This window comes from Bos javanicus, chromosome 8 (assembly GCF_032452875.1).
Source record: "Bos javanicus breed banteng chromosome 8, ARS-OSU_banteng_1.0, whole genome shotgun sequence".
Classification (NCBI taxonomy): Eukaryota; Metazoa; Chordata; class Mammalia; order Artiodactyla; family Bovidae; genus Bos; species Bos javanicus.
In genome coordinates this window covers 63,500,549-64,578,833 of record NC_083875.1, presented here as the reverse complement: position 1 = coordinate 64,578,833, position 1,078,285 = coordinate 63,500,549, and the positions used below count along the sequence as shown (strand labels likewise).

Sequence of the window (1,078,285 nt, the reverse complement as noted above, 5' to 3'; positions counted from 1 at the left end):
ATTTCCCAGAGGTCCTGAACCTCCCTCTGGTGTCTCTTAGCATTCCCTTGAGTGCCAAATGGCATGTTAAAGACATAATCGCACCCCTATCCAGATGGCAGGAACTTAGATTTGATCTTATTAAACAAGAGTAGGTTGTTCTGTTCCGAGCTCTTCGGCAAGAGACTTGACATATGGCCTGGTCCCTGTCATTCAGTAGCTGTGTGACCCTTCTCTGGACCTGTTTCCATATTTGGAGAAAGAGTTAAAGCTGCTTTCTAAAATTTTGATCCCCTATATCTGTGCCCAGTAAGGAGGAACATTGCTTCCTGAAGCCTCATGGTGGTTGAGATTCTTAGGGTTATGAGACAGAAACCAAATTCAAAGGCATTAAGCACAAAAAGAAAAAAATTGGCTGTCATAGCTGAAAAGGATAAGGGCAGATGATGTCATTAGATCTCAAGCTCTCTTTCTCCATCTCTCATCTCTGCCTTTTCTCTGCCTAGTCCTCATTCTCTCTTTCAGACATACTCTTGCATGCGTTGGGGTAGAGGGGTGGCTGCTTGACACCTGACAGTCATTCTGAAACAAAATCTCAGGGATAGACTCTGGCTGAGTCTGACCACCTGGCGTCAGGTGCCCATCGTTTGAGTCATTTGGGTCAGGGTTTCTCATTAGAGAAGCTGTTGAATAGGCCAATTCTTTGCTCTGAAGCACTGTTCAGGGCATTTCTAGTATTCAGGGTCCCTGGTCACTAAATACCAAAGTGATTCCCAGACAACAACAATCAACTGTACCCCTCCACTTCCAAGGCCAGGGCTATGGGGTGCAGTACTACCCTAGGTGGAGAACCACTGCCTTGTGCCAATTGCTGAAGCCAGGGACTCGGGGTATGGTGATGGGTGCCCTTGCCACCTGCCCTTTCCTGTAGTAGAGATCAGGATGGATGGGCCACTGGGCTTGGCAACCCTGCCAGACCCATCACAAAGCACCAGTGGGTGGGAAGGAGTCATTTTCCAAAGGAATTATCACCAGGTTCCTATTACCAGAAGGATGCTATGCAGACAAAGACCCATTGTTGTTGATTGCAGACGACTGCCCTCATCTTTCAGGGGAAACATGAATGCTACCAAAGGGAAGAATTATCAGCCCCCTTTTGCCAAGCCAGGCCTCCACCACTCCACATCCTAAAATCTCAGGACTCCAGCTCAAAACCAATCCCCCTTCACCTGTCATTGGGGCCTTCCTGGTCCCTTGAGTTTTTGACTCCTCCATATGCTCCCTGGAGTTTGGCCCCAAGAAGTCAAGGCTCCTTACATCCCCGGTCAGCACCAACAGTCAGCTGGACCAAACATGCTGGACCGAGGGAAAGCCAGGAGGGAGGTTCCGTGGACTAATCACACCCGAGCAAGCGCCGTTTCCCTTGGGTGAGCCTATCAGAACCAGGCCATGTGATGTTCCCAGGGCCCTGCCCACCTTCAGACTTCTAAGAAAGAGGGAAGGAGGAGCCCCAGTGTCTTCATGGATCCACAGCTGGGCTGAGGGCTGAGGGATGTGGCTGCAGGAGCCAGACTCTGGGAAGCATCTCACATGAATCAAAAGCAAAGGCTAGGACACATTTTTACGAGAGATTTCAGAGAACACTGCTCAGGTCGGGGCAGACCATGCCAGCATTGCTAGCTCTCCCTCCCGCTACCCCGGGGCTCCACCCTAGAGGACAGTTCTTGACTCCTCTTTCAGACTCCAGAATATAACTCAAACTTCTTCCTCATTTCCAGTTAGATAGTTGAGACAGTATGGTACTTTCCAAGGAAATTTAACTGTGAAGCTAAATGAAATGAAAGAAGAAAATGCCATATATCCACCAAATTTATAGAAATCTATGTGTCTCAGCTTCTAGAAGGTTCTGCTCCACACTCTATTTGAGTTCTTTTTATGCATGACTCCATAGTATTTCTGAGGTGGATTTCTTCCTTCCAACCAAAGCCAGTGTGGGGTCAGGCCTCCTGGGTGGTTCTCATGGGACAGGTTGAGTGGAGGAAGGGCAGTTAGCGCTGGAGGGGTGATACTTCAGCATAGATCTTTCCACTCAACTCTGCTTTGCTTTATCAAACACAGGCAGGTCACCTCCTTTGAGTCTAGCTCTTTTTCCCTTCTAGGAGCCCATAGTATAGTGAGGACTATACACAGTTAATACCTATCACAGTGTCATAACTCCACTAGAGCTGACAACCTCCTAGTCCCCTCATCATAATGTTTCATCAAAAGAAACAATGGTCTGATTTCCCCTCAAACACAAAAAAAACCATTTAAGTTTTTGTTGAAAAATGTTAAACGGTGCCAGAAAGATTATAGTGAAAGCTGTACATATGCCACCTTCCTTCTGAGAGGCCCTCTATCCATTCTAACCTATGTCCAGTTAGTCTCCTTCCACATCTCCTGCTACCCAGATCTCTATCCCAAAAGCCTTGCGAATCTGGCAGGTGAATGTGGACCAGGTCTTGGCAGGCTGCCAGAGGGTGCAGGAGGGAGAGTCTGCTCCTTTTGTGTCACCAGGATGCTACAGCACAAGTGTGGTGGTGGACACTTGTCTGTAAGTGTAAGAGGAATCTTACCACTGCTCTCTCTGTCCATCCCTAAGCATTATTGCCCCCTCCCCCCACCCCACCCGCTGCCGGGGTCTATCCCACATCTTTTCACTTTGACTCAATTTACAGCTCTTCCTAGACAATCTCAAATGCTCTCCCGCCTGCCACCCACCCCTGGCATGGATGTGCAGCTGACTCCCAAAGCCCTGTTTCCCCAGGAAATCAGCACCCTAAGTGCCCAGGTTCTTCTAGTATGTAAACTACTCCTTAGGGTAGCCTAGAGCTTGAGATGGACCTGTGGTCACCAACAAAGCTCTCTTTAGGGCAGCAAAACCATGACTTTTATAAGTAGGTTATTGATGATGTAACTTGGAAATTACCCTGTGTCTTATTTGTTTGCTCTTGGTCTCTCTTCTCTACCCAGCAAATTTTGGCCTGGGATGGGGGTGGGGTGGACAGTGAATAGCCCCTTTGTGTTTCAGACCAGATTGGGCATCTCCAAAGTATTTATTTTTGAAATTTCCAGGCCCATCAAAGGGTTTGGTTGGATTCCCTAAGGGACAGAACCTTGGATTAACTGGGACATGTGTCCCCCCATCCTGTGGCCAAGGAGTGGTATGTTCTAATTGGTCAAGGCCTAGGATTACTGCTCATCCCTGACCCAATCATAGTGGCAACTGCCTGGGATTACGGTAATTGTTAAGGTCAGTCATGGACACTCAAATGCCTAGAGCCCATCCAAACCACAAGGTAATCCCACTGTGAACTTTCACAAGATAGTATTTACCACTGGCTCCTGGGAACACACACTCATATTTTGTAATTCTAGCTTCTTGACCAGGTAATGTTCAATTCTGTTTCAATTTTTAAAAATCCCAGTCTGAGCCAGTAGATTGACTTCACTACTCACTAACGGTTTGTGGCCCACAGTTTGAAAAATGCCACTCTTCAGGCCTGCACAAACTGCTGGCATTGTTTAAATAGCTGTTAAATGCATCATAAATTCTCCAGGAATTTAAGGGGGAAATGTGTAGGGAAGTGGAAGTTGGGTTAATAGAGTGTACAAGGTCATTAAGTGGATACGGGTGGTACTTGCCACTTGTGAAAAGGCCTTGAGAGAAGACACTTTTGAGCTCTAAGGTGGGACTCCAGCTTCAAGGAGTGAGACAGTCCACCAGGGCTATTCCCCTGATTAGGTTGGACTTGGGCTACAAGGGACTCATCTGGAGTGCCAATATGCTCATGCCATACAGCTGGGTGCCCTGAGATGTTTTGTTCTGTGATTTTTCTTACCCAGAACCCACTCCAACTAGACTAGACTTTGTCAATCCTTTGGAGAGCACAGGGAGCACACAGATGCTTTTTGGTTATGTGAGGGCCAGGCTAGTCTGAGCACCTACTGTGTGCCGGACAGTGTCTGTGTATGTAGAGGATGTGCGGGAGGAGTGAGAACAAACAGGCCATGTGCGCATGTATACAAAGTGAAATGACATATGCAAGTAAATAGTGATAAAGACAACATTTGGAATAGCAGCTGAGATGGAGAGAGAAAGCTACAGGGGAGAGACAGAGACGGTCTTTCTACAGGTACAGCAATATTTTATTTCCTAATCTAAGAGGTGGATTCGTGGCTGGTTGTTTTGTTATTAATATTTATTAAACATTGATGATGCAATGTGGACACATTGTCTGTATACACATACACACACCTATTGGTATGCATGACAAAAAAATATAGTAAGCCATGAACTCTACTTAATGACTTCACAGATTTGAGTGGAAGACAGCCATAATAACAATGAATATATATCACAATGAAATCATAAGAAATATAAAGAAGCAATCCATTTTGGCTAAACATATGAACTTGGGTAAGTTACTTTATTTATTGAAGCTTCAGGCTTTTCAGATACATTTTACAGATAGACAAATAGATACCAGATAGATAAACAGATAACGAGATAAATGACAGATATATATATACACATACATACACACACATATATATTAGGTTTATTGTGAGAGTCAATTGATATGTGATGCATGAAAAAAATCTCTGACAAACTGTGAAACTGTAAAAAATGTGAGATAATATTTTCACTTTGGGCATATTTGCAACTGTCTATTTCTCCTTCTGTGAAGGCACTACCCCACAGTTTTGTACCCGAGTGGTAGTCTGAAGGAAGCAGGCTGTAAGCAACTGTAAATTATTCTCAATCTAACATATTTTGTGTCTAGCACAATGAAGAAGCAAATAAAGATGACATCGGCTACCACTGAATAGCTTGCAATTATCCGAACAAGGACTTGGAGTTTAAGAGCTCCATGGAGGCCAGGGATTAGAGGGCTTTTAGGGGGCAGGGGGCAGAGCTGAGAGGAGAGTGCTGCACTTCACCTTCCCTGGGGGCTTTTTCGGTCCAGCCGGCAGATTCCCGCCACCATGACCACACGGCCCCGACAGGTGCTGCGTCTCCCCAGGTCTCTGGCCTGAACGTGGACATAAATCCCTCCCCCAGCTCTCCTGGGCCTCAGGGACACTGGCTTCCGATACTGCCAGAGTAGGCTCTCTTTCAGGAGTGCTGGTCCTCTATCGCATGTCACACCTAACACCAGACAAACGGCCAGCCCAGCTCTGCAGGCTCCTACTCCAGGTGCTGACTTCTGGCTCCTTGCCATCTCCTTTCCACCTTAAGGTCCCAGAGGCCTGTTCTCTAGAATGAGGTTAGAATTTGTTATTAAAGCATAGGAGTTCAGGTTCAAGGACCCCATAGACAAACTGATACCTGAAATGAGGCTCTGAAGGTTCTCTCTCTTGGGATAGAATATATCTCAGAGCTCGGGGAAGATTGAGACCCCAGGTTAGAATCAGGTCGTTTATGAGCCCAAGTCCCAGCTGGACAGGTGGCACATTCAATGGGGTCATTTGACGAGAGTTTAAAAAAGGGTTATTTTTCAAAGGGTATGGAGAAACCACGAGGGAGAATACAGAACCCTAGGGGCTCACAGAGGCACTGGTAACAGAAGGTGCTGTCACCAGTCCAGGCTGAATAGGGGAGGGGAGCAGAGCTGTTGGTGCCTAGAGAGAGAGTCATGTGCAGGGAGCTGCTTGACAGGAGCTGAGCTTTTCAACAGAGGGAGGCAGCCAGACCTGGAGAAACCACAGACATGGAACCCAGCAAATAAGTACCCTGACCTCACTCTCCTCCCTTCCTCCCATCACCACTTGGCCAAACCTAACTGGGCACCACAGGGCAAGAGAACCCTACTGCTGTGTTCCTGTGGATCAGCTTGCAGGGCACAGAGCCAGGTGGTTCTGATGGAATAACTGGCTCACACAGCCTCATTGTGAAACTGGGAGGCAGCTCAATGGGGGCCAGTCTTGAGCAACAGGGCCCAACAGTCATGGTGGGGGAACCCAGAGGGTACCAGAGGACAAAAGCACAATCAAGGAGGTGATTCAGAAAGACTACCTTCGGACCACAGGAACTCAGAGACAGAAAGGCCATTGGGAGGTGAGGGCACATCCTTGGTGGCTGAATCCAAGTGTCCTGTGATTAAACCACGACGAAGTCACATCTTTGCAGAGATATTTTTGGCATGCAAGAATCAAATTCATTTAGCAATTTCACTCGACGCGGCAGGCTGAAATTTCCTGTCAACTGCTTTCAAGGACATTTAGAAGCAAATTTGTAGCAGACACTCCCTTATAAGCATCTTTGAGTGACATAATGGAAAGATCTTTGTGCAACGATTCAGAAGACCTCAGGGTTAGGTTTCACTCTGTCTCTAACACACTGGGTCCTTTAAATCCCCCTCTTCCCCTCTCTGGGCCTCAGTTTCCTTCTCTAGAATGTGAGAGGGTTGGCTATGATTTCTAAGATCCCTTCTGATTTTGGCATGCTAAGATTTTCATAGAAACTATATGATCAGAACAAGTTTTGACACACTGGTTTTGGCAGTAATTTTTTGGGGGGATAGGAAACCAAAAGCTGAGGCAACAAGAACAAAAATAAACAAGTGGGACAACATCATACTAAACAGCTTCTGCACAGCAGAGGAAACAGTCAACAAAATGCAAAAGTAACCTATGCGACAGGAGAAAATATTTGCAAACTATATATCTGGTAAGGGGTGAATACCCACAGTATAAGGAACTCACACAACTCAATAGCAAAACAAAAACAGTCTGATGGGCAAAGAATTTTAATAGAAATTTTCCAAAGAAGATATACAAACAGCCAACAGGTACATGAAAAGGTGCTCAACATCACTAATCATCAGAGAAATGCAAATCAAAACCACAGTAAGACCTCACACCTGTTAGAATGGCTGTCATCAGAAAGACAAAAGATAATTAGTATTGGAGAGGATGTAAAGAAAATGGAACTTTTGTATGCCATTGGTGGGAATGTAAATTGGTCTTTATGGAAAATGGTATGGAGATTCTTCAAAAAATTTAAAATAGAATTACCATATGATTTAGCAGTCTCTCTTATCGATATATATCCAAAGGAAATGAAATCAGTACCTTGAAGAAATGTCTACATTTCTGTGTTCATTGCAGCATTATTCACAATAGCCAAGATATGGAAACACCTGTGTCTTTCGATGAATGAATGGATATAGAAATTATATATATATATATATATATATATATATATATATATATAATCCAGTCTTTAAAAAGTAGAGGATCTGCCATGTACAACATAGATGGACTTCGCTGACATTATGCTAGGTGAAAAAAGCCAGAGACAGCAAGACAAACGCAGTATGATGTCACTCATATGTGGAGTCTAAAAATGTCGAATTCATAGAAGCAGAAAGTAGAATGTGGTTACCAGGGGTAGGAAGGTGAGAGAATGTTGGTCAAGGGGTACAAAGTTACAATTAATAGGATGAATGCATTCTAGAAATCTAATGTACCTCAGGATGACTACAGTTTATGATATTGTTTTGTATACTGGAAGCTTACTAAGAGAATAGGTCTCAGGTACTCACACCACACACACACACACACAAATGGTAACCATGTGGAGAGATGGATACGTTAATTAGCTCGACCAGTAATCATTTTACTAGGTATATGTACATCAAAACAAGTACTTTTTTTTTCCTGTTAGGCTATACCATGCGGAATGTAGAATCTTAATAGTTCCCAAATAAGGGGTTGAATCTGGGCCTCGACAGTGAAAGCACTGGTCTTCACCAGTGGACCACCAGGGAACTCCCAAAATGTGTACATTTTAAATACATAGAATTTTAATGATTTTTTTTTAATGTATATGAAAAGGAGACTCAGTCATGGGACATATCAGCACAGCCAACTTTGTGGTTACTGTGATTCCATTTTGTAAGTTACAAAATTGTTTCTTTGAAATGTCTTTAAAATTGCTCCATTCCTCTGATGCAGCAATTCCTCCATTTCTCTGATGTAGCAAAGAGGCAAGAGAGAATACTTGCTTTCCACTGGATTCATGCCCAAGAAAGCAAACCCAAGTGTACTGCAGCTAAAAGAACCCAGTCTACCACACTTCCTATTTATTTGGCTTTGGAGAACTGGACCAAGCAGAACTGAGGACGACGTGCTACACCGCACTGAGTCACCAGCTGCAATGGCGGCCACCTCCCAGAGCCTCCTGCGGGCCGGGCTGCAGAGCAGGCCTCCTCTCAACTTCCCCTTCAGAATCTTTCTTCACGGAGTAAGACCCCTGCGCTCACTTCCTCATTACAATTCCTACCCACAAAGTTCATTTCTCTGGTCTCACTTAGAAAACAAAACCAGCGTCTGAATTTGTACTCTTTCTTTGGTTCCTGGCATTAAACGTGACTTCCCATAAAAGGGATTTGTTGTTTTTCCCCATCTACCAACTCCTTTCTTAAGGGACAGCACACTCACCTTCTTCCTTTACAGATCTGTTCCTCCCCTGCTACAGCCAGGTGGTAGATTTAGTGAGGCTGCCCGTCACTGATTCTTGACCCCTGGCCACAGAGGGGTAATCATTTTACTATGTATATGTACATCAAAACAAGTACCTTTTTTTAACGAGAGGTCGAGGTCCAAAGATGTTAGGATGTTCGGATGTCAGAGGGGGTTGGCTATGTGCTACTCAAAAGTATGCTTCTGTCGAAGCTGGGCTGTTTGAAAACAGAAGGGAGCAGCGGGCAGATAAAAGAGAGGCCCTTCCCCTTGCAGCAAGATTCTCAGGGTGCAGAGAGTTTGATGATCTTCCTCCTTAAAGTATTTCAACAGCAGGAATCTGTGGCCATGAAGAGGGATACCCTGGGGGATCTGGGTAAGAGGGAGAATCTCATCCCAAAGCCACATGGCCTAGAACAGAGCCCAGGGTCTGTGGGGACCTTTGTCATCACTCGGAGCTCCAAGGAAGCTCAGGCCAAGGGGCCGAGTCCCAGAAAGTGGACCCTCTTCTAGGCCTGTGGTGAATAGCAGAGGCTATTCCACTCTGGGGTCCAGGTTGCCATTGCTCAGTGAAATGCTCCCAAGTCCCCCAAGAAGAAGGACCTATGGGAGGACGGAAGGAATCTGTTCCTCTGACAGGGAAATGAGTTTTTGCTGTCCCTGTACTGTCCCTTGGCAAATAACAAATAATTGGAATTGTTCCCCCTTCCCTCTTTTAAATAGAATTTTGCAAAATATATGGAATGGTTCACCGTACCATTTAATTACACGTGGCAAGAGCATGAGTGTGGCCATTTGGCTTCCCAACTAGAACCTGATCAATCTATTGCCTTTTCAATTATTCAGCACATATTGACTGAGCACTTACTAGTGACAGATATTCTTCTGGACCCTGAGGATATTATAATGAAGAAAACAAACAACCAAAACCAAATCGCATGCCCGTATCTTCCTTACCCAGCCAGGCTCAAATCCCAGGAATCATTCTCTCATAACTGAGACCTTTCAGCAAAGCTCCACCTAAATCCATCCCAAATCTGCCCACTTCTCACCCTCTCCAGTGCTTCAGCCCTAACCCAGGACATCATTACCAATCAGCTAAATTACGGCAACAGCCCATTAACTGGTCCATTTGCTTCCAGAGTCCATTCAGCATATAAGTCACAGGGGTCTTTCCAAACAAAAATCAGTTCATATACTTTTTTAAACCTAATAGATTTCTTCACAGCAAAAATCTAGAAAGTTGTATCTTTCTCCTCAATAAAATGAGCACTAGCTGTAGGAGGTATGTGTTTGTGAGGACTCTGTTTATATATTTAAAGAGTCAATGCCGGTTTTGTATTTTCTGATCATAAAAAATGTCTTGATGATATTACTGCCTCAAAAAATAAAAGTAAAAATAGGTTCATGTCCCTCTCTCTCTTGAAGGCCTCCAGGAGCTTCTCAGAGCAACCAGACATAAAATCCATACCGTATGCCTTCATCTACAAAAGCCAAGGTGACCTGCAGCTGCCTCCCCTGGCCTCCTTGGCTTGCCGTGTCTTCTCTACCGTTTACTGCCCCTCCAGCGCCTTCCAGCTTCTTCCTGCCCCTTAGACACACTAAGTGAGCTTGCATCTCAAGACCTTTACGAAATCTGCTGTTCGTTCCTGAGACAGTCTACCCTTAGGTCTCTGCAAGCTTGCCTCCCTCGCATCGTTCAAAGGTAACAGGATACTCACTGGAACTTTTCCCATCGTCCAGTAATTCCAGCCAAAGCCCAGAGATGAGGACCAGAGCATGGCTCTATCTTGAGACAGCAGCCCACCATCACACCAGGTTCCCTTCCTGGGACACACAGGAAGGTGTCCAACAGTCCCTCCCCACCATCCCTCCTTTCTAATCTTCGCTGAGATGACAGGGAAGGAGAGAAGGAGGGGAGTTAGAGCCAGCACCCTCTGCCTTGTGGGGAATGCAGTGTTTGTAGTGAGAGCCAAAGATTGGGGTAGCTTCAAAGATTCTGCCATGGGGAGTGGTGCCCCCAAGAGGAGGGGAAATTGATGTGCTGCTCCAAAGTTGGTTATCATTTTCTAATTTGCCCTCGGGCTTAGCTGAGTCAGGGTGGAAGAAGATTGATTTTGCTTCAAGGAGGGAATTGGGGCAGAAGTGGAGCTACGTATATGTTCTGTTGTTGTCCTGGTGAGATTCCTAGTTGGGCTAAGAGGACATCACAGAAGGCAGTTGGTCCTATCTCCCATAGGAAGGTCCTCCAGAGGATTCACCAGCGTTCGACTGCCTGCTGCAGAGGGTGTCAGTGGCCCCTGTAAGCCAGGCAAGCAGGAACATCCAGCCTCGAAAGGACCACAGCCCTGGCCAGGTGAGTAAAGAAACTTTTGTCCTATTTCCTCTCCTTCCTTCCATGGCAAACACACCTGAAGGGCTGAACCTTGATGAAGGAAGAGAAGAAGATACCTTAGATCCTAATCACATTCCTCCCCATCTTCATCCCTAGAAGGCAGGAACTTAGCTCAAGAAAGCTCAGCGTGAGGGCAGGGGGAAAGGGAGAAGAGATTGTAATAGTTTGCAACTGAAATAGTAAACTTTTAATAACCAGGAAGTTGTGGACTCTTCCTGTGTCTGTCCGGGCTTGTTTGCCCTCAAGGTGTATTTCTCTCTCCCAATTCTGCCCCGTTTTGGGGGTGGGGACCTGATCCTGGCTGGCCATGCTGCCCAAGCTGTTGGCTCAGATGACTACCTTTGATAGGTGAGGGATTGGAAAGCAGGAGGAAGGAACGAATCAAGGCATTTTTCTTATACCTTATCTGTGTCTACTGCAGTTTCCGGCTGTGGGCTCTTCTTCCTTTATGACTCCAGGCCCAATGCGGTCCAGCTTTCGCTGTTTGGTATTCATCTCTAAGCTCTGGTAACACATCCTCCTTCCTTTGCCCCACTTTTGGTGATATCTGGATAGTCTTACTGTGTCCTGTTCAGTTTCTTGGCTTCCCCAGAACTTGTGTAACTAGTTGTCTGCATCAGATTCCCTCTGTTTCAAATATTAAGAATGCTTTTGGTCTTTTGGACGGACCTTACCTCATATACTTCCCCAGAGATTCATGAGGGTCTGTAGTCTACTAGTTCCATGCTTTCACCTTAATCAAGATATCTCAATACACCAGTTGCTAACATCTCATCTTAAATGCCATCTCTTCGGAAGGGTATCTCAGCATCCTCCCCACCTCCAATCACACCTCATTAATTGGCCTACTTTTAGCAATAATCAGTACCTGATTTCATCTTGTCTGTTTATTTGTTTGCATACTTATGATCTATTTCCTCTCACACTGAAATATAAGATCTTTGAGGGCAATTACTCTTCCTCTATACCCCCAGTTTGGGTTTCCCAGGTGGCACAGTGGCAAAGAAGCCGCCTGTCAATACAGAAGACATGGGTTCAATCCCTGGGTCGGGAAGATCCCCTGGAGAAGAAAATGGAAACCCACTCCAGTATTCTGGCCTGGGAAATCCCAAGGATAGAGGAGCCTGGCAGGCTACAGCCAGGGGTTGCAAAAGAGTCAGACACAACTAAACAACAGCAACAGCAATATCCCAATTTGCTCAATAAATACTTAGTAATTGAGTGACTAGCCTAAGGACCTGGTGGAATGGACTGTACATCATCCAGAGACCCTCAACTTGCAACAGCGGGTGTGACAGCTGAATGTCACTTTGGTTGTCAAATCTTAAGGAGGAAGCTGAGTACATTTTTATGAGTTAACTGTATTGTAGATTTGGGAGAAAGAGAGAAACCCAAGAGGCCAAATGTAATAAGCACCTTTTATTTTCTCATTTGCCAATTCACTTTTCCTTTCTTCTGTAGCATCCCCCTTTCTTTGAGGAATCACTCCTATCCTGCCCATAAAACTAAGAATGCAGGATATGGGGAGGTGAGATTTGTTATAATGTTTTATATTTCATTTGTGGTTAGAATATTCAGCTTTTCTATGTATTTTTGCATTCGTTTTGATCATTATGTTTTCATAGCACATGATTGATTATATTTATATTTTATAGAACAGTGTGGATACTGGGGCCCTGGTTTGAAACTGACTCTAAGGAGAAGGGGAGCTGACCTGCTGAAGGGATTGTAGTAGACACTTCTGTGTTTGTACCTTTAGCAGCCCCTCCAGACCAGGTTCGATTTCAGCCTTAGCTGTAGTGGGTAGTTCCCATTCACCTTCTGCTGCTGGTGTTCTGCCTTTAGACTCACATCACTTGTCTGCTCCATACTGTGCCAGGGCCTTCTCTCAACATGAGGGAACTTTCTGGGCTAGCTTACAAGCGCAGCTTAGAAGCGAAAAGCAGTTAGTACCCTATGGGCAATGCTTGACCAATACAGAATGGCAGCCAACGGACAAAGGATCCAGCCTCCTGTCCAGCAGATGGATAATTTGAAGAGCTACTCTGTGCACTTCTCAGAGGTCCTGGTGGAACTGAACTCCCTTTGCTGACAGTAGTGACCGTGATGATATGCATCCTTAGATGGGCTTTTCCCCCTTCTCTGTCTCACTCTCCGCATTGTCTCTTTTCTGCTCCCCGAGATCACCTGCATTGAGTGACACCAGCACAGTTCTCAGCATCATGAGGTCCCCACTCACTGCGGATGGAGCACTGACACCAGGGAAGTGAGTTTGGCACCAGGGACATCCCTGCGTTCTTCTCTCCCGTCAAGGACCCACAGGTAAAAATGAGTAGACCTGATTGCAGGGGAAAATATAAGCACGCGTGGATTATTGGAAGGTAGAGTGATTGATGGGTATTTGGGGAAGAAAAGGACTGGACTTTGTGTTAGTTTCCCACTGAGGACATCAGACTTGTAATTTGGGTTTTAAAAGAAACTTGAACTTATTCTGTCATCTCAAACTGGTAAGTCTGGAACATATTTTATAACTACAATATCAACAACTGTTTAGTCCACTTTCTCCAAACTTGCTCATTTTCCTACTTTCTTAACAATATACTACTTGTACTGTAAATTACTTAATATTTTTCTTTAAGCCAACATACTTGAAAATTTTTTTTGACTGTGGTTCATGGCATACAGGATCCTAGTGATCCTATATGATCCTAACCGGGGATCATACCTGCACCCCCTGCATTGGAAACAAGAAGTCTCAACCACTGGACCACCAGGAAAGTCCTAAATCAACAAACTTTTAAAAACTGAACTACCCACTAAACACTTCATATTAAATTAAAAATAAATGTGAAATTTTTGATTTGGTGCTCCCTGTATATTTCGATCACATGTGAAAATAAGTATATAACTATTAAAGGAAAAATCAATCTAGGTGTGGTATACATATTACAACTTGGGAAACACTGATTAGATAAAGCTATAAATTACTTTGTTTCTCTTTAGGTTTCTAGTGTATTACAGTGCCCTCTACTTAGTGAGATCTTAATTCTCTGTTCATTTTTATGGGATTATAATTGTTCTACTAAGTTTGTTTCTCAGGACATTACCTGGGTGTTATATTTTCAAGTCTTGACATTTCTGGAAGTATCTCTCTTTTGTTCTCAGTTTGGCTGCAAAATTTTAATGCCATAATTCTTAATCAACAGGATTATTTATACATTGTTCCATTGTTTTCTGTCTGAGCCACCAGTAATATTACAAACGAGCACTCCAGTGCCAGTCTGAATCTCTTCCTGGATGAAAGTTTATAGGATTTTTATACTAACCTTGGAATTCTGAAATTTTACCAGATATGCCCTTGGGTGAGTTTTTTGCAACAGTTTTGCCCAGGACTAGTGAATCTCTTCAATCCATAAATAAAACTCTTCCAGCTCAGGAAATCTTTCATTATTTTGTTAACTAATATTTCACTTCTATCCATTTTTCTCTCTTATTCTATGACTCCTACTATATGAGCATTGGGACATTTTAGCTATCACTCTATTTTTCTCTCATGAATTTATCTTCTTGTCTGTGTTCTGAGAGGACTGTATTAATTCTTACAAGCTTACTGATAATTCACTAAATCAGTTTTCAATGGTATATATATTGCAGTCCTGTCTTATTTTGGGCTCATACAATCATGTACTTTATTTTCAAGGACTGTTTCTTGTTCTTCTAGTATCCTATCTTATGCTTCTTTTATCCTCTGACTTTCAAAAAGCAAATTTCAATTTTTCAAACATTTGCTCCAGTTTTCTGTAATAATTCTTTTTAATATAAGCCATTGGCTCTGAATGATCTGCTGGTTCCCTTATTCGAGACTGCTTAATCTTCTCAGATGACTGGAGACTTGTCAAATCAAATATATGTTGCTATTTATAAGTATGAAAGCTTGTATTGAAAAGGATGGATAGCTCTTCTCAGTGTTGGCAGCAACCGCCCAGGTCACCATGAGCTTCCTTCCACAGGTCCCAGAGTATCTTTGCCTCCAGCCCCAGCTGGCACAGTGCTGTGCAAACCAGCATCCCCGGACAGACTCACAGGCAGGCCTTGCTTTTGCTGTGGTTGTAAGATATCCAGTCATACCAGGTTCACTTCTTCCAGGAAGTTCTCAAGGCTTCTGCCTGGTTGATGTTGTTCTTCCTTTGCAACAATGGTATTTCAGAACTTTCTACCTCCTCTTATTTTTATTATTTTTATCACTTCAATGAGATCTGGGGAAGTTATTGTAAGCTCAAATTATTATTGTGAAATAGAAGCTGCATGGCTTCCCGTTAAATAAGCCTGATGAAACAGGCTCTGTGGTGCTGGCCCACAGACCGCTGATTGCCAGCATTTGTATCTTTGCCTGACAGCTTTCTCTGGCAGTCAGAGCCCACCGTGACTGAGCTCAGCAGGTCAGATGTACCGGAAGGTGACGCACTCCGCCTTTCAGTGACTGCTGTGGGTTGGTGTATAAATACCACAGCTCCTTGTCCCTTAGGTGGGAAACTCTGAGGTGCCTGTCCTACACTGAATCCTAGAGTTCCTAAAAGGAGAGGATTATCTGGTCACTCCCAGCAAAGACTAGATGCCCCCTTCAAAGCCTGCCTTCCTTTCCCTGTCTCACACCCACATTCCCCTATCCGGTGTCCTGGGATCACCTCCCACATAAACTACTGGCAAATGAATCCTCATCTAAGAAGGATGCCAATTCCAAACACTGACAGTGTGGCAGGTTTTTGAGAAAGATGTCTCTCCTGGTGTAGAGAATGAGCTGGAAGGGAGAAGCTGTGTGCCAGGAGATCAACATGATGAGAGATGCAGTCCTACAGAAGTAAAAGTAAGCTCTTTATCTCAAAGGAGGGCCAACATGTGCAGCAAAGCAAGACTCCCCAAAGATATCTTTTTAAAAATACTTTGACATTTAGAAGAAATAGCCATCATGGAATGAGCCATACTTTGCTGAACTTCCTCGCACCTACTTTACATTGTAATATTATTTTTGCTGTTATTACTAAGTAAGCACTCAGAAAATATCCTGATTAGTGAATAGGCAAATGACTCTTAGGCTACTGGTTGGCTGATGGCACCATTCCCTGAGAGAAGGACCAGAGGAGAAGGAGCAAGTCTGGAGGAAGGGGAGGGGCATCTCCTCTATGAACATATCAGGTAACAGGGCATTCTGGGTCCTGCTTGGAACTAAGGGTGCTGGGCAGGCTTAGGCAGGGGAATAATCAGATTATCTCACAGTCATTATGGCACATGCTCCTGTCAATCTGAAGGAATCCAGCCCCAGTGCCAGAGCGGAACTGTGGAGCCCCTACTGGGACAGATGATAACAATTTAGTTGTAGACTCAGGGGAGAATGAGCAGAGGGGCAGGGGAGCCAGGACACCCAGGGCTGGGGACAGTGAATATTCATCAACAGGTAACAGCTGCACTAGTGTATACAGGTTGAGTCAGAGCCCTGGGCTTGAAGGCAGAGAAACCAGATTGGAAGACGCCACCCTGCAAGTCTAGAGAAAGGGCCCCCAGCTCATCTTGAGAGACATCCGGGGCAGGTCATAAGGACAGTCAGCACTTACTGGATTCTTATTCAGGGTCACAATCCCATTCCTAGGGCTTCTAACAACTTAACTCAATGGAGAGTTGTTTCATTTACTACCTCTATGTTACAGATGAAGAAACTGAGCTGCAGGGAAGTGTTGAGTGTAGGGTAGGATTTTCAGTAACTTGCCTATGATTACATGGCTGGTAGGTGGCAGAGCCCAAATTCAAACCCAGACAAAGGCCTGTCTACATTCAACTGCCCTGTAAGTTAGAGTACAGATGGAAGGTAAAGGGGGAAATCAGCCAATGGAGATCAAAGAGCTCTGAGGAGGTTCAGTGGTGTCTTGGTGACTCAGAAGCTCAAGGAATAACCAGAGAAGTACTCCTCCATCAATGGGTTAGGCAAGAATTGTACACATACACTTGGCAAGGTCTTTGAGGATTTGGAGGAAGAGAAGATACACATGGGATTTGAAACAATCTGTGGCAGAATGGGCTTGGTGGATTTGAAAAGTGGGGGCACCATTTATCTAGACAGTGAGTTAGTGGCTCAGTTAGGTCTGACTATTTGCAACCCCATGGACTGTAGCCCACCAGGCTCCTCTGTCCATGGGACTCTCCAGGGAAGAATACTGGAGTGGGTTGCCATGCCCTTTTCCAAGGGATCTTCCTGACCCAGGGATCAAATCCAGGTCTCCCACATTGCAACCAGATTCTTTACTGTTTGAACTACTGGGGAAGCCAAATTTATCTCAGCATCTCCAAATTTAAACATGGTTCTGGGTAAAAAAGCATTACTGAAAAATATCTCTGGATGGATAAATGAACAAACAAAAGTCCTGTTTGACCTTTCTCAAACATAAAACTGATCCCAAATCTCAGCTTCTTGTCTTCCAAAGGTGCTCCATCAGTAGCAGGATGAAGTCCACACACCGCACCCTAGAATTCAAGGCCAGTGTGCCATTGACCACCACATCCCCCGCCCTCAGCCCTTCCCTGTTGTTGGGTGTTGGGATCTGTCTCTTTCCCTCTTTGGTCTTCTTAACCTCCTGAGCCCTGTCTTCTGGTCACTGCAAACCCCCTTCACATTTTGGGTGGAGGAATAGTTTTTTCTGCACAACTCATCTTGGGTGGAGCTGCCAATTGCAATCATAGGCACACAACATGAGCGGGACTAAACAGAATTCTTTCTGGGAACTAATATAATTCCAGACAGGAGAGAGAGTCTTCTCTTTCCTCTGAGGCCACTCCCTGGGGTGCTGGGATAACGTAAGCCTTGAGCTGGGAGCAATCCCTGCCACATGAAGGAATCTTGTTCTCACCATAAGAAGGAAGCCACACACAGAGAAAAGGAAAAGCACAGCAGACATATACACACAGAAGAAAAAATAGACGAAGTGACTACGTTGCTTGAGTCTCTTGGATTCCCCGTCCTTCCTGGTCCCAAAAGCCAATACATTCCTTTTTGTTGGTTGTTCATTTTTTGGCTTATGCATTTCCTTCACTGATCAATATTCAGCTGTACTGGACTGCTGACACTCCCTGGGGGCCATGCCATCTCCTACTTGCCCTTCCTACAGGTTCAAGCAACACCGTCTGAGCCATCTAAGTTCAAGGGTGCAGGAAATCTGAACGACTCTTGTGATCCGTTCTCCTCATTCTCTCGGTTCTTCCGCAGGTACCGCCATGTGGCCACGTTCAGATTGGCCAAGAGCTCGCCCTGCACGTCCCCCGCTGCACTCTGTCACCCATGCCTCCCATTCCTTGCCAGTCTCTTGGCTGCTATGTGCCTTCCAGAGTCTGCCTCCCCATGGGACCTGGTGTGGGTGGATATGGGACAGCTGTTTCTGTCCTTCTGTTTCTGAACAGGGGACTGTGGATGCTGTCAGCTTCAGACCTTGAGAGTCCACAATATGGGCTCAGAGCAAGTACCCCAAGACCTCTCACACTGAAATCCAACAACTGAGGAGTATCTTCCATGCTGTATTATGCCAGAGAATGCTAGCCTGCTCCCCAGACTTGAAGGACACTCAGGGGTAAAGTGAAGGCTGGAGACCTTTCAGTCTTTACTAGTGTGACAAGATCCAGGTGTTAAAAACGCCAGGTGTTCAGAGGAGGAAGCATGATAAAAGGTTGGCAGGTTCAGAGGAGCAGGGGATGTCACAGAGGAAGAGAATCTGCACTGGTTGTTGGCTAGAGGGCCGGGTTAGACCGACAGCAGCTAAGGCTTTCCCAAGATGAGACAGGGCATGGACAGCAGCCCCACACAGGGGTCTGTATGGCTCACATAAGTAATCATGAGGGCCTCAGGCTGGTGGCCTTTGGCAAGTGACAGGAGACCTGATGTTCAGTGAAGGGCCTTGAATGCTAGACCCAGGCTTTTGACTGTCATTCTGAGCCTAGCCAGGGCTGGGGTTCATTCAAGGCCTCTGCTGGGAGGACAGTTGGTCATACCCTCCTTCAGTACACAAAGAGGACTGAGGAGCCAAGGCATGAATGTTAACCTCCTTCTTGGGGTCAGCACACCCCGAGCCCACCCTGTTCCTTCTGTGGCCCAGGGCCTCGGTGGGCTCTGGCTAAAATGGATGGGATAGCACCTTCACTTCATGACCTCAGCCCCTCCCACTCCCCTCCTCCCTCAGTTCCTGTGCACGCCAGGCACCCCACCACCTGCCCCAGTCACTGTCCTCAACAGTCCACCTCTGGGTCTTTCCAACCTATATGTGTCTTCAGCCCATGACTCAGATTCTCACCACTCTTCCATGTAGGAAGCCCCTAAGTGGGGGTCCTGGGCTGTCTGCTTTTTTTTTTTTTTGGTTCTCCACTTCCTTCCTACCTCAAGGACCATTAGGGTGGATTCACTTTGCTGAGTTTCTGGACCAGCCTGGCTGAATGGGAGGAAATATCCTGGCATGCTACTTGCCTGGCGATTCTGTTTCTCCTGCAGCATCAAGCCAAGAGCCAGAGAGTCACAGCCTAGGAGCTGAGAGGGAACAAAAAGGCAGCCTTGTGTAGTTGCTCCTTGAAACGATCCTGGGCACTGGAGTGAGATGGACCCTGGGCGTGAAACCAGCCCCACCACTCAGCAGCCTTGTGACCTGGAACAAGTGACTTCCTGAGCCTCAACTTTTTAATTTTGTTTTCATTTGTAAAGCAGAGATATAAATACTTACCTTGCAGGTTATTGGGAAAGATAAATGAGACTTATGTAAGTCTGATATTTAGGAACTGAGAGCTGATATTACTTATTTGATCTCAACTTCCTTGAGAGAAAAAGGCAGATCTGCCTGAATCATGTGTTGAGATACAGTTGATCCTATTTGTCACACTGGGACTCTTCTGCATGCCCCATGCTGCCTTCGCTGAGTGGAAGACAACACACAGGAGAAGAAGAGGATGATGGGAAAATCTTCCTGTTTTCTGATCATCTCCTGAGGGGACACACAAGTGGCATGACTTGTGTGTCACATCACTTCCTTGCAGGGTTAGCAATCCTGCCTGGGGGCCGCTTCCACATCAGTGATGAGGAATAAAGGAACCGAGGGGAAAAAGTCAAACAGAAGAAAGCGCCTGGAAAAGATGTTTTTATGTTCACTTATCACATGGAAAAAAAAGAACCAAAGTATACAGCATGAAGATATATGTGTCTCAGAAAATTTATCCTCATGAACCTGTTTGTTCAAATGGAGTTATAATTCAAGAATTGCCAAATGGAAGTCATAAAATCAGGGTAGGGGTGGGGAAAAGGGCCACCAAGGGAAAGGAAGTAATTATGTGGTATTTCTTCTTTAGTTTCAGATCATTGGGAACTTAAACTTTTCCAGCAAGTCATTCACATAAACAGATGCCATACTGAAATATGATTGTGTAAAATTATAAAACTCCTAAAGTATGATGGCAATAATATTTTAGGAAGAAAACATTAAAGTCTGGTAATATCAGAAAATACAAATAGGATCATTTGGAGCAGTTCTGTCTATATAAACAGCAGTTGCAAACAATGGATGTATATTAAAGAACAAAGTGTTTGGTCTGCACATAACTTAGAAAGGGGTAACATTTCTAAACACTGACTTTGTAAGAAATCATGAAGGACATCTTATACTCAACAATGGTTAAAAGGAGGAAATCACTTTCTGAAGGATGCAGTGGGCAGAATGCCAAGGCCTTTGTTTTTAACCTGCTCTTTTTTTTAACTTGCTCTTAACCGTCTTGGGATGCGTTTACACTGCATGGGGTTTCCTGCAGAATCTAGCACCAATAGATGGATCAGATTTTGTCTTTGATCTGAGTCCTTTATGTCTTCAGTTTTGAGTATATTGAGGTATGTTTTCTTTGGTTGCTGTTGTGACGCATGTGTAATAAAAAACTAATATTTACAACGCTTAAACATTTTAGATTTCAGTGTCAACTCTTCACATAAAAAAATTGGAAAACTCTTAAGAAGCATGGGAAGGTTGTTACTTCCTCGCATCTGTCATGAAACTGTTTTCGATACACAGCACAATTAGCCTGTTAGCACAGCTGTATGCTTTCTGGTCCAGAATCTTCCCCGTGTTCAGCGGGGAGGCCAAGCCCATGACTGCCATGTCGGCGGTTCTCCACGCTTCACAGTACTGATCCACAAGACGGACTCCGTGGGTGCTGGAGCCATGCCAAATGACCTTCTGGGGCCTACAAAGGAAGTTTGTTGTGTTACTTTTTGAAATGACCCTTCTTTGTGGCATATCTTGGTGAGGAAATCAGCCTAAGTCTAGTGAGTTAAGTCAAACTCCTGAACTCTCCAGGGTCTGACCGCACATCACTTCTCTGCCTTTATCACTGTTTCAAACTTTTTGAACACACTACATTCTGACCATATCCAGTTTCTACATGCTCCGAAATTATACTCTCTACTTCTGTGAATTGGAAACTTTGATGAGTCCCCTTAGGCTGGAATGGCCTCACTTCCATTTTCAGCAATTCCTTGTCATCTTTCAAAGTCCATTAAATGGACTTACAGGAAGCCTTCCTTCTTCTCACTGCTAAGGAATGTTGACTATTTCCTCTGTGCTCCTACCATCTTATCTGTTTCTTCATTTTCCAATGACAATATCATGTCTAGAATGGTAGCTAGTCCGTGTCAGTCTTCCCACAGACTATAAGCTTTGCAAAGGGAGGAGTTGTGTAGGTTTATTACTGCACCTTCCAGGCCTGACATCAGGCCTGGCATACAGTAGACAATGAGGAAAGATTTACTGAGTTGTTGTATTCTTAAAAGCATACATAATTTTCAAAGAATTAGAACACAACTCACAGGAGAGGGTTAAAGAATCACCAACAACAGCATTACTTATCACTAATTAAGTGCCTACTGTATCCTAGATATTCTCACACTTACCTTTTTATTCTCACAGCATTATTATGGTATGGATATGATTATTCTGCCCATTTGACAAGTGAGGTAACTGAAGCTCAAATAGTGGAAGTGCCTTACCCAAGGTCCCATATAAAGTTACTGGACCCAGGTCTCCTAACTTCAAGGCCAGGCTCTCTCCAAGGCCTCTGGCTGCCTCACTGGGGTTTTATCCTGGCAACATCTCAGAGGAGTAGCTGATAAGGGCATCCCATTGTTAGACTGTTTCCTAAAGCTGTCTATCATATGATATACTTCAAAGGCTTCAACCTCTACTTACCAGGAAGGATCTGTCATTACATCTCGGCCATCAAAGGAATATATTGGAACGTGTGTATTGAACTGACCTCCGTGGCCAGAAAAAATTGAGTCCCAATTATTAAAAAGTACTTGGCCCTGTGGAGACAAAAATGCTACATTAGAATCATTATACAAACAGCTTACAAGTATTTATCCATTCTTCAAAGCTCGGAAGCCCCCAACTCTACTCCTATATCCTGGACAGGGTGAGAACTTGGGAAATACTTTGGTTTGATTTTATAATCTATCCTTGGAACCCTTTCAGCTTTATGATCTTATTTCTTGAGGTAATTTCTTTTACTATATGTGCATAATGTCTCTTCCCCATCAAAAGTGTGTTTTAGGTCTTTATTTTATTATTGCTATTTTAAACATTGTATAATTACATGAAGGTGAAAGTGTTAGTCGCTCAGTTGTGTCCGACTCTTTGTGACCCCACAGTCAGTTCATGGAATTCTCCAGGCAAGAATACTGAAGCGGATTGCCATTCCCTTCTCCAGGGATCTTCCTGACTAGGGGATCAGACCTAGGTCTCCTGCACTGCAGGCAGATACTTTACCATCTGAACTACCAAGGAAGCCTTTATAATTATATACTGAGCTTCAAATTTGTGCTAATATACAAATGGGTGAGGCTTCCTTGGTGTCTTAGATGGTAAAGAATCTGCCTGCAATGTGGGAGACCTGGGTTCAGTCTCTGGGTTGGGCATGGCAACCCACTCCAGTATTCTTGTCTGCAGAATCCCCATGGACAGAGGAGCCTGATGGGCTACAGTCCATGGGGTCACAAAGAGTTGGACATGACTAAGCGACTAAGCACAGCACAAGTGGGTGATGTGGAGATGAATCTCTTACTCCTTTTCCTTCAGTTATTTATATTCTAAGAAAACAAACAATCTGAGTGGGTGAAATGGTAGAACAGACCCTTGGAAGAGGGAAAAGAAAGTGCTGCGTGTGGGGTCAGGACGAACTTGCCAGGCTCAAGCTTCCAGGTTGGAATACTGGGATCACAGGGACCAAAGGGTCTCAAAGAACCTTTAAGATCTGGTTAGGAATCAAGACCCAGGATATGTGTGAGCAGCAATGAGCTGCTCTTCTGTAGCCTTAAAGGAGTAGGCTATTTCCATTGTGTAATTGAAGGATGCAGTGAGGCCCTGCCTTGCCAGTGAATAAGGGCACAGAAATACCTGAGGGTAGCAAACCAGGGTGCAGGACAGAGTGGTTCTGGTGCCACTCAGGCAGTTCTCTACAGAAGGCACCCTTGGGTGGAAACAAGAGCCCTGGACATGGGGATCAAAGAAACCAATTCCAGTTTATAGTTACTCTGAGTGAACTGTTTCTCCTTGTAAGCCTCGGTTTCCTAACAAACAGAAAAGAATAACTCCCATTTTTATTGGAAGTATCTATTAGAACAGATATGAAGTGCTTTATAAACAAACTGAAAAGCTGTACGAATGAAAGAGGTCATTACTATCCCTCCTTTTGCTCCAAGGATCACAAACCATCTAAGCAGGAAGGGCTATTGCAAATATAAGGGAACTGACGCCCAAAGAGGGAAGGTAACCCACCCAAAGTCACACAACTAATCAGGGCCTCGAAATAGCACACTTCTGAAGGTGTTAGGAGTGGCAACTGCCTTTAGTGCCTGTGGAGAACAGTACATCCAGGAGGCAACGGGAACCATATTTAGTTTTACCTTGAGGTTCACTATTGGAAGGCTATATCTCTCTGCTTTCCTTACAACTGTGGAGAGATCTTGCAAATGGGAGGATAAGAATGCTCGGTAGGTGGACAACAGTCCTGCAGCCCTGGCCTGCTGGAAGCACTGGAAATCAGCTCGAATGTCCCCAGAAAACGGCGTGTTCAGAGCAACCAAGTGTAGCTGTAAAAAGTGAGAGAAAAGACAGTGCAGTTGGAGAATTGATAGCAAACTCTAACTCCCATAACCATCACACATTCCTAATAAGATCCCCGACTTGCTGCATTGGAAGGCACGCTGAGGTCACCTTATTCCACCTCTACCTGACACTGGATTCCCAGCCCAGGTGTGACCATCTCCAGTGAAGGACAGCCCAGGTCTCCCAAAGCAGTCTGGCTCAGCAGTCTGAACGACTCTAACTAGTAGACATTTCTTATAAAATGTACGAGAAAAACAAACTAAAGCACTTCAGAGATCTGAATTCAGCCTGCAGGCAGGCCATCTGTTGGAGACTTCTGGGTCTGCCCTTCATTGAGTTTCTAGGAGGTTTTTAAGCTGGCTTTGGTCCTAGATCTCAGAGGTGCATCAAATTATCTGCCTCCTGCCCTTTCTTCCACCTCCTGAGTAGGTCTGGGGCTGATCCTGGGGGACCAGAGGAAAAAGGCCTTGAAAGGAGAAGGTCGTGACATTTATTATGAAGACTATTGGGATAGACTCTTAGAAACCAGGGATCATACAATAATTCTAGCCTCACATTCCTGACACCTTGGTCAGTAGCCCAAATAAAAGCCATTCCATAATCTTCCTCCACACTTTCTCTCCCCAAACCCAGCCTTCTTTCCCAGCCCTTTCTGCTGTAGCCTCTGAATTACATTTCATAATCAAGGAGCAGTCATCCCCATCCTCAACCGCATGTCAGAAGTAACTTTTATCTCATTAGCACAGAGCTGGGGAAGCACAGAGCTGGTGCAGGACCTGGGCCCAAGTCTCCAGGAAAGAAAAATATCTTAAGCCCATCTTCCTCTTCTTATATGTCTGAACATCGTGGCACGTGAAGGAAGAGGCCTTATGGTCTCATCACCCTCCAGCCACTGTGCCTCTGGGGACTACGCCCAAGGGCAGTCACAAGAGGCCTCAATAGAACGAGCTTTCCTGGGGGACACCCAGGAAAGGGGCAGTGGTGAGAGGGGGCTTCCCTGACACACCTCTGACCCCATCACGACCACTTCTTCCTCTCTAAGGAGATGCAGAAAAAGGCCTGGAACCATGGCTGCCTCTGAATGGTGGGTTTGGGGGCTTTTGTGTTCTCATGTTTCTATATCTTTAACTGCTGGAACATTTCTATAATGAATAGCTATCATTTTTGTGAAGACAATGACATTTCAACAATCAAATGATAAAACAGTTATTTTGTGGATAGTTATAGTTTTGTAAAATTATGATTATTTTCTTCTCCATTCTTTCTATTCATTGTCTAGACTTTCTAAAATGGATTACGTATTACTTCAGAATTTATAATACACTATTTGAAACCTTTTTGTAGCTACTGCCCTCACGCCTCCCCGCATAGCTAAGCTTTCTGAAGGTTTATCTATACTTGCTTCTCTGCTTCCTCACCCCCCACCTACTCTGCCACCACCTAGAATCTTGTTGGCGTCCCTCCATGCTATGGAAATGCTTTTCCCTGGTCTCTCAATTTGAACAACACCTTTTAGCTCCTTCCATGGGCGCCCTGGCAGCATTCGGCACTGTTAGCTTCTACCTTGCTTGGCACTCTTTCCTCTCTGGCAATAGCTTCTCGGTTTCCTTTTCATCTTTCTCCAGTCAGTGCATTTTATTTTTGCTCCTCACAATCCAGTCTCTCCTCACCACATAGATTCTCTTTTAGGAATCCCTCCATCCCCAACACAACAGCCATGGCTTTACTGAAGACTCCCAAGTCTGCATTTCCAGACTAGACCCACTGCAGGGTTGCAGACTTTCCGATGCTGCTTCCTTCTGGGGGTCTCCACTCAGGTATCCTACAGGTAGTGCAGACTCACCATGCCCCACAGGATCTCCTGCTGGGCAGAGGGCAGCACTACAGGAAACATGTTCCCAGTGCCCGCCAAGTTCATGCCTTGTGCTCTGAAGAGTGTCCCCACAATACTTGCTAAAGAGTCGCCTTAGGCCATTCAATTTCATTCTCTTGGCTGCTCTCGATTTGGCTGGGAGGGAGTCTGAGCCATGTGGACTGCCTCTCCCAAGACTCTGAATTGAGCCAGGTGGTACTGGGCTCTGCAGCTGTAAGATCACATAGCGTTGGGGCCAGGATCAGTGCCATGGCAACCCTAAGCTGTGTGCAAGTTTTGCAGATGTAACCTATGTCTGTGTCCTGGGGTGGGGTAGAGAGGAGGCAGGAGGAAAGACCTTTGCAGAGGCTGGTCTGTAGAGATGGTGGAACAGACTCAACAGGGACAAGAGTCCACAGGCCTTGTTGTGTTTCCTGCAACTGAGGTTCCGGCAATTATCTAAACAAACTGCATGCCAAGCACGGGCCCTGGCACATGGTAGACACACTTTCAGCATTTGTAGAGTAAACGCATGAATCGTACTTACTGCGGGTCTGCCGTAATTGACATTTGAAATAGACGTCAGTGAAAGTTGAGGCTGATGAGGCTGTTTGGTAAAAAAAGAAAACAAACAGTCCTGAACATACATTCACTCTGTTCTTTACCGTACATTAAGGCACAAGTGCACTGTTTCTTAAAAAGCTGTCTTAAACAGTTTGTCATGGTCTTTGGACCACACTTAACTGAAGAAATTTCATGCATGAACGAAAAATGATCCTCAGAAAGGGAGCAATATTCTCAAGACTTTTAGAAAGAGCACTGAACCAAAAAGCAGAATTCCCATGTTTTACAAACAACTCATTCACTTCATAGAGCAAGGCACCCCTTCAGAGCTTCAGTTTCCTCACGTGCAAAGTGGGAATGATAGTACCTACCTGAAAGGGTAGCTGTAAGGTTAAAACAGTGGACAATGCAAGTTGTTAATGTTCTAATCAGGTAAGGAAGTCTCAGCATCAAATATTAAAGGGTTCTTCTAGATTGCTTATGCCAACCATGTTTTCACAGATCAATAAACTGATGCCAAGAGAAGGGGAGTCCCTTGCCCAAGAGGATTCAGCTGTGACACGGGAATGGCAGGTCTCCAGCCTCTGGGTCCAGCTCCACCCCCCTCCCCGACCCGCCCCCCTGCCCTGCCGTCCAGTGTGAGAACGTTCTTTTGGCACTTGGTAATTTCTGGGCTTCTGCCAGATAGTGAGCCCTGCAGGGCTGGCTGTCCAGAGTCAGAGAGCTTGATACTGGATGCCAAGGGGATTCAGTCAGTGCTAATGAATGAAAGAGCTAGAAGTAAGGTGGGGAGAGGACTCACATTGCTGGAAAGTGCAGGGGGAGGAGGGCTGTCATCCGGAATGGGAATCAGTTCTCCCAGCTTTAAGGAAAAGAGGATGTTGAAAATGAAACATCAACTGGAAACTGTTTTTGCATTTTCAAATCAGAAAAATGGCATTTACAGGAGCAGACTGTGATTTTTAGAGGGTACTAGGAGGCAGTCTTTTAAAAGGAGTTTAAGAATTACCTGTAATTTTTTCCAACCATCTCTGACCCGAATGAAAAACTCGGTGCTGTCCTTCAAGTAGATGAATGTCCCTTCTATGACCAAATGTGCTTTCTGTAACATGTCATCCATGTTGCTAAATGTTGTAACCTGTTAGGTAATTTTAAATACCAAACACCGCAGTTACCATTAGAGCGATGGCGCGATTTGAAAGCCCAGCCTCTTTGTAAAGTCAAATATGAGCCATCCCCTCACAGTCAATGAAAAGGTTATTGTGCCACAGAGAGATATATAACTTCATCAATAACCAAAGGACTTTCCTTTTGATCAAACAAAAACATTCATTACCTTGAAACATAAATCTCATTTACAATAAAAAAATTAAACAACGATACTGGATGCTTGGGGCTAGTGCACTGGGACGACCCAGAGGGATGGTATGGGGAAGGAGGAGGGAGGAGGGTTCAGGATGGGGAACACATGTATACCTGTGGCGGATTCATTTTGATATTTGGCAAAACTAATATAATTATGTAAAGTTTAAAAATAAAATTAAATTTAAAAAAAATTAAACAAAAAAGATAATATCCTGTGAGTTTGAAGACATTTAAAAACTGTCAATAGACTTGGCTCTGTTGGGCACTGGTACTGGGAAAATCATGGGTGGGTTTTGCCGCTTCCATTCGCGTGAGTTGCACCATGGCACAGACATTGTTACATGTGTTACGTTAGCTCATGCTGCTCCTTACAGGGTTTCAAAAGTGTTTTCATTTGGATTCAGAAATATAAACAAGAGAGTGACTCTACCTAGGTCCTGAACCTTTTTTTTGCCTGGCTGAGTAGTTCCAATAATAAATACATAGAAGAAAATAGGGGTCTATAATTTCTCTGTCTAGACAATTGCCAAAGGTTAGAAAATCATGTTGGCCTCTCTAGGCACAGACATAAAAGCAGGAAAACTCTATCAAGAAATATCAAGTCTCAGAGAAATATCAGAAAAGGAAACTCTTATTTTTCTCTTCAACTGAGAAAGATTATAAACACTTAATTTTTGCCTAGCTTTGAAGATAATGACTTTGTGCATTAAAATGACCCAGACATCCCCCAAAGGCACCAAATATTAAAATTTCACCAACTGCTGGACAGTTTTTCATCTGGCAGCCCAAATTTCCAGCTAAAATCTATCAAAGACCAATGTACATTGCTAGGACTCCTGACATCCTAATGAGGCATTTGTTCCTCTTTCTGTGCATCACAATAGTTTCCATGTGCCATACAGAGTCAGGCGATCAGGGTAACGAAGGTACAAGAGACCTTCTTCGGTAAAACGGAGAATGCGGCATTACCCAGGGGAAACGTGACCAGCGCAGGGGCTCCTGTAATGTTGTTTACACTCTTGTGCTTGTGGTTTTTGATGTAATACAATTGGCTCTTGTGGAACCTAAATCATAAATGATTTTGTCGTCTGTATCTTTTTACTAAGTCATCCAAAGAGTATAATAAATATCCTGTTTGTGGAATTATACCAATTCTGTTGTCATGGAGGCCCAACTCCAACAGAGGTGTGCCAGCCCCTAAACACTGTAGCCACAGTTCTAAACAAACTCATCCAAAGCAGAAGGATGAAGACTCCCTGATGATAATACTGACCAGGTTCCTGGATCCGGGAAGCCCTGGTTGTCCTGGAGGGCCAGGTGGGCCCGGAAGGGCCACAGCTAAGATAAAACAGGAAAGAGAAGTTACAGAAAAGCACACTGTGCAAAATGCCTCTGATGTTAGCCGATTACTGAGAGTGCTCACCACCTTACTCACAACGTTCGCAGCTGCAAACGCTGCACCTTGTAAGCGAATCTTAGGAGCTCTGTGCCCAGCTTATGACTCAGCCGCATTTGGCTGGCTTAGGGGAGGGCTGAGACTCTTAACTGTAGCCCTGAGTGAAGTCATGCCTAAGACTTTCCAGTTTTGTAAGTGAATACGTTTCTTTTGTTTCTGCTGTTTGTATAAGTCAGTCTGAGTTGAGTTTTCTGTCACTTGCATCCCCAAATGTCCTGATTCATACAACTTACTTGTCCCAAGAAACAAACAGGTAATTACTGAACAGAGGAAGAAGACTCAGAAAAAAGAGAAGGTGCCAAGCTACAGGAGGGCAGGGTAGGGCAGTGCCAGGGCCCTTGCCTTCCAGCCAGAAGACTGAAGACCCTGGTTTGTTGATTCTCAGCTGTGTGAGCTTAGGGAAGTAACAAGCTCTCTGAATCTCAGCTTCATCAGTAAAATATAAACAGATATTTCTTCACTAGCCTATGTTGAGAACTGAGAAAAATACAAACTAGGAATGTGCTTTGCAAACTGTATAGTATCCAACCAGAGATTCTTAGCTTTTGAAAAGTCAAAGTGCCCTTAAAAACCAGATCAAGGCGCTCTCCCCCAGGATAGAGATACACACACACACACACACACACACACACACACACACACACACTTTTCTACTTAGAATGTTAGTGGGATGATAGCTCTCTGAGGCACATCCTTGAAATTCCTAGGAGTTTATGGTTCCCAAATGAATAGCCCTTACTTTAGGCAAACACAAATATCATTACAGCTATTTTGTTGTTCTCCTTCTATCTTTCTAACCTCCTGTCTCCCCTCAAAATCTGCAAAACTCTTGGCAGGGTTAAGGATATTTGTAAAAGTCCCAGTAAAACTTGGGGCTTCCCAGGTGGCGCTAGTGGTAAAGAACCCGCTTGCCAATGCAGGAGAAGTAAGAGATGCAGGTTCAGTTCATCCCTGGGTCGGGAAGATCCCTTGGAGGAGGGCATGGCAATCCACTCCAGTATTCTTGCCTGGAGAATCCCCATGGACAGGGGAGTCTGGGGGTTACAGTCCATGGGGCTGCAAAGTCAGACACAACTGAAGCGACTTAATACAGCACAGGAAAACTACTGCGTGAGATTTTTCAGGTTGTGCACGGAAGCCTGCAGTTCTGACACAGGACCTGAACGTTCACACACAGGTGGTGAATGTCTCCAGTGGAAAGAGGGCCTGAGGACTTGGGTTTGGACCCCAGCCATGCCTCTTCCTAGCATTTGTGACCTTGAGTTAGTCTCCTAACCTCTCTGAGCTTTGGTGCCTTCATCCATAAGATGAGTTTTATAATCCTATCCATTTCATCTTCCTCCTGGGGTTGCTGTGAAGATGAAATGGGATAATGGATATGGGAGTGTTTTGTAAACTATGAACTGTCATGTATTGTGTGAAAGGTAATTCTTTCCAATGCAGCAAGGAGTCCCGGGGCCCTAGTTTAGGGCTACTGTGGACAACAGAGTCTCTGCTTCCTGTATTCACCCTGCAATGTCCCTTCGCCTTTTGCAATTCCCTTCTATCCCTCAAGGTTTTGTGGGCACCTATGGGACCAGCATCCCTACCTGCTCCTGAGAGCTTCCCCTTCACCTCTATGACCATTCAGGTCCAGAAGCAGCTGCCACGTTCTCACGTGAGCCCACCTCCTGGCCACGGGTGACTGCTCCAAGGTTGGGCATCTGGCCCAGGACAGGTCAGTCAGAATCTGTCCCCAGAACATCCCTATGCCAAGACTTTTCAAATGAAAACTGAGAAAGAAGGCCAAGATTTGTAGATGACAGTGGAAGCTGTAGGTTGTTGGTATTTCCCACTCGCAGAGGATGTGGTCTGTGGTGAAGAAGCACGAAGCTGCACTCAGAGAGAAGCCTAGCAACAGACGGAGAATCCTCACAGGGACTGAATCCCTGGTTCTGGCTGTATCTGAAGTCTCACTGCATGCCTGCCCCCCCCAAACTGTTCACCCCTCCTTCACATGCAGTAAGCTTCCCTGTTACTTGAACTAGTTTGAGTTCCATTTCTGTCGCTTGCCCCAGTCACTTCCTGTGTAAAGTTCTCCCAGATGCCCCAGACATTGTAGGCCTCTTCCCAGGTGTGCTTCCGCCACACCTGGCTCATGTCGACCCAAACAACAAAAAATGAGGTATTTATGCTATTACTGCCACTACTGTTATTTTCCACCATGGCCACAGTGGAAAGAATGTAGGCTTCAGAGTTACTCTGACCTGGGTCCTGATCTGGGTCCTAATGTGGTGCCACTTATTGGCTATGTGACCTCAGAAAGGTTCCTAAACATCTCTGGGCCTCACTTTCCTCATCTATAAAATGGGGATGCTAATACTTTCCTTGAAAGGCTTTGTAGGAACCCACAAAATATTGTAGGAGAGTGACTAGCAGATGGCCTGGCACTTGGTAAGTATTCAATAAATGGAGATTTTCTTCTATTTCACACATTTTTCATTTGAGGAAGTGAAGTACCAAGGGGTAAAAAAATTTTTTACATAGAGGGTTAGAATCAATGCTGGTCCTCAAGTCCCTTAAGGTCCAGGCATTGACAAAGCAGCCAAGAAGTTCACACACACACACGAAAAGATGTCCAACATTATCAGTCTTTAGGGAAATGCAACCAAAACCACGATGAGATATTATTTCACAAGAATGAATGATGGCTAGAATAAAAAAGATATAATAACAAATGATGATGACAACAAAAGGAAATTATAACCTTTGTACACTGCTAGTGGGAATGCAAAATGTTATAGTCACTTTCGAAAACAGTCTGGCAGTTCCTCCAAGGTTAAATATAGAGTAATCACATATATTGGGGGTTCCCTAGTGGCTCAGACGGTAAAGCGTCTGCCCACAATGTGGGACGCCCGGGTTCGATCCCTGAGTCAGGAAGGAAGATCCCCTGGAGAAGGAAATGGCAACCGACTCCAGTACTCTTGCCTAGAAAATTCCATGGATGGAAGAGCCTGGTGGGCTACAGTCCATAGGGTCGCGAAGAGTCGGACACGACTGAACGACTTCACCTTCACCTTCCATCACATATATGACCCAGCAGTTTTACTCCTAGGTATAAACTCAAGAGAACTGAAGACATATGTTCACACAAAAACCTGTATATAAATGTTCACTGCAGCACTACACAAAATAGCCAAAACAGTGGAAACAACTCAAATGTCCATCACCTGATGAATGAATAAACGAAATGATACATGCAACACACGGGGGAACTCTGGAAACATTGCGGTAAGTGAAAGAAGCCGAGGGCCACACCCTGTGTGATTCCACTGCCATGAACTGTCTAGAATAGGCAAATCCATAGAGACAGAAAGTAGATTAGAGGTTTCCAAGATCAGGGAAAGATCAAGGTTTGGAAAGAGGAGTGACTACTAATTGGTACAGGACTTCCATCCGAGGTGATGAAAATGTCCTGGAGTTAGGGAGAGGCAAAGGCTGCACAACCTTGTGAATACATAAAAAACCATTCAGCTGTCCACTTCAGTGAGCGAATTCTTTGGCATGCAAATGACATCTCAGTTTAAAACAAAAGAAAAGAAAGAAGGCTCAATCCAAGGCTCAACACAGCCTCTGTCAGACAGTGTGGCTCCGACGTGCCACCCAGAAGTGGTGACTCACGGTACTGACCTGCTCCTAGGATAGCTGGAGGTCCTGGTGGTCCTGGGGGTCCTGGTGGCCCAGGGGAACCAGGTCTCCCAAAGCCAGGTGGCCCAGGCAGGCCAGGAGCACCTGGGGGTCCCTGGGGCCCGACAACGGCCTCCCCTTTCTGGCCCTGTCAGGTGCATGGTAACAGAAGAGAGAAAGCACCATCAGTCACTAGAAGTCTGGTCTTTTTGTCAGGACATTGGTAAGAAGTCAGTAAACTCCACTATTGTTATCTTTGTCCTCAATCCTGAGCACAAGCTAGGTGGTGGAAGACTTAAAGAGCAGTGGCCTAGCTGTCATGTTGAATGACAGGAGAGAAGCCCAGGAAGCCCTGGACTTACAAGGTCCACTGGAGTTCATCTAGTTCAGCCTTGGCATCTCACAGATGGAGAAACAGAGGCCCAGAGAAAGGTAGGGCTTGGCCAAGGTTTCAGAGCAAATTGGCAGCAGAGCTTGGAGGAGAATCCTGGCCTCCCGGCTTGCTTTGTCTTGCTCATGGCGAGTTCCAGACCCCTGAGGGTCAATGATCTCGTCATAATCTCACTGGAGACGTAAACTGAATTTCTTTCTTGTGACCTGGAGAAGCTTCTCATCCTAAGAAGACCAAGCTGACTCAGGGGCTTCTTGTCTGATGAAATTCCAGAAGAATCAAATAGCCACTCTAAAAATATCTTCCTCACCTTTGCTTCTGCGTCTATTATCTGATGTGTCTACCATTAACAACTCTTTGCATTGAGTGAAGTTTCCACCACTGGTGTGCATAAGGCAATGCAGTGGGTGACATGGAAGCTACCTGCACGCACATGGCCTTGGCCAGCTCCCTTTCCTCCGTGGCCTCAGGGGCTCCCTACCAGTTAGCAAGTATCGGGGAAAGAGGCTGACACCCAAGGCCTGCCTCTAGCCTGTGACTGGCCCTTGCTTCCCAGCTGCCTAGTCACACTGGGAAGCTTCAGGAACTCCAGGATTCACTGAGGAAAGGGACTCGGAGGGGTCACTACTCACCACCAGACCTGGACTTCCTGGCAGGCCCGGTGGCCCTGACACAGAGAAGCCAGAGAAGCCACTGTTAGAGTCTCCTTTTTCTCCTTTGATTCCCCTGTCTCCATTCTCCCCCTGGAAGATCATTCAGAGAACATTCAGAAAGAGTCAGATGAGCCAGTCTCTGACATAAGCCTGAGAACTTGGAAACACAGGCCAAAGTCTCAGAAAAGCTCACCTTCAAGCTGTTCAGAAAGTGCCTCAGGTAAGCTGGATCCACAGGAGGGCCTGAAAAAGAAATGCTTTCTAAAATTTGCAATCAGTCTCAGAAATTCAAATACCAAAGCATCTAGGAACATGATAAGTGCCTAGCCAAAATGACCTCATATTGGTTTAGCTGGTAGAGGGGACACAGCTTGGAAATGAGCCCCAGTCCAGAATCTGTGATCCTGTGAGATCCTAGGCTCTTCCCTGGTCCTCTCTGGGGCTCGATCTGCATATGAAGCTGGAATGATGGCAACTTCTGGTTTCTCCTGACAATGTTCCATCTTGAACACGCATCACCCATGACTGGGTCTTTCTGGAATTTCATGGAGCTTGCAGGCTGGGTGGTAATGTAATTAGCCTCACTTACTGGCTCTGTTGGCTTTCTCGAGAACAAAAATAAAGGGCAATATACAGAACAAGAGTTGAGATACCTGGTGGTCCCTGGGGTCCCTGGTCGCCTTTTTCTCCTTTTGAGCCGGGAAGGCCCCAGGATCCTTTTTCTCCTTTAACACCTGCCACCAAATACACACGTGTTTTTAAAAAAATAAGATAGTGGAAAAACACCTTCATCCTACATAAGACATTTTTGAGAAGGTTTTGAAGTGGAGCCTCTTAAGTCCAATCAACAAACAAAAGCTTATTGAGGGTATAAAATCTTTTGCTGTAGGATGGAGAGGCAGAGGTAGATGCAGTAGACACAATTCCTGAACTTGGGAAGCTCTCAGGGAGACAGACACAGTCAGGGTAGCACCAGGCAGGATGGAATAAGTACCATCATCAAGGTACCAGCAGTGCATCATGGGAGTACAGCAGAGGCTACAGTGAGCTCCCTTGGATGGCCTCATGCACGTGGACTGAGACTCAACACCAAGTCAAGCACTCAGTCTCATATCACCTAAGCCTGGGCAGCACAGCGGTGTAAGGGGAAGGGAAGAATGCCCCAGGAGTGCCGCAGAGGACAGTTAGGGTGGTCAGTATTCCATTCACAGTTGGAAGGATGCCAACAGTGCCGTATCCTACTTCCCAGAGGACTTGTGAGAAGCACTGTTTCTGCAGAATCAGCCTTAGAGCCCTCCCTTCTCCCCCAGCTCTTTATCTTGAAGATGGGCTCAGAGGGAGCCTCCTGGGAGTAGAGTTTGGAAAAGGAGGCAGTGCCCTTTCCCCACCTGGATAAGTGGGTGGACACTAGAGCTCTGAACTCCTGGTTCCTGAGAGAGACTAACCAATGTGTAGCCACACACAGGGGATCTGACAAAAACAAATCCAGCTCCACCTGCTCCTCCCCAAGGTCACCTTGGCACCAGAGGAAGGGATTACCTTGAATTGGATCTGAACAAGAAGTCTGAGAACATCCTGGATTTTGTAACCAAAAGTGACCAAAAACCCGTGACACTAGATACCATCAGGGAGACCACCACCTGGCAGGCCAGGGGTGACAGAGCTGAGCCAGAGATCAGTATTAGGGGGAAAAAATGGGCCTTTCCCTGTTTAAACTGCAAGTGTCCAGACTTCTCAATCAAAACAGGCACACACGGTGTGACATTGTGTGGGGACAGAGGACCAGAGTCACTGCTCACCTGCAGCTCCCGTCTCCTAGCCTATTTCCTGTCTGATGAGTGGTAGATAAGCTCCCACCAGCCGCAAACATGCTGAAGTTTACCAATCCCTCAGAGCCAGTGTGTCTCACAACACACTGTGTGTGTATACACCTCAGAGGGAGCTTATGAAACGAAGCTTCTGACCCAGCAGGTCTGTGATGAGGCCCAAGGGTCTACATTCCTAACAAGCTCCAGGACTGCTGATGCTGCTGGTCCAAGAACGCTCTCAGGCAAAGGCCTTCTGAGCTGCAGGACCTCCCTGCCTTAGCTCTTGGTATACTGCACTGTAATGACTTTTTAAATGGTTTCGCCCAGCAGAGTCTAAGGGCCTGGGTGGCAAGAAGAGCATGGGGTCCATCTGTCTCAGCCCAGTGAATGGGACGGCACCAGGCGAGGAGAAGCTATCAGTGGACGCATTACGAACAAACTAACACACGGATGGAAAAATGGAGTGCTGGCTCCTAGCTAGGAGGCCCAGACAAGATGCATAAAATAGGCAGCTGGGTGACACAAGCAAACAGAGGTGCCCTTGGCTCAGCCTTGGTTCAGCTCCCCTCCCACAATGCAGTCAGACTTTTCAGAGCACCTAGTTTACGCCCAGAATTGGGCAAACAGAAACCACCTCTGCAGAGACAGGAGGGTCAGGAAACATCCCAGAGAAACATAAGGTGAAGACGGGAGTGTGTACCATGAAAAGTGATGAGTTCTGAATTCCCAGAATACGTGGTACCAACCTAGAGAGAGAGAGAAAGCCAAGGTCATACACTGTAAACCCTGTTCTGGTTTTTGTATGCGCAGGGAGCTAGTCCCCTGTCCCAGGGGCAAGGGGCAAGGTCATGGAGTTAGGCCTGCCCTGGATATTGGAGCCCCCAAAAGCCCTGAGCTCCACAGGGCCCCTCAATGCAAAGCATCTCAGGTCTTCAATTAGCAGGTGTAGGGGTCGGGGGTGCATCATGTAGCTGAGCCAGGGTGAAATCTATGGGCTGAACAACTCTGCAAAGGGAAAGATAAGTCATAGCAATGTTGGTCTGGCCAACCATGAGCATTCCTGGCCTCCTTTCTGATCAGTTAGGACTGACTCATATGAGAGGTCAAGCGATGGTAAGTGATGTACTCAAGTCATGAACCTGGGTCAGCCGGTAGCTTTGCTACCATGTGTAATCAAAGATGAGCACCCAGAACAGGAGTTGATGGTGGTTATAATTAATAAAGAGGAGTTATCATTAGATTAGGGTGCTATTCTGGACTTCCCATTAAGTGCCATGGGTCTGGGGTCCAAGCTGTTCAAGATAATATTCCTTCACAGTTCATCCCCAGTTTCCTGCATTTTTTTCCCTCTTTTTTAATAACAGAGCTATCTGCCACCCTCCTTTTATAAGTCCAGCTTTTTCCCAGTTAATATGTGAATCAAAATGATCCCTCTGATCCCAGATCCTCCCATACTTTTGGGTGGAGGGTCACAAGCTGCTCAGGTGTCACCAACAGAAGATGTGGGAAAGGGACAGTAATCTTCCAGGAAAAACATTTCTAAGTTAAAGACAAAGGCAGCAGTGCCAAGCAGGTATCTTATAGCTGTGCTGATAAAGTTCCTCCACTCCAGGGGTGAGCTGTTAATTGTTATGATATTAGAAAGGGGATGAAATGAGAAGAAGCCCATGAAACGCTGGATGTGAGAGGAAGCATTTCTTATTCAACTGTCCACTTTGAGAGCTGGTCAAAAAACATCCACACTCAAGCCTGCATGGTGTCTAGCCAGGCAACATGAAATCAAAATCAAATGTCTTAGCTCATCTCTGGCTTTTTTAAAGTAACATCATGACCCTCAATGGCCATGGTCACTGCAAAGGATCCTAGCATAGGTCACAGTAATTGCAGTAGCATTATACAATACTCGTGAGTTTTCCAAGTTCTGTCCCATGGTCAGTCCATTTGAAGCCTGTTTGTTGGGAGGGGCTTTGGGCACCAACTCAGAGAGAGATCTGGCCTCGCTAGGCTATGATTCCTTGTCTATGGTGGGAGGCAGCCATCTATCAGGTCACCCTACGTAGGTAGGTCCCTATACAGGTGGGTCCCATTCTCTGTTTTCAAGACCAGAGTTTCCAGGTCCTGGGTTGCAGAATTGATTGTTTCAAAGTTTAGACATGGACAGATGTCTGGGCAAACACTCAGTCAAACTGTGTCATTTTAAAGCCCTTGACCCAAGTCTCATCACCACCCCTACAGACATCAATTAAGAACCCGCTTCAAAGAACCTCTCTAAATTGTAATTTGCAGGCTCCCAAGAACAGAGCTCATGCCTGTCTAGTTCACCGCTGCAGTTCTAGGGCCTCACATGTACTTGGCATTCGTAAATCTTTGATAAATACTTGCTGAGTGAATGATTATGTTCAGTGACTAATGCCTGTGCATGGGGAGAGGCCAACCCCCCTGGGTTTCCCCACAAAAACTAGACCCTCCTCACATGGGTGAGGCCTCAGGGACAGTGCACTGACCAGTGGGGTGAACAGGCATGTGCCTGACCCCTTGGGGTACCAAGGGGTGCCAGGGGACCTGAGCGATGGCCCAGCTGTGTCCTTCCTGTGACCTTAGACAAGTTGGTGAGCTTGTCTGAGTCACAGATTGTTTTGTCATTACAAAGGGGGAGAGGAAGTCCCTCCTCTCAGCGTTGTGTTCTGTGCGGAAATGTGACAGTTAAGAAAGGATAGTTACAGATTTTAGCCTGTAGCTCCCAATGTGAAGATCACTAGTCAGAATTGCCTCTTTATTCTCCTCTGTGTTTTAAAGTATCTATTTCTCCCTTTTTTATACTGCTCCAAGCACGAAGCTAACATGTCCACATGAAGATAACAAAAGACACTGCTTTTTGATTGCAAAGAAACATTGTCCACACGTGTGCCCTTAGAAGCCCTAATACGATTCAGAGCCACCTACTCACTTGACATCAGAGAGAACACTGACAGAGTGGCCCAAAACAAAACCTAAAAACTTATCGTCTCTGAGTTGCTTTCTATGCCAAAGCCTGCTCTTTAAGGCCATTACTGTTTTCTACTTACTGGCGTTTTGCAGTGTGGCCGGACTGGAACTGGGAAGACAGCCTGTTGGAAATGAGAATGAGAGAAGGGATTGAGGACACCTGACTCCAGCTCAGGCCAGTAGGGGACCATTTCCCGCTTTCCCAGGAAGTCTCTCTCCCTTCCCACCCCAACTTACTCCTTTGATGTTAATCACAGCTCCCGGTGGTCCTGGGGGGCCTGGAGGGCCAGGTAGGCCAGGTGGACCCTGAAGGGGGGCAAGAAAGGCCATTCCTGAGTTCGGCTTGTTGTAAGCACAGAGGCAGCTGCAGGGTACTTCTGCAGGGTTTGGAGACGAGGAAAGGAGGGTCTTCTAAAGTCGACTAACTCCTCCCACGTGTGGGCCACCCTCTTCCAGAAGCATGTCTACCTCTGTGTCCTCACTGGATCTTCACAACAGCAGAGCAAGTATCACTGCTGGTTTACAATTGGAGGTAACAAGGGCCAGAAAGGGGAACTGACCTGCTAAAGGCCACGCAGCAATTCACAGAAGAATGGAGACTGGAAGCCAGATTCTGACCCCCAGAGCAGTGCTCAGCGGATACAGAGCCCACCACCTCTACCCACGTATCCCTCATATGGAGGGAGTGGTGGGGTGGGACCTTGCTGGGATACGGTGCCTGAAAGAGCCCCTCATAAATGTAACGATAAACACCAACTCCTGTTAGATGGCAGAGTCCATGGCAGAGCCAGGTCAGCCTGGCAGTGACACCATGCGATGTTTTCTCTGCTGATCCTGAAGCCCAAGCTGCACCTGAAGCAGACGTGGGGGAGGGCGAGGCTCTGACCGCAGGTGAGAGGCGCCCGGCCCATGTGGAGGCTCCACGTGATCACTAGACTGGCTGCTGTACCTGCAGCCCCAAGGGCTTGGTGAGTGAGTCAATGCCCAGTGATTCAACACCACCTCATTTCTGCAATTCTGGGCATGCAGAATTGGAGACCAATTGGAGACCTCCTGGAGACCAGGAGGTACAGACAGAATCAACAACATACTTCAAGCTGCACTCGCATGTAGCAAATGGGGGGCCTCCCATGGTGACTAACTAACTAACTAAAGGTGACTAACTAACTAAAGGCCCTGGTTTCCTTTTGTGTAAAACAAGGACTCCGCAGGGTGTCTCTCAGGAGAGCTACTATCAAGACTGAGATCTTGTCCTCAAAAGCACCAATAAACACTGGCTTCCTTCTCGCAGATGCGGGACACTGCGGATGTTCCAGGGTCTGCCATCTGGTGAGGCTCTGCATATGCAGCTGATTGAGCTTCTATGTTCTCTCAAGAATGCTCACCAGCCCCACCCCATCTACACCAGTGACCTGTGAAACCCCCAGGAATGTGTAATCCAAGAAAAACATGATATAACCCGAGTCAGAAGACCTGGGATTTGAAACCAGACTTCTTGAGGATTCCCAGATCGTGTTCTCCCACCCTTCTCTGGGTCTGGATGCGGAAGCTTATGCTCCACTAAGGTGGATTTGGTGCAGGACCTCCTGAGAATGAGCCTGAGGACAGGGCTGGGCTGCGGATCTTTGGAAGTGGCAGCAGAGGAAGAAGAACACTCCTGAGCACTCTGTCTGCTCACTTGGACCTGGCACCCGACCAATCCTCCTCCTGACATTGGCCCTGGGGCCACGTCCCTGGGTGTGGGGCTGGGCCTCTGGTGTGGCACTCACCGGGATCATGACCCCTCGATCTCCTTTGGCACCTTTGAGGCCATTCAGTCCTGGGCGACCCTGAAACCCATAAGAGAGGCCTTAGTAAACCCACAGGCTAGCCTGGCCCACATGTCCTTCTTCCACGGGCAGTCTGAGGAACTCAGATACCTACAGGTCGTCCAGGGAGGCCAAATTCTCCTTTGTGTCCTGGTGGTCCTTTGGGTCCCTGGAGGCAAAGTAAACGCCAGATTAGAAAGAGAAAAATAGTGTATGATGTCACTTATATGTGGAATCTAAAAAAGCTAAAATAGTAAAAAACAGTGTGTAAAGGTGGTTTCGGGGCAGGAGGGCGGGGGAGTAGGAGAGGTCTGGCTTAAGGTTCAAACTTGCAACTAGTACAGCGAGGTCCTGGAGAGCTAACAACGCACAGTACAGGGAATACCACGCTGTATTATAATCCTCAGACTTGCTAAGAGTCTACATCTTTATTCCAGCCGCAAAGAGAAATGATAATTATGTGATGTGAGAGAGCACCTATCTCTACAATGGCGATCATATTACAATATATAAATGTATCAAATCACCATGCACACCTTAAATGTACACAGTGCTGTATGTCACATATGTTTCAATTAAAAAAGAAACAAAGGAACAGAAACTAAAAGGCCAGGGAGATGGGAGGTGTCCAGCCTACCTCTGTGGGCAGTGGTGACAATGAGCCACTGCTAGGAGGATGGGGGACAAGAACCTACGAGGCATCCACCCGCCTGGCTCCTTGGCTGCTGGTCTCTCTGAGTTCAGCTGGACCCACTTGCTCCATCCCTCCTACAGGCTCTGCCCCATCACATACACAGGACCCAACCCTCTCAGCCAGTCAGGAATAAAAAGGAAACAAGAGGTCAGGAGCCCCAGGCCTCAACTCCCAAGGAGTTGTGTGCTGGGCCAGCTCAGAACGTGGACCTCTGCCTTCAGTCTTAAGTTCCAGGGCTCTTCATATCCCCTGCTGGAATAATGCAGCCCAGACCCACTCCTCACGTCAGCCCAGTCCAATAATCTGCTCCAGGATTTGGTTCCTGTCTTGCTCCCACATGTCCCTAAGGACCAGAGTCTTGGCCTGGCATCCCAGTTCTCCAGATGAGCGCCGCCCATGGACCCCATTCCAGTGCTGGCTTTCTGTGTCCCCTTGCTCCCAGAGACACTGCTCCACCCTCCTGCAGGAGCCTTCATGCCTTCCAGTGCCTGGGATGCCTACAATGCATGATCTCCTCCTAGAACAAGCTCTATGTCCAGTGGACACCTCTTTTTTTTGAAGCTGGGTCTGTCCTGTCTTCCAGGGGAATGACTGGTTTAACCCTGGGACCTATCAAGCCACTTCTTTCTGCTCTAATAACATGTTCATCCATGCCCTAAAAAAATGGCAAACAGACTGTGTTGAGACAGGCTATGTATGCAAAGTACTCAGATGTGTACAACTCCTTGTGACCCTATGGACTGTAGCCCACCATGTTCCTCTGTCCATGGGATTCTCTAGGCAAGAATACTGGAGTGGGTTGCCATGCCCACTCCAGAGGATCTTCCTGACCCAAGGATGGAATGCAAGTCTCCTATGTCTCCTGCATTGGCAGGTGGGTTCTTTATCACTAGCACCATTTGGGAAGCCCTGCTGCTGCTGCTGCTGCTGCTGCTAAGTCGCTTCAGTCGTGTCCAACTCTGTGCGACCCCATAGACGGCAGCCTACCAGGCTCCCCGTCCCTGGGATTCTCCAGGCAAGAACACTGGAGTGGGTTGCCATTTCCTTCTCCAGGGCATGAAAGTGAAAAGTGAAAGTGAAGTCGCTCAGTCGTGTCCAACTCTTAGCGACCCCATGGACTGCAGCCCACCAGGCTCCTCCATCCATGGGATTTTCCAGGCAAGAGTACTGGAGGGGGGTGCCATCACCTTCTCCGTTGGGAAGCCTTAGTAAGTGGTTAACCAGTGGTTAACACAAAACTCTCCCAGTCTGCCCTAGCCTGCAGCTAGGACCAAGGATGCCTCTCCAGGGCATCCATTCTGCCTGACTTAAGGGACCAAACTTCCAGATAATCAAGCTGGATTTAGAAAAGGCAGAGGAACCAGAGATCAAATTGCCAACATCCACTGGATCATCGAAAAAGCAAGAGAGTTCCAGAAAAACATCTTCTGCTTTATTGACTACACCAAAGCCTGTGACTGTGTGGATCACAACAAACTGTGGAAAATTCTTCAAGAGATGGGAATACCAGACTACCTTACCTGCCTCCTGAGAAATCTATATGCAAGTCAAGAAGCAACAGTTAGAACTGGACATGGAAGAACAGACTGGTTCCAAATCAGGAAAGGAGTACGTCAAGGCTGTATATTGTCACCCTGCTTATTTAACTTATATGCAGAATGCATCATGTGAAATGCCAGGCTGGATGAAGCACAAGCTGGAATCAAGATTGCTGGGAGAAATATCAATAACCTCAGATATGCAGATGACACCACCCTTATGGCAGAAAACAAAGAACTAAAAAGCCTCTTGATGAAAGTGAAAGAGGAGAGTGAAAAAGTTGGCTTAAAACTCAGCATTCAGAAAACTAAGATCATGGCATCTAGTCCCATCACTTCATGGCAAATAGATGGGGAAACAATGGAAAAAGTGACAGACTTTATTTTCTTGGGTCCAAAATCACTGCAGTTGGTGACTACAGCCTTGAAATTAAAAGACACTTGCTCCTTGGAAGAAAAGCTATGACCAACCTAGACAGCATATTAAAAAGCAGAGACATTACTTTGCCAACAAAAGTCTGTCTAGTCAAAACTATGGTTTTTCCAGTAGTCATGTATGGATGTGATTTGGACTATAAAGAAAGCTGAGTGCCGAAGAATTGATGCGTTTGAACTGTGGTGTTGGAGAAGACTCTTGAGAGTCCCTTGGACTGAAAGGAGATCCAACCAGTCCATCCTAAAGGAAATCAGTCCTGAATATTCATTGGAAGGACTGATGCTGAAACTCCAATACTTTGGCCACCTCATGCGAAGAACTGACTCATTTGAAAATACCCTGATGCTGGGAAAGATTGAGGGCAGGAGGAGAAGGGGATGACAGAGGATGAGATGGTTAGATGGCATCACTGACTTGATGGACATGAGTTTGAGCAAGCTTTGGGAGTTGGTGATGGACAGGGAAGCCTGGTGTGTTGCAGTCCATGGGGTTGCAAAGAGTCGGACAGGACTGAGCAACTGAACTGAAGGGACCAAAGGCCTTAGAAAGTCCTTTGAAGGCTGCACCTTGGAGTTTACGCACCATTCATCAAGGCCATGTGCCTGTTAGAGTACTGTGAGGTCCTTTCTCCCCAGTCCAGAGATCCAGCTTCAAACAAACCCCACATTCAAATCCCAGTGTGCAATTCCCCAGCCCCAAATGTTTCAGAAGAATGAAGGCGTTCACAGGAGGCAGTGAGGTGTGCTGGGAAAAACTAGGACACAGACTCTGACAACTTCGGTTCAAATTCCCGCTTGTTATTAACAAGCTGTGTGGCAGTGGGCAAGTTACTTAACTGCTTTGACCTCAGTTTCCTGGTCTATAAAATGGGCATTCTGACATTCACCGCTCAGGGTGGTGAAAATTAAATGAGATGATCTGTGTTGAAGCATCACTGTCCAACCCATGGTGGATGTTGCATGAGTTTTCTTTGTTCTTTGAGGAGAAATATATGACAGGGAAGTTTAGGGTTCATCTGGAGAGAACTGGTAGTTTAAAACTGCTCAGAAGCCTGAATGAGTTATAGGTTCCTGGAGCAATAAAGCAAGAAAGGCCCAATCATGTCATTCAGTACTCAGTCAACATCCTCAATTGCAGTTGGGAAAACAGAAGCCCAGAGAGAGAAGAGGACTTGTCTGAGCTCATACAGCAAATGAGCAGCAGATCTAAGACCAGAAGCCAAAAGGCCCAGGTTGCCTGGGCAATGGTAGTCTATAGCTGGCAAGACCCATGGTACAACTGTGGGGCTCACCACCATCTGCTTCCCCACTTCCTTCTGGACACACAGCTCCCCCACCACCCACCCCACTGCCTCCTGCATCAGTGGAGGCCAGAGGTGGAACTCATCATCTTTCATGGTCTGTCCCCTCCCCAAGCTTGGCCTGCCAGCTGGAAGATGCCAGTGTGAATCTGAATCCACCAGACAGTGAAGTCACAGGACACAAGCATCATGGGCTTCCGAGTCACTGCTTGGAGGGGAGATACCCAACTGGCAACCACCACAGTGGATTTTGTAAAACTCAGAACTAAGCCACGACTATGCTAAACCACTGAGATTTTATTTAATTACAATCAGCCTACCCTTGATACATTGATACACACACACATTGCCATATCATTATTTTCATAACTCAATCTAGTTGAGCCAAAGTACGATAAATGCTTCAAACCCCAGTTTAGGGGTAACATGCTCTGGCTTACCATTGGTCCCGGGGCTCCGTGCTCTCCAGGTTCACCCTAAAACAGGAAGACAAAGACCTGTCACTCAGATGAACACAGTCAGCAGCAGAAACAAAGATGAGATTTGAAGCAGACATGTGGTTTTAGGGTCTGGTAGAATAATTACCTTTTGGCCCCTCAGCCTTTCCAGAGGAATATCCCCCGTCAGGATGGCACCTGGCTCTCCCTTCTCACCCTGTAATTCAGAGAACCTTTTGATGAAGTTGGGCCCCACCTCGCCACCTTATCCACAAGCTCACCACCATTTCTTTGGCCTTCAAATTGCCTCTCCAACCCCCCTGCCCTGACATGACCTCTTGCTGAAATATTGCACAGCCTCCTTAAGTGGTTAAATATCGTCTACTCTGTTGCCTCCATGTACTTCAGTTACTGTCTGAAAGCACAGGTTGGGGTCCTGCAAGCCCCTCCAAGGCTCCTGCTGCTGCCTGCTCAGCATCCCCACCTTAATCCTCCAGGAACCTCAATCCTCAAGGTCCACCCCACCTCTGGCTGTATGCTCCCCGCTAAGGACCTCTGGCTCCTAACTTTAATATATCTGGTGGCTTGTGCTCCTAACAGCTCAACTTGAGATCTGTTCTCGCCTAAAATCCTTATTCTTGTTAAAATATCTAAAATTGGGAAAGCCATGAGAGCATGATCAGTGGAGGCCTCTGTCAACACAGGGGTCCTGAGTCTCTATGTGGAATTTTGCCTCCAAGCTCCAGGCTCCTGTACAAACACTCACCTGATCAGGCAAAGTTATCTCAGTTGCTGGGACACAGGGGGGATGGGGAGACTGGTGGCAGGGACACAGAATCCTGCCCCCAATTCTGCACTCTGTAGGGCTACCTACCACCCAGGAGGCTTTCAAGAAGATATATGTTCAGAGAAAGGCCAGGGAAAGGAGCCATTCAAGGCTCTGGCTCCGAACTTCAATGCTGGCCCCTGAAAAGCTGGGCTGGACCACACGAAAGTCTTCCTTCAACAGGGCTGGAAGCAGCCAGGGCAGTGGCGCCAAAGCAATCCGAGCAGCCTCTCCTCTCTGTCCCCCAGGCCCACACTTGATATTTGGATCTTACCACTCAACTGGTGAGGAAAAGCGGTCCTGAGCACGCCAGCAGCAAGAAGAAGCAAGCACAAAAGCATTAGAGGTAAAGCCAGAGAAAGTGCGTTTGCCGCTGGGGTCAGAGCAGAGCTGTCTGGGTGTTCTTCCCAGTTTTCAAGGTGGCAGGGGATAGGGCAGGGATGGCAAGTAGGTCCTTCTTGATCCGCCTGAACTTGCCACATGGAAAACAGAGTGTTTAAGGCAAGAGCTAATCAGATTTGACCAGGTCTCCTCGCAAGCCAGAGCTGCCCTGGCCCCACACCCTCTCTGCAGGCCCGAGGCAGCAAAAGGCACCCCAAGACAAGGTCTCATGTAGTGTTAAACTCAGACCCAGCACACTGAACCCTCCGCCCCCTGGACTGTGGTCCAACAGACACTAGAGACTCTCTCCACTTCCTTGGGGCTAGTGTGAAATGGTTTGGGAAGGAAGGAAAGAGAGTAGCTAATGGTCCTTTCTCTTAGAGATGCACCCACCTTCCCTGACACCCCAAGGCAGGCTCAGGGTTTCTCCTGCTGGCTTTGTACAGACTCCCGTTACAGCAATAACCAGTCTCTCTGTGGCTCTCTGCATGTCTGTTTCTCACATCTTATCTCACTGTTCCTAGCGCCTAGCATAGGAACCTGGCTGGTATATCAAAGGGAATGGATGTAAGCAGGATGAGTATATAAATGGATGGATGGACAGACGAATCCAATGCAGAGTCACAGCAGTCTGTGTATGAAAATGTTACTCTCCCCTTACCTATAAAAACCAACTGGGAAACCAATTCTAAGGCAAATGTGGAAAGGTACAAAGATCATTTCAACGTCCTAGAAATCTCAGGAAGTGCTCTGCATGCTAAATATTTATCCCAAAACTTCTGGACCAAGACTGCTAACCAACTGCAGAATGCCCCAGCTTATAATAATCATAATAATATAATAGCATAATAAGAATTTCTAAATGTTAGCATTCATTGCATTCATTACTCATACATCCTTTCATCCAGCAAATATTTTGAGTGCCATTCATGTATCAGGCACAGTGCTAAGTACTGGAGCCACAGAAAGGAAAGTGGATGTGCCTGCCCTCAGGGAGTGCATATCATAATGTGAGAGCCCGGCGGAGGCATAGACCGAGCACAGAACTCATGGGAAGAGCATTCAGGGGAGTCTTGGCTGAGTTCTCTTTCCAACTATGATGACCATCTATTTCTCCATGCACCGCACCTGCACCCTGGAGGAATCTTGAGATCACGAAAGTTAACAGCTGGGGAGTGACTGCTACAAGACACAGTGTTTCTTCCAACATGATGAAACTGTTCTATAATTAGGTAGTGGTGGTGGCTGCACGACCTTGCAACTATACTAAAAATCACCGAATTTCACAATTGAAAGGGGTGCATTTTATGGTACCTGAGTTATATCTCAAACTTTAAAAAAGTTAACAGCTACTTTCAACCCACTTGAAATATGTAGCAAATTCTCCCACCCACACACCTGGCTCTTCTTACCTGTTCTCCTTTTAGTCCTGGAAATCCAGGTACGCCAGTGTCACCTTTTGGACCTCTTGGGCCCTAGAAGGAGTTATTGGAGAGTATTTGGTTGTTTGTTAAAATTAAAATGCTTTAACTAAACAAAGTTTCTTTCTTTTTCCCCCAAAAGTAAAAGAACACAGAGTGTCAGTGGAAGTCACAGTTACGATGTTTTCCTAATTTTAAGTGGTCTGGAAATTGTGGTCTGGGGGAGGAAGACAGCATCGAGTGTTAGGAGCCCTAGAGGCCCCATTTCTCTTTGAACTATGGTTTCCTCCAATGGGCATCACTGAAACGGCCTTGCCTGCTGCCTCTGCTCACCCATGGGTCCTTGGGGCTGTCCTGCAGCCCACTTGCCCCATCATCCATCCTCCATGATTCCCACCCCTTCTCTGGCTCCCCACTACCTAAGGAATGGGATCCAGACACCCTAGTCTGACATCCAAAGTGATCCCAGCTGGTCTTGGCACTTCATCCTCCACTCCCGTCGCTCCACCAGGGGCAAGCCTGTCCCCTTAGCCTCTCTGCACCCACCCCCAACCCCCACCAATGCCTCCACTATTCCCTCTGCAGAACCAAATTCTGCACATCTGGTGAGAGGTGACCTCGTCTCAACTCCAACAGACACTTAAGATCTGCGACAATGACTCACACAGCCAGACGTCTGTCCCCAAAAAGAGTTTCAACACTTTTTATGTAATTTAGCTTTTTACAAGTCCCTTTCTTCTGGGTTAATGCAGTGGTCCTCAAATAGTTGTTATTTTTTAGCAGTGAAATTCTTTTCATTCCTTTTTTCAAGTAAAGTCTTAAACAAAAGCCCAATATATAAAATACATCAGATGGAGTCTTGTCAGTGCCCTGGATCCTGCTTACTTGGCCCCCTCCTTACTCTTCAAGTGGTCCCAAAGGCTCCTCTGAGAAGCCCAAGGCTCCCTCGGGAACACAGAACCAGTCATTCAGAGGCAATGTGTCTGGGACACGCTCTGGTTTTGGAGAAGCCAAGCTGGGCCTGGAGCTCAGAGGTCTCGCCTCCTCTTCCTAACTAAGAGGTCTTCCCTGTGGCTGTCACTCTCTCCTGTTTTTTAATGTCAAGTTCTCCTGTATTTTCAGTGTCAGCATAGCATATGCTCCTTTAAAAAAATAGAAAACCTCAGAAATATAAAAAAGTAGAATAAGAAACCACTTATAATTCTACCATCAATGACAAATCCCCATTACATTTTTTGATAAATTTCCCTCACCTATCCTGGAAGCAGCACACACATCACCAGCGGCATTTAGGCCTTTTCATGACTGCACTATACAGAGCAATGGTGCAGATTTCACTCTGGAGCCTTGGGCTTCAAAGCAGATGCAAGCATTTAGACTCAACTGATCACTTCCTACACAGAGATGCACTTTCACCTTCCACGGTGGAAGCCCCATAGCATGGTGCACACAGACTGCTAATTACTGGACTTGCAGGCTCTGATTCCCCCCTTTCGGTCCCCCATCACCACCATCCTCTCTCTCTAGGAATTTTATCTACTTTGACTCTCAGTTCAGTTCAGTTCAGTCGCTCAGTTGTTTCTGACTCTTTGCGACGCCATGAACTGCAGCATGCCTCCCTGTCCATCACCAGCTCCAGGAGTTTATCCAACCTCATGTCCATTGAGTCAGTGATGCCATCCAACCATCTCATCCTCTGTCATTCCCTTCTCCTCCTATACTCAATCTTTCCCAGCATCAGGGTCTTTTCAAATGAGTCAGGTCTTCACATCAGGTGGCCAAAATATTGGAGTTTCAGCTTCAACATCAGTCCTTCCAATGAACATCCAGGGCTGATCTCCTTTAGGATGGACTGGTTGGATCTCCTTGCAGTCCAAGGGACTCTCAAGAGTCTTCTCCAACACCACAGTTCAAAAGCATCAATTCTTCCATGCTCAGCTTTCTTTATAGTCCAACTCTCACATCCATACATGACTACTGGAAAAACCATAGCCTTGACTAGACAGACCTTTGTTGACAAGGTAATGTCTCTGCTTTTTAATATGCTGTCTATATTGTTCATTATTTTCCTTCCAAGGAGTGACTGTCTTTTAATTTCTTGGCTGCAATCACTATCTGCAGTGATTTTGTAACCCAGAAAAATAAAGTCAGCCACTGTTTCCGCTGTTTCCCCATCTATTTGCCACTCTGACGCTAACTACCTGAAATGACTGATTGATCTACTCGCATTTATAGGAAGCTAACCATGGGCTCCAACTCTGACTCTGGCTGGCCTAGGCTAGAAAGAGATGAACAAGACCCCACCCTCTGCAAGCTGATCATGGTACAGTTGAGGAAAAAAGAATAGGGGCGTAAGTAACTGTTATTCAAGGCAGAAAAGAGGTGAAAATAAAGCCCTTTTAGACTCAAAGGTGGGAACAATCACTCTAGGTGGGGGCAAGTAGGAAAGACTACATGAGCAAGAACTACTAGAGCTCAGCTGGGCAGATGGAGAGGAACAGCGTTCCAGGTGGGAGGAACAGAATGTACATAGCCACAGGGCACAAACGAAGATGGCTACCATGGTACTCACTGGGAATCCTGGCAGCCCAGGCATGCCCTCGGGGCCCTGTGACACAGAAAGACAAAGAGGCAGCTCAGGAGCAGCACTTCCAGGCCAGCAGGAACCTGCACCCCAGGGGCTCACTTCCTCTGCTGCTGCTAAGTCGCTTCAGTCGTGTCCGACTCCGTGCGACTCCATAGACGGCAGCCCACCAGGCTCCCCGTCCCCGGGACTCTCCAGGCAAGAACACACTTCCTCTAGCACCTCCCAAAGGCCCAAGCATGTCCCCACCCAGTGGGACTCAAGACCCATTCCATAGGGGGAGGAACCATGCAGTCACACAGCTAGTTGGCACGGAGCCAGGAAATGCCCAGAAGCCTGGAGCCTCTGCACCCCCAGTCAGGACTTGGGGCTCCGTAAGTCCCAGCCTCCCCCACCCCCAACCACTCCTCCTCCTTCTCGACCTCAGAAACCCCTGGGGGCAATGAATGCAGTGCTTGACCTTCACAAATATTCTCAGAAGTTCCCCAACTCTGAGGGGTGGGCCCCAAGGGTGTGCTGGGGTATTTGGGGTTAGATGTGGGGGCAGTTGGTGAGACTCAGTTCTCTTCCCTCAGCGAGAGGGATTATTTTAAATGGCCAGTGGCTTTAAAGGCTCTAGGAAACAAAATTTGTGGTTCACTCCACATGGTGCCAGGACACTTTTTCCTCCAAGCCCAGCTACCCACATACCTATTAAAGGCGTAAGAGTTTGGCAGAATATACATACAGAGATATAACTGAACGACAACAACTTTCCCAATGCACAGTCATCCCCGGGTATCCGAGGGGTACGGGTTTCAGGATCCTCTGTGGATACCAAAATCCTCAGATGCTCAAGCCCCTTACATAAAATGGTCAGCATATAACCAATATACATACCCCATATACTTTAAATCATCTCTAGATTACTTATAATACCTAATACAATGTAAAAGCTATGTAAACAGTTGCCAGCAGGCAGCAAATTCAAGTTTTGCTTTTTAAAACTTTCTGGATTTTTTTTCAGTCTTTTTTTTAATCCAAGGTTGGTTGAATATGTAGATGCAGAAGCAACAGGTACAAAGGACTATATACTAATATATATATATATATATATATATAGTGTACAGACGAAAAGTGATGAAAGTGAAAGTCGCTCAGTCATGTTTGACTCTTTGCGACCCCATGGACTGTACAGTCCATGGAATTCTCCAGGCCAGAATAGTGGAGTGGGTAGCTATTCCCTTCTCCAGGGGATCTTCCCAAACCAGAGATTGATATAATGGAGTGGAAAAGCGTAAGGGTGTAATGGGGAGGGAACTATCTGAATAGGAAAACCTTGATCCTCCCTTAGAGATACCCTTGAAGGCCTGGATTTGCCAAAGAGAAAGCCAGGGATTGAGACAGAAAGAAGATTCTTGGGGTGGGAAAAAGAGAAGGGGTGCGGGCAGACAAGGCCCAAGGACTCAGAAAAGAGATGCCAATTCTTAGATCTTAGGCTGTGTTTTGCTTTAGAATTAAGCCACCTAATGCTCTAAACTTCCAATAATTAGAAGAAAACTTTGGGAAATGACTTTTGCTTCTTTGCTTTAGGGTTTGCTTATTGGGGTGTTTTGGGTAGTTCTAGCAGAAATCAAGGAAAGGGAGCCCCATTAAATGTAGGGAAGAGACAGTGAAACGACCCACGAACAGAGGCACCCGGCAGGAGACACTGGCTCTAAAGGAATCTCTCAGATATTTGGTTTCAGGATATATATTGCAAGAGCCTTGGGGAGAGAGCTGAGTTTTCCCCAGGATGTGGATGGCAGGGGTTCAGGCCAACCCCACTGGGGACTGGGAACCCAAAGCTTTCAAGGCCAGAGCTCTTTCCTCTCTCCCCAGCTGTCACCAGCAGATGCAGAAGATGCAGTGGAAATCCACCACCCGGGCTGCAGGAGGAAGCTTCCTTCCTCTGAGGTCCTACTATGTCACAAACTGACTCTGTGGACTTGAAGAAATGAGGTAGCTTCTTTGTGTGTTCCTGATCTCTAAACGGGGCCAGGAAGACTGAAGCCAGTCACATTCCCTCCTCATGTGCCAGTTTCCCCATTAGCAGTAGGCTCCTCCCCTTCTGGGAAATGAGACCACGTAAATAAAAGCAGGCCCAAAGCATTGCTCAGACGTCAATTAACTTGTTAGTTATGATTCTCTGATTTCCATTACACATATTTCTGATGCAAGGGACTGGAAGCTTCCACCGCATTGGACAAAACTCCCAGCACAATCAAATTAATGTTGCAGCAACTTCTCAGAGACACAAAGCTCTCTTTCCATTCTACTTTGAAACACTTAAGCTCTGTGCTTCAGGAGCCCAAAGATTCCAACCCACCCAACTTAGTTTCAACTGGGGCATCTGGGTAGGACCCTCATTCCAGGGCAGCTGTGGATACACACCGGAGGCCCGACGAGCTCAGGAATGTCCGAGAAATTCATGAATCCTTGGGTGATGTTGGTCAAAGACTGAAAAGAGAAAAATCAGACAAAGAGACAGAGGGTGGCACATATTCCACCTTTTCCTGGCAGTGAGGCTTTAACTGAAGTCACCCTGCATGGCAGATGCAGGCGGAGACTGACAACACCCGCCCACTGCCAATACACACACTCCACCCACTTCTTAAGGTGGCACTGAGCCATATTATCACTTTTCTCTTTTGATTAATCTTAAAACTGCACGGTATATGAATGTCTTCTTTCTTGCATAATTTTAAATATTAAAATTTTATAAATTTTTAGAATTTAAAATATATACATGGTGAAGGAGATAATGAAGGACAGGGAAGCCTGGCAGGCTGCAGTCCATGGGGTCTAAAAGAGTTGGACATGAATGAGTGACTGAAACAATTAATATTATATGTATGTTATTAATATATAATTATAAATTAATAATAATATTAATACCTACAGAAAACAGTGTTTTTGGGGTGTATATGTGTGTTTTATGTGTATCTGTCCAAGTGGTTATTTTATATAAATGGTACCAGGCTATGTGTATTATTCTTCAACTTGCTTTTTTTACTCAATCATATGACATGGAGGTCTTTCCATGTGGAAATTTTCAGTATGAACATATTAGCACGTTGCCAAAGAGCTGTCTAAAGGGACTGTACAATTTATACTTCCAACAAAGAGATTTTTCTATTTCACCACATCCTTATCTACATTTGATATTTTTGAATTATACTTAAAAATCTATGTCATTGTTTTTTTCAGTTATTTGGGACTTTTTGTCTTTCTGTCATCTACTAGTATGATGTTATTTCTCTCATAAGCACCATGATTTTTCACAAATGTGATGTTCTAATGTCCAGTGGGCTGCGATCGGGTCCCAGCCCACATCCCAGTCTTCTCTACAAATTTCCATCACTCTCCACATACCCCCAAGCCCATCAGCTCCCTGGGCCTTGGATACACCCATGTTTTTCTATTCTGTGCTTCGGTTCTGAGAGTTCTGACTCCTGAGTTCTGGAAGTCCTGTCCTCCACACCTACCTGGTAAATCCTGCTTAGCTTTCAAGTCCCTCTTTAAAGATACTTCTTCCAGAAAATCTGTCTTGATTTCTCATATTCTAAACCATCTTTCCTCCCTGGTTCCCCCACTTATGTTCCTTGCCTGTTGGTTACAGCTCTGTTATACTTATTTTCCTGACTGCAAATGCTGCCAACCAGAAGAGAGGGTTGGGGACACACTATGTGAGACAACAGAGGTATCACAGTAGGCACAGACAGATGGCCCACGCTGGCAGGTAGAAACTCCACCACCAGATGCCAGCTACACACCCCCTGCATAACTAGCAGCCCCGAAGGCACCAAAGCTGTGGATAACCCTCCCTCCCCTTTAGCAAAGTCACAAAACACATAGCCATGCTCTGACCTGGTGATACTTACACTAGACAGGACCTCGATGCGCCCTGGTGGCCCCCTGGGCCCAGGGGGTCCCACAATGCTGGCTCCATCCATCCCTCTGTCACCCTGGATATAGCAGTGAAAGTGGGAAAAAATTCACTGTATATGGGTAATGCTCCTAGAACCGGGATGAAAACTTCTCTCACCCCTACTACAGATCTATGACCTCACCTTAGGTCCCCGGTCTCCTTTTTCTCCTTTGGGACCCTGGCAAAACAAACAAATATTCTTTGAATTTTTTTCTATTCACTTTGCCCACTTTCCATCTACCCTTCCGTCTTGCCATCTCTCCCTAAGCTCTCATAAGGATTTTATCCCTGATAATGGTAGCAAAAGATGAAGGGCAAATTCCCCTTACAGAGTCAGAAGGAAGGAACATCTCAGACAGCAAGAGGAACAGAGGTCTTCTCCCAGCACTGGCTGAGTGTCCTTTGACCCTGCGCCTCAGAGCCCTCTGCATCTGGGGGATGGGGGAGGTCTTCCTATTCAATCATGGAGGGGGCAGTGATGCTCTCCTCTGTGGGGCTCAGCTCCTCCTGTACCAGTGTGCTCAGCTCTGGGTACCACTTGACAAACATAATGAGATCCTGGGGACTGGTCTTGAGAGAAATATCATAGTAGAAGATGGACCACACCTCCCTGGGGGAAGAGGTAGCGGGCAGGGGTACCTGTTAGGAGCATGGGATTCTGAAATGGGGCAAAGTGTGAGTCTTGAAAGGGCAGCAGAAAGGAGGCAATGAAGTAGAGATGCTTGATGGTTAGGGACTGGGGAGAGAGAGAGAAAGGTAATTTTCAAGTTTTCCCATATTATATCTTGTGCAAAACCTCTATGCTGTTCCTCAAAGAAACAAGCTATAAAGAGCACCTGGTCTCCCCACCGCACAGCTGGAAGCTGGAGGCTCAGAGAGTGTGAATTATTGAAAGTAACAGAGCAGGACGGCACCCCACAGCTTCCCTGCTCCAGCATGACAGCATGACAATCCTCAAAGTGAAGGTTTCAAAAGTCAACCTACACTTGAAGCCGTTGGCCCAGAGATGGGCTCGTGTAAGTGCCTGATGCTTCCTGAGCCCTCGGTATCCTAGGGAAGGAAGAAGAAGAATTTCAGATCTGACTCCCAGACACCTCCTTGTGCCAGGTATGGTGCTGGAAGCTGGGGCTCAGCAGGGAACCAGCAGTACCATGGCATCCAGTTAGCTGGCCTTTCCAGTCATCTGTAATGCACATTGCTCTTTAACCACAGGGATGAAGGAAAATACCTCAAATCCAAGTCCTGTTGTGCATCCAGGGCCTGGGGGCCCAGGGGGTCCAGGAGGCCCTGGGGGTCCCATGACCCCAGGAGCACCAACTTGTCCAGTTTTCCCTGGGGGTCCTGGTAAGCCTCTGTTGCCAGGATCACCCTGTGAGGAAGAGGACAGGCTGACTATCTAGTCTTGGGTTCATTCATGGAAGGAACAACATTCACACCTGAGTCAGAAAAATTGTTCTTTGAATTTCATTAGATGGATGGATTCTCTGATTGGTGCTGCTTAATGGTACAGAAACAGCCGTCTTGCCAACTGACATTTTACTTGGAGATAAGCTGACGGCGCTCACTGAATGCGTTTGGGTGGAGGGAGTGACAGAGGAGAGAACCTGGCAGGCTATTCACTCTCCTCCAGCTCCAGATGTTCCGCCTTCCCCAAGCAGTTCCATCCAGATGTTTTTCTCTGATCCATGACATTTACATGTTTCGTACTTCAGCCCAACAGTTCAATTACACTAAACCCAGAGAGACAGGAAGAAGGAAGAGAAAAGTTTTCTTTTTCATCTTTTACCTTTTCACCAACTGAGCCATTAGGTCCTCTAGCTCCCTGAAAAAAAAATGATGGCTGATTATATATAATATAATAATATATCTTCCATTAGGTACGTTTAGAAGAAAATGCAGGATTACAGACACATAAGTAACAGGATGTTAAAATGGGACTCTTCCTGTGCAGTTTTGACTGGTGTCTCAAACCCGAGCCCAATACAGTAATTGTGAGTTTGCCAGGCAGGTCATGCTGAAAGCTTGTGAAACCCATTTTTCAACCATTAGTTCATTACCTACCTCAAGATTGAAAAGCAGAAGTTGAAGATGAACCAGGGAAAGATTGTAAAGGAAGGATTTCCCTGGAAAGCTGTCAGTGTACTGAGTGGACCCTCTCCCCACCTTCCCAAGATGGAAGTAAAGGGGTGCCTCTCCTCCTTGAAGCCAAGAAAAGGGGCTTCAAGAATTTGATATGTATTCCCTAGGCTTTTGGAGATATGTATATAATGGCTGACTCTCTTCTGGAAAAATCTAAAGAGCAAAAGCTGGCTGGAATAGCCCCAGAATTGAGTGGGAGGGTCTCTAAAACAGCTTATGTGTCCACCACCAATGGGGGCCATGGAAGAGGTTTTCTAGGGGGTTAGATGTGGATCCCGAGGTAAAGAGCCAGCTGTGAGTTCAAAGCAGAGGGGAGGACCAATGCGAGCTGATGGTCAGGCGTGGTCAGCCACAGGATACACTGCCCTGCATCAGAGGACTGCAGCTGGGGGCTCCCAGCCGGAGAACCTCCAAGGAGACCACCCCAAGCACGCTCAAGAGAAGCCAGAAACCGCATGGCCACACAGAAGGCTCTCGACACCATAACAAAGCCACAGTCTAAGGCTGCGCCTTCTCCCAAACCCCTCTTCCCCTTTCTATATCAAATCCACAGAAGTGACAGAGTGGATAGTTAAACCGTCATGCTCAAAACTAAGATGGTGAGTGACACTTGAACCTGAAACAGTGAAGAATGCCAACGAGAAAACACGGGAAGCTGAAGCCAGAGGCTTCAGCCATGGAGACAAACCACAGGGAGAAAAATATCAGGTAAGGGAGGAGTGGAAGCCAAGAGCAGACTATGGCTCTGCTAGATAGAAGTTGACATTCCGGAGCTAGATAGCCATGGAGCCCTGCCCCTCTCCCCTCACCTTCCATTTTCACTACAAAAACAATAAGAGCTGTTTATTGAAACAATGGGATATGGCAGAGCCCCAGGTGGCTAGCAGACTCTGGGAGGTCCAAGGGTACCCCAAACACCTAAGATCAGCTGTTGAGGCACATCCTAGTCCTCCTGTCCTAAAACCTGCAGAAGTAGCTACCACCCAACTCGCCAGTACTTTGTATAAACAGAGGCAGAAAACAGATTAAAGAGGGATTCCAATTTCTAAAGCATAAACACACAAGCAAGAAACCCTACACATCTGAGCAAAAGCACACTCTGAAAGAGAACAGCATCAATCATGGAATGTCTCCTGAGGAAACAGAGCTAAGAACACAAACTAATCAGGACTCTAAGTAAATACTATATATTCTCAGGGAGAAAAGGGAGGATATTATTACAGCCAAGAAACAAGGACAAACTATTATGAAATAAGAACAGTGGTTAGAGAAAAAAAATCAATTAGAGATCTTAGACAAAGATATGTACCTGCTGAGAGGAAATACTCTATAGAAAGGTTGAATAACAGAACAGACATACTTAAAGAGAGAACCCCAGAGTGAACCCGGCTACTCTGTGGGGTGGCGGGAGGAGAGGAGTGCTTGCAGAAGGAAGTAGAGGTAACTGGGGTCCTGTGGCTTCCCTGCCTGCCAACCTGACCTGGGAAAAACTAAGTGTGATCTTACATCCAGAGCAGAAACAGAAAGAATTGGGTTCCAGTTTTGCTGCCCAACCTGCAGGCTACAGTTTCTGTGTCTGTTTTTCTTGGGTGTGACCAGCCACCATCGTCTGCAATGCAGACGATGCAATTTGTCTGCAATGCAATTGCATCGATGCAATTTGTCCTTGAAGGAAGTACCATCCTTATGTATTTTTCCAGTAATAAGTCAAATCTCAGTCAGAGATATTGTGAAATAGAAGTTAACTTAGCCCAGTCTCTTGATTTTTGGACTCTATCCTCTGAAAACATTATTATTGTTGACTCCATTCAAGAAAAGGATGCTCATAAGATGAAAAACTGTACTTTTTCAATTGTCTTTCTGACTTTTCAAATCAAGAGTACATCTTGTAGCAGTTTCAAAGGACGTTCCAGAAGATATGTTAGCCTTTGATTTATCTGTCTCAGAAACAGATGATTTTATCTAGCTTGTAGGTATGAAGAGATAGTATCTGGGCCTATTTCACTGGCTCACAGATTTGGTGACCACCATTTTGGAATATGAGTAGATCAGTTCAGGGATGGAAGAGCTTATGTTACTGTAACGTATATGAACAGGCAGAGTCAAAGTGGTAGCTCCAATTTAAAGGATCAGCAAAGACCCCACAGCTAAACTGGTGAAGGCAGACCTATACTTCACTCCTCAGTGAGAGAGCTGTGTGGTGAGGCTATGCACTGTCCTGGAATTCCAACCAGCAGAGTTGCGAGTCTGAATATGATGATGGTATGGAGAGACCAGTTCTACAGCAGAAACACTGTGAAAGAACCAGGTATGGGAGTGCTGCCTGTTGCAAAATGATGGTCTAGAATTTATTAGAAATTCTGGGGACTTCCCTGGTGGTCCAGTGGCTAAGACTCTATGCTCCCAATGCAGGCAGCCTGAGTCCAATCCCTGGTCAGGGAACTAGATCCCATGTGCTGCAACTAAGGGTTTGAATGCCACAATTAAAAGATCCTGCATGCCATAACTAACGGAAGATCCCACATGCCTGGCGCAGCCAAATAAATATTTTTTAAAATTCTGGCTCATTATGGTAGCTGGGTTTGCTAGGGACAATGTTAGACTTCATCACACAACATCAAAGACCTTTTCAGTTGTGGTTTCTTACTGCCTTATCAAGTCTGCTGGTTTTGCATATAGTATTACACTGATAACTTCAATTTGTTACAGTTAAAATTGACTATGCTCTATATGGTTTCATGGAGGCCTACAATTCAGATTTTTTACCAAATACATTTGATGATTAAAGAAGATATAAAATAGGAAATCTAGCCAATATCATAGCATTTAATTGAAACAAGCTGTTGTAAGCTCTAAACCCATTACTAGATCCTACTTAAGAGCAGCTCACCACTCAGGTTCTTGGGAAGGGGTACACTGTTCCTTACTACACAAGATTTAGAGAATTGATCGAAGCCAATTTGGAACTGGTTGGAGAAAGGGAAGGTGATGGTCATTTACTTGCATTCCTCACACATCTCATGCAAAAGCTGGTTTTACAGGGCCCAGCAATGACATTTCAGGAGCTCAGTGAGGTTACTCACAGCCAGTTATTGGGAGCTTAACAGTCCTCAGCAATTCTGGGCACTGAAGAAAATTTGAAACATAAACTCTCTTCTGCCTGGGCATCCCAGTGCCTTTTGAGACTGAAGAATAACATGTATCAGTCAGATTATGAAATAAGCAAAAGAATGACAACCATCAGTCCTAGGTCTGTGCTGAAGACGGCAGAATCAACAGTGCAAAAGCAGAAAGAAATTTTTCAGAGAGCCATTTCCAGCATGTTCTTCAGCAGCCTTTCCAGAACCATTCTATAGATGAGAAAGCAAGCCATCCCCTGCCCATTCCTTCATGGGCTAAAGATCTCAGAGTGGCTGCTCATCTTAATTTGGGGAAAATAAACTATGGAATATTTCTATGATCAAACTCAACACAGAATCATCTATTTGATGAATTCTTAATGACATCCACATTTTGATGACAATCTCACATTTGAAAATGATTATCTATAACAATATTATTTCCAGCCAAGTAAACCAAATCTTATTCTTCAGGGTTTTCAACTCTCTGGACTGGCTGATACTTGAGGGTGAAGAGAAGAGAGGCTGATGTCCTGGTAGCAACGAGGAACGACCTCCCTGCAAGTGTCCACCTAGCCGTGGAAGGCACTGCCTGGGCAGGAAACGAGTCCTCTGGCACTGGAGGCATGTAAACTGAGCAGGGATCGGAGGAGACTCGAGGATCACCTGTATCATTGGGTTTTATGTGGTACATCCCTGAGATTATTCACTTTCTTTAGCATGTTTTTGTTGTTCTTTCACCTTCAGACTATTCTGCTTGGTTTACTTTGCAGGGGTGCAGGTAAGTGTCATATTCAAGGTTTCCCTTCAGCTCTCCTGAAGCAAATTTCCAAGTCTTTCTAGAATCTGCTTTTCCTTGACCAGAAACCATCATAGACACACAGGGCAACAAATTAGATCTCATAGCAAATTCCAGGAAGAAAAAAGTGATTTATCTGCCACAATTATTCTGGGCAAGCCTGCCACTTTTGTGCATGACCGAGTGTCTGAGCAGCTGCAGAGTGCGCCTGCACGGGTGTTTGCGGGCGGATGTGGGCGTGGGCTTGGGCATTTTTCAGTCTGAGACCAGAGCAGCGAAGGGTGTGGACGGGGTAGAAGTGTGAGGGGAAGGGGTGTGGGGCAGGGGCAGGGGAGCTGGTAAGAAGAGGAGGGAAGGCGAGAGTAAGTCTTGTAATGTTTCCTGCGAATTTTAATTTCTTATGAAAGAGCTGGTCTATGTAAAACGAGTTCTGTAAAACTCAACAATTGTTTCTTCTTTTTCTGAGAAATGAGCTTTCCATGAAAACTGAGCTACTGTTTCAATTAAACACACTTGAGAGCTGACTGAAAATGGAAATTCAGTTCAGTGACGATGGGAGTGTCTAGGGAGTCAGCATCTCCCATAGCTTTGTCCAGGTAGGGTACACAGAGGGTCTCCACTCCCCTAGCCATGCGGATGAACCCTCCCTCCTCTGAACCCCAGTGAAGCTCAAGACTACATCTCTAGAAGGAAGCTCACCTTATCTTTATTGTCTGCCTGGCAGAACACAGCTTATCTCATCAACCAGGCCAGGAACACAATGGGCAGGAACCCCACCCCCACAGCACCAAGTGGACTTAACAGACAGAAGATTGCATGGGTTTATAGAGAAGGAGGAGAATGAAGGCGTGTGAGACTCAGAAATGGAGGATTCATCAAACTGCTCACAGAAGCCTGTGCTAGATTCTAAGGATACACAGACAATGCTTCTGCTCTGGTTGTCAGAGAAGGGTGGGGGGCAGAATGGTAAGCTAACAGCTATAGTGTCCCTGGCTGGAGGGGTCCCAGCAGAATCAACATTGAGCTAAAGGCAAGTGGAGGAAGGAGTGTGCTTTCTACTCATGAACAGTCCAGGAGAACTTCCCAGAGAATAGATCTGAACTGGGCCTAGGAGGATGAGAAAAGGGAAAGGACAGGAAGCCCAGCACAGAGGCCAGGAGGTTGTGCAAGCCTGGGGGCTTTCAGTAGCGCTGGCTGGCCCGGAGGCGGGTGTGTGAGGGAGCAGTGGTGGGGAACTAAGAGGTAGGTCAGGAAGGGACTTGAAGATCTGCACATAGTGAAGGTTCCATCCTGCGGGCATGAGGGAGCCAAGGGTGCTTTCTCAGTGGAAAGACAGTGAGTGATGAGAGCTTGCTCTGGCAAGATGGACTGGCAGGTGGGTGGAGGCTGGACTGTGAGTGGGGAGAAGGGGCATCAGTGAGGGGCCTGATGCCACCCTGTAGGCAAGGAAGAATGAATGTCAGGTCAGGGCAGAGAGAGGGGTGAGAGATGTGGACTTAAGACTGGCCACTCCTGGCCACGGACTCATGGTGGCAGGAAAGGAGAGGAGGGAGGAGTTAGAGAAGACTCTGTTTTTGAGTCCAGGTGACTGGGCAGATGGCGGTGCCATTCTTGGAAGCTGGGAACATGCAGGAGTAGACAGGAAAAGATGCTGAGTGCAGGTTTGGGTATAGAGAGCCCTGGGCAGAGACACCCAGCAGGGAGGACCAGGATGGGGTCAGAGGCAAGGTCGGGCTTAGAGGACAGAGGCAGGATGGCCTGGTGGTTCCCTATGCAACACCCCTCCCCTTTTCCCCGTACCTTCTCTCCTTTCATTCCCGGAAGACCAGACGCTCCATCAAGTCCAGGTTTTCCCTCAGGGCCCTGAGGAACATCAAGGACAATCAGCCTACAATATCTTTGATAAGTATCAAATACGAACCCTCTTTGGAAAAGGAGGCCAGAGCTGAGAAGACCCAGCGGGTGAGGCGGGTGGGTCTAAAGCCTTGCGTCAGTCTGTAGCGGAACAACTGTCCTGGCCACAGCTCGGCCACTGCTGGCTGTGCACCTGTAGACGAGTGTCCTTCACTCTCTGGGTTGTGCTTTCTCTTCTGCAGGGCAGTCGGGGGCAGGGCTGGACTAGACGGTCTCTGGGGCCTCCCACCCCAGGCCGAGCACTGACGGACTACGTTTCCAAGGTTTTACACAGATTAAGATGAAGCAGTGAAACAACATGTAGGATGATATTTTCCTTGGCTGTTGCTTCTTATCTGGAGTCTTAGTAATAGCAATGTCTTGGCTGAGGAGGATTTTGTTTACAAGTGCCAGCTAGCTGCTCACACCTAGTCATAAGCCTTAGCACTGGGGTCTGCAGTCTGTACCCGCTCCCTGGCTAAAGGAAGCCCCATGGGTACCGAGAGGGGGCAGTGACTTCGGTAGCTTACCGGGGGACCAGGTTCACCAGTAGGTCCATCCTCTCCAGGAGATCCAGGGGGTCCCATGAAAACATCAGTTCCTGGTTTTCCTGGGATCCCAGGTAAGCCAGGTGGGCCCGGGGGACCTGGAGGACCCTAAAAAAAGACACCGTGTTAAAAAACAGGGCAGGAGGGGACAAATGAATATGTTCCACTCACTCCATTGTTGACAACGACCCTACGGGTACAGACTGGTGTTGCTCCTTAGAAGATGGGGAAACTGAGGCTCAGTGAGATGATGTGACTTGCTTAAGAGCTCACGCATACAGCTAATTAGGAGAAGAGCTGAGATTTGGACCCAAGTCTTTTTAAGCCCATTATATAATGTTTTCTGCCCAGATGTATGTATACGATACAGATGCAATTTGTTGGAATTCTTAGAGGTGCTCTACTTTAGTTTTCTGATTACCTGAGAGGTTAGTCTAAAACTGCCTATTGTTATAAAGTGAAAAGGTTAGTCACTCAGTTGTATCCAATTCTTTGTGGCCCCATGGACTATATAGCCTGCCAGGCTCCTCTATTCGTGGGATTTCCCAGGCAAGAATAATGGAGTGAGTTGCCATTCCCTTCTCCAGGGGATCTTTCTGACCCAGGAATCGAACCCAGGTCTCCTGCATTGCAGGCAGATTCTTTACTGTCTGAGTTAAGGCTTATTTGTTAAGCCTTATTAAAATACCCCTGCAATGTACTAGTCTTTTTAGCTTGGGGCTGGGTTTGCTGATGTCACCAGCTTGGACGTTCTAAGTGGGTCCTGTCCCACTCATCCAGTGAGTCCTGAACCCTTCCAGCCCTGTCATGATGAGTGGGCAGAAAGGCAGCTGAGCAGAGCCCTCTGGATGGGGATTCTTGACAGGGGCTCAGAGGAAGGGATGGAATGAGGTTGCGGCTCTGAGGACAGATGCATGAGATCCAGGTGAGAGGAGAGGTGCTCCCAGGGGGAAATCTAGAGGGAGCTCTGGTGGCCCAGCCTTGGGCAAGAGGCTGGGGGATCAAGAGTTGCCGAGGAGGCAGAAAGAGTGGTCTGCAGAGGTAGAAAGGGGGCTGCCTCAGGGTAGGGAGGGTTTTGAGAAGGGTCTGGAAGTCAAAGTGTGAAATGCTGTGTAGAGAAGAGGCCAGCAGGTCTCTGTGATGGGTAAGGGGGTGGAGGGTAGAGCCGGTGGTAGAAGTGAAGGTCATGGGCATACCTGCTGTGGAAGAGGTGCTGGAGAAGGCTGCCAGGGGAAGGAGGCAAGTGTAAAGTGGGGCTCCTGACTATAAACTAAGGTCAGACTCACTTAAAACTGACCAAAGATGGAAATGCCGGGCATACATAAATGTAGATGGGAAGTATAGTGAGTCCCAGGAGCCCACCGTCAGCCTCAGCAGTCATCTACAGAGGCCAGGCTGGTTTCATCTGTTATCAATCCCTGTGTCCCCCCTCCTGGATCCTCATGAAGGCTGCCCTCCCCTCACTACCTGACACCAGGCCTTTTAACCCTTCACACTCACTCTTAACAGCTCCTCACTGTGCACCAGGTCACCAGAGCCAGAGCTGACATCCAAGCCCCAGCCCAGGCCGGAGCCCTCAGCCTCCACTTCCACCTGCAGAGAGAAAAAGTTCCCATGCTGGGTTTCACCATCATTCTCCAAGGACAGGCATGTCACTGAAAGCTTTCCAGTATTCTGTGCCCCTGTAACTGCTGCTGGTGACTTCCCTTCTGGCTCTTTTGCCCGGTCCCCTCTACAGCTGCCCTCCTTCTTTCCCTCCCAGCTGTGCAGCCAACATACAGCCAGTGCTCAAACACAGGACACTTTCACAGCCTCTCATCCTCTCTTTTCCTGCATTTCCAATCCCTACTCATCCTTCAGGGTCCAGTTCCATGGTCTCCTCCTCCAGGAAGCCCTGCCCAACCCCGTTTTCAGACAGAATTCATCTCTCCTGCTCTGTGTTCCCACCAGCCTCTGTGGAAGTCTGGATTTGGCCGTAGGGCCACCTGGCTTTGAAGCTCAGTTGTGTGTATCTGTCAGCCCCACTAGGCTAAGACTCCAGAATTGGCCCAGTCCTGAGACACCTCTGGGTGCCCAGGGTCCATCATGAGATCTGGGACCAGGAAGGCACTCAATGTCTACTTGTTGAATGTCATCAAATTCCTCCAAAGAACAAAAGGAAACTTCCAAAACACCTTTCTGGTACTTAATTCCTGAGGATGGGAACCAGGCAAAGCCTCCTTCAATCATCAAGGAGGATCTGGGTTAGGGGTTGGAGCTGAGTCTGGGCAGGTTGTGTGTGTGTGGGTGGGAGAAGGGAAGCGATGACATGGAGGTGGAGAGACAGTTAGGAGGCTGCTGTCCCCATCTGAGGGATGAGGAGGTGTTGCACAACTAGACTGAGGGGCTTGGGGACTGACTGGATCAGGGAGGTGGGGGGAGGCACTTGAGGACATTTCCTGGCTTCTCTCTTGGTGATCAGGAAGATGGGGTACCATTCCCAGAACAGGGGAGCCCTGCAGGGAGAGCAGGCCTAAGAGCATGGTGACAAGTTCAGCTTGGGATTTGAGGGACCCAGGGGCCTTTCAGGGCACAGGATATAAAGGAGCTTTATAAATATAAAACTGCTAGGCTCCAGGAGAGAGTCCTGGTACAGGAGTGAGCACTGAGCTCTGACTGCAGGGCACTTGAGGGGACGAATCCTCTGTGGCTGTTTTGTGCATCCCTGGCCCCCCGCACTTTGTGCCCGTGACAAGCATGGGTAGGAATCTCACCGTGGGTTCAGTAGGCACAGCAGGTCCAGGGGGGCCAGGAAACCCCTCCTCAGCTTCACCCTAAAGAGAACAAGATGTCAGTGGAGCACTGGGCACCCCTTCCTCCTGTCCCCTTCTCTCTCCAGAAATTACATTCCTCTTCAGAGGAGGCTTATGCAGGAGTTTTATATACCTAATCTGTTAAGCATGTACCACATGCCAGGTAAAATTTCCAGGTATTAGCTCATTTGATTCTCATCCCAGGGAGAAGGTCTACATCCCCATTATACACATAAACAGACAGAGAGAGGGGTGTGGCAGGGCCAGATGTGGGTATCCCTCTCACCCATTACCTTGGGTTAAGTCTAAGATTCAAAATCATCCAAAAGATACTTCAGAGTGGGTGGTCCTGTTACTGTCTTTGTGGTGTTTTTACATCATTTCCTGAGGAATCAGGGTACCTATTTCAGCTTGTCACAGATTCTATACACAGGCACTTAGGGTGATGTATCTTTACAGGTTATATGCCAGGATGAAATGCTGCACGCTTGTCTTTCCCTTTCTCCTTTCTCTCCCTCTCTCTTCTTTTTTCTTGTTGCTTAGACACTAAGTCCTATCCGACTGTTTTGTGACCCCATGGACTGTAGCCCACCAGGCTCTTCCGTCCATGGGATTTCCCAGGCAAGAATACTGGAGTGAGTTGCCATTTTCTTTTCTAGGGGATCTTCCTGAGCCAGGGATTGATGCCATGTCTCCTGTGTTGGCAGGCAGATTCTTTACCACTGAGCCAGCCACCTCTCTTCTTAGAAATTTTAAAAAGTCTCATTGGAGAAGTCAGAAGCATCCTTGGTGGAAACACCACCATATATTAGGAAACTATCAACCACCACAGTTCTGCTACTTTAAGGCCATACTTGCTGACATTTAGAAAGGGTATTTCCTTCCCGGGCTTTTGCATGTATCTATTTTTAAAATGTTAAGACCACACAGTATACTAAATTTCATAACCAACTTTTTTCGCTTAGCATTATACAGTATTTTCCTCTGTCATTAAATACTCCTAGTAAGTTTAATTTTAATAGCTGCATAATGTCCCATTATTTGAACATCCTTTAATTCAGTTAACTCCCCTATTGTTGGCTAAACTGTATCCAGTTTTCTTTTTCCATTAGGGACAATACTAAGATTAACATCCATGTACAGAAAGCTTTTTTTAATATAAGATTACCTCTTTTAGGATTGATTCCTAGAACAGAAGTGTCTGGGTCAACAAAATGCAATTTATGGTGTTTATATGTGTTGACACAGAACTTCTCAGAAGTAGTCAGTCACTGACACGGCCATCAGCATAGCTGGTCTCACCAGGCCCTCACCAAACACCAGCTTCTCAAAGCACAAAATATAAAGGATCTAAGGACAACTGAACCAGGCTGCCCAACAAATCAATGGCAAAAAGAACAAAGTAGGTGGCAGAAAATCAGACTAAAAGAGACTTAAGAGACACCAACCAAACAATGTAGACCCTGTTTGGATTCAGATCCAACCTAACCATAAAAAGGCATATTTAAATAGCCAGGGTATTAGATGATGTGAAGGAACCATTGTCAGCTTTGTTAGATGGATAATGACATCCGTTATCACCCACTGATGGATGATACTGTGGCAAAGGGAAAAAAGGTCCCAGATCAACCTTTTAATACACATTAATGTGTTTTTGAGTTAAATGATATGATGCTTGGGATTTGCTTTAAAACACTCCAGCCTTCCCTCCACTCCAAAAAGATAGCTGTAGGAGGTGGATAAAAGCAAGACATATTATGTTGCTGACTGATGTATATGAGGGGGTTTATTATACTATTCTAAGTCCTTTTGGGAATTTTTAGAGTTGCCATAATAAAAAAGTTTTAGAAAAAGGAGAACTGGCTCTACGTGAAGGCACATGGCCAGCCAGCACCGCTGCACCCGATGTGGCATCTCTGTGGGGAGAGGCAGTCTTGGGGTTTTGTGTGCTCCTTGGGGTGAGGACCAGAGGAGCAGAGGCACTTCATTTAGGGAGTCACAGCACAGGAGCTGGGGGCCACAGGCATCCAGCCAGCCTGGCAGGTTCCGTGTTCATTGCCCGGTCGAGTCTCCTGGGAGCACGAACCCTGGCACCAGGAGCTCCTCAACTGGCTGGGCAGTGGACTCAGACACCTGCAGCAACCTAAGCATCCAGGTGTCTCCAAGATGCAGAAAAGTTTAAAAACCAGAGCTCTTGCTCACCTTCTCCTTTTACAGAAAGCAACACCAAGACTCACCACAAGTCAGAACCTCAGCCTCCCGGCTCCCAACCTGGGGCCGCTTCACTACACCACACTCTCAGGGATGCTCCAGGGTATGAGCTTTGCAGGCCAGTATGCCTGGGTTCAAATCCTGGCCCTGGTCTTAGGGGCGCGCCACAACAGGCAGCTTCCTTTACCTAAATGTCACTCCCCTTGCCTGGGAAACAGAGATGACTCTCCTTGCACCAGAGAGTGGCGTTGTGCATAGATCAACTTGGAACCCAGAGTGCTTAATAAATGTCCATGCAAAAGGCTTATTTCTTGCCCCTTCACTGTGATTTCCTTGGGGATAGGAACAAGGTCATATTCATCTCAGTTTCCAAGTGTATAGACTGAAGACCCTGAGTTGCTGTGCATTGAGTCATGACAAGTGAATGAACAAAAAATAAAGAGACAGAGCAGTGCTTGGCAAGCACCAGGTGCTGGTGCAGTGGGCATTTGGGACTTTCAGCTGGCTCTCGGATGTACCATCCCATAGTCCCTCCAGTCCCGGGTCAGCACTGTGGCGGAGGGACCACGTGCCTGGAGGCTGACTCAAGGCTCTGAAAGCATGTGTGACCAAGTGCTACTCGGGGAACTGGCAAGCCCAAGCTGGTCACCAATGGAACACTTTCCTTTAAAAATATTGACACTTAAAGGGCAATTTAATTCCCCAGTTCACACAAGCCCATGCCGAGGACTGGCTCTGGGTTTCCCACTTCTAAAAGACAAAGTCACAGCCCTTAAGTAGTGACAACCTCACACCTGTGCACAGAACTTTCCAAACAGTCTCTGACCTGCATTTCTGACTTGACATCACAGCTACCCTCTTTTACAGATGAGGAAACTGAAGCCCCCAAAAAAGGATTTGCCTGAGGTCATATAGTTGCAACCCAGAATTATAGAAACTTGTGTTACACGGCACCTGAAGGTAATTGGACCCTCTCCCCACCCCAACACACACACACCTTTGATGCTTCTATTTCCTTTATAGTCTCTGCCACATCTTATAAGCTTTCTCACCTCCAGAATGGGAATCTCATGACATTTGAGATGGGCCTTTGTAGCTTTCGGCAGGTCTGCCTGTTGGACTCACTTCAGTTAAAGATGTGGGCAACTTGGGACACAGAGCCAGGTGCCCTAGGTTCTTACCTCGTGCTTTATCTCTACAGACTGCAGCTTCCTCATGTGTTCTCTCAAAAGCCCCAATTCTGCATGTTGCAAACCAAGATGAAAACCCACGCCCTTCCCATGACTCTGGCCTTTCTTTCCCTCCTCTGTAAGACTGGCCAAGTCAAATCTTCACACCTCTGTGTGAAGTGAAATCTTCACTTACCGGAGGGGCCCCGCTTTCAGGGGCTACTGAGGGTAAGGGGAGTGGGGGCCCCTCAGGGGGAGTGCTGCCCAATGCGTCTGCCCCAGCCGCAGTAAGGGGCTCCTCTGTCGTGGCTGCTGCTAAGTCTTCATCGCCAGGACCCTGAGAAGCCAAAGCAACATAAGGACTCGTGTCGCCTCACCCACAACGCCACACGCACACTGCTGCTGGGGAGTTTTGTCGACTGTCCTTTGAGTGGTGCTAGCCCAGTTTCAAAGCACTTGCCTACCTACAACTGTCATTACTCCCGACATACTCACCAAAGCACAGGTTCACGATCCTCTTCTGAAACGTGCATCTCCTCTAAGCCCTCCTCCCTAGCAGTGCTCACTGCCTCCCCTGATCCCAGCAACGCTGTCTAACTTTGGACCACGCTCTGAGAAAGTTCTCCTAAGACAAAGCTGGGCGTAGTAGGGTCAGGACCAAGCCTGCTCCCCTGACCCCCTCTGCCATGCTCCTCAGTTACATCCTGCCTCCCTCTGTTGGTGCCGACCTAAATCCGTGCCCTAACGAAGTCGCCTGTGCATATGGCTCTGGGAAGGCCAGCAACTGCTCCTGTCTCATGACCCTGACCTCCCTCCCCATTGTGAGCTGGAGAGGATGCTAGGAGACACCTACAGAAGTGACCCCTTGCTCGGAGGCCACTGTCGGTGTGATGAAAGCCAGGTCGTTGGTGGGGACCCCGCTGGCCTCTTCTTCCTCAAAAGTGCTGAGTGGCACATCTGTTGCAGCTGCTGCTGTTGTAGAGCCTTCTTCACTGATTGGACTCTGAAAGGAAATTGGCGCAAGGGATCATCCACCTCATCCATACCCCGGGTCGCTGGGTGTGTGACTGCAGGGAGGAAACTACTGAGGTCATCAGACAAAAGCATGGCCATAGCTCATCTAGCACCAGCCTCAGCCCACAGACCCCCAGAACTCCAGGCTTAGAATGCACCCCTCAGGTCATCCCCTCCCTGCCCCAGAGTCCCCTCCAAGACGTTTCTGCTGGATGCACATCTTGAGTAATGGGAACTCCCCACCTGCACAGGAAGCCCTTCTATCTCCAGACAGCTCTGCTAGCTTAGTTTCTTTTGAGTAAAGACTGGAACCTGATCCCTAGTTTTCTCACCCTGTGACAAGGGATTTGCCTTTAAGAGGAAGGAAAGGTAAGGGCGGAGGGAAGCAAGGCGAAGAAGAGGAAGAAAAAGAAAGGGCAGGTGGTAGTGATGATTAGTTAATTAAAATAATCCATGTAACCAGCAAGTGGCTTGGGGCGCTCCATCACCTGGTAGGGGCATGTCCTCTCCCCTGTAAAGTTTCCTTGTCTGGACATTAGTACCAGAGGTGAAAGGCTGAGAATGAATGTGTGGAAGGATCTCAAAGACCAGTGTTGGTATGTGACAGCCTGACGACCCCCTCCTTTCACGCACCCAGCAAACATCTACTGAGGCCCCAGCATCTGTAGGGATGCAGACAGATCTATGAGCAAGATGTGTGTGCTCCCCAGCCTCACAGAGCCCACAGCCCAGCTGAGCCAGAAATGAGCAATTTACCCAGACTATTCCTAATTACAATTGTGATGAGACCTTCCAAGGAGACATTCAGGGGTGCTGTGAATGTGTCTGACAGGCAGACTTCACAGCCTGGGAGGCGCCTTCCTAATAAAGTGATGTTTGAGCTGAACTCTAAGGATAAGCAGGAATTAAAGGAGGGAAGGAGGAGGAGGAAAAGGTCCAGGCAGATAAGAGAGGGGGGTGGGAGGGTTCTAAGGCAAGGAGGAGTGAGGCATGATCCAGAAATTGAAAAAAGACCAGTGAGGCTGGAGCACTGAGAGCAGGGACAGTGGCCCAAGATGTGGCCCCAAGGCTGGTGAGGCTGAACCCTGCAAGCCGTGGCGGCCAGGTGGGGGAGCAGGGCCTGCAAGGGGAACAGTGGGAAGCCTCCCACAGACAGCTGCCCCCACCAGGAGGAGCTGGGAGAGAGGGTGGAGGTGGCCAAGGGAGGCCTTAGCCATCGTCTGGGCTGGGGATGCGGTGGCTCGATCCAGGGGGCTGGCACTGGAGAAAGGTAGAAAGAGGCACAAGTGTGATATGTTGAGGCAGAAAAATCAACAAGACTTGACACATGACAGAATGTGGGAAGTATAGAAGAGGGAAGAGAATTCTGGATTTGGCAGCTGGTGGATGAGGACTCCATCATCTGAGACAGGAACTCAAGAGAATAAGGAGTCTAGGTTTGAATCTGTCGAGTCTGAAGGACGTGCAGGACAGCCATTATGACGGTGTTACAGGACAGACTTGCAGTGTCCTTGGATCCTTGCATCCTGCCTTCAGGAGATGGGAGTGTCTCTCCATGATGCCTGAAAGGAGGGTTGAGAAGGCCTGGCCAGGCCACTGGACCATGCCAGGGCTTGCTTGAACCTGGACCCTCCACTGTGCTCTGACCACCTGTGCTTGTGCCCAGAAATGGGCGTGGCTGTGGCCACCATCACCTCCTCTGTTCACACCCAGCACTCTTCCACTCCTGCTCCCAAGCCCTGCATCAGCCCTGAGCTGTCCCCATGCCTCCAGGGGCCACAGCACTCTCCACAGCACACTCATGGGCACCGGCAGACCCCACCTCTGAGGGAGTATTTGTCAGGTGCCCCCTCCCCATTCAGGTTCTTCTGGATTTGCTAGACAGAATGGAGACTGGCCCTCTCAGAAGGCTGGGATCTGCTCCCAGCTGTGACCCACAGCCTTCCAGCACTTTACACTCTTTACCAGAGTGACCATTTCTCCAGGGTCCTGTGTGGGCATAGGAAGGGTCAGTCCCCCGGTGGGCACGCTGCTGGCCTCTGCTTCCCTGGCAATGCTCACGGGCTCCTCGGCCTCCCCTGCTGCTGTCGCTGCTGAACCTTCTTCATTTTCTGGACCCTGAATAGGAAGACATCACCAGGGCCACCATCACTGACCTGCTGCACTATGGCTGGAAGGAACTGAACTGCCCTCCCTGAGGGCAGCAACCATCATTGTGACAGATCCGATGGATGTTTTCCAGGCCTTTACTCATTGGGATTCTTGGCAGGAGGTGGCGTCATTGACTACTCCTACAGCAAGGCAACATTCCTGTTCCAGACCTAGACATAGCCCCCAAACCCACCTGCCTACCTCCCGGCTTGTTTACTTCCTTCTTTCCCTACTTAGGAGTGAAGGGATCCAAGATCCTGCTGTGACTAGGTCACTTCCTCCGAAATGCCCTTCAGTGACTCCCCACTTCTGCTGAGCGTTCAGGTTCTTTTTCACAGCACCCCTCTGTGAGACCACGGGTGCTGTGAAAAAGAACTCTGAGGAACTCTGAGAGAGTTTCCTTAGAAACTCTCCAGCTGAGTTTCCCTTCCCCACTGCTCATGCCTGGCCCTGCAGGCATGCTGCACTTGGGTAGGTCTTTTGTGTTCATCTTGATGCCTCCAGCTTCTGCTCCCACTGGCCTACCTCCTAGAACACCTGTCTCACTCCCATCACGAGGCTACTTCTAAGCATCCCCCGGTCTCCCCTTCAGCATCCTTTACCCAGAAAGGCCTACTGGACCCCAAACTCTGGATTCTGGGCCCCCTATCTGTGCCTCTCCTATCTTACCTCTTCCCTCTCTGTCCCCCCAGGGGCTGGATCTGTCCTTCTCACCTGGTGCCCAGCATAGCGCAGTACTCTACAAACACCTGTTGAGTCAGTCAACAGAGGCCTGGGCCTCCAAATCTGAGTCTACTTGGACTTGGCCCCACAAGGCCATCGATCACTCTGTACTTTGCAAGCAGGTGAGGAAGACCAGTGACTGCTCCCATCCAAGACACCGCCAAACTCCAGAAACAAGTGAAGTAGAGCATGCACTCTGAGCTGCTTACCAGAGTGACCCCCTCCCCGGGGTCCTCAATGGGCATGGAGAGGGTCAGTCCCCCGGTGGGCACGCTGCTGGCCTCTGCTTCCCAAGCAGTGCTGATGGGCATCTTGGCCTCCCCGGCTGCTGCTGTTGCTGCCAAATCTTCTGTGTACGGACTCTGGGAACAAAGACATCACTAGGGACCAGATCACTTGCCCATAGCCCTGATCAAGATGGCTGTGGCTGGCAATTTGCATCTCTGTATCTTCTTTCCTCAAAGTACTTTCTTATCTATGAAGTTGCCCCAGCTCCACAAAAGCCCCCAGAATCCCTGTGGCAGGAGAGACTGCAAGGCCCCTGTGTCTTCCACCTAATTCCAAGCATCTGTTTGCCACACCAGTGACTGGGAGATCGCTGCCTCCTGAGACACCTGCTCGGGTACTAGATACTTCAGTCCAGCCCGGTCTGCCTCCCTGTGACCTCTCCTGCGTGCCCGTCCAGGAGCATAGGAACAGGGTGAGTGTCTTCCCCCACGACACTGCTTCAGAGATATGTAGGCAGAAACCCTGTCCTCCTCAGCCTTCTCAAGACTGGACACCACTCTCTTTCCCTGTGACTCAGTTTCCTTAGAAAATTCACAGGCAGATTCTCTGAAGGTTACACAGCAGGTGCAGGATATGATGAGAGAGAGCAACTTTTGCAGCTCGTGTCACCAAACCAACTGTGCTTTATCTCGGTTTCACAAAGGTTTGTTTTTTTTTTTTTAAAAATATTTGGGTGGGGTTTTGCTCTGTTTCATTGCAGAAAATAGTTCTTTTGATACTAAAAACACTAACCTGATCAGAGTTAGATTTCTTTGCTGAAAGACTTAGAGCCTATAACCAGAATACAGAGAGGAGCATTTCCCAAACCCACTGGGCTACAGAACTCTTTTCCCATATAACATTAAATCCTTATAGAATTATTGTCCCCCCAAAAAAGAGAAAAGATGATGTCATAGGATTTTAACATATTATTGACCAGGGGATTTTTGCAGAAACTAAAGCCTTTGGTTGGCAATTTGTTATATAAGTGAATATTGAAACACTCCAGTCAATAATGTTTGGGCAGCAAAAGACGCATTAATACATCTTTGGTTAATAAGTTGTTAAAATGAGATTTTATTCTGACTCAGTGTCAGCTAAAGTTCCAAAGGGCAAGTATAATTCAAGAGGCTCCAGATAACCTCTGTTAACCTCTAAAAAAAAAGAGCCAGACCACGTATGTGGGACATGCACAGAGACAATGAAAGGAAACAGAATCAGTTCTATCCTATCCTATTGATATTTGCCCTCCACCTGCCTCCGGGCTATGTAAGAAAAGGGAAAGAATTCATTTAGGGGCTAAGCAATTAGAGAACAAGAATTCCTTTCGGCAGTTTCCTAGTGGCCTAGTGGATGGGAATCAGCCTACCAACGGAGGACACAGGTTTGATCCCTGGTCCAAGAAGATTCCACGTGCTGCTGGGCAGCTAAGCCTGTGCACCACAACTACTGAGCCTGTGCTCTGGAGCCTGGGAATTCAATTACTGAAGTCCACTTGCCTTCGAGACTGTGCTCTGCAAAAAGGGAAACCACCACAATGCCAAGCCCATGCACTGCAATGAAGAAACCCTGGCTCATCATAACTAGTGAAAGCAACGAAAACCCAGCACAGCCAAAAATAAATAAATAAACTAAAAAAATTATTTAAAAAAGATTCCTCTAGAGACAATTTTCTGTGTGCTGTGGCTTCCCCCCACCCTCCACCATTTGTTAAGCAGAATACATAGTCCTCGGACTTTGGGAGACAAAGGGACTGGTGTTTGATTCCTCTAGGGAAATACCAAAGGCAAAAGCAGGCAGCCATCTAGACTCAGAGTGAAGAGAGAGAGAGACAGAGAGATAACTGTCCTGCTGTTGCTTTCCTGGTGATAGAATGGTAACAACCGCTCCAAAAAGAGCCATTAAAGCCATCCTGAGATGAACTCAACCCACAGGGCCCCCTAGAGGTTCAGGGTGACCAGAGGGTGGAAGCCCAGGAAGAAGTTAAAAGGTCAAAAATGGACTTGGGTCCTAGATCCCTTACAGGGACCTCTGGGGAATCACAAAAGCCCCCATGAGAGAATATTCTAGCAATAAGACATCTTCCCCACAAAAGGCCCAGATCACAGTCTGACCAGACACATAAAACTGTGCCGTTTTCTCCAGATGGGCCAGGCTCTGCAGATGTCGAAAACAGCTGCTGGAGGGTGGGTAATGATGAGAGAGAGGAGAAAGAAGTAAGAAAATAGACAGGAAGTTCCTGTGCTTCCTTCCCTGCCTGGCTCCTGGTTGTATCTGTATTTTTATTGATTTTTTTATATTATGCTGGACTGGATTTTGGAAATACCTGTGAAAATAGGTTGTTTACCAGACAGTGACTGGGAAAGGAGTGTCTTGAATTTTCGTCCCAGGATAGGGGAAGGAATGAGCTGACACACCGTTCTTAGCAAAGGTCAGAGGTAAGAAGGTTCTGAGTTGGAGAAGGAAATGGCAACATACTCCAGTATTCTTGCCTGGATAATTCCAAGAACAGAGGAACCTGGCAGGCTACAGTCCATGGTGTCTCAGAGACGGACACGACTGAGCGACTAACACAGAGGAGAGAAACATAATATGTTTTAATTTGGCACCCTCCCATGCCCAGCATTTTAAACAACTGGCTTTGCATGTGTAAAAGCCAATTTCCAAACAATACAGTGGACACACTGCAAAAAATCTGATTCTGTCCTGAAGGGGCTCAAAGGGCGGAAAAGGCTGTGCATCTTCACAACAGGAGGGAGTCAGGTTCTGTGTTGAGAGCCCAGTATTCACCTCTGGGGAGGTCTGAGGACCGGCCTGAGCTGTGTCTCCTCCCCTGTCCTGGCACATCCTTGGGGAGCATCTTGGGCCCTGGGACTCCCACCTCCTCTGTACCAGAAAGAGGGAGGCAGTCTCCATGGTGTTCAACTAAAACTCTTGCAGCCTTCTGCAGTGCCCAAGACAAGTCACCATCAGGTCTGAAATAAGCAAGCAAATGTACTACCGACTTACATGAAATTTACCATTCACTCACCTCTTCAGTGACATGAAGGAAGACCCCATCCCCTGAGCCAGTGTCTGCAGTCGGGGAACCGTCCACAGTCTGAACTGCCTCCAGTGTATCATTCAGGATCTCACCAGACCCTACAGGAAGCAGGCATTTTTCAATGAGTAACTGCACTTTGCAAGTGAAAAAGAATGAGGTTTCTTTTCATCTATGACTTGAAAAGATGTTCGTAATACAGGATTAAGAGGGAAAAAGTGCTGCAGAAAGACAGACGCTGAAAGGCAGTATTGCAAGGTGGTTTCAATTACAGGCTCCAGCATCAACTGTAGGGTGAGAACCCAGCGCTGCTGTTCACTAGGCATGTGACCTGTGGCAAGTCATTTAACTTGTGGCTCAGGCTGCTTGCCTATAAAGAAGGGATCGTAATTCCTATCTCATAGAGTCATTTTGAAGATTATGTGTTACAAAGATTAATTAAGCTAACATAAGAAAAGCATTGAGGACGGTGCCTGACATACAGTTAGCGATGGATAAATGTTCATTGTTAGTGTGGTTCTATATTTGTAAAAGGAAAAAAATATACGTATGAGAATACACGCTTCATTATCATTAGATATATCATCATCAATATGTAATTAATATATTATTATACATAACATATAAAATATACAGATACATACATATATATGTGTGTGCAGATAAACCACACATACTAAGCTAAACCACAGTACTTAATATTGGTTTCCTCCAGAGGACAGGAGAGGAAACTACCATTTTTTTGGTTCGTACAACTCTGCATTGATTGAACTGTTACCGCAAGCACATATTTCTTTTGCAATTTAAAAAGCAAATGGAGTCCTAAAGCAAAGAAAAAGACATTAAACTACACAAATGCTTGCCTGTTATGGGCTATGTCCCAGGCTAACTCGTGCCATGCACTCCTCCCTGGAATCCTCTGGCTGGCCCATCGGTGCTCCCTACAAGGACCTCCCACCACCTCACAGTCGGTGGGCAGAACCAAGGTAGGAGTCCCATGTTTTCAGTCTCCCCATTGTCACCCCACGGCATGTGTTCTGCTCTGATCTGCATATTAGTACCTTGTGATTATTAGTCCCATTTTGCAGAGGAAGAACAAGGTCCCACACAAGAGGCTGGGAGGGGCCCTAAAGCCAGCCATTTACACACATGCTGTGCTCAGCCATATCCCGAGGTAAGGACGGTGTCGAAGGGAGATGCTGAACTATTCAAGGGAAGCTGTGCCCGTGTGCACTTTAAAAAACGGAATGTCCTGGAGTCATCAGCCCCTCACCAGTCACTCTCTCATTCTCCCTACTCTGGCCACCAGAGGGTGCTGTGCAAGCAGCCAGAGGGACCCCAGGCCTCTGCTTCCCCACCCCTTGAAGAATGAAGGTGAGGATGGCTCAAATGTCCTGTGCCGGGATGGTGTCAGCGACCCTTGGAATACAACTCTTGGGAGGCTTTCCCTAGCCAGAGTTGGGGCTCGGGGTCCAGCTCCTTCCTCTAAAGATCTCGAGCCAGCTCTGCTGTTTCCGCTTGGCCTCTGTCTGCCACAGAAGGAATCTGGCAGATGCTGGGAACAGGCGAGCTGCGCTCAGACTGGGTCCCACCTCCTACGCACTCACTTCTCAGTCTAGGAGAGGCCACGCCTCCCAACCCCGCAGTCTCTGCCCTCGCCTTGCTCCTCTCTCTGAGATTCTAATCACGCCCTGGAGAGCAGCATGCGCAGCTCACAAACCACTTCCATACCCGCAGCGGCAACATTCAACCCTCTCATCCACCCGGGAGGCAGGGGTTGTGAATGCTCCCAGTGGACTGAGGAGGAATCCAAAGCTTGGAAAAGTTGAGCAGCTTGCCCAGACAGCAAATAGGTGGCTGAGCAGGGCTTTCGTCCAAAGGGTCTACTCTCAGCCAGCAGTCTTTCCATAGCTACACCCTGACTCCTTGCTGGTATTGTGACTTTATTAAATTATTATACCATTTTTTAAATTCAGTACTGTATACCTTCTCTCACGAACAGACTTTCCAAGTTTACTTGCTAAAATAACATTCATTTACTGATGAAAGTAAAAGTGTTAGTTGCTCAGGCTTGTCTCACTCTTTGCAACCCCATGGACTGTAGCCCACCAGCTCCTCTGTCCAGGGGATTCTCCAGGCAAGAATACTGGAGTTGTTAGCCATTTCCTTCTCCAGGGGATCTTTCTGACTCAGGGATCGAACCTGGGTCTCCTGCATTGCAGGCAGATTCTTCACCATCTAAGTCATTTTTTTAGACTTATAAAATACAGAAGAAAAAAGAAAATGAAAACCACCTATAATCATGCCTACTCACAACATTTTGTTGTATATCATTCTAACACACACACACATACAAACACACACACAGCTCTATATGGCAATATATAAATAGATATAAGTAACACATATTCAAATTTAGGGTCATAGCACACACATAGTTTTGAAAGCTGCTTTTCCTTCAGAGTTCACCATGACCATGTCCCTGGGTAATTAAATCTTCTGTGTCACCAGTTCCAGGGCTGCATGTGTGAATATGGGGGGGTCTTGCACCTAAATTTCGGTGCTCTGGTGTTGGCTATAACTTACTTCAATTTGAATGGCTACCCCTCTGATAAAGAGCAGAAAATGCAGGTTGATCTCAGGCTATGGGCACATGTCCAGCTGCTGCCTGGGGGATCTGTCAGACCCTGGACTTCTGCCGGGGCTCCTCTGTATGGCTGAGCAATGGTGAGAGCCTTGGATGGGTAACCAGGAGGCCAGGCTTGCTGATAACCTCCTGGGTGTCTGCCATTCTCTGGCCATTCGTTAGTTTCCGATAAGTGCCAACAGGAGTTTAGATGGCCTGATCCTCTGAGAGTCAGTGAGTTTGTGGCCAAGGCTGGAAAGAGTAGGGATTCTGGAGTCAGGCCTGAGTGTTGGCTCAGTTCCACCACTCACTAGCTGTGTGACTGTGGACACGTTGCTCACCTTTCCAAGCATCGGTTTTTCCATCTGTAAAATCCTGGCTAATACTACCAACTAGGAGATGTGTTGTAGGGATTGGAGAGGAAGTATATAACACTTGGCACACAGTAGGTATTTAATAAACAGTCACAGTGATCACAAGCTTTTCACACTCCAGGCCCTCCTAGAGGGGTGGAGTCTGGGGGTTAAAAGTGCTTGGTATCAAGATTAAATGCCAGCTCTGCCATTTATGAGCTGTACAATCTTAGCTGGGTGACATCACTTCTCCATGACTTGACTTCTCCATCTTATCTGTAAGGTGAGGATGATTGCAGCTCCTTACTCAAGGTTGAAGGGAAAGTCAAGTGAGATGCTCCACACACACATCATCTATACATAAACACATCGCCCAGTCATCACTCAACATAACCCACTGAGTATGAAGAAGCTCCAGGGACTTGCCTTGCTCGGGGCTGCTGTGCGGGTCAGCACTCAAGTTGCTGGTTTCCTTGGTCCCTTCAGGTACAGGTTCACCAGAAAGCTCTGCATCCTCAGAGGCAGGGGATGGAGTTGGAGGTGTGTGTATGGGTTCAACTTCTGCTTCTTTAGACTGCAGGGAGGAAACATGAGACCCAAAAGGATTTACTTGGCATGAGAGCAGGAAAGACGGCAGTGAGTATCACTGGAGAAAACAGTATCTCCACAAAAGCTGAGTAAACCCAGAAAGCCTTATCTTGCCTATTGTGTACCTAGGTCATCACTGATCTTCCTCAGTCCCTGAAAAAGGTGCATGTTGGGGTAATTAAATGTTGTTCAGTTTACAGCGAGACCCTGCTACTCTTGGATGAAGCTCTTGGAGCACAGAGATCACATTCCTGTGATCCCTGCATCCCAGGCCAGCACAGAGGAGGTGCTCGGTAAAGATGTGTTAGAGGGAGGAGACAGAGGAAGGGATGGAGGAAGGAAGGATGGGAGGAAGGGGGGGAAGGAGGGTGGGAAGAAGGAAGGAAGAGAGGGAGCGGGGGGAAGAGGGCTGTGTTCAGCGAAAGCTGGATAAATCCAATCCCAGATGTATACTAATAACGCATGCCTATGAAAATAAAAGACAGGTATGGTTTCCTTTCTAGGAAACTTCAGTTTCTTTGCAGCTTTTTCAAAGTCAACCTATATCTTAACCACCTTTGCCAACTAGGAAACAACAAACAAAAAAACCAATAGTTGGAAACAACAATTCAGACATCTAGGTAGGAATCCTGATAAAGGGTAGCAAAGGTCATCCCCAGACCCAGAGTCAAACAGCAGTTCCTGTGACCCAGGGCTCATCAGGGGTCAGACAGTCTCATCATTTTCTGAGCTCAAGGGACTGGGGTGAACAGAAGGATCCTGCCAACCAGTGTTGGGTCTGTGGTAAGAACAGGAAATAACTAAGACATTAAGGTTTCAGGGTAAATTTCTTACCACAACCATCACTTACCTATCCTGACTAATAACAGAAAGCTATTTCCTTAATGTCAGAACCTAGTATATAAATGATGAGTCTCTGGTCCATCAGAAAAGCAAGATTCTTATGGGCCCCATAACTTAGGACTTAATGGTTCAGTTCTCATAATCAAACTCAGGTCAAATCCCAACTCTCCTCTTATTAGCTATGTTATGTTGAGTAAGTCATATAACTTACTGAGCCTCAGCTTCCTCCCCTATAAAATGGGGAGGAATAATATAATAATAATAAAATAATAACTACTTAAAAGGTATAAAATGCATGGAGGTGCTTGGTACAGGGCCAGGTCCAAATCATGAGCCCATAAATGGTAGCCATCATCCACATCACTAGATGTGATTTCTCTGGGTATTGATATTAAAGGTAATAATTATGTTTTTGCTCATCTGCACTTGTTTTTTCAATTATGAATATGGAATATTTCTGTACTAAAAAAAAAAGATGTAGTTTACTGTACTCTAGAGTTTCCAAGGTGAGAGCAAGGATGGAAGGCTTCAAGAAGTTGAGCCTTAAGAAGAAACCGTTTCAGAAAGCAGGAATGGAGGAAGGCATTGAGGTAAGAAGGGACAAAGCACTGACAGGGCCTGACAACCTGATCTTGGAGAGGGCTGGAGGAGTAGCAGGGGGATGAAGCCTGGGGAGGCAGCAAGAGGGACGGGACTGGCTCTTAGGTGAGAAGTCTGGGCTTGTAAAGGAGCAACAAACAGCATCCTTTGGGTAGCAGGATGGGGGGATCCGGGCAGGTGTGAACTTTAGGGAGTTCACCCTGGTGTTAATGAGAGCACGGATCTGGGGTGTTGAGGTTTAGGCCAGGAGACCAGGAGGATGCACTAAAGAAGGCTGGTGAGGCAGGACCAGGAGGGGTAGTGGGAGCGGGACACAGGCACGCTCCCACCCAAGGAGAGGCTGGGAAGAGCACCAAGAACTCCTCATTCCCAGCTGTACAGTGATCCAGCAGAGCAGTAAGCACCTCTGCCCCAGGCAGGTCCTCTCCTCTCCTCTCCCTGCCAAGGGTCCAGGGGAAGCCACTTCACATGGTTCCCTGATGGGGCCAAGAAAGCCCGTGTTTATCCTGGAGCAAAGCTGCTGGTGGCTGGAAGCCAAGTGGCTTCATAAGGGACATGGGATTGGAGATGAGGCAGGTAGGGCAGGTCAGGGTTCAGGAAACACAGGACAGTCAGGAAAGGGTGGGATAAGCTTAGTAACTCAATGTGGCAAATGCTGGGTTACAGGGAATCACTGACTCCAGCCTGTCAGCTGAAAACCTCTTTAGATAAACTCCCACCAAGGCAGCCATGAAGCCTGGGTTCAAGGCAGAGCTGATGAGCCAACTCTTGGTGGTCAGGGTCAGGGGTCCTGCCTCCAACAGGCTGCTGCTGGTTTTCAGGGGTTAGTGTAGATGGAGAACCAGTGTGGCCTGTGACAAAATGCGAATGTTGAGTCTTTAATTTTAAATTAAAATGTGGTAATTTGCTGGCCCTCATTCAACACATATTTCTTGAGGCCCTACTGTGTTCCATGGCTTACCTGATCCCTGGGATATGGAAATGAATTAATAAGAAGGGCGTCTGTCCTTGAACTGTTGGACAATCGGGGAGACACAGACCCAGGCACTACTCGCTGTGAGATTACAGGATGGAGAGCCACACATGAGGAGGGGACCGAGGCCGTGGCCGCCAATGAGGGGCTTTGGACTGGACCCTGAAGGAGTGGGAACTGGCCAGGTAGAGATGGGATGGGGGAGGGCCCGCCTGGCAAATGGAACCGCAGGAGCCAAGGCATGGACGAGGGGTGAAAGGGCCGGGTGTGCTGGGGATCTGTGAGCCTTGGGTGTCACTGGAAGAGAGGTCCTGGATGTGGAAAAGAATCCTCTGCAGAGCTTTGAGTAAGACAGACCCTCGATCTCACTCCATTCATTCACGAATCTGAACGTCTGGGCACGCGCCCAGGCAAGGGGCTTTTTTTAAGACCGACTCCTAGTTCCGCCCACCCCCCACCCCACCCCATACATACACACAGTATAGATAAACACATACATACACACACAGACATATACACACACATATACACACACATACACACACACACACACACACACACTCAGGACTCTGATGCACAGCCAGGGCTGAGAACCATACGGTATTAATTCTAACTCAGCAAAGATAGAGCTTTCCAGAAATGGAAAGGTGTGTCAGCAGACACTGACTTAGCAGGAGGAAGAATGGGGCAGCAGGGACTCCTACCCTAAATGGGGAAGGAGGTGAGGAGGGGCTGGCTTTTTAAGTCCCTGACCGCTCAGGCAGTCCATGATTCAGTCTGAGGGTCATGGTTTGTATCTTAGAGGGTGGCAGGTTGCAAAGGGTGAGGACAGGGAAGTGAGATTCATTCCAAGAGAAAAGCCAGATAGAGAAGGGAGGGGAACGTCTGAGCCAAAGAGGGAAATTCCCCCGTCCTGGGGTGGGGAGCCGGGGGAGGGAGTTTTCCAGGGGAGGGTGAAAGGGGGGGCAGTCCCCAGTTTGGGGCTGATGTGACTGACTGTGGCCTGGACCCAGGCTGGAAACCCGGCTCTGCCGCCTCCAGACTGCACATCCTCAGGCAAAGCTTTGCACTCCCGTGCCTCCCCCGGGGAACGAAAGGAAAACACCGCCCTGCGAAAGAGGTTACAGCTGTGCCTGACCCGCCTCCACCTCCATGGCGTCCCATGCTCTTAAGCCCCGCTTCAAGTCCGTCCCTCAGGACCACCTTGGGTTATTAGTCTCTCTGCCCGAGTCAGCCTCACTCCTAGCTGTGAGCTGGTACACTGGGGGGCAGCATCAGACCAGAAAGCCTAGAGGACCATGGCTCTGTGCCCTGCTGCCCTACGTCCTGGACATGCCAGTGGGGTGGCCAAGGGATGATGGGCTCATGGGACTGCAACACTGCTCAGCACAGCTACCCCGAGTCACCACCCAGGCAGGCACCTTGGACCCTTCACTTTCTCCATCACAGCTACCCCCAAATTGGCTGTGGTCCTGGGGGGGGCACCCCTGCAACACCACCCCGGCCAGCAGCACAAGGTCATGGCCAAATCCTTGATGGGGCATAATGGGACTTGTGCTTTAGCCTCAGCTCAGCCACACACCCTAGGCCCAGTCTCTTTCCTTCTTTGGACCTCACAGTTTGTTCAGTAGTACCAAGGGCAGTTTTCTGTACATCTCTGAACAGGAAGAGGTGACCGTTAAGGCCCTCTCACAGTAACAGACTCTGGTCTTATTCTGCCCCACCCACACCTCTGTCTCCGGAGGTCTGTGATTTATAGCCTCTGCCTTCTTTCCAGCTCCCTGCTTTCTTCCATCAGAGATGTGTCCATAGACTGAGCCAGACCAGTCTAGGAGATGGCTGGGGCTTCCGTGTTCAGTGACTCAGACACTACTGGCTGTTTTTATTAGAACAGGCTCCTTGGTGTCTCCACAGTCTGATTCAATGCTTTCAAAACCACTTCCTTGTCTCGGCCACAGGGCACATTCCCAGGAGGGAGGAGGCCCACACCACCGCTGCCTTTCCCATGGGACCAGAAATGAGCTCCTAGGAGGGCTCTGCATCTCACAGGAGTGAGGGCCCCAACTTCCCTCTCATAGCCAGAGCCCCGAACAAGTGCGACAACAGCCACTTCCCTTGTGCCAGGCACTGGGCCGAGACCTTTTCCTTGCACAGCCTCATCGGACCTCGCAAGGACCCCACAAGATAGCACTCTGATTATTGTTTGGTGGAAGAGGGGCTGAGGCTCAGAGAGGCTGAGTAAGTCACCTAAGCTCACACAGCTGGGAGGCGATGGAGCAGAGTTCGCCTTTGGAAAGCCCTCCCCTGGTCACAGCACAGGGTGGCACCTGGGTATCGGCGTTCCCCTACACTGAGTGAAGTGAAGTGAAGTCGCTCAGTTGTGTCCGACTCTTTGCGACCCTGTGGACTGTAGCCTACCAGGCTTCTCCATCCATGGGTTCTCCAGGCAAGAATACTAGAGTGGGTTACCATTTCCTTCTCCAGGGGATCTTCCCGACCCAGGGATCAAACCCGGGTCTCCCGCATTGGAGGCAGACGCTTTAACCTCTGAGCCACCAGGGAATCCCCCTACACTGAGGATTTTGCAAAATGCCCACTGGCCAGTATTTTCCTGACTTCCCCAGGTGAGCTGTCGAATGAAGTCACAGATGTGAGGACAGAGACTTCAGACCAAGTCTGGGTCCTCTTGGACAATGCCTAGCCCTCTAAAAGCTGACCAAGATGACATAGCACAGTACCCAGTACTCACTGGGGCTTGAGTGTAGGTGACTGCTTCCAAGATCTCAGCTACTCCATCTGTCTCCTGGAGCCCGCTGGTCTCTCCAGATGCCTGTGTGGAGACAAATCATGTGGGCAGAGGGGGAGAAAAGTTGATAACTGGGGAGTCATAGAAACAGACTCCTATGGAGAAGCAGGGTGCATGTAAAAGGAAAGATGTAGATGGAGGTGTACAGAGAAAGTGGGGTGAAGGGGAAAGCATGTGATTGAGCCATTCTTTTTGTCTCCTTCCACATTTTATTGCTCAAACAAAAAATACAATCAATGTAGTCTCTCCAACATACCTACTTACATTTTGCCCAAGTGCCCTCCTATCTTGATCAAAAGGCACTCCCTCTGTGCTGACTGTCATCAGAATTTCTCACTGGGAACCACTATATTTGAAGAACATCCTCCTCTTGTTACCTAGTCTTCACAATTAGCCCCCTGATGGCAGCCAGGACACCGTGTGCCATGATTTTGTAACCTGCTTGTGGACCCTTGGATTGTTTCTGTTTGTTCAATATTAATAGCACCATAGAGATGAAGCAATATATACACACAAGTTTTCCCTTCTCTCAGCATCATGGGAATGCCAGGCTGGAATCATGGACTCGAGGAGAGCAAATATTCTCCCAGGGCCAAGTTCTACCTCTGAGGGGCTGGCTGTCCAAGTACACTGGCAACATTTTTTACTGAATGAATGAAAGAAGTTTATGCTTAGCTTTGGGGCTGACAGATAGAGGATATGAAGGTCTACGAATACGCCATGCTCTGCTGGCCTATGACTTTCCTTCTTTGTGCGGTGTCTTCTGCTGGGAATACCTTTTCTTCTTCATCTGGCTGACTCTTGCTTGTCACTGATCAGGTATCAACTCCCTCCTGACTGGCTTCCTGTTCTTCCTCTTCCACCTTCCTGCCCCCGCCTGACTTGTAGAATTTGGGTCTGAGGACCAATTACACTCAGGTCTATCACTGCTTTTGGGTATGTCTGAGCATCTTGAGGATGCAGACGGTCCCCAGTTCATCTCTTTATCTCCCGCATCTCCCCAGGTCGGTCACCTTGCAGGTACTCAGTCAATCCTGGAGGGAGGGGGAGGAAGGAGGAAGAGGGAAAAGGAGCCATCTTTTTTTTCCTGCTCACCACCCCCTTTAATTGAGGAACTGATTCATTTGCCAAGCATAAAAGCTAAATTTAGGTTTGTTTTTATAAGAATTTACATTCAGAATGTCTTGGAGTTTTAACTTTTATTTTAGAATCCTGACACCCTTTCTTGGCAGGAAGTCTGGAAACCAGGCCATTGACTGGTACAGCCATGGAAGAACCTAACACCTTAGAAGAAACACAACTCCCCCCGCCACCAATCCTCCACCAAACACCAAAGACATGGCTGAAGTTCTCAAAAATAATAACAAAGCCAAAAAGCTCAAAATAGGACTTGATGGAGCGCTTGCCAAGATAAGGGATTTCAGAGACTCCATGACGTTTGGGGTGAAAAACTGCCTGGGTGCCAGGCCCTTCTCTGGCTGCTGGGGCTTCAGGGCCCACTGTGGGGGTGACAGGGAGAAGTGGGGGTGACGGGGAGAAGTGGGGGTGACGGGGAGAAGTGGGGCGGCAGGGAGAAGTGGGGCGGCTCACCGAGGAGTCTTCAGCTTCACACATCTCCTCGGGAGTCCTGGGGTCAGGGTGGATGATGAGCTGCTGTATGGAACCCTAGAGGAAAGCAGAGGGGTCAGAGGCCGCGTTTACAGCACAAGTGCCCCTGGGACACACGACTGTTTTTATACAGAGCAGAACCAGTGAGAGGACAGGAGTGAGAAGTGCTGCCCGAGGCCATGAAAAGAAAACCATGCCATCCCCAGGCCTGCTCTCATTAAGGGGGGCTCTCCCTGGGACAATGTAAAATGAGCCTCACTAACCAGAGAGGTCCTTGGAGAGCTCAGTATTCAAAGTGCAGAATAACAGCAGCCTCCTAACAGGTCCCCAGGTCCCTAACTTGTCAGCAATGAACCCTAAAGTACTCGCCTCCCCCACCAGAAAGTGTCTCTCCCCCATGGCTCAAAGCTTCCAGCTGGAAGGACTTGTCCCCAGAGTAGCTGTCAGCCAGGCTCCCTGCCTCCACTCTGCCTCCCCTCCCTACCCCCAATAGCCCATTCTGCATATGTGGTGGTGGTTAGTCACTCAGTTGTGTCCAAAATTTTGTGACCCCATGGACTATAGCCTGCCAGGCTCCTCTGTCCATGGAATTCTCCAGGCAAGAATACTGGAGTGGGTTGCCATTCCCTTCTCCAGGAGATCTTCCCGAGCCAGGGATTGAACCCGGGTCTCCTGCATTGTGGGCAGATTCTTTACCATCTGAGCCACCAGGGAAGTCCATCTCCAAGTGAGAGTTTCAAAACTGTTCATTGGATTCTACCTTCTTAAAATCCATATTCCACTGTATTACAGATAAACCCAAACTCCAGCTCAATGCTGTCTTGAATCAATTGGGAAGGTATCAGTAAGAATCAAAATGAAAGTGAAAGTTGCTCAGTCTTGTCTGACTCTTTGCAAACCCATGGACTATACAGCCCATGGAATTCTCCAGGCCAGAATACTGGAGTGGGTAGCCATTCTCTCCTCCAGGGGATCCTCCCAACCCAGTAAGACTAGTGGTGACTAAATGAATGACTACAATAACTTGGGATTTGCTTTAGAATGGCTCGTTCATAAAAATCCATTTGACAGTAAAATCAGTCTTCTGATATTTTTTCAAGGCACATTGTCCCAAGGGAGAGACAGCAACTACCTCACACTCTCATCTCAGCTCTTCCACCTTTGCAGAAATTATATGCAGCTGTCACCATTTTCTAAAGATAAAATCACTGAACAAACCTTGAATTACAAACCTTACCCTTTTTATAATGCCTAAAAACAGACAAAGTGCTTTCACACAGGCTAGCTCACATGATTCCACAACCCTATAGCCTAAGTTTTCTAATCCCCACTCACAGATAAGAAAACACAGAGAGGATCAGAGAATTCAGCTGCTGTTTAAAATCATCAGGCTACACTGAAAACTCAGGAATAGAATCTAAGTTCTGAGTTTCGAGCCTAGCTTTTGTCCCACTAGCATGCATGCCCAAGGACATAAGGATAAAATGATAATAAGAACAGTCGCTCGTGTTTGCTGCAGTGTCCAGCAGCCTCCTCGTCTGGAAGACTTGAACTCACAATGAATCTCTCCAGCCCTGTAGCTCCTGCATTGCCCACAAAGATTCCCGCACTGGGCTCGAAGGTCAAGGCCTGGGAGGACCTTGGAAAGGGGACGCGGCCATGCTCCTCACAGTCCACGAGAAGGGTCACTTCCTCGCCCTGGACGACCACAGCAAAGTAGTTCCACTTGTGGGTCATCACGGGCACCAGGAAGGCGGCGGCCTCACGGGACACCTGGGAGCTAGGCTCCGTGTAGTAGAGGATGACCCGCTGGCGGCCGTCCTCCACGCCCGAGAGCCGCAGGCCCAGGTAGATGACCTTCTGGAAGGCGTCCGTGATGGCAAAGAGCACACCGCCTTGGGGGCTGCTGGGCTTCACCCTCACGCTGATGGCGAAGTCCCTGAAGAAGGTGGACGGGATGAGGGTCCTGGCCGGGCGGCCGACGTTGGCACCAGGCCCAAAGCTGTAGGCTGGGAAGCCACCATAGCCAGCTACAAAGGACACAGAGGAGGGCAGCGGGACGCCGACGAGCTCCGTGAGGTCCAGGGGGCCCCGGGAAGCCGATTCTGCAGGGAGGGAGAGAAGAGCCCATGCTTCACACATACGTTCCTCTCTGCTTGGAAATAAGGAGGAAATATACTCAGGAAATGAAATGGGATCCTTCAAGAAGCCCACTGCAGCATCTTAATTTCTGTTTGTCAAACTTTTTTGACAATGACCCATAATAAGAAATACATTTACATGGCCACCCACTATGCACATTTAGACAAATATATATCTGTAACCCTGAAACAGATGTTTCATAAAACATTATTTACTTTTAATACTCACCAGGCACTACGATGTTTTCCTTTCCATTTAACAATTCTTTTTCTCTTTTATTTTATTAAAATCATGCTGGAAAACAACCTACTAAATTGATTTCATTACCCACGAACAAGTCATGATTAGTTTGGCAAACATATCAGAATATTTCTAGAATATTTCTACAATGTTCCCCCACATCAACATAGGGATTTCCCCCCATTTCTCTCTGTAAAAGTGGGCAGGTTTGTTTTGTTGTGTTTTGAGTGAAGTCTACTGTTCAAGTGCCTCAGGATATGGGGGAAAGCAGGGACAAATCGAAGCGCTCCCAGACCTTAGGACAACTGAAATTTGCATCATTGTCATGCATTGTCAACTCCCTTTGTCACTGTCGTCGTTATGACAGCATCACCCACATTCCCTGATCTCTCATTTTTAGCAGCCTGTAAGCTCTTCACATACATTAGTTCATTTACTCCTCACAACCACACTATGAGGATAGGTACTATTATCCCATTCTATTCCAGAGAGAACTTGTGTGTGTGTGTGTGTTCAGTTGCTCGGTTGTGCCCCACTGCAACCCCATGGACTGTAGCCCACCAGGCTCCCCTGTCCATGGGATTCTCCAGGCAAGAACACTGGAGTGGGTTGCCATTTCCTACTCCAGGGCATCTGCTGAACCCAGGGATTGAAACTGTATCACCTGTATTGGTAGGTGGATTCTTTACCACTAGTACCACCTGGGAAGCCCCAGAGACAACTTAGAGAAGGTAAAAAATTTGCCCAAAGTAAGCCCATCAGAAGTCTAAAGCCAGAGCATCTGACTAAACAGGATGTGCTCTTCACCACCACCCTTTGCCGGGAGAAACATAGGGCTCCATTGTGGTGGCCTGGAGAGGACTTAGGCTCATAAGCCTTGAGCCACCCAACCACTATTCCCTGGGAGAAGGCTGCAGGCTGGCTTACAGACACCTGCACCCACATGCACCTAAAGAGATGAGATAAGAATGCAGGTCCCAGGAAGAGGTGGACAGGAACCCTGCGGATGGACAGTAGATACAAACTGGATTTTGAAAAAGTAATGTTTGAAAAAAGGAATGTAAGATGGTCATTTTATTTAATCTGTTTAGATTGATTACACATGGAGATGATAATTTGGGGACACTCTGGGCTATATAAAATATATTATTAACATTTTTAAGACAAGAATAACATGAGGAATAGGCATGGGCCCAGCACCCCACTTAAGAAAGGAAACATCAACTCAGCCGAAGCTCTCAGGAACTCTCTGATCCTTTCCCCCTGCCCATGCCCCAGAGGCAGCCACTCTAGGGGTCTGGTGTTTATCATCCCCATGCATGTCTTTGTGTGTTTCCTACACGAGTATATGTCTCTAACAGAATTCAGCACTGCAGTGCCTGTCTCCTAACCTCATATAAGTGTTGGCAGGCTGCGTGTATTCTGGAACTTTTTTTTCCCACTCAACATTGTATTTTTGTGATTTATCCCTGTTGAGTGTGGCTCCAAGTCTCATGTTTTCATAGCAGTATCCTATGTATAAATAAGTCACTGCGGATTACTTCATCTTTCTGCTGATGGAAAGTGAGGTTTCCCATCACTATTACAGCCACTGCTGCTATGGACTTTCTTATTCACATCTCCTTGTGCTTACCTGTGCAAGTGAGTCCACCACTTTGGGGTGGAAATTATTCAATGATATGAACATTTGCACCTGTAACTTCACTGAGTATGGCTAAATTGCTCTCTTAAGCAACTGTGCCGTTTAAAAAACCTGATATATAACCAACAAATAACACTGTATAAGTTTAAGGTGAACAAAGTGTTGATCTGATACCCTTGTATATTGCAATATGATTACCACTCTAGCATTAGTTAATGCCCACCTCGCATGCTATAATTATCATTTCTTTTTGATGTAATTATTATCTTAATTATCATTAAGACGCAACTGTGCCATTTTACATACCCACTAGAAGCATGTTCCTGCCAACATTTAGGGGAGGTAGAGAGATGAGATTTGGGGAGAAGTCCATGGGGCTTTTCAACTATAGCGATGATGTTATTTCTTAAACTAGGTGATATTCGAAAGTATTCCTTGTAGTATTCTTTGTTAAAAACGGTCATGGTAAATATTTCACAACACTAAAGAAAATGATTATTGCATCTTCAGCAAAAGGGCAAGTCTGATCATGTTGAGGCCTTAATGAGAAGGCTTCTCCGGTCACCTGTGCTCTCAGGGTACCCAGCGGCCTGGGCACCTGGCTGGAGGGCCCTCTTGGTCTAGACCCAGCAGCACTCTGACTCCCCAGCAAGCCTGATGATGTCCTTCCAGTGCCCCAGGCCATCGCAGGTCCTCTCCCCCCACGTCAAATGCTCTTCCCTCCGCGCCTCATCCCACTGGCTATTTTTATCAGAATAACTCCTCGTTCTCCCCACCCCCGAAATCCCTTGTTTCACCTCCTGACCTACATCCTCCTCCTTCAAAACACACTAGGGTCCCCCACTTTCACCCCCTGTACACTGCAGGTCACTCTTGGGTCACCTGTCTCTCTCCCCATTGGACCACACCATTCATCTCTATGTTCCCGCCTCCAGCTCAGTGCTAAGGAATGAATGAATGAAAAAAATGAACAAATAAATGAAATTCAACCTCTTCAGTCTACAGAAAGAAGGCAAAACTGAGGTTAAAAGAGGGAAGGGGTTTAGTAATTATAAACAGACCTGATTCTCAATCCAATGCTTTTTCTGTCCAGTTTGCAATTTGCATTAAAACAGAAAGTAAAGTATAGCAAACCCAAGAAGGCAAAAATAAGAAGATTCGTAAATTGGTTAAATTTAATGACACACAAATTTTTTAAGTTCTGCATAGCAAAAATAAATTCCCACAGTGTCAAATAAAATCCCAATCTTGACAAAAATATTTGCTGCATATATCACAGACAACAAACAAATTACCTTAACACACAAAACAAATGAATAAGCAGGAGGTCAATAATCCGAAGATACTGGGAAAGATTGAAGAAGAAAGAAGGGGACGACAGAGGATGAGACCGTTGGACGGCATCACTGACTCAATGGACGTGAGTTTGAGCAAGCTCCAGGAGATGGTGAAGCCTGGTGTGCTGCAGTCCATGGAGTCGCAAAGAGTCAGACACGACTGAGAGACTAAACAACAACAAAATAATCCAAAAGAAAAAATGGGCAAAGAATAGGAAAGTCTTTCCACAGTAAAAGAAAAAAAAAGGGCTATTAAACATACGAACAGATACTTAGCCTCATTCACAACAAGAAAGATACAAGGTAAGATTATGAAGAGACAGCATTTTCCCTATCAGACTGGCAAAGATCAAAGCGTTGGCTAACATCCTGTTTAGCAAGCGTTTGAGGGAACAGGCCATTGCATGCACTGCTGGTGGAAGTGTAAAGTGATAACATCTGCGGGAGGAGCGTCCTCACTATGTGTATCAAAATTAAAAGTGCACATGTACTCTTTGACGCAGTGGTTATACTTCTATAAATTTTTGAAACAGATAAAGTTATATATGTGCATATAAAGAACTTAAAAGAATATCCATTGCAGCACTGTTTAAAATGTATCTGGACATATCTAAACCGTTCCATCTTGGAATTCTCAGGGAATGGTTAAATAAATACTAACTTTTGTTATAGTCACACAAAGCAATCCAATGCAGCCTTTATTTATTTTTTAAAAATATTTATTTATTTGGCTCCCTCGGGTCTTAGTTGATCATGGTTAGTTGTGCTGTGCCATGTGGGATCTTGGTTCCCTAATTACGGGCTAAACCCACAATCTCTGCACTGCAAGGCAGATTCTTAACCACTGGACCACCAGGGAAGTCCACTTGTGAAGCCTTTAAAAAGGTGTGATTCCTTAGGTGTTAATATGAAACAAGAAGAGCTGACTCTTTGGAAAAGACCCTGATGCTGGGAAAGATTGAGGGCAGGAGGAGAAGCGGGCGACAGAAGATGCATCATCGACTCAATGGACATGAATCTGAGCAAACTCCGGGAAGCAGGGAAGGACAGGGAAGCCTGGCAAGCTGCAGTCCACGGGGTCACAAAGAGTCGGACACAACTGAGCAACAACAACAACAGATGTATGAACTAGAAACAAACAGAAAAACAAGGTGCAGAATAGAATTGCTATCCATTCAGCTCAGTTCAGTGCAGTCGCTCAGTCGTGTCTGACTCTTTGTGACCCCATGAATCGCAGCACACCAGGCCTCCCTGTCCATCACCAACTCCCGGAGTTCACTCAGACTCACGTCCATCAAGTCAGTGATGCCATCCAGCCATCTCATCCTCTGTCGTCCCCTTCTCCTCCTGCCCCCAATCCCTCCCAGCATCAGAGTCTTTTCCAATGAGTCAACTCTTCGCATGAGGTGGCCAAAGTACTGGAGTTTCAGCTTTAGCATCAGTCCTTCCAAAGAACACCCAGGACTGATCTCCTTCAGAATGGACCGGTTGGATCTCCTTGCAGTCCAAGGGACTCTCAAGAGTCTTCTCCAACACCACAGTTCAAAAGCATCAATTCTTCGGCGCTCAGCTTTCTTCACAGTCCAACTCTCACATCCATACATGACCACTGGAAAAACCACAGCCTTGACTAGACGGACCTTTGTTGGCAAAGTAATGTCTCTGCTTTTGAATATGCTATCTAGGTTGGTCATAACTTTCCTTCCAAGGAGTAAGCATCTTTTAATTTCATGGCTGCAGTCACCATCTGCAGTGATTTTGGAGCCCCAAAAAATAAAGTCTGACACTGTTTCCACTGTTTCCCCATCTATTTCCCATGAAGTGATGGGACCAGATGCCATGCTATCCATTGGAAGTACATATATTAATACATGTTAAATACATAAAATATATATTAGAATATTTCTAGAAAGATACACAAGAAGCTGAGGCCAGAGACTCTCCAGGGAAGGAAGCTAGTGGCTGGGTGACAACAGACTTTCTTCTCAATGGATACTCTTTTGTACTTTTTGAATTTTACCTCAAGCACATGAAGTGAAAAATAGACATTTACATATTTTTAAAGATATTAACTCTTTACATCCTCTTTTAGAAAGTACAAAATCTTTTATGTTTTTCCTCACTCAAAGATAGCCCATTTCTGTATACAAAGGGGGAAAGAGTGAAAAGTAATGAAACAGAAATAAAAGCAAGCACCCCGCTGAGATTTCTTTTCTCCCCTCCACAGTTTAAAGATAAAAGCCAAATAAAAGCATGAGTACCCTGCTGATAGCTTTCTGTCTTCTCCATCTGATCCAGTGAAAGCTTTTCCTCCAGCTCGTCTCCCTCTCCTACTGAGAACAGGAGAGGAAGCCCCTTTCCAGTGGGATGCTCCAGGTCTGCAGAATGTGTGGTTCCACAGTGGGTATATGACCCGGGCCTCTCATCCAGAGGCTTGTTTCTAAGTGGTGTTCCAAGGACTCAGGAACAGGTGGGGTTCAGGGACTCCGGGACAGGGGTTGAAAGGTTTCCACCCAGAAGCCTGCTTAAACCAGCCCAGTGCTGCCATGTAAAGCAGTAAAGCCCAGGCTTCCACATGGCCATTTTGGGAATTCTTAGTTCCAGGAGGGATTCTGCTTCAAAAAAAAAAGAAAAAATCACCCATCGAGCCAACCTCCTTATTTTATAGACAGGGAAATAATGGTCAAGGAGAGAGTTTCATGACTAGGACACACATCCAGGAAGTAACAGGTGGAGCAGTGAAGCAAGAATGGGTGGAGGGGGAGATGTGATTCTGCCTTGGGGTGACTTGGAGTGGCAGGTGACCCGCAACTGGCGCCCCTCCACGACCCCTGGGCTGCCCTAGCCACGCTAGGCACAGGCCACTGGTGGACCAGCTCAAGAGTGGACGGAAGAGGCAGCCTGTAGAGAACTGCCTTGGCGCTGGACAGAGCTGGGTTCAGATCCAGCCTGTGCCAGTTACCAAGTAGGCAGCTTTTGGGCGGATAACTTACTGGTGATGTAGGAATGTCCCACCCATCTCACACATGGGGACCAAATGAGATAATGGAGGAAAAGTACAAGTGCTCAACAAATAGTAGAAACTGGTCTTCTGCTTGATCCAAAGGTTTAAGTTTAGTAAAAACCAAAGTCTGCAAAGAGATCCTTTCCTAATCCTACCTGCCCCCTGCTGCCCAGACCTCGGCTATGAGGGAGAACCAGCAGGCAGCAGGCCTTGCTTCCACTGGGTCAGCCACAGGGGGAGCCAAGCCACAACCTAAAGGAAGTCCAAGTCAGCCCCTGCTGTGCTCTCAGCAACCGCCCCCTCCCTCCACACACACTGTCCCACGGCATGCTGTGGGATGGCAGGGAGTGACCTCTGGCCTGGAGTGACCCATGCTCAGGGCTGCGCCTGGGCCTACTGGCTCACTTCCCCTTGGCCTCTGGCAGGAGGGCCACCTGCTCAGGCAGCCACCAGGGAGGGGAGAGAAGCCAAGAAGCCAAGACAAACAGGCCCAGCAGCTAGGTCCATAGGCTTGTCCTGGGATGGCTCTGTGCTGGGTGGGAAGCAGGGGGATGGAGATCACAGCTGCTGGGAGGACGTTCCACCATCCTTGAGGGGCAAGACTGGAGGGGGTGGTGCTAATAGGGGACTGATCACAGAACTCTCTAGCCTCAGGAAGCTTGGGGCCTTTTGTGGGAGGGTGCCACAATTCTCCACAGATAACTGCCTATCTCAGAGGACATCTGACCTCAGTCTTAATCTCACTTCATTAATGCATAGGGATAGCTTCATTTCTGGGCTTCCCAGGTGGCACTAGTGGTAAAGAACTCACTTGCCAATGCAGGAGATGCAGGAGATGTGGGTTCGATTCCTGGGTTGGGAAGATCCCCTAGAGGAGGGCATGGCAACCCACTCCAGTATTCTTGCCTGGAGAATCCCATGGAAAGAGGAGCCTGGTGGGCAATGGTCCATAGGGTTGCAAAGAGTCAGATACGACTGAAGCGACTTGGCACACACACTTGCAGCTTCATTTCAGTGGGGGTTCTTCAACCCACTTTTCCATTCGTGAATTTGATAACATTTGTGAAGCCCCCACATTATGCCTTGTGTGCAGCTAGGGATGTGGAACTGAAACCAGAATGCAGACTCTCAAGGAGTTCCTGATCTAGATGTCTCTGTTAGCAGTCAGCCATTTATGCTACTCAAACTCCAGAGCCTTCAATGGCTCCCCAGCACGCTCAGAATCAAATCAAAATTCCACCTTCTGATTCCTCTCGTCATTCTCCCCCTTTTCCTGTTCTTGCCTTTGCTCACTCTGTCCCTTTTATTGGTAACACCTTCCCCTATCTTTTAACAGCTGACTCTTTCTACGCTCACTCAGCTGCACCCCAAGACCCCGGAGCTTCACTCCTACACTATACACAGAGCCACAGGCATGACTCCCCCATTCAAATGCCCACATGAGAGCTTGGCAGAGAGCAGGCACTCAGAGCTGTGGCCTGAGGAAAGGGGGCAGACAGATGCAACTGGGCCTCACTCTCCTCAAGTCTTTGGTTTGGGTACCGGAGTACAACTTTGCAGCAGCCCCTCCCGGGGGCACAGGGAAGAGGAATCAGACGGCTTTAGAGGTGGACTGGGGAGAGGAAATCTGAATAGTCACCACATGGTGCAACTTTCCTCCCAGGGGTCCAAAGCTAGTTTCCATGGAAACTGGGACAGAATTCTAGTGATGAAGAAACAAACAGGGCAGGGTTCAGGTTTTCTTTCCCCAGAGATGACCGTGACCAGAGGCCAGAGGAGGTGAAGAACTGGAACCCTTCCCCCTCCTCCTCTCCAGGATAGCTAACACCTCTCTTCCCCAAGCAGACCTCAGTTTCTCCTTCTGTGTAATGGGCTGGTTCAGCCTTTCCATCTGTGGGGTCCTGAAGCAGTGCCTGGGGTTAGCCTGGGCTATGGAGCTTTGCCTCCTTAGGGAACCGAATCTGGCTTTGCAAAACTCCATCTTCATCTCACAGATGAATATCTGGGACCTGAGCCCAGTGTTCGTGCTTGTCAGCCCCAAGGGACTGAGGAGCATTCCCCTGGCTCTAGGTCAAAGCCGGTTGCAGAGAGCCAGACAGGGAGGCTGAGGACACTTCAGGAACGCGCGCGGCAGCGGCCCCTGGTGGCCATACCAAGAACTGCACCCATGAAACGCAAGAAAGGCTTCCTGGGCTGCAGCTGAGAGGGACACTGCCTGAGCCTAGGGAAACTGGGAGAATGTGGCCCCAACAATAGACTCAGAGTCAGGTCTGGAAGTGACCCAAGAGAGCGGGCCTGAGGTCAGTGGGGAACTGTGGACGAGCCAGGACTAGAACCCAGGTGCCTCCCTCCCATCCTCTGCCCCCTTCCTACCCCGGCTGTCTGGGAAGGCAAACGGTGTTCCCCTCCCTACATCCCATTTCCACTTGCAGCTGTGAAGACTACAGAACACTTCAGTCAGCTTAAACAGCAACTCACTGACTCCTGCTGCTCCCACTGGGGCAGGCACAAGGGTCCAGATGACCCCAGGTTACTGGAGCCAGCAGGCAGGCTAAGTATGTATAGGTAAAGTGCGCATGACGGCCCTGGGGGCCCCAGCAGGGCATCTCTCTCCTGGATTTCCCTGCACTCAGAGGGGAGATCCCCAATACCTCCTATGCTGCCTGCTGCGAGTGCACCAAGCCACAGACTTGATGCAGAAAATGTGCAGCTCACCATCTGGAGAAGGAGCCTCCTCCGCCACATTCCCTTCCCACAACGAAAGTCCATCCGGTTACTGCTTGCATAATGTCCACTGTCCAGGAGCTCATCCCCCACGCCAGGGCAACCCTGGCCACTGCTGGGCAAATCGAAGTCAGTAAGCTGAGGCATGTCCCCCTGTAGACTCCACCCGCCTGGCTGGGCCTAACTCTGCCCCCTGGACCACACACGAGTCAGCCTGGACCTCCACACCATGGCCTCTCGGACATTATACAGGGTGGGACCGTGGCCTGTGAGGCAGACTCTGCCACCAGCCCAATGTAGCCGTCTCCTTTCTCTCTGAGCCTCAGGTTCCTCATCTGAAATGAGAGGCTTGCATCAGATGGCTTCCAAAGGCCCTTGCCAGGTCTGAATGTCTCCAATTTTGCATCCTCATCTCCCATCTGTTTTCCAGTTTCTCTAACCACTCTTAACTGCCAGTTCCTTCAGCCCACAGCCTTCAGGCCTGGAAGGAATGACTCCAAAAGGGACCAGCACAAATCCAGCCCTCCCCTCACAGATGTCCTTGCCTTTGGGCAGCGCAACCTGGCCAGAGGCGATGAGCACTGTGCCCAGGAAAATGTCATGGCTCTGCCTGGGAGGAAACGTCACCCCACCCAGCCTGGAGTCCCCGAGGCGCCCAGCTCTACCTGACTCCCTTCCCAAGGAAAATGAGTGCAACAGAATTCCTGCTGCAGGGGCTCTATCTGCACCCAGCACAGATTCAAGAGGTTCTTAGAAAAACCTACCACCCAATGCATTTCTTAGAAAAAAGAACTGTTTCCCTGCCAGGGAAAAAAATCCTGGATCAACTTAGAAGGGAGACCTGGGCTTGCCAACAATCAAAGACCTCATTTTTCTGAATTACAGAAGAGCATTTTTCTACATGTAAACTTAGAACGCCTCTTTCTCTTTTCCGGTTTTCATATATAGTGCAAGAATTTTCCTGCTCAATGAAGTTACTGTATGAGCTTTCCTTTCTCTCGCGCGCACTCTGTCTCTTTCTTTCAGGCCTCTGACCTCAACTGAGAAAAGGATGGTTTTGAAGGGGCCTGGAGGTGGTCAGAGACCTAGCAGGGTGTGGGCTCTGCAGCCTGGCTGCCCTGCCTGGCAGCTGGAAGGAGCTGGGTCCAGCTGGCAGCCCCAGCAGGAATAAGTCTGTACCCAGCAGCATCCCCTGTGGTTTCTGAAGCATCCTCTCATCTGCTCCCTCTGCCAGAAGGGAGGCAAGATGGGGGTCATTCTCCCATTTGGCAAAGGAAGGAATCAAGCCCCAAAGAGGGGAAGTATCTCACCCAAAGCCGCAGTGCAGGAGCCAACCTATTATAGCCCACCGCCTCCTGGCTTCCCCCACGGCCTTCCATCTGTGTCCCCACAGTAGCTGAGCATCCCTCCACCTCAGCACACTCCTCTCTGCATTCTGCTGGTTAGTGCCCTTCCTTCCCTGATACGCATAGACATGGGCTCCTGGGCATGGACCATGCAGATCCATATCTCGGTCCCCAGTACCAGCACAGTCCAGCAAGGGTGACCCATAAAGGGATGAAAAGAAACAATAAGATCTGTGGCTAAGATTTACTGTGGGCGTGCTGCGTGACAGGCACTATTCAAAGAGCTTTCCATCATCTCTTCACCCTTGATTCTTTATGAAGTAGATATTATTAACCTCATTTTACAAGACAGAAAACTGAGGCTTGGAAAAGTCAGTTACTGCCCCCAAGGCCATGAAGATAATGAGCAACTGGAGTCAGGATTCAAATCTGACTATGTAGTATGATGTGGTATGAAGGTCCCAGCCCTAACCACTCATCAGAGTCACCCAAGGAGCTTCTGAAAAGACAGGGATCTGCTCTTCCTGCCCGGCCCTATCAAATCATAGTCTTCCAGAGTCTGGCCTGGGTGAGTCTAATGCCCTCGCCTGGTTGGCAGACACAGGTAAGGGTTAACCACCTGGGCTTTGGGAGCAGAACAACCTGGGTGTGAGCCCTAGGTCCACCACTAACTGGGGTGGGCAAGCCAATTGGCTTCTCTGAGCTGTAGACTAATCTGTAGAGCAGGGCAGCAATAGAAGAGACTGGAGAAAATGGACAACATTCTATTGTCCCGGAGAGAATGGACAACCTGACAAGGGCTGTGCTCAGCACAGGGCTCAGCGCATCAGGAGCACTCAGGACCCAGCGAATAGACTGACTCTGAGCCAGATACCCTTGTGGTCTCTGCAGTTCCCCTCACAGCCATCCCCCAACTGTTAGCCGTTACAGAATAAATAATAGAATTGGATAAGCAGGCCCAGAGACCAGGGAACCGACGAGTTGAGCCTGGAGAGTGTATGACTCTCATCCTGTGGCCAGGGCCTGCACCACCCACTACACACACACACACACACACACACACCGTGAGCTAGGCGGAATTGAGCCCCAGGAAGCAGGCAGGGTGTCTTGCTCTCCTGCTGCAGTGAGGGCCTTCAGACCCCTTCCTCATGGCCTTCCCTGAACCTGGGTTCAAAGCCACGCAGGGACCACACGCACCAAGCGGTCCAGCAGAGGCTGGCAGGTGTGGGCAGGCATGAGCACCGTGGGCATCTGGGAAGAGTCTTGCAGTAACTTCTTTCAGTTTATGGCCCATCCTTTTTCATTTGGGGAACAAAGCGTCTTTGAGTGTGATGGAGGCCTGGGCTCCTGAGGATGACATCAGCTGCAGTGAGTCATCACTCCGGGCAGCAGCTCTGGAGGACTGGGCCCCTAGCTCTGCAAGGAAAACTCACTGGCCTGGAGAAGGGGCTTGCCTGGGGCACACGAGGGGGACCAGAAAGGAATAGGTGGAGACCTGCTGGGTCTCCACCAATTTCAGGAACTCCTGACAATGCCTGGCTCAGTACTGCAAGGGGACACAGAACCAAGGCTGGCAGGGTGGTGAGGTCAGGACAGATGTGTGGACCAGATGGTTCCTAACTGTTCCCCAGGGGCAGGGGAGGCAAGAGTGCAGGGCAGGATGTGGAGGAGGCCACCAGCAGGAGAGGGGAGGATAAGGAGGAGGCCTGCCCCCAGCCCCTAACACATGTGGACACACATGCATCCCACACATTCGTACAGATTCACACTCAAAAACCACACACATACACACACTCTTACCTATTCACAACAATCCCATGAACATACTCACACCCCGCTACAGGTACTCATACACACTCATTCACACAGACACATACCTTCACCTGCATTCACCCCATGCTCAAGCACCCTGACGCCTTCACACACTCACACACATATCCACCTGCAAATTGTTCATGGAGACTCTCACACATGCTCACTCACCTATCCTGATCCACACTCACACCAAAGCAACTCAGATCTGATTTGCTCAATATGCTGTTGTTTAGTCGCTAAGTCATGTCCAACTCTTTGAAACCCCATGGGCTATAGACCACCAGGCCCCTCTGTCCATGAAATTTTCCAGGCAAGAATAATGGAGTGGGTTGCCATTTCCTACTCCAGGGGATCTTCCTGACCCAGGGATAAAACCCACATCTCCTGCGGCTCCTACACTGCAGGCAGATTCTTTACCACACCCCCAGGGATTGCATGGCAGGGAAGTTCTTGCTTAATTTATTGGGTTCCAATTATGGTCTCATTAGGAAAGAATTTTGCAGCTAAAAACTAACCCCTCAATACAGAGGCACCCAACAGAAACCTTTCCACATTATAGATGTTGAAGTGAGGGCACTGTAGGGGCAGGTATTCACCAGGGGACCCACAGAGAGTCTGCAGCCCACTCTTTCTTCTCCAGTTGCCTCTGTAAAGGGCTGGAGATCTTTGACTGCTCTTCCTACACAAAGGGTTTCTGTTTCTCTGATGTGGGCACATTTTCCAGATTCTCCCCCTTGTCGGTAAAACTTTCTTTTTAGAATATTAGATTTGGACCATGTCTTCGTACAGCATTGAACCCAATTAACTGATGCTCTTGGAATCAGTGCTAGGAACGGCTGAGCAAGAAGTACGCACTGCAGGTGATACGGGCACCCGGTAGAGCCTGGCACAGGTAGGACCCCAATACATGTTAATTTCATGACTGTATGAGGGACGTATAATGACGGACCTACTGAGCCTTTACTGTGTCTTGGGTGCCATGTACTTTAGCTGCAGAGCAGTGGTTCTCAACCCTGGCTGCACAGAATCACTGGGGAGATTTTTTGAAAATGCTGATGCCAGCAGCCCACCCCCCAGAGATGCTGATTCAGTTGGTCCAGGCGGGGCCTGGGCACCAGCACCCCAGCTGATGCTGATTCACAGCCCTCCTACCCAGTTCTCTACAACTCCACTCTTGCTGTTCTCAGTCAACAGATGAGGTAACAGAGGCACACAGAAGTTCCATAACTTGCCCAAGGGCACACAGTTATCAGGGCCCAGAACTAGCGATTCTAAACTCCCATCTGCCTGAGGCAAGGAGTGGTTTCCCTCTGCTGCCCAGGAATGTCACTTCAAGCCAAGGGTGGCCCACTCCAGGGAGCACACCCTGACTGTCCCAGCCCTCAGTGACCTTGGGCCCATCTGCCTCTCTATTCCCATTGTCCTGCTGCCCCGCCCCACCGCTCTGAGCATCAGCACTCAGCACCAGAGAGAGACAGTCTCTTACGAGCTTCATCTCCTGAGCAGATCTGGGGAGGGACCTGGAGAGCCACTTCTCCCATCTTGGCTGCTCCGAACTATCTTTCAAACTGGAAAAGGACCTCCAAGCAGCACAGTAATGGGGAGAAAGTCTCAGCCAGCTCTGGCTTCAAGTTCATCATTTAAAAGCTGTGCATCTTTGGACACGCACTTCATCTCTCTGAGCCTTGGAGTCTACACCCATAACACAGGACTAATGCCACCTGCTTCAGCAGAGAGTTTTGAGAAATCGACATAAGATACTAAGCAGAGGGCCTAGCAAAGCGTACGTTCTACACAGCACAGTGGGTGTTGTTACTGCGGTCATCGTCAATGACATTAGCCTTCTTTTCTCCCCGCTGAACTACTGTCTATAATTGCCAGGAAAGGTAGGTTTGTGCAGTTTTCCCTCTGGGTTTCAGTTTTCTCACATGCAATATGGGGTGATATGATCTCCTTCAGCTTAGTTGCAGTGAGGGTCAAGTGTGGGTCTGCATGTGGAAATGCTTTGTTAAGTGTACCCTGCTCGGGTATGAGGAACAACTAAAATGGACAGGGGACTCTAAACTGGTGTCTGGAGGAGGAGAGTGCTGTTTTTCTCAGATTAGTGAAATTCGAACCTGCTGAAATGCTATAATGTGGCCAGTGTAACTTCAGAAACAGAATTTCCTGACCCAGCCTGGAGATGGCTTGAATAAAATGGGGCTGACCAAGGGGAGCTGGAACTTAGAAATTAGTATAACATTCCCACTCCATCCCCTCCAAGGCAGGCTCCAACCCCAAGGCAGGCTAACTGCAGCAGCTGGAAGAAACGGTAACTAAATAATAATAATAATAGCGCATGTTCACTGTAGAGGACCTAAATGATGGCCTCAAAAATGATAGGTACCTGGAACCTGTGAATGTGGCTTTATTTGGAATAAAGGTCTTCTGAAGATACACTTAAGGACCGCAAGATGAAGAGATGATCCTGGATTACCCGAGTGGACCAAAATCCAATAACCTGTGTCCTTATAAGACAAAGGAGAGATCTGACAGAGAGAAGACAGAGGCAGAGACCGGAGTGATACAGTGATGCAGTCAAGGATTATGGACAGCCCTCATAGCTGGAAGAGGCAAAGAAATATTCTCCTCCAGAGCCTCCACAGGCAGTGCAGCCCTGCTGATATCTTGATTTTGGACTTCTTGCCTCTAGAATTTTACCAGTTTGTGGTAGTTTGTTACAGCGGACAAGGAACCTAAAGCATTCATTGACTACTTACTGTATGCCAAGCATCTGAAAGGAAATCAGTCCTGAATACTCACTGGAAGGACTGATGCTGAAGCTGAAGCTCCAATACTTTGGCCATCTGATGCAAAGGACTGACTCATTAGAAAAGACCCTGACGCTGGGAAAGATTGAAGGCAGGAGGAAGGACAAAGGATGAGATGGTTGGATGGCATTACTGACTCGATAGACATGAGTTTGAGCACGTTCTGGGAGTTGGTTAATGGACAGGGAAGCCTGGCATGCTGCAGTCCATGGGGTCGCAAAGAGTCAGACATGACTGAGCGACTGAACTGTATGCCAGTCTTATTCTGAGTGCAGTGCCTGGACTGAGTCAGTGAGGAAGGTGTTACTACCTGTATATTCTTTATGAATAGACCGAGATGCAGAGAGAGGAGGTCACACAGCTAAGTGTAACAGAGACACTAAGTGTGACAGCTAAGTAAGTGGCAGAGACAAGACGAGAACCCAGCCTGGGTCCATGTTCCATAGCCCACCTGCTTAACCACAACGATGATTCTCCAAGTGCAATTCCCAGACCAGCAGCATCAGCCTCACCTGGGAACTTACTAGAGATTCAGATGCTCTGGCTCTTCTCCAGACCTGCTGAATCAGACCTTGTGCAGCGAAGAGGGCAGCAGCACCCTGTGTTTTACCCAGCCCCGCAGGTAATGATGCACACTCAAGTTTGAGACCCACTGCCCTACACTGTGCTGCTGAGCAGAAGCTGGAGGCCTAAGACCTGCACGGAGGCCAGCAGTGGGGGAATCATGGAGCAGGAGACACGAGCAGGCAGCCAGCAGCAGAGAAGTCCACTGTAGGGGCGGAGACCCGGGCATGGGGCTAGGCAGAGCCCCAGCTGAGATGGGGCTTCCCTCGGATCACAGCACAGCCACAGTGAATGGGCTGCTTCCCAGACAGGCTGATAGGAGGCTGAGTCCCCTGAGTGACTAGATCCCACTAACTAACAGGGAGAGGCAGCCAAGTGAACCCAGCTGTGGGAAGGAGGCTGGTGGTCTGAGGATGCAGAGAGGCTTGGGAGGTCAGCCCAGGGGAACTGGGCATGTCGGCAAGGGTTCTGCAGCCAAGAGGAAGCTTGCAACTCCAAGGGGGCTGCTCCCCCAGAGAAGGCCTGTCCCAAGCAGGAGGAGCCCACGCCTTCCAGGAGGGGTAGCAACAGCTATTTCCCTTGCCTCCCCATTGTCCCCTTGCCCTGCCCGGAGCTTAAGGGGCCTGAAGACTCCAGGAACTCCTCTCCAGCCACATGTGAAGCCGGGCCTCAGAGCTGACTTTTTCTAAATGCCTACAAATGAATCACCCAATCTTGCGAAGAAACCCTCCCTTGGTAAATTTCCCAGGAAGGTCCAATTCCTCAATACTCTGTTATTATCTGTTTATTTGCCTATGTTTCCCACCAGTCTGTGAGCCCTTGGGCGAGCAGGCATCATCTGTTTCATGTTTATATCTCCCAGCTTCACCCCGACCCCTCAAGCACAGGGCTTGCCTGAGTTAGGCAAGAATTGAGCATTGATGGAGGAATGAATTAATGAATAATGCACATGTAAGTGAATAAATGAGCTTAACGGATTCTGGACCAGAGTGACCATATATCTGCCTTGCCATATCGCATTTATTTTCATCAATAGATAAAATCAATAGTCTTTGTCATCAATTACAAAGAACTCTAATGAACACCAGCTGTTGTCGCAGTCATCCCACCAGCACCATTTAGCTCAATATGCACTTAATAGTCTAGCTCTCCGCTGATCCCACTGTTGAAGTACAACGTAGTCTTAATAGCCACACAGAGGCCTGATGTTAACTTTTCTGAGTGCTGCGATTTTCCATCCTTTTGGCTGACCCTTAAGTAGGAGGGCACAGAATGACCAGTCTTCTGAAAAACGCCTGCCTTGGCTCTCACCCACCGACTGAGCTGGGAGTGCCGCTCTAAAACACACTGGCCTCCTAGACTTCAGACTGAATTCCAGCTGCCTCCACCTCCTGCCTCTCTGAAACAAGTGTCTGGGTAGGGACTGTGAACTACATATGCTTCCCCTTCTGGTTATATACCATAAGGTTCTTGAGGTTTGGCTGGAGACCTTAGGGAGGCTGCTCCTTGCCACCTGGGGGCTAGGGCATGAGCTGGGGCCACTGGGCAAGATGGGATGGGACAGGCCAGCCCTCGTGGTCCTGGAAGAAGGATAAGACTCCTGCTCCTCGCTGCCATGTCCCACTCTCCCCCCACCCCAGCCTCTTGATGTAAGGTACTGTGGTGGGAGGGGCATCATTGGGATGGGAGGAGCTTGAAAGAGTAATTCTGGAGCTTTCTAAGTCTCTAAGTGAGGCATGTCCTTAGGTATTTGAGTTCTTTTCCCATGGTAGATACCACATGGTCCATAAAATCTCCTACAGAGTTGCTAACCACATGCAATTTGGTCATAATTTACATTGTGTGCCCTGAGAGAATGCAGCCACAAGGGGAGGATGGATCTTGGAAGGGAAGGCAGGAGCAGACCTCCCTGTCTTTCCCTCTATCCTGGTCCCAGTTGAGGGTTTTGGCATTGTACACAACCAGTACCCAGTGGCCACCCTCTTCTGGACTCGGGCCTGGGCTGGACTTTGAGAGATCACGAAAACTCAGACTCTGGTCCTAAATAGCTCTCAGCCTAGAAAAGGGGGCAAGACATCAACACACAGAGCCCCGATACAGGTGTCTGAACCGGAGAACTCTGCACAGGTGAACATCGTGGAACAAGCAGAGCACAGGCAAACCCATGGGGTTAGGAAACTGAGGGGTTTGTGAGTGGTCCTGGAGAATGGGAGCAATGGGACGCTCAGGTAACCTCCACCATTAGAGCAGCAAGGAGAGAATTACGAAGCCAGATTCAGAAGTGTAAAGCCAACATCAGCTTATTCACTCTCAGGACAATTTGATAAGGTGGGGACTATTGCTCTCCCATTTTGCAGATCAAGGCTGAAGGAGATCAAGACCACAGAGCTGGAATGGGGTGGTTGCAGCCCACGTGTGGGTCATCTGAGGTCCTTCCTAGCTCTTTCTACTCTTAATCACTTTTTCACTTGGGAGATTGGAAACAGATCAGGGAGGGCCTTGAATGTCAAGCTGAGGAGACTAAAATTTATGCTGCAGGCTATGGGGTGCCTTGAAAGGTTTCTGAGGAAGGCTGCTGCTGACCATTTTAGGAGCTATCACCACTTCACCCCGAGCTGCTGCCCCCGGCAGTCAGGCCCCTTCCTTTCCCTTGCCAAGGAGAGGGTGGATTGGGTGATTTGGAATGCGGAGCGAAGGCGGTCTTTTGGCAACAGCAGGAGACATACTTTCCTGCAGCCTCTCAGCACTTGGCATGTTATGCCCTGGGCAAAATCAAGCTGCCCTGGGAATGGCCCAGGGCGTCCACAGATGAGCTTGTGTGAATTTAGCCAGAGCAGGGAGGAAGCCAGTAGAATGAGCTCATGGCATCAGCAGGCACTGTGCAATCTTGCCTATACTGACTAGGCTGATAGAGGCCTGGAGAGTTGGGGTGACCTCCAGAGCTGGGAAGGACTTCAGTCCAGTGTCCCCGAGATGAGAAAACCGAGGCCCAGACTGACAATGTGACTTGCCCAGCAATTCATGTTCCCACCATCCAGGCTACTCTCACCCATTTCCCTAAGAAGGTGAGGCATGGGGAAGTGTATGGTACACAGTAGGTGCCCAATATGGGAATGGATGCATAGTGGCAGGGGGGCGGGGAGAGGTTTGTGGTCCACACATATAACGACCTGATGCCACTGAGTAGGGGGAAACGAACAACATAAGAACTTAGTCCTACAGCTGTTATCAAGCACACTACTGCTTTATACAGGTTCTCCTGCTCCACTGGGCCGAGATGTGCTCTCTGCATGCTGCTGGAGCCCTGTGTGGCCCTGAAATGGGACTGGAGTTTAAGGGAACAGCCAGAACAGATGGTGACCCTGAAGTCATATTTTGAAACAGGCTGACTCTTGTTCAATCTAGATGAAAGTACAGCTTGATGGCCTCCAAATGTTAGCTGGAGGAAGAGCCTGTGCACTCTGGAATAACGGGCAAGGGAATGAGGCCTTCCAAGCTGGGTACCCAGGAGATGCCCCTAACTGGAGACCCAAAACTGAGGGTGACCTTGGGCAGAGGACCCCAGGAGTTTGAGCCTCACCCAGCAGATGCTGGGAAGGACATGAAATTCCATTCCAGAGAGAACTCATCACTTACTAGCTGGTGACCTTGCGCCAGTTCGTTTACTTCTCTGAGCCTTAGGTTCATTATCTGGACATAGAGATGACAATGCCAGTTCTCAGGGTGGCGGTACAGGGTAATGTCAGATGCTGAACTCACGAGCCTACATACTTATTCCTGAAAAGGTAAGTGTAGATAGAGATAGGGAAGCTTGCCTTGTTCATCTGTTTGTTCATCCATTCATTCACAAATATTCTCAAGCACCAACCACCACATGCCTGGCACTGCTACTGTGGAAGATTTACGAGTGAACAGGACAGACATGTCCCCTGCCCTCATGGCATGTATGCTCTAGCACTGAGCTCCTAGCTGGGCTTTAGAAGAACCACTTGAGGGCTTTAGAAGACTGATACCCAGCTCCACCCTAGTCAGGATCTCTGGGGATGAGGCTCAGGCCTCAGTATGTCTTAAGAGCTCCCCAGGGATGCTGTTATACGTACAGGGTGAGGTTCATGGTTTCAGGGAGAGCCCTCACCCACCAAGGCCCTGCCATCTCAGGCTCTACGCTGAGTGCCTCACACAGCCCGGGAGGCAGCACCCTGACTACCCCCTGTCCAGATGAGGGAACTAACCTTCCTTCTGAGCAATCTGCCCAAGTCACTCAGCTGACACATGGAAGAATTGGGATTTGAAATCCATCTGATGTTTCCAAGGGCTTCCCTGGTGGCTCAGGTGGTAAAGTATCTGCCCACAATGCAGGAGACCCAGGTTCAAATCCTAGGTCAGGAAGATCCCCTGCAGAAGGGAATGGCAACCCACTCCAGTATTCTTGCCTGGAGAATCCCATGGACAGAGGAGCCTGGCGGGCTACAGTCAGTGGGGTCGCCAAGAGTGGGACCCAGCTGAGTGACTAAGCACAGCACATGGTGTTTCCAAGGCTTACTTGTAACCACAGGCTGCCAGGCACAGAAGAGACCCACAGCATGTGCGAAGTCCTGTCCCCACCTTTCCTCCCCCATCCCTGAGGACGATGGGACAACGTGTCTATGATGAAACAGCAGCAAAACCTGGGACTTTGAGGGTGGCGAGATGCCAGCCACCTGGACATCAGAAGACCCAGTTCTGGATCCAGCTCCTTATATCTGAACTGTGTGACTCTCATCATGTCCCTTGTTCTCTCTGAGCCTCCACCCGCCTCTCTGTAATTTAGGAGAGCCAGATAGAGGACCCTGAAAGCCCAACATTTTCTGGGTCCTCAAGGTCCCCAGTGGGTTTTGGTGGGAGCGAGGTGTTTGAGGGACATATGGACCCTAAGAAGGAAGCCTAGGATCCCCAGCTACCCTAGGCACATGAATGGTGATCTGTGCCTTCCCCCACAAGGAGCCGCTATGGGCACGGACCACACTGGGTAGGAGGCTGCCTTCAAAAGGATTCTTAGAAACCTTGAACTTGAGTGGGACTGGCCAGTCTCCTGCATGCATATGCATGAACAGCATTTTTCACATTCCACCCAACATTCCCATGCTCATGCACCACGCACACTTATTCCTGGAAAGGTAATTCCTGACTGAGAGAGGGAAGCCTTTTATAGCCACCAACACACATACTGTTCTTCAACTAGCATTTATTGAGCACCTACTGTATGGTGGAGAAGGCAATGGCACCCCACTCCAGTACTCTTGCCTGGAAACTCCCATGGATGGAGGAGACCGGTGGGCTGCAGTCCATGGGGTCGCTATGAGTAGGAAACGACTGAGCGACTTCACTTTCACTTTTCACTTTCATGCATTGGAGAAGGAAATGGCAACCCACTCCAGTGTTTTTGCCTGGAGAATCCCAGGGACAAGAGAGCCTTGTGGGCTGCCATCTACGGGGTCACACAGAGTCGGACACGACTGAAGTGACTTAGCAGCACTGTATGGTAGCTCTGTTCTAAGACAGACAATTTTCTTCCCTCGTGGAGCTGAAAGTTCCAGTACAACAGCTATGGAGAATAGCGACTTCCATCTTATCAATAGCTAAAAACACATCCATAGCCTTTTCCACACACAAGTGCCCGAGGTAACTATCGATGGAGGAAATGTCTGTACAAGAATGGATTCTGGCAGCCACTACAATAATTTCAAGCCTCCCACCAGCTGGGGATCTCAAATCTATATGTAACATTATCTCCACTAAAGCATCCTACCAGCAGACAGAGGGGACCCTATACCTTGGGGCCTGGGTCTACCCAAAGAGCCACCCTTCCCACCCCCTGCCCCACCCCCGTTCAGAGCTTGGAAATTTAATTAAAGTCTCCTGCTCTATTGTTAAAAGCACTTAAGTTTTGCAGTCCACTCCATAATAACTGTGGACTGTTTAGTATAAAAATGTTCTAAATTACTTCCCAGTTGTCACTGGACTCCCCAAGTTACCAACCGCTGGGTAAAATGGATGCGGAAATAAACAATGTGGCTTTGCACGTCACTGTCACACAGCCAAGGACCATGAGCACACCCTGTTTGAGAAGCAGGTCTGTATAGGAACGGCCAGGACAGAAGTGGGCAATGCATCGCTCTTCCGCCACCATCTCTAAAGGACTTGGCCCCCAAGTGAAAACATCTAAAAACTTCCCACCTGAGTTATTCCCGCGACCTCCATTCCCTGGCAAGAGAATTCTGCATTGTGCTTGTGCTTACACATTCTGAACACAGACATCCAGAGAGAGAAATCAGAAGAGATAATATCTGGATGAGCCTCAGGGCGGGTCCAACCCTTCATTTCAGACAGGAAGAAGCTTTTCAGAGCCAAGACTAACTGTAGACTAACTGCAGAGGGCAATTCTTAGAATCCTTTCCCCATGACCTTCCTGACCTCTCAGCTGGGCAGTTGGGTCGGCCTAGGAGGCTCTGTGTGGCCGAGGTGGGACCAGAGACTCTGCTCTGGGCTCTCATTCACCCCTGCTTCCCTATCATTTTACTGAAAGTCTCTCACAAACATGTCTCTTGGGCAACACAAAGGTGGAGACCCTGTGCCGCTCGCTGAAGCCATTAGCTTTTGGGTAAGTAGAGGCAAGAGCCAGGCAGGAAGGAGCACTCAGAGGCCCTCACCCAGGGCTATGAGCACTGGGCAGGACCCAAGGCATGGCAGAAGCCCAGAGGCTCGCCCAGAGCCAGGGTCAGAAAAGCAGCTACCCCACGGAGGCTCTGCTTTCATGCTGGAGACTGGAGACCACCCCCCAACATACACACACTCCAGCCCCATCCCGTCCCGTCCTGTCCTGTCCCATCCCAGCCTCCCTCCCTGCCTAGGCTTGGAGAATTAACTGCTCAGGCCACACACCAGGAGGCTGCTTCCATCTTCTTCTCATTCAATCGCCTCTACCTAGAACACTCTCCTTCTCTTTTAGTCCATCAGCCCCACCCCTTTCCTGGCTAAATTGTCATAACTTGGGGAGCGTTTCCTGACACCACAGTACAGATCAGAGTGGCCACGAGTGTGCTCTCATAGTTCCCATTGTATGTGTGTGCTAGGTTGCTTCAGTCGTGTCTGACTCTTTGCAATCCCATGGACTGCAGACTGCCAGGCTCCACTGAACAAGGGATTCTCCAGGCAAGAATACTGGAGTGGGTTGGAAAGTTCCCGTGCCCTTCTCCGGAGGATCTTTCTGACCCAGGGATCGAACCTGCATCTCTTATGTCTAACCTGCATTGGCAGGTGAGTTCTTTACCACTAGAGCCACCTGGGAAGCCTCTCACAGCTCCCTACTTCTCCATACCTCTTTTTACTCTTGATAGGTATTTAGGGCTTTTTGTACAACCCTTTCAGAGATGGCAATGGCAAGCCACTCCAGTACTCTTGCCTAGAAAATCCCATGGATGGAGGAGTCTGGTAGGCTGCAGTCCATGGGGTCTCGAAGAGTCGGACATGACTGAGCGACTTCACTTTCACTTTTCACTTTCACACAATGGAGAAGGCAATGGCAACCCACTCCAGTGTTCTTGCCTGGAGAATCCCAGGGACGGCAGAGCCTTGTGGGCTGCCGTCTGTGGGGTCGCACAGAGTCAGACACGACTGAAGCGACTTAGCAGCAGCAGCAGCAGCAGTACAACCCTTTGTTTAGTATCTATGTCCCGCATTAGAGTCTAGGCTCCACAATGTGGGGAGCCATGCCTACGTTGTTCATCATTTTATACCCAGGATGTACCACACTGCCTTGCACACAGTAAGCAGCTAATAAATATTTATTAAATAAAAGAAAGATGGTAACAATAACCCTGTGTACGAGACAGCAAAAGAGACACTGATGTATAGAACAGTCTTATGGACTCTGTGGGAGAGGGAGAGGGTGGGGAGATTTGGGAGAATGGCATTGAAACATGCATAATACCATGTATGAAACGAGTCGCCAGTCCAGGTTCGATGCACGAAACTGGATGTTTGGGGCTGGTGCACTGGGACGACCCAGAGGGAGGGTGTGGGGAGGGAGGAGGGAGGAGGGTTCAGGATGGGGAACACATGTATACCTGTGGCGGATTCATTTCGATATTTGGCAAAACTAATACAATATTGTAAAGTTTAAAAATAAAATTAAAAAAAAAAGTGAGGGAACAAATGAGTGACTGAAAAACCTACCAGGCAGTGACAAGCAGGATGACCATCAAGAAATTTTGGCATTAAATCTATCCAACTCACGCAACCATACTTCCAAAGTCCATGCTTAACTATATCTCATTTTTCCCACATTGGATTATGGCTGTTTATCTCCCTCCACTGCAAGGTCAATGACTCTGAACTCCAAAGACGAATGGCATTGCCCTGGCTCTCGCTATCCTTGGAGAGATGGACTTACAAGTGATTCTGATGGAAGAAACCAGGTACAAGCTATGCTGAAAGAGGCCACAGGAAGGTTTAGGGACCGTCAGTTAGTTTAACTCATCAGTTAGCATTGAGTTTGAACCTCATCACCATGGCCATTACCCTTCACTGAGGGTTCACGGTGTTCCAGGCACTCTACTAAGAGCTTTGGGGTAGAATTTCAGATGCTGCAATGGAAAGCAGGGAAGGGTTCTCATGGGATGCGACATGATGGCATCTGCCACTCAGGTTGCAGTGAGAAGATGCACTAGAGGTCAGAAAGATGGGGGGTCTTAGGCCAGGACAGGGAGCTGCTGTGACAGTCCCTTACTGAGCATGACACAGGCCTGGACCCAGTGGGGTGAAGGAATGAAAGGATGAGATTGGATGAAACCGACCTTGCAGGGGCAGAATCAATTTCTCTGAAACAAAGTCACAACAGTCTTCCCAGGCGCTGAAAACTCAGTCATTCCATGCACTTCCAGTGACAGTGCAGAGATGACAAAGCTAATGGCAAATAAAAACTTAGGGGCACATGATTCCAACAAAGTTTCAAACAAAACTACTCTTAGAAACAGGGCCCACCAAACAGTCCTTCCCATGGGCCATGCAGTCTCTATAGTGACCCAGCCTTTCCCTCTCTTTGCAGATTAAGTGTCTGAGTCCAAGAGTGGAAGTGACTTGGCCAAGCTCCCCACAGAGGGTCCAGACCCCAGGAATCCTACTATTAGCTTAGTGCTGTGCACCTAAGAGCACTTCCTGCAGCAGAGAAAATGAAGACATTCAGCTGCAGCTTGATAGCAGCCCACACTTGCAAATGTTAAACAAGCAAAACCATTCCACTTCTTCAACTGGAAGCTCATATTCTAAAAGGGGAGGGGGAGACGCTGAAATGGCACCACCTACTCTAGACAGTTAAACCTGAAATAAAATTAGAAAATGTGTCACATGGAAAAACTCTGCAGTGAGAAATGGTTTCTTTTACCCTCCCTTTTTCGTCCTGTGAGAGAGTGAGTAATTTGACATTTTAACTCGAGAGGAAAGGAGAAAATCTGTGGTCGCCGTTTTGTACCAAATACACACAGCCATTGGGCACAGTTCTGTACCCTGACCCATGGAAAAGGATGTCAGGGAAGGGTGGGAACCAGACTGAGAGCTGCTGAGTTGAATCACCTCCCACAGCTGCCACAAAGTTTGGGCAAAGTGAACTCAGATATCCTAGAAAGTTCCAGTTAACAGTGCATTTAGGGTTCATCTAGTCCAATTCCTTTATTTCCAGGATATGGAAACTGAGGCTCATAGACAGCCGACCATTTGCCCAAAATAAAAGAGCAGGGGAACATCGAAGCAGAGCCCCTCTGTTGCCATATCTGCCTCCAGCCTACTAGGGACCCTATGTGGCTGGTGGTGATCTGAAAGAATACAGCAGGCTTCCATTGGGTTATTCATTTAACAAGCATTGACCAAGTACCTGCCAGAGCCAGGGATGGGGCTAGGTGCTGGAGGTACAGGGGAGAATAACGTTAGTCCAGACTCTCAGGATGCCTCCCAACGTTCCAGCCACCCTGGGGACTGTGCAGTTTGAGATAAGGCTATGAGGAGGGACACTCCAGGAGATGCGGCTAAAACAGCATACTGGGAGGACTTCAGAGGGTGTCAAATGCCATGATAAGGAGAGTTAAAATCATTTTCTATGGTTGCTGTAACAAGTTACTGCGAATTATGTGACTTAAATCAACATAAATGTATTAGTGGGTTAGCCAAAAAGTTTGTTTGGATTTTTCCATACTGTGTTATGGAATTGACCAATACCTTCCTGTTTTGTAGGTCAGAAGTCCAACACAGATCTTAGATCAAAATTAAGCAGATCGTGCTCCCTTCTGGAAGCTTTAAAGAAAAAAATCTGTTTTTTTTTTCTCTTTTGATTTTTCCAGGTTCTAGAGGCTACATGTATTCCTTGGCTCATGGACCCTTCCTCCACCTTCAACATCAGCAAATACAACTGATTTGCTGAAGGTCAAGTCCTTCTCACATCACCTCCCTCTTCCACTTCCAAGGACACTTGTGATGACACTGGGCCCACCTGAGTAACCCAGGGTCCTCTCCTTTTTTGAAGGTTAGATATTTATCAATATTAACTCCATATGCACTCTAATTCCCCTTTGTCTGGGACCCTAACATATTCACAGTTTCTGGGGTAATATTAAGACGTGGACATATTTGGAGGGCCAGTACTTTCCCTATCACAGCTGGTCAGCTTGGGAAGATGACAAAAGGTTCTACAGCAGGGGGTGACATAGTAAGAGCTGGTTTTACACTGCTGCTCAAAGGTTAAGATCCTGTTAAAATGCGGATTCTAATACATTGGGTCTGTGAGCGGGATCGGAGAGTCTGCAGCTCAAAAAGTCACCAGGTGATACCGATACTGCTGGTTGGTGGGTCACACCTAAGTGGAAAGAAGCCAGAAGACTCCTAAGGCTGCAATACAGAGCGGGAGGTGGAGAGAACGGAGGCCAGGAGACACACTTGCTTGCCTGAAACAAAGACAGGACAAGCTAGCACTAAGACTGTACAGCTGGAAGGGGAGAAGCAGCTGGCTGACCCAACAGTGTGTGGCGCTGTTGAAACTTCATGGATTTAGGTTGAATTTGTCACCTTTTTTTGGACTCTGTTCTACAGAATGCAATGGTTATAACTTTTTAAGACTGGAAAAGCGTCCCTTCAATTTTCTTTCATGGAATGTGCTCCATCCCTGACGTACCTGTTGTACACAGCCCCTGCTCCCACCCTGCTTTGGCCCCTCCACCACCACCACCATCGGCAGCAGCAGCACCCTCATACAGTGGATGGCTGTGGGTGGTCTTCCAGCAGAGCTGGAGGTTCACACAGACTCCGCTATGGTCCAGGGTTCCTAATGCTGCGTTTTCACTCAGATCTCCACAGTCCCAGGCTTTGAATGATTCTTTCATAAATGTGTTCAAATGCTCATTGTGTCCATTCAGTGCCATGTCAGACGCTGAGGAAACATGGATAAATAACGTAGGGTTCATGCCCTCCAGGGACTCACAGAGATGTGGGAGCAGGAAGGAAAGAGGTACTGAACTGTACCAATTACAGGCCCCATGCTTCCCTCATTATTCCTCATAGTAGGAATTATTGTCCCAATTGACAGACAAGGAAAATAAGGATAAGAGAGGGCACTCAACAGGGAGTAGAGTGCTGAGATCTGAACCCAGGGTGTGGGCTCCCAGAGCTCCTCTGGGGTCCAGTGGCAGCCCTGCCTCTCATTTGCGTTACAATCACGGGTAAGACCTTCCCTTTCTAGGACTCAGGACTGTCACCTTTGAAACGAAGTCACTGGACTGCACTGCTTGTTCTCAACTCTGGCCTCACTTTAGAATCACACCAAGAACTTTTAAAACCTGCAGAAAACCAGACCCCAGACAAATGAAGAACCCTGGACGTGGGGAGGACTGGGCATCAGGGTCTAAGGTACAGCCAGGGTTGAGAACCACCAAAGTCCTTGTGACCTGAGCTCCTGCATTCTAATTTCCTGAATAACCCTCTTCTCCTCTAGCCCTGCCACAAGGCCCATGCCAAACTGATGAACAAATGGTAGGGAGGAGGAGGAAATCCCCAGCACCATTCAGCTAAGGACAATTTGGAGCAGTAATGCTGGGCACTGTCCTTTGCCCTGTTGTCATTTTCTCCTTTCAGTGAGAAAAACAGCAGCAGTGGACAACAGTGGAGCAAGCTAGGCGGGTATTCTCTTACACGGTTGCAGGGAATATAAATACTACACCTTCCAAAAAAAAGAGGACACAATGAAAGACTTTGAAAAAATTGGGCAAGCACCAGGCCCAACAGTTTTAGGAGTTTGTGCTAAGAAATAATTACGGAAAAGATCAAATACAGAGATACAAGAATAGGGTCATCACTGGGCTTCCCTGGTGGCTCAGTGGTAAAGAATCTGCCTGCCAATACAGGAGACACAGGTTCAATCTCTGGTCCAGGAAAATCCCACATGCTGTGGAACAACTAATTCCGTCTGCCACAGCTATTGAGTTTGTGCTCTAGAGTCCAGGAACCCCAGCTACTGAAACCTGTGCGTCTAGAGCCTGTGTTCTGCAACAAGAGAAGCCACTGCAATGAGAAGTCCGAGCACCGCATCTAGAGAGTAGCCCCCGCTCTCCACAACTAGAGAGAAGCCCGCGCAGCAATGATGACCCAGTGCAGCCAAAATAAATTCATAAAAATTAATATAAAAAATAAATAAAATTTAAAAAAAGAATAGGGTTATCACAACAGTGTTTATGGAAAGAACAACTGGAGACAGCCTAAAGGATTAAAAGAGGCCTAGGTTAATTATGGGAAATCCACATAATGAAATACTCTGTCAATTACAAAGGATTTAGGGAAGAATATTCAATGTTCCAGAGGAAGTATCTAGATAATAGTTAAGGGAAAAAATGTCAAGCAACAAAATACAATGTACAGAATGATCTATTCATGTTATAACATATATATGTGCATATTTAGGCATGGAAAATAAACTTGAAAAACAGTCCACAAATGTTAGCAGAGTTTATCTCTGAGTCATGAGATAACATGTGACCTTTCAAAACTCCTTTTTTTCCAACCTAGATTTGTACAGTGACTATTATTTTTATTATCAAAATATTTTAATGTTATTGAAAAATACAAATCTCTTCTTTCAAAGCCTGCTTACCTCCCTCCGCCTCCCCATCTTCTGGTATAAATGGACACCCCCACTTCAGTGGTGCAGAGGCTTGCTTGCATCCACACTAGGACACTTGGGACAAGCTCCAGAGCATTCAAGCCAGCTGCTGCACCCCGGTCTCTACTACTAGATTATGAGTCCCTCCACGACGGACACAGGGTCCCATGTGGCTCTTTAGTCATCTCGCCACCCACACCAGTGGGCCTTAGAGAGGGCAGGCAGCCAGGAAATACAGGAGAAGACAGAAATCTATAGTAGTAGCTAGAACACAGAACAGAGCTGACAGTTTTGAGGACCTCAGCAGACATTTACTTTGGGAGGAGATTAGTTGCCAAGACCTCCCAGTGGTGAAGCGGGCTTTTAAGCTGGGTCCTATCTGAGGCGCTCAGTGACAGGAGGGGTGACTCCCGGAAAGACCTAGGCAGCGCTGCTTTCTGCAGGCCAGATTCTAGCCAAGCTCTCCAAACTGAAAAAGGGCTCCCCCAACACCTGAAACCAAGGGTCCTGCTCACTCAAGAGAGACATGAAGGCCCTCAGAACAATTTTCTGCCCTGTCCAGTTCTTTAAGTGATCCATGTAACAAGGCATGTAACAAGTGTGAGATGAAATGGACTGGATACAGTTGGGTTGGGATGGATTGCATGGGGATTAGGTTGGGCTGAGTTGAGTTGATTCTGATTGGAGGTAAGGAGTGGGTTTACTCACTAGGTGACCTAAGCCTCATGTGTTGCCTCGTTAGATCTTGCCCAGAAAGAGGTCTGGGCCTTCTCTAGGTTCTGCTCTAACCCTATACTTTTTTTTCTCCTGAAAAGGAGAGGAAGAAGGAGGTCAGTGAGCAAACTGGGCCCCTCCCAACACCTCTGACCCATCTCAGCAAACTGTGCTCTGTATCAACAGCAATAACTCAGGCCCCACAACCTGCTCTTCTGACTTTGAAGTCTTAGTTGCTTATCTGTTCTCCTTACCGCATATTAAGGTCTTAAATTGAATCTTATTGTAAGATTACCTCACTTTTTATAATCCTCACCCACCCACCACCACTACAACACTCCCAGTATCCAATCATATCATGAGAAAATTATGTGATAAATCAGTCTATGCTAAGGATTTATGACTTAGTGAAGAAGGAAGGGGTAACTTCCCTTACCAGATTTTAAGACATATTACAAAACAATAGTTATCAGGACCATGTGGAATTTTTTAAAAAATAACACATATGCATAAGAATAGTATAAAGATTACACAAAAAAATTCTATCATGAAAAGGAAAATTTTATAAGATAACCAGAAGCAATGCTATGATAGAAAAATAGTTTACATTTTAATTAGTATTTCAGGGAATCCTGGGTACCAGTTTGAAAAAGAACTAACCTCAGCATATACTCTATGCAATCTATTTAATCAATGGTCCATTTTAAATGGATCAAGCTGTGGACATTCAAGGAAAACTTGAAAATAAGTTCATATATTAAGCTAGCAGAGAAAGATAAATGCACAGATTTTGACAAAATAGAGGCTTTTCAGGTATGAGCGGGATAAGCTAGAAAATGAATTGTTTACACAAATAGATGTAATGGAAAAAAGATAAAGAGCAAAGTAACATTAGGGTAAATTCCAGCATAACTAGTTATTAAAGTCATTAAATAAAACTAAAAGCCCTATAACGTGCCCTGATTACTCAGCCATGGCCACTCCACAGTTGGCAGAGCTGTGGAAAAATGGGGAGGACTTAGACCTGGCAGAGGACATGGTAAATGGGTGCATTCTCCCTAGACCACAGGCTGGACCTGCCCATTCCTTCCCTTCTTGAGTCATTGAGCACCTACTCTGTGCCAGGCCCAGTGCTAGGTTCTGGGATTCAGAATCTGGGCAAGGCCCAGTCCCTGGCTCACAGAACTCCCTGTGTAGTGGAGGGGGGTGGGTGCGGGTGGCGAACAGATGAGTAATCAATGGTCATGGTCCAGCCTGGGAAGCCCTGTGACTGAGAGGTGGTGATATATAGTGTTCGCCCAGAGGAGAGACAGTCAACATGCCTGGTAAAATAGGAGGGCTTCCCAGAGAGGAATCCTAAAGGATGAATGAGGGGGTGCTAGGTGAACAAGGGGAAAGGCATTCTCAAAAAGGGACTGGCCCATGCAAAGACACAGAGGTGGGACACAGGGGGACTTGGAGGCAAGAAGCATTACTCCATCCTAGGTGCACGGGGAACCCAGCAGGAGCAATTAAACTAAGGAGCAACACGATTCAATTTGTATCTCAGAAAGACCCATCTAAATATATATTAAGAACTATCCAACTAGTCTGTTATTTGATGGGCAAATCTGTTTGCGGAAATCTAGTTAAAGGAAATAATCCCAGAAGAAAACAAAGGTCATTTGTCTGAAGATGTTCCCAACAGCACTGTTTATCATAACGATGAAATGGCCAAGGTCCAAGTGGCAAATTCTGGATGAATAAGGCATGATCCACACCCTCAAGGTGCTCTCATAGAAAAAAAGTGTGAAATAAATACTTTGTCAGCACAGGGTGAGACAGTGGCTGGTGCTGGAAAGATAGATTAAGGGCTGTGGTGGCTTAGTGATGAGAAAGATCAGCTGGGGAGACCTAGGGAAGGCTCCCTGTAAGAGATGCTGTTTAAGCTGGGAGGTAGAATTAGACCCTAAAGAGAAACAGGGTGAGGAAGTGCACCCTGTCTACAGGGAGATTCATTCACATCTTGTGAACAGTCAAGGAAACTACAAAATCCCAAATATACATGGGGAGCTATGAGTGGTTCAGTGTGCTGAGGGTTTTCAGCCTCAATCTGCTGTAAAACAGTTTTCAATCTGCTATAAAACATATAAGCAGGACTTTATGCCACCATAGGCATTCCCAACTTTAGAGAAAACCAAAAATTTAGCCAGTAATTAAAATACTACAATCATTCATATTCATCACAACTTCTAATGGTACGTGGACAACAGGAACTCATTACAGGCTAGAGCATAGGTAAGCCAGGAGGCCAGTGATGTAAAATCCTAGCTGTGACTCTTATCCCCTTGTCTCTCACTCAGGAAAGCACATCAGCTGGCCACCAGCAAGAGTCAGAGGATTAGCGGGAAATCCTAAACCTGCCCTGATTAGTATTCAGAGTTTCTCCCAGAAAAGACCCACAAATGGCCAAGAAACACATGAAGAGATGCTCAACATCATTAGTCATTAGGGAAATGCAAATCAAAACCACAGAAAGCTACCACTAAGATGGCTGTAACCTAAAAAGCAGAAAATAACAAGTGTTGGAAAGGATACGAAAAAATTGGAACCCTTGTACACTGCCGGTGGGAATGTGAAATGGTTCAGCTACTATGGACAATAGTTAAAGAGTTTCCTAAAATTTAAGTGTGGAATTATGATATAACCCAGCAATTTCACTGTTGGGTATACAACCAAAATAATTGAAAGCAAGTACTCAAGTCCTTGTACCCAAATGTCGCAAAACCACTAACCATAACAGCCAAAAAGCTTAAACAACACAAATGGCTCTATCAATGGAAGAATGGATAAACAAATCGCACTATATCCATACAATGAAACATTATTTGGTCATAAAATAATGAAGTACTAATACATGCTACAACATCAATGAACCTCAAAAACATGCTGAGTGAAAGAAATCAGACACGAAACGTCGATGTGGGGGACAAGGGGCCCATTGACAAGGGTCTCTTTAAACAGGGTGGGCCAGGAAACCCTTGGGAGCTGAGAAGCCTTGGGACTTTGGGCCTTGTTTCCTCATCTGAACACAGTCCCAGTACCCAGCTCCTGGAGTGATTGTGAGGACTGGGTGAATGAAGTATGAACGTATCATACACACCTATGAAGTGGTTTACAAGCATTAGCCTCAATAAACTTCATGCAAGATTTGACTTGCAGAGGATATTCCACATCTAGGAAGAGTCTCTCCAGAATCCCAGAGGGACAGTGAATATTCATCAATTACCCATCAATTGCAAATGGCCCTCTCCAGGCCCTTTTCATCTCCTGAGGGATTCCTGGCAGGCCCTTTTTACATTATGGATATTTACAGGACTTCTTCTGTGTTAGAAAAACAGCCCTGACCTGGCATTGAGGGAGCCAGCCTACAAATGCAGGAGGAGAAAGAAACTCCAGAACCTTCTCCATTTGGGGGATGGGGTTACAGCAAAGTTCACAAAAGACCACAGAATCTGAAAATGCCCTCTGCCACTGAGTTGGCAGTACCCTATGTCACATGCAAAATTGCAACGTTCTGACATGGGCCACAGTGCTGAGAAGCCAAAACTGTGCTCCAGCTGCCCTTTGATCTGTAAGAAATGCCAGTCGGATGCTCTGGCAGGAAAAGTTGTCGTGGCCTTTGAGTCTTGCTCCCAAGGAGACACAGTCTGGGCTGTCCCAGCTTTCCTCTAGCACACAGAGAGTTAAACACAGCCAGCGAGGCGGTTGTCAGTTTCTTTCAAGGGATAGAGGTTGTCTCCCCCACCACAGTATCCCTGCACACTGCTCACTTACTCCTGTTGAGACTGTGTACTAATCTCCTAATTCCAAACGCAGTCAGAGGCTACTATTTGGAGCGCGGTAGTTCTCCTGCAAAACTGCATGGAGAAAGGGCTGAGCAGGGAAAGAAAGCCTAGAGACCTGGGCCCGAGCCCTGCCTTTTGCACAGAACAGTTTCTAAAGCCTGTCTCACCCTGAGTATCCTCTGCTGTAAAAATGCCTGCAATGCTTTCCAACATAGCTACTGCAAGGATCAACTTGCAGTTTCCATCACTTATTTTGTGTTATGGTGTGGAAAGCATATTATTTCTAATATCTCTTTTAATCTTCACAGCATCCCTAGGAGGAAAGGTGGTCTAAGTATTTCCCTTTTTCAGATATGAAAAGTGAGGCACAGAATAGTAAAATTCATTGTCCAGTGGCACCTAATCCAGCCACACACCTTAGGTCAAAACTATTTTAACTTATATTCTTTTCATACAACCGCCTCTGGGTCTTGGTGGGGAAACAAAGACCCAGGAACAGAAAGTACCAGATTCCCTGGTTCCCAGTCTATAGCTCTTCCCATCATCCATAGAGTCACTGCCCACGATGGATGGGGCTCTCCAGGTAACTCAGGGCTAAGTTAGGTATCAGAGCAATTAGGTCCCGTTATTTCTTGCGCGGCAAAGCGCCAGGTGGTGGCGGTCTGCTTCCGCACCTGTGTACAGACGGGTCATCACATCTGCCCTTGCAATGAGCCAACCAGCACGCACCACCTGAGCGCGGGCGCTGGGTGAGCTAGAGCGAACTATTCCAGTGGAGACCGCTGGCACTGTTACTGGGCTTCCAAAGTCCCTCTATGCCCAAGATTGAAAGGGCTGCGCCTAGCTCAGACGCCTCGGGTTCCAGGATACTCTCCGCCCGCTTCGGCCGCCCAGAGACTCTTTTTCAACCCTCGAATCCCCTGCACCGCCTGGGGAAGCCGCAGCCGAACCACCAGTGCGCCCCGAGCGGCGAGGACTCCCTTTTATGTCCAGGAATGAGGCGCGCACCGCAGCCGCTCCCGCCGCCAAGACCAACTATTCTGGGGCGCGGAGGTTGCCGGTGCAGCGCTCGGGCCGGGCTGCTTACCTGTCGCGGAGCGGGTCTGAGTGACACCGGGCAGAAGCGCGGAGGTGGAAAGCAGCAAAAGCAGGCGCCAGCACTGTGCGTCCCTCCTGCAAGAAGTGGTCGAGGGAGAAAGGTGAGGCGGGCGGTAGGGGCCGGGGGCTGGGGCGCGGGGTAGCGAGTCATACCTGGGCGCCATCCCGCCGTTCGGCGAGCCCCCGAGGGCACCGGGCCGCCGAGCTCTGCAGACTGCAACGGACCTTGCGCGCGGGCCGCTCGTCCTTCCTGCCTGGAACAAAGACGGCGCTGGGCAGGGGCAGCGGCAGCGGCAGCGGCGGGCAGGATCCCAGCACGGCCCGCGTCCTGAGTCACCGAAACCCGACTCCGCCGCACCCAGCGCTCCCGCGCGAGCCGCGCCGCGCCCCACCTCGCGCAGAGCCGCAGCGGCGCACTCAAACCCCGGGACTCCTGGCTGCAATTACCGCCTGCCCACGCCCCTTTCCCCCTCGACGGATGCGCGCCCCCCAGCCGCAGCTTCCACCCGGGCGGCCTTGGGTAACCAAGAAAAGCCCCGCGCCCGCGCTCGTCTGGGTCAGCGGGCAGCTCCCTCCCGCCCTCTAGTCTATCAGTGTCCGGGCTGCCCGGCCGACAAAACACTCCCTTTTCACGGGCCAATGGAATCTTCTCACCAGCCAAGAGAGGCTGGAATCGCTGTGATTTCCCTAAATGACAACGAAGAACCTGGAGGCTCAGAGAGATGCAGGGAATGTCCCAAGGTCACACAGCTGGATTGGACCCTGCCCTGCACCCCTGACTCGCAACTCCCTTGAACGCCCAGGAACGGCACATTTGGTGGGGGCGGGGTGAAGGGGAATAAGTGATACATGTAAATAAATGCAATAAAGAGAATCCTAATTTTTTAAATGTAAATATATCTAATATTCCAAGCTTCTCCTCTTTGTGCTTTGCCTGCACCACCATCTCCCGCCACCAGAACATAAGCTCCGGGAGAGCAAGAATTTACATCTGTTTTGTTCTCTGTCTAAAATAGTAACTGGCCATAGGAGATGCCAATAAACAGGGGAAGGAACACAATTTTTAAGTGAGATACCACTCCAGGCACTGTGATGACTGGGGAAAGATGAACCAGTCTCAGTCCCCAAAAGCCATCAGGAGAGTTCACAGGGGAAGGAGGAGCCGAGGGTAGACTGTTCCACGTGCACTAGGCATAGCACAGGGCCTGGCACTGGCTAAACCCTCAAATGGTGGCTCTTTATTATGATTACCACCAGGCCCAGTAGTGTAAGATATCTGGGGGAGAGGAGGCGCAGCTGAGATGAGCTGAGACTTGGACAGTTCTGAAGCCAGGCAGGCGCAGGGTCCTCTCTCCCCCGTGTACGAAGTAGCCACACTGGGCTGTGGCTCTGTGGTCAGTTCCTGGTTTTCATTTCTAGATGACAAGTCACCACCTGCCAAGTGAGACAGTAATATGAGTTGGCCCTGCAGAGATGGGATGGTGGTGGACATAGTAGCTACCATGTATTGAGTGCTGACTGTGTCCCAGGCCCTGTGCTAAATGCTTTATTCACAAAGGTCAATCCATGCAACAGTCCTGGATAGGTGGTACTTCAGTGATCCTCATTTCATAGATTAGGAAGCTGAGGTCTAAAAAGTGCCCGAGCTAGTGCATGACATTGGCCAACACCCATGCTCTTCACCACTCTGTCATGCTAGCTGTCTGTAACAACAAGATTAGACCCATTTCCCCACCCTTAAGAGCAAAATCGCACTGGAGTTATGGAGCACTCAGGCATGAAGGGGTTAATACCCACACAGGCAGTAAGGGCTCCAAAGGGAGCTCAAGCCTGGAGTCAGGAGCCTGGATTCCCGGCCAGTTCTGGCCCACATTGGACAGATCCTGTCCTTATCTGACTTTTTATTTCATCATCTATAAAATGGATGTAATGATCTTGCTGTGAGTGCATGACTGTGAGTCTCAGTGAGATCACATGCATGCAGCAGTGCTCTGTCCACTCTAAAATGCTGTACAGATGTGAGGGGTCAGGTCTGGAGTTAATGCACACAGTCTTCAAAACAGACAGAAAATTCAGCATGGCCTGGAGAAGGCCAGAGAGGCTTCAATAGAGTTGTAAAGTTAACCCAGACAGGGGGTCTGCGGGTGCAAGCAGGAGGGAGCGGTAAAACAGCCAAGGCAACTCTAGAGCTAGGATGGCCCCACGTGAAACTAATACACCAGATCCAGTGCATTCTAACAGCACGATCAGGCTTCTTTCTTATTCTCTTCATATTGTCTGTGAAGATGAATTCTTTCCCACTTGCAGTCACAGTGTGCTGGACAAAGCATTTTATTATGGTTTACTAACCATAAGGAATTTGCCTTATTAGTTCTATATTTTTTATTCTTTATAAAGTACCATAATGACTGGGAATGTAATTGACTTTCTTAGAACTATAATTCTATATTGCTTCGAAAGAGCCACATAGACTATGATTATATAATAGTTCTATTGTTCTGTTTAACACTTAAAACTGAAGGCTATGAACTGGTGGCTTAGCTTGGCCCATAGATAGGTATTGTTCAGGTGCCTGGTATCAACCTCCAAATTAAATTAGTTAGCAATATATTTGATAATTTAGCTTGGATGGTAAAGCATCTGCCTACAATGCAGGAGACCTGGGTTCAATCCCTGGGTCAGGAAGATCCCCTGGAGAAGGAAATGGCAACTCACTCCAGTATTTGTGCCTGGAAAATCCCATGGACTGAACAGCCTGGTGGACTACAGTCCATGGGTCACAAAGAGTCAGACACGACTGAGCGACTTCTCTTCACTTCACTTCATATTTGATAATTAGTTGGTTTACATTAAAATCCAGATTTCTGGCTTCTTTTTAAATTTTTGGAAAACCTGGCAAACGGGATTTGTGTTCCTTGTGCCAGTGGTTGATTTGCATTGAAAGGGACCACTACCTTCAGTCAAGGCCAATTTCTACAGTTTGCCATGGTCCCTACCATCCCTGGCTTCCCTGATAGCTCAGTTGGCAAAGAATCCACCTGCAATGCAGGAGACCCCAGTTTGATTCCTGGGTCTGGAAGATCTGCTGGAGAAGGGATAGACTACCCACTCCAGTATTCTTGGGCTTCCTTGTGGCTCAGCTGGTAAAGAATCCACCTTCTATACCAGAGACCTGGGTTTGATCCCTGGGTTGGGAAGATCTCCTGGAGAAGGGAAATGCTACCCACTCCAATATTCTGGCCTGGAGAATTCCATGGACTATATAGTTCATGGGGTTGCAAAGAGTCAGACCTGACTGAGTAACTTTCAGTTTCATTACCATCCCTATTGTTCCCCAACACCAAAGCTAAGAATCATTTGCCATTTATCATCACATATGCACTCTGCCTTTTATAAGAAAGAAAAAAGTGGAATAGATTGAGTGCTCGTGTCACTGTTAAAAATAGGGGGGGAAAGATATGCAGATAGAGAAGGAGGGCATGTTTCAAGAAAGATGTGGAAGAACATATTTCTTCATGTTTAATACACCAATTAAGTATATCTACATTGAAAGAATGAAAACTAAAATGCCATGATGAAACAAACCTGGTCCCCCTCAGTTATGCATGTTACCTGATGTGTGAAAGAACAGGTGCATTTTGATTGGTGGGCTTGATCGTGGTCCAATTTATCAGTCCAAGATACATACGCATAAGGCAGCAGTTTCCTTTACTACTCTGGCAGGGAAGTCCTGTGTACACATTTTATATTTTGTTGGTTCTGTGTAAATATCTGCTAATATCCAGTTCACTAGAATCTAAACATCCCAAGAGCACATTTCTTTCCTATAAATGATGAGATAGATGCATGTTAATATTTCTAATTTTGTACTTATTTCTCCTGGGAAGTCAGACCATGTTCATCAGCAATCAGGGCTCTCATTTTAAAGCTGGGCCTGGAGGGGGGAACCGTGAACTGATTGATGATGGAGGACAGAGAGGGTGTCTGGCCTGGGAGTTGAAGGGGACCAAATGGTCCCAGCTGCTCGTGTGGGAGGGATGAGGGCAGCATGCCAAGCAAGGCAGTTCGCCTCCTGCCAGACTGTGTTTTGAGGGTTTAAGCGATTTCCTTCTATTCAATATGAAGTTGTAGAAATAGCCAAGAGGAAGCTTTGTGTCATACTGGAACTGGTCTAAATTGTTTACCATGGCTTCAGTACAATCTACAAGATCGAGACGTGTGGAGATAGGGGATCTATGTCCCAGCTCTTCCAGGACTCAATTAAATTAATGGGCTGTTGCATTTTCCTATATAGCACTCAAGTGTCCCAGTAAACTCGGTCTCCAAAAGCATCCTCCAGACTGTTTCAATCAGTTAGAAGGGGCACAAAAATCAGAAGGATTCTGGGTTGTGGTTTGGGATAAAGTGGGGCTTCCCAGGTGGCTCAGTGGCAAAGAATCCACCTGCCAATGCTAGAGCTGCACGAGACACGGGTTCGACCCCTGGGTCAGGAAGGTCCCCTGGAGGAGGAAATGACAACCCACTCCAGTATGCGTCCCTTGGAAATCCCATGGACAGAGGAGCCTGGCAGGCTACGGTCCATGGGGTCACCAAGAGTCGGACATGACTTAGCGACTGCGCACATACCCATATAAGCACATAGCACACTTCTTTCTGAACCTGTTTCCTCAGAACATGGGGATAACATCTCTCTTGTGGAGTTGTGGTGAGGAAGTTCACAAGAGACACTCAAAGCTTGCACTCTCATCTGGTTTCAAGAGCAGAAAAAGAAGAGACCTAGCTAGTGGACCAGAGAAGAATTAACTATTCAGAGAAAAGCACCGCCTTTTGGGTAATCAAGAGGAAACAATGACAGTGCAATCCCCAAAGGGCCTTCCACGGAGGATGCTTTAGTTCTGAAGAGTGCCTTGATGTGTTTGGATACACCAAAGGGGACCATGGGCTGAGAAGAGTCGATTTGTTCTTCATAAGTGAGTAAGTGAAGTCGCTCAGTCCTGTCCAACTCTTTGCTACCCCGTGGACTGTAGCCCACCAGGCTCCTCTGTCCGTGGGATTTTCCAGGCAAGAATACTGGAGTGGGTTGCCATTTCCTTCTCCAGGGGATCTTCCCAACCCAGGGATCGAACTCAGATCTTCCGCATTGCAGGCAGATGCTCTAACCTGTGAGTCACCAGGGAAGCCCTCTTCATAAGTGAGATGAATTTGAAAATCTGACAGTCTTAGTGGGAAGAGGGCAAAAGCAAAAGGGAAGAGTGTGTAAAATACCTCTTAGGTGCCACTGCCAGTGCCTACTCTCTGCCTCCATCACTCATGTGCAGTATAGACAAGGCCATCCAGCTGTCAGCGACTGCTGCCCTTCGCCTGAGTGTTTTCTCTGGCTGCTAGGGAATTAATGCTGACCTCCCCGCTGCTCTCAACCAATGGCCTGCAGGAGCTCATGGATAAAAAACTCAGCTCCCTTTCCCAGTTGGCGGGAATTTCCAGACCCCTGGAGTCCCTGCCCGTGTCATAGCCCCTGCCCTTTCTCCACACTGAGCACTTCTCCGTTCCTACTCAGGGCCGTCCTGTGGGTGCTGACCTGTGACACACTGTATAACCCACTCTGAGAAACCTGGAAGTAAGTAGAAATAACACCCCAGGAAGCAATATTTAGCCAATGGAAGCCAGAAAATATACTTCTCTCCCTATTTCTCCCAGATGCACTGTCCTGAGATGGTCATTTATGAGGCATCTGAGAGACACTCTCACAATACTAAGGGACCAATCATATAATCTCTCTCATCAGCAGTTTCTTCTTCCCTGCCTCATTTCCCTTTTCTTTACTTCTGCTCCCTAGGATTTTACTCCCTAATACCAAAGAGGCACCTAAGACTGAGTAACACTTCAGTGTGTGAGGCAGGATAAGCTAGATGGTGGAATTTATCTTTCACATTCATGATAATAATGGGGTTTCTAAACTGGTTGTCACTTCCATCTTACCAGGTCCAATCAGCATAATGTTACCCAGTAGGGGGTGAGCATTAAGATGACAAATAGCTCTGAAAAGAAGCTGTTACAAATAGCTGTGAAAAGAAGAGAAGCGAAAAGCAAAGGAGAAAAGGAAAGATATAAACATCTGAATCCAGAGTTCCAAAGAATAGCAAGGAGAGATAAGAAAGCCTTCTTCAGCTATCAATGCAAAGAAATAGAGGAAAATAACAGAATGGGAAAGACCAGAGATCTCTTCAAGAAAATCAGAGATACCAAAGGAAAATTTCATGCAAAGATGAGCTCGATAAAGGACAGAAATGGTATGGACCTAACAGAAGCAGAAGATATTAAGAAGAGATGGCAAGAATACACAGAAGAACTGTACAAAAAAGATCTTCACGACCAAGATAATCACGATGGTGTGATCACTGACCTAGAGCTAGATATCCTGGAATGTGAAGTCAAGTGGGCCTTAGAAAGCATCACTACGAACAAAGCTGGTGGAGGTGATGGAATTCCAGTTGAGCTATTCCAAATCCTGAAAGATGATGCTGTGAAAGTCCTGCACTCAATATGCCAGCAAATTTGGAAAACTCAGCAGTGGCCACAGGACTGGAAAAGGTCGGTTTTCATTCCAATCCCAAAGAAAGGCAATGCCAAAGAATGCTCAAACTACCGCACAATGGCACTCATCTCAAACACTAGTAAAGCAATGCTCAAAATTCTCCAAGCCAGACTTCAGCAATATGTGAACCGTGAACTTCCTGATGTTCAAGCTGGTTTTAGAAAAGGCAGAGGAACCAGAGATCAAATTGCCAACATCTGCTGGATCATGGAAAAAGCAAGAGAGTTCTAGAAAAACATCTATTTCTTCTTTATTGACTATGCCAAAGCCTTTGACTGTGTGGATCACAATAAACTGTGGACAATTCTGAAAGAGATGGGAATACCAGACCACCTGACCTGCCTCTTGAGAAATTTGTTTGCAGGTTAGGAAGCAACAGTTAGAACTGGACATAGAAGAACAGACTGGTTCCAAATAGGAAAAGGAGTACGTCAAGGCTGTATATTGTCACCCTGCTTATTTAACTTCTGTGCAGAGTACATCATGAGAAACACTGGACTGGAAGAAACACAAGCTGGAATCAATATTGCCGGGAGAAATATCAATAACCTCAGATATGCAGATGACACCAGCCTTATGGCAGAAAGTGAAGAGGAACTAAAAAGCCTCTTGATGAAAGTGAAAGTGGAGAGTGAAAAAGTTGGCTTAAAACTCAACATTCAGAAAACGAAGATCATGGCATCTGGTCCCATCACTTCATGGGAAATAGATGGGGAAACAGTGGAAACAGTGTCAGACTTTATTTTTCGGGGCTCCAAAATCACTGCAGATGGTGACTGCAGCCATGAAATTAAAAGACGCTTACTCCTTGGAAGGAAAGTTATGACCAACCTAGATAGCATATTCAAAAGCAGAGACATTACTTTGCCAACAAAGGTCCGTCTAGTCAAGGCTATGGTTTTTCCTGTGGTCATGTATGGATGTGAGAGTTGGACTGTGAAGAAGGCTGAGCGCCGAAGAATTGATGCTTTTGAACTGTGGTGTTGGAGAAGACTCTTGAAATTCCCTTGGACTGCAAGGAGATCCAACCAGTCCATTCTGAAGGACATCAGCCCTGGGTGTTCTTTGGAAGGAATGATGCTAAAGCTGAAACTCCAGTACTTTGGCCACCTCCTGCGAAGAGTTGACTCATTGGAAAAGACTGATGCTGGGAGGGATTGGGGGCAGGAGGAGAAGGGGATGACAGAGGATGAGATGGCTGGATGGCATCACTGACTCGATGGACGTGAGTCTCAGTGAACTCCAGGAGTTGGTGATGGACAGGGAGGCCTGGCATGCTGCGATTCATGGGGTCGCAAAGAGTCGGACATGACTCAGCGACTGATCTGATCTGATTAGGATGACAAGGTCCCTATGGACTATATTATAACAGAGAACAGGACAGTTAACATATTTCTAGGAACAAAAAGTGAATATGGACTACACTACTTACCATATGAAAGCAAACTGCTTTTGATTTCCCCTTCCATGGAGACTGTGAGTGCATTTGCCAAATCATCATGCATCCATATGTCAAATGTGTTGATATGTTCCAGTAGCTACCACATCGGGCACGGCAGCTGCAACTGAGGCTACCATCTGGCCAAGTTTATAGCAATCCATTATTATCCACCATAATCCATTTAGCTTTTGCAAGGACCACACCAGTGAATTAGTGGAAATATAATGGGACCTATTGCCCCTGTACCATTTAAGTGTTAATAGTAGCTCTAAGGGCTTCCCAGGTGGCACTAGTGGTAAAGAACCTGCCAGCCAATGCAGGAGACATAAGAGATGAGGGTTCGATCCCCGGGTCAGGAAGAGCCCCTGGAGAAGGAAATGGCAACTCACTCCGGTATTCTTGCCTGGGAAATCCCATGGACAGAGAAGCCTGGTGGGCTACAGTCCATAGGGCAGCAAAGAGTTGGACACGACTGAAGTGACTTAGGATTTATGCAGTAGCTCTAAATTCTGCAATACTTCCTGGGATGTGGTATTGGTTCTGATTTACTCTTGGAGGTGGAAAAAGGGAGATAGATTCAAGGACTTCCACTTAACCTTTTTGTAAGTCAGGTAGTTAATATAAGGGTTCTGCTGGAAGCTAAGTATTATGTGATTATGTATAGGAATGGGCACAAAATGTGTTGGTCTTTGAATCTCATAGTGCTCACCAGAGAGCATCCAACACAGAGGAGACATGCAACAGCCAGGTGGACAGAGTGACTCATCCTGCGGATGTTAGCTCACCTTGGCTATCCCGGGGCTGACATGGTGGAGCCTTAAGAAGAGTGACAGTGACAGCAGGGGCAAATGGTGAGTAAAGACCCAGCAACATGGGCCCCATCCTTCTGAAGCTGATCTACCTCCTGACTTTGTGGAAAGGCCAACCTGCTGGCTACAGAGACTGACACTGAATCCTCAATATGGTACCATTCCTCAAAGAGACCACCTGGCCACTTGGTGACAAGTTGATTTCTTCAGACCCCTTCTGAGCAATTCCTCCTCACCGGAATCAACATCCTTCTGCTAAGTAGAGTATTCTTGGTTGCAGGTTCTTCCCTTTCATCACTTTAAATATATCATGCCATTCCCTTTGGGTTTGTAGAGTTTCTGTTGAGCAATCCGCTGATAACCTTATGGGAGCCCTTGAATGTTATTTATCATTTTCCCTTGCTGCTTTTAATATTTTATTTTTGTCTTTAATTTTTGTCAGTTTGATGACTATGTGTCTCCATGTTTCCTTCCTTGGGTTTATCCTGCCTGGGACTCTCTGTGCTTCTTGGACTTGATTGACTGTTTCCTTTCCATGTTAGGGAAGCTTTCAGCTATTATCTCTTCTAATATTCTCTCAGTCCTTTCTCTCTCTTCTCCTTCTGGGACCCCTAGAATGCAAATGTTGGTGTGTTTAATGGTTGTCTCAGATGTCTCTTAGGCTGTCTTCATTTCTTTTCGTTCTTTTTTCTATACTCTATTTTGCAGCAGTGATTTCCACAGTTTTGTCACATATCCGTTCCTCTGCCTCAGTTACTCTGCCATTGCTTCCTTCTATTGTATTGTTCATCCTTCTCTGTTGGTTCTTTAGTTCTTCTAAGTCTTCAGTAAACATTTCTTGCATCTTCTCCATTCTTTTGCCAAGATCCTGGTCATCTTCACTGTCATTTTCTAAATTCTTTTTCTGGAAGGTTTCCTGTCTCCACTTCATTTATTTGTTTTTCTGCGGCTTTTATCTTGTTCCTTCATATGGGATATAATCCTCTGCCTTTTCCCTTTGATTAACTTTTATGATTGTGGTTTTCATTCTGTGGGCTACAGGATTGTAATTCTTCTTCCTTCTTCTTTCTGTCCTCTGGTCAGTCAGTCAGTCAGTCAGTTCAGTCGCACAGTTCTGTCTGACTCTTTGCGACCCCATGAATCAGAGCACGCCAGGCCTCCCTGTCCATCACCAATTCCTGGAGTCCACCCAAACTCATGTGCCATCAAGCCATCTCATCCTCTGTCATCCCCTTCTCCTCCTGCCCCCAATCCCTCCCAGCATCAGGGTCTTTTCCAATGAGTCAACTCTTTGCATGATGTGGCCAAAGTATTGGAGTTTCAGCTTCAAAATCAGTCTTCCAATGAACACCCAGGACTGGTCTCCTTTAGGATGGACTGGTTGGATCTCCTTGCAGTCCAAGGGACTCTCAAGAGTCTTCTCCAACACCACAGTTCAAAAGCATCAATTATTCAGCACTCAGCTTTCTTCAGAGTCCAACTCTCACATCCATACATGACCACTGGAAAAACTATACCTTTGACTAGATGGACCTTTGTTGGCAAAGTAATATTTCTGCTTTTGAATATGCTATCTAGGTTGGTCATAACTTTCCTTCCAAGGAGTAAGTGTCTTTCAACTTCATGGCTGCAAACACCATCTGCAGTGATTTTGATAGATGAGGCTAAAAGGCTTGTGCAAGCTTCTTGATACCTTTCTGGGTATGGGTTTGCCTTCCCTGTCCAAGTACCTTAGCCAGCACCATCATTCAAAGAGTAGCAGAATGCTTGATATATCAATGTGGTGTCTCATATAACACTGTCTCAAATGAAGGGACCCATTTTATGGCAAGAGAGGTGTGAAAATGGATGAATGACCAAGGGATCCATTGGTTTTAGCTTTACCACATCACAAGAAGCAGCTAACTTAATACAGTGGTGGACGGGCCTATTAAAGGCTCAGCTAAGGCATCAGCTTAGCGATACAGTGCAGTGTTATGGCACTCTGCTCTAGAACATGGAACTCATGGTCACTGTATGGGCCTATGTCCCCAGGAGCTAGAATACTTGGGTCTGGGAATCAAAGGATAGTACTAGGATTGAGCCCTTTACCTCTTCCAGTGATCCACTGAAACTAGACTCTTTTGAGGTAAAGGTGCTGATTTTCAGGGGAAGAATTCTTCCAAGAAATATAGTAAGGCCACTCGAAGCTGAAAGTACCACCTGACCATTTTAAGTTGTTCTTGCCAGAGAGCCAGTAGACAAAGAAAAGTGTTGCTGTATTTGTGGGGATAAGAACCCTGATTACCATGAGAAGTATTACCAGTGACTACCTTATTGGGGACAGAGAGGAACTCAGGTAATTTGGGGGGGATTTCTTGGTGGTTCCATATTCCATACTGATGGTAAGTGAGCAAATGAAATAAACAAGGTAGCTAAGAGAGCAGACCCTTAAAGGATAAAAGTCGTAGTCATTCTGCCAATTAGCATCAGTCAGCCTCAGTCCAGACCAGTGTTTCCTAACCTGTGGCCCATGAGCATCAGAATCATTTCATGGAGAAAATATTAAAAGTATAGCTTCTGAGTCTCTACTCAGCACCTACCAAATCAAAATGTCTGTAGGTAGAACCAGGGATTTGAATTTTCAGGAGCTCCTCTGGTCTGTCTTATGCACACTGAAATTTCATTTCCATTGGCCTAAAATTCACATCTGTATTTCTTATAGCACCTGGTTTCTGACCTCTATCTTGCCATTTCTTGCCTTAAGACAGTTCACTGTTCAAATATAACCCCCTACAATGATGCCTTTGCAGTTTCTAGCTCAGACAGGGCTACCACAACCTCTCTTGGATGAATTTTCCCATTTGCCACACCCTTGATAGAGCAAGAGATCCTGCATTGTTAAGGCCAAGATTTTGGAAACAAAGCAGCCCAAAATGGAAGGGACCTTGCACCTGATCCCCAAGTCCTATCAAATCCATCTCTGCTGTGCAAATTTAAAGAAATAAGGGAACCAGGGGATCCCCTGTCTGCCATTTGACTGGAGAGGGAAACCTGTTGAAGAGGATGTGTAGGCAAATCTCTCCTCTGGGGGCTACCTATTTTCCACCCAACCCCAAACACCAGATAATAACTGTCCTTTCCCCAATATCTGTAAAGAATATGGAATATCTGTCGTGAATATGGAATCATGCTATTTTTATCTGAAGGAGGATGAGAGTTGATAAATATGTCTTTGTAATAAATCAGAGAGGGCAGGACTTGAAATCTGTCCAAAGTAACAGGGTTTTATCACTGACTAAAGACTGATGAACCCAGATGGCAAGGCCACACTTTCCTTTTGAGAGTGGCCAGTAAGTGGTACAGCTTCCAAAATCTATAGCTTCTCTCTCTCCTCCTTTATGTGCCTCCCGCCCTGGCTCTCCTGGCCTGGACTGCAAATCTGCAGGAGGTCTTAAATCAGCAATAGATTGTGTCTTCCTCTTTCCTCAACCCTACAGGTTCAAGTATTTGGTCAGTTGCACCTTGTATTTGGAAACGTCCAAATAGGGAAGTTTCTTTTGTCATTGAATGAGGATGCCGCTGGCATTTGGCAGGCAGGGGCCAGGGATGCTGAGTTCTACAATGCAAAAGGCAATCTATATAACAGCAACAAAAAATAGCCCTGAAAAATTACCAACTGTGAATGCTAGCAGATTGTGACTTCCAAATTTTTTTGATCAAGACACTTGGTCTCACAGTCCCATAAATACACCCTTCTGAAACAAAAGTTTCATGGAACAGTATTTGCCCTTATTACATGTATGAACTTGGGTATTTTCTACTCTATTCTGTACTATTCCACTGAATTAAAAAGACAGAGAGAGACTGGTCAAAACCTACAAAAAAAAAAAAAAAACTTACCAAATAGATTTCATGACCTCCAAATGGGCCAAAAGTCATTTTAGGATGTGATCATGTCAAAATTGTGATCAGCAGCAGCAGTAGAATATGGAATGACTCTCACTGTAAGAATCATTTGCTTGCTGTCACCCACACTACTTGACATGGGAAATTTCAGAGCTAAAGTGAAATCCCCAGTGACTTCTGATGGGCTCAACTTGTCGTGCTCTGTCTCCTGAAGAGATGCCTAAAGAGAGACAAACAATGGTCCATCGTTGAGGCCTGTGGTTTTCACAGGACCCTGCTCTGCGCTAAGTGGCCCATATGTTTTGCATTTCCCCACAGTGGGAACAAATGGGCCCAACAGTGAAAAGGCTCTTGCATCACAGTGGACGGTGGAACTAGCCACGGTGAGAGGTGTTGGCTGTAGGGCTGAGGACCCTGAATTCAGCTGAAAGGCTCTAAGACAGTTCTTCTCACCTTCTCTGAACTACAACCTGGCACCTATGGCAGAGGTCAACCTGGTTCTCCAGCTGGATCCCAACCTGCCCTGCCACTGTGTGCAAGAAGGCTAGGCTCTAAAATAGAGGGGAAAGTACAAGAGTAGATGCCACCTGGGAAGCCCAGGGCAAGGTTAGACTCAAGGGGTGGAGTTGTCACACTAACTACTGGGACACTCAGCTACCCTTTGACATCTCCTAACCACTAAAGTCAATCATAGACTGATCCCTTCTTCCAACTGCTTCCTCTAATATTTTATTGCACTCGTAACAACCATCATATTAACATATTACTTTAAATGGTTGAAATGATACCCGAAAATGTGGCCCTCCTCTTTCTTTTCCATGGAAAATCCCTCCCTATATTGGTTTATGCTTTTTCTGCTTCCTGGGTTTTGCGACTTGGTGCTCTCACATGCAGAACCTTGAGAAGAATATCACACTCTCTCTGCGGCACCTCATTGCCACCAAGGATTCAGACAACTCTTCAAACCCTCCCCTCACCCACTCCATGCTCTGGGGATCCCAGCCCTGCCAGGGCTCACATTCTTAATAACGCATGAAATGTCATACGTTTTCCCACCAAAAAGCTGACAAAATAAAATGTTAGCTTGCACTGACCTCAGCAGTCTGTATTCTTACAATCTGAACAAGGTTATGATGACCCACATATGTAGGGGCCTTCATAGCTTCCTTACCACTGATCTCATGTTATCATCACAATAACCCTGGAGGTGACAGGGCACATCTTGGTATCCCTTTCAGAGATGAGAAAACTGAAACTCAGAAGGGTTAAGTAACGGACTCTCTCAAGGCTAGTAGGCTAGTGAAGGGCAGAGCTGGAACTTGAACTTGAGTCTTCCGGCCCCCCATGAATATTCCATTCACATTTCACTGTCTCTACCACCTCAGTAAAGCACCCAGGCTTTATTCAGAACTCCATTCACCTACCTCGTTATCCAGAAGAGACACAAAAGGACAACTGGCAGTTTTTCACCTTCACGTGGGAAGTTGCAGGAGTCTCACGGGACTTCAGTGGGAGATGGAAGTTTCCAACAGTGAGTCCAGGGAAATCCCAACATGCAGTTTTCACCACTTCAGTATTTGTGCTTCACAAATAGTATTTGCCAAGAGGGACAATTGCCAATGTGGGTAGCTTGCTGTCTGATGGGAGCAGATCCTTCAGACCAATTCCAGTAACTGCCTGTGGCCTGTGAGTGAAAAGGAAAGATCAGAGCAGCCATTGGCATCTTTGGCCAGATAAGTCTGTGTCTGAGAAGGCAGCTCACTGCAAGTAGCCAGCAACTCAGATGCAGAGCCATGAAACTAGAGATTGGGACAGATTTCCAGAAGTGCTCCTGGTCTGTGGCTGTTTTGTGAAGGAGAGCAGTAGCCTCTCCACCTGAAAAATTCCTGAAAGCCCTAGGGTGTTCAGTCCAGGGAAACAGCTGATGGTGATACTGACCACGTGAGTCATCAAGAAAAGTTTAAACTGTGCTCTGTGGGTTCTTTTTAGAAAAGCTCAGAAGTGTAAAACATCTTAGCAAAGACTCTCGTCAAAAACAAATAGAATCAAAAGTAACTTTTAAATTTAAAAGGGCAAGCTTTAATAACTTAAAAAACTATTAAAACAGCTCTTTGCCCAAATTTTTATGTACATGTGTTACAAGGGATTTTTTTGAAGCAAAGTTTCCTCTTTTATGTTTGTGAACCTCATGAAATGGAACACCTACCTTCTTCAAAAGATGCTTTGAAGCCATAAAAAATGTTCATACACTCTGACTCCATAATCCCCTTCTGGGAAGCTAGCCTAAGAAAATACCCTGAAATATGGAAAAAGCCATATACAGAAAAATACTCATCAAAGAGTTGCTTAGTGAAAAACTGGAAGCAGCCCAAATATTCAAAAAGGGGAGAGAGGATGGTAAAATAAATTGGGGTATAAGCCTTGAAGAAATATTCTATAACCATTAAATATGATGGTATGAAGTTAATGAAGGATCAAAGAAAATACTTATGATAAAGTATTAAGTTAAAAAATGGTCTGGAAAATACTTGCACACACAATTTATAAAAACAAGCAGGGAACATAAAAATGTACTTGTCATTGTGTTAATATGGTAGTCTTATGGATTTTTTTTACCTTGTTTTCAAATTTCTCTTTTAGTATTATCAGTTCAGTTCAGTCGCTCAGTCGTATCCAACTCTTTGTGACCCCATGAACCGCAGCACGCCAGGCCTCCCTGTCCATCACCAACTCCCGGAGTTCACCCAAACCCATGTCCATTGAGTCGGTGATGCCATCCAACCATCTCATCCTCTGTCGTCGCCTTCTCCTCCTGCCTTCAATCTTTCCCAGCATCAGGGTCTTTTCAAATGAGTCAGCTCTTCGCATCAGGTGGCCAAAGTATTGGAGTTTCAGCTTCAAAATCAATCCTACCAATGAACACCCAGGACTGATCTCCTTTAGGATGGACTGGTTGGATCTCCTTGCAGTCCAAGGGACTCTCAAGAGTCTTCTCCAACACCACAGTTCAAAAGCATCAATTCTTCAGCACTCAGCTTTCTTCAGAGCCCAACTCTCACATCCATACATGACCACTGGAAAAACCATAGCCTTTAAAAAAAAAAGTTCAATCCCTAAAAAAAAAAGAAGGCAATCAATGCTATTATTAATGCTTTAAGTAGGAAGAAATATCATTAGTAGAGGCTGGGGGGTAATCTGAGAAACTGCCCATCTTATTGCCTAAATACTGTGTTATAATAGTTTCATGTTTTATGAAATAAATATAAAATATATGCAAAAAGCATATATAAAAATATAGTCTTGTTTAAGAAACAAAAGAGTCCAAATTATATTACTGCAGAAACCATTCAGGGTTTAAAGGTTCTCTTATTTCTGTGTTTTCAGGTTGTTATGGATCCACTTACAAGGGGCTTCTTGTAAAGGAACATTGAAATGATACTTAGTGTCTAACTACAGTTTTTATATCATCTGCAGCACTTGATATGCCATGATCCAGTGGATATGGGTGTTGGATTTAGAAAACAAATCTCATTTTCTCCCTCTACCATCCAGGACACTTAGAATCATGGAAGAATTGGAAGGAAACTCTGGGTCATCCAGGTCATTCAGGTAGAAATCTCCTTGTTGCTGCTGCTGCTGCTAAGTCAGTTCAATCGTGTCCAACTCTGTGGAACCCCATAGATGGCAGCCCACCAGGCTCCGCCGTCCCTGGGATTCTCCAGGCAAGAACACTGGAGTGGGTTGCCATTGCCTTCTCCAGAAATCTCCTTGGCAGGAGCACATGTCCCAGTGAGTTGGGGGGCAGGCAGCTGGGGCATGCAGGGTCCCAGACACGATATATAAATGTGAATCCAGAGTCAAAGTTCTACTCGGGGGCAAAACAAGGTCAAATAACAAAAGTGAATGTGTGTGTGTGCTCAGTCACTCCAGTTATGTCGGACTCTGTGCGACACTATGGGCTTTAACCTGCCAGGCTCTTCTGTCCATGGGATTCTCCAGGCAAGAATACTGGAGTGGGTTTGCCATTCCCTCCTCCAGGGGACCTTCCCAACCCAGGGGGTCAAACTCAAGTCTCCTGCATTTCCTGGATTGCAGGTGGATTCTTTACCCACCGAGCCACCTGGGAAGCCCGCAAAGGTGAATCAGTTCACTTCAGTTCAGTCGCTCAGTCTTGTCCGACTCTTTGTGACCCCATGAATCGCAGCACGCCAGGCCTTCCTGTCCATCACCAACTCCCGGAGTTCACTCAGACTTACATCCATCGAGTCGGTGATGCCATCCAGCCATCTCATCCTCTGTTATCCCCTTTTCCTCCTGTCCCCAATCCCTCCCAGCATCAGAGTCTTTTCCAATGAGTCAACTCTTTGCGTGAGGTGGCCAAAGTACTGGAGTTTCAGCTTTAGCATCATTCCTTCCAAAGAACACCCAGGGCTGATCTCCTTTAGAATGGACTGGTGAATAAAATCCCACAAATCCAAATCACTGGGAAAATGCAAACTGGAAATTTAAACCAAAGGAACATAGTTCTTAACACAAGAAACATACAGGGGAGGGCATAAAGGCACCTGTTCTAGTCTCTATTGTTGCATAACAAACCACCCTAACATTTAGCAGCTTAAAATAAGAACTGCTTTATTGTATTTCACGATTTTGAGTCAGGAATTCAGGCAAGGCTCTTCATGGCATCTGAGGACACTCAGTGGTACACAGCTGGCAAATGAGTTTAGAGGATTCAAAAGTTCCCTCACGTGCCTGATGCCTGGGGAGGCTGGCAGGCTGGGCTGGGCTGGGTATGTTGACCACAGCTGCTACACCAGGCCAGCAGTCTCCTCTGCAAGTTGGAGCTTTAACATGGTAGCTGGCATTGCCCAGAGCAAGCATTCAGAGACCTAGACTTCTTGCAAACTAGCTGGAAATTCTAGAACATCACTTCAGTCACATACCTATGGGTCAGATAATCAGTAAGTCTAGTCCAGGTTCAAGGTGGGGTGGAATAAGATTCCACCTCAAAATGAGAGAAATAGCAAAAAGTTGTGGTCGACTCTGATGTACAACAGCTTCATTTTACGTACATGGAACTGGGGGGAAGTCACAGGGAGGAAGCAGTGTAAAGACCTGGATGGAGAGTTCGTGCATACATTGCTGGTGATGATGTGAATGGGGACAACATTTTGAGAAGACTCCTTGTTGTAGGTACAGAATACATGAAACTGTTCATCCATTTTGAGCCCTTGTCTCACTCCTGGGCTCACTATCTACCCTAAAGTAATTATACCAGAGACATAAAAGATTTACTATTATCAATCAGACATACAAAAGTACACAAAACCTAAAAGTTCAACAGTAAGAAAATGATTAAGGCTTGACACCACTCTGGAATAGTAAGTAGCTAGTAAGAATGTTAATTATGAAAATTTTACATAGAAAAATGGAAAATATTTACAGTGTGGTGTTAAACAGAAAAAAAAAATCCACCAAAGGTTATATGCATATAAACAGGGATCAAAGGAGAACAGACAGGAATAAAAATAGTTTTATTAGGGCAATGGCATTAGATCATTACGTTTCCTATTAGACTTTTTTTCCTTTAAAATATAAAGAACATAGAATCACGTTAAACAACACTGTAGGGGATACAAACAGACAAATTCAGTTAGTGCATGACACTAACTCTATAGGACATGATGATCAGTTTTCTTTACACAAATAAATTACAAGGAAAAGAAAAAATAAGTAGAAGGGGAATCTAGAGGTTTGAAGAAACTTAAGAGATTGGTCAATCCATTGCAATAATGGGGCATTATTTTGATCCTGATCCAAACAAATGAATTGTTTTGTTTTTGTTGTTCAGTTGCTATTGTGTCCAATTCTTTGCGACCTCATGAACTACAGCACTGTCCTTCACTATCTCTTGGCATTTGCTCAAATTTATGTCCATTGAGCCAATGATGCTATCTGACTATCTCATCTTATGCCGCCCCCTTCTCCTCCTGCCTTTAATCTTTCCCAACATCAGGGTCTTTTCAAGTGAGCTGTCTCTTCACATCAGGTGGCCGAAGTACTGGAGCTTTGGCTTCAACATCAGTCCTTCCAATAAGTATTTAGGGCTGATTTTCTTTATGATTGATAGGTTTGATTTCCTTACAGACCAAGGGAGTCTTAAGAGTCTTCTCCAATACCACAATTAGAAAGCATCACTTCTTCAGCACTCAGCCTTCCTTATGGTCCAACTCTCACATACATAAATACTGGAAAAATCATAGCTTTGACAGACCTTTGTCAGCAAAGTGATGTCTCTGCCTTTTAATATGTTGTCTAGGTTTGTCATAGCTTTTCTTCCAAGGAGCAAGCGTCTTTTGATTTCATGGCTGCAGTTACTATCCACAGCGATTTTGAAACCCAAGAAAATAAAATCTGTCACTGCTTCCACTTTTTCCCCTTCTATTTGCTATGAAGTGATGGGACTGGATGCCATGATCTTAGTTTTTTGAATGTTGAGTTTTAAGCCAGCTTTTTCACTCTCGTCTTTCACCTTCATCAAGAGGCTCTTTAGTTCCTCTTCACTTTCTGCCATTAGAGTGGTATAATCTGCATATCTGAGGTTGTTGATATTTCTCCTGGCAATCTTGATTCCAGCCTGTGATTCATCCAGCCCAGCATTTTACATGATGTACTCTGCATATAGGTTAAATCAGCAGAGTGGCAATATACAGACTTGTCATACTCCTTTCTCAATTTGGAACCAGTCAGTTGTTCCATGAACATTTAAGAGACTTTGGGGGAAATTTGAACTCTGGGCTTTTGTTCATCTTGAGGAATTGTTTTATCTTGTTAAAGATGATAATGTTTATTGTAGATACTTTTTACAAGTCCTTATCTTTTAAAGACAAATACAGAAATGTTTACAGATTAAAAGATATGAAATCTGAGGTTTGCTGTCCAAAATATGGAGCGGTAGGAGCAGTGGTTGGGGTGAAGATGAAAAGATGTGAGGAGCTGGTAGTTGGGGGCAGGATGTTCTATATTTCTTTGAAAGTTTCTGTAATAAAAAAAACTGTTTGTTTTCAATGTCATTTAAGTTTGCTGAATGAAGGAATAAGCCAGGCAGTGCCTTGGAGGGGTGAATCAGACATGATGTGAAAAGGATGCCATGAGGAACTTGGGGGTAAAGCATGAGCAGTGGAGATCTTAGAATTCTAGAGAGGTTCTTACAGACAGGGGACCTGGCCCTGGTCCCAGGGGAGCTGCTTCAAGCCCTATGCCCTCAAAGTCTCAGTTTCCTTAGCCATTAACCAAGGATAAAGATCTTATCTTGCAATGCACCAGTGAAGCTGTTTGACACCTTAAAGATTCTTTAAAGTATGAAAATGTTAGTCACTCAGCCGTGTTCAACTTTTTGCAACCCCATGAACTGCAGCCTGCCAGGCTCCTCTGTCCATGGAATTCTCCAGGCGAGAATACTGGAGTGGGTTGCCATTCCCTTCTCCAGAGAATCTTCCCAAACCCGGGTCTCCTGCATTGCCGGCAGATTCTTTGCTGTCTGAGCTACCTTTTCCAGTTTCCAAAGTGTGGATGTGTGTGGGGAGGGGTGGGTTCCACCTCTTATACCACCAAACAATTCTCTGGTACTAGTTGGATGTCCTAAAATTCAACTCAAGGTAGCATCAGGTCACAGGTGAAAGGTTTCATCTACAAGATTGCCCACTTCCTCCAGCCCTTTCAGAGGCCGTTGCACTTCCACGTTTTCACCTGTGCTTCTGACCGACCGGTTGTAGACAAGGTTCCAACTCTTCTTGGGTTCGAATTTGCTAGAGCTGCTCACAGAACTCATGAAACATTTTACTCACTAGATCAGTGGTTTATTATAAAAGGATATAACTCAGGAACAGCCAGATGGACAAGAGACACAGTACAAGGTCAGGGGAAGGAGTGTAGAGCTCAGAGCATACAAGCCCTCTGGGAGTGCACCATTCTCCCCACAGTTCCACGTGTTCAACAACCCTGAGGCTCTCTGAATCCCATCCTTCTGGGTTTTTACGGAGGCTTCAATCATAGGCATGATTGATGAAATCATCGGCCATTGGCAATTGATCTCAGCCTCCAGCCCTTCTCCCCTCCCCAGGGGTCTGGAGGTGGGAATGAAAGTTCCAACAGGCAAGGAGCCCCCATTCTTAGGTGTAGGTCTAAAAGTCGCCTCATTAATGTAACAAAAGTCACCTTTATCCCTCTCACCACAGGAAATTCCAAAGATTTTAGGAACTCTGTGCCAGAAATAGGGATGAAGACCAAATATATATTTAATATTATAAATATCACAACCTGTTTGGGGGAGAAAAGCTGTTGAGTGTTGTGCATACATTAGGAGCAGCATAAGGCACAAGCTCTGGCCATGCTTGGTCAGGTCACCCAGAGCCCTGGCTCCTGATCTGTGAGAGGACAGAGGACACGTGGTGACCTCAGCGGCTGCTGAGTGGCTGATTACTGGTCAGATCACAAAAAGGAAGAGGATGCCAAAAGAGAGAGTCTCAGGGAGAAGCCTGCAGGGCCCGTGTCACCTACCATCTATCTCACAGCGAGTCGTGGGGGCGTGGGGATGGGAGAGGAGTCCTGACCTAGACCTTTAGCTACAGAGGCCTAGAAGTGGAGCAGGTCATGAACTGTTTCCAAGCTGGGCACAGGGGTCCAGGTGGAAGGACAGAGAGGCGTTGCCTTACACAGGAGGGAGCAGGCAGAGGATGTCACAGGGACTCTCATCTCTCTCCTCTCTCCTGAGGAGGAAAGAGTGAAGCCTGCCTCCACATTCCCACTTTGCCACCTTGAACAAGTCACTTCACCTTCCTGACTGGCAGCTGTGTCCTCTACAAAGTGGACACAGTAATACCTGTCTTGTAGGGCTGTTAAGTGGCTGGGACAAGGCTGGCATCAGAAGATCTTCAACAAGTAAGAGTTCTCTCCCAATTCATCGCCCCTTCAGTCAGAGTGCTGGGCAGTAGCTGTCTCCATATTCTAAAGCAAGGGGACTCACTTTAAGGGAGATATTTAGGATTCACAAGCTTCATTAGAGATCTGATGTGCTTGGTCTGGGAGGTGTCCAGGAGCAAAGAGATGTTTAGAAGCTCCCCAAGTGACTCCAGTGGGCCACCGGGGCTGAGCATTCCTTGTGATTCTACTGATAAAGATCAAGCTAATGAATAAAATTAGCTTTTTTTCTTATTGCACTTTAGGGACAAGTGCAGCTGAATGAGGGTCTTGGGGTCCGAAGACTTGGGAAATTAAAGAAATTTAACCCCTTTGGACACTAGGGTCAACTCTGAAATGTTGTTTAAAGCTTGGATGTTTTGCCAAACCTGGTTTAAGTTTGCTTTTTTTGAATAACATGATGAATAGTTCTGTGTTGATTTTTTCCCCTCCCTATTATTTTGCAATGGCCCTTATTCAAAGGCCTGCAAAATTTGATGAATGATATCCCTCTGATACACATGTCTAAGAATAAATTAGAAAATATTTGAAATTCATTGAAATATATATAGGGGCAAGTGTCATTTGGTTCTACAAGGATTGAGGGTCTATAGACAGACGTCTTTCAGAATAAATGTCAAGCATTCTTTTCAGATGAATAAGTCCCTACAGAGGTCCATCATGACTGGTCAGTTAATCCCTCAGTTCAACTAATAACTGTTCACTGATTCTTTGAAAGGAGTTCTGGAATGGGGTTGGGGCTCTAACAGACGCAGGAATGACATAGAAACTCTTGATCCAGTCCTGGGAAACTGATGCTTTCTTTCCTTTCATAAGCCAGAGGGATCTGGCAGTGTTTTCTCAGACTTCTCTCTTTTACTCTTGGAATCTTCATGCCCTCTGAGATTTAATGAGTAGTTTTCAAAGTGTGGTCCCTGGACCAGCTGCATTAGCATCATCTGGGCACTTGTTAGGAATGCAAATTGCCCTGCCCACACAGCATACTGACTGAATCAGAAATTCTGGGCTGGGGCCCAGCCATCAATGTTTTCACCAACTTCCCAGGAGATTCTGATCCACTAGGGTTAAGAACTAAAAGCACAGACGGATCATGGACAAACTTGGCTTCAAAATCAGCTCTGCCACTTATCACTCAGGTAAGTCACTTCACCTCTGATCCTGTTTCCTCATCTGCAAAATAAGAATGATAATAGCACCTACCGCTGTAGGCTTCTTGAGGGTTAAGGGAAGCAATTCAAGTAGACTGTTTAGCACTGTTCTTTGTGGGGCTGGGATGACGGTGAGGTGAATGAGATGTCTGTGGTCCTATGGGTGCAGTGAAGTGAAGTGAAGTGAAGTCGCTCAGTCGTGTCCGACTCTTTGCAACCCCATGGACAGTAGCCTACCAGGCTCTGCTGTCCATGGGATTTTCCAGGCAAGAATACTGGAGTGGGCTGCCATTTCCTTCTCCAGGGATCTTCCCAACCCAGGGATCGAACCCAGGTCTCCTGCATTTCAGACAAGACGCTTTACTGTCTGAGCCACCAGGAAATTCTGCATCCAGAGATGGTTCACTCAGCCCACCCTCGTCCCAGCCTTGATTCTTGATATTCTAAAAGTGCTCTGTAAATGGCTACTACTATTTTATATTCCTGAGGGATAATCCATCTTTGGGGCCTCAACCATGTGATGTTCTGGAGTCAAAGACTTTAGACATCTTAGTGTAGAGGCAAGAGCACTGGTTTTGGAGTTTGCCGGATAGGATCTGAACTCTAGGAACACCAGCCAAGGAGAGGGGTGCAGAGCAGAGGTGGAGCAAGCCCAGCTCCCCAAAACAGGCTCCTTTCACTGGGCAGGGCTCTTTCTTCCCTGTTTTCTTCTTTCTGAGAGAAACAGAGGCCACTCTTGAGTTTGGACTCTCTTCCATCTGTGATCATGGTATATTCTGTGTCAGTAGAAACCAATGAAGCATTTGACAAAATTCTTGATTTAAAGTTTCAGCAATTTAAAAATTGAAAGGGAATAAAAGGGTACTTTCTCTTTCTGTCTAAGGACACCCACAAACTTCACTGCTAATATCTTCCTGGAAGACGCTTCTCTCTACCTTGGATCAGGAACAAGATAAGAATGTCACTCTCACTGTGACTGTATGCTATACCAGAGGCTCCAGATAGTTTATTAAGTCAAGAAAAAGAAATGAAAGGTATATACGTTGGAGAAGTAAAATTGCCTTTATGTACAAATGACATGACTGTTTACAGAGAAAAGCTGATGGAATCTACAGTAAAGCTACTAAAACTAAGTGAGTTTAGTGAGGCTGCAGGGTACCAAATCAATGTACAAAGATCAACATTATTTTTATACACTAATGGAAATAAAAATTAGAACTTAAAATGTAAAAATCGTTATTTGTAATAGCATAAAATAGGTATAAATCTGCAAAAGATGTGAAAGACCTGTACTGAAACCTATAAAACATTGCTGAGTGAAACTAAATAAGATCTAAATAAATGGAGAGATGGCCCATTACCTAATCTAAGTGCCCAAGGATTGACCCTTATGTTTCTTCTCAGAGTCTTATAGTTGTGATTCATTTTGAATTCACTTTTGTATATGGTGTGAGGCAGGAGTCCAACTTTATTCTTTTGTATGTGGATATCTGGTTATCCCAATACCATTTGGTGAAGACCGTTTTTACCCACACTAAACAGTCTTGGCACCATTGCAGAAAATCAATCAACCATATATGTGAGGGTTTCTTTGTAGATTCTCGAATTATTTTCCATTGTGTATATGTCTAGCTTTATGTGAGCACCACACAGTCTTGATTGCTGTAGATCTGTAGTAAATTTTGAAATCATGATGTTTGAGTCCAGCAACTTTATTCATCTTTTCCAAGATTGTTTTGGCTCTTCAATTTGGACAACTGATTTGACAAAGCTATGAAGGTTGTTTGGTGGAGAAAGCATAGTCCTCTCAACAAATAGAATTCTGGAATAACAGTATATCTATATGTCTTGATTTTTTAGCTCTCTTCTGTCTATGACCTCTGCTTTTGGCTCAACCCCTATTATTCTTCTAGAGATCTTTTTTCTTATTCCTTTTAAAAACCATAAATTTAATTAATATTAATTAAGTTTAAATCTTCTTGGCCTATGCTTTCTCTTCTTGCAAGCTATGCCTTATCTCTCCACTCATAGATGATTTCTGAAATCCGAGAGTGTGACCAGCTAAAAGGGCAAAGCTGAGGGAAGCTAAGGAAGCAGGCTGTGAATCTGTTCTCTGTGTCTTCCTCAGACAATGGCCTCCCCTCCCCCTGGCCAGCTCTGGGGAAGAGTCTGAGCAGCCAGAGCTACAATGATTTGGGTAGCGGCAGGGCCATCAAGCACTGAGCAACTTCTCTCACTTCACTTCTGAAGAAGTCAGAGTCTCCTCAGCGTCCTCATCTATTTTGCCCATTAGTGTAACAAATGTCTTCATGACATAAATCAAATACCTTGTGCACACAGATGTCCAGCTCACTTGTGCAAACAGGCCTCAGAGATCCTGATTTAGACACTGATGGGGCAGGAAGTACCAGGAGAGCTCTGTGTGACACAGAATTCTCACCGTGTGGCCCCCAGTCCAGCAGCATCAGGGTCACCTGGGAATGTCTTAGAAACCAAATTCTCAAAGCTACTGAATCAGAACCTTGGGAGTGGGACCCAGCAATTTCTGTTTTATCCAGACCTTCAGGTGGTGTTGAGGCATCTGATAGTTAAAACGCTCATTTGCTGGCACTAAATTACCAAGACTTAATATTCTGACCCTGCCCTTTGCTGTCTGTTACTTAAAATCTCTGGGTGTCAGTCTCTTCATCTAAACTGGAGATGATAAAGGTACCAGCCTCCTAAAGGCTCTTGTTTAAATTAATGGAATGAACCATGTAACTCTTGTTCAAATTAATGGAATGATTCATGTAAATTACTCAGGAAGCACTTCATAATCATTAGCTTGTAAATGTGAATTTCCCTTGCCTTCCCTGCTTGTGAATATTCATTGTCATGTGTAACAGTTGTATAACTAATTCTCAAAGAAATTTATGTGTGATGGTCATGCTCATTTTCATAAGAAGCAAGGTAAGTATTATAATCACCTTCATTGTCCACTGGGCCACAAGGCTCAGATGATGACAATGAGACAGGAACCTCTTCTGACTTGAGCATCTGTGTATTTGCATCACATCATGAGTTCTCAGAGTGCAGGACTGGACTCTTAGTTGACACAGGTTTAGCTGTTTTAAGTGAGGTACCTGTATTTGTACATAATACAGAAAGAAAGATATGGTTAATGGTGATGTTGTTGTGCTTAGTCACTCAGTCATGTCTGATTCTTTGCGACCCCATGGACTGTAGCCTGCAGGCTCCTCTGTCCATGGGATTCTCCAGGCAAGAATACTGGAGTGCATTGCCATTTCCTCTTCCAGAGGATCCTCCCAACCCAGGGGATTGAACCCATTCCTTCTGTGTCTCTTGCATTGTAGGCAGAGTCTTTACCCACTGAGCCAAAGTGCTTTGCAGGACACTGCTTAGCACCTTACTCATCACCGCTCCCTGAGAGTCCTCATTTTTAAAGGGGCAAGACTGTTTGGTGAGGTGCGACAGGCCGACTTAGCTCCAGCTTCTGGCTCCATTTCTTAGCTTAGTGTGTGACCTTGAACAAGGTACTTGCCTCCCAGAACTTCCTTTTCCTCCTCTGTAATACAGGGCTTCATCCCTGCCCTGCATAGCTCCCAGGGCAGCCTTGGGTCTCAAATGAAATAATAGATGTGGAAGCACTTTGCACACTCTAATGTGCATGCACAAGTATGGAATTGGAAGTCAGAGGTAGTGAAGGAAGATTTGCTGAAGACAAATACCACTGGCCCCTGACTCCAGCACTCAGCAGCCCTGTGGAGTAGCAAGACCATAGTCTGTGCAGCTGGTGGGAGGTATGTGGGGACTAGTGGAGAATTAGTCAGGATATGTGGTCTGACCCATGTTGAGGAGCAGCTGCCGGCATGGGGGGAGCTCAGAGTCTCTGCCAGGAAGAGCCACAGGCCTATGTCATCACAGGTATGAGCCATCAGCTTGGAAAAAACCCACTGCTGGCCTGCTTCCTGGCTAGCCAAGGACACTCTGGAGTCAGGCCCAAGGAGTCCACTTGAAGTAAAAAAAAAAAGTTCTTGTCCCAGTCACCAGTTCACAAGAATACCTTGGGCTAGACCTTCACTTCTCTGGGCCTTGGTTCTACAACACAAGCCAGCATAAGGAGGCTGGTTCACACTATCTCACTACCTCTGTTATTATTCGTCTTACACTGAATGCTGGCGTCTGAAAAACTTCCCTGCCAGTGCCTTTTCCTGAGTAATGACGAATGTCTTTCCCTGTTGCAATATTCAGAGACATGTAAGAGAGCTTCCAGGAGACTATGCCTAGTGGTTGAGGGTGGAGCTGGGCTCCAACCTGTCTGCGCTGGAATATTGGCTAGCTGTGTGGCCTTGGGCAGCTTGCTTAGCCCCTTGACACTCAGTTTCTCCGTCTACAAAATAGGAATCATGAACGCACCTACCTTGCTGGATTGAAGATCAGTGAGGTGATATGTGTAAGGGCTTTATCCAGTTCCTGGCAGAGGAGAGGCTCAATAAGAAGCTGTTATTGTTTTCTCCAAATGTGAGGGTACAGAGGGGCCATGCTGAATTGCCTTTGGAAACATGGAAAAACCTGACACTAATTAAGAGACTGTGAGCCCTCACATAGGGGCCATAGTCTGTTTCCTTTAGGCTTTTGAAAGAACTGGAAATAATCTGAGGAACTCAGCACCCAGAGGCTCCCAGCCTGGGAGCCCAAGTGACTGAACTGGGCTGAGACTGAACTGAGACTGCCCAAGAATCTCAACAACTTTTCCAGCTCTGATAACACCTCCTGCTGAAAAAATAGCCAAACCTTTTAAAAGAAATCCAGGTAGTCAATAGCAGCTGGGCTTGTGGCGAGTCCAAAGCAGACACCAGGAGGAGCGGCCACAGCCCAGAGTTCTGTCTCCCAGGGGCAGGGCCCTTGGACAAGGGGGCACATCAGAGGAAAGCTTGCAGCCTCCTGTTTAGTTAGTCCAGGAACTGAACCTCCACACCCTTCCAAACTCTCTGATCTGAAAATGCCAAGAGAGAAGGAAGTGGTTATTTCAAAGGCTGGGCAAGCCTACTTTGCAAAGGAACCTCAGTCCTGAGTCCCTCAAGGATTTGTTGAAAGAGAGAACATTGCCTGTTTCCTTTCCTTCATTTCCTCCTTCCATTCCTTGCAGACCTGTTCTAAATATATTTCTTAGAAGTCAGGATATAAGATGGCAAGACGCAGAGACCCAGCATCAAAGGTAGAGAGAAAACTTGGGATCTGGGTGGGGTGGGAGTCATTTAGGGGGGTCAGCCATGCGATGAGGTCTCCCATGGCAAAGGCCACAGCTGGTAGGAATAGAACACAACCCTCCTCTCTATGGGTTCAGTTCAGTTCAGTTCAGTCACTCAGTCTTTGAGATCCCATGGACTGCAGCATGACAGGCCTCCCTGTCCATCACCAACTCCCAGAGTTTACTCAAACTCGTGTTCATTGAGTTGGTGATGCCATCCAACCATCTCATCCTATGTCATCCCCTTCTCCTCCTGCCTTCAATCTTTCCCAGCATCAGGACCTTTTCCAATGAGTCAGTCCTTCATATCAGGTGGCCCAAGTATTGGAGTTTCAACTTCAGCATCAGCCCTTCCAATGACTATTCAGGACTGATCTCCTTTAGGATGGACTGGTTGGATCTCCTTGCAGTCCAAGGGACTCTCAAGAGTCTTCTCCAACACTACAGTTCAAAAGCATCATTCTTCGGCACTCAGCTTTCTTTATTGTCCAACATTCATATTCATACATGACTACTGGAAAAACCATAGCCTTGACTAGACGGACCTTTGTTGACAAAGTAATGTCTCTGCTTTTTATTATGCTGTCTGGGCTGGTCATAACTTTCCTTAAAAGCATCTTTTAATTTCATAGCTACAGTCACCATCTGCAGTGACTTTGGAGCCCAAAAAAATAAAGTCTGACACTGTTTCCACTGTTTCCCCATCTATTTGCCATGAAGTGATGGGACCGGATGCCATGATCTTCGTTTTCTGAATGTTGAGCTTTAAGCCAACTTTTTCACTCTCCTCTTTCACTTTCATCAAGAGGCTCTTTAGTTCTTCTTCACTTTCTGCCATAAGGGTGATGTCATCTGCATATCTGAAGTTATTGATATTTCTCCTGGCAATCTTGATTCCAGCTTGTGCTTCATCCAGCCCAGCGTTTCCCATGATGTACTCTCCATATAAGTTAAATAAGCAGGGTAACAATATACAGCTTTGATGTACTCCTTTACCTATTTGGAACTAAGCTGTTGGTCCATGTCCAGTTCTAACTGTTGCTTCCTGACCTGCATACAGGTTTCTCAAGAGGCAGGTCAGGTGGTCTGGTATTCCCATCTCTTTCAGAATTTTCCACAGTTTATTGTGATCCACACAGTCAAAGGCTTTGGCATAGTCAATAAAGAAGAAATAGATGTTTTTCTGGAACTCTCTTGCTTTTTCGATGATCCAGAGGATGTTGGCAATTTCATCTCTGGTTCCTCTGCCTTTTCTAAAACCAGCTTGAACATCTGGAAGTTCACAGTTCATGTATTGCTGAAGCCTGGCTTGGAGAATTTTGAGTATTACTTTACTAGCATATGAGATGAGTGCAATTGTGCGGTAGTTTGAGCATTCTTTGGCATTGCCTTTCTTTGGGATTGAAATGAAAACTGACCTTTTCCAGTCCTGTGACCACTGCTGAGTTTTCCAAATTTGCTGGTCTATTGAGCGCAGCACTTTCACAGAGCTATAGATGCCCCTCACCTGTACTCTCTGGCTCTTCACACCAACCACCTGAGATGTCTAAGCCAGGTGTTCTTAGTCCCATTATACAGAAGAAGAAACTGAGAGCCAGAAAGGTGGTGGTAACACTACACATCATGGTTAACTTATACTGAGCACTTATAATTTGCTAATAAGGTACAGCAACCCACTCCAGTATTCTTGCCTGGGAAATTCCACAGACAGAGGAGCCTGGTGGGCTACAGTTGATGGGGTCACAAAGAGTCAGACACGATTGAGTGACTAGCACTTACACTTTTCAGTGAAGTACTGAGAACTCATAGGCTCCCCACAAGGATCCTCTGAGGAAAGCACTATTATTACTATCCCCATTTTACAGATAAGAAAGTTACGGCACAGAGATATCAAATAACTGTTAGACGCCAGAGCCCACATTTAAAATTATTGGCTACACCAGCCCTGCCCAAGGAACCACATGAGTCAGTGGCAAGTTCAGTGGTCTTCCCTGCCTCCCCTCTGCTTCTACGTGGTCAGTATAAGGCTGGCTATTTTAACAATCAGATCTACATAAAAAAGGGGTCAGTGTGTGAGAGGGAGGGGGCACCCCATCACTGAAGGGCATCCCAACCAAAAGTACATGATCCCTTGGTGGGGTGTTACAGAGATGATTGGGGTTGATCTTAAGGTTCTTTCCAGACATGGACATTCACGCAGGATGGAAGCGCACGTGTGCATGCTCAGTCATGTCCGACTCTTTGCAACCCTATGGACTGTAGCTCACCAAACTCCTCTTGTCCATGAAATTTTCCAGGCAAAAATACTGGAGTGGGTTGCCATTTCCTACTCCAGAGGATGGGAGAATGAAATCCGTTGTAGGTGCTAAACAAACCTCCAAAAAGATTTCTAGGTCTCATCTTTTCCTTCCATTCTCGTGTCACTAATTCATTCTTAAGCTACAATTTATAATCTACTGAGCACCTATTATGCACCAGTTGCAGTGTCACGTAACAAGGGACAAGACAGACACAGCCCCTGCCCTCCTGGAGCTTGTACTCCAGGGACCTACACAATCCGGGTTTCCTTCCCACAACTTCCTCTCCTAAGCCAGTGTTTCCTGCTCTGGAACTTGTGTCCTACTGTTTCTCTTCTGCCAACTCCTCCTGCTGAAATCAAACCCAATTCAAATGCCACCTCTTCTAGGGCACCTTCACTGGTGCTCCCAACAGCAGTGTCATCCCTCCTGCCAGGCTCCTGTGACCAGTACAGGGTGTCTACATACCACATGGGGAGTTATGTTGATCTGTTTCGAATTTCAGATGTTATGGGGATGTGGGGGTGCTCTACAAGACCATGATCTCATGGTCAGCAGGGTGATTGTGTCCTAGTCTGGCTTTCCAGTGCCAGGCATCCTGACACACAGATGCTCATTCACTTATTCATTGAACAAGTATGCCCTGAGCACCTTTGATGTGACAGGCACTGTTCTGCCTCTGGGTTTACAACTGTGAGTAAAACAGACAAAAAGCCCTACCCTCGCTGACATTCCAGTGGGAACGAGTAAGTCGACAGATTGATAACTGAGTGAATATGCGTTGAATCCTGAAAATCCTTTTAAGACCTTATACCTAGGAAAAGGTACATTTTTATAGGACTGTTTGTATACCCACAAGGCCAAATATTTAAGTAAACTAAGTGAGCTCTTGAAGGAAGCCTATCTTCCTCTGTGCTGTGAGTGTTTAAAAAATCACCGGAAAGAGATTGTGTTGAAATGAGTTACTACAAAATGACCCTGTTTGGGAATCCAAAACCATTGAGGTATTAGTCTGAGGCTTGGATAAAGTAAAATAAACTAAGCTTTAGAGTCACAAGAAAGATTCGATTTGAGGAAACACCAGACCCAGGGGCAGTAATAACAAAAATAATCATAGCAAACACTTACACAGCACAGCCTGTGTGCCAGGCCCGGGAGAAGCCCAGATTCCCGACAGATGACTAGGCTGTGTCAGAAGGAAGGGGAAGCTACCAGAGGGGTGACCCTGACTGGAGCTGTCCCTCGAGATCGGGCCATTGTTCACTTGGGCTGTGACTATCCTGTGAACCTCAGCGAGCTTGCAGCCTGGTGCCTTTGAAATTCCTGGGGTTTCAAGGGCAGAAAAGACAGGTTTTTCCCAAATGAAAGGAAATTTGATTCCCTAAAATAGGAAAATCATGTTCAGGGGAGGAAATTCCTTGTTACTATGGAGGCATCTTTATTCCCTGAGAAGAAGACTGGAAGCACACTTATGGAGAGCCTGCTAAATACCAGGTGCTGTGAGGGGATCTGACGTGAACTCTCATTTACTCACTGCGGGGCGCTATTCTAGGGCTTCCCAGGTGACACTAGTGGTAAAGAACCTGCCCGCCAATGCAGGAGACATAAGAGACTCGGGTTCAATCCCTGGATCGGGAAGATCCCCTGGAAAAGGGCATGGCAACCCACTCCAGTATTCTTGCCTAGAGAATCCCATGGACAGAGGAGCCTGGTGGGCTACAGTCCATAGGGTAGCAAAGAGTTGGACGTGACTAAAGCAACTTAGCACGCATGCACAGGCATTATTTTAATGTGAGGTCACAGCCGGGAATGAAATATATACATACAGTCAGTCCCCAGGGCTGACATGCAGCCAGGATGTCCCTATATAACTGCCTACTTGTTAAAAATATTTACATGTTTTGTAATGCTCTGTTTTGCAGAGCAGCTGCCCTGAGCCCCCGAGTGTCTCCTTCCCTTCTCCAGCTGCCCCAGGCCCTCCTCCCATCCTTCCCCACTAACTTCCCTAAGATCCAGCCACTCCAGAGTTGACTCCAACACAGCTGCAAGCCCAGAAGACCTGGCACATGGTGGTAGCTCGGCCGGATCTGACTGGCCGGTGCCTGTTAAGTGTTCTGTTTATCACCTTAGCCTGACCCTCCCGAGCTGCCAGGCCATGAGTATTTCACTTAACCCCCGGCAGCCCAGTGAGCGGGAACATTGACCCTCTCGGTATCCTGCTTACAGCCCCTTAAATGCCGCTGTCCCCCAAACTTCCTTCTCCTGCTGCCCTCTCCTTCCTCACTGTGTCCTGTAGTGAGCTGATCCCAGCTGGTGGTTTCATACCTTTTCTACTTACTCACATCCCCTGAGTTTGCTTCTCCAGCCTGGACCATTCTCCTGAGTTGGCTATCTGGCCAGCTTCCTACTGCACGTCTCCCTGGGACGTTCCCCTTCTGCCTCAGACTCAAGGTCTCCCCAAGTAACAGGACAGCTTACTTTCCAGACCTTGCCTTCCTTTCTCATCTCCTCCTTGCCTCCTCCTGGGTTCCCACTTCTCTTATTCACGTAAGCACGTATCCGTGCCATAAACACCAAGAGAGTATCCATTACATGCCTAGCACCGAGGCTGACGCTGAGGATGAGGAAGGGAACAAGACAAACCCTCAAGGAGCCTATAGCCCATCAGGTGCCCAAGCGAGAAAGTAACCTCCACTCCTCCTTCCTTAAAGCCCCAGCAGGAACGTGAAACAAGCCCTGCAATTTGCCCCTTTCCCTCCATCTCCACTGCCAAGTCCTGAGCCCAGATCTTCATCCTTATCCTCTCTCACCGAGGCCTCTCTCCCAACATGCTCAGCCTCCTTGCCCTGTGAACCCCTCCAGTTCTTACTCCGTCACACAGTCAGATGGCCATCTTAGCACACATTTAAAGCTTCCCATCCCCAGCCTATAGTCTTCATGGCCCCTCATTGCCCTCAGGAGAAGGTGCAAGCCCCCTGGCCTGGTGTTCATAGCCCCTCCTGACCTCATTTGCTCCAGTGGGGTTGGCCTGGCCGGTGATGAGCTTTTGGGTGGTGGACCGGTTTATTCCTAACCACTTGCTGTCTCCTCTCCAGCTGGGGTACATGTGCACACAGATCCCCATGAGCACATGAAAACACACACCCATGCCCAGATTCACGTGAGACACAAATGAGCAAGGCTATTTATACCTGCACACATGCCTGCACATCTGGAGTTGCCAGATTTATCAAATAAAAACACAAGGTACCCAGTTAAATTTGAATTTCCGGTCAGCAACAAACTATTTTTAAGTATAAGTATATATCAAATACTGCATGGGACAGACAGACTACACTAAAAATAATTTGTTGTTCATATGAAATTGAAATTTAACTAGGTGTCCGTATTTTATCTCATGACCCTGCACATCAAGGAAAGCTTACACAAACAGCGCCACATACAGAACCCAGCTCATACACACATGTTACACACTGACAGTTCAATACATTTGTGAGTGTGCATGTTTCATGTCACGCCTCCAGGACGAACGGGCATCTCACTACCTAGACCGAACTGCGGCACGGCCATACAATTGGCCAGCTGCGGAGAGCGCTTCAGGGAAATGTTTATTCCGTGAACAAATGCCTAATTGACAGGAATTCCTGGACGTCCAGGTTCCAGAATGTTGTGTGCCCAGAGCGGTCCCTGCGGAATTTGAAGGCAGACAGAATTAAGCTCTAAAACTTAACCTCAACACATCTGTACTGTGTGTCCTTGTGCAACTCACTCAGCCTCTCTGAGCCCCATCATCTCATCAGTAGAATGGAAATGTTCCATTAATAATCCAACTCCTTGGGGTCATGGCGAGAATTACTAAATGACATCATATATGTGGAAGACATTTTTAGAGCTTTGGAGACAAATCAGTTATGACTTACTGTCTTCCTGTCAAGTGCATATGCAAAATCAAAAAACATTCATTGCAATTGGATTCAGAGATGAAATGGCCCCTAAGAGCTTAAATAAAGCACAGAAGAGAAGGCAATTAAACATTGGAACAATCAGGCAGTTAAAGAGGGTGGGAAGAAATTTTTGGAAGTGATCGGCATACTTATGGCATAGATTGTGGTGATGGCTCCTTGGATGTGTCAGTTCAGTTCAGTTTAGTTCAGTTGCTCAGTCGTGTCCGACTCTTTGTGACCCCATGAATCGAAGCACGCCAGGCCTCCCTGTCCATCACAAACTCCCGGAGTTCACTCAGACTCACGTCCATCGAGTCAGTGATGCCATCCAGCCATCTCATCCTCTGTCATCCCCTTCTCCTCCTGCCCCCAATACCTCCCAGCATCAGTCTTTTCCGATGAGTCAACTCTTCGCAGGAGGTGGCCAAAGTACTGGAGTTTCAGCTTTATCATCATTCCTTCCAAAGAAATTCCAGGGCTGATCTCTTTCAGAATGAACTGGTTGGATCTCCTTGCAGTTCAAGGGACTCTCAAGAGTCTTCTCCAACACCACAGTTCAAAAGCATCAATTCTTCGGCACTCAGCCTTCTTCACTGTCCAACTCTCACATCCATACATGACCACAGGAAAAACCATAGCCTTGACTAGACGGACCTTTGTTGGCAAAGTAATGTCTCTGCTTTTGAATATGCTATCTAGGTTGGTCATAACTTTCCTTCCAAGGAGTAAGCGTCTTTTAATTTCATGGATACAGTCACCATCTGCAGTGATTTTGGAGCCCCCAAAAATAAAGTCTGACACTGTTTCCACTGTTTCCCCATCTATTTGCCATGAAGTGATGGGACCGGATGCCATGATCTTCATTTTCTGAATGTTAAGCTTTAAGCCAACTTTGTCACTCTCCACTTTCACTTTCAAGAGGCTTTTTAGTTCTTCTTCACTTTCTGCCATAAGGGTGGTGTCATCTGCATATCTGAGGTTATTGATATTTCTCTTGGCAATCTTGATTCCAGCTTATGTTTTTTCCAGCCCAGCGTTTCTCATGATGTACTCTGCATGTAAGTTAAATAAGCAGGGTGACAATATAAAGCCTTGACGTACTCCTTTTCCTATTTGGAACCAGTCTGTTGTTCCATGTCCAGTTCTAACTGTTGCTTCCTGACCTGCATACACATTTCTCAAGAGGCAGGTCAGGTCGTCTGGTATTCCCATCTCTTTCAGAATTTTCCACAGTTTATTGTGATCCACACAGTCAAAGGCTTTGGCATAGTCAATAAAGCAGAAATAGATGTTTTTCTGGAACTCTCTTGCTTTTTCCATGATCCAGCGAATGTTGGCAATTTCACCTCTGGTTCCTTGGATGTGTACTTATCTCCAAACTCATCAGATTGTTTTCATTACATTGTACAGCTCTTTGTATGTCAGTCATACCTCAGTAGGGGCTTCCCTTGTAGCTCAGTTTGTAAAGAATTGCCTGCAATGTGGGAGAACTGGGCTTGATCCCTGGGTTGGGAAGATAGCCTGGTAAAGGGAATGGCCTGGAAGATTCCATGAACAGTATAGTCCAGGGGTGCAAAGAGTCAGACACGACTGAGCGACTTTCACATACCTCCATAAAATGGTTTAAAAAAACAATAAAATCAGGCACTAGTATTAATACTATAGAATCACACCCTAACAAGTCAGGTCCTAAATCCAGCACAGACAGGGAAAACTATGTATGCTTAAAACAATTTGGAAACCCTTTAGCCTTGTATGGAGAAGGCAATGGCACCCCACTCCAGTACTCTTGCTTGGAAAATCCCATGGACGGAGGAGCCTGGTGGGCGGCAGTCCATGGGGTTGCTGAGAGTCAGACACGACTGAACGACTTCACTTTCACTTTTCACGTTCATGCATTGGAGAAGGAGATGGCAACCCACTCCAGTGTTCTTGCCTGGAGAATCCCAGGGATGGGGGAGCCTGGTGGGCTGCCGTCTATGGGGTCGCACAGAGTCGGACACGACTGAAGCGACTTAGCAGCAGCAGCAGCCGCCTTGTATACACAATGTTTTGAGAAGTCAAATAATAGTTCTTGTGCACACGGGAAACTGAGGACCAAAGAAACACAATAAGGGAGGGCAAAAGAGACTGCTTTGCAAATATCTGAGCCTGTCCTGCTTTGCAAAGGACTAGCCACTCCCTAGGGGTAGATGGCCGGGGTGGAATCTGCCTGCCTGCAGGGTTTCCTCCATTCTTCTAAAAACATTGAGATTCCAAGTGGTTGACAGTACTGTTGCTGTTCATGGGTTATCTCCCACCTTGAATACATTAGGATTGGATGTGCCTGTTCTCTTGAGGTTAGGCAAGATCATGTGACTGGCTGTAGCCAATGAAATATGAAGTGATGTGTGTTACACCCCGGCAGAGGCATTACAGTTCTGCCAAGTGCTAAGCAGCACTTCTCTTCCCCCGGCTGCAGAAGTAAACAACACTCCAGATGGTGAACCCTGAGTATCTAAGAGAGGTCAGTGTTGGGCAGAGACTCCACTGACCTACAATGGATTTGCAGCTTGAGGGAGAAACAAACTTTTGCTGTCTTAAGGATTTTGTATTTGGGAAGTGTGTGTTACTGCAGCAAAATCCAGCTGACCCTGATTAATATGCTTTATAATCTGAATACATATTCATTTATTTGTTTGTTGATAAGATTTTTTTAATGTCATTACCTCTTATGGGGGAATAAAGTAAACTTGTAAATTAAATAAGACTGCTGTGACTTCAGGTAATTATACCCTTCCTGAATAATAGACTGCTTCCGAGTAGGGAAAGGAGTACATCAAGGCTGTATATTGTCACCGTGCTTATTTAACTTATATGCAGAGTACACCATGAGAAATGCTGGGCTGGAAGACGCACAAGCTGGAATCAAGATTGCCAGGAGAAATATCAATAACCTCAGATATGCAGATGACACCACCCTTATGACAGAAAGTGAAGAGGAACTAAAAAGCCTCTTGATGCAAGTGAAAGAGGAGAGTGAAAAAGTTGGCTTAAAGCTCAACATTCAGAAAACGAAGATCATGGCATCCGGTCCCATCACTTTATGGGAAATAGATGGGGAAAAAGTGGAAATAGTGTCAGACTTCATTTTTGGGGGCTCCAAAATCACTGCAGATGGTGACTGTATCCATGAAATTAAAAGATGCTTGCTCCTTGGAAGAAAAGTTATGACCAACCTAGATAGCATAATAAAAAGCAGAGACATTACTTTGCCAACAAAGGTCCATCTAGTCAAAGCTATGGTTTTTCCAGTGGTCATGTATGGATGTGAATGTTGGACTATAAAGAAAGCTGAGCAACAAAGAATTGATGCTTTTGAACTGTGGTGTTGGAGAAGACTCTTGAGAGTCCCTTGGACTGCAAGGAGATCCAACCAGTCCATCCTAAAGGAAATCAGTCCTGAATATTCATTGGAAGGACTGATGCTGAAGCTGAAACTCCAATACTTAGGCCACCTGATGTGAAGAACTGACTCACTGGAAAAGACCCTGATGCTGGGAAAGATTGAAGGCGGAAGCAGAAGGGGATGACAGAGGATGAGATGGTTGGATGGCATCACCGACTCAATGGACATGAGTTTGGGTAAACTCCAGGAGTTGGTGATGGACAGGGAGGCCTGGCATGCTGCAGTCCATTGGGGTCACAAAGAGTCGGACATGACTGAGCGACTGAACTGAATTGATAGTATAGTCACCTTCTAGGTTTCGCTGGTGTCTCAGATGGTAAAGAATCTACCTGCAATGCAGAAGACCGGGGTTCAATCCCTGGGTCAGGAAGATGCCCTGGAGAGGGGAATGGCAACCCCAATCCAGTATTCTTGCCTGGAAAATTGGACAGAGGAAACATGGTGGGCTACAGTCCATGGGGTCGCAAAGAGTCAGACACGACTGAGCGACTAACACTTTACATTTTTTAGTCTCCTTCCAAACAAACTTTGTAGTAGCTTAGCAAGTCAAAATATATATTGGTAAACAGTGTAACTAACATAACCACAGAGGAGAAATTGGAATCCACTCAGGGAAAAACCAGAGAAGACTGTACCTGGAACTTTGCTAGAAGTCAAGAAAGAAATATTAAATTATGGATCAGCAAAAGCATTTAAGAGTGGGTAATAGAAAAAAATAGTACCAAAAAGCTCTGGACCAGAGGACTGGGAGGGAAGAAACCAATATTTATAGAGTGCCTGCTGTGTAGCAGATACTGTGCTACATGCACTGAAGATATAATTTATTTATCATTCTTACTAAGGCCCAAAGAGGTCAAAGAAGTTGTCCACAAGCAGAGGAAGGATTCAAACTCACATTGGCCTCACTCTTACATCAATGCTTGTATTGGAGCCATAGAGAGGCTGAGTTTGGCAGGGCATACTGGTCACCATTCTCTCAGGGATGGTTTTAATTTAATGTGGAAACAGGCTAGCATTCAGTTTCCCAATAGCTTAGACGTGACAGTCTCTTGGTGAGGACTGCAGTGTCCAGAGGGCTTGCCCCACACAGGGCGGCCCTGTTTATGACTTCCTGCTCTGCACCCACAAGGGTCCCCGATTCTTGGGAGTGTCCTCAGAGGAGGAAGCAGCATTCCAGGTCCAGATGCAGACAGCTGTGAACTAGGGTGACTCATTTTGGGGCAAGAAAGCCGCTTCTTTGCTTGGATTCCCTATCCCCAAATCCTAATCTAGGGGAAAGCTTCCTTAAGCTCCCTGAACACAAGACTCAGTCTGGGTGGCTGGCGCATGAAACAGGTGGGAAACCAATGACATCCAGAGAGAGCAAGGTCCAGAACAAAGAGGAAATTCAGGGTGGGAGATCAGTGTTTCTCCCTGGCAAGGCTTCTGTGGCCATCTGGCTGAGGGGGCTGTTATTCAAACCTCTGGATCGTAGTCTGTTTGTTTTTGAGCAGTTTGCAGCTGATTATTTTCATCAAATTCCCTATGACCAACTGCGCTGGCTCCGATAGCAGGCAAACCTGTGCAGCCAGCACGTCCTGTCAGCTGGGTTCATGGATCCCCTCCCAGGGAAGCAGCAGCATTCATCTCTTACCAACAAGTAGCCCCTGGCCCAGGACGGAGCTTTCACCTCTGGATGCCCGGGCCAGCCTTCCAGCTCTTTCAGTGGACATCAGCGGGACAGACTGGGGTGAAGGACAGCATCTGGGAGATCAGAAAGCCCCAGGTGGTCAGACCAGCTCCAGGGGCCTTTAATGTTGTCATTCCAGCTCTGAAAAGGCAGCACCAACCTTTTCTGGTTGTCATCAGTGTGCAGAAAGGCTGGGTGGAAAGATCTCAGAGAAGACTGAATTGAACATTCAGATCCAATCTCCGTTACTCTTGCTATCAAGCAGCTGAGCTTCCTTTTCTTCCTCTGGGGATCAGGGAGAGCCCAGGATCTGTCCCTGGGCTGTTGTATGCAAATGCATACACACATATTACAGGTGCATGCATGCATGTGCATGCTGTCGCTTCAGTCGTGTCCGACTCTTTGAGACCCCCATCGACTGTAGCCCGCCAGGCTCCTCTGTCCATGGGATTCTCCAGGCAAGAATACTGGAGTCGGTTGCCATGGCCTCCTCCAGGGGATATTCCCAACCCAGGAATCAAACCCACGTCTCTTATATCTCCTGCATTGGCAGGTGGGTTCTTTACCACTGGCGCCACCTGGGAAGCCCCTGTATTACAGGCAGACCTCTTTTTATTGCACTTCACCTTGTTGTACTTCTCAGGCATCACTTTTTTTCTTTTTAACAAAGTGAAGTTTTGTGGCAACTCTTCAACACTGAGCAAGTCTGTTGGCACCATTTTCCATCATTTATTCATTTAGTGTCTTGTATCACATTTTTAGTAATTCTTACAATATTTCAAACCTTTTCATCATGATTATGTTTATTATGGTGATCAGTGATCTTTGATGTTACTACTATAACTCTCTGAAGATTCAAATAATGGTCACCAGTTTTTGTTCTTCAGTTGCTAAGTCATGTCCACCTCTTTGTGACCCTGTGGACTGCAGCATGCCAGGCCTCCCTGTCCCTCACTATCTCCTGGAGTTTGCCCAAGTTTATGTCCATTTGAATCAGTGATGTTATACAACCATCTCATCCTCTGTCTCCCTCTTCTCCTACCATTTTTAAGCAATAATGTATTTTTAATTAAAGTACATACTTTTTAAAAAAGACATAATGCTGTTGTACACTTATTAGACTATAGTGTAGCGTAAACATAAATTTTATATGCACTGGGAAACCAAAAGATTTGTGTGATGTGCTTTATTTCAGTATTCTCTTTTTTGCGGTGGTCTGGAACTGAACCTGAGATACCTACCTCCCAGGTGTGCTTGTGTATGTGAAAGCCTAAGACCACACCTGTACAAGCAGTTAGGCATGTGTCCCCAGTCGTGTCTGGCTCTGCAACCCTACAGACTACAGCCCGCCAGGGTCCTCTGTCCATGGAATTTTCCAGGCAATAATACTGGAGTGGGTTGCCATTTCCTTCTCCAGGGGATCTTCCTGACCCAGGGATCGAGCCCAAGTCTCTTGCATCTCCTGCATTGGCACATGGATTCTGTACCACTAGCGCCACCTGGGAAGCCCAGTCTTTGAGAAATACTATTAGTTTCCTCCTTCCATTTCTCTAAGCATGTCCTACGCTGGCCTCTCAGCTCTCCTGGCTGGAAGGATGAGTGAGGCCTGGTGCTCCTTGCTTTGGGAAATGGGATGCAGGGATGTTGGTGGGGGGGCTTTCCTTCCAGAAGCCATAAGAATGATCCATGTCTGCAAAGTAACTGTAGTGGCCACAGACTGATAACTTTTTACCCAGAAAGTAAAATCCAAATGATTTAGTAAGATGTAAGCTCAGTTACTCAATCTGCCTTCTGGACGTCAGCCTGTCCTTGGGGTTAAATGAGCTCTTAGCAAGCCTGACGTTTCATTATCTGCTTTCTCTGGCAATTGTTTTTCAGTAAAGAAACCCCACCTGTGCAACAAGAACACAGACTCAGGGTCCTTCAGAAATGTTCTTGCCAGGTAAGCTTAACGGCATGGTGGGTATGGATGGGGGTGTCATTTTAAGAAGAAAGGAGGGAGGGAAGTGGGGAGGGAGGGAAGGAGGGAGGGGATGCTGTCTGAGGGGAAGGGAAATGCTCACACTTGCCCAGTGCTAAAGGAAACTTGGGGAGGCAGCAGGTGTATACACACCACTGACCTGCCCCCGACCTCTCCAAGAGAGGCCCAGGGCAGGAGAACTCTGTAGGGAAAACAGAGCTGCAAGTGGCTTTCAGTTACTTTCAACTGCCCTATGTGGGAAGATAGGAAGAGAGTGATCAAAGCAGGGAGCTCTTGGAGACAGAGGTGCTCAGAGCTGGCAGGAGACCCACGGACTTTGGGGGTAGGCATGGACAACTATGGAAGAAAGGCCCACCGCTGACCTGGCAGAAAGAGACACGTCCTGAGCTGGGGCTGAACCGAGGGTGCCGAGGGAGCAGTGTTGGATCTGAGTTGGTGATGTGCTGTGTGCAGCCCGGGTCAGGTTGCTTCCACCAGGACTCATGAGAAGCTAGAGGATTAGACTGTGCCATCTCTAAGCAGTTCCCAGAACCAACTCACATCGTCTCTGATGCACTCGTCAGGTGAAGAAACCAAAGGAATGGAGGTCACTTGAGTCCACACCCCTTTTCTCTGTCCACTAGATGTTCCACATTGTCCACATTCATTTATCAAGTTCCTGACAAAAAAAGACTGCTCACCAACACTCATATAGTTTTACAGGTCTGTCCACCATATGATCCTGTAGACTCCTCCCAATAACCCTGTAAAAAAAATAACTACAGTTGGTTGGGTAACATTACGTGCTGAGAATTATCCTAATCCCTTTACATATTTCATTTTACTTAATCCCACCATCATCACATGAGACATGGGTGTTATTGTCCCTGTTTCACTAATGTCCACTTGCCCTGGCACGTGTGAGCTCCTCTAGATGCCTGATAACTAAACGGAGTCTCTGAACCTGACCCATGGATTCTCCACTTGGGCCCTTGGCCCTGGGCCAGCTTCTGCCTGTCTGTGTTAGGCTCCTGTTTCTTCCCAGCTGTGCTTGGCTCTGGTCTCCCTCTTACCAGAGGGGACCTTGAGAAATCATTCTCCTGGTGCAGCAGGAAGAGGCCACTCGGGTGGGCTGGGTGCTGAGGGAGATGCTGAGTTACTTTCCATAAGTCTGCTCCTCCCCAGAGAAGGGCTGGCCCATCCAAGTCTCCCAGGACGGTCTGAACAAGTATCTGATCTAGAAATTTGGCCCAATGGTCTTCCTTCCTCTCTGGCTCAGAGGATCCAGGGTCGTAGCTGCTGGGCCAAGCCCTCCACCTGTGTCCTAGATCCCGAGGCCTCCCTCTCCAGCTCAGCCTTCCTTCCTGCTCTGTTGGCTCATTCCCATTAGTTGCAGCTGAGGGGCAGCAGAGAGAGTCCAGACACAGAGTCAGGAGACAGGGAATCAAAGATGCTCTGTCACTTATTAAATGCACGACTCTAGAGACGTCAGTCACCTGCTGAGTCTCGGTTTCCTTTCCTGGAAAATGGGGTAGTGAAGGTGGTGGGCATGATTTCCCAGTCTGATTTCCAGCTGCTCCCCTTTTTGCCATCTCTGCTCCAGCCATGGATTATTTAACAAATCCATTCAATAAGTAGGTTGGGCACAGAGCACATTCCTGTGAGAAGCTCTACACAGGCTCTGCTATCAAAGAGTCTGCAGACTAGTGGGGCAGAAAAGTGACAGGCAGCTATAAGACAGTGCTCTGAGAACTGAGATGCCAGAAGTCAAGGGTGTTGGGGGAACATGAGGAAAGGCATCAAAGACCTCCCAAAGGATGAGACATCAAGCTGAGATCTGGTAGAAATCAGCCCTCTGAAGAAGAAAAAGAGAATATTCCAGGCAGAGGCAGTACCTTGAACCAAGGCCCAAAGACAAGAGAAGTTTAGGGGACATGAACAAACATGGTTTGGTTTGATTGGACAGTAGCCCATGAATGTGTGTGGGTATATATGTGTGTGTATGCATGCATGGGTTTCTGTGTGCACTCATGAGTGTTGGAGTAGGAGAGGATAGAGAGGTGACCCTGGAGAAGTGGGCATGGACGAGCTTTTGCAGAGCAAGACTCTGGGTGGTACACAGAGAGAGAAGCGGGGGAGGATTGGCAGGATTATAAGCAGGGAAGACACACGGTCAGGCATGACTTTGGAAAGATCCCTCTGACTGCCATGGGAAGAGGGTCTCAGATTAAAAAGAAAAAAGATTGACAATACCAAGCCTATCTGAGGTTGTGGAGCCGTTGAAACTCCCATACTCTGATACAATGGGATATAAACATATAACCTGCACCATCAATTTAAAGAACCATTAGGCAATACCTAGTAAAGTTGAAGGTCGGGGTATTCTTAACCAATTCTTTGGTTCCTACCCAAAGAGACATATGTGAGGATATTCACTGAAGCACAGTTTGTCTTAGTAAAAGAAGTAGAAATAACTTATCCAGGCATTTGTGGACAAACAACTCTGCCAACTGCAATTTGCTTATTGCTGGAATACTACCCAATAACTAAATGAATGAACTGGATCTCCATGTATCAAGGACAAAGCTGAAAATATAAAGAGCAGTGAGGAAAAATATGCAACTTGCAAAAGGATATGAATGTAATACCTTGTGGTTTGTGGATCATAAGTAGAAAAAGATATGAAAATATATGTGAGAATCTATCACAACAAATTAGGATATTATTTACTCTCTGGAGGGAAGGTTGGGCTTCCCAGTTATAAAGAACCCACCTGCCAATGCAAAAGAAGTAAAAGATGAAGGTTTGATCCCTAGGTTGGGAAGATCCCCTGGAGGAGGGCATAGCAACCCACTCCAGTATTCTTGCCTGGTGAATCCCATGGACAGAGGAACCTGGCAGGCTACAGTTCACAGGGTTGCAAAAGTTGGACACAACTAAAGCGCCTTAACATGTATGGATGGAGGGAGGGTTAAGGGATAGGGTAGGAATTTAGCTGAAATTATATTCTTATAATTCCGTAAAAGACAGAATTGAAGCAAATATAGTGAAATGTTATTATCTATTGAGTAAAAATGGTTACTATCTTGTGGCTCTTGCATTGTTCCCTCTCCTTTTTGATATGTTTGAAGTTTCTGGCGATTGAACTTTTTACTGGATTTGTGGACAATGAGGCAAGGCGGTGGCAGTTCTGCTGGGGAAGCTTTTGCTGTGTCTAGGTGAGGGGAGCTGGTGACATGGACCAGGGGAGGGTACAGTGGGGAACAGAGAAAAGTGGATATAAATAAGCAATACCCAGAAGACAGAATTCAGTGTAAATTTCTGCCTGCTGGAATTCTTCCTTCTTTCTCTATCCTAAAACACCTAATCAAAGTTCTGCCTCCAGGAGGCGTCTTCAATCATGCCAGTCTGCAGGTATCTCCCTCTACTCTGACATCTAGCCCTCCCAATGTCGGTCACTCCTGGAGTCATTTCATGCAACATTGCCTGAACCTGTGGTGTTCATATGGTATGTCTCATCTCCAGTAAAACCATGTGCTTGAGCAGGGCAGGAATCCTCTCTTATGCTCTTGACAAGTGTCCTTCTAGACATGTCTATGTGGTTAATTACTGCATCCCACACCCTCACGTAATGCCAGACATGTGGTTGTTGCTGGAGAAATTTTAGTTGAATGAATATAAGAATAGATGAGTGAATGACTAAATGAATTCCAGAAAGAATTGCTGAGGAAATGCAGGAAGTCAGTGTGGCAGTCTTGAATCCAAACTACAAGTTTGCCATTAACCACCACTAACTTTGGCAAAGTCACTTCACCTCTCTAAATCTGTTTCTCCCAGATGGAGAAAATGCCCATCTTCCAGGATTGATGTTTATGGATATTTTATATTGCTTATGTATACCTATGGGTATTACATATCATGAAGATTACATCTATGATATATCTCTAAGATGCCTACCATTTCCTCCCCAATGTCATTCATACTCCTCATGGAGCTTTCCTTGTTTCTAGTTCAAAAACTGTGGCTTTTCATACCAGCAGATGCAGCCTCTTGTGAGATGCTGCAAGAGGTGATGGAGCCAGGTGGACCTTAGACCCAAGCTGAGCCAATCACACTCTCTCCCAGGAATTTGGAACACAGAGACTTAGTGAACTGACATGCATTCATCAAACATTTGATGACTAGCCTACTCTAATCAGGGTTTCCTTAGTGGCTCAGATGGCAAAGAATCTGCCTGCAATGCAGGAGACCCTGGTTCAATCCTTGGGTCGGGAAGATCCCCTGGAGAAGGGAATGGCTACCCACTCCAGTATTCTTGCCTGGAGAATCTCACGGACAGAGGAGCCTGGCAGGCTACAGTCCACGGGGTCACAAAGAGTCGGACATGACTGACTGACACTTTCAATTTTTCTACTCTAATCATGCCCTGAGATTGTATAGTCATGTATTTTAGCCAACATGCTGCACTGAAAGATGAGAACCTGGGAGATCTGGGGGAAATAGGAGACTGTCCCTCCTCTCTCCTGTCCTGTATCACAGCCCATTTTCTTCAGCATTTACAGACAAGCCCTCTCTCTCTTACAAGACCCAGGCTGACTTGCTCCTGTCTTCCCCACAGCACTAAGCCTAGTGACTCCTGGCTCAGGTGACACTGGTTCAGATGAGTTGTGTTGATGTGGATGGAAATGGACTAGGACTGATGAGGGAAAGAGAAAATGAGCTGGTGAGTGCAGAAAAATCCAAATCATAGGAGGAATGTTTTAAGTTAACTGGAGATGTTTAACTTGTTGCAGAAAAGGGTTCAAGGACAGCAAACAGAAAAAGGGATCTCCTGCTCTCTAAAAGTTACAGAGAAGCAGGTGTGGCTTCACACCAGGAAAATCTTGCTGTTGGAACTGCTCACAGGTGTGCTGGTTGTCTTCTAAGGCTCCGTTTTGGGACATGTACAAGCAGAGACTGGGTACCGCTTAGCAGCTGTTCAGGCACTATATGAGAGGACTGGGCTAGTCACCTCTAAAGTTCTTTTCAACTGGAAGTGTCTAGGTCTATACTTTAATTTATTGATGCACCCTAGATGAAATGGCTAGGCAAAGTCCTAGCTATTAATGAGACCTCTCGGAAACATGGCCGTGTGTTCTGATATACATATCAGAAAAAGAGCAGCCATGGAATAACTGCTGTGATTTATCATTTCAGTTTTCTTTATACAGTTTTATTAATATTGGATAAAGTTTTAAGAGAAGTGTTTTTTCACCCTAAAAATGTTAATGGGTTGCCTGTCAACTTCAAAAGAAGAAAAATGGCTAACAGAAAAATTATGCAGTTACAGTGTTAACCCCGAAGTAGAAACAAGAAGTGAAGTTCCAGCAGAGTGCAGGGCACGTGCTCAACACATAAGCATGTCCCACTGTCTCTCCTTTTAGTCTTCCTGAAGTTACCAAGAGGGCAAAATCAGGATGAAGGTCAGGATACAGAATCCAGTGGGACCTTGCTGTGTGTGTGTGACCGTGTTCTATGTGTGGTACCAGCTAACTGAAGACAGAAACATTTTCAAAATTGTTATGGAAAACTAATTCCCCCTGCCCCACAGTAATACCTGCACTGGTCCACTTCCAGCTTAACACTCCCATCAGCATAACAATCCACTCCCTGCCAGGTGGCTCAGAGGTATAGAATCCGCCTGTCAATGCAGGAGATGCAGGATCATCCCCCTGGTTTGGGAAGATCCACTGGAAAAGGTGGAAATGGAAATCCACTCCAGTTATCTTGCCTGGGAAATCTCATGGACAGAGGAGCCTGTGGCTACAGCCCATGGTATCACAAAGAGCTGGATGTGACTAAGCATTCCATTGTATGGATGTGTACAATTTATTTCTCCATTCAGCAGTCAATAGACATTTTGGTCATATCTAGTTTGTGGTAATTCTGAATAAAGCCTCTATAAACATTCACAAGCAAGTCTTTGTGGGGACATACATTTTTGTTTCTCTTGGTTAAATACCTAGAAGAGATGTTGCTGGGTTATACTGTAAGTAGAGGTTTAACTTTGTAAGAAACTTCCAAACTGTTTTCCAAACTGTGCAGATTTTACATGTATTCCAGCAATGGATGAGAATTCCAGTTGTTCCACATCTTCACTATCACTTGTTATTGTCAGTTTAGTTTTTTGAATAAACTTTTTATTTTAGAACACTTTTAGATTTACAGAAAACAATTGTAAAGGTAGCTAAGAGAGCTCTTATATATCCTGCACCAGTTTCCCTTATTATTCACACTTAACATTTGCTACACTTAGTCAACCATTGTAAGCATGTTATTCTTATTCAGGTTTCCTTAGTTTTTATCTAATGTCCTTTTTCAGTCCCAGAAGTTCACTCACAATGCCACATTACATCTAGTCAGCATGTCTTCTACCAGTCCCCTCTTGGCTGCGACGGTTTCTCAGATTTCCCTTGTTCTTGATAACTTCGTCAGCATTGAGAAGTGTTAGGTATTTTACAGGGTGTCCTCAGTTGGGATTTGCCTTATGTTTTTTATCAAAATTAGATTTGGATTATAAATTCTGAGAAAGAAGACCACAGAGATAAAGTATCACTGTCATCACATCATATCAAGGGTGCATACTAATAATGTGACTTCTGACAGCTGATGATGACCTCAATCGTCTGGCTGAAGTACTGAGAAAAAAGTCTTTCAGTGTGTTCATATATTTATATACCTTTTCCATTGGTCTTTATTCCTCCTGCAGTGTACAATTTGTTGTTATCCAATCTAGTGAGTTTTAAAATTTCTGATCTTGTATTTTTTAGTTCTAGAGTTTCTATTGAGTTTTTTATTTGTTTCCATTTCTCTGGTGAGATTTCTCCAGCTGTTTATTCATTTTGTCCATCTCTTCCTTTTCTGAGCATATTGATAATAGCTATTTTTAAATTCTTATCTATTAATTCCATCTTCTCATCATCTCTGGACCTGTATTTACTAACTGTTCTTTCTTTTAGTTTGGTATACATTTCCTGGCTTCTTCATGTTTCTAGTCATTTTTGTGTTGCTGGACATTGTAGATACGATGTTAAAAGTCTAGATTGCTATCTCCTTTAAAAGAGTCTCATTTTTTTCTGGCAGGCAGTTGACATTATTTTAAAGACAGAAAGGCACAGCCTTTCTGGGGTCTCAACTAAATATCCAGAGCATTCAGTGATGTCTCTCTAAAATGGCTAGACAGAAATCCAGTATCCATCAGCACTGTGAGACTACTTAAATCTCTGTTGAGCTCATAACCCTCCAGTAACTGTTTCCTGCCATGTCTCTGTGCATGTACAGCTTAGTACTCAGCAAAACACTTAAGGCCATGAAAATTTCCCATCAGTAATTTTTAAAGCTCCCTAAGTGATTCTTATTTACAGCCAAGGTTGAGAACTATTGAGTATTAATTTCCTGATTGTGAAGGAGCTGGAAAAAAAATGCCCTAATACCAAAGAAATTGTTGAACCCCCCCAAGGTGGCCTGGCCCTGGACAAAATTATAAAAGATGTTGATAAAGAGCTCTATACTAAAATGGCTAACCTGGGAGACATAAAGGAACAGAATCCAAGATAAACCAATGAGGCAAGTTTTGAGTACCTACTGTCCTTTAAAAGTATCAGCTATTACAGCTCATTCTTGCTCTATTTAAGTAGTCCTTCTTTAAGACTTTCTTATCACCTAGACTGATAATTTTTGAGCTGGGTCTCATTAAGGATAAAAACTGTGAAAGCAGTGAAGTGAAGAAAGGGAAGAGAACATATGAAGGGAGAATAAAAAGAACACTAGGAAATTCAGTGAGTTCTTTAAGGGAGCAATGAGGAATAGAAGTTTAGTTTATAAAAGAGCAGAAATAAGATGACTTCACTCTTCCCCATCAGTTGAGATGAATCAAATTTAGGAAATTTAAAAAATAACTTATAAATAGTTCCTGTTGGTTTGTAATGAATCTCACCCTCTTTGGGCTGGAGTAGATCTTTACCAGAAGTTTAATAAAGGTCTGTCATAAGTAGGGAAATCTAAACAGTGTACAGAGAACTGGAGATGTCTAACCATGCAAATCTAATCTGAAGATTGTAAATTCACTAAAGTTACATGTGGCATTTCAGCATAAAATTGCAGAGAGTGAGCTTTACACATGGACGGAGATTATGCTCAATGTTTTGTATATGTACGGCACTGCAAAAAAGCAGTAATCACTGAGTAGACAGGGAAGCTTATGGATCAAAGACACTTGGCTATATATGATTTAGAGATCTTCCCTGAAGCCAAGAAACAAGTCTGAGGTCTAAGGTTGCCATTTACTGTACACCATGCCCTTAAGAAAATCCTTTAATTTCTTGGACAACTTCGTTCCTTTTTCTACTAAAGAAATGGGTATATTAATGCCTGCTGATCCTCCAATCTCCACAGACTCTCAGGAAAGACCAAATGACCTACTTTGTGTGGAAAAGCCTTATAAGGTTAGAGCCCACTTATGATGCAAAGTTATTATTACTAATAATAAACAAGAAGAATGTGTGACAATGCCCAGAATTTCCTGTTGAGACAACAACTTCACTAAACCATTAAGAAAAGTAGGATGTTTGTTAATTCCACAATGAGAGTTATGCACTTGTATTGTTTCAACAATCTCCAGGGAATAAAGGGTTTGATAGCAGTAAAGAATGAGCCAACTTGTCCTAAAGATTCTTGTTCTCTTTAGAATCATTTCAGCAGCGTTGGTGCCTTACCAAGACTTTCCCTGCCAATTCTGCCATGACTGAGGAGAACTGGGTATTATTGAATTAAATTTTTCCTTAAAAAATTTAAGGGAAATCTTTTCCACATGCTACTACTCATACAATTTAGGTCTGTGATTTCCCTGCCTCCTCCCAGGCAGCCCTGAGGCATAATACTGGAGCCCCAGAGAACATCAGTGATCATAGAAGTCTCTTTTACTCACCAAGGAAAGAGGGAAATTCATGCCTGACACAAAACCAGTCTCTCAGAAACCCTTCCCCCTTCTGTCAGTTCAGGACAAGAGGTTTTCATGTGGATACCAGTTGGCACTTATGAATTTGTTGAAGAACTATGTGGGCAAAGCCCTCTGGAGGATACACACTGCTCTTCTGAAATGCAACACAAGGATCCTTTCTTGTTGGGCTAATGATGCCTGATTTTGATGACCTTTGAGATGTCTTTATTTCATGTCATCACACACAGTAACTGACTGCCCTTGCTCATGTGTGTATCTGTTTGTGTGTGTGTGTGTGTTAGTCTCTCAGTAGTATCTGACTTTTTGCAAGCCCATGGACTGTAGCTCCTCTATCCATGGAATTCTCCAAGCAAGAATACCGGAGTGGGCTGCCATTCCCTTCTCCAGGGGCTCTTCCCAACCCAAGGATCAAACCTATGTCTCCTGCATTGCAGACGGATTCTTGACTACTGAGACACCTGGGAAGCCCAAGCTTCCCCATATCCTGCCACAAAGAGCCCGTGGCTTCTAGTCCCAAAAAGTGACCTAAAGCCTTGCATTGAACTTCTTCCAAATTTACACTACTCCAATAACAAACTACGGTAATAAGGGGGAAAGTCTGAAACTTGGCAAGAGCAATTTTATGGCACCACACAAATCACCTAGGAGTCTTATTAAAATGCAGATTCTGATTCAGTAAGTCTGGGATGGGACCCAAGAATTTGCATTTCTAAGAAATCTCTAGTGATGCTGATACTGCTGGTCCCTAGACCACACTTCAAGGAGTAAGAAATCAGAAGACACACATGGACAGTTCTCCCAGAATGCAAAAGAAATAGTTAAAGAGAGAAAAAATGGTGAAAGAAAAATTGGAGAACCAATAGCTGCAATGGAGTTTCTGCATATAGAAGAGAACAGAGGAGATAAAAAAATTGAAATTGCATAAATGTTTCAACTTTAGGAAAACATATTAGTCTAATTCATCATACCAGTAAGGCAAAGCAGAAATATCACAAAAATTTTTGATAGGTGACAAAAAACACTTGAGAAAATTCAATATTCCATCATCATCAATCATCATTATCTTAAGAAGCAGAATATTGTCTTAAGGTGACAAATGTATTCTATAAAATCAAAGTCATTGGGATTAATGATCTGTTCCATTCACATAAGTAACCAGAGGTGTTATTAACTCTGTTCTGCAAATTCTAATCCAGCCAACCAAATACAAAAATGAAGTTAGAGGTGATATTAATGAGGGTTATGTTCAATTTTATGTAATCATTGGCCTAAACAAAACAGAAACGTCTTTGACACTCGCCTAAGTTGGAGGGAGCAGACCTGGCTGGCGGAGAAGTGATTCTAGGACTCCAGAGACCCGAACCTTCCAGTTCTCTGCTCAGTCATCACCAAAGTGGCTCTCATATAGTAGCTCTATTATAGCTGTCACATATATCTGATGTCTCAGACCTCATGAATATTTAGTGCTTCCTTGGTCCTTCTGTCCTTACCATCAACGTAAGGCCTGTACATGCTCTACTAACTTCATCTGTAATATGTCACACTGCTGCTTGTTTCTATTGTTCTCTGAGTCAGAGTTTAAAATTTTTAATAGCATAGTAATACACATCATACAAAATAAGTATGTCATTTTAACAAATAAGGCTAAATTAGAAAAATAAACATATGATAATAACAAGGCATGTTTTTAAAATGAGTGATAATATAAACACATCCAAACAATTATTAAATTGTATTATAAAAGGGCAAAAGATTTAACAGTATGCTAGCAGCTTAAGAAAAGACAGAATAGTGCAGAAAATAAAGTTCTGAAATAATCTCAACTGTATATAAAAAGTAGTAGATGCTAATGCTATTGTTTCCAAATCAATGAGAAAAAGATGTCTGGTGGTGCAACTTGCTAACCACACAGGAACACTTAAAATTAGATGCCTACCTCACATCATTCACAAATTCCAGATAAATTAAAGTTATAAATGGAAAAATAAAGCCATAAAACTATGACAAGAAAATACATGTACATTTAAATAATCTTGGGTTGGGAAAAAAAAAATTAAACCTGCCAGCAAAGATGAAACAAAAAATTCATTAACTTGACTTAATTTTAAAGATATATATAAATCTTTTAAAAAGGCAAAAAATGGAACTGGAATAATGAAGTAAGGAGAACCTAGCTAGCCTTGTTCTTCATTAGGTCTACAAAGATGAGCTGGTGATCTCACCAAACTCACACTACAGTTTTGCCTCTGTGCTAGCTAGAAGTTGATATGCATATGTAAATTTTACTTGTTCAAAAAGTATACAGTCAACGTGCTACTGCTAAGTCACTTCAGTCGTGTCCGACTCTGTGCGACCCCATAGATGGCAGCCCACCAGGCTCCCCTGTCCCTGGGATTCTCCAGGCAACGTGGATGAACCTTAAAACATTATGCTAAAATGAAAGCAGTCAGACCTGAGAGGCCACATGTTGTACGATTCTTTTTTAATGAAAAGTCCAGAATAAGTAAATCCATAAAGACTGAAAGCAGGTTAGTGGTTGCTGGGGACTAAGGTGAGAGATGAATGGTGTGTGACTGCTAACGTATTCTTTGGGGTGATGAAATATTCTGGAATTAGTGTTGATGGTTGCATAACTTTGTGAATATACTAAAAACCATTGAACTATACACTTTGAAGGGCAAATTTTATGGTATGTGAACTATATCTCATGTGCTTAAAAAGTAAATGTTGCAATTCACTACTGAGTGGGCTCAGTTCTCTACTGACCCTGTTGTTGCCTCTATAACAGTGAGTTAGAAGAACTTTGTCACATAGCAAATTCCCACTGGCTATTTTGCGCATGGTAATGTATGTTTCCAGTTTGTCTCACCTTCCCTCCCACACTGTGTTCACAAGTCTGTTCTCTGGGTCTGCATCTCCACTGCTGCCCTGCAAATAGGTTCATTGGTACCATCTTTCTAGATTCCACGTGCTTGTGCTCATGCTAAGTCACGTTAGGCATGTCCGACTCTTTGCAACCCCATGGACTGTAACCTGCCAGGTTCCTCTGTCCATAGGCTTCTTCAGGCAAGAACACTAGAATGGGTTGCCATTCCCTTCTCCAGAGAATCTTCCCAACCCAGGGATCGAACCCACGTCTCTATGTTTTATGCATTGCCAAGTGGATTCTTTACCACTGGCGCCACCTGGGAAGCCCTCTAGATTCCATACACATGCGTTAATATACAATATTTTGTCTTTCTCTTTCTGACTTACTTTACTCTGTACAACAGGCTCTAAGTTCATCCACCTCATTAGGACTGACTCAAATGCATTCTTTTTTTAAAGCTGTATGGCAGAAACCAACACAATATTGTAAAGTAAATATTTTGAAAAAAAAATTTTTTTAAAAAGAACTCCTTTAGGGTGTCATTAATACCTGGTGCCTGAATAAGACTCCCTTAAGGGATTTTTACATTCTGATGGCCAGGGTGGACTCACCAGAGATACGCTTCCTCACTTTACGATCCAGAGAAGCTCTCCCTCATTATGATGAGTCAACCCAAACATCCACTACCAGGTTATATCTAGCCATGCATCCTCCCAGCAACTCAAGAAACTCTGCATTTAGTTTACATATTTGAGTGAGTCTGTGCTTAACTACCAGTGGGTGGATTTTGCCATTTGTGGTTTCAGAGCATTTCTGAGCTTTTGGCCATGAACTCACAAGGACTGGGATTCTCTCCAGAACTTCACATCACTTTCCAGCAACTCAGTGTCATGGGCTTTTGGTCAACTTGATCATGTAAGTTACAGATATGGCTTATCAGAGCTGGGGAAGAAACCTTGCTGCTGCTGCTGCTAAGTCGCTTCAGTCGTGTCCGACTCTGTGCGACCCCATGGACTGCAGCCTACCAGGCTCCTCTGTCAATGGGATTTTCCAGGCAAGAGCACTGGAGTGGGTTGCCATTGCCTTCTCAGGGGAAGAAACCTTAGAGAGTAATAATCTGTTTCACCACCCTAACTCTTGCCTCCTACAATCACTACTAGGTCCAGAAAGGAGAAAGAGTCATCCCTAGGTCACCCAACAAATAAGTGAGGAAACTAGAATTAAATAATTAAATTTCTGTATCCCAGTCCCCAAAGCACATGTGGTTGTATACCCAATTATTTCTGTTGCAATATCAGCATGAGCAACTCCACTTCCATTTAAATAGTCTCTCTCACAAAGTGAAAAGAGAATGGAACAGCATAAGACCAGCACCAGGACAAGGGTCTTAACCCTTTCAGGATGCTCCTGATAATGTTAGCAACTTGAAAGCCACACTCAGGAGAGCTTTCTCAGGCAGATACTGCTGCGAACATGCACTTTCTCCAAGTTTCCAATGATTATATAAACTTATCCTTGTCCATAAATTAATTAGTAGGAGGGATCCAACTATCTGCAGAGCAGATAAAATACTGTTACAGGAAGGAAGCATCCTTCTACTTCATCTCCCTGTCAGTGCAGCAGTTTCTCCTATGATGTCAGGTGCCCCTTCATTCATTCATTCATTCATTCACTCATTCAACCACAAACACTTCTTAAACATCGACAGTGCACCTGGCCCTGTGCTGTCACAGAGACATGGAAATGGGTCAAGCATATACTTGCCTTCAAGGGGCTTGCAGTCCACTGGGAGACGTTTCTATCTGATCAGGTCTGATTGAAGTGTAAAGGCTAGAGTCAGAGAGCTTGTGCAGAGCACTAGAGACAATGATGAGGTCATAATTTGGGGATCAGGAAGGCTTTACAAGGTTGATGCCATTTAAGATGCATCTTGAAAGGCTTCAAATGGCAGAGAATGGGGGGAAGATTTATTGACAAAAGGAACAAGTGAGCAAAGGCATGAAGTATGATATTATTAATATTAATATTATTATTGTTATTCTCCTTTAACAGAGGAAATGACTAAGGCAAAGAGGGGTGAAATAACTTGCCCAAGATCACACAGCTAGTAAGAGGTGTAGTTGGTCTTCAAACCTAGACCCTCTGTCAGAAGAATGTACTCTCTGCTTCATGTCTGTCTCCCCACTACCCTAGGGGCCAAATCTGTGTCTAGTCCCTGAAGTTTGTTCTCTTAAATGCTGCGCTCTCACTGTAGTGAGGATGAATGGTAGGAGACGGAGGCCGGAGCCAGGTAGTAAAGAGCCTTGACTACCAGGCTCTGAACTCAGGACTTGATGAAGGTTTAACATAAGCCAACAGGGGAATTCCCTGGCAGCCCAGTGTTTAGACTCTGTGCTTGGATGTTGTCGTTTAGTTGCTAAGTTGTGTTCGACTCTGCGACTCCACGGACAGTAGCCCACCAGGCTTCTCTCTCCATGGGATTTCCCAGACAAGTATACTGGAGGGTGCTGCAAATTCCTTCTCCAAGGGATCTTCTTGACCCAGGTACCAAAGCCACATCTCCTGCACTGGCAGGCAGATTTTTCTGAGCCACTAGGAAAGCCCTTTCATTGTGAAAGCCCAGGCTCAATCCCTGATCAAGAAACTAAGATCCCACAAGCCGTACCATGAATTTAGAATCCAGGAAAGATTTCCTGGGAAAGGGAAAATGGAAGTTAAAACTCCTTTGCTTTGTGTCAAGATGGGCGCTAGCAGATAATCTGAGAAGTGGTGAGTAGGACAAATGCCCTAAAGGGTTAATTCTTCCTCCATGTGATAGTCTCAAACATCTGGCTCTTTTCTGTGCTCTAAATTTGGAACAACTAGCTATCTACTTCCTCCTAATCAAGATAAGGTCTGGGTCGAGAATCCAGGCAATTGTGCTAGGTCATTTAATTGCCTTCCTCTTGAAAACCTTGAGCCAGCCATAGGGAAATTCTCTGGCCAAGGCAAAGAATAAAGGTCAACGACATGTCGCATCCTGATGCCTTTTACAGACCCCAGGAGCCACAGGAGAAATCAATTCCAGTCAAATGAGTTGTGAAATTCTTTTAAAAAGTAGAGCCAATATTTTAAGATTCTCTAGGTCATGGAAAAATATACACTAAGAACATGAAAACAATACCAAGTGACTCCAACAGCACATAATTTACTTCTCATTGTTGTCTAAATAAAACCAAACTAATTCAATCAGGGACTATGTTCCCTAACCCACCATAAAATGATCCTTATGAAGTATTAATGGGAAAAAATAAGATTACCAGTAACTCCTACTTTTCCCGGCTGCCCAGAATTTTGTTATTAACCACGCTTTCTTTTTCAAAGTTCTTTTTTTTTTCCTGACTATAAAAACTGTACATATTCATTGTTAAAATTTTGGAAAATAAGGAGAAAAAGAAATAAAAATCACTGTAACCCACCATTAACAACTCAGTTTTTTTTCTTACAAAAATTGAAGCTATACTGTATGAGTTTTATTTTCTTTTTTCCCTTAGCATTTATCAGTAGCTTAATCCTATATACACAATATCCTTCAAATACGTCATTTTTATAATTTATACCAGATTGGTCAGTGTGAATGTGCCATAATTAATTTAACTAGTCATCTGTCTGTGGACAATCAGGCTGTTTCCAGTCTTCTAATTCTATAAGTGAATGTGCAAAATGTCCTGATAGAAATATAGTAAGTCCCTTACTTGTGGGTGCAAGCTCAATCATGTCCGACTCTTTGCAAGCCCATGGACTATAGCCCACCAGGCTCCTCTGTCCATGGGATTTTCCAGGCAAGAATATTGGAGTGGGTTGCCATTTCCTATTCCAGGGGATCTTCCTGATCCAGGGATCAAACCCACAGCTCTGGCATCTCCTGCAAAGGCAGACGGATTCCTTACCACGAGTGCCACCTGGGAAGCCAGTCCTTACATAAGAGACTTCAAACTGCAAATTTTCTAAGTTGCAACCATGCCCAGTTGTTGTACTGGGATACTATACAGTATCTCAAGATGCTGTACGATAAGATTTAAATGTTTTCTTTATTTTTTGTGTTTGCTTTTTGTTTTGTGTTGTGTGAAAAGTATTATAAATCTACTACAGTACAGTATGAAAGTGTAAGAAAGTGAAAGTGAAGTCGCTCAGTCGTGTCCAACTCTTTGTGACCCCATGGACTGTATAGCCTACCAGGCTCCTCCCTCCATGGGATTCTCCAGGCAAGAGTACTGGAGTGGGTTGCCATTTCTTTCTCCAGGGGATCTTCCCGACCCAGGGATCGAACCCGGGTCTCCTGAATTCCAGGCAGACGTTTTAACCTCTGAGCCACGAAGGAAGCCTCACAGTATAGTATAGTACCGTATAACTGTCTGTGTTAATCGAGTACCTAGGTTAACTTTTGAACAAATTGGACTTACAAACACACTCTCAGAATGGAACTTGTTTGTATGTAGGGGACTTACTCTATCTTTGTCCTACTCTTCAAAGGTCTCTTTTTGAAGTAAAATTAATACAGCAAAGGGTATGAAAAACTTAAGATTCTTGATCAGTTCAGCTCAGTTCAGTTCAGTCGCTCCGTCGTGTCCTACTCTTTGCGACCCCATGAATCGCAGCACGCCAGGCTGTCCTAATATCAAGATTCTTGATAGATACTGCCAAATTGCCTCTGTTTGTTCAACAAATATTAATTTGGTGCCCAATGCCAAGCATGGTTCTGGGCCCTGGAAATACAACAGAGAATAAGACAAACTTTCTGCCCTAGGAAGCTATGCTCTAACATGGAACCACCTTATCTTCCCACCAGCATATATGAGAGTGCCTGGCTTCTCCTCCCCTCCAGCATGATATTCTTTTAAGAATCAACCTTGGATAACCAATAGTCAAAAAATTGTTCTGTCAACCATTGTTTTAATTTGCTATTTTCTGATTAAGTTACTTTCCCATAGATGTAACAATCATCTCCATTTGTGTGCATAAATTGTTTGGTCATGTTCCTTTTTGTATTAAGACATTTGCCTCTCCTTGTTACCAAAAGTTTTTAATATGTTCTAGATGTTACTTTGCTGCCTGCCATATTTTATGAATATTTTTCATTTGCATTCTGGGTATCTATGGTGCTTTCTAACTTCATCTAGCCAATCCTGAGACCCCCCCAGGCATCAGGGATGGAATTGTGGACAGAAACACACGTGGTCTCTGATGAAATTGGCAGCACCATGGGAGGGACAGACCTGCATTATGAGAGAATGAGGCAAGAGAGTGAAGTATACTGTGCGAGGACCTGTCTGGTAGCTGAGAGGTGGCAGGTGTCTTAGAGAGAGCTACTCAGGGATGGAGCCTAACAAAAGGAAGTATCCAGGGAATAATTGTCAGGAAAAACCTACGGAGAGTGAGGGAAGCATAACAAGAGTGAGGAGGTACTGGTGGGTAAAGTCTAACTGGCTCTTGATCCATGGCTGGCTTGGAACCATAAATTGCATAGCAGAGCTTCTCTCCTTGAGGTGAGGGTGGGCGGCCTTTTGTGGACCCACTCACCCAGTCAGATCATGGCTACAAGATGCTTGTGGAGGGCTCCTTGGTAGGTGGCTCCCCAGAAGAGGCAGCTGTGGGTGTCAGCAGTGAGGGCTGCTGGAGCTGGAGCTGGATCCTGGAGAAGTGTCATCGTGGGGCACTGTTTTGTGTCCTACCCATGGCAGAGAAGCAGAAAGGCCAGGGGGGCAGGAGAGGTGTGGGGAGGGCAGGAGACGTGGTCAGGTTGGCAGTTAGAAATCACTTTGGCTTTAGTTTGGAGAATGGACTGCAAGAGTCCAGAATGACTAGGTTTGGGGCTTGCAAAATGCTTGATTCCTCATCTTGAAGAGTCGCTGTGACCATGATTAGCATCCTGAAGAGAAATCCTGTAACACAGAGACCTGATTAACATTGTTCAAATCCACATTTCTCAAGAAATCACAGAGGAACAGATGAGTAGAAAGAACAGCCTAACCATACAAAGGGTCAACTCCCAAGTGAGAGAGAGAGGCCTAGACACAGGCAGAGAAATAGGTATACTGAAAATGTATTTAGGAACTGAAAACCACAGGACTTAATTGAAGATTGATTACGGAGCAAGAGAGAGGGAAATGTCAAGGACAACTCCTGGATTTCTAATCTGAGCATCTGGATGGTAATGCGTCATTCTTGGAGAAGGACTGGGTCTGAGATCAAGTGGAAGGCTGAGTATGAGAGGTGAGGAGAGGACCATACATTTGCAAGTAAATGTTATCCTTAGATATTTTAAGTTAATTAATGCCAGTGAAATTTGGAGCCCTGAGAAGAGCCCTGGACTAAAGACTCGGGTTCTTGGTCCAGTTCTACTAACAAGTAGAGAAGGTCAAAACAGCCCTGAAAAATAAAGATAATAAGTCCTATTCTAAATACTTCACAGTGTTGTCATTCTGATCAACTAAATGGATAGAAATTAAAAAAAAAATAGATAAACAGCAAGGACCTGCTGTATAGCACAGGCTTCCCAGGGTCTCAGTAATAAAGAAATCTACCTGCAATGCAGGAGACGCAGGAAATGCAGGTTTGATCCCTGGATTGGAAAGATCCCCTGGAGGAGGGCATGGCAACTCACTCCAGTATTCTTCCCTGGAGAATCCTATGGACAGAGGAGCCTGGCAGGCTTCAGTCCAGAGGATTGCAGAGTCGGATATGACTGAAGCAACTGAGCATGTACTCATGTAGAGCACAAGGAAATATATTCAATATCTTGTAATAACTAACAATGGAAAAGAATCTGAAAACGAATATATATATATATAACTGAATCACTTTGTTGTACACCTGAAACTAATACAACATTGTAAATCAACTGTAATTTAAAAACATGTACTAAATTAAATTGTAGACTGCAAGGCAAACACAAAGCTATTATTGTGATTATCACTAGCAGTCGTTAGGGGTTGCCTCAGCCATGATGCTGCAAGGGATTAAGTCAGAAAAGGACAGAAGGTCAATAGACCCTGAGACATAAATTTGGGGGGTGGCTACGATATAAAACCAATTACACAACTTCACTTATTATCATCCCAACAACATTGTTTTTTCAGACAGGAATTTTTTTCCTGTTGTTAATGTCTCTCCCTCTCTCTCTTACTCACCCAGTGCTTTCAACCAGGGTCACCCCAACCCCCTTCAAAATCTGCTCTCAAGAAATCATCCACTGATGGGCATTAAAGAAAAATTGCCAGTAACACCTGAAGTGTTTTATTCTCAGGGCATGTGCCCCTCTTCAGCAGAGAATCAGATCCTCTGCCAGAAGCGGGGCTTCCTAGTGGTGGAATCGGGGCACAGGCAGCGAGGGACTGAAAGTGAAAGAAGCCAGTTACAAAGGGCCAAATACTGCAGGATTCCACTTCTGTGACGAACAGTGAGTGTGGAAGTCCCAGAGACAGGAAGCAGAAGGGGTCGCTAGGGGCTGCGGGTGATGGAGGGCAAGCATTTGATGGGTACAGAATTTCAGTTTTGCAAGATGAGAAGAGTTTTGGAGATGAATGTAGTGATGTTTGTACAACAGTGTGAATACTGCTTAAAAATGGTTAGTCAGGATGGCAAATTTTATGTGTATTTCACCATAATAATAATAAAGAAGCATTGAGGAGGTTCAGGGTCACATCACTATACATTCGTCAAAACCCTTAGAATGTACAATACCATGAACCCTGAACCTACGAACCTATGAACCTATGGACTCTGGGTGATAGTGATGTGTCAGGGAAGGTTCTTCCATTACAACAAACATACAGATGACCCTTGAACAACACCAGGTTTAAGGGCGCTGATGTCTGCACAGTTGAAAATCAGAGGATAACTTATGGTCAGCTCTCCACATCCGAGATTCCTCTGTTATGGTGGTTCTACATCTGGCAATCCTATAGTACTATAGTATTTTTATTGAAAAATATCCACACGTAAGTGGACCCATGTAGTTCAAACCTATGTTGTTCAAGGGCCAACTGCTTGACTCTGGTGCGAGGTGCTGACAGGGAGGGAGGCTGTGCCTGTGTACGGGCAGGGGTCTATGGGAAATATCTCTGTACCTTGCTCTCAGCTATGCTGTGAATCTAAAAATATTTAAAAATAATTATCATAATAAAGAAGTATTGAGGAGGTTTGTGGTGCTTAGGCAATCACACCCCACAGATGGAGCCTGTTACCTGCTCCCCCAACCCGCTCACACACACATACACATACACACACACAACTTTCTGCAGTCAGCTAGGCTAGGAAAGCTGGTCCCAGTCATTTGGGCCCATTTGGAGTTCACTCTGGAACTTTTAATATTCAAAGCAATCTTTGTTCTTGCTGTGGAACCATTTCTCATCCCATTTAGCTCTTACATAAGACATACTTTGGATCTGATATATGGGGAAAAAAAATTACCCATTTTATTCATTTTGAATAAACTAAAAATAACTATCTTCCCTATTTCCTGGAGCCAATAAAGCTTGTTTGGAAAGGACAGAGGAAATAAAGACATAAAGTATGAAAAAGAACCTCAAGCTGGGCCTATAGAAGCCTGGGTTTAAAATCTGGCTGTGCTCCTCGTCTGCTGTGTGACTTTTAGCAAGTGCCCACCCCTCTCTAGGTCTCAGACACTTGTCTACCAAATAAGAGGGTTGTGTTGGAACCTCTGGCCTTTGAGATCGCTTCAACTCTGACGTCGTACTTTTCTGAGAGAAAGGAGTTGAGGCATCATATTTTGCTAGCCATCCAGTAGATGAATCATTTTTATTATTCAGAAATTTTTTTGATGTGATCCTGTATGGCAAGAAATAGCTAATAGCATCTCTTTTGCCATTCCTGCTCTAGTGTCTAGAAACAGTCATTAAGTCACAGCCCCCATTTCCTCACTTCCTGCTAACTCCCCTGCAGTCTAGTTCCCAACTCCTTAATCCTTTGAAACTGTTCTCAAGGTCACCATGACCTCCCCTGGCAGACTCAACAGACATGTCTCAGACCTTTACTTCCTCCCTGCACCTCTCAGAAACATTTCAACACAGGGGACTTTTCCTGTCTTTCTTGAGATACTCTTCTCCTGGGGCTCAGAGACTTTGCCCTCCCAGAGACCCATGTTTCAAGGGCAGGATTTGTACCCACAGAGTTGGTGCCAAGGCCTAGTTCCATAGCATTATTTGCAGCCATTTGCCTTCCCATTGTCATCATTTTACTACTAAACTCTAGATTCTCTGGGCAAGTTATTCATTCATTCACTGATTCATCAGCTGTTTATTAAGTCAGCTATTTACTGGCACTATACTAGGCAACGGGAATACAATTTACCCCTGCATAACATGGGTTTGAGCTTCATAGGTCCACTTCTATGTGAGTTTTTTTCTATAAATACCACACAACTACACAATCAATGGACAGTTGAATCTGAGGATATGGAACTCAAGAGCTGACAGTAAAGTTATACACTGATGTTCGACCCCAGAGGGAATGGGCTCCCCTAAATACCCCCGGCCTCATGTTCAAGGGTCAACTGTATAGCAAGATAGGAGTCAGGCATTAAGGAAGTAAGTACAAGATACAGGTGTAATTACAAATGTGATGAGTTCGCTGAAGAAAAGGACCAGATGCTGTGAGAGAAGAGAGCGCAGGGGGACCAGCAGGATGTGCGAAAATGTCATTTGGAAGAAGGATGGTGGCAGGAAGATCTTAAAGTAGGGGAGGAGCGATACAGGCAGAGGAAATGCCATTGTGGGGCCTGGTTGGGGGGGGGGGCAGCATTTTGAAAGGGTGATCTGGGGAACATGGCATTGTCCTGTACCAACAGCACCCTGCTTTTACTTGGATCAAGGATTTGGGAGTGGCTTTGGAGGAGCAGATGAAGACTCTTTCCATTGTCATCATTCTACCACCAAATTCTAGATTCTCTGGGCGAGTCGTTCATTCATTCACTCATTAATTAATTATTTATTGAGAGTCATCTATACTATCCTAGGTTTCCCTTGTAGCTCAGTTGGTAAAGAATCTGACTGCAGTGCAGGAGACCTGGGTTCGATCCCTGGGTAGGGAAGGTCCCCTGGGAAAGGAAATGGCAACCCACTCCAGTATCTTTGTCTGGAAAATCTCATGGACAGAGAAGCCTGGTGGGCTGCAGTCCATGGGGTCACAAAGAGTTGGCCACGACCTGAGCGACTAACACATACATACATACCAGGCAATGGGAATACAGTTGACCCCTGCGTAACATGGGTTTGAGCTTCACAGGTCCACTTCTATATGGAAGAGCTAATCCACCGCCCCCACCCACAGCCACCCCTTGGCACCGTCACTGGGGCATCTATCATAGACCATTTAGGGGCCTGAAATGGGCCAGGGCAAGTGAAAGGGCAGAGAAGTGTTTGGGGTATCAGGAGGGGCTGGATCCTACAGGACCTGGGAAGATACCCTAAGGAATCATAAGATTCTTGCTTTAGAAAAATGGTGTTTTGATCTGCAGAGACTCAGTCGTGTGGGGCAGAAGGCAGAAGGGTAACTGGTGGAGGCCAGTTCTTTCGTGCTGACCCTGCTTATACTCACCAGGCACAGAATTAGAAAGATTTACCATGAGGAAAGAATAAAATGCTTTTCCTCAGTTGCTTTATGGAAGGCAGACGCTCCCATCATTATAAAGCCCTCAGGGACCTTGGGGGTGACTGGGTCCCACCTCTCTCAATTCACAGATGAGGAAACCATGGTTGGTGAGGTGCAGGGCCTCCGAGGTAGGACCATGAGGTCAGCACAGGGGGGATTCAGACCTCGTCTGCTGGTCTCTAAAAATCACACCTTGAACATGCATTGCCCCTGGATGCCACCTGGACTAACCCATTTTCTTTTATAGGTGAGGAGACTGAGACTCAGGGAGAGAAGGCAGCTTTCCAAGGGCTAGAACCCGATCCCTAAAGGTGGATCTCTCCTCCTTACTCTTCTCCAAGCTGCTTTCTTATGGGTAGCAGAAGGGAAAGTGTCCCCTAAATAAATGCCATTAGCACTGGGCTGTGAATGAAACAATGTCCCCATGGCTGGGAGCGGCCCCAAGCCATATGAGGAAGTTGCTTTCCTGGAGCAGCTGGTGTGGGAGCTGGAGCATTTGCTGGCCGCCCTCTCTCCTAGGAACAGCAGACTCAGGAACCACGTTGGGCAGGAGCCCGTGGGAACGAGGCCTGCACTCGCCTCTCCAGGGGCTGCCTCAGCCGCTGATTATGCTCCCAGTGAAAGTCTTGTTGAGCAGAACATCTGTATTGTGCAGAGAACTGGCGCCAGGGCGGCCCGGCTGCCACAAGGGCTCTGTGGGAGTCCACCAGTCCTGGGGCTGTCACCTATGATCCCACAGAGACTGTGTCTCCATCTCCCAGGGTCCACATTCTGACCCTGGAAATCTGGAGTGAGTTAGGGGAAATTTAGACAGATGTTGCTCTTTCCAGTTTCCTGTGGAAATTAAGTGACACAGGGAGGCATATTATTCAGGGGAGGAGATGAGATATGTGAGGAGAATGGAGGAAATAATACATGAGGTGTTTGTTTGCAAAGCAGTTGTCTCTTCCTTGCTCAGGGCTTGTCAGAAGGAAGTTGATCTCTCACAAAGCAATCACAGCAAAGCAAGTCCTTCTTCCAAAGAACATTTACTCAACTCTCATGGACCAACTCAGGCCCCTGCTTCCTGCCTGCCCAAGCCAAAGTTGTGGTTGGGTTCATCCGTCATCCTGTACACACCTCCACAGTGATCTTGTGACTTGAAGATAATTAGTTATTATATCTCTCTCCCTGGCTAGCCTTTGGCAGGCACTGTGCCTTAATCATCCCTCATCCACAGTGCCAAGAAGAGGGCCTGATACAGAAAAAGAACCCAATACATTCTGGCGAACGGGATGGAGGAGAGAGAAATGAAAGAAAGAAAGAAAGAGGGAAACATAGGTTTCTTTAGGGTATTTGCAGGTCCCTAACTCTTCCCTGCATATCTGAGGTTATTGATATTTCTCCCCCGGCGATCTTGATTCCAGCTTGTGCTTCTTTCAACCCAGCGTTTCTCATGATGTACTCTGCATATAAGTTAAATAAGCAGGGTGACAATATACAGCCTTGATGTACTCCTTTTCCTATTTGGAACCAGTCTGTTGTTCCATGTCCAGTTCTAACTGTTTCTTCCTGACCTGCATACAGGTTTCTCAAGAGGCAGGTCAGGTGGTCTGGTATTCCCATCTCTTTCAGAATTGTCCACAGTTTATTGTGATCCACACAGTCAAAGGCTTTGGCATAGTCAATAAAGAAGAAATAGATGTTTTTCTGGAACTCTCTTGCTTTTTCCATGATCCAGCAGATGTTGGCAATTTGATCTCTGGTTCCTTTGCCTTTTCTAAAAGCAGCTTGAACAACTGGAAGTTCATGGTTCATGTATTGTTGAAGCCTGGATTGGAGAATTTTGAGCATTACTTTACTAGCGTGTGAGATGAGTGCAATTGTGCGGTAATTTGAGCATTCTTTGGCATTGCCTTTCTTTGGGATTGGAATGAAAACTGACCTTTTCCAGTCCTGTGGCCACTGCTGAGTTTTCCAAATTTGCTGGCATATTGAGTGCAGCACTTTCACAGCATCATCTTTCAGGATTTGAAATAGCTCAACTGGAATTCCATCACCTCCTCTAGCTTTGTTCATAGTGATGCTTTCTAAGGCCCACTTGACTTCACATTCCAGGATGTCTCGCTCGAGGTGAGTGATCATACCATTGTGATTATCTTGGTCATGAAGATCTTTTTTGTACAGTTCTTCCGTGTATTCTTGCCACCTCTTCTTAATATCTTCTGCTTCTGTTAGGTCCATACCATTTCTGACCTTTATCGAGCCCATCTTTGCATGAAATGTTCCCTTGGTATCTCTAATTTTCTTGAAGAGATCTCTAGTCTTCCATTCTGTTGTTTTCCTCTATTTCTTTGCATTGATCGCTGAAGGCTTTCTTATCTCTTTTGGCTATTCTTTGGAACTCTGCATTCAGATGCTTATATCTCTCCTTTTCTCCTTTGCTTTTCACTTCTCTTCTTTCACAGCTATTTGTACATTCAGAAAACTAAGATCATGGCATCTGGTCCCATCACTTGAGTGGGAAATAGATGGGGAAACTGTGGAAACAGTGTCAGACTTTATTTTTGGGGGCTCAAAAATCACCACAGATGGTGATTGCAGCCATGAAATTAAAAAAACACTTGCTCCTTGGAAGAAAAGCTATGACCAACCTAGACAGCATATTAAAAAGCAAAGACATTACTTTGCCAACAAAGGCCTGTCTTTTCAAGGTTATGGTTTTTCCAGTAGTCATGTATGGATGTGAGAGCTGGACTGTGAAGAAAGCTGAGCGCGAAGAATTGATACTTTTGAACTGTGGTGTTGGAGAAGACTCTTGAGCGTCCCTTGGACTGCAAGGAGATCCAACCAGTCCATTCTAAAGGAGATCAGTCCTGGGTGTTCTTTGGAAGGAATGATGCTGAAGCTGAGACTCCAGTACTTTGGCCACCTCATGCGAAGAGTTGACTCTTTTTTTTTTTTTAAACTTTACAATATTGTATTAGTTTTGCCCAACGTCGAAATGAATCCGCCACAGGTATACCCGTGCTCCCCATCCTGAACCCTCCTCCCTCCTCCCTCCCCATACCCTCCCTCTGGGCCGTCCCAGTGCACCAGCCCCAAGCATCCAGCATCGTGCATCGAATCTGGACTGGCGACTCGTCTCATACATGATATTACACATGTTTTAATGCCATTCTCCCAAATCTCCCCACCCTCTCCCTCTCCCATGAACATGGAAGCAACCTAGATGTCCATCAGCAGATGAATGGATAAGAAAGCTGTGGTACATATACACAATGGAGTATTACTCAGCCATTAAAAAGAATACATTTGAATCAGTTCTAATGAGGTGGATGAAACTGGAACCTATTATACAGAGTGAAGTAAGCCAGAAAGAAGAGTTGACTCTTTGGAAAAGACTGTGATGCTGGGAGGGATTGGAGGCAGGAGGAAAAGGGGACGACAGAGGATGAGATGGCTGGATGGCATCACCGACTCAATGGACGTGGGTTTGGGTGAACTCCGGGAGTTGGTGATGGACAGGGAGGCCTGGTGTGCTGCAATTAATGGGGTCGCAAAGAGTCAGACATGACTGAGTGACTGAACTGAACTCAACTCAACTCAACTCTTCCGTATTAATTTAAACCAACACTTCCCTCTTAAAATTAACATGCCTCAAGAAAATTCAATCATTAGGCTGGGATAAAACTGAGCTGAGCAGCACAAGTAATAGTGGCTTAAAGGAGATAGTGTTGCAGGAAAGGGGACCCCTTCCAGGGCCCGAAACTGGGCTCTTGTCTAACACTTGGAAATGAATTGTCTGAGGAGACACATCTGCTGACAAAGCAAGAGATTTTACTGGGAAAGGGCACCCGAGTGGAAAGCAGTCGGGTGAGGGAACCCAGGAGAACAGCTCTGTCACATGGCTTGCAGTTTTATGGTGATGGGATTAGTTTCTGGGTTGTCTTTAGCCAATCATTCTGACTCAGAGTCCTTCCTGGTGGTGCATGCCTTGTTCAGCCAAGATGGATGCCAGAGAGAAGGATTCTGGGAGGTGGTCGGACAGGTGGTGTCTCCTTTCGACCTTTCCTGAACTCTTCTGGTTGGTGGAGACTTATTAGTTCCCTGTTCCTTACCAGGACCTCCTGTCGTAAAACAGCTCATGCAAATAGTTACTATGGTGCCTGGCCAGGATGGGTGGTTTCAGTCAGTGTGCTTCCCCTAACAATAGGGTGGCACTAGTGGTAAAGAATCTGCCAGCCAATGCAGGAGACGAAGGAGATGCAGGTTTGATCCCTGGGTCAGGAAGAGCCCCTGGAGAAGGAAAAGGCAACCCACTCCAGTATTCTTGCCTGGAAAATCCCAAGGATAGAGGAGCCTGGTGGGCTACGGTCCATGGCATCGCGAAGAGTTGGACATAACGGAAGCAACTGAGCGGAGCACACACACAGAGCATCACAAATAATAGTGGCTTAAAGGAGATAGGGGTTCTTTCTCACTCACATAAAAGTTGTCCCAAGTATGAGGAGGCTGCTCTTTGAAGTCATCACAGACCCAGAAACCTTCCTTGTTCCTTGTCTTGTTGCTCTGTCATTCCAGCGGTGCTGTACTCATACTTGTGGCTCAAAATGTCACACCACCCTGTCCACAGCCACAGGAGGGGCAGAGGGCAGGGAAAGGCACACTCTCCCTTGAAGGCACGACCGCATTTTGACTGCACCATTCTTCTCACTTTCCTGGTGGCTCAGCTAGTAAAGAATCTTCCTGCAATGCAGGAGACCTAGGTTTGATCCTTGGGTTGGGAAGATCCCCTGGAGAAGGGAACATCTACCACTCCACTTTTCTAACCTGGAGAATCCCATGGACTGTATATTCACGGGGTCGCAAAGAGTCAGATACAACTGAGCAACTTTCACTTCACTCCTCTCACTTCCCAGGGCCACACTTAACACAAGGCAGGCTAGGATTTATGATCTTAAGCTGAGCACCTGTGTGCTAAATTTCTATTCTTATGAAAAGGAGGGGAAATGGATTTTGGAAATGTGAAATGAAGTATTTTGTGCTCTACACTCTACCAGTAAACAAGCCTTTCCAAATGCAAATTTTTGAGCTCAGGTGAAACAAAGCCAGCTATTTGGAAGCCATCAGCTACTTCCTCCCGGGTAAATTCTGAAGCGGCCCTCCGCCACTTCCGCCATCTCTCTCGGTAAGCAAGGAATTAGTGAATGAACAATAAAGAAAGCAGGATTGGCCCCAAATAGCTAGATGCATATGAAAGAAATAATTTCAGCAAGCCCAGATGCTTGCATCTTCCTGAACATAGAAGATCACTAAATCTCTTCATGTGAGAGATTTAGTTTTCTTTTAATTAACAGTAATCTTTTAATATTCAGATTACCTGCTCCTTGCTGCAAACTTGTACATAACCTGGCTCCTCCCCTGCCTCCTCAGAGTCAGTTCTCTCCTGCTCGCCTGAGATACTGTCTCCCTGACTCAAGCCCTAACATTCCCACTGAATAAAACCTAACTCTCAACTTAAATGTTGTGTGTGTTTTTTTCGGTCGACAAAAGCGACCAGAAATCTTTTCCGAAATAACAAGTAACAGAAAAAATTCTAAACATATTTCAAAGCCCCAGTATTTTCATTATATATTTGACCAGCCCACAAACCTGTGAGGAAATGGAGGCTGGGTGGGGAAGGGATGGAAATGTCTTTGGGTGAGGACACTATGGAAAGTTAGTGAACGGGACAGAAACCTGAATGTGTCGTCTAACCTGAGATTTCAGTTTAGAATCCTCCAAATCCTAGAAAAAGGGAAAGTGAGACAGGAAGGAAGAGGGCAGAGAACACCTATTAAAAAAATGACACAACCATTAGGAAGAATAGAATACCACAGAAACCAGTTAGACCCTACTAGTCCCAAGATGGCAGAAACTTCAACTCCCAGCAGACCTTGAGCCTCATTCTGTGCTCATTGTAATGCATTAGCATATGCTAAGTGACACGCCCACAGGCACCCTGACATATACCCTTCCTTTGTATATGTGTGTGCATGCTCAGTCCTCTCTGACTCTTCGCAACCCCATGGACTGCAGCCCGTTGGACTCCTGTGTCCCTGGATTTCTCCAAACAAGAATACTGGAGTGGTTTGCCAGTTCCTCCTCCAGGGGATTTTCCTAGCCCAAGTGAAGGAGGAAACAGAACAGGCTCCGTCTTGAAAGCAGGACTCCATCTTGGGCCAGACTGTGGACTTTGAGCTAGATGCCCAGTATCTATGGAAAAGACATACCAACTGGAAAACCAGGCCCCCAGAAGGAAGAGCCCCAGGGCTCTCCATCGCCTAAAAGAATACCCTAATTATCTGTCATGGGTTAACTTTGATTGTATCTTTCTTTTCCTTTGTTCAGACTAGTTTCAGGGAATTTGGGGAGGCGGGTTTGGGCACGTTCGCTTAGGTTATATAAGGTTTTCACAAAAACTTGTCGGGGTCCTTGGCTAAGAGGAAACTCTGCCTTGGGCCCGCCGGTGTGATCAACTTCACTCCACTATCTGCATTGTCCTTCTGAGTGAGTTTGTTTCCTGGAATGCGTGGCTACAACACAAGGATCGAACCTGTGTCTCCTGCATCTCTTGCACAGGCAGGCAGATTGCTGGCCATAAAAGGTCCGAAAGTTGGTGACACCCAAATTCTGGAAATCCCTGCCCTGCCCCTTCTCCAAGATAGTTAGAATATTCCTCCCACTCCCTAGCCAATGAAAGTACCCAGCCCATAAAAACTAACCACCCACCTCAGTTCCACTCTCACTTTTTGAGACAGATGGCACTCTGTCTATGGAATGTGAATCTCTCAGTGCAGCTCTCACCTTCTGAGATGCTACACCCATCAATGGAGTATATATTTCCCCGAATAAACCTGCTTTCACAATCACTTGCTCTTGAATTCTTTCTGCTGGAAGCCAAGGACCCTCACTTGGCAGCCCACCCCAGGGACTCACTCGAAACCTGGGACATGACCCTCCTCTTGTGCCCCATTTTATCCTACAACAAAAGTAAGTTATGACCAAACAGCTGTTTACAGGAGAAAATCTGAGGGATCTGAGTTGAATTCTAGCTCAGTGTATCTGCTGTTGTCTGTCTGTCCCCAGAGCTAGTGTTCAGAACAAATGGGTGTGTGGTCAGCTTTCCCCAGAATGGGCAGGCTGCACCTAGAATGCTGTGTTCTGGGACCAGCCTTTAATGGGAACACTGAGAAACAGAGGGTAACTGGGGCCAAGATGTGCAGAGAAGGGTCTGGATGTCCCATTCTGTGAGGAAAGAGCAGCAGCCGAACGTCATGGAGAAGGGCAGATTCTGGGAGATGTAATTCCTTATCTTCTCATCTCTGTCATGGGAGGAGTAAGTGACCTCATCTAGGTGACCTTGAGGAGCAAGACAAGGACCAGTGGGAAGAAGTCACTGGGAAGTATAACCAGTTCCAAGAAAAGGCAGCCACAAAGTGGAATGCAGGTGTGGAAGGTGGTGAGAGCCTGGAGGATTCTCAACAAGGCTTGAGATGCTGAAAGAAGGATTCTTCTAAGGCAGAAGTTTTTCCCTGGAGGCTCCTGCGGGTATGTGCAGTCAGCAGTGATCGTGTTCCAGGCAGCCACACACACACCCATGCATGTTCTCCTAGAGATGGGGCCCATAGCTTCCTTGAGATTCTCAAAGGTGTCTGTGATCCACGCAAGGTTCAGTGGGCTGGTCACTGGCACATCCAGGGCACCTCTGCCTACTCTAAGATCCCACGACCCCAGTGTAGATGCATAAACATCCCCAGGGATGAGGGATACGGAAGGAGAATCCATTGGCAGAAGGAAACAGGGGCTCTTAGGACTGAGGAAGGCACCGTGAGTGCCCCCAGCCAGGGTATGCTGCAAAGCCCAGCTACACAAACCTCCTACTTGGCAGAGTTGGTGCCTCCTTCCTGAGGCTGGACTAACCCAGCCCCTCACCTGCAAAGGGTCCTGGCATCCCACATTTGTCACACAACAGACCCAGCACGTGGGATATTGCCAGCAGATTTCTTTTTATGGGTCACTTCTCCTTCTTTTTTAAATATATTACTATTACCTTTTCTTTTTTTTTTTTTGGCTGCCCTGGATTATAGTTGTGGCATGTGGGATCTTTAGTTGCAGCATGCAGGCTCCTAGTTTTACATTTTTTAACATATGAAATTATCGTATTTATTTGGGCACACTCCTGGAGTTCATATTCTATTCCTGTATCCAGTCCTGCTCTTTCTGGCTATAGAACACACCTTTTAAATCAATGTAGCTCTGTAAGTCATACTAGCTGCTATTTTTTTGTTTGTTTGTTTTAAGCTGTATTGAATCGGTTTAGGAACAAGGCAGAACATTAATACCATAAATATTTTTTAAAATTAATTAATTTATTTGGCCATACTGGGTCTTAGTTGCGGTGGGGAGGATCCGTTTCCCTGATCAGGGATCGAACCTGGGCTCTCTGCATTGAGAGTGCAGAGTCTCAACTGCTGGGCCACCTGGAAAGTCCCTGTGTATCACTGTTTTTTGTCTTTCACAATGAGAGACCCTCCCAGCATTTATATGATGTCAGTGTAAAGGGACTTCTACTGTGGCATCCTGAGGAGCAGTGCAGGGATGTGGAGAGGGAGGAGAGAGCAGGGAGAACAGTCCCCTGAGTCTTGAACCCAACTCCAGCACCAATGCCCTGAATGACCTTGAGCATGTCCTCTCTCCTCTCTGGGTCTCAGTTTCCACATCTGTGATGGTGAGAAGGAGTGCCTGTGGGGACTCAGTGGGATTGCTTAAAAACATGCCTGGCCCAAGTTTACTGCAAGGAAGATCTCAACAGTGATTGTTGTAGCTCTCAGGGCTATTTGGGGATTTGGTGAGAAAACAGGCCCAGAATACTTTGCTCCAAGTCTGGCATAGAGAAGGTGCTGATGGCTCCTGCTCCCTGTCCCTCCTGTGTACACCCTGTCTTATGGGCTCAAATTATGGGCAATTTATATGTTGAAGTTCTAAGTCTCAGTACCTTGGAACGTGACTGTATTTGGAGAAAAGGTCTTCAGCAGATAATGTTAACTGAGTTCATTGGGGTGAGTCCTAATCCAATATAACTGGTGTCTTTATAAAAAGAGATGAGGGCAACATTCTGTCCTATATATATGCCACGCTTTCTTTATCCATTCAGCTGTCCATGGACACTTAACGTTGTTTCTATGTCTTGGCTGTTGTAAATAATGATGCAATGAACATGATGGTTGAATTATCTCTCCAAGATAGTGAATTAATTCCCTTTGGATAAATACCCAGAAGTAGAATTCTGGGAACATATGATAATTTTATCATTAAATTTCTGAGGAACTTCCACTTTGTTTTTCATAATAGCTATACCAATGGACATTCCCATAGTGTATAAGGATTCTTGTTTTCCACATTCTCATCAGCTTATATGTAAAATATCTCTCCATAAAATTGGGGGAAAAAGAGAGATGAGGCTGAGAAACACAGAGAGAAGATCATATGAAATAGAAGACAACCACTTACAAGACAAGGAGAGAAGCATCAGAAGAAATCAACCCTACTAACAGATTGATCTCAGACTTTCAGCCTCCAGACCTGTGAGAAAATTTCTGCTGTTTAAGCCACTCCATTTGTGATACTTTATATGGCAGCCCTAGAAACTAATATACTCTGATTTTTCCGAGGTGATTTTTTAAACAATTTCTGGAGGATAATTGCTTTACAATGTTGTGTTGGTTTCTGCCATACAGCAACATGAATCAGCCATAAATGTACATATGTCCCCTCCCTCACCACCCACCCCCAACCCACCCCTCCAGGTTGTCACAGAGCACCCTGTTATATAGCAACTTCCCACTAGCTGTCTGTTTTACATATGTTAATGTATATGTTTTGTCCTAGTCTCTCCTTCCCCCGTGGTGTCAGCAAGTCTGTTCTCTATGTCTGCCTCTCTATTCCTGCCCTGTAGATAGGCTCATCAATACCATTCTTCTATATTCCACATACAGGCATTAACATATGATATTCGTTTTTCTCTTTCTGACTTCACTCTGTAACAGGCTCTAGCTTCATCTGCCTCGCTCAGAGCTATATCTTCCAAGTTTAATTCCAACGGAAACAAAGAGCTTGTGTCCTAGCACTTGCATGAATGTTCTGAGATTCATAAGCTTAGGTCACATGCTCACCTCCGAACCAGTTACGATTATGATAATTGACTTAGACCTGATCCATGAGTTTTGCTGGAATCATACAGACTACAGAGAACTAAGAGGGGAAGGGGTGGATCCTGAAGAAACACTGGGGCTCCTGCCAGAGTAGAGGGAAGTGGAGGTCAGGGAGATAAACCACATCTTTCCAGCTCTGTGAACAGCAAGGGCAGAGGAATAGCAGGGTAGGGAAAGAAATGATGATGAGTCCACGTTGGAATGTGTTGTGTTTGCAGGGTGGATGGGACAACCAAAGAAAGCAGGCAACAGGTTGGGAGAGACCCAGGCTGGGGGGAGATCCGTGAGTTGCTGCTGTGTATGTGGTGAGAGAGAAGCTTAGGAGGCCAAGTGATGCCTTGGGCTTTGGAAGCCATCCTGGGCTCCCTGGCTCAGGAACAGCATGTGAAGTCTAGTCACCAGTGTCACTGCCAGTCAGTGTGGTCTCTAACTTCATTACCTTTACCTGGTAGTCCCTGGATTACAACTATTGAAAAAAGTCCTGCCAAAGTGGGCCTACTGGATTTCTGCTCTTCCCTACTTCCTCGTCACTGAAACCTTGAGTTTGTTTAGGATGGCAAAACACCAGCCGGAAAGACCACACTTACCAGCCTCCTGTTCGGAGAAGGGATGACAGGACACAAGACTGGATGGAGACTGTGTGCACGTGGATATTACTCCACAAACATGCACTCTCCTCTCCGCTTGTGTATGGAGGCTGAGTACTCACCTGCTGTTGATGGCGTTAGCTCCATGACTTCCTTTGAAACATTAGCAGAAGGAATAAGCAGAGATCTTAAATCTGCTTGCACGGTTTGGCCTTCTTTTTGTTCTGGTTACTCTCCATGAGAAGAGTTTGCCCTGGGTCATCTCTGCTTGTTCAGCCTAGGATCCAGAGCTAGTGCAGTAGGAGCTAACCTAGATCAAGATCAGCTGGTGCAAGTCTGGAATGCTCCCCAGCTGAGCCTGGCCAGAATCAACTTGTTACACTGAGTTTGGGAGTGGTTATTACAGAGCAGCTTTGTGGCCATAACTGACTAATATAGAAATGGGAAAAGTCTTCTGGGAAAACTCTTTAATGGGTGACAGACTTAGCAGGCCTTTTGCTCTTTACCCTTCTCCTTGAATGAAGACAAACTAGATGTTTGGTGAGAGTGGGGTCAGGGGCAGACATGTTACAACCACAGAGGGATAGACACAAGCTAAGCATGGCTGAATGGGAAGATAGAATGAGCACCATCTCTAGTAGCACCATAAGCCACCAAATCAGCCCTAAAATGTCTAACTCTGGACACCCTCTCATGTAAGAAAAAGAAAGCCTCGAAGTTGATTGTTGCTGTTGCTGAGTTGCTAAGTCATGTCTGACTCTTTGCAACCCCATGGACTGTAGAGCCTGCCAGGCTCCTCTGTCCGTGGAATTCTCCAGGCAAGAATACTGGAATGGATTGCCATCTCCGTCTCCAGGGGCTCTTTCCGGCCCAGGGATCAAACACACTTCTCCTGAATTGGTAGGCAGATGCTTTATCACTGAGTCACTTGGGAATCCCCTTGAAGTTGATTTTGCCACTGCTTTTCAGGTTTCCACTACTTGCAGCTGATTATAGTTCCTAACTGATGGTAATCATTGGCATTGAAGCCACACTTGTGTCAGAGATCTTGGGCAGAGAGAGAACATAAAGGGTCCCTTGGAATCCTGGGGAATGTGGCTCAAGGATGTTGTAGAGGAAGCCCACAGAAGTCTGGGGTGAGTGGAGAACTGAAGATGTGGTGGCACCAGAGGAGAGAGGGCCAGGAGACAGGCATGGACCAGGCCAAATGTGGCAGTGAGATGCAGGAACATGAGGAAGAAAACTCATCGGTGGATTTAGCAAGCGAGAGGTCCTGGACCTTGGCAGGGGAGATTCATGCAGGGTTGTGGAGAGAAGCCAAACCTCAGAGGGTGATAGAATCTGCAGCTCTCGGGATGGACGCTCTTCACATCCAGGCAACACCACCACCTGCCATTCCTGGCCAGGCTGCCTTCCCCTTGGTCTGTCATCCCCCTGCCTAGCCCCCTGCCTGCTCAGCCCTTCAAGATGGCCCAGCTGCCAGTGCTCTCTGAGGAAGACTGGACCACTCTATCCCCAGGATCCTCCCATCTCTCTGTGTCTACCTTGAATCATATTGCCTGGGTCCAGGTGGGAACAGGGTCTGTGCAGTCTGGCACTTGCAGGGGGTCACTTGCCTTAGTGAGTGTCATCAGGGGCAGATGACAGATGGTCTGCCCTCCATGAAATTCTCAGGTCAGAGAGACCACTCCTGTCCCTTCTACTCCCCCAGAGTGGGCTTTCAAGAGCTCAGGAAGGAAGCTGAACAATCAGCAGGGAGCGTGAGGACTTTCTTCCCTTCTCCTCTCTGGAGCATTCCAAGAGGGCAGCTGCTTCCTTTCTCTCTTTTTAGAACAAGACGACATGAGTGACCAAATTTAGAAAACAACCAAAAATTAAAATACAACCCATATTTTAAAATCCATTTTGACAGCTCCACCCCTCTGAAAGGAATGTCTCCTCCGAGGGACCAGCAGGAGGAGTAGCAGCAAGGCAGGCTGCCATGTCTGGACTGGGGGGCTGGTGGCAGGGAGGGGGTCTTCTCACCAACTGATGGGTGGGATGCTGAGACTTCCAGGGGAATGGTGGGGTCAGGTGTGGGGTGGAGGGGCCCACATTCAAGGGAGCATCTTCTGGGCTCCTTGTTTCTGCCAACAGCTGGAAAGGAAGGATGCTTCTGGAAGCCACCTTAGAGACCAACCACTGTGGATGGGCCCCTCCTTAGCACGATGCTACTTTTAGCACATTGTTCTGTGTTTTGTGGGCAACAGAGGGAAACCCAGGGAACCAAACAAACAATGTCACCCACCCTATATAATAATAATAGCAACCAGGTACTGAGTGAATGCTCTGTGCTAGGCACTGTGCTAGGAGGGTTTTCTTTTCTTTTTTTTTTATTATTGCTAGGAATTTTACATGAGTCATGTTGCGTCAGAGAAACTGTCACGAGGGAGAAAAAAAGATCTTTGTGGGCCAGAATGAAGGAGCTAAATTTATCAGAAACAAATAAAAAGGCTTGCTTTGCATGTCTGGCATTCAAGATGGGCAGTTTTAGTAAGATCATATTAATAAAGATAAAAAGACCAGATTAAGGGAGGTAATAATCTCTCTGAACTTGATTCCCCTTAGTTCAGAGGGGACCCATTCTCTCTGAGCCTCAGTTTCTTCCCCTGTAAACTGGAGCTAGAAAATACCTCTTTTGTGATGTTGTTGTGAAGATTTAACGATGTATGAAAATCAGTCACTATAGTGCCTTTTAAGTAGTTCACTCTTAATAAATGGCAAGGATCATACTGTTAAAAATCTTGGCATTGAAAATGGAGTTGTTTTCTCCTACAGGAGGGAAGAATCTGGGGTGTGTATTGTCATCACCTATCTGCCCTCCTGTTATAGGCAGAGGAAGGAGATTAATCCTGTATCTCCCCAAAGGACAGAACTGCATTTGTTTGGCAAAAGCTGATACTGAGCCAATTTCAGCCAAATCAAAGGAATTGCAATAATGAAAAAAGGCTAGAAGGAAACACTTCCAAATGGTGCAGTCTTCAGGTTGTGAGAACTTCAATGATTTTCTATTCTTGTGCCATTTCCAAATTTTCAGCTGAGCATATATATTGTGATACATAGGAAAAGGAGTACGTCAAGGCTGTATCTTGTCACCCTACTTATTTAACTTATATGCAGAGTACATCATGAGAAACACTGGGCTGGATGAAGCACAAGCTGGAATCAGGATTGCTGGGAGAAATATCAATAACCTCAGATATGCAGATGACCCCACCCTTATGGCAGAAAATGAAGAGGAACTAAAGAGCCTCTTGATGAAAGTGAAAGTGGAGAGTGAAAAAGTTGGCTTAAAGCTCAACATTCAGAAAACAAAGATCATGGCATCTGGTCCCATCACTTCATGGCAAATAGATGGGGAAACAATGGAAACAGTGGCTGACTTCATTTTTCTGGGCTCCAAAATCACTGCAGATGGTGACTGCAGCCATGAAGTTAAAAGACACTTACTCCTTGGAAGGAAAGTTATGACCAACCTAGACAGCACATTAAAAAGCAGAGACATTACTTTGCTAAAAAAGGTTCATCTAGTCAAGGCTATGGTTTTTCCATAGTCATGTATGGATGTGAGAGTTGGACTATAAAGAAAGCTGAGTGCCAAAGAATTGATACTTTGGAACTGTTGTGTTGGAGAAGACTCTTGAGCGTCCCTTGGACTGCAAGGAGATCCAACCAGTCCATCCTAAAGGAGATCAGTCCTGGGTGTTCATTGGAGGGACTGATGTTGAAGCCGAAACTCCACTGAAACTTTGGCCACCTGATGCAAAGAATTGACTCATTGGAAATGACCCTGATGCTGGGAGGGATTGGGGGCAGGAGGAGAAGGGGACGACAGAGGATGAGATAGCTGGATGGCATCACTGACTCAATGGACATGAGTTTGAGTGAACTCCGGGAGTTGGCGATGGACAGGGAGGCCTGGCGTGCTGCGGTTCATGGGGTCAGAAAGAGTTGGACACGACTGAGCGACTGAACTGAACTGAATCTGGAAAAAATAAAGCGTTTCATAAAAAAGAAGAGATATGTCAGGAGTGTCATAGGACAAGAGTAGATCAGACTGATCGAAGATTCTGCAAATGTGATTCTCATTTCTAAGTTTCAAAAAAACTGAAATCGATTCCCAATACAGACAGTGCAGCAGGAAGGGATCCCGTCCTCACCCTCAAGGAACCCAACACCTGACAGAGGAAGAGGCCCTGACAATGCACCACCGAGGCCAGCTCTAGGAGCGCAGGGACCAACTGCTTCGACAGAAGGTGTTGCCCAGGGTCTCAGCAGCCAGTGAAGTGGGGAGGGAGCTTCCTCCCTGCCAGCATTGGTTTCAGCCTGGTCTCCTCCTCTCTGGGCAACTCACCATCAGAGTGTGGCAAAATTAAGCCTTTCCTCAACTTCTGACTAAGAAAGCAACCTTGGGCCGGATTCTAAAAGGAAGGGGCGGGTGATGAGACAGATGTTGGAACTGGCAGCAGCAGATGTGGGATCTGGTTCCAGCCTTGTCTGTCCTCACTGTGTGATGCTAGGCGAGCCCCTTCCCTCTCTGGGCCACGGGGTCCCCATCTGTAGTTTCGAGAGGTTGGACAGAACGAGTTGTAAGCTGTTAGCAGCTGGAAGCCACGGCTCTTGGCCATACTTTCTTGAAGTCTCCATGGCCCAGTGGACCTCAGAAGTCTTTCAACCCCATTGTTCCACCCTTGCCCTTAATGAAGCCACATCTGGAGTGTATCTCCTCTGATCCCTGTTTTGTACAGCTCCTCACAGCTGGATCCCCATAAATCAATTTGTTCTGCAGACCAGTTCCCAGAACTGTCCAGAATCCTACCCAGAAAAAGGCAGTTTTATTTCGCTTCAGTTTCTGGTTCCAAAAGGATTGAGCTGAGCCCAGTCCATCTCGGGACAAGCTCTCGAGTCTTCTGAAGCCCGTGGCCTGCTAGGGTTTTGCAGAGCAGCCAAGGCTCATGCTTCTGTCCCCTACTTGCAGGCACAAAGGATGAACTGGCCTGGGGGCCCCTTCCTGGCCCCTCTTGAGGACCACTGCCCCCACTCCATGGCAAAAAGATTGGACTAAAGTGATCCCCAAGCCCCTACTTGCTTTGGATTCAAAGTTTTCCTGGAGATAAACTTGTTACAACAGAAGGGTTAAAAAGTGAAAATCCTTGAGGATGGAGAGGGGAGGAGGTCTGCGGACCACCAAGGGCTCCTGCTTGCTCTGCCACAAGGCCCTGAATCCAGGACTTTCATGAAGAGCAAACATTCTGCCGGTGGGAACTGAGATATGTGCTTTTTCTGACAGCTTCTCTGGTCCTAGGGATATCTCTGGGCTTGAGAACAAAAAATCTTTGGCCAGGAAATGGTCCCCGAGCCCCTATTCTTCAGAGTGCCCTAAGCCTGCCTCATCTCATTTAATCCTCATGCCCCCCTAGAGTTAGGTCCTAGCACTGCTTCTATTTACGGATGAGGAACTGTGGTTCAGAGAGGTTAAGTAACTTGTCACAAAGCTGGCAAGTGCACCAGACTGAATTTACATTCAGGTCTGTGTTTCTACATATCCTGACCTCTTTTGTGGATAAGTGTCTACTGCTGAACACACACACACACACACACACACAAATGCTGCTAAATGAAGACAAACCTAGGTCCCTATTTGTTTCCCTACTAACAAAGACTTTGGGCTCAGACTCCATTTGGGAGAATTTTTAAAAGATCATAAATATACTTAGCTTAAGTACATGTACTTAGCTTAAAAAGCCTAATTGTACTCAAGGTTTATAATAAAATCAGCAGTCCCCAGTTCTGCTCCTCCCCAACCCCACCTAGATTTGGTTCTCAAGACAGTCCCTCCTCTCAACATTTCCAGTAATTTCTTCCAGTATTTGCCTCTGAATTTCAAATAACATGTTAGCTCTGCTTTCTCATGATTTCTCAGACCATTATTACTGACTTCCTATTATGGAAAATGGAGCTTCTCTTGTACCATTTCTCTCCCCCTTGCCCTCCCACTAATTTCATTTTACTGTCCTCAGAGGATCTGAGGGAGCCTGAGCTAGACTAGACCTCTCTGAAGCGATGGGGGATGGAGTCCTTTTTTTAAAAATTTTTATTAATTGATTTATTTGGCCGTACCAGGTCTTAGCTGCAGCGCATCGGGTCTTCACTGTCATGTGGGACCTCTCATTGCAGTGCCCGGACCCTCTAACGTGGGCTTAGTTTCTCTGTACCACGTGGGATCTTAGTTCACGACCAGGGATGGAACCCACGTCCCCTGCACTGCTAGGCAGATTCTTAACCACCGGACCACCAGGGAAGTCCAGGGAATGGAGCCTTGACCTTCAGTTAAATGCAGCAGGTTTAATGCAAATGTCTATCTTTACTCCCTCTCAGAACTCCAGTATAAACCACATCCCAGAACGATGGTTTGAGGAAGGGAGGGCAGACAGCCTGGAGCAGAGATTTAGACACATAACCTCTCTCCTGGAGTCTCTGAGGGACAGGGAGAGCACACACACTGGGTGGCCTCCAAGGGGGGTCCAGAGTAAGAAGGAAGCTACAGAGAGACAGATTTCAGCTTCATAAGGAGTCATCCAAGAATACAACGGATGGCCTGTGAAGGGGGGCACATCCCCCCACTGGCAGTAGACAAGCTAGGGCTGTCTGGAGAAGAACAGGAAATCCTGCTTAGGAGGGAGTTGAATACACGACTTATAAAGTCCCTGTAAATTCTATAACCCAGTAACTTGCTTCCTTTTGTAACAGCTTGCAATCAGAATCCAGTGGTGCTCTGCAATCACTCGAGTTAAAAACCGGAGCTGCCCAATAGTCACACCCGTCTGCAATTTCTTTTTAGGACACTGAAGTAACCATCTTAACAGTCTGATGAACAATCAGTTCCACTGACTTTTGCCTTGTAAAAGAAGGTTCGAGATGATTCACAGAGCAATCATGACATGGCAGATGGGACACAACTCTCAGTCCCATGGGCTTTAAATCCTCCAAAGACAGCGAAGCGCTGGATGGGGCAACTTGTGGATCTGGCCATGTACTTTGGGCCTCCTGGCTCTGCAGCAAGAATCTCAAAGGGGAAACTTGAAGAAATGCTCGCCGCCCCCCAACCTCCACAAGTCCCGCCTTCCCATTCTTGCCTTGTTTTAAAGAGAAAGAGGGCTGAGTGTGGGCAAAATGGAGCTCCCCCTGGACAATGGCCCCTGGAGGAACCGGTCTGGGCCTGGGGCTCTGTCCCTGGTTCTGTCCCCGACTTGGCACTTACCCAGAGACACAGCTCTTCTGTGACCTCTGTACTTTCCAAGCAGGACAGACTTTCATTCATTCTGGTGCCATGACTGGCAGTGTGGTGTAACTGGACTAAGAGTGAGGGGAGGGCTGTGGCCAGGGCGTCCGAGCCGCCTGGCTTGGGCAAGTCACCTCCCCTCCCTTTCAGGAGGCACCGGGTCACAGCAGTTACAACTGAACTTTTGGAGTAAAACTGCTGCTGCTGCTGCTGCTAAGTCACTTCAGTCGTGTCCGACTCTGTGTGACCCCATAGATGGCAGCCCACCAGGCTCCCCCGTCCCTGGGATTCTTCAGGCAAGAACACTGGAGTGGGCTGCCATTTCCTTCTCCTGGCTTCAATTCTAGCACTGCCACTGATTAGCTGTGTGACCATAGACAAGTTTCCCACACTCTCTGAGCCTGTGTCCTCACTTTTAAATTGGGGGGGGCGGTGCTGGGAAGAGTGAAGGGGAGGACCAATACCTACCTCACTGGGTGTTTTCAGCATTAAATTAGCTCATTTCATTAAGTGTTTAGAAGAGCGCCCAACTCATGGTATTATTTTCAGCAGCAGCTAATGATGATGAAAAGGAGACAGCAATCCTCATTTGGTTGACTTTACAGGAATGAACAAAATAAAACTCTTGAAAACGAAACTCTGCAGTTATATATAAGTGAGAAATTTGATGTGTGGTGCATTAACTCTCACAAATATTAGGAGACTGTAAGAGGCTAACATTTCCAACTCTACTTGCTAAATAAACATTGTGGCTATGATACAAGAAACGACGCAGCAAAGTCTAACTTTTTATTGAGATAGGAAACTAACTTTCTTTTATAATTTAATTTAGCAAAGCCAATATTTGAAGATACGATTTTTAAGAGTACCAATTTAACACTTTAAGAAAAACACACCCAGCCCAAATTTAGAACACTGATTACTATATAGAATGAAAAGTACTGACAAAGAAAATGCTGTCCCTAACTTGCTATGTGATCTCATACAAAGCCCTTCCCTCATGGGCCTCGTTCCCCACTCCATCAGCTACAATGGGCACAGAATGATCTCTGGGTGCCATCCAGGTCTGCATCCCATGGACCCGAGACAGGAGGATTTTTTTAGACCAACAGACATGTCCACAGCTAAGGCATTGTATATCCTGAGCTGACACCCCCACCTAGTGTGCGTGTGAGAACAGACACCAGTGACCAGCCACCCAGGACCTTCTTATTCTCTCTTGAATAACCCGCTACTCAAAATCTGATCCACAGACCAACAGCACTGGCATCATCTGGGTGCTTGTGAGAAATGCAGAGTCTCAAGGTCCGTCCCAGACCTAGTGAATCTGAATCTACCTTTTGACAAGATGCCAAGGGATTCCCAGAAACATGAAATTTTGAAAAGCACTGCTTTAATAGGAGGAGAAAAGGGAAGCTAGTCAGGACAGGGATTTAACTTTAATATACATTCAGAATTGACCCATATAATGAAACAAATCCTTCCCAACTGACACTTAAGAAGACTATCATGCAATGAAGGTTTAGGTTCTTGGGAATTTTTATAAGTTTTCAAAAACGAACCTCCTGGAATGTTAAGTAGGCATCTGATATGGGCATCCCTGAACCAGAGTTTCAAATGCACTTGCGCAGCCTACATTGTTATTAATGGAATAATCATACTGATGAGTCTCTGCTTCCAGAAATTCAAAACTCAACCATTCTGAGCTCCCAGAGGCCATCTCAGGTCCTAACCACATGGCCCATCATGACACGACAGCTGATTTCTTCAAAGCCAGCAGGACAATCTCTCAGCAGGTGACCTCTAGAAGCTGAGGTTCTCAGTCCTACAACCTCGAGGACATGAATTGTGCCAACAAACTGTGTTTGGAAGAAGAGCCCAAGTCCCGGCTGAGACAGCAGCCTGGTCAACACTTTTGATTTCATCCAGTGAGACCCAGAGCAGAGAACTTAGCTAAGCCGTGCCCAGACTATAACCTACAGGAACTGGGAGACAATAAATTATGCTGTTTTAAGCCACTCTGCTTGTGGCAATCCATTACACAGCAATAGAAAACTAACACAGATTTTGGTACCTGGAAGTGAGATGTGCTATAACAAACACCTAAAATGTAGGAGCAGCTTTAGAATGGGGCAGTAGAAGGAAGCTGGAGGAATTCTGCAGGGCAGGATACAGAAAGCTTAAATTTCCTTGATCAGACTGTTAGTAGAAATATAAATGTTGAGGACATTGTTGCTGAAGGTTATGAAGGAAGAGAGAAACATGTTATTAGAAAGTGGGGAAAGAGCCTTATTACATAGTGGCAGAAAGTTTAGCAGATTGTCTCTGGCAGTTATGAAGAATTTTTAAGAGATGAACCTGATTAGATAGCTAAGGGAACCTAGTTCTGTTGCTAAGGAGATCTCCAAGAAGCGCTGAAGATGCTGCCTGGTTTCTTCCTGCTGCTTACAATAAAGTGCAAGAGGAGACAGAGAGAGGGGAAGTCATAACACAAAAATTAAGCAGGACTGAATTATTTAGGAAAATTTTCAGCTTCTCCAGTTGGCAAAAGATGCTAAAAGTCAGAATGGCTGCTGAAAATGTGGCACAGAGATAAGGCTGAGTGCGTGACTGTATAATCTTCCGTTAAGACCTCAGAGAGATCAAAAGGTCACAGTCACACAAAGGACCTTTTTAAGAGATTAAGAGTGTGTGCACGTCACGGATCTTCTTGACTAAACCGGGGGCATCCAGGAAGCTTAAGGTCATTTTTGCTCAGCCATCTAAATAAGAGGCCAAGAGAAAAAGGGGATTTATTTGAAACGATTTGTGGATGTGGCTTCTGTCAAGTGGAGTGAAAAGCAGTGAATCCATGCAAGACTCACCAAGTTCTTGGGGATTATCTCAGCAGAAATACTGCCAGCTTGGACCAAAAGGAACAGAGAAAAAGAAGAAGATAGAAAGAGACGGCTGGACACCCAAAATTCTACTGGCAAGAAACAGGCTCAGAAAACTACTCCACTGCAGATGTGTTACTTGTCATAAAATAGAAGAATGACAAGAAGATGGAACCACATCCCCAGAAGAAAGAGCCAAGAGCCCCCAAGGATTAGTCCCAGGTCTTGAAACTGAATCAAGAAAAGTCGAACACTTACCTGATTTCAAAACCATTATGGACCTGTGTTTCCTTTTGACTTTCATTTCCTCTTTTTTGAGCCAGGGTATCTATAAACATTATCCTATTGCTTCCCACCACTGTATGTTGGGAGTGTTGGGGTGGATAAATGGCCTCTTCAGTGTAACACGTCCACAGATGGAGAGCAATTGTGTCACAGCAGCTGCACACACTGAAATGATACCCAGGAGCCACACCAGGACCTGAACCTGATTTAGACTTTAGAGTTTTTTCTGATGAGATTTAGACGATAGAAAGATGGACTTTGAACTCATATTGTGATAAGATGAGACTCCTGGAAATCTTGGGAGGGAATGAATGTATTTTGCATGTAGAAGGGATGTGAATTATTGGGGACAACATGAATTGTTAAAACTGTACGGTAACACATTTAATGTTTTAAGTTGCTAAGTTACAAAGGCGTCAAAGCAACTATTAAAAGTATATTCAAATAATTAAAAAAAACTAAAATCAAAGAACTAAAGGAAAACATGCTAACAATAAGTCAATATTTAGGAAATCTCAGCACAGTAACAGACACTACCAAAAAGAACCAAATGGATATTCAGATTTGAAAAATAATTGAAATAAAATAACTACATAAGCTCAAGAGCAGTTTTGAGTTGGCAGAAGAAATCAATGAATTTAAAGACAGAAATTACCCAATTTGAAGAACAGACGGGCAGAAAAAATGTTTGAAGAAATAATGGCTAAAAACTTCCCAAATTTATTTTTCAAAACATTAAATTACGTTCCAAGCTCAACGAACTCTAAGTACAATAAATACAAACCACATTTAGACATATCTTAAACTGCTGAAAGACAAAGAGAAAATCTTAAAAGCAGCAAGAGAAAAATCACTCATCACATAAATGATTAATGGATGATCTCTCATCCAAAACAGTGGTGACATTATAGTGGTGTAATCCCAGATTCATAGTGCTGAAAGAAAAAAACCTGTCGGCTAGCATTCTATATCCAAGTAAACTATCTTTCAACTATTTTATTTATTTCAAACTATTTTATTCTGATTAAAATCATTCCCAAATAAACAAAAACACAGAATTTATTGCTAACATATCTATCCTAGATGAAATATCAAAGAGAGGCCTTATAGTGAAAGAAAATTATACCAGAAGGTTACTCAGATTTATAGGAAAAAATGAAGAGCATGGAGTATGGCACATTATGTGGGTAAACATAAAAGACTGTGTATTTTGTACATATATATTTTTTCTTTTTATGCCTTACTAAAACAATAGGCAAACCACTGTTACTGAGTTTATAACATATATGTCCATAATAGCACAAGGGAGGAGATAGGAGCTATACTGCTACAAATTTGCTAAGTTTTATGGGAATTAACACAATATTAAGAGTGAAGAAGACTGCAATAAATCCAGGAAGCATAATGTAATTCCTTAGGGCAACCACTAAAAATGTAACTTAAAAATATAACAGAACTTAACAGAGGACATTGCTCTCCCTATTGTGCAAATGAGGAAACGAGCGCTGGCAGGTGAAACCACCTACCCCACTGCGGCTGCCCCCAGAATCCTGACTGCACACACCAGGACCAGAGGCCAAGCCACACCTTCCAGTGGGGCAGGCGGAGACCTGCCCAGGCTGACTCCTCATCCATTAGGCAAGGCAACTATCCTAAAAATATTGAAAACTGTCTACCAGTCTGTGAAAATAGTTTTCTTGACACCCTGAATATTTTCATTAGTTCTTCCACCCTAAAAATTACCAAGTAGAAGCTGCTGGCAAGAGTAAGAGGGATGACTTTTCAAGCAAAGCTAATTACCATCAGTGCCCAGTGAACACACACAAAAATACTTGTGTAGCCTCCCAGCACTCATGATAAGTTTGACTGGCATTCACCTTCTGTCTGCCTGAACTGTCTTCCTATACCTTGGGAGGGGCTTCAGCAGAGCTCCCCTTCAGCAGAGCTCGGACTGACACTGCAGGAAGCGGGGGAGAGGGTGCAGGGCAAGACTTCTCACCTCCATTACAGGCTGAGAGGGCATCTCCCCTGTTTTATAAGTTACCCCAATGCAGGAGGGAAGCTCTGGTTCCATTGCATATTACATTTACAGGAGAACTGAGCTGTGCTGGAAGGAGTTCATACTGTATTCCTGCCTGCTATATTTAATCCTGTAAAGATAAAATAACTGAATTATTTAATACTTATTTTTTGATAAATGCCTATTGATATTTATTGTGCTTCACATTTTATAAAGTGCATTTGTGAAAGTGGAAATGTAATGAACTCGTACTGCATGCCAGGGACTAAGCTAAGTCCTACCCTGTTTTATGCTATTTAGTCCTTGCAACTACTCCACGAGCTTGCTTTCATTCTTCTCATTTCACAGACGAAGTGAAGTTCAGAGGGGTTTAAGATGCATCAGATTGCTCCAAGCCAGGTCAACTGGATTTGTTCCTGGTTAACTGTTAAACTGGATCTCTCAGAGGGAAACATGTAGAAAAGAGCCTGAGACAAAAGTTGAAAGTTGATGCGTTTTCATCAGTTGAAGACATGTGTCTTCATCTCTCACATCTGCCAGACTGCAAAACCAAAGATTAGCAATGCTCTTGCTTTAAAAAAAAAAAAAAATCACTCCTCTTGACTTCATCAGGATGACAAAATCTCAGAATATCAATAGATCTGGAACTGTTCACAAATCATAATTATGAAGAGAAACTGTAACAGTTGCTGCAGCACAAAATCCAATATGGATTTCAATGACCAATTATTATTAATGAACAAATTTGAAAACTGAATTTCACCAAGAGCATTAAATTTCTCCCTGACACTAATGTGTGATAAAAATTAAAAATGATATAAACATGTTTTAAAGTCATCCTGGTGGCTGCTAAAAGGAGCCATTCATACGGCAGTTAGGCATTGTCAGAAGCCCACTCTGTAGGGTAGAAGTTTATATTAGCCCCCTATGTCAAACTGTTCCCTTGAAATTTCAGCTTTGATTAGTCCTCTTTGGCTAACATAAACTTTAACAGCAGTTTTGACTATGGCAGCAACACATAACCAAGGAGCATTCTTAGTTAAATAAATGTAGATTATCTCCAGGACCTGAAGGAATCAATATGTTCCCAGTGTCCACACACCTATACTGAGAAAAATCTAACCCAAAGTTTAAGGTATTATCAGTTTATGCAAAGTCCATTACACGAGTCTATTCTCCAAGCAGACATCTTCATATCTGGGGATCCTTTCAAATATGAAAATAAAATATTTACCTTTTTGCTATGGGGAATAAAAAGACATGACAGTAGAAAATACATCCTGATAGAAAAATAGTTAAAGTTTTTAATTCTTTAAATACCAAGAGTTAACATTTTGTGACTACCCTTTGAAAACAGGGTATTTGGGAACAATTTTGTTTTCAAAATCAATACGAATTGTTATTCACATTTTTACTAAAGACAACATTCCTTTCACAAATCACAAAATGATTTCCTTATAAAAAGAAGAGCAGCCAAGTGTTTGGTGGGTCTGTCTCTGTGCTTAGCTAAGTGTCTGTTAAATACAGCCCAGGGCTTCCCCCATCCACTCTGACGGGCTCCGTCGTACGGTGACACTTCACACAATGTGTTCCCTGAAGAACCATTTCTGATGATCCGAGTTGGTACAGTCTCGTAAGAGTGGTATGAAACTGTCACTCAAGTCCTTCCTCTCAGCCTGAACACATTTCTTGGACGGTACATGAAATAGAGAACCATCCTACAAAAGATAATAGACATTGTGCGTTCAAGAGAATTACAAGCAATTCCTGAGAAAGTACCTTTTCCTTAAAATGTGTTAAGTGCTCAGGGTGATTTTTATCATTTCAGGAATACTTATTGAGCAGTAAGTGTCTGCAGGTATGAAGGCAGCCCACGACTGTCTATGCATACAGGAGAGGCGTGTGGAGGCTTGTGTCACGCTTGCCTGTCCTGGGAGCTCTTCAGGGGCTCGACTCTACCATCAGGGCCGATAGTGCCACCTGCTGGCTGTTCTGGGATCAGTCAGACCCTATATCTCCCCTCTTAATTCTTTGCGACCCTGTGGACTGTTGCCCACCAGGCTCCTCTGTCTAGGGGATTTCCCAGGCCAAAATACTGGAGTGCGTTGCCATCTCCTACTCCAGGGGATCTTCCCAACCCAGAGATTGAATCTGTGTCTCTTGCATCTCCTGAATTGACAGGTGGATTCTTTATTGCTGCGCCACCTGGATCAGGACCCTATCTCACCCCTACTGATGTTCTTTTCCTCCAGAGTAATCAGGTCCAAAGGTCCTTTATTAATCTCTTCCACTTCTCTTAGGTCTCTGGAGGCCTCTTTCTCCTGTATTTAAGTCGAGAATGAGGGAACTTGGCTTTAGTCCCAGCTCAGCCACAGACCAGCTGGGTGAGGAGACAGGTCACCAGAGAGGAAACAGGGCCCGCAAATGATGCCAGTGTCCAAACCCCAAAGGACAATGGCCCTCTCTAAGTCCTCTCCATCTCTTCTTTTCCCCAACTGTTGCTGAGCTCACTTTCCAAGTCTCTCCCCAGTTTCTGGAGTTAATCTTTCCCTCTATCTCTCTCTGTTGTAAGCTCAATAATATTAATCTGGAAAGCCCTTAAAAGTGTTCACAAGTTGCCTTCAGAATAATGTGAAAGTAAACAAATAAAGCATCCTTCCTGACACCCCTCTAAAGAAACTTGCTTAAATGTTCACTGAAATTTAAGATTTTTAAGATAAAATTTTAATGGCATTTCAAACCAATTTTGTGATTTCTACCTTGCATTACTCTTCTTTGAGGTCTTACAATGGCTTCCCGTTGGAAGAAAGAAGGGAAGGGCAAAACTTTTGGGGTTTACAGAAATATTTTCCCTATTATTTTTGTATCACATAGCACTACAGTGCCTGGCTTTTCCAGGAAACCTGAGAATTTCATTGCTGATCTTAACACTTTCTACAATAAAATATATTCTGACTTCTAATTATACTTAGAATTAATTCATTTATAAGTAGTACAGATGGATCTTTCCATCCCTGGGGCCAGGCTGGGAATGAAAGCTCTTCATGGAGATAAAAGTGACCTAATTCTCTCTTTTGAATTATTTTCTTCAGATTTATGTCCTCAAGTGCTTTTTAGTGAGTCACTAGATATGACTGATGGATGAGTCCCACCGTGAGCTTCTTACAAATGTGCAAGAGGCAGTGCCTCTCAGACTTGAAATGACACCCAGTTCCAAGTCAGCAGTGACTCTTCTGACGGAGAACCAACTCCATCAGAGAGGTTTTCTTGGTTATTGCACCACAAGTTAACAACGTAGAGCTTTACAGCTTCCAAGGACTCTTTCTGGCTGCACATCTATTCTTCACTAGAGGTAGATAAGGCTTCGATTATTATCCCCACTTTAGAGCTGGGAAAGATGAGCCTTAGACAACAGGAGTGGCTTAAACTTGGGTCTAATCTCATGTCCTTACACTTGATGGCCTGTTTCATTCATCTGAACCCCTGAACCCCAAGTAATCTCCAACTGCGCTGGGGACAGCGCCCCTTCCTATTCCAGTCAGCCACAGCTCAAGGTGGAAGGGGGACAGGAAAACTGACAGGGAGCGGACAGGGAGCAAAGAAGGGAATTGCTACTGGTGCTGGATGCCATGGGACCCCTCGGGTTCACTGTGAAGTGCCTGGCCTCCTGTAGGGGCCGCATCCCTGAGACTTACTAGGGACTCACTTTACCTCCACAACCCCCTCTGCAGTCCATGGGATGGGGAGCCACAGAAGGAAGGCGTGAGATGGGTCGCCTACCTCCTGAAGGATGAACTTCTGGTCCTCTGGGGTGGTGTTCTCACACAGATGCACGATGAGGACGTCTGTTCCTTCCACCACTGCCACGCAGCCTTCTGGCTGGTGGGTGTTGTAGCGTATTTCATTCTGGGATGTGTATTCGAAAAACTAGAAATGGAGTAGCCAACATGCACCAGTCAGCCTCTGATGTGCAAAGAGGGCAATCTTTAGAGAGAGGAAGGAGAACCTGGGGTTACCGGGGCATGGGTGCTGGGGTCCTCACACCAGCCTGTGTCCCCGGAGCAGCCTGTACACCTCTGGAGAGGTGTGTAGCCAATGTGAATGGAGGGGCCCTTCTCGTTTGCAAGAGCATGAGGTGGGGGATGGCCCGGGTCACCCCGCACCTGCTGTGCCTAACCCCAGGCTCGTGCAAAATGGCAGGAAAGAATATAGACTGGTTCCAGCCCTTGAGGGCTTTCTGTGCCCTTGATCAGCCACTTCCCCTCCTTTTCTTCAGTCCTTTCCTCCTCCTTCCCCCGAAATGAAATGGATGCAACCATGCCTTGGAGACCACAAAGTGCTGTACACAGCAGACAAAGGACGGCTAATGGGAGGACTTGCTCTTCAGAGCAATGGTTTTCTTACCCTAGGTGCCTAGGGAAAATGCCGATTCAGGCTCCTGGTCCCAAAGAGGAAATGAGGGTTCCCTCCATCTGAGATGGGGCCGAAGAAGCTGCACTTTCACACTTCTAACAAGACAGGCAGCTGCCCATCTGCCCCGCTCCACCCCCTTGCTTCCAGGAGATTCTGACACAGGTGACAGGTTCCCAAGGCACATGGAGTAGTGCTTCTGAAACGAATCTCCCTTGAAAACCAGTCAAGACTAGAGGTGGGTTGGGGAGGGATGGGGTGGGTCTGGGAATCTGCATTTCTAAGCTCTCAGGTGATGCTGATGGTACCACCTTTGAGGAGTGCTGTTCTAAAAGGGGTTGAAGAACCTGAAAAATTTAAGGCTGTAGGGTCTGAATTATGAAAGTTTACTGTTGACCATAATGGGGCCTAATATTCAAACGGAATCAGAGTGACTCCAGGTTAGAGGAAAATCTGAAAGCCCACCCTTCGTCTCCGGTATCTCACACTTTACTTAGGACAGCAGTCTTTGAACGTCTAGAACCAACGCTTTGTTCTCTCCTGCATCCCCCCTGGCCCCGCCCTGGCAGTGTGCCTGCTTCTCAGTCCAGGGTCCTGCTCCAGTACTCAGACCTTCCAGGTCTTGCTCCCCTGCCCAGCCTGCAGTTCAGCATTTAACCCAGACATATCCACCTGGGCCCTGACTGAGGAAACTGCCCTAAAAATTGCTTTGCAATGTGGCACTACATATCAAATCCTATAATTCCATATAAGATTTAATTCTGAATAAGTCATCTGAAATGCAGATCTGCTTTCCTTCATTTTTTCTTTCTGACCAAAGATGTTAGCAGCAGGGTTATTTATAATTACAAAAACAGGGAGGAAGGAATTGGTTACCTCAACAGTAATTAATACAGTCACACAAAGGACTAGCAAGAAGCTGTTATGGATGATGTTCTCAAAGGATGTCTAACAACACATGAAAAGTATGATTAAGTAATGGACACGACAGACTATAAAACATGCAGATATTACAACAACCATTTAAAATACATAATCCCAAGGTCATGCATTAAAAAAGATGGGAAGTAAATATATCCTAATTATAATGGTGGTCATTCTGGGTCTTGTCATTTACTACTTGCTTCTACTTTTTATATTTCCTAAATGCTCTATTACAAGTACTTATTACCTTTATAACAAGAAATCACATATTCAATGTTTTAAAAACACACAGACTTCCCCTCATCTCCCTCTTTAAAGGCCCACACCGATGATCCCTTGAGCACAGGGCCTCCCGCTGTCCACTGTCCTTCAGCCTGGGAAGGTCAAGCTGTTAAAGCAGCAGCCCCTACCTGGTTCTGACCCATCCCGTGACAGCGGTACAGAATGACCTGGTGTCCTGTGATCTCGTGCTCATTGGGAGGGTTGTAGTCAAAGCAGTAATCTCTCAGTCCTTTGTTCTGGAGCTAAGCAAAACATAAAGGTGGCATTTGGTCCAGATTATACACAACAGGTTCCACCCAGGGCTGTGAAGGCAGGTAAATGGAGCAAGAGGAGTGGCTGCCTGAATAACCAGTCTCAGAGCTAAAAGCCCCTTCCATTTCTAGTCTTAAACGTCTTTCCCATTCTATACCATAGGCAGGAATCATAACCCCCATTTTTTAAAATTAACTTTCACTGGAGTATAGTTAATTTACACTGTTGTGTTAGTTTCTGCTGCACAGCACAGTGAATCAGTCATACATATATTCAGTCTTTCTTAGTTTCTATTCCCTTATAGGTCATTGCAGAGGACCGAGAAGAGTTCCCTGTGCTATATAGTAGGTTCTTATTAGTTATCTATTTTATATATACAATTGTATGTATATGCCAATCCCAATCTCCCAATTTATCCTTTCCCCTGCTCTCCCTACTTGTAACCGTAAGTTTGTTTTCTACATCTGTGACTCTATTTCTGTTTTGTAAATAGGTTCATTTATATCATTTTTTTTAGATTCCATATCTAAGTGATATCATATGATTCATACACATTTTAGGAAGATAAATTTGAGGAGCAGAGAGATGAACTCTTCATGGCCTGAGAGCTCACACTGCTTCATGTCTCATTAGTGCAGGCTTATTGCTTTACTAGTCCAATAGCTGGGTCGTCACCTCACATACGCACCAAGTGTGTGCTCAGTCCTGTCTGACTCTTGTGACCCTAAGGACTGGGCCCACCAGTCTCCTCTGCCCATGGAATTTTACAGGCAAGAATACCGGAGTGGGTTGCCATTTCCTACTTCCCGACCCAGGGATCGAACTGCATTTCCTGGATCTCCTGCACTGGCAGGTGGTTTCTTTACCACTAAAACCACCTGGGAAGCCCTGTGTACCAAGGAGTTCCTGATATTACATTATCTTCAAAGGACACCCCAGTTAAGAGACCTGGCACTTCTCAGATCCGAAGTCCACCACTGTAGACTACAAGGACAGTATAAGAGAGAGCCGATGGTTTGCACACAGGTCATACAACACATAAGTGGAGACACCTGAGTCTTGAATCCAGGACCTCAGAATCCAAGTCCCGTGCTCTATCACTCAATATTCTCTAATCTAAGGTCATCTCTAAGGTACTTTTGGATCTAAATCCCTTTAATTATTCTAAAAGCAAAAAGCCCTGGAAGGTTCCATGCTTCCACTCCCTTCCAGGAGCCTCCAGAAAGAGACTCAGTTCAGTTCAGTCACTCAGTCGTGTCTGACACTTTGCGACCTCATGGACTGCAGCATGCCAGGCCTACCTGTCCATCACCAACTCCTGGAGTTTACTCAAACTCATGTCCATTGAGTCAGTGATGCCATCCAAACATCTCGTCCTCCGTCATCCCCTTCTCCTCCCACCTTCAATTTTTCCTAGCATCAAGTACCTTCCAAATCCCTTTCTGGAGAGTTTAAGGAACCTTCCCTGGTGGCTCAGTTGGTAAAGAATCACCTGCAATGCAGGAGACCCAGGTTCCATCCCTGAGTCAGGAAGATCCCCTGGAGAGGGAAATGGCAACCCACTCCGGTATTCTTGCCTGCAGAATCCCATGGACAGAGGGAAATGGCAACCCACTCCAGTATTCTTGCCTGCAGAATCCCATGGACAGAGGGAAATGGCAACCCACTCCAGTATTCTTGCCTGTAGAATCCCATGGACAGAGGAGCCTAGTGGGCTACAGTCCATGATGTCGCAGAGTGGACACAATTGACTAACTAACACTTTCACTTTCAAAGAACCCTTCACTGGCTTCTTCTGAATCCCACTCTGGCCCTGGCCTTTGTCCACCTTTGTCTAGCTTCGTTCTGGGAATAAGACTCAGCCATATAGAAAGAAGGAATCCATAATCCACTGGCTCATAAAACAGAGACCTCTATGTTCTTGAGGTCCCTTAACTTTGTGAAGGAACCTGGGAACAGGATAGGTGAATAATCAGGGCATCTTAGGTTTAGAAGAACTCAAATGTTATGAAGCCAAGTTGGTACTCTTGACCACCAAAGGACCTCAACCTCAGATGAGTTCCCAGATTCAAAAGAATCTGGAAAGAAAGAAAAAAAAAAAACTAAAGAAGAAAAGGGAGAAACCCCTAATGATTAAAACTTAGATTAATTAAGCTAACTCTATCAAGTTGGTGATAGACTTAAAGAATGATTTTGAATAACCTTAGAGCATAGTGTGTTTGACTATACCTTCTTAGTGAAATATATTCTATAAATAAATAGAGCTGCAAAGGAATCTTTAACTTTATTCAGGGTCACACTGTCAATGGGAGGGTGGAGCAGAGGAAAGGGAAAGCAGAAGAGGCAACATCTTCTCGGTAAACACAGAATCTCAGGGACAGAATTCATTATATCACTCTCTCTCTCTCTGCATTTCTGCATGTTTGAACATTTTTATAATGAAAACTGAAAATACCCTGCTTTGCAATTATCAAAACTTGCAGAATGGAACACCAGCTCTTCTGATGAACACCACAGAGCAGAGGAGGCCTCCCTAAGTTGGTGGAGTTCCAAGCAAAAGCCAAAGGTGCTGGACACTTGAGTTGACCTCATCCCACCAATATTTCTTCTAGGTTTTCTGAAATAACAGAAGTGACTCCTCTTCCTTACTATGGCTTTTGTGGATCCCTGAGTCGGGAATTAGTAACTGGTCCAGTTATTGAGATTTGAAGTCATGTGATAAGGACTTAGTTAAAAAAAAGACTTGGAAACACCAATTGATCCTCAGTTTCCATCTGTAAAACAGGAGGCTGTACTCACCAACTGAGAGACGCTTCCAGTGCTGACGTTCTGGACCTGAGGCCCAGACACTCAAGGGGAGAAAGAAGGACACTGGATGAGAAGGGGGAGCGCTATGAGAGAAGTCAGCTGTCCCCGCAAAGGGGCGTTTCTTTTGCAGGGTTGGTCACTCAGGAGACCAGGTCACTCCTGGAGGGCAGAAGCACATTGCCCAGCACAGGCCCACCTCGCTCACCATCCCAAAGAAGCCAGGCCTGTCCTCGGGCACGTGCAGCTCTGGATACACGGTATTCAAGAACCACTTGAAGTCCTTACACCCAAGCCTTGCACGGAGCTGTCTCCTCTCTGTCACGTCCCCAAAAGGCTCCTGAGAAAAGGACAAAACGGTGAGCCCCTGCAACCCACAGTGCTTCCTACTAAAGCCTTTCATTCACCCAGTAAGCCTTTATTGAGCACCTATTGTGTGCAGAGCCTGCACAGGACAGAGAAGATAAGAAACAGTCTCAGACATAGTGGCAGCACCCCAGCAGGAGATACTGTTGCTCAAACAACGACATCCCCAGGTGCTCTTGCTGCAGGGAGGTGTGGCCAGGTGCAGGAAGGAAGGACACAAAGCCCCTGCTGATGGGTCAGGAGCTGAATCCAGGGGCTGCACTGGCATCCCTGGCCCCCTGTGGTCACAGACCAGTGGCATGTGAGTAGCACACGTATGTCATAGTGTTCTGATAGTTTTACCACTGATACCTGGACACTCACTTCCAAACAAAGGTAAGTATTCTAGAGGCAATTATGAATGAAAACTTTCTTATGTGCCCAATCCATTCAAGTCTAAATATATTCTTCCAATAGTAAGAGCAAAATGCTACAATGATAAATACTTGTTTTATGGACAAAACCAATGATTACGAATTTTTGAATAATCAAATAAAGCGAGCATCTGTTTAGCACAGCAAATGTACCACCATGAGAGCAACGCTGAGTGCAGAGATAGGACTGTCCCTGTGTTATGCCGTTAAATGGCTAAAATTTGACAAGTTAAAATATTTAACAAAATGACAATAAGGAAAAAGTCTGAATAAAATTTCAGGTTTCTGCTTATTTTCCAGAAGTTCATTTTTCAGTGAGAGTCATTGTGACCTCATCTTCAACCAAATATCCATTTCAACACTCTGCCACTGGGCATTCAGACAAAAGGTGCATGAGTGCCCCTCTTTCTAACATATTATTCTTTGGGAACCCTCAGAAAGAGGGATTGATCTGTGGGTTTTAGACTGGGTGACAGGGAAGAGCAGATATTTCTAACCCGCAGCCTTGGGCAAGACAGAGTAAGCAGTGACCCTGTAGCCCAGAGGCAGAGAAAGGCCACAGTGGAGGTCAAGGTGAGTGTCCACAGGGCTCCGCAGAGCAGAGAGAGTGCCACTGGAGTAGACCCAGTTCTTCCCACATCTGCTACGAGCCCTTGGGCAAGTTCCTTAAATCACTCTCTCTGAACTTCAGTTTTCTCATCTATAAAATGAAAATCTCCAAGTTACTCTGAAGGACCGCTGTAAAGATTCACAAGAAGAAATTTACAAGTGGCCGGGAAAGAGGCCTTGGAGCCAACTTTCTTGTCTTGTCACGTGGACCCTTAGTTATGTGAAGATAGGTCAGTGGGAGCCCTGTCCTGGCGTGTGTGGAGGGTGGCCTGTTAGTGGCAGTGGGGCTCTCTGATAAAATGTTATTTTTAACACTAAAATCAATACTTGTGGTGTCTTCACACTTGCATGGTAATTCTCAGACATGAGGGTCCCACAGCACACACGTGTTCCCAGTTGAGGTTATAGCTCAGCCCTCGTCCTGAAAGCAAGTGTCCTGTTTACTACTTAGCACCAGGGTTCTCAGACTGTTCTGTACTGTGGTGGTGACTTCACTGTTTAAAATGGCCCCCAAGAGTGGTTAGTGCTGTCCAGTGTTCCTAGTGCAAGAAGGCGGTGATGTGCTGGAGGGAGAAAAGAGGTGTGTCGGATTAGATTTACCTGGGTGTGAGCTCAGTGCAACAAATCAACAATATACGTTAAATAGATTATTTAAACAGAAGCACACATAAAACCAAGTTATGTATTGATCAGTTGATAAGAATGTCTACCTGCAAGAGGTCTGCAGTAACCTAATCCTGTATTTCCCCTGTGATCAATGGCTAAGTAGTCAGTTCCAAATTCAGTGATTGTGGTTCGGTGACTGTATGGAGCGTAATTACGGTAAGGAGTGAGAATCAACGGTCTGTTGTTTATTATAAGTGAAGGAATACAGTTTTCCTCTTGGGTTGTGAGCACCCGATTTCCTCTCTATTTCTGGAACCAGATCTACCACAGTAGGAGGCCAGAATCAGCTGCTTTTGTTTGGATGTGGCCAGAAGGAGTGTGGGTGTACAGGGGGGACTCACCAGGCGGGCCTGGGGATTGCGATGGTAGTAGAGCTCTTTAAATTCATCCATCCACACTTCAGCTGCGCGGACACTGTTGGCCAGGGCCTTGTTGCGGGAGTAGGGAGCTTGCCTGGGGAAAACGTGGCCAACGTGCGAACACGGGTGTATCTCCAGGGTGCCCCCGCACTGCCAGATCTGTGCACAGAGCGGGGAGGAGGCGGGGTGATGGGGTTGAGCAGGGAGTGAGCTGCTGGTCCACAATGCCTACAGTAAGGAGGCTGGGCACACAGAGGTCATGGTGAACACTGCCAAGACCTCACCCTCCATGAGGCAGGTGGCCACTTCCCCAGAATATTCAGGACCAGGATGCAGTCAAAGAGCAAGAAAGCAGCCGCAAAGACAAATAAGCCATCGGAACCCAGACCCCAAAATCCATGCACGAAGGCTCATGCACTTGACGCCTAGGAGCACCCAGAGTGGACCTCACTGGGAACTCACTTACTTATTAGGTAAAGCACATGCTGATTACCTGGTCTCCTAGCCATAGAAGATAGGAAAGCAGCAAGTAAGAAGAGAGGTTTGGAAGGGGGAAAGGAAGAGCTTCTAGAGGCAGGCAGAGCAGCCTGACACCTAGGGAAGAGGCAGAAAGACTGTTAAAAGCACACCCCAAAACTCAGCACACAGCCATTTGGAGCCTTTTCACGGACATATGACCAAAGATAGCTGCTGCCACTGCTAAGTCACGTCAGTTGTGTCCGACTCTGTGCGACTTCATAGACGACAGCCCACCAGGCTCCTCTGTCCCTGGGATTCTCCAGGCAAGAACACCGGAGTGGGTTGCCATTTCCTTCTCCAATGCATGAAAGTGAGAAGTGAAAGTGAAGTCGCTCAGTCGTGTCCAACTCTTTGTGACCCCATGGACTATAGCCTACCAGGCTCCTCTGTCCAGGCAAGAGTACTGGAGTGGGTTGCCATCTAGTGCTTATAATGGGGGGCAGGCGTGAGTCCTCAGTGGAGGGCCAAAGTCTTATTTATTAATTCTTTTAAAGCAGCAGACCATATAAGATATTCCTCAATTTGAAAATTTTCCATTTAAAAGCATAAACATTGACATACGGTTTTGATACTTAAAATGCAAGATTCAGTTAACTAGGAAATCTACCAGAATGCTTAAAGCTTTCCCAAAGGGGCATCTATGTATCACACACAGCAGAATCAATGTATGGGCTTGTTACAAAATGCAGACACCCAGTCCCTACCGTAAGTCTATCAAATCTGACTTTCCAGAGACCATGCCTATGAATCTGCCTTTTTAACAAGTTTCCCTAACAAATCTTATATATGTCAAAGCTTGAAAGTCACTGTGCCCAATAAACGGAGAAGGAAATGGCAACCCACTCCAGTATTCTTGCTGGGAGAATCCCATGGACAGAGGAGCCTGGTGGGCTACAGTTCATGGGGTCGCAAAGAGTCGAACACAACTGAAGTGATTTAGCACGCATGTGCCAAATAAAGAGGCTACTTTATCAAGAAGCCAAGCAAATTAAGGCTCGCTCCAAAACATGGGCTCAGGAGGCGCCTGTGTTTAAGTGCCGAGTCTGTCACTCGCTCTTTGATCTTGGGCCAGTCACTTCCCCTTCCACCCGCCATCCCTCCCCTCAGTAAAGTAAAAGAACTAGGTGACTTCAAAGAACTTTAGCAGCCCCAAATCTATTAAATGTGTAATTTAAGAGTATTTATAGGATGTGTGTGGCATTGTATTCTTTCAGGATTATTGGATAAACTGCCAATATAGAGGAAAAGTCCACCAGGCTCTCCTACCAAAGCCATCATTCCCAGAGAGAGACAAAAAACAGGTTAAGAGCGAGTGGAAACAGAAGACTGGGGTACTTACCCGAAAGGAGAATTCGAGGTTTTCTCCACCCCAAACTTCCATTCCTATGTCATAAGACCCCAGGTATTCAAAGTATTTCTTACTCACAGCAAACAGCCCACCAGCCATCGTTGGAGATCTAGAGGCATGTGAATCATAATTTGAGGTAAGCAGCAGAAAATCATCACAGTTGGTTTCTACCACAAACCTTGAGTCCATTCACTCACATAAGCACATCCCGAGTTCACGCTCTCTGCCTAAGAGAGGCCAGCAGCTAAGATGGGCCAGCAGCTGGATGTTCCCCACAGCCCTTGCCCCATAGCTCCTGCCCTGCGGAAGTTCATGGACATCTCACTAGGCAACACAGAACTCTGTGGGTGACTAAGGTCAACCTGGGACCCTGTGGAAATACAGAAGAAGCCATGAGATAGGGAGGGAGGCAGGCAGGGCTGAGTTTCTTGGAGGAGGCATGGTCTGCAGAACAAAGGGGAGTTAGCCCAGAAGAGGAATGATTGGTTCTCCGAGAAGACAGGAGCATGACCACAGGCCTAAGGGTGAGTGAAACCCCTGAACTTCTAGGAGCACAGACAACAGAGAGAGATGGGAAGTGAGAGGCCGAGTTCTGAGAGGCTGGCAGGAGCCAGGCTGGGTGGCACTGCTCAGGAAAATTCTTAAGGAAAAGAAACAAGACACAAAAGGATAAATATTGTGTGATTCTACTTATATGAGGTACATAACATAGGGAAATCCAGAGATGGTTAGTTAAAAGGGGTTGGGCGAGGGGAGGAAAGTGAGGTACTGCTTCATGGGTACAGAGTTTCCATACAGGACTTCCCAGGTGGTGCAGTGGTAAAGAACCCACCTGCCAAGCAGGAGACCCGGTTCAACCCCTGGGTTGGGAAGATTCCCCTACAGAAGGAAATGGCAACCCACTCCAGTATTCTTTCCTGGAAAATCCCATGGACAAAGTAGCCTGGCAGGCTATAGTCTAGGGGTCACAAAGCATCAGACATGAGTTAGCGACTAAACAACAACAACACTGGATGATGGAAAAGTTCTGGAACTATATAGAGGTGATGGTTGTACAATACTGTGAATGTGTGTGACGCTAGTGAATTGTGCATTTAAAAATGGTTAAAAGGGTAAATTTTATGTTATACATACTTACCAAAATTATTAAAATATAACAATATAAATCCACATATATAGCAAAGATTTTTATCAAAAATAAACAAATACTCTGGAAAATGAAAAGAGAGGCAACGGCTAACCATCCCTCCCGAGAGCCTTCACTGACAAGTTGGCCAGATGCGGTAAGGCACTCAAAGAAGTAGCCCCCGACCTGATGACATCGATGGGGGACCGCATGCGGATCCTCTCCTTTTCGGGAACCGTATGCCACGTGAACACCAGCCGCCAGTCAAAACCGCCGATCTGGGGCTCCCCAGCATTCCCCAGGTACTCGAAGGTGTTCCAGTCAATGACATCAATCACAGGGCACACCACCGCCGACTCCTTTTCATGGATCCTGGAAACAATCAGAACACCCTGACATTCTACCATGTACGGGCAGGAGGAGGACCACCAGGAAGCCTGAGAATCGAGTCTCCTCAGCCTTCCACTAAAAGGAGGAACGCCTGTGTGGAAAGGCCTGCTTCTTTTATTCCAGGTGTCTGCAGCCAGGTCAGCCCCGGCAGGTGAACATCATGGGGGTGCTGGGTGGAGGAGGGGCAGGTACAAGGATTCTAGCCCTGGTATGTAAAGTTCCATAGCTTCAATAGTCTGATTCCATCTAAAGATATTCTGATTAAACTTGAATCCTTCTATGAAACTCACAATGTCAAAATCCAAGCTAACTTTTAAAGCAGAAAGCAGACTTTCAGATTCTCAAGACTGTAAGCGATTTCTTCCTGTAATCACAATGAAACATCTTAAAGTCAAGAAATAATTATTTTCTTATGAACAGAGATGCACCCAGACTAAAGGGTCTGCTTTGGAACTAGCAAATAAATTTTAATCCTGCCCCTTATTTGCTGTGTGACATTAGTGTTGTCATCTAACCACTCAGAGCCTGATGCCTCTGAAACAATAATACATACTTGGAGGGTTAATGTGGACTCCCCAACAGAATGTTTGTAAGAGACTGGCAGAGAACCTGGAACTACAGCTATACTTTTCTTTTAATCTTCTTTATGATTAAATGTTACATATAGTGGAAAATGTGATAATTTCTTGTTGCAGCCATCAGCCTGTGCACAGGCTTCAGTGATTCTCTCCACAATCATTCTTACAAGCCCAACCATCTTTCAGCAGGCTTCCAGACTGTGTTTCTTTGCATCTGACAGCACACCAGGAAGCATGAACTGAGACTGGACCATATGTGAACATTAGATTTCTCTGGATTATATTTTGGGGGCAGTTCTCTAGAATCTGCCTATAAACCCATAAACCATAAACTGTGACTTGCATCCAGCAGGTTGGAACCAGGGGTAGCCTAATTTCTACAAGAAAGGGAAAACTGGAGGGAGCCAGTACTGGAGTAAAGGATTCTAAATCACAGTTAGAGAATGTGCTGGCCCAGTTGCAGCGGTTACTGGGTAGAGCTTCCTGGCATCTTGGGAGCCAGGGACCAGGGATACCAAACATCCCACAGTCCAGTCCTACACAGCAAAGAATGGTTCTGCCCCAGATATCAACAGCAGCTCATAATGCCAAGAGCACAACCTCGTTAATGTGACAACCAAGAACATCTTCCACTTTCAAAAGCCCCTAAAGGGAAGGGGTTACTGTGCCTGGCTGAGACCACACCTGAGGGACAGTCTACAGTCCAGTGTCTCAACTCTGAGGCATACCCAATTCCCCAGGGAGCTTTTGAAACATCCAGAAGGCCAGGAACCACCCCAGAAATTCAGATCCAAATAGTCTGCTACAGGACCAGGACTTTTTAAAGTTCCCCAGCTATTTCTAATGGGTAACCAGGGGAGAATCCCTCTGACTCCAGGTATGGAATAAGGATGTGATTATGTGGAATGCCACCTCACTCTCTCCAAAGGGTGGACTGGAGTGGATTGGAATTCCAGATGGCATTTATGCATCAGCTGAAGGGGAAAAGCGTGCACCCCCACCTATGATTTTAGATAGGACTAGAGGTGGCCCTCTGTAGGCAAAGTGCAGGCAGGAGGGAAGGGTGAACCCATTAGGCCAGATTGCAGAGGGAGCACCCAGCTGTCGCTATGTTTTAAGTGATCTCAAGACTCTAGCACTAGCCTGAGGAACCCTGAGTCCTTGCTGCTGCTGAAGCCCATTAGAGCTGAGGGAGGAGAATGAGGCATCAAAGGTCCAGGATGGCAGAAGTGTCAGAGCAGAGCCTGGTCTCATGCAGGAAGGAAGGCGAGGGGGTCCTCAGCTCTTCCAGATAGACCTTGGCAACCAAGCACTGGGGGCCAGGGGAAAGTAGTTTCCCAAATGCACAAACTCTGATCTTCCAGCCCTCTACCCACTCCCCACAGTGGGGACCAAGCAGAGAACCTGCCCCTCCTTAGACATTCCTCTTGCACCTGGAGGAGCTCAGGGCTTGCCAGCCCAGCTCCTGATGCAGAATCAGTAGGATAAGGAGGGAAACAGGGAAGAGAAGAGAACAAAAGTCAGCCAAGCGTGAGCCATAAGAGGCTGTGGGACAGCAGGAGAAATGGCGTTGAAGACGTGGCTGTATTTATGCTTCCATGACTCCATAAAATTAGATATTAAAAATAATATTTTATGACTATGGTGGTGGTGGTGGTTTAGTCGCCAAGTCATGTCCGACTCTTGCGACCCCATGGACTATAGCCTGTCAAGTTCCTCTGTCCATGGGGTTCTCCAGGCAAGGATACTGGAGTGGGTTGCCATTTCCTTCTCCAGGGGATCTTCCCAACCCAGGAATCGAACCCAGGTCTCCTGCATTGCAGGTAGATTCTTTACCAACTGAGCTACAAGGGAAGCCCATATTTTATGACTATATTATAGGTATAAAAATGACCCAGGCTATATTCATTATTGTGATATTCACTTTCCATTCTGATTTTAAAAGAAATTATCACAATTTTTCGGGGGGGTCCCTTAAAGTTTCACAGGTGGGCCCTAGGCATTGTTGGTACTGGGTGTAATGGTTACTGGCTTGAAGGAAATACATCAAAACATATTCTCTAGGAGTACAATTCTATGTGACTATTTTTTTCTTGGTTGATCATACTAAGTTTTCTACAATAAATGTGTAAAATAAACAGTAATAAAAGCAAACACTCATCTGGGGCCTCCTGTCTACTGGCATGTTCTAAGTGCTGGCTATATATTAACTAACTTAACCGCCTCCACAGCCCCAGGACATCCCCTCCACTTGGGAGGGCATATCCCCTCCACGCCAGGGGCAGAGGCTCTGGCTGAGGAGCCGCTGAGCCCAGCACCCCTACCTCCCACGCCAGTTTGTCGGGGACCCCGCCACCCACAGACGCACCTCTGCAGCAGTGGCTCCAGCCACCCCTCATGGCACTCGCAGTGGCAGTCCAGAAAGGTCAGCACGTCGCCCTTGGCCACGGAGGCCCCTAGCAGCCGTGCTCGCACCAGGCCCTCCCTCTTGTTGGCGCGGATCAGGCGGACCTTGGGCAACCCCGCCAGCTCGGTGGCCAGGCGCTCCTTCAGGTGTTCTGCAGAGGAAGCAGGACAACGAGGGTCACCTCCACACATCCCCAGTCGCGTCCTCCCAGGGCCTCCCTGTCCCCAAAAGAAGACTAAATAGACACGAGCCTCCTTTGTTCTGCACCAGGGATATCCTCACTGTGCTGGGAATCAAGCCTGGAAGCCCCCGGAAGGCTGGGAGGCAGGGGTGGAGGATTCTAGAACCACTGAAGAAGGGCTCCTGCTCAAAACACAGGTAGGTACATCTGTACTCTTGTAAGGGGTGAATGTGGCATATGGATCTATCTCAACAAAGCTATCCTCCCCACCAAAAGTACCCTGATTTGTAAACATTTAAATAAAAGCACAAGAACCATCCATTCACAATTTTTCCAAAAAATTCTTATATGAATGTTAATTTATGTTAATATATAATACATCGTAAAATTTTAATTTACATGGAACTATGTCAACACAGATTTTATTTATAATTACATTAATCCAAATTTTCTCAGAAGCACAATTCAGTTGACACAGTAATAATAATAATGGTGGCCAACATTACAAGGCTTAGTGTGCTAATTACTACTGTCCGAGTGATTCACATAACTCATCCTATGAAGTAAGTACTACTGTGTGTGTGTGTTCAGTCACTCAGTCATATCCCACACTTTGTGACCCTAAGGACTGTAGCCTGCCAGGCTCCTCTGTCCATTGGATTTTCCAGGCAAGAATGCTGGAGTGGGTTGCCATTTCCTCCTCTAGGGGATCCTGACCCAGGGATCCAACCTGAGTCTCCTGTGTCTCCTGCACTGCAGGTGGATTCTTTACCACTGAGCCACCTGGGAAGCCCCTACTACTACAGTACTACTACTGTACCCATTTTATGGATGAGAACATTGAGGCTAGAGAGGCTAAGTGATGAGCCGAGGTCCCAGACAAGAGAGCAGAGGGGCTGTGATTTGAACCCAAGGACTCAGGCTCGAGTCCACAGCCTTAACACTGCCTCCAGAGCTTTCTCCTACAGTCTCTCATCCTTATTAAACAAATCCAAAACTTGTCAGGAGGACATGCTTACCCCATTTTGCAGAAGAGGAAATGAGTTCTTATGAGCTGAAAGGACGGGCACACAGCTAGAACTGGCCCCAGGACTCCTGACTCCACACACAGGCCCTGGAACTAAAGGCCCCAATTCACATCCCTCAGTGGGTCAGGTGGGAACCATTCAGCAAAATAAAAAGGACAGCATCTCCCCACATTGGTTAATACATGGGTTTTGTCTCAAAGTCATCCTCAGTCATCAGTGAAGGGGAAAAGTTTGTAAAATGTCCTAAGTTGCTTTGTTGTTGGTGAAATGTTTCTCTAAATATTCTTGATACTCAAACAAAAAACAAAAACAAACATTCATTGATTGATTTTTCAACCCTAAATATAATTGCGTACAAGTGGATAGCAGGAATAAGGGAGGAAACTTCCCAAGCAAAGCTAATTAGTAGCAGGGCCCAGTGACCACACAGGAAAATGCTGGTGCAGCTCTCCACTACTCATTATGGGTTTGGTCGGCATCAATCTTCTGTCTGCCAGAACTGTCTTATCCCATCCTGGAAGGTGCTGACAACTCTCATCGGCTCAGGCTGACACTGCAGGAAGGGTGTGAGGAGGGTGCAGGAAGTGTGGGAGGAGAGCGCAGGGCGGGACTTCTTCCTCCAGTACAGGCTGAGGGGAGAATCCTGGTTTATACGTCACCACCATGGGGACGGAGAACCTTGGCCCCACAGAACCTTGCATTTACAGGAGAACTGAATTGTACTGAAGGGGTTCATACCATATTCCTGCCTGTTGAGCAGTGGCTTCATCCCATAAAAAGAAATAATCTGATGTCTACTTCTGAATGAATACATTTCTGAAAGTTTCAGGCACTTTACAGTTTTTAAAATATTTCCTAAAAACAGAAGTTATCATTGAACAAGTGCCAGCAATGTGCCAGGTCCTAACAAGCTACCACCTCATTTAATCCTCACAATGACCCTGCAAGGTAAGAACTACTATTATACCATTTTATAGGACAGGGAGCCAAGGTTGAAACTGGTTAAGCTCTATGCTCAAGGCTATACAGCTATAAAGTGTTGGAGCTGGGATTCTAGGCTATGCGGTGTGACCCAGAACCAGGGTCTACATAGACATATTTAAAACAACCCTGGGAGGAAAGAAAATGGAGACACATGCCTACTATATGCTGGCTGCTACATGAGGTTCTGTGCTACACGTGATCTCATTCATTCCTCACCACAAATCTCTGATTTAAATGTGCTATGCTAAGTCACTTCAGTTGTGTCCAACTCTTTGCAACTCTGTGGACTGTAGCCCACCAGGCTCCTCTGTCAATGAGATTCTCCAGGCAAGAATACTGGAGTGGGTTGCCATGCCCTACTCCAGAGAATCTTCTGGACCTAGGAATTGAACCTAAGTCTCTTATGTCTCCTGTACTGGCAGGCGGGTTCTTTACCACTAGTGCCATCCGGGAAGCCCTGATTTAAGTGTAGATAAACTCATTTACAGATGAGAAACCAAGAATCAGAAGACAAGTGACTTGTCCAAGGTGTCGTGACAGGTTATGGTAAAGCTCACCTACAGCCGCAGACCCCGTACCTCAGTGCCTTGTAGACTACAGTAAACCTCGGCCTCCAGCCTGGCTTGCGTGCTGCCAGGGGGAACGCCAGCTGTCCCCTGACTCACTCTCCCCATAGAGATGATGTTTCCAGTCTCCCTCACAAGCAGCTGTTGCCAAGTGACCCTGTTCTACTCAATGGGATGTAAGGGTGACTTCCAAGTGGACTCCCAGTCCCCTGGAAACCCTTCCACTGACAGGAGTAAACAGGAGGTGAAGAACCAGCCTGCCATGCCATCCTTGAGAAAGGGGAACTCAGGACAGCAGGAGCCGGGCCCTAACACCATGGAGCTGCCACACTTGCCTTAGTCTATTATCCCAGATTTGCAACAGGAGAGAGAAATCAACTTTTATCTCATGTAAATCACTGTTATTTTGTGTTTCTGTGAGAGCAGCACACCTACCAGTCAGGACAGATACACAGGCTCTGAGGTCAGACAGACCAGCCTCAGGGCCTGAAGCGGCAGATAAGCAGCGGCTCTACCTTAAGGGGGTGCCCAGAGGTTGGTGACTGGGTCGGAAACAGGCTCAGCACCACACCCACAGCTCTCCCTGTGGTAAGGCCCTGACATTTCCCCTCACTTAAGCTTATCTGACTACTGCTTAACTGATACCACTAACCCCAGCCGGGCAAGGCCACAGCAGCCCCTACACATATCCTCCTTTTATCCTCACCCCCCATCCCTGCTCCCCAACCCCCAGCATCAGTCAGCCTGTCTCAACAGGGCAGCACAGAGTCTCCCCAAGACCTAGCAACCTTACAGCTCTCCCAACAGCCCTCAGGCAGCTCCCTGCAGGCTCCTATTTAAGCTAAATTCCTTCTATTGTCCTCCGAAGCCCCACCTGACCTGGCCCCATCCACCCCACAATCCCAACCCCCAGGTCACCCTCCACTGGCTGGTGGTCTGACCCTGAGAATGGCTGCTTGTTTTAGCTTCTGCACCTGCTGCTCCCAGCCCGGCCCCCCTGCCCAGACCTTCACTGGGCTGCCTCCTTATTCATACTGTTGTGGTTATTCAGTCGTGTTTGACTCTTTGCAACCCCATGAACTGCAGCACACCAGGCTTCCCTGTCCTTCACTGTCCCTGGAGTTTGCAGCTTTTGGCTTTAAAGAGGTCTCCCTGATTTCCATCAGATAGAGTAGTCCTGGTCCCCACGCTCTAGGCGTTCTCCTATTCCCATTATTCTTTCAGGGCACTTTCTACTCATGCTGTAGTATAGTATCATGTTCTATTATGGTATGCTGTATATTGTATTATGTGATGTACGTGTGATATATATATATATAGTGTTGTATTATGTGATGCATATGTTATGTTCTTCATGTGTTTACTGACCATCTCAACCCACAGCTCTGGAATGTGAGTTTTATGAGGGCAGGGATTTATCTTGTGTCCCACGGAATCCCCAGCACCCAGCAAACGCTCAAAAAAAAGCTTCCTGAATAATAAAGGGCCAGCCTCGGACTGCATGTGAATTGCTGGATCCCAGGTCACTGGTCAGGCCTGCAGGAACACCGACCATCCTTTCAATGGAATGTCTCGCCCTGGCTTCAGTTCTTCTGTCTGGACTGCCCCTTTTCTATTTCACCTCAAAGTCAGTATCTTCAAGGCCAAAGCCCTGTGGTTTTTCCAGTTTAAGGAGGGCACCACCACTTACCTGGAGACCCAGGCCGGAAGCCCGAGTGTCCTCCTCACAGCTTAGCCAGGCCTGTAGATGTTGCCTCCTGAATATCCTCCTCCCATCTGCCTGCCCTCCCCATCCCTCCAACCTGGTCACCTCCATGGCCCCCTCATCTCCCTGCAGAGCTTCCCAGTACCCCATTCTCCACACTCCAGTCCAGAGGGTTTCCCCAAAGAGCAGACGGGTCTCTTGCTTGAAATTCTGCCTTGGTCTCTCCCTCAGGACAAAGCCCCAACTCCTCAGGCTTGCGTATAAGTCCTGCACCCTCTTCCTGTTCCTGCCTGCAGCAGCCAGCTCTCTGTCCTTCCTGAACTACTTGCAGATCCTACACAGTCCACACAGCACTGCAACTCTAAGGCTTTCCATATCCTGTGGCCTCCACTTGAAACGCCCTCCCTCCTCATTTGCAGTCCACAAACTGCCCAGCCTTCAAGACTATGGTCAACCACCTGCTCCTGAGCACCCAGGTGGGTGACTGCTCCCTCTCTGCCTCCTATAGCACTGAGTGGTAGAGCACTCTGCCATCATGTCTGCATCCCCCTACCCAGCTCTGAGCTCCCTGAGGGCAGGGGCCAGGCACAGGGAGACACAGGAAGCCCATCTTCCCCGGCCTGTTCTATGCACCCATGTCACACCCGCCTCGCAGGCACAGTCACCAAAGGGCAGGCTCCTCCAAGGGCCCAAGTCAGGGGCTCACCTCGATCACTGTAGTCATCTACAAGGATAACTTCTTCTAGCAGGGTGTCTGGGGATGTCTCGAGGACACTGTAAACCGTCCGAAGGAGAGTTGACCAGGCTTCATTATAAAACGCTATGACGACAGATGTTGTGGGCAATTCATCGTAATTATATTTCTTCTCTTTGCACCTGTAAATACAACACAATTTCAGGAATTAAGACCCTACTGGTGACTTGTATACCAGGCCCAGGCTGGTGCTGGGTTTGGAGTGAATGGAACACAGGTCATGGTCTCAGGGCCTCCCTCTGGGGAATGGTAAATAACCTGCTGGGATCTTCCAGTCACCCATGATCCAGTAGGAATCCCAGCAGATTCTTTAAAAGGTTCTAAAATGATACCTAATGAGCTTGACCTGCAGGATGCTGTTTCTAAACTTTAAAGCGATTTTCAGATTTATGCAACATTCAAACTCAGCAGACTCAGAAAGGAGAGGGTACTGTCAATTCTCCCCGCCTAACACCTACCTCTCCCATCTGTCCACGCCTTTCCAACCCCATGGCTGGACCTCTGCTCAGACTGCATCCTTTATTTCTTTTTTTTAAAGGCCTTTTTGATGTGGACCATTTTTAAAGTCTTTGTTGAATATGTTCACCCTTTCTTTAAATTGAATAAATTTCATTTGGAAAACCTCACTGTCATTATTTCCACCATTTCTCTTTGGATCTGTGCACATGTGGAACTAAATGTTAGCTTTTCTTTGTTTTAAAGATTTAAAAAGTCTTTAGGTTTCAGAAAAATACATTTTTTTCATGTAGTACAAGCAATTAGTTCTTTCTGATGCTTCTAGTGGGCTATGGCAGCTTTTCTATGCAACCTGTCTACTACTCAGAGGTATGCTAAATCCAGACATAATTAAGCACTAGCTGTGTATTAAATCATTTCATGGCCTCCATAGTCTCAGAAGGTAGGTACTATTACCAGAGAAACACTTATATGTGGAATCTAAAATATGACACAAATGAACATATTTACAAAACACAAACAGACTCACAGACAGAGAAAACAAACTTATGGCTACCCCACGGGAAAGCAGGAGAGGGAGGAATAAATTCGGAGTTTGGGATTAGCAAATACAAACTACTATAAACAAAGGAGATTAACAACAAGGTCTTACTATATAGCACAGGGAACTGTATTCAATATCCTGTAATAAACCAAAATGGAAAAGAATAACTAAATCATTTTGATGTATACTAGAAATTAATGCAACACTGTAAATCAACTATATTTCAATTAAAAAAAAAAGATAAAACATCCTTTAAATGCATTCTCCTTCATGAATTTCAATATATCCTCCTGAACATCTCTAAATTTGCATCCAGGAAAAACATTTCCCTCTTTTTCTGGGCAATAAAAAGCTGTGTATTGTTCAATTAGACAAAGGCAGACATGTATCACTCAGGGTTCTACTTCTGGAAAGACAAAGAGAGTTCAGAACCAAATTTACTATGAAATCATAGTAAGCCATCTTTGCCTTAACTTTCTGGTATAATCCATATGCTTTGTGAAGGCAGGGGCAGAGTTGTGTTTTACTCTGTATTTTCTGCATGCTTTGCACTGTATCTAGTAATAATAGTAATATTTATTGAGTGTTTACTATATGATAGGCAGTGTGCTAAACATTCCACAAGCATTATTCCTTATAATCTTCTTTATAATCTTCATAAAAACCCTTCTGGATGAGGATACCATAATCTCCACCAGTACAATATATGTCTATGTATTTTATGGTTATGAGTAAATGGGTGTGGCAAACACCTCCTGATCTTTTATGTTTATATTTAGGTTATCACATAAACATCTTTAAAACAATGAAAATTTACCTCCTTTGGAGAACAGGCCAAGAAGGTCACAGTGAACACAGGTGTGTTTTATTGGCCCAGAATGCTTTCTCCTTTCTTCACCTTACTGTACTTTGATTTCCCTTTCAGGAACCATGCCTCCTGGACTCTCAAGCTGTATGTTTTTGCAGGGCTGGACATATACACACATATGGATACATACACAAATATACACATCCCTCTTTGGGAAGGTTACATGTCCCAGGTCCGGCCAATCAACATTTTCCTGATGACATAAGTTGAGTCCCTATATCCAGGGCCCAGAATAATCTGAATCCAGTTCAAATCCTAGATCTTTCTGTCATAGAAGTCAATATATTTTCTTTTATGTTTAAGTCAGTCTGAACTGACTTAGTCAGTCTAATCAAAAGAACCCTATGTAAAAGAGAAAGTTTTTTTTTTTTTTTTAAGTGAATATAGGACTTCCATGAGCTTTCCTGGTAGCTCAGATGATAAAGAATCTGCCTGCAATGCGTGAGATGTGGGTTTGAATCCTGGGTTGGGAAGATTCTCCTGGAGAAGGGAACGGCAACCCACTCCGGTATTCTTGCCTGGAGAATCCTCATGGACAGAGGAGCCTGACAGGCTACAGTCCATGGGGTTGCAAAGAGTCAGACATGACTGAGTGACTTTCACTTTCATTCTTTCACTTTCTTTAGGACTTCCACTCATGGCAGTATCAAAGATTAGGCTTTTCTGGTGGCTCAGATGGTGGCTCTGCCCAGATTTGATCACTGGGTCAAGAAAATCCCCTGGAGAAGGAAATGGCTACTCACTCCAGTTTTCCTGACTAGAGAATTCCATGAACAGAGGAGCCTGGTGGATACAGTCCATGGGGTCGAAAAACAGTCAGACACGACTGAGCGACTAACACTTTCACACGTAGTAAAGGACACTCAAAAAATTCTTGATAAAATACTTTTAAAAAACTTTTAAATGTATGGATCAGCTTACAGAAAACAAAAGAGGTCCTCAGAGTCCAGGAACAACAAGAAAATATATATACCTGGATATTAGAAGTAGCAGACACAGAGCATGAATAAGTATGCTTCTTATGATTAAATAAATAAGAGAACCTCAAACGAAGGACAAAGAAACAAAAATGACAGGAAAATTAACTCAGTATAGATAGACATCTCACAGTGATGGAGCAAGCCAGGGGACAGTGGAATACTATCTTCAAATGCCAAACTATCAACATGGAATTAAATACCCAACCTATTTTTCAAGAACAAGAACAAAAAAAGAAAACATTTTCAGATAAGTAAAACTGAATGTTTAAAACAATAACTTTGCTTACAGCAAGAAATACATGATATATTTCAGGAAGAAGAAAAGAATTCCAGAAAGATCTCCAACATACAAAGACCACCATTCAGGAAAGAATGATGAGAAGAAAAAATAAACTTGTGGATAAATGTAAACAAATATTGCATTTAAAAAAATGTTTAATGTGTTGATTTAAAAAGCAAGACAGAATTAAAATACTGGAATAAAATGACATACAAACTGGGAAAGAAAGTGATCAATGTTAAAGCATTCCAAGATCCACTGATTAATTTAGACCTTTTTGAGTTGAATATATAAATATATACTTTCTTTTTGTTGTTGTTTTTTCAATTTTTAATTTTTTAAAATTTTAATTGAAGGCTAATTACTTTACAGTATTATGGTGGTTTTGTCATACATTCACATGAATCAGCCATGGTTGTACATGTATTCCCCATCCTGACCCTCCCTCCCACCTCCCTCCCTATCCCATCTCTCAGGGTCATCCCAGTGCACCAGCCCTGAGCACCCTGCCTCATGCATCGAACCTGGACTGGTGATCTATTTCACATATATACATGTTTCAATGCTATTCTCTCAAATCATCCCACCCTCGCCTTCTCCCACAGAGTCCAACAGTCTGTTTTTTATATCTGTGTCTCTTTTACTGTTTTGCATATAGAGTCATCGTTACCATCTTTCTCAATTCCATATATATGCATTAAATATACTGTATTGGTGTTTTTCTTTCTGACTTACTTCACTCTGTATAATAGGCTCCAGTTTCATTCACCTCATTAGAACTGATTCAAATGCATTCTTTTTAATAGCTGAATAATACTCCATTGTGTATATGTACCACAGCTTTCTTATCCATTCATCTGCCGATGGACATCTAGGTTGCTTCCATGTCCTGGCTATTGTAAACAGTGCTGCGATGAACATTGGGGTATATATGTCTCTTTCAATTCTGGCTTCCTCGATGTGTATGCCCAGCAGTGGGATTGCTGAGTCATATGGCAGTTCTATTTCCAGCTTTTTAAGGAATTTCCACACTGTTCTCCATAGCTGCTGTACTAGTTTGCATTCCCACCAACAGTGTAAGAGAGTTCCTTTTTCTCTGCACTCTCTTCAGCATTTATTGTTTGTAGACTTTTTGATAGCAGCCATTCTGACTGGCATGAGATGGTACCTCATGGTGGTTTTGATTTGCATTTCTCTGATAATAAGTGATGTTGAGTATCTTTTCATGTGTTAGCCATCTGTATGTCTTCTTTGGAGAAATGTCTATTTAGTTCTTTGGCCCATTTTTTGATTGGGTCGCTTATTTTTCTGGAATGGAGCTGCAGGAGCTGCTTGTATATTTTTGAGATTAATTCTTTGCCAGTTGTTTCGTTTGCTATTATTTTCTCCCATTCTGAAGGCTGTCTTTCTACTTTGCTTATAGGTTCCTTCGTTGTACAAAAGCTTTTAAGTTTAATTAGGTCCCAGTTGTTTATTTTTGGTTTTATTTCCATTACTCTGGGAGGTGAGTCATAGAGGATCCTGCTATGATTTATGTTGGAGAGGGTTTTGCCTATGTTTTCCTCTAGGAGTTTTATAGTTTTGGGTCTTACATTTAGATCTTTAATCCATTTTGAGTTTATTTTTGTGTATGGTGTTAGAAAGTGTTCTAGTTTCATTCTTTTACAAGTGGTTGACCAGTTTTCCCAGCACCACTTGTTAAAGAGGTCGTCTTTTCCCCATTGTATATTCTTGCCTCCTTTGTCAAAGATAAGGTATCCGTAGGTACATGGACTTATCTCTGGGCTTTCCATTTTGTTTCATTGATCTATGTTTCTGTCTTTGTGCCAGTACCATACTGTCTTGGTGACTGTTGCTATGTAGTATAGCCTGAAGTCAGGCAGGTTGATTCCTCCAGTTCCATTCTTCTTTCTCAAGGTTGCTTTGGCTATTCGAGGCTTTTTGTAATTCCATACAAATTGTGAAATTATTTGTTCTAATTCTCTGAAAAATACCATTGGTAGCTTGATAGGGATTGCACTGAATTTATAGATTGCTTTGGGTAGTATACTCATTTTCACTATATTGATTCTTCCAATCCATGAACATGGTATATTTTTCCATCTATTTGTGTCATCTTTGATTTCCTTCATCAGTGTTTTATAGTTTTCTACATATAGGTCTTTTGTTTCTTTAGGTAGATTTATTCCTAAGTATTTTATTCTTTTTGTTGCAATGGTGAATGGAATTGTTTCCTTAATTTCTCTTTCTGTCTTGTCAATGTTAGTGTATAGGAATGCAAGAGATTTCTGTGTGTTAATTTTATATCCTGCAACTTTATTGTATTCATTAACTAGCTCTAGTAATTTTCTGGTGACATCTTTAGGGTTTTCTATGTAGAGAATCATGTCATATGCAAACAGTGAGAGTTTTACTTCTTCTTTTCCAATCTGGAGTCCTTTTCTTTCTTTTTCTGCTCTGATTGCTGTGGCCAAAAATGCCAAAACTATGTTGAATAGTAGTGGTGAGAGTGGGCATCCTTGTCTTGGTCCTGACTTTAGGGGAAATGCTTTCAATTTTTCACCATTGAGGATAATGTTTGCTGTAGATTTATCATATATGGCTTTTATTATGTTGAGGTATGTTCCCTCTATGCCTGCTTTCTGGAGGGTTTTTATTATAAATGGATGTTGAACTTTCAAATTTACCACTAAAGATTGGAAAGAGATAATTGTCAAATCAGTAGAGTCAGAAAAATAGAAGCAGAAGGGGAGGAAAACCTCTATCAATTCAAAAAAGCAGTATAAAAAAAGAAAAAAAAACATAGAAAAAGCATAATAAACAGAAAGCATAAATAAGATGGCATAATCAAACACTAAAGTTTCAGTAAGCACAGTAAGTATAAATGGACATAAATATTTAGTTAAAGATTGTCAGTCTGGATTTTTTTTTTTCAGTGACAACACAAAATCCAGCAACATGTTGATTAGAGACATGCCTAAAATCTAAGGTCACAGAAGAAGTGAAAGGATAGGAGAAGGCATCATGAAACTTCTAACTAAAAAGAACCTGTTCTATAGGCTTAAAGTACTGATTCAAAGAATGGAACCATACTGACAACCACAAGATGGGTCTAATAAGACCCAGTAAAACAGCCTCAGTTTACAACTTTACTGGGAAAGCAGAGAAACAAGTCTAATAAGCTCCACCCCATGTATGATATGTTTTTCCAAAGGTAATGTTGTTAAGAGAACAGACAAGCAGGCTATCTCTCGCAAAAAGAGAAATCCCAACCACCTCCCTGCAAGACACAAACATTACCTTTTGCTGAATTATCTGCTTGGAGCTATGTAGAAACTCTTTGCCATCCTAGCACCCAAGTCCTAGTCCTTAAACTCAGACACACACTTGCAACTATAGCACTAATGAGGCTAAAACCAGGGCAAAACATTCGAGAAATGCAAAAACCTGTGTGTATTATTTACACACTTTTCTAACCAGTGGTTCACAACTCGTCAGCGATGGCAGAGAACAGCTGACATTCACACGCGTGGCATCCCCATACGTGTGCGGTGGAACTGCACAGCCCCAAGGGTGTCGTCACTCCAACTTTCTAGCCTGCTAAAATAACAGGTCGGAATGCAAATGAGAATGACAGAAGATGATTATCTCAAGAACTGATCAATGAAAACTGAAACTTTCTCCAAGTATTGGTACATTATTAGCCACCATCTATTTTGTAAACTGGATGTGATTTCACCACTAGTCTCAGCTGCATTTAACTTGTTATCAATCCCCATTTTATCTAATTCTGGTATTCTCCCACACCCTCAAAAACACCCATCCTTCCTCTTCGGAGTGAGAAATTCACAGGCTCTCAGTTTTCAACCCTAGTTACACATCAGCCCCAGCCTCGGCCCAACTCAAAACTCTTCCTAATTTTTCTGGGGTCCCTTACATAACTGTTCAGTTTCCCAAGGCCACAAACCTAGCTACCTGATTCCCCACTTTGGCCTGTCACCATCTCAGAGTGAAAATTCCCTCTCTTTGCCAGGCTCAAATATGACAGTATTTGTGAAAGAGTTTTTCAAACCCTATACTTTCTAAATTACCATGCAAAGACGTTCTGTCATCCTCCTCCTCCTCCTTTTCCTCCTCGATTCAGTGCTATAACTAAAAATAAATAAATAAAAGCTGTGACCTAATCCACTGGCGTGTGAATAATGAGCCTTGCAGAAGGGCAGGGGTCTACGTCAAATCTCAAGGAATTAGAGTCGATACTTCCAAGTGTCTCTAGCAGCTATCAAGGCTTGCAGACACCAGAAGAACCAAGCCAAACAGTCCCATGGTAGCTCCTAACTCTTTGCCTATGATAACAGGTTTATCCCCTGTTGGTTAAAAATGTGTGTGGGCCTTGTATTTACTCATGTCTGAATATGTTCTCACTCACACACCCATATATATCTTTTTCAAAATCTATTTTGTATACCTAAAAGTCTAGAAGGATACACAGCAAAATGTTAACAGTGGTTCTCCTCAGGGTGGTACGTTAATGGATGATTTTTCATTTTCGCTTCCCTGTATATGAAAAATTTTCTAGAGTGAACATGTACTGTTTTGGTAATTAAAATTAATAGATAAATAACTGCCTCCATCTTGAAAGGGAGGAGGGAATAAAAGACCTCAGTTCTAGATTGACTCTGCTACAGATCTGTGTGTTACTTTGGGGGCACAGATTATCCTCTCTAATAAGACTGGATGCTCCCTCAGGGCCATTTCTGCTATGACTTTCAAGGATCCTAACCACACCTCTGCTTGTTACTAATTATAGTTCCAACCCTCCATGACCCTGACTGAACTCCTAAGCTGCTACTCCAGTTTCTAAAGCTAAAATCTCAAGACCTTATCAGGTCCTCCAAGCCTGTATGGAATAAACAAGTGAGTCTTCATGAAAGGCCCTGACACTACTGGCTACACCTCAGTTATATCAGAAGGCCTGGCTGGGCTGAGACTAACACAGATAGAGCTCACCTTTCCAGCTAGGCAAGAATAACCCAACAGGCTTTGCTGCAGGAATTAAAAGGCAAGAGGCCTTCACATTCCTTATCATGCTGGGTTTGGATTAACTTCCCAGGGTCAAAGCAACAGCAGGATCTATAAGCAAATCCTGACAGGACACAGGGCAGCTGTGTCACCATGGAGACGGGATACCATAAACCCCACAATGTTTCAAAGAGATTTCACAACCTCCAATGATAAAGGAAGTCAGAACCTGGAAAAGAAAAACTTTATGACCACTCCCTGGATGACTGTTAATAGCACCCTCCTGAGGGTACTGTTGGCAGTACAAATAAGAACCGAGTACACAGTGCGCTCCCAGGTATCCAGTGTTTCATCAACTCCTAGCTTGTGTTTCTACTCATCCCTTATTTTGTAGATTGGGAAGCTGAGGCTCAGAGAGGCCAGATAACTTGCCCAACATCACAGACCTGATGAGCAAAAGAGCCAGGGTTTTATCTCATAGGAACTGGGTCTGAACCCTGAGTCTGACCTGAAAGCTTCCCCTAGACCTTGCCTCCTCAGTGAGTACCCCTGGAGTTTCAAGGAGATAAACATGTGTTTAACCATTTGGTTGAAGGGGAGAAACTGCTACCAACCCTAACAAACAAAGCTCTACTCAAAAAGATAAACATTGAAGATGCCTAAGGTAAAAGCATAGGCTAGACACAAGTAGATCCTGAAAAGCAGTGGAGACAGTGAGGTGCTAACCATTTACACTTTCCGATGGCTGCAGAGCTGGGTCTCTCCCTGCAGACATCCATGCTCTCTCTGGCCAAGAATCCACAGGGCAGTTCCCTAAAATCCCAATCAGCACAGTGCCCAAGGGGCCAGGAGGGCCACGTCCCCCAAGCCCAGTTAGTCACTTTCCAGCTCTGGGCCCTTGAGTGAGTCATCTGACCTAAGCCTATTTCCACACCTGTAAGCAGGAAGGACAAGGAGCAGGGAAGGGTGGTGCCTGGTGCACACAGCAGCTGTCCCACTGGCTTCTCCCAGAATCTCCTCTCTGAGCCCTCTTTCCCACCAAGTCTTTCGGGAGGGGACTCCAGCAGGGACCTGAAAGACCCCTGCCAAAAGAGCAAAGGTGATAGGCCAGGCTCCACCTGCCAGCCTGTTCCCTTCCTAACTAAGCCCTGGGCACAACCCCTCCAGCCAACAGCTCCAACAGGAATGAGGCCTCTGACCACACAGGTCCCACAGCTGTGTCACCCACAGGAGCAAGCTAGGCTGAACCAGTGCCAGAAGGACCCCTTCCCACCAGCTGCTTCTCCCTGTCTTCCTTGTAAAGCTGAGGAATCCAGCTCCCAGAGAGGGGGAAGGAGGCTTGCTGCTTCTGACCTGCCCTTCTTGCTGCCCTGACCTTTCACCTCACCTGCCCAGGGCTCCCTTCACTCCTGGTTCATTTATGGGCCCTGGCGCACACAGGTAAGTGAGTGAAGCCTGTCTGAAACCCACGGGTCCTTAGTTTAGCCAGAGTAGAAGGTTTCAGGAGGAATTAGACTGGGGGTTGGGGGTCCCTTACAACCCAAGAAGGGCGCCCTAAGGGTCTCATACTAAACCTGTCTGCAGATTTGTCGGTTTCCGAGATTTTTTTTTATTTTTATTTTTTGGTCACTTTTAAAAACTTTCCTGGTAGCTCAGTCGGTAGAGAATCTGTCTGCAGTCCAGAAGACCGGGGTTCGATCCCTGGGTTGGGAAGATCCCCTGGAAAAGGAAATGGCAAACCACTCCAGTATCCTTGCCTGGTAAATCCCATAGACAGAGAAGCCTGATGGGCTGCGGTCCTTGGGGTGGCAAAGACTCGGGTACGACTGAGCGACTAACACTTTTAAAACTTTCTTCACTCCCAGCCCCCTGTGAACACTTTCACTGCCCACTTGCGAGTGACTCAACAAGACACGAGATCCCCAGGTCTTTGGAGAGCCGTGTCCCACCCCGTCACTTCACCGCCGCGGAAACTGAGACGCGGAGACTCAGCGGGCGATGCTCCTCCCGCCACCTGCGGACTCACAGAGGGTTCCAGCGCTCGGGCAGGCGGCGGTGCAGCGAGATGCGGTCGCTGAGGTAGATGTTGATCTGGTGTAGCCGCACGCTCTCCTCCTGCAGCCGCAGCTCCTCGCCCTGCAACTGCAGCCGCACTGCCTCGCCGTGGGCGCCCAGAGCGTCCTCGGGCACCGGTGGCCGTGGCAGGACCGGGTCGCGCCGCCCGGAGCGCTGGGTGCGTCGGAGTCCAGGCTCGGCCACCCCGGCCCCGCGCCGCGCCCGCAGCACCGAGGCCAGCCCGGCCAGTGCTAGCAACGCCAACAGTGCCAGCAGCGCCTCCCGGCCGCGCCGCAGCCCTCGCGGGCAGCGTCTCCGCGCCGCACGCCCCAACATGCGCCCGCCAGCTGCGGCCAGCGCCCGGCGCGCCCCAGGCGGCAGCGCAGCCCGAGACCCGGATCCCGGAACCACCGCGCCGCCCCGCCCCCTCCCCGCCCCACCTGCGCCCCGCCCCCTTCCCGCCCAGCCCTCCTGCAGAGGGGGCGAATATTTGCAGGGTCCCCTCGGAGAAGGCAATGGCACCCTACTCCAGTACTCTTGCCTGGAAAATCCCATGGACGGAGGAGCCTGGAAGGCTGCAGTTCATGGGGTCGCGAAGAGCCGGACACGACCGAGCGACTTCCCTTTCACTTTTCCCTTTCACGCATTGGAGAAGGAAATGGCAACCCACTCCAGTGTTCTTGCCTGGAGAATCCCAGGGACGGGGAGCCTGTTGGGCTGCCGTCTATGGGGTCGCACAGAGTCGGACACGACTGAAGCGACTTAGCTGCAGCAGCAGCAGCAGCACGCCGGCTAGCTGAGACGCGGACCTTCCTCGCCGAACTGTGGGCTTTAATAAAAAGGTATAGACTTAGTTCAGCTCCTGGCACGTCGTAAGTACTCCGTAAGTGTTGGGCTGAGACGCGGACCTTCCTCGCCGAACTGTGGGCTTTATTAAAAAGGTATAGACTCAGTTCAGCTCCTGGCACGTCGTAAGTACTCCGTTAAGTGTTGGGTGAATACGCTGTGCTGCTGCTGCTGCTAAGTCGCTTCAGTCGTGTCCGACTCTGTGCGACCCCATAGACGGCAGCCCACCAGGCTCTGCCGTCCCTGGGATTCTCCAGGCAAGAACACTGGAATGGGTTGCCATTTCCTTCTCCAATGCATGAAAGTTAAAAGTGAAAGTGAAGTCGCTCAGTCGTGTCCGACTCTTCGCGACCCCATGGATTGCAGCCTACCAGGCTCCTCCGTCCATGCGATATTCCAGGCAAGCGTGCTGGAGTGGTTTGCCATTGCCTTCTTCGATGCGCTGTGCAGGGCGCTACAAATTTCACTGCCATTATCTCCTCTGACCTTTGTGCTGTTGTGTGCTTAGTCGCCCATCGTGTCCTACTCTTTGCGACCCCATGGACTGTAGCCCACCAGGCTCCTCCATCCATGGGGATTCTCCAGGTAACGATACTGGAATGGGTTGCCACACCCTCCTCCAGGGGATCGTCCCAACCGAGATCGAATGTAGGTCCAATAAGAGAGGATTGGACTACTCCGTTTTACAGATGAGGAGACCCAAGCACAGTGAGGCTAATTGACTCCAGGCTATTTCATTGAGGCCTGCAGGTATACCGACCTAGGACTTATTGCTCCCATACCTTGCATAACAAACCCTCCACTGGCTCCCTGTTAGTCAATACCTACTCTGTTTCTTATTCTTCACTTTACAGATGCCTCCAAGAAAAATGGCAACCCACTCCAGTATTCTTGCCTGGAAAATCCCATGGACGGAGGAGCCTGGTGGGCTACAGTCCATGGGGTCGCAAAGAGTCGGACAGGACTGAGGGACTTCACTTTCACTTTCTTTCCAAGAAACTGATGAAAGGAATGAACTATCCCTTGAGAAAAACATGCATAGGCACCCATAACATGATTGCATACATCCCCAGGCCTTCATGTTAAGTACCCTGGGCCTTGGCTCCATGTTTTCCCTAGGGAACTTGCTGGAAATATTTAATAGGGTCTAAATTATAGTGAGGCATGAGGCTCTCTCCAAGGTGGAAAATTCAAATGTGGGCCAAATAAGCCTAAGTAATCAAAATAAACAATAGTTTTCAAAATCAAAATGAATGCCAAAAGTCCATGATGAACAAAATATCAAAATCTTAAAAGCAAAATCTGACCCTGTGCTTACACAGCTCACCTTACTCACCTCATCCTGATACCAGCCCAGATTCTATATCTTGATTATAGTGGGGATTACATGGATATATACATATCTAAAAATTCACCAAGTTCTTATTTAAAACCTGTGCACTAGACCTATGAAAGTTATATCTTGGTGTTTTAAAAGCAAAAAATAAAGAGATACATAAAAAGAACAAAAAATAAAGCAGATTCCCTAGCCTCCAGGACAAGTGCTGAAGTCCTCAGTTTGCCAGGAGAGGCCCCCAGAATGTGACTCCAAATTCTGTAAGCCTATCACTGGGGGTAGAGGAGGCATGGTTTCCAGGCCTTTGCACAGGCTGTTCTCTCTGTTGGAAAAGCTTTTTCCCACCTAACAAACTCCTACCCATCCTTCAAGGCCCTGCCAAAAGCCACCTCCTCCATGAAGCCTTCAGCAATTCCACAGCTTTTTAGGTAAACGTATTTGAAGTTCACATTATCCTTTTGTATATTAGTCAGAGTTCCACACAAGAAACAAAGCAGTAAAAGATATATTGAGATTTATTGCAAGAAACTGGCTTATGCAGTTGTGGAGACTGGTCAAGCAAGTTCAAAATCTGTAGGGCAGGCCATCAGGAAGGACAGGCTGAAACTCTGTGACAGTCCACAGGCAGAATTTATTTTCTAGGGCAATCTTAGTTCTGCTCATCAGGGCTTTAACTGATGAAATCATGCTCACCTAAACAACCTCCTTCCTTAAAGTCAACTGATCATAAATGTTAATCATATCTACAAAATGCCTTCAAGACAACATCTAGATTATTGTTTGATTGAATAACTGAGGATTAAAGCCGAGCCAAGGGGTCGGGAAGATCCCCTGGAGAAGGAAATGGCAATCCATTCCAGTACTATTGCCTGGAAAATCCCATGGACAGAGGAGCCCGGTAGGCTACAGTCCATGGGGTCACAAAGAGTCAGACACAACTGAGCGACTTCACTTTTCACTTTCAAGGTGACACGTCAAACCGGCCATGTCTATTAATTTCCGAGAACTGACATATCAAAGTACCACAAACTAGGTGGCTAAAAACAACACAGATTTATCCCCTCAGTTATGGAGGCTGCTGCTGCTAAGTCGCTTCAGTTGTGTCCGACTCTGTGCGACCCCATAGACGGCAGCCCACCAGGCTCCCCCATCCCTGGGATTCTCCAGGCAAGAACACTGGAGTGGGTTGCCATTTCCTTCTCCAATGCATGAAAGTGAAAAGTGAAAGTGAAGTCACTCAGTCATGTCCGACTCTTTGCATCCCCATGGACTGCAGCCTATCAGGCTTCTCTGCCCATGGGATTTTCCAGGCAAGAGTACGGGAGTGGGGTGCCATTGTCTTCTCCGTTCTGGAGGCTAGAGATCTGTAATCAGTCTTATTAGCAGGGCCACAGTCTCCCTGAAGACTCCAGGGGAGAATCTCTTTCACCCTTGTCAGCCATCCTTGGCATTCCTTGACTGCTTTACTCCAATCTCTGCCTCCAAACTCATATGACACTCTTATGATTTTGCCTCTTTGTCCCTTCTACTTATCTTCTAAGGGCTCTAGTCATTGGATGTGGGCCACTCTAATAAAGGCAGAATCTACAGGGCAAAGACTAATAGAGTTTTGCCAAGAAAATGCACTGGTCATAGCAAACACCTTCTTCCAACAACACAAGAGAAGATTCTACACATGGACATCACCAGATGCTCAATACGGAAATCAGATTGATTATATTCTTTGCAGCCAAAGATGGAGAAGCTCTATACAGTCAACAAAAACAAGACCAGGAGCTGACTGTGGCTCAGATCATGAACTCCTTATTGCCAAATTCAGACTTAAATTGAAGAAAGGAGGGAAACCCACTAGACCATTCAGGTATGACCTAAATCAAATCCCTTATGATTATACAGTGGAAGTGAGAAATAGATTTAAGGGCCTAGATCTGATAGATAGAGTGCCTGATGAACTATGGACTGAGGTTCATGACATTGTACAGGAGACAGGGATCAAGACCATCCCCATGGAAAAGAAATGCAATAAAGCAAAATGGCTGTCTGGGGAGGCCTTACAAATAGCTGTGAAAAGAAGAGAAGTGAAAAGCAAAGGAGAAAAGGAGAGATATAAGCATCTGAATGCAGAGTTCCAAAGAATAGCAAGAAGAGATAAGAAAGCCTTCCTCAGCAACCAATGCAAAGAAATAGAGGAAAACAACGGAATGGGGAAGACTAGAGATCTCTTCAAGAAAATTAAGAGATACCAAGGGAATATTTCATGCAAAGATGGGCTCGATAAAGGACAGAAATGGTATGGACCTAACAGAAGCAGAAGATATTAAGGAGAGGTGGCAAGAATACACAGAAGAACTGTACAAAAAGATCTTCACAACCCAGATAATCACGAAGGTGTGATCACTGACCTAGAGCCAGACATCCCGGAATGTGAAGTCAAGTGGGCCTTAGAAAGCCTCACTATGAACAAAGCTACTGGAGGTGATGGAATTCCAGTTGAGCTATTTCAAATCCTGAAAGATGATGCTGTGAAAGTGCTGCACTCAATATGCCAGCAAATTTGGAAAACTCAGCAGTGGCCACAGGACTGGAAAAGGTCAGTTTTCATTCCAATCCCAAAGAAAGGCAATGCCAAAGAATGCTCAAACTACCGCACAATGGCACTCATCTCACACGCTAGTAAAGTAATGCTCAAAATTCTCCAAGCCAGGCTTCAGCAATACATGAACCATGAACTTCCTGATGTTCAAGCTAGTTTTAAAAAAGGCAGAGGAACCAGAGATCAAATTGCCAACATCTGCTGGATCATGGAAAAAGCAAGAGAGTTCCAGAAAAACATCTATTTCTGCTTTATTGACTATGCCAAAGCCTTTGACTGTGTGGATCACAATAAACTGTGGACAATTCTGAAAGAGATGGGAATACCAGACCACCTGACCTGCCTCTTGAGAAATCTGTATGCAGGTCAGGAAGCAACAGTTAGAACTGGACATGGAACAATAGACTGGTTCCAAATAAGAAAAGGAGTACGTCAAGGCTATATATTGTCACCCTGCTTATTTAACTTATATGCAGAGTACATCATGAGAAACGCTGGACTGGAAGAAACACAAGCTGGAATCAAGATTGCCAGGAGAAACATCAATAACCTCAGATATGCAGATGACACCACCCTTATGGCAGAAAGTGAAGAGGAACTAAAAAGCCTCTTGATGAAAGTGAAAGTGGAGAATGAAAAAGTTGGCTTAAAGTTCAACATTCAGAAAATGAAGATCATGGCATCCGGTCCCATCACATGAAGGGAAATAGATGGGGAAACAATGGAAACAGTGTCAGACTTTATTTTTTTGGGCTCCAAAATCACTGCAGATGGTGACTGCAGCCATGAAATTAAAAGATGCTTACTCCTTGGAAGGAAAGTTATGACCAACCTAGATAGCATATTCAAAAGCAGAGACATTACTTTGCCAACAAAGGTCCGTCTAGTCAAGGCTATGGTTTTTCCTGTGGTCATGTATGGATGTGAGAGTTGGACTGTGAAGAAGGCTGAGCGCCGAAGAATTGATGCTTTTGAACTGTGGTATTGGAGAAGACTCTTGAGAGTCCCTTGGACTGCAAGGAGATCCAACCAGTCCATTCTGAAGGAGATCAGCCCTGGGATTTCTTTGGAAGGAATAATGCTAAAGCTGAAACTCCAGTACTTTGGCCACCTCATGCGAAGAGTTGACTCATTGGAAAAGACTCTGATGCTGGGAGGGATTGGGGGCAGGAGGAGAAGGGGACAACAGAGGATGAGATGGCTGGATGGCATCACTGACTTGATGGACATGAGTCTGAGTGAACTCCGGGAGTTGGTGATGGACAGGGAGGCCTGGCGTGCTGCGATTCATGGGGTTGCAAAGAGTCGGACACGACTAAGCAACTGAACTGAACTGAACTGAACCTTGTGGTTACACAGCTCACCTCATTCATCTCACCCTAATGCCAGCCCTGATCCTATATCTTGATTATAGTGTAATCTTAACTTGATTACATCTGTAAAGATCTTTGAGGGGGAGGGGCACAATTCAATGCTCTTGCTACATTGTGTGCATGTCTGACTTTTTAGGACCCTATGGATCTTTATGACCCTACAGACTGTAGCCCGCCAGGCTCCTCTGTCCATGTGATTCTCCAGGCAAGAATACTGGAATGGGTTGCCATGCCCTTCTCCAGGGGATCATACCCACATTTCTTATGTCTCCTGCCTTGGCAGGTGCGCTCTTTACCACTACCGCCACCTGGGAATGGATTGTATTTAATTCACAACCTGGCCTTGTAACAAAAAGAATGTAAAGGACTAAGGCTGAGACCTCCCTGGTAGCTCAGATGGTAAAGCGTCTGCCTGCAATGCAGGAGACCTGTGTTCAATCCCTGGGTCGGGAAGATCCCCTGGAGACGGCAATGGCAACCCACTCCAGTACTCTTGCCTGGAAAATCCCATGGAGCGAGGAGCCTGGTAGGCTACAGTCCATGGGGTTGCAAAGAGTCGGACACGACTGAGCGACTTCACTTTCACCTTTCATTAAGGCCGAGGTAACTTTATGATCCCAGAACTTGGTTCAGTGTCAGACACATCATAAGTGCTCGATTCACGGCTGACTTTGTGTCACACACTCACTTCTGTAGGCACCTATTTGAATTCAGTGGGAAAGTATTAATACTTGATGGAGGGCTCAGCCTGGTTAAGTGCAGAGAGAAGTTATTCCCAAAATGTAACAGACATGAATTCTTTAGGTCTTCTTGCTGGAAAGAACTTAGCAAATCTGTTTGGGAGTTTTCAAAATCTGCTCCCAGATATCCCAGGGGAAAACCACCCAGAAAAGTAGAAAGGAGGCTGATTGGGTGGTGCTCCAGTTCTTCTCCCTGAAATCAGAGCCTTGACACTTTATTTGCTTAATCTTTTCAACTTCTTTATTAGATTGCAGCATCCTCCTCCCTACTTACCAGAGAACTTGGTAACCAGGCCAGAGGAAGCATCTTGTTCAGGCCCACTGCTGATCAGTAGCAGAATAGGAAATAGAACAGGATAAAAAGGTGTGGCAGAGACTGCTAAATATCTGCCCAAATCCAATCTTCTCATTTTCCTTAACAGTAGAATCCTTTTTTAAAAAAAATTGCTTATTTTTCTGGACCCATGATCTTCCAAAATAGAGACTAGATTTCCCAGCCTTCCTTGCAGCTAGGCATGGCCAAGTGACTTAAGTGTGCCAGTGATGGGCCATAAATGGTGGTGTCAGATGGGGCTTCTGAGTCACGTCCTCAAAGGAAACTTCCTTACCTTTTCTTCTTCTGGCTGGATTGTGGTTATGAAGACGAGCTCAACCAACCTCCTTGGGTCATCCACTGAAAATGGTGAAACACCATGGCAGGAGTCCAGTTCCTTAACATTGTAGACACTGAACCAGTCCAGATGGCCCCCTTCCAGGCTTTGTTTATGTGAGAGAGAAATAAACTTCTATAGTATTGAAACCACTGTTTCTATGGGTTTTCTGTCCTAGGCAATCAAGTCTAATCCTCACTGATACAGAGGATTAGTTGCAAGAGAATTCTTCCCAAATCTGACTCTGATACTATGGTGATTTTAAAACCAGGTTGCAGAACCTCCCTTGTGCTCCAGTGGTGGAGAATCTGCCTGTCAATGCAGGAGACATGGGTTCGATCCCTAGTCTGGGAGGATTCTACATGCCACAGGGCAACTGAGCCTATGCGCCACAAACTACTGAACCTGCACACTAGAGCCCTCGCCATAGCAAAAGAAGTCCACATGCTCTAGAGCCCATGCTCTGGAACAAGAGAAGCCACCACAATAAGAAGGCCGTGCACCACAACACAAGAGTAGCCCCCGGTCACCGCACCTAGAGAATGTCCACTCACAGAAACAAGACCCAGTACAGCCAATAAATAAACAAAAATAAATAAAGCAAGGCTGCAAATTCTTTGAAACTCCCTCCCCTTGAATCAAGGCAGACTTATAAGTGCTTCAACCAATAGAATATGGTAGCAAAGAAGTTAGGTTTATACTAGAAAAGAAGTTAGCAAAGAAGTTAGGTTTAACTTCTTAGGTTAGGTATAAAAGGCCATGAAGTTTCCACCTTGGGAAACTTCATGGGCCCACTGTTCTTGGAGTCTTGAGCTGCCAGGAAAGAAATATGACTATCCTGATGCCATCATGCTAGAGAGGCCACAGGTAGACACCCAGTCAAACAGTGTCAGCTGAACCCAACCTTCAGCCACCCCTAACAGCCCAGGCATCAGACAGGTGAGTGAAGAAGCCATCTTGGAAGTGGATCCTCCTCAGTCATTTCACATCATCTCAGCTGTGTCCCCAGACATCAGACCAGAGAAGTGCTGTCTTCAAACCCCTGACCCACAGAATCCATGAACATAATATTGTCTTACACCATGAAGTTTTGGGATGGTTTGTAACACAACGATAGATAACTGGAACAAATGGGTGACTTTAATCAACATATTTCAACAGGAAATATTATTGAGCATCTGTGATGTGCCAGGTACCACGCTAGGGGATAGGCACGCTATAATGAGCACGTGTCAATGATAAACAAAGCTGGACTAGTTAAAGTGGGAAGAACAGATTTGAATCAGTAACACACTATTGCACTAGGAAAGAGGGTCCAGTATGAACTCATTCAAGTTTGATTTGTACAGAGGTAACTGGGAGTTTTAAGTAAACTCGAAGAAGTGAAAAATTACAAAGGATTGGTCAGTGTAAATGATCAGCCCAGACATGTCTGTTGGCTGGCAGTCATCAAAGTCAGATACTATGTTCCCGCTGTGGCTGGGAAACAGAGGCCCTGTCCTTTCTGATGATTGCATTTTAAAAGAATGGCTTTCAGGTCTTTGAGAAAGATACTCCTGAATTTTAGGAGATATATACACATCTTAAGGGACAAAGAAAGATTTACAACTGTAAGCCCCTTTTAGTAAATGCTGTAAGAAAAGGTGGTCAGGGGCCTCTGGTTAGGTGTTGGACAGAACAAACAGCAAATTCTTTGGATAGCCTTGAGCTTTCTTAGGCAGGCACTTAAGGGATCATAGTCTCTCTCTTTTTTTTTTTTTTGCCTGATCTGCATGGCATGCAGGATCTTAGTTTCATTCCCTCCTAGGGAATCAAACCTGCTCCCCCTGCAGTGGGAACCTGGAGTCTTAACCACTGGACTGCCAGGGAAGTCCCGGGGTCATAGTCTTTGAAACTATATTAGTGTTTAAGTCTTTTTAATGTGAGGGGAAATGGGTGGATAAAATCATTTGTGTTGAGTCTATAGCTTTTACAGCCCATGGTTGAGCCCTAGTCAAGAAGAGGGTTTGGAGGAACCTGTCTAGAGTTTGGTCATGGAGAAAATCTTTGTCATAAGACAGATACTTTTGACATCATGGTGTTGAGAGTGTGTTGAAATGGATAGATAATAAAAAAGATAACTTATTAGGATTGTGATAAGTATTTTGAAGAAAAATTACAGGGTGCTAAAAGGACTTATACTAGTAGAATCTGGTTTAAGGGTTTAGGAAGGCTTCAGGGATGGGGGAGCCTGGTGGGCTGTCGTCTATGGGGTCGCACAGAGTTGGACACGACTGAAGCGACTTAGCAGCAGCAGCAGCTGTGAAGAAGTTACCTGAATGTTAAAGTGATATCAGAGATTTGAAATCATATATTGGTTAATCTGGAACTCCTTCTCCTGGTGCCCAACTCAGGGAAATTGATAGTCTTGTATCTCCTATAGAAAGTTAGAGTGTGTAAATTGGTAAACTAGTCCAAAGGTTTTTATCAGATATTCACTATTTTCAAAGGGATCACAGCCAAAAAGTTAAGAAGCAGAAGTCTGGTCTGATTCTCTCATTTTACACATGGGGAGCCTGAGACACAGAGGGGAGATGGTGTCCAACAAGTTGATGGCTCAGGCAGAGTAGGATCTAACTTGCCATCTGCTTCGATTTACAGTCTCTAGTAACTGGGCTCCCTGGAGGGTATGGCTCTTCCATGAGTCATGTCCCCCAGGGCTCCAGAGGGGAATGGGGTTTGGAGTACACCAGGGAACGCAGCTTCGACCCAGAACTGCTGCTGGTATCAGACTAGTGGGAGATGACTCCACCCACAATAGAGTCTGCTGGTTGGAAGGCAGGTGTGATAGGAAAGGCTTGGAGCTGTGTCTTTTGGCCTCTGTCCAAACACTCAACACATTTAAGATCTGTGGTCAGATTAGAAAACAGACAAGGATTACAACTTGGATTCGTTTACCAGATTGGAATACTTCCCAATAGAGGTTCAGTTGCAGGGAAAAGAGTGATGGAATTAGGCCTTATAAGACCTAGGTTCAAGTCCCAGGTAATGCATACAAGCTATCACTTATTGAGCATCTATATATATACAATATTGAGCACCTATATAGTTTTATATATATATGTATATATATATTCCCAGGTTGCGCTAGTGGTAAAGAACCCGTCTGCCGACGTAGATAAGAGATATGGGTTTGATCCGTGGGTTGGGAAGATGCCCTGGAGGAGGGCATGGCAACCCACTCCAGTATTCTTACCTAGAGAATTCCATGGGCAGACAAGCCTGGCGGGCTACAGTCTATAGGGCTGAAAAGTGTTGGCCATGACAGAAGGGACTTAGGCAGGCATGTTTATATATATAAAGCCTAGCAATTTATCATATACATATGATATACATATATACATACATATGTACATATGTATACATATATATGCATAGACTTTATAATACACATATATATAGAAACTGCTGCTTTTTATTTATATATATGCATATTATAAAGTCTATGCATATACATGGATATATAAATTCCTACACTTTATATAAACTGCTAGACCTTATCTGTATCTGCATATATATATACATATATATATATAAATGGACTGCTAGACTTTATTTTTCACGTATAATCTCACTTTACCCCCTGACAACCTTGCAAGGTAGTCAGATGAGAAAACTCGGGTTCAGACATAGTTTATCCATGGTCACACAATGCACAAGTGGCAGAACAAGGATCTGAGTCCAGGTCAAGGACCTAGTTCAGGATTTTCTACCACACACCTCAATGGCAGGCAGCTGTGAGACCACAGGCAGCTTAGCCTCATGGCAGGAGCACCTCCTTGGAGCCCACTTGCTTGAGCTCAAACCCCAGCCCTATCACAGACTGCTGTGAGGCCTTAGGAAAGTTACTTAACCTCTTTCAACTCCAAGTGCTGACCTTTAAAATGCTGCTGATAATAATAGTACCTGAGTAAGGTTTTTGGAAAGGGTGGAAAGAGCTTTTGCAAGAGCAAATGGAAAATGCCTAGTGCTTTGCTACTCAAAGTGTGGTCCTTAGATTAGCAGCACTGGTATCACCTGGGAATTATTAGAACTAAAATAGTGTGTTAATAGAGGTAAAGTAACAAGTTACTCTGCTTACCCAGAGTATTATGTAAATATTACTAATGATGATAAGTTGGCACCCATAGAGGGCAATTTCAGTGGGGACCTTAATTCTTCTCATACCTCTTCCCAAATTGAGTAGCTTACCCTCTCCTTGGGTTTCTTGTTAGTTTGACGAGCTTATTTGTTCTTTGATTACACCATCTTATTTGCTGCTCAACCAACAGATAGATTTCTGTAGAAGGCACTTTTGATTTGTCATATTAGTTCCCGTCACAGAGGGTCATTACATTTCTTTTAGAGTCTAGTAAGATATACGGTAATGGTAATTCAAACATTAGTGGGAAAAGATAGCTGATACAATCAGTGATCAGGGCAACTTGATAAACATTTGGAAAAATAAAGTTAAATGCCAGCCTCACACCTTGCATGCAAGCTAAGTCTCTTCAGTCATGTCCGACTCTGTGTGAACCTATGGACTATATAGCCTGCCAGGCTTCTGTGCGTGGGGATTCTCCAGGCAAGAATACTGGAGTGGACTGCTCTGCCCTCCTCCAGGGGATCTTCCAGACCCAGGGATCGAACATGCGTCTCTTTTGTCTCCTGCATTGGTAGGTGGGTTCTTTAACACTAGTGCCACCTGGGAAGCTGCAACCTCACACTTTACACCAAAGCAAATTTCTAACGACCTAAGAATGTCAAAGTAAACAAAAAAATAAAATAAAATCTAATGACGAAAGTATTGGGTAAAAAAACCCAGAGATCATTACGGAAAAGTTTTATAAATTTGACTACATAAAATTTTTAAATTCTGTAAGGTCCAAAATAACATAAGCTCAAGACAAAAGACAAGTCAGAAAGACATATTTGCAGATGACATTTACTCAATATATAAATTAACAGAGAAATAAAAAGAAAAAATAGAAATAAAAATGACCAAAGGATTTGAATGGACAGCTCCCACAAAAAAGAGATCTAAAAAGGTCTATAAATATATCAAAATATCTTCAACTTCTCTACTTAAAAAGCATGCAAACTAAACTTACTCCAAAATAGTTTTTCACCTATCAGATTGGAAAAGATAAAACAGGTTATCAATTCCAATGTTGTCAAGGATGTGAATAAACAGGCACTCTTATCCAGTTGGTAGGAATGCAAACTGGTATAACCTTTTGGAAAGCAATTAGGCAAGATTTATTTGCAATGTTAGTATTTATATCCTGTTGATTCTGCAATTTCACATCTACCAATTTATTCAACAGAAATAGATTCATAAGTGCTCAAGAGATAAGCTTACAGGAAGCTTATTGCAGTATTGTATGTAAAATCAAAAAGTTGGAAACAACCCAGATATCCACTAAAAGGAGATTACAAAATAAAGTCCTGCACATCCATACAGTGTCATTAACAAGAATGACATTAATTCTGGGTGTTTAACATACAAATGAGCTTAAGCTGCATTGTCAAGTAAAAAAAAGCAAGTTGTACAGATGCCTTTAAAGAAAAAAAAAAAAAAAAAGCAAGTTGTAGAGCCGAATGAATAGTATGATCCTGTTTGGGTAAAGTATGTTGATATGAACAAAGGAAAAACTCTAAAGAAATATTCACCAAACCACTAATCATGTCATACTTATTTCTGATCAGTGAGATTCTTTGGCCCTTTCATCTTCATTCCATTTACTATTTTTTCAACAAATATTTATTGATCACCTACTACTTGACAGGCAATGTACTAGATTCAAGGGATATGATGGTAAATGCCCAAAGTCATGGAGCTAAAGAAGCCAACATTCTATATTTCTACAACACTGGAATTCTTAAAACAAATATTATCATCTTATCAGGAAAAAAAGATATTTTAAGGTAAATCAATATTCTTTAGAGATTACTTCCACACTTCTTACCTCCCTGCTAATCCACTGCACCAATCTCTGGATCCCTGTTCTCTCTTTCCAATGTTATTTCCTCCCTTTTTGTGCAACTACCCAGATCACATCAAGTCTTTCTGCCCAACTTGTGGTCAAGCTCTCCCATGAAGCTGTCAGTGACACCCCTGAACTCTGACACTTTACTCTGAATTGACAATGAAAGCTTACAGTCTGCCCTGTTCCACAATCATGTGGGATTCCCCGGGGACCACCTTAACACACATAATGTCTGGCACACAGGAGGCACTCAAAGTTGGTTGAACAGGGATTGTGTCTGTGATGGAGGTGCACTACTCAGCTGGCCCTTCAAGAGAACCTGCTTCAGGGAGAACAGCTGACTAAGAACCTCTAGCTGTGATATTCTTCCTGAGGCTACGCTTCCTTTGGTTTTTCCCAGTGACCAAGCATGGTAGGACACAGAACCCAGCCATTTCTGTTTGATGCAAGAAGATTTAGCAGACTTCCTTTGCCTGGGCACTCCCCATCAGTCTGGTTGAGTCATCCCCAAAATCGCAGGGCAATCTGAAGCTCTTTCTATCCAAGCCTCCTTCCCTCCCACTCTCTTTTCCCAGTTATACCTGCATCTTGGTCTGAAGGCGCTCCTTCTCTTTCCTGATTCCTTCCACCTTTATCCTATATAAGCATTTCTCCCAGGCAAAAACCATTATGGCATTTGATTCTCAGAGGACCCAGATCAAAATTAGGATTTGTGAAAAAGTCCTAGAAGAGAGCTCATAAATAATAAGACTGTAGATACACTTGCAGAAGAGATTTATGTACCAAGATGTGCTGGATCCATTCTTCAAAATCTCTGTGTACACAAATCACCTGGGAATGGTGTTGAAATGGATTCTGGTTCAACTGGCGTCTGGTGGACCCAAGATGCTATATTTCTAAGAAGCTGTTGGTCCAGGGACCAGTTTGAGCAGCAAGGGACTGGATTCTTTATTTGCCCCCTCAGTCTCTCCTCCCTGGGAGGGGCTGACTGTGAGGACCACGTCAGTAGGCTCTGAACCTCTGGCTAACAGTTAGGTTTGGCCAATGAGGAGCACTGGCAAGAGATCAGGGGGCAGGAGGAGGATGAGGCCAGAGGTTTTTATTCCTCTGGGGATTGCTTCTGCTGGGTTGCCATAGGCTGGCTGCGCCCCTCTATTAGAGACCACAACTCCCATCAGGTACATTTCTCCAGTTTTCTCTCTTGCAGAACTCCAGTAACTGCTCTCTTCCTTCCCCCTTTAGGCCTGGATTGGTAATGGCTCCCTACTGTCATCAGCCTCTGAGTACTGCATCATCCCTTGTGGCTCTTAGTATCTGCCCACATATCTGTAATTAGTCCGTTAGTAAACGGTCCTCATTTCCCCAGCCAAATGTACCATCTGTCACCTGCTGGGACCCTGACTGCTACAAGTGCCATTCAATGAAGACTTTTTTTTTTAATAACAGCAGAAAACTGGAAACAACCTAATTGTGCATCATTAAAAAATGATTAAATAAATTATGGTACATCTGCTTAATGGTGTTATATGCAACCATTAAAAAGGATGCAATAGATCTATATTCACCTACATGAAAAGATGCCTAAGCCACTTGTTCAATGAAAAAAAGGGTGGAGGGGATGTTCAAAATAGCATGCATAGTAGGAACCCATTGCTTTAAAAAGTTAAAAAAATGCATTTGTTAGCTTGGATTGCAAATAACCACCACCCTGCTCAAGACAAACCTAACTGAAAAGAATTGGGAGATGGGGAGCAGTTATGGCTCCATCTTTTTCTATCACTTGTCTCTGCTTTTCTGTATAGTGGCTTCACTCTCAGGCAGGCCATCTTTAAGTGGGACAGAGCAAGCCCCAGCCTACTTATGACAGCTGAGGACCTCAGCAGAGAGGGTCTTCTTCCCAGCTGCTTTGACAAGAAATCCTGGGCTGAAGGAATTGGAATGGCCTTGGACATACACTAATCATTGAACCACTCAGACTGACAGTGGGGGAAGGAAGCTCCCCCAAAAGAGAGGGTATCTCTTTCCTGAGTAGGAGAAGCAAGACAGGTATAAACAACAGAGATCCACCCTAGAGGGAATATTTGTAGTAGACCTTTGTTATCCTTCTTGGCTGCCCAGCATCATAACCCTTTCCTATCCAGGTGCCCTACCTTCTGGGGCACCCACAGTGGAGCCTACCTCCCATTATGCATGCTGAAAATACCAGAAATGCACTTTCCCAGCCCCCTTTCTGCAAGGCAAAACACATGACCTGGCCAGGCCACTCTGATGCTCCCATCTCTGGCTCGGACTCTGAAGCCAGTGACACCAAAAAGGGCCTGTGTAGAATCCACCCTGGTGTAGGATGCAGCTTGGCATGATTTGGGGCACTGTTCTTGGTTGTGGAGCCTTCGGGGCTGGTTCTCTGGCCCTTGTGGGATCTGTGAACTATGAACAAAACCTCATATTGAATCCCCTTTCTTCTTAAATTATTCAGAGAGTTAATTTCTGCTACTTGCAATCAAGAAGCTTGATTAATGCCTATAAGTAGGTGTGCATGTTAGAATACATATGAAATATCTTTGTAAAGATAAAATAAATGTGAATATTGGTTACCTGTGGGAAGTAGGACTGGGAAAGTGGAAAAGGGAAAGGAGCTTTTGCTTTCACTTTATGCCCTTTTGTACCGTTGGAATTTTCTTTTTTGTACCATGTATCTTATTTCTATAATGAAACAACTAGTTATTAAAGTATAAGAAAAGACACCTTAATAAATAGAATAATACAAGGAAGCAGTTGCTCAGGATTTTCAAGGAACCAAGTCTTCATTAGACATTGAGAAGGAAGTTGTTCTCATCTCTATTGGTGAATGAAGCCAAATCTGGAAATGAGTGACTGTGTACACTCACACCTTGCTTTGTTGTGCTTTCCTTTATTGTGCTTCCCAGATGTGGCATCTTTTATAGAGTGAAGGTTTGTGGCAACCCGGCACGGAGCAAGTCTATGAGCACCATTTTCCCACCAGTATTTGCCTACTTTGTATCACTGTCACCTTTTGGTAATTCTTGCAGTATTTCCAATTTTTTCATTATGATTTCATCTTATGGTGATCTGTGATCAGTGATTTTTGATGTTAACTATTGCAAAAAGATTACAACTCACGGAGGCCTTAGATGATGCTTAGCACTTTTCACAATAAAGTATTTTTAAATTAAGGTATTTACGTTGTGTTTTCAGACTATGGCACACTTACTACAGTATACTGTAAACATAACTTTGGTATGCGCTGGGAAACCAAAAGTCACGCGACCCGCCTTTCTGCAATGGCTTGGCACCGAACCCACATTATTTCTGATATATCACTGTACCACCTCCAAAACTGCCAAAGTGATTGGCTCTGTCCCCGTTAACTCATCTGCTCAAACATGTTCTATGATTATCCATTAGTCACAGAATAAATCCCTGGTACTGAAGCATTTTGCAATCTGAGCCCTGTGTACTTTCAAGACGTCCCCTCATTTTACTCTTCATCTATAAGACTCTCTTCCAGCCCACCGGCCCAGACCCTAAGGGCATTACCACCTTCTTTCGATCTACCAAAGCCATGACCCTTATTCCTTCCTCACACCCTCAACCAGTTTTGTTCTGTATTATAATTCTACATACATGACATAGTCCTTTTAACAAACACCTACTCAACATATAGCTTTTTGCTAGACTTTGGGGCCACATCTCACAGTCTATGGGAACCAATTACCCCAGATCAGAATGTTAACCTCTGTTACCGTGATGAATGGGAATGTAGCGTAAAGCAATTTGCTGGCCGGGCTGCTCTTATTAGAATCTTTGTCTTTCCCTCTGCCTGGATTGCACTCTTTCCACATATCAGCGTTACTTGATCACTCAATTCCTTCAGGTCTCTGCGAAAATGTCATCTTTTCAGTGATTTCTTTTCTACCCAATCTATTATAAAACGACATCCCATCCTTTAGTCCATTTACTTCGATTTTGTTACGTTCTGTTTCTTGTTTAAAAACACACCATAATTTAACATACAAGTTACTTACTTGCTTGTACCTGTCTCTTTCCACTGTCAGGCCCAGAATGGCAGGGAATTTTATTTTCCATTCCCTGAAGTTTCTCCAGCACCTAAAACAGTGCCTGGCACATAGTAGGCACTCAGTAAATACTTCTTGAGATAGAAAGAGAACTGGACTAGATGTCAGAAGACCTGGGTCCCAGTCACAGCTTTCCCGCATGACAGTTGTGTGGCCTTTAGCAAGACATAACGTCTTCAAGCCTTAGTTGTTGTACAGTTGCTAAGTTGTGTCCAACTCTTTGTGACCCCAAGGACTGTACCAGGCCAGTCCTCCCTGTCCCTCACTATCTCCAGAGTTTGCCCAAGTTCATGTCCATTGAGTCCTTGATGCCATCCAACCATCTCATCCTCTGTTGCCCTCTTCTCCTTCTGCCTCAATCTTTCCCAGCATCAGGGTCTTTTCCAATGTGTGGGCTGTTCATATCAGCCTTAGTTACGCTGTAAATTGGAGGTGATAGTCTGGGCCCTTCCCCGTGGCCGACAGCATTGCTGTTAAGGATCAAACAGTGGGTCTCAAACTTCAACGTGCTTTAGAATCACCTAGAGGGCTTAGGATACAAGTGACTGGACTCCATATTCGGTTTCCGATTCAGTAGGTCTGGGTAAGATGAGAAAGCCTGCATTTGTAAAATGTGGCAGATGGTGGTGCTTCAAGAACCACTGATGAAGAGACATGAAGGTACGTACAGGAGGTGCTTGTAACCCTAACGCCTGTCCCAGACAAGAACGGCACTGATGGCCGGGCAGGACACTGTGGGAAGAGAGAGTGGACCCAACTGTACCTTAACTCAGTCAACGACCATTTAGGAGGCGCCGGGTTAGTGCTGGGTGCTGAGGGTCAGTGGCGCGTGCCACAGGCCTATGAGGCTGTGGTCTCAGACCTTGGCCCAGTGGTCAGGAACTCGCAGCGTTGAGGAGGGCTGGAGAGGCCGCTCCGACCTCCGTACGGGGCAGGAAGTCTCTGGAGCTGCGAGGAGGACCCCAAGCGGGCGCCGAAAACTCAAAGTCGAACTCGCGAGCTCGGCGGGCGGACGCTGCCCGGAGCTTCCCGGAACCCGCGGTCCACCTCCGCCCGGTTCCCCGCCCCCGGTGCGGGCGATTGAGGCGCGCTCTCGCCCCGGGCGCGCGCCGGGCACACAGTAGGCGCGCGCCCCGGCCCTCCGCATACGGCCGGCACACAGTAGGCGCGCGGGCCGGCGGAAGTGGGCGCCGGCGTGCGGTATCCGGGGGCGGAGCTGGCGCGGCCCGCCCGGCAGACAGGCCCGGGCCGCGGGCCGCGATGGGTGAGGGCGGGTTGCCCCCGGCCTTCCAGCTGCTGCTGCGCGCCTGTGATCAGGGAGACACGGAGACTGCGCGGCGGCTGCTGGACCCGGGGGCTGCGGAACCCGCGGAGCGCGGCGTGGAGCCCGAGGCGGGCGCGGAGCCGGCGGGGCCCGAGGCGGCCGGGCCCGGGGCGGCGGCCGGAGCGCCGGTGCCCGTGGACTGCTCGGACGAGGCGGGCAACACGGCGCTGCAGTTCGCGGCGGCTGGGGGCCACGAGCCGCTGGTGCGCTTCCTGCTGCGACGCGGCGCCTCGGTCAACAGCCGCAACCACTACGGCTGGAGCGCGCTCATGCAGGCGGCCAGGTGAGGGGGTCGGGGGTGCCAGGGAGCCTGGGTGGTGTCTAATGACCCCCTGGGCGCGGGGTGGGCTCAGGCGGTCGAACCTGCCCGGCGGCCCCCAGCAGACGCTCCGGGAGGTTAAGAGTGAAGTACTGGTTCGAGAGAGTTGAAATCGTAAACTTTGAGCAGCTAGGGATACGAACTAGAAGCGGACGCGCTTTTTAATAACGTAAAATCAGAATCCTAAAAGCATCGGCCTTTCAAACACAGAATCTGGAGACAGCAAATAGAATCTTAGAGACTTAGAAGCTTAGTGATATTCACTGCAGCAAGGTTTTCCCAAAGAACCAACCTACCCACCCTGGCTTGGTGTTGGGGATGCTGCGGTACCCAGATGAAGTCCCCACGGAAGCGGTGCATTTGCCAGTGGGCGGGCCAGGCAAAGGAACAGACTGCTGGGGGGACAATCTGAGGGAGCTCTTGGAGCACCGACTCAGTTTCAGGAAGTAAGGGAAGCTTTCAGGTAAGGATGAGGTATATATTGTCGAGACCTAAGGATACCTAAGTGTTGACCTGGATAGAGGGAGTGAAAGATGGATGATAGGTGCAAAGGTTTGGAAGCTAAAGTGAAATATGCATTCGTAGGACTGCTAGAATGATGTTGTGGCTGGAAGGGCTTTGGAGTAGTGGGAGATGAGTCTTCTCTGGAGAGAAAGAGGCAGATGCTTGGTGGCAAGGCTGGGAAAAGTGACAGTTCATAAGGGCACTGGGGAGTAATGGAGTGTTCTAGGCAGAGCAAGTGACAGAATGAGATTTATGTTTGGAAAGATCACTTTTACTGCAGTTTGAGGATGGATTGGAGGAGTGAGCTAGAATCAGAAAGTCTGGTTAGGAAGGGATTGCAGCAACCCAGAAAGAAGTGATGGTGGCCTGGACCAGAGCAGAGATGGCTGTGGGAGAGCAAAGAAATGAGTTTGAGATGTATTCAGGAAATAGGATGAACCAGACTTGAAATTCTAGTATAAAGAAACTCTGGGGGGACTTCCCTGGTGGTCCAGTGACTTCGACTTCACACTCCAGTGACTGAGACTTCACAATGCAGGAGGCCCGGGTTCAATCCCTGGTCAGGGAGCCAGTTCCCACATGCCACAACTAAAGATCCTGCGTGCCGCAACTAAGACCCCATGCGGCCAAATAAATAATTTTTTTTAAAAAAGAAGAATCTCTTTTTTTTATATATACTGTGAGGTATACTGTGAGGTCTCACTCCTGTCAGCCATCTACTTAGATCCCACCCAGTTTCTTGGAGAAATTTCCCAAGGAAGGAACAAAGGTCATTTGTAATTTTGGTGAAAGTGAATGTCACTCAGTCCTGTCCAACTCTTTGCGACCCCATGGACTATATAGTCTGTGGAATTCTCCAGACCAGAATACTGGAGTGGGTAGCCGTTCTTTTCTTCAGGGTATCTTCCCAACCTAGGGATCGAATCAGGTCTCCCGCCTTGCAGGTGGATTCTTTACCAGATGAGCCACCAGGGAAGCCCACGAATACTGGAATGGGTAGCCTATCCCTTCTCCAGAGGATCCTCCTGACCCAGGAATTGAACCGGGGTCTCCTGCATTGCAGGTGGATTCTTTACCAGCTGAGCTACTAGGTAATTTTGATGGATATTGCCAAATTGCTCTCAATGCAAGTGTATTACTTTCCAATGGCTGCTGTAACAACTTATTACAAAGCTAGCAGCAACCACATCACTCTGACCCCTGCTTCGTCATCACATTTTCTGACTCCTCTACCTCCCTCTTCCACTTTTAAAGATTGCTTGTGATTCCACTGAGCTCATCTGGATACTCTCTCCATCTCAAGGTCAGCTGATTAATTTCCCCTTTCCCACAGAATTTACCAGGTTCTGGGAATTAGGATCTGGACATCTTTGGGGAACCCATTACTCTGCTGACACAGTAGTGGTACCGGTTTACCCTCCCCGAAACAGTGTCTATGAGTGCCTGTTTTTCTACAACCTGTCCAACAGAGTATATTATTAAACTTTTGGATTTTTGCATCTGATGAATGAAAAATATTTCAGTGTGGCTGTGATTTGCACTTGTTAAACTGAGTGAAGTAAAACATCTTTCCATACGTATGGGCCATTTGATTTTCTCAAAGGCATTGAAATCACAACATTCTTACCCATAATCTTCTCATTATGACCCAGTTATATTTTATTTCTGAGTTCATTTCCAAGTGTCACATGGTTGTTCTAATCTAACTTGTATTGCAGGAAAATTTTTCTTGTGCATTATTTTCAAATATGTCATTTTCAACTGCTTTGTGATATATCGCCCATGGGCAGTACTGTGCTTTGGTTACCCATACCTTAGCCCTCGGGCATTTATTTCAGTCTATAAACACACCTAGGGAGTGCATCCCAGCTGTAACACTCAGCTGCCCATTCGCATGGGTAATGCAGTATGTTATGCATCTATCAGTGTGTCAGGCACCCTTTGTCTTAGGACACCTGATTTCTTGCCCAGCACTCTCTGGGGGTGCCCATAATGTCTTTTGGGCTATGGACCTTACTTCTGGGGTTCCCTGTCTCTTTTCGTGGCCCCATCCACTCTTCCAGGCTTTAAAACTCCAGGTAAGTCCTCATTCCAGTACCTGTCTGTGCCATCCTGTCTCTCCTTCCCCTGTCTTACTTAGTTCAGGGCACACATTTATAAGTGGCTTCCTACTTCTCTCTCTTCTACCAAGTGTGCCTTCTGTAATCCCTCCTCTGTAGAGCTTCCAGATCTTTCTGAAATGACTGGTTGTGTGTGTCCCACAGTGGCTCCCTTGGATCAGGATGGCCAAGCACATGGCTGTGTGCTGACACATTCCAGTCTTGTGCTTTTCCTCCATGAAAGTAGACATGCCTCAGCAATGGTGCTCCCGGCAGCCACCACTTTCAATGAAGTGAGCATCTATTTATTGTCACAGCTCTCTGTGTTCCAGAGCTCATCATTGGATCAGGACCACCAGAGACCCTGTGCCTGGACTGCAGTTGGGTCTCTTGTGAATGTTTCAGCATCAGAGATGGTGTCATTCATGTTTGTTTTTTTTTTTCCTGTTCTTAAAACAACCTTTATTGAGTACTTATTTTGTGTCAAGCTCTGTGCTAAGTGCTGCAAATGAGTGAATTCATTCAGTCTACGCAAAATCTGAGGAAATGCTACTGCTGTCTTCCATTTTACAGATAGAGAATCGAGGCTCAGAGAAGTTAGTTCACTTGTCCAAGGCCACACAGCTATGAATGGATAGAGTCAGATTCACACCTAGGCAGGTGCTCCAGAGCCTGTGCTCCTAGCTATGAGTCCCATAACTCACTGTTTTCCTCTTGGTATTGGCCACAAGGAAGCCACTTGCCAAATTTGCTTAACACTAAAGGGACAGGTTGTGTGGTGTTTATTTTGGCTCCAATTTTACCCTTGACTTCCTTACTTTCTGCCTGCCAGCGTGGCAGAGCTGGCTTCTCCGTCCAGGGCTTTCTCAGAGTGGGAGTATATGCCAGGTCTTTCAACAGAGGTGTTAATTGCTGAAATTAATTGCTAATCGTAACAGCTGCTCAGAAAGCCCCGAGCTTCCCTATCTTCAGTAATTACCTGTTAGAAAGTTAGCATCCCCCAAATTATCTCAGCCTTCACTGAATCATTTTTTATATTTTCAGCCTAATTTTCAATGGCCTCTTGGGCTACTCCTGAATTCAGAAAGCATCTCGAGTGTCAGCATTCCTGCCTAGATTTAGGCCTTTCCTTCCTCTGTGAGTTTGTTATACCAGAAGAACTGGAGTTTCAGATCTTAGGGTCTAGGTTCAAGTTTTGACTCAATCACTTCCAAATTGAGAGATTCTGGATTATTGCTTTCCATTGTAATCTTCAGATTCCTCATCTGTGAAATACATTATTAGCAGTTTATCTCAGGGCTTACTAAGATCCAATAGATAAAAACAGGATAGTATCTTGTTATCTGCTGCTAGATTTTTATCTCATGCTTGATGACTAAATAGCGTAATCTTTTATAATTATCTAACCAGTTCTTCACGCGAAGAGTTGACTCATTGGAAAAGACTCTGATGCTGGGAGGGATTTGGGGCAGGAGGAGAAAGGGACGACAGAGGATGAGATGGCTGGATGGCATCACTGACTCGATGGATGTGAGTCTGAGTGAACTCCGGGAGTTGGTGATGGACAGGGAGGCCTGGCGTGCTGCGATTCATGGACACGACTGAGCGACTGAACTGAACCAGTTCTTCAGCTGTTTCTGTTGCCTGTTTTGACCATCCTCTTTGGTTATGCCAAGTGTTCATTCACTCATTCAGTTGACAGAATTGCCTGAGCTCTGCTGGAGTGCAGTCTAACAGGAAGACATAATTATAGAAGGAGGGCCCAGGCACATCAGTAAGGGTGAAGACTGGGGATTGTGGGTTTTCAGGTGAGGTGTACCTTAGTTGATGTAGGGGCATCATCTGGAAGCTGCTCAGAGGAGATGGGATCCGAACTGAGTCCTGCAGCAAGATAAAGGATGTGCTTAGTCAGAAAGGACAGGAGGGTCAGAAAGGCAGGATGGCAGAGGCGTGGACAGAGAATAATTGCCCAGTGCAGGTTAGCACGGCCAGAGTACAGCGTGGGAGTTGGGAAGAAATGAGGTTGACAAAGTTGGCAGTCCTTTCCGGGCAGTGGGACGTGGGGCAGTAGCCATGAGATTTAGGCTTGGAGAATATCATCGTGAAGGACAGGCAGGGAGACAGGCTGGGGTTACAGCTCTCTGCCTTTTTGTCAGATTCCGTCCACTCTTGGAGAAGGGGCGGGACAGGCCTGGCCCCCCTGCAGCTGGGGAAGCCAGTTCACCAAGCGCTCACTCCGCACTCTGCAGGTGGGGTGACCCCGGTGCCGTTAAGGTTCATGGCCCAGAAGGTATTTGTAAGTTCAGAACATTGTTCAGCCTTGGCTCTGCCTCCACAGGGAGGAGGGAGGCCCTGGGTTTAGATGAGACACAAAACCGCTTCTGGAAAGGAGGGAGCGCCACAAGGGATTCATTCAAAAGCTGCCTCACAGATGCAGGCCTCCTGCCGACATTACCGTCTTGTAAAACCTGGCGCGCCGGCGGGGGGGGGGGGGCGGGGCGGGGGGGGGGGGGGGGCCCTTCCAGCTCTGAGCCCAGAGAGTGCACTAGAAAGAGTGTATTTGCAAATACTGCAAAACAGAACTCTTCTGCCCTCTGGTGGCAGAAGGAAGAGATTTTACTGGGAAGAGTCGTCTGTTTTCCTCTTCCTGGTATCAGAGTTGGGTACTTGTCTGTCTCCCCAGCAGGGGAGGTTGCTCAAGTTTCCCTGGAGAGGGTCTGGCCCAGACTAGATTCTCAGCCGCCAGCAAGGGACATTCCAGCCAGCAGGGGGCATCAGGCCTCTGGGGAGAGGTGCCCCAGCCCGCCTCTGCTGACCACAGCTATGCCACATCTCTTGGCGTGGGCTCTGTGGGCTTTCTGTGCATGTTTGTTTGGGGCTGGGGAGGGTAGATGTGAGTCAGACTTGGGCCCTGCCCCTGGGGAGTGAGCACAGGCAGAGAGGCAGCTTACCCAGCTCTGAAGCAGAATCGCATGAGCTCTGCCACGCGGGAAGCAGCGAGGTGTGGGGCAGCAGGATTCAGACAGACTGGGGTTCTGACCCTGTGGATTTCGCTCACCAGCTGGGTGACCTTGGCACATTGTGTGATGTAAGAATGTTTAAATGATTCCCATTCTAATAGCTGACATTTATGTAGTGCTTCCTTTGGACAAGCACTGTTCTAAGTGCTTTATGTATATTATATATTTATATATATTAACTCATTTAATCCTCCACAGCTCTTTTAGTAGACACAGTCATATCCCCACTTTAGAGATGAAGAAGTGAAGGCACAAAGAAGTTAAAGTTCTTTGTCCAGGATATGCAGTGGATGGCAGAGCTGGATTCGAAACTATAGACAGGGCAGTGTCTCGCCTTTGTGGTGGTGCAGACACAGAGCCAGCAGTGTGCCTAGCACCAGAGGAAGGCCTTTCATTATAAGCAGCTATTACAGCATGAAAAATTAATGGTTCAATAATTAATAATTTAACAACCGATGTGCTTAGTCACTCAGTCATGTCCAACTCTTTGCGACCCCATGTATTACAGCCTGCCAGGCTTCTCTGTCCATGAGGATTCTCTAGGCAAGAATACTAGAGTGGGTTGCCAATGCCCTCCTCCAGGGGATCTTTCCAGTCCAGGGATAGAACCCAGGTCTCCTGCATTGCAGGAGTATTCTTTATTGACTGAGCTACCAGGGAAGCCCTAACAAGTTATAATTGACTACATGAGCTTTCTCCTCATCAGGTGTCTTGTGTCACTAATTGTCCATCTCCCTGGCAGATTTGGGCACGTGAGCGTGGCACATCTTCTTTTGGATCATGGGGCTGATGTCAATGCCCAGAACCGCCTGGGGGCCAGTGTACTCACCGTGGCCTCTCGGGGTGGACACCTGGGTGTGGTAAAGCTGCTCCTGGAAGCTGGTGCCTTCGTGGACCATCACAAACCCTCAGGCGAGGGGGACAGCGGGGACGAGCTGCTGGACATCACGGCCCTGATGGCTGCCATCCAGCATGGACATGAGGCTGTGGTGCGTCTGCTGATGGAGTGGGGCGCAGACCCCAACCATGAGGCCCGGACTGTGGGCTGGAGCCCGTTGATGCTGTCAGCACTCATCGGGAAGCTTGGCATGGCTCAGCAGCTGGTGGAGAAGGGGGCCAACCCCGACCACCTCAGTGTGCTAGAGAAGACTGCCTTCGAGGTGGCACTTGACCGCAAGCACAGGGACCTTGCAGACTACCTGGACCCGCTGACCACCGTCAGGCCCAAGACAGGTCAGGCTGTGCCACCACTAACCTACCCCTCATCCCACCATGGCTTCCCAGAGGACCAAGATTTGTGTTTAAACAGCAAAAGCCAAGGGTTGCCCAAACAAAAGGGCCTGCAGAAATCATAGTCCAGCCCAGGGGGCAGGGGAACTTAAGACATGGCATGCAGGTGCCTGGCCCACCCTCCACAGAGTGATCTGTAGCTCTCGGAAGAGCCTGGACTCCTGCACAGCAAGGCCTCTCCCTCCTAACCAGATGATTCTGGTGTAGGAGGTTCTGGGACTCTTCTAGAAAGTGGTCAGCAAACTTCTTCTGAGAAGGACCAGATAACAAATATTGTAGGCTTTGTGGGCCGTACAGTGTGTTGTAACTCCTCAGTTTTGCTAGAGTAGAAGCAGCCTACGTGATATGTCAAGGGTGGGTGGGGCTGTGTTCCAGGAAAACTCTAATTCTAAAAACAGGCGTAGGGGCAGGTTTGGCAACCTCAGCTCTTAGGGCACTGTGCCTAACCTCAGCTGCCAATGACCAGTCCCCAAAGACTAATTCACAGAAAATTCAGCCTACTTTTGAGCTGTGTTTTTTCAGCATCTATTAGTGTATCCTGTTTCTTTTTTCTTTTTGCCATCTTTCTGGCATATAAAGAGCTGTCTAAGCACTCCTTAGCAAATCTGCCACAGAACATACCATGTTTTAAAACCCCTAGTTCATCATGTGTAACAGAGCATGTAATGTAGAGTTGCACAGCCGCAGTGCCCTCTGTCAGTAATGGGTCTGATTTCTGCATCATTCCTGAGATAGCCCGGGCTGTAAGGCCAGGCTGCAGCATGTGAGCATTTAAGGCTGAAAGGTAAAAATTGAAAGAAAAGGTCTTCAGACAAATTGGCTAAAAAGACTTGAAAGTATTGCAAAGTTTGATACCATCCAGAGAATACACAAATAGTCCCATCAATGAAATTGTAAATCAACTACACTTCAACTTAAAAAAAATGCAAGTGGCCCATTTAAAAAAAAAAGAAAACCCATCAATCAAAAGATGTTGCAAATTTGAGAAATGCTTATTAGAAATACACTGTCTGGTCAGAAAACTCTGAAATAAACATGTTGTAAAACCATGTAACGACAGAGAGATGGCAAAAATGGAGAGAACACCAAAACAGAAGGGAAAAAGAAGTAAAGTCTAAGGAAACCTGCCTGAAGCCAGGAGATCTCTTACCTTTGCGTGGATGGGGACAGTGAGGGTTAGAGGAGTAGAGGCTGTTAGAAGCTGTGTGACACTTAGGAGGTAGGGGGTTCCGTGGGAAGAGCATGGGTGTGACCCCACCCAGTCTAGCCTTTGTGGGGCCTCTGGGATCTGGACACACTTGTAACTCTCTCTTAGCCTCCCTGTGTCTCTTGTGTAGAATGGACTCAATGGCAACTACCAGGAGGTCATGAGCAGAAAACAAGCTGGCCTCTGGTGTGCGAGCCCTCTGGCCAGAACATGGCAGTTCAGCATCAGGTCCCGGGCAGAGTTGCAGTTAGAAGTTAGGGCTCCAGTCTCACCCAGGGTGTTTTTCTTGACTCAAGGCCACTGCCCTCGTTTAAAGGCTTTGGGGTGTGATTGTAGCCGAGATGGAAAAGGGAACTGCCTCCTCCCGTCCCTGCTGTGCCTCCACGCCTGACGGGCAGGCTCTTACCTCCCCCTTGGGGAGCATTCATCCATGTTGCAGGTGAGGGAGGTCAGGCTCGGGGTGGGGGTCAAGCGACTTGCTCAAGGCCTCTGCCCTAGAAGTGGGTGGTCGGGGACGTGTGCCCCACCTATGGGTGCTGAGCTGTGCCTCTTGTGCAGCTGATTCCTCCTTCCTTAGATTCCTCCAGCCGGGTTTCTGGGGTCTTAGCTCCCCACGAACCTCCTTACAGACTGCCCTGGCACTCTGGGGAAGCAATGCCCTCTTCTCCTCAAAATGTGGAGGTGCAGACACAATGGTGGGCGTAGCCAAGGTCACCCTCTACCTGGCTCCACCTGGACGTGACTGTGCTGGCTGAGAGACCTTGACCAGTTGCCTCCATTCTCCAAGTTTCCATTTTGTCTTCCGTAAGTGAGGTCCCCTGCCTCCCAGGACCACTGTGAGAATCAAATGAGGCCACCCCAGCCCAGAGAGAGCACGTGAGAGATGCCAGCAGCTGCCATCACCTGTTACCTTTGCTGTCGTAACTGACAGGACCAGGTCACGGTTACGAGCAGACTTCCCTGTTGAGCAGACATGCGTTTGAGGCTCAGCTCTCACTTTGTGGCTGGGAGGCCTCAGCATGTTCATTGTCCCTCTAGGACTCCAATGTCCTCTTTCATAAAACAGGTGTAACGAATGCACTTGCCTTGTGAGGTCCCTTGAGCAGTAGGAAGATAATGCTGGTAGTACCCCAGAATACCCTGGAGCCTGGCACATAGAGAGCAGTGACTGGAAGCTACCAAAGTGGATTTGTATTCACCATTCGTTCATTCCAGTATTCTGCAAGTATTTGTTGACTGCCAATGTACCAGGTACCATTCTAGGCCCCAGTGAACAAACCAGATCCAACCTCTGCCCTTGAGGACCTTGGCTTCTGGAGGAGAGACAGGCAAGGAGTAGGAAATAAGCATGTTAAATAAGTTACATAGTAAGGTAGGTGGTAAGTACTGTGGTGAGGAAGAAAATGGGGGCGAGGTGGAGGATTTGGGAGCAGTGGAGGTACTGGGTGGTGCAGGCCACCATGTGAAGCAGGTCATTGGGTGGCCCCCGAGAGGAGCTGGGAGTTCAGCTGAGTTGCAGGAGCTGAGAAAGTGCTCCATTTTCAGGCTCTCAGAGAAGAGCCTTCAAAAGAGCCATGTTACTAATAATGACAGATTATTAAACAAATAGTATTTGACCCCAGCTCTTTTTGTGAGGTGCTAGGAAACCACCCCCGCCACCCCGCCATCAGGGCCTTGGAGGCTCCCAGCTGTCTCCCTCACATTAGCTGCAGGAAAGGGTACCCTTGAGGCTGTGATCGTCACTGTGACACCCTCCTCACCCTCACTGTGATCATTCCCTGGGCTGTGGAGGGGTCCTTGGAGTTGCTCTGATATTGATGCAATAATTGGAGCCCAGAATGAGGAAGGGACCAGCCCAGGGTCAGCTGGCATCGAGCATAGCTGCTCCAGCCTCCTGAGGTCAGGCTAGACTGTCATTGATTCGTTTGTACCAGATGGTTGCTTAGCAACCAACACTAGGCCCAGTTGACACATTCTTTTCTGTCAAAGAGTCTTGGCTGTGGCCTATAGCAAATTAGACTCTTCAACACTTAAAGGAATGAGACATATTTTTTTAATGAAGTTTCATAATCATTTCTTTATAGTATCTCAAAGGCAGAATTAGGCACTTGGTTCCATGGCCCTGTCTATACTTTGCTATAAGTGCCTTGGAGTTAACTGGTGCCCTTTCTGGGGTGAGTGCTGGTCACTAGGAAAGATAATAAAAATCGCTGTTTGTGTGGTGGTGGTGGTTTAGTCGCTAAGTTGTGTCTGACTCTTGCAGTCCCGTGGAATATAGCCTGTCAGGCTCCTCTGTCCATGGGATTCTCCAGGCAAGAACATTGGAGTGGGTTGCCATTTCCTTCTCGAAGGTATCTTCCCTACCCAGGAATCGGACCTGGGTCTCCTGCATTGCAGGCAGATGATTTACCAACTGAGCTAAGAGGGAAGCTGTATAGAGCTTAAAAATTTCTGGAGTGTTTTCCCATCTATATTATCCACCCCTGCAACCACCGCCTGCTCTCCATGTTAGCATGTTGTCTGCATTATCAGTGATAAGGAGACACATCTCTTTGGGAATACGTGGATCCAGACACCCTGGCTCCAGACTCCTTGTGCCACTCTGCACCTTCTTCCAGCTGCTGGTGGAGGCCGATCAAGACCAGGGATGTGGCGCAGAGTCACAGGTTTTCTCCTGCAGCTGCTCTGACCTCTGGTATTAGTCAAAGGAAGTCCTGTGTTGGCTCTTACCAGCGAGAAGACTAGTCGTGAGGGTGGCTACTTTCTGACAGGAGGGAGCAGGTTACCCACTAGCTCTAGCTTCAAGGAGGGTGATTGAGAACAGATAAGGAAGGGGCTGGCATTGGGTGGGTGCAGCGAGGCCTAGCATGAAGATATCAGATGGGAGCATCTGCAGGTTTGGGTCATAGGTGACCTTCAGAATCACTCAGATGGCTGCTTATTTGGGAAAGAAAGCAAATATTAGCATTGGCAACCATGACCTCCTCTGGGCTTAGCTGCCCAGTGTCTTAGGTATTAGAATGAAAACCTGCTCTGGAATTACTTCATGGTTGTACATTTACTTTTTAGAATGAAAGAATCATTGTTTCTTCTTAAAATCTTCATAGGAATACAGACTTTTCCAAGACTATACTTTTCTGTTATATCTGAGAAAGGACATTCCAAAATTTGGAATGCCTAAAAAAGACTGCTTTATGAGTTGTGGGATCCGGAAATGGTCTGCTTATTCATGTTTTCCGGGCCAGATGACCTCCCACAGTCTGTCTCTGAAGCGTTTTCAGACAGTCTGACAATAACCCTTCCAGAAGGGCTGCTGGAGTTAGTCCATTACCTAGGTCTCTGATTAGATTGCTTGTGAAAAGTAAATCATTTTTAAAGGTGGGCTGGGTCGTTACACCCTTGTGACTTTTCTGTTATTTTACACTTTTCCGTGGTTAACTTTTAAAAATCTTTGTTTACCCAGATGAGGAGAAAAGGCGACCTGATATTTTCCACGCGTTAAAAATGGGTAAGCGCTTTAGAAAATCTTTTTGGATATTTAAGAATACAGTACTGTTTCGCCCAAACTAATATTGATAGTCCTTTTCAGGCCACCCAGAGTATTTGAGGAAGACACAGGTGTTTTGCTGTTTCCTGACTCTGGTTTCACCCAGGGAGGTTCAGACCCTGGAGGCTGGTAGTTTTGGTGCTTTGCACACAACTTACAGATTGTTTTCTCAGGCCCCCTCTGCTTCTCCTGCTAGACCCTGTGGCTATGTCCTAACTTTTACTTACCTCTGAAATGCTGGCTGCCTACTCCACTCTCTTTGTAATAAAGAACTATTTAGTAGAATTGCCTCTCCTGAAACAGACCTCCACCTCCAGGAAGCCCACCCTGATCCTCACCTCTTAGGGAGACCTGGGCTCTCTTTCTGCATGTGCATTGCCCCTCATCATCACTCTTCTCTTAAGATATCAATAATGCGTCTCTCTTTCAGTAAAGCTATTTGCGTGCTTGCCTCCATCCCTTGTAGACTGAAGGATTGGAGAGTAGGGGCTACCTCTGACTCATCTTTATAGCCCCTGTGAGGTGCAGCCAGCCAGTACAGAGGCCAGCTCAGCACATTTGTTACGGGAAGCCACTGGGTAAATCATCCTGCAGTGCCAGGCCCGTGGATCACCGGGACTTCTGCTTCTTTGGCAGGAAACTTTCAGCTGGTCAAAGAGATTGCTGATGAAGACCCCAACCATGTGAACCTGGTTAACGGGGATGGGGCCACCCCACTGATGCTGGCAGCTGTCATGGGACAGCTGCCTCTGGTGCAGCTGCTGGTGGAGAGGCATGCTGACGTGGACAAGCAGGACAGTGCCCACGGCTGGACAGCCCTCATGCAGGCTACCTACCACGGGTCAGTGCCAGCCCCGTCCCCTCATCAGGGAGCCTAAGAGGGTGCCCTGGGCTGAAATTGGGTGCCTGATGGATTGCTGGTCCTGAGATGCTGCAGATAAGCACCCTGCCCATTGTGAAGATGCTGAGACACTCAAAACGGTGCAGGCTTGGTCTGTCCTGCATTCCTACCCTTTGTGTCCAGATTTCCTATTGCCTCGGCAGTGTTACCTGGTGCTTCCGCATCCCTTCTCATCCATTCACCCCTCTTCCTTCCTGGATGCCTCCTCCTCGGGGCAGGCTGACCAAGGGGCAGGGATTTGCACATAGCCTTGCACTTGATCAGTGGTGATCTGATTCCAAATTAGGGGCTCCGTCCTTGCCCCACTTCAGGTGATCAGAGCACTCTCCTGTGTCCTCTGAAAGTGATTTTCTTCCTCATTTGATCCTCAGACTTCCACATCAAAGACTCTGGCCTGCCGGAGGACTTCAATCAGGTCCCAGTGAGGGGCAGGAGGGATGGGGTCTGTGTGTGGTCCTGGGAGCCGGTGGTTTGGGGGCAGAGCCTTGTGTTTTCATTTTATTCATGGAAGGAGCACTCAGGCTTTGATTTCTGTCATGACTGCCTGCAGGGTAGGGAACAAGGGCTGGGAGACAGCTTTCCGAGCCCTCTTTCACGTGCACAGATGCTGCTGGAGTTAAAGCCACCGCTCTTGTTGCCCAGGAGCAAGGCCACATTTTCCCTTTCAGCAGGTCTCACTCAGGCTTTTTCTTTCTTCCACAGGAACAAAGAGATTGTCAAATATCTGCTAAACCAAGGAGCTGATGTTACTCTTCGTGCAAAAAATGGGTACACAGCCTTTGACCTAGTGATGCTGCTGAGCGATCCTGGTGGGTTGTTTTTGGAAAAGCGTTTTAAACCTGCTGGGTTTTCTGGCTGGGAATCCAGATCATCCCCTGTGTGTAAGCACTTGCATATTCAAGGCAGAAGCCACTGTCAAGCCCCCAGAGCTCCCCACAGAGCCTCAGGCAAGTCTTCACTTCTCCCAAGTGAAGGCCATTGGGGAGAATGGGCACAGCTGGGACTGGCTAGTCCCTGAGGCCTCTTCTGGCTCCAGCCTTCCAGGAGTCTCCAGGCAGAAAGGCCTTGGCCATCCACACAAATCCTGGAATGGTATCTGTGCCTCTCAGCTGGAAACTGAGTGACTCAGGAGGAAACAGGCCCCCGTGGACAAGGAGAATAGACAAAGCAGGGACCGCCTTGGCTTATTGTGTAGGTGGAAGCTCCAGGTCAAGGGTCTTGTCAACATTACTAACCCCCAGCTAGCACTTGCTAGGACCTTGGACCCTCTGCCACTTTGACAGGCCTTCCTCTGGAACCTGTGGCCTCCCGTTAGCTAACTCAGGGGGTAAGGGGTCTCTCTTGGGACTCCCAAGTTTTAGCCCAGAGAGGGAGAAGCTGGAAGGCTCTTCTGACCTAACAGCCTCTGAGTCCTGAGCTGGATCCTACCCTGCTGACTTGGGGAGGGGAGGATTCTGCCTCCTCGAGTGGAGGGGCTCCCGCTGCCTCTCAGTACGGGGGCAGCAGGCCAAGTGCCCTTCCTCACTGCCAGCACAACCACCCCCTCACCCTCCCCTCCTGTGGGACCCCCTTGTCACAGATACATGCTGGTTCCATCTTATCCTCGCAGAGAGGATGTGCCCAGGAGTAACTGACCCTGGCTGGAGAGGTGGGCCCTCCACGCAGGTCGCATGGTCTCTCTCCTTGCGTGTAGTCTGCCAGGGACCCTGGACTGCATCGCACCCAGGCTTTTCTCCAACAGCTTTATCTCTTCCACTGTGTCTCTTCCTTCCCTCCATTCATCCTCCCTGCCTTTCCCAATAAAACAACCTACCCCAGTGGATTTTTTTTCCTAGTGGGTTTTCAAATGAAGTTTTTGCCTGAAATTTTCAAAGAGACACATGCTGGAGAGAAAAAAAAAAAGCAACAGTCAAGAGAAAAGCATATTCGTAGTTCATAGTATTTTTTTCTCAATTCTGCTTGTTGCTTTTTTAATAGCCTAGTTGAGTTAATAATAACAACTAATGCTACTTAATTTTCTTAAGCACTTACCATATGTTAGGAATTCCCTCAGGTCCTTCAGACACCTTTATGTGGTGGGTACTGTCACCCCTTGATTGACCTGCAGTTACACAGCCTGGGAAGAACAGAGGCAGAATTCCAACTTCAGTCATCTGGCTGTAGAGCCTCTACTTTTTAAACACTTCACCCCTCTGCCCTCCTGGTAGGACAGGGCATCTGGTTTTTATTTCTGTTTAAGTGGATTAAACCCTGCTGCCATGTGCGCCCCTTCTGAAGAACCAGTGGAGAGGCGGGCACCTGGATCCTGGAGTAACACAGGCGCTGGCACTGCGGGACTGAGTTCTCAGGCTGCTGGGGGTCGTCTTGAGACCCCTGTCCCCATGGCCCAACAGACATATTTGCAGGTAAAAGGCTGCCTTTTGTGTCCATAGACACGGAACTTGTTCGACTGCTGGCATCTGTCTGCATGCAGGTGAATAAAGACAAAGGCCGGCCCAGCCACCCGCCACCTCTGCCCCACTCGAAGGTCCGACAGCCCTGGAGCGTCCCGGTGCTGCCTGATGACAAAGGCGGGCTCAAGGTTTGCCTTTTCCTGTCTTGAAGAGCATCAGAGAGCCATGCCTGGATAGGTGAAGCAGGAAGATGCTTGCCACTTCCTCATTACCCAGAGCTGCTTTAGGACAGGGTAACAAGTAGGGTTAACAGTAGGGGCAGGAAGTAAACTGGAGGTGAGCAGTAAGGAACGGTGGTGACCAGGGAAAACGGAGGTGATCGTAGCCACTTAGTGGCAGTAGTGGCTGCTTGCAAGTGTGTGGGTCCATGTTGCTACATCTTCCCTTCGTTTTCAGGAGAAACTAAAACCCCAGATTTTGATGCAGAAATGCAATTTATAAATGTAGAGAATGGTTAACACTTTTTGCATGATGTAGTGCTGAGCTGGCTAGCCTCGAACACCTCTCCTCCCTGGCCATCTGTCTGTGGCCTGTGCTTCAGTGTGGACAGTATTTGCTGACTGCACATTCTAGGGCCTGTCTGTGGTCCACAGGCCCCCATCAGCTGCTACTGGAAGCCCCAGAAACCAAGCTCCAGCTGCTTATTTCTAAACTGCAAGTTGAATGTTTCTCTTTGAATGTCTTATCCTCCCAGCCCTGCTCTGCTTGTTGAAAATCAAAATTATTTTTTCCCTTTTCCTGGCTGGGGTTCCAACACTTTCTCAGATCTGCAGACTTGGCATTCTTCTCATGTCTGTTGCTCACCCAAGGCCCTGGATCCTTCCTCTCAGTGTTGTTTGCATAGATCTCGTCATCCTTGCCTTACTGCCATCTCTGTAGACCAGGGCCTCGCAGCCTCCCTTTGGTGCCATGCCAGTAACCTCTGAGCTCTCGTGGGGTTGTGTAGATGCCCTGGGGGTGGCACCTGTCCTCTCTCTAGGTGAAGAGGCATCAGCTGCAGGAGCAGATGGCCCAGGCCTTGGAGTGGACAACCTGATAGCTCTCACATTGTTACTGGAATAGGGGGAAGGAGGTTATGTAGCTTGAGATGTTAAGGTGTTTGGTGTTGCCTCTGTGTCCATCTGTCCATCCCTCTTGGACTCTAAGACGTCCAGCAAGTCGACATGGCTGGGTCTCTGTGTCTCAGACTGTGTAATGAGAAGATTGATGTAGGGTGTTAGCAAATTGGGTTCCCTGCCACCTCCAGACTATTGGAAAGGCCCTCTGCAGGCTGGGTCAGGAAGGATTTGGAGAGAACTAAGGGTACTGTGGTTGATGGGTAATGCCTTCAGTGGGCCCAGGAGAGGGGAGGTGGGGCACGTGTGGAGGGTGGTTGCTCTCCCTGGGCTCGGTATTGTTGGGGCTTGACCTCTGCTCTGCATTCCCTTGGCAGTCCTGGTGGAACCGAATGTCTAATCGGTTCCGGAAGCTTAAACTGATGCAAACACTGCCGCGTGGGCTGTCCAGCAACCAGCCATTGCCTTTCTGTGATGAGCCAGAGCCAGCACTGGACTCCACAATGAGGGCGGCACCCCTGGACAAGACCAGCCGCTCTGGGCTCCCCGATGTGGCCCCCATGACCAAAGACAATGGTAAGAAAAAGTTGCATGTGTGGTAGGATTTCCAGAATGGTCAAAGCCTGAACCTCTTTGCCCTCTTCCTCTGCCCTTCATCCCCACTCCTGGGCTGATGGCAGAGAGATGATGATGTTGGGATGTGACACTGGCGCAGAATGGCCAGTTTGGTGAAGACTTAAGGGACAGAAGTTCATCTAAGGGACTGACTGCTAAGGGTAGAATGGGGAGGCTGGCAGCAAATCCCGGCTTCCTGTCCTGCATGCCCTGTTGAGAAACCTTTGGCCAGTCACTGTCTCTCCCTAGCCTTTGATAGGAGATTTTCCTTCTTGCCAAATGTGATTGGTCTGCACCCACCAGCAGTGTTTTGAAGTAGAATGAGTTACTAGGGTTGGAGTGGGGATAATGAACTCCCCACCACTGGATATAGTCAACAGCTTGGATGACTTTGCCAGGGCACTGAAGAAGATTCCCACACTGGAAAACTGATTAGGTCAGATCCGTTCTAACAGTCCGACTCTCCATACCCGGACTAGTTCCTTGGGTACCATTGTTTGAGACAGACTATTGAACTTGACATACCACTGTCTGACCCAGCATGACAATGGTTTATGGAAAAGCTGCAAACACACTCTAAGATAGCTTTTAAATGCTTCTTTTCTCTTCAAGTATTGAATACCAATTATTATTAAATATTTAATCACTCAAGAGAGTTGGTTTTCCAGGATGAAGGCTGACCTGGTCACCTGTCCTCATGCTGTGAATTCGTTGTGGTTGGGGGAGGGGGTCATTTCAGGAAACTTCCATTTGTTTCTCAGGTACTGGGAGCACAAGAGGAGAAAAGGAAGATGTGTTATTGACAACCATGGTGAGTGTGGGGCTTTTCAAAAAGCATTTCAGATCTCTTCCAATCGTTAGTGGATTGACTTATAAGGAGGGATGTGGTCACATTTGTCTTTCTTTGTGGTGGTTACAGATGGGGTCGATGTCAAAATGTTTAGCAATGGGTATATCTCTGGCACCAAGGAATCAGAATAGATGCCAGCCCTAAATTCTGGGTAAGGCTGTGCTGGTACTTAGCAGCCAGGGCTAAGCCCTGATCATGTTATCAGGGAGGTAGCACTGAGTACAGGGGCCGTGTCAGGGGAGGAACTGATGGTGACATTGGACTTACCATTTTATGGAGAGCCAAGGAGACAGGAATCAAAGAAGAGAGTATATTTCCAGCTTCAGAGAGGCTGCAGTGTCTTCATCTATAAATTAGAAATGTATCAGTTTTAGGTTCAGCTGTGAGTAACAAAATCCCCGAATGATTGGCATAAATTTGACAGGATATTTAAAGTAAGTGAAGTTCAAGACTGGTTCATTGATCCATAGAATTAGAGATCTGGGTTCCCTTTACCTGTTGGTCTCCCTGGCATGGCTTCTACTACCAAGGTTACCTCTTGGTCTGAGATGGCTGCCAGAGCTCCATCCGTTACTGCTTCATTCCAGCTGACAGCAAAGATGACTGGAGAAGAGGTGATCATGGGCACAGGCCAGGTGTCTGTAAAGAAGTTTCCTGGAAATTCACACATCACTTTTTGCGAACATTAAATGGGCCAGAATTTAGTCACATGGCCCATTCACACTGCATAGAAGTCTTTGTTCCAAGTTGGTCATGTGCTTATCTATCAGGCATGTCTGTGAAGGAGATATGGAGGATGGATATTAGGCAATAGCTAGCCTTCTCTTCCGTAGGAGATGCTATCCCTCATGGTTGTGGTTTTTAAGTATAATCTCCAGGAAGATCTTAACATAACGTCTGACCCAGAGTGAACTCTTATTTATCTGCTGTGTGACCTTGGATGTGTTACCTCACTTCTCTGGGCTTCATTTCTCTTCTCTGAAATGAGAGTCTCCTGGTTGGAGTTGGGCTCAAGTCCCTTTAACTCTGAGGCCCTAATCTGGAGGCTGGCCAGGAGAGGGCAGTGTTGGAGAGAAGAAGGAAGCAGAGGTGCCCCCAAAGAACTAAGCTACCCCAGGATCTTTGGGGCCCTGATGGGGTCTGTCTGCTCTGCCCTGCTGTGAGATAGGTATAAATTGGTATCTGCACACTGACCGTGGGACTTACAACATTGGATAATGTTATTAAATAGCAATAATTGCTTTCAGTATGTAGACAGAAATGATCTTATTGAATTTTTGGAAGATGCAGTAAAGTATAAAGAAAAAATTGCCCTTGGTCACACATCCAGATATAATCATGATTGACATTTTGTGGCATATATCTTTTGAGTATTTTTCCTAGTCATTTTTTTGTATCTGTGAATATGATATCATGCTATATATAATAAACAAATACTTAGCACAGCACTAAATATGTACCAGCCAAATGCTTATTAAGTATTTGTTGCAGTTTGCATATATTCACTCACCTATATCCCAAAAAACCATGCCAGGTCAGGCACTTTTATTGTTGTTCAGTCTCTAAGTCATGTCCAACTCTGACCTCATGGACTGTGGCACGCCAGACCTCCCTATCACTGTCTCCCGGAGTTTGCCCAAGTTCATGTCCATTGAGCCGGTGATGCACTGTTATCTTCCCCCATTGTGCTGAACCTGCTGTATTAACAGTTTGTCATGACCATCTTTTCTGTGTCAGAAACACTCTTTGGCCCCAACGCATCCAATGATTAAATGATGTAACATTCCATCATCTCTTTATCCAAGATTGACCTGCTGGACTTTGGGGTTCCTAGTTTTTGTTTTCACAGCTCTGATGAATTATCCTTATGCCGATGAAGTTGTTGAGGTCCAGAGGGGTCGGCCCTTATTCACGGACTCTCAGAAAAGAAGGACAGTGCCTGGATGGGAACCCAGGAGGCTCCCCACTTCCCATCTTGTTGCTCTCCTGTCCCACCTCCTTATGCCCTGTAGAGGGCGGCGGTGTGCCCACCTGCCTGGTGGCAGATGGAGGATGGCCAGGGTGCTCTGCTGAGTAGGCGTTTGCAGCCATCCTTGCGGAGATGCCCGCCTGCCTGGCTCCCGAGGCAGGTTTAGCTGTGGGATGCCCTTCCCTGCAAAGAACCATCTGGCACCAAGTTCACTGTCTTTTATTAATTAAAGTTACTGTGGACCACGTGAAAGCTTTTCCTTGATGATCCACCAGTTATCATGGTGTGGATTTTATACTGACCCCAAATCGCATTTTCAAAACTTAAAATAAAATTGCAGTTAAAAATGTCAGCAGTGGGAGGTGTGGCTAGAGCAGGAAGGAGGTGGTGGGATGGGGGATGGGGGTGTCTGCTGGGCTTGCAGAGAGCCAGCCTGGGCCTGCCAGTGCCCTCATCCCCGCCTCCTGGAACCCCGGCTCTGGCCACACCAGCCTCCTGGCTGTTCTGCACACTGGTCTTGCTCCTCTTGTCTCCAGTCCTTCCTGCATTCCATTCCCTTGGTCTGCAGGGCCCTCTTCCAGCACAGCACACCTAGCACTTCTAGACTCCCCCATGGCTCTCTGCAGCCTCTCCCCCTGTGCTAGTCTTGTTGCTGTGCACAGACCCAAGAGAACCTGGGGTTGTGGAGCAGAGCAGACGAGGGTATCACTCACTTGCTGGGAGGAGAGCTGAGAACATCACGTGGGTTTCTGGCTTGGCTGTGGTGGGGGATGGGATTCGGGGGTGCTGCCATTCTCTGAGAAGCAGGGGAGACCTGGAGTCTTCTTCCCAGAGCTAGGAGCCCTCCTGGGGCTTGCCTAACCCACAGCCTGTCTTTTTCAGCTTCGAAATGGAGCCCCCTTCACCAGACTCCCGAGCGACAAGCTGAAGGCAGTCATCCCCCCTTTCTTGCCCCCTTCCAGCTTTGAGCTGTGGAGCTCGGATCGGTCCCGGACATGTCACAATGGGAAGGCAGACCCCATGAAGACTGTGCTGCCTCAGAGAGCCGGCAGAGGCCACCCCGCGGGTGGAGGGAGCACGGACAGTGTAAGTTGTCCAGTTCACACACTTCGACGTTTCATCTACTACTCTCTGATGTCGTGATGGATTGCAGGCAGAGGGACCTCAGATCCCTTCTGATCTAGGGGGGCTGTAGCTTTTTATTTTAAGTGAGTGATACTCCTTTGTCTAATGAAACCCTACAAAGGAATTAAATATGTAAGCAGATTAGAGTGAACGAAAGTGGAAGCCCCTCTCCCTGGAATCCTGGACCTCTGAGGAACACAGGTTGAAGATCTGATCTAACCCAATGTTCCCTTTAATAGATCAACCAACAACCCAGAGAACAGAGGTAGTTGCTGAAGGTCACTGAGCCAAGTGGGGTTGAGGATGCTGGGACCCAAAATCAGGTTCTTGGCTTTAATCAGGCTCCACACCACATTATCGCACAGGTTCAGGACCAGACTCCAACACTGGAGACCGCTCTGTGTGCTCCTAGAGTTTTCTTGCAACCAGAGTGTGACTTCTGTCCTTCTGACCATGGTGGTTTCTGACCTGCTGGCCCTCAGTGTGTTGCTGTGATGCACTGAGGCGGTCCCTCTCAATGTGGGAGCTGATACCCACACGAGCAGACTGTAGACAATGGAGATTCAGGGACTTAGACCCTGACCCTGCTGCTTTGTGCTGAGTGACAGGAGCCACTCAGAGCCCCCATCTCTGTCTGACCCCCTGGTGCTTGCTGCTGCCTTCCTGGACTGTTGTCATGCCAAATCACTAGTTGGAGACCAAGGCCCTGGTGCCTGGAAGTGTTTAAAAGAGTCAGAGTGGGTTTATGTTAAGTCCACCACATGGGAGGAGGTGGGTGACCTGTGGGAAGTGGTGTCACAGGTGCTTAGCCTGAGCTAGTGGTTGGTCGAGTTGTCAGCAGGTAGGTGTGCACTCCCATCCCTTGGGGGCCTCCTCGCAGGCTGAGCAAGGATCGGCTAGAATGGGCCAGCTGAACTCCAGGGCCCTCCCCATCATGACCTGTGTGTCAGATGGAATGAACAGCACACCCTAACTGCCATATCTGCCTTATTCTTGCAGACTCTCGTCAGGCCAGTTAAATTTCCATCTCTCTCCAGAAGCCCAGCCTCTCCCGCCAATTCTGGAAACTTCAACCACTCACCTCATTCCTCTGGTGGCTCTAGTGGGGGAGGAGGCATGAGCAGGCATGGTGGGGAGCTGCATAACCGCTCAGGTGGGTACCCAGGCAGCCCACTCCAGGAACGTAGGAAGATCACTTAGGGTTGAGGGTGTGAACTGCAGACAGTCCTTGAGACCACTGCATGCGCGCTGTCTTTCTCCTTGATGTGCCTAAAGGATTTTTCAGTGAATTCACAATCCGAGTCTGTTTTATGCAGTTTCTTAGGGCAAAGGAAGTGGGGAGTGGTAAGGGAAGAGATAGTCTGTAATGGTCTATTTTGTTAGAAAATTTTGCAAGAAACTAAGAGAAATGAATAGTGTTTTTGTGGTGTTTAAAATCCTTGAAGGTTAAACCTTAGGTATCTTCTCATCCTGATTCTTCAATGAACAAATGAAGGAACTGAAGCTCAGAGTGGTTAATGGATTTGCCCAGGAGTACACAGCAAGGAGGTGACAATTAAAACTCAAAGCCATTTGCCCTATCGTTATTTTGGGCTTATGGCATACTTTCCTTCTCTTTAAGTTTACTTGTTTTCAGTCATTACATTTATTTACCATATTCTTTCAGAAAATATTACTGGCCACTTATTAGATATAAGCCAAAGTCTAGGTGATAGAACATGTAGCAATAAAAAATTAAAAGTCAGTTTTGTAGGAAGTTGTATTCTGGTGCAAACAGATAATTTTGAATAGATGTTTAAGTGGGGGTTTTCGAGGTGATGCTAGTGGTAAAGAACCCACCTGCCAATGCAGAGGATGCAAGAGACGTGGGTTCACTCCCTGATCCAGGAAGATCCCTTGAAGAAGGAAATGGCATCCTGCTCCAGTATTCTTGCCTGGCAATTTTTTTTTTTTTAATCTGAGAATAGTAAATGCTGTAAAAAAACAAAACAGAATATGGAAAAAGGTAATGTGGCTGGTTACAGGGTACTTTCTAGTCTTCTCCTAGGGCATCCAGGATTAAGTAAATCGAGCTTTGCAGGAAGGCACCATGCTTTATGCCATCATAGGAATGTAATGCATGCTTCTTGTGGGAAAGCTTGAAAACCAGCTAAAGCAAAAGGCAAAAAAAAGTATAATATCACCCACTAGGAATCATTGTTAACATTTTGATGTATATCTTGCAAGGTACATTTCGCTTCTTTCTGAAAGAAGAATAAGTTTTTGAGCACTTAGTGTGTGCCAGGCACAGTGCCCTTTAAGTGGATTATCTCCTTCAGTCTTCCAACAACCTGTGAGGTAGCCTCCCCAGAGTCCAGAAGGGGGAACTGGAGCTCAGGGGAGTTCAATTAACTCAGCCAGAGTCACACAGCGGTGAAACAGCAGAGCCAGGCCCACGCGCAGGCAGGCTGACTTCTGAGTATACTCTGCTTTGTAACCTTTTCCCTCTCTGTGCCTGTTTCCATGTTGTAACCACCTTTTTATGCCAATGCACGTGTATCTACAGATTCTTTCATTTTCTAAACTTTTTATTTTATATTGAAGTAGCACTGAAGGCAATGGCACCCCACTCCAGCACTCTTGCCTGGAAAATCCCATGGATGGAGGAGCCTGGTGGGCTGCCAGTCCGTGGGGTCGCTAAGAGTTGGACACAACTGAGTGGCTTCACTTTCACTTTTCACTTTCACGCACTGGAGAAGGAAATGGCGACTCCAGTGTTCTTGCCTGGAGGATCCCAGGGACAGGGGAGCCTGGCGGGCTGCCATCTATGGGATCGCACAGAGTCGGACATGACTGAAGCGACTTAGCAGCAGCAGCAGCAGCACTGAAGGAGGGCATGACAACCCACTCCAGTAATCTTGCTTGGAGAATCCCATGGACAGAAGAGCCTGGTGGGCTACAGTCCATAGGGTTGCAAAGAGTTGGACACAACTGAAGTGACTTAGCACATAGCCAGTTAACAATGTTGTGATATGTTCAGGTGGACAGCCTGAAAGGGACTCAGCCATACACATGCATATATCCATTCTCTCCCAAACTCCCTTCTCATCCAGGCTGCCACATAACATTGAATAGAGTTCCCTGTGGACAGCATCTTTTAAATAACCAAACAGCCTTCCACTCATGTGAGGTGTCACAATTTTAATTAACCAGTTCCCTCTTGTTGAACACTGAGGCTGTTCCAGATTTTTGCTCCTGTAGATCCCACTCTAAGTAATGGCTTCAGAGCACTGGGCTTACACACTTGCTTAGTGATTTGCTTAATGTAAGTGCCTTTGAATCAGGGTGACAGGGTCAATGGGTTTGCCTGTTTTTGAAGCTTTCCATTTTGCCTTCCAGAACGGCCCTGTTTATACATGTAAAATATTTCCAGCAGTGCCTGACACCTGGTCAGTGCCCTGTAAATCGTAGTTATCAGTGTTCCCCCTCTGATGCCCTCCCTAGCCCTGGATATTATCATTTTCCCCTTTCCCTTCATCATAATTCAAGGTTGCTGATAGGTTTGGAGAAACAGGGAGAGGGAACGTGGCAATCAGGAGTCAAGCAAGGAAGCCGAGCCCCTGAATGTTATGGAGTGAGAAGGCTATTGACACAGCTGTGGGAGTAGCTGGGGATGTGAGGTTCAGAATGCAGAGCTGGGGAGGGTGTTGGATGGTGTTGGAGGAGCCCTGGTGGGGCAATGTGTGTGGCTGTTAGAGGGCACTGGGAGGGGCTGCTGTGGTAACCCAGGGCTGGCCTGGTGTCTGGCCTGCTGAAGGCTGAGTTGGCCATGGTGTGGTGGAAAGTGAGCAGAAACTGGAGCCTCGGTGGCCTGTCCACCTGCCAGTTGTCATACGCAGTCCTCTGGTCAGCCGTGACCCAGAGCCAGAGGATGGTCTGGGCGATGTGGTTTCGGCTCAGCTGGGTCAGCCCCTGACATCCACTGCCCACGGTGCAGTGCTTTGGACCTTGGCAGTCATTCCTATTCCTCTTTCCTCAGGTGGCAGCATAGACAGTGTCCTCTCCCAGATCGCTGCCCAGAGGAAAAAAGCAGCTGGATTATCTGAGCAGAAGCCCAGCCATCGGTCAAGTCCTGTTGGGCCAGCGCCCAGCTCCAGCCCGTCTGAACTCCCGGTCTCCCCGGCAGGCGGCAGTGTTCCTGGTGGCAAGGTGCTTGTTCTGTTTCCGTCTCCTCCTCTGATGCTTGTAGGTCCTGTCCTAGCACCGTTGACACCCTGGGGAGTGCGGGCAGTGCCGCTGTCATGGGACAGACTAAACCTTCCATCCGGCTGCCCTTGGGCTTTCCAAGAAGGGTGGTTTCCAAGATCACACCCCATGCCGTTGGTGTCGTGTGCACGCGTGTTCACCTCCCCCAAGATACCTCCAGGTGGGACGGGTGCAGAGGTATGGGGTGCTGCTGGGGTGAGCACCAGGTTCACAGCCCTGTGCTGGTCATCCAGTCTCACACAACACGTTTTTGTTTGTTGATTTAGAGAAAAAGGGTTCCTAGTGGTTTCAGGAGCAACTGCCTGGGTTCTAATCTCAGCCTCACATTTTAGCATTTAGAATGGGGCTGGTACCTGGTACACCTGTGTAAGTGTCGGGGGTTACTGTTGACAGTTGTAGCAGTAATCACCCTCCTACCTTATCCTTCCACTAGCGACATCTTTGGAGTATCTGCTCTTAGCTCACTTCCAGCAGTGAGGATCCAGCAGTGAATGAAGGGGTTGGTGACTGTTCTCTTGGTGTCACTACAGACACAGCAGTGTGTCTTATGGAGAAGGGAGGGTGCTATGGGGCATGTGTCCTTGCCATTCTTGAGGGCACCACTGACATTGCAATGGAGATCTGAAGGGCAAGGTGAAAGGGTCAAGGGTGGGATGGGGTGAGACTGTCCCAGGGTGAGGTGATGGCACGTGCAGGGCTCCAGAGGTGAATGTGTGGCATAGGAAAGGAGCTATAGGAAGGATGGTGAGCAGGACAGAGCTGAGGACTCATCTGCCTCCATTAATGAGCCCCAGAGCAGTTACCGGGCTTCTTAGGTGGCCCTAGGGGTAAAGAACCCGCCTGCCAATGCAGAAGACATGAGAGACGTGGGTTCGATCCCTGGGTTGGGAAGATCCCCTGGAGGAGGGTGTGACAACCCACTCCAGTATTCTTGCCTGGAGAGTTCCATGGACCGAGGAGCCTGATGGGCTACAGTCCATCGGGTTGCAAAGAGTCAGACACGGCTGAAGCAACTTAGCATCCAAGCACAGAGCAGTTAGTGTGCAAGCACAGAGTAGTCACCACATTGTTAGCACCTGTGGGGTTTGCAATGGATGAGAGACCCCACATGCCTCAGGGAATGGGGGTCTCCCAGTATCTTCAGAATCTGCCCCCTCCACCTCCTTAGTCCCTCCACCTGGGTTGATTAATGGAGTAAGCCCCAGAGTGTGGGTCCTAGTCATGAACATGAACTGGCTCCTTTAACAGGTGGCTCCCTGGATTCTCCATAGGGGTGTCATAGCCCATTCCCTCTTCTGAGAGGACCCCAAGTCCTCTCAGAAGGCACAACCCCACTTTTCATTTTATTTTCTAGATGTCTTAACTTTCTCCCGGGGAAAAGTTAGATCATCTGAAGGCCTCAGCCTTGGACCTTTGCCCAGAAGTGCTTTCAGAGATTAATATCGTAATGGATATATGAGAAATAGTCTTTGTTTTCTGTCCAACCGTTGTTAGTTATACAGCTTTCTTTGTTATTCAAAGTCCCTTATGCAATTGGTCTTATATAATTATTTTATTTACAGTGTAGCTCCAAAAAAAAAAAAATCTCTGTATATGTTAGCATATTTTCTATTATGTTCAAAATTACTTGTGTACTAGGATTTATGAAATTAAGTTCCTTTTAGAATTCAGCGCTAGGTACAAAATGTCTATTGATATTTCAATATGTTTTATTTCATCCAATAGTAAAAATTCTGTAATTAGCATATTTCTCTTTTTGCCTTTGCTGCTAGGAAACTCAGCTACTCATTACAGTAAATCTGCTACTCTAGAATTTTCACATAGTTTTCCTCTTCTCTGTTTCTCTTCTCTGTGTAAAATTTTCTGTTTCTGTTTTGATGGTCTTATTAGATGTGTTATGTATTGTTAGCTTCCTCTCACTGGTGTTGGAAATAGGGAGGCATCTAAGTTATAAATTATATTAACCATTGCATCACCTGGACGCACCTGTCATATTTAAGGTATGTACAAGTGTGTTCTGATGAGAGGGAATTGTGTCAGAAGATGCATTCAGGCAACAGAAAACTGGAGAAACAATCCAGTTCAATGATCACCTGATATTTCTAGCATAAGAATATGCTGTAAACTTGGGGAGCTACTTAAAAACTCAGATTTCTGGGTTCCACACAGCTTAACTAAATGAGACTCTCAGGGTAGGGTCTGAGGAATCTGTTTTTCTCTTCTGAGAGTGTTGCTGCCAGCCCAGCCCAAGTTCTTAGAAATCACTGCCCTAAATCAAAGGACACAGGAGTGGGCTTTCTGTCAAAGGCTCTAGCAGCAAAATGGAGACATAAAGTGCTTTTCAAAGACTCCCTAAGGGAGAATTAGAAATTAGTATTCAAAATATGAGCCTGATGATTCTGGGTTTTGCACTTTGCTTAAACCAAGCACACTGCAGTGGTAGAATATTTCTAAGGCATGACTTCTGACGTGAAGTGTGCCTTAGCAGATACAGAGTGGAGATGGGGTGGGGCCAGAGTGTGCTTCACTTCCCAGATCTCAGAAAGCCCAAAGGCCCCCTGGGAATATCAGCTTTCTGTTCCCACCCAAAAGCACAGTGGTTGAAAACAACGCATTTCTTACATTGCACATCTGTGGCTGGGCAGCCTGGTCTGGACTTAGCTAGGCAGTGCTTCTGGACTGAGGGGATCTCTTACATGTTTGACTGTTGGGTGATCAGAACAGTGGGTCCATGCGTGTCCACAAGTTTGGACATGTTCTCATGGCAACAGTCAAAGGCATTAGTTGAAAACCAATGAAGTTTAAGCAAGTCATCACACCCACTGCAGGAGACCACACAGTTATGTAGCAAAGAGTATAGGTACAGGAAGGGCGGAGATGATGCCACGACATGATTAATCTGCCACACTGGAGATGAAAGGGATAGTTCAAATATTTCAGAGCACCCCAAATCTTATATTTACCTGCCTCCTCCCCAATAATGTTGCCTATAGGCCTGGAGTATTGTGTTTATTTGCCCTTGACTGAAATAGAATCTGTTTTGTAGGGATATCCCAGTTGTCTCCGGCTTAATCAGAAGCTTTATTATGGAATGGCTGTCTTTACAAAAAAAGCAGAAGGAAGAATCCATTAATAATATAGACAGCTTATTGACAAAGTTTTTTCGAGTCTAAGAAAGGGACTTCTGTTTGGGATGTAGTTAGCAAGAAGGAACATTAAAGGCTTAGCAGAAGGAAAGGTGTACCCATTTCTAGGCATGAAAACTATTTATCTTGGTCTCTACTGTCCTATATGAGATGTCCAATTTTTAACATAAACTATAAGACATGTAAAAAGGCAAGAAACACCAGACTCCCAACAAACAAGGCAGTCATTAGAATCTGATGTAGATGTGAAACAGGTGTTGGAATTATATAACAGGAAGTTTAAAAGAACTACAATTAATATGCTGAAGGCTCTAGTGGACAATCTGAACAGCATGCAGACTCCTATGAGTAGCAATTTTATCAGAGAAATGGAAACTATAGGAGCCAAATGGAAATGTTAGAAATAAAAAACACAGAGATGAGGAATGCCTCTGATGGTCTCCTCAGTAGAAAGATTCTTTCCTTGACACAGCCAAGGAAGGAATCAATGAACCTGAAGATAGGGCAATAGAAATTACCCAAACTGAAACATGAAGTAAAGAAGTCAAAGCAAAAACAAAAGCCGAGCACCCCAAAGTTGTAAGATAGTAACAAATGCTCTCATACAGGTAATTGGAACCCCTGAAGAGAGAGAGAGAATGGTGGGGCATAAGGAATATATATATATTTAATGGCCAAGAATTTCTCCCCCAATTAATTACAGATGCCAAACCACAGGTCCAGGAAGTTCAGAGAACACTGAATAGGATAAATACTGGAAAAGAGCACTTCGTTAGCATAATTCACCAGGTTAATAGACTGAAGAATAAAATGCAGAAAAAGCACCTGGCAAAATTCAGACTCCATTTCATGATCAGAACTTCCAGCAAACTAAGAATTGAAAAGAACTCCCTGGACCTCATATGAAATACCTGTACTTAGAATTGTACTTGATGATAATAGACTGAGTGCTTTTCACCAAAGATCTGGAACAAGGATGTTGCCTCTCTCAACTTTGTACCAAAACCTATCCTATAGCTAGTGTGATAAGGTAAGGAACAGGTTAAAGGTACACAGATTGGAAAGGAAGAAATAAAACTGTCTCTAGTTTTAGATGTTATGTTTGTCTACTCAGAAAGTGCAAAAAAGTTACACAAACCCTCCTAGGACTAAAAAGTGAGTTCAGCAGGGTCTCAGGATAAGAGGTCAGTATACAAAAGTCAATTGTATTTTTATACAGTAGCAATGAACAATTAGAATAATTAGACTTTTTAAATTTGAAACTGAAAGTATCATTTACAGTACATTAGAAATGTATTATATAAAAACGAAATTATATGAAAATGTATTATGAGAGTGAAATCTTTAGGTATAAATCTAATAAAGTATGTGCAGAATCTATAGGTTGAAAACCACAAGACATTGATAAATAAGCTTAAATGAGCAATAGAAGGCTCAATATTGTTAAGGTATCAGTTTTTTTTTTTGCAGTTGATCTATAGATTCAATATAATCCAAATTAAAATCCCAGCTAGCTCTTTTTGTAGAGATCTAGAAAGTGATTCTGAAATTTGTTTTAAGATGCAATAAGAAAGTATAAGCAAAAGAATTATGAAAAAAAATCATACTATTAATACCTAGTTTTAAGACTTACTGTAAAACAGTATGTTATTAGGGAAGGACAGACACATAGGTCATTGGAACAGAATAGAGAGGCTAAAAATAGACCTAACAAGAATAGTCAACTAAATTTTTTTTCACCATGGTGCAAAGGCAGTTCAACAAAGAACAGGTAGTCTTTTCAACAAATAGTGCTGGGACGATTGACTATGCAAGAAAATGAACCTCCACATATATCTCACAGTGAATTCAGAGATTAACTTAAAATAGATCATAGACTGAAATATAAAATGAAACACTATAAAATTCCTAGGGGAAAATCTGTGTAACTTTGAATTTGGCATGGAGTTTCAGATATAGTACCAAAAGCATGATCCATAAAAGAAAAAATGTTAAATTGGACTTCATAAAAATTCAGATCTTTTGCCCTGCAAGAGACAGCATTAAGAGAATGAAAAGACAAGCCACGCACTAGGCAAAATATTTGTAAATCATGTATCTGATAATGGTTTTGTATCCAGAATAAAGAACTCTCGAAACTCAACAGTAAGTAAACAACCAACAAATTTAAAAATGGGCAAAATATCTGAACAGTTTGTTCATCAGAGAAGACATATAGATGGCATATAAACATATGATAAAATGTTCAACATCATTATTTAGGAAATACTACTTAAAGCCACAATGAAATAGCACTCTACACCTGTTATTAGACTGCCTAAAATTAAAAAAAAAATTTAAGTTACAAGAGCTGTGAGAATGTGGAACTACTGGAATTCTCATTCATTGCTGATGGGAATGCAGAAATGATACAGCCACCTTGAAAATGTTTGACAGTTTCTTATAAAACTACACATACATTGAGCATGTGACCTCTCTCCTAGATACTTACCCCAATAGATTTTTAAAAAATTATATTTATACAAAAGTCAGTTTGTGAATGTTTACAGCAGTTTTTCATAAATACCCTAAGCTAGAAACATCCTGTAACAGGTAAACACATAAACCAACTGTGGTAATACCCATGCAGTGGAATATGTGCATGCGTGCTAAGTTGCTTCAGTCATGTCCAACTCCGTGCGACTCTATAGACTGTAGCCTACCAGGCTCCTTGGTCCATGGGATTCTCCAGGCGAGAATACTGGAGTGGGCTGCCATACCTGCCTCCATGGAATCTTCCCCACCCAGGAATTGAACCCATGTCTCTTACATCTGCTGCACTGGCAGGCAAGTTCTGTACCACTAGCACCACCCGGAAGCCCATACAATGGAATATACTCAGCAATGGAAAAGCATACACCACTGACACATGCAGTAACTTAAATGAACCTTAGAAGTGTTATGCTGAGCCAGATAAAAAAGTGTACATGTTATTCGATTCCATGTGTATGACAGTTTCTTCGAAATGCAAAATTATAGGAATGGAAAACAAAGCAGTTATTTCCATGGATTGGAGTGGGGGAAAAGTTAACTAGAAAGGGACAGCACAGGGCAATTTGGGGGATGATGGAACTGTTCCATGGCGGATACACAACTCTACTTATTTATCAATACCTGAAGAATTGTACGCAGAAGTTATCTTTACTGCATGTGGATTTTAAATAAACCAGGAACTAAGGATGTGTGCAGACTGTGACAACAGATCTAGCTGCATTACAAGTGAGTGACACAGCTACACTGCAGGAGGTGGGCGAAAACACGTCAGTGGAGACTGTAAGAGTAAAGACAAAAGAACTGTACATAAGCATTGTATTCTAGTTGGTTTTTTTTTTCCCTTGTAGGTGTTATAGGCTAGCAATTCTGAAGCTGCTTTACGTGTGTGTGTGTGTGTATATATATATGTATGTATATATACACTTTACACATACACTAAAGTTGAACAAATAATGAGACTCAGAGATTGAGTCATAGGGGAAATGGTGGAACTAACCCTGTGGGTGTTGGATTGGAGTCAGAGCTATCAGTATGAATCAGTATGAATGCATGCTTGTAAGTATACATGTGTACACAGGTTGATAGAGGACCAAGTATGGCTGCATGTGTATGCGTAGGTTAGTAGACTTCATACATTTCCTTGCTCTGTTCACTGAGAGGACCTAGAAGGAGTGACATCCCAGTAGCCATGAACAACCTACCATCCAGATTTTGGTATCTAAATACCACCCTCCAATAAAAGGGACCAGGGCATAACAATAGTATTGGATTATAGCCCAGAGAGTATATATCCACAAGCCCATACTGATCTGAACAAATAAATAGGGGAGAAGGAACAACTCTTCTGGACAGAATTCCAAGTAATAAATGTGGAAGGAATAAGAGAAATAAATCACCATTAGAACATCATGGTAGTAATTGCTCCAGAGAAGATGCACCAGAGAATGTTAAAGTTAACAGACAAACAGGAAAAAAAAAATATTTAGCTCAAAATGTCTCCTCAGATAATTACTGATTATAAAGGAAAAATAGTAACTTAATAATGGGGAGATCTGACAGACCCCACCTTAACTAAATCATCATCAGTGATAAGGTATTGGTGCTTTGTACCTCCGGGTGTGATGCACTGAGAATGGCCCATCACCTCTGTGGTTGTCAACCTCAAGATCCATAAAGAAAAGTGAAGTCGCTCAGTTGTGTCTGACTCTTTGAGACCCCATGGACTGTAGCCTACCAGGCTCTTCCCTCCATGGGATTCTCCAGGCAAGAGTACTGGAGTGGGTTGCCATTATGAGGAAACAGGACAAACCCACTACGAATACCTGACAAATATCTGACCAGGACTTTTCGAAAGTAACGAGGTCATAAAAGACGAGGCAAGACCAAGGAGTTATTACAGGTTGGAGGAGTACAAGAAGGCAAAATAGGTCAATGCAGCATGAATCCTGGACCCAAGTAAGAATCAGTGAAACAACTACAGATATTTGCGTCCCATCAGCAGTTCAGCTGGTAGTATCATCCCAGTGTTAATTTCTTAGTTCCCATAATTGTAAGTCTAAAAGTACTCACAAACATAGAAAACAAACTTAAGGTTACAAAAGGGGGCGGGGAGGGACAAATTAGTATGGGATTAACAGATATAAACTATTGCATATAAAATAGATAAGTAACAAGAATTTACTGTATAAGCAGTAAATCCCTGTGTATCTTGTAATAACCTATAATGGAATATAAGCTGCAAGAAAAACCCCACCTGAATCACTAATGCTGTATACCCAAAACTGGCACAATATTGTGAATCAACTGTACTTCTATAAAATAAACAAAAGTACTTCAAAATAAAAAGGCCTTTTTTGTGTGCAACACATACAAAGGAAAAATAGTAAGTCTTCTGTGGTGAATGGTTGAAAGTGACTGGTTTAGATGAAGGAACATCCAGAGCAGAATGGGCCTACATGTGTTAATAAGCCGCACTTTCATTTTAGAGCTGGTCAGTGAGCAGTCACCAGGCTTCCCAGGTGGCACTAGTGGTAAAGAACCCACCTGCCAATGCAGGAGATGCCAGAGAGATGTGGGTTCAAGGACTTGCCCTGGTGGCTCAGACGGTAGAGAATCTGCCCGCAATGTGGGAGACCTGGGTTCGACCCCTGGGTTGGGTAGATCCCTGGGAGAAGGGAATGGCACCCCACTCCAGTATTCTTGCCTGGAGCATCCCATGGACAGAGGAGCCTGGTGGGCTACAGTCCATCGGGTCGCACAGAGTCAGACACGACTGACTTAGCATGGCACGGCAGTGAGAGGTCAGGGGACTCGGCCAAGGATATGCTGCTGGCCGCCATCTGGACAGGACTAGGACTGGGGTTTTCTGGCTCCACTTGTGCCACTTTTTCCATCCCCTTCCCTGTCTCTTCTCAGGGGAGGAGTTTCCTGAAACTTTTGATATTATGGTTTCTGCTTTGCATGTGTTCTATGAAGTAGATTTCATAGTCCTGGTTAGACATCTTGTTGAGTCATATATCACCCGTGTTCCCTGTTGTGGGTGGGTGTCTGAATCATGTCTGCCCTCCAGGTGATGGCTTATGTATTTGTCTTACTCTTTTCAGCAGAAACTGGAGACAAGCAAAAGGCCTCCATCTGGAACCTCCACTACCTCCAAAAGCACCTCCCCTACCCTTACGCCTTCTCCTTCTCCCAAGGGGCATGCGGCCGAGTCCTCCGTGTCCTCTTCCTCATCCCACCGGCAGTCCAAGGGCAGCGGGGGCTCCAGCAGTGGCACCATCACTGATGAGGGTGAGCCCCTGAAAGGTCCTGAAACCCACCCTTCCCTCTGTGGTAACCTGGCAGGTGCCCTTTATTGCTATAGCTATCCTGGGTCAGGTGTCTTTTAGTTTTTTTAGTCAAAAATATCTTTCCCTTCCCTGATTGTACTTTGCATTTTTGCTTTCACTGAGCTCATGTGCCTAAAAGGTATACAGTGGTTTCTGAATGTAGGTTGGTTTTGTCTACATACACAGATGTACACCTGTAAAGCTGCCTTTCCACCACCCATTATGTACCTTTCCCTGAACCTTGTACAAATCAGAATTCTGTCAGTTGCAAGGGATGAAATCTCCATTCAAACTGATTTAAGCAAAAACAAAACCAAAACACTGATCATCTGTGGGCTCATAATGGAAGTATCCAGGGTGTGCTTCAAGCATGTCTAAATCCATGTGCCTTGGAATGTTTCACTCCATCTTTCAGGTAGGCTCTCTTCAAGAGGTGGCAGGGATACCCCCTGCAGCTTCATGCTTCTTCTTCCTACTAACCTAGACACCCCAGTAGAAAGTGTGCTACTTCTTAGCAGCTCTGGCAAAACCACGGGTAAAGATCATTGTCCTGTCTTGGCTATATTGATAATGACTTGGGTTGCTTGCCCATCCTTGACTATCTCTGTATCCCCAAGGGCAGAGTGTGTCTGCCTTTGGAGCCTGAGTCGGTTAGGGTCAGATTGTGTGGATTGGGAGCGGGAGGGAAGTAGCTCCTTAAAGGAAAAATGGAAGTGGATGGAGGGCAAGTAAAAGCAGGAACCTGCGTGAGTGGGGGTGATGAGGAAAGGGAGATGGATCAGACAGCAGGGAGGGAGTTGGAGGCACTGAAGTGAGGTCCCAGGTGTGAAGACGTAAATGATAAAGGAGAGAAGAAGCTCATCCTTTTAAAAACTGCCCTCTGGTGGCTCCTGGGAGGAGGGGTGGGAGAGGAGGGAAAGGAGCTTTGATGAGAGCTAGGGACCAGGCAGGTGCAATCAGAGTACGAATCAGACAGGCAAGGAGATTCTCACTGTGTGTGTGGTTTGCAGGCGTCTCACTGCAGCTGCTGGGAGGGAGTGCAGAGGAGATTCTGCCCAGCAAGTGATAAGTTGAAATCAACTGCACAGCCTATGGTCTGTCCTGCGTTGATAAATGTACACTACCACTGGCATTCTCTTTATTTGGGACTGCTTTTATTGTTTCGTGCTCTCTAGCGCGATCATTTATGAAAGCTTCAGAGGCTGGCTAGCAACCCCATTCCTCCCTGTGTTTTCTTTATATATATACATATAATGATCTTTTTCTTTTGCCACACCACGTGGCTTGTGGGATCTTAATTCCCCAACCAAGGATTGAATCGGGTCCTCTGCAGTGAAAGCATGGAGTCCTAACCACTAGACCACCAGAGAATTTCTGTGTGGCATCTTAAGTTCCCCGCCCATGAACTCTCCTGCCTCAGAAGGCCTCAGGAATCTAAACTCCGAGTGGTTCAGTTTGGGATTTGTGCCCCACATTTTCTCCCAAAAGAGTTGAGACAGTGGATATCTGATAGCCCTGTTTGTGCCCACTCTTCTCCCCTCTTATTCATTATTGGAAAAAACATTTGCAAAGCCTTGTTGGGATAAAAAACAGAGGAAGACTTGAGAGCACATTTTTTTTTTAAGATTACCTTCTCTGGCTTAGAAAGCCTACTTTTGCTTCCTGGGGTTTCTGGGTCCCGAGGCAGCAAGACCCTTGTCCTGAAGGCATTAGATTATCACAGACCAGAGCCTGAAGTCCATCACTAAAGAGCCATTCTTGATGATATTTTTGTGGAAAACCTAAAGCCTCGGTGAAGGGTCACTTGCGAGCCTTTGCCCTGCTCACTTTGTGTCCCTCTGTTCACTCCTCCTGAAGGAAATGGTGAAGTGGCGACAATGTCGTGTAAGCTTCACACTTCACACTTCATTCCGTGAAGGTGCCTGGGGCAGCCCTGGGAGCTGTAACCTGTGCTGGTGTCCTGATCATTCATCAGGTTGGGGATTCAGATACATTCTGCATAACAACATTAAATGATTATAACACAAGGTGGGATTAAATCTGTGTTACCAGCAAGGCATGGAGCATCATCGTGGGTTTCACTGAAGAGGACACTCAGGCTGGGCTGCAGGGACTGAGCAGACAGTGTGCAGTTGGGCCAGAGCTGATTGATAAATATATAGGAAACATCTGCTGCTGCTGCTGCTAAGTCGCTTCAGTCGTGTCCGACTCTGTGCGACCCCATAGACGGCAGCTCACCAGGCTCCCCCGTCCCTGGGATTCTCCAGGCAAGAATACTGGAGTGGATTGCCATTTCCTTCTCCAAGGCATGCATGCATGCTAAGTCGCTTCAGTCATGTCTGACTCTGTGTGACCCTATGGACAGCAGCCCACCAGGCTCCTCTGTCCACGGGATTCTCTAGGCAAGAGTACTGGAGTGGGTTGCCATTTCCTTCTCCAAGGAAACACATGAACTGGCAATTAAACACAGCTGTTAAAAGTCAAGTTACAACAACAACAACAAAAATATGTGTTAAAAAAATAGACAAGTCAAATTACATGAACTTATAATTAAGCTGATTATGCTACATGTTAAGGTATGTGGCATTTAAATCAAAATATATTATTTTCTTATCTTTTACTGCATTCTAATATCTGTGTTCTTGAAGTTCTTTATGTCTCTTTTTTCTTCATGGTGGGAATACTGAGTACTGATGTGTTACTTCTGTGTGTCTTTCCCAGTTCCATTTCCAGGAACATGACATTGGCAGGTTGAAGTCAGCCATGGTGATGTATTTACACCATGGAAATCAGCAAATACCCACCAGGACTTGAGTTAATGTTTTATTGATCATCTGGATATCATCTAGACAATGTTAATTTTGCAGGTTCAACTTTTAAGTGTCATGTCTATAGCTGTTCTAGCACTGAAAATTGAGAAAATAGTCTAAATAGTCTTTCAGGATTTGAAAACCTTTATCTGAAGTTCCAACATTTGTCTTCATTGTTTCATTTCATCTCACATTTTCACCTGAACAGAAGCATCAGCAAGCCTTCATGTCGGAACTATATCATTCCCTCTGGCTACAAGAATGATGCAAAAATCAGTGAAGACATTCAGTGAAATGCCTGATATCCAATGAAGGCATTGGCTATATGGAGTTTATAATATAGAGTATCATGTAATTTATTATCATATATAAATTGTGCACATACATCCTTACATGAGTAAAATCTGCTGTAAAGTTATGTATCTACATATATGTGTACATTCCCCCTCCCAGAAAGCCAGCACACAAATGTAAAGAGAGACTCATGGAGGGAACAGCATTATAGGCGTCCTGAATCTATAATGGATTATGTGTGGGCTGGGACTCATTTCATCTCAGAACACCACTGCTCATTAGCAGCTCTTCTGTGAAGCTTTTCTGGTCCCCTGGGTGGTCAGCTGTCCTCTCTGTCCCCTTAGTCACGCCCTTCACCATGTGCTCACCACCTGTGGGAGGGGTGGCAGAGTGGAGTGTGGCACAGGCCTGGTAGCTAAACCACTGGGTTTGAATCCCCAGTGTGCTGTGGACTAGCGGTGTGATGTCACCCGAGATATGGTGCCAGCTTTCTGTGACTTCCTCATCTGTAGTGGGAGCAGTAATAGGGTCTGCCACGTGGGGTTGTTAAGAGCAAATGGGTATCCAGGGTGCCTGATGGTGAGCACGGGGCATCATCCGTCACCCTCCTCAGTATATCTTCCCAGTCACGCCGAGTTCCTTTACCACAGGGACCTGTCTGTACTTGCATTCCCAGCATGTAGTGGGCACAGTAGCCATTGCCGGATGATGAATGAGTGGACCTCTGACCACCTGACCTCCAGTCCACTCTTCTGTAAGCTGCACCCACTGCCCCAGGACCTTTGCACTTGCTGTTCTCGCTGCCTGGATGCTGCTGGTGCTCTTCGCCTTGGTATCTGCACAGCTCGCTCCTTCGTTTACTGCTAAAACGTCAGCTCCTGAGAGACCTTCCCTGACCACCGTCTATAAAACAGCATTCTCGCCTCCCCTGTCAGCCCCTCCCACCCTGCTCTGTTTCTCCTTACCGCCTTGTCAGCTTGCCTGTGTTCTGTTTTGGTCCCTGTTGAGTCCCCAGTGCCTAGTCTGGTAAACCCCTTTTGCATGTGTGAATGGATGTTTCTCCAAACCCCCCAGATGCTGGTCTTGTCTCCTTCCCTGTCTCTCTCCCTGTTCTGATAACTTGATACCCCAGATCTTCTGTTTTCCCCTGGTCTGTGTCCATCTGGCTCTCCCGTTCCACTCAGACCCGCCTTTTCTTCAGGAAGCCCACAGTCTCCAAATGCTTATACCAAACCTTGACTCTGAAGCCCGCCTGCCTATTCTCTCCAGGTCTTTCTCTGTCTAGCTGAGGGGTGCTAGTCTTAGTGTTTATTCCAAGGGTAGCTAACAGCAGTTGAGAAATCATAATTTAAAATTGTTCTGGGATAGAGTGCAGGGTTTTAGGCCCAGAAGCTAGAACTCTAAGAACGTGGTGGTTGCAGCCATTGGAGAGTCAGCCTAGCCATGAGGACCCCCATCTTCTGTCTTCACAGCCTGATCTGGGGTTTGGGGAATGCTGGGAGCCTGCCCTGAGGGGGGAGTGTGACCAGCATGTGGCTTGAGACCCACCTGCAGCTGCACCCCAGGAGTGCAGTGTAGATCTGCTTTCTGTGTCAGGGCTTCTTGTAGAATTTCATTTGAAATAAGATTACCACGACTTTATGAAAGTTTGAAGATCACTCTTGAGGCAATTTTACCAAATTCTAAAATGTCTTATTTTACATTCTTTCCCTCTTGAAGATGAACTGACTGGAATCCTTAAGAAACTATCACTTGAGAAATATCAGCCCATTTTTGAGGAGCAAGAGGTAAGAATACTCTTTTTGAGTGTCCATTTAAATCGTAGCATAAAACAGTTGTCTAAATATGTAGGTTGTCATTCTTTAAGCCTGGATTGATCTTTTTCGTTGAGATGGCTGAAGAAATAGAATTTGTGTTCAGCACATTTGGTTCATTCATAACAGTGAAATCCTGGGGACTTTCTGGCTTGTGTTATAATAAAATTTTGTAATTTTGAGCTCTGCTCTCTGTAGTAAAGTTTGTGTCTGTTCTGGTCTCTTTTAGTTGAAGGGGATTACCTAGCCAGTTTTTAGGTTTAAAGTAAGTAAAAAGCAAATTCTAATGAGTCTGTGTTACGTATCTGGACATAAAGAGTCTGTATTAGTCTAAAAGAGTTCCTATTTGCTCTCACTCAAAATCCTAAAAGCACTTACAATCACATTTTAAAAAATTACTGTTCTGCAGTTTGGCAGTTTCTCAAAATGTTGAAGAGAATTACCATATGACCCAGTAATGCCACTCCTAGGTAGGTATATGCCCACAATAATCGAAAGCATACATTTGCACAGTGTTCACAGCAACACTATTCATAATAGCCAAAAGGCAGAAATAGCCCAAATGCCCATCAATTGATGAATGAGTAAATAAAATGTGTTATCACTCTACCTTGGAATGTAGCTTGGCCACTAAAAAGAAAGAAGTACTGATACACTCTACAAAACAGATGAGCCTTGACGACACTGTGCTGAGAGAAAGCAGTCAGTCACAAAAGGCCACATATGGTATGACTCCATTTATATGCAATGTCCAGAATAGGCAACTCTGTAGAGACAGAAAGTAGATTAGTGGTTGCCAGGGAATGTGGGGAGGAGAGAATGGGAGTGATTGCTAATGAGTATGGGTTTTCTTTTTTGGGGTGATGAAAATGCTCTAAAATTAAGTGTGGTGACGATCGCACAACTCTGTACTAAAAAATCATTGAGTTTTACACTTTAAATGGGTGAATTGTATGGTAAGTGAATTACATCTCAATAAGATGTTAAAATTTTTACTGTCAGCGAAATAAAACTCCTCAGTGGGCCCATTAGCTACCAGGGTACAGTCACTGGCTTAGAACATTCTAGTGCCCAGTTTAGTGCACGACAACGGTCACAGTTAATGTAGCACGAGAATCCCTCCTTGTCTCCAGCAAGCTTGAGACCCAGTTAAGGAGTCTGTGTTTCGGTTCAAGAAGAAGTCAGGAGTGCCACGACTTTCTTCCTTTTTTTTGCTTTTCTGCCCTATCCCGTCTGTCCTTCCTGCCTTCTCGATGCCGTAAACTTCAGTGGCAATTTTTCTCGTTGTCAAAAAAATCTTTCCTGTTTGCAGATGGCTGGCTACTTTTATTTCATGTGTTCCGTGCTTTCTGAGGAGCTGGCCACGGGGACCCACACGCAGGCTGGGTGTGGGGTCTCTGCCTCAGGTCTGGGATGGTGGGGGGAGGGGAGTGGCCAGTAGGATCAGGGGGCAGGTGTTTTCCATCAAAACCATGTCACCTGTTCCTTCAGCCTGTCAGTGTCTTGTGATCTGAAAAGCCCCTGAGAGATGCAGGGAGCTTATCGTTATCACAGGGGCCCTCTCTGCATCTCAGAGAGAGCATGGTGTTGGGTGCGGGAGCAGACCCTTCCCCACTGATGCAAACTTGGTTCAAGATTTTTTTTTTTAATCCAGGAAAGTAAAATGAAAATTGAAAGAAAGGGATTCTCTTGGAGCTGAGGCCCCGGCAGGGATGCCAGAAATGTTAGAATTTCTCCGGTAAAAACCAGGGATCGAACAGCTTTGAGATGCCCATTTTCTGATCCTTTCTCTGCCTCAGTTCTTCACAGTCTTTCTTGCCTTTATTGCTTCTGCTTGTTTCTTTTCTCACTCTGTCTTTCCACAGCCTGCATCTCTCTTGTCCTTGGGGGGTAAACATGGTAAGTACCGCCATATACTCATATTTTCTGTACAGTATCCTATACTGTTCGAAGTGCAGCAACATTGCAATGAACTTTCTATCAGCAGGACTTGGCTTTCTACCACTCTGGTCACCCAGATTACTGTCTCAGACTTCCCTTACTTATTTTGTTTTCAGAGTCTTTCTAGAATGCACTTCTAAAAATTCCAGGGTGAGAGCTGAGGACAGTTTATTTTTAATGATATTTTCAAATAAACATTCAGCATAAAGCCGGGAATTGAAAAGTAGTAAATCATCATTAATTCACTACTAATAAGCACTAATAGCTCATAATCATGATAGTCCGGTTGTGGTTGGGAAAAAAGAGGTGTGGCACTGAGCAGATGGTAGCAAATCCCCCTCTCTCTCCCCAGGTGGATATGGAAGCATTCCTCACACTCACCGACGGCGACTTGAAGGAGCTGGGTATTAAGACAGATGGATCCAGGCAGCAGATTTTGGCAGCAATTTCTGAACTGAATGCAGGCAAGGTATTGTTCCCAATCTTTTTTTTTTTCTGTTTCGAACAGCTGACAGCTTCACTAGGATCCTTGGCCCTGGTGTTCCAAGGACCTTTGTGGTCTGATTTGGTCTCCCGCACATGCCTGGTGGAGGCTGGCCCCGCTCACACACTTCTCAAGGCCAGTGGGTCACTACCTTCCAGTATGTCTATTCCTTTTCCAAGGCCTCTCTTCTCATAAGGTGGTTTCTCTTTAGATCCAGCTTAAATATTCCCTCCAATCATCTCAACCCACAGAGCTGGGTTTTGCCCTCTGGAGCACAGTGTTAGTTGATGAAGACAGGCCCTCAGGTCAGGCTGACCCAGCCCCTCCACTTGCAGTGACCCTGGGCAAGTCGCACCCCTCTCTGAGCCTAGCTTTCTGGTCTGGAGGGTGGGGGTGATGGGCTGACTGCCAGGACTGAGATGCTCAGCAGAGCACCTGGCACACAGAGATCTGCCAGTCACTGTTGTTATTGTTGGCATCCTGCACTTTTGTCATTAGCTTTAAAGCTAAAGATTAGCAGTGCCCCCACCCACCCACCCAAAGGCACATATGCAGAAAGCAAGCAAAACACAGAGGCGAGGCACCGGTCACTCTGCGGCTGTACAGTTGCTCTTGGGCTGTTCACATTCCTTTGCCTTCTGCCTTTCCTTCTACTGTGGGCTGGATTTTTTTGTCTCTTATTCCATAGCAGCTGACTGAAAAACCCGAACAAAGTTTTTGGCCAAACCAATATTGGCCAAAATATTGCTTGCTTACTTGATGCTTCTTCACATGTTGCCTTACAGCTCCTCACTCGTTGGGCAATAATGGGATGTTACCATTATAAATAGTGTCAGAGTGGACTTGTCTGCCTGTATGCTTTTTCTTCTGTTGTCTTGTTCCTCAGGCTGTGTGCCACAACATGAGGTTATGTCAGAGACTGTGACTGTTGTATGGTTCTGTCTATATGTTGCTGGGTAGGCACAGAAATACTGATCAGACCTGAAGTGACAGTGGCAAGTGAATATCCATGTAGCATTTTGTCGCTCACAGATCACTTCACGTACATTTCCTTAGTTAATTTGGGCGGCCGGTACCCGCCCACTTCCCTTGTTCAGCCCACGAGCAGAATTGGGGATGGGGAGGGCAGATCTGTATGGAGGCAGCTTCTCCAACCAGCCCTGCCACCCTTCCCCAACCTGCCCCTAGCCCACTCAGGTTGGGAGCTGGTTTTATTGCCATTGTTGTCATCGCTGTTTTGCTTGTCTGTAGGCTGTGGGGTGTGTTTCCCTGCTAGCTCAGTGGTAAAGAATCTGCCTGCCAATGCAGGAGATGCAGATTCAATCCTTGGGTCAGAAAGATTCCCCTGGAGAAAGAAATGGCAACCCATGCCAGTATTCTTGCCTGGGAAATCCCATGGACAGAGCAGCCTGGCTGGCTACAGTCCATGGGGTCACAAAGAGTCAGACACGACTTAAGAGACTAGCCAGCAACATCAAGGCTGTGAAGTGAGCCTTCCAAATGTTGTGGTTGGCATTGCTACCCATGCATGTGAGCCTGAGCATTTTTCTGCAGGTCTTTGCTGTGTGTTCTTTCTGCTTTGTAAGGTCCCTTCCTTGATTCTGCTCACCTGTCCCGGACACTCACTGCCTCACTTTACAGAGAGGGAAGCAGAGGCTCCGAGAGGCACTGTGAGTCCTGACTCCAAGACCAGCACCATTTCTGCTCTTCCCTTAGACATGAAGGGCAGGAGGTGGGCAGGTCTTGGCTGCTGGGAAGGGTTCATCCAGGGAACAGAAACCTGAGGGTGGCTTACTGTGGGTGGATCACCCGAAGCCAGCACCAAAGTCTTTGGACCATTGATTTATTCATGAAAAAATTGTCCTTTGACTCTCTGCCATGTCCCAGGTACTGTGTGAGTGCTGAGCACGGAGAATCACTCTGAGCCCAGCACTGCTCTGAGCACATCATTTCTAGTCATTCATGTCACCCTCACGGAAGGCCCCTGAGGTTGGTTCCAGTTTACAGACGTGGGAACTGAGGCACAGAGAGGTCAGAGAACTTGCCCGTAATCACCCAGTCAGTAAGTGGCAGAGCCAGGATTAGAACCCAGTGTCTGTGTCCTGACCCGTGTGCTGTCCTGCCTTGATGTAATCCACCAGCACAGGAGAGGCGAACTGTGCTGGGAGAGCTCCCGGTGAGAGGGTGGGGCCTGGAAGACATCCCCGAGGAAGGGCAGGAGGGCCGCCATCTGAAGGAAGATGAGAACCACCTGGCACAGGGGTAGAAGAAGGGTACCGGCAGAGGGAAGCGCATGTGCACAGGTGCTGCGCTGACGTGTGTGGTGTATTTAAAGAACTAACGGGCCTTCCCTGGTGGTCCCTACGGCTCCAGGCTTTCACTACAGGAGGCATGGGTTCAATCCCTAAGGGAACTAAGATCCCACATGCTCTGCAGTGTGGCCAAAAGTTTTTAAAAAATAATTAACGAAAAGAACTAAAGAAGTGGCTGAATCATGGAGAGCAAGGAGCCTGGTGTGAGAGGAGGCCAGAGGGGACAGATTAGGGCTCCCAGCGTGGTCGAGGGTAACCCAGGCAAGTACACAGAGGCTTGTGTGAGAGGACAAGGTGAGTGACGGTGAGGAGGCTCTAGCTCAGGAGTTAGGACCCTTCCTTCTTCAGGCCTGCAAGGGCCAGACATGTGAGCCAAGGAGAGGATGGAGGTGAGGGAAGCCAAGCCTGGACCAGTCAAAAAGGAAGGACAAAAGAGGTTCTAGATGGAGGGGCAGTAAGGACCTTAGAGGGCGTGGAAAGACCGGAGCTGGGTGTCACTGGAGCAGGGTCTGAGTCTTGGTAGATGATAACTGCCAGCATTTCTGAAACCTCCCCTCTGCTGTCTGTGGCATGGCCTCTTTGGTCCAGAATCACAAAAAGAATACACACTGGGTTAGTTTGCAAATCTTAGGCAACTTAATAGTCATCGTCAGAGTGGATGATATGACGTCTTGAGCCCCACTCCAAAGGAGGGTATTTTTCTTAAAGTCTGTACAGACTAGGACATTTTTTATAGTTTTCTCTCAAATCCATTGGCCTCCCCCTTCTCCTTGTTTACTAAACAGGGCCCCATCAAGAGAAGCAGAGTAACAGCTGTTGGTGATTGTCATAGTTCAGGCTGCAAAACAAAGTACCTTAGATGGGGTGGCTTATAAATTGAAGTTTAATTCTCACAGTATGGAGACTGGGGGTCCAAGATCAGGGTGCCAGAGTGGTTGAGTTTGGTGAGGCTCCTCTTCCAAGTTGCACGTTGCCACCTTCTCAATTCCTCATGTGGCCCAAAATAGAAGCAAAATCTCTCTTTTTCTCTTCTCGTAAGGACATGGATGGCATCACGGGAGCCCCACCCTTATGACCTCACCTAATCCTAATCATCTTCCAAAGGCCCCACCGCCTAACACCACCATCACTTGAGGGGTTAGGGTTTCAACACAGGACACAAACATTTAACCCATAACAAAGATCTTCCTTGGGGCCCTCAGCTGAACACCTCCCAGCTGAAAGATCCCAGGTGCTTCCAACATGCCAAGACATCCATGTCCTCCCCACAGGCACCACCCTGCAAAGTCAAGCTATCCCCCATGGAGATCGGTGCAAAGGGAACGGGCTGATCTGAACCGATTGCTGTATAGTAGCCCTGTTATTGGAGGGTCAGCTGTGCCAGGCAGAATGCTGTGGAAATGAGGACCATGTGCATCAACTGTATCTGAGAGCAAAGATGTGATTGGGAGAAGCTGAATGTCACAAAAGCAAGTGTATCTTCCCTACTCTAGGTCACCATTGCAAGTCTGTGCTGCTTCTTAGAAAGAGCAAAGTATTTCTCAGACTGAGTGTGGCTTCTAAGAGCTCTTTTGATGCCTGGGGCCGCTTCTCTTCTGGGCTGGACCCGCCTGACCCTGACTCCTGTCTCTTTGATTGCTCCAGGGCATGAGCTTCTCCTAACATTCATCCTTTTACTTCTGAAACCCAACCTTGGCCAAGAGAGTACCCACTGTGGTTCAAATGCTCTATATGTATCTGAGAACTCAGGACATGTGGGAGAGGATAAGCCCAGCTCTCCTTGCCCCCTTGCCCCCATGTCTTTCTAGCTGCAGTCCACAACACACTGGGGGCTTGTGGAATCAATTTTTTAGTAGTTCATGAGCAGCATTTTAACAAGGGAAATAGAATAGAGTAGAAAATATCAACATTCTCTGCAGGTAAGAAGACTAAAGCTTGTTTCAGTTGCATCAATTTACATGGGTTGTGATGTAAAATGTATTTCTTACATAATCAAAAAAGTTTGAATATTTTATCCAAAAAAAATTGTTTTAATGAATATTCACCCAAAACCTGGCTCAGCCATATGAATATTAGCAAAGCAGTGTGGCCCCTCAGCCTGCAAACCATTTGACTTTCTGATGAACCCACCTCAGCATTCGAGTTATGAATAAGCAGAGTCTGCTTATTAGTGTGTTAGTTTCAAACAGGTTTATATATTGGAGAAGTTTAACCAGAAATGATAGCCTGAGTTTCACCTTTAGTTGGTCCTAAGCCATTGCTTCTTTCCATTCCTATTTTTTTGTGATTATCAAAGCTGTGCATATTCATTGTACTAAATGTATGCAGTACCAGAAAGGGGAAAAAGAACTTACAAAGGAATCACAATCTAGCCACCCAAAGGCCAATGCTGTTGGTATTTGGGAAGATCACTCTGCAGTGTTTTGTGCTGAGTATTTTTCTTTATGTGGCTGAGATAAATTTAAATCTATAATTTTATATTCTACTTACTGCATTTAATGTTAAATATATGCAGTTACCCATGTCATTAAGAACTCTTTTTTAATATAATAAGTTTGTTAGGATGTACTAAAATTATTTTTCTTTAATCCCTACTTGTTGGATACATAGATATCCAAACTTTTATAAATAGTGCTGCAGTGGGCAACTTCGTGTATGAGCCTTTCTAATTATCTCCTCAGAATAGATATCTAAAAAAAAAAGAAAAACTGAAATTTATGGAGTCAAATAGTCTAAATCGAGGTATATAGTACTTTATCCTGAAATACCTTCCAGAAGGAGCTAGTAAACATCTGCACCAGCTGTGGATATAAGTTCCAGAGGCACCCTTGCCAGCACTGGATGCTATCCATTTGCTTTTTAATTTTTATTAATTTGATAGGCCAAGAAGTATGCCTTGTGTTAATTTGCATTTCTTTAACTACTAGATAGACTGAACATGTTTTTTTTCTACTTTTAATGGCCATTTGCTTTTTTCTTTTGAGAATTATCTGGATGGTCCTTTGAAGCCTGGGGTTTTTAAAGGGCAATTATCATTATCATCTTCAATCAGCTGTGGATGCAGGGAGCGATTATGGTTTTCATCATCTACGGCTCACTCCTGAGGTTAGGAGTGCGCTGGAACCCTGTTTCACCCTGACCTCATTTCTCAAGCAATTAAGGCTGAGGTGGTCTAATAATAACATGGCTGTCATCCCCTCTATTTATTTTTTAGCCCTCTGCAGTCTGCACAGTGTCACCCCCGTTCATTATCTCAGGTTGAGCCACATCACAGCACCAGCATGCAATGCCTTCCCCCTGTTAGAGATGTAGAAACTCAGCAGCATGGGGTCACGCCTGGGACAGAGTGAGTGGTGGAGTAGGGATTCGGGGTCCTCTGACCCTACCTCTGATGTTCTGACCTTTGTCCCATAGCCTTTAGGTGTGTGTTGATGGAATCCTGAAGGCACTTTTCCAGGTGTCTGGGATGGATTGTGTGAAGGGAGACTCTTCTGCCCTTCCTGGTGTCCAGGAGCCTCATCAGCAGTAGAGGTCCCTGCTTGGGGATCTGGAAAGGGCAGTCCATGAAATGAAGGTTAAAGTCTAGTCATGTTTGGTAGAGGTTTTTTTTTCCCCCCCCTACTCTTGGCAGGGAATAGATTTCCAGAGATTATTCACTTTTTATTTGCTTTATTTTTTAAAAAATTTATTGAAGGATACTTGCTTTACAATATTGTGCTGGTTTCTGCCATACATCATCATGAATCAGCCACAGGCACACATATGTCCCCTCCCTCTTGAACCTCCCTCCCATCTCCCACCCCATCCCACCCCTCTAGGTTGTCACGGAACACTGGGTTGAGCTCCCTGTGTCACACAGCAAACTCCCACTGGCTGTCTATTTTACTTTAGAGTTTGACCACATGTATTTGTTGGTTTAAAAAAATTTTTTTTTTAATTTACACTGCTGCCCGCTGAGGTCAGGACATGCCAGCCTCCTGCTACCCACCCACAGCCCAATGTCAGCAGCACCCTTTGAGTTACAATTATCATCTTCATTTTATAGAAAGTAAGTCACAGAGAGATGAAGTACCTAGTTCCAGGTAACCCAGCTTGTAAATGGGGAGAGGTTGGGATTTGAACCCAGGCTGTTTGATTCCAGTCTCTGTTATTAATCTCTGTGTATCACTGCCTCTCAGTTATATATTCAGTAAAGATGTTCTTTGGATTTAAAGAAATGTCCACATCCCCCCTCTTTTCCCATCTTAAAATGTGTGTGTAAAGGGTGGCAACTAGGAGGGGAGTCTGCAAGGATGGGGTGAGAAGTGAATCACTATGGAGACGGACCTGTCATCTTTTGGACAAGGGGGAGTCAAGGCAGTTCAGATCTGAGTCTGTATCAGAAAGTTCGGCTCCTGGAAAATTCCCTGGAAATGTGATGGCTAGAAATATGCACAGAGCAGGGCAGGGTAGGAGATGTCCGTTCTGGGCCAAATGACCCAGGATAAGTCATGCCTGCTGTCTGGGTTCTGCTGCCAATCCTCCTCTGGGAGATTGGACCTCTGCATCTTGGGGGGCTCTCCAGCCCTGGCATGCTGTGTTTGTGGGTGCTGACTCAGAATGTTTTTATTAAACCCAGTGCTCTTTCAATTAGGTAATTTGTTTTCTCCAAGACGCCCATGGGTTTTTCAAGTATGAGTTAAATGTTAACAGCACTATGTCAACTGAATTAATGGTTAAAAGATTTAACAAGACTTTCTCTGTCTGTTTTCAATTTCCTCCACAGGGACGCGAGAGACAGATTTTACAGGAAACCATTCACAATTTCCACTCTTCCTTCGAGAGTAGCGCCAGCAACACCAGGGCCCCTGGAAACAATCCCTGCACGTGACCCTCCTCCTTGTGGTCAGCAGCGTGAGCTTTCTGAATCTCAGTATCCTCTTCACATGGCCGATGCTCCCGCCATCATCAGACCTTCCCCATTCCCTGAAACACACTATGCCTTGGCACCACTGTGCCTTAGTCCCGAAACACCCATTTCCCCCTCCCTGCTGGAGTAGTTGGTGATGCTTGTTGCTGTAACAAAAGTCCGACATGGTAGAGACTTATTCTCCCATGAAGTCCAATGTGGCTGCTTCTGCTTGGCAGAAGCACATGGTGATTCAGGGACCCTGCTCTTTTCATCTGTGGCTCTGCCGTTCCTGGGAGCTTCCGAGTCTTTGTTTCTGGCTGGCAGAGGGGAAAGGGATGGTGAAGAAGGCATATAACCATTTCTTAGCTGTCTTGCTCTTAACTGCTCACATTCCACTGGTTCCTCCATCTTATGTCCCATCGGCCACTCATAGTCATGTGGCCCCACCTGGATGCAGAGGAGACTGGGAAGTGTAGTCGTTGTTCCAGTAGTGGCCTCATAATACAGAACTCTGTACTTAGATGGGGAAACACATATTTTGGGGCAAGATTAGCCACTCTTCCATATTTCCCTTAGACCTTCTAACATATCCCTAATGGTTCCTAGTGTCGCCTATCAAATGAAGCCTTTCTCCGCTCCCTTACACAGAACTCACTCCTCCAGCCACTGGGGCCCCTCACTGTTCTGTGTGATGACTCTGCTTTAGCACGTCTCTGCACCTGCTGTAGGCAACACACAACAGCTGTTCAGGATGTGTATGTTGAATGCATTTTTCTTTCTTGCAGAGGCAGCCTTTTATATAGGAAAAAGGGGGAGGCCCAAGGTGTCACCTTGAGGGATCTCTTTTCCTTCCAGACCTTCAGTCTCCTTGTCTGTGGTCAGGCAATACAATGCTCTGATATTCCATGCTGCTCACCCCGTAACACTGTAGGGCTTTTCCACTTTGAGCGGGAGCAGAAGACTCTTATATATTCCATTGTAGAAGGACTTAGGTGCTCACACTTTCTAGGCGAATTTGGAATTTTTCCTCAGGTCACATTCCTCAGGAGGGAGTCAGCTCGTGTAGTTTTCTACTGTGTCATATTCTGGGACAGGGACTTTGACTTTTAGGTCCAACAGGTTTCTGAAATGTTTTCAAGCATGTGTCATTCAACCAACACTTGCTGCATTTCTGCCATGTGCTGGGGGTGCTGAGATGAGTCAGATCCAGTCCCCACCCTTGAGGACCCTGATGGTAAGAGAAGATGTGAATGGATGGTCCTGTCCTGAGGGGGAGCACGGACAAGTGGAGAGAGCGTGTGCTCTGGACTCAGGCTCAGCGTTCTGGTCCAGCCCCGCGGCTAGCCAGCTGTGTGGCCAGGTCAGGTAACTTGGCTTCTCTGTTGGTGCTTAGAGCCAGCGTGCGTCAAGTACCTGATCTGTGGGACATGCACAGTGGATGGGAGCCTTTGCAGAGTTGTCACCTTTACTGTGATCTCTGCTTGGCTGCATACTGGTCTCCTTAGGAGGTACAGCTTCTCATCTCCCCCTCTCCTGGCCATGAGCGCCCCTTCCCCCTCTGCTGGCTGCTAGAGGCAGTCATGATCGTGCTTCCTGGAGTCTCATTGTGTTCTCCCTCGCGTCCGTCGATCCAGCAGGTGCTATTCCTCCTTCATCCTCCCACCTGTAGAAGCCACCTTCCCACATAACTGGAGAAAGAGGTTTTGTTTTAGACATCACTGACAGACGCCTTTATAAATGTTCCTCGCATCCCAACCTTCTCTAAGGAGACACAATCACTGAGCACCTATTTTGTGCAGCTGCTGGACTCCAGTGTCATCTCTCCTCACCACCAGCCTGGGGGCTGGCATGGTTTAACCTCATCCTGCATGCTGGGGACACAGACACAGAGGGGTGGAGCTGCAGGCCAGTTCCCCAGCCGGGAAGGAGCGGAGCTGGCTGAGACCTGGGTCTAGTGGGCTTCTGAGGCCATGCTTTTGCCGATTCTCATAGACTCCTGGGGCTAGAGGCACCAGGGATTCTCGTGGTTTTAACGTATTCATATCTTCAGAGCCTATCAGTATGTGTAGGGTTGTTTGTCCCTAAAATACACATGGACCCCTGAGTTAGGTGCTGTGAGGTTTTGTGTCCGTTCTTTGCTGGTCTCCTGCCCTTTTCGTCACTCCTGTATTTGCACAGCTGTCACTTGGGTAAGTTTGATAGAATCATGCAGGAGTCATGCTGGGGGTCAGCTTTCCACAAATGCACACCTCCAAGATTTCATCTAGTGACCCCAGGCAGATAGTCTGCTCATTCTCATTTGGCAGATGGGAAAACAGGCTCACAGCAGCTGCTTCCTTCATCTTTTTCACTGGACTCAGTGGTTCTGAGTCTTTTTCTCCCAGGAAGTTTGTGGGCTGGTTGGTGAGAGATCCTTGGCACCCTTTCTGGACCATGGTCACCCACTTCCTGGTGGCCCTATGAGGTGATCCATCAGCATTCCTCAAAGTACGTTCCTTGAAACCCTACTTCCATAAAATGTTAACAGGTTTTTTAATAAAAAATAAAGGGGAGGGAATATATATGTGCCAGTGGGGGTGAGGCTCTGTGGTTAATAGGTTAGGCAGATACTGGGTCAAAACCCAGTCACATAATTTTTGCTATATACACCTCAGAATCCTTAGAACTCCACACATGGGGGAGTAGCTCAGTCATGTCCAAGTCTTTGCCACCCAGGCTGCAGCACACCAGTCTTCCCTGTCCTTCACCATCTCCTGGAGTTTGCTCAAACTCATGGCCATTGAGTTGATATTACTGGTAGCATTTCCCACATGTTTGATCACAGAATGCTGCTTCACAGCACTCTTACCAGACGGGTTCCCTGAACACTGTCAGGGAAACCCTCCTGTGACTGGGCAGCAGCAGTCATGAGGCCTCACAGCAGCTGGGGGTGGGCCCAGGGGCACTCAAGGCCCTCAGCTGGGTCAGGGTCTTTGGTAAACTGCCTCTTCCCAGCAGCTCTCTGCTTGGCAGTGGGACATCATGGTGAGGGCATCCTCTGATGGAGAGGATCTGAGCAGGATGCTGCTCAGGGGGCTCTGCATCCACGGTGTCTCCTGCAGGGTCAGATCATCATTTCAGTGCTGGTACAGTATGCTGTCTGGCAAGTGCTGCGTGTCTGAGCCCTGTCCCCAGTGGCCAGGAGAAGGCTCCCACCTCCTTGCTTCAGCACTAGACCATTACATGGAGGCCGCAAGTTTTGCAAGAAGACATGTACTTTTTCATTCACATTTACTGAGCATTTACCCTGTGCCATCCTCTCCTTGTGCTTTGGATTCAGAGATAAAAAAACTCACCTCTGCTCTTAGAATCCACAGTAGCATAGAAGAGACAAGCACGTAAGTGCCTACAAGCAATCATAATAAAGGTGTGTGCTTTATAAAGGTGAGGACATCGTGGGTGACAGCTCAGGTCGGCATGGATGTGCCCTGTTCGAAAGACTGGGTCCAAAAGGGTGAGTCAGCACAGCTGGCAGGTGGGGAAGAGAAAGTGCTCCCCGGTTGGGGGGACAGTGTGTGAAGGCAGGCAGTGTATGACATTCATGGGTTAAACATTGGGGTATATTGCTGCTGCTGCTGCTAAATCACTTCAGTCATGTCCGACTCTGCGACCCCATAGACGGCAGCCCACCAGGCTCCTCCGTCCATGGGATTTTCTAGGCAAGAGTTCTGGAGTGGGGTGCCATTGCCTTCTCCCTGGGGTGTGTTAGATATCTGTTACTCCAGTTTTGGGTTCTTTTCTTTGAACGCATAGCACCGATATAGCCAGTCCTAGCACTGGGTTCTGGCTCAGCCTCATCTTAATGGGTTCTGTGTTTCTTCCCCTCCTTGAGCCTCGGTTTCCCTTTTGGTTCCCAGGGGGGAGTGTTCTGAGGGTCAGATGAAGGTGAAGACCCTTTTCACACTATGTGGAGCTCTGCCGATGGGAGAAATCTCCATGATGGTTGCCTATTTGAAATCTTCTGTTAATCCCTCTGCCTACTCCTGCTTGCCCTGATGTAGTCGGGCTGGGTGGGTGGGGCCAGAAGCAGCAGCCTCCAGCCAGAGCTAGCCACAGCTTGGGTGGCTCTGCTGGCATTGGAGCCCTGAAGCGGTGAGGGTTGGAGGTGGATCCCCACCCTCCAGCTGTGGCCGACTCTGGTGTTTATGTCACTGGGATTCCCACCAAGGTGGACAGAAAGCAGCAGGAAGGCCTTCCAGCCTGATTGCAGCAGCTGATCCAGGGCCAAAAGGAAGCAGGAAGCCCCTCCAGTTTGTTCTTGCCTCAGAGCTGCCTATGGACACTGCCCAGCAGGCCAGACCCGGGCTAGACAGTTGTGGACATCTACACTGACCTTCCAAGAAAGCACATCTCGAGGGCTTGGAACCCTTCCTAGGAAGATTCTGCAGCCCAGACTGAAGGTGTTGTAAAGCACCACCTGTACTTTTTTCAGGCAAGGTAATCAGACAACAGATTCTATTCAGCATATAAAGAGACCTGATTCTTTCCCTGTTGAAGTCAGTACCAAATTCGGCAGGACCAGCCAGGGACTGAATCTCCTCCCTAGGGGAGATGGGTGGTAAGTCTCCTTTTCAGCTTCCTTCCTAAGGCAGGGACCACCCAGGGCCCGTCCTCAGGGTCCTTCCTGCCCAGTAGGTTGAGCCAACTGCCTTCCGTGTAAGGTCCCTCCCAGTTCCCGTTGGAACTGCCTCTGTAGGGCTCATGGACACAGGGCATGGCCTTCCTCTTTTGGGAGACCTTGTCCCACTGTCCAGGTGGCAGGGACAGGGTTTGACCTCAGCAGAGCCCCTGGATCCTCTGATAAGAGACCAAAATGCTGTTTTGTTTCAGCCCTGCTGTGTGTTCCCGTGTTCCTTACCATTAAACACTTCTTTCTGTTATTGTTCTTTCATACAGGGACTTGATTCTTTGAAGTATTTTTTGTTTGCCAAATGTATATTAAATAATGTCTTCTCACTTTGATTTTGCTCATAGAAGGTATAAAGTGCTGCTCAGATTTCTTCCAGTGAGAACTTTTACGGAGCAAGTGCCTACGGTGTGCTGGGCACTTCTGTAGCCTCACCTTCATGATAATCTCATGAGTCTGCCTTAAAATCCCTTTTCCACCAATTTGGTGAGCGTGGCACACATATTAACTTCACCAAGGTCGCCCTGTAACGGGGGAAGGTTGATTTGAATGCAGACCTCAGCTCTGAATTCTCCCCATGCTATCTTGCTGACTTTCCACACAGAAATGTTGAACTGGGATAAGCCAAGCCAACCACAAAACAAAACTTTGTTAGTCTTTATAGCTTGTTCACAACTTTTTCTGTGTGTGTAGGAGGAGAGGTGTTTATGAAATACTATAATACTATACACACACACACACACACACACACACCCATACAGCTTGGAGATTCTCTTTGTTTCTGCTAAGAATCTTCACAAACTGGGGGACTCCCTTATCTCTACCTCTTCTGCTCTCAGTGTCTCATGTTGGCTGTGTTCAGCCCTATAGAGCATTTGGGAAACAGAAAGTAGCATAGGTCCCAGTCCCAAAACAAGTGAAAGGAGGCCACTGTCTGTGAGACCCCCAGAGTGGGGAGCAAAGACTGGGGAGACTGGGAGTAGGACCAACTCTCCATGAGGGAGAACATTTCAGGGACCAGGGCTACCTAGAAAGGAGAGCATCCCCCAGATGGGCCCCCAGAGGCTGCTCAAGCCCAAGGCAGCTGGAGAGGGAAACTCAGACTTTGGATGCAGATTGGACCAGGCAAGTGTTTGCCAAACGACCCAATGGTGGAGGTGATAGGAAAAGAAGTACAAGGCAAAGAGTATGAGGTTGGCCTTATTCCTGACGCAAGTCCCTATTACTTTGGTGGGGGTGGTGGTAATGGTAGTTTTAGTTTTAGAGGTGTGTGAAATCCAAAATCTGAGAAACATTGTTCTAGCTCACTTTTGAGTTCCAGCCTCCTGAGTCTGTGAAAATCTGTAAAAAGAAGGGGAAGTGGTTCTTCAATAAATATCAAACTTCCATATGACCCAGCAACTCTACTCCTTCCCCAAAGAATTGAAAATAGATAGTCGAGCAAAAACTTGTATGCAAATATTCATAGCAGCACAATTCACAATAGCCACAAGGTAGAAATAACCCAAATGGCCATCAATGGATGAATGGACATACAAAAGTGGGATTAGCCACACAGCGCAGTATTGTTCAGCCATAGAAGTAATGATCCACACCACAACATGGATGAAATTTGAAAAAAGCCAAGAAAAGAAGAAGCCAGACACAAAAGACCACATAGTATGTGATTCCCATTTATGTGAAATGTATAGAATTGGTCAATCCATAGAGATTTGGATTGGGAAGCTGAGATTTGGGGACTGAGGAAATGGGGGCCACTGCTTAATGTGTAGGCAGTTTCGTTTTGGGGTCAGGATAAAGCCCTGGAACTAGATAATGGTGATGGGTGTATCAGATATACAACATTGTGGGTGTGCTTAGTGCCACTGAACTGTACACTTTAAAAAATGGTTAAAATAGTAAAATTTTATGTATTTTTTGCTGTAAAAGGAAGAAAAGGAGAGCTCATGACCTGGCTGGTCCTCCACCCTTCCGTCAGTGTTCACCTTCTCGCCCTTCTCAGTTCACCTTCTCAGTGTTCACCTTCTCAGTCTGAAGGATAGTAACCACCGTAGGGTCTTGCTCTCTCCCCTCTGCCCCCTGCCCCCCTCCACCTATGTACACGCACCTTTCTGTCCCCTTCATCAGAGGTGTCTAGATGGACTGTAGGTCCCAACCAGAGCCCTGCGCAGAAAACACGCAGGAATGAGGGGGGCCGCCCTTGTCCGGGCTCTGGGGGAAGCGAGCCCCTGGGGAAGGCGGGCCTGCTCCCTGAGGCACTTCGTGCTCCCTTGCCCTCCAGCCTCTTCTCTTGGCTTCATTTCCTATCTCCAGGGGCCTCGGGGCTTCTCTGCTTCACTTGTTCGTAGTTCCTTCAAAAGAATAATTGTCTCCACTTTACTCAAAATAAGAAACACTCCCTTTGAGTCACAGACGAGCGTTTTCAGAAAAGCTTCAGCACTGGCTTGGACACTTACTCCACCGACGGGCCCCAGGGCCTCCGATGCCCACTTCCACCACCAGCCTCTGCGCTTCCGGTGACGAGGCCCCTGCCGCCGTCTGCCGAGTTCCACTTTCCCTGCCCTGCCGCAGGTGTCCGTCCCCAGACCGTTGCCTAAACTAGGCGCTGCAGGCCAGTGTGTACTCAGAGTCTGCGCCTACGGAGGCCGGCCTGTGAGCTGGGGCATTATGAGTGTGAGGCTGTGCATGTGTGGAGAGGAAGTTAAGCTGTAAAGAAGAACCTAGAACTGGAGACTACACTCCAGAGTTCCTGAAGCTTCTGTAGGTTCGCTTCATTGGTGAGGTGGTTTCAAGGGAAATTAACTTTACCAATTCTTCATAAGGGACAGTGGCCAAAAGCCTGAAGTCAGAGGGAATCCTCTGGGGGAGAGTCTGTCAGGCCACCTGAGGCAGCAGACTTGCCAGCATGTTGTGTACATGGTGGCAGCTTCCTCAGGTAAGCGAAATCTGTGGGATTTTGTTGTTGTTGTTGTTTGCCGCACGACGTGGCAAGCGGGATCTTAGATTCCCCAACCACACCCCCCCACTCCCCCCCCACGCCCCCCCGCCGCCCGGCCGCCCCACCGCTCCACCGCCCCACCGCGGTGAAAGCTGGGAGTCTTAACTACTGGACAGTCAGGGAAATCCGCTGATGGAGCACTGTCCTAGGCACTGGGGATGTCCAGAGGGCAAATCAAAGTTTCTGCCTTGGCAGAGCTTATGATCCACTGGGGTGGTGACAGTCCTGGCTCATAAGGCAGAGCAAGGGTTAACTTCGAGTCCAGTGCTCAATACTATGCAGGGCACTGGATGAGTGTCTGTGGGTCATCAGCTGTTGTAATCGCTCATTTCCTCTCCCTGTTCCTGGAGGGTCAGGGCCACATGAGCTCTTCCTCACTAGCTGCAGTGCAGGGAATGTTTGTGCTCTGCTGGAACCTCAACTCAGCACAGCCACATTAAGGAACCCTGAGCTGGTAGCAGCCAGAGGAGCTAGGTTATGGAACTGCAACAGGGCCAGGGATGCACTGTCCAAATGAATTGAAAGAACAATTGGAAAATATTTGTTAATCGCATAGCAAGGGGCTTCCCTGGTGGCTCAGTGGTAAAGAATCCTTCTGCAATGCAGGAGACATGGGATCTATCCCTGGGTCAGGAAGATTCCCTAGAGAAGAAAACAGAAACCTACTCCAGTATTCTTAGGGCTTCCTAGGTAGCACTAGTAGTAAAGAATCCACTGGCCAATGCAGGAGACACAAGAGACATGGCTTGGATCCCAGGATGGAGAAGACCCCTGGAGTAGGAAATGGCACCCCACTCCAATATTCTTGCCTGGAAAAGTCCATGGGCAGAGGAGCCTGGCAGACCCTAGTCCGTGGGGTTGCAAGAGTCAGACACGGCTTGGTGACTAAACTACCACCACCATTATTGAATAGCAATGAATTTAACCCACATAATTCAGTTTGCAACCTACAATCATAAAGAATTCAGAGCAAAGAAATAATTGGAGGAAAAAAGCACAAGATATAGACTGTATTCTTTATTTTTTTTTAATAATTTTATTTATTTATATATTGGCTGTGCTTGGTCTTTGTTGCTGCATGGGCTTTTCTTTAGTTGCACAGAGCAGGGACTACTCTCCAGTTGCAGTACATGGGCTTCTCAGTGTGGTGGCTTCTGCTGTTGCAGAGCACAGGCTGTACAGCACAGGTTCAATAATTGTGGCGCACAGGTTTAGTTATTCCATGGCATGTGGGATCTTCCCAGACCATGGATCAAACTCATGTCTCCTGTATTCTTTAGACTCATGGAATATCTCTTTCTACTTTGATCCACTTCACTTAGCATTCTTGGATCACATTGATTTTTTTCTAATTTATTTTTTAATTGAAGGATAATTGCTTTACAGAATTTTGTTGTTTTCTGTCAAACTGCAACATGAATCAGCCATAGGTAATTTTTTTTTTTTTACTTAAAAGTTTTAGTTTTATTTTTGAACAATTGCACAAGTCATTAGCAGTGAGTATATTTTGATGTACTTGATATAACACACTGACTTTTCACATCCTCTGTTGAGCCCCAAGATTAGATATATCTTTCCCAAGAGCCCTGTGGGGGTTCTAGGATGCACAGAGCCTGGGGCTGTGACCCCTAAGGAGCCCTTCTCCTGATAAAAACTTCCCACCTGGAAAAACTCTCCAAATGGGCTCCTGCTGACACTTCCAGTGGGCTCTCCAAGTTTCTTGAATTTTCAAGTAAGTTTATAACTGGAGGCTTATGGGCATGGCACTCTGCTTTATTTGTTTGTTTATTTGAAGTATAGTTGGTTTACAATGTTGTGTTAGTTTCTGGTATACAGCCAAATGATTCAGTTATTCTTTTTCATATTCTTTTATTGGATATAGTTCCCTGGGATATACAGGAGGACTTTTATCTATTTTATGTATAATAGTTTATATCTGCTAATCCCAAACTCCTAATTTATCCCTCCTTCCCCCTTTCCTCTTTGATAACCATAAGTTTCTATGTCTCTGAGTCTGTTTTTGTTTTGTAAATAAATTCATTTGTATCATATTTTAGATTCCACATATAAGTGATGTATGAAGTGTGTGAAGTCGCTCAGTCATGTCCGACTCTTTGCGACCCTAGGGACTGTAGCCTACCAGGCTCCTCTGTTCATGTGATTTTTCAGGCAAGAGTACTGGAGTGGATTGCCATTTCCTTCTCCAGAGGATCTTCTTGACCCAGGGATCGAACCCAGGTCTCCCACATTGTAGGCAGATGCTTTACCTTCTGAGCCACAGGGGAAGTCCTCATGTAAGTGATATCACATGGTATTTGTCTTTCTCTGTCTGATTTACTTTACTTAGTATGATAATCTCTAGGTCCATCCATGTTGCTGCAAATGGCATATTTCATTCTTTTTTAATGACTGAGTAATATTCTACTGTATATGTATACACCACATCTTGTTTAGCTATTCGTCTGTTGGTGGACATTTAGATTGCTTTCATGTCTTAGCTATTATAAATAGTGCTGCCATGAACATAGGGGTGCATGTATCATTTTGAATTTGAGTTTTCATCTTTTCTGGATATGTGCCCAGAAGTGGGATTGCTCGATCATATAGTAGCTCTATTTTTAATTTTTAAAGGAACTTCCATGCTGTTTTCCATAGTGGCTATACCAAATTACATTCCCACCAACAGTGTAGGAGGGTTCCCTTTTTTCTACACCCTCTCCATCATTTATTATTTGTATAGTTTTAATGATGGCCATTCTCATCAGTGTGAGGTAATATGTCATTGTAGTTTTGATTTGCATAGTTCGCAATGTTGAGCATCTTTTCATGTGCCTGTTGGCCATCTGTATGTCTTTGGAGAAATGTCTATTTAGGTCTTCTGCTCACTTTTTGATTGGGTTGTTTTTTTGTTTATCACTTGTATAAACTGTTTGTGTATTTTGGAAATTAAGCCTTTGTTGGTCACATCATTTTCAAATATTTTCTCCCAGTCTGTAAATTGTCTTTTCATTTTGTTTATAGTTTCCTTTGCTGTTCAAAAGCATATAAATTTGATTAGGTCCCATTTGTTCAGTTTTGCTTTTATTTCCATTGCCTTGGGTGACGGACCTAAGAAAACATTGCTGTGATTTATGTCAAAGAATGTTTTGCCCATGTTCTCTACTAGGAGTTTTATAGTGTCATATCTTATATTCAAGTCTTTAAGCCATTTTGAGTTTATTTTTGTCTATGGTATGAGGAAGTATTCTGACTTCACTGGTATATATGTGGCTGTCTAGCTTTCTCCCACCACTTGCTAAGGAGACTTGTCTTTTTTCCATTGTATATTCTTATCTTCTTTGTCAAAGATTAATTGATTGTAGGTATATGGGTTTGTTTGTGGGCTCTCTGTTCTGTTCCATTTATGCATTTGTTTGCTTTTGTGCCAGTACCACACTGTTTTGATTACTGTAGCTCTCTAGTATTATCTGAAATTTGGGAGTGTTTTATCTCTAACTGTGTTCTTTTTCCTCAAGATTGCTTTGGCAATTCTGGGCCTTTTATGGTTCCATATAAATTTTAGGATTATTTGTTCTAGTTCTGTAAAAAATGTCATGGGTAATTTGATAGAGATCAGATTAAATCTGTAGATCGCTTTGGATAGTTACGTAATCATGGAAATGACAAGAAAGCATGAGGTAGCAATACTCACATAACAAAATAGACTTTAAAACAAAGGCCATAAAGAAAGAGAATAAAGACTCTACATAATGATAAAAGGATCTCTACAAGAAGAGGATATTACAGTCATTAACATATGTATGTATACCCAATATAGGAGCTCCTAAATACATAAATACTAACAGACATAAAGGGAGAAATTGATGGGAATACAATAATAGTGAGAGACTTAAACATATCACTGACATCAAAGGACAAATCTTCCAGACAGAAAATCAATAAGACAACAGATTCTGGGTGATGCAATAGAATAGTTAGACTTAATTGATATTTTCAGGACATTGTGTCCATAAAAACCAGAGCACACATTCTTTTCAAGAGCATATGGAACATTCTTTAGGATAAGCCACATTATAGGATACAAAAAAAGCTTCAACAAATTTAGGGGGATAGAAATTATTTCAGGGAACTTTTCTGACCACAACAACATGAAACCACAGAAAGAGAAAAAAATAAATGGTTACATGGAAACTAAACAACATGCTACTAAAAAAATCAGCGAAGTCAAAGTGGAAATTTAAAAACACCTTGAGACAAATGACAATAAAAACTTAGTCCTGCAAAATCTGTGGGATGCAACAAAAATAGTGCTAAGAGGGAAGTTCAGAGTGATACAGGCCCTCCTCAAAAAACAAGAAAAATTTCAAATAAACAATCTAACCTACCACCTAAAAGAATTGGAAAAAGAAGAACAAAAAAACCCTAAAGTCAGTAGAAGGAAGGAAATAATAAAGATCAGAGAGGAAATAAAATAGAGATTAAAAATTTAATAAAACCAAGAGTTTTTTTTTTTTAAATGGTAAACAAAATCAACAAACCTTTGGCTAGGCTCACCAAGAAACAATGGGAAAAGACCCAAATAAACAAAATAAGAAATGATAGAGGAGAAATCACAACCAATACCACAGAAATACAAAAATCCCCAAGAGAATACTATAAATAATTATATGCCAACAAATTGGGCAACCTAGAAGGAATGGACAAGTTTCTAAAAACATACAGCCCACCAAAACTTAATCAAGAAAGAATAGATAATTTGAACAGACCGATCACTAAAAGTAAAATTGAATCTGTAAACAAAAGTCCAGGACCAGATGGCTTCACTGAGCACTATGCATTACTGATCGTTAATAATACTTGTATGGTGGTTTTCTCACTATGGCTTTTGTTCTCAGAGTGGTCCATGGACCAGGAGCTCTGGCATCCCCTGAGTGCTTTGGGAGTTGGTGATGGACAGGGAGGCCGGGCGTGCTGCAATTCAGGGAGTTGCAAAGAGTCAGACACGACTGAGCGACTGAACTGAACTTAACTGAACTGAGTGCTTATAAGAAATGCCTTCCTGAGCCAAAATCTGCATCTTCACAAGGTCCCCAGAGGATCCATATACCTGCTGCAGTTTGAGAGTGTCCCTCTAAGGCACCTTCTGTGCACTAATCTCATCACACGTGAATTCCATATGAGCACCATAATGCTGTCACCTCTTACACAGAGGGGAAACAGGAACCAGCAAACAAAATGACCCATCCAAGGTCACGACATGGTTAAAATAGAACCGAGACTCACCCAGGCTTCTCAGCAAACATTTACTGTAGTTTTGTTGTTGTTTAGTTGCTAAGTTCTATCCAACTCTTTCCAACTCCATGGACTATAGCTTGCCAGACTTCTCTGTCCATGAGACTTCCCAAGCAAGAATACTGGAGTGGGTTGCCATTTCCTTCTCCAGGAGATCTTCCTGACCCAGGGATCAAACCAGTATCTCCTGCATTGATAGGCAGGTTCTTTACCACTGACCCACCTGGGAAGCCCTACTGTGGTTTTGCTAATTCAATCCTCCCATCCATCTAGAAGGACCACTATTACTACCCATTTTACAGATGAGGAAGGCGAGGTACAGAGAAGTTAAATAACTTTGCTAAGGATGTCACACCTTGATCTAGATCCCTATCTGTATGGAATTGACCACAGGAATCCTAAGTGAGTAGGTGGTCTGATGGATGGGGCACACTGGCACAGTGGGCCCCACATGAGGTCCAAAGTCATAAAACCTGGCTTTGAGTCCTGCTGACACCACTAACGGCTGAGAGGGCAGATTGCCTCATCTCTGAGTCTTTGGTTTTCCCATCTGTGAAATGGAGGAAATAGCAAGTGCTATCTGGCAAGGCTGTGGTGAGGAGTAAATCAAGTAACAAATGCTGGGGTGCATTGTAAACTGTAAAGTCCCGTGCACAAGCTGCTAGTTAGTGGCTTTCTTCTCCAGGGACCCTGGCACAATGGTGGAAGAGGAAGAAGCTCAGAGAATGGAGAAGTTGCAGTAGTGGAACTTGGAGGTTGTCATGGGAACCAAAGCTCTGAGGCTGATCAAGGCAGGAAATACCATCTGGCTTTAAACACACCAAAAAGCCTCAACTCACACTGGACTTATTTCTGTAAACAGCAGAATTAACATCATCTTATAGCAGCAGCGTCAGCCAGAGCAATCTGGAGATTGTCTTTTCCTTGATTTCCCTGGTTAGATCTGGACAAGGCACCTCAGGAACTCCTTATGCATCAGCTGTCACTTCCTGAGAAAAGTGGACAAGTCACTGAATAAATCTGATTTTAAATGGAGATACAACATGGCTGGGAGACACCCTCTCACCTCTGCCCAGGCTTTGCAAGCACAGAAGGAAGGCTGGAGGTGGTGTCCAGGGATAACAGGAAGAGACTTGGGCCTCCAGTCAGAGCTGATGCTGGAAGGGTGTTTAGAGAGCCTCTTGTTTTCATTCCTCCAAATTATTGGTAATGAATCAGGCATGGAATGGGATGGTGTTTGCCCAAGGTCGCAAAGAACATCAATGACAAAACTGAAACCTGCACCCAAATCTCTCAATTCTTAAATCACTGTTTTTCCACTTTGCCAGTTGCATCTTCCTTTGATAGTTGTTCCAGCATCATAGTGCTACTCCCTGGGAAACATTAGGCTTGGGATTTCTCTGGTTCCCCACAGATTGTGAGATGAGGAGCAGAATGTTTCTTGTGTCCTACACCTCCCAGAGATTTGACACAGGGAGCCATCATTTCTTTGTTATTTTTCTTGCAAGAAACAAGGTTTCTGTAAACCACATGAGCCCAAATAAATTAAGATGAAATCTTAAAAACAAGAGGGCTATGCCTTTGGGTTTTCAAATCTATAGGAATATCCTGGTTTCATTGCGGCCCCCATCCAGCGGCGGGTGGAGGGGAAATCTCCTGTGGTTGAGGACTTTTTCATGGGGGCTGCTAGGAATCATTTGAGCAGAGAACACTACTGGGAATGCAGGCCCAGGGTGGTTGCTGCCAGTCGGCTTGCCCTCTCTGAGCCTCTTTTTCCCATGTGTACCATAAGGCAGGTTTGATGTGACTTTTCATCTCTGACGTTCTGTGACTTGATAGCTATTTCCTAAGAAAGGAAAGGAGATCCAATATTCCTAAAGCTCTATCACCCTGATGCCTTGTTTATCAGCTGCCCTGTATCTGAGTTGAGAGACATCAGCACTGGCACTTCAGCTCCTTTCTGGCTAGGTCCTGGGAATTTTCTGTGAATACGCTATGGAGGGAAACACTCTGTACAGTCTAAAGGGAAAGAGGCTGCTGCTCTCAATCAAGGCTCCAGGACCTGTAGCCTAAGCTTGCAGGTGACACCAAGGCTACCAATGCCAGAGCACATGCCCATGCTTACGTTTACCTCCAACTCACCCCATCACGCCCTCAGCCACCCAGACTCTGCCCTCAGATTTCTTGATCCTGTGTCCCACCATGGGGTTATGGGCAGCGTCATCTCCTAGGAGTGGAGTTTGGGAAGCCTGACTCCTGGGGGATGCTCCTGGCCATTTCTGGGTTCTGTTGTGTTCACTGGAAGCTGCATCTCCTGGGGTTCATACTCACTTTCTGCCCCTTGGGATAGGTGAGTCCTCCCATCTTTTTTCCACTTAATTGGAGCCATAGGAACCACTTCATAACTATCTCAAGGGAGCCCCCAAGCCTTGGCAGCTGGGTTTGGGGATCTTTGGGGCTGCCGGGGCTGCTAGAGTGCCCAAGCTGCAGAGGATAGATCTGGATAGCACCATCTGCAATTTGTTTCCATCCTGGTTCCCAAGACAGGAGAATGGGAACTGTAGCTCCTTCACATTTCCCAGGCGTTAGTGGTTCAGTCTGAAACTGGAGAAACATCTAATGAAAGAACTAGTCTTCACACCAAATAGCTCCATGTTTCCAGTCCACCTAAGGACAGGAGCAGAGCAATCCTGGCTGCTTAATCCTTGAGAACTGAATCTCTCTGAAACTCTGAATCTCTCAGTGTTTCCAGCTGTAAAATGGAAATAATAAATTTCCTGTGGTGATTGTGAGAATTAAATAAGAAAGAGTAACTCCAGTGTCTAGGTGCTTTTAGAAAAATGATAAAAGTTGCAAAGCACTTCCACTTCTGTTCTCTGATTGACCCTTCTTATTTTCCAGGTCAGGTAAAACCGCAACTCAAAGAAGTATGGTGACTTGTGAAAAATCACAAATTAGCTGCTTGTTAGACTGGGGTCTGTTGAACATCTAAGTCCAAAGCCCTTTTTGTCTTGCCACAACTGTGAAATATATCACTTTCTAAACCCTTTGAAGAAATTATGGAAATGAAAATAAACGAGACAGGTATATTTTGTTGAGACATGACACCTGAGGAAAGTGAGAACTTAGAAATGCAAACTTTCAACTTTTATTTACTTCCTTTTCTTGCCATTTCCTGAGATGGACCTGATTTGGAAACCAGTTCTGTCACATGCATATTTCTTCATATTCTGCCTTGCTATTTCTGACTTTGGTGTTGTTCGTGAAGATGATGTTTAATATGTTCTCTAGAAAGTTAACACCCTAGAAAACAAAGCGTTCTTTAGTGGTGAACACTCAGCCTGGGTAACAGAGCAGAGACTCTCCCTGAGGCAATAGCTCAAAATTGAGCCATGCAGGTAATCTGGAGAAAAGACCAATTTTCTTCCTCTCTCTCTCTGCAGTTATAGGTTTATAGAATTGCAGTATAGGAAACATATAAAGGGACATCACCTGCCCAGGGTCAAAGACCTGGTATGTGGGGAGAAATTTTTAATAAGATACAAAAGGCAAAGACCCCTAATTCAAAAATATATATGTGTCCCAATGTTCATAGCATCATTATTTCCAATAGCTAAGACATGGAAGCAACATTAAAAAATGCTCATCAACAGATGAATTGATAAAGAAGATACGGTACATCTATATAATGTACTACCAGCCATAAAAAGAATGAAATTTTGCCATTGGCAACAACATGGATGGACATGGAAGGAATTATGATAAGTGAAATAAGTCACACAGAGAAAGATAATACTGTATGATATTGATCATATATATCACTTATATGTGGAATCTAAAAAGTAAAAAAAACAGACTAGTGAATATAACAAAAACGAAACAGACTCACAGATGTAGAAAACAAAGTAGTGGTTACCTGGTGAGAAGGAAGGGGAGGAAGCTAGGGATAGAGGATTAAGATGCACAAACTTCTTTGCATAAAATAAGTAAATGACAAGGATATATTCTACAACACAGGTAATATAGCCAATATTTTATAATAACTATAAATGGAATATGACATTTAAATACTGTGAATCACTATGTCCTACACCTGAAACGTACATATTATTGTGCATCAACTATACCTCAATAAAAAAGAGGGAATCAAAAAAGTAATAGTAGATTTGACTACATGAAAAATTTCTTTTTAAATGAAGGTTGCAAAGTTGTCAGGGAGAAGATATCTGTCATATTTAAATCTGATAAGGGATTTACGAGAAATATTTGTAAACCAAGAAAAAGCAGTTTCAGAGAGGTAGAATTTTGAATGGTTGACAAATATATGAAGAGATGCTCTGCCTCACCAGAGATTGAGAGAAATGCAAATTACAATAGCAAGATTCCATTTTATACTCATCAATTAAAAAAATTAGAAAGGTGAGTAATGCTTAGTGTTGGCAAGCATGTGGGCTGTGTTAAACTGACACAGCCATCAAGAGAGTGTTCTGACAGGTTTTAGAGATGCTGGGTATGTATAGGTTATTTAACTTATATGCAAAGTACATCATGTGAAATGTACTGGGCTGGATGAAGCACAAGCTGGAGAATCAAAATTGCTCAGAGAAATATCAATAACCTCAGATATGCAGATGACACCACCCTTATTGCAGAAAGCAAAGAAGAACTAAAGAGCCTCGTGATGAAAGTGAAAGAGGAGAGTGAAAAAGTTGGCTTAAACTCAACATTCAGAAAACTAAGATCATGGCATCCAGTCCCATCACTTCATGGCAAATAGATGGGGAAACAGTGGTAGACTTTATTTTGGGGGGCTCAAAAATCACTGCAGATGGTGACTGCAGCCATGAAATTAAAAGACGCTTGCTCCTTGGAAGAAAAGCTATGACCAACCTAGACAGCACATTATAAAGCAGAGACATTACTTTACCAACAAAGGTCCATCTAGTCAAGGCTATGGTTTTTCCAGTAGTCATGTATGGATGTGAGAGTTGGACTATTAAAAAAGCTGAGCACGGAAGAATTGATGCTTTTGAACTGTGGTGTTGGATAAGACTCTTGAGAGGTCCTTGGACTGCAAGGAGATCCAACCAGTCTGTCCTAAAGGAAATCAGTCCTGAATATTCATTGAAAGGACTGATGCTGAAGCTGAAACTCCAATACTTTGGCCACCTCATGCGAAGAACGGACTCATTAGAAAAGACCCTGATGCTGGGAAAGATTGAAGGCAGAAGGAGAAGGGGACGACAGAGGATGAGATGGTTGGATGGCATCACCGACATGATGGACATGAGTTTGAGTAGGCTCCAGGAGTTTGTGATGGACAGGAAAGCCTGGTATGCTATAGTCCATGGGGTCACAGAGAGTCAGACAAGACTGAGCAACTGAACTGAACTAAACTGAAGGTGCCAGCCCCAGGTTTGTGTGCCCTGAGATCTGTTCCTGTCTTTCTTCTCTGCTGTGTATCATGGGGGTCTGGTTCCTGCAGGTTATGTTTCTGAGGCTCCTCATCAGCTGACTTCCACAGAGAGGCACTGTCAGGAAGCTGAGGGTGGGAGGAAGGGATAAGACAGGGTATCTCTCTTCCTCTCTCTCTGCCTCAGGTCTCCTGGGGTCAGATCAGGTTAGGATGATTTCAGCTTTACCAGGTTACCCCTCCTCTCTCTCGCCCTCCAGCCAGGGAAGGCAGAAGTTTCTCGCTGTTGCTCATTCCTAACTGCCTCATTGTCCCCATGTAGCATCTCAGCTCTTTCATTCTCTTGGTAACCGATTCCCTGCATTGAGTACTTTAAGTGTTCAAGCAGTTCCTATTTCTCTGGTCAGGCAGTTCACATCCCTGTGATCCAGTAGTCCCCACCCCAGGTATATACTTTAGAGTGACTCTCCTGCAGGTGTCTAAGGAGAGATGTACAGGGACATTTACAGGGTGGTGTTTGGGAAAATGGAGAGCTGGAAGTAGCATGGACACCCATTGCCAGAGGAACAGATTTTTTTATGAGGATAGATAACATGTGATCTGTGTCAGGCATATTGGTGGAGTGGCCACGTTGGTGTTGGGGGAGGAAGGGGGATTGGGGATAAAGGGAAAACAAAATGGGAGAAGAATGTAGCATGGAATCCATGATGAGTGTCTCAAGGTGAGGAGACAGTCAACTCACCCTCTGCAAATGAAATTTTAAAAATGTACATTATGTCTTGAAAGGATGAGTGAGATAAGAATGTGATAGTCCAGGTGGAGAGAATAGCATATGAAACAGTGCAGAGGCCTAAAAATGACCCATGTGGGGAACAGCCAGAAGTAGGGTGTGGCTGAGAGGTGGGTCTGTAATCAGTACCATGCTGGTGGAATCATGGAATGTCAGTTACACCCAAATGATCTTAAAGATCTGTCCAAACTCATGGTATAGATGGGGAAACGGAGGTCCAGAGAGGGGCAGGGACTGGCCCAAAGTCACACTGTAGTAAAACTGGTCCAGAGCCCAGGTTTCCAGACTCCTATTTGGGGAATTCCCCCTTCTGTCTTCTCCACCAAGTCCTTTGCTCTGTGAGGGGCACTGTGCTGGTCCTGGGGAAACAGTTTCTGCCTACTTATGGGAGTCATATAGTCCTGATGTGTGGTGTGCTGGTCTGTGACACTGGTAGCCACAATGAACCATGTCTCCTGGTATCCATACTGTTTTTATGTCACCCCCGCCACCCGCCTCGAGTCTGGGCTGGGTTTGTGATTTCCTTTCCAATAGAGTATAATGGAAGAATGACATTGTGCCAGTTCTGGACCTAAAACTTAAGAAGTTTGGGGATTTTGATCTCTGAGAATCCTGAGCTGCTATATAAAAAGTATAGCTACTCTGATGAAGACACCATATGCAGAGGCTGCATGGAAAGGGAGCAGCTCCAAGACTAACTGGAGGCAGACGTTCCCAAATGCCCACCCTCCCTAGCTGACCTGCCAACTGAACATAGCCACATGAATTACCACTGGCAGGTAATTCACAGAAGAACTGCCCAACTGAGCCCAACCTAGAGAACAATCATAAGCAAACAAAGTGGCTGCTATTTTAAGCTGTAGAATTGTGGAGTAGTTTGTCATGCCAGCAATAGATTACCAGAACATGTGGCATCAAGTGAAGTGTGAAATAAAATTGAGAAGGTTATCAGAGGTTGAGGGTCAGAGGGAGTGAGAATCAATCTGATCTAGAGGAGTCAGAATGCTGAACAGGGGAATAGGAGAAATGATAGAAAATGAAGATGATGAGTTTGGAATATCACCAGTGTGTTTCAACAGATGTGTTGCTGAGGACCACTATGTGCCAGGCCCTGGGCAGGGATTGAAGAGGAGTCCGAGAAGGATGGACACAGCCTTGTGAAGAGGCAGCCTTGAGCACCAGCAGTGATGGTGCAAGGTCAGACATGCTTAGTGCCTGCAGGAGGTTAAGGGTCAAGGGCAAGTTCAGAAGATGGAGGGGTCACCTCCTTGGAGGGGAAAACCAGGCATGGCTTCATGGAGAAGATGGGATTTAATTTGGACCCTGAAAACTGGATGCAGTTTAGAGTTGGAGGGAAAAACTTTCCAGGTGGAGGGTTTTGTGTGCACAAGGCACGAAGTTGGGCTGTTTGGGCTATTAGGGAGATGGAATTGGCCAATTTGAAAGCAGATCAGATTATCACAATGAAGAGGGTAGTCCTACCTTCTGTCTTGGGTAAATTTCTCAAATTTATGTGAATGCAGAAACACTTTAAAATTAAAGCAAACCCTAGAAACACTCTGGTTATGTGAGTTAGGGAAAAAATGAAACCCAATGGGTAGAATTTCTCCCACATTAGTTCACATTATCATCATGGATTGGGAGACAAATAAATGCCTAAGAATAGCCACAGAATGTTAATTTTTAATTGATCATACTGTCATTTTCATGAACACTTAAAGTGCAGACCTGTAGCAAGAAATGCTTTTCACACAAAGAGAGAAAAGAGATATTTGGAAGAGTGTGGCATCTCTTTTCATGTTCCTTTGATCTTCTGCCCATCATTTAGGAACTGTGGTCCTGTTGGGGTATCATAGTACAGCGGGCAAGGTATAGTGTAGAAAGCCCTAGAGCAGCGGTCCCCAACCTTTTTGGCACCAGGGACAGATTTTGTAGAAGACAATTTTCCCACAAACCAGGGGTAAGAGGAGTACTTTCAGGATGATTCAAGCACGTTACATTTATTGTGCACTTTATTTCTAGTCTAATGTCTGTGCTGATCTGACAGGAGGTACCAGTCCATAGCCCAGAGGTTAGGGACCCCTGCCCTAGAGGCTCTCAGACCAAGATTATATTCCCAGCTTTGCTCATTTCTAAAGTGCTGAGCACAGCGTAAGGCATGTGGTAAATGCCCAGGATGTTTCTTGTTAAAATTGCTTTTGATCATCATTTCCCCTGTTGTAAAAAGAGAAAGTTGAAGCCAAGGAGCTTTCCAAGTGCCAGCATACTGGTAACAGAATGCAGTTCCCATGTCTGTCTCTCCTTTGTGACCCCCACTTCCCTTCCCTGCCTTCCCTGCTGGTATATGCCAGGGGTGCTGAAGTGAGAAAGGTTGAACTCTGTGACTTCTTCTGGGTTGTTCCTTGAGAACCTCCAAAGTGATACAAAGTCCAGTGACCACCCTAGAGGCTCATACCCAGCAGAAAATGATGTCCAGAGAACATTCAATCCACAGGGGAACTTTCCAAAAGAAATGGCAAGGAAAGCAATATGAGAAGCTGGAAAATCAACAGTCCACTTAGTCTTGAAGCTATGGTATGAGGGAGAAGACCAATTGGTCTTAAGTCCTGAATGGCAGCCCATAGTTTGTCCCTTTCCCTATGCTTGGGCAAATTATTCAACCTCGCTAAGATTCCAATTTTCTCTTCTGTAAAATGGGCCAAAAAATACCTTATAAGATTTGTTAATGAAATAATTAAATGAGGTAATATATGCAAAGGGCATTGCACCCTCTGTTACATTGAATAGATATTCAGGGGTGCACTCCAAAGCTGTATGTCTATTCCTCCCCTTGCAGAGGGGGTCTGTAGTTCCCCCAGATTTCCTAAAGGGTCACTTGTTATTGTTGTTGGTCACTCAGTCGTCTCTGACTCTTTGTGACCCCATGGACTGTAGCCTGGCAGGTTCCTCTGTCCATGGGATTCTCCAGGCAAGAATACTGGAGTGGGTTGCCATTGCCTTCTCCAAAAGGGTCACTAACTCTCCCCAAATAAGTTTATTTTTGAGACATAAGGGTTTTATTTTGTTTCTATAATAAGATAAAATATAATATTGGGTAAAAAATAAGAGCATAAATAAAAAGGAAATTGAAAAGGGAAGGCAATAGTAAGCAATAGAATCCAAATGTTTTTTAAAAATCATTTTGTTGTTTGGGTGTATCTTTTTTAATGAACTGAGTCATCTGCAGGCTGAATTTCTCAAAATTAAAGTATAACGGAGAAAAACAGAACTAAAAGTAATAACAAAACAGAGAGCAAAGTGATCCGAGAAACTTTTTTTTTTTTTTTTTAATAAAAGGAATACATGCTCATGGTGAAAAAAAAAATCAAACAGTACAGAGGATGTAAGGTGAGAAATAGGTTTCTTTTCACCTCTCCATTATTTCTCACTCCTGTCCTATTTGGAGACGAAAATGGCAACCCACTCCAGTATTCTTGTCTGGAAAATCCTATGGACAGAGGAGCCTGGTGGGTTGCAGTACATGGTGTCACAAAGAGTGGAACATGACTGAGCAACTAAACAACTGGTCCTATTAGCTAGAGGTTGCCACTCCTGACTATAAGAATCTTTTTATTTGTTGTTTTCACATTACAAGTGATATGTCCATCTTTTGAAGGAGAAGATGAAATTTGGAAAATTCCCAGAGGCATCTAATTTGCCAAAAGAGAATGAACTTTGTGTAAAAGGATTAAGTGCTTTCCAAGATCCTGACAAAATAAAGATATCAATCAAACTCCCCAAAGGAAGTCCAGATGGCCGTGCAATTGAACTTTATCATGCTCATCAGCCTGGCTGTCTCCATGCCCTTGAAATATCCAGGAAAACCATCCAACAGAAAGCAGCGTCTCATACATATAATGACTTCTTTATCATACTGACCTAAAACTGGAAAAAAATCCTGTAAAACTGTTACCTGATGAACAAAGAAGCAGACTATTCCAAACCCATCCTTTAAACATGGACATGGATCCATTTGAAGTCAAGGACTCTTTAGGCCTACACACTTGTGCAAGGTGGTATAATATCAGAAAAAGACAGTGTCATTAATCACATAAAGTGGATCATCCCAAAGCATTTGACAATGTATGATGCATTTCCAAAATTTAGAAGCACTTGAAAAAGTATATGCTGGATTTTAATAAAATCATCTGTGAAATTTGAGTGGCTGCAATATTAAGAAATAGGCAGAGAGTAACTAGAATATCATTTAAATTAGATGCCATCTTTTCTTTGTCCTTTGTTATTTAATATATTACAGAGCTGGGTTGGCAGAGAAGAGGGAATAACAGATTTCATTAGGAAAAAGCAAATGAAAAGACTCACTGTTGTTCTTCACAGAAGAGGCTTGGAACAAGATGGCGGGGTAGGATGTACTGCTTCTGCTCAAAGTGTGCTCCTGATAACCAGGCTGTAAATCAGATCCTTGAAAAGCAAGGCATATTTACCCAATAGGAAGGGTGTTATTCTTTGCTGATCAAGGATTTGGCACTAAATGAGTCCTTTGTGACTTTTTCACTCCCAAGCTATGCCAGCCACAGGAAACAAGACCTCTGTGGCTGACTCCAGCCCTCCCTGACCATCACCTGGCCCTCAGCACCCCTACAGAAAAGGATAATCCTCTCCTCTTTGTAAGGAAACATGAAAAGCCACACTGAAAGGGCTTCCCTATGCTACCTCCTCTCCTCTGTATAAAGATACGTGCAGAAGTCATCCAGGTAATAGTCAATAATGCACATGTTCTTTCAACAAACATAGATGTGTGCTAATGGTCTCACACAAGGAGAGGGATGCAGAGATGTAGAAAACTAACTGTACAATGTAGAGTGATACCACGAAGTCTTTCTAGAATATGCTCAGATAAAAAGTGAAATACTGTATTTTATCAAATCCAAGACAGCATCATTTTGGGTATCACCAAGAAAGAAAGAAAGAAAAAAAATACTGCTGATTATTAAATGCCATCAGTGGAAAGGTGCATTGTTATTCCAGAGAAGAATAAAAATGTGTGTCTTAAAATGAGTGAAGTGTGGTAATTAACTTTTAAAGAAGTGATAAGTGATATCTCTCAGCATGAGCCAAACCTTGCTACAGAAACTGAGAGAAGGTAGCAGTTATTTCTGTTGGAATGACTGGAGGTATCACAGGGAGGTGACATTTGATCTGGATCTTGAAGGATTTTGACAGTGGGAGAAAGAGGGGGGAAAACGTTCTGGGTTGAAAGCATAATATGGGCGAAGGTATTGAGGCAGAAAAGGGCAGGCATTTTTACGGACCAACTATTTTATTCTGAGCAACAGAACACAGATGTGGGGAGGGAGAGCTGGTTACTGAAGGGGGAAACACTGAAACCAGATTGTAAGTAGCCCTAGTGCCAGTTCTGGGGATTTGTACTCAGAGATGATAGAGAACCATAGATTATTTTGAGCTGGGAGAGACTTGATTAGAGCCAAGCTCTGGAGAGGTTAGTCTGGCAGGGTGGATGAAGGTTAGGTTGGAGAAGAGTAAGAATCAAGGCAAGGCTACAAGTTAGGCTATTGCAACCCACCAGGTTGGGTGGAGAGAAAATTGAGGGGCTCCACATAGGCCCATGTGAGGAAATCAGATTGTAAAAGACGGAGGCAGCCATACAGCTGTGAGAATAAAAAATCCACAACCACACACAACATTGTGGGAAAGTGTCACAAACCCGACACTGAGCCAGACACAAAGAAAGGAAGCCAGACACAAAGGAGGACAAACAGTGATTCCATTTATATCAAGACAAAAAAAGGGCAAGTCCAAAATCAGTAACCTCAGACTTGCAGATGACACCACCCTTATGGCAGAGAGCAAAGAGGAACTAAAGAGCCTTTTGATGAAAGTGAAAGAAGAGAGTGAGAAAACTGACTTAAAACTCAGCATTCAAAAAACGAAGATCATGGCATCCAGTCCTATCACTTCATGGCAAATAGATGGCGAAACAGTGGAAACAGTGACAGACTTTATTTTCTTGGGCTCCAAAATCACTACAGATGGTGACTGCAGCCATGAAGTTTAAGGATGCTTGCTCTTTGGAAGAAAAGCTATGAAAAACCTACAAAGCATATTAAAAAGCAGAGACTTTGCTGACAAAGGTCCATCTAGTCAAAGATATGGTTTTTCCAGTAGACATATCTGGATGTGAGAGTTGGACCATAAAGAAAGCTGAGTGCCAAAGACTTGATGCTTTTGAACTTTGGTGTTGGAGAAGACTCTCAAGAGTCTCTTGGACAGCAAGGAGATCAAATCAGTCAATCTTAAAGGAAATCAGTCCTGAATATTCATTGGAAGGACTGATGCTGAAACTGAAGCTCCAATACTTTGGCCACCTGATGTGAAGAGCTGACTCTTTAGAAAAGAACATGATTTTGGGAAAGATTGAAGGCAGGAGGAAAAGGGGACGACAGAGGATGAAATGGCTGGATGGCATCACCGATTTGATGGACGTGAGCTTGAGCAAACCCTGAGAGATGGTGAAGGACAGGGAAGCCTGGTGTGTTTCAGTCCAGGGGGTTGCAAAGAGTCAGACGTGACTTAGCGACTGGACAACAACAACAACAACAACAACAAAATCTGTAATGTTAAGGGTCAGGACTGTGGCTACCCTGAGGGAGGGTAGTGACTGGCAGGGGACCTAATGGGGGCTTCTAGATACCGGTAATATTCTGGTTCTTGCTGCTGTTTATATGGGTGTGTTCACTTTATGAAAATTAATCGAGCTGTGCACTTAAGATTCATGCATTTTTCTATACATATGTTGTTCAGTCACTCAGTCATGTCTGACTTTTTGCAACACCATGGACTGCAGCACGCCAGGCCTCCCTGTCCATTACCAACTCCTGGAGTTTACTCAAACTCATGTCTATTGAGTTGGTAATGCCATCCAACCATCTCTCCTCTGTTGTCCCCTTCTCCTCCCTCCTTCAATCTTTCCCAGCATCAGGGTCTTTTTTAAAGAGTCAGCTCTTCACATCAGGTGGCCAAACTATTGGAGTTTCAGCTTCAGCATCAATCCTTCCAATGAATGATTTCCTTTAGGATGGACTGGTTGGATCTCCTTGCTGTCCAAGAGACTCTCAAGAGTCTTCTCCAACACCACAGTTCAAAAGCATCAATTCTTCAGTGCTCAGCTTTCTTAATAGTCCAACATTCACATCCATACATGATTACTGGAAAAAGCATAGCTTTGACTAGATGGACCTTTGTTGGCAAAGTGATGTCTCTGCTTTTTAATATGCTGTCTAGGTTGGTCATAACTTTCCTTCCAAAGAGTAAGTGTCTTTTAATTTCATGGCTGCAATCACCATCTGCAGTGATTTTGGAGCCCAAAAAATAAAGTCTGACACTGTTTCCACTGTTTCCCCATCTATTTGCCATGAAGTGATGGGACTGGATGTCATGATCTTAGTTTTCTGAATGTTGAGCTTTAAACCAACTTTTTCACTCTCCTCTTTCACTTTCATCAAGAGGCTCTTTAGTTCCTCTTTGCTTTCTGCCATATGGGTGGTGTCATCTGCATATCTGAGGTTATTGATATTTCTCCCAGCAATCTTGATTCCAGCTTGTGCTTCTTCCAGCCCAGCGTTTCTCATGATGTACTCTGCATATAAGTTAAATAAGCAGGGTGACAATGTACAGCCTTGATGTACTCCTTTTCCTACTTGGAACCAGTCTGTTGTTCCATGTCCAGTTCTAACTGTTGCTTCCTGACCTGCATACAGATGTCTCAAGAGGCAGGTCAGGTGGTCCGGCATTCCCATCTCTTTCAGAATTTTCCAGTTTATTGTGATCCACACAGTCAAAGGCTTTGGCATAGTCAATAAAGCAGAAATAGATGTTTTTCTGGAACTCTCTTGCTTTTTCCATGATCCAGCGGATGTTGGCAATTTGATCTCTGGTTCTTCTGCCTTTTCTAAAACCAGCTTGAACATCTGGAAGTTCATGGTTCACATGTTGCTGAAGCCTGGGTTGGAGAATTTTGAGCATTACTTTACTAGCATGTGTGATGAGTGCCATTGTGCGGTAGTTTGAGCATTCTTTGGCATTGCCTTCCTTTAGGATTGAAATGAAAACTGACTTTTTCCAGTCCTGTGGCCACTGCTGAGTTTTCCAAATTTGCTGACATATTGAGTGCAGCACTTCCACAGCATCATCTTTCAGGATTTGAAAGAGCTCAACTGGAATTCCATCACCTCCATTAGCTTTGTTCTTAGTGATGCTTTCTAAGGCCCACTTGACTTCACATTCCAGGATGTCTGGCTCTAGGTGAGTGGTCACACCATCATGATTATCTGGGTCGTGAAGATCTTTTTTGTACAGTTCTTCTGTGTATTCTTGCTGCCTCTTCTTTGTATCTTCTGCTTCTGTTAGGTCCACACCATTTCTGTCCTTTATTGAGCCCATCTTTGCATGAAATGTTCTCTTGGTATCTCTAATTTTCTTGAAGAGATCTCTAGTCTTTCCCATTCTATTGTTTTCCTCTATTTCTTTGCACTTATCACTGAGGAAGGCTTTCTTATCTCTCCTTGCTATTCTTTGGAACTCTGCATTCAAATGGGTATATCTTTCCTTTTCTCCTTTGCTTTTCGCTTCTCTTCTTTTCACAGCTATTTGTAAGGCCTCCTCAGACAGCCATTTTGCTTTTTTGCATTTCTTTTTCTTGGGGATGGTCTTGCTCCCTGTCTCCTGTACAATGTCATGAACCTCCATCCATAGTTCATCAGGCACTCTATCAGATCTAGTCCCCTAAATCTATTTGTCACTTCTACTGCATAATTGTAAGGGATTCGTTTTAGGTCATACCTGAATGGTCTAGTGGTTTTCCCTCCTTTCTTCAATTTAAGTCTGAATTTGGCAATAAGGAGTTCATGATCTGAGCCACAGTCAGCTCCCGGTCTTGTTTTTGCTGACTGTATATGTATGTTGTAGTTCAATACAATTAACGCCCCGCCCCCCACCCCCGCACACACACACAAATTAGGTCCATGGAGAAAAACATGGAAGTAGAGGTCTAGAAAGGAAGAACCTGCTGGAACACACAGGCACTAAATCTCAGAATGAGCTGAGGCTTTGGAAGAACATCACAGACCACGCTAGGGGCTTTGCAGGGTGCACTTGGAGCAAGTAAGGGAGAATGATGAAGGGAACACAGAATTTTCTCACCTCTAGGCTTGTGACAGAGAAACACTGGACGTTTTGGTGGAGAATGACCAGCAAACAAAAATATCAGAATGAGTATGGTTAAGAGCGGATAGATGAAAAGACTCTCAGAGGGCACCTAGATGCTTTCAATGAGTCCAGGTCCAGATGAAGTACCTGTGAGTGCCAGGCATGAAACTGTAGATGGGAATCAGAGAGAGCATCTAAGGATCTGTGGGGGATGAAAGGAAGTTAGGTGTTAAGCAGTGGGGGACACAGCAGAGTTTTGATATTCCGATAGACTAAAAGGGTGACCTCAGCCAAAGGGATTTGGGTGTTGACCTTCAGAAGAGTTTGAGAAGGACTGATTATACAAATGGTGTGTGATCACACAGAGGAGAGGGGGTGGTCCCTCAGAATGGATGTGGGCTCACCAAAAACAAACCATAAAGCCTAAATATATAATCACTTGTATTTGAAAAGTTACTAATCTGGCAAGTCAGAGAAATAAGGAGACCATATGCATCAGGATTTCAGCAAAAATTTTAACAAGGTTCTCACAATATTTTGGAGTGCAAGATGGTGAAACATGGGCTGCAGAATTTGGAAATTGAGGGAGTTTTCAGTCCCTAGTCACAAGGCTAGGTAGGGCAGATGGCCCCCAGTGTGGGTAGGATAGAGCACAAGCTCTGTCCTTATCATTCTCCTATTTACCATTTTGACCAATGTTTCAGGTTAAGGAAGAAAATCAGATTGTCCAACAGTGATGGCACTAACTGGGAGAAATGATGACTGTGAAAGAGAACAGTTCTTTTTTTTTTAACCTGTGTTTTTGGCTGATCCCACATGCATGTGGGATCTTAGTTTCCCCCACCAGGGATTGAACTTGCAGTGGAAGTGAGGCATCTTAACCACAGGACCACCAGGGAAGTCCTGAAAGAGAACAGTTCTAAGATGCAGAATACCCTCAATAGGCTGGAACAGTGGGACATAATCATGCATGGAATGTTTCAAACCTGTTCATAAGTCCCTGAGTTAAACTGCTGATAAACAGGATCTGAGAGATCCAGTTTTCTGTTGATTTGAAATAACATAACTCCACAGAAAACCAACCTAGGGCTCTTGGGAAGCCACAGACTTCCTGGAATCCAAGGGGGTAATATGGCCTTAGCCAAGTGGAAGTGACTCTGGACTGTGAAGGCAGCAGGGACAGCAGTCCAGAGTCCTGAGCACAGAGGGATGGCCCTGAAATATATGTTTTAAAAATTATTTATTTGGCTTAGTTGTGGCATGTGTGATCTATTTCCCTGACTAGCTATTGAACCTGGGCCTCCTGCATCGGGAGCCCAGGGTCTTAGACACTGGACCACCAGAGAAGTCCCTCTAGATATCATTTTTGAAGAGAGCCATGGACAAATTGGTGGCCAGGGAAGACTGAGGAATCTGGGGATATTTCTGTTGGAAGACTTAATTTGGAAGGGAATGAGGAGGTACCAAAGTGAGCTGTCTTTGGTCAGGGGCCACCATGGGTGAGAGGGAGCACCATGGACTCCAGCAGCAAGCTGGGACCCATTATGAATGCTGCAGGAAGGCTATAGGTAGAGCCTAAGAAATAATGTACAAAAATCCCATCAATGAAATAATGGAGTGGGAGCCTCATGAGGCATTGCTCTTGCCATCTTCGATGGTATTATTATTACTATTAATATTATTATTAGTTGTTTGCCTAATAAGTGACTAGTACTGTGCATCATCTTACTTAATGAGGGAGATAATTATATGTGAAGTTCCTGGAAGAGTCCCCTGCATATGTGAGTACTCAATATATATTAGCTGTTTTTATTATTTAATCCTTACAACAACCTTGATGTGAAAGAGGAATAATTTATTCCCTCTTTAGAGGTGAGGAAACTGAAGCTCAGGAAGGTGAGTGACTTCCCAGAACTGTACCACTAATGATTGGTCAGCCCGACTCCAAAACTCGCCATTACCCCTAAGGTTTGGTGAGTGGTTGGACCAGACACTTGATAGGATGCTTCCCCGTCTAAGGCTCTGTTCCTAAACTGTGCCTCTTGTCCATCTCTGATCCTCTTTGTAAGGGATCTTAGTGTTTTTGAAACCTCTAAATGGAAGGAGGTGTCCTTCTGGAGACCTCTCAGTTATGAGCTAAATTTTCTGCCTATCCACACTTAGGACCTGTCCAGCCGACATGGAGCATGGCGACACCCCCATCCTCCTACTGTCCTCAGACTGTACGAAGAGCAGGCCCTGCTGGGCTCCCCCAACCCTGTCCCCTTCTCTAGCCCCTGCCCCAGCTTTGGCACTGACTCCTGAAAGGTTTAGCCAGACTGTCTCCAGGCCAGACTCTCTCCCCTGATAAAGGAGAACCGACTTCATCTCTCCTTCAGCGGGGGATCCTAGCCAAATCATCCTACCTCTTTCTCATGTTGACCATCAGTAGCATTCTTTACTTTTGAAAGACCCTTTCCTCCTATAAGTCCTATAAGGGCATCTCCAAGGAGACGCATGTGGAGGAGAGGCAAATGTAGGAGTCTGGGGTCAGACAGATTGGGTCTGGGCCCTGTTGCTGCCTCTGCTGAGTATCATTAGGCACGTCATTTAATCCATCTGGACCACAGTCTCATAATTTGAAAAACTGGGATCCTAACACCTATTTTTCAGGCAGTCATGAAGATTAAGATGATGCATACCAAGGTGTCTGGCACAGAATAGGTAGGCGTTTAATAAATGGTAGCTATTATTATTACTCGAACTGTGTCACCAGACCACATTTGATGCCTGAAACCCAATTTTATGGTTTAAAAAACATGCCTTGTGAAAAAAGAAAAGCAACTTAGATTCATTCAGCTAATAGTTTTTGGATCCATCATTCATAAGTTATCCATTTAAAGATGGAAATGAAAACAAACAATGTACTTAAAAAAACAGCTGAGCTACTTGATTGAAAGAAACATTTCAATGTAAAGTAGACATGAGTAAGAAGTATACATGGGAGATATTTACAAATTTTTTTTTTTGGTTTTTTTTTGTTTTTAAAGAAAGCTTAAGAGAAGACCTCCCTGTTGTTGGGAGGTAGAACAGAGGCAGGCGTGACAGACAGGGCAGACTGAGAACAGGGTGTTGGAAACTAGACCCACTTCCCGGGAGAAGGCAGCTGTGGGAATGGAGATGTGAGCAACTGGCGAGGGTGGCGAGGGCTATCCAGCCCAATATGGAAGGAGGACAGACAGCAGGGGAGGCCTGGTTAGCCTCCCATTGTCAGGATCCTGCTCAAAGGGATGTGGTGTCAGTGGACACCAATGGACTATGCACGGTCCCCTCAAGTCCCCAGAAAGGGAACAGGTATCCTCTTTTAAGTGGGCCTTAGGAAGCATCACTACAAACAAAGCTACTGGAGGTGATGGAATTCCAGTTGAGCTATTTCAAATCCTGAAAGATGATGCTATGGAAGTGCTGCACTCAATATGTCAGCAAATTTGGAAAACTCAGCAGTGGCCACAGGACTGGGAAAAGTCAGTTTTCATTTCAATCCTAAAGGAAGGCAATGCCAAAGAATGCTCAAACTACCGCACAATGGCACTCATCACACATGCTAGTAAAGTAATGCTCAAAATTCTCCAAGCTAGGCTTCACAATAAGTGAACTGTGAACTACCAGATATTCAAGCTGGTTTTACAAAAGGCAGAGGAACCAGAGATCAAATTGCCAACATCCGCTGGATCATGGAAAAAGCAAGAGAGTTCCAGAAAAACATCTATTTCTGCTTTATTGACTATGCCAAAGCCTTTGACTGTGTAGATCACAATAAACTGTGGAAAATTCTGAAAGAGATGGGAATACCAGGCCACCTGACCTGCCTCTTGAGACATCTGTATGGAGGTCAGGAAGCAACAGTTAGAACTGGACATGAAACAAAAGACTGGTTCCAAATAGGAAAAGGAGTACATCAAGGCTGTATATTGTCACCCTGCTTATTTAACTTATATGCAGAGTACATCATGAGAAATGCTGGGTTGGAAGAAACACAAGCTGGAATCAAGATTGCTGGGAGAAATATCAATAACCTCAGGTACGCAGATGACACCACCCTTATGGCAGAAAGTAAAGAAGAACTAAAGAGCCTCTTGATGAAAGTGAAAGAGGAGAGAGAAAAAGTTGGCTTAAAACTCAACATTCAGAAAACGAAGATCATGTCATCTGGTCCCATCACTTCATGGCAAATAGATGGGAGACAGTGGAAACAGTGGCTGACTTTATTTTTTGGGGCTCCAAAATCACTGCAGATGGTGATTGCAGCCATGAAATTAAAAGATGCTTACTCTTGGAAGGAAAGTTATGACCAACCTAGACAGTATACTAAAAAGCAGAGACATTACTTTGCCAACAAAGGTCCATCTAGTCAAGGCTATGGTTTTTCCAGTGGTCATGTATGGATGTGAGAGTTGGACTATAAAAAAGCTGAGTGCCATGCATGATACAGGATGCTTGGGGCTGGTGCACTGGGATGACCCAGAGGGATGGTACGGGGAGGGAGGTGGGAGGAGGGTTCAGGATGGGGAACACGTGTACACCCGTGGCGGATTCATGTTGATGTATGGCAAAACCAATACAATATTGTAAAGTAATTAGCCTCCAATTAAAATAAATAAATCTATATTTAAAAAAAGAAAAAAAAAAAGGAAAAGCGGGAAAGAAAGAAAAAAAAAAGCTGAGTGCCAAAGAATTGATGCTTTTGAACTGTGGTGTTGGAGAAGACTCGTGAGAGTCCCTTGGACTGCAAGGTGACCCAGCCAGTCCATCCTAAAGGAGATCAGTCCTGGGTGTTCATTGGAAGGACTGATGTTGAAGCTAAAACTCCAATACTTTGGCCACCTGATGTGAAGAGGTGACTCATTGGAAAAGACCCTGATGCTGAGAAAGATTGAATGTCAATTTTATGAAGGCAGGAGGAGAAGGGGACAACAGAGGATGAGATGGTTGGATGGCATCACCGACTCAATGGACATGGGTTTGGGTGGATTCTGAGAGTTGGTGATGGACAGGGAGGCCTGGTGTGCTGCGGTTCATGGGGTCGCAAAGAGTCACACACGACTGAGTGACTGAACTGAACTGAACTGATCCTCTTTCAACACAGCCCCAACCTCTAGACTCAAGTTTGGAGACTAGCTTCTAGTTCATTTATGTAGGAAGAGGGCGTGGGAGAAAGGATTGCTTAAGGAGGCAGGATTTGGGGAGGAAGATGAGTATTTAAGCCATACAGACCTGGACTGACATTCATGTTTTATCACTTTCTAAGGGTGTGACCCTGAGCATATTGCTTTCTAAAGTCTCTACTGTGTTTCTTGTCAGTTGTTCACCACAATCCTGGGAGTTGGCATCTGCCAATGCATTTTATTCCCATTAACAATATGAACGATTATTAACCTTGCCACTTCTCACCAGTTCCTCTGCTTGTAGCCTGGTTCTTGCTACCATATGTGGCTTATCACAATAGCCTCCTCACTGGTCTCCCTGCCTCCTCTCTTCCCCCTACCAGCTTCTCTTCACTTGACAGATCAGATCACATTGCTGATGCACCAGTTCCTTCTGGTTGTTCCCCACTTCATCATGTGCAAACCAGAGTTCTCACAATGCCCAGGTGCTACCTAATCTTGCTTGCCTTTGACCTTGGGTACTACTGCTTTTCCCCTTGCTTACTCCACTCCAGCTCCACTGGCTTCCTGACAGTTCCTTGAACATGCCAGGCACACTTCTGTCTCGGAGCCTCTGCCCTTGCTGTTCCTCCACCTGGAACACTATTTGCATGTCTGTCTTATTTACCTCCATTACGTCTTTGCTGAAAAGTCATCTCAGCGTGTCCTTCCATGACCTCCCTATTTCTAATTGCAGCCCCACCCTGTCAGTTTCAATCCTCTTTCTCAATTTATTGTTCTCCATAGAACTTTTCATAAACCAGGATACTAAAATATCTTCTTCTTTCTGTTTATTGTCTCTCTTTCTCCACTAGAATGTCAATTTTATGAAGGCAGGGATTTTATTTTATTTTTACTGGAGAATAATTGCTTTACAATATTGTGTTAGCTTCTGCTGTACAACAATGTGAATCAACTATAAATATACACATACCCACTCCCTCTTGAGCCTCCCTCCCACCCCCATCCCACCCCTCTAGAACATCACAGAGCACCAAGCTGAGCTCCCTGTGTTATATAGCAGCTTCCCACTAACTCTCTGTTTTATACATGGTCGTGTATATATCCCCATTTTCCAGAGGCTCAGCAATAATGAACCTGACTACCAATGCAGAAGATGCAGGAGATACGAATTCAATCCCTGGGTTGGGAATGTCCCCTGGAGGAGGAAATCGCAACTCAATCCAATAATGTTGCCTAGGAAATCCCATGGACAGAGAAGCCTGGTGGGCTACAGTCCATGGGGTTGCAAAGAATCAGACACGACTTAGTGAGTAAACAACAACAACAACAACAGTGCGTATATGTCAGCGCTACGCTATCAATTCATTCCACCTTCTTCCCCCACTGTGTCCACAAGTCCCTTCTCTATGTCTGTGAATCTATTCAAGTGCAGAGATTTTAGTTTGGCTTGTTTATTTCTGTATCCTCAGCTTCTAGGACACTGCCCAGAACATAGTAGACACTACAAAACATTGATTGAAGGAATGAATGATTATTATAAAGCAAGAGGGCTGAACTCAAGCTCTAGAAGAACATGGAGTTGAAACTGGTGACCAAGGTTGGAACTCAGACCCAAGAAAGCATGCCAATGATCCAGTTACCCAGACTGGAACACAGGCCAGAGTAGGATCTGGGAACCAGAGAGATGCCCTGACATCAGAAGTGGAGTATGAGATCACAGCTTGGCCTGGAGCCAGACTGATGGAGAGTAAGACTGGAGTTCCTTGGGTCAGGGCTGATCCCTGGTGTCTAGAGGTCAGGTAACCTCATAAATGGAGACAGAGAGGTGGAAAGGTAGTTGCCAGGCAGGGCCTTCAATAACTTAGTAAATATCAAGCAAAGTTGTTCCAGCTTTCAAATTATTCCCAGATGTAGGTGTCAGCAGATACTCCATATTGGCATGGCTTACAAGTAAAACATAAATGACTAAGGGAAAAAAATGAAAATGCTAATTCAGAAAACTGAGCTTAGAAGTTGAGGAATGGTAGCTGCTGGAAGCCTATGACTAGGGGATATCTGTGATGTTAAGATCACATCACGGATATCTTGAGGATTACATTGTCCTCTGGACCACCTTTTTTGGTGGAGATGCCCAAGTGAGCTCTGCCCCTTTCAAACCCTCCAGCTGGGAAAGGCTAAGTGGAGCTTGGGAGGTCGTGTCTGCAGAAGCCTAGAAAGAGGAGTTGGATAGGAAGAATTTGGCCCGGTTTCCCCAGAGCTGTCCAAGTTACTTTCCAGGAGTTGGGCTCAGCCTCTCCTCTCCATCTTCATGATTCCTGGTAATAACCTAGCCTGTGATTCAAGGCTGCCCCTGCCTCACTCCAGAAGATCAAGTCTGTGGACAGCATGTGGTCCAACTCCTTCACCACATGCTCAAGGAAAGCAAAGTCCAAAACAATTCAGTCAGGGCAGTTCCCTTCCCACAGGGGAACATGTTTCTGGTCCTGACTTCCACTGCACTGTGTATAGAGCTCCTGCTGGCTCTGGGTTCCAGTGCTCTCTCAATATTTGTACTTCAACGCGCTGTGAAACCTCTCAGTATATTGGTCTGTAAAGTGAGGATGATATAAAAGTTCTTGGTTCCTAGGGCTGTTGTGAGGGTTTCATAAATGTAGCAAGTGTTCAGTGAAGGTTAAATCCTCAACCTTGTTACAAGGTCGTCGGTATGGCCCACAAATGGTTGGTTCAAGGTTTTCTGAAATGATGTCCTACTGTGTCCCCCTTATTGATCACCTCTTGGGATTTTATATTTTAATGACCATGATTCCTATTGTTCAAGCTTGGAGAGGTACATGGACCCGAGGCTCTAGGTCAGATTACAGGACTGCTAATTAAGGTTAGCCAGTGCAGCTGGCGCGACCTGTCAGACAGAGGGCCAGGTCAAGGGGAGCTTGGATCCACTGTGGCCTGAGAATAGTACTCCTACCTGGAGAGGCAAGGGTGGGAGAATTCTAGGGCGGAGCCCCCTTTGGGAATGGGGACACGGGGGAGGTCAAACGCCTGGAGGGGGCGATAGCACACGCAAGGTGAAGACTCCAGGCTCCTGAGGTTGCCAAAGGAAAGCTCAGACTAGAGGGAAGAAGGGGGCTTTCAGCCAAACCTTAAAGGCCAGAAACCTCAGCACCAAAAGGCATTCAACCGCCGGCGGCATTTTTGGCCGCCGCTTCGGGCTCAGTCATGGCCCCCCAGACACCAGCGTAGAGCAGGGGAGTGTAGGCTGCAGGTGCCTCTAAGGACGCCTCGTGGCGCGCTCGCAGACCAGACCTTCCCAGCCAGACCTCCGAGAGGCAGTCCCAAATCATCGTGCAGGTGCTACAGGAAGCGCTCGGCGAAGCGACCGTGGCCACTGCGTGTGCCAGCACGCCGTGCTCGTTCCTTCAGCCGCTGCCCCCGGGAGCTCAGGTCCAGGCGGTCGCGGGGCAGCCCGCGCGGAGGGCCGGGGGCGCGGGTGTGCGTGTGCTGGGAAGGCGGCCTTCCCCGCGGCCGCCGCAGCGCCAGCGCCTCCCCTCCCCCGGCGCGCACGGCCCGTCCCTGTCCCCGGAGGCGGCCCGAGACGCCGCGGAGCAGCCTTGCCTTCGCCTCCCGCGTTTCCTGCCGCTCGCCCTCCCCCGGCGGGGCTCCAGGGGCTGCTGCTGAACGGCTCGCGGCGGGAGAGCAGCTCAGAGCGCGCACGGGGGCGGGCGGAGGCGGCCGGGTTCGGGGCGGCCGCGCAGGAGAGAGGCGCGCGCGGAGACGCCGGCCCCCCTCTTCGCGTTTGCTCGCTTGCTCCCCGCCTCCCGCACTCTGCTCGCTCCCACCCCTTCCCGGCGTGATTGATCCGTCACGGGCGCCGCCGCTGCCGCTGTCGCTGCCGCCGCGGCCGTTCTGTGCCTAGCCGGAGCCTGAGCCCGAGCCGGAGCGGGGATCGGCGCCATTGCGCGGGCGCCGCGGGGAGATCTTGGCGCGGGGCGGCGGGCCGGGCCAGGCCATGCGGGCCGAGTGAGCCGGCGCCCGCAGCCCGCGGCGCGGCATGGCTTCCCCGCCTAGCTCCGGGCAGCCCGGGCCGCCGCCGCCGCCGCCACCGCCGCCCGCGCGCCTGCTGCTGCTCCTGCTGCTGCCGCTGCTGCTGCCGCTCGCGCCCGGGGCCTGGGGCTGGGCGCGGGGTGCCCCCCGGCCGCCGCCCAGCAGCCCGCCGCTCTCCATCATGGGCCTCATGCCGCTCACCAAGGAGGTGGCCAAGGGCAGTATCGGGCGCGGCGTGCTCCCCGCGGTGGAACTGGCCATCGAGCAGATCCGCAACGAGTCGCTCCTGCGCCCCTACTTCCTCGACCTGCGACTCTACGACACCGAGGTGAGTGTCCGGCCGCCCGCGCCGTCGGGGCTGTAGGGGCAATGGAGGAGGGCGTGTTGGACAGAAGCAAGCTTCGACCCTTGGGCAGAGCCCTCATTGAGCCTGCCGAGGGCACCTCAGGCTGGGTCTCAGTGCTTACCCTCTGGGTCCCACCGGGCTTGGCTCGCACAGCTGGTGCCAAGATTTGCTGAGCATCTTTCCCCTCTGGGATTTTGTATGTGTGTATGCTTGTGGGATGTGGGATAGAAAACTAGGGTCTCCTTTGCCCAGAGAAAGAGTGGAGAAGGTGGTAACTGAATCTCCCGAAAGGCCTGCAGTGGTCACCCCTGCCCAAGTCCCGCTGGTGGGGCTGTGGAGTGCTAGGTGGGAAGAACAGGCGCATTGACTATAAACTGGGCCATCAAGGGCTGGAGAGGCCACGGGCCTGCTCGCGGGCCTCAGAAAAGCCGAGCTGAGCTTTTGAGGTCCAGAGGGCTCGGGGACCCAGGGGCTGGAGCGCGCATCAGGGCCGGGTGCCTGGTGCGCGCCAGCAGCTCGGAACCCGCACCGGTCCGGCTGGTGTGGGGCTGCCGGCTCTGCAGCGCTGCTTGCTGCCTGCAGGTGCCTGGCGCTGCCTGTGGCCCGAGCGGTTTCCTGAGGAGACCCCTTCCGGTTAGTTGCTCAGAGTGTCCCAAGCAGGTCTCACCCCGGACCCGCGGGAGTGTGCGGCCGCGCCGAGGCTGGTGGCCCGGCGGCTGCCGGCGCAGTTTCCCGGGGCGCAGACTTGAAGCACGGACTTGGAGCGCAAGCAGTCGGCTTGCCTTCTCGGCCTATTTCTCTGAGGGGAGCAGAAGAGCCGAGAGATTTCCGTCCTAAGCCCCCTCCTTACACCCTCAGCTTGCGTTCCAGCTGTTAGCAACAGCGCACATCTCCGCCGGCCCGAGAACTAGGGTGCGCCGAGGGGGCTCAGAGGAGCAATCGCTGGCCGCGTGAGGTCGGGTTTGCGAGTTTTTCCAGACTGAGGGAGCCCCTACGCTCCGGCCACAGCGGCTGAGACGCGGCCTGAAGGGGGCAGTGATTTCCTGTGCAGAACGCTCTGTTGGCGCCTCTTGCACCGTGCCAAGCTCGGCCAAGGCAATGGGTTTAATTGACCCGGCTTCCTGGGGCTCCCTGGGCACTTCTGCTTGAGTACTGGTGCAGAAGGGGAGGGGAGGGTCGTCATGCCACGCTGATCGGGCACCCCAGGCTCCACTTCCTTCTCTGTGTGACCCCCACCCCACTCCCCCGCTTTTGGGTCCCCGGAAAAAGCAGAAATTTGGATTGCATCTTATTTCCCTCCTCCCCCCTTCACTGATGAACCAGTCTGCTCTGCGATGTAAATAAAAGGTGAAGGAACGGGTGGCAGTTGGTGGCGGTGCACGGAGGTTGCTGCAAGTGGAGAGGCTTCCTTTGCCCTGGGAGGATGTAAGCTGGGAGCTGTGCAGAGCCAGCCCCTGTGGAATCATCTCTGAATGACATTCCTGTCTTCTCCAGAACATTTCAAGTTCTCTGGGGGTACTTGTCCGACACACATAAACAGAGAGGGCAATGCAATTATACGAGCCATGTCTTCTGGGTACTGTTTCTCTGTTGCTCGATCTTGTTTTTTTTGAAAAGGACACAGGAGAGCGGGTTCTTTGGAGACAAAACCATTTATGGACAGGGCAGCCCTGTTTGCATCATCACCAAATATTGTCAGCTGCATAATGTTTTCACCAATTTATTCCATTCAGAAAGCTTCCCTGAAAGAGATTTCATATTAGCTTGTTAGTGGCAGCAAAGAGAAGGGTGCTCAATTTCAGGATGTGTGTTGATGCTTTTATATTTTATTTTTCAAGTGTGTCTTGATGACTTTCTGAGTGAGAGGGGGCCTAAAGTCAAGAGGATGAGGCAGTCAGAAGGCACTTGAGCTCGAGGGAAGGAGGGCAGAGGGTAATCTCACCTTCATGCAAGCAGAGGCATTTCTAGCCATTTGAAGGGGCACAGGGCATGGGCTTTGGGGTGGCTCTGACCTGAGTCTGGTCAGAAACTTAGTATCTTCCCCATGGTGACCTTGAGCAAGGGATTTAATCTCTCTAAGCCTAGATTTCCACTTCTGAAAAACTGGGACTATTATATGTACTCCGTAGGATGGTATTGTGACGCTTAAGGGAGATAACTGGCTGGAATGGAAAATGCCTTGAGCTGGCAGCGCAGCGGCCAGTCCTCTGTCTGGCATGCTGTAAGTGCTCAATAAATGTTTCCTGCCTTCCTTTCCTTTCCTGCTTTCCCTTTCCTCTGTCCTAGATTCACAAGTAAGACATTGCAACTTTAGATGTGGCAAAATGGTCACCACTAAAATGTTGTTTGCTTATTTGTTTTTCCTCATCTCATGAAGAGTCAGTGAAGTTATCACCAGAAGAAAAGAATCTTGGCTTAGAATCAGATAAATATGTTATCTCCTGCCATGAGGTGTCACAGTTGGGAGAACACCCAGGTGATAGAATACTTAATTTTTTCAAGTGGCCCATCTTTATAGAGTAGAGGGACTTTCTTTCTAAAGCCAAAGTAAAGGATCAGGCTGGGTAATTGCAATAAAACCTGAAGGGTGTTTGGGGCTCGTCTTAGAGCGTTTGGACCCTATTTTATTCAGATAGGATGTCTTTATGGATTGAATGTACTCTTCAGTCACTTGTTGACAGTGTCACTTGATTTGTATAGACTTGAACACAGGATGAATGTGGTGAGCACATTGTAGTAGACTTTGCTATCATTTGCTCTCAGTCAATGGCCAGAAACTGGGCAGCCAGGATGGACCTCTGTCCACACAACCTTCGAAGAGATGGAGATCAGCAAGACATGGGTTAATCTGATCAGTGGGACCAGCCTGTCTCCATAAAGGAGCCTCCCACACACACTTATTCAGTTGCCCCTCTGCTGTAATTAGAATAACAATAAAGGATGAAAGCCCCACTCAGTGCCATGTGTTTGTAAAAATGAAACATCCCAGCAGAATATCTGCTAGGCAGGACCTCTCTTCTTTGGTGTACCTCAAATCACTTCAGCAAATACTTCTTTATGTATTCCAAGGAACATTTGAATATATAAAAACACAAGCAAGACAACAGAAAATACAGATAAGAGGAAGCATCAGAAACCACATAGAAAAATGGGCGTTATTGAACCCAGAACCTGGGCTAAAATGACTGTTGCATTTTTGTGAATTAAGTTTTAGCTCTGAGTGTCTTTGCAGTCAAGGTTAAAAAGTAAACATGGGGGATTAGATTACTTATATGTTTGTCTAAAAGACTCTGAGGGACAGTTTTTTTTAAATAAAAGTTTTACAGCTTCAGAAATATTCTTCGTGTGGTTGTTTCTCATTCTTTGGTAGTCATATTAATAAAATTAAATAATAACCAAGGGATGAGTTACAAATATTATTGGCTTTTCTGATTTATTTAAAGTAATATTCATTTTGGAAAAAAAATAGTAGAGAAACATGAGAAAACTGCATATAATCCACCTACGCAAAGATAATTGCATCTAATAATTAGCATTATTCCCTTCCAGTTGCTGGTGTTTACTATTTTGTGTACTTGAGATCTCTATGCATCCTTTTATATTTTGTTTCATTCACTTAATATTATAGCATGGTTATTTCTCCATGTCCTCAAATCCTCTTTGCAAAGATGAATTTTAGTGGCTGTTTACTATTCTATTCTATTAAATATTAGGCCATTGCCCTTTTGTTGGATTTGTATGTCTTCCCACTTGTTACTATTTTAAATTATTCTGTAATAAACTTGGGGAAAGTTCAGGGAGCCAAAGGAGCACGTTCCAGGTGTGCACCTCTCAGAAAGTCTACCCCACTGCAGGGATCCAGCTTAGAAAACCTAGTGATTGGTGAGTATGTTCTTTCCTTGAGTGGGTTGCCAAATATCTGTTGTCTCATTCTTTGTGCTTTAGAGGGGACCCAAACAACTGTGGGATGGAGGCCAAGCTTTTCAAGGAGGTCTGAGTACAGCTTTCAGTTCAGTTCAGTTCAGTCGCTCAGTCGTGTCTGACTCTTTGCGACCCCATGAATCGCAGCACGCCAGGCCTCCCTGTCCATCACCAACTCCCGGAGTTCACTCAGACTCACGTCCATCGAGTCAGTGATGCCATCCAGCCATCTCATCCTCTGTCGTCCCCTTCTCCTCCTGCCCCCAATCCCTCCCAACATCAGAGTCTTTTCCAATGAGTCAACTCTTCGCATGAGGTGGCCAAAGTACTGGAATTTCAGCTTTAGCATCATTCCTTCCAAAGAAATCCCAGGGCTGATCTCCTTCAGAATGGACTGGTTGGATCTCCTTGCAGTCCAAGGGACTCTAAAGAGTCTTCTCCAACACCACAGTTCAAAAGCATCAATTCTTCGGCGCTCAGCCTTCTTCACAGTCCAACTCTCACATCCATACATGACCACAGGAAAAACCATAGCCTTGACTAGACGAAGTACAGCTTATTAGGCATTAATTGAGCACTTACTGCATTTATTGGTATTGCAGAAAGAAGGAGTAAATCCAGTCCTGGATTCAGGAGAGGAGCTGGTGGATAGGGAAGAACACAGCAAGCATATGTTTGTCGTTTTCAACACAAGATAGAAAGTAATCCATCTTGATGTCTGCACATTTCTGTGACTATACTGAAACCCATAGAACTACAGACTTTAAAAGAATAAATGTTATGGCATATGAATTATAGTTCAGTATAGCTAGTTTTAGAAATAAAGAGAAAATGAGGTCTTCTAGGATCAGGCTCACATCTCTGTGGTTATACCCCACTGCCTGGCATGGTACCTGACCCTTAGTAGGTTTACTGCTTTGGAACCTCATTACAGGTGACAGAAACCCAACTTTAACTGTCTCATGTGGCTGAAAAATCCTGGAGTTAGCTGTATTCAGGTATGGCTGAATCCAAGAACTTAAATATCTTAAAAATTGTCTCCCTCTTTGTCTCTTAGCTCTGATTTCCTTTGTGTTTGGCTTCACCCTCAGTCAGTCTCTCCCCATTTGGCTGTACAGATGGCCCCTAGCAGCTGCAAGTTTACACCCTCCCAGTTTAGAAACTCCAGTAAGAAGCGTGTTTTTTTCCTGACTATTGCAGCAAAAATCCTAAGCTCAGTTCTCATTGGCTTGAGTTGGGTCATGTGTCCATCCTTGAACAAATAACATGGTATTGGTGGGTCTGGGACATCCATCGGCCTTTCATGCAGGAACAGGGTGGTGAGGTCAGCCCCATCCAACCACACTGAATACAAAGTGGAGAAGAGGTGATTCCTCAAAGTACATTGGAGGCTGTTAAAGTGGGGTGGATGCCAGGTGGATCTGATCACAGATATCTACTTGGGAAATGCTAAGCTCAAGAAAGAAGCAATAGATGCCAGGAGCATCAAGAGAAAGGGAAGACCACATCTAGATCTCCTGGAAGAGAGGAAGTCAAGATGAGTCTGGAAGGGTGAATATAATGTTGACACAAAGAGGTGTGGGCTCAGGCAGATGGAGGTTGGATCCCAGAAACAATCACCAAGATCAAAGGACAGAGGACCCAAAGTGTGAGTGTGTTTGGGGAGCACTGACCGATTCTGTTTTCAGCCGAGTGCAGGGTTTGTAGGAGGAAAGGCAGTTTGGTGGTGGGTGTGGAAGGCCTTGAATGCCTTGTCAGGAAGGTTGGCCTTCATTTTGGAACATGAATGTGACAAGATAAAGGACAGTAGGGATGTAGAGACAGGAAGGTAGACAGGAGCAGGAGGAGACAGAGAAGCCAGGAAGCTGCTGTAGCAACTGAAGGGGTAGGTGCTGGGCCCTGAGCAGAGATGGAGAGGGGATAGAGGTGCTCTGAGGCCTGACTGGGCAGGAGGGGTGGCAAAGGGGAGCTTGAAAGTGGGGGTGTCTGGCAGACCAAACAGTATCTGAAGTCAGTTGCACTGCAGGGGAACAAGGAGAGAGAGTCCCCGAGGGTATGAGGCTGGGCACAAAACCAGGCCCTTCAGCTCCCTTGGCTCCAAGCACCTGTCGGATGAGCACCTCATCATGTCAGGAGACCTGGGTCTATATCCGCATTGGGTACCGTGTACCTGCCTGGTGACCTTAGACAAGCCACTTGGCCTCTATTTCTTCATCTGTAAAATGGGGCTAATATACTAACTGCCTAATAGGATATGGAGATCAAAGAAGACTATCTGGGTAAAGTAATAGAATGCTTGATGTACTATGCTACTGCTGCTAAGTCGCTTCAGTCGTGTCCGACTCTGTGCGACCCCATAGACGGCAGCCCACCAGGCTCCCCCGTCCCTGGGACTCTCCAGGCAAGAACCCTGGAGTGGGTTGCCATTCCCTTCTCCAATGCATGAAAGTGAAAAGTGAAAGTGAAGTCGCTCAGTTGTGTCTGACTCTTCTTGACCCCATGGACTGCAGCCTACCAGGCTCGTCTGTCCGTGGTGCTCAGTAAATATTCATGCCAGTTTTGTCACCAGTCTTACTATTCCTGTACCAAGTGGATATGATGATGTTGACCCACAGAGCTGAATTAGGAATAAATATAATGGATATGGAATCTCAAAACATGATGTGAAGCCATGTTTCTCTGTCATCACTTTCCAGTGCCATGTTGCTGAAAAGGGTGTTGGATAAAGAGGATGTGAGCGCAAGATCTTTATTCATGTGTATCTCCCAGCACATCTTCCATATTTGTCTCTTTTTCCCCTGCTGGACTGTAGCTCTGTGAGGGCAGAGCCAGTCTGATGCCCCAGTGTTTTACATACAGTGGGCATCAGTGAATGTTTGCTGAACTGAACTATAAGTGAATAAATTAGAATCTGCCTTCTGAGTTAGCTTCCCATAGTATGAATGATTTCTCTGGATCACTTCCTCAGAGAAGCTCTACCTCCTCATGACCAATGGACTTAGAAGACCCCATGTATCAGGATTAAGCTGAGCTGCCTCCTGCATGTTCCCACGAGCATCGACCCCTGAGATTTCCTGGTGTGAGGGAAATGCTCTTGGTCATGCCATGCCTACTCCCAACCAATTTCTCAGACCTAGCTAGGCACCCGGGAGAAGGTGCGTAGAATAATACACCTTTAGAACTAGATATTGGGCTAAGACTTTTAGCTCACTACCTATATTTTTAAAGGGCTCTTCTTCATGTGTTTGGCCTCCCTTCTACGGAAGATCATCAACTTCTTTATGCAGAGATGTGAGATCGCAACAGGGAAATGAACAAGCTAAAAGTGTAAGACAAGGGTGAAAATAGAAGCGTTAAATAAATTCATTGAGTTTCCCAGGTGGCGCTAGTGGTAAAGAATCTGCCTGCCAACGCAGGAGACATAAGATGCGGGTTCAATCCCTGAGTCAGGAAGATCCCTTGGAGAAGGGCATGGCAACCCACTCCAGTATTCTTGCCTGGAGAATCCCACGGACAGAGGAGCCTGGTGGGCTGGTCATAGGGTTGCAAAGAGTTGGACATGACTGAAGCGACTTATCACACACACACACAGAGGATATATAACTTTTGTTGGTTAGGGTGGACTTGGCAGTGCTGCATCAACAAATCCTGAAATCTGTTTTGCTTGACACAGTCAAATTTATATACTGCTCAGCCAAATCCAGTGTGGGTCAGAACCTCCTGGGAGGCCCTCCTCCAAGTGAGAACACAGGACTCCAGGCTGCCCTTGTGTTGTCACTCTCCCATCTTTGGCCTCAAGAAGATGGGGGCAGGAAGAAATCCTTAGGGGAAGGCACACGAGATTTTTGGCCATCTTTACTTGGAAGTGGCATGTATTATTTCTACTCATATTTCATTGATCAGAAATAGTTGTTGACCAACCTAACTTAAAAGGAGGCTGGGTTATGTAAAGGAGCATGTGGATGTCACTGACACTTGTTGTTTGGGGTCCGTCAGGAGTTACAGGCCAAGATGGATGTATAGGTCCCAGAGATCTTAGGGGTAATATCCATGAAAGGTAAAAGAGGAGGTAGTGAAAGCCTCAGATCACAGTGCTGTTCTGGCACCTGTGAAAGTACAGGGGAAGGAAGGAGAGCTGGGAGAAGAGCCTCAGAAAGTCTTGGCCAGCCCATTGGTGTGGGGTGCTCCAGAGCAAAGACTGCCAGTTAGAGGGATCAGTGAAAGTAAAAGTTGCCCAGTTATGTCTGACTCTTTGTGACCCCATGGACTGTAGCCTGCCAGGCTCCTCTGTCCATGGGATTCTCCAGGCAAGAATACTGGAGTGACCAGTCTCTTCTCCTGGGGATCTTCCTGACTCAGGGATCAAAGCTAGGTCTCCTGCATTGCAGGCAGATTCTTCACCATCTGAGCCACCAGAGAAGCCTGAGGGATCACATATCGGAGACCAAAAGAACCAGGCTCTAGAATCCCTGCCCAGCTTGGTCACTGGCTGCAGGCTCCCTGGGAAGAATGTGTCCTTGTCTTAATTAAACACTATAACAGATCTTGAAGCCACAGCTGGAGGCTTAGCTGAGGGCACTTGTCCTGTAGATTCTCTCTTTAAAGGAGATCTGACTGGCTCACCTAGATGGCTGCCACAGCTCCACCTATTTCTGCTCCATCATACTAATGCTACATGTTGTGATGGAGAGAGCTTTCTGCCAGGCCCTTTTCTAGGCTCTAGGGTACAGAGATGGATGTGACATGGATCTTGCCCTTGAGGGTCTCACAGCCTAACTGGCGGTCACACAGTGTGACCTGAGCATGGTCAGGAGGGGTCAGGGGAGGATGATGGAGAAGGCATACCCCTTCTTGAGGCACCTGTTTGGTCATTCCCCATGTTGTTTGGGATGAAATGTAAGTGGCTTCTTATTGCTTACTCTTTTGGTTATTTATTTTGGTTCTAGGAAGGTGAGAAAATTAAATGGCATAGTTTGCCCAATGAGCATCGCATTCATCTGCTCCTTTTGTTTATTCTTAATCTCTCTGCTTATGTAACAGTTTGCAATGAGGCTGGTGAGATGCCTTTGTCTCTGTACCTTTCCAGGAGCCAGCAGGTGTGCCAGGCTGAAACAATAGGAGTGTGAGCTCCAGTTGGGGTCAGTGGTCTGGGCTTTGGTGCGAGGTTGGTTGCTAAGACCTCAATGGTCTAGATTCTGGTGCTGGGTTAGTTAATAAGTCTTTGCTCTTCTCTATGAATTTCAACACTGAGGATCTCTGCTCCACTGTAAGCACTGCAAGGGCAGGCACTGGGTGTGTCTGGCTCCCTTGTATACACCCCCACCCCTCTAGGCAGTATCTCAGGGCCAGGCACAGAGCAGGAGCTCAATAAATATTTATTGAACAAGCAAATAGACCTAAAAGCTTGGAACTCAGCTCTCTGATTCGAAGAGGATTAATGGGTATAGTTTTAACAAATTGAGGAAGTGCTTTTTATGCCAAGCCATGTGGGGTGAGCTTTCTGCTTGCTTTTTATTTCTTCTTTGGTGCTTTGTGGGACCCAGGAGTTGTGCAGAGGGAAAAGGGTACTTGTCGGATGCTCCAATAGAGGATTTTGTGCAGAGCTAATGTCAGTCTCCTCTCCCCTGACAAACACACACACACCATCCTCCAAGGTCCTCCAATATCAAACCTGGGGAAGAAATACTTTCCAGCATCTAAGAAGTATTATGGTTTTAGGAGATTAGTTTATTGGAGCAATACTCTAACTGGCAGTTGGCAGCTGTAGGAATCAGGTTCTGATACCCCATTCCCACCTCCAGGGAGTATCAGGCCACAGAGACTTGGCTGAGCTCTGGTCCCAGTAGACACTGTAGGAATGAAGCCAAGTCATCAGGCTTGGTGAGCCAGGTAGTCTAGTGGCAAGTCTGAATATAATGAATAAAGTGGTGTTCTGGGGTCCCCTGAACAGCAAGACGTATTCCAGGTACCTTGCTCCTGGGCTGGAAGTTTCTGCTCTTTATCCTTCTGTGGTCAGGACTGATTCAGGAACTGGGTTAGCTCAGTCTGGAGGTGACTATTTCTCTGATCTGGTTTTGCTCTGAACCCCAAATCAAATAGCTTATTAGAATCATGTGCAAAGTATGAGTAAATTGGTTATGAGCTGATGTCTGAAGATTTGAGAATTTTTGCTTGAGTCAAGGGCGTGAACGTTGTGACACCTTTGGGGCTGATTGGGGCGTTCTTTTCACCCCACTTTCTACTTTTTCAGTCTTTTTTGAACAGTCTACATTGCTGGAAGGATGAAGTGTCATTGTCATCTAGAAAATTAGTGGTAGATCCAAAATACTGAGTAAATGGACTCATCTGTCTTCATCAGTGCCCATGTTCCACAGCTGCTGGCTGAAGCAGACCCCTTCTCCTGCCATTTGGCAAGGACACCATCAGTCACCGTTCGGATAAAATCTAGCCAAAGAAGGACTTTGTGGAGTGATGCATTATTGTTGTTCTCATGGTGCAGGGTCAGGAGGTGGCAGAGAGAAAATGGTATTTTCACACTCTGCCCATGATCCACTTGACTTTGTTCAGAAGGAACTGATTTTGAAAGCAACAGCCATCCTAATAATAATCACTAAATCCAAATCGATTATCCAAATCGCTTTGTTTCTGAAACTACCCATTCACTGAAGGTTGTCTGAGAATGCCCGGAATTGTTTCAGGGATTTAACTGGCAGACAGGGACGTGGAAGCCCACCCCAGGGCGTGTGATCAGAGTCCATGCACATGCTTCCACCCAACGTGTTGACTTTGATAGACTTTTGGCTCACCCATCACTCCACAGAGTGTCCTCTCAGGGCCCAACTGGCCCTTCTGATCCTCCTTGCTGGACTCTGAATTCTAGAAACATTGGGAAGTCTTTGGAGAACTTCTAATCTTATTGTCATTTAAAAAAGAAAAAGGAAAAGAAAACATTATTTGCAAGTAGGTGAGGAAAGAGAGACTACAACAACAGTTTCTCACCTTTATCCTGTGCTTAGCATGTGTCAGTCCTGTGTCAAGTACTTACTTAATTCTCACGCCAATTTGATGCGGTAGGTGCTCTTATTGTCTGCATTTTACAGATGAGGCTTAGAGAGGTTAAGTGACTTATTTAACATCACAACCAACCAAGTGGTGAGCTGGGGATTTCAATCCGGATGGTCTGACTTTGATCTCTGCTGCTTAAACTCTAAAGTGAAATAGCATCTTCACATGGGAGCTATCTGCCTCCCATGAAAGCAAGTGGCACGTTTTGTCAGTAGCTACTGCTTCTCTTTTTTTGATGAATTTCACCCAGCTGCTTGCCTCTCCCTTTAATTCAGCCTCATCCTCACCCATTTCCCTGTCCACCCACTCAGTCACATACAGCCAGCGCTGTACTATCTACTCACTTTAAGTGTGTCTGTCTACACACCTGGCTCACATGGATCTGCTCTCTGCTCCCCTTGCTCCTGCAGAACTTGTCACCTCCTATGTGTTTATTTGGGGCATCAGTGTTTGTGTCTTTGTGTGTGTGTCTCCTTTTAGACTTAGATCATGTCGAGAGCAGCTGTGATGCTTCCTTTATACGTGGAGCTCATACCTGCTAAGCACCTACTTGGTGCCAGGCGCAGTGCTGGTCACAGGGCATGTGGAGGTGAGTCTAAAACAGTGATGCTCTCAAAGGGAGGCCACCAGGGGTTTGTTACGATGCCGCCTAAGAAGCGTGATGGTGCAGCCTGGAGCAGGTGCAGGGGCTGTCCTCCAGAATCCCAGCACACTGGTCAGGTGGCCTCCCTGTTTAATGCCCTGCAGGGGCTCATCATTGTTCTAGGAATGGGAACACAACTTCTCCCTGTGCCCTTGGAAGCCCTGCGGTCTGCCCCGTTCACTCCTACTTCATTCCTGAGAACTCTTCCCTCTGTCTCTGGGCCCAGACATGGGGTACTTTCAAGTTTCTCTGGTGATTGTGCTCAGAGAGTGTGCACGGGACCTTTTCACAGGCTGTTTCCACCGTCTGGAAGGGGCTTTTTGCCATCTTCCTTCGTCTTTTAAATACCAGCTCAAGTGTGCTTTCTCTGTCCTCGCTCACTGGGAGAAAGAAACCTCTACTGCAGTTTCTCTAAGAGTCTTGAACCTTTGTAGTGCTTAGCACAGATGCGATTTTAAATTGCCGGAACGTTTGATCAGTGTTGGTCTCCCCCGTTTTGGCAGGGGACTGTGAACTCGGTTGGTTTGGGCTCGCCATAGTGCGCCACACGGTGTCTAGCACTTGGTGGTGGTTGTGTTAGTCGCTCAGTTGTGTCCAACTCTTTGCGACCCCACAAACTCTAGCCCACAAGGCTCCTCTGTCCATGGGATTCTCCAGGCGAGAGTACTGGAGTGGATTGCCGTTTCCTTCTCCAGGGAATCTTCCCAACCCAGGGATCGAACCTGGGTCTCCTGCATTGCAGGCAGATTCTTCACTGCCTGAGCCACCAGGGAAGCCCTCTGGTGCGAATATTTATTGAGCCCATGGTAGATGCTCATTAAATATTTGCGGAATGAACGGATGAGCGTCGAAGGATTTATGAGGCCTCATCTGGTTGTTTATAATGGCATCTGTGTGTTTTCGCATATTTTTGTGAATGTGGGGAGGACAGCCGGGCACTGTGGAGAGACCATCACACATGGTATCAGAAACCTGGGTGTGTGTGCTGGTGCTACTCACTCCTTGAGCCTTGGTGACCTCATCTGTGAAATGGGGATGGGTTATTTTGAAGGCTGTCATAAAACCTTCATGTAAAGCATTAAGCACAGGGGCCCACATTGATAGGCAGCCACTGAATTTTATTATTGTCATTTTATTATAACACATATGAAAATGTGAAATGCTGTTCAGTTCAGTTCAGTCACTCAGTAGTGTCTGACTCTTCGTGACCCCATGAATCGCAGCACGCCAGGCCTCCCTGTCCATCACCAGCTCCCGGAGTTCATCCAGACTCACGTCCATCAAGTCAGTGATGCCATCCAGCCATCTCATCCTCTGTCATCCCCTTCTCCTTCTGCCCCCAATCCCTCCCAGCATCAGAATCTTTTCCAATGAGTCAACTCTTCGCATGAGGTGGCCAAAGTACTGCAGTTTCAGCTTTAGCATCATTCCTTCCAAAGAAATCCCAGGGCTGATCTCCTTCAGAATGGACTGGTTGGATCTCCTTGCAGTCCAAGGGACTCTCAAGAGTCTTCTCCAACACCACAGTTCAAAAGCATCAATTCTTCGGCGCTCAGCCTTCTTATAAATACCAGCTCTTGTTTCAGTGGAGGACTCTGTGTTTGAAGCTAGCAAAGTAGTGTGTGAGATCTGTGTCTGGGCGTTGCTGAATGAGAGTCTAGGTGAAGTGGCTGTTCCCGAATCCCTGTCTATTTCCAGAAGGAGCTGAGCTGTGCTGAGAGCTCCGTGGTGAATCTCCTTGGGCCCAGGGTGTGCTGTTGACCCCTGTGAAGTCCTTATAGCTCGGTGTTGTCACTGCTGGCTATTGTCCACTACAAAGCCTGGCTGTGAGTGGAGCCAGCGTGTGAGGATAGGTGTGTCTCCTGTTTTGTATCTGCTGTGTCCCCATACCCAGGGTGCAGCCTATAGGCCCTCGGCCATATCTGTGAGTGAATGACTGCCCATGCATCTGGGCACCTAGCATGGCCACTGGCACGTTGTATGCTTAGCAAATGCTTTTTGCGTGAGTGGCATAAACACAATGTGCAGCATGACCATTTTGGATAAAATCACAACCGCGCCTCTAAAGGAAGCAGAGGGAGAAGACACGATCAGGCATCTGTGAGGAATGGATTGCTCCACCTGCATACTGGGGCTGAAGGCAAGAGAGAAAGATTCTGGGGTTACCGTGTCAGGAGCACGTGTTTCCCTGTAGGTGCCAAAGACAGATCTTTTAGCTCAAGGGCCAGGTGGTTCAGCGGAAAGGGCTCTGCACTTGCCACGGGTGACCCATCTCTGGTTCTCACTAGGGTGACCTTGAAGTAGTTGTTTAACTTCTGTACACCTTAGTTTTATCATCTGTAAAATGGGAATAATAATAATGCCTGCCCTGCTTGTCCATGGAGTTATTGTAGAGATCATTGAAGAGGGAGGCGGGGGAGAGAGAGAGAGAAATAGATTAATGTGAAAAGGCTTTAAAAAGTCATAAAGAGTTACAGATATCAAATGTGTCTGAAACTAAGCACAAAGAGTAATTAATTCTGGGTTGTTCTCCCAGGGCTTTTGGGTATTTCCAATAACATCTTTATCAAAGACACAGAGATGTTGTTCACATAGGTGATTCATTCAACTTTCTATTAAGTAAGGAGAGCAGTGTGAGATAACAGTACTATGGAAGCAGTTAGCCAGGGAGCTGAGGTTTTCTACCCCAGAAGGCTATCTTACAGAAAGAAGTATCTAGAACAAGAAGTGATTAACATGTCTTCCTGTCATCTGTCAGGTGTCTTCAGAATTCAGCCATTCATTGGCAGGTGTCAGATCTGAAACCATCTGCAAGTAAGGGTCCCAGGCAGGAGTTTGGTGGTGTGGGAGTTAGGGCTGTCTGCTGTAAGCAGCAGTTTGGGATCCAGCCAGGAAGGCATGGGGGGTTGCTAGGTTTGGGGACTGGGACAAAGCCTGGCATATCTGATTGAAATGTGAAATGTCTGGACTGGGCCAGTTCATGCAGCCCAGGAGTGGGAGGCTGGGATGAAAGTGAAAGTGTTAGTCGCTCAGTTGTGTCCAACTCTTTGTGATCCCATGGACTGAGGCCTGTGGGGATCCCATGTCCATGGAATTCTCCAGGCAAGAATACTGGAGTGGGTAGGCAATAGTATTTATTTTCTCCAAAAAGAGCTTTGATTCTTGCCAACAGATGTGCAAGTATTTTGTTGAGACCTCAAGAGTTCTGGGCCAGGCAGTGTGGAGATGATGAGTTTGGTTTGAGAGATTTGGGGACCCCAGAAGCCCCCCAGCTATGACATCCCCAGCTAAGCCCATCCTGCCTGCTGGACTCCTGTGGACAGTGGGTCTTGAGATGGTCTGATTGACTTTGTTTTGGCCACTCTAGATCCTCAGCAGGCTGTGGCCTTGATTCCAGCCTGATGGCTCCACCATGGACAAAACAAAGTGACAGGCCCTTACTGAGCCCCTCCTATGCTCCAAGCACTTTGCCAGGTGCCCTCATGTGCGCACCAGAGCAGGCAAGGTGTAGTAGAAAGAGCTTGGACTTCCGAGCCCTAGGGGCCCCGGTCTGGCTCACAGCCCTGCTGGGCAACCTTGTTGGGGGTCACTTCGCTTGGGGCCTCCCTTCCCTGGTGTATGACATGGAAGTTTGATATCAGATGATCAGCATTGTTTTGAAGACTAAATAAAATAAAAGCATAGGATCTAGTGCCCAGGGGGTGTTCGGCAGACGCCACAGGGTGGAGTATGCATTGGGGTATGACATACTTCTCTTTTGGTGTGAGGTGCAGGCAGGAAGTTGCAGAACTGGCCTTTGAGAATTGCTTTGGATTCTGGCTCCTGAGGATAGGGACTTCTGTAGGTTTTAGTTTTATTCCCCTGGGTGACTTACTCCTGCATACATATAAACCCAGGTGCTTCTGGTTTGGGAAATCAGAGAGGTGGGTATAACTAGAAGAAGGTCCTGTTCTGGTCTGGCTCTGTATTCAAATGATTCTAGAAGCCCCTCCCTTACATCAGGAAGCTTCAAGGTTGCTGGGGTCGGTGGCTTCATTGTCTAAAGAACAGTGTGGCCCCTGGGAGGGAGAGGAATGAGACTCTGATCCCTCTCTCTGGGGCTTGAAATTGTTAGGACATGTCTGAGAGGTGGCGTAACTTTGAGAAGGGTATGCTGCAGGAAAGGGCAAAAAGAGCTCTGAGATAAGCTTTACTTAGTGTGGGGGCCCAGGGCATGGGGGTGTTGAGGGCAGGGGACTTGGAGATGGGAACTGATGCTGAAATAGCCCTCCTCCTCTAAGATACCCAGGGGAGGCCCTGGGGGTGCTAACTGCAGATACAATATAAACTGAAGGTGCTCAGTGTTGAGAACTGTCACCCTCAGTTTTCATCTTGGCTCTGGCCAACCTGGCTCAGGGTTGACCCTTCAGGGCCCTGGTTTTAGTGCAGATCACAAGCCTCTGTGGCCAACATGGCAGCTGAATGAAACTGAGACTGGCAGCTGGGCCTGGCTCAAGATTTGGGGTCAGGGTGACCTCAAGGGGTGCAGATAAAGAAGACGCATCCACCTGTCAGCATAAACCACCTGTAGGGCCAGGGTGCACTGAGCAAGGTGCTCCCAGAATGGCTGAGCTGCCCTGTCCCTCTCATCTTTGAACATTCAAAGAAATGTTACCTTATTTCTACCCCAGTCTGGTATAGTATGAAGTGCAGTTTGGTTTCTTATTTTGTTCTGATAATGGCCTTATTTAGTCGATATTTTCAACAATTAAACAAGAATTACGGATTGTGTGTAGTGCTAGAGTCTGTTATTTCTTCCAAATGCATCATCTAATAACAACCTGGTAAGAGGAATTCTTCCATTAGCCGCATTTATTGATGGGGAAATTCAGGCTCAGAGTGATGAGCCCAGGGTGAGATGGTAAGCAGAGACTTACTAAGTCTGCCAGGCTCTAAGCCCAGTGCCATTTGCATACTCACAGCTGCCGGGCACACTTTGGCCTAGGCAGATGGGCTGTGTGGTTCTGTACTATACTCTGGGTTCACGGGGATCAAGTCAGATGCCAGGGAGCCATCCATCATGGGTGTTCCTGAAGGCCCTTTAAGAGAGCTGTGTCTACAGATGCTGTTGGCTTCATGGATGATAAAGTGCTTCCGACTTCATCCTCTTAAGCGCCTCAGGAAGGACTGCCAGAGGTGGCCATCCACAGCAGGGAGACAGATGTTCAGAGAGACTGGAGGTTTGGACCAGAAACCATATGCAGGCCAGTGTTAGCTGGTCATGGGGGAGAGGTGACCTTGTGTTGGACATTGAGCTCCATCTAGGAACAAGAATGATGCACCTGTGGCTGTGGGCATCTGAATATGACTCAAATATATGTGACAGTGTGGGCAACTCACATGTGAACAAGTTACTCTAGTGGAGCACCTGACTCTGGAGCAGGACTCCTTCACCCTCACTTACCAACTGTGTTAATTTTGGTCAAGCCACACCCCTTCCTGTGCCCCAGTGTTCTCATCTGTACAATGGGTGATAATAATAGTACCTATTTCAAAGAATAGTTATAAAAACTAAATTTGCTGAAGACTTCAACCACTGCACAATACATCATAAGGGCCATGAAGTTGTTGTCAAGTAAAACAAAACATTTGAGGCTGATTTGAATATGCTCTTAGGGAGGTACAAGGAGAGGCTGTAGGAGCATGAAGGGAAGTGTGATGAATTCTCACTGGGTACAGCCTGGGAGGGCTTCTCAGCCTGGGAGGTGACTTTTGAGCTGGGCTTGCAGAGGTGGAGATGTGAGAAGAACCCTGTGGGAAGAGGGAACTACCCTAGCCAAGGTAGGGAGGTGGGACTTTGAGGGGTTAATACTGAGCCATTCAGGTGTGGCAGGCACATAGGTGACTAGCTATAAAAGACATTGTGGAGAGAGAGCCAAGATCTGGAAAAACAACCATCTTTGGGCTTGCAGTGTCTGAAACTGCTGTTGCTGCTAAGTCGCTTCAGTCGTGTCCGACTCCTAGCGACCCCATGGACTGCAGCCTACCAGGCTCCTCTGTCCATGGGATTTTCCAGGCAACAGTACTGGAGTGGGTTGCCATTGCCTTCTCTGAGTGTCTGAAAGGATAGTTTAAAATCAATCAGTGCTTATCAAGGGCCTCCTGCAAGGTCCTGGTTTCTGGTACTTGCTGTCAGCACAGAGGCTTTCTGTGGCTGACACTGGAGGACACACCCCCACGTCACCTGGGAGCTGGACAAGGTCATCTCCAGGGACATAGCAAAGATTAGGGTGCAGGGGAAAGAAGGTAGATCAGGCAGATTTAGTTAATCTTGGCTTTGTTACTTGCTGAGACGTGTCTTTGGGCAAGCCCCTATCCCACTGAACCTGTGCTTCCTTCTGTACAGTTGGGATGTGGGTTCCTGCCTGATGGACTGGCTGGAAGTCAAGGATGAGAGGAAGTACCCTCTGAGAACATTGAATGGGAGTAGGACCCAGCCATGTTTGACACCGATTAGATTCAGGAGCAAGTCTGCCATGAGCCCATTCTAATTTTAACAACCGAAAAATGACTCAGGGTCTAAAGAGGGCCCCGGAGTGATTTCAGAGCTTACTTCAAGTTGGGTCTGTAGGTGGACATAATAGATGCAATCAGCTTTACGTTTCTCTTAATGGCTTTGTTGATGAAGGGAAGCAGAGAGTAGCAGGGAGGGATCCATGCCGAAATAACTGTGGGAACCTCGGCAGCCAGAAGCCGGGTTGGCAGCCCTGGCCCTGTGGTATGAGGGCAGAAGGCTGGTGCTATCATCCCCAAGGCTGACTGTCAGCCTGATGGGTAGCCAGTCTGGCTGCAGAGGTTTCCCTTTTTGACATGGGGTGAGCCACAGACTGCACTGGTCCTTGAGACCTGTCTTTGTTTGGATATGGGATGTAGGGCAAGGATTAGCACCCTGCCCCACTCCTAGAAGGACAGGCTCTGGGTTTGGAGACAGAAAGTTTCCTTGGTGGCAGGGGCTGGCTGTCGTTTTGAGTCTAGTGATTGGGCAGATTGTCTTGAGAGGATGGGTTCTTGGGTTGCTCAGTCACTCAGTCATGTCTGACTCTTTGTGAACCCATGGACTGTCACCCACCAGGCTCCTCTGCCCGTGGAATTTTCCAGGCAAGAATACTGGAGTGGGTTGTCGTTCCCTGCTCCCTGGGATCTTCCCAACCCAAGGATCGAACCCACGTCTCTTACGTTTCCAGCATTGGCAGGCGGATTCTTTACCGCTAGGGACACCTGGGATTCAGAATGGCTTGATCTGTCAGGTTCCAGCCTTTTTCCTGCCTGCCACAGAACATTTCTTCACTGAGTAGCAACAGGCCATTCCTAAAACCTATTTGGATAGAAGAGATTCTGAACAGAGCAATAGAGTGGTTTTCTCAAAACCACTGATAAAGAAGTTGATGTATAAAGACTCAACTGGACTTTTACCCAAATGACTCCCTTTGGATGTTTGGAGAAAGAGAGTTGTAATGCCTTAGGGGGAACTGAAGGGAGGAGGAGGGTTATGTTCAGAATATAAGTATGGCTCTTGCAAGTCTTGACCTCATGGTCTTTCATGGGAGCTGGACTCTCTGAGCTTTGGTTTCTTTATCTGTAAAGTAGGTAGGGTACCCTTTTCAATTACCCTCCCAGGGTGATTTTTTTCTTTTTTTTTTTTTTTTCTTAAATCAGATTATGGCACTGGAGAGCCCTTGAGAAAAGTCAAGATTGGACTGTCTGGGATTGTTAAGCATTTCTGTGAGAGAGCCCTACAGTGGCATTTGCGTGGATGCACGAAGAAGGAAATCATGAAAGCTACAGAAAAAGGAGTATTGCGAAAATAATAGGAACTAAAGTAGGTCTCATTTAGGTTTAAGGAAGAAATAGGGCAGTGGATGTAAAGACTGAGCTATCTATTCTTGTTTTTAAGTCAGAATTTATTTTTTAGGGCAGAAAATGGGCAATTGGATTCTTTCATCCTGCATAAGTTAGAAGTCAGAATGTCAGAGGAGATGTAGGGCCCCCAGAACAAACAAAGAAATATATCCTGAAAAGATTTTCTTATGTGGCTTGGTGTGTATAAGAAGCTGGCTTAAAAGCTTTCAGATGTTCATATGATATAAATCATGATAATTGACCTAACAGTGTTAGGATCCTAGAGCATGACATTGCCACAACCCCATCACATTCTGACTCCTTTGGAGAAATGTCAGGCTAGGAGACATCTGCAATAGTATATTTTGGAGGATGACACCAGCCTCTCTGCTCGCTGAAGCTGTTTGCTTTCTCCAGTCCAGCTCTCCTTGTCTAGAGCTCAACAAGATCCTCCAGACACCGGAAATGTGGGAATTCTGGGTATTGTCTGGGTCCCCTGGGAGCAGGCATGAAATTACCCATCAGGACTGCAGCATCGTCAGAGTAAACACATTCCATGGGCTTAGCCTCTGTTCCTTATGGGAGTAAATTGTCTACTTTTCATCAAGGTCCTTGGAGATAAGCATTCTTATTGCTCCCATTTTTCAGATGAGAAAACAGAGGCACAGAGAAATTTACTTATCTGCCTAAATTTGCATGGATAGGTAACTGACTAATTTAAACCCAGGCACTGTGGTTCTGGGGCTTCCCAGGTGGCTTAGTGGTAAAGAATCCGCTTGCCAATGCAGGAGTCATGGATTCGATTTCTGGGCTGGGAAGATCCCCTGGAGGAGGAAATGTCAACCCACTCCAGTATTCTTGCCTGGAGAATCCCATGGACAGAGGAGTCTGGTGGGCTACAGTCCACGCGATCACAGAGAATCGGATGTAACTGAGCGACTGAACATGCACATTGTGGTTCTAGGGCCCACATTTATAAACATTAAGCACTGGTCTTTGTTTCTGGCTTTCAAAGGGACCTCAGAAGATCAAGTGGTCCAATTGTCTGCCTGCCTGTCATTATCCCCATTTTACAGATGAGAAAGCTGAGGCCTAGTGCCCCTACCCTTCCTACCTGCTGCTCTTGCCAGTTAATATTGTGAAATCTTGACTCCAAGTGTGATAGTATTTGGAGGTGAAACCTTTGAGAAGTGATTAGGTGATTAGGATTTGTGTCTTTTGTTAAAGGAGACCCAGGAGAATTCATTTGCCTTTTCCACCATGTAATGTTATAGCAAAAGATGGTCATCTGTGAAACCGGAATTGGACTCTCACAAGACACTGAATCTGCTGGTGCCTTGATCTTAGACTTCCCAGCCTCTAGAACTGTGAGGGAGACGTTTCTGTGGTTTATAAGCCATACAGCCCATGGTGTCTGTTCTAGAAGCTCCAACGGGCTAGATACCAAGAGAAGAGGGCTGATTTGCTAAAGCCACACAGTGAGATTTCAGGTGAACTGGAATTAGAACCCTGCTGTTCTTTACAGGAATGATCTTCCCCAGCAGTTTCTGCCTTTTGGGCTTCTTTCCTCCTTCTGAGAGAGTGAGAGCCACATCAGCATGTGGCCCGGATGAGGCTCTTCCTTCTCATCCCTGGCATGCTTTCCACTCTCAAACCAGCAAGTCCTCCTTCTGTTGCTGGGCTTACTCTGGCTGCCAGAACCCCTCCCTGGTGTGGCCCTCGCCACTGTCCACAGAGGCTGCTTGAGGGGTACAGGTAGGTTGGCAGGAACTTTCACCAGCTATGATTCCAAGGTGGGTGCTCAGAGCATGCTCAGAGGGTGGTCTGAACAATTAGAAAAGGAAGATAAGATCCCTCTGAGTTCTTCAAAAACATGATGGATTGCATTGACCTCACTACTTTGCTGAGGAAGTTACAAACTGATGAGGTTAGGGGAACTGGGAAACTAGCAAATGTGAACTCCATGAAGGTGTTTGACAGAATCTCTTGTGAATTTTCAACCAGGTAGAAAAGATGGTCCATTTAGACACATCTGTTCATTGTTTGCATCTCAAACCCAAGAGGTGTTAATCTGAGAGTAGTCTGGGGTGGGTGTCTACGGCAGGGGTCCCCAACCTCTGGGGTCTAATGCCTGATAATCTCATGTGGAGATAATAGAAATAAAGTACACAATAAATGTAATGCACTTGAATCATCCCCAAACCATTCCACCGCCTCCAGTCTGTGGAAAACTTGTCTTCCCCAGAAGCACTCCCTGGTACCAAAAAGATTGGGGACCACTGATTTGCAGTCTGTTCTTTGCCTGGGCTTTAAAAAAATTATATATGGTCTACAACTTATGGTGGTTTGTGCAAAAGTGGTATGCATTCTGAGAAAGCGTGCTTCAGATTTTGAATTTTTATCTTTTCATGGTCTAGCGCAGTGCAGTACTCTCTCATGATGCTGGGCAGAGGCAGTGAGCGGCAAGCATCCTGGTCAGCCACACGATCACAATGGTGAGAACCGATATAGTTAAAACTGTCCTCTACCCAGACAACCATTGTGTTTTACACTTTCAGTGCACTGTTCAATAAATTACATGAGATATTCAACACTTTTTTAAGAAATAGGGTTCGTGTTAGATGATTTTGTCCAAATCTGTAGGATAAGTGTTCTGAACATTCTTAAGGTAAGCTAGCCTATCATGTTCTTAGATTACATGTATTAAATGCATTTCTTACTTAACAGTATTTTTGGTTTGTGATGGGTTTATCAGGACTTAACCCATTGTAAGTTGAGGAAGATCTATCATTTTCTATGTATCTATCTTTAAAAGAAGATATATATTCTTTCTTTAATCAATTACTTGAATAAAATCATAGAAGTCTTACAGGTCAAGTTTTGCTAATGATGTCAGGCTAAGAGGATTAGCAAATATTTCAGTTGACAGAGCCAGAAAACAAATTTCCTCTTGTCACATTCACACCATTGCTCCAGGATTCCAAGAGTTCTTTTTCAGGGTTCACTACATCCACTGGCTCTTGGGTTCCGACAACCAGCTGCTTAAGGACAGAACGAAGTTGATGAGGCTTAAAGGGAGTAGGTGTGAAAAGAGACTGAGGCCCTAGTTGACCATGACTCATTATGCTCTCTGAAGGGAGGGAGCTGGAAGCTAGCGCCTGTGCTGATGTAAATGCAGGCCACTGTTAGTCCTGAGTCTGCTGAGAATGAGACCTCTTTCAGGGCATGTGCTGGGAAAGGCAGTGCCAGTAGGACCATGGAAGATATCTATAGTAGAGAAAAGCTTCTGCTGATGACCTTGGCTTCGACCTTGGCTTTATCTCAGGTTACCCTCCCTCCTCACACTCGCCCTCCCTTCTACCGATAGTTATCAAGTAAGACCTCAGGATGCCAGGCACTGCAGTGGGCACCGGTGGACAGTACCAAACAGGGTCCCTGTCCTCATGAGCTTATGACCCATGTCTTTCTGCAACATGTGTGTAGGTGATGCCAGGGTCTCTGGGGTGGTGCCGTCAGACTGGCCCTGGGGAAAATCCAGGCATCCCGAGGCAGACAGAGGTGCGGTCAGGAGCTGAGGTACACACAGGTGAGCCCAGACGGGGCAGCCTAGGGTGGAATGCCTTCTGTTCTGCAGAATAGTTCATTCTGCTTTTGAGTGGGCAGGTGAAGAGTGGTGGTGAGGCAGCAAGTGGCCTTGAGGAAAGGAGAGAATTGCATCCTTAGGGCAGGAGATTCAGGCAGAGGCCATCACATGGACAAAATACAGATCTCTAAGGATAGAAGCTTTGGGCTGGGATGAGGTTTTCTCTCTTATCACAGATATTGGTTTTACTCTGTGTTTTTGAAAAATGTTGTTGTAGAGTATAGCAGAATGTATTTGGTTTTGATCTTTTGGGATAGGTACATTATCTTGGAATCATAGCCCCCATTCCCACGATGAGGACAAATGTACCGAGTAATAAACAGATATCATTGAGTAGCTGAGCAGTTTCTGTTTGAGGACTTCAGTCAATATCATGCCAGAGGAGTCCATCTCCACTGCTGGACCTATTCCAGCTGGGAAGAGAAAGGCATGCTTTTAAGATCCTTTGCATCTTTTGAAAAGCCTTCCTAATGACCGACTTTTGTACTTGGAGAGTTGACATTAAGATTTAAAAAAAAACTTGTAGTATCTTTATCTTATTATAAAGGTAATTTATGTTTATTGAGGACAACTCAGAAAATGCAAATTAAAAGAAGAAAATTAAAATCACTCATAACCTCACTATCTAATATAATCACTATAGATATCTTGGCATGTATTCTCATTTTTTTTAAAAACAAAATCAGATTATTTGCTCCTTGTTACCTGCTCTTATTTTCCTTAACTTTATATCATGAAGAGCTTTCTGGGCCATTTCAGAACCTCTACTCCGTATTTCTAAGTGGCTTACCAGTATTCCACCAGGTCATACATGGATAATCTTTTCTTGTTGAACTGTGGATTGTGTGCAGTTTCTTGGTGTGTGTGTGTGTGTGTGTGTCTGAATGTGTGTGTGTGTCTTAACAACATTGCAGCATACAGCCTTGAAACAAAATGTGGGTGCTTCTCTATGATTAGTTCTTTAGACTAGCATTGCCTGAGCCAAAGGGTATGCAAATTTTAAATATTTTAAAACTTAGTTATCTATGCCATTTCTGGAAAGCTTACTGTGGACCAGAGTCAAGTGCTTTTATATGCATCGTCTCATTTAGTTTTCATAACATGCCTAGGAACTATTATTATTCCTCTTTTAAGATGCAACATCTGAGTCTTAGAGAGTTTTAGTAACTTACCCAAGACCTCAGAGCTAGGACATGGAGGGAATCAAGCCCACTTACCTGGCTGCAGGACTCACAATGGAATCCTATACTACTTATTGCTAAGCTGTCTGTCCTCAGACAGCAGTGGATGGGGGGGGGGTGGGGTGGGGGGGGAGGGAGGTCTTCCCTTGAGCATGTAACTGGGAGATATTACTAAATAAAAAAACAAAAACAAAAGCTCTGCCAATTGGGCAGTTGATAAGTTATTATTTTGCACTTCTTTATCAGAAAGGTTGAATGTATTTCAGTGTTTAATGAGCTCCGTTTTAGTGAATTGAATTGGCATACCTGTTGAGTGTTTTTATTAATATACATAGCTCTTCCCTACTGAATTGTGAAACTGCTTTTTATATATTACAGTTCTTTACCCACCCCCAACCCTAATATGTGTACTAAATATTTTTCCAGTTTTTTCTCTTGTCTTTTAACATTAAAAAACTCATGTTACTTTTTAACATGAGTTTTTAAAAAATCTCATGTAGCTAGATTGATACCTTTATAATTTTGCTTTTGGGGTATACTTAGAACATCCTGCAAATAATCCATGGCTTTATAAATAACCCATTTAGATTTTCTTTTGGTTATACTAATGATTTAATTTTTTAAATATTTAACTCTTGAATACATTTAACATTTATTTTTTAATAAAGTGAACCTCTAATGATATGTTTATTTTCCAAATGGTTAATCCAGTGTTCCAATACCATTTGTTGAAAAATTTATTTCTCTACTTACTTGAAATGACGCCTGATCTATAGTTGGTCTGTTCCTGAATTTCTAGGTTTCTAGGTTTTATAAGGTGTGTCTAGGTCAGAGCCCCACTATTTAAACCACCTTAGCTGTTTATTAGTCTTTAATATCTGATAAGGTAAGTCCTGTCCATAATGTTAATAGTACTTCTCTTTCCAAGGATTTTCCTAACTATCCTCATCCATTTATCCTCATGTTAGGACTAAAAATTATTTTGCTGAGTTCTAAAAATAATAATCATGAAGTTGATATTTTGGTTGGAACTTGGCAAACTTAGAGATTGAAATGTTTGCAGATTCATTTTGCAGGTTCATCTCATTCAAGAAACAAGGTGCATCTTTTCTTTTGTTCTTACCTCTTTTATATCCCTCTCAAAGAATTGGTAGTTATTAATTCATCCCACAAATATTTCTTGAGTAGTTCCAGACATTGTAGCCCTTTTCATATGAATCTTACTCGTTTGACTAACTTATCAGTATTTTATGTCTTTGTTGTATTGTGAGCGATATCCTTTTATTTTATAATGGCTCCCCTTCGTCACCATATTTTCTAACTAATTATTGCTGGTAAGTAGAAAGCTTTGGTTTGTGAATATTTCATAACCAGCCACCTACTTGAGCATTCTCATTGGTCCAAATAGTTCCCCATGGATTTTCCAAGTAGACAGTCATCCTTTTCTGCAAGTAACAATACTTATACCTCTTCCTTTTTCAATATTTTTATGTGGCTTCTTTGTCCACAGATTGAATTGTCATAAATTGTGAGAGCAGAACCAGGTAGATGTTGTGAACACAGGCATTCTTGTTTGATGGTGTGTTTCACTGTTGCTGGGCATGCTGGCTGTGGTTTGTGCCAGGCTTTGGTGTGTTCTGGAGGTACCTTTTTTCTCATTTACTAGGAGGGTTGGGTTTTACGGTTTTAAGTCAGAAATTTAAGTGAATTTTATTAAATGTGTTTTCAACATCTTCTGTATGAACTGTTTGCATTTCAAGGATTTATTTCAGCAGGCCCAGTGGGTGACTGCATATCTTCAGCTAGACTGTAGACACTTTGTGAGTGGGCTTTGTCCTCAAAATCATCTAAAATCATCCATCCCCAGCTGTATTGAGACCCTATGGAGAAACGACAAGCTAAAACCATTCAATCCTCCTCTCTCCCCCTGCAGTCAATGTTTAGTCAATGTGTGTGAGAGTTAGTAGATATACATTCACTGTCCTGAATTTCTAGAAGGATGTTATAGGGAAGCACTCTCAAAGTTCAGAGGTGGGGAGGCTGCAGAGCCTCACCTTCCCTTGTGCACTAATTAGGCGCCATCAGTGCGAGGAGGCATTTCATCCAGTTCTCCAGATGAGGTTAGTATCATGTTTGCCTCATCAAGGAACTGACTTACAATGGCATAGATGTTTAAATTGCAGGCCATAAAGTGCTTGTCAAGAACTAATTGTAGTCTTCCTGAGCCCTGGTATTACCAACCTCATGATTATGCCAGCTGCCGGGCTGGCAGGCAGCCTTTCCAGCAAGCACCTTGCAGTAAAGGTGTGGCTGTGATGGGGCAAATTTTGTCTAGGGAATTAGATGTGCTTTCTAAATAAATAAGGGATTCAGGTGTCAGGTGAGGAGCTGTATAATGGTTGGAAGTGCCCCCAGAACTGTGCCAGTCCATTTGGCTGAAAACAAGTTGTTCTAAAACTATTTGGTTGAAAACAGTATGATCAAGGTGAAAATTAGGTCCACAGTTATGAGTTGGCAAAAAATGAATCATTCCCTCTTTGCTGGATTTTCACATGTGGGTAGTTTGGGTGCATTATTCATTTATTCAACAAACAGTAACGATTTGCTGTGTGTCAGGTACTGTTGTCAGCAATGGGGGTACAGCAGTGGGCACAACAAAGACTGTCCCAGAGAGCTTGGATGCTGACGCTGGAGATGGAGAAATGTTGCCTAAATTAACACACATCTTAACTAGTGGACCATAAACCATGTCAGGTGGTGATAGAGCTAGAAAAGACAAAGCACAGTAAGGGGGTGAGTGATGATGATTTAGTGGCTGGATGAGTTCTTTTTGAAGGTGGTGTCCAGAGAAGGCCTCTGTGAGATAACATTTCAGCAGAGATTGGATAGAGGGAGACATAGAGCCTGTGGTGTCGTGTGATGTCCAGGCCAGTGCCAAAGCAGATGCAGTGGTCCTGAGGCAGTTTCCTTGGGGAATTCATGGCCAGCAAAGAGACGGTTGGGGCTGGAGCAAGGTAATGAAGTGCTTCAGGGTCAAGCTGGTGAAGGGGAAGGGCTAGACCTTATAGTGTTTGATGGCCATGGGATGTTCAAGGATTTTGCACAGAGAAATGATGTGATCTGACTTGTGTTTTAGGGCCGTTTTCCAAACTCTGTCTTTAGGCATTTGGGGTTCGTTTCTGAAAAATTTTTTTGGCAGTGCAGACATAGTTGGCTGAAAATGAAAGATACACAGAAAAAGTAGTCAACCACCACCACAGAAAGCAGAAAAAAATTCTGAAAAATTGACAACAATGCCTGAATACCTATAAGATGTTGTAAACTTGTCTCAGATGCCCTCAGGTTATTAATATGGGGAAAGTCCATAAGTAGGACTCTTCCTTTTTGACCAGATTATTGTCTGGATCAGGCCTTCATCTGTCTGGGACTGGTCAGTGTAGAGTTTGCCAGATCCTTCCCTTTGGTCAGGAGCTTGGGTCTGGAGGCATACAGGTGGCTCAGAATCATCGTCTTGAGCTGAAAATAACTGCCACAGGACTCAGGCAACGGTAGTACACTTAGGCTTTACATGATACAAAGAGCCCTCTTGGTCTTGTTTCATCTTTATTGCTACCCTTACTGTGTTTTATAAGGTCCATAAGTCAGGAGAGGTTGGACTTATGGACTTATGGAGGGCTTATGTTGAATGAATGACCATCTGAGATCCTGGATCCACCATAGAGGCCTCCTATATGCCTGGACCTTGGCCACCTCTATAATATAGCCTCTTCTTACAATAGTGTAAAGATCTATTTCTGTTTTTGTTTGTCTGAGTTAATTGGGACTTTCTTTAGGCAGTGTACTAGGGTGATAGGTGAGCTGCCATATAACAGAGGGACCCCAAAATATAGTGTCTTAAATCAGTTAAAATTTTATTTTCCTGTCAACCTATAGTCTGACTGGTCCAGGCTTAGGACGTCTCTGCTCTACCAAATAATTCAGGGATTCAAGTTCCTTAACTTTTGCTGTCCCGTCGTGCCTATAGGATTTGTCCTTGTTGCTGTGATTGAACAGGGTCACAGCCACATCTGTGTTACAGTGGGTGTAGGGGGAAGAGAAAGTGCAATAATCTAGAGCAAGCATCCTGTAAGACAGGATGAAGACAGTCCAGAAGTTGTAAATATCACTTCTGTTCTATCTGTTAGAAATTAGTCACATAGTCATGCCCAGCTACAAGGGAGGATGGTTACATTTGATCTCTAGCCTGATGGTAAATGCCGAGCTTAAATTTAATGATGTGGTATATTAGTTTCCTATGGCTGCTATAAAACATTACCACAAACTTAGTGGCTTGAAACAACACAAATTTATTCTCTTACAGTTCTGAAGGTAAGGAATACAAGATGAGTTTTGTTAAAGTCAAGGTGCTGACAGGGCTGGTTCCTTTGGAGGCTCTGACAGGAGAATTCATTTCCTTTTTCAGCTTCTAAAGGTTGCCTGCATTCCTTGGCTCATGGCCATTTCCTTCCTTGCATCACTCAAACTTCTTGACTGTTGTCACATCTCCTATTACTCATTCTAGTCTCCTGCTTCCTCTTTAAGGACTTTTGTGATGACATCAGGATGATGTGCTTGGATATTGAGTGCCACTCCTTACTACCCTGAAATTCACTGGTTTAACCAGTATCTCTTTATAGAAAAGCAAAGGGTGTCAGGCGTCCTGTGCTGATCCTTAAGGATATATACTCTAAGTTTGGACAAGAGAACTTAGAAGGAAGCCCATGGTCAGATCAGTTGCCCACATCTGTTATTGCCAAGTTCTGTACCCTTGATGGACTCCATCACTTGCCCCCACCTTCAGAATGATGGACATTTTGGGGCCAGATGCCTCCTTCCACAGACATGTGGCTCTATAGAGCTAACACTGAGCCTACCACCCACGCTGGTGGCCCTGTACTGTTCTCCTGGTTTCCCTGTACTGTCCTCCTCCTGATCACACAGGCTGAAGGCCTTGACTTCCTCTCTGGCCACTCGCTTCCATTGACCAGCCCCTTTCCCCATTAGCCTCCACATTTTCAGATCTCAAGATGTTCACTCCTACCCCTTTCTTGGTAGCCTCGTTGCTTATGGAACTGCCCCAGGTCCTCATCCCTGCGGTTGACACAATCTCCACACTTCTCCTGGACCCTCACCCATCTAGTCCTTCCTCCTTCAGGCCTCCACTGTCCACAGAGGCTCCTGCTTTGGTTTCACTGACTGGAGAACACTTGCTCTCCCCGCCATGCTCAGAAATCTCCACTGGGATCCCTGTTTCTATCAGGTGAAAACTCATCTGCTCTCAGTCTTCATGCGTTTGACCAAGATGGGAAGACGAAAAGGGCCCTGGAGTCAGAACCTCCAGCTCAGGGTCTTGTCCTCAGCCATAGACCTGCTGTGAGGCGGGGGTAAGACATGTCTATCCTCTGAACCTCAGTTTCCTTCTTCACAAGATGGGTGGGTCTGGCCTGCTGAGCTCTCCTCCTAAGAAGTGGTGATTCCTTTCCAACCTGGTTACCTGGCCGGACTCCTGCCAGCCAAAGCTTGGGGAGCCAGAAAGAAAAGAGGGTCTGGAGGGCTCCCAGCATAGTATGCCCACGAGTGGCTCCTTATTGTCTCCTTGGCATGTGGACCCTCTGGCTCAGGGGCTCCCCAGGCCACCTGTGCACTCCTGAAGGCAGTCTGGACCGCTGGCTCTCAGTCTCTGAGACCATGGTCAGGGAGGGCATCCCAGGGCCCAGTCAGCTGTGAAGGACTGGCAGGCTGCCCCGTTGCCCCGTCAACTTTCTTCCTGTCTCGTCTGTCATTGACTGTCTAGTGGAGCCATCTCATCCCCTTCATCTGGCCTGAGCAGTGAATCTGTACTTGGGCGAGTGATGTGCCAGGGGCTGTTTCCCCAACTAGGCTGGTATCCTCGGTGCAGGATCTTCTCTTGTTAGGCCCCCAGTCCCATCTCACCCCATCCCACCAGCCCTCAGGGCCCCCGAATCAGGCACAAACAGGAGAGTGAAGGATCCTAGAGTCCCCAGACATTAATGTGGCTTTCATAGGTGAGGGTGCTCTTTCCTCTCAGAATCCCTGTGATTTCTGGGCTGTGTTGATGGGTTTCACCAGCTTGTCAGGCCTGGCGAGGTCCCTGAGTCTGGACCTGGGAATTTGGGGGAGGATTGGTTCTACCTTCCATTCAGCAGCAAATTATTAGGCTCTTTTTATTTTTATTCCAGGCACCATCCTGGGCACTGGAGGGAACTGCTAAGCAGAGTTTATAAAGCCTTTCTGCCCCCTCCCTAGATGATGACAGAGACCAAAATGGTCAACTATCATGAACCTCACAAGGCTGCAGGATGGACCCATGGTGCCCAAAGGATGGAGGGTCTGGCTGTTAAGCAAAGTTTATAAACCTTTGTTCCTTCCCAAGAGGATTGATGTGGGGTGTGTGGGTGGCATTTGCAGTGGCTTGTGGGCTCCAAACAGGCTTCCTGGCTACAGAAACTATTACCATTTATCTCCTCAGCAGGCCTTTTTGTGACCTTCAGAGAGTGCAGCTGAAGAATTAGTACTGGGGTCAGACAGGGGCTTGTTATTTCAGCAGTGCTTTACAGCAAAACCAAAGTGGTGCTGGTGATTACACAAGGGTCCCCTGTTCAGTTATGCCTCATTTGTTCAGGATCTTCAGGACATGAATTGAACTGAGACACTTATTTTCGGGGAACTAAGGTTTCCATATTTAAACACCAGAAACTGTTTTCTTAGAAAATATTGGACATTTTGTATTTCTTTTTAAATACATATTGAAACATTTTTATTAACATATAGTTGATTGAAAATATTGTTCTAATTTTTTTGTTTTTTAAAAACATACAGTTTTTTCATGTGTATGTTTATGGTAGCAAAAATCCTAGAAAATACTTATAAGGAATAAAAACTTTACCTTAATCTCCTCTCAGAGGGAAGTACTGTTAACATCCCACCTTCTAAGAAATGGCACTTTTAATTTAATCTTTTCTTGATGGTTCAGTATCTTCATTTCAATCTCCAGTTATCTTCCACTTTTACTGTGGGAAGCTACATGAGGGATGTAGGATTTTTTGCTGCTCCTACACTATGATTCTTGAGTATAAGGAGTGCTGTGTGTTGTTGCTATCTATTTTGTTGTTTTCTCATTTTCATTGTGCCTGCTGGCACTCCCCGCTGCTGTATTAAACCTTCTTTGTATTCCTTTGCTTCTCTCCATGCACCATACCTTCTTGATTTGGGAAGATGCACAATCTTCCCTTAGCATTTTTATACTGTTGAAACTGGGATGTGTCTTGCCAGCAGGCCGAGGAGTAAGTTCTGATGAAGATTCCTATCATCTGTGTTTAGATGGAATTTCGTCTATTTCTACCTTAGTTGCAATGGTCACTTATTTTGTTGGAGATCTTACACTTACTTGAATTTTAACTTGCATTTGAATTCCTAAATGATTTCTCATTATGTGTTCCAAAAGATTATGCTTTAATGAAGTAATAAAATTATTGTGAATGCAGAAGATTGCCTGTCACATGCCGGGCAAGATGATTAAAGGCAGCAGAAATCGCCGAATCTCTCAGAATAGATCTTAGAATTTTCAGAGTTCAGGGAGGTAAATGTGGCCAAATTTTTGTTATGGAGAAATGTCAAGTCTTCCAAATTATTAAAAGCTTGGGACTGTTTTCAAGAGAAACTATCTAGTTTCTTTCATCAATAGATTGAATTTAATTAAGAAAAAATGGACCTGCAAATAACCAAGTAGGGAAATCAGATCAAAGCTTCCTATCCATCAGATTGCCTGAGAATTATTCTTTGAATTGAAAGATGCCAGTGGGGTTAAGGTTATGAAGAGTGGTTCATGAACAGCAGGGTGTCAGCACCATGCTATGCATATCTGGCTGAGGCAAGCAAGCACTGACTTGGAAGAACCTTGAAAATGAATCTGAAGAAGGCTTAGATTAAAACTTAGTATATTTTGAATAAGAAAGTAGTTTTGAGTAGGAGGGGCAGGGAAGGGGAGGGAAAAAAAAAGTAGTTTTGGAAAAACTGCTTTTTTTGGTCAATAAAGAGCTGCTTCTGTGTTTTCACTTAAAAAAGGAAGGCAGCCTGACACATACTACAACGTGGATCTTGAGGACACTGTGTTACGTGAAATAAACCAGTCACAAAAAGATGAATACTGTGTCATTCCACTTATATGAGGCATCTAGAGTATCAAATTCAGAGACAGAAAGTAGAATGGTGGTTGCCAGGGAATGGAGAGTTATTGTTTAATGGATATAGAGTTTCAGTTTTGCAAGAGGAAAAAGTTTTGGAGACTGATTGCATGACAATGTGAATATACTTGTACTGTATATAAACAGTACTGAACTATACGCATAAAAATGGTTAAGACAGTAACTTTTATGTTATGTATATTTTATCACAAATTATAAAATAATTTCTGTGTTCTCTCTGTGGGAATACCACTATCTACCCAGTTCTATAAACTGGAAACCTTTGGCCTCCTTCTGTGTGCTTCATCCAGTGGTCTCTAGACCTTTAGATGTTATCTCCTATTTCTCCAACTATTCCCTGTTTACTATCTCTTCAATCACAGTCTAAGCTACCATCATCTTTACCAGACCACTGCAGTGACCTCTTTACATCATCTCATGGCCTTTTTTCTGTCCTCAAATCATTTGTCCAGAGTGAACTCTTCGGAAGTCTTGATTGTATCAGGCTCTCTGTTAAAAGCCTTTAGTGATTAGAGAAATATTAATGAAAACCGCAGTGAGATGCCACTTTATGTCCACTAGGATGGCTAGAATAATAAAGTCAGATAAAAACAAGTGTTAGTGAGGATGTGCAGAAATTGGAACTCTCATGCACTGCTAATGGTAATGTAAAACAGTGCAGCTGCTTTGGAAAATGGGCTTCCCTGGTGGCTTAGAGGATAAAGCGTCTGCTTATTAAATGTAGAGTTACCATATGAGCCAGCAATTCCAATCCTAGATATGTACCCAGGAGAAATGAAAACGTATGTCTTCATTAAAACTTGTGCATAAATGTTCAGAGCAGCGTTATTTATAATAGCCAGTAAGGTGGAAACCATCCATCAACTGATAAATGGATAAACAAAATATGGTATATCCACAAAATAGAATATTATTTGCCCATCAAAAGAAGTGATAAACACAATAGCTCCTAGCCACAGGTAGTTATTTAATTTGAATTTAATTAAAGTAAAAAACGTAGCACTTCAGTAGCACTACCACATCTCAAGTATCCTATAGCTATTTGTGGCCAGTAGCTGGCCTGTTAGACTACACAGATATAGAACATTTCCATCATTGCAAAAAAGCTCTATAGACAGTACTATACTAAGACCTTGTCGTGACAGTGACTCAGTTTCAAGCATTATGCTTCCAGGATATATAACCATCTTATCTAGTTATAGCTCATTTCCTGAAAAAAAAAAGGGGGGGGGAAAGGATAAAAATGTTGTAGTGATACATGCTACAACATGAGTGAACCTTGTAAATATTATAAGTGAAATAAGGAACTAGTCATAAAAGACCACATAACATGTGATTCCATTTACAGGAAATGTCCAGGATAGGCAAATCTATAGAAACTAGATTAGTGGTTGTTTAAAGCTGAAGTTGGGTTCCCTGATAGCTCAGTTGGTAAAGAGTCTGCCTGCAGTGCTGGAGACCCTGGTCTGATTCCTGGGTTGGGAAGATCCGCTGGAGAAGGGATAGGCTATCCACTCCAGTATTCTTGGGCTTTCCTTATGGCTCCACTGGTAAAGGATCCACCTGCAATGTGGGAGACCTGGGTTCAGTCCCTGGGTTGGGAAGATCCCCTGGAGAAGGGAAAGGCTGCCCACTCTAGTATTCTGGCCTGGAGAATTCCATGGACTGTATAGTCCATGGGGTCACGTAGAGTTGGATACAACTGAGCAACTTTCACTTCACAAAGCTGCAGTTGGGAGTAGTGGTTTCTAAAGGGTTCAGTTTCTTTTTGAGTGTTTTAAAACTGACTATGAAAATGGTTGCACGTATGTATGCGTGTAGTAAAAACCATTGAATTGTACACTTTGAGTAGGTGACCTGTATGGTATGTGAGTTATATCTCAATAAGGCTTGCTTTTTTTTTTTTTTTTTTTAAAGCCTTATAGGCTTTCCTTGTAGGAAAAAAGACCAAATCCTTCAGTTGGCGCTCGGGGTCTTGCCCACCGGCCCTCCTCCCTGAGTCCTGTCTTGGCTGGAGAGACTGCATGCATGGCATGCTGCCCTTGCCTGCAGCGCCTCCCCTGCCACCTCCACCCTGTCAGCTGCCTGGTTCTCCTGGATGAGTTCTCCTAACTCTGCCTAGTTCGGATTCTGGCTCAAACATTACCTCGTTGAGGAGGCCTTTCCTGACTCCTTGTAACAGGTTCCCCAAGCAGGTACTTACTGTTTCCCGCACGTCTGTGCTTAACTGCGTGTGCCAGCTCCTTGGCCTCTCCCTGCAACCCCCGACTATTCTGTATGTCTCGTGTTCTCAGGTCCTAGCAATAATGCTTCATAAATATTTGTGACGTTATGAATCATTTACATTGTTGGTATTATGGGGAACACGTGTACACCCGTGGCGGATTCATGTTGATGTATGGCAAAACCAATACAATATTGTAAAGTAATTAGCCTCCAATTAAAATAAATAAATTTATATTAAAAAAATAAAATGTATGGTATTGAGGACTTCCTTGGTGGTCCAGTGGCTAAGACTTTGTGCTCTTAATGCAGGAGGCCTGGGTTTGATCCCTGGTCAGGGAACTAGATCCTGCATATTGCAATAAAAGATCATGCATGCCACAATGAAGGTCGAAGACCTTGCATGCCACAGCTAAGACCCGGCGCAACCAAATAAAATAATTAAAAAATTAATTCCTTATTTCTAAAATGATTCAATGCAGCTTAAAATAAAATATCAGTTAATAGGTATGACTTACAAAGCTATATTGATTAAAAGGTATATTCCATAGAAAGAGCTGGACTGATCAGAGGAACAGAGTAGGAATCCCAGGAGCGTGTCTAAATAAGTACAATAAGTTCATATATACAAAATGTAGAATAATTGATAAGAGCTGAATTGTTCTACAAAGTGTGTTGAGGGTGAGTGTTTCATCACAATTTAAAGTTAAAATATAAAGACAACCTAATTCAAAAATGGGCAGCCGTTTTTGGGAACGACTGATAAGTTTGGATATAAAAATTTTAAATGTCTGAAAATCAAAACCACTATATACTGAGTTGGGCTCCCAGGAGACTCTCAGATGTGCACGCAAAAGCCTTACTTGGTCTGAGAGTCCAGAGTTAAGAGCAAGGATGACAGGAGGGGACCACTGTTGTTCAAGGGATGCCTCCCTGACTTCATGGGGAGCACTGGAGTTGGAAGGGCCCTTTAGGGATGTCCCAGACTGAGGCAATGGGCCTGGGTCTTTGTTTCCCTGTATCAAACCGTCACTGGTGTGGGCTGCCCACTGGGATGAGGCGGTTCCTGAGGCTGAGGGCAGGTTCCAGTAAGGGACTCAGTTATAAGCCATTTCCAGAAGTCGGGGGATGGGCTTTGAAGAACAAAGGGGATCTGGGTGGAGCCCCACAGGATCCTAAAGAGTCAGGGTAAGTATTTACCCTGCATTCAGAGGTCTGCACACAGGAGGTTTACACCACCCAGGTATGCTCTGGAGCAGCACGTGTCAGGGAGGGAGGGAGGGAGGCAGGATGGGGCTGGTGGAGAAGTTGAGCTTCCAGGCAGCTGCAGCAGAGGCCTCAGCTGATCCTACAGGGAGCTCTGAAGATTGTCGTGCATCAGGGCAAGGGTTCCAGGCCTGTATAGCCCCGAATGGAACAGTTACTGGGGAAGGGTTGTCCCTGGGAAGGGGATGTAAACTTGGGTGAGGCAACTCACTTTGGCTGCGCTGCAGCGGGTTCAGTTGTGAGGTCAGCGCCAACGCTCCCCACAGCTGGGGGAACACGTGCCTGGGTCCTGAAGGGGAGGGTCTGGGAGGCGCTTCACAGCACACTTTCCCAGTGCTTCTGTCACCTGCATTCCATTGTTTGACTATAAGTTCAACCATCTCGAGTATCTTCTCCAAAGTTCTGTCATCTCTTTTCCTCAAAGACTTCTAAGAGAAAGTTAGAGGCACAGGCTGCAGCCCTCTCCACTACAGCTGGTCTTGGGGAACACTGATATTTATTACCTCTCTCCTTTGCTGTCTATTCTGGATCCATAGCATCTCTGCTCATCTTGGTGGCTTCCTAGATGGGGTGACCCTGAGGGCTCTAGACCCCTGGCCACCATGTTCTTTTGAAGCCATGAGTGCTACACTGTCCACTGTCCATTTATTGTCAAAATTGAGCAAAGAACCACTGAGAGATACCAGGTGAATCATCTGGGGACGTGATCACTGAGTAGGTCTATGCATCTGGTGGACTCATTGTGATCTGGACCTGGGCCAGAACTTCTTTTATTGGCTATATGTTTGTGTGTGTGTGTGTGCATGGGTGCTCAATTGTGTTCCTACCCTTTGTGACCCCACAGACTGTAGCCCGCCAGGCTCCTCTATGTATGGAATTTTCCAGGCAAGAATACTGGAGTGAATTGTCATTTCCTACTCCAGGGAATCTTCCCGATTCAGGGATAGAACCCTCATCTCTTGCATCTCCTGCATTGGCAGGCAGATTCTTAACCACTGTGCCACCTGAGATTTGGCTGTCCCCCATCAATTTCATTCTAACAGGGCACCATGATAATCCATTGGGACCTCAGATACTCATATCAACTCAGATCCTGTGTTTAACTGTCTTCGAAATGCCTGAGTCTTTCTCTTTCCTAAGTTTGTGTTTACAGGAAATATATTCTGTAGGTTCCTCTAGGGAAAGACTGGGGACATCATTATTATATATCCTTGCTGTGGTGTTTTAGGATCCTTCCTCATGAGAATCCCTAGCTGGTCTGAAAAATGTCTCAGGTGCATTAACTGGGCAAGACATTGTGATTTGTTTAGTTGGATAGCTGCCTTCCATCTCCTCATCATCCATTCATTCATTTATTTTTGGTTGTATAAATTAAGCAGTTTTCTCATTGGCTGCCCATCTGTCTTTCCCATTAGGTACACTGTGTTCTGTTAACCATCTTCCTAGATCTCTGCAGAATAGGCCCCTCTGACTGCCATTCTGACCCTGCTGCTCATTTTGATAATTGCACCCACCTTGCTTCTAACAGTTAAGTGCTGCCGTCTGACCTCTTATTATTTGGGGCCCTGTTGCTCCCATTGCTGTCAGGCAGTCCAGGCTGTAGCAGCATTTCTTGCCATCAGCTCTGGCCCACAGGGAAGATCTGAGGGCCAGAGCATCTCCACCATGCTGATCCTCTCCACCAGGGTTCATCCCCTCAGCAGAACACGGTCTCCTGGTGGGTTTCTCAGCCTTAGTAGTATATTCACTCTAGTATTGCTTACTTCTCTAAGCTTTTTGATCCCTTCTTCCACTGTCTTCAAAGGAGTTATGGCATTTCTGCTTCATTTAGTGTAGAGTAGGCTTCTAAAAGCCATTGTGTTAATACCTCTTAGAATACTTGCCAGGCTCTTATATCCTGTATCATGGGAGGGTGCTCCCATATTGATAACACTTGCCTTTAACCAGCTTCGTGTTCTATCCCCCTTGATGTACCATCCTCGGAATCCAGGTCTATACATAACCTTCTTGTTCCTGTGTTGGCTGGTCCTGTAGCTCAAGCCTTCTCAGGCTCAGGACATCCCTGATTGGGCTATATTGTGATTTGACTCTAGTTTTTGGCCTGATGGTCAGGGAAGGAGATGGGGGATGAATCTCGAGGAATGAGCATATGTCATATTGTTTCTGCATCATCTTCAAGCAAAGGGACAGCTCTAGCCCATCACAGGGAGCAGTGGGTCATGATTGCAGGCCCAGAGGGCTTAGGAGAACCTGAGGACTCAACTTTTTGAGTGCACTGACCAGATATCTCCCAAGTCTGATGGTATCATTCCCCAATCAGAGTCCTGGGTCTGAACCTCAGCCTTTTCTGTGCTTTACTTACAGGAGATATGTCTCTTTCTGTGATGCCAAGGAAGGTGTGTGATTTTCACAGTTCACTTAAATTGGTGATTAATCATTCTCAGCCTTTCTTCCTCAAGTACGTTGATTGTACCCAGAAACAGCCATCTGATTCCAAGTTCCTTATAGTTACTATTTCCCTCGTGTCTCTCAAATGCCTATGATATTGCTCCCACCAGTGTCCCATTCCCATCCACCATGGAGGAAGGTTAGCAGTTTCACTGCTTCAGCATGCCATGGACTGTGAGTGCTTCACCTGCCGCCAGTGATGGGGCTCTCTGTGCCAGCTCCAAAATCTCACAGTGGCTCTGCTTCCTAGAATGACTTCTGAAGCCAGCTCCTTAGATTGGGTTCCTTAGGAAACTAGGACTTTGAGATTTGCATCCAGGAATTTTTTTGACAAGTGCTCTCAGGAACACTGCCTGCAAAGGAGTGAAAGAAGCAGGACTGGGCAGAGGAGAAAGTGGAATTGCAATGCACTTGCAAAGAAGCCTCCATCAGTTCCCGAGGAAGCTCTGGAGATGTCCTGAAACATGGCAAGGCCCAGCCTTTGGTGCTGCAATGCTGGATGCAGGCTGCTCCTGGGAGTCTAGGGCAGAATAGTAACTTCCAGCCCAGGGCAATTTGTAGAGAGAGACATCTGTGTGTCACCAGGAGCCAGCCTCCTAGCAGCTGGGCAAATGAGTGTTTTGGTCCTGAAGGAGAGATCTGGGCAGTGCACCGTAGCATCCATCATGATAATCAAAGTATCCTAATGTACAAAGGGAAAAATAGTAAAGAGATGAAGACTCCAAGGAATGATGGTCAAAAGACTGTGTAGGCTTAATAATGACCCCTGAAAGATGCCGACATTCTAATTCCTGGGACCTGTGAATGTTACCGTATATGGCAAAGGGAACTTTGAAGATGTTAAGAATCTTGATGTGGGGAGATTACCCTGGATTATGCAGGTGGGCCCGTTGTAATCACACAATTCCTTAGAAGAAAAAGGCAGGGGACCAGAGTGAGTAATAGGAGATGTGACAGTGGAATCAAAAAGTCTTTAAGTGCTACAAGGAAGGGGCATTGAGCCAGGGAATGCAGGCAGCCTCTAGAAGCTGAAAAAGACAAGGAAACTGAGCCTCTCCTGGAGCCTCCAGAAGGGAACAGCCCTACTGACGTCTTATCTTTAGTCCCATAAGATTTTGCATGTCTGTCTCGAGAAGTATAGAGAATAAATTTTTGTTGCTTTGGCCACTGAGTTTGTGGTGATTTGTTATGGCAGCAATAAGAAACGAATTCAGACCTGTACAGGAAATTCTCCAAAGAACAAATATAATACAAACACAGTTAAAAATATATTCCCTAGTTATGTTTATCTCTACTAGCTATCAATGAAATTCAAATTAAAGCAATTAAGATACCACTTTTTATCATATTGGCAGAAATAAAACTTGTTCTTATTGAGGAGGATTAAAGAAATACTCTCAAATAGTGCTGGTGGGAATGTTGTGTAAATAGGTGCAACTTTTCTGGAGGGTTATATGAGAATATTTGTCAAATGACTTTAATAAAATTTGTTATCTTCCTTGATCTAGAAATTCCATTTCTAAGACTTTATCCTAAGGTAATGGTTGGAGTATAATCTAAAAATGAAAAACTAATTTAAAATACTCTAAAAGTGAAAAATGGGAACTTCCTAAATATTCAAGAAGAGGGGACTGGTTGAATAAATGTTGACATATCTGTGCAATACCTCTGTATCCAGTTTTGACATTGAAAAATGCTGACTTATTGTTAAATGAAAGAGATAGGTCAAAAATAGTATCTATAATATAATCCAGACTTTATTAAAACATGTATATGAAAATGTCTTAAAAGATATGTACCATATGCAATTTATATGGTGGTTATTTCTGGTAAGTTGTGGTTTAATACAGTAAGGGCTGTTGTGACGGTCATGGTCAGAATCATCATTATCATTGAATTGGCTGAGTTGGCCTTTATCCTGAAGCCTGTTTCTAAGAACTGGATGTTAGTCATTTCTGTGATCATGTCTTTCTCATAACCCTTTCCCCTTAAACAGGAACCCTTCCTTGTATCTGAACCCCAGGCCTGGAGCCTTAGTGCCTTGAGAAGTTACAAATTCAAGAGCGCACACGGGTCAGCAGGTAATATAAATGAGAGAGAACAGGGGCAAGAGTAATTGATGCAGTCACACTTCACGTATTACATTTGTCAGACTAGTTTTTTTAATTCTGTTAAGAAATACACTTTCTCCATTTTTCTTGGAAACATACTGTCTCTGTGGTTTGTTTTGTTTTTCCACTTTTAATCAAAACATAGGTACAGAAAAATATTTCTTCACCATAAGAAAAACAACATTGCAAGTGCAATGATAAATGTCAGCTGACGCTGTTGGATAAAGATGGGAAGTCATGGAGACATGGTGGAGAAGAAAGCCCTGCCCATCTGAAGGGGCAGTGGCTACTCAGCTTCACCTGATCACTACCACATGGGAATGTGGCCAAATTGAACAAATCTACTGATTTTTTTTCAAGAGAAGCAAGAAATTTGGATTTTTTTTTAAAAGTATTGGCTCAGTTTTTAAAAATAGCACTATGGGAACAAATAAAACATTTTACAGTTGAATATGGCCCAGGAACTACCAGTTTGCAAGCTCTGGTCCAGGATCAAAGACCTGGTTACTCTTGCCAATACTCCTTACCCACCCATCCATTAACAGACCTCCCAACTATTGACTGATTCTTGTCTGGATCTCCCCCTATTTCATGTTTCCATAATCATTTTCATAATCAATGCTCTGCCCTCTTGCTGGGACACCTTCATTCCTAAATATTCTTAGAAAATGTGTCTCTCCTCTGATAAGGTTTTCTTAAGAATAGATGAAATGATTTAAGGCATAACTGGTAATTGGCTCACTGTTCTGTGGCAATGGAAAAGTATTCCTTGCCAATAATTTCTCTCAACACATTTTCAGACAAAGCAACATATGGGGTAATTATTTTTAGATCAGAAATAATTTGGGTGTTATAATGTCAGTGTACGTAAACCTGGTAAGATTATAGGAAGGTTTTTAAATGAGTTTTGAAACTAGTGACATATAAATTAAATGTTGAAGTGCTTGCCCACTTATTACTCAAAATATCAGCTCTACTATTTTTTTCTCCCTTCATAATAAGACAGCAAGGCAGGCAGGGCTTAGCCCAGTGATAGAGCCTGTTGGATGTGAATGCAGCATCTTGGCCTCTGCTCCCTGGTCCTGCAATTCATTTGGAGTTCCCTGTCCTAGTATATGGCCCCACCATCCATCCATTTCTGCAAGCTGAAGGCTAGGGGACATCCTGTACACGCCTTCTGCCTCTCCGCCATATCCATCCTAAATATTTCCCAGATCCATTTATTTCCCCTCATCCCTGCTGCTGTCCTATTCCAGGCTGCCACCCTCTTGCTCTTTGGCAGCTACACTGGCCTTCTAACTACCTCCCTGTATCCACTGTCATCCCCTCTTAGCTCATTCCTGATGCTGTAGCCAGATAGGATTTTCAGAATTGAAATTTTGTATATTACCTCTTTGCTTGGGACCCACCCAGTGGGATGCATTGCTCTTTACATAAAGAATAAAATCCTTAACATCATTTTAATATTATGTATGGACTACCTTCCATCTGTATTACTGCTGTTATCTCTTGCTTTGGTCCCCTTGCTTTCTGGCTCCAGCATCTGCACCTGTTTCGTATCTTCAAATGTGCCTGTAGTTCTCTTGTTATGGACCACTCCCTACATCCTACTTCACCTTACCTAGTGAACCCCACCACGTCTTCGGAGCTCGGCTCTGACCCCACTTCCTCGAGGACTCTCCCTTGAGCCGTCCTCCCTTGAGATCAGGTCCTCCTCTTTTTGCTGCATGTTCTCTAACCTCCTGTTTTTCTGTAGCACTTGTCAGCTTGTAATTATACACACATTTCTATAACTCTTAGACTAACACCTGTTTTAACCACTGGTATATGAGTTCCGTGTTAGCTCCCTGTTGAGTCCTCACTATCTGGCACATAGAAGGTACTCAATAAATATTTGTTGAGTGAATGAATGGTGGTGAAGAGAATACTTCTTCTGCCCCATCATGGGCCCTCAGAGGAGCCTGCACGTGAGACAGGTATTTAAATAGACTGTTATACTCGGGGGGAGATGGGCTGTGATGGAGCTGTGTACCAACTGCAGAGGGATCCAGAATGAGGCTCAGCTCTGTTTCCATGGTGCCCAAGTGAAGAGTGGGCACCAAGAATTGCTTGTCATAGTCATGAGCGTCCCTGCCAGGGCTTCACAGGTGACTGTAGTTCTGTGTCTGTGCACATTTTTTATGGGCATGTGAGAAGGATGGTTGTGGCGGTAAGATGAAAAGACCATTGAACTCAGTCATTTAATCTCTCCAAGCCTTGGTTTCCTCACGAGTGAAGTGGGACATTGGGGCACATGTGAAGTGCTGAGTACCTGGCACACCTCATGCATTCTGTAATGTTAGAACTAGTTTCTCCATGAACTAAAGGATCCACCGTGTATGGATCCCTGTCCCTCTGAAAGATTCTTTTAACTATTTGTGATGCCAAAGACCAATGTTTTGCATGGTCTTAGCCCAGCAATTGAGACTAAAGGAGACTTGAGTGTGTGTGTGTGTGTGTGTGTGTGTGTGTTTGCATGCACACATGCTGCTACATTGAAAACCTCTGGGAAGGCCCTTTAGGCATGAAAGGGAGGGGCTGTGCTAACCGCCACCAGGAGCAGAGGGATGTTATCATATTCTGGTGGCTTTTGAATTCATATCCAGGAGAAGTTAGAAAGAGATGACAGTTGAAGATACCTAATTCTTCCTAGGAAACTCAGAGATTGCATTTCTTTAAATCTTATTCTAATTTAGTTGATCTTTTCAATCAGTGTTTACTGTACACTCTGTTTATGTTTCAATGTTTATGCCAATATTAGTGTTTTTCAGCCATTTTGTAAAAAAAAAGAGAGTCCTATTTTGTAGGTCAAGAAGGCTAACTAGTTAAAGAAAGGGATGCTGTTGTCTCTGAGCCTGTATCAGAAACCCTGGCTGCAGTTTGGAACAGCTGAAGAGTTTAAAAAAACACGATGCCTGGGGCCACCCACACCAATTAGGTCAATATCTCTGGAAGTGGGCCCCTGGCATTCATTAGTGTTTTTGAAATCTTCCCTGGTGATCTGAATGTGCACCCAGAGCTGAGAGCCACCACTCCTGGGAGCCAGTACTGGAAAGCCTGGTTGTTCAGACCACAGAGCCTCCCGGGAAGGCCACCTGGTGGCAGCTCTTCTAATTTGCAGTGCCTGAGAGGACCCACAGTTTCCAAGTGTATACTTGGACAAGCCAAGCAAGAATTCCCACTCACCTGGGAAGCACTGGGAAGAGGCTCTAGTGTGACAGAGGAAGCCTGGTAGGAAATGGGTCCCAGACTGCCTCTGAAGGAGAACAGAGAAGAGGCGGGCGTATGGAAAGGCAGGAGAAAGGTGGCTGCTAGGGGAGGGTAGAAGAGCACAGGTTTACATCCTGATTCCGTAGCTTGTTGGCAAGATGAGTCACCAAACTCTTGGGTCCTCACGTCCTCATCTCTCAAATGAGGTTCATTCTGCTGAAAAGAGCTCTACTAGACAAGTCCGAGGCTGTTCACTCCTTTAACATTTTAGGTGGATGAGCAGTAGGAAGAGCCTGTGTTGCAACTGAGAGTGCAGGTGTGAGGTCAGAGGGAAGAGCTATTGCTTTCCATAGTCCTTAGTTTTAGGACTGAAATGACCTGGAATTAATCAGATAAGACTAAAAAGTAGTGATTGACCAGCTGTGGTGTGCCAGGAGTCATTCTAGACCGTTGAGAATAGAGATAATACAAATAATGTGACAGCCCTTTGTCTGTGCTTAGTTGCTTAGTCGTGTCCTACTCTTTGTGACCCGATGGACTGTAGCCCGCCAGGCTCCTTTGTCCGTGGGGATTTTCCAGGCAAGAATACTGGAGTGAGTTGCGGATCTTCCCAACCCAGGGATCAAACCCAGGTTTCCCACATTGCAGGTGGATTCTTTACCATCTGAACCACCAGGGGAGCCAGAATACTGGCGTGGGTAGTGTATCACTTCTCCAGGAGATCTTCCTGACTCATGAATTGAACTGGGGTCTCCTGCATTGCAGGTGGATTTACCAGCTGAGCTACCAGAGAAGCCCATGATAATAAATTATTTGACCTTATTTGATGATAGAGACTCACATACCTCCAGTAGACAGAATAGTATAAGGAATCCCCATGTGTTCATCATCCAGTTTCAACAGTTATCACCTCAGGGCCAGTCTTGTTTTATGATTATCCCCATTCACCTCTTCTCCTCTTATTATTTTCAAGCTAATTCACATATCAAATCATTTCATTAATAAATATCTTCATTTGTATCTCTGAAAGATAAGGATTCTCAATAATTATGATCACACATTGTAAAAAATCAAGATTAATTCTTTTGTATCCTAAAGTATCCATTTGGTGCTCAAATTTCCATTGTCTCATAAATGTCATACTTTTTTTGTTTAATTTGAATCAAGTCCACACATTGCAATTTGTTGGTATATCTCTTAAGCATCTTTTTAAAAAAAGATGTAGTAAAATATACATAATGTGAGATTTACCATTTTAACCATTTTTAAATATATGGTTCAGAGGCATTAAGTACATTCACGTTGTTCTGCTACCATTACGACCCTCCATCTCTACATCTTTATCATCATCCCAAACTGAAGCCTTATACACCTTAAACAGTAACTCCTCATTCCTCCCTCCCTCCAGCCTCTGGGAACCACATTCTGCTTTCTGTATTTATTAATTTGACTACTGCAGGTACCTCATATAAATGGAATCATACAGTATTGGCCTTTTTGTAGAATCATGCAGTATTTATCTGTTTGTGACTGGCTTATTTAACTTAGCATAATGTCTTTGAGGTTTATCCATGTTGCAGTGTGTGTCAGAGTTTAATTCCTTTGTAAGGCTGAGTAATATTCTCTATTGTATTTATAAATCATATTTTGTTTATTCATTCATCTATTGATGGACACTTGGGTTGCCCACATCTATTGGCTGTTTTGGCTATCGTGAAGAATACTGCTATGAACGTGGGTGTATAAATATCTCTTAAGTGGCTTTTAACCTGTAGGTACCTCCTTCAACTCTCTCCTTCCTTCCTTTCTCTCACTCTCCTTTTCTCTCCCTTTTTTCTCCTTGCAATTTACTTGTTGATAAAACTGGGTCATTTGTCCTGTAGTATTCCCCACTATCTGGGATTTTGTTGATGACCTCATTAACTTTTGGGCTGGTGAAGGTATTTTACATTTTGTCATTTATACTGTACTCATTCTGTGCCAGGCACAATTCTCAGTACTTAAAAATGTATAAACTGAATTAACCCTATGCAGTAAGTACAATTCTTTGAACCTCCATTTTAAAGATAGGGAAGCTTGTTAAGTGGAGATTAAATGACTCAACCTCAATCACCCAGTTAGCATGTGCAGAGCAGGATTCTGTGCCAGGCCACCAAGTTGGATTATGCTATATACTGCTATTCAAGCTGAGGGGTTAGTCAATCAAAAAGAGATCATGATTTAGATTCCTGGAGAGACAGGACTTAAACATGTGAAAAAAAACTTTAAAAACACACATGGTAAAAAAAAAAAAAGAGGTGGAAATTCAAGTTAACAGGAAATGTTACCAGACCACACCTAAATTACCTTCCAAATGAGTAAGGTATAGTGTGAGTATCAGTGGCAAGTAATGGAGGAGAAATCTCTTCATAGCTCTCAGAAGTTAATGTAAACACATGAACCATCTCAAGGTATTTTTTTTAAGTTATTTTTATTTATTTATTTGGCTGTACCCAGCCTTCATTGCAGCATACAGGATCTTCAGTTGTAGCATGCAAACTCTTAGTTGCCGCATGTGGGACCTAGTTTCTTGACCAGGGATGGAAGGCGGGCCCCCCTGCATTGGAAGCGCTGAGTCTTAGTCACTGGACCACCAGGAAGTCCCCAGCAGGGTGTTTTGTTAACAGAGCTGTGAATACTTGTTGCTAGAGAGCATATCCAGAATAGACAGGCATGCCACTTAGCAGAAATAAAGCCAGGTGAATGGCTGCCTGTCTTACCGAGAGCCCCTGATGCCCCATTTCTAAGAGCTTCATGTTTTTGTGGTTGTAAAGTATGTAAGTACGTTTGCAACAACACAACACCTTTTTGGAAAGTGGAGAAAATCCCTAATCCCACCACTCCATCAGGTCTGTTTTTCTCTGTCTGTTCTGGTAGGCGTAAATGTGTACATATTTTTTGATTGCTGCAGAGCTTTAGAAGTGTCTGAAACCTTAGTCTCTGGGCTTGTGAACTGAAAGGAGAACATTTTCTTTTGCTGCTGTTTGTATCCCATTGCTCCAATTAGCTTTGAGTAAAAGTAAGGCCCAGGTGTTGTTGAGGGTTCTTTTGTGGCCTTGGGATTCCTGGAAGACTGGGAAGCAAGTTGGAGGCAGGGGGCTGTGATGGAAAAGACTCCGGGTGCCCAAAGGTCCAGAGCACTATCCTCCTCCGGCCCTGCCACAAACGCTCTGTGGGGCCTTACTGGGTCAAGCCGGGTGACTGCTGGGCCTTTCCAGCTTTGACATTTAAGGATGCTTGGATGCTAAGAAATCACAATTTTTTAAAACAAAAATGAAAGCTACATTTGTCTCTAAGCTGTAAAGGAGGCTTTCAGGTTATATTTCGGAAAAAGAGAACACAATCTTTTGTAGGAGAAAAATTGGTCAAATTGAGTCTTCCTGACTAGAGAGTTAAATCAGTTAGATTTAAATCAAATCTACCCAGCCTTGCCCTGTCGTCACTGAGAGATGAATCAGGAGAAATCTACCTTTGAAACTGACCTGGATTCTGAGACATCCATCACTTTTTAATGGAGCTTTAGGATGTGGACGCTCCTTTGGGCTCTGTGTTTTCTGTGGATGCCTGCGAATGAGGGAAAATGATAGCCAGCACGACCCATTTAAAAAGAGTCATATTTAGGAAAATGGAAGGTAACTCAGACACCTAAAATGATAACCTAGAAATTGAGGAATGCTTAAGGTTATTACCAGGTATTAGTTCTGTGAAAAGGGAAAGTGAAGTCGCTCAGTCGTGTCCGACTCTTTGCGACCCCATGGACTGTAGCCTACGGGGCTCCTCCGTCCATGGGATTTTCCAGGCAAAGGTACTGGAGTGGGGTGCCATTTCCTTCTGTGGGGTCATCCAAAAGGTAGAATATCAGCCTTGGTAGGACGTAGTCTAGTCCAGCTGGTCTGTGGGCAGGATGCCAGACTGGCTTCATCTGAGTGCCCTGGGAGGTGAGGGGTGGGAAATCTTGCTGAAAATTCAGATTGCTAGGCCCCACTCTCAAGAGGTTCATTCTGTGGATCCAGGTGAGTTCTGGGAATCTGGGTATTTAAAAGTTCCTCCATTGATTATGATGCTGACCAAGCTGGGTTTGGTAACTGCTGATCTAGTCCAAACTCATCCTTTTCCAGATAAGGAAATGGAGACACAGAGAAGGGGCAGGGGAGGAGTTCCCTGGTGGGAGAACTGGGTCTGCAGAGGTGCTCTCGGATGCTTACCATTTTATACCCTGAGAAAATAGCACATATGGAGGTGATGTCAAAACATGGAAGTGCTTTCAAATATGCTCTTAAGTGATAGTAGTACATCCTGGATGACTGTTATTTAGTCGCTCAGCTGTGTCCAACTCTTTGCAACCCCATGGACTGCAGCACATTTCCCAGGCAAGAATACTGAAGTGGGTTGCCATTTCCTACTCCACATATAAATAAGGATAGAATGGGGGAGGGAGATTTAGAGAAATAGTTCTCTATTGGGTATATGACTGTTGGATACCTTCTTTCCTTTTGTTGTGAACTTGTTTGGAGGAAAAAAAAATCTAAAAAAATAAATAGCATTTCAAATAAATATCATTCTTATATAGGGAAGTTGTACTTGAATAATTGGAATCTTCTTCCCAATGACTAGTCACCATACCATGGCCAGAATTCACGGTAATGAGGTCAAATATTTTACCATCATATGGGTAAGAACTTTTACATTTATTTAACTTATGAGCAAAAGATGGGATTAGAGATCTTATTACCCTCTTGTATTTCTTCTCAATGTAATTAACCTAATTCTTCCTCCTGTTGGTGGAGTGAAGAAGGGAAAGTAGGTGGCCTATTCATAAAACTGGCACATCCAGCACTCCGGGCATCAAGGGGGGTAGGGCACAATTTTATTACATTCCTGCTGGGAAACAGGCATGGAGCCAGGTACGGATTTCATGCAGCCTCCTGGGCCTCTGTTATGCACAATTGAGGAAGCAGAGTCAGAGGGCTTACAGCACTTGCCAGAATCCCAGACTTAGTGCGGGAAATACAGAGCTGAGACCAAACTTGGGGCCCTCTGTTTCCAGAGCCCACTACATCTTCTGAGCTGGTGACCCACATGCTTCCTGGCCTGGGGGAGAATGACTGAGCAGTGAGGAAGAGTGGGAGAGTATACTCCCCCATATCTTCAGTATACTCCCTGAAGAGTATAGCAGGCCTAAGAGATGCTCCTCTGGCATTATCAGGCAAAATAACATAAAAATTATTCAATAATATGAATTGCCAAATCCAAGTATCAGGAGCTAGAAGGCAGGGATTCCCAACAGGCAGCCCCCCAACCTCTATTTGAGCATTCCTAGCAATGAGGAGCTCAGTCCCTTAAATAAAGCCTTCCCTGGATGTGAGCTCTGTAGGACAGGAGCTGTGTCTGATTCTTCTTGCCTCTCTAGCACATTACCTGTGTTTGTTCAATGCATTGAGAGCATCCCCTATTACAGGAGGGGTATTGTTCCTTATATTGCAACCAAATATTCTCCCTGCCCCATTTAATCATTGTGCCTGGGATAGATCATGAGTGATCCCTGGATGGAAAGTCAAGAGACAGAGGTTCTAGTCTTCAAGAACATTACACAATCATTCAGAGCCTGCATTTCCCTATAGATTAAACAACATTGCTGGTATTACTGTTGGCTGAAGGCTTATCTCTGATGCCCTATGAGGCCAGGATGGGTGTGGGGGGCCCCTCTTAGAGATAGTACTCTGAGATCCCTGTGCCAGCCCAGTGCTGGACATCCCACTTGTTATACCAGAGAGATAGTCTTATGTAATATGTAAGTAGACACATGAGAAAAATGTCATCCAAGAGCAACTGAGCCAGGACTTTCTATGATGTTCTTACAGGTGATTAGCTTTAAGGATTTGGAGAATGTGTCAGTTATCCAAAACTACCTTTAAGTTCAGTGATTCACTAGGGGAACTCTCAAGACTCATCACACACAGATATGACTTATTACAGTGAAAGAATATAAAACAGAATCAGCAAAGGGAAAAGGCTCATGAGGCAAAGACCAGGGAAACCGGGTACGAGCTTCCCAGAGCCTCTCCCAGTGGAGTCACATGGGATGCACTTAATTCCCCAGCAGTGACAACATGCGGGACATGCCATCTACCAGGGAAACTCCGTGGACACTTGTGTCCAGGGTTTTTACTGGGAGCCAGTTGCCTTGGCACCCTCTGCTGAGCATATTCCCCAAATTCTCTAGACTCCCTGAAGATAAGTAGGTGTGGAGCATAAACCATATCTGCACGAACAATTTTGGGATAGTAAGTTGCTCTTACCAGGAATTGGTGGGAACCCTCCTCAAATTCCAAGTTCCCGGTACCAGCCAAGGACCGCCCTCATGAGCAGGCCTTTCTAAGGATACAATCGCTGGCCTGTTCCACTAACCTTTTGGCCACAGAGGAAGTATTGCACAGTGGTCCTCCCTGGGGAAGCTGGAGCCAGGCTGCCTGGGTTCCCATCCTGGCCTGCTGTCTGGGCATTTATACACCTGGGGACTGTTAGAGCCTGAGGGTGAGGTGGAGACTTGGTTACTGTTGGCCTCCTGAGCACAGAGGAATCTGCACTGGAGAAAATTCTCAGGAGGAGGTTGATGGCGATGGGAAAGGCTGAAGGCACAGGGTAGCCCTCCAGCAGTCTGACAGCAGTGACATGATGAACTTGACCCCTTCATCCACCTTCCTCCCTGTGCGGTGGGAAGAGACCAACCCAGCTTCTAGTTCTAGCCATGCCACCAGCTTGCTCAGAGACCTCAGGCTGGCCCCTGTCACTCCTTGGGGCTGGACAAGATGTTCCAGAGTCCCCCAGCTCTGACAAACTGTGCTTCTAGGGGCCTCCCTGGAGCTGAATCTGGGTTAATATGCCGGCAAGTTCTGAGGTCTCCGTGTTAGAACCCAGGGGTCCTTTTAGACTGACCCAGGCAACCCAGACACACTTCAGTTCCCGGCCTCCTTTTCCTCATTCACGATATTGTCCTTTCTGCTGTTTGCTGCCTACGTCTGTGTCTGTAGCTTTCCAGTACGTCTGTTTTTGGAGGCCATGGGTTACGACTGGGTCAGTGACCATGTGTCTATGAAAGCCAGCGACCAGGAACTGCAGTGCAAAAAAGCCCATGTCTGGGTGGCACTTGCACCCTTCTGTCTCCTGAACGAGTGCCACATGAAGAGGTTCAGATGGGTCATGTGCTCTGTTCTCAAGGTGACAGTGCAGCGAGGGATATAAGGCAGGCTGCATTAGATGGGATTTGGGGTCACAAGTGACAGAAACTCAGTTCAAACTGACTTCAGGGGAGAGAAGGAATCAGTTGGGTGGGAACGGAATCATTCCAGGAACAGAATCACACTAGCACTTGGTTCTTCTCTCCCCTCCCTTTTTGATTCTGTGTTGGCTGCATTGTCTTATAGCTTTTCTCCTCTTGGTGGGAAGACAGCAACCAGCAGCTCTCAGCAACACCAGGAAAAAAACAGATTGTTTTTGCTAACAGAGCAGACAGAAGTCCCAAGATTAAGCCTCAGTGGACCTGTTGGGGTCAGCACCCATCTCTGCCCCTGTCACTGTGGCCATGGGGATACAGTTGGCTCACATGAGCTGAGAGCAGAGGAAGGGTGGAAAGCCCATGGAAAATATGGGCTCTGTTTCCAGGAAGAGGAAGGCATGGGGATTGAGCTAATTCTTTCCCTCTCCCTAAGGAGCTCACAGTCTTTGGGGAAGCAGACACAGAAACATCAAGAGGGGTCCCAACTAAAATAAAGGCAGAATGACATTTTTGCTCTATTAAAATCTTTATATCAGCAAATTTCAGGAAAAGAGACAAAGGGAGGAAAGTCTACTACACACGTGGAACTATGATGCCTGTGTGTGTGTGTGTGTGTGTGTGTGTGTCTATGTGTGTGTGATGGGCAGAGCCTAAGTGGAGATTTCCTGTTGGAAATGACCTTTCTCTGTCACTGTCGCTGCCCCGCTGATAGCCTTTGGGCACTCACCATGCCCCACCACCATGCTGCCCTGACAGCCTGCCAGGATCTTGCAATAGTAGGTGGATGTATATCCCAGCTCCCTTGACCCCAAAGTCCCCAGTGGACTGAGTCCAGTCACCCGCGGCAAGAACCTGCTTGACAGGGCACTCTGGATTCCAATTCCTCTTTTGTTTCACTTCTGCTTTTCCTTACTGGTGTTTTTTGGGGTCATCTCTCAAATAAATATCCTCATCCCAGAGTCTGCTTCTGGAGAAAGCAGCTAAGACAGCCTGGAAGAATAAGTAAGATGTTTATGCATTCTCAGTTGCCTCGGTCGTGTCTGACTCTTTGTGACCCCATGGACTGTAACCTGCCCGCTTCTCTGTCCATGGAATTCTCCAGGCAAGAATACTGGAGTGGGTTGCCATTTCCTTCTCCCAAGGGATCTTCCTGACCCAGGGATCAAACCCGCCTCTCCTGTGTCTTCTGCATTGGCAGGTGGATTCTTTACCCACTGAGCCATCTGATGGATGGAGGTGATTAGGGTGGAGGGAAGGTAGAAACAATGCAGGAATCACGTGAGGGAAAGTTTGGAGATGGAACAGAGTTCACAGAACATAGAAGAGAGACAGTGGATTCAGTTTGGCCTAAACAGCACTTTTCAAATCTTTTTGACTGTGATCCATAGTCAGATGTGCATTTTATAGCGTGATCAGTACATCTACACCTACACACGCACACACACTCATAGACATATCTAAAACAGAATTTTCGTGAAATGAAAGCTTCCTGTGTGCAAAGCACTCTGGCATTTCTTTCTTTTTTTTATTTTATTTTATTTTATTTTTTTGGCATTTCTTATTCTGTCCTATTTTAAGAAAAAATCCTGGTCAGGACCAGCTAGATCAATTTGGTGTCTCACTTATAAAGTGGGATATGCAGTTTAAAAAACACTAGACTAGAGATAATGGGGTAAGAATCAGAGTAGCGGGTGATAAGGGAGAAAGTTAGGTTAGACGAGCCCTCAGAAGAGCTTGAATGTCAGGCTGAAATATCTGCACTTGATTGAGAGTGGTGGGAGCCCCTGCAGGCTTCTCAGTAAGGATGAGCTTCAGGAAGCTTATGATGATGGTGTAGGGGATGGGCTGAAGAAGCAAGGAGACCTGTGAGGAGCCTGCCTTGTGGTCCAGCTGAGATGCTCCAGGGTCTGCTTAGAGCTGGGTCAGGGGGTGGAGAGGTGGGAGCCAATGGTGGAGGCACCTGGCCTTAGTGCCTAATTGGGCCTGAAGACCAAGGAAAGTAAGAAAGAGACACTGGGGATCCAGGCTGGCTCAGTGGATGAGGGTGGGGCCATCACCTTTCTTGGTTCCTGATGAACTATTTATCAGGGCATGAAAGTTTCATTAATGTTATTCCAGTCTGCGAGTCTGGAAATGTCATAAAGAACTTGTTGACTGGTCAAGCAGCTTGTACTTAATGCATCCAGGAAGCAGAACTGTTCCCAGGGCTGTCGTAAGTGGGAAGTAACCGTACTGCAGCCGCCTTGCTTCTTGATGGATTTCATTCTACGACTCTTCACAGCACCCCTCCTCTCCCCTTGGGTGAGGCCCTCTGGCTCCCCCCAGCTCATCAGCCTACTTACTGCACGATTCAGATGGAGCAGCTTGGAGGGCAGTGGGGTGGTACTGCGTTCTTGCTGTTCATTCACAGAACACTTACCTGGCCAGGGGCCCACTGGATGCTGAGGATGCTAATTTGGTCCCTCCCCTTAAGGGGCTCATAGTCTTAACTGGGGAACCAGACAGAGAAACACAAAGATACGTATAAAAGTAGTTCAACTAAAGTGAAGGCAGAATGGAATGTCTGCCTTATTAAAACTGCAGAAATCTTCAGGAACAAAGATAGAGGAAGGAAGGAGAAATAACTTTTTGAACACCAGTGCTGTGGCAAGTGCATGCTTGTTGCTTTATTTACGTTGGATGATTTGTCTTGCAGTAAGTCAGTTGGTGTTGTATGAATCTGTGAGCAGTCCTCCAGTCAAAATTACCTGCGTGTGTAGGGGTATGGTGTATGTGCATGACATGTGGTGTGTGGGAGTGGTGTGCATGGGGTGTGTGTGTGTGTGTGTGTGTGTGTGCACGCATGCGCATGATGTGTGTGTGGGGTAGAATTCATGGTGCTTGTGTGTGTGTTATGTGTATTGTATATGGTACGTGTGTATGTCAGTTACAACACAGATCCTTGGGTCCCATCCCAGACCTACTGATTCAGATTCTCTGTTTGTGCAGAGGTGGAGGGGTGTGGAGGGAGCCCAGGAGCCTGCATTTTACAAGGCCGCCAGGTGATTCCTATGTGTGCTAAGGTATGAGACTCTCAGAGGGAGCAGCTGGCAGGGAGAGGCTGGCACTGAGTGGGCAGCTAGATCTCAGGAAGGGGCTCCTGAGTCCATGGAGAGGCTGAGTGGGAGGCTCTCCCTGAAGTAGAATGTGGGAGACCAGGATTTTCTTGGCCCATCATAAATGGGTCTTGTCTTTGAAACTTTTTCTTCTGCATATGCATGTGTGAGAGAGATGGTTGATGATTAGATATGAGGCTGAAATTTATGCCAGGTTAATTAAGTTGTATTTGTAGGAAAAGCGTGTCACTACAAGGCATGTAGTTTCTCTTTTCCTGGGGGGTGGGGGTGGCACTGGGTCCTGTCCATCCCAAGGCAATGCCAGGCTCCTGGCCACTGTCAGGTTCATGGGTGTGGCGGTCCAGGTTACCGCAGTCGTACAAGGCAGTGACACGCATCCACACGCCTGGTGGATACTTTGGGCAAATATGACCTGTTTCTGTGGTGGTTGCTGGATGTCTCAGAGCAAGAGGCCCTGCTGGAGAGGACGCTCTCTTGAGATGTCTTAGTCACGGGGCTCCCAGCATTCTCCATCACTGTGCTCCGGGCAGAGCCACACTCTCACCTTAGCTGCCTGTGGGTCATCACAGAGTCTTTTGGAGGGAAGAAAGGAAGTATGGGCGAGGGGAGAGGAAGAACCAGCCCTGCTTGGGAAATGGGGCCCTGGTTCCTGCCTATCCCCACCAGCCTCTCTGTTCCCCTGGACAAGTCACTTCCTTCTCCAGGTCTTCTTCTCCAGCTTTAACCTGGAGGGTTTGAACTCGATTATCTCTAAGTGCATGCAACCTCAGACATTTTGAGTCAGTGATTAGAATTAGACAGCAAGCATTTCTCATTAATCTAGAACACCCTTTGGATAACCGTAGAGTTATGTATTTTGTTCTGGGTCTCTTTCCAGGTCTTTTCATCTCTTTGTTCCCATTTTGTACTCCTATTTTTAGCTCCTCTTTTCCCCTCACTTTCTTCAAAAAGGATTTGGGAAGACAGACCTGGGTTTGAATCCAGACTGTACCACTTCTGTCTGTGTGACCCCTGGCAGATTCTTTATAGGTTATGTAAGCCTCAGTTTACTCATATGTCAAACAGGAATAGTAATAATATCTATCCTCTGATTGTTTTGCTATTAAATGAGATATTCAGGTATATGACCTAGTTCAGTTCTGTTCAGTCTCTCATTCATGTCCGACTCTTTGTGACCCCATGGACTGCAGCACGCCAGGTTTCCCTGTCCAGCACCAACTCCCGGAGCTTGCTCAAAATCATATCCATTGAGTCAGTGATGCCATCCAACCATCTCATCCTCTGTCGTCCCCTTTTCATCCTGCCTTCAATCTTTCCCAGCATCAGGGTCTTTTCTAGTGAGTGAGTTCTTCGCATCAGGTGGCCAAAGTATTGGAGTTTCAGCTTCAGCATCAGTTCTTCCAGTGAATATTCAGGATTGATTTCCTTTAGTATGGACTGGTTGGATCTCCTTGCAGTCCAAGAGACTCACAAGAGTGTTCTCCAACACCACAGTTCAAAAGCATCAATTCTTCAGCACTCAGCTTTCTTTATAGTCCAACTCTCACATCCATACATGACTACTGGAAAACCCATAGCTTTGACTAGGTGAGCCTTTGTCAGCAAAGTAATGTCTTTGCTTTTTAATATGCAAAGGTTGGTCATAGTTTTTCTTCCAAGGAGCAAGTGTCTTTTAATTTCATGGCTGCAGTCACCATCTGCAGTGATTCTGGAGCCCAGAAAAATAAAGTCTGTCAATGTTTCCATTGTTTCCCCATCTATTTGCCGTGAAGTGGTAGGACTGGATGCCATGATCTTAGTTTTCTGAATGTTGAGTTTTAAGCCAAGTTTTTCACTCTGCTCTTTCACTTTCATCAGGAGGCTCTTTAGTTCCTCTTCACTTTCTGCCATAAGGGTGGTGTCATCTGCATATCTGAGGTTATTGATATTTCTCCTGGCAATCTTGACTCCAGCTTGTGCTTCCTCCAGCCCAGGGTTTCTCATGATGTACTCTGCATATATGTTAAATAAGCATGTTGACAATATACAGCCTTCATGTATTCCTTTCCCAATTCGGAACCAGTCTGTTGTTTCATGTCTGGTTCTAAATGTTGCTTCTTGACTGGCATACAGGTTTCGAAGGAGGCAGGTAAGGTGCTCTGATATTTCCATCTTTTGAAGAATTTTCCACAGTTTACTGTGATTTACACAGTCAAAGGCTTTGGCATAGTCAATAAAGCAGAAATAGATATTTTTCTGGAACTCTTTTGCTTTTTCCATGATCCAGCGGATGTTGGCAATTTGATCTCTGGTTCCTCTGCCTTTTCTAAAACCAGCTTGAACATCTGGAAGTTCACAGTTCATGTATTGCTGAAGCCTGGCTTGGAGAATTTTGAGCATTACTTTACTAGCGTGTGAGATGAGTGCCATTGTGCCGTAGTTTGAGCATTCTTTGGCATTGCCTTTCTTTGGGACTGGAATGAAAACTGACCTTTTCCAGTCCTGCGGCCACTGCTAAGTTTTCCAAATTTGCTGACATATTGAGTGCAGCACTTCACAGCATCATCTTTTAGAATTTGAAATAGCTTAGCTGGAATTCCATCACCTCCTCTAGATTTGTTTGTAGTGATGCTTCCTATCTAGCATATAATAAGAGTGTTAGATTTCTGTTATGGCTATTACAAGTTACCACTAATTTGGCTTTTAACAACACAGATTTATTATCTCACAGTTCTGAGGTAGGAGATCCAACATGGGTCTTGGTGGGATAAAGTCGAGATGTTGTCAGCGGTGTTGCATTCAGAAAGATAAGGGGGAGAATCTCATGGAGACTGCAAGCTCTTGGTTGGCTCATGGTCTGTCCTAAGGCCATGATGGGCACTCGAGTCTCATGCTGCATGGGTCTAATGTTCACTTCTCTGCCTTCCTCTCCCACAAAGTGTTAGTCACTCAGTTGTGTCTGACTCTTTGCAACTCCATGATCTGTCCATGGGATTCTCCAGGCAAGAATACTGGAGTGGGTTGCCATGCCTACCTACCGGGGATCTTCGTGACCCAGGGATCAAATCCAGGTCTTTTGCATTACAGATGGATTTTTTACCATCTGGGTACCACGGATGCCAGAATGCCCACTTTTAAGGACCCTTGTAATTACAGTGGGTCCACCCAGGTGACCCAGGATGCTCTCCCTATTTCAAGGTTGGCTGATTAGCAACCTGAATGTCGTCTGTTGCTTGATTCTCCTTTGTCATGTAACATAGTCACAGATTCTGGATATTAGGATGCACACATTCTTGGGGGACCACTATTTCTGCTGACCACAGTAAGCCTACGATAATTAGTCATGTTCATGAAAGTCATTACTCTCACCTTTCCTTTTGGAAATAGGAGTGAGGGGATGCTGGAAAAATGGGGAAGGGGGAAGGCTCTCCAAGCAGCTCGATGCACCTTCCTTCTCCACAGTTGGTGTGTGCAGAGCCACGAGGTTAGTCCTTGTGTGTGGAGTTCGTCTTTCTACCAGGCTGCCTGTGGCAGGGTGATTGAACTTACTCGGAGTCAGTGCAGAGACCCAAGCTTAGAGGACTTGGCACTGGAGGAAATTTTCAGCTCAGAAATGTCTGATGGAAGTTTTTAATGATCACAGCTCTTCAAAATTGGAATGGGTCTCCCTTGAAGGGAAGGAACTCCCTGTCCGTGGAGGTGTGTAAACGGAGGCCCAGCAAGCTAGATCAATGTTTCCAAACGTCTCTCACCAGCAGATTCCCAGAGCCTCACTCCAGACCCACTGTACCAGAGTCTCCGGTAGAGGGCCTGGAACTCTAACTTAAAGGAGACATTGATCCAGAGGATCTTTCACCCCTGAGATGTTTTGCTCCTGAAATTCTTTTTTGCTTTTCAAAAACAAAATGAATTGTCTGTTTAAATCCCCATTGCTCCTTTGTGAGGGGCTGACTTCTCTTCAAGGATGCGTTTCAATTTCCTGAAAGATCTTGGGGCTGAACCCTGTGCCCACTGTGAAACAACCTGAGGGGCTCCCTTTACAAGTTACAGGCAGCCCTGAGGGTCACGAGAAGGGTTTGGTAGTCCCACGATTCATTTCTCTGACCACGGAGGTAATTTCTGATAAATTCTTGGCCTTTCGTTTTCGCCAAGTACCTTGATGGAGAATTGAAATTGGTTTTCCCTCCCCAGTGTGTCTTTTCACATGAACTTAAATTGCCGGAATTTCTGGCATAACCTAATATGTTGTCATGCCACCCACATCGTTTGTCACAATGAAGAAAGGTGGGGAGCACAGGACTGCTTCCTTGGTGAGATTTGCCACCTCCTTCTTGGAATCATTGCTGGAGCATATTTATGATGCAGAAACCCAGGCTCTGTAACACACAGACTCAAAATGAGGGGTATGGTGGGATGTGCAAGGGAGTTGGGGTGCTAGTGGTGGCATGGTGGGCATGTGGTGGCGAGGCTGCAGTCTGCACGTTAAGCACACAGGTGATTTCTAATGCATGCTGGAGCCTAAGAACCACCATAAATACTCAGCTTCGTGGGAAAAAATAGCTAAGAAGAGGAAACCTTTACCCAGTCTATAGAGACCATCTTTTACTTCCTGTTCTACTTTTTTGTCTTCCTCCTGCAACTACTCATGTACCTGCTCTGCTCTAGCCACACTAAGTTTGTCTGCATTCCCCGAACATGACCTGAAGGTCCACATCACCTTGTCTTTGCTTAGGCAGTTCCTTCTGCCTGGTCTGTTGTTTTTTAAAAAAAAATTTTATTTTTGGCTGTGCTGGGTCTTTGTTGCTCTATGAGGGCTTTCTCTAGTTGCGGTGAACAGGGGCTACTCTTTAGTTGCAGTGCACAGGCTTTTCATTGCATTGGCTTCTCGTTGCAGCTCATGGGCTCTAGGGCAGGCTCAGTAATTGTGGTACCCAGGCTCAGTTGTCCCATGGCATGTGGAATCATCCCAGACCAGGGATGGAACCCATGTCCCTTGCATTGGCAGGTGGATTCTTAACCACTGAACCACCAGAGATGTCCCATCCCTTTTGTTTTGATTGTCACATTTGACTTAAAGGCTCAACCTACAGGTGCCTCCTTCTGGAAGCTTTCCGTGATTCCACCTCAGGAGGCAGTCACACCTCTTGCCTTTGCCTGTGTGTTTCTCTTTGAACTAGAGCATGACAGTTCATTGAGTTGTGTTATGAGTTCCAGTTAGTATTTCTAGCTCTGTCTCCCACACTGTTGTTCTGGGAATTAACTGGGTGACAGTCTCTCTCATTCTCTTCCTCTGCAGGGTCATTCTCTAGATGTGTGTGGAATGCAGGGACCACTCCACCACTTCTCACCTCCTAAACTTTGCCTGGTGTGCCCTCCCAGATTCAGTGGCTGTCCCAAAATGCCCCGTGGTTGCTAGAAGCTCTGAACGTGCCATTTCTGTGAATCTTTGATGAAAATAGAGACAGAGCAGTATGCTAATCAGGGAAAGATTGTCTTTATAGAGTACAGCTGATAAGATAATTTGCATATTCTGGTTCATTGTTGTATTTCGAGTAAGTTACATTATTTCTTAAAGGAGCTGGGGCCCAATGACCTCCAGGAAGATTTAGCAGGAGATGTACTCTCAAAACGGAGAAGGCAATGGCAACCCACTCCAGTACTCTTGCCTGGAAAATCCCATGGATGGAGGAGCATGGTAGGCTGCAGTCCACAGGGTCGCTAAGAGTCGGACACGACTGAGCGACTTCACTTTCACTTTTCACTTTCATGCATTGGAGAAGGAAATGGCAATCCACTCCAGTGTTCTTGCCTGGAGAATCCCAGGGACAGGGGAGCCTGGTGGGCTGCCGTCTATGCGGTCGCACAGAGTCGGACACGACTGAAGCGACTTAGCAGCAGCAGCAGCAGCAGCAGCAGTACTCTCAAAAACAGGCTGGGTGTCATAGACCAAGGTTAGACTGAAAGTTAGGGGATCACAGGGAGGCAGATATTTTAGATCAGTAATAGGAAGGGCTTTGACAGTCAAAGTTGCCAGAAACGAAGAGGCTTCCTCTTGACGTGATAATTTCCCCATCACTTGAAGGGTATTCACGCAGAAGTTGACTGAACTCTGCTCAGAGGTTTGATAGAGGGTGAGAGGCTTGGCTGTCATATATTCCAGTGTCAGGAGTCACCGATGTCTACACTTTTGTTGGGCATAAATTATTAGTTTATTATTATTTTATATTTACTAACAATACTTTATTAGTCTATTAGTATTCTAAGGTTGCCATAACAAATGACCACAACCTGGGTGGCCTGAAACAACAGAAATTTGTTTTTTTCACATTTTTAGGGGCTGCTGCTGCTAAGTCGCTTCAGTCGTGTCCGACTCTGTGCGACCCCATAGACGGCAGCCCACCAGGCTCCGCTGTCCCTGGGATTCTCCAGGCAAGAACACTGGAATGGATTGCCATTTCCTTCTCCAATGCATGAAAGTGAAAAGTGAAAGTGAAGTCACTCAGTCGTGTCCGACTCTTAGCAACCCCATGGACTGCAGCCTACCATGCTCCTCCATCCATGGGATTTTCCAGGCAAGAGTACTGGAGTGGGGTGCCATTGCCTTCTCCGTTTTAGGGGCTAGAAGTCCAAAATTAAGGTGGCAGCAGAACCATGCTCTCCCTGAAAGCTCTAGGGGAGAATCCTTCTTTGCCTTTTCTGATGGTTCCTCATGTTCTTGGGCTTGTGGCGGCATCACTCCAATTTCTGCCTTCACCTTCACATGGCCTTCTTCCTTGTATATCTCTCTCTGTCTTCTCTTGGACATAGAGAAGGGCACCAGACACTGGACTTAGGGCCCACTGCAAACCCAGGATGGTCTCACCTCAAGATCCTTCACTAATTACATCTGCAGAGACCCTATTTCCAAATAAGGCCAGATGCTGAGTTTCCAGATAGATGTGAATTTGGGGGAACACTACTTCACCTACAAAAAATATGTGTAAACCATTCTACCAGGAATGTGCTCACCTTCTAATGCCCTGCCCCAGGAAGAACCATATTCTTGTTGGCTAGGCCTTCACATGGATAGACTGGAGTAATGGGAAGGATGTTTCTATCAAGGGCTCAATTAGGGGAACCCAGCTGGGAGGTAAGCTGAGGCTCTTTGCCCATCTCCTGAACACCCCTGAGGTCATCTGTGTCTCCTGCATGCTGATGGGATCCCCCCTAAAGGCCCCACTGCCCTTCTCTGGGTCCCTGTCTGTAGGCCACTCGGCCACATATGGCAGCTATGAAAATGCACCTCAGCCATACCCATGAGTGGCAGACAGATTCACTGCAACTTCAGCTGCTGCCTTCTGAAATGTGTCACCTCTTTTGTGTGGAGACCAGGCTTCCAGGGACTCCTCACAGCCAGCACTGAGCTGAGCAGGGACTCTAGAACAGGCCCAGTCACAGGAGACACAGGTCTCCTCTGATGACACCGTGGGTTCAAAGACTCCCCATCGGCCTTGCTGAGCACCCCTAGAACTGCATTGCCATCCAAGACTCTTCCACTGTCCACGCTTCCTGAGTGTTCTCTGACCTGCTCCTGGGGTCAGACCTACACTGTGGTCTCAGGCTCTCCCAACCCCTTTCTCTCTCAGAGACCTTTCCCCTGTGACAGTCTTAAACATCTAATCCTGTCCTGGCATCTGCTTCTCTGAGGAATTAGACCAACACAGGCTGGATGCCTTGGCCTCCTCCTCCTGAGGGCCAGTTTGGAGAAGCATTCCTGACAATTCCCCAATTGCCCACAGCAATGACTGGCTCAACAACTTGCCCTGCATCCACTTTTTCTTCTTATCTGTCTTGCCTCTTGGCTCCCTTGCAGGATGGCCAGCCTCTCTACTCTCAGGCAAGCTCTGCTCTTGGGGAAACTAACACAAATGCAGATTAGGAGGAACCATTGATTCCCTACAAGGATATTTAAAACATGGACTCATACACATTTAGACCTGGACCCAGCCTTCTTTTACAGATGGGACAGTGTTGGCCCTGGGGAGACTCAGTCACCATCCCTGACATTTTTTTTTCTTTTGAGGAAGAGGCGAGGGGAGGGATTGCATGTTCTTTGATTTTCTTTGTCTTGCCAGATTCTAGACTCTCTCCTTTTCGTTGAGACTTCCATGGCACCTCTCTTTTCCTTGATCCTCTTCTCCCCCTCCCTCAGGCATTACCTTGGAAAGACCATTTCCTTACCTCTCCTCCTTACCAATCCATTCCCTGTAGTTGGACCCACTGATATTTATTTCCAGGGTCTTTCTTGATCTAGGATGGTTTTAGATGAGCTTTAAAACCATCTACCTGCTACCGGCTCCTCTCTCCACTGCAGGTTTCCCCAAACTGCAGTTGTTCTCAGCACTTGCTCTCACTGAGATTTTGACTTTGCTTTTCCACTTCTAGGTAATTTGAGGTTTGGGGAATCTGCATCTTCTATTTTGTTAAAGGTGTGCATATTATGTGTTCTTCTTGTTCCTTACTGTTCCTTGGAGACCATATTGAGAGTTCAGGACTTAAATGGGCTTCATTACCTCATCCCCAAGCTCTCCTTTGCCCCTAACATTTTTGCTGCCCTTTTGTGGTGCCTTTTCACCCCACAGAGGTCTGCTGACAGTGGCATCTGGAACTGATTCGCACTGGCTCAAAAGAGCTCATGGGAACTTCTTGGGAATGTTTGAAGCTGGCTGACCTCAAGTTGGTAGCTTGATATTGGCAATGATGGAAGTATTCACAAGGCGGAAATTGTCCACGGCCTCAAGCCAGGCTGTCCCCTACCCTCAGGTGTTTGTGTAACGTTGACCAGCACACCACTAGCTGTGCTCAGTTGTGTTTCTCCACCAGCCTGTGCACTTTCTGAGACTCTCCAGAGTGCAATGCATCGCTACACGCATGGAGGCCACAGTAGGGGCTGAGTGAATGAATGATACTGACTGGGTGTTCGATTGCTTACCACTCAGTGCAAAGCATCCCAGACTTGGGGGTGAAACAACCATCCTTCCATCACTTTATTATGCTCAGGGACCTTGTGGGTCAGGAAATCACAGGGATGGCTTGTCCTGCCCTGTGATTTGGGAAGACCTGATGTCTGAGCTTAGCTGAGACTGTCAGAGGCCCAACACACAGTGTCTCCATATGATTTGGTTTCCCACAGCAGGTGGCTGGGTTTTGAGATGGAGCCTCCTGAGAGCCCAAGAAGAAATCCTGAGTGCATGTTTCAAGAGAAGCAGGTCATAGCTACATGGCCTTTATGACTCTATCTTAGAGGTCATATAGCATCACTCTTACCATACTTTGTTGACCAGAACAGTCCCAAGTCTTCTCAAATTTGAGAGGAGGGGACAGAGACACACACACTTCCTCTAAAGGGAGATATGTCTAAGAGTTCTGGTGCCATGTTTTTAAATGGCCACACTGACATTTAGTACCTACTATGTGCCAGATGCTGTATATACATCATCTCAATTTTTCACAACTATCTTGAAAGTATTGTTATTATTTCTATTTTGCAGATAAAGAAACAGGTTCAGAGAGGTTAAGGAGCTGGCCTAAAGTTACACAGCGATAAATTTATCACTGTGACCTTTCTACTAAGACTTCCTTGTTAATTCATTTGTGGAGTGTGCGGTGACTTTTGTCAGGCTGGGGCCGACAAGGATAAATAAGACCCAGCCTTGCTTCAGAGAGCACAAAAACAAGGTCCGTGTGGCATATGTGCGTCCAGCTGACTGTGGCTGGATGTGAGCAATCACTTCATTGTGCCTAAAAGTCAGTCAAGGCCACGTGCACAGAAAGTGCTGAGTAATTGCTCTTGTCCAGGCTAATTCAGCTTTGTAACCTCAAGTCTGAAGTCAGTAGTGTGGAGTACTTTAAATTAGCTGTAAAATTTCAATCCAATTGCTAAACTGCTTAAATTATCAAGTTTGCTCATTGCTAGTTGAATGCATGCATAATTAATTTTTTTCTAAAGTCTGGACTAAAAGCTGCTGAAATCAGGTTTTTTTCTTGAATTAGATTCAGATGTCACAGGGAAGTCTTTGGTTTTATGATGTAACCCATAGCAGCGCACAAGTTGAAAGAATTTTTAGTTGAGCTCTGTGTTGGGGAGGGAGATGTTAGAGGGCCCAATAGTTTAAAATTGAAATTACATTCTTACTGCCTGAGAGATGAGTCTCCATCAATGACAATGACATTGACAATAACAATGACAATGACGATATGAATCAGAGTACTGCCGTATGATTATCAGAATTGATAGCTCACATTTGCTAAAATCTAATGTTAGAATGTCAACTTCATGGAGGCAGGGATATCGGTCTATTCCATTACCTGTTTATCTCCAGTGTGTAGGATGGTTATTGGCACATAATAGACATAATAAATATTCGTTGAATTCGTGTATTAGCTATTGTGATCATAGCAGTACCCCTGCAAGATAGAAACTATTATTTTTCTCATTTTACACATGAGGAAGCTGAGGCTTAGAAAGGCATGTTGTCTCTTCCAGGGTCGCACCGCCAGGAAGTGAGAGTCAGGGCTTGAATCCAAATTTGTGGATTCCTTGCCCTGTGTTTCTTTTTTCTTACGTATGTAAGCACCAAAGAAGTTCATGAGGTATTTGTGAATCTACTCCATTTGATTTTATGGCTATCACCGATAGTTTTTATATTATTTATTTGTTAAAAATTAGTGTGCTCAGTCGTGTCCGACTCTTTGTGGCCGCATGCACTGTGACCCACTAGTCTCCTCTCCCCATGGGATTTTCCGGGCAAGAATGCTGGAGTGCGTTGTCATTTCTTTCCCCAAGGGAATCTTCCCGACCCAGGGATTGAACCCGTGTCTCCTGTGTCTCCTGCATTAACAGGTTGATTCTTTACCAGTAGCGCCACCTGGGAAGCCCAGTTTTTATATTAACATAGTATTTAACAATGGTTTATGTACTCTACAGCAGTACTGTACGAAAGAACTTTTTGTGATGATGGAACTGTTGTATATCTGCAGTTTCTAGAATGGTAGCCACTAACCAAATATGGCTAGTGAGCACTTGAAAAAGGCGACCTTCCTCTTTTTCTTTTCTTTAACAAAGGGAGACTTGAGGCCCAAGAGAAAAAAGGACTTCCCAGGGGCTTGCTGTGAGTTAACAGTAGACATGGGCCAGGACCCCAAGGTCCTACTTCCTTCACTGGCTCTTTGCCTTTATTGTGTGGTTCTTGCTGGCTTTAGTTTCCCAATTCCCAATAGTCTCTTGACTTTCCAAATAAGTTCCCTTTGTTTCTCTTTCCTTCTTTTAATGTTTTTGTTTGGATCATTTCTCTGACCCTGTTGCTACTGAGTTAAAGAAACGAAACACAAACGGAAGTAGAAATTGAGTCACTCCTACACTAGCCAGTCACTGAGCCTCTACTCAAACTCCTGCAACCCCTAATAATTCTGCCCATTCAGTTCAATTCAATCGCTCAGTCATGTCCGACTCTTTGCCACCCCATGAACTGCAGCACACCAGGCCTCCCTGTCCATCACCAACTCCCGGAGTTCACCCAAACTCATGTCCATCGAGTCAGTGATGCCATCCAGCCATCTCATCCTCTGTCGTCCCCTTCTCCTCCTGCCCCCAATCCCTCCTAGCATCAGGGTCTTTTCAAATGAGTCAGCTCTTTGCATCAGGTGGCCAAAGTATTGGCATTTCAGCTTCAACATTAGTCCTTCCAATGAACACCCAGGACTGATCTCCTTTAGGACTGACTGGTTGGATCTCCTTGTAGTCCAAGGGACTCTCAAGAGTCTTCTCCAACACCACAGTTCAAAAACATCAATTCTTCTGTGCTCAGCTTTCTTTATAGTCCAACTCTCACATCCATACATGACCACTGGAAAAACCATAGCCTTGACTAGACGGACCTTTGTTGGCAAAGTAGTGTCTCTGCTTTTTAATATGCTGTCTAGGTTGGTCATAACTTTCCTTCCAAGGAGTAAGCGTCTTTTAATTTCATGGCTGCAGTCACAATCTTCAGTGATTTTGGAGCCTCCAAAAATAAAGTCAGCCACTGTTTCCACTGTTTCCCCATCTATTTGCCATGAAGTGATGGGGACTGGATGCCTTGATCTTCGTTTTCTGAATGTTGAGCTTTAAGCCAAGTTTTTCACTCTCCTCTTTCATCAAGAGGCTCTTTAGTTCTTCTTCACTTTCTGCCATAAGGGTGGTGTCATCTGCATATCTGAGGTTATTGATATTTCTCCCGGCAGTTTTGATTCCAGCTTGTTCTTCTTCCAGCCCAGTGTTTCTCATGATGTACTCTGCATATAAGTTAAAGAAGCAGGGTGACAATATACAGCCTTGACGTATTCCTTTTCCTATTTGGAACCAGTCTTTTGTTTCATGTCCAGTTCTAACTGTTGCTTCCTGACCTCCATACAGATGTCTCAAGAGGCAGGTCAGGTGGTCTGGTATTTCCATCTCCTTCAGAATTTTCCACAGTTTATTGTGATCCACCTAGTCAAAGGCTTTGGCATAGTCAATAAAGCAGAAATAGATGTTTTTCTGGAACTCTCTTGCTTTTTCCATGATCCAGAAGATGTTGGCAATTTGGTCTCTGGTTCCTCTGCCTTTTCTAAAACCAGCTTGAACATCAGGAAGTTCATGGTTCACATATTGCTGAAGCCTAGCTTGGAGAATTTTGAGCATTACTTTACTAGTGTGTGAGATGAGTGCAATTGTGTGGTAGTTTGAGCATTCTTTGGCATTGCCTTTCATTGGGATTGAAATGAAAACTGACCCTTTAAAAAAAAAAAAAAAGAAAACTGACCTTTTCCAGTCCTGTGGCTACTGCTGAGTTTTCCAAATTTGCTGACATATTGAGTGCAGCACTTTCACAGCATCACCTTTTAGGATTTGAAATAGCTCAGCTGGAATTCCATCACCTCCACTAGCTTTGTTTGTAGTGATGCTTTCTAAGGCCCACTTGACTTCACATTCCAGGATGTCTGGCTCTAGGTGAGTGTGAGTGATCACACCATTGTGATTATCTGGATTGTGAAGATCTTTTTTGTACAGTTCTTCTGTTTATTCTTGCCATCTCTTCTTAATATCTTCTGCTTCTGTGAGGTCCATACCATTTCTGTCCTTTATTGAGCCCATCTTTGCATGAAATGTTCCCTTTGTATGTCTAATTTTCTTGAGGAGATCTCTAGTCTTTCCCATTCTATTGTTTTCCTCTATTTCTTTGCATTGATTGCTGAGGAAGGCTTTCTTATCTCTCCTTGCTATTCTTTGGAACTCTGCATTCAAATGGGTACATCCTTCATTTTCTCCTTTGCTTTTCGTGTCTCTTCTTTTCACAGCTATTTGTAAGGCCTCCTCAGACAGCCATTTTGCTTTTTTTGCATTTCTTTTTGTTGGTGATGGTCTTGATTCCTGTCTCCTGTACAATGTCATGAACCCCCGTCTATAGTTCATCAGTTCATAGTTCATCATTGTGCCCATTACCTGTTGCCCAATTTCTGCAGCTCCGCCTGTCATAATGTCATAATTTTACAGATGCAAAAATTGAGACCCAGAAAGATTAGTGTTATGGGGATTTAAGCCAACATCTGATTTCCGAATTGGGCTCATCTACAGCCTTCAGTGCTTCTCATCCGGCCATCCTTCATGTCTTTTGTTCCAGCATGTCTGGATGCTCTCAGGTGTCAGTAATAGAAAAACCAGTCAGAGTGGCATAAACCATAAGGAAATCCATAGGCTCACAATGAGAAGTCCAGAGTAAGGGGGATATTTGGGGTCAACTCAGCCTGTAACAGAGTCATCTTACCTGTAAGATACAGTAGGCACAATATCTAGGGACCATGGTACTTTTAAAAGGCCACAAAAAATACTTTTTTTTTTTTTAAATAAGAAGAAAGAACTTTGAAGTTAGAGAAAATGCACTGATATATGATATTAATAATTTGTCTTTATACTAGTACATGGGCTTCCCTGCTGACTCATTGGTAAAGAATCTGCCTGGCAATGCAGGAGATAGACACGGGTTCCGTCCCTGAGTCAGGCAGATCCCCTGGAGAAGGAAATGGCAACCTACTCCAGTGTTCTTGCCTGGAAAATCCTGTGGACAGAGAAGCCTGGTGGGCTACAATCTATGGAGTCACAGAAGAGTCAGACACAACTTAGTGAGTAAACAACAAATACCAATACAGTCATAAAATGTAGTTTTTAGTACAGACACATTCACGTTTGTTTGTTTATTGAAGAAGGGGCCTAGGAAAGCAAAAATACCTAGGCCCACCCTAGTCATAATGGAGTCCAGTTCCGTAACTACAGGAAACTTTTCTTCATAGTTCACTGGCCCAAATTTTCCAACCACGTTCCTTCAGGCATTTGTGTGTTCTAACTGGCTACAGCTGCACCAATCACCATCAAGGAAAAGGGGCTAAGCCACAATTTGTTTCCACTCATGGGCCAGGATCCCACAGGCACAGAGCAGGCTGTTACACGTCGGGGAGGAGGGAGCCCAAATGAAGATCAGGGTCTATCAGGGGAGAGAAACATGAATGCTTAGTTAGGAAACCACCATTGTCTACTATATCCACTTAAAAAATTGGAGTACAGAGGATGTTGAAGCTGTTAGGGGTGTAAGGAAAATAATGGCCATTGCTTTCAGGTTTGGTTTATATGATCTAGTCTTGAGGAAAAGAAAATTGCCTATGATTTACAGAGCTTCTCTCAGTAAATGTGCTCACTCAGCTTAATGATTAGAATCAGCTTGGGTATGAATAAGAGCAAGCAGAAATTCTAGGCTCATCATCTGATCACTTCTAGACTTTTCTGTGAAAATTATGATTCTTTATTAAAATAATAGCATAAACTTGAATACTCTCTATTTTCTCTAAGTAAAAGTGCACATAATTTTGGAGCACATTTGGAAAAGTGTAAATATCAAGCACAAATGAATCGCCTCACTCATCAACCTCAACTTCGTCTTTGCTTAGATGTACTCTTGGTGTTTAGTACCAGGTGTGTATAGAAATGATCTCTTTCTTTACCCAGAATTTGGGATTTACTCTTGATTTTGACTTAGACTTAGTTTCATATTTGGCAAACAAATTAACCATGCTCAAGGGGAGAGGAGCTCAGCCCTGTTCTTACAAGATGTGTGTTTTCTTAAGCTGCATGGAGAAGGCCGGGAGAGCTGCAGGTAAGAGAAGTTGGCTGGTGGGGGACCCACACTCTGTCATGCAGCAAATCCTTGCCCTTTTGTCTCAGGGAAAATATCTAGCAGTTGGCAGGAAGTGTTGGAGGCAGGGCTATGTGCAAAGGCAAGTTCCATTTTCAGGGCAGTTTGGGTCACACAGAGCAGAGAGTGAGGTGTGATTGCTCAGAGGAAAAGTCAAGTACAGTGGTGTAGCTAATAGAAACACTTTGAAATAGCATTACATGTACTTCTTATATAAAGGAGAAAGAAAGAGAGGAGTTACCACCGAAAGTGGGCAATTTCACAGCAAGCTCAAGTGTTTTGCAGCCCAGAGGTGCCCTGGAGCTGGCCAAACTCCAGCAAATGCTCAGAGAAGGCTCTGGCCTCAGCAAGTGTGATTCAGGGGGAGATTATAGCCAGCAGGCAGCCCAGATAATTAGCTCCCCTTTCTTTGAAAATTTGTGTATCTCTTTATAACATGTCACTTTAGGATAACTGGGTAGTAGCAAAAGTCCTAGGTTTGAAGTCAGCCTATGCTTCTAGTTCTTTCTTCTCTCAAGCTTCCTGGTCTTCAACCTCCTCATCTGTAAAATCAGGCTAAAATTAAAAGTTTATTCTTGGATTCAAGTGGGATCATTTTAAACATATGTTAAGTCATTATTCTTGTATCTCACATCTTATAACTTTTCAAAGCATTTATTCTGATTGCTGTTTGTTAATGGTACTGAGGGAAAGCTATGTTTTTCGAAAATTCTCTGTGTTTGAGAAGCATCCTCAACTGATTAAAAGCCATTTGGCTATGATTCATGGAAACAAAAGGTCTTGCAACCATTTTTTAGCAGAAAAGTTTGGCTGCCAATGCCCAACTTCAGGCCTAATTGAAGAGGCCAATTTTAAGACTTCAGGCTCTGCCAGAAGAGCTGAGTGACCTTGGGCAAGTTAACTTCTCAGCTGCAAAGTCAGTTTTTTCCTTGGGGAAATAGATGGTCTCTGAGGTCCCTTCCAACTCATTCGGTTTGTGATTTTCGTAGTTGACTGAGCCTCAGGTTGCAGTACTGCTGAGAGTCTCAGAAACCAAGCAGGATGGCCGTGGGAATTCACAGATGGTCAGCCAGCATCTGCATCCCCTTCAAAACATCCTTGATGGGTGCTTACCTGTCATCTGCTCCATGTGGATGTCATCTCCCTGTGACAGGGAGGATACTACTACATGAAACAGCTTTCCCCTCCTGCCGCTCTGGTTGTTAGTAACGTATTCACAATGAGACTAACAGACCCATGGTTGGGCACAACTTACAAAGACCTCTGGAATGCAATATTCCACATGATCATTCTAGATGATTCCAGCAGTAGCCAGAACAGAGGATAAGAGATTGGGGAATAACTTATTCCAACTCTGTCTCATTCATAGCACCTAAACCCTTGAGAGGGCCGCCTGTTTCTTGGGTGCCTTGTGACTGTTCTTCCCAGTATCTCTGTCTGGGTCCCAGAGGCTGGCTTCATTCATATAGTCCAGGTATCCTTCCCAAGGAGGAGTGAGGCTGCCAAGGAAGATGCTGCGGCCAGTCACAGCTTGTTGGCTGCTTGACCTCCAGTGTCCAACAGCTTATTCAAGGAGGAAGCCCGGAATCAGCATGGGCTCGAAGCATCATGGGCACATCTGAAATCGGGGCCACTCTGACAAACTGGCCGAAGAGGGGCTGAGCTAACCTGCCTGAAGCCAGATGCCACATCTGCCTCATCTCATTTGAGAAAGGGGATTTCAGACTGGGGCATGTTCATGTTTCAGGTCCTCCTTGTTCCCAAGGCAAGATGATCTCAGTGGTATCTTAAAATTCACTTCCTTGTAACTTCTCTGCTGGCTCAGCTCTCCAGGGGAAACCGGAAAAGTTCCAGTCAGAAGCAAAAATGAATGTTTGTTGACTGAATGCTTGTTTCTCTTCCTTCAGATTTTAAGTCACTTTATGATAGCTAGAACAGAGTAGGCAGCTTTGTACAAACAACATGCAAATTGGACTAAAGGCCCTCATGCTTGGTATTTTTTCAGGTAATAAAAATAGCAACAAGTAATTGTCTAGAAATTATAATGAGTGAGGCCTTTCTTAGAACAGGTATTTACATTATTTAACTTAAACCTCATAATCCTGAGAGGTATCATTGCCTCGGTTGTATGCCTAGGGAAGCACAGACACAGAAAGCTTAAGTAACTTGTTCAAGATCACTCAGGTAGCAAGTAGAGCAGGATTTGAAGCCAGGCTCTTAACTACCTCACTAAGACTTCACCTTGAGCTAAACCAGAGGTCAGACCCATTTCCATATCCTGTTTAAAAATAATAACTTTATTGAGAGAGAATTCACACACTATATAATTCACCCATTTAAATCATATAATTCAGTGATTATTAGCACATTCACAGGGTTGAACAGCCATTACCATAATCAATTTAAGAATATTTTCATCATCCTAAAAAGAAACCCTGTACTCACTGGCAGTCACTCCCTATTTCCCTCCCACCCCCAATTCCCTTAGCCCGTGTCAACTACTAATCTGCTTTCCCTCTGCATGGATTTTCCTATTCTGTATGGTCCCTATAAATGGAATTACCTTGTATGTACCCTGTTGTAAATGGGCTCTTTTTATTTAGCATCATTTTCCAGGTTCATTTCCAGGGCTTGGCTGGGCTGCTCCCCCTGCCTGCAGTGGCCCTGCCCTGATTGGCAGGGATACTCCCTCCACTGTCCTCTCTGAGCCCTGGCTTCCCTGGTTATGGCACGTCCCTGCTCAGGCATGGGAGGAAGGTGGACTTGGTTGAATGCCAATCACTACATATCGTGTACTCTTTGGCAAGCCACTGAAACCTCTCTGAGCCGTAGTTTCTTCATCTGTGAAATGGGTGTAAACCAGTCTCTGCCTCTTGAGTTTGCTGTGAGGACTGAAGGAGATGATTGCATATATGCATTCCTCCAGACTGATGGGCCATGGGGCCAGTGGAGTATGGATTTGATTGGCCTTGGGCCTGTCTGAGACATTCAGAGGCTCTGAGCCCATAACTGTGTGTGAGTCATTGAAGAGGAATGATCCTAACCATCTCTGCCTCTGTGTATAGCCTTCCAGTGTGCCAGACAGTCATTCTGTCTTCTTTTTTGACTTTCTTGGTAACCTGGTGAAGGGGGCATCTTGGTTCCCTGAAGAGAGAGCCCAGGATCTTCCCCAGGACCTCAAGAGGAAGTGGCAGAGGTGGTTCCTTACCGAGCGTGCATCCTCTCTGCCTCATGGTCTCTCAGCACGGTGCCTCATGGCCTGGGCCACATGGGGTCTGAGGACACATGGGGTCTGAGGACAGGGAGCCATTGGCAGGAGGCAGAGGAACCACAGGAGGTGGTGTGGGCATTGGTGGGTGGTATCTCCCAAACAGTCTAGAGTCCTGAGCTGGTGTTGACGGTCTGGGGTTCCTTTGCCTGAGTTGGGTGAGTGGAGTGGGATGTGGAGGTGGGTGCAGGGTGGGCTGGTGTGTGCACAGAGCACAGGTGTACTTGTGGATGTAGGTATGCAGCATGGCAACTAGGATGCAGGCTAGGCTTCAGCACCTTCTGCAGGGACCCCAGCTGAGGCCTTTGCGTGTTACCCGGCCGTGCGTGCTAGCCCAGGTATAGGCTCCCAACAATGTCCTGGTTCCAGCAAGGGTATTCTTCCTGGGTGGGAAGGCAACCAGCAAAGCTTCAGGAGGCTGGAGGAGGGGTTCTGGGGGCTATGCCAGCCGGACAACAGGAGAGAGTTTGAGTGTTGCAGAAAACCCCATGAAACATCAGGCTGACCCCTTGTCTCTCATAGCCTCTGATACACATTAGGGAACAGAGGCCCAGAGGGAGAGCCATTCTTGTCAAGGCCCTACAGTAAGTCAGCTCAAGCTGCCTGCCTGTCTGTCCTTGACTCGGGCTTCTAGTCTGGTTGGCCCTTCACCCTCTGTGCATTTGCTCAGGCCCACCCCTCCCCAGCCTGGGCACTGCTGCCATCCGCCATTCTCCTCTGCAGCTGCCCGGCAGCTCCTCATGCCTCCTGTCCCTCCCCCACCAGTGACTCTCTCACTCCACACCCTCTGCCTCCTGCCCTAATTCTGTCTTTGTTGCAGCCACCCACCCACTTTTTGTTTAACATTTCATTTCTTTTCTCCTAGAAGACAGTGTTTGAACAATTAGGATAATTGAAGTCTTTCTCTTTCACAATTCTGACCAAAACATATCAACCTTTCATGGAACGGGGGCAGGACACCAGTGTCCGGGTGGGGATAAAGTTCAAGTTCCCTCTGGACCATCGCAGGCTGAGACAATCAAGGTGAAGGTATCTTTTACTTCCTTTGCTCTGCCTGCACCCTTGTGGTGAGTGCATGTCTGCTGAGACCTGTAGGTACCTGCCTTGCCGCTGCCAGCCTGTCCTTCACACACACCCTACTGGGGCTCCCCACTTCCCAAGGGAGAAAGTCCAGCTCCTTCTTAGTTTACAGGTCTTCCACCATCTCACCTGCCCTGCTGTGACTGTGTTAGCTCTTGCTGTTCCCCCGTCATCCCTGACTCTCCAGCCATGGGGAGTTACTTGCAGATCTGTGTGCCAGCTGAGCTGTCTCATACAGTGAGGGGCTGGACACAGCCTCTGCAAGTCAGACTGTGCTTTGAATCCTGGCTCAGCCACCTTCCCCAAGAAGCCTGGGAAGTTATAGAACCACTCAGAGCCTTAGGGTCCCCATCTGAAAACCGCATGAGGACTGTGGAAGGCAGAGTCATGGCCCCATAAGGTGTCTCTGTTCTAATCTCAGACCTATGAATATCTTCCCTTATATGGCAGAAGGGACTTGGCAGATGTGAGTAAATTGAGGATCTGGAGATGGAGAGATTATCTTGAATTATTTTGGTGGCTTGAGTATCATCACAAGGGTCCTTATAAGGGAGACTAGAAAGTTCAAATAGAGAAGGAGAGGTGACAAGGGAAGTGGAAGTCAGAGAAAGATCCAAAGATGCTGTGCTGCTAGCTTTGAGGATGGAGGAAGGGGCCGTGAACAAAGGAGAGCAGGCAGCCTCTAGAAGAAGAGAGGGCAAAGGGATAGATTCTCTCCTTTGAGAGCCTCCAGAAAGGAAGTAGCTCTGCCAGTGCCTTGGTTTTAGCCCAGTGAGACTTATTTTGGATTCCTGACCTCCAGAACAGTGAGAGAATTGTTTTGTTATTTTGAGCTACTAAATTTGTGGTCATTTGTTACACCAGCAATAGGAAACTAATAGAAGGACCTACTTTCTAGGTTATTAAGGTTCAGGGAGTTAAGACAGGTGCTTAGAAGAATGTCTGGCACAGAAGTGCTCAGGAGACATCAGTAGTTATTATTGTTGTTGTTGTCATTGTTCCCATCTCTTTTAGAATACTGCTGATCCACCTGGAGTAGCCCCCTCTGCTCTCCCCTTCTCACCCAGCCTTAGCACTTGATTATTTCATTCGCTCTTCCTGACTCTGCTCAGATAACACCTCCTCCAGGAATCCACCTCTGCTGCTTCTCTCAGCAGGTTGGAGCCTGACCACTGCCTTCTCTTTATCCCCACAGCCTCCTGTGCTGTGCCCTACAGACCCCATCACCTTGTGTTGTAATTTTAAGTTCTCACTACGGGGGAAGCATTTCACAAAATGCATGAAAATCTCTGCCCACCTTGAGTTTGCATTCTGTTCTAGCAAGGAGAGAGAGAAGCAAATCAGTAAATTATACAGGCAGAAGATAAGGAACATGGAAGAAAAGAAGGCAGAAAGTGTTGTGGTGATGGGGGTGTTGCAGTTTTACACAGTGTAAACAGGAAAGTCTCACTGAGAAGGCTGTATTTCAGCGAAGACTTGGAGTAGATGAAGAAGTGAACCATGTTGCTACCTGGGGTAAGAGCTTTCAACACGGAGAGCATAGCAAGTGCAAAGGCCCTGGGGCTTGGTATGCATTGTGGGTTGAATTATGTCCCCTCAGAAGATACGTTGACATCCTCGTCCCCACTATCTGTGAATGTGACCTTATTTGGAAGTGTGGTTGTTGCAGATGTAATTAATGAAGATGGCACCATACAAGTCTGTGCTCTTAATCCAATGTGACTGGTGTCCTTATAAGAAGAGGAAAGAAGACACAGAGAGACAGAGACATACGGAGAGAGAGGGGGCGCCATGTGATGACAGAGGCAGGAATTGAAATGATATGTCTCTAAGCCAAGGCATGCCAAGAATTGCCAGCTGTCACCAGCAGCTAAGAGAATGGCATTGAACAGATTCTCCTTAGAGCCTTGAAAGAACATGGCCTTGATAATGGTTTGATTTTGGACTTCTATCTTCTAGTCCTGTGAGGGAATGTATTTCTTTTGTCTTAACCCCCTCAGCTGTGGTAAGTTGTTAGAGCAGCCCTGGGAAGCATGCAGGAGCAGTGAAGAGGCCAGCATGGCTGAAGAGTAAAGGAGGTGACATGAGTGTGGATGGAGCTACAAGCAGGTCACATGAGGTGGGGGGCACTATATGGGCCTTGACTGCAAGAGAAATGGGGTGCCATGAGAAGATCTGGGGCTAGAGAGTGCTACGGTCCAGCTTGAGCATCCTTGTTTCTCCAGCAACTCGCACAGACCATGGCATGTAGCCAGCACCTAACATTTATTCCTTCCTTCCTGTCATAGCCGTAGGATCTGGTTTTAGTGGTTATAAAATGTATGTGCTGTGGGTGGGGTGAAGGTGGAGTGACTAGGTGCTTGGAATATGGAGGATGCTTTGATAATGATAATATTTAGGTTGATAGAAGAATACATTAAAAAAAAAACTTGGGATGCTTGCAGGCATTTTTTTCAATGGCAAGACATAGTTTTTGTCTTAAAACCTTATAGTCTGTTGTTTTGTATTTTGATTAAAAGTTGTGCATTTTTAATGTAAGTCCATAAGGTATTGATCTTCGGATTCTTGCTGTGGCTGATGTATCCTATAGATAAGCTTCCATCCCTTCTCTATGAGGCTTTCTGCCCCGGATCTCTTGTAAGCACGTTATTATGGGGAAGCATTGATTTTTGCCTAGTACAGTCTGCCTTCTCTTGGAGGAAATGAAAAAATCATGACAAATGAAAAGCCATTTTTCAAAATGACTTTGTTTCTTGTAGTTTATGATTCAAAAACGAGGATTGCACTAATTATTTGGCTCCGCATGTAAAGGAGTGCATTTCTAAGGAAGGACCCTTAGTAGCCCACAGAGTCTGATGATAACAGTGGTCGTTCCAGGCTTGATGCATGAGACAGGATGCTTGGGGCTGGTACACTGGGATGACCTGGAGGGATGGGATGGGGAGGGAGGTGGGAAGGGGGTTCAGGATGGGGAACACATGTACACCTGTGGCGGATTCATGTCAATATATGGCAAAACCACAACACTATTGTAAAGTAATTAGCCTCTAATTAAAATAAATAAATTTATATTAAAAAAGTAAAAATCATTCTCTAAAATGCTCAGCAATTCACAGCGTGAGTCTCTGCTTTGCATTTCAGACCCCTCGCAGCTTGCTGGGGCAATGGGTTCATATCCATCCCACAGACAGGAGGACTGAGGCTCAGAGAAGCAGTCTCTTTCCTGTGGTCACACAGTAGGATGCCAGTGGTGTCCACATTTGACTGGACGTTGAAAGGACTGAAATTAAATAAGATGAGTGCTCTTAAGGCAGAAATGGCTGGAGAAACACATGAGGCTGATGCCATGGTAACAGAATAAGAGCTCAGAACCAGAGGGCAGGATGAGGGTGGGGCCCCTCTGGGTCCTGGTTCCGCCGTAACCAGCTGGGTAACCTCAGCCAACCCACTCAACCTCTCTGAGCCTCCAGGTTTCCTCTCTGAAGTGGGGGAAATTGTCCCCATGCTGCCATCTCTCCAGCCTGCATTCCAGGAGATAATAGGGAAAGTGCTTTATAAATTGTGAAGGGCTCTTCATAAGCCAGAGGTAATTGCTGTGCAGATAAGAGCTTTGATTGAAGTGTCCATAATATCCGAATATTAATAACAATAATAGCTTTTCTTCCTTTTACTGAGCCATTACTTTGTACCCACCACTGTGCTTAGTGCTCCACATGAATTACGATATGTAATTCTAATTATAGTCCTATAAAGTGGGCAGTAATATTAGCACAGCTGTTTTGTAGGTCAGGAAACTGAGGCTCAGAGCCATAAGATAATTTAAAGCTAATGCTGAGAGTCACACTGCTAGTGAGTAGAATTTAAACTGGGCTCTGGAGGACTTCAAAAGCTTGTGAACCTCAGCTCCCTCTTTTTGAGGGAAAATGGGTCCTGAGAGGAAGTGGTGCAAGCCATCGGTTACAGATGATGAAAACATCTGTAAGAAGGAAGCATTCGGCCCTAGGTCACCCAGAGCCAGTGGCTCAGACAGGATTTGAACTCAATTCTTGCCTCTTCTGCTGTTAAGTTAATATCTGCTCTTTTGCCCCTGCTTGCCCAGGAGAGTATCTCTTTTCTCATATCATTTAAAAATTAAGGGCCAACTGGCAAAGAGAAATTGACAACCAAGTATATAATGACTTGCAGGATCCTAGTTCCCTGACCAGGAATAGAACCTGTGCCCTGCAGTGGAAGTGCATAGTCAACCACTGGATCACCAGGGAAATCCCATGTGTGATATACAAAATTTTTAATTTCATTTAATTTTATATTGGAGTATAGTTGATTGTCAGTGTTATGTTAGTTTCAGGTATATAGCAAAGTGATTCAGTTATACATATACTTATATCTATTCTTTTTCAAATTCATTTCCCATTTAGGTTATTATAGAATGTTGAGCAGAATTTGGAATTAAAGAAAATCACAAAAATGCAAATTTTATTTTAAACAATATTATTTTATGAGTATTACTTTTTAAGGTGTACAGTAGGAATGCTGTTACGTGGGAGAGGTTCTTCATTTTTCTGAGATACATCACAAAGTCTTACAGGTAAAGTGGTCTTTTGTTTGCAGTCTACACTCAAATAATTCAGGGGGAAAGCAGAAAAAGAGAGAAACAAATGTGAAAGGATATTAACAGTTGGTGAATAGACGAAAGGCATATTAATGTGTTAATTGTATTATTATTATACTTTTTCTGTAATTTGAAAATTTTTCAATAAAATACAGCAGTGGAGGGAAAATAATTCAAGGGGTGGAGGGAGCATCATCATTTGCTGAATGCCTTTTGTGGGCCTGGCACTGGCATGGGCTGTCTCACTTGTTTCTCACAGCCTGTCTGTGAAATAGATATTCTTATCCCCATTTTGCAAACAACCCAACAAAGCTCAGAGAAGTTGAGTGACCTTCCCAAGGTCACACAGCAGGTGAACAGTGAGCCACAGGTCTGCTGGAGCCTTTGAAGCATTTAGCTAGACCCAAAATGAACCCTCCACCTTCTTCCACTCTTTGGCTCTTCCTCCTCTGGCTTTTACATGATGGGCACTCACAGGGAAGTTACTTTTCATATCCCAACAGGAACCTAAGGCTCAGTAAAACACCCTACACTGTTCAGCAGGGTCCTCAATCAGAAGCAGGAAAAATAGGAACTCCAAGCATCGAAAGCTTCATTCACTGACCAAAGTCCCCACAGGAAGGAGAGTTCTGGAAACATAAATGTTGACATTTGACACCACAGAGCACCAATTTAAAAAGGCACTTTAAACCAAAATTGACTTCAGAAAAATCAATATTGAAAAATCAGACTTGGATTCTGATGAAATATCAGTCTCTTGATGTTTATTGACTTGGGTAAATGTTGGCATTCTACAGCTCAGAATTAAAATAATGGAATTTTAGAGCTAGACAAGAGTTCAGGGATCATCCTGTTATCTGTTAATATCTCTTTCTAAACTCTGCTTAGCTGGACAATATTTTTATTATGTTTAATTACCCCATTTAAAACTATATTTACTATTATAAATCTTCCCCAAATCTTGGTTCCACAGGCACACGTTCTAATAAATGTTTTATTTTCCAAAGAAGAGCCAGGATAGGCTTAAGCTGAAGACATCACTTCTCAGAGGAGGAGTCTGGCCTGGAAGTGAGTGGCATGAGGTCAGAACCGGAACTGGAGCTGAGGTTGGAAGGCCCGGCACTCACCCCTGCACCACACTTCCTCCCCCGTCCCTTTGTCTTCTGAATTCCATCAGGCAGGTCACACATAAGGCAGTGAGGAATGCTTAGCAATGGTTTATTCACCAGAACATCGTGGGGAGGTGGGAACCATGTTAGCTGGATTTCAACTGGGGAAAGAGAGAGAGGGAGGGAGGAGGAGAGAGAGAAAGAAAAGAGAGAGAGGGAGAGAGAAGTCCTTTTCTTTGAATGGAAGCGTCTTTTGTCATGGTTCTAGGATAAGATGCAAAACAGGCCATTAAATTAGAGATACTATTGTTTCATTCTAACATGCTTTCATCTGCTTAATTAAATACTGCACACAAACCCCAACTATTGTGATCAAACAATCCCCACAAAGTCAAGATTACAAAGAGGGCACAAGAGCAGTAATTATGTTGAATCTGGCTCCCCTCTGAGGGCCCCTATTATTAAGCCGTTTAGAGGGATCTTGTGGAGCAAAGGTGGATGCCTTTCTCGAGGCTGAGACCAGAGAACTGGGGTCACAGGATCAGTTTGCCCCAAGGCCTGACTGCAGTGGGGACAAAGTCTCTGACATGAATAAAAAACACATTTCTGAATGATGGCAGGAACTTTTCAGGAACACTTTGTATATCCTAGGCACGGGTCTAATTAAGACTTTTTGTACCTTTTTTACCTTTTAGTCCTCATAGACAACCCACTGGGATGGATGTCATCCCATTTTATAGGTGAGGAAACCAAGGTTCAAACCACTCAAGGTCATGCAGTCAGTAGCTAGTGGAGCCAAACTGGACCTAAGTCTCTCTGGCTGTAAGTCCAGGTCTCACAGGGAGATCAATACTTCAGGGAGGCAGTCCAGCACCTCTCAGCCTCTCCGCTTCCAACCCGGCACTTGCCCTGCAGGCTCACGGTTTGCTAAGTGTGTTCAGCCCTTAAATGCCTTCTCTCCCTTGTGAGGCTGGTCTCTCAGCCTGGACTCCCAGCCAAGCCCTCACCCAGGAGCCTACACAGGGACCCCCATGAGTGATATGCTTCCCTGCCAAGCCTACCCCCGTTATGATGTGGGTGCTCAGTTTCCTGAAACTTCTTTGGATAGCAGATGATCTGGGTGTCCCATATACACCAGAAGTAGGGATATCAAAGTGATCTGATCAGAGAATGAAGGCCAAAGAAATCCATTTGGGAACCCGGGTTATCTAATTGTGCATGTAAGCCAAAGAATCGGCTCCCTTGTCTCTCCTCCCGCTGAATCTTGGTATTTTGCATGAACCACAGCAGTGTGTAATGTACATGCTTTCAGCAAACACGGGGATGTAACTATGAAATCAGAACTTAGAGGGCCATGGGGCTGCAAAGCAAGCCGTGTCCCCAGCTCTCCCCAAGCTTTATTTGCACCCCCTCCTCCAGGCATCCTTAGCCTCTCAATAGAACTTCTCACACTGCCTTTTACTTCCCTGTGCCCGGCCCCACCTCACCCTCTGGACTCTCACCTTCTTCAGGGTGCGACCTGGGTCTTGCTTACCTTAGTTCCCCTGGGACCTAGCCCAGAGCTGTGGCCCCACATGTGCTTGGTTTTCAGCATAACTTAGTATTAACACATACACACACACACACACACACACACACCTGACAGAAATTTGTGGCCAATCATCATAAAGAGAGTTACAGTGCTGAGCTGGGAAGATATTTAAATGCCGCACAGCACCTCCTGATGCGTCTAGGTTTTGGTGGTACCTGGGGGAGCCTGAAATGCTTGTGTGTAAAGTGAAATACACTGTCAGAGTGACTGTGATTTGCAGCTCCATCTTGTGAGAGCAGAGAAATTGAAAAATGCCTAATACAGAAACTATTTTTTTTTAATATGTGAATATGCTTGGTCATTTGTTTATTCTTTCGGCCACTATGACAAGGATCAATTTTTAAAATTTTAGTTGTGTGGTAAAGGTCAACATACACATTATCATATAGTAATTTTTCGTAAAATTTTAGAAAGTATACTTTTTTCACAATTTTCAGTGATTTCTCAGGATTATTGTTTAACAATATTGTTCCTTCCTGAATAAAAGGCTTGGAAGAATTAGAATTGTTCTATAAAAGACTAAGTGACCAAATACTTAAGCAGCATCTTCCATAAATGTAATCTGTAGCTAAGTTGGCTAAGAAGACATCTATAATGTGACCCTTGGTATTTATCACTTCCTTTCCAAAGCTTCAAATCATATAGAGTTGCAAAGAAACAGAAGAGGCAAATCAGAAACTTTAGTTTTAAAATATGGGAACATGAGATGGTTAGATAGCATCACCGACTCAATGGACATGAATTTGAGCAAACTCTGGGAGATAGTGGAGGACAGAAGAGCCTGGCGTGCTGCAGTCCATGGGGTCGCAGAGTCAGACATAACAAAGCAACTGAACCACAATATTCATGTGTCAGTAACTCACTTATCCACAGGGCATGAGCCTAGCACCTCAGTTCTCCAGAACCCAGCCTGGAATCTATTAATATCTGCAGGTCTCTTAAAAGCTAGAAAATAAGACTTTTGTTAGACTCACTCAGTTTATGAACAGGAACTCTGCTTAGGGCTTCTCTCCATGCCTACTTATATTTGTTTCGTGCACTGTTCTCTCCAGCAAGTTATATTTGGTTTCTAGTCTACAGCAAATCAACCTGTTGAGAGTGGATGACAGGTTGATGGAGGTGGGGAACTGGCAGCAAAAAGTGACAGCTTACCTCCTGACTCAGAGGGTAAGAGAGGGAAACATGTCAGAGAAGGACGAATGGACTAAAAAACATTGGGGGGAATGAAGTTGTAGGGCAGAGTTGCACTCACCTCCTGTGTCTTCCGGGAGGAGGGCAGCTTCCTGCTCTCCTGGCAGGTTCATGCATGATTTCATAATCACATGTTGGATTTGGTAAGTGGCCTAGCCTTTCTGAGCCTCCGTTACTTTAGCTGTAAAGTGGAAATCGTCATTTATTGGGTTCCTGTGTGTTCTTCACTCTTTACCTGTGTCAGTTTATTCAGTTCTCACAGCTGATTGTGAAGTGTGCACTGTTTATTAACACCAAGAAATGAAAGCACAGATGTAAAGCTGCCCAAGCCCACAGAGCCTGTAAATGGCAGAACCAGATTCCAAGCCAGGCAGCCAGGCTCCATGTCACATTCGTGTCCAGGCTGGTTTTCTGGGAGCAGTAATCATGCATCCCTCACAGAGCTGTTTATAGAGGGTTAGCTTAAACCTACATTATGGTGCCTAGTTTTCACACACATGCTGAGTGGTCTGAATAAGGGATTCAGGCTATGTACCACACCAGTTGTTTAGGAGAGCAGGCAGTCAACAGTGATCATACCTGGAGGGTGAGGCTGGAGGCAAGGGGAGAGGGTCAGTTTGGTCACTCATTCGTGTCAGACTCTGCGACCCCATGAACCGCAGCATGCCAGACTTCCCTGTCCATCACAAACTCCCAAAGCTTACTCAAACTCATGTCCATCGAGTCGGTGATGCCATCCAACCATCTCATCCTCTGTTGTCCCTTTCTCCTTCCGCCTTCAATCTTTCCCAGCATCAGGGTCTTTTCTAGTGAGTCAGTTCTTCGCATCAGGTGGCCAAAGTATTGGACTTTCAGCTTCAACATCAGTCCTTCCAATGAATATTCAGGATTGATTTCCTTCAGGATGCACTGGTTGGATCTCCTTGCAGTCCAAGAGACTCTCAAGAGTCTTCTCCAACACCACAGTTCAAGAGCATCAATTCTTCATCGCTCAGCTTTCTTTAAGTCCAACTCTCACATTCATACTTGACTACTGGAAAAACCATAGCTTTGACTAGATGGACCTTGGTTAGTAAAGTAATGTCTTTGCTTTTTAATATGCTGTCTAGGTTGAGGGTAGGAGCTCAATAGGCTGTCTAGGGGAGAGGGTAGGAGCTCGTATCAAGTAATTTCTACTTGATACATTACTATATTGTTGGAATTTTCTACAAGCATGTGTCACCTTAGCAATTTAACACATGCTCATTGCGGGAAAGAGAATGACTTGTAAGTGATACGAACATGTTTAAAACCTGCAGGTGAGTCTAAATGTGTGTACACTTAAGAAATAAATCTATCAAAAAATACTTGAAAGTTTGGACATGTAAAGATATACAGTCCCGTGAAAGAGTCAAGGCGGCCTCATGGTCCCACTGTGGATGTTGCCTGTTGCTATGCTGTGGGCTTGCATTCGCTCCTTGTTTCTCAGAATGCTCACTCCCAGAGCAGCTCTCCATGCCTCTGAGGGCTGTCACTGTCGTCCCGTTCATTTGCAGGACAGGTGTGGTGCGCTCTGCTCTTCCTGTGCTTGCTAGGGGCTGGCGACCCAGAGGTGAGTGGAACGGCATCTCAGCCTCAGGAGCCCATCAAGGGAGGATTACAGAGGTGGGCCAGCCAGGCTTGGGCTGAATTGAGGGATGAGCCTGGGGGTAAAATTCCTTCTGCGGAGAAATTAGGAAGGAATCCATTGAGCCCAGAAGGAGAAGGTTTTGATAGAAGAGGATGCAGGGCAGACAAGCTCTTCAGGGCTGAGAGAACCACAGAGACCGAGAAGCAGTTTTATTTACCCTGAAAGTCTATTTCTGGGCAATAAAATAACTGAGAACTGGGTTAAAAAGAGCCAGCCCCTGGATGAACTGAGTTTACAGTTCTCAATTTCTGGTCAAGTTCTAGGACTGATCCTTCCTCTCTCCCTCCCATCTTTTTTTTCTTTCCTGTTTTTAGGGTACTGGAGATTTGTTTTAACCAGGTATAGTGGGACATGCAAACATGGAAATGACTGTCGTGAAGTTAATACTTGCAGCCCCCTAGAAACAGGAAGCCCAGCACTTCCTACATAGCGAAGCACCATGGTTGGTCAGGAGGCAAAGGCGTGAGCGGAAAACGTAGGCTGGAGCCTTTATTGTGGTTTGCACTGGGAGGAATAGGCCAGGCAGGATAAATGGCTTGGGACTGAATAACTGCAGGGGCTCTGGGGCTTAAGGCTGTCCCTAACCATCTAGTACCTGTCCCTGATGTGCTGAAGGCAGGGGTACAGTGCCCAGAGCCCAGGAAAGTGGTTGGGGGTATGGGCTCTGAACTTCTTGTGTGTTAAAGGTTCCCAGTCTGGTTACTGACTATCTCTAGGAATTGGCACGTGTTGGGAGGGGCAGGCCCTCCAGGGTCAGCAAGGCCCTGGATGTCAAAGCATCAGAGCACAGAACATAAAAGAGATGGTTAATCCTCCTTCCTTTCCTTCCTTAGTTCTTTCCTCCTCCTTTCCAACTTTAAAACATATCACAGAATATCTCAAACATACAGAAAAAAATATAGCTTATTCCTATAATTCAGATTTGAAAATGTGACTATTTTCCCTCCAGATCTCACTTTAGTTCTCACAAAGAACTAAAGCATTGCAAGCACAGCCAGGGTCACCTCGTTTACCCTCCCTCATTCCCACTTCCCTCCCTTCTTCCTTCCACAGAAAAAACAACTGTTTGGAAGTTGGTTGTATTTTTTCCATCTCTATTTTTATATTTTACTACAGATTTACATGTCCATAAACAATATATAGCATTTTTAAAGCTTTATATAAACACCATACTGTAAATAACATGTTGTTATCTCATTTTGTTATACTCATTTTAGTTTGTCTTTTAATAGGTGATCTTAATTGGTTTATATTTATTGTGATTGCTGCCATATTTCTACCATCTTATTTTGGGTGTTCCTTCTGCCATCCCTTTTTTCTCTCTGCTGACTGTGGTTATACCATTAACATTTCAGCATACATTCTGAATTGTATTTCTTTTTTCTCCTAAAATATAAAGCTACTCAGTATCTTTCTCTTCTACTGAATCAGACAAGAATTGTAACAGTGTCGAGCAAACCCACTAATACCTGCTCTATATTTCTTATTGTTTCAAAGAATGTTGGGTCTACTAATTAAAAAAAAAAACCTTAGTTATTATTTTTGTTTTGTAGTTAATAATTTAACTTGCCTATACAGTTTGCAAACATCTTGCTCACCATTGTTTTTATATTTTGCATCCCGTTCCTTTTTCTGGGTCCATTTTTCTTCTTGCCAAGTTCATTCTTAAAAGTAGTCAGTACATACGTTGGGTGTCAAGGGTGGTCAACTGTCTTAACATTTGGATGTCTTAAAATGTTTGTTGTCTTTTCACTCTTGAGTCATAGTTTAGCAGAGCATAGACTCCTTGGTAAACCACTGTTTACCTTCAGAACTTTGTCTTTTAGGTCTATTGTTGTTGGTGAGAAGCCTGCTGTCTATCTGGGTATTGATTATAAACTCTTATTTCCTGGTAGCTCTTGAGGCTTCGCCTAGAACCAGCTTACTGTCACTTCCATTGTATTCTACTGGCCAAATCAAATCACAAGCCCAGCCCAAATGCAAGAGGTGGGAATGTAATTTCCACCTTTTGATGGGAGGAACTGCAAAGGCATTTTACAGAGGCCATAGGTATAGGAATGACTGGATAATCATGGCCATTTTTGCACTCAGTCCATCACTTGTTTCTGCTGCTTTGTCTTGCCACCCCGAGCGCCCGGCTTCATGTGGCGTGTGGTGCCAGGCAGCAGTAGCGCTGTTTCTGTTTTTGTCGTGAGTAGAGGAGGCCGTCCTCTACCTGCTTTGCTTCAAATAGTGAGCTTGACTCTGGTCCCCCTCTACACTGAATGTGGCTCTGCCCCGGCCTTTTCTGGGGATGCTATGAGTCTCTGTTGTCCTGGGGAATTCACACTGCCACGTTCCTTTGGCCATTTCACATTCAGAGCCCATCAAGCTTGCATCTTCATCTCCACCTACCATACTGTCGTCTTCTTTTTTTCTAGTTGAGAATTTTATCTTATTTTTGAATAATGTTACACCTCTAAATTTTCTATTTTTGTAGTTCAGCTATCACTGCTCTGGGCTTGGTGTGGTGGGGAGGAGGGAACCTCAGGATATGAATTTCATTTGTGATACACCTTGGCTGGGATTCCTGTGTTTACTTTCTTCACAAAATTGTGCTTGTCACTTTCTGCAGGAAACGGATGAGGATGTGACAGCCACATTAGAATGTACATAATCGTGATAGTAAGAACAAAATCTCAGACTCTCAAGGTTAGAAGGAACATTCTTTGCTTTAACCCCTCTAATGCCTGCACCACAGGTGGGCCTCTAGTGCCTGGATGACTGGTCCGTCACCTCTTCGTCCTGTCTCTGAATAGCTGTGGTTTTATAAAAAAGTTGTTCTTTTTTAGCTGATATTTGCCTCTTTTTAACTTCTCTGCCCAAGCCCCCTCCTCTAATTCTGGTTCTGTTTTCTCCCTCTGGAATCAAATCACCACATCTGTGTGCTCTCTTTTTGAGAATGCGTCAGTGTGGAGGCCATAACTGGGCCTCTTCTTGTCCAGGCTGAACCGCTCCAGGATTTGCAGCCTGAACTCGTGGGGGTATGATGGCCCATCCTCTCCCCGCATGGCTGTCTCCACGGACACTCTGCCCATTCCCCCTGTCTCTCATAGGCAGGGTCTGGACTGAGCCTCAAAGGTGGGTTTAGATGGATCAACCAGAAACCAAGAAATTCTGTTGCCCCATCTCCTTGATCTGGGACCTTTTCTCTTCATGTGCATCCATGAGCTGCCTCATGAGGTGGACTCCCACGGCCCCTTGGTCAACCATCATTCATCCATTCCTGCAGTGGTGATCAAGACTGCCATGAAGCTTAGAGTCTGGTGTGGGAGACAGATGCTGTGTGATCAGGCTGCAGGGGCTAGGTACATGGTGTGCAGGACCCAACCAGGTTTGAAGAGATTTCCCTCAAGGAAGTGATGTCTTTGTTTCCTTAACATTTCCAAATCTAGATCCTCAAGAGAGGAAATCTCTGCCTGGCCAGCTCATTGCTCCATCACCTCCAAGATTATAGGTCAGTGGGAGCTTATAGGTTGGGATTGTATACTGTGTCCAATTAGCTATGCCTGGGTTGTTGAGAACCTTTGTAGATCATTCACTCATTCATTTATTCATCTAGCCATCCATCCATTGATCCACTCCTTGAGTGCACTCAGGATGTAGTCTGCATAGTCTCAAATACAGATTATATAGGTCAGGGAAGAGGTAGGGTTGACAGTGGATGAGGTGGCCTTGTGGCTGGAGGGGACATGGCACATAAGAGGGACAGTGACTGGAGCCTTGGGCAGGAGGGCACGAATGGGGCAAGGTAGCAGAGGTGGTGGCAGTGGCCAGAGCATACAGGATCTTGTAGGCTGTGGGCGAGATTTTGATCTTGATTGCAATATTTAACCTGGATTGGTATGGGAGGGGCATGAGAAAGGTCACGGTGGCTGCTGGGTAGAGAGTAGCTGGGAGGAATTCACTGGCGACCAGTGGTTAGGACTCCTTTCTCTCACTGCTGAGGGGCCAGGCTCAGTCCCTGATTGGGGAACTAAGATTCTGCAAGCCTCTCAGTGCAGCAAAAAATAAAAATGAAAGAAAATAGCTGGGGATGGGAATAACCTTGTAGGGAGCAGCGGGGACTGTGTTGATACTGGAGAAGGTGGAGAGGAATGACTAACTTCAGGGAGAATGGCGGGAAGGTGTGAGAGAGGCTGATGTCAAGGATGTACCTGCCTTCGTTTCCTAGGGCTGCTGTACACGTCAGTGGCTTGACACAACAGAACGTATTCTTTCAGTTTCAGAGGCCAGACGACCAAAATCAAGGGCCATGTGAAAGTTCTAGGGGAAGAGTCATTTTTTTCTTGCCTTCCTTGCTCTTCTGGCTCTGGGGACTGTTTGCATTCCTTGACCCCACATCTGCATTGCTCTAATCTCTGCCTATGTGATCACATTGCTGCCTCCTCTTCTGTCTCATCTCCCTCTGCCTCATTCATGAGGTGTAGGGCCCACCCAGATACTCAAGGATAAGCATCTCCTTGCAGATCCTTAACTTTTCACATCTCTTGCCATGTGAGGTAATATTCACTCCTTTACCTTGTAAGGCAACATTCACAGGTTCTGTGACTTAGGACATCTTTCTGCGGCCACCATGCAGCTCATTATATGGTGCTGAAAGATAATGACTAAGCGAGCACTTCCATGGTATTGACTGTGGACCAGGTGCTGCAGCCTAATTACTTCAGGTGTACCGGCTCCTTTAGGCCACGCCACAGCCCTGTAATAAGTACTGTTGTCATTCCCTCTTTCTGGATGAAGACACTGAGGCTCAGAGGTTTTGTAAGAAATGATTCTGTTTCGGTCACAGCTTCTCTGCTGGTGCGTGTGCAGCTTACAGTGGGCCCTGGGCTCCCCCTTTCTGGACAGTGCCCCTATTTGTGCCGAGAGCGGTGCTTTCCCTGGCCTTCCTGTTCTGGGGCTCACAGCAGTGCAGTTAGATGTGACTCAGGAACTGGTCCATCCCCAGCAGCAGTGTGAGGAATGGCATGTTGCGGGTACTCAATGTTATCTATTGGATCAGGAAGGAATGGTTGACTCTTGAGAGTTAGGAGGTCTGGACTGAGCACCATTCCTGTAACCAACTAGCTGTAGGGCCTTGGGAAAGTCACTTAATCTTTCTAAGCCTTGGTTTTCCATTTGTAAAGTGGGTGTGACCATGTTTGTCCTGGCAGTATTACAGGTGACTGTGAGAGTCAAAGGGAAAGTGTGACCTATCTTTGGTGAGTTGGAAAGGGCTTTGTATCAGGAATATCACTAGCATCTTTATTACTATTGTTGTTGTCAGTACTAATATTTAGTTCAATAATACATGCATATTTAAGGAATGGCCTTCCACTGAAGGGTTCCAGTCCATGGAGGAGGTGTTTCCAAGTGATGGGCAATCGACAGGCAATTTCTCAGGACCTGTCCCATGCCCAGCCTTCTGCACATTGCCATTGGAGGAATGAAGCTGTGAAAACACAGTCTTCTGTAACAAAAGTAAACAGTAGGAGCTTAAAGTGGACTGGTGACCATCGCAGAAAGGGTAAGGAGAATGTTCAACTGCAGACCAAAACCCTGAGAACTTTGGAGTCTGCGGTCTTTGAATCTCGTAGAGCCCCAGCCCCAGATGTCCTGTCCTGCAGAAATAGTTGCTCAGTAAAATACGAAGAATAAATATATATATGGGGTGGGGAGAAGCTGATGTGGGGGCAAAAGGTGGCGGGGAGCGGAAAAATTAGTTGGCATTTCAGACTTTAGTGTGCGTCTACATTATCAGGGATGTTAATTAAAAACAGACCAGCCCTAGTGATCTGGAATAGGTGGTCTGGAATAGAATTTGACCAGTGGCATTTTAACGAGCCCCTTGCCTGGTTCTGACACAGTTGTCCACAGCCCTGTGCCTGAAGTGGACCCCTGTGCCCCAGCTTCCAGTTGTCAAAACCCAGCCAAACAGAGCTCCTTAGAAATGCACAGAACGCGACGGGACAGCACAAATCTGAACACGAGGTGGTATTTTCAAACAGAACAGGATGTTATTTTTGTGCGTGTCGGTAGGAAGGTTCTTGGGGTTTAGTGAATTCAAGTTGAGTCTGTTGCTCCATACTGCTCTAATTATGGTCCCAGCAGCTCTCGGTGGGAAGTAAAAACCAGAATATTTTTTCTGAAGATCTTGCGTGTTATCCTGGAAGGTCTGTTTTGCAAAATTAATCATCTTTGGGCCAGTTTCTTAACCTGAACCGTTTGGGATTTCTGAGCTGCTGCTAGAGAAAACATGGGTAGGGGAAATAATTTCTTCTTCTGGTCTTTGTTCCCAGTGCATTGGCTTGTTTAGCTCCACTGTGTGCTGAGGGCAGGGCTGGAATCCGCAACTTGCAGACGTGATCTTTGCCCTTGAGGGAGGACCAAAAAAGCAAAGACATAGCTGGAATATGAAGAGGAAAAGAAGTGTAGTCGGGAGGCTTAGTAAGGGTCATGAGAGAATAATACCAACCAAGGGGAAACCAGATGAAAAATCAATTACAAAATTTCCAGGAATAAACTACTCCCTACAAAGTAATTAGAAATATTAAATTCCTTCTCTCTCCTGTGTGAATGAATGCTGAATATTGAGGAAACACAGTGGAAAAGTTGTTCCAGACCAAAGTCTTTGCTTTGAGAAGGTCCTCTTGGGTCTTGGTTGCAGCAGGCAAGGAGGAAGTTGCTGCAAGAATTATTTATAGCCTTCGGGGATCTTGTTTATCTCCCCGAAACAGGGAATGCCTTGGCCAATGAAATGAGGTGCGCTGTCCGAGACAGGCCAGAGAGAGCAGGCTATTTATGTACACACGACCCATTTCTTTCTTAGCCTACACTTGTTAGCAGTCTTATTAGCAACAACAATAACAATAATTCTGGCAGCAGTCCCGAGCATTTGCTCAGTCCTGGAGTTTCCTGTGTTTCGCCTTAGTCCCTCCCTACAGCTTTAGGAGGCAACTCGAAAAGGAATCACTGCACTACATCAGTGAGGATGCTGAGTCCCAGAGAGGCTGTACCCAGGGCCATACCTGCATACTGTGCCCCCCCACTACTTCGTGGAATTCAGTGGCTCTTTGGGGGTGTTTAAGAAAAGTAGAAATGGCAGCAGGTACAAGGTAGTTTGCTAAAAATGAAAAGAAACCGTGCATTTCTATAAAAGATTCAGTTCCCTTTCCTCCATGTTTTCCCTTGCCCATTGAATTAATTAACAGTTGAGAATTGTTCCCAAGTGCCTGGACAGGTTTGTTTGTATTTTATTATTATTGCAAGGAGTGTTTCCTAAATGATATTAGAAAGAGCAGTTGATTAGTAAAATCTTTCTAAAACCAACTCGGCAGCCCAGCTGGGGGCCCCTCCCTGTAGTTGGATGGGCTTGTGATGGTGTGTTATGGGAAAACACTTTCCAGGTAGTGGCGGAGGGGGAGACCCTGACACTCACTGCCCTAGGAAGATGTGCCTGCGTGTTTGTCCATCCATGAACACACTGGGCATCTCCCGGCTCAGCCTTGGGCCTGGGGGCTCACAGTCCCCAAGGGAGATGTGGACAATCTAGGAAATGCTCACAATGACCAGCCCTTGACCCATACTGGCCTTGACAGAGCTTTCACTGACGTATCAACATGAGAAAAATAAAGATGAGCTCATGCTGTTATTTTAAAGATCATTCTTTACTTTGAGATGGTGCTCTTCCTTTTCTTCTCCTCCTTCCTTGTTATCACATCCTTTAAAAAATTAAATCGTGGTGATAGATGTTAGGATTTGTTTGCTCATTTTGTTTTGTTCTTTTATTTCTCACTTGAGAAGATAAAATTGGACAACCTCCATTGGCATTCTGATTTGGGGAGTGGTGAACAGAGGAATTGTGTGTTTTATGATAACCAGGAGTTTGGGCGCTGCCATTTCTGAAGTGTTTGAGATTGGTGGGACACAGGGAGGAAGTGGTGTGTCTGGTTGCTGGGATCAGGAAGGTTTGGGGGCAGAAAGGGACATCTGAGCTGCACCTTGGAAAGCAAGGTGAGAAGGTGCTCATCGGGGAAGGGGCGTTGCAGGAGGAGGTGCTGGTGAGCAAAGCCAGGCAGAACTGAGAGGCTCCTGAGAACACTGCCTGCCAGTTTGAAAGAGAAGTTCAGGCAGGGAGAGCTAGAGAGCAGAGAGACCAGAGAAGGCCAGCTTGGGAGTGAGGGGGGCTGATGTGGGAGGCAGGTGAAGAGCTTGGACTAAGTGCTTTTGGCTATTGAGGGCCATGAAATCCTTTGAGCAGAGAGTGAAATGAGCAGCTTGTCATATAGGGAGATCACTCGAGAGGGAAGGTGAGCAGCAGAGGGGAGGGAGCAGGCCTGAAAGCAGAGGGGCCTGCCTGCGGTCAGGGGAAAGATGATGAGGCTGGACAGGAGCACATGGTGTTGGGGGCAGAGAGGCCGGTGCGGTGCTGCAGCCAGTAAACCCTTCAGGACTTGGTGGCTTGCTGGGTGCAAGGGGTCATGAGAAGCTGGTGGGCGGGGGACCTGCAGAGGGGAGGATTCCTGTTAATTCAGACTCAAATCTCAATAGTAATAGTCACTGAGCTCTTCTGTGCACTGAGCACCTGCTGAGCGCTTTACCTATAAGGAGGGCTTCCAGAGAGAAAGCAGTTTTCTCAGGGTCTAAGTCTGCAGCCTGTCTCTTACCTGTCACACCTGCATTCTGCCTTCTGGGACATTGGCCGGGTTTGAGGGGAAGGTGGTGAGTGCAGGTTTGGACCTGCGGGTCACGCAGGTGAAGACAGGGTCAGTCTGGGGCTGAGGGCAGGCAGCAAGAGTGGAGGTCAGGGTTTAGAGTCATCAGCTTCAGGAGGTGGTTGATACAGTGGGACTGTGGGGGAGATTGCCTAGCAGAGAGAAGTGGGGCCTGTCCTGCCACGCAGCTCTCTATGCCTCTCTTCTGAGCTGACTTGGGTGTTTGGTTGTATATTTTCGTAGGAGTCCCTGGAATAACTGAAACGAGAAAAGGGACGATTTTGGGGTCTGCTTGGCCTTGTCTTTTTCTTTTGTTTTTTTCTTGAACTTTTTATCATGGATGATTTCAGAAAAACAGTGGTAGAAAGAGTAGGGCAAACAGCCTCTGTGATGCCGTCATCCAGTTTCAGCAACTAGCAAGCTTGTGCCTGCTCCCTTCCCGGTCACTCTCCTATGTTCAGGCCCCCGCATTCATGTTCACTTCGGGCCTTTGTCTCTGTCCACCTCCCTTGTGGTCTGTGTGAGCCAGACTGCACTGTCGGATCTTCAGCATGCCTCTGCCCATTCCTGTCTCTGCCTTTTACTGTCCTGCCTCATCTTCTACTCCAGAACACCCTCCTGTTCCCCTTCTTCTCCCTTCAGAAAATCTTCCTGGCGCTGACCTGGGGTGGAGTCACACGGATTGGTTTGTTCCCTGCATTTACGTCTGAGCCTCCTTGGGCTGGTCTTGGCATGTCTGTGTAGCCTGCACGGACCCATCAGCACCCAGTATGTACTGTGTGTTAGGGGTCTGGGCCCACAGGCTCCACAGGACGAGGTGATGTCCATCAGCCTGGCATTCAAGGTGCTACAACTGAATATTTGTGTACCCTCCCACCCCTAACCAAGATCTACATGTTGAAACCTAATCCCCGATGTGATGGTATTTGGGGGTGGACCTTCAGGAGCTGATTATGTCATGAGGATGGAGCCCTCATGATGGGATTGCTGCTGCTGCTGCTAAGTCGCTTCAGTCGTGTCTAACTCTGTGCGACCCCATAGACGGCAGCCCACCAGGCTCCCCCATACCTGGGATTCTCCAGGTAAGAACACTGGAGTGGGTTGCCATTTCCTTCTCCAATGCATGAAAGTGAAAAGTGAAAGTGAAGTCGCTCAGTTGTGTCCGACTCTTCGCGACCCCATGGACTGTAGCCCACCAGGCTCCTCCGTCCATGGGGTTTTCCAGGCAAGAGTACTGGAGTGGGGTGCCATTGTCTTCTCCAATGCATGAAAGTGAAAAGTGAAAGTGAAGTCGCTCAGTTGTGTCCGACTCTTCGCGACCCCATGGACTGTAGCCCACCAGGCTCCTCCGTCCATGGGGTTTTCCAGGCAAGAGTACTGGAGTGGGGTGCCATGCCCTTATAAAAGAGACTCCATAGCTCCCTTGCCTTTTTGGCCATAGGAAGACACAGTGAGAAGCCTGCAGTCTATGAGCCAGGGAGCAGGTTCTCACCAGATACCGTAACTGCTGGTGCCTTGATCTTGGACTTTCCAGCCTCCAGAACTGTAAGAGATAAATAGAAATAAATATGTGTTGTCTAAGCCACTCAGTCAGTGGTATTTGTTATCGTACCATGGATGGACTATGATACAGGTCATTTTAATTCAACCCTAGTCAGTCAAAAGAAAGCCCTGGCAATAGGCAGAAGGGAACTTTCCTGGTTAAATGGCAAGGTGAGAACCCAGAGCCTTCCCAGTGGGGTCCCATCAGGTTAGTGCTTTGAGGGGACTCCCGAGGAACTGAATTTGGAATCCCTAGGTTGGAGTCCTCACCGTCAAGGCCACCAAAGACCCCATTCAGGAGCAACAGCCTCCACATCTCTCATCGCTGATCTGACACCTGAGGGTGCCCATCTTGTCTCATGCTCAGTTTGGCAGCACGGCACAGAGCTCCAGTTCAGTACCAGCCTCAGGAGACATGGCCTGGACATGGTTCTAGCCTTCAGGTATGTCCAACCCCTGGGGCAGCAGAGCCTGCTGTGGCAACAACAGGCTTTTAATAAAAGACAGAGTGAAACCCGCAGAGGACACGCTGGTGTGCTGTGACCCAACGGAAAATCCTGTCCATCCCACATGGCCTGGGGCGGGCTCTGAGGCTGAGGAGGTGTGTGTGCATCCATGAGCAGTGGATGAGTTTTTAGGTGCATGCCTCCCCCAGCCGTGTGGAAAAACACTCATGGCACTTGGTGAACATCTGCTGGGCCACGCCCCTGGCTGTCCCTGCCACGACAGCTGAAAACAGCAGTCCACCCTGCTTACCCCAAGGTAGACGTTCCACAGAGACCTGTGGTGCACAGGCTTGGGCATCTTTTTTCCTTCTTGCACGTGTGAAGTCTTAGTTTTTCAGCAAACACTAATTAAAACTAACATACACAAAGGGGAGAACAATACCACGTTTTAATGTATTTATTTCAGCTGACTGCGTCAGCCAGCCTCCTAGTGAAATTCCTTTGCTGTCTTCTGTTGTGCACTGTGTTAACAATACATCTCCCTGTGGAATTTTACATTCATTCTGTTTCCAGAGACTATGGAGAGTGTCGTGTAGGTGTGGTGTCAAGATGGCATACTTTGTACCGCAAAGTAGGTGATGCGTTTCCTGAGCTGTGGAGAATTCAGACAGGCCTGTCTTCCTTCCGGTTTGAAAGCCTCTTCCTCCAAGAAGCCTCTTCCAGTCTCTTTAGTCCTGGTCAACTGACCTTCCCCCATCCCCACCTAGGAAACCTTTAAGCAAGGTGGACAGATGGTATAATCAAAAGTACTAGTTTAGTGCCTGGTTCTTAGAACTATTTATAAATGAATATTCCTCGCCACACTCCCCCGGTCATTCTTCATTTCTCTGAGCATTTTTCTGGAAGTTTCCTTGTCTTTGCTATCACCCTAGGTGGCTCAAGGTTACTTGCTGCCCCTTCTCCCTTAGTACCCCCTTCCCTCTCCCCCCACCCCTGGCCTCATGGGGTCATGGGTAACTGCATAGACCAGCTCCTCTTACGCTTTATGTCCTTGAATTGTTATTTAAACTCTGAGCTTCTGTTCCCAGATCTGTAAAATGGGCTTGCTATGAACATTCGGTTACTTGAGATGTTTGTGAAGACATTAGGATTTTACCTGGCATGTAGTGAGCCTCAGGGGTTGAGAGCTATTATTATTATTTCTTTTGCTGTTATTGCCACCCTGTGGGGCACTCTGTGTGTTTTGTCCTTCGTGTATTATGGTCTCAAGTTTCCCCATTTAGAATTAAAATTTAATATGCTCTGTAGTTATACAGAAGAATCCTGCACATTCTTTAGTCTATTTTAGAGCAGTGTGAATAGAATCTTGATGGGGTACAGGGAATCCGGGGCCAGCAGGAGGTGGGGTGCACTTTGTGATCTCAGACAAGCCATACTCCTTGGGTTCCCCAACAGTAGAAGGCAGAGCTCGACTCAGAGGACTTCCTGACGTTCTTCCTGACCTGCCATTCCCTAAAGTGTGAGGACCTGCAGACTGAGCACTGCATGGGGTGGGTCCCTCTCCACTCCTGGTTGAGGATTTCCTGGAAAGCTTGGAGAGGGGGGCCACTTCTCCCTCTGTGCCCCCTTAAGCCCCACTTTGGGACTCTGGGGAGCAGAGCTGCCAGTTTCATTTCCATCATGGGTGGGGATGCCTGGTATGATGTTCCAAACTTGCTGCTTTGTGGGAAAAGGGCTCCAACCAGCAAGGCAGCCAGTGAAGGATGTTTTTGGCAGAACCCAAGGATGGAGACTGGGCATCAGGGTCAGGAAGCCTGGTTGTCATGTCAACAGATTGGCCCAAAGTAGAGAGGGGCGGGTCCCCATATGGTGCCTGTCATGACCATACCACCCGCTCCTTCCACAGCAGCAATGGGGCTAGATCAGGCTGGTGGAAGAATTAGATGGTGGGTTGAGGGGCTTGTGAGGGACTGGAAGGGGCAGGCACTTCCTGGAGTCTCCATCGCTGTTTAATGTGAAGCTTGAGAAGGAAACTCAGGAGCCAGGGCCCACCTCCAAGGCTGCATGACTCCTTTCATTGCCCAGCATGGCTCAGCAAATGTTCCCAGAACTCCAGTGTGTGCCATGCATGCCAGGGCTGGCAGGCTCCTGAGGAGAGTACACAGAACAGCTAACGCTTATCAGGCATTCAGTAGGTAGCAGGCACTCTTCCAAGGGCTTTGAATTAACCAGTTTAACCCTCACAACATCTGTATGCAGTAGACATGTTATCCTCATTTACGGGGGAGGAAATGGATGCCCAGAAAGACTAAAGAATTGGTTAAGGTAGGTAGGCTATTAAATGGGAGATTTGAACCTGGGTACCTCATTCCAGGGCTGGACGCTTGACCATTATGCTGCAGAAGTGTAGGAGTCGCCCCACCCTTAGAAAGCCACACTTCAGGGGCTGCCCTTGGCTGTTCCATCCCAGAGGATGCTGGGTCAACCCATGGGAAGGGTGTCTCACCCAGTGAAGGCTTCTGGGAGGAAGCAAGACGTGCTGGGCTTGGCCAGGCACAGAGAGTGTGGACATGGCTGTCATGGCAGAGCCGCATGCAGTCTGAGGAGTTGGGGGCTGCTGCTGGCTGAGGAGAGCATGGGGTCTGGAAGAAGGGTCTGGCCCATCTCTCTCAGTGGCTCGCTGCGAGCCCTGGGCAACTTCCTTCACCCCACTCTGCTTCCCTTATGGACAGAAGGTGGAGGGGAGCCAGGTATGGAGGCCTCCAGGCTCTGAGAGCTTGTGAGTCTGCCCTCTAGACACCAGGCCGTTTTGTGCTTCTTGCTAGTCATTACTTAGGTGCATTTTGACTTCTCTTTAGGTTCTTTGTAAAGTATCATTTGAAAAAAGGGTGGTGGCTTCTCTCTGTCCTGAGGCTCAGAGAGTAGGGAGGAGTGGATTTCTCTTCCATTTCACCGATTAGGAAATTGAGGCCCAGTGAGGCCATGAGACCTGTCTTAGGGAAGATATTTATCTTCCTGCTAATTTTTTTAAATATGTAGAATATACATAACATCAAATTTACCATTTTCACTGTTTTTCAGGAGTTCCATTTAGTGGCCTTAAGTACATTCATTTGTGCAGCCATCGACACCGTCCATCTTCAGAACTTCTCCATCTTGCCAAATGGAAACTCCGTATACATTTAACAGTAATTCCACTTTCCTCCCTCCCTGAGCTCCAGAAAACCACTGTTCTACTTTGCCTTGCTGTGAAGTTGACTGCTCTGTGCTAGTGCTCAGTCGCTTCAGGTGTATCCAACTCTTTGTGACCCTATGAACCGCAGCCCACCAGGCTCCTCGTCCATGGGACTCTTCAGGCAAGAATGCTGGAATGGGTTGCCTTGCCTTTCTCCAGGGGATCTTCCCGACCCAAGGCTTGAACCTGGGTCTCTTATGTCTCCTGCATTGTCAAGCGGGGTTTTTACCACTAGCACCACTGCTATGCTGACTGCTCTAGGTACCTCATCTAAGTGAATCATGTAATATTTGTCCTTTTTTTGTCTGGTTTATTTCTCATCCTGCTTGTTTTTTAAAATTTTTGAGAAAGCCCATTTAAATAATTTTTCAAGGCTCAGGAAGGATCTGTTAAAGAAAACAAAGTAAGAATTTCACAGCAAGGCTGCTACTCTGGGAAAAAAATAATCGTAATTTTTTTCTGCATGAGAATGAATTAAGGCCTGAGAAATCCTCCTACTCTGTTTGCAGGATTTATGAAAGTAATTTTTCTCTGCCCTCGACCTGGGAAAGGGCCCAGGAGGCTGTGACAGGTGCGTGTGGAGCAGTCCTGAGGAGGGGGTGGTGTGCAGGCCACAGGCAACTTTGCCTTACTCGTATCTGGGTGGGAGTCCCGTCATGGTTAGAACTGGGCCCAGTTTTGGGGGTGATTCTGGCAGGACTCACTCTAGAAATAACAAACTACTGTATATAAGAAACCTCACAGAACCTTGGAGCTCAGAGAGGCCAGAGGCTATCCTGATGAGGATCTTGAAGCCAAGAGACAGGAGGGACCCAACCCAAGGTCACCCAGCAAATGGCAAACCCACAAGAGCTCAGTCTTCAGTCTGGGGCAGGCTCTGCCCTCGGGTCTGGGTATGAGTAGCAACAGGGGCCCTTCAACATGCATATGCTTCCAGGGCCCACACGTGCTGTCCAGTCTGATCGGGCCTCTGCCACGTGAAGGCGGGAGGCTCACTAGACCTGTTTTATAAGAAGCGTAGGAGGGATGAGACTTGCCCAGTGGCCCCCACCTACAAGTTGGACTAGAGGGTGGGGGCTGGGCCATGACTGCTGGTCCAACCAGAGGCACTGCTTCCAGTGCCCTGGGTCTTCCAGCTCAGCGTTTCTCCACCTGTGTTCCCATTGCCTCTGTGCTGCTCTGTACCTGGCAGGTCACGCCAGGTTGGGGTGTGGCCATATAGGGAATTCTCAACCCCTCAGATTCTGAGATTCTGAGTGGCTGTTTTCATTGGCAAGGTTTGGATTCTTTTGAAGTTTGGAGGGGCATTTCCCCCAAATCATTACAGTTCTTAGTTGCTTTGACCTTCAGATGTACATCAGGGAACAATAGCCAATGGCTGTGGTTTAATGATAATCATGATTTCTATTAGTGATTCTCCATGGTGCTCTCTGGGGTCAGCTGTCTGCTGTCTCTTCCCCGACAGCTGCCCTCCCAGGTGTCCCTCACACTCCTTCACAGCCTCTCCATTCTCTGCCTCCCTGTGCCGTGTTTTGGGTGTCAGTCATTGCCGAAAGCTCCTAGTTCACCCCCTTCCCACCACCACCCCGAACAGTCTTTTCCCCACTGTTTTTCCTTTTAACACTCATCATAGACAACGCATTTTGCTTATCACTTTACTCTTAAATTTTACTAGCATTTTACTTACCCTACTCATTATTCCCTCCTTCCCACACTGGAATGGAAACTCTCCATGGGTGGGGCTTCTGCTCTCTGCTGTGTCTTTGCCACCATCACAGTGCCTGACACGTAGTGAGTGCTCAAATAATTAGGATCCTCTATGAGCCACCTCCCAGAGTAATGGAAATAAAAGCAAAAGTAAACAAATGGGACCTAATTAAACTTAAAAGCTTCTGCACAATGAAGGAAACTATAAACAAGGTTAAAAGACAGCCTTCGGAATGGGAGAAAATAATAGCAAATGAAGCAACTGACAAAGAATTAATCTCAATAATATACAAACAGCTCATGCAGCTCAATACCAGAAATACAAACGACCCAATCAAAAAATGGGCCAAAGAACTAAACAGACATTTCTCCAAAGAAGACATACAGTTGGCTAACAAACACATGAAAAGATGCTCAACATCACTCATTATCAGAGAAATGCAAATCAAAACCACAATGAGGTACCATCTCACGCCGGTCAGAATGGCTGCTATCAAAAAGTCTACAAACAATAAATGCTGGAGAGGGTGCAAAGAAAAGGGAATCCTCTTATACTGTTGGTGGGAATGCAAACTAGTACAGCCACTATGGAGAACAGTGTGTAGATTCCTTAAAAAACTGGAAATAGAACTGCCATATGACCCAGCAATCCCACTGCTGGGTGAGTATACACACTGAGGAAACCAGAATTGAAAGAGACACGTGTACCCCAATGTTCATCACAGCACTGTTTACAGTAGCCAGGACATGGGAGCAACCTAGATGTCCATCAGCAGATGAATGGATAAGAAAGCTGTGGTACATATACACAGTGGAATATTACTCAGCTGTTAAAAAGAATGCATTTGAATCAGTTCTAATGAGGTGGATGAAACTGGAGCCTATTATACAGAGTGAAGTAAGTCAGAAAGAAAAACACCAATACAACATATTAACGCATATATATGGAATTTAGAAAGATGGTAATGATGACCCTATACGCAATACAGCAAAAGAGACACAGATATAAAAAAGAGACTTTTGGACTGTGTGGGAGAAGGTGAGGGTGGGATGATTTGAGAGAATAGCATTGAGACATGTATATTACCATATGTGAAATAGATTACCAGTCCAAGTTCAATGCATGAAACTGGGCATTCAAAGCCAGTGCACTGGGACAACCCTGAGGGATGGGATGGGGAGGGAGGTGGGAGGGGGGTTCAGGATGAGGAACACATGTACACCCATGGCTGATTCATGTCAGTGTATGGCAAAAAGCACTACAATGTTGTAATTAGCCTCTTATTAAAATAAATTAATTAATTTTTTTTAAAAAGGTAAATATTCTTGTAGAATGAATGAATGAATGTTCTGTCACTGTAGGCCACTGTCTTCTACCCTCTCGGTCTAGCTAATTTCTTCTTATGTACAGAGGCTCAGCATAAGTGCCTCCTCCTGCACGAAGCCTACCCTGATTGCTGGTGCTGGATTCAGTGGCCTTTTCTAGGCCCCACACTGTCTGCTGTCCCTTTCATGGTGTGCTTTCCCAGCTTGTACTCCTTGGCTCCTCTCTCGTCTCCCCTAGCCAGTGAACTCATTGAGGATGCACTCTAACTGCTTCCTCTGTTTGCCCAGCGCCTGGCACAGAGCTTGGCTCGTGAAAGGTGCTCAGCAAATGCCTAGCGCGTCAGACTGAATCAGAGCAGCGTTGACGGCTATCCAAGGGCTCTCAGGCATTTGCCCTGTTTAGCACTGGAAGGGCCCTAGGGTTAGGCCTTCCCAGCATCGCTTCCCTGTTTTACAAAGAAGAGAGGTGCAGGGATGTGAGGATTGGGCCAGGTTGCCCTCTGAGGGTCTGCACCTCCCCTTGGCCTTCCCAAGGCTGCTGCTCTTGGAGCTTTGCCAGCCCTCCAGGCAAGGGGTCCTGTGAAGGGGCTCCCTCAGAGCAGATCATACTCTGAAGTGCACTGCACTCAGCTGCCCCAAGAACCACAGGAGCCCCCCGTCCCTGCCAGGGGGCCTCCTCCTGAAGCCTCCCTGCTCCCCTCTCAACACTCAGAGGCATCTGTTTTGGGGTCTGTCTCTCTAACTGGACTTCAAGTGACACCACACTGCCACTCTCTAGGCAGGTGGTGCTTCCCATCCCTCGGGGTCCAGGGCAGCCCTGTGCAATGCCACCTGGGTGGGCGGTGCTGTGATGGCCTTGGGGACCACTTAGCAGAAGCTCAGCCATGGGGGCGGGGAGCAGCACTGGGTTCTGGGGATAGAGACCTGGAAAGGTGGAGGAGGTGGGGCCTGAGAACAGGGTGTTGGGATGGGGAGGGCCATGGTTGCTCATGCAGCAAGGCCCCCCGAAGTCAGCTTCCAAGGGAGGTCAGCCTGCACCAGGGGTCAGGTGGAGGTGGGGATGGGAGCTGGGGGAGCAGGCCCGAGTAGTGGGATGTTGGGAAATTTGCTTCTCAGAAAAGTTTCTGAAGTCAGATGCTCACAGGAGCCCACATGGCAGAGAGGTGGAAGGATTTGTGACAGGGCTGAGGGATTGGAAGTTCCCTTGAGTAGGGTCCCCTGGCTGTGATGATATGTGACAGAGACCATCCCTCATCCATCAGGCGGGGGAGTGACCTCTGTTTCCCCAGCTGGAGGACAAGAGAAGCATGTAATTAACTCCAGCTGAGCTGCCGCTGACCCGGGCGGGCTGCCTTGAGAAATGAGTGCGGCTGCCACTGACGGGGGCGACAAGCCCACCCTTCCTGCAGTCGCCCTTCATTTCCATTCCGGCACCTGGTGAATGTCTGAGTATAATCAGGGTCCGTGTCAGGCTGCAGACCTCTGAGGAGCCACAGGGACAGTGCTGGCTCCTGTCCCAGGAAGGACTGTCCAGTCTGGGGATGTGCCTCCCCTGGGAAAGACGGTGGAGCCCGCAGCCAGCCAGTGGCTCCCCTGTGTCCAGTCCAGCGCAAGACTCAGTGGTGGCCCCTTCCTCGCTCCTCTGCCCCAGTGTGCGGTGGCCCAGGACTCTCAGGGCCCCTGGAGGAAACTAGGCCTCCCCTTTTGCTCTGCGGTTTCCCTTCCTGTAATTCCAAATCTGACCACCTGCCTCTGCGCCTCTGGCTGCCTTGTCTTTGGTTCCTGCCATTTCCACATGGGCCCTGTGCTGGTTTTATCACCCACTCCCTTGTCCAGCCTCTCTTCCCTCCAGTAATGTCCTTCAAATGGCAGCCAGGGTTGTCCTCTCCACTTGAGGGTGTCGTCACCATCGCAGCTCTGAAGATGTCATTATCAAGTTTTAAGCCCTTTTAAGAACTCCCTGGAGCTTAAATTTTTTTCTGTTTGGGAGGATGAAGAAGTTCTGGAGATACATAGTGGTTATGGTTATACAACATAGTGAGTGCACTTAATGCCGCTGAGTTGTCACTTGAAAAATGGTTAAAATCATTAAACAACCAAACCAAAAGAAAAACTCCCCAGAGTCCGACTCAAGGCCCACCATGGCCTCCCCAACCTCCCTTTCCAATTCCACCTCTCCTTTTTTTCTTATCTACAGAGTGCTCCAACTCGGAATGCCACTTGTTGTTCCCAAGACTTACCCCCACTTCTCCTGTTTCCTCGCCTCTCCTCTTGAAAATCCAGGACTGGATCTATTCCTTTACTCAGTGAAATTACCATTTCTTCAACATCCTTCTGCAGGCCTCTGTCAGCATGACCACAGTGACAGGCAGCCCAGTGCTTTATGAGACATTTTACCCCATCTCTGGACAGCTCAGATTGTAAGAGATGAGAATTAGGGTTTGGAGTGTGATTCTCTGGATTTGAGTTTTGGCTTCATGATTTACTAGTAGTGTGGCCTTGAGCTTGTCAGTTAAGCTCCCAGAACCTCTGTTTTCACCTCTGTTAACTGGGGACAATACAGGCAAACCTTGGAGATATTGTATATTTGGTTTGAGGACACCATAATAAAGCAAATGTCACAATAAAGCAAATCACACAATTTTTTTTTGTTTCCCAATGTGTATAAAAGTAATGTTTACACTATACCAGAGTCTAGTAAGTGTTCAGTAGCCTTGTGTCTAAAAAAAATCACATATCTTAATTTAAATATACTTTATTGCTAAAAAATGCTAACCCTCATCTGAGCTTTCAGTGGGTCAAATCTTTTTGCTGGTATAGGGTTTGCAATGTCATGAGAATTATCAGAATGTGGCGCAGAAACATGATGTGAGCAAATGTTGTTGGAAAAATGGCACTGATAGATTTCTCAACACAGAGTTGCCACAAACTTTCAATTTGTTTAAAAGAAAAAACACACAACATCTGCAAAGCACAATAAATCGAAGCTTAATAAAGCAAGGTATGTCTGAAATGGTATCCATCTCATAGAGGCATTGCAAATATTAAATGAGATACATTATAAAAAGAAAAGGAGACAATGGATATGCAGAATCTAGCATAGTGCCCAATACGTAGGTCAATGCTGAAGAAATGTTAGCTTGATATGTAAACATTGAATGAAGATCTGATGTATAAACCAAAACACAGACAGTTAGGGCAGGGAGGAACCTGCGAGATTGACTGTGGCAGCCGCTTGTAGTTCCCTAACAGCTAGTTCCCCTCCTCTGCTGGCCAAGTTGTGCCTCGTGTTCCTTGTACTTGGATGGGGCCAAGTCTGGCCAGTGAGTTCCATTTAATTGCTGGTTGACTCTCTCCAAAGTTTTCTTTTTCCTTCTCTCTTGGCAACAAGCAGCATTGAAGATGGCAGTTGTTCCATAAACTTGGGCCCCTGAGTGACTAGGGTGTGTCAAGCTCCCCCTTGCTAAGAGAGAAACCAAATTTTTCCTGGGATTCTCTATTGAGATTTGGGGGTATTTGTTGCTACAGCAGAGCCTAGCCTCTCCTGACTGATAAACCCACTCGCTCAACCTTCTTGTTTTATAAGTGATGCCCAGGTGAAGAGGTGGTCACAGGGGCCTGGGGCCCTCATGAAGCCCACATCCTGTGCCTGACATAGCTGGCTTTATTCTCTCTTTGGTGTCTTTCCTCAATGGTCTTCCCCATTACGGAGCCTCCCATTAAGGAGGCGACTGAGGTGACCTGTTTGACCGAGTCCCATTGACATCATGTACCGGTCAAACCCAAGCCTCCAAGCCCATTAGTTAATGGGCCTCTGGGAGGTGAACCCCACTGTGGACTCATGTCCTTTCCAGAGTGTGGGGCCAGGTTGCTCATCAAGCCTCACACCTGGACCATTGCTCCCACCTGCCAGCTGGTTACCTTCTTCCCCGTCAGTGCTTTCTCCTCTACCCCAGCTGCCAGAGTCATCTGAGTCCAGCACAGCCTCCATCCTGGCATTCCCCAATTTAAAGTTCAGCAGTGACTCCCGCTGCCTGGAGAAGAGAGAGTGCACCCTGCCTGGTGTTCATGGCTCCCCAGGGACCAGCGGGACGGACCCCACTCGTGCATCTGACCCACGTGTCTCCTGCCACCTCCCTCTCCACCCTGTGCTCCTGCCCCAGAAGTGAGTACTCACTTCTTCTGTATGCATGCCCCACTCTGAGACTTTGCTCATGCTGGCATCTAGGCCCAGCCCACCACCTCACTCTCTTCCTTATCCTCCAAGGCTCAGCTCAAATGCCACCTCCTCCAAGAAGTCTCGGTGAAATATCTCAGTGTGATTCGACCATTCCCTTCTTTTTGCATGACTTGTGTCTCTACCATAGTTCCCACTTTTATCCTGCCTTGTGTGGTGGCCTTTTGTTTCGGTCTTCTCTCCCCAGTGAATCGAGAGCGCCATCCTGGCCAAGACCGTATGTAACCTTTCTTGTGTCCCCATCACCTATCACAGGGTCTGGCTCTAAATCATCATCCCATGAGTGTGAATGGAACAAATGAGTATTCTAAACCTCCGCTGCACCTCTTACTACATTCTGTGAAGTTATTCCTATACCTCCTCTAGATGATGAGTCCCCTGAGGACAGGTACCATGTCTTACCCTGTATGTAGCCCAGGCCCTCAGCAAATACTGGAGCAGTTCACGCCTCAGAAGAGCGTGCTGCAGAGGTGTATGTGGGGTAGAAAGGGGTGGAGAAGGCTTGGCAGCACATAGCTGGAGTGTGGTCCCTCCTCAGCAGGTGACCAGGTCCCCATCCCCAGGGCAAGGGCTGGCAACGTGTGATATTTGTGATACCTGCAGCGGGAGCACTCCCAACCCTCCTGACAAGCAGCCCGCATACGCTTTGTGTTCTTGACCCTGACTTTTTAAAATGTCACACCTGCATTTGCGGGGGTGGGGGGGTACTTATTGACAGCTAATTAGAAAACAGAACTGATCTCTACCAGTCTTTGAAAAATATTTTGTAAATTAGGTAATTGGCTTTCCCAGTGCAGAGGAGAGATGTGTGCTGCGACTCCATCATCCTCAAATAACACAGTCTGCAGCCAGCCAGGAATTCTGAGTGACAGCTTCAGGGAGAATACAGAAATGCCAGTTTTTCTCAGTATCCAAGATGGACAGTCTGGCTCTCTGGAGACTTATAGAAGCAGATGGTCTGTCCATCACCCTGGGGAAGGAGTGTGAAAAACTCAAGATGGCTGGAGTTAATAAGCTCTTTGGGACAGAGCTACGGCTATGGTTACTTTTATTTCAGGCTGTATCCACCAGCAGGGCTTGTATCTGCCATGCAACAGTAATTTTGTCCAGCCAGTACATACTAAACACCTATCTGGAGCCAGGCCCTTTGTGGGCACAGGAGGGACAGAGGGGATGAAGACCTCCCAGTGCAGCAAATCTGAGTTCTATCTGGTCATGTCCCTTGAATTTTGGATTGATGTCAGTGTCCTGAATGATAGGGCACAAATTTTAACTGCACAGCATAATTTCTTTCTACCTTTTCCCCTAATATATATATATATATATATATATATATATTTATTTTTATTTTTATTTTTTTTTTGTCTCCAAATTCTTTTCGCCTTGCTGTAATAATTTCCCAGGTGTGTTGATTTCCTTGCATTTCATCCTTCTTCTAGCAGGTGGTTAAGAATGTTACTGGTCAATGCAGTCTAACTGCAGTAAAAAACACCCCTGAATTCCAGCAGTTAATGTCGTAAGGTGATTTCTTGCTCATATCATAGTCAAGTGTAGGTCAGAGGATGTATTGGTTGGGTCCTCTGGGAAGCAGACGCCCAGAGTTAGAGGTGCTTTGGGAGAAATGCTCATGAAAGAAAGAGGGGGAGAGCAGGAAAAGGCCAAGCAAGCCTTCAGAGTGTGGGCAGGTCTGCCACCTCTGAAAGGAGAAGGGGAAGGAAGGAGAGATGGTTATAAAGAGACTCAGGCAATGGTGCAGCTCTGAGGAAGTCTCAGCCAGACCAAAGGGGCTCAAGATTGCCCATAGCTGAGTCTTGTGCTGACCGGAAATGATGGTGAGCATCTGTTTGGCTGCTGTGGGTTGGGATTACCTGCGAAGAGTGAGTCATGTGCTGCAGGCATTGATCCCAGAGCCTGTCACCTGGGAGCCTGCCCGCCCTCTGATGGTTTCTGTGGCAGCTGTGGTGCTCCTCCATGGTGGGCATAAGGATTTGGGGTTGGGAGGTCTAGGTCCTTGGTGTCTTCCCCACTCACACTGGATAGAAAGAGAGCACAGAGCACCTGTGGGAAGGCTTTCTATGCCAATCCTGGGCATAGCATGCATCCCCTTTGCTCGCATCCCATTGCCCAAAACTCAGTGGTCACACCTAGTTGCAAGGGAGACTGGGGAGTGGACTGTTGCTGTGCGTCCAGGGAGGACAGAATCCCAGCTCTGCTTACTCACTCTGTAAAGCTTTGGACAAATTACTTACCTCTCTGACCCTCAGTTTCTTCATCTATTAAAATATGGAAAATAACAAGACATGCTTCATAGTGTTGTTGGGGAGGATTGAGTTAATAAATATTAAAAAATTATAATAGTGTCTGGAACAAAAACACTTTATAGAGATTGCTGTGCTATTATTACCATTCTTATTTTGAGATTTAATATGTCAGTAAATGTTTCTTGAGTAACTACTCTATTCAAGGAATTAAATGTCACAGAGACTTACTTGTTTCTCTTAGCACTTAGTGGATGCTCAGGAAATATTTGAATGAATTAATTTTAATGAAAAAATAATACAGTGTTTTGGATTCCAGTCGGCCATGGCGCTGGACTAATTTTTAAACATGGTTTAACAATAATAAATGTTAATTCCTGTGCTTTGGCTCAGAAAGTCAATCACAGAAGAACAGAAAGAGATGAACTCAAATGATTGAGAAAGCATCTTGGAGTGTGAAAAGCCTACCAGTTTAAAAATGAGTTTCTGTGTATAAAAATAATATGTGCTTTAAAAATTCAAGTAAAACAAGTAAGTACAAAGAGGAGAATTTTTAAAAACTCACTCAAAATCTTTAACTTGAGATGACTTCTAGTCCAGACATCTCTCCATGCAGATGTTATGAGCAGAAAGATGGACAGAAACACTTTTATAAAAAGATCATTATTACATGTTATGTGAAGTTACTGTTAAATTTTATTCATCTGAATGTAACAGAAGAAAATAAGGAAGTGTAAAGCAGAAGGAATTGCTCAACATTAAACAATTTTTCTTCACTAGAGAAATTATTTGTTTTTAAAATATATGAGGGTAATAAAAGATTATGAGGAGCAGTGAGGTTAGAGTCCTGGCTTTTAAACTGGAGTTTTCTGCCTTAGATGGCCCCCATTAAAGGCCTTATATGGAAGGAGAGGAAATTAGCAATCTCACCACTTATTTTCCCTCCTCCACATTCTGAATTTTATGTTACATTATTATCTTTACACTGTTTCATGTTAAATGGGTCCATCTCTCATAGTCACTCCTTTTTATCACAAGCCTTCCTTTCCTGAGATCTATACTTTGATTCTTTTTGTGGGTGGCTGGATTTTTAACATCAAGTAGTTCCTTCCTTCCTCCTTTTTTTTTTTTCTTTCTAAGAATGGTTCATAGGTGTTTTCTTACCAAGATTATGCATGCTGATTTAGTGATTTTCACTGATAGCAAACGCTGTGTGAAATAGGGCCTGTGGTCTGAGGCTGCGTTAATAGAAATCTGTGCTCAGAATGTGGGAGGTCACCATTTCATTTGTTTTAGCAACTGTGGCTAGGTATCCTCTAATCAAATCAATCAGGAAAAGACAAACAATCCAACAGAAAAGTGGGCAAAGTCACCGATCCAAAAGAGGAAGTAGAAACACAAACATATGAAAAAGTGACTTATCCTCTTCAATAATCAGTAACATACACATTGAAATGACATATCAAATACCCATAGGACTGGCAAAAACTAAAGTCAGTGAGGATGTGAGTAATGAGATATCTCAAATACTGCTGGTGGAGGTGTAAATGGATAAAATCACATTGACGAAACGTGGGAAATACTGGGAACAAGTGATTCCATTTCTGGGTTTATACCCTAGAGAAGCTCTACATATGTGTGGCAGGAGACACATACAGAAATGTTTAGCTGTCTTGTTTACAACAGCAACTAAATAAAATACTGGAAACAACCCAAGTATCCGTCAACAAGGAAATTAACAAATAAACCATGGCATGTTCACACAATGGAATACTACACAGCTGTCAAAATGAATGAACTTCAGCTTTATTCAACAATAGGAATCTCACAAACGTGATGTGACGCTATAAAAGCATGTTTCAGGCATGATTCCATTTACATATAGACTTAAAACAAAGTGAAATTAAATAATACAGTGTTTGGGAAACATACATATGATAATAAAGAAAAGCAAGGAAGGATAAACACAAAATTCAGACTGGGGATTCTTCCTTGTGAAGAGGAATATGGGCAGGGTAGACACCAGGGGCTTCAGCGTAAGCTGGGTGTTGGGCATACTGTATGTTCACATCCCTATTTTTCATGCTTTGTATAAGTTATATGTGCATATATATTCTTTCCTACGAGTGAAATATTTCATAATAAATTCTTATTTAAAATAAAACAGTGCTCTGAAATGACACTGCCTAGAGATGTAATTCTTACCATTTTTGACCTGGGGCAAATTTTTAAACTCCTCTGAAATTCCATTTCCTTCTATTTGAGATGGAAATAATATAGTACCTACTTTACATAATACTGTGAGGAATGAATAGGATAATTTATATGAAGTTCTTATTACCACGCTTGACACAGAGTGAGTACACAATATACATTAGCTCGTGTTGCTTTCCTGTGCAGGGCAGATGGAGGTATTTGGGGTGCTTCCCTAGAAATATCTGTCCTCTGAAGGCACTCCTGAGGATGTCCATAGACGAGAAGGATGTGAAATCATGTCATTCAGAGATATTTAGAAGAGCTAAGGGTCTACAGCCATATCCCCCTGAACATACCTGATCTCGTCTGATCTCCGAAGCCAAGCAGGGTTGGACCTGATTATTACTTGGATGGGAGAAGAGCTTAGAGTCATTTGGCCTGAAAGCATCTCCTGGAGGCAAGCTGGCTGAGTTTAGGTATCTGAAGGGCTCTCGTGGGGGTGGAGGACTGCACATGTTCTGTGAGATTCCAGAGCAGGGGTAGGCAAACTGCAGTCAGTGGTCCAAATCCACCTGCTTCCTGTTTTGTAAATAAAAATTTATGGGACTGCACCTGTGTTCATTCATTTACATATTGTCTGTGGCTGCTTTCCTGCTCCAAAGGGTTGAGAAGTTGCAACAGAGACCGTGTAGCCCACAAAGCCTAAAAATTGCCTGGCCACTTAGAGGAAAAGTTTGCTGACCTTTGCTCTAGAATGAGAAGCTGGAATGGGGGATGCAAAAGCAGGGTAATTTTAAGACTAGGATAAGAACTTCTAAGAAGAGGAGTTGCCCTAAGGCAAAGTAGCTTCCTGGTGAGGTAGTGAGACCCCTGATACTGGAGGAATGTAAGCAGATGCTGACCACTCCAGGAGCAGGATGCACGGAGGACGACTTTGTACCGGGGGCATGAGCTAGACACGTTAGCTTTTACATTAACTCTGAAATTCTGTGCAGAGTAATTCCCAGTTTCAAATTGGTCGTTATTAACTCTGACATTTTCTTGGCGTTTCTACATTTTAACTCTCAGCAACATTTTCTTTGAAATTTTTCAGTCAAAAAGGTATTTTAATTCTTTAAAAATGAGATTTAAATGAAAATGGATTTTATTCTAGAGTTCTACTTTTTCATTAAAAAAAAATGATTTTCATGGCTTTTGGATATGTTCCCACTTATAGGTGCTGAATTTTAAGAGCTTGTATGTGTCCATTATGATTTCTCTGTGACAAGTCCATCTTGGCAGGGGAGGAGAACCCTTTGGAAGTGAAATGGAAGGGAGTTTGGAGGTAGTGACCGTGAGCTCCTGGAGATGTGAAGTCAATGGCAGGCAAGGGGGTGGAAATCCTGACGAAGAGAAGGCAGGAAGGGAGCAGGGCGAGAGTGAGGACCTCCCATATCCCAGAGCCCGTGTCCAAGCGGCAAGACTCAGATCAGAGGCTGTAGCTGGTAATTTAGCCTTAAACTATTACAAGAGAACGTGAAGTCTGGTGGATTTAGCTCCCTATCTACCGGTCAGGTGTGCCTGTGCTGACTGTCAGAATACCCTGCAGAGGGGAGTGATGGGGAGGGAGGGGGCAGGGGAGGGGCAAGGGGAGGGATTCCTAGTGGGGGAGGAGGGGAAAGTAAGAGAACATGATAAAGTCTGTAGCTTTCTTAGAGGACACAAGGACCCCCTTACAGGGGCTCTGAGAACAATTCTTCAAAAGCCAGATTGCTCAAAGACAACATGTCATAAATAATTTTTCAGAATGATGGTTTTGCCCAGTGACCAGCTCACTAAAAGCCATCTGACAGACACCTTAAGTGGGGAATAGAAAAGCTTCAGCATTTTTCCTGGCTCATGGAGGGGGGGAGGTCTGGACCCCGCAAGAAGAGGACAGTAATAAACAGGCATTAGGGGAACATCTCCAAGTACAGCATTTAGGAAGAACTGAAATGTGAAATACAGTTGAAATTGACTTTCACTTGCGCCTCAAGGACAATCCTTGTGAAATAGCCATGTGAAGTGTCTGCAAGGAATCCCCTGAGAGACTCAAGTTTAGAGAAATCCCCCAGTGGTTTGGCGAATTGATCATCGGGCAAACTGATGTGCCATGGATGAACTTTCAGCGAGAGGCTTGTAGTGTGTGCTCAAGTACAGGCTCATCCAGGCTCTCCTGTGGGGCGCCCGCCCGCACTTCCCTGAGCCAGAGACAAAAATGATACACAGGCAAGGACCTCTGGGGTCATCTCCTTTGGGATTTTCAAACCTCTTTTTGCGGCTCTCCATGAAATCCTCTTTTCAAATTTAAGTATTATATGGCCCCTTGATGCTGTATATAGAACAGATAATGGAAAACTGCTGGTTGAAGTGAAAGTGAGGTGCCCAGAGCCTCTCTCACTGGCCCCCAAACATCTCTGCTGGGTCACAGGACCCTGATGGGCTGAATGTGAAAACCTCCACACTGGTCCAGCCACAGAGACTCAGCTTTGGTCAACTGGAGAGCCCATCTATTGGGGACACTGACCATGTCAGCTCTGAAGATACAACATTAGAAATGAGGGGGAGTGGCATTAGCCTCTCAAACGGGACAGGTAGATGCATGTGATTTCTATGTTGTTACTCACTGTGGATGTGCTCTCTCAGGGAGCTGGAGAAGTGGCCTTCTTCCTTCCTTCCCATATTTCTCTCCTTTTCTTTCTTACTTGGTGCCCAGTAGAGTATTTCTCCCGCCTCAGGTCAAGTATGCTGATCAGGAAGAGGCTTGGGCTTCTAGCACTGCCCTGAGGGGAATAGTCCTTTCTAGAATGCTGCTGACTTCCCTGCCCTTCACCCATTGAGCTGAGTTCTCTAGTCTATTGAGAAAGCTCTGAACTGGGGGTCCCGAACTATCTCCCGTAATCCTGAAAGGACAGTGGACAAGTCTCTTCACCGCTCTAGTCCTCATTGTCTGTATCTGAAAATGAGGGTGTTGGGTTGGCAATGCCCCCACATTTGGATCTTACACTCCAGCAAAGGCCAAAGAGACTGGGTCCCAGAGGAGCATGGAACAGCAATGTACATAGGTTAGAAAATGTGTTATTTTGCCACGTTAGGAAATAAAAACAAAATCCTGCTACTATCTGCAATTTTATAACAGAAGCACGTTTCAACACGATACAAACCACAAAGGATCTTCAAGGATAGTTGTCTAAATGGAGTATATTTAACGTTAAGGAAAATCTTGCTATATTATTCTTATTTTTCTCATTTTACCTCACTACATTAGTTTTCTATTGATGCTGCAACAAATGTCCACAAATTTAAACACCACAACCACACATTGTCTCACAGTCCATGGTCCATAAGTCCAGGCCTGCATGACTCTGCTGAAACCTCTGCTCAGAGCTTCCCAAGGCCAAAATCAAGGTGTTAGCTGGGCTGGGTTCTGGAGGCCCGACTATTCAGATTATTGGCAGAATTCAGCTTCAAGCCAACAATAGCACATCAAGTACATCTCATGCTTTGAATCTCTGATTACCCCTCTGCTGTCAGCCAGAAAACATCTCTGCTTTTCAGGGCTTGTGTGGATACGTTGGGCCACCTGGGTAACACTTTAGGGTCAGCTGATCAGTAACCTTAATCACATCTTCAAAGTCCCATTTGCCACAAAACATAACAGATTCCTGAGAGTAAGACCATGGATGTCATGGGAGCCAGAACTCTGCCCTCCACACAGCTTGGTGAAAACTAAGTCAGATAAACTTTTGCAGCTCAAATACCCGTGGCCAAATATGCTCAGATTTTTGAGTTGACGTATTCAAAAGGTATCTGTTTGTGAGAAGCCAGGACATCATTATTAATGAAGACTCTTGCAGGGACTTGGTACTGGGGAAATGTTTGCTGAACAAACAGGTATTAATAAGTTCATTGTTGCTAATATTATTTTAATGCAACTTTGATTATAAATCTTATGGTACTGTATCATCATTGTCATTAGTACAGATTAGAAAGCAAACTAAAGTCATTATAGGAATGTATTAAAATGGAAAATGATTCAGTAAATCATGTTAGAAACAATTAAAACATGAACTGCTCTGTTATATCTGCCTGTGCTCTGCCCACGAAGGGAAGCGTTGCTTTCAATCAAGGAACAGGAACAATTATTAGAGGGCCCCAAGAAACAACAAGAATTTCATCTTTCTTCCTCCTGATCTCCCTCCTTCCTTCTTCCTTCCTTCCCATCTTTCTCTCCTTCTCTTTTTCTTGACAAAAAGAAAAATTAGCTTGGCTAATTTTTATGCCTGCTAAGCCACTTCAGTCATGGCCAACTCTTTGCGACCCTATGGACTGTAACCTGTCAGGCTCCTCTGTCCATGGGACTCTCCAGGCAACAATACTGGAGTGGGTTGCCATGCTCTCTTCCAGGGGATCTTCCCGCCCAGGGATCTAACCCACATGTCTTAAGTCTTCTGCATTGGCAGGCAGGTTCTTTACCACTAGTGCCGCCTAGGAAGCCAGGTAGCTAAAAAATTTTAAATTAAATTAAAAATTTCAATCATTACTATCCACACCCTAGGCTGACGTTCAGAGTGCTCTTTGGCCTTAGCCCAGGCCACTTTGTCCTCATCCTAGGTCTTAAGCACCCAGCCCCCGGAGCCCACCCTGGCACTCCCCCATGGTGCCTCTGCCCCAGCATTGAGCCCTGTCTACCCCCTACTGGGGCTGCCTGTACCCTTATCTCACTGGACAGTGAGATCTCTGAGGCCAGGAAGCACACATTGGCCATAGAACCAATCATGTTTCTATCCCTGTTGACGCCCACCATGGATCTCAGTCCAGAGTCTCTCAAACAGACAAGAAGAGAGCAACAGATACTACCCCACGTTGGCCGCACTTTACGGTCCCACTTTGAGGGGAAGGGAGGGGCAGCAAAGGGAATAAGGAAGACACAGAATGGACGAGAAGACAACACTAGGGAGAAAGTCATTGGGCCCCTCAGGCATCCAGCAGACCCTTCCTGAGTCCTTAGGGAGGCCCCTGGGTAAATCCTGGGGAGATAGGACCGGAAACAATGACCAAAAGCCTTGTCCTCAGGTGGCTTCTTTTTAATTAAAGGACAGTGAATATACAGACAAACAAAAGTAGAAAAGATGACTTCAGATAATTTTAGGAACTGCATCATAGCATTAAATAGGATGGCGTGTTAGAGAGTGACTGGGGGTGGGGACCATTTCCGGTAAGGCAACAGTGGAGACTTCCTTGAGGAGGTGACGGCTAAGCTGAGACTTGATGAGGAGTGAGCCATGCTGAGAACCAAGCAAATATTATTCTCGTCATAGTAAAAAGCAAGTGCCAAGGCCCAGAGGCAGGAAGGAAATTGCTTTTCCTTTCCAGGATCAAGAAGGAGGCTGGTGAGGCTGTACTTGGTGAGCGAGGGAGAGAGTGGAGGGAAATCAGGTCAGAGTGGGAGGCAGGACTAGATCTTGTGGCTTCTTGCATCCATTATGTTAAGGAGGGTGAAGAATATCATACCAAACTATAGTCAGTAATACAAAATGGTTATTATATAACCCAGTTAGAGCATTTTCTAACAGCCCTGCTTTAGGGTTATCTGATGGGGAGGAGGGTGAAATTTAAGGCCCAGGCATCTTACAATTCTCTAAAACTGGTAAGATGTGCTGGTTTTCAATAATTTCTTTTTCTGTCCCTAAAGGTGATAGCTTTATTGCCCCATGGGGCATTAACCAGTTTTGTATCTAATTTAGCAATCTTATTTCTTGTTTTTCCATTCCCTATAAAAAATCCCTATCTCAAATTTCCTTTTGAATCCACTTTGTTGTCCAGCAGATTCCCTTTATTAATGAGTTAAATAAAAGGTTGCTGTGTACCCACTATTGATTTTCATGAGAATTATGTTTTTAACCTTTTGAGAATTATATTCTGATAGGAGTTTGGGTTTTAAGTGCACAGAAAGCAGCAGAGTAAAAAGGACTAATTTATGTTTTACAAAGAAGCCTCAGACTGTGAGGTGATGAACAGGCTTAACTGGGTCTCAGGGGAGCAAGACACCCAGTTCGTAGCCAATCCCTCTGTCCAGGGAGAGACGGCCACTCGAGTGGATGAGAGAGGAGGAGGTGGAGAGGAGGGAGGTGGGCTGTGACTGACTCCCAACATGTGAGGACATTTGTCCTTGTTCATTTCCATAGTGGGTCACCAGAATCTGCTTTCCTCTCTCACGTGTGAGCTCCTTGGCAGGGGCTGTGTCCAAGTTTCTCTGTTTGTTCAGCCTCCAGTCCTGGGCTGAACACAGAGTGGTGCTTGGCGAGTGTCTGCTGAATGAATTCTTCCACTTAGATTCACCTCATGCTCCTCCTCCTTTTTTATTGTGATAAAATATATATAACATTTTAAAAATGCCACTTTATTTTTAGGTGTACAGTTCAGTGACATCAAGTATATTCACTCTATTGTGCAACTACCACCCCCCATCCATTTCTAAAATGTTTCCATCATCCCAAACTGAAACGGAACTCATTAAACACTACCCTCCCCATTTCCCCCTCCCCCAGCCCCCGGTAACTTTCTATCTTTGTGAATTTGACTGTTATAGTTCCCTCATCTAAGAGGAATTTTACATTTGCCTAGTTGTGTCTGGCTTATTTCACTTAGCATAATGCCTTCAAGTTTCATCCACGTTTTAGCATGTGTCAGAATTCCCTTTCTTTTTTAAGGCGGAAGAATACTCCATTGTTTGTGTAAATCACAGTTTGTTCATCCATTCATCTCTTGATGAATATTTGGGTTGTTTACACTTTTCGGCTACTGTGAATAATGCTGCTGTGAACATGGGTATACAAATATCTCTTTGAGTCCCTGCTTTCAGTTCTTTGGGTATATACCCAGAAGCAGAATGCTGGATCCTATAATTCTGTTGAATTCTGATTTGGAGAACTGCAGTATTGTTTTCTGTAGGAGCTGCACCATTTTACATTCCTACCAGCAATGCACGAAGATTTCAATTTCTCCACATCCTTGCCAATATTTATTGTTTTCTGCTTTTTTGATAATAGCCATCCTAATGGGTGTGGATTTATCCTCTTTTAAAATTCAGATGACCGTGATAGGAGAGGCCCAGGTTGAGGAGTTTTGGGGCCCTTTCCTCAGTGTGGTCTGAAGGAAGATAGCTAGGAGCCTGAGGTCCTAGATTTGGAGGGTGCTCAGAGGGAGAAGCAGGAAGAGGGGTACTGAGACCACACCTCACTGTGTTCACAGTATGGACTCAAGACTGGCTTAAAGCGAGGCCTCACGACGGGAGAACTGACACCCAGGTTTCCCATGAGGGAGCTCTGTTTGTGTGAATGCACCATAGGGCCCTTGTCCCTGGGGAAAGCTGTTTCTAATTTTGGCTTCTCTTTCTGTGTTGCTCCCCAGTGTGATAATGCAAAAGGGTTGAAAGCCTTCTACGATGCAATAAAATACGGGCCGAACCACTTGATGGTGTTTGGAGGAGTCTGTCCGTCTGTTACGTCCATCATCGCAGAGTCCCTCCAAGGCTGGAATCTGGTACAGGTAAGGTCTGGGCCACCTTTGGTTGGGGAGCTGTCTTTGGCCACTAGTCTTTCTCAGGGATGGTTCCTTGCCCAAGATGCTTCCTAAATTGCCAGGTTCAGTCCCCTGCTCTTTTCTGGATGATTGCACAGCCTCCCACTGTCCTCAGCTCCTGGCCTGATTCTCTGTCCTGTCCTGGCCAACACAGTGGGTCTCTAAAGGGTAGCCCTGACACCATCACTGTGTGTTTGAGATACATCAGTGACTCCCTAGCACGACTTTCAGGGCCATCGACATCCAGCTAGTCCTCCTATCCAGTCTCATCTTCTATCCCTGCCACTCACTCCATGTACCCAGCTTTCCTTAAGTACACCCAAGACCTTCAGGCCTCAGAATCCTGCTCTAGCTATTTCCTTAACCAGGTGATCCAGACCTCCCTCCCCCAATGAAATTATTCGGTCTGCTAAGACTGCCTTTCTCCTTGGTTAAGCCTTTCCTGGCACTTCTGGCTGTTACTCACTCTTTACACTGGCAAATGTTATACACTGTCAAATGTTTCACCAGTGGGTATATGGTCTGTTGCAGGTGAAAATCACCAGTGCTAACACTTATTTGGAATGTGAGAGAAAAATATAAAAAATGCGAACCTAGGATGAGTGGTGGCCCAGGCACATGTTTTATTTCTTTGCTTCATCCATCCATCTGCCATCCATTCATCCATGCAACAAATATAATACAACTTACTATGTGCCTGGAATTTGGATAGACACTGGGGATATAGTGTTGGACAGGACAGGCATGGTTCCTACCCTTTCAGAGCTTTCATTCTAGGAGGGAGGCAGGCAGTAAGCAAATAAACAAGTAGTAATAATACTAAGAGCAATACTTGTATAGTATGTATGTCGGACTTGCAACATATCAGACACCATTCTGAGCTTGTATTTTCATTAACTCATTTACTGACTATAACTGCTGTATGCTGTCGGTACTATTAGTATCCCATTTTATAGATAAGGAGCCAAGGCACCCAGAAGCTAAATAACTTGCCCAAGGACCCACAACTCATAGGTAATACAGCCAAGATTTAAACTCAGGCAGTTTGACCCTTGAAATAAGATTGGGGTAAGGAAACGGCTAGAATAGAGGTAAACAGGGTGAGGGGATAGACAGTGGCTGTCCCCTCAACAGGAAAGGCCCCTCGGAGGAGCTTGGACCTGAAGGGCGAGAAAGGGTTGGTTGGATGAAGTCAGGATGTAATAGCAAATGCAGACAGCCTGTGAGGGGAACGAACCTGGCTTGTTGGGGGAACAGCAAAGAGGTCATTGGGGCTGGAGTGTGGGAGTGGTGGGTGGGGGGTCAGGGTGGTGAGAATGACAATGAAGGGGTGGGCAGGAGCCAATCCCCAGGGAAGTCTGGTTTCATTCTGTTCATGGTGATTGAAGTCTTCTCTGAGTCCAGCCCTGGGTGTATGGGGTGCTGAGGGTAGAGCCCCAAGCTGGTGGCCCAGAGGGAGGGAAGCAGCAGTGGCAGAGCTGTGACAGGGAAGGGTGGGGTCCCAAGGGAGAGCCACCCACTCAGCCAGCCCTGGGTTCAGGAGGGCTTCTCAGGGGAGGTGACGTGGAGCTGGCTGCAAGGGAGGAGAGGGCGTTGGACAGCTGGTGACGTGGGGGAGAGCGCTGCTGACAGAGGAAACTGGGCGGGCAAAAGCGGGAGGTGGGAAGGAACGTGGGCTCGGGGAGCAGTGAGTCATTCACTGTGGCCGGAGCAGGCCACGCTGAGTGTGGGCGAATGCAACCATGGTTGAGGCCGGGAAAGCAGCTCAGCGTGCTTTGGTGCAAACCTAGCCACATGATGGGACGCAGCGCGGTTCAAGTGTGCCGAGGGCCCCTGGCTTCCCAGGGGCACCTGTCTGTGGTGCCGCAGACAGCCTTGAGACCTTAGTGGAATCAAGAACCTTCTCTGTCCTTGAGCAGCCTCCCCAGCTCCCAGGAGCACACCAGACTCCTGCTGGTTGCGCCCAGTGCTGCCTCTCTAAACCTCAGCCTTCCCGTGTACAGCAGGGCAGTAGAGGGTGGACCTCACAGGGCTGCTGTGTGGGCTGAACTGTTAAACAGGGATTAGAACCGTGCCCTGGCATGTCCTCAGCAATAAGGGTTTCTTGCTTTATTGTTGTCGACACCCCTGCCCCGCCTTCTGCTGCTCCCAGAGTTGAATACCCACTTGAATACCCCCACTACGTAGCATTCCTTGTCTTTCCTGAAACACTGTTCCCACCACCTGAAATATCCCATTCTCCCCGTGACCTATATGCCAAGACCAATCCAATCTCAGAGGTCCAGATTAAATGCTGCCTCATCTAGGAAGCCTTTCCTTATTGCACTGTCCAAAGTAGCCGCTCTGGAAATTCTTTTCCTCCTTTCCCCTGTTTATTTCTAGCAGAGCATGTACACCGCCCACCCCACCCCAAACCCTCCCCTCCTCTTAGGACTTTGCGGATATGGGGACGTATTTAGTTGGGCTGTGAATTCCTTGAGGACAGAAAACGGACCTGGGTTACTCCTGTTTTTTCTGGTGCCTCTCACTTCACAGATCTTATTAGGTGTCTATTGAGTAGTCAGAGGGAGGGAGGCTCCGAGGGATGGAAGGATCTGCAGATGGATGTTTTGCCCCAACATGAGAGACCACGTTCCCTGGAAAATCTCCATCCAGAGAGGAATCTAGGAGCTTCCTGGACTTCTCATAGCCTCACTTGGAACTGTCTGCCCCTCAGAATTCTCTAGGAGCTGCAGGAGCAAGCACAGTGTTGCACACTCCTGGCTTGGCAGCTAGTAGCTCTGCAGCCTTAGTATGCACAAGAGGGCCTCTGGCCTAGAGAAGTTGACAAGACAAGAAATGGGTTATGAGGTGCGGGCTGTGTTATTTATTGCTTCCCTGATGGCTCAGTGGGTAAAGAATCTGCCTGCAATGCAGGAGACAGGAAATGCTGATTCGATCCCTGGGTCAGGAAGATCCTCTAGAGGAAATGACAACCCACTCCAGTATTCTCGCCTGAAAAATCCCATGGACAGAGGAGACTGGCGGGTCCGTAGGGTCTCAAAGAATCGGATAAGACTGAAGCGACTTAGCACTCATACATACAAGGCAGAAACAGTATATCTGTGGTAATACAATTTCACGAGTGTGGTAGAATTAGGAAAAATACAGGTTTCTTAGGAGAATGATAATGAAAAAAAGATTGAGGAACGTATATGGTTCTACATCACTTCCATGTCACATACCTTGTTCCATTAATAAGTGAATTACACTGTGCAGAGAATAGTCTATCCTGTATCCAGGTGTTTCCTACTAGACTATAAGCTTCTTGGGGGCAGAGGACTCTCATTTTCTTCATCTCCTAGTTACCAGTGCCTATCACAAGGCGTGCCTGGTACCAAGTAGGTCCTCACAGAGTGCTACACTGAACTAAGTGCAGGGAATAAGCTGAGGACTCTGAAACCCTCCATGGCAGAGTTTCTCACAATGTGGACTTGACCACGAAGAGGCCAAGGACTTGGGAGAAAAATGCAGATCCTCAGCCTCCAGCTCAGCAGAATCCCTCTGCATTGTCAACAGGGTGATTCTCATACTCCATCCCCCCCTGCCCTAGGCATCTGCTACCAGACTCTGGGGCAGATCCAGGGCTCCAGCTGTGCATGGGTGAGGGACACCGAGGGGCTAAGAACTGGGCAGTGCCCAGCAATTTGGCGAGTTCCAGGGACCTGAATCACAGGGTGAGCTCAGAATAGACTTCTCCCAGCCTGAGAAGCCAGGCAAGGAGAAGGTAGGAACAAAGATGTGGGTCCCAATGGAGAGTAGCTCTGGAGGATTTCTGCGCCCCCTACTCTTTGAGAACACAGCCCCACTTGCTGTGGATTGGATTCTGGGGGTCCTCTGCCCCCTCCCCCGCCCCCTGAGGCTGAGTTTGAAAAGACGGTGGGTGAGTGAGTCTGCCATTGCTCAAGGGATTTGATCAATCCCTTAACTTATTCAAAACTGGGCTCTGAAACAGAGTTTCACAAATGGGAAAATGCATGTAATTTGTGTAATTGAAAAGGAGCTCTGACTGCCCTTTAGGGGAACAATGCTTGCTGGACAGAGACAGTCTGGAATGCGCAATCAGTTGCTTCTGTTTCCTGGTGCTACAAAAATAGAGATTTGCGCCACAAAGGGGTGAAAATTCATCCTGGTGCTAAAATCAGTTAAATTTAACTTTTGCCTTTTGCTGGGCTTCTTGATTCATGGTTGCTGCATCAAGAGGCTAATATTGTTTAAGTCGTGATGTGAGTCACTGGGAGCGTCAGCTCCTCCAACTAGAGGGGAGGATCTTCATGGAGTCTAGGGCAGGCAATGCGGGCTCTGTCCCTGTCGTCCTGGTCAGATCCCATTCAGGGTGCGGGCTCAGATCTGGGCCTCACCTCAGGGGAAGCCCACCAGGGTATGGCCTTGGGGGCATCTGGGGAGGGTAGAGTTCTGGCTGTTGGAGAACTGAGAATGTTCAGACTGGAGAGCCTGCAGGGCGCTGGGGAGGACAGAGGAGTCCTAGCTGCCTGAGCTGCATGGCTCTTTGAGAGACGTTGCCGGGTTTCTGAGATGTGGGTGGGGAGATGCAGGAGCATGGCTGAAGTGAGAGGGAAGCAGGGCTTCCCTGCAGTCATGCCCTTGCTGCTGGAGGCATCGGGCACAGAGCAGGCTTCCTGGCTGCGAAGTAGTGAGTTCCCTGTTGCCCCGTTGCCCCGCACATTCTGGTCTCATCCAGTCCTACTGTTAGGGAGATTTAATACCCAGAGTAGGCATACACCAGGTTGCTGACTGTCACACTATATGGTGAGCGTCTTTTATGAGGGCCAAAGATGTGCTCGTGTTAGTGCAAATTTCCGGGCTCCACGCTGAGCAGGTCCAGGTTAAGGGATTCATCACAGCCTTCAAGGATGGTGGACCCCACTCCTCACCCCCACTGTCGTTTCAGGTGGCACAGATGCAGTTGGTTTCTGGGAACTTGCTAGGCCAGGCGATCTCTAAGTCCTGCTCGTTTCCCAGACCTCAGAATGCTGATGAGTGCTGCTGGCTCACACAAGTTTAATTTACGCAGCCCCGGTTGGAAAGAGGACATGGAGACAGCAGGTGCTGCTGCTGGGGCCAGCATCCCAGGACAAAGCCCTCAGCCCATGGCGTGGCAAGAAGTTCTCCTTCACCTCGCCCCTCTCTTTGTCACCCACCTGCTCCTTCATCCAGCGGCCACTTACAGGCTGTCTCCTCAGTCCGTGGTCCCTCCGCCTGGCAGAGCTTGCTCATTCTTCCAGATGCGGTTTGGCCGCTTCTTCCTCTGTGAAGCTTCCTGTTCCTTCCCCCGTGCTCCCTTACCTGCCTAGTTTTCCCATGGCGTTTGCTGCCTTGTGCATGCGCCTCCTTCCACCCCCGCCCTCAAGCGGCCAGAGGTCAGGGCCTGGTGTGGTCCTGACTCAGATCCTGAGTGGTCCCTGGAGCTGGATGCCTGACTTCTGCACCTTAGGCTCATTCCTAATGATGAGGGCAGACTCAGATTCAGACTCAGAGGGACCCGAGGGCTTTCCAGCTGCAGCCCCTTGGTAAAAGGACATGAAAGGACATCTGAAATGATCTCTGGCTTGGCTTTAGCCCACATCTCGCATTTCTGGCCCTGATGCTCTGTAACTGATATGCTTCCTTTGAAAATGTTTTCAGACCTGCTCAGAATCCTTTCCTCGGAGATCTGAAGGTGGCTAGCTTCTGACTCTGCCTTGCACAGTTTTGGAGATGTTCTATAAACCTCCCCCAATGTAGTCTGTCCCCCTGAAAGCATGGAGCCTGGGGATGAGTGGGAGGATTTGGATCTGGGTGGGGAAGATGGAGACAGGGTAGCCTGAACAAGAGATGGAAGCAAAGCCAGCAAAAATGCAAGAGATGTGGCCAGAGAGGGTTCACACTCTGAGACCAGGACAAAATTCTTTCTAGGGAGTGAGATGATAGTGGTCTCAGCTTGCAGACAGAAATAGTCTCGCTGATGAAAATAAAGTCAGGTTCCTGAAGGGATAAAGGGCTGCTTGCTGGAAAATGCAAACACTCTTTCGTCAAGAACCGTATCCCGCAGAGCCTGTCCTTTAAAAGGCAGCTGGAGCAGATTATTAAATTGCAGATGCGTTTCTCCTGGCACTGTCCCAAGCCTCCCCTCAGCGGGTAGCCCACCCTGCCCCCTGGACGGCCCCGACACTCCCTCGAGGACCTTCCTGGGCAGGACCATTACAGTTTGTGTGATGGGGCGGTCTCCTTGGCAGAGCTCTCATGAGGGAGGGGAGGTGAGGAGGGCATGTGGACGGGAGAACCCTGACTGTGTAAATGTTGGCACATTTAGGACTTGATTTCTGAAAAATCTGAATCATGCTTGGTTTTGACATTAAAAAAACAAATCTGTGAAAACCCTTAAATCAGGCCCTTTGCTATTTACTGAATTCTAGCATAGCTCTAAACTGTTGGTCAATGCCATTTCTGTTATAGGAACAGAAAATTTGTCATCTGACTTGATTTTCTCACGTGATTATCTTATGAAAGCTATTGGTTGCCTGAGAAATAAAGAGGCCGTTTCTTACTTAGCTGTGGTTTGTGGACTTTGGTATGTATTCATAGAAAGGCATCAGGTCTTTAGCAATCACTGGGTCTGTTCTCTCCCCTGTATAGACTGGGAGCAGAGGCCCAAAGTGGGTAGGATCTTAACCAAGTGCTCACAGCAAAGCTGGATCCCGTGGCTCACTCTCCAGGGCTTTGTAATTACCCCCTGGTCTTATTTTCTCTTTCTCAGCCTCACTTTTTTCTCTCATGTAAAATGGAAATAGCAAAGTAGCCTCATATGTTCTGTACAGCTGTGAGAATCAATGAAGGTGTTTCCTTTTTTAGCTGAAAGCACCTTTAGAGACTGCAGAACAGTAGCTGCTCTTATGATGTCATGATATGACAATGTCACAGTGAGAGAGACTCCTCCCAGAAGCAGACCTCTGATGATAGCCCCCATTTTGCATCAACAGCAAAGGTTACTTACTCTGGCACTGCAGATCCGAAACAAAGACATAGCGGGCAGGATGGGGGTTCTTCAGCAAGACACTCAAAGTGCACATGACCTCTGCTTCTCAGCCCTCTAGGGTCAAAATCCAACAGGCTGGAATCCTGCCACCGCCCAGCCCACGTGACTGCCACGCCCTTGCCATAGAGTGGGCGATGGGAACTGTGGACCTGATTGAAAACCACTTAGGAGCTGTGGCGTGCTTAGGCATGGCTAGGAACTTTGCTGCTGCTGCACAGCTCTCTAAGAAAGAGAATGGAGGCCAATAATCCAGGGCGGGTTGGAGCCATTTCTTGGCACTGGTCTCCAGAGGGGCCATTTAGCACATTAATAATCTATGAGATGCTTCCACCTTCTGGATTCATTAAAAAAAGAAAGAAAGAAAGGTGGGGGAGGAGAAAGAGAAGAAATATTAAAAGCGTGCACTATGGGCTATGTGGCGGGGGGTGGGGAAACCCTGAGGACTGGAGATTACGGATGGCCCTTCATGTCAGTGACATTGGAGGCCTGGTGCAGTAAAGGAAGGTTCTGAGAGCACGTGGAGGGGCGTTCATGAGGGGATCGAAGGTTTCCAGCTATTGGTTTGCATGCAAATGGGTGGGAGGAAGTATGAGCCCTCAGCCAGGATCCTGGCAGAACCCATTGATAGTCTGTGGGGAAAGGAAAGTGCACTGTTTCCGTTCATTCATGCTCATATTTACTTATTCATTCCTTTATTTAACAAGTGCAGTGCCTGCTGTGCACTCTCCCACACCAGCGCAAATTCCACTGCTCAATGCTGCTACCCCAGGACAGGTGGGTGTTGGCAGAAGAGCAGTTAGGCCTAGTAGCCAGAACAGAGGCCGGGAATCTAGAAGCTCTGGGTCTTTGTCCCTCCTATGTCTCTCTCTGATAGTAGGCTTGGGCAAATTGGCAAGCTCCTGGAGCCTCACAGAACTCATCTGTGAAATGGGCTAACTAAACCTGCCCTTCTGGGGCCCCTGAGAACATCAGGTAGGACAGGGAAGGCGGAGCAGCTGATGGCCCTTTTCAGACTGCAGCCCCTATAGATTAAGGTTCATGTTACCATTACTGACGCTTTTGGCATCTGAAATACCAGCCAGGCCCCAGGCAAGGGGAAACTCCTTGAAAAACTATGTCTCCATTTGTCTCTAGATTAAAAGGTTTGTGGGTGAAATGAACTATCACAAACCGGGAAGGTGATTCAGAACAGTGAGATTAAAACAGAGACCCTGCAGGAGAGGCCAAACAAGCCCAAGGCATCTGTAAGCAACGTGCACACCCTCTTTCCTGGTTGAGTTTTCAGAGAAGCAGAAGCAAAGAAGGGCACGATGTTATCGAGTGCATAGCGGTCTCCAGTCTATTCCTGCCAACGACCCAACCCATATCTTTCTTGTCCATCTGCTAAAAGATTCAATTCAGGGTTCTGACCCCCATTTTTAATTCAAGACCACGGTATCTAAAGTAATATCAGTTCCCAGCGTGTAACTCCAATGGCCTCATTGTTGATGCGTCTCTCACCGCCTGGAAATATGCTGGGTGTAAATAATTCATTCTAAATAAATAAATTACTCGCACTGCTTACGGTACGGCTGATGCTGCTAGGAAGCAGCACAACTGCACATTATGTTGAGTCGAGTCTGGAATTACAAGTTGAATCTGGAAAGAACTGGAAAGGGAATCAGAAAAGGAAGTCCCTCCAGGAGGACCAGTGTCACCAGTAAAACAGGGTGACAGGACAAAGTACACGTGTGCTCGGTCGTGTCCGACTCTTTGTGACCCCATGGACTGTAGCCCACTAGGTTCCTCTGTCTGGGGGATTCTCAGGCAAGAATGCTGGAGCGGATTGCAATTTCCTTCTCCAATGCATGAAAGTGAAAAGTGAAAGTGAAGTCGCTCAGTCGTGTCCGACTCGTCTCGACCCGATGGACTGCAGCCTACCAGGCTCCTCCGTCCGTGGGATTTTCCAGGCAAGAGTACTGGAGTGGGGTGCCATCGCCTTTTCCAGATTCAGGCTGAGGATCCGCTTTTGGAATGTCAGAGTGGAAATGCAGTTGCAGTACTGTTCTCAGCTCCTCTGGACATCCGTGCAGTCAGCATCAGGGACCACAGGGCTCTTGTCTAACTGTGCTGCTCGAGCCTTAGTGTGACAGGCTTACCTGGGAGGCTCTCTCAGCAATGGTGGCCAGGAGCACACAGGGGACCTGTAGTTCCACGCAGGGAACAAAGGAGAGGGCACTGGGTCAACACGAGGACTCCTGGCTGGCCATCCTGGGCCTGCCGTCTTCAGCTGGATGGCTTTATGCAAACCACCTCCCCTTGCTGGAGCCTGAACATCCTATCTGTGATTGTCTGCCTTCCTCCCAGGACTGTGGTGACACTCGTGTGGGGCAAAGCCTGGGGTGTTTGGTTGCTCTGGGGCAAAAAAAACAGGGTTTGTGTTACAGTGTGGCACTGACGGCCCCTTCCTTGTCCTGTTTGATAAGGTGGGCTTGTGCCCATTTGTATAGATGAGGAAACGGAGGCCCAGAGGGGCTAACATGCTTGGCCAACTCTTAATAATAGCAGTGTTTTTCTTGGGCTTTGGTCACATGGGCTGGGATTCCCATCCAGGCTCTGGAACTTGTTAGCAGGTGGTCATGGACAGAGAACCCTGGTGTGCTGCAGTCCATGGGGTCGTAAAGAGTCAGACATGACCGAGTGACTGAACTGAGCTGTTTGGCAGATTACTTAGCCTTTCCCATGCTCGGCTCCTTGTTCGTGACCTCGGTGGCACTGTGCTGACCTGGCTGGTTGTAAGATGACCTGATATGACCCATGCTCATACTCCTTCAAGGACCAGGGCACCCACATGGCCTCCTGCTCTGCCTCCCAGCTAGGGGCAGGGTCGTGGGGTCTGGGCCGGCTCCCTAAGGCTGGTTGTGTAGCCTCGGTGCATCCCTTTCTGGGCCCCTATCATCGACGGAGAGGGGTGGGCCAGCTGATGGGCCAGATAACCTTGATAGTTGTGTCCTGATTCTCTGTATCTCCTGTGGCTCAGAGCCATCAGCACCTGCCTTCACCCTGGTAGCTTCCCTCCTGGGCCCTGCATGCGATTCCCTCCCCCAGGGGCTCACAGCCTGGGGCCTGGTTATCCTTCCATTTCTAAGCGGCTTACCACTTAGGCGTGGCAGTATGCCCCAGAGCTCTCCAGGCAGAAAACCCTGCCCTGCAAGGGGGAGGAAGTGACCCCAGAGAGGTGAGACAGCCTGCATGAGGTCACACCGCAAATGGTGACAGAGCTGCGGTGCCAGCATTCTGTTGGGTCCCCCTCTCTTCCCTCCCTGTATTCTGAGGGATAGAACCTGCTCTATGCAGCTCCAAGGCCCTTGCCTATGCTGTGTCCACTGCTCGTGCCCTCTCGATTCCCCTCTGCACCTGGCAGAGTCCTCTGCATTTTCTGATATTTAGTTCAAGTGCCGTCTCCTTGCAGATCTCTGATCTTCCCCACCCTGCTCCAGCTGTAGGAGCTCCTTGCCACCTCTCTTTGCCTTTTCTTCACTTATTTCATCTCTGCCATTTCTTCAGTATATTGCAGTTCTCTGATGAGGTTTGCATGTTACCCACCACACTGTGAACTCCTTCTGTGAACTCCTTGAGTCCTGGCTGTACCCAAAGGACCTTGTATAGGACCTGGCACTTAGTCAGTACTCAGAAAGCATGAGTGAACACATCTGGGTGGCATGTTACAAAACCAATTTGCAGTACCACTGGCCTACATTTCAATGGCCTTGGCCATGGGGCAGGCACAGTTCTAAACACTGCATAAATGAGCTCATTTTCTCCACACACCAACCCCACGAGCTGGACACACTCTCCTCATTTCACAGATGAAGAGACAGAGGCACAGAGAGCCTTGTGTCTTGCCAAGGGATTGCCGGCATGAAGTAGCTGTGGAGCCTGTGCTGGCCTCCGCTGGTGCACTGCCTCTCACAGCTTCATCCAGTCCTCAGGGCAACACTGTGGAGAGGGAAGAACGGGTGTCATCCTAGTGAGGCGGAATGAGGAAAATGAGATGCAAAGAGCAAGACTTTCCCTGCTTCCTGCTGCGAGCAGACCTCAGGGTGTAGGAGTGGGGGCTCCCTCCATGTCTCTGGGGTTCCTCCCCAGCCCAACTTGCCTGTCAGCAGATGATGACCCAGACTGGTGTGAGTCTCTCTGTGTAGACCTGTGTTCTCCTTGTAAATCATTCATGATGTGCATGCACACACACACACTTTTAGACTCATCCAGTAACTTGTTGTATATAAAAAATGAATGGTTCCTTTGAACTCAGAAAATAGATGGACTGGTTGTCATAAAAATCAATAACATGCTAAGTATTTCAAGCATATAGTACTTAGAGTTCTCCTCTTGGTGGTTTTGTAATGAATGGCTTGATTTTTTTTTAAATAGAGCATAGCCTACTTTCGTTTTGAATTATACAGAAGGCTTTTGCCTTGAATCTGTTTACTAAGAAGATTAAATAATTGATTATTTCCCTGATGCCGAGATTGAGCCTTATTCAGTAGGAAGCGCTCAACTTAAGAAAAACAATCTGAGGTCAGGTGATTATTGAGACATTATGTCCAGATGCAGATATAGGCATCATTTTCTCAAACTTCCCCCAGCTTCCCACACAGACTGTTAACATGGCTTTGCTTAACCAGAAAACAGCTCCCTTCTTGTCCTGGGTTTCTTCGAAAACCCCAGGTGCCTTGCTAGAGTAATGGGTGCCTAGACCCTCGGCACAGCAAAACAGCCCAGCCCGACCCTGCACCCACACTAGCAAGAAGGGATCTTTGCTCAGTTCTCAGTTTCAACACCGCTTCTCTGGAAAGCCTTTCTAGGCAGATCACAGCCTCCAATAGACGCGTCCATGGCACCTGCCGCTCCCAGCCCTGCAGTATCATCGCAGGTTCAATTCCTGGTTCAGTGTTGAGCCTGCCTGAGTGCTGTCAGCTCCCTTCATGAGGGTGAGACCACATCTCCTTTGCAGGCACAGTTGGAATCCCAGAGCCAGCATGTGGCCTGGAATACAGGAGAACCTCCAAGGACTCCTTGTTTTGTTTTTGTTTGGGAGTTCCTTCTTTCTTAATCTCTCACTTTTAGGAAAGTAACATTGTGAAATAATGGATTTTTAAAAATATATTAAATGGACTGTATTCCAATCAGTTGCAGACATTATTTTTTTAATATAGACATTAAAGCCATTTTCCTGCTCTACTTATATTTCTGACTTTCCTTCTTTCCAGCTTTTTATTTTGAAAAATTTCAAACCCGTCAAAAAAGTTAAAAGCGAGTACAGTGAACCTCATGCACCCTTTATGTAGATTCTCCAGTTGTTTGCATTTTGCCCTATGCGTTTCCCTATCTCTCTCTCTCCCTCTGCCTGACCCTGCCACTACACTCTTATTTTTTGTTAAAGCACTTGACAATACTTTGCAGAGGCAATATTTCATCCCTAAATATGTCAGCATGAATTTCCTAAGAGCAATTATATTCTCTTATTTAACAATAGTATAATTATCACATCTAAAAAACTAACAGTGATACAATAATGCTACCTAATATATGGTCCGTATTCAAATTTTCCAACTTGTCCTCAAAATGTACCTTTTGCCATTTGTCAAGGTAGGTGGGAAGGGATCAAGGGTCCAGCTGGGAGGATGTGTTAGGTTTGTTATCATGTGCTGAGTCTCTTTAACCTAGAACATTCCTCCTACTTTGGTGGGAATTGGGGTGGGGGATGCTTTTGGGATATTGACCTTCTTGAAAATCCCAAGCTAGTTGTTTTATAAACTGTCCCACAGGACCAGAATCTGAATTTGTTTCTTCACAGTTAGATTCAGGTTAAGCAGTTTGGGCAAGGTGAAGCTACATTTTTTATATCAGTGCAGCGTGTCAGGAGGCCCACGTGTGAACTCTTATCAGTGATGCTAAGTTTGATCACTAGGTTAAAGTGGTATCTGCTACATTTGTTGTAACAATACCTTTTCCCCTTAGTAATTTTGATGTAATCTGTGGGGTGAAACTTTGAGACCATGTGAATATCCTGTCCCCCATGATCTTTGGTTTTAGCATCTGTTGATGGTCCTTGCCTGAATATTGTTAATTATATTGGGGTTGCAAAATGGTCATTTTCTAGTTCTATTTTTCCTTCCACATTTCAGCTGATATTCTTATCTACAGAAGAGTGTTCCCTTTTGACCATTTCTCTCTTTCCTCCTGCCCGCTTCTTTCCCTTCCTCCTTTCTCTGCTGTCAGTCTGGGTGCTTACTATTTTACCTGCCTTAGCCAGAGAAGGCAATGGCACCCCATTCCAGTACTCTTGCCTGGAAAATCCCATGGACGGAGGAGCCTGGAAGGCCGCAGTCCATGGGGTCGCTGAGGGTCAGAAACGGCTGAGCGACTTAGCAGCAGCAGCAGCAGACTTGGAATCAACTGTTTCTCCCAAGAGCCCTGATTCTTTCTGATGGGGAATCATGCATGCTAGGCATGCTCATTGCCACTGGGGTTCACTGCTTCTAGGTTTTTTCAGTGAATTCAGGTTCAAACTATAATTTTTAATGTTTTAAACAAAAAAATGTTTAATTTGAATCTGACCATCAGAATATAATCATGCAAATATAGAACATCCTACAATTCACCTGGCCTGGATTCTTCCAAAAAGTTAATGTTGCAGAAAATAAGAACAGTGGCAGAAGGGCAGAGCACTGGTTTAGATGAAAAGAGATTGAAAAAAATATGTAACAATCAAAGGCAAGGCTCACGTGTCGATGGGAACCTGAATGTTTAAAATGTAAAGGGCATATTTGGGAAATTGAAGAAATCTGAATGTGGACTATACATTAGATAATACTGAATTACTGTTCATTTTCATTAGTGTGATAATAATGCTGTAATGATATAGGAGAATGTCATTATGAGGAGATGCATTCTGAACTATTTAGGAGTAAACTGTCAAAATGTCTATAAGTTAACTTCAAATGTATTGAAAACAGAAGTGTATCTCTATGTATATGTGTGTCTGTGTGCATATGTATTCATATAAATGTATGTATTTATAAAGAAAGCAGACACGGGAAATGGTGAGTGGTGAAGGACATACGATATTCATTGTACTGTTCAAATTTTTGTAGGTTTGAATATTCTCAAAATAAAAAGCTATGAATCTGTGTGGGGTTTGGGGTGGGGAGAGACTAGAGCCCTCCTTATTTGGTCAATAAAGATGTGTCCAAAAGTCCCTTTACAGATGTTTCTCCATGGGATTACATTAGCAGCTTTATATACTTAAAAAAAAAATTATATACTCTAAAGTGCCTTTATTTTCAGTTTTTAGGGTTTGATGGTTTCCCTATTGTTAATTAATTTTATTTTAAAAATATAAACAAAATTTTAAATTAAATTTTTAAAAGTTAATTTACATTTAATTAAATTAACTTTCCTGTGATTGATGTTTCCTGTTAGGTGCATTCCAAACTAACCTATCTAGAGTTACTGTTTCTCAGATCCTCTCTTACTAAGTTAAGTGATTGCAAAATATGGTTTAAGGCATTTTAAAATATTTATTTCTCTCCTTCATCTGAATAATTGTACCATTTCAGCTTATCCTGCAATAGTTTCTTGGAGAATTCCAGCTAACACACAATCTTTGTACATATCCAGTTGGATGAGTTCAGTGTCGTTAATTTCAGCTGAATTTGATTACGATTTATTGAATTGCTCCAAAACAGATGTGTGTTTAAATGCCTATTTTTGGTGTTATGTTTTAAATTGAATGTATGACCTCTGGGAAAGCATGTAAAATGTTTACAACTTTTATATGACTCTATAGTCAAGACTATTCGACAAGCAGAGAATTCTTGGCTCCAATCTAACATCCCTCTTATTCCATGCCACCTCTGTAGATAACAATTTTTGTTAGTTTCAAACTTATTCTTCTAGTGTTTCTTGTTGCAAATAAGCACAAATGCACGTGTGTGTGTGTTTATTTTTCTTTCTCCTTATGTAAAAGTGAACATACTGTATATATGCTATTTGGCAAGTTGCTTTCTCACTTAATTTTCCTGGAGCTTACTGTTTTATCACTACTTAAAGACATAGCTTATTCTTGTTACAGCTGCAGAGCACTTCTTTGTGTGAGTATACTATAATTTGTGGGCTTCTCCGGTAGCTCAGCGGTAAAGAGTCAGCCTACAGTGCAGGAGCCACAGGAGACTTGGATTCAACCCCTGGGTCAGGAAGATCCCCTGGAGGAGGGCATAGCAACCCACTCTAGTATTCTTGCCTGGAGAATCCCATGGACAGAGAAGCCTGATGGGCTACAGTCCATAGTGCTGCAAAAAGTTGGACGCTACTGAAGCGACTTAGCACGCATGCACTGTAATTTGTATAGCAGGTCCCCTATTGATGGACGTTTAGGTTGTTGCCAACCTGTTGGAATAACCTTGGTCACATGTCGTATTTGTGTGAGTGTAAGCTGGGGATGAATTCCTAGAAGTGGAATTTCTAGGTCAAAGTGAAAGTGCATCTCTAATTTTTCTAGAAAATACAGCTTTATTGAATGAATGAGAATACTAATAAACGAACTTGATTAAGAAGAGCAGAAAGTAAAAGGCTGGTATCTAAATGGAGACATAAAGCAATTAGACTAAATAATTCTCTTTGTGAAAGAGGCTGGCTTAAAACCCTTCTGGCGACGTCTCTAGTCCAGTGATTTTTATTTTCTCGCCTGAAGAGAGAATTTAGCCTTGGTTTGTAAATTAAGCATAGAATTACAAAATCATGAAATTTTAGAGCTGAACTAAAAATCCACCTGGTGCAGTCTCCTTATTTTAGCAGTAAGAAACCTCAGGCCCAGAAATATAAGAGAACAGAAAGATAAAGAAGACACAAATTTAGTTCGATTCCATCCAATTCAATGAACAGTAGGTGAAATATCTGCTTTGTAATAAGGCAAATTGTCAAATGTGAAACTGTACTACTGAGCACCCCAAGATAGCACATGAGAGGCATGGTTGTTCAGACCCCTGAGTGCTTTCTATCTCAGCCACCTCTCCTTAAACAGAATTGTCTTAGTTTAAATGGATTTTGTTTCGCATCGTTTATGTTATTCTGGGGCATTCAAATGTAGTCATGATGGTAAGCTGGATCAGGTGGAGGGACTGGCTGGCCGTGTGCATTCTGACTGACTATGTGGGTGGGCATGGTTACTGAGTGTAGTCGGAAATTACATAATCATGGCGTTGGTCGCATTCTGTTTTGATTCCAAGCAGGCAGCATGGAGCGGCAAATGAGTTTAGCTCAGCCCAGCTGTGGACTTGTGCTGTGAGCCTGGGCAAGTCCCTTGTCTTCCCTGGTCCTCACTGTGTAAAATGAGGAGTTGGACAAGTCCAGGATGGCAGATAAATTAATGAATTGGTGCCATTATTTCCCCCATCCTGTGCTAATTGCAGACATAACGAACTGATTGCCACATGCTCTTTACTGGTTTAACCCATCTCTCTTGCCAGCCACTGTCAGCCTGTTAAGGATGTCACATAGGCTCAAGCCTATTTATCATCTCTGGCTTAGATGATTACTTAGGATTACCAGATAGATTATAGGACACTCAGTTAAATTTGAATTTCAGGTAAATAAAGAATAAATTTTTAGTACATGTGTGTCCCCAACATTTCTAAATATGGCAACACTCTTAGGCCACTTCTACTTTTACAGATATTTCTCTTTTTTTCTATATAATTAATTTCATCTGAGAGATCCACCCTCTTTTTGGTACTTCTGATGGTGCCCATTCTCCAGTCTCGAGGTAAGAATCTAGCTCAGTCTATATTGTTTAAATTCATATTATGGTTTAATGTAGTGGAAAGTGATGAGGATTTGAGTAGGTGTTTATTTCCAAGGGCCATATACTCTTGTCAGACTGCTTAACACACCTGCAACACCATGTTTCCCAGACCTCATTTAGCTGCCACTTTCTTGATTTTGCCAAATCGCCATACCACTTGTATTATTAATTTATTTAGTATTTTCCTTTAAATCAACTCAATCTTTCATTTAAATACCATGGATGGAAAATCAGGATCATTTACTAAGAAGAAGTATAAAAGTAAATAAAGAGAAAAAATACCTATTAAGATATAAAATATTAGATTGGGGCTCACCTAAAACCATTGGGTGTGCCACCAATTCACATAAAACATAACACCATCACATGCAAACTCCTTGCTGGTTTGAGAATCCCATCCTTGACCCTGGCGGACGATCCTCAAGATTTCCTTGAATACCTCCAGTGACGGGGAACTCAGTACTTAGCAAGATTGTGATTCATTCTTGAATACCTTATTACTAAATATTTCTTCTTTATTGGTTCATATTAGCCTCCCTGAAAGTCATACTTTGATCTGAGCTTTCTTATTTTTTAACAAGTATTAATATTTGTGTGCTTCTTATGTAACAACTTGAGTGCTTGTTATCTTACTGTCTTGTGGAGGGAAGTAAGGATGCAGTTACGGTTCAGTGTGATAGATCTGATGGGGGTGGGGAGGTGCACTTGGCTCGGACTGGAGGTGTAGGGAGGTGTTTAGGAAGGCTTCTTTGTGGGGGAATGAGAGAGAGCCTGGTATGCTTTGGGAAGTAAAAGGCTGGAGAGTGAGAGTGAGAAAGAGGCTAGAGTGGTAGAAAAAGGTGATGGATGAGCTGACTAGGTGGGTATTGTAACCCTCATGTTCCATTAGCACAAGGACCTACTTCCTGTAGAACATTTTCACAGTTAAGTTCTCATTTCAAAAAAAAAAAAAAAGAGCCCTGGAGAGTTGACAGGACTTATTCTTTCCATTTCATAGGTAGGGAGACTGAGGTTTAATGGATTGCTGGTGGGCATGCAGCTTACACTGGAAGAGCTGGGTCTTGATTGTTCCATAGTCACACTGCTTTCCTTGTGTCCTAGCCGCAGGCTCACTGGTCCAGGATGACCTTCTCTGTCCCCCTGAAGAAGACTTCACATTCTTGGAAAGCACCTTAGAATCTTTTATCTTGATTTAACTTACTCAGTTTCCCCAGGACTGATCATGAAGCAAATCTGAGAGGTCTAAAGTCCAGCATTCTGCTTCTCCTTCCTTGGTTCTGGGAGGTGTTGGCTCACAATTGTAAATAGAACCTACAGTGACCCCTTCCTTTAAAGCCCAGTTGTCTGGGCTTTGAGATGCCCAGTGACCTCCACCCTCCTGACCTTTTTGTGGACTCTCTGTCTTTGTGTTGGTGGGGCAGGTGTTGCAGGGTCCCCTCAGGAGTCTTGGCCTGTCCTGGTCAAGTGATTCCTGAGTAGAGTCCTACAGCCCAGAGCTTTGCCTGGACTCTCTTTAGATGCTCCAAGGTCACAGGCCCAGCTAAAACCATGTTTTTCTCAGCCACTGAAACCAGTGCTTGCTTTCCTCCTGAGCCCCATTCTGTGTGAAAACCATGGTGAGTTCTTGTCTGGAAGGCAAGCACAGAGGCCTCTTGTGATCCTGTTGCCTCCTCTGTCCACTTCTGTTTTCTTTTCTCTCATAACTACAGAGACGATTGGAGACAGCCCACAAAATGCACACAGACCAGTCAGTGAAATGGGCCTAGCTATCAATCACTTCTCAGCACTCCAAAGGAAGGGAAGGAAACAGTGCTGGAAGAGCTGAGGGATAGCAGGGAAGCCTTCATGGAGGAGGTGGCTGTGAGTAGCCCTGGACAGATGAGTAGGAGCTGGTTCTAAAGAGATGGGAGGATTCAGCAGATGGGAATGCTGTATCTTCTCCCACTGCAAGCATCGAGCTGGGCCCCAGCACACCTTTCCCCCTCCATAGATGTGATGTCAACTTATCGACTAATTAGAGGTGCTAAATTGACATGAGGAGACATGATTTTTGCAGTGTGGTAATTAAAAGGCAGTTGGCTTCACAGCTGTGATCACACACAAGTGCTTCTTACCCTTAAAGACATCAGCTGAAGGCAAAGTGCAAAGGAACTGAAGAAACCAGAGTCTTCTATTGTAATTTGTTAATTTCCTGCATTTGTCACCTACACAGCTGTAAGGGAGAAGTGAATGAAGCATCTAACCAGAAGTTTAAGAAAAATTAAAGACATATGTTCTAATTGTGCACAGTTAGACAAACAAAACAATCATTACTTTTTAAAAATTAACAAGACATTTTTAAAGTGATTTTATTTATTAATTGGCCACGCTGCCTGGCATGTGGGAACTTAGTTCCCTGTCCAAGGATGGAGACTATGCCCCATTCATTGGAAGCATGGAGTCTTAACCACTGGACCACCAAGGATCCTCCAATTAACAAGACATTTTTAAGTTGCTAGGTTAGGATTTAGAATTAGATCCTAATTATGAGTTAGAATTATGTCTCAGCCTGGTAGTAGCCACATTACTGTGAGCAGACCCTTCCATTCTCTGAGGTTTCGCATGTTAAAATGGGTAAACTCTCCTCCATTCTGCCCTCATGGGGTTGAGGTATTATTGAAGGAAAGTATTTCGTCAGTTAAAAGGCTTTTCTTAATTGTAAGCAATACCATCCAGTTCTCATAACTTCTCAGTCTAGAAACTGTGATCTAACATTAACAATCATTAATTGGATGCCTGTGCATTCAGAGCCTCAGAATAGCCCTAAGATTGGGGAGGGGGCTTGTCACCCTGGTTTAGTGGGGACAGATCCCCAAAGGTGAAGTAATGTTCCTGTAGTCATGTAGTGAGTGGTGTGGCCGGCATTCAGTCCCAGCCTGTCCAAGCTGGAACTCAGAATTCTTACCCCATGGACCATACTGCTTTCTCAGCACTGGCTTGGTTGTGCTCTTTCTCTACTTAACTACAGCTTTTTACTCTAAAGGAGGAAAAAAAGGATTTGAGGAAGTAATATTTGTTTTGCAAACTTCTTTATGTAAGACAATGATAGAAATATAGTAGAGGGGAGTAAAGAAGGAAATAAAAGTCGCAGAATGGCACATGGGAAAAAAATGTATCTTAAAGAGCAAAAAATTAAGTTACTTTACAATTTAATATTTACACATAAATAAAAGCTTTTCTCGTAAACTGGGTGATCGACAGTTGAATATTGATTTTATCATTACTCCTTGAACTGAACATATATATTTTATATACTTATACATGTAGTTTATAATCCTAATAAAAGTTTAAAAAGAAAAATGTGAAGAATTTGATCTTCAATAAAATGTCAAATATACATTTGAGTTTTATTTCATATAATTGAATTGCAACATCTCAGGCAATTGAGGAGCAGGGCAATGGCAACCCACTCCAGTACTCTTGCCTGGAGAATCCCATGGACGGAGGAGCCTGGTGGGCTGCCATCTATGGGGTCGCACAGAGTTGGACACCATTGAAGCGACTTAGCAACAGCAGCAGCAGCAGCAGCAACAGGCCATTGAAGCATAATAAGCCACGGATTTAGTATTGTTGTGTTTTTTTTTTTCTTTTAAGCAAATCTTTTTTTTTTTTCTTCTGCTTTCTCTTAAATGGTCCCACTTGCTTTCCCATATTGTACTTGGGTGCCTTCCTAAAAAGCAGCCTTTTTGATGGAGAGATGAACCAGATTTCAAGAAGAAAAGTCCCAAGTTTGAGCCCTAACCTTGCTACTTGCTCACATGTGACTCTGAGCAAGTCACTTATCTCTCTGAGCTTCCGTTTCCTCATCTATAAAATTAGGGCAATAAAGTCTACTCTGTATCGTGGGGTTTTGTGAAGATCAAAGTTAGACTAAAGCAGGAAATGAATTTTGGAAGTTGTTCATCACACAGAAGAAGCATAACAGTCTGTGGAATGGAAGCTGGTGATATTAGTCTCCCTGCTTTGCCAGTCACTTGATCTGTGATGACGTGCAAGTGGCTTAGCCTCTTTGAGCCTCAGTTGCTTCATCGAAAAATGCAGATCAAAATGTCTGTGCCATGTGGTGGTTTCGCACATTCAGTGACAAAGTGAACCCTTCACGTCAAGCCCCACACACAATGCTGGCCCCAAGGCAGGTGCTCACTAGGCAATACCTTGAAGAAGGCAAAATATCTGAGTTCAAATCCCAACGTTGCCCCTTGCTGCTCATGGGGCCTTGGGCACGGCATTGTGTCTTTTCTGAGCTTCAGTCTCTCCACGAGGAGCAAACACTGTTATGCCCTCCCTGCCTCCAGCAGGAATTGTTGCAAGTCCCCAGTTTTTAAGGACATGACAATGGACATGGGTGATAACAACTCAGCTGCTGTGCATCTCTGAGTGATTAGCACTAAATTTCATCAATAAGAAGGCGGGTGATTGTCCCCAGGGGATTCCAGAAGACGTTTCAAGCCCCAGAGCCAGCCTGCATATGCTGCTCAGCAAGCCTTATTGGAGTGGGCCACAGAAACTCGCCCAAATGCCAGGCTTTCATTTTCCCTCCTTAACTTGGAAAATGCTTTGTGGCCACCCCACATCACATTAGTCTCACAGGCATCTGTGTTGAGGCACTTTGTGTCCAAACAGTTTTTCGCCAGGGCTTGGGCGCAGCGGTGACCTGGCGCAGATCTGAAGTGGACCCCAGTTCCCAACGCACACAGCCTGGAGCCTTTGTATATGTCCTGGCACTGGCCACAAATAGGGTTTTGTCAGAAGCTTCCTGAGAAAGTTGCATTCCATTCATCTTGGCTGAAAGGAACCCTAGATGACAAATACCTCCCTCATTTAATTACAGAAACAGTCAGCAAACCCATGGAAGAAGATTAAACCAAGTGGAGAAAAGAGCAAGCCTCAATCATCTTCTCCCCCCTGGCATCTGGCCCATACTTCTCACCTAAGATTTAGCAACCCGGGCTGCTCTTGGTTAGATTTTCCACTTGAAAAATGGTTTATTTCTGCAGACAAGTTAAACCCAGAGGCCCCAAACCAGGTAAAGAAGGCATTACATTTAGAGAAGAATTCATCAGTGGCTGAGAGTTTAATAAAGACCCTGAAATTGGGAGGTGTATTTACATTTTTCAGCTAGGCTTGAATCTGCAGAAGAGAAGTGAAACACAATGGCAATTATCAGAATAAATCAGATCAAATGAAACACACCCACACAAAACTAACCAACTCTTTAATCATTCTCCTCAATTGTTGGAGAGAGAAGTATAGAGTTGTGTGGTATACAGATGAAGGAAACTTTCAAGTCTTTGGTTCAACCCATCATTTTTAGAGATGAGAAAAACAGACACCCACAGAGGGGAAATGCTCTGCTTTGCTCTCAAAGCCATAGAGACAAGGGTAAGCCTGGCTTTCCAGCTCCCTGAAGTGCCTGAATAGTTGTCTTCACTCTCCTGATCTCTCTACCTCTGGGCCCTTAATGTGAAAGAGACGCACAGTTCCATACACTAACCCTAAACTTTTACAGAATATTCCACGGCAAGCCAGAACTCAGAGAGAGATGCTGATGGCTGCCTTTTGTTCTAATTTTCTGGTTAAGGGTGTGTCCCCCAGAATTTCCGAGGACCAACCATGCCCACCATAGATACCAGCTATATTTGAGAAACCCTGAAAGCCTTGAAATAAGCAGTTTTTTCCCTGTGCTAGTGGGTCTCAGAAGAGAGAGCAAGCCTTGGGTCATTGCCCCACCTCATCTTGGACTGATGGGTCAGAGCTGGTTGAAGAAAGAGAACCAGGACTTCTCTGGTTAAGTGGTTAAGAATCTTCATGTCAGTGCAGAGGACACAGGTTTGATCTCTGGTCTGAAAAGACCCCACATGCTGCGGAGCAGCTAAGCCCATGTACCACAACTATTGAGCCTGTGCTCTAGAAGCTGTGTGCTCCAGCTGCTGGATTCCAAGCACCTAGAGCCTGTGCTCTGCAACAAGAGAAGTCACTGGAATGAGAAGCCCGTGCACTGCAACGAAGAGGAGCCCCCACTCCCACAACCAGATGTGAGAGTTGGACCGTAAAGAAGGCTGAGCCCCAAAGAATTGATGCTTTTGATTTGTGGTGCTGGAGAAGACTCTTGAGAGTCCCTTGAACAGCAAGGAGATCAAACCAGTCAATCCTAAAGGAAATTAACCCTGAATATTCATTGGATGGACTGATGCTGAAGCGTCAATACTTGAGCCACCTGATGTGAAGAGCTGACTCATTAGAAAAGACCCTGATGCTGGGAAAGATTGAGGCCAAGAGGAGAAGGGGGTGACAGAGGACACGATGATTGGATGGTGTCACTGACTCAATGGACATGAGTTTGAGTAAACTGGAGACAGTGAAGGACAGGGAAAACTGGTGTGCTGGAATCCATGGGGTTGCAGAGTCATAACAACTAAACTATAAAAGGCCCATGTGCAGCAATGAAGAGCCAGTGCAGTTATAAATAAGTTAATTAATTAAAATTTATTTAAAAAAAAGAAAGGCAACCAGATATGAAGTCAAAATTACATTTTCCTGCATTGAACTTGCATGGATTGTGTCGCTTTTCTGGGTCATGGTTTATTTAGCTGTAAAATGGATAGTAAATCCTACCTCAAAGAACTAAGGGACTCTAAGACTTACTGACAGTCTAGATGTTTGGAAGCTTTGCTGATTATAAAGTAGATGGGATATGCTTGAAAAAATTCTACCAAATGTTGTCTCTTGGCACTTGGAAACTTGCTGCATAAAATTACAGCTGCCCTGTAAAATAATAGACTTTTCTCTCCCCACCTCCCAACCCCCAGAATCTATTAGGGACCCAGATCCTTCCTTCCTTGGGTAACACTTAGTCATGTTCGACTTTTGCAACCCCATGAACCGTAGCCCACCAGGCTCCTCTGTCTATAGGATTTCCCAGGCAAGAATACTGTAGTGGGTTGCCATTTCCTTCTTCAGGGGATCTTCCTGACCCAGGGATTGAACCTGGGTCTCCTGCATTGCAGGCAAATTCATTACCATCCAATCAGAAATTTGGACAACTATGCCTGTAGTCACAGTTGCTGATCTTTGAGGCAATCAAGATGCTTTTTTTCTCTTCATTTTCATATATCTTTCTAAATTCAAACAGAGCTATAAATTCCTAGAAAAAGCTAGATAGAGGGTAGACAGGAGAGCACAAGAAGTTTAAACAGAAATCTCCAAAGTAAAATTTTATAGGCAGAAAAGAAAATTCCTGGCAGCAATGCATGACAGAAATTTGGTGTACTGTGTTGATCCAGAGAATCAGAAAATAAGGCACTCATTAATACAGAACTATGTAAGGTGGGAGTGTACTAGACACCAAAATCTGTGCTCAAATACTTGTTCCTCAGTTTTCTGAGAAAAAAATACTCAGTTATAATGTAAACAGACAGAAAATAGGGCCATGGGCAATCCATGTATTATCTCTTAATAGGCCACCTCTCAAAATACCTGCCATGCTTTTGAGGATGAGTACGTAGAAAATACCTAACATTCGGACTTTGAAAAAATACTGCAAAAATAACTGAAGACTCACAATACCCAGAAGTAGAGGAAGAGTCCAGCTCTGAAGATGAGCTATTGTAGGATAAAGAAAAAAACTTTAGAAAGACTTCCGGCAGCTTCAGTCATATGCAGGAAAGACATGGTCTCCATGAAACATGAGATAGGATGGAGCAAAAAGGGTTCTGATCATTAAAAAATTACTAGAAAATGGAAGAAATCAATAACAATAAAAAATATGGCAAGGACAGCAACACTAAAAGTGACTTGAAAAGCAAACCCACTGAATAAAGAACTTGAATGGCCTATCTGTACAGCTACTCAACCACATTATGTTCAGGGGGCTGCAGAATCAATTATTAATAAAGAGCTACCTTATCCCTGAAAGATAAGCAAAAAGGTAGAAAGTCAGGTAATACCAAATGGTGGTTAGTATGTGAAGAAATGAGAACCCTGGTGCTCTGTCACTGGGACTGTGGATGATATGGCCCTTTTACCAGAAATTAGTGAAACTGAATTTTCAGGTACTCTCTAATAAGAGATAAAATAAGATGGTCTTTCAGAATGCAGAGGAGAAGGACCAAGATGTGAAATCATAGAAAAAATACTACAGATATAGATTTGGGGAATAAAAGACAACACATAGATAATCAAGTATTCTAGTGGAGAGGCAAGAATATATATGAATATTAATATAATATAAATATAATGAATATATAGCATTATATATTATATATAAATGCTACATTTATATAATGTATTTATACTTATGTATATATGTATGTACATACACATATATATATGTTTTTTAGTTAAAAGACTTGCGCATATAGACTGAAGGCCTCCCTGTGTTCCAGATAAAATCAAGAGTGCCACATCCACATCTATTTAGGCAAATTTTTTTAAATTCTAAGAATAAAGAAAAAAACCCTTCAGGCATCCAAACAGAGAAAGTCAGTTACCTGTAAATGAATAACAGTCAAACTATCCTCAGATTTCTCCTCTGCACCACTTTGTAGGTTCAAAGCAGAAAAATGGTAGCCCAAGAATTTTATATCCAGATATATTCTACCGTGCGTCAAAGCAACAGAGGGTCATCCTCAGCAAATTTTCAACCCCTCACCCTTCTTCAGAATGTGAAAAGATATCTAACAGTTTAAGACAAAAAGCAAGATTAATATATCCAGAATGGAGAAGAATGGAGAAGTCTGAATACCAAAGGGAACAAAAAGAAACATTTTTTAAAAAAAAGACTGCCAGCAAGACAATGAATGCAATGTCAAGTATTTATTGCAGCAATAAGCATGTATTTTAAAATCCATTCATGTCATTTCAAGAAATATACTTAAAAACAATCTTAATGGAATACAAATAAAAAGAGAATCAGAGCTATGACAGGTAAATGCAAACAAAAAATAAAGGGTTTCAATATTAATATCAAGATATTAATTCAGTATTAATATTCAGCAAGATATTATATGAAACAAACAGCAATAAATGACAAACAGGGTTATTTTATTTTGATAAATATTTTAATCCTCAAATCATTCATTGATTATCTGGTAAGTACCTGCTGTTTGCACTAGGGAAAGGTGTATATATACATTGCTGAAAAATAACGATGTAATTGTAATGAGCAGTTATCTTCAAAACATAAAATCAAAATGTAAAAAGCAAAACATTTGAGTAACGTGGAGAAATTGTCAGAGACAATAGAAAAAACTCAACATACCTCTCAGTCTTTGATAGGTCAAGTAGACAAAAATACAAAGCATATGTTAATAAGATAATTGGTTAGTTGGGTTATATCTCTTATGCACCAAAATTTGATAAAGAATTTTATAGCTTACAACTAGAGACTGCATCTATTTTTCTGGCTACCATGGAACTTTCACAAAAATTGATTATATAATAAGCCACCAAAAAAATATCTCAATAAATTCCAAAAGCAGACACTGTATACACCAAATTCTCAAAACAATGCGATAAAACTAAAAATGATAATGAAACTGGAAAATAAATTTAAAAGTACTCTCTGAAATAATCCTTGGTAGGGATTAACTTGAAACCTCAATCATAGTCTGTTTAGAAATGGACTTGGCTATGTGAAATGAGGCAGGAGATTGGATCTTTGAATGGGGTCCTGATGCTGACAGGCCACATGTTACAGAAACTGGGTGACTGTGCTGGAGGAGGAAAGCCTGGCACACAGGCAGCAGAGGACAGCCATCAGAGGAAGAAAGAACACAGGTGTTAGAGTCCATTAGCCCTGCATTTGAATTCTGTTTCTACCTCTTACTAACTTTGATGGGTATATCGATGTCTTTCCATTTCAAGACCTCAGTCTGCTTATTCAAAACTAGGGCTGTTGAGCTGTATCAGTGATTCTCAACCTTCGTTGGGCTCCATAATCACCTTGGGAAGTTTTTAAATAATACTGATACCTGGGCTCTATGCCCAGAGATTCTGATTCACTTGGTTTGGAGTGGGACCAAGTCATCAGTATTTAAAAAAATCTCCTCATGTGATTCCAGTCTGTAGCCAGAGTAGGGAGAGAACCCCAGAACTAGAGGATTTCTCAGGTTCCTTCAGTTCCGAAGTTCAGCAGTGCTACCCAGCGCCTGCAGCCTTTGCCGATAGAAGAAAGTTTTAGGAGGCTAAAGCTAGAAGAACAGTGATGCAAAGCAATCTAATCAAAGTGTGCATTATCTCAAATGGTGCAGAAAATGTCAGTGCCAGTTAATATTTTGCACCCAACATGATTTAGACCCGGGGCATATATTGTACTCCAAGCCCATTGTAAACACAATGGGCCATTTACTCACTGAACAGTAACCACTGTAATTACCTACAGGGCAAACATATGAGGTTGTTCAAGCAACAATTAATTGTGGACCTGGAACTAATGGGACAATAACAGCAAAGTATCAACCAGAGTGTGATTCAGAAATCACATCAGAAAACCAATATTTTCCAAATTGTATTAGATAAGCATTTTTGGGGATGCAATTGTACATATACCATCCCAGGTCCTGAAATAGTGTCTCCCTGATTTTTTAATAGCTCCTTCTTACACTGACCATAGGAAACTGAAAATGTTGTTTTAATCTTGAGAAAAGAATCACAGATACTGGGTCTGAGCAGACTGTAGACAGCTTCTATTTCTTACATCGCTATGGGACCTAAGTATCACCTTCAGGCAGATGTGCTCACTTTGTTTGGTTGTAAGATCCTTGTTGTAAATCTGATGGCAGCCATGGATCCTCTTTTCAGAAAAATGTGTGTGTCTGTATGCATATGCATGCCCCACAGGTGTTTTCATACAGGTTTTCAGGAGTTCTCAGACACTGTGAAGCCCTTCTGTGTTTTTTCTGGGCCACGGGCTAGCCTCCATTTGCACACTTCCAGACACAGGGATCTCACTGCTTCTGTCAGCAAGCCTGCCCTTGCTGGACAGCTCTGGATGTGAGTGTCCTGATTGTGTCCAGCTGGGATTTCCTCTCTCTGGGTAATCCCTATTGGGGCTTACTCTACCCCCCAATTTTTTTAACAGTTGATTTATCCTTGACCTCAGCCAAGCTTGGGATGATGTCCTGTCTCTGTGGGGATCTTGGAAATTGGTTTCTATAGGTGCTCTCTAGCTCCGGTGACAGTTGATGGGTTATTGTGTGTTCATCTCCAACAAGTGGGACCTGTTGAGGCTGCCAAGTGAACCGAGGAGATCCGAGGACCCTAGGTAATGGCAATCTACTGCCTGAGCCAGGTCACCAAAGGGACAAGATTGCCCCTGCCCTGCTCTGCTGAAGTCTTGGGGGGAAGAAGTGCTTCCTCGGGTCACAGGAAAAGCAGCAAAGCAACTTCAACTGGGGGCTGGGGGTGCCAGGATGTTTCTTCCCAAGATGCTGAAGTTGGACTCTGAGCATATTGAATCTAGAGCTGCTGGAATAGCAAACGTTGGGGGAGAAAGCTGGTGGCAGCAAAGAGAGATCTTGCTTCAGCCATGCCCTCTCTGGATCAAAGATGTAAATGAAACAAAAGAAGGAAAGAAATACTACTTTTTAAAAATAGTATTGGGAATTCCCTGGTGGTCCAGTGGTTAGGACTCCCCACTTTCACAACTGAGGGCATGAGTTCAATCCTGGTCAGGGAACTAAGATCCTGAAAGTTGTGCAGCATGGCCAAAAATAAAACAATATTTAGGTATGCTGAGCACAAAGTTTAGTAAATGAAGCATACTGAAGAAGGTTAAACTAAACCAAGTAGCGTTAACAAGTGATGCGCACACATAACCATGGCAGTGGTCACAAAATTCTGGAGCTGCCGGTACCCATCAACAACAAAAAAACTATACAAGAGTTTATTAAATACTTGCTAAGGAAAGTTATGACCAACCTAGATAGCATATTCAAAAGCAGAGACATTACTTTGCCAACAAAGGTCCGTCTAGTCAAGGCTATGGTTTTTCCTGTGGTCATGTATGGATGTGAGAGTTGGACTGTGAAGAAAGCTGAGCACCGAAGAATTGATGCTTTTGAACTGTGGTGCTGGAGAAGGCTCTTGAGAGTCCCTTGGACTGCAAGGAGATCCAACCAGTCCATTCTGAAGGAGATCAGCCCTGGGATTTCTTTGGAAGGAATGATGCTGAAGCTGAAACTCCAGTACTTTGGCCACCTCATGCGAAGAGTTGACTCATTGGAAAAGACTCTGATGCTGGGAGGGATTGGGGGCAGGAGGAGAAGGGGACGACAGAGGATGAGATGGCTGGATGGCATCACTGACTCGACAGACGTGAGTTTGAGTGAACTCTGGGAGTTGGTGATGGACAGGGAGGCCTGGCGTGCTGTGATTCATGGGGTTGCAAAGAGTCAGACACGACTGAACGACTGAACTGGACTGAACTGAGACACATGAAAAACAAAATGATTTGTCAGGGGCTACAGGATCGTATAAAGCCTAACCATCAGTTGGGTCAGCACTCATCACATGCGGGTACCGAATCTTCCTCCTCCCTCACCAGGCCACGACCTGGGAGGACAGACAGGGGAAGATGACAGACAGACTAGAAGGCACCACGGAGGGATTCTCGTACAATCTCAGATTGAGAAAAAATTTTCTAAATATGACATAAAGCCTGAAAACAGAAAGGAAAAAAATTAATAAATGCAGCCACACACACACACACAAACACCTCTGTATGGCAAAAGACATCATGAGAAACATCAAAAGAAAAGATATAGACTGAGGGTGAATTAGCCACTTATATCACAAAGGGCTAATGTCCTTACTTCTGCTAACCAGTAAGATCACTTCTGCTAACCAGTAAGGGAAAGACTCAAAGTCCAATTGGAAAACAAGCAAAGGATGTGAATACTTTCCAGAAAGATACTGCAAATTGTTCTTCAACATCAGAGAGATCCTCAACCTCACTCTTAATAAGGTAAATGCAAATCAGAACTACAAGAAGATACCATTTTTCCACCATCACACTGCAAAGATCAAAACATTTGATAACCACCTTCTGTGGATGAGGCTGAGGGGAAGAGAAAGCAGAGATCAGAAGAAATGTTATAGAAAAGGTGACATTTATGCTGGGCCCTGTAGAACAGATAATTAAAATCCAATTTAGCAACTCACAGGTACTTAAAAGAAAAAGAAGGACTAATAAAGGGAAAGATGGACAGATTTGACTGCTGACTGTAAATTAGAATATACACACACGAAATGTAAAAGCAAACAAGCTGGGGTGTTTGCAGCACCTGTAATAGCTTGAGTTTGAATGCTGTATGTATAACAGTCTTCATTAAATTTGATAAGGAAAGCATTAGAATACCACTCAAAAAATAAACAAGAGACATGAAAAAGCAATTCCTAAAATAGGACTTATGACTAGTAATCAGCCACATAGAAAAAGGTTCAACATAATGTATAACCAATGAATGCAATATGATTCCAGTTTTTCAGTAATAAATCATTAATAAATTAGATAGAAAGATGTTTTATTTCTGTTGACAAGAATGTGGTAAGATTGATCCTCTGTAGTTATACCTGGCTAGTGGGTGTGCAAATTGATGCAATCCTTTTTGGAAATAAGTATGAAGTCTTTATTTTTAAAATTAATTTCTTTATTTTAATTGAAGGATAATTACTTTAGAATATTGTGCTGGATTTTGCCATGCATCGACTTGAATCAGCCACAGGTATACATGTGTGCCCCTCATCCTGAAACCCCCTCCCACTTCCCTCCCTACACTATCCCTCTGGGTTGTCCCAGCACACTGGCTTTGGGTGCCCTGCTTCATGTAACGAATGTGCACTGGTTATGTATTTTACATATGGTAATATACATGTTTCAGTGCTATTCTCTCAAATCATCCCATGTCTTTAAAAGCTCACATTCCTTCTCTGGGAAATTTCACATCCTAGACTCTACCCTATGGAAAAAGCCTGAAATATAGGGGGAAAATGCTAAGCACAAAGGTGCTTGTAGAATAGGATAATCATGACAAATTAGAAATAGTCTAAATGTCCCCAAATTAAACACAATGTAGTACATTACAGTATGTTCAGATGCTAGAATATTATGGAACTATTAAAAAGTTTACATGATAAAATGTTTGCAAGAAGTTTTAACAGGATGGTTAAATGCTTTTAAGACAATATTTAATGAGGGAATAAACAAACAGTTCAAGTGCGTATACAGAATGATCTCAAGAATCTTTTTTTAGTTCATCGCCATGCACGGAGAAAGGATCTGAAGGAGGCAGACGACAACATTAACGAAGGTTCTTTCTCCTTATTTTACATTTTTAAAAGCCTCTTCAATTGTAACAAGTTATTTTTGCAGTAAGAAGGTTAAAAGTATTTTGCCTGTGTGTTTGTACCTCAAGTGAGAACTAAAGACCTCTGTTCCCTTAGGAAAGATCCTGAGCCCACAGCTATGAGGTTCCCCCCAGTAAAATGCTGTCTCTTTTGTGTTTTTCAGCTCTCCTTTGCTGCCACCACGCCTGTTCTAGCAGATAAGAAGAAATACCCTTACTTCTTTCGGACGGTCCCATCAGATAACGCGGTGAATCCAGCCATCCTGAAGTTGCTGAAGCACTACCAGTGGAGACGGGTGGGCACGCTGACCCAGGATGTGCAGCGCTTCTCAGAGGTACACGCCGCTGGAAGGCGCCCCTCACCCACCTCCAGGCAAGGGGCGAGACAGCTCCATCAGGCTGGGCACTGTTCCGGGCCTTGGAGCTGCCGAGGTATTCAACTGTGCGTGGGGCTGGTGAAGACCTCCAACTCACACAGCTCAGGAGTGGAACCTTCTCTTCCATTGTGCCTTTTGGCTAAATCATGTGGCTTATTCCCTCACCCACCCTGTAGATGTGTTGTTCTTGCTGCCGACCCTAGTGATGATCTAAAATCATGGGGTGCCATCAAGAGCGTTTCTCCTGTGAGGAGAATTTGGGGAGAAGCCGGCTTGGAACGAAGATTACCAAAGTCACTGTGGATTGGGTGGTTTTTTTTTTAGTTTTTGTTTGTGTTAATGATTTACAAATATACATCAATACTTGGTGTTCTGAGGCTTGCTGTTGTTGCAAGGAAAAGAGAAGTTAAATTACATATAGTAAAAAAAAAAAAAAGAAAGAAAAGGGCTGCTTTACCCAATTCCTCTAAATCCATTTTCTTTTCCAAGTCAAGTCTGGCTTTCTGTGTAATGTTCATCTGCCCAGACCTTCTTCAGTACCTTAAAACCTAATGTCCTCATACTAGGTAGATATTTTGCATTTTTCACTTTACAACAGATCTTTGAGATCTTGATTGACTTCGTTCTTATTAATGGGCCATGATGTTCTTGTCGGGTGCATAGATGGTAAATTAGTGAATGTTTACAGCTTTTTGATATCACAGCCAACACCTTTCCACCTAGGTGTGCATCTTCAACGATAGATTTCTAGAAGTAGAATTACTGGGACATTTAAAACGTTGAGATAAACTGACCTCCAGAAAGCCTGTTCTAATTTCTAGTTCCTCCAACCGCTTTGAAAATTTCCACACGTTTTTACAAACAGTGGATATTAGCAAATCTTTAAAAGCTTTCTCCACTCAGCTGAGTGCAGAATGGTTTCTTACTTTTTTCCCTCATCTCTTTATAGTCCCTACTTTTCAGTCTTCTCCTGTGTGTGCTCTTGGTCCTTGGAGCTTCCCCACAAGATGATACAGTCCAGGTTTGCTTAGGAGCCCAAGATAAAGAAAGAGAAACAACTGTGAGCAGATCCTCAGGGAAATGTGTGAGGTGGGTGAGCAGGCAGACCTCTGTGAGAGTAGTTGGGGAGGACACGCCCCTTCTGCCAGTGGCGGGGTGGGGTGAGGGAGGTGGAGCAGAGCAGCGCTGGGAACCACCAGACCCGATTTCCACGCCAGCTCTGCACTTGCCTTTCCGAGGCTCTGCCCCATTTTTCCCTGGGAAGGAGAGGCCACTCCATGGGAGAGACCACTCCGTGCATTAGCTGTGCGACCTTGGCCAAGTCACCTCACTTCTCTGAGCTGCAGCTTCCGCCCCTATAAAATGGCGACAATAACCCTTCCCAAGCCCATCCTGCAGACCTCCTGCCAAAATCAGATGAGTCATGAATTTCAAAGAGCTTTGCAAGCTATACAGTTTATGCGCCGAGAGGGATATTTTCAGAGGTGCTTGAAAAGCAGAAGTAGTCTGTAGTCATTCAAACAAGGCCAGCTTTTCCCTGACAAGAAGGGTCCTCAGCTTCCCACCTCTGTTTCCCAGTCCCCAGACAGAGGCACAAAGAGAACTTGACCTCCAGTGGGAGTGACTCACTGCCAAACACTGAAGAGGCTGTTGCTGGAAGCTTGCCCTTTATACAGCAGCCACGAATGTTCTGGAATGAGTGTGAAGCAGATTAATGGTGAGGGTGTGCAAGGCCAGTCCTGTGGCCCCATCCACGTGGACTCTGCTGACACTTGGAGGGACCTGCTTTTTTGCAATGGAGTCTTTGGCTGACTTAGCCTGATGGGCTCTTAGAGACACCTCCTCCAACCTCCTTATTGTACAGAAGGGGAGACTGAGGCCCAGAGAGAGGAATGAACAAAGTTCAGGGCTTCAAAGCACCTCTGAAGTCATGAAAGATTGTTGACAGAGAAGTCAGGACTGAATCCCAGAATCTAGACTCCAGGTCCAGACAGTCCATTGTTCCTTCTTTCCATCCCTAACTACCTGTAGTCACATGAGAACTACCTTTGTGTAGAGAGGTTTGAAAAACCCCAATCTTTGGTTTAAAGAGGATACGTGATCAGCCCCAAGCTTTATAGATTGCCAAACAGCCAGTTGCCCTTTAGGGAGAGGTTATGGTTCCCATTTTACAGATGAGGAAACTGAGGCTCACAGAGGGCAGGTGCCTTCTTGCCCCAGGGCACTTGCTGGTAAAGAGCCCAGCTGAGGCTGGAAGCCTGACAGACTGTTGGTCAGTGTTTCTCCATTTCTCTGTCCTCACTGGGGTCAGGAAATGTCAGTTTGGTACCACATCTCTGTCCCTGCACAGCTGTGTTAGAGCCTTCAGCCAGGTTTCAGGGCATCTCAGTGGGAAGCCTCTTTTTTAAGGACAGGATGTTGCTTGGTGGTATTGCTGGCAAGAACCCCTTTCGATTTTAATCTCTCAGCCCAGCTGACTCCTCTCTGTGCCCAAGGGCTTTGGCATCCCTCTCCCGATGTCTGGCTGCATCACTGGAGTGCAGGCCCTGGAAACTCGCCAGGGGCTAACAGCTTTTCGTGAGTGCAGAGGAAACTGGATTCCTTTTATGAAACTGGTCGATCAGCAGCATCAAGCACTTCTGTTCCGGACTGGTGCACTGGAAGGAATGTCAAATGAAAGCAATCCCAAAGTTAGAGGGGAATGGGGGAAAACCTTAATTAAAACCTTAATCTTCTGAAAGGGGTAGAGGGCTGAGGGTTATCCTACCTTGGAACCAGCTGCTCCTTGGAGCTCCCGTCCATAAGATTCAAAACCAGTGTGCGGTAACCCAGATCTGCTCAGGCCTTGGATCAGATATGCTGATCTCGGGGCCCCACTTTGCCAAGCAATGGCTGTGTGACCCCAGGCAGTTCACTTCACCTTGTTGGCTCAAGTGTACCAGATCTAAAGCTGCTGCCAGGACAATCAGGGGTCCATGGGGAACCAGTGGCCAGAAAGATGGTGCTTGCTTCAGCTCTACCCTCTCTGGGTCAAAGACTTATATCAGAGGAGAGAAGGAAAGACTTGGTACCAGAAGATCTCTAAGCCCAGATCTACCAAGCAAAAGCTTTGCGGCCCCAGGCAATTCACTACGCCTCAGTGAGATCCAGTTTCCCATGTGTAAAGTAGAGATATTTATCCCCACCTCACAGGCACTGGGAGATGAGAGGGTTAGATGAAAAAACATAAATGAAAAACTTCTGCATAGTTGGAGTTCATTAAATGGACATTCTCGCCTCCACTGGTACTTGGGACAAGCCCTAGGAATGCATATCCATTCACTCAAAAAATACAGATGTGGCCTACCATGTGCCAACGTCTATGAAGGCACAGAACCTGGGGCATGGAGGGCCAGGGAGGAGTGGACATGGCTTCAAGGTCAGTAAGTGTCAGGCCTCCTTCTTTGAGTTCTCAACTCTGGTTGCTCATCAGAATCACCAGGTGGAAGACAAAGGTAAAAGTGGTGATAAAGAGAGTACTGCTGAGAGGGTGGTCCATGGGACCCGGGATGGGGAGCAGTGGACAGGCAGTGGCCTGTGGGCCTGAAGAAAGTGTAGCTCTGGAAGTCTCGGAAAAGCTTGAGAGTGTAGAGATGAAGGAGCTAGAAGAATGGGAGACTGTGGCAGAGCTGGGGGAGGGATGTAGGGATTGGGGGGTCCAAGCCCTGGTGATGAATGAACAGCTAAAGCTGAGTGGAGGTAGAGGTCACTAGGATTAGGGGCAAGGAAATGAGAGACCAGGGTGCTAAGTGGTGTCTATGTGTACACTGAAGGCATAGGATAGAGGCAAGGATGAGGTGGAAATGAAGGTAGTGAGCAGGGGTGGCTGAGGACCAGCAGATAGCCAGAGGGTTATTTGAGCCTATTCTCCCAGCTCCTGGTCCTGTGGTCTACCAAACCATCTTCACTAAGTTATTCTTTGGATTCCTGATCCCATGATGCTAAACTAACCAGCTTAGTACCATTGAACAGACCACTCAGTCTGTCTTGGCCTCAGTTTCCCCTCCGTAAGATAAGGGAGTTGGGTCGATTGACCTCTAAGAGCTCTCCTAGCTCAAGAAATTTGTGGTTAAGGTCCAGGGTCATTGCCCCTGATCCAGCCACTCCCAGGGGTGTGACCATGAGAATTACTGAGTTTCTATGCGCCTTAGTTTCTTCCTCTTAAAAATGGGGATAATAATGGTAACTAACTCTAAGGATGCTTGTGAGGATTACATGTGTTCTGAAAGTTGAAGTGCTAAGAGGCGTGCCTGACTCATAATAAGCACCATGCAAGGGGTGGCAGTTATTTTTATTGTCATCTAGAATCTGGTTCCTTAACCCATGGCTGGCCGCCGTTCAGCAGCCCAGACATACGGCGGGGTCTAGTGCCTGCCACTAGCACCGCTCTTTTCTCCTCTGCTCCCTCCAGGCAGGCTCGAAGACTCCTTGCCTAGTCGCTGGCTTAGTGATCTCGGCGCTTCTGGGGCTGACCTTTCCATATCAGAGCCTCCCTCAAGAGCTGGGACCCACCAAAGCCCTTGATCTGTCCAAGACCAAAAGGGCACCATCTGCAGAGCTTCCTCTTCAAAGCACCTGCCCTTTCAGCCCTCCATGGCCCTTGAAGCCCTTCCTTGCTTGCCAAGTCACCATCTGCCCCAACCAAAGGGGTCTCTGGTCACCTTCTCTAAAGTTGCCACTTACATGGCTCGGAGGACATGCCCACACTGGAGGGTAGGGGGACCCTGTGCTTGTTTCTCGTCTAGGAGCCAACCTTAGTAGAATCGTCAGCCTTCCCTGCTGCTCTGAGTAGGGATGAGCTCCTTGGGGTGGCCGCAGAAACCGTTACATACCCTGAGGCCTCCTTGTCTGTCTCACCTCCGGCACTCTCCACTTTGGTCCAGCCTCACCTTCTGGCTTCTCTCTGCAGATTGTCCTCTCCCATACCTGGCTCAACTTTCCTCCCCAGACTGGGTCAGGTGTGTGTCTCTGTGCTCCCCTCCCCTCGACCTTCTCTCTCTACCAGCTGTGTGCAGGGCAGAGAAATACCCGACCTCCTTCCTTGTCAGTCACCCACTGCTCCTAAACTGGAAGGCCCCTGTGGACAAGAGCCTTTCTGTCCCCTAACCCTGGAGCATATGTGTTCAGTAAGGATTTCAGTAAGTCAGTTTCTGCCCACTAGGCCAGATTCTTAGAGGCCAAGGCAGTGGTTTCTTTTTGGGGGTCCATAGTCTGCTTGCAACTAGGATGGTGAGATGGGGGTGAGGGGCTGTAGGGAAGTGTCAGTCCCTGTTGTGAGTCACAGGGGCCATCGGGGAGAGGGGAGGCACCCACAAAGATGGGAAGCCACATTCCCACAGAGCTCAGCTCAGGTCATTCTGACATCTGTTAACTGACTTTTGTTTGGATGTGGCATTGTTTGTTGGTGGAAGATTCTTCTAGAGATCTCAGTGGAAGGTTCTGGGCCAGCCACTGGAAGCAGCCGTGACCTGGGACCTGCTCTGTGGTTCTTCTGGGTGGTGTCAGAGTTGGACATTGGGAACGAGCTCACTGTAGTTTGTGTCTGAGTTGTGTTTTTGGCTCTCTGGAATGTTCGTTCTAAGTTGTCATTACTTCAGTATCCACTCGTACCAGGATCAGGTCATCCCATCCCCTAAAGCAGTTCTTGCGGTGTGGTCCTTGACCAGCAGCATTGGCAATGGGAACTTGTTCCCAGCAAATCTGAGGATTCCACCCCAGGCCCCCTGAATCAGACCTTTGGGAGTGGGGCTCAGCATACTGGAGTTGGAGAATCCTGGTATTAGAAGAATGGGAAGCTTTCAACTGAGGCCTCTGTGCTTTGAGGCCCGCTTTATCAGAAAGTAGGGCCAGACTCAGCTCTGGTCTTTGTCCTTGGCGTTCCTCTAGGTTGCAGGGTCACCCACAGACCTGCAGATCTTCTATTATTAGGAGGCCGGACAGGACTCCTGACAGATCAGATTCTGACCCTGATGGTTCTACTCTATGCCTCAACTTCTATTTGAAGAACTTGCTCATGCTTTTAGGACATTTTCCTGTCCAGAGGTGGCTGCAGTGGCTGAGCCTAAAAGACAGGCCTCTGAGGGGAATGCCTTGTTTGGGCTTAGAGCTCCACCTTTGGAAGGATGGCCCATACCCTCCCTTCTCCTCTCCCCAGGGAGGAGATGGCAAATGCTTCCTCCTGACACTCCCCAGCAGGTCTTCAAAGCCAAGCACCCTCCCACCTCACACACCCCAGCTCTTAGAAGAAAGGAGCTGCCCTGGACCCTGCTCAGAGAGGATGGGTGCTTGCCTGGGGGGCCAGGGTGAGTGCCACACCCGCTGCTCACCAGGGCTGTGATATTAGATAACTATATCTCCACCCAGGCAGTGTGGACCCTGGAACACACGAGTGAGTGAGGGCCCAGAGGAGTTCCTGGAGGTCTCCGGAGGGGGAGGGAGGGTGAGTCCTGGTCATCCACTTCACAGCTCTGAACAGGGATACTTCCTGGGGGGTCCTGCACAGTCCCTGGGCCAGGTTCTCAGAGCATGACTGCAGCCCCATGAAGCAGCCGCTGCTCCAGAACCGCTGGATTGGAAAATGTATTTAAGTTATGACATCATCTACTGCCATCTGTGGGGTACCTACCATATGCGGGTGATGACGTTTAGTCGCCCAGCATGGTCCGTCTCCATTTGGTAGAACAGACTCACTCAGGAGGGATGAAGTCACTTTGCCAAGGCTTCACCAAGCAGGGGCAGGTGTAGGTGTGAACCCAGGTTTTTGCCTCTCCTTGTGGAGAGAAGGAGACATGGGCCTGGGCCAGTATCCCCCTCCCATCCCACCCAACACCCACCTCAGGAGCAAGGAGGTAGGTGTCCAGAACAGGCAATCCATGTCTCAAGCAGGGCTCCTCACAGTCCCCTGGGATTTTGCCATGAGATTCTGCGTGTACGTCTTATGATCTTCCCAGACCCCAAATCCCAGTGACATCCCGCCACATCGGCTCCTAGCAAGTGTCCCAGGGGAATTTGTCACAACCTTGGCTGCGCTTGGCTAACAAAGCGGTGCGTCTTGTCATGTGTGGGTCCCCAAAGCTCTTCTGGCAATTCTGGCTGGGTTCCCCCACCTCCAAGGCCCATCTGCCTGGCTTCGGTAGTGCCAGGGTATGTGAGTGAAGAAGTGGAGTTAGAAGGTGTAGGGAACCTTCGTGAAAAGAAGGTAGTTAGGGCTGGACAGTTCAGTATGTAGGGCAAGAAGGGGCGAATGGGCTGAGCGAAAGATGGTGAAGGCCCCACAAGCCTCCATGTTTGGACTTCACCTGTCAGCAGTAGGAGCAGGGAGACAAGGAAGGTTTCAGATCAGGGGTGAGAGACGGTTAGCAATCTTGAGAGCTGATTGGGACGAGCAGACTAGAGTCTGGGAAACCAGCCAGAAGGTTACTGCAGGGACTCAAAAGAAAAATAATGAGACTGTAGTCACTTTCTTACATAAAACCTTCAAGTTCTGTTTGTTATTAGTTTTTGCTTGTTTTAAAATACTCATATGGTGTTTTCTAACCATGATATTGATATGTACTCAATGCAGAAAACTTGGAAAACACAGAACAAAAAAGGATAAGTAAAAATTGGCCATAACTACCCACCGAAAGGTCAGTGTTAACATCTATAGGCATATGTCTTTAACATTTTTTTCCATACGCGAGTGAACTCGCATTAACAAATACATGCTCTGACTATAGAAATGGCTTCCATAATCTTGCAACCCAGTGGGAACATTTTCCCCAGCCAGCAGATATTCTCCACCACCCTGACTTGTAATGGCCTGGCAGCTCTGGGCCTGGCGACCCCGTGAAATGTCCTCGTTTTTGCCACAGCCTGATGTGTTTGGGGCTGCTCTTCTCCAGTCTTCTTTATCCTTTGATCTGTTCCCTTCCTGTCTTCCAATATAGTTCTGCAAATAGTCTATCCATTGGTGGTCTTCTTAGTCATTTTCCAGAACGTTTAGAGATTTTTAAAAATCTTTGACATTTTGAGGAATCTGGGATGGTACAGGAAGTGTTCTCTGTTGCTGATTTTTTTATTTTTTTTTCCTGATAGCTGGTGAAAAAAATTCTACCCTATGGATATACCATAATTACTCAAGGGAGCTCCCATCACTAAACATGGAGATAGATACTTGCCAATTTTTCCTGATTACAAACAACAATGCAGTAAATCCATACTTGTATTTTTGTGTGAACATCTCTGATTACTTTTCAAGGATAAATTCCTAGAAATAATGTGTGCACATTTTACAACCTTTTGTACATGTTGCCAAATTGTCCTCCAGAAAGATCATACCAATTTAGTTTCAGAGCAGTATATGAGAGTACTCATTGCCAACATTGTATATTATTCTTTTTTGATCCTTGGCAATTGCTATTTTAATTTGCATTTCTTTGATTACTACTAAGACGGAATTTCTTTTTTACTAGGAATCGTTCTCATTTCTGTTTCTCCTTTTGTAAATTGGCTGTTAATGTTATTGGCACATATTCCTGCTGGAGTCTTTCTTACTGATTTATAAGTGTTCTTTATAAAGTAAGGATATCAACTCTTTGTCACAGTTGTTACAAGTATCCCATCATGTTTCAGGTGACATTCAATTTTGGTTTTTTATGTTATTTGATAATATTAAAAATTTTAATATTTACTATAGTCAAGTTTAGGAAGACTGTTTGTCCTCACTTTTAAGTTTACTTTGTCTTGCTCTTTCCAACCCCCAAATTTCCATAAATTCACCTTCATTTTCTTCTTTTCTTCTAATTGGCCCAGAATTTCTGCATGTGGCCTGAGATCAAACTTTTCTTTTTTCTGCCCCCATAGTCATTCAGTAATTCTCCAGCATTTAATGAATCCATCTTTTCCTGACCCATTTAAAATGCCTATGCTAAATATTATCTTTGGAAAATAACATACTGCTTTTTGCATATAATTTCCAGTTCTATATAATATAAATATAATATAAGCCACATATGTGATTTAAAATTTTCTAGCTGTTGTTCAATCACTAAGTCACGTCCGACTCTTTGAGACCCCATGGACTACGGCATGCCAGGCTCCTTTGTCCTCCACTGTCTCCTGGAGTTTGCTCAAATTCATGTCCATTAAGCTGGTGATGCTATTAATATCTAACCATTTTATCTTCTGCTGCCCCCTTCTCCTTTTGCCTTCGGTCTTTCCCAGAATCAGGATCTTTTCCAGTGAGTCAGCTCTTCACATCAGGTGGCTGAAGTATTAGAGCTTCAGCTTTAGCATTAGTCCTTCGAGTGGATACTCAGGGTTGACTTACTTTAGGTTTGACTGGTTTGATCTCCTTGCAGTCCAAGGGACTCTCAAGAGTATTCTCCAGCACCACAATTTAAAAACATCATTTCTTTGGTGCTCACCCTTCTTTAAGGACCAACTCTCACATTCATACATGATTACTGGAAAAGCCATAGCTTTGACTATACAAGGCTTTTTTGGCAAAATAATGTCTCTGCTTTTTAATATGCTATCTTGGTTTGTCATAGTTTTCCTTCCAGGGAGCATGTGTCTTTTAATTTCATGGCTTCAATCACTGTCCACAGTGATTTTGGAGCCCAAGAAAATAAAATTTTCTAGTAGCCACATTTTAAAAAGAAAAAAGAAATCAGAAAAATTAATTTTAATAGTACATTTTATTTAATGCTGTATACCCCAGACACTATCATTTGAACATGTGGCACTAGCCACTTCAAATGCAGAGGAACGACATGTGGCTAATGGCCACCTATTAAACAGTGTGCCTTTAGACTGTTTATGCATTTTTAAAATTTTGTTCCCTTGATCTAACTATCTATTCTGGAATTGGCATCTCAGTGTTTTGAATATTCTTTCTTTGATATACTTTTATGTATAGTCTTGCCTTCTTTTTCACAGTTGTCTCTATTTTTACCCATTAATTTTTGTAAGAGTCTAAAAATGCCATTGGTGTGTTTATTTGAATTTCAGTAAATCCAGAATTAATTTAGGAGACATTTGACATCTTTATAATACTGAGTCTATGTATTCATGAATAACCATCTCTTCACTCAAAGCATTTTAGGTCCTCAGTAAAGCTTTGTCATTTTCTTCATACAGATATTTTTTATTTTATGTTAGGTTTATTTTCAAATATTCTATATTTATTATTGCTTTTGGGAATGATATCTAATTTTCTTGACATTTTTAAAAATGGTTCTTGCTAGAATATAGCAAAGCTGTCGATCATGTATTTACATCTTTTGAGTGCCTATATTGAATTTTTATTACTTCTGGTAGTTTTTCCTCTCTTAATTTGCGTGAGTTTTTAGATAGACAACAATACTATCTGGAGCAAGAGAAAATTTGCTTTCTGTTTTCCAAGTTTACACTACTTTTATCTTCATAATTTTTCATTGAGGATGAGTGTATAATGGTTAGAACAGAGAAACTTCCTGGATTCCAGTTCTGACTCAGCCACTTATCAACTTTGTGACCTTGGGCAAATCATGTAACTTTTCCATGTTCCTGATAATGGGAATGTACTCATATTACCTCAGATATTGTGAATATTAAAATATATTAATGCATATAGAGCACTTAGGTCTTAGAACAGTGCCCAAAAGAGCACCCAATATATTATGGCTATTATTATTGTTACTATCTTTGCTTTATTCACTAAATATTCTAGTATTACATTTAAAATGGTGATAATAGTGAATATTCTTATCTCGTTCTTGACTGCAGTGAGAATGCTGTTTGTAAGGTATGATGTCTGTTAGAAGGACAGATATTCTCATCATTTTAAGGGATGCTCTATTTTTATTTATTCAGTGTTTAAGCCAAGATATGCATGCTGAAAAAATCAGATGTATTTTTAGAATCTATATAAAAACGTATATGGTTTTTTCTCTTTGCTCTATTAGTGTGGCAGATTACAGTCATAAGTTTCCTCGTGTTCATTCTGAAATGTGTCATTCATTTAAAGCCTCTTTATTGAGTACCTAGCACACATCGAGCACTGTTTTAGGCACTGTGGGCACATCAGTGGATGAAGCAATATCCCTGCCCTCAAGGAGCTTGCATTCTGGTTGGGGAGACACGTGATTTTTAAAAAATATAGTTAAGCAAATAAATATATGGTATATCAGATAATGGTAAGTGTTAGGGAGAAAACTGATCTAGGGTAAGAGGAATAGAATATGCCATGGGAGGTGGGGTGAGGTCAAGGACAGCTTCAAAGATAAGGTGGCATTTGAGTAAATACGTGCAGGCAGTGAGGGGCAAGTCGTAGGATGTCTGGGAGAACAGGCTTCCAGACTGAGAGAATAGCATGTGCAAAGGTCCTGACATGGGAGTGAATCGATGGTGCTGGAACCACATCATGGAGGCCATTATGGATGGAACAGAATGAGTGAGGTGAAGGTGGAGCAGTTTTTAGAGGGAAGGGGAGTTGGGGGGATTCTAGCCCTTACAAGACATTAGTGAGGACTTCAGCTTTTGAATCAGTTGAGAAGCTGCTGCTGCTGCTGCTGCTAAGTCGCTTCAGTTGTGACCGACTCTGTATGACCCCATAGACGGCAGCCCACTAGGCTCCCCCGTCCCTGGGATTCTCCAGGCAAGATCACTGGAGTGGGTTGCCATTTCCTTCTCCAATGCATGAAAGTGAAAAGTGAAAAGTGAAAGTGAAGTCGCTCAGTCGTGTCCAACTCCTAGCGACCCCATGGACTGCAGCCTACCAGGCTCCTCCGTCCATGGGATTTTCCAGGCAAGAGTACTGGAGTGGGTTGCCATTGCCTTCTCCAGTTGAGAAGCTACTAGAGAGTATTTGGGGTTTTATTTTTATTGAGAAGCAATTCACATAACGTGTTGCTGCTGCTAAGTTGCTTCAGTTGTGTCTGACTCTTTGCGACCCTATGGACTATAGCCCACCAGGCTTCTCTGTCCATGGGATTCTCCAGGCAAGAATACTGGAGTGGGTTGCCATTTCCTTCCCCAGGGGAGCTTCCTGACCCAGGGATCGAACCTAGGTCTCTGACGTCTTACCTGCATTGTCAGGTGGGTTCTTTACGGCTAGTACCACCTGGGAAGCCCCTCACAAAATGAGTGAGGAGGAAATGGAGCAGTTTTTAGGGGGAGGAGAGTTGAGGGGGGATTCTGGCCCTTACAAGATATTAATGAGGATATATCACATAAGATAAAATCTACCATTTTAACCATTTTGTATTATACCAGTAAATAGTTTTGGTATATACACAGGACATTTTCCTCCCTTCAAAAAGAAATTTTATTTCCATTAGCAGTAACTCATTTACTGTAGCAGTAACTTACTCCTTCCAGCCCCTGGCAACAACAAATCTACTTTCTGTGTCTATGAAAAGTGAAAGTGTTAGTCACTCAGTCCTGTCTGACTCTTTCTGACCCCCTGGACTGTAGCCCACCAGGCTCCTCTGTCCATGGAATTCTTCAGGCAACAATACTGGAGTGGGTTGCCATTTCTCTATTTCCTTCCCAGAGAATCTTCCCGACCAAGGGACTGAACCCAGGTCTCCCGCATTGCAGGCAGACTCTTTACCAAATGACCCATCAGGGAAGCCAAAATACTGGTCTGTATCTATGGATTTGCCTATAATAGATTTTTCATATAAATGGAACCATGAGGATGTGAGGTAGGGGAAATAGGTAAAAGTGACCTAAAGGTATAAACTTCCAATTATAAGATAAATGAGTTCTGGGGATGTAATATACAGCATGGTAGCTGTAGTTAACAATAATGTTTTGTATATTTGAAAGTTACTAAAGAGAATAGGGCTTCCCTGGTGGCTCAGTGGTAAAAAAAAAAAAAAAAAAAAAAACCTGTCCACCAATGCAGGATACGTGGGTTCAATCCCTGGGTCGGGAAGATCCACTAGAAAAGGAAATGGCAACCCACTCCAGTATTCTTGCCTAGGAAATCCCATGGACAGAGGAACCTGGTGGGCTACAGTGCATGAGGTCACAGAAGAGTCAGACATGACTTAACGACTCAACAACAACAGAGAGAATTCAGTTCAGTTCAGTCACTCAGTCGTGTCCGACTCTTTGCGACCCCATGAACCGCAGCACTCCAGGCCTCCCTGTCCATCACCAACTCCCGGAGGCCACCCAAACCCATGTCCATTGAGTCGATGATGCCATCCAACCATCTCATCCTCTGTTGTCCCCTTCTCCTCCCGCCCTCAATCTTTCCCAGCATCAGGGTCTTTTCAAATGAGTCAGCTCTTCGCATCAGATGGCCAAAGTATTGGAGTTTCAGCTTCAACATCAGTCCTTCCAATGAACACCCAGGACTGATCTCCTTTAGCATGGACTGGTTGGATCTCCTTGTAGTCCAAGGGACTCTCAAAAGTCTTCTCCAACACCACAGTTCAAAAGCATCAATTCTTCGGCGCTCATCTTTCCTTATAGTCCAACTCTCAACAAAGAGAATAGACCTTAAAAATTCTCATCACAAAAAAAAATTAACTGTGTGACATGATGGATATTAAGAAGAGTGGCAAGAATACACAAAAGAACTATACAAAAAAAGACCTTCATGACCCAGATAACCACGATGGTGTGATCACTCACCTAGAGCCAGACATCTTGGAGTGTGAAGTTAAGTGGGCCTTAAGAAACATCACTACGGACAAAGCTAGTGGAGGTGATGGAATTCCAGCTGAGCTATTTCAAATCCTAAAAGATGATGCTGTGAAAGTGCTGCACTCAAAATGCCAGCAAATTTTGAAAACTCAGCAGTGGCCATAGGACTGGAAAAGGTCAATTTTCATTCCAGTCCCATAGAAGGGCAATGCCAAAGAATTTTCAAACTACTGCACAATTGCATTCATCTCACACGCTAGTAAAGTAAAGCTCAAAATTCTCCAAGTCAGGCTTCAGGAATACGTGAACTGTGAACTTCCAGATGTTCAAGCTAGTTTTAGAAAAGGCAGAAGAACCAGAGATCACATTGCCAACATCCGCTGGATCATGGAAAAAGCAAGAGAGTTCCAGAAAAACATCTATTTCTGCTTTATTGACTATGCCAAAGCCTTTGACTGTGTGGATCACAATAAACTGGAAAATTCTGAAAGACATGGGAATACCAGACCACCTCACCTGCCTCTTGAGAAACGTGTATGCAGGTCAGGAAGCAACAGTTAGAGTTGGACATGGAACAACAGACTGGTTCCAAATAGGAAAAGGAGTACATCAAGGCTGTATATTGTCACCCTTATTTAACTTATACGCAGAGTACATCATGAGAAAGCTAGGCTGGATGAAGCACAAGCTGGAATCAAGATTGCCGAGAGAAATATCAATAACCTCAGATATTCAGATGACACCACCCTTATGGCAGAAAGGGAAGAAGAACTAAAGAGTCTCTTGATGAAGGTAAAAGAGGAATGAAAAAGCTGGCTTAAAACTCAACGTTCAAAAAAATGAAGATCATGGCATCCAGTCCCATCACTTCATGGCCAATAGATGGAGATACAATGGAAACAGTGACAGACTTTATTTTCTTGGGCTCTAAAATCACTGCAGATGATGACTGCTGCTATGAAATTAAAAGACGCCTACTCCTTGGAAGAAAAGCTATGACCAAACTAGACATCATATTAAAAAAGCAGAGACATTAAGTGCCAACAAAGGTCCATCTAGTCAAAGCTATGGTTTTTCCAGTAGTCATGTATGGATTTAAGAGTTGGATCATAAAGAAAGCTGAGTGCTGAAGAATTGGTGCTTTTAAACTGTGGTGGTGGAGAAGACTCTTGAGAGTCTCTTAGACTGCAAGGAGATCCAACCAGTCAATCCTAAAGGAAATCAACCCTGAATATTCATTGGAAGAACTGATGCTGAAGTTGAAGCTCCAATACTTTGGCTACCTGATGCGAAAAGCCAACTCATTTGAAAAGACCCTGATGCTGGGAAAGATCGAAGGCAGTAGGAGAAGAGAATGACAGAGGACGAGATGGTTGGATGACATCACCGACTCGATAGACATAAGTTTGAGCAAGCTCTGGGAGAACAGGGAAGAACAGTTGAAAAGCAGGGAATGCTGGCATGCTGTAGTCCATGGGGTCACAAAGAGTTGGACATGACAGAGCAACAGAACAACAACAGCAATGATGGATACTAGCTTACTTTGGTATTCAGGCTTCCCAGGTTGTGGAGTGTTAAAGAATCCTCTTGCCAATGCAGGTGATACAAGAGTTGAGGGTCTAGTCCCTGGATTGGGAAGATCCCCTAGATTAGGAAATGGCAACCCACTCCAGTATTCTTGCCTGAGAAGTTCCATGGACAAAGGAGCCTAGTGGGCTCCTATGTATGGGTCTAGGTATGGGTTGCAAAGAGTTGGACATGACTGAGCACACACACACTGTGATAGTCATCGTACAATATATACATATATGAAGTTATTATATTATATGCCTTAAATTTATATTATATGGTATGTCAAGTATGAGTCAATAAAACTAAGAAAAAAGAGGACCATAAAATACATGGCATTTTGTGTCTGGCTTGTTTGTATATCTTCTTTGAATAAATGCCTATTCAAATCCTTTGTCTAGTTTTTAACTGGATTATTGTCTTTTTGCTATTGAACGTTAGTTCTTTATATATTCTGGATACCAGACCTTTATCAGATGTTTAATTTGCAAATATTTTCTCCTATTCTGTGGGTTGTCATTGTACTTTCTTAATGGCATCCTTTGCACAAAAACCTTTAATTTGGAGAAGTCTAGTTTATTTGTTTGGTTTTTTTGGTTGCTGTTATTTGTGCTTTTGGTGTCATATTTAAGAAGCCATTGTTTAATACAAGATCATGAAGACTTAAACCTATGCTTCCTGTTAAGAGTTTTATAGTTTTAGCTCTTTCATTTAGATCTTTTTGCATTTTGAGTTCATTTTTATATACAGTGTGAGGTAAGGGTCTTTTGTATGAAGCCGTCCAGTTGTCCAAGCACCATCTGTTGAAAAGACTGTTATTTCTCCATTAAATGGTCTTGGCATCCTTGTTGAAAATTAGTTGACCATAGTGGCATGGATTTATTTCTGGACCACTTTAGAACTTGTTTTAGAAAAGAAGGGGATGATCTGATTTACATTTTAAAAGGATCACCCTGGCTGCTGAATATAAGGTGGTAGCTTGGAACTAGATAATGAAAACCAACTGGATCCTGGATATTTCTTTTACAGTAGAGCTGGCAAAGTAGATTTCTTGATGGAATATATGCGCAATGTGAAAAATAATGAGTCATCAAGGACAGCATCCAAATTTTTGATCTGAGCAACTGGGAAGGAATAAGTTACTACTTATTAACTTGAAGAAGGATGCAGAGGAGCAAATTTTAGAGAAGGAAATCAACAGGTAGTTTAGATATGCTTATTGGATATTCAGAAAGAGATGTTGACTAGGCAGCAACATAAGTGGATCTGGAATTCACATTTACATTAAACCCTATTGACATTTCTAAAATAGACTTTTCTTTGTTATGCTGAATTATTCTTTAATCAATTTAATTATCTAGTTTTTTTCTGTAAACACATGATAATAGTTATATTTTACTCGGTGTTACAGCATGAATCATAAAGCTTTCCATATTTTTTTAGATGCTATGGAACAGTTTATAGAATATACAGATTAGCTGCTCTTTGAAAATCAAACAGTGGGTCTGTGAAACCATTCAGGATTTTTTGTCCCCCATCCCACCTTGTTGCAAGTTATCTTTTTGGCTTCTTCATGCTTCTTGATCACTTTAGATTTATGTTTTTTGTGTGGATTTTAGAACTTACATTTTCCAGAAAATAGTAAATTTGTTTGAGATTTTCAAATTTATTAGTATGTATTTCAGTACAATTTAATATTTTTTTCTGTCTTTTGTCATATGCTTTCTCATTACAGATGTTTCCCCACTTTTTTCTTGATTAAGCCAGCTGGTTTGCTTCTTTACTGATGCAGCTGGTATTAACATCTTAAATTCAGCGTGCAAAAAATGGTCACATTTGTAATTTTTCCAAATTAAATTAAAACCTGCATCAAGCACTCCACCTGCCAGATTTACTGGGATCAGCCTCTCTCTTTCTCAGTGTCACCCTCCTCCAAAATAGCCAGTGACCCAGCTGGGAGAGGCTCTTTTGCAGCCACTTAGTGGTGCTGTTGATACTGGTTGAACTGGTTATCTCCACTGACAGAGGTCCCTAGACAGGCTTCTGGGCATCCTCAAGCTCCTCTCTAGGTTCCTTGTGGAGCCACTCCCAGGATGCAGGAGAGGTGATTTGGTCATTTTCCTCCTGTGGATCCAGAACCTCTATTGGCTTCTTCTACCCTGATATCCATACTCCTCAAGAATCAGAAAGATTTCTTTTACAGCCCTACCCCTAAAGAGTCGTATTCCATTTTGCTCATCCTCTTTAAAATGGACACTGGCTGCTTCTGGAGGTCTACTTGCTTCCCCTTTAAAGATTTATTCCCCTCCCCAGAGATAAACAGGTTTTCCAGACATTTCCTTTGCTGAAGAACATAAAACAAAAACACAAGTAAAATTTTCAGTTTAAAAACATCCTGTTATCTTTTTTTTTTTTTTAACACAAAGAACCAGCACTTGGGTTTTTATTGGCTTTGATTCTATTTGCCTGCTTTCTAATTTATTTTCTTCTGTTTTTATCTTTATTAATACCATCCTTCTTCGTTTATGTTTGTTTTGCCATTCTTTTTCTACTTGATTTGCATATTTATTTTTTACTCTTTGTTAGTTGCTATCAAGTGTATTTAAGCCAATACATTTGCCTTTGATTACAACTTTAGCCAAATCCTATGTTTTTAGCTAAATACTATGGCATCCTCATCGTAATAAGACTATTCTATAATTGCATTTTCAGTTTAAAATGTTAGGCATCTACTTCTGTAAGTACTAATATGAAAATACAATATCTGTCTTAGCTACAGAAATTAGCACATTTGTTTACTGTGCATCCCTCACCATCTCTAATTTTGAACTGTTATAGTTTGAGTTTTTATTTGACTTTATTTTTTTATTGAAGTATAGTTGATTTACAGTGTTGTGTTAGTTTCTGGTATACAGCAAAGTGATTCAGTTATATTTTTTTTCCCTCTTTTTCATACATTATGGTGTATTACAGGATATTAATATAGTTCCCTGTGCTATACAATAGGACTTTGTTGTTCATCCATTCTATATGTAATAGTTTGCATCTGCTAATCCCAAACTCCCAATCTAACCTCCCCCTTCCTTGGCAGCCACAAGTCTGTTGTCTATTTTGACTTTATTCTTTTTGTTGTTGTTGTTCAATCACTAAGTTGTGTCCAACTCTTTGTGGCCCCATGGACTATAGCATGCCAGGCTCTTCTATCCTCCACTATCTCCCAGGGTTTGCTCAAATTCATGTATATGAGTCAGTGATGCTATCTGTCCATCTCATCCTCCACCGCCCCTTTCTCTTTTTGCCTTCAATCTTTCCCAGCAGCAGGGTCTTTTCCAATGAGTCGAGTTTTCGCATCGGGTGGGCAAAGTATTGGAGCTTATGGATATTCCTTATCAATAATTATTTAAAATACTGATTTTATTTGAAAACTGTACTACAATAACTGTGATTTTAAGACTTAGATCCATATTTATATGGCTTCAATTTTTACTGACATATCTTTCATGAGTTTTGTCTTGATTTATCTCTCCGTGGCATGAATATATCTTTGAATAATATTTTTTAGGAAGCATATCGTTTTTCTATCTGCTGATTGACTATCTACACCATAGACTGTGGTCTGTGCTGTTGCATAGACCACAGTCTGTCTCTGTTGCTTCTCCTATGAAGTGTAGATTTCTATGATCATAATACTTTTCCTCAAACCTCTGTAGACATTACATCAATGTTGTAATGAAGTCTGATGTAATCTGATTGATCTCTTTGTCAATAAGTTTTTTTTTTTTCCCCTGTGCTAGATGTTTATTGGGTTCTTTCTTCATCTTTGGAATTAAAAAAGAAAGTATGGCTCATGTCAGATGTTTGTCTATTTTGTTTAAAATAAGATTACCATTTTTTAATTTGAAGAATGAGTGTTCATATTGCAGAAGTTTTCTTCTAGTATGTCTTTAATTATATCAGGCTTTTTTGTTCTGGTATCTTTTTTAGAAATATCAGTAATTTAGGAGTGTGTCTCTGTTGTTTGTTCTCCACATTATTATTTTCTCTCTGGCCATTTTTGTCTTAGTCCTTGTTCTGTATATTCTGAGAAAACATCTCATCATTGTATTCCACAACATCAATTGGTTTCCTACAGTTAAATTCTGTTGTTTACTGCTTCTAATGCCTCTCAGAATTCTCAGAAAGTTATTCATTTCCTGTCATTATCATCTTCTACCAGCTTTCCTTCGGTTTCAGCCTCTTCTATTGCATATGCTATTTCTTACATCTTAGAGGCCAGGTTTTCCTTACCTTCCTTGAAGTACAAAACAGACCATACAATTTACTTCTGGTTCCTGTGGTGAATCTTTTTAGAGGTGATGCTCCTCCTCTGTGTGCGTTCCTTGCTTGTCTCCTTTATGTTCTAGAAGATTTTCATAGGTTCCATGTGCACTTTAGGTCATCCCTGACCTGGTTATTTGTTCACATCTCCTGGGACCCCCTCATTACTTTATCTGGATGCTTTACCTCAGACATTAATCTGGAAGACTAGGTGATGGAAGTTCACATTACCAACTAGGGACACGCAGCCTGAGGGGTCGGGGGTCATTTTGTGCTGTGCATGTTTCTTCTCTATTTTTTTGGCAGAGCTATTTCCAACATGTCCTGTCTTATCCCTTCTGGTCTCTTCCTTGTTCTTCCGTTCTCTGTGTCTGGGAGAACCAGGCTTGTGTAGGCTTTGTTTGTCCTAGATCAAATGGTCCAGCCACTCCTAAAGACTGTTGGCTGTGAGAGGTGGGCTCCCTGTGTGGCCTCTGCACGCCTCCTGTGGCCCAGCCTCTTCTCTAGCACTCATTCACTAGCCATCGAAGGCTGTGAAATGGGTCCTGTGGGCACGTCCGCCCTCCTTGCAGCACCATGCTGCTTTCTCAGGAAGGAGAGCTGTGAGTCAGCCTTCAATCTGGCTCCACTGGCACTCTACCCAGCAGAAATTCCTCAAAGTTGGTGGCATACTGATGGCATTCTTTCCTATTTTCCCATGCTGAAGCAGATCTCCCTTATTTTTATACTCCCTTGGTCCTTTCTGTCACTTGCAGAAGGAGGTAGCTTAGGTGGGAGTTGGACATCTGTGCTCAGCTTTACCATCTTTCTCAAAAGTTTCACAGTTAACACTGTTACCCATACTTTGTACTTTGGAATACAGATATATGACAGATCCTGAGCATTTCCTTTTCTGTGGCCCCCTTTGAAAATTCCTTATATATGCTGGCCCGCATCATATCTGGTTTTATATTTCTTCTGAACACTTTTCCTCTCCCTCTCAAATTTCAATTTAGCATCCTCTTGATCAGATGGATAAATGCTCCCAAAAAACATGGTGTTCCAGTTTTAGGGTGGTGAGTACCAGCCCTTTCCAGGGGCTCATCTTCTGGCTTCATAAGCCATAGCCTGGGCTCCAGCAATATTGATGGTGTTTCCCACATCCTCCTTTCTGTGCCAAAGTTATGACCTTCAAATGGAAACAGAGAAGGAAACGTCCTCCTGCCCCCAAGTCCTCAGTCTCCTTTATAAGCCTTGTGTTGCACTAGAGCCATTTCGGTTCCTTCTGGCACCCTCTCGTGTGAATCAGCAGACGTGGGCAGCAGGTGGTGGGGAGAGGGTGGCAGAGGCCCCCATTGCTGCTTGGCCAGCAGCCCCAGGAAGACAGCACATCACACCACTTGCCATATCAAGTCTGGGAACAGCTGCCTGCAGACCCTTGTCAGGGAGCCACCAAGCGCCACACATATGCTCCTTCCGGGGACAGTGCAGAGATTCCTCCCACCGTGTGTGCCTGTGAATTCCCTTTGGGGTTTTGTGGGGTGTGGAATAACATTCTCCTGAAGAAAGCCCAAAGTACCCACGCTTCGTGAGAAGATGCACCCATCAGGCTTTAGCTCCAGTGGCACCAGTAGCTCTTTCCTCCCTTCTCCCAACCTCAGTGTCACCACTGATACTGATCACTGCCATTGGCTGAACCTCAGCCGTGGTAGATGCAGCATGTCATCAGTTTATTCTAATCTGTGTAACAATCTTAAAATAAGCTGTGGTTATGCCCCTTTTATGGGTGAGGAAAGTGCTTTAAGAATTCCCTTGTTGGCCCGAGGTGGCCCAGTACAAGGCATAGCCAAGCACTTCCAGTCTGCAGCCAGCTAGCTCCTGTTTGTACTCTTTCCTCTCTCCCACTACCTTCCCAGAGGGGAAAACAGAACCACAGGCCCTTGTTGTGGTTTCAGAGCTGGGGTCTCCTACTGTGGGCCAGTGGGCCAAATCCAGCCCCCTGCCTTATAAATAAAGTTTTATTGGACATAGCCATGACCATTCATGTTCTTGTTGTCTATGGTTGCTTTCACAGTGTAAAGGCAGAGTTGAGTCATTGTGACAGAGACCATATGGCCAGTAAAGCCTAAAATATGTATTATCTGGCCCTTTCCAGAAAACTTTTGCTGACCATGGTTTACATCAAGTCTGTGGAAAGAGATAGACTGGGAGTTGAATCAGATGCTCATTACTTCCCAGCTGTGTGACCTTGGGCAACTGACTTAACATCTCTGAACCTCAGTTTACTTACCCGTGAACTAGTCATAACAATACTTTTGGGCTTATTCCAACGGTCAAGAGGAGTGAGATGACATGTGTGAGGGACTCTGCATGTGACAGGCACTCAGTAAATATGAGCCGTCATCGTTATCTCTCTCACCTGCCGCAGATGTGCAGCCTTCTCCACTTTCGCTCCGCAGCTTCCTTTCCAGAGCATGCTGACACGGCTGCTTGAGAATCCTTCATCTTCTCTCATACCCCACAGCACAAACGAAGCACAGATGCTTCCTGAGCCTTCTCCTCAGAATCCTGGGCAGCAGGCATAAGTGACGCTCACCTCAGGCAGATGAATGGGTGTTCTGTTGGTCTCATTCATTCAGTCAGTCAGTGGTGACTGAGCCGGACCCATATGTGAAGTCTGACAGGGCCTCAGCAGGCTGCACATCCTGTAGGAGCTCTCAGGCTAGGGGCAGTGTGTGTTAGTGTTAGTCACTCAGTCGTGTCCGACTCTTTGTGACTCCATGGACTATAGCCTGCTGGGCTTCTCTGTCCGTGGGGGTCTCCAGGCAAGAATACTGGAGTGGATTGCCATTTCCTACTCCAGGGGATCTTCCTGACCCAGCATTCACACCCAGGTCTTCTGCACGGGTTAATAGCCACGACAATAGCCATAACCACGGTGCATCCAGATTCTGGTCCCCTTTGGAAAATTCCCCTTGCACTCTGCAGAGTAGATACCTGTTCCTCAGCATCTGCATGCTGCTCCCAGGAAGATACATTATAGAAACTGCTTAGCTTAGCACACCTTCAAGCCCCACTCTGGGCTCTTGGCCTGCTCAGCTCTTTGATGCATTGTCCACCCCAGGACGTGGTTGGCTCACCTGACCTGCCACCTCCCTCCTGGGACACATACTCAGCACCTCTCTGGGCTGGGGCTGTCTCCTTGGGCTCTGGGCCAGGCAAGGGCAGACTGTCTTTCCCGACCTTGGAGGAGCTGTTGACAGCTTAGCTCCTCTCCATCAGTCCATGAGGCTGTGGCATTCTCCCCTAGCCACCTCACTAAAGCCAAGGACATATTGTGATATGTGCTGTTATGGGGGTGTGGGTGACCTGAGGAACTTCCCAGTTGCTCCAGAACTGGGCCAAGAAAATGTAGGCCTTGGAGGGAGGAGCTGAGAATGCAGGCATTCAGAAGGATGAGCACAGCTCATTGGAAAATCCAGAAGGACTTCACGGGGGAGAGGCTATTTGAAATGGGGCTCAAATAGTGAAGAAGTACTTTGAACAGGACCAGGGGAGTCAACCACCGACTAGCAACAGTGGGAGTCAGACCACCCATGTGCCCTGGAGAATGCGGGGAAGGAGCAGCCTTACTGGGGCTGGGAGGAGGGGCTGCTTGACAAGGGCTGTAACTAAGCCAGGGAGCAGGTAGGGAGAGATACTGTGAGCTCTTTCTCCTCCCACCCTCTGACCCCTGCCACGGCCTCCCATTGGCACTTTTATCCCTGCCAGGACCTCCCATTAGCCCTCTGACTCCTGCCAGGACCTCCTATTGACAAAGCCTACCTGGAAGTCACAGGACGAGGGAGTGCAAGTCCTGCCATACGTAAAAGTCAAATTCCAGAAATGCAGTAGCAGAGAGCCCGCTGGAAAGTGTGGGTGAGGGCAACGAACACAAGATATTATACTAGTTGGCTTAGTATATTGGGAATATGGATAATTGTATTACTTTTTCCCTTTTCTCAGACTTTAGGTGAAGTTTAGAAATTATTTGGACAAGCTTAAAGTCTGAGTCAAAAGGTTGCAACTTGTCTGAGCTGGTACGAGGCCTTGCACAGAAGTACCCTTAAGCAAGCAGCTGTCCCTGAGTTCTCAGCGTAAGAGGTGTCATTGTTTAAAAACAGAGAACAAACCACTGGCTTAAGCTGAGCCAAGGTGAACATGGGTGAGCCTGGCCTCAGTCAGGTTCCCTTAGGAACCTGAGAGTTGTGGAAGGTTTATTGGGGAATGCTCAGAGGAGGGAATGAGGTGGAAGAAAAAGTTGACACAAAATGCAGTGGTAATAGAGGCCTGAGCCAAGCCTGTGGGGAGGGAGCACTGTGGAGCTGGGCTGGCCCCTCAGAGTGGCCCAAATCGAGGCAAGAGGCTGGACTGGCCATTCGGTACAGGCTGCCCTGGGGAAAGGGGTGTGACCTTAGACAAGGCTACCCCCTTTAGTCAAGGGCAAATCCCAGGGAGATACACAGATGTGAATTGTCAGTAGCCAACAATATGTGAGTTGTCAGAAACTGGGAGAATGGAAGTTTCCAGGAGTACACTGTAGTATCCATCACAGGGCCCTTGGGAAAAGGGGAGTTTAGGCTAAGTTCAGTTCAGTTAAGTCACTCAGTCGTGTCCTACACTTTGCGACCCCATGGACTGAAGCACGCTAGGCCTCCCTGACCATCACCAACTCCCAGAATCTACCCAAACTCATGTCCATCTCGTCGGTGATGCCATCCAACCATCTCATCCTCTGTCATCCCCTTCTCCTCCCACCTTCAATCTTTCCCAGCATCAGGGTCTTTTCCAATGAGTCAGCTCTTCGCATCAGGTGGCCAAAGTATTGGAGTTTCAGCTTCAACATCAGTCCTTCCAATGAACACTCAGGACTGATCTCCTTTAGGATGGACCGGTCGGATCTCCTTGCAGTCTCAAGAGTCTTCTTCAACACCAGAGTTCAAAAGCATCAGTTCTTCAGCACTCAGCTTTCTTTATAGTCCAACTCTCACATTCATACGTGACTACTGGAAAAACCATAGCCTTAACTAGATGGACCTTTGTGGGCAAAGTAATGTCTCTGCTTTTTATTATGCTGTCTAGATTGGTCATAACTTTCCTGCCAAGGAGTAAGCATCTTTTAATTTCTGGCAGCAGTCACAATCTGCAGTGATTTTGGAGGCCCCCAAAATAAAATCTGCCACTGTTTCCACTGTTTCCCCATCTATTTGCCATGAAATGATGGCCCCAGATGCCATGATCTTAGTTTTCTGAATGTTGAGCTTTAAACCAACTTTTTCACTCTCCTCTTTCACTTTCATCAAGAGGCTCTTTAGTTCTTCTTCCCTTTCTGCCATAAGGGTGGTGTCATCTGAATATCTGAATTTATTGATATTCCTCCTGGAAATCTTGATTCCAGCTTGTGCTTCACCCAGCCCAGCTTTCTCATGATGTACTCTGCATATAAGTTAAATAAGCAGGGTGACAATATACAGCCTTGATGTACTCCTTTTCCTATTTGGAACCAGTCTGTTGTTCCATGTCCAACTCTAACTATTGCTTCCTGATCTGCATACATGTTTCTCAAGAGGCAGGTCAGGTGGTCTGGTATTCCCATCTCTTTCAGAATTTTCCAGTTTATTGTGATCCACACAGTCAAAGGCTTTGGCATAGTCAATAAAACAGAAATAGATGTTTTTCTGGAACTCTCTTGCTTTTTCCATGATCCAGCGGATATTGGCAATGTGATCTCTGGTTCCTCTGCCTTTTCTAAAACCAGCTTGAACATCTGGAAGTTCACAGTTCAAGTATTCCTGAAGCCTGACTTGGAGAATTTTGAGCATTACTTTACTAGTGTGTGAGGTGAGTACAATTGTGTGGTAATTTGAACATTCGTTGGCATTGCCTTTCTTTGGGATTGCAAAGAAAACGGACCTTTTCCAGTCCTGTGACCACTGCTGAGTTTTCCAAATTTGCTGGCATATTGAGTGCAGCACTTTCACAGCATCATCTTTTAGGATTTGCAATAGCTCAACTGGAATTCCATCACCTCCACTAGCTTTGTTTGTAGTGATGCTTCCTAAGGCCCACTTGATGCCACTTTCCAGGATGTCTGGCTGTAGTTGAGTGATCACACCATCGTGATTATCTGGATCATGAAGATCTTTTTTGTATAGTTCTTCTGTGTTTTCTTGCCACCTCTTCTTAGTATCTTCTGCTTCTGTTTAGGCTAAAGGACCAGTCAAACCAGGGCAGCTGAAAGGGCATAATTCAGCCAGTGGTCCCCAATCTGGCTGTGTAACCAAGACCCCAGGGCACTCTATACAAACAGGATCCTGGCCTCCCTCTTGCTCCTGTCATACCGCTCTCTTGGGTGGGCCCCAGGAGTCTGTATTTCTGCAGAGCTCCCAGGGAACATGATACACAGCAGACTTGGGAGCCACTGCTCATAAATCTCTGAACCCAAGGGTAGTTGATGTCAGGGAGATTTCCACTTTCGTGCGGTCTCTTTGCCGGGCCCTGCGCTGGGTGCTGGACACCAAGGAACAGGGCCCAGCAGTGCCCTCGAGCAACGTTTGTATTATAGGGATTTGGGAAAGGGTCCTGAAGGCTACGGGTGGTGGCTTTTTGCAGAGTTACTGCTCTGTTGCTGCTGTTAACAACAGGGCTATAGGTAACATTTGGGAGGCAATAAACTGTTTGAGTCCATTTCTGCCCCAGGACAGCTGTGTGATTTGGGGCATGTCCCAGCCCCTCTCAGGACCTCAGTCTCTTCCACTGTCCAGTGAGGGCTGATGGGTTGGTGAACAGCCAGGCCCATTGTGAGCTCGGCCCCTGCCTCAGAGGGGTGGGGAGTGACCTGAGGGTGGCGGCAGCACCAGAAGGCCTCCTTTGTCGTGACCTTGGGGCCAGGAGCAAAAGTGCACCTTGGGCATCCGCCCATCTCCTGATCATTTTCACCTTCTGGTTGAAATGATCGCCCCCTGGATATGCCCAGCTCTGCCCTCTCCTCTCTCCTGAATATTCGGGTCATGATATGTGTCCCACATGGGCACATGAAGAGGCTCCAACACAGTTCCAACCCTCCAGGCCTCCCAGTCTTGGGGAAGACACTCAAGTAACCAAGCCCTACGTGGGTGCTGTCACTGTGGGTCACAGCAGTGTGGGTCAGTGGTGCCCCCTAGCCCGTTCCTCTCTTCTCCCTCCACCCAACCCTCCTGGAAACATGAGTTTGAATCTCAGCTCTCTGGCTTACTAATCGTAAGGCCTTGGGTGAGTCACATAACCTTTCAGGTCCATCATCTGTAAAATGAGCACAATGATGACATCTGCTTCCTAAGATTGCTGAGAGGATGAAATTCACTCCAGGATTATCCTGCTGTGCCCTCTACAGCCTGCTTGCTCCCTGAGGGCTTACAGTGAGGGGTGGGAGAAGGGGGCTGAGAAAGAGTCGGGGGAAGAGAGGCAGGCTCTGGGGAGCCATTGACCCCTGTGCCGTCACTTCCTTCCCCGACCTGGCCCCCAGATCTGAAGTCCTGGAGGAAGAAGAGAGTCCAGGTAGGCTAAGAAGGAGGGCTTCAAATGCTAGGCTGTAGGATGTCCAAGCAGAACACTGGAGTGGAGGTCTAAGAACCCACCTTGGAATATAGAACTGGTGAAAAAGCTGTGCATTAAAGGGGCAGTGAGGCCCCAGGGTCTGAGAGGAGTCCTTTAAGCTCTGCCATGAAGTGAGCAGGTGGGCCTCGGATCCAGTTGCTTCTCCAGCTTATGGAGCTGCATTAGGTGGTCTTGTTCCTGCAGGGGTGAACATGTGCCTCCTGGGCTGCCCTCAGCAAGTGTCGCACTCAAGTAGGGCACAGACTCGAGAATCCCAGACGTTCCTTGGGGATCCAGCCATTTCTCCTGCCTGTCCATCTGATGCCTGAATCCCTTCTCTAGCAACCCCACCTCTGCTTGCACAGCTGCAGTGGTGAAGAGCTCACTCCAGTGTGGGGGAGGCCTTCCCATCCCTAGCTTGCTCTCTTGTTAGAAAGTTCTGCCTCTGCAGGAGCTGAAATCTATTTCCTGGTGGCTTCCCCCACTGATGCTGACCCTTCCCCTGGCTCCCAGATGCCATGCTACTCCCCTAGCGTTGGTGACAGCTCCTTGGGATGGGCAGGGGGGATGTCTCACAGGCCTGGACCTCCTGTCCCCCTGGCTCCCTCCTGTCCCTTCAGCCACTCCTCCAGTGACAGGGAGCGGGCATGGGGCTCAAGAAACCAGAGAAGGACTCTGTGTTCCGCATTCCTTAGTGCTCACAGGTGTGAGTTCTCTAATATTGCTGCTCTATTTTGGTGTCAGAGGTGCACTTCGCATCTTGTTGATTTCCTATAGAGGTTTGTGTTCATCATCTTAACTGGATAATATTCCTGTTTTATTAATATCCAAATGTTTCTGTAAATATTGGTTTGGTCCCAGGAGACCGCTGCAATTAAAGCCATAGGCACTTTGTCACAGGAAAGCAACGCGGTTCTGAAGGCTAATTTCATTTCCAACAAGTCGGTGCGGCCTGACTTCAGGGACCGCCAGCAGAGTGGTGAGTTCCTTGGGGCTGCTGGCAGAGGGAAGACTCCTGGCTGGGGAGTCCAGAATAGGAGGTCATGCCTTATGTGAGAAGGGGGCCTGGGCCTGGTCCCCCTTCCTCAGGCAGCCCTGGTCTCGGCCCTGGGGATCTCAAGATGGAGGGTGTATAGACTTTCAGAACAGCCTCTGTTTAGCCAGGGAGGGTGGCCTTAAGCACAGGACTCTGGAGTTTAGTGGGGGTGGCGGTGGGTGGGGTGGTCACCACTATCTGGGAAATGAGGGACAGTCTCCTGTACTCAGGGGTGATTGAGGATGTGTAGGATTTCAGATTTCCTATTCAAATCATCACGAACTTTGTGGCTTAAAATAGCACATCTACTATCTTATGGTACTAGAGCTCAGAAGTTGAAAATCGCTCTCTCTCAGCCAAAATCAAGGTGTCAGCAGCACTGGTTCCTCCTGGCAACTCTGGGAGAATCTGTTTCCTTGCCTTTTCCAGCTTCTGGAAACCTTCTTTCTTTGGCTCTCAGCCCCATCCTTCATCTTCAAAGCCAGGAGGTGGACTCATTGGACAACCGACAGCAGGGAGCTGTCGGAAGGGCTGATGTATCTGGGCAGAGCTCAGGTCACAGGTCCCCTCAACCCTGTGCCTGAGTAATGGGAGGACAGGAACTGTCCCAGGGGACACTATCTGCCCTCAGATCCCATGAGTCCCCACAAGGGGTGCCCACAGAGACCACAGTCCCGTCCCCAGGCCTGGTCCTCACATCAGCAGGCTGTGTCTTCAGGCAGAGGCATGCAGCCCAGCCCCTGGGCATTTGTCGCAGCCCTGCATGATCATCTCAAGATGTAGCATAAACCCTCCCGGGCTCAGGATATCTACACAGTAGACTAGATGGACACTGTTCATTTACTCATTCTCTCATTCGTCTCACAGCTTTGAGCACCAACTGCATGCAGAGTATGGTGCTGGACCCTGGAAACAAAACAAAGCACCACCCCTCCCTATTTTGCAGCACTGCCGTGTTAGTTGGGGAAGGGATGTGACAGCCTTGGTGCTTGTGGTCAGCTCTGCAAACCAGCACAAAGTCAGTGATCTGAACTCCTGAGCCCTCCATCTAGGCTCATGAGGCTGGTGGCCCCCACAGAGACCCCCATGTCTCATAACACTGCTGCCCATGGTCTGCTGCCTGCTTTCCTGCTCTTGGTAACTCTGGGGAAGTGAGAAAAACCATATTTGGGGGGAACAGATAAGTGGCCATTGAATAAAGGGAAACCAGGTTTCCTTTAGGAAACCTCAGCCTGTGATGTGAGAGTGTAAACAGAATGAGAAACCTGGACTTAATCATGGGAGTGTGGTTTGAACCAGCGAGTCACCAGATCTCAGGAGGCCCCAGGGTATTAGTTTCCTGGGGCTTCTGTAATGAGTCACCACAAACTGAACGGCTGAAAGCAGGAGACATTCATTCTCTTATAGTCCTGGAGGCCAGAGTTCTGAAATCAAGGGATCAGTGAGGCCATGCTCTCCCTGAAGGCTCTGGGAGAGAACCCTTGCTTACCTCTTCCAGCTTCTGGTGGGCCCAGGCGCTCCTCAGCTTGTAGTTGCATCACTCCTGTCCCTCCCTTTGTCTTTACATCACCTTCTCCCTTATGCCTCTGCCCAAGTCTCCCTCTGCCTTTCTCGTATAAGGACACTTATCATTGGAGTTAGGGCCCATCCAGGTAATCCAGGACGATCCTTGAATTAATTACATCTACAGAGACCCTTTTTCTAAGTAAGGTCACTTGCATAGGTTCTGATGATTAGGATAGGACACACCTTTTGGACCATCACCATCCAACCCACTGGCTCTGCAGTGTGAACGTGCAAATGTCATGTGTGTATCATGCTAGTATCACATATGTGCAGTAGATCCCATACATGTTCACTTATGTACTTGCCCTTTTTAACAAGTTTCAGTTATACTTAACTTCAGCTATAGGTTATTAAGAGCTAATAGAAATCTGAAAATTAGATGGCTCCATTTTTCAAAAGGAACAGTTTCTTCAGTAAGTGTTCATCAGTTTTAGAAAGGTAGAAATACAATCACATGGATAACTTCTCTGGGACTGTAAGTACATGCCTCAAATCTTTGAAAAACTTCAGAGCTGCAGAGGGCTGCTTTAGCAACTGTAAAATTCAAAAAGGCAAAGAGTTGGGGGATGGCGCAGGTAAGGTTTTGAAACTTACTCTCCTAGAACCACAAACATCGGGTGAAAGAAACATCCCCTCTTCAGCATCCTGACGAGCTTCTACTTGCACACCTCTGATGACAGGGCGCTCACTATATACCAAAGTTGCCTATTCCACCGTTCGAAAGTTCATTTGGCTTTAATACAAAATCTGCTTTCCTTACTCATCCATTGGGCCCATCTCCAACACAGGGGTGCCCTCTGTTCCACGTGACAGTCCTTCAGTGTTTGAAGTCGCCCATCACTTCCTGCCTTAGTTTACTCTTCTCCAGGCTAATCTTTTAATTAGCTTAAATTAATGGTGATTCTTGGGGAACTCCAGCCCCAGTAAAAGTGACCTGAATATTCAAAGATTTGAGTGTTTCAAATGCCTGTTTATCCTAATTAGCATCTTAACTACAGCAGTGCCCTCTGCCTCTAACGAGCCACATTTTCGCATGTTCCATATTTTAATGGATTTTACTTGAATGAACTGTTTAATCAAGTGAAGACACATTTCATGAATGAATAGAAGTAAATCTATAATTACACACTTTAGTCAGGTAAGAGGAGTGACATTTCGGCACAATCTAGGGCTATATATAGCGTGTGTATTTGAATGACAAAGTAGGTTACCTCAGCTTCCATAGGAGATCTGGGAATTCGCTTTGCTCTCAAGTTCATTTCGTAACCTAATTAGAATTTTCAAAGAGTTGTAAAGTGCAAGTGGTGCAGACCTGGCTCTCCCCATCTTTAGCTGGATCTCTGCCTTTCTGGATGATTCCACAGCTGGCACAGTGGCCTCCTTAGGGAAGGTGTCTGGGGGAGCTGCTGACCCACAGTGTCCTAGGGTCTTGAGAGTCCCCGAGGCCTCACCTCCACTTGGTGCTTCACTTTCCGTCAGAGCCCTCCTGGCCTGGGACGTGTGGCACGAATGTGAGAAACTGCAGCTGTAACAGTCCTTTGCTGCTCTCTTCCTGTCTCTCTCTCTCTCATCCCCTTCTCCCTGCTTTCCTTCTCACCATCCTGCCTTCTGATGTGGTCAGATCTGCTGGTGCTGCTGGGGGCCAGGAGTAGAAAGATCGGATGATTAAAGAAGAGACGTAGTTATTGATTGGGGCAGGAGAGAGGCCCAGGTGTAAAGGAAGATGGTGCCTAGGTGCTAGGTAGCAGTCCAGAAAAGGATGGAGCCCACAGGCTAGGGAGTGACTGGACAGGAGATGGAATGAAATGAAACAGGAGCCCTGAGTGAAAACCTGAGGTGTTAGAAGGCCCCTCGCCACGCCGGCCTCCTGGCCTCAGGCTCCGTACATTGCCTTGCTGGAGGAAGAGGGGTTCCAGGGCTGCAGTGGGGGCTGTCTAGAGGAAGGGAGTTTGTGGGCCCTACCTGTGTGCAGCAGAAGGTTGCAGGCAGACAGGAACCTCCAGGGCGTGCAAATGTCCCAGGACCCTGAAGCTGGGACAACAGCTTGACCCACAAGGCAGTTATTTAGGGTGCAGCACACAATGCCATTATTTCATAAGCCCAGTCTCTAGGTGATTTCTAGAGAGGGAGAATCACCTGGGCAGCTGGGTGTGTTAGTGGAGAGGTGCTGCCTCGGAGCAGGGAGGAGGCCTGCAGGTGGACTGGAGTGTGGCCTGCTCAGAGGCAGTGATGAGCCTCCCTCATAGAACAGGGTGGGCCCATTTATGCCTCAAACGGGTCACATGGACTCAGCCACACTAAGCCAAGAAATTCTCCCGAACAGCCTGTTCACCTCTAACTCTCCTGGTTCCGTTAGCTTTTCCCCTTCTCCTCTGATCCCCTTCTCCTCCTCCAGCCTGCCCTCGCAGCACCAGCTGTGTGTCCCCAGTACCAAGCCTGTGGATAGAGGCTGTGTGCGTGGTTGGAGGAGAGAGGCCATTGTGATGGCTTCATCGGAGTGACAGGTCCCTGTCACCCCTTCTCCCACGGTCCGTGAACCAGCTTGGGTGGAAGCTGTGGATCAACCCCCTGGACTCGAGGTTCAGACAGCTGATCTGACCTGATGGTGTGTTCTGCCGCTGGCCTGAGCAAGACGGTGCTCCCAGCTCTGAGCTTTCCCCTAAAGCCACTGACTCTGCCTGGCTCTTGACTTCTTTCAAGATGTTGGATTTCCTTAGGCTTGAAATATGAGTTGAAGTGTTAAAATTCTTGGATTTGGATCTGTGATTCCCAAGGCTGTACCGGAATCCCTGAGGAGTCGTTGATATCACCCTTTGTGACCTTTATACTTCCAACCCCTCTGCCACCATGTCCATGGTCTTTCTTAGAAGATTCTTGGTCCCTGTTGTAGCCACACCTCTCTCCTGTGAACCTGAGCCACTTTGTCATGATCCCTGACAAATGCAATTAGGACTGAGCCCAGCACTCCAGGTGTACTCTGAGGTGGGCAGACTAGACAGTGACTGTCCCCTCCATCATTCTAGATGTGATGTCTTTTTAAATGTGGATCCCAGTCCTACTCACCCATTTGGCAACTGCCTGACTCACATCAACACATGCTGGTCTCCTAATCAAGGGGACAATATCCGAGCCATAGAAGGCATTTTTTTTCATATTCATTTTAAAGTTATCCTGCCTCATTTAGGACAGTGGTCCTCACACTTGAACATATGTCGGAATCACCTGGAGGGCCGATTAAAACCCAGATTGCTGGACCCCACCCCAGAATGTCTGACCCATTGCGTCTCAGGTGGGCCCGAGAATTTGCCTTTCTAACAGGTTCTCCCAGGTGATGCTGGCGTTACTAGTCCAGGGCTGCACTTTAAGAACCACTGCTTTAGGGACAGGCTTTCTGCTATGACTTTGTATCCACAGTCCATACCAGTTCTTAAGGGGAAAAATATCAACAGCTGTTGCCTCTAAGCCTATTTTTTATCATTTATTCCTAGAGTTCTGACCCCCTGGTTCTCCCTAATGCCAAGTGAGTTGGGTTGCTTCCAGATTTGCTCCAGTGGCCAGGGCCAGGACTCATTGCTCCAGAAGCAGGGAGAGTTCTTCCCTTAGGTAATCTCAGCCCTGTGAGCTGGTCCTGAGGACCCAGGCTTTGAGGACTCCCAACCCTTCCTAGTCCCCCTTGTAGCAGCACTCGGGGCCCAACTCACCTCATCCCATTGGCAGCCTGACCCTCCCTTCCAGGTGATGGGCAGCCTTCTTCTCCATCCCCTCCCAGCCCATCAGCACCCATCTCGCTCCCTTCCTCCCAGGATGGCCAGGGCCCTTAGCAAATAAGACTCCTGATGGCTGCCTCCTAAGGCCCCAAATGCAGATGAGGGCCCAGGTGGACTCTGGCTGTACTTGAGCATGTGTGTATGTGTGAATATATTTATTTTATTGAGAATTAAGTGTTACTCCTTTCCAGGAAGAACATATTTCTGCTTTTATAGTGGAGGTGAATAAAAAATAGGATTCACTTTGCTGAAATGCAGTTTATAGCAAGCTGATAAAAGACATTGGCCCCGTAAAACAAGAGATACGTGCAGTACCAGAATGGGGAAAAAAAAAAGAAAGGTGTTTTTTCTAACTTAGTAATCTTTAATCAGTGCATTGAATGATCCTTCCATCTACATGTGAGAGTATGAGTTTATTTCCTTGTGAGGTAGATCAATTGCATTATTTCTTTACCATGCTTTGGTTATTTTAAAATACCATTTATTACTAGTTTTTTGCATTTGTTTTCCCTAAAAATGTCCATTAGAGTAAATACTCCCACTGAGCAGACTACTTGGTGCTGAAATTATGGTCAGTGAGTGGCTGACGGCACCAACCATCTGTTCTGACCTGTTCTGGCTCATAAGCCTCAGGAGCTGTCCACATCTGGCAGGATCCAAAAGAGCCAGCTTGAGGCCATTCAGAGAGCACTGGCCGGGGAGTCACACCTCAGCTTCTTCATTTGTGAAATTAGGGGCGAAATGAGATGACCTCTAGGGTGTTTCTGCTTGGTTTGTTTTGAGTTCTGAGCGCCTGTAAAATATTTTTTTCTGCCATAATTATATACAGCTCTCATGCCCACACTTATTTACAGATAGATACGCCAAGCCACTGACAGCCTTGATGCTGGGTCTTATACCTGGAAATGATCATTCCAGCTTTTAGGCAGCATAAAGAACTTTAGAATTTACAAAGCCATTTCCCATCCTCAGTGTTTTTGCCAGGCCCTGTAAGTTACATGCTGTATAACTCCCATTTTAGAGGTGAAAAGACAGATTCAAAAGAGCTCGAGAAGTTTCCTTCAGTTTGGGTGGCGAGGACATGAAGAGTCAGGGCTCAATTGTGCGTGCCTTAGTAGTATGTGCACTGGCTGCTTTGCCTTCTGGCAGGGCTGAGTTTGCATATTTTAATATTGCATATCAATGATTGTTGGTCCACAGCACCCCCATGACACAGAAACCTAATAATGGAACCCCACCTGCCTCCAAAAAGGATTTGACGCAGCAGAAGTAAACCATAATGGCAAAGTCAACTCTTTTTTCAACCAACTAGTTCCCAATCTTCTGTCAAAATAGAGGTAAAAACTAAAGATGGACGAGGTTCACCCTGATTGAGACAGTTACATTCGTCTTACAAACGTATGCATCACAAAGTATTTCGAGCATTCAGCAGAGCGCAGAACACTAAACACCCATGGTCTTGCTACCCGGAGTTAGTGTGTTCACGTTTTCCTCTATTGGCATCATATTTCTTTAAAAAAAAATGAAATACAGCAGTTCCCACCGCAACCCTTTTTGTTCCCCTTCTGTGTGGGGGTCAGGGCCAAATTATTCAAAACATTTTGATATATACATTGGGAGGATCTATCAATTGTTGAAACAGGAAGTACTTTTTTATCATGGTAAAATGTACATAACATCAAATTTACCATTTTAACCACTGTAAAATTTACAGTGCAGGGACGTTAAGTACCTTCATATTGTTGTGCAAGAAGCACCAGCAGTTATCCCCAAAACTTTTCATTACCCCAGACAGAAACTCTGTACCCACAACTCCATTGTCCCGTCCCCCAGCTCTAGGAACCACTATTCTCCTTTATGTTTCTATGCACTTGACTACTTTAAGTACCTCACCTAAGTGGAATCATACTTTTGTCCTTTTGCATCTGGCTTATTTCACTTAGCATAATGTCTTCATTCATATTGTAGCATGTGTCAAAATTTCATTCCTTTTTAGGCTGAATAATATTCCATTGTATGTATAAACCTCAGTTTGTTTATCTGCTCATCTGTTGATGGACATTGCTTCCAAAAGATGGTTGCTTCCACCTTTCGGCATAATACTACTATGCACACAAGTGTCCAAATACCTCTTTGAGTCCCTGTTTTCACTTCTTTGGGGTATATACCCAGAAGTAGAATTGCTGGATCATATTACCATATGATGAGAAATTTTCAGAGTGCACAAGGTTCCAGTTTCCAGTTTATCCACATTCCCATCAACACTTGCAGGGTTTTGGTTTTTGATAATAGCTATCTTAATAAGTATAGACAAGAAGTGCTTTCAAAGCTCATCTTCAGTTAAAGAGGAAGAGACTGAAATGCTAAGAGGGAAAAGGTCCTTCAGAGAGGCTGAGGTCACAAGCAAGTCAGTGACATAGCAAGACCTGGAATCTGGGTCCCCAGACTCCCACCCGGTTATTTCTACCAAAACACAGTCTAGTTTCCATGGCTTTCTGTCCAAGTGTGTACAGTCATAGACATGGACCGCATACAGATTTCAGATTTATTTGTTTTGATCCTAACTTTATTTTTTTTTAATTTGAAAATAGTGTCAACATTTTAAAATGTGCTCATGCTGAGATGCTCAGAGCTGAGATGCTCTGTGTGACTGTAACCCGCCAGGCTCCTCTGTCCACGGGATTCTCCAGGCAAGAATACTGGAATGGCTTGTATTTTCTTCTCTAGGGGATCTTCCTGTTACTACTAGTGCCTCCTGGGAAGCCCTTTAAGATGTGAGGGATCCTACTTTATTTTAAAAATCTAGGAACTTCCCTGTAGTCCAATGGTTAAGACTCCATGCTCCCATTGCAGGGGGCACGGATTCAATCCCTTGTTGGGGAACTAAGATCCTGCATGCTGCGCAGTGTGGCCAAAAAATAAATAAAAATATAGATTTCTTATTTCTGCCTTCCAAATCAGAAGGTCTGGTGATTCTGGACCAACATTCTGGCATAGCATGTTTGGAGTTGAGCGGCAAGTGCTGTCTTTAGGTGAAGCATTAGTTTGCCACACTGTCGCCAGGCCCCACCACTCCCTAGTATCCTTCCACACAGACTGCTTCACACACTGGCTAGTTTGTATGACACTGGAGCTTGCAGCTCTCTCCTTTAAGCACGTAGGTGTTAGTCATTCTGTGTGTCAGCAGATGCATCGATATGTTTAACATTACAGGCTGGTCCCGCACCCCCCACCCTCTCCTCTGTTTTTGCTTTGTCTTACTGAATATCTCAGCTATTTCCTCATCCTAGAAATGAAGTCATATTGCAAATAAATAATGAAAAATATAAACAGGGAAGTATTTTAATAGTCTAATTTGGAGACAGTGTGATGTATTTGCCTAATCTGATTTGGAGATGATATGAAACACCAGCATGAAAGTCCAGTGACTTGGATGCTTATCTTAATTCTTCCAGGAAATTCCTGTCTGGCATCCTTCTGCTTGTGTGTCCTCAGGGGAGGAGAATCTCCAAGGTCCCAGGGGACAATCTAGGTTTTAATGAAGATAAAACCTACTCCTTTTTCATATCGATGGAGAAAATCACCTCACCCATTTGAGCCACTTCCCAGACCCCTGTGAAGTGGCCCTTCCTATGACTGCCGGCACACCCACCCTCTGCTCTCTCTTTGCTGGCAGGTGAGAAATGACCTGACCGGGGTTCTGTATGGTGAGGACATCGAGATTTCAGACACCGAGAGCTTCTCCAATGATCCCTGCACCAGTGTCAAAAAGCTTAAGGTACGTGCAGCGGGCCAGGGCCTGGAGGCCAGACTGATGGCATGCTCATGGGGTTCCCCCAAATCCCTGACTTTGAAAGAGTCTTGAATTCAGGCTGTTTCATTTTGTCCTTGGCATTTGAGATGTGAGGAAAAGCTCCCAGGAGCTGGCTGTCCCTTGCTTGTTGTCCAGCACTGGCCAGAGGCCTGCTTGCCAGATGCATGGCCATGTGGAATTGCTGGGTGATTTCGTATCTCTCAGCAGAGCCTGAGAGGCAAGCAGGGCACAACAGACATCACTGGCACCCACTCAAGGACAGGCTAGTGGGAACACTAAAGACTCAGACCTGGTCCCTGTCTTCAGGGAGCTTCCTTCCTGTTGTGAAGAGGCTCACAGTCAGAACCTCTCTTGCCCAAACCCACAGCAAGGAAGTAATGTGGTTGGAACTGAAAGCTCAGGCTCCTGACTCCCTCCAGTGATGCTCACTCCAGGAACAGAAGGGTCAACTAGATGTTTGCAGTTGTAAGTAGCCCCCAGCTGTCATCTGCAATTCATTTCCGAAACTCTCTCAAATGCCATGTTTGTGCCAGACCCTCTCCTGGGTTCACAGCCAGCATCAGGCTTGCCTATGTCCTCAGGTGTCTGAAGGCAGATACATCCCAGGGAAACCAGGGACAGAGGGGCTGGGGAACAAAGGGAGAAAGTGACTCATCCCACCCAGGAGAGGATTCAGACATGGCTGCAGAGAAGGGACAGCCATGGAGGATGAAAAGGGTGGAGACCCGCAGGGTAAAAATCAGAGGCAGGGCAGCCATGCTCTGTACTTGGGATCAGCAGGAATTCCAGGAAGCTGGAGTATCGGGATGGGGACACAGAAAAGATGCCAAGGCTGGAAATAGAGTTTGGAGTCAGTTTCCATGAGCCTTGAATGTTGAGCTAAGAAGTTTGGTCTTTTGTGCCAGGCAGTGGGGAGCTTCTGGGGGTTGTATGTAGGTACATAGTTAACGCTGTCACCCTACTCTTCCATTCCCCATGCCCACACTGAAAGTAGCCTGGGGCCTCAGATGCCAACTGCTGACATGTCCCTTCTCTCTTGGCGAGATCCCAGATTATACTGATCAGAGCAGGTGGCCGTTTAGAGCTTATGAAGCCCTCAGTTCACACATGGGGAGACTGAGACACAGAGATGGGGACAAGGGAGCAGAGCACCAGTTGTTTGTCACCTGCCCAGGAGCAGACACCACATGCGCACGTGATATTTTAGCCCCGGAAGCTCTGCCGATGAGGAAACGGTAGTAAGGAAGGGCCTGCTGGTAGCCCGGGTGTGTGCCCAGCTCTTTCCCCACAGGCCGTGTGATCTGAGGGTGCTCAGGTTGTGTGGGGCCCAGAGCGTGCAGAGGGGAGGAGTGCCTGCTCTGCAGGGACTACCTGGGGTGACTGGGCCCCTGGTGCTGCGCTGACATTCTCCTGCCACATGCAGTGTCTCCCCAGGGTGGGCCCTGGAAATAGCTTCCTGCACCGGGGTGGCCTGGCGGAATTCTGTGGGCTTTCAAGTTTAAAGAGTCTTTGTGTGAGGAGCAGACGCACTCGTTGAAAGTCTGCAAGAAACTGGGGCTAGAACTTGGTGCTCTGCTCACCAGCCAGCCAACGCCACCAGAAGCAAGAGTGATCTGAATGCTGATGGAAATAGCAACCGGCCTTTCCAGAGCCCTGAGCAAGGGCTAGAGCTCTTGGCTTCACCTGCCCATTCAGCCCTCCCCAGAGCCCTGGGACAGAGGGGATTTTTGTATCCTCATTTCACAAATAGGGAACTTGAGGCTCAACAAGGTTAAGGACCTCATCCCTAGTCACCCAGCTGGAAAGTGGTGCGTTGGAATTCAAACTCGGATCTGGGCAACACCATGGCCCAGCTCCCCCACCGCCCCGCACAGCTGCGGTTCTGAGAGAGGGTTCCAGCATCACATAAGCCCGGGAGACAGAGCCAAGGACAGCACGCTCAGTCTCTTGGCAAAGGCTCCCCTCAACATGGAGAGCTCTTCCCTCACCACCTGCGTAGCTACTTCTCAAACCTTCCTCTAGTCTTTTCTCAGTTGTCCCCCTTTCCCAGAGGCTTTATTTAAAGTTTAAATTCCGGCCCCTCACACTCCCACTCCCCCTTTCTGTTAATTTCCCCCATTTCACTGATGGATATCTGTATCAGTTTCCTGGGGCTGCCATAACAAAGCACCATAAACTAGGTGGCTTAAAACAACAGAAGTTTATTCTCTCACATCTTAAGGACAGAAGACCAGGGTCAAGATGTTGGCAAGCCCATGCTCTGTAGCAGGCTCAGGGACTCTTCCGTACCTTTCTCTAAGCTTCTAGTGTCAACTGGCAGTCCTTGGGATTCCTTGACTTGCAGCTATGTAACTCCTTTGCCTAAACTGACATTTCCCCTCTTTCCCTTCACATATTTTTCTTCTTAGGAAACTGGTCTTGGAGGATTAAGAGCCTGCCCTGCTCCATTATCACCCTACCTTAACTGATTTCATCTATTAATACAATGAGGCTGTTTTCAAATGAGGTCACGTTCTGAGGTATCAGGGGTTAAGACTTCAACATATCTTTGGAAGATGCAGATCACCCCACAGCAATATCTGACCTCCCGTTCATTTTTCCCAGTTGTTTTGCCGTCTGTCTCTCCCCACTAGAATGATAGCTCTAGGAAGCAGCAGTTTCTGTATGTCTGGATCACTGTTTTATTCCCCACCACCCGGAACCAAGCCTAATTTGCTCGACAAATTTGCTGAATGGGCATAAACCAAATACAAATCTGGACAGACAAAGCCAACAGAACACAAGGATAAAACACTCAGAGAAAAGTAACTTCTGGAGAGCTCAGAAAAGAAGCAAATATCTGGTGGGATAAGATAGAGAAGGAAGTACAGCAGACAAGGAAGAAAACTAAATAGTGACTGCTGCTGCTAAGTCGCTTCAGTCGTGTCTGACTCTGTGTGACCCCATAGACGGCAGCCCACCAGGCTCCTCCGTCCATGGGACTTTCCAGGCAAGAATACTGGAGTGGAGTGCCATTGCCTTCTCTGAAATAGTGACTAGCAGAATTAAAATCTGCTTTGGAGGTAGTAGAGAGCAGAGTTAATGCCACGAAAAATAAAAATCAATAATATGCAGGACAAACTTGAAATGCTTTCCCAAAATTTAGAGGAAATGGTCAAAGAGATCAATCTAATGAGAGGAAAGATAAGTTATGGACACTGGAGAAGAGAGATGCTGAGGGAAAGCTGGGACAAATGAAACAGAACCAAAATCTAAAACAAAATAGGCACCCGAGTATCAGTAAGTTCAGCTACCACCCAGATCGTCCATTCTCCATGGAAAGGAACCAGGGTCCTTGGAGAAATGGCTGACCTGGGATTGGGACAGGAAACATACCAAATGATCCTGGAGCGTCCTGTAGTGCCGTAAAGTTGAGGACGTGCTCAAACCACGTCAACAACACACACTGAGTTGGAGGGGGAGTGGTGTCAGAATTGTTCACCAGCCAAATGAAGTAGCCACTGAAAGAGCTCCCAATGGCCAGAACTGAAACATTTGAGCAATACAGTAAAAGTAGTATTGGATTATAACCCAAAGTATAAAACAAAAGCCCATGACTGAGTAGGTAAATGGGAGAGAATATACAAATCTTCTGTGCCAAAGAATTCCAAATAATATGTGTAGATATTTCAGGCCCAAGGAAATGGAGCAGAAGTACCCACTTGTTAAGTGTCTTCCTTCCAAAGAGCACAGGATGAAAAGGGGGAAAAGAAGAGTAACTTTAGAGTGGAAGAACCTGACCAGTGCTACATTGGCCAAGTGACCAAGGTCAGCATTTACATGGTAAGTCCTGTTGATAGTATATACCTTTGATATGATCCCCCAAACCTATAAACCCAGTCTAACTGAGAAGTGAATTCTGGTTGAAGGCCATCCTGCAAAATACCTGACCAGTACTCCTCAAAACTTTTTCGGTCTTCAAAACTAAGGAATGCTTAAGCCAAAATGAGCCTACAAAGACATGACAACAATATATAATGTGATATCTTGAATGGGATCCAGGAGGAGAAAAAGGACACTAGAGAAGAAAAAAAACAACAACTAAGAGTATCTGAATAAAGTATGAGCTTTAGTTAATTATGAATGGATATTGATTTATTAATTGTAACAAATGTACTATGTTAAAGTAAGATGTTAATAATAGGGGAAACTGGGTGAGAGACATATAGAAATTCTCTATACTTTCTTTGTGATTTTTCCATAAATCTAAAACTATTCTCAAGATATTTATTTAAAAAAATAAGCAACGAACTTAAGAGGATTCAAGAGAGAACTCCTAGACGGGACCATACAAAACTGCCACTATTGAACCATTTTATAACTACACAGTCAACAGTTTTGTAAGGAAATACAGACTATATGTGCAGACTAGCTGGCCTTTCTACATTCACCAACTCTACAGAACTGGTGAAAAGAGAGTCATACCCAGACACATTTTGTCAAAAGTTTTGAAATACAAACACAAAAGGGAAAATCTACAAGTACCTAGGCCAGAAAAAAAAAAAAAAAGAATTGCCCACAAAGGTGCAAAACCAGTCTACCTCGACTCCCCTGCAGCATTCAATCCCGGAAACGACGGAGCAGCTAGGAGACATTTTCCCACATGTGAGGTTCACATGATGTACTACTAGCCAGGTGCCTTTGAAGTTAACCCTTGAAGTCCTATGTCAGCCTGCCTTGAGCAACAGCTAACTTTATAGCTGAGGTCATGACAGAAGCAGGTGAGCAGGGATCATGGAAACTGTAGAAAGAACTAAGTAGTTGTTATAAAAGTACACGCAGATGCAGAAGTTAATTTTGAAAGCAAACATGAATATACATATAATGCAAATAAATACTGTAATAACAGTAGTTGAGATATAAAAACCCAAATTCCATTAACAGAGGCCAAAATGTGAGTAAAAAAAAAGTCCTGATCTTAATTAGAAGTGGGGCTCAAAAGAGACTATTTTGCTTATGATTTTCATAATTAGAAAAATATAAGTTTAAAGGGCTTTGAATAACTTAATAGCAAATATGTTAATACTATAACATAAGCAGAACCCAAAGCTCTTGAAATACAGAAGATAAAAGCAAAGAAAATCTAGTCCACATATCAAAAAACAAAGCAAACATGAAAACCAGAAAATATAAACTAATACTGAGAATCAAATATAATCATTCTAACCAGAAATTCAAATAGGTCAAACTCCCTATGAAGAGGCAAAGACTTTCAGGTTGTGTTTTAAAGAACTAGCTATAGTTATAGTTATAGTTATATTTACAACACAGTGACACAGAAAGGTCAAAGGTAAAAGGTCAAGCAAATGTATATCAAGCAAACCAAACTGAAGCAAGGATCCGGTGTTCACATTAGAATACAGAGTATTCAAGGTACAGGCATTGACCAGGATTAAGTGGTTTTCTATAGATAAAGGTACAGTTCACCCTGAGAATAGCATACTCATGGACCAGTATTGCTCTAAAGTACATCTCACTGAAATATATAAAGAATGGCCTGTTAAAATACCAAGAAGAAGTGACACAAACACGGTAGTATTGGGAGCCACAACATGTTTCTCTCAATCTTGGACAGATCAGCCATTCAAAAATAAGCAAGAACGTAGAGGAACTGAATAATGGGATTAATCAGGCTGATTTAGCAGATATATATCAAAGTTTGTCTAAAAGAAAGTCAGGAAATAAAACCATCTCTGTGAGTTGAAGACCCCAGACCTTTAAGCTCACTCTGGATGGACCTGTTTTGATCAGGAATGTTTAATGTAAATGGTCACCAGGCTGGGCTAGGAGGCCACCCCTCACAGGGCCCTGAATATTTCCATGGTGCCCATGATGAAGCACAGGATGGTGTTGGGGAGAACACCAGGCTCCAGATGTACCCTGTGTTCATTTTGAAGCCACAGAACGCATTCCAGGACATAGTACAGCATAGGGTTCTTCTGTCTTGGTGCAGAAAGAATTCAATCAGAGACAAAGTGACAGGTAAGGGAAGAGTTTTTAGTATAGGGTGCTGTGAGAGACACAGCTGGGCAGGCAAGGGAGTGTGGCACTGAGAACTTACTGGGCTCTGGTTTTATAATCAAAGGGAAAGTGAGGAGGTGGAGAAGGCCAACTTCTTCCTTGTACTTGAGTAGACATCAAGCTTCCACCATCAGTTCTTTCTCCATGTTGGGTAGGGGAGTTTTCTTGTCCCTGCATAGTCGAACTAGGATTGTCGTGGAGCTATGAAAATGAGCAGGAAGGTGGTAAAATATACTAAAATATGGTAAATCATCTCAGGTTTCGGTTTAAGACCATCTTTTCCCTATATTTTTGTTTTTAATGTGTACAGAGGATCATGTCCTAGAAGTCATTAACTTACCTACCTCACTGGGCAGGATGTGGGTCTTATGCCACCACTGTTTTGTTGTTTGGGGGCACTTCTCATGATTCTGTTGCATTCGTTGTTAAGCAAGACTGCTCTCTTGATGGATCAGTCACTTACAAGATCTCCCATACTTTTTTCTTTATTTATGATCCTTTAGTGGGATTAACTGTTTAATTGCCTACTTTGTCCCTTTACGTTGTACCTATCAATTTCAGGAGCAGCCACCAACCCATCATTCAGGATTCAGACTCCAGGGAAATCTCCCTGTTTTATAAATCAGATGACTGGCAACCTTAATTCCATCTGCAACATTAACTCCCCCTTGCCGTGTCATAGCATGTCCCCAGCTTTCAGGGATTTTAACATGGACATCTTTGGGAAGCTATTACAGGAAGGCCACAAAGACAGGTCTTGAGGAGGACTGTTCCCCACTTTGCTCCATGGGAAAGTCCTAGTGGGAATTACTCTCTACCCCACGGGCCAGAAGCCCAGCCTGACTGCCTGAACTTGAGGTTCATACAAGTACCCCAAGGGGACTTGAAGCTACAGAATAAATGTGGTGCATCTTCCCAGCAGGCCAGCTTTTCTCAGAGACATGGGAAGAAAAGCATTATTTTTATCTTCAGATGAACATAGATATGTTATCAGAATGCTAAATATACATGAATTTTCAAGATAAAATGATAAACTTTAAAGAAGTACCATGCTTCACCAGGGCTGCTAGGGCTGTTCCCTCTTTCACTCCCATCCTTAAGAGAATATGGCTTCTGATTCTCTGCTTTTGGGGAAGGAAAAATAGTCTAAGAAAAACTAATTTTAGCTAAATGAAAGAGAATACTCATTCTGGGTGTGGAATCAGTCTGTCAGAGCCAGGGGGAACTTTGGAAAGCATCTAGGCAAACCCTCTCAGGCTTACCCCAAGGTCTCGAGACCAAAGTGAGGGGGCAGGAGCAGGCCTGGGCTTCTGACCCTTTCACCAGTGTGCCCACTGTCACAGGCCAGACCGCCTCCCAGCCCACATCACGGCTGGCCTCTAATAGCTCAGCCATCTTGTGCTCATTGCACGGCACCCCTTTCTACAACATTAAAGATGGTATCTTTTGATTTTTCAGCTACCTAGTGGGTAGAGTAAGCTGTAGAAAGCCAGGAAGCTATTAAACATGGGCTTAGACAGATGCTCAGGTGTCAGGAGACATCAGATAACTCACAGGTCAGTGTCAGGATCAACCGTCACCTTCTAGCAGAAACCACACACTGCTATCACAGGGAAGCAAGATGGGTGGCTTACTGCTTTCCTGCTCTTTTACATGCACATCAGCTATTTTAATGTCTCAGGATTGCATTTGCCCCTCAAGTCCTTCCACTTTAAAATCCAGGGTACTTTTGTCATTGCAGCAGACTGGGTGTGGAGCCCCAGCAGCCCAGGCCCTGGGGGGTTGGCCTTCTCAGCTCAGGAGGGAATATATAGGAATTAGTGGTCAAATGCTTGGGCTCTGGGGCCAAACTCACCTTGGGTCGAGGCCAAAGCCACAACTTCTTATCCCTGTGACCTGATGTCTTAGGTTGAACTCCCTAAAAACAGAGTCTGAGACCTTTGTGAAAGAGATTTATCAAGAGTGTGCTCAGGAGAAGGGGAGAGAAGTGGGGTAGGGCAAGAGGGGAGCTAGGTCAGAATGTATGGCTGGTGACTGGTTTAACCCAGCCCTGCTGGCTCTCTGGCACACAATCTGCACCACAGAGCTGGTCCCACCTTTCAACAAGGGGGCTGGAGTTTCCTACCGTGTGAGTCAGTCACTGGCTGCTACGGAGGGTGAGGTGCAACATGACCTTCCAGGGCCTGGAAGCTCCTCTTGGCTGAGGGAAGTTCTCCAGGAAAGGGAGGGACCTGGTGGCAGCCCACCCTCACTGCAACTGGGTTGGTGCTCCAGCCCCGAGGAGGGGGTGCCATAGGACCTCCAGCATATGTTGTGCCTAGGCTGTGCACTTAAGGCTCTGGGGCTCAGTTTGCACATGAGACTGTCCAGCGTGGGCATAATAATAGCACCTACCTCCTAAGGCAATAGCTAGAAAGAGTTCAGGAGCTGTCATTTGTGAGGGTTATACACTAGTCCTTTGAATTGAGTCATGCTTCTTAAGTGTTATTTTTGTGTGAGATTTTAGCTCCCTTTAAGGGCCCCAGAGACAAAGGGCTTCTTTCTAGACAACAGATGAGAGGAGCCAAGAAAAAGGAAAGGAAATCCACCCAAGGATTGGACTGAGTACGCCTTCTGGGGCCTCCCACCCCATGGCTGCTCCCTTCCACATGTGCACTCGCCTGTGAGTGTGGCCTATTGAGGGTGTAAACATAGGTCTCCGCTACCATCCATGACCGTAGATCTAGCCCTCTAAGAAGAAGCTGTCATTTGTCTGATCTCAGGACATCTATGTTCACGCCAGACAGCCCCCTGCAGGGCCAAGCAAAAGTCCATGGTGGAGACTTCTGAGACCCTGCCCTCTGCCCCTTCCAGGGTCTCTAATGCACTGTTCTGCATGCTCATCCTCAGACATGGTCATGGCTGTCCTCCCCTACCCTCTGGCAATCCTTCAACTGCCCCCGAAGCCCTTTCACCTATAGAGAAGAGTGCCTTTATACCCCTGGCAGGGAGATGGGTGGGCATGGCCAGAAGCGGGTCCTCTGCCAGCAAAGCTCTTTCCTTTCTTGGGATTTTAAGGAAACCATACAAGTTATACAACATTGAAAAGTGTGATTCTGGAACTTTTGTGATAGTGTGGGTGTGTTAAAATTTTTAAGATTCCCCCAATCCAAAATCTTTCCCTTCACCCCTGAATCTTCCCCTTCACCCCTGAGTCTTCCAACAAACTGCTACTCCAGAAAGAACAACCAGGTATATCTGCAGTTTTTACACTCTCAGGAGAACTCCTCTGCCCTGGGAGTACACATATCCCATTTTGAGAACACCTTCAGCTCTTTATGCTTCTCAAGGCACACCCCCCAAGTATCACTCTAGTCACATTTCCCATTGTCCTCGCCCAACCCTTGATCCAGGCTCCACCTGCACCAATTGCTGGCTTGTCCTCTTTTCTCCTAGATTTTGCAGCACCTTGCCCTTTACACACCATCTAGAATCAGAGTGGGTGTGAATATCTTCCTGCATCAAGTGCAGCCTAGCCCTGGATAGGCTCTTTCTCCAGGGCCCTCTAATGGTCAGGATGATTTTAGAATCCAAGGTGAGAGTGCTGGCTTTGGGGTGCTGTGCTGGATTTGGGAAAGCCTTTTGCATCTCTAGGAAGGAGTTAAGTAGATCCGTGATCCCTTGGGTCCCAGGAGAGAACTTCACAGAGGAGAAAGTGGCCCAAGCCTGGTGGGACAGGGATGGTTTCTCCAAGTAGGAGCTCATGAGCAGGAAGGGAGAGCAGCAGCCCTCCAGGCAGAATGGGTTGGGTGGGAGGGAATGGCATTCTGGATGCGTGAACTTATATAAAGAAAGAGAGGATGAGTGAGAAAGTGGATGAATGAGTGAGTGAATGAATGGATGAATGTATGGCAGACATTCTAAGAGAACTTAAGGTGGTTCATTCTCTGGGATGTGGAGGTATAGCAAGAAATGTGATTATTGAAAAGAGCAGGAGTGAGTTGGTAAAGAATCTGAGATGTTCTAAGGAGCTCAGAGTTTGATCTGTCAAGGTCTAATCCATGGAAAGATTTTACACAATCAGATTTGAATTTTGGAATGATTCCCTTGTCTGCTCTGTGGAGACTGGATGGATGGGGCAGAACTAAAGGCAGAGAGATCCAGCTGGGAGGCTGTAGTGGTTCACCAAGTAGAGAGTGATGGTGGCTCAACCCAGAGCAATGGGGCTGGAGAGACCAGAGTGATTCAGGAGTTAGTGAGCAGAGAGAACCAACAGGCCCTGGTTATGGCTAGGATGAGGAGAGGAGAGAACCTCAGGTGGCTCCCAAGTTTCTGATCTTAGGGAGTGGGAGGTTGGCAATACCATTCTAGAGATAGGCAGTACAGGAGGAGGAAAGAGGCATTTTGGGAATAATGGTGAGTTCACTTGGGACACGTTGAGCTTCAGGTGCCTGGGAGAATCCAAGTGGAGGTATCCAAGGGACAGCTAGAGAAAAGGCGGCTCAGGAGAGAGATTTGGGAGTCCACAGCTTTCAGAGGGGAGTTGTGGCTGGGGTCATGAATGAGGTTGCCCAGGGAGAGGGATGAGGGGGAGAACTGTATGGAACACCAGCATTAGGGGTGAGCAGAAGGATGAGGGGCTGATTGAGAATCTGAGCAGGAATGACCAGGAGGCAGGAGGGAGCATCATGGAAGCCAGCAACAGGGGGCAGAAGAGGGTTCATTAATCATGAATCCTACAACCACCAGGTCAGCTAAGGAGTGTTATGCCTGTTTCAGACATGAGAAAATCGAGGCTGCAGGAGATTAAAACCCAGGGTCATGTACCTGATAGGTGCTGGAGCTGGGATGTCAGCCAAGGTCTCTCTGACTCCCAAATCCAATAAGCTGTTTCTACTGTACCATGTTTAGCAACACAGAGCTTGGCACAAAGTAGATGCTTCATAAATGTTTGTTGGATGGATATGGATAGGTGAATAGAGTTAGCAGCAAGAGACTCTATAAAAAATTTAACAAATAAGCAGAAAGACCCTGAAGTGTCCCAGGAGCAAGGCCACAGAACGGAAGCAGCTTAGAACTTTTTATAGCATTGCAGACGTGGTGATGACAAAGGCTTGCCTTCCTTCGACTGGGCTCTGTTAAAGATCTTTTAAAGTCCTTTCAGAGCAAGTTTTTTTTTTTTTTTTTTCGTCTTTCCATTCTTGCTTGCAAACGAAGGATGATTTTAGAATCCAAGCCTTTTTTATTTTGCTAAAGTACATGATGAGTAAAATGGCCTCCCAGTCAGCACTTTCCAATTTTGAAAGATGCTAAAAACTGATCTTTAAAGGGATGTTTCTCTTCTTTATGCATCAAAGAGCCTTGCGGCCTGCTGGGAAGGACGGGATCAATGTCAGGAAGGTAGCGTCACCTGCAGGGCTGAGTCTCGGTGCAGAGGGTAGGACTGCAATTGGGAGCAAGCGTGTGGGCTGAGGCCTGGCTGTCTCCAGGAGGCTGCCTGTATATCCTCCTTCTGCCTGTTCTCCATGGGGCAGGGCCCAGCCTGGATCCCGTCCCCTAGAAAGCAACCAAGAACCCCTTACCCTGACCCAGGAGAGAACTTCAGGAAGACACTCAGTAAATCTTTGTTGAATGAATAAATGAGTCAAAGGACCTATGGTGAGGCTTCCCAGGTGGCACTAGCAGGAAAGAACCCACCTGCCAACGCAGGAGACATTAGAAATGCAGATTCGATCCCTAGGTCGAGAAGATCCCCTAGAAAATGAAATGGCAATTCACTCCAGTATTCTTGCCTGGAGAATCCCATGGACAGAGGAACCTGGTGGGCTGTACAGTCAATGGGGTCGCAAAGAATCGGACACGACTGAAGCGACTTAGCATGCAGCACAGGACCTATGATACAATATATACCTATTAACCCCATTGAGGTAATAAGATAATAACTATTTATAGAACGTTTGAATATAGATTTTCCTTTGAAATAAAAAGAGAAGCATGGGTTAGGAGAAGGTTATAAAAAACTTATTCTAGCTGGGGGTTTCCTCTTTGTCAGGAACTATGGTAAGCACTTTATAAGGATAATTTCATTTAGCTGTCTAAGTAAGCACTGTAAGTAAGTTATTCCCATCTTGTAGATGAGGAAATTGAGGCCAAGTTGGGGAAAAGAGCCACTTGATGCCACCCAAGTGGAGCTGAGATTTGAACAAAGCTCAGAACTCGAAGAGACTCTTAAATGCCTTAATTGGGAAGCTCTGTGGACTCCTGGAAGGTGGAAAAGCCTAGCATACTGAGAGGTGGGGTGTTGACTGGGAACTTGTTTCTGCTGCCAACTACCCTGGGGACCTTGGAAGTTCCTTTCTCTCGTCTGGCCTCAGTTTCCCTAAGTGTAGAGTGAGGTTGGAAAGCAGGCGCTGTGTCAGTGTCCCCCAGTGTTTGCCTGCTCTTGTTGGAGGACAGCAGGGAAGCTGAGGCCCTTCCGAGCCATTCGCTTTGACCTGTAGCCTGTGACCTCCTGGGCTGTGCCGATCACGTGCTCACCTCCATATCCGTGTCTTCTGTCCACAGGGCAATGACGTGCGGATCATCCTCGGCCAGTTTGACCAGAATATGGCAGCAAAAGTGTTCTGTTGTGTAAGTAACACTTTGGTTGTGTCCTTTGTGTCTTTGGGGAGGTTCATGAAGCTTCTTCTTGAATTCATTCTTACTGCCTGATCCTTAAATAGCATCATAGTGTTATGGAAAGATGCGGGGTCTGGCTGCTCGCTGCTCAAAAGCCAATAAACAGACCAGGTTGGTGGAAGGGAAAGTTTGCTTTATTTCAGATGGCGGCAACTCGGCAGGAGGATGGATGTCTGTCCAAAGGCCAGCTCCCCACCACTGACAGTCAGTGGGGAAGCTCTTTTATAGACAGACGGAGGGGGCTACATTCAGAAACAGCATAGTCAGCTCTGATAGTCATCATCAAATTGGTCATCAGAGGTCTGACCTGTGTTATCTTGGTTGATTGGGTACAATTAATCTTCAGTTCCAAGGTCTGTTTGTTTCCATTTCTTTGAGGCCATTTCTTAGAATTATGTCGTGGATACAGTCTGGTCATCCTGTGGTTAACTTCTCCACCTGGGGTTACAGTATCTATAAGACAACTCACAGGATATGGCTCAGAGTATTATCTATAGCCCTTGAGAAGAAACTAAAGGTCCTTGACTGTGCTTCATAAGTACATTATTATTATATGGTCTTCTTTGACTGTTTTCCTTTGATTCTGCTTGGTCTCATTTTTCTAATTAAACTTATTCTTTGACCAAAGTTTTCCACAGACAAAAGGCAGGCGGGGGACATGGAGTGGGCAAGGACCATAGGGTCCTGATCCATTTCAACAGGACCAGAGCCTGGCGTGTTGGAAGCAGAGGTGTTATTCTCACTGCTCTTTTCGGGGAGCTAAAACCCCTGGGCTCAGAACAGTTCAGTTGTGGAGAAACCAGGAACCTCAGTTTACTAATCCACTAACCTACTGTCTGGAGAAGGCAATGGCACCCCACTCCAGTACTCTTGCCTGGAAAATCCCATGGATGAAGGAGCCTGGTGGGCTGCAGTCCATGGGGTCGTTAGGAGTCAGACACGACTGAGCGACTTCCCTTTCACTATTCACTTTCATGCATTGGAGAAGGAAATGGCAACCCACTCCAGTGTTCTTGCCTGGAGAATCCCAGGGACGGGGGAGCCTGGTGGGCTGCGGTCTCTGGGGGCGCACAGAGCCGGACACGACTGAAGCGACTTAGCAGCAGCAGCAGCAGCAGCCCACTGTCTAACCATTGCCTTTGTGCTGCCAGCTAGTTCTAAGTCTCCTCAACCCAGCCGTGTTTAATGGAGCAGCGCTGTGTGCACCACACAGGGGGAGACACAGGATTCCAAGGTGGGACGGGGGCGCCTCAAACCCCTTCCTGCCCTGTAAGCCGGGCTCAGAGTGTCAGGCTTAGCACAAACCATCAACCTTTCACTATTTACCACCAAATCCTTTTCATTGTCTGGTGTGTGATAGATGACAAAGTACATTTTTCAACCTTTTATCATTTAAGCTTTTCAGTAACCAAGTGAAGCTACTATTGTTACCCTTGTTTTATAGATGAGGAACTAGAGGTCCAGAGAGGTGGAGGGGCTTGTCCAAGGGTAGAGCCAAGACTCCATCCCCGTTCACCTGATTCCCAATCAGATCCTCTTTTCTCCACACGATAGTCTAACCTGAGCACATGTAAGAGTTCTAACACGGGAACTATGTCTTTTTATTTTGATGCCCTGGCTCCCCCTCCTGCACCCTAGGGTCAAGAGAGAAGTCAACAGAGTGAGAGCCTAGTCACATGAGTCATTGTCAACCCAATAAGTTCCTCCTCTTAGAATGAGGTTATTCTAGGTCTCGTCTCTAGTGATGGGCCACAGGCCTCTGTTTTCTTTGACCTTTTTTCAGTAACTTGGATGTGATTATAAAAATATGCTTATAGGAATTTTAGAAGTTATGAACTATGTTAGAAGATAGATCCAGGGTGCAAAGAACCTTACCAAGCTGGAATGTTTGGTTAAATCTAGGAAGACTAAATCTAACTCAGGAGACCCGGGTTCGATCCCTGGTTAGGGAAGATCCCCTGGAGGAGGAAATGGCAATCCACTCCAGTATTCTTGCCTGGAGAATCCCATGGACAGAGGAAGCTGGTGGGCTACAGTCCATCGGGTCACAAAGAGTTGGACGCGACTGTGCGACTAACATACAATAGAAGGTTATATTAGAACAAACTGGGCTGCCTGTGTCTGAGGTGGTAGAGGCACAGCTGAGGAGTACTGTGCATGTAGAGCAAAAGATACTTGGAGTATCAGGTGACCTCAAGGTTACCATGAGTAACCAGTGTGAGCACAGCCGGCAGGAAGCCAAGGTGGCCATCTGGCTACACACCCACATCAGGGTGGGTGGTCTCTCAGCCGTCTGCTGTAGAGGCCCCACCCAGGGTGTCCTGCTCAGCTCCTGGTGCCCTGTTTTAGAAGAGATGAAGGAACTGAGAAGAGGCCAGGAGTGAGGAGAGAGCAGTGGCTGGAAAACACAGTCATACAAGGATGTTTCCTTGTGAAGGCTCAGGAGCAAAGTGGGAACCGCCCGATCTCTCAAAATAGAAGGGAGGAGGCAGAAGCTACTGGCTGCCGTTTCAGGGACGTCTCTTGAGTTTAGCACTTAGCGCTCAAAAGTCAGTCTGCTTGGGCTTGGACCACTGGTCTGCAGCTTAGTAACTGAATATGGGCTTGTTGACACTTTCTGAATCTCAGTTTTCTCATCTGTAACATGGGGATAATAATAACACCTGTCTCATAGGGTTGTTGCAGAGATTAAATGAGCAAAACCACTTTGCATAATGCCTGACATACAGTGAACTCTCCACAGATGTCAGCAATATTTTTTTGTTTATGTAGGTTTCTGAGGATGGAATGAACCACCGTTGGGCTGGCAAGGTTACTAACTGGTAAACTTTACAAGATTGTGTTAAGCATCCTATGTCTCAGTTAAGGATTACAAGGAGTTTTTCATATGAAAATCTAAGGAGGAGCAAGAGAAAAATTGAAAAAACAGAGCAAATTGATTTAATACATTTTACTTCAAACTCATAATACCTCACATGTTACCATCTAAGGTCCAGAAATGGCCCATTTGAAAAAGGAAAATAATGCTCCAAATTAGAAGACATAAATATTTAGAGAAGAAGATGAATTTTATCCCCACATATCCCCAAAGCCTTGTAAACAACTGGCACACAGTAAGTGATTATTGATCCAATAGGAAAAATAAATCAATAAAAATGACCCAGGAAGACGTCACACTGGGCCCCAGCCATCTCCTGTTTGTACAAAATGTAGACAGACCTCCTGTTCTGATTTGAGCCAAACCCTAAGCCAAGGTGTGGCTGTGATTTCCCTCCGTGCTGGGATTATTTTCCGAGTGGCATTTCCAGCAGTGTGGTTTCCATTTCGGAACAGACGGCGTGGCTGTCTCCCTCTTGAACAAAAGCCCCAGGCTGCTTGCCTTCCACAGCACGGGACATCGTCTTACCTTCTCATCCCCACTTTCCTCTTCCTCTTAGACGCTGGGCATTTTGAAGGGGCCTTTCTCTTAAAGTCTTTGCTGGCAGCTTCATTCATTGAGTTTCAGAAGTTTTGTGTTTGGCATTTATTCCGTGTGTCAGATCCTCAGATGGACCTCCCGGTCAGGATTTTCCGTCTTACATGCTTAGGAAGGAGCTCTTCTGGCAGGCATGGAAGATTCCAAGGAGAGTCTGCTCAGTGTCTTCACACTGGATCAAGACTCTGGCGTATGGTGGAGGGAGAGGCTGCTTAGAGCAGAGATGCAGGGCCTTGCTGCCTGTGTCAGGGTCAGGGTCCAGGCGCAACCGGATGGAGACAGCCGTGTCTTTGCCATCCAAATGCCACATGCAGTGCAAACTTTGCAGCATGTTGCTGCGTGTTCTTGAGATTGGACCTGCCACCAATGAGAGGGCAGAGTCCAGCAAATGCAAAGCCTCTTTATAGCCCTCTGGCAAAATGTTCACTTTGGCTCCAGCAAAGGATGAGCGTGACCTGTCACTTCTCTCTGCTTGGTGGTCTGTTCTAAATTCTCGAGCATTCTGACCTGGGTTCTGGTTTTAGTTCTGCCAGCTGTGTGACCTCAGACAGGCCACTGTGGAACTCCAGTCCCCAGCTGCCTCACTCCTAAAGTGGAAGCGATGACCTCTGCCTTATGTGCCTCATTGGATGGTTGAGAGGCTTAAACAAGGTCACCAGAGGATGACCATCATCCCAACTGTGAACTGCGTTACTGATGTGAGGATTTATTGCTATTGTGGTTGTGAAGTGCCTGTAAAAGGGAAATATCCTTCTTGCATGGGGAGGTGAGAAGGCAAAAGGAAACTTAATAAAAAGAGGAAATTGGATTTTAAAATTACCTCATGGCCACCTGTCTGCAGCTAATGAGAACAGAGTGGTTCATGGAACTGAAGAACATGGGCTTAGGACGGCCCATCATTACCTGGCAGGGCTGTTTGGTGGCCACAGGGCCTGAGACCTACTAGAGGTCTACTAGAGGCAAAAAAAAAAAAATGAAAAGCAAGGTGACCAAGTCAACTGAAAGTGTGTTCAGTCCATACAACCAGTTATGGACGTCCTTTATACATCAGGCACTGTGCTCAGCACTGGGGACCCTGGGAAGAGCAGACACCACCCCCCACACCACCCCAAAACTCCCTATTTGGCAACAGAGACAGACAAAGATACTAGCAGCTTGTTAAAGGTCAGTGTCCCACAATCTCAGCTCTTCTGAACGTGGGAATGCTGAAATGGAGGCCCGGAGGCTCCTCTGCAGTCGCTGTAGACATTAGATGCTATATTTAAGCCCAGTCCACCTCCCTTGCAGGAGAGCCTTTTAGACCCTCACTCAAAACCCGTGTACTTTTTTTCTGCGCATGTGTTTAACAATCCCTGCTTTCCATAGCAATTTAAAAGCAGCAGATTCGGAGTGGGGAGAGGGATTTAATGACAGTGAAAGTGACAGCCTAGACCTGACAGTTGGGAAGGAGACAAACCCATCAAAAATGGATCAAAAGCTCCAAGAACAACAGTCTGGGGCCATTTGGTATTTGGACCGATCTTCCCTATGTTCAAAAGTATCATTGCCCATAGCCCAAACAATGGCTAATGTTCAGAATAAAGCCTTGAGTTACCAAAATGAGAATGGGATGAGAAGGAGCAGCTGAAATGTTCCTGCACATAGTCTTGGCCAAGCATGTACACATATTACCTCATTTATTATTGTTGTTATTATTTTATTGAAATATAGTTGATGTACAATGTTGTATTAGTTTCTGGTATACAGCAAAGGATTCAGTTATATATACATTTTTTCATATTCTTTTCCATTGTGGTTTATTATAGGATATTGAATATAGTTCCCTGTGCTATACAGTAGGAGCTTGTCATTTATCTGTTTTATATATACTAGTTTGTATTTGCTAATACCAAACTCCTAATTTATCCCTTCCCCCTTCCCCTTTGGGTAACCATAAGTTTATTTTCTATGTCTGTGAGTCTGTGTCTGTTTTATAAGTAAGTTCATTTGTATCATATTTCAGATTCCACGTATAAGTGATATCATATGGTATTTTTCTTTGTCTGACATTTCACTTTAGTATGAAATCTCTAGGTTCATCCATATTGCTGCAAATGGCATTATTTTATTCATTTTTAGGGCTGAGTAATGTTCCATGTGGTACACATGGTATATCTGTACCACATCTTTTTTTTTTCGATGTTGAGTCACATCATGATTTTTATATTATTAAAACTGTGATGTAAGAATTAAAAGTGAAGGGTTTTTTTTAATTTATTTATTTTAGTTGGAGGCTAATTACTTTACAATATTGTAGTGATTTTTGCCATACATTGATATGAATCAGCCATGGGTTTACATGTGTTCCCCATCCTGAACCCCACTCCCACCTCCCTCCCCATCCCATCCCTCTGGGTCATCCCAGTGCACCAGCCCTGAGCACCCTGTCTCATGCAATGAACCTGGACTGGCGATCAATTTCATATATGATAATATACATGTTTCAATGCTATTCTCTCAGATCATCCCACCCTTGCCTTCTCCCACAGAGTCCAAAAGACTGTTCTATACATCTGTGTCTCTGTTGCTATCTCGCATACAGGGTTATCATTACCATCTTTCTAAATTCCATATATATGTGTTAGTATACTGTATACTGTTTTTCTTTCTGGCTTACTTCATTCTGTATAATAGGCTCCAGTTTCATCCACCTCATTAGAACTGATTCAAATGTATTCTTTTTAATGGCTGAGTAATATTTCATTGTGTATATATGTGCCACAGCTTTCTTATCCATTCATCTGCTGATGGACATCTAGGTTGCTTCCATGTCCTGGCTATTATAAACAGTGCTGCGGTGAACATTGGGGTATATGTCTCTTTCAATTCTGGTTTCCTTGGTGTGTATGCCCAGCAGTGGGATTGCTGGGTCATATGGCAGTTCTATTTCCAGTTTTTTAAGGAATCTCCACCCTGTTCTCCATAGTGGCTGTACTAGTTTGCATTCCCACCAACAGTGTAAGAGGGTTCCCTTTTCTCCACACCCTCTCCAGCATTTATTGCTTGTAGATGTTTGGATAGCAGCCATCCTGACCGGCGTGAGATGGTACCTCATTGTGGTTTTGATTTGCATTTCTCTGATAATGAGTGATGTTGAGCATCTTTTCATGTGTTTGTTAGCCATCTGTATGTCTTCTTTGGAGAACTGTCTGTTTAGTTCTTTGGTCCATTTGTTGATTGGGTCATTTTTCTGGAATTGAGCTGCAGGAGTTGCTTATATATTTTTGAGATTAATTCTTTGTCAGTTGCTTCATTTGCTATTATTTTCTCCCATTCTGAAGGCTGTCTTTTCACCTTGCTTATAGTTTCCTTCATTGTGCAGAAGCTTTTAAGTTTAATTAGGTCCCATTTGTTTATTTTTTGCTTTTATTTCCAATACACTGGGAGGTGGATCATAGAGGATCCTGCTTTGATTTATGTCAGAGTGTTTTGCCTATGTTTTCCTCTAGGAGTTTTATAGTTTCTGATCTTACATTTAGATCTTTAATCCATTTTGAGTTTATTTTTGTGTACAGTGTTAGAAAATGTTCTGGTTTCATTCTTTTACAAGTGGTTGACCAGTTTTCCCAGCACCACTTGTTAAAGAGATTGTCTTTTCCCCATTGTATATTCTTGCCTCCTTTGTCAAAGATAAGGTGTCCATAGGTGTGTGGATTTATCTCTGGGCTTTCTATTTTGTTCCATTGATCTATATTTCTGTCTTTGTGCCAGTACCATACTGTCTTGATGACTGTAGCTTTATAGTAGAGCCTGAAGTCAGGCAGGTTGATTCCTCCAGTTCCATTCTTTCTCAAGGTTGCTTTGGCTATTTGAGGTTTTTTTGCATTTCCATACAAATTGTAAAATTATTTGTTCTAATTCTGTGAAAAATACCATTGGTAGCTTGATAGGGATTGCACTGAATCTATAGATTGCTTTGGGTGGTATACTCATTTTCACTATATTGATTCTTCCAATCCATGAACATGGTATATTCCTCCATCTATTTGTGTCCTCTTTGATTTCTTTCACCAGTGTTTTGTACTTTTCTATATATAAGTCTTTTGTTTCTTTGGGTAGATATATTCCTAAGTATTTTATTCTTTTCGTTGCAATGGTGAATGGAATTGTTTCCTCAATTTCTCTTTCTGTTTTCTCATTGTTAGTGTATAGGAATGCAAAGGATTTCTGCAACTTTACTATATTCATTGATTAGCTCTAGTAATTTTCTGGTGGAGTCTTTAGGGTTTTCTATATAGAGGATCATGTCATCTGCAAACAGTGAGAGTTTTACTTCTTATTTTCCAATCTAGATTCCTTCTATTTCTTTTTCTGCTCTGATTGCTGTGGCCAAAACTTCCAAAACTATGTTGAATAGCAGTGATGAGAGTGGGCACCCTTGTCTTTTTCCTGACTTTAGGGGAAATGCTTTCAATTTTTCACCATTGAGGATAATGTTTGCTGTGGGTTTGTCATATATAGCTTTTATTATGTTGAGGTATGTTCCTTCTATTCCTGCTTTCTGGAAGGTTTTTATCATAAATGGATGTTTAATTTTGTCAAAGGCTTTCTCTATTATCTATTGAGATAATCGTATGGTGGTATATTACGTTGACTGATTTGTGAATATTGAAGAATCCTTGCATCCCTGGGATAAAGCCCACTTGGTCATGATGTATGATCTTTTTAATATGTTGTTGGATTCTGTTTGCTAGAATTTTGTTAAGGATTTTTGCATCTATATTCATCAGTGATATTGGCCTGTAGTTTTCTTTGTTTGTGGCATCTTTGTCTGATTTTGGTATTAGGATGATGTTGGCCTCATAGAATGGGTTTGGAAGTTTACCTTCCTCTGCAATTTTCTGGAAGAGTTTGAAAGGGATAGGTGTTAGCTCTTCTCTAAATTTTTGGTAGAATTCAGCTGTGAAGCCGTCTGGTCCTAGGCTTTTGTTTGCTGGAGTATTTCAGATTACAGTTTCAATTTCCATGCTTGTGATGGGTCTGTTAAGATTTTCTATTTCTTCCTGGTTCAGTTTTAGAAAGTTGTACTTTTCTAAGAATTTGTTCATTTCTTCCAAGTTGTCCATTTTATTGGCATATAGTTGCTGATAGTAGTCTCTTATGATCCTTTGTATTTCTGTGTTATCTGTTGTGATTTCTCCATTTTCATTTCTAATTTTGTTGATTTGATTCTTCTCCTTTGTTTCTTGATAAGTTTGGCTAATGGTGTGTCAATTTTATCTATCTTCTCAAAGAACCAGTGTTTAGCTTGTTGATTTTTGCTATGGTCTCTTTTGTTTCTTTTGCATTTATTTCTGTCCTAATTTTTAAGATTTCTTTCCTTCTACTAACCCTGGGGTTCTTCATTTCTTCCTTTTCTAGTTGCTTTAGATATAGAGTTAGGTTATTTGTTTGACTTTTTTTCTTGTTTCTTGAGGTAAGCCTGTATTGCTATGAACCTTCCCCTTAGCACTGCTTTTACAGTGTCCCATAGGTTTTAGGTTGTTGTGTTTTCATTTTCATTCATTTCTATGCATATTTTGATTTTTTTTTTATTTCTTCTATGATTTGTTGGTTATTCAGAAGTGTGTTGTTTAGCCTCCATGTGTTGAAATTTTTAATAGTTTTTTTCCTATAATTGAGATCTAATCTTATTGCATTGTGGTCAGAAAAAATGATTGGAATAATTTCAATTTTTTTGAATTTACCAAGGCTAGATTTATGGCTCAGGATGCGATGTATCCTGGAGAAGGTTCCATGTGCACTTGAGAAAAAGGTGAAATTCATTGTTTAGGGGTGAAATGTCCTGTAGATATCAATCAGGTCTAGCTGGTCCATTGTGTCATTTAAAGTTTGTGTTTCCTTGTTAATTTTCTGTTTAGTTGATCTATCCATAGGTGTGAATGGGGTATTAAAGTTTCCCACTATTATTCTGTTATTGTTAATTTCCCCTTTCATACTTGTTAGCATTTGCCTTACATATTGCAGTGCTCCTATGTTGGGTGCATATATATTTATAATTGTTATATCTTCTTCTTGGATTGATTCTTTGATCATTATGTAGTGGCTTTCTTTGTCTCTTTTCACGGCCTTTATTTTAAATTCTATTTTATCTGATATGAGTATTGCTACTCCTGCTTTTTTTTGTCTCCATTTGCATGAAATATCTTTTTCCAGCCCTTCACTTTCAGTCTGTATGTGTCCCTTGTTTTGAGGTGGGTCTCTTGTAGACAGCATATATAGGGGTCTTGTTTTTGTATCCATTCAGCCAGTCCATTCAGCCAGTCTTTGTCTTTTGGTTAGGGCGTTCAACCCATTTACATTTAAGGTAATTATTGATAAGTATGGTCCCGTTGCCATTTACTTTGCTGTTTTGGGTTTGAGTTTATACACCCTTTCTGTGTTTCCTGTCTAGAGAAGATCCTTTAGCATTTGTTGAGGAGCTGGTTTGGTGGTGCTGAATTCTCTCAGCTTTTGCCTGTCTGTAAAGCTTTTGAATTCTCCTTCATATCTGAATGAGATCCTTGCTGGGTACAGTAATCTGGGTTGTAGGGTTTTCTCTTTCGTCACTTTAAGTATGTCCTGCCATTTCCTTCTGGCTGCACCACATCTTTGTTACCCATTTACCTGTCTGGATATTTAGGTTACTTCCGTGTCTTGCCTATTGTAAATAAGTAGTACTGCTATGAACATAGGGGTTCTATGTATCCTTTATTTTATTCATTTGTTTTAAGCTTTAAGTTTTTATTTTATACAAAGAGTATAGTTGCTTTGCAATGTTGTGTTAGTTTATGCTGTACAGCAAAGTATTATCAGCTATATATATATATATATATATACATACATATACATATATAGGGGTGCATGTGTCTTTTCAAATTAGATTTTTCTCCAGATATATGCCCAGGACTGGATCATACCTTACCTGCTTCCTGGGAAATCTATATGTAGGTCAAAAAGCAACAGTTAGAACCGGACATGGAACAACAGACTGTTTCCAAATTGGGAAAAGAGTATGTCAAGGCTGTATATTGTCACTCTGCTTATTTAACTTCTATGCAGAGTACATCATGAGAAATACTGGGCTGGATGAAGCACAAGCTGGAATCAAGATTGCCAGGAGAAATATCAATAACCTCAGATATGCAGATGACACCAACCTTATGACAGAAAGTGAGAAGGAACTAAAGAGCCTCTTGACGAAAGTGAAAGATGAGAGTGAAAAACTTGGCTTAAAACTCAACATTCAAAAAACTAAGATCATGGCATCTGGTCCCATCACTTCATGGCAAATAGATGGAGAAACAATGGAAACAGTGACAGACTTTTTTTCTTGGGCTCCAAAATCACTGCAGATGGTGACTGCAGCCATGAAATTAAAAGATGCTTGCTTCTTGGAAGAAAAGCTATGACCAACCTAGACAGCATATTAAAAAGCAGAGATATTACTTTGCTGACAAAGGTCCATCTAGTCAAAGCCATGGTTTTCCCAGTAGTCATGTATGGATGTGAGAGTTGGATCATAAAGAAAGCTGAGTGCAGAGGAATTGATGCTTTTGAACTGTGGTGTTGGAGAAGACTCTTGAGAGTCCCTTGGACTGCAAGGAGATCCAACCAGTCCATCCAAAAGGAAATCAATCCTGAATGTTCCTTGGAAGGACTGATGCTTAAGCTGAAACTCCAATACTTTGGCCACCTAATGCGAAGAACTGACTCAGATGAAAAGACCCTGATGCTGGGAAAGATTGAAAACAGAAGGAGAAGGGGATAACAGAGAATGAGATGGCTGGATGGTATCACCAACTCTATGGACATGAGCTTGAGCAAGCTCCGGGAGTTGATGATGTATAGGGAGGCATGGGGTCGCAAAGAGTCGGATACAACTGAGCGACTGAACTGAACTGATAACAATTCTATTTGTGTTTTTTTAAGGAACCTCCATACTATTTTCCATGGTGGCTGTGCCAATTTACATTCATACCAACAGTGTTAGAAAGTTCCGTTTTCTCCACATTCTCTCCAGCATTTATTATTTGTAGATATTGTAAATATAATGTTGTTTGTATTTTAGTGATGACCATTCTAACCATGTGATGTGAAATCTTATTGTTTTGATTCACATTTCTCTAATAACTAGTGATGTTTAGCATCTTTTCATTTGCCTATTGGCCATTTGTATGTCTTCTTTGGAGAAATGTCTATTTAGATCTTCTGCCCATTTTTGATTAGGTTGCTTTTTTGTTCCTCATTTAATTTCTACACCAACCCAATGAGATGGGCTTTGCTTTCCAAAGGCTATAGGTGAGAAAAGCAAGATCCGAGGAGTTATGGGCCAGATTACCCAGATGCTATGTGGCACAGAATTGGCTTGACTATAGTCTTCTTTTCCCCAGGAGATCAGTGGAAAAAATTTTATCTTCATCAAAATTGACTAATGTTCTTAACAAAATATGTTGTCATTCAAGTGGACTGAGCTTCTGTGGAAAATTCACTCACAAGGAACACCTAATAGAACAGTGGCAGGTCAAACAGCTATCACAGCAGATTCCTGGGATGCTGCTTCCAAATGATCACCTGGTCTTTGATCTCAGCTGCTGCTGCTGCTAAGTCGCTTCAGTCGTGTCTGACTGTTCAACCCCATAGATGGCAGCCCACCAGGCTCCCCTGTCCCTGGGATTCTCCAGGCAAGAACACTGGAGTGGGTTGCCATTGCCTTCTCCAATGCATGAAAGTGAAAAGTTAAAGTGAAGTCGAGCAGTCGTGTCCGACTCTTCGCAACCCCATGGACTGCAGCCTACCAGGCTCCTCTGTCCATGGCATTTTCCAGGCAAGAGTACTGGAGTGGGGTGCCATTGCCTTCTCCGTTCCTTCTCCAGAGAGGAATGCAAATCTGCCTTTGTGTCTGATGAAAAGACCTCCTCATGTTGTCTCTCTGTCTATTGGCTCTTACTTACCGTATATTATTAATAGGTGGGGCTATCTTGCCTCACCTTTTAAGATTGAGAAAACTTAATTCCCTGGTGGCCTGGTGGTTAAGGATCCTGGGCTTTCACTGCTATGGCCCCGGTTCAATCCTTGGTTGGGGAACTGAGATCTCACAAGCTGAGTGATGTGGCCAAAATAAGGAAAGATTCAGAAAAGTTTTACTTTGTTTTACTAAGAATGGAAGGAAATTAAAACAAAAAAAAAAAAAAAAACATTGACTTTGGGTCTTGTCCTCTTGACTTAACTGAATGTGTTTGGGCAAATTCCTCAATCTGTAAGACTCAATTTCTTTGTCTATAAAATAGAGATAATAGCATACACGTCATAGGGCTATTGTGAGAATAAAATAAGATACTGTATATAAATGACCAAGCACATAATAGGGGTTCAATATATGTGAGTTCCTCTCTGCCAGTGAAAGGTGAGAGTTGTGAAGTCTCACATGTTTTGAGTGAGTGAGTGCTAAGTTGCTTCAATCATGTCTGACTCTTTGCGACCTTATGGACTGTAGCCCACCAGGCTCCTCTGTCCTTGGGATTTCCCAGGCAAGAATACTGGACTGGGTTGCCATTTACTGCTCCAGGGGATCTTCCTGACCCAAGGGTTGAACCCGCATCTCCTGTGGCTCTTCAATTGCAGGATTCTTTACTATGGCACAAGGGAATCCCCCTCACAGGTTTGACCACTGATTAAATAACCTGGAATCATTGGAATGACTCTTTTGTTCAGAGGTTTAGCCCCCAGCCAGGATCTGGGATTATCTTTAGAAAACAAACAAAAAAAAAGTTTCTGTGGGCTAACCCCCATTTATTAGAGGGGAGCCCAGGTGGCTGCCTTCTTTTGTTGAACTGCGGTTTTGTTATGTGATTGTAATATAAGGGCTGTGTTTTTCTACAACAGCTTTGATTGGGGCAAGAGTATAATGTAGTTGCTGGGAAAATGACTACGATCTGAGGCTGCATCATGAAAAGTACAGTGTCTAGAATGAGGGAGGTGAAAGTTCCGTATCACTGGAGGATTCTAGAGAACAGGAAATGTGATCATTGACTTGAGATAGTTGAAGAGCTGTTTTATGAAACAATCTCAGTTTACTCTGGAGTCTTCACTGAATCAATGAATAGAGGCCATGGAGATGGAATCTGAGCTTAAGTTAAGGAACAAATATTCTAATTCACCTTTACCCCCAAGCAGATGCTGCACACTCCAGGCTGGGCTTTTTCGGGTGTTGAGAGAATTTTAGAATTGCCTCCCCAGATGTAGGGATGAAAGGAACACTCCTGCTTATCATGGACTTGATAATAACTGTTCTGTACCAGACAGAATAGGGGCTCTAGCCCACCTTTCTGGGCAGACCCTGGCCTAGCATGCTACAGCCTAAGTGGAGGGCAACCAAAACCTCCCAGGCATCCAGAACCATCCTACAGGCTCCTCTCTCCACACCCTCTTGGCCTCTATGCTGTCTTTCTTGTAAGTCAAGGAACATAAAGGATGTAACATGAATTGTTTTTTTTCCCCATGTGTGCTCCTAACATAGGTAACTCCCCAGGAATGAATTGCTGGATTGTTTTAGGCTCACATTTTAAAAGTATGCAGTTCATTACAGCACACCTAGAGCATTTGCATAACCATCACTCTGTAGTCACATCCGGGCGTTTTGATTCCTGAGAGGGCTGTGAGCTCTACTCAGAAACTCCATTCTGGACTCAGCTTTGATGGAATGTGACATTCCTACACTTTGGGACTTTCTGGGTGCATATAAGCTATCAAAAAGCATGTTTTTCCTGATGTAAAATCATCACAGTAAGAATTAAAGCCAAGTGGGGGTGTATGAGAACAGTCTGACAATTTTTTGCTTAAATGGGAGTTAGGCAGTGTGGCTTTGCAGCATAAGAGGAGGAGACCTAGGTTCCAGACTCTATGACCTTGCAAAAGTGACTTTCCCTCTCTGGTTCCCAATTTCTTCATCTCTAAAATGAGGTTAAATAAACTTTGCCCAGACCATCTCAAATGGTGAACATGAAGAACCAATAAGATGGGCGTAAAGCATATAAATATAAGGGACTTTTTTTAGGATCTGGATTTATGCCCACCATGCTTTGGGTAAAGATTCAGAGGGATGTTCAGTTTGCCAAGTGGCATCTTACGTAAGTTGCATGCTTACATTAAATTTTCTTGGCCCCCTTGCAAAATTGTTCCCCCCTGAGTTATATTTTAAGATTATGATCCCAGCTTTTCGTAAAAATCTATACAAAAATAGCCTTATGAAATCTGTTTGTTGTGGGGACACTGTTGATACCATGCTAGCTAATTTGACAGTATCCTCCATATGAGGCTTTTTTTTTTTTTTTAGGGATTAAAGCCTAGAAAACATTTTGCGTCCTTGAGAGACTGGTGTTTTTTCTCCTTAGTGAAAGTGAGAGCTCTGTAATTAATATCATTGCCCTTTTCTCTTGGGCTGCCAGGAAGGTCATCACCTATAGCGTTGGAACCTTCGGTGGTCTCATCTATCCTCTGTTCCCTTTACCTCCAGTAGTGTTAGTCACTTAGTCGTGTCCTACTCTTTGTGGATCTATGGACTGTAGCCCGCCGGGCTCCTCTTTCCTTGGGTATTCTCCAGGCAAGAATACTGGAGTGGGTTGCCATGCCCTCCTCCAGGGGATCTTCCCCACACAGGGATTGAACTCGGGTCTCCTGCACTGCAGGTGAATTCTTATTTGTTATTGTTGTTGTTCAGTCGCCAAGTCATGTCCGACCCCATGGACTGCAGCACACCAGGCTCCTCTGTCCATGGAATTCTCCAAGCACAAATACTGGAGTGGGTAGCCTCCAGGGGATCTACCTGGAGGGATCTACCTTCTCCAGGGGATCTTCCTGACCCAGGAAGATACCACCAATAAGCATATTACCTCCAGTAAGCATATTATAATTTATATTTTCCCAAGCACTTACGTTTTCATTTTTATTCAGTGTTTTATTATTTTAGTATACGTTTCCTATAAACTACCTTGGATACCTTGAGAGATGATGATGAGGAGACCAAGCAAGTAATGGAGAAATTAACAAATCCTCTGGTATGAGGAAGCCCGAGTCCCCCCACCCCTCCACCCCTACCTTTCCCACAGGTTTCAAAGCTTTGAAAAAAATGTTTGTCTCTTGGTGCCTTCATGATCAACCCATCTCTTGCAGGCATATGAGGAGAATATGTATGGGAGCAAATACCAGTGGATCATCCCGGGTTGGTATGAGCCTTCCTGGTGGGAGCAGGTGCACGCAGAAGCCAACTCCTCCCGTTGTCTCCGGAAGCATCTGCTTGCTGCCATGGAGGGCTACATCGGCGTGGACTTCGAGCCCCTGAGCTCCAAGCAGATCAAGACCATCTCTGGGAAGGTCAGTGCCATGTTGTCCAGTGATGTCTGCAGAAAGTGCCCAGATCTTGTTCTGGCCTTTGCTGTGTGATTTTGAGCAAATCATTTGACCTCTCTGAGGCTCTATTTGTTATTTGTTATAGGAGTATAAACAAATCTTGTATTTGTTAAAGGAGTATATCTGGCTGTCTCCCTCTTCTAGGGAATTGTGGGAATCAAATGAGGTAAGGGTGCTTTCTAAGCACATAACATGGTGTAAGGGATGGAGTCATGACTGTTATAGTACCAACTGCAGGCATTGACTTTCAGACGAGACCACCATTTCATCCCCTGTACCCTCTGACCTGGAATGTCATTTCTCAGTCTCATTGATGCTCCTGTCAGCCTGGAGGAGAAAAATAACCCCTCAAGCAGACTTGGGGAAACAGGTACTGAAGACCAGAAAGACTGGTCCAAACCCCAGTTTTGCCACTTACCAGATGTATGACCTTGAGCTTGAGTTTTCTGAGCTGCTGTTTTTTTCATCTGTATCGTGGCAGTGCAAATATCCTCCTCTGGGGTCAAAAGGAGGACTGGTTGGCAGGTTGTGCAATGTGGCTGGCATGATGCCCAGCACCTTGTGCTGTCATAGCTGGGAGGAGGACCTTGGCAGGGTGCTTACATCCTCAGGCCTCCACTAGGGATGTTCCCATTAGGGATGACTAACCCCTGGCACGCTTTTATCATAGGGCTGTGAGAGAACAGGTAGCATGGTGTATGTAAAAGTATTTCCAAAGTGTACTATTCTCTATCATTGAAAGCATTATCAAGAATTGGATGGTGACAGCCCCAGTGACGATGGCAACATCCATCTCTCAATTCTAACCACCAGCCAAAGTTTAGTACAGCAGGGCACATGATTCTTTTCTGTCTCCTCTGATCTCAGATTTTTAAATCCTCCACCCACCTTCAATTTCACTTAAAGAATCAGTTTCATAATGAAGTAAATATATATAATATATATTTATTTAGTTTTATCCATTATTTATTCTCAATCAGAGCCAATACTACAAGAATGATTTATTGATTTGTCCAAAAATTGCAAATCATTAGGACACATTTTATAAGCAGCTCTTTAAATCATGTGGCACCTGAGAGGGTCTGGAAAAACATTCTGGGTAGAAAATGTTGAAAGAAGTATTTTCATGCCTCAGTCAGTGACCATATAAAGTGTTGGGACATGCTGAATAATGAGTAGAAACAACTTATTTTTATTTCAGTAAATGTTATTTTTAAAGGTGTTGAAGTTTGCAGTTTATTAGAGAAGATTCTTGGGTCCAGGGATACCCTATACTTTAATCTAAAAATAGTATAAAATTTGAGGAAAGTACAAAAACGAAGAAGACATTTCCACGCAGGCAGACAGTATAATAATTAAAAAGAGAAACTTAAGGAAGACTAAAGATGAAAATGATTACACATGAGATCCGTGAAGCTAAGTGGGGGTAAGGGCTATGAGATGCCCCAAGGGCTGCAAATGTCATTCCAAGGAGCGTGAATGCTACCTAGGCATGGATGTAGAAATGCACAGGAATGCATTTTGGGAAGATCATTTTTTTGCAGTGTTTTTTGGAATAAACATTTTTACTTTATAACATCTTCCAAAAAGCATTAGTTGCTCAGTCGTGTCCAACTCTTTGCGACCCCATGGACTGTAATCTGCCACGCTCCTCTGTCCATGGAATTCTCTGGGCAAGAATACTGGAGCGGGTTGCCATACCCTTCTCCAGGGGATCTTTCCAACCCAGAACTGAACCCAGATATCCAGCACTGAAGGCATATTCTTTACCATTTGAGCCTCCTGGGAATCTTAACACCTCCCAAGCCACTGGCTTTACTTTTTAATTTAAAAATTTTAAATTTGGGGCCAGTGAGGAGTCTGAGGCTTTCCAGGTGGCACTAGTGGTAAAGAACCCACCTGCCAATGCAGGAGACATAAGAAGGTTTGATCCCTGGGTCAGGAAGATCCCCTGGAGGAGGGCATGGCAACCCACTCCAGTATTCTTGCCTGGAGAATCCCATGGACAGAGGAACCTGGCGGGCTCTAGTCCATAGGGTTGCAGAGAGTCAGACACGACTGAAGCCACTTAGCATGCACACACGAAGAGGCTGACCTCATCCCCATATCACTATACACATGAATGGGCACCTTGGAGCTACTCCTGGGGCTCTTCACTTCACCCACAGTGTGGGTTACCCACTCCTGGGTGTCCCCAGATGGAGCAATGCCATCAGGAGCAGAGCCAGGCAGCCTTCCTGCTTGGGGCAGCTCTGAAATTCCAGATGACCCAGCCCCTGTCCCACAGTCACTGAGGCAAGAGGCAGCATTTCTTACAATCTTAAGGTTGAAAGATTGAAGTTACACAGGGAAATTTTCAGCCTCTTTGCCTCTGGGATTCTGGGTTTAGGGCTCTCCTGACAGGCTTCCCTGGTAGCTCAGGGGTAAATAATCTGCCTGCCAATGCAGGAGACTCCAGTTTGATCTCTGGATTGGGAAGCTCCCCGGGAGAAAGAAATGGCAACCCACTCCGGTATTCTTGCCTGGGAAGTCCCAAGGATAGAGGAGCCTGGTGGGTTACAGTCCATGGGGTCACAAATACGTGACTTAGCGACTAAACAACAACAATGGGTCACGTATACCAGCCTCCCATCAGACTCTCAGATCCTTCCAGTGGCACAGGACTTACAACTGATCCCCTAATTTTCCCCACTGGCCCCTCTGGGCCTCCACAGGTCCTGTTGGCAACCACCATATCCCTGTAGGCATTCCTTGTCCCTCATGGGCCCACCCCTCCAGTTGTAACTCATAGTTCCAGGGCCAGGTCTAAGGGTAGAATTTAAGGGGGTGCCAAGGACCTCAGTGGGAAAATCAAATATCAAAATGTTAAATAAAGACAGGATCCACAAGGTCACCATTAGGGTGAACTGATTTGAGTCACATAATTACAGAAACACATCTTGTCTTTATTTAAATTTTTGCTTATCATGGATTTTTTTTTGCATTCATTTTGATTTTTTTTTTTATAACCTTGATTACTGAGGTTTTGGGCCACTTCTTCCTTTTGCTTCTGAAGGGAAGCCTTCACTCACCTCCCTTTGGCCCTTGCCCTGCACAGATTGTGTTTGTCAGGCCCCTTCCCATGCTCAGCCCATTCTCTGTACTTGATCGTGTTGAATGCTCTCTCAACAGGGTGTGGGGCCCAGAGTTAATGAGGCATTCCTATTTGTGGTCTGACCACAAGCCAACTTCCCCAACCAACCCTCAAGAATATATGGCTCAAGAAAGTTCTAGAAAGTCATGAAATAGTTCTTGAATTTGGTTTTGTGGTATATGTGACTGCTGGGGACCTTGGTCAGCATGGCACAGGCTCTTGGGTAAGTACCTGTATTCTGGGGTCTGTCAGTATCCATAAAACAAGCAAACACTTATAGAACCAAGTCAGTGGACTCTTCCACCGTCACTGTTTACACACAGAAAAGCTGAGGAGCAAAAAGGGGAATAGCACACCCAGGATCCTTGTAGTGGGTTAAACAGGAACAGTGGCCCCTAAAAGGATATGTCCGGTTCCTAACACTTAGAACTTGTGACGTGACCTTATTTGGGGAAAGAGTCTTTATGGATGTAATTAATTTAAGGCTCTTGAGATGAGATTATCCTAGACTACCTGCAGACGTGCATGCTAAGTTGCTCCAGTCGTGTCCAACTCTGTGCAACTGCATGGATTGTAGCCCTCGGGCTCCTCTGTCCATGGGATTCTCCAGGCAAGAGTACTAGAGTGGGTTGCCATTTCCTTCTCTGGGGGATCTTCCCAACCCAAGGATCGAACCTGCATCTCTTGTATCTTCTGCACTGGCAGGAAGGTTCTTTACACTAGCGCCACCACCTGAAAGTGAAAGTGAAGTTACTCAGTGGTGTCTGACTCTTTGCAACCCCGTGGACCGTAGCCCACCAGGCTCCTCCGTCCATGGGATTCTCCAGGCCAGAATACTGGAGTGGGTTGCCATATGACAAATATTCTTATAAAGAAAAGGCAGAGGAGGTTTGCTATTTGGAGAAGATCATGTGAAGATGGAGCCAGAGATTGGAATTACAAGACAAGGAACTCCAAGGATTTCTGGAAGCCTCTAGAATCTAGAAGAAAGGCATGAAATGGATTCCCCTTGGAGCTTCCAGAGGGAACCAACGCTGCCAGCACCTTAGTTTCAGTCTTCTGGCCTCTATAACTGTGAGCCAATAAGTTTCTGTTTAAACCACCGAGTTTGTGGAAATTTGTTATGGCTACCCCAGGACACTGATAATGTCACCCAGCAGGTCAGGGACAGATCCAGGGACTGGAAACCAGGACTGCTAAATTCCCACTCACTGCCCCTTGCCCTCTACCATGCTCTTCCTCTCAACTTGGGACATGCCTAGGAGCAGAGCACATCCAAGTTGGCCCTTTTTGTGATGTCTTAGTGGGCCTGTTATTAAGTGGCAGAACAGGACAGCATAAGTCTAGTAATCAGGAGATTTAGTGCCTCCATCTGTCACCTCAGCTAGACCCTCACTATCCCTGGGCCTCAGTTTCCTCAAATGAAAATGAGAGATTTGGACCATATAACTCCTAGCATCCTTTCACAGTAAAATTCTCTGACTCTGTGTAGGTATGATATTGAGTTATTACAGTGAGCTGTGTGATATGGTTATAATGTTAAACTCTGGAACCCCCAGGATAGAGGTGACCCATGATAAAGTCACAGAATCGGGTGGAATAGTGGGCCCTCCTGGAATGCATTCTCTGCAGTTCTCTCTTCCATATGCCTGTCTCTAGTGCCAAGCTGCCCCAGCTTGTTCATTGGCATCCAGGAGATTTCTGGGAGGAGGAATAACAAGGTCTCCCTCCGCAGCACATTCATCAGTCCCTGCCAGTTGGAATTTCCAGTGATGGGACAAGTGCAGACCTTTGGGCTTCCCCAAGCACGTTCAGAGTTCAATTTTCCAGAACCTCCCGTAAATAGCTTCTGGATACTTGATTTGGCTATCATGTCTCTTTCTCCTTGTTAAAGTTCCCCATCACCACTCTATTCCCCTAAAGTGACTCTGTTGACATTGGTGATTTCCAGTGTCAGCTTTCACTTTTCAATGTCCCACTGGGATTGTTTCCACTGTAAGTATTTATAATTTTTGTATAAAATTCCAGTGATGGCTTAGCCTCTCCAATAAGGACATTCTTCCCTGTTACCATTCTCCTGCTGAGATACACAGAGTTGGGCCAAGGCACCAGATGGAAGTGTTCACAGAACCCTGGAATCAGTGGGAACCTCAGAAGTGGCACCAACCCTCCACCAAAGGCACAGGCTCTTTCTTTGGAAGATTTCTGTAATGTTTTCCAGCAAGAAACTTCTGTGACCACCCACGACTGTTTATCCAACACAGCAGAACAAAAGGAAACAGAGATCTAATGAGTCCTCAAATTAGAGCAATGACCTGGGAAAAGCTGCACACATCTCTTTGTCACTGCCATGGGAGCTCCATAACAAAGAACCTGGGGCTTTTAGGAAGCTCTGGGCTCTAGAGAGGAGGATGAGAAGGTGATATGGAAAAGTAGAGATGCTCCCCAGGAAGTCAAGCTTTATGATGCTGCTGCCTCTGCCCCCACCTTCCCCACAAAGCTCCTGTTACCGGCTACTTCCCTAGATATTCACATCCCTGGGAGACGGGCAGTGTGGCAAAGGAACATGGGCTCAGGAGGAAAGGTGTGGTGTGGCAGGTAGTTGTTCATGCAACATCCTTAGCCCTTCTTCCTCTTCAGTAGCATAACTCTGATTTTTAACTGGGTATGTTGCCACTCATCTGAAAATATACATTTCCCAGCCTCCCATGTAGCTAGATAGAGCCAGGATTCTAAGTCTAACCAGTGAGATTTAAGTAGAAGTATTATACAAGACTTCTAAAAGCCTACTTTAGAGGAGAGCTTACCCTTCTTTCTTCTCCTCTGTATTGGTTGAAATATGGATGAGATGGCTGGAGTTATAGCAGCCATTTTGTATCAACAGGTGACCTTGAGAAGGAAACTTTACGATCAGTTCAGTTCAGTTCAGTCGCTCAGTCATGTCCGACTCTTTATGACCCCATGAATCGCAGCACGCCAGGCCTCCCTTTCCGTCACCAACTCCTGGAGTTCACTCAGACTCACGTCCATCGAGTCAGTGATGCCATCCAGACATCTCATCCTCTGTCGTCCCCTTCTCCTCCTGCCCCCAATCCCTCCCAGCATCAGAGTCTTTTCCAATGAGTCAGCTCTTCGCATAAGGTGGCCAAAGTACTGGAGTTTCAGCTTTAGCATCATTCCTTCCAAAGAAATCCCAGGGCTGATCTCCTTCAGAATGGACTGGTTGGATCTCCTTGCAGTCCAAGGGACTCTCAAGAGTCTTCTCCAACACCACAGTTCAAAAGCATCAATTCTTCAGTGCTCAGCTTTAGGATAGCGGGGCATAAAGGTAAGAGCCTCAGTCTCTGGTTACACTGTGGAGTTGCCGTAGAAGCTCTGCACTACCTACCCATGGACAACTTTTACTTGAGAGACAAACTATTTCATTTAAGTCACCAATAATTTTTTGTCTGTTATATTATATAACTGAACCTAATCAACAGTGATACAGTGACATTGGGCAAGTCATTTGGCCTTTCTCAAATTGTTTCTGATTATGCTGGAGTAATATGTCTTTTACAGATTTAGAAGGATTACATGAAGTAATACAGAGGAAAATACCTTGCTAAGTGCCAAGCACACAATAGGTGCTCAGCAAATTGTAGTTCTCTTCCTTCATCAGTGCAGCAGCCTTGAAGTCAGGAGAAAGGAGTAATGAGTCAATTTATATGCACAAACCTTTTCTGGTTTGTTGTTGGAATTTTACTGATTGTATAGACTGATTTAGGAAAAACTGATATCTTTGTAATATAGAGTCTTTCCATCCATTCAATTTCCCTCAGAAATCTTTTGTGTGGAATTTTTGCATGTTTTTTATTTGATTTATTTATAGGTATTTGATGTATTTTAGTGAATATATGTGCACAGTACTGTTGGGTGCACACTTAGGGGTGGAATTTCTGAGTCACAGAGAATCCATATGCTCAGCTATAATAGACACTGCCAAGCAGATTTCTAAAGTGGTTGTACCAATTTACACACCCACTGGCAGAGATTGCGAGTTTCATTTGGTTCACACACTCACCAACTTTTGGCGTTGTTAGCTTTTAAATTTTAGCCAATCTAGTGGATGAGTAGTGGTATCTTATTTTTATTTTAATTTACATTTCTTTGATAAGTAATGAAGTTGTTGATCTTTTCATATTATTATTGGCCATTTTGATATTCTCTTTTATAAATTGACTATTCAAGTCTTTTGCCCATTTTTCCACTTGGATTCTCTGCATGTTTCTCACTGATTTGTAAAAGTTCTTTTTGTATTCTGGGTATGAATTCTTAGACAGTTATATTTATTACTTACATCATGTGTGTCTTATTTAAGCAACTTTGCCCACCCAAGCTCATGAAGATATTTTTCTATCTTGTCTTTGAGAAGTTTGTTTTACCTTTCACTTTTAGATATAGAAATCACGTGAAACTGATTTTATGTAACATCTGAGGTGGGCTTCCCTGGTGACTCAGACAGTAAAGAATTTGCCTGCAATGTGGGAGACCAGGGTTCGATCCCTGGTTTGGGAAGATCCCCCTGGAGAAGGGAATGGCTACCCACTCGGGTATTCTTGGGGCTTCCCTGGTGGCTCAGACAGTAAAGAATCTGTCTGCAATGCAGGAGAACCAGGTTCCATCCCTGGGTCGGGAAGATCCCGTGGAGAAGGGAATGGCTGCCCAGTCCAGTATTCTTGCCTGGAGAATTCCATGGACGGAGGTGCCTGGCAGGCTACCGTGCATGGTGTCGCAAAGAGTCAGACACGACTGAAATGACTTAGCTTCAGTGTGTGTAGATCTCTTTCTGGACTTTCTGTTCTCTTCCACTGGTCTGTTTGCCTATCCTTTAACCAATACCACACTGCCTTAATAATTGAAGATTTTTAAGACCTGATGACTGGTAATGTTAAGTCCCTCATCTTTGTTCTTCTAGAAGGTTTTCTTGGATGTCCTTGAACCTGATGTCATGTTTCATTTAGATCTACTCATATATTTACACTTTTCATTACTTCTTATTCCTCCCTTCATTTCTGTTCTGTTTATGATCATTTTCTTTCTGCCTATAGAACTTCTCTTGGTCTTTCTTTTAAAGAAAGAAAAGATGTTTTTTGGTTTTGCTGGAGACACATTCTCTCAGTTTCTGATTGTCTAAAGTTTTCTTTCACCTTAATATTGAGAGATATATTAATTAGGTGTAGAATTCTAGGTGGTCTGTTGTGTTCTTTTAGCACTTTCAGAGGTCATTTCTGAAATGTCTTGTCTTCTGGAATCCCTTGTTTCTGTTAAATCAGCCATCAGACTAATTGTTGCTCTTTTGAAGATAATGCATCCTTTTTTTTTTCTCTAACTGCTTTTAAGATTTTATCTTTGCTTGACTCTTCAGCAGTTTTATATGCTGTGCTGAAGTACGGTTTTGTTTGGTTTTATCTTGGTTGGAGTTTAAGCATAATGGAACTTCATGAATCAGTGGATTGATATGTATTGGGGGAAATTCTAGGAAAATATCCCTTAAATACTGCTTCTACCTTTTTAACCTTTTCTCACATTTTAGGACACCAGTCATACATGTGCTATACATTTTCAACACATTCCATATATCTCTTATGTTTATTGCTTATTTTCTGTCCTTTTTCCCTCCCTGTGCCTCAGGCTGAATATTTACTACTAACATTTCTTCAGTTCACTAACCTACTTTCTGCTGTGTCTAATATACTGTTTCATCCATCTATTGAGTTCTTAGTTTCATTTGTTGTATTAATATTTTAAAATTTTTAGGATTTTAATTTTATCCTTTTTTTTCTTTCTTTGCTCCCTGTTTTCTGGTGATATTCTGTATCTTTTGTCTATTTTCTTGAACATATAAACCTGCTACATTAAAGTCCAGGCCTAATAAATTCAAGATATGAACCACCTGTAGATCTGCTTTGTTGCCTATTTTTCTTCTTTCCTTTCTTTCTTCCTTCTTTTTTTTTTAAGATTTGATCCTATTACCTGGTATACCTAGTAAGTTTAATTAATTGAATTCGGTATGAAAAATGAAAGAAGCTACAGGTGGCATTATCTTTCTTCAGAGAAGATTTTTCTCTTTGAGCAAACAGAATAGGGGCAGTTCACTTTATCCAGTCAAGAACTGAGATGATTCCAGGCTTCGCTTTAGTTTTCATAATATCTGGTCTGTTTTGGTTTGACTTTATTCCTATCTGTCCTTTAACATTCTAGACTAAAATCCTGGGATGTTTACTGGCCCTGGATTCCAACTTTTGTTCCTAATGTCCTGAGACTTTAAACATACCTGCTTGTGTTCTTATCCCCTTAGCCACCACTTTTCACTTGGCCTCTCATCCTCCTTGTTTTATGCAGCTTGTGCTGTGCTTAGTTACTCAGTCATATCCGACTCTGCGACCCCGTGGACTGTAGCCCGCCAGACTCCTCCGTCCATGGGTATTCTCCGGGCAAGAATACTGGAGTGATTTGCCATGCCATCCTCCTTATGCAGCTTGAGTAAGTGAGTGAGTGAAGTCGCTCAGTCGTGTCCGACTCTGCGACCCCATGGACTGTAGCCTACCAGGCTCCTCCCTCCATGGGATTCTCCAGGCAAGAATACTGGAGTGGGTTGCCATTTCCTTCTCCTGGGATCCAACCCAGGTCTCCTGAATTCCAGGCAGACGCTTTAACCTCTGAGCCACCAGGGAAGCCCCTTATGCAGCTTAGTTATCACCAAATATCACAAGTGCAGATGTCAGTGTGCATACTGGTATCCTGTGGTTCCTCTTTCTCTGAGACCTTGGCCCTATAAGCCTTGCCACCCTGATAACCCTGAACTATAGTTTTTTGTCTTCCCATCTCTGAGGGACTGATGAAAACACTGATCCACTGTTTTCTGTTCCTACAACTGGCCTTCCCACTTGCAGATCAACAAATGCCTCCAGGGGAAGCAGCGAAGAATGTTGGACACTTCTCAAAACATTTCTTTTCCCTCCAGGATCTTGGTTCTTCAAGTCCTAGATGTCCTGGTCGCTTTCTGATACCTTTGGATAGCTATATTTATATTTTATTCTGCTTTCCTTAATGTTTTTCATGGGAGCTTTAGTCTCATATAACCTATTTTGTCATAGATTGGATGTCTGAACTGAGACTGTTTTGCTTAAAAGGTGAAGAAGAGCGCATTGAGGACAGGGTAAGCGTGTCACTAACTTCAGCTCTTTGAGAGATGTTATGGATAAGAGAAGGCAGACATGTTCTTTGCAGCTCCACAGAAAGACATAGCAAGCTACAGGGAGATAGGTATAAACTCTGTATCTGGAAGACTGATCTCATAGACGTCAAGCATTCCTTAAGTGGAAGGCTCCTCCTGAGGACATAGTGACTTTCCCAGCACTGAAAGAGTCTGAGAAAGGCTCAGAAAAACACCTGGAAGCTGCTATTGAGAAAATCCAATAATCAGATTGTGAGAGGGATTTAATCAATGTTAACCAATTTATGTATTCTTGAAGTCTTAAAAGATCTTTTAAAATACAGTTGTCCAAGTTATCCCACAGACACAATAAAACAAATGTAGGGCCCTGCATTCTCAACAGGCTCCTTGGATGACCTACGAACTGGAGTAAAAGAGACTGCGCCCTAGTGTACCTTCCAAAGGAGACTCTGGTTGCAACGCCCCACGAAGGGTTCGAGAGAGAAACTCTGCTGGTTTTGCCGCTCTGCGGGGTTGGGGGTGGCAGTTGGAGATATGGAAGGAGATGTTTTCCCCCTTCTCCTCTCTTCTGTCCATGAGACTTCCGTCTCCCAAGAAGCAGGACTCAGCTTGGTTCTGTTGGAATGACAGACCCGTAACGTTTAGTCACAGTGTGGGGTAGCAAACTTGTGTGGGCTAGCCTGGGAACCTAACCACTATTTATAACATGATTTCTGTATGAAAAGATGTTCCACATTCCAACAACTGCCTCTCAAAAATATGTGGGGCACAACCTGTCAGTAATTGGGACTCTTCATATAAAACTTGTTTTCTCAGAAACTTTTAGCCTCTCAAGATAAACTTGACCTCAGAGCATGAGTAATCAATCAGTTTTCAGTGTCCGCTTTACAGCGGAAGAAATTCTTCTGCCCTGAATAATTGGAGACCTGCTTTAAGAACAACTATTAGCTTTTCTCAGACAATTGTGAAAGTGTCTGTTTCTGCTGTCATTGTTTTGCCTGAGGGAGATCGGCGCTGGCTTCACCGGGGAACAGTGATGAATGGTCCCGGACATAGTGTGGTAGCAATGACTTCAGCATGGTGCTTGCAAAGACAGGGAGAATGAGGTCACCTTTCAGGCCTAAGCTACCGGGGTGTCCCACTCCAAGGACTTTACCCACAGAAGTGAGGTAAACAGGCACATTGCCAGTGTTCTCCAACCCCCTTTCCTCTGGTTGATGAACAGTTTTATGAGATAGAAAAGATAGGGATTTATAAGAGGTACACCTAAAAAATATATAGGGACTTGTGTTGGCCCCAATGTCAAATTGAATAAACAGTCTGATCTTGATCCCCTCTATTATCTACACACATGGAAATATCACCAATAAACTATATCAAAGAAGTTTAAAAACTACATTCATATACCTCCTGGTGAGGCAATACTGTGTCTGTTCGCCGAAGGTCTGACTCTTCCCACCCGCAACAACTTTAAGAATGTCGCAGAAACCTTCAAGGATGCCCCAGTGGCATGTCCTGGATAGAGAAGACGTCTTGAAACGTCATCTGAATGTACTCATTAGGTTGAACAAACAGGACTCAAAGAGACACCACCAGCCCTTGGATGCCTTTGCCTGCATCAGAAAAAGCCTCGGAGCAGCAAAGTCTTAGAGAGAAGAGTTCAAGAGGCCTCATTCCTTTGATGCTTAAGCAATTAATTAGATAAATAGACAATTCAGGTAAATTTTTGATACTTTAAAAATAGCCAATAGCTGAATTAATAGCCTGAAATATACCCAAATTTCTTTTTTTCTTTTTCTTTTAGGCCACACTGCGCATCTTGCAGGATTTCAGTTCCCCAAGCAGGGATAGCATCCAGGCCCTCTGCAGTGGAAACATGGAATCCCGACCCCTGGACTGCCAAGGAATTCCCCCAAATTACATTTTAAAATCAAGAAAAATATAGCCAAATAGAAAAATAACAACGATATGTTGAAACAAAGCACTAAAAGTTGTGACTCTCACCATACCAATATGGTATAAAGAGGAAACACACCTCAGAAGTGAAAGTTGCCCATCTATATGTGGAGATCACTCTTAATAGTTAACTAGAGAAATGCAAATTAAGATGAAAAGAGATGTACATTTTTTTCTTGAGAAACTGACAATGATTTTAAAAATTGAGGGACTTCCCTGGTGGCCCAGTGGTTAGACTCTGCACTTCCACTGCAGGGGCACAGGTTTGCTCCCTGGTTGGAGAACCAAGATCCTGCGTGCTGAGCAGCTTAAAAAAAAGAAAGAAAGAAAGAAAGAAATGCCTATTGTGGTCCAGGATGGAAGGAAATGGGCACTTTCATATAGAGTGGAATTTTAGCTTTTCATGTTTGGAGAGGATAATTTGGCCCTTTAGATGTGTGAATAGCATTTAAGGTTTTTATACCTTTTGCCTCAGCAATTATATATCTGGGAATTTCTTCCGAAAAAATAATTATCAGTATGTGTTCAGAAAATTTAGATACAAGGGTGCTTTTTTTGCAATCCTGTAATTGGGAAAAATTAGAAAAAAGCTTTAATGTCCAATAATTGGAAATTAGCTAAGGAAGTAAAAGTAGGCCATTCACACACTGGAGGGCTGTTACCCCCTATCAGCACAGGCGAAGTCTTGGGTCTTTGGGGCATCCTGGGTGAGCAGTTGTTCCAGGTGGCCAGGTGAACAACCACTGTACTATTACTAGCAGTGACTGGAGTTCTTGGGGCACCAACACATCCTGGACACAGGACTGATGCTGTGCACTCATGGAACTGTCACAGCCACCTAGATGGGAGGATGCAGAGACCTGTAGGAGATAGGACCCCAGCCCCAGGTCACATTACCAAACCACTGAACTGGAACTGGAAGGCAGGTAAACCTGCTTCCAAGTCCTGTGTTCTTACCACTGTGCCAGGCTCCTGCCTGGATCACTCACCAGGAGGAGGCTTCTAGATCACCTGGTCCAATCTCCTCACTTTTCAGATGGAGAAACCGATGCTTAGAAAGGGTCTCTGCGGGTATTGTTTTGGGTTCTATGATCAAGATAACACCCTTGACCCCTTGGAGCTTAATTCTTTGGGTAGATGCACTGCAGGAAGTAAAAATTGCAATAAAGAAGATAAAACTAGTGGATAGAGATTGCCTGGCAGGAGGAGGTTGTGGAAAGGGTGGGTCAGGGAAGCATCCCTGAGAAACGACACATGTTGACGTTTGTGTGCCGAGAATATCAGGCCAGAGCTGCGGCAGAAGCTTCCTGGCAGAGGAGGCATCTAGTGCAACAGCCTCAAGTGCAAACAAGTCTGGTGTGAATGAAGGAGACCCAACAGGTTCAGGGAACAGGAAGCCTTATAATACACTATCTCATGCTCCCTGATAAGAAGTGAGCAGGCAGAGGATGCCTGTGGAGAGCCAGCCTCCAGGTGGAGGGGTGCAGTTACCTATGAGAAAGGGCTTGAGGAGCTGGGCTGGGCTGGAGACGGTGCTGTCTCCTTGAAGAACCCTTGGAATTAAAGAACTTCTGCTGGGTATTTTGACTGATGAACAGAACAGTGATGGCTGGACATGATGCATTTCCAAAGGAAATCATAAATAGATAAAACCTGAGCTATCCAATAGGAGCCAAAATGTTTTTGGGTTTTTTTTTAAAGGTGGTGGAGTTGTTGCTGGGATACCATTCACATTTGGCCAGGCAGATTCCTCATTTGGTTGTCTGCAGATTCCACATTTGGAGGGGCTTGGTTGTACCCAGGCTCTGCTAACCCCTTGAGCCAAGGGCGAGAGACTTGAGATCCAGCCACGGAGTAACCCAGTCTTCAATGGCTCAGCTTCACCACTCTACTCGGATACCAGAACTGGCCCCAAACAACTTGGGGTGGTTTTCAAAAGGCAGTTATGACTTCGAAATTCAAACATGTGAGAAGCAGCAAAGATAAAATGAGACCAGTCTGGCTATACACACAGAGACACACACATACGCATGCTGTGTGACCTTAGGCAAGTCTCTAGACCTCTCTGTGTCTCCTGCTGCAGATTGAGAGGGCATGTGTGACTGTCTCTAAGGGGCCTTTTCTGGTATAAACTGACAATGAGTTCTGGTTTCTATGTTTGATTTGTCCCCAAGGAGGATTAATCCAAAGACTAAGCCATGGGCTCTGATGACATTTCTGGCAGAGGAGTTCAGAAGTGATTTGAGAAAAGGCCCAGGAAGAGCTGAGGGTAATGGGTTCCCCTGGAGCGGCATTCATTTGGATCTGTAAGCCTCAGGGACTAGAGTAAAAAGGCAGTTTCATTACTTTGTGGCCTCAATCAGAATGTTAATATTACCAATGAAATTATTTTATGAAATCCAGCTCAATGGGAGAAAAAAATTTTTTTAATGTGAAGTTATTCGCAGACTCTGCTATATTCTGGAAGATGAAAGGGAAGAGCACAATGTAGAGATCAGAAGGGACCTTACAACTGGACACCTAGGACCTGCCCGGGGTCCCATGCTCTAAGAGGACCTCACTCAAGCCCCACGGGGTTCAAAATCCACAAGGCCACAGGGACCTGCCCACCCAGAGCCTACACCCCTCCCAATCCTGGGCCATCCCCTGAATTCCCTGCCCAAATGCCTGGAGCCGCATCCAGGGTCCAAGGAGCCTCTTCAGGGAGGACTGAGCCTCAGGGTGGTTATGGGACTACTTATGCCAGAAGAAGGTGGACTGGCTTGACTGGCCTGTGGGATGGAGTCAAGTGGGAAGAGAAGGGGGTGGGCCCCTGAGCAAAGTTAGCTTCCCCTGTGCTTCTGTGTCCAGACTGAAGCTCCGAGGGGTCTCAGACTTCTGAATTCAAACCTGGCCTTCCAGCTTGTTAGGAAGGTTTATTCACCTTCCTTTAACCCATTATGACAAAAAGATAGAAAATATTTTATTCAACAGTCTGTTTGTTGTCTATAACTTAATATTTAGACATATGGTGTATGCGCCTCCACTGTTACTGTAGCTCCAGGCCCAGCTAATGTCAGGAGGAGGCCTGCTCGGGATGCATTTTTCCTTCCACTGGTCTTGGCAGACAGCCAGGGTTCAGATACCAGCCCTGCCACTCACTTGGTCCTAGGCAAGTTAGCTTTCCTGAGTCAATTTTCTCATCTGTAAATGGGGACAGTAATAGTCCCAGTGTACAAGGTTGTTGTGGGGGTTAGATGCGATAATGCACGTTAAGAGCCTAGCACCGTGCCTGGCTCATGATAAGCACTGGGGAGTGTCAGCTCTCGGCACCATGTGCTTCATGTCCCGGCTGGCTGTAACTTGGTGTCCCTGGTCTCCTTATTTTCCAGACACCACAGCAGTATGAGAGAGAGTACAACAACAAGCGGTCAGGAGTAGGACCCAGCAAGTTCCATGGGTATGCCTACGACGGCATCTGGGTCATCGCCAAGACGCTCCAGAGGGCCATGGAGACGCTGCACGCCAGCAGCCGGCACCAGCGGATCCAGGACTTCAACTACACGGACCACACGCTGGGCAAGATCATCCTCAATGCCATGAACGAGACCAACTTCTTCGGGGTCACGGTCAGTCCCAGGCCCCTGGGCTCTGCTTTCCTTAGCGCCCCTTGGTGACACACAGGGCAAGAGGCACTGTGTTACAGGCCCTCTGATATATGCTTCATTTTTCGCTTGTTGAAATAACTTCCTGTGGGCTCTGTGGTTGCAAGGCTGCTGAAACGGGCATGGCCAGTAACGCTGTCGGATGTGTTGGGAAACTACCTGTCTATAACTTGTGGATTAGAAAGGCCATAGTGAGCTGACACAGAGCAGGTGGAATCCACCAGGCGGTGGGGTGGGGGTGAGTCAACAGAAGCTCTGGATCCAGAGTCAGGTTCAAATCCTGGGCATTCACTTTCAAGCTATGGTCTTCAGACTACAGAGTTTTTTCAGCCCCCAAATGGAAATAATACCTACCTGGCAAGGCAGTCATAAACATTAGCTGTTACAAATTAAAAACTGCCCTAGCAGTTGGTTGAGCAAGCTACTTGTTCTGAGTTTTAAGATTCTTGAAATAGCTGGCAAATGGGAATAATAATGGCTGTACAGAAGTCAGGAAAATTGGGAACAATGAGAATCACTATTTCTTGAATGCTTATGATGTGCTAGATGTTTGCTAAGCATTTATGTAGATTAGCTTGATGATGTATGCCCAGTGCTAGGCACATGTAGATGCGGAGGAAATGCTCGTGGTTGTTGTAGTTAATAATTGTCTCACTGCATCTGTGTGCCATCCCTAGGAAGTGGGTGCTGTTACCACCCCCAATAAAGCTGAGGAGCCTGGAGCTTGGCACATTTAAGTACCACAGCTAATCAGAGGTAGAGTTGGGATTTGAACCTGGGTCTAGCTCTTAAAAGCTGCATCACACTACCTTCTGGTCATGAACATAAGTGGTAGTCATTTATGTCTCACAATGATGTATTTGTCACTGACTGTGCTCCCAGAATGGAGAAGGCGATGGCACCCCACTCCAGTACTCTTGCCTAGAAAATCCCATGGATGGAGGAGCCTGGTAGGCTGCAGTCCATGGGGTCGGGGCGCGAAGAGTCGGACACGACTGAGAGACTTCACTTCCACTTTGCACTTTCATGCATTGGAGAAGGAAATGGCAACCCACTCCAGTGTTCTTGCCTGGAGAATCCCAGGGACGGGGAAGCCTGGTTGGCTGCCGTCTATGGGGTCGCACAGAGTCGGACACGACTGAAGCGACTTAGCAGCGGCAGCAGTGCTCCCAGAAAATTAGGGAAATTTGCCTAAAGAGTAGTTTGAAATGGCTAAAGTGTTGCCCGTTGTTCTAATTTAAAAAGGCATTTAGAGAATCCGTCTGTCTTGAGAGTATATAAGATGAGCTAACTGGGGTATTTCTTACAAGTTCATGTTCCTTTGCGCATGCGCTCAGGTTTGGGTTGTTGGTCTGATTTCTTACAAGTTCATGCTCCTTTGCGCATGCGCTCAGGTTTGGGTTGTTGGTCTGACGGGCCGGGACTTGTGCAGGTGCTGAGTGTAGGCTATGGCGTGGACTCCGGGATAAGATGGACTCCTTGTCCTGGAGACTGTGGTCCAGAGGCAGGGCTGAGACCTAGACTCAAATGATATTAAGAGGTTGAAAGTGCTCAGCACCACGGGAGAGCCTGTGTGAGCCTAGAGGGATTTCTGTGACCTTTGATGAAGAAGTCACGGAAGACTTTGGAAGTGGAATCTTTGGGGTTGTGCCTTAGACCTGCAGACGGGGGCTGGCGGTCCAGCTGGATGGAGTGTGGTGAGGTGCATGTACTTTGTTGGGAATATTGAAAGGGAGGGTGGTGAGGCTGGGAAGGTGAGCTGGGGCACAGCTCTGTAGGGAAAGCTAAGGAGGCTGGCCTTATCTTACAGGCCAACAGTTTTCCAAGTGTGCCTTGACCAGCAGCACCAGCATCTCCTGGGAGCTGGTTAGAAATGCAAATTCTTGAGCCTAACCCCAGACCCACTGGATCAGAATCTCAGGGTTGGGGCACAGCCATCTGTGGTTTAACAGACCCCCTAATGCACAGTAGAGTTTAGAACCACTGCTCTGGGCATTGGGGAACATTGAGGTTTGCTAAAAAGAAGGAGAGTTCCAAATTCCTAAATAGAGCCCCTCTTGACCTGAAACCTGGACATTGCTCCCACAGCTCGGAAGTGAAGGCTCTTGTTAGTTATCACTAAAGGTCATGTCTGCAGTGCATCCTGGACACAGACTGAAAACTTTAACAGCTTTCCTCAGCCCAGTGGTTTCAAAAAGTTCTTTTGTTTTATCCTCAGAACTTCTTGTTATCAGATTGTACGTGGTCCCTGGTGTGTAATATAAATTAAAGAGGAGATTCTCAGGTGAATGGAAGAAGAGCCCAGAGCCCTTCCAGATCAGCCCCCTCCACATCCCATCCCACCTCACCTCTCCCTCAGAAAGGCTCCGCAGAGCACCAAATGCTTTAGAAGTCCTTTCTGTCCATGGAACAAATTCACAGACAGAGCCTTAGAAAAGGGTGGAATTCACCAGGGGTCCCACTAGTAGCATTGTGGCAAAGCTGTCTCAAAATATGGGTCCACTTTTTCAGGCCATCTTGTCACGCTTTGTTTCCTATTTCATAGAATGAATTTGTAGTATCCCAAGTTGAAGTGGCTGGATAGAGAGCTACAGAATCTAGGAAGCCTCTCCTAATCCTAAAATGCAGCATTTTGTCTAGATGCCTGATGTAGCTTAGGTGGAGATCATTTATAACTACTCCTAAATGCTGCCAAATAATACATGATCCCTACTTGATGCGCAATTAGATGAGGCTGCCTGAAAGGCTTTACACAGCTTGAAGATGAGTTTCTTTTTGATGGGACATTCCTTGACTCATATTTATGCCTGGTCTCATTTGTGACTCATGATTCAGCGAATGTCAGAACTGAAAGTGATCTTAGAGATCCTCAAATTCAACCCCCTCGGGTTGCAGATGAGTATCTGAGGTACGGATGGGGAGTTTCAAAGTCACACAGAAAGAAGGTTCAATTTAGGCAGGACAGTAGCTCAGATGGGCCTGCCGTCACCACACCGGTGCTGCCTCTCTCCTCTTTATACAAATCTTCCATTAGTTGAGAAAAAGATTGCAATAGTGAAACAGGTCTTCAGGTTTTTTTTCCCCTTCCTCATCCCCTTCATCACATATTAATATGTGCTTGTCACTGGGCTCGAGACAGGTTTCATTAAAATTGTCTTCTGATCAGAGAAAAAAGACCAATTTCTGACAAAATAAAAAGTGTCCCTGTGGTCCAAGGAGACCGCAGAAGGCCAAGTTCAGACATAAATAAAGAGTTGGAAAGGAAGGGAACAGGAGGTAGAAATAAATTGAAGCATTTTCTGTTTGCTGAAGGGTTTTCATTATACAGCACACACAGTATCCATTTTTCCATTCTCAGGCAGACACTTTATTCTGGGTCACCCTCATTCAGCTTGTTTACTATACGGAAAATCGTTTAAACACATTAAATTAATTATATCCGTGACTCAATTTCAATTGATTCAGTATGCATTCTCGCCTGGGAGCCAGGCCTGTGGCTGCCAGTTGGTGTGTTAAAGAGATTTCTTCGGGCACCCCAGGTCGGGACTCTGGCTTAGTCTGGGGCCCTAGTGTCTTTAATTTTCTTAAGAGCTCTCCTCCCAGCCACCTTCCTCCGAGAACACTGGAGAATAGGACCTGTGTCCCCAGCTGTACACTGATGGTCTGGGGTGCCTGCTACCTCTGATTCCCTGAGCCCACAGTTCCGGTTTCTGGCCCTGTCATTACCTCTCTCTGCTCTGCAAATCTCAGAATGCTTTCTCACCCGGAAACCCTTCTTCTAACAAACACCTGATAAAACTCAGGCTCAAACTGGCTGTTAGGTCTCAAAAGCCCAGAGCATCCTGAGAATCCCAGTCCACAGAGTTCCTCTAGGGCAAGGATTCCTAAACGTCTATACACATGTGGGAACCTCCCAGGGAACTTTGTTAAAAATGCAAATTTCCTAGCCCTGCCTCAGAACTTCTGATTGAGTGGCTTTGCAGTAGCGCCAGAAAATTCCCATTATTAACAACAAGTGGTCCTGGTGAGTCTCAAATAGCGACGTTTTGAGAATTGCTTGGGGCTCTAGCAGATGTATTCCTCCATTCATTTGCTCCTTAGCAGATCCTGTGCTGGGTGCTAGGAGCTGGGAGCGCAAAGAAGAATGATGTGGTCTGTGGGTTCCCTACCCAGTGGTAGAGAGATGGTAGATAACAATTGCCAGTCACTGTCCAAGGTCAGCCCAGACCCTTGGAGCAGGGACTCCATTCTGCTTATGAGAGGAAAAACCAGGAAGCTGTCCTGGATTTTCCCACAATTCAGTAAGCAAAACTCCATGTGTGGGTAACCACAAGGCCCTGTGCTGTGAGTTCTCCCTGTGCCATGCCCTGGGGAGTGAGGGTGCAATGCCAAGTTCCCTCCTCCCTAGCACTCAGGCCGTATACTGTGGTTTAATAGACTCTTCCAAGAAGGCTTTTCTACCAAAGAGACACTGAATTCATCAACAAGCTAATATCCATAACCCTTCAAAGCTACTTGGGAATGTGTGCTGAGTTTCCAGGTAAAAAACCAAAGCTTAAATTTTTGGGGGGTGAACATGTTTTAATTCCTCCCAGTTATCTTTTGGGTGTGTCAGACCAAGATACAAGGGCTCTAACCAGCAGTATCCCTCCTTTAGTGAATGTTTCTTCTGGTTTGTCTTTTGAAACTACACCGTATTTATTTTGTGGTGCCTATGACAAAGGCTAAATTCATAGAATCTCATTGTATCCTATCGTGTGCACCAGTTTCTCCAGGAAGTCACTGAGAGCCTTTATCCCACACTTGGGTCAGGGCTGGGAGGCTTACATGAGCACTTGGGCATGGAGAAATTGAAAGGGGCTCTTGGGAATATTTTTGACCGTGAGAAGAGGGCCCATTCTTTCTAAACTATTTCCTGTGATCACCTCCTCATTCCCTGTGGGTGGACCTCATATAGAAGCAATCACAGCGGCAAAGAGGGTGACCCATGAGTTCCTCCAGATATAATAATAGACCCAATCTTCATCCTTCGCCCAGCCTCTCTCAAACAGCTGCGGGCCTCGACATCTCAATTTAACATCTCGGGAGAGGCCTGCAGCCTTAAGTTCAGGCAGTCACCTCTGATGGCTGTTATCACTAATTGATCTCGCCAAGAAGGTTACGAAGACAGCAGGTGGCAGTTTGCAGAGTTCATTGATCTGTTTGTGTTTGTTGCTGAAGAATGGGAATCCAGCCTTCACCAGTATGCCCCTTAAACTTCAAGTTTTTATGGGAGATTTTTACAAAATTATCTCTCAGATCAGATCAGATCAGATCAGTCGCTCAGTCGTGTCCGACTCTTTGCGACCCCATGAATCGCAGCACGCCAGGCCTCCCTGTCCATCACCAACTCCCGGAGTTCACTCAGACTCACGTCCATCGAGTCAGTGATGCCATCCAGCCATCTCATCCTCTGTCGTCCCCTTCTCCTCCTGCCCCCAATCCCTCCCAGCATCAGAGTCTTTTCCAATGAGTCAGCTCTTCGCATGAGGTGGCCAAAGTACTGGAGTTTCAGCTTTAGCATCATTCCTTCCAAAGAAATCCCAGGGCTGATCTCCTTCAGAATGGACTGGTTGGATCTCCTTGCAGTCCAAGGGACTCTCAAGAGTCTTGTCCAAAACCACAGTTCAAAAGCATCAATTCTTCGGCGCTCAGCCTTCTTCACAGTCTCTACTAAGATTCAAATACTGCCCCCATCCTCAATCAATATTTTTCCTGAAAAGAGGACATCCTGGAGTAAGCTCAGTTTGGCTGGGATCCCAATCACTAAGTTCTTGAAACCAGGTCGTTAGAGGAAGCTAACCAGCTCCTCGTCCCAGGAAAATGACACTCTGTTGACTGAAGCCTCATTTATTTCATTCCCACTGTTGCTTGGCCATGCTGTGACCCTGAAGTTGCACGGTTGATTTTTTTATCAAACAGGAAACTTTATGCTACACACACACACACACACACACACACACACACACACACATGAATGAATTAAACTTCGTGTTGTTCAAGTCCGCCTATCTCTCCTGCCTCTCTGATCTTTGGGGTCCTGGCTTTATTCTCCAATACAGAAGCTTCCCACCAGCCACCCATTTGTGCCTTCTATTTGATATCATCATTTTGCTTTAGATTTTTTTTTTTTTAGGCTGAATTTGAGTGAGCCAAGAACTAGAGTACTAGGAACTCCACCCAGAAGTAGAGAAAAGCCTACCAACTTAGGATTTGACCCCTTTGGGGGCTGGTCATTCAACCAGTCATGACTCCATCCCCTGGACTCACCTGATTCCACCTGTTTTGATTTTATCCTCGAAGCAATCACTGGAGAGCTTGTCAGAAACTCTGCCATGGTCCGAGTGTGATGTGCCAACTGCGTGTCCCAGAAAACGGGACTTGTCCCAGTGACCTCGTGCTAGGTCCCGACGCCACTCAGGCTTTTCTGTTCTCAGGTCTCCCTTTCATGAGTGTTTCTTGGCTGTTGTCCAGGATCAACAGCAAACCCTTCCAGAACTTCCTCTGCACCCCACTTGTCTCCACCCCACCCAGACCCAAGGAGATCCACTGAAATTGCAGTATATACAAACTTAACATGGGAGCTGGTTTGGGAACCTCATTTCTCTCCCTTTATTCCCTGGCTAAGCAGCCTACCCGCAAACTCACATAAAATCCACCATTTCCCAGGGCGTGGCAGTGATGAACTGTAACAGGAAATGAAGATTTGAAAAGTCAGGCAAAAGGAGGCCACAGTTCAGCCCAGCTCTTAGAACTGTGTGACCTCAGGAAAATTGCTTACCTGTCTGTGCCTCAGTTTCCTCATCTATGTAGGGAAATATAACCTACTTCATAGGGTTGATATGAGAAATAACAATGGTGTTTAGTACCCAGTGGTATCATCACCATTACTATTATTATTATTCCCATGCTATTATGATGATTTTTCAAAGCCCAGTTTATGCAGGTCTAAATCAAGGAATATTCAGAATCAAGTCCAACCATCATTCTCTCTCTACTAAGTGCCAGTCTGTTTCACATATATTATCTCATTTAATTCTCTCAGCAAATTGTGAACTTGTATTAAGGTTGTAGGAACGCTTTTGAGTTCTCTACCTGCTGCCACCATTCACTCTAGGGATTTGATAGTCACCTTAAAGGTGGAAGACATCTGCTCACAGTCCTCCCTTTGTTCCTCCCTTTAGTCGAGCTCCATGCCACTTAGGGTCCCACAGCCCTAAGAATTATCACTCAGTATCATACACAAAAACTAACAGCAGCAGGTGCTGTTGGTGCCCCAGCCAGATCCCTGCCCTTTTAGGAGTTAGGTGAGATTTGCCCATTCCCCAGCTGTGTAGGTGCCCCTGCCAGTGTCCCCACGGATGGAAACCTCCTAGCCTGGAGGTGCCTGGGACTCACACCCCTCCCCGCAGCAGCCTGCAGGGATGACTGGGTGGTGTGTTGGTGACACCAGCGCTGTTCACCTCCAGGGGCTCCCTGGAGGATCAGGCTGAGACTTGCCTTACTTGGAAACACATCCCACAGAGCTTGGCCTCTTCCCTCTCCCTCTGTCCCTTACAGGTGTCTCCCGAGAACACATGTTTAATCTATCCCTTGCACATGATTCCCTGTCCTAGGCTCTACTTCCAGGGGACCCAATCTGAGACATCTAGGTGTCTTTGTGGGAAATTTAAACATTTTAAAGAGGGAATTTTTACTGTAAGCTAATTGTTAACTGTGCATGAAGTTTAGCACCAAGCCTCTCCTGTCACCTCCCCCATTCCAGGTAGCCAGTTCCAGACTCCTCTCCCTTACAGTCCGTCACACCCCGCTGCTATCCCTGCCTCTTTCAGTCTGCCTGTGGGAAAGCCGTATTCATATTCTCCAATGAATTAGCAGCTCCCAGATTTGTGGGTCCGGTCCCCTCAGTACTTCGCCTGGCACTTACACCTGGAGGAATCTCAGTAAACACTGGTAACCTTGAGTTAACTTCTTGGGATTGAATTCACATACGATTGAGAAATTCAGTCACACTCTCCTACTCTGCTGCCTCCCAGGCTTCTATAAACTAAAGACTTTTGCTATCCAATAAATAATCAGAACTGACAACAGAAGTATTAACAGGATCTATAGTTCTTGAATCTGCTGATAGTGATGCCCAAATTACTGCTGTGACATCTGGTGTCACTGTTCCACGCAGGTTGTGGAAATCTCCCTGACACATGTATATGTGGGGATGGGCATGAAGGGCTCTCACTGTTTCCTCTGTGAGGCAGGAGAGAAACCCAGCCTTTACCCCTTCCCGAGTCTTTCCCATCAGCATTTCACTAGGACTCAAATCCCAGAGCCTGAGGAGGGAGGGAGTGGCTCTTGGGCCCTCTGTAACTTCAGACTGTCAGGAGCATTTCCTGGAGGTAATTAATTGCTAGTAATAAACAACAACTATAACAATAATCCTCGATGTGACTGCCCTGTGCACAGGGTACATTTATAGTCTCTGTCTTCTTCTTTCCTCAATACAATTACATTTGTTAACATCATGCTAATAATAGCTCTCAATTAATGAGCTCCTCCTGCCTCCCAGGCAGCATCCTGAGCACTGTACACATGTTACTGAATGTGATGTTTAAGACAGCCACCCGGCAGGGGATGTGTAATTTCCAGTGCCGGGAGTGCTCCTCCCAGGGAGCTGCATCTGCCTCTCTAGCCGACGTCCCATCTTTGTCCACGCATCCACACGTGCTTCCCTGGCACCCTATTCAAAACTGCAGTCCCGTCCCTTTCGTTCTTCTTCACAATAGTTACCTGACTTGATGTGCACTCTTTTTTTCTTATTCATTGTCTGTTTCATTTTCTGCCATATCTCTGAGACTTAGAACTGGGTACCTAGGACATAGTAGATGCCTACTAAATATCTATTAAATGAGTGAATGATTTAGCTAATTAGCAACCATATCATTATTTAAAAAAAAAAAAAGGCTGAGCAGACTGAGCAAAGATAAATGATTTACTGAGCATCTTACAAATAGCCAGTGTCACTGCATTCAAAGCTGACCAGTCTGGCTGACTCAGAAGCCCATGTTCTTAACCATTTAGGTGTTCTATTAACTCAACTAGCATTCCCAGCACACCCTATCAACCAGGCCTGGGCCAGGCAGGAAGAGTAAGATAAAAGGCTAGCCCTGCAAGGAACTCACTGTCCAAACAACCATATTAGATGCTCTGGAGAGAGAGCAGGAACCATTCTCCCCATGTTAATAGGAAAGGATATCGAGGTCCCCACTCTGCATTCGGTTATTTGTGTGTCCATCTGCCCCTTCCCACTGGACAGTGAGCCTCTGAGCCCCTACCTGGCGCTGGGGCCTGTAATCCTCTCTGTATCCCTGTGTAATACTGGCCCTTACTCTATGAAACACGTTTGCTGACTGAATGAATTAGGAAATTGTAGCTCAGCAAGGCAAAGTAGCTATGCTTGGGTCCCACAGAGTATTGCTAGTGAGCCTCTCTCAGATCCACATCCCAGGGCTTCTGATTCTAAATGCAAGTATCTTCAGATCTGTTCTGGGGTACTGCTTGGCTGCTCTCCCCCCGTTTATTTAAACACAATTACAAATGACTGCAGATAATGTACAGCACAGGGAAGAAACCTACTCCTTCTGCTGTCAGATAAATTTGAAAGATCAAAATAATGTGGTTTAGCAATTTGTTTGAATTGATGCCTAGCCTTCCAAAGCTTGAAGGTTTGACTTCCTCAAGTCAGGGCAAAAATAGCTGTTTCCTTGTGAGAAGCAGTGTGGGGGAGTGTACCATCTTATGAGAACTTCAGCAGAAGCCCTGTGTACAGATTCTGTTCAGGTGCCTGCAAGAAACAGACTAAGGGAAGGTTCAGTGACATGGTGGTTGTACTAACATTGCTGTAATAACTGATGTCATGATGATAGGAACGGCTAACAGTGCTGAGTGCTCACTATATGCTGGGTAATCTGCTAGGCCCTTAAATGTAGTATCTCATTTCATTCTTATAATAACCCCTGTTACGAGCTTGGAAGAAGAGCTATGACAAACCTAGACAGTGTATTGAAAAGCAGAAACATCATTTTGCTGACAAAGGTCCGTATAGTCAAAGCTATGGTTTTTCCAATAGTCGTGTATGGATGTGAGAGTTGCACCACTCTCACAAACAAGGCTGAGTGTGAAGAACTGATGCTTTCAAACTGTTGTGCTGGAGAAGACTCTTGAGAGTCCCTTGGACAGCAAGGATATCAAACCAGTCAATCCTACAGGAAATCAACCCTGAATATTCATTGGAAGGACTGATGCTGAAGCTGAATCTCCAATATTTTGGCCACCTGATGCAAAGAGCTGGCTCTTTGGAAAAGACCCTGACACTGGGAAAGATTGAGGGCAAGAGGAGAAGGGGGCGAAAGAAAATGAGATGGTTGGATGGCATCACTGACTCAATGGACCTCAGTTTGAGTAAACTCTGGGAGATAGTGAAGGACAGGGAAGCATAGTGTACTGCAGTCCATGGGGGTCATAAAGGGTTGGACACAACTTAGTGACTGAACAACAACAGCAAAAATCCATGTGTTGAACTCTAATGAAAAGTACCTCAGAATGTGATCTTATTGGGAAATCAGGTCCTTACAAGATGTAATTAGTCAAGATGAGGTCATACTAGAGTAGGATAATCCAATGCAAATAGTGTCCTTATAGAAAGTGGAAATTGGGAGACAGACATACCCACGGGGAAGAGCCCCACGAGAAGATGGAGCCGTAAGCTAAGAAATGCCGACGACTGCCAGCAAGCTACCGATAGCTGGGGAGCTGAGTTTCCCTCACGGCCCTCAGAAGGAACCAGCCCTGCTGACACCCTCGTCTTGGGCCTCTGGCCTCTGGAACTGTGAGACAAGAAATTTCTTTTAAATCACCCAGTCTGGGTATTTTGTTAAGGCAGCCTTACCAAACTAATATTCAGTACAATCCCACACAGTGGAGATGTTATAGACTGTTATTATCAGCATTTTTCAGGCAAGAAAACTAAGAGGTTAGTTTACCCAGGATCACAAAGCTCGTGATAGAGGAGCTGGGTGGCCATAATATTGGAGTTTCAGCTTCAGCATCAGCCCTTCCAATGAACATTCAGGACTGATTTCCTTTAGGATGGACTGGTTGGATCTCCTTGCTGTCCAAGGGACTCTCAAGAGTCTTCTCCAACACCACAGTTCAAAAGCATCAATTCTTTGGTGCTCAGCTTTCTTTGTAAATAAGAGGCAAGGCTGAAGCCAAGACTGTGGTCTTTCATTTCTAGGTGGGCGATCCTCCTTGACACCCAGCTGCTGCCATCTGGGGGGATGTTCTACACGTCTCAGTTTGGCCAGATCATCCTAGAAGCAGCACCTTGCCTTTTACTCACTGCGTCCCTGACTGGGGAGAGGGAGGGTACTTTACTACCCTCTTATTCATATATATTTACATTTATACACACATACACATTTATTTCTTTTTCTGATTACTGAAATATCACATTTCCATTACAGAAAATGTAAACAGCACAAGACAAGCACCAAAGAGAAAATTGAAGTCACCATAACTTCATCAATCAGACAGACCTGCGGGGTCCTGTAAGCACTTACACTTCACACTCAGATATCTTTTTCTTTTATTTAATTCTTTCCAACCATTTGTTTTGATCCTTCACATTATAAAGCTTCTTCTATGGCAATGGTTCTCAATCTTTTTACCTCATCTCTCCTTTTTTAAAAATTATAATCAAATGTATGTAACATAAAATTTACCATTTTAACCATTTGTAAGTATACAATTCAGTGACCCTGAACATATTCATACTGTTGTGAAACCATCACCACGTCCATCTCCAAAATGCTTTACTCTTTCCAAACAGAAATTCTGTCCTTATTGAACAATAACTTCCCATTAGGAGTGATCGTTTTAAGCTATGATTTATTTTGGGGATATTTATTAGTTATTTTCAAGTGTTTGTGAAGATATCATAAGTGATTTGCTAACTCATTTTAAAGGGAAATTATAGTATTTGCAAGCTGTGTCCAACCAAACAGTTATTAGCCCAGCAAAAGTTTGGTTGCCTTTCCAATACAGAAACCTAAGAATGTACATTTTAAAATGCTGAGAATATAAATAGTGAGCAAACATTTTCAAGTAAGTAATATAGTTAGACATTAGTGGTATCCCCACTATTAAGGAAAATCTTTAGATAAAGATACACCCAGATCCTGTATGGGAAACAAATCTGAAGAGGTCTGTAATACTAATACACCCCATGCATTTCTCTCTGCATCAGATCAGAATGCCCCCCAGTGTGTGTCAAGGTGTGTTAGCCTGTGAGCTTGCTAAGCAGGAGGGAAGTCGTCTATGATCAGGGGAGGACAGCTGACATAAATTTCAGCTGACAAGCTTTGAATGCTAATAGATGCCAGCTCAGCCTGTGTGTACTTGAGCAGGGGTTACTCACACACACTTGGATGTAAGCCTCTGTGCCTGCCAAGCTAATGGCCAGCCCTGTGGGAAGGGGGTGAAAGAAGCTGGAAAGATTCCTTTTCTCATGGAATTGCAATACCATTTCACCCCCTTTCTTCTTTTTCAGTGGAATTCAAGCTTTCTAGAATTCTTGCTTAAACCAGTGTTTGGTAGTGTTATCCTAAAACAATAAAGAAGCCTGTTACCAGCAAAAGGGGTTTATATAGGAGCAACAAAGAATTGTAATTCAGGACATGAAACCATGGCAAACTACATGTAAGTCCAGTTCAGCATGGGAGACGAAACTCTTTTATAGAGAAGGGGAAGTTGGAAGGGGCTATTATAAACAAAAGTCCATTGAAGGAAATGGGGAGTTCGAATTATAGTGGCTTTTTATTGGCTGAGTTGTGACAGTCTCTGGTTGGCAGACCTGTTGCCAGGCAAGGAGAAGTCTTTCCTGCTGGTGATAGTAAGCTAGGGTCGCTTCCTGCCAGAGATACAAGGTATGTCTCTCTCTGTTGGGATGTATGTTGAGAAAGTGAGTAATATGAGTGATTTGTGTGTGAGAGCTCCCCCTTCTGGCCTCCTGATGACAATTTTTAGTGAAATTTTATTAATTTTCATTGAGTAGAGAGACCTGGGGGCTTCCCAGGTGGCTCAGTGGTAAAGAATCTACCTGCCAATGCAGGAGACACAGGTTTGATCCCTGGGTTGGAAGATCCCCTGCAGAAGGAAATTGCAACCCACTCCAGTATTCTTGCCTCGGAAATTCCATGGACAGAGGAGCCTGGCCGGCTACAGTCCCTGGGGTCACAAAAGAGTCAGACGTGACTTAGCGACTAAATAACAATAAAAGAGACCTGCAGTCTAAACAGAGCAATGTAGATTATGGAGCAGGGAGTGGAGGTGGGGGTAAGGTACAGAAGGGACTGGATGTGGGGAGGTGCCCACTTTTGTCTTCCTTAAGAGGCAATAGTGTGAAGGAAGTGAGGATAGCAGGATTGGGCAGAGCAAGAAGTTGATCTGAAGTTTGTAGCTGAGGCTGCAGCCAATCCTAGAGGAGTTCTGGAGCTGGGATGGCCCTCATCGCTGTCCAGAGTGAGGCATGGGGCCTGAGCCTTTGGATCTTCTTGTCAGTCAGTCACTGACCATGGCTGGGTCCAGGAGAGATGTGTCCCTAGGCAACTGCCCATGGGCAGTTCCCCACGGTAGTTGCCTCGCTGAGACTCTCAATTGTGGGGATTTTTGTTTTTTAATTTCATGTGGACCATTTTTAAAGTCTTTATTGAATTTCTGGGTTCGGGGGGGGGGGTTGTTTTGGGTTTTGGCCATGAGGCATGTGCGATCTCAGCTCCCCGACCAGGGATCAAACCTGCAACCCCTGCGTTGGAAGGTGAAGTCTCAACCACTGGACCACCAGGGAAGTCCTGGGTTGTGGGGATTAAAGAGGTTTAGACAGGCAGAATGCCTGGGCCATAGTAAGTGCTAAATTAGTACAAGGATAATGAGCAAGGACCCCTTTGGCTACCAATGACACACCTGTAATTAATTTTCTAGTTCTCTAGACCCTCAAACACCTGTAATTAATTTTCCAGGAGATATTGGGGTTAGTGGATCCCCATATCACTGCTTCGGTTGCATTCTTGCAGCTCTTGCCATCTTTGGTAATGCACATTCTCATATTCATAGACACAGTAGCACAGTCATACACACACACACACACACACAATCCTAAAGGTGTGATTTATGGGTATTCATGTTTATTGCATGTAGAGCGATTTATCAGTCTATTCCACTGGTCTTCAAACTTGTTTTTCAAAGGAGATTTTACATATAAGCCCAATATCATTGTTCCTCATTTAACATTTACATTAACAATAAAATTATACTTAATGTTACTTTATTTTTTTTCAAATTTGCCCTTTGGAAGACTCTGTTAACCATTCTTTTCTACTTAAAACTCAGCATACAAATTTCTTCAGGAATAAAGATGAAACAAAGGCTTAATGGGGAATCTGGCCCAAACCATCACTTCAGCTTAGCCTGGTCAGGCCCCTGAGAAGGACTCGAGGGTGGCTGCCTTGGTAGCAGGTCCCTTGACGGTGCCTCAGAGGTGGGGGAGGGGATGATCTTAGCTGGTACCCAAGCCTCCACTCTTTAAAAAAAAAAATTCAGTATAATTTATTGACAATATTATATTAGTTTCAAGTGTACAATATAGTGATTCAATGTTTTTACAGATCATGCTCCATTTAAAATTATTATATATAAAATAATGGCTGTATTTCCCTGTATTATGCAATGTATCCTAATATCTCATTTCAGTTTAGTTCAGTCGCTCAGTCATGTCTGACTCTTTGCAACCCCATGAACCGCAGCATGCCAGGCCTCCCTGTCCATCACCAACTCCTGGAGTTCACTCAAACTCATGTCCATCGAGTCGGTGATGCCATCCAGCCATCTCATCCTCTGTCATCCCCTTCTCCTCCTGCCCTCAATCTTTCCCAGCATCAGGGTCTTTTCAAATGAGTCAGCTCTTCTCATCAGGTGGCCAAAGTATTGGAGTTTCAACTTCAGCATCGGTCCTTTCAATGAATATTCAGGACTGATGGACTGATTTCCTTTAGGATGGACTGGTTGGATCTCCTTGCAGTCCAACGGACTCACGAGAGTCTTCTCCAACACCACAGTTCAAAAGCATCAATTCTTCGGTGCTCCACATTCTTTATAGTCCAACTCTCACATCCATACATGACCACTGGAAAAACCATAGCCTTGACTAGCTGGACCTTTGTTGACAAAGTAATGTCTCTGCTTTTCAATATGCTGTCTAGGTTGGCCATAAGTTTCCTTCCAAGGAGTAAGTGTCTTTTAATTTCATGGCTGCAATCACCATCTGCAGTGATTTTGGAGTCCAGAAAAATAAAGTCAGCCACTGTTTCCACTGTTTCCCCATCTAATTGCCATAAAGTGATGGGACCGGATGTCATGATCTTAGTTTTCTGAAAGTTGAGCTTTAAGCCAACTTTTTCACTTTCCTCTTTCACCTTCATCTAGAGTCTCTTTAGTTCTCTTCACTTTCTGCCATAAGGGTAGTGTCATCTGCATATCTGACGTTATTGATATTTCTCCTGGCAATCTTGATTCCAATTTACTTTATACATATTAGTTTCTACCTTTTAATCCCCTACCTTTATCGTGCTTCTCCCTGCTTCCCATTTCCCACTTCTAACCACTTGCTTATTCTCTGTATCTGTGAGTCTGTTTCTGTTTCATTATATTCATTCGTTTTATTTTCTAGAGTCCACATATAAGTAACAACACAGTGTATTTTTCTGACTTATTTCATTGAGCATAATGCCCTCTAGATCCCTCCATGTTGTTGCAGATGATGTGGAATTTCTTTTTTTAATGGATGAGTAATAATATTCCATTGTATGAGTATGTATGTATACACATGTGTATATATATATATATATATACATATGCATATATATTGGAGAAGGCAATGGCACCCCACTCCAGTACTCTTGCCTGGAAAATCCCATGGACGGAGGAGCCTGGTAAGCTGCAGTCCATGGGGTTGTGAAGAGTCGGACATGACTGAGCGACTTCACTTTCACCTTTCACTTTCATGCATTGGAGAAGGAAACGGCAACCCACTCCAGTGTTCTTGCCTGGAGAATCCCAGGGACAGGGGAGCCTGATGGGCTGCCGTCTACGGGGTCGCACAGAGTCAGACACGACTGAAGCGACTTAGCAGCAGCAGCAGCATGCATATATATTTGTATATATGTGTATATATCACACTTTCCTTATCCATCCGTCTGTTGATGATCACTTAGGTTGCTTCCATATGTATCTTGGCTATTGCAAATAATGATGCTGTGAACATTAGGGTGCATGTATATTTTTGGATTACTGTTTTCATTTTCTTAGGGTATATACCCAGCCATGGAATTGCTCAATCATATGGTAATTTTTCTATTTTTAGTTCTTTGAGGACCTATACTCTATTTTAATAGCTCTGTTTGATTTTAATGTGTACCGTAAAAGCATAGCTGGTATTTAAGGTAGTGAGATGACGTCTTCTTTTTCTCTTTTAGTTTTTTTTAAAAAGGCAGATAGTTAATAAAAGCACAGATGGCTGAAAATTGTGAAGGTGGCACACGTATGATGGAGGTTTGAGAAGTAGTGACCCCCTTCTCCTTTATCCTCACTTCGTCTTGAAAGGCACTATGGTCATCCTCTTAAAGGCTAAGAGATGAATCTTGAAAGAGTAGGAAAGAGAATGAGAGAGAGAACAAGTAAGAGATTGACCAGCAGTTTAACTTTGTTTTCCTCAGCCAGCGTGTACAGTTATCAAAGCAGCAAATAGAGCCGTACTTGTACACGCAAGTTTTTGGTGGTAGGGTTAATAGTCTTTTTTCTTTGATCCCCTTTCACCACATCCATGTGGTATCAGTAATAGAATGTGTTTGTTCAGGGGGTGTCCATTAAACAGGCAGGAGCCAAGCTGCTTCAGGTGGAGCTGCCTGTGGTGTCCACTGAAACATGGCCCTTGAACCCAAGCAGCATGATGTGGAAATCCTCGCGTCAGTCCCTGCTGCGCCATCATTTTGATTCCAAGTAGTTGGTTAGCATTACAGCAGAGGCTTCTACTGCCCACTCCTAGAGGGTGCAGTCTGTCTGAGGTTCACCTCTGCTCTCGGGTCCATAGTTTGGCCTGTATTTGAGTTCCAGCTGATGGCAAAGGAACAAATACATCAGAGATATTTTTATGACCGCTCCTGTCTCCACCCTCTTTCAGCATCTCCTCAGGGCTTAATGCATAGTAGGTATACAGGAAAGACTGGCTAACCAGTTGGATGGGTGAGAGGACTGGGCAGATGAGCAGAGAGTTGGATGGCCAAGTGGATAAGTGAGTGGATGGATGGATATGTGGGTAGGTGAATGGATGTAGATGAATGGGTGTGCTGGAGAAAGAGGGAGCAAGATCAGTAGATGGATTAATGGATGAATGTGTAGGTGACTGAATGAATAGACATGTGGGTAGGTGGACAGATGGATTGATAAACGGGTAGGAGATAGGTAGGTAGATGAGCAGGTGGGTGGATAGACATAGATGAATGAGTGGATAAGTTGGTGGGTGGATAGGTGGGTGAGAAGGAGTGAATGAGTGAACAGCAGGCTTAGAAGAGGCATTGGCAGTTCATATGTGTCTGCTTCATTCTAATCAAAGCACATTTTTTTTCCGGGAGGATCTTCAGAGGTGATAGCCCTGATGTCTTGACTCGTTTTCTGTACAAGTCCTGACCTCTCTAGAAAGTGTTTGCCACATTTTCTGATGTGAGGTTCCACTTGTCATCGGACTCACACAGAAATCCATGTTTCATCTCAGGCCTTTCTTCTTCACTCACACTTCACCCTTTCAGGGACTGGGCCTCATTAAAATCTGTCCTCTACCCGGTTACTTTTTGAGGAAGCTCCTTGTTAGGGCATTTCTGCTGTGAAATGTATCACACCAAACCCATGTGAGTGCCGGCCTGAATGCTAAAGACCGTTATTAGCAGATTTAGCCTAGAGATGTTTCAGAGTTGTCAGTTCTGATGTTCATAGGATTATATTTTCAAACATCATCACACATCCTCTATGACAGACTTGATTACTGTGATGAACTAGTTTTCTTGCTTTGAGAGATGTTTCAGTTGCAAAAATGATTCTGAAAGCATTTGAGAGAAATGCCAGGCAAAACTGAAGTGACACTCTTTCATTTGGGTGCTTCTTCAGCTTGCTGGGAGAGGAAGCTAGCAGTGGCAGAACGAGCACTGGACATGGAGTCCTTGGACCTGGGTTTGCATGCTGTCCCCTCCACCTTAGCAGTGGTAACCTCAAAAAAGTCTCAGATCTTTACATAAAGGGTGGAGGGCTATTCCTGGAAAAGGGAAGAATCAATGCAAAGGCCTTGGGGTGGGGGCACCTTTGAGAAAGCAACGCCCATGTAACTGGAGCTGAGGGTGGGATGGGATGAGCCTGGGTGTGGGGGAGATAAGTAGGTGGAGGACAGATCATGTCGTGCCTGTTATCCCAAGATCAGCAGGAACCTGGTTGCTGTTCTTGAGAAGCTTCCCCTGGCTGCAGTGGGAAGGAACAGTGGAGAAGGAGACAAGAGCAACCGCAGGGATGAGGTACCAACCACGGCAGTGGAGTACACAGAGAGGCAGGTGGATTCAAGGAGGAAAACCGCAGGGCAAGGTTATTGACCAGTTATGGTGTAAAAGAGGGGATGATCAAGTATGTACTCCTCATGCAGTTGCTTCCTATTGTGAACTGAATGGTTCTCAAATTATATACACTGTGAAGATTATTGCAGTAAATTAAAAAAATTCATGTATAGACTCTATGATATTCTGTACATTTTAACACTAGATAAGCTGAAAATTTGCATGGTGGCCCAGGGGAAACTGGGTGGTGCCATCGCCCCTCCTAATGCTGCAGAAACAAAACTTGATTACTGTGATGAACTAGTTTTGATTACTGAAGTCTTTTAAGTGACATACGTGACTCATATCCTATTGGTTTAAACATTGAAGGAGCCCCTGGGCCAGTGGCCTAGACTTTTAGTCTAGACAGTTGGGCTTGACTTCAAAGAACAGGTTGGGTTTGGAAAATCAGAGATAATTGGAGCAGGGAAGAAAATGTTTTCTAGAAATAAGCACCCAGACTTTTCCATCCCTGTGTGAGGAGTACTGTGTCCCCTTAGACCTAGAATACTGTACTTCTAGAAAAGGAAGTATTTTGCTCAGGAAGCAATCATGACATGAGCAAAGACAGGGCCAGTTGGAGTGCTCGTGACAACATGGTTTGTTACAGGAGGGGCAGCGGAAACCCTGGAAATAACCTAAATGCCCAGTGGTTGGGCTTAGCTAAATAAACTGTGATGCATCTTTCCAGTAGAATTGTTGGCAACCACTAAAAATAGTTGTTATGGAAAAGTATCTAATGGCATAGATTGTTTATAATATATTGCTTGGTGATTCAATTTCAAAAAGAGTGGGGCAGATAGAGGAGAAAGGGTGGGAGCAAATGTCAGAGAGGCCTTCAGTGTGTCCTGCCCTGGTGGGGGCCTCAATTTTCTGGGCCTGGAAGAACTGACTCCATCTACTTTCTCCTCCATGCCAGCCTCTGCTGAGTTGATCCCCACTAGTTGGAGTCTAGTTAACTGAGGGCATGTTATGCAATTTCATCGTGAATATGTATAATAAAAATTACATAGAGTGTTACACACCCTAACACAGGGTATAGGCTAGCTTGAAAAAGTCTTTTGGAGGGCTAATGAGGTCTGGAGGGCTTAGAGTATATACAGTTAATTACTAATTGTGACTGATCAGCTCTTGTAGCCTCTTAGTGTACATGGATGAAAAGCGCAGGATTTTGTATATGTGTATGAATCCCGTGGATGGAGGAGCCTGGCAGGTTACAGTCCATGGGGTCGCTAAGAGTCAGACACGACTGAGCGACTTCACTTTTACTTTTCACTTTCATGCGTTGGAGAAGGAAATGGCAGCCCACTCCAGTGTTCTTGCCTGGAGAATCCCAGGGATAGGGGAGCCTGGTGGGCTGCCGTCTTTGGGATCGCAGAGTCAGACACGACTGAAGCGACTTAGCAGCAGCAGCAGCAGCATGTATGTATCTTATACACGCACGTACACATGTGCATATTATTACAGGCCCACAGTATGTGATGGAACAGTGACCTAGATTCTCTCCTCAGTACACAGGATCCTTGGGAAGCCGTATGTAGCGATAGCTAATCCCCATAACCACCGTCAGCTCCCCTTCAGTCATTTGGCAGCGCCCTGCAGTATGTGCAGGCTCTGCAGTGCTTTCTGAGATGTACAAAAAAATTCCCTGTTTGTCCTCAAATCTAGTCATCCTATCAACTAGCTTATAAAGAGCTGCCTCAGTAATCCATGTTTAATGGCCTTAGCCACTAGACAGCTGTCCTGGGAATTAAGGTCTCTTGTGAACAGAGTATCCTGAGGTTCTAAACTCCAGTGTAATGGAAGTGAGTCCTGTTTCCCCCACCCCACCCCCACAGAAATGAGATTTGGAGCAGATGTCCAGCTTGGCATCTCCTCCCTGGGCTCTTGCTTCCTACCCGTTTTTATGAGTAGCAGCAACCATAAGAGGCAGTGGGATTCATCAGACGTCCCCTCCATTGGACAGCTGCGGACCTCAGCTCAGGATGAGTTCTGTGCCTCAGCTCATCTGTGGGGTGGGGGGACGTTGCCTGACGTGACCAGAGAAGGGCCTCTCAGATCTCTCAGGCTTCTTGTGATGCTGAAATAGTGTAAGAGAAAAGGTTTTCGAAACAGGAACCAAAATTTACCAAATCCCCGAGGTACTGAATGTCCAGGGAGCAAGCCCTGCCTGTGAGGGAGATGTGATTAGTACTGTTTCATAGAGGAGGAAACCAGTGTTCAAGAGCCTGTGTGGCCTGCCCACATTCACATGGTGGGAAGGATGGGGCCAGGTTTCAGGCACGCTGTCAGCCGCCTCCAGTGCCCAGGTTCATCGTGCACCCCCGCCCACCTACCCCTGTGGAATCCTTTGGAACCCGAGTTTGCACTAGTGTGCCAGCCATGTTTCTAGAGAAATGTCTCCAGGTGTCATCTCCATTCCCCCCTCCACTTGCCAGCCTCTGCTGACTCTGAAATCCCAAGTACTGCCTCTCTTCCCTCTCCCCTTTGCCACTCATTTATTCTGGCTCTCGCTTGTGCACTCAGCACATTATTCTTCCTGAATAACCTATGACCATGTTATTACTTATTGAGAGCTTCCATCCCCCCCCCACTGCCTACAGGATACAGCCTAGCATTTTAGGGGTCCCACCCCCAACCCCAGGCTCTAACCTGCATTCCCAGCTGTTTGTCCTCAGCCTGTTCTTCACACGGAAGGGGTGCTAGTGGCTCTCCCCGATGGACATCATAATGTTTAACCTTAATGACAGTGCTCATGGGTTTTTTTCTTTCTGTCATCTTTTCAATCATTTATTCATTTAATAAATCATTCTTGAGAACTTACGCTGGGCCAGCTACTGTGTTGGGAGCTAGGGGTACAGCAGTGAGCCAGGTGAACAGAGACCCTTCAGAGAGCTTACAGTCTAGTGCACAGAGGCGGTCCATATGGACATAGTAAATGGGTAAATTATATAGTCGGTCAGAAGGCATGCTTGCTATTCGAACAGAAAAAGAAAAGAAAAAGAAAAAAGAAACATGCAGGAGGAAGGAGGATTGGAAATGCCACCAGTGGAGGGGGAGGGGAGCAGGATGGCAAGAGGAGGCCTCACTGGGAAGGTAACAACGAGAAAAGACTTGAAGGAAGTAAGAGAGCGAAATGTGCAATGACTGGGGTAAGAGTGATCCAGGCAACGGGCAGCCGGTGCAAGAGTCTAGGGGGAGCGCGTCTGGAGCACTTGCATTGGCGGGAGGGGAGCTTCTACTTCTGGTCAAGATAGAGAAATAATATCCAAGGACTGGAAAGACCCTCCTGCGTTAAGCAATTGGGCTTCCAAGATGGTGCTAGTGGTGAAGAACCCGCCTGCCAGTGCGGGTAGACATAAGAGACACAGGTTCGATCCCTGGGTCGAGAAGACCCCCTGGAGGAGGGCATGGCAACCCACGCCTATATTCTTGCCTAGAGAATCCCATGGACAGCAGAGTCCATAGCGTCGCAAAGAGTCGGACACAACTGAAGCAACTTAGCATGCATGCACGCACGCTTAAGCAACTAAAATAACATTCAAATGATGTGAAACAATAGTTTTCTGACATCGGACTATAGATCACAGAGGAGAGTGACCTCTGCGAGAAGGGACACAAAGAGCATGACTTTTATGGTTGTCCAGCCTACGGCCTGGCGAGTTTCCAGGCCACAACATGGGGAGAGGGGGCAGGCAAACAGCCTGGTTGACGCTTCTCCACATTGAGGAGAGTTGAAAATTTGAATTTAGAGAGTCCAAGGAGGCTGGAATTTTCAGGCAGAGCAGTAGAGAGGAGAGAGCTGCACGGAGAGGGAGAGCAGTGGAGACCTACATGCTTTACTTGCTTGTTTGATCAAAATTACTATTGAGTGCCATCTACTTAAAAAGAGTTTGAAGCAGCTCTCAATAATAGGCATACATACATCAAGGCCACTGAAATAGAAGTCAGGGATCTAAAACCGTACAATGTAAAGACAAAATATACAGCAAAGACCTAGGCTAGCATTGTGAATTTAATTATGAATTTAAACGAGCTGGATACCAAGTGATAAAGAGAACTGAACCTCATTTTCTTCATCTATAAAATGGAATTAATAATCTCTGCCCAGCCTACCCTAGGGAGGGGCCACGAAGATCATCAAAGCTATGGGTGAGACTGTTTCATTCAGGGCTCTTCTGATGCAAGTAATTGACAGCCGTACTTAACCGAAGACAACTGTGAGGTTTAGGATGAGGCATTGTCATTTCTCCATCTCTGGCTCTGCTTTCTCTGCTCCATCCTCAGCCTCTGCCCAGTTGCTTCTTCTTCCCGTTATCACAACACCAAGTGTAGGGGTGGTGGGAGTGGAGAAGCCCATTTCCCCGAAAGTGCCAACAAAATCCCTGGAGATCCCTCTTAGCCTTGATTGGCTATCTTGGGTCATGTGCCCATCCCTGAACCAGTGACTGTAGCTAGAGGATAGGCTGTACTGATTGGCTTGGGCTAAGTAATGTGAATAAACTCCGGGAGTTTGTGTGCTGCAGCCCATGGGGTTACAAAGAGTCAGACACGACTGAGCGACTGAACTGAACTGAACTGAGGTCATGCGATCCAGCCCTGCATAGAGTCAGCTTCACAAAACTTCAAGACTGAGAGTAGAGTCTAGGAGATCCCTCTGTTGGTTTTTCTCTCTTTTTCTTCTCTCCCATGGACCCATTTTCTACCATTCTCTGTGCCTGAGAGGCTGATTTCATAGATCACCCAGGATCTCTTGTCCTTGGGCTTCCGGTTGAATTTGGTCAGTGGAGAACATAGGCAGGAGATTGGAGGGTGGGAGGAGCAAGAAGGGTCAGGGTGCAGCCCCTCTACCTCCACCACCACTTTGGGGCTGCGTCTCCTAAAATATCTGTGCCCTTCGCTCCAGGGCTAAGTCTTCTCTGTGTCTCCCGATCTTATGAAGCTCCACCGGCACTCTTTCCTTGCCTTCAAATAACAGCTCATGCCTTTGCTCGTGTACAGGCACATAAGCTTCCCTTGTCTGCTGCTTTAATCTGCCCCTCGCTCTGTAAGTGATCCTTAATAAAGTCCTTTGTGAACCATCCAGGGTGAATTGTTTCCTCCTGTGACCCTGTATTTATTATCTATTACTTCATACCAAATTATCCCAAAATGTAGTTGCCTGAAGCAACAATAAACTTTTATTATCTCACACAGTTTCTGTGAGTCAGGAATTCAGGAGTGACTTAGCTGGAAGGTTCCAGCCTGGGTCTTTTATGCCTCCTCCTTGAAGCCTTCACAGGCCTTCCTTGAGTGAGTAAGCTAAGGCAGCTGAGGTTGGGACTACAGCCCATCTAGGGCAGAACTGTACTGGGGCAGGAGGGAAAGTAGGAGGTTTCAGAGTTCTGCAGATGTGAGCTCACACCCCAGGTCTGCATCTCACAGCAGTGACCCAGAGCATGTGACTCTCCTGACTGAGCCTCGTTTTCCTCATCCAAGAAATGGGAAGATGGCAATATCCCCAGGCCTGTGGACCACCTGGTTTGCCCAAACTTGGATCCATTTAATACCAGAGCAGACCGTGCTTAGCCTGACAAGTGGGACCAGAGCTCAGAAATATGTTTGTTCACTGCATTGTCCCTAGAGCCCAGCAAGCCTGGCCCAAGGGAGAAAGGTCCCCAGTACATGATGAAGGAATGAGTGGATGAATGACTGACTGAATGAGCAACATACAAATGAACATACCACAGATCCCTTTGACTCCAGCTGGCTTCTAATGCCCTTAAGACAAAGTCTAGGTTCTGTTTTATTTTGTTTAACCTCCCTCAGGTACAGAGAACTGGCCCAACTCTGTTTCATTTCTTCATTCACTTATTCATTCCTTTTTATCCCCATTCTCCACTACCACCCTCCTTTCTCTACAATAGGCATTCTAATAAATCTAAATATACCTTTTTTTATATGTAGTTTTGCAAAATGTGTATTGTTGTGTGTGTTTTTAATTTATGTAAGTGGTATTGTGTTATGTTTTCTTTTCTTCTTACTTTTTTATTAAGTCATATGCATCCATTCATTTTGCTCGTTGTATATCTAATTTGTTGCTGATGACTCTCCCCAGGTCACCTCCATCTCTCCCACACACAGACACATACATGCACACACACATACACACACACACTGTAATGTGTGTAATTAGCACTCTTCTGAGTCCCCTATGAGAACTTCTTGAGGCTGTATCCCACAAGTGGAATTCTGGGTCAGAGGGTGTGTGGACACTTAATTGGACTAAGCAGTGACAGATGCTGCTCAGAATATCTGCTTCTATGACATCCTACCAGTGACACACTAGATCATTATCAAGTCCTCACCAATACTTGCATGATCTGTATTTCTAATTTTTGCCATTTCACTTGTATACAATGACATCAATTTTATTTTGATTTCTAATGATATTGAGCCTCCTTTCATGTGCCTCTTCGCTCTGGGTTTCCTCTTTTGTAAATTGCTTGTTGGTGCTTTGCCCATTTTTCTGATGGATTTGCTGCTTGTATGTAGTGTTAATTTTCAGGAGCTGTGTCCAATCTGGATGTTAATATCATCTTTATTGTAGACCGTGCAAAAACTTCCATTCTGTCATCTGCCTATTATTGACTTTGTTCAGGGGCCTTTGTCTAACAGAAATGCTCATTTCTGATATAATGAAATTAATCAAATTTTTTACCTTATAGTTTGTCCTTTTGAAGTTTTGTTTGAGAAGTTTTTCCTTGCCCTTAGGCTTTGAAGATATTCTCCTACATTTTCTTCTAATCAAGATTCCTCTCTACATCAAGTTTTTTCCCTCTGTAAGGGGAATTCTTAGCCCAGCTTTCAGATACTAAAAATTTTATCTCTTTATATAATAGGAGAGATCACAACCAAATCAAGTGGAGGATCCCAGGCTAGAACCTCAGTAGCCTACCTCCCAGCCCCACACCCTTTCTGAAACACTAGTCCTTGAGTCACCAAGTCCTGACCATTTTTTCTTTATTATTTCTCCAGTCTGTGCCCTTATTTCTGCTTGGTTACCTCCTGTAGCCCAAGCCCCCTGGCAGTCTGCTTGGACTGCTGCAGTACCAGCTGCCTCATTTGAACTCTGTCTCTGGCCCCCAGGCCAGTCTGCAGCCCACCTGACTTAAAGTGAAGATTCCAACAGATTGCAAATTGCATGTCTCAGACTTTCAGGTTGACTGGTCAGCAGTCTGGTTTTCCTTGTGGAGACTAATCTGTTTAACAAAAATAGAACATACAGTAAAGCAAAATTAAATATTTCTAATCATGGGGATGCTTGCATCTGCAAATGACCAGGAAAGAAGGGAGGTTCAGGGTGGGGACAAAAAGCTTAGAGGAGGCTCCGTTATTCTTGGATTTAGAGCTACGTGGCCACTCACCCAGGAACCTGGGCAATGACCCCACTCACTGGCCCCCCAGATCCCCGCTCCAGCTGTGCTGATGAGAAGTGGCACCATCGAATCAAAAAGCCTTTCCTCACTTCTCCGCTTTCCTCACGTCTCACATCCCAGCCCCCTCTAGGCCCCGAAGAGTCCACCTCCTTCCCAACTCTCTCTTGGATTCCACATCAGCTGCTAACTGACTTCTTTGTCTCCAGTCTTGCTCTCATAACCATCCATTTTCCACACAGCAGCCAAAGTAGTTTTTCTTTTTTTTCCCCCCTTTATAGAGAGATAACTGACAAATAGGAATGATATATATCTAAGGGGTACAATCTGATGATTTGATGTATGAATACATTGTAAAATGATCACCACAATCAAGGTATTCACATAGCCATCACATCACAGATTTACCCTTTTCTTATCTTTTTTAGTCATGAGAACACTTAAGATCTACCCCTTTAGCAAGTGTCAAGTGTACAGAACAGTATTGTCTGTGTCTTCTCCCAATTTCCACTCACTCTAGGGTTGGCTATTGGCAGAGCTGACAAGGAGGCTCGGAGACATGGCCCACAGGGTCCCAGGTCCAGCCACACAGAGCCCAGTGGACCAGGGCAGCTTGGATGCTGAGAGACAGTAGAAGTAATGGGACAGCCCCTCCTCTAGCTCTTCCCTCTCTGATTGGAAGCACCCTCCCCCTGCCCCGCTTTAAGAAGAGATTCTCATCCATCCCTTGAGCCATTAAAAACTAGGCATTTTGAATTTCTCTTCAGTTTCATATTCCTGAGAAGACTGACCAGGCCACTGTGCTGGAACCAGCTCCTGCAGGCTGCCTAGAGCCAGTTGTTAATGGTTGATCGCTTGAAATCTGCCTTGGTGGGAATATTTACACTATGGAAATTGGCAAACACTACAGATCAGCCCCCACCCCAAAAAGCCAGTTTAACAGTTACCAACACATTCTTGACTGCTTCTTCTACCTACCTCCTATTCCACTCCTCCTTATTCCCCCTAGCCCAAGGCTGCTTGGGACTCACTCTCACCCCCACAAAGGGCTAATTTTCTGATTAGTGACTAGTTTTTGAAATGAAGGCAGGGTAGTGTGTGGTTAGAAGATTGGGCTTGAAGTTAGACATGTGTAGGGTGAGTCTCAGTTCTACTGCCTCTAGATGTGACCCTAGGCAACTTTCTTCTCAGGCCCTCAGTTTTCTTATCCTTAAAATGGAGATGATAATAATAATACATGGTTCATTCCATTGAGGTTGTTGTTGAGAATTAATTAATAAAGGAGAACCCCAGGAAAAAAATCTTAGATAACATACACAAGTGTTTTAGCAGAGCTAAAATAAGTTAAAGATTGTTATCACTGCATGTTCTGCAGAGAAAAACCTGAGAACAGAGATGAAAAGGGACTTGCCCCAGCTTCCCTTTCTGGAAAATGGCAGAGCACAGCCCAAATCTACCTCTCAGACCCCTTGTTCATTGCTCTTTCCATTCTTCTAAGTTGAGGGGGAAATATGCATATGCTTGCCCAGATCCTTGGCTCTTATTCAGGAAAACTCTAAGCTGTCAGTAAAACTTAATCTATTCCAAGAGGGAGTATTATTTTGTTGGTGATGATGTTGCTATTTTTATCTGTAAAAAATGTGCCTCCTTATAATAGCCTTTCAATAAAGTTTTCCTGTTATTAAAGTAATGCATGCTCATTAGAGGATATTGGAAAATATTGAAAAGTAAAAAGACAAAAAAGCCATAATCCCACAACCCAGAACAACCAATCAACCCTGAATATTCATTGGAAGGATTGATGCTGAAGCTCCAATACTTTGGCCACCTGATGTGAACAGCTGACTCATTGGAAAAGACCTTGATGCTGGAAAGATTGAAGGCAAAAGGAGAAGAGGGCGGCAGAGGATGAATCTGAGCAAACTCTGGGAGATAGTGAAGGTCAGGGAAGCCTGGCGTGCTGCAGTCCACAGGGTCACAAAGAGCTGGACATAGCTTAGCAACTGAACAACAACCCCCTTGCCCACTCCACTCCATGCTCTTCTTCTGCTCAGCTCCACTGGCTCTGCTTTAGCTCCTCCCACTTCCCAATCTCTTTCCTGCCTCAGGACCTTTGTATTTGCAGCTCCTCTTCCCAGGAGGAAACTCTCCCCTCACTCTGAGCTAACTCCTTCAGGTCTCAATGCAAATGCCATCTCTCTGGAAGTCCTCCTTGATCCCCAGTATAATTGGGGTCTTACAGTTCTCTCTTGTACTACCCTGTTCTTTTCCTTTATATCACTTACTGTAGTTTGTAATTATATATTTATCAGTGTATTTATTGTTTAATGTCTGTAGCTCCCACCAGACTACAAGCTGCACACACTCTAGGACCACATGAACTTTGCTCACTCTTTATCCATTGCCTGCCTGGCACAACTTTGACATATAGGTGCTCAACAGTGCTGATTGATTCAATGCGTGTATCGTAATATTTCATCATGCATCTGTCTCACTTTAGTGTTTCCTTATTTCTTGGATATCTCGTTCATATCTGATAGTTTGCTATTCTAAATAAGCTTGACTCTTGTATCATTACAGGAAGAAAAAAGAGAGTTGGTCCCACCTCTCTTAGGCCATCCAGCCAGCCATCTTCTCTTGGTCTCCACTGTTCTCTGCTTCACTAAACCCTGCCTTAGACCACCACTCCCTCTGTGGCTAGACACCACTTTAACCCTATGGGCCATCTGATCACGATCCCTCAGAAGGATGCCCCTGCAGTTAATGGCACCAGCAGAAGGACGGCAGTGGACAGGGCACACTTCCCATCCTGTCCCTCCTTTTAGTTCACTGCAAACCAGCTGCTGAAGACTCAATGGATACATCAAATTTTCCTCAAGACTTAGGTCTATCAAAAGCATTTTTACGTAAGAAAATATCTTAAATAGTATGCAAAATATGCCTTATCTTATAGCCCAAGGGACATGCAAGGAAAAAAGGAGTATTTTTCACCTTTGCAGAACATGTGGGTAGATATACCCAGTTTCTCGGTATTTCTCTTTTATGCCCTGTCATCCCCTGGGAAACAGAAAACACCTTCTTCTTCAAACCTACATGATGAGGAGCTCTACTCTTCATGGAAAATCTGACCAGCAATATAACCCCCAAATTTTCTCAAAGTCCTCGTTATTCATTTGAGACCAGTGTTGTCCTAGGTAAAGGGCTGGCAGCAGAACAGCCTACAGTGGTCTTGAATCATCCACACAGACAATGATGGGCTGGCCAGGGTCCCCCAGTACCCTTCAGCTTCCATCTCCTTAGAGATTTTGCTGTCTGTGTGGCATGTCAGGGCAGATCTTGTTTCCCCACAGCATAAATCAAACACTCAGCTGATCATGTTTGCTCACACCTCCCAAAGACAAACAACTGCCTGGAGACAAGAGTGCAGTTAGAGCCGTATTAAAGACAGAACGCCTTCCCTAAATGCAGCGTGTCCGGCTGAGACTGTGTCCCTCAGTGGGCCCAGAGTTCATGAGATTAGGCTGAGCCAAGCAAGTCTTCCCTTTTTGTAGCCTTCAGCTCCAGCCCGGCGTCAGATAATTTTCCAGGCAGGGTCTCCCTGCCCTTTAATGTAAAATTGAAAGAGATAAAAAAAAATTTCCAATGTAGGGCTTGGCCTGTGCAATTCATAAACTGTTGTTGGAATAAATTTTCTTCATGCTTAGTGGTGAAACATTAAAGATGAACAGTGAAAACAGAATTAATTTTTCTACGAGGGCGCCACTGAATCTTACTGACTGTAGGAATCCTTAGTGTACATTTTACTCTCTGCTGATTTTTCTGGGGATTCTCAACTGACATCATGGTGGAATTTTGCAAACTCAGATTATCTGGAGGATTATAAGAGTTAATCTTTGTGTGCAGCAATTCTGGGTTTTGCTTTTTTCATAATTGTCTTCTTTAGTTCTCACAGACAGCAGCAGCAGTTCTCACAGACAATCCCGAGAAGTATTTTTCTTCCTATTTTTCAAGTAGGAGAATTGGTGTTCAGAAACATTCAAGGACTGTTCAAGGTCACACTGGTGGCTAATTTACTCTTGTCTGGTGAATGCAGAAACTAAAGTCTTTTTTCCATATGTTATCCTATGTGTTCTGAAGATTCCTCTAAAAAAGAAAATTCAGCTTTATGTGTCCCAATTCAACCTGAACTGTTTGGATCAGCTTTTATGAAACAGATTGCTGTCTTTGACATGAGCAACATCTCTTTCAGGAAAAAGAAAATTCCTTATAAACTATCCACTTGGGATTTTACCTCCATTATTTTATTTGCATTCCAAATCAGCTCTGTGGTCATTCTATAAGCTCCTTTGGAAGTTAGAATCCGTTATCAATCAGCATGCAGTCAAGAAAGCAGAAAGCACTTCAGGCATTTCAGAGGGAGATTTAATACGGGGAACTGGTTACAACTTTGTTGGAAGGGGTGGAGGAGCAAGTCAGGTAGGCACTGTCACCAGAGATAAATATTTACAGAAAACGACCACGCCCCTTGGGGGGCAGGAGCAGTAAGTGGACTGGTGTTGCCGCTGCCTCTGACACGCCTGAAGTACTTTCTGTTTTCTTGGCTGCATGCTGATTGGTAATGGATTCCAACTTCCACGGAGTCTTTAAGTGGCCACAGAGCAGACTGGAAATGCAGATAAAATAATGGAGACCCCAGCACTCTGGCCTCTGAGGCTCCTGCCAGTGCAATTTCTTTTGCCACGGGGACCCCAGCACTGCTACTGAGCAGTTAGCCAGAGCCCCTCTACACACACTAACAGTGCGGAGCTGCTGGGGCCCTGGACACCTGCAGTCACTCAGCTTCTGCTGCTGCAACCAAAGAAGGAAAAAAAATTAAAAAAGCTTTTCCCTGCTGCATACTTTCTAACCTCCTGTGAATGCTTCTCATTAGCAGAACCTAAATAGACACCAGCTGGCAGGGGCTTCTGGGAAATGTGGTTTCTGGGCTGTGGGCCCCTGTGACACAGAGGAGGACATAGTAGAGTGAGTGTGGACTGGGAGCCGACAGATTCCAGCCTCCACCCCAGCCGAGTTACCGAACACCATTGCTTTGGAATGTAATGCGTCACGTGGTTTGGTCTCAGGTCGATGGAATGATCCTCTGTTACAGCCTGGACCGCACGCAACAAAAGCTTAAGGAGAGTCTCAGCATTTCTATGTACATAAAGAATATGCGTGTGGGGAGAAGAGCAGAAAATAATCCCTGATCAAGCTGGGGTTTTAGAAACCAAAGCCAGCCCGGCTTTCCTGGCTAAGATGCCAGGCCACTGTGAAACCAGAGTCTAGTTGCCATGCGGACTTGACTCAGAACCCATCGCCTCTGTTCCCACCGGTTATCACTCAGGCTCCTTTGGTTTGTGAAAAAGAGATTGTTCCAGTGACTTCTGATGGCAGATGTCTTAGGCCAGGTTACCCATGAAACAGACTCTGAGACAGAGATTCACATACGGGAGGTTTATCAGGGAGGCTCTCAGGACAAAACCAAAGAAGGGAAGCAGAATTAGGGAGAGGGATGAGCTGAGTTGGGTGCAGCGGCAGTCCCGGCCTCAGCCACCCCTGGGGGACCTCTGGAGCCCACGGTCCTTCACAGCTGCCCTGAGCAAGGGGACTCAAACTGCTGTGTGCCTTCACTTTGACCAGTGGATGTAGGCTGCGCCCAGGGAGGGACTTAACCTTAATCATCACCCTTCGAGCAACCCAGCAGCAGCCAAGATGCTAGGGAAATCTGTCTGTATCCTGGGGACATCTGGTCACACACCACGGTGCTCACCACATCCCCTCCCAGAGGATAGAAGTAGAAGGGAAGTGTCTGCTGCCCGGCCACAGTGCTCAGGCACCTTGGCGACGCACTCTGGACTGGTCAGTGGGAGAGTGTGACCACCACTGGACTCTAAGTCACTGTCACTTCACACCTGGATGACCAGATGCCTGAGCCTCCCTCCCATGTCCCTCCTCCCACTTTCTCTTCAAGAACCAGAGCAATCGTCTCAAATCTTAAATCAGATCATATTACTTCTTTGTTTAGGCTCCCCACCCTCATGGCTGTTCATTGCACTTAGCATCCCCTCCAGAGCCCAGGTGGGGCCCCCAGACTCTGCCTACCTTACCTCGATCCCCCTGCTGGCCCTTTATGATCCTTCCCACCCGAAGGCCTCTGTCTTGGCCTTTGCCTTCGCCTGGAGTAGCTGCCTCTTGCCATGCAGGCCTCAGCTCTTATGTCCCCTCTTCAATGAGGTCTTCCCTGGAAGTGTTAGTCGCTTAGTCATGTCTGACTCTTTGCGACCCCATGGACTATAGCCTGCCAGGCTCCTCTGTCCATGGCATTCTCCGGCAACAATGCTGGAGTGGATAACCATTCCCTTCTCTAGGGGATCTTCTTGACCCAGGGATCAAACCCAGGTCTCCTGCACTGCAGGCAGATTCTTTTACCATGTGAGCCACCAGACTCTCTCCACCGCCCAGGCGCTGCCTTTTGATTTTCTTCACAGCACTCTTCAGTAACTGATGTGACCTCATTCATTTATTGGTGAACATGTTTTGCCTGTCTGTCCTAATCATATGTAAAGGTCTCTGAGAGCAGAAATCAGCACCTAAAAGAGGACTTGGCCTGGAGCAGGTAAATATTTGTGGAATGTTGTGAGTTGAGCACCTGCTCACATGGAGGACATCCATCAGGCAGAATTTCATGAACATCACCTGGTTGGCTTGTGGCCTTCCTCACTCATGTTCAGTCTTATCCAGGTGGGCTTGGCTGGGACGGTGGTCCCCATCCAGTCAGCCATGGTCAAGTTTGCAGAATTGGCATCAACTGTCAAACCCAGCAGATGCCATGGTCACAACCTTAGGAGAGAATCACATGTCGAATCTTCCTCAGAAGGGGGCTTGGCAAGCTTCACCGCCCTTCTCTGGTGCAGACCCTCAACACGGCCAGTTACCCACCCACGTGGCCACATTACTCTCAGTTACCACAGTCACAGAGCTCTCAGCTTTCTCCCTTTGAACACACAGTGGCCCATGTGGTTTGGGAACTCAGTCACTTAGGGGCTGATGTTTCTGAGCTGTGAAGCCACCTTGGCTTAGGACCCAACAGTTTACCCCTTTGCCAGCTAAAATCATGTGATGTTGAAAATGTCTTCCCAAAGGTTGGAAAGCTTCTTGGTGCTTGAAATCTTTTTTTATTTCAGCTCTCTGCTATGAAGTGTGTTTAGATAAAAATTACTGGTGCCATTTACTGAGTGCCTGTTGAAGACCAGGAGCTGTGCAGGGTCCGTAACTCAGGTGCTCAGGGACTTGCCTGAGGGGGCCCTCTACCCAGCTTTGAGATACTGAGACGCTGGCCTCCTTCCACTGCATTACCTGAAAAATTGAGATAGGAGGAGCTCCTGTTTACAAACATAATTACTGTGAGAAAAATAAAATATGACAGACCTTACTTCCAAGATGAACTAGTTTTATCTAAAAAGTAAAGGAGAAAGGAAAAAAAGAAAAAAACCCAAAAGTGAAAGGAAATTCTTTCTCACTCCCGTTCTGTATTCCACTCCAGTATTAGTCCATCCACACATTGAATACCTTTCGATATACTTTTTTCATTTAATTAAGATTCTTCAGAATTTGTCCACATTTTATATCCAGAGCTCTTTGGAGTTCTTCAAAGCTTGGCAGAAGATGGTGAATTAGTTAGATGTCCACCTCTGTCAAACAAAGAAATGTCCTGTGAACAATATCTGCATCTTTTCCACCCTTGCAAAGTGGTCCATTTGCATAAAAGTGATCCTTTGGAAGATGTTCTATGTTTTTCAATCATCCCTAGAAATAAAATCACAGCTCCTGTCTCACCTTACGCTGAAGTGTTTTCACACTCCAGGGAATTGCTTACCGTCACCTGAATATAGAATTCGGTGGGCGTTAGTTTCAAACTGATACTACTCGCAGCTGTCTTCAGGATTTCAAAACGGTGTCAAAGTAGCCTTAGAACGTATCTCTCATTGCGACAACAGGTTGAATGATTCTCTTTGTTCCAAAAGCTTCAGGGGCTCAGACTTTGGATTTCCACCATGGGAAGACATGTACTTTCTGTCACTTTCTCTTGAGAATTGCATAGAATCCATGGTATCGTCTGTGCTGTTCCCTGATGATGTAAGCTTATAACTGCTCGTAAAGCTGTGTACCCTTAAGACAATTCATTTTCTTAATTTCACGTTAATGGAAAGAATGGAAGAGGTTTATTTCTGGATCAGAAACAACATGCTGTGGTAAAGTTGCACAGGCCTTAAAATCAAACTCAGGTTTGAATCCAGCAGGCTCACTGGCAATGACCTTGGCATAACCTCCTTCAATCTCAGTTTCTTGATCTGTAAAATTAGAATCATCCCCCCTTTCCACTCAAGTGTGTCATAAACGCTCATTGATATGACCTGTGTCAGTTTCCTTGCACGGTTGCAGAATTTTAGGTGGACCGTAAACAGACAAAGAGAGACCACACCCTCTCTAAATTTATGTTCCTGGCTTATTTAGCCCAGCATATGGAAGCCGGGTATCAGCCAGCAAAGCAGATGCAGCAGATGACTCTTGTCTTTAGCTCCTGGGGTCCCTAATGAGGGGTGCTCAGCTGCCTGTGACACTAGTCAGGTCTCACTGGCTCAAGAAGCTTAATTTTGTGCTGCCCCATAGCCCAGTTATAATTGGGGCTGACATCACCACTCGCGAAGAACTTACAGAAACATTCTCTGTCCTTAATAAGAAATACAGGCCTCGACTCTGTATTCCTGTATCCCTTCTGACCCTTCAGATAAACAGCCTCAGCAAAGACCAGCATCTTTATGGGTGGGGCATGGGAGCAGAGCCAGGGCCAGGCACCAAGGGCTTCATCTCTTCCTCCATCTTTCCAACCACCCTGGAAGACCCTGTCCAGGGCACATGGGTGTTTAATAAATAGTCATGATGATAATGATGGTGCATATCTTGGCCTTAATATACATGTGTTGGTTTCATTATTTTGTGCTCCTCAAATTATCCAGATAAAGTCACAACCGTTCTAAAAACAATTAGCTTAATTTTGCATCTGTGGTTCCTCAGGAGTCTGCTCTTTCTCCAGTAATAATTGCATTCTACAATTAATGAATTTCAGTTGAGATCACTAGTGTTTGGGCTAATATGGCATTTCTTCTTTGTTCTTGTTTGTTTTGTTTTTAGGGTCAAGTTGTATTCCGGAACGGGGAGAGAATGGGGACCATTAAATTTACTCAATTTCAAGGTAGGCTTTTTTGATGCTTATTCTTTCTAGTTGATGAATTCTATATTCAGAGATGTTGTGTTTATGCAATAAAATATGTCAGAAGAAATGAAAGTACAATGTTCCAGATAAAAGAAGGCAAAGTCAATAGAAAATACTCTGTGAAAACATTAGTTTCAACTTATTTAGAATACTTTTCTCAACTGCATAATTTCTCAGGGCTATTCAGTCTTTCCATATGACTCAGGCGCATGAATGTATGGGGAGTGGCAGTTAAGTCAGTGCCAGCATTCTGAGGAATCTGGCATTGTTTTAGCTTTTGATTACAGAGATTTTCAAACAGACGCTAAAGTTGAGATAATAGCACAGTGAACCTCATGTACTCATCACCCAGCTTCAACTGTTTTCTCTGTTTTGCCAGTCTTGGTTTATCTTGACTCGCCCCATCCCCCACCCCCCATTTTTTGCTATAATATTTTAAAACAGCTCCCAGACATTATCTCATTTCAATCTATAAATATCACAGTATGCATTTCTACTAGATAAGGACTTTTTAAAACATTACCGCAATCCTATTATTGTACCTTAAGCATTTAACATGTTTTAATATGCTTATTCCAAGTCTATGTTGCTCCTCTAATTATTTTGAAAACGACTCTAATTGGTTTGTTAGGGAATCCACACAAGGTCCACTCATTGCATTTGGTTGATGTGTCTCTTTAGTCCCTTTTAATCTGTAATCTTCCCACACACACTATTTTCAGGCCATTTTTGTTTTATTTTGTTTTAAGAAAACGAATCATTTGTTTGATTTTCCTGGTGTCAGAATCAGAAGGGACCTCCGCAGCCATTCAGACAATGCTCCTCGTGTGACGAAGGGGAGATGGAGGCCCATAGGGCATCTGTGAGGAGCTGGGCCAGGTGTTCTGCCTGGAGGAACCTCGATTCAGCCTTTGATGGTCATAAGTAGGGTTGTTAGGCAGAACCATGAGACAGACCATTCATTAATGCAATGTTTTTCAGTATCTGAATGTTTCTGGAAAATCCAGAAATGAGCAGTGCCTTCTGTGTCCACTCATTTTGAGCAGATCCCAGAATCATCCAGGGAAAAGCAAGAAATGAAATCAAGTTATTCAGATCCATTCAGGCAAATCTCAACCAGATTCAGATCAATCAGGTGTTCTCTGGTACCACCGTTCCATAATGCGACTTTGTAGATCTACCCATTTGTCTTCCCGTGGCGGAAAATTGAAACGCATGTCAGCTTTCTGGTGTGCACAAAAGATGTAATTTTAGGCAAACATAATTATTTTTCCATTTGTTAAGTCTTACTTCTTCATTGGCTGAACAATGTAAGCATCTTGGCAAAGATATACTTACTTTTTTTTTTGAGTGAGTGATTGCAGCTAAATTCTCTTGTCACATTTCCAGTTCTCAAATTATATCGTTCTGGGAGAATATTTTGTAAAATATTGATTGGCCAATCACAGCTACAAGTGAATGCCAATTTTATTGCCTTTTTCCCCCTGAATGTTAGGATTAGACACCAACTCCAATGACTGGTTTTAAGCATTTGTAAAGAAAGCATTGTAGCAAACAGCAGTTCAGAGGTGAGTTGAAAACCGTCTGAGCACAAGTCCAGTGTATAGGCATGTGACTCACCACTCTGAGTCACATGCCAGTGTCCTCATCTATAAAATAGGAATATGATCCTATCTACCATCTTGGGATGTGGGAAGAGCTACATGACACGGCACAGAGAAACACGTGCATATCTTTCCTGCTCAGCAAGTAGTAGCTATCATGATTAGCTTTTACTCAAAAATTATGATACTTGCCTGGGGCAAGTCCACATTTTCTTGGTGTGTTGAAACCTTCTGGGTGCCACTTTCTCTGCCTACCCTGAGCATGCGTGTGTGCTCAGTCACTTCAGTCATGTCTGACTCTTTGTGATCCTATGGACTGTAGCCCACCAGGCTCCTCTGTCCATGGGATTCTTCAGGCAAGAATACTGGAGTGGGTTGTCGTGCCCTCCTCCAGGGGACTCTTCACGAGCCAGCGATCAAACCCATGTCTCTTTATGTCTCCTGCATTGGCAGGCAGGTTCTTTACCACAAGCACCATGTGGGAAGCCCGCCTACCTCTTAAGAGATGTTCCCAACCCTTAATGACATGTACAGTGTCACAAGTGCAGGGCCTTAGAAATGATTTCACCCCACTACTTCATGGTATAAATGGAGAAACTGAGGGAAGGGAGGTGTTCCACCCAGGGACACCCAACTGGCTGGTGGCAGAGCAGGGACTAGACCTCAGCTTTCCCCAAGTGCCAACCTCTGCGTGCTCAGATGCACACCTGTGCCCAACTGTCCTCCCTTTGCCACTTTAGTGTCCAGCTTTTATTGACTCTCAGAGCCGGGCCTTGCAGATACTCCCATTTACATGTTTTTAAAACAGACACTGATTTTGTTGGCAGAGGATACCGTGCTGGGAGCATGTTCACATCAGCACAACAGTTTTCCAAATTCATAGGATCTCAGATGTGCCTTACTGCCAGGATGGAGAGGCATTGATTTGTTGAGTAGGCTGCCCAAGTTGGAAGGGATCCTGGTTATCATCTTATTTCAGAGGGGAAACTAAGGCTCAGACATGGGAAGGAACTGGCTTTGGGACAGTGAGTTCGTTCCTTCACTCTTCTGGTTCACCTCCAAGATAGGCTGGCCTAGACTGTTTCTGGGACCTTTCTGGAATTTACCCAGAGGGTGGGCCTGACCTCTATCTTGGGGTTCAGTCAGTTCAGTTCAGTCGCTCAGTCGTGTCCGACTCTTTGCGACCCCATGAATCGCAGCACGCCAGGCCTCCCTGTCCATCACCAACTCCCGGAGTTCACCCAGACTCACGTCCATCGAGTCTGTGATGCCATCCAGCAATCTCATCCTCTGTCGTCCCCTTCTCCTCCTGCCCCCAATCCCTCCCAGCATCAGAGTCTTTTCCAATGAGTCAGCTCTTCGCATGAGGTGGCCAAAGTACTGGAGTTTCAGCTTCAGCATCATTCCTTCCAAAGAAATCCCAGGGCTGATCTCCTTCAGAATGGACTGGTTGGATCTCCTTGCAGTCCAAGGGACTCTCAAGAGTCTTCTCCAACACCACAGTTCAAAAGCATCAATTCTTCTGTGCTCAGCTTTCTTCACAGTCCAACTCTCACATCCATACATGACCACTGGAAAAACCATAGCCTTGACTAGACAGACCTTTGTTGGCAAAGTAATGTCTCTGCTTTTGAATAAGCTATCTAGGTTGGTCATAACTTTTCTTCCAAGGAGTAAGCGTCTTTTAATTTCATGGCTGCAGTCACCATCTGCAGTGATTTTGGAGCTCCAAAAACTAAAGTCTGACACTGTTTCCACTGTTTCCCCATCTATTTCCCATGAAGTGATGGGACCAGGTGCCATGATCTTAGTTTTCTGAATGTTGAGCTTTAAGCCAACTTTTTCACTCTCCTCTTTCACTTTCATCAAGAGGCTTTTGAGTTCCTCTTCAATTTCTGCCATAAGGGTGGTGTCATCTGCATATCTGAGGTTATTGACATTTCTCCCGGCAATCTTGATTCCAGCTTGTGCTTCTTCCAGTCCAGCGTTTCTCATGATGTACTCTGCATAGAAGTTAAATAAGCAGGGTGACAATATACAGCCTTGACGTACTCCTTTTCCTATTTGGAACCAGTCTGTTGTTCCATGTCCAGTTCTAACTGTTGCTTCCTGACCTGCATATAGGTTTCTCAAGAGGCAGGAATATAGATTTAAGGGACGAGATCTGATAGATAGAGTGCCTGATGAACTATGGACAGAGGTTCCTGACATTGTCCAGGAGACAGGGATCAAGACCATCCCCATGGAAAAGAAATGGAAAAAAGCAAAATGGCTGTCTGGGGAGGCCTTACAAATAGCTGTGAAAAGAAGAGAAGTGAAAAGCAAAGGAGAAAAGGAAAGATATAAACATCTGAATCCAGAGTTCCAAAGAATAGCAAGGAGAGATAAGAAAGCCTTCTTCAGCTATCAATGCAAAGAAATAGAGGAAAACAACAGAATGGGAAAGACTAGAGATCTCTTCAAGAAAATTAGAGATACCAAGGGAACATTTCATGCAAAGATGGGCTTGAAAAAGGACAGAAATGGTATGGACCTAACAGAAGCAGAAGATATTAAGAAGAGGTGGCAAGAATACACAGAAGAACTGTACAAAAAAGATCTTCACGACCCAGATAATCACGATGGTGTGATCACTGACCTAGAGCCAGACATCCTGGAATGTGAAGTCAAGTGGGCCTTAGAAAGTATCACTACGAACAAAGCTAGTGGAGGTGATGGAATTCCAGTTGAGCTATTTCAAATCCTGAAAGATGATGCTGTGAAAGTGCTGCACTCAATATGCCAGCAAATTTGGAAAACTCAGCAGTGGCCACAGGACTGGAAAAGGTCAGTTTTCATTCCAATCCCAAAGAAAGGCAATGCCAAAGAATGCTCAAACTACCGCACAATGGCACTCATCTCACACGCTAGTAAAGTAATGCTCAAAATTCTCCAAGCCAGGCTTCAGCAGTACATGAACCGTGAACTTCCAGATATGCAAGCTGGTTTTAGAAAAGGCAGAGGAACCGGAGATCAAATTGCCAACATCCGCTGGATCATGGAAAAAGGAAGAGAGTTCTAGAAAAACATCTATTTCTGCTTTATTGACTATGCCAAAGCCTTTGACTGTGTGGATCACAATCAACTGTGGAAAATTCTGAAAGAGACGGGAATACCAGACCACCTGACCTCTTGAGAAACCTTGGGGTTACTAGATCCTAAATTGTCTCATGCCACTGACCTCAAAAAAGGCTTCTCAATGAGGTCGGTATGCTGTTTTCTGCTGTGCCCTTCAAGTCCTCCCTCTCCCTGTCTGTTTCTCTCTCCCTCACCTCCTGCCCTTTTAAGCGGGGACCATGGCACAGCAGAGCTGACTTACAAATAGCCAGCCCCAGCAGTGGGGCTCCCTTTGCAGAGACACCCAGGCTGCCTCAGTGCTCGCTGGCAGGATCTTGGAAGTCGGCCCATCCCACCCTCCCTCTGAAGACCTTGAAAGATGCTGTTTTTGGCTTCTTGTTTATAAAGTTCCTGGTGCCTTCTAAACCCTTTTATCTGTTGTAGAGGAAGCATTTAGTAGGAGGCTCTGTTACCGTCTTTGTAAAACTAAAACACAAAGTAGTTGGAAATGGGAGGCAGTTTAAGGAAGAAGATGAAAAGGAGAGCCAGGAATCCACGGTCCTGCTCGACTTTTTTATTCCAGAAGAGTAGGGTTGATATCGCAAGAGTGTGGCACACAGTAGACCCTGGTGCAAGTTTATTGAATTAATCTGCAGGCAAAAGACCTGAATTCAAGCCTGTGCTCAGAAGTTTACCAGCAATGTGACCCAGGGCAAGTCACTTCATCTCCCTAAGCCCCAGTTCCTTCTCTGGAAAATGGATGACGCTAATGCAACCCTGCCTGTCCCCTGGGGCTGGGCTGTATGAGATCTTGCTCTATAAATTCTGGGTGATAGGAAACTAGTCACCTCACTAGCATGCTGCCTCATTCCTGACTAGCTGTTGGTAAATGTTTGCTGAATTGGTGAGTGATTCAGCTCATGGAGTTTTGAAAGCATGTGCATTTATTTGTGGTCTCCAGTGGCTTGAGTCTAGGCAGAATGTCTGACAAACAGCGGCTGATCTTGACAACAGAAGCATAAACCAAACCTACCTCACAATGGCAGCCACTGCTGTCCCAGGCTAGAGAAATGAACGTTTTTTTGCAAAGTTAGGAGTGCTGGATAGACAGAACTACCTCTAAAATAATGTGTCAGGGACCTCCTGGTCCCTCTTGAGGGTGAAACATTTTGAATCCAGAGAGGGATTCAAAGCCCAAGCATGACCTTCCTCACCCCTGGCTTTCCTCCATTCAGTCCATTTTCAAGACTTCCCAGTGACCTTACCTCCCAACAGGACAATCCTAGAGGGAGCAGGTGTGCCGGACGCCATCATTGTCCCACCCGTAGTCCCTGAGCATTCATGGTTCCAAACAACCATCTTATTAAGAGCACCTGTACTTTTCACCCTGTGCAAGGAGCAGGGCCAATATCCAGGGAGAGAATGCTTCCAGGGCAGCCCGGAGCTGGGCATGGATGAGGAGTAGAGGATAAATCCCCCAGTGTCCTTCCTTCCTTGGTTGGAAACTCCCAAGAACCCAAGGTGTGTCTGCTCTGTCTACTGAGGTCCCCATGGAATTGAGCCTCAGCTGGGCTCTCAGGAACCTGCTCATTAATGTACCTTGCCCTGGCTCCCTTCCCTTCCCTGTCTCACCTCTCCACACTCTATTAGAATATTCAAGGATCACTCCCAAATAAATTACATGCACTCTCTCTCTTGTCCCAGGCACCCTTCTGAGGGATCGACCCATGGCTGTAGGTAAGGCAGGTATTGGTATCCCCTCACCACACACCTGGGGTGCAGTGGGCCTAACCCCCTTTCAACTCCAAATTCAGAACCCCTCCCTCCAGGCCATTGCTGACTTGCACCAAATCACATGTAGATAAGGATGAATACTAGGGAATTGGTGCTTTTTTTCCCCATAAGAGAAGAAAGAATCCATGTTACTAACGAAGTCTAAACATGGCTCAGAATTTGCAGCAGGGAAGGAAGTTGAGTGAAGCCATGATTAGAGCCTTGTTTATGCTGTTCTTGGTGAAACCCCAGCATCTGCTGCTCTAACTCACCACCCCTGCCTTCATTAGGCCTGTTTGTAAGAATTCGGTGAATGACAATCTGCTTGAATTCTGCACTGCTTCTGTGCAGCATAAAGGACTCAGACTTTGGAGTTTTATACTTCAGCACCTGATCTGAAAGAATGGGGTCTTCCACCATCTAACGACATAATTGTCATTCAGAAGGTACCTATGAAATGCAGGCTTGTCCTCCCCACTTGCAAACATTAATTACCGTTTGGTCTTCAGGGTAACAGATATGGTTCTATTCAGTGTGCATTTCCTGAGCATCTGCCAGGTGCTTTACCAGCTCCTCTGGGAAAGCCAAGTTGAATAAGATACGGCCCCTCCCCGCAGGGGCTTCATAATCTCCCTGGCCAAGTGCCAGTGCCTATAAAAGAGGGAAGATAATTTCCAAGAACCTACTAGAAAACTTTCGGAGCTAGTTTGACTCCAGTTTGAAACTCAAGGCTGATTTTTAATATCTTTTTCCTTCTGTGAAGGCATGTATCATAGCCCTCTTCACTAAGCCGTTGGTTTGGAAAGAGCAGTTGGTTGGACTGCCTCTCAGCTTGACGTAGTTGAGTGGAGACATAGTCCACTAAACTGCAGGTTACACCTGAAGGGTTGTGGGTCAGCAGAAATGGAAGGACACAGATGAATATGGGCTCTTTCAGGCTGGAAGTCTGATCCTGAGCTTGATGCCTCTCATCCTCATGATCCAGGGCTTATTTTTCTTGGAGCTCAAGGAAGATGGCTTGGAAAGACAGAAGTATTTAGCAGACCTTGTCTTTCATTGAGCCACAAACTCTCCATGTTGAGGGGAACCCTGACTTTCCTTTACAGCATTGTCTCTGCTTGAAGGCCTCCAGTGACAGGGAACTTACCTCCTATCATGTGGAAAGTTTATGAGTTTCAAAGCAGGCATACCTAATCATTGCTAGCCACGCACTGTGGCTTAATCTTTCTGAGCCATCTTTTAGCACTTATTTTAACACATTATTGACCAGGGGATTTTTGCAGAAACTAACACCTGTGGCTGGTGATTTGTTATGTAAGTGAGTATTGAAATATCTCCTGTGAATAACAGTTGGCTAAGAAAAGATGCGTTAATACCTCTCTGGTCAATAACAGGTTAAAGTAGTAAAATGAAAGGTTTTCCTTGCTTAAAAGTAATGGTGAGAATCCACTGACATGAGGCTGTGAATGAGCCTGGCTCAGTGACTAACGCAGATGAGAGCCGTGACAGCTACGGGCTTCCTGCTTCTCTCATGACACTCTTCACAATGATCCCAGATTTACCATGTCCAGAACTGCTTGAGCAAGGTGCTGTCTTGCTTCCTCAGGTCACACTTCACACTCCTCATTTGATGGAATGTTCTTATCACTGGTCCATGGAAGCCCCTCTGCTTGTTTGTCTATACCTTTATTTCCCTTATTTATTCTCATCTGCCCCAAGAAAGGCAAGCATTCTAAGTGTTTAATGCATATCTTGTGTTTGTATGTGTCCTTGCAAAATGTGTATTGCGGTTTTGTGTGCATATTTTGACTCTGCATCGAGGCAACTGGATGTTTCTTTATTTTCCCACTCAGCACTTTGTTTTTGAGCTACTCCACATGGCCGAGTGTACATCTAGGCCGTGGCCCTCACAGGACATAGCCTCCACTCCCCTGATGACACCACCTAGATCACCTTCAACTCCCTGGCTCCACACGTAGTGAGTGTCCTCGGACATGTTCCCTATGAACCCAGCTGGCGTTTCTTGAGGACAAATGCCCACGAGCTGAATTGTGGGGTCAGAAGGTGTGTCAACACTGAACATGCCTAAAATTTGCCAGACAGCTCTCAGAAATGTCCCTACCCACGCAGCTCCTACCAGCATGAGGAATTCCATGTCCCCACCTCCCACCCTCAGTTGGTGTTTCCCATCTCTCTCATTGTTTGCCAGTCTGAAGATATAAAGTAATATTATACTGTGGTTTTAAGTGTCATTTGTCCCTGATTACTGATGAGTTTGGGCATTTCTTCCTGTGCTTGTCAGCCATTTTTTGTTAATTGTCGGTTCTGATCCTTGGACCACTTTTATTTTGAGGGTATTGCCTTTTTCTTGTTGATCTGCAAGAGTTCCTCACATAATTTTGATTTCAGCTTCCTACTGGGGCTTTTCGGAGAAGGCAATGGCACCCTCCTCCAGTACTCTTGCCTGGAAAATCCCATGGACGGAGGAGCCTGGAAGGCTGCAGTCCATGGGGTCGCGAAGAGTCGGACATGACTGAGCGACTTCACTTTCACTTTTCACTTTCATGCATTGGAGAAGGAAATGGCAACCCACTCCAGCGTTCTTGCCTGGAGAATCCCAGGGACAGGGGAGCCTGGTGGGCTGCCGTCTATGGGGTCGCACAGAGTCGGACACGACTGAAGCAACTTAGCAGCAGCAGCAGCAGCATTGGGGCTTTAGGCTTTGCAAACATCTTCTCCCGTTCAGTCATTTGTCTCTAAACTTAAAGTCCCTGATGAACAGAAGTTCTTAATTTTGACGTGCTAATTTTCATTCTTTTTTTTTTTGACCCTATGGTTTGGGCTTTTGAAGTTTCTCAATGGTCATTTCGTGGCATCAGCATGGCACAGGGGTACTGAGATGGACAAGACATAGCCCTTGCCATTAGGGAACCCTGGTCTAGTAGGGGGCAGACACAGGACCCCCCACCTGAGTATTATAGGTGATAAGGGCATTCAGAGGAAAGTCTGAATCTGCTCCACTTGGCAGATTCCAGGAAAGCTACCTGGGAGAGGCAGCATTCAAGATTAACTCTAAAGGACCAGCGGGAGTTAGCCAAGAAGAAGTGAGGAAAGGTGTTCTAGATGCAAATAACCCATTGTATCTGTACATGTTCTGTGTCTCCTCAGGCATTCAGCTTTTGTCTCTGGGACAGTTTGCATAAATCAGTGGACAAGTCTACCCTTGGCAAGATTATTATACTCCTGGGGCATTTGGCCAGTGTCCACTTAACCTGTTAAAAATCTCAAAACAAATGTCGACGAAGTTAACCTATTCAAAATGTGGCAGTGGCGTACCGTTTGTGCTAGAGACGAGTTGGGAGGAGGGCTCCAGGCCCAGGGAGGCCTCTCTGCCTGGTGCTGCTGAGAGGTACTGCCGAGACCTGCTTGCGCCCCATGGGAGGACAGTGACCGTCGAGGTCCTGTCCATGGGCAGTGACCAGACTTCACGGGATGGGGTGTGTGCATGCATGCTCAATTGCTCAATTGTGTCCAACTCTTTGTGACCCCACGGACTGTAGCCTGCCAGGCTCCTCTGTCCATGGCGTGGGTGGGTCAATGAAGTGAAAAATCACTTCCCGAGGGATGGCTGGCCAGCCTGGAGAAAAGCAGAATCAAGACTCAAAATCACCATGTCCCTGTCTCTGAAGCCTGGGAAGGGAAGTCTCAAGATGCACGCTTCAGTTTGGAGTGAGGAAGACCCTTCAGAGCAGTTGCAGAATCATGGAACAAGAGCAAGAGGGCACAGAGATTTCCACATCTAGCCCACTTGTTTTATCAACACCCAGCCAGAGGAGGGCACTTCCCCAGGACTCGTTACCGAGAAGACAGCAAAACCAAGACCCCTTCCAGGGGCCCTGTCCTCCAGCCAGAGCGCTTTCCTTTCCCTGAGTCCTAGAATGGAGTAATTTTATAGAATCTTTGATTCTCGCTGAGCCAAGGTTGTCTTTTGTTTTACATCTCAGAGTTTTACATTTCTAGATGTTTACAACAACAATTAAACCTTAAAGGACACATATACTTCCCTCGGGCTTCCCAGGTAGCTCAGTGGGTAAAGAATCTGCAGGAGACGCAGGAGATGGGGGTTCGGTTTCTGAGTCGGGAAGATCCCCTGAAGGAAGGCATGGCAACCCACTCCAGTATTCTTGCCTGGAGAATCCCATGGACAGAGGAGTCTGGCAGGCTACACACCATGGGTTCATGAAAAGTCAGACACGACTGAATGACTTGAGCATGCATGCATACATCCCTCAGTGCAGACCTTGAGTCCGTTGAGGAAGAATGAACCTTTGGTGGGGAGGGGAATAGAAGCCAGGAAGCAGGATGTGCGGTTCCAGCTGCAGCAGGAGGCAGGCAACCCTACATCTAGCCCTCCCACCCACGGGCTGCAGGCAGGAGGGAGGCAGGATCGCTGTGTGACTGAAGCAGTCCCCCAGCTGTCTCGTGGATGCTCTCGGGCCCACAGCCAGAGAGTATTTTCAGACTGGACTTTTTTCGGCAGCCTAATTTTCACCAACAGGACTTATTTGCTTTATGTATTGTCCAAATCCAAAGTTTGGAATAAAGAAAAATAAAAAATGCACTTTCCTAGGAAAACACTTTTTTTTTTTTTTGCACCACAACAAGGAATTGGTATTATCCTACAGGAAAAGGGGCTCTGTGTTTTACAGTATTTTGAGCCTCTGAGAACAGAGTGTCAGCGTTGCATGGTTCTTGGTTTTATCCAGCAGTTTTCAACTCTAGTTATGCATTAGTCAACTTAGGGAACTTTTAAAAATACTGCCACCCAGGGTTCACCCTTCAACCCCACCCAACAACGCCCCACAACTAGAAATTTTAATATAATGGATCCATGTTGGGACCCAGGCATCTGAATTTTCTAGAAATTCCCCAGGTGACTCTAGTGCCTGGCCAGGACTGAGAACTATTGGAACCCCTGCAGTGCACTCTGTGGGTGGAGAAACCGAGGCCCAAAAAAAGAGAATGATCTGTCCAGGGTCACACAATAAGTCAGCAGCAACTTCCAGCAGGGCAAGCGGGGCAGGGAAGCGAGCCAGTGGCAGATGCAATACCACAACCCCTTCCCCCCGAGCCTGCTCTATTCTCTCCTGCCCCTGTGAATCCTCTTTCTAGCCTGTCCATAAGTCCCCTGTTCTGCAGTCTGCATGTCTGTATAAGTGGTTGATGGTCTTTGCACAACAGAGTTACCAAGGAGCCCAAGAGTTAAAAGTTGAAAGTGGCTGGGCTGTGGATGAAGGGAGAAACACAGGGGACACCATCCTTCCCCTGAAGAGCCAGGCGAGGCGGGGTTGGCTGGGCCTAGTGCAGGGGAGGGGACCCTGTGCTGCCCAGGACCGCCGAAGCGAGACTTGAGGTTCCACTCAGGAACTGACAGGCTGGCAGGAATCTCAAGGCCTGGGCACATCAAGGGCATGGCTCCAGCACAGCTTCTCACATGTCACCCCAGTGCCCTGAGCCCACAGCAACTGGAGAGGAGCAGTTCTCGCAGAAGCCTTCCTGGAAGAGGTGGATAGGATTTGGACGTGTTGGTTTGCTAGAGGCAGGTAAAAGCCACCTTCCAGGCAGAGAGACCCTTGTGGGAAACAATGATAGTAAGAAAGCACCATAGTGTAGTAACAGTGTTCAGTTCAGTTCAGTCGCTCAGTCGTGTCCGACTCTTTGCGACCCCATGAATCGCAGCACGCCAGGCCTCCCTGTCCATTACCAACTCCCAGAGTTCACTCAAACTCACGTCCATCGAGTCTGTGATGCCATCCAGCCATCTCATCCTCTGTCGTCCCCTTCTCCTCCTGTCCCCAATCCCTCCCAGCATCAGAGTCTTTTCCAATGAATCAGCTCTTCGCATGAGGTGGCCAAAGTACTGGAGTTTCAGCTTTAGCATCATTCCTTCCAAAGAACACCCAGGACTGATCTCCTTTAGAATGGACTGGTTGAATCTCTTTGCAGTCCAAGGGACTCTCAAGAGTCTTCTCCAACACCACAGTTCAAAAGCATCAATTCTTTGGCACTCAGCTTTCTTCACAGTCCAACTCTCACATCCATACATGACCACTGGAAAAACCATAGCCTTGACTAGATGGACCTTTGTTGGCAAAGTAATGTCTCTGCTTTTCAATATGCTATCTAGGTTAGTCATAACTTTCCTTCGAAGGAGTAAGCGTCTTTTAATTTCATGGCTGCAGTCACCATCTGCAGTGATTTTGGAGCCCCCAAAAATAAAGTCTAACACTGTTTCCACTGTTTCCCCATCTATTTCCCATGAAGTGATGGGACCAGATGCCATGATCTTCGTTTTCTGAATGTTGAGCTTTAAGCCAACTTTTTCACTCTTCTCTTTCACTTTCATCAAGAGGCTTTTTAGTTCTTCACTTTCTGCCATAAGGGTGGTGTCATCTGCATATCTGAGGTTATTGACATTTCTCCCGGCAATCTTGATTCCAGGTTGTGCTCCTTCCAGCCCAGCATTTCTCATGATGTACTCTGCATAGAAGTTAAATAAGCAGGGTGACAATATACAGCCTTGACGTAGTCTTTTTCCTATTTGGAACCAGTCTGTTGTTCCATGTCCAGTTCTAACTATTGCTTCCTGACCTGCATATAGGTTTCTCAAGAGGCAGGTCAGGTAGTCTGGTATTCCCATCTCTTTCAGAATTTTCCACAGTTTATTGTGATCCACACAGTGTTCAGGAACCCCACAAATAGCTCACAGTTACTTTTGTCATGACTCAAATAGCTACAACTTATTGAACACTTGCTGTGAGTGAGGCCCCAAGCCAGAAACTGCCTCTCGTCTCCTCTGTAGCCCTCACAGCCACTCTGAGAGCTGCCATTTTACACTTAAAGCCCAGCCGTTCACAGGGCGCAGCAGGAAGGGATGTAGGACCTGCAACTGGGAAGATTTTGCCCACCCAGGAGAGCTGGGTGAGGTCACAGTCACTAAACTACAAGGTCAGAGATTATGAATTATTTTTTAATCTTTGTAACTTCAGCAAAGAGCCTGGCACCCCATTGTTTATTGAGTGAGTGAAGTGATTAAGGGATTTAATATGCACAGCCTTCAGCACCCAGATGTCCAAGGTCAGCTCGGTCAGGGAAGAGAACATAGCTAACCTTCCACCACTTGCTCTTGTGAGGGATTCTTCATTATGAAATAGCTCAGGCGGGGCCTGGCATGCAGTAGGCACTCAGTAAGTATGGGCCGAATAACCAGCAACCCTGGTTGCTCAGTATGCGTAGAAAGATGTCTGAATTCGGAACTGAGACTCAAGTTCAGGCAACCCCTTAGTCGCTGCCCAGCATGTGGCCCTCAGTGTTCACTTACCAACTTGAGGCTCCTCTCTCACCTGCATGCTGGGGTGAATTATGCCTTATTCAGGGTTTGCTGGGAAACTCTGGATGCAGGAATGTGTGAAGCTCCCCTCCCCCAGCCTCCAAGCAGTGCCCCCAGGGAGAGATTACGGTGATTATGGTGTTCGTTGCAGGAAGCTGAGTATTATTTTGGTGCCGCAGGATGGATGGTACAGTGGGGTGTGTGAGTCAGAGGGGCGGGCTGTGTGGCTGGGGGCGCGGTGAGGTGCCAGCCACACCACTTTCCGGCTCCTGGTGATTTATTCCAATCAGCTTGCATATTTCATGTGCTGCCTCCCCACACCAAATAAATAAATCAGAGCCTCCTCTGAGCAGTGGGAGCTGATTAGGGCTGAGACTTCAAAAGGCCAGAGCAGGGATGCTGGAGCTCCCAGCAGAGTCTGCTAATGTGACATTTAGGAGCTGGGTGACCCCGGCAAGTGACAGCCGCTTACACAGTATGAGGCCCCCCCACAAGTGGCGGGGAGACCTTTGCAGGGAGAAGGAAGTGACTTTTACAGTCCTGTGTTCCACCTCCAGTCAAAGGAATGCAGGCAGAAATGTGGCCAGTGGGATTCCCTGTTTCATTTCCTGAATTTTGATAAGGAACCAGCAGCACACCTACGTCTCTGCAGAGAAATCCACTTAGAGCCAGAGCCCAGGGGACAGCTCCCCCAGCCACAGTCTTGGAATTCCCGCTGCTGTGTCTCTTTATGACCCTTGGGCATTCTGAGCACCAGGGTCTGCAGCTCTGGGTACTCTCCTGCCCCTCTGTTGGGCAGGTGGGCACTCCTGTCTGTATTTATTATACTCAGAATGCCCAGGTGGTCCATGGAGTGGGCAGCTCAGGGCCAAAACTGTCACCTCTCAGAGATCCCGCTGAGGTAGCCACATGTGGAAGCAGTCCTGGGTTTGAGCCTCGACTCTGCTCTTAGGATCAGCGGGGCCCTAGGCAAAGCTGTAACCTGCCTGAGCCTCAGTTTTCTCATCTGTAAAGTGGGACTGAAACCACTTAACTCCACACAACTGTGAGAACTAAACAAGGAAAGGCACATAAAGTTGAATCCCCTTGGCCCTTCCCCGCCGACTCGCCACCCTGTCCCAGCCTGCGCTACTCCGGGGCCCCACTCTCTACTCCTTGCCTTTGTCTTTCTGCCTCTAACCCCAGCTTGAATGAACTCTCTGTTCAAGGGGATCCTTGTCCCTGTCTTGGTGGCATGTGGCATGGCTGGCCAGCTCCCTTGTGAAATTGTCCCTTTCTGGTGTCCTGGCCCCTCTTCCTCAATCGCTTTGCTTCGTCTTTGCTCTGCCCACCCCAGAGATCAGTGCGCCCCAGGGTCTGCCCTTGATCTTCTCTTCTCACTTGGCACTGTCCCTGGAGGTCTCCTTCCTGCCCCCTGCTCCAACTCCCAGTTTACATGCTAATGAGCCCAACTTTCTCCACCCCCCCACCCCTGCTCCCCCAGCTCCAGACCCAAGGATGTCTCTCCATGGGTACCTCAAGCTCAGCATGTCCAAACTGGAACTTGTCATCTTTCCACCTTCTTTGGCCCCTCCTGGGCTCCCCATTGGGAATGGCCCTGAGCCCCCTTGCCCCTCATTTGCTTCCTTCCCCTGTTCCCCATCTTTCCCACCCGCTGATCACCCATCTGTCCACATTTTACCTGGAGAAAAAACAACTTGTCAAATCTAATCCCCACCTCTCCATTCCTCCTACCACCACCCTGGGCAAGTCTTTGTCATGATCTAAGCCTGCCAACAGAACGGTATCAAAGATGAAGGTAAATTTACATGTATCACTTGGATCTGAAAAGATACCTGAACAAGTACATCTACCTGGAGGAACCCAGAACAGGAACATATAAAGGATAATTGGTGCTGGGTGTAACATAGAGCAGTGCGGCCTCTGAAGAATGTGAATTTTGCCTCAGGATGAATTAATAGGAATGTAATGTGCGGAATAAAGGAGGGGGTTGCCCTTTCTACTTGCTGCTGACTACTTGCATGACTTTTGATCATGCCTAAAGGGTATTGGCCAGTCCTTGGGTCTACACCCTATCAGACAGTGATATTGTGAGGTGTGGTCTAAGTCAGGGCCTGGAAATGGTGGGAAGTAGAAGTGATGTTCAGTGATGATGGTCAGTACGTGCTAATGACTCCAGCTCTCTCCACCCCCCACCCCTGCTCCCCAGCTCCAAACCCAAGGATGTCTCCATCCTGATGATGCGTGGGCACTGAGGTTGGAGGGCGGGGGCTTCCCTGGTGGCTCAGTGATAAAGAATCTGCCTGCAATGAAGGATATGCGGGTTCAATCCCTGGGTCGGGAAGATCCCCCAGACAAGGAAATGGCAACCTACTCCAGTATTCTTGCCTGGAGAATTCCATGGACAGTGGAGCCTGGTGGGCTACAGTCCATGGGGTCACAAAAGAGTCAGACACAACTTAGCAGCTAAACAACAACAAAAGGTGGGGTTCCAGGCGACTGCCAGAGGGATGATGTGTTTTTGTCTTCAAGTCTCTAGAGCTCTCCCGGGGCAGAGGGAGCAGGGGTGGTCTGTGTGGTCCTAGAGGGCAGAGCCAGATGGCAGAGTAAAGTTACAGAGAAAGCATTCGGCTTGATAATGCACAAAAGACTTGGTAATAGGCGGAGAGTCTGGTTTCTTGGTGGGGGGTAGACTCCCTATCCATAGATGTACTGCAGAGGATGAATGACCAGCTGGTGAGACCATGTGAGAAAGTGTTTGTGAGTCCACCTGGAAAAGGCAATGAAGGAAAGGAAAAGCCTGCAGGAATATAGCTGTGGCCTGTGGGCAAGCAAGAGCAGAGACAGGAGCACCCAGACAACAAACACAGGACTCAGATCTAACCAGCCACGGTCCCTTGTTTCCCGCAGACAGCCGGGAGGTGAAGGTGGGAGAATACAACGCTGTGGCTGACACCCTGGAGATCATCAACGACACCATCAGGTTCCAAGGTAAGGCACGTGGACTTCTCGGAGGAGGGGGCCTGCTCAGGTTCTCTCGGGCCTGGGTATTGTCTGAGAGCTGGGGACAAGCTCAGAGTCACTGGTTTCATGGAAAAGAGGGAACATCCTCTCCTCTCAGTCCGTGCACTCACTCCCTGAGGATGGGCCACCATCACTCACATGGGAGCTGAGTTCCAGCCCCTGGACGGGCCACTTGTGTTTGCATGGAGTGCTAGCTCTCACCAAGACATCTGTGTTTAAACCACTGAATGACCAGGAGTAATTCTTTTCATGTGTGGCCCAGTTAAATGTTGCTCTATCCCCCCCTCGGAGAAGACGTGGATGGGCTGGTAATAAGGCCCCTCCACCTGCTGCTCTTCTGGGAAGACCGTTCCCTCTTTTCTGCTGGAGAACTCCTCCTCAGCACTGAGAACCAGATCAGGTGACTCCTCCTCTGTTCAGCCTGCCCTGGTGGCCCCCACCTGAGTTCATGGTGCTTTTCTCTTTGCTTCCACAGTCTATCGTCTCTGTCACTGCCATGGCCACCGTCCCTTTGCACTGAAATTACTATGCTGTTTGACCATGAGCTCCCTGACTAGATCCTATTTGACTTTAATTTCCCGGCACCAGCCAGGGTCTGGCACATGTTGGGGGCTCAGTGATATGTGATGAAAAAGTAATTCATGATTGATCAAGTCAGTGGATGGGTGGGTGGGAGGATAAATGAGTGAATGGGTGAGCGTATTAGTCAGTGAGGAAGTGGGTGGATGGATGGGTGGAAGGACAGGTGGGTGGATGGATGGATAGATGGGGGAGTGGGGCTGGTAGATGGCCAGCCTCATCAAGGAGTGGCTGGGGAGGAAGCTTGTATACCCACAGCACCAGGATGCTGTTACTTTGATTCCACTGGGAATGCAAAGACTAGACATCTGGCTTTCTGCACCTGGAGTTCCTTCTTAAATCCAAGGCCACCAGAAAAGGCGATCCCATGAACTGTTTGGTCAGCTTTTGGATCTATGGGATTCCTCCAAGCTCCAGGTGGTCTCAGAGAGGAGGCGTGGTCTTCCTGTTCCCACCTGAGGGAGCTGTCACCAAGCCCGTAGTCACATATTACCTCGTGGAGCCACAGAAAAATTCTGAAAGGTGGCTGGGTTAGTCCCGTCATCCCTGTTGTACAGATGAGAAAAAGGCTCAGAAAACCCCAAATTCACACAGCCTGTGAGAGACAAAGCCAGTTCTAACCACGAGAGTCTGATCTCCAAGACAGGGCTATTTGCTCCCGGACCTAGGAGATCTGGGTTTGCTGAATAAGGATTCTGGGTTTACAAACTGAAAGAAAAATTCAAACAAAAAATAAACTAAAAACACAAAACATAACTGAGAGGAAAAATGTGAGTAAAAAATTTTAACAGCCCAGCCAGGATAGTAACTGGTTCTAGTTAGGAAGCACGAGGCCAAGGTAACCCTGAGGCAGCAGCTGTTCCTGGCTCACCTCCTGCTTCTCAGAGCTTCCCTGCACCGCCCAGAGGGTGGATGACCAGTCCTTGAGCCCAGAGCCGAGTCAGGACACCTCTGGACGCAGGGCAGAGCCCAGCTCTCCTGTCCTCACCCCACCCAGGTTCAGCTCTCATCCAGCCCCCTGGGCCTTACCCACCCACCAGCAGTCTAACCCCCTCAAGTCTGTTCCACCCTTGACTATAATGTTGCACTGAAAGACACCCCACTCTGAGGCTCACATAGTCCCTGTTGCTCACACACAGGGGTGGTTCCAAGACCTCCAGGATGGCTCCCTGCCCCCACTTGTCTGTCTCTCTTTCCAGTCTCCACAAGACCGCTTACAGTTCCGCAAATGTGCCTTCGCCTGTGCTGGACCCACTGCCCAGAATGCCCCTTCGTCCATGTCTTCCTCGCAAACAGCCAACTACTTACCTTCCTCCCAAGGCTCAGCTCCCACACCATCTCCTTTCTATAGCCTTTCCTGAGCCCATCGGGCAAGACTGCACTCTGCTCCCTGCCTCGCACTCAGGCCTCCCTGTGCCTGGTGCTCTCACACCACCTGTACCCTACCACTACAGGCAGTTTGCAGAGTGCTGAGAGCACAGGCTTCTGGCGAGGCAGATCTGGGTTCCAATCTGGCCAGCTTTGCCACTCACTATCTGTAAAAACCACTTAGCACCTGGAAAACTATTCCCTCACCCTGTAAAATGGGAATAATCCTCTCTACCCAGAAGGCTCTTGGATAATGCAGCCAACGCTATGTGGGGAAGGGGGGGTAGAGGAGAGGAGGAGGGGAAGTAGCAGGAAATTTTTTCAGGGCTTGAGCTTTTACTTCTAGAGACAAGAGATGGTGTTACCTCTGTCACCTTGAGTTTGCTTTTGCCTTGACTTTTGGCCTCGAAGTCGCTCATGTATTACCTTGCATAGATGTGCTTAATGCTTTACATTAATCAAGCCAGAGGATTCTTGGCTGTTTTTGAAACTGACAGCTCCCCTATACTGTTTAGATGGTTCGTACTCTTTTTATCCACTGGATGTTTCCAAACTTGCTAGCAGAGTTTTTAAACACAGGTGTTCAGGGGAGTTCTCAGTCCCTGCAACCCCATCTGCCCATCCTCTGCTTGTCTCCCGGGAGTGGAGGCATAGCTGAGGCTGGCACAGCCATGCTGGGGTCACCGTGAACCCTAGTGGTTCTCCCAGGTTTTACCGCTTTTGAGCATCTGGCTGATTCCACACATCCCCACTGCGAGACACACTCCTAAGTTTCACAGTCCCATAGCAGCAACCTGACCTGAAATAGCAACTGAGAAAGGAGGGATTTGTAAGAAATGAGAGGTGGGAGGGTGAGGAGGGCGTATCCCTGCAGTCTGTTCCTGGTAGAACAGGACGATTTTGCCACCATCCATAAAGATGAGTTTCCTCTGAGGCCCTCGTGGCTCCCCCCAGGTGCCTGCTGCCCCTGAAACATAAACAGGGCCATCGCTACAGCCACGTGGCAGGATGAACCCTACAGTTTCTGTCCAGTTCTGGCACAGCAGGGAGGGGAAGGACTGCCAGTAGCTTCTGCCTCCCGCGGTTAGTGAGTCTTATGAGATTGGAAAAACCAGAAAGAGCTTTTATAACATAATGACCTTGAGGCAGAAAACTCCACAGCCAGAGCACCTGCATGTCTCATGGAGTTGACAGGCAAGGTGTCCAGCCCTTGACATCTTGATCGTGTGTTGGAACAGAATCCCTGAGAGCTCAAGCTGAGTTCCTCACCCTCAGAGGCACCCAGTGGTACCCACTCCCAGCACCCAGCCCTGCCCCTTCCAAACCACTAATACCTTTTGGGGAATAAATGGTGATGGTTTTTCAACGTGGTGGTAGACCAAATCAAATTCTAGTCTTCTAATGGCTAATGGCTATTAAATGCTTCACAAATCCCTTATTGATTATGTTTTGAGAAAGAAATAAGTCCTGACTTAGGCTCCCTGCTGGGCATACTGGCCAGCCGCTGGAGTCTGCTCACCCAGGAACACGCTGCGCAGACTGTGTGCACAGGGGGCCGATGTCAAGGACAGCCAGGTAGGGATGTTCTCGGGGTCTGATTTGGGTACTGGACTCATCTCATGCCTTTTCCTTGATCTTCTAGGGTCTGAACCGCCAAAAGACAAGACCATCATCCTGGAGCAGCTTCGTAAGATCTCCCTGCCTCTCTACAGCATCCTCTCTGCCCTTACCATCCTGGGAATGATCATGGCCAGCGCTTTTCTCTTCTTCAACATCAAGAATCGGAATCAGAAGTAAGTCACTCATGTCCTTCTCTCAGATAGTGCTTTCTGGATTGACAAGCCTCATAGACAAAGTGTAGAATCCCCCACACGTCTTTGCCCCACTTCCAGGGCCTTTAGAAAGCACTGCCAGAAGGGGACCACCGAGCTCAGTCAGGGCATTCCCCATCCGTACAGCACATCAAGGGCAGGAAGTGACCTCCTTCATCGTCTCAATTGACCCTGGAATAATGATCCCAGTTCCATAAGACAGTGCTGGCTCAGTGTCGGAGACTGGAGCACCACCACCCGAGACTGCGCTGCTGCGTGTGGCAGAGCCCATCCCTGGGTTTCCCGCACACTTGCCCTTCCCTCTCCGGAGGAGAGCAGCTCACTTTCTGAGTTATTCTGTTCAGCCGGGGGTAGAATGGGCTGCCACCCCAGGCAGTGGTGTTTACGGAGCATGGCCAGCTTCTCTGGTTTCCATAGCAAATCCCCGCACCCTGCTCCCCACCCTGTTGTAGGAGTGCTGAGCAGGGGCTCAGCGTGTGGGCCATCAGGCACACAACCCCGTGCCTACCCCCAGCGGTGCAGCTCTGCCATCATCGGGCCCAGAAGCCACACAGCATAGCCTCCTGGGCTGTAGGACCACGCAGAATCCCGAGAGAAGTTCTTCTCTCTCCCTGCTTGCAGAAGCCGGATTTGGAGGCTCTGGATTTTTTGTTGTTGTTTTGGGGTTTGTTTTGTTTTTTATTTTAGAGGCAGCTGCTTAGGTCAAACCTATTTCCTGAAGAACGAGTTTTATTCTCTGTTGTCTTATTTATCACATACATTGCCTCAAAAGAAAAAAAAATTGAAGCATCTCTCATCTACTCTGTACAAACCTTGAATGATGACCATGCCTGTTAGCACTTGGCACAAGGTCTGAGCACATAGTCAGCTCTCAATATTAGATTTCCTTCCTACAAGTTGCAAGAGTTCTCACCATAGCAGCAAGTGGTCCCTGTGGTATGACTATGCTCCTTTAATTCCTTAACTGCCCCCTCTTAGCCTCCTGGTCGGGGGGGAGCGGATTACTCTTTCCAATAGGCTGGCTTCTGTATAAATTTTTTGACTGGCCTTGCAGATTAAAGAGTCTGCAAAGAGATAGGAAATAAATGTCCCTGTAGTTTCAGATCCCCCTCTCTTCTCTCTTCCTTAATGTCTTTGTGACCCCATGGACTGCAGCACACTAGGCTTCCCTGTCCCTCACCATCTCCCAGAGTTTGCTCAAGCTCATGTCCATTAAGTAGGTGATGCCATCCAACCATCTCATCCTCTGCCGCTCTCGTCTCCTTTTGCCTTAATGCTACTCATCCTTAAGGTCCGCCCCACCCAGGAAGCCTGCCTGGACTCCTGGCCTCTCCCCTCCCCAGCTTCCTATGGTAATAAGAATGAAGGAGCCTTAGGGATTCATGGTGTGCAAAAGGACCTTCAGGGACCCAGCCCCTTCTCAGCTTCGCATGTGCCCTAGTCAAGGACATCTGTGCTTTTATAGGTGAGGAAACTCAGTGCGCTAATTGGATTGCTGGGGGTGCACCTTGAGGGGTTACACAGGCGCTTGCTGGACTCAGGGCTCCTAATTCAAAAGCCCATGAGGGGTCCACAATTTATAGCCAGTCTTTTATCTCTCGACTATTAGTACTTTGACACTGCATTTAAGCATAGAAGGATAAACAGAACTGCAGAATGCAAAAGAAATGCTCAGGGAACAACTGATTGTAATTACAGTCTGCCAAAGAGCACCTGGACCATGGGGGCACCTGAAAGCCTAGAACATTCTGAACAGAGTGTGCTGGGGGAGCCAGGCACCTCTGAGGGTACATGGCAGCCGTCTGATGGTTTAACACAGCCTGCTGAAGACGGGGAGAGTGAGGGCGGGGATTCCATTGCCCACCTCCGTCACCTGGTGCTGAGAGGTGCAAGTACGCGGCCCTGTTTGTGCTCTGGACAGTGTGAGCTTCAGGCAGCCCCAGTGGATGCTGGCTTATCACCCGATGACCACAGTTCTGAGCAGCCCTGAATTCGCACCTATATGCCTCCTAGATCTGGTCCACTCAGCATGGGAGAGTGTGGTATAGCCCAGCATTGTGACAGGTTGCTGAACTTAGATTAGAATTCTCTAGATTTGCTATCTTCCCAGCCCCAGCACCCCCCCCTGCCACCCCCCCAAAAAATGTTGACTTAATGTCTTTGTGTAAAGTAAAAATTGATGGTTGAAGAAGCCAACGCTACAAGCTATCGCCAGAGAAGTGATAGGTGAACTTGACTGAGAAGACAGGAAAATCAACATCTAGAAATAGATTGCATTGGGTCCTTTAGTGACGGGGAGACAAGCCCCTTGGAGGTGGCAGCACCTTGGGGAGGGGGCAGTGGAGGAAACCAGGGCTTCCATTTTTCTCTTCCCCTCTAGCCTTGGTGACAAGATACACATTCAGAAAATATTTGCTGAAGAAATAGCTACATTAGCAGTTCGGTTAACTGTAGTATCTCTTTCTCTCGTCAGGCTGATAAAGATGTCGAGTCCATATATGAACAACCTTATCATCCTGGGAGGAATGCTTTCCTATGCATCCATCTTTCTCTTTGGCCTTGATGGGTCCTTTGTCTCTGAAAAGACTTTCGAAACCCTTTGCACCGTAAGTCATTCTGCACGTTCCAGTGGTTTGTGATATAAGCTTTTCTTTGGTGGCCACGATCACCAGAAACACAGATACAACCCAAAATTGCATGGAAATGCATGAACAGGTGGCAGGCAACTTGTTCAGCCATTCAAGCAGTTCAACAGGGCAAACATGGTATAGCTTTCAGATCAGAACAGAATATTGCTTATAAAATTAAGTATTGCTAGTAAAATTAAGATCATGGATTTAACAGGCCATTGCTAGAAGACAGCCCACTAAGATTGACAGGGTAATCTTGAAAAGTAAGGGGGAAAAATACCCACCGCCCCCCCACCCGCCGAGAAAAGCACTGTGCCTGGAGTCAGGGTCAGGGCCATGTAAGAAGGAATACTTCTGCCCATCAACCTCAACAGCCATCACAGAATGTAAGGAGAGATATCTGCATGGATGACTTCGAGTTGTACAGAAAAGATCATGATCCTTATCCTCTTTTTAATAGCACTGTTTCTCAACAGCTCCCCCGGCTTTTTTTTTTTTTTTTTTTTTGCTAACTGCCCCTCTAAGAAGCCTCTTTAGACTTTTTTTTCTAATTATCCATTTTTGAAATTTAAATTCCAAAGATATGCTGTATGTCTGTTTATGTGCTGTACATATATATATTTATGCATGCGTTGTGTCCTACTCTTTGCAACCCTATAGTTTCTACATAAAAGAGTAATATTTATTCACATTCAAGAACCAGTGTTGTCCCCCTTGGGAACTACTATCACTCCCATTGAGAATGCATAAATTTAAGGAAGCCCCAAACAGTGTAATTTATTTACTGTATTTTAGCAATGTTGGTTTGAAAATTAACCTGTTTAAAAATGTTGGTGCCAAGTCGTTGTTGTTGTTAGTTTTGTTTTTAATTTAATTTTTTTAGCCATTGTGTAGAACTCTCAGTTGAAAGTATCTTTGGTTACTTTTTAAGATGAGGCTGACCAGCTGGGATTTATTTCTGGACTTTACGGTGATATTTCAAAACTAGGTTAGACGTTTGGGTCTCTCTCTTATCCCAAATGCAGTAATTCATCTAATACTCTGCCTGGAGGACCAGAGCTAGAAGGGACAGTCAAAGGATCAGGGTTGACCAGATTAATCCAAAAGCAACTCTTGTATTAAGGTTATTTTCCTCTAAGGTGTTGAGAGCAGTCTAGGTCCATTTTGGGGGAAGCAGTCCCTTTCATTAATAGATTATATTTGCTGTTCTGTGGTCTCAGTGTTGCCCACTACTGGATGATTATGAAGTATAGGTTGGCATCGAGGGATAAACAAATGGAGGACCCCTTAAATGTGCTGCAGGTCACCAGCCACATCTTGGACTTTCAGGACCACAGTGGGTCCCTAGACTCTGGGACAGCCCGTGGACTGGAGGGAGGGCCCCGGAGCCCATGATGACGCTCCCCTGATTCCTGCAGATGATGACGCTGGACTGACTCTGTTAATCACCGGTAACTTCATCATGAATTGACTAGCTAGTGAGATGTCCCTGGAACACGTACTTTGAAAGGTTTCACTTGAGAAGTGCACAGTCAAGTCCCCGATACCCTGGGGGTCCCTGGGCTGCTCAGACATCCTTTCTCTCTGGGATGGACCCGGAGGGTAGTCAGACCCCACGTGCTCCAGAGCCCACCTGGTTCAGGCCTCCCACTCAGAGTTTTTTATTCTGCCTCCATTTCAGTCTGCCCTTCTGGGGGTTAAGGAGGTGAAGTCAAGAGTCACAAGACCCCCATATACCTGGCGTCAGACTGCTGGAAGTCCTTGTGGCTGTGGGTTAGTGGCTTGTTCCCTCAGAAGCGTGACCCCTGACACAAGGATGATGGCTGCAGTTTGTGTCTTGCTTACTGGGGATGGTGTGAAGCGCATGAGGTCCCCTTCATTTCTGCATCCACGTGACTTATGTGCTCTGTGCAGCCTTGTGGGCTCATGGCACCGTGTGTGTCTGTGGTCGCTTTTCCTGGGCAGTAGTGAGGCCTGAGGAAGGGGCTGCTCCCGAGGCATCCTGAAACAGCTAAACAAGGCAGGTATTTAGCTCCCCTCTGTACCTGGGGACTCCCTCCCCAAGTTTGAGGAGACCGTGACAACAGCAATAATGAAAATGGTTCCAGGGGCCAGTTTGGTGTCTTCTCATTTATACTTCTTGCTGTGACTCCCCAAGAACTGAGGGGCCCACCTTCATCTCCTAGCTGAGAATCCGGGGACAGAGCTCTACTTGGTCCCTCCCGGCTCCTTGTCACTGGCACCTGCCACCTGGGAACACAGCCACTGGCCTGAGGTCCAGTCTTTGGTGCTGAGACCTGAGTCCCAGCCCTCAGGGAGCCACTCCCTCCCAGAGGGGCGCTCCTGCCACCTCACCTTGCCCACGAGCCAAAGGCTGTCAGAGCACACATGCTCCCTGGAGTGTGCCCCAAATTTCAGATGCCAGGTGACGCAGACTAGGGAGCCTGGTTGAGGACATCCTGCACACCCAGATGCTTTCTTTTAATGAAGCCTGACATCCCGTTCTGGGAGTCACGCTCATTTGTGTGTAAGGGGAAGGCTGTCCTGGGAAGCCTGGCAAGACAGTATGAATAAAGCATAAAGCACTGTACAAATAAGCATTAGCTGGAACATGAGGGCTCTGAAGATGTTAGGGCCTGGTTCTCCCCACCCCAAGGATTTATTTATTTGCAGTCAGGGCTGCTTCAGGGGCTCTGCACGGGGGAGCCCACATTCATGACTGTGGGGGAAAGGCATAACTACTGTGGATTGAATTGGGTCAGCACAAATGTGCACGTGGTTAGGACCAGGGTCACTTATTTAATAATCCACAATATTGCTCAGGAAGGGGAACCCAAAGCTCTTGAATTTAGAGCCTAAGTGCCAGTCTCAGTGGGTATGATTTGGGTGGTCCTCCACTTGCTGTTCCAGGGGGGCTGGCTCTTTATTTCATGTGCTGCCTTGGATTGCATTCCTTCTGAACCTAGAAGACACCCCCAGTAAACTCCCACCAAGTGGGGAGACGGAGGTGGAGCAGGGCCCCCTAGGGCGGTGAGCACAGGTCTTCAACAGCCTGAGCGTCACTCCTACCTCGTACACATACTGCCTCCAGACTGTGGAAGTGACTTAGCCCCTCTGAGCCTCAGTTTTGTCATCTGTGAAATGAGCACAATAAACCCCCGTGCAGGACTGTGTGTGCTCTGCATGCTAAGTTGCTTCAGTCTTGTCCAACTTTTTATGACCCTATGGACAGTAGCCCACCAGGCTCCTCTGTCCATGGGATTCTCCAGGTGGGAATACTGGAATGGGTTGCCATGCCCTCCTCCAGGGGATCTTCCCCACCCAAGGATCGAACCCACGCCTCTTCTGTCTTCTGCACTGGCAGACAGGTTCTTTACCACTAGTGCCACCCGGGAAGCCCCAGGCAGGACTGTGGTGTGGTCTTCATGAGACGATTTAGAGAAGCCACCTGGAGCATAAGGCAAGTAGGAAGAAGCGGGCATCATCCTCCCCGTCAGGTGCAGTCTCCTGGTGTCCACTCTGCGTTCTGCAGGGAATTGTAGAGGACAGAGGCAGGGTGGCTCGGGAAGCAGCTTCAGATGTGGAGTGGTAGAAGTCTCCCTTCACTCTGTTCCACTGCCGTGTGAGTGCCACGTTTTCCCCTTTTAGTTTTCAGCATAGAAACTAAACACTGAGATAAACACTGAACACCACCTCAGGAAGCAACCTGTGACGGTCACGGGATTGTGCCTCTCTAGGGGCTGTGCCTCTGCTCAGAAGGGCAGTGGGTGAGTGCATGAGTGAGCACACGTTCACACACGTGCGCGTGCACACACAGACACATACACACAGAGCTAGGGAAGCAGTTACATTCAGTTCCATCCCCCATTCCCTCTGACCCTTCCTGGCATCTTCCCAGCCTAGTTTCAGCAAGTCTTGCTAACAGTTCCAGCTACACCGTGCTGTCTCCCTGGACACTGTGTGGGTAGTGGAGTCGCCATAGCAACATGGCCCCTGTGGGCACAGAGCTACCTATAAGGAAAGTGCTGGGTGTGGGCCAGAGCCCTGGTGCCAGGGGGATGGAGAGCCCTCACACTCGCTCACGCAGCTCAGGAATCCCAGCCCCTGGCAGCCCAGAGAGTGAGCAGGGCAGGTGGGGAGGCCTCCCTTGTGGAATCCTAGGCAGAAAGCCCTGCACAGTGTGGAGGGGTAAGGAAGGACGCTGCAGGCGAGGGCAAGAAGACCCAGGTGGGCCTCGATCAAGTGTGGGTCTCCACAGCTGCAGGGGCGCCCAGAGCATTCCTGGGCTTGGAGGCGCTCGGCAGCGCCATGTGCCCCCCAAGCTTGTGCCCTCATAAACGAGCACTCTCCACTGTGATTCACCTCGGGCCAGCCGCCAGGTGCAGCCTCTCCTTCAAATCTCCACAGCCACTGCATGGAAGGTTCACTGTCCCTGCTTCATAAGAGAGAAAGCCAAAGCTCTAATGCATGGCTAGGTGGCGGGGCTGAAATATGGAACCAGCTCTGTCGGACTACAGAGATGTCTGGGACATTTCATTCATTTTTTTTAAAGAAATATTTTGATTTTTTTGTTAGCTGGTTCATACCAGGAGAAACAGGTCAACTGCATTAGAGATGTGAGCAATATGTATCTCAATTAGAATATTTGTCCATTCAGATTTTTTAAACTTGGGGTATACAGTCATCCCTCAGTATTCACTGGGGACTGGTTCCAGGAACCCCCACAGATACCAAAATGTGAGGTTGTCTAAGTCTCTTATGTAAAATGGTGTAATATTTGAATATAACCTACGCAGTCCTCCCGTGTACTTTAAATCATCTCTAGGTTACTTATAATACCTAATACAATGCAAATGCTATGTGAATAGTTGTAAATCCAATGTAAATGCTATGTAAATAGTTGCTGGTGTGGCAAATTCAAGTTTTGCTTTTTGGAACTTTCTAGAATTTTTTTTAAAAAATGCTTTCAGTTTGTTCCCTGTTGTTTGAATCCATAGATGTGGAACACACAGATACAGAGATTGCCAATAATTCACATACTGTAAAATTCACCCTATTAAGGTGTATAATTCAGTTGTTTAGTGTATTTATTCATTTATTTTTTTATACATCCCCAAAGTAATATCATAGTGCCTGGTGTATGAGAGAATTTCCGTTAGACTGCTTGCATTCAAATCCTAACTATACTACCTCCCTGCTGTGTGACTTGAAGCTACTTAACATCTCTGAGCTTTAGTTGACTCCTCTGTAAAATGGGCATTCTCATAGGATTGTGAGGGTTAAATGAGATAGTGCATGTAAAGCACTCAGCGCCTGTCACATGAGATTCAATAAGCGCCAGTCCCCATGGTTATGAATGAGTGATGAGACTGTGTCTGGACCACTGTGTTCACCTCTGGACACCTCTAAGAGAGTTACAAATAAAACAGAGCAACTTGGGATGAAGAGGAGGCTGGAAAACTGAGGCTGACACTGACTGCTTTGGTGTAGGTGTGTCCATGGCAAAACCTCCATCTTTCTGTGCCCTTGCTCTGCTACATCTGGATCAGGGACAGACTCGGGGCCTGAGTCAAAGCCCAGCTGCTGTACTTCTGCCACCTTGAGTGCAGAGAGAAGCCTGGAGGCAGGCTGTCAGGGAGGGAAGCATGATGCACGTGAGACCTCCAAGGGCACTTACTTGGACGTGAGCCCCCAGTCATTGCATAAGCCAGCTCAGCCCAGCGCTGCTCCGATGGCAGCGCTGAGGAGTGCAGCTCCGCTTTACCTCCCAGCTACCTCCACTTGCTGAGAATCCCGACTCCTTTACTGTTTAACCTTTTATTAAAGTAAATACACACATGCACATTTCATAAGTGTATAGCTCAGTGAGTTTTCGCAACTGGATTCAATTGTGAATCTAGATCAACAAACAGGCCCTTACCAGCATCCCAGAAGCCCTTCCTACCCCATTCCAGCTACTGTCTGCACCCTTCTCCCCAGAGTAACATCCTAACTTCTGCCCGCACAGACAGTGCTGCTCAAAGGGCACGTAAATCACCTGCAGATCTTGGGGAATTCAGGTGACTGTTAGGTCTGGGGTGGCTGGAGACGCTGCAGCTCAAATAAGCTCTGGGGTGCTGCTGCTGCATCCACAGACCACAGTTAGAGTAGCAAAGTCAAGATTAGAAACCATGCTTTATTATTGAGTTTGTCTGTTGGAGACCAGTGATGTAAGACAATGGAAGCACCAGAAACCTTGTCCCATGAGGATCAGCGGGAGGAGGAAAGGGGATCATAGACCTCTACCTCGGAATCTCAGAAGCAGGGCCATCCATCCAATCACAGGACAGAGCGCTGGGTTCTGGGTCCTGGAGCATGCTGTCAGCCGCCCACCCTCTCACAGGTGTATGAACAAGCTCTGCATGGGCAGCAGCTGGGAAGGGTTGAAATAGTGGGGGTACAGGTACTGGATTTGGAAGCACAGTGTCCTCTTCCAGCCCGCCTAGAGATGCTGTGCTGTGCTGTGCTAAGTCACTTCAGGCATGTCCAACTCTTTTCGACTCTATGGACTGTAGCCCTGCCAGGCTCCTCTGTTCAAGGGATTCTCCAGGCAAGAATACTTGAGTGGGTTGCCACGCCCTCCTCCAAAGGATCTTCCTGACCCTACGTCTCCTGCATTGGCAGGCAGTTTCATTACCACTTAGCACCACCTGGGAAGCCCCCCAGAGATACTAGGATTTTATAACTGACTCAAAAGGCTACCTGGGACACCCAACTGACCTCCCAGTAAACTGAAGAGTGATAGGAATTAGCGATGTTTTCAAGTGAAAGACCATAAGTATCTGTGATTATTTTTTTGCTTGGAGAATTTTTTGTTGTTGTTTGAGACAGTTGAGAGAGAATCTGATGTAAGACTGTGGTTTGGGGACTGTTTCAGCCTGTGATCCCATGATTTTGTGGCTGGCCACAATAAAGAGCTTTGTGATTTCAGAAGGTGGCTGGAAAGCTAGCCCAGGGGAAGCCCACAAGCTCTGATGGTGGCCTTTCCTGGCTGGTTTAGAGCAACTTAGGGCTGTGGTTACAGGGACTGGTGCTGACAAAGTCTGTTTCGACCAATTAGGACCCTGGGCAGGCTGCAGCCTTCCCATCCGCCGTCTCCTCTATGCTTGGCCATCAGGGGCCTCCAGTTGTGAAAAGTTCCCTAGACCTCTAGCTTCTAGAGGAGGGGGCTGAGGAGAGTGCCAGGGGCTCCCCAAACCTCCAGCAAATGTACAGATGATGTCTCTTCATCCCACACACCCTCACACGGGTTACTGCAAGCCCGGATCCTTGTCTTATAATTCATTCATGTATGTGATAACATTTCCCAGGCACCTCTATCTGCCAGGCTCTGCAGGCCCGGCGCGGGACACACAGATGACTGCCCACAGGGAGTCCACAGTGCAGATGGGAAGATGTAGTTAAATAACTCCCATTCAGTGTGTTTTATGCCCTGATGCAGACAGGCCTACATGAGGGAGTGAGGGCCAGATGCAGAGGGACCAATCGGGAAGACTTAAAATAGGAGACCCCCTTAGAATGAGCTGCGGTTATTTCTGGAAGTCCTGAAAGATGCCTCCTGTCTGCTCACAAGTTCCCTAGCAGCTGCAGTCCTGATGGCATATCCACCTCCCCTTCTCATTCCAGCGGTGGAATGGCTGGGAGAAGGACCTCAGTCTGTCTTCTTTGAAGAAAGAATTCAGCAGAGACCAAGACTGTGAAAAGATAAAAGGGTTTATTAGAAGCCCAGTATGTGTGGAAGAGCGCATGGGTGAACTCAGAGTGTTTTGTGTGCAATAGGGGCGGCTTAGGTTGCTTATATGGGGCGGGGGGCAGTTTTCCTGTTGCCTCTGGCCAGTCATCATGCTTGTGCCCATATTTGGTCTGACTCAGGGTCCTGACCTGGTGGCACGCGCATCTCTCAGCCAAGATGGCTTCCAGCACAAAGGTTTCTGGGAGGTTGGCAGGATATATTAGGAGCTGGTGCCTCCTCCTCCTTTTGGCCCTCCCCTGGAGTGAGGGCCTCTTCTGTGCATGCGTCAGGCTGGGCCCTCCCCTTGGCCACAAGAATGAAGATGTTGTCTTCATTGTCTTTCACCTGATCTGGATCCAGTGCTCCTGCTGGTATCTTATCTTGAAGTGTCAGCAGGAGCCCAGGTGCAGCTGCTCAGCCCAGAGCCTAAACTAGTTGCAGCTGCTCAGCCTGGAGCCTGTATATTGCCTGCCTCACTTCTGCTCTTGCCCCCGCACCCACTTATCCACATCTTCAGTCCACAGAGCTGCGTGGAGCCACACATCAGGCCCCCTCCCCAGCACACACCCACACCCGCCTGTCTCCACTGCCCGTCTCCACGCTGTGCTTCCAGGAAGCTCCCCAAGCTCCAGCCACTGGAGGGCTGTCGGGGGGAAGGGGAGAAGGGCCTCCTCCCTGCTTCCGAGCCGGAGTCAAGGCCACCAAGTACAGTTGAGTGCTTTGTGCACTGCACAAGGCTGTTGGTGTCAGGAGTGGGCAGGCGCTGAGTTCGGCCTGTGATCTGCTCTCCGGGTCGAGTTCTTCAGCTTGTAGGTCTTATGGAGGTGGGGATCTTTCACAAAGGGTCTCGAGGGGTTCCTGTTGGACACTCTTCCTCTCAGAGAGGGGGCAGCTTTCTCTGATTTGCACCAGGGCTCCTAAGATACCCCATTGGCCCTAACTCGAGTCCCAAAGTACCCTTGTTTGTGCCATGAGCCCTGGAGTTGTTCCCCCAGAAAGTCTGCTGCTGTTGTCTAGGCACTAAGTAGTATATGGCTATTTTGTGACCCTGTGCGCTGCAGCTCACCAGGCTCCTCTATCCATGGGATTTCCCAGGCAAGAATACTGGAATGGGTTGCCATTTCCTTCTCCAGGGGATCTTCCCAACCCAGGGATTGAACCCCTATCTCCTGCAGGTGGATTCTTTACCACTGAGCCACCGGGGAAGCCCAGAAAGTCTTTGCTGTACTCTAAACCCTGGAAGGATTTTCAATGCAGATCTTACTTAAAGGACCCCGGGTAAGACAGAGTCTTCTGGAGCTGTTTCTGGAGCATGCTCTTCAGAGGCACCCTGCGTTTGGAAGCACTGCGAATCTCTCCGGCACCCACCCTCTCCCCAGGAAGACAAGGCAGGCCCTGGAGATCCCAGGCTGAACCCTACCCTTTCAGCTCCAGGCTATAGCACCTCATGGTAACGGAGGTCTGGGGCTTGCTTTTGGATAGTCTGGGTCTCCCTTGCCTGCCTTCTCACTATTGATCATCTCGGGTGGATGGTCAGAATGAAACAAAAGGCCCTTTTTTCTAACCTTTCTGGACAGCAGGTAAACAGCTAACCACCCCGCCTGCCCCCCGCCACCCAGCATCCATCCAGCCGACACAGCTTCCTCCACCCTCAGACATTGGAAGAACGGAACTGTGGGAGGGGCTCTGTGTCTCTTTCCCTGCTAGTCCCAAAAGAGCACTGAAAGCCCTTCACTCTGCCAGGCAGGCCTTCCCGAAATCAATTGAGCGAGCGTCTAAACAGAATTGTTTCAGGTGTAGATTTTTCTTTCCATCTGGAGACGTGCACTGTTTTTTCCTTCTTCGTAGTTGAGACTAAGATGAGCATTGCCTCCCATGGTTGCTATCACACTGTGTGCAGAGGGGCCAGGAAACTTTATGGCTAAGGAAAGAAAAAGGAAGACTTTAATACAAGTCTACTGATTCATCAACCCAAAGTCTTAAACATTTAATTAGAATAAATATGTTTAAGACTTGGGTTGATGAATCAGTAGACTTGTATTAGAAACAGGGGCTTCCCAGGGGGCTCAGTGGTAAAGAATCCTCCTGCCAGTGTAGGAGATGCAGGTTTGATCCTTGGGTCAGGAGGATTCCCTGGAATAGTAAATGGCAACCCACTCCAGCATTCTTGCCTGAGAAATCCCATGGACAGAGGAGCCTGATGGGCTCATCTGTCTCAGTTGCTTCAGCTGTGTTCGACTCTTTGTGATCTGATGGACTGTAGCCTGCCAGGCTCCTCTGTCCACGAGATTTTTCTCGGCAAGAATACTGGAGTGGATTGCCATGCCCTCCTCCAGGGGTTGGTGTTGCAAAAGAGTCAGACATGACTTAGCAACTAACAACAACAATTAGAAACAATCATTATAGCCCTGCAGAACCTTCTAGTTTATTTGGCATCATAGAACCACCCAGAAGGAAGATACATGGGATGAAATCAAAACTTCCCCAGTGCAGGAAATGCCCCATAACACCCTGATACACAGGGTCCTCCTAGGTCTGCTTGAATCCATGGAGTGATGGGGAGCTCACTACCTCACAGATCCTTCATTGCAAGGAAGGGACCACTGAGGCCATGAGCTCAGCCTCCTTTGCCATTCAGTGCTCCAGTTCCCTCTGTGGTCTTCCTTTCAAGTGCTTGCACATTTTTGGTGACAGAGATCTCATTACCTCCTAAGCGAGCCCACCTAGCCCGATCACCCCCTCAGTGCTGGATCCAGAGATTTAAAGGTGGGCAGTGTAGGCTCTGCACCATATCGTAGGGAGAGGCAGGCAGGTAATCAAATGGACATGATCTCAGTGTGACCAGCACAGCAGAGACATGCGTGAGAACAGAAGTTGCAGGGAGGAGGCAGCTGTGACCTCCTTGCAAGACCTGGGAGGGCTTCTCAGAGGGGGTGGCCTGTGAATCTGGATTTTGGAGGACTCATGAAAATTTGCGAAGGAACTTAGAGAGCGGGGATGGCGTTCTGAGTGGAGGAAAGAGCCAGTGCCGGGCCCCCAGTGTGAGCTGTGTGGTGCGCGGGGATGCTGAAGCAGTGTGGGATTTCTTGGATGAGAAATGCTGTGTGGAGTGTGGCAGGAGGGGTGTGGACGATGGAGGGCACACCCTGCTAAGAATCTGGAGTTTAACCTGTGGGCTCGATGGGGCAATAAAGGGTTTAAAGTCAAGGAGACTTGCTGAGATTTGCTGTGGAGGATTGTTCCTCCTTGGGGGGTGTTTGATGGATGAGCAGCAGATGAGCCGAGGGGCAGGAGGCCAGCTGGAGGCTCGTGCCATGTTCCCGTCAGCAGTGATAAGGGATACATGGACAAAAGCCAAGTCTTGATTAAGAACCTCAGTCCTTTACACACCTTCGTTCATCTCATCCACACAACCACAATGTCGGATACATTAGTTGCCCCCACTTCACAGATGAGCAAACTGAGGCTCAAAGAGGTTATGTGACCTGCCCAGGTTCACATAGATAGTAAGTGACAGAGCAAGGACTGGAACTTCTGTCAGTCTCACTCCAGAGTCCCCACTCGTAATGGCTCATCTGGATGGCACCATGGGAACAGAGAGGAGGGGTTACTAACAAGAGACATGGGAGTAAGACTGTCGTCAAAGTCCTGGAAGCAGACGGAGTCCACCTGGGTGCTTCACTGGAGAGGTGCAGTGAAGGGACCACCTACACAGGTGTGGGTGGGGTTAAGGCAGCTGGTATAGAGGCCATCGAAGAGAAGGCAATGGCACCCCACTCCAGTACTCTTGCCTGGAAAATCCCATAGACGGAGGAGCCTGGTAGGCTGCAGTCCATGGGGTCGCTAAGAGTCGGACACGGCTGAGCGACTTCACTTTCACTTTTCACTTTCATGCATTGGAGAAGGAAATGGCAACCCACTCCAGTGTTATTGCCTGGAGAATCCCAGGGATGATGGAGCCTGATGGGCTGCCGTCTCTGGGGGCGCACAGAGTCAGACACGACTGAAGCGACTTAGCAGCAGCACAGAGGCCATGGCAGGAAGCCCTCACCACTCCTGGGCCTGAAAAGGGTAAAGAAGGAGGGTCTTCCTATACCCAGAGAGGCCAGACCACACATGGAACCCAGCTGAAGCCAGAGCTGGCGCAGATGCTGCGGCCACAGGGAGTGCACACCCCATCTTCTCTCTCCTGCCGTCTCCAGTCTCCTGATGGTACCCTCCATCAAGACAGAAACCAGAGAGCAAAGGAGCTGGGAGGTGCTGGCATGGGGCCCCACCTCTTAGAGCATGGGAAGGGCGGCAGAAGGAGAAGCACTTGGGGACTGAATAGGGAAGTGAGGGGGGAGAGGAGAGAGTTCCTGGGGGACTTCCAGGTCCCTATTTCTGGTGACAGGTGGATAAAGGCACCATCCCTGCCTGAATCAGCTGGCAGTGGAGCTACTCAGCAGAAGGGCTGATGGGCTCAGCTCTGGCTCCGGAGTGTGAAGGTTTGATGAACACCTAAGTGTCACCTTGGTCTCCATGATGGTGGCATATGCAGGTCTGGAGCTCGGAAGAGAGGTAGGAGCTGGGAAAGAGCTAAGGGCATTGTCAGCACAAGGAGAATGGTTGATGCCTGAGGGTGGGAATGATAACCCAGGGACTTTTAGGATACTTTTAGGACAAAGCGGGCTCAGGACTGAGCCCCAGGACCATTTCCATCTTAAAATGATGGTGGCAGAGTAGAGAGAGAAATTCTACCTCCTTTTGCAAAGGCCAAGCCCAGGGGTAACCCTGAGCAGAGGCAGCCCGAGGTGGGTGCCCCTGCTGGTAGGGGTCCCACTGTCCTGCTTCCAGAATATTTCTTCTATTGTTGTTTCATCATTGTCTGAAGAGCTCCTGATTGTCTCCAAAGGGACATGAATCCCCTGGGATCATCTTGTGGAGGAATATATTACAGCCTTTACTTACTTTATATGTAGAAAAAATGAAAGAAATTAAGCTTTAGTAAAATCTAATGGCAGTGGGTGTGTATGGTGGTCTCAGGCAGGAACTCTCCTGAGGATGGAGTGGTTGGTCAGCTGTGACACCAGCCAGCCCCAGGGCATTGTGTCCAGGGTCCCGGGATGAGCCCCAGCTCAGTGATTCTCTAGGAGGACTCAGCATAGAAGTGTACTCACAGCAATGATTAATTACAGAGACAGAAGGTAAAGCAAAATCAGCAAAGCGAAAAGGCACGTGGAATGAAGTCAGGGGAACCAGGTTCGAGCTTCCCAGAGCCTCTCCCAGTGGACTCACATAGGATGCCCCTAATTCCCCAGTGCTGACCTGTGACAACACATGAAATGTATACCCGGGAACTCAGCAGACACTCAGCGCCCACGGTTTTTACTGGGGGCCAGTCACCTAGGTCCCCTCTCCCGAACACTTACCCAAACTCCAGGCTCTCAGAAGGAGGGCAGATTTGTGGCATAAAACGCACTGTTTGCACAAACCGTTCAGGCACAGAGTCACTCTTATCACTGGGCAAATGGTGGGACCCTCCCCAAACCCAGGTTCTCAGACACCAGCTTAAGTGAACCTTGCCAGCAGGTCTTGGGCCCTGTAGGTTCCCTCTTTTCTGCCCCGGCATCCTCGCCCGTTCTTTGCTTTCAGTTTATGGCACCATATTGCAGTTTCCAGATGCCCAGTTAAATGTGTATCGTCGAGTTTTAACTAACTTAACTCATTTGTACTATTATGTCTTAATGAGTTTGGCCCTACAGAGTAGACAAGTGGCCTGAAAATAATGGCCCCAGAGAAAGCATAAGTCAAAGCAAATATAATAATGCCAAGCATATTGGAGTAATACTTTTACCCAGTAAAAGGTCTTTGAGGTCTTTGTCTGCCACATTATGAAGAAAAATATTCCATCTCTTACCGTTCTTTTTAAAATGTCCTTGTTCTGTATATATTCATGTTTTAAATAGTTTTTGCTGATAGAGGAACATGGTCAAAAACACTTGGAGACCACTGGTCTTCACACAACCACTAGCTCTCAAAGCGTGCTGAAGTCAGCCAGGGAAGTGTTCTCAGGCTGGCCAGCTGCTTGCCCAGGTGAGCTGTGCTGGCAGCTGCCTCCTGGGCAGGGTGGACCCGGCTGGGGTCAGGAGGCTCTCTGCGGGACAGGCAGCAGGATGTGGAGGAGAAAGGGCTGGACTAGGTCAAGGCCTTGAGTTCCAGGCTTAGCTCTGGAGCCAGGCTGCAGGGTTGAGAGAAATACCTCAATGCCCTGAGTCTCAATTACTTCATCTACAAAGGGGTTTTCTCACTCAACTGGTGACTCTAGAAAAAATCTCCCTGGTTTTGGTGGTGGTTGTTTTATTCGTTTGTTTTTATCATTATATACTTAGCTTCTGACCTAGTAATCCTTATTGAATGAACAGATGAACAAATGAATGGATGAGTGAAATGAACTGTAAGGTCCTATGTAACTCCAGCAGGCTAGGAATGTGAAATCTTATCATTGAATAAGCTCAGGTCTAAGTTCCCAGTAATCGACTCCTTCCCGTCTCTGTTCTGCTTACTTTTCTTGCATCCTTGTTGTATAATATGGCCATCCTACACCTTCTGTAGAGTACAGTGATTCATTCTTGCCTGTCTGGAATTTTCAAAATTAAAAAAAAAAAAAGATTGAGTCCTCACCTGTACCGTTATCAGCATTCACACCTCATGTGTCTGTGTTTCTGACCAGTCACCGTAATGCTGTTGTCTTTCCTTAGGGGGTTGGTCTTTCCATCTCCCTAGCCAGTTCCTATTTTTGCAGATAAAATGGAAAGGGGAAATGTTCTGTCTCTAAGAAGCTGGGGAGCCAAGTTACTAAGAGGCAGAGTGAAGGGACTGCATGAAGGGAGCGTATCTGGGAAACTCCTACACAACTGCCCGCAGCCCTGGGCTGGATGGGCCGCTGAGGCCTGGCAGATCTGCTGGGCTCTGGACATGGAGAGCTGACCTGTCCACCCTAGCTGTGGCTCTCTTCCCTACTATACCCACCTTCCTGCTGAGTTCAGCCGAGGCAGGTGGGGGCCTTTCAGAGGTTAACTCAGCTCAGCAGAGCTGAGGAAGAACAGAAGAAAGACCATAGTCAGGGCTCACAGAGCATACAGCCTTTTTGTCCCCGTGAGTGGGAGGCCCCAGAAAGTAGTGGCACACAGCCCAGGGCTGGGCCGTGTTTGGGGGCCCAGGAGATGCGTCTCCTGGGTCTTGGAGGGTGTCCAGGCCAGCCAGTAAGGGTGGACTCAGTAGAGGCTGGGGCCTGGCCACGATGGCAGTGCAGGTGGGGAGGGGGGCACCCAGGAGCCCCCACGATCTAACAGATGGTTACCAGCCACCCCTGCCTGCAGGAATCAGGCTCTCTGCTCTTATCAGGGCTGGTGGTTTCTGGCAGCCACCAGCCTGGGGCCAGGAATCAGGGCACACTTTAGTCCTGGGGATCAGGTGAGAGCCAAATAAAGCCTTAGTCCTACTAAGCAAGGACCTCAGGTCCAAGTGTGGGCTCGGGGACCAAGGCTAGACCCAGGCAGTGTCACTCCTGTCTTTCTCGAAAGGCCTGAAGAGATAGGCCCAAGGTGGGAGTGGAAGGGTTACAGCCCTTCTCCCCTGGCCTTCCACCCCATCACTGAGCAGCCCCTCATGATGCCGGGGAGCTGGGCTGGTGCAGCTGCCAGCCAGGTGTCCCCGGGGCCAGTTCTGGCTGAGTCCTGCCCTGCCTAGAGGAGTGGCCGGGTCACTAATACCAGAGAAGGGCCATGCAAGCTTGTTGTCCTGCCCCATCTCAGCCCCCATGGCTCAGCGCCCTCCCCTCCCCACTGTCTACACCCCAGGAGCAAGGAGTACTGTAGAAGAGCTTCCTGGGGCCACCTGGTCTCCTAGAGACTTGGGTGAGGAGGCAGAGAAATCAGCAATTACAGTCACCTCGCAGGCACGCAAAAGGCCATCAAGGAAGGAAAGGAGGAAGGGAGGACCGGAAGGCTGGTCTGTGGCCCCTCAGTGGTCCCAGGGACCCTCTGTGCCTCTCTCGGTGACTGGGCTGTGGGCCCATGGAAGGCAGAGTTTGAATCTCACATGCCTCCGCACCTCGGGCCCTGGGTCTGGTGAGTGGTCAACAGAACTAAAGGTGTATCAGATTGACATGTGATGGAAGGACTGTTGATGCTAGTGAAACTCCACCATATGTGAAGTAGAGCATCTGCCCCTACCATCCAGAGCCCCACTGTTGGGACACTTTCATAAAAGACAAGGTCCGTCCACCTGGGAGATGTTGACCCTCTGTTTTCTCATGGCCTCTAGGTCAGGACCTGGATTCTCACCGTGGGCTACACCACCGCCTTCGGGGCAATGTTTGCAAAGACATGGAGAGTCCACGCCATCTTCAAAAATGTGAAAATGAAGAAGAAGGTAATGGCTCCTTCGTGGCAGAGTATTTGCAGTGTTCACCCAGTATTTATTCTTAAAAGACTTCTTAGGCGCCTACTGTACAGCCAGGCACTGGACTGCTTGCTGAGGATTCAAGCTAAACACAATCCTCCCCGCTTCCAACCCAAACCCCCAACATCTTCAGCCTCCTGGGGAGATCAGACGCTTTACAAATTGTTTACAAGACAGGGTAATAAGGGCTGGTTGGGTGCGTATGGGGATACTGGGGCACAGCACTCAGGGAGGGGTCGGTGTAGTAAGTGACAACTGTGCTAAGACCTGGAGGCTGAGAGGGAGGCAGAGGCTGAGGGGTTACCCATGTCCCAGAGGGAAGAGTGTGCAGGGAGGCCTGGGCAAGGGAGGGGAGAGTTCAGCTGCTGAGGGGTCCATGGGGACAGGGTACAAGAGGAGGCTGCAGGGGAAGGCAGGAGCCACAGTTAGGAATTTGAACTATAACCTGTGGGCAGTGAGAAGCCCTTGGAAGAGGAAAGTGAAACAGGGAAGGGGCCTGATGCAGTGCTGCCATTTTCAGAGAGGCCCTTAGAGGACAGGAGCCCTGCCTTCCTGTGGAAGGAAAGCGTTTGCCACCCATGTCGCTGGCTGTAAACACCGTGTTGATCAAGCTCAACCCTTAGGATGCATTCAGAGAGCTTTCCCCACACTGGTCTTTTTTAACTCCTCCAATAGCTGGCACTTATTTTCCCTTACTCCTAGAGAAAAATTCAGGCAAGTCTCCTGACTTAGAAGATTGTGTGGTCAACAATGAATACATGGAGTCCATCATAAGATTCAAAACCCCAAACTGCATTCAGAGGCAGCTCCTCTCCCTCCCCCAGCTTGTCCTGAGCAGCCGGTCACCTGCCCTGGGAGAGGAGCGGCTGTGGATGAGCTGCCTCTCTGTCTTGCCAGGCTGAGTTTCTTCCCCACCATCCCATCTCCAAGGTTTCCGAACCCTCCAGAGTTGGGGCTTCAAGTAGTGGAAGGGGCAGGGAAGACCTCACTTGCCAGGAGCAGCATTGACCTTGCTGCTCCTGAGAGGATAAGCGGGCCCTTTAGGCGCTCATGGGCTTCCCTCATAGCTCAGTTGGTAAAGAATCCGCCGGCAGTGCAAGAAATCCTGGTTCAGTTCTTGGGTTGGGAAGATCCGCTGGAGAAGGGATTGGCTACCCACTCCAGTATTCTTGGGCTTCCTTTGTGGCTCAGCTGGTAAAGAATCTGCCTGCAATGCGGGAGACCTGGGTTTGGTCCCTGGACTGTGAAGATCCCCTGGAGAAGGGAAAGACAAGCCACTCCAGTATTCTGGCCTGGAGTATTCTGTATAGTCCATGGGGTTGCAAAGAGTTGGACACAACTGAGAGACTTCCGCTTTCACCTTAGGCTCTCATGGAGTCCTTCTGTGGGATTTTCAAAGCCCCCGTTCCTGGGACTTACTCTTCTGCAGTGCCCCATGGGGGAAATACTCCCCTGCTTGGCCACTTGTAGCTCCTTCCCCAGGCACTTGGCAGTGCCTCTCTCCTGGGCTCTCCCCTCCAGCTTGCCTTGGGCACAGCCCTCCCTCACTTGGAGCCCACACTGCTGTTCAGGAGGCACTTACACATCCTTCACTCCTATACACTCAGGGGTGGAGACTGATCCGGCTGCAGCCGCTTCCCCTCTTCTGCTCCACACTGGAGCAGCTGACCCGTCATCCTCCCAGGGGTTTCTCAGGCAGGAGTCAGACATAGGCTCACCAGGTCCCCAGGCTGCAGGGAGCCTAGCATTCAAGCCATCTGAGTGTTCTTCTTAAGCCTCACTCTTGATCTGAGGTCATAGAGAAAGCATATCCCCCATCCTGTCACCTGGAGATGAGGTGAGATAACATCATGACACCACTTTCCAAAAGTCCTCTTCTTGATTCATCTCCCCCTCTACCCCCCACATTCCCCCTTACACACTTTTTAAACCCCTGATGTATGTAAAACCCATTCACAGACATCTGCTTCGAAGATCCTGCACTGTGACCTCACCCTGCTCTGGATCATGGTGCCTCTTTTCCAGTTCTTCATCCCAAACTTGCATTTGCCATCCTGTTGCCTGGGTCATGAGCCCTCGCACCCATGCAGATAGCAGCGAGCCCCAGGAGGTGGGGCCAGCAGGCACAGCAGGAGAGCAGGCTTCTACTCCCTGCTTCACCGCTGACCTGCTGTGGGTCCTTTCGGCAAACCTCTTCATCTCTTCCCTGCTGAGATGAAGGGCTTCCCTGGTGGCTCAGATGGTGGAGAGTCTGCCTGCAATGCCGGAGACCCGGGTTTGATCCCTGGGTCAGGAAGATCCCCTGGAGAAGGAAGTAGCAACTCACTCCAGTATTCTTGCCTGGAAAATCCCATGGACAGAGGAGCCTGGTGGTCTACACCCCATGAGGTTGCAAAGAGTTGGACACAACTGAGCGACTAACACACATGCACTTCATCTCTCAGGGCCTGTTTCCTCGTCTGTGGAATGGGGGTGCACTGAAACGGTATTGTCTCCTGAGCTGTGATTCTGTCTCTGCCCAGTGGTACCTCTCAGGTGTCAGCCCCACCACCCGCCCCTTCACCACCAGGGCTATTCTAGGAACTGCTCTCCAGATGGGGGAGGGGGGCTGTAGCCTCGTTCTCTGTTCCCCACCCCCCCTTACCGGACCATCTTGGGAAAACTACAGGCTGCGTTTGGAGGGAGAAAAGACCTCGGGTTTGCCACCCACTGCCTGTGCTCACCTGGAAGGCCTTGCTCTCACTGGGCCTCAGGAGCATTTGTGACATACCCTTCTGTCTGTAAGATGAGGAGCCTGGCCACCTGGTCCTTCTCAGAGCTGACAATCAGAGCACATTACAGTCAAACGGGAGCTTTTGCAAACTACAAGAAGTAACCCAGCCCACACCTCCTGGGCTGGAGCTGGCCAGTAGGAGTTACTGCTGCTGCTGCTGCTAAGTTGCTTCAGTCGTGTCCGACTCTGTGCGACCCCATAGACGGCAGCTCACCAGGCTCCCCCGTCCCTGGGATTCTCCAGGCAAGAACACTGGAGTGGGTAGTAGGAGTTACTAGACTTCTTCAAATTGTACTAATATACAGCCTGGGTTTCTGTCTAGACCAAGGTTACCCAGAGTATAAGTTGTAAAGCAGCATCATTGGCATCACCTGGGAGCTTGTTCAAAATGCAGTTTATTGGGCCCCACCCCAGCCCTCAGAGCCAGGTTCCTGCAGCCCGGGAATATGTGTTTCCACCTGCCCTCTCAGCGAAGCTGATGCAAGCCAAAGTTTGACAGGCACAGGTGACTTCTGGGGCCCCTCCCGCTCTGTGGCTCTGTCATTTATGAAAAGTCCATCGAGGTTTTGAAGACTTAGTATTGGTTCCTTTGTGTCAATATGTGATTCATGCATATTATTATTGGTAGTAAAGAACTAGTCTTTGTTTTCCAATACTCATGTGATCACTAAGCAAGAACACTCAGATTGTCTGGCAACAATTGGCAGAACATGCCAGGGAAGACTTCAGGAGTTGAGTTGTCTGAAAACTCCATGAAAGCTGGAGCTGTGTGGCCACAGCCTGCTATGCTGCCTGGGACAAGGGGACTTGCTGCACCCCCCAGGGTTTGGGCAAACTGAGAGCCAGGCAGGTGTCCAGGGAGGGGGTCTGTCTGAGACACTGTCGAAGGCTTTGAGTACAAGATTCAGTCACCAGTTTAGTCTGTTGTGAAAATGATTTAAGCCAGGTGAACACACCTTTCCAATGTGAGACATATTTTGCTCTAGGCTTTCTAGTTATTCCAATAACAGCCTTGTGGCACTAGAGCTGAGTATCATTTGTCAGCCAAATTAGAGGAAGTTAAGAGGATATAAAAGATATGTTTACCTTTCCCAGACCAAAATCTCAAGTCAGGAACCAGATCACTTTGAAAGGGTTGTAGCAGTCACAGGGCAAAACTAGAATTGAATTCTCCTTGGTTCCAACCTTTTATGGAGCCATAAGGTCAGTTTCTATTGTCATTGTTTTGTATTTTCTTGGCTTTTTTTTAAGTTTAGACTTTTTAAAAGTGAGCCCCTTAATTTTTTTTACTGACACATATACAAGATTTAACTAAATTTGTAAATGTAGTCTGACACTTTTTTTCAGTCTTTTCACCCTTTTCTTCCTTCCTTAGCTCCCACTTCATCTGTCTTCCCTCTACCCACCGTGTCATGCCTTCCCCAAACACACACAAATACAAACTTTACCCCATATGCCTACATTTTTAAAGACACTAAGCGACACAAAGCCTGCTAAAGGAAGTATTGACATGTGGTGACTTAATGCTTCTAAATTCAGTATTTTTATAGTATGTAACCTTTTTTTTCCCTAAAGATCAATCGTAAAATCTTGAATTAAGAAGCCTCACTACCACCATCTTTATTCTGCCTCTTATTCTTACTAGGACCAAGTTGAAACATTGAGACTAGAGCAGTAACTCAGAGATGAGATCTTCTATTTTGCAGCCAGATGTTTTTGGGAAGACAAAGAAAGTTTGCTACATATATAACTCGATACTGTTGTAAATAACACCATCAGGTTCAGAATTTCATCCAGGCTCAGCTTCAAGAAAATGCCAGGAGAGTATCTGTCATCTAAGTGATGGCAGGAAGGCAGGGCTGCTGGTTGTACAACCCGGGGGCACCATCCACGCTCTGTTCCTTCTGGAACGGCGTCGCTGAAAGTAGGCAATGAGCTGAGCCTAGTGGGAGACCAGTCTGAATCAAGTCAAAATATCTGAGGTCTTTAGAAGAAATAAAGAAATGCCATTTTCTCAAAAGAAGATGTCAGCCAACTTTTCCTGTAAAAAGTCAGATGGTAAATATGTTCAGCTTTGCAGGCCATACAGTCTGTCACAGCCACTTAACTCTGCTGTCGTAGAACAAAAGTAGCCAGAGACAAACACATAAATGCATGGATGTGACTGTGTTCCAGTAAAACTATTTACAAAGGCAAACAGTGGGCCAAATTCATAGTTTGCCGATCTGTGCCCTGAAAAACCATGGGGAGTAACATTTAATAATAATAGCGGACATCTACTGATCAGGAACTGTAAACCAGACTATGCTGCTGCTGCTAAGTCACTTCAGTCGTGTCCAACTCTGTGCGACCCCATAGACGGCAGCTCACCAGGCTCCCCCGTCCCAGGCAAGAATACTGGAGTGGGTGGCCATTTCCTTCTCCAGTGCAGGAAAGTGAAAAGTGAAAGTGAAGTCGACCAGACTATGGTAATCTATCAGTTTGTGTGGTCATCATCCCCTATAGTGTAGATGAGGAAACTGGCTCGGATGGATTAGGAAATTTACCAAGGACACACAGCTAGTTAGTAAGACTTAAACTCAGATCTGATTCCAGAACTTGATATTTAATTGTTCCTGGGTGCCTTCACTCCCAATCTCTCATTCAGTGAGGATGGAGGCTAGTAACCTCCTAGCCTCAGAGAGAGAACTGAGTTTCATGGCATCAATGTGCACAGACATAACGGAGAAGAGTTTGTGCAGCTTTTGAAGAGAAAGCTGAACAATAAGAAAGTCAGGGAAGCTGGGTGAGCATCAAGTAGGGAGCCCCCTTCTAGCCTGCCCTAAGTTCCTCGGGCATTTCTTCCTTTTACCCCGATTTCTCAAGGCTAACAGGGTGTGACCTGGTTCCCCTGAGGGCAAGGGTCAAGCCAGGTTTCTAAAGCTATCAGGGGTTCCCTGAATGTTTCTGTAAAATCTCAGATGATGGGACTTGGTCAGCACCCCGCCCCCAGGTCAAGTGATTTTGGTGGATTTGATCCCTTTGGCCTTAACTCAGCAATACTCTCTTGTTCTTTTCACAGTTTAGCCACAGAGGCCTCTTGAGTTTTTATTTCTCCTTTAAGGATGGCTTTAATCATTAAAAGCCAGACCTGGTGATATTTCTTAAGCTTCTACTTCAGTTTTGTTGTTTATTTTTCTGTAGTCTTTTCCAAAACTACTTCATCACATTAGCTTTTATTTGGCATTGGGCAGGGGTAGGGGAGGGGGGCGAGGACACGTGAACACCCACTGAGTGAAATAATACAGGTTCGCTTTGCCCCGACAGCATTTGTCCCCAGGCCAGTCCCCATCAAATGGACATAAAGTGGGGTGGGAATTTCACAGTGTAATAAAGATATCCCCAGCTGCAAAGTGGGACAGGAGTTATATTTCTTCTTTATATATTCCTTCATCTCAATTCAATCCATCAAACTTTTAAGTACCAACTGCATGCCAGGCCCTGCTAGGTGCTGAAAGTAAACAAATAAATAATACAGGCTTCCCTTCTGTCTGGGGTTCCCCAGTTTACTGAGGAGGGTAGACTGTATACAACTTAATACAGCACCTGGTCACTGTAGCATCTGGCAGGTGCTATAAATGTTTGAGGGTGTACTCTCTGGAGAGAGGAGGAGTTTGCAGGCTTTAAGTCTTAGTAGCTCTATTCCACTGAGCAAGTTACTTAGCCCGCAGTGTTAGCCTCAGTTTCTTCAGCTGAAAAATGGGAATAATAACAGTATCTGCCTTTACATAAGACGATATATATAAAACAATCAACCTCGAGGCAGGCACAGTGTTCACTAAATGGTAGCATTTGTATTTATTCTCCTTCTTGTAGTTACTATTATTACTAGTCATAATAATAAGTGTTGGACTTATTAAGTATAATTAAGTATGGGAACAAAATGCTGTAGGAGTAATTAGTTCTGCTGTGGGAGTTAGGGAGGCTTCATGGAGGAGGTGACAGTGCATCTGAGTCTCTAAGGATTTTAGCAGTCTGTCACATAGAACAGAGTGTTTTAGACAAAAGAACCAGCACCCACGAAGGCCTGTGGTGAAAAATCACAGCACAACCAGAGCCTGAGAGTCATCAAACTTAACTCAGTATATGTGTGTATCTGGGGTGGAGATAAGCCAAGCTCATAAAAGGCCTTGAATGCCAAGCAAGGGAGCTTGTCTGGATTTACCCCGTGGGTGATGGGGAGCCTGGGGGAATTTTCAGGTGGAGCCATTCACTCACCCACCTGACCCAGCCCCTTGGCTGCTGTTTGGGAAGCCTTCTTACGTCCCTTCTACCCTGGCCCTTTCTGCAGATCATCAAGGACCAGAAACTGCTTGTGATCGTCGGGGGCATGCTGCTGATTGACCTGTGCATCCTGATCTGCTGGCAGGCTGTAGATCCCCTGAGAAGGACGGTGGAGAGGTACAGCATGGAGGTAAGCGCCTGGCAGCAGCGGGAGGGAGGCAGTATGTCTCCCTGGCTGCCCCAGCTGTGCTTCTTGAGAAGAAATCAAGGTGATTACGAGGAACTCATCATAGCTCTGTGTGGACCCACGATCCCTATCAGGAACATCTCCTTATTTCTGTTCCTTTCCCTTGAGGTATTACTCAGGAAGGCCAAATATAAGGTCGTCACTCCTGGGAAAAGATGGTGAGTTTGCCTAGATGTATTACTATATGCAGAATTAAGGAGAAAGTTTGGTTCGTTTAAACCAGTGTATTCTTTACACATTGTAGAAGCCCCCATTTATATGATGCTTCAGTCAAGAAATTACATTGCTTTTTTAATCTCTCCTTTAAAGTGAGTTCCCTCAGGACTGCTGTTAGGGAATAAACACTCTGATAGCTCCTTCTAGTTACTAGAGAATCTTCAAAGTGGTGTCTTGTCAAAAAAGGAGAACCTTACATAAAAGTACCGTTAAATATATATTTTAGTAGTCTTGCATTTGGCCTTGCTCTTAACTCACATTGGTCTTCCTAGGATGCTCCAGTTAGGGAAGTTCACAATTAAGGAAGTTGCAGAGATGACTTTCTCTTAGAAGAGTTAAAGACGCCTTTGTTGTAAAGAGCCAGCTTGAAGGCAGTGGCTTTACTATCTGATTTCCCTATAGGTTAGCAGATTCTATTGAGAAAACTGGAGTTTTCTCTAGTGCTCTCACTGCATTATTGGGGAAATCTTTTTGTTGGATTTAGTGTGAAATTTAAAACTAAACTGGAAACAGTAATTTTTATGCATTGAGAACATAGGTGTTTATCCTTCTGGACAAGGTTTTCTAGCAAATAAGTTGCCCAGCCTCATTTGTCTGGAGATAGGCAAAGGGTTCGCTGAGCCTAGTTAAGAAGTTATGCAGTCGGAGCAGTGGCAGAGAATGCTGTTTCCTGACAACATGGATTTAGGGGAAGGATTTAGGGCTGTGTGCCTTCATCTCACTGCCTTAAGTGTCCATCCTGGGAGGAAGCAGGGCTCCAGACAGGCAGAGCCAGACTCGGCAGAGGACTGACCTGTGCTGGCTGTGCTCGTGGGCCAAGGGGGCAGGAACTCAGCTGAGGTCCCTCAGGCAGACAGTCTGTGGCTGGAGGGGAGGTGATGTCTGGTCATCACTTGTCTGCACAGTTGACAAAGGAGTGGCCCTGCCCCCAACTCCATCCTAGGGGAATTCACCACCTACCACCAGGATTTGGAAATCCAGACAGGTTGTGAACAGGGGGAAGAGCTGTTATTGGCTGACTGGGCCCCCTGGCTAGGGAGATGATAATCATAAGCAATAATGCTAATAAGAGTAATGATAATGATGATGCTAGTAGCTAGAGGTGTGTGTTAATTTCACTGAATTGTCACAGTAACTCTGTGGACTAGGTGCTATCCTGAATTCCCAATTTAATGATGAGGAAACAGAAACCCAGAGAGATTATATAAGGCACCTAAGGTGGCTCAGATGGTAAAAGAATCTGCCTGCAATGTGGGAGACCCGGTTTCTATCCCTGGGTTGGGAAGATCCCCTAGAAAAGAAAATGGCAACCCACTCCAGTGTTCTTGCCTGGAGAATGCCATGGACAGAGGAGCCTGGCAGGCTACAGTCCACGGGGTTGCAAAGAGTCGGACAGGACCGAGTGACTAACACACGAAGGTCACCTTGCAGTTTGGTGGCAGCACCACCAACGATTGCCTCACCCACTTCCCCGTCCTGTCTTCCAGTGTACGACAGTGCTTTGTAGTTTTCAGGTGTTGTCATAGACTGTTGACTGGGCTGTGAAGTGGGTTGGGCAAAGCAGTGTTTTCACATTCTGCAGATAAAGCCTAAAATTAGGTAACAGAAATAGCAAGGCAGAGCCCGTGGGAAGACCTGGAGCTGGGGCAGGTGAGCAGAGAACAGACCTCGATGGCTTGGTGCTGAGCCCGACGGCAGCCGGCGAGGCAGGGGGCTGCCACCTTCACTCAGGGTTAAGGTGGGGGCTGAGATGCAACAGGGTCCCCAGGATCTGGCTCTGGCGGGAGAGGCTGCGGGGTTAGAGTCAGCCTGAATAAGCTGACTCCAGAAATAAATCCAGGAAGCCTGACCCCTTGGACCATTTACAGGAGATGGATCTTGTGCAGGCGATTAGTGTAAGTGACAGCTTACCATCACTCACATCACCTTCCTTCCTTGTTTTCTGTGGTAAGCACTGCTTCTCTCCATGGCTCTGTGCCTAGAGGCTGAGCCCATTCCAGACCTTCCAGGGAATGGCTCTCAAATGGAGGAGCTGCCCGGTGCCACCGAAGTGCGTCTCTGTGTAGAAGAGCCTGGGAAGGAGGGGTCCTGCCAGTGGGCTCTAGCCTTCTGAAGGGGGTCTGGCCACATCCCTGGATCAAGGCCCCGGTATCCTGTCTCTGTGTTTCTCTTTAAGTATCTGCTGAGATTTCTCTCCAAACCTTTCCTGGCTTGATCCTCTTTGCTCCTCTAATTTTAGGGTTGCCCTGTCATTCTGTTGCCATGGCAGCAGAACCTTTGATTTGTCGACCCACAGTCCTGTCGGTTTACTGTCATTTTCCCACCAAACATCGCCAGGCTGTCGGCTGATGTCCCTCAGACCCTCCTCTGTCAGACTCAGCAGGATGACTGAGCAGTGTGCCCAGGGACTGAGGGTCCTAAATTCTCCTCGAGGGGCTGTTTTCCCCAGAACCCCCAGTGAGAGAGAAAGTTTATGCTTGGGGGTGAGGTGATGAAAGATCTCTGTGGTCTGTTCTCTCCTGTCCTCAGGCCACATCGACCCCAGATGCCTTTGGTCTCCCTGGATGCTCTGAACACCTCAGGAGTCCAACTGCAGGCCTTTCTCTGTGTTGTACTTTCAAGCCTTTGTCTGTGCTGTCCCCTTCTTCCAGAACCTTCTCTGACAAGTAAATGAACTTCAGTTCCAGGCCCCGTATTAGCTGATGTGTTCCTGAGCTCCACCAGATTTAAGCCCCTGCTCTTCCCCACTCCTGTCCCCAGCATCTAGGTGTTCCTCTCGGGACACTCAGCATGTCTGCTTCACCCCTGCTGTGTGCAGTTCTGCCCCGCTCACCCCTGTGGGACTGCCCACATCTGCAGGACAGGGCTTTGTAGATCACCCTCCTAAACCGAGACCTCACCTCCCTGGGAGACAGGGATGAACACCGTAGTGTGACCTTGAGCTCATGGGGCCACAGGCTAGTGGGGGCAGACAGTACACATGCAGATAAGCACAGTCACTTTAGACTGCACAGATTCTGGTAGCAGCTGGAAGCAAATAAGCAGGGTGACAGGCTCGAGAATGACAGAAGAGTTCTGGAATAACTTGTGGAAGAGGTTCCCTCGGTGCAAGTGTCAGGGGAATGAAACTGATTCTGGAGTCCTACTGGGGGCTTCCCAGCTCCACATTTATTCATTTGTATGTAATAAATATTTGTATAATGCTTGTCATGTGCTAGATATTATTCTGAATACATGATGTTTAACAGTTTTAAAAAGTTTTTATACTTATTACGTTTATAGAAAAATGTAATGGAAAGTATAAAGAGTTCCACGCATCAGTTCAGTTCAGTTCAGTCACTCAGTTGTGTCCGACTCTTTGCGACCCCATGAATCACAGCACGCCAGGCCTCCCTGTCCATCACCAACTCCCAGAGTTCACTCAGACTCACATCCATCGAGTCAATGATGCCATCCAGCCATTTCATCCTCTGTCGTCTCCTCCTCCTGCCCCCAATCCCTCCCAGCATCGGAGTCTTTTCCAATGAGTCAACTCTTCGCGTGAGGTGGCCAAAGTACTGGAATCTCAGCTTTAGCATCATTCCTTCCAAAGAAATCCCAGGGCTGATCTTCAGAATGGACTGGTTGGATCTCCTTGCAGTCCAAGGGACTCTCAAGAGTCTTCTCCAACACCACAGTTCAAAAGCATCAATTCTTCGGTGCTCAGCCTTCTTCACAGTCCAACTCTCACATCCATACATGACCACAGGAAAATCCATAGCCTTGACTAGACGGACTTTGTTGGCAAAGTAATGTCTCTGCTTTTGAATATGTATCCTTCCCCAAACATCATAGTTTCCCCCACTATTAACATCTTGCATTATGTGGTATATTTGTTACAATTGATGAACCAATACTGATACATTATTATTTGCTAGAGTCCATAGTTTACATAGAATTCAGTCTTCATGTTGTACATTCTATGTCCTGTGCTTAGTCACTCAATCGTGTCTGACTCTTTGGGACCCCATGGACTGAGCCAGCCAGGCTCCTCTGTCCATAGAATTCTCCAGGCTACTGGAGTGGGTTGCCATCTCCACCTCCAGGGGATCGTCCCAACCCAGGGATCTAACCCAGGTCTCCCACATGGCAGGTGGATTCTTTACCATCTGAGCCACCAGGGAAGCCCAAGAATACTGGAGTGGGTAGCCTATCCCTTCTCCAGGGGAACTTCCTGCCCCAGGAATCAAACCAGGGTTTTCTGCAATTGTAGGTGGATTCTTTACCAGCTGAGCTACCAGGGAAGCCCCATACATTCTGTAGGCTTTGCCAAATGCGTAAAGTTGTGTATCCGCCATTACAGTGTTACACAGAACAGTATCACCGTCTGAAATACGCTCTATGCTTTACCAACCCCTGGCAACCACTGACCTCTCCCTGTCTGCATGACTTTGCCTTCTCCAGAATGTCATGTAGATGAGATCATACATAATGTAACACTTTTAAACTGGCTTCTTTCACTTAACAACATGCATTTAAGATTCCTCCATGTCTTTTCATGATTTGATAGCTCATTTCTTATCACTGAGTAGTATTCTGTTGTATGGATATACCAATTTATTTGCCCACTGAAGGACATCTTGGTTGCGTCCAAGTTTGGAATAAAACTGCTGTAAGTATTTTTGTGTTTTATATGGACATAAGTTTTCAACTAGTTTGGGTAAACACCTAGAAGCAAGATTGCCAGATCATATTCTAAGGTTATGTTTAGTTTTGCCAAACTATCAGTGACTTTTGCATTCACATCAGCAACGAGTGGGAGTGTCTTGCTCCATCCTTGTCAGCATTTGGTGGTGTCGGTATTTTGGATTTTAGCCATTTTAATGTGTGTAGAGGTACCACATTGCTGTTTTAATGTATAATTCCCTAGTGACATATGATGTGGAACATCTTTTCATTTGCTTATTTGCCACTTACATTTTTTCTTTGGTGAGGTATATGGTTAGATCTCTTATGCACTTTTTAATTAGAGTTTTAAGAATTCTTTGTATATTTTAGTTTTTGTTTGTTGTTATTGTTTTTTGGCCATGTCTCACAGCTTGCAGGATCTTAGTTCCCCAACCAGGGATTGAACCCTGGGTTGTAGCAGTGAAACCACTAAGTCCTAATAAGTTGAGTAAGTTGAGTAGTATCAGTTCTCTGACTTTTACTCTTCAGTATAGTGTTGGCTATTCTGGGTCTTTGTGTTTCTGTGTAAATTTTAGAATTAGTTTGTTAACATCCACAAAGTAACTTGCTGGGACTTTGTTTGGGATTGTGTTGACTTTATTGATCAAGTTGGAAAAAACTGATATCTTGACAATATTGTGTCTCTGTTCATGAACATGGAATAGTTTTTTTATTTTGCTCTACGTTGATTTCTTTTGTCAGAATTTTATAGATTTCCTCATAAGTTTATACATATTCTATTAGATTTATACCTATTTTACTTTGTTTTCAGTGCTAATATAAATGGTGTATTTTTAAATTTCAAATCAATTGCTCATTGTATAGGAAAGCAACTGACTTTTGCATCTTACCAAGTCTTTTGAGTCATACCCCCTTGCTATAATTGCTTGTTAGTCCCAGGAGTGTTTTTGTTGATTCTTTAGGAATTTCTACATAATCATGTCATCAACAAAAGGGACAATTTTGTTTTTTCCTTCCCAGTCCATATACCTTCTGTTTCCTTTCTTGTCTTATTTCTGTGTCAGCTAGCATTCCCAGTACAATGTTGAACAGGAATGTGAAAAAGGACAGCCTTGCCTGCTTTCTGATCTTAGAGGGAAAGCACCTAGCTTCTCAACATTAAACTTGATGTTAGTTTATCATTTTCTCTAAATGGTTTAAAAATATATACAACATGGTTCTGCTGTCCAAAGTTGAGGGTGCCTGGGGAGCTGACAGGAAGGACAAATGATGACACAGGTGGAGCCTGGGTCATTAGGGACCTTGTTTGCTAAGCAGAGGAGTTTAAAATTCAAAATTAAAGACATTTAATCAGGGAGTGACATGATCAGATTTCCTGGCTGCAGGATGAGAACAGATGAAGGGGTGAGGCCAAAGGGCCGAAACGGCTCAGACAGTTTTTGTAGTAATCCAGGCAGGAGCTGATGGAGATCTAAAGCGAGGCAGTTGCAGTGGGAACAGAGAGAAGTGGGTAGATTTGAGAGACATTACAGAAGCAGACGTGACAGGGTTTGGGGATTGATCAACTCTAAGGGGGAAGGAGAGAGAGGCAGCAAGGGCGCTGCCCGGACTTCTGACAGGGTGATGGGTGATGGAATGGGAGATGGACACTGGACCTCATCACGAGGTCAGGTACAGAATGAGGAGCAGTTTCTGGAGGGAATGTGAGGGGTTCCTTTCTGGGCAGAAGCCCTCAGAAGACGATGCAGGGTCCTAGAGCCCAGGGAGCAGTTCTTCCAGTAGATAGGGATTTGGGAGAGGGGTGGTCAACACACTGAGCATGGGAGATGTGGGGCTGAGTGAGTGTGGTCACCCAGGGAATGGGTCCAGTCAGAGTGAAGACACCCTGACTGGAGCCCAAGGAATTGCTAAGCAATGATGGAAACAGGAGGAGGTCAGGCAAGGGGACTCTGACCCGGTGATCAGTAAGGAAGTGGGGAGCCAGGAGAGAGAGCTCCCCAGAGATGGGGGCAAGGGAGAGAAAGCTGTCCCTGCATGGGAGGTTTTTGGAGAAGGAAGGAGAGGTCTCCAGAGACAAAGGCTTCCAGCCAAGACAAGGACTAACAGGCTGCCTCCACCTCGATGACGTGTCCCAGTCCTCAGTGCTCCTGCATGGCACCTCACCCCTTGCATCCTCTGCTTTATGGACTCTGATGGGAAGATTGGCTGTTTCTGTATTTCAGATGTAGCAGGTGTGGACAAATCTGCCAAATACGTTAAAAAGATTTTTTAAATACAATTTGTATTCTTAGAAAAAAGGGGAAAACTCTCTTTTTTTGTCTACCTACTCTACTAGTGGTGATAGTGAGTAGGTGTTGGACATATGGGTGTGGTGTTCAGGGAGAATGTGAGCTAGAGAGGGGAACTTGGATGCAGTCAACATATAGATGACACAAAGCCTTAGGTGAGAGCACCGGGGCCGGGGCGGGGCACATAGATGGGGACAGGAAGGGGACCAAGGACAGACCCTCAGTTACCCCAGTGTTTGGAGGTCTGGGAAGTAGGAGGTAAACAGCAAAGGAGACCTAGAAGGAGAAACCATAGAGACAGGAAGAAAATCAGATGAGTCTGGTGTCTAGGAAACCAAACGAAGAAAATGTTTCAAGGAGGAAGTTTTGATGAAGCGTGTCAAATGCTGCTTTTAGATCAAGTAAGATGAAAACCAAGAACTGACACTGTGTATGTGTGTGCATACACACACACCCAAGTGGAATTTTTTTTCTTTTAAGGAAAATAATTTGAGATCATTTCCTCCATAGTGAAAGCAGTGTATAAGGATGGTGTGAAGACAGCCTGTGAATCTAGATGGAAGGGTTGTCTGCTTTTTTCCAAGCCTTCCTTCTTTACCGGGCCACTGCCTATGCCTCCACCTAGCTGTTCTGAAGGGGTTTTGAAAGGGAGAGGAGATGACCTCTGAAGGCCGACAGCACTAAAGACCACCAGCGTTGAAGCCCCAGCAGCCCCTCAGGCAGCATCCCCAGGCTGCCTTGTGTTCCCTGAGCTCCTCCCATCTGCTTCCCAGACAGGTGGCAGCAGAGACAGAATCACGTGCAGATGGTCACCCATGGGAGCCACGTGTGTGACGCTCACTCACAGAAATGGCAGCAGGCTGGCGGCATGGGCTGCCAGGCAGTCTACCCCAGGAACCACCTAGGCTCTGGGCTCTGTGGCTTTCTGGCCATCCGGACAGTAACTGAGTAAAGGGCACTCTGGGCCAGAGGAGTGTTTCAAACTTCCCTCCAAATTCTGTGCTTTGGCGGTGCTTTCTGTTGGAAGCAGATGGGGGCTTTGGAAGTCATGGGCTGCACTTGGCACTGAAACTGGTGTCTTATTCCAGTTACGTTTCTATGGAAACAGATATTGGAAGAGGCAAATACATAAGAGTTTTAAATAATTTTAACTCTTATCTTCTGCCTCCCTCTATAGTTGTGCTGAAAAAAAAAAAAATCCAATCCTAAAGCAGACACATCTGGTATCTTCATAAAGCTTGTCCAAGCTCCATCTCACACTGTTCATTTTGAAATAAGAAATATGAGAATGGCCAGGGTGAGGGGTATGCAGGGTGCACCCTGCTCTGTGGGCTGCCCCTGGGCATCCTGGTAGCCCAAGGCTTCAATATCAAGGTCACATTCTAGCCAGTGGGTCATCGCTGCCAGCCCTGAACAGCAGGACAGGTCTCTCATAGCAAGCCATCTGTGGGTTCTGGATGGCCTGCTCAGGCCCCACCCGAGGCAAACCTCATCCCAGCCAGGGTCGTGGACCTTGGGTGGCTCCACTTGCTGAGAGCTCCCCAGCACCCTAACCCCTTCCAGGAGAGGGGCTACACCACCTGATGTCCTGACCCTGTCATTCTGCTGTTTAAATCCTGCCCCCACCATTGACCAGAGGGTGAGCTCACTCCTTAGCAGTTCAGGAGGCCCTCAATGATCTGGCCTCATGTCTGCCCCCTGCCCCACCTCATCTCTCAGCCCCCTCCCTCAGCCCCTGTGCTCAGCTCCCCTTAATATTGGCACTTCTCCAGAATGTCGCACTCTCTCCCTCCATGCCCATGTACCTGCTGTCCTCTGCCCAGGACACCCTCCTTCCCACCCCAATATGCCATCTCCGTGCTAAAAATTCCTACTTGACCTTCAAGAGGCGGTCAGAAGCATCTTCTCCAGGAGCCTTTGGAACAGCAGGCTGCCCTGGATGCCACTGTCTGGGCCCCTGCCTCACCCTGCTGGCCCCTCATCTGGTCACAACACTGGTAATTATCTGTCTGTGCACCTGGCCCCTCCTAGTCTGTGACCTCCTCAGAGGCCAAGGCCATCTGCGTGTCCCCAGCACCCACTGGCAGGGCCTAGCTCGCAGTAAGTACTCGGTAAATATTTACTGAATAAATTGTTCCCTCCACCTGGAACTCTCTCCCTGTGCCTCCATATGTCCGAATTCACCCCATCTGTCTGGGCCCATTAAGCTGACTTCACCAAGAAATGTCTTTGCCGAGTTGCAATTTAATTTAATATTACACTCTCACCTTTTATCAAGGGCCCACTTACGAAGCTAAAGCTGCCAATTGAAGAATGATTCAGCATTTTCTATAAGACTGTTGTTCAGTGTGTGACTTAATGCTCCAGAGATAAAGATCCACAGGATAGATCCTCACGAAAGTGCCAGGGAATGGGCTGTGCTCACCCCCGACCCTACCCTCATCCCGCCCGAGATGAACTTGCATCTGCTTCCTTCCTTTGATCAAGCAATCCCTACTGAATAAGCCACTCTGTTTTCTGTTTAACCTTGGCTGCCAGAAAGTTGGAGCCAAATTCCACACTCAGCCGTCATAACTATCGTTTCTCGAGTTCCTGAAGGATTATCTCGCCTTCTGAGCGTTCATCTTTATTTTTAACTGTCCTGTTGTGTTTGGGCTTTTATTATGTGGTACCTCAGGTCCTTTGGGAGAGGAGACAAGGTGTAAGTTCCAGATTAAGTTATTAACTGAGAACACTGGGCGAGATTTAACTGGAATGATATGCCAGAGAGACATTGTAAGGATGCAGACATTTACCTTCTGGCAGGAATCCCGGCTCAACTCCAGCTGCCATCGGCACTGTGGGCCCCGGCTGTGGACAGGCCACTCTGCCCGAAACCCACAGCTGGGTTTCTGGAACATCTCTCCTCAGAAGTCATCTTGTGTCCATGGGAGACTGCAGTTTGTTTCAGCTTCCTGATTGGCTTCCCTAGTGTCTTCAGGAGGTACCTGGGCTGCTGAGGCCCCTCAGGACACCAAGCTAAAGATGCAGATCCCACTGCACCAGGGGAAGGCCCTGTGGTGAGAAATCCTCTGGTCTCTACCTGTCCAGGTGCTCTGCAGGCGGTGGGCTGTGTACTAGGAATTCCCAAGCGCCATGGGGGCAAAACAGCTGGAAAATTATCTGCCATACTGGCATCTTTTGACCACTTGGTAAAGACGTTCCAGTTCTTGAGCAAAGACAGCCTTTAAATATGATTCCTGCCATGTCCATGTTGGCAAAAACATGGGCTGTGGCAACACGGAGACATTGCCTCTGTTTTGTGGGGGAATTCCAACCAGTCCACCTCTTTGTAAATGGTGTGTCACCCAGTCGCTCCTTCATCATTGATGGGAGTCCTACTGTGTGCCACACTCAGGCTCCCGTGTGGTCTGCACAGTCTGATGGGCAAGATGAGATCCACACAGGGTGGGCTGTCGTCTTCTCCATGACACATGTCTCCAGATTCCTGGTTTTGTGTTTGCCTTATGTGCTGAGATACTGGGCTTGCTTTTCTAAAATATGAGCCAGGATTGGGTTTGGATGTAATGTCCCTCAGAGGGTGAAAAGTGAAAGAGGACTGGGTGTGCTAGGTTTTGCTCATTGTAGCACTTGTTCATAGAGAATCAACTGTAGCCTCCACCTGCAGATCCTCACCCCAGGACACAGCTGATGGGGCACCTTCTAGGATGGCTGTTGTGGCAAAGAGAAAGAATGCCTGGCAAGAGTTCCCATTCCAAGCTGTCACATGTCACTTCCACTCACATTTCATTCACCCTAACATGTTAATTCTCCATGCCTGGTTCAGCAGGACAAGAAAGAGCAGACCTACTGTGCACCCAGGAGAGAAAGAAATCGGTATTGATGTTCAGCCATAATGACTACTGTAGTGCCTCCCATCCACATTCCATCACTCACAGCTGCCCACCCTCCACTAGAGTGTGAACTCCATGAGAATAGGGAGAAGGCAAAATTGTGTATTCACTGCTGTATCCCCAGTACCTGCAAATATGCCTGGTGCGTAGAACGCACTCAATAAGTACTAGTTGAACAACTGAATGAAGCCAGTCTTAGGGCAATCTTATGATAAGATCAGTGGGATATTTTCTGAGAAGTTCTGTGCTAGTCCTGCACACTCTACTACCAAATGCTATCCCAATCCACCACTTCACTCCTTCCACTGAGGTCCAAAGTACCATGGTCTCCCATCCCAGAGGGGGCACTGTGAGACAGAGCTACACTCACACACACTGCACAACAGGGATGATGAGTCAAGAACCGTCACTGTGTAGGTCACTAAGTTGTTTATTGTTACCACGACTTTCTAAGCAGGCCTGCTCCCACTTGTAGCCCTTTCCAAGCCATTATGCATGGCAGATATCTTTTTTTAGATATAATTCATGTACCATAAAGTTTGGTTTTAAAATATATGCTGCAGTGGTTTTCAGTTGAGTTCAGTCGCTCAGTCATGTCTGACTCTTTGCAACCCCATGAACCGCAGCACGCCAGGCCTCCCTGTCCATCACCAACTCCCGGAGTCCACCCAAACCCATCTCCATCGAGTTGGTGATGCCATCCAGTACGTTCATAAAGTTGTTCAACCATCCTCACTATCTACTTCCAGAAAATTTTCATCACCACTAAAAGAAACCTATTCTCTTTACCCATCACCTTGTATTTCTCCTCCTCTCCAGCCCCGGGAAACCACTGATCTACTTCATGGCTCTGTGGATTTGCTGATGCTGGTGGTTTCATACCAATAGAATCATACAATAATATGTGACTTTTTGTACATTGCTTCTTTGACTTAGCATAATGTTTTTAAGGTTCTTCTATGTTGTAGCATGTATGAGTGCTTCATTCCTTTTTATGTCTCAGTGCTATTCCCCTATATGGATATATTCAACATTTCATTTGTCCATTTATCAGTTGATGGGTATTTGGGTAGTTTCCACTTTTTGACTATTTTGTGTAATGCTGCCATGAGCATTTATGTACAAGTTTTTGTGTGACCACATTTTTTACTTCTCTTGGATATGTACTTGAGTGTGTATGTGAGAATCAGTTCAGTTCATTTGCCCAGTCATGCCCGACTCTTTGGAACCCCATGGACTACAGCACACCAGGCCTCCCTGTCCATTACCAACTCCCAGAGCTTGCTCAAACTCAGGTCCATCGAGTTGGTGATGCCATCCAACCATCTCATCCTCTGTCATCTCCTTCTCCTCCTGCTTTCAATCTTTCCCAGCATCGGGGACTTTTCTTCGCATCAGGTGGCCAAAGTATTGGAGTTTCAGCTTCAGCATCAGTCCTTCCAATGAATATTCAGGACTGATCTCCTTTAGAATGGACTGGTTGGATCTCCTTGCAGTCCAAGGGACTCTCAAGAGTCTTCTCCAACACCACAGTTCAAAAGCATCAATTCCTTGGCCCTCACCTTTGTTTATGGTCCAACTTTCACATCCATATATGACTACTGGAAAAACCATAGCTTTGAGTAGACGGACCTTTGTTGGCAAAGTAGTGTCTCTGCTTTTTAATATGCTGTCTAGGTTTTTCATAGTTTTTCTTTCAAGGAGCAAGCATTTTTTAATTTCATGGCTGCAGTCATCAACTGCAGTGATTTTGGAGCCCAAGAAAAGAAAGTCTATAACTATTTCCATTGGTACCCCATCTATTTGCCATGAAGTGATGGGATCCAATGCCATGATCCTAGGTTTTTGAATGTTGAGTTTTAAGCCAGCTTTTTCACTGTCCTCTTTCACTTTCATCAAGAGGCTCTTTAGTTCCTCTTCACTTTCTGCCATAAGGGTGATATAATCTGCATACCTGAGGTTATTAATATTTCTCCTGGCAATCTTGATTCCAGCTTGTGCTTCATCCAGCTGGCATTTTGCATGATGTACCCTGCATAGAAGTTAAATAAACAGGGTGACGATATACAGCCTTGATGTACTCCTTTCCCAATTTGGTACCAGTCCATTTTTCCACGTCTGGTTCTAACTGTTGCTTCTTGACCTGCATACAGATTTCTCAGGAGGCAGGTCAGGTGGTCTGGTATTCCCATCTCTTTAAGAGTTTTCCACACCTTGTGGTGATCCACACAGTCAAAGGTTTTGGCATAGTCAATAAAGCAGAAGTAGAAGTTTTTCTGGAACTCTCTTGCTTTTTTGATAATCTAGCAGATGTTGGCAATTTGATCTCTGGTTCCTCTGCCTTTTCTAAATCCAGCTTGAACATCTGGAAGTTCTTGGTTCATGTACTGCTGAAGCCTGGTTTGGAGAATTTTGAGCATTACTTTGCTAGCGTGTGAGATGAGTGCAATTGTGCGGTAGTTTGAACATTCTTTGGCTTTGCCTTTCTTTGGGATTGGAATGAAAACTGACCTTTTCCAGTCCTGTGGCTACTGCTGAGTTTTCAAAATTTGCTGGCATATTGAGTGCAGCACTTTAACAGCATTAACTTTTAGGATTTGAAAGAGCTCAACTGGAATTCCATCACCTCCTCTAGCTTTGTTCATAGTGATTCTCCTAAGGCCCACTTGACTTTGCATTCCAGGATGTCTGCAATATCGGTAATTCAAGTCTATGCCCCAAACCACTAATGCCAAAGAAAGTTGAAGTTGAATGGTTTTTTGATAACCTACAAGACTTTATAGAACTAACACCAAAAAAAGATGCTCTTTTCATCATAAAGGACTGGAATGCCAAAGTAGGAAGTCAAGAGATAACCTGGAGTAACAGGCAAGTTTGGCCTTGGAGTACAAAATGAAGCAGGGCAAAGGCTAACAGAGTTTTGCCAAGAGAATACACTGGTCATAGCAAACATACTCTTCCAACAACACAAGAGACAACTCTACACGTGGACATCACCAGATGGTCAATACAGAAATCAGATTGATTGTATTCTTTGCAGCCAAAGATGGAGAAGCTCTATACAGTCAGCAAAAACAAGACTGGGAGCTGACTGGCTCAGATCATGAACTCCTTATTGCTAAATTCAGACTTAAATTGAAGAAAGTAGGGAAAAACCACTAGATCATTTAGATATGACCTAAATCAAATCCCTTATGATTATACAGTGGAAGTGACACATAGATTCAAGGGATTGGACCTGATAGACAGAGTGCCTGAAGAACTATGCACAGAGGTTCGTGACATTGTACAGGAGGCAGTGATCAAGACCACCCCAAGAAAAAGCAATGGAAAAAAGCAAAATGGTTGTCTGAGGAGGCCATACAAATAGCTGAGAAAAGAAGAGAAGCTAAAGGCAAAGGAGAAAAGGAAAGATATACCCATCTGAATGCAGTGTTCCAAAGAATAGCAAGGAGAGATAAGAACGCCTTCCTCAGTGATCAATCAAAGAAATAGAGGAAAACAATAGAATGGGAAAGACTAGAGATCTCGTCAAGAAAATTAGAGATACCAGGGGAACATTTCATGCAAAGATAAGCACAATAAAGGACAGAAACGGTATGGACCTAACAGAAGCAGAAGATATTAAGAAGAGGTGGCAAGAATACACAGAAGAACTATACAAAAAAGATCTTAATGACCCAGATAACCACGATGGTGTGTGTGTGTATGTGTGTGTGTGTGTATACATATGTATATATGTGTATATATACACACACATATATATAGAAGTAGTATTGTTGTGTCATATGGTAACTCTTTCTAGCATTTTTAGGAATTGTTAGACCATGCCACAGTGGCTGCACCGTTTTACGTTCCCACCACCAATGCCTGAGCTTTCCAGGGCCTCCATATTGTTGCCAACACTTGTTATTTACCTGCATGTTTGACTATAGTCATCCTACCAGGTATGAAGTTGTATCTCATTGTGGTTTTGATAAGACTCGCTATTGAATGACTAATGACGTTAAGCAACTTTTCATGTGCTTATTGGCCATTTGCATTGTCTTCTTAGGAGAAATGTCTACCTAAGTCCTTTGACCATTCCTTGTAACTGAATTATTTATCCTTTAATTGTTGAGCGGTAAGAGTTATTTACATAAAGGTAGAGTAGATTTGTAGTTTCCAATCCTGGTCACGTCACCCCAGAAAAAATCTTTTTCACAGTACTGGTACTTATGCCACACAACCCATTAATTCTGATTTAATTGGTTTAGAAAGAGGCCTGGACATTGGGATATTTTAGCAATTGCCATGGGTTCTAGTGTGCAGCCAGGGTTGTAACTTTCTGAACCCAGACCCTAACCAACCTCTAGGAAGGGCCCAGGACTGCACTTTGGATACCAGAGTTAGAAACAGACCCAGGACAGTACATTTAAGCCTAAAAGAGGAGGGAAGAAAAACCTGAATCCAAGAACCCTGAAGCCCAGACTCCCAGGCCCCCTACCACCCCTCCCTCCAACCCCCAGCTAGAGACCACAATGGGGACAAAGAAAATGCAGACTGAGTTGGAGGGGGGCCACTTGGGAAGGTTCACATGTGCAGACCCCACAGACCTGAATGAGTCCCTCCACGCTCATGTTTTCCTGAAAGTCCTGAATCATCATTTGAACATTTGTTTCCTTCATGGAAGACAGAGAGCAAGGGATAGGAAAGAAGGAAAAACTACGAGATTTCTGTTTTCTGTAGCATTTTTCATTGCAGTTGAGAGTCAGAGGGTGAGCAAGTTGCAGACCAGAACTTTAGGCAGGTTAAAAAACACCTGGCCTGCAGCTGCAGGAAGCCATCAACCACAGAAACTGACAGGGAAGCAAGGGATGAGGGAACTGGTGTCCAGGCACCTCAGCACCCACGATTCTCTGAAATAGGACCGTCAGCCACTTGGTGGGATGTTCATTATTTCTGCCAGTGTTTGGCTCTCCCTAAAGAGACAGTGGGTTAAACTTCAAATACTGGATCACTTCGACCTTGACATAGGATGGAACACTTAACATGACCCAAAGATGCTCAGTTCGGTTCGGAAGACACTGACACAACATGTGGGTCCCTCCTAAGAGCTCAGGGGACAATAGCATTGTCATCTCAATTCTCAGTGCCTGGCCCACTCACCCTCTGCCCTTTTCTGGATTGAGGCCCTAACCCCAGGGCCCCATCTGTCCCACACTGGCAAATACATACTGTAATAATAAGAGTGCCTCACATTTCTACAGCAGGCACAGTTTGCAAAGCACCTTGACACTGCTGTTTTGGAGATGGGGAAACAGGCTAGAGAGATGAACTGACTGGCCTGAGAAGACCTATATCTTGGAAACACCCCCAGCCTGGGCCAGGTGGTATTAGATGACTCAGGATCGATTCTGCTGGGATAGGTCTGTTGGTCTATTCATACTTCCTGCTTCTTTTTGCATTGGTTCTATGTTTTACTTGGTTTTGTTTTAAAGAAACATTCCCTTCATTGATGCTTTGAAAATTATTATAATCCATTGTGCAGAGTGCTGTCTTATAGATATTTTAGTCTCTCATCTGTGATTATCTGGTTGATATTTCATTAAGAGTGAAGCACTTGTGAGCAGATGTTCAAACCCAGCAAATTCAGATCTGAGAGCGTTGCTTCCAGGTCCAGCCTCATCCTCAGTTGCAGGTCTGCTCAGCCTCCGTCCAGGATGCCAGCAAAGCTGCATTGTCTTGATAGCAACCGTAGCAAAAGTAATAATAGCAGCAGCTTTTGTTGAGGTTCATATTTTGTGCCAGACATTGTTCCAGGTGCTTCCTTTTATCAACTCATTTATCCTCACAACAACCTCATGAAGTATTACCATTATTGTCTATTACCCCAGTCTGTGGGTGAGGAAACTGAGGCACAGAGGGGTTGAATAGCATGGCTACAGTCACACAGCAGGCAAGTACACAGTTTTAGCCCACAGCGATTGAGCAGATGAACTGTGGAGTTAGGCTGAACTTCAGATCCCAGCTTAGCCATTTACTGTGTGAAGTTAGGTAATGTTGTGGGTTGAATTGTGACCCACAAAAGATATATCAACATCCTTACCCAGGAATGCAACCTTATTTAGAAGGGGGGGTCTTTGCAGATACAATTATACTAAAAATCTTAAAATGATATCATCCTGGATTACCCAGATTGGCCCTAAATCCAATTACAGTGTCATTAAAAGAAGCAGAAGAGGAGAGGACACAGAGGCAAAGGCCATACAAAGATGGAAGCAGAGATAGGAGAGATGCGGCCATAAGCCAAGGAATGCTGGGAGCACCAGAAGTGAGGAGAGGCCCTGGATTCTCCCCAAGGGCCTCCAGAGGGTGCGGAGCTTTGCCAACACCTTTAGGCTTCTCGCTTCCAGAACTGTGCAGGAATAAATTTCTATTCCTTTTAAGCCACCCAGTTTATGGAGATTTCTGAGGCAACCCTAGGAAACTAGTAGAATCAGTGGCAACTTATGAGGGCCACAGTGTCTTCATGCATTATATGGGTCCCACCTCATAAGGCTTTGGGGTTAGGATTAAAAGGGACAGTGTGCCTATGAAGCACACGCATGTGCCCAGCATATTAAAACCAGTCAATGAAGGTGAGATATTAGATGATGCGCTATCACCTGCTTCTAGCAGCCCTGCCCTGAACCCCCTCAGAGCTAGTCGTTCATCCTACCACTTTCCTGTGTCTGACTCCTTGTCACTGGGCCCCCTGAGCCCAGCCTAGCATGTTCCTGGCTTAGGAATCTCAGAGGACTCGCGTCTGACTCCCAGATGCAGGCTGTAGAACCCACTTCTCCCTCTGAGCCATTATCACCAGAGCTGTCAGAGGGAAACTGTGAACATCCACGTGTGGCCTTTTAATATTTTATCCAAGAAGTCATTTTCCTACATGATTCAGACATAGAAGTCTTGGGGAATTAAATCAAGAAGGTAACTCTGGGCCAGAGTGAAATCTGCCAACAGGTGTGTAGGATTTTCCTGCGTCCACTCTGCTCTTTCTTTCTTATCTGCATCCTGCAGCAGAAAGGAAGCTGGCTGACGAGATTATATGGTCATACCAATTATTAAATATATATGGCAGCCTTCTGAAAATGCATTTGCATACCAAGGAAATGGAATGCATTCACCAACCCAGGCTCCTGCACTGTGGGCTTTGGAGGAATAACAAGGTAGCTTTAAACACTATGATCCAAGGTTGGATCCGTACTCTGCCACCTCCTAGCTGTGTGACCTTGTGTGAGTGACACACCATCTCTGAACCTCAGTGGCCATAAGGAAATACATGCTCCTCCCTTACAGGTTTACCATAAGCACTGACTGGAGTCATGTGTTCAAGTGCCTAGCACTAAGCCTGACACCCAGGAGACCCATCACTGTGACTTTTGTTCCCACCCCCTGACTCAGAATTTCCTGCCTTTATAGGGGAAGTAACATGATGGCTCGGCCTGCCTCCCAGGGAGGTCTTGAGCAGTGCTGCTGCCTATGGAGTAGATTTATACCTTTAAATGCATGGTTCTACTGTGAATGCATTTCTGGAGACATTACTTTACTGACAAAGGTCTGTCTAGTCAAAGCTATGGTTTTTCCAGTAGTCACGTATGGATGTGAGAGTTGGACCATAAAGAAGGCTGAGTGCCAAAGAATTGATGCTTTTGAAGTGTGGTGTTGGAGAAGACTCTTGAGAGTCCCTTGGACTGCATGGAGATCAAATCAGTCCATCCTAAAGGAAATCAGTCCTGAATATTCATTGGAAGGACTGATGCTGAAGCTGAAACTCCAATACTCAGGCCACCTGATGGGAAGAACTGACTCATTTGAAAAGACCCTGATGCTGGGAAAGACTGAAGGCAGGAGGAGAAGGAGATGACAGAAGATGAGATGGTTGGATGGCATCACCGACTTGATGGACCTGAGTTTGAGCAAGCTCTGGGAGTTGGTGATGAGCAGGGAGGCCTGGTGTGCTGCAGTCCGTGGGGTCACTAAGAGTCCAACATGACTGAGCGACTGAACTAAACTGATGGGCTCTGGACCACACAGGTAGCAAGTGGGGTTCAGAGGCACTCAGCCAGGCCACCGCTCCCCACAGGCAGGCTCCTTCCATACCCCATGCTGACTCTCCTATGAGATGATGGATGGGAAGCTGCCTCCTGGGGAGCAGAGGTCCGCCCCAGCTTGAGGCCTGTCACTGTGATTATCTCAAGCACCTCCCTGATCATCAGGCATCCTCACAGCCTTTCATTCCCCTGTGTTTTCTTCCCTCTTCTAGGATAAGCAGTTGGACCAGTCTCATTCAGCTGGTTTCATGGCAGTCTCTGAACTCAGGCGAGCGTTGTAGGACTGCATCCACACACGCATACTCCCCTCCACGTGCCTTTTCGTGTGTCCACACCCCCTGCTCCACCCTCATGATCTCGTTCCCACATCCAGGAGGCTCTCAGCACAGCCCACCCTCTGTGATGAAGAAGCCCTTGTCAGCTAGGCTAGGTACCATGAGGACACTCGAGAGACACATGCTGTTCGTTCATTCATTGGCCAAACTCACATTACTGGGCGTTCACTGTGTGCCGCATGCTGGGGTCACAGCCATGGCTAAGGTATAATCCCTGCTCTTAGGACTCCCCCAGTCCAGGAGGGACAGGTGTATAAATGGAGAATGTCACTGCAGGTAGTAAGTGCTGGGATAGCTTAGCCTCCAGCCCTGGGGGAGCACAGAGGAAGTGGTTAGTCATCCTGCCTTGAAAAATGTTTCATGAAAGAGGAGGTACTTTTTCTTCTAATTCTTGAAAGAACAGTAGGATTTAGACAGAGAAAACAGAAGCTGTGTGAATAGTCTGGCAGTTCCTCAAAAAATTAAGTTACCATGTGACCCAGTAATTCCATTCCTAGGTATACACTCCAGAGAAATGAAAATGTGTATTCAAATATAGCATCACAATGTATAACAGCCAGAAAAGTGGGAACAACCCAAATGTCTATATCAACTGATGAATGGATAAATAAAATGTGGTATATCCATACAATGGAATATTATTCAGCCATAAATAAGAATGCATGCTGCAGCATAGATGAACTTTGAAAATATAATGTTTAGTGAAAGAAACCAGATGCCAAAAGGCCAAATACTGTACAATTCCATCTATATGAAATATCCAGAACAGGCAAATCCATAGAGATAGAACCTAGATTAGAGGGATGAGGAATGGGGGAGTGACTGCTAATGGGTATGAGATTTCTTTCTCTTTTTTTTTTTTTTTTGGGTATGAGATTTCTGAAGTGGTGAGAATTATCTGAAATTAGATAGTAGATACAGTTAAACAATGTCGTAAACTTTAAAAAGTACAGTTTAAAATGGTTAAGTAGTGAATTTTTCTGAATTTTACCTCAGTTTTTTTTTTGTTTTTTTTTAAAGACAGGACAAGGTTGAGGGAATTCAGGCAAGGGTAGGAGGAAGGGAAAATGGTCTTGGGGAACAGGAAGCATCCAGTGTACCTGGAGTGTAATGCATTGTATTTTTCTACTGTTGCTTCACAGCCTTAGAAGGCTAAAGGACTGTCAGCCCTAATCCCTGCAGTATTCATTAGGGTGCTTTTGGCTACCATTAATTCAAACTGGAGTACACAGTGGTGGTGGTTTAGTTGCTAAGTTGTGTCTGACTCTTTGCGACCCCATGGACTGTAGCCCACCAAGCTTCTTTGTCCATGGGATTCTCCAGGCAAGAATACTGGAGTGGGTTGCCACTTCCTTCCCCAGGGATCTTCCCGACCCAGGGCTCAAACCCATAGACCCACATCTCCTGCATTTCAGGTAGATTCTTTTACCACTGAGCCTAGTATTAGCACCCTGGAAAATTCCAGAGGTAACGTAGAGTTCAGGCAGTTTGGTCCAAGGTGAAGTCCGTTTCTCTGTCTCTTTTGTCTCTGCCTTCCTCCATATTTGAACTATGTCATCATACTAGCTCCCCATGTGTTATGGAGATATGAAAAGAAAGATATGTTTCAACTAGAAAAACCTTAGAAGATTCCTTGGACAACGTGGAATTTTAGTTGAGCTTTACATAATGGACAAAACCTCGAGGAGAAAATATTGGAGGCAGTGGGGTTCCAGGATGAAAATCCATGAGCAGGAAGGTGGAGGGTATGTCTGGGGAGAAATTCAAGAATCTGTTGGATCTGGCTGCCTGTGGACAGAAAGTAAGTGCAGAGCTGAAGGGAGTTTGTACCATAATCTGAAGGCAGTGGGGAACCAGGAAAGGAATTTCAGCAGTGGAGCAGCATGAGGGACCCCTTAAAAAGTTCATTCTGGCTCTCAGAAAATATTATGGAGATATTGCTACTTTCCATAGTTATAATAATATTGTGGTCACATAGGACTACATGCTGAAGTGTATGGAGCCTGAAATTTACCTTCAGATGGTTTGGGGACAGTGTATATATAGAGAGTGAGCCAGCAGATATGGCAAAATGTTAGAAATTTCTGAATCCTGAAGGAGAGTACACAAGTGTTCATTGTACTATTTAGCTTTTCATAACAATGTGAGAAAAGAAGAAAAGTGGCAGTGGGAGAGACAGACCTTTCTGAGGGAGGGACAGGCTGGGGAACTGGTGCGCTGAGGTCACGAGAGCCCAAACCCCGTGGTCTGGGGCCAAAGGTGGCCCCGATGCTGACATGGGCAGAGACCCGAGACACAGGGCTTGGGGCAGGTGGGCATGTAGATGACGGAGGCACAGTCGTCTCATGACTGCAGTTTGCAGCCTGAGGGCCCAGGAGGACCCCAGGGCCAGGAATAGAGCTGCAAGATAGCCAAGGAGGAAGAGGAGCCTCCCAGGAGGGTCATTTTTGCTGTCTTGGTAATGGATGCTTGCTAATGTGACTAACATAACACATGACTCATAGAATTTCAGAGCTCGAAATGACCTAAGAAATCACCTAAGCCAACCCCTCATTTCCCTGATGGAGAAACTGAGGTGTAGACTCACCCAAAGTCCCAAAGCCAGAGAAGTGACTGGGATAAGCTACCAGTGTACACCAGTCCTCATTGTGGCTGTTTTATTTCCTGCCCATCCCCTGAATGCTCCGGGAACCAGACAGGAGAAATGAGGAGGGAACGTGAGTTTGCTCTGATCTTCTTAGTGAATCCTTTGAAACATTTTCTGAATTTATATGTTAACTGAGAACTCTTTTGTCGTATAGATTGCTGCAGGGTGGTGGAGATGGGGTGATTAACAGCAACCGCTGACTCTGAGTCATTCACGGGCCAGGTGCTGATCAGGGGGCTTTACTCCTATCTGTATATTTAATCCTTAATTGTATGAGGAGGTCCTGTGTTTTACACAGGATTTTACACCCATTTTACAGATGGCAACAGTGAGGCTGAATAGCTGCTGCAAGGTTTCAGCATTTCTAAGTGGCAGGATTGGGACTAGAGGTCAGGCACTCTGGCCTCTGATCTGACATGTTTAATCACCTTACTCTCATCTACAGCACTGGGTGCAGGTCCCCCCATATTCTCAGAGACTGGCTGACTGAGTCAGTGATCGGTCAGTTTATTTTGCCAGGGAGAGGGTCAACAGCAAATTCTGGCCCCAGCCTATTGGTATTTTTGCAGTAAATCAAGGCCTATTTATTACTCATAGAGTATTTTGGGGGTCCATAATAAAAAAAGAAATGCAAAACTTAATTTCACTTCCCTGCTACATTGCTCATTCTTTTTTAATAACCCTCTCTTATCAGCCTCCTGGCAGCTTTTGCATTCCTGTGCGTGTTAATTACTTTATTAATTACGTCAATATCTTTGGTTCTGCCCAGCACATCTTGGTGCTTTTTGTTTCGAGCATGCACCCATTTTGCCTTGTTTGTTGCCATATGTGGGCCCAGTTCCCACTTCTAAAAGGGATTCTTTGAGCCTCGGTAAACACACGGCTTTCAATTAGTCTCATAGTCATCATTCCCATTTTCTTCTCAGCCACATCACTGATCGGGTGCTTTTAACATTGTCCCAGATGGAAGCTACGTTGTGTTATTTCTGACTTTGTTCCTCAATCCTCATTTCCTCTCCAGGTCACAGCTCAGAGAGTCCCACAACCTGAGTGATAAATAGTAACGTGTCCAGGAGGAGGAGTGAGAGGGGTTGAACCCTGGGGTAGATGGAGGAACAGGTTTGTGAGATGACTGGAAAGTGACCTGGGAACAGGTCTCAGGAAGCCTTGAATGTTAGCTGAGAAGTCCAGACTTTACCCAAAAGCCAGCATCCTCCCTGAGTATACATCATGGAATACTAATTCTATTAGGTACCCCCCAAATGAAAGAGACTGGGGAGATTTCATGGTCCAAAAGTCTTAAGAAATGCCCAAAATGATGAATCTGCCTCTTGGAAAAGTACAATGGGCTTTAGCATGTTAAAGGCTCTGTGAAGTCCTACAGTTTACAATTTTTAACCAGAAGTTTTTAACTTTAATTTTTAATAATAAATACTTAATTAATTTATATGTGTATTGGCTGTACTAGGTCTTCACTGGGGCTCGTGGGCTCAGTAGCTGCAGTATGTGGGATCTTGGTTTCCTGACCAGGGACTGAACCTGGGGCCCCTGTCTTGAGAGCAGTCTTATCCACTGGACCGCTAGGAAAGTCCCAATAATAAATAATTTACATATTTATTTTTGGCTGTGCTGGTTCTTTGTTGCTATGCATGGGCTGTGTCTAGTGGCAGCAAACAGGGGCTATTCTCTAGTTGAGGTATGTGGGTTTCCCATTACGATGGCTTCTCCTGTTGTGGAACACAGGCTCTAGGGCGCACGGGCTTCAGTATTATAGTTGTGGTGAACAGGTTTAGTTGCTCTGTGGAATGTGGTATCTTCCCAGACCAGGGATCGAACCCATGTCCCCTGTGTTGGCAGGTATAGATTCTTAACCCGTGGACCACCAGGGAAGTCCAATAATAAATATTTTAAATCAGCATTTCCAAAACTCCTTTGGCCATGGAACTCCTTTTTCACTTGCAGGATGTCGCATATTTACATCATATATATGAGGAATGTCATTTAGGAAGTACTGGTGGAGGGGACCAGGAACCTTTCTGTGGGTTCTGAATAACAGAGGGCATGCTTAGATTCGGCTTTACAAAGGTGGCTCTGGCAGTCAGTTGGAATGAGGGGAGACTGGAGAAAGGAGGAGAAAATGATACAGGCCTGGAACAGTTCAAGCAAGACGTAATAAGGATCTAAAGTGAAGGTTTCAAATGTTTCAATGTTTTCTTTCCGTTTTATTTCAAGTTGCATTGTTGTCTTGAAATTGGAAAATCAGTGTTGCTATAATAAATCACAGCACAAGGGTTTTGCTCAGGCATAAAATCTGAATGAGAAAAGCAGTCTGTGCAGTCTTCCATCTTCCAAGGAAGCAGTTAGCCCTGTGGGGTGCTGGGACACAAAAGCACCTGTTTCTGCAACTCATCAGAGCTCATCGAGGTTTTCCCATCGGACAGACCCAAATTCAGGTTCCGAGCCCACACTTTCGTGGCTCTGTGACCCTGGGCAAATGGCTCTGCTTCTCTGTGTCCCCATTTCCCCTGCAGTAGAGAGGAACAATAATCCTTTCCTCGCAGGACAGCTTCAAGGATTGTGTGAGGGGACGTGTGCAAAGTCCTTATTAGTACAGTGCCAGACACAGAATAACATAAGAACAAATAATTGCTCGTCCATATAAATCACAATAGGCTGCGTGAGGCTACAGTAATAAAGAGCCCCTAAATCTTAGCAGGTACTCCTCACTCCTACAAAGTCCACCTGTGAAGCTGGGTGGTCTCCATAGCAACCATCTCCCATAAGACAGCTCCAAGATCTGAAGCCCAACACCAGGAAGCACACAGGTCTTGTAAACAGCTCTCCTGTGCTTCAGCCATCAGGGTCAAACGTCACGTCTGCCCACTGCCCACCAGCCAGAATTAGTCATAGACTCCCACTAACGCGAGGGGGCTGAGAACTGTGGGCTTGCGGGCGGGGCATCTGGGGAGCTGTAGCCTCTGCCAGGCCTTCATTCCCTTTGGTCAGTCCACTTACCCACTCTGAGCCTCAGTTTCCTCATCTGTAAAATAGAGCTAACACTGCCTATCCTGCCTTACATTGGAGTGTTAGAGGGGCGCATGGAATTAAGTATGTGAAAAATGCTAAGTCAAAGTAGGAAGTGAGCATATGCTTACTTTGTGCTGTGCCAAAGCCACATCACACCCGTCAGTTCGTAGGAGAAACGTATGACATCAACCTTCTTTAAATCTACATTGCTGTTCTGATTCCTCCAAGTCCATCTCACCTCTGCACTGCCCACTCCTCCTCTTGTTTGAGTCTTTTGAACTGTTTTTCAGTGAGATCAGTAAGGCCACTTATAAGTAGCCTTTGGTGGCCTATTTTTTGGAATGGCACACGGGGCAGCACACCCTGCACGGAAAAGGTGAGCCTGGAATGCCGTGAGGGGTGACAAGGAGGCCTGAGAAAACTCTCAGGGCCCTGCTCCACATGATCCATGCTTCCGTAGATCTCTAAGGAACACTGGGGCGGGGCTGTGGCGTGTGTGGGGGGCTATTCCAAGCACCAGCAGTCCCCTAAATGTGGACACTGACAGTCTGGACTGTCAAGCTTCATGGTATAGCTTGGCTGCAGAATAACCAGGGCTAGCTCAAGGGACAGCCCCAGGTGAGTCGGGCCCTAGGCGTGGGGAGGGGACAGCAGTCTCACTCTCTCAGATCCTCCTGGAGTCTTGTGTCTTATCTGGGCCCCAGGCCCTGTGGAGACAGTGACAAGATGAAGAGCGGCCAGAATGGGCAAAGAACAAAAAACTGTGCCACACAGAAAGGGTTGATGTCAACCTGGCAAAGAGGAGGCTCAGAGGGACACTGTGGCTGTCTCTGCACTTCAGAGGGGCTGTCCCGGGTCCAAGAGAGGAATCATGATCTGCAGGGCCCCAGAGGGAAGAGCCAAGGTCAGCGGGGGCACTGCTGGGGACACAGAAATGTCCAGCTTCAGCTCAGGAGGAGGAAGAACATTCACCTTTCCGTCTGCCCTATCCAGAAATTCACCGGGCTTCCGGAGAAGGTAGTGAGTGTCTCATCACCAGAGTTGTGCAAAGAAAGGCTGGACAAGTTTTTGGCAGGGACTGCACAGTATGGAAAGGAGGCAAAAGAAGACACTTGAGTGTATCTGAGCCCAGAAGTTTTGTGATTACAAACCAGAATAGCGTGACCTCAGAAGACTTCTGTTTGTTGCTTTTGGGTGTGAAAGACACACGGAGCACAGCTTTATATTTACAGTGAACTGAAGCATCCTGTTCACCTTGGAAACCACACACTGGTGCAGAGGAGAAAGGGAAGAGGAACCTGCCCCAGAAAAGGAGCCCTGCAGAGGAAAGAAGGTCGTGCACACGCTCCCGGCCTGCTGCTGCCCGGGGATTCCCTCCTATCCTGAAGCAATCTCTGCAACCTTTTGGGGCTCCCAGTCCGCTTGCTTCCTTGAATGGCAACAAGCAAATGAAATAGATGCATTGTTCTTGCGCGTGTTACCAAGGGGATGCGTCTCTGCTTTGTAGCCCTTCATCTCATGCTCTTGCTCGATGCTCAGAACAACTCGCAAAGCAGGTGACTCCAGCACGTCCCAAAGGAGAACCTGGGCTCGGAGCGAACATGTGACAGAGCCGGGCCAGACCCTCACTTGGGGGCAAGGCAAGTGGCTGCCCGTAGCTACTGGCGAACTGTAAACTCTGAGACGCAGGAGGGCACAGGAGAGGGAGCCCTGGAGGCTTGTCCAGGAAGCCACCTGCCTTTGGGAGCTGGGACTCCCAGAATTAGCCAGAGTTCCCAGGTAGGTGTACAAACAACAGAGGACCCTGGGCTCAAATGCCAGCTCCCCGGGTTTCTTGCTGTGTGACCTTGGGTGAGTAAGTCTATTCCTGGGCTCAAGATCTATGCAAAATGGCAATGAAGCTAAACTCCTAGCACTGTCAGGTGGACCTAATGACACTTGAAAAGCATAAACATGAGTGGTGTGCCCAGCACGGTGGAGTAGAGTCGATCTGTCCAGGATCCCAGCACTCCAGCCCTCTGGTTTAGAGCATCTTTGCACCCTACTTCTGTCACCTCCCCGTTCACACCAAGCTGGCCTTGACTTGATAGCAGGGTCTGCATGAACCACCAGCCAGGTGGTGCCCTGAGCTAGCAGCAGACCCCTGTAAGAGGGCGACAAGAGACAAGGCATGGCTGTGGCCAGGCCAGGGCTGAGCAGGGCCACTCAGCTGCCTTGAGGTCTAAGCTCGGGAGGTCTGAAGGCTGAGCAGGCGAGAGGCCTCTCTGGCCAAGGGCTGAGCTGGGCAGCGCCCCCTGGAAGCTCCATTCACTTCTGGGGCCACCAGTCTTATCCCAGGCCAGGGACAGTTACCCTCACACGGAGATCCTTTGTCCTTGGGGGTGCTGACCTAGAGGTAGGATGTGGGAGGGAAGCTTCAGCAGGTATTCCCAGGCCAGGCTGAAATTACGGGGTGAGCGAACTGCCTTGGGCCAACCAAGGGCCAAGACAAAGTCCAGTTTAGGGCAGGGTTTTCCATCCTTTTTCATACTGTGATACATGATTCTCATGGGACCTGGGTGGCCCAGTCTGCTTGTGGCTGGAGATGCCTGGCCTCAGCCCTGCACCCTGAGACATAACACCATCCTGGGATGTCTGTAATCCATTACTGCTACTACTGCTACTGCTAAGTCACTTCAGTCGTGTCCGACTCTGTGTGACCCCATAGACGGCAGCCCACCAGGCTCCCCATCCCTGGGATTCTCCAGGCAAGAACAGTGGAGTGGGTTGCCATTTCCTTCTCCAATGCATGAAAGTGAAAAGTGAAAGTGAAGTCGCTCAGTCGTGTCCGACCCTCAGCGACCCCATAGACTGCAGCCTTCCAGGCTCCTCCATCCATGGGATTTTCCAGGCAAGAGTACTGGAGTGGTAGTAACAGGCACCACTATAGGTAGCTCTGGGTTGGCATCTAAAGCAAAGGTTTGGGAAGTTAGGCAGGCCCAGGTTCAAGTCTCAGCTGTCACTGAATGCCTGTGTAATCTTGGGCCCAAGGTTCAGCCTCTCCGAGCCCTATCCAGCACCCCCTGAAATGGGGGGTGTACTGGGGTTCACTCCATGGTGACAGTTTAGAGGAAGTCGGACTTAGCCCAGAATCTGGCACACTGTGAGTAGTTAGCATGTGTCAGGGGACAGGAAGTACAAGTGGTGGAGGGGATCGGGGGGCAGGTAGAGGGAGGAAGAAGTCCACTCTACCACGAGGCCACAGTCCTCCCCAAAGAGAGGCCGGAAGCACTGGGGCCTTGGAGGGGCAGGCTTGGGGCGAGAAGACCTGGGAAGATTTCAGAGATGGAGGAACGGGATGAAGGAAGGGCAGCACAGGACAAGGAGATGGCTCCGCAAAGGACCAGGAGGGAGGTTATGGGACTGGGCCGTGGATGATGCTGGGAGACAGGAGTCAGGGCTGGACAGGTACGCCGGGTCTGATCGCAGAGGGTCACCATGCCAGGTTCAGGGTCTGGGTGACTTTGCTGAGGTCTGAGGAGCTGTTGAAGCTCTCTGAACGTGGCATTAACTTTGTGTGGAAGATCACTCTGGAAGCAGCACAGAGGTGGGGCAGGGGAGGTGGAGACAGGGGAAGGTAAACGGCACAGGAGAGTTGGGAGGTCCTGGAAAGTGGCCCACGTTCTGGTCTGACCTGGGTGGATGTGGGGACGGCTCTCAGAGCCAGCAAACCCGGGAAGAACAGGAATGAAGGCGTAGGGAGAAAGTGGTGAGTTCAGGCTGGGAAAGGCTTGATAGAAGGGATGGGGGCCTGATCAGCAGGTGGAGGGCGTGAAAGCAGGGAGCTGAGCCAAGGAGGGCCAAGAACCCTGAGAGGACCCGGCCTGGAAATGAGAGTCAGGACCAAACAGTGTCCCCTGCCTTTGGCCATGAGGAGGTGTGGATCCATGGGGAGTCCTGCTCGGGGCAAGAGGTAGAGAATGTGGATGGGGTACAAGGAGCCTTTCAGAAAACTCCACTGGAGGCCAGAGAAAGGGGCCAGACCACCTGGGAAGCAGAAAGCAGGAAGGAGCTTTGGACTAGGCCAGGGCAGAGCAGCAGAGTAACTCACAGGAGAGAAGCCATCAGGGAGCAGGAAGTGTGGGGGGGAGGCGGGGGAGGGTGTCCTGCCCTCATCACTTACCAGTCAGTGCAACGGAGAAATTGGGTGGCCATTGCCTCGTGAAGCTCTTATTGTTCATTCTCGGGGCTTAGATTACAGCGTTTCAGAGTCTCACTGTACCGCGTCAGCGTCAGGGACACGGGGTTCCCTTCTCTTCTGTCTGCTCCCCTTTCATTGTTCTACTCACCCCTGGCCGAGGCCCGGACACCCAGCTGTGGTGGGCCAAGCAGGTCCCGGGACCACAAGGAAGCAGGCTAAGCTCTCAGGGTGGAGGGCATGCAGGCACTCGTGCTCCTCACGCGCCCCCTGGGAAACATGGGGGCCCCGCAGGCTAGAGCATGAGGGTCTAGGAGTCCCCGTCCTGCTGAGCGTGGGCGCACGCCAGATTCCAGGCCGCCAAGCCAGGCAGTGTGCTGCCTGTGTGGTGTTGCCACCGCAGAATCACCAAGTGTTGGCACTCGGAGGGGAGGGGCTTGCCTGCCCACAGTGGGCCCGCAGACCTTTCTACTCAACACCGGTTCCACACAAACCAGGTGATCATGGGAACAGTTAACCCACAGTTCCACATATTCCAGGGCAGGCTGGGAAGAACTGCCTCCACCCCCAACGTGGGGGAGCCTAGGGACATCCCAAGCCCACCAGAGGTTGTGGCTCTTTCCCCACTTTCTGGCAGGCCCGGTCCAGCTCCCGGTCATGGATGCCATCTCTCTTTCACCCCATAGAACCCAGGGCGAGTCTCAGGCCCTTCTGCCAGATCCCCCAGCGTTCCTCTCACCAACCAAACACGTCCTGCATTTTAGTAGAACTTCTAAAGCTGCACAAGTCTGTGGGGGAGGAACATGGTGGCCCAGCCGCCTGCCCCCTCCTCAGTCCTCTCTTCCAGGAGCCGGTCAATCCCTTTCTTGGCTCCCGCGGGGCCCCTGGCCTCCTCTGAACACTTGGTGCCCGTGACGCTCACCTTCCCAGAGCCAGCGCTTTCCACCAAAGTCGCTGCTCCCCTGAGGGGAATTCTCCTCCAGCTGCTAAGACAGTGGTGATTTCTCCAACAGTGAAGTCCACCTGTCCTCACCCACATCAGTTGCTTTCAACCACCTCTCTCTCTCTCTCTCTCTCTCTCCAGTTCTTTTACCAACTTAAGAAAGAACAGCTGTCACACTTGCTTCAAATATGCCCTTAGAATTATAAGCCCTTCCAAGCGTTTGTTTGATTCTGTAGCGAATACTGGAGCCGTGCTGGCCAGGATACCGGAGGGTGGAGACGGGCCCAGCTCAGGAGCAGTGAGGCACACGGACAGGTCCTGTGCTGCTGAGTCTCTCATTTCCAAAAGAGGCCAGAAATCTGGGTGTTGTGTGGAATCACCTGAGGTTTAAATACTGACTCTGAAGTCTGAAAATGTTAAATGCTGTAGAGGTGAAGTTCAGCACACCTGCAGCCCTGCACACTGCCTGAGGGGCACGAGTGTCTCTCTGCCCTAGGGCCGAGGAAGGCTCCCACCTGGGGCCCAGCCATTCCCTGGTGACTCTCTCTTGAGGGGTGTGGGGCCACCTCCCTGTCCTCAGCACTGGGTCATCATTTCTTTTGGGGAAGTGCCAGTTTGGGCCCTGGTCTCTCACTACCCAGCACAGTCGGGCCCGCTGAAGTGTGTGACGCCCTACCCCTGTGCCAGGAGGGCGCTGCAGACCATGAAGTAAAGCGGAGCAGCGGCACCATCACCCGCTCACAGAGTGCCTTGTGGACACCCCCAAGCCCTCTCAAGCACCTCTTGGCTTTGCATTCAGCAGCAACATTTGGGAGTTTTTCTGCTCTGAGCTTGCCCCAGAGGCCTCAGACAAAGGCCTGCAGAGAGCAGGGGCACCCCTGCAGGCCTGTATCCACAGGAAGGGGAGCAGGACCAAGCCACAGAAGCCAAGCTGCCCCGACTTGCTTTACAGGACAGAGGTCTGGCTTGGCTTTGCCTCTGACTTGCTCTGTCACCATAAGCAAGTCTCTTGTCTTCTTTGAGCCTCAGTGTCCTCACCTGCAACATGAATATAAAATTCCTGGCTCCTGAGGTCAAAATCAAAAAGAGCCCTTAATATGACTGCATGTATGAGCTGTGACTAGAAATGTTAGGACCTATTATTGCACTTGTCAGCCCTTAACTTCCCCAAGATAATTCTTACCTCAGTTATGACCCTTACACGACCACAGAATTTCCTGCTAGATTCCAAGGTCAAACTCAGGATGCCGCTCTGAACAGGACCAGGCATTCCAGTGCTGAGCCCAGGCTCCTTGCCCTCCCCAGCCAGGCCCCAGCCATCTCCTCCACTTCATCTCCCTCCACAAAGCAGGACTCCAGGCGGGTAGGGCCAGTGAGGATAGGGCGAGCCGCTCTGGGCCCCAGGCACACCTGAGCAAGGGTGCACAGTACCAGCAGACTGGATAAGTCCAAAAGCCCTCAGGCCAGCTCCAGGGGCTGACTTGGCCATGACTGGTGCCTGGGAACGGTCCATTCCAATAAATGTTAGCTGGTGAGCAGCCCATGAGGCTGTGCAGTGCAGCGCAGGGCATGGGAGCAAGGTCAGGACACCTGCGCCTGTGTCTCCAGTCAGTCACCCACTTGCTAGGAGTCCTTTTCTGGGCCTGTTTCTCCATCTGTAAAAAGAAGAATTGGACTAGAACGTAATCCCTTTAGTGTTTTAAAAGTGAGGAAGCCTGGGGAGGGAGATTTTGGCTGCCATGGTGACCAGAGGACATTCCTGGCATTCAGTGCTGAGAGACCAGAGGTTCTGAGTGCCCTGCACTGAACAGACAGTCCCTCGTGGCAAAGAATCACATGGAAATAATTGCCGGAAGTGCCCCCAGACAGAAACGCTTGTGGGTGATCTCACAGGTCCCTTCTGGATCTGGGATTCTGAAAAAATCCACCTAAACTCATAATCAAACAGTCTAAAAAGAAAACCTTACCTTGAAATGACAGCTTAGAGCTTTGCTGCCTCGGAGATGTGGGGCTGCTGCTGTTGAGATAAGCAACCGGCCCCAGAGAAGTCTGGAAGTTTCCTCCTGGCTCCAGCGCTCTGTGGCTCTCTGCAGTGGGAGATAATGATGATGGTTTACACATAAGGAGCAGGCTTTCAAGTTTCAAAAGCCTGCTAAACATGCTAGTTACCACTCTTGATCACTGTGCCAAACTGGGAGGTTGCAGATGAGGAAATCACGGCTCAGAAAGGCTTAGAGACGTGCTCACAGTCACACAGCTGGCAAGGGATGGACTTGGGATCTGAGCCCAGTGGCCCCTCTCTCCCTGCCTTGGCTTCCTTGGTGGGACCCCCGCCCCACCCCACAATCTTCCCCTAAAAGAGGCAGTGCTGACTCACATGCCTTCCCAGGACAAGAGAAGCGTCTCAAGACTGAAATGCAGCCCAGAAGCATCAGACATGCTCCCACCTCTCCCTGCCACACACACTCAAACTCACATTTATACACACACCTCCAGGAGAGAAACCTACCAATTTTACCATATATTTCAAAAATCAGCTTTGAAATTAAAATTTAAAAAGGAGGCCAAAAGCCAGCTTCTGGGAGCCGGTCAAAAGGTGGAAGGAACCCCCTCCTTTAAAGAATCTCTAGCCAGGTGGGGCCTGGGAAGCTGAGCTACCTACAGCAGTGGCAGCCTGAAAGGTCTGAGAGCAGAGCCAAGGGCCCCACAATCACAGGCGATGCACATGGCGCCCTTCATGCCCCCCCACCAGGCTCCTCACCCTCCCTACCCAGGGTCTGAACACGCAGACATGCAATGACAAGTCTGCCCTTGTGTCAGCTGACACTCTCGAGGTGTGTGAGTGACAAAAGCAGTCTTCACTTTTTTCAGTTGAACTATATTTGATTTATAATGTTGTGTTAATTACTGCTGACAGCAAAGTGATTCAGTTACATGTATATATACATTTTTATATATTCTTTTCCATTGTGGTTTATCACGCTGCTGCTGCTAAGTCACTTCAGTCATGTCCGACTCTGTGCGACCCCATAGATGGCAGCCCACCAGGCTCCCCCGTCCCTGGGATTCTCCAGGCAAGAACACTGGAGTGGGTTGCCATCATAGGATACTGAATATAGTTCCCTGTGCTACACGGTAGGGCCTTGTTGTTTATCCATCCTTTATATTAAAGCTTATATCTGCTAACCCCAACCTCCCACTCAATCCTTCCATCAACCCCCTCCCTCTGTGGCATCCACCTGTCTGTCTCTCTGTTTCATAGATGGGTTCCTTTGTGCCATATTTTAGATTCCACGTGTAAGTGATATCAGGTGTCACTTGTCTTTCTGACTCACTTCACTTGGTATGATCATCTCTAGTTGCATCCATGTTGCTGCAAATGGCATTGTTTCCTTTTTTATGGCTGAGCAGTGCTCATTGTCTGTATATGCACCACATTCTTCTTTACCCATTCATCTGTCAGTGGATGTTTAGGTAGTATCCATGTCTTGGCTATTGTGAATAGAGCTGCTGTGATCATAGGGGTGCACGTATCTTTTGGAATTGTACTTTTGTCTGGGTATCAGGACAGGAGAGGGATTGCTGGATCATATGGTAATCCTGTTTTTAGTTTTCTGAGGAGCCTCCACACTGTTCTCCACAGTGGCTGCACCCACTCACATTCCCACCAACAGTGTAGGAGGGTTCCCTTTTGAAGGAGTCTGCATTCTTAACCACAGGCCTGCTAAGCTGAGGACCAGATGTCATCCTGTTGCTTAAGATCCTTTGAGGCCTCGCTGCCCAAAGGCCAGTCCTGGACCAGCAGCATCAAGCATCCCTGGAAACTTGATGGGAATCCCTGGGAATCCCTAAAATTCGCCCCGCCCAGACCTACTGAGCCGTCTGGACTTTAACAAGACCCTGGGGTGGTTTGTGTGCACATTATATAAGGAGTGAGGAGCAATGCTGGCCCCTCACTCATTACACTCCAGCCATACCGGCCTCCTTTTGGTTCCTAAAACATGCCAAAGTCTTTGCCATTTCAGGTCTTGCCACCTTGCTGTTCCCTTTCCCAGGAATGCTCTCCCCCAAGGGTTTCACTTGACTGGTCTTTCCACCATTCAGATCTCAGACTAAATGTCGCCACTCCAGAAGAGCCTCCCCTGACAACCTGATCTGAAGTGGGTCCTCTGGCTCGTAGCCATCAGAGCCTTGTAGTTCCCTTCAGGAACACCCCTTACCCCTCTATTTGTACCTGTGCCCTGTGGTTCGTCACATTGCTGTGCCCTCCCTGGGTTGCACGCTCCAAGAAGGCAAGCATCCTTACACAGCCAGACCCCAGCATCCAGCACAGTGCGCAGTACACAGCAGGCACAGGAGAACTACTGGCCAAGTCGATTCTGAATGAGTGGATGTAGGACAAATACACTTGTGAGATGTAAGACAAATAGAGTCATCTCTCAGTTACTCAGGCTTACATTAACTATACTATAAATTAACCCCTGGGCTCATTTGCAGATGGGAAACTGAGGTCAAGAAAAAGGCGAGGACTTGCCCAAGGTCACCCAGTGAGTCTATAGCAGGACCCAGCCCTTTGACCTTCCAGGCCTCAAGGTTTCAAGCCATGCTCAGACCCTTGCTGGTCCACTTGTGCAGCCTGACAAAGCCGGATGTTTGTAGGGGCCACTGACCTACATTGTGAATAATTGCATCATGCAGAGGGACTCTCAGGCCAGCTGCTCTCCTTTCACTGCACAGATGGGGGAGGCTTTCCCGGGCAGCGTCTGCCTGCCTCCTGCTGAGCAGCGGCCGGACCAAGAGTCAGGTGTGAGCACGTGCAGCCTCCGGCCATCACAGACAGGCGTGGCTGCTCTGCTGGGCACTGCACCCTGTCAAGCAGAAAGAGCATTTTATCAGCTTGATTTCTCACAGCACCAAAGCACAGCCTTCCCAGAGCTCCGGGGGCTTCAGGGAGGCCCCTGTCGAGTGTTTAGCAATTAAGCCATTTCTCCCTGAGCAGTACCTCACAGTCTAGAGAACAGGTTTAGACCCACTGTCTCCTTGGAATATGAGGCAGGGCCAGTTAGGGGACTCACCCAGAGAAGAAAGAACAAACATTGGTTTGGGAATCAGACAAACCTGGATTTGAATTCAGCTCTGACACTTAATAGCCGGAGATTTAGGGCAAGTTTCTTCACCTCTTGGCGCATGTTTCCTCATGTAAAACGAGGTTAACACCTTGTTAGGTTCTTGTGCACCTTCAACAAGACAACATGTATAGAGCTCACAGGTCCACAACCAGCACACTCGTCACTCAGGACAAGGCAGCTCTTGGTGTTAGGGTGGCTATTACTGGCTGAGGCCAGCCCATTCCCCTCTGAGGTCGTCTCTCATGAAACTGTCCTGATCTTACTAGAATGGAAGCCCCCTGAGGACACGGCTCTCATCAGTCCTGCCTTCCCCATGCCCAAAACAGTTACCTGGAAGATGGCAGTGCAGTACTTAACAGTTATGCAATGAATGAATAAATGATTACTTAGGAAATTGCCCATGTGAACAACAAGGAAGGAAGGAAAATAAAAAAGAGGAAAAAGCAAGCTGAAAGTTCCTGTAGGCCAGTCATCTGGGAAAAGGGAAACAGTCTTAGGCTAGTGGAAATAACACAGTCCACAACTGTACAGAGAAGTGGGCCTGAGATCCTGGCTCAGGCCCTGACATCAGATCCCAGGGGTCAATGCCCTGTGCTCCCTGGTGCTGGCCTCCATGGCCAGCCCACTAGAAGCGGGGGAAGTGCCACAGTCAGGTACAGCCTGGGCCCTCTGACCCCTCCTTCCCCAGTATCCCGCCATATTCCCCCAACTCTACTTCACCCACTGCCCCAGAGTGGGGGGGGGGGGGGGGGGGGGGGGGTAGAGGGGTAGTTCCTCCAATGTGCCTGAAGTCTGGCTTCATTTAAGGCCAGTTGAGTGCCTTCTCGAATAGCATAGGATGCTACTGACAGCTCACCACTTGTGGCCCCACGGAGCCTCAGAAGTAGCTCTGTACCCCCGGCAGAGGGTGATCCTCAGCTGCCCGGTGGACCCTCCTCACGGTTATTTGGCGCCCTCTAGTGGCGCTTTTGTGCACGACAATGACACCAAGTAAGCGCTCGGGTAATGGCCCAGGTCCCCTGCCTTCTACCGTTGCCTGGTCGGGAATGTGTGTGTGACTGCTCAGAGCATTCTGAACTCCAGCCCCAGACACTGTCAAGATGGATCATACAAGAAAGGGCATGGCTGTTATGTTTGCTTTGAAACTCAATGCAGGGCTCATTTGACTTTGTATTCAGACTCCTGTCCTCTAGCCCCATGAGTACCTAAACTTCATCACCCATAAAACCACCCCAAATCACTGATCTGTGACCAGTGTGCACAGACATGAGAGAGACACTGATGGCCAGCAGGTACATGTGGCTTATTTCTGCATCAGTGCCTGCATGCTGGGAGATGGAGTAGAACCATTTCTACCAACCATGACCCTCGAACTCTAGGCAGAACTCTATGCTTCCCTCCCACCTCTGCAGGCAAGGCTATGCTTGCGGTTAATGGGGTGAATGGGGGGCTGAAAGACCGGATACAAGAATTTAAATTTCAGGATTTGAAGAGGGCAGAGCAGAGCAGGATGGAGGGCACGAGGAGAGGGTTACTGACAAGGCAAAGGGTACTGAGGCTGGAATGCCAGTTGCCAAAGGGAAAAGACAGAGCTAGCTGCAGCTCCATGAAAACTACCTATGGGGTCTTTTTAAAAGATACGGTTTATTTGGCTGGGCTGGGTCTCAGCTGCGGCAGGCAGGATCTTTGATCTTCATGTGGCATGTGAACTCTTCGTTTCGGCATGTGGGATCTAGTTCCCTGACCAGGGGTCAAACCCAGGTGCGCTGCATTTGGAGCATGGAGCCTTCACCACTGGACTACTAGGGAAGCCTCCACCTAGGGGGTCCTAACCATAAGGAACATGTGAATCACCAATGGAAGGCAGTTATTTAGAAAGCCAAGGAGATCTGGAGCAAGGGTGCTTAGTACCTACCACCTGAAGTGTTGAGCTCAGTTCTAGGTTTGCTGATCAAAGGTAAATTGAAGCAGTTTAGGAGGACCAGGCCAAGTTGTGGGGAGAGGCAATACATGCTTCACTTTAGATCTTGCCCTCCTGAGGAAGAGCGTGCAGACACAGGAGTTTGGTATCAGTGGTCGGAGGTATAGGAGAAGGTTCTGGTTTAATAAAAATAAAAAAGAAAGAAAGAAAACCTGTGCAGCCATCTCATCAAGAGTGGGAGGAAGGGGCTCTGTCCATGGGGGTATATAAGCCAAGCAGTCATTGTCAGCTTCCCATGAATGGACTGTTCATTACATTGAACAATGGAGTATGACAGAATCAGTCCTTTCTACCCAGAATCTACGAGTTCATCATAAATTATCGCCATTGTAGAACAACAGACCCAACCATCATTAATGGGCTTGCTGTTCACGTAAGACTGTAATGGGCCTGTGCTTCTTCATTCTGAGGTCTGCTTAGTTGTCAGACATTGGAGTAAACCCACTTGTGCCATTAGGTCACTGCTGACCTTGGGGCCAAGTCCCTTCCCAGTCTCCTCAATTAAACACTGAAGGGACATCAAGAAGCCCCCACCACTCTTAGAATCTGGGTCGGTAGCAGAGGAGAGGAAATCTCTAGACCTTACCCTGGGGTGTTTCCCCTTGGCCACCACTGCAGACGGCTCTTGTGGCCCCCACGGCCACCACTCCAGAAGCTAAGCTGAGGCTTTCTGTGACTTGGGACAATGAAAGGGGAATCATCCTGAGAACATGCCACTGGATGATCTAGTTACAAAATGGCCTGAGTCCACTGGCCCCATCCCTCCCATCTTCCTGCATCCATGTGGGAGCATCATCTTTCCCCAGGTACCCAGACAATGGCATGCCTTGAAAGTCAAATCTAGTTAGCAGGGCTAAAAGAAATAGTTTCCATCCTCCACCTGACCAAGACCTTTCCCATCCCTGGATCCCACCAACATGCCCCTTCTTCCTTGTGACTGACCCTGGGGGTGCCTACTTTTCACCCTCAGAAGTGGGGCTTTATCATGGGCCTTAAAAGGCAACATCCAGAACACAGTTCTTTGATGAGATACCCTCAGTGGGATCTGTGCTGCAGACAAACAAATTTACAAGGAAATCTTCAGCACAGTAAATTTGTTATTGGTAGTGTGTGGATGTAGCGATTTTGAAACTATTTTGTGTCTGTTATAGAATGGAGAAAATGGGTGAACATCCTGATGTTGCTAGAAACCAGGGATCTCACTGAGGGAGAATAAAAATGCAAATATGGAATGGGGAGAGTAAGCAAGAAGCAGTGGTATTGGGTTTTATTTATATCTATAGATAGATGATGAAGAGATAGCTAGAGTGGTGGTGGGTGGATGGATAGACAGACAGATAGAAAGACAGATAAAAGGGTGTAGAAGTAATGATAGCCCAGGAACAGTGAGCACATCAAGTATCCAGATATGTTTCTAAATACTATTCTCTGCTAAAAAGAACCAGAACTCCTCAGGAAAATAGCTGATTCCAAGACTAGAGCAAGGAGAATACAAGGAGAGCCTGGAACATCTTATGCCTAGAAGTAGGAACATGCTCCCAAAAAACTATGAGGACATATTGAAAAACCACAGGAGGCAGCATGAAGGGGTTCCCTACTGGCCAAATCTGGAAAATTTCAAACAAAATGAATAACAGTAATGGATTATAAAACACTGAGTCTAAAAGGATCGTAAGTCTATACTGATATACATGAATGAGTGGCAGGAAAGGAAATATCTTATTAACAGTATATTGCCAAGTACTTAAATGGAATGTTAGGAAATCACCATCTTGCAGCCACCAAAGTAATATGACTCAAAATAGGAATCATGAATGGAAGCTGCAAGCACTGAGCTAATGTTTGTGGGGGAACAGGATACTCACACAGTCTCAAAGTATCTCCCACAGATTATTTATTAATTACAAGAGGGAAATAGGTACCTCTGAAGTGGAGAGATCTGGTAGACATCATCTCAACCAAATGATCACAAACATCACCAATAATGGGACAAAGTGTCATAAAGTGACCCTGATGTGAAACACCGAGGAGATGAGAACTTCACTTACCTAGGCTTCCTGCCAAGAATGTATAACCAGAATTTGGTCATGAAAGCACATTCAGACAAACCCAAATGGAAAGACATTCTACAAAATAACCTGGAATCTTCAGAAATGCCAGTGACACGAAAGACTGACGTGGGCTGAGGTCTTTTTTGTATTGAAGTATATTTACAGTGCTGTGCCAATCTCTGTTGTACAGTGAAGTGACTCAATTATATGCATACTTTCAAATATTCTTTTCCATTATGGTTTATCCTAGGAGATTGGAATATAGTTCTCTGTGCTATACAATAGGACCTTGTTGTTTATCCATTCTAAATTTAATAGTTTGCATCTCCCAGCCCCAAACTCCCTGTCCATCCCTCTCCCCTTTACCCTCCTCCTTGGCAACTCTAAGTCTGGTCTCCATGTCTGTGTGTCTGTTTTGTAGATACATTCATTTGTGCCATATTTTAGATCCCACATGTAAGTGATATCATATGGTATTTGTCTTTCTCTTTCTGCCTTATTTCACCAAGAGTGATAATTTCTAGTTGCATCCATGTTGCTGCATTATTTCCTTCTTTTTTATGAGTAGTATTCCACTGTATATATGTATCTTCTTTATCCATCCATCCATCATTGGACATTTAGGTTGTTTCTATGTTTTGGCTATTGTAAATAGTGCTGCTGCGACTATAAGAGTGCATGTATCTTTTTGAATTATAGTTTTGCCCAGGTGTATGCTCAGGAGTGGGACTGCTGGATCATATAGTAATGCTATTTTTAATTTTCTAAGGGACCACCATACCGTTTTCCACAGTGGCTGCACCAATTCACATTCCCACCAACAGTGTAGGAGGGTTCCCATTTCTCTGCACTCTCTCCAGCATGTTATTCGTAGACTTTTTAATGATGGTCATACTGATCGGTATAAGGTGGTACTACCGCATTGTAGTTCTGATTTGCATTTCTCTAATAATCAGTGATGTTGAGCATCTGTTCGTGTGCCTGTCGGCCATCTATACGTCTTCTTTGGAGAAATGTCTATTAAGGTCTTCTACCCATTTTTTGATTCAGTTTGGAGGTTTTTCGTTGTTTTTGAATTGTATGTATGAGCTGTTTATATATTTTGGATATTAAGCCCTTGTTGGTAGCCTCACTTGCAGATATTTTTGCCCACTCTACAGACTGTTCTGGGGTCTTGTTGCTTCTTTGGGTATTGGCCTGCACCACACAGCACGCGGGATCTTAACGAGGCTCAAGCCTGTGCACCTGCAGTGGGAGTGCAGAGTCTTACCCACTGGATCTCCACAGAATTTCCTGGCTTTTTTTGTTTTTAATAGCTTCTTTGGCTGTGCAAAAATTTTTAAGCTTAACTAGGTCCTATTTGTTTATTTTTGTTTTCATTTCTACTGCCTTGAGAGACTAAGAGAACATTGATATGATTTATGTCAGAGAATGATTTGCCTTTGCTCGCTTTGAGTTTTATGGTGTCGTATCTTACGTTTAAGTCTTAAGCCATTTTGGTTTTTTGTGTGTGTGGTGTGAGGGTGTGTTCTAACTTGATTGTTTTACATACAGCTAACCTTCCCAGCTCCACTGCTGAATAGACTGTCTTTTCCTATTTTATATTTTTGCCTCCTTTGTCAAAGATTAATTGATTGTAATTGTATGTGGGTTTATTTTTAGGCTTCCTGAGGTCTTAAGATTGAAGGATAAAGGGCTGGTTCCAAGACTGACTACAGACACAATAAGTAAATGTAACACATGGTCCTTGACTGGGTCCTAAAAGGACATTACTGGACCAATCAGCAAAATTAAAAAATAGGTAGTGTATTAGATAATATACTGTATCAATATTATATTTCCTGAATTTGGTAGGTATCTGTGGTTATATAAGAGAATCTTTTTGTTCTTAGGAAATACATGCTATTTAGGGATGAAGAAGGGCCATGATGTCTGAAACTTAACTCTCAAATGGCTCACTAAAAATATATGTACAGTTTATATTTTTTCATTCTCTGGTTGTATTTTTCTCCTCTTACCACCATCTGGCTGATTCTCTCCTGGAGTTTCTCAGCTCACTTTCCTCAGAGAAGGACGCTCGGGTTGAATCCTCTCTACCACCCCTCTGAGGCAGAGCACTTTGCACTAGGAAAGTGCATAGGTCTCTGACAAGCCTCTGGATTGGCTGCCTGAGTTCAGAGTGTCTACCCCTTGTAAAATCAGCTCTGGCCCAGAGTGCGTCATGTGGTGCATAACATGGCTGCTACCACTGCTTCCTCCATGGAGGTGGTGGGCACGAGGGTCTCCTTCAAGGGATGTGGCAGGCCCCATGCTTGGTCTAGCCACCAGATACTACATTTCCAACTACCCAAGTTAATTCCAGAGAAACCCGAAGCCTCCTGCCCTGACTCTGCCTCATTCTTGCCTTCACTCTTTTAACACATGCTATGGGTGAATGCCTGCTCTGGGCCAGGTCTTATGCTATGTCCTATGGCACAGAAGTGACCCAGTCCCTACTCTCTTCGCTCTGATTCAAGTCGGAAAGGCATAAAAAAACTCAGATAACTGAAGTTTAGAGCTAATCACAACCAACAAACAGAAAGCAGTCAATGCTGGCTGAGGGCGGAGCCCCACGGAACACAAGAGATGGGGTTCAAAAGGCCTCCTGGATGGTAGTACTGGCTGTGGCTCATGGGATGGAAATGGGCTATGAAACAGGGACCTGCCTGTTAGGAGGGTGTCCGGTGCCATCCCTGGGTTTCTGTTTTCTCTTCACACAGCCGGACCCAGCAGGACGGGACATCTCCATCCGGCCTCTCCTGGAGCACTGTGAGAACACCCACATGACCATCTGGCTTGGCATCGTCTATGCCTATAAGGGGCTTCTCATGGTAGGTGCAGAGCTACAGGCATAGTAGGGGAGATATTTCTCTGGCAGAGCTCCCTCTCTAGGGGTCTCCGTCAACGTAAAAGTAAGCAGAACCCCCAGGACTAAGCCCTTGCTCTTTGCCACTCTCAGTGCCGGGCACGTACCATTTCAATCCCACGGCAACCATATAAGATACATACAAATAATATCCCCATTTCACTGATGAGGACGTCGAGGCTTGGTTTGCCCAAGGTCACTGAGCTGGTAAGTGGCAGAATAACCCCCAAACCTGTGAGTGTGCCTCCCAGCTGCCACTGTCCTGCTCCCTGACAGCGGTCTGTTGACATCCAGTGCATGTTCATATCCTGTGGGAGGTGGGTGGAATCATCTCCTTTTGCAGATGCAGAAAGTCAGGCTCAGACATGTTCAAGGGTTTGCTGGCGGCCACCTGGTAACCTCCAAACCCAATACTCTTTCCACTCCATTCATCTGTTATACAAAGATCACATACCAAGCCCACCTCACACAACTGTCAAATTTTAAGGTTGGGAAGGACTTGAAAGGGCAGTTCCACCCGACCGTATCCTGGGTTGACCCTTGAATCTTCTCTCCACATCCTGTGCAAAACACACCTGCACCTAAATACCTTCAGGGTCAGGACACTGGCCACTGCACCCTCAGATCCTTCCACAGGAAAGTTAAGCCACCGTCTGCCTCTGCGGCAGAGAGGAGGTACCCAGACACACATCCAGCCCTGTAACACATTGCCAGAAGAACCCAGGCAGGTCTGTGGACTTGCCCGGCCTCTGCTTCCTCCCGTCTAGGATGCAGACAGCCACACCCAGCTGTAGGATTGAAGAAACCAGAATGAAGCAGGCGTTCAGCAGTGTGGCTTCCTTCCCTCTCTCAGTATCTTGCTTCCTGGGCTTCTGGTTCCCATTCTGATTGGAATTAAAAATAACAATTAAACAGTCTGTAAGATAACACACCTAGAAGAGAGGGAACAACTATGGTTGTAAAAATATAAATTACAAAATAATTATTAACTTATAATGGATATACCAGCTTATGAAATGCTTTCACATCCATCCTCTCATTTTATCTGGATAGAAGCCCTATGAGATAGTGTAGGCCCTTGGGATGATGTTAACTGGTTCATGCAGCTGTTGGATGCCCAGACTTCTTCAGTGATAAAGCCAGAGGGAAAGGAACCCTTTGTAGGATGGCCTCCTGGAGGGGCTGGACCCCAGCCAAGGCCCCTGCACCATTCAATGGCTGTGGTCAGCTCTCCCGCCCACCCCACCGTTCCACCCAGCACCCCTCTGCACCTTCTCTGCAACCTGCCCAACCCTCAGAGGGGAGGCTAAACCCTCGACCATCTCTCCTTTCTGTTCACTGTTCTGGTTGTTCGGTCATTTCTTAGCTTGGGAGACCTGAAACATCAGCATCCCCATGCTCAATGAAAGCAAGTACATTGGGATGAGCGTACTTCAGAGCACATCCTACTTCAGATCACATTTGACTTCTATCCTGTTCATTTCTGTTGGAAATGTACTAGTCAGGAATAGAGCTTTAAGTGAGGGCTTCCCCTGGTGGCTCAAATGGCAAAGAATCTGCCTGCAATGCAGGAGACTCGGGTTCAATCCCTGGATTGGGAAGATCCCCTGGAAAAGGGAATGGCAACCCACCCCAGTATTCTTGCCTGGAGAATCCCATGGACAAAGAAGGCTGCAAGGCTACAGCCCATGGGGTCACAGAGAGTCAGACACAACTCAGTGACTAACACTTTCACTTTTCAAAACTGCAAGTGACAGAGAACTCACAATAATAGTGGTTTAAGAATAGATAATTTCCCTCTCAGGTAAGCAAAAGGGCTGGCGTGGAGGCTCCTAGAATCTGAGCCCTTTGGATCTCGTCTCCTTCACCTTCATCATACAACTTCCACATCATGGTCTAAGATGACTGCTTAAGCTCCTGCCATCACATTCCACTCCATCTACTAAGAAGGTGGAAGAGGAATAGCCTTCTCCTCTGAAGACACTTCCTGGAGCTTATACACACCACTTCTTGAACCACTGTCTTGAACCCAGTCATATGCCGTACCTAGCTTCAAGGACAACTAGGAAATGGAGTCTCACTATTCTTGGTGGCTCGGTGCATTGGAGGATAACACAACTCCTAGACACATGAGTTCTGCCTGGTTTAAGAGAAAAAGACCTGCCTGACTGTCTAGAGACAGTCCACTTTTATCACCGTGTTGCTCTGTGGCCTTGGGCAAGTCCCATCCTCCTTTCTGGGCCTCCCGGCTCTCTGTAAAGGGAGGGAATGTGGTTGAGACCGTGTCTGAAATTCCTTCCCACTGAGGCCTCCTGTGAACCTGTGTGTAAACCAGTGGTGGAAGTAAAAGGAGAACAGACAGTGTAACACCCCACTCTGCATTTCCTAGGCAGGACTCAACCCAGGGCCACAGGTGGGGACAGACTGTGAGATCCAAAAGACCTGGCCAGCAGCAATCCCGCTGGCCCTTACTGCAGAGTAGGCAGGAGTAACAGAAAAACCCTCAGCTCTGTCGCTTCTCAGAGCAGGAGCGCATGCCGCCACTTGCTAACAACCATCTCCCCTCTCTGTTCACTGTTCCAGTTGTTCGGCTGTTTCTTAGCTTGGGAGACCCGAAACGTCAGCATCCCCGCGCTCAACGACAGCAAGTACATCGGGATGAGCGTCTACAACGTGGGGATCATGTGCATCATTGGGGCAGCCGTGTCCTTCCTGACGCGGGACCAGCCAAACGTGCAGTTCTGCATTGTGGCCCTGGTCATCATCTTCTGCAGCACCATCACCCTCTGCCTGGTGTTCGTGCCGAAGGTATGGGGCGGCCGCCGACAGCCCACCCTCACCTCCCCGGCATCTGGCCTCTGGCTCCCTCACAAGGGGATTGCCATGTTTCTTCCGCTTCTGAAAGTTTTATGCACTTAAAAAATAATAATAATAATGACCACAGTTAACATCACAGGAAGTTTGGAAAATGCAGAAAAGCAAAACCAGATTTTTCAGAAATCTTACATAGTCCTGCTGCCCAAAAATAATCACTGTTAATATTATGGTTTGTTTTTTTTACTGTTAGTATTTCTGATTAACAGTCTTTTTTTTTTTAAATGATTTACGCAGAGACGCTTTTTCAGATATAGCTACAATTATCGTACACTTTGTAGTTTGCCTTTTTAACTTCTGCCCTTTGTACTGTCCCACAGTTTATAATCATAATTGAGGGCAAGTACTGTAATTTACTCATCCACTTGATCCCTTATTGGTGAGTATTACAGTTTCTTCCAGATTTTTATATTATAAATGAACTTTTTTTTTCTACATAATACATTTTCCTTATTTCTAATTATAACCTTAAGGTGGAGTCACAGAAGTAGTACTAGTGGATCAAAAGGAATAACCATTTTTAATAACCACTTATATTTTTCATTTATCTGCAGGGCTGACCTGAGAGATATTTTCCAAACATTATCCTATCCAGCAGTGGGCAGGTGAACCAGAGGCCTTGACCCCTGCACTAGGCTGATCTGTATAGAGGGAAACCTGACCTTCAAGAATAAGAGGAGGAGCAGGAAACAGAAACAGCTGAGAAGCCATTGACCCAAGTTAGGGAGCATCTGCCTTAGAAAAGGGGGAGAGAGACCACTGGGGTCCCACGGCTCCTGTGGCCTCCTGGGCAAGGCAGTGTCAGCTCTGTTCTAGAATGCCTCTGGCAGACACTCCTTCCTTTAGCTGTCAACACCTTCCCAGGCTCCAGGTTAACACCACAGCTTCTTTGCTTGCACTCTTACTTCCCCTCCACCCTGTAGAGATGCCAGATGATTCTAAGCCCAGCTTTTATCGGTTCACTCTGCTTTTTCACCCTCTATAGCTCTTCACTGCGTTCCTGGCTCCAGGATCGAGTCCCCAACACGGGACTGCCTTCCAGGACCATTGGATCTCCTTGTCTCTCCCAAAGAACTCTGTCCACCATACAGCTGCCCTTCTCTATCAGCACCCTGAGCCCCAGGCCTCCCTGTGTTTGCATTTGCCATTCCTTCTCCCTAGAGTTCCTTTATCCTCACCATCTTTCCAAAGACCCTCCACGGATCCAAGCCCAGGCCCAGAGCAGCATGGTGAGCACTCTGGCCTGGTGAAGATCCCTTCTCCATCTGTGCTCCTTGCCTCTGAACCATGAGGTCCTGGTGAACAGAGGCTGTGGCCATGGTTCTAACAAGCACAAGCTTGTGTACTGTCTTCACAGCTGTCGCCTACCCCTGTTTTTATTTTCTGTGTGGAGTAAGGCCTAAGGCAGAATGAGGCTCAGTTGGACTGAGGCTAAGGGGCACTGGCTGGGCTCTGCAGGATGGCTGGGATTCTCATGCAATCAGGGTCCGGAGACCAGACATCTAGGAGCAAGGAAAAAACCAAGACCTAGCAAAAGGAAGGGCCTGCCCAAGGGCACAAACAAAACAAAAGGACGGAGAAAGCCTGAGCCTGGGCTCCAGACTCCCAGACTGTGGGGTTCCCAGGGTCCCATCTTGCCTCCGGCACAGGACCCCTGGAAGCAGCTGGATGGACATGGGGGAAGTATGGACCCCAGAGTCCTTTTTTCAGCCCTCCTTTGTCTTTTCAGCTCATCACTCTGAGAACAAACCCAGACGCAGCAACTCAGAACAGACGATTCCAGTTCACTCAGAATCAGAAGAAAGAAGATTCTAAAACCTCCACCTCAGTCACCAGCGTGAACCAAGCAAGCACATCCCGCCTAGAGGGCCTGCAGTCAGAAAACCATCGCCTGCGAATGAAGATCACAGAGGTACCTCCCACAGGGCTGGTCATCAGGGCCCCGTCCTCCCACCTGAGCCCTTCTGCCTTGTGCAGGAACTCTCCGGGCTGCCACTTCCCACCACATCCCCTCAGAGCATCGCCACGTCGTGATGGTGCATCCCCGTCTCCTGTCACTATGGCTGCAACAAGAGCTGGGGGAACATAAACTAGACAGAATCTGACAGGAGTTTATTGCCCCCTTGGCCCAGGCTATGGGGTCCAGCGATGCCCAATTCAAGACGTTCTCTGACAGGAGTTCTTAGAGATTTGTGAGCCCCCAGATTATAGCAATGAGTTGGGAAAACTCAATTTCCTACTTGGGGCCAGGGCAGGAGCTCTCACTCAGCTGGAGCCTGTGTCTTCTAGCTGGACAAAGACTTGGAAGAGGTCACCATGCAGCTGCAGGACACACCAGAAAAGACCACCTACATTAAACAGAACCACTACCAAGAGCTCAACGACATCCTCAACCTGGGGAACTTCACCGAGAGCACAGGTAGGAGGAGGCGGGACCCTGGGTATGAGATATTTTACAGATGAAGACCCTGAGGCTCAGAGGGGCAGTGCAGGGCAGGTCTGAAGTCCCACAAGCCAAGCTGGAGTGTCTGAAACCCATGACTTCTGAGCACAGTTCAGTGTTTGGAGTCCCACCTGGGGATCCACCTACGCACGGCGCTTCTGTTCCTCAGTCCCCTAGGTTTCAGCTCCACGTGTCCACAGCATGGCCAGTATTCCCAGTGTTCTGATTAGGGGCACGCTGTTCTTAGTGAATAATGTACTCATACTTCTCCCAACGTTACAGTTTCAAACACACCTCATCAATGTACAGGAAGGGGATAGTCTATAAGATGACATGACGCTCAGTCCCACCAACCACTTGAAGAACAACAGTCCATTTTTTGCCTACATTTAGGAAAAATGTTTAAAAGATCACTAGTGTTGCTAAGAGCATACGGAAATGGACATTTTCCTGCAATGTTTTGGAAGTTGGTCTGGCACTCTCTAAATGTCAGGTGTTAAGCTCATTCACTAGCGATTCCCCTAGCAAGAGGCTGCCTCTTGGAAACAGTCGCACATGGTCAAAGGTATAGACACACAGTGCTTATTGTAACACTACCTGTAGGTGAGAAAAGCTGGCATTAACTTACCTGTTTGTCATTTGGGGTGGTTTTATTGATTACGATACACCCCAAACAAGGCACATGATACAGCTGTTAAAAAGTGAGGTGTATCTATTTGTGCAGAGCTTCCCAGGTGGCTCAGTGGTAAAGAATCTGCCTGCCAATGCAGAGGATGTGGGTTTGAACCTTGGGTCAGGAAGATCCCCTGGAAAAGGAAATGGCAACCCACTCCAGTATTCTTGCCTGGAGAATCCTATGGACAGAGGAGCCTGGCAGCCTATAGTCCATGGTGTTGCAGAGTCAGATATGACTCAGTAACCAAACAACAAAAATCTATTTGTGCAGATATGGAATGATCTCTAAGAAAAGTTCAATGAAGACCAGAATTAAGATATACACAAATGCACACACATGTATGTATATGTGTTTGTATGAGTGCATTTTTTAAACAAGATTTGGTAGAACAAACACCAGATTGTTAACAGTATCTACCTGTGTGAAAGGGACAGTATGTGAGGAGAGTGGGTGAGAAAATTAATTTCATTTTATATACTTCTCTATTCTTTCATCCTGTCATTAGCATATATCATTAATTTTATAAAATCGGTTTAAGTCAATGAAAAATCTTTAGTTTCTTTTTATAAGTAATAAGTATTTTATTTTATAAACAATATTATAAAATTCTTATATATTGAGGGTTGACTGTTAAAAGTTTAGACTGAGATAAGTAACAAGGAATTGGGCACTTGTTGGGCACTTCAAATTAGTGGAGAAAAATGAATTATTCAATACATTTCATTGGGATAAATGGGTAGCCACCTGGAAAAGAATAAAGTTAGATCCTTACCTCACAACTTACCCAAAAATAAATTCCAGATGGATAGAAGATTTAAATATAAGAAAGTGACACCATGAATGTACCAGAAGAAGCCATAGGAGAGTTTCTTTTGTAATCTCAGCAGGGGAAGGGGAATCTTTTCTGTAAAACAGAGAAACCACAAAAGAAGAGGTTGACCAGAACACTGGACAGTACTTCAGCATTAGGCAAGGGGGCCATTCTAAACAGTGAAATAATCGCCATCACAACACCCAGAACTGTGAACAATGTGGTACTTCAGAGACCACAATAAGCATACTTATAGCATGAGAGCTAAAGCAAGAAGGCAGAGCCTTGTTCAACCTCAGCTGGGAGAGTGACTCAGATTTTTGATGCTCTGTGTGTGCTATCAAATGACAGTGAAGGTATCATGGGTGTTCAACTCTGGGGTTACAGACAGATGTCAGCAGGTTCACAAACACAGAATCCGTGAATGAAGAGGATTGACTGTGTTCACGTGGATGCAAAATGACATACATATAAGGTTGCCCCCTGCAGCAGAAAAAGAAAACACCCAAGCTCTTTTCCAAACCAAATGAATCTAGATCTCTCAGGTCAAGATCATGTTTTTATATTTCTTTAGTTCTCTCCAGGTGGTTCTGAAGTACAAAGAAGGTTGAGAGCATCATGTTTTGTGGCTACGCAGTATTTCTTTGGAGGCCCCATTTGTACATATTAGTAAATAACAAATCCATTATTACTGCACAAATTTGGGTTAGTTCCAACTTTCTGATATTGTAAAGGATAGTGATTTAAACATCTTGTATATATCGTCACACAGATTGTTAACTATTTCTTTGGGATAGTTTCTCAAAGTGGAAATACTGAGTAAAAGAAACATACTTTTTGAAGTGTTTGATATTTATTGACAGTACCTCCCAGAAAGATTATGACAGTTTATACTCTCACCAACAGTTTACTATTATTACTCTTTTCAGTCTGTGGCAATCTTGGAGTCCTTTTTTTTTTGTCATTACATCCCTAACACACCGAAGAAGAGAACCTTCATATTAGAACCTCTCATTACTAAGTGATGTTACCTACATTGGTCAACTTGATTCCCTTTTTTCTTATAGAAAGGGAGGTCCCAGGGTGCACCATCCACATCTCCAGCATGCCGTGTCCATCCCTGGATGGGAGCTTCTAGGCTCCCTGCCTTGGGCTCAAGAGAGCGCTCAGGGACCAGCGCTTAGAGAACTCAGGGAAGATGGGCTCTTCTGCATTCTCCCTTCTTGGGCAGTATCCTATAAATGGATACATTGTTGATTTTTTTTTAATTAATAGAATTATTGCAATTTTGTTGTTCTGCATTCAGATGGGGGAAAGGCCGTTTTAAAAAATCACCTCGATCAAAATCCCCAGCTACAGTGGAACACAACAGAGCCCTCTCGAACATGCAAAGATCCTATAGAAGATATAAACTCCCCAGAACAGTAAGTACCTTCTCCTTTGGAATTATTGCCAGAGTACTGCACAAGAGTTTACAATTGGCACCATGTTTTCACATGCATTACTTTATTTGAACTCTACGGTAATTTCATGATACAGATCAAATTACAATGCTTATTTTACAGATAAGAAGACTAATACTCAAAGAAGCAAGGTGACTTGCCAAAGCTTACCAGTTGCCAAATGCAAGGGATAGGGTTTGAACTTGGGTCTGTCCAATGTCAAATCCCATGTTCTCTTCCTTTGTTGGGCTTCCCAGATGGCTCAGCAGGAGACTCCACCTGCAGTGCAGAAGACATGGGTTTAATCCCTGGGTCAGGAAGATCCCCTGGAGAAGGAAATGGCAACCCACTCCAGTATACTTGCCTGGAGAATCCCATGGGCAGAGGAACCTGGCCAGGCTACAGTTCATGGGGTCACAAAGAGTGGGACATAACTGAACCAACTTAGCAGGCACACAGCCTTTGTTACATGTAAAATGAATACATTTACTTAACACTAATTTACTGAGACCTATATGTATCAAGCACAGAAGTGAAGAAAACAAAAATCCTTCCCTTCATGGAGTTTACCTTCTATCTGGCAAGACAATAACTTAACAAAAAAGCAAACCCCTGTATGTAAATGATAGGTGCTTTGGAGAAAAATTAAGAGATCATAATTTTACACAGGGAAGTCAGAGCAGGCTCAGTGAGAATGTGACATCTAAGCAAAGCCCTGGACATCTCTGGCAGCTTTGTCCCCACTGGTAATTTTTAGTTCTTCCCAGTTTACGGCAGATTAGAAGCAGCAATTAGAAATGTCAGCCCTGAAACTTGCTCCCTAGGAAGTGACAACATGGGGGGAGGAGCCAGCAAAAGGAGCCCATTCACCAACTGCAGTGTCATTTGGGGCCATGTAGTCACAGAGTTAAGAGCCTCTCGACCCACTTAGCTCCAAGGCCTTGAAGCTGATGGGTCCAGTATAATCACTGATGGTTACATGGCATTCATCAGTGATCTACCTATGAGTTCCGTGCACTAGAATGCAAGCACCTTGAAAGGAAGGTGTAAGTCCTTCCTATGTCCCTTGGATTGAACACAGCTTCCAGTACTGAATTAATGAAAAAGCAAACAGGATCCTAACAGACAGCAGAGCACGTGGCTCTGACAGCAGGACACAGATCCCACACTGCTCAGGGTGCTCAGGCACAACACCCTTTCCCAGGTCAGGTTCATTCTCCAGCTCCCCATTTTCCTGGACTCTTTGCCAACACCAATGACATTATACAAGTTCAACTTGAATTTCAAAATGAGGTCTCCGACACACTAGTCTCTCATGAGCACTTGGGAGACACCATTCTGGCCAGCAGGTCCTTAGGGAGCGGGGGTAGCACTGCCTCTGGCTCCATGAGTCTCAGAACCTCACCAACACCCTGCCTACACACCAGGTGCCCTGTGAGTTGATTTACCACCCATAAAGCACTGTCTTTCATCAGAAGAAGCCTCACCTTCCCTGGTTCTGGTTGTTTCTGTACCCAGAAGAGCAGGCTCTCTGTACCCTTTCCTCATCTTTATCATGGGACTAGCAATACTTCTTTTGCCTAGTGGCTTCTGTGAAGGTCTAGGGATTTTCCCACCTGAATGGCCTGTGGGACACAAGGAGGCCTAAGAGTTCAGGGAATGCAACTTCCCAGATGCAGTGGAGCATTGTACAAGATGCAGCAGAGCAGGAGATCAGTGGCCCGTGCACATCCCCCAAAGCAGTCTTCACAACAACTGAGGTGACTCTGCTGCCTGCTGGCCGTGAGGACTAATGAGAAGGCAGGCAGAAGGGTAGGCGGTGAGCAGGGAGTCTCTGCTCCTCCTCTGTCATCCTGCTTACCCAGCCCCAGGTTGTCGTTTTTTTGTTTGTTTGTTTGTTTGTTTTGTAACTGCATTTCTTGGAATTTGCCAAGGGTTCTGGGGGCTCAGAGGAGGAAAGAGCTCATTTTCTGGCGGTGGGGGTGGGGGTAGTACAAAACAGATGACATTTAAACTGGACCTTAGAGGGAAAGCAGAAGAAGAGCTTTCTAGGCTGGGAAAACAGCATGTGCAGAGGCTTGGAAGACTGCCCATAAGCAGGGTTTTAGGGAAAACTAGCCACAAGAGGGTAAAATATTTGGTGGGAGCAGGTAGAATATTCACCTGAAGAACCTGGCAAGAAGCAGATCTTGGGGAGCCCTGAATGCCCCATTCCAGTGTAGGAAAGAGTACACTAGTCACCAAAGAAGCCACAAGACCAGGAAGGAACCTTTTGGAACTGGCCAGCATCAGGGATGCCAATGAGCAAGGACAGAGCAGCTGAGAAGCCTTTCAGGGATGGAACCCAAAGCCAAGTCCATTTGCAGACTTGCAGGAGTAGAGAACTGTCTGTGTTTGCAGCAAAGCCCTGTTCAAAGGGCAAAGTCTTGTTCTTAGGAAGCACTGGAAGCTCAAGAAGCCTGCCTCCTCCCTGCTTACTGTCACCGTGGTTATTGCCGGGCAGCAGTTGGTACAGGTAGGCCTGCATTAAACATCTGCCAGATAGGTAAGTGACTGGATGACAGGAAGTCAGACCCTGGACTGAGAGAGAACTGCACTCCCTACCATCAGCTTCTTGGCCCAAGCGAGTCCAGGGGCCTTCCTGGTGAGCACAACCAGCCAGCGTTCACTAACACTCCTCCCTTCTTTTCTCCCTGCCGCAGCATCCAGCGCCGGCTGTCCCTCCAGCTCCCCATCCTCCACCACGCCTACCTCCCGTCCATTGGAGGCGTGGACGCCAGCTGTGTCAGCCCCTGCGTCAGCCCCACCGCCAGCCCCCGTCACAGACACGTGCCACCCTCTTTCCGAGTTATGGTCTCGGGCCTGTAAGGGTGGGAGGCCTGGGGCCGGGGCCTCCCCCATGACAGAACCACACAGAGCAGAGGCAGCTGCTGCAGGAACACTGTCAGCTCTGGCTGTGGAGAAGCTGGCGCCACGGCTGGCCTTGTGGGACTGCTCAGATGGCATGCAGTGCACAGGATGGGGGGCACTTGGCACCTGACCTCGCGCCTTATTTGTGAAGTTTTTATTCTTTCACAAAGAAGAGGAATGAAAATAACCTCTTCCTTCATGTCTGCAAAGGAAGAGGAGCTAGGATATTTGAAACTTTGCAAAAAAAAAAAAAATCCTAGACAAGGAGAAAGTTGCTAGAACTCCAGCTAGAAGTCACTGAGTGGCCCTGAGCAGCCTTGAAAAGAGGCGAAGGCTTCTGGAGAAACCACCTCTGCCTCTCCACACACGCCACTGGCTGTGGCCCCCCAGGCCAGCCCTTCTCCCCTCTGGGGAAGGAGGCAGGCAGGGCAGCCAGGCCTCCAGCGGCCAGTCCGGCCAACTGCAGCCTTCCTGGAACAGGGAGTCTTGTGGGAAGTGGGGCCGGGCACAGCTCTGCGGGCCGAGGGCTGGGGTACCGGAGTAGGCTGACTCACACATTAACACAATAACACCCATTCCGGGACCGTGGGGATTTAGGGCACGTCACTGCAGACACGCTCTGCAGCATTCACCCACAGTCGGCCATGTCTTTGTGTTCCTATTAGGTGCTCCCCATAATAAGGGGAGCACCCGAGCTAATCATAGAATGTCCGTTCCCAGCAAACACGATAAAGAAAGATTGTGCACTTTAACCTCTCTCATCAGGGCCCAAGGGCTGGCTGGGGTTTTGTTTTGTTTTTTTTCCACTGACTTTGTTTATGACCAAAGTGAATCGGGGGCATTTGCTAGAGAACACCCCTGTAGTCATGGGGAGAGTGTTAGCTGAGCGCTTCCCTTACCTTCCAGAAGGCAGCCTTCATCCAGACAAGCTGGCGGGCTCTGCCCTAGTGGGGGGTGAGGGGCGGGGTGGGGTAATCAATCAGCATAGTGATTCTCATTCATAAGATCACTCTTCCCTTTTAAGGAACCCCAAAGAGCACCGGCCTGGGAGTGAGACAGACCTGGGTTCAGGCCCTTGCTCCACTGCTAACTCCTTCCATGACCTTGGGCAGGTCTCTTGTGTCTCTCTGAGCCTGTTTCCCCTCACTAACAAACTGGGGTTGAAATAACACCCGTCCTGCCTACCTCACAGGGTCGCTCTGAGGATCAAAACTTGATCTTGTCCAGAAAAGCTTCCTACCGATCAGTGAAGCGGCCCTGACCCGTGAGGTATCAGGATGACCATGACCTTCAGCCCTCAGGACAGTCAGGGCTGCAGCCCAGAGAAGCACCCAGCACAGCCCTCTGCCAGGATCCACCCAGCTGGAGAGGGGCTCCCGATGACTTTTGTGACATTCCTAGACAGGTTCATTCTCTGCTAAAGAAAGGCCTGAATGACAGTGTCCGGGACGTCTGCACAACTGAGCAGTCGCTCAACTCCCTAAAGAAACCTAATGGCAGCTTCAACAGGCAGGCAATAATCTCTTCCCAGACCACGGAAGTCGGGAATACAGCGCTGTCACCACCAGGTTTTGACAAAAGGGCCCATGGGAGTCTCAACCATCGCCAACATTTCAAAACACCCTATTTCACGTAGCATAGCATTCCCCCCTGCTCCCCCAAAGAGAGGTTATGGAGGAACGTAGCTTTTAGGGGGAAAAAAAATGTTAACACATCACAGGTCAAGTTGAAGTCACTGTCTGTTTAGGCACTAAAAATCGGTGTTGTCACTCACTGTGTATTACAGTATTTACTTGCTTTCTTGATTTCACCAAACCAGATTTAATTTAAAGGATCACATTTAATTTTTCAAGGGGAAAGAGACAATTCATTGTACATAATGTATACACACACACACACACACACACACACACACAAAAACAATACCTGTAGAAATATTAATCCAGCATAGCAGGAAAAAAAAACAAAAGTATCGGACAGTCGGAGGTGAGTGTGTGCATCCGTGACCCGTTGTGACTCCTGAGCGTGCACAGTCTTCTAGAGTAACCCACACAGTACATTCTCTGTCTTAATGATACTGTAGGTTCACCCAATTTTTTTTAATTTCCCCACAAATAACAAGACCCACAGAAGTGACTCTAGCTATTTAACGATTCTGTTCTTTTATATGCAGCAAACACACCATACATTTCCTAAGAGGCTTCAGCCTGAAGGTGTTTTCCAATGAACGTTAGTGCACAAATGCTTTAAATTAGACTGGAACTGCCAGAATCAAATGTAAATGAGGAGTTTCTCATACCCCTATTGCATGGTATAAATTTTTAATAAATTGTTGCAAATTTGTTTTTATGAATAAAAGGAAAAAAACTGTCTTTAATGCCTACTCTTCCCCAAATGCAGGTCAGATCAGGCCATAGCCTTCTGCTCAGAAACTCGGGGGGTAGCTCTGGGGGAGTCTGCCCAGCATGTCCCTTCCTTCAGATGCTGCCTCTGCAGACAGGAGCAGAGCAGCCCTGCTGCCTTCTGGTGATAGGTCCTGGGGAGGGAACCTGACCTCAGCTGGGCCAGTAAGTCTCTTTCCAAGGCAGAGAAGTTGCCCACAGAAGAGAAAAATGAAGCCAGCATAGAGAGAAACAGGATCAAGAGATGTGTCCTGATGGTGGTGTCCAAGCACAGGGTCAGCTGTTTCTGAAGGACAGCAGACCCCTGATCTTCAGATTGTCGGTTCTCTCAATGAATCACTCTTTCTGCCTAGGTTAGTTCAAGTTCAGTTCCCAGTAGTTGCAACCAAAAGGTTCCTGACCAGTTTAGAAGCCTCACTGCCTCCCTGGGCCTGACTCTCACTCCAGGCCATGACAGCCTGTGGAGATTTGGTCCCAAGCTCCTTCCAGATACATCACCCACCTCCCCTGGGCCCTACAGACTGCACTTCCTTCACCATACTGGCCCTCAGTCTACAGCTCCATCTCAAGTCCACCCCATCCTTCAAGGTCTCATCCAAAACGCCCTCTTAGTTCCCTCAACCGGAAATGTTCTCTTCTGCTGTCCCTCTCCCACCACACTGGGTACAGGCTCATGCTGGCCCTTCCTCTCCGCCACAGACCACGAGTTCCCCAAGGATGGAAGGTACATCTACTTCCTCCACGTCCCCAATTCCCCCAGCATCAAGCTTTCTCATTGGCTCGGAACAGTCCCTGACGAGGCTCCTGCAGAGTTGAACGTTGTGGCTGAGGCACGTCCATATTAGTTTCCAGGTCTGGAAGACTAAGCAAGGCCAATGTGGCCAAAGCAGTCCAGGGAGGCCTGAAGCCATGTGACTGGGTGAGAGTCCCCAAAATGGGGGGCTGGACCACAGACTTCACTAGAAGGCTGGATCCAGGCTGGAGTTTCCTAGTGCACAAGATCCTCAGTAGTGAGCCTAAGGATCAGGTCTTCTGAATCCTGGCCACCTTCTACACAGCCCTCCTCTGTGACAGGATGGTCAAGGGTGGGGAACAGGTCCAACAAGGTTATCTAAGGTCACCAAATGAGTCACAGTGAAGGCAGGGACAGAACCAGAATCCTGATTAATCCGCCTTCTCTACCTGATCTAGACTCAAAGAAATTAGGAGCTAAGAAGAACCTTAGGGGTCAGCTTGTCCAACCCCTCACTTCACACATAGGCTAAGCTGAGGACCAGTGACAGGAGCCAAGGTCAAGCAGACAGTCCTGAGAGGGCAGGCATGGAGCCTGGATTTTTCCCACTTTGAGATACATCTTCTTCCTCACACTTGACCCAGAGCAACCACAGTAGGGAGACACTGTTTCACCACCTCAGGTTATTGAGAAGTCTTCCTATTTCCCCACTAAATAAGGAATCAACTGAAGAAAACGTTAGCCTTTCTTCCTAACACTTTTGAAAATTCTCACGGGACTGAAGAAAATGCTCATCACCATCATCAGTAGAGTTCTTCATGCCTTGCTTGACCTTGGGGAGCAGCTCTGTGGTAACTGAAGTCTAAAGGAAAGGACCCAAGAATGGTGGGCACCTCATTCTTTCATTTAGGGGTCTCTTTGACTTTCTTTGGTTATGATTAGCTTGTTTTCGAGGTAAAACTAAAATAAAGACTATTTCCAAGCCTCAAAGAGAAGCATTCCGGAGTTGAAGCACTTTGAGAAAATGCTGGTTGGTAGTCTCCTTACCCTGTGCTGTGGAGACGACCCTGGGATGATATGCTCTGAAGGAAGGTGGGAAAGGTTTCTAGAAAACACTGAACCTGGGGCACCAGCCAGAGCCCTGACCTTCCAGACTGTTCTCCATGCTCAGCAGTCTCCTCTCTAGAAGAATCCTCATGGGATCGGACTCCAGAGGCTCAGAAGCCAAGGACAGGGAGAGGAGGTGGTGCTGGGTTTAAAAAAAAAAAGAAAACACACCAGTAGTCACTGGCTGCTCTGCCTGTCCTGCCCATTCCTGCCCCTCCCCTGGCAACACAGCTCTGTTTGTTAGGGCAGGAGAGGGACCTATGGGAGGGACCCTGGAGGAACCATCCTTGCTGCCTTCCCTGGACACAGAAAGAAAGTGAAAGTCGCTCACTTGTGTCCCAACTCTTTGTGACCCCATGGACTATATAGTCCATGGAATTCTCTAGGCCAGAATACTGGAGTGGGTAGCCTTTCCCTTCTCCAGAGGATCTTCCCAACCCAGGGATCAAACCCAGGTCTCCCACATTGCAGGCAGATTCTTTACCAGCTGAGCCACAAGGGAAGTCCAATTCCCTGGACACACAGATTGGCTTAAAGATGTGCTCATTACCTAAGCCCAGCCAATCAGAGCCCTTCCAGGGTTTCAGCCAGAGTTTAGTCTCAAATCTTGCCTTACAATTGGAGAGAAATGAAAAAAGAGAAACAGCTCTGACATCATCTGGGCTCAAGGATCAGCAATCCCTAAAGACATACTTGCCTTTGAGGCTGTCTGTTGTCTGAAACTTTGAGAATTCTGCCCCCCTCTTTTCCCTTAGCTATGAGGAGACATTAGGAAAATATATCCGTTTCCACACCCACCACTGAGCAAAGAGGGCAGGTAAGGGGAGAGGGGGCCTTAGAAGCCTAAGGAGGCTAAGGAAGGCCCAGTGTGGGTCAGGCTGTGTAGCCCCAGGAAGGAGCTGTCTGTTCCATGCTCTCTGAGCTTGTCCTCTGCCTATGCCCCATCTCCCCGACTGGTTACAGCTTACTTGGTGCTGAGCAGTCGGGTCTCTGAGGTTCTGGGTATTAATGATTAACAGTCTCTTGAAGAGAAAATTAGTCCCTACCCAACCTGTACCCCATGCCCTAAACCTCTGCCAAGTCCCATAGCCTCAGTCACGATGGTTCTAAACTCTTACAGGCCTGGGTGGGTCCTGCCTGGACATGACTATTCACCACCTGGTTCCTCCAGGTCCCAATTCCAAGGGCCCCAAACCCCCAGAGGGCATCTACTAAGCCCCTGCTTTTTGTCAGAGCCTGTGCTGGGAACATGGGAACAGCAGTGAACAGGACACGTGTGTCACAAAGTAACAGGGGATCAGGTGCATAAAGAAGAAACAAAGACAGCATGTAATAAGCTCAAAGTGGGAGCTCAGAATGGGCAGCCAGAGGATGCTTCCTGGGGGTGTAACCTCCCTACAGGTCTGCCTTCCTGGGCATGTGATGGTATAGTTGCTTCCAAGAGTCCAATACTTAGCTTAATGTTCTGCTCATTTTGAAATTCTTAACTTTTGAACAAGAGGCCCAACATTTTCATTTTGTACTGAGTCCCACACATTGTGTAGCCAGTTCTACACCTAGACCTGAAGGTGAGAAAGAGCTAGCCAGCAAAAGAGGGAAGGGAGAGTGGGGATGGGGTGGGAACTGGTCGTCCTCCTCCTGCAGAATGCACACACCGACGGTCTGCTGGGGCTGCCCTGACGATCCCTGTTTAGGCCGACTGGGTTATCCTATGTTAATCATCTACACTGGAATCCATGCGGCCTCCGATGCCGGAAGGTTCAGACAGCATTCATCCTATGTACAAAGACATGGGTCACAGATGAAAATCTTCAGATCTGGGTGCAGATTTCTACTCCCCAGCTCATCTGGCTATGTAGCTTTGGATAATTCACTCAACCTCTCTGAGCTTCTGGTTCCACATCTGTAAAATGGGCATATCTCACCCAAGGGCTCATGTAGGTGAAAGTGCTTTGTAAGCACTAAGCTGATATTTGTTTTATTCCCAGATAAGAGGAATGTAAAGTGAAGAGCTTCAATCAGTGCAGAGTGCAGCCCACAATCTAACTCCCTAACAACAGAATGCATCTTGGGAAGGACATCATTGTTAGGGAGACTATCTTGACAAGAGGTGGGGGAGAAAAGTGAAATTCTGAAGACAAGGCTAAAATAGAGAGAGAGGAACAGTTCCATTTGAAAGGACTAGAAATTCAGGAGTAGAAGGAAAGAGAAAAGTGAGAGAGGAAGACAGCAGAGTGGCCAAAAGATCTGAAAGAACAGAAGCATTAAACATTTGATGTCAAGTCATTTTGTTCAGTCACTAAGTCATACCCGACTCTTTGGTCACCCTATGGACTGCAGAATGCCAGGCTCCCCTGTCCTTCATTTACTATAAAATAAAATCTCCTCTACCCTTCCCTATACTCTCTCCCACAAAATACCTCTAAACCTTCAGTAAAGTTTACTATACAAGTAGAAGTCTTAGGGGTTTTAGTGGAAATGAAAGAAAGGGACAAATTCTACATCTGGATGGAAGTCAAAGTAGGGATAAAAGAAAATGCAGAGGGGAAAATAATCTCCCTGCACAAGCAGAAACAGGGAGCCAGAGGTTAGCATAAGTACAAGGTCTGTGGAAATCCACACATATACTGGAAAGGCACTGGCCTTTTCCAGAGTCAGGTATGGTAGGGATGGGAAGTTTGGATTAATCCCCTCTAGATCTCACTAGGCAGTGTAACCCCTGCTGACATCCAGGTTACTTAAGTAACAGGAAACATTTTATCCCTTAGAGACATCTCAAAGATCCTGACTGCAAAGGCAGAAACACTAGAAAGTAGCTCAGTCTGTAAAGAATCTGCCTGCAGTGCAAGAGACCCAGGTCCTATCCCTGGGTTGGGAATATCCCCTGGAGAAGGAAATAGCAACCCACTCCAGTATCCTTGCCTGGAAAATCTCATGGACAGAGGAGACTGGTGGGCTGTGGTCCTCGGGGTCGCAAAGAGTCGGGCACAATGGAGCGACTAGCACAACACTAACACAGCCAGTAACGCTGTGGTCAACTGGATCACAAAATCCAGTCCACACACAAAGCTCTGGCAGGGGTTAAAACTGGAGAAGCCACCAGCCTGCAGACTGGTGGTGTTGAAGAGCTGTCAGTTGGGCAGGCTTTGATTTTGAGGTCATGCTCAAGGTCTCTGCTCTGGTCCACCACACCCTAACAGGAGAGTTAGAGCCCTCCACCAAGAGGAAGAACATTTGCTTTCCCTCCATCTGAATTCCAATGCAAAAGACCTAGGGTAGTACTTGAAACCACAGGGATACCTTTTAAAATGCATTAGGTAACTTGCTTTATTATACAGCGAGTTACCTAAATATGTTCAAACTAAATGTAAACTCATGCTTATATCTTCCATATAAAAGCCAAATAGACTTATGACTTAAATGCACAGAAAATGACAAGACCAATAAAAACATCTTAACAACACAGATTTAAAGGAATAAATGAGGTTTTGCTGAAAAATAAGTTGCAGCTCTTAACACAAGCACAGTACCAACTGTTCCCAGGCGTGTCTCTTTGAGTTCAGCCTGCCTGGTGTGATAACTCAATTATCACACTGCTTTTCTTTATTTAAACTACTGTGAAAACTTCATTTATTCAGCACACTGTAATATCATTTGGCCTTCGCTCAACTCTAACACATCACTTCTCTATTAAATCCACCTTTGTTTTTTTCTCATGAGCTACAGACAATCGTGGGGCCATCCAGATAATACACACAAATCGAATGGTGATTGAGTGTTGATGCTCATTAAGCACTAGGCGCAGGGCTTTGCAAGCATAATCTCACCTAGATCTCACAGGGACCCCAGAGTAGGAATGATTATTGCCACACTTCTGCAGCTAAAGGCACTCAGGCACAGGGTGTGAGTGCTGTCCTGTATCACACAGCTGGGATGGACAGAGGAAATTTGAACACATCAGTCCAAGGCCGGAATACACCCTTTATACTTTTTAAATAGCCTAGGGGTTCCCTGGTGGCTCAGAGGGTAAAGAATCCACCTGCAATGCGGGAGACCTGGGTTCGATCCCTGGGTTGGGAAGATCCCCTGGAAGAGGGTATGGCAACCCACTCCAGTCTTCTTGCCTGAAGAATCCCCATGGACAGAAGAGCCTGGCAGGCTACAGTCCATGGAGTCGCAAAGAGTCAGGACATAACTAAAGCAACTGAGCACAGCACAACAAATAGCCTCAACAGAATTAGCTGGACTCAGATGACCCAGAATATACCTATTTAATTTGTTTTAGATGATCTTAACGAAGAAGGCAATGGCACCCCACTCCAGTACTCTTGCCTGGAAAATCCCATGGATGGAGGAGCCTGGAAGGCTGCAGTCCATGGGGTCGCTGAGGGTCGGACACGACTAAGCGACTTCACTTTCACTTTTGACTTTCATGCATTGGAGAAGGAAATGGCAACCCACTCCAGTGTTTTTGCCTGGAGAATCCCAGGGACGGGGGAGCCTGGTGGGCTGCCGTCTATGGGGTCGCACAGAGTCGGACACGACTGAAGTGACTTAGCAGCAGATGATCTTAAAATGAAAACACAGGTAAACCTATTTGTGGTTACCTCCCACAAGAAGCCTGCACAAGCCCCCAGCCTAATCTCACCCACCAAGGGGCAGACACCAGAAGCAAGAAGACGTACAATCCTGCACTTTGCAGAAAGGAGTCCACAAATACAGAAAGTTGAACAAAATTAGATAACAGAGAAATATGTTCCAAACAAAGGAACAAGAGAAAACCCCAGAAGAATAACTAAGTGAAGTGAAGATAGGCAATCTGCCTGAAAAAGAACTCAGAACAATGATGATCCAAGATCTCAGAAAAAGAATGGAGGTAGAGACCAAGAAAATACAAAAAGTATTTAGCAAAAAGCTAGAAGATTTAAAGAACAAACAGACATGAACAATAACTGAAATGAAAAATACACTAGAAGGAATCAATAGCAGAATAAATGGGGCAGAACAATTAAGTGACCTGGGAAACAGACTAATGGAAATCACTGCTGTGGAATAGAATAAAGAAAATAGAATGACAAGAAATGAGGTTAGTCTAAGAAATCTGTGGGACAACATTAAATGCATCAACATTCATATTATAGGGGTCTCAGAAGGAGAAGAAAGAAAGGACCTGAGAAAACATTTGAAGAGATTTTTAAAATGTGAAAAACTCACTGACATGTGAAAAATTCCCTGACATGGCAAAAGAAACAGTCACCCAAGTCCAGGAAGCGCAGAGTCCCAGGCAGGATAGACCAAAAAGGAACACAGCAAGACACATAATAATCAACCTGACAAAAATGAAAGACAAAGAAAAAAAATATTAAAAGCAACAAATAACATACAAAGGAATTACCATAAGGTTATCAGCTGATTTCTCAGCAGAAATCATGCAGGCCAGTAGGAAGTGGCACGATATATATTTCAAGTGATGAAAGGGAAGAACCTACAACCAAGAATACTCTACACCCAGCAAAGCTCTCATTCAGATTCAACAGAGAAATCAAAAGGTTTACAGACAAGCAAAAGCTAACAGAATTCAGCACTATCAGACCAGCTCTGCAACAAATGCTAAAGGAACTTCTCTAACAACTTTTCTAGAAACAAGAGAATTAAAATGGAAAAGCCCATTGGTAAAAGCAAACATACAGTAGAGATAGGAAATCATGTGCATACAAATATGGTATCAAAGCCAGCAAGGTTTTATACTCTCTCATGAGGAGAATACAAATGCATAACATTGGAAATGCAGTTGAAATTAAGAGATAACCAACGTAAAACAATCTTGTATATATACAGACTGCTATATCAAAATTTCATGTTAACTGCAAACCAAAAATCTAAAACAGATACACACACACACAAAAGAAAAAGCAATCCCTGATGGTCAAGGAGTTCCCTGGCAGTCCAGTAGTTAGGACTTGGCGCTTTCACTGTGGGAGCCTGGGTTCAATCTCTGGTTAGGGAACTAAGATCCCGCAAGCCACAAGGGCATAACCCAAAAAAAAAAAAAAAGAGAGAGAGAGAGTCATCAGATTACAAGATAACAAAAGAAAAAGGAAATTAAAAAAAAAAAAACAGCTACAAAAATAAATCCAAAGCATTTAACAAAATGGCAACAAGAACAAACATATCAATAACTACCTTAAGTGTAAATATAGTAAATGCTCCAACCAGAAGACAGAGACTGGCTGAATGGATACAGAACCAAGACTCATATATATGCTGTCTACAGGAGACTTGGAGAAGGCAATGGCACCCTACTCCAGTACTCTTGCCTGGAAAATCCCATGGACGGAGGAGCCTGGTAGGCTGCAGTCCATGGGGTCTCGAAGAGTCAGATGTGACTGAGTGACTTCACTTTTACTTTTCACTTTCATGCATTGGAGAAGGAAATGGCAACCCACTCCAGTGTTCTTGCCTGGAGAATCCCAGGGACAGAGAAGTCTGGTAGGAGGCCGTCTATGGGGTCCCACAGAGTCGGACACGACTGAAGTGACTTAGCAGCAGTAGCAGCAGCACAGGAGACTCACTTCAGATCTAAGGATACAAAGTGAGGGGATACAAAAAAGTATGCCATGCAAATGGAAATGAAAATTGGAGTAGCAATACTCATACCGGACAAAATAGACTTTAAATAAAGACTGCTGTATGAAAGACTTCCCTGGTGGTACAGTGGTTAAGAATCCACCTTCCAATGCAGGGGACTTGGGTTCAATCCCTGGTTGGGGAACTAAGATCCCATTAGCCACAATGAGAGAAGTCCACACACCACCACGAGAGAAGCCCACGAGCAGCAAAAAAGATCCAGTGCAGCCAGGGAAGAAAAACCACAATGAGATACCACCTCACACCAGTCAAAATGGCCATCATTAAAAAGTCTACAAATAATAGATGCTGGAGAGGGTGTGGAGAAAAGGGAAGCTGTTGGGAGGAAGATAAACTGGTGCAGTCATTATAGAAAACAGTCTGTAGATTCCTCAAAAAACTAAAGTTGCCATATGATACAGCAATCCCATTCCTGGGCATATACCCAGACAAAATAATTTGAAAAGATACACGTACCCTGTGTTCACAGCAGCACTATTTACAATAGCCAAGACACGGAAGCAACCAAAACGTCCATCAACAAATCAACGGATAAAGAAGACGTGTTACATATATAAGCAATGTAATATGACTCAGGAATAAAAAAGAATGAAACAATTTCATTTGCAGCAACATGAATGGACCTAGAAATTACCCTGTTAAGCCAAGTCAGTCAGAAAGACAAATACCATTTGATATCACTTATATGTGGAATCTAAACTACCACACAAATGAACATATCTATGAAACAGAAACAGACATTCATAGAGAACAGACTTGTGATTCCCAAGGGAAGGGAGGTGGCGGAAGGAAGGATTTGGAGTTTGAGATTATTAACAGCAGATGCAAACTAGTAGTACATATAGGATGCATAAACAAGGTCCTACTGTATAGCATAAGGAAGTATATTCAATATCCTGTAATAAACCAGAATGAAAAAGAATATGAAAAAGAACATATGCTGCTACTGCTGCTGCTAAGTCGCTTCAGTCGTGTCTGACTCTGTGCGACCCCATGGACTGCAGCCCACCAGGCTTCTCCGTCCATGGGATTCTCCAGGCAAGAACACTGGAGTGGGTTGCCATTTCCTTCTCCAATGCATGAAAGTGAAAAGCAAAAGTGAAGTCGCTCAGTCGTGTCCGACTCTTAGCGACCCCATGGACTGCAGCCTACCAGACTCCTCCATCCATGGGATTTTTTGGGCAACAGTACTGGAGTGGGGTGCCATTGCCTTCTCCCAAAAGAACATATATATATATATGTATAAAACTGAGTCACTCTGCTATACAGCAGAAGTTAATTCAACACTAAATCAACTATACTTCAAAAAAGTTTTTTTAAAAAGAGGAAACCCATGCATTGAACCCCTTCCCTCTCACAACTTCATGCTACAATGGCTCACCCAATAGGGGGAAATCCATATAACAATTCTACCTAGACCATTTCTTGAAACTAGAGAAAGTGTCTCATGCACATTTATCAAAACTCAAGCAGTCTGCACTGTATGGGAAGAACCCGGGGAAGGGAGAAAATCCAGGCCACCCTCTTCCCACTGTTTGCAGAGGTTACTTCAAAGTAACTTCTAACTTAGCACTGGGAAAGCATGGTGGAATGCTACCAGCATTTCTGGATTTGATTTTAGAGCCTCCATTCCGAGTTCAAAGGGCCACCAGATGTGAGGCTGTTATCTTAATGCAGGGCCTATACGGAGTTGTGATTTCATGTGATTTCTGCAGAGCAGGCCCAACATGCACGTTCACTCACTAATCACTTCTGACCCCATACATACAGCCTGAAGGATGGTAGAGTGCGGACTGGTGGTCAAAAGTAGAGGAAGTAAAAAGTGTAGAGTTCATGGAGCAACAGCCATCGCTTTCCCATGCCCTAGGGAGCAGGGTGGGCATTAGACATGTTCTCCTACCCCTGTAAGACTAGGGGCACCCGAAGTATTTGTACATACCTTCTCCCCTTCAGCAATAAAGGACTGGCAACACTTTTTACCTTCAATTTCAGAACCATTGGACTGCCCAATGCCTAGAGCTGGTGCTGCTAGAGTGTGGAGAAAGGGGCTAGAAAAGATGGCCCAGCCTGAGGGGAGGAGGAGGGCCAAGGTAGCCAGTAGCATTCCCATAAAGTGGATTAAAATAGGATATAGGTTTCCCATGGGCTGAATGGACACTGAGGAAGGTTCTGGGGGTTTCAGCTATCTTAAGAGGCTGAGGAAAGAGGAGAAGGCTGAACTTCCAGAGTAGGCTTCTGTATCTCCTTCTGTTCTGAGCATCTCAGGGTCCCAGGGTAAACACCTATCAACTTCAAAGAAACTCCTTTCTCAGTAAAACCCCTCCACTTTTCCAGATGGCTTTGCAAAAGTGAGATCTTTCTTTCCCCATTCTCTGATGGACCCAAAATATGTCAAAGGAGGAAGATAGGACTTGGCAGGACAGATGTCCCTATTTGCTTGGCCTCTTAGAGATCAAAGTTCCAAAGTGTGTACAAGGGCTGCCTTACCCTTATACCTACAGTTCTCATCATGAGGCTTCTGGACAAGCAGCTCTGGAGGACAGGAACCAGAGAGTGAGGCCCAGAAACCATGTCATGTCACAGCTGAAGAAAGACGGGGGGAGCGGGGAAGCCCAGCATGACAACTATTACCTCCTGTGGGAAGTCATCATCTAGCAAAGATGTGTCTTACTCCTCATCTCTACAAAGGGACAAAGGAGGACAACCTGCAGCCAGTTCAAAGAGACAGTTTCGGTTCAGCAGAGAGCCTCATGAGGAAGTGGCCACTCTCCGGAAGTGTTCAAATAGGGAGGCTAGACAGGGAATCCCTATATCAGGTGAGAAGTTGGAATGCGTAAGCCCAAAGACCTTTGTTTGGAGGTTGCAAACTGGTGACATGCATGTCATATGGGGCAAACAGATGCACTTGCTCTTATTTGTACACTGTTTGCCTTCAGAGTGTTTTGTTGTTGCTATTGGAAACAGAGCTGAGCAGAGATGCCCCTTTCCACAGGTCTTATGTTCTTTAGCTCACCATGGCCAGCACCACTCCCCACTCTACCCAATAGCACAGCCAAGTGTCCACTGACATTTATTACTCTGCCTGCACTACAGGGTTTTCCCCTTGTACTCAACCCACTTAACCCATGTATATTATTACTTGCCTTTTCTCTGCAGGTGAGTGATCAAGTGACTTTGGCTGTATTCTACTCTCAATCTTCACTTGAAACAGTAGGATAGAGCTATGTTATCTCAATTCTCCCTCTCCCCCTGTGCTCCCAAAGATTTGCAGTGCATGTGAACAGCAGAGAAAATCACCAAATGGCTGTTTGCACTCAGCCCTGGAGCGAGATTCCCAATAACCCAATGGAAAGGAGAAAGGCAGCTCCTGAAACGTGCATGGACTAACGGGTCATGCGCCCATCACCATGCACACCACCTCCAGGACAATGACCACTTTATGTTTTTCAGTTCAGTTCAGTTGCTCGGTTGTGTCCGACTCTTTGTGACCTCAGGACTGTAGCACGCCAGGCTTCCCTGTCCCTCACCAACTCCCGGAGCCTGCTCAAATTCATGTCCATCAAGTTGGTGATGCCATCCAACCATCTCATCCTCTGTTGTCCCCTTCTCCTCCTGTCTTCAATCTTGCCCAGCATCAGGGTCTTTTCCAATGATTCAGTTCTTCACATCAAGTGGCCAAAATATTGGAGCTTCAGCATCAGCCCTTCCAATAATATTCAGGACCGATTTCCTTTAGGATTGACTGGTTTGATCTCATGCAGTCCAAAGGACTCTCAAGAGTCTTCTCCAACACCACAGTTCAAAAGCATTTACATTTTTAAAGAAACATTATTCCTCCTTGAAGGGAGATTACCATCTAGTTGACTACCTTTTAAAAGAGTTCAGAGCACCCTGTTAATGACCTGCAATAAATAGAAAAACTATCTTATCTGCTAGACTGGAATAAAAATTAGAGATTTTGGACAAGGATCTGGATCAAATGAATGTTGAGAGTCCTACTAGCTCAAAAAACCTATGATTCCTAAAACTCATACTAATAATAGTAGCCAACACTTACTACATGCTTTCTATAGGCCAGACACTGTGTAAGCACTTTAGGTGGTTTATCTCACATGTAAAAACACTACAGAAGAGGTATTAAGATTATCCTTAGTTATAACTGAATCATTTTGCTGTATACTTGAAACTAACTCAACATTGTAAATTAACTGTGAAAAGTGAAGTCGCTCAGTCGTGTCCGACTCTTTGCGACCCCATGGACCCTCTGTCCATGGGATTTTCCAGGCAATAGTCCTGGAGTGGATTGCCATTTCCTTCTCCAGTGGATCTTCCCGACCCAGGGATGGAACCCAGGTCTCCTGCATTGTAGACAGACGCTTTACTGTCTGAGCCACCAGGGAAGCCAAATGGGACTCAGATGGGCTCAGACGGTAAAGTGTCTATCTACAATCCGGGAGACCCAGGTTCGATCCCTGGGTTGGGAAGATCCCCTGGAGAAGGAAATAGCAATCCACTCCAGGACTATTGCCTGGAAAATCCCATGGACAGAGGAGCCTGGTAGGCTACAGTCCATGGGGTCACAAAGAGTCAGATAGGACTGAGCAAATTAACTGTACTTCAAACAAAAAAATATACTTTTTAATTTCTTAAAAAAGATTATCCTCAGATATACAGAAGAAGAAACTCAGGCACAGAGAGGTTAAGTAACTTGTCCAAAGTCACACATCTAATGATAGGGCCAGAATTTAAATCCAGACAGTCTAACTCCAGAGACACTAGAGAAGAAATGATGACAGTGCCAGATTTGATAGTTTCCCATAGGAATTTCTTTTCCCTACCCATTAACTGATGTGGCTACATTTCTGGCCAAGCCCACCAAGAACACAAAATACAAGAGGTTCGGATTTTCATTTCTCTGGTTTACAAATCTGTGAAAATTAAACAAAAAATACTCTCCCACATTATTTGATTCTTTAAAATATAAAACAATTAAAAAGGAAAGTTTCCTTGGAACTGAAGTTGCTTTTCCAGAATCTGGTTAACATTCAGAATTCGAAAGGGAATATAAAATAAAACTGTTCAATGTCAGGTCATTTCTTTCAAGAGTCTACAACTAAATGCTGTGCAGTGTGGGCTGGACACATGGAACTGAGTTTCCATTATGTTCAATCATGCAAAATTTGATCAATGTAGTGGACATTTGTTATGTTACAGTGACCCTGCCAGGTAGCTGGGAAGCCTATCTTAACTTCTGAGATCATGTGACATTATGAAGTATACATCCAAAACTAAACATTGTTTCTCTGTCTGCCTACTTCAATATTTTAATAGGAAAACTGTCAGTGAGAATCTTATTTGCAAATGATTTGTGTGTTTAAATAAAACTAAAAAATAAATTTAAATAAAATTCCCTTAAAATTATGTATTTGGGAAAACTAGATAGCTACATGCAAAAATAACCAAACTGGAATACTTTCTCACACCATGCACAAGAATAAACTCAAAATGGATTAAAGACTTAAAAAAACATAGGCAGTATGCTCTTTGACATCAATCTTAGCAGCATTTGTTTCTTTTTTGGACGTTTCCTTAGGCAAGGGAAACAAAACCAAAGTAAACAAATGAGACTACTTCAAACCAAGAAACTTTTGCACAGTGAAGGACACTATCAACAAAACAAAAAGGGTGCCAACTGAATGAAAGAAAATATTTACAAGCAACTTATATGATAAGGGGTTAAGATTCAAAATACACAAATAACTCATACAACCCAACATTTAAAAAACAAGCAATCCAATTAATAAATGGGCAGCAGAGATCTGAACAGACATTTTTCCAAATAAGACATACAGATGGCCAACAAGCATATGAAAAGATGCCCAATATCATAATCATCAGGGAAATGCAAATTAAAATTACAATGAGCTATCACCTCACCCATAGGAATGGCTATTATAAAAAAGATAACAAATAGTAAGTGTTGGTAAAGTTGTGCAGAAGAGAGAACCCTCATGCACTGTTGGTGAGAATGTAAATTGGTGCAGCCACTAGGAGATTCCTCAAAAAATTAAAAATAGAACTACCATACAATCCAGCAAACACTAATTTGAAAACAATACGTGCACCTCTATGTTCACTGCAGCATTATTTATAATAGCTAAGATATGAAACCAAGCTAAGTGCCCATCAACAGATGAATGGATAAAGATCTGGCATATATACACAATGGAATATTACATAGCCACAAAAAGGAATGAAATCTTGCCATTAGTGACAACACAGATAAAGCTAGGCCATTATGCTAAGTAAAAACAAAATCAGACAGAGAAAAGTAAACACTGTATGATTTCACTTACATGCAGAATCTAAAAAAAGAAAAGTGGGACTTCCCTGACAATCCAGTGGTTAAGTCTCCTAGCTTCCACTACAGGGGGCACAGGTTTGATCCATGGTTGGGGAACTAAGATCCTTCATGCCAGGTGGTGTGGCAAAAAAAATAAACTAAATAAAAGAAATTAACAAATATAACAAAAGAGAAACAGGGTTTTTGAAACAGATGCAAAAAACAAACAGGTGGTTGTGAGAGAAGAGGGGGTTGAGGGGGGGAGAGAAATAGGTGAGGGAGATTTAAGAGGTACAAGCTTCCAGTTGCAAAATAAATGAGTCACAAGAATGCAATGTACAGTCTGGGGGATATAATCAATAATTATTTAATCTTTGTATGGGGACAGAGTATAAATAGATTTACTGCAGTGATCATTTTGAAATGTACTGAAATATCAAATCACTATGTTGTGTATAAGAAACTAACAGTTTCTTAAGTCAATTATACTTCAAAAACAAACAAACTCATAAAAAGAGATTAGATTTATGGTTGTCAGAAGTAGGGTATGGGGGGGGAATGGACGAAGGAAGTCAAAGGTACAAAATTCCAGTTATAAGATAAATAGGTACTAGGGATAAAATGTCCATGATACAGATAATTAATACTGCTGTATGTATGTTATATATGAAAGTTAAGAGAGTAAATCCTGAATTCTCTTTACAAGGAAAAAATATTTTTCCATTAAATTTTCTATTTAATTCTGTAACTACATGAGATAATGGATGTTCCTAAACTTATTATAATAATAATTTCATGATGTATGTAACTCAAATTATTATGCTATACACCTTAAATTTATTCAGTGCTATAAGTCAATTATATCTCAGTAAAAGGAGAAGGCAATGGCACCCCACTCCAGTACTCTTGCCTGGCAAATCCCATGGATAGAGGAGCCTGGTAGGCCGTAGTCCATGGGGTTGCTAGGAGTCAGACATGACTGAGCAACTTCACTTTCACTTTCATGCACTGGAGAAGGAAATGGCAACCCGCTCCAGTGTTCTTGCCTGGAGAATCCCAGGGACGGGGGATCCTGGTGGGCTGCCGTCTCTGGGGTCGAACAGAGTCGGACATGACTGAAGCAACTTAGCAGCAGCAACAGCAACACTGAAAGAACAAAATCATAAATATATTTAAAAATAAAAACTGTCAAATAAACATTAATTCTCTGGGCTTATTATCAATTGAAAATATTACTCAAAAATAAATGTTAGACATTATATGATGACATTTTCCTGACCAGAAAGCCTAAAATTTTTAAATCATATTTTAAATAAGACTACTCCTTCCTTAATAAGAGAACTGAAATTGTCCCAAAGTATTAATAAATAAAAAAACTCAATATTGAAGGCAACTCCAAATTACTTAATAAAAAATGTTCATTAGTGCATGTAATAAACTCTTATATTGAATACAAAGAAATACATGATTTCGTTAAAAGAAAATGTTTCACTACTCTTCACTAAAAAACAGGCTGAAGGAATATGTAAAGTATATATGTTTTAAAGATGTCAAATTATTAACCTTCCTCTTTACAATATATTGTGGGGAAAGGGAACATGATTTGGTGCCTCTTTTAAGCCCTTTGAGGCTTCCCTTGTGGCTCAGCTGGTAAAGAATCTGCCTGCAATGTGGGAGACCTGGGTTGGATCCCTGGGTTGGGAAGATCCCCTCGAGAAGGGAAAGTCTACCCACCCCAGTATTCTGGCCTGGAGAATTCCATGGACTGTACAGTCCATGGGGTCACAAAGAGTTGGACACCACTGAGCGACTTTTACTTTACTTTAAGCCCTTTAGCAAATGACCCTGTTTAGTTCAGTTGCTCAGTCGTGTCCAGCTCTTTGCAATCCTATGGACTGCAGCACGCCAGGCCTCCCTATCCATCACCAACTCCCGGAGTTTACTCAAATTCATGTCCATTGAGCCGGTGATGCCATCCAACCATCTCATCCTCTGTCATCCCTTTCTCCTCCTGCCTTCAATCTTTCCCAGCATCAGGGTCTTTTCAAATGAGTCAGCTCTTCGCATCAGGTGGCCAAAGTATTGGAGTTTCAGCTTCAGCATTAGTCCTTCCAATGAATATTCAGGACTGATTTCCTTTAGGATGGACTGGTTGGATCTCCTTGCTGTCCAAGGGACTCTCAAGAGTCTTCTCCAACACCACAGTTCAAAAGCATCAATTCTTCGGCGCTCAGCTTTCTTCACAGTCTAACTCTCACATCCGTACATGACCACTGGAAAAACCATAGCCTTGACTAGATGGACCTTTGTTGGCAAAATAATGTCTCTGCTTTTTAATATGCTGTCTAGGTTGGTCATAACTTTTCTTTCAAGGAGCAAGTGTCTTTTAGTTTCATGGCTGCAGTCACCATCTGCAGTGATTTTGGAGCCCCAAAAGATAAAAATCTGTCACTGTTTCCACTGTTTCCCCATCTATTTGCCATGAAGTGATGGAACCAGATGCCATGATCTTCATTCTCTGAATGTTGAGTTTTAAGCCACCTTTTTCAGAGCCTGGGAACGCCCAATATACCCCAGGATAGTACACCACAGAGGCCACAAGGTGTCGCTTTCTGACAACCTCTAGCTTTGCAGCACACACTATTCTTCAAGGGGAAGGATGTTATTAAATTTTGAAGGGGAAGAAGAGGAAGGATGTTACTATATTTTGATGCAATAACCAAAAGTGCATCCACGAGAACACACAGCAATTAATGCATCCAGATTAACAGAAGTTTCCCTCTAACATCCCTAAACCTAAAACTTAAATCTATTTTTACCATCTTCATCTTTTCCCCTGGAGCAACCCAGAGCATGTTTTTCTGTTTTTTGCAACTTGAGGGATCCAAGTTCCTTGACTGGGGATGGAACTCGTGCCCACTGCTGTGGAAGCACAGAGGCCCAACCACTGGCCCACCACGGAATTCCCACCATGAGCATGTTAACATTACTGCAGATTAGGGATACCAACCCCTAAATTTTCCATAGTTACTTTTTAGTCTTCACAAACACTCAATGGGATGCCCTGAGGAGGAATTGTTATCCTTATTTTACTGATGAGGAAACCAAAGCCCAGAGGGGTTATAACGGGCCAATGAAAATTCCAGTGACCAGGTTTCCCGACACATAGCACCCCAGCTGGGGCCTGTAACCCTGCCTCTCCTCCATCCCTCGGTGTGGAAGTGGTTGGGAGTAGGGTTCCACTGTTCAGCTTTTTAGAAATTAATGTAAAATACTTTATATTAAACTGATATGAATTTGCAGGTATTTATGTTTATAAAATAAAGTTTCAGAGGGTATTCATGGCTGCTCTAATTCATTATGAACTGTGCTGTGATGGGTTTCCAAGGAAGCTCTCTGTTGTTCAGGGAATGTATTAGTTTGCTAGGATTGCCCTAAAGAAACACTGGGCTTTAAACAACAGAAATTAATTTTCTCACAATTGTGGAGGCTAGAAATCCATCATCAAGGTGTCAACAGGGCTATTTCTTTTGAGGCCACTCTTCTTGGTTGGTGGATGGCTGTCTTCCCCAGATCTGAGCACCCATGCATGTGTGGGTGTGTATGTGTGCGTCAATCTCTTCTTATAAAGACATGAGTCAAACTGGAGTAGGGCCCACCTTACTGACTTCATTTTACCTTAATTACCTCTTTAAAGGTCCTATCTCCAAACACTGTCACATTCTGAGATACTGGGGTGGGAACTTCAACATACGAATTTAAGGGTGACAATTCAACCTGTAACAGGATGAAAAAGTTGAGAAACGTGCAATACCCCTTCCAACTCTTTACCCACAAGAATGGCAGTGTTCTAGTCTATGTCCCAAGATCACACGATTAATAATCATTGGTGCTAGAATTCAAATACTGGAGGTCCATATGACACCAGTGACTAAGCATTCAAGCTGAATATTGATAAGCACAGCTTTTACTGCCTTTAACATCCTCCACCAAATAGTTCATAATGGCAGCTACTTTCCTTTTTACCCAATAGCTATTTAGAAAATTTGTTTTTACTTCCAAGAGATTAGATTGGTTAACTTTGTTATTATTTTCAAATTTTCATGACAAAGTATTTGCTGGCACGAAATCTTTCTAGATAACAAAAATGTCTCCATGTCAAAATGACATGGAGCATAATATAAAAAAACTAAGTAATCCCTATTTAATTGATTCAACCTTATCACTGCATTCTGATCTCTGTATCTTTGTTTTTTGTGGCTGTCTTCCAGCAAATCTCACAAAGGCTAAAAGTGGTGCTAAAATCTCCAGTTGTAATTGTAGTATTTCCAAGTTTTAAATGGTGTGAATTCTACTATATAATCTAACATCCTGTCTATGGTTTACTGCCTTTTGCCTAGAGGTCTTCTTTACTGAGTTTTAATTATAGTTAACATTTACTGTGTCCCACCCTCTGTGCTTGTAGTTTCACACAAATTACTTTAAAACCAAAGTAACTCTAGCAATATTGATCATGTGGATCCAGATTTATGGAAATTGGAATTTATACAGTATTGAAGAAAAATACGGTAATCCAAATCCTGAAGGATGACGCTGTGAAAGTGCTGCACTCAATATGCCAACAAATTTGGAAAACTCAGCAGTGGCCACAAGACTGGAAAAGGTCAGTTTTTATTCCAATCCCAAAGAAAGGCAATGCCAAAGAATGCTCAAACTACCACACAATTGCACTCATCTCACACGCTAGGAAAGTAACGCTCAAAATTCTCCAAGCCAGGCTTCAGCAATACGTGAACCGTGAACTTCCAGATATTCAAGCTGGTTTTAGAAAAGACAGAGGAACCAGAGATCAAATTGCCAACATTCGCTGGATCATGGAAAAAGCAAGAAAGTTCCAGAAAAACATCTATTTCTGCTTTGTTGACTATGCCAAAGCCTTTGACTGTGTGGATCACAATAAACTGTGGAAAATTCTGAAAGAGGAATACCAGACCACCTGACCTGCCTCTTGTGAAACCTGTATGCAGGTCAGGAAGCAACATTTAGAACTGGACATGGAACAACAGACTGGTTCCAAATAGGAAAAGGAGTACGTCAAGGCTGTATATTGTCACCCTGCTTATTTAACTTATACGCAGAGTACATCATGAGAAACGCTGGGCTAGAGGAAGCACAAGCTGGAATCAAGATTGCCGGGAGTAATATCAATAACCTCAGATATGCAGATGACACCACCCTTATGGCAGAAAGTGAAGAAGAACTAAAGAGCCTCTTGATGAAAGTGAAAGAGGAGAGTGAAAAAGTTGGTTTAAAACTCAACATTCAGAAAACTAAGACCATGGCATTCAGTCCCATCACTTCATGGCAAATAGATGGGGTAACAGTGGAAACAGAGGCAGATTTTATTTTTCTGGGCTCCAAAATCACTGCAGATGGTGACTACAGCCATGAAATTAAAAGACGCTTACTCCTTGGAAGGAAAGTTATGACCAACCTAGACAGCATATTAAAAAGCAGAGACATTGCTTTGCCAACAAAGGTCTGTCTAGTCAAGGTTATGGTTTTTCCAGTAGTCATGTATGGATATGAGAGTTGGACTATAAAGAAAACAGAGTGCCGAAGAATTGATGCTTTTGAACTGTGGTGTTGGAGAAGACTCTTGAGAGTCCCTTGGACAGCAAGGAGATCCAACCAGTCCATCTAAAGGAAATCAGTCCTGGGTGTTTATTGGAAGGACTGATGTTGAAGCTGAAACTCCAATACCTTGGCCACCTGATGCGAAGAGTTGACTCACTGGAAAAGACTCTGATGCTGGGAGGGATTGGGGGCAGGAGGAGAAGGGGACGACAGAGGATGAGATGGTTGGATAGCATCACCGACTCGATGGACATGAGTTTGGGTGAATTCCAGGAGTTGGTGATGGACAGGGAGGCCTGGCGTGCTGCAGTTCATGGAGTCACAAAGAGTCAGAAACAACTGAGCATCTAAACTGAACTGAATTCAGAAAAGAAGGGAGATCTGTTCCTAACCTGGCAGTGCTAGTCCTTGTAGGCAGTGGCACAAGCCATGTAAGGATCCCTGGAGGAATAACCTCGGGAGCAACCTCTACCAACATTGGTAATAGGTCCTAACCCTGATACCCAACTGGAAGGAATGACTGACTATACCAGGAACCAACTCATAGAAAGGTACACCTGAACTAAATTTGGATTTTATTGCTTTCAAACCCCCCTTTGGCTGGAACAACAGTATAATTAACATATCACTGATTTTGTAATGAAAATTCAGTCCTCCTTCCCAATACAGACTGAAGATAATGGGAAGGTTCTAAGGATAAAGGAAAACGAAATTTATTGATTTGACAGCAAATGAGGACAGTAGCAGACTAACTTCCTGAAAATTACCGTCCTGCTTTCTGGGAGAAACCAGGAGTATTTAAGGAAAGTCTTGAGACTGGGGTTAAAAGGAACAAGCAAAACTAGCAAGAAGGCCCGCCAGCATTAATCAGTAACAAAGAATGCAAATTTAGTTCCCAGCAACACAAGGGGAAGATAGGAAAAACAGTTTTAGAAATCATCTATCAAAACAGTTTTAACCTTGTGGCCCTTTTACAGTTGGGAGGATGTTACTTCTTTTCATTTGCTTATTAAGAGACATTATCCCGTATACTAGGAACTTGGGAAATACTGTTATTATAATTTCTGCAGTGAACCTGTATTTAAAAAATTACTGTACTGGCAAAGACAGTCTCAGTCTCTGGGCATAATTAACCCGGAAACGAGAATTTTGTTAAGGATTGGAGAAGGCAATGGCACCCCACTCCAATACTCTTGCCTGGAAAATCCCATGGATGGAGGAGCCTGGTAGGCTGCAGTCCATGGGGTCGCTAAGAGTCGAGGACGACTGAGCGACTTCACTTTCACTTTTCACTTTCATGCATTGGAGAAGGAAATGGCAACCCACTCCAGTATTCTTGCCTGGAGAATCCCAGGGACAGAGGAGCCTGGTGGGCACAAAGTCGGACACGACTGAAGCGACTTAGCAGCAGCAGCAGAGAAAGAGAAGCTAAAGGGAGAGGAGCTAAGAAAGGGCTAGGGCACCGTGATGCCTCGAAAGAGGTGGACAGAAATGGGTTCTACAGCCTAAGAGAAGAGATGCGCCTGACAGGAGGGAAGGGGAAAAACTTAAGGTCAAGTGGTAGAATGAGACATGAGGTTGAGCGAGTTAATCAGGGCCTATTTGTCTGTGTACACAATTTGCTGAGTCCAGCCCCAGTCAGGCACCGGGTTCCGTCAGGGTAGCAGCCGGACCAGGCGCCCCAGGTAACGCAAGCAGCCAGAAAAGGAGGCTGGGACGGAGGGCGGAGAGGCCGCCGCGGTCAGGGGTGAATCACGAATAAACAGCCGCGGGTACTGAGCCAACGAGCCCCACAAGCCGAGAGCAGTGCCGGATGTGGCGACACTGAGCAGGGCGTCCCTTTCAGCCAATGGCCGCGCGGTCCGCCGTCCGACGGTGACCGGAGCGGTACCTGGGGAGAAAAGGCGGGAGGCCCATGAGGCGCGAGAAAGGACCACCCTTCCACGCCATTACGCGAGTTACCAGAGCAGTGTACCGGAGGACCCGCGTCTCTTTCAGCTTCCCTTCCGCGGGTGAACTAATTCAGAGACACCACGCCTTCACCCTGTGGACTGCCTCATGCCGGAAGCTGCCCCCAGTAAAGATGGCGCACAGGCAATGAGGAAAAGCCTGAAGTAGGCGGGAAAGGAGGAGCCGGCAGAGGGCGTGCCGGGGCGTGTCCTGGCGGCCGAGGCCCGAATGGGCGTGGCCATCCGCCCCTACTGGGCTTTCGATCTATGAGGCTCACAAGCTGCAGCCAACCGAGTCCCTCCGTCGTCTCCTGGAGGCGGGTCGCCACTGGCCCCGCCCCCGTCGGATCACTCCCTTTTGGAAGGTTATCACCTGAGTTTTCAAGATTTGAGTGGGGTTGGGCCACTAACCTCCAGTCCCTCTGCGATGGAGGGCGCGCAGGAGAGCCCCGCGGAGTCTGGTTCCTCCGTCCCGTGGTCCGAAGAGCCTGCTGGCTCGGCCAAGGTTCCCGAGGTGTCGCTTTCGGAGGAGTCGGAGGGCTGTACCCGGCCCCTGGAGGCGACCCCCCCAAAGCTTTGTGGATATTTAAGTAAGTTTGGTGGCAAGGGGCCCATCCGGGGCTGGAAATCCCGCTGGTTCTTCTTCGACGAGAGGAAATGTCACCTGTATTATTCGCGGACCGCGCAGGATGCGAATCCGTTGGACAGCATCGACCTCTCCAGTGCGGTGTTTGATTGCAAGGCGGACGCCGAGGAGGGGACTTTCGAAATCAAGACTCCCAACAGGATAATTACCTTGAAGGTAAATGGAGCACTGTTTTCCCTTTTTGGCCGGGATGGGATCCCAGGGCACCGCCGAGCACAGGTGGGTGGTCACAATAAACTTATCATAATCACCGACCCCGATCACCTCAATGAACCCTGGGTGCCCAGGGTTTTGTGTTTTTCAAAGCGCATTCACACCCATTTCCTCATTAGATTCCTGCAGTAAAGGCCGGGATGATGGACCTATATTACGGATCAAAAAACTGAGTCATAAAGGGGTAAAGGGACTGGTTTGAGTCACACCACTAAAAAGTAGTGTAGCCCACACTTGGAATCTCATAGCTTCCCTACTTCTCAGTACCTTATCAAAACTTTTAGGATACAGTCCATTGGGTTGCAAAACAGTCAGACAAAACTTAACCAGCTTAACAACAAAAAACTAGGCAGTTACCATAACTTTCTTACTTAGGGCTGAAGTATAGTCAAGATATGAGCTTTACAATCCTCTTTCAAGGCCTGGATTCTGAATTACTTTTCTTGATGTTGTAGCCAAGGGGAGTGAATGCTGAGAAAACATTGGCAGAGATTGGGAGATAAACACTTAGGTTTCACTGATCAACCTACATTGTTCATTGAAGCATAGCCAAACCTGTTTTCTCATCAGTAAGTTCTGTTTTATTATCATATTTAACTGGAAAAGCCTGAAGCATTGCAAAGGCCATGCGCTTTGAAATCAGACAGGCTTGGATTCAAATTCTGCATCAGCTACTTACTAACTGTGTGACTCTGGGCAAGTTAACCTCTTAGTACCGAGGTAGTTTGTGAGACTAAAACAAGGTATGTAAGCACCTGGCACATCACAAGTTGCGGAATTAATCTCAGCCTAGACTACTGCTGGCATCTAGTGGGTGCACAATACGTATTTGTTGACTGAGCACACATAGTAACAGAACCAAGGTCAGAAACTTCTTGTCCAGTGAAAGTGCCTAGAACTTAACTGGAAAGAAAGATTGGTGTGGGCTAGGAGTTCTGGAATTCACACTCAGAGAGGAGTGTGCCAGTAGACTGCTTCCCTCCCACCTCTACTTCCAGCCAATGGAGAATCTATTGAGCCCCCTGGATATAGCTCACAGCTTTTAGTTGCACTTTAATGACTAGGCCAGTCTTGTGACCAGGCTGCAGTGGGGGGTGGGTGACAGTCCATCAGGAGAAAATGATGGCTGAGCTGTAGCATTGGGGAAGGAGACATATGCAGGTGGCTATGGATATGAGAGAGGAGTCAAGGATGGCTTGTGTAACTGGCTGACTGCCTGGTTGGGCCAGTCACTGACAGGAGGGAACCCCAATTGAGGAAACAACAGGACATGCAGTCATATGTCCCCTTGGTAGATTCTTAAGTTTCAAGAGGAGAGGGGCCATGTGGGCTCACCAGTGTCTCCACTGCCTACCACAGTCCCTGACACATACCATAGATGCTCAATATACGCATGTCCAGAGAATTAATAAAATGGGATGTTTGGGTATGAGTGGGAGTTTGTGAGCACAAGGTCATGGTGAAGCCCTGGAAGAAGCTGAGGTCTCTCAGGGAAAGCTTTGATATATAGAAAGAGAATGGTGGACAGCATTTTATCTGATTTGATCCCTCCATGGCAGGCTGAGGGCCCCTCTCATGGAGCCTCCTGCCTTCTGCACACCTCACCCCTGGCCCTCTTGAGAAGAGGGCTTGCCCTGGTTGCTTGCTTATATTCTCACACGGCCTTGACTGTGGTCATCTCTGTGAGGCTTACCTTCCAATCCTAGCGAGCTGCCCAGCTTCTGCAGCCCATCTGATCCCAGGCCTTCTCTCTGTAAGTCACACTCTCCTGGCCATAAATTATAACAGGTCTCTGGCTTAGAAGTGGGAGACCTGGGTTCTGGGACCAGCTCTACCACCACCTGCCTGGGCCACCTCACAGCCTTAGTTTCTCCAAGTTTCTCCATCTATAGCAGGGGCCAAGCACTCCTGCCCTGCTTCCCCAGTGGAGGATCAGGCAACGTAATGGATGTGAGAGTAGGTGTGTGGACCATCCAGTACCGGGGGACTGATGACCAGTGTCAGGTGTACCTTGTGTGGGCTGCCTGGAGGTGCCACTGAATTGTTGTTGAGCGCATGTGACTTTCCAGGTCCCAGTCGTATCATCCTCAGAAAGGGGGGGATTCTCCTCACTCCACAAAGTTGACTAGGACACTGAGATGTCACACAAGAAGGTAGTGATGCTACCCGGGCCCCAGCCAAGTCAGAATTTCAAAGCTCTCTCCCTCTCTCTCAATGTCTCCAAACTCTTTTATCCAGTGAGCACATTTGGAGCTCCTGCTGCATGTCAGGAACTCTACTGGACACTTTCCTTCCCTCATTTCACCCTCATAACCACCTTATGGACCGAGTGTTATCATCACCATAGTACAGATGAAAACACTGAGGCCCAGAAAGGTTAAGATATCTCTGAGTGGAAGATCAGAGCCTGGTTATCTTCTATGACTGAGGAGCATGTGGTGTTTCAAAGATGGGCACCTATCCACAGTGGCAGTGTTTTGTTTTGTTTTTTGTTTTCTCAGGAAGGAGAGAGTTGCCAAACTTCCCATGACCTTCTCACATCCCTCACCCAGTCCCACCGTGTGGGCACAGGGCCTTGCCAACTAACCCTTGTGCTTCTCAGGCTGCCACCAAGCAAGCGATGCTGTACTGGCTGCAGCAGCTGCAGATGAAGCGCTGGGAGTTCCACAACAGCCTGCCTGCACTTCCTGCTGCCCACGACGCTGCCCTGGCTGGGAATGGGCCTGCCCTGCGCCTTGAGCTAGGTACCCAACAGGCTTGCCTTCTATTCATACACCCAGGGCTTTTGGTGACCAAGCCTCTACCCTCCTGTTGGGAGTAAGTGGGAGGAGTCCTCTGCTAAAGAAGCAGAGAGCCAGGGATGTGGCTCAGGATCAGCTAGGGCAACAGTATAGCATCCATGGCAAGAACACAGGCTCTGAGGCCATGCTGGCTGGCTTTAGATCCTCATCCTGTGCAATCTTAGGCAAGTTGCTTAACCTTTCTGAGCTTCAATTTCCTTCCCTGTAAAATGAGGTTAATAAACTATACCTACTTCTTAGGGTTATTATAAGGATTAAATGAATCTACACAGCTTAAGTGGTTGGAATGATGTCTGAGCATTGTCAGAGTTCAGTAGACGTCAGCTAATATTATGATGATAGCAATTATGCAAAGATTTCAAGAACTTTCACAACCTGTGAGGAAGGTTAATGAGAAAATGCAGTTATTGTTGTTGCTTCTGACATAAATGCTTTTGTGCTGTGAGTCGAGTAGATCTGTGATCTTATCCCATGTTTCTGTAGGGCAGAACCTTTACCCCCAGGTGACCCATAAGAACCCAAATCCTAAAACGTCTCAGCATGGAGGAGTCCTGGAGCTCATACCCTCCCACACCCATATTGCAGCCAGGACTGTGACTGGCAGGTTTTAGAACTGAGACAGAAAACCACCCACAGGGCTGTAGCGTGTCTAACATGCTTCACCATTAGTTGACAGGGACCCCCGTGGGCGAGGGCGGGACCTGTGACCAGCCGCCTCCTAGACCCTAGTACCCAGATGCATTACAGACCGAGCTCATCTGCCTTTATCCTTCTCCCCACTTTTCCTTCCCTCAGCCAATGGCCTTCATTTACCATTTGCCCCTTCCTGAATCTCAGCCAGTCCAGTCAGTCGCCTGGGCCGGCGATGTCTGCTTTCTGGTGTGCACGTCAGATCCAGGTGCTCACTGCTATTGTCTTGGGTCAGGCCTCCACTCTTAGCTGGACAACCACAGCAGCCTCCTCTCCAGTGTCTGCGTGTCCCAGCCTGCCACCGCAGACCCCACCTCTTCACTGTAGCCCAAGCGAGCTTTCTCAAATGAGAACCTGAGCCGCACCCCCTTCCATGGCCGCCCTCCATGTCCCAGGCCCAGCTTTTTAGCACCAGATTCAGGCCTTGTCCTTCCTGGTCTCACCTTTGCCTGTGCGCCCAGTGCCTACCTTGTGCTGTGCACTTCAGCAGCACCAGAGGCGTCCCTGCCTACTTTTGTCCACGTGACACATTCCTGCTTACACTCTCCGGCCACACTCCACTGTCACCTCCTTGCTAACTTCCTCTTGGCAGCCTTCCAGGACTTTGCCAGCTGGATTCTGTGAGCTCTCAACGCTTTTTGCAGACAGTTAACGTTATGTTCTAATCACAGTGTGCTTGTCAGTCTCTGCCCCCTACCCTCCAAAGGTGGGTTCCATGTCTCTGTCACCTGTATCCTCAGTACCTGATGCCCTGCCGGGCACATTGGGTATCTACTGAATGAATGTGTCAGTAAGTATATTGAATTTTATCATTAAGTGAGAAAAGGAATATATAGCCCTTAGCATAAAGCCGGATACATAGTGAATGCTCAGTGCTTGAGAACTGCCCTAATAATGCAGTTACTGAATGTGTCTGTACACTGTCATGGTAAATACTTCTTTTTAATGGTTTATGATAATCATTCATAATTTCCGCAGAGAACCTTCTGTGTGTTTTATGCTGCTAAGCACTTTCTTTGGGGAAGGGTGTGTTTGCTTTTGCTTCTGCGCTTCTCACCCTCCTCTCCCATCTCTGGGAGAGCCAATAGCCCTGACTACGCCAGAACCTGTGGCTGAATGACACAGTTGCCAGATCAACCTCAGACTAGGAGTACCAAGGAAGCCTTCCATTGACAGGATTCCCAAGTGTCCAAAGAACCAGGTTATCAGAAGAATGCCTTTGGTTCAACACACTCAGTGGGCCTCTTCTGGGCCTGCCCCTGCAGTGGATGTCGGGGGAGGGGAGTTGCCTTAATGACCAGGCACCAGTCTCCTTCGGGGGTCTGGGGGTGGGGCGTGGGGAGGGGGTGGGTTGGGGAATAGGGTGGGGGTAAGATGCAGGAAGCCAGGATGTAGACTTCTCCTCTGAAGCCTTTCTCATCCCACAGCAGCCTCCACCCTCCTGGACACAGGGGCCCTGAGGAACCTTCCCTAGAAAGACATTTCCGGAGTCTTGAGCAAGTTGGCAGACCCCGCTAGAGCAGACTGCCCCACCTCTCCAGCCTCCACCCTTCCTGGGAGGAAGCAGAGGCATGCTCCTAGGGGAGCAAAAACCAACAGACTTGCATCTGACTTTGAGTCACGGACACTTCATCTTCTTCAAAAGTGTTTAATCATGTCCTTGAGCAATCTGCAAGGCATGTTCTCTGCGGCCTTTAAGTGTTTATTTTATACACCTTTATTTTAAACACCGTTATTTTATAGTTGCCGTAAACACTGGTCTCTATAAGAGCCATGGAGGATCAAGGGGGAGTCAGCAGATCTATAATAATAATAATAACACTTTGCCAAAGTAGGACACAGTTTACGAAGGACTTTTATGTATATCATCATAGAAATACATATACCACTTACTCTGTTCTCACACTTTACGTGCCTCAAGTTCCCTAATCCTCACAGAGATCTTAGGTAGGTAGTTATTCCCGTTTTGCAGAAGAGGAAACTGAGGCTCGAAGGGGTCAAGAGACCTGTCCAAGGTCACACAGCAAGAAAATGTCAGCACTGAAATTTGAACCCTAGTCTTCAGATTCACACGCACACCCCCCCGACACCCCTCAGGCTGTGGGGGCAACTGGTCATCTGTTCAGGGCCCTTTGGGGAAGCAGCGACCTTCTGGCTAGGCAATTTCATTGTGCTGATTTCTTCAGACTGATGATGTGGCAGTCCCTACAGTTCAGGCAAAAGGAGAATTACAAGTAAATGCTGCTGAAAGCTTTTTGTGTGGGCACCTCCCTGAGGGCATGTACACCTCCCTCTCTAGGCTGGAGAGGGGCCCAGAGACCCCAGACCAGAGCCTTGGGTCATATCAGTTCTGTTTTCTATGGGGGCATCTGTCTGGAACTGAACCCATGAAACAGTCCATGCCGAGCCCTCAGCCCTTCAGAGGTGTGCTTGTGTTTTTTGTTTTTGCACCCATGCCCTCTGTGTAGATGTAGTGCAAAAATAAATTTCCTCTACCCTGCAATCTTTTACTCTCTCAGTGAGAGGGCTCCAAACAAAGAGTGTCTGCTATCCTGTCATCCTCAGGGGCTGCCTGATCAGGGTCATGCCACCCCTCCAGTGGCCTGAGTTCTCTCCCACTTTTTGTAACACTCAAAACTGACCTCGAAATATTTTGCCTCCCTCTCTCTTATACTTCAAATAATGCTTCCTTAGCCTTGAAACCTTCCTTACTATTAAACATTTTGGAGGAAGCAGAACGTATTGGAAACATAGAATACTAGAAGAAAAAGTAACCATAAGCCTATCACCCAGAGACAGCCAATGTTAATGTTATGTCATGGACGCCTGCCTGCCTTTTATTTAAACATATCTCTGATCATATAATAATACAAAAGGCCCTACTTAGCTTTTTTGGCACTCAGTATTGTGTCCCTAAAATTTCCCTGTGTTATAAAATCTCGTTATTAACATCTGCTTTTGATAAATATATATTTTCTGTTTATAAAAGAATCCATGTTTACTGCAGAAAATTTTGGGGTGGGGGGAGAAGTAAACTATAATGAGCATAACCTGCCCACTTCTAACCCCATCATGCAGTTCTGACCTCTGTTAAGACTGCAGAGTGTACTTCTTTGAGACTTTTTCTGGACAGTTGAGATCATACTAGAATCTCAACTTTTTCCACTTTATATCCTGTGGATATTTCCCATATTCCTAAGCATTCTTCATTAGCATTGTTCTCAATGGTTGAGTGATAGTCCATTGCCTGAAGGCATCATGATGTGTTTAACCTCTCCCCAGACCCTTAATGTTATTTCTAGTGTGAGGCCAAACAGTGCCAGGATGAACCTCCTGGCTCATAAAGCTTTGTCTGCATCTCCTAGAACTTCTTTGGGATGGATTCTCAGATGTAGAAATATCCACAGTTCTGCAGATTTTTAAGGGGGTTTCCAGGAAGGTTGTCCCAGCAAAACCTTTGGCGAAAAGCCTGCCTCTGGCTGCTGTTAACCTAAAGGGAAGCCTTGCTCTGCAGCTCACAGACTCTCACTTGCTCCCAATCATAACACTGCCCGGCTTGTCTTCCTAAGTGCAGTGACTTAGAGCATGGATGATTTCCCTTTTCTTTGTTCCTCAGAGCAAGAGGAGGAGGAGGAGGAGGCGTTCCTGTGTCCCGTGAAAACGCCCACTGATCTTGTGGGTGTGGCAGCTGCCTGGCAGCCAGTCCATGCCAGGCCCTCGGCCCTTCAGAATATTTCCCTCAAGCACCTGGGAACTGAAATACAGTAAGTGCCATGCAGCTGAGAGGCCTGCCAAGCTGCAGGCAGCCCCTCCTTCAGAGCTTACAGCAATCTGGTATGACTCCCCTGCGGGGAGGTGGACCTGGGTTGGGGGTTAGGCTCTTTATTTTCAATTCATGCCATCATTACTTTAAAATACTACCTTTGTTGTGATTTTTAAAATAGTACACGTTGTCTGTAAGAAATTAGGAACACCCAGAAAGGTATAAATTTTGGAATTACCCATAGTCCTTTTACCCAGGCAAGCATTCTTAGCACCTCCTTCCTCACATTTTCCGTATACACATGCGCGTTGTTGTTGTTGTTTAGTTCTCAGTCGTGTCCAGCGCTCTTGTGACCCCTGTATACTGTAGCCCACCAGGCTTCTCTGTCCATGGGATTTTTTCAGGCAAGAATACTGGAGTGGGTTGCCATGCCCTTCCCCAGGGGATCTTCCCAACCCAGGGACACAACTCTTATCTCCTATATTGGCAGGCAGATTCTTTGCCACTGAGCTCCAGGGAAACCCATACATATGCGCATAATTGAGATCTATTCAGTGTAACGGAGTGATGGCTTCACAGTTTTCTACAAATGTCAAATGCATCATTATTCACTTTTCGCATGTGTAATTTACTGTATTTCGATTATGTCTCAGCTTCTTTTTCATTTACTCATGTGTGGTATATATAATTTATATTTCCTACTGGCAGGCTTTGTTTTAAACAGCTTATAAGAAGACAGCACTATAGCCTGGCTCTCAGACCACACTGCCTGCATTTGTATCCTGGCCCCACCAGTCATAGGCTATTCCACCCTTGGCAAGATGTTTGAATTCTCTGTGCTTCACTCAGATTGTTAGTAAATGTAAATGCAGTAATGTTTGCCTCATGTGTGTTTGGGGCAAGAAGTTTAAAGGTAAACTGCTTTAGAATTGTGCTTGGGTATCAGTGAGCACTTAAATATTGAATATTATCTGCTGCTTTTATTGTTGCTCTAACTGAAGGGGTGGAAGCTTTGGGGAATTCAGACGATACCCACTACTGATCCTGTTTGGGTGCTTGTTTTCTCTGTGGACGTCAGATGAGCTGGGGCCTCTTAGAAAGCAGAATAGATTGTTTGCTGGACTTGAATTAGAGACCTTGGTTCTGTGTGACTCAAATATAGCATTCCTCTCTGTCGGCTTCAGTGTTTGAATTTGCTTGGGTAACTAGTAGGGGAGTGGTGCTGTTCCCAGGAGAGAAACAGATTTTAGGGAAAATAATGATGAGTGTCCTTTAGGGCCTACTGGCTAGAGATGGAACTACCACCACAGGCATTTGGATGGAAAGGCCTAGAACTCAGGAGAGAGATCTGATCTGGAGAGAGAGACTTGGGGGTATGCGGCATGATTGAGCCCCCCAGGATGAGTGGACAAGGAGGGCACCCTGCAGAGGATCTTCCCTTGGGTGAAGCAGGAGGGAGCTGGGTACAGGGGGTGAGCCTGCTGTGGGGAGAGGGAGCCTGAGGAACCCAAACACCCAGCCAGTGTGTGTTCAGAGTGGTCTCACGAAGATCAAACCAGGATCATGCCTACTGACGGCCACCAAACAAGAGAAGCAGAACCAAGAACATGCAAAAAAGGAAGTTTCCGAGGATCACTGTTACTTGAAATAACCCACAGAAAATGTGAGATGGTGTTGCAAGTGCCCTGTCTGCCCCACAGCCTTGGAAAGACCCTTGTCTCCTGCACGCCCTTGCCTGACTGGGCTTGGTATTTGCTCTTGGCAATGCCATGAGCCCCGGTCATACTCAAGGAAGGACACTGTGCTCAGTGCTTTATGCTCTCACTGAGATGTCCGGACAAACTTGAAAAGTAGCATCTAATGGTTAAGTTCTCAGACATGGGTTAGACATCCACATCTGTGGCTCAGTTCCACCACTTGCTCGCTCTGTGGCTTTGATTCCTTAACCTTTCCAAGTCTCAATTCTTCCTGTCTAGTGGAGGTTATAACAGGACTTACCTCCTTGGGCTCCTGTGGGGAGTAAATGAGTTGAGTGTGTGTAGGTGAGGATGAGATGAGTGAATTCCTAGTGTTTCTCTTGGACCTGGCCCATGCAAGGGCCAGGTCATTGTTGGTGGTGGATGTATCCCTCATCTCATTGCACATGAGAAAACCCAGGCTCAGAGAGGATAAATGACCTGCCCAAGGTTATCTGTCCTTCCAGAACAAGGCTTTATGACCACTGCTCCCATGCTCAACCAGGCCTTTCAGACCTAGTTAAACCTACACAGAAAATGATCCATGAACTGCTCTAAGCAAAGTCAATACAGTGGAGATGCCTCTTCCAAGCACAGTAGTTTGGGTGGGTTGTGGCCACCTGGTCTGTGACATCAGTTAGTGAGCCTCCTGTCCCCAGCAGAGACATATACAAGGGCTTAGAACGATCTTTACTGAACAAAGTTGGGGTTTTTATGCCTTCGCATACCCCAGGAGTGACTACTTGTGAGACCCTGGACATGGTGGGGAGGCTGCAGTCCCTGGGCAAGGCAAAGTGCAGTCACCCCACCAGACCGTGCCTCTGGCTACAGGATGTTCCCCAGGGTCTTCGCCAAATCATGTGTGAGATTCATGTCATGGGGCTCAGTACAAGACCAGCAGAGAGTGATAATCGGTAATAGTGCTCCTCTAGGATCAATCCCTGGGTTGCAAAGATCCCTTGGAGAAGGGAATGGCTATCCACTCCACTATTCTTGCCTGCAGAATTCCATGGACAGAAGAGCCTGACGGGCTATATAATCCATGGGGTTGCAAAGAGTCGGACACAAGTGAGCAACTAATACTTTCATAGTAAGAACTAGGAGGAGGAAATGTCTAGCCCAAGGAGTCAAGGGTACCTTATTCAAGTTCAGGTGTTAGGAGTGCTGAGTTCTAATTTCTTCTCTGTTCTTAATTTAATTGATTAATTTTACCTTCTATCAGTCAGCTGTACTCGCCATAAGAGAACAATCTCATTCTTTTCCTATTCTGGACTCATCTATACCAAAAAGCTGGATTTTTTTTTTTTTTTTAATTTTTTTTAAAATTTTATTTTATTTTTAAACTTTGGGTTTTGTTTTAAAAACAAGTTTAAGATCAAATGATAGTCCTTTGAAAAGGTTAACAAAATTGACATACATTTAGCTAGAAAGACCAAGAAAATAAAAGACTCAAATGACTAAAGTCAAAAACCAGAGGGGTACATTACTACCAACCTTACAAAAATAAAAAGATTTATTCAGTTTCAGTTTCAGTTCAGTTCAGTCGCTCAGTCGTGTCCGACTCTTTGCGACCCCCATGAATCGCAGCACACCAGGCCTCCCTGTCCATCACCAACTCCCAGAGTTCACTCAGACTCACGTCCATCGAGTCAGTGATGCCATCCAGCCATCTCATCCTCTGTAGTCCCTTTCTCCTCCTGCCCCCGATCCCTCCCAGCATCAGAGTCTTTTCCAGTGAGTCAACTCTTCGCATGAGGTGGCCAAAGTACTGGAGTTTCAGCTTTAGCATCATTCCTTCCAAAGAAATCCCAGGGCTGATCTCCTTCAGAATGGACTGGTTGGATCTCCCTGCAGTCCAAGGGACTCTCAAGAGTATTCTCCAATACCACAGTTCAAAAGCATCCATTCTCTGGCGCTCAGCCTTCTTCACAGTCCAACTCTCACATACATACATGACCACAGGAAAAACCATAGCCTTGACTAGACGGACCTTTGTTGGCAAAGTAATGTCTCTGCTTTTCAATATGCTATCTAGGTTGGTCATAACTTTCCTTCCAGGAATACCATAAACAATTATATGGTAACAAATTAGATAACTCAGATGAAATGGACAAATACCAAGTAAAACAAATTACTGAAACTGACTCAAAAATAGAAAATCTAAGTAGACCTATAACAAGTAAAGAGATTGAATTAGTTATCAAAAACTTACACACACAGAGGACCATCTTATTTTATAGCTCAGTATGCATATATGTAATTCACAAAAGAAAACCCTTTCTAAGTTTTTCTTAGGTATTCTCTATTCCATTTTTTAGATGTTTATCTATCTATCTATCTCTATTCCATTTTTTAGATGTTTATCATGATAGCAAACTGATTTTTCAGTCTACCATGGGCTTCTCTGGTGCTCAAATGGTAAAGAATCTGCCAGTGATGCAGGAAACCCAGGTTTGATCCCTGGGTCGGGAAGATCCCCTGGAGAAGGAAATGGTAATCCCACTCCAATATTCCAGTATTCTTGTCCCATGGACAGAGGAGCCTGGAGAGCTACAGTGCCTGGGATCGCAAAGAGTCAGACACAAGTGAGCAGCTTGTACAATGGTTCATATCCTGTTTAAAAAACATGGACGTAGTGAACTCTTCATTTTTTTCTTCCTTGTTTATATTTTGGAATATATCTGCTTTTATCGCTTTGCAGAGGGAAAATAAACTCAGTTAAACTGCCTTTTCATCCATTTCAACTCACTGTGAATTTCTCTGTGGTCTGTAGTGCCCGGTCAGCTTTTGGTGATACCGAGTTCCTTCCTGCAGAGCAAACACTGATGAGGGAACTTCCCTGGTTAAGACAGCTCCTTCCAGTGCAGGGAGTGTAGGTTTGATGCCTGGTGGGGGAGCCAAGATCCCACATGCCTAGTGGCCAAAAAAACAAAACATAAAGCAGAAGCAATATTGTAACAAATTGAATAAAGACTTTTTAAAAAATAGCCCACGTTGGAAAAAAAATATCTGTTGAGTCTGCACTCTGGGCACATGTGACCCAGTGCCAGGTACCCACAGGCATGCAGGTAGGTTAGTGCCCAGTTCTTGAAGAAAAGACACCATTACTTAGCCTAGGCAAGTGCTTGGTCAAAGGGAGGCCCATCCCTGAAGTACAGTAAGCACCTTGGAGGCTGTGAGGTGATCAGTGAAGGCTGCCAAGAGAACAGGTCTGAGCAGGGAAAGAAAGCAAAGGGAGCAGGAGGCTGGAAGTTGTTTGGAACTTCTCTCAGCGGAAGTCAGGAGCCACTAGTGCTTTTTAAGCCAAGTCGTTCTAAGACCAGGTGAAGGTTTCAGGAAAGTTAATCCGACAAGTCTATTTCAGTGAACAAAGCAGACAAACACCCCTGCCCTCATGGAGCTTACATTCCAGCAGTGGAGTTGGAGGCAGAGGAGTCAAGCTTGTATTGCTTACAAGGAATATTATGTACGGAAGGTGACATGTATGATGAAAAAGCGGAAGGAGAAGGATGAGGGTATTGGGAGAGGCTCAGATGGGGTGCATCCTGCAGGGAACCTGGTGTCAGGCAGGCTGATCAGGCCGTGATCGGGGTTGGGGACGTAGCCTGAGTACCAGCAGTGGCAGCGGGGAGGGCAGCGGGCAGCACAGCAAGGCCATCAGCCTCGTGACCCTCTATTTTCCTTTCAGAAACACAATGTGTAACATCCGGGGCAACAAGCAGACCCAAGGAGCAAACCACAGACCCCCCGGAGAAGATTCTCCACTGAGCGAGGAGACGCAGAGAGAGGAGCAGCCCTCTCCCCCTGGCCCTGGCGCCCCAGGTGAGCTCTGCCCAGGCCCGAGCTGCCTTCAGAGACTAAGTTGGTGTCCTCCGTCTTCCCCTAAACCAGCGTCCCTGCTTTTGTGTCAAAGACGGAACGATCCAGATCAGTCCTCCTGGGCTTCCATGGGTCTAGCAGCAGTAACGATTCTTTTTTTTTTCTTAATTGGATTTATTTAGCTGTGCTGAATCTCCTTTGCAACAGGCAGGATCTTTAGGTGCGGCATGCAAACCGTTAGTTGCGACATGTGGGATCTAGTTCCCCAACCAGCGATTGAACCTGGGTCCCCTGTATTGGGAATGCAGGGCCTTGGCCACTGGACCACCAGGGAAGTCCCCCCACCCACTTTTATTTTTAAATTGTGGTAAAAATACATAACAAAATTTACCACTTTAACCAATTTTAAGTGTAGGGTACTTGCACATTTCTTGTGCTACCATCACTTTCCATCACTACCATCCATTTCCAGAACACCTTTCATTTTCCGAAACTGAAACACCAAGAAATGATTCTTGAAGTAATAAAGGAAAATATCTCTCACTTTTTCTCCCTTCCTTTTTTTTTTTTCAATTTGTAAAGAAAGGATATGAAAATGCTTTTCTGGGATGATTAAAATCAGATCAGCCTGAAGAAGCAGAACAAGTGACTTCAAAGTATTCTTTCCTACCATGATATGGCACTTTATTATTTGTTTTTCAAAATATGAGTGACCCATCAGGGTGGGTTGGCATCTTTGAATGGGCATTCATACCTTAGGACATATTTTAACTTGGAAACAATTGGGAAAAAACTAGCTAAGTCTTATGGTAGAGAGAACCCCTGGGCTGCACAGAAGTGACTTTAGTGTGGAGCACTGTCTGGTAAACCAACAGCCCAAGAGAAAATCAGTACTATATCGAATCAATAGCAGGTTCTTTGTACCAGGGCTACTCTAAACGGTTTTCCTTTTTTTGCTGGGTCGGGGGGCAGTGGTCACAGTTTCGTTAAGATATCCAAGAACTTTCAGGTGTACCAGCTGAATTTAGAAAAGACAGAAGAACCAGAGATCAAATTGCCAGTAATTCACATACCATGCAATTCACTCCTTTGAAGCATACAATTCAGTGGCTTTCAGTATGTTCACAGAGTTGTGCAACCCATCACCATAATCTATTTTAAAACTTTTCTTTTTTCTTATTTTATTTACTTGGCTGTGCCAGTTGCAGCATGCAGACTCTTTTAGTTGCAGCTTATGAATTCTTGAGTTGTGGCATGTGGAATATGGTTCCCCAACCAGGGATTGAACCCAAGGCCCCTGAACTGAGAAATCCTTAAAACATTTTTATTACCCTCAGCAGGAACCCTATACTGCTCAGTCATCGGTCTCAGTCTCCATCTTCCTCCAGCTCTAGGCAAACATTAATCTTCTTTCTGCCTCTATAGATTTACTTTTTCTGGACATTACATAGAAATGGAATCTACCACATACAGTCCTTTGTGATGGGTGTCTTTTACTAAAGCAGGATCTTTTCAAGTTTCATCCACATGCACGAAAGGCTTTACACTCCATTAATCCATTTAGTCTTTACAACGACCTGAGCAGTAAATACTGTTGTTCTCATTTAATAACCAAGTGGACTGGGGACCGTTGTGTGGAGTGACTGGCTCATGGCTGCACAGTGAGTACAGAATAAGATTCAGGCCCAACAATCTGGCCCCATACTGCTGCCTGAAGCCTCATTTCTAAGTCTTGCCTTTGAAATCTACCTCTTTATTGTCATGAAACCTTGTCCGCACAAGCAAAATCTGATACACAAAGCAGATAAAAGCAGAACTGGGAGTCTAGGCTCTTTCAAAGCCTCTCCCTAGTCAGCCTTTGAGGCACTCCCGTGAAATCCTAGGGCACTGATTGAAAACCACTGCCTTAGGCCTACTTTTCCTCAACTGTAAGATAGGCACAGTGATGCTACCCTGCCTGCCCTCAGGGCTGCTGGACAGCAGTGTTATTAGAGGGTAGCAGGGCTCCAGGGAGCCTCCCTGCTCTCTTAGACCCCATGGCAAGAGAGAGAAGCATTGCATTCATCTGAGCACTGCAGGCTGCTTTGTAACTGGCCCAACCAGATTTCTTTTGGGCTGCCGTGGCAACCCTGGCTTCCCTGGTGGCTCAGTGGTAAAGAATCACCCTACAAAGCAGGAGATGCGGGTTCGATCTCTGAGTTGGGAAGATCCCCTGGAGAAAGAAATAGCAGCCCACTCCAGTATTCTTGCCTGGGAAATCCCTGGACAGAGGAGCCTGGCAAGCTACAATCCATGGGTTCACAAAGAGTCGAACACAACCACGCAACTCAACAACAACAATCAGGTTTCTTTTAAGTCTGGAAAAAGACCATTTTGTTCCTACCTTCAACAAGACCAAGGAGTTGTTTTTTATCTGTTCCAGACTATCTGGTTGTCCCTTGGCCTGGTCCCTGAAGAAAGTTGCTAAAGTCATCGGGCTCATTTTGCGAGTCCTATCTGTCCTCTCCCCTGGGATCTCATACCTCATCCTTAGTTTTAACATCATAGTCCTAAAAGGACTAGGTATGACTCCTTAAGATGTACTATTGGGGGAAGATAAATGAGTAAATTGAGTTAGAAAATTAAGATGGCTCAAGAAAAAAATCCTACACTGTACCAAAGTAGGCAGCAAATGTGGCTCTGAACTTTTCAGCAGCCAAGGCAAAGAGGGAAATGTAAGCAGTTAGATTATTTTTCAGTGTCCATAAAACTATAAACACATATTTTCTTGAAAGAAGCAAAGATTTTTCTGGCACTGAGAGCTGAGAAGAATTTCTGTTGGGCCCTCATAACAGACATGGTGTATGCCATGCAGTCAAAATTCTGAAGATCTCTTGACCTTGAGACCATTGCATGGCCCTACATGCAGGCTGATGGCAGAGCTCTAAAGCACAGGCTGGGAGTAGGGTGGGACAAGTGATTTTTCAAACACTAGATTTAAGAATAAAATTTAGCATGGATCAGCAAACATTTTCTGCAAAGAGCCAGAATAGCAAATATTTGAGTCTTTGTAGGCCATGCAGTCTCTATGGCAAGTACTCAACTCTGCCTTTGTGGTGTGAGAGCAGTGCAGACAATGCACACATAAATGAGCAGGGCTGGGTTCCAATAAAACTTTATTTACAAAAGCAGGCCAGGGCCTGATTTGGCCTATGGGCCATTGGTTGCTGACCCAGGCCCTAGAGGAAATAAAAGGATATAGCCTTGAGACATTCAGCTATGGAAAGTATGACTCTCCTAATTTAGCTTGTAATTAGAATCAAATGACGGTTTCCATTACTCACTGGGACGAGAAGGCAGAGTATGGATCTTCTGTGCTCCTGTCAGTGGACAGATCTGTGTGCTTTGAAAATCGCCCGGAGTGTAGAGGAGGAATCCTGAAATAAGAAAAAGTACATCCAGCCTGGACCTGTGGCTGAGGAGATGGCCACCTGGCAGACACCAGCAGGGTCATAGGAGGTAGCACCTGCAGGGTGAAATCAGAGAGTAGGGAACAGGCACGGTTTGGAGGATGGGCTGGATGAGCCAGCCAGCACAGTGTAAACAATGTTGATTTAGTTTCTTGATTCTCAGAATGTGATCCCTGCACAAGTTATATCAGTATCCCCTAGGAACGGTTAAAAATGCAAATTCTCAAGCCCCTCCCCAGGCCTATTGATGGAAAAACTCTGGGAGGTGGGTCCCCAATCTACATTTTACCAGGCCTTCCAGGGCTTCTGCAGCAACCCCAAGGTTGAGAACTACTGAGGCCGCTGATCACAACCTCTGTGTTCTCCTTTTGAGCAGGGAAGGATCCAGCAAATTCTCCGAAGTCCTCTCTGACCACCAGTCTCATTCGGAAAGCCAAAAGCCAGAGCAACACCTTCCCGCTCTTCAGTGAAGGGCTCATGCGGAACCGAACTGCCCAGGAGAAAGTACTGGCCTTGGAGCAGCAGGTTCTGATGCTCACCAAGGAGCTAAAGGCTCAGAAGGTGAGCTCTGGCCCCAGAGAGGCCCCAGGCTCTGGTGCTCTCCTCTGGGCCTGGTGCCCCTGGACAAATCAGATATGATGTGTTCGCTAGTCTAGGTCCTTAAACAGCCAAACTGCATGTGGCTGGGAATACTGTGCTGTTGATCAGTCAGGGACATGCTGTCACTCGGACTAGGTGACCGAAGGCCACCAAGGACAGGGTCTCTCAGATCTCCCCTGGGAGACTGTCCATGACCTGACCCCACACCTGAAGAGGGACAGTGTTTGGAGGAGAGTGATCTGCATGCAAGGTCCTGGGAGGGGCCACTGAAGGAACTGGGGGATCTTTGAGCTGGCAGCTGGTAACTGGGTATAGATTTCTGAAGGACTGTCACGGGGCAGAAAAAGCGGACAGGTCTCTGTGTGCGGCCCAAGGGCTAAGCACAGAGGACAGTGACAGGGAGAAAGATTCAAGTGTTGTAGAGACAGAAGTTAATTCTAGCAGTTAAAAGAAAGAGCTACATGGTCGTTGTAGAAAACAGGTCACACACATACACAGATGTGCAAATCCTTCAAAAATCCTACCAGCCAGAGAGTAAATCAGGTTCACATCTGGCAGTGACCTCATGAAGTAGTCAGGGTCACGTGGCAGAGCAGCAGTGGGGAATGCAGCAGAGGCAGTAGGTTCTCTTTAGCACAATAAGAGTGATTACACCAGCACAGTTGCTACCGAAAATCCTGAGCTCAGGGCCCGTGGTGCTGTAGAGATGGGCCCGGCTGAGGTCCCAGGCTCCTTCTCCTCTGAGAGGAAGGTGTACACTCTCATGCTTGAGCCTGGGCTAAGAAAACCCAACACGAAAGTTATTATGAAACCCTGAGTCTCTTTCTGCATTACTTCTGCTCTTGCTCCTGGGGAGGTAAAGAGTATACTGTATTTACTTCTAAATAGTCTCTCCTTTGTTCGTTTCTTCTTTTCCGTTCTGTTCTGTTTTTGGAGAACACAGTCCAGAAAAGCACTCTCCCTACCTTGTTTTGGCCCTTTCTCTGCCTTTCTCACCCTAAACAGTTATTTTGGGAACCAGCAGAGGCTTCATACCTGGCAGGTCAGGGGTTACATTTAATGAAGCAGCAGGTGACTTGAGTCCTCAAAGGAGGAAACTCATCCATTCCTGGGTTCTCTGCTCATTTGTTTATTCACCCAGCCTTCTCTGAGGCCCTGTTACAGACACACAGTGTTCTAGGCACTGGAGAACAAACAGTGAGAAAAGACACAGCCCTTACAGCACCCAAATATATCCTTACAGCAAATGAAGTCTCCTCTGATGACACCTAGCACCCCAGCCATCACTCTTGTCTCCCGTTACCTTTGTGTTCCCGTCGTGAGGGTGTGTTCCCGTCGTGAGTGTCATGAGGCCGCTCCTGAGAACCAAGGGCATTAAGCTGAGCTGTAGCAGTTTCCTGATTCCTGGACCAGGACAGCGAAAGTCCCAAACCTGACCTGGAAAGGAAGAGAAATGTAGAATGCAGACACTTCCTCTCCTTTCTGTGCATCTTCTCCCTTCTTTCTAGGAAGTGTGGGTGGCCTTTCCTCTTAGGGTGTTGTTGCTGCTGCTGCTGCTAAGTCGCTTCAGTCGTGTCCGATTCTGTGCGACCCCATAGACGGCAGCCCACCAGGCCCCACCATCCCTGGGATTCTCCAGGCAAGAACACGGGAGTGGGTTGCCACTTCCTCCTCCAATGCATGAAAGTGAAAAGTGAAAGTGAAGTCGCTCAGTCCTGTCCGACTCTTAGAGACCCCATGGACTGCAGCCCACCAGGCTCCTCTGTCCATGGGATTCTCCAGGCAAGAGTACTGGAGTGGGGTGCCATCGCCTTCTTGTCAAGTGAAGAAGCCCTGGGAGACCTAGTGGTTGCCCCTAGTGGTTGTGCAACGCTGGAGGATTCTTCGTTCTTCACTAAATGAGCCCAGCTCTTGGACATTAGTAAGGGCCACCTAGGCTGTTGACAGCTCCCCTACAGTCAGCCTGAAAACATCAGGGAGAAGTTGTTCAAGCATTAGAGAATCTGGACTTTCTTACTCGTGCACTTTCTTGGGACAGAGAGTGGGAAGAGACTGTCTTGGGACTGAGCTTTTGCCTCAGGGAATGAGTGAATTGCCTGCTCTCTGACCCATCATTTCCCAAATGCACTTCAGTCTAGTGGGCAATTCAACGCACAGACCTTTAAATAAGACGGTCCTGGCCCTGAGCAAGTTCCCTAACCTCTCTCAGTCTCCACTTCCTCCTCTATAAATGGAGCTATCATAAAATAGGGCTATCATCATGTTTTACTGAAAAGGTCTGTGTCAAGACTCACAAAACTCAGTACCTGGCAGCCAGCAGCTGCCCCAGACATGCAGGTGTGGTCATCTTGGCTGTGACTTCGGCATTCTGTGCCCTCCCTGTTGACTCCTTCCCGCACACACCCCGAGGGCCTCTGAGAATTCTGCTTGTGGGCCAGAGGCAGTCCTTACCTTTATTCCACATTTGGAACAGGGACCCCAGTTTTACCAACTGGGGTTTTGCCCGTAACCCAAATACCAAAACCAAAGAGAGGAAGGAGAAGAGGTAGACTCTTGACCCAGAGATGAGACAGAGGAGGTTGGCACCATCTTGGGGTGCCCAGTGGTACCCTAGGCACTCAGAAATGCTGGTCAGAGAGCAGCTCTCCATCTGAGACCATCTAAGTCTAATGCTTCAGCTGCAGAAAGAGTCCACTGGACTTCTGGGCCTGGCGCCAACAGATACCTGCTTGTGTCTCTTCAGTGGGAAGATACACCTTCCTGCCTTAGGCTGTAAAAGGACCCAGGAACTGGGGGTCTTGTCCTGGCTCAATCAGCCAGGCAGACACTGCCAATAGTAAAGAGCTTGTATCTCAAGCTCTGTTGGCTGCTCTGGAGGGCACAGAGGCACTCTGGGGACTCCACTGCCCGGAACATGGAGAAAACATGAGCACAGGTCACTGCTGGCGTGCAGGCTGGTGCCCTCCATGCGCTGTCCTCCTTAACTTACAGCAGTTATCCGCGCCTTTCCTGACAGACACCAGAGTCCTGGGAGGTTCTGCATGCCCGTGCCCTCCTGGGCAGCAAACCAGGGATCAGGCTCTGGAGTCTGCCTCCAGAGCTTCTGCCCTTTTCACTGCACCCTGTTCAAGGGGCTCGGAGGAGGTGGGTGACTTGCTCATGGTTACACAGCTGGAAGAGCCAGGCCTTGGGCACTGGTATCCTTCCCCAAGTCCAGGACTCCTCACAGCCCAGCCGCCTCCTCTCTAGTCTCACAGGATAGCCCCATGTCAGTCACAAACACCACAACTGCTCTTCAGGAGAAATGAATGCACTTCCTGTGATTCCAATACCCATGAGGCCATTACCCATCCTAGGCCCCTGCAGTGCTGGCCCCAGAGGAGATCTGGACTCTGGGAGGTGTCCAGAGTTTACCAGGCAGCTTTGGTCCAGTGAATCAGGCTTTTAGAGTCGACAGCCTTGCACCCAACCTGAAGGCTGTCTGCTCCAGCAGATGGAAGGCTGGCCTTTGTGGTAGTGTTGGCCATCTGTTGGCTTCTAAGCAGGATGAACTCCTCCTGGGCCCTGCCTGTGGCCAGCTTAGTGCACTCAGGATTACTTGGTGAAGGTGTGTAACTCGCTTAGGACACTTGGTTGGAGCAGAGTGCAAGCTCTCACTTCCCAGAACTGCAGACAGAGACTTAAGAATACAGGTCCTGGGGTCACAGAGGGAGGGTTGAGAGGGCGCCCTCAGCACTGAAAGATTGAAAGGGGTATTTCAGCATGGGGAAGGACGCTTGCCACACTTTCTCTGTCATCCTTTTGGTGCCTCTTGGTGGCATAGGACCATTATCTATTTTACACACGAGAAAGCTGAGGTTCCATTTTCTGAAACACGCACATTAGGTCCACCTTCATGGACCTGGAATGGGAACCCAGGGCTCCTTCGCCTGCTCACAGCTGGCCCTGAGCCCCTTAGGGGTAAGAGGATGCCCAGTCCAGTGCTCTTCCCACAAGCACTGTTGGACCCACCCACCTTGATTTTAGTGAGTGGTGAAGATATCAACTCGTTCATAAGATAAATGATTTATTGACTTTTAAAATACTTACTAAAATGACAACTTGTTACCCATTGTTAAAATCTAAGGTGGGCCAAACAATGATTCGATTAAGAAATATTAGAAGTATCACTGAGCCAGCTCTTCTAAGCCTCAGTCCTAAGGCCTTGCTGGGGATTGTGGGAACTGGAAACAAGCCAGGTGTCCATCCTCGGGGATGGGATGAAGGGTATCGTGTGCTCCATACAAGGAATACTCTTGAACTGTTGCAAATGCGTGTTGTTCGATAATGACTGACCTGGAGAGCTGCTTTCACGTGTTGTAAGGACAAAAGCAGCTTCAAAATGGGATGTTCTAGCTTTGCTTTTTGTTTTTTGTATTTCTATTTGATGTATATATGTGTTTTGGTGACTGCCTTGTTTCACCTGGCATAAAGTCCTCAAAGGGCATCCATGTTGTAACATGTAATAGGATTTCCTTCATTTTTAAGAGCGAACAATATTCCATCCTATGCCACATTTCATTTATCCATGCACCATCAATAGACACTTGGGTTGTTTCCACCTCTTGGGTTTTGTGAATAATGCTGCTATGAATATGGGTTATTTCTATTTTTAAAGAAATCAAAAGAAGCATTTCTATGCAAAACCCATTAATTACACATCATGGAGAAGTCAAAGGTCTTAGGACTGGAGTTGGGAGCCCTCTGCTCTAGCTGCAGTTTCCCCACTCGGGATCCACCAGGTCCCTTTAGTTCTCTGCTTCCTTGAGCTTCAGTCTCCCCATGGGACAGTGGGGTGACTGGCCCAGGTGGTCTCCCGGGGCCGGCCAGCCTCCAGGTTTCCCAAATCCATGATCCATTCCTGCTTCTCCTTTCACTTGCTGCTCTGGCTCCACTATCTCTGGGTCCCTTTCTTCCTGTCTCATTCTGGTGCCCATATCCTGGGATGAGAGGACAGACTCCTGGCCTGGTGTTTTGGTCTTGGATTTTGAGAGCCAGATGTGGGAAGGGGGAGACAGCTGATGGAATGAAATGGGCCTCAGAGTTGACTCTGCCACCCTGGGGGACAGATACCCACCCAATTCTGAGGCTAGGGCAAGTCCAAACAGTGGCCTGTGTGGGGTTAATTCACCAGGCAGTTAGCCAGGGTAGCCTCCAAATCTCCGCTGAAGCAGAAAATGGTCTGGGCTTCTCAGTCACCGGCAGCCACAGGAATGCTAATCTCTCTTTGCACAGCCCTGCGGAGCTGAGTTCTAAAAATTCCTAACATTCCGGTTTGGTTTTCAACCGCCCTCCCCACCCACCTCCCCTCCACACCCAGGACCTGCAGCTGCATACCTGTTCTTTCACTCCACTGAGCCTTTGCGTAAGCAGTTGGCTCAGCCCCATCTGCAAAGTCCTCCCAATCCTCAGCTCCCTCCATCTGCCCCATGTCTCCCACCTGCTGCTTGACCATCTCTGGCCCTCCTCATTCTTCAGAATCAGTTTAAGCTGCTCCACCTTTCTATGAAGTGTACTGGTCGCCCCGCCCCCTGGCACCCCTGCCTCCACCCCAGACGAAAGTCATTGCCCACTGCCCTGTGCCCCGACAGACACCCCTGCTTCCGTCTCTCGCAGTAAATCACTCCACAGCAGTGGTTCACCTTTGCTTCCATCAGCCTCTGTGGCCCTTGAGGGTGGGAATGGTGACTGGTCCCTCTCTGGGTCCCAGGGCCTGGCATGGGGCCTGGCACTGAGTGAGCACTTGATACAGGTTAGATGGATGGATAGAAGAGAAAGAACCAGAAAAGGGACAGTCACTAGTACCAAGGTTTCAGAAGTTGTATGCTAACTTGGTCTTATCATTAGCTTCTCAAATGAAGTTATGATTTGGGGCAGTTCTCCTCCAAAATGGAATTGTTCTCAGCAAACCACCCTATCCAGCCAATCATTTATTTAAATGCTTTGGCATACATACAGTTAAGGTGTCTCCAGGGAACCACATTTTTCCAGATGACACTGGCAGGGAGCATGGCAGTGTGACCTAAAGACCCCACCTGCAGGTCTGAGGTTCACATGAGACTGGCTGCTGAGCTGCCTGATTTCTGATACCCTGGTCCTGGCCCCAGATGAATTCATATCCCTGCTTTGGGGCAGAACAGGTCCCCAGTGCTGGGAAGGTTGGAAGCTCAAAGGCACAGGGAATCAAACCTTGAATGCTCAGTGTACTTGAATGAATCAGGTGGCCCTGCGAAGAACTAAATCGAGGTCTGTTGCTTCTGAACTCCCTGCTGCTTCCTTGCACCAGCCTCACAGGCATCGTTTGGTAGGCAGAGGCGTGGACACAGATGGATTGAATGAAGCCCCAGGTGTTGTGGCTTGGTGTGAGGATTGCCAGCACGTTTTCTCTCTAATGCCGCCTCAACTCGATTGGTAGTGACTGCATGGATGCCATGTTCAGAAGGATTCTGAGGCCTCAGCTAGGGTTAGCAGGAAGGAATACTGAGATTGATTATGAACGTCTGGCTCAGGAGTGAGAGGGAAGAGCCATGCCACACCGCTGCCACTCCACCTTCAATACTGACCAAGCACAGGCAGCTCAGTGGCTGAATGACTTGGGATTAAATTCCACTCTGCTGGGCCTCCGTTTGTTCATTTCTGAAACAGACATGTATAGGGTACGGGCAGAAGCCTTAAAGTATTATAAAGCTTAAAGCCTATAACATATTGGAAGTTAATTTCTCTCTGACATTGAAGAATCCAGAGTGAAGTGCACAGTTCTGAGCTGGCAGGACAACTGTGTCATCTTCAATATGCAAGTTCTGCTTGTGAGCCTAACGTGGCTACTTCAGTTCTTGCCATTTCCCAGGCAGAAGGAAAGGGAACTGGGCCAGGGCAGTGTGTGTGCAGTGGTTTGGAAGGTATGACCCAGAAGCTACCCACAGCATTTCTCATATCCCATTTAGGCAGAATAATCACTTGACCACATCTAGCTGTGAGCTTGGCTGGGCGATGTAATCCTTTGCTGGGGATCAATGTGTCTAACTAAAACTCTCTTTTTTTTTAATATTTATTAATTTTTTTGATGGCTTCCCTGGTGGCTCAGACGGTAAAGAATATGCCTTCAGTGTGGGAGACTCAGGTTTGATCCCTGGGTTGGGAAGATCTCCTGGAGAAGGGAATGGCAACCCACTCCAGTATTCCTACCTGGGGTTGCAAAGAGTCGGACATGACTGAGCACACACACACACGTACATTAATTTTTTTCACTTGGCTGTTCCACATCGTAGTGGCAGCTTGCAGGATCTTGGATCTTTGTTGTGGCTTGCTGGATCTTTAGCTGCAGCTTGCAGGATCTAGTTCCCTGACCAGGGATCAAACCTGCATTGGGAGCTCAGAGTCTTGGCCACTGCACCAGCAGGGAAGTCCCTAAAGCTCTTTTAAACAGAAAGAGAGAATGTGGGTGCTAGAATGAGATATCCCAGGAGATGATGGTCTTCTCAGGTGGTTCTAGTAGTAAAGAACCCGCCTGCCAGTGCAGGAGATATAAAAGACACAGGTTCGATCCCTGTGTCAGGATGATCCCCTGGAGGAGGGCATGGCAGCCCACTCCAGTACTCTTGCCTGGAGAATCCCATGGACCGAGGAGCCTGGCAGGCTACAGTCCAGAGTCGGACACGACTGAAGCGACTTGGCATGCATGCAGGAGATGATACCCACCACCTCCCAGGGCTTGTAGGAGAACTGATGACAGCATTCGCCTTGCCTCTGGCACCTCACAGGCCTTCCCTGAGTTTCTGGGCGCTTCTCCTTTCCCACGCAGGAGCTGGTGAAGATCCTGCACAAGGCGCTAGAGGCAGCCCAGCAGGAGAAGAGGGTGTCCAGCGCATACCTGGCAGCGGCCCAGGACAAGGACCGGCTGGAGCTGGTGCGTCACAAAGTGCGGCAGATTGCGGAGCTGGGCCGGCGGGTGGAGGCCCTGGAGCGGGAGCGGGAGAGCCTGGCGCAGACAGCAAGCCTGCGGGAGCAGGAAATACGGGAACTGCAGCAGCACGTGCAGCTGCTCCTGGACAAGAATCAGGCCAAGCAGCAGGTCATCTGCAAGCTCTCTGAGAAGGTCACCCAGGACTTCATGAAGGCCCCAGAGGAGGCTGACAGGGACTTCCTGAGCCAACAGGAGAAGATGGAGCACCTAAAGGTAGGTAGGAAAAAAAAAAAAAAGGTAGGTAGGGGCCCTGGGCCCTTGGGGAGGACACTGGTCTTGACCCCAGGGGTTTTCTAGGTAGAACTGGGGTGATCCTTAATCTGGACAATTCATATTTGAAACAGATGTTGGTGGAAGCATTGCTGCACACTCCCTCACTTTCTTATCCAGAGTACCCAATGCAGCTTGACGTTTTCATGATACCCTAAGCTGAAAAGTGTACGTATCTCTAAATTATCAGAGTAGAGATGGAAAAGCCCAAGTTGGAGTCAGAACTCCTAAGCACTCTGGGGCCGGCCTGGTCAGCTTCCTTCAGTGCCACATTGATGTCCTTGGAAGCCACCGAGGTGCCCAGTGGCCCTCTTCAGCAGTCCTGCACACAAGTGGTGACCTGTGCTGCTGTGACTTGGTCTTGATGACGATAATAATCGGTACCCCTACATACAGATTGTTGATGGTGAGGTGTCCACCATCCTAAGTGCCCTTTCTACATCACTTCATTTAGTCCTCGCACCAGCCCTGGAAGGCAGCCACTTATGTGCTCCCCACTACAGAGGAGGATGCCAGGGCTGTGAAAGGTGAAGTTGCTTGCCCAGGGCTGTGTGTGGAGGAAGTGAGGGAAGCCCTGGGCTCCAGCTCCCTTCTCTGACCATTCTGTCTGCTTTGCTGCCTTCCCAGTGCTTCTAGCCACCACTGTCATCCCTTTCTCACCCTCGTGCAGGCTGTGGCTCTCACCCATCTCCCAGGGACCAGTTACCGCTCAGGAGGTGAGGACTTTATTAAAGGTGTGATGCCTGCCACAGGCTGCAACCTCCTCCCTGGAGGGTGGTGACAGGAGCTGGGAACAGGTGCTTTCAGCCCCCACCATCCCTACAGGCAGCCATATAGCCCCAGTCAGTCCTGCCCCAACCCTGGCACTCACAGCCACATAAATATACTTCGGATTACTGTGGGAATCCCAAACCGCTATATCAAAGAACTGCTATTGGTGGGGGTCGTGGGGGCGGGGGAAAGGAAAAAAAAGATAAAGAAATGCAGGAGCTTTTGAGAAACCAGTGGGCAGTGTGGTGCAATAGCCACTCCCCAAGCTCTGAAGTCAGGCAGACTGCCTCTTGCTAGCTGTGTGACCTTGGGCAAATTATCTCGCCTTTATATTACACGGCCTACCCAGTCCTAGTTGTTAGAAGGATAAAAGATGACACGAAACCCAAATTTCTTTCCCTTTCTTTTTCAGCAGGAAAAAGCACATAACTAGTCTCTGAACCTTTTCCCTTATTTGGTCTAAAATCAGAAATTCTTTTGAGTTCAAAAGGAAAACAAAATCTTTCAAATGCAGATGCAGCTAGGTTGTTAGAAAGCTCTGAAGTGAAAGTTGCTTAGTCGTGTCCAACTCTTTTTGACCCCATGGACTATACAGTCCATGAAATTCTCCAGGCCAGAATATTGGGGTGGGTAGCCTTTCCCTTCTCCAGGGCATCTTCCCAAACCAAGGATCAAACCCAGGTCTCCCGACCTGCAGGTGGATTCTTTACCAGCTGAGCCATAAGGGAAGCCCTGAGTCCCTCACAAAGTGGTGAAGATTGCTTCCATCAGATTGCTTTCCTACTCTGCTCCGCCTGCTAAGTGTCTTTCTCCTTTCTGTGCCATTCTCCTGGAACCCACTGTTGAAGACCCAGTGAAGCAGCATGGGGGTGAGAGAAATGGACTTGCGCAAGCATGGACTCACCTAGGAGACTGAATGTGCCCCTGAATTTGCATGTCCAGGAGTTTGTCAGTGAGCTCAGAGATGAAGAGACTCTGGGTACGATTCACATCACCCATGCTTACATTGACAGCTGCTCCCCCGAGGTTGTTAGAAAGCCATCAGTCCTTCAGCTGACACCATGGAGGTGTTTTGTGCTAGAAAGAGTTGTACGTACTAGACTCCCTTACTTTTAGCCTTTGGGTCTTTGATCCAGGAGAAAATAGAAAATCCATCAAAACTCCACTGTTTGTAGGTTTAGGGACAGAACGTGTTCACATCTCCTGCTTGCCCTTGTGATTGAGGACACTCAACTTTGAGGAAATTGCCCCCTGTTGTCCAAACTGTCAGTGTGAGAACAGAATCACTGACCTCTTGAATACAGAGCTTGGCTGGCAGGGCCAGCCACGTCCTGGAGAGGAGGAAGCACTGATCCAGGGTCACACAGCAGAAGTGGCAGCCAGACCCTGGCTCTCCCCATGTCCCATCTGCTCCCTCCCCACTAGCACCAGGGCCGCTCTACATGCCGTTTTCCAAAGAGGGTTCCCGGCTCCCTCGTCCCTGTGAGAGCAGGCGGGTAGATGCTTCTTCCTTGTCCCCTCTCTCCAGTTGTGTTTTTCTCATTTACTTTCCTGGTGACAGTCACATGGCTTTTCTCTTCTCTGAGGTTTCTCTTTTTCCTTCCTACAGTTCTGAGCCAAGAAGAACACTCAGGGTAGGGCAGTGAGTGGACGGGAAGGCACTGCCCGGACGCCACCCCTGGACGCCACCAGGCCCACAGCTGCTCCACGGGGCACTTGTCCCTGCCCTCCTTGTCTGGGCTGCAAGCAGGGCACCCTGTGCAACACGTCCCAAGCCTTGGAGAGCCCCTGGACGTGAACTGGAGCTTCTGGGCTGGGAGGGATCTAATGGAGAGGGTCAGGATGGCCTGTCAGCTGTGTGCAAGTGACCCATCCCCGTTGTTGAAGTGCCACAGGCAAGGTGTGCTTAACCAGGGCCTGTTCTTAACCAGGGCCTGAAAGAGATGGGTGGCATTTCAGGGGGTTCTGAGGAGCTCCAGTACCATAGTCTTTTGTCTCAGCACAGAAAGAATTCAACGAGGTGCATAGTGATAGATAAGGAGTGATCTGTTGAAATAGGACATTTGTGAGGCTTACAAGAGGCCAGGTGAGAGAGTGCCATGCTCAAGAGCTTACTAGGCTACAGTTTTATAATCAAAAGAAAAGTAGGGACAGGGAGAAGACCTTCTTTGTCTTTCTTGAGTAGACATCCTGCTTCCATCATCAGCTTCTCCAAGTTGAGCAGGGGAGTTTTCTTGTCCTTCCATGGTCAAGCTAGGGCCACAAATTATTGTTTTTTATGTGTGCAGAGAACTGTCCTAACTTACTGAGCTCACTGGGCAGGATGTGGTCTCAGGCCACCATTGTTTTATTACCTGGGGGCGTTTCTAGTGCATGGGTTGGTTGCTAAGCAAGCCGGCTTGGTTTTGTGGTTAAGCAAACCTTCTTTTTCAAGTAATCATTAACTTACAAGGGTCTGCTATGATTTTTCTATTTATAATCCCTAGTGAGGTTTGCTATTTTTTTGATTTATTTATTTTTAATTGAAGGATGATTGTTTTACAATATTGGTTTGATTTCTGCCATACATCAGTATGAATCAGCCATAGGTGTACATATGTCCCCTCCTTGTTAAAGCTCCTACCCTTTCCCACCTCTCTAGGTTGTTACAGAGCCCCAGTGTGAGTTCCCTGAGTTATGAATTATTTAATCACCTACTTTGTCCCTTCACTCTGCCCCTATCAGTCTGATCTAGTCACACCTGCAGCAGTCTCTCACACTCACCTACAGCCAGCCCAGTACAATTTTTTGAATGCAAGAGAAAGGGATTGAGTTTCAGCTAGTAAATGCCCTGGAATCACGTGAGCATGTGTTGTCCACTGCTTCTGCAGAATCCTTCCAAGCAGAATAAAGATGGAGCCATGGCTGTGGTGGCTGTGGTCACTCTTTCAGGCTCCTGCTTGACCCTCCTCAGGGGGGGTCAGCTTCTCCTTGCCCCAGACAGGAGGATTCATGCTCCCTCCACTGGACAGCTTGCAAAAAGGAGAACTCTAGGCTTAGAGATAGGCCTCACAGATTTATTCATAAGAGAGACAAACCAAAAACATCTAGGGCTCAAATGAAAAAACAGCAACAGGAGAAGGATTATATCTAAGTTATGGTAAATTCATAGAATAGTCATCTATGACTATCAGATCATGTCATCTATGACTTCATAGAATAGTCATCAGACATCAAAAATCATCTTTGGGAAGCTTCTGTAGAAACACAGAAAAATATTTACAAAGTGACACTAAGTAAAAAATTTTCACCCAAAATTGCTCAATATGATCACCAATGTGTGACAAAATATGTTTATTTAAAAAACAAACACTACTGGAATGGTTGCTGTTTTGCTCCTTGTAGCTCACTTAGTCTCCAGCTGCCAAGTGAGTTTGTTGAAACTTGCCCCTTTTACAGAAGAGGAAGCAGAGTCAGAGTGACTCAGTGGGCCTCCCATCTAGGAAATCAGAGCCAGGATTTGAACTCTAGGCTTAATGCTTTCTCTAACATATCACACTGGTATCAAGATTAGAGAAGGGGACTATCAATATTTTTTTTTTATTTCAGAGTTCCTTTTCTGTTTGCCAATAGTGGGAATTATTGGAAATTTCTGAAGGAAGTGTTGGCAGCACATCTGAGAGTGAGGACCAGGGAGATGGTTCTGGTGCAGCCCATTAAATGCTTTGCTCTCTTCTTCAGGATGACATGGAAGCATACCGGACCCAGAACCGCTTTCTCAACTCTGAGATCCACCAGGTCACAAAAATCTGGAGGAAAGTGGCTGAGAAGGAGAAGGCCCTCCTGATGAAGGTGAGGGCCAGGAGCCCAGGTCTGGCCATCTCTGTCTCTAGCCACCCTTCCAGTCCACTCACCCTCTCACCACTGTCTCACTCTCTCCTCTTGACCTGACTGCTCACCCTCCAGACTGTGCCCTTTGTGAACTTCATCCACAAGTCAGAGATCTGTGCTCTGCTGACTGCGGCTTCTGATCACAGGGGTGAGAGGAAGAGGCAGGCAGCCACTGTTGTCCTACCTCCCCACTTTGTAGCAAGCCCTGGCCCCCCTCTAAAGTAACTGCCCAGGGATTTAAAGGGCCAGCACCCTCCCCCCTAACCCCCTGCCAACTTCATACTTCTCTTTTCCCCCTTTTGGGAGCCAGGTATTAACTATATATTCCAAAACAACTGCAGATGGGGGGGAAATTAGAAAGTGACCACACATGCCCAGGGAAAGGTGCAGAAAAGACCTAAGAACTTAAGTTTATACCTTATTGTTTATCCTTGAGGTATAAACAATCAAAAACAGCAAACCCTAGAGTAAGAGGGAGAACCTGATTCCCCGAGTTACCACTGTCAGTTTTAATAATACAGCGGCTAGTTATTTTACAAGCAAAAGCAAGTTTATTCGGGACTAACCAGAGGAATTACAACTTGGGATCCATGAACTGTGGTGAACCGCAGGCAAATTCAAGGAACAGGGAAGGGAAACTTGCTTTTTATAGGGAAAAGGGAAGGGTTAGGAAGGACTGTGATAACCAGAAAGTCCACTAGCGGTGTGGAGGCTTCTCATTGTTTGGACTGCTGAAGTCTCTGCTTTTCCTGCTGGAGAATGAAGTGGAGGCACCTTCCCATCAGAGATGTAGGTGTACACTTCTTCCTGCTTGGAGCAGTTAGTATTGCAGGGGACAGGACCTGAGAGGTCCCCAAACAGGCCTGACTGGACTCTTTTCTTCGCTGAGCTTTCTTTAATTAATTCCACCCCACCTTATTAGGTTCAGATGTTCCATTTTCAACAAAATATCATGAGGCATACAAAGAAACAGGAAGATATGGGGGCAGGCAGATGGGGGATGTGCAGTGTGTGCCCCACGAGGTGGGAGAGACGTGGTGTGCTGGAGGAACAGGAAAAGCCCCCCGGGTGACATTAGAAGGCACAAGGGCAGTGTCCAGAGCTCCATGTCCATCCCCTGGGCACTGCTCGGGTATATCCCCTACAGGGAGCTTGCTATGGGCCAAGTGCCCTGCAAGGGCTTTGGCTCATCTGAGTCACACAAGAATTCTGAGGCAGACACTATTATCCCCAATGTTCAGATGAAGACATTAAAGCACAGAGAGGTTAAGAAATTTTGCTGTAGGTCACCCAGCCTGTAGTGGCTGAACAGGATGGGACTGCAGGCCACGCAAGAGCCTGTGCTGCCCCTGCCCACTTCGCCCCTCTTGTTTCTGAATCTAGCTCCAGCCCTGGGCCTGGTTCTCTAGCCTGGAGCCCTTTCTGCCTTACTGTAAACTCTTGCATTCGGGGCTCCTCTCCTTTTCTTCATATGAATGGCTGGGGTCGGGGGAATGGAAGATGAGAGCTGGAAGGGCTGGACTGCCTAAAGCTGTTCAGGCCTCTGGCCCAAGCCCAACCAGGTGGCCTGACCACCCCCGACCTCTGCCTCCCACAGTGCGCCTACCTCCAAGCCCAGAACTGTCGGGTGGAGAGCAAGTACCTGGCAGGGCTGCGGAGGCTGCAGGAGGCCTTGGGGGTGGAGGCCGGCGAGTGCTCGGAGCTCCTGAGGCAGCTCATCCAGGAGGCACTGCAGTGGGAAGCCAGCGAGGCCTCGGCCGACAGCGTCGTGCTCAGCCCCAGCACCATCAGGTGAGCCCGGAGCAGGGCTGGGTCTGCAGGCCCCAGGTGCTGCCAGCCACCCTGCTGCCAGTGCTGCTGACCGTGTGAGCGCTGCCCATCCCTTACCTCCTTGTACCTTCAGACGGATGAGCATGTGGTTGGGACGAACCCCATTTTATAGCCAAGAGGTGCGGCCGGCCCCTGCCCAAGGCCACACGCACACTAGTGTAGCCGCCATGGGCCTGCCTCCCGAGTTCTGTTTTTTCCCGCTGCCCCAGACTGTCTCCCAGAGGTGTTTGTCAGAGAGGGGAGTAGGGGACACAAGCCACCTGCCTCCTCTGAGCCAAGCCTTTGCTGAGGACGGTGGACCCGGGCAGTTAAATAAAACAGAATGGGCTGTGGCTGGGGTCAAAGGTCCCTAGAGGCTGGGTAGTCCAGTGGCCAGCAACTAGGCTTTGGAGCCGGACTTGACTTTTTTACTGTGTAACCTTGGACAAGTCACTTTACCTTTCTGAGCCTCCTACTCAGCCTCCCTAAGACGTAGGCTGAGATCACCAGCTTCACAGGATCATGAGGATTAAATGAGATAGCACAGGCAGAGCATATAATAGGGGCAAATGAATGCTGACTGCTGAAAGGCTGTGCGGAATGGGTCTCCACTGCTCAGTCCTGCATGTTGTTGGTGCTGCCTGCTCCCCATCTGGCCTTGGGCTTCCTGGCTGCAGAAGTGTGGCTGTCCAATGGTAGTACAGGCCTCCTAGGGCCTAAGGCTTCATGGAGTAATAAGAGGGTTCTTTTTTCTTTTTTTAATACTTATTTGTTTGGCTGCATCAGGTCTTACTTGCAGCATGCAGGATCTTTGTTGCGTTATGCACGATCTTGCATTGTGTCGCACAGACTCTAGTTGTAACACACATGCCCCAGAGGGCACAGGCTTCATTAGCCACAGCGTATAGGCTTAGTTGTTCCACAGCCTGTGGGATCTTAGTTTCCCAAGCAGGGATTGAACCCACGTCCCCTGCATTATAAGGCATGTTCTTAACCACTGGACCACCAGGGAAGTCCCGAGGGTCCTTTATATTTGCGCAGAATGAATGAGCATATCTCTTTTAGCACTTGCTATGTACCAGGCACTGTCTAGTCTAGCCTCTAGCAGTTTACATCTGAGGATCTCACTGGGTCTTCATGAGGCAGTGCAAGAGCCCCTGTACCCACTGTACAGAGCAAACTGAGGTCCAGAGCACTGAAGTGACCTGCCCGGAGCCACATGGCCAACCTACAGTAAAGCCCCGCAGGCTCCCTGCCCAGGCCCCACCCTCTCCTCACTGCCCCTTATCTGGGGAAGGGCCTTGCAAAGTGTTGCTGACACGGACTTTTGCTGGCAGTGAGTATGACGAGTACGGCTTCCTGACGGTGCCCAACTACGAGGTGGAGGACCTGAGGCTGCTGGCCAAGATCCAGGCACTGGAAGTGCACTCCCACCACCTGCTGGCCCACGAGGCCGTGGAGCGGCCACTGCGGGAGCGCTGGGCCACCCTGGGCGAGCTGGCCCCCTCAGCAGAACTGAAGCAGCTGCTGCGGGCGGGCGTGCCCCACGAGCACCGGCCGCGTGTTTGGAGGTGGCTGATCCGCCTCCGAGTCCAGCACCTGCAGGCCCCCGGCTGCTACCAGGCGCTGCTGAGCCGGGGCCAGGCCTGCAAGCACTCTGCTGCCCGCCAGATTGAGCTGGACCTGAACCGGACCTTCCCCAATAACAAGCACTTCACCTGTCCCACCTCCAGCTTCCCTGACAAGCTCCGCCGGGTGCTGCTGGCCTTCTCCTGGCAGAACCCCACCATTGGCTACTGCCAGGGCCTAAACAGGTAAGCTATGCAGCCTCGACCTTCCAGGGCACCTCTCTGTCCCTTTGGAGCCACCCAAGAAGCCAGGGAGGTCAACCAGATGGGCACAAGCAGGTGAAAGATCACACTGAAAACAGAGTTGGGTCAGAGCCCCGGCTCCTTGTCCCATGCCCTCCCCTGTGACGTGTCCACAGGGTGGTGCCGCTCCCACAGAGAGCACACGAGAGGGCCACTGGGGTCGTGTAGCCCACTGCCTGGGTCAGGGATCATTGCTTTAAACAAAATCCACTTGGAGGAGCCCAAGGAAAAGAGAATTTGTAAATGTGACAGAGGAGGCTCCCGAAAGTTGGGAAAGGAAGTAGGGCTGGGGGCAGACGGTCATTGCAAGCCGAGGCAACTGCTGTCTCTAGTGGGGCCACAGCACAACCCCAGGGGGTCCCATTCGTGCCATATTCCAAGGAGATGCTGTTCCCTGAGACTGTACAGCCCTCTGTGGAGGTCTCTGACCTCTCATAATACATGGCTGCTTCCTTCTCTCTCAGCAGACCAATCTCACTGTCATTCTGTGGATATTTCCGGCCCATCAGGACCGTCAGAATAGCGATCTTAGCCCCTGAGTCAAGGCTTTCAGCAACCCACTTGTTGACACCCTCATGTTGTAGGCCTAAATTCCCAAAGGAAGGAGTCTGGCCCAGCCTGGATTCATTTTTACTTCTGGTTCAACAGCAGGAGACAAGGGATGGTAGGGGGGAGCTGGGATGGGGTGACTTGGTAGGGCTGGGACTCTGGCCCAACTCTGTCTTCAACATGTCTTTTCGACTGCTTGTCCCCATCTGTTTGACCCCTCTGACTTCTTGGGAGGCTCGAAAGAGACAGAGAAGTGCCTTTCCAGTACTATGGGGAGCTCTCAAGGCTGCCCCCATAGAGGTGGCCTAATCTCAAATATATCCCAAAGCAAGTTTTGGTTCAACTTAATTTAAACACATATATACTCAGACAAAATTTACATAAGCCATTCATATAGAAGCTCTTTTTTCAGAATAGGAAGTATATGGCATTTACTTAACACAGAATAAGTATTCAGAGTGTCCCTACTCAAATTGGAATGGTTCCTAAACGTAGCTGTTTTTAATACCTTTTCCCAGCTCAAACTGGGTGAAACTGAGCATTTGTTGTTTAGTTGCTAAGTCACGTCCCACTCTTTGCGACCTAGTGGACTGTAGCCCACCAGGCTCCTCTGTGCATGGGATTTCCCAGGCAAGAATACTGGAATGGGTTGCCATTTCCTTTTCCATGGGATCTTCTCGACCCAGGAATTGAACCTACATTTCCTGCATTGGCAAGCGAATTCTTTACCACTGAGCCATCAGGGAAGCCCTATACATGTACAGTTTCTGGGAATTCAGAGTTAAACCTGAACAGTAATGCCTCTCAGTCTATGCCTCTTTGGAAACTTGTTCAGATTTCACACTACTCTAAACATCTGCTATAGGGGATGTCCGTAGAAATTTATACATTTATTCATTCAGCAGCTGAGCAGAAACATGCACACTTATCTGTTTGAACATGTTAAAATTCAGAAAGGACAAAACTTCTGAATCCTCTTTAAGATGAGATTTGAAGGGAACTGAAAGCTATGAGATTAGTATGAATGGTTTGTACATTTCACGCAAAGATCAGGTAGGAGCTAAGACTTAAGGAGAGCCTCCTGGATGCCAGGTACATACCTGATGTCATCTAATCCTCAGGAAAGCCCAGCTGACACAACAGAGTGTCTGAGAAGCTAAGGAACCTGACCTGGGCCTCACTATGCATAGGGGCTAAGCCAACTGCTAACCCTGGTCTCCAGCCCCCAGACCTGCTCCTTCCTACCGTGTGCCCACACACTCACAATGGGAGCTATGGTGGAGAGTGTGCTGAGAGCACTCAGAAACTTTTTTCCCTGATCAGATATAACTTTTTTGAGAGCAAGAATGGGGTTAGCCACCTATGAGCTTTGGAGTCTAATCTATGCTGAAGGAGCAGGGGGAAATTCCCATAGCAAGACAGTGTCTGGAGGTAAGCCTTGTGGAAGGCTTGTAGAAGGAAAGAAGCTTCTCCCGGAGTGGGAAGAGGCTGCACAAAGGCTGCTGAGGGCTGTAGAGGAGCAGCTGAGGTATTTCTTTACTTCTTTCTTTGAATGCTGTATTTATTGGCATTTAGGCAGATATTCATACTATTGCTTTAAATAGAAGGTTATTTGTACAGTCCATGGGATCCCAAAGAGTCAGGCATGACTGAGCACGCGCGCACACACACACACACATGCACACACACGCGCGCACACACACACATTTGTAATACAGCCTGTTGAAATGTGGAGAGTGCACTGTATTCTTTCAAAGGCCCTTCAAACCCAGCCCCTTTCACTTGTCTGAGTGCTGCCGTCCAGTGGCAGCCATTAGAACTGCATGTGTGGTGTCTCAAGAGGACAGAACCTGCTTTTATGCAGCAAACCCAGCCTGTTTAGAGCAAGGCAGATATCATAGTAATGATTTAATACTAATTCAGAGCAAAATTTTAAAATTCATTTCTCTCTAACATATAAGTAGAGTTATTTAAAGTATTAATAGTTTTTTCTTTCCCACATCACCCTCCTTTGCAGACCTTCTCAAGCCTGAATGTATTCAGCCTGGAGTCTGGCTGTAGCCCCAAGAGGTTGACAGGCCCCTAGTGAATGCCAGCAGCCTCTCATCACTGACCATTTTTTCCCCACCGGTTTTAAGTGTACAACTCAATGATCTGGAGTAAATTCACGGAGTTGTATAGCTATCACCACAATTCAACTTTAGAGCATTTCCATCACCCCTAAAAGACATCTTGTACCAATTCGCAGTCACTCTCCATTCCCACTTGCAGCCCTGGACAACGACAAACCTTCCTTCTGTTTCTGTGAGCGCTCTTGTGGACATTTCATATACCAGTCATATGCTGTGTGGTCATTTGCATCAAGCTTCTTCCCTTTAGCCTGTTCTTGAGGTTCATCCTTGTCAGAGCATATGTTTTGTTCTTTTTTTACTGAGCTACATCCCACTGCATGGTTGTGCCATACTTTGAGTATCCACTAACCAGCTGATGGGCATTTGGATTGTTTCTACCTTTTGGCTATTATGAATAATGCCATGAACATTCCTGGGCAATGTATTCTCAGATTCACCCTGGGGACTTCCCTGGTGATCCAGTGGTTAAGACTCTGTGCTTCCACCGCAGGGGACACAGTTTCAGTCCCTGGTCAAGAACTAAAATCCTGAATGCTGTTTGGCACAGCCAAAAAGAAAAAAAAAGGATGCACCCTGGATGAAATCTGCCAGGGAAGGAGAGAAAATAGTGCTTCTTCCAGGCAGACATCCCTGCTCAGCCCTGTGGGGTTTTCTTCTTTTTTATCCATGATCTCTAGAGCGTCGTGATAAGTCTGGGGGAGAGGGGAAGCAAAGGAGAAAAGGAACTCTGAGTACTGAGCGCCTGGTAGGTGCCAGACAGTGAGCAAGATGCTGTGTGTCTGTCTCCTTCACGTCTCACAGGCCTGGGAGGGGAATATTGTTAACCCCACTTGACAGGTAATGAGAATGAGGCTGAGAGAGACTAACACACTTGCCAAGGTCTCAAAGCCCGTGAATATTAAGATGAGGGCAGCTAAACTTTATAAAGAGATCTCACTGCATGTTAGCCACCGTGCATGCATGCTGTCACTTCAGTTGCGTCAGACTCTTTGCAACCCCATGGACTACAGCCCGCCAGGCTCCTCTGTCCACGGAATTCTCCAGGCAAGAATACTGGGGTGGGTTGCTATGCCCTCCTCCAGGGGACCTTCCCAACCCAAGGATCGAACCCGCATCTCATGTCTGCCACGTTGGCAGGTGGGTTCTTTACCACTAGCGCCACTTGGGAAGCCCATTAGGCACTGTGCTAGGCAGTTAGCGTGTATTTACTCCGTTCGTCCTTGAAACAGTCCTGTGATTATTATGAGGCTGAGGCTCAGAGAGGTTAAGGACCTTGCTCACAGTCACCCAGCAAGGAAGCTACAGGACCAGCATTCATACCCAGGCAACAGGACTCCAGAGGCCCTGCTCTAAGATGATCCCCATCACTCCATAAATCCCCTAGGTAGTCCTCTTCAAAAGCACGTTCATCTCGCCCCAGTTTCCAGGAACACCAGCCTGGTTAGGGAGTGTGGTGGGGAGGACACGCCCCAGGGAGCCACACCTGCCCCGGGCTGCCTGGTTGTAACTGCCGCGGGTCACTCCAGGCCTCCTTTCCTCCCACTCCAGACTGGCGGCCATCGCTCTGCTGGTCCTGGATGAGGAGGAGAGTGCCTTCTGGTGTCTGGTGGCCATTGTGGAGACCATCATGCCAGCTGACTACTACAGCAAGACGCTCTTGGCATCCCAGGTGAGCCAGTCAGGGAGAGGACTGGGGGCCATGCAGGTTGGTGCCACTGAATTGTTCCTAGGAGCCAATGGATCTCTGAAAAGCCAATGAATCTCTGAATCTCCATTTCTCCCTCTGTACAGTGGGCCAGTAAACCCTGCTCTGGGACTGCTGTGATATTCCAGTGAGCTGATGGCCTTGAGAATTGTCAGGGCCCTGCCCACACCATAGGTGGTTGTTACTCCAGGGAGGACATTATGTTATGAGATATCCTAGGGAAGGGAGGACATTATGTTATGAGATATCCTAGGGAAGGGAGGAGGAGGAAATCTAGTGTCACTTGGTGTTTGCCAGCTAAGAGTTTCAAAAGAGAGGTCAGGTAACAAGGAAGCTGCGACTTGGGAGGGCGGGATGACTGGGATGCTTCACATGCTCCCATAATCGCCCACTGAGAAGCACAGCTGCCTGTCTTCTCACAGCCCCTCCGCTGCCCTCTGAGCGCAGGCCAGCCCTGGGGTCAGGCAGAGCTAGGGTCAGAGCCAGCCCCTCGGAAAACAGCCTTGTGCCCTTGGCAGGTGGCATCACCTCTCTGAACCTCAGGCCTGCCTGCTTCCCAATGGGCGTAGCACTGCTTCCTGGGATTGTTGAGAGGTGTAAATGCGAGACCATCTCACACCTCCTCCCTCCAGCCTCTCCCTCCTCACCCCTTGTCCTATTCTCGCTGCATCGGTGCATCTGCCTGATGAAGAGAGGGATGCTACTCAGCGGGAACCTTCTCACTCCCCATCGAAACCTACCGAGCCATTACCTGCACCACCCCCACCCCCCATCCTGTTCCCCTTTCCTCCTTCAAGCACCCGGCACTGTTTTCTCCTCCTGGGTGGAGAGGTGAGGAGAGAGGTCAGGGATGGAGAGGAAGACTTGGGAGTCATCAGGAAATAGGTGGTGAACCAGGTGAGGACTGTGTTCTGCTGTGTGGCAGGGAGGCCCAACTTAGTAGTGCCTTTTTTGGTAGGTTCCAGGGATTCTTTTGATGATGGCTGTTCAGCAGTTGTGATTTTGTTGTTTTCATAAGAAGGGGTGAATTCACTTCCTTCTACTCCTCCAACTTGAGCTAATCTCTCCTAATAGTGGCTTAAATGGAGGATTATTTTTCACAGATAATGAGAAAGCTAAAGGCTCCTTCTGGCTATCTGTTCTGATCACAGGATGGCCACACCATCTCTGGTCATGTATTTTCTGAAATACAGAAAATTTCAAATGTACAAAAGCAGAGAGAAAGTGTAATGAACCTCCATGTATTCATTACCTAGCTTCAATAATTACCAACACAGGGAGGCTAGTACTATTCTCACCTATACTCACACCATTCCCCCTGCTTTGATGACCTTGCAGTAAATCTCAGACATCATCAGTCCATCCATGCATCCTTCAGCGGGTTCAGTGGCATCTTAGATTTAGTGGGTTACCCTAGGCTTTGAGCGCCACAGTGGACCTGGAGTTCAGGGTGAGGAAGGAGGGAAGAGGGTGTTCACCACAGCTGAGAGCTAAGTCTGGAAGAAGACTGAAACGGGGAGAGGGCTGAGAAACCAGCAGTTCAAAGAAAGAAAGAGCAAGAGGACCCTAAAATGAGCTCATCACTGAGATAGGAGCAGCCACAGAACAACCATATCCTAGGGCAGGGAAGGAGCCAGTGCTGGGAGTGATCAACCAGGTCCAGTGAAACAAGGACGGAGGCATGACAGTGACCACGCTCAGCACCATCACCTCTGGGCCCCACGACCTTGCCCTGAGCATCTTGTGCATCAGACCCAAAATAGGTGCAAAGTCGAGGCTGTGGTATCAACCGATCCAAGCCTCAGTTCCATCTTGGCTTGGAGTTCAGGACAAAGGGGCCCAAACTCCACGGGCTAAGAACTTCTGATCTACAGAGACCTCTGCATCAGAGCTCCCAACCTGGAGGGCTACTCACCTATGGAGTGACGTGTCTCCCTGTAAGGCTGGGCACCAGCTCCTCCGGACACTCTGTGCCCCCAGACGGGGCAGGACCCACTGGGAGCAGCCCCAGGGCTGTGTGTGGACCGGCTGGGTGTGAGGGGTAGATGGGAAGCAGACAGCCCCTCCTGCAGGGTAGCACGACAGGTCCTCTCTTGGCTGCAGGTGGACCAGCGGGTGCTACAGGACCTCCTCTTGGAGAAGCTGCCCAGGCTGATGGCCCACCTGGGACAGCGCCACGTGGACCTATCCTTCATCACCTTCAACTGGTTCCTTGTGGTCTTTGCAGACAGTCTCATCAGCAACATCCTCCTCCAGGTCTGGGACGCCTTCCTCTACGAGGGCATCAAGGTAGGGCACCGCAGAGGGTGAGCGGGAGGGTCTTGAGCAAGTCCCTGCCTCCTCTGGGTCTTGATTCTGCCCCTGGATAAAGGGAGGATGGAGCCCACCCAGCGGGGCTCTGGGGGACCTCTCTAGGGAGCCTGGCTTCATCAGCTCAAGTGCTCTGCATCCCTGAGAGGAAGTGGTGCTTCTGCCTCTGAAGACCATCCTAGAGCTGGGAGGATTCCCTTCCTCTGAACAGGGGGCTTCAGCCTGCCCAGAAGGCACATCACTGCTGCCTCCTCCTCCTCCTGTTCAGACCGAGCCCTAGACAGGGCGGCTTCTCCCAGCTCTGCCCTTTTCCTTGCGAGGAGATCCTGGGCAGGCCCTCCCCTGGCCTCCGCCACGTTTCCCCATGATGGTAGTCCTCACAGTTCACCAAGCGCCCTCGGATCCATCTCTCCATGCAACTCCTGCTAGCACCCCATGTAAAGACAGGGTTACCCTCATTAGATCCAACAGGGGCAACACTTTGCCCCGGCTCCCAGGACAGTCAGGCTCCCAATCCCCAGATTGCCAGCTGAGCTCCCCGTGCAGTTTCCAGCCACCCCCGCCTTGGCTTTGCCCCACATGTTTCTTCCAAGCCTCCTGTCTCTGCAGCCTGTCCAGGGCCGTCCACACCGCCTGGGGGTGTAGGTTCTGGGGCTTCCCTGCCCTGGCTCCCTATCCCCACCCTGCACCCCACTCTGCCCCCCAGGTGGTGTTCCGCTATGCCCTGGCCATCTTCAAGTACAACGAGGAGGCACTCCTGAGGCTACAGGATAGCCTGGAAATCTACCAGTACCTGCATTTCTTCACCAAGACCATCTGTGACAGCCGGTGAGACCCGCTCCTCCCCCACCCCTCCACCACCCCCATGAGCGCGACCCCAGGACACAGAGCAGAGCACTGACCCTCCATCACAGCTTAGAAATCTTTAGGGACATCCCACTGGCTCAGAATCTGTCCCCTTAACATGGCACTCAAGGACCCCACACAGTTTTGTTCTCCTGCCCCCAACACCCATGCCCTAGGATCCTGCCCAACAGAGCTGTCTGAGTTCCCAGGACAGCCTCCGTCTCTGGGCTTCTGGCCCGGCAGGCTCTTCTGCTTAGAATGCCTCCCTGCACTCCCACCAGCACCGTGCTTGTCTCGCCCACCTGTGCTTTTTCCTCAAAACTCAGCTCACAGTCCCCTCCTCCAGGAAGCCTTCCCTGACCAACTTGTTCTTCCAAGGTTAGAGGTCCCTCAGCCCTAAGTTTCTTCCTGCCTCAGTACTTATCACTTCGGGTGGAAACTGTCTTCTCAGTCACTGTTTCCTCTCAGGAAGGGGCCTCGGCTGCCTGAGTGGAGTGAACGCAGGGGTGCCCAGGATGCCCGCTGACTCTGACTCTGCTTTCTCCCCAGGAAGCTGATGCACATTGCCTTCAACGACATGAACCCCTTTCCCATGAAACAGCTGCGCCAGCTGCGGGCAGCCCACCGGGAGCGGCTGGAGGCTGAGCTGAACGAACTGGAGCAGCTCAAGGCCGAGTACCTGGAGACCCGGGCAGCCCAGGGCCCCGCAGTGCCCGAGGGTTCCCCGAGTGAGGATGAGGGGGAGGCAGAGCCCTGACATGGCTGCCTGCCCACCCCAAGCCCTTTCTCACCCTGGGCTGGCAGGCCCAGAGAAGGACGGCCATGCAGCGATATGTGACCCTCAAGTCCCTTCTCCTCTGTGGGACTCAGTCTCCCCATTGAAACGTTGGCTTCTGAAGCCACTGATTGGGTTTTCTCCTCATGAGCACCCCTTCTCACTTCCTCCGCAGAGCACTGTAGCACCCAGACAAGCAAGAGTGCTGTCTTTATAGGGTTAACCTTGAACATTCTCTAAGTTTTATCTGTGTATAACAGTGTAAATACTGGAAATAGTTCACAAGCTCTGGAACCTAAACAGTTCTCAGTAACTGGTTGTTCCTGGGTGGGCCTGGGGCTCCAGGATGTCGCACCACCAGGGCCTTCTCAGCCTAGGAGGTCTCTGGCTGCTGTTTCTCATGGTGTCTCTGCAGGGCCAGTCCTGGTTCCCGGAGGAGCTGAGTCCATATGCATTTACAGCTCCCGTCTTTGTGGGCGACAGCGTCTCTCAAATACTGGTTGGCCTTTTGATCCAGGCCTAGCTCCCACCTACCCGTTTCCTGGGCCTTGCACCTGCCCTCTCCTTTCTCCTCACAGCCCATCTTGGGTGTTGGGGGGTTTCTAGGGAAACCCCTGTCCACCACCAAGAAAAACTTGGTGCGGGGATTGAACAGAGAGCCCTGGTTAGCTGGCCAAAGTCTGATCTCCCACCACCAACTTCATAGTCAGGGGCAAGAAGGGTCACCTCTTTGAAAACTGGGTGGTTGGGAGAGAGAGAAAAAGGTGGTGAGACAGACAGAGCCTGCAGCCAGGTCAGGGCTAGCTTGTGCAGAACTCAGCTCCAGTTCTTCTGGGCTCTTCCAGGCCCTTCCTCAGCAGACAGGCTTCCCCCATCGCCCTCCGTGCAGGGGGTCGAGGCTGCACAAGTGATGTGAGCAGCTCATTCCTCAGCAAAGCCTATGACTGTCTGCCAGACTAGCCTTGGGCTCAGCAATCTTTGCTATGAGGGACTAGGGTAGGGCTTCTCACAGAAAAGCCTCCTGCTCTGATCCAAGGTTCTTTTCGAGGCTTGGGAGGGAGGCCACACCCATTGCTGGGGACAAGGGACAGGCCCTTTTCTCACCCACCAGCGTGAACTTGGCGGGGTTGGCGCACCAGACCCCTTGTTCCCTCCCATCACCACCCCCACCAGCCCCAGGGAGAGGACCCTCAGGGTTCCTTTCCTCCCACATTCATCAGGGCGGCTGTGAACACTACACCAAGGCTTGATGGCCTTTTCATATTTGCCAGACTTATTCGTCTGCTGAGGTCCTTTCACCACCAAACAGTAACTGAAGCATGATGGTGGTCTGAGGGCAGCCTGGGGTGGGGGGGTCCTGGCTGCACCCCCAACAGGTTGCAGGCTGTATCCCTCAGGGCCATCACCAGGAAGACTGGGCGGTCTGGCCTCCTGGAACGCCGGGAGGGTTAAAGGAGATGACGCTGGTGCTGCGTCTGCTTGCCCGGCAGAGTGAAGCACACAGCCTTGGCAGTGAATGGCCTTTTCATAAAGAAGGTATCACCAGGAAGGCCCTGAGGGCCAGAAAAGGCCCCCGGTTCCAGGAGAGACTGGGTCCAGCTGGTCCCTCTGACTCCAGCCTTTAAAACCAGATTCCCTCCTTGGCAAAAATACAGCACGTGACCCCAGCTCAGACCAGGGCTGCTGGACAACGCACCCCCACCCCTCGCCTCCCGTCTGCCACCCGCCTCTGCTCCCACCTCCCTTTCCTCCTTCCCTCATCCTTTGTCTTCACTTGTCTTCCCTCTGCTTCTCTCCCCGCCCGCCCCCACCACACACACATACACACACACACCACGCCCGGGCAAAGAAGTTCTGCCCAAAGTTGAATGTCTGTCCCCTCCTCCTCCTTCACTGGGAGGGGTGGTATTATGCAGCTGACCCAGCACTGTGTCACCTCTGGTTCCTACCTGGCTGCACCACAGTACCACCTGGGTGCTGGGTCAGAGCCTGTTGTGGGGCATGGGTGTTACGGTGCAGCGACAGGGTTGGGGACCACAGGCAACGAGGACTGACTAGTGGGGCCTCCGGCCTTGTAATGGGGAGCTGGAGCGAGAGCCAGGAATGTGAACTGCCTGTCCTAGAGCACCCACTCATCCGACAGAGCTCGGTTTACAGATGAGGAGACGGCTCAGAGAGGTTAGCCAACTTGCCCAAAGTCACAAAAGCCACAAGTGTTTAAGCCATGCTTAAGCCTTAGAGGCTGCTAACTGGAAAATCCAGGGAGAGCTCCTCCAAGCTAGAACACCTCCCCCAAGAACCCAGGAAAAAGGGCAAGCTTGGCCTATGGCCCCCTGAGCCGTGAGGGCGAGTGGGGATACCCCAGGCAAAGGAAAATGGGAGGAAGAACCATCTACCTGACAAGGGAGGCTGTAGCAGGGACTGGGGTGGGGGTAGGGGGGGCCGAACTCCGAGAATCTCTGGGGCGGCTGCTGCTCCTTGGGAGCCTGCCCGCCCTCCCTCAGCTCTTCCTGAAAGGCATTTGGGGCCCAGCCCCAGTGTCAGGTTCCTGGCCCCGCACCACAGCTGTCGCCCCCACCATCCCCAGGGATTGTTGCCTTCCTGGCTGGAGGATCTGATCCCTCACAGCCCCACCTCCCTACCCCAGGGGTGGGCCCCCTAGCTCAGAGCATCCCTCTCCCAGACACGAGGCCCCCAGCAATCAGGACACACTCCATTCTACAGGTGAGGGAAAGGAGTTACCCAGGGAACCTTCCTGGGCAATATCCTAAGAATAAAGGGGCTCCTCAAAACAGCAGGGGGCCACTGTGGAAGATCTGAACCCTAAAGTGGGAGATACATGCTAACTTCTACAGGATGCCTGTGTTCAGGGTGCTCTCCCGCATGTTCAGAACCTCCCCCTAACCCTGATCCTCCCAGGCACAGGTCCCCTCCTTCCTCAGCTCAACCTGCCATGAGCACAGGACCACATGGTACAGAAAGCTCCATGCTGGGCAGATAGGGGAGAACTTGCCACTTTCCCTCACACACATGCAAAAACAGGTTCTGGTCACCCAGAAGACATTTACCTACATGTGGCAGGTTAAATTTTAAAAGAAATTTTGGCCATACCACACAACATATAGGATCTTAGTTCCCCAACCACTGGTTGAAACTTGCACCCTCTGCCTTCAAAGTACACAGTCTTAACCACTGGACCACCAGCAAAGTCCCAACACACAGCAAATTAAACAAAGGCCATGCTGACACAGGAAGGTGTTGGATTTCTGGCCTATCTCAATCAGCAATAAGGCCCAATAGAAGGTCCTAGCAGATGGACCCAACTTTGGGACCAGACCTATTGTGTGTTTCCTAGCTAGAGACCCCTGGATAGGTCATTCCCGTTCTGGCCTCATTTTCCCCATGTGTGCAATTCAGATAGTCAGCGGGTGTTGTTGATGTTCAGTTGCCCAGTCATGTCCGACTCTTTGCTACATGGACTGCACCATGCCAGGCCTCCCTGTCCCTCACAAGTTCACATCTATTGCATCCATGATGCCAGCCAGCTATCTTATCCTCTAACACCCTCTCCTTCTGCCCTCAGTCTTTCCCAGCATCAGGGGCTTTTCCAATGAGTCAGCTGTTCACATCAGATGACCAAAATACTGGAGCCTCAGCTTCAGCATCAGTCCTTCTAGCGAGTATTCAGGGTTGATTTCCCTTAAGATTGACTGGTTTGCTCTCCTCGCTGCCCAAGGAACTCTCAGGAGTCTTCTCCAGCACCACAATTCGAAGCCATCAATTCTTTGGCGCTCTGCCTTCTTCACAGTTCAGCTCTCACAACTGTACGTGACTACTGGGCAGGTAGTCTTCATCAAATGGATCAGCGTTAGGGGGATGGAAGGGGAAGGGGGATAAGCACACCTACACAGCATCTCTAGGAAGAGTCCCAGGGTGTGTCTATTGCAGGGCCCTCCAATGGCCTCCCCACTGGTCATATGTCCAGGCCCCCCCAGAAAGGTCCCTGTCAACCTGCCTGTCCCCAAACGTGGTCCCAGCCACCCACTTTCATGGCACAGAGGGGTAAAAGGCAGATACATGGCTGGGAGGGCACAGCCACTGGAATCTGGGAAGACTTCCCAGAGAGGGACATTGGTACTGGCCCTGGAAGAAACGACAGTAGGAGGTGAGGGAAGAGAACTCCAGGCAGAGGGGACAGCATGAACAACGGCACAGATGTGTGACAGTGCAAGGGGGTGGGGGATGCACCAGTTACTGGGCCTGGCACTAGGTGAATTAAGACGTTGAGGTGAATTAACACTTACTGAGCCACGTACTGTTCTAGCTCCTAGAGATACACCACTAAAAAAAGAGCTCTTCACAAGAGAGGTGGTGTGGTAGTGTAGTTAGAAGCTTGGGCTTGGGAACCACTCTGCCTAGGGTTGAATTACTACCTGTGTGATCTTAGGCAAACTATTTTAACCTCTCTGTGCCTTAGCTTCCTCATGTGTAAAATAGATGAGTAACAGGTAACCTCATAGGTTTGTGTGACATAAACTATGGTGATGCATTGAAGGTGCCTAGAACTGTGCCTGGCTCATTAAGTGCTGGCTGATGGTATTCCTAAAAGGCTGGACCACCCCCATCTCTGTCCCAATGCCTAGCATGCAAAACCCCATAGCAGGCGAGAACGGGCAGCAGCGCCCCCTCCTGGCTGCAGAGAGAAAGAAGGGCGTCCTCCGGGTCCTCCCCGCCCTCTTCCTGCAGGCGGACAGAGAAGCCTCAGGAATTACTCCACCAGCCCAGGTTCAACGAGCGCTGCTCCCGAGGCAGGCTCTGCGCACGCACTTCACCAGGTGGGTAAATTAGATCGTCTCATCTAATTTTCAAACAGCTCTCTAAGGCAGACACAGTTACTGTTTCCCTTTCACCAGGGGAGAAACTGAGGCTCCCGGAAGATCGAGTCCCTTGTTCCAAGCCACTCGGCGAGGGAGCGGCGGGACGCGAAGGCGGGCGAGTGTGACTGTCCCCAGCCTCGGCTCGGTTAGCCAGGCAGCCCGCCCCAGTCACTGCGGCGTGTGCACGCCGGTGTGCGCGCCCGTTCTGCGCGCGTGTGCGCGCCCCGGGACCAGCCCTGGGGGCCAGGAGCGCGGCCGAGGGCTGGAGAAAGGAGGGGTGGCCCCGCGAACTCGCGGGGCGCGAGGGCGGGGCATGTGCCTGGCCCTTGCCCCGCCCACCGGCCCCGCCCGCAGACTTCGGTGGGGAGGGGGAGGCGGCGGCGCTGGGCTCCGGGACTCGGCGGCGGCGAAGAGCGCGGAGTCGGAGCTGGACGCCGCCGCCGCTGTCACCGCCACCGCCACCTGCGCGGCAGTCATCAAGGTAGGGCGGCCCCGGGCCGCCGGCCATACCTTCCCGGTTTGTGCGATGTGTGCGCGCTGCGCCTCCGGGCTGCAGCGCCTGGGGAGGGATGCTGGGGCTCGGCGCACCGCGGGGGACCTGGCGGGGCGCGGGGGACCTGGCTTCCAGCCCCTCCGCGTGACCTTGCACAAAGCACTGTTCTTCTCCAGGCCTCAGTTTCCCCGTCGGAATAGCGGGCGCAGTGGTGGCACGTTCCTCGCCTGACTGTTAGAGTAGGGGCCGCCTCAGGCTCCAGCCTCCCGACGGCGCGGAGCTCGCATGGGCACTGTCTGCACAGCCTACCCGGAACGAACGCGGCTCATGCTGGGTGTGGCTGGTCGTGCCCGTCAGCCTCCCTCCCGGCCCCCGCTAGCGGCCTGGGTGCCCCATGGGACCCGTGTGGTACTCTACCCTCTCTTGGCTAAGAAACCTGCTGGGCCTCAGCTTCCGGGCACGAGAAATAGGCAAGGGGAGAGGACACCCCCCAGGTCCCTGTGGAGCTGGCCTGGGCATGCAGGGTGGGGCCATCAGAGTCTGCCAGCCAAGTCTACCTCGCGGTCTGGGGCGGCGAGAACCTTGGGTTGGAGGTAGTGGGGCCCTCGGCCCCAGACTTGCCTAGACCAAACCTGTGCAGGCACCTGGATTTAGGGAATGGTGTGGAACCTGCCCTCCCCTTCCCTTCCTTTCCCCACCAGGTGCTGACGCCCAGCTCGGTGTCCCAGCCTGCTGTGACAGGGCTAGGTCCATGCATGGACCCCAGAGGGGCTCCAGCACCAGGAGAGCCATGTCTGGGTGGGGTTGGGTCTGGGACAGAGCAGGTGTCCGAGGGACTGTGTGTGGCTCCCGACTCTCTGTGTAAAGAAGAATCCTGGCATCTGGCCCAGCCCCTTGGTCAGATCCCCTCTGGAAGGTCTTGCTGCCCAGTTGCACACCCCTTATTATGGGAATCTCACTAGCTGTAAACAGAGCTAGGATCTGCTAGTCCTGCTCTGAGCACACAGACAACATCTGACTCCTCCCTGCCTCCCACCCTGGGGTAGTTATCTGGACTCTTAAGTCAGTTCACCTCAGAGATAAATACCCCCACATCCAGCATTGTTTCTTCTGTTGAAGCTGAAGAGAGCAAAGGCGGGACCAGGGAGCTGAGGTGTCTGCCCCAGAGAGGGCAGTAGTCAGCCTGGGGCTTGTTCACAACCCACTTCCTTAGGATTTACCTGCAGGTGAGCTGCCTTAGGTCTGGAGTGAGAGGAGCCAGAGGAGCCTCTCTCCAGACCGTATCCTCTCCTGTCACCCGCCCTGATTGAGGGAGCAGGTTCAGAGCATCAGGTCTGGGCCTTCTGGTCTCCCTTGTCCTCCTGCGAGACCTGTCCCTCACCTGGGAGCTTTCTTACAGCCAAAAAAAGGGCGAGGCTGCTGGGGTAGGGGGTGCCCGCTGGGTCCTCAGAGGTGTGTGAGCAGAGGTTGGCCAAGCACTTGCTGAGGGTGAGGTACCTTTGACTGCAAGTCTGGGACTCTCAGGCTGAAGTAGAGTGACCACAACCTCACCTTCTGGCCATGGTGGAGCTGCACGGGACTTGAGGCTAGACCATAGATGAGTGTTATTATTCCCTCGTAAAAGCAGACTAAGTATCTGTACTGTCACTCAAGTGCAGCTCCCTCGAACAGGCTTAAGTGCTACCTATGTCTCCTGTCATCTCTACCTGCGTGTAATTCGGGCTCTGTTTTCCTGTTCCACTAGTCCAAGCTGTTTGGACCTTGATTTAGAGCTATGGCAGATCCTGGGTATTAAACAGTCATCCTAGGTCAATAATTTTAAAATGCACCATGGAATTATGAAATATCTAAGCTGAAAGGAATCTTAAAAAATCATCTCATTCAACCCCATCATTTTACAGATAGATATCCTCTGTCCCTGGAGGGGATGTGACTTGTCAAAGATCACACAGCAGACAAGCAACCAAGCCCAGGGATCTTGATTCCAGGACTTGTGTGTGTGTGTGTCTGAAAACACATACCATATAGTAAATGAAAGCACTCTATTTATTCCTATAAAATTAGCAGAAATAAATGTAAAAGGATAAAACTCTATGCTGGTAAAGCTATAGGGATTCTCCAGTAGCGTTTAATTTTGCAGGGCAATCTGGCAGCTTGTTCCAAAAGTCCATGAAAATGGTCCTAACTTCCGTTTGCCCCTAGTCTTCCACTTTGAGGACTTTGCCCTAAGGAAGTAATTATAGGAGAGATGAGTGTAGTGCTGTTATTTACAAGAAGTTATCTTATGGTAAAGAAGCGCTTGGTGTTTTACTACGGCTGAATAAGCATTTCATTTAAAAAGTACAGCTTTTAAAATAATGATACTGAAGTTTCCAATACCAGAGTCTGGCTAACACAGGAGCAGTGTGGTCCAGAGGAAAAGCCCCAAGACTCATGTCAGCATACATTCAGCAAAGGTTCTTCCTCACCCCATCCTGTGATCTCAGGTCAATTCCTGCCCTCTTCTGTACCTCACTTCCCTTACCTGTGAAGTGGGGTAGATTCAGTGATTGCTGAATTTCCTTGAGCTCTGGACAACTCACGTTCTAGACTGAGCAAATCTCCGTAGCAGAAGCCTTTATTAGGAGGAGCAGGGAACACAAGGATAACCAAAGAATGTTCCAGCCTCCCTACCCCATGACCCCATCATTAAATAAATCCTCTTAGAGGCAAACAACTAGCTAGCATTTTTCTTCTAGGGAAGGGGTTTCCCTCAGCCTTAGAGCTTTGTTACCGCAAAATGTCCAGAACCTGGATTATTTTAGAGGACAGAGATTTTCCAGGAGGATCAGAAAATAATTCACCAAGATTCTCCATGTATTGTTTTTATGTTGCCTCCTTCAGAACAGATTATAGGTGTTTAGCAATCACATCTATTATGAAGAGCCGGGAGTTGGAGCAAACATTTACAGGACACCTACTGTGTTCGTCCTTGAGGTGCCTCCCGGGGGCCTGCAGGCCACCATGGGAAACGTATTAAGTTAAACTATGTGAAAAGGCCAATATCTGGCTACTTTTGACTTAACAAGAAATGGCCATTTTATTTGGTTCAGGCTGAATGGAAAAAGATATAATTAAAAAGCAGTGTGTTCCTTACCATATAATTGAGAGATTGGCAGGGTGCTGTGGGGGAAAGAGTGATTAGATTACTGTGTAAGCTCACAGAAGTCATGGAGGAAGAACATGGGAGCCTTGCCTTGGATTATCAATAACAATAATAATAAGCTAATATTTATTGAGTAGTTACCACCTGCCTGATTTTCCTAAGGGCTTCACATTTGATCATTCAACTTTTCATTTATTAAACACCTTCACTGCACTAGGTTATTTTCTAGGTATGGTGAGGAGGGGTTCTTGACAGTAAACAAAATAGACTAAAAAAAAAAATCTGTCTTAAAGAGCTTAAGTCTCATAGGAAAATAAGACAGACAAATAAAATAGGTGGTGATAAATGAGATGGACCAAATAAAACATAAAAGGATATTTCAAGTGTGTGAGGGAGAATGAAAGGGAAGAGTTGTGGTTTCAAATAGTTGGTGGGGAGAATCACTGAGAAGGTGACCTTTGGAAGAAGGCTTAGCCGATTCCTGGGGGAAGAGCTGTCCAGGTGAAAGGAATGACCAGTGCAAAAGCCCTAAGGTAGGACCATGCTTGGCGCCTTCAGGAAGAGCTGACTAGAGTAGTGGTAAGAGGGAAGAGGACACAAGTGAGGGAGGCCCGTGGTCAGATTGTATACCCCGTCTCATGCAGTATGGAATTCTGTAAGTTTGAGGGAGGTACGATTTTTCTCTTTTTCATTTAAAAGAAGAGAGATACAGAGAGTTTCAGTAACTTGGTGAAACATTGTCTCATAGAGGAGCTAGGGCTTTTGGTCAAGCCTAGTAGGAGCCATGGAAAGCTTTGAACAAGGAAAGAACATGGCCATATTTGAGTGTTACTGCGATTCTTTTGCTGTACAGAGAGAAGGCTGTGGAAAGAGTCTAGGGCTGGAATGATGAAGCTGGACCAGGACAGCGTGAACCATTGAACATGGGGGCAGAGGATCTGCTGAGCTTGGTCCTTGGGGTGAAATAGGAATCCAAGCCAGAGGAGGAGGAAACCATGCTGGATTTGGGCCTTATTTATTTCGGTCAGTTCAGTTCAGTCGCTCAGATCAGATCAGATGAGATCAGTCGCTCAGTCATGTCCGACTCTTCGAGACCCCATGAATCGCAGCACACCAGGCCTCCCTGTCCATCACCAACTCCCGGAGTTCATTCAGACTCACGTCCATCGAGTCAGTGATGCCATCCAGCCATCTCATCCTCTGTCGTCCCCTTCTCCTCTTGCCCCCAATCCCTCCCAGCATCAGAGTCTTTTCCAATGAGTCAACTCTTCGCATGAGGTGGCCAAAGTACTGGAGTTTCAGCTTTAGCATCATTCCTTCCAAAGAAATCCCAGGGCTGATCTCCTTCAGAATGGACTGGTTGGATCTCCTTGCAGTCCAAGGGACTCTCAAGAGTCTTCTCCAACACCACAGTTCAAAAGCATCAATTCTTCGGCGCTCAGCCTTCTTCACAGTCCAACTCTCACATCCATACATGACCACAGGAAAAACCATAATAGCCTTGACTAGACAGACCTTTGTTAGCAAAGTAATGTCTCTGCCTTTAAATATGCTATCTAGGTTGGTCATAACTTTCCTTCCAAGGAGTAAGCGTCTTTTAATTTCATGGCTGCACTCACCATCTGCAGTGATTTTGGAGCCCAGAAAAATAAAGTCTGACACTGTTTCCACTGTTTCCCCATCTATTTCCCATGAAATGATGGGACCAGATGCCATGACCTTAATTTTCTGAATGTTGAGCTTTAAGCCAACTTTTTCACTCTCCACTTTCACTTTCATCAAGAGGCTTTTTAGTTCCTCTTCACTTTCTGCCATAAGGGTGGTGTCATCTGTATATCTGAGGTTATTGATATTACTCCCGGCAATCTTGATTCCAGCTTATGTTTCTTCCAGTCCAGCGTTTCTCATGATGTACTCTGCACATAAGTTAAATAAGCAGGGCGACAATATACAGCCTTGATGTACTCCTTTTCCTATTTGGAATCAGTCTGTTGTTCCATGTCCAGTTCTAACTGTTGCTTCCTAACCTGCATACAGATTTCTCAAGAGGCAGATCAGGTGGTCTGCTATTCCCATCTCTTTCAGAATTTTCCACAGTTTATTGTGATCCACACAGTCAAAGGCTTTGGCATAGTCAATAAAGCAGAAATAGATGTTTTTCTAGAACTCTCTTGCTTTTTCCATGATCCAGCGGATGTTGGCAATTTGATCTCTGGTTCCTCTGCCTTTTCTAAAACCAGCTTGAACATCAGGAAGTTTACAGTTCACGTATTGCTGAAGCCTGGCTTGGAGAATTTTGAGCATTACTTTTCCAGCATGTGAGATGAGTGCAATTGTGCGGTAGTTTGAGCATTCTTTGGCATTGCCTTTCTTTGGGATTGGAATGAAAACTGACCTTTTCCATTGCTGTGGCCACTGCTGAGTTTTCCAAATTTGCTGGCATATTGAGTGCAGCTCTTTCACATCATCATCTTTTAGGATTTGGAATACCTCAACTGGAATTCCATCACCTCCACTAGCTTTGTTCGTAGTCATGCTTTCTAAGGCCCACTTGACTTCACATTCCAGGATGTCTGGCTCTAGATGAGTGATCACACCATCGTGATTATCTGGGCCGTGAAGATCTTTTTTGGGTAGTTCTTCTGTGTATTCTTGCCACCTCTTCTTAATATCTTCTGCTTCTGTTAGGTCCATACCATTTCTGTCCTTTATCGAGCCCATCTTTGCATGAAATGTCCCCTTGGTATCTCTAATTTTCTTGAAGAGATCTCTAATCTTTCCCATTCTGTTGTTTTCCTCTATTTCTTTGCATTGATTACTGAGGAAGGCTTTCTTATCTCTTCTTGCTATTCCTTGGAACTCTGCATTCAGATGCTTATATCTTTCCTTTTCTCCTTTGCTTTTCGTTTCTCTTCTTTTCACAGCTATTTGTAAGGCCTCCTCAGACAGCATTTTGCCTTTTTGCATTTCTTTTTCTTGGGGATGGTCTTGATCCCTCCGTCAATAGTTCTTTGTCATGAACTTCCATCCATAGTTCTTCAGACGCTCTGTGTATCAGATATAATCCCTTGAACCTATTTCTCACTTCCGCTGTATATCGTAAGGGATTTGATTTAGGTCATATCTGAATGGTCTAGTGATTTTCCTTACTACTTTCTTCATTTTAAGTCTGAATTTGGCAATAAGGAGTTCATGATCTGAGCCACAGTCAGCTCCTGGTCTTGTTTTTGCTGACTGTATAGAGCTTCTCCATCTTTGGCTGCAAAGAATATAATCAATCTGATTTTGGTATTAACAAATTCTTAATAGCACCTCTTTTGTTTCAGGCGCCATCTAAGATTTTAACTGGCCCAGTCAATCTTCAAAACAATCTATAGAATAAGTTACTATTACTTATTATTTTTAATGGGTGTATTAGATTATATGTGAATTATGTCTCAATGAAGTTAATTTGCCAAGAAAGTATATTTGTTTTTTCTGTTATAAATATTTGATGATAATAGAGAATTTAGAAAAAAGAGAGGAAAACAAAATAAATCACTCAGTCTTCTCTTTTTATCTCAGATAATCAATATAAACATTTTAGTAATGTCTACTTTGTCTCTTTTTCTACTGTTATCCCCATTTCGCAGATAAGGACACTGAGGCCCAGAGTGGTTGGGCAGCTTGCCCAGGGTCATACATTTGGACCCATATCATCTGACTCCAGTGTTCAGGGTCTTAATCACTGAGCTACGTTGCCTGTAGGCAAATTAGAATGTCCATTGGTAAGTTTATTGAGACACACAGCCTCCACTCACCCCACCCCCAGCATCATTTCACAGACAGGGAAGTTAAGGCCCAGTGAAAGATGAGGCCTTGTTTAGTTAGCATCTCTCAGCCAGTTGGGAGCAGATATGTGCGATCTCATTCTAAGAAGAAACTGGGAGCTGAGGATTTGTAGAGTTGATATGACAGCTGCTTCCAGCTTGGCCTTGAGCCCAGAGCTTGCAGGGGGCTGGCAGGTGCCATGACCTACACATACAGAGTGCTGGGCATTTCCAGGGCGGGCCTGTCTTCCCTGGGCCCAAGAATCTCAGCCCTCCAGCAGCCTTGCTGGGAGGTGACTAGGGTAGGGAGGGAGAGTTTGGGACCTTGCCAAGCCTGCAGGCCCCCTGGGAGTTGTCTCTGGTACTCTGACTGTGCATTTGTTTCTGGCGCTGGTGCCAGCAAACTCCCTGGGCCGCCTGCTGCCAGGGATGCAGCCCTGGCTTCCCATCCCAGCACTGCCACTGGGTGAGCTTCAGGCCGGGATCCTTCTCTCCCCACCTGCTAGCTGCAGGACGAAGGAAATGGAGATGGAAAGTTCTGGCACAGGGCATAGCGCATGGAAGAGCTCAATAGAGAGCCAACTGCTCTTGCTGTTCCTAGGGCTACCCCAGGGTGTTGGCCCAGGCTGGGGGACTAAGCCTTCCCAGTCAGAGCCCCCTCCTCAGTGCTCCCCTTCACACCTGCTTGGCCAGGGAGGCCTAGCCAGTGCAGGAGGAGATGGAAATGAACCCCAAGCAGAGGCTTGGCATCTAAGATGGCAAGCAACAAGGAACACAGTGGAACAAAAGAGCCTTCTGAAGAGGGAGACCTGTCCTGGTCAATGACATGCTCTGTAGGCAAGTCCTGTCCCTTCTTTTTACCCCTTGTCCTCTTCTGTAAAGTGGGGAGGGCATTTCCTGCTTTAATAATCGTAACCATCTTCATTCCATCTATTGGGATCTGTTATCCCTCAGCAGCCATCTATTGAGGTTTTACTGTGCCTGGGGAATAAGAATGGGAATAAGCCAGACCCATCAGTACCTTCAAGGGCACGCATTCTGGTGAGGGGCTCAGTTCAGATAGGGAAACCCCAGAGCTATGGGCCCTTAAGGAGGAGCATCTAATGCAGCCTGGGGAGGCTGGTAGAGTGGGGAGGCTACCTGGAGGAAGTAATGCTTGGGCCAGGTTGTTAGTGGGATTTGAAGTTGGCCAAACTCTCAAGGGGAGAGAAGCAAGAAAGGTCAATGGGTAAATTACCCCACCTCTGAACCTCCGTCTCCTCATCTGTAAAGTGGGGATAATAAACACTTGCTTTGCTTAATGAATACGGTGGTTGTGAGTACCTAAACTGGACAGAGAGCATGCAAATACTCAGTGAACTGTGCATGCCAGGCACCTGTTCTCTGTTGTTTACTGTGCTATCTTAAGTCCCCAGGGCTTAGGGGAATATCAAGGCAGCATCTGAGTCCAAGAGAACATTCGGTCTGTTCTGAAAGGTCTGTGGTCAAGCCCAGCAGGGACAGACAGCCACGATTCACTTCACACCCCTTGATTTAAGGGTTCTAGAGTGTATCTGTGCTGGGGTGCAGCTGTGCTTTGAGGAGGCCCCGAGGGCGAGTGCGATCCAGTCACAGTCCTGTCCTGAGGAAGCGGGGCAAGTGTCCCTAGGAACCTCTCAGGCCATAAGCCCTGCACCCTGCTATAGGCTGGGCACCCAGGCCAGGCCTCAGGGACCTGACCAAGGGGGGCTCTAGGGACCTGCCAGGTGAAGGGATGGAGAGGATGGGGGGCACGGTGAGGTCACCAGGGAGAAACCAGCTTGTGTAGTGAGAGGTCTGCAAATTTGTCTTACCTGGAAAATCAAGGAAAAGAGCAGTGTACGGAGTGAGCCCATTTTGGTTATGGAATTTGGTTTGGAATATGAAGAAAGACTAGATCTACGCACAGGTAAATACAGAAGAATTTTCAGCCCAACACACATCAAGCTGGTTGATTATCTCTAGATGACAAAATTTTGTTTTCTTTTTTCTGTATTTTGAATTTTTTTTGTGATAGACATTTTATTTCTGTAAAGAGGTGGCTGTATGTAATGTGTGTTAAAATGGAATGTAGATGATGTAGTAATCCAGCCAGTCTCCTGTCACCAGGCTGGAGGGTTTAAGGAGATACCCACAGCGTGAGGACCTGGGTAAAGCCTGGGGAATGGATCCTCAGTGCTGGTCTTCCAGAACAGTTGAGGGCAGGGGCCACGGATGGCTTGATGTAGGTATCACATGGGAGGAGAGGTCTCCAGGGGTCTCCAGAGGGGTTTCCAGGGCTCTCTTTTGGGACAAAGACTAGAAGTTTAGGTAAGCAGTCAGCATGATGACTAACTGCCCAAAGCCAGGGACCCCGGGCAACATCAGCAGAAGCATAGAGTCAGATCCAGAGAAGTGAGGGTCCTGCTGGAGTTTGGGCCGCACCCTCCCCCCCAAGTGGGACTGGGGCAGCTGCAAGTGGTCCAGAGGCCGCCAGGCTGGGGAGGAGCCTGTGCTTTCAGATTCCGTGATGCTTCAGGCTTCCACCTCAGCATGCCAGACCCCAGAAGACCCTTCATCCTCAGTGATGTGGATTGGTCCCTGGGACTCTCACGAATTGTCCGACCTCTTTGCAAAGAGAATAGAAAAATTGAGTTACTGTGCTATTTTACAGAGAAGGCAATGGCACCCTACTCCAGTACTCTTGCCTGGAAAATCCCATGGACGGAGGAGCCTGGTGGGCTGCAGTCCATGGGGTCGCTAAGAGTCGGACACGACTGAATGACTTCACTTTCACTTTTGACTTTCATGCATTGGAGAAGGAAATGGCAACCCACTCCAGTGTTCTTGCCTGGAGAATCCCAGGAACGGGAGAGCCTGGTGGGCTGCCGTCTATGGGGTCGAACAGAGTCAGACACGATTGAAGCGACTTAGCAGCAGCAGCAGTGCTATTTCATGGAATGCAGAGCACTGCCTGTTGTAAGATATACCACTATTTTATAATCCATTAGGAAGAAAAAGGGCAAGCAATTAAACTATAAGCTGCATCCCAGTTTCAAAGATGTGTGTTTAAAAACTGTGTGTCTTAGAATCAGCTAAATACGACATGTGACCAGCCCCTACCTAGATTCTTAATTTACTATATATCCACTCATTTAATATGTGCAGCAACCTTGTGGCTAGATATTCTTGGCCTCTTTCTACAGATGAGGAAACCAGGGCCCAGTGAAGTGGCTTGCAAGATCACACAGTCAGCCAGAGGTAAAGCTAGGATTCGAACCCTGTTTTCACTGGATTCCACCACTTGCTCCTAATCCAACTCCAAAGACCAGCTCCTGAGCTCTGACTCTTGGGAATAATGTTCAGCAGTGTAAACGTATTGTCAGTGCAGAAATGCCCTGGTGGACTGGCCATTAAATGCCAGGTGCTCTGAGTAATGGGGGGCCTGGAGGAGGGCTGAGGAGCTCGTGGACAGGAAGGAGGCTTGAGAGCTTGCTGGCTGAGTCATTAATCTCATCCTTGTTATGACCATTTCCAAGAGTAGGTTGGCCCATGGCCTGCCCTGGAGAGAGACTGCAGAGGCCTGTCCCGCACAGATAATCCTACAACCTCACCTAGACTGGCCCACTCATTCATTCCCTAAATAAGTAATTCTTCAATTTTTATTTGAACAAGACCTTTGTTTACGTATTGATCACTTTCCACATCACACAGCTCAGTGCTAGGGATATCAAACGGAGCAAAACAGATAATCTAGGGGTTGTCCCAGTGAGCTCACAGATCAAAGGAGAGTTGTGCAGTACCCAGAGAGTCCCACAAAACCTGGAAAAGAGAGGGCATATGGAGCAGGCAGAGAGGAGAAACGTGCCTAGTCCAGGATCACTGCAGAAGGCTGTTGTAAAGGGAAGGACTTTTGAGCTGAGATCTGAAAGATAAGCAGGGGAGTAGCTGGGTGAGGGTAGAATATGCTCCATGAGAATGGAACATTCTAGACCAGAGAAACAGCCTGTGCAAAGGCCCTGAGGCTGGAGGAAATGGGCTGTTGAGGAATTCAAAGCCCCAAGTGTCTGTAGCTCAGATCCCGGCCCAAGGTGAATCTGGAGAGGTAGAGTGGGCCAGACCCTTCAGGCCTTGCAGCAATGGACTGGAGTGGCATGGGCAGATTTCCATCTTTTTTTTTCTTTTCGGTTGGGCCTCGTCTTGGTTGTGGCACACAGGCTCTCTAGGTATGTCACACAGGCTTTATTTGCTCTGTGGCATATGGGATCTTAGTTTCCTGACCAGGGGTCAAACCCATGTCCCTTGCATTGGAAGGCAGATTCTTAAACCACTGAATCACCAGAGAAGTTTGAATTTCTATGTTTTGAAAAGATCAGGGGCAAGGTGTTTGCTATCGAAGACTATGTGACCAGGTAAGAACACGGTGGTAGCTGTGGGAACAGTAGCCAATGTGCATGGTTTAAGAGATATTTAGGACGTAGAGGAGGGAGGGGTGAATGATGGATTGGCTTTAGATACAAGGAGAAAGGGGCTTCCCAGATGGCTTAGTGTTAAAGAATCTGCCTGCCAATGCAGGATAAGTGGGTTGGATCCCTGGTCAGAAAGATCCCCTGGAGGAGGAAATGGCAACCCACTCCAGTATTCCTGCCTGAAGAATCCCCTGGGCGGAGGAGCCCATGGACAGAGGAGCCTGGCAAGCTACAGTCCACAGAGTCACTAAGAGTCATACACGACTGAGCGACTGCACACGCACGCACTTGGAGCACACCGCTGGGATCTCACTTGCCCACTGTGCCTTTCGCAAGGCCTGACTCACAGAGGGAAGGGTGCTGGGGGGATACAGGCAGTAGTGGAAAAGGATCTCACCCTGTGGGTTTCCGTCAATTTTTTTCCCCCAAAGTGTTTAGATATCCTGGTTCATCCAGCATCAGGGTTTTGCCAGATAATGATGAGAGAAGTCAGGAGGAAGAAAGATTTTTTGGTGTTCTTAAGAGTGAGACGACAGACCACAGAACTGGCTGGAAGAAAGAGAGTGAAGAGAGAATGGGCAGGTAGGGCAGAGAAGGCAGAGGAAGCCAGTGGTGGAAGTTCTCACGGGGGAAGGTGTCTGCAGTGGGTGAAGCCTGGCCTGATCTCCTGGGTTGCTGGGACAAGGAATGGGCATCATGGTATGCAAATATCACATGGCCCAGACACCATCCTACAAGCTGGCCTTTCAGAAAAACTGGAGCCAAGCCTGAGGGATTATGTTGTCCTGGAGAGGGGTCTCTGGTCCAAAGCTCTCTCCTTGAGCCTGAACCTGTTTTTTATTGATCCATCAGGGGTGAGACTTCCCTGGTGGCTCAGACAGTAAAGCGTCTGTCTACAATGCGGGAGACCCGGGTTCAATCCCTCGTTTGGGAAATCCCCTAGAGAAGTAAATGGCAATCCACTCTAGTATTATTGCCTGGAAAATCCCATGGACAGAGGAGCCTGGTAGGCTACAGTCCACAGGGTCGCAAAGAGTCGGACACGACTTCACTTTCACTTTTCAGGGGTGATGACAGAGGGTGGGTCACATCTGGAAGTGCCAAGAAGCTGGAAGCAGGGAGGGTGTGGTCAGCAAGGGGTGCTTGAACTAGTGACTCTGGAAGCGGGTCGGACTGTTTTCAGTCGTGGGGCTCGTCTGAAGTCACACAGCTGAGAAGTGACTCCCTGGTATGGTTTTCTGTCCTGTGGATTCCAGATTTCAGAGGGTAATCCCTTTCACTTATCTTGCTCTCAAGCTGAGAACATGGCAGCACTTAGTCTGCATCTTGGGAGGATAGTCAGAGCCAGCTAGGGGATGGCTAGAACTGCATGTGGGAAGACTTCCTGGAAGAGTAAGCATCTAAGCTGGGCCTTGTAGCAGCTGGACATACAGAGTGGTAAGGAGGGAGAGGTTGGCAAAGGAACAGCAGAAGCCGAGGGCTGGCACGGGAAGCAAACTGAGCCTGTTTGGGATGTGGTGAACATACAGTCTGGTCTGGCTCAATCTAAAGGGAATAGTATCAGATGCTGGCCAGACACCAAGGGCAGAGAGGTGGGAGCAGCCTACCCTGGCAGGAAGGAATGTTTTATCACTGACATTGTTTAGAACTGTAGGCACATCATGATAATGAAGCCAGGCTTTTTGTTGATTTTATTATTGTTTTTAAGCTCTCTATAGAAAAAGCCCCTCTTACTTTCTGCACCCAGCTGACTGCTCAGCTCCCTACTGCCTTTGTCTCCCCACCCCCAGCTTCCCCTTCACAGCAGGAGGGAAGAGAGCCCTAGAGACAGGAGCAGGATTCTAGCCAATACCTCAGAAGGCCCAGGATCCCTGCCTACAAATGCCCACCACCTTACCAGGCCTGGGTTGGCACACCCTGGGGACCACTGTGCTGTAGAACTCCAGGTCCTATGGTGTCCTGGGCTGCAGTTGGTGGTCAGAGACAGAATGCTCCGGCTCTAAGGGCACCCCAGATCTCACCCTCCTAAACAGAGCCTTCCAGAGTAATAGTTCAGTTCAGTTCAGTCGCTCAGTCTTGTCCGACTCTTTGCAACCCCATGAGTCCCAGCACACCAGGCCTTCCTGTCCATCACAAACTCCCGGAGTTCACTCAGACTCACATCCATCGAGTCAGTGATGCCATCCAGCCATCTCGTCCTCTGTCGTCCCCTTCTCCTCTTGCCCCCAATCCCTCCCAGCATCAGAGTCTTTTCCAATGAGTCAGCTCTTCTCATGAGGTGGCCAAAGTACTGGAGTTTCAGCTTCAGCATCATTCCCTCCAAAGAAATCCCAGGGCTGATCTCCTTCAGAATGAACTGGTTGGATCTCCTTGCAGTCCAAGGGACTCTCAAGAGTCTTCTCCAACACCACAGTTCAAAAGCATCAATTCTTCGGTGCTCAGCCTTCTTCACAGTCCAACTCTCACATCCACACATGACCACAGGAAAAACCATAGCCTTGACTAGACAGACCTTTGTTGGCAAAGTAATGTCTCTGCTTTTGAATATGCTATCTAGGTTGGTCATAACTTTCCTTCCAAGGAGTAAGCGTCTTTTAATTTCATGGCTGCACTCACCATCTGCAGTGATTTTGGAGCCCAAACAAATAAAGTCTGACACTGTTTCCACTGTTTCCCCATCTATTTCCCATGAAGTGACAGGACCGGCTGCCATGATCTTCGTTTTCTGAATGTTGAGCTTTAAGCCAACTTTTTCACTCTCCACTTTCACTTTCATCAAGAGGCTTTTTAGTTCCTCTTCACTTTCTGCCATAAGGGTGGTGTCATCTGCATGTCTGAGGTTATTGATATTTCTCCCGCCAATCTTGATTCAGCTTGTGCTTCTTCCAGTCCAGTGCTTCTCATGATGTACTCTGCACATAAGTTAAATAAGCAGGGTGACAATATACAGCCTTGACGTACTCCTTTTCCTATTTGGAACCAGGCTGTTGTTCCATGTTCAACTCTAACTGTTGCTTCCTGACCTGTATACAGGTTTCTCAAGAGGCAGGTCAGATGGTCTGGTATTCCCATCTCTTTCAGAATTTTCCACAGTTTATTGTGATCCACACAGTCAAAGGCTTTGGCATAGTCAATAAAGCAGAAATAGATGTTTTTCTGGAACTCTCTTGCTTTTTCCATGATCCAGCGGATGTTGGCAATTTGATCTCTGGTTCCTCTGCCATTTCTAATACCAGCTTGAACATCAGGAAGTTCACGTATTGGTGAAACCTGGCTTGGAGAATTTTGATCATTACTTTGCTAGTGTGTGAGATGAGTGCAATTGTGCGGTAGTAATAAGGACAGTAGTAATAGCCTTTGGGGTTACTTGCCTGTATAGACATGTTCCCAGGACCACATGGGCACTCAGACAACAGCTGAACCTGATTAGTCCCATTTCACAGATAACAAAACTGAGGCTTCAGAGTGACTCTCAGAACCATGGCCTACTGAGACACCATGTCCTCCATCCTGGTAGCACTTGTAACCTTTGCTGAGATGCACATCTCCCTGCCGCCCAGCAGGTGATCTTACATCACAAGAGAGGCAGCCCCAAGGGTGAGAGGTCAAGGAGCTGCCTGTGGCCCAATGAGAGAGGCCAGAAGGGGCTGACTGCGGCCAGAACAGAGAGGTGTTACCATCAACAACTAGAGATTTGCAGTCCCTCTGGGATCGGCCACTGACTAGCCTGGTGACCTTGGATCAGTTATAGCCCTTCCTGGGTCTTTGTTTCTTCACCTGCAAAATGAGGGGTTAAACTGGTTGATCGCTACCGGCCCTTGCAGCCTGAATATCTTCTCTGAGCATCTCCCTGTTTTCTATTCTGGTGGCATCCAAGAAGGTACGCAAAATGCTCAGTGCAGTGCAGGAAAAAATATTATCTAAACAAGAAAATAATTGAAGTTTGCCATCATTTGCCAGGTGTAGACACACTGACCCCCTCTCCATGAAGGGGTCAGGCAGCCTCATGTCTCATGTCTCCAGAAGTCTCAGAAAGGGGTGATAAGGATACCCCACTCTTTAGTTCAATTTAGGCAGGTTATCTCAACTGATTAACCTGGTCCGTCAGTTCAGGTCAATCTAGATTAATCAATCCAGATTGGATTTGTGGATTATATTGACTAGTTTTAACTAAACTAACCCTCAATAAATGGGCAAGTGATTTTAAAAGATTCCTACCAGGACACTGAATTGTTAGGAATTCTGATAATGCTAGTGCATGAGGATAAGAGAATGGGAGAATGAACACTTGGATTTTTAGCACAATCAGTTCATCACCCACAAGGAAAGGGAAAAAAAAAACAACCATGAGGCAAGAAGTTAGTCCAAGATTTTTTGAGGGGGAGGACACTATTTGAAGTAGAGATTTAGTCACTCTGGCTAATATTAAATCTTGCCTCTTGTATAGATTGTACCTTATGTCTGTTAGTGCATAAGTGTTAGTCACTCAGTCGTGTCCACCTCTTTGGGACCCCATGGACTATAGCTTGCCAGCCTTCTCTGTTCATGGAATTCTCCAGGCAAGAATATTGGAGTGAGTAGCCATTCCCTTCTCCAGGGGATCTTCCCTACCCAGGGGTCGAACCCACATCTCCCACATTGCAGGCAGATTCTTAACCATCTGAGTTACAGGGAAGCCCATGTTTACTTGTATGTAATATATTTGGGTGGGTGAGCTCAATCTTTTTCCCTTTGAAAGTAGTAAATGATCAAAACATTTTGGGTGCCACTGCTCTAACTTCCTGGTCTTTTCGTTGCTGCTGCCACTTCTTGACACACCACCACGTTTGTGATAGTCCTTTGTTTGAGTGGGATGCGATTTGTTCATTTTTCTTCCTGTGTCAGGGGCAGAGACTCCAAGACTCCCTCTGGGCCCACAGAGCCCAGCATAAGGGTCTGTCTCCAACTAGGAACTTAGAAAATATGAGTTGAGTTGAGTTGATGTGCTTTAGTTTACCCTTCATGCTCTGCTGGACTTTCTAGCGGCAAAGACTTGGGGTCTGTCTCCTCTCCTTCTCCTAAGGAGCCCCATCTCCCCCAGTCTGAACCTTACTCTGGAGAAAGACAGCCCACCTTCCAAAGGGCTGAGCCTTGGGAGACCCTAGCTAGGGGATATGACCCTCGGCCTCACAATTAGAAGACCTTCTTCCCCAGCTATCCTTGGAATTTGTTCCTTCGAGAACAGCAACACAGATAAGGAAAAAATATTTGACACTGTATCCAGATGCAGGATCAAAGGAAACTTTGTTCCCCATCTTAGAGGACTCTCCTAGGCTTGAGGGCTGGAGACCTGGATCCTGTTCCTGGCTCTGCCCTGTGTGGGTGGCCCTGGGCACAGTAGTCAGTTTCCCCATCTGTACCTCATGATCTCTGTGGGGTCTGGCCAGTTCTGCTTCTCTGAGATGCAAAGTCTGGGTTATTTTTGGAGACCTGCTCTGCTGAGTGGTTCTTAGCCTCCATCTGGAGGGTTTGGCTATGATCCTTCCAAACTGGGTGAGAGATGGGGACAGCTTGGAGCATTACTGGGAGGTAACCAAAATGGGGAGATGGGAAACTAAGTCACCCAAGAAACTCCCAACCTGAAGAAGAGCCACCCCGGGGACAGGTGATCAGGTGCCTCAGGTCTCTGGAAGGGCCACTGTGAGGCAGAGAAACAGATGTGATTGGTGGGGCTCCAGGGATGGAGACAGGGCTGTGGAGGAAACTGTAGATTTCCGCTTCATAAAAGGAGGAAGTCTAATCATTGAGCTCTTCTGTCCCCGGAAGCGGTGAGCTTCTCCACAGTAGAATGGGGCAAGCCTAGATCTGGAGACTTTTCAGATGGAATGGTGTGGAAAAGGAGAGTGGAGAGCTGGGCTGCATGCCCCTATGGGTCCCTGACCCTGGGCAGTCCTGGGATGCTGTGTCTGTTTCTTGCCTCCAGATGTAATAAGATCATTTGACAGAGGGAGTTAGTGGGCCTGGCTAAGAATTAGATTAGATAAGAATTAGAGCTTTAGATTCGAAATCTTTGCTGAGGGTGGGGGAGGGGCGCAAGGCTTCCTCTGTTTTCCTCCAGTTAAGGAGATTTTCCTGGCTCTGAGCACAGATGACCCCTCCCATCCCTGGATCTTTAGGTCTTTAGGTGTCGCCTCTTTGAAGAGAAAAGGAACATGGGCTCTTTGTGCTTCTGGTTTAATGTGTAAGCCCTGTTCAAAGTCCTGACTCATTTTTGCTAAATGTTCATTTCAATCCATTAATACAGGTAAACAGTTTAAAACCGTGCCTCCTCACAGTGAGTAGTCGATAGAAGTTATTACTTATTTTTTAAATTATTTTTATTGAGTATAGGCATCTTAAAATATTTTATTAGTTTCAGGTGTACAACATAGTGATTCAATATGTTTATATAGATTATACTCCAGATAAAGTTACTAAAAAATAATGGCTATATCTCCGTGTGTTGTGCAATATATCCCTGGTGCTTATTTATGTTATCCATAGTAGTTTGTGTCTCTTAATCCCATGCCCCAGCTCCCCATTCCCTCTCCCCACTGGAAATCACTAGTTTGTTCTCTATGTCTGTGAATCTGCTTCTGTTTTGTTATATACATTCTTGTGTTTTAGCAGAGTACTCTAGATCTGTCCCACGGTGGAGCTGCTGTTACTTATTTTGAATTTATCTTGCATTTGACTGAGCAACTAGCACTTTTTTGACTTCTCTAGTGGCTCAGACTACCGGTAAAGAAACTGCCTGCAATGAAGGAGACCCAGGTTCGATCCCTGGGTTGGGAAGATCCCCTGGAGTAGGAAATGGCAACCCACTCCAGTATTCTTGCCTGAAGAAATTCCATGGACAGAGGAGCCTGGCAGACTACAGTCCATGGGGTCACAAAGAGTTGGACACGACTTAGTGACTAACTACCGTGTGCCAGGCAGTACTGTAAGTGCTTGTCAGATATGAATTCGTTTATTAATTACCACGCCATTTTATAGACGGGAAACCTGAGGTCTAGAGAGATTGACTAACCTGTCCAAGGTCTTCCAGCTGGTATGAGGAGGTGCTGATATTCAACCCCAGTAGGCGGGCTCCCACCCGTGTCTGTAACCACTGCTCTGCCACCTCTCAACATGGTCATGTCGTATAATAAAGAAAGAAAGCACCTTTGCCTCTATTCTCCCTTCAGTGCTTCCTTAAAGCCTTAGGAGGGTCTCAGGCAGGGATGCACGTTTGCATTTTATGGCTGGGGCATTGGGGCCCAGAGAGGGACAATGACTTGAGCAGGGTCACACAGCAAAAGATGGCAGAGCAGACTGGAGCCCAAGCCCTGGTCTCAGTAACTGTGCACCTTCCCTGCACAGAGCAGGGCTCCAGCCGAAGCCCGGTGGGAGCATGTGCTGATCACTGAGGGCACTGCTCCCTCAAGAGGCCCCTTCCTTCACCATGAGGAGCAGAGCCAGCTCCACAGAGAGGGCCAGCAAGCCAGAGGGAGGTCGATGGATGATCCACCCTCTTCTGGGAGCAGGGCGAGGCTGTCCTGAAGGCACTCGCCTGGAAGAGTAGTGAGAATCGTCCCCCACAGAGCCCCTTCTGCAGGAGGCCTAGGCAGAGGAGGCCCTGACTAGCCCGGAATGGAAAGGTGAGGGGCGAACCAACCTGTCCTGCCCCCCCCGAAGGTACACCAGGGACCAGCTCTAAGGACAGAGTTCAGGGAGGGTTGAAAGAAGCAGGAGCTCCCTGGGAAAACAAGCATGGAAGCAGGGGCAGAGACAGTGGAGGAGTGCAGGAGAGCTGGGCACTCTAATACGGAGCTGCTGTTTCTTTTTATCTTTTTATTATTATTATTATTGTGGTAAAATACACAAAACATCAAATGTATCGTTTTAACCATTTTTAAGTGTACTGTTCTGTGTCATGAAGCACATTCATTTGACTGCGCATAGCCTGCTCTGGCGGAGAAGGCAATGGCACCCCACTCCAGTACTCTTGCCTGGAAAATCCCATGGACGGAGGAGCCTGATGGGCTGCAGTCCATGGGGTCTCAAAGAGTCGGTCACAACTGAGCGACTTTACTTTCCCTTTTCACTTTCATGCCTTGGAGAAGGAAATGGCAACCCACTCCAGTGTTCTTGCCTGGAGAATCCCAGGGATGGGGGAGCCTGTTGGGCTGCCGTCTATGGGGTCACACAGTCAGACATGACTGAAGCGACTTAGCAGCAACAGCAGCCTGCTTCCCAGGTGGCACTAGTGGTAGAGAATCCTTCTGCTAATGCAGGAGACAAGAGATGCGGGTTTGATCCCTGGGTTGGGAAGATCCCCCTGGAGGAAGGCATGGAACCCACTCCAGTATTCTTGCCTGGAGAATCGCATGGACACAGGGGCTTGATGGGCTACAGTCTATAGGGTCCCACAGAGTCAGACACGACTGAAGCAACTTAGCACGCCTGCACTCACAGCCTACTCTATTCGTTTGTTTGGTTTTGATTTGATTTTTAATGTTTTCTTTTTTGTTTTGTGTTCTATTCTTGAATGGTTTGCTTCCGTGTGTGGATGAAAAGTGAGCGCTCAGTGCTAAACTATCATGCTTAGCAGAGGGACCATACGTAGGACATTAACGCAGTTTGCCCTGGGTCAGGTACTGTTCTAAGGCAACATGAATGGATAAATGCATGGAATCCTTATGATTCCCCTATAAGGTAGTTTTTGGTTTTGACCCTAGTCTACAGTTAAGGAAACTGAAATGCAGAGAAATTTTGGATCTTCCTTACATCCCTCACTGCTCTTGTCTGTGCCCACTGGTTCATTGAGGCCTCACTGTGTGCCAAGGCTAGGGTCTCTGTCCCACTACTTGCCTCATCTCACAGCAGCCTGGCTGTTGGGAGGTGCCGTGTAGTGCTGAGACACAGGGAAGGTGAGTTGGGTTGGTGGCTAGGTCTCTGACTCTGAAGCCAGTGTCTTGACCACCTGCCCTCGATGCCTGTTATTCAGATAGCTGTTCAGAAGCTGTCGTGAGAACACCTGTCCAATTCTTAATGCTGACCTGAACTGCATTTGTGTATTGAAAGAATGCTGGAGAAAGAAAGCCCAGGACCAGGGCCCCAGTAGCCCCGAGTTAGGATGTGGCTGTGTGCTCACAGTCATTGGAGGTCAGGTTCCCTCTTGTTGTGTAACCTCAGGAAAGTGCCTCCGTCGCTCCCAGCTGAGTGCAGCTTGCTCCATCCAGGAAGTAGGGCTAGTTCTCCCCACCCGAGGGTGGTTGTGAGGAGTGAATTAAACAGTGAATGGGAAGGTCTCTGTAAATCACAGAGCAGGGCTGTAAAGCGGTGGTTCTCACAGTGGCCCCTGAACCAGCTGCATCAGTGCTGCCTGGGAACTTGCTAAAAATGCAGGATTCTCAGGATCCACCCCAGATTTGCTGAATCAGAAACTCAAGGATGGGCCCAGCAGTCTGGGTAGTAATCAGCTTTCCAGGAAACCCTGATGTGCTCTCAAATTTGAGAACCACTGTAAGAGAGATTGGTCTTTGTTGCGGTGCTCGGGCTTTTCATTACGATGTCGTCTTCTCTCATTGCAGGCCCACAGGTTCTAGGCCTGTGGGCTTCAGTAGCTGTAGCACATGGGTCCAGTTTCTCCCTGGCCCTTGGGATCTTCCTGGAACAGGGATTGAACCTGTGTCCTCTGTGCTGCAGGTGGACTCTCAGCCACTGGACCACCAGGGAAATGTCGTGTCCAACTCCGTGCAACCCCATAGACGGCAGCCCACCAGGCTCCCCCGTCTCTAGGATTCTCCACGTCAGAACACTGGAGTGGGTTGCCATTTCCTTCTCCGGAGAGGTTCTTACAAAGTGTAAATGAGATACTGTCACAGGTCCTGGCAGAGTCAGTCCCGGAGCAGAAGGGCCTCCTCAGCCAGAGGTGCTGACATCTCTCCTCTACTCTTTGTCCTACACTGGATCTCCCACCTTCCTTCCCTCCTTGGCCTGCAGGACCAGCCTGAACAGGTGTGGGCAGAGTCCAGGGAGGCTGGAAATGGGGAGAAGGCCTCACCATCCTCTCCTGGTGTCTGTTGCAGACAATGCCTGGGGAATTGATTAAGGCTGTGCAGGGGCATTTACCTCCAGGTGGATAAGCAAGTGGGGGAGAAGCAGGTAGGAATTTCCCATCACCCTCCTGTGTGTATGTGTATGTGGCTTGACCAGGAAATGAAATATTGGGCTGCCCAGGCTCAGGCAGGAGCAAGCAGCCCTCAGTCGTACCTGGGGATTCTTTCCACAGGGAGATGGGTTAAATGATGAAAGGAAGCTATTTTTCTGATTTAAAACTCTAGCTGCTGAGAAGTGGCCCAGGAATGGACCTGGAGGCAGGGTCTCCTGACTCAGTGTTTCTTTCAAAGAGCTGAGGTCTAGGGGGTGGCGGCGGGGCAGTCAGGCCTTGACCCCTGGTCAACTGCCTGCCAGCTCTTCCCTGGTCAGTGAGGCTCGTCTCCTCCTGAGCCCAGAATCCTCCTCATCTCAGCATGCTCCACAGCCCCTCCAGCAGATAGGAGCCAGGCATGAAATGAACTCACTTATTTCTTCCTTGAACACAGCCCATAGTTGAGGAAAGAAAATTCTTGCCCTCCTAATCCGCCTCAGCCCCAACAGGCCACACCTTGGTTACAGACTTTGACACCTGACCCCTCCATGGACTCAAGTGCCAGCTCAGCGGGTGTTCAGAGCCTCACCCAGCCAGCTTCTGGCCCTCATTCAGTCAGTTGGTTGCTCAGTCATGTCCGACTCCTTGTCACCCCATGGACTGTGGCCCACCAGGCTCCTCTGTCCATGGAATTCTCCAGGCAAGAATACTGGAGTGGGTTCCCATTTCTTTCTCCAGGGGATCTTCCCAACCCAGGGATCAAACCCGCGTCTCCTGCGTCAGCAGGCGGATTCTCCACCACTGCATCACCTGGGAAGCCCTCAGCCCTCATTGCTCCTCTGTGTTTGCTCAGGCCCCAGCTGAACTGGACCCTTGGGTGCCTGAATATGCCTCTGCCTGCCCATCCCCACACCGTGAGCCCCTTGCTCTGCCTTCACTGAGCCCTCCCCCTGCAGTGCTGGCCCTGCTCTGTCCTGGGCTCACTCTGCTTGGCCTTGAAGGCTGAGATCAAACAAAGCCTCCTGGCGGTCTTCACCCACTCACTGGGTTTCAATCTCCCTACTGCCCTGAACTGAGCTTGCTGGCCTTTCCCTTCAGTCTGGGCTCCCAGCAGGTAAGGATTGTTCCTGCCTCTGCCCTACAGCATCTGGTGCAGGCAGGGCTCAGAGAGGGTCCCAGGGATGCTACCTGGACTCACTCTGGGCCCCAGATCCCTGCAGCTGGGCAGGGTGATGTGTGGATCCACTGACAACAGAGTTTAGGCCCCCGGGCTGGGTACCCATCCCAGGGCTGCTTCAGTCCTCCCCCAGGGTCACCTTGGGGCTCTGAATGAGGCATTTTCCCTCTCGGGGTCTCAGTGTCCTTCTCTTTCCAAAGACAGATCCAGAGGCTGTGCCAGAGAGTGGATGGTTGAGCAGGAAGTGAAGCTACCAGATTTTCAACCTCCAGGAGGCATCTTTAAAAAGTCTCTGTGACCCTTGTCTCTCGAAACTCCCAGATAAGGAAATTGTGGGGCAATAAATCTTTGTGGAGTTTTGGTCGGGGCCTGGTCAGGGGGCATAGACAGGAAGAAGCCCTGCTCTGTTTCTCCGGAGGTCAAGGTAGGAACAGCTCTGGGGGCTGGGGTGGCTGCCAGGCTCACAGTCCCACTGCCCTCGCGGCCCCAGGATCTGGCACCTGCAGGCTGCAGAACCCGCAACCTGATGGTTCTAACAGGTGGGTAGGGCAGAGGCATTACCATTTTATGAGTAGACAAACAGAACCCAAGAGGGGACAGGTTTGTCCAAGGTCATGTAGCAAATTGGCATCAGAATTAGAACTCTCCAACCTGACCTCCTGTGGAAGTGAGAGGCCCAGTCCCCGGCTCCTGGTACCCAGAGAGAGGGTGTTCAGGAGAGGCCTGTGGAGTGAGTGAAAGCTCAGAAAAGCAGCTAGGGCAGTCTCCTCCTGGGTACCTGCCTGTGGGGTCTGGCCTGTGGGTGGCCAAAGCTGAAGGGAGAGGACCATTTGGGCTTGGATGGCTTGGATGAAAGATGGAAGGAACACAGGAAACAGGACAGGAGAAATGGAATGAAACATCCATCAACTGAGCTTCTACTTAGTACTGAAACCAAGCAGGACCCTGTGAGGCCCCCCGGGTCTCACAAAAAGCCTTTCTGGCTCTCCCATTTCTTCTTCATAGGATAAAGGCTTCGGTCTCCTAGATCTTCCCAGAGTTCCAAAGGGCAGATGCAAAAAGCTATTAGTTAGGGAAATAAGGAATTCAGAAACAAAGGAGAAACGATTAAGAGACTAGAGTGCAGTGGTTTAGACTCCCAGCTCCCAATGCAGGGGGCCTGGGTTCGACCCCTGGTAAGGGAATTAGATCTCGCGGGCTGCAACTAAAGCTTCCACATGCCACACCTACAAATCTCGCAGGCTGCAATGGAGATCGAAGATCCTGTGTGTAGTAACTAAGACCTGGCACAGCCAAATAAATAAATATTTAAAAAAGAAAAATTAGCTGTCGTGTAGCTAAAGCAGGATCCAAGTTCCTCCTCAAGGGATATCTAAAACAATGCCTTTGTGCTCTTCTGTGGGAACTAAGGCCCCCACCAGGGGGAGGATGGAATCTTCAGGCTGGACCCAAGATTCCTGGAACACCTCCCTGTTACCTCACCACCAGTCAATCAGAAAAAAGTCACACACCTTGCAGCCCTCACCCCAAATTTTTCCTATTAAAAACTTCTCCCCCAAAACCATCGGGGAGTTTGGGATTTTTGAGCATGAGCACCTTGCTTGGCCCTGCAGTAAAACTTTCTCTCTTCTAAACTCCAGTGTTTCCGTACTTTGCATTGGTTTAGCCTCACCATGCATCGGGCACATGAACTTGTGTCCAATTACAGTACCAGACACGGGCAAGGCATTTTACATCTGTTACCTCCTTTAATCCTAGATAAGGCCCCGTGAGAGAGACGTGTGTTAGTCACTCAGTCATGTCCAACTCTTTGCGACCCCATGGACTGTAGCCCACCAGGCTCCTCTGTCCATGGAATTCTCCAGGCAAGAATACTGGAGAGGGTTGCCATTCCCTTCTCCAGGGGATCTTCCCAAACCAGGGATCAAACCAGAGTCTCTCACATTGCAGGCAGACCCAAAGACAAATGGGGATCCAGGATTTGAACCAGGTGCCTCCTCTTCCCCTTTCTGAGTATCAGGATGGGGTACCTCATGGGCTAGAGAGACTGCCCAGGCCTTGGAGCTTGGGAGGCTCCCTGGGGGCAGTCCTATTTGAACCAGCCCAGGAAGGTGGAATGAGAGGAGGGGCATCCTAGGAACCCAGCTGAGGGCCAACCTTGGCATTACCTGGGCTGACTTGGGTCTAGGCCGAGAGAAGGGCTGTGAGCAAAGATGGGGTGTCTGGGAAAGCCAACACTTTGAGGGGAGCTCAGATAAACCAGTGTGGCTCAAAGGGTAGTGTGTGGAGCAGAGGGGAAGACTATCAGGAAATGAGCAGGGGCCTCAAAACGCAAGTCTAGCAGAGGGCTTTATCCTGAGGACGGAGGTGACCTGTGAGGCGGGGTTAGGGGGAGCTCTTAAGGGAAATGACAGGGTTAGGGTCGGGGCAGAGTAGGAAGCCTGGGCTGGGGTGGACGAGAAACAGAGTCAATGAGAAAAAAGGCTGACCAGGCCTTGCACAGCTTAAGCGAAGGGTCAAGAGCAAAGGCGCCGTGGGGCCAGGAGGCTGGGTCATCTCAGGAGATGTCCTACTCCCCGCTGGGGCCCAGGGACCTGGCTCTGGGCAGTGTCAGATGTCCAGAGGAGGCACTCGCTCAGGCCTAATCTCATCAAGAGGAAAAAGGCCTTCTTGGCTCTCTCAGACTCAATCTGCATTTCCTGTGGGCCTGCGGGGAGGCATCTGTGTGGACCAGAAGGACCGTAGAGCTGGAGGAGGGGTGACAAAGGCAGAGGCGGGAGGGTACTGAGGCAGAGCGGACCCGGGGACAGCACCGTGTCTACATGCTGGCTGCAGGGCTCCGCAGCCTCCGCTGCTGTTGAACCCAGGCAGCTGAGGACTGGCTGATGAGGGAATCGTCCCCAGGCAGCATCTTTCTGCTTTCCGGCCTGGGCTGTGCCCGTGTGAAAGTGAAAGTGTTAGTAATTCACTCGTGTCTGACTCTGCAACCCCATGAACTGTAGTCCCGCCAGGTTCCTCTGTCCATGGAATTCTCCTGGCAAGAATACTGGGGTGGGTTGCCATTCCCTTCTCCAGGGGATCTTCCCTACCTAGGGATCAAACCTGGGTCTCCTGCACTGCAGGCAGATGCGTTACGGCTGAACCACACCAGGGAAGACCTGGTTGTGCCCATGGAGAGAACCGAAGGGCTTCCTCTGCCCTGCCACCCTCCCCTCCCACTCCCACCAAGACCCTCAGTCCCCTCAGCACAGGGGCAAACTAGGCTGCTGGCCTCTGCTACCAGACCCAAGTCAATGTGCCCAATGCACAGTGAGGCCAGACATACTGAGAAGTCAGAATTTGGAGCAGAGAAAGGTTTCTTACAGGGGCAAGCAAGGAGAATGGGTGGTCCTTGCTCAAAAGACCCAAACTCCCTAGTGGTGTTTGGGGAAGAGTTTATAGGCAACATTTAGGGTGAGGGCTTCAGGGTGTGTGACTTTCTTCTGATTGGTTGGTAGTGAGGCAGTTGAGTGGTGTTCCAGGAATCTTGTGCTCAGCCTAAAAGTTGGTTCATCCAGGTGGGGGGCCTTAGTTCCTGTAGGAGAGCTCAAAGATATATTGTTACGTATATCCCTTAAGGATGAACCAGAACTCTGCTTTATCACTGTGCTATTGTTTGACTGCCTCTCCTTTCTTTCTGCATTCCCTCACCTCCAAGATTAATAAGTGTTTGAATCTGCCCTTTGGAGCTAAGGGGAAGTCTAGGAGGCTGCAGGCTTTTGTACCCTAGAGAGCGCCGCCAGAGACATGCACGAATATATGCCTTTCATCTCCAGGTTCTTCTGGATCCACAGGGGTTGTTAGTTTTTCATGCGGCTCATCAATGTGATGATTACTGAGGGTCAGAATTCTGCACCTAGCAGGCTTCTTTGCCCTTTCTGGTTTGGGATTTTTACTCACATCCCCAAAATGTTGGGCCCTCAGCACGTCCCTGTCATGTACTAAATCACATTTTGTTGTTCAGTCGCTCAGTCGTGTCCGACTCTTTGTGACTCCATGGTCTGCAGCACGCCAGGCTTCCCTGTCCTTCACCATCTCCTGGAGTTTGCCCAAGTTCATGTCCCTTGAGTCAGTGATGCCATCCCACCATCTCATCCTCTGTCATCACCTTCTCCTCCTGCTTTTGATCTTTCCCAGCATCAGTCTTTTCCAACGAGTCAGTTCTTCGCATCAGGTGAATAGTCTCAATTTGCACACCTGCCAGCCAAGATAAATTCCAGTAAAATAATTCTGGGAGGTTGGTAGGACTGGCGTCTCCTCTCTCCTTTTGACCTTTCCCGAATTCTTCCACTTGGTAGTAGTTTGTTAGTTCCACGTTCCTTACCAGGACCTCCTGTTTAAGACAACTCATGCAAGTGGTTACTATGGAACCTAGCCAGTGTGGGCGGTTTCAGTCAATGGTTCCCCTAACATTCACAGCAAACATTTGTTGGGAACAATGTACACTGGCATTGGTCCATGTACTCTATGGATTATTTCTTCTAATTGTCAGGGCAGCCCCATAGGAGAGTGTCGACCCAGGACTAAACTCCTGGGTTCTGGATTCCAGCTCATCTGTTTACTTGCTGCATGATTTGGGGCACATTACTTAACCTACCAGTTTTCTCATCTGTAATAATGTAGTGATAATAATGTTGCTCTGGGACTCCTTCCAGAGCCCAAGAGTGGGCTCTTGTCTAACACTCAAAAATGAATTGTCCAAGGAAACACATGTGCTGAGAAAGCAGAAGACTTTATTGGAAAGGGGCACCTAAGGGGAGAGCAGTGGGATGAGGGAACCCAGGAGAACTGCTCTGCCACATGGATGGCAGTCTCAGGGTTTATGGTAATGGTTACTTTCTGGGTTGTCTCCAGGCAGTCATCTTCCTTGTGCCCATATTTGGTCTGACTCAAGGTCCTTCCTAGTGTCACGTGCATCTCTCAGCCAAGATGGAAACCAAATGTGCAAAGGTTTCTGGGAGGTTGGTAAGATGTATTAGGGACTTGCGTCTGCGCCCTCCTTTTGGCCCTTCCTGATTTCTTCAGTCTGGAGATAACATGTTCCTTATTGGGCCCTCCTGTTGTGAGATAACTATTGCAAGCGGTCAATATTGTGCCTGGCCAGGGAGAGCAGCTTCAGTCAATAGTTCCCTAACAGCTATACTTACCTGGTGAGGATCAAGTTAGTACCTGGAACATACTTCACATACAGTAAGCAATGTGTTAGCTGTTATTTGTTATCATGCTTGATTTTCTAGTGAGAAATAGACATGTTAAGTAACTGGTCCCAGGTCACAAAGGCACAGTGGGCGTGTTCTGTAGTTATATTGTTCACTTGGGTACCTGGTAGCCATGTGTGACTGCTGAGCAATTGAAATGTTGCTGGTGCAACTGAGGAGCCAATTTTATATTTTAATTCATTTTAATTGATTTTAACTTTAATTTAGAAGCCATGTGTGATTAGAGACTCCCATGTTGGACAGAGCTGGTGCCTGGGTCCCCTAATGGATGATCTAAGTGAGTCTGATGTGCATTCAAAATTGCAAACCACTGCTCTGTGCTTTAGCATCCTGTTAAGATTGTGGCATCTCATCCTTTCCTGCTCTCAGCCACATCCCTGAGAAGTACACATAGGTGGAGAACAGTGACTGAACTGCCCCCTTACCCCAGCACTCAGCCCTTGGATTGGCACAGAATAAGCACTAAGTCAGTAGTGGATAAACCTGCTGATTGAATTAAATTATTCCCTGATGCTCAGTGGTAAAGAACCTGCCTGCCGATGCAGGCGACTCAGGTTCCATCCCTGAGTCAGAAAGATCCCCTGGAGAAAAAAATGGCAACCCATTCCAGTATTCTTGCCTGGGAAATCCCATGGACAGAGGAGCTACAGTCCATGGGGTGGCAAAGAGTGGGAACACAACTGAGTATACAGCATGTACCCATATTCACCTCTCTTTACAGACCTTGGGACTTCCCTGGTGACTCAGATGGTAAAGCATCTGCCTATAATGTGGGAGACCAGGGTTCGGTCCCTGGGTTGAAAAGATTTCCTGGAGAAGGTAATGGCAACCCACTCCAGTATTCTTGCCTGGAAAATCCCATGGATGGAGGAGCCTGGTGGACTGCATACAGTCCATGGGATTGCAAAGAGTCGGACACAACTGAGCAATTTCACTTTCACTTTACAGACCTTGGCTTTTTCTGCTTAGAGACGTTGTGTTCTTTGATTCAGTATGATGGGCTCTCTAAGAAGTCGTTCTGGAGCCTTCCATCTCATAGGCAAGTTGTCAGAGTCAAGGCTACTCATGATTTATGGTAGAATTGTTGCATGTGAATAGGATAAAAGTTTTCTGGAGGCCTCTACGGTAGGTGGCAAGGTGACCAACTTTTCCCTGTTTGTCCAAAAGTTTCCTGATGTTAGCACTGAGAGTCCTGCATCCCAGGAATACCGACCCCACACCCAACCTGGACAAACCGGAACAATTGGTGTTGCTGCTTCTGTGGGGGGCAACAAGGACTCTCCTTGCTTCGAAAGAGGGAAGAAAACTAAGCCTGTGGGGTGAGACCCTGAGGTCCCAGTTCCCTGGGTTCTGCCCCATCCCCACCCCCCTCCCCCATCACTTCAGACCCTGTCACTGGCCTGTTGGAGGCAAAAATAAAGACACCTAGTGCCAAGAAGTGACAGCTAAGCCAGGGCCTGACTTCAGAAGTAGCTGAGACCTGTAGTTTCTTCTTTCTGCCTGGTAATAAAGGAGGGCTCCATGGTTAGGCAGAGATCTGTCTTGACAGCAAGCGGGGGGCCTCGACCTCAACTGGGCCTTGGCTTCCTGAACCAGATATCTCACCGGGTCCTGGGGGTGAGGGTGGGGGATCTGAGAGGGTGAATTAGAAAGGAATTAGAGAGTGAATTAGAAACTTCCTGTCAAGTTTAGGGTCAAAGCCAGGATCAAAATAAACTCTGTGATGGAAAGCTGAAACCATTTACCTCAGACTGGGACTTGAACCCATGTGCTGGGATTCCAACCCAGCCAAAACTCAATATATGGGACTTGAACCCAGTCAAAACCCATGGTCTTCCAACTGCGATCACAGGCCTGGTTTCAGAGCCAAATGAAGCTCAGGTTCTTGATGTCTCATCTCAGAAAGAATTCAGTGAGAGACAAACTGGTAGGTGAGAAGTGGCTTTTATTCAGAGAGAAACACGCTCCACAGAGTGTGGGCCGTTGCAGAGGGTGAGTGCAGCCTCGAGATATGGTGTGGTTAGCTTTCATGGGCTGAGTAATTTCATAGGTTGATGAGTGGGAGGATTATTCCAACTATTTTGGGGAAAGGGTGTGGATTTCCGGGGTTGGGCCATTGCCCACTTTTTGGTCTTTGACGATTGACCTTGGAACTGTCATGGCCCCTCTGGGTGTGTCAGCTAGCTCTGATGTGTTAGTGAGAGTATCCTGAGGATCAAGGTCCAGTCAGGTTTACTTGTCTTGGACAAGTTTGGTTCTATCTAATCAGTTTATGTTGTGCCCTTGGGCTGTGACATAATTTCAAAGGTTGTGCCCTGCCCTCTTCCTTCCTGTTCCATAACTGTCAACCCAGGATTCGAGTCAAGATCTGGGACCTATCCATAATTAGTGTTAATTCTTGGTATTGTGTTAATTCTTGGTCTTCGTAGGTCACCTTCAAATACAGTTATGATCATCTTTTTTCACTTTGTGAAGCTAAGAAACTTTTGATTCTAATCTTCTATTAACTGTGGCTGAAGTTAAGTGCTTCATACCCTCCCAGGAGGTGTGTCTGGAGGCAGCTTGATGACAAGGTTGGGTTTTAAGGGAAAGAATAAAATGTAATTCCAAATATTAGATGTGGAACACAAGCTTACTAAGGGGACAATAGTAGCCTGGAACTGGTGGATAACCCTCCCCACCCCTGACATTCAAAGACCAAATCAGGTAATTTCATTCTCTCCCTGAAGCCCGGATCAGCACCATTAATGAATAATCTGTTATGCTGCTTTGTACCACACCCAGTTTGGATTCGGTTTCAGCCACCCTGCAGCTAACCCTTGTCCCTGCAATGATGCAGGGCTGGGCTGGGAGGACAGGCCCTTGGGGCCAGGCAGGACAATCTCTGGGTCTCTGTGCCCTATCTATGTCTCCATCTCTCTCAAAAGTCCCAGGGGGGCAGGAGTTGGGAAGAGGGGCGTCTAGACCAGGTAGTGGCTTCTGCTTACCCGCTCCGCTGCTCCTACTCCTGTGATCTTGCTCAAGTCGGTCCCTCGGCACCGAATGAGGACAACAGGCCTCAGGAGGGTTGTAGGGGCATCGAGCTAGTCCACTGTCAGGCAGTAGGAAAGAAACCCAATGGAGACTCCCGGGTGGTCCAATGGTTAGGACTCCATGCTCCCAATACGGGGGAGGGTGTGGGTTCAATCCCTGGCCAGGGAACTAAGATCCTGCATGCTGCGTGGCCAGCCAAAAAATAAAAAGTTTGTTGTTTTTTAAAAAAAAAAACCCTCAATAGGATGTTAGGTGATGACTAATCTTTTTGCAGGGCAGGGAATTCTCAGCCCAAAGAGCCTAATCCTGTGGCATCTGGCCCGCTAAGCACCTTTGGGATAGCAGCAGCAGAAGGAGCCACCCTCTGCTTTGTGCCCCAGGGAGCTGGCCTGCTCCACCTGAGAAGGCCTGCCATGGCTTTGATGTGGACCCAGCTGGATGGGACCAGGCAGGACGGGACAAGTGACATGGGGTAGACCTGGCCCAGATCTGTGCTCTGGCCCAGCCTGTGGGCAAGGCCTCACAGTGCTAAGGGCCCACTATAGTACTCATTTCCAGGCAAGTACCTGCTTGTGGGGAACGTAAAACTCCTGCTTTCTGAGTTGCTGAGTCCTGAAACTCACTCGTGAACTGATAAATACATGCACGCAGGAGCAGTGCATGTTGTTCGGTCCTAAGGCATATCCAACTCTTTGTGTTAGTCAGGAGTGGTAAGCGATAGTGAAAGTGAAAGTCGCTCAGTCGTGTCCAACTCTTTTCGGCCCCATGGACTATACATTGTGGAATTCTCCAGGCCAGAATACTGGAGTGGGTAGCTTTTCCCTTCTCCAGAGGATCTTCCCAACCCAGGGATCAAACCCAGGTCTCCTGCATTGCAGGTGGATTCTTTCCCAGCTGAGACACCAGGGAAGCCCAAGAGCCACCAGGGGTAGGGTCTGCTGGGTGACAAATACCTCTGCTGTTTCTCAGTGGTTCACTACACAAATTTAATTCTCTGTCACGCTGTGTGTCCAACATGAGTCAGTTGGCAAGAGGTACTGTGTTCACAGAGTGCCTGGGGGACTCAGGATGAGGGAATCTGCACCATCTGGAACCTGTGGGCTGCTCATCCCTCCAGTCGAGGACAAGAGTTCTGGAGGGTCACAGGCAGGTGACACATCACGTCTGCCCACGATGCACTGGCTAGGACTAATGTGTTCAGTCGCGTCCGACTCTTTGCCGCCCCAAGGACTATAGCCCACCAGGCTCCTCTGGCCATGGAATTTCCCAGGCAGAATACTGTAGTGGGTTGCCATTCCCTTCTCCAGGAGATCTTCCTGATCCAAGGATCGAACCGGAGTTTCTTGCCTCTCCTGCGTTGGCAGATGGATTCTTTACCACTGAGCCACCTGGGAAGCCCAGGCTAGGACTAACTGTAGGGCGGCTGGGATGTAAGGGGAGTGATGGAGTGTCTGGAGCATCAAGGCCACAAACAGATGCCCCTCCCTCCCCTGCTGCTGCTATTGCTGCTAAGTCACTTCAGTCGTGTCCAACTCTGTGCGACCTCATAGACGGCAGCCCACCAGACTCCGCCGTCCCTGGGATTCTCCAGGCAAGAATGCTGGAGTGGGTACTGCTGCTCAAGACAAGGGTGTGGGCCAGGAGCTGAGCCTGCTGACTTGCTAACCCCAGCCCAGGCCCCAGGCAACTCCTCAGTTGCCACTAATTACCTGCAGGTTGCCAAAGTGGTGGCTTCAGGGCACTGGAGCAGTGGCTGCGTGGTGCTAGAGCAACTTTAAGGTGATACCGCAGGTTCCAGGGCAAAAGAGAAACCCCAGCAAGAAGGTAGGAGGGGCAAAATAGCATTTAGAATCAAACCCCATACCCGCCAGAGACGCTAAGAGGGCTCAAACAAACCTTGTGTGCACCAGGACCCACAGACCCCACAGAGACTGAGACACAGCTGTGTTTTAGTGTCTCCTACAGAGGTACGGGTCAGCAGTGGACTGCTGCAGGGGCAGGGGCTCTGGGTGCAATAGACCTGCGTATGGTGTAAGCCCTCTAGGAGGAGGTCACAATTAACCCCACCAAGGAGCCCCCAGAACTTACACAGGACTGGGAAAAAAGACTCTTGGAGGACACAAACAAACCTTGTACGCACCAGGACCCAGGAGAAAAGAGCAGTGACCCCAAAAGAGACTGACCCAGACTTGCCCATGAGTGTCCAGGAGTCCCTGGTGGAGGTGTGGCCTGCTGCAGGGTTGGGGGCACTTCGAGCAGCAGTGCCTGCATGGGACCTTTTGAAGGAGGTCACCGTTATCTTCATTTAGTTCAGTTCAGTTCAGTCGCTCAGTCGTGTCTGACTCTTTGCAACCCCATAAATCCCAGCACACCAGGCCTCCCTGTCCATCACCAACTCCCGGAGTTCATTCAGACTCACGTCCATCGAGTCAGTGATGCCATCCAGCCATCTTATCCTCTGTCGTCCCCTTCTCCTCCTGCCCACAATCCCTCCCAGCCTCAGAGTCTTTTCCAATGAGTCAACTCTTCGCATGAGGTGGCCAAAGTACTGGAGTTTCAGCTTTAGCATCATTCCTTCCAAAGAAATCCCAGGGCTGATCTCCTTCAGAATGGACTGGTTGGATCTCCTTGCAGTCCAAGGGACTCTGAAGAGTCTTCTCCAACACCACAGTTCAAAGGCATCAATTCTTCGGTGCTCAGCCTTCTTCACAGTCCAAATCTCACATCCACACATGACCACAGGAAAAACCATAGCCTTGACTAGACAGACCTTTGTTGACAAAGTAATGTCTCTGCTTTTGAATATGCTATCTAGGTTGGTCATAACTTTCCTTCCAAGGAGTAAGCGTCTTTTAATTTCATGGCTACAGTCACCATCTGCAGTGATTTTGGAGCCCAAAAAAATAAAGTCTGACACTGTTTCCACTGTTTCTCCATCTATTTCCCATGAATTGATGGGACGGGATGCCATGATCTTCGTTTTCTGAATGTTGAGCTTTAAGCCAACTTTTTCACTCTCCTCTTTCACTTTCATCAAGAGGCTTTTTAGTTCCTCTTCACTTTCTGCCATAAGGGTGGTGTCATCTGCATATCTGAGGTTATTGATATTTCTCCCGCCAATATTGATTCCAGCTTGTGCTTCTTCCAGTCCAGCGTTTCTCATGATGTACTCTGCACATAAGTTAAATAAGCAGGGTGACAATATATAGCCTTGACGTACTCCTTTTCCTATTTGGAACCAGTCTGTTGTTCCATGTCCAGTTCTAACTGTTGCTTCCTAACCTGCATACAGATTTCTCAAGAGGCAGGTGGGGTGGTCTGGTATTCCCATCTCTTTCAGAATTTTCCACAGTTTATTGTGATCCACACAGTCAAAGGCTTTGGCATAGTCAATAAAGCAGAAATAGATGTTTTTCTAGAACTCTCTTGCTTTTTCCATGATCCAGCGGATGTTGGCAATTTGATCTCTGGTTCCTCTGCTTTTTCTAAAACCAGCTTGAACATCAGGAAGTTCACGGTTCACATATTGCTGAAGCCTGGCTTGGAGAATTTTGAGCATTAGTCTCCTAGCATGTGGGATGAGTGCAATTGTGTGGTAGTTTGAGCATTCTTTGGCATTGCCTTTCTTTGGGATTGGAATGAAAACTGACCTTTTCCATTGCTGTGGCCACTGCTGAGTTTTCCAAATTTGCTGGCATATTGAGTGCAGCACTTTCACAGCATCATCTTTCAGGATTTGAAATAACTCAACTGGAGTTCCGTCACCTCCACTAGCTTTGTTCGTAGTGATGCTTTCTAAGGCCCACTTGACTTCACATTCCAGGATATCTGGCTCTAGTAAGTGATCACACCATCGTGATTATCTGGGCCGTGAAGATCTTTTTTGGGTAGTTCTTCTGTGTATTCTGGCCACCTCTTCTTAATATCTTCTGCTTCTGTTAGGTCCCTACCATTTCTGTCCTTTATCGAGCCCATCTTTGCATGAAATGTTCCCTTGGTATCTCTAATTTTCTTGAAGAGATCTCTAATCTTTCCCATTCTGTTGTTTTCCTCTATTTCTTTGCATTGATCGCTGAAGAAGGCTTTCTTATCTCTTCTTGCTATTCTTTGGAACTCTGCATTCAGATGCTTATATCTTTCCTTTTCTCCTTTGCTTTTTGCTTCTCTTCTTTTCACAGCTATTTGTAAGGCCTCCCCAGACAGCCATTTTGCTTTTTTGCATTTCTTTTCCATGGGGATGGTCTTGATCCCTGTCTCCTGTACAATGTCACGAACCTCATTCCATAGTTCATCAGGCACTCTATCTATCAGATCTAGGCCCTTAAATCTATTTCTCACTCCCACTGTATAATCATAAGGGATTTGATTTAGGTCATGCCTGAATGGTCTAGTGGTTTTCCCTACTTTCTTCAATTTAAGTCTGAATTTGGCAATAAGGAGTTCATGGTCTGAGCCACAGTCAGCTCCTGGTCTTGTTTTTGCTGACTGTATAGAGCTTCTCCATCTTTGGCTGCAAAGAATATAATCAGTCTGATTTCGGTGTTGACCATCTGGTGATGTCCATGTGTAGAGTCTTCTCTTGTGTTGTTGGAAGAGGGTGTTGTTATGACCAGTGCATTTTCTTGGCAAAACTCTATTAGCCTTTGCCCTGCTTCATTCCGTATTCCAAGGCCAAAACTGCCTGTTACTCCAGGTGTTTCTTGACTTCCTACTTTTGCATTCCAGTCCCCTATAATGAAAAGGACATCTTTTTTGGGTGTTAGTTCTAAAAGGTCTTGTAGGTCTTCATAGAACCGTTCAACTTCAGCTTCTTCAACGTTACTAGTTGGGGCATAGACTTGGATTACTCTGATATTGAATGGTTTGCCCTGGAAACGAACAGAGATCATTCTGTCATTTTTGAGATTGCATCCAAGTACTGCATTTTGGACTCTTTTGTTCACCATGATGGCTACTCCATTTCTTCTGAGGGATTCCTGCCCGCGGTAGTAGGTATAACGGTCATCTGAGTTAAATTCACCCATTCCAGTCCATTTTAGTTCGCTGATTCCTAGAATGTCAACGTTCACTCTTGCCATCTCTTGTTTGACCACTCCCAATTTGCCTTGATTCATGGACCTGACATTCCAGGTTCCTATGCAATATTTCTCTTTACAGCATCGGACCTTGCTTCTATCACCAGTCACATCCACAGCTGGGTATTCTTTTTGCTTTGGCTCTATCCCTTCATTCTTTCTGGAGGTATTTCTCCACTGATCTCCAGTAGCATATTGGGCGCCTACTGACCTGGGGAATTTCTCTTTCAATATCCTATCATTTTGCCTTTTCATACTGTTCATGGGGTTCTCAAGGCAAGAATACTGAAGTGGTTTGCCATTCCCTTCTCCGGTGGACCACATTCTGTCAGATGAAATATTGACCTGAGGCCAGACTATGGTGGAGGTAATGATCATTACCTCCACCATAGTCTGGCCTCAGGTCAAATAACAGGGAGGGAGCACAGCCCCGCCCATCAACAGAAAATTGGATTAAAGATTTACTGAGCATGGCCCCACCCATCAGAACAAGACCCAGTTTCCCCCTCAGTCAGTCTCTCCCATCAGGAAGCTTCCATAAGCCTCTTATCCTCCTCCATCAAAGGGTACACAGAATGAAAACCACAATCACAGAAGACCAACCAAGTGTTTGTGTTTGATCACAAACAACCATGTGATCAAGGCTGATCACATGAACCACAGCCTTGTCTAACTCAATGAAACTATGAGCCATGCCATGTAGGGCCACCCAAGACAGCTGGTCATGGTGAAGAGTTCTGACAAAACGTGGTCCACTAGAGAAGGGAACAGCAAACCACTTCAGTACTCTTGGCTTGAGAACTCTATGAACGGTATGAAAGGGCAAAAAGATAGGACACTGAAAGATCAACTCCCCAGATCGGTAGGTGCCCAATATGCTACTGGAGATCAGTGGAGAAATAACTCCAGAAAGAATGAAGAGACAGAGCCAAAACAAAAACACCACCAGTCATAGATGTGACTGGTGATGGAAGTAAAGTCCGATGCTGTGAAGAGCAATATTTCATCAGTTCAGTTCCATTCAGTCTCTTAGTTGTGTCCGACTCTTTGTGACCCCACAGACTGCAGCACGCCGGGCTTCCCTGTCCATTGCCAACTCCCGGAGCTTGCTCAAACTCATGTCCATCATGTTGGTGATGCCATCCAACCATTTCATCCTCTGTCATCCCCTTCTCCTCCCACCTTCAGTTTTTCCCAGCATCAGGGTCTTTTCCAATGAGTCCGTTCTTCGCATCAGGTGGCCAAAGTATTGGAGTTTCAGCTTCAGCATCAGTCCTTCCAATGAATATTCAGGACTGATCTCCTTTAGAATGGACTGGTTGGATCTCCTTGCAGTCCAAGGGACTCTCAAGAGTCTTCTCCAACACCACAGTTCAAAAGCATCAGTTCTTCAGCACTCAGCTTTCTTTATAGTCCAACTCTCACATCCATACATGACTACTGGAAAACCCATAGCTTTGACTAGACAGACCTTTGTTGGCAAAGTAATGACTCTGCTTTTTAATATGCTGTCTAGGTTGGTCATAACTTTTCTTCCAAGGAGCAAGCATCTTAATTTCATGGCTGCAATCACCATCTGCAGTGATTTTGGAGCCCCAAAAAATAAAGCGTGACACTGTTTCCACTGTTTCCCCATCTATTTCCCATGAAGTAATGGGACGGGATGCCATGATCTTCGTTTTCTGAATGTTGAGCTTTAAGCCAACTTTTTCACTCTCCACTTTCACTTTCATCAAGAGGCTTTTTAGTTCCTCTTCACTTTCTGCCATAAGGGTGGTGTCATCTGCATATCTGAGGTTATTGATATTTCTCCCGCCAATATTGATTCCAGCTTGTGCTTCTTCCAGTCCAGCGTTTCTCATGATGTACTCTGCACATAAGTTAAATAAGCAGGGTGACAATATACAGCCTTGACGTACTCCTTTTCCTATTTGGAACCAGTCTGTTGTTCCATGTCCAGTTCGAACTGTTGCTTCCTAACCTGCATACAGATTTCTCAAGAGGCAGGTGGGGTGGTCTGGTATTCCCATCTCTTTCAGAATTGTCCACAGTTTATTGTGATCCACACAGTGAAAGGCTTTGGCATAGTCAAGAAAGCAGAAATAGATGTTTTTCTGGAACTCTCTTGCTTTTTCCATGATCCAGCGGATGTTAGCAATTTGATCTCTGGTTCCTCTGCCTTTTCTAAAACCAGCTTGAACTTAGGAAGTTCACGGTTCACGTATTGCTGAAGCCTGGCTTGGAGAATTTTGAGCATTACTCTCCTAGCATGTGAGATGAGTGCAATTGTGCAGTAGTTTGAGCATTCTTTAGTATTGCCTTTCTTGGATTGGAATGAAAACTGACCTTTTCTAGGCCTGTGGCCATTGCTGAGTTTTCCAAATTTGCTGGCATATTGAGTGCAGCACTTTCACAGCATCATCTTTCAGGATTTGAAATAGCTCAACTGGAATTCCATCACCTCCACTAGCTTTGTTCGTAGTGATGCTTTCTAAGGCCCACTTGACTTCGCATTCCAGGATGTCTGGCTCTAGGTGAGCGATCACACCATCGTGATTATCTGGGTCATGAAGATCTTTTTTGCAGAGTTCTTCTGTGTGTTCTTGCCACCTCTTCTTAATATCTTCTGCTTCTGTTAGGTCCCTACCATTTCTGTCCTTTATTGAGCCCATTTTTGCATGAAATATCCCCTTGGTATCTTTGATTTTCTTGAAGAGATCTCTAGTCTTTCCCATTCTATTGTTTTCCTCTATCTTTGCACTGAGCACTGAGGAAGGCTTTCTTATGTCTCCTTGCTATTCTTTGGAACTCTGCATTCAAATGGATATATCTTTCCTTTTCTCCTTTGCTTTTCGCTTCTCTTCTTTTCACAGCTATTAGTAAGGCCTCCTCAGACAACCATTTTGCTTTTTTGCATTTCTTTTTCTTGGAGATGGTCTTGATCCCTGCCTCCTGTACAATGTCACGAAACTCTGTCCATAGTTCTTCAGGCACTGTATCAAATCTAATCCCTTGAATCTATTGATGCTTTTGAACTGTGGTGTTGGAGAAGACTCTTGAGAGTCCCTTGGACTGCAAGGAGATCCAACCAGTCCATTCTAAAGGAGATCAGTCCTGAATATTCATTGGAAGGACTGATGCTGAAGCTGAAACTCCAATACTTTGGCCACCTGATGCGAAGAACGGACTCATTGGAAAAGACCCTGATGCTGGGAAAAACTGAAGGTGGGAGGAGAAGGGGATGACAGAGGATGAAATGGTTGGATGGCATCACCAACTTGATGGACATGAGTTTGAGCAAGCTCCGGGAGTTGGTGATGGGCAGGGAAGCCTGGCGTGCTGCAGTCCGTGGGGTCGCAAAGAGTCGGACACGACTAAGGGACTGAACTGAACTGAAGGGAGACCATTATCTTTGCTCCTCTTTCCTAAGACAATCTATAGGACTTATTTCTCTCAGGACCTGGTGTAGAGAAGAGCCATGTGGCTCCTTAGCAAATGGTGGCATTTGTCTTACAGGCACTGAGTACATAAATCCCTTTTTGATTCTGTTGCCCGAGTCGAATTGACAGCTAGGAAGCTCAGACACAAATCCCCCAGGCCCACCTCCTCTGTGTACAGGATCGGGCAACCCACATTCATAGCTTTGCTCCCTCTACATTCCTAGTGATCTCTTTTTTCCTGCATTATCCCTCTGTCCCTATTTCCTCACCAAGGCTTTTTCTTTTTATTTCCTTCTATCTGTGTTCTCTCTATTTCTGTAAGGCTTCTCGCATCCTTTCTGGGATCAAATGGGCATTAATTAAGCAGCCCCTGCATTCTGTGCTGCTTCCCGTAGCTCTGGCAAATGCCACCAGGGTTTTGGGCAAAGCTCCCAAAAGGAGGGTTGAAATGTCTGAGCTTCACAGGACAGACCTGCTGCCATGAGGCTGATGGGCCACCTGGTGCTGTATAAGGGGCTTGGCTCATGTGTCAGGCCCCTGATCACTGTGACCTCCTGAGGTCAACTGCCTAATTTTGTGCCTTTGGACTGAGCACACAGAAGAGCCTCAGGGCAGACCACCCAGGCTGGGTCAGCGCCAGCCCTGTCTTTACCTCTCAGTCAAACATGCCTTTTCCTGAGAAGTGCCTGGGAGCATGGGGTGGGCAAAGCACTGTGCCGGGCATTCTTGGGGCAGCCCCAGGCCTTCCGTTGAGGAACCTGCAAGCTGGTAGAGGAGCCCTGACACCACACTCCAATTCAGAGCAGGGAGGAGAGACAGAAGAATGAGATCTCTGCTACTCGGTTTGGCTTTGGTGGAGGCCACCTGGGAGCTGGGGTAGAGGAGAGACGAGTACAGACAAACAGGGCCTGGGAAGAGCAAGCCAAGCAGAGGGAAAGACAAGGGTGAAGGCCCAGAGGACTGAAAATGCAGTAGGTACCAGGGAGACTGGGTGGTGTTCTTTATCTGGAAGGTGCCGTTTAGAAGATGAGCAAGAAAAAGGGGATCTTGGAATATGAGGTGGGACCCAAGCTGAGTTTGGCCTTGATCCTATAAAGCAGCAGTGAATGAGGAGCATCAAAGGGAGCTCTGAGGTAGGGGCCTAGGTTGGAGGAATACAGCCAGGCTTGCTGTGCAGAACAGTCCTTCTGGCTGCGTGGGGAGAGAGGGTGGGAGGGCCCAGTGGGTCAGCAAGACCGAGAGGAAGGGGTTTGAACTGAGCAGCAGCAGGGGCAAGAGGAGGCCACATGGCACCGTAGATTTGGCCACTAATGAGCCCTGGGTCCTCTTAAGGCCATTCATGATATAGCCCTGCTTACCCCTCCAGCTTCCGTTCTCCTCATTCATGTCATCCAGTTTACATGGATACGTGTGTGTGTGTTTATTTTTCTTTTTAGCATCTTGCTAATCTTACGTATATAGCATATATAGTTCTCCAAACATTCCATTTTGGCCTCTGTTTCAGGGCCTTTGCCCAGGCTGTTCCATCTGCCTAGGACACCTTTTCCCCAGCTTACCCTGGTCTAGCTTACATGGCCAATTCCTACTCATCCTTCAAATCACAGCTCACGTGTCACTTCCTCTGAGGGCAGCAAGTCCTCCCTGGCTGCCATGTACAAACCTCCATTATTACCTATGATACACTGGGTCCCCGTGGCCAGCAAGTCCTCCCTGGCTGCCATGTACAAACCTCCATTATTACCTATGATACACTGGGTCCCCGTGGCTCAGACTCCCCTAATGGCTCACTCATGGGACTCTTGTCTCCTGTAAGGCTGGGCTCAGGCTTGCTCTCTCCAAACCCCCAGTGTCTGGCACAGGGCCTAGTCGCACTGTGGTGCTCAGTCCATATTGAGTGAACAAATAGAAGACTGGATGAGGAGTGAGGGAAGGCCAAGATGCCTGGATGATAATAGTGCTAGTAATTATTACTATTGAGCAAGGGATCTTAGTGTATCATCTCACTTAATCTCATGATGCATCTGAGACAGATACTTTCTTTATCCCCATTTTATAAATAAGCAAACCAAGACTTCAGAAATTGTTATTTGCCCACCCAACTGGTAAGCGCAGAACTGGAATTGGAACCTCGGGCAGGCTGGCTCCAGAGGATGCAGTGTTAACGCACTTAGCTGGGCTGGGCTCAGTAGGGAGGCTGGGCTGTCTGGTAAGGTGTTGGATAAGGAAAGGAGTGGGGTGAGTTCTCTCCAGTTTTTCTGCTTTTTTGTGTTTGCACTCGAAGGAATGAAAAGCAAACAGGTCAGTAGTACTTGTACACCATCTCACCAGGCCCTTCTAAATAGCCACAATTCTAGCCTTTTCACCTGGGCACCTTTCCTAGCACGCCACTGTCCTCATAGAACTGACCACTGTTCTGCTCACACCCTCACCTTGAGAGGAGGTGAGACTCCGTATGTCCTATTCTCAGTTGGCGAACCTCATGTCTCTTCTGTCCCACTTGTCTCTCACAGATGTCATGGCACCCCCAGTACCGGAGCTCCAAGTTCCGCCACGTCTTTGGCAAACCAGCCAGCAAGGAGAACTGCTACGACTCTGTGCCCATCACCCACAGCGTCCAAGACAATCATTTCTGCGCTGTGAACCCCCATTTCATTGCAGTCGTGACTGAGTGTACTGGTGGGGGTGCCTTCCTCGTCATCCCCTTGCACCAGGTAAGGACGCCTGCTAGGCCCAGACCCAAACAGCTCTCTGGAGGCAGCACAGGACAGAGGGAAAGTAGAAAGAGCCTCAGTTTGGATTCCATACATGGGTTCAAGTCCTAGCCCTGATGTGTGACCATGAATAAGTCATTTCACCCCTTTCAGTCTTGGTTTCTTCATTGGAAAAGTATTCCTCTCCTGGGATTTCAGCTTCTTGCAATTGTTTAGGACTCCTATGAGGAGTCTTACATTTAGGACTCCACTGCAAATTCATTCCTGAATAACATTAAATGCATTGCCGGGCTCACGAGACATTGGGGAAGTCTCCAAAGCCAGCTCCTCTCTCCAAGAGAGAACAGGACCTTGAGGCGGAATCTAAGTAGGAGAGCTAAGCAGCAAGTGAACAGGAAGAACAGGCTTGTCTTGTGGCAATCGTTGACAGCAAAAGTTGGGACATATGCAATTGCTGATATTTAACAGACTTTGATTCCCAAAATGGCAGTTTCATATAGATTAATTTTAACAGCAGATCTTTTCAGGATCCTGAGTCTCTGCCTTGAGGCAGCATCTCTGAAGGGACTTGGAGGGCTGGTTTTCGGCAGAAGCAGAAAGTTTCTCCAGAGAAAAGTATCTCAGTGTCAACAGGACTCCCACAGATTAAGATTAGGGAAGTTCATAAGCTGAGAGCTACCAAGCATGTAAGTAAGCATGAGTAAGCATCAGCTGAAAAAACAAACAACAGACTTAGAGCTCTAAAGGACTTTAGAAGTTAAAACCACACATAAAACGGATTCATAGATCACGTTTTCTGATCCCAATGCAGTTGAGTTAGAAATAAATAACGAAAGAGAAATTTTAAACTCTCATTCATTTAGAAGTTTAAAAACACCTTTCTAGGGACTTCCCTGGTGGTCCATTGGTTAAGACTCCATGTTTCCACTTCAGGGGGCACAGGTTCAATCACTGGCCGGGGAACTAAGATTCCACAAGCCGATCAGCCTGGCCAAAAAAAAATAATAATAATAAATAAAAACACCTTTCTAAACAACTTCTAGATCAAAGAAGAAATCAAAATGGAAATTTAAAAATACTTGGACATGAATGAACATGAAATATATCAGTAAAATTATGGGGATGCAGGGAAGTGGTGTTTCAAGGGAAATTTGCAGTACTAATGCTTATATTGGGCTTCCCAGGCAGTTCAGTGGTAAAGAATCTGCCTGCCAATGCAAGAGTCGCAGGAGACATGGGTTTGATCCCTGAGTTGGGAAGTTCCCCAGGAGGAGGAAATGGCAATCCACTCCAGTATTCTTGCCTGGAGAATCCCACGAACAGAGGAGCCTGGCGGGCTTCAGTCCTTGGGGTTGCAAAGAGTCAGACACGACTGGAGTAACTGAGCATGCACACACACAGAATTCAGTACCCATTCATGATCAAAATAAAAATTCTTTGCAAACTAGGAAAAGGGATCTTCACTAACATAGGACACAGAATTTTTTTTTAATTTATGTATTTTCTGCTGTGCTCAGTTGCCGTGCATGGGCTTTTCTCTAGTCACGGTGCTCGGACTTCTCATTGCAGTGGCTTCTCTTGTTGCAGAGCACGGGCTCTAAGGCTCACAGGCTCAATGGTTGTGCTGCATTTGGCTTAGTTGCTCTGCAGCATGTGGGATCTTCCCAGATCAGGGATTGAACCCGTATCTCCTGCTCTGGCAGGTGGATTCTTTACCACTGAGCCACTAGGGAAGTAGCACCACAGCCTCTCCTGTCCCACCCCACCTGGCTCTTGTCTTCTAGGAAACAGAATTTTTTAAACCTTTTGTTTTGAAAGACTCTCAACCCTACAGAAAAGTTGCAAAAATAGTTGAATAAATGATTATCCTTCACCAAGATTCACTGGTTGTTAAGATTCTGCCAAATTTACTTTTTGTCTTTTTTTTAATATCGTTCTCTCTGTATGTGTGTATAAAAAAATTTTATTTCTGGTCAAGTCTAACCCAGGATCATGCATTATATTTAGTTGTCAGTTTACTCATTAGACTAGTCTACTTCATTTCATAATATTGACATTTCAAAGCTGTAAAGCCCAGCTGTTTTGAAGGATGTTGCTAAAATTGAATTTGACCTATTGTTTTCTTGTGATTAGATTCATGTCATACATTTTTGGCAAGAATATTAAATAAGTGATGTTGTATCCTCAGTTCATTATGTCGTATGACCCATGGTCAGGGAACTAACACCCCCCCCCCAAAAAAAAAAGAATATAAAACGTGCTGGCCTGCATAGTAAGACTAGAAAAATAAGTTAAAGGTATAAGGATTGAAAAGGAAGAGATAAAACCATATTGTTTACTGATGTGATTGTCTACATAGAAAACCAGAAGAACATAGAGTCAAATTACTAGGAAAAATAATCAGTGTTTGGAAGGTGTCTGGATGAAAAATCAGAATCCAAGTCAGAATTGCATTTTTACATAACAAGAGTGCTTAGAAAAATGTAAATATTTCCAGTAGAATGAGAAGAGTAGATACCCAGGAATTAATAAGCAACACTGAATAGGAGAAAATTACAGAGCATCATTGACAGGCTAATAATGATGACCTAAGTAAATGGAAATGTATGCCATGTTCATGAATAGTCACTTTTCCCCCCTCCTCCAAATGTCCAGAGCATTCTCCTTTTTATTATATGTTCCATAGCACATTGCTTTCTTAGGATACCATGCTCTGAGTGCTTTGAATCAGAGTCACTTGTGTTCTTCTGGTAGTACTTCTTACTGTACTTGCAATGTGGGAGGAGTTGGGGAGAACCAGTACTTGGCTTACCCATATATCACCCAGTGGGCACACACAGTTGATACTTACAAACTTTCATTGATTGAACAAATCGGTTCTCTGTTTCTATACATTTGCTTTTTAAGAATATCATACAGACGGAACCATACACTATGTAGCCTTTCGGGCTTAACTTTTTTCATTCAGTGAATTCTCTGGAGATCCATCCAGGTTGTTGTATGTATCAATTGCTTATTCTTTTTTATTGCCAAGTAGTATTCTGTAGTCGCGAAGAGTTGGACATGACTGAGCGACTTCACTTTCACTTTTCACTTTCATGCATTGGAGAAGGAAATGGCAACCCACTCCAGTGTTCTTGCCTGGAGAATCCCAGGAACGGGGGAGCCTAGTGGGCTGCCGTCTATGGGGTTGCACAGAGTTGGACACGACTGAAGCGACTTAGCAGCAGCAGTATTCTGTGGTGTGGTTGCACAGTTTGTTGAACCCTTGGCTGTTGAAGGCCATCTGGACTGTTTCCAGTTTGGAGCTGTTAGGAATGAAACTGCTATAAACATTTGTGTACAGGTTTCTGTGTGCACATAAGTAAATTCCATTTTTCTGGGATAAATGCCTAGGAGTGCAATCTCTGGATCATAAAGTAGTTACATGTTCCATTTTATAGGAAACTGCCAAGCTATTTTCACAAATAGTTTTATAGCATAAGTAAAGTATTACATGGAACATAACTTCTAAAAAGTCCTTTGCTGTTTATCTGAAATTCAAATTTTACCAGGTATCCTCTTTTTATTTGTTAAGTCTGGCGTCTCTACTCCCAGGTGATGCTAATGCTGCTGTTTTTCAGCAGCTAGGCTCTATTCTAGTTCTTTATTTTTTTATCATTACAAAAAGAATTTTCAAACACAAAGGTAGGTAAAAACAATATCGTAAACTCTTCACACCCAGATTCAAGAATTTTGAAGACTTTGTCATGCTTGCTTCATCCATCCCTTTTTTTTTTCCTGAAATATTTTAAAGCAAAGCCCAGACTGTCATTTTACCCCCAAAGAGTTCAGTTTGCAATTCTATAAAATAATAACATTTTCTGTTATTGACATAACAGGATGTGACATAACAAATGTGGTTTTTCTGACATAACCACAATGCCAGGATCACAGCAATTTCCTATTATGTGAAAAAGCCCCTGATTGCCTCATAAATGCCTCTTTGCTCCTGGTTTGTTTGAATCAGCATCAAGAAGGTCCACACATTGCATCTGGTTGACATTTTCTTAAGTAACCACATCCAGTGTGACGGAGCAGGAGGGAGAGGCTGAGAGAGGAAAAGGACCCTTGCTGGTCCCATGGTGCCGTGCTTACCTGGGCAGACAGGCCTGCAGGCCCTTTTCCATGTGGTCAGCAGGACCAGAGCTTACACTGCACCTTTATTAGCCCGTTTTATGGGACGTATTGCCCCATTATATGGATAAGGATGCCGAGGCTCAGGGAGCTGACTGTCTGAAGGACCCTGAGCAGGAACGGTGTGGACCCAGACCTGGACATGGTCTTGGGGCCCCACTCTCATTCAGCCGACCTGCACGCCTGAGTTTTGGCTCTGGTTTACATCGCTTCCTTGTCAGTTACCAGGGTTTAAGTCCCATCCAGGCACAGAGAACGTCAGTAAAGGAAGAAAGGAAGGGACAAGCTAGCGAACTCCTTATTTTAGCACAGGATCGGAAGATTCCTGGCTTTACCACCATGTATGGGATTTATTCTCAGAAGGGCCAGGCTGCCCCATGTGGTGTCAGGTGTCCCGAAGGGAGTGACTCCACAGTCCCTTTCTTCCACCCTGTGACCCAGGGTGAACCCATTGCAGGGTGGCGCTGGCAGCCTAGGCAACCAAGGGCTGTGCTCAGGGAACAAAGGCTCAGTGGGGAGGTCTGGGGACACGCCCGCCCTGAGCCTGGGGGACATGCCAGGTTGGGCTTTGGACCCTGGCACCAGGCCTATGGCAGACCCACCTGATCAGATGGGAGGTGGACTTTGCTATGAGGTGTGGAGGTCGGGAAGAATGCCAGTAAGAACAGGCAGAGCTCTGGGGTCAAGCCCTGCAGCACCGCTGGGAGTAGACCAGGCCAGAGGAGGGCATGGGCTTGGGGGGCCAAAGGGACGCATGGTGAACAGGTGCCTGGGAGCAGGGGGAGGGGAGCACTTCACTGCTGTGCTCTTGAAGGCCAGCCAGACCCTGCTTAAGCCTGTGTCATGTCATGTCACTCTTAGGACCCACCCCCTCTCCCATTGCCTGCACACAAAGTCCTGCCTTTCTCACCAGAACTCTTGATCCACATCCCAGCTGACACTGTAAGCCTCAGAGCCCTCCACAGCATACACCTGTTCCCTCCATACTCAGGTTCCCCTTCTAGAAATGTAGAGATGCAGGGTGTGTGCTAGACTGTTTTACTGTTTTTCTTTGGGGGAGAAAGTCTCTTCCAGTTCTAAGAGTCTCTTCAGCCTGGAACAGAGCTGGCCTGGGACCAGGGAGGTGGTGTGGGGTGGAGGTGTCCTTTGGGGTCCAAAGGACAGAGCTGGAACCAGAAGTGGAGAGTAAGGGGAGTGGGGAGGGCCACAGGGAGGCTATACTAAGTTCCGAGTAAGAAGTGTTTGCTCACAGTTTGTAACAAGGTCTGAAAGTGAAATAAGCCACCTAGAAGGGACATGGGCTCCCCACCTCGGGAGGTGACCAAGCTAGGTTATCAGATAGCCTCCACTGTTCACCACTTCCAGCCCTGGGTGTGGGCTTCTACAGTGGACCCTCCCCAGGCTCATCTGTGCATGTGAGAGGAGGACTGATGAATGATGCATTCCCTAAATCTTCCTGGGAACATGATTTGCATTTTAGCAGCACGTGTATTCACAAGATTAGGGAACACTCCTGTCATCTTTTCCCTGCTCAGCTGTTTCCTCTGGGCAGCGCTCTGACTAAGTCTCACCGACTCTAGTTAGGACACATCTCATCTGTCCACTTGTCCATCTCTCCATGTGCATCTCTCTCTATGCAAGGTGACCTGTCCCCTCTTGTCTGGACTTCTCTGCCTTCCTACCCATTAGTCTACCTTTCCTCCTGTTTGCTTTACAATCATTCTGCTTGAAACCTATCTGTGTATGGCCCAGCCTTTCTGACTTGCAATGCTTCCCCTTCATCCTAGTTTGGTCAAAGTCTTTAAGCCCCAATTCAAAGGCATCCTCCTTCAAGAAGCCTTCTTTGATTGACCCCCCAGGGCATTTCTTCTGCCTATGAGCCCTGAGTACAACTATATCTTGCCTCCTCCACAAGTTGGCGGCTCCTGGAGGGCACAGATCATGAGTAATTCATCTTCTGCCGCCACTTGCATGGGACATAAGATCTGGCACATAGTAGGTCCTCACTGAAAGGCCTGCATGATGTGATGATAACTATGGTGTGAGGATAGCAAGAGACAGACCATGAGTGAGAGAAAGCATTCCCAGTTCTCACGGCTCTGCCGTGGTTGGAGTGGCTCTGATTATGAACCCTTGCTATCCCCAGCTTCTGCGTTCTCAATGGGGATTCTTGCACTGCTTCCTGGGGTGGCTGGAGGGAAATTAAATAATTGAGCAGAGCCCATAGCACAGGGCCTCGCACATAAATGACTCCTGAAATTATAGTTCCTAAAGAAAAATACTTGCAAACATGTTCCTTATAGATGTAATAATGTACTTGAGTGCATTCACTGAGGACACCTTGGCCTCACTAAGTACATCCTGGCCCCTGCAAAGTACTGAGCAACAATAAAGCTGGGTAATTGTGATTAGTTCTGATGAACTTACATTAGTGAATTTCCTGAAAGCTCACCATGTACCAGGTAGAGTCTTTTTTTTTTTTTTTTCATTTGGTCATGCCACACAGCTTGTGGGAACTTAGTTTCCCGACCAGGAAACGAACCCTGGCCTTGGCCGTGAAAGCTCTGAGTCCTAACCACTGGACCACCAGGGAATTCCCGAGACAGAGTCTTAAGCACTGTATGTGTATGAACTCATTTAATCCTCACATCCGCCCTGAGATTCTACTACTGTTGCCACTTTGTAGATGAGGAAACTGACCGAGAGGCAGGTTCCCTGTGAGCCCTAAGGTCACGATAGTAACCCCACAGCCTCTCCTGTCCCACCCCACCTGGCTCCTGCCTTCTGGGTCCTACCGTCCCGTCCACCCCATCTGCCCCGGGACAGCCCCTCAGAGACTCGGAGGTGCTGTCTCTCCAGGCTGAGCAGCTCCCTGGCGTCTAGGAGGAGGACAGGTGTGTCTCCTCTGATTTAGAGTCTGTGCTGTGTGCGCTAAGTCACTTCAGTCGTGTCCGACTCTCTGCAACCCTATGGACCATAGCCCTCCAGGGTCCTCTGTCCATGGGGATTCTCTAGGCAAGAATACTAGAGTGGGTTGCCATGCCCTCCTCCAGGGGATCTTCCTAAGGGATCGAACCCACATCTCTTACATCTCCTGCATTAGCAGGCAGGTTCTTTACCCCTAGCACCACCTGGGAAGCCTCCATTTAGAGCCTACACACACACACACACACACACACACACACACACACACGCACGCATGCACATCCATAAATCAGAGTCCTGTCCTTGGCTGACTGCTGGCCTAATGGGCTGAAAGGCAGCAATGGCCTCTGGATTATAAATATCCCTGTCCTGACAGGGCTTTTAGCAGCCTGGTCAATAGCCCATCAGACTGGCTAATGTCTATTAATGTGGGTCCTCCCACAGAAACCCTCTTAGGCACAGGGCCGACCAGCCTCTGGGGACCGCCTGCCATCCTTTGTTCACTGAGAAGGAAGAGAAGCTGTGTGGGGCTGGGGCCTCTGCTCTTGGAGGCCTGGGAGGAGTGCCCACCAGAGCCAGGCCTGGCTCTCAGGTACCTCCGAGTCTGAGGCTCACAGAGCTGGAGTCTGGAGTCTGGAGTCTGAACGGGGCTCCTGGGCACATTGCCTCCAGTCAGCCAAGGCCAGGGACAATCAGCTCCCTCGAGAAACCTTTCTCAGGGCAGAAACTGGGGCTTGGCCTGGGCCAGAGTGCAGAGATCAAGGCCTTGAGAGCACCTGGGTAGGCCACAGCCAAAGACAGTGCTGCTGACTTCTTTGGCCCTTTGGCCCAGGAAATGATCCAAGAGAAGGGAAAGGCTGTGTGCAGGAAGGGGGTCAGGACACTGACTCAGACAGGGCTGGTGCTCCCTCAGACCACAGTGAGTATGCCACAGGCTCGCCCTGGGCTCCAGCCCAACTCTGCCCTTCACCTTCCCCATGACCCTGGGCAAGTTCCTCCTCCAGCCTGGGCGTGGGCGTGGGGGTGGGGGTGGTCAGTGATCCATTAGTAATGCCTGCCACAGGTGCATGCCAGTTGAGCTTTGCTGTGTTTTTTACCATTCCTGATCGCAGAGCCCCTCAGACACTGCAGTTTTATCAGAAATTTTTAGCTAATCCTGCAAGGACCTGATCTTTTCAGAAAGTCTGTAGTCTTGTCTTAAATATCTTTTTTAAAAAAAATTATTTATTTTTAATTGAAGGATAATTGCTTTACAATGTTGTGTTGGTTTCTGCCATAGATCAACATGAATCAGCCATAGGTATACACGTCCCCTCCCTCTTGAACGTCCCTCTTAAATACCTTTTTATTGCAAAATTTTACACAGTTTTTATAGTTTAGAAAAAAAAATTTTAAGATACAGAGGATGATTTTTAAAAAGCCACACCCATTTAGCTCACCATATAGAGATAACCATGAATAACAGTTTGATGCATTTCCTTCCAGTCTTTTTTTCTCAACTTTAGTGTACATGTGTGGGACTTCCCTGGCTGTCCAATGGTTAGGACTCTGTGCTTCCAATGCAGGGGATGTGGGTTCCATCTCTAGTCAGGGAGGAACTAAGATCCCTCATTCCAAGAGGCACAACCAAAAACTTTTATAAAAAAAAAAAATATATATATATATATATACATGTATATATACACATATGTAGATGTATGTGTATGTTGGCAACCCACTCCAGTATTCTTGTCTGGAGAATCCCATGGACAGAGTAGCCTGGCAGGCTACAGTACCTAGGGTCACAAAGAATCGGACACGACGGAAGCAACTTAGCACGCATGCATGTGCGTGTACACACACATGTACATATAATAAAAGCTCTTATTTGAGCACTTACTATAGGAGATCACTGTTGGACTTTTCAGCTACAGTACGTCATTTTACCCTCATCACCCTGCAAGGAAGAGATTATTAGTCATCTTTTAGGACAGTAGAGAATGACGTAGTGGCTGGAAAGATGGTCCCATGGAGACCTGAGCTGGGCCTGTGGGTGCAGAGATCTCTTTGCAGGGCCCTCCCTCCAGGTGCTGCCTTGCTGCTCTCCTCCCTGCCCGGGGGCCCGTTTTCTTCATCCAAGAAGAAGGCTAAACCATCTGAAAGAAATTGATCTTTTGCTCACCTCCTCACACAGCACTATCAAATGACACATCCGAAGCTTTTATTTTCCCTCTCTCTCTCTGAATGTCTGTTGTTGTTTAGTCGCTCAGCAATGTCCACTTCTTTGCAGCCCCATGGACTGCAGCATGCCAGGCTCCCCTCTCTTTTACTATTTCCCAGAGTTTGTTCAGATTAATGTCCATTGCGTTGGTGATGCTATCCAACCATCTCATCCTCTGCCACCTTTCTCCTATTGCCTTCAATCTTTCCCAGCCTCAGGATCTTTTCCAATGTATGTGAAAGTACTTTTTTATTTTCTAAACCCTTTGATGGTAAGTTACCTATATCTTTTCCCTTTATCCTTAAATACTACTATGTTTCCTAAAAATAGGAATTTTTTCTTACATACCCACAGTACATTGTCAAATTCACTCAGTTGAGCTTTATAATACTTTTATCTACCATTCAAGTCCCAATTTGTCAAATAATGTGCTTTATAGAGTTCCCTCTCCTGGAAGGGATCCAGTCTAGGGAGAGATGTCTAAGACTCTTTCCCAAGGAATGAGATCAGAATTGGGCAGAGGATTTCTGAAGGGGAGCCTGGGACCATGGCCTGTTTTCAGAGCTAAGATGCATGAACCAGAGGCTCACGTGTCTGTCTCCTAGTTTGCCAGAGTAATAGGATGTCCTATGTCTGTAGTCACGGCAGCTGCCCTCTCTGTAGCCCTAGGAGGCAAAGCCATAGAGCGTCCCTGGTCTTTGCTTCCTCTCCCTTGGGCATGGTCTCAGGACATCCCACAAGAGTGCAGGGGGCTCTGCAGAGTTGGGCAGGTGAGGGAAGAAGAGCCTGTGGGTGTTCCCTGAGTTCACTCTGTCCTTGAAAATACATTTTTAAATGTCCCCGAGACTATTGTGTGAGGTCAAGTACTGCGTCTCATATTCACCCAGCACTTTGCACTGGGCCTGTCCTCCAGGCTCCTTGTAATAATCTGCCAGATGGGTGGGTGTCAGCCAGTTTTCTTCTCCCCTGTCTCCTTCACTTAGATATAAGGGTGGAGCCTTCCGGTGGGCGGGCTCTAACACCTGAGGCTGGGCAGTGGATGTGGGCGGTGTCTGCGTTGGCAGGCAGAGGGCGTTCTGGGCCCTGTACTGCCAGGGCCATGCAGTGTGATGCGTAAAATCAGTGTGTTGGTCCCTGCCAGCTGCCAGCTTCTGTGCTTGAACTGGTGTAGTTTTCTTATGACCCAAGAGTTCTCCGCTGCAGGGCTGTGAAACTTGTGTGTCCTCCCAGCCCCTAGACAGGAATTCTCGGCAGGAAAGAGGGGAAGGGAGGAAATGCCCTTTCTTTTTTCTTTTTTTGATTCATGTATTTTTGGCTGTGCTGGGTCTGTGTTGCCGCGCAGGCTTTTCTGCGGTGGATGGGGGCTACTCTCTAGCTGCGGTACGCAGGCTCCTCATTGTGGTGGCTTCTCTGGTTGTGGGGCACAGGCTCTAAGGGTGCACAGGCTTTAGTAGTTTGAGCTCCCTGGCCCTAGAGCACCAGCTCAGTAGTTGTCGTGCACGGCCTCAGTTGCTCCATGGCATATGGGATCTTCCCGGATCAGGGATTGAACCTGTGTCTCCTGCATTGGCAGGTGGATTCTTACCACTGTGCCCCAGGAAAAACCCACCCTTTCTTTTTAATTGAAGTATAACTCATATGCTTCCTCTGTGGCTCAGCTGGTAAAGAATCCACCTGCAATCTGGGAGACCTGGTTCGATCCCTGGGTTGGAAAGATCCCCTGGAGAAGGGAAAGGGTACCCACTCCAGTATTCTGGACTAGACAATTCCATGGACTGTATAGCCCATGGGGTCGCAAAGAGCTGGACATGACTGAGCGACTTTCACTTTCATAACTCACATACTGTAAAATTCACCATTTAACTGTATAATTCAGTGGGTTTTAGATATTCACATGCTGTGTAACCATCACCACTAATTTGAAAATAACTTCGTCACCCCCAGAAACCCCATACCCATTAGCAGTCACTCCCCATGCCCTAGGCAACCACTAGTCTGCTTTCAGTCTCTATGGATTAACTATTTTGGATTTTTGTTATTGTTGTCACACCTAGAAGCTTCTGGGATCTTAGTTCCCCAACTTGAGACATGCCCAGGCCCCCAGCAGTGAAAACGCAGAGTCCTGACCACTGGACAGCCAGGGAATTACCGCTATCTTGGACTTCTCACATGTATCAGTCAGGGTTCAGAATTCTAGGTACCAGGGAGTGTGCTTCTTTGCTCAAGCAGCAGAACTACATCTGGTAGATCATCTAAGCAGATCATGCAATATGTGGCTCTTTATGTCTGGTGTCTGTCAGCTAGCATGATGTTTTCAGTGTTCACCCACGTTGTAGCCTGTGCCCGTACTTCCTTCCCTTTTTTGAACGTATTTCATTTTATGAATATACTGGGGCTTCCTGGGTGGCTCAGCGATAAAAGAATCTGCCTGCAATGCAGGAGACGCAGGTTCTTATCCCTGGGTTGGGAAGATCCCCTGGAGGAGGAAATGACAACCCACTCCAGTACTCTTCCCTGGAGAATCCCATGGACAGAGGGGCCTAGTGGGCTATAGTCCACGGGGTCGGAAAGAGTTGGACATGACTTCATTCCCTTTTTTGAAAAATATTTCATTGTATGAATACACTACGGTTTTATATATCCATTTATCCATTTATGGACATTTGGGTTGTTTCCACCTTTGGGCTATTTTGAATAATGCTGCTGTGAACATTGGTGTACCGTTTTTTTTGTAGACGTATGTCTTTATTTCTCTCGGGGCTGTACCTAGGAGTGAATTATGGGGTCATACAGTAACTCTGTTTAGCCTTTTGAGGAGCTGCCAGACTGTTTTCCTCCGTGGCTGCACCATTTCTGCATTCCTGCCAGCAGTATATGAAGAGAAATGTCCTTTTATTAAACACCTACCGTGTGCTAGACATTTGCGCTGGACCCTTCCCATCCCTCACCTCCTATGACCCTCACTCGAACTCTCTGAAATATCTGTTACTGCCTCCATTTTCCTGAGGCTCCGAGAGGTGTTGTGACTCCCCCAGGATCACACCGGGATTAGTGGTAAGTCCTGGATTCACTACTAGCTCTGCCCTCTACATCTTCCTGTCCACTCAGTGACTGCTGGCTGCCCTAGTGACTCTCCTCCAGATGCTAAAGTGGAATTAGCCACATCCTCTCCTCAACCTCCCTGGGTACTGTTTTACAGACAGGAAAGTTGGACCCCCACTACCCAAAGGTCTGCGGGCACAGAGGGAATGTCTTAGATGTCAAATGGAACCCTTTCAATGATTTTGAGATCGCCTCCTGTTCTGAAGATGCCACGGTGAGTGCTCCTTTCCCGAGAGGAGTGGGGCTGGGGTACAGGGAGATAGAATGGCATCTGGATGCATCTCTGACGCTCCTGACTCCTCCATCCTTGACAAGGTGAGGTCACTGTGTGAGGAGGGCATGAATTAGATAGAAGTTCTGGGCTCCGTGGGACTTGGGGTGCCACCCCTCCTCTCTATGGGCCTCAGTCTCCCCATCTATAAAATGGGCCTAATAGCTCCCAACCATCCAATGCAGATCAGTGTCATTTCCTGATGGGAATGCACATCTTCTGGGGAAACTATAAAATGCTGTGAAGGGCATTTTTTACTGTGGCTTGAAAATATTATGCCATATAATCTCATAGACAGTGGGGAAGGAAGATCTTACTTAGACGGAAGATTTAAAAGGATAAGACTGGGAGCATTAAATACCTACCTTCTCACCTTTAGTCTTCCTCTTCTGGGCCATCCAAGGGGGCCTCTCTCACAGAAGGGGTTGGGGGTTGTCCCTGCCCTGTCCTGCTCCAGAGACTGCGCTGGCTTCCCAGTACCCTGAGGATATAGCATAAACCCTTCCTCTTGGCATTCAGAGCTCTCCCCTGAGCCTTTGGGACCACTGTACTCTGAGGGATATTCTCTATAGGCTGAGAGGTGGACTTGCTGTGATCTCCAGCCTGGGAATCAGGTCTATGGCCCATCCACTCACCTACCAGTTAGGATAGCACAGGTTCCCAGAAGCCTGGGCTCATCTCCAGCCCCTGCTTGGGCTGGAGGACCTTGGGAAAGCCCCTGTCCCTCTGAGGAGCCCCAGCTGCCTCTCCACTGAATGACAGGTAGATTCAGAGAGACTTGCCCTGGCCCTTCTGTGGGGCAGTGCCAATGTTGTTGCTCAGGGTTGTCGGGGTACGAGGGGACCCCAGCTAATAACTACCCTTGGGCTATGTCTCTCCTGACAGATTAAAATCTGGGACATCCCCAAGCAGCTGCTGACCAAGAATCTCACAGCCTTCAGGAAGGAGCTGGTGGGCCACGCCCGCAAAGTGGGCCTGGTGGAGTGGCACCCCACAGCTGCCAACATCCTCTTCAGCTCCGGCTACGACTACAAGGTGGGTTTGTGTATTTAGTCTCCTGGGGCTCCCCTGACATAGAACCACACTGGGTGGGTTAAGACAACAGAAATGTATTTCCACAGTTCTGAAGGCCAGAAATCCAAAGTCAAGATGTTAGGAGGGCCATGCTTTCTCCAAAGGCTATAGGGAAGAGTCCTTCTGTGCTTCTTCTAGCTTCTAGGGGCTCCAAGCATTCCTTGGTTCATAGCTGCATCACTGCATTCTGCCTCCATCTTCTGTCTTCTTCTCTGTGTATCTATGTGTCTTCTCTTCTTATAAGGACATCGGTCATTGTAGGGCCCACCCAAATCCAGTATAGCCTCCTTGTATTGATACCTCTTTCAATTCAGTTCAGTTCAGTCGCTCAGTCTTGTCCGACTCTTTGCAACCCCATGAATTGCAGCATGCCAGGCCTCCCTGTCCATCACCAACTCCCGGAGTTCACTCAAACTCACGTCCATCGAGTCGGTGGTGTCATCCAGCTATCTCATCCTCTGTCGTCCCCTTCTCCTCCTGCCCCCAATCCCTCCCAGCATCAGAGACTTTTCCAGTGAGTCAACTCTTCGCATCAGGTGGCCAAAATATTGGAGTTTCAGCTTTAGCATCAGTCCTTCCAAAGAACACCAGGACTGATCTTTAGAATGGACTGGTTGGATCTCCTTGCAGTCCAAGGGACTCTCAAGAGTCTTCTCCAACACTGCAGTTCAAAAGCATCAATTCTTCGGCGCTCAGCTTTCTTCACAGTCCAACTCTCACATCCATACATGACCACTGGAAAAACCATAGCCTTGACTAGATGGACCTTTGTTGGCAAAGTAATGTCTCTGCTTTTCAATATGCTATCTAGGTTGGTCATAACTTTCTTTCCAAGGAATAAGTGTCTTTTAATTTCATGGCTGCAGTCACCATCGGCAGTGATTTTGGAGCCCCTAAAAATAAAGTCTGATACTGTTTCCACTGTTTCCCCATCTATTTGCCATGAAGTGATGGGATGGGATGTCATGATCTTAGTTTTCTGAATGTTGAGCTTTAAGCCAACTTTTTCACTCTCCTCTTTCACTTTCATCAAGAGGCTTTTTAGTTCCTCTTCACTTTCTGCCATAAGGGTGGTGTCATCTGCATATCTGAGGTTATTGATATTTCTCCTGGCAATCTTGATTCCAGCTTGTGTTTCTTCCAGTCCAGCATTTCTCATGATGTACTCTGCATATAAGTTAAATAAGCAGGGTGATAATATACAGCCTTGACGTACTCCTTTTCCTATTTGGAACCAGTCTGTTGTTCCATGTCCAGTTCTAACTGTTGCTTCCTGACCTGCATATAGGTTTCTCAAGACCTCATTAAATCTGTGAAAACCCTATTTCCAAATAAGGTCATATTCTGAGGTTTCAGGTAGACATAAGTTTTGGTGTGGGACAAATCCATTACTGTGTTCAATCCATTAGTCTTCCTGGAGGGGGTGAGCTGGACCCTGCTCAGAGATGCCTCACCCTCCTTCATTGACTGTCAAGTTAGCAAGCTGTGGGCCCTATGGAATGAGAAAATTCACAGCATAGGAGATCTTGATTCTGTTCCCACTCAGTCTCTGACTTGCAGTGTGACCTGGGAAAGTCCCTATTCTTCTCTGGGCCTCAGTCTGTACACAAATGGGGTTGATGCCATCATAACTTCTAAACTCTTCCTTTCACAACTCTATAAGGCTTTACAGAGGCACCTCAGAAGCCTCTGTGATGGATAAGAGGGTGGGATGGGAGTGGTTGAAAGGTCCTCTACCCCATTCTGATCAGAAGTGCTCTGTTATCTGTTTAGATAGGGTGTGCTGCTGCTTATGGGCTTCCCTTGTGGCTTAGCTGGTAAAGAATCTGCCTGAATGTGAGAAACCTGGGTTGGGAAGATCCCCTGGAGAAGGGAAAGGCTACCCATTCCAGTATTCTGGCCTGGAGAATTCCATGGACTTGTAGTCCATAGGGTGCAAAGAATCAGACATGACTGAGCGCCTTTTACATCACTGCTTATGGTTGTACAGTTTTATCTGTACACAACTCGAGGGGGCTCTGTTCACATCTTGGACTATGGGAATGGGTTGCCCTGGAGCTGTGCACTGCACAGCCTGTGCAGCTAAACACAGCATCCCTTATTAACTGTGCGGTGGAAACTGTTGCTAATGACTGTTTGAAACCCCCTGGATTAGCTGGTTCCCTGGGGTCCTCCCAGCATGGATGTTTCATTGCTCCAAGCAGATGGTGTTTTCTTTTCACTGCTAGACAGCCTGACTGCTGACTTCCCCCTCCTGCCACGTGGCCACTTCAGCGGGCAGATCCATCCTCTCACCCGAGGCCTTTTGGCCAGACTGCCATCTGTGGCTTCCCTCTGGGGATACCATGTTTCACTGCAGCCTGGCTGTCGTGTGACTGTGGGGACTGGGACGGGGCTGGGGGTGGGGCTGGGTTCAGAGCTGGCTCTCTGCTGTGCAGGTGATGGTCTGGAACCTGGATTCAAAGGAGTCTGTAATCATGAGCCCCGTGAAGACAATTAACTGTCACCAAGATGTGATCCTTTCCATGTCCTTCAACACCAACGGCAGCCTGCTGGCCACTGCCTGTAAAGACCGCAAGATTCGGGTTTTAGACCCCCGAGCAGGGACCGTCCTTCAGGTTAGTGCTGGGCTGGGGTCCAGCTTGGGATCGGAGGAGCAAGAAGTGGAGTGGGCATGGGGGAAGCATAGGGGCTTCTGAGAAGAGAGCAGTAATGCTGTCAGTGTTCTAGCCAAAGTCTTTATGCATGTTATCCCCATCTGTTGGGAGGTGTTGAATATATCATACCCATTTTTCAGATGAGAAGAGTAAGACTTAAGAAAGGCTAAGGGACTTGCCCACACTGAAAGCTGAGACTTGAACCTGGTCTAACTCCAAAGCTGTCAATATGCCTTGGCTTTGTTAAGAGGCATGACATGGAGTCAGGAGACCATAAGGTACCACTGCTGTCCACTGTGTGACCTTAGACAAGCGCTTTCTGCTCTCTGAGGCTTTATTTTCTCATCTGCAACAATAGGACATTAGTCCTTCTTCTGGGAAGTTTAAATGAAATAACCCAGGTGACAGTACCCACTTGCATGTAGTGAATGCTCAATAATAATCTTAGCAAAAACATGGAGCTGGGCTGAAGTCTGCCTCTGTCTTAATTTAAAAAAAGAACCCGCAACAAAAATAGTGGGAGAGACTTTATGTGGATGGGAAAGATCCAGGAAGGCTTCCTGGAGGTGGTGCCTCTGGAAGGATTCCCCCAGGCAAAGCTGGGATGAGAAAAGAAGGCATTTTGGGTGGAAGCCAAGGAGTCCCTGACCACACATGTCACTCCAGGAAGCCAACTATAAAGGGCACCGGGCCAACAAAGTGCTGTTTCTGGGAAACCTGAAGAAGCTGCTGTCCACAGGCACATCCCGGTGGAACAACCGGCAGATGGCTCTTTGGGACCAGGTGAGTCACCAGAGCAGCCCTACCAATGCCCCTCGCTGCACCCTCCCCAGCACCCCTTAGCCGAGTGCTGCTTCATCTGTTCATTCATGCATTCGCTCACTGACCAAACTGATTGATGACAACCAGGGAGGTGCCAGCAGCCTGATGGCACTCACCCAGACCTTGTGCATCTTGTCATTCGAGGAGGGGGAGGGGTTAAGACTTAGGAGAAGCCTTGATGTCAGGGAGGGGAGGTGGCTGGGCCTGGGACCGGGACTCGGGGTTGGGTGGGAGAAGCAAAGGGCCTTCTGGATGGGAGGAACAGCTGGAGCAAGGACTTAGGATGAAATAGGGAGGCATGTGAGCAAGAAGAGCTGCCTGTTCAACGTGGGTGGGGGTGAGGAAGGGGGTGAAGACCGGGCCAAGTAGTATTGATTTCAAGGAGCTCTTGTCCAGAGTTGAACAGACTTCTCTATCTCTGAATCTCTTTGCCTCATAGTAGATATAATACAGGAGGACGAAGGCTGGAATGACATCATGCATATGAGAAGTGATTTGTTAAAGGCAAAATGCCAGCAAGGCAAAAGGAGGTGGTCTGTCTCTCACACACACATACACACATACACACACACAGAGCCCTGGGGCAGGAATTCTTATGTTAGCACCACCAAGGTCCTCAATGAGTGACCCACAGGCCTTCCTGGTCTTCCTTCCTTTGCAGGATGACCTCTCTGTGCCTGTCACAGAGGTGGACCTCGATGGCTCCTCAGGTGTGCTATTTCCCTTCTATGATGCGGACACCAACATGCTCTACGTGGTGGGAAAGGTCAGTCTGGCACAGGAGGGAGGCGCTGCCTGGTCCCACTGGCCTGGGGCCCTTGGAGTGCAAGGCAGGGGCAGGGCCAGGCAAGAGTGGCTGGATCCTCTACCCCTGTGGTGAGCCCCCAGCCCTCTCCCACCTTCCTGGCTCCACAGGAACACCTGGGGCCAGGGCTTTGGCCAGACACCCTGAGCTAGTTGACCGCCCCCTCACCCCGCAATTCTGGGTCCAGATGAGGAGGGACCAGTTGGTGTTTCTTGGCAGGGGCACCTTCGAATTTGGGCAGAGGGGGTCTTCACCGGGTAGGACTGTCCTGTACTCGGCATCCCTGGCCCCTCACCCCAGTGTCAGGCACAGCAGCCACCCGCCCACCCAGTCATTATGACAATGACAACCCGAAGTGCCCCAGGGGTAAGACCCACTGGATCGTCTCAGGACACTGCACTTTTGACCTTCGTGTGCAGCTCTTGGATGGAGTGGGGTTCAGGTCTGTGCTCCCCAAGCCTCTGCCTTGGAGACACACGGGTGGGCTTTGGGTCATGGTTGGGGGGATTGAGTGTTAAAGTGAGGACCCCCTGCTGCCTTGGTGACCGTTCCCTGGTATGCCCTGTGTGAGGTGGCTCTGCCGACTCATCACTCATAGTGAGCATCAGGTTTCTGAGGTGTGGCAGTGGGGCCAGGCAGGGGGCTTGCAGGACCCGGCCCTGAATGGTACCCTCTCTCCCGCAGGGAGACAGGAACATCCACTACTATGAGATCAGTGCCAACAAACCTCACCTGAACTACCTGACGGAATACCACTCCTATAATCCACAGAAGGGGATCGGTGAGTGTGGGACACGGAGGCCACGGGGGCCTGGGAGACAGGGATGAGTCAGCTGCAGGACCCACCCTAAAAGCAGCGCAGGTCAACACTCTGAGTCAATGGGAGCTCTACTTGAGGTATGTGGGATGTTCTCTGGGAGCACGCAGGAAGAAGCCAGGGACGGCTTCCTGGAGGAGGCAAGACCTGAGGAGCCAAAAGGGAAGCCGAGCAAGGCATGGGGAGAGTATGAAGGTGTCGTAGCTGAAAGTTGAGCAGTTACAACAGTAGCAAGAAGATGGGGGACACTGACCTAAGAGAGGCCCTAGTTTTTAAGTATGTTTAGGGGTAAGAAACAAAACAAGACAGGATGCAGCTCTGCGCCCTCTACAAGAAACCCACTTATACATAAAGACACAGCTAGATTAAAAGTAAATGGAGAAAGATAAGAGCATGCTGACATTAATCAAAGGGAAGCTGGAGTCGCTGTATTAAGGGCATCTAGGGGAATTCCCCGGTGGTCCAGCAGGTCACGCTCCACACTCCCAATGCAGGGGGCCTGGGTTCAATCCCTGGTTGGGCCCCCCATGCCGCAACTAAGTGTCCATATGCTGCAATTGAGACTCAGTGCAACCTAAATTTTTTTTTAAAGTGGCACAACTTAAATAAATACATTTTTTTTTTTTATAAAGACCATCTGGGTTGGGAGCTGTGGGGATAGTGATGGAAGGCCTAGAGCAGATCACACTTCCTGTAAAAGTCTGGCTAAAATCCTTGAAGATGGGAGGCAAAGTCTGATGGTTCCAACCCCATTTCCCCAGCACAGGGCCTGACCCAATGTAGGACGCTTTGTTGAGGGAAGAACAGTGGGAGGAGGGTGGTCTCTGTTCACATCCAGGTGTGCAGCCTGGCTTTGCCACTCACCCTGGGGCCCTGCTGCCCCAGGCCCCAGCTGAGGAATCCCTTGGCCCTCTTCCGTCATCTACCCACAGGTGTTATGCCAAAGAGAGGTCTCGACGTGTCCTCCTGTGAGATCTTCCGTTTCTACAAGTTGATCACAACCAAAAGCCTCATCGAGCCCGTATCCATGATTGTACCCCGACGGGTAAGGGCAGTAGGAGCCATCTCCAAGGGAGGAACCCCTCCTGGAGGAGGAGGAGCCTGGGATCTGGAGCCTGGAGCCCATCCCCCTGGGGATCCACCGGGAGGCTGATGGCCCCCCCTCAAAGGGAAGCCTTTCTCATGGTCAGTGTGCCCTCCCCGCTACTGCTGCTCTTAAGTTACTCCGCGACCTGGGGCACGTGCCTTTGCTATGGGCCTCAGTTTCCTCCACTCACAGGGGTCGGGGGGAGAGTCTGTACCCCAGGCTCTCTAAGAGGTTCCCCCAACCATCCCCACTCTCACTGTCCTGATTGCTCCTGCAGTCAGAATCTTACCAAGAGGACATCTACCCGCCCACGGCCAGTGCCCAGCCCTCTCTGACAGCCCAGGAGTGGCTCAGTGGGATGAATAAAGGTGAGGAAGGCAGAGAAAAGGCCCAGGTGAATGTGGGGGACACTGGAGTGTCCAGTGGCCCCAAGTGGCTGAGAGGGTCTGGCTGATATTTGTGTCTTCCCATAACCCATAACCCCAGAGGATTGGTGGTTGACAGTTGGTTAAGAGCAACTAGGGGCCTTTCCTGGGGGTCCAGTTGGTGAGACTCTGGCCATTAGGATGCATATATGCGGATCGAGGCAGGAAGGGGCTTGCCCCCAATGGCTCAGGAAACTCTCCCCAGTTCAAGGAATTTTGCTCCATGGGAAATGTCTTTATACCCTGGACTATGCAGAGTGACTGGACAGTCCCAGCTGGATCCCCTGCCCATCCTCCCACCACTTCTGCAATTACTCTTTAACCCCAGAGACCCTGTAGGCAGTGGCCCCTTCCCGGGCCCTTCTGCCCCTCTGCCTGCCCTGACCCTCCCTCCTGGGTCTGCCAACACAAGGGCCTGCACAGTGGGAGGTGGGTGTTGGGAGAATTCGTGAACTGGTAGATGGCAGAGTGCAGCACAGGCAGGAGGAGCTCATGGTGTTCTGGGGCAGCCCCTGCAAACCAAGCCTCGCTTTATCACATGAGTGTACATTTGCACTCTGCTCTAGCCTGTGGGCTTGTGCCTGTCTGCATGGGGCCACCCGTGTGGCATGTATCTTTGTGTCTGTGTGCGGCTCCGTGTGTGTCAGCACCCCTCAGGCCCGTCTGTTCAGGGGCTCTCCAGCCTCTCACAGCCCTCTGCTTCCCTCCCAGAGCCCGTCCTGATGTCCCTTAGGCCTGGTGCCGAGCCTCTGAGCCCGCAGCCTCTACCCTCAGAGAGAACCCTCTCCATGCCCACGGCCCCCACCTCGCCTCATCTCTTCAACCAGACAGAAAGCCTGGTTGCAGAGGATGGCCGGAGGCCCTTCTCCCTACTAGAGGAGAAGGCGCCAAGGTGGGCGGCAGAACACAGACAGGAGGAGAAGAAAACCTGGCTCTCAGATGGCTTTGACATCTTCGAATGCCCCCCACCAAAGACAGAGAACGAGGTGCGAACATGGCGGGGCTGGGTCTACCAAGGGAGGGGAGCAGCTGGGGAGGGGAGGGAGAAAGTGAGGGTGAGAAAAATGACCCACGGTGTGGCCTGGCCTGGCCACTTAACTCACCTTGCTGGTTCACTTAACAAGCAGGTCATGAGCACCACCCACATGCCAAGATATGGTGGGTTTACTTACAGATGGTGAGGAACCATCTGTAAAAAGACAAGGGTTTGACTTGGATATTAAAGTCCCTTCCGGTTCTGACTCTCTAGGATTTTCTGTGCTCTTAGAGTCAACTTTTATTAAGTGCCCACCATGTGCTGGGTCCCACTTAGATAGGCACTCGCATCATCTGATTGTGTTTTCTCAACAGCCCCGAGAGTAAGTAGCAGCTAACAGATACAAGGGCTGGTGTCTCATGGAGGGATTCTGAGTCTGGCTCTCCTGAGCGCTAATTCTGGGACTCAGGGGCTGAATCCCCCCCAGCCTCAGTTTCCACAGTGGTGACATGGGAGCATTAATACTACTTCCCGCCCTCATGGGGTGTTGTCTGCATTCAGTGGAATAACAGAGATCCTTAGGGGAAACACCCAACATCTAGTGCCATCCTGTACACTGGCAGCAATTGTAATAATGCTGAGGTTAGTTTTCTGACCCCCAGTTTCCAGGGGAAGAAACTGAAATTCAGAGGGGTAAGTAACCTGTCCAAGGTCACACAGGTTAGTGGTGGTGAAAACTCCAGTCTCTAGAACTTCAGGGTCAAGTACCCTTTTCTCCACCCGTGGGGAAATCTAAGGAAACAAGAAATATCTGAAACGTCAGTTCTTTTTTGAATTTCATTTCCTGGGTGAAGAAAACAAGGTTTTTGTAAAAGATCTACCGTGGCTGCCCCCTCAAGTCTCAGCCATGTTCATATCATCACCCCCCTTTCTGAGTGACAAAGGGGCAATGTCAGTGCTTTCTGCTGGGGTCCTGCACCCTTGCATCCCAGGACAGCCCAGTGACCGTCCGCTCTGCTCTGTGCTCTCCCAGCTGCTGCAGATGTTCTATCGGCAACAAGACGAGATCCGAAGGCTCCGGGAGCTGGTGACCCAGCGGGAGGTCCAGGCCAAACAGTTGGAACTGGAGATCAGAAACTTGCGTATGAACTCACCGAGGCTCTGAACAGAGTCCTCTGCCCTCCTCGCCCTCAGGGACACCAGTCGGCTCCATGAGGAGGTCCAGAATCAAACCACAGGTCCTCCGAGAACAGCTACTATTTCTATATTTTTTACCAGAAATGAAACTCTTCGTCGCTGAAAGATTCCAGTGGGACCTGCTGCCGATTTTCCATTTGCCTTCTTAAAACAATGGTGTCTGAATTGACTCTTTTTAGATGATACCTTGCCTTCGGTTTACTTGTTTTGAAGGGTCCACGATAATTTCTCAAGGGGAAAACAATGCTGTACAAAGTTAGAGCTGGAAGGACCTAGGAGGTGAAGCTGCCTCTGGTTTTCAAGCTGTGGTTCATAGCAAGGCAGGGTGGGGAAGATTAAGCCAGGAGGGCTGTTTTGTTTTGTAACATTGGCTTTTATGGAATACATAATTCTCCTACTAAAAATTAGAAGTTTGCGAAGAAGTGGCATGGTCCAGCTTCTTTATTTCATAGGTGGGGAAACTGAGGCCCAGAGACAGGCAAGTAATCAAGATCCCCAGAGAATCCATGGCTGGGCTGGGCTGAGCTCCTGGTCTCCTGGGTCTGTCTGCTGTTTGTGAGGCAGCACGTGTGCGGTTCTCAGCCCACAGGTCAGGAATCCATTGGTTCTGGCCTCATCTGTGCCCCTGACTTGCTCTGTGACCTCTCAGAAGTCATTCGCTCTCTGGTCTCACTTTCTCCATCTGAGCAAGGAGGCCCCTGGAATGTGCTGTCCTTTAGAGGATCTGCCACCTGAGATGAAAAAACCTTGGCCTTGACCTGAGGAAAGCTACTTTGCAGGGTGATGATCTGGGTTTGCTGCAGGAACTCAAACAACATAGGGGCAGAGGAAGTTTAATTTCCAGGAAGTAAGTCAAGGTTCCGCCTAATGGTGGAACACAGACAGAAGGCCATCCTCTCTCCCTTCAACCAGAATCAGCCAAATATGTGTAGACACTGTCCCTTAGGTGGGGATGCAGACAGCAGAGTGGTGCCCGTGACCACTGACTGCCACCACCAAAGCCCTGAGGTCATAGAGCCTGCCTCCTCCAGGATGATGTAGGTAGAGTTCAGCCCAAGGTAACAGAAGAGGTCCTCAGGAGGTGGGGAGCCTGCGCCCTGGAAGTGTGGCAGGAGAGCCCCATCGGCACCCACCCAGGAGGGCTTCTGGGGAGGGATGACTGTAGTGGGCAAGGAACTGGAACCAGATGACCCTGACTTCCCTTCCAAACTGGCAGTTTTTCTGTGTCTCTCTATTGTGTATTCTAAGCCCTTTCTCTAAGGTGCTCTCTCTCACAGTGGTCAGTACAACAATGCAGCTAGAGGCAGGGAATGCTGGAAGTTAAATGTGCCCCTCCTTACCAAGGCTGTGCCAGCCATGAGTTTTGCCCAAAGCACAGGGTGATCCTGGAACTAAGATGGGAACTGCAGGAGGCAACTCAGGCCTGGTATGTTTCAACCCAGGCTGTACCTTTGAATTCCTTTGGGGAGCCTTCAGGAACTACAGATGTACAGGCCCAACCCCAGACCACTGATGGAGAATCTCCAAAGTAGGGCCTGGCCTGGTATATGTTTTTTAAGTTCCCAGATGATTCTGCAACACAGGACAGAGACCCAGTGGACTGGTGCATCTGTACCTATTTTCAGTGAAGATGAGGATAGTGAGCGCCAGACAGGATCTGGGACTCCAACCCCATCTTCTAAGTCCACGCTGAAAGCTCCTAAAAAGTAAGAAACATCATCCTGGGGGTCTCTGGGACCCCTGACTGCAGCACGATGAAGGCTGTGTGCTCCTGATGGCCCCCTCCCCTTGCCATGGCTGAGTCCCCTCATTTGCCCACACACACACCACATGCCACGTTCCCTGTCATGTTTACTAAGTTGCTGGGTCCTGCCAAGCTTGCCAAAGGCCGAATCTCAGGCATTGTCGGGGAAGCAGAGCTCCACTGAATGGGGTTATCTCCCCCCACCTCATCTGTGACCAGCACTTCACAGTTTACAAAGCCCTCTCACCCCACTCACTGACCCGTCCTACTCTAAACAGGTGAGCTAGGCTCTGCTATCCCCAAGTTCAAAAGGGAATACCTAGCCTCAGAGAATGAAGAATCATCAAGCCCAAGGCACAAGCTGAAAGGCAGGAAGGTGAGGTCCTGTCTGGGGAGCTGCCCACATGCCTCCTCCACACGGAGCCTTCCTGCTCAAGCTCTCCCCACCCCTAAGGGACCCATACCTCGTGCTTAAAAACAATATGAAGGCATCCATGAACAAACTTCTTTTCCTTTTTTTTTTACATCTACAATAAATTATTTAAATTATTTCACAGCAAGGGAGAGAGATAGATAATTTTTATCAGATATTTTTTTAAGCCATTTTTTAAAAATTGTTTTTGTTCTTGGCTGATGAAGTAGGACTTGCCCAGCATTTGCAGGGCCCTCAGGCTCAGGACAAGCAGACTGTGTACTCATCTCCTTACTCCATACCCTAAGAACCCCCGACTATTGACTCAGGAACTTTCTGAGAGTGAAGACAGCACTGGGAGGTGAGCTCTGGGGTGTATCTACAATCATTTGAGATTGTATCATAGAGGGAAGCAGGAAGTCAGAAATTGAGCTATGCTTTTAATACAAAACCGTGCCTGAAATCCTTTGATTATTTTAATATTGTTTCTGAAATTCCTTGTACCTTTATAAAAAAAAAAAACTAAAAGTGAAAATAAATAGATGTGGAATTGTGCAATGGAAAGAAGGTAAAAAAATAATAAACATCTGCCTATACATTTTAATATATGGAGTTTTCCTTGACTTGTTTCACAAATACAGGTTTCCCTCGCTATCTGAATGTAGAAGGTGCTCATGAAACCTTTCATAAGCCAAAATGGCTAAAAAGTGAAGAAGCAATTATCTTAATGCAAAATAAGTCAAGGCGAAGCACAGATGTTCACAGACACAGTTCAAAGCTGAGACAGCTTAATGTTAAGAATGCTGAGTGTCATTCCCGCAGAAGGAGTTTGCCAGTGCCACACTCACTGCCTGGGATGCTAGGAGGTGCCTGATGCCTCTATAATAACTCTGCAAAACAAATGCTGAATTTCTTTTTTTTGCTTTTTTGCCCTTTTTTTTTTTTTTTAATAAAAGGGAAAATCCGCTTCAGTTTTCTGTTAGTGAAAACAAATACTAATGTAGGTCTTTTGTGAAAGCAAGATGGCATACAGTGAACTTTTGGAGGGAGCCTGGGAGAGGAGTATATTTTGTAGGGACAGATGCAGGAGAGATCTGTTTTGAAAAGCCAGGAAAGCAGTTGGATGGAGAGGTGCAGTGCCTAGGGAGTGCCCTGCAGAGATGACTATGAGCTCTTTGGACAGTTTGAGATTGAGGAGGATGAGATGACATCAGAGGAGTGGCTATGGGTGCAAGGAAATCCAGGGGATGTGGGATCTTGGAAGGTTAGAGAAAAGTGTGTTTCAGGGAGATGTGATGAGTAGCGCCAATTGCCCCCCACAGTCCAGAGGAAAGAGGACCAGTGAGGTTCACCCACTTCTGGCAACATGGAGTGCTTCTCCTTATACTGAATGGGCTCTCCCTGGAATTCTCATCTGCCCTTGTACTTACCCACTAAGTGCCAGGTTCCAGGCAAAGTGCTGGGAATAATATCAGGTAGGCAAGACAGTCACTGCTTTCTCAGAGTTTAGAATCAGCTAAGCCAACAGCCTCAGAAACTGTTTCATACAGCCAAAATAAATCCTTTCATTCTTTCAAACAACCAACTTTTGCTGAGAGCCATCTGCATGCACAAGGACTTAGAGGTGCAGAAATGAAGAAATGTGATCTTGGCCTTCCAGGAACCAAGTGCAAGGTTATGTAGAGAATCCCTGTGTTAACCATGTTGTGATATTGAGACTGGTAGATGGGGAATTATGGGAGACTACAGGACAGGTGGGACTTCCCTGGTGGCTCAGAGGTACAGAATCTGTCTGCTAATGCAGGAGAAAGTTTGGAAAGTTTAGTCGCTCAGTCGTGTCCGACTCTTTGTGACCCCGTGGATTGTAGACTACCAGGCTCCTCCGTCCACAGAATTTTCCAGGCAAGAGTACTGGAGTGGGTTGCCATTTCCTTCTCCAGAGGATCTTCCCAACCCAGGAATCGAACCCAGGTCTCCCACATTGTAGGCAGACACTTTACCGTCTGAGCCACCAGGGAAGTACATAGGTTCAGTCCCTGGGTCAGGAAGATCCCCCTGGAGGAGGAAGTAGCAATCCACTTCAGTATTCTTGCTTGGGAAATCCCCTGGACAGGGGAGCCTGGTGGACTATAGTCCATGGGAGTTGCAAAGAGTCAGACCCGACTTAGCAACTAAACAACAAACAACAACAACAACAACACCTACTTGTTTGGGCCAGAAACCACCCTGGGAAACAGGCAAGACAGATTTAGTTCCTGGCCTCCAAAGAGTCCTCTGTTGTGGTTGGAAGGAAAGGGAGGGCCAAGGTAGGGGACATTGCAGGCTGCTCTTGGAGGGGAAGCAAGGAAGGCTTCCTGGAGGAAACGATATTCAGGCAGAAACCTGAAGGATAAATAGGAGTAAACAAGGCAAAGGGCATTTGAGGAAAACAGTGTTCCACACAGAGAAAAGTACCTACTCCCTGGTCTGGAAACAAGCAAAGGGTAGCATAGACAGGTCATGGGTATTAAGAGCCAAGGGGGACTTCCCTAGTGGTCCAGAGGGTAAGAATCTGCCTGCTGTAGGTTCAATCCTGATCCTGGAAGATTCTCACATGCCATGGGGCAACGAAGCCCATGTGCCACAACTACTGAGCCCGTGTGCCCTAGCGCCCGTGCTCCACCTCAAGAGAAGGCACAGCAAGAGAAGTCTACATGCAGTAACGAGGACCCAGAACAACCAAATAAAGAATAAAAATTTTTTAAATGTTAAAGAGGCAAGGACCTTGTAGGCAGGAGCTGAGACTTTTTTCCTGTAGCTTTATTGAGGTGTGATTGACAAAATTGTATATATTTATGTTGCTTGTGATTTCTTGAGGTGTACAAGATAATGACTTAATATATAAATATATTGTGAATTGGTCATCACTATCAAGTTAATTAACACATCCATCACCTCACATTACCATTTTTGTGCATGGTAAGAACAATAAACTGTGGAAAATTCTGAAAGAGATGAGAATACCAGACCACCTGACCTGCCTCTTGAGAAACTTACATGCAGGTCAGGAAGCAACAGTTAGAACTGGACATGGAATAACAGACTGGTTCCAAATAGGAAAAGGAGTACATCGAGGCTGTATATTGTCACCCTGCTTATTTAACTTATATGCAGAGTACATCATGAGAAATGCTGGGCTGGAAGAAGCACAAGCTGGAATCAAGATTGCTAGGAGAAATATCAATAACCTCAGATATGCAGATGACACCACCCTTATGGCAGAAAGTGAAGAGGAACTAAAAACTTCTTGATGAAAGTGAAAGAGGAGAGTGAAAAAGTTGGCTTAAAGCTCAACATTCAGAAAACTAAGATCATGGCATCTGGTCCCATCACTTCATGGGAAATAGATGGGGAAACAGTGGAAATAGTGTCAGACTTTATTTTGGGGGGCTCCAAAATCACTGTAGATGGTGACTGCAGCCATGAAATTAACAGACGCTTACTCCTTCAAAGGAAAGTTATGACCAACCTAGACAGCATATTCAAAAGCAGAGACATTACTTTGCCAACAAAGGTCCATCTAGTCAAGGCTATGGTTTTTCCAGTAGTCGTGTATGGATGTGAGAGTTGGACTGTGAAGAAAGCTGAGCGCCAAAGAATTGATACTTTTGAACTGTGGTGTTGGAGAAGACTCTTGAGAGTCCCTTGGACTGCAAGGAGATCCAGCCAGTCCATCCTACAGGAGATTGGTCCTGGGTGTTCTTTGGAAGGAATGATGCTAAAGCTGAAACTCCAATACTTTGGCACCTCATGCGAAGAGTTGACTCATTGGAAAAGACTCTGATGCTGGGAGGGATTGGGGGCAGGAGGAGAAGGGGACGACAGAGGATGAGATGGCTGGATGGCATCACTGACTCGATGGACATGAATCTGAGTGAACTCCAGGAGATGGTGATGGACAGGGAGGCCTGGCGTGCTGCGATTCATGGGGTCGCAAAGAGTCGGACACGACTGAGCGACTGAACTGAACTGAAGAACATTTGAGAGCCAATCTCAACACATTTCAAGTACACAATATAGTGTTATTAATGGCAGTCACCATGCTGTACATTAGATCCCCAGAACTGATGGGTTCTGTAACTTAAAATTCGTACCCTTTTCCCCCACCCTACCTTTTTCTGTCAGCCCCTGGCAACCACTTTTCTATTCTCTGTTCCAATGAGTTTGACTTTTTTTTCCCCCTTAGATTCCACATATTTAGATATGGTACAGTATTTGTCTTTCTCCACCTGGCTTTTCATTTAACATAATGTCTTCTTCTTCTGTTGCTGCTGCTGCTGCTGCTAAGTCACTTCAGTCGTGTCCGACTCTGTGCAACCCCTAAGAGGGCAGCCCACCAGGCTCCCCTGTCCCTGGGATTCTCCAGGCAAGAACACTGGAGTGGGTTGCCATTTCCTTCTCCAATGCATGAAAGTGAAAACTGAAAGTGAAGTCACTCAGTCGTGTCCGACTCTGAGCGACCCCATAGACTGCAGCCTACCAGGCTCTTCTGTCCATGGGATTTTCCAGGCAAGAGTACTGGAGTGGGGTGCCATTGCCTTCTCTGTAATGTCTTCTAGGCTCATTTATTTAGAAAATGGTAGGATTTCCCTTTCTAAGTCTGAATAATATTTCACTGTACATACATATACCACATCTTCTTTCTCCAGTGATCCATTGATGACACCTGGGTTGTTTCCATATTTTGGCTATTGTAAATAGTGCTGCTGTGACCATGGAAGTGCAGATACCACAGAGATTCTGACTTCATATTATTTGGATATACACCCAGAAGTGGGATTGCTGGATCATAGGGTAGTCCTATTTTTAACTTTTTGAGGAACTTCCATAATGCCAACCGACATTCCATAGAAGCTGAGACTTTAGCGTGGGGGCAATCGGAGTTTCCTGAACGGTTTCTCACAATTGCAGGAATGGTTATTTCTCTTGGGGGAAAGGGCAAGAGAGAATTAAGGGAAAATGAAAAATGTAGGTAACGCACAACATCCCAGAAGGCCACAGCCAACTTTGGTCCCACCCACAGGGCTGCAGTTTTCCTGATCAAGACAAGGGTCACTTAGCGGGGAAGCCCACCTCCTTCCAGGTAGCCCATTCGATGTGACCCCCATTTCTGCTGTGGCTGCCTCTGGGCCAGACACTGAGCCGGGAGCCCAGGCCTGAGCATTCATTCACTGCGGGGCAGGTGGGCCGGACGGCACAGCGCAGTCCTCAGGGTGCTGATGCTGCGGCCATACCCGCCACCGCACCCCACTCCCCCGCCTCCGGCCGGCCTGCGTGCGGCGCCCTGCTACCCGCCTTTCCCTGCCGGAACTGGGCGCGCCCCGCCCCAGCGCCCAGCTTTCGATTCCCCACGGGCCTCTCGCTGCTGCTCGGCCGCGGCCCAGAAACTTGGAGGGAGAATGGCGGGCTCGGCGGTGCTCAAGGGGACTCCTGGGGGGTTGGGCCCCGCGGAACCCGAAGACGCGCGCGGTTGGCTCTGCTCAGAGCACGGCGACCGCGTGGTTGAGCTCTTCTGTCGCCGCTGCCGCCGCTGCGTGTGCGCGCTTTGCCCGGTGCTGGGCTCGCATCGCGGCCACCCGATCGGTTTGGCGGTGGACGAGGCGGCGCGCGTGCAGGTGGGGACGCTGGGGCGCGAGCCCCGCAGCAATGGGCGGGGAGGGGCGTGCCGGGTCCCACTGGCAGTTCCCGGTTGGAACCGGGACCGGCAAGGCGGCCCGGGGACCATCTCGGAGGCCGACCTGTTGTTCAGAAAGAGACTGAGGAAGGGTACCGGCGAGCCAAGGCCATCATTTAAGCATCAGAAGAGGTGGGTTTGGGAGTAAGAACTTGGGCGCCTGGCTGGCCGGGTATCCTGGACCTCATCCACCACGGTGGGTTCACCCCACGGCCTTTGGACCTAAAGAAAAGCTGCCTTTAACAAAGATGAAAAAATCCCTCCAGCTTAGAAAACAACAGTGTTTCAGGAAAGCCACACACACGCCTCCTCTGGTTTTCCCTCCTGGAGTTCCTGGGAGGGGCTGTGGGTCCCCATGGCTCTGGGGTTGGGCCGGTCTGCCCAACCCCGCCCCTCCCCCTCCCTACGCTCCATACCACGCGCCTAACTGCCAGTGGGAGCTAGGTCAACCACAGTCAATGGGAGCTAGGTCAACCGCTTCGCCGACAAAAAGAGGCTTCTGGAGGCAGAGGCTGGGCCTTGAACCCAGGACTGCTCCCCACGGGCCCAGTCTCACTTTGGAGCGCTCATCCATGCTTAATTCTAATAGTGGAAGGGGGCTCTGGACTCCTGTTCCAGCCTAGTGGCCAACTTGTCCAGTGACTGGCCAACCCCCTGCAAAGCCCTCTTTGGGCTAGACAGGTGCTCCCCTCACAGATTTGATTCTGCCACTTCTACCTTCAGGAAGTGATTAATCCAGCCCTACAGCCATTCCCTGGGAATGGGGATTGGGGGCAGGAGGAGAAGGGGACGACAGAGGATGAGATGGCTGGATGGCATCACTGACTCGATGGACGTTGAGTCTCAGTGAACTCCGGGAGCTGGTGATGGACAGGGAGGCCTGGCGTTCTGCGATTAATGGGGTCGCAAAGAGTCAGACAGGACTGAGCGAATGATCTGATCTGATCTACAGCCATTCCCTGCACTTGATTTAGCCATTGTGACTTTGAAGCTTGAGAATGGGCCACCTTGGGCTAATCTAGCAGGTGGAGCCCAGGATTCAAGGCTTTCCTCTGCCTCCAAGATCTTCTTTTTCTTATCTATAAAATAGTTAATAATAACAATAGTTCCTCAAAATGCTGTTTTCAGAGTTAACAAGGCTGCTTTCAGAGATAACATCTTCTAATAGGTAGGTCCACCTACCTCTTTTGTATCCACACACCCATTCATTCCTTAGACATCCATTTAGCTTATCCATGAGTCAAGGAACAGACCAATTCTTCCCCGACCTGGAGGCGTCCCTCGGCTAGTAGGGGAAGAACAAACAAGTGACAACACAGTATGATAAGTATTGTAATTGGGGAGCCTGAGGCAGTGGTCAGTGGGAGCCAAAAAGAAGAAGTATGAACCAGGGACAGGAAGCCCAGGAAGAGTTCCTGGGTGGGGGATGTCATTGAAACTGGCCATGACGAGTAAGTGGGGCTTCACCAAGCACCTAGACAGGAGAGGCACCCTGTGACTGGAGGGCTCAAGCACCGGGATGCCACATTATCCTTGGCTGACAGACAGGAGCTTGACCAGAAGATTCAAGGGAGGGGGGTGGGGGGGGATGGAGGTTGTGCTCCTGGAAGATGGAAGGTGAGCTTATGGCTTATCCTTGGGTTACTATTGTGTTCCCACCCCCAGCGCTCACTCCCAATCTCCCATATAAGCTACACCTACTGAGCATTTTGTGTGCCAGGCACTACACCAAGCACTTTGTGTCCTCATTCTTTACAGCAACTCTGTGGGGTTGTCCCCCCGCCCCCGCCTTTTTTTTTTTTTTTGCAGCTGAGGAAACTGAGGCTTAGAAAGGTGAGGCCACTTGCCTAGGTCATGTGGAAGGAGAGCTAGGACTCAGACCTAGCAGGTCCTGTCCGAGTCTGGGACTTGGGCTCATACATAGCATGCTCCAGCTCTCCACTTGAAGCTGGCAGCCCCTGGTAATTCTGTTCAATCCAGCAAACACTTTAGGGACACCCCCTTGTCCCTCTTGGGGAGCAGGAGCCAAGAATGGAGCAGATCTGCCCTCAGAAAGTACATAGCTGGTCCAGCAGATGAACATAAGGTGAGCCGTAAGAAGGTAAGGCGGAGGTAAGGTCACAGCGTAGGGGAGTCCACAGAGCAGGTCTTTGAAGAAACGGCAATTGCAAACAGCAGAGATATGGAAGGGAGTTGGGTGCCACATAGATGGGAGAGGGGACCTCTTACACATGCAGGTCCTCTGAACACCAATCCAGTCCAGAGGACCACAGACCAACCCTGGAGGGAGGTTCTGTGAAGGCAGCTCCTAGAACAGGCCCCAGAACTAACAGTACTCAGGATTCACTCTAGAAGTGAATGCTCTTCCACTGACCCCAAGCTGCTTCCCTAAAATCCTGTTAAAGGGCCTGGAAAAGCAGGTCACAAGTAGGACTGTTCTAGAAAGAAGGGAGCACCTCAAGGTTTGGAGAATACCTGATGTGGGCCTCTGAGGATCAGAGGAGCCCTAGTCCCAGCTCAGCTTCCAACTTGCCTCATGACTTCGGGCAAGTCACCATACCTTCTGAGTTCCAGATACCTCCACTGAAAAATATACAGGGTTGAGAGGAGATGACCCCTGGAGTGACTTGTTATCTCAAAAGTGACAACATTAAGACTTTTGTCCTAACTTTTTCACATACAGAAATTCACCCAAGAATGCTTAAAGCATTTGGCAACCAAGAAGCAGCAGCAAGTTGGCAACATAACCCAGATAGAAGATGCTGCTGAGAAGCTCAAGGCAAGTGGGGGATTCTTCCTGATCCTAGTTGAGATGTCCACTTCTCTGCTCCGACACAGGGTTCTCCCCAATATGGAGCCAGGGAAAATGAAAACCAACGTCAAAGGGGGGTTTGGTGGGGCCTGGAGCTTATATAATTTAGGGGACCCTTTTGAAGAAAAAGAGCACAAAATTAGTTGCAAGACCATGAAGAGGTCATGCTAGAGAGTGGCCTGGGGCTTCTCTTTCATTAGCTTTGCAGTGAATCTGCCTCTACCCAGAGCCCTAGCCTTGTCCCAAAATGCCTGACAAAGTGGAGGAATGGTCTTTTCTCCCTCCATCTCCAAGGCCATATTCTTAGACAGACTAGTCCTCCACCCCCTACACCCCAAGTTGCCTTAAGCAAAGAAAATGGAACATGCAAATCACACTTTCAGTTTCACTGCTGAAACAAAGCAAATAGGTTTAAATATATTTCATGACATGTTCTTCAGGCTTATCCTGTCATAACAATGTTTACTTAAGTGGATTCTTTGTGAGTTTTAAGTAGGAAGTTGGGACTGACATAATCCTAGCTGCTGTTTTAACTATGAGAATGGTATTATTGCTCTTTAGGAGCCTTTTAGGTGAACTTGGCTAGTCCCGTCCCTTCTCAGCCACCGCTGAGAAGTGAGGGCTCCTCAAAGTGAGGGCTGGGGTGGGATGCCCTCCCAAGGCCCGTCTCACTGAGGGGTCTGTGAACCCGGACTGGCTACCTCAAGTCAGGCAGTGAGACTGGCTCTGACCATGGGAATAGTTAGCACCCAGACAAGGCCACAGAAATGGCCCTCTGTTTGTCCAGCGTCCATTAGCTTTTGAGTGACAGCCTGCCCTAGTTTACTGAGGACAGATGTCTTACACCTGTGGCCCTGGCTTAATTATTAATCATGTCGTCTTCAAGAGCACGGCTCTGGGCTCAGGCAACATCAGTCTAAGACAATATGGGAACTAAAAGTTGGCACACCCAAAGGGATAGGGGAGGTGCTTGGGGATGTTCAGCCCCAAGAACAGGCTCACTGTCTGTAAATCTCTGAGCAGACATAGTCTAGAGGCTCCCAAGGAAAAAGTTAGGATCCATGTGGAAAGTCTTAAGGGGGGCAGGTTTCAGCTTAATCTAAGGAATGGTTTTCTTTGAAGCTTTCCCCAACTATAGTTTTCCCTAGTGGCTCAGACAGTAAAGAGTTTGCCGGTGACGTAGGAGACCTGGATTCGATCCCTGGGTTGGGAAAATCCCCTGGAGAAGGGAATGGCAACCCACTCCAGTCTTCTTGCCTGGAAAATCCCGTGGATGGAGGAGCCTGGCAAGCCCCAATCCACTGGGTCACAAAGAGTTGGACACAACTGAGCAACTAACACACTCACTCACCCAACTTAAACTTTATTTTGAGGTAATTACAGATTTATGGGAAGTTGGAAAAGCAGTGCATGACTCTGGGTAGATGACAAGATTCCTTGCCCCTTCCCCAGGTCAGTGGATAGACTTTTACTGGTGCCTGGTTCATGGATGGAGCAACCTTCTGTGAATCTGGTTTGATTTGGGTCAGATGGCCCTGTTCCCACTCCCAACTGGAATGATGCCAGGTGCCCAGAGCACCCTCCTAGATGACCCAGGCTCCAGCATGCTGTGGCTGTCTCACGCCCCTCCACCTCCATGCCACCCAGGTCACTCACCGTGGTTCTGACACCAAGTTCTTCCTTTGTTTTGGGGACCTGGGGATTTCCTTTTTGTTGTTTGTTTGATTGTGGGTTTTTGGTTTTTTTTTTTTTTTAATCTGGTTATGTAACTTTAAAATTTGCTCAGCATTTCCATGTGTTTGAAAGTAGTAGGAAGGAAGATTTCCCATGTCTGCTCCTTCTCCCTTTTTTGACTAAACTATGTCATTTTGGAGAAGGAAATGGCAACCCACTCCAGTATTCTTGCCTGGAGAATCCCATAGATAAAGGAGCCTGATGGGCTACAGTCCATGGGGTCGCAAAGAGTCAGACACTACTGAGCGACTCACACACACACACACATGTCATTTTGGGCTTCCCTGTTAGCTCAGCCGGTAAAGAATCCAACTGCAATTCAGGAGACCCTGGTTCAATTCCTGGGTCGGGAAGATCCCCTGGAGAAAGGGATAGGCTACCGACTCCAGTATTCTTGGGCTTCCCTGGTGGCTTAGATAGGAGAGCTACAGTCCATGGGGTCACAAAGAGTCGGACACAACTGAGTGACTAAGCACAGCACATATGTCATTACTTGGGTAGGATGTTGTGGTTGTTTTTTAAGACGCTAACCCTTTCCTATGTCATTAAAAGTTGTTTATCAGTGTTGGTATTAGAGGCTGTGTGTGCCATTAAATGGCTCGACCATGATTCATGAAACCATTTTCCCAATGTTGAACATTTAGATCCCTTCCAGTTTTTCACTCAGGTGAAACAACACTGCAGTGATATTTGGCACCTTGACTTATTTCCTTTGGAACACGTTCCTAGCGTGAGTCACCTGGCTCAACAGGCACAGACGTTTATGGGGACTCTGGTGCGTTGTACCAAACTGCAGCAGGCTCGGTTGTGGCAGAGAAGTCTGGGGCAACCATGCTTCTCCGTCCTCGCTTTCTCAGAGGCAGTACTAGGGCAAAGATCATCTGCTTGGAAATTAGCCCATGAAACAGCTTGGTAAACAAATTAAAACCAATAAAGTTCACAATTGGCCAAAGTCTACTGATCAGAAGCCGACAACCAGGCCTACCCAACCACGTCTTTCCAGAGAGCAATCAAGAAGGGCTTGATCTTGAGTCCCCACCCAATACCCTTTAAATGATTTTTCCTTAATAGGCTCTTTGCTTCCCCATCACGGCTCCAGGGGGTGCTGAGATGTGTGTTTCCCTACACACATCCAGGTGTAGAGAAAATCAACACTTAACTGCTGCCCTAACTTTTTACTCAAACTGGGATAAGATGACCATATATCAGAGTGGTTATAGTCTTCTTTCAAATCTTCCAAATTTTCTACATTGAGCTTTTGATACTTTTGTAAATGACAACAAAAAAAGTATATAAATACACAGTGTATAGAATCCTCCTGCCAAGCCGGAGACTTGGATTTAACACCTGGGTTGGGAATATCCCCTGGAGAAAGAAATGGCAACCCACTGCAGTGTTCTTGCCTGGGAAATCCATGGACAGAGAAGCCTGGCGGGCTACAGTCCATGGGGTTGCAAAGAGTCGGACATGACTTAGCAATAAACAACAATATATATAATATATATATAGTATATCGGTTCACTTTGAACTGATGTGGCCCAAACCAGTGTACTTCTTTGTTTCATTGCCAGAATTCTCTCTTTTTTTTTTAAACCATATTGCATAATCAGTCTCAGGTTGCTTATACCTTAAGTTTTCTATGTTGAGATTTATAACAATGTGTGGTATCATTAAGCTTATTTTGTATATTCTTTAAAAAGTGGATCTGTAGAAACTGCTTGGAGTACAGGTTTGTTGGGAGAAGACGTTTGCTCTCAGTTTCTAGAAAAAGGTCCTCCATGTACATACGTTGCCTCCAAAATGTGTTGATAAATCAAGGGTTTAGAACACATTTTCTTTCCTTCACTTAGTCATTCAACAAAGATGTACTTTCCAGGCTTGCTGACTCATAGAAACCATGTTGTAGACTAATTCCCAAGGTAGCCAAAAACTGTTTAATATCTCTATGGCATGTGGTGGTATAAATTAGACTCAGAGCCTGACCACTGCGTAGAACACTGTAAGGGAAACACAGGCTTTGGGAACTCATCCCCTAGATCCTGACAAACCACACATTCTTTTCCAACTAAGGAGAGAACATGGCACCACAGGGGACCCTGCTTGGCACCACAGGGGAGCCTGCTCACCCCACGCCTGCCTGGATACCAAGGATCTTCCTGCTAGTGGGTTGTATAAATGTTTGGTCTGAGGAAAGATACTGGCCTAATTTTTTTATGATTTTAGTTTTTAATTGCACTAGTAATGCATAAACACATTTCAGTTTTAACAATTTAAATAGTGTATTAGAATATAGTGTAGAACTTTGGCAAGTACAAAGTAAGAATCCCTCTTGACCATCTTCCCCACCCCACACCCCTCCCCAAACATGACCAGACAGATATTTTAAATGCACTTGCAGACATACAGATGCAGATATCCATATACAGTTTTATTTTGTGATTTTTTACATAAATGAGACCATCCTGTATGTATTATTCTGCAGCTTGCCTCATTTCACATGATGTCTTGAAGAGCTTTCCATGACAGGAATGCAGGTCCACTGCATTCTTCATGTGTGTGTGTGGCAAAATACACGTAAAAACGACCATTTTAACCATTTTTAAGTGTATAATTCAGTGGCATTAATTACATTCCATGACAAGAATGCAGGTCCACTGCATTCTTCGTGTGTGTGTGGCAAAATACACGTAAAAATGACCATTTTAACCATTTTTAAGTGTATAATTCAGTGGCATTAATTACATTCACAGTATTGTGCAAACATCAGCACTGTTTTCAAAACTTTTTCATTACCCTAAACATAACTCTGTAATCACTAAGCAAGTACTTCCCATTCCCCTCCCATTGCTGCTGCTAAGTCACTTCAGTCGTGTCCAACTCTGTGCGACCCCATAGATAGCAGCCCACCAGGCTCTCCCGTCCCTGGGATTCTCCAGGCAAGAACACTGGAGTGGGTTGCCATTTCCTTCTCCAATGCATGAAAGTGAAAAGTGAAAGTGAAGTCGCTCGGTCATGTCTGACTCTTAGTGACCCCACGGACTGCAGCCTACCAGGCTCCTCCGTCCATGGGATTTTCCAGGCAAGAGTACTGGAGTGGGGTGCCATGGGCTTCTCTGATTCCCCTTCCACTAGCTCCTGGTAACCTCTAGTCTACCTCCTGTCTCTATGAATTTGACTATTCTAGATATTTCATATCAGTGGAATCATACAACATTTGTTCTTCTGTGTCTGGCTTATTTCATTTAGCATCATATCTTCAAGATTCATCCGAATTATAGCACATATCAGGACACTGAATTCATTTTAATCACTGGATGTTATTTCAGTGTGTGAATGCGGCATAATTTGTACAATGAACATACATGTACTTCTCAGATTGAAACTTTTATCCAACTTTTCTCTGTCACCAACAATGCTATAGTGAGTGTCTTGTTACACAAATCTCTATGCACATGTGAAAACATTTTCTAGGATCAATTCCTGCAAGAGGAGTTGCTGCATCAAAGGATTTAAGCATTTAAAATTTCGATATTATATCACCCTCTACAAATTCTAATAGCTATTAATAGACACTGCCACTCACGGTGTATGTAAATGCCTATTCTACACACACGGATTCTTGGTGTTATCCATCAGCTAGCATTTTTTCCAGTCTGATGGCCAGTACATATGTATATATAGTGCTGCTCACTTCCTTGATCTTGATGGTTTGGGATGCTGAGGCACCTCTTCATATGTCTATTGACACTTGTATATCTCTGGTCCATTTTTAAACGGAATGATTTATTTTGCACTATACGTTATGGACAGTAAGCCTGTGTAGTTTGTCACCTGTCATGTAGCTTTGTGTATAGTGCCTTACCTCTCGCGAAGAGTTTCTTTTTTCATGTGATCCAACCTGTCATGACTCCCTTTTTGCTATCTGAGTCTTACGGAGGTCCTTCCTTCCCAAATTTTTAAAAATAAAATTGTTCTATATTTCATTTTGATAGGTTTATTATTTTTTAATGTATAGTGCCTTAATTTATTTAGAATTGTCTGTTTGGCTTTTATTGTGGAAAACCTCAAGCATACATACATGTCATCCAGACATATAATTTCATCAGTAAAACTCTGAGCATATTACCTGTATCTATAAGATAAGGACTCATTTTTAAAATCAAGTAAATTTTAAATACATAAAAAAGTATTTAAAATCAGGTATCATATTAATATCATATTATAAATATTAGTTTCATATTAATATCACCATATTAACAATGGCTCCTTAATATCATCAACTATCCAACCAGTAGTCACATTCCCAGTTGTTTTATAAATGTCATATTTTGTTTGAATTACGAGTGAAATAAAGTTTTCAAACTGCAGTTGATTGATGTATTTCTTAAGTTGATGATAAACATGCTCCTCTGTCTTCTACATGTCTTCTAAATTATATCTTTAAGTTAGAGCTAGAGGCTTAATCAGATTCAGATTTACATTTTTCACAAGAGTACTTCACAGGTGGGATTCTGTCTTACTTTATGTTTGTATACAGAATAAAGTAAGTATCTAACAGTTTTATCAAATGATTAATTCCATGCTGTACCAACACCATCTCTTGAATTATATATAATTATATAATTTATATAATATCAATATATAATTATATAAACAATTATATTATAACTATTAATATATAATTATATATTATTCAACAAATATATATATTTATACTTCTCTAAGCTATTCTTTCTCTTGATCTTTTTGTCTATGCCTAAACCACATAGTTTTAAAGCCTGTATCTTTATAGTTTGTTTTGACTTCCCTGGTTGCTCAGACAGTAAAGAGTCTGCCTGCAATGCAGGAGACCCGAGTTCCCATCCCTGGGTCAGGAAGATCCCCTGTAGAAGGAAATAACAACCCACTCCAGTATTCTTGTCTGGGAAATCCCATGGATAGAGGAGCCTGATTGGGCTACAAGTCCATGGGGTCGAAAAGAGTCAGACACGACTTAGCGATTAAACAACAAGGCAGCTCATCCTTCATAGATCTTTATTTATTTTTTGTCTATGCCATGAGGTTTGCAGGATCTTAGTTCCCTGACCAGGAATCAAATGCGGCCCTTAATAGTGAAAACATGGCATCCTAACCATTGGACTGCCAGAGAATTCCCCTTCATTGGTCCCTTAAAAAACAGTTTTTGACTTTTCCTGTACTTATTCTCTCTCACAATAATTTAACATTTGGTTAATATGCGTGTTAAGACTTTGATTGGGATTGTATCCAATTTATACACCAATTTGGAGACAAATGACATTTTTATGGTAATCAATCTTCCCAGACAAGGATATGGTTTTTCTTCCATGCATTCAGATTTTGTCTTTCCATACAATTTTATGCTTTTATTTATCTAGGCCTTTACAGTTTTTGTTGGGTTTAATTTTAAATATTTTGCTGTTTTTTCTGCTGCTTTAAAAATGATCTTTATTTCTCCATACATTTTCCAATTGGTTATAGCTAGTACTTAGGAAAGCTTTTTATAAAAAAGCTAAAGTGCTGAACTCTCCTTTTAGAAGTTATAATAGTTTCTTTTCATGTTGATTACTTTAGATTTCCTGGTTGGCAATTATATCATCTACAACTGGTTTTGTATTGTTCGTTTGTGTTTTAGGCTCATGCAGAGTCAAGTAAAACCTGGCTGACCGGGAAATTTGCTGAACTCAGATTACTACTTGAAGAAGAAGAAGCTCTGGCCAAGAAATTCATTGATAAAAACACACAGCTTGCCCTGCAGGCATACACAGAGCAAATCAAGTCTTGTGGGGAACAAATTGATGTCATGAACACTCTGTCCAACAGGATCTGGACTATCAGCCAAGAAACCAATCCTGTACAGCTGCTGCAGGTAATGCTGGGTTTCTGCTCCACAGGGGACACTGGCCACCATATTTCATCTTGGTTAATGTGGCACTGAACACGGCGTTCATACATTGAGTAAATACACAGAGAATTTCTTTGCCAGCATGTAGACTTCCTTGCCCCCACACAAGTCAGAAAATATACATTGTTAGGAAGATAATATACATCTTGGACTAGTTAAATGACATTATCAGCCACCATTTTTGAGGGCCTCTGTGTTCCAAGCACTTTAGGTATCTTAGCTCTAATATTTACTAAGAACTCTGCAAATTGGATATTCTCATCCCATTTTACTAAGGAGAAATTGAGGCTCCAGGAGATGCAGGAACTCATCCAAGGTTATACAGCTGGTAGGAATAAGGTCTGTCTGAATCTAAAGCCACAAGACATCTCTGCCCGGTCCTCTGACTATACAGTCTTAATCGAAACATCACTCTTGGAAAATCCAGTATCCTTGCAAAATCTACTAAGCAGACTTCAAGAGCTGAGTCACAGTTTGCTCAAAGTGGAGAGAAGGACGGGACTCCTTGGCCACTGGGCTCTGTTGGAGGCTGTTATACTAAAGGAGAGTCTAAAAACTAGTCCTGTGATATTCACTGCTACACTGAGTGAAAGCCTGCTGTTGAGGGTGGAGTTCCTGTCTTCAGGGAGCCATGGGAGAAACTCTTCTGTCAGTGAAAGTGAAAGTGTAGTCGCTCAGTGTCCGACTCTTTGACATCCCATGGACTGTAGCCCACCAGGTTCCTCTGTCTATGGGATTCTCCAGGCAAGAATACTGGAGTGGGTTGCCATGCCCACCTCCAGGGGATCTTCCCAACCCAGGGAGCACACCCGGGTTTCCTGCACTGCAGACAGATTCTTTACCATCTGATCCACCAGGCTCCTGTGCAGTCACCTGTGCTCTTGGATTGCTTTTCTTTTTTTTTTTTGGATTGCTTTTCTACTCATCTGACTCTTCCTCTTTCTCTTTGGCATGGCTTCTGGGAAGCTCAGAGCCAAATATGTTTCATATAGCTGGGATAGACTTTGTTCATAGAGTTTGTGCCTCATCTCACTGGCTTCTAGCTTACGTTCTTATCCTGGTTCTCTCTTGGCTTCACTTTTCTCAGTAAAGGAAAATTGTGCAGCAGCAGATAACTTTTGTAAGATGCTTTAAAGCATCTTTGTAGGATGAGACAGAGTACAACTAAGTAAAGATGGCACTGAGAATAACCACAGATGAGCATGGGCTCTGGCTGCAAAATAAGGCAGGCAAATAAGTCAGTACAAAACTAGTCAAGCCAGTCCCTGGAGGATATTTACACTCTTATACCTTTAGGTGGCCTTGGCCATTTCAAATTAGCAAGTAAAGGTGTGTCCAAAGAAGTCCAATTGTGTATGGGGAATCAGGGAAGGCTTCCAGGAGGAGGTGACGGTAGAGCTGGTGTGAGAGGATAAGGAGGAGCTCACTGGGTATATACAGAGGGATGGGGCAGAGAGGACATACCAGGCAGAAGGAACCATGTGCCTGCGAGAGGTTGGCAGGCTGGAGAAACACTTGGGTTCAGCCTGGCTGGAGGCAGGGCGGGGTTACGAGAGGGGAGGGGTTGTTAGGAGATGCAACTGGATAAGGAGGCCAGAGTTAGTTGATGCAGGATCTTATATACCTAGTCATGGAGTTTAGACTTTGTCTTGTAAAGAGAAAAGGGGTCAGGGGAATGTTTGGGACTGAGGGATGACATGGTCGGATCAATGGTTTAGAAAGGTCACTGTGACAGGTTGGAGGCTGGACTGGGCATGCAGGACTGAGGCTGGAAGGGAAGCAGGGAGGAGACCACAGGTATCCAGGAGAGAGATGATGGGGGGCTGGACCAGTGCAGGGGCAGTGGGGATGCGGAGAAGCAAGCAGGTTTGAGAGATATGGCAGGATTGGTCATTAGGGGAATCCAAGATGACATCTGGTTTCTGGCAGAGAGATACGTGGCTATATGGCTGTTCTTTGAGTTTGCAAAGGCAAGAAATAGATATGCTTGGTTTCATTCATTTATTCCATTATGAACATTTATCAAGAACCTTCTGTGTGTCAGGCCCTATGCTAAATACTGCAGTTTGGTGTTGCCAGGTGGTCCCATTTGTCCCTCATTCCCCTTCCCAGCCCCACCCCACCCATCTTCCCTCTTGTCACCCTCTTGCTACCCAGAGCTGCTCCCTGCCCTCTCTGCTAGTGCTCTGACTCCCTGGCCAGCCCTCTGGGTGTGACCTTAGCCCCCTTTCCCCACAAATTCCCTTCTCCTCACCCAGATGAAGACAGGCTGTAGACTTGTAGCTTCCTAGGTAGACAGGGCTTAGAGAGTACCCACAACCCCTCCCAAGGCCCAGCATCCCTCCTGCCGAGCCACCTTCCTTCCTTCCTGGGGAGTCCATCTGCCCCTCCCATCTTGGGCAGCATTGCCAACCAGCCAGGGCCTGCTTGCCTAAGGCAATCTTCTATCTTCTAAATCCTTGCCTGGGACAACTCTCCAGAAAGTGCAGACAGGGAATCTTAGGTGCAAACAAGAGAATCCTCTGTAACTGTTTTAAGCAAGAAAACAGTTTATGAAAGTATTGGGTAGCACACGGGATCTGCCGGAGGGCCAGAAAGTCGGGATAAAAACCAGGCCACAGGAGTGAAGCCAAGGCTGTGGCACAGGCTTGCTCCAGTGTAGACCCCACCGCTTCTCCCCTGGGCAAGATGTCACAGCTCACACCACCGACCCAGGGCCACCCCCCGGAACCTCCACCACTGCTGTCCCTGACAGCCATACGCCACTGTCACCACCCACCCTCACTTCCACATCCAGAACTTGGAGTGGAGCTGCTGTGGGTGCAAGGGGGACCAGGACCGTTTTCAAGCTTCCACTTAGCAAAGCCATACTTAACACAGGAAGGGTATTTAATAAAAGGTACTGTCCAGATAGAAAACAAGACAGCCCCCCACTGTGGTGGGCATGTCCCCTCAGTCAGCTTTCCAGTTGAGCTTCCAGAGTCGTTGGCTTTCATTTTGGGGGACATGGTTTTCTGTTGTCCATTTTGGACATGCCCCAGGAGCACCTTCCCCCAGGCAAACTGGCCCCTCACTCTTTTTGTTCCCCCGTACCTCAGACCAATCCCTGTCACAGTGTCTGTAAAGCTTTGGGGTCCCTTTCAAGCTGGTGAGCTAAAGGCAAGGGCACCCAGCCTGCCCCGTCCCTCGCCCCCTAATGCAGAGCGGACCTCAGTGCACACCGCAGGGAGGGAGAGAAGAACCAACAGCCCCCCAGCACTGGGGGTGGGGGTCCGCTCCTGGGGACAGGGTCTGGGCTGGCAGCAGGTGTCAGGGCCAGGTGGGGCCTATGCTCGCTGGCTGGTTTGTTCCTGGGCGTGATGGTGGAGACTGGACCATGGCCCCAAGTTACCCTGAGCCCCACGTGCCCTCGCAGGAGTACACAGCCACTGAGCAGCAGATACAGCAGCAGATGAGCCTGGGGGAGCTGTGCCACCCCGTGCCCCATTCATTTGAGCCCGTCAAGAGCTTCTTTAAGGACCTCGTGGAAGCCATGCAGAGCCTGCTGCAGACGCCACTGGATGTCCGCCTTAAGGAAAGTAAGTCACTGTGTGACCAACCTTGGGTCCTTCACTCCCTGGTCCTGTCATTAGAGATGGTGCAGTCATGTCTGAATCATGTCTCTCCCGCACAGAGGCCCAAGGCTGGGCCCAACCCTCCCTGCCAACCTCACCTCCTACTCATTCTGAGATAGGTCCTGTCTCTCACAGCCGCTCTGCTCTATTCCTGCCCCTCAGTCGCTCCCGGGGTCCTGCCTCACCTCAGCTCTGCCTGCACTCAGCTCCCAGCTGGACGGACCAACTCCCCCCACCTCCTCTACCTGGTCAAGGCACTTACTTGGGAAGCCCTTCCTTGGGCTCCCTTGCTGTCTCAGCCATCCGCCCCTCTGCTCTGGGCCTGCTCCATCTCCTGCCTGGGGGTGTTTGTGAGCTGGATATATGGCCCTTCTCTGCCTCTTAAATGCCTGGAGGGCAAGAACCACTTTGGGTCCATCTCTGAGGTCACCATAGGGCCTGACACAAAGCAGGTGCTCAGAAGTATCCATTCCTTCATCTCTGTTATTCGTTCAAAACAGTTATTGAGCCCCTGTTACGTGCTGGGCACAGCAGGGTACAAAACAGTGATCCTGTCTTTGTGGTGCTCAGTCTTTTAAGGGGAAGACAGTCAACTAATGAATACGTATCAGCAATAAGAAGTGCCTTGAAAAAATAATACTGAGTAAGGAGAATAGAGGGTGACCAGGAGAAAGAGCTATTTTCTATGGGGAAGTGGGGAAGGCCTCTTTGAGAAGGGGATGTGGGAGGTGACTTGAAGCATGAGCCAGAGAGCTTAGTGGTCACAGGCATGGACTCTGGAGCCACACTGCCTGGGCTTCTATCCCAGGTCCACCACTTCCTAACCCTGCCATCTGGAACAGGGCACCTAACTTTTCCATGCCTCTGTTCCTGCATCCATAGAATGAAGATAATATAGTCCCATCTCATAGAGTTGTTGTAAGAATTAAGTGGGTTCTTACATGTAAAGTGCTCAGAATGGTGCTCAGGCGTAATAAGCTCCCGTGAGCACTAGCTAGTATTGTTACTGCTGCTGTTACATCTTGGGGAAAATGTCTTCTAGGTAGAGGGGAAAGAAAGTGCAAAGGTCCTGAGGCACAAGGCAATTGTGAGTTTGACTTGCTGGAGGAAGAGCAAAGGGCGGGGGGCGGAAGCAGTCAATTGGAGTAGATGTGGGCACAAGAGGGAAGAAGAGAGAGAGATACCAAGGAAACTCCAAAGATTTTGAACTGAACAACTAGAAAGAAGTTGTCATATTCTGAGATGAAAAAGAGCACTTAGAATTGGAAGGAACAGCCCTTTTGGCTGTCTGAGTAGCATATAGGGATTTGCAAGAGCAAGTGCTTGACAAAAGGCAGCAAAAAGGAACCAAGAAGAAAGTGAGTGGTTGACCCGTTTTCTAAGAAAGGTTATGAAAGCAGCAGCTATGTTCCAAATAAGAAATTTTGGAAAAACCCTAATCACAAGAACTGTAGCAACCCAAATTGCATCTGATGGCCTTGAAGGTCACCTCTTGAAGTGAGTCTTGCTGATCTGTAAAATGATGAAGCTGCGTTTAGAGAATTAAAGCTAATTCCCGAAGATGTTAAGGGCAAAAACTGCCTTTCATGGTATGGATCTTATCCATGTCAAAATACGCTCCATGATCAAAAAATGGCAAACCGTGATTGAAGCTCACGTTGATGGCAAGATTACCAACGGTCATTTGCTTCATGTATTCTCTGTGCTTTGCTAAAAAGCACAGCAAGCAGCACCACCCCATGTATGTGGTAGACGCCTTCGTTATCCCCCATTTTACAGATGAGGAAGCTGAGGGTCAGAGAGGTTAATTGACTTGCGCTAGGTCACACAGCTGGTAGGAGTCGAGGCAGAATTAAGACAGACTCTGGTACCAGGGATTGTGTTCTCTTCCCCTGGAGTCTGTTTCCTCCCAGGCCATCACTCTCATCCACCTCCAGATGAGGCCATCATTCTCACTATCACAGGTAATACTGAGAGGTACTGCCTCCCAGGAAGGCTCCAAGGAGATGGGGTCTTTGCAGCACCACTGCCCTTCCAGCATCCCGCCTCACCGCCCTACCTGTGAGTTCCACAGACACTGCAGGTTCAACAGGCTGAAATGGAATCCAGCATCTTCCACCCGCTAACCCCCAAACCGCTGCTGCTTGCCTCCAATCTACTCTTCATTCCCCGCTCCCAGTAGAGTCAAGCCTTGGAACTTGTACCACTGCAGTATATGCTGAACCTGGCTCCTTTTCCATCCCTGCTGCCCCAGGTCAGCCATGAGCCTACCCACAGGATGTCTCTACTCTCACCCTACCCTATCCATTCCCCATCAGAGAGAGGCTTAGAAATTCTTCTGCTCATGTCTACATTCCTTCAAACACCTTCCTTGGCTCCTCACTTTACATAATACTCCAAGTACCTGTCTTTGCTCCTGCTATATTCTTGGGAAAGCCTCCCATCCTTTTTCTGGGTGTCCAAAGCTTCCCCAAATCTAAGGGCCAGCTGAGGTGCTTCCTCCTCCAGGAAGCCTTCACTGACCCCTCTAAGCCCTGGAGCCCTTTCATGTCTCTAATTGGATCAGAGCACTTTCTACCTTGCGGCATAGCTCAAGCACGCCCATTTCTCTCCTCACTTACCTGACTGAATTGTTATAGACAGGGATTGTGACCTGAGTTTCCCCTAAATTCTCTTTTACCTGGATGAGTATGACCTTTTACCTGGATGAATATGAAACGAGGAGGACCTTTTACCTGAACTCCCTTTGACCTGGATGAATATGACCTTGCTGAGGACTCAGCTGTAATTTCCTGTTTTCTACCTTTATCCTAGAATTGGCATGTCTGCCGTGAAATTGCCCCCTTCCTTGACCACTGAATACATGGTTGATTCTCAGCATGGTCCTGGAGCCTGCAGTGTCCTCCCCATGTCCGGGGCTCGCTCACACTGGCCTGCCAGTGCTCAATTTGCTTCCAGTCTTGGAAAGTGTGTTTTTCTCTGTAGATCTGAGCCTCGTCCTGGAGTTTCCCTGTTACTGTGAATTTGCATTTCCTACTTAAATTTGCATGCCATTCTTGGGGAGAGATTATGTGAATCTCCAGTTCTGTAATATTTTTAGTAATGTTTTGTAGTTAGTGCTGCTTGCCTAAACACCAGGCACTGATTTCTCACAATTCATTACAGGTAGGAACTGTCAGCTCTCGGGCTCCTGTGTCCAGCCGGGTTCCTTGTTGAAAACAAGCCCCTCACCAGAGCGATCACTCTTCTTAAAATGTAAGACCCCAGGTGTGGGGAAAGGGGGAAGAGGGTGGGGTGTAATGGTGGGGGGAAGGAGGGTCACTGAAGTAGAGGGGCCTCCCTTTCTTCCTGAGAGACACACCTTTGGTTTTTTCCAACCCTTACTATCAGGTGTTTTTTTTTTTAATTCAGAAATAATACATGTTCACTGTAGAAAACAAAATTTTTTAAAAGAAAATAACTCATAAATCACTGAAGAGCTTCGGAAGTTTTTCTGCTTACCTACCAAGCAGACACATAGCAGTAGATAAGTACTACTATTTGCCCTTTTAACTTTCTTTGGCATATCTATATAAACATACAATGATAAATATTTAATATATATATATTTTACAAACATGGTGTCATACTATACATACTGTTTTGTAATCTGTGTTTTCATTTACTGATATATTATGGATATCTTTGTTCCTTAAAAAATTATACAAGTAATGCATGCTTCTTGTAGAGAATTACAAATTACTTATATGAAAAGAAAATAATTGCCTCCCCCAGAAATAAATGTTAATATTTTGGCATATGTTCTTCCAGACATTTTAAAAGTACATGTGTGTACAGATATTTTTTTTCAGCTTTGGCCTATAATGAATAATATTGACATGAACATCCTTGTACATATCTTTTGATGCAACTATATGCATTTCTGTTGGATATTTACCCAGGAATAGGAGAAAAGGATGTCCAGTATAACCACTACTATGCAACATTGTTCTAGATGTCCTAGAGAGTGACTTGAGGCAAGAAAAAGAAATGTAAGCTCTAAGGATAGGAAAAGAGTAAAAAAAGATCATTATGCAAAGGTGACATGATTCTTTACAGAAATCCAAATTAAGCTATAAATTAGAGTTAACAAATGAATTAGAAAAGCTGCCAGATGTAATGTCAGCATACCAAAATTAGTTGTTCAGTTCAGTTCAGTTCAGTTCAGTCACTCAGTTGTGTCCAACTCTTTGCGACCCCATGAACTGCAGCACGGCAGGCCTCCCTGTCCATCACCAACTCCAGGAGTTCACTCAAACTCACGTCCATCGAGTCGGTGACACCATTCAGCCATCTCATCCTCTGTCGTCCCCTTCTCCTCTTGCCCTCAATCCCTCCCAGCATCAGAGTCTTTTCCAATGAGTCAACTCTTCGCATGAGGTGGCCAAAGTACTGGAGTTTCAGCTTTAGCATCATTCCTTCCAAAGAAATCCCAGGGCTGATCTCCTTCAGAATGGACTGGTTGGATCTCCTTGCAGTCCAAGGGACTCTCAAGAGTCTTCTCCAACACCACAATTCAAAAGCACCAATTCTTCGGCGCTCAGCCTTCTTCACAGTCCAACTCTCACATCCATACATGACTACTGGAAAAACCATAGCCTTGACTAGACGGACCTTTGTTGGCAAAGTAATGTCTCTGCTTTTCAGTACGCTATCTAGGTTGGTCATAACTTTCCTTCCAAGGAGTAAGTCGTCTTTTAATTTCATGGCTGCAGTCACCATCTGCAGTGATTCTGGAGCCCAAAAAAGTAAAATCTGACACTGTTTCCACTGTTTCCCCATCTATTTCCCATGAAGTGATGGGACCAGATGCCATGATCTTCGTTTTCTGAATGTTAAGCTTTAAGCCAACTTTTCCACTCTCTACTTTCACTTTCATCAAGAGGCTTTTTAGTTCCTCTTCACTTTCTGCCATAAGGGTGGTGTCATCTGCATATCTGAGGTTATTGATATTTCTCCCGCCAATATTGATTCCAGCTTGTGCTTCTTCCAGCCCAGCGTTTCTCATGATGTACTCTGCATATAAGTTAAATAAGCAGGGTGACAATATACAGCCTTGACGTACTCCTTTTCCTATTTGGAACCAGTCTGTTGTTCCATATCCAGTTCGAACTGTTGCTTCCTGACCTGCATACAGATTTCTCAAGAGGCAGGTCAGGTGATCTGGTATTCCCATCTCTTTCAGAATTTTACACAGTTTATTGTGATCCACACAGTCAAAGGCTTTGGCATAGTCAAGAAAGCAGAAATAGATGTTTTTCTGGAACTCTCTTGCTTTTTCCATGATCCAGCGGATGTTGGCAATTTGATCTCTGGTTCCTCTCCCTTTTCTAAAACCAGCTTGAACATCTGCAAGTTCACAGTTCACGTATTGCTGAAGCCTGGCTTGGAGAATTTTGAGCATTACTCTCCTAGCATGTGATATGAGTGCAATTGTGCAATAGTTTGAGCATTCTTTGGCATTGCCTTTCTTTGGGATTGGAATGAAAACTGACCTTTTCCAGTCCTGTGGCCACTGCTGAGTTTTCCAAATTTGCTGGCATATTGAGTGCAGCACTTTCACAGCATCATCTTTCAGGATTTGAAATAGCTCAACTGGAATTCCATCACCTCCACTAGCTTTGTTCGTAGTGATGCTTTCTAAGGCCCACTTGACTTCACATTCCAGGATGTCTGGCTCTAGGTCAGTGATCACACCATCTTGATTATCTTGGTCGTGAAGATCTTTTTGTACAGTTCTTCTGTGTATTCTTGCCACCTCTTCTTAATATCTTCTGCTTCTGTTAGGTCCCTACCATTTCTGTCCTTTATCGAGCCCATCTTTGCATGAAATGTTCCCTTGGTATCTCTAATTTTCTTGAAGAGATCTCTAGTCTTTCTCATTCTGTTGTTTTCCTCTATTTCTTTGCATTGATCGCTGAAGAAGGCTTTCTTATCTCTTCTTGCTATTCTTTGGAACTCTGCATTCAGATGCTTATATCTTTCCTTTTCTCCTTTGCTTTTTGCTTCTCTTCTTTTCACAGCTATTTGTAAGGCCTCCCCAGACAGCCATTTTGCTTTTTTGCATTTCTTTTCCATGGGGATGGCCTTGATCCCTGTCTTCTGTACAATGTCACGAACCTCCGTCCATAGTTCATCAGGCACTCTATCAGATCTAGGCCCTTAAATCTATTTCTCACTCCCACTGTATAATCATAAGGGATTTGATTTAGGTCATGTATTGGCAATAAACAATTAGAAAATGAAATGTTTAAAACATTATTTTCAGTAACACTTTCTAAAAACTTAGGAATAAATCTAATAAAAAATATATAAAACCGCTCTCCAGAAAACTCCAAAATACTACCAAGAAAATTATCTGGTAGTATCTACTAAAGTTGAACATCCACATGCCCTAAGACCTAGATTTTTCTCTAACTTCATGTCTCCAAATGTGTATAATGCAACAATAACTGTAACTGGGAGTTCAAATCACCACCACTTTTCTGGAGGAGAATTTGGCAAAAGCCTTAAAAATGCAATCATCCTCATGGACCCAGCAATTCTTTTAGGAATATAGCCCAAATAATCAGATATATAAAGATGTGTTCATTAGTGTTTTTAAAAGTCTTCTTAAAAGCTTAAATATTTTTTTAAAGCAGGGGGAAGGTATACATTAAATTTGAATTCATCTATACATCAAAATCTTAACGTTGCCATTAAAATGCTCTTATAAAAGAATATTATACGACGTGGTAAAATGTTCATAAATACATTAATACATTTAAACAACAAACTACCAAGAGTCTGTACGGTATGACACTAATGTTAAGAAAAAAACCATAAAGGGGCAAGTAAAAAAATTTGGAAGGACACCCAAGTGTTAAAATAGTGATAGGGTTATTTTTAAATTTTTAGAAATTGGCAGCAAATTCCACTGTACAAAATTCAAGCTGTACAACGGATGTGTATTAAAATGCTGTCTCCTCCCCGTGTTCCCCGATCACCTCCTCACTGGTGATTTGCGTGTTTCCAGTTTTCTTCCGTGAACAAGCGCAGGACAGCCTGCGCGCGCACTGTCGTTCTCCCAGGGGCGGGGCGGGGCGGTGTCGGGGTCGCTTGCCCCTCCCCTCAGGCTTGGCCCGGTGTCCCCGCCCTCCGCAGACGCGCGCACGCCCTGTCTGGAGCCCGACACAATGCACGCGCGCTTGCGCCTTTCTGCCGACCTCCTGACGGTACGCTGTAGCCTCCTCGGCCGCCTGGGACCCACTGCGGCGCTGCGTTTCGACGCGCTGTGGCAGGTGCTGAGCCGCGACTGCTTCGCCGCCGGCCGCCACTACTGGGAAGTCGATGTGCAGGAGGCGGGCGTCGGCTGGTGGGTGGGCGCGGCCTACGGCTCCCTGCGACGCCACGGGGCCTCGGACGCCGCCCGCCTGGGCTGCAACCGCCAGTCCTGGTGCGTCAAACGCTATGACCTCGAGTACTGGGCCTTCCACGACTGCCAGCGCAGCCGCCTGCGGCCCCGCCACGACCCTGACCGGCTCGGTGTCTTCCTGGATTACGAGGCCGGCGTCCTGGCCTTCTACGACGTGACGGGCGGCATGAGCCACCTATACACCTTCCGGGCCGCCTTCCAGGAGCCGCTGTACCCGGCTCTGCGGCTCTGGGAAGGGGCCATCAGCATCTCCCGGCTGCCCTAGTGGCCGAGACCCTAGTGACCGCCTTAGGCTCTCCACGGCTCTACTCTACTGCATCCAGACGGAGCTGGTCTACGACCTCCTCTGTAAGCATTCCCATTGTCTCCCCCACCAGTCCTTCCCTGTGCTTTGTACAGTTCCTCTCCTAGTAGGCGAGCTTCAAACGAGCCCTAAACCTGCAGGTCCTCTCCTGCTGCTCTCTCGTGCGACCCCGCCACCAGGACATTCATACTACACTGCCTTTTAGTTCAGGTTCCTGAAAGCACACACCCACAGGTGAGCCTTAAGCACCCTGACCATGTCAGTGAACATGATCCCCAGCATCAGCTCACATAGCACCCAGAACTGCCTGGCACATAGTAGGCGCAAGATAAATATGTGAATGAGTGAGAGTCGCTAGGACTCTTCTATCCCTTAATGTCCCTTGGATATGCTTCCTCCTCGTCACTCTACTTCAGCTTGTCCATGTCACCTCCCTTACGAACAGCTGCAAGAGGTTCTGACCACCTCCTGGCCTGAACACTTTCCCAAGCTCATTTTCTACCTTACAGCCAGAGTGATCTGCTTGTAACCTCACTTAATTTCTTAGAACTATCAAAAGCTTCCCAAGGACTACAATGGGGAGGGGGGTGGGGGAATCACTTTACCCTAGCATTCAAGGCTTTTCTAGTCTGCCCCAAAGTACATACCCTCATCTAGCTCCTACTGCTCTTTTCAGAGACCCTTCAATCAGAACGGGGTCACATAGTTCCACCTGTATGCCCATGCCTTTGCTGTTTCCCATACAAACACATTTATACAGGAAACCCCTTTCTTCTTTTTGCCTGTCTGTCTTCCCCAGGCTTAACTGCCCCAGGAAGTTTCCCCAACCTGTCTTTCCAGTTAGATTGGAAGATTTCTAAGGGCAGCCATGTCCTTTGCCTTCCTCACCCTGAAAAATTCAAAAAGTCCCTTCCCTCCAAGGCAGTGAGTCGATGACTACTAGCTGACTGCTAGTGAATCAGAACAGCTGAGTTGGGAGGGCCTCACAGATCACCCAGCCTGACCTCATTGTACATTTGGGGAGAATAAGGTCGTGAAAGAAAGTTGCCTCGAGTCACCCACAGAGATTAAGGACTGGGCCACCCCCCAGCACCCAGCCATGTGTCTCTGGCCCAGCCCTTCCAGCCCAGCTTTCAGCCTGGAAGATTTTACTGCTTATTCATTTCTTGGGGGATGTTGGGAAGAAATCAGCAGATGACTGTTGCTAAGCAACCATAGGCAGTTTTCCCAACTGTCTTGGAATCAAAAGGAGAGGAACTCACCATGAGTGGGGTTTGGGCAGCTCAGGCATCCCTGTTTTCCTCAGGTCCAAAATGTTGCCAAGGAAATGCAGAGACCCCCTGCTTTCCAGAAAGTAGTGATGTTGTCAATAGAGAAGGTTAAATCAGCAGGAAGTCAGCTCCTCCAGGAGGGAGGGAAAGGCCTCTTTCTAGGGTCTGTGCCTCGGTTCTGAACGTTCAGCATCCTGTTTGTCAAATTCCTTATGTGGTTTTGAAGTTATACTGTCTTAAGTTATCTTCTTAGGTGCTTGACAGGAGGGCAGTGGTAGGATGAGGAACATGCAAGGCTGAATCTCCGTGGTTTAAACAGACTCTCAGTGCATTAATTAGTTTGAACCATATAAATCCAGTGGTTTTTTTATTTTTTTTACCTAAAAACAGTAATTTCATATGAGGCAGTGTAATACAAGTAGAATACAAGACAGAAGGAACTTCAAAAGTGGCTTTAGTCCTAACCAAATCATTTAAAACTCTAGCTTGGCTAGATGTTTTAAACACTACACTCCAGGAAAAGGGAAATTAATTCTACCAGGGATGGCCCCAAGCTGAATTCTGACAGGCAGAGGGCATTCCTGACAGAGGGAGATGGGTACGCTTGACCCCACATCTCTGTTCATCTCTGTAAGACTTATTCCCAGACTCACAGCCACAGGGTCCAAGTAAAAATCCTTGCTATTTTGCCAGGCACTGTTCTAATGCTTTACAACTATTAACTCATTCGATCCTTACATCACCCCTAGGAGAAAGATAGTTTGACAGTTGTACACATGGCAAAACTTAGAGAATGAATAACATGCCCAGTATCTCACAGCTAGTGGTGGGGCTGGGGTCTGTGCTCTTCCACCGTGTTCACGTGAATGCAGCCAGTCTCTAGCCAGTGCCTACTTGCTCTGGCCCCTCTCTTATGAGGCCTGTGATGCCCTGCTTTTGCCTGGTTACTCTGTGGGATTGAATCTATCTTTGGATTACCTTCTGTGGGCTCTGAGAGGAAGTCTTACACCCTGAGGGAGATTTGAGGTTTGGGATTCATGTATTGTAGCAAGAGTCAGAGCTGAACTATAAAGGACAAAAACTGCAGTTTTTGTCCACAGTCATTATCTCAGGCTAGTCGCTGTACTTGATGGGAGATCATCTGTAAAGTGAGATTAATGACCCTACCTAGCAGTGGTGTGAGGCTCAAATGAGCCCAGAGGATGTGAACTGTCCTGAAAACTACAGTGCTGTGCCATGCCAGGACCTGTTGGCATGCCAATGGGTTCCTGTTGGGCATGGCAGTGCTAAGAGAGCCGATACTCCTAGCTGCCATCTGACAGGAGCAGGTGCCTCCGGCAGCATTCAACACAGGACTGAGCTTTGTTGGGGTCCAGGTCTGAAACAGTACCCATCACTTACTGTCTTTGCAGACTTAAATTTGTAGAGATTTTTTTATTAATAAGAGCAAATTGCTTGCAGATGTGGTTTGTTTTAATAAAACATGAATACTGTCCCTTTTAACCGTGTTCTTCATTGGGAGTTTGTGTTGCTTCAAGTACCCGGAACCTAGGCCTGGACGGGGCCTTGCTCATCTCCCACCCTCTCCACAAATTCCTTGTTGCTGTCAGTTGGTCCCTGATGGAGTATCTCTAATAGCAGGAGGAGATCACTATTTCTAAAGGTAGTTCACTGAGTTCTTGCTCATGTGGAAATAAATCCTGCCTTCCAGCTGTTCCTATCCAAGATAATATTTGTAATTTTTGATTGACATTGAAGCCATCTGTGGTCACTTACTAATATTTAGAGATTTCAGGGACCCTCCATCATCTCTTCTGTTTCTGCAGTTCTTCTTTGTCAGGGAGAAGGGGACAGTGATGATAGCCTGTGGGAGGCAGCCTAGCAGAGGGCATAGAGGTGGCCTGGCACAGCCAGGCCTGGTAGACAGGAGCCCATACCATGAGGAGGAGACCGCCTGCCCAGGAAGCCAAGCTGCATACGAGGTGGGCTGGATAAGCACTAAGAGTGAGAGGCCCAAGGTTGAGTTCCCTGTGTCCTGCTCTGATGCCTTCCATGGCTTCCCATTGCTTATAGAAGGCAGGTCCAAGTCAGCAGGCTTTAAGACCTTGCTTGCTTCCTGACCACCTTCCAAATCTTTTCTTTCCTCTCCATGTGGCCATCCCTGCCCAACTATCACCTGGACACCCACAGCCCCTCCCATGCCTCAAATCCCACAGTTCCTCCCTCAGTCACTTCTGAACCTGCAAGGCTGATCTAAGAGTGCCACAACCTCCAGGAGAGCTTCCCTGGCCAACGCCTCGTCTCCTAGGCCCACTCTTATAGCTCCCATGACTTGGAAAACATTTCAGAAGTTCACACATGCAGGGCCTGGTTGTGGAAGTACCAGCAGACAGGGACTGTCTGCTGCCACACTATACGCCCAGCACTGAATCCTCCCACCTGGCAGGTACTTCAGTTCAGTCGCTCAGTCGTGTCCGACTCTTTGCAACCCCATGAATCGCAGCACGCCAGGCCTCCCTGTCCATCACCAACTCCCAGAGTCACGTCCATCGAGTCAGTGATGCCATCCAGCCATCTCATCCTCTTGTCCCCTTCTCCTCCTGCCCCCAATCCATCCCAGCATCAGGGTCTTTTCCAATGAGTCAACTCTTCGCATGAGGTGGCCAAAGTACTGGAGTTTCAGCTTTAGCATCACTCCTTCCAAAGAAATCCCAGGGCTGATCTTCAGAATGGACTGGTTGGATCTCCTTGCAGTCCAAGGGACTCTCAAGAGTCTTCTCCAACACCACAGTTCAAAAGCATCAATTCTTCGGCTCTCAGCCTTCTTCACGGTCCAAATCTCACATCCACACATGACCACAGGAAAAACCATAGCCTTGACTAGACGGACCTTTGTTGGCAAAGTAATGTCTCTGCTTTTGAATATACTATCTAGGTTGGTCATAACTTTCCTTCCAAGGAGTAAGTCGTCTTTTAATTTCATGGCTACAGTCACCATCTGCAGTGATTTTGGAGCCCAGAAAAAAAGTCTGACACTGTTTCCACTGTTTCCCCATCTATTTCCCATGAAGTGATGGGACCGGATGCCATGATCTTCGTTTTCTGAATGTTGAGCTTTAAGCCAACTTTTTCACTCTCCTCTTTCACTTTCATCAAGAGGCTTTTGAGTTCCTCTTCACTTTCTGCCATAAGGGTGGTGTCATCTGCATATCTGAGGTTATTGATATTTCTCCCGCCAATATTGATTCCAGCTTGTGTTTCTTCCAGTCCAGCGTTTCTCATGATGTACTCTGCATATAAGTTAAATAAGCAGGGTGACAATATACAGCCTTGACATACTCCTTTTCCTATTTGGAACGAGGCTGTTGTTCCATGTCCAGTTCGAACTATTGCTTCCTGACCTGCATACAAATTTCTCAAGAGGCAGATCAGGTGGTCTGGTATTCCCATCTCTTTCAGAATTTTACACAGTTTATTGTGATCCACACAGTCAAAGGCTTTGGCATAGTCAAGAAAGCAGAAATAGATGTTTTTCTGGAACTCTCTTGCTTTTTCCATGATCCAGCGGATGTTAGCAATTTGATCTCTGGTTCCTCTGCCTTGGGGACGTGCAAATGGACCAGAGCTGTGCCCAGATATCCATCCTCCTGACCTCAGGGCCTGGCACAGCGTGAGGCGGCCAGCCCTCCTGGCAGAGTGTGCAGGCAGCCCCATACTTTACCCACACACATCATACACAGGCTGTCATTTCCTCTATGTGCCAGTGGGAAGCATGTTCTAGGCAATGGCCCTCCTCCTCTCCAGCATGTTACACGGTCCTCTTCCCCAAAGACCTATGCCCTCAGTTGCTCTTCAAAGTGTGAGGCTCCCGGGCTTCTGCCCTCTGAGGTCTACAGAGCAGCCTGGGAGCTAACATTCCAGTCTGACAGGACCTGGAGGTAGCCGACCAGAGACTGCCTGCTGCACATTCTCAGCTGGAGCCCCAGCTAGGCTCTTCCCTCCTTTCCTTTCAGACCCATATCCTATTCTCAGGCCCTGGAACACATCTGTCTGCTGCCATACAAAGTCTCTTACTAGGAAGTCTTCAGATACTTAGTTTAATGTCATCTCTACTCTGGTAGAAAAAAGGGTTATGGAATCAGAAAATTTGATTTTCTACTCATGATTGTTTATAGGGAGAAAATGAAAGGAGTAAACAGCAGCTAGAAATGGATGCTGTCACACTGTAGCTCTTAGCATGTCAATTTATGGATTCTCGTATGACCCCAGAGCCCCACCCCACCCCACCCACACATACAAACGCAGGTAGGTGCCTTTCCAGAAACTGTCTTGGGACCCACAGGAGAGGGAGGCCCTATCTTCACAAGTAAAGAATCTTCAGAAGGCAAATTCACACATTTGAAGAGAGACTCCAAGACACACTCTGAAACACGAGTTACAGTAACCAGGTCAAATAAATACAAACAAAGATTAAGAATCTGAAAATAATCTCAGTATTGGTTCAAAAGAACAAAGAGGAATATGATACGGAATGTCTGTGAAAGGTTCGTGCTGTAGTTCAAGGAAGTCCAGCAGTGAGGCTATTTTGTTAGCTGGGTGTAATTTCACTACAGATCCTAGAAAGGCTGATTTTAGCATCACTGGCATACGTACAAGTCACCAGAAGCTGCAAACACACAAAGCCCCACGCTCCCCATCTCCCTCACACACCTCACTGCACATGTCACCTTCTAACACGCTGTGGTTTACTTCCTGTGCTCCTGGTTTGTGAAGCATTCATCCCCATCAGAACGGAAGTCCTGCATCCTCAGGCCAGAGCAGGGCCTGGCACGTGGCAAGCCCTCCACACTTGTTGAAAGAAGGAATAAATGCCGTTTCCCTCTCTTTGCTCATTCTTCTGCCTGTAAGACCCTGACCAACCCCTTCTTCTCTAATGCCAAGTGATCACTATATAGCTAATTGGATTGAACCCCAGGGCAGAGGGAGGTGGGAGAGGGGTTCAGGATGGGGAACACGTGTACACCCGTGGTGGATTCATGTTGATGTATGGCAAAACCAATACAATATTGTAAAGTAATTAGCCTCCAATTAAATAAATTTATATTAAAAAAAAAAAAAAAACCCAGGGCAGGCAGGAGATAAGGGGAGAGAGCCAGAAGGAAGGGACATTTGGGGTCATTAGGGTTGGCTTTGCAGGCTGGAAGAAGGCAGGCTGAAAGGAAGGGCCCATACAGCTAGCATTCACCCCTCTGCACTGCAATGGGCAATGAGGAGAAGCTTCTGAGCCCACTGCCCCTTCTGGGCCAGCCAACCTGAGGCAGAGGCTGCCTATATTTGCTCTTTGTATCCCTCCAACGGGCTTAACCCAGGGCCTGGCCCCAAAATGTCTGCTGCCTGGGGATCCCCAGAGACCAGCAGTCCTGCCCCACCTCACCCAAATGCACCTGATGGTACCAGCAAGGCGATTCAGAATTCAGAGAATGGCACTTTATTTTAAGATCTGATTTTTTTCCCATGATTCTCTACCAATTCTTCCATGATGGTGTCGTCTTCTTCCACAGTGACCAGGACCTTCTTGCCCACCAGGCTAAAGATGTCTTCAGGAGGGTAACCTTTGGGCTCACCCACCTTCACAGTGAGCATGTCCAGTGTCAGAATGCTGCCTTCTGGAATTCTCACTTTGGCCACCACAGACTTGCCCAGCTGTGGATAAAATTTAAGATTCAGTGCCAGCCACACAAATAACTAGCACATGCTGTTTTAACCCCAGGGTCCCTGATCAGTTTTCTCACACAAGGTCCCTGGAAAGCAGGGAGTCTGTTTTCCCCTTGGGTGCCTAGAACAATAGCTCACACACAGCAGGGTCTTGGCCAGTGTGGGGTGGACTCAGACTCAGAGGGGTGGCCTTTACAATAAATGACTCAGGTTATGTAGCCAAAGAGAGCAAGACCCAAATCCCAGGCAGCTGGGGACAAAGCGAGGCTGAGAGTCTCTGCAAAATGGGAAATAACAGTGCCTCTATCCTGTCGGATTAGTGATGATAATGCCCGTAATCTACCTGGAACACAGACTTGGTAAATAAAAATGGTGATTACTTTTGTCATCATCCAGTTCAGTATCACATTTTAAACACATGGAAATGGAGGTGTACGGAGGGTGGGTAAGCTGGCCAAGGTTGCAAGGAGCCAGGAGGAGAACCTGGGAGAGCCCGCGGCTCAACGGACACAAACCTTACGGCCTCCTCATTCAGTACAACAGGAATATGGAGGGCTCACAAGCATGGAAGGGGCAGACAGGCTGGGCAACGAGGGGAATGAAGGAGACCTGGAGCTCAGAACCAGCATTTCTAAGGTCTGGTCTATAAATGCTGTTCCACAAAGTATCTAACTCTGCATCTTCCAGGTGAGGGCCAAGGAATCCATTCTGGAATTTATGTCAGGACAAAGGTCTTGTTAGCAGATGATTATCAGATGTTACGTCTTGTGGTGTCTCACTGTCTACCCACAGAGCCAGGATGCTCAGAACCAAATTCAGTGCTCAGCTGCTGAAACTCTTATTCCAGTTTCTGAGCCAGCTTTCTCCTCTCTTCTTCTATAAGGCAGTTAGTTTCTTTTTACTGTTATTTTAATTTTCCAGTGTATATACATCTTTGAGAGCAGAAAGTAGGCCCCACTGGAATAAAAGACAACCCTCCTGGAGCAGGCCTGGAGTGGCATCTTGGCTTCGGCCCAAACAGCCTGCAGCATCAGAGGAGTGAGTGCCTGCTCCCCTGGCAGCCCCGACTCAGAGGCTGAGCCAGGTCTAGGCCTTGGCGTCCAGGAAGGCCCGATGGCCCCTGTGCCAGGCAGAGTTTGCTGGCCTCCCCCCGTCCACTCTGTCTGAAGGTTAATGCTGCACAGCTAGCTCAAAGGGCTCCCAAGGGAATGTATGCATTATCCCCCAGCAAGCCCCTGAGAACCCTTGCCCCATGCTTCCAGTCTCTCCCCATGCTTAGGGATTCCTTGACTTATTACAGCCCTCCTGCCCCTGCCTCATGGAACCCCTCCACCTGAACATGCCTCTAGGATTACCTACAACATGGGACCCCAGACTCTACCTCTCCACATGCCTCATGAGCCCCCAGACACCACCAGGATCTTCAGCGCTGGGACCACAGAGACTTAATGGAAAACCGTCATATGATGCCAGGGAACCAGAGGAATAGCTAAAGTTCTTCAGTAAGTTCCTCCCGCTGCTAACATGAACTCCAAAAACCTCAGGGGCTCGCAGCAACATCCCTGCATCACCCATTTGTTCTGGGCTCAGGTAGGGCTGGTTCCCACTGCCTCTCAGGTAAGCCCACATAGATCCTCTCAACACTGGCACCCGGCAGGCCAGGAGAACCCACCTTCTCATTGCAGGCCATCTCACAGGGCAGCAGCTGCTTGGTCGGGGAGCCCAACGCCCTCTCCACGAGGCGCACGGACCGCACCAGCTCAGCCAGCTCTCCAGGCTCCAGAGAGGCCGAGTGGTCACTCCCTTTCCAGGTCTTGTCCAAAGTTATGTGACGCTCCAAGACCTTGGCCCCCAGAGCCACTGCAGCCACAGATATTGCTATGCCAGTTTCATGCCCAGAATACCCTATGGGGATGTCAGGAAAGAGCTTCTGGTATTCCTTTAAAATAGAAAAAGGAAAAGAAAGTTAAATAGTGTAGTGCTTTCCACATACAATCCAGAGTCAGGCTGATGGATCTGAGGCCCCATTCAGCCACTCACTATCTGTGAAGCTCCAAGAAGTCTCTGAGGCTCCCGGGACCTCTCCTTCTGGGGATGACAGTAGCTGGTGGGAGCTGCTGTGAGCACGTGGAGGGCGCTCAGCACACTGTGTAGGCTTAAAACTAATGGCTGCTCTTATCAGGAACACATCTGAAGAATGTGTCACACTGCGCAAACCACCAGGAATAACACCAAAACTATAACCGAATACCTAAACTGATTCAGAAAGCATCTCTCGCATTTAATTAGGATGGTGTAATCACTGACCTACAGCCAGACATCCTGGAATGTGAAGTCAAGTGGGCCTTAGAAAGCATCACTACGAACAAAGCTAGTGGAGGTGATGGAATTCCAGTTGAGCTATTTCAAATCCTGAAAGATGATGCTGTGAAAGTGCTGCACTCAATATGCCAGCAAATTTGGAAAACTCAGCAGTGGCCACAGGACTGGAAAAGGTCAGTTTTCATTCCAATCCCAAAGAAAGGCAATGCCAAAGCATGCTCAAATTACCGCACAATTGCACTCATCTCACACGCTAGGAGACTAATGCTCAAAATTCTCCAAGCCAGGCTTCAGCAATACGTGAACCGTGAACTTCCTGATGTTCAAGCTGGTTTTAGAAAAGGCAGAGGAACCAGAGATCAAATTGCCAACAACTGCTGGATCATGGAAAAAGCAAGAGAGTTCCAGAAAAACATCTATTTCTGCTTTATTGACTATGCCAAAGCCTTTGACTGTGTGGATCACAATAAACTGTGAAAGAGATGGGAATACCAGACCACCTGACCTGCCTCTTGAGAAATCTGTATGCAGGTCAGGAAGCAACAGTTCGAACTGAACATGGAACAACAGACTGGTTCCAAATAGGAAAAGGAGTACATCAAGGCTGTATATTGTCACCCTGCTTATTTAACTTATATGCAGAGTACATCATGAGAAATGCTGGACTGGAAGAAGCACAAGCTGGAATCAAGATTGACGGGAGAAATATCAATAACCTCAGATATGCAGATGACACCACCCTTATGGCAGAAAGTGAAGAGGAACTCAAAGGCCTCTTGATGAAAGTGAAAGTAGAGAGTGAAAAAGTTGGCTTAAAGCTCAACATTCAGAAAACGAAGATCATGGCATCCAGTCCCATCACTTCATGGCAAATAGATGGGGAAACAGTGGAAACAGTGTCAGACTTTATTTTTTTGGGCTCCAAAATCACTGCAGATGATGAGTGCAGCCATGAAATTAAATGACGCTTACTCCTTGGAAGGAAAGTTATGACCAACCTAGATAGTATATTCAAAAGCAGAGACATTACTTTGCCAACAAAGGTTCGTCTAGTCAAGGCTATGGTTTTTCCTGTGGTCATGTATGGATGTGAGAGTTGGACCGTGAAGAAGGCTGAGAGCCGAAGAATTGATGCTTTTAAACTGTGGTGTTGGAGAAGACTCTTGAGAGTCCCTTGGACTGCAAGAAGATCCAACCAGTCCATTCTAAAGATCAGCCCTGGGTGTTCTTTGGAAGGAATGATGATAAAGCTAAAACTCCAATATTTTAGCCACCTCATGCGAAGAGTTGACTCATCGGAAAAGACTCTGATGCTGGGAGGGATTGGGGCAGGAGGAGAAGGGGACGACAGAGGATGAGATGGCTGGATGGCATCACTGACTGATGGACGTGAGTCTGAGTGAACTCCGGGAGTTGGTGATGGACAGGGAGGCCTGGCGTGCTGCGATTCATGGGGTCGCAAAGAGTCAGACACGACTGAGCGACTGAACTGAACTGAACTGAAAGCAAACGTACTATATGCACAAAGATCACCATCAATAATACAGACAGCCCAATCTCAATCCTTTGGTGGAAATGCTAAATAATTAATTAATTGGTTATCTGTAATTCACTGGAAGCAACAAAAGACATGCTAAGTCGAGTAAGCCTTGTTAGGGAGGGCGGCCAGAAGGCCTGAGTACAGCAGAAAGACCCAGACAGGAGTTAATAAAAGATTAGGACAGCTGAGTGGCAAAGGCCTCAGAAACCAGGCTTAAGGGCATGTGATGGACAAGGAAGTGCAGCTTGTAGGTCAGAGTACTCACCCTGCCGTGATGGGGTGGGCTGGGCTGGTAGGGGTGGGGGGCTGGCTGGCAGTTCAACTCTGATCATGCCCTGCTCTCAGGATAAAGGACATGAGCACACCAGGGAGGTGAGGAGGGGGATGGTGGAAGGGAAACAGGACCACGCTTCACAAAGGAAGAAAACTGAGGAAAATATTTGGCATCATACACACTAAATTGTCAATTATGGTAATCTGTGGGATGGGATTATAGAGGATGTTCACTTTCTATGTTATATACATCAGGGCTGAGTTTCTTTTTTTTCTTAAATCATGTTTTATTTTTAAAAATAATATGATTTAGAGATGAGCGAGCAATGGAGAAAATACTACAAAACTGGGAGGGACTAAAATTTTAGTTACAAAGACAGCCATGTCATTTCGAAAAAAGATTACTTTTTTAAAAGTTAAATAGGAAAGATTCTCTAGAAAAATGTATAAGAGCTTACATAATCAGGGGGAGAAAACCTCAGAATGTCAAATACTATACTGAAAGAATCAGAGAGCTGGTAAATAACAGAACAGGAAAACTCAGAAGTTTCAAGAAGGTCTCCTACAATTCAGTATGAAGAAAAATGAATATTTGCACACCAACATTCATATCAGCATTATTCACAATAGCCAAAAGGTGGAACCATCCCAGATGTCCATCAACAGATGAACAGATAAGCCATAAGTGGTATACACATACAATGAAATATTATTCAGCCTTAAAAAGGAATGAGATGCTAATACACGCTACAACATGGATGAGCCTTGACGACGTTATGCTAAGTGAAAGCAAGTGGACACAGAAGGACAAATACTGTATGATTCCATTTATTTGAGAAACCGAGAGTAGTCATGTTCATCAGTCAGTTCAGTTCAGTCGCTCAGTCATGTCCGACTCTTTGCGACCCCATGAATCGCAGCACACCAGGCCTCGCTGTCCATCACCAACTCCAGGAGTTCACTCAGACCCATGTCCATAGACTCAGTAATGCCATCCAGCCATCTCATCCTCTGTTGTCCCCTTCTCCTCCTACCCCCAATCCCTCCCAGCATCAGAGTCTTTTCCAATGAGTCAACTCTTCTCATGAGGTGGCCAAAGTACTGGAGTTTCAGCTTTAGCATCATTCTTTCCAAAGAAATCCCAGGGCTAATCTCCTTCAGAATGAACTGGTTGGATCTCCTTGCAATCCAAGGGACTCTCAAGAGTCTTCTCCAACACCACAGTTCAAAAGCATCAATTCTCTGGCGCTCAGCCTTCTTCACAGTCCAACTCTCACATCCATACATGACCACAGGAAAAACCATAGCCTTGACTAGACGGACCTTTGTTGGCAAAGTAATGTCTCTGCTTTTGAATATACTATCTAGGTTGGTCATAACTTTCCTTCCAAGGAGTAAGCGTCTTTTAATTTCATGGCTACAGTCACCATCTGCAGTGATTTTGGAGCCCAAAAAAATAAAGTCTGACACTGTTTCCATTGTTTCCCCATCTATTTCCCATGAAGTGATGGGACCGGATTCCATGATCTTTGTTTTCTGAACGTTGAGCTTTAAGCCAACTTTTTCACTCTCCTCTTTCACTTTCATCAAGAGGCCTTTGAGTTCCTCTTCACTTTCTGCCATAAGGGTGGTGTCATCTGCATATCTGAGGTTATTGATATTTCTCCCGCCAATATTGATTCCAGCTTGTGCTTCTTCCAGTCCAGCATTTCTCATGATGTACTCTGCATATAAGTTAAATAAGCAGGGTGACAATATACAGCCTTGATGTACTCCTTTTCCTATTTGGAACCAGTCTGTTGTTCCATGTCCAGTTCGAACTGTTGCTTCCTGACCTGCATACAGATTTCTCAAGAGGCAGGTCAGGTGGTCTGGTATTCCCATCTCTTTCGCAGTTTATTGTGATCCACACAGTCAAAGGCTTTGGCATAGTCAATAAAGCAGAAATAGATGTTTTTCTGGAACTCTCTTGCTTTTTCCATGATCCAGCAGTTGTTGGCAATTTGATCTCTGGTTCCTCTGCCTTTTCTAAAACCAGCTTGAACATCAGGAAATTCACGGTTCACGTATTGCTGAAGCCTGGCTTGGAGAATTTTGAGCATTAGTCTCCTAGCGTGTGAGATGAGTGCAATTGTGCGGTAATTTGAGCATTCTTTGGCATTGCCTTTCTTTGGGATTGGAATGAAAACTGACCTTTTCCAGTCCTGTGGCCACTGCTGAGTTTTCCAAATTTGCTGGCATATTGAGTGCAGCACTTTCACAGCATCATCTTTCAGAATTTGAAATAGCTCAACTGGAATTCCATCACGTCCACTAGCTTTGTTCGTAGTGACAGAAAATAAAATGACAGCCGCATGGCACTCCATGTTAATGAGTATAGAATATGGTATGACTCTGAGATGAGAAAAAGCTCTTCAGATGGACACAGCAATGGTGGCACAGCAATGCGAAACACTTAGTGCCGCTGAACTAGACACCAAAAAATGGCTCCCATGGCAAATTGTATGTATATTTTACAAAAACAAATGCATAACTCATTAAGAAAAGATAAAAGCCAGCAATTCACAGAAAAGGGACCCCTAATGGCCAATACACACAGGCAAAGAAAATGTATATGGCCAATTACAAAGACTGCACCTTAAAACGACAAAAAACAAAAAAAACCCTGAAAGACTCCACCTTAAATTTTATGAGAGAAATTAAGATTGGTGTTAAGAAAATTTAATTTATAATCTTTAAGAATGTATCTGACTGCTTAACTCCATAGTCGGTTCTAATTTGATTCTGGAACAGCAAGACTATCAAGCGAAAGTGTAAGTCGCTCAGTCACATCCGACTCTTTGCGACCCATGGACTACATAGTCCATGGAATTCTCCAGGCCAGAACACTGGAAGGATGTCCCAATTACAAAGCATGTCAAAGCTGGTTAAAATTTTGGCTGCATCTTTCCCACAGCCAGTGACCCAGTCAGACAAGGGCCCTCCCTTGTGCTCACCGAGATGACACGCAGGTTGACGTCCTCAGGCTGGAGCGGGTAGGCACTGGTGCACTGGAGGAAGCAGAAGTTGGGGTTGAGGGCCTTCACAATCTGATAGACTTGCTTCATGGTATCCATGGACTGCATCCCACTAGAGATCACCATTGGGCGGCCTGAAGGACCCAACACCAGTACCATCATCACTTTATTTTCAGGCGTTCCGATTCTCCCTTTAAGCACACCCCTGCTGTTGGTCTCATTCAAACAACTCTTACACAGTGGGGGAACACAGGCGAAGTCGGTGGGTTTCTGTCCTCAAGCACAGGAAACGTAGACTCCCTTCACCCCACAACATTATTGTGCAGCAAAGTGAACCAAATTAAGAGGAATCTGACACTCTTTAGAGAAAGATGAGCATCTCATTGTATTAAGAGGTTGCCCAGCGTGGTAGGGTGAGCATGCCCCAGATTCAAGAGGGTGAGGCCTTGAGCTGCCAAGTCCTACCTGTGTGGTCTCAGATCCTTGGCTATGAAGTAAGTAGAAAGCATCATCATCATATGACCTGCTTCAGTCCCAGTACTGACATGAGAACCACTGTACAAGCTCTGATGTGCAGAGGCTGGATGTTCTAATATACCTAGAGAGTACTTCTCAAAGTCAGAGCTGCCTCTAAGGAGTTTCATTTATACTGTCATATCCTTCATTTTATATAAATATTTTATTAGAAATTAAAAATAATTTTCATTTTAAAATTCTTATGAGGACTTCCCTAGTGGTCCAGGGCTTAAGAGGGGGTATGGGTTCGACCCCTGGTCAAGGAGGTAAGATCCCACATGCCTCATGGCCCAAAAACAAACATAAAAAAGAAACAATACTGCAACAAATTCAATAAAGACTTAAAAAAAAATGGTCCACATCAAAAAAAGAAATCTTTAAAAATTCATATAAAAACTGTATATCTTTAATTTCTTTCAACTCAGCACATGAAAAAGTGGGAGTAAATGCTGATTGGAAAATCTGTCTTCAGGAGACTCCTTTAGTGGGTTATTACCAATGGTGTAAAAACACAAAAAGTCTGGACTCAGATTGTATGACAAAAATTAAACACTCACCTTTTTTGGCTGTCTTTTCCAGATACGGGAAATTGTTGGTGTCCCCAGATCCAACTTTGAAAAAGGGAACATTCAGTTCATGCAGAAATTCAACTGCCATCTACAAAAATCAAAGGAGGGGCTCACATTCACCGCGGTTCAAAATCACCATCCTCAAGACAGGCAAGGAACCACCTACAAATAGAAATACCCCTTCTCTTGCCCAGCAACTTGAAAGCAAACACGGATTCATGATCAGTCATTTCATTCAAATTCAAACATTCTTTCACTCACATCCACCCATCCATTTGTCCAACAAACACTGCATGCTGGCGCACACTGTCTATGAGAATCTGGAAAAGAATCAGACCCCTGGCCAGACCTTCCTTCCCTGGGGGCCTGGGGCCCAGTGAACAAACAAGAAAGGTCATGACCTAATCTTGACTCACACAAATAGGCACTGAGAAAGTGAGTGGCCCTCAAAGGCCTTATCCTTGCCTCAGGACCAAACAGCCAGGAAAAGAGAGGCCATTTCAATCCTTGCCAAAAGTAGAAGAAATGAAGTGTTTCATGGCCCAGCTCTGACACATTGATCCACAGCTGGCAGGGCCCATCAAACCCAAGCCCTTTCAGACCTCAAATTATGCTGCCCACAGAAAAAAACCAATCTGACTGTTTGAGGCTACCTCTCTAGGGCCCTTCACCATCCTTATCTGGGATTCATCAATAACCCTCAGGAAATTGGCAAATGTCAGCAAATGCCTCCTGAAGGAATTAGTGGACCACAGGTTTTAAGAGTAAAATCTCAATTTGGTGTACAATTACCAAAACTTCCCAAATTACTTTTCATTACTATTTTTTTTAATTGAAGTTGAAAATCAGAAGTAGGGAGAGTCAATGCCTTGGAATATTTCCCAGTATCTAAGTTCCATCTATCTTAAAATGCTGGCCAAGTCTCAGAAGTAAGTTTGAAAGTTAGCTAGGTCAGTGCTTCTCACACTTTAATACAGGCACACGAACCTGCCATGGATCTTGGATGAATGAAATGCACGTTCTGATTCTGTTGATCTAGAGTGGGGCCCAAGAGTCTGCGTTTCTTGTAAGCTCCTCAGTAATACCACTGTTACTGCTCTGTGAAACATACTTAGACTAGCAAGGAGCACGGTTACTGGCGTGGAAATCCAAAGGGTTCGGGGGTGGTAAGGAACAGTATGAGGTCATTCTGCCAGCAGGTTCTTTATTTTTTTACTTCTTTTCTTTTGTTGGCCTTACCATGCAGCACGTGGGATCTTAGTTCCCAAGCAAGGGATTGAAGCACACTGGTGCTCCCTACATTGGAAGTGGTGAGTCTTAACCACTGGACCACCAGGGAAGTTCTTGCCAGCAGGTTCTTTGAATCAAACCAGTACTGCCTGAGCTTTCTCCCATCTTCCCAGCAGATGAATCACTGGCCTCACTCAGAGAATCATTTTCCTCTAATAAGTAGGGGTTAGAGCTGCTGGTTGGAAAAGGCAATGGCACCCCACTCCAGTACTCTTGCCTGGAAAATCCCACGGATGGAGGAGCCTGGTGGGCTACAGTCCATGGGATCGCACAGAGTCGGACACGACTGAAGCGACTTAGCAGCAGCAGCAGCAGCAGAGCTGTTGGCAATGGCACCCCACTCCAGTACTCTTGCCTGGGGAATCCCATGGACGGAGAAGCCTGGTGGGCTGCAGTCCACGGGGTCGAAAAGAGTCGGACACGACTGAGCGACTTCACTTTCACTTCTCACTATCATCCATTGGAGAAGGAAATGGCAACCCACTCCAGTGTTCTTGCCTGGAGAATCCCAGGGACGGGGGGGCCTGGTGGGTTGCCGTCTATGGGGTCGCACAGTCGGACACGACTGAAGCGACTTAGCAGCAGCAGAGCTGCTGGAGAGACATACAGTGCCTAACCAGCCAGTGAACAGGCCAAAGGCAGATGGCACTCTCAATCTAGGAGACACCTTTCAGGATGGCCAAAGCACCACTCACCTCCAGGGTGCTAAGCCACCGCCGCCTCCTCCCCTCTGCTTTATGTCTTCCTTGTCTCTCTCTTCCCTTCCACAGTTTTCTATGTCATTCTCTCCTGTGTATGTGTGTCTCATACTATTAACCAGCCCTAAGATGAAACTGAAAAGCATTTGTTTTAAACATATTTATTGAATAAAGTCTAGTGTCCCCACCCTCCCCACTCTATCTGGCAGATGAAGAGAGTGTTTTCTATTTTAAGAGGGAAAATCCTATGCAAAATTTCATCTCTAATGCTCCACTTTGTGAGAGCATGGCTCATGATCAGAGTCCCCAGGGCCATAAAGAGATGGATGAGCCCAATCAGGAGAGGCGCAGGGCACATAGGGGCAAGGCGGGGCCAAATGTAGGAAAAATGCTTTGCAAAAGCTTACCTATGCTGATTGTAAAATCTACATAAAGTGAAGTCACTCAGTTGTGTCCGACTCTTTGCGACCCCGTGGGCTGTAGCCTGCCAGGCTCCTCTGTCCATGGGATTTTCCAGGCAAAAATAGTGGAGTGGGTTGCCATTTCCTTCTCCAGGAAAATATGCATGGAGCTCTACAATTTTGAAGCGAGCAAAGGGGTAAATTCCTATTGGCAGAGAAAGGTGCAGCTGGTTTCTTGCAGCCTTCCTAGGGAGCCAGCCCCACCTAGTGGCCACTTAGAAAACTGCCATTTTGGATTAATCTCTTCTGCAAAGGGTGCCGGTTTCAGTAGCCTTCCACCCTGAGGCAGTACTTCTGGGCCCAGGCCCCGTCAGGCTGGGTCAGCGCCAGTGGCTGCCTTTCTCTCTGTGGACTTCCTGGCTTCCCCGTCTATGCTGCTTTCAGTCCCCCTTCCATCTACGGGACATCGATACAACGCAGCCAGGCAGCCTCATAACTTCTCCTCTCCTCTGCCCCACATCACAAAGGCTTTCTGAGCCTGTCTGAAAGGAACTCAATCGAGTATGACCCTCACTAGGCATCCAGGGGCTAAACACAGAGCAAAGGGTCCTACCAGCAAACTGTTTGGGGTGAAACACTGCACTGTAAAACCTCACCTTGGAGGGTCCTAGTGAATACCCTCCTCTAGCTAATTTACTCCTAGTGTTTCCCACACGTATTCAGCACAGAACCCTTGTTTATTTGGGGAAGGGACTTTTAATTAATGAATTAATGAGGAACCCCTTTTCCATAATGTATCCCATGAGAAATTTGGGAGCCTGCTGATCTAAGGGGTAACAGAAAAGACAGGAATGGAAATGGGGTTTTTCTAAAGCTGCTTCCACTCCCCTTGATTTCGGGATCTCTGACAACAAGCTGGGAGAACAGGTGCCGCAGGGCTTGCCCAGGCTGAGGAAAGGATGGGGGGCGGGGAAGCATGGAGCCAAAAAGGCCCGGCCTGCCTTCAGCCCAGTCAGAGCACACCACAGCACAGGCAGGGGTGCCCTGGAGCAGGGGTGTTGGAGGAACGAGGGCAGGCACTGTGGGGGCAGGCACGAGGAGGGAAGGGTGGCTCTGCTGGAATTGGTCCTCCAAGGGCCGCCTCTACGACATGGCTCCCATTTGCTTTCTCAACAAAACTCTCCATTTCGACCAAAGGCACTCTGCTCATTTCAGTCGAGTTCCACAGGCCTCTGTGCAGCTTCTGACCAGGTGCCTGGTATTTTCTTGGTCTTCATAAAGTTCCACCATGCCTTAACCTTTCCTCAGTACACAAAGAACGCTCAGGACAGCACACACGGTGGAGAAAGCTGGCACTCAGTACATGCTCACTGTCCATGAGGAAGTCAGCGGGGGTGAATTCTCAGAGCTGCTTTCTAGACAAACACGGAACAAGCGACCAACCCACCTCGAACAGCTGGGTAGACAGGACTTGCTAGTTCGGCAAAAAGGGACCTGGCGAGCAAAGCAAATGGCACTCTTGCAAAGGCTCTTAAGAATGCCGCAACGGGAAGCCCTTGCACAGCAAGGAAGAGCAGCCCCTGCTTTCCGCAACTAGAGAAAGCCCGTGCGCATCAACAAAGACCCAGCACAGCAAAAATAAGTAAATAAATCTAAAAAAAAAAAATTTCTCCTCGCTGCCTGTGCCTTGGTTTGTCAGGACACCAGTGGGGAGCAAACAGCATTCCTGAGACAGAGAAGACTCCCTGCCCCTTTAAGTGTGAAGCAGAGAAAAGGATTCTAAGCAACAGAACAGCTGTCAGTCAGTGGGTACAAATCTTGCAAGCCCCCAGGTTCATCTCACCAGGTCCTCACTGCAGCTGTGGGGTGGGCATCTTGATTACCTCATTGTCACAGATGGACGGACACCTGTGGCTCAAAGAGGTTATGTGACCAGCCCAAGCTCACAGAGCAAGTGTCAGTGTCAGCACCTGAGTGTGGCTGCAGAGCTCAAATTTATACACCAAACTGCTTCCTGGGAAACCAAGAGGCAGCCCCAGCCACCAACACCCAGATTCCTCTCCTTCCCCTGTCTGCTCCTGACTCTTAACCTCAAAGCCACCCAGCAGCAAAAGACCTAAAGAAGTGACTTCCTGAGCAGCGGCTGCCCAGCTGCAAGCAGAGGCCAGGCATTCCCTTCAGAGCCCACATCCAGGAGCTCAGGTGTCTGGGAACAGTCTGAACAGGAAAGTCCTCATTCCAGGTCCAAGTCACCTTAGTGACCCTGCCAGATTCTATGCTGACTCGGGACAAAAGAGCAGGGAGAGACTTTGGATGGCAGCTTCTTCACACGTGAAAGGAGATGGAGGCCCCAGAGCAGGGCAGTGACTTGCCAAGCTCACATGCAGATGAACTCAGCAGAGCAGGGCAAGGACCTGGATTTCCTGACCCTCAGCCCGGGCTGCTTCCTCAACTGTAACTAATGTCGCTGAGCGCTGGCTGCGTGCTGCGCCTTCTGCGGGTGATCACGTTTAATCCTCATGACAACCCTGCGAGGTGAGTTCAGCTGAAGACATAGAAGCACAAAGAAGGTAAATAACCTCCACCCGGACTTACCAGGAATGAGAGGCAAAAACCTCATACATGCTGGTGGAACGTAAAATGGTGCAGCCACTTTCAAAAAGTCTGGCGGTTCCTCAAAGAAGTTAAACACTGAGTTACCATAAATATATATATATACCCAAAGGACCACATACTGTCTGGTTCTTTTTATATACAATGTCCAGAAAAGGCAAATCTATAGAGACAGACAGCAGATTAGAAGTTGCCTAGGGCTGGGAGAGGAGAAGTCAATGGCACTCACTCCAGTACTCTTGCCTGGAAACTCCCATGGACGGAGGAGCCTGGTAGGCTGCAGTCCATGGGGTCGCTAGGAGTCAGACATGACTGAGCGACTTCACTTTTACTTTTCACTTTCATGCATTGGAGAAGGAAATGGCAACCCACTCCAGTGTTCTTGCCTGGAGAATCCCAGGGACAGAGAAGCCTGGTAGGAGGCCGTCTATGGGGTCACACAGAGTCGGACATGACTGAAGTGACTTAGCAGCAGCAGCAGCAGCACACTCCAGTACTCTTGCCTGGAAAATGGCACCCCACTCCAGTACTCTTGCCTGGAAAATCCCACGGATGGAGGAGCCTGGAAGGCTGCAGTCCATGGGGTCGCTAGGAGTCAGACATGACTGAGCGACTTCACTTTCACTTTTCACTTTCATGCATTGGAGAAGGAAATGGCAACCCACTCCAGTGTTCTTGCCTGGAGAATCCCAGGGACGGGGGAGCCTGGTGGGCTGCCGTCTATGGGGTCACACAGAGTCGGACACGACTGAAGTGACTTAGCAGCAGTAGCAGCAGGAGGGCTGGGAGAATTGAAGGAATTGAGGAATGACTGCTAACGGGTATAGGGCTTCCTTTTGGGGTGATAAAAATGTTCTAAAATTAATTGAGTGAATTGTATGATGTGTCAATAAAGCTGTTATTAAAAAATCTATCCCTGGGAATTCCCTGGTAGTCTAGTGATTAGAATTTGGCACTCTCACTGCCTTGGCCCGGGTTCAGTCCCTGGTGGGAAATGAGATCCCGCTAGCCACATGATGAGGCCAAAAAAAAAAGAAAAAATCTGTCCCCTTGTCCTAAGGGCAACGTGGGTCCAAGACTCTCCAGCCACCAACATGGAGGGTGGTGAAGAACAGGGGGAAGCCCAAAGGCTCTGCTGAGCTCTGGGAAGCTGTACATGCCTGGACCAGCACCCGGGTGGCCACTGGGGAATCCCAGAAAGGTGTCAGATCTGCCCTCAAGACCCATTTCCCAACTGTGCAACATTGGATAGACTTTCTAGCCCCTGGAGCCTCCGTTTCTTTATCTGTAAAATGGGACATAGTAGGGATAAAATATGGTACTGTAAGCGAACATGCTTCATAAACTATAACATTAAATTCAGATGTAGGAAATTATGATTATTAGATGAACAACTAGATCTGAAGAATGTCATGCTTATGAAGGCTGTGAATTAAAGAATGAATCTGGGCTACGGAACTGATGCCTGAACTTGTCAAGTTTCCCAGACATCTAGGTTCTCTGCTTCCCCTCCTTTTTTAATCTACTAATGGTCTAGACTAGAGTGATGCTTCTTTGATGTAATTTACAGGCACAGCTTAGGGTTGGAACAGTAACACAGAGGTCAGAGGCCTACAGAAGGAACTGGAGTCTCTTCAAATACCCTAGCTGACTAAAAGAATCACTAGCCAAGAGCCTTAAAAATGTTAAGTTTTGTCTACTGATCCGTTTCTGCAAAGTTATCCTAAGGAAACTCAAAACACAGAAAGAAGGTCATCTCAGCATCATTTAAAAGCACAAAAAGCTGAAAGTAACCTCATGTTCAAACATAAAGAAGTGGTCACATATATTATAAATCCTCAAAAGAAATACTACACCACGATTAATAACTTTCAGCAAAAGATATGGAGAGTTACATGTCAATTATAGCTCAATAAAGCTGAGAAAGAAAACCAGGATATGGGTAAACACTGTGGTATAATATTAACCGGAAGAAGCAAACACAGAACTAAACATTCAAAATATAACAACCAGGTAATAAAATACGAATATAAAACAAGTTCAGGAGGAAATATGTACAAAGAGCTGCTGTGTAGAGATTATGAGTCAGTTTTTCTCCTTTTTTTCCCTGTTTTCTAAACTTTCTGTGACATTATTTTTATAACTAAATTTTTTTATATTTGAAGAAAGAGCCCACGAAGGAGTCTTGAGGCAGGTCACAGAGCAGATGGAACCTGAGACCTGGCACCAGCTGGTCTCTTACAGGATGTGGGCATGGCCATCCTGGGAGCCACTCCCTTCTAGAAGATGCAGTGTCGCCCCACCCAGATCACCCACAGCCAGCTGGCAACAGGAGGACTCCTGTTAGGACTGCAGTTTCCCGATTCTGAGTCTAGGCCACTTTCCACTGGGAGCAAATTGGCCCGGTGGGATCTCCCATTGGCTTGAGGGACGCTGGGTTTCCAGGTGGTTGCCCCCTACTCCCAGAGACAGCCTGTTTTGAAAACCATAGTTCTCTGTCCTCCAAATCTCACTGGGCCTCCAATCCCCCCGGCCTCCTGTTTAGTTGGACATTTACCTGGTCAACGTTATGGGGAACTCCAGCTCAGAAAGCACAAAACAGTGTAAAGTGAGCAAGGCCTGCAGCTGGCTTGAAGTCAAAGACACCAAGACACCAGGCCACCTGTTGTCCCCTAGGTCTGGTAAAATGGCAGAGGGCTCACCTCATCCATTCCAGAGGCAGTGAAGAAGATGCCAACCTCCTCGGCATATTTCTGCAGCTCCTTGTACTGGGCATGGCTGAACTCCAGATGGCGTTTGTGCTCCCCGTATGTCTTCCCCCAGGAATGCTTCGAGGTGTATGGCCTCTCCAAGGCTTTCCGATTAAACTTATACTCCAGCTCACTCTTCTGGAACTTGGCACAATCGGCCCCGCACTCCTGCAACATATTAGGGTTCCTTTAATTTTTGGTCATGGGCTCTCAGAGAGGAGAGAAATGTTGGGGCAACTGCTATTAAACCATTATCTTTAAAAACAACATCAAGGGGACTTCCCTGCCAGTCCAGTGGCTAAGACTCCATGCTCCAGATGCAGGGAACCAGGGTTCAATCCCTGGTCAAGGAACTAGATCCCACATACCGCAACTAGATTCCGCATACCTCAAAACTAAAAGATCCTGCATGCCACAACTCAGACCACTCACTCTCTCACTCAGGCTCAGCAACTAAGACCTGATGCAGCCAAACAAATCAGCAAATAAACAAACATTTAACAAACAAACAAATGCCAACATCGAATGATGGAGTTCTTAAGAACTCCCAAAGAAGAGAAACAGAAGCAAGGAAGTCTCAAAAGAAGAAAAGGCTGGGGATAGGAGTTCCCCTCTGTTTTTCCCTCTTAAAATGTAAAAAAAAAAAAAAAGGCAGGGGGGACTTTGCTTTACATTATACTATTAAAAATAATTAATCAAACAATCAAGATTTTAAGTTGTATAACTCAGCAGAGGATATGAGCACTGGACCAGAATTTAGGGGGAAAAGAATCTGCCTTAACTCTGACTCTCCTAGATAAGTCACTCCCTATCTCTGGCCTCAGTTTCTCTATCTGTACAAATGGCCATGTGGAACAGCTCCAAGGCCTATAACTTTCTGAGGAGCCCCTGATGGGGGTGGCTGTTAGCTGTTCTGCACATGTGGTTTCTATATGGCATCTTGTTTGAACAAGAGATTCTGGGGTAACGGCAAGCAAAAAAATTTAGAAATGCCCCAGCTTTACTGAACAGAAGCTATAATATAAAAGCTGGATTATCTGACTCTAAAAGCTATAATTTTATTGCCAGTCAGCCTCCAAGCTCTCAAAATTGTTTTTTTTTTTAATCACTCGGTAGAAAGATTAAGGGAAACTCTCTCAAGTCTCAGCTCACTGACACTGCTACAGACACACAGGTCAAACCTGGGCTCCAGAAACGTCTGTGCTCAGAGCGTCACTTTCACTCCTGGAAAAGCCACAAAATGGCATGGTCAAAACTTGATGCTAGAAAGAAGTTCAAAGAACATTAGACCTGAAAGTGACCTTGGACGACAGAGTCCTCATTGTCTAGATAAAGACCCCAAGGCCTAGAGGGACCTGACCAAAACTGTGCGGAGACTCTGGCAGAGGTGGCCAGAGGGCTTTCCTGGAGGCTGCACGACATGGTCTTCCTAGCGCAATGCTTCCCTCCTTTGCTTCTCATGTCTGCCTCAAGGAGCAGACTTACGCTCAAGAGGTTACAAAGCTTGTCTCCGTCTAGGCAAACCTTCCCTTTATAGGAAGTAGTAAAGTGAAGTAAAACAGCAGAAAGTACTAATGAGGAGAGATCAGAGAAAGTTCTACCACATCCCACACGACAGCAGTTGTACTGGGAGGACAGAAAGTTCCTCCCCTTCTTTTCTCCACTTCTTTCGTAAATGAGGTACATTTCTGTATCTGTTTAATGCTATGGTCAACTCTAGGTTCAGAAAACACAATCACTGTCCCTGTTTTACCCCACTGCTGATGGTTTCTTTGTTCAAGCTTTTATTGCTTCTCTACTGGCAAAAAAGCAAACTGACAAATAAGTCAAGGTGTAACACACCCTTTGCATCAAATTTGAAAGTTAGGTGGTGCATTTAAGGCACTTGACCCAGTAAGCATTAAAAAATGTTAGCAATTGTTACTCTTTAAAAGCATATTTTACTTTTTAGATTTCACCCATAAGTGATAACATACAGTATTTGTTTTTCTCTGACTTGTTTCACTAAGCATAATATCCTCCAGGTCCATTTACATTGTTGTAAATGACAGAATTTCACTCTTTTTTATGGCTGAATAATATTCCATTGTGCATACATACTATATCTTTATCCATTCGTTTGTTGATGGAAACTTAGGTTTCAAACAGACACACAGATCTAGAGAACAAACAAATGGATACCAGTGGGGAGAGGGAAGGAGTGATGGACAAGAAAGGGGTGTGGGATTGAGAAGTACCGTCTACTATGTATAAAATAAATGAGCAACAAGGATATACTGTACAGCACAGGGAAATACAACTATTATTTTGCAATAACTTTAAATGGAAGAGTATAATCTATAAAAATATTGAATCACTATGTTGTATACCTGAAACTAATATTATTGCAAATCAATTATACTTCAATGATTAAATAAAAATTTAAAATAAAAGTATTTCTTTTTTTTGGCCACGTGGCACCCAGGATCTTAGTTTTCCAACCAGGGATCAAATCCACATCCCCTACAGTAGAAGTAGAGTTTTAACCACTGCACTGCCAGTGAAGTCCCAAAATAAAGTATCTTTATGATTCTGTAGGGTTCCATAAAAGCAGAGTTAAGTCCTGAAAGAGTAAAAGAAAACCTAATTATGAATGACAGAACAACTCTGGCTGAAGGGAAGTGAAAGGAAAAAAAGATTTAGTGAACTACCTCTAAATCAAGGAATCACAGTGCAGATCTTATGCTGGGGACTGGGTTTACAATGAAGAATGTGACAGGTCCCCCCTTCAGAGCACTCACAGTCTAACAGAGAAAGTTTAAACAGACACTGACAATGCAATGCCATGGGAAAAACTACAGGAACCCAACTCTGACAGGAGGAGTTGGAGAAAGCGTCCAAGAGAAGTGGGAGCATAAGCGTTCATTAACATCATATCACTAATAGCTAACATGTATTGAGTCCTATTTGCCACGTACTGTACTAAGAGCTTTACATCTTTATTTTATTCTCAAAATTCTATGAAGTAATTACAAGGAATGGCAGATGAGAGAGACAACAGCAACTTCAGGAACTTCCTGGAAGTAATTCACTGTCGCAGAAAATGTCAGAGATTTAAAAAATGATAGGCTGGAAGAGGTCAGGTCATTAAAGTCTTGAAGACTTTATTAAAGGGTTTCGACTCTACAGTGGCAGTGCATAGCCACTGAAGGCTCATCAAATCTGTGTTGCAGAAAGATCATTCTGCCACCAGAAAGGGGAGAGAGAGGTCGGGTTGGGGAGCAACTGTAGTAATGCAAACAAATCAGGAGGGTGGCAAAGGGATGAAGAACAGTATTCAAAACGTTTGTTAGTGGACCTGGAGAGCTGGACGCCAGGCCAGATGCAGGGCACAGAGAGGCAGAGCGAGGATGATTCGGTCTCTGCGCAGCCCCGCCCCACCCCGGCCCAGGCCGCTCTTCCTCCAGGCCCTTCCCTACCCCGGCCCCCGCCCCCGGGCTAGTGCCCGAGTTGTCTAGACCGTCCCCTCACCTTAGCCATGCGGATCATGCGCTTGGCCACGTCCAGATCGCCCTGGTGGTTCTGGCCGATCTCGGCAATGATAAAACATGGATGCTGCCCGCCCACCCAGCGCCCAGGACACAGCTCCAGCTCCAGCGGCATGGTGGTGGCTTACGCTTCCCTGCTGCACCGCCAGTCAGGGTCCCGCCACCTCCTTAGAGCGTTAGGTCCGTAGCCCAGCGAGACCCACACACCGGCCCCGCCACGTCAGTCCTTGGCCGCCGGGCAGCCAATCCCCAAGCACGGCCTCGCTCCCGACAGCCAATCAGATTAGGGGGCGGAGCCACCCTGCAGTAGAGAGGTGCGGCGGAAAGAGGAAGTCCAACAGCCTTCTCTGGAGCTTGGAGTGCGGCTCACAGCCGCGAGCGTAACCTCTGACGGTCGTAGAGTGCGTGCATCGGTGAGCAAACATTCCCCTAAGGAGGCTGAAGGCTGGCTTCCTTGGGCGTGGAGAGAATGCGCCCTACGGTGTAATGGAAAGAATGAATTCTGGAGTTACAATTACAGAGCTGGTTCGAGCCCACCCCTGCTCTTGATCATGAATACCTTACCCTTCTGAGCTTTATTTTCCTTTTTCTCTGAACTGGAAAAATTATAGACTCTACATCCCAAGATTCGTGAGATAGCGTATAGATCACCCTGATCACAGTACTTGGCCTGTAAGCTTTCGATAAGTGGTTGCTGGTCCTATTATATGAGATGCATAAAGTTCAAAAAGTTCACTGACTTGTCCACAAGCCATCCAGAAAGCCGCGGTGGAGCTGGGACTAGGACCCTGGATTGCCTTCCAGCCTAGGGCTCTTGCAATACCCTATCAGTTGAGTCGCTTGGTCGTGTCCGACTCTTTGCGACCCCATGAATCGCAGGCCTCCCTGTCCATCACCAACTCCCAGAGTCTACCCAAACTCATGTCCATCGAGTCGGTGATGCCATCCAGCCATCTCATCCTCTGTTTTCCCCTTCTCCTCCTGCCCCCAATCCCTCCCAGCATCAGGGTCTTTTCCAATGAGTCAACTCTTCGCATCAGGTGGCCAAAGTATTGGAGTTTCAGCTTCAGCATCAGTCCTTCCAGTGAACGGCCAGGACTGATCTCCTTTAGGATGGACTGGTTGGATCTCCTTGCAGTCCAAGGGACTCTCAAGAGTCTTCTCCAACATCACAGTGCAAAAGCATCAATTCTTCAGCTCCCAGCTTTCTTCACAGTCCAACTCTCACATCCATACATGACCACTGGAAAAACCATAGCCTTGACTAGACAGACCTTTGTTAGCAAAGTAATGTCTCTGCTTTTGAATATGCTATCTAGGTTGGTCATAACTTTCCTTCCAAGGAGTAAATGTCTTAATTTCATGGCTGCAATAACCATCTGCAGTGATTTTGGAGCCCAAAAAAATAAAGTCTGACACTGTTTCCACTGTTTCCCCATCTATTTCCCATGAAGTGATGGGACCAGATGCCATGATCTTCGTTTTCTGAATGTTGAGCTTTAAGCCAACTTTTTCACTCTCCTCTTTCACTTTCATCAAGAGGCTTTTTAGTTCCTCTTCACTTTCTGCCATAAGGGTGGTGTCATCTGCATATCTGAGGTTACTGATATTTCCCCAGCAATCTTAATTCCAGCTTGTGCTTCTTCCAGTCCAGCGTTTCTCATGATGTACTCTGCATATAAGTTAAATAAGCAGGGTGACAATATACAGCCTTGATGTACTCCTTTTCCTATTTGGAACCAGTCTGTTGTTCCATGTCCAGTTCGAACTGTTGCTTTCTGACCTGTATATAGGTTTCTCAAGAGGCAGGTGAGGTGGTCTGGTATTCCCATCTCTTTCAGAATTTTCCAGTTTATTGTGATCCACATAGTCAAAGGCTTTGGCATAGTCAATAAAGCAGAAATAGATGTTTTTCTGGAACCCTCTAGCTTTTTCAATGATCCAGCAGATGTTGGCAATTTGATCTCCGGTTCCTCTGGTTTTCTAAAACCAGTTTGAACATCTGGAAGTTCATGGTTCACGTATTGAAATACCGTATACTGAGTTGCAAACAAAATTGAGAAATAAGTTTGAAGGAAAAAGCAAACTTGATTCTCCTCTTGACTTCCAGAACTAATGAGCAAAGTAACAACAATGGAAGGGAGAGGAAGAGGCATTTCTGGGTGGAAGGGAGAAGGGTAGGTTGGGACACTTGGTATAAATATGCAGGTGAGGAACTTCCCTGGTGGTCCAGTGGCTAAGACCAGGCTTCTAAGGCAGGGGCCCCAGGTTCAATCCCTGGTCAGGGAACTAGATCCCACACACTGCAACTAAAGATCCCACATGCTTCAACAGAAGATTGAAGGTCCCACGAGGCATAGACAAAGTAAATAAATATTAAAAATAAATATACAGGTGAAACTGTTAATTAGGTAGGAGGAGAGGCAGCTCTGAGGCTCAGTGTGGGTCTGGGCTGGAGATAGAAATCCAGAAGCCATTCTGAGTGAGGAAAGACTGACTAGGTTGACTCCTGAAGGAGAGAGTGTGCAGAGGACTGAGCAGTGGAGGAGTGAGCCTTGTGCAGCTGCCCTGGAAGGACAGAGAAGCAGAGTGTGTCCTGAGGAGGAGAGACCCACAGAGCTGAAGGCCCAGAGCAGTGCGTAAGAATGAGGAGCAAGAACTCAGTGGAGAACGTGGGAGCAGGGGGAATGCTAGAGAAAACAGATTTGGTGGCCAAGGGATGATGGGGAAACAGAGGAGGCAAAAATGGATCTTTTCTTAAAAAAGTTCAGTTGTTAAAAGCAGATGGAAGGGGCTTCCCTGATAGCTCAGTGGTAAAGAATCTGCCTGCCAGTGCAGGAGACACAGGTTCAATCCCTGGTCTGGGAAGATCCCACATTCCGCGGAGCAACTAAGCCCATAGGCCACAACTACTGAGCCTATGCTCTACAGCCCAGGAACCACAACTACTGAGCCCATGATCCAAAACTACTGAAGTCCATGCACCCTAGATGCTGTGTTCTGCAACAAGAGAAGCCACTGCAATGAGAAGCCCACTCACTACAATTAGAGAAAAGCCTGCACAGCAGTGAAGACCCAGCACAGCCATACATACATAAATAAATAAAATTATATATTTTTAAAAAAGCAGCTGGAAAATGGACCATGGGCTGGGGGTGGGGGGAGTTGTCCTAAAGTTGAGGGGTTCCAAGGAAGTGCAAGTTTGGAAGCAGGAAGTGGGTGTAGGTCAGAGTGTGACCATCAAGGGTGCCTATAAATGGAACAACTGAGAACCTTGAGAGAAGCAGACTCTTTGGCCACCTGACACCAGAGCAGGCCTTCAGTGGCTGGGATTGAGGAGCTTGGATGGACAGCAAGAAAGTAACCAAGGAACAAGGAGATTGCAGCGGGGTTCATTCATCTGCAATATGTCTAAACTAGATGCCACGTGCTTTAGGTCTCTCAAGTTTAAATGGCTTTTCACAGCTGGGTGAGGTTGAGCAACAGGCCTTGATTACAGAGAAAATTAAACCCAGCACTAAAGTAACTCAGTCACTTGACTAAAGAAAACCATTATGGTTTTGCATAATTCATATATAAGTGGAAATTAAAGAAAAAAAGGTGACGTCACATTTTAAAAAATGATACCATGAAAGGAAGTTGGGCTAATGTTACTTGTGGTTAAATAAGAACTTTCAATACATTAAAATACACACTTATTTAGTACCTACCACAAATAAGGAGGAAAAGATGCAATTTTTATTCTACTCTTGTTCTTGTTTTTAAAGCCAGTTTCCATGCTTGGGTAATGAGTCAGTGTTCAGTCTGTCGAAATGGATGAGGACATGTGGGAAGGTCTGAAAAACAAAACCAATGAGGGATTTTTTTTTTGGAAGGAAAGGGCAAGGAAGAACTTAGTTTTGGAGAAACTGCGGCACCCAGAGTGCTGGGTCGTAAGGGTCAAGGTCAAGGATTGGACATAGTTTCTAGAACTGAGACGCTGGGGCCTGGGACCTCAGTAGCTAGTTCAACTGTGCTTGGCCCCTCCTGAAGTTAATTCCTGCAAAGCCTCCTCCAACCTAGAACTCTGATTAATTTTTTGTCACTGCTCCATGTTCTAGTTACAGTGGACTATTCTGAGTTCTCTAAAGGATCGTGTTCTCTCCTCAAGGCCTTGACACAGGTGGTTTCCTGAACCTGCACACTCCCTCTTTCCCTACACCCACCATGCTGAGCCCCTGCTTTCTGCAGGTCCTTCTGCAAGTCCTTCAGGGTAGAAGTCACTTCTTCTCAGGACCTTCTCTGATCTCCCTAACAGCCTTCTCCATGTTCCTGCATGACCTTCTTTATTCCCTCCTTTATGGAACTGCCTCTTGTCTGTCTTTCTCTCTATAGAGTGTGAGCTCCTTTGGGTTGGAACCATCTGGAGTACCTAGTCAGTGCTAAACCCAGGGCAAAGTTCTAGGGACACCATGGTGAACAAACAAGACAGACCAGACCTCTGCCCTTATGTGGCTTAGAGCCTTGTATTGTAACTGAGTCCTCCAGAACAAAGAGCTCCTTGAGAGCAGGGCCTCAGCTGTTTCCTCTTATATCCATAGCACCAAGCACAGAACATAACATTTCATAGGTGCTGATAAACATTTTCTGAATGGCTAAGCACAGGAAAGGAAAGATGACAGTGAAGACTGAGGCGTAATTGACTTCATGTATTTACTCTTCAGGCTGCATTCAGCCTCTTAGGTGAACACGACCATTCCCTGAAGTCAGCTTTCTGGAAAGTTCCTCTGAGGAAGAAGTGAAGTATTAATCCACCCAAGCTCCCCAACCCCCAGCCACCAAGGACCTGCCCTGGTGTCAAATGGCCAAAGAGTCTGCTTCTCCCAAGGTTCTCTCAGTCGCTCCATTTATAGGCACCATTGATGGGCACCCCCTGACTTACATCCAGTTCCTGCTTCCTCAACCTTGGTCCTCATCTCTGGAACAGAAGCATCATTTTTATACTGTCCCAGAGTGAACAAGCCCACTGTCACACCTGGGGCAGTATGGGAGATGGAAGTCACTTCATACTATCTCTGTTGGAAGGATTTTGTCATGGGGTACACACCATACCTGCCTCCACTTTCCAAATGCCACCTCACTCACCCATCCAACAAATGATTCTTGGGTTGCTGCATGCCAGGCACCATGCCAAGAACCAGGAGTAGACTGGGGAACAAAGAGTGTGGGGCCTCTTCCTATAAACTGCATTTTATAGTAAATGTAGTTTACGATGAAAGTAAACTATATTCACACATTGCTATAAAATCATGAACTGTCATAAGGAGGGTGTGAAGGAAAGCCATTGAATGCTGTGTGTGACTAACAGGGGGACATTTTTCACACAGGTTGTCAGGAAGGGTCTGTCTGAAGGATCAACACTGAAGCTGAGACCCCATCCCAAATTCCTTCCACATGATAATAATCTATTTGCAAGCTTGGCCCCCACAGGAGGTTGAAACAGAATAGGGTCCTGGAAAAAAAATCGCAGTGTTTGGAATAAGCAAAGCCCAGGTTCTACTCCCAGCCCTGTTCCTTCTCAACTTCCTGCCGAATGGAAACCACCACCACCAGAGAGCAGTAGCGAGAACCGTGTGAGACCAGGCATGTGAGACCTGCTTGCCCAGAGTTCTCGCCCCAGAGACTTCGAGAGAAAGAAGTCTCATCCTGAGCCCCTGCCCCCTGGCCTGCTTCCACTGCCTGTGGCCTGGAGGACCGTCCCCCTCCTCATATCTCATCTTGACAGTCTGTGCCTGTCACCAGCCTCATCTCCTCCTCACCCTCCACCGTACCCTGCTGTCTGAAAGGTCCTACCCCCTCACCACCCCAGTTAAGGGCAGTGGGTCTAGGGAAATCCCTGGCAGTCCAGTGATTAAACTAGGTACTCTTACTGTGGTGGCCCAGTTTCAATCCTTGGTCAGGGAACTAAGATCCTGCAAGCTGTGCGGAGCAGCAAAAAAAACAAACAAAAAAAAACACAGTGAATCTGTTGTCTCCCCTTTGCCCTCTCACTCTTAACTTCCAAGAGTCCCCAAAACTTTAACAACTTTCACTCCTTCTCCCTCATGCTGTCCTTGAGAATATCATCCATTCACAGGGCTTCAAGATGTACACCCTTATGGGTAACTCCCAGATCTTCATCACCAACCCCAGTCTGACTGCTTACGTGGTTGCCTGCTCAATTCACAACCATCTCTAGAAACAGTCCCAGTACACCAGAACACCCTATAGCAACCTGGTCTCAACCATGTGATACTGCCAACTCAAGCCCAACCAGATTGATCCTAATGTGTTAAAAGATAACATTCCAATATTTCAAGAACATGAAAAGTTGCTCAATGTCATTAACTGTCAGGAAAATGCAAATCAAAGTCACAGTGAAATACCGCCTCAGACTCAGTAGGATGTCTAGAATCAGAAAGACAGATAAAGGTGTGGCGAGACTGGAGCCCTCATACACTGCTGATGGAATGAAAATGGTGCAGCCTCTTTGGGAAACAGTCTGGTGGTTCTTCAAAAGGTTAATTATCTCATTACCATATGACCCAGCAAGTCTACTCCTAAATATATTCCCAAGAGAAATAAAAAAAATGTGTCCACAAAAAATTTGTATTTGACTCTCCTCTCCAAACCTGAGCACCCAGGTCCACCTTTTAATCACATTGCTTTTAAGTCCAAACACCCAAGTGGGGGCTTTTCAGCATGTGACTGCCATTCTCTGCCCAGAGGTTTTCACAGTTCTTATGCTTGGCGTTCTGAGTTGAATTATGACCCCTCCCCTAAATGCATATGTTGAAGTCCTCATGCCCAGTCCCTCAGAATGTGACCTTACATGGAAAAAGGGTCATTGCAGATGAATTAAGTTGAGTTCATTGGAGTGGGCTGTAATCCAAGATAAATGTCCCTATAGAAAAGGGAAGATTGTGCACAAACGCATACACAAGAACGCCACTTGAAGAGACACAGGAAGAAGATGGCCAGGGAGAGAGGCCTGGAACAGATCCTTCCCTCACAGCCCTCAGGGGGAACCAATCCTGCCGACACCTTGACCGTGGACTTCCAGCCTCCAGAACTGTGAGATGACACATGTCCGCTGTTTATATCGCCCAGGCTCTGGTATTTGGTTACGGCGGCCCCAGGAAGCCGTGGGTAAAAATCACTGAGGAGATGCACTGAGTGCATTGGTGTGGGAGGTACAGCGAAGGGACTCAGGCCTACAACCCAGAGCTCTCACTTCCTGGCAGGGGAGGCGAGGCAGGGAGCAGAGCAGCCAGAGCCAGCACAGTGAGAACGAGGCCATCAAAGTCATTGAACAAGGAATGCAGGGAGGAAAGTCTCCTGTCTGCTGGGTCATTAGAGAGGCTAACGCCTTTGCACTGGCTCTTGAAACTGGGATGGGTCTTCTTTGGCTTATGTTTTGTCTGTTTAATATTTATTTTTGGCTGCATCAGGTCTTAGTTGCAGTATGCAGGATCTTTGCTGGGCACGTGGGCTTCCCTCTAGTTGAGGCACAAGGATTCAGTAGTTGCTGTGCACGGTCTTAGTTGCCCCACGGCATGGGGGATCTTAGTTCCAGGACCAGAGATGGAACCTGTGTCCCCTGCATTGGTAGGCAGACTCTAACCACCGGACCACCACGGAAGTTCCTGGGATCAATTTGCTTATGCAGATGGAGGAAGAGTGCAGACAGAGGAGGCAGCACAAGCAAGGTGAAACACACAGGAATGTTCAGATGGCTAGGAGGGTGTGTGGGAACTAGGGAAAGGAAGTAAGGCTGGAAAGGAGAATTGAGGGGTGTGGTGCCAGGAAGTCACGGAAAGTTCCCGAGTGGCATCAGGAGAGCACAACTGTGGTGAGGTCCCTTGAGCAGCCTAGAGAGGATGGGTCCTGGGTGGGACTCTGAGAGACCTCAAGTGGCCCATGATGTGGGAACTTGGATTTCCTCAGCCTCATTTCTTCCATCTCCCTCTATCTTCCTCCTGCTGAAGCACCTGAGCACTCTGAGTTTCAGAAGTTCCCATCCACGTAAGGGATCCTCTGAGATGAGCTCACTCAAGCTCAGTGGACTGTGTCCTGTAGTCTAGTTACTGGCTCATCCCTGGCCTTTTCCCCTTGATTAGTCCAAGGCAAGGAAAAAGTACAAGTGCTCTCTACTTGGGGGCCTTGCAACAGTCACCCTGACTGTTCCCTCGTTTGAAGGATGGGGTGGGAATCCTCACACTGCCTCTCTGGAACAAGATAATGGATGTGAGCTCTGCAAACGGCAGCATACTATGGAAAACCTGGGGACCATCATCCTTGTGTCAGAAGTGGGGCTTAGGACAAGTCAGGCCTAAGCTTGGCAGAGAGGTTGTAGAATAGGATGTCGACAGGCAGGGAGCACCAGGTGGCTACAGAAACAGGGTAACAATGGATTGGTGTCCCAGCAGGCAGGGAACCAAATGACATATCAGGGACAAGGCAGGGTCCTGACCTAGCACTGGAATGGACAAAGTCAAGGAATTCCCTTCCTTAGGGGCTGGCTGGGATCCTGAGGACTACTTGCTTCCCTAGGGTTCTGTTGCCCACTCCGACTCCTCCAGGGCCCGAGCACCCACTCTGCTCAGATGCCCACTTCTCACCCACTTGCTGCTGCTGCAGCAGCTCCTCGGTGCATTGCTGTGCAGAACCCTGGCTGCATGCAGGCCAGCCTAGTCTGCCACTGAGAGAAGCCCATGGTGTAGGCTGTTCCCAGCAGTTCTCCACATTACCCCTCATGGTGTCCAGCACTTTCATACTCATTAACTTAACGCAGAGAGTGTGCAGGGCAGCCCCAATTTAGGAATGGAAAACTGAGTTCCAAGAAGCAGTGTCTTTTGATGGCTCACTAAGTTGTTATATGGCAGGGCTGCCTCTCTCAGTGTGAAAGTATTATGATTAAGAGTGGTAGTTGTATTTGTAGAACATTCACTGTTTGCCTGCACCCCTAAAGCATTTCATGGTCCCAATTCTGAAAACCAGCTCTGTTCTTACTCTGCCCTGAACCTCATGTTAGCCCGCATCTACTTTCCTCCAGACTGAGAAGAAATATGCCCACTAACTTTCTCATTAGAACAGAGTCAGGAGCCAGACAGCCCTAAGGAGGAGCATTTAGCCATCAGCAGAAGCTGTGAATTTGGGCAGAGCTGGGTTGGAACTCCAGCCAGGCTGGCTATTTACTGGCTACTTGACTTTGGAGGCTCTTCACCTCTAAATCCTGCAGTTTCCACAGCTGTGAAGTGAGGAATACAGTTTCCCTCCCTCCCTCCAACTCAGAACATTAGTGCCCCCCAGGGGCAGACATACATCCTGCACATGCTAAGGTGAGTCTATAAGGCTATAGATACTCCCCAGACTGACTAGTCTGAATTGTTCAGTCGCTCAGTAGTGTTGGACTCATTGCGACCCCACGGACTGCACCACACCAGGCTTCCCTGTCCTTCACCATCTCCTGGAGCTTGCTCAAACTCATGTCCGTTGAGTCGGTGATGCCATCCAACCATCTTGGCCTCTGTCATCCCCTTCTCCTCCTGCCTTCAATCTTTTACAGCATCAGAGTCTTTTTCTAATAAGTTGGCTCTTCACATCAGGTGGCCAAAGTATTAGAGCTTCAGCATCAGTTCTTTTAATGAATATTCAGGGTTGATTTCCTTTAGGATTGACTGGACTGATTTCCTTGCAGTCCAAAGGGACTCTCAAGAGTCTTCTCCAACACTGCAGTAGTAAAATGGATTTACTAGTATCCCTATTGCAGTTTTTAGAAGATACCTCATTCACCATCAGTCTCAGTGGTGCAGCCCTCACGCACACTTGTCCAGATAACGGTAACCACCTCCTCACTGACTTCTTGCTACAGGTCTATCCCCTTCTACTCCATCAGCCTAAGGCACAGCTTTCATATTTTCCACCAGCCCAAATCCTTACCTGCTCCTCAGGAAGGCGGGGTAGGTGGGAGTAACAGCTTGAGTAACTACTATCATGTCTATTGCTGGTTAGAACTTGGAGTATATATACCTCGTTCTGATGTATATATCAGGGCTGCAAGCTCACTTAAGCTTGGGCTCCATATTTCCAGTCAAGGAACTGAAGGTTCCCAGAAGGGAAATGACTCAGGAGAGTCAAATACTAGCTAGTGGCCAGGCTGGGGCTAGAACAGATCTCTGGCTTCTCTTTGAGGCTTCCCTCACCACACCTCCACTCCTCTTCTCCAGGGCTGGGCTGAGGCAGTACTCTAACGAACATTCACAAGCTGGTCTGGGTTAAGTCCCCTTAACAAGACAGAGTAAGGGTCATTTTCTTTGTAATGCCCTTCTGACACCTCTGGGACAAGTTGTAATATACTTGGAGATTAGGAAGCTGACCTAATTGGCTCTAGAAAGAACTTCTACACTTGCTTCAATCTTGGTGGTTTTCCTGCAGAGCAACTGTTTGGCAGGTGAAGCTTAAGTCAGTTGGTAACTTGACTCCCTTTTCAAACTGTCAACACAGTGGTATCACCAGTCTCATTAAAATTGATGTCGGCACAACTTGACAGGACTGGAGAAAAGGGAAGGTCATAGCCTAGGGACAGAACCACTTGGTTCTGTCTCATCTTTCTCTGATGGGAGGGTGATGCAGCCCAAATAGGATGCCAGAAATGAAAACGACTCTAACTCTGCTCGCACGTGTACTAGGTAGAGGTCCCAGCGGTGGTGATGAGTGTGGGCTAGCAGTTTACACAAAGTGCTCTGCATTTGCATCAGAAGTGTCATTCACTTTTTAGGGCCGGGATTCCTACAGCAGGAGTAAACTAAAGGTAAGAGCAAAGTTGAGAACAGGGCCTGGTTCTTTCACTGCTTCTCATCATAAACCTTGGGCCAGTCCTTGATGCTTTCCTACGCCTGTTTCCCCGTATGTACAGGGAGCAATACTTCTCTTTTGTTTTCTAAATATTTATTTGGCTTCGGGTCTTAGCTGCATCCTGTGAGATCTTCCATTGGTGGGACACAGACTCACTCAGTAGTTGTGGCGTGTGGGCTTAGCTGCAGCCCACTAAGCATGTTGGATCTTAGTTCCCTGACCAGGGATTGAATCCGCACCCCCTGCACTGCAAGGCTGATTCTTAACCACTGGACCACCAGGGAAGTCCCTAACCCTTCCTTTGTATTTTAAAGACAAATGCAATCATGACATTCCTTGTCGCACAGAACAGGGTCCTTACTCTGGTTGGAGGGCAGCTGTGTGTGGGAGAGACCCCTCTCCCTACCCTGCAGGAACAGGTAAGGACCAGTTATCCAGCCCATCACAGCTCCCACCCAGCTGTTTAAAACATTCACTGCAAAAGCTGGCATCAAGTCCATTCCATTAATGTCTCCTTCAGAGGAGAGAGAACTCCAGAAACAGGGTTTGCTCTGTGACCTCATCACCAAAATGCCTGTTTCTCAAGAAGTTTAAGTCTTTAGTTGAGAGCACCTGGGCCTCAAGGCCCTATCGGAGGTCTGCATGTTACAGGCTTCTGGAAATTTTCATTTTAAGACAAGGAAAAGCAGGTCTGATAGTTCCCTAGAAATCCTCACTGGCCACAGGTCATAGGTCAAAATGACATTTTGTAAAGTGAATGCACAGAAAAGCTCTGCCGTTCAAGCCCCCCTGGGATAAGGTCCCAAATCACTGCTCCTGTCTCACCTGCCATTCCTCTCTTCTTCCTCATTCTCTACTCAAACTTGCCTATTTGAACCCAAGCATACACAACTCCCTACCCGTGACCTCTGTCCATCATTCTTCCCTCCTTTCTCCATCCCTATTTCTAAAGTCACTCATAACCGCGTGTGTGGCTCGAATACAAATCTTCCCAGTTTAAAGCTGCCCTTCCTACCTCTGAATTACCCTCTTACGGGACCACCTGTTCTAGGTCTTGGTAAGTATCACTCCCATGTGTCTTCTCTTCTTTACATTTCTGGTGAGCATCCAAGGACTGGCTTGTCTCCATCCCAACCCCCTCCCTCTTGCCCAGCCAGGGAGAGCCTGGCATATCCCAGGAGCTTGGAAGATACCAAAAAGTTCTATAAACTTGAAAAAAGCAGGAAACAAAATCATCCGAAGTTACTGTTTGTTATTTGACAATATATGCAAAACCTAAGGACGCGTAGGTTGTACAAATCACTTTATAATGTATTGAAGGTGTGCCAAAGGGCACTGATTAAGACCTTGTGTTGGGGAAAATATGTCAAATTGGAAATTAATTTTCCTAACATTCCTTTGTAAAAAGCAACTTCCACTCTAAAGCCTAGTTGTTGTTGTTCAGTCGCTCAGTCATGTACAGTTCTTTGTGATCCCATGGACTACAGCATGCCAGGCTTCCCTGTCCTTCACCATCCCCTGGGAGCTTGCTCAAACTCATGTCCATTGAGTCGGTGATGCCATTCAACTATCTCATCCTCTGTTGCCCCCTGCTCTTCCTGCCTTCAATCTTTGCCAGTATCAGGGGGCTCCACTGACACTATGTAACTTTTGCTAGAACTAAATTCAGATCAGGTTCCAATCTTTAACATCGCTTTTACTTGTGTAAAAACCCACTCATCCAGTAGCTTACAGATAAGAGTTACCAAAACAATCCTCAGATATTCCTTCCACTACAAAAATTATTGACAAACACAGTCACACGTGTATTGAACCACTGCATACAGACTGCAGAGTATTTTACTCCTCCCCCAAATCCTTTTAAGATCTGTTAAGAGACCAAATTTCCATCTTTCTGCAAAAAAAAAAAAAAAAAAAAAGCCGCCGAGCTGACCTCAGGCAGTGCCTACCCACTCCCGGGCCAAGCTTTTCACATGTCACTCCTCCTCAGCACGCCTGTCTTGGTAACAAACCGTACTCTGTTCACCTGTCAGTCAATCCCTACGTGTTTCAGCCTTAGCACAAAGCTCGTTTTTTCCTTCAGACCTTCCTGTCAGTGAGGGTCAGAGACCATCAGTGCTGCAAAAGACTTCGAGAAGCCATTTGGTCACACCCCCTCGATTTTATAGACTGGGAGGTAATCCAGAGGGCAACACAAGGTCACACAGGAAACCAGCAGCAGAGCCAGAACTACAATTCAGATCTCCTGGGACTCTTCTCCGTTACATGACCCTCCTTTCCTTAATTCATCTATTATTTGAACCTAACATGATTTTTTACTGCCTTTCAGGGGTTCCACAGCACTGAATTTCAAACATCATTTTTCAGAAGTCTACCTCATTTACTCCCACAGTCATCAAGGATTAGGTTTAAATGCTCAAAGATCCTACACACTTGTGTATTTCTCAACAACCACTAATAAAAAAAAAAACACCAAGAAACCAGTTCTTTAGTGTTTTAACACAGGCTTACAAAGTCTTAATTTACAAATGTAAGCATACAACTAGGCTTTATCAAAGAGCAATGTGTTTATTTCACTTAAATTCTTAAAAATATTTTTTTGCCAGTTGTCACAATGTCCTAATGTAAAAAAGTGTCTTTGAAAAGAAAAGCATGAAAAAACAGACCCAAAATGTTAAGATTTTATTTACAAAGCTTCTTTGTTGTACAGAAAGTAAAAATGCTGTTACAATCTTGGTGTAACTGGTAGCCACGGACAGTTGACTCACCAATCACAGCTATCCACGCTACAGCAAGTCTTACACAAAAACCTAACAAACGCTTACAATTTTGTTGGGGTGAAGTCCCCAAGCTTGGTGGTGGATTTCCAAGAGGGACTAAATGGAGAAAGGTGGAATGTCACAGGAACTATTCTTTGGCTCTTTGGGTGGGTGGGTGTCCTGGGGTTTGTATCACAGCTACCTTTTTTTTTTTTTCCTTTAAAAAAAAAAAAAAAAGCTACCAAATCCATGTCAGCAGTCCAACCAGTACTGAACAGTTCTTTTTTTTGCAGGTTATTGGGGTCTTATTAATCATCTTCTCCTTCATCATCTGTTTCTCTCTTCCTCTTTTCACCTTTCCCGCTTTCTTCCTCTTCTGTATGAGAAAAAAATTCACTTTGAGACATTTGGAAAGGCATATGTATAGTGTGCCTAACTGCTGCAAATGGAAGCAACAACAATGAATTTAATGGTTAGCAGATGAGCTCCTTAAGCCTATTTTCTCACTAGTAAAATGGGGCCAACGGCATTGACTCCATAGGGTTATTCTGAGGACTAAGTGAACCAGTGCAAAGTACTTAGCCTAGAATATGGCAAGACTCAAACTGTAGTTCATATTCACTTTTAAGTGATTTCTTAGACTCCAGGTATTTGAGACACAGAGACTTTCATATTGTTCTGTCTTTTCAACTAGTAAACTCATGATTACTTTTATGAAGTTAACTAAATCTGCACTGTGTTTTAAAAATCTCCCTGGAGGCAGAGACCAGGCACTGATCACTGCTATATCCAAAGTAAATTTAGTTCTGAAACAGGCACAGAGCGAAGATGCTGCTGGAAAAGTATAAACTCACAGAAAGCACAGCAAACAATCCAGCGCTCTGAAACTTACACAACTGTTAAAATCTACTTTTTAACAAACAAGGGTTTCTTTGGTTTTAATTGTGGTGGGGAAAGGAAAACTGGAACGGTGCTATTTATCTATCCTGCAAAGATTACACTCCAATTATTCTGAACATAGGCATCTCATGCCTAACAGTAACACAAATGATGGGGTCTAAAAACACAACATGCGGGGAGTGAGGCCAGGGCCTCCTTCCCTCACACAGGCATTACACATCCCCCTGCTGTAGAGCAGGGGATGAGCCACACACACACACACAAACAGGCCTTTTATCCGTGCCTCTGAAGACCACTAGGGCCAAAGGTATTTTATTTTCTTCTCCATGATTTCAAATTCTGTATTAATGAACACTTCCCTTGATCTTTAACTGAGGGGGACCAAAGTGCATGCCTTAACCCACCTTCATCTTCATCTTCGTCTTCATCCTCATCTTCATCATCTTCATCAACTTCTCCATCATGTCCAAATTCTTCTTCCTAAAAATGTTAAACAGCATACCATTATTAGATTAATTCTGCCCAGCTAAGAAGTACAAAGAAAAATAAGAATTGTAAATAAACTTAACAGTTCATTCAAGGAGAAAACTGTAATGTTACTTTTATCTATTTAAGATACTGAGAGCTGCTGGTTTTTCTTTAATGGGCTTAATTAAAAATTTTCTTTAAAAACTGCTTTTCAGAAGTATTTGCCAGATGTTTCATTAGTATACAACTTACAATGGATAACTCCAGAATTAATTTTAAAACCTTCAACTTCAAAGCAGGTTTGGACAGAGATTTCTTTTCTTCTCCAGTTGCGGTGCACTGGGTTTCTCACCGAGTGGCTTCTCTTGTGGGGCACGAGCTCCAGAGCCTGTAGGCTTCAGTAGTTATGGCGCAGAGGCTTAGTTGCTCCCAGGTATATGGGATCTTCCCAGACCAGGAACTGAACCCATGTTCTCTGCATTGGCAGGTGGATTCTTAACCACTGGACCACCAGGGAAGTCCCTGGACAAATATTTCTATATCCAACCCCCCACCCCACCTTTTTAAATAAAATGCTTCGTTCAGAAACTTAATTTCATTAGCTACCTACAAGATTATACAAATGCTCAGTCTTATATTTGTACTATAAAAGAACTTTTTTTTTTTTTTTTAATGACATCTAATTTTCTTGGCCTGTTTTTACAAATCCCCATTAGGATTAAAGTCACTCCTTTCTCCTATCCTTCTATGGTTAGAAGGATAGCTATGGCTTCTTCTTCAGCTCCTCAGAGATTCTATTATTACTACGTGTCCCATAAATTAGACCCCCTTCTCTGCTCCTTCAGAGTATGACCACATTTTTACTCAACTTTGCATCCTCAACTGTTTATCACAGAAGGTACGTAATGTACTTATTTCATTAAGCTGGATATACAAGAAATTTAGACTTGGTAAAGATACCTTTCATTTCAATACAACAAAAGGAAGGACATCTCATCAGTTCTCAATGTTCCCAGCTTTCTCACCCTAACGAATGAATACTCAACTTGTTACTGCCTCCCAAAGTTAAAGGGTCAAAACATACTCTGCAGAGCCAAGCACTGTCTAGTTTAGCATTCATAAGCATTCCATTTAGTATTAATACTTACTAAAAGGGGGACAAAAGCTAAATTAGTCAGACCACTATTAGTCTATTTACAAGTATACTAATTTCTTCAGAAGACTTTTCTTTTTCAAACAATCCACACTTTAATTACAAGAGGGAAGCAGGGCAGCCAGGAGGTGCACTGACCTCCCCACTGACTTCATCTTCATCCTCCTCCCCTTCTACATCTTCATCTTCATCGTCATCCTCTTCATCATCAAACTCTTCTTCCTCACCATCTTCATCCTCCTCCTTATCCTCATCTTCTCCTTCTGAAAACAGTCCAAAAGGAACACATCAAACACCCTGTGTGTCTCATAAGGTATACCTACTGAGGTGGCAGGGAGCTTCGGGTTGGCCCATGGACAAATGCTGGGCCACACCGATATCAGGGAAAAAACCATGAACCACAGTCACCTCCCTTCCTCAAAAGCTGCTAAGGCTCAGTTCTTCTGACCTGAGATAAATAAAATCCAGAGGCCAGGAGTCCTATGTACATTATAATACTTACTGATGAAATGATACAGTGTCTAGAATTTGCTTCAAAATAAGAAAGGGGAGAAGTGGGTAGGAGTGCATGTGTATAAAATAAGATCAGGTATGAGCCAATCACAGCTGAAACTCAGTAATGGGAACCTAATAGTTTTACTGTTATTTCTACCTTTGTCTATGTCTCAAATTCTCCATAGTATAAAGTCACAAAACCCCCAAACAACCAAAATACCCTCACCAACCTCCTTCTCTGGCGTTAACCCGTTTCACCACAAACCAGCTGTGCAAATCAGGAACCTGGAGAACACCCGTAACAACTCCACGACGGGGACAGTGGTGGTGGCCAGGCACCTGTGTCCTGTATCTTTACCGCATTTGGTGCAGGCCCCTAGTCAAGCAGTTCTTACCTCTCCAGGTCCTGGAGCTCACTGTGCTTTCTCCTGCCTCTTCCCTTTCCTTCCTCTATGACTAACACTGGCTCAGCCTTCAAGTCTCAGTTAAACATCACCTCCTCAGGCCAGACCCACAATCTCAGCTCATATGCTCACACACAAGTACCTGGGTCCTTCTCCATTACCACACATTTGCTCACTTATGATTATTTATTTAGTTACGATTACTTAACATTTCTCTTCTTAGTAGACAGTAAGCTCCAAGGGGACAGGAACCATGTTTATTTTTTCTTAAAACTATTTCCTACAGCCTGGCATGCAGGAAACTCTCAAATACTCACCTGACTGATCCTGCTCTTAAGAACTGCCTTTTACTCGTCAGGTTTCTGCACACAAGTGGCTGCTCTACCCATTTAAGGTGAACTTAAATAGATAACCAGACTGATTTGTAAGAGAAACGGACAGCCAGCAGTGAAGGGACTAAGTGAAATGAACATCTGGAACAAGATGAAGCATCCTATTCAGCATCCTATTCACTTTACCATCTAACATCCCATTCTTTGTGCCTTGTCTCAAATCTGCTGCAAAACAAAACTGTAAAATGTTTCCAGAATACTACGCTACTGATTGTAACCAAGGTTCCTGATGGTGTTCTTCACTTTTCTTGATTATTTCTGCCTTATAAACTTCTATCTTTAAAGAGATATCAAAAATAATATTTCAAATATAGTAATACTGCAAATTCCAGCAACATGAGGAATTCTAGGAAAGTAAATTTTCTTCATGCTGACTGATGTGATAACTAATAGCTCTGCTTCCTCTAAGCCTCTCAGGTGAAAAACCTTTATCCTAAGAGTGACTCTTACTAAATAAGTCACTGTGTAAGGAAAGCACAAGCTAAGCAGGATTAGTTTGGGTAGAAAATATATTAAGATTCTTAAAGGTAACAGGATGAAAAAACCTTGATCAAATGTCTAAAGTAAAAAGTATATTCTAATTCCATGTTATAGCCAGAGATTATTTCCTTTATTAAAGAGAAAATGGAATTCAACATACAGTGCTTTCAAATCATTACCTTTTAAAACTCATATATCAATGGAGAAGGCGATGGCACCCCACTCCAGTACTCTTGCCTGGGAAATTCCATGGATGGAGGAGCCTGGTAGGCTGCAGTCCATGGGGTCGCTAAGAGTCGGACACGACTGAGCGACTTCACTTTCACTTTTCACTTTCATGCATTGGAGAAGGAAATGGCCAACCCACTCCAGTGTTCTTGCCTGGAGGATCCCAGGGACCGGGGAGCTTGGTGGGCTGCCGTCTTATGGGGTCGCACAGAGTCGGACACGACTGAGGCGACTTAGCAGCAGCAGCAGCCATATATCAAAAGTAGCAAAGATATTTATATTTGAATGTAAAAATCATGTACCAAATACCCACTAAGTGCAAGGGCCTGTGAATAAAGAGATAAGAAGATAATCATAGCAAAGTCAGAACAGACAAGAATGGCAGAGTAACAAGTGCTATGAGAAAGGTAAGCGAGGGAATGCTCGGGCACACACAGGAACTCCAGCATCACAAAATGGTTCCCGGAAGTGCTGACAAAGGTGAGATGGTAAGGATAAATAGGCAGTAGTCAAGAAAGGGGAACTGCTAGGAGAAAGGCAAGAGACTTGAGGCAATGGTCCTTTTAGTAAACCATAAACGACTTCAATGGGTCGGAGCACAGTTTATGAACTCTAGGCTCCAAATTCAAAACTAATTAGCTAATAAACCATTGTCTATTTTGAATCATTTGAAGACTTCAAGGTCCTGGTAGTTTAGTCACTAAGTCATGTCCAACTCTTGCAATACCATGGACTGTAGCCTGCCAGGCTCCTCTGTCCATGGGATACTCCAGGCAAGAATACTGGAGTGGGTTGCCATTTCCTTCTCCAGGGGATCTTCCCGACCCAGAGATCAAACCTGGATCTCCTGCATTGCAGGCAGATTCAACGTCCTAAGAACCCCAAATTTAACAGAAGGCCTACGTGCATGGATTATTTTTCTTGACAGCAAGAGCATTCAGTGCCCACTCACCTTCATCATCCTCTTCTTCATCCACACCATCCACCTCGGCATCTGAATCTGGGGCTTCACGATCCTCTCGGTCATAGCCATCCAGATAGGTCAGCTGGGGCAGGAGCTTGAAGACACTCTCTCGGTAGTCATTCAGGTTAGTAACCTCACAGTTAAACAGATCCAGGCTCTTCAGACATTCCAACTTTTTCTGAAGAAAAGGATCAAGAAACATACCTCCTAAACCAAAGGAACATAAGCAACAAAAACCATCTCCTAAAATGGTAAAATTCTAGGCTCTGAATTCAATAAGCTACTACCTATTCAGCCTTGTACATAGGAAAACATCTCAAGTCCATCGCAATCTTTATGACTGGTCACTAGATTTTTAACTAGTCTTTCCCTTCTACCTCTATCCTCTCAGAGAACTGTTTCCTTTTGGCACTATGAATGAATAATCTTAAGAAATATGAATTTTAAATATTAAAGGTGGATCTTTTTACAGTATGAGACAAATCAGAGACTTGAGTAATCAAATGACCAATAAGACCATGCTGGGTTATCAAGCAATCAGTGCTTTTGGGGTGGTAGGAAAATAGGGGAAACATTTTTTTCAGTCATATCAATTCAGTCAGCATCAAGGTCCTTGACATTTCTACTTAGGGACACAGATGCGAAACACTTGAGAATGGAACAAAGTAAAGTACAAGGTGTGGGGATATAAGTATTTTCTGGAAGACAGGAGTCAATGCAAGCTGGGGTAAAACAAGGGGAACTCAGGGTTGAAACTTCAAAAGTAAAAGAGACTTTACACTCTTTTCTTCTTTTTTAGTTTTGGGGGCAAAGACTGATGCTATTACCAGACCTTCCTGATACAAAATTCTTCTGATTTTACCATACCTTAAAGTTTTGTTGCAATACTTCATTTGTTTGAAACCTGTTTCATTATCTAAAATAGTTAAGATCTAAAAACTTGGCCCAAGAAGTTTTCTGAGCAGCCAAACTGATAGGAAAATATCTGTGTATTCTACTCAGATCATTTATTACCTCAGTGTACTAGTATTTCAATACCAGGTCTATTAAGTTTTGATTAAGGGTGAATTAAGAGATCGGGAGGGCAGAGGTAGTATTACAGGCAAGTAAGCAGATAGCAACAGAAAGTGACAACAGACCCTCCCAGGGAGGAAACGAGGGAGCAAATGATAAAGAGTGAACACAAAATGTAAACGGCTATGTGGCTCGGTGCCTTTTAAAATAGGGAGTGGGGGTGGGGAACACGGATATATGGATTCATAAACTTAACTTTTCAATGGTTCTGAGTCAATACAAAAAGGTTGGCATTCTCTAAATATTACTAAGAGGATCTTTTTATGAAGTAAGTTGCAAAAAAATAAATGCTGTTTAAAGACTGATGCTTTACAGGGAAATCTACTTCAACGTTCACAGGCACCTGGGAAGATACAGAAATGAAACAAAACTCTGTCTTCAGGACTTGAAGTATCTGGGTAATTGCTGGGAGTTACAAAATGACTTAAAAATCTTTGCTCTAAAGCTGACCTTGGCAAATGACAGTTGGCTGACCCACTCTGGCCTGCTTCTTGTGTTTGTAAACTAAGTTTTACTGGAACACAGCCATGCTCACTTGTTTATGTATTACGTATGGCTTCTTTTGTGCTACAATGGCAAAGTGGAGAAGCTGTGACACTATATGGCCTACAAAGCCTAGAAGATCTACTACCTGGTCCTGTAGAGGCAAGGGTTGCTGACCCCTGCACCCACAAACCTTCATATTCCTTATCAAAAAGGTTCCCACACTGGCTTTATTCTCACTGAACAGCCCTTGGGAACACAGAGCCAGGCAGGGAACACGGAACCGGGTTATTATAGCAACAGGAAAATGTATTCCTCAAAACACCAATGTGCAGTTATCCAAGAGTTTGTGGATCCAATACTGTGCTTATTAAGTTAGTACCTAAAGTCTTAAGAAAGCTGTCCCCAGTCCTGATTGTAGGGAGAATGACTTTTGTCATGTAGCTTTCAGAATAGGACAGCCCAACCCCGAGAAGTCCAGGTATGACTTCTTGCCAAAGAGGAAAAAAATGCTGAAAATACCACACCAGGTAACTGGGGAAACTTTTCTCTTCACAAATATGTTGACACTATACCCCTTAAGATAGAACCATGAGTAAATCTGGTAGCTTTCCCACAGAGGCTCAGTATAAAATTCTTCGCTCAAAGGAACGAGCCATTTATTGGTCAACATTATTTCCTAGGAATGGATGTGCAAAAATACATACAACTCCTGATCATGCTCAACAGTGCTCCAAGCCCGTTTTCTAACTCTTTTGACTAGCCTAGTACACAGGGCCTCCAAGGCTTTCCAGTTTCTGAAACTCTGAATCTATAACATTTTTTGCTACTTCTTCAGAACGGAACCATTATGAATAACTTGGACGTGCCGAACAGTATGCTAGAAAATGAAGTGAAAGCAAATAAACAACAAACCCCAAATAACTGGAGTACTCTAGAACTTTAAAGCGCTAAAACTGTGCTTTAAGACCCCAAATACACTACACACAGATTATTCAGGATCCCAATGTAATATGTAAATACTGCTTAAAAAAAAAAAAAAAAAATCACAACTCTACCATTTCAGAAATTTGGCCTAAAACTAATAGGCTAGCCATAATAAACAGTAAACATTTTATTAACAATAATTTTGCTTGCCTTCTTAGAATTTAGAAGGGCTTTGGGGGATGGTTTGGATGGCCCAGGTCTCTTAAAAAAGGTGTCCAAGGAAGTTTGAATTGATGCCTTCTTTGTCTCTCGATTAATGTCCCTGTAGTAAGCAGAGGCATTCACAATCATTGCATTGACTGTAAGAACTGGGCTCAACGTAGACGGTGTTCAAAATGCATGTGGTTGATGAGGATGAGATGGTGTTTTCCCCACTGAAGAATACTTTCAGAAGTTAAAATGGACCCAACACTTCCCCCCTTCACCTCCTCCTACAGTTTTATTTATCCTAAAGTTATAACTTCAGGAGACCCACCTAGCACCCCCAGGAATTGGAACAGCAAGTTCAGGAGAATAGCAGGAGCTCTGCCTTCCCCAGACAGTCCTGGGTGTGCGGTGCCATGGCTTTGTCACTGGCAGGCCAAGTATGTGACTCTGGACAAGGGATTCAGCTTCCCCTAAGCCTCAGCTTCCTCATGTGTAAAATGAGGGCCATGTTATTTCAATCCATTTTGTAGAAATGTTGAAGATTATTCATGGATAACATACATAAAGCATCCACTACCGTGTATGGCACACAGTACATCTTCCAACAACGGTAAATATTATATAATGATTATTTCTCATATTTCACTGTTTCAGGGGATTAAGACTTTCACTGCCAAAGGGTCCCACTATATAAATCACTTATCAGGTCAGGAACACTCGTGCAAACAATCCCTACGCAACGTTTGTTTCTGCTCTGCCTCTGAATGCTAGGACACTGACAAAAGCTTCTGATGAAACATCAAAGATGACTAAGGTTGCCATGAGAATTAGGCAATGGCCAGTGATCTAGCATGGAAAGGTATGGCCTGGTACTCTGTTCTAGACACAAGGGGTTCCTGTGCTTACAGTTACTGTGAATTGACAGGGCTGTCATTGAACACACAACAAAGGCTTAGTATAGCCCATGGAACCGAAGGGAGACCATCAGAGCTTATTTAGTACTGGAACTCCCAGGTCTTTTGGGGTATGGAGTAAATTTATACGTTAAAAAGAGAACAGGTTCCAAGGGCAGTAGAAAGAATGGCCTTGGACTTGAATTCCTGCTCACCATTTATTCTAAAGCTGCTGTGTAATTAAACTCAGTCTCCTCATTTCTAAAATGACATCCTCTCTTCTCTGCATTACATGAGGATACAATGGGCAAATGTTAACATCTCTCAATAAGGAAAACTGCAATAAAAGTCTGTTTATACACAAGAAATGTTGACTTGGAGGAAAACAACAGTGAAAAAGGAGGAAGGCCAGGTGTCTGAGTGTACCTAATAGAAAAAAAGGGGCAAAACATGGAGTAAAGGTGAGCAACAGGCTCCCAACATTTATGAGAAATGAGCTAAATGCACTCCACTTAACGAAACATAAAAACAAGGGTCTTGGTAAACAGTGATTAAATTTACACTGGAATACAGCCTCAATTACTTATTAGGAGAGAAAAAAACTATTAGTTCCAGCAGGAAATCTTCATTAAAGGAAGTCATAATTTAACTCTTATCTTCCCTTGAAATATCAATATTCTATGCAAATGATAAGAAGTTCAAGTATTTTAATATATTGTCATGTCAGAAAAGATAAGAGACAGCAGAAGGATGCCTTTTCCTCTTGAGTTCTGCTCTGCTGGATCCTGAAAGACAGCTCCTATCTCCTGACTAGCCCCTCTCCCAATTAATGTCTGCAAGTTAAGTCCAATGGAAATACTGACTTTATGTAAAACAGAAAAAAGGAAAGCTGCCACAGGCTTCCTTGGGTGATATGAAAAAAGTCAGTTTCATCAGTCTCATTAAAATTGAATTCTACGTCTGTGAACAGAATGTCATGTTTAGGGGAAAAAGTCAAGTTAACAATCTCGAAATCATAGGAATTTCCAGGTGGCATCAAAAGAAGAGAGTCTGTGGGGCTATCCCACCCATCATTAACTGGGAAGAAAACAGAACTAGTGAGAAAGGAAGGAGCCCAAGTATCTGAGAGTACCTATAACAGGGGGGGAAAAAGGGGGGGGGCAAAATTCATGGAACAAAGGAGAGCAACAGGCCCCCAACGTTGCTTCATAAGCTCTTTTCTGGTCACTACAACTTCCACTTAACTAGACCCCCATCAGCACAGCTTCCCAACTTACAAAGTAAGTACATTACCTTATTTTATTCTCAGAACTCCTAAGTGAGATAAGTAAGGCAGGGATCACTATCCTTCCTGTTTCATAAGGGAGGAAACTGAGGCCCAGAGAGAAGAAGCAACTTGCCCAAGGTCACACAACAAAGTCTATAACCCAACTGGCACTTAAATGTAACTTTCCATAGTTAATCCCAGCATGTAAGAGGAGGAGAATTTGGGGGTTCCCATGCAAAGAGTGAGCCAGCTGGAGCTCAAAATTGTGAATCAGAAGACCTAAAACTCACTGGAGCTGCCTTTGGCCTGTTCCATCAAATCAGATGCCCAACCCAATATAGATAGCCGTTTCTATAAAAGTATAGAATAGCCTGGCCAGTCTGGGGAAAATTTTTTAAGATAAATGTTTAAGGCTATAGTCAGTATATGACATTTAAAAAGAACAAAAAAGAAAAGACTTCCCCTTTGAAGTTAGCGGCCACCATAAACAGGGAGGGAGAGCAAACTCACAGGAACATGTGTAACTAAAGGTTCTGATCTTTTACTCTAGACTCCTTTTATACAAAGTATTATTAAAAAACCACCACCTTCTCAGTTATTATTTCCAGTTATTTCCCTCACAATAAAGAAATATGAAAATGAAAATGACCAAATAAGTCCTGGTTTCCAAATTCTCAATTACTTACCAAAGGTTCCAGGGTGCTGATATCTTTCAGTTTATTTCCACTTAAGTTTAGATGTGTAAGATTTGGAAGTTTTTCTGCTAACATATCCAGACCTCCACAGATTCTATTATCACTGAGCTCAAGCTGTTAAGAGAAAATGCACACAGCACACAAACACACAGAGAAACAGGTATCATTAAAGTGTTAGAAATAACAAATACAGCTCTCACACACTTACCAATGACCTCTTTTTTATTAGGGCATGTATGTTCATTTTGTTTGATTAAACCCAAATTATAGATCCTAGGAACACTTCAGGGAAGGAGAGATGTGTAAGGATGAGAGAGTTGCATTTTCTTAATCAGCTGCCAATTTTAACAGTTTGGCCCCTAACATCAGTGAATACATTTTCTAACCTAAGAAGTGGGTCAAAACAAATTAGAATTCTTTGAGAAGCTGCCATACGCTATATGGGCCAGGAAAGCTAAGTGCATTCTAAGCAGCTATTCTGTGTCAAGCAAAATTTGTGATGCCCACTTGAAACCTAATCTGTTTCTGCTCAGTGCTGACTTGCCATGGGGTTCTACATCTGGAAGCCACCAGAGAATGCTGCCCTGAAGGCTACAGGAATGGTACAAGTCCTTAAAGAAGTTCCATGACTTCAAGCAAGGGAATGGGGCAATAGCTTCAGGGCTGGGGAAACCAGTTCCCCAGAGGACACTTCTTACACGAATCTATCACTAGCCTTTACAAGAATTCTAATTTCTTTGCTGCAGGTCAAGTTGAGTGGTAAGTGGTATGCCAATGAAGGAATGAGCCTTCACCAAGGAATATTACAGTGAAAGGAATTGGAGCCTGAAAAAGTAAAGACCGTTGAGAGCATCTAATTCAAACTCTTTATTTCGCAGATGAGAGAACTGAGGCCAGACAGCTGGTTTCAATTCTACTTTAACTGCCAGCAACAACAATGGTAACTGTATCTAATCCTGACATAGTACTTAAGTGTTAAGTACCCAAGTATTTACGGCATTGCTCGAAGAACTAGAAATCCATGAACTCATTTGATCTCACAATCACCCTATGGGTAAGTAGAATTATTACCCCCATTTACAGATGAGGAAAATGAACCAAGAATAGACTATGCAACATGCCCAAGATCACACAGCTGTTACAGTGGTGAGCCTATGATTTGCACAGGGAGCCTAGCTTCAGTGCTCCTCCCTATGCTAGGCACCTAGAACAGAATAAAAGTTTATGTAATCTAGTCTGACATGCAATGAAATGAAGTACACGATGCAGAGCAGAACTCTTAAAAATTTAAATATTCACCGAAAGAAAGAGTTTAAAAGACAAGAAGCCTGTTTAGGTGTTTTTAAGCATTTCAGAAGAGAAAAATACAACATTTCAATACATTTTTTCCCCCTTCTCATGGGCAGTCCAGTAAAATACCTAAAATTTCTCTTGGTTGGTTACAATATCGACATATATAATATTCACAACCTTTCAACATGAGTATCTTAGGGAGGAGAGATAACAAGGCAATCTGCCAAAACATTCAGTGGCATATTTATTTTGAAATGAAATCAATGTGTAATTTAGGAAACGCGTGACATTTCTTTCAGAACCTGCTTCTTGTGACTTTCTGAATAAGTATGACAGTACAGAGACCACAGTAATTCAGGAAAATGTACCAGGGTGCTAGGAAAGCAGAAGAGAACACAAAACACACAGTAGGGACCTGCCAGTATCAAGTTTATGTAGATACAGGCTAAAATGCCATCAGTTACGGAGTTTCCAATGTCATGATAACCTACATAATCAAAAATGGATTACACCTGAACCTCTAAAGTAGATACCTAACAGAAAAAAGAAAAGAAATTTACAAATTTAAATATAACAGAATTCTTTTTAATAGCAGAGTTGCCCTGAAACTCATGAGGACTGCCTGAGCATTTAGAACACATAGCGCTTCTGGATTTTAATTCATGTATTTAACCAAAAAACAAGTCCCTCTCAAGATTCAAGCAAGCAAATAGGAACAGCCTACCTATCTGTTGCCTAAATTTCATTTCAGTTTTCTATGTGTATCTTTCTTAGATGAAGCTTCAACTTAAACTCCCTAATAAAGAGATTAGGTAAACAGTGGAGAATTCTGCAACACTGCCAAGACCACACACATTTTTATATGTAATGGAAAAGGCAGTGGGTTAGCAAATAAGAGCTATGGTTCTAGTTTTGGCTCTAGTACTAAACCACTTCTGTGGGTGGCTTTAGGCAAATTACTGTACCTGTCTGGGTCTACTGCTGGGTATGTGCCTATAAACAAGGCTAGAAGATCTTAAGTTTCTTTCAGTTCTGGCAGAGGCTTTGTGACAGGTTAACGTGCCAAGACACAAAAAACATTTTTCTTGAGAATTTTTTTTTTCTTGGTGCGTGGCAGGGATGGGTGTGTGTGTCTGTTTGGGGGGGGGGGTGGACAGTGTTAGAGAGGATAGCGATTGGTTTATAATTAGACCAATAAAGCCCTAACAATGGACCATTAACTAGCCAAGGGAAATACAGCAGTTTTGTTTAAATGAATTCTCAGTCAGTCACAACACATTTTAAACTCCCTAGTCATTAAGAATTACATAATGGATTTGAAATATCATAGGCTACAAATCTGAAAGGTCTATACTTAAATCCTCCCTTAATCAACATTAAACATGAAAAGCAGGAGGAACCCATGATTCCTAAACCAGAGCATACTAAGAACAAAATGTAGCTACATTACAGCAACAAATCCTTAACAATTATTGAGTACTAAATTATTCATCATAACTATTTATTGAGCATCCAACATGTATTATTTCCAAACATCATAGCAATTCCGCAAGATCAGGTGGTATCACCAGTTTACGGGTGAGGAAACTGAGTCTTAGAGAGATTACATAACCTGAGAAAGATTCACCCATGAGGGAAATGACAGAGCTGGATGGAACGCTGAGTTCCAGATCTGCCCAGTTACAAAGGCCATGTGCTCTCTGCTACACTAAATGCTTCCTTACAGATAGAATTGTTTGTTTTTCCCTTCCCCAGAATGGTTCTCTTCTATTGTTCAAAGAAAAACCACTTACCTTTTTCAATTTAGGTAGTTTGGGAAGATTTGAAACTGAAATCAAGCCTACATTTATTAAACTGAGGAACTCTAAGTTCACAAATTCAGCTGTTAAGCCCTCAATTTTTCCATCATTTGATTTGCAGTTGTCCAGGACAAGTTCTCGAACCTGTAGGTGACAAAGCAGGGAAGAAAAGCTTTCAGAAACATACAGAAAACAAAGAACAATGCAAAACCTCCAACCATAAATACCCAACAAATCACTCACATATAGGGGCAGCCTCTACTTAGACCCAGATCATAGTTATAAATAATGAAAAAAATGATTAAGCCTTTAATAACAATATTCTAATAGATATCAAGGGTGAAATGTCACACCATGGTTACAAATAAAGATTTTAACTCTACTTTCCAGACAGAAACTACAGCTCTTAAGATGTTAAGTGAAGACACAATACCCCCTACCCCTTAGTCCTTTTCCCAAGTCTGTTCCAAGAGGCGCTTTAACTACAAGTGCAGGAGAAGATACCTACCCCTCTTCTAGGCCCATCCCACCCATAAACTCCTCTAGGCCACAAGGCCCAGGAGACTGACACAAGAGAAGAAAACTTCACTTTTCCAGCAAGGTCACTAAGAGATTGTGGCTACAGGTTTCTGGACTAACACACTTCTACCTCTGGTCTCATTAATCCTTACTAAGATTATCTTGACACTAGGAAAAGACCAAGATGCAAGAGCTCTTAATTCAAAACCAAGATCATTTTGTTTTATATGTAAAAAAGCTATTTCTAGGGAAGAGAACAGTTGGCTATTATATTCCTTTTTCAGGCCACAAAATCTCCTCGTTTAGAGTTCCTGAAATTCAGAATTCAAACCCATCCAAGAGTATCACATGTGAAAATTCTGAATACTGATGATTTAATAAAGTCTACTGTGTAAATATCTACCATGCTAATCTCTATTGCCATTCTTGCTCTGTGGTTGACTGACACTTCCCAGTTTTAAACACGTTTTGATAAATTTACACGGATGCAAATAAGTTTTAACTGCCAAAGGCATTCTTGCAGTAAACCTAACACATTTAATGGCATTAATGAGTAATCAAACATGTATGAGATGCTGATAGCTCTAAAATGAAAATAGGAGTTAGTATCTTTATCCTCCCATATAAAATCCAAAGATATTACTCTAGTAATTGCTAACATTTATGGAGAATTAACTCATTACTCTTTTTACCACCATACCGCCCTCCCCCCCCCAATTACAGAGAAGGAAACAGATTTAAGAGTCAGGGATACCCACACCACCACAACTTCTCACTCGCTACTACTCTACTTCCTCTTCAGAAGTCTTGCTCTCAGGATGCACACAGGCCCATTATATCTTTTTGTTTCTTTCTTCCCTTCCTTCCACTTTTCTCTTTATGGACAGTCTTCCGTCTTCTGATAAAAATTAGCCTATCTGAAAACTTAAGGTAAACTGAGGAGAGCTAGGCACCAGAGACAGATGCTTAGGGTCAATTTCTTTCTTTCTTTTTTTTTTTTTTTAGGGTCAATTTCTAGCCCTGCCATTTACAACCTCTGTGACCTTAGGCAAGTCACTTAACCTATCCGTGCCTCAGTTTCCTCAAGGTGAAGTAGAACTGTTGTAGAAAGTAGTGCTTTAGCCACAGTGAAAGCTGAGAAAATAACCTCTGGGAAAAGGTGTAGGAGAATGACAAGGACCTTTGTGGTTTACTTTATTCCTGTCTGTACTAAATCTTCTACAAACATGTCTCTCTTTTGCATTAAAAAAAGGAAAACCAACAAATCATTAAAAAAAAAAAAAAAGTCAACTGTAACTACCCACCAACCTAAGCAATATACTGCAATATAACTAAATATTTCCACTTGATTTGGGGGTTTTCTATGACTATATCTGACAGAGAATCCAAAAATGTTATACAGAATGACACCAATATGCCAAAAGCCAAATAAGGAGGAATTTAGATGGCCATTTTGCCTCCCAGCTCATGGGTGAAATCACCTCTTGGACATTTTTCTCAACTGGTAAAATTCCGCTTTAATTAGAGTCAAAGAGAACAAGTCTGCTGAAGCAAACAGCAGAATAGGAATCAAGAAAAAGAAACTGGTAGGGAAAAAAAGATGTTAAAGTGGTCCAAATCTGCAAACCAAACTGCTGGGTCTGAAAGAAGATGGAGAGGAATTAAGGTTCTGGTTTAAAGAAATGGGAACTATGCAACTGGATGGAAATAGGAAGGAACAGCTTTGGGCGCGGGAAGGGGAGCAGGTATGTAATGAATACTACAAAGGATATCAAGTTTAAGGTTCTCATGAAAAGTCCAGGTCAAAGTATCCCCAAGGACTTGGACAGGATAATTTGGAGTTCAAGGTTTAAGTTCTGTATTTGGAAGTCATCAGAGCAGAGACTAGTGGAAGGATGGAATTCCTACGAAGAGAACCAAGGATGGAATCCTGGGGATCCTGCAAAGGAAACTTGAGAAGAATGAGTAGTAGTAGTACCCAAATGTGAAGCATTACTTTCAAAAATGTAGAAAGGCTTGTAAAATAAGGCATAAGAAGCTACAGGGGCAAGGGGGAGGGTTAAAAAAATTAGATAATTTGTCCATCAAGGAGAGACATCTCCAGGAGACACTGGGGGGATGAATACATAAAATGTTTTCATTTATGTAACCTGTCACACATTCACTTTCTTATATTCTTCTCAGGGAGAGTAAAAGTGACTGTCCTGGGAACTTTTCCATAATCTTATCTAACACTTTTACAATGAGATTATTGATCTATTAAAAAAAATTAAGGTTAAAAAGAGTCAGTGCTAGATTTTAAATTTCATCAAGCATCACGATGGCAGGGTCATGCCTATTTTAGTTACCATTATATTCTGGGAGTTGGTGATGGACAGGGAGGCCTGGCGTGCTGCGGTTCATGGAATCGCAAAGAGTCAGACACAACTGAGCAACTGAACTGGATAGTCCAATGTGAGAAAGAGCATTTACAACAGTCAAACACAGAAAAACTGGCATAGGAACTTGTGTCAGGATTGTAGAGGACTGAGGAAAGGATGAAACAGGAAACCTGGATATAGAAAGAAACTACTTTCTGATGATAGGCATAATCACATGCAAAGCATGTTGCTATTTGTCACTTAATATTTTGGGTTTTTTTTTCAGTCTTTGTATATTTTAAATACAGTAACATGGAACAGTATTACTTAACAACTATACTTTTTAATGTCTAAAGAAATTAAAAGGTATGATGTAAAATAAATTACAATACTCCCTAATGAACATGTTACCCAACTTTCCCTATTATAAATAATGTCATGCTATCTTTTTATGTGAAATTTCTTTTGTAATAAGGATTATCTCCTCACAATCTATTGCTAGGTGAAAAAACAAACATCAGAATCTTTTGAGTTACAAGTTCTTTATCTTAAAATGACAATCAACCTCTCTCAAGCTTTTTGTTACCTTTTGTGATATATGGAAATTCTAGGTATATGCATATAGTTACCTTTTTCTTGAGCATATTGGTTTTACCCTGAGGAAAAAACCAAATACCGCAAAAGAAATAATGACAAAAAAGCAGACAAGTCATAAAAAGGTAATCAGTAAACAAACTCATTTGTTTACAACAAATCATAAAAGATACGTATTAAAAATGAGATGTCATTCTACTCTCTCGAGGAGGGAGAAGAGATAGGATAAGAAAAGGAGCTGGTAAGTTTACAAGTGGGGAGTGAGAAGTCAGGGAATACATATCTGAGACCTTTAATTTTCTCCATGAGTAGGAGGAAACAATTTATTGGGGTGAGTACAGGGAAGGGCTGTATGGCTCAGCAGTGAAGTCATGTCCCTGAACTTTTCCAGCAAGGCTAAGGATGTAGTAAAGAAATGTGTTAACCCCAGAACAAAGTACAGAGTCACAGCAAGAAGATGAGCCACAAAAAAGCACACAGCAGAGTGGAAATTACTGCAGAAAGCAGAGACCAAAGGAGGGTTCACTTAGGGCTGTGCCCGAGGATGACAGGCCTGGAAAGCCTGCCATAAGCACCCTTCTAGCCAGCCTAAAGTTCTAAACAGGACTTTGGGGAAAAGGTGTCTGTTCTCAGGCATTATGTCAGCAGCATATGAGATTAACTAGGCCTTCCCTCTCCCTGAAGTCCTTCCTGAGTGTGACAGGATCCAGAATACCTTACAAGGGAGGGTGTACAGGATGGGGGACATATGTCGTCACTGCCTCCTGATACAGACCGAGAATAAATGGGAGGTTCGAATCAAGGGAAAACACCCCTAGTTTTCCTCCTTATGTCCCAAACCCTCCCAGGAGGGAATGTTGGCAGGCAATTGTACATCTGTGTGTACCACTTACCACTATTTGATCCAAGGCACAGTTACTTGGTCTTCTGCTTGAAGATACATGACAACTTTGGGGGCCAAGTTCACTCTTCCTCATCCCTTATTTTCCAACTAAATTAGTTCTTTTTCCTCAAACATGAATTTAAGATAAACACTTAAGAACTAAAAACAAAAATCCAAACTATTTCCTATGCAACTTTTTAGTTTTCTGTAGCTATCAGCAAAGCTGATACTCTAGTTTTCCCATGAAAAATTTGAAATACATGGTAGACAAATTACAGAGATTGGGGCTAGGAGCCACAGAGGAGATCAAGGAATTTTCCTTTCATCTTGTCCACTTGGTCTCATTTCCTATTTCCCTGGCTGGTGGTGGTTTAGTCGATAAGTTGTGTCTGACTCTTGGGAGCCCATGGACTGTAACCCTCCAGGCTCCTCTGTCCATGGGATTTCCCAAGCAAGAATACTGGAATGGGTTGCCGATTCCTTCTCCAGGGGATCTTCCTGACCAAGGGATCAAACCCGCATCTCCTGCACTGCAGGCTGGTTCTTTACTGAACAAGCTAACTAGCTACTCTTGGAGTGACCTTCCCCAATTATCAGTTACAACAGTTATAAGAGGGGAAAAAGACAATATGGAGAATTGAAGATCATTAAGTTATCAATTATTTTAGTTAGAAAATAAATGGTTATTATAGTGAGTGAAATAATCCAAACACATGGAAAGTAACTCTTGCCATCCTTGACAATTCCCATCTTTCTGAGTTAACCAACCTTCAGACCTTCCACCCTGCTACTATTTTAAAAGAATGTCTGCTAAATGACAACAGAACATTAGTAGTACTGAAATGTGTTTAAGTGGCAAAACTGCCTGTATGAAGGAAAGAAACACTCATCCTACTGGTGGGGAGGTAAAAAAGAGAACCATTCTAAAAAGCAATTTGGCAGAGATTCACATTACAAAATGTTTGTTACAATACTAATTAAAACAGCAAAAAACTTTCTAACCACCTAATGAGGATGGTTAAATTATGATCTATGCAGACATAAAATGCAAGACAGATGTTTACTATACTTTAACAAGGTGTTATATTCATTAATAGCAAGATCCAAGTTCGGAAAAAACTTTTCCTGTGGACTATACCAGAATATCTTGGTGGTAGAATGGGTGTTTGTGAGATTCCTGTTTGTTTTTTTTTTTTTTAAGTTTTTTAAATCTATATCTATTTTTTTTAGCTTATCTGTATCTAATTTTTCATTCACTGAAGCTGTAAACTAAAGAATACAAGAAATATATATCCTATTTAATACAAGAAAAAGAACCCAATTGGCTGCCATGCAGCAAATCTGAATAAGCCCTTGAGTTTAAAATCATGACACAATAAATGCCAAAAGTTGGGGGAAAGGTTTTTCCTGTGTTATAGATTTTTTTTTCCTTCTTTAAAAGGCCACTGCCATGTGGCATGCAGGATCTTAGTTCCCTGACCAGGGTTCAAACCCATGCTCCCTGCATTGGAAGCATGGAGTATTAACCACTGGACCATCATCAGGGAAGTCCCCTCACATTATGTATTTTAAAAAAAATTTTTGTCAGTATCTTGGGACTAAGGAAAAATTATGCTTATTTGTGGAATATGAAATGTCTCAGTTTAGCATACAGGCCACCACACAGACTGTAAACCACGGTAATTGCATGACTTTCTAACTTTGAAGAGACTGGAACATCAAGGACAGATGTCCCTAGATTCATTGTTAATGAGGTGCTCGTAACAGTGGCATGTCTGGCATAATAGGAAAATGACAGCCTCACATAAAGACATTTTTTCCTCCTATTCTGGAATATATCTAAATTCCAGATCCAGATCCAGACTGTATCAGTATCTCATTACTGCACGTGTCTCTTTCCACATCTGACAGTACCATCAATTTCTGTGGTGTACCTGGTATGTTCTAGTGCTAAACAATTTGCTCTCAATGAAACAACTGACAACACCAATATTTTGTATAAAATAATTCTTACCCTTTGCCTGTATTTTAAAATAGTGATCACTATTCTTTTTGAAGATTACTTTATAATGCCATTTTAAGCCATTTTTCCACTATGAGAACAAACTTCTGATATAAAGAGGTGTTTTGGACTCAGAAAAAACTTAATTATGTACTTCTTTATGAGTCACTCCCTTAGGTAAATAGCACACCTGTTAGTAACAGGTGAAATGGAACCTATTCTCTTGGTCTGTCTTATGTATTTTAAAGAACACAAGAAGATAAAGTGTTACCAGGGCCTTCTTCAAACTTCCAAATAAAAAAATAAAAACAGGATTCATGTTGATGTATGGCAAAACCAATACAATATTGTAATTAGCCTCCAATTAAAATAAAAAATAAATAAAAATAAAAACAAGCCGTACTCACAGAAAAAAAAAGCTCATCTGATCTTCAAACAAAAACACTGAAGATCAAACTCCACTTACCCTCCTCAGTCTTTTATCTCACTCGATGACATCAAGGTCAACCAAGGAATATACTGTTGTGCATTTAAAAGCCTCTTGTCTTATACCAATAGGTTTACAAGAGACAGGATTCTTCCTCTTTCCCAGATGAAAAGTCTACAGGATCCCAGAGGTCAAGCCCACTCTAACAGCTGGCTCCACAACACATGGAGCCCCCGTGACTAGCTGACTTAGAATCATTTTGTAACTTCTCACTTACCTTAATGATGATGCTTTTGTGCAAAACATTTTTAAATTTAAAAAATTTAAAAACCTAAAGGTTTTTAAAAAACCTAAGCCTTACTCAGTCTCCCTTAAGTCCCTAGGGGGAGCCATTCTTACCCCACAATCCTGGTTAGCTCCCAAGACACTCCCCCAAGGCCCCTAACTTGCACAATGCAACAGGCCCCACCCGGTTCTGAGGCTTCAGGAGGGAAGGGGCTGCTCTCTGCCTCGTTCACACTGCTTTTCCTGGCCCTGCCATACTGTTGGCACACAAGTATTTATTTAATAAAACCAGTGGATTACAGTAGGAGAGTTAAGTGCAATAAAGTAGCCAATAGTCACTTGTGGCTTTAGTACCTGATATGTGAACAGTGCAACTGACAGACTAACCTTTTAAGTTAAATAGCCACACGACTTTAGGCTGTTTTTGACAAAAGGGCAAGGCTTAAGTTTATTTCTTGAGAAATTAACACGTGCACATGTATATATTTTAAAAAACAGTAGTTATTTCAAATTCAAAAAAATCCATATACAACCAGCCCAGTTGTGTTTCCCAGAAGGAACAACGGTGCTCTTAGCTGAGTATTTTAATAGTGCTTTATGCACATTTGAAGAATTCAAATGTTACATTCTAAGGCACTGTGAAGATTCTTGTGTATTTTCTTTTGGAAAATTTGGCTAAATCAAATACCTCCATATTCTACTGACTTGGAACTACGCAGTAATAATTCAAACGTCTTAAATCAACAACGCCTCAAAATGAGATCACAACTCTGCAAGTTTACGGTGTGAAGAAGCTTAACAGTTCAGGATACTAGCACGTGGCCGAAACAAAATGTCTGACTGATGGACGGAAGGGACGACCGCGGTCAAACCTCAACCTTAAAACTCGGAGGACCGAATCGAGACGCTCACCCCTCGAGGTCCTCCAGGGACGAGTGGGGAGGCCACGAGGTGCCACAACCCCGCACTTCATTTGTAGGGACCTCAGAGATTCAAAACCTCGTGCGCACAAGGGAAGGCCGGGTTGACAAATTTCCACAAGTGGGCAACTTGTTACCCACAACTCTCTGGTTGCACGAAGCGAGCCCATCGCCAGCCTGGGCGAAGATGGAAGGACTCCCCTTGGGCTGCCCCGGGGACAGAGGACGCCACTCACCCGAAAAGGGGGTTTGGCAGAGGTGCGGCCCCCCGGCGAGGGCCGCAGGAAGCTGCTCTAGTTCGCGAGGAAGACCAGGGGAAAAGAAGGACGGTTCTTAAAAGGCCCACCCGCCGCGGCAGGCGAGTGCTGGCCTCGGTCGACAGCCTGTAGCACGTGCGGAGGCAGAGGCCTCCCGGCCTGAGAGCCCAGCCCAAACCCGTCAGTACCCCACTAGACGCCCGACTCGGGCGGAGGCGGCTGCCTGGCGTTGCCCTTTTAAGAAGGGGGGAGGGGACGGCAGTGCGCCCAAGAGATGAGTCGGCGGCCGCCGGAGCGCGCAGCTCCCGCCAGAACGAGCCGAGCCCTGGCGAGGCGGGCGCCAAACAAGCCGCAAACTCGGCCCGGCGAGCGGCGGCCCACAGCCACCGCCGGGACAGACGAGCGGGGCCTGGCAGGCCGAGCCAGCATGTTGGCTCACGCGGCGGAGGGAGACGAGTGCTAGCCAACATGGCGCTGTGTCGGCTTGTGGCGCGCCCGGGCTGACGCGAGGAGCCGCCGCCCGCCCACACCGAGGGGCCAGCCTCCCGGGCAGGGGCCCCCGGACTCCGCCGCCGCGACGCGGGGGGAGGGAGAAGCCGTCTACGCCACAACGGCCGGCCCGGCCGAGCGACGCCCGCCTTGGGAGGCCGGGACTGGGGAAGGCCGGGGGGCGAAAGGGGAGCGAAAGAAATGGAGGAGAAAGTTTTATTTTTAGGCTTGAAAAATGGCGGGAACCGCGTCCTTTTTTCAAACTTAGCCCGGGGAGGGGCGGCGGTTGCGCCACCTACGCCGCCCGGAATCGCCCCTCCCCCGCTCCGCGCGCGCCCAGCCGCGCCCGCTCTAGCCCCCTGGCGCCCGAGGGGGCTTCCCGTCCCCCTTAGAGGCGAAGAACCCCCTACTCGCCCTTCGGCCCCTGCCCGAGTCCGGCCGGGGCCAACCGCGAGGCCTGGCCTAAGGAGACCCTCCCTCGCCCCCCACCCCACCCCGAGCCCCTTCCCCCGCCGGCCTGGGGCGCGCGGAGCCCAACATGGCCCGCAGCGGGCCCGGCTCCGGCTAGCCGCGCGGCTCCTCCGCAGGCCCGACCTCCGCCCGGCCGCGCATCCCGGGAGGCTGCAAACATGGCTCCCAGCATTACACAATCCCCTCCTCCCTCCCTCGCTGCCGGCCACACGCACACGCGCTCCTCAGGGAAAGGACCCCGGCGGGCGAGGAGCTCAAAGTTTGCTTTCCCCTACCCCACTGCCTTCCCCGGACGGCCGCGGGCACCCGCGGGCGCCAAAGAGTTAATCCCCGCGCGCTCGCTCCCCCCTCATCGCCCGCCCGCCTTCCCCGTCCGAGCCCGCGAGCTGCGCTCTTCCCCGCGCCGGGGCCGGCAAACCCGCGGTCCGGGCCCCGCAGGTGGCCACCATTACATGCAAGTCATCGGGGGGAGAGGGCGCCCGAAGGGGGTCTGCTTACAGCTGCCGGGGTCCGGTTCCTCAGCTCCAGGTGGATCCTCCTCTTCATGTCCATGTTTCTCTCTCTTCCCCCCTCTTCAAACTTAACTTTCCGCGGCGGGGGCGGAGGGGGGAGAGGCGTCCCAGCCTGCGCAGCGAGGGCCGTCGGAAGGGGTCTGCTCGAGGCAGAGGCCGACGGCGCGGTCCTGAGTGGCGGGCGGCGTGCGGGCAGGCGAGCGGAGCCCCCGGAGCCAAGTTACTCGCGGGAGCGGAGAGAAACCATGGAGGGAAAAGGGGGCTGGAGCGCAGCTCTGGTCTCACTACCGCCGCCCCCGGCCGCGGCCCCGCACTGCGCTTAAACCGGCGACGCGGCGCCGGTGGCTGCTCGGCTCGACTCGGCCCCGCGCGGCGCCGCTCGGCTCGGCAGCCGCTGTGCACCAAGGACGGGGCGGGGAAGAGGCGCGGCGGGAGGGGCGGAGGCTGGGGGTGGGAGAGGGAGAAAGGCGCAGCCCCGGGGACTGGAGCGACTTACTCCCGCCCTCCGATCGTACGTGGGGTGGCTGATGTAAGACCCGCCTGGGGGCTTCCCCGCCTGCCGCTGCGTTGAGACCGTGGGGTCCCTCCTCCACGCGTCCGGAGGCAGGTCTCCACCCCCTCGCTTGGACGTCTGCTGGGAGGGCTGGGGGGAGTAAATTACTGCCCGTCTTCGGGGGTCCCTAAGACCAAATTCTTCCTCGAAGACTCGACCAGGCCAGCCCGACACCCGCGAAGGCGGGAAAGGTGTAGAGACCGTGGGACAAGGGCTTTCGGGTTCTCCTTCCGCGCCTCCGCACCGTGTGGGGCCAGCAGGCCGACCCCCGCGTCTCTTTGGGCGGATGGGTCTGAAAGTGCTGCGAAGACCCCAGTCGGCGACAGGAGCGCTGCGGTCCGGTGTTGTACCGCGTGGCACCGGGCGGAGTCGACCTTCGCGGCCGGCGGAGAGCGGGTAGCCCGGGCCGCTTGCCCAAGCCACAGAGGAGCAGAGAGTCCCCCAGTCCTGGAGGATCTCCCTGGGTTTTCTAACATTTAAATATAGGCTAACGAAGGCAGCAATTAGCATTTCTAATGGAGCCTCGGAGTTACAGAGTTTCCCCGAATACTTTTATCTTTAAGGGCACCCCTGTGAGGTGTGTGAATTCTTGATGGGCTCCATTTCGGAGAAGCTTGGCAGGTAGCCTTTGTAATGGGCTGCCTCCAAGAGCTCCCTGAGAGACAGGGTTAGAGCCCTAGGCCGGCTTTGCAGACCTCCAGGAAGTAATGTAAGGTTACATTCCGCTTAAAATAAGTAAACACGTCATTTGTCAGATCAGATACCATCTTAATTCTAGTATAGACGAGGGCCTCCAAGATTGAGAACAACTTATGAATAGAGAAAAGCATAATTCTATGCGTTAACCTCAGTTTTTCTTAATGTTAAGAAAGACTGCACTCTTCCTTTTAACCTAAATTCATTTAGTGGCAAACAAAACTATCAATTTTTAAAACATCAGATGCATTAAAATGCCAAAACAAAAAAAATTTTAGAAGGATTATGGAAAACAAACAAAATTTCCAGTATGTTGTTTCCTAAGTCTTTAAAATGTTAGCCTTAGAGACATCTCTATGAGCGAGGGAAATGAGGGAAGTGCTCTTCAGGATGTCACAGGAAGTCTATAACTGTAAGCTTATGGGAACCACAGGGCTGGTGAGGTGAAGCGGGCAAATTAGTTACATGAGTTGACAAGCAATGATTGAGCATCCACTTTTAGGGCTTAATACTGTTCTTTCTAATTTAATCCTCAGATTACCCTGTCGAGTAGATTGTATTTTATTCATTTTTACAGATGCAGAAGTGGCCAACAAGAGGTGCAGCCAGGTTTTGAACTTAGATGGGTCTGACTCCAAGGCCTCAGTCTCTTCTGGTACACCATCAGTCTGTGGAATGAAGTCATATAGCGTGGGGGTCTGCTTTGGAACAGTAGGTTGGGTACAATCTGTAGAGAGCCTTTAATATCAAACAGAGGCTGCTGGTGCCATCTTGTAGGTAAAGGGGAGATGCTGAAGGAGAAGTGGCAGCTCTGTGCTAGAGTAGAACCTGGGTAGCTCATGGGAGAGGTGATATCAATCCTTACAGAAAGAGGGCAAAATCTTGGGGTATTTATCCTCTCCTTATGAACAGCTCAAGCATGAAGTGAAGTGAGTGAAAGTCACTCAGTCATGTCTGACTCTTTGCGACCCCATGGACTACACAGCCCATAGAATTCTCCAGGCCAGAGTACTGGAGTGGGTAGCCGTTCCCTTCTCCAGGAGATCTTCCCAACCCAGGGATTGAACCTAGGTCTCCCGCATTGAAGGCAGATTCTTTACCAGCTGAGCCACAAGGGAAGCCCAACTCAAGGGTATGAGGACTCAAAAGATAAATGTGTGTTTTATAAGATTAAGCTACAAAGTAATTAATAAACATAGCCACAATGTGCAGCAAATAAAAAGAAAGCAAAAGAGCCAAAGGAGAGACTACAGACCCAGTACTGTCCCTTCTGACACAGCCGGTGCTGGCATGCACCTCTGTGAACAAAGAGCATGTGTTCCAGTGACATGCTTCTTTGTCAGGGGCTTCACTGCCAGAGGCATAAATAACACAGGCAGAACAGGGTGTGTCTCACTGCCCTGCCAACATCTTCCACTGGACTGTCAGTCCACGGGCCTGAAGGGGCTGTTGTCACACTGCCCTGGTTTTGGATATGCTGTACTTAACATCATTCTGTGTATGCATCTGGCTGTGAGAAAGAAGTAGAATATTGAACTGCATCTAAGCCCCAGTTATTATCATGACCATGAATTTGTGGTTTGGAACGACTAGAAGGGAGTAAGGAAAAAAGGAAAAATCTTAGTTTGTGAGGGGATCTGAACTATGGGTAAATCTCTTTTTACTTCTATTGATGTTAATGTTTGTCCCATAAGTAATACAGATATCAAACAACACCTTGTTTTGGCACTCCACTGAGTCTTCAAACTGCTTGTTAATCAGAATGTATGTATTCCAACTATCTCCAAAATGTCTAAGGAGAACACTCTGAGCTAGTTTGTAACTCCTTGGACCTGCTCTCCATCCCAGCAACGTCATCAGATGACCAGAGCCTTCCACAAACTTTAAGTGTATGTACAGACTTTAACAAATCTGAAGATGAGAGGAAAGAGCCCCACACAGGCATTGGCTTAACTGGCCTTGAAACCAGTTTAGCAGAAGGGGCACTTTCTCTTTAGGAAAGACAGTATATGAAACAGATGTGGGTGAAGAAATCATTACTCTTTTAAATCCTAAATACTTCCATTCTTTCCCTCCTCTCCCATACACATGTGCATGCACTGGTAAATCTACCCTCTGAGTCTCTACAGCATGGTGTGTGTGCCTTTTATAGCAGTTAGGCAACACGTGGGAGCTGTTGAAGGATCTAAATTCTCAGCGAGACTATGAGCTCATACAAATATTTCTGGACAATATGAATGGAGAGCAGGAGCCTGGGGCCATCTTTAGAACATAGGTGCCCTGCAATTGTGTGTTATGTTGAAATAATGTCACGTGTACTCAAAAGTACTATTGAAAGACAGCTGAGACACTGAGACAGAGAAGGAAGACAAATGGGTGAAAATGGGTTAAGGAATGAGATCCTGTTAGTCTCCAGATGGCAAGAAAAAGAAGATGGGAGAGTGTCAGGTGTGCAGGCAGCTGCAGGTCCAGTAAGGGGCCCTGCCAAGACAGCCAGATTCCGTTTTGCTCTCTGAAACAGCTGTAGGTGCTTGGCCTTCCGGGGGCAGCAAGGGAGAGCTTCGACCACCAAGAGTCGAGTTTAATATTTATTAAGCACTATCTTTATGCCAAGTACTGTGCTTGGGACTTTTCGTGTACATTGCATCTCAGATCATCCTGGCAACGGCTCGCTGGGACAAGACTTTATAATCCCGTTTCATTGTTTAGGAAACAGGCTTAGCAAAGCCAAGTAGAACTCACATAGCTAGTAAGAACCTGGATTTCTATGTAATTAAAATCTCACTGTATTCATTCTCATTACTTTGATCCACTAGTCTTTACAGCTGCTTTTGAAAATCCTTTTTGTTTTCTCTATTTTAAGAAGATTTACATGCTCAAGGAGGAGGTGGAGAGGAAGTTAAAAAAAAAACTAAAGAAAAAATTTTAAAATTAGATTCCTGCTATTGAGACATATCCACCATTAAGATGTATATCCTTGTAACTTTTTTCTATTATTATACATATTTTAAAAACAATATTGGCATCAGATACTTGTTTTTTCACCTACTATGATAAGGAGTGAGTTTATGTGCCCAGTTGTGTCTGACTCTTTGCAACTGCATGGATTGTAGCCCACCAGGGTCCTTTGTCTATGGGATTTCCCAGGCACAAATACTGGAATGAGTTGCCATTTCTTTCTCTGGGGAATCTTTCTAACCCAGGGATCAAACCCATGTCTTCTGTGTCTCCTGCATTGAAAGAGGATTCTTTACCGGCTGAGCCATTGGGGAAGCTCAATGAGTTAATACCCACCCCTCCCTTCTCCTTAGCAGAGGCCCAGAGCTTGCTGGCTCCTGAGGGGCTATTGAAGTTCTACTCTGGCCATTAATCTTCCACTTCTGCTCCATGCCCTTCATCTCCTGTATTTACTCTGCCCCTTTGGCTGAGGGGAGGGCTCACCTCAAACAATATAAGATATTTTTTGTTTTGGGGGGCTGTGCTGCACAGCTTGTGGAATCTTAGTTCCCTCACCAGGAATTGAACCTGGGCCACCATAGTTAAAGTGACGAGTCCTAACCACTGGACCACCAGGGAATTCCCTAACCAATGTAAGTTTTGACTTTTAAGACGGGTAGACTCATGTTCTCTTTCATGCAGCCTTGGTCTCTCTTGAGTGACCGGGAACATACTCTTGGAAAATATCTGTGTGACTTCACAGTGTTGGGCATCCTTCTCATCCATAATTAGCCAGCATCCCCACCATCTGGACTCTCTCCTACCTCTTAGGGATTTCCTTGTCCACACAGAACTAAGATTGATCCAAGAGCCCTGCTCCTCCTCACTGAGCTCTCCCATCTGTTCTAAGGTTTGCTTTACCAGCTCCTGCCCAGCCCGGGCCCCTTGATGGGCGTGCAAGGTAGTCCTCCCTTGCTCCAGACTCTGACACTACTGAGGTTGTGTGTGTGACCCTAATTTGCTAGTCTCTTATTTTGTAAAGGCCCAAAGTCCCAAATACCCTCACACTCTGCTTCTTTGAAAAGTGGAGCAGCCAGTTTCCTGACTTCTTTTATATTTGTTTATGCACATACTACAGAAAACTTGGAAAGTATGCTTAACAAAAAAATTAAAATCTCAGTTCAGGGCTAAGCATTGCTCACATTTTGGTGTCTATTCCTCCAGTCTTTTCTCTACACACATATGGCACTTTCTCAGGTCTCAGATTGCCAGAAGGATCATCTCATTAATAACAGCTTTGCAGGCAGGCAGGGAGGGGGGAAACCACTACATTAAATATTCATATTGATTGCAAGAGACATTTTTATTTCAGAAATAGTAAGTGGTGAAAAAAGGTATCATAGTACCTAGGAAATACTGTGTATATTACATTTAAAAAATTTAAGTGGGATGATACTATAACCTGTTTTTTTCAGTTAACATATTATGAACATATTTCCATGCCATTGAATAATCTTCTACGATATATATTCCTTGAGGACATTCTTCTGCAAAATGAAAATAGCTTTTCTCTTTCTGAATATAAAGACAATACATATTCATGGTGCAAATACATAAAAAGCACCAAAAGTATAAAGAAGAAAATACAAGCTAGCTAAAATCCCATTACCTAGCAGCAACCACTGTTAACATTTCTTGTTAACAGTGAGCTGTTTCTATGAATGTAGATGCATATGTAAAATATATAAGTGGAATACTACTATAAAGGGTGCTTTGTAACATGCTTTTATTTTGCACTTAGCAGTACGTCACAGTTATTGCTCCAAGTCAATAAATCATTTTATCAACTTAAAGTCTGCATCATATTTCTTTGTACAGCTGTAACACAATTTATTCACCTCATCTTCTGATAGACATTTATGTTACTTCAGTTGTTCACCACTGGATCTCCTGGAGAAGGGAATACCCACCCCAGGATTCTTGCCTGGAGAATCCCATGAACAGAGGAGCCTGGCAGGCTACAGTCGATGAGGTCACAAAGTCAGACACAACTGAGCAACAGTTCATTCATACATCCTTTTACAGTTATCTCCTTGAAATAAATTCCTAGAAGTACAACTCCTGAATCAGTATATATTTTCAAATCAGATATACATGGCAAATTACCCTTCGGAGGCTGTTCCTCAGCAGTGTGTAAAGCTTCCCCTCATTCTTGCCTAAATTGGATATTATCTTTAAAAATCTTCATTTTTCACCTAATGACAAGGTGGAAGACCTAAGGGTGCCAAGACAATTCAACATGAAAGAATAGTCTTTTAATAAAATGTGCTTGGACTCATATCAGTTCAGCCGCTCAGTCATGTCCTACTCTGCAATCCCATGGACTGCAGCACGCCAGTCTTCCCTGCCCATCACCCACTCCCAGAGCTTACTCAAACTCATGTTCATAGAGTCGGTGATGCCATCCAACCATCTCATCCTCTGCTTTCCCCTTCTCCTCCTGCCTTCAATCTTTCCCAGCATCAGAGTCTTTTCCAGTGAGTCAGTTCTTCACATCAGGTAGCCAAAGTATTGATGTTTCAGCTTCAGCATCAATCTTTCCAATGAATATTCAGGACTGATTTCCTTTAGTATGGACTGGTTGGATCTCCTTGCAGTTCAAGGGACTCTCAAGAGTCTTCTCCAACACCACAATTCAAAAGCATCAATTCTTATATATCCACATGCAAAAGAATGAAGTTGAACCCCTGCCTCACAGCAAATACAAAAATTAACTCAAAATATACCATAGACTTAAATACAAAAGCTAAAACTTTAAGAGGCTTCTCGGGTGGTGTAGTGGTAAAGAATCCGCCTGCAAATGCAGGAGACACAAAAGGTGAGGGTTTACTCCGTGGGTCAGAAAAATCCCCTGGAGTAGGAAAGGGCAACATGCTCAGGTATTCTTGCCTGGAAAATTCCATGGACAGAGGAGCCTTGTGGGCTACAGTCCAAGGGGTTGAAAAGAGTCAGACATGACTGAGCAACTGAGCTCACACACAGATAAAACTATAAGACTCAGAGGAAACCAAGTAAATCTTCATGACCTTGGATTAGGCAAAGCTTTCTTAGATACGACAGTAAAAGTACAACAAACCAAAGAAAACAAGAAATAAATTTGACTTAATCAAAATTTAAAACTTTTGTGCTTCAAATGACATCATCAAGAAAATGAAAGACAATACATAGAATGAAGGAAAATATTTGTAAATCATACATCTAATAAGGGATTTGTATCCAGAATACATAACTATTAGAACTCAATGACAAAATGAAAACCCAATTAAAAATGGACAGAAAAGTTTGAATAGACATTTCTCCAAAGGAAATATACAAATGGCCAATAAGCACAAAAAGAAGCTTAACATCATTAGCATTTGGGAAATGAAAATCAAAACTACAATGAGATACCACTTCACACCCACTAGGATGGCTGTAATTAAAATGATGGACAATGAGTGTTGGTGAGGATGTGGAAAAATTAGAACCCTTGTACATCGCTGGGGAGAATGTAAAATGGTGCAGCTGCTATGGAAAATAGCTTGGAGGTGCCTCATAAAGTTAAACATAGAGGCAGCAATTTCACCTCTAGGTATATACCCAACAGAATAAAAATATATGTCCTTACAAAATTTGTGTATGAATGTTCATAGCAGCATTATTCATAATTGTCATAAACTGGAAACAACGTGAATGTCCATAAGCTGATGAATGGATAAACAAAATGTGATATATACATACAATGGGATTTTTTTTTCAGTCATTGGAAGGAATGAAGTACTGATATGTGCTACAACATGGATGAATTGTAAAAATATTATGCTAACTGAAAGAACTTTGACAAGATGACTGTGTGATTCCACTTATATGGAGTGTCTAAAGTAGGAAAATCCATACAGACTTCCCTGGTGGCCCAGATGGCAAAGAATCTGCCTACAATGCAGGAGACCCATGTTCCATCTCTGGGTCAGGAAGATCCCCTGGAGAAGGGAATGGCTACCCACTCCAGTATTCTTGCCTGGAGAATTCCATGCAAGAGGAGTGTGCATGGGTTACATGAGGACGGAGGAGCCTGGTGGGTTACAGTCCACAGAATCCCAAAGAATCCTACCGACTGAGCAACTAATGCTTTCACTTTTTCATAGAGGCAGAAAATAGATTAGTGGTCAGCAAGGGCTGGGAGTAATAGGGAGTGACTGCTAATGAAACCGAGTGGGGCCCTGTGGGGCTCCCAGGCACAAAGGCCTTTCTGTCCCCCATTTCTTATAGTCAAGACCCCAGCCATGAGTCTGAGTGACCTTCCATGAGTTCCAAAGGGCAGATTTGAACAGTTGCTAATCAAGGCAGGAGTAGTCAAGGAATCACCTGAGGCAAGATTAAAGAGACTGGAGAAACTCTTTAGGACTAGGAGATCCACCACCTGAGAGGAGACTAAGACGAGGGAATGCAAGACCAGCTTACACCCTAATCTTGTCAGAGACCCTGCCTTTGACCCACTGTTAGAAAAAGCAAGACTCAAGTTCTCTGGGAGTGGGACACATAGTTTTTGAGGTAGAAACCTGGTGTGTCTCCCTTTGTCTGGCAAAGCACTAAAGCTATCCTTTGCTACTTCACCCAAAACTGTCTGCAAGATTTGATTTGTCACCAGTGTACAGAGGGCTTCTCAGTAAAGAACCTGCCTGCCAATGCAGGAGATGGAAGAGATGCGGGTTCGATTCCTGGGTCAGGAAGATCCCCTGGAGGAAGACATGGCAACCTACTCCAGTATTCTTGCCTAGAGAACCCCATGGACAGAGGAGCCTGGTGGGCTACAGTCCATAGGGTCACGCAGAGTCAGACAGTACTGAGTGTGGGGTTTCTTTTGGGGTAACAGGAATGTTCTGGAATTTAGGGGAAAAAAATGTATTTATTTGGTTGTGCTCATAGTTGCTGCATCCATGTGAGATCCCTGACCAGGGATCCAACCTAGGCCCCCTCATTGGGAGTGCAGAGTCTTAGCCACTGGACCACCAGGTAAATCCCCAGGAATGCTCTGAAATTTGATACTGATGGTTGCAGTACTCTGAACATACACTGCTGCTGCTGCTGCTAAGTCGCTTCAGTCATGTCCGACTCTGTGCGACCCCATAGACGGCAGCCCACCAGGCTCCCCCGTCCCTGGGATTCTCCAGGCAAGAACACTGGAGTGGGTTGCCATTTCCTTCTCCAATGCATGAAAGTGAAAAGTGAAAGTGAAGTCTCTCAGTCATGTCTGACTCTTAGCGACCCCATGGACTGCAGCCTACCAGGCTCCTCTGTCCATGGGATTTTCTAGGCAAGAGTACTGGAGTGGGGTGCCATTGCCTTCTCCAAAAACTACTAAATTGTCATCTTTAAAAGTGAACTTTATGGTATCTGAATTATATCTCAATAAAACTGTAAAAAATTTTAATCGATTAGGCAAGTTGACAATGATATGTCATTTTTACTTTAATTTGTACTTGTGTATAACTAATGGGGCTGAATTTTTTTTCAAGTATTTAAGGCTGTTTGTTTTCTTTTGTAAGTTACATGTTTATGTCCTGTTGGTATTTTAAAATTATTAACAAGTGCTCCATATATGTTAAGAATATTAACACTTAGCCTGATATTCATCTTCAAGCTATTTTTCCCCACTTGTTTGTTTGCTTTTAAAATTGTATGTATGTATTAATAAACATACACATACACACACACACACTGGTGAGGGTGATGAAAAAATTTTTAATTTTTGTTTAAGATAAAATTAATCTATGTGTTTATTGCTCTCATGTCATAAGAGCTTTTCCCATCCCAAGATCATATCAGTTCACATATATTTTCATCTGATACTTCTGGTTTCATTTTTATGTGAAATCTATATAGATTAATATTTTAATGTATGGCTTGAAGTAAAGGCCTAATTTTCCTTATTTTTAACGATTAGCTACTTGTCTCAATACCATGTGTTAAATAACCATCTTTCCCTCGGAGAATATGAAATGTAACCTGTATCACATACCAAATTCTTCATATTCTTACGTCTGTTTCTGGACCTCCTTCTCTATTCACTTATTTTTCTGTCTATACCCTCTGGGACAGTTTAGCAAATGGGAAGCCAGTGGACAAATGGCAGAAGAGCAGAAATTTATTCTCTGGAGACATGGGCTTGGAGTGGCCCTGGACTCGGGGACATCAGCCCGGGTGCGAGTGCATGTCCAAACAATGTAAAAGGTGGAGAACACACCTTTCAGAACGCACAGTGACACCAGAGTCCTGTGCTGCCCATCACATTTCTCCCTTCCTATTTCTCATCATTCGTCCCCCAAAGAATACACAGTTGACCCTTGAACAGTGCAGGTTTGTACTGTGTGGGACCACTTATATGTGAATTTTTTTCTATAAATATGAATTACATTTGTATACAATATAAGGTTCACTGAATCCATGGATGTAAATTGGATATGGAGGGCTGACTCTAAAGTTTTACCTGGATTTTCAACTTTAGGAAGGATAGGCAACCCTAACCCCTGTGTTGTTCAAGAGTCAACTGGATAATCAGACAAGATGTAAAATGGTATCAGAAGGATTTCCGGTTAGTCATGGTGGATTCCTGGAATGCTACAGTCCCTGGGGTTGCAAAGGGACACAACTTAGTGAACAACAGCAACAGTGGTGAATTTAACTCATATGCTTGTCACCACACTCTCCCAAACCCTCAAAAGGCTTTAAAGATAAAGTTGGGGGAAATTTCCCAGAAACTGAACAAAAAGATAATGAAATATACTAAAGGACAAATAAAATCAAAGGATCAGTCTAGGAGGTCCAATATCTGACTAATCAGAATTCAAGAAATAGAGACAAGATAAAATGGAGTCCACATCCCAAATATAGGTACCCCTCTGACTCCCCTTTCCCCACTTAATTACAGAATGCTAACAGCTATCTCTGAAGGCAGGAGATTGGAGGATTCTTTTCTGAGGAAAGTGACTGGTTTAAGAGTAAACATCTAAGATAACCAAATTTTGTTTTATTTTAGCTGTAATTTCCAAGGGAGGGCTCTTTTTTTGTCTTTATAATTATTCATTTTTATAGAATCCTGTTTTTATTTCATTGATGTAACACCACTTATCTTTGAGGAGATAAGTTTTATTCTGATATCTGAATTGTCTCCATTTTCTCCAAGTTCCTTTTTTTAAAAATTGTAGTTATTTGGCTGTGTTGGGTTTTATTTGCAGCACAAAGGGTCTTTATTCTATCACTCAGGATCTTTCATTATGGCACAGGGACTCTATAGTTGTGGCATTTAGGCTTAGTTGCTTCACAGAATGTGGGACCAGGGATTGAACCCATGTCCCCTGCATTACAAGGTGGATTCTTAACCACTGGACTACCAGGAAGTCCCCTCCAAGTTCCTTTTTACTAGCTCAGATTTCTGGCTCTTGTATTAGAGTCTGTTAAACGGCAACAATAAGAGCCAGTTATTTTACCAGCAAAGTGAATTTATTTGGAACCAGCAAAGAATTGCAACTTGGGACACGCAACTGTGGTGAACCACTGGCAAGTCCAGTTAAGAAAAAGAAGAGAAGGAGAAATTGGGATGCGCTGTTAAAAACAAAAAGTCCATTAGAAGAAACTGGCTGAGAGGTTACCAGGCAAGGAGAAATTTTTCTTCCTCCCAAGGCAGCATAATAGTGTCACTTCCTCCCAGAGATGCAAAAGAGGTCTCTACCTGTGAGGATCTATATTGATGTTGTGTAGTACATACATGAGAGCTCCCCTTCTGGCCTCCCAACTCTGTTTTAGTGTGGTTTCTCTTTGTTAATATTCACAAGTCTTTCCTGAGTATGTGGTCATCCTTGAATATCCATTCACATTTACAAGAGAGGGACTTAAAAGGTGATCAGAAACTCTGATGTGCTGGTAGGTCTTAGAGACTAGTGGGTATCACTTCATGGTGATCAGGAAGCAAGCTGGCATTTCCATGGAGAGACCTCCAAATGCCAGTATTTTCAGTACCTATAGCTGTAAAGGATGAAATTATCAAGCAATAATACAACACAGTTCCTTTGGATTTCCAGACTGAAATGGCCCATCAAGGCATATTGTAATGAAAAAACAGATGCAAGTGTCCTAAGAGAGAAAAAAGTTATAACGAAAAGCTCAAAATCAAAATGCATGAGGCCTAACAGAACATGGGTAACTAGAAGACAGTGGACCATTTGATGCCTCCTGAGGAAATTCTGAGGAAAAGGATCCACCTCTTAGAATGTGCAGGAGACATGGGTTCAACCCCTGACCCTGGAAGATCCCACATGTAGTGGAGCAACTACTGAGCCCACCTGCCACAACTACTAAAGCCTGCATGCTCTAGGGCCACAAGTCACAACTGATGAGCCGCTGTACCGCAACTACGGAAGCCCATGCACCTAGAGCCTGTGCTCTGCAACTGCAATGAGAAGCCCGAGCGTTGCAGCTAGAGAGCAGCCCCCGCTCTCTGCAACTAGAGAAAAGCCCGTGGACAGCAATGAAGACCCAGTGTAGCCAAACTAAATAAATAAAGTAGTGTGTACATATCATAAATAAATAAAAAGGGTGAGTAGAGTCTCCTTAAAAAAAAAAAAAAAAAAAAAGGCATGCAAGCTGGCAGAAGTGGCTCCTGACTGTGGGTATGGATGCTGGGAAAAGGTGCTCTGCCTGCCTGAGATCTATTCCAAAAGGGCTTGGAAGTCCCCAGAGCACAGAGGACAGATGGTGTGGGAGGAACCAAGGGCCTCCCCACCCTTTCTGAGGCGGTCTGCTTCTGGAATGGAGGTGGGCATCATAGGAGCTCAAAATTGGGTCAGATTTGCTCCATCCAGCTGCAACACATACTTTATAAGAGCAGAAATGTTGCTAAGTTTCTGGCATGACATTTCTTTCAAGTTTTGTACAGTGTTGGGAGATCCCTAATTTCCCAATTTATTCAAATGTGTTTTAGAGAGAAGCTGAGAGAGGGCAGGGATTACTCTGAAGCCGCTGTATTTGGACATCCGGTTCTCCTTTCTGCAACAGCCTGAGAAGGTCAGCTTCCCTCTCGCTTGCTTTTTCTCCTATCTTTCTCTCTTAAATTGAAGAATAATTACAGTACAATGCACAGATGTTAAACTTACAATTGGTGACTTTTGGGGTAACTTTTAAAAATTTGAAAAAAAAAATTCTTTTGGCTGTGCTGCACGGCATGTGGGATCATAGTTTCCCAACCAGGGATTGAACCTGTGCCCTCTGCATTGGGAGCACAGAGTCTCAGCCACTGGACCACCAGGAAAATCTTCAGTTGGCTTCTTATAACCACGGTGTTCAACTGTGTAACTGGCACCCCAGTCAAGACAGAACATTGCTATAGCATCCCTGTGTACTCCTTCCAGGGCCCCATCAGAGGCAACCCTTGTTCTCAATTATATCCCCAAGAGGCGATTTTGCCTGTTTTGGGACTTCATACGAATGAAATCGTATGACCTGTACTCTTGTGTGTCTGACTTCTTTCACTCAACATATTTTTGAGATTCATCTGGGTTGTTGAGTAAAATAGTAGCTCATTTCTCTTTATGAGTACTATTCTAGAATATGGATACATTGTGATTTAGTTATCCATTTTCTAAACAAGTCTCTTCTCTCTTATGACTAGCTTTATTTCTGAGCTGGAGCAAGTCTTCTTTACGTTACCTTTTTTTTTTTTTTCACTGACACACTAATGGGCTTGTTTCCACAGCATGGAGTTGAAAGATTACAAAATAGACTTTTTAAAGGACCAGCATAATTTACATCCATGTTACAAATGGAAATTGGGTGTAATACATGCTCATTTAGGTTAAAGCTATTTGTGCACTAGACCAATTAAAAGCCTGTGACAGCAACCCACATGTAAGGTAACTGAAGTCTACACCAGTGTTTTTGCTGTGAAAAGAGAGAGGGAGGGACAGATAGAGTAAATATTTCACAGGAAAGCTTGACAGGGCTTTGTGACAGATGTATGGGATGAAGGAGCAGGATGAAACAAGTGCTGTTTCCAGGTAGTCATTTGCCTGGTATGTCCTTCTTCTCTTTAGGAAGGACCTGGGTTGATCACTCCCTTTGCAGGCTCTGTTGTGTTAGGAAACTTAAGGAGGTTTTGGTTCAGCAGCTCAACCTGCCTTTTGGGCCCACTTGTGCCTTTCGTCCTGGGCCTGGTAGCTAAGCTCTTACCACACATGGTGGGGCTATTGAAAGTCATAGTGACATTCTGGAAAAAACACTGAGTTTGGATTTGGTTAGTTTTTCATTCTTTCATTCACTGAGGCTCCCTAAGTCTTGGTTTCCTCATAAGTAAAATGAAGGTGAGTGCATATCCCCACCTTACCAAGATGGTTTTGAGAATCAGGGGAAGTAATTTCAAATTTCTTATAATGATTCACAAGAAACTAATAAGAAAGATCACCTATAGGAGGGGAAGAGGTATTGGGGGAAGAAGTGGGAGTGAAACTTTTAGTGTATACCTCTTTTTTTTAAACCATGTGTGCATATTACCTTTTACAAAAAATTCTAAACAGAATCAAATAAACTATCTCTATAAATGGTTAGGCATTCTAGACTGCTGAAAAAGACAGAGTCTGGCTACCTCCTGTCTGTGAGAATCTTGAGGTCCATTAGCCCAGAAGTCCTATCACTCCAGGATAACTTGCCGATAGCAATTTAATGACAATAAATAAATAATGGGTTTGGGGTTGTAGCAAGAACTCACCTTCAAGAGTAAAGAGATCTGGATTCTAGTCCTGGCTTTGCTATGTCTTTCAGGTGGGTTCCTTCTCTTTTCTGTGGTTTCTCCTATTGAATGAAAGAGCAAGACTGCATGATCTTTCAGATGCTTCCAGCTGATACCTAGAATATAATGCTAATTTCTAAGCAACAGAGGGTTTCATAATGGATTTGCTGGTGACATTTTTGTATCTAAGACTAGAATAGGGCAATGAAACACATGCTTCTCTTTTCACCTTTTATTTCCTTTGATGCTGAAGTATCCAGAAGCCATGAGTCAAGTGCAGTGTGTTTTCCAAGAAAAGGAAATTGAGTTGTGTTTCAGTAGAACCATTGGTGCAATCCCATTGCTGTTTGCTATTGATGTTAGCTGAAGAGTGTATGGGTGATATGTATATACAGCACTTTATATGGATATCAATGAATAGGAATCCAAAAATCATATAATTCAAATTCTAACAAGACTCAAACAATGGCCTTTGGTGCCAAGGAACTCACTACCTCCTGAGGTGCTTCATTGCGTTTTCGTATTGCTCAAATCATTAGGAAACCTTTTGGGCTGAGCTGAAATCTTGACTTCATGACCACCGTTAGTGTCGACTTAGCTCTCTGGGCTGCAAAATACACCTGTGTTCTCTCTGGCCAAGATTACAAACTTCTGAAATGTGGGCCAGTATTAGACCATGTTTCAAAATATTTCAATTAGATTTCAACTACAAAACATCATGAGGGGAACTTTCCTGGCGGTCGAGTAGTGAAGATTTCGATTTCCAATGGAAGGGGTGCAAGTTCAATCCTTAGTCAGGGAACTAGGAGCCCACATGCCTCTTGGCCCAAAAACCAAAACATAAAAACAGAAACAACATTGGATCAAATTCAATAAAGACTTTTTGAATAGTCCACATTTAAAAAAAACAAACTTTAAAGAAAGGCATGTTTTGTTTTGTTTTTTAACATAAACTGTTTCTGACTTCTCTTGATAGATCCAAAGATCTGTGTAGCTGCCTCACCAATGATTCTTCCCTTAGTAAACAAAAGTTTCCCCCTTTAGTAAAGTCCCTATCCCCTCTTGTTCAGCTTATGTGTGTTGGAGAGGTGGATCCCATCCCTGGTTCTAGAACATGGCATGCAAACTTATCTGAATTCATCAGCATAATCCTACCTTTTGTCATCTTTACTGATTCAGAAACAAGCACTGTTGTAAGATTGGGTTCCTTGGGAACAGAATCTGAGATGAGACTTAGATGCTGAAGGTTTACTGAGAGAGAAGGTTACCGATTGGGATGCGAAGAAGACAGAGGTGGGTGTGGAGAGAAACTGACCAGCAAAGTAGGTGCAGTGGCAGTTACAACCAAGTCTCAGCTGACCCCGAGAACTCAAGGATGCGGGTGACCATTCAGAGTTGTCACAGATTGAAGTAAGGGGGCCGGACGTTTGAGTTCCCACATCATGGGCCTTAGGCTGCACCCTGGGAGGGGATATAAAACTTTGGGGGCATGGTTTCCTGAGGCTGAGAGCAAGACTATTCCCAGCAGCTGAGGGACAGATGTGTTCCCCTGAAGAGGGGATCAGGGCAAACCCCCATAGTATCTCCTACAGGTACAAGTCCACAGAGATTTGCTAGGACTGCTGAGAGAAAGGCTTCCAGAAGTGACCTGTATCTATCTGGATATGGCTGAGGAGCACTGGGGCTTGTCTGGAACCATCTCACATCGAGGTCAGCTTTGATGACGTGGGTGCTGGGCTGAGTCAAAACAACACTATGGGCTTCCTTGGTGGCTCAGACAGTAAAGAATCTTCCTGTAGTGTGGGAGACCTGGGTTTTATCCCTGGGTCAGGAAGATCCCCTGGAGAAGGGAATGGCAACCCACTCCAGTATTCTTGCCTGAGAATTCCATGGACAGAGAAGACTGGCGGGCTACAGTCCGTGGGGTTGCAAACAGTTGGACATGACTGAGTGACTAACACCACACACTTGGATGTGGTACTTTGATGTGAACTTCGTTAAGTCAGTTTTCTGGCTGTGTTTTAATTATGTGTATATGAACATATATATCCCACGTTGAAGGTCAGGAAGCGCGGCAGTGAGGAGATAACCCTCGTCCAAAGTAAGGAGCAATGGCTGCGCTTTGCTGGAGCAGCCGTGAAGAGATATCCCACGTCCAAGGTAAGAGAAACCCAAGTAAGACGGTAGGTGTTGCAAGAGGGCATCAGAGGGCAGACACACTGAAACCATACTCACAGAAAACTAGTCAATCTAATCACACTAGGACCACAGCCTTGTCTAACTCAATGAAACTAAGCCATGCCCGTGGGGCAACCCAAGACGGGCGGGTCATGGTGGAGAGATTTGACAGAACGTGGTCCACTGGAGAAGGGAATGGCAAACCACTTCAGTATTCTTGCCTTGAGAACCCCATGAACAGTATGAAAAGGCAAAATGATAGGATATTGAAAGAGAAACTTCCCAGGTCAATAGGTGCCCAGCATGCTACTGGAGATCAGTGGAGAAATAACTCCAGAAAGAATGAAGGGATGGAGCCAAAGCAAAAACAATACCCAGCTATGGATGTGACTGGTGATAGAAGCAAGGTCCGATGCTGTAAAGAGAAATATCGCATAGGAACTTGGAATGTCAGGTCCATGAATCAAGGCAAATTGGAAGTGGTCAAACAAAAGATGGCAAGAGTGAATGTCAACATTCTAGGAATCAGCGAACTGAAATGGACTGGAATGGGTGAATTTGACTCAGATGACCATTATATCTACTACTGTGGGCAGGAATCCCTCAGAAGAAATGGAGTGGCCATCATGGTCAACAAAAGAGTCTGAAATGCAGTACTTGGATGCAATCTCAAAAACGACAGAATGATCTCTGTTCGTTTCCAAGGCAAACCATTCAATATCACAGTAATCCAAGTCTATGCCCCAACCAGTAATGCTGAAGAAGCTGAAGTTGAACGGTTCTATGAAGACCTACAAGACCTTTTAGAACTAACACCCAAAAAAGATGTCCTTTTCATTATAGGGGACTGGAATGCAAAAGTAGGAAGTCAAGAAACACCCGGAGTAACAGGCAAATTTGACCTTGGAATACGGAATGAAGCAGGGCAAAGACTGATAGAGTTTTGCCAAGAAAATGCACTGGTCATAGCAAACACCCTCTTCCAACAACACAAGAGAAGACTCTACACATGGACATCACCAGATGGTCAATACCGAAATCAGACTGATTATATTCTTTGCAGCCAAAGATGGAGAAGCTCTATAGAGTCAGCAAAAACAAGACCAGGAGCTGACTGTGGCTCAGATCATGAACTCCTTATTGCCAAATTCAGACTTAAATTGAAGAAAGGAGGGAAAACCACTAGACCATTCAGGTATGACCTAAATCAAATCCCTTATGATTATACAGTGGAAGTGAGAAATAGATTTCAGGGCCTAGATCTGATAGACAGAGTGCCTGATGAACTATGGAATGAGGTTGGTGACATTGTACAGGAGACAGGGATCAAGACCATTCCCATAGAAAAGAAATGCGAAAAAGCAAAATGGCTGTCTGGGGAGGCCTTACAAATAGCTGTGAAAAGAAGAGAAGCAAAAAGCAAAGGAGAAAAGGAAAGATATAAGCATCTGAATGCAGAGTTCCAAAGAATAGCAAGAAGAGATAAGAAAGCCTTCTTCAGCGATCAATGCAAAGAAATAGAGGAAAACAACAGAATGGGAAAGACTAGGGATCTCTTCAAGAAAATCAGAGATACCAAAGGAACATTTCATGCAAAGATGAGCTCGATAAAGGACAGAAATGGTATGGACCTAACAGAAGCAGAAGATATTAAGAAGAGGTGGCAAGAATACACAGAAGAACTGTACAAAAAAGATCTTCATGACCCAGATAATCACGATGGTGTGATCACTGACTAGAGCCAGACATCCCGGAATGTGAAGTCAAGTGGGCCTTAGAAAGCATCACTATGAACAAAGCTAGTGGAGGTGATGGCATTCCAGTTGAGCTATTCCAAATCCTGAAAGATGATGCTGTGAAAGTGCCGCACTCAATATGCCAGCAAATTTGGAAAACTCAGCAGTGGCCACAGGATTGGAAACAGTCAGTTTTCATTCCAATCCCAAAGAAAGGCAATGCCAAAGAATGCTCAAACTACTGCACAATTGCACTCATCTCACACGCTAGTAAAGTAATGCTCAAAATTCTCCAAGCCAGGCTTCAGCAATATGTGAACCATGAACTTGCAGATGTTCAAGCTGGTTTTAGAAAAGGCAGAGGAACCAGAGATCAAATTGCCAACATCTGCTGGATCATGGAAAAAGCAAGAGAGTTCCAGAAAAACATCTATATCTGCTTTGTTGACTATGCCAAAGCCTTTGACTGTGTGGATCACAATAAACTGTGGAAAATTCTGAAAGAGATGGGAATACCAGAACACCTGATCTGCCTCTTGAGAAATTTGTATGCAGGTCAGGAAGCAACAGTTAGAACTGGACATGGAACAACAGACTGGTTCCAAATAGGAAAAGGAGTACGTCAAGGCTGTATGTTGTCACCTTGTTTAACTTATATGCAGAGTACATCATGAGAAACGCTGGACTGGAAGAAACACAAGCTGGAATCAAGATTGCCGGGAGAAATATAAATAACCTCAGATATGCAGATAACACCACCCTTATGGCAGAAAGTGAAGAGGAACTAAAAAGCCTCTTGATGAAAGTGAAAGTGGAGAGTGAAAAGGTTGGCTTAAAGCTCAACATTCAGAAAACGAAGATCATGGCATCCAGTCCCACCACTTCATGGGAAATAGATGGGGAAACAGTGGAAACAATGTCAGACTTTATTTTTCTGGCCTCCAAAATCACTACAGATGATGACTGCAGCCATGAAATTAAAAGACGCTTACTCCTTGGAAGGAAAGTTATGACCAACCTAGACAGTATATTCAAAAGCAGAGACATTACTTTGCCAACAAAGGTTCGTCTAGTCAAGGCTATGGTTTTTCCTGTGGTCATGTATGGATGTGAGGGTTGGACTGTGAAGAAGGATGAGCACCGAAGAATTGATGCTTTTGAACTGCAGTGTTTTAGAAGACTCTTGAGAGTCGCTAGGACAGCAAGGAGATCCAACCAGTCCATTCTGAAGGACATCAGCCCTGGGATTTCTTTGGAAGGAATGATGCTAAAGCTGAAACTCCAGTACTTTGGCCACCTCATGTGAAGATTTGACTCATTGGAAAAGACTCTGATGCTGGGAGGGATTGGGGGCAGGAGGAGAAGGGGACAACAGAGGATGAGATGGCTGGATGGCATCACTGACTCGATGGACGTGAGTCTCAGTGAACTTGGGGAGTTAGTTTTGGACAGGGAGGCCTGACGTGCTGCGATTCATGGGGTCGCAAAGAGTCGGACACGACTGAGCTACTGATCGGATCTGATATGAACATAAGTGTCAGTGTTACTTTGGTACATTCTGCCAATGGGGAGCTGCATTCTCTAGCAATAACCTGCTGAGTAGCAGTTGCCTCTCGTTAAGATGGGTCACTTGGTTTTCAGCTTACTAGTGCCCACTCAGCTTTTAGAGGTGCTAGAAGAGAACTAAATCCTGATCTTCTAATAATAGTCAATAGATAATATCTAAAGTGGAAAAAACGAAAGCATAGAACAGAAGCATGTGTCTATAAATACGAGGTAAACATCAGAAGAAATAGCTGAAAACATTGGCAGTAGTTGTGTCTGGGGAGACCCATCAGGGTGGGATTGGACAAGTCAAGGCAGCTGGTTTTGTTGGGAAGCCTTGAAGTGCTCTTTAATTTGAAACTCTTTGTATCACCCGTTGATAATGCATGTCTTGGGGCAGCTTGCACTACTCTGGGACTCTCCCATCTCCTAGTTCTCTGGCCTTTCTCTTTCTTCTGGGTAGGGGGTTTCTTAAATGCTGGTTGATAATGATTTAAAGCTGCCCTTTCTCTCTTTATTATTTTAAGCACTCTGCTCTACTACTCCTAATCTCACCTCTTAGGCTCCAGATCCATATTTCTTCCACCGGGTCACCTTGGAGTTCCCCCTGCCCAATCTCCAACTTGCATGAGGAGACAACCAAGGTCTCTCCAAGGTCTCACATGCTATGAGGTCTAAAAAATATATGGAAATATTTAACAAGTCACGAGAATGAATCCTTTCATTTACTTAATATTATTAGCCATTTTTTCTTTTATCATGTCAACTGAAAAATATACACAACCTAAAAGTCAAGAATTATGTTTTATGGAGAAGGAAATGGCAATCCACTCCAGTATTCTTGCCTGGGAAATCCCATGAACAGAGGAGCCTGGGGGGCTACAGTCCAGGGGGGTCACAAAAGAGTTGAACACAACTGAGCGACTAAAAAAAAAAAGAAAGAAAGAATTATGTTTTATTTGGCAGACAAAACAGAGCTTTAAGCCCAGGACAGAGCCTCTCAGATATCAGTGAGATTGCTCTGAGGAGGTAAGGGAGGAGGAGCTAGGATATATAGGAGTATTTGCAACAAAGAGCAGATAGTCGGAACTTCTAAAGATTTGTTGTGCAGTCACTAAGTCATGATCAACTCTTTGCAACCCCATGAACTGCAGCATGCCAGGGTTCCCTGTCCTTCACTATCTCCCAGAGTTTGCTCAAACTCATGTTCAGGGATGGAACCCATGCCCTCTGCATTGGAATCACAGAGTGTTAACCACTGGACTGCCAGGGAAGTCCAAAATATTATTATTAATGAAAGAAAACCAGACAACTCAAGTTAATGAATTTAATACTTCTCTGTGTGTGGGAAGATGCAGAAGTCTGGGCTCAGTGAAATAATTCCTTTGATAGGCACCCCAACTTTCCTGTGACCAGTGCCCTGGGTTTTCCTATCCTGAGTCTCCTCAGGGCACACCATTGCAAGTGGCTGCAGAGGCTGCTGGCTTGATAGCTGGCATCTGGTTTGTATCCTGAGTTCCCTCAGGGCTCACCATTGGGGTGCTGTAAGGTGCTAGTTTGATGGCTGCAACATCCGTGTTTACTGACGTGGCAGGCAACATTTTTTACTCAGTCAGATGAACAGCCATTTACTGAGCACCAACCAGGACCCATGTGTGACACCAAATGCCATCATGTGGTTTTGCTGTCACACCGTTTTGCTGTTTTAACATCTTTTCATGTCCTAAAGTATTTCTTTCCTCAGTTTAACCATCTATAAAATGTATATAAAGTTATAAGGATTAAATTAGTCAATGTTTATAAAGCCTTTTGAAAAGTACTTAACATAAAGTTATTAATTAGTACATTTGGAGAGCGCTCTGTGTGTGTGTGTACTGGGCTTCAGAGATAAGAAGAAGATACTGTCAAGAAATACCTTTTAAGAGAGACAAAAAGTGGTGTTATGTATTGTAACTGTGATACAAGGTGACAAGATCTTATGTCAGGAGTACCACATAAGGAACACAACCAAAGCTCTGTAAGAACCTAGACTGAGGGAAGGAACCAAATTTTCTGGGGTGGGGTTGGGGGTGGAGGCCCAGGAAGATTTCATCAAGGGAATGTCATTTAAAAAATAAGAATTTTATTTATTTACGGCTTTGCTGGGTCTTTGCTGCTGCGTGGGGTTTGGGGGTAGTTACTCTGCTGCGCTCTGAAGGCTTGTCCCTGCAGTGGATTCTCTCGTTGTGGAACATGGGCTTTAGGGCATGCAGGCTTCAGCAGTTGAAGGGAATGTCTTTTTAAATGGACTTCAAACAACAGGTAGTAGCCTTCCAGGTTGAGAGAAAGGATATTTCAAGTATAGACTAGCATTAGGCAAAGTTCAAAGAAGTAGTTTTGAAGGGCTTAGCATGTTAGGGGAATAAGGACAAATGTTTCATACTTTCAGAGTTACAGCTATTGAAAGACCTAGCAAAGAGAACTTTCAGGGTTAGAAAACCCTCCAGCAGCTTTAATATTCTGGATGGAAAGAAGCTCTAATGCTTCTTTTATTTTTTATTTTATTTTGGGGGGGCTGTGCCTTGTGGCATGTGGGATTTTAGTTCCCTGACCAGGGATCAAACCCATTCCTCCTGCAGAGGAAGCTCCAGAGGCCAGGAGCTTCCACTGGACTGCCAGGGAACTCCCCTTTTGCTTCCTTTAATATGCAACCTTTCCTTTTTTATTTTTTTAATTGTTGTAAAATATAACAAAATTCACCATTTTAACCATATAAAAAGAGACAATTTAGTAGCATTTAGTTGTGCAACCACCACCACTACCTAGTTCCAAAACATTTTCATTCCCTGCTGAAGGAAACCCCATACCCATTAAGCAGTCACTCCCCCTTCTGGCCTCCCCTAGCCCCTGGAAACTCCTTACCAGCACAAAGTGATGGTCATGTCTCCATATCCAACCTGAGGCCTCCCCGCCTCAGCTTCTCATTTCCAATGAAAACTCGGCCACTTCCTACAAAGCTGAGATTAGTAACAGAGCAGTCTCTATAAATGCCTCTCAGGAAATGGCAACCCACTCCAGTTTTCTCGCCTGGAGAATCCCATGGACAATCCCATGGGCGTGTCCCATGGGAGCCTGGCGGGCTACAGTCCATGGGATTGTAAAGAGAGTCGGACACAACTGAGCGACTAACACACACACACACACACACACACAGATTTTATACAAGTTGAGTCATATAATTTGAAGTCTTTCAATACGGTGAAAAAGCCAACTAACATCTTAATATTATTATGAAAATAATTTTGACCTTATGGACCCCCTGAAAGAGTATCACGATTCCCCAGAGGTCTGCAGAGCAGACTCTCAAAACCGCTGGTCTAGGTCATTCAGGGTGTGGGGTGTCAGCCAGCTCCCCATGACAGCTTCTGTCCCAGCACAAAGTGATGATCATGTTCCCATATCCAACCTGAGGCCTCCCCACCTCAGCTTCACGATGAAAACTTGGCTACTTCCTACAAAGCTGAGATTAGTAATAGCAGTGGATTTATGTTCGAACTGCTTGAAGGAACCAAACCATCAAATGAGGACACATTTTTATGAGTAATAAATCTAAATGTGATTAAAAACAAACTGTACCACAAACTGATTTCCAATAAACTTCTGATCGCTTCTTGCCGCTGTCATTACATCTTATAATCACAGTAATTACCTGTTACCTGCGATGAGAGCTGTCTTGTCCTTTTGAATATCAAGCAGCAGCCATGCCGTAAATTGCGAGCCCCTTTCTCCTCTAATGATCAAAGCTTATTTTATTCTTCAAGTATTCTTCTCAGAGTAATTAGCACGCTTATTATACAGCATATTCAAATGTTAATGTGCACACCAAACTGATGCTATTGTGAGACCCATTTTGCTCAGGAGCTAAAATTATGTTGCCAATTTGCTTGGTGCTAGAGACTCCATGCTTGAAACCTGTTTCCCACATACAAGGAACGAAGGTTATTTACTGAGAATGCTGAGCTAGAATGAGAGGAGTGACACTTAATATAGAACCTGAAAGCTAAATGGGTTAGCACATACACGGCCTACACATTTTGAATTAGTTATCCATCACTGCGGAGACAATCAATATCTGAGCAGACTGGCTCTGGGGCCTGTTTAACATCATTTCTCCAGGGTCTCTAACAAACTTCGCCTCTGCAGAGGATAAACCACCCGAATCACAGTTTTGTCAATTGGAAACATTTTCCTCATTCTGAGCTAGAATCTGCTCGAGTTTTCACTTGTCTGTTTTTGCTCTGCCCTCTGGAGCCATGTAAAACATGTCTGCTTTCTGTCCTGTGACTATCCTGTAGAGATTTAGGACAGTGACATTGTCCCCACGGTCTGCTCTTGTAAGGCTCAATTGTCCCAGGTCCTTATGGGACAGGTTACCAGTCCCTTTACCACTGTGGTGATTCAACTTGTCAGTGTCCCCTCTTGAAATAAAAACAGTGAGGCGTTCAGAACCTGAAGCAATGATCCCGGTGTGGTCTGGTCAGGGTGGAAATCAGTAGGTCTCTGTTGGATGTGAATGCTCTTGTTGGGTGTGATTCCATTAGTGCTTTCCCAGAGTATTTTGTCTCTCTCATTATCCATCACTGATTCCTGATTAGCTAAAACTACCAAATCTTTTAAGCCATATATTGGTACTTAGGCAATTATCCATTTAGACCCCAAAACAGGACCTGAGATTTATCACCATTACATTACATCTTGTTAAATTTGGCCCAGTGCTTTGGTCTATCAAGAACCTTTTTTGTGTCCTGAATCAATCCTTTCCATCAACAGGTATAGTAATCAACCTATCGATATTGCTATCTGTTTATAAATCAAAGCTTGAAATGCCTGACAGGAGAGGTCTCAGGATGGAGCTCTTCACCTATTTTCAGAGACCTGAAATCAAAGTATTTATTCAACCAGTTATGTCTCTCTCCTTCCCCATCCAAATATGCACACCTCAATTCAACTCTAACTCAAGCTGGCAGGGAGGGAAAACACCGAAGGATATTCCAGGTTACTAGCTGGCCGATTAAAGCGACCTAGAAAAGAAACAGAAAAAGATGGGAGGGAGTGGATACGCCTGGTGAAGGGCCCAGCGTGGGAAAACAGGTTCTCTGAAGCTATTTTCTCTGGGCCAACACACCAACACAGGCTGGGGGGGTATTAAGGTATGAGTCACATGGAAGATAGTCCAGGGCTCTGCTCTGATGAGAGACAGAGGAAATCAATAACCAGGAAACAGGACCAATGTTGGAAGTTAGGAGTTAGTCAATTAGTACATCAAACTGGAGGGGCTAGGCAGAAGAGAACAGAGATGGGCATAAGGAGTGAAGCAAAGAAAGACCACGTGAAACAGAATCTCAGCTTGCTAAGTGGGCTCCAGAGCTGTGCCGTCCAACTTGATAGCCACTAGCTACAGGTAGCTATTTAAATTAACATTCATAAAAATTAAATTCAAAATATCAGTTCTTTAGTCACATTAGCCATATTTAGAGTGTTCAAAAGCCACATGTGACTCATGGCTACCATATTGGATCATACAGAAGAATATTCCCAACATTGTAGAAATTCCTATTGGACAGTTCTGGTCTAGAACATTCTAGATGTACTTCTTAAAAAGGGCTAGGGACTTCCCTGGTAGTTCAGAGGTTAAGACTCTGTGCTTCTAATGCAGATGGTGCTGGTTCAATCCCTGACTGGAGAACAAAGATCCCACATGCTTCATGATGTGGCCAATAAATAAATAAATAAGGGCCAGGACAGGTAGGATATCATTGTAATGTACTTATATTCTCTTTGTTTTCCCCTTTATGACCCAGCGCAAACATCACTTCTTCTGGGAATTCACCACATGTATGATCTGTGAGTGTATGCTATAGACTGCCAAGCATTCTGAGTTACACAGTTAGTGGTCATGCATGGGTCTAGGCAGTACTTAGTATGGCAATCCTGGCACAGTTATTTGTCAATCCTTAACCAAAATGTGTGGCTTCCCTGGTGGCTCAGCTGGCAAAGAATCCACCTGCCATGCAGGAGACCTTGGTTTGATTCCTGGGTTGGGAAGATTCCCTGGAGAAGGGATAGGCTACCCACTCCAGTATTCATGGGCTTCTCTGGCGGCTCAGATGGTAAAGAATCCGCCTGCAATGCGGGAGACCTGGATTCAATCCCTGGGTTGGGAAGATCCCCTGGAGGAGGGCATGGCAACCCACTCCAGTGTTCTTGCTTGGAAAATCCCCATGGACAAAGGAGCCTGGTGGGCTACAGTCCATGGGGTTGCAAAGAGTCGCACATGACTGAAGTGACTAAGCACAGCACAGCACAAACGAAATGTGGCCTTTCTCTATCAGGGGAGGGCATCCTCCTGGATGAAACAATTAGCTTTGGGGCTAAGACTCATGGGACAGGAAGGGAAGGATGAGGAACTCTGGCCTAGCCAGCCAGAACTGCTGACTCCACCACTGTAGCTTTAAAAATAATTTGTGATGAAAGCTTTTGACCTCCTGTCCATAAACATTACATAGGCCATCTCAGCCAGGCAGTCAAGAAATGGAAATCAGGGAGTGTTATTTGCTTGATCCAAGATATGTCGTTATCTTACCTGTGGGCCCTCACAAAATTTTCAGTCTGCCTTCTTTCTCTTTTAATTTCCTGTGCTGTTGCTCTTGGAATTTCTCATAAGATCTATCAATTCTACCTTCTAAATCTGTCTAGAATCTGTCCTTTCCTCTAACACCCTCAGTAAATTTACCTTCTCTGTCTTTTCTCATCCAGCCCCCATAATGCTCTAAGAACTTTAGCTGACCATGACATTCTACTTCCTGGAACCCCACAGTGTCATAAAGGCTCCTCCTTGGGCCCCCAGCTAGCCCTTGGGATTCAGGTCCTTTCAATCTCTGATGTGTAGCTCACATGTCGGCTCCTCTGTTACTGCACCCAGAACCAAGTTGCCCTCTCACATCCCTCTGCCTTTGTATCCTCGCAGCTCTTCCTGTCTGAAATGCTCCCCTACCCCCACCACCTTTAATCCCCCTGGAGAATGTCTACACCCTTATTTAGATTTTAATCTTACAGCCTCTGAGAAGCCCACCCTGCCCTCAGACAGACTCAAGGGATCCATCAGTTGTTCCCAAACACTGTGGGGGCATTGGTCATAACATAGCCTGTACATAGCACTCCTGAGTTGGTTTCTCCCACTAAACTGTGAGGTCTCAAGGGCGGGCAGCATGTCTGACTCATCTTTTACCCCTGGCGGCAAGCACAGGACCTGACTCATAACAAACACTTACTAAATGCCTGTTAGAAAGAACACCCATCTGTGCCATTATGAGGTTCTGCTAGGAGGGTCCTCTGTGTGGTTGCTGCCTCGCTCCTCAGGGTTCACCCACACTCACAGAGGCTGAGGGCCAAGAGGCACTGGTCAGAGGATGGGTGGAAAAGCAGGAGGCCTGCAGTTGCTCCCACTGAAAGCCTCCCTGTACGCATGCGACTTGTTCCCTCGCAGACTCTGTGACTTGCACAAATCCAATCATTGTCTTTCACGAAAAAGACACAGGGCCCCTTGGAGAATGTTTGTGAAGGGACACATCTGTGGGTAAACTCTATGGGGAAGAATTATGGGCGAGGGGGAGAAACATCTTAATAGAATGGAGAGGGATGACACATTGCTACTCTTGCTTAGCAAGGGGAGGTCACTGGCAGGGGAATGAAGGTGTTGGTAGCAAGGCTTCTTATGTTTTAGAAAATACAGCCTATCCAGTGGTTACCAAGACTTTGCACTTCTATCATCTTCTTGAGCCCGTTATCCACCCTGAGGGGCAGGCAAGACAGAACTGGGTTGTTGTTTATAGATAAGGAAACTAATATCCAGAGAGGTGAAGTGACTTGCCCAAGGGCATGTTTTGAGCAAAGACCAGCAAAAATGAAGCGACTTTCCCAGGGTTGGTTGTGAAGTAATAATCAGAACTATAATTCATGGGGTTATTTGTAAAAGTCTCCGTGGAGTTTTCTTTGAGAAAACTTTTGAAATGAGAAACATTTTCTAGTAAATTGAGTCTGTACAGGGTTTTCAGGCATCTCTTGGGAAATTTGGCTAGATGACATGAAAGATTTCTTCCAGCTCTGAAATTCTATGAACTGTTTTTCACTCTGTCCCAGGTTCACATAACTCCATATAGTACAATTAGAAGTTTGCAAGTAATTTCCAAAACAAATAGCTCTCCTGCCCATTTAAGCATCCCTGTCTGACTTACCAAAAAGTCTCAAGCCCATTTCTTACTTAGTGTATCACCTAGTCATCAATCTATTCTTTCCACTCTAACTCCCTGCTCTGTGGCAACTCTATTACTTGACCAGTTGTTCACTTCCTCTGTCAGAGATAACTAGAATATAGAGCTAAAGGTATAATTTCTATGAAAGACTAGAAAGCAGAACTGTCACCATGTGTTTTTGAGATCTTAATTTCCACTAAAGGGGAATTGAATTGACTGGATTAGTGAAGGTTCATGGTACTCATTGGCTTCCCTGGTGGCTCAGATGGTAAAGCATCTGCCTGCAATGCAGGAAACCCGGGTTCGACCCCTGGGTTGGGAAGATCCCCTGAAGAAGGAAATGGCACCCCACTCCAGTACCCTTGTCTGGAAAATCCCATGGACAGAGGAGCCTGGTAGGCTACAGTCCATGGGGTCGCCAAGAGTCGGACATGTCTGGGCGACTTCACTTTCTTTCACTTTCTGTGGTACTCATTCCTCCTCAGAGAGGTGTCTGAATCCTTGTGCGTGCCATATTTGGTAGTGGGATACAGGATTGGAGTTTTACATAGATCAGGGTAGGAGTAGGCTTTTTCTAGAAAGGAAAGTCTGTCTTGGTTGGATGAACCAAGTTATTTAAATTCTGCCTGATAATTCTGTCCAGTCTCCTTGCTTGAGAACAAAGTATTGTACACCCATCTGAACTGGATAAAAACAGAAGTTAATAGCAGCTCTGTGGAAATAGATACCCTGCTTATCTTCTAATCCAAGAGTCCAGGCTCTATCTGCTGCACCACATACTCTTCAGGGTGATAATTACTCCCATTAGTTAGTGTTTCCTGAGAAGTGAAGTATGGTATCCAATTTCAATAATGAAGGCTATAGCAATAATAACATGTAACAGCCTATTTTATTTTCATCAAGAAGACCAAGTCCATCAGATAGAAGAACTATGGGTAATTCTGGGTATATTGCTGGATATCTCTGAAGATGGTTATCCTGTAGGGGTTTGTTTTAATTTCTCTCTTGACTACCAAGAACATTCTGACACTTAAAAATAAGATGTTCTTGTTGCTGATGGGGAGGGGAGAGCTCATCACAAAGCACTGGGCCAGGACTTCCCTGGTGGCACAATGGATAAGAATCTGCCTGCCAACGTAGGGGAGATGGGTTCCATTCGGAAAGATTCCACATGCCTTGGAGCAACTAAGCCCACACGCCACAACTACTGAGCTCTCGTGCCGCAACCACTGAAGCCCGGGCACCTAGAGTCCATGCTTCGTAGCAAGAGAAGCCACCTCAGTGAAAGGCCCTTGCACCACAGCAAAGACTAGCCCCCTCTCACCACAACTAGAGAAAGCCTGCTCACAGTAACAAAGACCCAGTGCAACCATATATAAAAAATAAATATGAAAACTTAAAATTAATAATAGTAAAAAAATCTTTACAAAACACTGGGCCACAACTGCTTGCTTTTTTCTTCCAGTGGAATATCAGACTTTGCTACACGACTCCCACACTGGTGTCTATCACAGCTGAGAAAGGCTGGCTTTCCTAAAATGAGATGAGAGTATTAACAATAGAGGGTGACAATACAGAACACAAAGAAGCACAAAGGAAGTCTTCATCCTCATGTTGAACTTGCCCAGGATACATGCTGATAAAATCAGATCTGATCACATCTTGAGCTCCATCTGTTAAGAGTGTTCACAGCCGCTTAGGAGAATATCAATGAGGAAAGACCTGGAAATATGTTTTCTGCCTGCCCAAGTAATTCCCTCTCTTCCCTCTCCAACCTGGCTAAAAATACAACCAAAGTGTCACTAAAACACACACACGCACACACACACACACACACACACAATACAAAAAAGCCTAACATTTGTTGAACAGATTGTGGCAGAATATCAGTTAGCTTAGTGTTCGGTATGCAAACATCCTTGATGCTAATTCATTCAGAGGAGGACTTGTAGGGAGGGGGAACAGAGAGCGTCAAGAGAATAAGGGAGCAAGGTCGGCTGCCTCCAAGGGGAAATGCCAGAGCCTGGTTGACAGGTGAGAATGGTGCAATTGCCTTTTATGTCCATCTAGTGGCAGCAGTTCTAGCTAGAGTCCCCTCTACCTCAACTGGTTCAGGTGATGACCGTTTACTTGAATGTATACCTTGTGCTGGGCCCTCAGCGGGCACTGGGTCTGAACCATTTGGAAGGTTGCGATTCATCAGCCAAGTTCAAGGACTCGTCTAGGTTACTCTAACTCTAAACATCAAGCCCAGGGGATGTAATCTACTGGAAGCAGGGAGGTGAAGTTTCCCAATAAAGAAGACTAAGTGGGGCTTCCCTGGTGGTCTAGTGGTTAGGAATCTGCCTGCTAATGCAGGGGACATGGGTTTGATCCCACATGTCTCAGGCGGGACAACTAAGGCCACGTACCATAGCTACTGAGACTGCATGCTGCAACTGCTGAAGTGGAGCACCTAGAGCTCGTACTCCACAAGAGAAGCCCATGCACTGCAACTCGAGAACAGCCCCCGCTCGCCTCAAGGGAGACCCAGCACAGCCAAGTTAATTTTTTTTAATTATGAAAAAATATTTTTTAAAAGATGAAACCATCATGTTAGGTACTAGTACATATTCTATGCCAGAGTAGCTAAAATTCCAAGGGATGAAGAAAGCAAAAATGGGAGAGGTTAATGTTCAACTAGAGACCCTGTGGGGAGTAGCTGATATGAATAATACTGGGTCAGTGGCAGGACAGGGAATGATTTTGAGTCTTTTGTTCTGTCCCTTTTGAATTATAAATGAGGTACTGTAAAGGGCAGTTTGGTTTTAGGATAATTTGGACATGATCTAGAAATTCTGTGAAATAAAAAGAATTCAGTGATTAATTGCATAGGTTAGCATTTCTCAAGAGGTGGTATGCATTCATTCTGCTTGGGGTAGTACAGAAAATTTCAGATGAAATATCTTTTACTTTAATAGTTTGGTGTGTATTTAAATATGCCTTAGAAGAATTTGTTATATACCACAAACCTGTGACTTCACAAGTGATATTGTTGGTTTTCCATTGACATTGGTGATATAAAATTTTCATTTTAAACACTTTCAGTAAAAATAAGTTTATTTTAAGAAATCATTAAATAAATAATAATACAGAAGATGTTATGACAAGAATATGGCAAAAATCATGAAGAGAGAATGTAACAATTGGAAAGTTTGGGAAATACTTCATCAAACCAGGGGACAAGGTAGATTGACTTGTAGACAGAAGGGTTCGGAATAGCAGTCAGGTAAAGGGAAAATGGTAGAATTCTCAGAGGATCTGGATTCCGGTTCCAGCTGCCACTAGGCCTGTGTAACATTGACTCCCTCTATAAAATAACTCTCATGCCTCACTTAGCTTTATTATTTAGTGGTTCTATTTCACTTACTGTTATTGAGATTATGAACAATCATAATGACAGCCAGAACAGGAAAGTCTGCTATGTGCCAGATGCTTTCCAACAGTCATCATTCTTTTTATAAAATTATTTATTTGTTTGTTTTTGGCCACACTGCTTGGCATGTGAGATCATAATTCCGCAAGCAGGAATTGAATCTGCACCCCTGTATTGGAAGGTGGAGTCTTAACCACTGAATGGCCGGGGAAGTCCTCAAGAGTCATCATTCTTAATTCTCATAATAATCATGGAAGGTAAGTGTAGTAATACCCATTTCATATATAAGGGAATCGATGCTGGACTATCTTGGCCACACAGAATCTGATTTGAATGAACTTAGATCTGACTCTGGAGCCTGTGTTTGTTCCTCTGAGCCTGACTGTGTCATAGTAGCAAATTCCTATTCACTCTCAAAGCTAAGCTCGAGATCACATATTCCGGGAAGACTCCTTTGACCTCATCTCTTCATCTTGGTTGGATGTCCCACCTCTGTGTCCTCTTAATTTTCTATGGAGGTTTCTATTTGCATTTGTATTCTCAGCACTGTACATACTTTGGGGGCACAGATTACATAGGCAACAAATTGCAGAAAGAGGGAGAGAATGAGGGAGAGGGAAAAGGGAAAGAAAGAGAGAAGGGACTGAAAAAGAAAATATGTTTCTGCCTTATTCTATTAAATATCAAAGGAGTAGAATTGAGAGGCAGGACAGTAAGGTGGTTAAGCAAATGGCCTCCTAGATCCAAACCACCCAATTTTGCCACTTACTAGATGTGTGACTTAGGGCACAGGTTCAATACCTGTGCTTCGGTTTCTTCATCTACAGAACAGAGTTATCAATAGTACCTGCCTTAAAAGCTGTTGTAAAGACTAAACGAATTATCATATGTAAAGATACCTAGAAGACTGCCTGGAATAAGACAAGCAGGTACTCAATAAGTATTGGCTATTATTATTTCCATAATAAAAGGGGAAAGGGTTCATACTATTTATTGTAAAGTGAAGAAAACATGTAGTACTATTACACACATAGAACCTCATCATTTTCCCAATTCTACTTGTTGACCGATGTAGAGTCATTCCAAAGCAGGTACAATTAAAGAGAAATACGGCTAGAGGATGCACTATTCAATATCTTTATCTTTCCACTTCTATGACAGCAAAATTAAAGACTCTATCTCTACTCTTGGAACATACTGAAATACTGATATTGAAATTATCACACTGAATTATATTCTAAATTTAGTTACTTGCTGTCTACCACCCTCAACTAGACTAAGTTCCTTGGAGGAAAGGACTCCTGTTTGTCTCTTCTCCAGTTCTTAGTAAAGGGGATGGCATGAAGTAAGTGTTCAATAAATGTTTACTGAATGAATATTATAGAAAAGATATGTGTACGTGAACAGTAAGATGAAAAACATTACATGATATTTATCATAAAGAGGCTCAGATTGAGTGACACTTCAGCTCAGAAAGGAGAAATCACCCCTATATAGGAAAGGTAGTAGAAAAGAATGAATGGTTAAATCAGTGAACTTTGGAGTCAGACTGCTTTGGTCTTGAGGCCTAACTACAGCATTTATGAGCTTATGTGACCTTGGCATGTAATCTAAATTCTTTAAACCATAATTTCCTCATCAGAGAAATGGGGATAATACTCCTTAGAAGAATTAAGTGATCTCAAGCGTTTGTAACATGTTGTAACATGTCACTGCCTATTATGGTTTGTAGAGTAACCAGCATACCATCATCATGATCATCATCAAAGGCTTTGTGATAGAGGCACTCACTATATGGATGGGCAGACACAGGGGAGGAGCACTGAACAGCCAGGAGGTGTGAGTAGAGGTACTGTGGGTGTTAGACAGAGTCAAGGCCAAAATGGGGGGGCAAGTGCCACTATTTGACTGGATCATTGGGTATTGTCAGGAAGTCATGGGAGAGAGGATTGGGAAATTGACTTTAAATACAAGGCTGACAAATTTAGTCTTTATTTTACATGAAATACTGAGACTTTTCAGGCTTCTAAGCAGGGTAGTGACCAGTTCAGAGCCAAAGTTTCTTTTTTTTTTTTTTAATTTTATTTATTTTTGACTGTGCTGGGTCTTCAAAGCTCTTGGGCTTTTCTGTAGTTGTGGTGATCAGGGGCTACTCTTCATCGTCATACACAGGCTTCTCAGTGCACTGGCTTCTCGTTGCAGAGCATGGGTTTTAGGGTGCTCAGCCTTCAGTAGTTGCAGCACATGGGCTCAGTAGTTGCAGTTCTGGGACTCTGCAGCACAGGCTCAATAGTTATGGCACACGGGTTTCATTGCTTCCTGGCATGTGGGATCTTCCTGGATCAGGGATCAAACCCATGTCTCCTGCATTGGCAGGTGGATTCTTCACTACTGAGCCACCCAGGAAGCCCTCAGAGCCAGCTTTATTTTATGGGGGATGTTTTGGCTGTGTGTGCAGGACAATCTGGGGAAGGTGAGGGGAGATAGAAGGAAATTAACTACTTAAGAAGCTTCTCCAATACTTTCAAGGAAAAGTTGAGATTCCCCCACTGGGATGATGGCTTGGGGAAAAGCAATGGTATTTTACCATTGGTAAAAAGCAACGGGTATGTGGGACACTGGGAAGAATGAACTCACAGAACTGTGTCCAGCTGGATGTGAAAAGCCAAGTGAAGGGGCAGAGGCAAAGAGAGTTCTGAACTGGATCGCCAGTTAGAACTGGACAGCCAGGAACATGGTGCTGCTCTTTGCTCTTCTACAGCAGAATAGTTAAGAATGGCAGAAATAAAGCACAGGTGAGCCTGGCTTTAGGGGAAAAATATATTTGCTTTTTGATATGCTAATTTTAAGGTGCAGTGAGATATTCAGGTGAAGAATGATATTCAAGAGACACTTGAAAATGTGATCTTAGAACTCAGACCGATAATTATTTAGAAGATATCTGCATAGGGAGAATAGCTAAAGGTATACAGTTGGCTTGACTGCCTAAGTGTGAGAGAGAAGAGACTCAAGGAGTCATCCTTGAGTAGTACTTCTCACAGCCAGAAGAGTGAAAAAGAAGTGTGTGGAGGAAGATGACGGGGAGGAGGGAGGGATGAAGAACATTACCACCAAAACCAAGAAGAGAGTGACAGAAGTGTTCAGAGGAATTGTGAGTTACAGTGAGGTCATAGAGAGAATTGAGAAGGGATCCCCAGAGTTGGCCATTAGGAAGTCATTGCTGACTTATGAGCGAACAATGTGTGGAAGAGAAAACTAGATTGGAGATGCAAAGGAAAGAAGAAGTGATGTGGGGAAAAGGAAGCGGTAGACGTGAATGTATACTGTTCTGAAAGTTCAGGAATGTAAGGACAGTGATGTGATGGGGGATCAAGGTGGGAGCAGTATTGTTCTTCCTCAGTTAAATGACCACACATCAGTGTTTATCCAGAGATGCTTACCGTCTATACATTAAGACGTAGAAAGCAATATTGGTGGAGGAGGCCGGAGGAGGGAATTCAAAACAAACTAGATTGAAAGTCAGGTTACAGCCATTCTAAAGTCTGAGACCATGTTATCTGTATGTGTACGGCAGCATCTGTTTCAGCAGAGACAGGGGACTTATTTATCACATATCAACAGGCTATGAGACAAGAGGAAACTGAGAAACTCTCCCTCTCCACTCAGGAAAACAAAGCTTGATCAACTCTTAGAAAAGAATTTAAAAGCTTTGAAAAGGTATTTTAGCAAGGAAAGAACACTAAGGGAAAAAAGGGCATATGATAGCTTCCCTTTCTTTACTTTTTCCACCCAAAAGCACTTCAGGAAAATGCCCAGGTGCATCATAAGAACTCTCTAATAATACTATTAATGCTGCCCGCGTTTATGGCATGTCTGTCTGTGCAGTGCTTTTCATTTTATAGAAAGCTCTCACGATTTCTTTTATCGTCCCAGAATCCCTGGGAGGTATTACTTTTTCTCTGCTTTATAAGGGAAGAAATTGAGGACCAGAAAGAATCGAGCAATTTCCCCTCAAGTTACACAGTCAGGAAATGGTAGAGCCCCAAATCCCTTGCTCTTTTTTCCTTCATGCTCTCAAATCCCGTTCACGTGGTCTTCACAGTATAACCCTCCACGTATGGGATGACAAGCCAATGTGTAGTGAAGTGACCATCCTCATTTCTATCAATGTGACCTAAAGCTACATGAGTTTGGGGGCACTTTTTTTATCAAGTCATGTTTCTCACTGAATAGTAGCCAATGCTCCCGTTTCACCCCTGTCATAAAGAGTCCCAGGGCAGAAGTTCTTAGCAGCATGTTTCCCTCTTCCCACATCGGCCCAGTTCAACCAGACCTCTGATGTGCGTGAACAGGGCTTCAATACTTAAGCCTGCTGCGCGTGGGTCAGGAGACAGGAAGGCAGTTCTTTCCCTCAATATCTAGTGTCTGAGTAGGAAGAAGGCCAGACTTGGAGGCTGCAGGCTCAGGTTTCACATGGAGACTGCCCCTCAACACTCTGAGCACCAGTGCCATGCTCTGGAAAACGAGGCTACTAACAGCTCTTTTATAAGTTTGCTGCAAAGATTCAGGCAAGCGCATGTGGAAGTAGGACCCTGTGATGCATTCGAGATTCTGCTGTAGCTGTCTTGACATTTTTAACACTTTTTGAAGGAGGAGGTCTGCATCTTCATTTTGGACTGGGCCCTGTAAATTATGTCACTGGTCCTGCCTGTGTGTCATTGGCCAAGTCACTTAACTTTTCTGGGCTCCAGTCCATAATTAATTAAATTCTTAGGACACTTCTCAATCTTTCTTCTACCTTCCTATTAGCACAATTTGATATGGTTGATCACCCCCTCCTTGAAACAGTTTTTCCATTTGACTTCCAGAACCCTGCACTGCCCTGGTTATTCTCACCCACACTGGCTGCTCCTTTGCTGTTTTCTCCTTAGTCTATCAGCATGTCCCAGACTAAACTCCTGATCATCTCCTGCAAGCCTGTTCCTCCCAGTCTTCCTCATCTGTTAATGGTAACTCCATCCTTCCGGTCAATCAGACCAAAACCTTGTCTTTGCCTCTTTATTGCTCATTCCCCATCCAATTTGTAAGCTACTCCAGAGTCTGACCTCTTCTTCACCACTCCCATTACAGTCCAAGCCTTAGTCGTCTAGATTATGTGTGATCCTTATAATTGGTCTCCCTGCTTCCACCTCCTCACCCTGTCCCCGTGGTCTGTTCTTCACACAGTAGACAGAATAATCCTTTAAAAATATGTCAGGGACTTCCCTGGTTAAAACTCCACACCTCCACTGCAGGGGGCCTGGGTTTCGTCCCTGGTCAGAGAACTAAGATCCCACATGCCGCGTGGCACAGCCAAAAAAAAAAAAAAAAAAATCAGATGGCGTCAGTCCTCTGTTCAGAACCATCCCATGATCATCCATCTCTCAGAGTAGAAATCCCTACAAGGGCAATAAGCTCCCTCTCAGAACCTACCTCCTGCCACTCCCTCACCTCGGGCCATTCACCAGTGCCTCTCTGTCGACGTCCTCCAAGAGGGCTGCCTAGCTGGCCCCTCAGTCTCCTCCAGTTCTGCTCAACTGTCACCTTGTTTAAAACAGCAACTACCAGCAGCTTTTCCCCCTCATTCCTTATCCTATCCTCATCCTACCCTCATTCCTATTCCCTGATTACTTTTCTCCAAAGCTCTCACCACCATCTGATATTAATACATCTTTTTTGTTTATACCCATATTGTTGATTTCTTCCCATTAGCATGCAGGCTCTGTAAGGGCAGAGACATCTTTTAACTGCTATGTCTTCAGCACATGGGTCAGGGCCAGTGAATGACAGTAGAAGGAACTCTGGAACAAATGATGGTGTTACTATAATTAAGTCACAGCAGCGTCAACCCCCCTGAGTGTGTAAAGTACTTGCACAGGCTGCACGCCCATGAGGCTGGCACTGCATACAGGAGTGAGGGTGTTTATGGGGACTGCTCTGGGCCAAGTCTCCTACTAGATTATACCTTGGGGATAGAAAGGTGAATCGGGAGTGGTCTCCATCCTCAGAGAATTTGTGGCCTAGAGAGAGGTATCTTGTAGATATATAAATAACCCTAGAAAGAGGCAGCATTTGTTAAAAATATTCAGTCTTTAATGCCTAACATTCTGTGATACATTCTGCTAACTACTCTAGACTTCACTGCAGAGGGAAAGGACAATGAACTATGGCTTGTGAACTCACTATATGGCTACTTCTGTTCCAGACAAGTTCACGCTGTGGCCTGCTTATCACACCAGAGACACCTTGCCTGACTTCCAATCTGTTTGCTCCAAACTCCCTCCACCAGCTCCCTCCACCCAATACTGCTGCCTAATTTTACTGTTAACTTGAGACCCCACCTTCACATAGTCCCTCCACATTCTGCTTCGAGATATCAGAACATGAAGCAGGGGTGGAATCAGCCTGGGGAGGCTGCAGCAGGGTGTAGAGAGTCTAAATGTTATTTCCCTCCAATAAAGATGTGCATATCTCCATGGGCCCACAGTACACAGGACCCAGAGACAAACATCTGTTCACCTCTGCAGCCTGACAGCTTGCTTAGTACATGGCACAGAGGAGACATTCAGTAAGGTTTGCTGAATCACTGAACTGGGTCTTAGAAGCTTTAAGGATAACTGTATTTAAGAAGTAATTTTGCATCTTCTGTAAGGTGCCCCAGAAGTATTGTAAAAGCTTATCTTATTTCTTTATCATAAGAAATAACCTAGTCAGTCAGATTTAAAACATCTCAAATAAGGCCACTAGTATTTAAAATGCCTGTTTAAATTATAAAACACTCTTATAATTTTCAAAGTTATTTAAACCTGTATTTGAGTTTTTAAAACCCTGTATCAGAAAATTTAAAAATTACCATGAGATAAATTACAAATCACACTTTGCATTTCCTTTAGGACTTCTTGAAATAGGGACTCCCTGAAGCTGTCTGAGTTTTTAGATAGAGATTTACTTATGAGAAAGTCTGCAGAACCGAGAAACAAAGCTAGAGCTTAGAATCTGGCCATTAAATTCCACATTAAGTTTTGGTGGTAAGTCCTGGAGTGCTTGTTACAGAATTCTCAGTGTGTTTAAGAAGCTTGCTTCTCTCATAGGTTCATATTACACATACATTTTCCTACCCAGGTAAGATCAAGCATGACAAGATGACCCACCTTATAATCAGTAAGATGTGCTGACAGCAATAAGTAAGAAAATTTAGGACAGGTGAATCCTTCCCTTCCTTGGTTCTCAATTTCTCTGTGTATAAAATAGGAGGAGGGACTAGATGGTTTAGGAAGGGATGCTAAAGCCTTATGAGTCTATGGATGTGGAGGGCATCTATTCACATGATAAAGGTTTTCTCTTCATAAAGAATTTCCTTCAGATTTTCTCTGAGTTTCTTTAAAACATTTAAACTGTAACTTGACTTACCAAAATCTTGCCACTATATTTTTATTACTAATAATAGCAGCTAACACTTATTAAAGGGCTTCCCTAATTGCTCAGCAGGTAAAGAATACACTGGCAGTTCAGGAGATACAGGAGACGGGGGTTTGATCCCTGGGTCGGGAAGATCCCCCTGGAGGAGGAAATGACAACCCACTCCAGTATTCTTGCCTGAAAAGTAAACATTTATTAAGCAGGCTAGATATTCTAGGCACCATGTATTCAATATGCCAGGCACCTATAAAATGCTTTATGTACATTGTTTTTTTGTTTTTGTTTTAAATTTAATGAACACTTCCAGGTTTTGTTTTTATTTTTATTATTTTAAAATTTTACTATTTATTATTTTTGGTTGCCCTGGATCTTCACTGCTGCGTGCAGGCTTTCTCTAGTTGCGGTGAGCAGGAGCTACTCTTTGTTGGGGTGCACGAGCGTCTCATTACCGTGGCTTCTCTTATTGCAGCACAAGCTCTAGGTGTATGGGCTTCCGTAGTTGCAGCATGAGGGCTCTAGGGCTCAGACTTAGTTTGTTGTGCGCATGCTTAGTTGCTCCTTGGTATGCAGAATCCTCCCAGATCAGGGATGGACCCCATGGCCCCTGCACTGGGAGGGGATTCTTATCTGTTGGACCACCAGGGAAGGTCCAGTACATTGTTTGATTCAATCATCTCAATAACCTCATGAGATGCATACCAATATTGTCCCATATGGTAGGGAGTGTACTGGCTCCAAAACTAAGTTGCCTACTGCTACTGCTGCTACTGCTAAGTCACTTCAGTCGTGTCCAACTCTGTGCGACCCCATGGACTGCAGCCTACCAGGCTCCTCCACCCATGGGATTTTCCAGGCAAGAGTACTGGAGTGGGGTGCCATTGCCTTGTAAATTGCCTAAGGTAACTGAATTAGGGAATGTGGCAACACTGGAATTCAAACACTCTTCAACTCAACATCTGACTCCAGACACATTGTTAACCCTTCATCTCACAGACTAGTTGCCCGTATCAGGAGGTAGTCAGTGTTCCTTTCCTAGGTGAACAATTCTGGTGCTCTGTGCCCCTATGCCTTCACAAATGGGGTGATCAATTGAAGACAGGTGATTCCTTTGGTTTCAACTTTGGTTTCAATTTCTGTGACATAATGTGCTGATACTTTCATTAAGAAATGCTTTTTGACCTTCCCTGGATTAATACAGAGCATTTCACTAGTTGTCTTGAGTCACTTATGAATGATCTGGTGAGCAGAAGAGGGTTCAAATTTGTTTTGAATTCCTGATTCATATCTTTTTGTCTATTATCTAAGTCTAACAGCAAGACTTTCCATTATTTTGCATACAGTTAAGGTGAAAAATGCCACCTGCAGGAAAACATTACAAGATTAACTTCACATCTTTATAATCTTCACATTCATTATATTCACTTTCACAAGAACTATGTGAGGTGGGCAAGTCAGGAATTATTTACCTGCTTTGAAAATGAAGAAAGAGAGTCACAAAAAGGCGAAGTGATTTGTTCAAGGATATCGAGCTGGTTAAGTGCTAACTTCATGTCCTTCCTATGCTATGCCACCTCTGTGTGTGAAAAGGAACATCAGACTCGAGCACTTCTGAGCATGCAGAGACAAATGGCTGCCATACCAGAGGCTGGGATATACTAGCCTGTGGCTGCAGGGCTGCCTGCGTAACTAGCCACTGTGCTGACGGACGAGGACATAGCATCAGCCATGACCCTGCTCACACCTGTGCAGGGTGATAAAGAAAGTAGAAGTAGCCAACAGCTGTGGTCCAACTAGATAAAACTTTAAGGCGGGAAGTCAAGTGACAAGTGAACTTGTCTATGTGTGTGTTTTTTAACTGTTAGTTACTTTTGACATTTTTAAAAAGGCTTCTTGTGGAAGTCAGACCAAAAGCAGGAAGATACTGCAGCAAGATGGATTTGGGAAAAGACCAGTCTCTCTCAAAGCTCCATCAGACACCTGATCATCATCAAGAAGAGACCCATGTTCCAGGTAATGAAAGAAACCTTAAGAGACAGTGGCTGTTGGGAAGGATTGGGCTATGATTATTTTCCTCTTTGTATGGGTCTGGCAAAAAAGGGGCATCATTGGGTGGGTACATTCATGTATTAGAAAGGAAGAATAGGGGCTATATAACTTTCTGAGCTGACTTCTAGCACTAAGATTCTAGTAAGCAGGAGAAACACAAGGAAATAATAAATAATTATATATATATATGATCATGAAAATACCCAATAATGGATGGTGTGGTAAAACAAGTACAGCCATATATGTAGCACAAATATAGTGTAACTTTTGGAAAGGTATCTGGCAATAAGTAGCAAGAACTACAAGAGTGTTTATTCTGTTGACTGACTAATCTTAGTCTTTGGATATATCCTAAAGCAGCATTTTGGCTGCTTTTGCAGAACCCTAGGCCTTGAGACAGTGATTTAAACATTTTGTACACCACGGATCCCTTTGGCTTTCTGATGAAACTCTAGACACCTTCTTAGACTAAATTTTTTAAATACATAAAGTTAATTACATATGATTACAAAGGAAGCAATTATATTAAGAAAAGTATCAAAATAAAAAACTGATATAATAATATATGTGCTTATTTACAGGTGCATTAAATAACAAGATCCAGTGATGGATCTCATTACCACTGTATCAAATCAAATATTTCATCTCAAATAAATGATATTCTAAGGTATCTGTAATAACTGTAATGTGATATGGAAAAAAAATCCATAATTTCTTTTTGTGACAAAGTCATATTCTGCTAAAACCACTGTGGTTTGTTATCTACATTCATAATTGAAGGAAATGGGCATTTAGATTGGTAAAAATAAAGGTATAATTTTCCCCCATCCAAGTTCACCATTAAGGACTGATGTTCTAAAATCAAAAGGTGTCATGGTCCATGAGGTATGTTCACTTTGGGAGGTCCCAGTGCAAATTTGAAATCATTCCACTGGCTCTGAGAAGTTCTACATCAAAGACCCATTAACTTTTCACAGTCTTGGATGGCAGCAGTACTGTTGCTGGTAGTAACTTTAATATTCCAAAGAACTTGGAGAAACATCATCCAAAGGAAAAAAATACAAAAGAAAAAAAATCTGTGTGTGAATTGCTTATTATAGTTGATCTACAGTGGCAAAAACAACAACAACAACAAAACAAACTGGCAACAACCTAAATGTTCAGTATAAGTGGAATGAGTGGATAAATGAGAATGCATCAACTTGATTAAATATCATGTAGTCACTAAAGTTACAATTATGAGGACTAGATGATGGAATTTATTTCTGATGGTAAATAAATGGTAAAACTGTGGTATGCAATCATTGCAACTTTAATATAGGGGCTAGATGAATACATGGAAAATCCCATGGACAGAGGGGCCTGGCAGGCTACAGTCCATGGGGTCGCAAGAGTTGGACATGACTTAGCGACTAAACCACACCAGATGAATGAATACGAGGAATGAAATGAAAACAGGTTATAATGTTAAGGATGGCAGAACATGGCTGGTTTTTTTCTTTACTTTTATGTTTGTACAATATGCACACTATTTTGAAGGAATTAATAGCACATTTATGTACAAATATTGATCTTTTCATTTAAAAAATGCTGACTGAATGTTTGCTCCAGGCATGCTTCAGGAGGCACAAGGATAAATAAGAGATAGTCCTTGTCCTCAAAAGGGTAGGAGAAAAACTTGGACACTCAAGGGGATTCTATCATTTTGCTATAGGACTCCTTGCTGTTAACGCCATAATTCATCACTCTCTCTCATAACTTTCATTTTGATCCTACAGAAGTCATTGGAACTTGGAGTCTGCGAAACAGAGAGCAACTCAGAAAAAGAAAAGCTGAAGCACAAGAAAAGCAAACTTCACAATGGCAATATCGGTATAGTATCACTGCAAGGGAGAAGGGACTGATATTTACTTAGCATATGTTACTTGTTAAGAGGTGCTGAGAACTTTTATACACTCTAGTTTATCTTTCCATCAATCCCACAAATCAGGAGCTGTTATCCATATTCATCTCCCCCCGCCTCCACAAAAAAAAGAAAGAAACCAAGTCTCTGAAGGTTAAATCTCTTGCCTAAAGTCACACAGCTAGTAAAGTGATGGGAACAGAATCTTATTGCTGCTCTCTTTTACCAGGTGATCAAATTATGTATATTGTAGAGAGGCCTGCTGTTCAACCACTTTAGTAATATAACCATTGTTGGGAGTAGGAGACACCATTGAGAAGACCCCCAAGCTTGTTCTCTAAGCTTTCTATTAGTAAAACTCTTCTTTAATGAGTGTAGTTAACTCTCCATGGAGTAAACCAAAGTAATGTCTGTAAATGAGTGATGGAAGAGTCTGAGAGTTCCTGTGTCCAAAGTCAGCTGTATGGAATCTCAGGGAGGGAAGACATGAGCATGACTATACAGTAGGCAGCATCTAACGGCCCCGTGTAGAATATAACTGTGAAAGCAGAGGTATTGCTTGCTTGGAGGTAGAAAAGGGGAACCCAAAGAGCCACAGTACAACATCCATCTAAGCCAGGGTTTCTCAACGCTGATATCACTAAAGCTGTGCGTAGTAGGATCACTGGCCTCTAGAAACCCATAGAACTTTCTTTTTATTTTATTTTTAAACTTTACAATATTGTATTAGTTTTGCCCAACATCGAAATGAATCCACCACAGGTATACCCGTGCTCCCCATCCTGAACCCTCCTCCCTCCTCCCTCCCCATACCCTCCCTCTGGGCCGTCCCAGTGCACCAGCCCCAAGCATCCAGCATCATGCATCAAACCTGGACTGGCGACTCGTCTCATACATGATATTACACATGTTTCAATGCCATTCTCCCAAATCTCCCCACCCTCTCCCTCTCCCACAGAGTCCACAAGACTGGTCTATATACATCAGTGTCTCTTTTGCTGTCTCGTACACAGGGTTATTGTTAGCATCTTTCTAAATTCCATATATATGCATTAGTATACTGTATTGGTAGAAACCCATAGAACTTTCCCTCCCCAGTTATGACAACCAAAAATGCCGGCAGACATTGTCAAATGCCTCATGGAGTGGGGGAAGAGGAGGTAAAATTGCTCCCAGTTGAGTGCCACTGATCTAAGTTCTCTTCTTCTTTAAAAAAAAAAATTTTTTTTTGTTGTTGTTGTGCTGGGTCTTCGTTGCGGCATGTGGGCTTTCTGTAGTTGCAGGGGCCTCTCTTCATTGTGCTGCACGGGCTTCACATTGAGGTGATATCTTTTGTTACAGAGCATGGGCTCTAAGTGCACGGGCTTCAGTAGTTTCAACATATGGGCTCAGTAGTTGTGGCTCAAGGGAAGCCAAGGGCTGAATAGTTGTGGTGCATAGGCTTAGTTGCTCGTCTGTATATGGAATCTTTTCAGACCAAGGATTGAGCCCATGTCCCCTGTATTGGCAGTTGGATTTTTATCCAGTATCACCAGGGAAGTCCCTTTACAGAATTTTGATTAAGATTTAGCTATGCATTGCTTCTTTTTTGGAAAAATGTGTCCTTTGGTGGCAAAAATAACATAGGTATACATTTTTCTAAGCATCATCTTTAAAAAAAGCATACAATGCAGGTGTTTTAAGTTCCTATTCTCACTGTGGACGGAATATTGTCTGTTCTGCCACACGGTGTGTTTCTGTAACACCAGTTAGCTCACATATAATTGGTAAATAGGAGAGTGGTGTCAGTTTAATGTGGAAGTTGTGTTAATATGTAATTTTTCCTAGTCAAAAGAAGCCAGAATAGTGGGAATAGAATTAAAAACTTCAGCAGGAAAGGAAAAAGCCTTCAACTTGGCTGCTGTGTAGATAGGAATCTTTTCAGCCTGCATCCGGGCTCCTTCCACAGAGAAGGACATCACTAGCTCTGCAGAGATCTCCTCATATAGCAGGTTGCACTTCCTCCTGTGCTCAACTCTGCGGCAGCCCTGCTGGCTCAGAGCATCATCCTCATTTGAATGATCTCAGCACTGAAAGCCTGCATTCACACTGGTGCTTTTGTGCATTTTTTACCATCCCCAAGACAGCCTCCCCACAGAAAAAGCTGCCTGTCTGGACTATCCCAGTTATCTCCCCTGTACCAACTATTGTTTATCCTAGTGTTATAAAGTTGCATAGGATTTGACTCATTTGCCCCAACTAAATTTTTTTCTTCCCATAAGCGCTGTCACTTTTAGTGCATGATTTTGCAGAAAGTGAGGTTTTTCAGGAATGCATATATGTTGTAGCAGAAACTTCTGTACTCAGGTCCTCTGACAGGTGACTCTGTTGAAGAATACCCAGTTGGCTCCCTGAATTCCATACTCACCAAGCAACCTTCTGGTCATTATTGGCTCCCCAAGTACCTGCTGGAGAAGGCGATGGCACCCCACTCCAGTACTCTTGCCTGGAAAATCCCATGCATGGAGGAGCCTGGTGGGCTGCAGTCCATGGGGTCGTGAAGAGTCGGACACAACTGAGCGACTTCACTTTCACTTTTCACTTTCATGCACTGGAGAAGGAAATGGCAACCAACTCCAGTATTCTTGGCTGGAGAATCCCAGGGACGGGGGAGCCTGGTGGGCTGCCATCTGTGGGGTTGCACAGAGTTGGACACAACTGAAGTGACGCAGCAGCAGCAGCAGCGCAGCAGCAGCAGCAAGTACCTGCTACAGAGAAAGAGTGCATTGTCACTTTGCTTTTTTCACAGTTTATTTAAAAATTGGTCTTTAGGTTTATATATCAATCCCTTTGAGCTGGTTGCTGAGCCCTGACTCGAGAAATGGATGAGGCTGGTTTCACTATGCTCTTAGAATTGGGTTTCTGTACTCATTGGGTTGGGGGAGGGGTCCAAAGCTGAAGAAATCACTGGAGTAGGTGGAACCTTGGTGAGCCTCTTGGTAGTGGGCTGGCCTTGCTGTTGTGACTCATTTCTAGACTGCTGAGGGCTGTTCTCACTACAGTGAAACCTCAGTTCCAGAGAGAAAGGACAGAGTGTAATGGTTAAGAGCCCGGTGGCTGAAGTCAGATGACTTGATATGAAGACTAGCTCCCTCATGTCCCAGCCATTTCACCTTGGGCAAGTTACTCAGAAAACTGTGCTTCAGTTTTCTCATCTGCAAAATGGAGATTATAATAGTATCTGCCTTGTAAGTTTATGTGAAGATTACATGAGATAACAGAATAAGTAAATTACTTAAAACAGTGCCTGACATGAGGAAGCACTATATATATATATATATATATATATATATATATATATATAGTACATTCTATATTAATATGAGTACAGATTTCTATTTGGACAGTTCATCCATGTAAGTTATTACATGCTCTTACAACAACTACATGAGGCTGGGCAGACACTATTTACTACATTTTACCTGTGAAGAAACTGAGGCATAGAGAGTTTGACTTGCCCATGATCACATAGCTGATAATTAAGAGTACAGATTAAATTTTAGACCACACAGATATATTTGTATCTTTTGAGGAACTACCAGAAAGAACATGAAACATTGTATTACTCAGACTCCCTCATATAGAGATCTACATAACAAATTATTTAGGATTTAATTTCTAGGATAATAAGTGTTTCCTGAAGAATTCACGTACATCAGTTTTTAAAAACGTCTCAAATTAAAAAAAATTTATACATCATCTTTTAAAAATTTGCTAATAAGGACTTTAAAATTTATCTTGTTACCTTGGTTACTTGGACTTAAACTTCAAAATGCTGAGCTATCATTTTTACCTTCGTATCATCATATTATTTCTACCTTCTATATTATTTGTAATATTTCTTTTAAACTATACTATTAAAATATAAACCTTTAAAATATTGACTTCAAACTGGTTTTGATGAGACAGTCTTAAAAAAATTAATTATGGGAATTTTTCAGACACAACAAAAGAAGAATAGGGTATACATTTTTTGAGTGTGCATGAACTATGAGAACTGCAGAGGTGTAAAAAACACTGGTTTCATTCATCTTGAAAGAATGTCCAGTTTACTAAAAGAATTTGGGTTTCTCCATTAAGCATAATCCTCATAATAAATCCTATAGGAGTGGTAAGCATGGAGAGCATTTCAGTCCTGTGGCCTGTTAGAGAAGGCTCTATGGGGCAGATAGCATGGAACAGAGAGTTTCAGTAAGTTTAGAAAGTGATGAAATGCTTATTTATAGTACCCCCCAACCCCACCCTGCCCCCCCCCCCGCCCCCGCCACAGTCCATCTGTATTAGCCTTCTGTATTTGGTTATATTTGCAATACCTAACAATTTGTCATTGGCTGCAGTTCTCATGCATATCTTTCCATCTTTTAGATCTTAAACTATCAGTTCAAAGTAGGTGTAATATGACCACTCACACCTTTTCACCAAGCTGCTTTACCTCAAGAACATGTTTTTGTAGCTTTGGACCCGGCTTATAGTACATCTCATTCGACTCACACTGCAGCCTCTTAGCCTATTTTACTTAAGCTGCTGCTGCTGCTAAGTCACTTCAGTTGTGTCCGACTCTGTGTGACCCCATAGACGGCAGCCCACTAGGCTCCCCCGTCCCTGGGATTCTCCAGGCAAGAAGACACTGTATTAAATGAGCAAGCCAGGCTCATCACCTGCAGGATTCACAGATGTGAAGCAGGTCTGCGTTGCAGATTTAGCAACACAATCATACCAGTTTCCCCCACTGGCATAGAGAAACGAATTCACACAGGCTAAACCCAAAGAGACTATTACGTAAAACAGAATGTCAATCTGTTCATTTATAACATCAGTGATACATTTTCTATAACCAAAGTTTAAGTATACGCTCTCAAACACACACACACACACATACCCCGCTCACTAAGAAGGTGCTTGTTGAACGAGTCATCAAAGACAAAAAAGTCCTAAGGGTCATTTCCTCTCCGGACAATTGAGAACATTTAGCACTGCTTCTTCATTGTACACACAAGGAGATTGAGGCCTGGAGAGATTAAGTGGCTTGTTCAAAGTCATGCCACAAGGCAGTGGGAGTCCTGGGTCAGTTACTGCCAAACATTTATTTGAATTCTGGAGGCCTATTTTTGATAGTAATTCTGATTTCCCCATAGAGAGAAAAAACACAAGCGGCAAAGAACAGGGAAAAGAAGCGAAAGAGGCAGAAAGAGACAACAAAATACAGAAATGAAGGTAGAGCTTCCATCACAATTAGAAAAGGAAATGATGGAGAAAGCGCCAGCACCTGGAGAGAAAGAAATCGAGCCACCTGGGAGTGTGACTGAAGTTCTCCTTCCGGCAGTGTCCCCACAAAGAGTTGCGCCTGCAAAACATCTTTCTGAAGTAGGTCAAGAAAGTGTTACCCTTCAGGAAAATTCTTCTGAGTACCAAGCAACAGCAGTACAAAACCAACCTTCTGAAATATGCCAAGATATGGCTGAATCTGAAGACCTCTCTCCTAAAATGTGCCAAGAAATAGCTATATTTCAAGACCAGCCTTTCAAAATGTTCCGTAATATGGCTCAGCCTGAAGACGTCTCTCCTAAAACATGCCAAGAAGACATTGCAGCCAAAGTCCTTTCTTCGAAAACATCTGAAGATACAACTGACCTGGAGGAATGCTCTCTTGAAGCACACCCCAAACCAGATATGCCCAAAGCCTCCACTCTTGAAACATACCAGAAAAGACCTGAGCCTGAGGAACCCGATTCTGAAACAGGTCAAGGAATAGTTGAGACTGAAAGCTTTGTTTCTAACACACAGCAAGAAATGGCTGTGCCTAAAGAGCTTGCTACAGAAATACACCAGGAAACAGTTGAACCTGAACACTTTTCCAATAAAATATATAAAGAAATTGCCATGTCTAAAGACCCCTCTCATAAAACAACCCAAGAAACATCTGTTCCTGATAAATATCCCCCAGAAATGTACCAAGAAACACCTGGGTCTGAAGAATATTCACTTGAAATATACCAAGAAACACCAGGACCTGAAGCCTATGCACCTGAAATTTACCAAGAAACACCTGGGCCTGAAGACCTCTCTACTAAGACATATAAAGACAAAGATGTTCCTAAAGAATGCTTTCCCAAACTATACCAGGAAATAGGTGGACCCCAAGACCAGGATTCTAAAGCACACCAGGAAGATGCTAAGGATGTTTATACTTTTCCTCAAGGTATGGGTTTCTTACTGGGGTCAAATTAGTGACACTGCCATTTCTTAACTGCTCCCTGTTCATAATCAGAGCACCAAATAGGCGTCTCTCCCTTGGACCATTGATTTATAGCCTTCTGTGACAATCCTGGGTTATCCCAGTTATCTCAACAGGTATCTTTGATGTCTTTGTCCAGTTTTAAGTGAAAATGTTTATCATTCACTTGATATTTGGTATATTTCCATGTAATTTAAAGAAAATAATTGAAACCATAAGTGTATATAGTGGGTACCTGTATATACTATGCATTTTGGGAAGCTTTAGTAGGTGAAGAAAAATGAACCCTATGTAGAGTCAATTATGTGCAAAATATTTTGGACAATTACATTTATATTAACACAAAATCTTGGTGAATAAAGGTTTTTTTTTCCTAGAAAAATAACATTTCATGGCAAACTGAAGGCAAGTAAATTCATGGTTCAAGGTACTGAGAAAGATACAAAGACATAAAATAGGATCCTGATACTAGGGAACTCCTTGTTATAGGAGTTAACAGGCTTACCTATTTCAATATTTGTCCCTGAAAAGCATAGTATTTTAAAAACAATGTGACCTTTATTCAATTTTACTTGTCTCAGGGACATAACTGAGAGCCTTGGCTCTCCTTGTTCAGTCCTGTTCTCAGTGTAGAAAATGGGCTGAGCCTAGCAGCCTATCCCCAGGGAACTGTTTTCTAAAGAAATTCCTTTGGTAGCTTATTTTCTCTTTCTCCTAAAATATGAGTGCAACAAAAACCTGGGCTTAAGTTGGGTTCCAAGCAATATAGGTTTTGAGGAAATACCTTTTTAAAATTACAGTAAAAGCAGACATATGAAACACTACCTGTATTGACAGGAGTCCCCTGCTGGAGACGCGCCTCTAATCAACACAGCACCAGATTCTCAGGGTTTTGTTCTAAACCCAGTGAGGTTAAGACAGGCAATTAATTAATTATTTTATGCTTTTTGGCAATTAATGCTTATCTTGTTTTCTCTTTTCTTGCCAAACAAGTAGAAATGTCTTCCTTTTTGCTGATTATAAAATTGCTATAATGATAGTTATAAATGTTCATTATAATAAATTAAAGCAATATCTAAGTGACTATAAAGTGCCCTATGATACCACTTCCTATCTCTGATCCCCAATGTTAAGTTTTTGTTTTAACAAATGAAATGGTACAGTACATTCTATTTTATAACCTGTTTTTTTTACATGCCATATACATTGTGGCCATCCTAATGACATCTTTGTAACAGTCGTCCAGTATTATGTTATATATACAGCAATTTATTCAACCAGTCCTTATAATGATGAACACCTAGGTTACTGACAAGTTTTACTGTTATAACAATGTTCAATAAACATCATGGGAAGTAACGGTTGTTTAACTAAAATTTATATACCACTTTCTATCTGCCAAACTCTCTATTAAACATTTTTTGTGAATTACTTTATTCAATGTTAGAAACCCGAGTGGATGAATAATATGTCCCTATTTTATAGATAAGGAAACTAAGGCACTGGAAGCTTAAGTTGATCTGATTACTTCCTTGGATAAATTCCTAGAAACTGAATTGCTGGGCCAAAGGGTACGAGGATTTAAAGTCTGGATACATTCAGTCAGACTAGCCCAAATGTAGCAATTCACAGAATCCAAGACTTTGTGTAAGTGCCTAGTCCCCACGCCCTTGCCAACACTGCACATGATTATGTTTTAAAAATCTGCGCCTGTCTGCTAGATTTTTAAAGACCAACCAACCTAATTGTTTTAATTTCCACTTTTTTTGATGACCTATGCTACCAGGCTTGCTTTTAAGATTATTATGAATTTAAGTTTTTCCTTTTGAGAATCACCTGTTTGACTATTTGCTCCATTTTATATTTAGGATATCTATCTTTTTGATTAAAAATCTCTTTAAATAATAGTTATTAAATCTTTGCCTACATATAAGTTGAGTCATAAACATTTTTATTCTTGTTGTTTGTGGTTTAACTTTGTTTATAGAGGTTTGGACATCTATATGACCAAAATTTTAATGTTAGTTTTTAGTTACTCAAATTTGTCATGATTTTAGATTTTAATGATTCAAACCTGTCAATCTTTTTCTTTATGGCTTTTAGTCTGTGGTCTGCTTAGAAAGGCTTTTAAAATCTTAAGATTAAAGAAATATTCTATTGTTTTTATAACATTTATTGTATCTTAATATTGAAATCTTTAATTCATCTGAGATTTGTTTCTGTGCAGAGTGAGGTAGTTTTTTTTTTCTCCAAATGGATAGCCAATTGTCCCAATACTGTTCATTGAATCTATTTTCATATTTTTTTTTTGTTTTACAGAAATGAAGGAAAATCCCAAAGCAGAAGAACCAGAGATAATAGAAATTCCAAATGTGCCTCAAGAAAGTAACCCAGAAAATGACATCTACAGTTATGTTTTATTTTAATAATGTTCAACCATCATAGTCATCCAACAAAATACACATCTTAGTACATCATATGTGTGATTTTCTCAAAATATGGTAGAAATCTCTATAATATTCATTAATATTTTAACAGTATCTCCCCACTTATATAGTCTATAGATATATAGATTATATCTGAAAGCAAGAATTAATGTTTTTTCTCAGGCTCTACCACATAGACAATATTCTGCTAGTGTGTATGTGTGTGCACGTGTGTGTGTGCACATATGTGTATGTATGTGTAATCTGGGGAGAGGACAGTGGTGGGAACAGACTTAATAGCTTTACTCCCCTTAAGAATTAATCAAAGAAATGTTTGCTCTTGGGGGAAATTATCAAGCCCTCATTTTTTCCATTTTTAAGGCTGAACAATGAAAATTTGGGGAAGTATATAGTTTTCTTGTAAACTTTGATCAGTTATTAATGTAACAATATCAAAATTTTATGTAGGCTTAAGTTAGCTTTTAGTAATTTAATAATTTTAACAATTCTTATCATTCTAGGACTTCTTTAAAGATATTTTGGAGTGACGTATGTACTTGCATATTTGAATTTTGATTTTCTATTTTTACTTTTAAAATATTGTAATTGTGCAAAATGTACATTAAACATTAGTACATGTTTAACTGTGTGGACATCATGGTAAGCACTGTGACAGTCAGAAGACCTATAACACATAGTCCTTACCTACTAGGAGTTTAATCTAGTCTCTTGGAGGAATAAAACAGAAAACAAATAATTACAAAGAAGAGAGTAATGCTAATGCTCTTTGGATAGAAGATACAACCAAGGGAATACTCACTTTTTTGCCGGAGTGACCTGAAAAAATTACACGAGTGGACCCTTGAAAGTTGGAGAAGATTTGTATTATAGGTGAGGATAGCAGCGTTATTGTATGTGACACAGAGAAGAGTGAATTCAAGATATGTTCAAGAACTGCATGCAATGTACTACAGTTAATGCAAGGTCCATGTGGAATAGCAGAATTAAAGTTTGGCAAGAATCTATCTAGTCCTACCTTGGGCTAACCTCCTCTCATTGTGGGTACAACGGTTGTTCTTTAAAATCCATGAATTTTATGATATTAAATCTAATATGATATGTGATAAGATCCAAAGGTTTAATTGATTTTCAGAAGGATCCTTCACTCAAATGAAAGATTAAGAATCATTGTACTGGATCACCCTTGGTGGTTCAGTGGTTAAGAATCCACCTTCCAGTGTAGGGGATGCAGTTTGATCCCTGGTCAGGGAATTAAGATCCCATATGCCACGGGGCACCTAAGTCTGAACACCACAACAAAGATCCTCTGGGCTGCAACTGAAAAAAAAAAAAAAAAGGAATTATTATACTGAGGAGTGTTTCTCAAAGTGTAGGCAGATACGTACTTTGAATCATTTAGGGTTTGGTTTTTTTAAGGCAGATCCCTAGATCCTACCTCTAGAGAAAAGGCTGTATCATAAACTACAAATAATCACATATAATGGTTATTTATATAACCATATGTCCTCTAGACAAGATAATAAAAATTGCAAATCATATAATTAAAGCGCTACATATTTAAGTTCCTGCTTTCCATAAAGAGAACTTTTTCCTTTAAATCAAGTAACAATCTACTTCATCAACGTCTCCAAGTCTGCTGTGCATTTCAGAACATGTCACACTTGGTATCGTATTTTTGGCGTCACTATCATTGTATATGATATCTAAGGCCAAGAAGGCAAATACCTCTGTTGGGCCACAAAGCGACTATCACTTTTAGCAACACCCCCATCTAGTGGAAAATTGCAGCCATTACGGCTCGAGTTTTACATCGTGCAAAAAGCTCAACAGTTCTCAACTTACTTTTGTTTCATAGCTGCCCAGAACTGTTCCCTCCTGAAAACAATAAAGGCATTCTTTTCCAATTTCACCTGGAAAAAACCTATCAGAGGACATGTAGGGGTATGAATTTTATCAGTTTTTAAAGTTTTTGTTTTAAAACCCACAATCCTCTCTTTAAATCTTTGACTCCTTCTGATGGTTATTTTCTGAGAGTGGTCTATTAGTTCATGACAAATGAACATGTTTAGGAACAGCTTTTCATGGTTGTTAAACTTTTAAATCTGTGGAGTTTTATGACCTTGAATAATTTGTTTTGCAGGCAATATGTCTCTCTCCCTCCCCCCGCCCAAGAAAAAAAAGGATAAAAAACTCAGAAGTAGAATTAAGTATACAGAGATATATAAATATAATTTATATATATAAATTTATAAATATACAGGTGAGAGATGAGGTTATAAGTAAGTAGGTAAGAGGCCTTGGTGGCTTAGATAGTTAAGAACCTGCCTGCAATTCAGGAGACCTGGGTTCAGTACCTGGGTGGGGAAGATGCCCTAGAGAAGGGAATGGCTACCCACTCCAGCATTCTTGCCTGGAGAATTCCATGGACAGAAGAGCCTATCGGGCCACAGTCCATGAGGTCACAAAAAGTCGGACACAACTGAGCGACTAACATACACACGTTGAGGCCAGGCTAGCGCTGCAGGGTTAACTGGTCATTGCAGTGGCTGAAAACTGATTCTTGTAGGCCCTCAACTTTTTAGAGCTTCCCCCGAACAACCACTACAATCCCAATGTATATGGCCGTTGACTTCGTTTCATTCTCGCTTCAGTTCTCGTGAGGTACGGAGCACAAGGAATAGTCCCCACTTCTTATCCCTACCTAGTCTGGTGTAGAGCTACACATCCATTAGATTTGAAACGAGGTTTATTTGGGTTTCTTTTCTGACGAAACATCCTTTTATTATGGAAAAATTGGGAGCATACAGAGAAGTATAAACGACCATCTATGCATTCCCACTACTCAAGAAGTATTAACATTTTCTAACATCCCGTCATCTCACTGTGTGATAACTGTATATACATATTCTTTTTTAAAAATTAGCGCCATGCGTTGGATGAGTAGGTTGCTTATCATTTCGAGTACCTTTATGCATAAATCTTTATCGACTTGTTCTCAACGGGAAGGGCGGTAACTTGGACCCTAAAACTGAAGCGGGTCCGCGCGAGACAGCACAAGACACAGATTCAGAAGCGGGATAAGGCCTCCAACCTCTAATCGCCACCTAGCGGTAGCCTCTGACATCCCCCGCCCGGCGCCTCACTCCCCTAGCGCCCCCGCCCCGCGCATGCTCGATCTTGGCGCCATCCGCCGGCACAGCTACTACGCAGGCGCCAGGTAGGGAAACCGGAAGCGGAAGGTTGAACGCGTTGGATGGACGCCTATGACCCGTAGCCATGCGCGACTTGAAAGAGTCCAGGCCTTGCGCCACAGCGACCCCGTGCGGGTGTGTGAAGCCGGCCTTGGAGACAGGTAACTTCTAAGAGGCTGGCGGTTCTGCACGCGTTAAGACCTCCAAGAGCCGGGAACCGCTTTCACTGCAGAGGGGGGACGGGACATGCGAGACCTTGAATGGACAAGGGTCGTTTTTCCTGTTTATTGTGAAATTACGGATCATGTGCTCAGGCCACCACGTGATGTGTCTGAGGCGAGCGGGATGATGTCATCTCTCTTGCTCTTTGGTGGCTAGGTTGGCAAGGTCTTGGCAGAACAGCCACGTGCACCAATAACTACTGTGACCCCATGCACTCCCTTTATTGCTTAAAACTAGTTCGTTTCATGTATTGTGTTGTTTTCAATTGAAAGCATCTTATATGCAACCCGTTTCCTCATCTTTTATTATTCTTTGCTTTCTATCTCACACTCCAGTCAATCAAACTGTTTTGTTCCCTTCTTATGCTAGAAAATTTGTCACTTAACTTTGTGCACCTTATTCCCTCTATTTGAAATACTCCACAGTCCTGACCAAGGTCACATACATAGTTATGGTAGCATAGAATTTGAATTATAGTAAGCCTTCTAAAAATGAATTTTTCCTTTCACCCATGTTCTTTCCAGTTTATTATCTAAAAGGATATAACAATGCATATGTAATGATGAGGATATTTATATGTACTTATGAATGTTTTAAGAATCTTGTTTTATAGTTAAATAACATGTGGCGTGCTGTGGTCCATGGGATTGCAAGGAGTCAGACATGACTGAGTGACTGAACTAAACTAAACTGGACTGAACATCTGGTAGAGGCTTCCCTGGTGGCTCAGTGGTAAAGAATAATACACCTGCCAAGGCAGGAAGCGCAGATTGGATCCCTGGGTCAGGAAGATTCCCTGGAGTAGGAAATGGCAACTCACTCCAGTATGCTTGCCTGGAAAATTCCATGGACAGAGAAGCCTGGCCAGCTATAGTCCAGGGCGTCATAAAGTTGGACACGACTGAGCATACACGCATGCACGAAACATCTGGTAGATTTTAAAACTATGAAGTCAATTTGTTAAAGAAAACATGTTTTCCTACGTCTTTTCTTGACCTTTTTTTTTGTTTTTGCTTGCTTGGAAAAGAAAAATAATGATGGTGGGTTTTAATACATTGTGTTAACACTATTATGTAGAAAATTGTGCCTTCTCTTTTAAAAATTTTTATATTTTATTTTTAAAATTTTTTATTGAAATAAAGTAGATATATAATGTATTAGTTTCAGGTGTACAGCAAACTGATTCAGTTATATGTATGTGTGTATTCTTTTTATTCATTCTCTTCCATTATAGGTTATTATAAGATATTGAGTATAGTTCTCCATGCTGTACAGTAGGTCATTTTTGGCTGTTTTATGTAGAATAGTGTGTATATGTTAAGCCCAAACTCCTTATTTATCCTCCTCTTTCCCTTTTGGTAACCGCAAATCTGTTTTCTGTGTCTGTGAGTCCATTTGTTTTGTAAATAAGTTCATTTCTATCATTTTTTTAGATTCCACCTATAAGCAGTATCATGTATTTGGCTTTCTCACTTAGCATGAAGTCTGGTTTACTTAGCATGATAGTCTCTAGGTCTGGCTGTGCTGTGCTGTGCTGTGCTTAGTCGCTCAGTCATGTCCAACTCTTTGACACCCCATGGACTGTAGCTGGCCAAGCCCTCTGTCCATGGGGATTCTCCAGACAAGAATACTGGAGTGGGTTACCATGGGCTCCTCTGGGGGATCTTCCCAACCCGGGGATTGAACCCAGATCTCCCTCATTGCAAGTAGATTCTTCACCTTCTTAGCCACTGGTGAAGCCCAAGAATACTAGAATGGGTAGCCTATCCCTTCTCTGGGAATCTTCCCAACCCAGGAATCAAACCAGGGTCTCCTGCATTGTGGGGGAATTCTTTACCGGATGAGCTACCAGAGACGCCCCTACGTCTGTCTGTGTTACTGCAAATGGCATTATTTCATTCTACTTGACCTTTTGATTAATGATTTCTTACCTAATTTTCTTCTGTAGGGAATCTTTTAACTGAGCCAATTGGTTACTTGGAATCCTGTTTCTCAGCCAAGAATGGTACTCCAAGGCAGCCATCCATTTGTAGCCATTCACGGGCTTGTTTGAGGATTAGAAAAAGCATCTTTAATAATCCTGAACATTCCTTGATGGGCTTAGAACAGTTTTCTCATGTTTGGTAAGTTGTTTTATAGTTAGAATTGGTACTCTGAACCAGAACTTGTCTCTGAGTACTCCAGTTGGAAGTACCCTTGGAGACTGCCATCCAGACCTCCCTTATCTATTGCATGGGATTCTTGGACTATAGGCATGAATGTGAATGTTGGCATAACTTGGACACCCTCAGGGAAGTGTGGGATCCACTGAGGGGGCACACTGCATTTGCAATTGTTCTAATTGTGATGGATGACTGAAATCCATCAGTAGACCTAAGTTCTGCCCATGGGTCATTATTCTGTCTTTTAGATCAGGGTTCAGCAAGCTATGGCCCATGGAGCAAACCCATCTCATCTTCTGTTTTTGTAAGTAAGTTTATGGGAACACAGCCACGAGCATTCATTTATGTGTTGGCTGTGGCTGCTTTTGTGCTACAGTAGCAGAGTTGAATGTTTATAGCAGAGACTGGTTGGCCTGCAAACCTTAAAATATTTTCCAGCTGCTCCTTTAAAGAAAAAGTTTATGGACTTTGCTCTAGACCTGTGAAGTATTAAGTCTACTCTTCCTAAAAGACAAAAGAGACCTTAGAAATCTTGATGCTTTTAAGTAAAGTGTTAGCTATATTAAGGCCTATGTTATACTAGCGTTACTTGCTGTCACTTAAATTTTGTCTGTGTTCATTCTTCCTCACCCCAACATTTTTTCCCCCACTGATCATATTTTAATACCATTAAAGGCATTCTTTCTGTTTTAGTTTGTGAGGGTTATAGTTTTTTCCTCCTCCATATCATTATGATAGATTAATTTCTTTGTCTTCTTTTCTTACTCAGTAATTTGGTTTATTTTCCATAGGATTTTGTTTGTTTTTCACAAAAATGGTCATTTGAGCTATAAGGCAAAAGTACAGCCTCCTAGGCTGAATGGTGCAAAGACTGGCGTTTTCTCTACAAGGAGCCCACATCGTCCCAATGCAATAGGACTGACCCTGGCCAAACTGGAAAGGGTAGAAGGTAATTTCTACTTTTACCTTTTTTTCCTTAACCAAAAGAAGTCTTATAAAATCAACATTGTACTCAGCACTGGCTGTTATTCACAGAAATACAAATGGTGTTAGCCCTTGAGACCCACCAGATATTGAAGAGAATGAAATGATTAAAGGAATGTGAGCATTGAAACACTTTGCAATAAGCTCTCATAGGATGCTCAGAGTTAGTTTATGTCACTGCACTTATCAGAAGTTATTATTTCAAAATAACTCTTAAGATTTCACAGTCATTAAATTAGCAACCAAATTTTTTCTAACTCAATATTCTGTAAATACAAAATGATCTAAAAACAACTGGAAACGCTCAAAATTTAACACAGCAACTGGTTGCACGTGCATGTATGGTCAGCACATGGGGTGGTCGGTCATTTCTTCCTTGGAGCCCCGAGGAATGAACAAGCATCCTAGCTGCAGTGCTGCTGTCCACTGAGACATGAGGCAGAGGGCTGGGATGAAGACCCCATAGACTGAACATCTGTCAGATTGTGGGAGAACCTGTGTGGAATACTAGATTACTTTTAACTGCATGCTTGTATATAATGTTGCTACTGAGCTATTCATTTTTGAAAGCTTCTGGTTCTCAAATCCCTCCAACCTGATCAGCACATTTGTGAAAGAGGCAGAAGATGGAGTGGCAGCTATATGGGAAATCGGGACATTCCAGGCGTCAGCTTGCTTGTTTGTAAAGTGGCCAAAGGAGAAGGATTCACTGTGGGATATTTTTTTGAGGATCTTATGAAGGCTCTAAGGGTACATTACAGACTAAAAAGATGAGAGCCATTACTTCATATGTTCTTTCTGAGAGCTTGAACTCCCTCACTGGATTATATTCAACAGGGCCTTGGTTAGGTTTTCCAGAAAAATTCTAGAGCCAATCCAACTTGAGTTTTCTCAGTTTGTGATGGCTAACCAACTTGGGTAATAGTACTGGAACATTTTATGATTGTTTGTGCAACCCACACATATTTTCTGAGCACTGAATGTGTGTCAAGCATTATTCTAGGTGCTGGGGATATAGTGGCAAACAAATTTAGATGAAAATCCCTGCCCTCCAGAAGAGCTTAGCATTCTAATGGGGAAGATCAAATCAAAGAGGTCAAGACAAACACAGCAACACTACAGACACTCTTGTAAGCAAGCATTATAAGGATAACCAGTGTTTTTGTGGTGCTTTGCAGTTTATAAAGCGTGTTCATGTATGTTATCTCATCGTGGCTCGTGGACTTGATAGAGTAGCAGTCTGACTATTGTGGATGAGGACACTGAGGTCTTGGATGTTTGATAATTTACCCAACAGCATCCAGACAAGAGTTTGTCTGACTTCAAAGCCCTTGAATTCTCACTTGTAACCCCGTGTCTTTTGCAGACGTCATTAGGCACAATCTATCACTTAGAAAGTCCAAAATCTTCTTTCCAAAGTTCCAGGTTCATTCACAATAAGCATGTTTTAGAAATCAGAGTCCTTTGTTAGCCATGTTTTTCTTAAATGAAGATAGGATCAAGTGTGATCACATGTGGTTTTTTGATTCTCACTGGACCAGTTTTCCAAGGGTCAAGTTAGTAGACTCTGCAGCAGAGTCTACTAACTGGACAACAGCTGTGTAAGTGGGATAGCAGGAGACCTTTCCTTAGTATTTGGTAATCTGACTTATATTCTGCTTAATTATATGATGGAATATTATATTTCTCTTGCTGTGTAACAAATTACCACACCCCATCAGTTTAAACAGCACACATTTATTACATGTTTAAGACATTATGATGTTTCTATGGGTTAGGGAGTTGGGACACAGCTTAGCTGGGTCGTTGCTTAGAGCTTCACCAAGTTTCAGTGAAGGTGTCATGTGGAATGAGTTCTTTTCTGGAGGTTTGACTGTGGAAGAATCCACTTCCAAGCCCACTCTGGTCTTGGCAGAATTCACTTCCTTACAGTTGTGATCCTGAGGGTCCTGACCTCTTGCTGGTTTTTGGCTGGTGGCTGCCTCCAGCTCCTAGAGGCAGCCCATAGCACCTAAGGACCACCCACAGTGCCTTGTTATATGGACTCTCCCAGCGTGGCTGCTTGCTTCATCAAACCCACAAGAAGAGTCAAGTGAATCTGCAGCAAATGCAGGAGTCTTAGATAACATAGTCACTGGAGTGATATCAAATCATACTCAAGAGGAGGGGATCATACACCACTAGGTGATGAGCATCACAGGGCCACCTTAGATGCTGTTTGCCACAGTAGAAACCATCGTCAGTCCCACAGAGGTAATGCTGAAGACTCTGAGGTACCTGGGCTTCCCTGGTAGCTCAAACAATATAGTATCTGCCTGTAATGCGGGAGACCTGGGTTCAATCCCTGCATCAGGAAGATTCCCTGGAGAAGGAAATGGCAACCCACTCTAGTATTCTTGCCTGGAAAATTCCATGGGCAGAGGAATCTGGTGGGTTACGGTCCATGGGCTCTCAAAGAGTCAGATACGACTGAGCAACTATCTTTCTGATGTACTTGGAACAAAGGTAGAAACCTCCAGTGATGCAAAGGTGAGCTGGCCCCACCTAGTGCTCGAAGGCCTACTCACTGTCTAGGGGGAGAGACTCTAAGCAGGCCATTGCCAGACCACGTGACAAGGGCTCCAGGAGAAGTTTGGGCACAGGTTCCTCTGCAGAACCCAGAGGAAAGAACACTTCTGTCTGAAAGAGCCAGAAAGGCTCTGTAAAGCAGGTGTTACATGAGAGCCTTGAAGAGCAAGCAGCAGTCTGACAGGTTAAAAAGAGAATGAGTTTCTAGGTAGAAAGAGAAGTGTGTATTGGCACCAAGTGTAAGAGAGCCTGGTGCGTGAAGGAACTGTGACTAAGCCTGGTGAGGTTTAGGCAGATGGTGTTGAGTCTCTAATCGTTTGTGCTGTTCTTCATTGTTAATATCTCTAAGATGTTTTTCACATTACAGGTGGAGCTGTCTACCTTTCTGGAATTGACATGATTCATGGCACACCTGTACTAGACATAAAGCCCTACATAGCTGATTATGACTCACCGCAAACTTTGATTGAGTCTTCAGGGGACTTCACCTTACGGAATAACCAACATAAACCGAAAACCGTGTCCCAGTCTGAAGGCAAGACTGATAGCTGTGACTGGCAACAGCTCTCAGAGTACAAGGAATCACAGCCCTGCCGCTGCACTACGGAGAAACCCAAATGTCCTGAAGATAGAACTTCAGGGGAAAACAATGCGGGATCTGATGACGCAGCAAACACCCAGCAAAGCTCACCTGAGCCGAGGGAGAGAGCAGCAGAGTTGGGTGAAGAATCCAGTCCCAGGGTGGCACAAGAGCAAAGTGGCCCACGTATCCAGAAGAGCCCTTCAGAGGAACAAGAAGACAGCAGGCTGAAGAGAGGGGAAGAAGCAGTGGCCCCAGAAGGACACGGCCCAGAGATGTCCCCCAAGGCTCCTTCCAGGGTGGCCGGTGCAGCCCACTGCACCGTGGTCCCTGCCTGGGTGAGAGAGGCCCCTGTGGCCACCTTGGAAGTCCGGTTTACTCCTCACGCAGAGATGGACCTTGAGCACCTCAGCTCAGGTGAACCAGGTACTTTCCACTTCTTATTTGTGAATAAGAGAGGAGCCTTTGCTAGGAGATTTGGCAAACTTGGTGTTTTTCCCATCCAAATACTAACCAGGCCCGACCCTGCTTAGCTTCCAAGATGACATTAGACATGTTCAGGGTGGTATGGCCATAGACCAAATTGCTATTTCTGAGGGCAGGTATATAGAGTATTGGTCATTATGACTTGTAAAGAAACGTAGGAGTATAAAATCAAACTTGGACAATGTCATCATCTGATGGCTTTCAGTCAGCAACTGTTCAGCACAGAGTCCCAGCCACTCAGTCACGTGTTTACTGAGGACAGCTGCTGCTCAGGAATAGGGCCTCTTGTCAACTCGTAGCAGTAGTTCTTGGAGTTCTCAAATGGCATTCAGACGCTAAGTTGTGCTTGTTCTATACTTAGGTAGATTTTCTTTCATCTGTTTCACTCGCTGACTAGAGAAATGTCTCATCTTATTTTAACTGTCAGGTGGTCAATAGCTCAGCCTTTGGCACGAGCCCAGTAGTAAGAAGGAAAGAGTGTCTTACCACAGGAATTGTCCCTGTAAAGTCCCAGCACTGCAGAAGAGCTGCCACAGGTCTTTTACTTGGCACCTGTTTAATACATAATGTTAACAAACATTGTTATCTGGTTTTACAAGCCCACAAGCAGATTCCAAGCAGCTGTCTAGAATGAAGGAAGGGCCCATTAAGAAGTGGGTTCAGTAGTTCCAGTAAGAAGTGGCCAGTTTATCGTTGCCAAGGAGATGTCAGATTTCACCTGCCACTGGGCGGTTGTGCTTCTCATTCTATCCTAAGGCCTTATGTTTAAACAGGACATTTAATTTTTAAATTGATCTCTTTATTTTAAAAGTTTTATGAACGTTGTTTAATCACTGCATCTAGTTCGTGGGGGGGCTTCCCTAATGGCTCATTGGTAAAGGAATCCACCTGTAATGCAGGAACACCTGTTCGATCCCTGGGTCAGGAAGACCCCTGAGAAGAAAACAGCAACCCACTGCAGTATTCTTGCCTGGGAAATCCCCTGGACAGAGAAGCCTGGCGGGCCACAGTCCATGGGGTTGCAAAAGAGTGGGACGTGACTTGGTGACTAAACAGCGGCAGCACAGTTCATGGGAAGAGGAAATCAGTTTTGGGTGTTTTTTTTTCCTTTGGAGGGGTCACGCCCCACATGGCTTGTAGTGTCTTAGTTCCCTGACCAAGGATTAAGTCCACACCCTCAGCAGTGAAAGCTTGGAGTCCTAACTAGTAGACCACCAGGGAATTCCCAAGGAAAGTCAAAAAAAAGGATTTTGTGGTAGAACAAAGCAGTGCTGCCTAAAAGGTACCATATATTTGCCCCTTGTCTGGTGGTTATCATGAAATGCTTCCTACTTTGGAAAGTTTTGTGTTTTTCAAACTGTAGTTCATTGAGAGGCTACATTATGTCTTACTGATTTAAAAAGTGGTTAAAAAGAGAAATAATGAACTGTAACTATAAAATGGGGGCTGATTGATTTATAGCAGCAGAATTTTGAGCCAGGACAGAAGTAAGAAATGACTTCAGAAAGTTTAGAGTGTAGAAAGGATAAAAAGATGTTGGAATGGAGAGGTGGGATTGGCACTGGAATAGAGTGCTGTGGGAACAGGAAGGAGAGTGTATTCTGACTTGGGGAGCAGAAAATCTGGGGAGGCTTCTAGCTCCTTGGGGAGGAAATCTGAGAAGGCTTCTTGGAGGAAAGGGTAAGTATTTGGGCTGAGCTTGGAAACATAAGTAGGCAGGGAAGTGAGGGAAGGGCACCTGCGCCAAATGAACAGCCAAACGAAGACCTGGAGCTTCTACGGGAAACAGTTACTGAAGAGTGTGGTGTCTTGGGAACTCTTCTTTTTAGAGTGGCCTTAGAATCGTTTTATGTACCAAACACGAAAGGAATCTTAGCACTGCATAATTAGTCCTCAGTTTTTGACCAGAGATTGTATTTCATGACTTTACTTACCAACTTTTTAATTGGACATAGTCCAGAGTGATATTTGGCTGTTTTCTAAAATCTGAATTTGTTTTCAGAAGGATAAAGACACCTCCACCCCCCACTACCACTCCAGATGATATTTTGAACAGGGACAACATTCTGTAAAGCACCTGCCTTCCTGGAAGAGCCTGGTCTTTGTTTGGATGTATGTTATGTGGCAGCTATTAAAAATTAGGTCACAGTTAATCTTTTATTTAAGTTTTGTATGTAATATATTTAAAAAAATTATAACACACCCATAGTGTTATAAAGATAGGAAATTTTTCCGCTTCCTATGTTTACTGACATACAAACCTGGGGAATGGGGTAGCCTCTTCCCAGTGATGGTGTTGACCTTAGTCTACCTGCTTCACTGTTCTCACAAGGGCTCTCCCATTTCTCCTACAGAAAGTAGCGTTACTTTTACTTGTGGGTGTGTGACACCCGCCCCTGCCTGAGGCACCCTCCCCTGCCTTTAGGTAGTGCTCTGGCTACGTGTGGCTTCTGAGAATGCTGGGACTGTCATGCCTTTCAGTGACCATGCCTGCATTGTGAGAGGAAAATGACAAGGAATTGAATTCAAGTCTACGTTGAGCTTCCCTAGTGGCTCAGTTGGTAAAGAATCTGCCTGTAGTGCAGGAGACCCAGGTTCGATGTCTGGGTTGGGAAGATCCCCTGCAGAAGGAAATGGCAACCCACTCCAGTATTCTTGCCTGGAGAATTTCACGGACAGAGGAGCCAGGCAGGCTACAGTCCATGGGGTCACAAAGAGTTGGATAGGACTGTGCAACTGACTTTCACTTTCTACACTGAGCATAGAAAGTGACATTTTGGGTGCACAAAAGTGAAAGCTCAGCTATCCTGCTTAGGAGACTAAGGAAAATTATCGCCATGATTTTTTTTGCTCAGCAGATTTCAAATCTGGGTTGAGTGTGCATAAATTTAATATAATGACAGTACCACTTGAATATACCACTTGAATATGTACCACTTTAATATAATGACAGTACCACATTCTTTATGAGGCTCCAACCAGCCTCCACATTGAAACTCACTGTACTGAAATTTGACTTGCATGATTTTGATAATTAAGTCATGGGGTCCTTTTTTGGGGTGGGGGTGGGGGCATTGTGCCTTGTGGGATCTTACTTCCCCAGCAGGAATTGAACCTGGGCCCGTGGCAGTTAATGCATGGAGTCCTCACCACTGGACCACCAGAGAATTCCCAAGCTGTGTTCTTCTTATTGCAGGTGTTGGTCAGGCTTCATTTAAATATTTTCAGTCAGCGGAGGAAGCAAGGCATGCCATCGAGGCTGTGCTGTCAGCTGATCCTCGGTCTGTATATCGACGGAAGCTCTGCCAAGATCGTCTTTTTTACTTTACAGTAGACACGGCACACGTTACATGCTGGTTTGGCGATGGTTTTGCGGAAGTCCTAAGGATCAAGCCGGCTTCTGAGCCTGTTCAGATGAGCAAGCCTGTGGAGTCCCCGGTGTCTTTGGGGTCGTGAGGATCCTCCATGGAGCCTGTAAGGCAGCCTGATTGACTTGGATGTGGCTGTTGGGTTATCAGTACAAGCTAATGATGTGCCTTCTTTGCAAAAGGAAGCAACGTGGCACTTTGTGATCTCACACATTTGGTGATTTGGCTTGTTCATAATATTTATTTGAAAAACATGTATTTTAATAAACTAAGAGATATAGAATTTGGAGAAATCACTATATCATGATTGCTTTTGATCAGTTAATACTGAAGAACCCAAAGGCGATGCTATGTCAGGGTTTTCTGAAAGAAGTCAGTTGTCCTTGGTACTTGGTAAAACTGGGCAGAAGTTAGGGGATGTGTTCAGCCATTCATGTTGGGGTTTTTTTTGTCTGAAAAAGCCTGATCTATTTTGTTCTAAATCAAACTGAGTTATGATATCTTGAGAAACTAACAAATCAAAATAAAGTTGTTATAAAGATCTTTAGAGACTTTGCTCCCCGCACCCACGTATGTGTATATATTTAATCCTGATTCCAAAATGGTGACTTTAGGATTTCTTTGGATGCCTTTGTATCAGAAAAGAAAGTCATTCTGAGAAGTCCAAGAAAAATAACTTAATTACTGATTTATTTCTTATTTATTTCTTATTTATTCTATGACCATTGACTGAGAACTGCCGTGAGTGGGGTTTCAGTGGTAGACTGAGATTAAACTGGATGCCGTTCTTGTTGCCAGTCATAGTTGTGGAGGAAGAAGACACAAGCTCATTGTTGGATTACAGTCAGATAAAGAGAGTAATTAAGTCTGTGCACGATTCCTGTGTGAACACCACACGGGAAGCAGCTTCAAGAACGTATTGCCCATAGATGATTTTAGCGATGTGATCCCAGATAGCTGAAGATTTATGATCAGCATAACCAAATTAGACACCTGTCAGCATGACACAGGCTTTCCTAATTGTAACCATAAATCTTAATAGCTGATTGATCATGGTTTTGAAATGAGCCCTGCTGCCTGTAGATACTTGCAGAGTCATTTGTGGCTCATGACACTGCATTCCGGAAACAAACTGGGTTGTCTTTGAGATTACCTAGAACCTCTTGGGGAAGTATTTTTAATTTGATTTGTAAAAGCTTTTTATTTCGAGACAATTATAGGTTCATGTGTGTGCTAAGTCGCTTCAATGTGTCCGATGCTTTGTGACCCTGTGGACTGTAGCCTGCCAGGCTCCTCTGTCCATGGGGATTCTCCAGGCAAGAACACTAGAGTGGGTTGCTATGCTTTCCTTCGGGGGATCTTCCCCACCCAGGGATCAAACCCCCATCTCCAGGTGGATTCTTTACTGCTAACCCTACAAATTCATAGGAAATTGCAAAAATAGTGCCGAAGGCCTGTGACCCCTTCACCTAGCTTCTTCTCATGGTAACATCTTACATAACTATGGTATAATGTTAAAACTAGGAAACTGACATTGGTAACAATCCATCCTTTATTTTGATTTTGAATTCTTATCTCTTAAAATCACTTTGAGACTGAGTGACTTCCCTGGTGGCTCAGACGGTAAAAGTGTCTGCCTACAATATGGGAGACCTGGGTTCCATCCCTGGGTTGGGAAGATCCCCTGGAGAAGGAAATGGCAACCCACTCCAGTACTCTTGCCTGAAAAATCCCATGGATGGAGGAGCCTGGTAGGCTACAGTCCACGGGGTCACAGAGTCAGACACAACTGAGTGACTTCACTTTCACTTTCAGGTCTTGAAACACAAAATGTTGATACTTAACATGGAGAAAATAACTCTGAGGACCATACCAGTCAACTTTCTAGCAAGAGGACTCTTCCGTTGTTTGCGGTTTTAACATACATTCTCAGGGTTTTAGAACTAAAACCCTAAATATAATCCAGCTTAGTTTTCTGCCAGCTCATCAGTCTCTTCAGTATTTCCAGTGTTTGGCCTTTTTTCCCTGCATAAGCCCCTCAGTGACGACCCTTCACCCCTGCCCTGTGTAGCTCATTATTAAAGGGTTCTTCCTTTACATGAGAGCAGATCTGTTCTCTGATAACTACACTCTCTGGCAGGGCCATAGAGGGTGAGGCTGATCACCCTGTCATGTTTTTTTTTTTTTTTAGCTGTTTCTCATACAAGTTCTATAGCCTCTACCAACCCTCAATCCTTGACTCCCCTGTGTGAGTTTTTGTCTCTAGGCAAGAAAATGTCCAGTTGTGAGGAAGTTCATATCTCTAGGTTATGAACTTCCATCCCTCAGCAAGAGAAGTCATTGGAAGTAAACCTTCCAATCCTTTCCATCTCGGGAACTTTTTCTAAAGAAAGGGACACAAATGACATCCACCTTCCAGGTTAGCCTTGGCTTTCTGGTGCCTGTAGGGGGAGCCCTGAGAGCTGATAATTTTCACTAGTTTGGAGAGTAACTCCAGGAGCTCAAGCTGTTCAGGTAATTTTGGCTTTCCGCCCATCTGCTCCAGCTCTCCAAAACAGTAACTAGCACAGGGAATGCTGATATTTGTCAATCACATATATATAGAGAGAGGAGAAGGATTAGTGCCACTTATTACATTTTAAAATTGTAGTTGGCTTAAGGTGTGGGATGGATTATTCCAGTGTGTGGAGGCTGGAATTAGCAAAACCCATAAGCCTTTGACTGTGTGGATCACAATAAACTGTGGAAAATTCTGAAAGAGATGGGAATACCAGATCACCTGACCTGCCTCTTGAGAAACCTATATGCAGGTCAGGAAGCAACAGTTAGAACTGGACATGGAACAACAGACTGGTTCCAAATAGGAAATGTCAAGGCTGTATATTGTCACCCTGCTTATTTAACTTATATGCAGAGTACATTATGAGAAACGCTGGGCTGGAAGAAGCACAAGCTGGAATCAAGATTGCCAGGAGAAATATCAATAACCTCAGATATGCAGATGACACCACCCTTACAGCAGAAAGTGAAAAGGAACTAAAAAGCCTCTTGATGAAAGTGAAAGTAGAGAGTGAAAAAGTTGGCTTAAAGCTCAGTGTTCAGAAAACTAAGATCATGGCATCTGATCCCATCACTTCATGGGAAATAGATGGGGAAACAGTGGAAACAGTGTCAGACTTTATTTTTGGGGGCTCCAGAATCACTGCAGATGGTGATTGCAGCCATGACATTAAAAGACACTTACTCCTTGGAAGGAAAGTTATGACCAACCTAGATAGCATATTCAAAAGCAGAGATATTACTCTGCCAACAAAAGGCCATCTAGTCCTTTGTTGTCTATGGTTTTTCCAGTGGTCATGTATGGATGTGAGAGTTGGACTGTAAAGAAAGCTGAGTGCTGAAGAATTGATGCTTTTGAACTGTGGTGTTGGAGAAAACTCTTGAGAGTCCCTTGGACTGCAAGGAGATCCAACCAGTCCATCCTAAAGATCAGTCCTGGCCATTCATTGGAAGGACTGATGCTGAAGCTGAAACTCCAGTACTTTGGCACCTGATGCGAAGAGTTGACTCATCGGAAAAGACTGATGCTGGGAGGGATTGGGGGCAGGAGGAGAAGGGGACGACAGAGGATGAGACGGTTGGATGGCATTACCGACTCGATGGACATGAATTTGGGTAGACTCCAGGAGTTGGTGATGGACAGGAAGGCCTGGGGTGCTGCGATTCATGGGGTCACACAGTCGTACACGACTGAGCGACTGAACTGAACTGAACTGATGAACCGTTTATCAAGCTCTTGTTGGTAGTTTTCTTTTTATGATACGGTCCCAAAGGATGAAGGCACCATTATAATGAAATCTGTATCAGTTACTACACTTTTAGTGGGTCCTTGGCACTGGGCTGCTTGCTTTCTCTACATTGACCAGGGGTTAAATGATGTGCTCAGGCTCACACGGCTGGTTGGCCAAGCACTGAGGATGTCATCCCTGTCATCCGACCTGGCCCTGGAGTTGGTTCCCTTCCCACTGTGGCTCTCATACCTTCCCCTGTGCAGGGGCAGATGCTCAGCTGGCCCAGATGCTTTATTTGAGGTTTCATATGCTTCATTGGAGAAGGAAATAGCAGCCTACTCCAGTATTCTTGCCTGGAGAATTCCATGGAGAGAAGAGCCTAGCGCGCTACAGTCCATGGGGTCGCAAAGAGTTGGACAGGACTGAGCAACTAACACACACAGATGCTTCATAAGCACAGCATGCTTCACCTAGAGTGATGTTCATGGGAATCTAACCACTAAATGAAGAGGAAGGAGAATAGGGGCAGGGATGCCCATTCCCACTAGATCTGCCTGGCACCTCCGCAGCGTGGGAAATGTGGGGAGCTCTGTGACTGGCCTCAGAAACTTTACACCCTGCTTTCTGCTCAGCCCTGTGCTACCTCTGTGACCTTGGGCGAGTCACTGAGCCCATCTCCACCTCCCTGACCTTATGGAGTTGTTGTTACAAGGATAATGCTTGGGAAAGTATTTTCTAAACTCTTCTGTGGTCTGTAAACTTATGTCATTTTAATTTTATCTTTTAAGAAACAGACTCACAGATTTATTTATTTTTGCTGTGCTGGGGCTTTGTTGCTTTGCGTGGGCTTTTCTCTAGTTGTGGTGAACAGGGACTACTCTAAGAGTCCTCTCATTGCAGTGGCTTCTCTTGTTGCGGAGCACAGGCTCTAGGGTGCGAGGGCTCAGTAGCTGTGGCCCACGGGTCCAGTTGCTCTGAGGCATGTGGGATCCTTCCAGACCTGGAATCAAACCTGTGTCCCCTGCATTGGCAGGTGGACTCCCCGACCACTGGACCACCAGGGAAGTCCAACTTAGGTCATTTTTAAATTGTACCTGTCATCATCAACACGCTTTCTCTGACAGTCTGCTCTGGCTTACGTGACTGGATAAGCAGACTCAGGAGAATCAAGGGGTGCTTCAAGTCCAATGTATGGAAGGCCTTATTTTATTATTATTATTATCATTACAGAATTTTCTTTTAAAGAACTTCTTTTAGCCAGTTATAGGATGTTTTGCTAAGGGAACTGACAAAGTGCCCCCATCTTAAGGACCCAGGTGACTTTATGCCACCTGCCCACCTGGCTCTCCCTCCTGAAATTGTATATGTACCAGGAGCTGCCTTCACTGCCTGCACACCACCCCCAGCTCAGGCCCTTCCTCACTCATGATCCTTCTCAGCACCCTTTCTCTCCCGCCTTCTTTCCTAATGCCAGCCCAAGTATTTCAGGGAGGTCTGCACTTCTTTTGTATGAAAGTAGAATTGTAATCATAAAGTGCAGTTATTAAGGTAAGTTCTACCTCTGACAGAAAAGAGATGAGTCGTAAGGATTAAAGCTCAATGAAATACAGTAAGGATTTTTGGCCATTGTTAAAAATAAGGTTCCTCATCTAAGGAGTTCTCAAATGACTCTCCAGCATCCTTGTTATTCTGCTGTCTGCCCCTTCTCTTGCCTTTGTGAGTTACCAGAAGGGCAACGCACAGAGAACTCAAGATTCAGGTCAGTGCATGTGAATGTAAGTGACAAGCACAAGAGAAGCCTTTCTCAGCGCCCACAGGAGTTGGGGGAAGAGACGGAAACTCAGTGGTACACTCTCTACTGATGGAGGGGGCTGCTTGGCCTATGAACTTATGCCACACAAACCTGTCAAGTTTGGGCCCACGTATATTTACATTGAGGAGAAGGCAATGGCACCCCACTCCAGTACTCTTGCCTGGAGAATCCCATGGACAGAGGAGCCTGGTAGGCTGCAGTCCATGGGGTCGCTGAGGGTCGGGCACGACTGAGCGACTTCACTTTCACTTTTTACTTTCATGCGTTGGAGAAGGAAATGGCAACCCACTCCAGTGTTCTTGCCTGGAGAATCCCAGGGACGGGGGAGCCTGGTGGGCTGCCATCTATGGGGTCGCACAGAGTAGGACACGACTAAAGTGACTCAGCAGCAGCAGCATATTTACATTGTGTTGACAAAAACAGTAGGATTGGATATAACACAGTTCCCCACCTCTTCTACCTTGTAGATAACTGGAAAATTCTATTCAGATTCTTCACTAATTCTTCATGCAATTCAAGATATATAGAACTTTTTAATTCAATGTTAACAAATTTTATTTTTTAAAAAATTACCCACATGCTAAACACTGAAGAAGTGTCATAATTCTTCACAGTGGTGTAGATGTTATGGTTTGCAAAGCCATTTAAAATATATTGACTCATTTGGTATCTTAGCATTTTGGGTGGATTTTGCTTCTGGGTGCTAAGCTGGGAGCCTAACTGGTATTTCAAACAGGGCACAGCAGACTATACTCTGAAGGCCCAATTTAGCCCACAGCCTGTTTTTGTGCAGCTTAAGAGACAAGATTGGTCTTTACTTTTTAAAAAGATTGTGAACAAAAACAAACAGCCCCCCAAACAGAACCAGTGACAGAGATCATGGCCTGCAAAGCTGAAAATACTTGCCATCTGGCCCTTTACAGAAGTTTACGGACCCTGACTTAGAACATTATTTCTCTGAGAGGGTGTTTTGAGTTCTAGAAAAGTTATTTATGAAGTAGGTTTTTGAGTTATCACATGCTTCTAAATCATGAACTGTACATTTTGGAAAGATTTTGTCATATAGCCACATGAGAAAATTTACCAATACAACATAAATAGTAAACTGTTACAGTGTTCTATTCATACATGTAAAACAGGATTATAACAAATCCATGTTTACACATATGTAGAAACTTCTAGAAGGATAAATACAGGTATGCTAACAATGGTTGCTTGGTGGGGAGGCATGTTCTTTGGCGGCTAAGGGAACTTTTCACTTTCTTCCCTGCAGTATACTGTAGATTTTTTTCTAATCATGAGAATGTTATTTTTATTTATTTTTAAGTTTTTTATTTATTTATTTTTTGGCTGCGCTGGGTCTTTGTTGCTGCACATGGGCTTTCTCTAGTTGCAGCGAGCATAGGCTACTCTCTGTTTGTGGTGCATGGGCTTCTCACTGTGGTGGCTTCTCGGTGCAGAAAATGGGCTCTGGGGTGAGTGGGCTTCAGTAGTTGCAGCACTTGGTCTTAGCAGTTGTGGCACACGGGTTTGTTGCTTCATGGCATGTGCAGTCTTCCTGGACCAGGGATCAAGCCTCTGTCCCCTGCATTGGTGGGTGGACTCAACCACTGGACCACTTAGGGAAGTCTTGCATGTGTTGTTTTTATATGTGGAGCATGCTGCTGCTGCTGCTAAGTCGCTTCAGTCGTGTCCGATTCTTTGTGACCCCATAGACGGCAGCCCACCAGGCTCCCCCGTCCCTGGGATTCTCCAGGCAAGAACACTGGAGTGGGTTGCCATTTCATTCTCCAATGCATGAAAATGAAAAGTGAAAGTGAAGTCGCTCAGTCATGTCCGACTCTTAGCGACCCCATGGACTGCAGCCTACCAGGCTCCTCCATCCATGGGATTTTCCAGGCAAGAGTACTGAAGTGGGGTGCCATTGCCTTCTCCGATATGTGGAGCATAAGGAGAATAAAATGTCCTAACTTAAATAAGTTCAATTATATAAATATTAAACTATGTATCTTTGTCCTCTCCCCCCAAAAAAGATCTGGTAAATATAGTTAGAGACATTTTTTTCTCCTAGAGCATCACGTGTGGATCAGAGAACCAGAAACCACTCAGGTCACACATCAGCTGTGGAGCTGAGCCATTTGGGGCAGGTTAACTGGCTGGGGCTGGGCAGCTTGTTCCCGAGTATGCACTGATCTTTTCTCTTCTCCCAGAGACAAGGTTTTGGATAAGGCATTGTGCCTCCAGGCGGAAGACAGGCGCCTATATGGATGGTGTTTCTGGCAGAGGGCTGAGCCGCTGAGAGCACCTTAGACCCATACTTGCCAAACCTGTGCAGTTCATCCAATCTGGAAGAAGGAATGGGTCTCTGCTTGCAGGATGCATTAGTGGGTGTCAGCTACACCCACTAGCTCTCTGTCTACTTGCATTTAGCACAGGCCATGTGACGGATGGGGGTTGCTCTCCCTGGGTCCTCAGGGCCAGCCCTTACCCACTGTCAGAATGGGAACTCTGAGTTCAGTCAGCAGGAAAGGAGAGGCTAAGAACTGGGAATTAGCTGTTCCCTTAGGTCAAGGGGAGATGGAAGTGGGGCAGACTAGGAGGAAGGGCAGGCTGGCACAGTGGCAGGTGGCAGAGTCTGTTGGTGGTGATGGAGTAGGGCTGTTGACAGATTGGAGGCTCAGGCTCTACCTGGGTTGGGAAGGAATTGAGGTCTGAGAGAACTGACAGAGCCAAGGCAGGACGGAGTCCCAGAGGGATTAGGTGGGTTATCTAGGGACTTCAGGGACAGGAAGTCAGGGACCCCCTCATATCGGAGCTGGAAATTTTTATTCCTTAGTTCTTTGCCCAGCATCCTATATTTGCCAAGATAAAAGATCACATTCAAAGTTACCTTACATATAGGAGGACAACATGAGTAAGAAGTGCTTGGAAACAGGCAAGGGGGAAAACAAGCAACATAAAGTGGACTGATTAGTGAAGCCATGCACAGACTATGTGCTGGGTCCTATGGTGGGAGGAGCTTGGTCATCAGAGCTTGCCCTCTCTTCCTCTTGGCGTCCTACCACACAGACAAGCCTGGGTTAGCCTACTAGATGGTTAGGGATACATGGCTGAGTCTCAGCAGACACCAAACTGGTCACCAGACATATAAGTGAAGCTATCCTACATCATCCAACTCTTGAGTTTGCCTAGATGGCCCAGCCAACACACAGAATCATGAAGGGGAAACTTGTTCATTTTTTTATGTCCCTGTTTTTGGGATGATTTGCTATAAAACAAAAGCTAGCTTATGCATTTAATTACCACACCCTTGAGAGGAGCAGTGGAAGATGGGAATTTATTTAGCAGGAGGGTTAACATGACAAAATGCTTAAATGAAAAAGGGGTTTTTAAGGCAGGATAGATTTTTGTGATGAAAGTCATGAAAAAGTAATAGTAGCTAACATGCTAGGTACTGGAGTTAAGAGTATCAGTATGGATTATCTCATTATAAGGAAAAATACTGTTATCTCTGATGTACAGATGAGAAGCTGAGGCTCAAGGGCATTAAATTACAACGTTTCATGGTTAGAAAGCGGGAAAATTTAGGACAGAAATCCTGAGTCTATCAGACTGCACAAACAACATTTTAAACACTAATAACTCCAAGCTTTCCAGCCCAGAAACATTTTTATTGTTGTTTAGTCACTAAGTTGTATCCGACTCTTTGTGACCCCATGGACTGTAGCCACACACTCCCGCCCACCCCCCCCCCCACCCCACCCAAGGCTCCTCTGTCTGTGGGATTTCCCAGGCAAGAATGCTGGAGTGGGTTGCCATTTCCTTCTTCAGGAGATCTTCCCAACTCAGGGATCAAACTTGTGTCTCCTGAATTGATAGGCAGTTTCTTTACCACTGTGCCACCTGGGAAGCCCTTCCAGCCTAGAGGAATCTATAAATGGTGGTTCCATAAACTCCAGTGGGAGAGCCATAAAGTGAAGCTAAAACCAAGTCCACCACCTGTCTCCCTCAGATCACATCTCTGATTTCTGGATAAACATTTAGTGAACTCATGCAGTTGTTTCTGCTCCCTGCTAAAATCCCAGTAAATTGCAGCAAAAAGGGAAAACTAAACCCAAAGCAGAAATCAAGGAAACAGGAGATTAAAAGTAGAAACCAGTAAAACCAAAAGCTGGTTATTTTGGGTCAATTTGATAAACTTCTTTCTAGACTGATCAGAAAAAAAGAAAACATCAATTAACAGTATTAGGAATTAGAGGTGACACATCTATAGATTGTGCTGATATTTAAAGGGAATGTTATGAACAACTTTGTGCCAATTTTAAAAACATAGATGAAATGAATAAAAACTATGAATATACAAATTACAAAAACGGATTAAAGAAATAAATAACTTGAAGCGCCTTTATATCTATTAAAGGAATCAAAATTGTAGTTAAAAACCTTTCCTCACAGAAAACCTCAGGTGCAGATGACTTCCCTGGTGAATTCTATCAAATATTTAAGGAAGAAAAAAATTCTAAATAAGCTCTTAAAATCCTGAAAATGAGGGAATACTTTCCAACTCATTCTATGACCCCAACATTACCATGATGCCAAAACCAGACAAAAATATTACAAGAAAGAAAACTATAGACCACTATGTCTCATTTGCAAAAATTCTAAACAAAATTTTAGGAAATTTAATACAACAACATATTAGAGGATAATATATCATGACCAAGTAGGGCTTACCCCAGGAATGTCTAGTTGGTTTTAACATTAAATAAATCAACATAATTCACCACATTTACAATCTGTAAAAGAAAAACTCTATGCTCGTTTTGATAGATGCTGAAAAAACATTTGACCAAATAGCCAATCTGGTAACAACTGTCAGAAAACCAGGAATAGAATGGAACTCCTCAGTCTCATAAAGGGCATCTACAAAAAAGTCTACAGCCAACATCATACTTAGTGTGAAAGACTGATTGCTTTCCAGACTAAGATCAAGAAGACAAGGATGTCTATACATACCACTTCTATCCAGTATTGTACTGCAGGTACTAGCTAATGCAGTTAAGGCAAGAAAAAGAAAAAGCACACAGATTAGAAAGGGGGAAATACAATTTTCCTTATTTACAGGTGATACATCTATGTAGAAAGTCCTAAATAGTCAACAGAAAAAGCCACAGGACTAATAAGTGAGTTTAACAAAAGTTATAAGGAATATAAGGTCAAAAAACCAAAAAATTTTAAATTAAAAAATTAAAAAATTTTTTTTTTTGCTGCACCACATGGCTTGCAAGGATCTTAGTTCCCCAAGCAGGGATTGAACGCAGGCCCATGGCAGTGAAAGTCCTAACCACTGGACCACCAGGAATTTCAAACAAAAATCAATTTTATCTCTCTATATTAGCAGTGAACAATTGGAAACTCAAAATAGCATTTATGTAAAAATATGAAATAGAGATAAAATTTATCAAGATATGTGTAATATTTGTACACAGAAAATTACAGAACTTTACCAAGGGAAATTGAAGAAGGCCTAAATACATTGAGAGATCTACAGTGTTTGTGAATTAGAGAACATGGTATCATTAAAATAAAATATCAGCTCTCCTCAAATTGATTTATGGATGGAAGGAAATGGAGTAGGCAGACTCTCTGAGCCAAGGAGAACTTCAATGGGAAAATCCTGAGACTGGCTCGCATCTCTATCTCCAGTATCAGCCTCAGTCCATCAGCAAGCTACTCTTTAAGGCTTGGCTGTTCCCAATCTTGGGCAACCAGCACTCTTCAGGGGGAGGACAGTTCCCTGGTCACTGGACCCCACTGACCACTCAGACGTCCATTCAGTTTCTGTGCGCCTCCCAGCTCACTGGCCCTCAGGACATCCTTCAATTGTGGCTCAGGAGCTGCAGTCTTCTTGGACTTCTTCCCTGGACATTTTGGCCTTCAAAGGAATTCCTAAATTAATCTCCAGCATCCTTTTCCTAAAGTAGGAAGACGATGCTCCCCTCCAGACCTCTTCCTCTCTTTTCTCTGCCTCTGGGTCTCTGCTCCTCCGTGACTGGAATCTGTTGGGACATGACTTCACTCTCATTTCTGGGTCATGTCCTGCCATTATTTGACTTGGAGTGACTCCAGACTGCTTCTCCCATCCCCCGTACATTCCCACTCTGCCACAATTTGTCCATGATGATGGGTGTGAGAAGCTAAAAAGTTTGTTTGCTCTTCTCCTCAGACTTAAGGTCCTGTGTGGACCATGGCCAACATCTCAGGACCATCTGAGCTTCCTTGTTCACAGCTGAGCAACTGGGAGAGGACTGTCCAAGATGGGGGCTGAACTTTTGTGATCAGCTTGTCTCCTGACCTGCCAAGGGTTTCTCCCTCAGCTTAGCCATCCCTCATCCCATGGGTGGCTGAGAGAGAAAGGTGGGCTGAGGAAGAGGCCATGATTGAGTCTCTATTAACTAAATGGTTTATGGATTCAAGGAGCTTGAGAGGTAAGCCCTAACTTTGCTGTAGCCCAAACCATATAATCTGGGCTTCTGGTGCTTGTCTACCATCTGGATCAGGCAGGAAAACTTCCAAGAGGGTAATTCCCTGATGGTACAGTAGATAAGAATCCACCGGCCTATACAGGGGACATGGGTTTGATCCCTGGTCCAGAAACATTCCATGTGCTGCAGAGCAACTAAGCCTGTACTGCACAACTAATGAGCCAAGCTTTAGAGTCTTCAAGCTGCAACTCCTGAAGCCCATCTGCCTAGAGCCTGTGCTCTGCAACAAGAGAAGCCACCACAATGAGAAGCCCATGCACTGCAGCAAAGAGCAGCCCCTGCTCACCACAGCTAAAGCCCCCACACAACAATGAAGACCCAGCACAAACAACAATAAAGAAATCATTTTTTTTTTTTAAGTTTCCAAGAGGTATTCAGATGGTGCTCCTGACTCCCAGGAGGAGGCAGTGTACGGGTGGCCACACTCCATGAACTACACTCACCTATAGGGCTCCTGCCAGAGTCATCTACTCAACTTCTTGTCCAGGTGAATCTTCAGGGTGTTTTCCAGTTGCCTCTGATCTAATTTCTCCCTTCAATCCCCAGGTGACATACCAAGTCACTTCCTGTCTCCTCAGAGTCAGACCCCGTACTCCTCACAGGGTGGCTTTCTAAAACCTAGGTTGTTTGAGAGCTCTTTCTCAGGCAACATGCCAGGGTTCTTGTGGGTCACTTTGCCAGCACTTTCACATGGAAATTCCCTGGTTCCCTCAGTGTCCTGTGGCCAAGATTCTCCCTTGCTGCTTTGGCCCCCCACAGAGGGCTCTGAAGGTTCATAATTCCCTGCCAGTTTGCCCCAAGGCTGTCTCTGTACCAGGCGGGCCCAGTGTTGGATGAAACTCTTTGAAAGGTGGTGCTCAAGCTACCAGCAGATCTCAATGCTAGTAGGAGATTCTCCAGCCAGTATGGAGCCTGGTACTTGGGGACAAAGAGGCCACGTTACACTGAGGAATACTGGGAGTGAGAGGATGAAAGTTTTCCTGAGATCTTTGGACCAAGAGTTCCAGCTGCTTATGCTGTAAGTCCTGCTCTGGGAGTTAGGCCTGAGAGACTGTACTTCATCCCGGGGTTCAGAGAAGGACACTACGCAGGCCCTGTCTGGGGTGACAGAGTAGGAGAGAGGTTGAATGTAGGCCTGAGTTAGGGGTGGGATTCAAGATCAGAGTGGACTGGGGCTACAGTGGGGATTCTTTAGCCTGAATATGGACTGGGAATGTACTGAATAAGACAAAAGGAGACCCTAGTGGGGACCAGCCACCCAAGGCCAGGACAGTAGCCCCAGGGACTCACTGTGCTGAGAGGGGAGACCCTGAAAGAGCTGGCTCCATTTCTGCTGCAAACAGTCCCTTTGAACTTCGGGACTTGGGAACTGCCCTGGCCTGCCGCCCCTGTGGTTTGTCTATGATGCTCTACAGGGCTTGGGAGCCTGTGGGTGTCCTGTGTGTCCACAAGAGACTCTGAAGTAGTCCTGGAAGATTTCCTTGGTAGTCTGCCTCAGTTGCTTGGTAAGTTGCTTCCTCCTTTTCTCTGTCCTCCATAATTTGGAAATGAGCTCTTTTTGTGACTTGTGTCTCCAGGAGCCCCTGGAGGTCAGGGCTGAGGAAGATAGGCTACCAGCTCAGCACACCTGCTGGCTGAGTTCCCCAGCGACAAGGAACCTCTGAGGGAGGGGAGGGCTCTGAACTGTGGAAGGCAAAGGAATGTGGAGGCCACTGCAACTTCCCAACCTCCCAGACATTGGAAGGTGACTGCTACAATCACCCTATCATGATGCTCCCAGCAGGGATCTTCCACAAACTGTCCTCATCAAGAAGCCTGCCCAGATGGCTGCACAAACAGGATGTATAAACTACGGCTGGGAGCAGGACGGGGATGTGAGGGCTCAGCAGGCTGGGCAGGAGCCACCTTCTCCATATCACTGACTCGAAGATGCTACTTTTATTCCTTGAGGGTTCCTCTCACATTCCCTTCCCTGTAGAATTACCCTCCCATGTCAACCATGGTTGCACGGGGGCCCTGCAATCACAGAATCCATGCTAGGAAGAGGGGGACAAGATAAGAGATTCGTCAATACCTGCTTTCCCAAAGAGCAAGCAGATCCCATGTCATGCGCACTCCTTTCTGGAAAATTCTCCTAGGAAATCAGAAGACTTGGTCACATGTAGGGAAGGAAGGAGCAAAGAATCTTATAGGAGACTGAGCAAAACCAAATGAACCAGTCTTCTAGATAATTGGGGAAGCTTTTGATGCATCTTTGAATCTAGCACAGCTCTGTGCTCAGTGGCTTATGTATCGCAGATACTCGGTGTTTTTGTTAAAGGGAAAATTTTGTGTAAATGAACAAAGGAACAAAGAATAGATGAATAAATGATTGGGGGGGGGAGAACTGCCCTCTGAGGGAGGCTCTTGGGAGACTAGACTTCAAGAGCCCCACGCATTAGCATGCAAGGTCAAACAGTGACAATAGACAGGCTCAAGTATGGGATAGCTGTGAGGGATGAAGGCCAAGTGTATCTCGGAGGAATCTGAGCCTTAGAAAAGTTGAAACAATCTGTTCCAAATCAGGACCCCGAAGGTCTGCCTCCGGATATCCATTACACTGTGTCTCACACTGCCACCTGCTGGGCAAGACCCACCGGCCAGCTCCACCGTTCTTCCACGCCTAGGACGGACCTAGCAGGGAACCAGGAAAGTGCGGTAGGTTGTAACTCCTTCCTGTGACTCTCTCCGATGAGGGCTTTGCTTTCTAAGAGGGTGAGCTCTAGCAGACTGTGGATGTCTACCTGGGTCTCAGGAAAAGGAGAGATTAAGGTTAACCCTGGAGTACTATGGACTGAGTAGTCAGAACCTTACCTACCACATGCTCCCTCTTTGTTCCTCTTCCTCCCCCCACACTGGTGCTGAAAAACAAGAAGAGAATGAGGGGCTTGGACTCAATTCTTATTCTCCCCTCTTTAGACAAATTATTATTCACAGATAAATCTTTCTACATTGCATTAACAGAGCTCTATGTTTCTATTTCATTCATTTATAAAATGGATATATATATATATATATATATATTTTGAAATCTCAAAAGTTGACTGTGTGGGGTTCCCAGTTGATTTTCTTCCATTGGTAGACCTCTCCTGAACAAAGGGACAAACTCTCAGACAGGATTTACTCCAGAAGGTGAGGTTCTGTGCCATGACAGCACTGTGGCTCCAGCGTCTGATTAGAGGCTCAGCATTGCTGTTTAGATCAGCTCTAACACAAAGGAAAGGCTTGGCCAAGACACCTGGATGCAGGGTTGGGGTGGGATATGACTGATGAACCAGTGTTGAGGACTGTTCTTCAGTTTTTCTGAACTCTCTTAATAATCCAATCCATGGCCCCTGAATTGCATGGTTGGGTTTTTTCCCAGAGCCAGTTACAACACCAAACAGATGGTCTGGGGTATTGGACAAAGGCCCCACTAGTCTCTATTCTAGCCTCTCTCTCTCCCACAAGGATGATAGTGTCTTCTTTCATGAGAGTTCTCATCTCAGTTGTTTCTTTGGGCCAACATAGTTAATTTAGAAAACTGGGAAGAGGGACAGGAAAGAAAAACCCTCGATTTCTGCTGGGGGCTCATTCTCAGTTTCTCTAGGGTGGTGGTTGGGGAGTAGGGGATAGCCTCTCAGCCTAGTAGTCCCTCAAGCTTTTCTAAATTCTTCCACTCTTCTCTGGGTCTTTTTTACTCTCCACTCCATATTTTCATGATATCATTTATCTTATGCTATTTCCTATTTCTTCCACCTAGAACTAGATATTAACCGGATCCTTCTTTACCCCTGGGAAATCTCAACTTGAACTTCATCACTTCCATAGACTTTGAAGCTCTTTCAGTTCTGGAATTTTTTGCTCATTTCCAGGGATTTACACTGAAGTCTTTAACTCCAGCCTCTCCAAGTAATCTGTTTTTGCCTTGCATCAACACAGACGCACAACTCATGCTTTGCTCCCTTCATTATTCTCAGAAAAATCCACTTACACATAAAAGAATTAGCAGTGCAGCCCTTTTTAAAAGATGGTGTGGGAGTGACCAGAGGGAGACAGGCCCATAAACATACACCATAGTAAACAACTTAAAAATCCTCTCTCATGAATTCCCTTTCTTTCAAAATCCCTTTGCGTTAGTGTACTTCCGAGGGCTCTCGGCTCTCCCTCCCTCACCCCTGCAGTGTCCACCTTGCTGGCCCCTCCCTCCCCTCTCCCAGGTGCCTCCCCTTTTCCCAGCATTATAATGCTTCTCCCTTACTACACAGAGCAGTTCCCCTCTCCTAAAGCCCTGCCCAAACCTGCACATGCAAACCCATCCTGATTTGAAGACTAGGTGAGGCCTTCTCTTTAAGCATTTCAACTTTTAAAGGCAGTAGTTGGAGTTACAGATGAAAATATACTTCAGTAATTTTGAGTCAGGCTTCCCTTGTGGCTCAGCTGGTAAAGAATTCGCCTGTAATGCGGGAGACCTGGGTATGATTCCTGGGTTGGGAAGATCCCCTGAAGAAGAGAAAGGCTGCCCACTCCAGTATTCTGGCCTAGAGAATTCCATGGACTATGTAGTCCATGGGGTTGCAAAGAGTTGGACACAACTGAGCACTTCCACTTTCTTTCCATTTTGAATCATGCCTAAGGTTATTTCTTCCATGAAGGATTTCTTTATTTTTATCATCTATTTTTTATATTTTTACCACCTTCTCTATTGAAATAATCTCAACATTTTTTTCTTTTGAGATCATGCATTTCACATTGTCAAATTTTCTTTTTTAACAGATTTATGAGGCACAATTGTTTAAAATGTACAATTTGATGAGTTTTGACATAGGCATATACCAGTGAAACCACCACCACAATCAAGAAGATGAGATAATTAGTAAAACTAATTAGTAAAACAAGTTCCTATCAAGAAGTCCAACTGATAAACTGTAATATATATTCCCATACTGGTAGCTTCATATGAGATTGAGCAGGCATGACCCTGCAGAGCCCAGAGGTGTTGGGCTGGGAAGCACAAAGATGCATATAGTAGGACACTGGGACTAATGGTGGAGCCACCGCTGCCTCCCAGGCCATCTGTCCTTCCTGCTGGGGTGCACACACTATAGAGGTCTCTGATTTAATAAATGCACTGCATCCTGAAGAATGGCACTCTGTTCTTTCAGTGTGTTGCCTGGTATATCAGTTGTGCCTTTAGAAGGGCATTTCAGTATTCTGTGAGGCTGGCTGCCTCCAACTTCATTAGGTGATTATCAAGCTATTCATCCCATGACCACTGGCCATACCCATACCACTTTTACACGTATGACCCAGCACAGGTCATATGCTATGCTGGGTGGAATTCCATGCCTGTGGATTAGGCAATTCTTATGCCCATAGGTGGAGAAGGCAATGGCACCCCACTCCTTTACTCTTGCCTGGAAAATCCCATGGACAGAGGAGCCTGGTAGGCAGCAGTCTGTGGGGTCGTGAAGAGTCGGACACAACTGAGCGACTTCACTTTCACGCATTGGAGAAGGAAATGGCAACCCACTCCAGTGTTCTTGCCTGGAGAATCCCAGGGACGGGGGAGCCTGGTGGGCTGCCGTCTATGGGGTCGCACAGAGTTGGACACGACTGAAGCGACTTAGCAGCAGCAGCATGCCCATAGGGGCTCAAAGTAATAGGATGAAGATAATGGGAAGCGTATTGAGAAAACAGCGGGTGTCGTGTATAATAATAGGCAAGATGAGCATCTATATAAAGCGAAGGGAAGGAAAAAGGATTCTGTAGAACCAGAAAGTTAACCCTGTTCTGTCAACTTGGATAGAAGCTAGCCACTTTCAAAGTCTGCCAGTTTTGGAAAATTCCTAAGAATCTTGTCTGTGGTCTGAAGGACTGGATGGTTGATAGTCGGGAGAAAGTAAGGCGTCTTTTCAGCTGGCAGACGTGTATCCAAGGATAACACATTGGAGGTTCATGCTGTCAGTTTAAAGTGGCTGATGAGACCCTCTCTTTCAAGGCTCAAGGGCAGTTTTCCTTTGATGTCTTTTCCAGAAACCAAATCTCCATATTTCAGATCATGCAGAGGTTGCTTGGAGAAGGCAATGGCACCCCACTCCATTACTCTTGCCTGGAAAATCCCATGGATGGAGAAGCCTGGTAGGCTGCAGTCCGTGGGGTCGCTAAGAGTCGGGCACGACTGAGCAACTTCACTTTCACTTTTCACTTTCATGCATTGGAGAAGGAAATGGCAACCCACTCCAGTGTTCTTGCCTGGAGAATCCCAGGGACAGAGGAGCCTAGTGAGCTGCCCTCTATGGGGTCGCACAGAGTTGGACACGACTGAAGCGACTTAGCAGCAGCAGCAGAGGTTGCTTAGGTGGGTAGTTTGAAAATTTCTAAAAGCAAGACCAAAAAAATTTTTTTTTTGTTTTTTCCAGCCACCGTCTCGTCTCTTACGCCCATTTCTTGTACGGCTCTCCCCAAGACGGGGAATGGGGGAAGTCATTTCTTAATCCTATCTGACTTCCTTCTTCTCCAGAGACCCACGCAGAGCGGGTGCAGGTAAATATTTAGAAAAAAAAAAGTTGAACCGCATGGCATGGTGCCCGCTGTGCTCGCAGTGGGCTCGCTCTCTGCCAGCCGCCGCTCGTTCTCTCCGCATGTCCAGCCCGGTGGATCTGTGCCGTGGCATGCACCGCCTCAGTCCTGAGAGCCTGGCCACCATCCAGGACAGGACTCACTGCTTGATGAAGCCAGAGGAATGCCTGCAGCGGATGAGCACATACCCAGCCCAGGTGCGAGCGGTAGTGAAATCACTGCAGCTTCCGGTGAGGAGTGGAGCTCCATGACCCCAACGGGAAGGTGGTCAGGGACACGTTAGTAGATTTTCCGGACTACAAAGCCCCTTGCATCTTACTCTATCCAGGGTCCTCACCATTGAAGGGTTGCTGTTTTCTCTTCTTTTGACTTCCAGTGTCATGAGATGGCATTTATAAGGGAAGGTTTTTCTTGTCTCACTTGCTCAACTGTGGAATGGGCTGCCGTGGGAAATTTGAGTTTCCTGCCTGGGGTGCTGGATACCATCTTGGCGGAGCCGTTGTGGTGGTGGGAAGAGAACTCGCTGCCCCGAGATGCTATGAGTCTTTGGTGCCCGTTGTCCCTATGACGCCGCCAGAGGTACGCAATCTGATGCGGATTTCGCAACTCAGCCTTGAGGTTAGTGATGCAAGTTCATTCAGGAGGAAACTGTGGCTGGTGAGTCGGACCCCTGGATGCTGCTGGGGCTCGGAGGGCCTGACTCACGCCTCACAGCCCCCGCCAGCGTTTCAGAGGGAAGCGATGTTGTCTCTTGTTCCTCTTCCTCCGCTCATCCCCTCAAGGTGGGCGGCTGGTCTTCAGCCTCCTCTGCATTCCACACAGCACCTCCTGGGAAACCTCAGCCACACCCCTGGCTTCAATTCCTGTCTCTGTGATGATAAATTCTAACGTTGTGTCTCCAGCCTTGACCTCATCCTTTAGCAAACAGACCAGGTAGCCAGCAGTTTATTGGACATCATCATCTCATCAGCCCTGCATCTCAACACAATGTGTCCCAAACTAAGATGTTTTTCTCCTGCCTTCAACCTAACACCCCTCACCCAACCAGCCACCCCATACAGGAACCTTTCTCTCTCTCTCTCTCTCTCAAGTACACTTCTCCCTTGCCTCCTCATCCGACGTGTTCCACCCTATAGTGCCTTTTTATCAGCCTTTTTAAATTCCAGTTCTGTTGCAACTGATTTCATTATGCCTCCCCAGGGCTGTATTGCTTGGCCTCCTGGCTGGTTCCTGTGTGCCAGCTCCCCCTTTTCTAAGCACTACACTCTGTGTTAGGTGGGTGTGTAAATGGACAAAACAACTGTAGAAGACTAGTAGTATCTATTCAAGTAGACATATGTATACCCTGTTCCGTGCTTAGTTACTTCAATCCTGTCTGACTCTTTGTGACCCTATGGACTGTCTACCCTGCCAGGCTCCTCTGTCCATGGGGATTCTCCAGGCAAGAATACTGGAGTGGGTTGCCATGCCCTCCTCCAGGGGATCTTCCCAACCCAGGGATCAAACTGGGACCTCCTGCATTGCAGGCGGATTCTTTTCCAGCTGAGCTACCTGGGAAGCCCATGCATACCCCATGACCCAGCAATTCCACTCCTAGATATGTACCAAACAGATGGACATCCATGAAAGTACCAGAAGTCAGATGCAAGAAGTTTTATAGCCCCAAACTGGAAACCAGGTGATGCTCATTAATATTAGTAATTGTCATATCTTCATACAATGGGATATTAACATAAAGATGAAAAACAAACTACTTTTATATATGGCAACATGGATGAGTCTTGAAAGCATTGTGTTCGGTGAAAGAAGCCAAATACAATAAAATACGGAAAACTATTTTATGGTGTTAAGATCAGGATACTGTTTTCTCTTGTGATTGGGTAGTTCCTGAAAGAGTGCTATTGGGTTTTTAGTAATGATTTCTTTCTTTAGCTGGATGCTGTTTACAGAGGTGTGGTCAGTTGGTGAAAATGTTTGCACTTCTCTGTATGTGTGCTATACTTCAATTAAAAGTTTACCAACACCCACCCACACACCAAAGCAAAATTCCTTCCATGTTCCTCATAACCAGCAGAAACATTTCCAAACCCTAGCAGTACACTCAGTGCCCTCTGTGATACGACCCAGGGCATCTCCCTCCCACCTATGGCACGTGTGCCATCCACACTGAGTCACACCTGTTCTGCTGGCACATCTCTGGGCCCTTGCTTTTCTAGTTCCTCTCTCAATCTGTTTCTGTGCTGAAAATGCTACCTCCTCTATGAAGCCTCCCTTTATTTTTTAGGCCAAACAGATCTCTCCTGGGCTGTGTTCACATGGCATGCTGTTTTCCCCTCTCTCAGGGCCCTTAGCTCTCTCTGCTTACACGTGTTTCCTTGATTGGTGGTAAACTCTGCGGTGGCAGGAACAGTGTCTCATTCACCTTTGTAAAATCTCCTGGAGCCAGTGTTGTGGCTGCTATAGTGCTCGAGCTAATGAATATCTGACAAGTGATTGAATGCATGCTCTGAGTTAAGCCTCAGTCAGTACTGCCAAAAAGCCAAGACACCCAGCTTGCCTGCAGAAAGCTTTTGCTGAGAGCCAAGTCACTTTGGAAGGAAACACATCCTGCAGTCCTTTATTGGCTGTTGACAGCCAACCAAATGTAAATGTGTTGTGCAGCATTGTGGGCGTGTCCAGTTAGACTGAGCAGCCCCACTAACATGAATAAGCCGTGCAAATATGTGTTTAATGACCATGTTGCTCCGTGTCAAGTCTTAATCCCAGATAATTAGCAGATAGATAATTGGTAGAAGAATGGGAGGTGCCGATGGATATCCCATCACTTGGGTGAAGCTAGTGATCCTCTATGGATTAAGACCCACCCTCTGTAAGTGTTGATGGCTCCTATTTGAAATGCTCCTTTTGAAAGGGCCTAGGTCCAAGAAGTGTCAGGAGCTCCAGAATGGGGCGTTGGCATCAGCGCTAATTCCCTGGGCTGCTTCCATGCAAGGTGGGTGGATGGGCCCCACTGCCACCAGCTTAGTGCTGACAGCTCAGAGTCCTGTACTGCCACTGACCTGGTGGGTCGTCTTGAGTAGGTCCCGTCTCCTTTCTTGCCATTTGTCTACTGGCAAAGGGTAGAAGGAATGGGGTGGACATGCTGAGTTGAGAACCCATTGTAGACAAGATTTTCCCTACTCTGCTCCTTCCTGGTTTTGTCAGAGGCGTGGTTAGTTGGCCTGGATGTTGGGGTGCCTTGAAGAGGATGTTCTGGGAGTGAAAGCAGACATCTGAGATGAGTGTTGACAGTATTGTATTATGTGCATGGTGACCCTGGAGTTGCACAGCCAGGCAGCACTGGATTGAATGACTTTCACCTGTCAATTTAACAAACTAGTCATGCTCAAGGGAATGGAACTTAAAAGCAGCTCTGCTGTGGATCTGGGTGTAGAGGAATGAGCACTTGACTACAAGTCAGGAAGCTAGTTTTGAGGCTGTTATCATAGGAAGTTTAGTGTGAACAGAGTCTTTATTTCTCTGGGATAAATGCCCCTGAGTGCAATTGCTGAATTGTATGGTTGTTACCTATTTAACTTTATAAGAAACTGCTAAATTGTTTTCTAGAGCAGCAGTACCATTTTACATACCCATCAGCATTGTATGACTGATCCAGTTTCTCTAACTCCCTACCAGCATTTGGTGTTGTCACTGGTTTGTTTTTTTTTTGTAGTCACTGTGATAGGTATGTAGCAATATTACATTGTGGTTTTAATTTGCATTTCCCTGTCGACTAATGATGTTGAACATCTTTTCATGTGCTTATTTGCCATCTGTGTATCCTCTTTGGTGCGATATCTCTTTTGTCCATTTTGTAGTTGGATTGTTTCCTTACTGGTGAGTTTGAGATTTGTCTATATATTCTAGATAGGAATCTTTTGTCAAATATGTGGCTTGAAAATACTTTCTTCTGGTTTGTGGTTTGTCTTTTCTTCCTTTTAACAGTCTTTCCTAGACAAATGTTTGTAATGTTAACAGTCCTATTTAGCAATTTTTTTCTTCTATGCATTTGTGTCATTTCTAAGAACTTTTTGTTTGCCTAATTCTACATCCCAAAGATTTTCCTCCCATTTTTTTCTAAAAGTTATCTACTTTTACATTTTGTGTTTAAGTCCATTATCCACATAAGGTTAATTTTTGCATAAAGTATGAGATTTAGATTGAGGATCAAATTTCTTTCTTTCTTTCTTTTTTTTTGGCCTTTGGATGTCCTGTTGCTCCAGCACCATTTGTTGAAAAGGGTGTCTTTCCTTTGTTGGACTGCTTTTTCACCTTTGTCCCAAATCAGTTGGTTATTTATGTGTGGGTCTATTTTGGGGTTCAATGGCACCCCACTCCAGTACTCTTGCTTGGAAAATCCCATGGACGGAGGAGCCTGTTAGGCTGCAATCCATGGGGTCGCTAAGAGTCGGACACGACTGAGCGACTTCACTTTCACTTTTCACTTTCATGCATTGGAGAAGGAAATGGCAGCCCACTCCAGTGTTCTTGCCTGGAGAATCCCAGGGATGGGGGAGCCTGGTGGGCTGCCATCTATGGGGTCCCACAGAGTCGGACACGACTGAAGTGACTTAGCATAGCATAGCATTCTTTTTCATGGATCTGTGTGTCTGTTCCTCTACCAATACCAATATGGTCTTGAATACTATAGGATATAAGAAGTGTTGAAATTGGTTAAATGATTCCTCTCCCTGAAATGGACTAAATATTCATGTCCCTTCAAATTTCAAATGTTGAAATCCTAATTCCCAATGTGAGAGTATTAGGAGATGGAGCCTTTTGGAGGTCATTAGGTCAGGGTAGCGCCCTCATGAGTGAAATTAGTGTCCTTGTTTAAGGACCCCAGAGAGCTCTCTTGTCCTCTTTCCACCATGTGAGAATACAAAGAGAAGTCGGAAGTCTGCACCTGGAAGAGGGTTCTCACCGGAACTTGGCTATGCTGGCACTCTCCCAGGACTGTGAGAAATAATTTTTTTATTGTTTATAAGCCCCCCAAGTCTGGTATTTTGTTATAGCAGTCTAAACTGACTAAAAATATACTCTTTTTTCAAAATTGTTTTAACTATTCTAGTTCCATTGCCTTTACGTATATTTTAGAGTGATCCTGTCTGTATCAGTAAAAACTCTTGCTGAAATTTTGATAGGAATTACTTTAAACCTGTATGTCTACTTCGGGAAAAATCAACTTCTTCATATGTTGAGTTTTCCAACCGTGCATATGATCTGTCTGTTTGTTTAGACTTTCTTTGTTTTTTTTCATCAGTATTTTATACTTTTCAACATACAAGCTCTGTACATGTTTTGTTAGATTTACCACCTGTTTTTTTGAGTGATTATAAATGGTATTATATTTTTAATTTTGGTATGCACACTTTCATTGTTAATACATAGAAATATAATTGTTTGATGTTTGTCTTATAGCTTCTAGACTTTTCTGGACTCACTTATTAGTTCTAGGAGTTTTGTTGTTGTTGTTTCTCCCTATGGAATCCCTTGGATTTTCACTGTAGACAGTCATGTCCTCTGAAAATAGAGACAGTTTTATTTCTTCTTTTCCATTCTATGTAACTCTTAATTTCTAGACTTTTTTTTTTTGGTACTGGGTAGAACTTCCAGTACTATGTTGAATAAGAGTGATGAGAATGGACATCTTGCCTTGAGCTTGATCTTTGGGAAAAATATTCAGTCCTAAGTATAATGTTAGCTGTAGATTTTTGGTACACATTCCTTGTCTAGTTGAGGAAGAACCCTTCTGTTCCTATATTTTTGAGAGTTTTTATCATGATAGGTATTAATTCTGTCAAATACTTTTTATATAGTGATATGATTATGTGATTTTTCTCTTCTTTAGTCTATCAATATGGTGGCTTGTAGTAATTAATTTTTGCCTATTGAACTAGCCTCACATCCTCTGAAGTCAACTGTGTTTGGTTATGCTATATAATTATTTTCATATATCACTGAATTCTATTCACTAATATTTTATTGAAGACTTTTCTGTCATTTATGAGAAATACTGGTTTATGGTTGTTGTTTCATATGACCTTAATCTGATTTTGTCATCAGGTTAATACTAGCTTTATAGAAAATAAATTGGACGTATTTTTTCCTCTTCTATTTTTTGGAAGAGATTGTGTCATTGGTATTATTTCTTTAAAATTTTGATAGAATTTTCTAGTGAAATCATCTGGGCCTGGACATTTCTTTTGGGGAGTTTTAAAAAATTATGAATTCAATTTCCTTTATACTCAGAAGGCTATTCAACTTATCTATTTCATATTGAGTAAGTTGTTGTATTTTTTGGTTTTTTGACATTGGTCTATTTTATCTAAGTTGTCAAATTTATGTGTTTTTGGTTGTTTGTAGAATTCCCTTATTATACTTTGATATCTGCAGGGTAGTGGTGATAGCTTCCATTTCATTCCTAAAACAAGTGATTGTGTCTTTTTTCCTTAGTCAGTTTTGTCAGAGGTTTTTCCATTTTAATTCATCTTTTCAAAGAACTAGCTCTCTATTTCCTTGATTTTCTCTATTGTTTTTCCATCTTCAGTTTCAATGGTTTTGACTCTTTATTGCTCCCTCCCACCATTCCCTGATTCCTTCCTTCTTTCCTTCCAGCCTAATAGACCTACAACAGTATGTTAGTTCTAGGTATATAAGTGATTCAAGAGTTCTGTATGTTACAAAATAATGACCCTGATAAGTCTAGTGACCATCTGTCACCATACAGTTATAATATTAGTGACTGGATTCTTTTTTTCTATTTTCTTGAGGTGGAGATTAGGTTATTGATTTGAGATTTTCCATTTTTCACAATGTATGCCTTTAGTGCTATAAATTTCTCTCTTAGCATTTTATTTTTGCTATTTCCCACAACTTTGGGTATGCTGTATTTTCATTTTCATTCACTTCCATGTTTAATTTCTCCCCCAACTTCTAGACTTTCTCTTTTACCCATGGACTATTTAGAAACATATTGTGTACAATGTTTTCCATTCACTGATAAACTAAGTCAATTTCTGGATCTTTCGTTGTCTTGTATGCTTCATTTGTTTTATTGGCAAGCAAAGCCCTATAAGGGATGGCTTCCCTACTCTTCAGACTCATGTCCATCTTCATCTTGACTAATCTGGAAGTAATGAAGTTTATAAGTGTCCTTGTCAGATGCAACCCTTGAAGCCAGTCACCAAAATTGTTCTTTTTAAGATATTTCTTGGTAAGATATTTTAGATACCTTTTAGAGAACTGTTTCTCAGAAACAACCATGATTTTGAAGCATTCAGTGGAAACAACATTTCCAAGATTTGCAGGTTTTCCATTCATTTTAACCTTCTCACATAGAAATGGTTCAAAATTTCCAGAATCTTCTCCTGGATGATTAAGATCCAAATTAAACTTCCAGGTTGACTTCTTGGGCTTCCTTGTCTTTCTTCGGCACCATCTTGAAGGTTGGCCATGCAATCAGAGAGCAGCCCTGAGTCTTTTGACTTCTAGCCTAGTGCTCTTCTAACCCAGGAGCCTCATGATGCAAAGTATTATCACTTAGAAGTTCTGGTGCCCAAATGCCTGGCTTCAAACTGCTCCTCCTGTTCTACTTCACGGTCACTACCTTTCAGGGGAGTTTGTGGAGACTAAAAGCACTAGATAGTGCCCCCCACCCCCCCCATCCCCGCTGCAGCTCACTGAATGTTAGCCATTGTGACTGGTATCAGAGATGGAAGGCATTGTTGTGCCCATTTTATTGTTGAGGAAGTTGAGGCTGAGACTTGCGCAGGTACTGGAGCCAGGATTTGAACCAGTGCATTTGTGACAAAGGTGGGCAACTGCTCAGAAAATAGGAAAGTACCAGTGTTCAGATTTGACCCTTACTAACAGTATATCAGACTCTAGATTCATTCCATGCATTTGTGTGTAGTGGGAGGAAGCCCAAGTTTCCTGAAGATAGATTCAGGAGGAAATCTTCAAACTGAGACCTGAAAGGGCTTACCTGGTGGCTCAGTGGTAAAGAATCCACTTGCCAATGCAGGGGACACAGGTTTGATCCCTCCGGAGTGATCCCACGTGATCCGGAGTGATGCCATGGAGCAATTAAGCCCATGCGCCACCCCTGTGCTCTAGAGCCTGGGAACCACGACTCCTGAGCCCTCATGCCCTAGAGCCCATACTCCGCAACAAGAGAAGCCACTGCAATGAGAAGCGTACGCACTGCAGCTAGAGAGTAGCCCCTGTTCACTGAAACTAGACAAAAGCCTCAACAGCAAGGAAGACCCAGCACAGCCAAAATAAATAAATACAATTTACAAAAAAAGAGAGAGAGAGATTTGAAAGCCACTTACTGAGAAGCGAGGTGTTTGCCAGGGCATGTAACTCACCAGCCAACCAACCTTGTAGTAGTGTTTCGGAAAAGTCATTTATGTTCATTATAGTTTGGGGTTTGGGTGGAAAGCCTGTTTCAGTTCTGGGGTTTTGCTTTCCTATCAGGCCGGCTGCAGGCCCAGACTGGCCCCTGTTGGAAGGAAGTCGGCCCTCCTCCCCTCAAGGAGGAAAGGCCCTCCCGTCTGTGGTCGCTGCATTGTACTTGCTGGATTCCAGGCTGTCAGTCTCATGGAGAGCTCCTAGGACGCTTAGCCTGCAGATTGTTTTGTTAGGTTTCTCCTACAATTAATTTGGAAATCACCCAGCTGCCCACAGCCTCTCCCAGGTGTTCTGTAAACCACAGGCCTGCTCCTGCAGCCTTTGCCTTGGTGGGACCATCGCTAGCTGAAGCTGGGTGGGTCAGGGTGGGGTGATAGGAGGGTGAAAAGAGGCCCATAATGGTAGAGCTCATTTAAAGCCACGTCCCCCTCAGCTTTGGCACTAACCGTCCTGCTTTGTAGGATCTGGAGCAAACAGATCCACACACTTTGCAAACTTTATCTTTAAGCCTCACACGCCCCTGGAGGTAAGTCAGGGGCGTGTGGAGGATCCACCCTACTTAACGAGAAAGGATTTCCCCCAAGCTGCAGTCAAACCAACACGCAAGCCTCCCGTTTCCCATATCCAAGGAGCACAAATCCTCACATGCTTGATTCATTTTACTGTGAACTTTGTTACACCTGGATTGAATCCCTTGCAGACAAAGGTCTGTGACCTTGTGCTTGCCCTCTTTTCTTGGACCTTACTTTTCTCATCTGAAAAAATGCACCTGAAAACTGCTACTTCCCAAGGCAGTTGTGAAGATCTAAAGAAGAGCATATGTGGAAGTTCTTAGTACAGCATGAACAAAGCCACTCATGGATAATGTGAGTTATGTTAGTCAGCTGTGCCATGGCTGAGCCACTTGAAGCTGGGGAAGAGCAATGGTGTGCTGAGAGCCCTGGACAAGGATCTAAGATGTTAGCTCCTTGTACAGCTGTGGAAAGTCACCTTCTTTATTTACATGCTCAGTCGTGTCTGACTCTTTGTGACCCCATGGACTATATAGTCCACCAGGCTTCTCTGTCTGTGGAATTTTCCAGGCAAGAATACTTGAGTGGGTGGTCATTTCCTTCTCTGGAGGATCTTCCCCTCCCAGGGTTGAACCCATATCTCCCGTGTCTCCTGCATTGCAGTGGGATTCTTTACCTGATGAGCCATTGGGAAAACCCAACCTTGTTTTTTCCTTCTATAAATCAAGGGGTAAGATTAGATTACCTTTTAGCTGTATGTTTGTTTTTTTGTTTTTGTTTTTTTAATATAAGAATGGCAAAGGAAATCTCAACGGGAAAACGAAGAATCAATTTTTTCCTGCCTCCAAAAGGGTCACCTTCTTTAGTTAGGATGTATTTGGCTGCAAGTAACAGAGAGACCAAAGATAAGAGGTTTAAATGGCAGGATGTTTGTTATCGCACACAGGTATAATGAATTGTTCCAGGGTTGGTTCTTTCAGTAGCTCAGCGATGTCATTAGGTACCCAGGTTATTCCCACCTTTTGGCTCTGCCATCCTCAGCAGGTTGGCTTGTTCTCTTAGGCTGGTACCCTCCGAGTCCAACATGTCTGTCACACTTGCAGGAGTCACACCCTAACAACATTAAGAGGAAGAAAATGGCTATTTATTTCCCCCTGTTGCTTTAAAAACAAGGAAATATTTCCCAGAAGTCTTGAGCAGACTTTTCTGGACATCTCACTGGCCCGAAAAGTATCCTGGGCCTGTTTCTCAATAATCACTGGCAGGAGTGATGGAATCATCACCATGTCTACCTTAGACAAGTCCAGATTGAGCCAGTGGGCACTCCAATGGGTGTAAGACATCCCCTACAACATATGACCAATTGCAACCTGAACAAAATCAGAGTCTTGTGAGCAGAGAGGGGGCAGAATGACAACTATCAGTATCTGGCACACCTTCTTCTTGAATAAGCCAGAAAGAGAGCGTATTGTTTTACTCCTGTCCAGGGTTGCCCACTGTTCAGTTGTCCTCAGTAGGCTGCATCTCAGCTCTACCATAAAGACCCCTTTGTCCAGTTCCCTTGATAGGACACTGTTCTTTCTTTTGAGCACCAGTACAGAGAAAACGTGAACACACCCCAATGTTGAGTAGTTGTATGAAGCTTGGATGAAATCTAGGATAGAAGCAAAGTGTTACATGGGAGGGGGAAATTTTGAAAATGCTCATATTAAGTATAATTTTCTCATAGTGGAAGAAACCCTTGGACTTCCCTGGTGGTACAGTGGATTAGAGTCTGATGCCAGTGCAGGGTACATGGGTTCAATCCCTGGTCCAGGAAGACTCCACATGACTCAGAGCCTGCGTGTCACAACTACTGAAACCCATACACCTGTGCTCCACATCAAGCGAAGCCACTGCAATGAGAAGCCATTCCACTGCAATGAAGAGTAGCCCCGGCTTGCTGCAACTAGAGAAAGCCTGCTCTCAGTAACAAAGACCCTGCGTAACCAAAAATAAATAAGTAATTAAAAAAAAAAAAGACCCTTCACAGGGCTGCTCACGAACACACCATGCTTCTAATCTCATTCCCTTGTCCTGAGGTCTGGACCTCTGCAACAGAATAACATGATCCATTCGTATTTGAGCTGAGTTACATACTGGCTGCTGTGGGGAATGAGTGAGGAGAGCAGTGGAGGGATCAGGGAGCTCTGTGTGTGAGGCTGATGCTGTGATCCAGGAGAGGGATGATGGAGGCTCCTGCTAGGTTTTGTCCTTGGAGGTGCAAGATGGGATTAGGTGGTTCCTGGAGAGGTAATGATCAAAGCAAATTTGGGGTGACTGGAACACATAGGAGTGTCTAGGAACAGCAAGTGGGGTGTTGGCTGGAGCCTAGAGGTGTAGGAGGGCAACTGTGGGAGATGAGGCTAGGAAGAGGGTTGGCATAAGGATCATGGAGGGCCCCAAATGCCAGGTAAGGAGTTTGGGCTCTCTGGTACAGACAAAAGGGAGCCTGAGCCCACAGGACTGGAGCTCAGCTTCTGGAAGTGAGGCTGGCAGTGTGGGCAGAATGGGGGGTGGAGGTAACAGCATCCAGGGGTGGGCTTGGCTGGCTACAGGCGGCTGAGAGCAGTGGAGAGAGTTGGGCTGTATGAGGCTGTGCTTCTCATACTTCATCTCTGGTTGCTGATTGCCTCCATGCATGAAAAATCATAGCTGGGAAGCCGCTCCAAGTTCTCAGATAATGAGATAAGCCGATGTTCTGACCAGGGCAGAGATCCACCCTGATTCTGGCTCCCAGTCCCTTCCTCAACCTGGGAGGGGCTGACAGTTGATCCCCAGCGCCTCTCTGACTACTGCCTCTGCACCTGGTTAACCCTTCTGGGCTGAGCTGGAAATCCAAGCCTCAGCTCTCAGAAGAAGGGTTGTGGGGCTGGCAGAGGGGTATGGGGAGCTCCACAGGGAGCAGTCGTCCTTTCCATCCCAGGAGTTCTGCTAGCTTTGGCCTCTACCTGGAGAGAAGAGGGAGGGCCTCCCATCCTCTTCTGCCCTACCTGTCTGCCCTGCTTTTTCTTTAGTTCACTGCTCAGTTTGGGCTGAAAAGCACTAACCACACTGCCTTCCCTCTGGGTAGTTCTAAGCTATGTATTTAACTGATCCCAGGCTCGCTTTACCCATCCATAGAATGGAGGGCCCCCACCCAGTTGCACTCCTTCTCCATCCCTCAACCCCCACCTTCACAACCACCCCCATCTGATTACTTCATTTCCACATTGCCTTTTATGAGGATGATAATCAAATGTAGTCTCTCTCGAGGGAGGCATAGATTTTAGTCAGGCTTGGACACTTACAGCTATGAGTTAAGTCACGTGTCCCTTTAGCTCTGTTGAAGCTCTATACACACACATCGTATTCCTATTTATTCTTATTATTGAAAACTCATGTGAGCACTGAGATGAGAGTCCTGGTTCTTCCACTGAGCTGCTCTGTGATCCCGGGAAGAAAATCCAGTCTGGTACATGCCCCTTGTCTGAACAACTTTTCATCAGGGACCTTCCCCGCCCCCTCCAGTTATTTTGTCATGCCAGCCCCAGCAGTCAGCACTTCTCAGGAACAGGATGAGCACAGAAACTGAATTCTCTAGAAAGCTGTGTGTATTGGGGGTGGGAATAGGGGGACTGTGGGGATGGTGGGGGTGGGGGGGATTCATTAGGGCACTCATAATCTTGGGCTGTTCAAGGGACCCTTAAACTGCTTTACTGGAGGATCCTTCAGCTCTTCCTGCTGGCTATTGGGTCCTGAAAAGTGAGCTTTATTTTTCTCCTAAACCCTAACTAGCCCAGACTGGGGGTTAGAGTTGCCAAGCTTAATCCGTATTTAGGCAAATGACTGCTGCTTAGAGGATACAGAGACCAGAGCCCAAGGTCTCCAAAGTGGCTCAGCAGGGAGTCAGGAGCCTGGATTCCTGGCCAGGCTCTGACACCCCAGCTTTCAAGATGGTTTCAGATACACTCTCATTGAAGTCACTGTCACAGTCACACCCATCAGACAGGGAACATGAGATGAGATGCATTCGAAAGGTTAGGATTCCAAGACTGTAAAGTATACCCAAGGGTGGAGGTGAAGGGCTCTACCCCAGCCATCTCTCTCTGCAGCCATCTCTGGTTGGGGCTCTTGCCCAGAAACAGGAAGTTTCTGGAAGTTATTCTGGGGTCTCTGATCAACAATGTACGTAACACTTTACCCCTCACCGACACCCCGCCCCACACTTCTCTAAAGCTTTGCCTCTCTACGTAGGGCAGAGAAATGCTTCAGGTCTTGTTGAAATGCAGTTTGTGTTTCAGTGAATCTGGGTAGAGCTTGAGAGTCTGCATTTCTGTCGAGCTCCCAGGGATGCCCATGCTGGTAGTCTATAGCCCACACTTAGAGCTACAAGGCCTTTGTCTCCTGTGCAGGACAGCAGGGACAGCAAGCCTGCTCTCAGCCTTTCTACTGGCTCTTGGAGAACAGCATCCTGGATTCAGATGACCAAAAAAAGAGGAGTTCAAGAATATGAGCATGAAAAGGGACCTGCCACCTAGGTTTGCAGATAGCGCAACATAGGCTGGTGCAAGTTCGGTCAAGATCTCCAAGTATTTCAGTGACAAAGTTGGGATTCAGGCCTCTTGCAAAGGAAAAACAAAAACTAGAAAAGATACTCACTTGAGGTGTTTTCTGTGCTTTCTCTGGGTGAATTAATGTTACCTTGACTCTTCTTTCTGTGGTTGTTGTCTTTTTTTTTTTTTTTACAATGAAAGTGTACCAATTTTGTAATAAAAATGTAATTTTAATGAAAACATTCTCACAAAGTTCTTAGTAAATGAGATTATGTTTATGAGTGTTCTGGATAAACTATAACTGTGTACAGCAGCTTCATGTCATGACTGTGGAATTCAGCCCAAACGCTCACGAGTTCATTTCAGCGAGGTTACCTTTACTCTTTCAGGCGCACGGGTCGTCGAGTTGAGGAAGCCGATGCCGTCACCATCCACAGCCGCCGAAAGCAACTTCCTACTCCCCCTTGGCCTCTGCTGTGGGAACGCTTCCCCTAGCGCTGCAGGAATCTTTCCCCTTAAACCGGGGAAGATTCCTTAATCCGTTTTCGTGGTAAACGACCTCGGGCCAAGACTCCTTTTGTTGCTGGTTTCTTAAACTTAATTGCAAGCAAAGTTAATTTGAAAGAAAATAAATGTTACAGCTCTGGGGCGAATTCTAACGAGCCTTGGGAAATTAGAGAAGAACGCATCTAATTACCCACAGCCCGGGGGGCGCCTGCACACGACGCTGGGGGTGCAGAGCCCAGATAGGGGCACACAATTTTTTTGGTTTCAAGATAGGAAGAAGAAAAAAGAAACACACCTCCCGACTCTGAGCCCCTAGACAGGGAGGTCCTGTTTCGCGGTTTGGGGGTTCGGAGAGTTGGACTGTCGCTAGACGCAGCAATGAATGCTCTCAAGGTCCTAGAATCGCGCGGACTGCTCGGCCGCGTGGAGGGTAGACTCGGCTCGGCCCGTCTGTGGTTGAAGCGCCCGGATGGCCCGCGAGCTTTGGGTGCCGCCGGCTGGCAGGAGGCCGAAAAGCGCCGACGTTCTCCAAAACCTCGACAGTCCCGCTGTCTTTCCGGGCTCTCGCTGTGCGCACCCAGTTCCCAACTCGCAGCGTCCCCTCTCCCGTCACATACTCTGGCTTTTGGCGCCATCTCACCCGTCGTCCCAGTTTCCAGAGAGAGTTGGGAGTGAAGACGCGTGCACTTTGCCTCTCCATCTTTCTCGTTCACCCGGGTTTTACCTCGACGCTCCAGGAGGCTTCGGGATAAGCTGGCGCTTTTTAATTGTAAAGCCCTTCTTCCCTCGTGTGCCAAGCGCTTTACAGTTTACAGCGTATCTACCTCTCTTGATTCGTTTAACTTCAGGAGGACTCTGAGCGAGGGGTCACAAATTACTACTCACAAATGAGGACCCTAGAGAAGGGACTGGTTAATGGCGCTGTCAAAGCAATGGACTTGCTAAATAAAACACAGAGAAGGGTCAACCACCGCATTAACCGGGCGCATAGACTGCCCTTTTCCAGCCCTAATCCCCTAGCTGGGCTTTAGGCAGCCAAGGACAAGACCCTGGGGTGGAAGCCTTTCAATTTCTGACTACTGCCAGCTAAGGAAATGGCAACCCACTCCAGTATTCTTGGCCTGGAGAATCCCAGGGACGGGGAGCCTGATGGGCTGCCCTCTATGGGGTCGCACAGAGTCGGACACGACTGAAGAGACTTAGCAGCAGCAGCCAGCTAGGCAAGGCATCCTGATTTCTGCCTGGGAGAGCCAGACTGTCTAGCTGCACATGAGAACCTTTGAATTTCAACCTGTAAGGATCCATAGGGAGATAAGGGAGGCCTAACACCTAGGCATTTCTAAGGTCACAGGGCTAGGTCTGAAATCTGGACCTACTGGTCGTAGGGTCAGTGCTGCAGCTGCTCCCTGCCTCCAGGTGGTTCATTACTACCAGCAGAGTTCGGAAGGACCAGTGTCTAGACTCTTGCTAACACCATAGCCATCAACCACACACTGCTATTGAGCCCTTGGCTTGTGGTTAGTCCAAACTTGAGCTCTAAGTGTAAAATACACTCCAGATTTTGAAGACTTAGTATGAAAAACATACACTACCTCAACAATTTTTATACTGATTATACCTTGAAATGATTGTTTGGACAAATTGTGTTAAATACAGTATATTATTAATATATTTCACTTGTTTTTAAAATAAATGCAGCTACCAGAAAAATCTTAGTTACATGGGCAGCTTGCATGATATTTCTATTGGGCAGCACTTTTAGACAGATACCCATCTGGACTGAATCACATTCACATGTCTTTGTGAACAGGATAGAGCAATCCACGAAATTAAAAATTACCAATGGTTTTCAGTCTTCTTTCCCACACTCCCCAACTCTTCCCTAGTAAATTAATTACACAGAAAGAGGCTGCCTTTCTCTTGCCAGAACTCACTTACTCAAAGATCTTTATTAGAAACAGTTCATATGAACACTCAAGTTTATCTGAAACTGCACAACGAGCTTCTGAAATATTTAATGCTTGAAAGTTTTGCTCCAGAATCAAAACTTACAAGATATCTCCTGAGAAAGGTGGGGAAATGGTTGGATTTATTATTTTTTTTCTGATCTTGGTCATCTTGTAGCTTAAAAGAAATAAATGGAAACAAAGTTAAATACCAGTTTCTTTCTAAGCCTGCCTAACTGCCCCAGTTTTTCTTTCTTTTTTGCATGAAAAGATGCCAGGGATGGAAGGGCCAGCCCACAAAATGAAAGCCCTCACCAAGAGACTCAAGAGAGTTTTGTTATCTCTTTGACTTTTAACTCACCCATTGGGTCCAGGGCTTAATGAAAAGAAAGAGTGGGCAATGGACAAATGTATTTCTACCTGCCTCATTGGAAAACCACATTTATGACCCAGCAGTAATAGCTGCCGAATGATCAGCACATCATGCTGAAATTGTGACATAATTGGGGCCTGGAGCTAATCCAGAGTTGCTTGCCATGAGCTCTGTTCCCATTCCCTGGAGTAAGGTTAGGCCTTGGGTGGCCCATCCATGCTGCCAAATACGCAGGGCGGCAGCAGCCCTGATGGGCCCTTAAAGATCATATGGGGCACGGTTGGATTCTACAGCTCTCTTGTATATCACATGGGAACCCTGCAGGGTGTGAGTGATGGAACTGGGTCACACTGTGGCAACCCAGCACAGTCCGGATTCAGAGCCAGGTTTGCAGTTCTCAGAGGCTGGGAAAAGCAGGCCTCGGTCAAGCTAAACAGAGATCTTTCCCATTTTTTAAAAAAAGTTACTTCTTTTGCAAATTTGTCCTCCTCACCTTATGTGGGAAGACGCTATAGGAGTCTTTTATTGTAATAAGACAGTCAAAGGCACAAGAGGTCGAACTGTGTAAAAAGAGCTTTGAAAAGTACAGGGAAGAGTGAAATCATGTGATTCTTCACCATTCCTCTAGACTCTGGAGTAGACGCTACCTTGTGCCCCGTTTAGAGCTAAGGGCCCTCCCCGGTTAGAATGTCCAAGGCAAGACCTTTGGAGCTGCGCCTCTGTGAGGGTCTATTGTCCCAGTCCATGGGCCTAGGACGCTTCTCCCCACCTCCCATTTTCAAAGCCGCCCGGTAGGCGCCCGGTGTACGCGGTGCACCGGGAGTCTGCGCCTGTCACGCCGGCTCGGTCCCTGCCACGTGGCTCTCAATTCGGCCCTCTGTCCAGTCCTGTCCTCAGGTTTCGTCGATACTTAGTTCGTAAGGACAGTCGAGGTATCTATGAATTTTCGCCTGTATGCTCCGCTCACATGGCGGACACGAACCGATCCACTGCGCCTGGATAGGCAGCCGCGTGGCGAGCGTGGTAGGCGCCTCCACTGCCCGCTCCGAGCTGCCCACCAGGATTGTAGCAGGGCCCCAGAGCTCCGAACTGGCCGGGCGATGTGCGCCCATAGAAGTCCACCGCAGTCTCGACGCCGCCGCTGCTGCCACCCGCGGGGGGCGAAGCGGGCCCGGCCAACCGGCCAGTCGCTGCGAAGAGGGCCCCGCCGGCCCCTTGCGAGTACGTGCCGTCGGGGCCAGCGTACGCGGCCGCATAGGCGGAAGTGTTGGCGGGTCGGGCACCGGCGCAGCCGGCCGGCTGGTAAGCTGTGCTAGCGGCAGAGCCGCCGGCCGAGGCAAAGGAGCAGGTACCGGCGGGCCCCGATGGCGCGGGGCCCAGTTCTGGGCTGAGCGGCCGCTCAGGCACCAGGCCGAACACGCGGCACGGGCCTGGCGAAGCAGCCGGGTAGTAGACCGGGGGTGGCGCGGCGAGCGACGGTGCTGCATAGCCTGCATAGACCGCGCCAGGGTAAGGAGGGCGCGCAGCGGGCACCCCACCCGGGAAGATGGCGGCAGCGGCGGCGGCCGCAGCGGCGGCGGCGGCGGCGGCCGCGTCGTGCATGTAAGCCGGGTAAGTGGACAGGTCAGAGCGCTTGAAACGCTTGCGGCGGCGCAGGAAGCTGCCGCTCTCGAACATGTCCTCGGCGTTGGGATCGAGCGCCCAGTAGTTGCCCTTGCCCGGGCGGCCGGCCTCGCGCGGGATCTTGAGGAAGCAGTCGTTGAGTGTGAGGTTGTGGCGGATGCTGTTCTGCCACTTTTTAGGGTTGTCGCGGTAGAAGGGGAAACGCTCGGTGATGAACTTATAGATGCCGCCCAGAGTGAGGCGGCGCTCCGGCGCGTGCGCTATGGCCATGGCAATGAGCGCGATGTAGCTGTAGGGCGGCTTGCCCCGCTGCAGGGGGCGCTTCCGCCGCCGCCCACCGGCGCCGCGACCCGCGGCCTCCGCTGGTACCCCGCCGGCCCCCGCCTCACCGCGCTCCTCCTTCACGGCCGCCAGCGCCTCCGGTTGCGGCGGCGGCGGCGGCGGCCCGCTCTCGGCCGTCATGGCGCAGCCGTCCCGCGTCCCCGAGGCGTCCCCGCTGCCTTCGAGGATCGGGCGGCGGCTTTGGGAGCTGCGGGGCCCGGGACACTGGGTCGCGGGGACCAACGCTGGTTCCCTTTGCAAAGAGCTGAGAGGGTCCTCGCAGCTGGCACCGGGAGCTTCCCTGGCAGGGGCTCGCAGGAGGCTTGGCGCCCGCGGTTTCCGGACTGGCGGTCTGCAGACAGAGGTTCAAGTGTCCCGCCTACCGACGGCTCTGCTCGTGTTCTGGACCTCGAAGCCAGGCGCCGGCAGCGACGCTGGTACTGAAACTAGACTCCTGTCTAGGGCTGAAGGGTCCTTTGCGCGCTGGTGCCAGGCGGTCAACGGGTCTGGAATTGGTCCTGGGGCTGAGGCGCTGGCATCAGTTCTGGGCTTCCCGCTGATTCTGAGGATAACCGTCGAGGTCGCGAGTGCAGAGGAGGTTGCGGGCCCAAAGGCCTGAAACGGTAGCAGTTAGTGCAGGCGTGGGCACTGTGTTGGGGGCGGCCTAGGCCGCGTCCCTGAGGCCGCAGCCGCTGAAAGCGCGGAGGGCAAGGAGTCGAGGCGACGGTAGCGAGGTCGCGGCGCGGGCCAGGCGCGGTGGCCGGCCACTGTTCCTCTCCGAAGGGTTGGCCTCCAGCCGCCAATACTTCTGGCGAGGCGCTCCCCTGCACACACCCGGACCGGCTCCTCCCTCCGCGGGTTTCTCCTCCTTAAAGGCGCCGGGAAGCTCGGGGCGGTGCCGGTTCCCCGCCCGCCCCCTACCCCCCGACTACCCGCCCCCTGGGCCCCGGCGCACCTCCCCAGGTAGGAGCAGCTGTGGCGGCGCGGCGGGAACCACACGATCGGAGCGCCGAAGGCGCTTGGAGATCTCCCCGGCCGGTTCTCTCTGCGCACCGACGGGGAGAAAGAGGCCGAGAGAGGCAGGGACTGTCGGCGCGCAAACTCGGCGCTTCCGGACTTTACCAGCCTGTATAGAAGGCTGGGACCCACAGGTGAAAGGAAGGGCTCGCTTCACTTTTTTGGCTGGAGAGGGTGAGAATTGACTGAGGGGGCTCTTGGTTCTTGTGGGTGGGGGCGAGGAAGGGAGAAAAAGTCCCAAGTGATTGGCTCCCAAGGTCTTTGGGATGATTCTCAAACCCTAAGTCAAGGCTTCCCTGGCCATTCTCCATCCAGTCCCTCGTCTTTCAGACAGAATTCCTAGGTCTTATAGAGGATGTAAGTTGCTACAGTTCCACCGCGACTTCGCGGATTAGCCACCTCACACCTGCCTACGTCTGTGTTAGTGCGTTTCCTCGCCATGTGCCAGAGGCAGCCACTTTCCCTCTTTGGGTGCTAGGCTCCTCGACTGTACCGAGGTTTTGTATCTCATGTCCTTCCATTGCTGATATTTAGGGAAACACCGCACTACCCCCACCTCCAATCATTTATCTTTGGGTGGCTCGGGACCCCTCTCTATATGATGGGGAGTGAAGCACAGTTTAAAGAGGATGAAGGCTGGGCTTCTGCCCTCTCGTGGTGATCTCCTCCAGTTCGCTCAGGCCAAGAAGACTCCAAGCAGCCGAGCCGCTCCATCCCGAAGCGGGGCGGAGGGCTGAGAGAAGTGGGGGCCGGGGGAGGGGGAGCTGTGGCCGTCCGCCGGCGCGTCTCCTTGGAAAGGGGCTGGCACGGGGGACCTGTTTGCTTCGAGGGTGTCTGGTTTCTGAGTTCGTTTTCTGCCACTCCCCAAGACCGAGCTCGGCCTCACCCAAGATTTCCTGCGTCGGTGGTCCCGCAGATCTGTATTCTTTTTATGATCTTTTGCAGGGAGACCTTGGGCCAGTCCCTTCCCACCCGCAAGCCCACAGTTTTCTTTTCTGAGAATTGAAGGAGGAAAAGCACGTGCAGATCTTGGAAGGATAAGGAGGAAGGCTTTTATCCTTAGGATTTCGAGACTCGGTGCCGACAGCCAGAGGCTCCGGCCGAGATGCAGCTTTCCGGCTGCGGATGCAGGGTTGGGGGAACGAGCCGCGAGAGCACGGGCGGCCAGCTTTCAAGGGTTTTAGTCGCGTTCTTCGCGGCAACGAGCTCCGGGCAGACCCAGCCCCACCAAGCACTGGGCAACTGCCTTCGGAAGCAGGAGGCAGAGAGTCCAAGTCCTCGCTCCGCGGATCCGGGTATGGAAGCCAATCGAACAATTTACATGAGGACCTTCCTCCGCGGATGCACACTCGAACGACTGGAGAGGCTTTTCACTTGCTCAAAACACTCCCAGCTTCCTTCTTCCAAAGTAACCACGCTTCGAAAATCCAGGTTTCATCCTATTTTTTTTTCAAAGGGGGAAAAGGTTTAAAGTTGTTAAATTTTAACCAGATTACATCCTAGCAGTCTTTTAATACTGAATTTTATGGTTCCAAGATTCAGATTTCCAAATGTTAAAATTTGGACTACTATCCTAGCATGAATCCCTAAATCAAATAATGTGTTTCTGTAATTCTAAGATTCTATGACCAGTGTCTAAATTCTTTGACTGTGATTATATCTCTATGACTTTAAACTTCTGTTCAGAGTGTAAAAGCATATTCCTTATATCTTAAGATGCTGGGAGTAAGATTTTGTGCCTGAAAATATGATGCCACTGTTGGCAGTTGTAACTTCTCTGTTTTAGACATTTTTGCAGCTCTAAGGTACATATTGCTTAATTTTAATTCCTGTCTAGGAATGTCTGATTGGAAGATTTGGGTCCTATAAATCCACATCTCTCTTATTTCATTCTAAGATATTAGTACTAGATCCACTATTCTATAACTCAAATAATCTAACAATTCTTATAATATTTGTGACCATATGCTTTAATGACTTTTTAAGCTCCAGTTACTATGGTTAGAAGCCTCCATGTCTCAGGATGTTTTGATCCTCATTGTTTTGTGACTGTGGACACACTCTTCTAGAAATCCGATTCGTTTTTCTCAAACTTTTCAGCTACTGAGCTCTGCCTATGCATCAGACCAAGCGTTAGCATCCTGAGATTAGAATTATTAAGACTGTGATTCTAGAATTTCATAAACAAAGAATCCTTAAAATGCTGTTCCATAAATGTTTTATTCTAATAACACATTTCAAAATTCTGTACTTTGAAGATGTAAAATTTGAATTAAAGGATTTGAGTGAACTGGGACAGTTAACCCGTTTGGATCAAAACTATACAGAAAGATCCGCTCAGTGCCAGGCCACTTCCTCAGTTTCCTCTCATCCAGTCTTCACCTCTTCTCTGGGGCAGTGCTCCTTAATATGTATAGGATTAACAGACCCATTGAGAACCATTTGAGAGCTACAGAGTTAGCTCTTGTCCCTTGGAAATCATTCTTTTAGTCCAGCTGGGGTGAGTTGATGTTGATATGAACAGATGCCAGGTGCTTTCCATCCTCTTCTGACTACCTACAGCCCTGAGTGTATCCTCAGCACCTTTTGGAAAAACCTTCCCCCTCACAGGCTATTTTACGTTAAATTCTGGGGGGAGAGGAGGAGTGCTGCTGATCTGTAGAAGATGCTAGAGCTCTTCCCCTGACTACCGAGTTTTGAAGTGCCCTCGGAGAGTTTCGTAAATATAAAGGAGGGGATTCTAGGAGTTATGGGAAATTCCTCCACATCTTTGGACCCAGATGCAGAGGTACCCTGCTCTTAAGGAAATCTTGGAAATTCAAGCTGGAAGGAAACCAGGCCCAGATTGTCAAAGGGGCTTGCTTAAAGTTGTGTAGAGGAGGTTCTACACTGAAAGGGAAACGCAGGTATTTGGGGCCTTACCTCCTGGGCCTGCAGCCTCTCTGTCTTTTCCTGAGTTCTCTGTCCTCACTTGTGCTTGAAGTCCTGGCCCTCACCAGTCTCCTTACAGGGGGACAATGGAAGCCCTAGGCCCAGATGCTTGCCAATCAGATCTAAGAATCTCGGGGCAGCTAGAACACAGGGACTTCTGGATTACTCTGGGACAGTCAGTCAGGGTTAGTGGGTTGTAGGTATGGCCTCAGAGTGCCACAAAGGCAGTCAGTCCTGTGTCACACTCAGCCTAGCCGCTGGTTGCAGAAGTGGCACCGAGTGAGAGCTGTCACTCAGCCCAGCAGCTTTGAACTATTTGTTGTCCTTCTTAGGCCTCAGTTTCTCCATCTGGGAAGTGCCGGACTTCCTGTCATTTCATTTCCACGGAGTCAAGAGGATGAAGTGGGGCATATCGCCAACCCGTGATCATCTTGTCTTTTAAATTGTTTTCAAGACAAAAATGGTTGTTTAAAAAAAGGCTGCTGGGGAAAATTAAAGTCGTTCCCACTCATACGCGGGAATGAGATGCTGTCCTCAAAGAAGTAGTTTAAAGTAAATTAAATTGTTTTCTGCCCGCCTAGAAGGCAGTATGTGTGTAGGGAGAGTGTTGGAAGTTTAAGAGTTCGCAAGAGTGTGACCTTATTTTGCTCCACGGAGGCGCAGGGACCCCCGGAGCTTAGTCAGGACAACACGGTTTCTAACGCTTTCTCCTGCTGGTTCACTTAAATACCGTGGACAGAGAATTACCATCATCGGGGCAGAGAAACTGGGGCCCAGAGAGGCGAGCTTTCTGCTTCCCTGCCGCCAGCCTCCCAGCTCACCCAGCTCACCTCGAGGAAGCTCCTAATCCCTGACTCAAAGCCCTCTCCCAGCGCTGCCCCCTGGTCTCGGAATGGGGAGTTCAGGAGCCGGCCGGGACAGCCCAGGAGCTCCGCGGCGGCTGCAGCGAAAAGGGCAAACCTTCCGGGGGACGCGGACCTGTCCCGCTGCGTACAGCGACTTGGGGTCTGAATGGAGCCTGAGCAACCCCCGCCCCTAGGTTAGCTCCTCCGCCCTTTCCCAGCCGCTGTGAGCATTCCTGAGCCAAGGACAGAGGAGCTCAAGGTAGATTTTGCTCAGAACCAGCGGGAGGGAGCTGGGCTGTGGCTGGGCCCTCTCCTAGGAAAGCTGTGCCCGCCCCCCCGCTACCCCTCCACGGCCGGAGGAGGAGGTGAGTTCTCAGTAGGCTCACGTCCTACTTTGGGTTCGAGGGTCTGTGGGGCAGGAGTGGCTCTCCAGAATCATCTGGCATCCTGATGTCTTGGGTAATCTGAGCTCTACATGTGGCCTTGGGACTCGAAGAAGCGGGGAAGATTGTGAATGTTCATTTCAGTGGACAGAGTTCCCGGTTTGCGGTATGATCTCAAAGGGCCGATGATTATCCTCTCCCTCTCAAAGCGGAAATGCACCAGACTGGGTTCAAGTATTGTCTGAGATACAGGAAGAAACAGTGATTTGACCTCCCTCTCTAGGCCAGGCTCAGCCCCAGGCCTTTGATTCTACTCCTTGAGGCCTCCTGCCCCGCTGTGACCATCAGGGCACTTCACCTTGAAGCTATCTCGGCTCCCAGGGTCGGGGCGGGATGCAGACCCAGAAGGTTAGAGCGTGGTGCAGTGCTCAGGCAAAGACCCAGCCCAGCTGCTGGTTGCAATGCCGCGGGGGCAATAGTGAGGGAGCCCAAAGACACTTGTCTGTGGATGCATGCGTGCATGGGTGGCCAAACTCGCCTCTGGCCTCTTTCCTTCGGGCTTTTTTGGCACTGTTTCTCTGTCTAGCCTGAGGGTGTATATCTTTCTTAGTCTTCTTTCCTTCGCTCAGTCGTGTCCGACTCTTTGCGACCCCATGGATAGTAGCCTACCAGGCTCTGCCGTCCATGGGATTTTCCAGGCAAGAATACTGGAGTGGGCTGCCATTTCCTTCTCCAGGGATCTTCCCAACCCAGGGATCGAACCCGGGTCTCCTGCATTGCAGACAGACGCTTTGCCGTCTGAGCCAGCTTCCGCCTTTCTTGCCTGTCTGTATGAACCGGCCTTCACATCCTCCCTTCCTGGATACCTTTCCCCAGAATCGCTTGGAAGAGAGCCTGCACACTTCAGCCAGGGTTGGGCTGCCCATACCAGCCCCTTCCCTCCCAGAGGATGGTGTAGACAGTATCAGGGCTGGGACAGACACAGGTTCTGTCCTGATCCTCAGCTTTTCTGCCCAGGCACCTTGGAAGCTCTCAGCTCCCTGAGCTCTGCTGAGCCTGGCTGGGGAAGAGGGGAACACAAAGTATTCAGACTTTGGAAATGTCGAGTTCCACATGCCAGCCTTTTGGAAAAACCTAGGAGTCCAAATAGTCCTCATCAGCACAGTTCTTCTGCTGATTGTCTCTGCACAAACTGGGCTACTTGGCTGCTCAAAGACCCTCAATGACTCCCCTCCTCCAGGGCAAGATCAAGTACACCTTCCCTGGCCTGGCAGGTCAGAGCCCTCCAGCACAATGCAGCCCCTTCCCACCCCTGCTGTCTCCCTTGGTCTTCTCTGTCCTCAGCTTCAGAGGACTCCCTGCCAAATCTTCTTCCATTCTCTCACATAAGTTCTTGCCCTCAGCCTGGACCGGCCCCCTCCACTCCCCCATCAGCCCAAATGGGCTGGGAGTCATTGAGGGCCTATTGAGCAGCCAAGTAGCCCAGTTTGTGCAGAGACAATCAGCAGAAGAACTGTGCTGATGAACTGTGCTGGGAAGTCCTCCCTGATCTGCCCAAGTCGAACACTCCCTCTTTCAGCCTGCCCCAGCATGACTGGATTTTGGCACTTGTCACACATTTTTATGGTGTAGTAATTTGATTATGTGACTGTTGTTGTTCTTCTCTGGGAGTTTCTTGATGGCAGGAAGTGTAGTTTCCTGCAACTGGGCACCTGGGTCATCGGCACAGAGCCTGGCCCAAGAAAAAAAATGTGGCCCTGCTGTGAGAGCCAGTTACTCAGAGTCACCCAGGCCTAGGTCAGTTCCTATGTTTACCTCTTCTCAGCTGTGTGACTTTTGGCCACTTATTCACTCAGAACCTCAGCTTTTTGATCTACAAAATGGAGATATACTAATGTCATAAGAGAGCTGTGAAGGTAGGTTTTATTAACTGCAAATACTTGCAAAACTCTTCTGTTTACAAATACGGTTTTAAGCAATTTTGTGCATGAAGTACACTAACATGCCAGGAGACCTGGCAGCAAGTCTCAGGCCTATGACTAACTGGGCACTGGGGGGACATCCAGGAGAACAGGCAGAGCGCTGGCTTTAGAAGGTATAATGACTTGATATGTCATCTAGGCAGGAGGACAGCTGCAAAAAAGCCCAAAAGCAGGGGTCTCACAGGTAGTAGACGGGGCCTAAGGGAAGGTTCAGATGCTGAACAGCATCTTCTGCCCTAGATTCAGGTATGGAGGCCCCTGGGATGAGCCTGGGGCTATCTGAGAGGCACAGTTGGTCCAGCTTGATCCTGCTGGACTGAGGTCTGAGAGTGTCATGGGGCAGCCTCTCCCTCTGGTGTCCTGGTAACTTAGGGCCTTGGATCTGTTATGCATCTCTGGTTTCTGTCTAGGCGGATCTGGCCCAACTTTTTGGCACAAGGGTTGAGGAGAGCTTCAGCATGGAACTGGGTATATTCAGAGGCATATTCTTCAGTCCTGAAGACATGCCACCCAGTAGGGTAGGAGTCCGGGGGCCATGGGCTTACCCTCCTGATATGGATTTGGACATTCACCAAGAGTAGGGAAGAGGTGAGAGACTGCTCCTGGGGTCCCTTTAGGGGTTCTCATCCTTAGTGAGTGTTATATGTGGCTTGTCTTCCTTGAGTCCCGGCCAGGCCAAACTGACTCTAGGTGCTGGGACCAAATGGACTGCTGGAATTTAGCACTGGGTCAGTGCAATAATATAATAGCTTCTATCTACAGGCTTCTATCATTTTTTCCCCCGCTAAGTTCTAACTTTCTCATATATAGCCTATATGTAGTTTGTGGAGCTGATTGTGGTGGCATTTGCTGGCCTGGGATCATTGATGCTTATTTTACTCAATGAGTGATTCATACAGTCCAAACTCAGGTAAGCATCTCTGCCTCCTTCTCAGGTTCACTTTGCTTCCCATCTCCTAGTCCTCTCCCTTGGGAACTGGCTTTTAGTCAAATATGGAATTGAAATAACATAAGCAGACCAACGGCAATGGAGGAAAAGAGTGTGCTCGTCACACCACACCATAGCTCTGTTCAGCATTTTATCAATGATACAGAAGAAGCCATAGAAGGGAAGCTGATTGGGCTTGTGGGCTGACCACACTGAGGTGCTGATGCTGGTAGCTGACAGATGCAAGACTCAGAATAATCACCAGGTTGGGAGACTGAGCCAAAACCAACAAGAAGACATTTAAAAAACTGTTATGAAAACATCATAACATTACAGAAGATAAAGCTGGAAGGAAAAAGTCACCCACATACCAATTACCTATCATTCATCTACTGAGGTTGTTTTCTATGTTCTGTTTTTTTTTTTTCTCCTTTGTGTTCTTATGCATCTATATATTTTTGCATAGGTGTAACGACAGAGTGTGTATAATTCTATAGTCTATACACAATTCATTTACAATATTTTGTAAACATAACTGCATGTTGCGCTTTACTTCCCATCTTTCATCTTTAGTTGGGAGTGACATGGTCTTGTGCTGATTTAACCCTTTTATGGTAGATAGGCAATTAGGTAGTCGCCAATATCTCTGATATAGGCGATGTGGCTATGTGTTTGTATAAACAACTTGGTGTTTACTTTGAACTGTCCTTAAGATAAATTCCTAAGAGTGAGATTGATGGAATAAAGAATATTTTTGTGTTTTTTAATATAGTTCTACCATGTTGTCTCCAGGACATCTTGCAACTCACCACAATCAAGATAATTAACATGTGCATCACCCCTAAACGTTTCCTTGTGCCCCATGTGATTGATTCATCCACCCCCCACCATTATCTGTAGGCAATCACTGATCTATTTATGTCACTACAGACTAGTTTGCATTTTATAGAACATTATATAAATGGAATAACAGTGTATTTTTTGTCTGTTTTCACTGAGCGTAATTATTTTCATATTCATCTATGTTATTACAATAATCAAATCCTTTTTTTTTTGCTAGATAATATTCCATTACATGGACATACCACAGTTTGTTTATCCATTCACTTGTTGCTAGACATTTGGGTTGTTTCCAATTTTGGCTCTTTTAAACAAGCTGCTATGAATAGTTTTGTATAAGTCTTTGTGTGGCTAAATACCTTCAATAAATACGTAGGAGAAGAATATCTGGGTCAGATGGTAGACATCTATCTACCATCTGACCAATTTCTTAAATTTTTAAGAAATTGCTAAACTTTTCACAAAGTGGCTGTATTTCTTTTATTTCTGTTAGCAGTAGGTGAGTTTGAATTACTTCATCTGTTCACCAAAACCTATTCGTACAATCTTTTAAATTTTACCCCTTTTAGTATATAGTGGTATCTCATTATAGCTTTAATTTGCATTTCCCTCAGGACTAATGATATGTTTATTATCTAGTGCTGTGTAACAAATTACCCCCAAAATTAGTGGCGTAAAACAACAAATATTTATTCTTTCACAGTTTCTATGGATCAGGAATCTGGGTGTGGCTTAGCCAGGTGTAGTTAGCTGAACTGACCCATCTTAAAATGGGTCAAAGCTTTAGATTTAAAGCTGCTTTGAAATAGAGCTGGATTTGAGGAAATTGGGGAGAAGAAGAAATGAAAGAACAAAGCGTTGGAAAAATGGACAGAATTGTCATTTTTGACAATTTGACAAAATTGACAATTTGTCAGTTTTGACAGTTCTGGGGAAAAAAAAGATTTGTCAAGCTGTAGTTTTCCTACTGGAGAGGAGTTTGAATTTTCCTAATGATTCTGTGAAACGGAACATTTGTTGAACAATGTACCTGTATCAGGCTTTGATGTAGTTCATTTAGTCAGTCCTCAGAACAGTCCCATTTTACAGATTTAGAAATTGAAATCTGGGAAGTTAAGTAAAACTCCACCAAGGCCATAAATCTAAGAAGGATTTGAACCCCCGCTCTATTTCCTATTGAAGCCCATAGACTTTCATTGTGGTACCCTAGTCTGTTCACATGCTATTACATTTTCAGCTCTGCCTCACAGTGTCCTTTGCCTCCAGGGCTCAGAAGACCTCTTGGAGTAAGTTCTAGTGGACAGTAAAATATGCAGGGCCTCTGATCACTCAGTTTTAGCTAACAGCCTGGGTTCTCCTTAGAGACTGAGCTGTGTTGCAAAACCTCCCTGTAGCCTCTACTCTAAAAGGCCTGAGTGGCCTCTGTAAGGTTGACCTCCAACAGTGAAAGACAGTAAGTCTCTACTCTGGCTATCTTCATGAATGATGTCTGCCTTATAATGGAAGAGTCACCTGTGGCCCAGCTTGAGATGTCTTCTGCCCAGTCAACACCTCCTATTTCAATGCCCCTAGATGCAACAAATTTTGGTTGTGAAACTGCTTCAAGTTTTAACTTCAAATAGTGAGTGGGTGTATGATCAGGCCATCCAGGATGGCTGTTCTCTCTCTCTACCTCCCCTGCTCAATCAGTCCCTGCCTCACCTATACTCTACTCATCTGACTGACCTTCCCTCTTGATCATAGAACCTAATCAGTAAATGCCTAGGTACTTGCCCGCTGGCCCCAGCTAGTGATTGTTCTAAACTTTAGATCAGAAGGTCTCCATTAGGACAGTTTATCAAAGGGTAGTGAGGGGCACGTGCCTCTGATCATTTCCCTGGTAACCAATGAACCAACCTGATGTCAGTTCCCTCCATAACTGGTAACCTCCCTCCCCCCACGGTAGCTAAGATGGCTGCCTGTTGTCCGCATCCACAAAGGAATGTCATTCCAGGACCATTTTGTGATGAGATCTTCTGTCCAATAAAGCATTGTGTCTCTGTCTCTGAGCTCTTTCTTCTGTCTTGTGGCTGAGCAAGTATAGGGCTTACAGGCCTGCAGGTGCAGCCCAACAGTGCGTTTGAGAAGGTTCTGTTTCCTCTCCAGGCTGCTTATTTAGTCATCGAATGGGAGGGGAAGATTTGGTTGGCTTAATCAATAGTTGTTCTTACCCCATGGAAGAGAAGAATGCAAAGTATGCTCCAGTCCACAAGATTACTAGGCATTGTCTATTGATTAAGTCATTCATAGGTCTTGCCTCTATATGTATGACTAGTTTTTAAGTGTCTGTAAAGTTTTGTCTTAAATAAAATACAAATCCATTTAAAGATGTTACTGAAATGTTGGTAATTTTTTGGACCTGAAATTTATCAATCAATGTTTACCGAAAAATATGTCTACCTTATATGTACATATGTCTACCTTATATGCATTTTGTGAGAACTGTGGAATTTATAGCTGTTAAAAAGTATTCTCACACTCAAAATAATTGAAAAGCACTAAAAGACTCCCTATAGTCTCTCTAGCCAGATGGAGTACTAGTAAACATATTTAACAAACAGTGTGTTGTTCAATGGGTATAAAATTACAGTTATACAAGGTGAATCAGTTGTAGAGATTTCCTGTAGGACATAGTACCTATAGTCGTGCACTTAAAATTTTGTTAAAAGGGTAGATTGCATGCTAAATTCTTATCACACACACAGAAATTAAGGGATATAATGAATCTTTCTGAGTTAACAGATATATCTGTCACTTTGAATATAGCGATAGTATCACAGTTATATGCATATGTCCAAACTCATCAAAATAATGCATTAAACATGCACAGGTTTTTGTGTACTTATTGTAGCTCAATAAAACTGTTAAAAAAAAATCAGTAAGCCAGGGGTATTGACCAATTAGAGTAAATGCACTGGACCAGGCCCAATCAGAATGGAAGCCTGCTAGGACAATAGCCACCCCCCTCTTCTTGCTGTTTCAGGCTTTAACCTTTTAGTTACAGAATCTTAGGGGCATTCCAGGGAATTACAGGGGAAGGACAGCTTGGGGTATGGAGGCTCAGCAGTGGCTGTTTATTTATGGGGCATCACAGCATTTCAGTATCTTAATCTCCAGCGGCTGCATGGAGATAGCATACAAAGCCTGGACATGGGCTTGGACTCTTCCTTCCTACACAGCTGACTCTCTGTGGCCACAAGCCCACCTAGTATCAGTGCACTACACCCTTCTGCCCCCAATTTGACTTTAAAATGCTCCATCGTGCCAGGCAAGTTTTACACCCAGATGGTAAACTTGTGGATGGTAAACCCTCCAAATCTTGTTTTGGTTGATTGAGGTTGTCTCCTCACTTCCTGTGTACAAGTGAGCCCTGTGAAGGGAAGGAAGTAGACTTTGAGGTCAGGAATTGGTTCTGGGTTCATATCTCAATTCTACTACTTTTCCTCCTTATACCCCTGGGGGCAAGTCAATGAATGTGGTGGTGACATCTGCCCTGTCCCCTCATAAATCTGTGCTGAGGTTCGAATGAGAGAAGGGAGAGGAGGTGCTTTGCAAACTGTAAAGTATTGGGCATACATGAGTGAGTCTCTGTTCCGTAGACCAAAGGACCTGACTTAAGAATGTTGCTTGTCTGCTTCTGATTGAACCAGGGATTACAGATCTGCCATCTATTTAGAATGTTTCCTGACTAACCTCATTATGTGACTGTGGTATAGCTTTAGCTTTTAATGGACGGGGGAAGATCACTGCAGAAAGTGTGATCTTTCTTTCCTCTTAACCCTATAAAATCAGAGCTGATATGGGCCGCTGCTGCTGCTGCTAAGTCACTTCAGTCATGTCTGACTCTGTGCGACCCCATAGACAGCAGCCCACCAGGCTCCCCCATCCCTGGGATTCTCCAGGCAAGAACACTGGAGTGGGTTGCCATTTCCTTCTCCAGTGCATGAAAGTGAAAGTGAAAGTGAAGTCGCTCAGTCGTGTCCGACTGTTAGCGACCCCATGGAGTGCAGCCCACCAGGCTCCTCCGTCCATGTGATTTTCCAGGCAAGAGTACTGGAGTGGGGTGCCATTGCCTTCTCCGGATGTGGGCTGCTAGAGAGTACCTAATTCGTTTTGTAAATGGGGTCACAGGTCCAGAGAGGGCCCAAAGCCACATAGTGAGTTAATGGCAAAGTCAGGACCAGGTGTTCGGTTGCCCAGCTCCTTTCATCACAATATGTGATATATCTCGTGGCAAACCATTCATTCATGTTTTTGATCACTCAGTTAAGTCATTAGTAAATGCTGGGCTCTGTGCTGACGATTTTGTGCGTAGACAAGTTGGATGCAATTCTGTTCTCAAGGTGCTCATGACACTGGGCAGAGAATGTTTTTTCAGAATCCTGAGAGGGGACCAGTGAAAGTTATTTATGTAGGTCCAGTCCATTCTGAAGGAGATCAGCCCTGGGATTTCTTTGGAAGGAATGATGCTAAAGCTGAAAGTCCAGGACTTTGGCCACTTCATGCGAAGAGTTGACTCATTGGAAAAGACTCTGATGCTGGGAGGGATTGGGGGCAAGAGGAGAAGGGGACGACAGAGGATGAGATGGTTGGATGGCATCACTGACTCGATGGACGTGAGTCTCAGTGAACTCCGGGAGTTGGTGATGGACAGGGAGGCCTGGCGTGCTGGGATTCATGGGGTCGCAAGCGACTGATCTGATCTGATCTGGCCTATATATATATAACCCCCCCGCCCCCACCGCCCCAGGAATGGAGGTGGTTTTTTGAGAACAATCAAAAAGTGTGATGAAGGAGTAAGAAGTGGGAAGGAGGTTCAAGAGGGAGAGCACATATGTATTCATATGGTTGATTCATGTTGATGTATGGCAGAAACAATATTGTAAAGCAATTATCCTTCAATTAAAAAAAAATAAAGACAACCACTGATTAAAAAGAAAAGTGTGATGAAGCCCAGAATCACTGACCCAACACCACTGAACAACCAAATATCCTCAACATCTATCTCATCCAGTATTCCCAAGAGCCTTACACTACAGATGGGGTTACTGAAGCCCCAAGTAGGGAAGGGATACAACCAGGAGCACAGGGCTAGAGAGTGCCAAAGCCGCATTGATTGCAAACATGGTGTGAGTCCGGGGCCTGTGGGTCTTATGAACCAGCTTTTAGGTCGAAAGAACATACATCTTGGTGCTGAGGAGACCTGGGTTCAAATCCTAGGTGTACCATTTCCCAGCTGAGTGATTTTGGGCAAGTTCCTCCTTGGGAGATTGTTTTCTCATGTGCAACATAGAGATAACTTAGCTTGTAGGGCTCCTGTGAGGGTGAAATCAGTGTCTGTGGGGGTGAAGCCGTTAGTGTCCGGCATGTGGTGGGCACTCAGTACCTGTTCCTTTGCTGCCTCCGCTAGCCCCTGGTGTGGGCAGCTTGACCAGTAACCAAGGCCTCAAGTACTCCCGGCTCTTTACACCTGCGTCCTGTGTCACATGACAAAGGCTTGGAATGTTTTCCTTGATTGAACAATAAAGAGGGCAGTGGTAAAGGTGAGGTTTGCTGCAGATTCAGGCCTGAAAATTGGGGCCTCTCTCCCAAAGCTCACTCTCTCTCCCTCCCTCATGGGTGGGGCCCAGTCAAAGCTCCTGAAGGCCCAGTTTGGATGCCGGAGACACCTGCCATGCCTGACTGCACGGGGTGTCAGTTCTGCCTTGTCCCTGCTGCATTCCGGCTTCATATGTCAGCACCTCATGAAAATCTTCCAGGCCCTGGCTTTGAATAGCCCCTTGGCTGCCTGGGAGTGAAGAGGCTGGCTCTGTTTTGCCTGTCAAATCATCTGCTTTGTCTGTCTACAGGCAGGTAAGCTGGGTCTCCTTACATAATACCGACTGGGCCATCACTGTCAGGGCTGATTCTGCCTGGCTCAGGCTGAACAAACAGCCATTCAGCCCCACCAGCTGAGGCCGAGGCTGTGCAGTGGCAGGAGCTGCTATTCTCGGGAGCAGTTTAATGACAATCTAAGCAGGTGCCATGCACTCTAGTGAGGAAGGAGCTAAGCTCCGACTTGCCTCACACGGCCAAGGCAAATCCTCCTTTCTCAGCTGAGTCAAACCTTCCAAAAGGACTCCCATTTTCAATTCTGGGTATGTGATATCACAAGTGGGCTAAGTGAAACAAGAGGTAGCCCCTGATATACAAAGAGCCCTCAATATATACAGAGAATCTGATATCCCTGCCACATTTCTTCTTTTGCCTTAACAGCTAGGAGACTTGGAACAAATTTAGTACTAGAGCAATAGTTAACTCATCCCAATTGCCTGGTAACATCCTCTGCTCCTTTTAACTGGTTTCCATCTTAGTCTTTAATCTTTTTTTTTTGGCTGCACTGTAAGACAAACTGGATCTTAGTTCTCTCATTAGGGATCAAATTGTGAACCCTGCAGTGGAAGTGCCGGAGAAGGCAATGGCATCCCACTCCAGTACTCTTGCCTGGAAAATCACATGGACGGAGGAGCCTGGTAGGCTGCAGTCCATGGGGTCGCTGAGGGTCGGACACAACTGAGCGACTTCACTTTCACTTTTCACTTTCATGCATTGGAGAAGGAAATGGCAACCCATTCCAGTGTTCTTGCCTGGAGAATCCCAGGGACGGGGGAGCCTGGTGGGCTGCTGTCTATGGGGTCGCACAGAGTCAGACACGACTGAAGTGACTTAGCAGCAGCAGCAGCAGTGGAAGTGCAGATTCTTGACCAGTGGACTGCCAGGGAAGTCCCTTATCAGTCTTTATTTAATGTATTTTTTATTGTGATAAAATATATACAACATAGAATTTACCATTAGGGGCATTTATTACACTCACTGTGCTGTACAACCTTTGCCACTATCCAAGTTACAGAACATTTTCCTCACCCCACAACAGAAACTGCTTACTCATTAAGCTGTTATTCCCCATTCTTTAACTTTTAAGATATCAAATGATCCTTGTAAAGTGAGTAGAAGGTATGGATTTGAATAAACATAATAAAGAAATAAGCAATTCAAATTTCATGTATTAGCTAGACATATTCACTTTTTGTTTTATCATATTTTTCCACATTCACTTGTGTATCGTTCTCTTTGTTCGATTAGACATTGAGTTGTGGCTCATTTCTGTTCTGCATATGTCATTCCCTATTCCCTTCTTTCTTTTCCTCTCCTCCCCTATCTTCCATCCCTTTAGATTTTCAAATCAACTATTATCTACCAGTCTTCTATCTAGCAATAAAAATCTGTATGAATTATTTGTGACTTATCTATGAATTATCTGTCTATATATCTATCATTTGTCTATCTTTCTACTCTCCATCCATCCATCTGTGCTTCTCTTTGCAAATCTAGATCATTGGTTCTCAGCCCTGCATATTAGAATCACCTGTTAAGGTTTTAAAATCTACTGATGCATGATCCCATCTTGGTCCACTTAAAATGGATTTTTGTGGGACCTTGGCATCTGCATATTCTTTAAGTTCTCATAGGTGATTCTAGTGCATAGTGAAGATTAAGAATTACTCACCTAAATTAACTTCTCTTAATACTTAACCTTCTGTAGAAACTTATCTCAGTTCTGGTCCTCAGCTGGTCTATTTTTTACATAAATGCCATTGACTACACATAATGCTGTTTAATTGGCCTTTTAACAACATGTGTAAACAAGTTTCAACATACTTAAATATTTTTCAGGAACATCATTTTAAAACCTGCTGAGGGTTTTATTAACACATATGTTACATTTATTTAATCAGTTTCAAAATTTTGATTAGGATTGTATTGAATCTATAAATGGATTAGAGAAATTCTGTGTATATTTGATATACATTTAATCTAAAATTAAAAACTTTGAACATATACAAAATAAATGATATGATGTACTCTCAAGTGCTCAATATTGCAGACACTGGTGCTCCAAAACCATCAGTTCTGTTCACTTCTGTCCCATCTGTATCCCTATCTTCCCCTACTATCACATTATTTTGGAACAAATTCCAGACCTCATATACACTCAGTGTAAGTAATTCAATATGTATTTGTAAAAGATAAAACCCCAATATCATTGTTGAACAACAACAACAAAAATACCCAAAAAAGAAAAGCCGTAATAATTCCTTAATATTATCAAGGGCAACTTGATGGCTTATTAAAAGTAAAGTTTCAGATTTCTGATTGCTCATGAACATAATTATGTTATTTTTATATTTTGGGGGGATTTAAACAATTTTTAAAATTGTGATAATACTTGGGATTAGTCTTGATTTGTCTTAAGTCTCATTTAATATAGAAATTTCCACTCTATCTTTAATTTTTTCCTTCGACTTTGTTGAAGAAACTGGATTGTTGGTTTTATAGTGTTTTTCATGTTTTGGATTGTGTTCTTATGGTATAATTTAACATGTTTTCTATCTTCTGTATATCCAATACATTGGTGACTAGGGCTAAAAGTTTACATGACGTTAAAACTTCCAGTTTATGAACATGTTTTACTTATCATTTTAATTTAGATTTTCCTTGATGTCCATCAATGATATTTTCTATTTTTCTCCATAAAGATTATGCACATTTATTAAAATTATTTCTAATACTTTGTCTTGTTTGGATAAAATTGGATATGTTCAGTGTTCTTTTTTTTCCTCTCAGCTTTATTGAGATACAATTGACATGTAACATTATGTAAGTTTAAAGTGTACAGTGTGATGATTTGATACATGTGTATATTGCAAAATGTTTTTCACAAGAAAGTTAGTAAACACATCACATAATTACCATTTTTTGTTGTGTGGTGGTGGAGAAGGCGATGGCACCCCACTCCAGTACTCTTGCCAGGGAAATCCCATGGACAGAGGAGCCTGGTAGGCTGCAGTCCATGCGGTCACTAAGAGTCGGACACGACTGAGCGACTTCACTTTCCCTTTTCACCTTCATGCATTGGAGAAGGAAATGGCAACCCACTCCAGTGTTCTTGCCTGGAGAATCCCAGGGACGGCGGAGGCTGGTGGGCTGCCGTCTATGGGGTCGCACAGAGTCGGACATGACTGACGTGACTTAGCAGCAGCAGGTAGTAAGATCATTTAAGATCTACTCCCTTAGCAACTTTTAAGTGTACAATAACGCATTGTTAACTATGGTCACCATGCCGTATATTAGATCCCCAGAACTCACTCCTCTTATAAGCAGAAGTTTGTACCCTTTGACCAACATCTCCTCATTTCTCCCACTCCCCAGCCCCTGGCAACCACCAGTCTACTCTCTGTTTCTATGAGTTTAGCTTTTCTAGATTTCACATATAAGTGAGATCATACAGTATTTATCTTTGTTTGTCTGACTTAAGAAATGTTAGCTGTTTTTAAACTGCTTTTATCTACTTGTTTGTTACTGATGGATAGTAATACAACCTATTTTTTTTTTTTTAAAGATTGATTTGTATCCAGTAACTGGTTCAACTCTTTTAAAAAATCTAATAATTTGTTCTCAACTTCTTTTCAATGTAGATAATCCTATAATCTGTGAGTAATGACACGTTTATTTCTTATTTTCAAATATATTAATATACATACATATATGAGAGATGTATCACCAGGCTTCTCCTCCACCACATCTCCTTACTTGCCCTTTTTTCCAAAGCATCTCTCTGGCTTTTCTCTTACCTGGTTCTGACCTGCTCTCACCTCTCTGTCCCAACCGTTCACCAGGTGGCTCCTCATGTGCCACCTCTTCAGGGAAGCTGTCCCCTTCTGGTACCAGATGATTGATTTGTTTTTCTGGACTCGACTAGAAGTTCCTTGGTGCCAGGAATGGGTCTGGGTTCACCACTGTGTCACCAGCACTTACTGCAGGGCCTGGCCCAAAGCAGCTGCTGGGTAAATGTTTGCTAAATGGTCAGATAATTGGATGAATGAAAAGGAATGGAGGACACTTGTTGATCACCTTGAATGAGGATTTGTTTGCAGATCAGCAGTCAAATTATTTAAAAACCCAGATCCACAGAGAGCTAGGGAAATGAAGCAAGAGTGACAGGGAAAATGGCTTCTAAAAATACCAGAGCCTCAGGGTCTTATTTTCACACCTGGCCCGGCTAGTTTTGTTTATTCACAGTTTTCTTATTTCCATGTAAATCACATCCCTTGTATCAGTCTGGCTTTGACACTATGTCTTCCTGCCTTTGGGTTAAAAAACAAACACTATGGTTGGTGACCTTCTGTATTTAACATGCTGCTATGATTAAGAGCTACCATTTACTGGACCTTACTGTGTCAGGAAGTGTGTGGAGTGCCTGACATCTGATATCTAATTAAATCCTCACTGGTCAGTGCTATTTCCCTCATTTTGTAGGTGAGGAAATAAGTCCAGAGAGGTTAACGATTCATGGTCACCCAGGAACCGAACAGTGAAGCTGGGATTTGAACCCGTGTCAGACCCTTTAGTTCTTCAGTTCTTATCTCCCCAGTTTACAGACTGGCTCCATGTTCATCATCTCAATGGACCCCTGAAGCCTCTCATGAAGGAAGGAAGCAGGCCTCCCTAATCCCCTGTGGAAGGTGAGGGAGTTAACGACAAATTTAGAACTTCAGCTCTGTCCAGCAGACCCTGTGCTCAGCCTTTGGCAGGGCTGTGACTGTGGACAATGTGTTTTCCCTCTCCCAAGTCTTGGGATCTTCATCTGTAAAATGGGAATGAGGGTTTCTTTTTCTTCCCCTCACATCAAATATATGCTCTCTTTTCCAGTACTGCTTCTTCAGAACAGCTCTCTGGCACCAACTACTTGTCCTGCAATTCAATTCAATTCCAACACTGACTACCTGGAGCCAGTGTCAGATTTCCCAGGCTAAAGGCTCAGTCTCAAGACTGCCCTCACTTTGCAAGTAGTGGGTTCCCAGGTTATGTGCCACATCACTTGGCTACAATGTCAGGGTTTCCCACAATTCCTCTCCTTGGGTTTAGTAATTTGCTAGAACAATTCACAGAACTCCAGAGAATGCTATACTTACAACTGCAGTTTATTAAGAAGCATATAAATGAACAGCCAAGTGAGGAAGTACACGGGATAATATCCCAGAGTCCAGAGTTGAGGTGATTCTTTCCCCATGGCGTGAGGGTGCACCACCGCCTGAGTGCCTTGATGTGTTCCTCAACTCAGAAGCTCTCCAGACTCATCTTTTGTTTTTTTTTTTTTTTTTCCTAAATAGAGGCTTAGCTTGGCTGATAAAGAATCTACCCGTAATGCAGGAGACCCCGGTTTGATTCCTGGATCAGGAAGATCCCCTGGAGATGGGATAGGCTACCCACTCCAGTATTCTTGTGCTTCCCTGGTGTTTCAGATGGTAAAAAACAGAGGTTTTATTACATATAATTGATTGTATACACTCATACAAATCATTGACCAGTGATGATTGAACTCAATTTCCGGCCAATTGCCCCTCGCCCCCTCCCAGGTCAGGGGTGGGAAGGAAGGGCTGAAAGTTTCAACCTTCTCTAATCAACTCTTGTTCTTTTGGGTAACTAGCCTTCATCTGACGGAGAAGGCAATGGCACCCCACTCCAGTACTCTTGCCTGGAAAATCCCATGGACAGAGGAGCCTGGAAGGCTGCAGTCCACAGGGTTGCTGAGGGTCGGTCACGACTGAGTGACTTCACTTCCACTTTTCACTTTCATGCAGTGGAGAAGGAAATGGCAACCCACTCCAGTGTTCTTGCCTGGAGAATCCCAGGGATAGGGGAGCCTGGTAGGTTGCTGTCTATGGGGTTGCACAGAGTCGGACACGACTGAAGCGACTTAGCAGCAGAAGCAGCAGCAGCCTTCATCTGAAGCTATTTGGAAGTCTCAAGCATTAGCATATACTCAGTATGGTTGAAAGAAGTAACAAACAACAGCCGTGTCATCCCTATCACTCAGGAAATTCCAAAGGTTTGAGGTGCTCTGTGCCAGGAACTGGAGGCAAAGACCTATTTGGTCTTTACCGGTATATTTACCTTTATACTTAGGGAGTAATCATGCTCCCTACCTGCAGAGTTGCTGGAGGGATGAAATAATAGAGGTAAAGCAGCAAGCAGTCACGATGTGTCCCCAGGAAGCCCAAACCTTTCAGGCAAAGGGAGAGCAGACTGAAAACCACTGAGGTTGGCATGGGTGGGAATTGAGCTGGAGCGTAGGGCTAGCAGTGGGGTAGGACAGTGAGGATGGATGCTCCACAGGCTTATCGGCGATTTCAAGCTGAGATCCACACTGTTGGCTGAGAGAGGTTAGAGCTGAGAAAATGACTAAATCCAAACTGCTTGGATCTCAGCCTCTGAAAGGCTCCTGCCTCTTCCTTCTGCCTTGCTAGTCCCACCTACACATTCTCTCCTGGGACTCACACACTCTGTTTCAGGAACTAACCCATTACTTCTCCCAACAGTTAGCACTGGTAGCCTCCTAAGCAGCTCTCAGGATCACTTACCCATTCACTCACTCATTCATTCATTCACCAAGCTCTTCCCAAGCTTTAGGTACCTTGTGCTGGCCTCACTGAACTGAAGAAATTATGTTCCCCTTCCCACTAAAGGAGCTACCCATCAATCTAGCCAGCTCTCCGCTGTTAACCCTGTCTCCAAATATCCTTCTACCTTGCTGCCCTCATGAAATTCTATCATTGCCACCCTGTTTCTTATCCTTAAAATCTTTAAAAATTACTCTTCAAAGAATGTTGAATAATATTATTAAGATGGTACTGGCTTCCCCAGTGGCTCAGTGATAAAGAATCCACTTGCCAATGCAGGAGACGTAGGTTCGATCCCTGGGTTGGGAAGATTCCCTCGAGAAGGAAGTGACAACACCCTTCAGTATTCTTGCCTGGGAAATCCTATGGAGAGAAGAGCCTGGTGGGCTACAGTCCATGGAGTTGAAAAAGAGTTAGCAACTCTTAGCAACTAAACAACAACATTACCTCTTTCCTGAACTTTCAGCTTTAATTTTCTCTGAGAATACTACTTACAGAGTTGGTTTTGCTAGAAGATGGTATAACAAAGTGGTTAAGGGCTTGGAGTTTGAGGCCACCATAGACCACCTGGGTATGGGTCATGCCTGTGTCTCTCACTATGAGACCTTGAGCATGGTACTTAACCTCTACAAACCTCTGTTTTCTTTTCTGTGAAAGTGGAATTATAATACCTAATCCAAAGAGTCATAAGAAGTAGGTGAGAAAATGTTTATATAGTGCTTAGCATTTAATACACGTTGATAATTAGATCTGTAGTCAGAGTGTGTAACATCTCTATGACCTACTTTCTCTGCTTAACTTCAATTCATAAAACTTTTCTGTCTTGTTACTCATTGTTCATGCTTGTTATTTTGAATGGCTGCAGAATATTTCATCAAGCTTCATTGTAATTAACTCATTTTCTTATTGTTATTTAAATTACTTTCAGTTTTTCTCTAGTATAAAAATATGGTTAATATTTTGGAATATAAAATATTTTTTTTAAATAGCAAAACAATTTAGTTAAACAAAATCACTGCAGATGGTGATTACAGCCATGAAATTAAAAGACGCTTACTCCTTGGAAGGAAAGTTATGACCAACCTAGATAGCATATTCAAAAGCAGAGACATTACTTTGCCAACAAAGGTCCGTCTATTCAAGGCTATGGTTTTTCCAGTGGTCATGTATGGATGTGAAAGTTGGACCGTGAAGAAAGCTGAGCGCCGAAGAATTGATGCTTTTGAACTGTGGTGTTGAAGAAGACTCTTGAGAGTCCCTTGGACTGCAAGGAGATCCAACCAGTCCATTCTAAAGATCAGTCCTGGGTGTTCTTTGGAAGGAATGATGATAAAGCTAAAACTCCAATATTTTGGCCACCTCCTGCGAAGAGTTGACTCATTGGAAAAGACTCTGATGCTGGGAGGGATTGGAGGCAGGAGGAGAAGGGGATGACAGAGGATGAGGTGGCTGGATGGCATCACCAACTCAATGGACACGAGTTTGGGTGAACTCCGGGAGTTGGTGATGGACAGGGAGGCCTGGTGTGCTGCGATTCATGGGGTTGCAAAGTGTCGAACACGACTGAGCGACTGAACTGAACTGAACTGTTTTATGTCTCAGTCTTGAGTAAAATTTTGTGATACATACCCTGGATACAAAGATGGTTCAGCCTTGGTCCCTTGCTTCGGGGAGCTCATGGTTCTGAGTGGAGAGACACCTCGGTTATATAAAGCAGGGAGTACTCAGTGCTGTTAGAGAGAGGAACAGAATACAGATGCATGAAATGAAAGGGAAACATTACTGTGCAGGAAGTATTTGTAGGTCTGGAAGCTCCAAGAAAGTTCAGCTCATCCATTCAGTCGTGCACCCAGCACGTTAGGCACCTCTGCTTAGTGGGGTTACATCCTGCCCTCAGGAACTCATACACTGTTGGACTTTAAAACTGGGACCCTAATCCTAGATAGAAAGGCCACAGAGAGACTGTCAGCTCTTCTCAGAAGCAGAAGAACTGGAGGCAGCCTGCCTGGAGATAGAACTGGAGGTAGAGGAGGTCTTCTGAGAGCAGGGCTTTGGCCTCAGCTCTGAAAGAAGAAAAATGGAGTCCTGGAGGAATTTGCAGCTAGAAGAAGACTCAGGTGGGAGCCCCCTGGGGGGGAACATGTTGGGAGTGATGACAACTTGTTTCACTGCTGTGGTGCAATTGTTATGAGTTCAAGTCCCGATAGAGAGGGAGGAACTCCTATATGAGGACATTTTGCCTCCAGGGAACCTAAACCAACTACCAAGGCTGAGTGCTGACTCCCCAGTCACTTGCGCTCATCAAACCATGGCAGAACTGGACAGCAAGTGACTGCAGCTCTCCGAGTGCCAGGAATATAGAAAACTCCACATAACATAGATATACCACCTTACATGTGCAGTTCAGCAGTAAGTCTATTCACATTATTGTGCAATGTATCTCCAGAACTTTTTCATCTTGCACCTCTGAAACTATGTACCCATTAAACAACTCATCATTCCCCTCTTCTCCCAGACTCTGGGAACCACCATTCTCTTTTCTGTTTCTATGGATTTGACTTCTCTAGGAATCTCATATAAGAGGTATACCTTCTTTTTTTTTTTTTTAGCTTATTTTTTTGGCCACACTATGTAGCATGTGGGATCTTAGTTCCCTGACCAGAGAACTTAGATCCGTGTCCCCTGCAGTGGAAGCACAGGCGCCTTACCACTGGACCGCTAGGGAAGTTCCTCATACAAGTGAAATCGTATTTGTCTTTTTGTGATTGGCTTATTTTGGTTAGCTTAATGTCCTCAAGTTTCATTTGTGTCATAGCCTGTGTCAGGATTTCTTTCTTTCTTTTTTTTTTTTTTTTTACCAGGTATACTTTGAGGCAAATTATGCACATTGCTTTATGCACATTATATCATGTAATCCTCACAATGGCCTTGTGAGGGAAGTACTAGCCTCACCTTCCCCACATTGAAGATGAGGATATCTGGGCACAGTGAGATTCTGTTAACTGTCTCCCGGACCCCTAGCTGGTGGTGGAGCCAGGACTTAAACCCAGGCAGCCCGGCTCTAGAATCCACGCTGTTACCCACTCCTCTGGGTTACCTCTCTCACTGTCTCACTGGGGAGCACAGAGGTAATCAGAGATCAGTGCATCCCAACAGACAAGATACCTGTGTCATCAGCATCTTGTTAAAGGGAAAAGAGCCTTGGGTAAGGATTAGAAGCTTGGGGTGTGCGTCTGGTTTTTGCTCTTGATGTTCTGTGACTATGAATGAGCTTCCTCCCCACCCCTGTAGGGTGTCATTTTCCCCATTGGTAAAATGAGGAGGTTGGGCAAGATCATTTGTAAGATGTTCTGTGGGCAAGTGAATCTGGGAAATCTGCTGAGGCTAAATATGTTTCCCTTTAAAAGAGAAAAGGGTGGTCATGGTGAATACATGGTTATTGCAGTTTTCTTTGAGAATCTTTCAGTGTGGGGGAGGAGAGGAAAGGGATTTAAAAATATATTAATTCATTTGGCTGTGTCAGGTGGGGTCTTGGTTGCGGTGCTAGGGTTCTCTAGTTGTGGCACATGGGCTCTAGGGCATATGAACTTAGTTGCCCCACAGCAGTGGGACTCTTAGTTCCTCCTAACCAGGGACTGAATTCGAGTTCTCTGAGTTGGAAGGCAGATTCTTAACCAATGGCTCACCAGGACAGTCCCAAAGAGAGTATTAAGACACTTTTGGAGGAGCAGGAAGGCAAAGACCACACTCTTTTTCATAATGTGAAAGAGCATCTATTTTTTTTTTTTTTGGCCCCTCCTGCGAGGCTTGCGGGATCTTTCCCAACCAGGGATTGAATCCAGGCCACCTCAGTGAAAGCCCAGAATCCTAACCTCTAGGCCACCAGGGAATCCCTGAAAGAGCATCTTGAGGGTGGGGTGCATGGGCAGTTCATCTCTGGATCCTCACTATCCTTGCAGCTTCCTCCGTGTAGCTGGTATCCAGAAAATATTTGAGTATGTCTGAGCAACTGTGTCCAGCTAATCTGAATGCATCCCTAACTTACACACCTTTGTCTCCAGGTGGGGCCTGGAGAGTATTCACAGAAAAGTGGAACTGGTGGGAGCGTAACTCAGGGGTATTGAGGAACTTCTCTGAGCTAGGTGCAGTGTTACACATTTATTTTTTAAAAAATATTTACTTAATTTTTGGTTGTGCTAGGTCTTTGTTTCTCTAGTTGTGGTGAGCTGGGGCTACGCTGTAGTTGCAGTGCCTGGGCTTCTCATTGCAGTGGCTTCTCTTGTTGAGGAGCATGGACTCTAGGCACTCGGGCTTCAGTAATTGTGGTGCCTGGACTTAGTTGCTCACCGGCACATGGAATCTTCCCAGACCAGGGATGGAACCTGTGTCCCCTGCATTGGCAGGCAGATTCCTATCCACCATACCACCAGGGAAGTCCCATGTTTATTTTTTAAAGAACAACTTTATTGAGCTATAATTCACATACCATAAAATTCATCCAGGTAAGGTACACTTCAGTGTTTTTGGTGTAGTCACAGAGTTGTGCAGGCATCCCTGCAGTCAATATGAGAACATTTTTATCACTTCACCTAAACCCTGTATGTATGAGCAGTCTCTCCCCATTCCTCCCCACCCCACCCACTTCTTCTACATCCCCATTCCTAAGTTTAGGCAACCACTAATCTTAACTAATAGATTTCTCTATTTTGGACATTTCTTAGAAATGAAGTCATACAATATATGGCCCTTTGTGAACTGCTTCTTTCATTTAGCATAAATGGATGCCTTTGAGATTCACCCATGTTATAGCATGAGTCAGCACTTAATTTCTTTTTATGGTTGAACAATATCCTATTGTATGGAAGTACCACGTTTTATCCATCCATTCATTAGTTGATGGACATTTGGGTTCTTTCTACTTTTTGGCTATTATGAATAATGCTGCCATGAACATTCACGTACAGGTTTTTGTGTGGACATGCTTTCATTTCTCTTGGATATATATGTATAAGTGAAATCATTGGATCATGTGGTAACTCTATGTTACCATCTGACTGCCAGACTATTCTCCAGAGTGTTTGTATCATCTTACATTCACATCAGCAGTATATGAGGGTTCTAATTTTTCCACATTTTTGCCAACAGGTTGGGTTGAAAGGGAGCCCCCTTTCAATCATGTCCATGTCCTAATCTCTGGAACTTGTGAATGTTGGAAAAAGGGTCTTTTCAGATATAATTAACTCCAAGATGTTGAGATCTTGGGTAGGCCCTAAATCCAATGACAAATGTCCTTATGAAAGAAACACAGAGGAGAGACACAAAGAGAAGAGAAAGCCATGTGCAGAAGAAGGCACAGACTGGGGTGAGCAGCCCAGTTCAAGGAATACCTATGGCCAGCAGAAGAGGCCACGAGTGGACTCAGATTCCCCTCAAGCCTCTGGAGGGAGTGTTGCCAACACCTTGATTTTGGACTTCTAGTTTCGTGAATTGTAACCATCTACTTACTGGGCTCCTGTCTCCAGCCTCTGCTCCCTTAAGTCCACCCCCACATACCAGTTGCCAGAGGAGCTGTCCTAGAGCACAGCTCTGATTATGATACGTCCACCTCAAAAATGTGCAACGACTCCTATTACCCACATGACAAAGTGTAAACTGTAAGCCTGACATTCAAGGCCATCTCTCATCTGGCTCCTTTATCTCTCTCCAAACTCATTTCCTTCTTCCGTGCCCTTCACACATCTTTTGCTCCAGCCAAACAGAACTACTCACTCTTTCACAGATGGACATCTTGCCTTTGTTCTTTTTTTTTTGGCCAAGTAGCATGTGAGATCTTAGCTCTGCAAGGATTGGGGAAGATTGAACCCATGGCCCCTGCAGTGGAAGCACAGAGTCCTGACCACTGGACCACCAGGGAAGTCCCTACTTTTGCCCTTATTATGCCTTCTGCCTGGACTGCATCTTTGCATCTTTGTGGGCTAGAGTGTTTCTGCTCTTCATGGCTTGACTCAGATGTCATCCCTCCGTAAAGTCCTCTCTTTCCTCTCAGCTGGAAGTGATTTTTATTGCACTGTGTGTGTCAGTCCTTGATTTCCTCGCCTGCAGAGCCAGGGCTGCAGTAGTACACATCTCTGGACATGGGGATGAGGGCGTTCACTTCATGGTCTACGAGACTGGTTTTCCTTAGAGGTGTACAGGAAAAACCACCAGTACAGCTCTATGTGGTCATTCTGGGCAGGGCCACTTTATCTCCTGGAGTCCAGATGGATGGTCTTATGAGCTCTTCAAGCACTTTTGAAAAGTGTATTAGCTCCCAAACATAAAAAGAAAACTGCAAATATGAAATTAATAATAAGCTCTAAAAAATTACTTTATGCTGCTGCTGCTGCTAAGTCGCTTCAGTCGTGTCTGACTCTGTGCGACCCCATAGACAGCAGCCCACCAGGCTCCCCCGTCCCTGGGATTCTCCAGGCAAGAACACTGGAGTGGGTTACCATTTCCTTCTCCAATGCACGAAAGTGAAAAGTGAAAGGGAAGTCACTCAGTCATGTCCAACTCTTCTCGACACCACGGACTGCAGCCCACCAGGCTCCTCTGTCCATGGGATTCCCCATGCAAAAGTACTGGAGTGGGTTGCCATTGTTTTCTCCAACTTACTTTATACTAAAACATTTTTACACTAAAATGTAAAATGTTTATGCTAAATGTTTTTATAGTACAATATTTTAAAATTTAACTGGCAGGATAAAGGTTCCAAAGAAGTAATTAAGGTTGTTGGTGGTGATGATGTTGATGATTGATGATAGGTAACATTTACTGAGTGCTTACTGTACGAGGGGAGAAGGCAATGGCACCCCACTCCAGTACTCTTGCCTGGAAAATCCCATGGACGGAGGAGCCTGGTAGGCTGCACTCCATGGGGTCGCTAAGAGTCGGACACAACTGAGCAACTTCCCTTTCACTTTTCACTTTCATGCATTGGAGAAGGAAATGGCAACCCACTCCAGTGTTCTTGCCTGGAGAATCCCAGGGACGGGGGAGCCTGGTGGGCTGCCGTCTATGGGGTCACAGAGTCGGACACGACTGAAGCGACTCAGCAGCAGCAGCAGCAACACTTATAGTAGTCCTGTGAGGTTGTGCTGTTCTCACCACTTCAAAGATTTGGAAATGTATAGCATGTCAACGTCTTAAAATGCCCCCTCTTGCCTGCATTGTCCTCTAAATCATAGAGTA

General features: G+C 46.0%; 13 protein-coding genes, 2 long non-coding RNA genes and 1 pseudogene across 48 annotated transcripts; 8 read left to right on the top strand and 8 right to left on the bottom strand.

The window, feature by feature from the left end:
• Positions 1–20,024: 20,024 nt before the first annotated feature.
• Positions 20,025–123,448, bottom strand: COL15A1 (collagen type XV alpha 1 chain). 3 transcript variants are annotated; one of them, XM_061425786.1, is made up of 42 exons: positions 123,257–123,448; positions 123,018–123,118; positions 122,854–122,939; positions 87,985–88,532; positions 86,410–86,484; positions 84,763–84,843; positions 79,436–79,583; positions 76,022–76,131; positions 72,933–73,085; positions 71,815–71,967; positions 69,689–69,838; positions 69,032–69,172; positions 65,417–65,476; positions 64,164–64,256; positions 62,646–62,771; positions 62,023–62,085; positions 55,952–55,987; positions 55,394–55,534; positions 55,150–55,215; positions 54,308–54,343; positions 54,119–54,202; positions 52,629–52,694; positions 50,205–50,240; positions 47,624–47,686; positions 45,153–45,221; positions 45,008–45,043; positions 40,715–40,768; positions 40,561–40,620; positions 39,029–39,097; positions 38,872–38,913; positions 36,507–36,552; positions 34,652–34,732; positions 34,192–34,241; positions 33,978–34,088; positions 32,958–33,102; positions 29,103–29,167; positions 27,474–27,602; positions 27,267–27,326; positions 26,448–26,507; positions 23,847–24,032; positions 22,132–22,247; positions 20,025–21,130 (listed from the first exon to the last, which is right to left on the bottom strand). In XM_061425786.1, the coding sequence occupies exons 2-42, from the start codon at positions 123,026–123,028 to the stop codon at positions 20,917–20,919; spliced, it is 4,119 nt and encodes a 1,372-aa protein (XP_061281770.1). In that variant the 5' UTR covers positions 123,029–123,118; positions 123,257–123,448; the 3' UTR covers positions 20,025–20,916. The 3 variants fall into 3 exon arrangements, with proteins under 3 accessions (XP_061281770.1, XP_061281772.1, XP_061281771.1); XM_061425788.1 differs by having other exon boundaries at positions 71,911–71,967; positions 123,018–123,448; XM_061425787.1 differs by lacking the exon at positions 50,205–50,240 and having other exon boundaries at positions 123,018–123,448.
• Positions 123,449–209,106: 85,658 nt separating this feature from the next.
• GALNT12 (polypeptide N-acetylgalactosaminyltransferase 12) lies at positions 209,107–243,388 on the bottom strand. Of its 3 annotated transcripts, XM_061425783.1 has the most exons (10): positions 242,983–243,376; positions 232,759–232,928; positions 227,550–227,739; positions 224,400–224,585; positions 223,079–223,196; positions 221,203–221,379; positions 219,016–219,147; positions 215,879–215,992; positions 213,915–214,061; positions 209,107–211,852 (listed from the first exon to the last, which is right to left on the bottom strand). In XM_061425783.1, the coding sequence occupies exons 1-10, from the start codon at positions 243,345–243,347 to the stop codon at positions 211,712–211,714; spliced, it is 1,740 nt and encodes a 579-aa protein (XP_061281767.1). In that variant the 5' UTR covers positions 243,348–243,376; the 3' UTR covers positions 209,107–211,711. The 3 variants fall into 3 exon arrangements, with proteins under 3 accessions (XP_061281767.1, XP_061281768.1, XP_061281769.1); XM_061425784.1 differs by lacking the exon at positions 224,400–224,585 and having other exon boundaries at positions 242,983–243,377; XM_061425785.1 differs by lacking the exon at positions 209,107–211,852 and having other exon boundaries at positions 214,030–214,118; positions 242,983–243,388.
• Positions 243,389–260,886: 17,498 nt separating this feature from the next.
• ANKS6 (ankyrin repeat and sterile alpha motif domain containing 6) lies at positions 260,887–315,662 on the top strand. 2 transcript variants are annotated; one of them, XM_061425781.1, is made up of 15 exons: positions 260,887–262,261; positions 268,663–269,153; positions 273,881–273,925; positions 274,601–274,805; positions 275,568–275,674; positions 277,298–277,446; positions 278,751–278,949; positions 279,750–279,799; positions 282,690–282,893; positions 283,932–284,085; positions 286,951–287,120; positions 295,960–296,146; positions 301,008–301,075; positions 303,396–303,512; positions 310,605–315,662. In XM_061425781.1, the coding sequence occupies exons 1-15, from the start codon at positions 261,915–261,917 to the stop codon at positions 310,707–310,709; spliced, it is 2,598 nt and encodes an 865-aa protein (XP_061281765.1). In that variant the 5' UTR covers positions 260,887–261,914; the 3' UTR covers positions 310,710–315,662. The 2 variants fall into 2 exon arrangements, with proteins under 2 accessions (XP_061281765.1, XP_061281766.1); XM_061425782.1 differs by having other exon boundaries at positions 260,888–262,261; positions 295,963–296,146.
• A 32,632-nt stretch (positions 315,663–348,294) lies between these two features.
• GABBR2 (gamma-aminobutyric acid type B receptor subunit 2) lies at positions 348,295–717,282 on the top strand. Its single transcript, XM_061425770.1, has 19 exons — positions 348,295–348,630; positions 465,826–465,963; positions 497,467–497,637; positions 534,866–534,967; positions 547,607–547,672; positions 563,385–563,585; positions 579,301–579,537; positions 614,999–615,059; positions 631,854–631,934; positions 635,557–635,707; positions 638,220–638,352; positions 654,455–654,562; positions 661,696–661,818; positions 704,071–704,181; positions 706,800–707,024; positions 708,820–709,002; positions 709,380–709,509; positions 712,327–712,444; positions 715,165–717,282. Exons 1-19 carry the CDS (start codon positions 348,310–348,312, stop codon positions 715,328–715,330), a joined length of 2,826 nt encoding a protein of 941 aa, XP_061281754.1. The 5' UTR covers positions 348,295–348,309; the 3' UTR covers positions 715,331–717,282.
• On the bottom strand, positions 704,175–740,293 carry LOC133252817 (uncharacterized). 3 transcript variants are annotated; one of them, XR_009738093.1, is made up of 4 exons: positions 740,205–740,291; positions 712,634–712,741; positions 710,994–711,113; positions 704,175–705,100 (listed from the first exon to the last, which is right to left on the bottom strand). It is a non-coding gene; the product is annotated as an uncharacterized LOC133252817 (long non-coding RNA). The 3 variants fall into 3 exon arrangements; XR_009738092.1 differs by lacking the exons at positions 704,175–705,100; positions 710,994–711,113; positions 712,634–712,741 and adding exons at positions 717,170–733,751; positions 736,293–736,382 and having other exon boundaries at positions 740,205–740,293; XR_009738091.1 differs by lacking the exons at positions 704,175–705,100; positions 710,994–711,113; positions 712,634–712,741 and adding an exon at positions 717,170–733,751 and having other exon boundaries at positions 740,205–740,292.
• Positions 740,294–740,618: 325 nt separating this feature from the next.
• Positions 740,619–783,118, top strand: TBC1D2 (TBC1 domain family member 2). 2 transcript variants are annotated; one of them, XM_061425771.1, is made up of 13 exons: positions 740,619–740,993; positions 743,653–743,794; positions 748,158–748,305; positions 753,729–753,862; positions 757,685–757,869; positions 765,749–766,123; positions 770,672–770,782; positions 772,419–772,612; positions 773,968–774,444; positions 778,731–778,851; positions 780,991–781,176; positions 781,904–782,025; positions 782,593–783,118. In XM_061425771.1, the coding sequence occupies exons 1-13, from the start codon at positions 740,619–740,621 to the stop codon at positions 782,798–782,800; spliced, it is 2,778 nt and encodes a 925-aa protein (XP_061281755.1). In that variant the 3' UTR covers positions 782,801–783,118. The 2 variants fall into 2 exon arrangements, with proteins under 2 accessions (XP_061281755.1, XP_061281756.1); XM_061425772.1 differs by lacking the exons at positions 740,619–740,993; positions 743,653–743,794; positions 748,158–748,305; ... (1 more) ...; positions 757,685–757,869; positions 765,749–766,123 and adding exons at positions 766,818–767,930; positions 768,561–768,851.
• A 4,511-nt stretch (positions 783,119–787,629) lies between these two features.
• CORO2A (coronin 2A) lies at positions 787,630–855,749 on the top strand. 5 transcript variants are annotated; one of them, XM_061425776.1, is made up of 12 exons: positions 787,630–787,653; positions 830,255–830,455; positions 842,956–843,072; positions 844,015–844,164; positions 846,642–846,821; positions 847,527–847,643; positions 848,344–848,448; positions 849,172–849,268; positions 850,237–850,349; positions 850,669–850,759; positions 851,528–851,802; positions 852,826–855,749. In XM_061425776.1, the coding sequence occupies exons 2-12, from the start codon at positions 830,255–830,257 to the stop codon at positions 852,955–852,957; spliced, it is 1,578 nt and encodes a 525-aa protein (XP_061281760.1). In that variant the 5' UTR covers positions 787,630–787,653; the 3' UTR covers positions 852,958–855,749. The 5 variants fall into 5 exon arrangements, with proteins under 5 accessions (XP_061281760.1, XP_061281758.1, XP_061281757.1 ...); XM_061425774.1 differs by lacking the exon at positions 787,630–787,653 and adding an exon at positions 788,033–788,176 and having other exon boundaries at positions 851,644–851,802; positions 852,826–852,915; XM_061425773.1 differs by lacking the exon at positions 787,630–787,653 and adding an exon at positions 788,039–788,176.
• Positions 855,750–860,059: 4,310 nt separating this feature from the next.
• TRIM14 (tripartite motif containing 14) lies at positions 860,060–885,472 on the top strand. Its single transcript, XM_061425779.1, has 6 exons — positions 860,060–860,799; positions 863,542–863,637; positions 871,058–871,291; positions 874,743–874,905; positions 878,107–878,196; positions 882,124–885,472. The coding sequence occupies exons 1-6, from the start codon at positions 860,404–860,406 to the stop codon at positions 882,657–882,659; spliced, it is 1,515 nt and encodes a 504-aa protein (XP_061281763.1). The 5' UTR covers positions 860,060–860,403; the 3' UTR covers positions 882,660–885,472.
• A 3,969-nt stretch (positions 885,473–889,441) lies between these two features.
• Positions 889,442–909,442, bottom strand: NANS (N-acetylneuraminate synthase). Its single transcript, XM_061425780.1, has 6 exons — positions 909,184–909,442; positions 905,626–905,841; positions 897,910–898,009; positions 896,816–896,970; positions 891,357–891,623; positions 889,442–889,672 (listed from the first exon to the last, which is right to left on the bottom strand). The coding sequence occupies exons 1-6, from the start codon at positions 909,313–909,315 to the stop codon at positions 889,463–889,465; spliced, it is 1,080 nt and encodes a 359-aa protein (XP_061281764.1). The 5' UTR covers positions 909,316–909,442; the 3' UTR covers positions 889,442–889,462.
• A 13,300-nt stretch (positions 909,443–922,742) lies between these two features.
• On the bottom strand, positions 922,743–947,192 carry ANP32B (acidic nuclear phosphoprotein 32 family member B). Of its 4 annotated transcripts, none has more exons than XM_061425769.1 (7): positions 946,662–947,192; positions 936,951–937,100; positions 933,856–933,978; positions 928,307–928,496; positions 925,494–925,618; positions 924,139–924,214; positions 922,743–923,210 (listed from the first exon to the last, which is right to left on the bottom strand). In XM_061425769.1, exons 1-7 carry the CDS (start codon positions 946,713–946,715, stop codon positions 923,143–923,145), a joined length of 786 nt encoding a protein of 261 aa, XP_061281753.1. In that variant the 5' UTR covers positions 946,716–947,192; the 3' UTR covers positions 922,743–923,142. The 4 variants fall into 4 exon arrangements, with proteins under 4 accessions (XP_061281753.1, XP_061281751.1, XP_061281750.1 ...); XM_061425767.1 differs by having other exon boundaries at positions 922,743–923,273; positions 946,662–947,066; XM_061425766.1 differs by lacking the exon at positions 946,662–947,192 and adding an exon at positions 941,323–941,421 and having other exon boundaries at positions 922,743–923,273.
• Positions 947,193–958,378: 11,186 nt separating this feature from the next.
• On the bottom strand, positions 958,379–976,344 carry LOC133252810 (uncharacterized). Of its 4 annotated transcripts, none has more exons than XR_009738087.1 (6): positions 973,759–976,344; positions 970,825–972,196; positions 970,038–970,132; positions 967,692–967,810; positions 961,657–961,739; positions 958,379–958,922 (listed from the first exon to the last, which is right to left on the bottom strand). It is a non-coding gene; the product is annotated as an uncharacterized LOC133252810 (long non-coding RNA). The 4 variants fall into 4 exon arrangements; XR_009738088.1 differs by having other exon boundaries at positions 972,114–972,196; positions 973,759–974,441; XR_009738089.1 differs by lacking the exon at positions 970,038–970,132 and having other exon boundaries at positions 972,114–972,196; positions 973,759–974,435.
• A 2,417-nt stretch (positions 976,345–978,761) lies between these two features.
• HEMGN (hemogen) lies at positions 978,762–1,000,032 on the top strand. Of its 11 annotated transcripts, XM_061425751.1 has the most exons (7): positions 978,769–979,099; positions 980,575–980,681; positions 988,186–988,310; positions 990,125–990,218; positions 995,424–996,487; positions 998,843–998,932; positions 999,471–1,000,032. In XM_061425751.1, the coding sequence occupies exons 2-7, from the start codon at positions 980,596–980,598 to the stop codon at positions 999,479–999,481; spliced, it is 1,470 nt and encodes a 489-aa protein (XP_061281735.1). In that variant the 5' UTR covers positions 978,769–979,099; positions 980,575–980,595; the 3' UTR covers positions 999,482–1,000,032. The 11 variants fall into 11 exon arrangements, with proteins under 11 accessions (XP_061281736.1, XP_061281737.1, XP_061281739.1 ...); XM_061425752.1 differs by lacking the exon at positions 999,471–1,000,032 and having other exon boundaries at positions 978,762–979,099; positions 980,575–980,691; positions 990,125–990,223; positions 995,428–996,487; positions 998,843–999,000; XM_061425753.1 differs by lacking the exon at positions 999,471–1,000,032 and having other exon boundaries at positions 978,763–979,099; positions 980,575–980,679; positions 990,125–990,223; positions 995,428–996,487; positions 998,843–999,000.
• A 2,159-nt stretch (positions 1,000,033–1,002,191) lies between these two features.
• On the top strand, positions 1,002,192–1,042,248 carry TRMO (tRNA methyltransferase O). 6 transcript variants are annotated; one of them, XR_009738086.1, is made up of 8 exons: positions 1,002,192–1,002,322; positions 1,004,332–1,004,506; positions 1,005,337–1,005,494; positions 1,008,465–1,009,103; positions 1,020,207–1,020,282; positions 1,024,362–1,026,185; positions 1,027,246–1,027,377; positions 1,041,976–1,042,243. XR_009738086.1 is itself a non-coding variant. In XM_061425763.1 (6 exons), exons 1-5 carry the CDS (start codon positions 1,002,247–1,002,249, stop codon positions 1,020,266–1,020,268), a joined length of 1,110 nt encoding a protein of 369 aa, XP_061281747.1. In that variant the 5' UTR covers positions 1,002,192–1,002,246; the 3' UTR covers positions 1,020,269–1,020,282; positions 1,024,362–1,027,721. The 6 variants fall into 6 exon arrangements, 4 of the variants coding, with proteins under 4 accessions (XP_061281747.1, XP_061281745.1, XP_061281746.1 ...); XR_009738085.1 differs by having other exon boundaries at positions 1,024,362–1,027,377; positions 1,041,976–1,042,248; XM_061425763.1 differs by lacking the exon at positions 1,041,976–1,042,243 and having other exon boundaries at positions 1,024,362–1,027,721.
• Positions 1,038,369–1,041,532, bottom strand: LOC133253483 (ribosomal protein eL22-like; annotated as a pseudogene).
• A 4,993-nt stretch (positions 1,042,249–1,047,241) lies between the features above and the next one.
• On the bottom strand, positions 1,047,242–1,050,269 carry FOXE1 (forkhead box E1). The gene has a single exon (XM_061425765.1). It carries the CDS (start codon positions 1,049,729–1,049,731, stop codon positions 1,048,610–1,048,612), a length of 1,122 nt encoding a protein of 373 aa, XP_061281749.1. The 5' UTR covers positions 1,049,732–1,050,269; the 3' UTR covers positions 1,047,242–1,048,609.
• LOC133253482 (uncharacterized) lies at positions 1,049,730–1,052,481 on the top strand. Its single transcript, XM_061427080.1, has 3 exons — positions 1,049,730–1,050,188; positions 1,050,259–1,050,781; positions 1,051,553–1,052,481. Exons 1-3 carry the CDS (start codon positions 1,049,730–1,049,732, stop codon positions 1,051,789–1,051,791), a joined length of 1,221 nt encoding a protein of 406 aa, XP_061283064.1. The 3' UTR covers positions 1,051,792–1,052,481.
• Positions 1,052,482–1,078,285: the final 25,804 nt, after the last annotated feature.

What these genes read in the sequence shown, in the direction of transcription:
- COL15A1 (XM_061425786.1), bottom strand. An exon ending in ACAGTGAGGAGCTGTTAAGA is followed by an intron (nt 62,772 to 64,163) that starts GTGAGTGTGAAG and finishes GTCTTTTTTTAG; the next exon opens with GGTCCTCCAGGTCCCCCGGG. An exon ending in TTCCAATAGTGAACCTCAAG is followed by an intron (nt 22,248 to 23,846) that starts GTAAAACTAAAT and finishes TTGTCTCCACAG; the next exon opens with GGCCAAGTACTTTTTAATAA.
- GALNT12 (XM_061425783.1), bottom strand. Translation starts at nt 243,347, where the DNA reads ATGTTGGGGCGTGCGGCGCGGAGACGCTGCCCGCGAGGGCTGCGGCGC. An exon ending in AGATGACTACAGTGATCGAG is followed by an intron (nt 227,740 to 232,758) that starts GTGAGCCCCTGA and finishes CTTCCTCTGCAG; the next exon opens with AACACCTGAAGGAGCGCCTG. An exon ending in AGAAGTTCATCCTTCAGGAG is followed by an intron (nt 211,853 to 213,914) that starts GTAGGCGACCCA and finishes TATCTTTTGTAG; the next exon opens with GATGGTTCTCTATTTCATGT.
- ANKS6 (XM_061425781.1), top strand. Translation starts at nt 261,915, where the DNA reads ATGGGTGAGGGCGGGTTGCCCCCGGCCTTCCAGCTGCTGCTGCGCGCC. An exon ending in GCGCTCATGCAGGCGGCCAG is followed by an intron (nt 262,262 to 268,662) that starts GTGAGGGGGTCG and finishes TCTCCCTGGCAG; the next exon opens with ATTTGGGCACGTGAGCGTGG. An exon ending in GCAGTGTTCCTGGTGGCAAG is followed by an intron (nt 287,121 to 295,959) that starts GTGCTTGTTCTG and finishes TACTCTTTTCAG; the next exon opens with CAGAAACTGGAGACAAGCAA.
- GABBR2 (XM_061425770.1), top strand. Translation starts at nt 348,310, where the DNA reads ATGGCTTCCCCGCCTAGCTCCGGGCAGCCCGGGCCGCCGCCGCCGCCG. An exon ending in CTTTCGAAACCCTTTGCACC is followed by an intron (nt 638,353 to 654,454) that starts GTAAGTCATTCT and finishes CATGGCCTCTAG; the next exon opens with GTCAGGACCTGGATTCTCAC. An exon ending in GATATAAACTCCCCAGAACA is followed by an intron (nt 712,445 to 715,164) that starts GTAAGTACCTTC and finishes TCCCTGCCGCAG; the next exon opens with CATCCAGCGCCGGCTGTCCC.
- TBC1D2 (XM_061425771.1), top strand. Translation starts at nt 740,619, where the DNA reads ATGGAGGGCGCGCAGGAGAGCCCCGCGGAGTCTGGTTCCTCCGTCCCG. An exon ending in ACAGGATAATTACCTTGAAG is followed by an intron (nt 740,994 to 743,652) that starts GTAAATGGAGCA and finishes TGTGCTTCTCAG; the next exon opens with GCTGCCACCAAGCAAGCGAT. An exon ending in TGCCCTGCGCCTTGAGCTAG is followed by an intron (nt 743,795 to 748,157) that starts GTACCCAACAGG and finishes TTTGTTCCTCAG; the next exon opens with AGCAAGAGGAGGAGGAGGAG.
- CORO2A (XM_061425776.1), top strand. Translation starts at nt 830,255, where the DNA reads ATGTCATGGCACCCCCAGTACCGGAGCTCCAAGTTCCGCCACGTCTTT. An exon ending in GCTCAGTGGGATGAATAAAG is followed by an intron (nt 850,760 to 851,527) that starts GTGAGGAAGGCA and finishes CTTCCCTCCCAG; the next exon opens with AGCCCGTCCTGATGTCCCTT. An exon ending in CACCAAAGACAGAGAACGAG is followed by an intron (nt 851,803 to 852,825) that starts GTGCGAACATGG and finishes GTGCTCTCCCAG; the next exon opens with CTGCTGCAGATGTTCTATCG.
- TRIM14 (XM_061425779.1), top strand. Translation starts at nt 860,404, where the DNA reads ATGCTGCGGCCATACCCGCCACCGCACCCCACTCCCCCGCCTCCGGCC. An exon ending in ACGAGGCGGCGCGCGTGCAG is followed by an intron (nt 860,800 to 863,541) that starts GTGGGGACGCTG and finishes TTTCACATACAG; the next exon opens with AAATTCACCCAAGAATGCTT. An exon ending in ATGCTGCTGAGAAGCTCAAG is followed by an intron (nt 863,638 to 871,057) that starts GCAAGTGGGGGA and finishes TTTGTGTTTTAG; the next exon opens with GCTCATGCAGAGTCAAGTAA.
- NANS (XM_061425780.1), bottom strand. Translation starts at nt 909,315, where the DNA reads ATGCCGCTGGAGCTGGAGCTGTGTCCTGGGCGCTGGGTGGGCGGGCAG. An exon ending in CTGCCTCTGGAATGGATGAG is followed by an intron (nt 898,010 to 905,625) that starts GTGAGCCCTCTG and finishes TGATTTTTGTAG; the next exon opens with ATGGCAGTTGAATTTCTGCA. An exon ending in GGAAAAGACAGCCAAAAAAG is followed by an intron (nt 896,971 to 897,909) that starts GTGAGTGTTTAA and finishes TGGGTCCTTCAG; the next exon opens with GCCGCCCAATGGTGATCTCT.
- ANP32B (XM_061425766.1), bottom strand. Translation starts at nt 941,406, where the DNA reads ATGAGGAAGAGTGAACTTGGCCCCCAAAGTTGTCATGTATCTTCAAGC. An exon ending in TGAAGAAGAGGATGATGAAG is followed by an intron (nt 925,619 to 928,306) that starts GTGAGTGGGCAC and finishes GACTGTTTTCAG; the next exon opens with AAGGAGAAGATGAGGATAAG. An exon ending in AAGATGAAGTCAGTGGGGAG is followed by an intron (nt 924,215 to 925,493) that starts GTCAGTGCACCT and finishes TAACATTTTTAG; the next exon opens with GAAGAAGAATTTGGACATGA.
- HEMGN (XM_061425750.1), top strand. Translation starts at nt 980,596, where the DNA reads ATGATCATCATCAAAGGCTTTGTGATAGAGGCACTCACTATATGGATG. An exon ending in GCACTGAACAGCCAGGAGGT is followed by an intron (nt 980,682 to 988,185) that starts GTGAGTAGAGGT and finishes ATTTTTAAAAAG; the next exon opens with GCTTCTTGTGGAAGTCAGAC. An exon ending in TGTTTATACTTTTCCTCAAG is followed by an intron (nt 996,488 to 998,842) that starts GTATGGGTTTCT and finishes TTTGTTTTACAG; the next exon opens with AAATGAAGGAAAATCCCAAA.
- TRMO (XM_061425761.1), top strand. Translation starts at nt 1,002,247, where the DNA reads ATGCGCGACTTGAAAGAGTCCAGGCCTTGCGCCACAGCGACCCCGTGC. An exon ending in GAAGCCGGCCTTGGAGACAG is followed by an intron (nt 1,002,323 to 1,004,331) that starts GTAACTTCTAAG and finishes TTTCTTCTGTAG; the next exon opens with GGAATCTTTTAACTGAGCCA. An exon ending in CAAACTGGAAAGGGTAGAAG is followed by an intron (nt 1,005,495 to 1,008,464) that starts GTAATTTCTACT and finishes TTCACATTACAG; the next exon opens with GTGGAGCTGTCTACCTTTCT.
- LOC133253482 (XM_061427080.1), top strand. Translation starts at nt 1,049,730, where the DNA reads ATGGCGCAGCCGTCCCGCGTCCCCGAGGCGTCCCCGCTGCCTTCGAGG. An exon ending in AGGTCGCGAGTGCAGAGGAG is followed by an intron (nt 1,050,189 to 1,050,258) that starts GTTGCGGGCCCA and finishes GGGGCGGCCTAG; the next exon opens with GCCGCGTCCCTGAGGCCGCA. An exon ending in CACTTTTTTGGCTGGAGAGG is followed by an intron (nt 1,050,782 to 1,051,552) that starts GTGAGAATTGAC and finishes GATCTTTTGCAG; the next exon opens with GGAGACCTTGGGCCAGTCCC.
- FOXE1 (XM_061425765.1), bottom strand. Translation starts at nt 1,049,731, where the DNA reads ATGACGGCCGAGAGCGGGCCGCCGCCGCCGCCGCCGCAACCGGAGGCG.